At 37.4% G+C, this 1,071,335-nt stretch overlaps 6 protein-coding genes and 3 pseudogenes across 46 annotated transcripts; 5 read left to right on the top strand and 4 right to left on the bottom strand.

Moving 5' to 3' along the window:
• Window positions 1-215,324: 215,324 nt before the first annotated feature.
• DST (dystonin) lies at window positions 215,325-705,181 on the bottom strand. Of its 26 annotated transcripts, none has more exons than XM_037843222.1 (103): window positions 704,855-705,180; window positions 704,206-704,267; window positions 626,817-627,017; window positions 574,432-574,639; window positions 478,544-478,605; window positions 441,629-441,718; window positions 439,294-439,371; window positions 430,491-430,583; window positions 407,558-407,724; window positions 391,440-391,552; window positions 391,238-391,344; window positions 388,334-388,453; window positions 386,153-386,248; window positions 385,934-386,061; window positions 382,655-382,748; window positions 382,193-382,347; window positions 381,380-381,842; window positions 381,169-381,297; window positions 380,942-381,019; window positions 380,703-380,864; window positions 380,511-380,615; window positions 378,166-378,261; window positions 377,423-377,548; window positions 376,684-376,836; window positions 376,335-376,489; window positions 376,000-376,126; window positions 375,335-375,518; window positions 374,343-374,500; window positions 372,997-373,175; window positions 372,374-372,512; window positions 371,389-371,582; window positions 370,130-370,292; window positions 369,430-369,513; window positions 368,505-368,612; window positions 368,062-368,160; window positions 358,088-358,216; window positions 355,734-355,822; window positions 354,620-354,755; window positions 348,052-353,523; window positions 347,774-347,923; window positions 347,407-347,622; window positions 347,086-347,235; window positions 346,080-346,313; window positions 344,700-344,852; window positions 343,036-343,269; window positions 342,295-342,561; window positions 338,723-339,268; window positions 337,477-337,653; window positions 331,025-331,148; window positions 327,819-328,027; window positions 326,880-327,197; window positions 326,230-326,396; window positions 325,008-325,164; window positions 323,950-324,076; window positions 321,657-321,719; window positions 320,824-321,065; window positions 319,892-320,021; window positions 316,840-317,039; window positions 314,871-315,366; window positions 312,040-313,511; window positions 297,550-297,711; window positions 295,859-296,029; window positions 293,422-293,588; window positions 291,058-291,217; window positions 290,525-290,851; window positions 289,917-290,001; window positions 288,437-288,678; window positions 287,292-287,498; window positions 278,965-279,084; window positions 278,654-278,761; window positions 276,543-276,761; window positions 272,798-273,001; window positions 271,382-271,613; window positions 268,627-268,853; window positions 267,122-267,244; window positions 266,885-266,986; window positions 264,662-264,763; window positions 259,388-259,561; window positions 258,478-258,633; window positions 256,334-256,531; window positions 255,889-256,017; window positions 253,280-253,450; window positions 252,264-252,419; window positions 251,855-252,061; window positions 249,202-249,321; window positions 242,396-242,565; window positions 240,971-241,130; window positions 238,419-238,613; window positions 237,798-237,926; window positions 234,586-234,729; window positions 233,721-233,909; window positions 232,102-232,231; window positions 230,291-230,454; window positions 229,353-229,515; window positions 228,427-228,581; window positions 228,180-228,254; window positions 227,218-227,235; window positions 224,293-224,410; window positions 222,957-223,028; window positions 221,827-222,026; window positions 221,302-221,412; window positions 217,287-217,410; window positions 215,325-216,363 (listed from the first exon to the last, which is right to left on the bottom strand). In XM_037843222.1, the coding sequence occupies exons 1-103, from the start codon at window positions 705,033-705,035 to the stop codon at window positions 216,101-216,103; spliced, it is 23,364 nt and encodes a 7,787-aa protein (XP_037699150.1). In that variant the 5' UTR covers window positions 705,036-705,180; the 3' UTR covers window positions 215,325-216,100. The 26 variants fall into 26 exon arrangements, with proteins under 26 accessions (XP_037699150.1, XP_037699151.1, XP_037699159.1 ...); XM_037843224.1 differs by having other exon boundaries at window positions 216,101-216,363; window positions 704,233-704,267; window positions 704,855-705,035; XM_037843223.1 differs by lacking the exon at window positions 227,218-227,235.
• On the bottom strand, window positions 259,201-259,300 carry LOC119541067 (annotated as a pseudogene).
• Window positions 518,466-518,988, top strand: LOC119539614 (annotated as a pseudogene).
• A 406-nt stretch (window positions 705,182-705,587) lies between the features above and the next one.
• Window positions 705,588-780,296, top strand: BEND6 (BEN domain containing 6). 8 transcript variants are annotated; one of them, XM_037844390.1, is made up of 8 exons: window positions 705,665-705,795; window positions 716,754-716,822; window positions 725,736-725,950; window positions 736,524-736,701; window positions 770,763-770,983; window positions 773,472-773,664; window positions 774,560-774,695; window positions 779,063-780,296. In XM_037844390.1, the coding sequence occupies exons 3-7, from the start codon at window positions 725,780-725,782 to the stop codon at window positions 774,685-774,687; spliced, it is 891 nt and encodes a 296-aa protein (XP_037700318.1). In that variant the 5' UTR covers window positions 705,665-705,795; window positions 716,754-716,822; window positions 725,736-725,779; the 3' UTR covers window positions 774,688-774,695; window positions 779,063-780,296. The 8 variants fall into 8 exon arrangements, 7 of the variants coding, with proteins under 7 accessions (XP_037700321.1, XP_037700318.1, XP_037700319.1 ...); XM_037844389.1 differs by having other exon boundaries at window positions 705,755-705,891; XM_037844393.1 differs by lacking the exon at window positions 725,736-725,950 and having other exon boundaries at window positions 705,588-705,891.
• Window positions 780,297-795,928: 15,632 nt separating this feature from the next.
• Window positions 795,929-805,343, top strand: KIAA1586 (KIAA1586 ortholog). The gene is made up of 4 exons (XM_037844387.1): window positions 795,929-796,079; window positions 796,622-796,705; window positions 799,568-799,648; window positions 800,545-805,343. The coding sequence occupies exons 1-4, from the start codon at window positions 796,059-796,061 to the stop codon at window positions 802,717-802,719; spliced, it is 2,361 nt and encodes a 786-aa protein (XP_037700315.1). The 5' UTR covers window positions 795,929-796,058; the 3' UTR covers window positions 802,720-805,343.
• A 22,530-nt stretch (window positions 805,344-827,873) lies between these two features.
• Window positions 827,874-961,417, top strand: ZNF451 (zinc finger protein 451). Of its 6 annotated transcripts, none has more exons than XM_037842544.1 (15): window positions 827,874-827,922; window positions 828,638-828,721; window positions 837,123-837,203; window positions 852,722-852,847; window positions 854,544-854,655; window positions 858,801-858,951; window positions 860,201-860,327; window positions 874,819-874,972; window positions 875,415-875,562; window positions 914,119-915,719; window positions 917,689-917,832; window positions 918,895-919,025; window positions 919,968-920,154; window positions 934,231-934,299; window positions 961,043-961,417. In XM_037842544.1, exons 5-15 carry the CDS (start codon window positions 854,649-854,651, stop codon window positions 961,087-961,089), a joined length of 2,766 nt encoding a protein of 921 aa, XP_037698472.1. In that variant the 5' UTR covers window positions 827,874-827,922; window positions 828,638-828,721; window positions 837,123-837,203; window positions 852,722-852,847; window positions 854,544-854,648; the 3' UTR covers window positions 961,090-961,417. The 6 variants fall into 6 exon arrangements, 5 of the variants coding, with proteins under 5 accessions (XP_037698472.1, XP_037698469.1, XP_037698471.1 ...); XM_037842541.1 differs by lacking the exon at window positions 827,874-827,922 and adding an exon at window positions 827,980-828,095; XM_037842543.1 differs by lacking the exons at window positions 827,874-827,922; window positions 918,895-919,025; window positions 919,968-920,154 and adding an exon at window positions 827,980-828,095.
• LOC119539214 lies at window positions 832,416-832,922 on the bottom strand (annotated as a pseudogene).
• Window positions 961,418-965,241: 3,824 nt separating the features above from the next.
• BAG2 (BAG cochaperone 2) lies at window positions 965,242-978,601 on the top strand. 2 transcript variants are annotated; one of them, XM_037844471.1, is made up of 4 exons: window positions 965,320-965,452; window positions 971,784-971,923; window positions 975,142-975,251; window positions 976,617-978,601. In XM_037844471.1, the coding sequence occupies exons 2-4, from the start codon at window positions 971,883-971,885 to the stop codon at window positions 977,027-977,029; spliced, it is 564 nt and encodes a 187-aa protein (XP_037700399.1). In that variant the 5' UTR covers window positions 965,320-965,452; window positions 971,784-971,882; the 3' UTR covers window positions 977,030-978,601. The 2 variants fall into 2 exon arrangements, with proteins under 2 accessions (XP_037700398.1, XP_037700399.1); XM_037844470.1 differs by lacking the exon at window positions 971,784-971,923 and having other exon boundaries at window positions 965,242-965,452.
• A 2,443-nt stretch (window positions 978,602-981,044) lies between these two features.
• On the bottom strand, window positions 981,045-1,020,776 carry RAB23 (RAB23, member RAS oncogene family). 3 transcript variants are annotated; one of them, XM_037844327.1, is made up of 8 exons: window positions 1,020,511-1,020,776; window positions 1,014,290-1,014,379; window positions 1,013,458-1,013,679; window positions 1,011,986-1,012,071; window positions 989,341-989,497; window positions 987,738-987,820; window positions 986,774-986,866; window positions 981,045-984,707 (listed from the first exon to the last, which is right to left on the bottom strand). In XM_037844327.1, the coding sequence occupies exons 3-8, from the start codon at window positions 1,013,610-1,013,612 to the stop codon at window positions 984,568-984,570; spliced, it is 714 nt and encodes a 237-aa protein (XP_037700255.1). In that variant the 5' UTR covers window positions 1,013,613-1,013,679; window positions 1,014,290-1,014,379; window positions 1,020,511-1,020,776; the 3' UTR covers window positions 981,045-984,567. The 3 variants fall into 3 exon arrangements, with proteins under 3 accessions (XP_037700255.1, XP_037700253.1, XP_037700252.1); XM_037844325.1 differs by lacking the exon at window positions 1,014,290-1,014,379; XM_037844324.1 differs by lacking the exon at window positions 1,020,511-1,020,776 and having other exon boundaries at window positions 1,013,458-1,014,594.
• Window positions 1,020,777-1,071,335: the final 50,559 nt, after the last annotated feature.

The following is a 1,071,335-nucleotide window of genomic DNA, read 5'->3' as shown; positions in this document are numbered from 1 at the left end:
AATAGGATGGATAGGACACCGTTTGGGTTGCTACCTGAATTTGTGCTCCCCAAATTGCAATGCTAAGACCCCAAATAAACCTTCATTGCCTTGCAGCTTAGTTTATTTTTCAGCCGACAAAAAGTAAAGTTTCAGATACAAAGGATTCAAAACTGTTTCCTGTATTACATAAATTGTTTTCACATTATGGATGGATAAAATCTACACTTAAGATTTTAAAGCCTAAATATCTATTATCCCACTCCTCCAAGCAAATAACATCAAATGAGGATTACTAGGCCTTTTAAGGACACAGACACATTCTTTACAGTCCCACGTGCAGGTGAAACTAACCATGCCTTACTGTTCAGCAGACATATCTATGTCAGTTGAAGGAGAAATGAGTGCTGGGAGGTTTGGTTAGAATTTGTAATATTATGTCTAGAAGCAACTATTCAAAATACAAGTAAATTCAAGTAGACAGGCAAAGGAACCCTAATCTCTGATTTACACAGAATCAGGTGAAGACTCTGATGAATCTTACATCCCCCATAACATAGAGAGTTTTTCATTAAACACTTTGATTTACAATGACTAGGGAGTAAGCAAGTTCTAGGAATTCTTACAGGTTACATTAAAAGCAGAAACTAAATAGATTGAGGGATGTATTGAAAGGAGAGATAAAAATTACAATGCATATGAAATTCACTCCCCCAACAAATCCTCATTATGGCAAGGTTTGACTTGATTCAACACTGTTTTATTATTAAACTTAAAAGAGATTAAGGCAGGGTCACAAGGAGATTATATTTCCAGGAGGAAAAGCTTTATATCTCTCATAGGCATCTTGTGGGAGTAGAACTTAGTTTGAGCTTTCTGGAAAGAAATTTGGCATACTGCATCAGGATATAAAATATTCATACCTTTTGACTCAATGATTTCCTTTTTAGGAAAACACTCTAAAGAATAATCAGAAAATTAAGCAAAGATTTAATTTGCAAAGATATCAACTACAGCATTATTTATAATTTTCAGAAAAATGAGAAAAAAAATACTAAAAGTTCCAAAAGTGGGGTTTGGGTAGATCAGAGGTCAGCAAACATTTTCTGTAAAGGGCCAGATAGTAAATATTTTAGTCTTTGTGGACCCTGCTGTCTCTGTCACAACTACTACTCTGCTATTGTAGCACAAAATCAAAGACAAAAGCAAATGAATGGATGTGGCTGGGTTCCAAAATAATGGACATTAAGCTTTGAGTTCATATAATTTTTATGTCCTGAAATGGTCTTCTTTTGATTTTTTCCCACCATTAAAAAAATGGAAAAACCAGTCTTAGCTCATGGGTTTTGCAAAAACAGGTGGCTGACCAAGCCAGGTTTGGCCACCAGGCCATAGTTTGCCAACCTCTGGGTTAAATTATAGTGTGTCATTAAAATTTTATGTTCACTATTTGTAGTATAATAAAGAACTTGTCTGATCTTTGTCCCTGGTCCCTGGAGAGTATTCTCAAAATCTTTAGAATTTCCAGTGATCGGAGTGACTTTGTTATTCATTGTGGGCCCTAGGGACCACACCAGATAGTTTATTGTAACAAGATGACAGGGAGGGGCAGCCACTCTGTTTTTCTGGGGGTGGCAGGAAAGACCAACATGTGATTAGGGGCTGGGGCACTGAGCCAGGTATTATTAGCCTGACCTTTCGGGAATGCTAGGGGGACTGAAGATTGAGTTCCATCATATGGGCAATGATTTCACCAAACATGCCTACATAATTAAATTCCATAAAAACTCTGGACACTGTAAGCAGATGAGCTTCCATGATTGAGGAAATACATCTCTGTGTCAGCAAAAGTGACTCATTCTGACCCCATGCAGAGAAGACACGGAAGTTTGCATTTGAGACCCTCCCAGGCCTTGTCCTATGCATCTCTTCTTTTGGCTTCTTCTTAGTTGCATCCTTTTCACTATAATAAAACTGTAATTTTAAGTATAGTGCTTTCAGTGAGTTCTGTGAGTCGTTCCAGCAAAAAATTATGGAACCTGAGGGAATGGTGGGAACCCTCGAATTTGTAGACACTTGGTCACAAGTGTGGGTGGCCTGGGCCCCTGAACTTGTGGCTAATGTCTGAAGGTCAATCTTTTAGAGGATTGATTGCCCTTAACCTGTGAAGCCTGGCCTAACTCTGGGTAGAGTCAGAATAGAATTGAATTGTATTGCACTTGGTGATGGCTTGCATTCTATATTATTTAATATCAATCACAAATTAAATAATTTGATTAGATAGATGACTGATAGATGATAGATCAACAGAGAGACGGAGAGAGAGAGAGAAAGAGATGAGAAAGAGTGAAACACTGGAAGATAATATACCAAAATATTTATAGTGCTTATTTCTGAATTGAGAGATTATGGATGATTTTTCTTTTATTCTTTGTTTTCTAGATTTTTGGAGTTTTCTATAATAAGCATATGGTACTTATGGTAAATAAAAGTGATATTTTTAAAAAGCACACTTTATGGCTAAAAAGATTCATTTCTTCCTCATTCTTTAGACATTATTCACAAACTTCTGACTTTCTGAAGTTCTTGACAAAGTTCACACTGCTTTTTAACAACTTTAATTTTTAAACTTTTTTATTAAAGAAGTTATGGGTTTACAAAACAATCATGCACAAAATACAGGATTCCCATAGACCACCACACCATCAGCACCTTGCATAGGTGTGGAACATTTTTTACAATTGATGACAGTCCTTTTTTATAATTGTACTATATTTTTTAACAGTAGTTACCTTTGTTACAATTGATGAAAGATAATGAAAATCATACTATTATCTGTTGTCCATAATTTTCATTAGGTGTATTTTTTCCCATATACTGCCATATTATTAACATTTTGTATTAGTATTGTACATTTGTTGTAATTTATGAAAGAATATTCTTATACTTGTACAATTAACTATACTCCGTCATCTATGATAGGATTCACTGTGTTGTATATGCCCGTATTTCATCTTTTAATTTTTATTCTAGTATTATATACAAGCTAAAGTTTCTCCTTTTAACCACACTCACCTTTATAATTCAGGGCTGTCGGTTATATTCACAATACTGTGCTACTATCACCACCATCCATTTCCAAACCTCTACCATCAACCCTAAATAGAAATTCTATACAAGGTAAGCATCAACTCCCCATTGTCTAACCCCACTCTATCTCTTGGTAACCTATATTCAAGATTCTAACTATGAGTTTGCTTACTATAATTAGTTCATATCAGTGATATCATACAATATTTGTCCTTTTGTGTCTGACTTATCTCACCCAACATAATGTCCTCAAAGTTCATTCATGTTGTCACATGCATCAGGACTTCATTCCTTTTGAAGGCTGAATAATATTCCATTGTATGACTATTCCACATGTTATTTATTCATTCATCAGTTGATGTACACTTGGGTGCTTCCATCTTCTGGCAATTGTGGATAATCCCACAATGAACATTGGTGTGCAAATATCTGTTCAAGTCCATTTTCAGTTCCTCTGGGTTTATACCTAGTAGCGGAATTTCCAGATGATATGGTAATTCTACACTTAGCTTCCTGAGGAACTGCCAAACTGTCTTCCACAGTGGCTGCACCATTTTACACTCCCACCAGCAATGAATGAGTGTTCCTATTTCTCCACAACCTCTCCAATACTTGTAGTTTTATGTTTTTTAATAGTGGCCATTCTGGTGGGTGTGAAATTATATCTCATTGTGGTTTTGATATGCACTTCCCTAGTAGCTAGTTATGTTGAGCATCTTTTTATGTACTTTTTAGCCATTTGTATTTCCCCCTTGGACAAATGTCTATTCAAGTCTTTTGCCTATTTTTAATTGGGTTGTTTATCTTTTTATGGTTGAGTTGTAGGATTTCTTTATATATCCTGGATATTAAGCCCTTATTGGATATGTGGTTTCCAAATATTTTCACTTTCATGGCAAATTATTTTGATGTGCAAATTTTTTTATTTTGATGAGGTCCCATTTATTATTTTTCTTTTATTGCTTGTGCTTTGGGTGTAAAATCTAAGAAACCATTGACTACCACAAGATCTTGAAAACACTTCACATTTTCTTCTAGGAGTTTTACAGGCCTGGTTCTTATACTTAGTTGTTTGATCCATTTTGAGTTAAATTTTATTTATGGTGTGAGATAGGGGTCTTCATTTATTTGCTTGTGGATATCCAGTTCTCCAAACACCATTTGTTGAAGAAGCTGTTCTTTCCAGAGTAGAGTTTACTTAGCAGCCTTGTCAAAATGAAATTAGCCATAGATGTGAGGGTCTATTTCTGAATTCTTAATTTGATTCCATTGGTCAATATATCTATCCTTATGCCAGTATCATGCTGCTTTGACCCCTGTAACTTTGTAATATGTTTTAAAGTCAGGAAGTGTGAGTCCTCCAACTTTGTTCAGTCTGTCTCCCTTACATTTTCATGTACCTCCAAGCCCTATTCTCTCTCTGAGATACGCTTCATCTTCTTCCCAGGTGCCCGTCAACTGAATGTGGCTTCTAGCTTCCCACCTGTTCCATTCTTCCAACTACTTGCCATACCTGCCTCCAACCAAGTGCCTCAGATGCATCCCTCTAACCTTAGAAGACTCTATTCAAATACCATGTGCATGTGCACCATTCTCTCATCTCTAGCAAAATGTTATCATTTCACCACCAGTGAAAAAGCAACTTGTCACTACGGAGTAAATGCTGAGTGTTTGTGATTGATAATGACTTACTGTGTAGGGCCTTCATAAATATTTTTACATTTACTTTTTAAAATTTTACGATCTTTAGTATCTTAACTCAATTGAATAATCTGACAGACAATTTTCTGGAATCCTAGTGGGCATTTCCCAAGTCTGCTTCACAAAAACTTGTCCTATGAGATATTAAAAGTAAAAGAGCGGGATCTGTATTAAGATCATTTTGAGAGATCCTGTATACAATATTCATTTTTTTTAGACTAACAAGTCATAATAGCATATTATACTATTATGCTCTACAAAATCGAAAAGTAAAGATACCCATTTAATTTTGTCTCACAAACTTGTGAAACATATAAACCCACATATAACATATATACCACATATAAACCCACAGCAGAAGCACTATTTCCAAGGAACATTTCATGGATACCCTGACTGGGCCAACAGAAGAGCTGATTGGGAAGAACCGTGGAGGTAGGAGCAGATAATGCACTCTAATATCCCTCAAATCATTCTGCATTAGATTGTGATGGTCTCAGACTCTGAATCAGACTCACCGTGATCTCAGGATGCATTCTCCCCACTGCTTCAGCACTGCTGCCATTTGCATCTCTATTTAGACACCTAAGTGCCTTTAACTCCCTCCTTCTCCACTTGCTGCTTTTTCCTTCCGTCAATCTCTCTGACTGTGAGCCACATACACTATCACTCTAGTAAATTCCCATGAATGCTGAGTGCTCACTCACCAATATGTATTTAAATTTGAACTAAAAGCACCATAGTTTTCCTCAGCTGCTGCCAAAAATTAGCATATGGTTTCATTATTTATGAGACACAGCTGACATTTTTAGAAAAGTACATTCCATCTGCAAAAAAACATATGTATCCAACTGTGATGCAATTAGATGTTCCCATGTTTATTTTCCTAAGAATTGAGCATATCCAATATAGACTTCTCTGAATGCATCTCATTGTTTTTATTTTGGCAGTATCTTTCAAATATCCAATCACAAGGGACAGTTATGCATTGACTTTATTCAATTAATATTTCTTAGAAAAACATGTACTTTTCCCTGAAGCATATTTCTATAGCCTATCTGCAAAGGACATCTTTCACAAGAACCAATTTTTCAAGACTTCAAATATGTGCTCCTTATAACTAGAGCTTAAAGAAACACATGGCCAGTTCAACAGATGTTAGTTTCTAAACTATAATATAATACCCTGGATTTGATCTGGACATATTCAGATAAGCCTCTTTTTCAAGGAGAAAAAGCATGACATACTTTCTCAAATTAAGATTTGGATTCCAACCCAGATCACTGGAGTGTAGGTATGACCCACCACCACTCCACCAGCACATACTGCATATTTCTAATTCAACAAGGATAAAGATAGTTTGAACCAAACAGTGAGTCTGAGTTAACAGCAGAATATTATTAGGGAATCTAGGCTTAAACTAAATTATATTGATATTTTTTCTCAAGAAAAGACTCTCAACCTGGTTCTTCTGTAACCATGGGTTTAACTCACAAGAGTCATAGATGGATATAATTCAATGAAAGTTGTGAGGTACAATTGTATCACCTATAGACAATGTGAAATCTCTAGGGAGGATTTTACAGAAAGTTGAAAACCATTTTCTTCTCAAAGAAGCCAGTTTCTTGAGTGCAATTTTGCATGAAATCATATAAAATTGATTTATCTGTGTAGCCATTGCTATTATTTAAAAGACCTCTATAGGTATCTCCCAAATGCCTTGATTCTTTCCTTAATATTCAAGTATAATAGTAATGTTTGCTTGATGGGTAAGTTTTCAATATCTAAATGAATTCCTCAGGATTTTGGTTTTATTGAGCTTTCATTTACTTCACTTTTTTAATGGAAAATAAGCAGTTAACTACAATTCTAATACCAATCCAGTTATTTCAGTGACCTTGCAGTATGCAACATCTCTAATCTCCTCTCCCACCATTCTCGCATTCACTTTGCTTTGGTCATGATGGCACTCACACAAACATGAAAGTGAGCACCTCCTAAAATTTTGCACTTTAAACATCTTGCTGCTCCCTAGTTTTGGCCCTGGTCCAGAAGCTAACAAGGTATTCAGGACGACTAATTATTTTATCAGTCAGGATAAGCTAGGTTATGCTTCAATAACAAATCAATCCCCAAATTCTAGTAGACTTAACTCCAACAAAGGAATATTTCTTGTTCTCACTACAGGCAGATCAGCAGGAATCTCTGTTCCACATAGTTACTCAGGAAATTGGGTGACAGAAGCTCCACCATGTTGTATCCCACCCATCTGGAGTATGTGGTCTCTTGGATCACTACAACTGAAGACGAATATGGTCTTTACTTTGCCTCAGCCCAGAAGTGACACATGTCATTTCCTTCCCTAGTCCATTGGCCAAAACCACAAGGAAACTGTATATTACAGAGAAGAAAGTGAACATTTGATAAATTTTATTGACTCTGCCACACTTGTATACCCAAATAACTATAACTGAATACAACAGATATGAATTTTAGTTATTAATGAATCCATTCCTTCAAACCCAGGCTCTTTCTTATCCCCAATCCTTAACATAATGTTCTTTCTGCCTGGTAAATTCACCACAAATGTACGCCACCCCCAAAACCTACACTTGACTAAATCCTACTCAACTGAAGGTCTTGGCTTAGACAAAACTTCTTCTGAGAATTCTTGAATGGCCCTCATTCCCCTCACCCTTGACCCACCTCTCTGCTCTCATTTACTTCTACCACAATAATAATAGCTAGCATTTATTGATTATCCATTCTGTGCCAGGCACTCTTTTGAGCACTTTACCTTTCATTCTCACAACAAACCAGTGATGTAGTGTCTTCATCTGAGCCCCCTGAAAAACAGAGCCTGAGCCAAAAGCATATATATTAGCCCTGCATTGTATGGGCAATCTCTAGCGAAAGAAGAGGAAATGAAGAAGGTAATGTGGCAGGGAAACTGTGGGAATATATATATATATATATATATATATATATATATATATATAAGGGTTTGGGATATAGAGCTGACTACAACTTTGTGACAAGCTGGGTGCTCACAGGAAACCAAGAGATCTTCAGAGAGGCAGAAAAGTATGATATCTCTGAAAAGTCAAACCAATCTCAAATGAACCAGCAGCAGCTTCCTACAGGCCTGTGACGGTAGGACTGACAATGGCAACAGCAGCAGTCTGGTCCTATGCCTAAGAACCAGTGCAAGCTATTACTAGGGCTGCTCTAGCTAGAAAACAAGGCAAGGACATGGATCCAGGGGACACATAAACCAAAACTGAGAAGCTTTGGTTCAGGTAGGTGTAATTTTATTTCCAGTTTTCAGACAAACAAACAAAGGCACAGAAAGATTAAAATATGAATAAGTTTGCACAGCTAGAAAGTGATATAACCAGGATTCAAACCCAGGAAAATTGGCTCCAACACATGCTGTCTGAACCATTACTCTGACATGAGAAGGCAAACTCCATACTTACTTATTAAGTGAATGAATTAAGGAATGAAGAAATGTTTTAAATAATGGGCATTTCAAGAAAGGCTAAAAAAAATCTATAGAAGGAGGGATTATATTTTATCAGGTACGCCGAAGGGTTACATGGCATAGGTGACATCTGAGCTAGAGCTTCCAAAGATTTATAGAAAAATCCAACCCCATGACTCAAAGCCTGTATTCAGAGATAGTTTTACTGAAGTGGGACATAGGGGAACGGTGGGAAATAAGGCTGAAAAAGTGCATTGGCATCAAATTGTGTAAGTTTTGCCACGTCCAGAATGGCCAAATTCTCAAGTCAGAGAGAAGTTAAGAACTGTGTACGTTCTAGAAGGAAGTCCCACCTGTAGCAAGTCCCTGGCCCAGAGCCAGGGAAGCCAAACGCATGCCACAGGGTACCCCCAAGTCATTGCTCACTTACGCCGTGTTTTATTCTGTACTCCAGGAACTCACCATTGTTCATCCTGTTATAGTTTGTTTTTATCCAAGCCTCTATGACTTGAGATGAAGCTGTGTTCTTGTTTCCCATCAGGAGAAATGGAAAACAGCTGTTTAACATTATCTCTATAACAAGCTTCATATAATTCAGGCATTTATTTAAACATTTTCCTGATATTTTCTCATTAACCAGCACAGGGTATCAGAGATACCATAAGAAATCTTCGAAGAAAGTGTAAATGATCACATTAGCTACAGAAAAAGAATCACCTACACAAAACACATAAATACACACAAAGATTAAAAAAAAATAACTTTAAAGAATGAAATTATGTTCCTTTATAGGACAATTTCTGGTTTATAATGTTTTCCTTGTGATACATAAAGCACTGTCTTTGTGATAAATGAAGTCTCTCTGGAACTAATTATATCACACATGGGAAGCAAATTGCTAAAATAAATTTTTATTTAGTAACATGAGCATTCCAAATAAATCCACAGAAAAGAGTTTCTTAAGCCCCCATATCCATTTGTATTTCCATTTGATTGATGTTCTCTTGCATAATAGAAGCAAGATAAATAGAATAAACACAAATCACGCTTCAGCCACTTACTCCTTATCCCACCACTCAATACTGAACAGAAAGAGAATTGGCTCAAACCTAGTCTAGGTTCAAAATCTAGCTTCAATCCTTACTAGTTGCGTGACTTTAGAAAATTTGCCTAACATTTTTTATGTTGCTTCCTAACATTCTTCCTGTCCCAAGCCCTGCCTTCAGCCTGACTGACTTCAATATCTGAATGGGTGACCCATTTAAAATCCTGGTCTCAGTTCCTTGACTCAACTTTATTCACTCCCATGGCCACACCTTAAACCTACTCATCACCTGTAACTGGTCATTCTTATATGTCACTAATTCAAGCAACCCACTTTCTGATCATAACTTCTCCTTCAAGCTGACTTGTTTAACCACTTCTGCTATAATCATTTGCGAGCCTCGTTGTGACCTCTAGGTCACTGGTCTTTGTACTTTCTCCCAGTCTATCAGCCCTCTCCTTTCTCCATTTCCCTTGTCATCCAGCTGAAATTCTATGATTCATCATTTCATTCATAGTCTTGCTAATACTCTAGGCTCCCTTTTCCCTCTATGTTTTCTTTGCATCTACCTGGGAAAATTCTGACCCTGTATAAACCCAACTACCTATTTTCTTCCTATTTGCTCTTTGGAAGTCTATTACTACTAGATATAATTTTACAACACGACAGATTTTTCTATTATAAATCAATGATCATCAAACTCAGGCTCCATCAGTACGTTCTTTTGGTCAACCCTCCACAATTATTTCAAGACTACTCAACTCTTTCCAAATGTCAGCCCCCTGTGAATCTCAGCTTTTCCTATTTGGTAGGAAAAACATTAGCTCTCATCTCAACATTAGACTTATAAATCTTGCCTTATCTGCATGCCCTGCCCTGGATCTCCTATGACTTATGTCTGAACTAAAGCTATCACCTCTGCCCTTGCTTTGGATCCCTTTTCCTTGAACTTTCTCAGAAATTATATGCTATTATTTATACCTTCACTCTTGGATACTCAAAACCTACACATCAACTAAGTCTTTCCCATTGTCCTTTAGGCATGTCTAAAAATTCCCGACTTAAAAAAATAACAAAATCACTCTCCCTGTTTACTACATGCTCATTCTCCTGCTTGACTCAGCCAAACTTCTGTAAAGTTCTCCACAGCAGCTATTTCCATTTCTTCATCTTCCATTTGCTCAATCCTCTCCAATGTGTTTTCCACCCGTTACTTCTCTGAAAGTTAAAGCATACAATTTCACTGTCCTGCTTAAAATCCTCCAATCAGGCCCCATCGCATTCATTATCATCTTCTTACCTTGGTCTCCAAGGCCCTATATGATCTGGTCCCCCACAACTTCACTGCTGTCTTCCTCACTCGCTCTCCTTCAACCTCATAGGCTATCTTGCTATTCTTTGACAGGAAGCTTGTTCTCACCTTAGAGATTTGAACAAGCTATTTCCTATGCCTAGCATGCACTTCTCTCAGTTCTTGCTCCCTAGTGACATTTAAGACTCAGCTCAAATGTCACTTCCTTCACTAACTACCCAATCTCAAGCAGCCTGCTCCTCCTTACCTATTTTATTTTCTCCTTAACATGTACCACTCTCTGAATTTATCTTGCTAATTTATTTGCTTACTCCCTGCCCCAAACTCCTCCTTACCTACACATTAGAATCAAACTTTATGAACAAAGACCTTGTGTTTACCACAGTATCGCAAGGACTTAGTATTTTCAACACAGTAAGTGCTAAATAGATACTTGAATGAATGGGCTGAAATAGCTCTCATTAAGGTCACAAGTAACTTCTATGTCACTATATCCTAATGACATTTTTCAGTCTTTCTCTTGACCTCCTAGCAATATTTAATAATGATTCTATTTCCTTCCTGTTGAAACACTCTCTTCTTCTAGCTTCTATGACACAACCATCTCCAGGTTTTCTCTTCTACCTTTATGGCAACTCCTCCTCAGTATCCTCAGGTTGCTTAGTCCTATCCACACAACTATTAAATGTCAGAATTCCTCAAAGATCAATCCTAGATACTCTCTTTTCACCCAATACTGTCTCCCCAGAATATTTTATTCACATGATGTACAAGGTTGTATTTGTTCACAAGACCTGGCCCCTGAAGTCCAGACCCCTGTGTCCAATTGCCAGTGTGATATTTTTATCTGAATGCCTGTATGGTACCTATAACTGAACATATAAAAAACTGGATTTATGATAGATAAGCCCCCCCATCTGATCCAAGTCTATTGTTCACCTTCTCTCATCCCATTCTCCTTCACTCACTCCCTATATCTAGTCTAATCTTCACTCCCCATATCTAATCTAACATAATCTAATCACCATGTCCTATATGTATTTCTAATCCATCTACTTCTATCCTTCTCTACTACCAACTTCGTCCAAGATACTGAAGCAGGATGTTGACTCCTTGTTTCCCAGGATTCATCAGTAGCTCCTGATGAACAACCTTTTCCCTCCTGTACCCATGGGGAAGAGGAGATACTTTTTCCAACACAGTGAGGTGGAAACTGAAAGAGAATCACTCAGAGACTGGGAGTGCCTACAAGAAGGGGAGACTGACACCTTGTTCCACAGTGGATGTCTGCTTACACAGAGGACTTGTGGATTTGCCCTCTGTGCTTCTCTGAGAGGAGGAGAAGAAAATCGGAAGGACGTGGCAGGGCTAAAACAGGCTGGCAGTGGAGTAGCCATGTCACATCATGGACAAGCAAGAATGCTGAGTTTACCATGGGTCAAATGGATGTCCCACAACTCTCCCCAGGTGCAAGAGGCTATGGAGTGGACTTCCCAAGGAAGGTGCTAAGTGGGGAACTGGAAGAGGCAGAAGAATGCATGCAAGTGCTTCATGAGGGGTCAGAATTTGGAGGCCTTTTGCACATGAGTTACCAAAGACTGATCAGAGTTAGTCCAAAAAAACAGCAGGGAACAGCAACTTGGGGACTACAACAGAGCCAACCAAGGCAGAAACACTATCCCTTCCCCTTCCTTCCTCCCTACCCCAATTAGAGAAGCCTTGTCCAGGGACAGACAATTAGAGAAGATTCTATATACTATGGTTCTCAAATGTGACAGATTACATCATCTTAATTCAGTAGACAGTAGGACTACTTCTACTGGCATCATTCAATTAAATCTCTTTATGTGTTTCTGTCAGAAGCACAAGATTTTTTCTTCTTTTTATTTTTTTACTTTACTAGCTGGGGACAATATTTCAGGAAAAGATCTTTTATTGGATTGTTTGAAAACATCATTAAACAATGAATGAAATGATTAATGCTACCTGGAGCACTTCTGTGCAAGAGTTTTTGGTGTAAGAAAATTAAATTCCATTTACTTATGAGAGTAAAAATTAAGCAGCTACACACTCACAACTAAAGTGACATTAGAGATTAAATTCAATAAGAAAGGCCTGTGAGCCCTTTTTCAGCAGTCATCAAAACCTTTATGCTAGTGCTTTTAATGAGGCAGTTTTACTCTAGGTAACTAGTAGCCTTTCTAGGCATGTGATTTAACAAAACATGCCTACACAATTATGATTTATAGCTTTATTAATGCTGATGACAAAAGGCAGTGAATTAGTCAAAGTTATCTTACGTCATTCTTCCCAGCAAAAATCAAAGGGAAAAAACTCTAAACCCTAAAGAGAAACCAGCTTCATAAATGTCATAAACATCTAATATAGAATTATAAAATGTAATCTTTTTAAAAAGTATTATACATTCTAGACCAAGAGTTGGCAAACAATGGCCTATGGGACCAAATCTGGGCTGCTGCCTGTTTTTGTAAATAAAGTTTTATTGGAACACAGCCATGATGATTTATTTACACATCATCTACAACTGCTTTCACACTACAATAGCACAGTTGATTGATGTTGTCACAGGGAATGCAGGCCTGCAAAGCCTAAAATACTTACTACCTGACATTTTACAGAAAATTCTTGCCAACCCCTGTTCTAGACACAACGCAAAATCCCTAGTTATGCTAAAACAAATGCTCTCTTTTGAAAGAAAATACCTGAATATCTAAACTTTTTCTTGTAGTATTCATTCAGATGATAGATGATCAACAGATGATAGATAGATAGACAGACAGACAGACATCCATTTCTAGCAGCATGTGACATATTCACTCATGGCATCTAAGGAAAAAGAATAAAAGACATTAGAAATGCTTTATTTATCTAATTTTAAGAATGTTTTTCTTTTTAAAGAATATATTTGACTAAGATTATGTACCTCAAACTATGTTCAAGGATAGGAAATAATTTCACCATTCTTTTCCTTTACTTATTGTGACTTCTCACAATTTTTTATTTAATTATGGTCAAAATTAAAGACCTTTTATTTGTTGGAGCATGAAATCATACTGCTCAAAGTGGCAAATTATTTCCTTCAAATCTGGACTTTATTTCAGTACAACATTGGATACTTTGTGCCTCTTAGATTGAAATTTTTTTGTATAATTCCTATTTTGCAAACCCAGAATTAAACACGTGCCAGAAATTCTCATCTTCTCTTTCCTGTAAGAACTTGTACTACCACTATCTTCTCCCTTGAGTTTTAGGCACGCCTTATTCAGTTTATGTGAATAACCTAGAACAAATGGTAAGATGTTTAAACAATCATGAAATAACTGCTTAGGGGTTACACTTAATGAAAGGGAGTGGTAAGTTTGACAGCAGGGGGTAGAGAGAGCAAGAGAACAAGCAGCTCACTCTTATAAATACATCGCCATTCTTTGTCCTCTCATTCTCATCACGTGTTGCATATTGAATCATCTATAAACACTGCATATTTCCACCATTTCTCCAGATAAGCCAAATTCCTTTTGACGGCCTGACAGGCTTCTTTCAATTCATTCTTCCAGAGATGCAACTTAAAAAATATACTTATTCATGCATTCATACAGCATTGTAACAATTCACAACACCCCTTCACATCTGTTCTCACTGATCCCCACAATAGCCCCATGACTGTTAGGGACATAGCCATTGTCCAGATGAAGAAACTGATGCTCAGGGATGGCAGTGGCATCCCAACATCACACTAACACCTGGTGAATGCCTGCCCCTCTACAACCTCTACCTACCACCTGCCTCCCTAAACCCCTTCCTTCTTGAAACAGTATTGTGATACTCTAATTTCCTACTCCTTAGATTAATTATGCTCATGCATTAGAATGAAGTTGCCTAGGCCTGAGCTAGGAATTAGTGAAGGTAGAAGGAGGCCAAAGTGGATTCAATGGCTTGTTTGGAATGGTGTTGGCTGCTCAGCATCTTTGCACAGCTCCCCTGTGTTTACTGGAATTGCTGATAACAACAGCAGGAGCCCTGAGTCTCTTTCTTCTGGCAATAAAGCAGTGACCACTCCTTTCTGATGCAGCCCTCATGAGAACCATTCAGTTCCAATTGCCAGATTTGATAACTCCAGGGTTTGCAGGAAATACTTAAGAGTGACTCATAAACCTCAGGTGCAAAATAAAAGCTGCATTCATTTAATTGCTTAAAGAAACTAAATGAGGTTCTCCACGCTTCTTAATTTATGCTGGTTAACAGTATGGTCCGTGTACTGGCAAGAACACGGAGGTACCAACTCCTCTTCCGCCCACCAGTACCAGACCACTGTCTCAACTATATGAGTCAGAGGCGAATTTTACTTCTGTGTCTAAGACCACCAATCTCCTTCAGTAATCTAAGCTAATGTTTAATAGCAATGAAAGAAAACTAAGACAATACATGTCTCAAACCTCTCAGCAGCTCACTTGAGTGCTCTCTCTCTCTCTCTCTCTCTCTCTCAGATACAGACACACACACACAAATGTAAGTGGAATCCAAATGGTTACCACCTCCTTCTACTACCTTCGGTGAATTGTATGTTTTCTATTTATTTAATCATTTTTTCATTCATTCAATGAGTATTTATTCAGTATCCAGTGCATGTCATGCACTTGCTAGGTCACCTAATCTCAACCAGTCCCCTTTCTGCTAAAATAAAATTGAGGAGGGCATTAGATCAGAGTAACTGGACTTCACCAATCCCTGACTGGCAAATGTCAAGTAGCAGGAAAGAAACTTGAGAAAGGCTGCCTTTCCCATAAAGTACTGCTATACTAAAAATAAAAAGAAAGAAAGAAACTTAATGCCAGCCAATCAGAAATAGACACTCTAAGAAGGGGTTTCCATCAGAAACAGCCCAAATAAACCAATACAGCTTAGATATCCAATAGGAGTATGTCCTCACTTACTTCCATGTTTGCCCTATATTAGCTCCTTATCACTTTCAGTTTGGGGCTGCCCAGTTCACAAATTGCTTATTGCACAAATACCCTGATAAAATTTTTAATTGCCTCAGTTTATCTTTTACATTTCCAATGGGGTCTCATTTACAAGTCTTCTTATTAATATCATTCATTCAACAATATTGAACAAGACAAAATTTCCAAGAGATAAGTATGGCCAGATGGCACAGAATGAGGCTCTTATTGGTCTATTCTGCTTCCTTCCAGTTTCTCAACTCTTCTACAAATTCCTGGTATTATTGCTGATTCTTTTGCACAAACATATGCAGCTCAGTATGGCTGCCAATCACGGAGCCTCCACTTTCTGCCAGGTGCTGAACTGGCCCATTGGAGATGGAAAGTGAGCAAGACACCATCTCTGCCCTTGAAGCACTCACTGGTCTAGGACAATGCTACAATATGTTGAGTGAGTTGTCATTCTGGAAGCCCAACAAAAGACTACCCACATATACAATGGAAGGAGGATAGAAACATCCCTGGCTTGCATACTGTGAGATCATGCCAGGAGCTGAACACATATGATCTTGCATATGAGAGAAATTTCTTTATCACCATTTTACAAGTGAGGAAATGGAGCTCAGAGGGGTGAAATAACCCAGTGTTCTTTCTGCTACATTACATTTTCTCTCCTAGCATCCTCACAGCTCAACACCCCTGCCCTCTATGGTCCCACCAGCTTTCATATCTCAGGTGCTCCCAGTTGGGAAGGCTTCTGAAATAGGACCAAAGCCTGGCATATTAGATCAGATGGAAAGAAAGAAAATGTGAGTTTTTATAAGTCTCTGAAGATAGCTATTTTTTAAGGGTTAATGATAATATCAATTGAGTTACAAAGTTACAGTTTACCAAGTCACTTCATATTTAATGCACACGTAAAAACTGTGGAGGGCACTAAAAAATGACTTTACTTCTTTGTAAATAATTAGTATGACAACAAGAAAGAAGCAATCAGCTTCACCCCAACAGCCACCACAGTTATCATCACTGACCCAAACAAGTACTCAATGTTACTTGAGGCCTAAACTTCAGGAATGCTTTCAAAGTTTCATAAAAATAAACTTCCAAATTCTGCTGATATTCTCCCTCTTTATGAACTGAGTGAATGCCTTACCATTGCTGTCTTAATTTATCTACATCCTTCATTATCCCAGTTAACTTCATGCTGTTGATCTGGGATAGCACTTCCAAGACCTATGACTTGAGTGGTTGCTTTCAGATCTCAATGTGAAAAATTAAGAAATAATAGAAATGCCCCATCTTTGTATTAATTGAGCATGGATTATGTGGAAGGCCAAGCACAGGTGTGAATCAGATGGTGCCTGGACTTGGGAGATAAAGCCTATATGTATGTAGAAATAATTAAATATCTGATTATAATAGAGATGAAATAAATGTACTGGGAGTTCAAAAAGGATGAATAATGAATTCTAGAAACTCTTAGGCATTTTTCAATACTGAATAAATTTGCTGTTGTTTTAGGAGGTGGCATGTCAACAGTGGATTTTAGGATTACTTTATACCTGGTAAGCTTCTATTGTAAATATTTTGGAGGAATTCTAAAAGCTCTGGTGCCTTCAAATTACAGTTCCAGGCATATCAAATAAGCAATTGTTGATGGGGGTCATAAAAAAGTCTGTGCTACCAGACTAGAGAAGTACCTCAGAAAACTTCAGTATTTTATATGATCAAAATATTACTACAATTATCATCAGTTGGGATTTTGATAGAATCCTAAAGGAAAGAAGAAAAAAATTGGAACATTTCAAGCTGGGAAGAGTAACCAAGATGTTGGTAAATTTAATTTTTAAATAAGATTTAATCTTTACTTACCAGCGTGGTTTTTCCATAATAAAAGAAAATAATTTCCGAGCAAATATTCCCGTTTCAAAAAGAGAAGAAATGACAAAGGTACAAAAACTAGAGGCACATTTCTATTGTTCTGTTATTATGAAACATGTGCAGTCAAAAAGAAAAGTCCAGGATGCCAGATATATCACATAAATGACTCAAAGTTTGTTGAGCACAAGCTTACAATGGGAAAGCTCCTCTGTGGTCAGACTAGCATGCAGAACTTTGCAAAGCATGAAGACTTCTTCCAGATGCATTGCTTGTTAGTTGTATTAAATAAACCAGATCCAGATACTCCTTAGCCTCATACGATTTTCAATATAAAAAAGGCTGCCCAAAAAACATATAATTTTAAATATCCTGCAAAGTAGGATATTATCTATGCATAATTTACGTGGATGAGATATGGTCTACGTTCAACAAAAAGGGTCATACCTTAATGCAATGAAAGATTCCCTGCCACCCCAAACCATGTTGCAAACCTATTGCAGAGCCACTTGAGATGATGAACTCTTGTTCTTAAAAATCATATCCCCAAAGGGTGTTCGTATTAAGGAGAATAACCACCATGCCTTCCAGTGCTTTGGCAAAACCTCAGATGTGAGGCCTTTTGGCCAAATATCTACGATTTCATATTGTTGGAGCATTTATTGCCTCCCTGGGATTGCATCTCTCTATAAGCTTGCTGTGGCTGAACCAAGAGAGAAGGCATATGCAGATTTCTATAGAAACTATGATTCCTGAAAGATTTTGAGGAGATGAGGAAGGCTGGTATCTTTTAGAGTGCAAAGTGATTTCGGAATTTAAAGAATTTCTTTGCATTGAGTTCCCTGGATGTTTGTCACTAATCTATCTGTGCTCCTGAATTATGAAACTTGAATATGTGGGCTATAGCATAATTTCCCTTGATAAATAAATAATTAACAAATACAAAAAAAAAAAAATCAGATCCCCTTCATTACTATAAAAAAATAAGAATATGCTATATTCACTTACCAGGCTACATAATATCTTACTCATGTTAATTTTTTTCCCATGGCTTTCTCAGCATAGATATATGTATTTGGGTGATTAAGCCCTGTCATTTTTAAAATAATTGTGTAGGTTGGAAGAAGCTTCAATTACAGTTTTGAAGTGTTATAGAAACATTTGCAATTCATTCTTACACTCAATAAATATGTTCAAAGTTTTTGAAATTTAATTTAGCAATCTGTGTAAAGGATTTCAAAAACACACTCTAACCCAGTAATTTCCCTTTATTTTAAGGGGATTGGAACTTGCATGAAGATTTAGGTACAAGATTCCCAGTGTAGCGTTATTTTTAAAGGCAAAAAAAAAATTAGAAAATCACCAACAAAAGACCTGGTCAAAAAATTATGATAAAACAACTTATTAGAATAATATACAGTCATCAAAATGGTTTTTGATGACTATTTACACATATAGATAAATACTTATAATACAAGGTTAAGAGAAAAAAATGGAATAAAAATTTGGTGGAAGCCACACCTTAACTCTACTAATAATTATAGGCAAAGATTTAAAAGGCTTACTTGAAATATACCAAAATTCTAACAACATAAAAAGGCTCTAGCATGGGTAATTTTTCTTTTGTTTTTCAACTTTGCTACATTTTATAAATTTTTTTTAAAAGGAAGACATAGAACAAAGGCAAATCATTTCTAACACTGGTGTCCAGTGGTAGAAAAATAAGCACAATGGCTGGTGATACATGAAAGGACCACAAGCAAGGAAATAAGGGCACTCTCTCTAAGAGACAAATGAATAAAAACCTTACACAAAGGATGTGAGTGGCCAACTGTAGAAGGAATCAATTTTTAAATAAACTTTGCTGAAAAGCATGCCATAACTCAAAAATTCCAATAAAAAGAAAAGAATCCAGATGCAGGCACCAAATGGTGTGTGTAAAACAAAACAAAACAAAACAAAAAAACTATCCCCAGGGGGAGAGAAATCAAACAGTAAACAGAACAGGGATGGTCTTAACTTGGAGAAAGCACACCAAATATTTTGCATGGGGTGATTTTCTCAATCAACAGATACAAAACTGTAATTACTAAGATGTGGATGTCTGCAGTTTTTTAGTTGATGCTAAAATGTGATATTTATACTTGAAAGCACAATCTAGAAAACTTAGTGTGATCTTAGGATCCTGTTTTTTCCTCATCAACCTCAACAAATAAGATTGTGTGAATGTATCCCAAAAACGTCTACTGAATGTGTCTTTTCCTCTCCATGCCAATGCTAATGCCTTTATTCACCTCGACTATTACAACAACCTTCTAACAACGGAGTCTTCCCCTCCCCGTCCATGCCCCAGCCCATGCCAGAACAGTCATTCTAAAACACAAACCTTATCATGCTCCTTCCTTACAATTTTTCCTTAGCTTCTAAATGGCTACAGAATAAAATCCATCTCACTGCAATGGCAACCCAGGCCTTTCATGCCAGGAACCCCACCAACCTGTCAAGTTACATCTTCTGGCAAAGTAAGATCGGTCCACCTTACACTTCACTCAGCCCTTATCCTTCTCCAAAGATGCTGTCTTATTTCCAGAGTGCTAAAACAATTACCACAAACTGGTTTGGACTCCACAACAGGAATTTTTTGGCTCGTGGTTTTGAGGCTAAGTCCAAAATCCAGGCATGAGTAAGGCTTTCTCTCCAGAGTCTGTAGCATTCCAGTGATGGCTGCCAGCCATCCTTGTGGGTCCGAGGCTTGTATCACCCCTTCAGGTCACAGAGTGATGTCCTCTCCTTTCTGGGTTTGTTGACTTCCAGTTTCTGGCTCCTATTGTGGCATTCTCTGATCATGTCAGAATTTCTTCTGCTTTTAAAGGCCTCCAGTAATCCAGATTAAGGCCCACCCTCATTTAATTGCACCACTTCTTAAATAAAATAACATCTTCTAGAGATCCTATTTACAATGGGTTCGCATTCATAGGAATGCAGATTTAGAGCATATCTAAAGTGGGATATAAAATTCAACCTATAACACATGCCTTGCTTTCCAAGTTTCTGTGTCCATAGTTTTTCCACCTCTCCTTTTCTCTACCTTCCTCTATTCAAGCACTTACCACCCTGTACACTTCTTTTGCATTTATCTCCCCATTGCCTTCCCACTACCCTCCCCAGCAAACCAAATCAATCAGTAGAAGGGACTTGGTCATTCATTCATCCTTTCATCCAACAAATATTTATTATGTGCCTTTTAGGTGCCAGGCATTATTCATCTTTGTATCTGTGATGTTTTGAAATTGTATATATCCCAGAAAAGATCATGTTCTTAAATTTAATACAGTCCTGTGAGTGTAGATATATTCTAGGTGGGACCTTTTGATTAGATTATTTCAATTGAGGTGTGACCAACCTCATTCAACGTGGGTCTTAATCCTTTTCCTGGAGTCCTTTATAAGAGGATAAAAGACAGAGAAGACACAGGAAAAAGCCCACAGAAGCTAAGAGGGAAAGAAGCTCAGAAAGAAAGGTGGCAGATGGAGCAGCCAGAAGCTGAAAGCAATGAAACCTGGGAGAGAAGGACCAGCAGACACTGCCATGTGCCTCGACATGTGACAGAGGAGTCCAGATAGCATCTGATGATGCCTTGATTTAGACATTTTCACAACCTCAGAATTGCAAACTTCTAAGTTAATAAATCCCCATTGTAAAAGTCAACCCATTTCTGGTATATTACATTTCATCACCTTTAGCAAACCAAACAATATCCAGCCTCCTTTTCCTCCTTCCTGCCCGTCTAGGTCCACCTATATGCTATATATCCCATATCCTATATACTAGGTCCACCTATATGCACTCTTGCAGATGGACTGCAACAAAATAAGAACTCATTGAAAATGTGTTCTACTTAAATGACATCACCACTAGGATTTTCCAACTTCTAATCAGTATCTTTAAAAGCTTCTTCTTAAAGAGCAATCATGTCATATGGTAATTCTACACTTAACTTTCTAAGGAACTGACAAACTCTCTTCCTCAGCAGCTGCACCATTTTACATTCCCACCAGCAATGAATGGGGGTTCCTATTTCTCCATATCTTCTCCAACACTTATAATTACCCATTTTTAATAGAAGCAAAATGTGGTATATATATGTAATGGAGTGTTATTCAGACATAAAAAAGAATGAAGTTCTAATACATGCAATAACATGGATGAACCTTGAAGACATCATGTTGAGTGAAATAAGCCCAGACACAAAAGGACAAATATTGTATAATCTCACTGATATAAAATACTTAGAATAAGCAAACTCACAGATTCAGAATCTAGAATATTGGTTACCAGGGAATGGGGTGGGGATAGGAAATGAGAAGTTAAGCTTTAAAATGTATAGTGTAACTTTTTGGAATGATGGAAATATTTGGATGGTGGCACAATATTGTGAATGTAATTATCAGCACTGAAATATATATAGGTATCTGAATGTGGTTAAAAGAGGAAATGTTAGGTTATATATACGATAACAGTCTCAAAATTTTTTACCACACAAATAGTGAACCCTAAGTTAAACCATGGCCTACAGTTAAAATTACAATTATAAAAACACGCTTTCATCAATTGTAATAAATGTCCCATACCAATACCAAGGCAAGGTGTTAATTATAGGTTGGCATACAGCTACCCTGTATTTTATGCATGATTGTTCTGTAAACTCACAACTTTTCTAATAAAGAAAAAAATAAAAATTAAAAAGAGCAATCAATTAGTAGAAGTGTCAGACACTTATTTCTGTTTAACATTACACTAGCTTCACATCTTTTAGGGCTGAAAATTGTGTTAACAATCCAATTGCCCTTAGAATAGAACTCTGAGGGTAGAGTTTGTTCTGAGCAATTTACCTCATACAGCACAAGGAGTTCTACTTTAAAAACCTGTAGGTTCCAAAGGATTTTATTCTTATTACATCTAAGTAAAAAAAAAAATCATTTCACAAAAGAATTATGTGTATATATGCACATGTACATACATATATATATATATACGTTTTATATATATATATATATATTTTAAGGGAAGTAGAATCATCTCATTTCTTTTTAGTTAGAACAACATGAAGCAAAACATTCCAAAAAATGGCATCTATTAAATTAGTGTCAAGTCTTCTAAAGTACTTATATAATGAAATATTTAAATGAAAATTGACTCAGCCTCTCCTTCCTGGGGCTCCCTGTTCTCTTCCCACCTCCCTCCTCACCCCACCGTCTCACTAACCTGAAGACAGACTCTCTGCAGTACAGTTTGCTTACCAACCAAACACAGTTTGCTTATTCTTCTCTTCCTGCCTTACACATATTCCCTATTGACTCTTCCATGAAAATGGAAAAGGAATGCTGACTGTGCTGGTTTGAAGCCATTATGTACCCCAGAAAAGGCCGTGTTCTTTTAATCCATTCTTGTGGGTACAGACCCGTTGTACATGGGATTTTTGATTAGGTTGCTTCAATTGAGATGTGACCCACCCAATTCAAGGTGGGTCTTAATCCTTTTCTGGAGTCTTTTATGGGAGGATAAAGGACAGAAAAAAAGCCAGAAAGCTCAGAGAGAGAGAAACACCCACAGAAGCCTAGAGAGCCACTGAAGCCAGAACCTGAAAGCAACGAAACCCAGGAGAGAAGGACCAGCAGATGCCATGTGCCTTCCCAGGCGACAGAGGTGTCCCAGATGTCAGCAGCCTTTCTTCAGAGAAGGTATCCTCCTTTTCATGCCTTAATTTGGACATTTTCATAGACCTAGAATTGTAATCTTGTAAGCTAATAAACCCTCTTTGTAAAAGCCAACCCATTTCTGATATACTGCATTTCAGCAGCTTTAGCAGACCAAAGCACTGACATTTTTTCTCTTTTGGCTTTTCTCTGAGGCTTTTAAACTGGTAGTTAATTATATATGTATTTTACTAGCTGAATCTGTTTCAGGAAACAGAAAAGACTAAGTAAGCAAAGGATTAAAGTCTTCCTTGGTAAGTCTTAACAACTGACCAATCAGAAATCATCCTGCTGCTTAGACCGAGGCACAAAGATTTTATGCAAAGTTTAAACAGGACATGTTCAAAACAAGTTAGAGAAGAGGGCATCCATACAATATGAATTGAGGAGACGTCACTCTGATCCAAAGCCTTATGTGCTCGAGCGCTCTGCTACCACTGATGTTCAGCTACTCACATACATGCACCTACACTAACATGCACACAAATGCAGCATGCACACATACTCACATGTACACTTGGATGCACACTTACATACATGCACATATAGTAACACACACACACATACCCCACATTCCCATATACACACATTAATATACCACAATTATTCACACACCTACACATGTCCATGAACACTCACACATGCACACACACACACACACACTCCCATCTTACCTCCTGCACTAGTTTCCTATAGCTGCCATAATGAAATACCATAAATTGGGTAGCTTGAAAAAACAGAAATTTATTCTGTCACAGTTCTGGAGGCTAGAAGTCCAAAATCAAGGTGGCAGCAGAACCGTGCTGTTTCTGAAGGCTCAGGAAGACTCTGTCCTTGCCTCTTCCTAGTTGTTGGAGGTTGCCAGCAATCCTTGGCCTTCCTTAGCTTGTAGCTGCATCACTACAAGTTCTGCCTCCGTCTTCCCTTGGCCCTCTTCCATTCGTGAATGTCTGTGTTTCTTGGTGTCCTCTCTTTCTCATATAAAAACTCGAGTCCTATTGGATTTAGGGACCATCCCAATCCAATATGACCTCATCTTAACTAATTACATCACACCCTATTTCCAAATAAGGTCACATTCTCAAGTACCGGGTGGACATGAATTTGGGGGGACTCTATCAACCCAATATACTTCCCAAACAAGATTCTAAGCTCCATGAGGCTGGTACCATGTCATCTACTTCTTTTATAATACCACAGCACCTAGCAATGGGTTGAGCCTCTGTTAAGCATTCAACAAGTAAAAGGTAAAAGAAATTTTTTACAGTTTTATAAAGTGGTATGTCTAAATTTACTATCCATTTGACATTATTTAAATAACTCAACCTTTTATTTTTTCCAACTGAAAACTCTGGAAAATAACCCCTACTAATAGAGTTACAGTGATGCTCAAACCTGATAATTCTTGAACACAAGCACTTTCAAGGGGTATCCAAAAAAGAAGGGGCAATAATCTTGTAACATTCTACATAAAATAAAACTGAGGCAAAAAGAATGTTCACTCAGAGAGATGGAGCATGGCTTAGTTTGCCAAGGTGACTAACAAATACCAAAGACTGAGTGGCTTAAACAACAGGAATTTATTGTCTCACAGTTTTGGAGGCTATAAGCCCAAATCCTAGGAATTGGCAGGCCATGCTTTCCCCAAAGCCTGTAGCATTCTGGTGATGCTTGGTCGCTGGCTTTGCCACATGGTAATCTGTCTTCTTCTGCCACCTCCTCACTCCTACTACTAACTGTGCCCAAATAGCCTCTGCCCATAAGAACCCCAGTCAAACTGGATTACAACCCACCCTGATTTAGTTTGGCCTAATATTAACAGGATCTTCAAAGACCCTATTTACAAATAAGTTCACATCCATAAGACCAGAGTTTAGGACTTTTACGTGTTCTTCATGGGGGACATGATTCAATACATAACGGAACAACTTTCAACCTCAGGAGCACAGAGTTTGGATTTTCTTTTCTGAAAGTGGTACCATTCTTTTGTTTCCTTCTGGACTTGGATTTTTTTGTTTGTTTTTGTTTTTACTTGCATTTTGTTTAAGAATAATGCTAAGTTGACTTTAGTGTTCTATGGTACAATGTCATACAAACTATTCCTGAGGAAAGAATAAATAGAAAGTGGCAGAATCACTGCTGACATTCACAACTGTGGATAGATTTCCACTTAATCAAGACCAAAACAATCCTCAGGTTGAGACTCAAAGACACTGGAGACATGAACTTGAACCTGATCCAGCACTAAATATAAGCATTTCAAGGCTACATGATATATTTGAAGCAGAATATTCTATAATAGGGCTATATTTTTCTAATTCTTTTAGTCATTGTGCTGGTTTGGATGTATTATGTCCCCCAAAACGCCATTATCTTTGATGCAGTCTTGTGCAGGCAGGAAACCTACTGATGTTGTTTGGGTTGGAGACTTTTGATTGGATGTTTCCACGGAGATGTGATCACTTAACTGTGAGCAAGATTTTTAATTGGATAATTTCCATGGAGGTGTGGCCCCGCCCATTCAGCATGGGCCTTGATTAGTTTACTGGAGCACTACATAAGCTCAGACATATGGAGAGGGCTTGCTACAGCCAGAAGAGACACTTTGAAGAATGCACAGGAGCTGAGACAGGAGTTGCGGATGAAAGTCAGTTTAAAGATGGCCGTTGAAAGCAGACTCTTGCTCCAGAGAAGCTAAGAAAGAACAAACGCCCCAAGAGTAACTGAGAGTGACATTTTGAAAAGTAGCTGTGGCCTAGAGAGGAACGTCCTGGAAGAAAGCCATTTTGAAACCAGAACTTGGAGCAGACGTCAGCCATGTGCCTTCCCAGCTAACAGAGGTTTTCCAGATGCCATTGGCCATCCGCCAGTGAAGGTACCCAATTGCTGGTGTGTTACCTTGGACGTTTTATGGCCTTAAGACGGTAACTGTGTAACCAAATACACCCCCTTTATAAAAACCAATCCATTTCTGGTGGTTGCATTCCGGCAGCATTAGCAAACTAGAAAAGTCATGATCCATAGTAATTTACTCTGTAGTCCTGTGGTCAGCAGAATAATGCCTACCCCCCACCAAATGTCTACATCTTAATCCCCAGATACTATAAGCACATTATTTCATATGGCAAAGGGAAATTGAGGTCAAAGATGGAATTAAGGTTGCTAATCAGCTGACTTTAAAATAGGTGGATAATCCTGCATTATCTGGGTGGTCCCACTGTAATCACAAGGGTCTTTAAAAGTAGAAGATAGAGAAAGAAGAGGAGATTGGAGTGATATACTGTGACAAGGACTTGACCCAACATTGCTGGCCTTGAAGATGGAAGGAAGGGCCATACACCAAGGAATGAAGTCAGCCTCTAGAAGCTGGAAAAGGCAAGGAAATTGATTCTCCCCAGAACCTTCAAAAGCAATGCAGCCCTGTTGCCATCTTGATTTTAGCCCGGTAAGATGCATGTCTGAGTTCTAACCTACAGAACTATAAGATAATAAAACTGTGTTGTTGTGAGTCACTAAACTTATTCCAACAGCAATAAGAAACTAATACCAGCCCCATATATATTGATGAAACAAAAGTTACATGAAATGACACTTAACTGCATGGGATGCTCTCTGATATTTTCTATTCTATTCCAATTTATTTCCTAAAATATTTTTTTAAAATAAAAAGGAAATGCTGGCACTTAGACTGCATGACCCACTAAGGGGTTTCACAGTGTCTTGGTTTGGAAAACACTGTCATAGGCCACCTAGGTAAGAACTGTTCTGGTAGACTTTAAATATTAATAAAGGAGGAAATTAATTATGATTTTAGCAAATCATCAAAATGATTGCTACAACCATACTCAAGACACACAGCATTTGCTGCCTGTTTGTACGCCACACTCACATGCTAAGGGCAGTAAGAAGACAAGAGTCAGTAAAACCTCCTTAGAGAACAGCTAAAGAGACAGTTGTTCAACAGAGCTTCTCTGTCTCTTTGAGTTCAGTGTAATGTACAAGCCAAAAGCCAAGTAAGTCTGGGGGCAAGTTTTCTGAGAACTGGTAAGCAACCACCCATAGCTCTGGAGCTCTGGAGATGTATAGAAACATAGAACATTGTGCTAACAATGCTGAGGATTAAGGAGAGAAGTGCAGTGATGAAAGAACATTATCAGTGCTCATTAGCAATCACTTTGTAGCTCTGACATTTCTATCATAGTGCCTGCTCCATTGTAAATTATGTGAATTCATTGTTGGTATGAAAATCCTTAATATTCTGATGGAATATATCTAGGAATATCACTTTCTGAGGCGATACAAATTCTGCCTTTGTAAGGTATGTAAAATTGGCATGTTATATATGCTGTCCAAGTCTTGGTCCTATTAACTTTAAAACAGAGGTTTAAAAAGTTGCCCTGAAAGGATTAAAAATGATATGTGTAAAGTGCCTAACAAAATGCCTGGCACATAAGGCAGACCCAGCCATTGGAAATTATTATGCATTAGTTTGTTTACTAACTCATTATTGCTGAGTTTAACCAATTCCTCAGTTCTTTGGGTTATGCATGGAGTACTACCCTAGCAGCCAAAAAGAGGTTCACATAAACAAGGTGTTTTTGGATCATCTTTCCTTATAATGACAACAGAGTTTCTGCTAGCAACGCACAATGGGACAAAATTCACAGCATCCACAAAGTTCTAGGAGAAGTCTAGCAGCCCATATATACAATGGCAAGCTTTGAACTACAGTTAACTTTCAGTAACTGGAAAAAGAGACAAAGCACGCATTTCACCCAACAAGCACATTATGTGTCTCTCGTCTTTCTGCTACCGTTGTTTAACACCTAGCTCTCAAATCTTTTTAGAGTATCTAGCATCTAGAACAGCCCATGGCAGATGCTCAATATATACATTTAATGAATGAATGAAGAGTAAACAGATAGATAAATGAACTGCATTGATCTCCCCACATTTTCTAGGTTTCTCAATCTTGGCACCATTGATATTTGGGTTGGGATAATCCTTTGTTGTGGAATGCTGTCCTGGGCATTCTAGGATGCTTCCCAGCATTCTCAGCCTCTCCCCACTAGATGCCTATAGCACCCCCACAATTGTGACAACCAAAAATGTCACCAGACATTGCTAAGTGACCCACGGGGTGAAATTACCTGTGATGGAGAACCACTGGTCTAGAATAGAGGCTCTCTACACTGGCTGCATATTAGCATCATTTGGAAAGATTTAAAATTAAGCCACCTCAAACCAACTAAATCAGACTCACTTGGGGTGGCATCTAGTCATTAGAATTTTTTTAAAAGCTCCCTGGGTGATTCCACTGTGCAGCCAAATGTTGAGAACCACTTATCTAGCTGCTTGAGACTAAAAGCATGGACCAGCAGCAGGGCATCACCTGGAGCTTGTCAGAAATGCAGAATCTCCATTCCTGTCCCAGACCTATCACATCAGTGAGAGTCTGGTCAAGAGAGAGAAAGCGGCACCAGTTATTTGAAGTCAGAATGCAATATAAAGAATTGTTAACTAGGTATAAATTTTTTAATTAGGTAACTGAAAGAGTAAAAGTAAAGCTCTAATACACCAACGAGTAGCAACTGTAGGAAGCAGCTACCAACTTTAAAGTTGAGGGAACAAAAGAAAGATTAGAATCCCTGAAAAAAGGGATGGTGCTCAACCAGTGCCGGGATCCCCAAAGGGGCACACTGAGATTCATTCTGAGAGTGCCGGTGAAACTTCAGATGGATGCTGCTGCCTCAGAAAGGAACTGCTGCGTCCAGGTTGAAGAAGCGTTGCTGGGGCATTGGGCATAGGAGCAGCAAGCAGGACAGGTCCCTCCTTCCTCCAGCTGGGCAGTCTCCCTCTCGCATCCCCTACTGGAAAAGCCTGAAATAGAGCCTGCTGGCAAAGCAGATACATGGTTAGAAGAGTTGATTCCCAGCAACACAAAGCAGAGTATAGAAGGGTGTGTTTGGAGCTGAGAGGTCTAATAGCTTAATAAGTGACACATCTACTGAGTCAGAATCTGTATTTTAACAAGATCCCCAGAGGATTCCCATGCACATTATAGTGTGTGAAGTCCTGCTGTAGAAGATACCACTTCTTTTACCTACCCTGACTTCTAAACAAGTCAGTCAGTAGCCTGGCAGCAACCCGCATTTAAAAATAATCATAATTCGCTCCTAATACCAATGACACAAACCACAACTTTAGTGAGGTTTATCATCTTACATGTACAGAGTACTTTCAATGGGAGAATGAGATGAATTCAGTCTGAGTTCCTTGTGTTTTCTCCCTTTCGTTTGAAAATATTACAAATAAAAGCAAATTACCATCCTTTTGTTTCTTAGAGCTTCCTTAACGGCTGTGTGAAATTCAAAACCTTCAATTGTGCAGTTAATATCAACAAAACATGGATCCTTTCAAGGGGAGTCTGGAACTTTTAACTTGCCAGAGGCTTAGTGAGGCTGAGCCCTCAGAATTTCTTTCCTGCGTAGGCACTTCAGCTTCTCACAAAGTCTGGAGTGTCTCATTCTACCAGGCATCTGCCAAATATGTCTAGTTAGCCACAGGAATACCAGGTGGGAGAGCAGGGTGGCTTAGTGCCAACACATGGACACAGCTGAGGGAGAAGACTGGTAAGTGCAAGTCCTCCTTTGGAGCACCAGCATGTTCTCCTCACTAGCATCCTCTTGGCATGCCAAGGGCTGCACATTCCCAGGCCAGGGATCTATCTGTGAACATTCCTGGTATGCGTCTGCCACCCAGTGGATGATCCCTAAATTTTGCCACCTAGTGGATGAGCCCTAATTCCCATTTTGCCTGACTAACTGTAATGTCCAGCATTTTGAATTTATTCAGAGCATAAGTACAATAATTATTGAAAACTACTGATCCTTTTAATAAATGTATTACAAGTTATTTTAAAGTGGATTACATTCACATATGTGTGGGTTAGTGTAAAATACATGTGCATCTATATTCAGTTTTATATAAATGGAAATTTATAGTATGCTTTTACAATGAGAACATGATTTGTGAAAGTGTGAATTAAAAAGTGATTTTTTTTCAATTCTAGCAGATTCCTATCATAGTTTCAAGATACACTAAGAAGATCATAATTCAGTTTTTAGTTTCAACATATTATTAAATTCTATTTCTACTTTTACATGAAGTGAAAGAAAATAAGCATAAAATGCATCAGCGATTTTGATTCAAAGTTTCTCATTTTTGTTAATTTGCCAAAATGATTTTATTTTATAAGATTGCTGGACTTGTGTATTGGATTACTTTCCTCATAAATTTTATGAGTCATGGATTCCAAGAGTTTCAAGTTTTTTAAAACTTCTGACATTTAAAGAATCTTTTTTTTTTTTTTTTGAGTGTGGATGAGTAAGCTAATGGATAAATATGCTGATAAAAATATTATATGACATTCTTCAAAGAACTACAAAAATAATGTAACTTAGTAGTCATTCATTTATGATGTAGAAAGCAGAAGACCAATATTAGAGGGGAAAAAAAATCCCAGTGTTAAACCACCCTATAAATTTATTACCAATTTTGGATAATTTGCTAAATAAAACATAAGATTATAAATTAAAAGGACTCTTCCAAAATTTCATTTTCCTAGGCAGCTCTGATTTATTTAACATCTCACTTATAATAATCCTGTACTTGAGTAAAAAAGAAAACTATCAGAGAAACCTAAGAATCAGTAAGAAAATTTTAAGAAGATAAAGAAGATACACAAGAGCTGATGATGACTTGGATCCTGAAATTTTATTAAAATAAATTTTTAAATTATACAACAATTTTTAAACTACTGGCTAACTACATAAAATGAACTCAGGCATGAGAAATTTTTATGAAAATATGAAAGATTTCTGTTGTGCTAAGTTTCAACTGAATTTGAACTGTAACAGTTAAGATGTGCTGACTCCTGTTGGAATTTATCCTCATTCATTGCAAAGTGCATATGGCGAAAACTGCATGTGGTGAGTCAAGCTCAATTAAAATAAAACCAAAAATTGATTTGAAACGGCAATTTAGTTGAACCAGAACTGGACTCCAATTGCTATGTTACTCTACCAGTCATAACCATTCAACACTCCTATCTTCACTTTACCAAACTAAATAGAACTATCATTTATTACATTATGATTTTGAGTTATACAAGAAGACAAGATTGAATTAAGTAGCAAAACTCTGCTACCTATGTGAGTTTACTGGATGTGTGAAGGTTTCCCTTTCCTCTTTTCAGTCAAATTTTAAATACATAAGTAAATAAATTCCATAGAGCAAGAATTTTTAAAGGATCAAGAAATGATGCATAATATTCAAAATTCTATAATGCATTTTCAAGTGAAAAGCAATTTCATACTCTATCAATCTTTATTTATTATTAATGTATATATTAGTATGCTTCAAGAGTAACCAAATAAATCTGTCTTAAATACAGTGGGCAATATGTCATCTTTTCTTGTCAAAATCAAACCTTCAAAGGAATAGTGTACCCAATATAAATCATATTTTAAAATGAATTAAAGAAATGGTCAATTCAAATAACTTCCAATGAACGTAGTTAATTAACAATGCCATTTTCCAGTCTTCAACAAATCCTATAAGCAAAATGTCCCTTTAATCCTCCTGGTCAAAATCACTTCTTTCAACTATTGTGTACAATAATTATTTGAGATTCTGGTCCATGACATTTAGCAATGTTTCCAATTGCCTCAATACATATAATGATATTTTAAGAGTATTATTATTCCCTTCAATTTTCTCTTGATACACACATAGGTACCATGTGTAATAAACATCCAGTGGCAATTCCGGAATTTCTTTCATTGGCTCTGGACTGCTGACAAATACACTTCATGTTATGCCAAGTACTCTCTGACACAATATTTAGGCTGTGTCTCCATTTTGGTACACGAGTTTTTGGAAAGGAATATACCAATATATAGATGTCAAACTTCCCATTATGCTCCACCAAGGAGAGTTTTTAGGGACAACAAACTACTTTTATATTCTATCCCAGAAAAGTACCTATAAATACTCATAGAACACCTGAGAAAGCATTACCCCAGGCATTAAACATATTAAAAGATCCTCTCCTCAGGAATGTAAATATGGCACATTTTATCAAAGTGAGGATGGGTTTCCAAATTGATTTGCCATCCTTAGGCTCTTGGTCACTGACCTGCCTAGCAACCTGAGGAAGGTACAACATCTAATGGAATTACAGTCCACAATTTGTCTGAGGCCCCTTTGACAATGTACCCGCTTCTTGGGTTTTCACAGTTAGCAGAGCTTCTGCTGGACATCTATAATATTGCCTACTGCCATATTCAATTGATAATTTTCATAGAGATCCAATATGGAGTCCAAATATGTCCTTATTTTTAAAAGAGAAGGAGCACTCCAAATAAGCCATAATAACAAGAGACTTCGACAGAATATTGACTGAATACAGATCAAGTTAACTATGAACTCAAGTTATGCAGAATGAATAAAACCCCCGACAAGTAAAACTAGTTTCTGTCCTTCTTTGCCCTTCAAAGTCTTGTCAGGAAATTCCAAAAAAAAAAAAAAAAAACCTGCATATCTCAGAATTTCCCTCTAATTACTTCATTGTTATGTTTATTTTCTTTAGCTTAAATGAGGTGAACTTGAGATTACTTTTCACTGACCTTAAAATTTGATCAGTAGCCATCTAGACTTACAAAGATGGGCAGGTCTCTGTAAGTGGACCAACATATACATTTTTACTTTGCTTACTGTTTGGTCATATTGTGAAATAATTCCAAGCTTGAAAAAGAGTAGTCAAGAATGGTTGAGAATATTTACTATTTTATTTCACTGATTGAAATTTCTTTTTATTTGACTTCATGGGCAACCAATTTTTATAACTCTGGTCAAAGATTAATTTAATTTATTATTTATGGCAATCTTAAAATTAAAGTCCTTAAAAACAAGCATGATTTATAATGATAATAAAAATGAAATATTGGAAAGTACAAACAAGTTACACACAATGAAGTTATGGTCCTCAAAAGGTCACCAACACTGTAGACTGACAGATGGCATCTAAATGCCATTATTATGAATCAGAACTTGTCCTTCAAGCAGCTGAACATTATGTTACAATTAGGGTTTAAAAGTTGAGAGCCCTCTATCTTTTTATTCTTTGGTTAGGGCTTCAATTCTGCACTGTTCATTCTTCTGGAGTGCACATAAGTCTCTAGACCTGCAGAAGGGACATCTGGAAGGTAGTGGAACGCTGGATACGAAATTGGGAAGTCTGGCTCTGACATGCAAGAGTGGCAAGAGTTTGAGCAAATTTTTTGGTTTTTCTGAGGTTGTTTTCTTTTCTGTAAGACAAATGGATGCTAAAGGAAAAGAAAAGAAAAGAAAAGAAAAACCTTGCACATCACTGTCACCAAATAAGTGAATAGATTGAAAAGGGCAAGTCTAATAGTGATGCGACTATATGGGAGTCTGTGACCCCAGTTCCTTTGAGAGACAATGGCAACTAGAACTAATGTATAGTCAACAGGTTAATGGTATTGTTAACTGGCAAAATCAACAGAATTTCACATTTACTGTATGGGGTGAGGTAGAGAGGGACCAAGTATCATTCCCAGGTTTCTGTCTTTGGCAACTTGGGGTGCTTTTCACTGAGACAGTGAGCACAGGCTGTGGAGTATATTTGACAGTGGGATGACAGATGGGTGTGAAGTGGGGGCAGGTGAGTATATTGCTCTTGTATAGCACTTAAGCAAAGATGTGGAAATGAAAGCTGGAATAATATGGTCTGAGGATGGAGGGGAAATAATTGGAAAATCGTAATGGGGAATGAATAGGACACCACCCCACCCTCAGCCCCAAGGTACAGAGGGTTGGTGAGAGCATGGTATATTCAGGGTAGAGCCAAATATCAATTAATATGAAGAGGTGGAGGGAGCCTTCAGAGAAAAATGTGAGATTTGGGGGAGATTGCTGTTATTAGATATTTTGCTCAGCACAGCTATAAACACAGCCATCACTAGCAAATCAACAACAGAGACCAGAAGCAGAGTTCTAATTCTATCTTCTTTCCTCTGTTTATATGTAATCTTTTGGAAATATTTGGCATAGTTTTGTGTTAGTTTTATACAAACAATAGTATTCAATAAAATAAAAAAGCAAACCAGGATCTCTTCTTATAAATTCATCTATTTTAGATCTTCGAGGGACCTTAAAAGTCACATAACACCTCAAAACAAATTGTATTCAAAGTCATATTATTAGAGTACATGTTTCTACACCATCTAGTTAGCAGAATCCATTTTTTTCATTTGTCACTTGAGATAAAAACAGATATTTTGTTATGTGGGGGAGGGGGACACTAACCTGGAAGGCAGGAATGCTGGGTTCACCTGTGGAGCAATTCATTTAATCCAGAGACATCAGGTTCCAGGTATGGGGTTGAGTTAAATAATTTCATTTATTCTATCCAGCTCAAAATCCTTATGAATCTATGAATGGAAGACGCACATAGAAACATTCTGTTTTGGAGCAGTGGGACATTAGGGAAATTTCAGCATGATGAACTCTGGAAGGTTCAATTTGGATTTGAAAAATTGATTTTGCATATTCCTACAAACATTTTAATCTGGATCTTTATGAATAAGTATGATAACTCAGGCCCATCAAATGGACAAATTAGTTCTGGTTCTTGGAATTTAAAATGGCAGAAAGACAGAAGCACCTGTTTGTAAATAACATCTGATCTTAAAATAATAAAATCCTCCTCCTCCAGCCCAGCCAACCCTTATAATGTGCACTATTATGAATATATTGACTATTCTGAAGATATATATAACAAATATATATGATACATTACATCCACTGTATGTATATGCTATGAAAAAAGTAGTATTTTAGGGCCCAGAAGGAACAAAAATAGTGGACCTAATTGGTTTCATGTTTATGAACAGACTTTCCTCTTCAAAAATATCTTCTCAGTCCTGGCTTCACCTAATTATTCCTATGAGAAACTATCAGACTGTGCCCTATACCTGGATGTTTTGTATGCTCCTTTTCATACTAGATTATACATGACTTACCTCAACATTATTTAATATGTTCCTAAAATAAAATGGAATAGAGCTTGGATTTTTGTTCTCATATTTCCCTTGTGGCTAAGAGCTCCCTTCTCTCCCTTTAAATAAAAATGCAAATATTGTTTTATCTTCTACTTGCATTCTCATATATTTCCACTTTGTAAATTGTTTTCTAAAACATAAATTGAAGTAAAAGGAAAATTAAACAAGGCTGGACAGCTTAGCATTTTCTATATTTAGTAGTTATGTTTGACTTCCAATACAAAATGCCACGTAAGGTAAAGAAAAGACAGTAAATGTCAGAAAGATTATAGAGCAGCCAAAAAGTACAGGAAGCCAACATCAATACGAGGAAATCCTTTAACAAATTTACCAAATGTGTCTATAAATGACTGAATGTATATATAAAATGATATGATTCTAGGATTTGCTTTAAAATAATCAGGGCTGGGGGTGACGGTGGGAATTGGGAAAAGGAAGTAGAGTATAGATTAAAACAAGATAGGCCAGAAGAGTTGACATCATCAAGATGGTGGAGTAAGACACTCCAGGGATCTGCGCCATATAGACATTTTAAACAACAAACAAAAACCAGCAGAACCATCTTGCTCAAACCTCCAGTAAACAATTAAAGGTTGCAGTAACTGGGTAAGTGCAGAAGCAAGAAAAAGTCAACTTAAAAATGGTAGGAAAACCTCATGGCACCCTTGCTGGTCCTTCCTCCATCCACCTGGTCCAGTGTGGAGCCAGCCTCCAATCCCAATATGGCATCCTAACCACAGTTACAGAGGTAACAGAGTAACCCATATGCACATATTATGTCTGTATGTCTATACCAATCTACTTTGTGGCAGCCTGAAAGACTGAACCAGAACACTTGTCTCTGGCTTGCCATCCCATAACTTGCCCTACACATTAAAAGCAGCTCCCAGAAAAACTAAACACTATCAGAAAACAATTACAATCAAAATGCAGTGGCATAGGTCAAAGGATTACCAGCTTTAAGACTTACAATATAGAACCTTGAACCAGAAGACTCTTTCCTAGGGGAAAAAGAACACTCAGATCCCTGTAAGTGGGGGAATTCCCAAGGCCATGTGCACATATACAGGGCAAGAGGCATGCTCAGAAAAGACCAGAGAGGCTGTTACCCTCATCTCAGGCTGTTCTTAAGACTCATTGTTAGGCAGGCTAAGCTTTGATGCAGAGCACTCACGCAGGCCAATCCTCAAAGACAGGAAAGATGTGTAGGTGCGTTCTCTCTCTCTCTCTCTCTCTCTCTCTCTCTCAGCTTCTGGCATTCAAGAAAATCTCTGCCATGGCACTAACTGTTTACAAACTAAAGGAGCATACACCTCAGTGACTAAGACCCAGAGATAGCACATTAAAGTATTAAACTGTCCAGTGTGCATCAAAAGATTACAAAGCTCAAAAGAAATAGGAATTTATGGTCTATGCAAAGGAGCAAGATAAAGTGTTAGAAACCATTAATGAAAAAATCCAGACTTTGGACATATAAGAAAAAGACTTTTTAAAAATTGTCTTAAATATGCTCAAAGAGCTGAAGGTAAACATGAAAAAAGAACTAAAGGAAATCAAGAAAATGATAGATGAACAAAAAATAGAATTTCAATAAAGACAGAAACAATAAAAAGGGAAATACTAAAGCCAAAGTCCACAATAAATGAAAAAAAATTCCCTTGAAGGATTCAACAGCAGACTGGAGCTGACAGAAGAAAGAAGCAGTGAATTTGAAAATAAGGCAATTGAAATTATTCAGTCTGAGGAGCAGAAAGGAAGAATGAATAAACAAAAGAGACTGAGGAACCTGTGGGGTACCATCAAGGCATACCAATATACACATTATGGGAGCTCCAGAAGGCAGAGTAAGAGGGAAAGGGGCAGAAAGAATATTCAAAGAAACAGAGACTAAAAATGTCCCAAATTTCACAAAAGAAATGAATATATGCATCCAAGAAGCTCAATGAACAACTCTTTGAGGATACACTCAAAGAGACCCACACAGTTTTAATCAAACTGTTGAATGTCAAAAACAAAGAAGGAATCCTGAAAGTCACAAGAGAGAAACAACATTATGCACAGCTAAGCCTCAATAAGACTAAATGCTGATTTCTCATCAGAAAGAAAGGAGACAGTAAGGTAGTGGGGTGACATATTTAAAATGCTGAAAGAAAAAAAAAATGCCAACCAAGAATTCTCTTTCCAGCAAAACTGTCTTTCGATACTGAGGAAGAGGCTAAGACATTCCCAAATAAACAAAAGCTGAGGAATTGCATCACCACAAGACCAGCCCTATCAGAAATGTTAAAGAGTTGTTCAGGTTTAAAGGACAGGACACTAAACAATAGCTCATAGCTGCATGAAAAAAGTAAAGATCTCCACAGAGTTAAATACATGGCAAACATAAATGCTAGTGCTATCATATTTTTGGTTTGTAACTCCACTTTTTACTTCTTACAGGATCCAAAATTCAAACGCTTAAAATGCAATGATAAATCTATACAATGTATAAAGATGCAGTTTGTGACAAGAACAATGTAAAAGTGGAAGGATGGAGGGGTACAGAAATATAGTTTGTGTATATTATCAAAGTTAAGTTGGTATCAAATCAAATACTAGTGTTATAAATTTAGGATGTTCAATTTAAGTCCCAAGGTAACCATAAAAAAAAATTTTGGGAAAAAATATGCACAGAAGGAAATGAGAAGGAATTCTAAATGGTTGACTACAAAAGATCAACTAAATACAAAAGTAGGCAGTAATGGAAGAATTGAATGACAAAAAAATGTATGACTTACAAATACCAACTAGCAAAATTGCAGAAGTAAGTCCTGCATTATTGCCAGTTACTTGAAATGGAAATGGGTTAAAATATCCAGTCAAAAGGCAAAGACTGGCAGAATGGATGAAAAAGCATGACTCAGGCGTGTGGAAAATGTCACCAGATGGCAGGTTAGGATTGTAGCTCCGTTGAAGGCGTGGCTCCCACTCCCGAACCCTGGCAACCACCCCGTAAGAACCCCCCCCACATTGGGAATAACACACCGGAGACTTGGGGGGAAACTGGGTCAACAGCCGATGGCACCCATATGGGCAGCTGAGAAATCTTGGGAAAGACATTGGAGAAGATCTTAGAAAACATTTTAGCCACAAATCTAATGGAGAAGTCTAAGTTGCTAGGTTGCCTTTGAGGTTATTTTAAGTTTTGAGTTGTACACCACTTCATTCTTTTACTTCACTGTGGGACAACCTCTCTAGCAATGATTATTTCAGAGTTACAGGATTCAACTAATGAAACCATTGCCCATTCAGATGCTGGCAGCAAACTCAAAGAAACAGAGGTTAAAGGAAAAAGAAAAGGGGTCCTCCTGGCCAGCCTCCAGATGCACTGAAAACAGACCATCACTTCCCTGGTATTCCTGATGAAAATGCATAACCCAATTCTAACCATGGGAAAACATCAGACAAAACCAAATTGAGGAACATTCTACAAAATAAGAAGTTGCCTATACTCTACAAAGATATCGAGATCATGAAAAACAATGAAAGATTGAGGTATTGTTCCAGATTGAAGGAGAGTGAAGAGATATGACAGCTAAATACAATGTGTGATCCTAGATTGGTTCATTTTGCTATAAAAGACATTTCAACAATTGGTGGCATTTTCTTGGGGTTTGGGGATTAGATGACAGGATTGTATTAATGTTAACTTCCTGATTTTAATGGTTGTACATAGTTAAGCGGGAGAGTGAGTTTTGGTGCATCATATCTGCATCTTATTCTCAAATGGTTCAGAAAAATATGTGTATATTTATGTATGTATGTATATAGATAGATACATAAATATAGAGATATATAGACACAAATGTGTATAAAGAGAATGATAAGCAAATGTGGAAAAGGTTAAAAACTGAGGAATCTCAGTGAAGCATGTATAGCAGCTCTTACAGTACTCTTGCAGCTTTTATATGTTTGAATATATTTCAAAATGGAAAGTTAAAAACAAGATTGTAGAATTAATTGTGAATAAAGCCTCTATAATGCATTGCTTTGTGTTCTGAGAGCAGCAATTGAATATGTGCCACCTTTGAAAGTTTTAAGATGAACTATTCTAATCACCAGATGTTTTATTTTATGTGAAAACTGAAACCTTGACTTATCTGAAGTGTCTTTCCCCAGTAATACTGTATTGTAAAAATACCTAATAACCAAAATGTATTGAGCATGCATTTTGTGTCAAAGCACCACTTATGTAAACTTTACAATAATACTATGAGGAGATACATACTGTTATTCCTGCATATCAGAGGAGGAAACAGAGGGATTAAGGTACTTCCTAGCCTCACTAGGAAGTTGCTGAGCCACAATCAAATCTAGAATATTGATTGCCCAGTCCATGCTCTTTCCTCTGTACTTCCTCAAATAAATATTTGCTGAATAAAAAATAAATAAATAAACCATGAACTACAAACTCACCCCACTGTATTGGTGAAGTATTTAAGCTTATTAGTAACTGAACCATGCCTCAAGGACTGCTTATTTTTTGCTGAAGATGTGCATTTGGGTTTGTTCTTTTCGATGGTGGTAGGAGGGTGGTGCAGGATCTGGATCTTTTGGTTTTTACTGAATTAAAGCTTACATAAAGTATACAGATCTTAAGATTGCATGAAGTTCTAATACTTTCTATGTTGTAAATTCATGTAACTATAAACAATGTCGAGATTTAGATCATTTTTAGCACCCCAGAAAAGCTCCCTTGTGCTCTTTCCATTCTGTATCTTTCCTAGGAGTACTAATTTTGATGACTGTTACTGCCAAGATTAGTTTTGACTGTTTTTGAACTTTATATAAATGACTTTATTGTATTTCTTTTTTGTCTATCATTCAACATTGTGTCTGAGAAGCTGTGTGTGCATGCTCAGTAATTTGATCTTTTTTTATTGCTATTTAGTATTTTAGTATATGCATATTCCTCAGTTTATTTACCCATTACACTGTTTATGGAAATTTATTTTTTCTAGCTTTTGGCTATTATGAATAAAGGTAATAGTAACACTCTCGGAAAAAAAAAAGCATGACTCAACTATATGCTGTTCACAAAAGACTCATCTTAACTTTAAGATGCAAGTAGGCTGAAAGTGAAATGAGGGGGAAAATTATCCCATGCAAACAGTAACCAAAAGAGAGCAGTTGTGGCTATTCTAACAACAGACAAAAGCTGTTAAGAGGGGAAATGAAGGACACTATCTACTGATAAAAGGGCAATTCATCCAGGAGATAAAACAATTATAAGCATATGTGCATCTAACAAGAGAGCCTCAAAATATATGAAGCAAATACTGACATATTTGAAGGCAGAAACAGACAGTTCTACATTAATAGTAGGAGACTTCAGCATACCACATTCAATAATGGATAGAATATCTTGACAGAAATCAATGAGGAAATAGGGAACTTGAAGAACACCATAAACCAAACCTGTTAGACATATATAGAACATTTCATCTAATAACAGCAGAACACACACTCTTCTCAAGTGCTTGTGGATCATTCCCCATAACAGACCATACGTTAAGTCACAAAACAAGTCTCAATAATTTTAAAAAGATTGAAATCATACAAAGTATCTTCTCTGGCCACAAAAGAATGATGCTGGAAATCAACAACACAGAAAGAACTGGAAAATTCACAGATATGTGAAAATTTTAAAATACACCTTTAGTAACCAATGGGTAAAAGAACAAATCATAAGGGAAATTAGAAAAAATGTTGAGACCAATGAAAATGAGAACATAACATACCCAAACTTAGGAGATGGAGCAAAGGCAGTGCTCAGAGAAAAACTTTAGCTCTTAATGCTTATATTTTAAAAGGAGAAAGATCTCAGATCAATGACCTAACCTCACATCTGGAGGAACTAGAAAAAGAAGAGCAAACCAAATCCAAAATAAGGAGAAGGAAGGAAATACTAAAAGTTAGACTGGAGATAAATGAAATTAAGACTATAAAAACAATAGAGAGAATCAAGGCAACCAAAAGTTGTTTCTTTGAAAAGATCAATCAAATCAACAAATGTTAGCTAGACTGATAAAGAGAAAAAGAAAGAAATGCAAATAACAAAAACTAGAAATGAAAGGGGGACATTAATACTATCTTTACAGAAATAAAACGGATTATAAGAAGATATTATGAACAATTGTTCATAATACACAAACCACCTATACTGACCCAGGAAGTAGATCTTATGGACCAATAATAACTAAAGAGATTGAATCAGTAATCAAAAACCTTCCAACCAAGAAAAGTCCAGGATGAGAAAACTTACTGGTGACTTTTACCAAACATTCAAAGAATTAATACCGATTCTGCTCAAACTCTTCCAAAAAATTGATGAGGGGGTGTATTAATTAGGGTTCTCTAGGCAAACAGAATCAACAAGAGATATCTATGCATATAAGATTTTATAAAAGTGTCTCTCACAACTGTGGGTATGCACGAGTCCAAATTCTGTAGGGCAGGCAGCAAACTGGCAACTCCGATGAAGGTGTTCGATGAACTCCTCAGGCAGCAAATTGGCAACTCCGATGAACTCCTCAGGAAATGCTTCGCTGGCTAGCCAAAGAAGTGAAGGTCCTCCATCTGTCTTGCTTAAAAGTCTTCAACTGATTCGATTAAATCCAGCTGATTGAATTCTTTCATTGTGGAAGACATACCCTTCATTGATTTAATCAGTCACAGTTGCAGCCAATTGACTAATGATTTAATAAACCAGCCACAAATGTCATTGCAGTAATGGTTAGGCCAGTGCTTGCTTGACTAGTCACCTGGACACCAACACCTGGCCAAGTTGACACATGAACCTAACCATCACAGGGGGAATGCTTCATAATTCACTCTGAGGCCAGCATTACCCTAATACAAAAGCTAGATAGAGATATCACAAGATAAGAAAATTATAGACCAATATCCCTTATGAAATTAGATGCAAAAATCCTCAATAACAGCAAACTGAATCCAACGGCACATTAAAAAGGATCATAACCCATGATCAAGTGGGATTTATCCCAGGAACACAATGGTGGTATAAGAAAATCAATGTGGTACACCATGCTAATAGAATGAAAGAAAAAATTCCATTTGATCATCCCAGTCGACAAAGAAAAGGCATTTGACAAAATCCAGCATGCTTTCTTGATAAAAACACTCAGGTTAAAAAGCAATAGAAGGGAATTTCCTCAACATGAGAAGGGGCATTTTTTAAAAACTGACCACTAACATCATACTCAACAGTAAAAGATTGAACCCTTTCCCCCAAGATTAGGAACAACGCAAGGCTGCCCACTATCACCACTGCCATTCAACATTTTACTGAAAGCATTAGCCAGAGCAGTTAGGCAAGAAAAAGAATTGAGATGTACACATTGGAAAGGAAGAAGTAAAACTATTCCTTTTCACAAATGACTTGATCCTATATTTAGAAAATCTGGAAGGACCTGTAAGAAAGCTACTAGACCAGATAAATTCAGCATGATGGCAGAGTATAAGGTTAATACATAAAATCAGTGATGTTTCTATAAATTAGCAAATGAAAAATCCAAAAATGAAATCAAGAAAACAATTCCATTTACAGTAGTAGCTAAAAGAATTAAATGTCTAGGAACAAATTTAACCAAGTATGTAAAAGACTTGTATGCAGAAAACTACAAATCATTACTGAAAGAAATTAAAGACCTTAATAAGTGGAAAGATATACCATGCTCATGGATTAGAAGATTTCATACTGTTAGGATATCAATACTACTTGTTTTATTTTACTTGGCTGCTCAAGTAAATACCACGAAATGTGTCAGGTTAAACAAAAGGAATTATTTTGCTCACAGTTTTAAGGCTAAAAAAAAGTCCAAATCAAGTGATGCTTTCTTCCTGAAAACTGGCATTCTGGGGCTGGCTGCTGGTGATCTTTGGTCCTTAGCTTATCACATGGCAAGACACAGGGTGGCATCTTCTGGTCTCTCCCTTCACTTCCAGGTTCCCCTGATATAAAAGCTTCCAGTGGTTTGCACTCACAGGAATAGATTAAGTTTAAGAACATGTTTTTCTGGGGTACATATGGCTTCAAACCATCACACTACCCAAAGGAATTTACAGACTCCCAATCAAAATTCCAACAGCCTTCTTTGCAGAAATGGCATAACTAATCATCAAATTCATATGGAAGGGCAAGGAACCCTGAATAGCGAAAACCATTTTGAAAAATAAGAACAAAGTTGGAGGACTCACACTTTCCAATTTCAAAACATATTACAAAGTTAAAGTATTACAAAACAGTATGGTGCTGGTACAAGGATAGATTTATGGTCCAATAGCATAGAATTGAGAGCAGAGAAATAAATCCACACATCCATGGTCAATTGATTTTTGACAAGAATACCAAGTCCTCTCAAGGGGAATGAACAGTACCTTTAACAAAAAGCGCTGCTGGGAAAACTGGATATCCACATTTGAAGAATGAAAGTGGACCTCTACGTCACACCACACACAAAAATTAAATCAAAATGGATCAATGATCTTAATATAGGAACCAAAACTATAAAACTCTCAGAAGAAAATGTAGGGATGAACTTAAATACCTTGTATTAGACAATGGATTCTTAGACTTAACACCAAGAGCACAAGCATAAAAAATAGATAAATTAGACTCCATCAAAATTTAAAACTTTTGTGTATCAAAGGACACTATCAAAAAAGTGAGAAGACAAACTACAAGATGGGAAGAAAATATTTGGAAATCATATATCTGAAAGAAGTTTACTATCCAGAATATATAAAGAACAACAAAAAGACAAACAACCTAATTTTAAAAATGGCTAAGTGACTTGCATAGGCGTTTCTACAAAGAAGATAAACAAACGGCCAATAAGCACATGGAAAGATGCGCAACATCAGTAGCTGTGACCGAGAAGTTAGGATCCAGGGGATGATTATGATTACTGAATCATTATATAGATATTCCTTTTTTTTTTTTTTTTTTTTTGCTTTCTGGTATATTAGAATAGACAGAGGGAAATACCTGAAATCTCTAAACAGTAATGCAGCTGCTTTGATCTCTGATAATGATTGGATAGCCTTTATCTTGTGCCCTTGTGATTTTAAAAGCCTTTTGATTGACCCTCACTTGTACACATTTTATCCAGTTTTTCAACTTTTCTTATGATCACCAAAGACAGCCCCTAATGTTTATTAATGAAGGGACTTGAGTCAGCCCAGAACTAACCTACTCCAATTTCAAAGCTATCTTGCTAGACGAAGCTGGATCTAACCAAAATGGGCCCATGTGACATGCACAGTAGCTTAAACTTTAACCTATTAAGTGACCTATACCTCATTATAATACTCACAATCAGGCCCATCATCATATTAAAGCCACCATTTTCTTACACGTGTTCTGTGACTAAGTATTAATCTGTGCATGCACAATAATTAGATTACCTCTAATTACATCATCTAGAGCCATTGTGCTCATTATCCTAAAACCTGCCCATCTTTTGACACTATAAAACTATCAGAATTACTGCTGTTCAGAGAGACATATTTTCAGGCCAATAGGCCATCTGATCTCCTGCTTTGCACCTAGCAATAAATTCTTTCTGTCTTTGAAACCCTGATGTTGCAGGAATTGGTCATTTGAGCAAGCTGGGCAGAGAACTCACCACTTTTGATCAGTATCACAGCCATTAGAGAAATGCAAATCAAAACCACAATGAGAAACCACCTCACACTCACCAGAATGACTACTATTAAAAAGAAAACAACACAGAAAATAGTACTGGTGAGGATGTGGAGAAATAGAAATCCTATTTCTAAATAGTGGTGTGAAGTGGTGCAGCTGTTGTGGAAAACAGTTTAGCAGTTCCTCAAAAACTTAAACATAGGACTACCACATGACCCAGCAACTCCATTCGTAGGTATATATCCCAAAGAACTGAAGTGGAGACTTAGACAGAGATTTGTACACCAATGTTCATAGAAGCATTATTCAAAATAGCCAAAAGGTGGAAGCAACCCAAGTGTCCATCAGTAGATGAATGAATAACAAAATGTGGTATACACATATCACGGAATATCATTCAGCCATAAAAAAGAATGAAGTTCTGATACATGCTAGAACATGGATGACCTTGAAGATACCATTATGTCATTTTGATTAGCACTGGTATCCCAGAACCTTCCTCCTTCTCTGATGCTCTCTTCACCTTAGATGCTGCCTTAGCTTGAGAAAAGTGTACACTTCCCATTGCCCCCTGTCATCTTCGTCTGCCTGCTGATGTTACTTCTTTTCTTATTAGAATAATGACACACAGGAAATCATCTTCATGGTTCCTCTACGTTTGTTGTCTTTGGGATAAACTGCTTCATCTTATCATACAAGAATTGTTCCTGTAATTGATGTTGTACAGGCATAGTTGAAGAAAGGCATGCTGTAGCCAGCATCCTGCCATAGCTGGAACACTGACTGTATCACACTTCACAGCCAGCAAGTTTTGTCCTTTGTATTCAGTCAGTCTGAGTCTCACATCTGAAATATGTGCAGTCCTTCCCACTCAAAGTCATAAAAAATAATAATGATAACAAAAAGCTACATTTGATAGGAGGGAACCTACTCTGTGCCAGACACTATTACATGTACATTATCTATAAAGCTCACATAAACCTTTTAAGGTAAGTTCTTATTATTCCTATTTTTACAGATGAGTACTCTGGAATACCCATGCAACTGCAGACTACATCCACTCAGTATGGGAAGGGCGGCTACTTTTCTCAGCTCAGTCACCAAAGCGTCACAATGCCATCCTCCAAAAAAGGGACAATTATTTGTCACCCAGTTGGCTAATCAAAATGAAATGAGATGATACCTGAGATCCTCACACATTACAACTTTTAAAAGGATCACTTTGGATGAAAAACATGGTAGAACCATGCAATATTCCAGAACATTCTCTAAGATTCTATTTTCTTTGAGTTTATTGGCTCAATATACTTGTACTCTACTTGAAGAATGGAAATATAGTTTTATAATTTGAATTAATATTTAGAATTGTTCTAAACTAATAAAAATGCCTAGTTCTATATATTCCACTATTTTTAAAAATAAATTCTATTTAACAGGCACTTATCTTGAAAATTATGTTTGAGTATGCTAAGACATTAAAACAGATCTTGATACTCCATCTTTCAATATATTGCTGCTAATTATAAATGGCTTGCTGGGACAAAGTCACTGTGAAGTCATATTTTTCTATTCCTGTATTGTCAATTACCATTGTATCATGATGTTCAGACAATCCTAACAAGAGAAACTAATTTAAAAAGAGAACAGATGCTAAAACAACATGCATGCGCGTGCACTTAAGTATTAACCACTTCAGCTTGGGGCCGTAATCAAGTGATAAGAGTTAGAATGTAGACAATCACATCTTTTGTATGATAATTAAGAAAAATTCAGCTGATTTCTTTATTATAATGAATCTAGGGAACAATGATCATGAACAAAACAAAAGAAAATCCATACACAGAATGTTGATCATAACATCTATGGAATGACCCAATGAAATAGGTGGGAAGAAAAGGAAAGCGTTCCATATGATGTCAAAAGGAAAAAATGGGGAAAACGTATACTTAAAATCATCCCAATAATACCAGTTATGCCTGTATAGACACATGTGCACACATACACACGTCTACACACACACACACACACACACATGCACAGAAACCACCATAACCATCACCACCATCATCATCAGAACCATTTTCATTAATTGTGTAAAATGAATGGGCTGATCTCATTAGGGCATATGTTGCATTTTCTTGTGACATCATAAGTAGTTCAAAGTTGGCCGGTATAAAGAAGGCTTGAATAAGTGGAGACAATACTACAGTTATGGATTAGAAGACTCAATCTTGTCAGATGTCGGTTCTTCCCAAATTGATCTATAGATTCTATGCAATCTCAATCAAAATACGTGCAGGCTTCAATGGGGGAAAGAAGAATATCTTCAGCAAATGATGTTTGGAAAATTAGATTCCCACATGCCAAGTGATGAACTTCAATCCATACCTCATACCATATATAAAAATTAAATCAAAATGGAACATAAACCTAAATATAAATTAAAATTATAAAATTTCCAGGAGAAAACCTTTCTCAGCTCAGGTTAAACAAAGAGGTTTTTTTAGATATAACACCAAAAGCACAATCCAGGAAAGAACAAAAGAACAAACCGATAAATTGGACTGCATCAAAATTAAAAGCTCCTGCTCTTTGAAAGAAACACTTATGAGAATTAAAAGATGTGCTAAGAGAACATAAAAGACTGGAAGCACATATTTGCAAAGCATATATCTGATAAAGGACTTGTATCAACTATATAAAGAACTCCGGGAATTCAATAATAAAATAAATATCACAGTTGAGAAAATAATTTTAAAATGTGAACACTTAGCCAAAGAAGACATAAGAATGGCAAACGACCACATGAGAAGACACTAAACATCATCAGTCATTAGGTCAATGAAAAGCAAAACCACAATAAGATGCCGCAGCATACACATTAGAATCGCTAACACTAAAAAGACTAACCAAGGATATGGAACAACTGGAGCTCTCATACACTATTGGTAGGAATGTAAAACGATACAACAATGTTTTGGTTGTTTCATAAATAGTGAAATATTCAGTTACCTTATGATCCAGCCATCCTATTCCTAAATATTCGCAGAAGAGAAAAGGAAGCATATATTCATACAAAGACTTGTACCTGAATGTTCACAGCAGCTTTATTTGTAAAAGCCAAAACCTGGAAAAAATTCAAGTGTCCATCAACAGGAAAATGGATAAAAAAACTATAATATATTCACAAAATGGAATATGAACTAGCAGTAAAAAGGAATGAACTATCAATGCATACTGCAATAGGGATGAATCTCAATTATGCTGTGTGATTCCATTTATCTGAAACTCTAGAAAATGCATACGAATCTATAGAGGGGTGGCCTGGGGGCTAATTAAGTCTTACCATTCAATCCAAGGGGTATGTCCAAAACAAATGAAGAAATACATATTCATTAATATATCCATGGATTTAATATTATTAACATTTATAATATTGTATGATATTTAAAATATATTACATAAACATATATTTATATTAATATATACATTAGTACATTTTTTTACTTCTATCAGAAATGTTTGGCCCATGAGCACACTTTATTTAGCAGTAGACATTTAAAACATAGATTTAAATCCCTGGCACAGATGTAGCAAATTCACATATACTCAACTCACAAAAACCTGGAATAATAAACCGCTCTCGGCTGTAAAAAGATATGAGTTGGGTTTAGCACTGAATTGCCAACGTATTTTAAAAGCGCCATTTCCATAAAGAGAAAACTTGCAAAACTCCAAATGCTAGCCCATGAGACACTAGTTCTACACACTACAATGACTCTTTTCCTGGCCAATATGCATGCACGGAGATCATGAATAAAAAGAATAAACCAGAGAATACAATCATTGGATTAGTAAGTAGGAACTAGGTCCAGGATATGAGTTGTTACATCAGAATATTTGTTTGAAAACGTGTGTTCCTGATAAAACAATGGGCGCAGTCTAGACCAGTGCCCCTGATTAGCTAGCAGTGAGCCACTTGGGCTTCTGCAGTGCCACCCTGCTTATTTTAATGCCTTCTCTAGTTCTTTATCAGATAAACAATGAAAAGGAGGGAAAACAGTGAGAACAATGTAGTTGGAATCCATAATGGATGGGATAAAGAAAAATTACAATCCATATTTTAATGAGGGAGTTGGACCTTGATGAAGTAACTTTTCTTTTAAATGAATCCTTTGTATAATACTGATCTTATAACAGGGGTTTACTCTACTTTTGAAGACAGTGAGCAGTGACTTAAGGTATTATCAATACAGCTGTAAAAATAAATAGTGGCTCACAAGATGCTGAAACTGAAAGCTTAGTATCTTCAGTAATTCAGTTTAAGACTATTAGGACCCATTAAGCATTGGGCTGAGCCCTGGTATAGTCAGTCCTTTGAAAAGCAAATGAGAAGGACTAACACGTAACTAAAAAGTGGTAGATCCAATGTTCTGGTTTGCTAATGCTGCCCTTTCACAAAACACCAGAAATATATCGGCTTTAATAAAGGGGGTTTATCTGGTTACAAAGTTACAGTCTTAAGGCCATAAAGTGTCCAAGATAAGTCATCAACAATTGAGTACCTTCACTGAAGGATGGCCAACAGGGTCCGGAAAAAATTCTGTTAACTCAGAAGGCACATGGCTGGTGTATGCTCCAGAGTTCTGGTTTCAAAACGGCTTTCTCCCAGGACGTTCCTCTCTAGGCTGCAGCTCTTCAAAAATGTCACTCTTAGTTGCTCTTGGGGCATAGTTTATCCAGAGCCAAAGTCTGCTTTCAAAGGCCATCTGCAAAATGTCTCTTTAAACTGCAGCTCCTCTCTCAGCTCCTGTGCATTCTTCAAAATGTCCCTCTTAGCTGTAGCAAGCTTGCTTCTTCTGTCTGAGCTTATATAGTGCTCTAATAAACTAATCAAGGCCCATGCTGAATGGGCAGGGCCAAGCCTCCATGGAAATTATCCAATCAGAGTCATCACCCACAGTTGGGTGGGTCACATCTCCACGGAAACACTCAAAGAATTACAATCTAATCAACACTAATCCGTCTGCTCACACGAGATTGCATCAAAAATAACGGCGTTTTGGAGGACATCATACATTCAAACTGGCACATCCAATGACAGAGGAATTTTCAGGATTCTACGTTTGCACAAGAAGAGACACTTAGCCTAAAGTGCTATCAAAAAGTCTTCTTGGAGGGGATGACACCTCAATTGAGTCTTCAAAAAATGCTTAGAAGTAGGTGTTATTCTTGCTGAGCAAGAGTAAGGGCTGAGGGTTCAAAGGAGTGTGAGCTGTGGCTACAGGAAAAAGCATAAGTAACTGACAACAGGAAGGAGCAGGGAGCTATAAGAAAATTAGTAAACCTGGAATGTGAAATACAATGTAAAAGTGATTGGAGATGAGGCTGAAAGCAAAGGCAGCAACTACACTATGAGGACCATATGCACCTTGTTTTAGAGATTACAATTGCTGTTTTGCAATTGCCCATATTTGCATTTTAGATTGTTCAAACTGCTGTAGTATGAAGGACAGACTTAACTGGGTTAATACTGGAGGCAGAGAGATGGGTTAGATGGTTAATGGAAGCAAAACAGGGAAAGGTTGTAGACCTCAGTAATGGTGGTATAGAAGGAGAGAAAGGATAGAGAAGAGAAAGGAGTCTGTGGTTATTTAGGTGGTAAACAGAACTTGGTAATTGCTAGATATGGGAAAAGGAGTAGAGGAAAAAATTGAGACTGACTTCCAGCTTTCTAGCTTGGGTAACTGGGAAGATGTTGGCATTACTGAATCAGGCAAGGATGAGGTTTGAGTAGAAACATTCAATAAATAAACAATTGTAAGTTCAGAGGTATATCTGTTTGGTTTGTGGTATCTGTCAAAGATTCAGAAGGCAATGTCCAGCAGATATTTGGATATAAGGACCTGAAACTCAGGGGAAATTTCAGGACAGAAAATAAAGACAACACAATTTGGGAGATCTAAAATATGAGTGGTAACAAAAAAGAAAGAAAAATGAAAGAAGAAAAAAAATGACATGAGATTGCCAATGGAGAAAGTATTTAGAGTGAGATAAAAGACTGACAACAGTGAGGCACGTCAATACCACTAAAGGGCATATGAAGGAAAGTGTATATTTGGTGGTACAAGGGAATAAGAGTGAGAAAGGAAGACAGACAATCAGTAGAAACTGGTATCACAAAGCCAAGGGAATTGCTTTACAAGACAGGTGTGGTCCACAGTGGCAAATATATTTGAGATGTCAGTAAGGAGACTGGATCCACAGACTTCCATGTTAGAAAGACTGGCCGGATAGCACGTCTTTAGTTGTTGCGATTATTCTAAGCCATGCTTCGTAAATCTCAATTGGCTTCTCAGGATCTTACAAGGCAAACTGAAGGGTTGGGGGAGGGAGGAGAAAGATTTTTCAATAGCAGCTGGTAAGAACTACAATGGCCAAAGCACAATTCAGCGGCACGATCTAGGATTCAGAATCACACAAACATGGGTTTGATGTGTAGCTCTGCTACTTGCTAGATGATAAGTTACCGTCTGAGTTCTAGTTTCTAAAATCTGCAAAATTAAAAAGAAATGATGGCAAGTATGTGGCACAGTTTCTGGCACAAATCAGGCATTCAATAGAAGCTACAGAATACCCGGCAAAGGGCCATGTATAGAACACCTGGTGGAGATAGAATTGAAGAATCAACTTTCATGGCTCCTCTCTACGGCTTCCAGAATGTGATAAAGACAAGACAAAACAAAAGTAACCACCTACCTGCAGGTTCTAACAGGGAAGCACAATTACTCACATACATTATTCAGATCCATCCTCCCCAATTTGTAAGGGTTATCAAAAAAGGATGTGGACAACACAGTCAGAGAAGAGAATCACTACCCAGTCATTCATAGCTCCTGCCTTGCCAAGAAATAATGCTCTGGAATAAATAAAAGATATGTTATTAAATTGCATTATTTTCCTAAAAGAGAAAGAACATTTGTCCTCTTCTTCCTTTAAACATCTGTTAGTTTTTTTTTGTTTTTTGTTTTTTTTTTTGGCATGTCACATTTTTTTCATGATCACAGTCTAGACCTTGGGCCCACTCCTGTTGAGTAAATGTTACTGTAATGGGGGACTGTGTAAAAGAAGGATTCCCTGCCTACAAATCAGGATACTTGGATTCTAGGCTTAGTTCTACTGCAAATTATCTGGAACACCTAGGTTAAGACATTTAAATCTTGGAGCCTCTTTTCTCAACTGTAAAATGAATGGGTTGGATTCAATTGTATTTATGGTTCATTCCAGTCCTAACATTATAGAATTCTAGCAACATCTTAAAGCTGCTTGTGGTCTAAAAGCTAAAGTTCAAAGAACTCAGCTTCCATAATTTCCACTTCAGGCTCTTCTACTAGTTTGATGTGTACAGTTTGTGATTTTTCCATGGTAAGAAATAGGGTATTATGATATGATGACTATTAATCAATGTACTCTCTAAAAGGAACCAAAGCAGAGTATCCCTTATAATTTTGAAGTAGTGCAGAAGCTTGCCTTCCACAAATGGTAGGATAAGCAACAGTAAATGCAGGAGTTATCCACTAGAGGGGAGCACAATAACATAAATTCTTAGGTACCTTGGTATTTTAATCCTGCAATGAAGCATCTATTGGTATGACTCTAACACTCAAATCTCTGAGCACTTGGGGGAGGGGGAGTGACTGCTAACACAGACTGTACGTAACTAAAAAATATCAATGCAACGAGAATTATTTAATGTCAGTATGTGTTCCTCCACATCATCAGACATTCTGACTCTCCACAAACAAAGCAAATGCTTGCATGTTAACTCAAATAACTACATCACCTTTTTATTTTCACCCAGATTGTATTAATAATACATCTACATTATGTCCCCTTTAAGTTATAATTAATAACAAATATTTGTTATAAATTCAGTGACTAAAAATTATAACCATGATACAGTCTGAAGTAAAAATACTAAAAATTACTTTTCTCTCATATGAATAATGTATCTGTGTTATGCCTAGGCTCTACAGCACAGGAAAGAACAAAAACAGCATTTCCACGAAGGCAGGGACTGTTTTGTGTTCGTCACAACTATATCCCCAGTACCAGTATACTGAACAAATTAATTAGTATACTTTGATATTTTATTTTAAAAATCATTTTTGTAGGGTACTATAAAGGCTGGTATCTCATAAAACAATGGTTTTCCTCTTGGGTTGGAGATAATCCTCACAGAAACCCAGACACAGGATGTAAAAGTATGGCACAGAGATCAACATTAATCTAATGTGGGATAGAAATTCAAAACATGCATCAGTGTACTTCCCTACCCCTGAGACCCTGCTCATTTAATCTCTAAGGGTTTTCATCTTTAGCCCAAAAAGTTAGAGCTCAGTTCCCTATGCTTTGAGGGCAGTGGGCAGAAAAATCAAAGAGGACAACTTCATGAGTTCTAAGCATCTTATGGAGGCAACTTAGAGGGAATGTTGCAGAACCCCTAGACTAGATAACAGGCATCACAGGCTAGTAGATGGTGGAAGCCAGCTACAAGGAACAAAGTAAGGACCAGAGGCCTCCAGCCATCACAGGCATGAGCACCAAGTCAGCGCCCAGACGTCCTTCTCACCGTGGTCCAGTAAACAGCCCAAGTGTTGCCATGGATTGACCAACAGGACACTTATCCACGCCTCAGCAGCTCACTGAGATCCCCCTCCCCACCCAACCCACCTCATTGGGGAAATCTCTCCATTAACTGTCCTGAACGTGAGGGTGGAGGGAGAGCCTCGACACCTGCACAGGTAGCCGTGGCATGGAAGGGAGACTCCTCCACACACACCTGTTTAAGGTAAACTAGACAGAACCAGCTCCAGATCTCCCACCACACCTGGACAGCCATGCAACTGCACCTTACCCACTTCCATTACATTAATATAATAGACACTATATGACTGTGTCATTCTTCCAACAGATAATTAACATGAGTTGTGATAACCAATTAAGAATTTTAACAAAAAGCAAGGCCAAACAAGGGAAACAGGGCACCTTTTTTAATATTATATTGGATTAGATGTGTTGCCTTTCATTACCAAAGTTCTTCACACATTTTAAATTAAATGCATAAATGAAAAATGAAAAAAGTAAGTTTTTTTGAAAGTCTTTTGATTGTAAAGTAATAATGGCAGTGATTTGAATAACTGGATTCTTCAGTTACTTTGAATTTATTATATTAAAATGTACTGTTTAATTCACATATATTAATTCAAACACTGGGAAATTAAAGCATATTGAATTAGAAGCAACAAGATAATTATGATTCCCCATTTCAGAAAGTAGCCACTGGGTGGCCTCTAGTATCCCCATTGTTTCCCCCTTACATGAAAACTACCTTCTTCCTAAGGTTTACTAGGTTCCCGAATCTTGGCAGGGAAACGATGCTCAAAACTTATTTAATTAAAATGTTTTGTCAAATCACCAATGTGATACATCATCACAAACCAAAATGGCAGCCTTATTTTTCTCTCTGTTCAACAATCTGACAATCTTAAATGCTGAACAATTGAAACAATTTTTGCAGTTCTTCAAAACATACTGGTTTCCAGCCAAGCGACCCTTTTGTTAAGTTAGGGAGAAAATTCTGGGAACCTTTAATAAAATACTAGTTTAATAAGCAAGTCTTCCAAGTAGATAAAAACATACCTTCATTTCTGTCTTGACTAGATCAGGAATGATGGTGTACAACACTAAAACGTCTTCATTTTAATAGCGACTAGACTTTCACACATAATTCTATCCCCCAAATTTGCTTCCACTGTACTTCTGGCCTCAATAAGGGGGAAATCTTAGCAGAAAATGGAAAATCCTTACATTTCCATTACATATTTAGAAAATGCTTTGTGGAAATGCATGCATCTTCAGAATAAACTGTTTTTTCCTTTTTATAAACTGGCATAAAGTAAGTTAACATTCTAATTTGCAGTAGATATTATCAAATGTTATTATCTTGATTTGGTGCTTTTTTTGTGAGCCTCTCCAAGTACATGTATTTCCTTCAAATGCTTGAAAACTGTAATTTTTTAATCCAAAATTTAGTGTTAGATTCTGTGCTCTAGAAATCAGAAATTAATGTTGATATGTGAGCAGAAATTAAACAAACCTGGGTTCAATCATAGTTTGTCCACCTATTAGCTATGTGACCAGAGCAAGTAATGCAAACTCTGTATCTCAGATTTTTCATACTTAAATTGAGCAAAATATATTACTTCATAATATAAGATGATACTATGAGATTTGCTTAAAAATGATAGCTATTATTACTACCATTATGACATAATGTGTACCCACTGTCATTTCAAAGTTTAAAGTTTCTTTAAACTAGTCAATATGTGACAATTCCTTTCTCCTGCCTTATTAAATATTTTATGTGTGCACATAATCATACACACGCACATTTAATCAGTGTGAGCACCGTTTTATCACGGTTCTGTAAGCTCTGCCCCTGTTGCAGGGCTATGGAGGAGGAAGGAAGGGGGTGGAGGAAATCAGGGGTGGAGGAAGTCAGGAAATGTATTTCACATTAGTGGCTATTCAAAAGTCAAAATCTGTACAGCCACATTGGACCATTTCCTATCCTGATTTTTATACTGCTGCCTGAGTAACATAGGGCAGCCGATTCTTTTTTTTTTTTTTTCCTTCTTTACAACAGTTCAGTTCAGAGGTGAGAGGAAGCTGAAGGCTTGTTTTTCAGGAAATAAGTTCTCTTTATCCAGCTGAGAACATGTACCCAACAACAGCTATTTTGTAGCAACATGCCTATCTAGTGCCACAAACCTAAGTCACAGGCTTTGGCCATATTGTCACTTGCTCAAAACTCACAGAAGGTTTAGTTAGTCTCCTCCAACAGAAAAGCTTTGCCAAGTTATGGTACATAGTCCAAGACACCCAGACTAAAAATTTAATAAAAGTTTTACATACTGGGATATGATTCTTAGGTAATTTTAGCATGGAGAAGATAGGATGTAGACACACAGAGAATGTTTTCTGTAGTCCTAATCACAAATTTAATTTTCTCAAAGTGCAGAACATTTTAAGAATGAAACTTCTCTGTAGAAATTGACCATCAAGCAACACACAACAAAAAACATTCATAAAAATAAAAATTAATCTCTGCCCATTAAAAAATTTTATATTCACTACTTTTTATTATATGCCATAATCATTGGAAGTAAAAAAAAAAAAGAATTGTATTCAAGTCAATTCTCTTTGAATATATATATATAAATTTATCCCCCAATAGACCATTCATGTTTCAGAAAAAAAAAAATTCATTTTTAATTAATTTTGGAAATTATTAAGCTGGATTTTTAGTACAAGCCATATTAGCTACTGTGTCGGGGGGGAATAAAAATTAAACTGTGTAAATGAACACAGAATAAAATAACACTTTAAAGACAATAAAATATTATCTGTTAATGTTAAATTTTTTAACTTTTTATTTTCAAATACTTTCAAACTTACAGGACAATTACAAATATAATAAAACTTCATACAAAGAACTTCAACATTCTCTTACCCTCACCCCACCCCACCTCAACTACACAGAACCACCAATTTTAACATTTTGCTACATTTGCCATATCATTCTATCATTTAATCTATCAGTCCATCTATTGATCTATTATTTTTCAATCCATTTCTGAATACTTGAATGTAGGGTGTATGCATCATGTGACCTGAACAGGCAATACTGTCATGTACATTTCCTAAGACCAAAGACACTCATTTATGTAACCTCCTTAAGTGCAGTTATCTAGTTCAAGAAATTTAACATTAATATAACACTTACAGCCTATATTCCAATTTTTTCATATAGCCCAATAATGTCCTTTCTTTAAATTCATTTTTATTGAGATATATTCACATACCATGCAGTCATATGAAACAAAGCGTACATTCAGTTGTTTACAGTACCATTATATAGTTGTGCATTCATCACCAAAATTAATTGTTGACATTTTCGTTACCACCCACACAAAAACAATAAGAATAAAAACCAAAATGAAAAAGAACAACCAAAGTAAAAAAGAACATTGGGTGCCTCCCTTTTTTTTCCTCACCCCCCCCCCCCCCATTTTTCTACTCCTCCATCCATAAACTGGACAAAGGGGAATGTGGTCCATATGGCTTTCCCAATCACATTGTCACCCCTCATATACTACATTTTTATACAATCGACCACAAGATTCATGGGTTCTGGGTTGTAGTTTGATAGTTGCAGGTATTTACTGCTAGCTATTCCAATTCATTAGAACCTAAAAAAGGGTTGTCTATATTGTGCGTAAGAGTGCCCACCAGAGTGACCTCTTGGCTCTTTTTGGAATCTCTCCGCCACTGAAGCTTATTTCATTTCTTTTCACATCCCCGTTTTGGTCAAGAAGATGTTCTCCATCCCACAATGCTGGGTCTAGATTCTTCCCCAGGAGTGCTATTCCACATTGTCAGGGAGATTCACTCCCCTGGGTGTCAGATCCCACGTAGGGGGGAGGGCAGTGATTTCACCTGCCAAGCTGACTTAGCTAGAGAGATAGGGCTACATCTGAGCAACAAAGAGGTATTCGGGAGGAGGCTCCTTGGCACAATTACAGGGAGGCCTAGCCTCTCCTTTGCAGCAACAGTCTTGCCAAGGACAAGTCCCGTGGTAGAGGGCTCAGCCCATCAAACCACCAGTACCCTATGTCTGTGAGCACATCAGCAACCACTGAGGTGGGGAAGCCCAACACCCCTGCATTCTCCACCAGCTCCTCAAGGGGGCTCTGCATATGTTTTTTTCTTTTTTTTTTTTTTCAATTAACTATATGAAAAAAAAATTTTTTTAAAGATATACAGTAAAAAAACATTTCAAACAAACTATAACAAGTGAATAAGAAAACGACAACTAACCTACAATAACTACTTTACTTCCAACATGTTCCTACTCTACCCCAAGAAAATAATCTAATATAGCAACATTTCTGTGAACCTGTTCCTACCATACCCACCAGAAATTAACAGACCATAATCATTCCTGGGCATTCCCAGAACGTTAAATTTACCCATGACAGCTTATCTGTTCTTATTGGGTTATTGCTCCCCCTTCATTAATTACTCTCTATTGCTAGTTGCCCTACATTCTACATTATAAACTATTTATTTTAGGAGTTTGTTGTTTAACCTCCAGGTGTTTGTGAATTTTCTAAGTCTCTGATGGTTATTGATTTCTAATTGTATTCCATTGTGGTCAGAGAATGTGCTTTGAATAATTTCAATTTTTTTTTAAATTTATTGAGGCTTGTTTTATGTCCCAGCATATGGTCTATTCTGGAGAATGGTCCGTGATCACTAGAGAAGAATGTGTATCCTGGTGATTTGGGATGTAATGCTCTATATATGTCTGTTAAATCAAATTCATTTATCAGATTGTTTAGGTTTTCAATTTCCTTATTGGTCTTCTGTATGGTTGATCTATCTATAGGAGACAGTGACATGTTGAAGTCCCCAAAATTATTGTAGAAACATCCATTGCTTCCTTTAGTTTTGCCAGTGTTTGTCTCATGTATTTTGTGACACCTTGATTGGGTACATAAACATTGATGATTGTTATTTCTTCTTGTTGAATTGCCCTTTTTATTAGTATGTAGTGGCCTTCTTTGTCTCTAACATCCTTGTATTTAAAGTCTATTTTATTTGAGATTAATATTGCTACTCCTGCTTTCTTTTGGCTATAGCTTGCATGAAATATTTTTTCCATCCTTTCTCTTTCAATTTCTTTGAGTCCTTGCATCTAAGATGAGTCTCCTGCATGCAACTTACTGATGGTTCATATTTTTTGATCCATTCTTCCAATCCATATCTTTTAACTGGGGAGTTTAATCCATTTACATTCAACGTTATTACTGTGAAGGCATTTCTTGAATCAGCCATTCTATCCTTTGGTTTATGTTTGTCAGACATATTTTTTCCCTCTGTCTCTTATTGTCCTTTAATGAACCAATATTGAATCTCTTTGGTACTGAACCTTTCTCTATCTCTCTCTCTCCTTTCTTTGTTTCTCTGTCGGTAGGGCTCCCTCTAGTATCTTCAGTAGGGCAGGTCTTTTATTAGCAAAATCCCTCAGCATTTGTTTGTCTGTGAAAAATTTAAGCTCTCCCTCAAATTTGAAGGAGAACTTTGCTGGATAAAGTATTCTTGGTTGGAAATTTTTCTCCCTCAGAATTTTAAATATGTCATGCCACTGCCTTCTCGCCTCCATGGTGGCCGCTGAGTAGTCACTACTTAGTCTCATGTTGTTTCCTTTGTATGTGGTGAATTGCTTTTCTCTTGCTACTTTCAGAACTTGCTCCTTCTCTTCAGTATTTGACAGTCTGAACAGAATATGTCTTGGAGTGGGTTTATTTGGATTTATTCTATTTGGAGTTCACTGGGCATTTATGCTTTGTGTATTTATATTGTGTAGAAGGTTTGGGAAGTTTTCCCAACAATTTCTTTGAATACTCTTTCTAGACCTTTACCCTTCTCTTCCCCTTCTGGGATACCAATGAGTCCTATATTTGGACATTTTATTTTATCTATCATATCCCTGAGGTCCATTTCTATTTTTCCAATTTTCCCCCATTCTTTCTTTTGTTCTTTCATTTTCTGTTCTATGGTCCTTGAGGTTGCTGGTCGTTGTTCAGCTTCCTCTAGTCTTGTACTATGAGTATCCAGAATCTTTTTAATTTGGTCAACAATTTCTTTTATTTCCATAAGATCATCTATTTTTTATTTACTCTTGCAATGTCTTCATTATGCTCTTCTAGGGTCTTCTTCATGTCCTTTATTCCTGTGCCATGCTCTTCTTCATGTCCTTTATATCCTGTGCAATGCTCTCATTGTTTGTCTTTAGTTCTTTGATTAATTGCTCCAAGTACTGTGTCTCCTCTGATCTTTTGATTTGGGTATTTGGGTTTGGATTATCCATATTGTCTGGTTTCTTCATATGCTTTAAAATTTTCTGTTGTTTTTGGCCTCCTGGCATTTGCTTTACTTGATAGGGTTCTTTTAGGATATGTAGGATTATTCAAAACTAATCTCTGATTTATCAGATCTACAGCTTGGTGGCGTACACTTTCTCTAACTAACCAGCAGATGGCGTCTGCAAATCACCTATTCCCCTCAAGTCAGTTCTCCCCAACTTTGTCTTTGTGGTATGTGGTGGTCTGATTCTTGTGGCATCCAATTGGTGCAACATGTTTGGGTGTGTTGTTGGTTCTGTCTGCTCTGAATGTGGGGTGTGTGTCTAAGCAGTTAGGGAGGGAAGGCAGCTTTAATAATCAAACCTCCCAGGTGTTCCAGGAGATTTAAGGCTGTTGCAAGAGTGTAAACCTTCATTTCAGTCTCGCCACAGATTGTCTCTGCCACTGACCCACAAGTCCTTCTTATTGGCATATGGTCCCTGGGATTTCCGAGTGGGTCCCTCTTCCAAGTCATGCCCTTCTAGGGCCTCTGCTGAGGGAAGGTTATGTTATGTCACAAATGCACGCCATCCCTCAAGGGAAGTTCTTGGCCACCAGGCCATGTACTGGCATTCCCAGCCTACTGAAAGGATAGCTGAATAGGGCGAGTTAATTTCCCCCTTTTTGCACAGCTCCACCTTCCCAGCTCCGGGACAATTAGCTGTGGGTGTGTGAAAGGCTATTGCCCGTGCCCGATATTGTGGCATGTGCATCTGTTGCTGGAAACAGTTCCTGTCACACTGGGTTTTTTGGTGCAGCTCTGTGCTGTGGCTCTGGCGCCGGGCAGGAGCGTTCCCAGCCTGCCGGGAAGATGACACCAAGGGACGTGGTATTTTCCCCTTTTGGCTCCTCTCTGCCTGCCTCACTCCAAGACAATTAGCAGCGGGTATGTGAAAGGCTATCTTCCATGCTAGATATTGAGGCGTTCGCACAGCCCTTTCCTGCCGCGTTTCACTGTGCCGTTCTCACTGCCATATCTGCAGCCACTTTTGGGTTTTTTAAAAAAGAACTAGTCAGCCTCCAAACGCCAACCCATGGTTTCCCCACACCACAGTGTGGCTGCCAGATATTCAACAAGCTTCCTCACTCATTTCAGAACGCAGACTCCTGGTTTCACAGTCCCTGTGGGTTCAGCAGACCTTGTCCAGCTGGTGCATCGCTGGAACTGGTGTTCTGGGTCACTTTCTGGCTTTTATCTAGTATTTTTCACGGAGGTGTTTTTTTGCCCTGTCTCCCCTAGCCACCACCTTAGGTTCCCTGACCAATTATGCCCTTTTGAGCCTTTTCCCGTCCCTTGTTAGATCCTGTCCAGGATCATGTATTGCATTTAACTGTCATTGTCTCTTCGGTTGTCCTTTCTTTTTTATTGTGGGAGCATATATGCAACATAAACTTTACCATCTCAACCACTCCCAAGCATACAACTCAGTGGGATAAATCACATTCCCTGTGTTATGGTACTGTCAACACCTTTCATTACTAAAACTTTCCCATCAACCCAAATGGAAACCCTACACCCATTATGCATTAACTCCCATTCCCCCTGCTCCCCATCCCTGGCAACCTGTACTCTAATTTCTGTATCTATGATCTTGCATATTCCTTGATATTTTCTTTGTAGTTACCATGGGCCTTAAATTTAACATCCTAAATCTATAACAATCATGTGCTTTTATACCAACTTAACTACAACAGTAGACACAAACTCTGTTCCTATACCTGCCCATCCCTCCACTTTTAAATAGTTCTTGTAGAAAAAAAACTACATTTTATATGAGTCCAAAACCACTGATTTCTCATTACATTTTATGCATTTGCCTTTTAGATCCTGCAAGAAGTAAAAAGTGGAGCCACAAATCAAAAATACAATAGCTCTGTCATTTATATATACCCATGTCATTACCCTCCCTGGAGATCTTTATTTCTTCACGCAGCTTTGATCTATTTTCTATTGTCCTTTCCTTTCAACCTGCAGAACTCTCTTTAGCATCTTTTATGGGGCTGGTCCAGTGGTGATGACTCCCTCAGCTTTAGCTTATCTTGGAATGTTTTTATCTCTCCCCCATTTTGAAAGACAGTTTTGCCAGATATAGAAATCTTGGTTGGCAATTTTTTGCGTTCAGCACTTTAAATATGTCACCCCACTGCCTTCTTGCCTCCATGGTTACCGGTGAGAAAGTGGCACTTAATCTTATTTGAAGTTTCCTTGAATATGACATGTTGCTTCTCTCTCGAAGCTTCAAAATTTTCTATCTTTGGCATTTGACATTTTGGTTATAATATGTCACAACGTAGGTTTGTTTGGGTTTATCCTGTTTGGAGTTCGTTGACTATCTTAGATGTGTATATTCATCTCTTTCATTAAATTTGGGACATTTTCAGCCATTATTGATTTGAATATTCTCTATGACCCTTTCTCTCCTTTTTCTCCTTCTGATACTCCCATATGCATATATTGCTACACTTGATAATATCCCATGGTTTCCTCAGGCTCTGTTCACTTTTCTTCATTCCTTCTTTCTGCTCCTCACACTGGATGACTGCAGTTGTCTTATCTTCAAGTTTATTGATTTTTTCTTCTGCAAGCTCCAATTCTAGGGGATTTTTAAAAATTTCTATTACTGTGGTCTTCAGCTATGTTTGGTTCCTTTTCAATATTTTTATCTCTATATTGATATTCCGCTTTGTGTTCATCTATTGCTTGTCTGATTTCCTTTAGTTTTTTGTCCATGTTTTCCTTTAGCTCTTTGAATATATTTAGGAGCATTTTTTAAGTCTTTGTCTAATATGTCCCAGGTCCGGTTCTTCTCATCTGTGGTTCCTAATATTGTAATCTTCTCCCTTACCTGGACCATTGCTTCCTGTTTTTTTGTGTATTTTTTAATCTTTTGTTGAAACCTGGACATTTTGATATTTTAAAGTGTTATCACTGGATTTTAGACTATGAGACATCTGTTCCTTAAGCTTGTATCCAGTTAGTGTTATGGCAGAGCTTTCTTTGATGCCAGGAGTTAACAATAAAAAAATAAAAATAAAAATAATAAAGAAGGAAGAAAACACCTTTTGAGGTCTTTGCATACTGATCTGTGTGAGTGTGCTACTTCAGAGCTTATCCATACAATGAGTTTGGAGAATAGCTCCAGGTCAAACAGCTTAAGGGCCTCCCTGATCCTTTCTTTGTATGCATCTTATCTTGGGTATGCAGGTGTTGCCCTAGGAATTCCCCCATTTACATGGATAGGACTGTCTCCTCTTCTCTAAGAAACAGTTTACTCATCAGGTACTGTATTATATGTCCTACAGTCAGCAATTCCTTGCTCCAGGCAGCCACAAATTAACTGCTCTCCCACAGCCTCCTGTAGCAGAGATCTGTGGGCTGCCTTCTATACACAGAGCAAGTTCTTGGAAGGCAAGCCTACAAAGAATACCCTGGTTCAGTCATTCAGACTCCTATCAGTCAGACTGTGCCAGACATACATGCTCCTAGCATTTGCACAAGGTTTTCTCTGCTCCCTCCAGAACCGGGACCAGGGACCCCCAGTGGGAGCATGAGCTGGTTGCATGCCTAGCTCTTGAGGGTCCAGCCAGGATTCCAAAAGATTCTATCACTTTTAAGTAGCCCTTCTTTTGATTTGGCACTTTTCCTGTTTCTGCAAGCCTTTCACTGTTTTCTGGAGCTTTGAGAAAGCTGTTTCTTCCAGTTCTTTCCGATGGTTCAATGCTTTCCCGAGAGGACAGGGCCCTGAAGCTTCCCATTCTGCCATCTTGATCAGGGTGAAGCCAGTAAATATATTCTTTATCTGATTAGGTAAATCATCGAGAAAAATAGTATTTGGAATAATAATTATTCCTTTAGTTTTGGAATGCAAGCTTTTAGCTGACAAGGACTATGTCAGAGGATTACTAGTGTGTTGTAATAGTAAGAAGAGTGTTCAAAAAGTCATTTAGTATTTGTTGAATTTAGCTACAAATTGGGTAAAACACTCTGGGATTATTTTCTTTGGATGATTCTTGGAATAAAACTTGAGGCTTAAAGACTTAGGGCTTTTAATACATACCACCAAGTTTCCCTCCAGAAGTGTTGCATATTTGCCCTCCAGAAAAACACTATTCCCTTAATACCATCTTCAACATTGAATTATATCACATTTTAGAAGTTCATGTCAAATTACTATGTAGAAAGCGGCATCTACCTGCTCAGTTTTAATCTGCAAGTTCATGATCAATAGAAAATTTCTGGATGTTTTTCACCTATTTCTATTTCTCTTTTTATAAGTTGTGTATTTGTTTCCTTTGCCCATTGTTCCATTGATGTGTTCTCAAATAGCTAGTTACTTTGCAAAAGCTGTTTAAACATTAAATATTTTAAGGACATATCTAGATAGATTGGTCAATTTTTTACCAATTTGTCTGTTGCTTTTAATTTTTTTTATGTTTTCTTTACTAGGTTTTAAAGTTCGATATAGTTAAATCTATAAACATTTTCTTTTATGATTTTTTTTGCACTTATGCATAAGAAGGTCTTTCCACCCTGAGATCAGAAGTTGCTCTATTTTCTCCAACTTATCTTACAGTTTCATATTTTAACTTTTAAAAACAGCTTTTTTTGAGGTAAAATTGACATACAATAAACTGCACATTTAACTTATATAATTTTATATGTTTTAACATATATGCCCACCCCTGTGAAACCATCACTAGATCAAGATAATGAACATATTCATCACCCCCCCCCAAAGTTTCCTCATGCCCCTTGATTCTCTCACTTCTGCCCTTCTTTTCCCTCCTCCTTGTCCCAGACATCCACTGATTAGCTTTCCGTCACCATAGATTAGTTTGCATTTTCTAGAACTTTACACAGCTGAAATCATGCAGTGTGTAATCTTTTCTTCCCTGGCTTCTTTCATTCAGCATAATTATTTTGAGAGTCATCCACATTTTTATGTTTATCAAGAGTTCATTTTTTCTTGCTGAGTAATATTCCATTTTACAAATATACCACAATTTTGTTTATCCATTCACTTGTTGATGGACATTTAGATTGTTCTAGTTTTGTTCTACAAAAAGCTCCTATGGACATTCATAAACAAGTCTCTGTGTGGAGATGTGCTTTCTTTTCTCTTAGGTAAATACTTAGGAGTGGAATCCTCAACTTTTTAGGAAATTGTGAAATTGCCTTGCAAAGTTTCCCACAAAATCTGCTCCTTCCCCTTTGGTGTTTACAATTGCAATAAATTATGTTACAGTCACCTAGTTTCCTAAGTTAGAAATCATAGCATTAACGTAAGATACTCCATCTTACAACTCCCCACCCCCAACTCCTGCCATATGTAATTGAACACAGCCACACTCACTCATCACTCATTCATTTATGTATTGTCTATGGAAGCTTTCACATTACAATGCCAGAGCAGAGTAGTTGTAACAGAGAACATATGTGGCCTGCAAAGCCTAGGGTATTTTCTATTCTGGCCCTTTTATGGAAAATGTTTACCAACCACTGGCCTAAGCCATTACAATAGCCCTTCAACTGCCAGGCCTTCAGGCTCTTCTCATTCTAAATCACCCTATACACTGATGCCAAAATTCTATAATCAGCTTCATGCCATTCTCTTCCTTAAAAAGTTTTTTGTGTACAAGGCTCTTCACAACGGGATTTCTTCATGTCTCTCTTGTTGATATCCCCCTTGCTCCCCAACCTCCACTCCCCAATCCCTACTAATGCTTTCCACACATCCCCACTACATTTTCATGCTATTGGCCTTTGCCCAACACACCTTTAGCTCAACAACCCTCACTGTGCCATCCTCATTCTCTCTCCTAGGAAAGCTTCTACTCAATCTGTAAAGCCCAGACAAAAACCCTACCTTCACACCCATTCCTCTGTGTGTCTGTGTATTTATCATTGTATGCACTTTTTTTCTCTCATTTCCATTTCTCTAGTATAAAGTAAACTTCCTGGGGATAGGAATCATCTGTTATTCGTATTTCTAGCTTTCCTACCTGTGAAATGCTTGGCACTTAGCAGGTACTGATTTAATGTTTTTGAATGAGTGAAACATAGATAAACAAATTTACTCATGAATTAATGAATTCCACCCTAGGAAATACACTAAAAACTTGGGTAGACAGACACTTGGGAGAAAAAAAGAGTGGACCAGTTGACTAAAGAAAAGGTTGACAATGAATAGTAGAATACAATGATAGAAAGATAAATTGAGGTAACATTATAAAAAACCTTGAACTATCTCCTATAATCAAAAGATAATCTTTAGAAAAATTAATGACTTCCAATAAAATGGTATTCTCCAGTGCAACTTTGTATAGTAAGTTAAACATTAACTCTGAGTGTCCACTGTAAAAGTCACCATACCAATACATATAGTATGAAAAAATCAGTAATTATTAGGCAACTGTTTTGTGCTCAGAGATTCCTCTAGACTTTGCCTAACAGTTCTCTCTAATTCCCTCTATCTTTTCAAGCTTTGTTCCCTGCCATCTTCTAATTCAGCATCAGAAGACTGACTCATAATTCACTGAAAAAGGAAGTTTTCAGGAACGAGCTCTTTTAACTTCAATCTCCTCCACATGCTTACAAGCATATCCTCAACTATTCCTGGCCTTTCCTTCTTCCATCCTTATCTAAGTAAAAAAAAAAAAATTTTAAGAAAAGAACAGAAAAGAACTTCCTCTTGTGCAAGGCTAATCTCTCCACCCATGTTTTGAATCCCAATTCTTCTAACTTCTGAAGGGATCTTCATCTATCAATTATGTCTTTTATCTCCTGGATCTTCAATGCTTTCCCTTTTCCTGGATTCACATGCTAAGTGTAAGGTGACAAAGAGACTCCTATTGGCTGGAATTGTGAGACAGATGGGATATAAATGTAAAATTTGGAAACACAGATGTGAATGACCTCCTTTAAAAACATGCAAACAGAACAGCTGGTTAGTTAAAATAGTATAAAGCAGAGAACTTAGAACAGAACCTAGCAGGTACACATTGTTAGGAAGCGGGACAGATAGAACACACAGAAAAAGGCAAAAGAGGTAAAAGAGGACCAGTTAAGTGTAACATCATTAAATCCAAGGGGAGAGAGAGTTTCAGAAAGGATAATTAGCCAAGAGTGCCAAATGTTACAAAGATTTGAAAGGAGGGATATAAGGGCAACACTAGAAAAGGGAAACTACTTGAGTCTATGGGTCCTTTGAACATTCAGATTAAGAATCCAGTTTTAAATTTTTTCAGTGCCGTATTGCCTTCCATTAGCACATAGCCTTTCCTAAATCTTTTAAAAAGTATGAGGGTGTGAGGGAACTATCACTATATTTTGAGAGCCAATTTTCAATAAAAAGGACATAGGATTTCAAAGGGCTACAGATAAAAAAAAAAAATCACCTGCTCAGAGAGGCCTTCTCGTACCACCCAATCAAATCCAGACCCTCTGTGTTTATAGAACGTATCACAATTTCTAATTGTATACATTCTTTTCCATCTGCTCTTCTATGACACTGGTCTCAAAGTGGGCCCCCAGACAGCAGCATCAGCAGCACCTGGGAAGCTTAGAAATGAGGTTCTCAGGCTGCCCTAACCCAGACCCACTGAATCAGATTTTCACTGATACAATAATGATTCTACCCACCTTACCACCTTGCTGTGGAGGTTGTATCAGATGATACATGGAAAGTGCTTTAACACAACAATTTTGAGTTATAATTGGCATCATTGCTTATAGATCCTGGTGTAGCACAACAATTTTGAGTTATAATTGGCATCATTGCTTATAGACCCTGGTGTGGTGGCTTTAAGGAGCTGTACAGAATGACACAACTGTAAGTTAAATGTAGACAACAATGAGAAATCGTGGTTCATGGAAGGATGGCAGCCTGGCCAACATGAGAATTGTTATGTTTCAGTTTGTAGTTTGGTAAGTTATAGAATCTGTTTCTTGGTTTGGGTAGGCTCAATGTCTTGATTTGCTAGTGCATCCAGAGTACATTATTTCCTTGAATAGACTAACATTAACTAGACTAACAAGTAACTGATGCAGAAGTGAACCAATCAGTGAGTTATTATAAAGGCTATAAATGTCACATGGGTGGGAATGCTCATCAGTGCAGTCAGAAATTCCTCCTCCTGTAGGCTGTCTCTTTGCACTGTTTGGGGTAGAGGGGCAGAGGTAAGCCAGTCTGAGCTTGATACCTCCAGTGTCAGTTTGAAACTGTTATGTACCCCAGGAAAGACTATGTTCTTTTAATCCAGTCTTGTGGATGCCGACTTATTGTGGGTGGGACACTTTGATTAGGTTGCTTCCATGGAGATATGACCCACCCAACTGTGTGTGAGACCTTTTGATTAGATTATCCCCATGGAGATGTGACCCCGACCATTCAGGGTGGGTCCTAATTAGATCCCTGGAGTCCTTAAGAGAGTTGAGAAACCACACAGACCCAGATGCTTGGAGACATTGGGAGATGCAGATAAAAGGACATTTAGAGATGCTAAATGTGCTGGTTTGGATGCATTATGTCCCCTAAAATGTCATGTTCTTTGATGCAATTTTGTGGGGACAGACATATTAGTGTTTATTAGGTTGAAATCTTTGGATTAGGCTGTTTCCATGGAGATGCGACCCACCCAACTGTGGGTAATACCTTGGATTAGATTATTTCCATGGAGGTGTGGCCCTGACCATTCAGGGTGGGTCTTCATTAATTTACTGGAATACTATTAAAAGAGTCACACAGGCCCAGATGCTTGCTGCAGCCAAGAGAGACATTTTGAAGACAGCCATTGAAAGTAGACTTTTGCTACTCCAGAGTTTGCCTGGGAGAAATTAAGAGAATACCCCCAGATGCCTAGAGAGAAATGTCCTGGGAAAAAGCCATTTTGAAACACAACCTGGGAGCAAAGGAAGAAGATGATAGCCATGTGCCTTCCCAGACAACAAAGCTTCTCCAGATGCCATCGGTGTTCTTCAGTGAAGGTACTCTATTGTTGATGCCTTTGTTTGGAAAATTTTATGGCCTTAGGACTATAACTTTGTAGCCAAATAAACCCCCTTTATAAAAGCCAATCCATTTCTGGTGTTTTGCATTCTGGCAGCATTAGCAAACCCGAACACTAAGCTAAGAGATAAAGCCCAGAGTTTACCTTGGAGAAGCTAAGAGAGGAACCCCAGACACTTAGAGAAAAATACCCTGGGAGAACAAGAAAGGATGCACAAAGGCTGAGAGAGAGAAGCCAAGAGAGACAGAAGCCTAGAGACATTTTTGGAGAAAGCCATTTTGAAACCAGAACCCAGGAGCAAAGGACCAGCAGATGCCAGCCACATGCCTTCTCAGCAGACAGAGGTGTTCCAGATGCCATCAGCCTTTCTTCAGTGAACCCCCAATCCATTTCTGGTATTTTGCATAATGGCAGGTTTAGCAAATGGGAACACCTCCTTAGTATCTTTCATGATAACTGCTCAAGAATGCTGACAGATGCCTCCATCTTCTGTTAATGTTATTATTTTAACAGTGAGAATTTGAGGATTGCCTTGCTATTGACTCATTGCACTATCACCTATTTAGATACAATGATGATGGCAACAATGATGATGATGTTACAATGATAAGAATGATAGCAGCTAACATTTATTGAACACTTGCCATGTGCCAGCTCCTCTTATAAGCACTTTCATTACATAAATTAACTCACTGAATAACCCCACCTCCACCCCCTCCAGAGCTCCAAAGTGCATCAGCCTCACCTGGGACTTATTAGAAATGCAAAGTCTCTGTCCCCCTCCCCAACTACTGAATCAGGAGCTCAGGGGATAGGGGGACAAAAGTCTGTTTTAACAAACTCTCCACATGATTCTGATGCCGCTAAAGATGGAGAACCATTGGAATCGTTTTGAAATAATAAAATAAAGGTACAGGGCAATTCAGTAACTTGTCCAAATTCAAACATATAGTAAGTGATAAAGGCTGGATTCAAACCCAGCCAGCTAAAAGTTTCCAGTTTTCTTTATCTGACTAGCCCATTGGACACTTACTTACTTTGTGAGAGCTTAAATAATTAAAATGGTAGAAGGATAAGTAGATAAGGAGAAAATACGTTAACTGATATTAAAGATTTTTTTCCCCAGAACCAGAGAGGAGAGTATGAGTTTCCCTCAAAACTGCCAAGATTAATTATTTTTCCGTAACCATTTTTCCCTCAAGGCTATGTTACCCTGAAGTAACAAAAAACACAAATTGAGATCAGTCTCAACCAAATGAGATCACTTATGTGAAAATATTTTTAAAGAGTCATAGAAATACAAATCATCAATATTATCTTTAACTAGGGCCAATAAAAGTGTCTGTAAAGAGATCCTCATGGTGTGTCTCCCTGCCCCGTGATTTAGGTTATGTCTATTCAATGCCAAAATTTTGGCCAGCGCAACAGGAAAAAAGGAATCTGTCAAACCAGTTATTTGGTACTGTCTAGCCCCAAACAATGGGTGTGGAGAGCCGTCTCCCGGGACGGGCATAGCGCATGCGCTGTAAACCTGCTCCAAAGTCCCCCCGCCCATCGAATGAGCCAAGATGGTGCCCATATCCTGCTTCCGCTTATGACGTGCACACTCACTATTCCTATCTGCCAATTGAGTGCATATGCACGGCGCTAGATCATTGGTTATGAGTAGAGTACTTAAGAGTTTGCCCAAGCGAACCTCGGGGAGACAGCCCACTAGGAGCCGTACCTGACGGCCACATCGAGGCTGCTCTCCCGCGAGGCACTCTGCCCCGCGTGGAAACCTGTAACAGAGAATGCTTATCTAGCTTCAGTAAAAGACTTGCTCTCGCAACCGCCGTGTGGCTCGAGTCGTGACTTCCAGCCAGGTCAGTTTGCGTGGTCTGCATCTCTCTCTCTCTCTCATCCCTTGTTTCTCCCCTCGCCGGCCGGGGAACAGGGGTCGAGCGGGGCGGCGCCGGACAAGTGGTGGCCCGTACGGGGCACGCTCCTCCTCCTGCCTCGCTCTCGACGGTCCCTCTGTGAGGAGAGCAGCGCTGCGCATCGAGCTTACGGCGGACTTCCCGCGCCTGATCAACGCGAGAAGGTGAGTGCGTCTTATTACATGATAGTTAGGGCCCGTGGGTTTTCAGGTGACCCCGGGGGACTCGGAAGAGCTCTCCGAGTGACTGAAGTATAGTGCCGACTGCAATCATGGGGCAGTCCGGAAGTTCACCTCTCTTAGCTCCCTTAAAGAACCTTTTGAAACAACGGGGTATCTCGGTCAGGAAAAGCTCCCTTCAGCGTTTTCTTGATGATGTTGATACTTTTGCCCCTTGGTTTGCCTGCACCGGCAGCCTTAGCCTACCCTCTTGGATGAAGCTCGGTCGCGACATAGACCAAGCGCGCCAGACGGGCGTGTGTATGGACCCGATTCTAGTACCCATATGGGAGACCGTCCGTGCGGTCCTTGAACTAGAATCGGCTGCCGGCCTAAGCCCGTCCTCTGCCTTGCAAGAAGCACGGTGCGCGCTCCAAGAAACCCAGTCAGTTTCGTCAGCGGACGGCTCCTATAAGGGCAAACCGCCGGAGTCCAGTGACTCTGACTCAGAGTCAGATAGCGATACTGACGAGGAGGCGGAAGCATCCCCGCTAATTGAGTGGGAGGAGCCTCCCGCCACACCCGTGCGGCCTTCCGCCCCGCCAATGTCTACCGCTGCACCCCCAGGGACACCCCAGCTCCCAACTGACGCCTTGGGCGGTCCCACCAAAGGACCTCGCCGAGAGCTCCCTCTAGTGGCCATGCCCAGTAAATGTAATTATCCTTTGCTGCCAGACCCGGAAACCTCGATGGGCCGGTCAGGGGAGGGGCAACCTTTGCCGTACCCCCCGCCCGAGTACACAGGCCCTCAGGACCCTTTGCCATTAGGTAGTGGTGGGAGACATTTCTGGAGATGGAACCCTTTCACAACATTTAGACCTTTTGGCATGCTGGGTGGCTACCAGCCACTTGAGCCGCAGCCAGTCTCAGAAATGTACCCGGTTATTATCAATCCCCAAGGTGGCAATCAGCACGAATCATATGATTACAAACTATTGAGGGAATTGAGGCAGGCCGTCCATCAGTATGGCCCCCCACCTGGCCAACGAGCAGGGCGGAAGAGCCCATTAGAGGAATAGGCCAAATTTCAGCGCCCATGCTCAGTGCAGCTGCCCTTCATTGGGCCGATGAAGAAGGACACCAAGGCAGTTTCCAGCCTTATGTATTAGCCCTGCCTGTGTCTTTGTGGGGAAGAGACATTCTGACCCAAATGGACGTTACTTTAATTAGCGGCTACTCCCCAACCTCTAAGCGACTGCTAAAAGAAATGGGGTATACCCCCGGCAAGGGTTTAGGAGCTTCACTGCACGGACGTGCGGAGCCTATACAAGCTGCCCCCAAGTCTGACAGACGAGGCTTGGGTTTTTCATAGGGGCCACTGAGGAGAGATTCCCACCCACACCTATAAAACTAAAATGGAAAACCGAGGCTCCGGTGTGGGTGCCTCAGTGGCCCTTGCCACAGGAAAAACTAAGGCTCAATTGTCTATAGCTTTATTTACATACAATTTTTTAAATGAAAATTCACAGGGAGTGACACCTGCCCTGCAACACACCACCCCGAGTCCTCAGCATAGAGGTCTAGTCCGTTGGAAGGATGTCCTGTCGGGGCAGTGGAAAGGCCCTGACCCGGTGCTCAGCTGGGCCAGAGGCTCTGTTTGTGTTTTTCCCCAGGAACCAGGACGTCAACCAGTGTGGGTTCCGGAAAGACTGGTGAGAACCGTGACATCACCTGAAGAAGCCAAGGAACAGCTGTCAGAAACGCCAACGAATATACAACCTGAACCATTAGACCAAGCCTCCGACCCTGCTGATGATGGCGACGACCGACAAGACGATAATAGTAGGACTGACCACCCCGCGGTTGCCCAAAAAGAGGATCGGTAACTCTGTTCTTTGCTCTCCTATAGCAATCCTTCTAATCTGCCTTTTTCTTTTTTTAGTGGAACTGTGGTAGCGCAGGAGAGTGGTCTTTGGGGCCTGTGGCATCATCCCCCGACCCTGGCCCCATTCTCTGCTGGGTCTCCCGCCTCTCCTGTGTTTTTCACTCGTACCCTGTCTCTAGGTCTCCACCACCTGCCTTCTGACAGAAATATTTCCTCCACAAGCTTCAACGAGTCCTTCCCCCTCACCAATGACACACTGATCCTCTCTTTTGCTAACCTCTCTGTCAAGGTTGTCAACACCACAGTTGCGGCGAATGCTACTTGTGAAACTGGTAATGGCGAGTTAAGTAAGGGAGTCTTGCTTGAATTTCTTAACGTTACAGGGAAGAGCCGCCAGTCTTGTGAAGGGATCTTGAGTAAAAATGAGACTCAAAGGTGCCTTTTCCTTCCGGGGTTTGCTCCTACAGTCTGCAACCGTTCCAAAGACCCGGATGCCTCGCCGCCCCGCTATCCTAGTGTATCGCCCAAGTTATGTCTGGCTCCCCGTCAAGGCAACCGACTGGGTTGGCCCTGTTTCTCAAGTTGTTTCACTTAACAATATCCCCTTCTCTAAGTCTAGGCGTCCAAGAGGCATACCTTACCCGAGACGTGCTACGCCGCCACAATCAGATGCTGAACTTAAATTTCCAGGCCATTCAGAAACTCCTAGCGGAGATAGATGAACTTGGACTAGAAATAGATGGACTCTGGAGAGTTCTCCAGCAGACGTGTGATACCCGATGGTTATTCGGGAGGCTTTGTGTCACCCCGGTTAGGGTGAACTTGACAGAGGAGCAGCAAGATGTCGCCGAGTGGCTCAAGGACACTTATCTCCCCAACTTCACCAATCTCTCCGACCAAGTGAAATCCGACCTTCAGGGACTTGAGAACATTAGGAAATTGAAGCCTGTTAGTTTCGACCTTTCCACACTGGGCGAGACTGTAAAAAATCTGTGGGACCAAGTCACCTCTTGGTTCTCTTGGCCCAATTTGACTAATTGGATTCTCTTGATGGTGGGACCATTGGTGGGATTAGTCATTGTTAAATCTTTGCTAGAACGCCTGTTTCAAGCGCGGCAGTACCGTGTTACCACTATGATGGCTATGTCCTCCACCTTTGATACCCCCAACAGCGACCATTCTGATGGCCATACCCCATCCTGGCCGCCTCGGGCGGGGCACTCGGGAGCGAGGTTTGTAGCTAAGCGCGCAGCTGTGTCCCGGGTATAACGGGCGACGCCAGCAGTCATAATTTTTGTCTCAGGTAGGTCCCTAAGGCAGAGTCATAGTTGTGGCCAGACTTGACTCTAGCCAATGCATAGGGACGCCTAGTGACGCCTCCGACTCTGGTTAATGCTATCCCTGCCCCCGCCTTTGTCCCCCAGTTGCAAGGCAAAGCACTGCAGGGAGAGTCATGTTGTTTCCAGCTCACGGACTCTCCTGTCTCCATATGAGGTGAGCATTCTGGTCGGTGCTAGAGGCTCCGCCGCTAAATGGCTGAGACCTAGTCCAGACTCCCCAAAGCACCGGAACAAATTGTGAGCCATCTGGGTTCACGGGAGCACACTCATCACTGGGGACACTGGGTCGATATAAATAATAAAGGGGGAGATGTGGAGAGCCGTCTCCCGGGACGGGCATAGCGCATGCGCTGTAAACCTGCTCCAAAGTCCCCCCGCCCATCGAATGAGCCAAGATGGCGCCCATATCCTGCTTCCGCTTATGACGTGCACACTCACTATTCCTATCTGCCAATTGAGTGCATATGCGCGGCGCTAGATCATTGGTTATGAGTAGAGTACTTAAGAGTTTGCCCAAGCGAACCTCGGGGAGACAGCCCACTAGGAGCCGTACCTGACGGCCACATCGAGGCTGCTCTCCCGCGAGGCACTCTGCCCCGCGTGGAAACCTGTAACAGAGAATGCTTATCTAGCTTCAGTAAAAGACTTGCTCTCGCAACCGCCGTGTGGCTCGAGTCGTGACTTCCAGCCAGGTCAGTTTGCGTGGTCTGCATCTCTCTCTCTCTCTCATCCCTTGTTTCTCCCCTCGCCGGCCGGGGAACAGGGGTCGAGCGGGGCGGCGCCGGACAAATGGGTGGATCATTTTTCATCCAGTTATTTTGGCAAACCAATATTGCCTCAGTTGCTTTGTTTTGACTACGTAAATACTTTCTATGCCTTTTTCCACACTTAAATCTTCATGAATCCTCCCCTGCCACACTTAATTTTTTCTTGGAACTGTTCATAGCTCAGACCTCAGCTTACTCTTCTGAAAGATTCATCTCCTTTACTTTTCTCTTTCAAACATGCTACACAAACTTACTTTTCCGGGACACTTTTCTTGATCCACCAAGATAACAACCATGAGTGGACACAACGTCAGACATCTCCAGTTTTAGAAATTTCCTGGGCAGTGAACTTTTTGTTGTCTGAAATGGGTTTCTCAAGGGCTCCACTACATAATAATGAAAATAACAATAGCAATACTAATTACCACCATTTATTGAGAGCTGTGATGCTTCAAGAATTTCCAACCCTCATTCTCTCCTGCAAGGCTGGAGGATGGAAGGATATATCCCCGAGAATAAATGATTTTATCAAGGGCTCCTGCCTATAAAACAGCCTTTAAGCTGTTTTTACCTTTGTGGTTCTTAATTCTTGTTTTCAACCACAGTCCAGGTCTTTGGTTATCTTAGTTTCTTAGGGCTGCTGTAACAAAGTACGACAAACCAAATGACTTAAAACAATAGAAATTTATTGTCTCACAGTTCTGGAGACTAGAAGTCCAAAATCAAGATGTCAGAAGGGTCATGCTTCCTTTGAAGTCTGTAAGGAAGAATCTGTTCCATGCTTCTCTCCTGGCTTCTGGCAGTAGCTGGCAATCCTTGACATCCCTTGCCTTGTGGTATAATTCAATCTCTGCTTCCATCATTACATGGTGTTCTTATCTTTCTGTGTCTGTCTGTGCATCCTCTCCCCTTCTTAAAAGAACACCACTTATATTGGATTATGGGCCCACCCTACACAGTAAGACCTCATTTTAACTTGCCCAATTCCATCTGTAAAAACCCTATTTCCAAACAAGTTCACATTATGAGATACTGGAGATTAGGACTTCAAGATATCTTTTGGGGGGACACAATTCAACCCATAACACTGGTTAAAGACATACTCCTTGCCTCCTGCTTATACAAGCTGGGGTGGGGAAGAAGTGGTGCCCACGATGTTTGGGGTGGCAGAGCCTGTTCACATGCTTTTCCATCAGCCTTAAAGAGGGAGTCTAGCCCCAATTATTAGCAGCTCTCTTTAAACTACTGTATTAGTTAGGGTTCTCTAGGGAAACAGAATCAATGAGAGATATCTATGACAATAAAACTTATAAAAGTGACTCACGCAACTGTGGGTATGCACAAGTCCAAATTCTGTAGAGCAGTCAGCAAACTGTCAACTCCAAGGAAGACGTCCGATGAACTCCTCAGGAAACGAACCAGCAACTTCGACGAACTCCTCAGGAAATGCTTCCCTGGGCAGCCAAAGAAGAAGTGAAGGTCCTCTATCTGTCTCGCTTATAGGTCTTCAACTGATTAATTGGATTAAATCCAGCCAATTGCATTCTCTCATTGTGGAAGACACACCCTTCCTTGAGTCATCAGTCACAGCTGCAGTCAGTTGACTGATGATTTAATAAACCAGCCTGTTGGTTTATTAACCAGCCACAAATGTCCTTACAGCAATTGTTAGGCCGGTGCTTGCTTGACCAGACAGCTGTGTATTATCACCTGGCCAAGTTGACACATGAACCTAACCATTACAACTATGGAGTATTTATTGCCTCTTTGATCCCAGCCTTAGGTCGTAGTAGCAATTTCCCATGCCAGTAGAAAACTGTCCTGTTCCATATGTGAAGCACAGTGCATTACATTAGCTGCCATTGTCATCATCGTCATCGTCGTCATAGTCGTCATCATCATCATCATCACTTTCTGTGAAAACTGCAGCTTGGAGAGTCTGCATTAATTTCCTTGGGTGCCACACTTGTTGAGAGGTGTGATTTGAGCCCAAGCCTGGCTCCCTGCATCAAGTTGCTTTCCCTGATGACTGACAGAGCCTATCAGGTGGGCTGAGAGCCTGGTGTTGGTGCACAGGATGGTTTTCTGGGATAGTAAAAGCTTAGCAGACACCAATGTCTATGTTTTATTATCCAACATAAATTTTATTATTGCATTTAATTAAAAACTCATAAATATGTAAGAAGCAGTATAGCCTTCTAATTCTTCTAGTGACCTTTTAGAGTTGTTTCTGCAGTTGTGGTTCTTGTAGAGGATAAGGTTTCATGTGGTCTTCTGCCCTTGAAATTGTCTTTAAAACAAATGAGTTTGGAAATCACTGATGCAGAATACTTAATTATGTCATTGATGCTCAGTACTATCAAATCTTTGGTTGACTATTTATCAGAGAAAAACTCTAGGTAGTCCACACTTCATTAAAGATCTGAAAACCACTTTCTTTTTAATTTTATACTAGATTTTAAGACACATATTCACCAGTGTTTTGGTAAAGTGAGAACTTAAGGTTGTGTAGACAACTGGAGTTGAGTCCAAAGCCGCTTTGGGTGATGGTTTCCAGGTCATAAGAAAAAACATTTTTTCTTAACTAAACTGAAGGAATATTTGTCCAAAACTTGTTTTGCTATCATTCTTCAAAGGTTGCTTTGTGCTGCATAATATAAGCATAATACTAGAATAAAAGAAATGTAAAACTGCAATGTACTAGTTACAAATTTAAAACATCCAAAAGATAATATGAAGTGGTCAATGTAATGTTTTGAAAGAGAAAATGGATTATTGATGCTAGCAGTTGGCCATCTAAGTCAGAAGTGGAGGTTTGGGTACCTACTTTGGACAATAACCCAGGGAGGAAAAAACGCCAGCTCGGAACCACACACACACCAAAAAGCATTGTGACTAAGGATTTCTTCCTCAAAGATAGATTCTTTTTCTCTCTCATATGATCTAGATTATGTTTTTCTGAGCCCTGCCTCACTTCTCTGGCCTCAGTGCCCTGTTCATCAGTCACCTGGGAGTAACTCTGGGCTGACTTGTTCACTTCTCAGTGCAGGTGGGTGGTCTCTCTCCCTGACAGTTTCCTCCCAGGAGGTGAGTGACGGAAGGACAAGGCAAAAGGAAATGAGAGGTGGGCAGAGATTATAAGGACATGCATAGGGAGAAAGAAGCAAGAAAAGAAACTGAGGCTGGGGAAGGAGAGAGCTGTGGTATGAAGCCATGCAGCTAAGAGAGGACCACTGGTCTCCCAAGCCAACCAGTCTCCACTTCTGTTTGGCCGGGGCAAGGAACCGGCTATGTATATAAGATCTAGTATATAAATATTTGGAGTCAATTATATAGTACGTCATCCACTAGCCATTTACATTCAGAGATTCTCTGTTTGCTGTGCTTATTTTCAAGTAACAATTGGGATTCTCCTGGTATCAATACCATATTGGAAATCCTCCTAACAATGAACAGAGAGAGAGTGTTCAGGTATTTCCCTCACATTAGAGTCATTTGAAAATTACGATAACTTCAGAATAACTATGAATGATTTTAGATTGTATTGGATCAGAGTCTGAAATTTCCTGCATATTTTGCCATCAGGAATTGTTAGCTCAGTGGACAGGTAAACCATGTTCTCTGGCAGCCCAGGCTGCAGGCAAGCAGAATGGAATAAGACCACTTTGCTGTGTCATCTCACAAAATCACCATTCATGTCTTATTATGCACAGTGCTAGGGGCTCTTGGCCCTTCTGTGTAAAGTGAAGAACACCCCCAGGTCACGATGGAGTCTAACATTTGTGGAGATGCTACCACGATAGCTGCCACTTCAACGCTCATCTCCAAGGGGCCTAAACATCTCTGTTTACAGACAGGAAACCCAACATAACACTTCCACAGAATGGAAGAAAGAGAAGGAATTTGGAATAAGGAATTTAAAGCTAAATGAAAGAGTATCAGAAAAACTAGAAGGAAAAATTATTATAATAAATTTGTAGGAAACAGAAAACACAAGAAATTTTTCTCAGCTCATTGGAAACTGTGATAAGGAATGATAGAACCTATTTTCACATAATGTCAGTACACTCAATATATTATTAAGGAATGATATAAAAATTACATTTGTAAAATGTGACACTGAGATGTCATTAACAGTCACTGGCTTTTTAAAAGGATCATTTTCCCTCTCCTTTTCCAAACTGTGTATGACTGAGTTTCACAGTTTTTATTTAATACTAAACAAAATGATGTTGGTCTTTGGAAGTTCTGCTTATACATCTAATTTGTGGTTCTAATTTTCATAAATAAAAACCTAAGTAAAGGAATAACTTGGTTTCTGCTGTCCTGTAGGAAAAGGAATGTAAGTCAGGAGCAGACAAACTTCAGGAAGAATAGAAGTTTGATTCTGTACATGTATATATATGGTTAGTATTAGCAAAGCAGCTCTAAACATCCTGGATTATTATTACTGTATAATTGGGCTCCACTTAGACCACCTAAGTGTTTGCTATTTTACTGCAAATCATCGTAACTCCCGTATTATTTGTTCTTGCGTGAATCCATCGCCCTAAAGATGAAACGCAGTCATGAGCACTGCAGTTAACTGCTCTATGGGAGTGAGCAATCCAGTACTTGTGGAAGAGAACAGCTAACTTGTCTACTTGTCTGTGTGCTGACCACCTTAATACCACACGGTCAGGACAAAACCAATGCATACACCTTGTTTTACAACTTATAAAACATTTTCACATAAATTAGAATTTCACAGTATAGCATACATATCATTTCTACTTACATATGACTGATGGGAAAGCACTCAGATAAGATTTTTCCAAAGTTGCTTGGCTAGTAAATGGTGGAGCTGGAAAAGAGAAATTCAGAATTAACAATATCTCCTTTTAATGGAAAAAGAAATAGAAACACAAACAAGTCCAAGTCACTCTGCAAATAAACAAGATGAGTGGAAATATGATCTGAATATCCTTTGTTCCCAACCCATGCTTTTATTAACACACCACCCAGGAAGGTCAGCACTGGTGGGTATTTGTATTCTCAGTTCTCAGCACTTGTTGGGGCAGGACTCTTACAGAACGTTTCCAACTAGAAATTTCCTGGGAACCCAATCAGTTGCTCAGCAGGGACTCTTCTGAGGCCCTGGATCTTATTGCAGGACCCACTGCTGACAACTCATAGCCGATGAAGTCAAACGAATTTTAAGGTAGAAATTGCTAAATGAGGTACTCCCTTATCTTTGCGTGCTCAGAGACTTGGGGGGTTTCTCCAGGCAACCCTAGGGAAAAGATGCCTGCTTTCCCACAGGCCCAACTATGAAACATCCCCAAGGTTAGGAGGAAAGATTTCCTTCAAAAGCAATCACTAAGTTAGGCTTTTTAACAAGCAACTGAATCTTTATCTGGTCTTTGAAAAGATCCACAAAATTGCTTCTAATTCTGTGAATTATGGTACACTTTCTGCTTAAGGAGCAGCAGCTCACCAGTGCAAGTTAAAGCTTGCCACCTTGGTCCCATCCTCTGAGAATTTGTTCTCCTGCCTTCTAGTCTGTTGTTATAATAACCTCCAGAACCTCCAATAATAAGTAATGCTAAGCTTTACAAAATTGCATTATTCTGGCATATGGAAGCAATAACTGTCAACTTCCTTCACAATTTAAATTGCTGAAATTTAACTCTATTTTTGCCCACAGGCTGCTCTTTGTTCCTGGAAGAATGTTGTTTTTTGCTCTTGCATGAGGCTTTTTTACACTTTTACTGGTGTGGGGGTGGGGGCAGTGCAGCCTGTGTCAGATGGTTTCTTTTGCTTTAGGAGCAGGAGTCACGTTCACAATAAAGCCTGATTGTGAGCCAATATGAAGCTGAGAGAATGGAGGTTTATCCTATTTGACTGCGGATTTCAGCCAGTTTTCATTGTGAAGAACAGCTCCAATTTCAGAGCTCAAATTTGCCTTCAAAATTTTCCTAGATTCTATTTTTTGTGGCCAGAGTTACTCAAGTGAAATGCATTACTTGATAACCTAGAGATAAAGACAGAATTATTTTTCCTGTGGTCATTGACATGGAACAAGAATTCATTATCTTTTCTTGTGTTTCCCAAGGACATTTTTCTGCAGTGTGCCTGCATCATATAATAGTCATAACCTTTTAAAACTTAGTATAATAATCAGAATATAAAATAAACCTCTGTTTCCAGAATTAATGTTTTCAAAAGAACTACAATTTCCCAATTTTCTTGATTGGCAATCTACCACAAATAAGAAAAAGAAGAGAGATGTTTCATAAGGCAATGCCATACAAAAAACAAACATTCAAAAAATCTAACTCTTCAGATATTCAAATAAAAATTTAAATAACACTCATTTAACTAAAAACAACCTTTCCTAAACATTAACGAATAATAATGTGCCATATGTATATTTACATAAGAGATTAAGCCTCCTGTAGTTTGTAGTTTGGCTGTATATTAATTGTTTAGCAGATTTCAAACTCATTCATTCATTTATCCCACGTACATTTTTTGAACATCGATCATATGATAGGCATTATTCGGACTCAGAGGGTATAGCTATAAACAGGAGAAACTTCCCCCTCAGGAAGCTTACTTCCTAGGAGGGTATTTCTAATGTTGTCCTTTTGCTTCTTTAATTTCTAGTCCCCTTACTTATTCCAGTCAAAAAGCCTCTCTAAAACTGGCCTTTTAAGGGGCCTCCATGGGCCGCTGTATTTCACACCTTGAGAGGGCAAATGTAATAAAATGTCAACAAAGCCTCCATAGTCGTTCAACACAGCAGCATTGCCTGGAGTCACATGTAGTACACCCCACCATCATCCAGGAAGCAGATGAAAGCAGTTATACCAATCCCTAATGCCAGATTATGGTACCTTCATCCAAAATGGCCCCAGTGACCCTCAACTTATGGAATTTGTGCCCTTGTAGAGTCTGCTTTCACTTTGAATCAGGTCTGATCTGTTTGACCAATAGAACATGGCACAAGTTACATTGTCTGACTGCCAAAGCTAGGGCATAAATGCATTGCAGCTTCTGCCTTGGTCTTTTGGATTGCTCACTGTGGGAAGCCAGACGCCATGTTGTGAGAAAGGTAGTGAGCCGCCATGTTGTGAGAAAACTCAAGAGGAACTGAGGTCTCCCACCAACAGCCAGAACTAACCTGAGCACCTTGAAAGTGGAACCTCCTGCCCAGTCAAACTTTCAGATGACTTCAGTTCCAGCTGACATCTAGCTGTAACTTCAGGAGGGACCCCAAGCCAAAACCACCCAGCCAAGCCATTCCCAAATACCTGACTCTTGTTGTGGGAGAGAATAAGTGATCACTGTTGCTTTAAAACTCTAAGATTTGGGGAGATTTGTTACAATAGATAACTAACACACAGTATTAGTATCAGCAAAAAATCTTATCAGACCCCAGAGACCAGCATCTTTCTCCCATAAAGTATCTGGTTGAATATTGCACCAGTTTGAATGTATTATGTCCCCCCAAATGCCACTATCTTTGATGTAATCTTGTGTGGGCAGACCTATCAGTGTTAATTAGATTGTAATTCTTTGAGTGTTTCCATGGAGATGCACCCCACCCAGCTGTGGGTGATGACTCTGGATTGGATGGTTTCCATGGAGGTGTTACCCCGCCAATTCAGCGTGGGTCTAAATTAGATCACTGGAGCCATATAGATGAGCTGACAAACAGAAGGAACTCAGTGCAGCTGTGAGTGACATACTGAAGAGGAGCTACAGCCAAGAGGGACACTTTGAAGAATGCACAGAACTGGGAGAAAGCCATTTTGAACCCAGAACTTTGGAGCAGACTCCAGTCACGTGCCTTCCCGACTAACAGAGGTTTTCTGGATACCATTGGCCATCCTCCAGTGAAGGTACCCAATGGTTGATGTGTTAACTTGGACACTTTATGGCCTTAAGACTGTAACTGTGTAATCAAATAAACCCCCTTTATAAAAGCCAATCCATTTCTGGTGCTTTGCATCCCAGCAGCATTAGCAAACTAGAACAAATATCCTCTTCCTAATCCCAGGGAATGCTCTCTGGTAGTTAGTAAGCAGTGAATCTGATAAGCTGATAGATGTTACTATGTAAATTATTGCATATATGTTAAATATGCATCTCTCTGCTAAAACATTTGTATTTTTCGAGTCCTTCGAGTTAACAAAATTAAGTATTTATCCACATAAATAACTGTACTGGACCCTCATTGGGTACAGGGGAACAGATCAGGGACTCTTCCTTTAAGCACTTTATGAATAGTAAAAGTGGGAAAAGACAGAATATATTCATCATGATGATGGTTTTAACCCCATGTCCTAGTGGAGTAAAGGAAGCATGAGATTACTTCTGGGTCACAAGAACAGGAAAGGAACAAAGGAGGAAATAGCATTTAAGTTGGGCTTAGAAGGGAGATGGTGGATAAGAGAATTCTAAGAGAATTCATTATATGAATTGTGTTCCATGACTGATATGGGTGCTATTTAAGTAGGTGGCCTTTTGCTGTTCTTTTATAACCGAATATAGAGCACCACCTCTAGCAAGGCACTTATCATAATATAAGGTTTAAAATGACATCAGATTATTCAACTCAAATGAATATTCTCAGATTAGAAATTTGGCAAAATCAAAATCCAAGGTATGTTCAGGCTCTCTTAGTGAAAGGATTTATAAAAGTAATGCTATCTATGATGTTCTTTATAGATTTTGCAGTAAGATGGTATGTATTAAACTGTAAGTACTTTGAAGAGACCACTACAGAAATCCATACAAATAATAACTAATAATAATTACCCATTTGTTGAGAGTCTATCACATGCCAAGCACTGTACATACATGAACTAATTTAATCTTCATAGTACAATCTGTTAAAGGAGTTGTTATTACCTGTTTTTTAGAGATGAAGAAACAAAGGTTCTAAAAGATCAAGTAGCTTGCCCAAGGTCGCCCAGAAAGGAAGTGGAGACAACGAGGGCTGAACTCAAATCCTTTTGATGCTGAAACCAGTGCTTTTCCCACTACACCACAATGAAGTAAAGAAACTTTCCCAAGGACTCAGAAAATACACATGCCACAATCTCTGCATCCTCCAAGGCCACTTATGTCACCAATCTTTCTTCCCCCAAAATGCCATTAGGGAGTGTTGACAACTAAGTTTTTATTTTAAAGGAGCCAGTGTGTCTTTAAACAAATCAATTCCAGGAGGAAAGTTTTGGAAGAATGCTGTGGTATCATAATAGCATCTAAAAATTTCCAAGGGAGAAAAAGAAGTTGTCAGAGGGGACCCGGGGGCTTTTGGTGAAAACACATTTTCCTTATTACTCGTGTCTAAACTTTCTGTCATCTCTTTCTACTACTCGGGGAACTGACTGAATCAACCTCAGGCAAATTTAAGCACCACATGTATTTTTATCTGACACCATTTGCTTTTCAATGCTTGGATATACATCCTAACAATTCTGTTCAAGTTTTGGGGTGACAAATGAATAGGACTGTTTTCTTCATTTACCCTTGTGGTGATTTGGAGCTGTATGTACCCCAGAAAAACATGTTCTTAAACTTAATCCAATCCTGTGGGAGTGAACCCATTGTAAGTAGGACTTGTTTGATGAGGTTACTTCAGTTAAGGTAGAGCCCTACCTCAATAAGGATGGATCTTAATCCTATTACTGGAGTCCTTTATAAGTGGAATAAAATCCACAGACGGAGCAGACAGAAGCTGAAGGTCAACAGAACCCAGAAGAGGAGAGGCCAGCAGCGGCCGCCATGTGCATTGTCATGTGACAGAGGAGCCAAGGACCAAAGATAGCTGGCAGCCAGCCCCTGAATGCCAGTCTTTGGGAAGAAAGCATTGCCTTGGTGATGGCTTGATTGGGATTTTTCCCAGCCTCAAAACCCTGAGCTAATAAATTCCCATTATTTAAACCGACTCATTGCATAGTATTTTCTTGAGCAGCCAAGGAATCTAAAACAACCTATTTTCTTTTGCAGTATAATTTTGAATTATAATTTATATTAGTAAAATGCACAACTTTGGAGTTTACTATTCAGTGACATTGCTTTCTTTATGACCTATAACTGTTCTCAATTTGCCCTCGTGTTCCTTTTCTCACTGATAGTGGAAGAAAAACAGACTTGCCAATTAAAAGTAACTTGGTATTTTCTGGTTTAAAACCGTGTCAATTGGTCTAAATTGATTTGAGGTGAATATTAAACTCAAAGTTCCAACTCCCAGTGAGGGTTATTTTACTACCCTCTGGGTCTTGTCTGGATGGAGGGGGAGGATTCCTGCCCTCAAGGTAGCACGGTGTGTGATTCAAGCAGGTACTACCACCAGGTTGTTGCTGGTCTCCAATGAGTGAGTTGATGCCCACTGAGAGAGTCTGGGCCCTCCTGATTCTCCTGGGCATCGTGATACCACTCGCTCCAGCACTCAGTGGTCACTGTCAGAGCCTCTTTTCAGGAGGTCCTGCAGGCAGCATCTCCCCATCTCACCTTCAGCCCTATCCAGCCAACTGGTTCTGTCACCACTTCCTGTCCTCCTTGAGTCCCAGGAACTCTCAGCTGCCTTTGCCACACCAAACTCAAGGGCACTGGGCTCCATGGGGCTGCCTTCTGGCCCAACTACTTAGCCACACTCCTCAGACTTCCCTGAAATATCACAAAAGCAGCCCATTGCTCAGCACCACATTGAGAGAAAGGCTTCCCCACAGTTGGCTTAGAATTCTTCTGTGAAGCACCTGAGAATCTAGGACTAAATCCCACATCTGTCTCTCTCTCTCTCTCTCTCACATACACACACACACACACACACACACACACACACACACACACACACACACACCAGCCTTTCTGGCTGCTCCTACTGCCATTTGCCCATCCCTTTCCCAGAGTTCAGCCCCCTTGAGAGAGTCAGATCATCTTATCTGAACTCCTGGCCCTGCACTTCCACTTCTCCCTCTTCTGTGTGGTGAATCTTACCAGAAGTCATGTAATCTGGCCTTCAAATATGAGAGTTTTCAGTTTTCTCCACTTGGGTTGCACATTAGAATCACCTGGGAAACATTTACAAACATTGCACCCAAACTCCATCTCAGGCCAATTAATTGAATCAGTCTCTGGAAGTGGGGCTTGAGCTTGGTATTTTTTTAAGGTTCTCAAGGTGATTCTAACATGTAACTAGAGGTGAGAACCTACTGGCTTATTACAATAATACTCTTTGGTTTGAGTCAGCTGGGCTCAGCTCTTGATGCATAAAGAAGAATTTTGGGAATTTGGAAAAGCTCTTTCTGATGATAAGATACTGTATTGCTAAAGACTCAACAATAAAACCAAAAATGACTACTCTGCTACAGACTCTAGAGTATCTCTTATTTATCTGAAATAACAAAGCCCAGTGATTCCATGTTTGAGGAGCTGACATGCATTATGAATTAAGGGAACTAAAAAAATTTAAGTTTCATATTTTTGAAATATCATCCCCACATGCCATTCATTCATTCATTCATTCATTCACTATGTCCCATATCATTCCATAAAGGAGTGGTCTAGACCACCACTATATAAATGAGGAAAGAACAGTCACTTTCACAGTATGATTAGAGTAGTACAAGATGCTCCTCTTCTTTTATTCATTTATTGGACAACTATTTACTGAGTGCTTACTTGGAGTCATGTGCTTTACCAGTGAGAAGGGCCCAGTGACGAAGTCTGCTCTCTTCCTTCCAGAAGGTTACAGTCCAGAGGGGGAGGCAACCCTACTGAATGAGGGACCTAAGGGGCACGTGGTGAGCCTGGTGATGGAGGATTCTGGTGGGAGTCCTAGGATGAGATGTGGTGATCAGCTCAGAATACATCCCTCTCCCTCCTTTCCTATTTCGCTTTCCCAATCCCTCACCCCTGTACCTGCTAACACTTTCCAAATAAACTACCTGCATGCAAGCACAGGCCTCAGGGGGAAATGCAGATATGTACCACCTGACAGTCAAAAGAAAACTTTCTACCCTGAAAAAGAAGATTTCTGGTCGAATAAGGATAAGGAGGGAGAGGTTGTTTCATAAAACAGGGTAGCGGGCTGAGCAAAATTCAAGGCTATGAAGCCTGAACCGAAATTTACCGTAAGAATTCTCATGTGCATTTCTGAAATTCAAAGAGACAAAAGAGTTAGGAGTAAGGTGGATGATACAAATTCAACCTGAAAGATTTGGATTAGTTAGCTCCACATGTCTCTATCACTTGGAGAGGAAGGGGAAACAGACATTCCCTTTACAGAGAAATTCCCTAAGGGGAAATTGTGGTCCTTAAAGCAGAGAAAGGAGCAAAGGATAGTTTCTGAAGAAGAGAAATTCAAAAGGCCTTTTTTCTAATTCTTGGCTGAGGCACCAGGAAGTTAATCAACTGCACTGATAATTATGTTTAGTGAGACAGATGCTTTATGGTTGGGCACCTTAATATTGAACACCCAAAGAAGGCAAAATGAATTGAAGAAACAAAACTATAGTCCCTTTAATGTCATGCTTTTTGAAGAAAGAGCCTGGCTAACCCACAAAGACAAAAAAAAAAAAAAAAGTCAACCACATAAACTGAGAAGTTGAGTCACCATAAATCAAAATAACCTTTAAAAACAAAACTCAGTGAGCAAAGACATAATCATCTAAAGTTGCATGCATGCCAGCAAGTGGTTTTTAACCCAAGAAATCAGAGATGCTGAGGGTCATCAACAAGGTAGCAATAGATATTTCTACATGATTAAAATTTTTAAAATCATCAATGAGAAATAAAATAATTTAAAATGTAGAACATTAATTTTTACTGTTTTTTTCTTAGAAATGTGGAGAAAGAAGCCTATTAATTCTATAACTATTAATAAAGTAAATATGCATATCATTTGAATTAACCAGTCAAAATTATTTGCTATTTCTTCTTTCATATTGTGCTTCTGCTTCTACTTAGCCCTATCTCATTCTGTTTGTTAATTTTAATCACGGAGCATTTCGTTGTTAAAAGAAAACACACAAAAATACTACAAATCCGCTCATGTTGCCATTAAAAGAAGTTTTATCAAAAGGAATAACAGTGGCTCCTGGAACCCAAGGTCAGAAGTAGAATCAGCTTCCTACAGCCTGGGACAACATCATTAGTGAGCAAGCAGGGTTCTCAATCCGCCTCTGAGGGGACCAATATGGATTCTTTGCCCAGTTCCTCTCTGCATATCCATTTTAGTCTCCCATTCTTTCTGTAGTGTAGAGCAACACACTTTCCCCACATAGCCACCCCACCCCCCCAAAATCTGCTCAAACTGGCAGATTTCACCTGAGTCCACATCAACATGTAAATCTTGCCAATTCAGAACTTGATCCCAATTCAGAATTATTAGAAGGAAACTAGCTGACCAACTGGGACCAAATATGCCCTTCTGGTCCAACTCTAAGCAGGCGTGGTGGGTGCTGAGGTCACCTGCTACCAACGTAGCAGGGGCTAAGGCTACCAGAGACAAGGACATGGGCAGGTGGAGAGGACAATAGGAAGGAATGGCGATGACAAAGGAGGAGTGGACAACCTGGGGGCACCTGTATTACAATCAGGGGTCATATGTTTGACCTCCAGAAGAATGTAAGCTCCATGAGGGGCTTGGGCATGGTGTTTTCAACAGGTACTTTATTTATCCCTCAAAGGGCCTTACACGTTACATCTCACAAAACAGACATTAAGTAACGTGCTGAATGAACAAACAAAAAGCAAACTATAATGCGTTTCAGGGAAATAATAACCACCAAGAACATTGCTGATTTTTTAAGTTTCATTGTGTTTTCTGAACCTATGTTCTAATAGCTTTCCTCCAAATGACTTAATCAGTGATCTAGAAAAAGGTATAAACATTCCTGAACATGGACCACAATTGCATTCTGAGACTTTCTTCAAATTAGTTAGTAACCTGGGGTCTCGGACTAAGGAGGGGCAGAACCAGACCATGTTGGGCATTACTGCTGACTCCACATCAGGACCACACCACAGCCTCACAACCAAACCCACTACTGTAGCAATCCAGCCACGGGAGGCCCCAGTTTCTGTCTTGGCAAATTCACTTGCCTAATGTACTAGTAGCTCATCTATGAATTTAAATACTTCGGAAATGTCATGTGCTGTAGTCAAATTTTAAATGGTTATGGAGCTGAAGTGTGTCGCTCAAACATTTAACACATTTATTTAGTACCCATATGTCTGGCCCTGTGACACCCATTAGAGACAAGAAGCTTACACACAGTAGGGACAGGCAGGGACTATAGATTCTAAATGAATAATTAGGCCCCCCAAGTTCATGGGAAGAGCCTATGATCTATGACTTTTGCAGCTCTGCTGAGTCTATCTGGATATTGTTCTTTATTGTATTTTCCCTGAAGGTCACTGTAAAAGAAAATCATGTACATTAACAAATACTTTTTGTAGTGCAGGGACATAAGCTAAGGAAGACACCAGAAAAAAAGGGTCCCGTTGTAAAAAGAGCAGGGGGGAAGGGATTCCCATTATTTTTTTTCCTTTTCTCGCAGCTTCTCCTAAGGGCAAGCCAGTTGCAGCCAAGGGTACAACAGTGCAGGAAGCTAAAACCCTAAGAGAACCCCTCTTTCTGGACAGAGGACAGTAACCAGGACCGTGTGAGCTGGAGAGTATGGCTGAAATTTCAGAGAGGAGAGACTTTGGAAAGAGGATCCCTAATTTTTGTATATGAATCAATACAAGTCCTGGGCTCACCCCCAAACTGCACATGCACAGAATACACCCAAAGAAGCAGAGCAAAGGCTTCGAGAACTGAACTACAATATAAACCATAATCCAAGTCCTGAACTCACCTCAATAGCACAGCCGACCCTTTAAAATCTGCCGTGACGTGCGAACCACCACCTAAAGAGAGTGAGACAGAATTTGCAGTGTGAACCTAACCGGGTTGATGGTCTGCTAAAACAAAACAACAAAACAAAGAAACAAAAAATTCAACATTCTCCAGATGATTTTAACAGGACCCAGGAGGGGCCGGCCTGCGAGGGGCTTAGGCCCTGCTGGTCTCTGCGGCCAGAGCCCCCATCTCTCCTCCGGGTCCCTGGTCTCGGAGGACAGCAGGAGGAGGAGGAAAGAGGAAGAGGAGGCGGAGGAGGGGGAGAAGCAGATCTCCACAGCTCAGGGAACCTGAGCCCTCCCCAGGCCTGTGTGTGACTCGGGGCCCGGAGGCCTCCACAAGCTTGCGGCCGGCTCTCCTGTCCCAGGCCTGATGCCTCTCGTTGGGGGCAGCAGGCAGGAGTGGGAGCTGGAGGGTGGGTGACGGGGGCCCACAGTCCTGAGTGAAGGAAAAAGAAAAAAAAAAAAAACAGCCCCGTCTGGGACTAGGGTGAGGTGAGGGAGGCCCTGGCCTCGAATGTAAAAGTTAAGAGGGGGGAATCGAAAACTCAGTACTCAAGATAACATTTAATGCAACATTTTAAAAAATCGAAATTAATGTAAAAATTCCATGATCAACAGGCGGGGCAAGATGGCAGACTGGTGAGCTGTATGTTTTAGTTACTCCTCCAGGAAAGTAGGTAAAAAGCCAGGAACTGCGTGGACTGGACACCACAGAGCAATCTGACTTTGGGCATACTTCATACAACACTCATGAAAACGTGGAACTGCTGAGATCAGCGAAATCTGTAAGTTTTTGCGGCCAGGGGACCCGCGCCCCTCCCTGCCAGGCTCAGTCCCGGGGGAGGAGGGGCTGTCAGCTCTGGGAAGGAGAAGGGAGAATTGCAGTGGCTGCTCTTATCGGAAACTCATTCTACTGATTCAAACTCCAACCATAGATAGACTGAGACCAGACACCAGAGACTCTGAGAGCAGCCAGCCCAGCAGAGAGGAGACAGGCATAGAAAAAAAAACAACACGAAAAACTCCAAAATAAAAGCAGAGGATTTTTGGAGTTCTGGTGAACACAGAAAGGGGAAGGGCGGAGATCAGGCCTTGAGGCGCATATGCAAATCCCGAAGCAAAGCTGATCTCTCTGCCCTGTGCACCTTTCCTTAATGGCCCTGGTTGCTTTGTCTATTAGCATTTCAATAACCCATTAGATCTCTGAGGAGGGCCGGTTTTTTTTTTGTTTTTTTTTTTTTTGTTTTTTTTTTTGTTTAAATCCTTTTTGCATTTTCTAAAACAATTACTCTAAGAAGCTCAATACAGAAAGCTTCAAAGAATTGAAATTTGGGCACGTCAAGTCAAGAGCAGAACTAAGAGAGCTCTGAGACAAAAGGCAATAATCCAGTGGCTGAGAAAATTCACTAAACAACACAACTTCCCAAGAAAAGGGGGGTGTCCGCTCACAGCCACCATCCTGGTGGACAGGAAACACTCCTGCCCATCGCCAGCCCCATAGCCCAGAGCTGCCCCAGACAACCCAGTGTGACGGAAGTGCTTCAAATAACAGGCAAACACCACAAAACTGGGCGTGGACATTAGCCTTCCCTGCAACCTCAGCTGAATGTCCCAGAGCTGGGAAGGGGGAGCAGTGTGAATTAACAGAGCCCCATTCAGCCATCATTTGAGCAGACTGGGAGCCTCCCAACACAGCCCAGCAGCCCAGAACTGCCCTGGGGGGACGGCACTCACCTGTGACATAGCACAGTCATCCCTCAACAGAGGACCCGGGGTGCACAGCCTGGAAGAGGGGCCCACTTGCAAGTCTCAGGAGCCATACGCCAATACCAAAGACTTGTGGGTCAGTGGCAGAGACAAACTGTGGCAGGACTGAACTGAAGGATTAGACTATTGCAGCAGCTTTAAAACTCTAGGATCATCAGGGAGATTTGATTGTTAGGGCCACCCCCCCTCCCCGACTGCCCAGAAACACGCCCCACATACAGGGCAGGCAACACCAACTACACACGCAAGCTTGGTACACCAATTGGGCCCCAAAGACTCACTCCCCCACTCACCAAAAAGGCTAAGCAGGGGAGATCTGGCTTGTGGAGAACAGGTGGCTTGTGGACGCCACCTGCTGGTTAGTTAGAGAAAGTGTACTCCACGAAGCTGTAGATCTGATAAATTAGAGATAAGGACTTCAACTGGTCTACAAACCCTAAAAGAACCCTATCAAGTTCAGCAAATGCCACGAGGCCAAAAACAACAGAAAATTATAAAGCATATGAAAAAACCAGACGATATGGATAACCCAAGCCCAAGCACCCAAATCAAAAGACCAGAAGAGACACACCACCTAGAGCAGCTACTCAAAGAACTAAAGATGAACAATGAGACCCTAGTACGGGATATGAAGGAAATCAAGAAGACCCTAGAAGAGCATAAAGAAGACATTGCAAGACTAAATAAAAAAATGGATGATCTTATGGAAATTAAAGAAACTGTTGACCAAATTAAAAAGATTCTGGACACTCATAGTACAAGACTAGAGGAAGTTGAACAACGAATCAGTGACCTGGAAGATGACAGAATGGAAAATGAAAGCATAAAAGAAAGAATGGGGAAAAAAATTGAAAAACTCGAAATGGACCTCAGGGATATGATAGATAATATGAAACGTCCGAATATAAGACTCATTGGTGTCCCAGAAGGGGAAGAAAAGGGTAAAGGTCTAGGAAGAGTATTCAAAGAAATTGTTGGGGAAAACTTCCCAAATCTTCTAAACAACATAAATACACAAATCATAAATGCTCAGCAAACTCCAAATAGAATAAATCCAAAAAAACCCACTCCGAGACATATACTGATCACACTGTCAAACATAGAAGAGAAGGAGCAAGTTCTGAAAGCAGCAAGAGAAAAGCAATTCACCACATACAAAGGAAACAGCATAAGACTAAGTAGTGACTACTCAGCAGCCACCATGGAGGCGAGAAGGCAGTGGCACGATATATTTAAAATTCTGAGTGAGAGGAATTTCCAGCCAAGAATACTTTATCCAGCAAAGCTCTCCTTCAAATTTGAGGGAGAGCTTAAATTTTTCACAGACAAAGAAATGCTGAGAGAATTTGCTAACAAGAGACCTGCCCTACTGGAGATACTAAAGGGAGCCCTACAGACAGAGAAACAAAGACAGGACAGAGAGACCTGGAGAAAGGTTCAGTACTAAAGAGATTCGGTATGGGTACAATAAAGGATATTAATAGAGAGAGGGAAAAATATGGCAAACATAATCCAAAGGATAAGATGGCCGATTCAAGAAATGCCTTCACGGTTTTAACGTTGAATGTAAATGGATTAAACTCCCCAATTAAAAGATATAGATTCGCAGAATGGATCAAAACAAATGAACCATCAATATGTTGCATACAAGAGACTCATCTTAGACACAGGGACACAAAGAAACTGAAAGTGAAAGGATGGAAAAAAATATTTCATGCAAGCTACAGCCAAAAGAAAGCAGGTGTAGCAATATTAATCTCAGATAAAATAGACTTCAAATGCAGGGATGTTTTGAGAGACAAAGAAGGCCACTACATACTAATAAAAGGGGCAATTCAGCAAGAAGAAATAACAATCGTAAATGTCTATGCACCCAATCAAGGTGCCACAAAATACATGAGAGAAACATTGGCAAAACTAAAGGAAGCAATTGATGTTTCCACAATAATTGTGGGAGACTTCAACACATCACTCTCTCCTATAGATAGATCAACCAGACAGAAGACCAATAAGGAAATTGAAAACCTAAACAATCTGATAAATGAATTAGATTTAACAGACATATACAGGACATTACATCCCAAATCACCAGGATACACATACTTTTCTAGTGCTCACGGAACTTTCTCCAGAATAGATCATATGCTGGGACATAAAACAAGCCTCAATAAATTTAAAAAGATTGAAATTATTCAAAGCACATTCTCTGACCACAATGGAATACAATTAGAAGTCAATAACCATCAGAGACTTAGAAAATTCACAAATACCTGGAGGTTAAACAACACACTCCTAAACAATCAGTGGGTTAAAGAAGAAATAGCAAGAGAAATTGCTAAATATATAGAGACGAATGAAAATGAGAACACAACATACCAAAACCTATGGGATGCAGCAAAAGCAGTGCTAAGGGGGAAATTTATAGCACTAAACGCATATATTAAAAAGGAAGAAAGAGCCAAAATCAAAGAACTAATGGATCAACTGAAGAAGCTAGAAAATGAACAGCAAACCAATCCTAAACCAAGTACAAGAAAAGAAATAACAAGGATTAAAGCAGAAATAAATGACATAGAGAACAAAAAAACAATAGAAAGGATAAATATCACCAAAAGTTGGTTCTTTGAGAAGATCAACAAGATTGACAAGCCCCTAGCTAGACTGACAAAATCAAAAAGAGAGAAGACCCATATAAACAAAATAATGAATGAAAAAGGTAACATAACTGCAGATCCTGAAGAAATTAAAAAAATTATAAGAGGATATTATGAACAACTGTATGGCAACAAACTGGATAATGTAGAAGAAATGGACAATTTCCTGGAAACATATGAACAACCTAGACTGACCAGAGAAGAAATAGAAGACCTCAACCAACCCATCACAAGCAAAGAGATCCAATCAGTCATCAAAAATCTTCCCACAAATAAATGCCCAGGGCCAGATGGCTTCACAGGGGAATTCTACCAAACTTTCCAGAAAGAACTGACACCAATCTTACTCAAACTCTTTCAAAACATTGAAAAAAATGGAACACTACCTAACTCATTTTATGAAGCTAACATCAATCTAATACCAAAACCAGGCAAAGATGCTACAAAAAAGGAAAACTACCGGCCAATCTCCCTAATGAATATAGATGCAAAAATCCTCAACAAAATACTTGCAAATCGAATCCAAAGACACATTAAAAAAATCATACACCATGACCAAGTGGGGTTCATTCCAGGCATGCAAGGATGGTTCAACATAAGAAAAACAATCAATGTATTACAACACATTAAAAACTCGAAAGGGAAAAATCAATTGATCATCTCAATAGATGCTGAAAAAGCATTTGACAAAATCCAACATCCGTTTTTGATAAAAACACTTCAAAAGGTAGGAATTGAAGGAAACTTCCTCAACATGATAAAGAGCATATATGAAAAACCCACAGCCAGCATAGTACTCAATGGTGAGAGACTGAAAGGCTTCCCTCTAAGATCAGGAACAAGACAAGGATGCCCGCTGTCATCACTGTTATTCAACATTGTGCTGGAAGTGCTAGCCAGGGCAATCCGGCAAGACAAAGAAATAAAAGGCATCCAAATTGGAAAAGAAGAAGTAAAACTGTCATTGTTTGCAGATGATATGATCTTATATCTAGAAAACCCTGAGAAATCGACGATACACCTACTAGAGCTAATAAACAAATTTAGCAAAGTAGCAGGATACAAGATTAATGCACATAAGTCAGTAATGTTTCTATATGCTAGAAATGAACAAACTGAAGAGACACTCAAGAAAAAGATACCATTTTCAATAGCAACTAAAAAAATCAAGTACCTAGGAATAAACTTAACCAAAGATGTAAAAGACCTATACAAAGAAAACTACATAACTCTACTAAAAGAAATAGAAGGGGACCTTCAAAGATGGAAAAATATTCCATGTTCATGGATAGGAAGGCTAAATGTCATTAAGATGTCAATTCTACCCAAACTCATCTACAGATTCAATGCAATCCCAATCAAAATTCCAACAACCTACTTTGCAGACTTGGAAAAGCTAGTTATCAAATTTATTTGGAAAGGGAAGATGCCTCGAATTGCTAAAGACACTCTAAAAAAGAAAAACGAAGTGGGAGGACTTACACTCCCTGACTTTGAAGCTTATTATAAAGCCACAGTTGCCAAAACAGCATGGTACTGGCACAAAGATAGACATATAGATCAATGGAATCGAATTGAGAATTCAGAGATAGACCCTCAGATCTATGGCCGACTGATCTTTGATAAGGCCCCGAAAGTCACCGAACTGAGCCATAATGGTCTTTTCAACAAATGGGGCTGGGAGAGTTGGATATCCATATCCAAAAGAATGAAAGAGGACCCCTACCTCACCCCCTACACAAAAATTAACTCAAAATGGACCAAAGATCTCAATATAAAAGAAAGTACCATTAAACTCCTAGAAGATAATGTAGGAAAACATCTTCAAGACCTTGTATTAGGAGGCCACTTCCTAGACTTTACACCCAAAGCACAAGCAACAAAAGAGAAAATAGATAAATGGGAACTCCTCAAGCTTAGAAGTTTCTGCACCTCAAAGGAATTTCTCAAAAAGGTAAAGAGGCAGCCAACTCAATGGGAAAAAATTTTTGGAAACCATGTATCTGACAAAAGACTGATATCTTGCATATACAAAGAAATCCTACAACTCAATGACAATAGTACAGACAGCCCAATTATAAAATGGGCAAAAGATATGAAAAGACAGTTCTCTGAAGAGGAAATACAAATGGCCAAGAAACACATGAAAAAATGTTCAGCTTCACTAGCTATTAGAGAGATGCAAATTAAGACCACAATGAGATACCATCTAACACCGGTTAGAATGGCTGCCATTAAACAAACAGGAAACTACAAATGCTGGAGGGGATGTGGAGAAATTGGAACTCTTATTCATTGTTGGTGGGACTGTATAATGGTTCAGCCACTCTGGAAGTCAGTCTGGCAGTTCCTTAGAAAACTAGATATAGAGCTACCATTCGATCCAGCGATTGCACTTCTCGGTATATACCCGGAAGATCGGAAAGCAGTGACACGAACAGATATCTGCACGCCAATGTTCATAGCAGCATTATTCACAATTGCCAAGAGATGGAAACAACCCAAATGTCCTTCAACAGATGAGTGGATAAATAAAATGTGGTATATACACACGATGGAATACTACGCAGCAGTAAGAAGGAACGATCTGGTGAAACATATGACAACATGGATGAACCTTGAAGACATAATGCTGAGCGAAATAAGCCAGGCACAAAAAGAGAAATATTATATGCTACCACTAATGTGAACTTTGAAAAATGTAAAACAAATGGTTTATAATGTAGAATGTAGGGGAACTAGCAGTAGAGAGCAATTAAGGAAGGGGGAACAATAATCCAAGAAGAACAGATAAGCTATTTAACGTTCTGGGGATGCCCAGAAATGACTATGGTCTGTTAATTTCTGATGGATGTAGTAGGAACAAGTTCACTGAAATGTTGCTATATTATGTAACTTTCTTGGGGTAAAGTAGGAACATGTTGGAAGTTAAGCAGTTATCTTAGGTTAGTTGTCTTTTTCTTACTCCCTTGTTATGGTCTCTTTGAAATGTTCTTTTATTGTATGTGTGTTTTCTTTTTAACTTTTTTTTCATACAGTTGATTTAAAAAAGAAGGGAAAGTTAAAAAAAAAAAAAAATGAAAAAAGACAAACAAGGAAAAAAAAAAAAAAAGATGTAGTGCCCCCTTGAGGAGCCTGTGGAGAATGCAGGGGTATTTGCCTACCCCACCTCCATGGTTGCTAACATGACCACAGACATAGGGGACTGGTGGTTTGATGGGTTGAGCCCTCTACCATAAGTTTTACCCTTGGGAAGACGGTTGCTACAAAGGAGAGGCTAGGCCTCCCTGTATTTGTGCCTAAGAGTCTCCTCCTGAATGCCTCTTTGTTGCTCAGATGTGGCCCTCTCTCTCTGGCTAAGCCAACTTGAAAGGTGAAATCACTGCCCTCCCCCCTACGTGGGATCAGACACCCAGGGGAGTGAATCTCCCTGGCAACGTGGAATATGTCTCCCGGGGAGGAATGTAGACCCGGCATCGTGGGACGGAGAACATCTTCTTGACCAAAAGGGGGATGTGAAAGGAAATGAAATAAGCTTCAGTGGCAGAGAGATTCCAAAATGAGCCGGGAGATCACTCTGGTGGGCACTCTTACGCACACTTTAGACAACCCTTTTTAGGTTCTAAAGAATTGGGGTAGCTGGTGGTGGATACCTGGAACTATCAAACTACAACCCAGAACCCATGAATCTCGAAGACAATTGTATAAAAATGTAGCTTATGAGGGGTGACAATGGGATTGGGAAAGCCATAAGGACCAAACTCCACTTTGTCTAGTTTATGGATGGATGTGTAGAAAAGTAGGGGAAGCAAACAAACAGACAAAGGTACCCAGTGTTCTTTTTTACTTCAATTGCTCTTTTTCACTCTAATTATTATTCTTGTTATTTTTGTGTGTGTGCTAATGAAGGTGTCAGGGATTGATTTAGGTGATGAATGTACAACTATGTAATGGTACTGTAAACAATCGAAAGTACAATTTGTTTTGTATGACTGTGTGGTATGTGAATATATCTCAATAAAATGATGATTAAAAAAAAAAAAAAAAATTCCATGATCAGCAAAACTTCTAAATTTTAAACAGAGGATCAGTATTATGTTTTGGTTTTGTTTGTTTGTTTGTTTTGCAACTCAGACTCCACTAGGGCTCAGCACAACACTGTGGCTGGTGCTCAAATGCGGAAGATAAGGCAGCCTCTACAGCCCAGAGCAGGTGGTCAGGAATGGACAGTAAATCCAGAGAGGTAACCAGAAGACACCCAGGACACCTAGAAAGACTCAAGACTCAAGTATCACAAAGGCAGAGGGGTGTGGAGTCCTCTGCATCCTTTTCCTCCTGTGCTTTCTGCTGCTCTAATCTTTTGGTTGCTCAAGTTTGATGCCAAAGCTTCCACTGAGGGCTTGTATGTTTAGAAGCTTCATCAGTTTTATTTTTCCTTTATAAATACAATGCATGAGATGAGAAAAGTCCTTTACACTGTATATTATTATATAAAACTACAAATAATAGTATAATAACCCCTTTGGACCCATCACCCTGCTTCAACAACCATCAACTCATGGTTTATTCTGCTTTCATCCATATCACCTCCCACTTCCCCATTTCTCCCAATCATCCCAAAGCAAATTTTATTTGTATGTACTCTAGTGTGTATTTCTGAAAGATAAGGACCCTAAAAAAATCACAATACCTTTACCAAACCTAAAAAATGAACAGTAGTTCCTTAACAACATCAAATATCCAAGCAGTGTTAAATTGCCCTGACTGCTTCAAAAATTATTTCTCTATCATTTATAATTTTTTGGAGTCGGATTTCAAATAAGGATGATATGTCGCAATTGGTTGATATGTGTCTTAAGTCTCTTTTAATCCATAGACTCCCCATCCATCTCTTTCTTTTTTCCTTAAAATGTTTTGTTTGAAAAATGGGTTATTTGTCATGTCGAGTTTCTGGTGGTCTGAATTTTGCTGATTGCATCTCTGTGGTGTTGTTTAATGAGCTTCTTTTCCCACTGTGTTTCTAGACTTTAGTAGGCATACTTGGAGGTTTGATCAGATTCAGTGCAGCCCCTTTGGCAGGACTCTTCCATAGTCCAGTCTTCATGGGTACTGGGTGTTGAGAATGTCTATCAGGAGGCGCGTGATAACTGCTTTTCTCTCTTTTTGTCATCTTAGCAATCATTGATCAATATCTAGATCCATTGATTGATTAGACACTGCAAAGTGCTAACGTTCTAATTCTGTTGTTCCTTCAACTGACTGGAACAATACGTAAAGAGAACCCCCTGCCCCATCAACTCTTAGGTTACTCTGAGTATAATTTATGCAGGAATAGCAGAATAAAGGCTCTGTGATTGCCACCCAACAAGAGCAGGGTGCTATGCAGTCTATGGAAGAGATGCCCCAAAAAGGCTTTCCAGAAAAGGTATTATTTGAGAGTGGTGTAGGACTATATTATAATAGGCTAGACCAGGATTTCACAACATTAACACTCAACATGTTGGGTCAGATAATTTTTTGTTGTGTGTGTATGGAAGGGGAGGGGGGAGGGGTGTTGTCCAGTTAATTGTAGGATATTCAGCAGCATCTCAGACCACCCCCCTACTAGATGCCAGTAGCATCTTCCCCTTCCCCAGTTGTGACAATCAAAAATGTCCACAGATCTTGCCAAATGTCCCCTGGGGGGCAAAATCACTACATGTCCCTTTTACCCAATGTCTTCATATTAACAATAAAAGGGTGTGTTGCATGAAATGTAGCCAACATAAAATAATGACTGCCTATGGAGTAACAACATGATTTTCTCATAAAAGGTGTCTCTTGTCACCAGATGTTGACAGCTTGCAAGCAGCTTAAATTCCTCCATCAGTTCCTTGGATCATGCCTCGGAAAATTTGTTGACACATTCTTGTTTCTGTAGGATGAATCCCTTAGCCATCAATTCCTGTTGGGAATCACTTCCTTCTGAAGGGGCTTTTGTGTCTTTACTGAAGATGATTAAAATTTCTCCATGGAGGAGCCTGGCTACCCATTTACAAAAATAACATCGACAGCCCAGTCTTCAAAATCCTGAAGCAATCATGGCAGCTTTAATGATTTTGGCACAGGATATGGTGCAAAAATATTATGGAATGCATCTTTATTTGTTTTTCAGAAATCACAACCAGAGGCCACATATATTTTCAGTCTTTTGCACATTCTGCAGTATCCTGTGGAATTTTTTTCTGGGTCAACAGAGCATGACATTCATGACCGATTTGCCTCTTTGTAAACAGGGTACCTGACACCACATAATGTGAACTGCCACAACCACTCCTAATTTCTAATTACTTATGAAAGGAATAACTCAAGGCAATCATTCCTTTTGCAAAGTCTGTTCTCTGAATTCTTAAATCTTCCTTTAGTGCTATAGTTTCACTGAGTGATCTATAAAATAGAGATAACAATACCTACCACATAGGATTATAATGGGAATTAAATTCAAGGATAAGACATCATACCCACTGATTTTTAAAAGCGTGTTTCCCTGCCCATTTGAACATCCCTGGAATAGTCATCCATCTTACAGCCACCATTCTCGGGGCAGCAGTGTGATCTAGCTGCCATTGCTTGCCCATGCACAAACTTACTGTTAATCTTGGTGGCATGCCTGGCGACTCCTCAGCTTTCAGTCAGCAGACCATTTCAGAACCACTGGAGGAAGGAATGTGGGTCTTGGCTGTTTTCTGAAAACCTTCTGCGGACACCTCAAGAAAGCACCACGTTGAACCTCAATGAATAGGGATCAGCAGCATCGAAGGAAATCCTAGAGGTAATAAGAGAGAATCTTCTAAGAAATGCTATGTTACCTGTGTGTCCTTGATGGTGCACAAGGCAATACTGGGTAGAGAAACAAGGTTGTCATCAACTCTAGGTCAAAAAGTGATTCAGTAAAGATAGACTCTGAATGTAAAAACCTTGTAGGGAAAACTTCACCAATTTAATTTGCTTGTATTTTCCTTTTTATATATGCAGAAGAGTGATATCTGATTTAAAAATCTATGTCTAAGTAAGTCTAAAAGAGCTCTTTCATTTTGTAAACAAAAATTCTATGTGATAAAGCATTGAGTAATACTTTAATAGACCATATTTTTTTCTTAGTGATACATAAAATGATGGTGGGCCTTAAATTTGATGTTGTTTTAGATTCATGGAATACAATCTAGAGAAGGACAAGTGGAGAGCATCACACCCAGTAGCTTCTCAACAAAATGTAGTTGTTGTTGTGACTTTATAGTTGTCAAATCTAGTTGAACCAAGAGGCAACATTTGAAGATAATCTGCAAATTTACTTTGTACAAAAATTCCCCAAATCAGTTTTGATACAGATAATGCTATACTGTAATTTAAACATTAATGTCCTCTCTAAGCTATTGATATCATTTGTGAATGAATTTGAAGCCCCAATGACTGCAAAGTGTAATTTGAATAATATCTTCTCTTATTCCTTTTCTCTAGAAAAATTGTCTATGGAGTGGAGAACCCAACAGCATAAGGAGACAGGCAGAGCAGGAGAACTAGAAATTAAAGCAACTCTAACCTGCTAGCATACACGCCTGTAACTCAGTCCTGTGAGTCTTAAGCTTCTAATACCTTTGATTAAATCTCACCAGAATTTAAATCATATCAGAAGAGAAGAATAACATCTGAGTATGGAATTCCACCAAACATGCCCACTCCCCCCACCCCCCACACCCCACACACACAGAAAAAAAATTAAGAAGAAACGAAAAAGTCTAAAAAATCTCCAAACATTCTGGGGGAAAAACATCAAATCCATTCATATTTTAAATTGCATGAAAATACCAGTTAAGGACAAATGGATAAGTAGAGATATAGCAATATGTGTGGAACCTTTGTTATATATACATAGTAAAATATGGGATGTTTTCCCTTTCCAATGGCAAGGGACTTCCATTTAAAAGACGTTTGGCTAAAACAAAACAAATTTTATATTCCCTGAATATTACTAAGAATTTTCTACCTACAATATACTGAATAATATTTCTTAAAACTTTCATAAGATTTAATAATAAACTTAATTGATTATTTAATGCAGTTCAAAAATATAATGTCATCTAAAAGTTACTGTATAATAATACATCAGATCATGTAAGCATCAAAATTACTCTGTGGAAGACTTTTCCTGATAATAGATATTTTCTGAAAATTTTTCAAATATATGCATAATTGTGTACATATCTAGTAACCTTAATAGGAATGTTTCATATTAGACTGCCACAGGATCATGGTTTCCTGGTTCTCTGGACCAGTCCCCCGACCCCATGGGCTGGGTTTCCCTTCCTGTGAAGCTGGGCAATTGGAAGTCTCCAAAATGAGCCGCTAAGCCACACTCAGTGTTATTGAGATGGTTAACCGCCAGAGGGCAGCAAAGCACCTCACAATAGCTTTCCTTCTGCTATGAGCTCACCAAGTCAGATATTAGGTTTTATTTTTATGCCTTATTAGTCTTTTATTATATTAATCAATCAAGGTAAAATTTTTAAGCTGAAAATATGAGGTATTAGGACAGTTGTCATTGATTATTCTAAAGGGTATAATTTGTTTTCTTTTTTTTTTCTTTTGTGTTAGAGACGTTGTGGGTTTACAGAAAGATCACACATCAAATAAAGGGTTACCATATGCCACCCAATAATTAACACCTTGCAATGGTGTGGCACATTTGTTACAACTGATGAAAGCACATTTTTATAACTGTACTATTAACTGTAGCACTTGGTTTAACTTAGGGTTCAATGTTTGTGTTGCGCAGTTACATGGATTTTTTTTTTTAATTTTTATTCTAGTAACGTACATACAACCTAAAATTTCTCCCTTTTAACCACATTCAAGTATAAAATTCAGTGCTTTTAATTACATTCACAGTGTTGTACCACCATCACCACCATCTATTACCAAAAAAGGAGATATTTCCAAAGCACACCCCCAAACTTCTCTTTGAGTTGTGGTCCCACTTTTTAGCAGAGTTTAGGATGGCATTAATGTAGGGTGGAAAATAAAGACTTCCAGTCTTAACCAAGTAGCCTATTAAATTAAATCAGATGGTTTTGGCAGAGAGATCCTTTGCAAGATTGATGTCCTATTATGTGAGTCTGAAAAGCAAGACAAAGAATTGGCGGCGTCTCTGAAGTCCTCCCCAAGTCCTACATCAAAGGAAATGAAACGTATTCCTTAATCTAATTTGTGGTCCTCTTTAAGTATAAAGTCATTGTAAACTGAGGAACAATAAACTAGCAAGATATGATGTACTGGGAACACCACTGAATAATAATAATTTTATTTGCACTGCAAGTTAATAATCATATAAATAAAAGAGCTTCTATTGATACTCCTAAAAAGAATGACAGAGAATGGTATTATAGCACAGATTATTTTTCATAGGATTTTAAATCATTCTCCTGGAATTGAAAGTTCTTAGTTACAATAATGAGGGGAAAGCAGAAGGCAGAGACAAATAAAAACGAGAGGGAAGGGGTGGGAGGGTGTATATTACATTCACCGCACAATAGGGTGAGCACACAAACCCAGCTGCATTGTGTCCCAGCATCTGTTTCACACTGGCATGCAGATGCAGACCACTTGGAAGGTTATAATAGTAGAATTTAAAATTGCAAAGTCAAGAAGAACAGACTCAGGGATGTGCATGGTATTTATAGATTATAGCAAACCAGAGGAAAGACATGAAAAGGCCCTTGTATTTAAAAAAACCCAAAAAAGTCCATGCCACATGAAATGTTGTGAACCTGAGAACTAACAGAGATATTGTGGCAGCAAAAGTTCACAGAAATGGAAACTAAAATAGCAGGAGATGAGGAAATGCAATAGCAACAGATAAAAAAAAAACTGTCTTGGCAGAAAGTTGACAGTATAAATTTAAAAGGCATTGAAAATGTTTAAAATAAAACTGGTTTAGGTTGAAAACAGCAAATACCCATGGAATCTATTCAGAGTACACCTCCTAACCTGAGTAATAAAAACATGTTTCTATAGGTCTAAGGTAGAGTGCTGGAATTATTAGCAGCAACCCGTTTTGTTTGCTTGTTTGCTTTTAGATCTAAGACTATTGAATTTAAACGTTAATCAGATAAAGGGCCAAAGACAGGAAGTGAGAGACATGTAGTCTTTATTATTTGCTTGTTTTGAAATTCAGACAATTAGTTTAACTTTGCCAGTCTCAATTCCTACAGTGTAAAATGAGAGGGTAACTAAACTGCATACTTCAAAAGCAGAGCCAGAGGGATGTTTGCCTCCTGAGTTTCTTCCAGTTCATTCTCTGTCTCATAAAGGAATAACCAAGGTGGTCATTATTATGATTTTATTTGCAGGCTACACAATTATTTTCTTAACTTAATATATTTTGAATATCATATATATTATTTAAAGACAGCCTAAAATTGGAAATAATCTAAATGCTCAAACAATAGGGGATGCTTTTTCATTATTGTGATATATTCAGCAGAATAACATGGATGCACGTGAAATGATGTAGATTATCCCATGGCTTGGTACAAATGCTCATGCTGGAGAAAGGGCGTTTTGGGGGAGGGGGAGGGAATATGGTAGAGACAGGAAGCTCAAACCAGAATGATCACACTTTTGTTTTAAAAAATAATGACATCAGGATGTTAACATTCATTCATCTCTGGCTGGAAAGATTATTCTAAATTAAGAACAAAAAATTATAGCACAAAAGTCAAAAAGTTAGCAACTACTTCTGGTTTATGGGATTAGAGATGAAGTTTATGTCCTCTTTTTTGATGCCTTTCTGCAGCATAAACAACAGAAACACAACCAATTCTTCTTTTAAGACTTCCAAAGTCTCCATTTCTATGGAAGCCTGAGCAGGGAAGCGAAGTTTCAAGAGCCCGGAGTTCATCAGCAAGGATATTGAGCATTGTTTTCAACCAGACGTGACCTTTTCCTTTGGCTGACTGGTGGCTTGGCCTCCCATCAAGAACCACACCTTCCTGGTCACTGAGAGGATATGAATCGAAGCCTCCAGGTTAACTGAACACAATGAGCACTTGCCCCCGGGAACCGCGCCTGACCCATCCACCACCTCCCACACCTCTGCAGAGACACTGGTCCGAATTTTCCAGATGACAAATGGTTGACAGGTGGCAAATTCAGTACAACTGGATAGATGCTCACAGTCTGTTAAACGGGGGAAAATAGTAAATAAACCATAATCTCATTTTTTTATTTAAAAATTTTTAAATAACAGTAATAATACCTGAAGGAAATTCACCAAAATGTTAATCATGGTTAGCCCTGTGTGGTGGGATTATGCATGCATTTAAATTTTCTTACTTTTGCTTATCTCAATTTGCTAAAGTTTCTATGATATATATGTATTATTTTGTAATTTTTAATAAAATGAAAAAGATTTTTTTTCAATTTAATCAAGTTAATGATCTAAGAGCCCTTGTTCATGAATAGATTAATGTAGGCAATAGATCTCAAAAGGTTGGAATGGTTCAAAACATTGAGATGCTAACTAAACTTATTCCGAAACATTATATTAAATGTATTCACAGTTAGCAGAGGCCCTGTGTTTAATAGTGGCCAGGTTTGTCTCAGCCCCCTACTGGCATCTCATGGGAGGCCTTGCCTTGAAAGAAATGCTCCTTCTCCCACCCACCCACCCACCACCAAGACACTTTCCTTACTTTCCACCTGGGGCACTGCTCCCCTCCTCCCACTTCTGCTGACTTTTATACACAGTCTGCTTGGATTGGCCCTTGCACCCCTTTTCTCAGCTTTGTAGACCCCTCCATGAAGGACGACCGTAGCCTTCCTTTGTTGCTGGAATTCCCTAGTTGTTTGAATGTTTGAAAAAGATCCCAGATGAGTGAGAATTCAGAGGCTTTATGACTCTTCTGGTAGGTAGCCCACCCCTGACACATCCTGCCCTTCATTGTCCTTTGAGGTTCCAAGGTTTAAAACAGCAGCTATTCCTCTCTCCCAAACCATTTGAAACTTCTCTGCCCTGAATCTGTCTGAGGCCAGGCAAGGCCAAAGGCCCGAGAAGACTAGAAGTTACTAAGTAATTTCTTTGGGGCATTCTTCCCTGAAAAACAAACAGCCGATATCTATTAGGTGCAGCTCTGAAGACACGTGCTCGACAAGCCCATAAAACAGATGAATTGCAGACTCAGCAAATAAAGAAATGTATGCCTTTGGAGACCTTCTGAAGTCCAGGCCTGAGGTTATTTTTCCTAAGTTAAGTGACCTAGAGAGTAGAGGCATCAAGCCATGTGGACATAACAGCCATAATGTGTATAGAACTTTCCTATTTTCAAAGTGATTGCACATTCATCACGTATTTTAAATGCTCGTGGTCATGGGAGGTTGCTTTTTATTCCTTCCTTTTACTAATGTGGAAATGGAGGCTCACAGAGATTAAGATACTTGACAAAGGTTATTCTGCCAACAAATGGTTGGTGAGACTTGAATCCAGGTCTTTGAGCCAATCAGTCCTGGTTGGTCTCCATCACACCACCGTTCGTTATGATCACGAGGGAGCTGTTTGGAGGGAGGTCAGTCCTGTGGTATTAACAGCTGATTGTGTGTTTCAGATTTGCTTCACTGGAGATAAACTTAAGTCCTAGAAGGATCCATCCTGTGTCTGAGAGTTAGGTATCAGGCAAAATTTCTCAATTTGGGCCCCCTTTGGACACTTGGGGGTGGGAAAAGCCTTAGTTATATAGGTTGGTCCTACATATCTCACCCCTGACACATGCCTACTAAAATCTGATTTGTGACAACCCAAAATGCCTCTACCTTTTCAAATAGTTGGGGGGGAGGGTGTGGGAACTAGACTGTCCTTGGTTGAGAACTACTACAGGAATCTGAGAACCTCTGATTTAAAAGCTAGAATGCCAATGTTGCTAAGTAACATCTCAGACAAAGAATTAGATCAATAGGAAAGTAATTACTGAGGCAGGGCAGATAATTTGAACTGGACCAACCTGGGCTAACTCGAAGTCTGTACTGGACATCAGACTTGATAATAGATGTAATCAGCAGGCACTTAATAGCTTGGTTGCCAAAATAAATGCATTATGAAATTAATGAGTGTTGTGTAATTTCATTAGGATGGAAAAAAACAAATATCTATATCTTTGCCCAAGTATATGTCTCTCCCAGTTGTCCCTTGAGCTGGCAACGATGAGCTCTTTAGTGTCCCAACTCCTCGTTAAAGTTAAATTCTTTCTAACTGGCAGAGGGAGCCATCTAGAAGGTACTAATGGATCCTGGCAGCAGTAGCAGTGTCAGGTGATGTAAATGAGAAAACCTAGGCAAGACCTTTCAGAAAAGAGGCAGAAAAGAAATAGAAGCCTCAGTGATTCTTCCATCTCCATGGAAACAAAAAGTCTCTTTTACTAGCATACAATGCCTTTTCACAGATATCATCTTCCAGGGCCATTTTCTCCTGGATGTTGTTAACAGATGAATGAGTTTTCCTGTTTGACTGGGAGAGAGGATTGTGTGCTGCTAGCCCCTTTGAGGGAGATCCCTCCCATAAATCCAACTTATCTCCATCTATAGCCAACCATCTGAGTCACACGAGCAGCTGGTGAAAAGGGCTTTGTGCAGCTCTGTTCCCATCAGAGAAGCCTGGCCTGGTTCTCAGACAGCTTAACTTGGTGCCCTCCATTTTCTCTTCAGTGGCTTTTGAGGGCTACAATTTGCTTTTCCCCAAGTGAAGACTGCACAGCAAGAGCAGCTCTGATCTTATCCTACCCAGTTTTCTAGGTGCCATCTCTCTCTTTAAAAGAGCCCAGAAAAAAGATTGAGAAATTCAAGCGGTTCTCTCACACAGAAAGCACTCTATTTTACCATAGCTATTGCTGGGCATCTTTTCAGGGTTATACAAGAGGGACTATATGAGTTTCAATAAAGTATTTTGGTTCCATTTTTGTTTCTGAGTCACTGGTGAATGGAATACTCTGGAAGCCCTACCAGGTTCTGTAAAATCCTTCCCACTCAGAGAGGAGATGAGGGTGCTGACGCGCACACTTACTATCTCTCCAGAACCATGTTTCATCGGTAATGATTCCAGAAAACATGGTTTTTGAGATGCCTAAGATAGATTCAGATAATCCTTTACTCCAGAATACTAAACAATCAGGAGTCAAATTTATCAGGAAAAGCCAATTAAAGCTCACCACAAACCTCCCTCCCCCACCTTCTCAAATCTCTCTAATATATTTAGATAGCCATCTGCACTTGACTGAAATGACTCACCGGTAATAAACAATCTTATCTTCTGTATTATTCAGTGACCCATATAAAAACCTACATGATAGATTGTTTCCTAAGTTGAGAGCTAAGATTTTTTTTTTCCTCTCCTAATGGATGGACAAAGAAGACAATTAGACTTGTATATACCTCAACTTTCTCTTGATTCTAAGATCAGCACTAAATTTGATATGCAATAGAATAGTTTAATGTAAATAATTTTTCTGATATAAAACTACTCTTCTCCTTTAACCTCTTGGTTCTTGATGTTTTGTCCTCTCTCATTTGCATGGTTTTGCTATTTTATTGCTTGGGATGTTTTAAATTAAGCAGCTTTCCCTCCACTTTGGCAGTAGGTAGGGCATAAATATGGTGTTTAGGATTTTCTAAAACATTCCTAATCTCAAATGTTATTTCCTATATTCTAGTTTGCTAAAGCCAGAAGACCACACAATGTTCTAAGACTGTGGGTTCCATTGTGGTGGTTCTTATTCGCTCGCTGATGCCTCACTTAAGTGGGGAGGGGGTAAACTGGTTTGCCATTGGCCAGTTTCATTGATAAGATTGATTTGACTTTGAACCTTTATGTCATCTGTTACAATCCAAGCCTGTTTTCCTAGCACCATGTAGCCTCCTCTCTTAGACAGTAGGAAGTCACCTCAGTATAAGTAAGGATTTTAAGGTTCCCAGGAAGAATCCCAAACCTAAAAGAAAGAAAAGAAAGAAAACGCTTCTTACTGGCTTTTATTGAAGGCTAAAATGTCACAATTAGAAATGTATTCTTTGACTTACATATTCGTCTTATTGAAAATTCAAGGGAAAGAGTAATGCAAACAAGTCTCTAACATTATGACATTTACCCTTGTGTGTTATTGAGTTTGTTGGATTCCTTTTCTGAGATTACATTTTGATAGCCAGGTAGGGGTATAAAGGACACAGACACGAAAGCCTTAGCAAGAAAAGTGCAAAAAAAGAACCGAAAAGTGAGAGGGTCTCAACAGACAAAACCTTGATTACAATGCAAGTTTGCCAAGGCTGAGCCTAGGCAATGCTCACATTTTCCCCCTCACTCCTCTCTCTGCTAGCCAGGGAGACCACTGGACCTGTGCTGGGGCAGGCTTTTAGCTTTGATGGCCAAGTTCTATAACTGGAAAATCTGATGAGTGTCTGGTTGAGATCACGCAAATTCCCAGAAGCCAAGTATGGGGGGTGAGCATGGGCTGCTCCCACTTGAAAAGAAATGTTTTTAGAAACACAGCAACATGTACATCCAAGCAGTAAAAAAATAAGCAACTAATCGGGAGGAAAATGTCATATAAAGTCATATTTCTCTCTTCTTTTGCAAACAATATTTTTTTTTGCAGAAGTCTGCCTCTCTAGTAGGTTGCAAACAAAGGGAGAATTTTTTACTCTGAGGGCATGTGGCAGGAGCAATTAGGTTGATAGGTTTGGTTTGAACTCCAGGCCAACACCTCTCAAAAGAGCCGATGCAGGTTTCTTTGAGAGGAGCGTTTTTTTCACAGTTCCACGAGTGGAAAATTGTTTTATAGCAAGAAAAAGAGCACAGAGTTTTTAGCAGGTGATGAAGCAATAATTTGTAGGATGGTTTCATTCTCACTGAGCCATTTTTATGCACAGAGGGAGAACTGGTCAACCATGTTAGAAAAATGTCACTTCTAAAAATGTGGAGGTATCATTTGTACTACTAAAAAACACATCTGTATAACCCCTATGTTAATTTTCTAAACAAAAATATAATTTCTTTAAAGTTAAACTTGGATTAGAAGTCAAAAATTTCAAGACTATGTAAGATCTCTGTGATCTTACAAATAAAATACAAACTTTAATGGAACATCAAAAACCTCTAAGTTTAAGAGCTTTCCTCTTTTATTTAAAACCAACCTTAAATATTTAGAACTAATTAAAAATCCTGTTTTTCACACATTACTCTACATATATGATACATAGGAAATTATCCCCTAAAGCTGGTTATTTATTCAACAGCCTCTACCTTCTTACTTGCTAGGGGAATTCTGATTTTGTTTGTGGTGTTCACCCCATGTGACTCACAGTGTAAACCCTGACTAATCTAAACTGACCAAGGTAATTTTATTTCCCTTGTCAATGATTATTTTAGGAGTAGGCATGTGGCCATATCTGGCCAACAAGATATTAGGGGAAGTCTTCTAGGGACTTATGGAGGACAGGGGGAGGACTTCCTCTCAAAAAAAAGAGAAATAAGGGAAAGCAGCCACTCTTCTACAGGATAATTTTATGTCTGGATATGTTGATGCCTTGAGGCAACGAGGGCTTGAAGCAATAAGGAGAGACAAACTATCCCTCATAATATGCTGAAAATGGCAGAACAGAAAGAGAGAGAAAAATCTAGATGGTCAATGGATTAGTCTGCTCTGGAGTATCTACCTCTGGACTATTTATTTTATGGGAAAATAAATATCCTCATTGTTTAAGTCCATTCATCCAATGTTTTCTATTATTTCAGCAAAATAATTACTAAAGGTGTATCTATCGTGTTATATTGAAAGAAAAAATTTGAATAAAATTGCTTTAATTAAACAATTATGCAAGGGAAGCAAGCATTTCTAGTTTATACTAATCTCAACACTTTAATAAGTTGTTCGACAATCTCTCTTTTGATTCAACAAGGTTGGTGGTATATTTGCAAAGTATTAATATTTTACAAATGATTCTGAAAATTTAAGAGCCATAAATTATTCCAGAAGAAACTTCACCTTTTAAATCATTCCCTCATTTGTTGGTCTATAGTTTATGACTCATGGTCTAGAAAATAATAAAGTTTTAAATCTCTGCATCTACAAACTTTAAAGGCATGTTCTTTAGTTATGTAGATTAATTAAAAAGAGACAAAATGGCATTTTTGTAGTAATTTTATATGGATAACAAAATACGCAGCTTCATGCACTGCAGTGGGAAAACCTAAATACTAAATGGTTTATTTACCTACAGCTGAGAGGAAATCTTGTTTAAGAGCATAGAAGCGGATATGCATGGCAGTGGCCAATGTGTTAATTGATTAAAATTCCAATTGGTCACAGCTAAACCACGTCCTCCTCATCACGCTTTCTTCTCTTCACCCCCATTAAAACACATTTACATTTCCCTTTGTTTCAGAATTATCTGCCTTCAGCTGCCAGGGAAAGTTTGTTCATATTTCTTGGGGGCAAAGCTTCAAGGTCACTTCCTCCTATTAATTCCCTGTCAGCAAGTGTCACTCGGAACATTTCCTGTTCCTGTTCTCATAAGTGCTGAGGAAGAGAAATTCTCACTGATCCCTGATTTTTAATCCTCCACAGCGGTCTTCAAATTATGCAAAGGTATACCATACTTTTCATTTAATTGTGATTATTTCGGTAAAAGGATGCCAACATAACTTCTGTAGTGTAAATCTAGTATGTTCCCTGCTGAAACTCTATCTATAGAATGGGCAGTACAATAATTTCTTCCATCTTTAGAAATAAAATAGATTGAGTACAGATTGTTTAGAAATCAATCAAGTACTAAGCACTAAAAAATCAAGTAATTACTTAGTACCAAGTATGAATCCAGAATATTTGCTGTTCTCTGAATATCAAAAAACAATTGCTTTGGTCATTTTTATTAACTAAAGCCAATAGACTCTTTAATTTGATTGAAAATACTCAATTAAGCAAAACATTATTTTAATAATTGGTGGCTTTGTAAAGAAAAAATAATTGTTAATGGAATGATTTTTTTCACCTTCTGATTGGATTCACTAAAATCATACATGAAAGCTTAATGTAATTTCCCAGGAAACACATTCTAAATTACAGAAAATTTTAAATATCTGATCATTTTTGACATATTTTATAAAAAGAAATCTTTTTAAACTCCTGATTTGACATTATTCATGTAGAAATAATTCTGCCCTCATCGACAAGTGCTCAGAATAGCTCAACAGTGCATGAGTGGTCTTTTTAGAATGGAAAAATTATCAGCTATTGTGTTTCATTTTTGCCCCAAAACTGATTTAAAAAAAAAAAAAAAAAAAAAAAAAAACTAAACTAAATTCAGCTACTTTTTCTCACAAATTACCTGTATTAGGACTCATGTGAAGAAAACTACAAAATATCAAGAAATAAAATGAAAGACTATTTAAGTAAATGGAGAGAAATATGTTCCTGAAGGGGAAATTTTTCCAAATGAAATTGGACAAAATGATTCTAAAATTTATCAGAAAAAGTAAACTGTCACAAATAGCCAAGCAAATTCTGAAACAATGGTAAAGGAGGAAGGAGTCACCCCAACAGATGTGAAGGCATATGATAAATCTATAATAGTTAAAGCAGTGCTGTAGTGGGGAATAGACTTAAGTCAATTTAATAACAGAAAAAGAGCACTCAATAAATATAGGGACAATCAAACACCATCCTGCACACCACATAGCAAAAGAAATTCCAGAAGAAGGAGGAATTTAAATATAAAATTGTGTCCATGAAAGAAGTGGAACAAAAAAAGAGGTGAAAAGTATCTGAACTTGGGGAGCACAGGCTGGACATAAAACCAGAATAAACTATAAGGAAAAAGACAGATGTATATGACTGCATAAGAATGTAAATCTTCCTATATGAAAAGAATCCTAAACAAAATAAGAAAGCAAACAACAGTGACCATGTTTGCAATGTGTGGTAGGAGAGTTAATCCGTTTAATAAGGAAAGATCTTTCAAGTCAATTAGTATGAATCGAATGTCCCTTAAAAGAAATAAGGGCAAAGGACATGAATAGGCAATTTGTCAAAGAAGTGTAACATAAATTGCAACAAATATAAAAAAAAAGATTCAGCCTCAATGATATCCAAATAAACACAAATTAAAACAACCATGTTGTACATTTAAATGAAATCATTTACTATTCAGAATGATCTTACAGCTGTAAAATTGAATCATATCCAGCCACTCCTAAAACTTGTCTCCTTTGAAATGAAAGCAAGGAAATGCTCCTGATATAGTTTAATTGAAAAAGTACATTACAAAACCATTTCTGTTGAATGTTTATAATTATTCAAAAATGAATGTTCATATGTCAATATATGTATAGAAAAAAAGACTTAAAGGATTACAGTAGTTATATCCAGGTGGTGAGAAACCAGGCTATTTTAATTTTCTTCTTTATGCTTTTCTGTATTTATGTTTTATTTTATTAATCAGAAGTAATGAATGACCTGCATGCATTTCTGATTTCAGATTCCTTCTTGCCTACATTCATTCCCAGCAGTGGCCACTGGAGGGCACTGCCTCTGCCTCCAGCTTGCCTGATTCAGACCATGATCTGAAAAATCATGTCTCGTTTCCAGTCTTTTCTCACAGGGTTTAACTTCCACTGGCTCATGTCCCTCTCTGAGCACATACAGTGAGAACTAATCAGAGACCTTCTGTAAAATGTGAGATTTGTCAAATATATGAAAACTAAGCAGTAAAATTTGACACACCAGCTAAATATAGGTGGTGCTAACACCCAGCTTAAAATAACTGAGGTCACTCGGATGAGGGCACTGCACATGATTAACACAGAACTTTACCCGATGGCTGATGTTATTTCTGCATATTTCAAATGCTTGTACTTGGACCTTTTCAAAATAAACTGTAGAATTGGGCTTTATGTGCTTATATGGCAAGGTTGCTCCCTAAGATGCCGTCACAAGGCTAAAGCATAAAATCTAGTTAAGAGCTCTTGCCAAAACATGAATCAGTTGCAGCATAATATTCTGAGCTCTGTTCTTTTTTTTTTTTTTTTTCCATTCTCTAATATTTCTTCACATCACCGCCCAAACTGTCGCTCATAATTAAACTGATTGGAGGAGCAGGCCCTGGCAGGAAATTACTTGGCAAGGATCCGATAGCTCTTCATTGTCTTCAACACAGAACAATTACATCAGTTCCTTCCATTTCTAGAGAAGGACGGACTTTGCAGAGCAACAGATGAAAATAGGAGGAAGGAGGCAGTTTATTGACATATTCCTAATCTGGTTAATATATAATCTTTTTAAAGGGAAAGGAAGTGCCTTGAAAAATGGAATGGTCCTTCTTAAAACAAGCTTTCACTTCCTCTAGGATCTACACCACATGCTGATCAAAACCTCTGCTCACCAGTTACTCATGTCTGCTGAAAAAAACGTGCAGGTTCAAAGGAAAGTCCAGCAAACAACTATGATATATTCCAGGTCTGGAAGTGTCAAGAGAAGTTAAATGCCATCCGTGTTGCTGTTTGAAAAGTTAAAAATGCATCATCACTCAGTTCTTCATCATCTGCTATTTACCAGTAGATTCAGTGCAAGTCCTCAGGCACAAAGAGGATTTAGAGTCTAAATTTGTACACCGAAATGGGGTAAGATAAGGAATGTCTTATGAGTTGTTCGTCATCAGCTCAGTTAAATGACAGGGCATCGTCGGCAAATGTGCCTCATCCTGATGACCAATGCATTATCCGTTTAAGGGCATGTCAGGAAGGGCAGTAACCCCACCCCACCTCAGGGACCACCAGGGTGAAGAGAAGTCCGCTGCCCCCAATGTAGGTACAGCCCCTTCCACCGTGGCCAACCCAGACCTTTCCTCTTCTACCCATTTACCAGCTCTTGGAAGCCTGGAATTTATCAGGGATCCCTAGGAAAGGACATTTTGGGTACAGAAGCCCATTCTCACATACCCAAGAAGTGCCTGAGACATGTAGAATTTGCAATTTAACTTCCCAAGTGACATCAGACAAGAGAACCACACTCTCCACAGGAGCGTCTCAGCCATTGAGGAAAAATGGGTCCCTCTTTTTAAGCCAAGAAGACATTAGACTTCCCCTTCCTCAGTTTCTTGAATTCCTTGAATGCTTACTTATTTCTCCAGGACTGCAGTGCTACGTGCCTCAGTTTCCAGAGCCAACAGAGAAGAGAAGATAATCCGACAAACAAGAAGGAGTGTGCAGCGTCCATCCAGAGCCCTGCTCCACAGCTCTGCGGTGAGGCCCCTTGTGATGGGGGTGGACCCGTGAAATAGAAAGGCCAAGAGGGAAGGGGAAAAACCAACAAGTGTCTGCAGTGAGGAATAAGGTAATGACGCCAAGAGTTTCATTCTGCCACAGACTAAATCCTGGGGCTGTGTGCTCCAGCAGAAAACTAATTCCATGGGGCCCCTGATATGCTAATTCCAGGAGGGAAAGGAGTCAACTCTTGATCCTGAGCTCACCAATGGATCCCTATACAAATTTTAGAGACAGTTGAGAACGGACAGCTTGACCCTGCAATTAGACACAGAACATAGCTCTCACGCTCTCTTCAACTGAGAATAATGTTCTTTAAAGTACAGGAGACAGGAACAAAACTGGAGAAAACCTGGGGGGTTTTTGCTGAGAGAGCATTTACGCAGGGTGAGGCAGAGGCTGGTCAGCCTATGAAGACGAGGTTGGCTGACAGGCACGGTGGTTTCCCTCCTCACCCAGGCTCACCCAGGAGCCGGCACGTCAAGAGGATTCAGAAAGTATTAGCAGAGAGAACATAGTAGAAAATACCCTGATAAAGAAGCAAGAATATGATATTCAGCACTATAATGAAACAGCACCATATAAGGCTGAAGTCTTTTGTTTACAAGAGACAGAAGCTCAACTCAAAAGGGAGTTTACAACTTAAGCCAAAAGGGGAATTTATTAGCTTACATAAATAGGCCAGGGTTTTCAAATAAATATCTAGGTGCAGGGACTCGAATAATATCTCCAGGCTTTGGCTATCTCTCCATTCCCTGTCTTTTCTTCCTACTCTAGATTGTCTTAATTCTGCAGAACAGCTCTCCCCGTGAGGAGGGACAATAGTTGTTGTAACAGTGTTGGTTATGTTTTTTTTTTTTTTTTTTCTCCCCGTATCTGAACCTCTTCTCCATGTTTAGGGAATTTCCTATTTCATTCCTTCCCATTCTGAAAGCTGAAAATGTCAGATGCTTGATTTTCCAAATTCCTCTGTAGCTGGGGTCCAAGCATGTAACCCAGACACCCAGACTCTACCAACCAGACACAGCCTTCCTAAACCTTGCACTAGCCAAAAAAAAAAACAAACAAAATAAAACAAAACAAAACACAAACAACCCAGGAGGGACCTTGAGGCCTTCTCCTGGCAAGCTCACATCCCTGGGGCAGAGCCCTGGTGGCAGTGGCCACGTGGTGGGCTCACAGTGTCAGCCTTGCAAGGCTGGAGGGCTTGGTCTCAGCCCTGACGGCAATGCTGACCTCACTGAACCCGCCCTGTGGCATAATGTGGAGCCATATTCCTGGTTGTTGAATGTGGCGTCTGATTCTCTGGCCCTTCCAGCGATTCCTTCAGTAAACTATTTTTTTGTTTAACCTTTTCATTGGGATAACATATATACAATTCAAAATTAACCACTTTCAAATGTCCAATTTAATGGTTTATTTATATTTACAATGTTGTGCTACCATCTCCACCATCCATTACTACAACTCGTTTTATCACTCCAAGCAGGTACTCTGCACCCATTAAGCAATAGCCCCCCATTTCTCCCACTCACCCCCACTACCCCAGTCCCTGGTAACCTATAATCTACTTTGTCTCTAAGAATTTGCTTATTCTAGGTATTTCATGTAAGTGAAATCATACAATATCTGTCCCTTTGCATCTGATTTATTTCAATCAATATGACATCTTCAAGGTTCATACATGTTGTAACATATGTCAGAACTTCATTCCTTTTAGCAACCGAATAATATTCCATTGATGTATATACCACATTTTATTTCTCCATTTATCTATTAATGGACACTTGGATTGCTTCCACCTTTTGTCTATTGTGAATAATGCCGCTATGAACATTCGTATATAAATATTAGTCCTAATCCCTGCTTTCAATTCTTTCGGTATATACCTAGAAGTGGGATTGCCAGATCATATGATAACTCTACTTTCAACTTTCTGAAGAACAGCCAAACTGTTTTCCACAGTGACTGCACCATTTACAATCCCACAAACAATGTACCCCACAAACAATGTACAAGGGTTACAATTACTCCACATCCTTGTCAACACTCTTATTTTCTGGCTTTTAAATAGCGGCCATCCTAGTAGATGTGAAGCGGTATCTCACTGTGTTTTTTTGATTTTCATTTTGCTGATGACCAATAATGTTGAGCATATTCTCATGTCCTTATTTGCCATTTGTATATCTTTTTTTGGAGAAATATCTATTCAAGTCCTTCCCTCATTTTGAAATAGGGTTATTGGTCTTTTTGTTGTTTAGTAGGAACCTTTATATATTGTGGATATTAAACCCTTATCAGATATATTGTTTCCAAATAGTTTTCTCATTCTGTAGGTCTTTTTACTTTCTTAATAATGTCCTTTAAGTTTGAAGACATCAGTTTTATCTATTTTTTTCTTTTGTTGCTTGTGCATTTGGTGTCAGATCTGAAAAAATCATTTCCAAATCCAAGGGCACAGGTTTTCCCTTAAGTTTTCTTGTAAGAGTTTTACATTTTAGCTATTATGTTTAGGCCCTTGAGTTAATCTTTGTGTGTGGTGTGAGATTGGGGTCCAACTTCATTCTTTTCCATGTGGACATCCAACTTTCCCAGCACCATTGTTGAAGAAACAGTTCTTTCCTTTATTTAATGTATTTTGTTCCCCTGTTGAAAATTAGTTGGTCACAGATGCATGGGTTCATTTCTGGACTCTCAATTCTATTTCATTGGTCTCTATGTTTATCTTTATGCCAACACCACACTGTTTTGATTACTGTGGGTTTATAGCAAGTTTTGAAATCAGGAAGTGTGATGACTCCAAATTTTTTCTCATTTTTCAATATTGATTTGGCTATTTGGGACCTCTTACAAATTTATATGAATGTGAAGATGGGCTTTTCCACTTCTGCAAAAAAAGGTTCTTGGGATTTTAAAGGGATTGTGCTAAATCTGTAGATTGCTATGTGTAGGACTGACATCTTAACTATATTAAGTGTTTCTATCCATGAGCACTGATGTCTTGCCATCTATTTAGGTCTTCTATAATTTCAGCATTGTTTTGCAGTTTTCAGTGTACAAGTCCTTCACCTCCTTGATTAAATTTATTCCTAGATATTTTATTCTTTTAGACGCTGTTGTAAATGGAATTGTTTTCTTAATTTTCATTTTGGATAGTTCACTGTTTAGTGTACAGAAACACAACTAATTTTTGCTTGTTAATCTTGTAACCCGCAACTTTGTTGAACTTGTTTATTAGCTCTGCTAGTTTTAATGCAGATTATTTGGGATTTCCTCTATAAAGGATCATGTCATCTGCAAATAAAGGTAGTTTTACTACTTCTTTTCCAATGTGAATGATTTTTACTTCTTTTTCTTGCCTAATTACTCTTATTAGAACTTCCAGTACAATGTTGAATAGCAGTAGTGGAAGTGGCATCCTTATTTTGTTCCTGATCATAGGGTAAACTTTTCACCTTTCACCATCGAGTATAATGTTAGCTGTGAGTCTAGTAGCCTTTCAGTGATTCTTCCCTACTTGAATAATCCAGAGTGGGTTTCAACTGCTTGCAAATAAGAACATGACTAAAAACAACTGTCCCAGATTCACAAATAAGGTATATGACAGTAACTAGAGAGGGAAAAGAATAAAGGAAGGGTTTTTTTTTAATGAGAGAAATGTGAGAATTTTTATATGCAGAGGGAATAAACCAGTGAAGAGGGAGAGTGTCAACATACAAGAGGAAGAGGGGTGGATAGGACGTGAGGCCTCATCCTTCATGTAAAACGGGAAAGTAAGGATGATTGGCGATATGGACAAATCTTTTAGAGCTGGGGAGCAAGTTGAGACTTTTTTGTAAACTTTTGGCCTCAATTTTCTCAGTAAGTTAAGAGACATGGAAATTTGATATGAGGTTTCAAAGTAGGATAGGAAGTCTTAAAGAGGTTTAGAATAGATGCAGAAGAAAAATGTAGGGCCATGTGAATATACCAACAGGAAGTAAATATAGATAAGAATTAAATGTAGATAAGCTATAGATGAATATAGATAACATATAGTTAAGTAGGCTACAGCAAGATAACATATATTCATCAAACATTCTCTTGCCTTCTCCCCACACCACTCTCCTGCCCAGAAATTTATATTCATCAAAGTTAAAAACTATAGGCTTAGAAGAAGAGGGGGGTGGGAGAAACAGTGCTCAAGTATCCTCAAATACTGGGAAGTGTTAATGTAATATTGTATATGACCTGGAAGTTAGAAGAATGCTAACTTTGTATGCCAACCAACCAAACTACAAAAATACACATACATACACACACACACATATTTTAAATAGTGAAAACATACTTCATTATTCTTTTTAAATTAATTATATCTTGATGTGCTTTCTCATTCTTTTATAAAGCTGTATAATCTCCCATGGTCGTAACATATCCTCATTCCTCTAACCAAAGAACTATTGATAGATATTTAGGTTATCAGACTTTTGCCTTCATAAACAATGTTGCAATGAATAACATTGCACATAGGTCATTTTTCATGGTACAAATATATCCGAAGAATAAATTCTTGAAGTGGAATTGATGAGTATACGGTTGTGTGATTTTCTATTTGATATTTATCACTTTACAAGCAAAGTATGAAAGTGCCTATTTCCTTTCCTTCTCAAACTTTTTGATCTTCACTAGTCTGACAGGTTAAAAAATGGCCTCTTGATGTAATTTTAATTTGCATTTAACTTATTGTGGGTAAAACTGAGGAGCTTTTCATATGTTTAAGGGTCATGTGTGTTTCCTTTTTTGAAAACCATCTATTCATTGCTTTTGCAATTTTTTATTTTATTTCACAATTGGCCTTTTTCTCATTGATTTCTATAAACTAATTATATCTTTGCAAAATTAGCCCTTTCTCTGTGATGTCAGTTACAATTATTTTGTCTAGTTTGTCATTTTTCTTTGAATGTTGCTTATTTTTTGGCAATAATATGTATTTTTATTTTTATGTGGTCAAGTTTATGAAGTTATGTTTATTAGGTGCCTCTGGTTATTGTGATTTAATTAGAAAGGGAAAAAATAAATGTGTGGAATAAATGCATGAATCCAGGTATTACCTGCCATCTGGTCCTGCCAAGCAGAAACAAACTCTCTCTTAATACACCCCAAAAAACTTAGCCGGTAGAAAAGAAAAGCAAGATTCTATGACTGTTACTTCAAAAGGGGAACAATTAGATGTCAAGGGTACTATTTCACTTTACCCTTGGAATATTTATTTGGGGATGGAATGCGTTACAAAGAAATACATGAAAAACTTTCGTTTCTCTTTCTACAAAATTTGAAGCAGGAATATTAATTTTCAAACTGCACTCTACATAAGCTACAGAAGTTGCTTTGGTCAATCATAATGAAACTTTCCCTTCAGTCAGTTTTGACTAGGATTATTCCCAAAAGAATAAGGACCTACCTTCTAGAGAAGTGAGGAGTATTTTGTCAGTTATCAACTAATATACTCCACAGTTGTATTTTAATGAAGCTGAAAGTCACGAACTGACTCCAAATTGGAAGTCACACTTCCAGCACCTCAGCTTGTCAAATCTCAGGTGATGGCTGATTTTCAGACTCTGATAGCAACACCCTTACACAATGGCACCATGCAAAAGCTTCCTCTTGCACACAATCCTATTCACCAGCAATTTGACTTCAGCAACAGATATGAATCTGTGACCTACATGCAAATTATTCCTGATGACATGGATACTGAACTGTAAAAAAGAAAATTAACAAAAGTGTCCAATTTGACAAGCATTCAATTTTACCACTTCTAGGGCAGTAAACAGGTCACACCTGTCAGAGCTGGCGAGTTTTATTCTGTAGAATCTGCACAGTAGCACAGCTGAGTTTTCAGTGTGTTGGTGATTAATTCCACATTTGTGAGTTTTAGTGCTATAAAATTGCATTTGGAATGCTAAATACCCCCCTTCTTGTTCAACATTAGCTACTCCAAAACACTTGTCCTCCATATGAAACAGAAGTGCTGTATCATCTCCCCATTCCCATAATTCTATTACAAAGATCAAATGGATTTGATTTGTTGTTGTTGTCTTCTAAAGATAACAGCCTTATGATGAAGAGATGAAGTTGGGGAACAGGTTTCCTGCTCCTCCCACCCTCCTTTCTCTGCCTCTCCTTAGCTCAGGGTCTGGCGCTTCCACCATGTTGGTTCTGAACTGGCCACACGTTTCTCCACACATCCCACCATCCCCACTCCAACATTACCCACAGCTCTAACCATCCTGGAAATTTCCTCCTCCTCCCAATTAACCAAAACCTCTTCCTTCTGACTACCATTCCGCTGGAATACTGTTCTCAGGCAACTGGATGATCTGATAAACTATTTCATGGTACAGTGTCAGTGTCTGGTAATGATTTGATGTGTCACATTCGTTTTCCCCCCATCCTAACCTAGGAGCCTAGGGTCAGAGTAGGTCTCCTGAAGCCTGCCCAGTTTCCTCTCACAGGTTTTGAAAAGGATACAAGTCTGACAACCTAAGCTTGCTCTGGAGTTTGGTGAGAAAGGGGGGAGGGGGTTTAGAAAATGCACCACTCAAACCTCCTTCACAGTTTTGTCCAATGCTGTTGGGACTTTTGGCCTTCTGTATAAGGGCCCTTCTGTTGTTAACAGTTGTCTCCTTTGGTGCCTTTATTAAAATAGTTTTTTAAAAGCTAAAATGTGATAATTTCAGAAATTGAGAAAGGTTATTAGAGGAGATATTTGTGGCAAAGGGGATCTTTTAACCCCTACTCACACTATATATTTGCCACTTGATGCTTTCATACCATTTATCCACAATCTACTAAGTATGAACATTAGTCCACAAATTCAAAGATGCAAGCAATACCCATTTTTAATATTTTTTCTTTTTAAACTAAATACAACTCCCAGTTCCTTTCCTACTAATTTGTAGGACATCTACCCTGCCAAAGCTCCTTCCTATCATAGACACACCAGAATCCAAGAGGCTGGATGGTGCATGGAAATTAGGAGAGAAAACCCTTAATCATTAGTCTCTCCCAGCTGCTCCGGACATCCTTATAAGCCAAGTCCATGGTGCTTCCTCAATGGGCGTGTCTTTGCCTCTGGGCCATGAGTGGGTCACACTGCCTCAGGTTCAACTGCCACTCCCGCCCCACTTCTCTCCCCCAGGGCTTTCCAATTTTTTTGACCTTGACCCTAGAATCCCGCAAGGGTTTTCCTTCTATTCCCTCCACCCTCACCCCAACACATAATACATCTTTGACCTTCTATTTTGGTCTAAGGAAAATGTTCTCCTCCTCTGATTGTACTTAGAAGAGTTAAGCAAGAACTCTTCAAAGCTGAGGCTTTAGGAAAACAAAAGCCAGAAAGAGAAATGTCTTACCAACAGGTTCAGCTGCTGTCCCAATTAAAAAGCTTCCTCTAAGCCAGGAGAGCACCAAAGGGCTTGGTTACACCTATGGAACTGGGAAAAGGAAAATACAGTGAGAAAAAAATAATATGTCCTTAAATTAGCCTGGTCCACAAAAAACAGGCCCTGAATTAAAATGTCTAATACAATTAGAGTGCAAGTTTTCCTTGCCGAATATTATTAAGTAGCTGGTAAGAGCACCAGCCTGGGAAGAACACTCACTCCCAGCTCTGCTAATAATTCCCTAGAAGTCATTTCACATCTCTGCATGTTAGTGTTGTCCATTTATTAATTCAACAAACTTTTATAGAGCAGTACAATCTGCAGGAATTTGGGAGCAGTGTAACTCAGATCCTGGAACTTCAGAGCTGTGCCTTGACCCCAAGGACGACACACAACATATAAACCAAAGGGTGCAATTACAAGGATAGGGACATGTCCAAGACACTATGGGAGCACCTTGGAAGGGCCTGGAAGGGCCTGGAATGGGAGCAGTTGGATCAGGTCTTGCAGGAGAAGATCACCAGGTCAAGGGCGTGGGAAAAGCAGGGCTGGAAGGGACAGCACTAGCTGTAAGAGGGGTGTACAAGGTTGCTAGAGGGTAGGCAGGGACCAAATCTCAGTGCTAACATTCCATGGTGAGGAGAATGTATTGTCTCCTAAAAATGATAGAACATCTTAGAACAGCTTTGGAGAAGGAGTAGTTATGCAGTAAAGATTTGATATTTTTTTCTTTATTAGAGAAGTTATGGGCTTACAGAACAGTCATGCATAAAATACAGGATTCCCATATACCACCCCACAACCAACACCTTGCATTTGGTGTGGAATATTTGTTATAACTGATGATAGTACATTTTTATAACTTTAACATTAGCTATAGTCCATGGTTTAATTTAGGGTTCACTGTTTATGTAGTATAGTTCCATGGATTTTTTTAAATGTTTATTCTGTTACCATATATACAATCTAACATTTTCCCTTTTAATCATATTCAGATATATATTTCAGTATTGTTAATTGCATTCACAATATTGTGCTGCCATCACCACCATCCATTACCAAAACGTTTCTGTCATTCCAAATAGGAACCCTGTACATTTTAAGCTTAACTTCCCATTCCCTATTTCCACCCCATCCGGTAACCTATATTCTAGATTCTGACTCTGAGTTTGCTTATTCTAATTGTTTCAAAACAGTGAGATCAAACCATATTTGTCTTTTTGTATCTGGCTTATTTCACTCAACATGATGTCTTCAAGGTTCATCCATGTTGTCACATGTATCAGGATTTCATTCCTTTTTACAGCTGAAAAATATTCCATTGTATGTATATACCACATTTTATTTATCCATTCATTAGTTGGTGGACACTTAGGTTGCTTTTCTATCTTTTGTGAATAATGCCACTGTGAACATCAGCATGCACATACCTATTCGAGTCCCTGCTTTTAATTCTTTTGGGTATATACCTACTAGTAGCATTGCCAGGTGATATGGTAGTTCTATACTTAGCTATCTGAGGAATGCCAAACAATCTTCCACAGCAGCTGCACCATTTTACATTGTTAACAGCAAGGAATGAGTGTTCCTATGTCTCCACATTGTCTTCAACAATTGTTATTTTGTTTTTTGTTTTTTTTTTTTTTTTGTTAATAGCAGCCATTCTAAAGGGTATGAAATGGTATTATCTCATTGTGGTTTTGATTTGAATTTTTCTGACGACTAATGATGCTGAGCATCTTTTCATGTGCTTCCTGACCATTTGTATATCTTCTTTGGAGAGATGTTTGTTCAAGTCTTTGCCTTTTTAAAAATTGGGTTGTTTGTCTTTTTGCTGATAAGTTGAAAGATTTCTTTATATATTCTGGATATTAATCCTTTATCAGATATGTGGTTTCCAAATATTTTCTCCCATTATGTAGGTTGTCATTTTATTTTCATGATAAAGTCCTTTGAGGACCAAAAGTTTTTTATTTCGATGAGGTCTCATTCATTTTTTTTCTTTTGTTTCTTGTGCTTTGGGTATAAAATCTAAGAAATCATTGCATAACACGAGGTCCTGAAGATGCTTCCCTAGGAGTTTGATAGTTCTGGCTCTTATATTAAGGTCTTTGGTCCATTTTGAGTTGGGTTTTGTATAAGGTATGAGGTAGGGGGTCCTCCTTTTTTTTTTTTTTTGCAAATGGAGATCCAGTTTTCCCAGCACCATGTTTAAATATCTGAATTTGGAGGTTATGTGAGAAACGGATTTAAGAGAATGTGAAAGGAAGGTAGGAAAAGCAGTTTTCCAGATGAAAGTTGATGAAGCCCTGAATAAACAAAGGCAGTAGGAAACGAGAAGAGACTAACTGGAGAAACATTTAGAATTTGGGGACTGGTCAAGTGTGGGGGTTGAGGGAAAGGGAAAAATCAAAGGCCTTCCCTCTGCCACCATCCCTCATCTATGTAATGGAAGGGCTCAGCCTGGAGACCTAGAGTGGCTTCCCAACTCTAAAATTCCTTTATCAGGGTAACATTACCTTGCAAATACCAGAGAGGTTTATCAGGTGAAATTTACTCGGCGCTCTTGAAAATTGATGTTTCCTGTGTACTTTAACTGCTTCTAAGGATAAGTCCTGCTCATTGCAGGGACAGCTGAGACTCGACAAAATTTAAATTAAAACACAACATAGCATTGACCAAGGTATCCTCTAAATATCAGACATGCTGTTTCACATAACAATCTCAAGCCCAGCACCAGGGATTTTTCATCCTATTTAAACCTATTACCCTGACAAAAATGGGAATCTAGATTTTAATGGCAATAGTTTTAAAAGAAGTTGGAACACAATATGATTGTGAAAGCCTTGTGGATCACACTTCCCTTTATCCAGTGTATGGACGGATGAGGAGAAAAACGGAGGCAAAAAAACTAAAGGAAAAATAGGGTGATGAGGGTGGGACAATTTGGGTGTTCTGTTTTTACTCTTATATTTTTATTCTTACTTTCACTTTCTCTGGTACAAGGAAAATGTTAAAAAAAATAGATCAGGGTGATGAATGAACAACTATATGATGGTAATATGATCAATGGATTATGTACTTTGGATGATTGCATGATATGTGAATAAATCTTAATAAAAAAAGAAGTCTGAGCAATGGAAATGTCAATGCTTTAATTTCCAATTAAAGGCATAAAAGTTTTATTTTAAGAAAAAATAACAATTTCCTGATAAGAAAGGCCAAGCTTTTAGTAGGATTAACAAATTTTTACAATTTTCAAATTCCTTGATTGGAATCTGTTTTTCTCCATTGTCACAGAAAAATGCCAGAAAAAGCTGGTTCATGTCAAAACTTACCTAGACCTGACTCTGATTAGGGCTAAATGAATTTCAGAAAGAACACTTCTTTAAAATTATAAATAAATAGAAAATTGTGCATTATACAATTATTCTCTTAAAATTTAGAGATGAATCTAATTCATAAAATAATTTAAATGATATTTATCTGAACGAGGAACAACTGTGCCTACTTTTTAAAAATAAAAGTGCTATTTTTATCTCTTATGTAAATGCTAAGTAAATACAATTTGATAGTGCTATGATGGCACATGAGATTATGTGCTAAAACACATCCCTTCAGTATAAAACCAGTATCTTTTGTGAAAGATTGATGAATCCTTTGGTTTTACTATCATTAGGCCATTGAGATAGCAAAAGAATCGAAGGATTCTACCCTTCATAAGCCATATTAAGAGATCTTTCATTTTTTCAAATGCTTTTCTCCCATTCACTCATAATTATTCATCAATTCTTCCTAGCTTAGTCATCTTTGAGCCACACATTCCATTCAACCATTAAATGGAATTACCATCCTACCAGGTAATTTATGCACTCTCAATCTTATTCCTAATAAGATATAAAATGTGCAGCTTTCTCAAACTCAACCTGATCATGAAATCATTTCTAGGGAGGGTTCATAAAGAGGTCATGATGGAGATCAAAGGTGGAATTGTGAGGTCTGTGAGGAAAGGATTTAGAGGAAATATCTGCTTCCTCAATCTTGTCTTCCCGAGTCATTTACCTGGAACATTTCTACCCTAGTGGTTCCTTCTCAAGTTGAGGCCTGCCCCAGTTCCTAGACCAATCCTACAGGAGTAAGCAATCATCAGCAACTTCCGAGCCTCCCTTTCTTCTCTCTCCACCAATTCCTTCTCCCCGGATACCAGGAAACTATAAACTGTCCCTCTTTGTCTCTAGCAACAGTTTTTGCCTTAAAGTCTATTTTGTCTGATGTTAGTATAGGCACTCCAATTCTCTTACGTTTACTGTTTGCAGCTTTTTGCTTTCAGTATTTGTGTTGAATCAGTGTGTCTCTATTAGACAGCATATAGTTGGATCTTGTTTTTTATCCTTTCTGACAATCTCTGCCTTCTGATTGGATTCTTCAGTTCCTTCATGTTTAACATCATTATTGATCTAGTTGGATTTACAATGCATTTTACTGTTTATTTTCTATGTATTTCATGTTTTTTTGTTCCTGTTTCTCCTTTACTGCCTTCCTTTTGTATTAAGTGAGCATTTTCTATTGTATAGTTTTAATTCCTTTAATAATTTTCCAAATTATATATTTTGAATGATTTTATTAGTATTTGCTCTAGATGTGTAAGATATGTATCTTAATTTATTAGAATCTACTTCAGATCTATACTAACTCAACACCTGCCAGATTTAGAGTGTTTGCTCTAATATAGCTCCATTCCCATCCCCCCATATTTTTGTGCTATAATTGTCATATATGCTAAAGCTATATATGTTACAAACCAACCAACCAGTGTTATAGTTACTTGTTTATGTGCTCTTATGTCTTTTAAAGAAGCTAGGGGAAAATGTGTTCATAGAGTTTTTTATAATAACCATTTATTTTTTTCCTTTTCTGGTTCTCTTCTTTTCTTCCTCAAGTTACTGTCTGATGTTATTTCCTCACACTAATAGCATTTCATTCCCTCATTCCTTCCTCCCTCTTCTGTGTTGTGATTGTCAAACATATTATACCACTATATGTTATAGGTCCAACAATGTAAGCTTACAGATATTGTCCTATGTAATTTTTAAATCAGTCCAAGAAGAAAGCAGAAGACATATTTAATTACATAAATAATTACCTTCTGTTGGGGACAATTAAGGTAGCATATATAATATTCACCTTCAGCGATACCGGTAACATGCAACATGGCCGCCAGGGCTGATGCAAGAACAGCCTAAGCTATAATTAGCCTTCTTCTAGGAAGTAACAGTAGTTCCCGCCTAAGCAGTAGCTAGTTCGCGCCTAAACAGTGGCCACCCATTGGCCATCCACCCTAGCAACAGCAATCACCAATCCCAGACCGCTACCTGTCCCTATTAGCCACCCCCTCTCCCTCCAGGGCATATATACCCTGCCTCTTCAATAAAGTTTTGCAGCTTGATCAGAAACCTGTCTTGCTGTCATTCCTCGTGTCTCTTGTCCCATACCATTCCTCCCTCACAGGACTCGGAGCTTCCGTTGAACGTCCCACGGGCCGGGACAACTGGCGCCCAACGTGGGGCTCGAGCTTTGCGAGGGACAGAACGCCATACTCAAGGAGAGAGCTCTCACACTCACCGCACCCGGGATTGCCGCAAAGGAACTCGCTCGCGAGACAGATCCGTTCAGCAGTTGATCAGTGTCAGTGAAAGAAGGAAAAAAGAAAAGAAAAGAAAGAAAACAACAAAAGGTAAGCCCCCACCCCCACCATGGGACAAGCAACTTCCCAACACGAATTAACAATCGCTCAAGGCACGAGGAACTAGAGTTAAGAAAAAAAAAAAAAAAAAAAAGAAAGAAAGAAAAAGATCTCACAAGAACCTCTAAACGAGGACCCAAACAAAAGTAGACCAAACACCCCTATCAGTCAGGTTTGTCCGTTAGCCAATCAGTGTAAAGTTGAAACAAAGGCTGAAAACTTACTTTCTGTGGAGGATAATTCCCTTCCTCCGTTTCGGCCACCTCCTTATGCGCCTGGCTTTTCAGAGCCATGTTCTCAACCACGTCCTCAATTTTATCCAGTCACATCCCTGCCTCAGTTCCACGCTTTAGAGGAGGCCACAGAAAACCTCCGGCTACATGCTGATAACTTTAGAGAAACCTTTAATCAAGAGCGTCTGCGAGCCGCTAATTTGCTCGCCGACCTCTGGTCGGCAACTCAAAGCGTTGCAGCCCTTGTGCATCCAGAAAACGCCCCCTCATCACGTCCCCATTGCGCTCACCACGCCTAAGCCTTTCCAGTTACACGTAGTCAAACCCTAAATGGCGCCGCCGGCTCCCAAAATGGCGATTCTAGTAGCGAAAGCGAGGAAGAGGAACAATCAAATCCCCCTAGTTCTAACGAAGAAGAGCAGGAAGAAGCTAGCACTACCTCAACAGTTAAATATAAAAAACTCAGTTTAAAATATTTAGAAAAATTAAAAAAGGCAGTGAGTAATTATGGCGCTACCGCCCCCTTCACGCTCACCCTATTAGAGAGTCTCAGTGAAAAAGAACTCACTCCTAACGATTGGTCCCAATTAGCCAGAGCTGCCCTGTCCGGCGGTGATTTCCTGTTGTGGAAATCCGATTATGAAGAGCATTGTAAAAAGTATGCCACCCGTAATGCCCGTAAAGCCACCTCTAAAACCTGGACATTAAACAAATTTTTAGGTCAAAGCCCCTACCATCAGAATAATAAGCAGGCTCAATTCCCCCCAGGTCTCTGAGCGCAAATACAAACGGCCGCGCTTAGAGCATGGAAAAAACTTCCGCAAAAGGGTGCCGCCACTGCCTCTCTCGCTAAATTAAGACAGGGACCCGATGAACCATACACCAATTTCCTCAGCCGCCTGCAAAACATGGCTGAGCGTCTATTTGGGGCCAGCGAAAGCGAGAGTGATTTCATTAAACACCTGGCCTATGAAAATGCCAACGCTGCCTGCCAAGCAGCAATCCGCCCCTTTTGCAATACCAATCTTAATAATTACATAAAACTCTGTTCTGGCATCGGGCCCACTCAAACTCTTGGAATAGCCATTGGCACGGCCCTTCAAAATTTTGCAGCACAAACTAAGCCTCCAACATGCTATAACTGTAAGCAACCTGGCCATTTTTCAAAAAATTGCCCCGTGCCAAGAACCAGTTCCTCTTCACCCATCTCTAAAAAACCCCCATTGCCACCCTCTATTTGTCCCCGCTGTAAAAAGGGGTTCCATTGGGCGTCTGAATGCCATTCTCGAGCAGACATAAATGGCCAACCCCTTAAGCCTAAGCCCCAGGGAAACTTCCAATGGGGCCGGCCCCAGGCCCCAACCAGAATGAACCCAGGGGCAGTACGGTTCGTTTGACCATCCTCAGTCACAATACCAGCTCTCCCCACCATAAACCATGCTGCCGTGTCGCAGACTTATGGAGAGCAACAGCAGGAAGCGCAGGGATGGACCTCTGTACCACCTCCAAATCAATATTAACCCCAGAAAACAGTCCTCTCCTCATACCAACGGGAGTTTATGGACCACTGCCCCCAAATACCTTTGGCCTCATCTTAGGAAGAGCCAGTACCGCCCTTCATGGGATTCAAATCACCCCAGGTGTGCTAGATAATGACTTTAAAGGTGAAATACAAATAATTGCAGCCACCTCAAACAATATTATCCCTATTCCTTCTGGCTCTCGAATAGCCCAACTTATAATACTCCCCATTCAGCACATCAACTCAAACTTCAAAAAACTCCAGCGCCCTACAGAGGCCCCTGGATCCTCCGATACTTTTTGGGCACAACCAATATCCTATAATCGGCCCATCTTACGATTAAAGTTAAATGGTAAACCGTTTGAAGGAATTTTAGACACAGGGGCTGACGCCACAATTATATCCTCAAATCACTGGCCTAAATCCTGGCCTCTCACGGCCGCTGCCACCCACTTACAAGGAATAGGCAAAACCACAAATCCCCTACAGAGTTCACAAACCCTTAAATGGGAGGATAAGGAAGGAAACACTGGTACAGTTATACCATATGTTATCCCCCATCTCCCCGTCAATCTATGGGGCAGAGATATCTTAACTCAAATGAAAGTTTTTATGTGCAACCCTAGTGATACAGTTACTGCTCAAATGCTAAAAATGAATTTTCTCCCTGGCAAAGGCCTAGGCAAAGCTAATCAAGGAATAAGACAGCCCATCTCTATAACACCTAATATAGCTAGAACAGGACTCGGGCACTCCCAAAATTTAGCCTAGTGGCCATTGACATCCCTGTACCCCATGCTGAAAAAATCTCTTGGAAATCCGTAGAACCAGTATGGGTTGATCAATGGCCCCTAACTCAGGAAAAAACCTTAGCGGCTATAGAGTTAGTACAGGAACAACTTAATGCCGGACATATTGAACCTACTCAGTCCCCTTGGAACACTCCTATTTTTGTTATATAAAAGAAATCAGGCAAATGGAGACTTTTGCAAGATTTACGAGCTGTAAACAAAGCAATGTTGCCCATGGGAGCACTGCAACCTGGCCTCCCTTCACCAGTTGCTATCCCTATCAACTTTTACAAAATAGTTATAGATTTAAAGGATTGTTTTTTCTCCATACCTCTTCACCCAGAAGACAGGCAATATTTCGCCTTTAGCGTCCCTCAAATCAATTTTCAGGGCCCTATGCCCCGATTTCAATGGAAAGTCTTACCACAAGGCATGGCCAATAGTCCCACCTTATGCCAAAAATTTGTCGCTGAGGCCGTTAACCCTATCAGACAGCTATGGCCACAAATCTACATTCTTCATTACATGGATGATGTCCTATTAGCAGGTGAGGACGTATACAAATTATATTCTTGCTTTCAAGACCTTCATAAAAATTTAACAGCAAAAGGTCTTCAAATAGCCCCTGACAAGGTACAAACCTCAGACCCTTTTTCTTATCTAGGGTTCGAACTTTGGCACCAACAAGTTTTAACACCCCACATTCAATTGCGAACCTCCCATTTGCTAACGTTGAATGACTTCCAAAAACTCTTAGGAGACATTCAATGGCTTCGCCCCTACCTAAAACTACCCACTGAAACTCTTCTACCACTCTTTAATATTTTGAAAGGAGACGCAAGTCCCTCCTCTCCCCGAAGCATAACTCCAGAGGCAATGCAAGCGCTTACCATCATAAATCAAGCTATCCAAAATCAAACTTGCTTTCAAATAAACTACCACCAGCCTTTAATTTTTATAATTCTTAATACAATTCACACGCCTACAGGCGTATTCTGGCAATCCAATTTAAAACAACCAAACGGGCGAGGCCACCCACTACTCTGGGTTCATCTCCCAGCTACTCCAACAAAAGTGCTCTCGCCATACGTTGCTCTTATAGCTGCCCTCATAACTAAAGGCCGACAAACTAGTTGCCAATTGTTTGGAAAAGACCCTGATTCCCTTATCGTCCCGTACACCCAAGATCAAATCCATTGGCTTTTTCAAACCGACGACGAATGGGCTATCGCATGCTCTTCACTCCTAGGCGATATTGATAATCATTACCCAAGTGATCCATTAATTCAGTTCGCCAAAATCCATCAATTCACCTTCCCAAAAATCACTAAAGCAAAACCCATAGACTCTGCTACCTTAGTCTTTACTGATGGTTCAGCAAATGGGACCGCAGCATACGTCATCCAGGGTCAAGCATTTTCCGTGCACTCTCCCTATACTTCAGCTCAACTTGTCGAGCTCTATGCAGTCTTACAGGTTTTTTCCCACCTTCAAAACCAACCTTTTAATTTATACACGGATAGTGCATATATAGCTCAGTCCATACCGCTATTAGAAACAACTCCATTTATCAAACCGTCCACCAATGCAGTCCCCTTATTCTCAAAGCTACAAAAATTAATTCTCAAACGACAGCTCCCTTTCTTCATAGGACACCTCCGTGCCCATCAGAACCTGCCAGGCCCTCTAGCGGAAGGCAATGCGCTGGCAGATGCTGCCACCCAATTAATATGTCCCAATCTTTCTAATTCCCTAACCTTAGCTTCCCAAGCCCATGCTCAACACCACCTAAATGCAAACACTCTCTGCCTAAAATTCAATATTACAAGAGAACAAGCAAGGGAAATTGTTAAAACCTGCAAAAATTGTGTAACCCAATTGCCAGTCCCTCACTTGGGAGTCAATCCAAAAGGACTCATCCCAAATGAAATCTGGCAAATGGATGTCGCCCACTTTGCCAGTTTTGGGCAACTCAAATATATTCATGTTTGTGTTGACACATATAGTGGATTCATTCAAGCTAGCCTACAATCAGGAGAAGCTTCAAAACATGTTATCTCTCATTTACTACATTGTTTCACCATCTTAGGCCAGCCTAAGCTCATTAAAACAGACAATGGACCTGGATACACTGGCAAAAATTTTCAAACCTTCTGTCAACAATTACAAATCAAGCATACTACAGGAATACCATATAACCCCCAGGGCCAAGGAGTAGTAGAACGAGCACATCGCACCCTAAAAAATGCCCTGTGCCGTCTAGCTGACAGCACTCTCAATCTCACAAAACAACGCCCTCGAGATCTTTTACATCATGCTCTTTTTGTTCTTAATTTCCTAACTCTGGATGATGAAGGACACTCTGCAGCTGATAGACACTGGCATCCCAAAACACAAATGCAGCAAGCCACCATTATGTGGCGCGACCCCTCAACATCAAAATGGAATGGACCTGACCCCGTTATCATCTGGGGACGAGGTTCTGCTTGCATATATGACCAAGAAAAAGAGGGTCCTCGCTGGCTTCCAGAAAGACTAATTAGACATGTTAATCCTCCACTGTCAAAACAAGCCCCAAAATCCCCCCTTCCCTTTGACAATAACCTTTCCAGGGAACAAACCCCTCCCTGAGAAAAAATTTCTCTCCTTTTTTCTCTTCCAGCACGTCGCCAGCCTTGCTGTAGCCTGCCCAGAACACGTCCAACCTACGTGCAGCCGGCAACCAAGAGAAGCCCAACTTACAGGTGTTGCTGGCCTAAGCACCGGAGCCGCCTCTATTATCCTCCACAACCAAGGCTTCTCTAACCTGAGAGCGGCAATAGATGAAGACTTAGCCCGTATTGAAAACTCTATCACCCATCTTGAAAAATCCTTTACATCTCTATCAGAAGTTGTTCTCCAAAATAGAAGAGGCTTAGACCTACTTTTCCTTAAGCAAGGAGGGCTTTGTGCCGCATTGGGCGAGGAATGTTGCTTCTACACTGACCATTCCGGAATAGTTAAAGATTCCATGACCAAACTTAGAGAAGGAATTGCAAACCGCAAGCGTGAGCGGGAAGCCCAAGGAGGCCCCTCCTGGGGACTTAATGGAGTCCTCCCTTACCTCCTCCCTGTATTAGGCCCCCTAATAACCTTAATCCTTGTAATATCTTTTGCACCTTGGGCCATAAGAAGGATAATACAACTAGTCAAGAATCAAATTGATTCTGCCCTAGGCAAGTCCATTCAAGTGCATTACCACCGGCTCCACCTCGCTGACCAAGGCGTGAATCTAGACTACTTGAATGCTACCAACCCTGACGGGTAAGAATCCCCCTCCTACGGGAGCAGCATATAACTCAAAAGTATGCTTCTAGCTTATGCTATGATTGGTACCGCTGGGTGCAAGGCAAAGCACTGCAAAGGAGGGCCAAAACAATCAAAGGCCGTTTTTGAGCTCCTTGAGAAGTATGCCTCATTTGCATAGGGGTTTGCTCTGCACTAATCCCCCTCCCCAGAAAAACAGAGCCACAAACAACTTGGGGAATGAGGCCTCTATTTCCCCCAGCAAGTTAATGCCAAAGGGATGCTCAATCAGCATTCTTCCTCCATCCTTTTGAAAAACAAAGGGAGGAGATGTTGGGGACAATTAAGGTAGCATATATAATATTCACCTTCAGCGATACCGGTAACATGCAACATGGCCACCAGGGCTGATGCAAGAACAGCCTAAGCTGTAATTAACCTTCTTCTAGGAAGTAACAGTAGTTCCCGCCTAAGCAGTAGCTAGTTCGCACCTAAACAGTGGCCACCCATTGGCCATCCACCCCAGCAACAGCAATCACCAATCCCAGACCGCTACCTGTCCCTATTAACCACCCCCTCTCCCTCCAGGGCATATATACCCTGCCTCTTCAATAAAGTTTTGCAGCTTGATCAGAAACCTGTCTTGCTGTCATTCTTCGTGTCTCTTGTCCCATACCATTCCTCCCTCACAGGACTCGGAGCTTCCGTTGAATGTCCCGCGGGCCGGGACAACCTTCACTGGTGTGCTTTATTTTTCCACATGGTTTCAAATTACTCTCTGGTATCACTTCCTTTCGGCCTAAAGAACTTCCTGTAGACTTTTTTGTAAGGCAAGTTTTCTAGCAATGATCATCTCAGTTTCAGTATTTCTTGGGATTCTTTATTTTACCTTCATTATTGAAAGACAGTTTTGCTGGATCTAGGATTTGAGGGTGACAACTTGTTTCTTTCAATACATTGAATATGTTGTCCAATACCTTCTGTCCTCTGTTGTTTTTTGAGGGGAAGTCAACTGTTTTCTTTCTCTTTGGCTTGAAACAGTTTGATGATAATATGTCTCGGTGTGGATCTCTTTGTTTTTATCCTTTTTGTAGTTTGTTGAGCTTCTTGAATGTATAGATTAATGTTTTTCATCAAATTTGGGTAGTCTTATTGTTTTCTACTCTTCTTCCCTCTCCTGTCCTCCTGGCTGGTACTCTCATTACACATATTTTGTTACACAATGATGTACCACATTTCTCTGAGGCTTTCTTCATTTTTCTTCATTTTTTTCTGTTCTTTTGATTGTATAATCTCTAATCTTCTGATTCTTTCTTCCGACAGTAAAAATATACTGTTGAGTTCCTCTAGTGCATCTGCGTAGGAGGAAGTCCTAGCATCGTCTGCCAACCTTTCCCTGTAACTCACAAATACATCCTGTGCTCAAGCCCAGGTGTATCAGCCTGGTGGGATAGAACACAATCCCCTAGTAGATAAGGAGACTGTCAGTGCATTCCTTCCCCTATTGTCCCAAGCATATGTAAATGTTCACTAGAGATAGTCTGACTCTGATGGGAACGTTTAACAACACTCAGCTCACACGCCAGCGGTATATCTGTCCCTGGTGGGGTAAGAGGGAGGTTCATCCATTATAGCACACAACAGAGGGATGCTACACATAGAACATCTCTCTGCATTGGCCATGGATTGAGACCCTCTAGCTATAGGGACGAACACCCACTAGTGAAGCTGACCTTGCTCTGTCTCTTCTCTCTGTGAGTAAAACGACTTTCCATCAGAGCCTGTGTGAGCCACGCTTTTGTTGGCAACCCTTTCATCTGTATTGAAGTGGGTTGACACTCCCATGTGAAAAGTTCTTAGCATCACTTTCTGCTTAATCTTCTTCCTTAAGCCAGAAATTCAATTCTGCCCTCTAGAGGGACAGAGAGAGCAAGTCTCAACCCAGAAGAAGCTGTATCACCTTTTATGACTTGGCCTTGGAAGTCACACAGCATCATTTCCACTACATTCTATTTGTTAAAAATCGGTCTCTACCAAAATGAGGTATCATCTCACACCAATAAGAATTGCTGCCATTAAATGAAAAAGAAACTACAAATGCTGGAAAAGATGTGGAGAAATTGGAACTCTTATTCATTGCTAGTGGGACTGTATAATGGTACAGCCCCTCTGGAAGACAGTTTGGCATTTCCTCAGAAAACTAGATATCAAGTTACCCTACAATCCAGCAACTTCACTTCTCAGTATACACCCAGTAGATCTAAAAGCAGTGACACAAACAGATATTTGCAAACTGATGTTCACAGCAGCATTGTTCACAATTGCCAAGAGATGGAAACAATCCAAGTGTCCTTCAGCAGATTATAGGGGACCTAGATATAGGCAAGCTAGTGAAGGGGGAATGACAATTTAATATGTAGAGATATGATATGAGGGGGACCTTAATGATATGGGGATGATCAGGTGTGACTATGGTTCATTAATGGGATTATAAGTATCAGTGACACATTGAAGGCAAACATGTTTGTAAATGGTTGTTTAAAGGCATGTAACCCACAGGGTAGCACCACAAACCTAAATAAGTTAGCATGATATACTTATAAGGTATGACACTGCTGCAGAGGGTTAACAACTAATGGTATGGAAAAGACACTCATTACATATTAAAGACTAGATTTAATAGGAATATCTTACCAACACTACATTAATACTAGGGATGAATAATTAGCAGCTGATAAGAGCTCTGGGATGTATTATGTTACGATAATTGCTTAAAGCTGAGAGTAATGTGAAGATAATGTAAGAAACTGACCATTTATCTTTGGATAGAATATATGTTAAATGAAATTAGGAACCCACAACTTAATAAATCAAGCCCTCGACTTGAGGATTGCTCTTGTGAAATTTAGAGTCGTATATGGGAGGCTGAGCTCTCCTATAATTACGCCTAAGAGGCACCTCCAGGGAACCTCTTTAGTTGCTCAGATATGGCCTTTCTTTCTCTAAGCCAAACTCAGCAAATAAATTCATTATCCTGCCCCCCACAAGGGACTTGACTCCCAGGGGAATGAATCCCCCTGGCAACATGGGGCATAGTGCCTAGGAATGAGCCTGACCCTGGGAGTCAGGGATTGAAAATTCCTACTTGACCAAAAGGGGGAAAAAAGAAAGGTAACAAGCTGAGATCAGAGTGGCTGAGAGATCCCAAATAGAATCAAGAGGCTATCCTGAAGGTTTCTCTTATGCAAGCTCCAGCTAGACATCCCAAATGGCCATAGCATGCCATGCCCTTACCAAATGTAGTCCCCAAATACCTACGTCCTTACCTGAGATTCTATACAAGACTCACGCGTTAAGTTTTCTCTCAGTAACTTAAATCCACTAGAGTGTTCCTATGCCAGACAAGTCCCAAAACCCAGAGGCAACAGCCTCTTTAAGAACAACAATCAGATGCAGCACCCTTCCCCATATGGTTGGTACCCCATTCTAATGTGAAAAAGTTAGGGTTCTCACTGCCTAGACACCCCTGAAGATGGAGAAAGATATTAAGTGAGAGGAAGAAAGTTAGTAACAAACAAGATAAGATTTAACAAAGGCCTATGAATACTGAAACTTTATATAAATATATATGCATATATTTTTTTAGATGCTGGGGTGTTGGAATAGCTAGAAGGAGGTAAATAACATGGTGGAACAGTAAACTATAACACCCTTTGAAATTTGCTCTACAGCTACTCATTGAATTGTGCTTTGAAAGTCTTCCCTTTCTGTATGTTCCAGTTTCCCAATGCCGCCGGAATGCAAAGCACCAGAAATGGATTGGCTTTTATGAAAGCGGGTTTATTTGGTTACACAGTTACAGTCTTAAGGCCATAAAGTGTCCAAGATAATGCATCAACAATCAGGTATCTTCACTGGAGGATGGCCAATGGTGTCTGGAAAACCTCTGTTAGCTGGGAAGGCATGTGGCTGGAATCTGCTTCAAAGTTCTGGTTTCAAAATGGCTTTCTCCCAGGACGTTCCTCTCTAGGCTGCAGTTCCTCAAAAATGTCACTCTTAGTTGCTCTTGGGTTGTTTGTCCTCTCTTAGCTTCTCCGGAGCAAGAGTCTGCTTTCAACGGCAGTCCTCAAACTGTCTTTCATCTGCAGCTCCTGTGCCTTCTTCAAAGTGTCCCTCTTCACTGTAGCTCCTCTACAAAATGTCACACTCAGCTGCACTTCAAAATGTCACTCTCAGCTGCACTGAGTTCCTTCTGTTTGTCAGCTCATTTATATGGTCCAGTGATTTAATTTAGACCCACCCTGAATGGGTGGAATAACAACTCCATGGAAATTATCCAATCAGAGTCGTCACCCACAGTTGGGTGGGGCACATCTCCATGGAAACACTCAAAGAATTACAATCTAATTAACACTGATAGGTCTGCCCACACAAGATTATATCAAAGACAATGACATTTGGGGGGACATAATACATTCAAACTGGCACACTGTATATACCCTGTATTGCATAATAAGGAAAGAACTGAAACTGGAACTGTAACCCATAAAAATTTTTGAAATTACGTATATAACTGTTTATTGAGCTGTACATTAAAAGTTAACACCTTTCTGTATGTATGTTATATTTTACAATAATTGAAATAGCTGAAGTTGTGGAACTGTGACCCATCATTCTTTGAAATTTGCTCTCTAACTACTTGTTTAATCATACTAACAAAATTCATTAAAAAATGAGTCACTAGAGCCAGCCCATATTTATGGGGAGGGGAAATAATATATTTTTAAACCATCAGTGTACCTAGCAACTAAATGAATAGTTGAATAAAGAAATAGGGAATAATGAATCACTTCTGAGAAAAGTCATGAAAATCTTTTAACACTAATCACCTGTTTCCACTGTGACTCATTAAAACCCATCCCATTATTGAAATACATCTATTAAGGAAAGCACACACCTTCTGTGGCAATAAATATTTGTTGACTGAATGAATTTAGCAAGTCATGAATATTTTCCTGTGTCAATAAAAATTTTAAAGCACATATTTTAAGGGCTGCATTATTAATATATCAAAATTTATATAACCAATTTCCAGTTCCTCATTATTAGATATTTGGATTATTTACTTTTTATATAAATAATTCCATAATTAACATCCTAGAATGAAAATCTATACTTTCTTTCAATAAATTTATGGACATAAAATTTCTGGGTGAAAAGGATGTATGATTTTAAGGTTTGGGCTGTTTATTGACAAAATGCCCTAGATTTTTTGTGGGTCCTCATTGCCTACTACATGCATATCCATTAATTAGCCTGGAAAGCCAAGATATAAATTCAGGGTGGCTACCAAGTCTGCAAGTAAATACATAATAATTGGTTATTGATGATATGTTATATTACATAGCAAAGTAGTATTATCTATGTTTTTCAGGTTTGTTGCTCACCTTGGTCATTAGGAAAAGGAAAAAAAAATGGAAATAGAAACGAAGTTTATTCAAAAGCAGAACATCATGAAATCCTATCTTCCATTAGTGCTATGTCACGAATTTGGCTCAAAGCTTCCCAGGTGCCATCTAAAAGAGAGATAAACAAGCAATAAAAAAAAATGCAATCTCCTTACAGTGAAACCTATCTGGTTTCTCACAAGAAGGATAACTACTCCTGCTCCTAAGATCAGAGAGAAGTTTCTCCCATAGATCTTCTGAGAGAATATGCTCTCCCTTTCTGTGAAAGTAAAGGAGGGAATCCTTTCTGGGTTTTACTTAACAACTTGTGCCACATCTGTAAAACTGGGGGTAGTAGCCTTAGCTCCCAAGGATTGTGGTGAAGATTGATTTAATAGATGTAAGGTGGTTAGAACAGTGCCTGACACGTAATTACTCTATATATGTTAACTATTGCTTCAAGAGTCAGCACAGAAGTGATTAAGAGACCAGTTCTGGGGTCAGACTGCCTGAGTTCACATCCTGGATCCACTGTGTACTAGCCAGTCATTGGTCCTCATTAAATGTAAATCATTTAAATAATGATGATTATTAAAAGTTCTATAAAAAGTAAATTGAGCTTCTCCTTCATGAATGAAACTAGAGAGGGGCCAGAATATGTCCAGAACCGTGGTTTCGGGATGTGAGCAGCCACAGAGGGACTCCAGTGGTGCGTGATAGAGATGAGGATGGAGATGTAGAGAGACTGTGCCTCTAGGGATGGGCTGAGTCAGTTTGGCAGGGACCACCCCCAGGGCTGGCAGCAGCAAGATGGCCACTGGACAAGGGAGTGAGAAGTGGCCCTCCATTCCCATGCACCCACCTTAACAACTAATTGGGGAGATAATGTACCACAACCACACACCCAGAAGGCAACAGACAAGTATTGACCACATTTCCTCTCCTCTCCACAGAAGTCCAGCGGGTGCATGGGCAAGAAGTGGGGATAGAAAAGGGCACCACATGGAAGTACCAGGAGCCCCTCCCACACCCTAGAGGCTCACAGACACACAGCAGGCAGGGGCATGGCACATTTGAGCTGGAGGATGCCCTTGAGCAGATTCTCTGCCAAACTGCACAGGGCCCACATTGCACCTCCAGGGCAGGCAGTCCCCAGTGCACATGGAGAACTGGTTGGGTGAAGGCTGGCTCGAGAGTGAGAGGTTGTTCAAGAGCACCATCTGTTGACAGGACAGGGAAAGTGCATTCCAACAAGCTGTAGCTCTGCCAAATTATATATAAAAGCTCAAATAATCCTGTACTTTCCAAAATAATCTTACCAAGATAAGCAAATTCCCCAAAACCAACAGAAAATCATAAAGCACCTGAAGAACCAAGAAGTTAAGGGCAAGCCAAACAAATTAAAAATTTGGAAGACACAGAATTTGGAGCAATTAATTAAGGAAGTACACACAAATCTCCAAAACAATTTCAAAAAGATGGCTAAAGACATGAAAGACATCAAGAAGTCCCTAGAAGAGCATAAAGAAAAATATGAAAGAGTAGATTTAAAAAACAGCAGATCTTATGGAAATAAAAGATACTGTTGTTCAAATTAAAAATATACTAGAGACAGACAACAGCATATTTGAAGAGGCAGAAGAAAGGATAAGTGAACTAGAGGACAAAGCAATTTAATGTGAACACACAAAAGAAAAACTGGTGAAACAAATCAAAATTTGAAATGTATCTCAGGGAAATGATGGACAACATGAAGTACATAAATATAAGAATCATGGTGTTCCGGAAGGATAAGAGAAAAGGGCTAGGAAGAGTGTTTCAAGACATAGGTGGGGAAAACTTCCCAACCCTTCTAAACCACATAAATATGCAAATCAAAGGTGCCCAACAATCTTCAAATAGAATAAATCCAAACAAACCCACTCCGAGGCACATACTGATCAGATTGGCAACTGATGAAGAGAAGGAGAAAGTTCTGAAAGCAGCAAGAGAGAAACAATTCACCACATGCAAGGCAAACAACATAAGACTAAGTACTGACTACTCAGGGCACCATGGAGGTGAGAAGGCAGTGACATGACATATTTAAGATTCTGAAAGAGGAAAAATGCCAGCCAAGAATTCTTTATCCAGCAAAACTCTCCTTCAAAATTGAGGGAGAGTTTAAAATTTTCACAGACAAAAAAATGCTGAGAGAATTTGTTAACAAGAGATCTGCCCTGCAAGAAATACTAAAGGGAACTCTACTGGCGGAAAAAAAAAGAAAGGGGAGCGAGGTCTGGAGAAGGGCACAGAACTGAAGAGTATTAGTAAGGGAAACTTGAAGGAAAAAAAAAGAGAGAGGGAAAAATAGATCTGACACCTAAAAAAACAAAGGATAAGATAGCTGGTTCAAGAACTTTCTTTACAGTAATAACTTTGAATGCGAGTGGATTAAACTCCCCAATTAAAAGATACAGAGTGAGAGAATGGATTAAAAAGTATGATCCATTGATATGCTGTTTACAAGAGGCTCATCTTAGACCCTGCAACACAAAGAGACTGAAAGTGAAAAGATGGAAAAAAATATTCTATGCAAGCTGCAAACAAAAGAAAGCAGGGGTAGGTATACTAATATCAGACAAAATAGACTTTAAATGCAAATATGTCATAACAGACAAAGAAGCATACTACATGTTAATAAAAGGGACAATTCACCAAGAAGAAATAATAATCATAAATGTTTAGGCACCCCATTAACGAGCTCCAAAGTACATGAGACAAACATCGGCTAAACTAAAGGGAGCAATAGACATGTCTACATTAATAATGGGAGACTTCAATACACCACTCTCTTCTATAGATAGAACAGCTAGACAGAGGACCAATAAGGAAATTGAGAACCTAACCATATGATAAATGAATTAGACTTACAGATAAAGATAGATTCTTACATCCCAAAATCCAGGATATACATTATTCACTAGTGCTCATGGAATGTTCTCCAGGATAGATCATATGCTTGGACATGAAACAAGTCTTAATAAGTTTTAAAAGATTGAAATTATTCAAAGCACATTCTCTGACCACAATGGAATGCAACTAGAAATCAACACACACCAAAGAACCAGATCTTTCACAAATATATGGAAGTTAACACACTCCTAAACAACCAGTGGGTGAAAGAAAAAATTGCAAGAGAAATAGGTAAATATCTAGAGGCAAATGAAAATGAGAACACAACATATCAAAACCTATGGGATGCAGTGAAGGCGGTGCTTAGAGAGAAATTTATAGCTCTAAATGTATACATCAAAAAGCAAGAAAGAGCTAAAACCAAAGACCTAACTGAACAACTGAAAAGTCTAGAAAACAATCAGCAAACTAACCCTCAAGCAAGTAAAAGGAAATAAATAATGAAGATTAAAGCAAAAATAAATGAGCTGGAGAACAAAAAAAATAAATTACATAAATTAAAGTAAAATAAAACCAAAAGTTGGTTCTTTGAGAAGATCAACAAGATTGACAGACCATTACTCAAAATAGAGAAGACTTAAATAAATAGAATCAGAAATGAGAGTGGAGTAATTATAATGGATCCTGAAGAAATAAAAAAATCATAAGAGGCTACTAGGAACAACACAATGCCAAGAAGCTAAACAATTTAGAGGAAATGGACAATTTCCTGGAAACACAAGTACAACCTAGACTGACCCAAGAAGAAATAGAAGACCTTAACAAACCAATCACAAGCAAAGAGATCCAATCAGTCATCAAAAAATCTACCTATGAATAAAAACCCAGGGCCAGATGGCTTCACAGGGGAATTTTATCAAACTTTCCAAAAAGAATTTATACCATTCCTGCTTAAACTCTTCCCCAAAACTGAAGGAAAAGGAACACCACCTAACTCATTTTTTAAAATTTTATTTTGAAATAAATTCAAAGGTATAGGAACAGTTGCAAAAACAATACAAACCCCATACACAGAACTCCAGCATACCCTGACTGCCCTCCTCCAATACCCCGATCCACCAACTTTAACATGCTGTCACACTGCCATTTCTCTTTCCCTCCCTCCCTCTCTATCGATCATCCATCATCTATTGCTCTGTCTTCTGAACATGAGAGCAAGCTGCACACATCCTTGAACAAACACTGTAATTCACATATACAATTCCCATGAACAAGAACATTCTTTTATGCAATCCCATTAAGCACAGCTAAGAAATTCAAGAAATTCAACATTGGCACAAAGCTTACATTCTATATTTCCTTTTTTATTTTTTCTTATGTCCCGACTGTGTCCCTTTGAGCCTCCTGTCCTCCATCCTCAGATCCCATCCAGGATCATCCTTGGCATTCAACTGTCATCTATTTAGTCTTTTTTTTTTTTTTTCCAATTGTGGAAACATATATACAGCCTAAATCTTCCCATTCCATCCCATCCCTAGCATTCCATTAGAGAGATTAATCACATTTAGAATGTTTCAATGCTATCACCTTCCCACCATCCATTACTAGAAATTTCTCTTCACCTCAAATAGCAGCCCTACACTCATTTCTTAACTCCCCATTGCCCCTTCTCCCACTTCTCATAATCCACACTCTACTTTTCATCTCTATGGCCATATTCTCTGATAATTTCTTTGTGTTTACTGTGGGGCTTAAATTTAACCTCCTTAATCTATAACAATCTTGTTTTTCTTTGATATCTACTTAACTTCAATAGGACACGTAAACTACGTTCCTATATTCCTCCATTCTCCCACCTTTATATAGTTCTTGTCAAAAATTACATATTTTACATTGAGTCCAAAACCACTGATTTGTCATTAGAGTTTGCATATTTTATATCATGTACGAAGTAATAGTGGAATTACAAATAAAAAATTATTGACTTCTATTTGTATTCCATTGTGGTCAGAGAATGTGCTTTGAATATATTCAATTGTTTTTGTTTTTGTTTTTTTTTTAATTTATTGAGGCTTGTTTTATGTCCCAGCATATGGTCTATTCTGGAGAAAGATCCATGATCACTAGAGAAAAATGTGTGTCCTGGTGATTTTGGGTGTAAGGTTCTATATACGTCTGTTAAAATTTTCTCTATCTTTCTCTCCTTTCTTTGTTTCTCTGTCGTTAGGGCTCCCTTTAGTATCTGAAGTAGGGCAGGTCTTTTATTGGCAAAATCTCTCAGCATTTGTTTGTCTGTGAAAAATTTAAGCTCTCTCTCAAACTTGAAGGAGAGTTTTGCTGGATAAAGTATTCTTGGTTAGAAATTTTTCTCTCTCAGAATTTTAAATATGTCATGCCACTGCCTTCTCGCCTCCGTGGTGGCCGCTGAGTAGTCACAACTTAGTCTTATGTTGTTTCCTTTGTATCTGGTGAATTGCTTTTCTCTTGCTGCTTTCAGAACTTGCTCCTTCTCTTCAGTATTTGACAGTCTGATCAGAATATGTCTTGGAGTGGGTTTATTTGGATTTATTCTATTTGGAGTTTGCTGGGCATTTATGCTTTGTGTGTTTATATTGTGTAGAAGGTTTGGGAAGTTTTCCCAACAATTTCTTTGAATACTCTTTCTAGATCTTTACCCTTCTCTTCCCCTTCTGGGTCACCAATGGGTCTTAAATTTGGATGTTTTATTTTATCTATCATATCCCTGAGATCCATTTCAATTTTTTCAATCTTTTTCTCCATTCTTTCTTGTGTTCTTTCATTTTCTGTTCTGTGGTCCTCTAGGACACTGAGTCATTGTTCAACTTCCTCTAATCTTGTATTATGAGTATCCAGAGTCTTTTTAATTTGGCCAAAAGTTTCTTTTATTTCCATAAGATCTTCTATTTTTTTAATTTACTCTGCAATTTCTTCTTTATACTCTTCTAGGGTCTTCTTTATGTCCTTTATATTCTGTGCCATGTTCTTCTTCATGTCCTTTATAGCCTGTGCCATGCTCTCATTCTTTGATTGTAGTTCTTTGATTAATTGCACCAAGTACAGTGTCTCTTCTGATATTTTGATTTGGGTGTTTGGGATTGTGTTCTCCATATTGTCTGGTTTCATCATATGCTTTAGAATTTTCTGTTGTTTTTGGCCTCTTGGCATTTGCTTTGCTTGATAGCTGTGATCTTCCAGGACCTCTGCTGAAGGAAGGCTGTGCTATATCACAAGTGTGCGCCATCCCTCAAGGGAAGTCCCGGGCCACCGGGCCGTGCAGGGGTGCTCCCAGCCTGATGCAAAGATGGCTGAATGGGGCATCTCCACACCCCCCCTTTTTGCACAGCTCCGCCTTCCCAGCTCCGGGAGAACTAGTTGTGTATGCATCCAAGGTCACTGTCCACGGCCAATATTGTGGCATGTGTGTGGTGCCATGGGATACACTCCCTGTCACACTGGGTTTCCTGGTGCAGCTCTGGGCTGTGGGTCCGGCCCTAGGCAGGAGTGTCTCCAGCCCGCCAGGGAGCCAGCTACAAGCAGCGTGGTTTCTTTCTCCTTTTGGCTCTCCCCTCTGCACCCCTGGCCCTGAGGGAATCAGCAACGGTCTATCCTTCACACCAGACACCGAGAAGTTGGCACAGCCCGCTCCTGCCATGCTTCACTGCACGGTTCTCACCATTGTAACTGCAGCTGCTCCTGTTTTTTTTTTTTTTTTTTTTCAAAAAAAGAACTAGTCTGTCTCCAAACACCAACCTCTGGTTTCCCCACACCACAGCGCGACCGTGGGATTTTCAGCCAGCTTACTCTCTCATTTCAGAATGCAGACTCCCGGTTTCACCAAGTGCATGGACCCTGTGGTTTAGCAGACCTTGTCCAGCTGGTGTATAACTGGAACTGGTGGTCTGGGTCCCTTTCTGGTTTTTATCTAGTATTTTTCACAGAGGTGTTTTTTTGCCCTGTCTCACCTAGCCACCATCTTAGGTTCTCCCTGACTCATTTTTATGAAGGTAATATCACTCTAATACCAAAAACAAATAACAATACTACAAAAACTATAGGCCAATCTCCCTAATGAATATAGATGCAAAAATTCTCCACAAAATACTTGCAAATTGAATCCAAAAGCACATTAAAAGAATTATACACCAAGACCAAGTAGGGTTCATTCCTGGCATGCAAGGGTGGTTCAACATAAGAAAATCAATCAATGTAATACAACAAATTAAATCAAAAGGGGAAAATCAATGATCATTTCAATAGATGCTGAAAAAGCATTCAACAAAATTCAGAATCCCTTTTTGATAAAAACACTTCAAAAGGTAAAAATTGAAGGAACCTTCCTCAGTACGATAAAGGGCATGTATGAAAAACCCACAGTGAATATAGTACACAATGGTAAGATACTGAAAGCATTCCCCCTCAGATAAGGAATGAGACAACTATGCCCACTGTCACCAGTATTATTCAACATTGTGCTAGAAGTTCTAGCCAGAGCAATTCACCAAGACAAAGAAATGAAAGTATCCAAATTGGAAAGGAAGAAATAAAACTGTCATTATTGGCAGATGATATGATCTCATATTTGGAAAATCCTAAGAAATCAACGACAAAGCTACATGACTAATAAATTCAGCTGAGTGGCAGGATATAAGATACTTTAACACATAAGTCAGTAATGTTCCTATACACTAGTAATGACCTAACTGAAGTGGCAATCAAAAAAAAAAATTTCATTCACAAAAACAACTAAAAAAATCAAATACCTAGGAATAAATTTAACCAAGGATGTAAAAGACCTCTACACAGAAAATTACAAATTGTAACTAAAAGAAATCAAAGGGGACCTAAAGAGGTGGAAATATATTCTGTGTTCATTGGTAGGAAGGCTATTATATCATTAAGATATCAATCCTACTCAAACTGATCTATAGATTCAATGCAAGTCCAATCAAAATTCCAATAACCTACTTTGAAGACTTGGAAAAGCTAGTTATCAAATTTATGTGGAAGGGAAAGGGGCCTTGAATTGCCAAAGACATTCTAAAAAGGAAGATCAAAGTGGGAGGACTTACACTTCCAGACTTTGAAGGCTACTATAAAGCTACAGTGGTCAAAACATACGCATATTGATCAATGGAACTGAATTGAGAGCTCAGAAATAGACCCCCAGATCTATGGTTGACTGATTTTTGACAAGGCCCCCAAATCCACTGAACTGGGACAGAACTATTTCTTCAACAAATGGGCCTGGAAAAACTGGATATCCATATCAAAAAGAATAAAGGGGGACTCCCATCTCACACTCTATACAAAAATTAACTCAAAAACCTCAATACAAGAGACAGCACAATAAAACTCTTAGAAGGTAATATGGGGAAACATCTTCAAGACCTAGTAATAGGAAGTAGTTTCTTAGACCACATTAGAGCAAAAGAAAAAATAGATAAATGGGAATTTGTCAAAATCAAAAGCTTCTGTGTCTCAGAAGACTTTGTCAAAAAGGTGAAGAGGCAACCAATTCAATGGGAGAAAATATTTGGAAACCATGTATCCGATAAAAGACTATATCCTGCATATATAAAGAAATCCTACAACTCAACAATAGTACAAACAGCCCAATTATAAAATGTGCAAAAGATATGAAAAGGCATTTTTCCAAAGAGGAAATACAAATAGCTAAAAAAAACACATGAAACAGGGTTCATCTTTCTAGGGAAATGCAAATCAAAACAATGAGATACCATCTCACTCCAATAAGAATCGCTGTCATTAAACAAACAGGAAACAACAAATGCTGAAGAGGTTGTGGAGAAATTGGAACTCTTATTTGTTGCTGGTGGGACTGTATAATGGTACAGCTGCTGTGGAAGACAGTTTGGTGGTTCCTTAGAAAACTAAATATTGAGTTATCCTACTATCTGGCAATTCCACTTCTTGGTATATACCCAGAAGATCTGAAAGCAGTGACACAGAACAGACATTTGCACACCAATGTTCACAGAAGAATTGTTAACAATTGCCAAGAGATGGAAACAATCCAAGTGTCCTTCAACAGACAGGTGGATAAACAAAATGTGGTCCATATGTATGATGGAATACTATGCAGCAGTAAGAAGGAATGAGGTTGTGAAACACATGGCAACATGGATGAACCTTGAAGATACAATGCTGAGTGAAATAAGTCAGACACAAAAGGAGAGATATTATAACTTACCACTACTATGAACTCCCTGAACAATGTAAAATCATTGTCTTATAATGTAGAATATTGGGGACCTAGAGATGGACAGAAGCTACTGAAGGGGAAATAATAACCTAGTATGTTCAGATATGCTAATGAGGGTGAATTTAAAGGTATGGGAATGGATTGGGAAGATGATTGTTTATTAACGAGGTTAAAAGTATCAGAGCTGCATTGAAGGTGAACAGGATTTGAAGGGGTTGTTTAAAGAAACATATCCCACAAATTACACTACAAATATAGATAGGTGCTTGCAAGATACACTTCTAAGGTACGACACTGGTACAGAGAGTTGACAACACAGTGGTATACGGGGAAAATCTAACTATTGCATACTAGGGACCATAATTAATAGGAATAACTTACTAGTACCACACAAATACCAGGAACAAATAATTTTGGCTAAAAAGAGCTATGGGGTATTTTGGGGTCATGAGAATTGTTTAAAATGGAGAGTGATGAGGAATGTACAACTAAGTGATGATAATGTGAGATATGGATTGATTACTGTGGACAGAATATATCCTATGTGAAATTAGGAGCCCCCTATTTCTTAAGTCAAGCCCTCGATCTTGAGGCTTGCTTTTGTGAAACATAGTTGTAAAAGGGAAGCTATGCCCAACTATAATTAGGCCTGGGAGTCACTTCCAGAGAACCTCATTCGTTGCTCTAATGTGGACTTTCTCTAACCCAACTCTGCACATAAATTCATCACTTTCCACCCAACGTAGGACAGGATCCCCCAGGTGAATGAGTCTCCATTGCAATGTGGTACATGGATTCTGGAAGTGAGCCTGTCCCTGGCATCGTGGGATTGAGAATGCCTTTTTGACCAAAAGTGGGGAAATAAAGGCAACAAAATAAGGTTTCAGTGGCTAAGAGATTTCAAGTAGAGTTGAGAGGCTGTTCTGGAAGTTATTCCTACGCAAACTTCAGCTAGATATCCCAAATTGCCACAGTATGATAAGCCCAAGTTAACAGTAGTCCAGAAAACGCTAAAGAATACCAGGATCCCTATCTGAGACTATAAAAGTTTCACTCACTAAGTTTATTATTCAGAAACTTAACTCCTCCAGAGAGCTCCTATGCCAGCTAAGTCCCAAAACCCAGAGGCAATAGCCTCTTCAAGAATATCAACCAGTTGTATCCCCTTTTCCCATAATGTTGACACTCCTTTTCAACATGAACAAGTTAGAGTGGTCACTGCCCAGACGTCTGAAGACCAGAAAGTGATTAAACTAGAGGAAAGGGTAGCAACAGACAAGATGGAATTTAACAAAGGAGTATGAATACTAAATCTTGATATAATTCTCTTTTTCTTAGTTGCTGGAATAGCTAGAATAGCTAGAAGGAAAGAACCGAAATGGCGGAACTGTAACCCATAACATTCTTGGAAATTTCCTGTACAACTACTTGTTAAATAGTACTTTGTAAGTTATCACCTTTTTGCATATGTTATATCTCACAATATGGAAATAACTGAAACTATGGAACTGCAACCCATAATATTCTTTGAAATCTGCTCTCTAACTACTTGTTAAATTGCACTTGAAAAGTCATCACTACGTAAATATGTTAAATTCCACAATAAAAATAAATAAATAAATAAATAATAAAAATCAGGATACCTTATAACAGATCCCTGAGATAAACTAATAGCATCACACCAAGTTTAAACGTAGTATAAAATTAATTATGCAGATTAGGCATATCAGTTATGCAATTATGCAAATATGCAGTTCAGGTACAGAGCTCTCTGATGGTTTGTCATAAAGGAATAAAAGGTTAATAATGGTAAGAATTTCCCATACATTATTTTTTCTATAAAGCACAAAACTGAAATCCTCACAGAGTTGTTTGATCTTAGTACTATTTTGTAGCTACTAAAAACACATATCCTACCAATGAATGGCCTCTATCATGGACCCAAAACAGTTATCATTTTTTAAAATAGAGATTCTGGCTGTTTTTAAGGTGCTGATTTGACTGGATGAGTTAAATTTTCCATCACTTTTTTTCCTAAATACTAATTCACACTTGCCTTTTCTTGAATAATGTTAATTTTAATAGAGTCAATGTATTTCCTAATACAAATAAAAAGATGTGTATCATCCTTGCATATATTAGAAAATATTAAATACAGTATTCTAAGATATTAAATTTTATATGTCTAAGAATTTAATATGCATAATACATAGAACTATATAGAATATTAAACATATGTAATTAAAAGTATAGAATATATTAAAATATAGAATCTACCACAATGGCATACTCCCATATGCCTAATGGGAATTAATCCTCCATGGTTTCAAGTCTTTATCCAGGAAGTCATAAAAGTTTTTTATATTTACTTATATACGCTTGGATTGTAATTCCAAACTGACATCAAATGCAAAAATTGCATAAAATTTAGTTAAAAAATAACTCGGAAGCAAAGAGCCATGCCAGAATGGTGTTTTTTCAGATAGAATTTCCTATCAGTTGTGCTTCTCTATCTAGAATTATTTAATCCCCGTCCCTATTTATGGCTTTGCTATTCGCAATTTTAAAAATTGCACATAATTTATTTTACTTACTTTTGAATGACACCAAATATATAGGAATTTATACTGTATATCTCAGTCAGTGCCCATTCTTTGGAATGAATTCCTTTCTATTAATCTATTTCTGATTTTGTTTAAAATTAGCTTATTCTTGATGTTCAGTGTATATGGCTTTTTGTTGGAACTGGAAATTGTGTTTCTAATCCCAGCTTTGTTCTAGCTCTGCTTTCAATTAAAGTTCAATTTCATCCCTTTGTTGGCCATATTATGAGATGTATAATATAAAATCTAATTTGCATATACCAAAACATTAGAAGCACACTAGAGGCACTTTTTAGTTATTTAATTCTAAAATTATTCCTTTATCCCATATCTGGTGGTATCATGCATTGTTCATGTTTTCTTATCCTCTAATACTCCCCCTGTGAGCTGTTAGCATTAAATGAAATCTTCCTCAAAGGCTCTGAAAGAATTTTATCATACCTCTAGTATGGTATTTCCTTGTTTTATTTGCATGTGAAAAGTACAAATTCACACTAACAATTTTGCTTTACTTATTTTTACAAGGACAACAGCATTGTATTTCTAAAGAAAGTATGATCAATGATTTCTTTGAAATACACACACACACATCCAAAGCTTTGCATATATTCTATGTTGGTTATGATGCCTATGGTTGCAGATAGCAGAAACTCTACTAAAATTACTTTAAACAAAACAGAGCATACTGGTTCATGTAACCAAATTGTCCAAAGGTAGACTTTCAGGCATAGATGGGCTCCAGGGCTCTAGTGTCATTATGGGACCTCAGTCTCCTCCTCTCTCCTTTTCCTTCATTTCTCATAGGCATTGGCCTACCTGGGGGCAGAATAGCCACAAACACCTTCTACAGCCCACCAGCTCAGTGACCACAGGGAGAAAGATCATTTTTCCCACAGAGTTCTTCCAAAAGTCCTGGATCATGCTCCGTTGGATTGATTTGGGTCAGGTGCTCATTCCTGAGCCATCCACTGTGGCCAGAGGGTGAAACCTGCTCAGCAAACAGACTGTCATGTATATCCCCAGATCCAGGAGAAAGGTCAGATTCACCCAAAACACCTGGACAGAGAGTAGGGGAGGGCTAGCTCCTTGTGGAGAAATGAAACCTACTGCCAAGAAAGGTGAAGTTTTCTACACAGGAAAACACAGTTGTCCACTACATTCCCTGGATAGTTTGGCAAACCAACTCCCTTGATGGTTTGGAGAATCAAGTGTCCCTTTTACTAACTTCTGACTCTTGGCCTTCTCACTCACTGTGCTTAGACAGACCAGTCCATTCAATAAGCAAAACTGGTTAGTGGAAAACATTTGAAAAACTGACACTGTGTTGAGATAGATAAACTCCGAAGTACTTCTCTTTTCAAAGTTATGTTGGCATCATACACACAGAGAACCTCCAGCAGCTGATCCCATAGCTCACTGCATCATCACAAGATAAGGACGTTCAGCCCCAGTGAAAAAACAAGGGTTAACAATTCAGTTAAGTAACACATTTATCTCATCTATCTTCCAAAATCCCACTAAAATGACAGTAAAACAAGAAATTTAAGCATAAACCCAGGAGCACAAAGCAAATGATAGAAGAGACAACAGCAGAAAGATGGAAAGCAGATGGACAAGACCTGTGAAAGCTGAACACCAAGCCAGCAAGAATTTGGGGTGGAGGGGCAGGCAGAAGCAGGCTAAATCAAAGCAGAAAGGCCCAGAAGTTATGGGCATCAAGTGGAGTTTGAGTTTGAGAGGCTGAAAAGCAGAAGAATTGACTAATTTAGGAGGAAGATCAGATAGACTTCCGATTTGCCTCCCAAACCATATTAGCCATGGCACTGGCCTTACAGAACTCAGTCAGAAGTGAGAGATTTAGTCTCTGGGCAGGTTGTACTAGATGGATTCTGAATAGGAGATGCTGGGCATGGCTGCATGTAGAGATACTGTTCTGAAAACCTGTAGGTCTTAGTAGAGATCTACTCTGAAAGGCTGAGTTCACCAGGCCCCTTCCCCCTCTGAGGAGTCCAAGAATTCTAAATTTGAACTTGGCTTTCCAAGTTATCATGGAGGTACAGTGGTCAAGGTGGGAGGATAGAACATATTTTATTTAACAGCTTGTTAGCTTGACTTACAAATTTTATTTATAGACATGGTATGTGGGCCTCCACCTGTACCTTTGAACTCCATTTATACCTTTGAACACTGCAAACAGAATTCAAAACAAACAGAATAAATGAACATTGAAGGACACAGACAGGGTAGGGAACAGACAAAAACAAACAGCAACAAACCACTATAAACAAGTGTCTCACAGAATAGGAGGAGATACCACCAGAGGTCTCAGAGAGCTCTGTTTTCCCTCCAGTGAACCTGCCTGTTCTGTGAGGTTCTATAGAACTTCTCCCTGTGAGAGATTCCACGTGCCCCCATGGACACCACCCTCCACAGCCTACTGCACCACACACAGGTGTACTGAAGAAGGGGTTCCACGGAGCTCATGGTAGGACCTGGTGACCTATAGGGCACTATCACAGACCCACATCCCCTATGTACCTCAGTGAATGAGGAGAACAAGCCCAGAATCTCACCTTCATCTGACCTAATCACACTCTCTCTAAATCACACTCTAGCCCTGAACCTTCCACGTGACTGCTGGAATGTTCAAAAGAATGTACCCAATAATCACTCAGTTATCAACCTATATCAAATATCAATTGTTATACACTCTCAACCTGTTTCCTGAAAGTTCCCTTCATCTCTTCTGGCCCTCAAAAACCACAGCTTCTCCTGAAGCCGCAGCTTCTTGTGTGGCTCTATTCAAAGTTGGCAGCTGTTTTAATCTCCCATACCCCCCCCGTACCAGAGGAAGGGAGGGTCTCTCCTCTGCCCCCTCACTGCCACCTTGTGCCAGTTTGGATGTATTAATGTCCCCAAAAACACCATGTTCTTAGGCTAACATGTTAGTGTTGATTAGGTTGGAATCTTTAGATTAGGCTGTTTCCATGGAGATGTGACCCGCTCAGCTGTGGGCAATACCTTTGATTAGATTATTTGCATGGAGGTGTGAGCCTGCCCATTAAGTCGGGTCTTGATTAGTTTACTGGAGCCCTATGAAAGCTCACAAACAGAAGGACCTCAGAGCAGCTGCAGCTTAGAGAGACATTTTGTGAGAAGCCCATTTTGAAATGCAACCCTAGGGGCATGCAGACACCAGCCATGTGCCTTCCCAGCTAACAGAGGTTTTCCAGACACCACGGTGTTCCATCAGTGAAGGTTCCCTACTGTTGATGCTTTTATTTGGACATTTGCATGGCCATAAGACTGTAACTTTGTAACCAAATAAATGCCCTTCATAAAAGCCAATCCATTTCTGGTATTTTGCATAATGGCAGCATTAGCAAACCCAAACACCCTTCCATTTCCATCTGCTCCTCCTCCCTAACACCTCTTAGTTCCTCTGAAGCTCGGGTACTCATACCATATTATCCTCCTTTCTTTAGTAGATTCTTTGACATTTCTGGATCACTCTCCCTCTTTGCTTGAAGATTTTAACACCCAGCTTACCATCACCTTTCTTAAACACTAATTCTGTCACAACCTTGGAAATTTCTGTATGTAGATGACCTATCCAATACCCTGGCTGCTCAGTTTCTTGAACTCCTCTTCCCCAGTGATCCTTCCCTCCATCCACACATCCCCAGAGTCCTTGATTACTTCTTTGCAGATACATTCAACTCTCTCACTTTGCCATATTCTCTTAGCCAAACCCAGCTCTACCCACTTCATATATACAATCTGTTGTAGTTGAACATGGCTAGAAAAAAACCAAGCAACCATGCTGACTGGCCTAACTTTAAATTAGTGATCAAATACCCCCAACTGGGTCTTCGGTGTAGCCCTGAAGCACCAAAACACCTCCTTAGTCTGTTTATACTCCCACTTCCCAAATTAATATTTCATACCTCTCCTTTCTTCTTTCTCCTAGAAACCTCCAACTCTCCCTCCCCCATACTCACTCAAGGTTGATGCCCTTGCTTCTTATTTTGCCAAGTAAATAGGCATAATCAGAAGAGAGTTTCCACATGGTGCCACCACCAAATCTTCCATTATATCTGCATCTGTACCCTCTCGCCCTTCCTCCCATAAAAAAATGGATGATGGTCTCAGCTCCAATCAGAGGCCAATTCCCCCACTGTTTTCTGTGTTCCATTGCCCACCACCACCTGCTCAAGGACACACATCCTGCAATTGTCCCCTCTCTGTATTGTATGTTTTATAGTATAGAGACACAATGTGGTGGCTTAAACAGTGGTAATTTATTAGCTCATGGTTTTGAGGTTATAAGGTGTCAGTAAGACAATGTTTTCTTCCCCAAATCTTTAACACTCTGGTGCTGGCTGCTGGCAATCTCGGGGGTTCTTTTACTTGTGTCCTGCCTTGTGTCACATGCCGATGTCCTCTCCTTTCTCTTCAGGGTTCTATTGACTTCCACTTCTAGCTCCTCCCCATGGCTTTCTCTTCCTCTAGCCTCTGGTTTCTTTCTCTTTGTAAGGTCTCAGTAGTCTAGGTTAAGACTAAACCTCATTCAGTTGGGCCGCACCTTAACTAAAAATAACATCTTCAAGGGATCTTCTTTACAATAGGTTCACAATCACGGGAATGCAGATGTGTCAGAAATTGTAGGGAAGTGTAATGTATGGATCAAACCAAAATGAGCCATAAGCAGATAGCTGCCCTGCATGACAGCAGGTGCTGGCCTGTCCATAAGGGAATGAGAACCAAAGATACATATAACAAAGGAAGTCACTGAAGCCTAACAAAGTTTACCCAGGAGTTTCGATAGCAGTTAATAGATCACCTGTGTCTCCGCGGAAGGCTAGGCTCCCCCATTCCCTGTGGATGTGCCGGTGAAACTAAGATAAGGAAGTCTTTGCGATCATCCCAAGGGATAAATCCTTCCTTGGGACATGTAGCCAAGCACTTTTACTCCTGGACAAATTACCATAAATACTGGCCTGAGACCCAGGAAAAGTTAGAGATCTCACCCAGGAGGGGACGCTCTGTCTGGGACCATGTGCCAGCTGGGACTCTGACAGGCTGAAGAACCGGGACTTTCCCAGCCAATAGTATCAGATGTGGGGGCTTTCTCCAGCTTGATGAGTTTTTCTTTTTCCTTCCTTTATCTACTGGACAGACTGCTTTGTCTGCTGAACAGACTGCCCTTACTTTCAACTATCATGTCATTAATGATAAATGTTTGTAACCCTGGTTTGATGAGTTTTTTCTTTTCCTTTTCTTTTCTGCTGGACAGACCGCTTTACTTTCAACTATCGTATTATTAATAATAAATGTTTGTAGTCTTGTAATTCAATAAATCTCTTTTGTAAAGTTATACTATATTAGTTTGTGTCTCTTCCCTCCTCCCACGATTCATCTCACACAATAGCAGATTAAACATGTCTAAATTAGTGTACATAATTCAATCTACTACACTGTATCATCAGTACTTCCCTCTCAACTGGATCATTCCCAATGACACTGACATAAGAAGAAAGAGGAGGAGGGGGGAGAAAAAGAGGAAGAAGAGGAAGAGGGAGAAAAGAAATACCCTTGTACCCATATCCATTTCTAGCAATAACCGCATTATTCTGCCACCCTTTCAGCAAAACCCTCCAAAGAAAATCTATACTGGCTATATCCAATTTCCCTCCTCTATTCCCCCTTGAATCACTGCACTCAGCCTTTGGTCCTTATCACTCCACCGAAACAGATTTGTCAGAATCACCATCGACTTTTGTATGGTCAGTGCAACGGTTAAACTCATCCTCATTTTACGCAATCTAGCAGCAGCACACAGTTAATTCTTTTCTTTTTCCAGAAACACATTCTTCTATTGCTTTCTAAGAGAACACTCTCCGTTTTCCTCCTCTGTTACTGACCACTCCTCATCAGTCTCCTTTGCCAGTTTCTCCTCATCTTCCCAAACCCTGAGTGTTGGAGTGTACTGGGGCTCAGTCTTTGGACCTCTTTTCTCTTCTTCTCTTTAAATGCCATGGGATACTGATCACCCCCAATTTATATCTCTAATCTACATCTCTCCTTTGAAATCTAGACTCGTGTATCCAACTGCTTTCTTGATAAATGAACTCGGATGCCTCATAAGTATCTCAAACTTTTCCCTTCCAAGCTGGCCATTCCCATTGTCTCCATCACAGTAAATGGCAATAACACACCTCCAGTCTTGGCCCTAAGACCTTGGTTTCACGCCTCACCCCTCAGTTTCCTTAGGAGCTCTGTCAGCTCTTCCTTCAAAAAATACTCAGCGGGAGATCTGGGAGCCAGCTCCCGGTACGCATGCGCTAACAGCGCAACTCCACGGCCCGCTGCCGCTGCCGCCGCTGCCGCAGGGATTCAGGGCTCGGCGCTCAGGTCGGGGTCATGGCCAGTTGCATGAAGAGTGTGGTCCAGGGTGCCATCGGAGCCCCCGCTGCTGCCGAGGCCGAGGGCGGGCGGCCACTCGCTCAGATGCTTGCCAGCCGATTCCTCCAGTGGTGGGCGCCATGGTGGGGGCCCCTGCCCGGCCTCACCTCACCTCGTTGTCCTCTGCTCTCACTCAGGCCTTGTGAGCCTCATGCCCACCGTGGCACCTCCGAGTTGGCAAGGCACTCGAATATTTGTAGGATGGATGGATGAATAAATCAATGAATGAACGAATCAATCAATCCTGAGCAGGAACTCCGAAGTCCTATTCTCTCCAGAGGCCAAGCTTCCTACCCCCAGACTGGCGACTGAGTTCCCACCCTGCAATAGCAGCCACTTCTTTCTTAAGGCATCCAAGAGGCCGGCCCTCTTTGTGGCCATAAACTGTAAACAGGATGGAGGAACTTTGCATTTGCAAATTTTGCAGATCCTCTCATCCTACTAGCAAACATGACTACGTCTCAATAAGTACTGGGTTCCAGATACTTGTTTGGGTAAAGCTGTGAACACCCAGGCAAGATCCTTGCACAGGTAGAGCTCATGTGCTGGTGGGGACACCCACTCCATAGGGTTGTCTGGGTGAAGACTGAGATAAACCACAAGCTCAACGCCCACAAAGTGCTTGCAGCAAGTACTAGCTGTCTTTACCACTTGCCTTCAGCAAAGATGTGGGCCTACAGGAATCCTCCAACATCATATCCCAAGTCCAAGGCCAGGTTTTTAGCACCTGTGTGGACAGCCACAGATTCTTTCACTGATGTATTGGTGCCCCCTCCCCAGTACCTAATTGCCCAGGTCACAAGGGTTGAGGTGCCCTGTAAAGACTGCACAGTGGGGACTCCCCCCGAGCAAAGAGAACTGGGGTAGCCAAGAAGGCGTTAGTCTCACAGGCTTGAGCACATCTGCAAGCAAGTCTTTGGGGAATCCAAGTGACGCGAAAGGGGTGCAACACATATGCGGACCCGCCTGCTGAGAACTGAAGTCGATTTCTCCAAAGGACCCTCAGGAAAAAGCTAAGCGGAGACTCAGATGTTGCTGGGAGTGTCAATTTGTATGGCCCTTTGGAGAGCAGAAATGAATAAAACTGAAATTTTCAACAGCTTATGGCCCTGGATTTCCATTTCTAGGTAGGGCCTAGAGTTAAACTCCTACATGTGCACAAGGAGACATGTACCACAGTGCCCACTGCACCATTATTTATAATAAAAAGAAAGGCATTGAGAACCTAAGATGGTGGCTAGGTGAGACAGGGCAAAAAAACAGCTCCGTGAAAAATACTAGATAAAAACCAGAAAGTGACCCAGAACACCACTGCCAGCGAAGCAACAGCCGGACAAGGCCTGCTAAATCCACAGGGAACATGCATTTGGTGAAACCAGGAGCCTGCATTCTGAAACAAGTAAGTGAGTTGGCTAAAAGTCCCGTGGTTTGTGGGGAAACAGTGGGCTGGCGTTTGGAGACAGACTAGTTCTTTAAAAAAAAAAAAAAGCCCAGGAGTGGCTGCAGATACGACAGAGAGAGCCACACAGTGAAGCATGGCATCGTGTCTGGTGTGGAGGATAGCCCTTCCCACACCCGCTGCTGATTGTCTCAAGACCAGAGGAGCAGAGGGGAGCCAAAAGGAGGAAAAAAAACTGCATTCCTTGCAGCTATCTCCCCAGCAGGCAGGGGACGCTCCTGCCCGGGGCCAGACCCACAGCCCAGAGCCATGCCAAGAAACCCAGTGTGACAGGGAATCTTTCCTGCAGCACTACACACAAGCCACAATATCGGCTGTGGACAGTGGCCTTTAATACACCCATGGCTGATTGTCCTGGAGCTGGGAGGGCGGAGCTGTGCGAAAACGGGGAGTTAATGCATCCCATTCAACCATCTTTGAAGCGGGCTGGGAGTGCCCCTGCATGGCCCAGTGACCCAGGGCTTCCCTGGCCGGCCAGCATGCACTAGTGACATGGCGCGGCCCTCCCTCAGCAGAGGTCCTGGAAGAGCACAGCTGGGAAGGGGGAACTGCTTGGAAATCCCAGGGAACCTATGCCAATACCAAGGATTTGTGGGTCGGCGGCAGAGAACAACCTTAAATCTTCAGGAACACCTGGGAGGTTGATTATTAAAGTTGCCCTGCCTGCCTAACCACCCAGACATACACCCACATTCAGGGCAGACAGCACCAGCAACACACCCAAACTTGGTGCACCAATTGGACCCCATAAGATCAGACCCCACACACCACAAAGACAAAGTTGGGGAGAACTGACTGGAGGGGAATAGGTGATTCACGGATGCCATCTGCTGGTTAGTTAGAGAAAGTGTACGCCACCAAGCTACAGTTCTGTCAAATTAGGGATCAAGTAAAGCAAATGCCAAGAGGCCAAAAACAATGGAAAATCTTAAAGCATATGATAAAAACAGACAATATGGAGAACCCAAACCAAAACACCCAAATCTAAAGATCAGAAGACACACAGTACTTGGCACAATTAATCAAAGAATTACAGGCAGGCAACAAGAGCATGGCTCAGGATACAAAGGACATGAAGAAGAGCATGGCACAGGATATAAAAGACGTAAAGAAGACCCTAGAAGAGCATAAAGAAGAAATTGCAATAGTAAATAAAAAAATAGAAGATCTTATGGAAATTAAAGAAACTGTAAGCCAAATTAAAAAGACTCTGGATACTCATAATACAAGATTAGAGGAAGCTGAACAACAACTCAGCCTCCTCGAGGACCACAGAACAGAAAATGAAAGAACAAAAGAAAGAATGGGGAAAAAAATAAAACTCTAAATGGATCTCAGGGATAGGATAGATAAAATAAAACATCCAAATTTAAGACTCATTGGTGTCCCAGAAGGGGAAGAGAAGGGTAAAGGTCTAGAAAGAGTATTCAAAGAAATTGTTGGGGAAAACTTCCCAAAACTTCTACACAATATAAATACACAAAGCATAAATGCCCAGCAAACTCCAAATAGAATAAATCCAAATAAACCCACTCCAAGACATATTCTGATCAGACTGTCAAATACTGAAGAGAAGGAGCAAGTTCTGAAAGCAGCAAGAGAAAAGCAATTCACCACATACAAAGGAAACAACATAAGACTAAGTAGTGACTACTCAGCGGCCACCATGGAGGTGAGAAGGCAGTGGCATGACATATTTAAAATTCTGAGAGAGAAAAATTTCCAACCAGGAATACTTTATCCAGCAAAGCTCTCCTTCAAATTTGAGAGAGAGCTTAAATTTTTCACAGACAAACAAATGCTGAGAGATTTTGCTAATAAAAGACCTGCCCTACTTCAGATACTAAAGAGAGCCCTACCAACAGGGAAACAAAGAAAGGAGAGAGAGATATAGAAAATTTTAACAGACATATATAGAATATTACATCCCAGGTCACTGGGACACACATTCTTCTCTAGTGATCACGGATCTTTCTCCAGAATGGACTGTATGCTGGGGCATAAAAATAAGCCTCAATAAATTAAAAAAAAAAAAATCAATTTGTTCAAAGCACATTCTGTGACCACAACGGAATACAAATAAAAGTCAATAACCATCAGAGACTTGGAGAATTCACAAACACCTGGAGGATAAAAATGAGGGGGAGATAAAAACATTCCCAGATAATCAAAAGCTGAGGGACTTCATCACCAGTAGATCAGTCCTATAAGAAATGCTAAAGAGAGCTGAGCAGGCTGAAAGGAAGGGACACTAAACAATTGACTGAAACTACATGAAGAAATAAAGATTTCCAGTAAAGATCACATAGTAAATATAAATACCAATACTACTGCATTTTTATTTATAACTCCACTATTTACTTCCTACAGGATCTAAAATACATAAACGGTAATGATAAATCAGTGGTTTTGGACTCAATGTAAAATATGCAATTTTTGACAAGAACTACATAAAGGTGGGGGAATAATGGAGTATGGGAACATAGTTTATGTGTCATATTGAAGTTAAGTTGGTATCAAAGAAAAACAAGATTGTTATAAATTTAAGATGTTAAATTTAAGCCGCACGGTAAATACAAAGAAAGTATCAGAGAATATGACCATAGAGATGAAAAGTAGAGAAGTGGTTCCGAGAAGTGGGGGAAGGGGCAATGGGGAGTTAAGAAATGAGAGTAGGGTTTCTGTTTGTGGTGAAGGGAAACTTCTAGAAATGGATGGTGGGAAGGTGATAGCATTGAAACATTCTAAATGTGATTAATCCCACTAATGGAATGCTAGGAATGGGGTGGGATGGGAAGATTTAGGCTATAAATATGTTTCACAATTTAAAAAGTCTAAATCAATGACAATTAAATGCCAAGGATAATCCTGGATGGGATCTGAGGATGGAGGAGAGGAGGCTTAAAGGAAAACACATGGGACACACACACACACACACACAAAAGTAAATATAGAATGTAAGCTTTGTATCAATGTTGAACTTCTTGAACTTCTTAGCTGTGCTTAATGAGATTGCATAAAAGAATGTTCTTATCCATGGGAAAGGTATATGTGAATTATAGTTTGTTCAGATATGTGCAGCTTGCTTACATATGTTCAGAGGACAGAGCAATAGATGATGGATGATAGATAGGGAAGGAGGGAGGGAGGGAGGGAGAGAGGGAGGGAAAGAAAGAAATGGTGTGACAGGATGTTAAAGGTCATGGATCAGGGTATCGGGGGAGGGGGGTCGGGGTGTGATGGAGTTCTATGTATGGGGTTTGTACTGTTTTTGCAACTCTTCCTGCAAGATTGAATTTATTTCAAAATAAAATCTATCAAATTAAAAAAAAAAAAAGGGATTTACATCACTGTCCAGCCACAAGGAAATGTGTGAATAAAATGTGTTATGTTTATACTGTGGATTACTGTATAGCAGTTAGAAGGAATGACATTCATCTGTATCAACAGGATTAGATCACAAAAGTATACAGTTGAGAAAAGAAGCTAGTTGTGCCAGTTTGTATATATTATGTCCCCCAGAAATAGCCATACTCTTTGATGCAATCTTGTGGGGGCAGACATATTAGTGTTGATTAGATTAGAATTCTTCGATTGAGTGTTTCCATGGAGATGTGATCAATCAACTGTGAGTGAAACATTTTATTGGATAATTTCCATGGATGTGTTACCACCCACCACCCATTCAGGGTAGGTGATAATTGGATCACTGGAGTGGTATAAAGGGAATTCACAGACAGAGGGACTCAGGGCAACTGAGAGTGACACTTTGAGAGCAGCTGCAGCTAAAAGAGGACAAAACACCCCAAAAGCAACATTTTGGAGAATGCCATTTTAAAATGCAACCTGGGAGCAAGCAGACGCCAGCCATTGCCTTCCAAGCTAACAGAGGTTTTCCAGATACCAATGGCCATCCTTCAGTGAAGGTACCCGACTGTGATGTGTTCACCTTGGACGCTATGGCCTTGAGACTATAACTTGTAACCAAATAAACCCTTTATAAAAGCCAATCCATTTCTGTATTTTGCATTCCAGCAGCATTAGCAAACCGGAACACTAGTTGAAGAGACATGATAATAAATTATATAGTCTAATACTATTATGTAATTTTATAGAGAGATATTATATATATCTATAATATCATTTGTGTTATGTTTTTACAAACACATAAAACCATATTTTTGGATACAAATGTGTAAATAAAAGAAAAAAACTGACTGCAAGGCTATACATTTATTTCTGGTGGAATTCAGTATACTGGAAAGAGCTAGGGATGGAACTGAGAAGTGAGGTCACAGAAGTCTAGCTTTATGTATAACATTCTATTTCTTTTTTAAACAATCTAAGCAAATATGACAACACATTAACCATTGTATAATTGTGGGTGGTGAGAACACCAGAGTTTGTACTTGGGGGCATTTAAAAAAATATCTCTCCACCAAAAAAGTTAATGGAAAATACATCAAACCAAGAAGACTGGCTGTCCCGGCACTCAGCCCCCTAAAGGGAGCTCCTGAATGCTTTGTCTTTCAGCTGGGAGTGTTGTTAACTGCCCCAAGCTCACATTTCTAAAGATTGTCATCTGAAGGAGCCCAGGGAAAGGGAGAAATATATGCTCCAGCTGGCCCAGATAATGCTTTTCCCCCGACACTGCCCAGGCTCCTTCCATGCTCATGATTTTGCAGTATATAGAGGTGCCGTCCCACATGGATTCCAGACCTGGGCTTAACTCGTAGTTTAAAAAATGTTGGTCAAGGAACAACATGGATGAACCTTGAGGACCTTACATTGAGTGAAATAAGTCAGACACAAAAGAACAGATATTGTATGATCTCACTAATATGAATTAATTATACAATGTAAACGCAAAGACATAGAATCTAGAACATAGGTTACCAGGAAATGGAATGAGGCTAGAGAATGGGGAGCAGTTCCTAAAATGTGCAGAATTTTTAACCAGGTTGAATTTAAATGAGAAGAAAGGGATAGCAGTGATGGTAACATATTGTGAGAATAAATAACGGTGCTGAACTATAGGTGAAGTGGTGGAAAGGGGAAGTTTAGAGTCATGTATGTCACCAGAAGGAAAGCTAGAGGATAAAACATGGGGCTATATAAGTGAATCTTGTGGTGGATGAAGACTGTGAAAAAAGTTCTTTAATGAACTAGAACAAATGTACAGCACTGTTACAAGGAGTTAATAATACAGAGGTATATGGGGAAAAATGCACATATTGCAAACTATGGACTATAGTTAATGGTAATATCTTAATATTCTTTTATCAGTGGTAACAAATGTGCCACACCAATGCCAGAGATCAATGATAGAGGGGGATAAGGGTATGAGATGTTTTGGGTTTTCTCTCTCTCTCTGTCTTTCTTTGTTTAGCATTGAAAATGTTCTAAAATTGATTGTGGTGATGAATGAACAACTATGTGATGATATTGTGAGCCACTGATTGTATACTTTGGATGGATTGTATGGTATGTGCATATATCTCAATAAAATTGCATTAGAAAAGAAAAAAGTATTCAGAATCTGGTCACTTCTTACTCCATTACCCTGGTGCAAGCCACCACCATCTTTCACCTGCAGTATTACAATAGCCTCCCAACTTTTCCTCCTATTTCTACCATTGCCCACCTACTAGGTAGCCAGAGAGGTTTTTTAAAACAGTAAGTCAGATCATGCCCTCCTTCTGCTCCAAATCCTCCATCATCCATCATCTCACCATCCGTCACCTCTCTGCCTTCTCTCCCCTCACTCTCCCTTTGCTCACTGTGCCCAGCCACAAAGGCCCTCAATTTCTTTAATTTCCATTTCCCTGCCTCACAAGCCTTTGTACTTAGTTTCCTCTGCCTGGAAAGCTCTACCTCCAGATATCCTGTCTTACTCCCTCACTTCCTGCAATTATCTTATCAAATTTAGCCTTGCCATTGAGGCCTTTCCTGACTCCCCCAGGTTAAAGAGCCCCTTCCGTCACCCTCCATCCCTTTACTCTGCATTGCTTTCCTTCACAGACTTATCACCAACTGACTGACATACTGAAATAGTTATTTATGTCTTCCTTTCATTTGATTGTGAGCTCCTAGAGGACAGAGATCTGGTCTTTTTATTCACTACTGATTCCACATGGCTATAATAACACCTAGAGCATAATATTTGGTGCTTGCTAAGAGTTGAATTCCCCACCCCCACCCCCCAAAATTATTCAAGTTCCTAACTCCTAGTCCCATGAACGTGAACTTATTTGAAAATAGGGCCTTTGAAGAAGATATGACTTAATAAGATAAGGCCAAATTTTGATTAGAGCAGCTGCTAATCCAATATGACTGGTGTCTTAAAGCAAAGGGAAATTGAGAAATGGGCAACAGACATATAGAGGAGAGAAAACGCCACGTGGTGATGGAGGCAGAGGTTGACGTGGTATGGCTGCAAGTCAGGAACACAAAGGATTTGCCAGCAAAACACCAGAAGCTAGAAGAGTCAAGGAAGTAGTCTCTCCTATAAGTGCCCTGCTGACACTTTGATTTCAGACTTCTAGCTCCAGAATTGTTAAACAATAAGTTTTCTGGTTTTTTTAAGCCCACCCAGTTTGTGGTACTTTGTTATGGCCATCCTAGGAAACTAAGACTGTTGCTTAGTGAATATTTGTTAAAAGAATGATTGATTGGAATTAAGTTGAATCCCCAAAACAAGAACGAGATACAAAAACAGGAATATATAGGGGAAAAAAAAAAAAAAAAACCAAAAGACTCTTGAAATCAAAATGTGACATCTGGGATTACAATTTACTAGAAAAAGTTTGAAGAAAAAATAGAGAAAATTCTCCCAGCAAAATGGAAGAGAAAACCAAAGAGATGGGAAATAGGACAGAAAAGATGAGAAAGTTAAAGAATAAGGATATAAGGAGAAATATCCAAACAGTGGTAATTCCGGAAAGAGAGATAAGAGAAGATAGAAGAGAATAAATGATCAAAGAATAATTCAATAAATTTCCCAGAACTAAAAGACATGTGTTTCCAGATTAAATGTTTGCACCAAGGGAATACAAAATTACACAACCCTCATGGAAGGAATGATGGGCTATATCTACAAAATATATATCCATTTACCTTTAGACCCAGCTATTCTACTTCTAGGAATCAATCCAAAAGACTTACAAATATGTCAAGTATCACAAGGATATTTATTACAGGATAATTTGTAATAGTAAAAGACTGGAGACAATCCAAATGTCTATCAATATGGGACTGAATAAATTATGATACATCAAATTGCAAGCAAAATGTTTGAGAAATAGAGAAAATGTGACTACGAAGGGGCAATTGGATAATAGTATAGCATTATTATTTATTTTATAGGGGTAATAGTGATATTATAAACATGAATTTTTTAAACTCATCTTTTAGAGATGCATATCAAAGGACTTATTGGTAAAATTATAGATATCTGGGATTAGCTTTAAAATACTCCAGCAAAAAATTTAAAAGAAAGGATGGATGAAACCATGCTGGCAAAATGATAGTTGTTAAATCTAGGTGGTTGTATATCTGTGTTCATTTCATTATCCTTTTTATTTTTGCATATATTTGAAAATTACAGTAATAAAAATTTATCTCAAATACAATGGACTTTTTATGACCCACCTTATTGTACATCATCCAGAAACTACTGTACACTGGAGACAAAATGAAAGTCTTTGAAACAGAGGGGGGTAGAGAGAGAGAGAGAGAGAGAGAGAGAGAGAGAGAGAGAGAATATGTCACATACAAAGGATCAGGACCTCAAATGGAAATAACACACCTGACCACAGAAGAAGACAGTGAAAAAGTGCCTTCAAAATTCTGAGGAAATAACCCACTATATGAGAGAAAACATTTGGACATAGTACAATCTGATATTCTGTATCCAGGAATAAAAAGAAGTCTCTCAACTCAACAACAAAAAGTCAAATAGTGCAATTAAAATATGGAAAAGAATTTGAAATAGAGATATACAAATAGCTAGTAAGCACATGAAAATAACTCTCAGCAGTATTAGTCGTTAGGGAAACGCAAATCAAAACTACATTGTGATACCCCTTCACTCCCACTAAGATGTGAAAAAAGAAAAAGAAAGACAACAAGAGTTGATACAGCTGTGAAGAAATAGGAATCCCCCCCATACATTATTAAATGGTGCAGCTGTTTTGGAAAACAGTTTGGCACTTCCTCAAAATGTTAAACATAGAGTTATCATATGGCCTAACAATCCTTCTTGTAGGTATACAACCAAGAAAAGTGAAAACATATGTCCACACAACAATTTGTACTCATATGTTCATAGCAGCCATATTCATATTAGCCATACAGTGGAAACAACCCAAAGGTCCATTAACTGATAAATGCATAAATAAAATGTGGCTTATCCATGCAATGGAATATTATTCAGCCATAAAAAGGAATGAAGTACATGCTACAACATAGATGAATCTTGCAAATATTCTTAAGTGAAAGAAACTAAACACGAAAGTCCACATATTATATGATTCCATTTATATCAAATGTCCACAACAGTCAAAAATCCATAAAAACAGAAAAATTATTTGTGTTTGCCAGAGACTGGGTGGAGTAGGGAAGGTTTCTTTATGGGATGATGAAAATATTCTGGATTATATAGTGGTAGTGGTTATATAACTTTGTAAATACACTAAAAACCACTCACTTTGTACACTTTAAATGGATGAATTTTAAGGTATGTGAATTATACCTCAAAAAAGCTGCAATAAAAAAATTCTGAGGGAACGACCACAGATGTTGGGTGGGGTTTGTAGCTCAGTTAGTAGATGCCCACTTTTTGACTTGTCCTCTGATTGACCAAACATCTTTACTGATGTCCCAGGAGCCCACTCAGTTTACAAATCTAGAAACTCTTTCCTATTTTGGATTTGTAAATCTTCCCAATCAAGTCCATTGAAGATTAATGAAAATGCTCTTTGAGTTCATACTAATGTTGAAAAATCCATTTGTATAAACAACCTATTCTTTACTGATCTCCATGCAAAAATAATTTTTTCTGGAACAGAGAAATCTGGAAAAACCGTCCAAATTGAGGTTTTAAGAGTTAAGATTAATAAGACAGAGAATCAGAGTATGACTTACAGTAGTGATATGCAATCAACTACAGGAATTGTTTAAATGTTAATATTTCTTACATTGATGAACATCTCTTACTTGATGAGATGTTTACATGAACGAAGGCACAGATACAAATGCAAATGCAGGGTGGAGATGGAGAAGACAGTGTTCATGAGTACCATGTGTAGGAAAATGCCTTCCTAGAGAAAAAAAAAAGGAAACATTCTAGAGAAGGAATCCAGTTATGTGTTTTTCATGAGCTCATTGGAAAAATGCCCACCCTCTTTTACAGTGCCTATGACCTAGGAATTTAATTTTGGTTTTGTCTTTGGATGTGTTGTAACTTTTTCTAACGAGAACTTTTTTTTTTAATTCAGTTTTATTGAGATATGTTCACATATCACACAATCATCCATGGTGTACAATCAATTGTTCACAGTACCATCATATAGTTGTGTATTCATCACCCAATCTATTTTGACATTTTTCTTGTACAGAAAGAATCAGAATAAGAATAAAAAATAAAAAAAAAAAGAACACCCAAATCATCCCCCCCATCCCACCCTATTTTTCAGTTAGTTTTTGTCCCCATTTATCTACTCATCCATCCATACACTGGATAAAGGGAGTGTGATCCACAAGGTTTTCACAATCACACTGTCACCCCTTCTAACAAGAACTTTTAAAATTATATATCATTATTATGTTACAGTTTGTATATGTGTTGTGAATTACTTATTTTCATTTTCTTTCTTATTTAACCACTAATGTTGGAGCTGGTTTTCAACAATCACTCAGCATGCATCATTAACATTATATATTTTTTATATTAGCTGGCCTAAATAGCTAATCACTGAGTAGGACTGTTGATCTATATCAAGGAACAAATTTATTTTTACTCAAGATGATTTTGAGTGTAGAACATCTACCTACTGATACAGAAAGATTAGCTGGCTTGGGGCCCATGGTCAGGACATTATTTAGCATGTTCCACTTTAAGTTTTCTCCATCCTTTCTCTTGCTGTCTATGTTTGAACATAACACTTAAAACAGGTTTGCTACTAGCATTCAATAACTTATCCATATATTTATAGGATCACCAAATAAAACAGTATAAAGTAACATAATGAGATATATGTTCATACTCAAATAGTTTTAAAAAGAAAGAGGCGTCTCAATGGTAATTTTAAAAAGTCCTATGGATTCTAATGCCAAATAATTTTAAAATCACAATGGCAGCAAACTCATTATAAGCTTTCTTAACAGTGTTTTTCACGGATGTTTATTCCTAGAGAGTTAATAGCAGTTACAGTGTGCTACAGAGAATAGCCAGAATAGCCTAATATTAAAACTATATTTTTACAAACTGAATTTGAAAATAATATTCTCTGTTTTTAAAGAAAATGTTAAAAGCCTTAATAGACCTGCTCAAAAACTATTTTAAAGATCAGCCTCAGCAGTAGATATCAGGTTCATTTGGGGATGGGGTATTTGAGATCCCAGACCTTAGATTCCCCAGTGGCTCTCGCCAAACAGAGGCCTAATACCTACGTGGCCTGCTTGACTTTGTTCCCTTTTCGGATAGTTTCAGATGGAATATGATTAGTAATAATAACTGTGTTGTGTTTAAATCATTGTCATGCATTGCCATTCCCTTCATTTTGAGTAATAAAATTTCTCCATATATTGTACAAGAATAACATGTATTTGAAATAAATGAGGGCAGAAGCTGAAGATCAACAGATGCAACTAGTCAAAGCACCCATTGTGTGCATACTATGGTCTTTATCATCACTTTTTCTTTTACTGTGCCTTATTGTAGTGCATTAATATGGAAGCTGATATTCCAAGTGTTGGCTTTCTTTCAACATTTCTACTGCAGCATTGAAGTTATTTCTCAGATATTAATATAGTAAAGGAAACTGACGGGGGTAAATGAGCAGAGGGATTTGGCTCGCTTGTATTTTTATTTTCATCATTGGGAGGTATAGAGATTGAAAAGAAGTTTAATTTGAAGATGAGAAAGGGTTTTTGTTTTATAATTGGCCAGAAAAAAATAAAATGAATAAGTGAGAATAGTTATGAAGGTATACTACTTCAAAAACTACTCAAGTGTCTCCTTTGAGACTTTTACCATTGAAATATTATGCATGATCAAATTAAAGAGCATTGTTATCACCTGCCTTTTGGAAACTGTGAGGATAGAATCAAGACATCTTCAGACAAGCAAACTCTCAAAATATTTATTACCCATGCAACCTTTCTTGGGAAATTACCAGAGAATATGTTTTAACACAATGAGTAAGCAAAGCAAGACAGAAGTTGCCATTAATTTAGCAAGCAGGTATTCCAACCAGAAGAGAGATGAGAGGAGTCCGAGGGTGAGACAAAAGCAAATCCAAGAGCAACAGCCCAGAGACAAGGCCCAACGGAGTGTGAGGACAGAAGGCTCCAGAAGCCGCTCTCCAGGAAATGATACAACAGACAGCTTGATGGATAGAGACAAATTGAGAGAAATCTACACCCACGGAGGAGAGTTTAGGGATAAATTAGGGGAAAATACACCCCAAAAATTGTTTTTGTTTGTTTTTTGTTTAGAATAACAACAAAATATTAATCCCAAGAGAAAAAAAATTATTCAAAACAAGAAACAAAATCATAGTATACTACATGATGCAGCTATGAATAAAATTTACATGGGAATACTAATGTATAAAGAATTTACATGGAAATACTAATGTATACTAATGTAAGCAATGAAGATAGAGCTAACCAAAACTCATTATATAAACATATTGGGGAGGGAAAGTTACATCCATATGTAAACACCTGCAATATCCTAGTTCTACCTTGGGATGATGCTAACTAAGAAAGCTAATGTCTCATCTTCCATAAATCAAAAGTCAATAGATAATAGCTAAGACTGCAAAAACAAAGACCAGCAATATAATCATGACATTTAGAAATATGGAGATAAAGTCCAAAAGAAATAGCTAAGGGTGTTGAAAATAGTTGCCTACGTGAACTAGAAATGAGGCAAGGGAGAACCATATTTCCATAACAAGCATAATGGAACTGTTTGACTATGAACATATTGACAACTTTGACTAAAAATACAAAATGTTTTTAGAGAGAGAAATATAAGAAAACATATGCTCAGAATTCACTTGACCCTATTCAGTGTTCAGTATTCACCTCTACACAAAAAGAAAGAAGCCTTACAACCGAGGAGAAAGAAGACTTATAACAGAGGCTCAAAATTTTTTGGATATACAAGTCTCTATTGACCTTGGTGATCAGTGACTCCTTTAAGAATTGGATGCTAGTGAAGTTCTCTTCTGAGAAAAATGTACTCAAAATTTCAGAGCGTTCCATAGACTTTTGAAGCCCATTCAAAAATCCTCCAGATATCCTATATCACAACTTAAGAGCCCTTGTTTTAGAGAAAATAATAAATATACAGACAACATCAAAGCCTTGAAATGGGCCATATAAAAGGTTTTCTTTACCCATCTGAGTCGTGTTCATAAAATTGGCTAAGATCGCATGGCAAGGGGTAAGCCAGTACATTTTTTTAATACAAGTCTAGTGTTCCAAGTATATCTCAAATAAAGTCAGACTTTGAGACTCTGAAATTGTTTCCTGCTGTCAGTGGTTTTAAGACCAGAGGGCAGTGTTTCTCTCATGTATTAAATAGCTCTCTTTGTTTCTAGACTAAAAGAAGACATAAACTGGAGATTTGACTACATAGGATCTCCTCATATTTCCTCTCCATTAGCAATGCTTTGTTTAGTTACGAATTGTAGGTCCACAGTTTCATCTTCTGGACCCAATTTGGCCATAAAAGATTAAAGAAACAAAAGACAGATTCTTTTGACATTAAAAATGATGAAGGCCTCATGGAATTTGGTATATGAATGTTTGCAGTTAGCATAGAAAGTCTTCAAAACACTACTGCGGCAAACCAGAATTGGCCAGGAAAGCATATTTTCCAGATTTTGAGACATTTGTATGGGTCCATTTTGGGATTTTAAGACAGATTATAGAAGTCATGCACAGAGAAAACTACATTAAGACGCATTAGGTAAAGTATTAGTTCAGAGTGCCTTTCAACCAGTGAGTCTGAACAGTTGTACAATGACTATCTGTTGAGGTAGAGTTTACACCAGTCACTTCCCTCAGCAATCTGTAATTCACACGCAGCCTGTAGCCAGATTTAAAAAGATGCCAAATAACTTCAGTTACAAAATGCAGAAGAAAATTTAAGTCTCCCTTCTTTGATGTTGGCAGGCCTCCCTACCTGAAAGAAAGGAATTAAGATTTTGCCAGACACTCACAAGAAGAAACTTTTTTTTTTTTTTTTGCCTTTTTAGAACTGGTCAATTGCAAAGCTATCCCCTTCCTTGTCAGTTTTTGTGTGTGTGTGAAAAATCTAAAAACCTACCTCAGAAAGTATTAATTTTCCATATTTGGACCTGTATTTTATTGGGTTTCACTATAGCCCTCTCAGTTCCTCTGCTTTTTCCAAAAAAGGCCCTTGTTAAAGGGATATTTAATGAAATTGTTTTCCACTTTCAGTTCAGAGGCCTCCCTTACATGCTTTCCCACACTAAATAAAACAAAATAAAGAATCCCGAAGGAATTAAATAATAGAATTTCAAATAAAATCCAAAAAAATATATTAATAGTGTGCATTGAATAATCATAGGGACATAATAAAAGACCCAACCAAGAGTTCAGCACTTGAGAGGTGACTCCTTTAACAGCAGTTCAGAAAAGAAGTAAACTTCCCTTTACTTCAAATATTCAAGAGACTTACTTGTGCATTAAGGATCCACATTCATACACTCAGAACAAGTCCTGTACCCAGCATTACCCTTATTATTTTGTAACCTTCCAACTCCTGACCCACCCATGGGTATTTTGTGTTGGGCTATATAATTGTAAACATACCTCTGGTTCCCATTAAAAACATTGCTTCAGTCAAAAAAAAAAAAAAATTACATTTCTTGCCTTGCAAAAGGCCTTCCTTGATTGCCCTCTAGATTACATCTGAAGCTTTTAGATGCCTACGCCAAAACTATTGCTCTTGTCCCCAGTTTTATCCAGGTAACCTACTTCCTCTAAAAAGCAACAGGCTTCAGCGCCCACCTGGACAATCTCATCCCCTTTGCTACTTATTGATTAAGGAATACTCATATGATGCAATTTTGGCCAGCTTCTCCCCAAGAAGGGTCTTCATGTGGAGGGGAAAGATACATGGGAAATTCTTCCCTGCCCTTTAATAGACATGCCACAAACAACGACAACGACAACAACAACGAAGAAGAACCTCACTGTCTCCAGGAACACTGTCACGACTGGAGGTGATTCCTGGGATTGTGCAGTCTCTCAGTAGCAGCCCAAGGTTGGCTGCAACGCGCTGGAGGATAGCAGGGCCATGCGGACCCTAGAAAAACAAAGACTGAGCCTGACAAATTGTGACTAGAACAAGCCCTCCCTCAGGACTTCCAGGAATGTGAAATGATGAATCCTGTTATCGTTCATGTCAGTTGGGTCTGGGTTTTCTGATGCGTTCAGCAGACAGCAGCCTAATGTATTCAGAGGGCAAATCCCTAGGACCTTCTTCCAGAAGATGAACCTCTTAAGTATCTGCTCTGTTCTTTGCTAATATTCTCACAATTTTCTTCCTCATAGTGCTAATAAGCAGCTGAATAAATCAGAGGGTAAAAAGACCCATAGGCCAGAACACTCATAAAATTTCCTTTAGCATCATCCAAAATGGGCCATATTTCCTGGAAAACCTCAGAAAATCCTGGAAACTGAGTTATAATAATTACTAATGTAGCAGAGTAGCACCTCTACAGAGGAGTATGGGGGCCACAACCATTTGATCAATTAATTCTATACATTTTAGGGTTTAAAGGAAAAAAATGACAATTCTTAAAATAAAAAAGAATTGCCCAGAAGTCAGGGAGATAGAATAGAGAACTGTAATTGACATGGGGTGGGGGGGGAAGCAAGTGTAATACAAAGATACAGTTCTCCCCAACCAAGGGATCTTAATATAGTTTGCTCAAGAGATTTCACTCCTAAATAAATCATATTCTGAAATCACCAGTGGATAAGAGTAATAAACAATGTTATCATTAGTTGTATATCATAAGCATTAAAGTCTACAAAATTGCTACTCCTTTAAGTGGGTCTTTTTGTTTCCTGGGCTGCTCAAGCAAGCAATTACCATGCAACGGTTCTGCATAGACAATGGGTGTTCATTTGCTTATGGTTTTGAGGTGAAAAGAAAGGCCAAATCAAGTAATCATCAAGGCAATGCTTTCTTCCTAAAGAGTGGCATTCTGGGGCTGTCTGCCAGCCATCCTTGGCCCTTAGCTTGCCGCATGGCAAGGCACATAGTGACATCTCCTAGTCTCTTCCTTGTCTTCTGGGTTCCCTCAATGTTCCGTTTCCAGCTGCTCACTCTGTGGCTTTCTCTATGTCTGAATTTTATTCCATTTACAAAGGACTCCAATAATAGGATTAAGACCCATCCTTATCGAGGTAGGCCACACCTTAACTGAAGTAAACTTATCAAAAAGTCCAACTTACAATGGGTTCACATCCCCAGGAATGGATTAGATTTAAGAACATGTTTTTCTGGGTTGCATACATTCATACCAACACAGTGAGCTACTAGATATTGCAGGGTGATTACAGATAGCTATTTCTCTTCAATTTGCATTGATAACAAGGTTTTTAAAGTGAACTAATCATAGGTTAGGGGCCTGGCAGTCAGCGACAGCATAGGACTCTCACGGACTTTAGTTAGTTCTTGGAATAACACTCAACACATCAAGTTAGGATAGACGACATGATTCAACCATGTACCTGCACTTCCCTGGAACCTCTGGGTGGATGTCATTCTGCTTTCTTTCAGACAAAATTGACTCTTCAGATGGGACTGATAGAAAACGAAACACTGAAGTCTAATGTGGTAAGAAGCTGTTAAAAGATTAGTATTGGCTTTTGGTAGAAAAGCAATTATGCTGAATTACAAACACATCTGCCACACACTCAGCAAATTATCAGAGAGGCCAGATTTTCCTCACATTTTACTTCTTGGACCCTTTTCAATTTTCAAATAGAATACAGTGCTCTGGTTATTGCTTACACTTTTTTCTTAAAGAGCTGCTTTTGTTTCCTACGGAAACTTTTTTTTTTAAATATGTACCCAATGGGAAATAAAAGTAACACTCCATTTCTGTAGTGTTTTACAGTTTTCAAAATTATTTTATGGGCATTCATTTTATAAAGAACATTCATTAATTCAATTGCACTAATTCATTTGATAAAGAGCAACAAACTTAATGAGCTTATTTACCTCTGCTTAGAGCAATTCAACAAGGATAAAGGGTGGGCACTCATGGATAGTGGATTCATTCATTCATTCATTCATTCAACAATACCTATTACCTTTTCTGTGCCTGACACTGTTCTAAACTCCGGGAATAAAGAAGTGGAGAAAAAAAAATGGAAAAATTCTGTCGCCATGGCATGTACATCCTAATGGGGGTCAGTGAGGAAAGAGCCTCATGAACACAATAGAACTATCTGATGTATTTCCAGTTAGATATGGGTCCATCAATACAAAATAGCTTAGTTTTTCTGTGCTACATTAAGTATGGAGGGAGGTTTAAACAATTCTTTGAAGGAGCAAGAGTCAAAATAAAATAAATTGAGGTATGTTATTGTATTAATCAGGGTTCTCTAGGGAAACAGAAACAACAGAAGATATATACATGTATATATATTATGTAAATATTATGAGTGATTTATTTGTTTTTTTATTGGGATTGGTTCAAGTGATCGTGGGAATGGGCAAGTACAAATTCTATAGGGCAGGCCTCAAGCTGGGAACTCCAATGAAGATTTTCAATGAATTCTTCAAGAGAAGCTGGCTGGCTGAAATAGAGATGGAAATTCTCTCTTCTGACTGCTGAAATCATCACTTCTTTTAAATCCTGCTGATTGGATGAGACCTCTCTCATTGTTGAAGGCAATCTCCTCAGCTGATTGTAGATGTAATCAGCCATAGATGCAATCAACTTACTGATGATTTCAATCCATGAAATATCCTCAGTAACAATCAGGCCATTGCTTGCTTGACCAAACAACTGGACACTACAACCTGGTAAAGTTGACACGTGAACTTAATCATCAGAGTTACTGCTTAATGGTCTGAGGAAAGGTTATTAATTCACGATAGAAAATATCAGTCTATTTGAAATATTTCTCAAGTGAAAGAGATTTTCTATTCACCATAAGTCAAGCAAAGAACAGCTAAGATCACAATGTTTTTGGTACTCATTTATCACATGCAGATTAATTATGTGCAGGGAATATTAATTTTTTTACTTGAATCCTCATATCAACTCCCAGATGTTAGTAAAAATACCCCAATTTCCAGATTAAAAGACACACACACACAGACACATGCATACATGAGACTAAGGGAAGTAAAATAATGAGCCCAGTATCTCAAGGTTTTGGCCTCCATCAATCCAGACCAGGCTTTCCACTCTGTCTTTCTATCTCTGAGGACCAGGTGAACTTGAGCTTCCCATTTTGAAGAAATAACTAGATGGACTAATTCCTTATCCACTAAACTTCCCAAACATGTTTCCTGTGACATTTATCATCTCAATCTTGAATTAGGGTTATTGGTGTCCTTGTCTTATACCCTCCCTTTTACCAGAAGGACTCATCCTGGTACATGCCTCGGGACCTAGACAAAGCCTAGCACATTTCAGTCATCCAGTCTGGTTTGTTAAGCAAATGTGTGGCTGTGTTTGCTCATTAGTTTACTAAATGGAACAGTGGACTCTTACTATATTTCTACTCCCATCAACAGAGAACTGAAATTGCCCAAGCAATAGAGGATGGTCAGAGCAGAAACTTCAGTGGGGCAGGTCTTTACAAAAAAACAGATCAATAATATTATTGACCACCTACTGCATATCAGGGACAGTTCCGTAATTTACATGTATTACCATGGACACATGGTAGAAGGTCAGCACTAAGAGCCAGTATATGTAGTAGTCAGCAAATGAGCTCTAGAACTAGAGTGTGTTGGTTTGATGTCCACCTCTGCCCCCTGCTAGCTCAGCAGCCTTGGAAAGGATAGAGAACTATAGATTGAAATAGAAAAAAAAGCATGTATTTATCCTTTTTTCATCTTAGTTTCCTTATCTCATAAATTAGTTGTGGAGTTTAATTGCATTAATAGATATGACATGCTTAAAACAGGGTCTGGCAAAAGGTAAGCATTCGGAAAATGTGACATATTACTATTCCACCAAATTCAAAGATGAGAAAACTGAGGCACAGAGAGGTAACTTGCCCAACGTTACAAAGCTGATGAGTGCCTCCCTCTACAGAATGAATGAATGAAGAGGGACTTGGAGCCTGATCTCCCCCCTCTAGGAGTGTATCATGCCCTGCACACCATGGAATTAGAAATCTACCACTAGAATACTGACTCCATATCATATTAAAATACACTTAATTTGGGAAACAAGAATGGAGTGCATGGTCTAGTACCCACTAGTTTATCAGCCTATCCACTTGCTACTTTGGAAATGAGAAAATAGGGTTCTGAAAATATTGGACACAGCATGATCCCTTTATGAGGAAGGGACAAGATTGCAGTGACAGGTAGGCCTGAGTAGGGTGCCTCAGAAGTTCCACCTCTCAAGCAGCCAGGACAAGGCTAAGAACCCCAGGGCCCCCAGGAAACACCAAAGATACACAAGCCTGCTTTGTCATTTTCACTCTTCATCAACCTACCAGATATACTTCCTGGGTGGTACAACTAACCAGAGCATCTTGATAGACAGAAGGTCAGTGTTCTAGCTTGCTAATGCTGCCGGAATGCAAAACACCAGAAATGGATCAGCTTTTATAAAGGGGGTTTATTTGGTTACACAGTTACAGTCTTAAGGCCATAAAGTGTCCAAGGTAAGTCATCAACAATCGGGTACCTTCACTGGAGGATAGCCAATGGTGTCCGGAAAACCTCTGTTAGCTAGGAAGGCACGTGGCTGGCATCTGCTCCAAAGTTCTGGTTTCAAAATGGCTTTCTCCAAGGACGTTCCTCTCTAGGCTGCAGTTCCTCAAAAATGTCACTCTTAGTTGATCCTGGGGCATTTTTCCTTTAGCTTCTCTGAAGCAAAAGTCTGCTTTCAATAGTCATCTTCAAACTGTCTCTCATCTGCAGCTCCTCTCTTCTCAGCTCCTGTGCGTTCTTCCAAGTGTCCCTCTTGGCTGTAGCAAGCTCGTTCCTTCTGTCTGAGTTTATATAGTGCCCCAGTAAACTAATCAAGGCCCATGCTGAATGGGTGAGGCCACACCTCCATGGAAATTATCCAATGAAAGATCTCATCCACAGTTGAATGATCACATTTCCATGGAAACATTCAATCAAAAGTCTCCAACCCAATCAACACCAATATGTTTCCTGCCCACACTAGACTGCATCAAAGACAATGGCATTTTGGGGGACAAAATCTTGCTACTTAACTCCTGATAGTTCTGTCCCCTCCTTGTCCCCTTACTTGAAAGCTATGTGTGGAAGGGTCTCTGGTAATGGAGTACAGTTTGGGCAGAGGAAGAAAGGAAAAGAAACAAGAGTCATCTCTTCAAGGGAATAACCTATGCCTATCTCAACCAATTCAAATTAGTAACCTAAAAACTATTTTAGTGTTCTTTTAATCATTCTATTTAATCACTCCCCAGTGCAAAACTTTGGTCAAAATTACTGATACTCTACAGCTTCCGTTTTCCTAGATTAGCTTTTATTACTAAAACATTTATCCAATATAATAGGATCCTGGTGAGTTAGCCTTCAGGTCTTTACTTCTTTAGACTGACTCTGATAGATAATATGAGGATGCTTTTCTTGGCACACTTTTTGTTCAAAGGCATCAATCTCTTTTAAGACTCAGCAATACGGTTTTCACAGAACTTTCTGAGAGCAAACATATTTACATTTGCAGAGGACCTCTGTGCCACAATCCTTGTCCTCCAGAAGGCCTATTAGGAGAATGTTTCTCCTTGTTTGTAGTTGGCTCTGGGTTACAGATTGAAATGATCATAAACTGAGCAGAGCTCTGTGGCCTCCTCTGAGGCTGTCAGAACCTTCTCACATTGGAGGAGCCATTAGAGCATCCTCCTTGGAGCACAGAAAGCTCAGCCCTATTCTACTTCTCTTGCCTGTAGGCTCTTTTCATTTCCCCTGAAATCTGGAATACTAGAGAAGCTCTGGCTTTACTTACAAAGCCCAAGACATCATAGAAAGCCAACCGTGTATGCCGAGCAGCTCTGGCCTGTGGTATTCACCAAGGACCTGGGTTGCAACTGCAGTCTTACATTTTAGAAAGGAATCTCACTTACAGTCCAGAAAGAGTCATCTGGTGTCACCCGGGATCAATCTGTCTACATAAAAGGCTAATGATAACAGACTTGTAAAATCATCTTAGTCTGTTCTCTCAGAAGATGCAAATGTGTTTAGCATCCTTCATCAAATGGTAAAAAGCATATTCAAAATTTTAAAAGAATCTGTTGCCCTCTGTCTCTAAGTCCATCCATAAGCCCACAAAGGCCCTTCACCTCTTGAGAGGACTGTGTCTAGCCAATAATCATTTGTGGGGTATGAGGTAATTGATGAGCTGAAATCTTCTCAAGAACCATTTTCTTCCAATAGCCAGGAGTCAGGGAATAACAGAGCTGTGCGAGGCAGCCTTGGCAAAGAGAGGGAAGTCATGCTGGACTCCAAGTTCAAGAGGAGGTCAAGAGCTGTACAACACACACCACCCAATTACAATCTATTTGTGGAAAGCATAATGTGTGTTTTCATTAAATGACGACCATACGCTTAGGAGAATTAAGTTGGCAGACTGGTGTTTAAAGGATCTGTATAATAAACAAAAAGTAAGCACAAAAGAAAAATTCATATAGAATTAACTGTGAGGGAGATGTGCTGAGATGACAGACCAAATGCAGCTATTCTTAGCATTTAGTTAGGTCAAAGTGCCCAAGATGACAGAAAAGTCACACAGCTTTCTTAAATGGGCAAGTCCTGAAAAATGAATGCTGCTCAAGCAACTCATTTACTTTCCAGTCAACCGCAGACTTACCCAGTAAGGCATGAAATTGTGTCTGGGGGCAAACTGTGGCCAAGCCCAAAAAGACAATTTATCACTTTCTGGAGTGGCTTTAAAAAATTAAAAACAGGAAAGAAGTTCCATGAAAAACTAGATGCTTCATTGTGTTATGAGCCTACATAGACTAAGAAAATAGCATTAACTTTCTATTTATAGGACAAGAGTCATTAACAGCTGAAATTCTGATTAACTTAAAGGACTTCCAAAAATAAATTAGTTAAAAAGACCTTTTCCCTGATGTTGCAGGATTATGGCTTTGTGCAGGGGTATTATACTATGTTTGTGCCCTCTCTCTATGCAAGACACTACAACTTCCAACGCAGACATCCTCCTCTGCCTTCCCCTCTTCTCTCCGCCTCTGCTTGTGCATATCACTTAGGTCTACAGGAGGACACTGACGGGAGACCCACACCACGGACTCCTTCCGAGTGCTTACTCTGGTCACAGACACAGCATCTCACAAAGCATTCACGTCTTCATTCCATGGATGAAGCATTGTGAAGTTGTGTTTCCATGCCTTCTAAAGAAGAAAGCTTAAAATACCCACGCATAGAATTACTCTTGCTTCCTGACAACATCCAATCCAGAGGCAAGCCCTGCTTCCCCTCCCCCAAATCACCTAACGCAAGCCGAAATCCTTTAAAAAGTCCTTTCTAAAACCCTCTTACTGAGACACCTCACTGTTCCCCATGGTGTGAGGTTGCCCTCCCTGCAATGAATCAATAAACCCAACCTTTCTTAAATTACAGGTGATCTTTGGCTGGAGGGCATTGCCGAGGCAATATTAAACAAAATTTCTAATATGATCTTACAGTTCAAAGAAGTCCCTTGAGCTGTGTACACACAAATCACCACAAAAAGCTGGTTGATGTGGGTTGATGTGGGAAATTCAGTCAGGTTTCTCTCTTTTAAGAGCCACTCCTAACCACTCTTTAAAACAGGATCAACATCCCTCCCTCCCTACATGGGATCTGACACCCAGGGGTGTAAATCTCCCTGGCAATGTGGAATATGACTCCCGGGGAGGAATCTAGACCTGGCATCGTGGGATGGAGAACATCTTGACCAAAAGGGGGATGTGAAATGAAATGAAATAAGCTTCAGTGGCAGAGAGAATCCAAAAGGAGCCGAGAGATCACTCTGGTGGGCACTCTTATACACAATATAGACAACCCTTTTTAGGTTCCAATGAATTGGAATAGCTAGCAGTAAATACCTGCAACTATCAAACTACAACCCAGAACCCTTGAATCTTGAAGACGATCATATAAAAATGTAGCTTATGAGGGGTGACAATGTGTTTGGGAAAGCCATATGGACCACACTCTCCTTTGTCCAGTGTATGGATGGATGAGTAGAAAAATGGGGGCAAAACAAAACAAACCAAAACAAAACAGGATCAACAATCATTAGTCAACACATCTATGTAGCCTCTCATCCTCTCCCTGCTTCTAAAGTGAATTCTAGTCCATTCTTCCTCTCCCTGACCAGCCCTCTGCCTGATATTTCCAAGTAGGAAAGAGTCTGACTTGGCTTGGTGAGTTCTGGCACATTGACTGCACAAAATTTAGGGAATGAGAGAATCAAAAACAATTGAAAGATGCGTGAGAGGCAGAAATCTACACAATCAAGGGCTGAGCAGATGGGAGAGAGAAGAAAGTCAACATTTATAAATTGGGTTTAAAGGAAGACAATTTTTGGAGATGAGTTCAGAGTCAGAGAGAGAGACTTTGGAGGAGCCAAAATATGTGGAGACATTTGCTGCAAAAAAAGATGAGGAAAAAGAATTTTAAGGAGGTTTTCCTGTGCTTTATGAAGGTACCACACATCTTTTAACCTACTCTCTCTAGATCTGCTTCTTAAATCAAAATTAAAATAACTTGATCTTTTGGGGAGAGATGGTGAGAGGATTTTCAATTTCTTTTAATTTTTGTTGTTCTTTCTGCTAATTGTTGCTACTGTTGGTCCTTTTGTTTAAAAGTCACTCCCCCAGTGACTATGCCATGGGACAGGTGTGTTTTATAAAAGTTACATTTAAAGGTTGGTTCAAGGATGTCTAGTTTTTGTCTATGCCCTAGTCCCCGCCTGCCTTCTTGTGTTCAAATCCACTTTTAAAGGCAGAGAGGGGAGAGACAGAATGGACTACAACATTTAACTGCTGTAATTACTTTTATTGGCAGATCCATTTCCTCTACTAAAATGTGAATTCCTTGAGGGCGGAGACTGGATCCAATTTTATCCCCTAAATCCAGCACAGTGCCTAGCATCAGGTAGTAACTCAACATACTTTTTATCAAATAAGTTTGTTTCATCTTGTCTCTTACTCTTACCATTATCACCCAGCTCTGTCACTGACAAAATATTGCTAAGGAACCCTTTCCTGAATACTTCTGGCATTCCTTTCTTTTCCCAATTCAGGCCTTCTTCTTAGAATAATGATAATTAATGCTATCTAATGGCAGTGTACTAGACCTTTATATTCATTATTTCTACTGGTCCTCAGAAGTATTCTTTGAGACAAAGATGGTTTTGCCCATTTCAAGGTTAGAAATCTGAGGCATGGAGAAGTTTCATGATATGCTTAGTATATAGTTATTAAGGAATGAAACTGTGCTTTGCAGAAGAAAGTGAATCTCACACAAAACCCTTCAGTCAGGCCCTAACCTGTGTTTTTAGGTTTATTTCCCACAATCTCCCTACATCTCCAGCTAAATATGCTCACTCAGTGTTCTCTTAATGGACCCCACCCCTTTGCTCCTGCTGTTTGCTGCCTCCTGATGTCCCCCTCTCACAGCCTGTTCTACCCACCCATTCTTGAAGGCTCCGGCCAAATGTCTCCTGTGTCATAAGGCCATCTCTGCTTTCCTCACCCTTCCGTTGGGTGTGATCTTTCTTCTCTCTTACATTGCATTTTACCCTCTCTTATACACATCTTACATTGTGCCTTAAGTTAGTTATCCTGCTGTACATCTTTTATTACACCCAACTTGACCCTCCCAACTGAGCATAATGATAGCAAACACGTATAGCACTTACTACGTATCTGGAAATGTTATATTAAGTAATCAAATCCTTTTAATGACTCCATAAGGTAAATACTATACATACTCATCCTCTATATTTTGCAGATGAGGAAATTGAGGCACAGGGAGGTCAGTAAACCTGCCTGGGGTCACAAAGTCATTGAATAGCAGTGACAAGGCTAGTACCCATACTTGAACTACCAGGCCAGGCTGCCTCACACAAACTATGATCTCAACAAGTATCTGCTAATTCAAAGAATGAATGAAGACACAGCCAAATGAATGTACGCCAGCCAATTCCATGTAAAATTAACCAGGCCAGTTACAGTTGTTGGTTTATTTGACCTCCTGTTGCCCCAATTTCAGGGCACTGGAAAGAACTTTCACGTATTCATCATTCCCTTTTGTCATTTACTCAATAATATTTTTTGAAAACTATGTCCATGCCTAGGGTTAGAGGCTAGATGGGTTCATGCCCTCAAGAGCCCACAACCACCCAGTGAGAGGAATTTCCAGGCTTACACCATTTGCATTGGGGTTGGTTGTGGAGAAGCGTGGCTTCTGGGACTTTATAATACACTTGGCTTTCTTCCTGTTGTGAACCATGGACTCAGCCTAGGGTGGTCCCTCCCTCCCACCTGGGGAAATCCAGCATGTCTAGAGACATTTTTAGTGTCCCAACTGGGGTGTGGGTGGTACCGGTATCAGGTAGGTAGAGTCCAGGGATGTTGATAAATGTTCAACAATGCACAGGACAGCCCCCACCACAGAGTTATATGGCCCAAAAAGTCAACCATGCCAAGGCTGAGAGACCCTAAACTAGAGTAAGCAAGATGTTTCTTGGCCAAAGGTGACTAAAAGGGCCCATTGAGGAGGTGCCTCTCAGACTTCTCAGGGAAAAGGCCTGTGTAAAATCCAGAAAAGGAAATTAAACCCCAGCAATGATAAGGAAATACACAAAGCATACACAACAGAATAAAATTAAAGTTGACATACTCCTTGAATCTGCAGTAGCATTTAGTAAATTAATCTAATGACTGGGAGTTTTGCAAATATTCTCAGGGCTGCTGCCGTGCTGGAAGGAAGATTTGATTTCCAGCCTCCCCAAAAAATTCACTTAGGAGAATCTATTTTCTGGTTAGCTAGCCTTCTGTGCTACAAGGCTGGGGTTAGGAAATGAGAAACTGCTTCATCTAAGACAAACGTGATTCTAAACTGAGGCGGTCAGGACCCCTAACATGGGGATACCCACTCCAGTTTAGAGTATGAACAGGAGCCCAGTAAACACCTCCTGCAGAACAGGCAACCACAGGGGGGTTTAGATAGCAGGGCAACCCCCTTCCTGGCTGCACAGGGCCTGCACCACCGGCTTCTCTGGGCTTTTCAGGAACTCGAAAGATGGGTCTGTGAAGGCTCCCGGGAGGGAAGTCTCCCTACGCTCCTTATCATAGCAGGGAAGGAAAACCTCACATTCATGGGGTACAAGAGGAAGAAAGAAATGTGGAATAGCACAGAACGCTTATGTTCAAATCCCAGCTATGTCATTACTAGTTGTGTGACTTTGGACCAGTTACTCAGCCTTTCCATACCTCAGTTTTGTCTTCTGTAAAATGAGAGATAATAACCCCAGGAGGTTCTTGAAGAAATTAAACAGATAAATCACTCAGAATAGTGCATTGCACACAGAAAGTGCTGTGTTAATCCTAGTTATTATCATTAGAGTATGTATCCACTGAAGGAAGAAGCCATATCTCTTTCCTATGGATTTCCCTGGACTTAGCAGAGTGGTTGTATGTTTCTCAGAATAAAATGATTTTGCTTTGATTTAATATTGATATTTAATTCAAAGAGTTCTTTCATCAACATGGACATAATTTTGAGATTTTGCCAGCTCTGTTTGAAGAAACTTGGAAAATCCTTCCAAACTGGTAGAGATTCCATGAAGGAACACTTACCAGGAAGGAGGATGCCTTGAATGTTATTCCAACATAAGTAAAAACAGACTTGGGTTCAAGCACAGCTCTGCCTCTTACAAGGTCTGTATAATTTTGTTCTTTTTCAAATTGTCCTGGGATTCTAGGGTATTGCATTTCCATATAAATTTTAGGTTCAGCTTATACATTTCTACCGAAAATAGCTCCAATGGGATTTTAATTATAATGGCAATTAATCTATAGAGCAGCTGTGGAAGAATTGGCATCTTGTCCATATGTATGAACATGGTGTAGCTCTCCATATAAACTTCACTTAATTTTTCTTAGCAATGTTTGGCAGTTTTCGGTGTAGAGAGCTCATGCATCTTTCATTAGATTTATTCCCAAGCATTTAATGTTGTTTGATGCTATTCTGAATGTACATTAAGCTTTCATTTGTCAGTTATTTTTTGCTAGCATGTAGAAATGCAATCATTTCTGTTTACACTGGCTTTTTATCTAACAGACATGCTAAACTTATTAAATCTGCATGTCAATATGAATAATATTAATTTTACTTCTTCATTCCCTTTTTTATATCTTTGAATTCTTTTTCTTACCTTATTCTGCCAGATAAAACCTCCCAAACAATGTTCAATAGAAGCGGAAATAGGAGGTATCATTTTCTCGTTCCTTACCTCTAGAAGAAAACATTCAATATTTCACCATTATGTAAGATGTTAGCAGTAGAATTCTTGTAGATGCCCTTTACAAGTTTCAGGTCCTGTTTTTCATCCAGCTAAGAATCTTAATCATGAACAAGTATTGAATTTCATCAAGTTATTTTCCTCCTTTTATCTGCTAATGTGGTAAATTATATCGATTAATATTTTTGAAGAGTAAAATAGCCTTGCACTCCTAGAAAAAAACACCATTTGGTCATTATGTATTATATCATGGATCAGATTTGCTCTTACTTTGTTTAGGATTTTTCTCTATGTTTCTCAGCCATATTAGCCTATAATTTTCCTTTCTTGTGTTGCCTTTGTCAGCTTTTGCTGTCACTGTTATGCTATCCACAAAACAAGCTGCAAAGTTTTCCCTCTGCCTCCATTCTCTAAAAGATTTTGGGTAAGACTAATATTATTTCTTCCTTAAAATTCTGGAAGAATTCATCAATTAAGTCATCTAAGTCTAGAGTTTTCTTTGTGGGGATATTTTTAATTACAAATTCACGACTTCCATAGCATTTTGGTAAATTGTGCTTCTCATCTTTCTTTCTTTTCGACCAGTCGTGCTAAAGATTTATCAATTTTATTAATGTTTTCAAAAATTAACTCCCTATTTGGTTGATTTTCTCTGTTTACAACCTATTTTCTATTTTACTTCTACTTTCTTGGGTGCCATTTGCTATTTTTTAATCAAACTTTTGGAGATGGAAACTTACGTTGCTAATTTTCAACATTTCTTCATTCATAATGAAGTGCTATGTTTCCAGGTGCTGGTTATTAAAACCCTAATGATCACTTAGAGATGTAGTGAGGATCTGAGAGTTGGAAGGAGTGGAGTTTGGGTTGTGCTGAGTGTGGAGTTCAGATTCCATAATCTGAACTATGTGTTGGGAGGAAGAGAATGACTCTACAGTTCATGGCTTTGAGGAACAGGAGCTTTTTATGGTCTTTGTTTTACTTCACTAAAGCTACCAAAATGCAATATACCAGAAATGAACTGGCTTTTCACAGTGGGGATTTATTAGCTTGCAAGCTTACAGTTCTAAGGCCTTGGAAATGTCTAAATCAAGGCATCATCAGATGATGCCTGGACTCGGCCGTCAGATGACAAGGCACAAGGTGTCTGTTGGCCTCTCCCTTCTCTTCTGGGTTTCTTGCTTCCAGCTTCTGTCTCTGTGGCTACCTTTCTGTGGCTTTCTCTCTCAGCTTCTGTTCTCTTTCTCTAGTTCATCTTATTATAGAGAACTCGAGTAAGAGGATTAAGACCCACCTGGGCAGCCTCAACTGAATTAGCCTAATCAAACAGTCCCACCCACAACAGGTTTACACCCACAGGAGTTGATTAGCTTTGTGGATCTCTTGGGGTCCACAAAGCTTCCAAGCCATCACAGTCTTCTTTCCATTTCCTTCATCATTTCTTATTCCTGGGGCAGGATCATCTCATTGTTTACCAGCTCCTCGTAGGAACAAGGAACAGTGAAAGTTGCAAAGGGAACAAGATTAATATTTCTTAACTGTGTTGGTGGTGGAAATCCTTGGAAACATGTCTATGTGAAAGACTGTGTTTCTACCAGGAATTCTGTAATTTTTACCACCAAGATTCAGCATGTCCAATTTATCTTCTATTTTGTTGTCCAAAGCATAAGACATCGGGAATATTTTTCTTAGAGATGGGATTAGCATAAATAACATCTGATAGAGCCTCCAAATCACAGAGAAGATAAATTAAAAGTTGACTCTATTTTGGAGTTGATGAAATCATTGCTTTTGAAAAGTTTCTTAATCTTTCTGAATAAACAATTCAAGATAATTCTTCCTTAATGGGTATTCTTATAGTACATGGTATTAATGACATGAAATCCTTAAGAAGTGGCTCCATGCTGATAAATGACAAATAATGAAAGTTTAACTGAATCCCCTTTCAAATTTGGTTTTCCCACACAATGTTTACTGGAAACTGTTGTTAAGTGTGTCAACACTGTCTCTCCAGTGCCAGAACAGAGTGCAGTCTGCCCAAGGCATGAAAAACTAGCAATATGTGCTCTGTAATAGCAATATTTCTATGGATATATTTTTAGGTTACAATTATGAGAAATACTTGGGAATTCTCCCAGAGAGGGAGGGACCAAAGCCATGAAATCTATGGTATACAAATATATCAGAACAATACTGTTTTATGAAATGTCTTCATTATTTTAACTGGTGGAAACCTGCTTTCCCTCAACAAAATAAGATTCTGTTAATATTCCCTACTCGGCCTAAAACTGGAAAAGTATGAGAATACAAGAGAGAACTTTCAAAAATATAAACTTGGAGTGAGGAAAGCTTTTCTAAGCAAGGCACAAAAATCCAGGAACCAGGACCACAAAGTCAAAAGACAATCTGGGGGAAGTATTTGCATTATAATAGTGCAATTTTCTTAATGGACATGAAAAATGGATTTCTAGTACAAGAATATAAAGGGTTTATCAACATGAAGTACAGTCAACCCCACACAAATTTAAAAGCTATGAGATCACATTTCTCCCCTAGAAGTTTGGAGAATATAGAGAAGTCTGATTACATAAAGCATTGGTGAGAATGTGGGGAAGCAGGCCCTCATACAGTGTTGCTGGGAGTGCAAACTGATGTGGCCTCTTTAGGAGACAATTTGGCAGTATCCATCAGCACCTTAAGTGCGTGTACCCTTTGACCTGCAAGACTACTTCTGGAAATATATCCAGCAAGAACGTATGCTACCCTAGAGAAAATTTCCAGGGAAAATAATATTCCCCTCACTACAGACCCACATTTCTTTGCCAGCCAAAGACCCAGTTTAGCATTGCCTGGTGCTTTAGTTTCCCAAATGCTAAAACAAATACCAGATAATGAGTTGGCCTAAAAACAAGAATTTATTGGCTCAAGCTTTCAGAGGCCTCCTGGGGTCAGTATCTTCTGGCTGGCCAGCAGTCTTGAGGGTTCCTTGGCTTTTCTGTCACATGGCTCTGAATACGGCAGCACCTTCTCCTTTCTCTCCCAGATTCTAATGACTTCCCGCTTCTTGCTTCTCCCGTGGCTTCTCCCTCTGTGTCCTCTATAAGGCCTCCAGTAATAGGAGTAAGACCCATCCTGAGTCAGCTGGGTCACACCTTATCAAAAATTCCTGTTTACAATGTGTTCGCATCCACAGGAATGGATTAAGATTAAAAGCATGTTTTTCTGGGGCACAAAACTCCAAGCCACCACATCTGGGGAAGGAGGGGAGGGAAACACAGAGGGTGGAGAAAATATCCTTGGTTCCAATACTGCCAGCATGCCAGTCAAGCTGAGCTGGAACCTGAAGTAAACTTAATCTCCATAGAGGGAGCCTGTCCATCCGGATGTTAGTTGAGATACTGTGTTCCCTTATTGGGAGTAGGGTGAATACCCTATGCCCAGTGCCTCATCTCACAAAGAATATCTTTTGACACCCCGGAATTCTTCCTCTTTGTATTTAGCCCAACATTCAAGTCTCTTTTTTGCTCTTTTCCCTTTGAGCCCTAGTTCCCTGCTCCTCCTGTGACGACAGGGCCTTCTCTCCCTTCTGCCACCATGGCTCCTTCCTGTAACATGCTTTCCTCCAGGCACAGCCCCAGACCCCTGAACCTCTGTGTTTTTCCTGCATAGTTGCTCCTCTGCCTCCCGCTCTGGAATTCTTGGGCCCTCACACCCCATCTCCTAGGAACATTTTCCCTTTAGTCACACTGTCTTAGCTGGAGACAAATGGGAGCCACAGACACTTGGAATGAAGCCACTGTTGCTGTGTCCATTAAATCCCAGCCCCCCAGAGAGGCCCAGGGAGGAGCAACATTTGCTCCACTGGCTCCTCCCCCAACTTTCCCTGTCCTTAGCTTTATTTTTTAAAAAATTTTTAGAGAAGTAGTTTTACAGAAAAATCATACAAAAAATACAGAGTTTCCATACACCACACCCTCCCCCCATCAACACCTTGCATTAGTGTGGTATGTTTGCTACAACTGATGAAAGAATGTTATTATAATTGTACTATTAACTATTGTCCATGGTTTACATTAGGGTTCCCTGTTTGTGTGTGTTTTTAATTTTTATTCTAGTAACATATGCACAACCTAAAGTTTGCCCCTTTATCCACATTCAACCATGTAGTTCAGTGCTCTTAATTGTGTTCACGATGTTGTGCTATCATCACCACCACCCATGACCAGTTTTTCCATCAGCCCAAATAGAAACTATGTACAATTTAAGCATAAACTCTCCATTCCTTACCCTGCCCTGGTCCCTTGTAACCTATATTCTATTTTCTGAGTCTATGAATTTGCTTTTTCTAATTATTTCATATCAACAAGATCATATAATCTTTGTACTTTTGTGTCTGGCTTACTTCACTGAACACGTTGTCATCATGTCATCAGTATTTGACTTTTCCAGGCCTTCAGTAAGTTGCCAGCCATGGCAGGATATACTCCCAATGTTTCATTTCCCTCTATTTTCCCCTAACTCCTTTCAGCTGAATGTTTAAAATCTTCATCTGCTTCTAAGGCTACTTCCCACTCTACCAGGTGTAGCAATAACTGCTGAACCGCAGCACCTTGTCCCTCTCTTTCCTTTCTGCCTGACACACTCCTCCGGGTTCTGCATTAAGTAGACACCTAGAGAGAACAAAGGCATGGAGTTCTGTGTCTCCTGTAAACATCCATAGTTGAAATAATCCCTGACAACTGGAGAGATTTCCACTCTGCAAGCCTAGATCTTTTGTTTCCCGGCTGTTTCTCCTCCAGTGGTTCTCACCTGCCTTTCCTGGGCACACTCCCCTGTGGAATAGAAACATTTCTACCTTTATCAACTCTTGCACTCTGAGCCTCACCTAAGGATGCTCGAAATAATGTCTGCTGATCCTTGCCATCTCTCTTTCTCAAATCTGTCTGAATCAGTGGTTCTCAGCCACGACTGCACATTCAAATCAGCTGGAGAGATTTTAAAATGATTTCTTTCTGGGTTCCACCCCCACTGAGATTTTTATTTAATTGTTCCATACTGTGGTCTGGGTGTTGGGATACTAACGTGCTACAAGGGTTGAGAACTAGTGGCCTAAATTTTTGGAATAATTAACTAAACTTATTAATTAATGTTAATAATAAATCTCATTGTTAGCCCTCTATCTAACTTAACAGGCTTCTCTCCACAGTATCCTGGATCGGGCTTTCTCTGCGGGGAGATGCCACAGCTAGCTCTCTGAGGTTTTAGCCTTTGTTAATTATCTTTTGCATCCCAGGCTGCCTCTCTGATCTAACAGCAACTTCCTTTTCCAAATTGCAGCTGTAGAAGGAGTAAGCCTCTTTTAACTTTTCATATCTGTCTAGCCTATCAGGAACAGGGTAGAAGAAAATATCTCCCCTACCCCACTCTCATGCCCCTACCCCTGGGAGGGATACACATTGTCAAATATAAGGTTCAAGGCTATTTGGAAAGTTTTTGGATCCTGATTTCTATGATTCTATAATTCTCCTGAAAGTTACTGTTTCTAAAGATAGCCTAGCTGGCATGTGTTATATTAAAGTCACACATGCAGCTGGAAAGCCACAACATTTTTGAGTCTACCAACAAAATGAGTAGAAATAATGCTGGAGGCAGATTAGCAAATGGAATGCTTAGTAACTAAGTTAATTTCTCTCTTTGGAAACTTCAGAATCCTTTGCTCTTAGGTTAGTTCATGTGATCGTTCTTGGGTGCCCCTTCTAGAGCCTGGCTGGTGGAATTCTCATTCTTTGAATTCAAAATATCATTGAAAATCATTCAATTACAAGAGTTAAGCACATTAAACAGTTTTTCCTGGATATTAAGTAGGAGGTGTGTTGATCTGCAAGAAAGACGTTTTCTCCAACAACCTGCATTCTGTAGTCATTTGAGCTGCTTTGAGGAAGTTCCCTTCGCTTTAAGTTCCCAGCAGCAGGACTGGTTCAGTTGTTCAGGTCATACAAGGACAGAAGGTTTTGTGATAGACAAGCATCTAGGCAACAAGCAATCAAGCCACACCTCTCCCAGGAGTTGGAGGTCAACTTGTTTCAGCACAAACTGTGATTAATCAAGATGCAATTAAACTACCATCGCTGAAGCCCCTTATTACCTTTCCTTGGAAGAAGAAGAGGACTGCCATCCCTTGCCCAGTTCCCACTGCTTACCTTTGTGCCCCAGACATCTGCCTCCAACTGAGCCTCTTCTCAGGACACATCACTGGGTGTGACTGCTCAGTGCCTGCTTCATTCCAGCAAGTCAGCCTCGTGCCTGGCCTCAGCCTTGCCCCACCTGGCCTCATCCTGCTGTAGGCCCAGGTGTTCCAGCCTGGCTTTGGTTGTATTTAAGAGTATCGATGCAGATCAAGGCTTTGGCTCAGGTTCAAATCATACTGTGCACTTAACAAACCGTGAGTCCTTTCCAAGCCTCATTTTCCTCAGTTGTAAAAAGTGGGAAATAACAGTAGCTTCCTCATAGGGTTGCTATGAAATCCTCATGAAGCACAGAGCACAATGCTTGGCACATACTGAGTGATAATACATCTTATCTGCATTGTTTCAGCTGCAAGAAGCATAATCTGACTCACTATAGCTCAAGAAACATTGGGGCTTTTTGAAAGCATGCAGAAAAATGTAACAGAGCCCAATTCCTATCACTGTAAGGAAAGATGAAAGCCCAGGAACTGGAAAGTCACAGACAACCACTCCTGAACTTTAATTCTATCTTTGTTTCTCTCTGAAGCCGAATGTTTGTTATTTCTGCTTCTTGCCCCATGTCTGTTCCTTTCTGCTGATCTCTAGGAGCATCTGCCTTTCTGAGCTTACTCACAGCTGTGGGAGAGACCACAGTTTGTTCTCCAATATCCATTTTCCCTTTCTTTCTCTAACAAGAGAACCTTGGGCCTAACTGCAGACCATTGTTTCCCATAGGCACTCCAGGAAAAGAGGAGTTCCATTGTTAAATAAATTTGGAAAATACACTGCCAGTTATATTTCTCTCTTAGAGACTCATAATGCTATGCACATTAGCATAACAAAGGCTGTAAGATGTCATGTTGAAATGAAACACGTGGCATCTATTGAACGTTGTTTAATCCTGTGTTTCCCAAAATTTCACACTTTGGAAAATGCTGCGTAGGTGTATGTATTAGTAACCGAAAGAGGAGCACATGCAACAATGAGGCCCTGGATAGAACTGTAATGTAATCAGAAGAGAGGAAAGCTTAAGAAAGTAATGTAATCAGAAGAGAGGAAGCTTAAGAAAGACAGTTTTCATACTTTTAAGCTGTGAAGTTTAACATACATGTCTAAAAGGAGCAAAACACGCAAAAAGATATGCATATCAATCACCACTAGGGTTGTGCCTATGCCTAAAAACACAGCCATTTATATAATAATTCATCATTTATAGGGTAATTATATATGTTTTTATAGATAAGCTTTTACTGAATCCTCATATTAACCCCATGAAATGAAGTATTATTCAATTTTTAAAATGAGAAAGCCAAATGTCAGTATAGTTAGTGACCAGGCCTATGGCACAAGGCCACACAGCAAGGAAAAGATAAACTCGGGGGTGGGGGGTGGGGAGAATGGCTCCATCTTCAAATAAGTTCAGAGAGGCACAGTATACCATAAACCATTGAACACTGAAACATCGTCAGGAGGAAAATTCACTCACCTTACCTTTCACCTGTTGTTCACCAAACCAATTTGCCTGCAGGACTTTTTCAAGTTTTTTTTCCCACATGTTAATTTTCTACCAACCTTCTGCAGAACATGCTTCTGGAACGGCTGGTCTGGATCATTGGTTTCTTACTGGCCAAGACAAGAATCATCATGGCTCGGCTTTCACATCAATCCTGCTGCATTAGTCAGACTAGATTAAATAGAAATCTAGAATTCCTGGAACTGGACTAAAGCTACCTTGTGGTTTATATTAAGAAAGCATTTGCTAGGTTGGTTAGTATCAACCTGATCCTCCTCCCCACTGCAATTTGCCCATATTATTTGGGTGTGACTTAGCTCATTGAGGTTTCTCTGTTGTTGATGCTTTCCAAGAATTGAGCCAGGTTGACACCTGCTGCGTGTTGCTTAAAGTATTTAGAATCTTATATACTTTCTGAAAAATAAGATGGAGAGCATGGGCCAAATTTTAAAAATGAATATTCCAGATGAAAACAAACTGAAAGCCATACACAGATGTTAATTCAATGAATGTATCTCATGTCATGCCATCACAAATGCAAATTCCAATTTTTTGGTGGGCCAATGTGGGGAATGTTTAAAGTATTCCTTATTCCAGTTAAAAGCCAGGTGTCCTCTGCTGACGAGGTCCTGCTTCCTTCTGTTGCCACTCTTAATTAGACCAGTCGCCAACCAGTCTATGGAAAGGCATTATAAACACATCAAAGGGTAATTCCAGGACTATGAGAACACAAAGACATAAAGGCATATAAGCCACAAACTTTACCCCGAAAGTATTTTGGGGAAAAATTTAATGTCCTTTAATTTTTTTCTCAGTTTAAACTTTCCTTTAATTCATTCATTCTGAGGGGCTAACTAAATAGAAGAGAAATAATTTCAAAGGAATATTTATACCCAAACTTCATCTTTGAAATGTTTTAAAATAAAAATCCATAGATCTATTATTTTCTCTTTTCTTTTTAGCTTTTCTCTCACATTAACAGCTGAAAAAGATAATAAGGCACCTCTTGTGTGGTAAAGTGATACCGAGCAAATCTAGAAGTCATCAAAGCAATAACTTAGGTGAAGCTTGTTATCTTTGTGCCACTTGTTAACAGACAAGGAAATGAACGTGCTGATGTTGCAGAACATAGCTGAGAATAAACTGCAAGAAAGATTTATTTTCAAATACCGGATCTTCCCTCCCTTTGGCAAGGAGAAGGAATTTCACCTATCTGCAAGTCTGGTTTTGCTAATTGGTAAAGCTGATGATTTCTAAGAATGAGGACCATCTTTATTTGCTTAAAGTCACACTAAACCTCTTTTAATCTCTGGACCCAATGGATCTCCATTTTGGGGGGATTACATTATGAAGTTAATTTAGCTGCAAGATAATTCCAAAAGAACACATCTTGGCTTGGCTTATCTTCAATATAATAAATAATCTAAAAAGAAAACCACTTACCTCTATTAATGTGCCATTTTCAGATGTTATTATCAGGATAAATAATATACAACTTTATTAGAGTTTATCAACACTAATAAAGTATTTAAGCAAGGTTTACACAGTGGTGAAATTTAATGTAAGCTCAAAGTCTGTGCAGCAGTCTGAATGGCATTGCAAACTTAGAAATAAGAGTATGGAACTTATCAAGGACCAATGCTAAATGCCTACTTTGTGTTAGGCATTGAACTATGATAATATCCAATTCACTCATTCATTTATTAATGCTTTCAAAAACTATGCATTGAATATAGATGTGCATAATTCTAGATGTTGGGAATGAACAAGATACACATGGTCCCTGCCATCAAGTAGCTTATGGAGGAAGAGGGAAAAATATATAGACACGTGAGAAACATGTCCTTCAGACTAGTTCTTCAAAGAGCAACATTAAGATAAATGGCTAACTTTTCAACAAAAATTATGAAAGCAGAAGTCAATGGAATATTTTTTTAAGTTTTAAAAGAAAAGCCCTGCCAATGTAGAATTTTATATTCAGAAAAGCAATTTCCTTCAAAACCAGTGGAGACTAAAAACACTTTCAGATCATTGAAATCTGAGCAAAGTTGTTGCCAACAGACCTGCAATACAAGAAATACTAAAGGAAGTTCTTCATTCTAAAGGAAAATGATCCCAAAATCTACAGGAAAACTATCACCGGAAAGGGTAACTATGTGGGTAAGTGTGGAAAAAATCCACTATTTAAAGCAACAACAATAATGTCTTGTGGGGTTTATGTTAAATTTAAATGGACTAAATACTAGGATTAAAAGACCAAGATTTCTATATAGGGTTTTAAAAATTATACCAAACATATCCTGTTTGTAAGAAACACCTTAAATATAAGGATACAGATAGGTTCAAAATAAAAAGATGGTAAAGGTACATTGTGCAAACATTAACAAAGCGGGCATGACTGTTACTATTAGAACAAGTACATTTTAAGGAAAGAGGTATTACTAGAGTTATAAAGAGGGACTCTTCATAGAGATAAAAGGGTCAATTCAACAGGAAAATGTAATAATTCTAAATGTGTATGCATATAATTATATATTCAAAATATATAAAATGAAAAGGACAGAAGTAACAGAACTGGTCAAATCCACAATCAAATAGAGATTTAAAAATCCCTCTCTCAATAACTGATTTAAAAAAATGACGACAAGAAGTCGGTACACCAAAACTGCAGGATACACATTCTTTCTCAGTGTAGAAATAGACAAATGCTGGAACAAAAGGCAAGATTCAGCCAATCACAAAAGATCAAAATAATACATTTTAAGAATATATTCTCTGAACACAAAAACAGAAAAATAACTTGAAAACTCCTAGGAATTAAGTAACACAATTCCAATGAACTCATGAGTCAAAAAAGAAATCACAATAAAACTTAGAAAATATTTTGAACTGAATGATAATGTAAATATGACAACAAAAACTTGAAAAATACAGCTAAAACCCAAGTAGGATTTGTCAGATTTAGCAAATAAAAACATAGGATGCCCAGTTAAATTTGAGTTTCAGATAAACAATATTTAGGACATACTTATACCAAAATTTTTTCATTGTTTATCTGAAATTGAAATGTAGCTGGTGTCCTGTATTTTATCAGGCAACCACACTCCTGAGGCAGTCATCTCAGGACAGCTGTGATGAACAAAAAGTTCTTCCTTGAGCTGAGATAAAACTCTTCCTTCAAACCACTTGTGGTCTTTCAGATGTTTAAAGAAAGCTATTGTGGCATTAAAGTCAGACAGATTTGGGTTTAGTTATGCTACACTGTGACAATTTAACTGGTTTTCTTATCTCTAAAATGGGGAAATCAACACCTGCCTTACAGGGAACACATTATTATTACAATTTTTATAAGCCCCCAAATAATCTCTTTTAGCCTAGTTAGAATAGTAGTTGTGATCAGCCACAATTCTGAATAACGTTAATGGAACTCTAGAAAAGAGTGTTATCACAAGGGTAAAACACTGGGATGGCCAGTAACCCTTTCTTGGAAGATGGGGAGGAATATAAGAGAAGCAGAGAACGTTTATGTGGAGACATGGAAGGTCCCCTGGCTCCATAGATTATACATAGGGCCCATTTCCCAAAATCTGGAAGCCTGAAGGCAGGCTCCAGGATGGGAAAAGGCCAAAAGCTTTGCATGTCTGAAGGCACACTGCAGTTTAGGTAAGGGAATAGTTTCTGAGCTCTTGTTGGGCTCCTTCCATGCTCCTGTCTCCCACCCCCACTATTTCCCATCTAGCCCCCAAAGAAATTGTCCCTTAAGACTAAAGATATATAAATACACCTCATGGCTTTAGAAAAAATGTACCCTCCATGAAATACTTGAAAATGGTCACGTAGGAATCTACCTTGTATGCTGTAAAGACCTGTAGAAATGAGTAGAATAAAACTTTCTTTTGCATGAACACTGAAGACAGAGCGTGCTCCCCTTCTTTCACACATTTACAAACTGATTAATGTGGAATTTATCAGTGTGGAATATTCTGTATGTGGTGACTGTGAAACGGGTTCCTATCTGTTGCCTACAATGTATGAAGAGCATTTCTGTAATATACAGAGGTTTGAATAGTTATTTCTCAACTATAGTAATTAGTAACTGTAATCTTGAAACTATGTTTGTTACAGAAAATAAATATTAGTTACAAAAAATGTTTTGTCAGTTTAAATGAATTTTATCACCAAAATTGTGATAATTAGGCTAACTGAATTCAATGATCTGTTATAATTAAAGTGAGCAATATAAACTGTGCATATTCCCTAATAAAATCGATTTTCTGGTGTCTTGTTTTGCCAGAGCTGCTATGACAAATACCATACAATGGGTTAGCTAAACAACTGGAATTTATTAGCTTACGGTTTAGAAGGCTAGAAGTCCAAAATTAAGGAATCAGCAAAGCCATGCTTTCTCCCCCAAACCTGTAGCATTCTCCTGCTGATTTGCTACAGACCTCAGGGTCCCTTGGCTTGCATGTCTGCCTCCTGTCATGCAACCATCCATTTCTGCTTGGGTCTGCTCTTCCAATTTTCCACTGACTTCTGGTTTTCCACTGACTTCTGTCTCCTGGCTCCAAACTGTGACTTTTCTCTGACTTCTTTTTTATATGGCCTCCATTAATATGTATTAAGACCCTTAGAAGATATTATTCACAAATAAGACCACTGAATCTTCAAAGGGTCCTATTTATAATGGCTTCATACTCTCAGGAATATGGGTGAAGATTTAGAACATGTCTGTGGTGGTGTACATAATTCAATTTGCCAATAATTAAATCGCAGGTGTTTATTTTTAAACTTAACTTAAAACCTTATTCTTCCACATTATTATTTCCATTTCCAGTTTGGTTCTGAACTTTCTAGTCCCTCATCTATAGAAGCCCACCAGTTGCCTACATCTTATAGTGAAGTCCATTTTCCTCCTCCCTGGTGCTGGGCACGATATTAATTTCTATTAATGTAGCCAAGACCATTTGACAGACACACCATCAATTAACTTCCGTTGGACTATCAACTACAGCCACTTCTTTTTCTTACATAGTCTATGGACACATTTTTCTTCCATCCTGCATTTGACGTCCACACTCCAAATGTATAAAACCTGTTAAATTTTAGCTATTATATGTGGGCTGTCAATCCAGCACGTCCAGATGGTTTTTGCACTCCTCTAAATCTTCATCTATCATCTAATTGTTTTAAAAATAATTCTTATTTGATATAGAAACACAAGCTATGGGACAGGATGACTGAGGAATCTTAGGTTTAATCACTGAAAGAGATCTTCCTTTGTGTAAAAGGTTAACTTCTGGTTTCGCTTCTGGTTTAGCTTCTCTCTTAGCTTATTTCCCAGGGTTCTTCCCAGCAATTGTTTGGTAACCTTCACTGGGTCAGTTAACAGACAACATGGCCTTCATCTCTCATTCAGTGACCAGGTGGGTAATTTCTCTAGTGTATCCACCTCACAGGGAGGGAAGGAAGGGAAGATAAAGCCACACAGTTGATTGCAGGTCTTTGCAGTGTTCTGAGCTTAACAGAAAAATAGATGAGATTTATTTTGTATTTCCAAATGTGTTCTAGATTGTGTACCAGAATCAGGTGATTTTCTTCCCTGGTATTTTCTCATAAACCTGTTGGTAGGTACACATCACGTGACATTATAATAATAAATAATCACATTATGTAACTTTTATAATCATAAATCTGGGTTTGGAACAGCTTTCTGTCTGGCAGTGGGGAAGAAACTGGCTGTTCACTCCAAAGCCCTTCCTTGATCTCAGAAAAAACCAAGAACCATGTATCAAAGAGGAAAGAGGCAACCATAAGCCAAGTTCACTGATTCTTGGCCCAGAGGATGGTCTCCTCCACTCACTTGGAACCATAATTCAGTCTAATCCTAAACAGTGTTTATATATTATCCTTTAAAGCTGGCGATTTCCCTGCAAAGTTGAGCACAAATCAATTGTACATTTTGAATTCACATCATAATGTCAAAGGCCACATTTCTTGTTGCTTCCCAATTGCCATTTTAAATTCTTCTCTTCATCATCTTTCCCATGTTTAGCTCTCTGGTAATGCTTGCATAGAGTAGGGGAGTGGTATTTTTAAAATATCTGCTTTATTTCAGGTTTTGTTGGTAGAGGAAGCAAGATGGGAAAGAATATATATTTAGGGTTTTAGTTTCTAAAGTACTTTTAAATTAGAAATAGATAAGGAAAGAAATAATCAAGAAGATGTGGGCAAGACCACAGAAAATAAATCTAAAAAATAAATGCTAACAGAATAGAATGGTACAGTAGAAATATAATAGGCTTTGTGTTGAGACAGAACTAGGCTTTTAAACATGGACTTCCCTACTTACCAACTGGGTGATCTTGAGTAACTCTCAAAGCCTCCATTTTATCAAATTCTTTACCAGTAATTTGTGGTAACTCCTACTACAAAATGTTGGGTGAGGATTAAGAAATCATGGTTCCTATACAGAGAAAGCTACAAGAATCCGGATTTCTTCACTACCTGTCAACTGTGTGTGTGTGTGTGTGTGTGTGTGTTTGTGTGTGTGTGTATTTAGGGTGGTCAGTGGTGGGAGGGAGGGGGGAGAGGTGTGGAGGGAAAATTCTCCCAGATCTCCAGTATTCTTTTGGCTTTTCTCTAGAAGTAATAAAAACTGGAAAACAGTTCTGTCCCCCGAGAATTGATGTCTGCATTTGGTATGAAAAGTGTTTCTTAATTGTTTATAAATTGTTTAACAATAATTCACAGGCAAGCTGGCTCATGACTGCTTCAAAAAAACTCTGTAATTTTTACTTCATTATACATAAAATCTCTTGGATAATCTTGAGCTCAAAGTCCACCAGATAGCACTGTGTTCATGAAATGTTTTGTGCAGTTTGTTTTTCTAGAGAACTTCATGAAGTAGTTCATGTGAATAAGAAAGTGATCTCACTGGCACAAGTAAAATGTCAAACCACACTGGAACACACGTGCATGGAGGGAGGGCCACAAGGGCACGTTTTATCTGTTGCCAAACTTTTCCCCCTGCTTCACATAAGCGTATGGATCTTTAAAAATACATGTGCCACAAATGTGGCATCCCTTGTGTTTCGGTTTGCTAAGCTGCTGAAATGCAATATACAGAAATGGATTGGCTTTTACAATGGAGGTTTGTTAGTTCACACATTTACAGCTCTAAGGCCATGAAAATGTACCAATTAAGGCATCAACACAATGATACCTTCTCTGAAGAAAGGCTGATGGCATCTGGTGTTCCTCTGTCACATGGGAAGGCACATGGCCACAGTCTGCTGGTCTTTCTTTCCCAGGTTTAGCTTCTGGTTTCTGTGGCTTTCTCCAAAATGTCTCTGGGCTTCTGTCTTAGATTCTCTGACCTCTCTCCAAAATGTCTCTGCCTTTCATCCTCTCATAGAGGATTCCAACAAGGGGATTAAGATCTATCTTGAATGGGCAGGGTCACATCTCCAATGCAAACAACCTAATCAAAAGGTCCCACCCACAATAGGTCTGCCCCCACAATATTGGATTAAAAAAACATGGCTTTTCTGGGTACATAACAGCTCCAAACCAGCACAACTTGCAAGAAAATTTTAATGAGACTTGAACCGTAACCTGCTCGTTAATTATTGGGAGCTCCTTGGATAGCAGATGGGCATTTAGGTTCCAATGCCAGCCTCCATATTCCAGCCATGAGAAGTTGGTGCCCCCGGTGAATAGAATCTAATGTCTCAATGGGACAACCACCTAGATCCTCCAGCGTCACAAAGGGAAGGGAGCAAAGAAAAAGAGAATGAGGCAAGGCAAAATTTGACCAAATTGTGTGAGGTGGGTTTAGTGAATTCCCAACCTAAAGACTCCTCACCCATTGATCCTCTCACTATATATGAAGAATGTTCATTTTAATACTTCCCTACGTCTCTCTGTCTTTGATGCCCATTTGACCCCTAACCTGTTTATGTTTTGAATGCCAGACAACACTCCTGTGGCTTGGGATAGACAATCTTTTCTTGGATGTTTGTGTTGCTCATTTCCAAATGTCCTAAGTAACTTTAGGAAACTGAAGTTTTGAAGAAATATTCTTCTTCCCATCCAGATTGTCTTGAACCAATAACTGAATTTTGATGCATCGTGTTTTAAATTGCAGAATGATGGAGTTGGAAAGGACGTTAGAGATTTTTTAAACCAGTCTCTTCATTACATAAAGAAGTTGAAGGATTAGAATACAGTTTTTCTCATTTAGAATTGTGGTGGGCAGTTTTCAAAGACGGCCCTCAATGATCCCTGTCTTCAGGTATTCACACCCCTGTGTAATCCGCTGCCCTTGAGTGTAGGCTGAACCCACTGACTTGTTTCTAACTAATAGAATATGGCAAAAGAGATGCAATGTCACTTTCTGTGCTTAGGTTGCAAAAGACAGTTGACTTTGTCTTGCTGGACTCTATTGCCTTCTTGGCTTGCACTCTTTGATGAAGCAAGCTACCCTGTTGGAGGATCCCACATGCTTTGATGAAGCAAGCTACCCTGTTGGAGGTGGTCTGGCCAACAGCCAGCAAGAAACTGAAGCCTTTTGTCTAAGAGCCCACAAGGAACTGAATCTGGCCAACCACCAGCCGGTAAGTGAACTTGAAAGTGGATCCTGCCCCCGATGAATCTTGAGACGACTGTGGCTCTGATTGACACCTTGACTGCAGACTTGGAAGAATCCTTGGGGTAGCATCTTTATTGCAACCTCCTAAGAGATCCTGAAACCAAGGGCCCAGCTAAGTTGTGTGCAGATTCCCGGCCCACAGAAATTGTGAAATAAATTGTTTTAAGCCACCAATTTGTTGTGCAACAATAAATAATGCAGGTATCATCATATTTCCAGTTTTAAAGAGTGAAATAACTCCAGATAAATAATAATTTTGTAAAAAAATTACATTATCTTTGGCCTTTTTAGTTTACAAAAAAACTGGGGATACCAAAATAAATGCACAGTAGATACAAAAAATGTAAAACAAAATTACAATCATCCTCAAATTTATCAGTGATTTATTCTGAGTTGGTGAGATAATGAGTGATTTTATATTCTTCTTTGTACTTTTGTGTATTTTCTAAAATTTCTACAATTGACAAGTATAGTTTTATAATCAGAAATTAATACTAAAATGTGTCACTGAATGTATAAAATATCCTACTCCCCAAATGCAATCAAGATAAATCAAAGGAATGTGCTAAATAAAAGTTCTTCACTGAATTAACTACCTTTCAAACATGTTTCGTCAAAAGCAAATGATTCTGACATTGATATGTTAAACTAATATTTTAAAGCTACATTTTCAAAGGTATGTGAGACAGAGTAAGAGGGAGTAAAAGAACATGTACATGAAATTACTGCCTAACATAGTTTGAAATATACCTGAGTGACAGAATCAAGATGAATGCCTAAGACCACCTTGTAAACCATTGTAGTCAAACTGACCAAAAGTGAGGCAGGAAAATCTGAATGGATAGCCTTCCATATATATGTTTATACATGAAATAAAGTTCTGGGAACCACTTGGTTTGAAAATAATACACTATGATATTGTCAGTGAAGAGTTACAACATTTATCTGCATATATTTTCAATGAATTTAAGCAAAAGGAAGAATATTCTAAAGTCTAATTCAAGTAAGTCATTTAGGATACCTTTTTAATAGCAGAGAAGGAGTCAGGACTGTTTGGTAGCTCTTTAAGCAATGAAGTAACTTTACGGGGGAACTCACTATGTTTCTTGTGATGTTGAGGGTGAAAGAAATTAAATATCCACTGCCTCAGATCAGACCATCTTACTCAGCAAACCAATTTTACAAGGTCACTACTTTTTTGGAATCAGATAATTTAATGAGATACGCAACACTAGAAAATTAGTCTAGAGGATCTAAGATGGCGGCATAGAGAGGAGTGGAAGCTAAGTAGTCCCCCTGGAACAACTTAAAAAAACCAGAAACAACTAGTAAATAATCCGGAATAACTGCAGGGGGACAGACGTGACCGTCCACTAATCATACACCAATCTGAATTAGGAGGAATGCCCGAGATCACAGCATAAAATCTTTAAGTAAGAACTGCCGATCCAAATCAGGAGACCCCTCCCCCACAGCCCGAGCTGCAAAGCCTCGTGGTGCCAGAGAGAAGCTTTCTCCCAGCAAGCGAATACAGCTCAGCTGAGCTCCAACTAGGGTTTTAATTAGCGAGTGTGAACTGCTCACTACGAGGTACGAATCCCCAACAAGTAGACAGAGGCTTTGGGTGACGACTGACCTTGGAGAGCTGGAGGGTCACCTCCGACTAGCTCTGTTCCTTTTCCGACTCAGTGGAGAAAGCCTCGGCCATTTTCAGTTCCCAGTTCTGTGACCCAGACAGGGGTGTGGCACAGGCAGAGAGGGACCATTGAAATGCTAATGACCTCCCCCTAGGGTGTCTATCTTCTCTAAGAGGAAAGGGGTGTGGCCCAGCTCTACTACCTGACTTTCATTCAGAACTTACACCAGTCAAGAATTATAGGCTAATCTTTGCATCAGGCAGAGAGCGCCCCTGCATGGCCTGGCAGCCTGGGGCTTCCCTTGAGGGACGATGCGCACTAGTGACATAGCACAGCCTTCCCTTAGCAGAGGTCCTGGAAGATCACAGCTGAGAAGGGGAGCCCGCTTGGAAAACCCAGGGATGCTACGTCAATGCCAGTGGTTGTGGGTCAGTGACAGAGAAAATCTGGAGCAAAACTGAAATGAAGCCTTAGACTCTTGCAACAGCCTTGAATCTCTGGGAACACCTGGGAGATTTGAATATTAAAGCGGCCCTGCCTCCCTGACCACCCAGACACATGCACCACGTTCAGGGCAGACAACCCCAACAACAAACCCAAACTGAGTTCGCCAACTGAACCCCACAAAAATAATTTCCCCACACACCACAGAGACAGAGTTGGGGAGAACTGACTGAGGGGTATAGGTGACTTGCAGACGCCATCTGCTATGGAGAAAGTGTACGCCACCAACTTGTATTTCTGAAAAATTAGATTGGCATTTTTTTTTACAACTTGAAAAAACCCTATCAAGCAAAGCAAATGCCAAGAGGCCAAAAACAACAGAAAATATTAATGCATATGATAAAACCAGACAATATGGAGAACCCGATCCCAAACACCCAAATCAAAATATAAGAGACACATCTACTTGGCACAATTAATCAAACAATCACAATCAAGGGATGAAAACATGGCACAGGATATAAAAGACATGTAGCAGACCATGGAACAGGATAAAAGGGACATAAAGAGGACCCTAGAAGAGCATAAAGAAGAAACTGCAAGAGTAAATTAAAAAATAGAAGATCTTATGGAAATAAAAGAAATTGTTGGCCAAATTGAAAAGACTCTGGATACTCATAATGCAAGATTAGAGGAAGCTGAACAATGACTCAGTGTCCTAGAGGTCCACAGAACAGAAAATGAAAGAACAAAAGAAAGAATGGAGAAAAAAATCGAAAAAATTGAAAAGGATCTCAGGGATATGATAGATAAAATCAAATGTCCAAATTTAAGACTCATTGGTGCCCCAGAAGGGGAAGAGAAGGGTAAAGGTCTAGAAAGAGTATTCAAAGAAATTGTTGGGGAAAACTTCCCAAACCTTTTACACAATATAAATACACAAAGCATAAATGTCCAGCAAACTCCAAATAGAATAAATCCAAATAAACCCACCACAAGACATATTCTGATCAGACTCTCAAATACTGAAGAGAAGAAGCAAGTTCTGAAAGCTGCAAGAGAAAAGCAAATCACCACATACAAAGGAAACAGCATAAGACTAAGTTGTGACTAGTCAGAGGCCACCATGGAGGCGAGAAGGCAGTGGCATGACATATTTAAAATTCTGAGAGAGAAAAATTTCCAACCAAGAATACTTTATCCAGCAAAACTCTCCTTCAAATTTGAGGGAGAGCTTAAATTTTTCACAGACAAACAAATGCTGAGAGATTTTGCCAATAAAAGACCTGCCCTGCTTCAGATACTAAAGGGAGCCGTACCAACAGAGAAACAAAGGAGAAAGAGATATAGAGAATTTTAACAGACATATATGGAACCTTACATCCCAAATCAGCAGGACACTCATTTTTCTCTAGTGATCACAGATCTTTCTCCAGAATGGACCATATGCTGGGACATGAAACAAGCCTCAATAAATTAAAACAAACAAACAAACAAAACAATTGAACATATTCAAAGCACAATCTCTGACCACAATGGAATACAAATAGAAGTCAATAAGTTTTGAACTGTAACTCCACTATTTACTTCCTACATGATAAAATACACAAACTCTAATGACAAATCAGTGGTTTTGAACTCAATGTAAAATATGTAATTTTTGAAACAACTATATAAAGGTGGGGGAATGGAGGAGTATAGGTACATAGTTTATGTGTCCTATTGAATTAAGTTGGTATCAAAGAAAAACAAGATTGTTATGGATTTAAGGGTTTAATTTTAAGCCCCACAGTAAACACAAAGAAATTATCAGAGAATATGACCATAGAGATGAAAAGTAGAGTATGGGTTAAGAGAAATGGGGGAAGGGGCAATGGGGAGTTAAGAAAAGAGTGTAGGGTTGCTGTTTGAGGTGAAGGGTAATTTCTAGTAATGGATGGTGGGAAGGTGATAGCATTAGAACATTCTAAATGTGATTAATCCTACTAATGGAATGCTAGAGAGGGGTTGGAATGGGAAGATTTAGGCTGTATATATGTCTCCACAATTGGAAAAAAAAAAAAAAGACAGTCTAAGTAGATGACAATTGAATGCCAAGGATGACCCTGGATGGGACCTGAGGATGGAGGACAGGAGGCTCAAAGGGACACAGTTGAGACATAAGGAAAAGGAAATACAGAATGTAAGCTTTGTATCATTGTTGAATCTCTTGTACTTCTTAGCTGCGCTTAATGGGATTGCATAAAAGAATGTTCTTGTTCATGGGAATTGTATATGTGAATTATAGTGTTTGTTCAAGGATGTGAGCAGCTAGCTCTCATATGTTTAGAAGACAGAGCAATAGATTATGGATGATAGGGAGAGAGGGAGGGAGGGAGGGAAAGAAATAGCGGTGTCACAACATGTTAAAGTTAGTGGATCAGGGTATCGGGGTGGGGTCAGGGAATGCTAGAGTTCTGTGTATGGGGTTTGTTTTGTTTTTGCAACTGTTCCTATAACTTTGAATATATTTCAAAATAAAATGTAAAAATAAATAAATAAATAAATAAATAAATAATTAGTCTGGTCATGCAACATTCACTGTTTTCCAATCCTCCAAAAAGTCTAAAGCTATTATAAGGTGAAGTTTGCTGCTCAAATGTCTGTCATATGGCTTCTTGAGAGTCTCTGATCATGTCTTCATATGAGGAGTTATTACCATTTCTAGAAAAGAATGCTTGGGCTCTGGTATGATGGTGAGATGTCGTGGAACAATTATTGGTCTCAACATAGAAGATGACTCAGTAGTTATCTAGTTGTTTGACCCTGGACAAATAAAAACCTCCAGCTTCATTTAAATTATTCATAAAATTCAAATACTACATATCTACTGTTTCAATGACTTGTTGGGAACCTCATGTAAAATGCATATTTTTATTAAGATCCTTATAAACCAAATTTGATACTAAAATGTAAGACTTTGATAATTAAAATGGTTATAATAAAGTCACTAAAGAAGAAAAAGCTTCCCAGGAGAAAAAACTCAAAATTAATCCATGATCAGATATGACACTGTGAAGTCCATGGTTTACATCTGAAGACATTGCTTCAAACCTATTTTATACCCCTGAACTCATCTGTCAATTTTCAGGCAGGTACCCTGTGACTAGACCTGTTAAACAGAGTATATGTCCATTGGCTAGTTATTTTTGAAAGCAACTCTTCTATATTGGATAATCAAAAACATTGCCATGTATGATTCTCTACCTGGTTGATCATCCTTTCAGAAATGTAATGCCTTTATGGTAATTCATTTTTAATTCAGCCGTATCCAACAAGTAATCCATTTTTAATTCAGCCATATCCAACAAGTAGATACCAATATACTGTACTCCTCAGCCTACTTGGGGCTTGGAACCACACCAACCCCTCTCCCTCACTCAATGAAAACTCAGAATAGCTGAGACTACTTTAAAAAAAAATGCTGAGGGCACCAAGATTCATATTTTTATCACCCTTAGACAATACCAAAAATATAACTTAATCTTCAACATACATCCCCTCCTGTATGCTCATCCACTGTGCTCTATGCTTCTGACACCCTGACCCAAACTGTATCCACAGTGTACCGCTCTCCCAAACTTTTTTGTTAAGGTACACTAAAATCTGATTCTGTGGTAAAATTTGCTATTGATAAACATGCATGCAAATAATATGTGGTAAAAACACTTCTTACTCTCCTACTATTGCTCAAATCACTTGCCCTTCCTGTTGAACCTTACTGGAAATACTGCAACCTTGGAACAATTAACTTCCCGACCTCTCAGTTCCTAGGCCAGGTTGCACCATGTGCAACTGTAAATTACAGGGCAACTATAAACCCATAGTCTCTGGCCTCAGGGAGGTCCTCACAATGATTCCCACATTTTTTATTTCTCTATGCACCCTCTTTATGTTCTAAACAGCAGCTATTTCAAACTGTTTCTGTTCTATTCAAATAACCTATCCTATGGCCTTTGCCTTGACTGACGGTAGGAAACTGTGCTCTCTAATTTGCTGAGAGAAATAAGCCAGCCCATCAACTTCTCATGCTCATCTCAATCATCCTGTCTTCCAGGCCCTTCCCCGTTGTTTTTGTTGCCCAGGTGTTAAAGCAAATACCATAAAATGACTTGGCTTAAACAATGGGAATTTATTGGCTTATGGTTTTGAGGCGAAGAGAAAGTCCAAATCAAGGCGCCATCAAGGCAATGTTTTCTTCCCAAAGACCATGTTGTTCTGGGGCTGGCTGCCGGTGATCCTTGGTTTCTCTGCCACATGGCAAGGTACATGGCAGTGTCTCCTGGTCTCTCCTTTCTCTTCCAGGTTCCGTTGATGTCTTGCTTCCTGTGGTTTTTTTCTTTCTGTGTCTGAATTTCATTCCCTTATAAAGGACTCCAGTAAGAGGATTAAGACCCATCCTGACTGAGGTGGGCCACAGCTTAACTGAAGTATCCTCATCAAAAGGTCCAATTACAATGGTTCACACCCACAGGAACAGGAATGGATTACATTTAAGAACATGTTTTTTTGGGGGATACATATAGCTTCAAACCACCACACCCGTAACATGTTCCTCCGCATGAGGCCAATTTCTCCAGCTGATTTCTGTAGAAGAAGCCACTGAAACGAGCAGATAAATAGATGGTTATTGTAGTAGTACAAGTGAGATGGAAGAAGGACCAGATTTGGAATTGAAGCTTTGGGAATGTTGATATGTTCCTCCTTCATCCTCCTGAATTTTTTGAGATCAAATAAATAGTGTTTGGTCAAATAACTAATAAGACTAGTGTGGTATATTGAATACAAAACCCAATTTAGACTTGTTCTTAATCTTAATCTGCTTACCTATAGGTGTGAATCCATTATAAACAGGACCTCTTAGTTAAGGTATAGCCCAACTAAATGAGGGTAAGTCTTACTCTGGATTACTGGAGGCTTTATAAAGAGAAAGCCACAAGGAGGAGCCAGAAGCAGGAAGTCAGTGGGAACCCAGAAGAGAAAGGAGAAGACACCATCATGTATTGGGAAAGCCAAGGAACCCCACGGACTGCCCCCAGTGCCAGGCTGCCAGTTTTCAGAGAGAAAGCAAGACTTGCTGATTTGATTTTGAACTTCTTCTAGCCTCTAAACACCCATGGTGTGGCATTTGTCATAACAGCTCAGGCAAGCTAAGTCAACCAGCACTGGCTCCACCCTGCACCACCCACTAGAAAGCCAATCAGGGATGTGATCACATACAACCACTGGCCCAGGTATGCGTGTCCTTAAATAACTAGTACCAGAGAAAAAAAGGAAACATTATAGATTACTTAAAACTTGTGGAAAAAGAGGGTTGGGAAGAGGTTGGAAGAAGAAAATAGTATAGAGCAGTATTCTCCTAAATTAGATGCATGCAAGGTGATCTAATGGAATGTGAGAAGAAAATATATCTATTTCTATTTACATTTCATCTAAAAAAAGAGGAAATTAACCTTCACTAATACTTACCATAGACTGACACCAGTGTCTTCCCTCCCATGACATCATGGTTTCCAAGTCCTATCATAATCTGCATTTGGGATGACTGGAGAGCAGAGTAGAAGGTCCTAACACTTCCCCCCACCCCCCCCCCCCCCCGCAATCCTAAATTTATTTTCAGCACATGCAGTAAACTGCAGTTTATCTACGTCAAGTTGGATGAGTTTATATAGTTTATTATCTATTTTAACTAAATAGTCTTTACAAAATATTGACTTAAAGTGACCTCTGCAAAGAAACCATGGGTTTAGAACACATAATGCAATAACAAACAACAATCAAATGGCAGAAATGACACTTCTCCTAGACCAAGTCCTTCATCAGCCACATCATGATTTAAACCAGGAAATATCTCACCGAATTTAACAAGATTTTCACCAAAAGAATTATCAAGACTATTTAAAATATGGATGTACACCAACATCACTGAGGATAAACCTCACCCTAAGAATATATGGAGGCTTGAGAAATTAGCTATTGATAAACATACATGCAAATAATGTTTATATATATATATATATATATATATATATAATGCATATTATATAATATATATAATACATATTAACTATATCCACATATAGAGATAGATATATACTGGAGGTGTTGGCTCAAAAAACTTTTTTACAAATGGGAATATCAAAACTGTTTGGAGACCACTGGCAAAGAGGTTAGATTATAAGATTGTGGGCACTAAATTTCTTAGTCTTTGCCTCTGGACAAAAGTAGCTACACTTTAAGATTAATAACAATTTAAAAGAACTTTTTTTTTTTTAAAGCTTTTTAAACCTTCTTAATCTACTTTATTCTCAGTCTCTATACAATTTTTAATGTCCAGTAATGGACTATAATAAAAGTGTAGGTAAACTAAAATGAAATTCCATTGAACACATTTTGCTTTGTATTATCTTCTTAGTTGAGCACATTAGAAGCAGGAACAAGAAAAGCTGTTTTTGTTGTCCTTCATCCTAACTATTCAACAGCCCTATAAATATGGGAGCTAATAAAATCAACTGCAGTTGCACAATTGAAAGCCTGATATTTTAAATAGCCCTATGTACTACTTCCCACACAAATACCTGGGCCATGACTCTATTCACTTTCTAGCAGATTTTGGTAACTGTCAAGTAAATTTACAAATGACCCAAGGAATTTAGTTATAAAGTACTAAAATACAAGGTCAAAGTGCTCTTGCCTTCTTTGTGGGACTTCAAGGCTAAATTTACAGCCAGAGGCAGAGTCAGCAGACTCACACAAAAGCTGCAGGAACTTGCAAATATTCTGTTTGGTGGTATTAGAATGCTCATTTGGCAATAAAGCACTGCATTTCAAAGCACCTTTTCAAAAAGGAGTAGACAATTGCAACTCATTACCATTTCCCTTTGTGACGGTTAATTTCATAGGTTAACTTGGTTAGGTTACGGTGTCTGTTTGGTCAAGCAAGCACTGGCCTGATTGTTACTGTGCAGTATTTTGTGGATTTAAATCATCAGTGAGTTGATTCATCTATGGCAGATTACATCTACAATCAACAAAGGAGACTGCCTTCAATCATGAGACTCATCAAGGGAGAATGAATGATTTCAGCAGTTCAGAAAGAATAATTTCCATCCCTACCTCAGCCAGCCAGCTTCTCCTGGGAAATTCACAGAACCTTTCATGAGTTCCTGCTTTGCAGCCGGCTGTCAGGAATCCAGATTTACCAATCCCCACGGTGAAGTGAGCCAATTCCTACAATAAATCTCTTTATATTCATATATGTACATATATCCTATTGGTTCCATTTCTCTGGAGAACGATGCCTAATACACCCTCGTTGCAAATATGTAAGCAGATTTTAAAATGATCAAAAAAAGGAAACCCACAAGTCTTAAAAAAAAAAAAAAAAAAAAGAAACAAGATCCTTTCCCAGCCCACTCTTACTTCTCATTTTTTAAGGTTCATCCCTGACAGCCAATGGGGTGCTTCCCAACCCTTTACAACCATACTTGCCATAAAAAAAACCAGATCTACGAGTTGGCCAGGCCCATCTACTTCTGCATGGATATAAGAAGAGGATATTCCTATTTCAAAAGAAGGTAGTGGAACATGAGAATTAATGGTTTTGATTTTTAAGGCAAAAAAGTCTCCTCCATGATTCAGCTTCTGTAATGCTTAAGATTCAATCCCATGTTAATATTTCTAGAATTGAGATTCATTCCAATGTTCTGTTTTTAAAGAAAAAAAGAAACTGACCATCGCTGAAACCCAGATGGCCACAAGAGTCGCCGCCGCCTTCCTGAAGATTGTCTGGGCTGAAGAGCTGGTGCTAGTTGGGTCTTTCACCATCAGGGCTCCTCGCCAGAATTCTGCCCCCACGTGGCCCCTACACCAAGCATGCCAGTGTGATAAATGAGGCCACTAACCCAACCACCCAGAGCCCTTCCAAGATGATGGCAACAAGCCTGGCATGTGCAATCACCCAGAGGACCCTTAGGGACCCAGCCTAGTGGGGCTGAAGATATGGGAGAACCTTCACCGGACAAAGAGAACCCCTCCCCTGTGATATCCAATAAAAATGTGAAAACCCCCAAATCCCCCCAAAATAAGAAATAAAAAGAAAAAGAACACATGTGGAGTGTGAAAGAGGTGTGCTCTGTTGCATTCACTAAAACTTGGCCGAGGCCTCTTTGCAAGTCAGCACTAGAGGAAAGAAGGATCTAGCATCATGTCAAAGTTTGCAAAGCTTCCCAGGAGGGCAAATGCTTTTAAGTGGGATCCATTCCTTAATACTTCTCTAAAATATTTTAAACCACTTATCTCTTTCAAAAAGCTTATTTTACTCCTAAAAGAAACCCCCTAACTCTTCGGCAGGGGTAGCAAACAGGTTGAGATAAAAATCATTTCCTTGCACTTGTCTTTGAAGTGGAAATGTGATCATATGCAAAGTACTAAGGGTATGAAAACCATTTCAATTACCTTCTCAGTTTTTATAGTCAAATGAATGAACTATGATCTCATAGGTTAGCCTGACCTTTTCCATAAAAGGCTCCTACGAGACCCACGCCTTGAGAAAGCAGGAATTATCATTTTAAAACGGCACCTAATTTATGTCAGTGGAAACTACAGCCTCCTCATTGTTGGCCTCCATTAGAAAGGCCAAACAGGGAAAACAATACTTCTCCCTTGAATTTGGAACAGCACCACTACCATTTGCTAAAATAAATTTACAAAGTTAGGTACAAAGCTGGGACCTATCAGGCCACCCAAAGTAACATTTTGCCACCCCCTCTAATTATATTTGATGCTATTTTCATATTTAGGAAAATTCTATTTTTATTTGATTTTTCAATGTACACAGGTGCCATGGGTTGAACTGTGTCTCAACCAAAAGACATGCTGAAGTCTTAACCCGAGTACATAGGAATGTGAACTTACTGGGAAATAGGGTCATTTCAGATAGAATTAGTCAAGTTTACAAGGGGTTATTCTGGAGTGGGCCCTTCATCCGGTATGATGGACGTCCTTAAATGAAGAGAAGTCTGGACCCAGAGAGACAGCTCCAGAAGGGGCAAAGGCCACCTGGGGGGACAGAGGAGAGCCCCGTGGAAGATGGAGACAAGGAAGAAGGCCCCGTGGAGACGGAGGCAGAGCTAGGCTGCCACAGAGGCCTTCAGAGGCCAGGAGAGAGACGTGGAGCAGATTCTTCCCCACAGACTCAGGAAGAACATGGCCCTTCTGATGCCTTGATTTTGGACTTCTAGTCCCCAGAATTGAGAGAAAATAAACTTTCATTGATTTAAGCCACCAGGTTTGTGATATTTTGTTAGGGCAGCCCTAGCAAACTAACACAACAGGCCAGAAGAATATCACTATATTACCTTAATATAATCACACATGCCCTGATTTCACAGTTCATGTTTTATAGTGATTTGTTTATTATCTGCTTCCTCCTTGAATACTGGAAGGCTTCCTCCTTGAATACCCAAAGCCAGTGATATACTATTAAAAATATTTGTAGAATGAGTAATTAGCCCTTTTCATTATAACTCCCTTTTACTGATGTTCCCCAAATTTCAATATTACTAATAAAAACATATCATATAGATAATCTTTATTTAAAACAAATAAACAAAGAGAAACAGTTAACTTTAAATAATCAGGTATTCCATATGTTCAAGTGAATATGTTTTATTAAATGCATACTAATATCTTTCTATGAGTATACATAATAAATTAAAATGCATATATATTTATTAAATATAGATATAATACCAGAACATGATTATTTCAGATGAGAAATCAAAATAAACCCATTTTTAAGTATCTTTTGGTCACTCCAAATTGATATTGCTTATAAAAAAATACACTGATTTTCCATAGGGAAAAAAAAATAATTCCGTAGCAGTGTAGTTAAGGGGACATGTTTATTTCATAGCTTCATAGCTTTCTGCAAGCAAAATTGCTTTGATACAAAATGAATTCAATGATACAGGTGCTACTGTCCACTCAAGCAAAAGAAAACCTCACATTTATTATGAATGCACTTTATTATAATTATATTCTTACAGTATAATAGGTCCAATATCCAAGATGCCTGTGGCCTCATTTAAAGTGATGGCACAGAAATGCTGCAAGGTACTTGAATATCAAAGTCTGGCAAGTGCTTAAGGTAAGTTTCTGTGGGTTCTCTGTCAGATACTGTTTAAACTACTGGGTGTGAATATGTTTGTCTTTCTGCTCTCCATCTATTAGTGTAGATTTAAATCATCTCCAATAGATCCCTGTGTGTGTCTTTTGACTTTTCAGTTTCCATTAAAAACTAGATAGTGTCATGAGGTATCCTTAATGTCAGCTACCAATGTAGTAAAGTAGTTGTCAGAGAGGATGTAGACTTACCTGTAGGTACAGTAAAATTTTAGTGTATGCTCCGCACATTACAGTGCGAAAAAGTTAGTTCATGTTAAACTCTCTCTTCCCCCTCACATATGATGTGACTTTAACCCCAGAATATTTGACAAAAATTATACAGATAAAATAAAAAGACAAATACACAAATAAGGCCATCTGCAGATTTTAAACGCAGCTCTGGCAATATTTCACAATAATTTCTACATCATATTTTACATCTTTCAAACTTAAATAATAAATGCTCAAGGAAGGGCCTTGGTGGAACCAATTGCACTATCTTTTTGAGGACTTGTCCAATTTGCGGGCAGGTGACTTCCTCTGGGGTGTGGGGATTTTGGAAGGCTTGGCTGTGGATGGCCGAGAACCTGCTCGGGGTGTAGGTCTGTGTGTTTGGGGGGCAGTCTCAACATCCGAGCATGCAGACTGGATTTCTGAAATGTCAAAGTCTGATGCATCGCTGCCTCGGCGGCTGCTGGCCCTACTGCCAGCTTTGCTTCCGGCTCGGCTTCCTGGTCGGCTAGGAGTCTTCTTAGAATCTGAGGAGAGAGGCAAGAAAAGCGTCATCCTTATTACTGGGTCCATCTGCAACCGATTCTTGAAACCTGATGCCACCTTTAATCTTAACACTTTTTCCTGACACCTAGTACTTAGGCAGAAAGTACTGGTGGGTTAATGGGATTAGGACCCTGTATGGGGGACCATGTGGAGAACCCCCCTCACCTGGCCTTTTCCCGTTCCACAACTGTAGGTAGCCTTCACGCTAAACAGACATAATATACAAAAGGCTAAAGTTACAAACAAAAGGTAAATGTGGTTCACCTCACTTAAAATAGGATTCCATTTATTGCAAACAGACAAAAGGAATATTCCTATCATTTAAGGCCATCTTTTTGAAGCTTGGCATGTGTACCCAGGGATGTGTGCATACATGGAGCAAACTCTTGAGAGTAAGTTTTGCCTGATTATAATTACTTTGAAGTATTTAAGAATTTAAAAGATAAGACTTCAAAACTTTATAGAAGCTTCATGCTTGCTGAGTTCAGAACCCCAGTGGTAGGTTCACTATTCTGCGAAGAAATTTGAGAAGCACTGGGATAAGGCCCAGCATGGCTGGGTTTTCCCAACCTCCCAAAACAAGGCCCAGTGTAATCTCTAGGCAGGCTGAAAAGCCAAGACATTCCAGCTTGTAGGAGTAGAGTACTGTTGGAATTTTTTCTTCTGTTATACAGTCCTTCATTCTCTCATCTTCCTTAGGTACTTTCCAAAAGGGATTTTATAGTCCTTTGCTCCCATGACTCATTTATCCCTTGCCTTTTTTGGAGGACTGGAGCTATACGTCATTTCAAAAGAAAGCAGCAGCCTCAATTGATTTTTCATCAGTTAGGAAAAAAAAGGGGGTTTAATCTTCAGGTCATCATACCGCAAAAGCCATTAAAGAAAGAACTGCAACCACACTCACCAGCAAATTGTGTTCGGACTCTGGAGGCTGCGGTAGTTATCAAGCCACTGTCTTCCCCAGAGTGGAAGCCTTTCCCTGATAAATATCCTGGAAGTCGAAGCTTGCTTCCTTGTATTGGTGTTCCCTGTGTTTAACCAGTGAAAAGACATTTCAAGATATTATTCCTGTTCCATGATATTCTATTGACACTTCTTTACAAAGCAGTAGAAACCCTCTACTAGTCCTCTTTAGGACAGAGATGGGGAGACATTTTTCAATTAAATGAGACATGGACTTCTCTCTTGCTTTTCTTCTCTAGTTTCTTATTCTCTCCCTAGAATTCAAAAGAAATCTTTTAAAAAAAATGAATTCGATTGCAGAGAAAACACAAATGGAGATATCCAAATGAGTATGAAAGTGATGGCAAGGAAAAAAGGACAAGTTAAACTTTTGAGTATATTAGTATCTTTCAGAGTAGTAATGACTAGTACAGAATTAGGAGAGTATTGCATTAAATGTCACTTAGCATTTCTACTTAAAAAACTAAGCTCATAGGGATCATTGACAATGTGACATGGAATAACCACCCCACCCCTAAGAAAAGGATGGTGACTGCATAGTGTAAAGGGACAGGGACTCTGAAAAAGTGTGCTTGGATGTTCTACTGCCTTCAATGCTATTACAGTATGAGGCAGGAATAAACAATTGATACAGAAAGACAAGTAAATAAATAATGCCTAGACAGCCATAATTGAAACCAACAGCCAAAACAAAGGTGACATTTAATCATTTAATAACTTAGTACCATATTGCTTTACTTCTTGGTTCCATCACCTTCTACGGTCCCTAAGCATAAGATACCAAGGCAACATTTGGGGATAGTTCTTTTGAAAATTCATATAGGGTTTTGCAAAGAATGTCTAAAGTAATCACAACTGTGAGATTTTATTATAAGTCTAAAATCACTGCATTTTTTCTAAATCACTACAACATTTTGAAAGTTCTCCAAAGTTAAAAAATAAATCTTCTGAAAAGTAAAAGGGATGTCACAACAGGATACCACACAGCCAGGGAGATATTTGGAGGAAATGAATCTGTGCAAATTATACATATGCTTTTGTAAAATTTAACATTTCCTTTATTACATTATTTATAATGTTTAAGAAAGCATTATAAGACTTTTTGATACATCAGAGTTACATTTATTTATATTAATGGGATATTCATATCATTCATTTACACGTGTACTGTATGATTTTTAAGTCAAGTCTTTAGATATGATTTGAATGAGCATAAAGCAAGTTTCCAAAATACTTTCACACACATAGGCCAAATTATTCTTGTACCTATCTAATCATAATCTTTTTTACAAATGAGAAAAGTGAAGGCCCAAGGAGGGAGATGCTTTGCCCAAGATCTGATCACCCTGATTCTAGTTAAATTCTTAACTTAAAAAGAATCTCAACAACCCATGAGGGAGTGAGGACCGCCAAATTGTGAAAAATATCACTTAAGGTGGGAGAACTAGTTACTGTGAAAAACCAAAATCATTCTTCTGAGAATGCTGTGATTGTTTTTATTGTCACAAACCCTAGCTAATACTCTTAGAGACCCTTCCATAGAAGCATACTGTTTGTTTTTGTTTATTGTTTGGTTGTTTTTTTTTCAGACGATGTGAAATGAAATATGGTTTCGTATAATTCAAAATAATATACTTAGGATTTTTATTTTGAGGAGTCTATACTTTTTAAGATTGTGAACACAGCAGCATAGGCCTAAATATTCTAAACACACATGTCACTTGAGGTTCTTTAAACCTTTCTCAGTTACAATGTTCTCAATAAATTCATATAAATGACAGATATCTATAGATGTAATACATGATACTAACATCCTCCACCTGGAAGGAAGGTGTGAAAATGAGGGGAGAGGGGAATGAGTAAGAACTGAAGAATGTGTTATTTTTGTCCCAAGTCTACCATTTTACCTGCCAGAGATTTCTAATGAGTCATGAGGGTAATGAAATTTTCTCTATATCTTTCTATTGTTGTGAGGATTAAGTAAGATAATAGATACCAATAGGGAAGTGTTTTGAAATTATAAAGTGCTCTTTAAAGGTACTATATTACTTTAATAAAAGGGTCCTGGTATATAAGTTATATTCTAGATCTTTAATATGAAATGCCTCCTTCATTTCAATAAAAGATATTTAGGGAATTTCCCCTCCTAAATATGGCAATTCTTGTCAAATATATGATCATTTGGTGCCTATGTTTATTTCACAAAGAAGTTTTTTAAAAGATGTTCACTGACTTTCAACTGAACATAAATTATCTGGTATACGAGTTAATCTTGGCAAATTTTATTTACTCCCATTTATGAAGCCACTTTAAAAGGTGAGGGCATGCTTGAATAATATTAGTTATCATTAACATCTAATAGAGACAGGAGAATGACTGAGAGTTTTTGTCACACTCACCCAGTATTGGGCAAAAATGAATGGAACTTTGAATAGGAAGTGAGTACAGCTTAGTGTGAAATAGTGACAGATCTCAAAATAATTTGGGCAGAGAATAAAAATATATATGCAGGCCCCCCTGAGGAGCTGGGGGAAACTGTAGAAGTGCTGGACTTCCTCATCTGGATTGTCGCTGATGTTCTCACAAACATTGAGGACTGGCGTTTGGTATGCTGAGCCCTTATGAAGCTCGTTACTGCAAAGGAGAGGGTAAACCTGCTTATAAGTGTGCCTAAAGTCTCCCCCTGAGTGCTTCTTTGTTGCTCAAATGTGGCCCTCTCTCTCTAGCAACTCAGCAGGTGAACTCACTGCTCTCCCCGCTACATGGGACCTGCCTCCCAGGGGTGTAAATCTCCTTGGCAATGTGGGACATGACTCACAGAGATGAGCTTGTCCCTGGCATCATGGGATGGAGAAAGCCTTCTTGGACCAAAAGGGGGAAGAGAATGAAACAAAATAAAGTTTCAGTGGCTGAGAGATTTCAAATGGAATCAAGAGTTCACTCTGGTGGGCATTCTTATGCACTATATAGATACCCCTTTTTAGGTTTTAGTGTAATGGAATAGCTAGAAGTAAATACCTGAAACTATCAAACCCCAGCTTGACTCTTGAAGACGATTATATAACTGTGTCGCTTACAAGGGGTGACAGTGTGATTGTAAAAACCTTGTTGATCATACTCCCTTTATCCAGTGTATGGATGGATGAGTAGAAAAATGGGGACAAAAACTAAATGAAAAATTGGGTGGGATGGGGGGGTGATTTGGGTATTCTTTTATACTTTTATTTTTTATTCCTATGTTTACTCTTTCTGGTGCAAGGAAAATGTTCAAAAATTGATTGGGGTGATGAATACACAACTATATGATGGTACTGTGAACAGCTGATTGTTCACCATGGATAACTGTATGGTACGTGAATATATTTCAATAAAACTGAATTTAAAAAAAATCAATTGGCTATACATGTGAGGGACTATTTTTGAACTCTCAATTCAATTCCATTAAAAAAAAAATGAATGTAAGACTTTGAGAAGGACCATGTCCAGAGAGAACCATTAACAGACTTTCTTTTAGTGACTTAAATGATTCTCTTGCAAATGCGCTGCCTCTTGCTCCAGACAAGAGGAGTGTGCTGCATTTCTTGCCCAAACCATTACCAGTGGCAAAAGCATACCACCTGCTTTATAAGAAACTTTACTTAGGTCTGTGCATAATATCCTGTATTTTACTCTCCTGAGAAAGAAAGAAAAACGGAATTAAGTATGAGCAAGAGAACAACAAAACAAAGGGGGTATAGAGCCTGCAAGTGTGAGTATATTAAGGGAACATTGTTAAAGGAGCTCAAAACTTTCTTTTCTGTTAACCCCTAATTCTCATGTCTTCCAGGATCTCCTGGACTATTTTACAGAAGCTGATAAGGAAGTGGTATTATCAAAAGTACATACATTAAGGCAATGGTGAAGAAGCAATGTTAGTGGGTGGTAGTTTCAGACTAGAATCTGGTGCCTTACAATACCTCTGCAGATGACACGGGAGAGTCTGAGCACTCTGCTGGCTTACAAGGAGTTGACATTTTGCTGTTTGTCAACCATGGTTTACCATAATTGCGTGTTAAAGGATGGAGAATCTGTATGGAACAATGGCAAATCAAATGTAAAGGATAGCAGATAAAAAAACAAAGCCCCAGAAAGAGATATTCATAGCAAAGAGTCACATTTCACAGTAGGAATGGATATAATAATTAAAAATAAGTGGAAAGATCTGATGACAAATCATACACACCAAAACAAAACAAAACAAAACATAAAAAACAACAAAAAATCCAAAAAGAATCAAAGCCTCCACATGAATAATAATCTCTGCACTGGTCACAAGGCAAAAGCACATGTTAAAAAATAATTCTTCATTTTCCACCTTGTGAGAAGGGCCACAAATGGAGAAAGGTAGTCCTACAAATTCTAGGGAGCCTAAAACATTCAAAGGTATGCATGGGGCATTGATTGCATGGGAGGAGAAGACGACTTCACCCCCCGAGTCCTACCTTCGGCGTGCTGGTGGCTGGGACCTGTGGGGAGGCCGCCTGACCAGCCTGACTGGACACGGAAGTGGATCGGTTTGGTGAAGCTCCTCGTGATGAAGGCCGGGATCTTCGGCCCCGGGGTCGGAAAGCAGCCATACCCTGACTGGCACCGTCTGCTAAAATGAACTTCTCACGCAGTTCCATGTTTGTCCTTCCTTTGGCTGGATTACACACACACACACACAATTGCACACAAACAAAAGAAGAAGGAAAAAAGAGGTGCTCAATTGTTTATGTGAAGAACAACCTAATACCAGAGATCACTTTGAGGATGGCAAGAACATCTTTTTTGCCATGCTAACTCCAATTCAGCATAACAAAAAGTTAAATGCATTCCTTTACAATGCATTCCTTTTGGATACAAGTGAGTTTGGGGGAAAAAAAAGTTTGCTTATTCTAACACTAGACAACAGCAAGAATAACCACTATTAAAGAAAGAGTCAGCATGAAAATGGAAAGCCCATGCTCAAATATTGTTAATCCACCAGCTACTGATGCCCGCATGGTTTCATTATCCTTTTCAGCACACTGAGAGGACAAGTCAGTAAGGCAGGGACTGTGTCTTTTGCATGTACTATTGAGGTAAGGAGAATGCCAGTATTTTAACACCACAATTAATTAAACAATAGAATTACATAAAATGAGAGATGGCTTGTTAATCATGATGACAACATATAATAGACTTCCAGGTTTTTTACTTAAATGAAGCAGCTAGTATTTTTATTTTATGCTTTGAAACACTCTGCTTTACCAACATGCAGTAACAAACACCAGACCCAAATATTCGTGAGATAATCAGTGATGCAGCACTCATACAAACACAATTGCACACAGAGAACACTCCACAAGAGCCAGATGAGCAACGTGTTAGCATGTGTTTGATCACTTATACGACACCTGCATCTGCAACACACTGGAAGTGTGTCAAATTTTCAGAATTTAAATTTAGAAGCACCAGCTCAGTTGGATATGAGTTAAGCCATACGCGAGGGATGAAGCGTGTTATTTAAAAAAAAAATGATTAAAGCAAGAATGTAAAAGTAGGAAAGAGAAAAGGAAAGAGGTGGGAGGTAAAGAGAGGGGTTGCCAACCTATAGTAGGCTGAGTAGTAGTAATTGAAGAGTTTGATTCCGAACGTAACATTTTACTCCCATGATGATGAACTAGAAAAAATGACACAGGATACCAAATCACATTAAAGAATACTGTTAGCAGGAGAAGAAACAAAGTACAGTAGTTGAATATGCAAAGGGTGCTCAGATCGGGACTTTAGCACACATTTTGGAAGAAAAGTTGCATCAGGAAAGGGGAGAGGAAGCACTTGAAGGCCGATTCAATTAGAAAAGTATTTGGAGGACTTTGCCACAGTCAGGCTAACTTTCCTAAACAACCCAATAGAACATTACACATTCTCATCGCTTCTTTCATTGTTTTCTTTTATTCTTATTTTATTTCTTTCATGGGTATATCTCTGACTTGCAGAGAGCAGAGCTACTGCATACAGTTGGATAACCTTATATCTGTATACTGTGCAGGAGCTCCCTCAGATATACCTATGTATTTCGGATGCCAGCAATGAAGCTGAGAGGCTCCTCTTGAGGAGACTTGTGAAGCTGAGCTGGCACGAATATTTGTTGTTGTCGATTGTTTAAAAGGATTAAAATGAGGTTAAAGAAAATCATAACCATTTTATCATTTGTTTGTTCAAAGCAAGAAAAATAGGCCTACTGGGTAAATGGAACCTAACTAGAAATTGCAATGAAATAACTACTTATAAATCAATTAAGGATTTGAAAGTTGACTGGAGGATCTGGAAACTAAGGGAGAGTGAAAGCCAACCTCTTGGGATGGTAGATACGGACAGAGCTACAGTATTACATACTTATATTTTTAATGTTGTAACCTGCAACTTTTAAATAAATGTCAAGTTAGCAGTTGATTATTTTTAAAATTTCAAAATGATTGCTTTCCTTATCTCTCCCTCATTTCATAAAACCTTTCACTTTTAAACTTTCACAATACAGTATTTTTAGTCTTCAACAACTCACTTTTCTTTCCTCTGACTTTGCTATTTAATGACAGACAAAATCTATTCCTTGGTTTGGTGTAATGGTTCATTTTGAAAATCAAAGAAGGGAGGGTCTCATAAAGAAAATCTATTCAAGTATTTCCTGCATGTCTCTCTCCTAACTATTGAGAAATAACCAAAAAAAAAAAAAAAAAAAAAAAAAAGAGAGAAGAACATGATTTACATGACTGCCACAAGTTCTCTGGAAACTTTAGGCTGACAGAGACCAATGTAAAACATTCACTATTAGAATAAACAACCAAAATTAAATCCATCATATTTTTGATGCTGAAAAATAAAATAAAATTAATTGGGTGCATTGTGATGGTGCTGTTATCTTGACATAAGCATTTCCTTACCCCTGCAAGGATCATTTTTCACCAAGAACTCATCAAGTGCCATCCATCCACCTCCAACACGGACCATTACAGTACTTCGTAGGATCCGAACAAGCCGCAGCTGCTGGGAGTCTCCAAACTGTGCAGAGGAAGAAAGACAGCACTTCTAGTTGTCAATAATGATTCTAAATTAAACGATAATGTGCAATCTGCAGTAGCTTAAGCAACCGACTTTAATTTCTTGCTTAGTTCACAGGGATTAGTAAAATCTCAGAAAAGGGGGGTTGTAATGATCTGCGTTAGATTGCTGCATGCTCATTTAGCTCAAAGGAAACAGTTTGGAAAAAAGATAACAAAGGTTATCAAGTATACTATTAAAGCTTTGGTCTGAAAAGTCATTTTTCTTTCTTATGATAGAAATAACATTAGTAAGGCAGTAATTGAAAAATATTTCTAGAGATTAACACAGCCATGAAAACAAGCACTGGCCCACCTGCCCAGGGCATATAAGAAATAAGATGATTCTAAAGAAAATTTCATCAACTCTGATTCCTCTTCATTGTTACAATAAAACTGTTTTCCACTGAAATCTGTGAAAGGAATCTTCATAAACTTATTCTTTTTTCTCTAAGGAGCAGGCTTGACTTAGGGAGAATAAAGTGATAAATGAATGTGACCAATAAAAATTTCCCAGTCAAATAAAATTTATGCATCCCTAATGATCTAGTAAACCAATTTGTTAAAGACTGGATTAATATGTCATCTAAGATTACTTTAATATTAGAACAGCCACTGATACATTATTAGTATACAGCTTTAAAATCCAAAAAGGTTTCTTTCAAAGCTGTTTGCATGTGAACTGTCGACACTAACAAGCAATCATCTTTTTCCTGCCCTTTCAGTGGATCTCCAATCACTTGGATATGCTAACAAATTCTGCAAGTCCTGAACAAATTTCTAGGTAGTTCCTGATCATAAAGTTTATCTGTTTTGAAAGCCCATGAGAAATGATTTTATACATTTAAATCATTTCTAACAGACTAATGTCTAACTTTTAAAAACCACCATGCTGAATTTCATGGTTGCCAATCTAGCAGATACCACTGCAAAATGAACAACTGAATATAATAGCTTCTTTTTGAGTAGGTGAGATACAGTCATGACTTTGACTATTTGTCTGGGTTCATGGATAAACAGAAAACTTTAAGTAGAAATAATCTGCTACTTTTCAATAAAATTTAAGAGAATCCTCAAATGAAGTCAACCAAAATCCCATTCAAGATTCTAAAACTCAGATGGGCCTGAAAAACATGTAAAAGGCACCAGCAGTAGCTCATGCATTTTACATCAAACCATTTTAAATTGCTATTTCTAAATCCATTCTTTCTCTTTTTATATTTTTACATTTTTTATTGTGAAATATATAAACAAAAAATGATAACTTTCAAAGTATGTAAATCTATTTTTAAACCTTCAGACTTAAACTTTCCTATCATTGGACTTGTTCCTGAAATATAAATTACAATTTAAAAATCAAATTATATGTATTTATTTGTTAGAAAAATTCTGGTGCTGCTAATAAGCAAAGGGAAAGAAAGGGACTTAAAGAAAATTACCCTTAAGGAACCAGATATTTGGATCAGATAATTTTGGTCCAAGATTGCATTCAAAACAAAACTTTTATGGAAATAACCAAAGTGAAGTATTTCATACAAATATTTCAATTCCAATAAAGATGAGTGATTTTAAATTTCATTTTGAGAAGGCATTCTCCAAACAACTAGCATCGTTCTCAGAATTTTCCTAATTTTCCCAGTGGCTACATCATGAGACAAGAAAAAACATTAACACTGTTCTTGTGCTTTCAGTGAATAACACCTTAACAGGTGAGTTTTTCTCCCTCTCCACAAATAAGAGATGCTATCCCAATTACTGACTGCAAAAATAGTAACAATGGAAAAGTAGCCTTTTTATGTATTTATAACCAATGAAAGTTTAAAAAATCTATTCAAAGTAACTGAAAATTTTATTTTTTTGCAATAAATGGCGATGATAGATGATTTGAAAGCTGAGTTGTGAAAGTGCTTAAAAACTGAGTGGCAGAGGAATTTCCAACATGACAGTGGTTGGGTACTGTACATAGCATGGTTCTTTCCAAAGGCATACAGCAAAGAACTCTTCTCCTTGGATACATTTAAATCAAAACACAAATTTTCTCTTCTTTAGTTGTAAAATTCTTAGCACAATGCATTGCCAGTGGCTTGTTTATATTGATTGAAATGTGAGATCATAGGCATAAAATATGACTTTAAGATTTCATGAGTTGCAAGAGATAAACTTCCTCAGAAGGAATAGCATCATTTAAAATCTTCAGACTTAAAATGTCTACTCAGAAGATGCAAAGCCCTAGAGTACAAATAAATCAACGATTTAGAGCAAATGGACAACAGCAGCTTAGGAGAGAACATGTTACCTAGGGTTGGGTGCCATGGAGACCTTTTTCCACTGTTTTCCCATGCCACTGCCTAATGCTGATTCTTTTCTATCTACCCTATACCATACGTCCTCAATGGTTAAACACCAATGAAGTTCTGAGAGATGTGTGGAGAATCATATTTGTATTCCAATGAGTCTTTGCATTAAAATATATGCTAACAGTAAAACTAAAAATGGGAATTGAAAAATGCATTTGTAACTCTGTAGCCAGCCAAGCTACAATTCATCATCTGGTTCCCTTAAAAGTAATCTCCTCATTTGAGACACAAGGCAAAAAGGAATCCTGGATCAAGGACCCTTATAGTGCTTACAGAAACACCACGCCAACCAACAGTATAGTAGCTAGGGTGACAGCATGGGAAACATTGGCCATGGCAAGCTTCAATGACTATGGATTAAAGTTAAAAAAAAATTACTGGGAACTTGAGAATACATTCCACTGGTTTATACCTGATTTCCCAGGAAGAACTGATAAAAAAAAAATGAAAAATGGAAGAAAGACAATTAGTTCAGCAGGAAACTTTCTATACAACTCTAGCTCTCTCGCTCTCTCTCTCTCTCTCTCTCTCTCTCTCACACACACACACACACACACACACACACACACACACACACTCCCTCTCTCTTGCATTTTGGGCTTCTGGATATAGTATCTAGATTTGGAGATGTGCAGGTATCCAGACGTCTCAACTTCAAACCAAATAAACCTGAAAATTTTCTCTATCAATTTTTTCGAAAATCTTCGGTTTCAAATTTAAGGTAAAAATTTTAATAGGTATATGAATGTTATACCTATTAAAATTATATGTATATATGTAGAAATATAAAAGTACAAGTGAATTATGTTTCATTTGTAAGTACGACACTATATTAGGGAAATTCAGCACATTTCCTATCTAGCTACTATGTATAAGAGATCTAAAAAAGAGAAAACAAGACAGAGAAAGAGTGATGGAGTCACACAGCTCTTCAAATAATTGTTTGAAGAATGTAAACTGAGTTGAGATTTTGAATAAATGCAAAAATCACCATACAACTGGAAACACTGCCTCTTTTTCATATTAATAAAAATGAGTTAACATTTTTCTCTCTTGTGGTTCTTGGCTCTTTGAAATCTGAAAACTTACCTCTAGTTACAATTTTAAAATATTACAAAGTAATATGAAACAACATAAATATATGAGAGTTGACTGTTATTCTGGGAATAGTGACCATGTTGTAGGTTTAAAGATATGTTCAAATAGGCTACCTTTATAAATTTAAAATTATAAATGTTGGAATTGATACACCATTAACCTTTCTTACGCGGTAAAAATAAATAATTACGATTCCTAGAAAACAATGCAGATCAAATTGCATGCAAAATTTTAATGCAAATCCTTTAGAACAACCAAGCTCTTTTGAAAACTTACCCTGTATTTGTTATCTCCAATCTGCTCAACTTGAAATCGTTTTGCACATTTACACTTCGCTACCTGCCTTGTCACCTGCCAAAAACAGTGACGAAATATCCACTTTAATGTTAATATTACAATGTGGAATCCTTAAAACTTTTACATAACCACCAAACATGGAAATAAATAAAATAGTTGCATGAACTGTGCATGATATCCTGGTAGAACACACTATCGTTGTAGGCCATGGAAAGATAAGGAGTACCTCATCTTCAATTTTGTCAGCATCGGTGACAGGTTTGTATGCATCTTTATTTGGGTGAAGAGCTGCTACAAATTCATAGTAGTCAATATATCCATCGCCGTCTCTGTCAAAGATGTCTGCAACTGCACTCATCTCTAGGCGACTGGTGGGGAACTCTAAAATTTTCAAAACACAGTAAGTAATGAATGGTATAACTGAATTCTGCCTAAAGCCCTTCTTGATTGTGCATTTTAATCAGAGTAACTCAGCATGTGGCATGTAAATTATCACGGTTATCAAATATATTAAAAACCCTTTAAAAACATACACATTGTAACAAAAGAAATAGTTACATTGTGACAAATTTATCTTTAATTACTATTAGATAAACTATAAGAAATTCCTGTTTTTGTAGGGCAAAACTGTTCAATATTAGCAGTTTCACATTATTCAACTACTATTTACTGAAGGAAAATTTGCATGAAATTTACTTTATTTACTTTAAGAATGACTTCCAGTAACATCTGCCAGGGAAATCATTTACATATGACCCACACCTTAAGAATTTTTACAGATTTGTAATTTTCTACTAATGACATTAGATCAGAATGTGAATTAGAAAAAATAATGGACTCGCATTTATTGATTTCTTATTACATGCCAGGAAACACAAACAACTTAAGAATCAAATATTAACTTTATTATACGAGTGAGGACTACAGATTCCATGAAGTGAAGGAATGTTTCTGTGGTTACACAATTACTAAGTATGCCTGACTCTCAATTCCCAAATTTTACAGAGGATACTTGTTTTTAAGGGTGACTGCCTAGCCAAATTCAAAGGCAGTACTTTATTAGTAACACGAGTTTACTGTCCCCACAATTTTAAACTATGCTTATTTTCCTAAAAAACTACACCAGTTACAGTCATCTCTCTTTAGACTTACTTGAAGAAAGAATTCCATCGATAAATTCTTGTCGTGTTATTTTTCCATCTTGATCTTTATCGATTCTCCTGAAGAAGTCCATCACTCGAGATTTCTTGTGATTCATCCATCGCATGTATTTTTTGCGCCAGACATCAAAATCAAAGTTAGCAAATTCCCTCAACTAAAAAGGGAAAAAGGTATTTTGGTTGAATTAGTGCTTTGCTCAAGTTATATCTTATATGGTATCAATAAAGCCATTTTTTAATGGTCTGCTACATTACATACATATCTTTCAAAGAAAACTATGATCTGGCAAAAGGGACTCTGAAATGTGCATTTTTTTTTCTGTAAAGTTTATATCATTCCCGTCACTGATTTTTCTTTACAAATAGAAGAAACAAAACTCCTCAAAATATCAAACTGAGTATTTCTGATAATGCCCAAATCACCATCCATGCTATGCCCACTAAAAGTAGCAGGCGCAGCTCAATAGTACTTGCCTAACCCCTCACTCACTCTCTCCCTCTTTCTGCTATCACCCACTCTTTTAAACTCCCCTAAACTTCTAAAAGTTCCCCAATTTCGGAATCTGAAACTCTAAATCTCAGATTACAGAATTATTTATAAATTAAAAGACATGCATTATAAATGACTATATTTGCCAGGTAGTACCACCAGGAAATGTATGTCAAGTTTGGTCTTTTCTTAAGGAGTCAGCTTCTGAATATGTTAGAACATATTAGGTTTTTACTTTATTGATTCTCTAACCCCAAATACCATATATCAGTTTTTCACAAAAACATACATATTTATGGTAATAACTTAAAAAGTAATATATGCACTCAAAAAGCAAGACTTTGCTTATCTATTTTTAAAAATTTTTTAAAAATCAAGATTTTGGCAATGTGTTATGAGAATAAGGGTGAATGACAATATGGTGAATATAGTTTTCTAACCTCCTCTAGTCTGTCCAAGGCATCGTTAAGCTTTCTCCTTCTTTCCAAAGCGAGGAGCCAGACTTGTTGCCATTTGCTCACCAACAAGTTTACCCTGGGATTCTTGGTTTCTATTTGTGCCTGTGATCCAGAGGGATATAAACTTGATGCTGGGAAGCGTTTTCCTGTTAAAATATAACTTCAGTTAGGACAGCAGAGTTTCCAGGGCTCTGAAATATGTTAAGGCTTGGCCTTTTTTCTTCCTAGCTAAGACCAAACCAACTTAACTATTTAGTATTACATGTAGAAATATTCTAATCTAAATGATACATAATGTCAAAGTCCAAATGTGTTTAACTTATTAAGGATCCCATACTGTTCAAACAAATTAGAGAAAGATATCCTAACAGGGGCATTTAAATATTATAAAGTTCTCTCATAAAATTTATGTTTAAAACATTTTCCAGCTTAATATTGATGCCATTTCAATGAAAATGAAGCACTTTGTGGTCTTTCTCTTTGTTGGGCAAGACATAAGAAATCTCCTAGGGCATTGAGAACTTATCTCAGAATCAGCTACAGCAAACCTGGCTGCCCTTGTTAGAGAGTGAAACTGAAAGAGCGCAGATGTGGGCAGAAGGCCCTGGGAAGTCATTAGAGTCACAGCAAGATACTTTACAAATTTTCAAACAATCAAATATGGAATTGTGTGTAGAATCCTAGTTTTCTCCCAAGACATCTTTCCACTATGACTGATGTGTTTCCTATGCATAGTTTCATACCCAAATTTACTGTCTTACTAAAATTTTCTCCCTCTTCCTGGCTATTTTTTACAAGTGTCCTCCCCTCCCCCCTTTTTAACTCCTGGTTAAATATGGCCTAGGGAAAAAAAAACACAGGCATCAGGTCTTATATGAAGTTAGTGTCAAAGTTGAGATTTTTCCCATTATTCCTAACTCCCACTAGGGCTATTTATAAATATTAAAAGCTAATATTTACTGAGCATTTGCTACGTGCTAAGAAGTATGCTTTAAGCACTTCCTATTCATTAGCTTATTTAAGGCTCACAACAATTCATGAGGTTAGAATTATTCCCTTTTATAGATGAGGAAATTAAAGGCCAGAATGAGTTAAGTAACTTGCCCAAGGTTACATTTCCCAGTTGGGAGGTGTTGAGGAGAGCCAGGGAGTCTGACTTGAGTTCTAAACCACTTTCTTACACAGCAACTACCATAGGTCTGAACCCACTTTTTGTTTTATCAAGACACCATTCAGAAACATAGAGCATATATGATACAAATTGTGCTTCTGCTAAATCTTCTCCACACCAACTATAATTCTTTTAGTATCATATCATTGGATCAAAGTAGCCTGAGAAGTAAATAAACAGAAACTGAAATCATAAGAACAAATGCAAAATCTATTAGGCTGCTCGTCATGTTACTAATGGATGGTTTGGTTATGAACTTCATTCATATCATGGTCATTTTTAAGTTATATTCAGCTCTAAGCTTTTTATATAATAGAAGAAAAATGAGACAATTCAAAGGGGCTGATGATTTCTGTCTGTCACACATTTTCTCAGTTTCTACTAACCTGGAAAATATATTTCAAGCAAATGAAGTTACATACAGAAGCCTATATATTATCTTTTCCTTTATTTTTCAAACAAGTTGTTACCATATTGAGCCCATATGGTCTTTCGAAGGAAATCTTTCAGGATAGATAGCTCGGGTAGAATCACCAATTTCTCCAAGATTTCAAACAACTCCAAATCAAACTGGCTTTATGGACTAATCATTTTAATATTAAAGAAATGGGTCTCTGCTTACTTCCTGCTCGTCCCTTATCCAGGACTGGAATATGGGACTGCAGCGAGGAAGGGTCAGCTGTTCTCCTCTTGTAGGTCTTGGTGACTTTATCTACATCAGGCTGTTTTCTGGTCATTTCCTCCATGAAGCTCTGAAAGCAAAGAAATTATGATAGTTAAATATAGGTATACCAGAGAAAACCATCTTTAGAAAAGAACAAAAGAGAGAAAGATTAAGGAACCATGCTATTATTTCTGAAAGGGGAACAAATCATCAAGTTTTAGATTCAAGGAAGAAATTCTAAAGCATTATAATACAGCATTTACCATTTTCTAAAAATGCAAAATTTTATAGCTGGTAAAGAAAGTAAACTTAAACTTAACAAATTCATTTTAGGTTGAAAGACCATGCATGGGAGCAGATGTATGAATAAAACAACATGAATAACACAAGACTCCACAGCAATTTCTGAAGAATCTGAAATGAGTATTTGGCTGACAAGGAACTAGTTAACTGGACTGTTCCTAGGACTTTTCTTTGGGGCATTTCCCCTAAATAGCTGAAATATTTAAGATGGGTCTGATAAATAGTGATATAAAGCATCTACATTAAATGTGGAGATATTTTAAATACGCCTGCCAATAAATAAACTATGCCAAGGACGGGGGGACGTTCAGGTCAAAGTTTATTAAAGTCACATTTAAAAGGGCTGAACATCTTCCCATTTCTTTTCTCATCTCCTTAGGCTTATTATCATTGACTAGGTATCTGTGTATCTGTAATGTGTAAAAAAAGGCTGAGGAAAGGCAGAGACAAGTAAAAATGGCAGGAGGGAGAAAGAACTAAGAGATAAAGTAACACATTCCTGGAATACATGTCACATTAGAGATCAGTTCACTCTAATACCCCTGGGTCACAGAGAAGATGGCCTGAGACACCTCAGGGCCATTACAGACAACAATATCCCATATTTTTATTAAAATATAATAAAGGCAATGTTAACTGCTTAAGCAGTTGAGCCAACACTTGATATTTCTCTGTAAATGTATACCAAACAAACAAGCAAACATATAGTGCAATGCCCATCATCATTTCAGAGGTTAAAACAGGTGGGATATATAGAAATGATTTTTCTGAGAAAGATGTGTTCCCTATGAGATATGATGAATTTGAAGTGTTTATGGTCACCATAGGAGATATTTAGCAGCATAAAGGTGAAAATGCAAACATGGAGCAACAAAACAAGGTACCAGAATCAGCCACAGGGGTGGATGGGATTACCAGTGTAAGCTGAGGATAAGATACAGGGAGAGCAGACATTTAGAAGGAAAGAGATAGGGCAGGAGTCAGTCTGAGAGAGTGCCACAAGAGTACCAACTGCACAGCAGGCAAAGGAGGATGGAGTTTTGTGAAGGTCACAGAGGGAAAGAGGTGAGAACATCAAAACTAAGTAACTGTGAAAAGAGAAGTTTCAGGGCAGCTGTAGAATTAGAAACCCAGTTGAAACGAGTTGGGGAGCTTTGTTTGAGGAAACGAAGGTAAAAGCATAATGCAATCTTTTGAGAAATACGGCAGTGAAAACAAACAAAAAAAAAATCTGAGAAGATGGCCAACAGGGGTTACGATTATATTTATATTACCTGGTGTTCTGCAATGAGGGCTTTCACCTCTTCAATCTCCTGGGGGATGACTTCCTTATCCTTATCACTAAGTGTAGTTTCAGCCCATTGCAACCACGCCAGTAAAGCTTCCAACAATTCCTGTTTAGCAATGAGCCCAGACAGGGCGCTTGCCAGTCTCTGCTGATGTTGCTTTGCCCATGCCAGCACCTGTTGGAGAAACAGAAACTTCTCTGAGTTTCTTCCAACTTAGTGGAAATGTAAATCAGGATCATCTGTGCTAGAGCCATAATGTGACTAATCTTTTAGCTCCCATCAGGGGCACCAAGACCCATCTTGTGGAGGACATGGGACTCTTTATGATGTGCATCACCCTCAGAAGTTTAGAGATGTAAGTCCATCACCCGGGCTTCCCTTGGCTTTCTAATTTAAGTTCATGAACGCATTCTCTGAAGGATCAAGTATGCTTACGCAGTGTAGTTCCGAGTGGAGATACAAAAAGCTAAGATCTTAAATAACTTTCATGTATGTCAATACACTTTATGAGCAGTATTGCCCTGAAATACTATTCAATTGCTGGATCAGCTCAACAGATACAATGTGGAAGCAGGACGAAAGGTTATAGAGTGAACCAATCTTTGTCTGTCAATGTTTCAGGGACAGAGAGGCAATATTCCTTTACATTTGTTAAGAAAACTGAATTGCAAAGATTGGTAATGCTCACAAGAAGGATATTTTAAAGAAAACTTTTCTCTGCAGAGGTCTCATTTTCCCAAGGCCATGACTGCATCTTAATTGCTGAAATTTTCCATCCCACTCCTCACCCCCCCCCCCCACACCAATGCAAAGCTATTGCTGCTCTCAAGAGTATCTGAGGCGCACTGACCTCCTCGAACCTCGCCCGGATGATTGTGATCCAGTGCTTAATGGTGGTGATGGAATCAGGGTGGCAGATGGCCAAAACAGCATCTCCCATACCTGTGGCTCTATTTAGTTCAGCTCTTTTCTCTTCCAGTTTCTTCATGAATTCCTAGAGCAGAAACGAAGACTTCGATTAGCTGCTGGCCATGGCTGAAAATAAAGCACTAGTGATAGCCATCTGACTGTCAGAGTTGAACAAATAAACAAAAACCCCAGTTGGTTTATTCACAGTTGGAAATAACCCACTAACTGGGGAATCAAGGGAAAAGAAAGGCAAGAAATAGGAAATAAAGTACTTTCTAACACTCATTTTTAAATACAAGTATGGGGTGATTATCTCATGCCTTATATACACTATTCAAAAATACCCTCTTCTAAATATGGATATATTATAATTATATCATTATATTATTAATGGAAACTAAGAGTTAAAGAATGGGAGAGACAGTATTACCAGAGACAGAAATAATGATTGCAAAAAAAAAATGTTCTAATAAATAAGACAAGGAGGTTACTATTTAAAATAGCACTAACTGTGCCAGGAAAGAGAGGAATATGTACAAGGAAGCACCAAGGGAGAGAGAAGCCTGGGCAAGGAGCTATAAATATTTGGGGTGTGGGAGAAAGAGTTCAACGTGCCCAGGCAGCAAAGAGCCAGGGGCAGGCCTAGAGGGAGTGAACCCAAGAGCAGGCCAGCCTGTGTGAGAAATGACCCTTTCAAAGGCCAAGAAGAGAGAGACACTCTCCTCTGCTTCTTGCAGTTCTGGCCAGTCTCCATGGGGAAGCAGGATGAACAAATCCTAGACAAGTCAAGGGCTGCCTTTTGTATGTCTCACATTTATAATAGTGGTATTTTCTACTAATATTATATCAATATATTATATATATATATGTACCAATATATAATAATGGCATTTTCTACAATCAGAACTGTACGCAGAGGTTCACAGATTGTAGAACTCTAAAAATGTGGTTAAAACATGAAGACTTTTCCCTAAATTGTGACATCACATTTAAAACCTCAAGCAGCATTTCAGAGCATTCAGATACCCCGAACTCTCTGGACCCCTGTAAGAGAGGGATTATGTGATCACACTGACAGTAAGTGCCTGAGGCTGCAGACTGTGCCACCCATGCTACTCACTGCATGTGATAGACGGCTCATTTTAAAAGAGCAATGTTTTATAGCATAATAGACACTGACCTTTTGCTTTTCACCCTGTGAAGCAACTCTGTTATGTATTTCCCCCTCTGACAATTTGCACCTATAAATTTTTTGTTTATATACATCTATGAGGTCCACAAGATCAAAGACAGCATCCTATTAACTTCTGTGTTCCCGGTAACTGGCTCAAAAGAGCTTTGTGAGTAATGACTGAATAAATACTTTTCAACCCATTTTTGTTTGTACATGTTTACTATTGTGGAGTAAGGGATCAATTAGCAATATACCCTGCTACTGTGATCATCTTTTTAAATATCAATTTCCCTAATACAGACCCTTTTAAATGAAAGTAAAAAACACACAAAAATTTTTACTGGGAAGAGAAAAACAGAGCTTAGTAACAGCTGTGTGTTCCTTTTCCAAGAGGAGAGTCCATGTACTTTTAATCTACTACACCTAGAAGAGCCAGGATCAAGCTGCAAATTTTATGGTCTGTATTTTCAACTCCCTGCTTCATTCTGCACTCTTCTGATCTAGTCTGAGTGTTACTTTAGTGGTTTGCACTCACGTGGAAAAAGCCGGCAATTTTTAAAGACTGGATTATCCTGAGAAGTCTCTAGTGTTTTATTTCTATTGGTGAATGGATGAAGGGAAGCAGAGGAAATTAAAAAGAATGAACAATGCTACTATTGCAAAACGTTACTAAGTGGCACTTTATAAAATTATATGTGATTTTATGCCATTTAAAAATAATTTGATGTAAAGACCACTACCCCCACTCTGTTACCTGGTGTTTCTGGGGGCTTTCTGGTACTGCTGTGAGAGTGGGGATACCAAAAATAGGCTCCTTTGTGTAAGATGGTAGATACGCATTGCGGGCTTCAAGAGGGGTCCACAGACACTGTTATTCTGAGATCCAAACCCAAGTATGCTGGAGAGACTCTAAAACAATGCTGGCTGACGGCCAGTCCACAGCAATATTATGCAAACTCTCTTTTCAAAATGAAGTAAGTCAAAAATTTACAATAAATTTTATGTGATTTTCCTATTCTTACATTCTAGCTTCAAATCCAAATGTTGTATTATAGCCTCTCATTCCTCCAGATAGTCCTATACAAACTTGCATCACTTTTGTTAATTCCAAGGCAATACTTCATTACTCTAAGTTTGGCAGCCCATCATTGAGGGAGCATATTAATTAAAATAACAAGTATCTATAGATGATGTAAATCCACACTATAGTGGAATTAATGATGGTATTTCCAGCCTGACCTCGAATGACAGGGGTATTCAGCGGTATTAAACAGATCTTTTAAAGTTAACAGAAAATGCTGACATCAAAACTACATTGAAGGTTAACATTGCAAATTCCTGATTTAGAGCCAAAGGTGAAAAACCATCTGTTAAGGGCTATCTGGACCACAGGGTTTTGCTAAGTTCTGTACACTGCCACAGGAAATCATCTTGACTTGAAAACTCAATGACCAGATTATTACTTGGTTATTTTATTCAATAGTATCTCTACTTACGTAAATCCTTTCTTATTTATAATTTACACTATGGGTTACAAGCAAAATTATTTGCTTGCAAAGTTCAAAATTCTTAATTTACAATTCTACTGGTAGAATTTTATAAATACCAACCTCCTTATTAAGGAAGTTTTGTTTTTGAAATACACATAAAAGTGCAACAAAATTGTCTAATTTTGGCCAACAGCCAAATACCCTCCTAAAAATGTGTGTTTTCTAGAGATAGGAAACTGTAACTAATTTTAGAATAACCACCTTCTCTATTAAGAAAACTATATAGTACATAGCTATAAAGATAGCTACATACATGTGTGTGTAGGCACATGGGGGCACACACATGTAAGTACAGAGGACACAGATAAATCCTGAAATGTACCAGAAATGAAAATATTCATGCAGTTGATATTTGCAATGATCAGCCTATTTGCTCTACTTCATTTCATTTTCTCATTTAGTTTTACTTAGCATTTATAAGTAACTCACTTTATGTTGATCAATGAGTGTCCGAAGAGCATCCTCATCGTCTGGGAGAACGCCATGGAAACGAAGGGTTTGCTCTGCCTCTGCCAGCCACTCCAAGAGGGCGTGTACCACTGAGTGAAATTCCTCTGCCTAATAGTTCACACACACACATGCCAAACAAGATACCCAAATACACCTGTTAGCAAAACTTACAGAACCCCATAGTAGATTACTCCCCTTGTTGGAAAAAAAAAGTCTGAAGTTTAAGTTGATTAACTATATGCATTAATCCCCCATTAAAAAGATAAGAATATATAGTGCTGCATTTTACAAACGTAAGAAAACATCTCATATAGCAAAAAGACCTATATGAAGCCACGTTCACCATTTTAACAACCTGATTTTAGATGGAATAGTAGCCCATCACCCATCCTTCAAGGTGAAAAATTACTCAAGCAGCACTTTCACGTGAAGATGAGAAAACCTTCTGTGAATAACAAGTTCTTGGGGCTGTTGGGATGGGAAGAGAGCAAGGGAAGGCTGCCTTAAGAACTTTCTTCACTCCTCGGTACTTTACTACATCAGTTTTTGTTGAGGCTCCAATAGCTTTCAACATTTAACTATAACACACATGATTTTTACCTGACGTAGGGCTGCTTCTAACCGTGACTGCTTTGATATAGAGAGTGCACACACAGTCTCCCAGCGTGTACTTAATTCTTGCATCTGGACCTTGACCCAGGAGGAGTCGTCTCGGCTGCCTTCGATCAGTTCTCGGGCTGAGCGCTTCAGGGCCTGCACACTGCTAGTTCTTTTCCCCAGCTCCTTTTGGAACACCTAAGAGCACCGTATTTTTTTTTTTAATTAATTTTCACTTACAAAAATAAAACAGTAATATAAACTGTTTGAAACATGTGTGTATATAACAACACATTTAGATTTCTAAGACCTATAGTTTAACACAAATGTTCTTCACAGAATCTTCAGGTTTGATATGATACATTGTTCCTATTTAAGCATCAAGGACAAAGTCTTATATAAATTTACCCTGTCTTGTAATAGTCTCCTGAGGAAACAACATAACAATTACCTAATTGTTTGAATGGCAAACTGGAGTGAAATAATGGTGGTCAGCCTTCTTTATTTCAATTCTACAAAAAAAATTCATCAAATTCCTTTTTTCTATGACCTTTTAATGCGATGTCCCAATTCCTCTCCAATCATTAGTGTGAGTGCCAAGTGCAGGTTGGCTGCTGCAATATTTTAAATTATTAAACATATTTAAGAGACTAACATGACTAGACAATTCTCGTGTCTGTCCATGGGGTCTTAAGAGATAATGGCCAGGAAGCTCATATGGAGTTGGATTATAGTCCTTTTTTTTTTTCCATAACACGCCTTCATCTTTCATGGCATCTTGGGTAGGGTAGTGATACATAACGTCAAATTTTAGAGATTTAGATTTTGATGAACTCTTGATGGGCCAGGAGTTAAACTGGCTTCTTTTTGGAATAGATTTAACCCAAAAAATGAGCTTGGGTTTTTCATTTCTGATTCAGGAGTCTGTATATGAAATTAGATCTTTCAAATAACGAACCTTCTGTCTGGAATAAAATTAATGTATTTTTCTGAAAAATAATTACAAATGAGTATTACCAAGCACATTTTATAATTTTAGCTTTATCCACATGTTTTTATTCTGATACTCAGGTCATTCACAGAAGTCAGCCCATCAAAAACAATCCAAACCCAATGGGATGAATTCCTTGACTGATTTCACTCTAAGAGTGGTAAACTAGATGGGCCTGCAGATACAAATACACACACCCATACACACACATGCACGTAAGCATAGAAGGTACACTATCTAAATATTCCATTTGTTATCAAACTAGTCCAGTAATTTTGAGTAGACTTTCCAATGAACTTTGTACACTTAAACTTCTTCTTGAGACTTCCAATTGTATTGCTAATGCTGAGTGATTAATTTATTCTTGCAAATCTGGCAAGTGTCTAGGGTAGTAAATATTTAGACAGTGAGCTTATAAAAATGGCATTATGTAAAAAGTAACATTACAGTATTCATTACTCATTGACTGCATGCCAGGGAGTAAGAAACGTTTCTATTAATCATGCACAAAACATCTGTTTATTTCAATATAGGCAGGACAAAGTAATTTTAAAAATTTTAAATTTTTGTAGGCCTGATCAATGTTCCTCAACTACTCTTTTATTTCCTGTTAATATTCAAATGTAACACTTTTGTTATAGATAGGATGAAAAGAGATCCCGAAAAAGGAAAACAAATATGCAACAGTTGCCAACAATTTAGAAAAGAATGGTTAAGACTGAAATAGCATAACATGGAAGTATAAAGAAAGCATTCTAAAGTGGCATGCATTTGCTAAACTCAAAAACTATAAAGAGGAAACATAACATGAATTCTACTAGAGTGCTTTAAAATATTTGTATACAAAGTCAAGTTTGATAAACCCATTCTACATTAGTACAGTGCTTCATGTTTTTCCCAAAAGTCTTTCAATGTGATCATAATTTAGGACCTTAGACTCAGTACGAGATGGACATCAAAAATATCATCTTTGATTTGCACAAAAGTTAATATAGATGTCTGGAGAGTGCAAGGAAACCAACTTTCTTGAGGTAAGTAATAATCAAATCTCTCATAGTACATTAGAATAGACAGTACATGTTGTCTCATAAATTGCCATGGTTCAAGGGGCAAGGTTTAAACAGTCTTTAAAAAAGAAAAGCAGCTGATTACGATCCCCATGGATAATATCACAAATCCATACGCTAATGCGATATCTTACTTCCAAGTCAATTGAACAAATAATTTTAAATTATACTACATGCTTACTTAAATGAATAACATGAGAGTAAAACATTATTGAAACATGTCTTAAAGCATCAGAGAATGAAATTATTTTCCAAGTTCTACAAAGTCCTTAGAAATGGTAATAAAAGATAAAACTATTTCACTGATACCAAAGTGAAATTCCCTATCACTTTTAAAGTTGGCTCCTTGATTCTGTCCAAACTTACACATATTTCAATATTAAAGATTGTTACAGAGTATATGTCTCTTGAGTTTAAAAGACTAAGTGGTTATTTTTGCCTCTATACTCAAAATAACCAAATAACAAGATAAAATAAAATGTCCCAGATCAAAATACCTTGTGATTATCGATCAGATTCATCACTAAATCAATGTCTCCATGGACAGGTTGGTCTTCCGCCAGCTGGGGTTCAACTCTGTACAACCAATCAATGAGGGCCTGCAAGGCATCTGTGAATTGTCCAGAAAATAACAGGGCTTCCTCCAATTTGTTTTGTCTGGGGAAAAAAGTGGAAAAATCAATGCGAGCAACAAAAACCCTACCCTATATATCTGAACACCTAAAAATTCATTTATGAAGGCTGAGCACTGCTGTTTCTTTGCTTTGCTTATAAAATAACACAACTTTTCTAAACATATCTTCTCTAAATACACAGCATCTGTTCCAGGAAAATTTCCTCATGATCACCTTCCTAAATCACTGACTTTTCATAAAATATGCCTTTTTAATTAAAAGAAAAAAAAATTATCAGACAGTAAAATGTTCTTTTTTGGTATGTAGTTCTATGAACTTTAACACATGTATAGATTCATTTAGCCACCACCACAATCAAGATACATAACAGCTCCATCATAACCAGAAATCTCCCTCATGTTATCTCTTTATATTAGACTCTCTCTGCATCCCTAACTCCTGGCATCAACCGGATTTCTATCACTGAAATTTTGTCTTTTCAAAAACATCATATAAATGGAATCATACGGTATATAGCCCTTTGAGATTGGAGAAGCCAAGATTAAAAACAAACAAAAAAACAAAAACAAAAAAACTAGCATAGCAAAAACTTACTGTGACGTTCCCTAGAACTGAACATAATATTCTACTTAATCTTGATTGTGACAAAAGTAATTAGACTAAGGATCAATGAAAGTTTTGAAAACACAAGATACTATCTTTGAACTCTCTATGTACTTTCTTGAAAACTTAAAATTTTTAAAATAAATCTTGGACCTTCAATGATTCAAGTGTAATGAGAAAAAGAAAGATTGGAAAAGGGTGAATTCGAGGGGAATGCAGCAGCAACTTCAGGAGTCCCTTATCCACCCATATAGAAGCCTGTATTTTATTTCAAGCCCAATTGTAAGCCCCTAAGGGGTATGAAGCAGGGGAATGACAAGCTCTCATTTACATTTTAAAGAGATCACCCTAGTAGTAAGTGGAAGTTGGATTAAAGGGGGACAAAAGCAGACTTGGGGAGACCCAACTGAAGGCAATTGCTGTAGTCCAGGTGAGAGATGACAGAGCCTTGGAAGATAATGACATTTTGAGTGCAATGAGTAAACTAAAGAATGATGAACAGAAAATGTTTCTCAGTGGAGGTGTCATGTGAATAGGGTAGTAACGAAGGAGCAGTTCCCCAGGCAAAGGGGGTATTTAAGGTTCCTAAAATTTCCCTGCAGGGCCCCCCTGTTTTTTTGTTTTTTTGTTTTTTTTTTGAAAAAGGTCTACAAAGTAACCATACTGCCTTTAAGAACATTTTACCTTTCCACAGATTTTCCACATATAGTATCCCATTTGTCTCTGAGTTCACTCAGCATGTCATCAAGTTTCAGATTGTCACCAGCCAGGAAGGTTTTCTCCTTCAGAGACCGTCCAGTTCTGTTAGTGGTGTCATAGACAGAATGCTTGGCTCCAAGGGATTTCTGAAACTCCTATATTTAGCAAGAAAAAAATGTGCATTTCTATTTTGGGTTAACAAACGAATAAGCATGAGCTAACAAACAACAGGCATCCCTAATAAATAGAGTCCAAACACTGCAAAATATAAGTAATCAAGTCAGATAGTGCAGCACCATACCTTGCATAGCAATATCAGGGTAGAAAAGAAACTTGAAACTTTCTAATCGGAGGATTTTTCTCAAAAGTCAGGTGTCTCTGAGAGTACCTTCTATAATCTATAAAATAACTTTAAAGCAAAATAAAACCTGGACCTTTTCTAAATATAGACTGCAAAGAGCATAACAATTATGATAAAATTGAGTTGCTAATAAATTACTGAAAAACCCATGGGTTTGGAGGGGGAAATACGGCTAACACTCTGTTAGTAACTATGGGCCAGTATGGACAGAGTGACTCAATAATACAGAAACTTACTACAGTTTTGTGTCAAACAGATTTACTGTCATACATTTCAGATATTCACAATATCCAAATTTTTTAAATAATTTTATCTCTAAACCAGGATGCAGGACAAATAAGAAGCACATTTCTAGGTTTCCATGTTTGCACTATTGCCCAATCTGGTCACACCATTTGGGAAGCCTCACTTTCTCCTCTCAGCCTACATAAATCCCTCTCAAAGTCTCAAAATATCTTCAGACTGCTTTTCCAGTACCACATGGCTATATTTCTAACAAAACATGTATTAATAAAACAAACAGAAAACATGGTTAACATGGTTAACCTTTAATGTGCACTTGTGTGGGGTTCGGGCAGTGAATTATATTCTTTCTTCACAACTCAATATAAGCTTTTACAGATCAGGGACAATATCTTTGTAGACTGCTCATTATCATCTTATACTTACTAGGTGTTTACAAGTGTTTAACAGAAGGATTAGAAAGGGTGTCACAACGGCTATTGAATATATGCCTCAAGGATAAGAAGGAAGAAAATCAACTTTATTGGAAGCATACAAGCTCACACAATGATACCAAATAAACACTAATATAGTGGTTCTCCATCCTGGTACCCCATAAGAATCACCCCAGGAGCTTTTAAAAAAAATAACCATAGGAAGAAGTAAAACTATTTTTATTTGCAGCTGATATGATCTTTATATAGCAAACCCAAAGGAAACCAATAAAAAACTGCTAGAACTTATTAATAAACAAGTTCAAGAATTTAATTCAAGTTGCAGTTTACCAGATCAATATATGAAAATCAATTTTATTTTTATACACCAGCAACAAACAATCTGAAAACAAAATTGAACAGTTCCGTTTACTATTGCATCAAAAAGAATAAGATACTTAGGCATACACTTAACAAAAGAAGTGTAGGACTTGTATACTGAAAACAGCAAAATGTTGAAAGACATTAAAATCTAAATATATGGAAAAACATTCCATGTTCATAGATCAGAAGACTTATTAATATTGTTATGATGGCAATACTCCCTAAACTGGTCTACAGATTTAATGTGATTCCTATAAAATTCCAGCTGCTGCTTTTGCAGAAAGTGACAAGCTAATCATAAAATTCATAGGAAATTGCAAGGGACTCAGAATAGTTAGAGCAATTCTGAAAAAAGAAGAACAAAGTTGAAGGAGTTACACTTCCTGACTTTTTCTCTTAAACTTTTGAGATGCTGTCAAACTTACAGGATAGTTGCAAAAATAATACAAACTCACATAAATAACTCCAAGATATGATCCCATCTCCTGCCCCAGACACCGAGATCCACATTTCCTGATTTTAAAACTTATTACACAGCTGCAGTAAAAAAGAATGTGTGATACCGCCGTAAGGTCAGACATTAATTAAACGAAATACAATTGAGAGTCCTGAAATAAACCTTTACATTTACAGTCATCAGATTTTCAATAAAGGTGCCAAGATTATTCAATGAAGAAAGAAGAATCTTTTCAATAATATTGCTGGGCCAACTGAATATTCACATGCAAAGGAATAAAAATGGACCCTTCCTTAGATCATATACAAAAATCAACTCAAAATGCATCATATAACGTAAAGGTAAAAGTTAAAACTATAAAAGTCTTATTAGAAAACATAGGTGTAAATCTTCATGACCTTAGGTAATGGTTTCTTAGATATGACACTGACATACAAGCAACAAGAGCAAAAAATAGATAAATCAGACTACATCAAAATTCAAAACTTCTGTACTGCAAATGGTATCATTAAGATAGTGAAAATACAAGCCACAGAAGAGAGAAAATATTTGCAATAATATATCTATAAGGGACTAATATCCAGAATATGTAAACAATTCTTTAACTCAATAATAAAAAAATCAAATAGCATGATTTAAAAATGGGCATTTGAATAGACATTTCTCCAGAGAAGATACACATTCAATGACCAATAAAAGTATCAAAAAATGTTCAACATCATTAGCCATTAAGAAACTGCAAATCCAAACCACATTGAGATACTATTTCATACCCACTAAAATGACTACAATAAAAAAGACAGATAAAAACAAGTGTTAAGGAGGATGTAGAGGAATTGGAACCTTCATACATTGCTGGCAGGGGTATAAAGTGGTGCAGCTCCTTTGGAAAACAGTTTGGAAGTTCTTCAAAGTATTAAACATTGAGTTATAAGATCCAACAATTCTAGTCCTAGGTATATATCCAAGAGAAATGAAAACATATGTCCAAGCAAACACTGAAAAAGGAATGTTCATAGCAGCACTGTTCATAAGAGCTAAAAAGTGCAAACACCTCAAAGGTCCATCAACATATACCAACATATACCAACAAATGGTATATTCATATAATTGAATATTATTCAGCCATTAAAAGGGATGAAACACTGATACATACTCCAACATGGATGAAACTTGAAAACATTTATGCTAAGTGAAAAGAAGCCAGTCACAAAAGACCACACATTGTATGTTTCTGTTTATATGGAATGTCCAAAATAGGCAAATCTATGGGGACATGGAGTGGTTGCTTAGGGCTGAGGGAGGGTAAGGAGGATGGGGAGTGACTGCAAATGGATGGAAAGCTTCTTTTGTGGAGTGATGAAAATATTTTAAACTTCGATTGTGGGGATAGTTGTACAACTCTTTGACTACACTAAAACCACTGAATACTTTAAATGAGTGACTTTTATGGTATATACATTATATTGTTTAAATAACACCAATGCTTGGGCCCCACTCCAGACATATTGAATATGAGTCTCCAGGAAGGGGCTAGACATGAGCATTTTTTTAACAGCTCCCTAAGTAACTCTACTATGTACTCAGAGTTGAAAACAACTGTCTAAACCAATGAACTGATCTTATCTAACATTTTGGGGGAAAGAGAGAACATGTGACTCAAAGGATTTAGAAAGCATGTCAGATATAAGAAAGGTTTGAAAGGACTACTGCCACACATCACTCAGCACAGCACCAGGATTTTTACCGTTTCTATTATCAACAACATCATCACCATCACCATCATCATGCAAGGGCAGGATGGATTCATGCCAAGTTTTAGATTGTGTTTTGCTATATTATTTCACCATGTAGGCCCCAATCCAAAACAAGGCAGCTCAGATGCTGATCTCCTTTTCCTAGCTGAAACTCCACTCCTAGGAATCTTTCCAGATTTCTGGGATCAGAACTGAGCTTTTCTTCTATGCATTTTCCTTGCAATTTATATAGGGCTCTTCACAGTCTGTCTTTTGTTGTTATCATTTATGTATGCGATTCATTCCCTAGCTTGGAAGCACCTAGAATGCCAGGAAAATATCAACTTCATCTTTATATAAGGATATTAAACTTGTTGAAATGGAAGAGCTTGTGACACAGTATCTGAAAGGCCTCAAAGAATGTTTTTTATCTTCCCATTATGTTCCAAGAATATTTTAAGTTTGAGGTTTTCCAAATAACAGAAAAAAAAGGTCTACCTTCCATAACTGCCAGCTCTAAAGAAGAATGATTGATTACAAGGAGTATATCTATAAACATACTTTTACATAGAATGTGTAAAAATACAAGTGTTCATAGAAACACCTTTAATCAATTAATTTACTACCTGCATATCCTCTGTGTACTAAGAAAAATACTAGAATTTAGGTCTGTGTGTCTGACTTAAGTTCTGTTTTCACAACAGGCTGAATTCCTGGATTTTGATGGCTCTGTATGCAACATCTTGTGTATGGAGCTAAGGAGTTCACTTGAATAACATTAAGATGGTCTTTTCTGAACTGAATCAAAGAACTTTGGAGAGCCAATTCTGCAGCCACAAATTTTCTGTTACTCTAAACTCGTAGAACAGATTGTTTTAGTGAAGCTTAACATTATTAATCCTCATATACCAGGTAGGCCTCCTGAATTTAAAGGTAAGAAAGTAACTGTGTCAAATTTTGATGTTTAACAGAGAAGAGATATGTAACTCTAACCAGAATGTACAACTTGTTTTGTTTTTTGGCTTTTCTAGATGAAGAGCTCCATCTTTTATTTATTTCAGGATTGCTGATATATAATTGGCATATATGGTAAAACACAAGACAGTTAACACGATGATAAAATTTAAATTCCATCAAACCACTAAAAATCCTTTGCATATTTTGCTCATTTTTTGTAGATACTCTGTGTTAAACACAGCAAACTCTTATTTTTGCTAATTGGTATCTACAAAGCACTAACAATTTCTAAAGTCAGCTGTTTTTCTAATATGCATATGTGACTACCTAATACAAAGACATAGATTCTTATATGACTAGAAAACATAATTTTACATAAGAACAAGATATTAGTAATTTATTATTCTGTAAGAAGCAATGTACCTAGTGGAAAAAGTGCTGATCTTGTGGAATCAGAAACCTTGGGTTCTAGAGCTGCCTCTAGTACTACTACATTTCAGTTTTCTCATCAGTAGAGTCTTAGCTAACCTACACACTTCACAAAACTGTTCTGAGGATCAAAAGAGAATATATATAATCTGGAAGCTTTGTTAGCTGTAAAATGCTATGCAAATGTGCTATTTTGCAAATAACTTAAGGACACCTTTTTCTAACAAGTTATCATTGCTTCTGAAAGCTACGTATTTTAAGTATTTCAATATAATTGAGCTATTTATTTTTCTTATATTAGGAGGCAACTGCACCCGGGAACTTATTAGCAATAAACACCACATATCATACTTTTTTGGCACTTCATCTGTATTTATTATTTTTGCATGTTATTCTACTCTAAACAGAATGCTATTGTATAGAGTCACAGTTATGGACAAATACTTTTTTTACACAGCAGGCATATATTATAGTTGACTGTAGGAAAGATTACAGCTTTTTAAAGACAAAAGTACCCAAATGATGAATAGATGAGACTTCTTTTAAAACTGGTTTAATGGATCATCTTGTATCTTTATCTCAGAGAAATGATGACTTTGGCAATAGGTCACACTAGGAAAATGAACTAATAGAGTTCTCTCCATATTCCTATTTCTAGATTCTCCAGCTTTAATATGCAATAAACTTTCATAAGTCTAGATGAGCTATGCTCAAGTTCAAATAAGATATTCTATTTTGAGAAAGAGCCTCTCCTTTTTCTATCAGAGGGGAAGGAAGGTGTTATTCAGCCACTGTGTTGCCAATATTGGAGGTGGCAGCTCACTGGTAGCAGGGACCAGCAGAATAAGCCAGTCCTAAGCCCTCACTCTATTCAAAGAACAGGTGCTCAATGTTTCCTTCCATCACCCTCGATCGTAACTCTGAGGTTGGATCCATGGATGGAAGCCACCAGCCTGTGTAAAGGTGATGACTAGAATTTCTGATGATGATAAATCTTAGATTGCCCCAATTTTCTCCAGGCTTTTAAACCATCATGTTCCAAGCAATGATTTACATGTAGATGCCTAAAACTGTAAAATTGTGTTTGCAAGAACCACTCTCTTTAGAACCCACATTTTCACCCTGGTGGCTGATTATCACTTACAAATGGTATGATAGAAAGACCCAAAGTCAAAAGAGTCTAGAGGATAAAATATAAACGGTAAAAAAATATTTTAAAATGCATCTGTATGCTTCTCATATATACATGGAAGCCACTGTCTATATGTCTTTGTGGGAAGGGATGGAATTTTATACACATACAGACACATATACAATAAAGTAACAATTTAGGTAGGGCAACAAATTTTTACTCTTTAAAAGAATCTAAATGGCAAAAAAAATTATTTCATGGAAAGATGCCATTACTTTTTAATACAGAATTATTTTTAAGGTGGACATTCAGTCTATGAAACAAATTACAAGACAGTTGTCGTTAAAAATTGAATGGCAATGTTCAAAAAACAATAAAGGCTTATATGTTTTAGAATATAGAAAACTTCCAGTTTTAACTTTGTATGTTTTTTTTTTAACAATTAACCCTGGAGTCATTAATGAAAGGTCACCGGAAAGACATCATGGCCACTTGGCCAATGTGAAGGGCAGCTGGATTTAAATTTAATACAGGTCCACACTGGATAGCCTTTTTTCTCTAGTGATAAATATATACAAGATCAAATAATAATTTTAAGTTGATCGCAAGACATATAATAAGACAGCATGCTTTTAATAATTATAGCTCTACCGTATGCTTTTCGTAATTATAGACTCACCTTATGCTGGGTAAGTTGTGTTTTTATTTTGTCTGGATCATTGGCGATTTCCAGTTCAGAATCCAAAGACTTTTCTGATTCTTCTAGCCACTCCATAAGTTTACTCCATGCTTCATGGAACTGAAAAAGAAATACACATCTTTGTCCAAAAAACTTTCAAGCCTACACTGTATTTGAAAACTAGCATATTTTAAAACAAATTAATATTAATAGAAATACTGAAAATTATTAACTCAAAATTTCCCCTCAAGGGGAAAAAAGTAATACTTTTGTCAGCAGATTACAAAACATCTTGATAATACCTAGCATTTATGGTGTGCCCCATGGTCACTCTGTTATAATTCATTCAAACACCTCAGCTTTAACGAAAATACAAACGGGCCTATAAAAGGTTAGGGATCACCAGGGAGAACTTTCACCCCTTTCTTTTGCTTAATAATTATGAAACCCTTGGATTTTTTTTTCTGTCCACTGCTGTCTCTTGACAGACTGGTTTTACTTCTTACATAAGTTGTTTAATACCTATGTTAAGAAAAAAGAACAAAAAGAGGGAGGAGACAGGATAAAGTTTAAAAATTGGTTTTAAAAAGTAGCAAGAACAAAAATAGGCACTCATATTTAATACAAAAGCTGCTTCACATCTTTATTGCTGCTATCGAAATCCTCAAATTATTGCCCATGACTCACGTATGTTTTATATGTAAGAGCACCCACACTACTTGCGGTCTAACAAAATATAATTCTCTTCAACATCGATGATGTTTCAAATAATCTGATGCTATCTATTTCATTCCAGGCATAATCCCTTCTCTATTTACCATAAAGTGCTAGTGGATACTACTTTCGGATACCAAATTGCGAAATTGGTTATAAATTATTTCCCACAATAACTTACATGAACAAATACATAACAAAAAACTTAAATAATCCAAATAAAACCTGTCGTATACCAAAGCACATTAATATTGAAGTAACAAAAAGACATTTAACAGTAAGAGCACAGTAAGATCAAAGGATCACAAAGCTGTAAGGGCTCCTTAGAGATCATCTCATCATAAACCTGCTCTCTGGTACATCCCTCCCACAACTCTCCTCAATTTAAACATGAGACAATGGCGGCCAGAATAGGCACATGAATTGCCAAAGTCAGAGGACTACGATCAACATCTGAGTCAAAAACTGAGATATTACAGTAGTAAGAAAGAAACGAAAGAAGCAGCTGGTCATGCTGTTGAGTAGTCTGACTGCAAATATCATGTATTATAACAGTCGGATGGTAAGTCCAATGTTATAAATGCACTGGTTCTAAGGCTAGGCCTCCTTTAAAGTATCTTTAAACCATATAAATAGAGAAAATGCTAGACATTTGCCCTGGAAATAGAAAACACTTAAAAAGTTAATTAAACAAAATGAGAAAAATAAAATTGATTAAAATGGTGAAAGGAGGAAGACGGTGGACAATTGGCTACTGGAATCCAGAGACTTTTATAAATTAGTTGTTCATAAACTCAAGAAATGCCTGTACTACAGATGGCACTGTGTCACATATGCGGAGAGAAAAAAGGCAAGTTCAGAATTAATTCTGTCTTAAGGAAACATTAGAGACCAAGTCTATTCCAGAAACTCACTTATAACAAATATTACACCTTCCACTCAAAAAAGGATATATGGCATGCAATCTTGTAACAGTTATTTCCAAAGCCTTTGACAAATTTATACTGATAGTTTTAGACACTGAAACACTGACTACTATGACATCTTTCGCATCACCCAACTGAGCTAGCCTCCCAAAACAATAGAGCATACCACCAGTGCTAGGAAAACACAACTAAATGGGGTAAAAAGGGTAATTATCAAATTCAGCATCAATATTATACTGTTTACAGAAAAAAATCAAAGATACATGCCAAGCAAGGTGGGTACATTTCTCTCTTTCCTGGAGTACAGAGATGCACGGAGACACATCATTTTACTACTCTTTGTTTAGTCTAGAATGGGAACGCTGGTAGAAAGAGTAAGGAAAATTCCTTGTGAGAGTCTCTAGATTAAAAAAAAAATGCAGCCTAGAAAGATTCACACAATTAATGTCCAAGTGGGATGAAGCTATATCAAAACATTAGAGAAGAAATTATTACTTCATTAACAAGGGCACAGATTCATAGAGGTGAGGAGTGCCAACCAACTCAGACACAGAATTTGTAGTTTCAGAAAGCCTTTGCCTGAAAGAATAAATGTTGGCTGTCAGCTCTGATAGTATGTGAAGAGTTAGGGAAAGGTAGCAATATAATAAACTATGATACCTCACTTTGAGTATGAGAGTGCAGGATGAAAGGGAAGAGCAACAGAATGAAACAAAACAAAAGCCCAATAGCAAAAATTATGTGTTTTTTTGGGGTCTTAATGATAATGGCCATCTGTAAAGTCAAGCTATAATCAGTCTTTTCAAGATTAGTCCCCAGAACCTGAAGCTGTTGCCAGGATGTCAGCACCCAAACTAAGGCCACAGCCTTTTTATAAAATAACTACCCTGGCTCTGTGCTGTTGATTTGTTACACCTAAGTTAGCCTGCAATAAAAGCACGATAATAACATAATATATATTTTAATATCTAGAACTTATTTGTGCCTGGTTCAGAGTTTTTATAAACATTCACCTGCTTGGCCCTCTTCCTTGCATCATCCAAAGATCTTCCTCTTTCTACTAATCGTTGAACCACTTTTTCCCATCGACTCTGTATGCTGATAAGCAGATTCTTAATTAGGACAACATCTTGTTTTTGACTAAAATATTTCAAGTGGGTTCCAGTTTTGTCCAGCTCTATTATCTGCTCACGGTGAGAATTCACTTCATTGGCAAAGACCTTTACCCAAAAAAAAAAAAAAGGACATAAATAGAGACAAGTGAGAAACTGATCTTACAAATGGTATCATAAACTGAAATTGTTTTAAAGGACAAAAGAAAGTTTTCAAACTACCAAAAATTGATGTTTTTGACATTAAACAGCCCAGTTTCTAAAAGATCTGAAAGGAGAACACTATTCATGTGTGTGAGTCACTACATACCTTGTGTTCATCGATTTGAAACAAGACTGTGTCTAGAATAAGACTTGGCCGAGAGGCTACATTTAGAGTCTGTTCAGCCTGGGTAAGCCAGTTGATGAAGTCTTGGAGAGAATTGTGAAACTCCATTGCCAAATTGAGGGCCTCTTCCAGTTTAGTCTGCAAAGACAGATTATTTAGTATTTCATGAGATTAAGAGGCTTGTTCTTATTTTTTTTTTTTTTTCAGTTTAACCATTCTCTGGCAGATTTCCTTTCCATCCCTATTTATTCATAATCTATATTAACTAAACAGTTTATGAATGTAATGGGCTTTCACTGAAATACTGACAAACTAACCCCATTTAAGTATAATGAAAAGCATCTCACTGTTATAAAATTTCAATATACATAAAATTGTCTTTTTGGCATTCAACCACAGAACCCAATTACAAAACGGAGTTTTAAAAAGAAAAATTGACATTCAGACAATTAATTTTTGCATCAAAACTATGAAATATATGTTGTGTTCTATCAGTTTGATGGTATGCAATTTAGTATTACTAGCCTATCATTTTTTTTACAGAATTAAAACAGTAATATTAAGATTTCTTAGATTATTGATTCTGTGGTTTAAAAATATGACAAAAAGAAAAACATATTCACAATTTAACAAACGTTAGTCTCTTTCTCATGTTATGTGTTTTTAAAATATATATACAAATATCTTGCTCTCTCGATCTTTCTTTCTTCCCATACACACAGCTATCTGCTTAATAAGTGTGGCATTAGGATAGAATTATTTAAAAATACACCTGAGATATCCTTGCTCTACAATATATGTTCATCTGAACAGATCTGTGTTAACTCTGTTCTCCTATGTGAAGACTGAGCCCATAAATCCTCTGGTTGTATATAAATAAAACTTAAAAATGGATCAATAAAAATTCTACTCCTTATAGTTTTATTCAGAAATCAGGCAAAATCCATGAAATAAAACAAGTAAAACATTGATTATATTATATTAATCAAAGCACATACTTTCCTTTCATTGAGCTTCATTTCCACCGATTCCCATTTTTCTTTCAAGTTATTTATGTCTTGGTCAATATTTGTCTCTGCAGATTTGGGGCATCTTGCAAGCATCTGCTGGCCTTTCTGCATAAGACTCTTATATGTTTCTTCTTTAACTTCAAAGGCAGCACAGACTTCCTAAATTGAAATACCCCCAAGTTACATAACCTTTAAGAGAATAAAATCTAAGAGTTCTATTTTTCCAGGTTATCAGTCCCAAGACCTTAACATCTTTTCATCTCTATCTGGCATATGAACTCCGACACAACATTTCACATGTTGAAACAATACCTGATCCAATAGTCATATCCCGTTCACCAAGAAATCTCAGAAATAGGGCTTCTATCATAAATCCATCCAATCAAGATAAGGTTGTGAAGAAATATTCAAACTTTGAAATCACAAAAGCCAAACTTCTGGTACTCTGAATATTGTCATTATTAACACTTTTAAAACTTTCAGTATGTATCTTCTATAGTGACTATAAGAAAATATTGCTTAAACAAATTCACAATTTAAGACCAATGAAGTAAAAGTTAAACTTCATTTAAAAAGTGAAGCCAGCTCTATTCCATTGCTTCAATTATAATGTGGCTCAAACGTTAGCTCCCACTTAAAATTCATATATTCTAGGTCTCATTAACATTTTCAACCTTTTAGTTCTTTTTTGCAATTGAGATATAATTCACATACCTTAAAATTCACCTTTTTAAAGTGTACTATTCAATGATTTTAGTATATTCACAATAGTGGCCAACCATCACTACAATCTAATTCCAGAACATTTTTATCACCCCAAAACTTTATAATGCCTTAAGCCTTTTGGAAAACAACCAATTTCTAAACATTTTTCCAATATTCACCTATTAAGCTTTTAATTCTAAAACAAAAATTTTAAATATAGCTAAAAACTCAGGAAATGAAAATATTCCAGGTTTTCTAGTTTTGTTTCTAAGACAACCAAATCAAAAGAACACTACTGAAACAGGTGTTATAAATATCAATAGCTCTTTAAAATTCTTTAAATCAAGGGATTTCTGTAAACTGCTAAATTATATTGGATTATAGCAAATTCATTTTAAATATCCCAACCAAACCAAATAAGCTGATACACAGTATTTTCCTAAAAGTAAAGTGTTCTAAAGATAAGTTGTTTCTTTCCAAGTTCTTATTTAAAGTCACATTTTTAATATTTATGGTAATAGAGAATAATCCCAAGTATGTATTTGTTCAAGGGTTCACTAAACTTATAATTAATGGATTCTGCAAAAGTTATACAGTACTTTCTGGAAAATATGGAGCTACTTGGAGAAGTCAGTCAGACTTTTTTGCAGAACGAAGGCAAGCACTCTAAAGTTATTATTTAGTTAGTTACTTTTTCAGTGAAACAAATTGGCCTCTAGTGGCACCAAAAATCATACACTCATGATACTTTTCTAACACAATGAATACACCTTAAAGGATTCCTGAACATTCTATACTGGATTTATTTTAACTGTTCATGGCAATCGTGAAATGACTAAGACGTTGCCTTGCTGTCACTGTTGGTTTTATTTCTTCACGACATCTACAAAATACCTCCTTTCTGACACCAAATTCAAAATTATTTCCACATAAGTGCAGTTGAAGATTTTACAACATTAGACATCTACTAGAGAATGCAGATTCTTTTACAAATCCCTAAGTACAACTAAGTTAATTTCTCAAGATATTAATCATTGGTATTTGAATATTCAAAAAAAGTTTCTGATGCAAATTCACAAAATTCACAACTGTAAATATTAGAGGAATAGTTTTCAAAAATTGAAACAGACTGTTTCTATTGGATCTTTTAGAGCTGATTTATAAATGGGAAATGAATAAGAAATGTCAGTAAATCAAAAGTGGTCCATATTTCTATGAATCAAGCCAGAGTCCCAAGTTTCATACAGTTTTCCTCCTCATTCTAAAGAGTTGACAGCACAACAGAATCTGGATGGGAGTGGCCTACAGGCACAATACTTCAGACAGGACAAACAAAAGCTTTCCCTTGTCCATATCTGGTGGAGGCATAAGTTGACGATAAAACCCTAAAATCATTAAAATAAACAAACACACAAACCAGCAAGTAATTTATGTTTACCAAAACAAGAACACATGTTCCAGCATTCCATGAGACTAGATGGGATTATCAAAAGTTTACAATACTATTAAAAACCTATTCTGATTACTTGGGGGATTTTTCTTTCCATTCAGAGCACAACAGTTTCTAATTTAAACCATGTTATATTACTACCCATATAGGCTTATCCATTTTTATGGGGAAAGGCTTGCTTCTGAAAAATACAGATTTCTAAAACCTCTTTTCATATCCTGACACACTAACCTCTGCAATATAGAATAGGTTCTGACTAGAAAAATTCAAACAACGAATGGTGATCTTTTTAGCATTATACATAGGGATTTAGCATACTATAGATAGGGGTTTCTGCTACAAAACTGTAAATCGTTTAAAACCTACTCCCGTGATTTATTTGTTACACAAAAGGGTCAGTTTCTTAATGTCAATCGAGAGCTGTAAGAAAAAATGTACTCACCATATGGGCATTAAGCTGCTCCTTGGCTGTTTCCGGTAACCCTCCCAGAGGTTTGGATGCCAAGAGATGACGTTCTGTTTCGGTCAGCCACTGCTGCAAATCCTCAATTTCTCCATGGAACCCTTTGGCCTGAAGTGATTGAGAATTTTAAGTTTAGGCCATAAACACTGTCTCTTTGAAGCATAAGACAATGTTCGAACAATCCCAGGCTGCTAAACCCCTCTGATTCTTAAGCACAGCCAGGTGTCACTAGATTTGCCTTGCCCATCAGGAGAGCTCTAGGAGATAAGAGTATTAGGCTAAGAACTAGAGTTCCATTCTATTCTTTATCCCACTTATCTTTACTTCTCTCCTTGAGGTATAAGAATTAAACAAGAGTCTGTTAAACCATGCTATTTTGGTCTTGAACACTACAGAAAATTTTGGAATGTATTCTCTTATTCACCTGGCGCAAGGCACCATCCAGCTGCTGCTTCCTTTGTTCTGTTTTCTCCAAAACATTTTGCCAGCGTCGATTTAAAACCTCAAGCTTGTTCTGAAGGTTGCTTGCTTCTTCTCCTGCACTTGATTCAATTAGATCATTTCCTGCTTTATTAACTGCTTCCACTGTGGACTGATGGGCTAAAACATCATTTTGGAGAACCTAAAAATATTAAGATAACACTATGAATTCATAATATGTTAACATGTGTTAAATGCAATTGCTTTATTTTCTGGTTATGAAACATTCTGAAACAAAAACATTATAAACAAAGAATTTTAATACTAATGAAGTTTTAAAATGATGGTTTTCCTTTGCCTTAACTTTGCACCTCCTCTGGACATAACACCCATCTACTGACATCCACTAACATTATTACATGAGAACATTTTCCAAGTTCTTCCATTAGAATAATCTTGCAATTCATGACATTATCTAGAGATTATCATTAAAAGGTTCCAAAAGTTTTCATTTGATCCAAGCTCATTTTAATTGAATTTAAATCAATTTTCATGTCTTAAGTAATTAACTTAAAAGACTTTTATTCCTATATATTAATTTTCAAATATGAAATTATTACACTTCTAAGATGCATAGTGCCATATTTTCCAATTAGTATTATGAAATGGGAAAAATAATGACCATAAAACATCCTTTTATTTTCCCTTGTTTGAAGAGGCACTAGAATTAACAGTTAAGTTGACAAGGATCCTGGAAGGCCGCAATCCTTCAGGAAAAGAGATTTCATTGCACATATCAGGGATACTCAAACACAGCATTCCAAGGTTTCATGTTCCTTTCGTTAGAAAATACACATATGAAATGCTTACTATAAATCCCAGTAAATAATGCCTTTCTTTTACACCGTGGAAATTTAAGAACAGATTAATATCACTTAAATACACTATGGCTGGGACAAGTACAGAAAGTAACCCCAAAGCCAAAAAAAAAAAAATAATAATAATTTCTTATACTGAAAAGAATTACATTTTAAAGAATAAACACAGCCTCAGTAATAGTTTCCTTTTAAGAAGACAACATTTACATTTTTGGAAACCAGAAGAAAACTGTCTCTAATCTTAGTAAGAGTCGATCATAATCCTACCCTGTACTTATTGACTCAGAGTTGGCAACAGTAAAGAAAAGGAACATTTCTTGGTCCTAGTAAGACATCACACATCTGGAGGGAAATCCAGACCAGACAGGATCTTTAGTAAAGAGCAGGAACCATCTGAGATCATGTTTCTCTGACTATATTCACTCGTTTTCTGAGGCATCTGGTGAGGCGGTGTTTTTCAAAGGTTTACCAAATCAACTGAGTGAGAGGTTATCTTTATAGAAGCATGTACTTAGATATGTTAGACACAGAAATCACTTTCAAAATGCAAACGTTCAAATTCTCATGGTCAATAAAAGATAATTTCGTAAAATTCATCCTTCCAAACATACAAGGCAGAGTCCAGGAGAAGGAGGAGAAGAAATCAGGAGAAGGATGAAAACATTTCCTCCCTTCCTCCAGCCACAGTGCTGGGATGACTCAGATGCAATTTAAGACAATTGCAAAGTTTACGAAAATGTAAATGCATTTTCTCTAAAACTTCCACTATGAGAATAAATATTAGTTTGTTTTTACAAAGTCAGTCTAACCAGTCTTTGATTCTCTTGGCAAAACTATAGTGTGGACATTAAATAATGAAGCAGGTTTCTATCTAAACATTAATGGTACAAAATAAATACTAATTTCCAATTTAAGATAAGGTTCTGACATGACTATACAGACAGAACTAGGTTAAAGAGGAAGAAGAATTTAAATTATGGGACAATTACTTTGGTGAAAAGTATATAGAAGGGGAACTGAAACAAGAACAGTCAAAAGCCATAAGTTAACATCTTGAACTAAAACCCTACTTTTATTTTAAAAATGCTATAAACATGTATAACAATGAAACACTTCTATTTGATAATCAAGTAAAATTTATTTAAGTTTTGGACTTAGGACTTTGAAGATACCACTATTAATTCAAATGTTAAAGTCTAAGAAAGATGGCTGAAAATCAGGATAAACTCTGCATAGAGACGAAACATAACATGCAATAACAAATACATACATGATGCTTGGCAAGTTCAATTTCAATGGCTTTAGGGTCTCCTCCAACAGGTTTCTGTTCACCTAGCAAGCCCTCGGTGTTTGTCAGCCATGTCAAAAGCTCATCCAGAGCATGTTGGAACTGCCCCAGAGCTAACAGAGCACCCTCCAGCTTATGCTACAGAAAAAGTGGAGAGAAAGGAAATTCACTTATGAATTTGATATTATGAATGATATACATCTATAAAACAGAGGTAAAAAAACAATCGTTTCATAGCGCATAAGTCCATAAGCATATCCATTGAGGTCTAATCATCATACCTTTGTATATTTTAAGTTTGTATCTCTTTTCTGTAGTTTAAAATGGAACTTGAGAGGCAGGAAGAAATCTAATGAAACAAGGGAATTTAGTGTCTTCAAAAGTTTGTGCTCCAGAACTGCTTGATCTTAATGTTTTTCTACTGTTTTCCTTATTAGAGAAGTTGTGAGTTTAGAGATCATGCATAAAATACAGGATTCCCATATACCACTCTATAATTAACACCTTTGCATTATTGTGGAATATTTGTTACAATTGATGATAGCACTTTTCAAGAATTATACTATTAACTATACTCCACGATTTAAGGTTCATTGTTTGATAGGGTAGTCCCATGGATTTTTAAAAATCACATTCAGATGTATATTTCAGTGCTGTTAATTATGTTCACAATGTTGTGCTACCAATACCACCATCCATTTCCAAAAATATATGGAACATCTCATGAATTTGTGTGTCATCTTTGCACAGGGGACATGCTAATCTCTGTATCATTCCAATTTTAGTAGATATGCTGCCAAAGCAAACACTTAACCTTAATTTTAATCATTATTTTACATTAACACATGAAATTGAAAATTTGCAACTTCTTAACAAAAGTCTTGGTATTTACCTGTCTGTTGATAATTCTTTCATCCAGGCTATCCCATATCAATTTCAGTTCCATTAATGGGTCTTGAACAGTGTGTTTGTCACTCTCTTCTGTTACTTTCTTCAGCAAAAGCTCTGCTTGATGGTTCAGTCTTTCCATTTCTATCTGTTGCTGATAGGCCTCTGACTTAAATTGCTATTAAAAAAAAGGAGATATACAAGAGAAATGTTTTATAAATTAGTAATTTTAAACAAAAAAATTCTATGGGTTTTATCTTTATTCTAATTCACACTTTTTTTATCAGGGGAAGTGAAGAGAAATAAAAATGTAATACAGAGTTTATTAATAAAAAATTCTAGACAAACAGATAAGGGACATCAATATTGCCTGATGGAAAGATGTTTCTATTCATAATTTTTTATACTCCACTTTTGTTCTCTAACAGTGAAAAATTACCTAATTTCAAGACCAAACTTACTTGGAAGCCTAATTACATGCATTCAATAATTGAGCTTTGAAATTATAGGGAATAAATCAAACATATATCAACTTATATGAAACCCAGAAAAAGCTATCTCTAAGAAACTCAAAGTAATCATTTCCTGCTCTACAACATATACACATCTTGCATCAACTGATAATTTTATGCCTTCCTCAGCTGTGCTGTGCTCATTAATAATGTTATTCTTGTGCCTCACCCATTCCTGACACAGAATAATAATATTCTTTTCCTAAGTTACTGAGATATATATTTAAATCTTAGCTTTGCCAATTAACAGGTTAGCAAATGGTTGCTCATAACAGGAAACTGCTCCTGGTAAAACACCCTATTGATTTTAAACTGCAATAATAAATAATTAACGGCTGAGCAGTCCCTAGTTTTTTCAAACATATGAAAGTAACAATAAAAATAATAACTAAGGTGTACTGAATCATTGCTATGTGCAAGGTATTCTCAACAAATTTATAAGGAAAATGATTTTATCCTCATAAACTATGGACGCAGAGGTGACTTTTGACTAGTAAGTGGATGGGTAGGGCCTAAACTCAGGCAACCTGATTTCAGAGTAAGCAATGCTAACCAGTTTGTGATATGAAAACCAATGAGGTATCTTTAAGTATCCAAAATAAATTGTCCCCCACATCTGTGATTGTACGTAAAGTATATCACCTGTTGGCTATACTACAAGATGAAGTAAAAAAATTTCTCAATCTAAGGATGGCAATAATAAAATTCCCAAAAAGAAAAAGAAATTTGTTACCAAATGAAATAATCTATGTCATAGTTACAGATAAAGAGGCTATAATTTCAAAGCCAAATAATAATTTTATGTAAAAATCTAAGTGAAATTCATCGAAGATGATGAAATGTCTTTGAGGACTGGAGTTCAAAATTAGAAAGGAAACAGCTGATTCCATTGTGACAAATGAAGAATTCAAAGAGGAAAGAGGTTAGCCATTTTCACAGCTGGAGATCAAAAGCCACAAATGCAAAAATTACAGGGCAAAGCAGATGGGAAAACAACAAACATTTACAAAATAAACAATCATTTTGGGAAACATTATTATATCATGCGTGTGTCTTTAGCCTGTTAGAATAAATAAATTACTCAGACCACACTGAAGAAAATTAAAATGTTGCTGTATGTGTACTGGTAACTATATACTCAATATACTAGTGGAAAAAAAGAAAAGCAAGTTAGAAAAAAATCCTTACAGTGTGATCTACCTGTCTTTAAAAATACAGTAAGGAGAACCTAAGATGGTGACTAGGTGAGACAGGGCAAAAAAACACCTCCGTGAAAAATACTAGATAAAAGCCAGAAAGTGACCCAGAACACCAGTTCCAGCGATGCCAAGGTCTGCTAAATCCACAGGGACCGTGCATTTGGTGAAACCAGGAGTCTGCATTCTGCAACGACAGGCTGGGAACACCCCTGCACAGCCCAGTGGCCCAGGGCTTCCCTGGAGGGCCAGCGTGCACTTGTGACGTGGCACAACCTTCCCTCAGCAGAAGTCCTGGAAGAGCACAGCTGAGAAAGGGGACCCGCTCGGAAATCCCAGGGACCCTACGCCAATACCAAGGACTTGTGGGTCAACGGCAGAGACAATCTGTGGCAAGACTGAAATGAAGGCTTAGACTCTTGCAACAGCCTTAAATCTCTGGAAACACCTGGGAAGTTTGATCATTATAGCTGCCTTGCCTCCCTAACCACCCAGACACATGCCCCGCATTCAGGGCGGACAGCACCAACAACACACCCAAACTTAGTGCACCAATTGAATCCCACAAGAATCAGATTCCCACATACCACAAAGACAAAGTTGGGGAGAACTGACTTGAGGGGGATAGGTGACTTGCGGACACCATCTGCTGGTTAGTTAGAGAAAGTGTACGTCACCAAGCTGTAGATCTGACAAATTAGAGATCGGTATTTTTTATATCCAGAAAGAACCCTATCAAGTAAAGCAAATGCCAAGAGGCCAAAAACAACAGAAAATCTTAAAGCATATGATAAAACCAGATGATATGGAGAACCCAAACCCAAACACCCAAATCAAAAGATCAGAAGAGACACAGTACTTGGCACAATTAACCAAAGAACTAAAGTCAAACAACGAGAGCATGGCACAGGATATAAAGGACATGAAGAAGATCATGGCACAGGTTATAAAGGACATAAAGAAGACCCTAGAAGAGCATAAAGAAGAAATTGCAAGAGTAAATAAAAAAATAGATGATTTTATGGAAATAAAAGAAACTGCTGGCCAAATTAAAAAGACTCCAGATACTCATAATACAAGATTAGAGGAAGGTGAACAATGACTCAGTGTCCTTGATGACCACAGAATGGAAAATGAAAGAACAAAAGAAAGAATGGAGAAAAAAATTGAAAAATCGAAATGGATCTCAGGGATATGACAGATAAAATAAAATGCCCAAATTTAAGACTCATTGGTGTCCCAGAAGGAGAAGAGAAAGGTAAAGGTCTAGAAAGAGTATTCAAAGAAATTGTTGGGGAAAACTTCCCAAACCTTCTACACAATATAAATACACAAAGCATAAATGCCCAGCGAACTCCAAATAGAATAAATCCAAATAAACCCACTCCAAGACATATTTTGATCAGATTGTCAAATACTGAAGAGAAGGAGCAAGTTCTGAAAGCAGCAAGAGAAAAGCAATTCACCACATACAAAGGAAACAACCTAAGACTAAGTAGTGACTACTCAGCGGCCACCATGGAGGTGAAAAGGCAGTGGCATGACATATTTAAAATTCTGAGGGAGAAAAATTTCCAACCAAGAATACTTTATCCAGCAAAACTCTCCTTCAATTTGACGGAGAGCTTAAATTTTTCACAAACAAATGCTGAGAGATTTTGCTAATAAAAGACCTGCCCTACTTCAGATACTAAAGGGAGTCCTAGCGACAGAGAAACAAAGAAAGGAGAGAGAGATATAGAGAAATTTGACAGACATATATAGAACATTACATCCCAAATCAGCAGGACACACATTTTTCTCTAGTGATCATGGATCTTTCTGCAGAATAGACCATATGCTGGGACATAAAACAAGCCTCAGTAAATTTTTTTAAAAAATTGAACTTATTCAAAGCACATTCTCTGACCACAGTGGAATACAAATAGAAGTCAATAACCATCAGAGACTTAGAAAATTCACAAACAACTGGAGGGTAAAAATGAGGGGGAGATGAAAACACTCCTGGATAATCAAAAGTTGAGGGACTTCATCAGTCCTATAAGAAATGCTAAAGGGAACTGAGCAGGCAGAAAGGAAAGGACACTAAACAATTGACTGAAACCACATGAAGAAATAAAGATTTCCAGTAAAGATCACATGGTAAATATAAATACCAATACTACTGTATTTTTGATTTGTAACTCTACTATTTACTTCCTACAGGATGTAAAATACACAAACTGTAATGATAAATCAGTGGTTTTGGACTCAATGTAAAATATGTAATTTTTGACAAGAACTACATAAAGTTGGGGGAATGGAGGAGTATAGGAATGTAGTTTACGTGTGCTATTGAAGTTAAGTTGGTATCAAAGAAAAACAAGATTGTTATAGATTTAAGAGGTTAAATTTAAGCCCCACAGTAAACACAAAGAAAGTATCAGAGAATATGACCATAGAGATGAAAAGTAGAGTATGGGTTACGAGAAGTGGGGGAAGAGGCAATGGGGAGTTAAATGAGTGTAGGGTTTCTGTTTGGGGTGAAGGGAAACTTCTAGTAATGGATGGTGGGAAGGTGACAGCATTGCAACATTCTAAATGTGATTAAAATCCCACTAATGGAATGCTAGGGAGGGGTTGGAATGGGAAGATTTAGGCTGTATATTTGTTGCCACAATTGAATTAAGAAAAAAAAAAGTCTAAATAGCTAATGACAATTAAATGCAAGGATGATCCTGGATGGGGTCTGAGGATGGAGGGAGGAGGCTCAAAGGGACACAGTTGGGACATGAGAAAAAAAAAAAAGGAAATACAGAATGTAAGCTTTGTATCGATGTTGAATCTCTTGAACTTCTTAGCTGCGCTTAATGGGATTGCATAAAGCAATGTTCTTGTTCATGGGAATTGTATATGTGAATTATATTGTTTGTTCAAGGATGTGTGCAGCTTGCTCTCATATGTTCAGAAGACAGAGCAATAGATGATGGATGATAGGGAAGGAGGGAGGGAGGGAGGGAAAGAAAGCAATGGTGGTGTGACAGGATGTTCAAGTTGGTGGATCAGGGTATCAGGGGAGGGGGGGTCAGGTACGCTGGAGTTCTGTGTATGGGGTTTGCATTGTTTTTGCAACTGTTCCTGTAAGTTTGAATTAATTTCAAAATAAAATTAAAAAAAAAAAAAACATGTAAAAACAACCCACGGTACATCCTGCCCAACACGAGGAGATTTCAGAGACTAGAAATCAAATCTTAAGAGTGGTTGCCTCAGGGTACCATTTTGGGAGGCTTTAAAAAAAAAATTTTTTTTTTTTTGGCTATTTGTATTTTCTGATCTTTCTATAATGAACATGTATGATTCAACAATAAGAAAATAACTAGTATTTTATTTCATTTACTTAATAAGCACCAATATACTACTTCCTATGTATCAGGCGCTATTTTCAGAGTTTTTCAAATATTAAATCAGCTTCATAATAAAAATCTAATATTTTAATTACATTAAAGAAATAAATTTGTGTAAAGACTCTGTGAAGCAAGAACTTAAAAATACAAGGAAGTCTTCGTTAAATTAGTTAACCCTAACCCATACCTTTAGCTCTTCAATCTGCTGCTTGACGGTTTCAAGATCTGTTCCGATTGGTGACATTGAAGCTAATTTACCACCTGCAATATCTACCCAGTCGAATATTGCCTATAAAACATATTAGTCCATGTGTTACTATAATAGCACATTTGAAATTGCTACAACATCTCAAGTGTTATAGAGGAGCGCAATCATAAATCTACAAAGATATTACGGAATGAGCCTATGTCATGGGAAGTTAAGAGGTTCAACTAAATATGTTAAGTGCAGCAACATACCGAAATGGTTGTCCCAAATATGAAATAGAAGTAACCTCCAATTCTGAATCCAAATTTTCAAAAGTAATGCTTTCCTGAATAGCTCTTAGAATATAAGAACTTAAAGAAAAGTCCATTTGAAAATATTTTTATAAATTCAATCTTACGGAATAAAATACTCTGTTCTCTTTTATGCCTGTCTAAAAGGCAGCCAGTATATATACATTTAAAGAAAAAGATTAAAATCTGATTATTAAAATAAGCAAGAAATCTATTGTTTAGCACTTAAACAAAATATCTGGCTCAACTAACCCTTAGCTGTTTTTTTGGATTAGCTCTGAAATCCTGCACATATAAATGACTAGTATTTAGACCATTATTCTGGACTGCAACAAAGACTTCAGAATCTTATTCTTTCTAGGTAACATAAACATTCTAAAAAGTCTCAGCTCACATTTTTCCAGGTTCTGAATATATAACAAAATTATTTCACACTTTAATGACGTTGCAAGACCATACAGTAAGGGGAAAAAAAATCTAGCACTTTCAAGTTATCATCAATAAACCCTGACAAAGAACTTCAGCAACAAACTGGGAAATAAAATTCATTTTACTTTACAATCAAACCTTGACACCTCCCTTGCTTCTGAAGCTTTGAACATCTAGCCACAGATAGTTAATAGTAGGTGATGCCACTAAAACACAATCAACAGGACCTATGATTTGTGTTGTTCTCCTAGAAGTGGCAAGGAGACTGCGTAAGTCACGTGTCTTGCCTGTGGCCTCCTATGTCTGACAGCACCTGACAACAAATGGCTGCACATGGTGGTGGTGTCATCTTTAGCCATAGAAGAGAGCACAACTAAATGACCTACTGAAGCTAAGTGAAAAATCATGACCTGGCCTCACAGACAGAGGGCTGGAGTGCGTTTTAGTTATTGGCCACAGATTGACTGATACCTAAACAATCAGTAAATTACTACTCTCATTAAAAAAACAAAGGGAGGGTTATAATGAGGTTTTATTTGTGATGAATTTTTTTCATATATGCCTATAGTTCAAAACATTTTTCAGCTGGCACAAGGCCTGGCTTGTGATATTTATTTTTACAAATATAGAAATGCAGTGGCACAATCAAAAAGGAAAAGATGTTCTCATCTGAGCTTAAAAAATATTTGCTCAGTGTTACGGAAATACTTAGAACGTTTTTTTCCATATGGTAGGAGAGATGAGTGATTCAACTTTTGCCAGCCTGTTAGGAAATGGAACAAACTTAAGAAGGTAAGGAGAGAAATATCCCTGAGTTGGCCTCAACAGACAGGAGACATTTAGTATTAAAAAAAACCCCACAACCTAGAAATGGTTAATAAACTGGGTAAGAACTCTAAAGAAATGTGAAAAACAACTACGAGAAGGAATTACATATAGGGAAAAGAAAAAAAAAAACACCTTCTTACACAGCAGATTATGACCTAATAAAACAGAAATCTATTTTAGTGCATGGAGAACACTGGCTTCAAATCAAATTTCTTTACTTCTGACTTTAAAGTCGGTGATATTCTTAGATAGTGTTTATTTCCTTTCATCTTAGTCCACTCACCTTTAGAACAGAACACAGATTTAGTTCCATTTCACTGTCTGGTACTAAGGCATTTATGAAAAGTAGTGAGTGGGAAGATTTACTTTCACTTAAAAAAAATTAAAATATCTCCTTTCAACTTAGATTTCACTGAACGCACGTATAAAATTGTGTTTATATATGTATATAAATCTATACATTTCTCTAGTGTGAGAAATATGTTCTAAGAGGTAAAACATGAATTGAAGTAGCTCAGACAACTGCAGGAATAGATTAGTCCACAACTGCATACAAACTTCAGTCTTGGGGTGGTGCCAATGCACACATCTGTAGACATTAATTAGCACAATTCCTCCTTCCCACTAAGACCTGCAGGCATACGTCACCCCTCACCTGCAGTCCATCCTGGTACTGAACAGCAGCCTGCATCGCCTCATCAAGTTTGTCAACCCGGTCCTTCCAAGCTTTATTTAGAGAATCCCATGCAGAATTTAACTACAATACAAATATTAGAACTCTTAGTCCTCGTGTCATACGTTAAATTTCTCAACTACTTCTATCAAATTATTTTAGTTAACTAAATTTTTAAAAAAAGCATTCTGATGAAAGTAAAAAACACGCCAGCTGTACCTCATCTATGCTCTTCTTGACAAGGGGTTTATCAGGTTCTCCACATGCGGAGATGAGTTCAGAGCCTAGGGTAATGACCATGTCCAGTTCTTCTTGTAGTCCATCTATTTCTTCCCTTATGGCCTAGAATATGAAAACAGCAGCTTTGAAATTTTAAGCAAAACCACACTGAAACTAAAAAGACGTATATAAAGATATTAATGATAGTTCTTTCTAGGAGGTGAGATTATGGGCAATCATTATTTTCTTCTCTCTGTTTTCTAAGTTTCTGCAATAAGTGATTTAATTTTTCAACAAGAGAACAGAAGGAATGTTTTTAAAAGAGAAAACAGTATCCTTGAAATGAGTAACAAATGTCAAACATTTATTATAAAGATAACATTTATAATTCCATGTAACAAATAGTAGACCAAATCTTTAAAAATACCAACAATATTGAAAAGTGTAGAAAACCGTTTTGTTTCTCAAACCAACTAGGTTGGAAATAATTTAAAATATGTTAAGTATTTATTAGATTTAGGATAATCTAGCCTTGGATTTACATTTTATCTCATTACCCTAGCACCTGTAAAGCACAAAAACAAAACAAAACTTCAACAGAAATGCAGTATTCTACTTTTGTTTTCATCTTTTTGGTTAAATATATTTATTCCCTCAAAAAACATTTCATAAGCATGAGCCAAGATTCAGGCATTGAGAACACGAAGAAAAATAGATACAACCAGTGATCTCAAGGAGGTCACAATCCATTAGCAAAGACAGGGGCATAAGCAATGATGAATCATATTATGTGTAGAGCTCTTTCCAAGAAGAGAGTGTTAGGGGAACACAGATGAACTAACTCTGCCAAGTATATAAGAAAAGATTTTACAAGTGAGGTAATAATCTCCCCGAACCTTGAAATTTGAGTGGAATTTTGTCATAAGAGTGGCCGTAAAGACATTCTAGTGTGAGACAATAAAAGGTGCAAAGGTATGGAAGCTAGAAAGAGCACAGAAAATTTTGGAAAAAAAAGTCCTTTTCTAATTAACAGAAGAGAAAGAGCTAGTGTGAAGGAGCAGGAGCAAACATGGCTTTGGAAACATATGCATATACTAGGCTAGGATGTAAAAGGCTGCGTATTCTCTTCTAGGGAGTCTGGACTTTATCCAGTAGGCCGTGACTCAATAACAGCAGATCTAGAGAGAACTGGCATCAAGGTTATAGGCCTGCCAAGGAAAGAGACTCTGCAGGCAGGGATACCACTCTTGGATGATTTGGAAGTCAGAAGAAGAGATAATAAGGCCCTGAAATAAGGCAGAAGCAATGGGGATGGAGAAAACTTTTAAAAATATACTCTCTACAAGAGACATGTATGGGTATGCCCTACCACATAACATGACTGTGCATACCATTTTTGGAACAAAAATACATTTTAACAGACTGATTCCTAATATTAACCAGAGAATCTAGGTTTTATTATGCCACAATAAATTATTTAACTTGAAATGAGATTTTCTGCTTACCTCTGCTGCTTCTTGCTGCTGTTTTACTACTGAGGGATCAATTCCAGGATCCTCCAGGTCCCGGATGAAATCTTGTGTATCTTTAGTGGTAACTATCAATGACATGTGATCACACCAGAATTTTTCTGCTAGTTCCATCACATCCAGCAGTTTGGCTTCCCTTTCTTCTACCAATGCATGTATGTTCTCCCAAATGAAAACCATTTGGTCAAGCTTATCCTGAACAGCTATGGAGTAAAACAATACCAACAAGGCTATATGTTAGCCCCAACTAAGCAATAAAAATAGAACATCTTAGTTCACACAGAAAGCAGTGATTAAATTTGCTAAGTATTTAAAACTGGACAAATTTTCATTGACCCCATCCTAGTAGGTATCATTGGGCCCATAAGTCTGTCCCATACAAAGCAAGATCTAAGGGCCTCTAACTCCTCCAAAACCAAGTCTCTTCCTGACCAAAGTGGATGCTCAAAGCTAAGCGAGCTTAAAATAGATCTATGAAGTTTTCACGGTTGCCAACGCTGGCCTTAATCCCAAGGTAAAATAAACACCTCAGTGGATATCCTTTAATTTTGTTCTCCAAAAACAAATTAAGAATGAAGCTGTCATTTCAGTCACAGGAAGATAAAAAATATAGCATATGTATTTTTGACACCCTTATCACAAATTTCCAGCAAACATATGCACCTGCTCTTCCTTTTTCTTTCAACTTCTAATTTTGAAATACTTCCAAACTTACAGGATAGTTACAATAACAACCCCTATACAGAGAAATCCACCATACCCCTATCTCCCCAGATACCAAGATCCACCAATTTTAACATTTTGCCAACTTTGCTGTATCATTCTATCCATCAGTCTATCAATCCATCCAACTATTTATTCATCCATTTTCTGAACAAATGAATGTAAGTTATATACATCTTGCTCCCTGAACATTTAATATTGCCATGTATAGTTCCCAAGAACAAGGACATTCACTTATGTATCCATCTTAAGAATAGTTATCAAGTTCAAGAAATTTAACATTGGTATAAATCTTAAAGTCTGTATTCTAATGGGATTGGGAAAGCCATAAGGACCACACTCCACTTTGTCTAGTTTATGGATGGATGAGTAGAAAAATAGGGGAAGGAAACAAACAAACAAACAGACAAAGGTACCCAGTGTTCTTTTTTACTTCAATTGCTCTTTTTCACTTTAATTATTATTCTTGTTATTTTTGTGTGTGTGCTAATGAAGGTGTCAGGGATTGATTTAGGTGATGAATGTACAACTATGTAATGGTACTGTGAACAATCGAATGTACAATTTGTTTTGTATGACTGCGTGGTATGTGAATATATCTCAATAAAACGAAGATTAAAAAAAAAAAGTCTGTATTCTAATTTTTTCATATTTCCCAATAATGTTCTTTGGAGTCTTCTCCCCTTTGTTAGATCCCATCCAGAATCATGCATAGCCTTCAATTGTTATTGTCTCTTTAGTTGCTCTCTATTTTTACTGTAGGAATATCTATACAATATAAACTTATCCATCTCAACCCCTCCAAGCATGTAACTCAGTGGGATTAATCACATTCATTGTGTTGTGGTATCCTAATCATCTTGTATTACTAAAACTTTCCCATCTTCCTACACCCATTTTATAATAACGCTCTGTTTCTCCTGCCCTCCACCCCTGGCAATCTGTACTCTAATTTGCGTCTCTACGAGATTGCACACTCTACTATATTTCCTCTGTAGTTTACAATGGGTCTTAAATTTAACACCCTAAATCTGTAATAATCTAGTTTGCTCTGATACTAATTTAACTTCAACAGAATACACAAACTATGTTCCTATACCCCTCCACCCCCTACCTTTATGAAGTTCTTGTCACAAATTACATATTTTTACATTATGAGTCCCAAACCACTGATTTATCTTTACATTTTATACATTCGCCTTTTAAATCTTGTAGGAAGTGAAAAGTGGAATAACACCAAAAGTACAATATTAGTGGAATTTGTATTTATCCCTCTTGTTACCCTTCCTTAGAGATCTTTATTTTTTTTTCATGTGGCTCCAATCTATTGCCTATTGTCCTTTCATTTCAACCTGCAGAACTCTCTTTAACATCTCTTACAGGGCTGGTCTAGTGGTGACCAACTCCCTTAGATTTTGTTTATCAGGGAATGTCTTACCCTCTCCCTCATTTTTGAAAGGCAGTTTTGCCAGGTATAGAATTCTTGGTTGGCAGGTATTTTATGTTCAGCACTTTAAATATGTCATCCCACTGCCTTCTTGCCTCCATGGTTTCTGACAAGAAATTGGCACATCCTCTTCCTTTTGACCCACAGCTCACATCTCTAAGATGGCTGACTACGGTTGTGGTTGCCATTACTATAGCTACGAGATCAAGTACGCTTTATGTAATAAATAAAGCAGCACAGATTATATCGTAGAAAAAAAAATCCCTAGGCTTGGTCATATTATCATTATGCTTTAGTCAATTGGTTTAGAAGGCCTGTATTAAAACACACGTTTTTTTGTATGATGGAACATTTTGTATTTAACCAATTGATTTCACAAACACAGGAAGTTGTTAAAAGGGATTTATGTACACGGTCCAACCACATATTGGTATCCTATTTGTAAAATCTTTTCTAAGATCTGGCATTTTGTTATTCAGTTGAACTATTAGTAAACAGCATGAAAATTCAGAATTGTTTTAAAAGTAAGGTTCAATTGTTCCCTTATTTCAAAATTATTACCTTTGGCAGATATGTCTTTATCAGTGCCCCCAGATCGAGCAATCATTTCCTCTCCCCTCTGTTTAAGAGTTTCATACAATGGTTGTAGCTTTTCCATGTCCACTGACACATTCTTATTTTCACTGATCTGCTCCTTAATCTTCTCGACCTCAGCAGAGATGGAAGGAGGTTGCTTCAAACGCTCCACGATGCGTACCAGGCTCTCAAGTATCTGATCTATCTTGTCGTGGAACTAGCAGTAAAACAAAGGGATCATTTATAGGGAAATGATCTGTAATACCAAATGTGGAACTGAAATGAAAAGACATCTATTTAATGTCACAATAAAGAGCTAAATCTTGGTCCCTTTAACAATGCATCCACCCAAAGAGTAATAACAGAGTTTGAAGATATTTTTAAGATCATGACTTGTATGTATCTCTCTGCTTCTCCCTGCTTATGTAGACCAGACTTAGTTTCTTATAAATAATTGAGTGTTTTCATTAAGAAATGGTATGTTTTAATGTATAATAGGCCATCTTGAAGCACTATCTTACTTACCTGTTGCTTATTATCATAATTCAAATTAATTAAAGAAATTAAGTTCAATAAACTGGGTATTTCACTATCAAAACTTGTTTTCACAATTTTTACTGATTATTTTGGCATAATATAAAAAGTTACATTACTAAATGTGAAATTTATGGACAGTTTTGACTAGATCAAAGGGATTCTTTATGCTATACATTTCCTTAACTGAAAAATGTTAAAAAATATTAAAAATGTTAAAAATTAAACTGTGTCAAATGAGAAGTTTCTATTCTAATTAATGGTCAAACACAATCGGAAGAGTTTCTATGGCACATGAAAGAATTTGAAAGTTTTGTTTGCAAAAGGTATTACCACATACAATTAAGCAAAGGTATAAAAATTTGTTCATTCATAGATTATACACTATCCTTAAAATTTAAGGAAACATCACGTGGGATTGCAGAAAATGGAAGTGTAATGTCAGTGTATCTGATGATAATAATCAAACAGCAAAAACTTAAAATCTGCAGATAATTTCAAAATTCAACTTCTTAAAAATAATACATCTTCAAAAAAGGAGAAAATCGGTTCCCAAATTTACGTATTTTTTTCCTTTTTGTCCAGCCTATTATTCACAGTCTTCATTTTGCCTTTGGTGAGTGTCTTATTATTAAAGATAATTACACTTTCTAAGACAATGAAATTATTTTATTGTATCTATAAGCAGAAGGTGAAATATAAAGACTGGATGAAAGCAAACATCACCTCCAAGAAATGACATCAGTACCCAGTGTTAATGCAACAAAATAATCATTAGTCGAAATTTAATTGAGAAATCCAGGAAAATTTCTTTCCATGCTCTGCTGTTTGGAAGAACCCAATTACATTCCCAGTGTAAATGATTACCTGAGTGGACTGAGAAATGGCTTCATCCAGTGCCACAGCACGCTTTTTGACATCTTCTTTAATTTGACTGTAAAGGGTGTCAGCTGCTACATACTTCTCTTGGATAGAAAAGCCTTCCCCTGGGCTCAATTCCAGTAACTGTGGCCCAGTTTTGTTCATCTTATCTATATGAGGCTTGTGTTCAGCTATCAACTCTCGCAGTTGCTACAACAAACCAAAAAGTTTCTCAGTATCTCAGGCTCAACACTCCATATTGCAGCTGTCTACACCCTCAATGTATCCAGCTGGAAAGAAACTCTAAACAAATACCCTCCCCATTACAAGGTATTTAACAAATGATGGCTCATGCAACTCTTTGCCAGGAAGAGACAGCCCGCTCACAAAAATTAAACAACAGTCAGGTCATGGAAAAGCCCCTTTAAGGGTACACACAAAAACGATGGTTGAGTGAAATAATGAATCACAGTTCATTATACATTTCATATCAAGGGCAGTACATTTTGATAAGAGCATTAGCCAAAGGTCATATGGCATAAAAGAATTCTGAAGTCATTTTGTTTCCAACCAAAAGAGACCAAGCCTTAACTCTCAGTGTCCCTTTCTATACAGTCATGATATATACAAAAATAGTAACAAAAGAAGGAAGGGAGATAGCGAAGGGGACAAAGGCAGGGGGGAGAGGGGAGGAAAGGACAGAGGAAGAAAGGAAAAGCAAGATAAAAAGGGAAAGTAGAAAAGTTCAATAGAAGGCAGACAATGTTGAGAGAAAAAAACTATAGGTAAAGGAAAGTTAGGGTGAGGTAAGCCCACAAGGCATTGTATTTATATGTGTGAACCAATATCAAATGTATACAGATATTATATTATTTATCATACATGTATGCATGGATATATATACATACATGAATGAATCTATTTCTATGTTAATTTAAAATGTTAAATGCTATAAGAAGAATCAATCTATCAAATATACAGTTACATACTGAGCATTATTTGTAAGTTATATTTAAGGAAAAGAGGTGACAAATATTTTGCATAATTTTGTCATCTAATCAAGAAATACAATGATATTTATACTAATTGGTGGGTGAGGAATTCAAGAAGAGCCCTTTTCTTCTAAGAATGATTATGCGTTGGGAGCCTAAATAAAGCTGGAATATCCCAAGACCTCTGTTGAGTAGTTATTTCTGAGCCAAATCCAAAACCACTCTCACAGAGACATTTCTTTGCCTTCATGGTTCCTCCGAAGCTAATCTCTATGTAGCACTGAAGAACCTTCCATTGGTATCAGATTATTGATTGGGTTCCCTAATCAGCAGTTTCTTGTCCTCACCAGAAAGTATGTCTCCAAACTGTTTGCTATCTAGCCCCTAACATAAGCTTCTCTAACAAAAATTATATTTCAGAAAAGAGAGTTTGGAGACATGCTACCAATCTTTTCCTGGAAATATTTTTATTTTTATCCTTTATCAAGAAGAATCACCAGGAAGGCCACATACTCTTATTGAAAGCACCCACTAAAATCAGTGATACGAATTATTTTGAGAAATTGTTGAGAAAATTGTGTACAAGATAAATTAATTATTCATATGTAATATATCAATTTTTAAGTTTTTCTGAAGGTTGCCTCAACCCCTTTTGGAAAAGGGCTAAATAAAAGCAAATTCAATAGAAAAGGGGTGTCTATTCCTACATGAGGACCTAGTGCCTATGTATCCCAGGCTGAGGTTTTCTTTTCTGTTTCACATGATTTGCTCATATCTTACGCTGTTTTGCAGAATGGAGGTGGTGATGTAGTCTCTGCAAATATACAGTCTCAAAGAAGAGGAAGGCTGTAGATGTTATACATATTCTATAGTTTCAATATCATATAATGTCCAATTGGAAAACAAGCTTACACTCTAGGTTATCAAGAGATTCTCAAGTGAAATGAGAGATCTCCTGAGATTTCTTGAGATGCCCAGAGTCTAGGCAGATATCACCTGTGCAGCACCACTATGAGATACCTTAGCTTGAGGGGTCATGAGATGAGCTTTAAGACTGTTCCATGACAGAGAACATCTACCAGATGTCTCCCTGGGCACGTGTATGCTTGGGAAAAGGATCCAATAGGAGACGACTTTTGTCTCATACATGTCAAAACGATTCTTGGAGACATTCTGTCATAGGAATCCAAGACTGAAGATACCAAAATCCCTTAAGATATGTATTACTTGGTTAACATGTCCCTTGGAGTCATTTTTCATTCGTGGTCCTAGGAACTAAAAGATTGCCCCCTCCTCCAAACAAACAAACAAAAAACAAACAAACAAACAAAAAATGTGAGAGGAAGTTGTGGAATGTGAGAAGAAATGCTATTCCAGAAAGTTCCAAATACTCTGAAACAGGGAAGCTTTTAAGTGTGAACAATGTGAAGACTTGGCTATAAAGCTCTCAATGTAGAACTGGATGTATGTCATCTTCATACATACAGTCATATATTGTTTTAAGAGTTTAAAGATTATGCAGCAATAAAAGGAAAATTAACTCAATTTTGAAATTTTGGTTCAATAATGAGCCTTTCCATACTATTTGATGTTATGCTAGAAAGAACAAAACTATTCAATATCACCTAGGAGTTGAAGAAATCTATGAACTGTTTTATATCAAAAATTATTCCGTGGGTAGGTATCAGGGTTTCTGCCACAAATAAATTTTTATACTAAAATTAAATTTAGCTCTGTGTAGTTTTTAAGTCTTTCCCCTGTTGAGTAATTTAGCTACAATTCCATAAAATTTCTATTTTTGCATTTAAGAGTTCTTAAAGCTCTCTTCTAAATAAATATTCAGTGAAATAGTCTTCAATACCAATGAACTAGTACATTAAAATGTAAACAAGATTAAAAAATAAGTCACATATTTCAAGCAGTGATGTAATATAACCATGGTTAAACATCACACACATGCACACAAACACACACACACACACAGTGATCAACCTCATAGTACATTTTGTACAGATCTAGGGGAGCAAATAGGTTGACAAATCCAAAAACAGCAAGAACTCCACATATTTTTCTTACAATCCTGAACTTTCTCTCATCCAAACCTTGCATTTTGAAGCCACAGGTGGCCACTGAAATGAGGATTTTGGACATAAGTTCAAAACAATATTTTTACAGATGTAAATATACTCCCTTGTTTACTCCAAAAAGAAAAAAAACACCAATTTTCCTCTATACTTCAGCCTTGTTTCTTTTCATAGAGTTAGCTATTTTGACATATTGACTATATTGTACATTTTGCCCATGCTCAATGGCCTTGTCTGTATGATGCACCTTCCATATATTCCTACTCTTTACTTAAATTCTAGATGGCAATAACCACTACATATAAAGTGTAAATCTCAGGCAACATGTGTAAATTGAAGGCACTTCCAGGGCTTATTTCTCTAACATTTTAAAATGGGAATTTTGTTATCCTATCCATATGGTTTATATGGCATACTATTAAAAAGAAAGCTGTGGTACAATTAATGACATATACAATGGGTTCTACCCATGTGTGTCTTCTGACTATAACACTGGACTATAGGGAATCAACAATGAGGTTAGCAACTATGAGGCAGGCATACTGTGTAGAATAGAACACAGTATTATTAAAATATCTTAATCATGTAAAGTGTCTAATAGCATTAAAAATCACCATAAAAATCAAAATTCTATTTTATTGGGGAAGACAACATACTCTATTCTACTGCACTTACCCGGTGTTCTTCCTGCTGTTGTCTTAGAGTTTCATATTCAAGAGCTGGTGCAGGAAGCTGAGAGATGATTCTTTGTGTTTCTGTCAACCATGGCCAAAGTTCTTCATATGTTTCCCAGAACTGGTTAACCAGGGACTGTGCTCGTTCCAGCTGTAGATACCTCTCTGAGTTTATCTGGCAGATGGCATCATAGTTCTTCAATACCTTGTCCAGTTTTTTCTAGTTAATCAGATGATGAAATGCATTTAATTAGTCACAGAGCACACATTCCTCCAGAATGCACAAATCCCTTGTCCATCACTGCATGCCAAGCATACAGAGTAGGCACACAACAAATGTATGTGAATTTCATAAATCAATAAACTTGATCTAGGCTTTAATTGTTTCTAGGTATAAACAAAGTTCATTTTAAATTAAAGAGAGGTGTCAAGTTTTTATGAATAAAAGCTTGAGCTCTCCAAACATCAAAAGCAAAATTTTCCAGCCATGCTTAAAATATCATCTACTTCTAGGTTAGAAAACAAGTCTCATGTGATTCTAGAAACATTTACTTTACTTTCTAGGGGAAAATAAGGAATACCTTTAACAAGTGAAATTGTAAGTTGAATTGCTAGTCAAAATTATTTATATATATTAGAATCAAAGTAGGACATTATGATGTACTCTGATCTTACGGGGGAAGTTGCAGTGTTCTAGGTTATGATGTAAATTAACATCAGAAACTAATACCAGAAGATAAGGCACAATAGAAACCCAAGAAACTACAGATACTTCATGATGATCTGAAGAGAATGAACACAATGTTTCCCAATGAGTATCAGCTTTTTCTGGAAGTCACCCACTCAATTACTGCATTAAAAAAACATTGCTGTCTTGAGTGAATGTTGAAGATCTATTCAGTTTGACCTATAAAAAAACCGATTATAGGTATGAAGTTGTTCTAGGGTCTGTGAGGCATAAAAGCCCAAGAAAGACACAGGCAAACCATTAAGTAGTATAAATCAATTCTAACTCTGGGTTCAATAATATAGGACTTTATTTAGAAATCTATTTGTAATAATATTTGTAAAAATAAGGAAAACTGACAAAGTGATAATGAGAGACTACAGAAGTCTCATATACTAATGATGATGATGATGAAAAAGTTTATTATTTTATCCACATCATATAAATGAAGAAAACAAGGTATAAAGAGGTGAAATAAATTGCCCAAGATCACACAACTTGAATGGCAAGGCCAGGTTCAAACATAGGGAATCTTGGCTCAAGAGTCTCTTAGAAATTTGATGTGTATTTTTTCATGTCAGAATCTTTGCAAAAAATAATGAAGGAAAGATTCAGTTATAAACATTTGTGGAGTATAAATATAAGAGAGAGAACCAATGTATAGTATGAATTCTATTATTTTACCTCTGGTATACCTTAAAAGCAATGTATGCCCTTTACAATGTGATCTTAGGTATAAATATCTATATAATTTTTTGCCATGGGATATTTTCCTGCCAGAAGCATTAAAGGACATTAATTTCTTTAGGCTGCTAAGATGTCTGAATATGGATTTAAACCAAACATTTTTACATGTGGATGGTTTTCCATCAATTTAAAGTCTCATTAAAACTATATAAACTGGAGGCTTCCTTAATTATTCAGCTTATTTTTTCTTATATAGCTACTGTAACTTTATACAGAATAGATTTCAGCATTAGAGAGAACCACATATATCTTGGTTTGCTTAAGTTCAAGGGACTCAAATGTTCCTGAAGCATATAGACAATAGTTGACACATACAAATAATACTTTATACTGCTAATAATGGTGATAATACAGCTAACATTAATAGAAAGTTTAATGTGTGCCAGTAATTTAAGGACTCAAAACTTTTTTAATAGCTTTTATGTCTATTTAAAAAGATTATCCTCATGATGATTCCCTTAAGGAATATTCCTTTCATTGCTATTCTGTAAGCTTGAAAAATGCCTCATTTAAAACTAATGATTTAGCTGCTTAAATAGCAGCTTTGGAAAAAGGAAAAGTGCTTTTCTAAGACTGAAAGCTTAATACATGCTGTTTATTGAAGAGTCTCACTACTGGACACACAGACAAAATTATACCTTCATAGACTGCTTTTCCTCTTCACTGCATGTGGTCATGATTTTATCCCCAGATTTAACAAGTTCATCAATAATATCCTTGTGTCTCAAAATCTCCATGGTGAATGTCTGGGATTTTCCAAAACAAGATGAGAGAGAGAGACACACAGAGAGAGAATGTATGACTTAAATGAAAACAATTATGCAAAGCAGTTAAAAATACCAAATTACACTAGAGAGGTCTTGAAAAGTAAACCATGCAAGTCCATTTTCTAGTCTTGGATGGTGTCAGCAAATGATTTAAGATGGCAACCGGAAATGTATTTCTTCACCTTTTGAACCTGCAGCTGAGCAGAGGTCTGGTCTTGCTCAAGCCTAATGTCACCCAGAGACATCAATTTCTTTCTTGTTTCAGCAATCCAGGATAACTCAGCATCAGCTGCTTGGTCAAACTAAACAGAACATAAATAATTAGGTCAGCAAGTTTCTGTAACTGGTACCATAAAGATACCTATCTACATTTCCTTTAAATATTACACAAGTAGAAAATCTTAACTTCTCTCTTCAGGGCATCCTGAAGTAATTCATGTTAAAGACTGAAGTAAAACAGAAAGAACTTTCCACAGAGTAATTAAATGCATTGCATCCATAAAATCTCATTAATGATTTTAGGACAGCCAGCACCGCTGCCTTCTTTTCTGGTAGTCTTAAGAATTTTCTCCTCAGGAGTACCATACCAACGTAACAGGTATAAAAAGTTAACAGCTGGAGACCATGTTCTGTCTTTCAATCATTTCATCTGTCACCTCAAACCATATGATATTCAGGTAGCAATCTGCAGTCAAAGGATATGATTCCAGGCAAAACTAATGAAACACTCCCATTTACTTATTATACTATATGTGTGTGTATATAGGTGTATGTGTACATATGTGTGTCTCTTTATACAGAGTATACGCCAAATCTCATTTCATATTGACATCAAAATCAGGATTCCCAAAAGAACAAACCAGTAAATTGAACTTTTTAAAAATTAAAGACTTTTGCACTGTGAAAGACTCTGTTAAGAGGATGAAAAAGAAACACTACAGACTAGGCAACAATATTCATAGACTATACATCTGACAAAGGTCTAGTTATCTATCAGACATAAAGAATTCTCAAAATACAATAGTAAAACAGCAAATATTTTGATTTGAAAATGGAAAAATACATCAAGAGACATTCCACGAGAAGAGAATATACAGATGGAAAATAAGTACATGAAAAGAAACATCGTTAAGGAAATGCAAATTAAAACCACAATGATATATCACTACACACTGATTGGAATGGCTAAAATAAGAAACAGTGACAAAACAACTGCCAGTGAGGATATGAAGAAAATGGATTACTCATACATCTGATGGGAATACACAATGGTACAGCCAATCTGGAAAACAACTTAGCAGTTTCTTAAAAAACTAAATATACAACTACCATATGACCTAGAAATTGCATTCCTGGGCATTTATCCAGAGAAATAACAACTTATGTTCACACAGAAAATTAATGTTTATAGCAACTTTATTCATAATAGACTCAAACTGGAAACAACCCAGATGTTCTCCAACAGGTGGTTTAAAAATGTGTGGTCCATCCAAACCATGGAATACTACTAAACAAGTAAAAGGAACAAACTATTGATACATACAACAAATTGGATGGCTCTCAAGGGAATTACACTGAGTGAAAAATTCCAATCCTGAAAGGTTACATACTGTATGATGGAGATGGAAGGGGGAGGGAGGTGGGTGTGGCTTTAGCAGGGCAACATACTGGATCCTTGTGGTGATGGAAATGTTCTGTATCTTGACTCTATTACCGTCAGTATCCTGCTGGTGGTACTGTCCTATAAATCTACAAGATATTACCCCTGGGGAAACTGTGAAAAGTGTACAATGAGATCTCTCTGCATTATTTCTTATACCTGCAACTAACTGCATAAGAACCTAAAATAATCTTAAAAGTTAAAAAAAACAAAAAACAAAACAAGAACACTGTGTGGGTTTTTATATCTGTAAGTTCCTATTCGTATTTTCTTTTAGATATGTATTGCCAAACTGCCCTTCAGATAGACTATTCTAATTTATACTCCCACAAGACGAGTTTTCTTTACCCTCATCAACATGGGATACTATTTTTTTTAAAAAAAATAATATTTGTCAATCTTATAGGTAGACTTTACTTAGTCATTAGGAAGCAGCCTGCCAGCAGGAAGCTGGCACAAATCTTAACATTACTGAATAGGAATGGTGTTATGGCTGTGATCTCATAAATCAAAAATAACAAATTAGAGAAGCAAATAAACACCTGATATTAATTTATTTAAAATTTTTTCTAACTATCAAGAATCCAATTGCTTTCATCTTTACCAAATAATGAACAAACAAATGAATGCATAAATAAATAATAAATACATAGCTACCCTACTTATTTGCAAGTTAAATCTTTTTTTTTTTTGGTCAACATTTTAGATAGAAAAAATTTAGGGTAACATTCATCTAAATAATGAGCCCAAACAGAAATAGAACAGGGGTAAAAATAATAACCTCACCTTTATCTAAAAAACTCTAGGAAAGGGCAGGGAAGATATGGCTTAAACAAAGATTTACATAATAATCTCCAAAAGTGCTACTTGATCAAAATTTTAATATACACCATCTAACAAAAAACTATGCTTTAAGACTAGCATAGAGTCTGGGCTGCAGCTACTGTCCCTTGTACTGATTAGAACACATTTGGCACACTGGGCTCTCCTTTGAGTATCAAGTTGTAAGAAGATCCTGGACATACTAAAGTTGTTCCAGATAGATAATTCAGAGCTTTGGCTATAAGAATGGGTGAATTCTAATATAAGTGCAGAGCTTCCAGAACGACTTTGTGTAAATTTATATATTCAGGAAGAATTACTTGTTTTTCCTATACTTATCATGACTTTATATATTATTTTATAGGAAGTGGCATAAAAAAAAACTTATCAAAGCACTAATGATTTGCACATGATGATGTTAAACAATGTTTTTGTTGACTGATTAATTACTTTCCCTAATATTGGGACAAATAAGAACAAGGCAGACTGCAGAAGGAATCTTGGTAACTAATTTGAAAAAGTCTATTTTAAACAGCTTCAATAATTTTTTTACTATTATTTAGCTTCAAAGGAAACTACTGATTAGCAATTATTGATCAACAGAAAATTGAAAAATAACATTTCCTCAACTAATTCAGAATTTTCGGGTATGGAAAAAATGATCCTTATGACATAAGTGGAGGAGTCTTCTATGTGTGGATTATTAGCTTCATGCCATAAACAATGAAGCCACATATAGTACTTGATCATATGGATTCACTTAAAGAGTATAAAACTGGAAAACAAACAAACAAACAACAACAAAACAGACCAGGCCTTTCTACCTGTGAGCAGATGCTGCAAGATATCTGAATAAAATTTAACAGTCATTTTTCTTCTTCTACTGGTTGCTAAAAAAAATAAAGTGATGCCATCCCACTTGTTTGTATTCAGGCTATTTTTAGTATTTATATGACAGTCCTAATAAGAAAAAGTTAGGGTGTTAGTGTTAATATTAGTTTAACACTACATTTCTCCCCCTTATATAAAAAATATCCAACAAAAAACAGTATGCTGATACTATCTAAGTTGCCAAAACCGAAAGCTGGAACTCAATCATTGTTTATTTAACCAAGGCAAATATTTGCACTGCCAAAAGAAAACAAGGCTTCATGCAGAAATTTTCCTTCTGCCTTTTGAGAAGCTTTTATTAAATTAGCAAATATTTATTGTTAAGTAACAAATGGAAAAGCCACAAGGTCTACAATAAGCAATTTATAGTACAGCAAGGCATTTTAGGTCTATGATTCACTCAAATGACTGATTAATATCTACATTTCCAATGGACCATAAAAATGGATCATTTTACCTGTGAGCAACATGGAGAGCAATATTAGTAGACCCAATTTTAATATATGTGTTTACTGCTGATACAAGTAGCAAAATTTGACTTCAAATAAATTGTAGATAATCTCAATATCCATAACAACCTCCTGGAAAATAGGTAGTATCCCTGGACTTTATTATAACACCTATAATAGATGAATTAACATTTCACAAATTTCCTAACAGTGAAAGACATGTGAAGTGGCTATCTCTAAATAGTCCTGAAAAACATGCTCTGAAATAGTAATGGCCAGCATTCTACTGAATGCATTGTTCTAAGAGCTTAACATGAAATATCTCCTTTATCTTTACAACTATATAATGTAGGAATCACATTTAACTCCATTTATAGCTGAAGAAACAGATGCAGAGAGGTTAACTAACCTACCAAAGATTACCCAGCTAGTGAATAAATGTTGGACCTGAGAGTCTTACCAAGGTAGTCTGACCCCAGAGACAGCCCTCTTATTTGCTCTGTTATACTGCTCATGATTGTATATGGTTTGGGCTTCGTGAATTCAAAATATTCATGTAATTTCACCAAAAAATGTCTCAAATACCATGATTCCATAAATAGTAGGATGTAATTTAATAGTAAAGATTATGCCAATCTTTAATCTCTGACACACTCTGACAGGTGCTTTCACACTTAGCCAGAAAGGTTCTCTTGAGTGGGAATTCAGGTTTAAGAATGACCGAATGATAAGCAAAACTTAACCTCAAGGACATCCTTTTTACTCCCTTCCCCTGGCTGGGATATCTTATCACTTTCTTTTGATTAGCATTTCCTTCCACTTTGCTTCTCATTATTCATAACACAGCCAGTATTTTCCCACCCCCAACATCTGGATGGTCTAAACAAATCCCACTTCCTTAGGGGACATTTCCTTCTGGGTTTTAAAAAGAAGTAAACAGGTATTATTTTTCTCCAAGGCTGTTTCTAAATGATCCAATGAGCTGTTTATTTTAATTGCACCTCAAACCACCAATTCATCAACCTTTATATTAGGGTTATTATGGGGCTTGCTTAAATAAGCCAAGCAATTACACCTGCAGAAGAGTGCCTGGGATTTGAAAACCCAGTGAGACATACATCAACAATTTCTGACAACTGTACATTTGTGAGAGGCAAAGACAAAATGCTACTCTGAGGATTAAATAAACAATCACATTCAGTCTGAAGTCTAGCTACAAGTCTGTACACCTTTTAAGCAAAAGTACCTTTCCCCATTTCCACATGGCTCCTTTGGTTCAAATTTGCAATTAAAGAAAGCAACAAAGATAAACAAACAACAATGATACATAAACCTACTTTGTGAAGGTTTAAAATGCAAAAATTGCAGTTTCTAATGCAGATAATGGCATTCATTGTGAGAAGGGAGTTTTTTTTTTTTTTTTTTTTAAGCTCACCATCACTATTTACTAAGCTGCTTTGTTCCACTAAGTTTTTCCTAAAAGAAATGAATGGGCCCAAAATGCCATTGCCTGTAAATCTGTAGAGTCAGATTTGGGGCATGCTGATTTAGTAGCATAGCATGCCTAAGTCCTCATTCATTTGCCCAAAACTGAGGCTGTTTGATTATTTCCCAAATAATGACAGACATTACTCAAATAAGATCACTGCCCATATGATTTCAAAGTTCAACAGTTTATCTTTCCAAAAACATTAATGGGAAAAAGGATTAACATGAGAATCTAACCATGTCAAACCAGAACTTTATTTTAAACTTTATACAGGGTGGGTACAAAGTACAAGCTAATTAGAAGATACCTGTTTGCTTTCTTCTCCCTTCAAACTTTAATTCTTTTCATGTTTTTCTGGATAGTCAATGCATTTGCTAAATTTCAAAAAACAGCTATCAGGGAGGTTATAACATTATATTGGAGGTAGATCTGTATATAAACAACCCCAATGGGAATAATATGAAATATCATAAGAGAAACTTTCTTGGAAAACAGGACATTTAGTTATTTAAAATCTAGTTTAATTTAGCCAAGTAATTAGGGTCAAGCATTAAATCTACAAATTTTTTAATTCCTAAGTAATGTTCAAGGCACACATCTTTACCCCATCACTTGTGTGTGGGGATGTTGGAAGGAGGGGTCTGGAGAAACACAGCTGCAGATAAACAAATTATATGTGACAAAAGGTCCATCTAAAAAGATGGACTAAAGTCAGATGATGTCCATATTTAAGATGGAAAACAGACACAGAATGGTAGAGATTTAATTACACAACATTAGAACAAAATACATGATTAACATCTAGATCTAAAGATTTTTTTTGCATCATTCCTTTTAAATTCCATGGATTATTATATTGGGTAAAATAGAAAACATTTTAGGATCAAACTGTACTCTGGCACTAATTCTAAACATCTACAAATGGGCAAGCTTATAAAACAATCATGATATATTAGCTTCTTTATAAACTTGAAAATTACGAATTTAGAAACTATTCTTTTGTTTGAAAAACTAAATCTCTGCCAACCCAGAAAGATAGGTACCTTCTCTGTCCTTAAACTTGCCCAGAGAGTAATATTTCATGATCCTTTTACTGTTGCATTCTTGTATCCACAGTCCTTCAGAGTTGGAAATATTTTCATTACCTACTACTTCCTTCTGCTGCAATAATAGTACAAAGTCATACCCTGTTATTATCCATTTTACTTCAGATTATTGAAGAAATTTAGAAAATATGGCTCGCCCCCACTCCCCACCAACCCTCACCCCCCTGCCAAGATCTTTCCTGTCTACGCAATTTATAAGAAGGCACTTTAGTGAGGGAGAAATCTGGATTAAATTCTAATCGCGATTCCACCCCTTCTAGCTGAGGGACTACAGGCAAGTCAGTTCACCACGTATTACACATGGTCTTACAGCTCCAAAGACCTAAGCTGCTGTAGCTTTACTGGAGGTATTTAACTGGACAGCCTTGCAGGTATCTCAAAGGAATGCAGATATAAATACACACAGGCACAGCTATAAGATATTAGTGGTATTAGTATTAGCTCTCCCACCATATTGGTAGCAAGATTCTTTTACTAAACGAATTCTCTCCTTTCTCTCTCTCTCAGAAGGAAAGGTGGAAAGATAGCTATGAAATTGCTCGCATATTTTATTCCATGAGTTTCTCTGTATTTTTTTCCAGAAAATCTCTACGTTTCCCTAAGGAATGATTTTATCAGGAAAAAAACAGTAGTTGTTATTTTTCTAAAGGATACATGTCAGGTCCTAGACATACTGACTTGTTTCCATTTTTTTTTTTTTTAAACTTCAGAAAACATTTGCAAAACCTGGGCTATAACAGGGCTACATTTAATGACCTTGGCACAAATTACAGCTTACTTATCAATATGAGTTCAACCTGAGTGTGACCTTGCCTTTATTACCAACTAACTTCACTGAACTAACCAACCATAGTCAACTTCTCAAGAAAATTTTAGTCCCAAGAGTACAGAATATTTGTCTTGCTATTTAGAGAAGCCTTCAGAGCCACTTCTGAAACGTCCAAACAAATTTTAGGGAAAATTTCAGTATTTTTACATTGTTGAATAAACTTTGCAAATAAACATACTTATTTCCCCATAATAATGAGCCATATAAATTCCTCCAAACTTTAAAAACAAAGTAATGCAAATACATTCCTCAGGCACAATTGTCCTCCCTGGCAAAAATTTCTTAGGCAAGGCTTTTGCTATCAGAGTGTTTCATCAGTTTTTGTGATGTAGAGCGCAGAACTAATATGAAGAGTGGAGCATTATGCTTTGGAACTAGATAAATTACACATTTACAGCAATGTTAGGAAATTAATTTTGGATGCCTCCTCAGAATCTGCTTGATTTGTGTTTGTTGCTTTTGGCTAGTATTAGCAAAATCTTAGTCAGATACCTTCCCAAGCTCTGCTCTGAAGTACGTTGTAATATCACACTGACCCCCACACACAGAAAGTTTGTACTGTGAGTCTGATGACATAATGTAAATATTCACAGAAATTTCAATAAAAATTAATCAAAACATGTACTATAAGCTTCTACTTCTAGGACCCCACTCACTGCTCACAACTGTCTGAGGGAACTGTAGCTAAGGGTTGGGTGCCTATAAAACTCTCCAGAACTGTAAACTCTGCATGAGTCCCAGGCAGGTCAGAAAGATCATTTTTTCCCCTTCAGTCATCTTTGGCAAAAAACTCCACATTACCAACAAAATTGTTTCTTTTATAGAAAGAACACAGCCTCTCTTTGCCAGGAGCTGTATGTAAATGAATAGTTAACACTGACTTACATGATTACTCAAAATATTTACTCCTGGACAGATTCCATTTAGATAAAGCCAGGCATAAAGTTAAACGTTAGCAATATGAATATATGTAGACAAAGGCATTTTGTTTGGAAAGCAGGGCTGATCTTCCCAGTGTGTGGTTTGGTAAGGATAAATTTGCGAAACAATGAGGCAGATGGCTGTTAACAATGTACAGATTAGCTGTGCCCTGGCACTCAAATGTTGAAGCAGCCCAGTCAAATTCTTTTCAAATCCACCCTTTCATTTTTGAAGCATAACAAATGAATGGAAACACTATTAACAAACATCTTTGTTCAGGTAAAGGCTCTGGGAACAACTGGAGAAAATTTATTGCCTTGACAACAAACTGCTTGTCTCTACCTGCTGAGATCTCAGAATGGCGGCATCGATCTCCTCCACCTTCTGAGTGATGGTGTTGCTCACTAATCGGTAGCGGTTATTGTCTTCGGCCACCAGTTTTTCAAGCCCTTCCCTCGCCCTCCATGGTACCAGTTCCAGTAAAGCACTGCTCACTTCATTAAGGGAATCCAATAAGGCTTTGTTGTTCTTAGCTTCCTTTTTCAGTTCCTAAAAGTGGAATTAAGAAAACAGAAATAATTGGACAACATTTAGAGTCTGAATGGGCTTTTCTTCTAACTGTTCTTGAGGCCAAAGTTCTCTGCAGTCCAACAATGGAATGCAATGGACCCCTTAAGTTTCAGTTAAATTATATGAACCTTTATTATTCAAAGCTAGTTTTGCAAAAAGTGTTTCCTGAGAAGCTCCAAAGAACAATTTAAATGTATTCATTTGTCAGCATAGCAAGGATTTATCTTTTGAAATTTAATATAAACATTTAAAATTTCGGAAACAACGCCAAGGAAGGTAATATGCATTATTCTTTGCTCTCCGGTAACCTCTAAGTAATCCGGTAACAATAGTGAAATAAAGAGGAAAGTTCAAGCCTGAATTAAATGACCCTCAAAACGAGGATGTATTGGCTTTAAATCATTCCAGTTGAATCATCATAAGCCCAGCAAGTCCAACCACACTGACTCCCTTTCACCCACACGTCATCACGCTTCAGGGATGACAAAAACAGACGCTGGTATCTCCTTAAAGAATGATTAGTACGGTATTGTACTGTTTTTGTGATATAATTAGAAAACCCACTCACGTTACACATCTATCTTAAAAATATTGTTATTCCAACCAAATTATGTACATCTCTGGAACAGCAATCATTTTCCTGTTTTTCTTTTGTCATCATTTTATCTCTTGTATAATTAATAAACTCTATTTCTAATTATAAGACTCTGGAAACAAATTATGATATGCTGTTTTCATCTCTGGGCTCCTAAAAGTTTAAACAGTTGATGTGCTGCTAATTTCTATTGGGTCCCTGCCCACCAAGGCAACCTTCGGCACATTAGCAACGACACAAAACAAATATCATTTCATCCCTATGTGAATAAGACTCCCTAAAAGATAACAAACTAAACCAAAATGTATAAATCAGAACATACTTTGTGTCTTTCTTGAGCTTGGCTTATTGCTTCTCCGGTCAGAACCTGAGTTTCGTAGGAAAGTAATTCCACCTCCACTTTGTCCAGCCATGCACGGAGCTCTTCGTGTGTGCAGTGCAGCCGCTTAGCAAGCTGCAGTGCCTGTTCCAGAGTCTTGGCCACATCGATGCTCAACTTAGTAATGTCTTTGTACCTTGCTTTAATGGCTTCCAATTTATCTTGAATTATTAAAACTTCATCACCTAGAATTTCAAAAGCATGTTATTTATCATGGAAAGAAAAAAAGGCGGGGGAGAGAAGGTCTCTTTAGACATTATCGTACACTGATGAAATTTTCTAGGGAAAAAAAGGAGTCATTTTTCTGAAGATGGTCTGATCCAAGCAAAGCCCTTGTCTAGGTTTAAATCTTTCCCAGGATTTCTAGAAAATCTAAACATCTCTAAAAAATACAAATGACTATACTGGAAAGGGCTATAGTACGCTTTAGTTACATGGAAAACCTACCTGTATGGCATTTTCAGTTTTCAAAGCACAGGGGTTAAAAACTGCTTGGTTCAAACACTGACTCTATGGCTAAAACGCTGTGTTACCTTGGACAAGATACTTAAGCTTTTGGTTATTCATCGTTACACGGGGACGAGAACAGAATTTACCTCGAAAGGATGTCATAAAGATTCAATAAGTTAATATTTGTAAAGGGTTTAGAACAGTGCCTGGCATAGGTGTGTATGTATGTGTGTATACATGTATGTATGTGCACATATATATGTTAAAAATAATAAACTCATCTGCATTATTCCAGTGGATCTTCACTTGCATTTATCTCATTTTCGGACAAAGAGAGAAAATGTGTCCTGGGTTTCACACTCCTAGCTCAAGGCTCGAGACACCATATTGAATTTCTCTAACTCCTAATGAATAGTGCTTGCCCTCATCACACACAGATATGCTGAACTCAATAAAGACACAGTGAAACTTAACTGCAGCCAAAAAAAATACTTAAATAAGTTAGTTTATCTCAGTTGTTCTAAGATTTCCTAATAGGGATATTAGACTAAACTATCAGTTTTCTCAGTGAGTTCAAATTCAGAGACATGAAATATGTATATATATATATATATATATATGCAATACAATCTATCTCAATAAAACAAAAAGTAAAAACAAAAAATAGCTACAATCCATGTCCTCAACTAGAACAACTGCCTTCCACAAATGGAAAACTAATGTAACTCCATCTTGGGCTTCTTTGACCATCACCTCCTGTGCCAAAGTGCTTTATGCGATGAGCAATACACACAACTCAAGTGAGATCATGAGAAAAAAGTGAGGTCATGTTTAGTCTTCAAAGCATTCTCCAGAATGAATTCTTGGCCCTAAAATTATAAAGTTTTTTTTTGTTTTTCCCCCATCCCTAAAATATTTTGAAAGCAATGCAAAATGCTGACTTCACGATTATTTGATATGAAAGATAGCTCACCTGTTGTTTGTTTAAGTAGTTCTAAACCATTTAGTAATGCCTGATCTACATTTTGTTTCCTGAGTAGGATGTCTTCTTGAAGAACCTAAAAACAACAGCATTATTTTTATGTGGGAAATAAATTTTAAATCAGTACTAGCATTAGTTTATCTTAGAGAAACTTAATTAGGGTTCATAGAGATATATTTGTGTAAACATCTCACATTTTCAAATATTCATTATTATTCCTATATTTATGCCTTCTCTTTTCACCATTGTGGCCCATGTCCCATGTTTGCCTATTGTAATTTACAGCACTCTCCTTCTCAAATCATACTTAAGACTCTATGAAAATGGGCTATGTGGAGATACTGGGAGTGCTGACTATGGGATTTAGTATACAGCAATACAACAACAAAATGAAAAGTGAAAAATCTAACTAAACTGAATAAATGCAATTTCTTTTTAAAAGTGACTTTATTAAAAATAATCTCTATGCTAGCAAAGTCCTTTTTGGGTATACAGATTCACCTAAACCATAATGAACATAAAATAACAAAGAAATAAGAAAGACTGAGAAATCAATGAAACATAAATAAACAAACAAACAAATAAACAAATAAAAATACCCGAAGTTCAGACTGCTCCTTCCATAGCCCCTCAGTGCTGTAATCCTGGACTGAGAGCTTGCTCAGTTTGTCATGTACTTCATTCAGCCAGTTCATCAGCTCAACTTCATCTTCCCCAAAAATCTTAGCATTACATAAGGCCTGCTGGAGGAGCTCAGACCTGCTGTGACTTTTCTCTTGAATCTCAATGTACCACACTTGAGAGGAGTCTAATTTATTCTGCACCATATCTTTATCCTCCCTGGAACTCAAAACTTTTAAGGACTGGCCAATGCTAACAGCCTGGTGTAAATGTTTACTGTGACGGATGATGTCATCTTCTAAGGCCTAAACAAAGTTAAAAAAAGAAAGAAGAAAAACAAAAAGAATGGACAAATAAAAATAAAAACACAAATGGAACTAAAGGATGACATTTGAAATGGATTTAACTGCAATTATGTATAACACAACAATGTACATAGCTCAAATTCATGTCACAAAACCACAAAATAAATGGGAAACTGAATCTTACTAATGTGTGATTTATATCTTACTTTGTGCTGTGCGATTTGTTCCTCAAGTTTAGACGCTTGGGTTCCTATAGGTTCACAGTTCGCAAGCCTCTTTTCTATGGTTGTAAGCCACTCATTCAGTGGTTCTACGGTTTCATGAAATTGCTGTGCTACCACCGAGATACCTTCCAACTGACGATTCCTGTAAGTATGCCAAGATAAAGGTCATTTAAGGATGAAAAATGTGTGAAATATTCAACAGAAACCTTCAGTCATGCTCTTGAATTCTACTCTAGACTTTTTTTTTCTGTAGAAACCATCTAAGATTAAAATGAAAATGTGTGACATTTAAGGGATGTTAACACAGTTCTTCTATTAAATGAAATTAAAGTTGAACAGACCAACCTCAAGTGCCTGAATCTAATGAGAGTCTTGAGTAACCATTGATGATTAATACTTCTAGTATAAGTTACAATAATAATATTCTAATAACTACAACAATAATAAAAATGATAATAGGTGATAGTTATTGATCACTTAACACTTATGCTGTGTCACACCCTGTTTCAAGGGCTTTATATATTAACTAAGTTCAATCAGAGAAGCAATCACTGAGATTGTTTTTGATTAAATGGTCAAAACTGGACTCAAATCTGAAGAACATACATAGTTTTTCCCCCCAGTGGAATTAATTAATAATGATTCTTATTTTTAAAAATATAGTAGCAAGAAGATTTCCCAAATATAATAGTTAATCTTTCATGGATTAAAATATCAGGAATAGAGGAGAAATATTTCTTGTACTTTTACTTATAACGTAGTTTGAAGTTCCTTTAAGAAAACCCATTGTTTCTTCAGTTGCAGAGGTATTCATGTTAAGTTAAAACTTGCTTCCATCGTCTTCAGTTTTTATCTAGGGCATGCGATTTCGCTGGTCTGTATGCAGAGGATCTGATTCTGTATCAAATACTATATATCACCTCTTCTGGGAACTAGTGTCCTTCTCTTAATTTCTCATTATGCTTAATTCTTAGGGAATTACATGATTTGAGAAATTACCTTTCTGGAGGGGCAATGGGAATTATGGAAAATTGGCACATGCTATAGAATATAATTTCTGTATCATTATATCACATATTATATATACATAATTTCTAAAACCTTTCAATTATAATAAATTTGATTCTTAAAAAAGCAGGAATAAAATTACTATATTATTTTCAACTTCTGTATTATCACCATCTATGACTTTTATCTAAATTCAAATATCCAATCATCTAGAATCAGTGGAAATAACTAATTTTAGATTAAATTTAATTTATTATGATTTAAAAATGTGAGTAATAAATCTGCATATGAATTGTAATATGGCCAATATCTATTTAATATTGTTGGAGGAAGGTTTTAGGGAAAGAAGAACAGTTATGGGAATAAAGCAGAGATGTAGATATACATTCATTTATTAAAAAAAAAAAATTTACTGAGTATCTTCCATGGCAACCAGGGCACAATGGCCTGAAGCATTACACAGAAGAGCTAATCAGTTGACATACATTAAAGGACAACATAAGGTTTCTAGCCTTATTCTATGGTCCTAAAACTATAGTAAGTTCTACTCCATCATCCAAGATTAGATAAACTCTTCTCTTCATCATTCCAGTTCCAAAGAAGGCACTCTGTTCAGTGGTTCATCTACTTTCAACCCCAACCAATCTATATAGTACACTTCAGTGTAGCTACTCTTTAACACTGGTTGATATGGTGCTGGTGAAGAGAATGAGGAAAATGTTGGTCTGGATTTTGTAATAAGAAAAATGCTAATAGCAAAAGCCCAGTGGAGCCAGGCTCTTGGCTTCTTGGCCTTCAGAAATGTAGGGGAAAACTTTCTACTGCCTCATTGCCTAGGTAACTTCTATTCCTCCTTTAGAACATAACTTAGCTGTCACTTCCCTTCCTCTGGACTAGGTTCTTCTGTTATACACAACTACAGAACTCTGTATTCTTGCTTTGAACACTCCTCACATTTATTACTTTTCAATGGTTATAAACCCTACAGCACTGTACTCTATCTGAGGGCAGGGATGATCTTTCCAAGTCACTCCAGTATCCCAAGGCCCAACCCTGTGCCTGATGCATGGCAGGCAGGCAATAACTATGTAATGAACAAATGAACAAATCACCCCCAAGGGAAATGCTCTTCTCAAGACACAAAGCTAGAGTATATCTGGTGACTGTAAGACATCACCAGTAGAGGAATGAAGAAAGAAGCACTGGAGCCCCTGGCTACCTATGTTCATAAACAGCATAAACATAGAAAACTAATCTGATGAAAAGTATTAACAAAATGCAAAATATCAGTATTAAAGCCATTGCTACTCTTTGAAAATAAGTGGAAGTATTTGTTACCTGGTTTCTGCTTTATTAAGCAATGCCTCCCATCTACTATCCAAGAGACTCAGCTGTTTCAAAATCTTCACTTTATCTGCAGGTTCTGCTGTTGCAGCAATTTTTTCGCCCTCTCGTTTGATTACCTCCACAGTAGATTTGCGGTCATCCAACAATCTTTGGAGAAGCTTGAAACAAAACATTAAATATCAAACAAAGGCAAGGAAATACTTATATCAATACAAAGGGAACTGCAGTCTAAGTACTTTTGATGTGTGACCAAATACTTATTTTGCCTGGATGCACATATGAAATGATCTGACCAGTGAGACTTTAAAATGAACTCATTTTATTTAACGAATTTGGATTCATTACTATTGTGTCAGACACCATGGTAGAAGGTTTTCATAGCGGGCAAACCTTATACTGATAAGACCACTAAGCTCTTTGCTATTAACTTTTTAATATAAAACAATAGGGTAGAAAGTGATGTTTAGGATCACTTCACTAAATAATGGAGAAATTACAAAATCCCCTTCATTATAGTGAACTGGGAATGCCTTAAACATTCAATTATTATTTGCCTTGTGGAGATAAAGGTTATCATAAATGATTATAGTTTACAAAACCCCTGCTCATGTTAAACAATCCATTATAGACAAGGAAGCTGAGACTCAGAGAGGTTGCGTAATTTTCCCAAATTCACAAAGATAAGCAAGCTAAACCAAGCCACCTATTTCTTGGTTCCTTTCACTAGGTGGGACTAGCTCCTAAAATCCTTTATGGGGATGAAAACTAAAAATGAACCTGCAAGTATCATTTCCAAAAGGAATAGAGGGTGGGGCATGTCAGAAATTTCCAAAGACTTTAGATATATATATATATATATATTTCAGGACTTAGCTGCAGAAACAAAATACAATTTAATTGTAATTAAGCATTTCAAGAAGCCTAGAATGGAATGTTCAATACAGCGAGCCAGAATTCTGGATTACCTTGCTCTAATCTAATCAAAACAAATATTTCATGAGCAACTGCTGTGAATAGGCACTGAGTTAATAGCAATGAAGAAGGCATATGGGTACAAGATACTAAATACTTTCTTACTACTTCTAAATACTTTCTTAACCTTATCCTAACTGGTGGCGAAGGATTAAAGATTGGACAGTTAGCCAGAAGTAATAAGCTAGAAGAGTACTCTGTCACTTTCGTTTTGAGATCCTCAACACCTCCAAAGCAGGAAGTAAAGAACATGCTTAAAAACAAGGGTAAGAAACACAGACACTCCTGACAAATGGTTAGGTCATTACATCAACAAAGTGCAACAGGTGGTTTAGGCAGCAGAGAGAAGTAATTAAATGAATTACTTTCTATAAACTTGAATAGCAAAGCTTCTAGTAATTAAGAAAGAAAATTGAACAAATAGGTTGTGTTGGCTAAACACAGTTCATCCACTCTGAAAGAATAACAAAAGACTTAAATTCTGAATGGGAAGAGTTATAGTACTAAAAAACATCAAATGGATGCAATGTATTTCCAGTTATGTTTCTTTAATCCTTAACCTATAAATCTATTTCCAGCTTCCAAAAATGCTGAAGATTCCAACAAAGAATTTTCAGAGAGATAGTACAGATTATAGAAATTAAATTAAGACTCTTACTCCTCTCCTTTCTTTTTGAAGTTCTCACACAGGGACAAGATTCTTACCAATGCATGTGTATCAGGCCCTCCCGATATGCCATTTCAAGTCATGGCTGACAAACTAGTTCTAATCACGCATTACATGCTTCATAACTGACCACCATCAGGACACCAATAAAAAAATGGCACAGAGGGAAGCAGTTATCATCCCTCTAAAGAGTGTGTGTTCCCAACTTGGTTCTGTTTTAGTAGCGTCAAAAGAAACAACAGCAAATTCCTTAGCATATATGAATCAAACATTTGCCTCTTTAGTATAGGTTGAGCCATACGAAACTGCTGAAATTTAACATACAAAAATAATCATTTCATATGGATCAACCCAATATAAGGTAACTATATTTCTGTCCAAATGTCACCTTTTCTTGACAACCCTATTTAATATTGCACACTCCCTCTCTACTCTGGCACTTCCTGCCCCCATCCCTGCTTTACTAAGCACTTGCTAATTTATCAAATTATTATTTCCTTTGTTTATTGTCTCTTTCTCCCTCTCCCTCCCTCCCCTCCAGACTTTAAACTCCACGAGGAGCTTTTATGTTTTTATTCAGTGATGTATACCCAGCACCCAGAACAAGCTTGACCCATGGCAGATGTTCAACAAGTATTTGTTGAACGACTAGCAGAATAATATCTAGAACACTCATGATTCGTCAACTAAGATATCCTATTAATAGAAATAAAGAAGAGTCACAAGCTAGATTTTTACATTCATTATTGAGATTTAAAATGGAACAGAATGCAAGCATCACTAACTTACCTTTTGCTCTTGTATCTGGGCCTTCACCACCTTGAACTCGGCAGATGGGGGCTTCTGATTGGCCACAAGCTCCTCGGTGTCCACCATCCAGCTAAGCAGGGACTCCAGGGCATCCTGGAACCTCCCACAGTGCAGCAGGGCCTCCTGCAGCTGGGCTGCTCGCTGAGCCACCTGCAATTTCCAGTTGTTCCAACTGATTTGCTTGTTTCATAAAATCATGAAATTTTTACTTTCACAGCCACTTTTTAGGCTGTGGCCGCAAATCCTTTTCATTTAAAATTTACCCAAAGCATTGATTTTGGGCAGAGTAGGGGTGGAAAGGAGTGAAACTTCAGCCCGCAAGCTATGAAAATAAGATTACCATCCCAAAAAGTCAATGTAGAAGATGTACTCTTTAAGATACTGGAAATGTCTGAATATGTTCATGATTATCAATGAATGATTCAAATATTTTGGGCTACTGGAAAAAAACGAGATTAATCATTTTTATCATTTTCCCTGGTATTCATTTATATTTCCTACTCATGAAAATCAGGGCTAATGATAAAAAGACGAAGATTTTTAGAAAAAACATTACAGCAAAAAGAATCAGAATCATCTTTTGCTAGGCAAAATAACTAAAAATATCCAATAGCATTCTGGCTAGCTCCAAGCTATATAGAGACCTTTTTCATCAAACCAGGGCCTTTGTCTTCTAATAAATGGAGGTTCTGTATCCCACATAGAGATATCCTACTGCCCTTCTCATAATCTTTTCCTTTTGGACTGAAAAAGTAGTTGGCAAGATATTTTAGACACTATAGAATACATTTCACCTGATGTTGCATTCTAATTGTGTTTAAGGTAAGCAACAATATGAATCAGACTTTAAAGAATGGTAAGAGTAGTTTTAAGACAGAGCAAATGATTAAGATGTTAATTAAGAGAGAAAACAAAAGCAATAACAACCACCACCACCAGATAAGCATTGCCATCCTACAACAATTTTCTGATAATATACATGTCATGCAAAGAGCCACTGTGTTTCAGATTATCTCCTTAAGAGAGCAGATCATCATTTCCAGTGTTCACCCTCATGGAAATTCAGGAAAGGTGGCATATACATCTTACAAGTAAAAATATTTTGAGTTGATGGTTTACAGTGGGGGTGGCAAATCTTTTGTCCAGGGCTGACAGATAGACACAGTTTCTTTGGCTTACACAGTGTTGACCTACCATACACAGTGAAATTGGATGCCAACATTTGAAAATTGGAAGGTTTCATATAAAAAGTGAGATTTCCAGGCTCTTTTGAAAATAAACACAATATGTGGCAACAGTGAGCCTATATCCCTACATGGCGATGATTTGCTGGAGCAAAGTAGGTACATGCACTCTCTTGCCACAGGACTATGGGTCAGAGACCACTGCCATCTCACCTGCCTGGTTGTGTCTGCAGCCATGTCTCCATCAAAGATGAGAAAATGATAGAGAGAGGCCCTGTTCACCCAGCTGGCTTCTTTCATTTAGGTTCCCTCTCTGGCTGCTATGAGCATCTGAATTTGGGACATCCAGTTTACAGCAATATTAAAAAGTAGTTGGTTTAGGGAAGTTTGGCTACTATTAATAACAAATAAAAAATAAATAATAAACAAATAACAAATTTCTAGTGAATGATAAAAAAACAACAATGAAAGGGACAAGAAAATTACCTTCTTATTGAGAGTCTTCCAGCGTGTGTTGACATCATCCAGGTCATGCTCCAAACCTTGAGTGCTGGTACTTTTCGCAGCACTCTGAATGAGGCCTTGACCTAACCAGTTCACATCTTGCTGTTTAACCTGCAATGGTTCAATCTCTTCTTTCTGGAAAACCTGCAGTTGGAATGGAAATCATTGTATTAATTATATTACCTGAAAACAACCAAATATATAAAAAACATTTGTTCAGTCATCAGGTATTAGAAACTATCAATTGTTACAAAAGTAAAGATTATTTTTGTTACCTGGTCATAGCTACTTGGTGAATAATATATAATATTATATATAATATATATTTATGAATAACAGAAACCTATAGCATTATCAAAACCATTCAGGAATATTAAAGAATAATAACTGAAGTGTGTTTAATCAGTTATCTATAAATCAAGAAGACAGTATATGTATCCTCGCTTTATTGCTTCATTATTATAGTGCTAGAAATTTCCTAACATCCCAAGTTAACTCAAACAAAAGATTTATGGAAATATCTAAAGGGGCAATATGATAAGATGGGCCCAAGATGAGCCTTACTGGGCAAGAAATTTGTAAAGGCTCTTCTAGATGGCTGCTGAAGTCGGCAACTGAAGTTTAAGGCTTCACAATGGAAATGTAGAATCACTGACAAGAGGATGAAGTGAGTCAGGAGGCCAAATATATGGCTTACCAGAGGACCAAAGTACAGGAAAAGATAAAAGAATAAGACACAGGCATGCACTGTAATAGTATGAATCCCTACACGGCTAGTCCCCTCAAAGCCTATCCAGATGCCAATGGGCTTGCAAGACACCAGGAGACCTCACTCCATAGAGCCAGTGACATGCATTGCTAGCACAGCGAAACTCTGGTTAGTCTTTGGTCACTGCAGCCTATGCCAATGATGCCAGAAATTTCCCACCACACCTCTACTCTCTACCTTATCCAACATATGGTCTCACAGTTGACTGTGACTGGCAATGTGTTTAGTCTAACATGTTAGATAAAAATGCAAGCTCCATGACAGCAGAAATTTCTGCCTTGGGCCTAAAACAGCACCTAGCTTTTAATCAGCATCCAATAAGTATTAGGTTTTATTATTTGCTGAATGAGTGAGTATCAGTATAGAAGTATATTGATTTCTAGGGGTAGATGATCTCAACCCCTTAATAGATAACACAAACGCCGTGAAGAAAATCAATTATTTTAACTAAGGAAAGTTTCAGACAGATATTGAAGTTAGACAAGGTTTAAGGTACTGAGATATTATACTGAAGGGCAGTATATAAATAAACCAATAGTTCAGGTGAATGAACAGTTAAACAGAATATATGAAAACATAGTGAAGGCAAATATTAAAACAACACTTAATAAAAATTATGGGCACATAATTATGGAAAATAGTCTTGAAAAATGTAGAGGCTGAAAGAGACAAACTGTCCAGACTCTGGCTCAAGGCCTAATATTCCTGTATTATTGTATGAATGAATAAATGAAGGAACAAGCAAACAAATCAATGTCCTCTCCCGGCATCTTTTCCCACAGAAAATCCATATGGATAATTTCTGCACTGGCTAATTGTTTCTACATAACAAAACTAAATATATAAAAATCAGTTACAAGTTCACTGAAATGTTAAAAAAAAAAAAAAAAAAAAAAAAAAAATCAGTTATACATAACCAAAGAAATTCCCTAAATCACTGAGAAAAATCAAAACAAATTTTCATAATTTTTTTAAAAGATGTAATTTACCTAAAAAGTCAATAGAAAAATAGGAACAAGGTGGTAAAGACAGATTTGGCATGCTGAATCTATCCATTTCTTTAATATACCACCTTTTAAGTTACTATACTTCTGGGAATTAATAGTTGTGGATATGTTTTACTACTTACAAAAAAAAGAGGAGGAAGTAGAAAAACTGCCAAATTCTTAATTCTAGGACCTTGTATGGTATATAAGGAGTAAGGGGAAGGTTTTATTCTCTCTCTCAGATAGTTATTTTCAGGGTAAAAAAAAAAAAAAAAAAAGACTAATCTAATATTCTAGTAAATTGCCTTAACCTCTGATCTTGGTTTTAAAGAAACTAATTTTAGAGCTGTGTATCAGAGCAAATCCAGGTGAGTCAGCAGTAACTTTCTAAAGTGCTACAGAAAACATATACTGAGGATTAAAAAAGATAACTACTAAAGAGTCCAAATACTCCTAAGAGTTTAATTACTTTTTTATAAATAAACTGCAAAATCCTTTATGGAAAAAAAGTACCCTGTTAAGCTTTTAAAGGAGCATGCAATATAATGCATGCTCAAGGAAAGGGCATCATTGACTACAGCAATAATTGCAGACTTAGAAGAGGAACTTTCCTACTATTGTCTAAATTCTTTATCTCTCCGTGGTAACAAAGTATCAGTGAAGAGACATTTCCTCCTTAATGTAACCCATAAGCACACAGACACAGAGAGAAGCTTAAAATAAAATAAAATAACCTCTGAGGCAAAGTTTACCAGAAGAGCTTAGTAGAAGTACAAAAATAGCAGAACTTCAATCTGAGTGGGAAGAAAAAAATTACAGGCTTGACAAACAACCTCTACTTATCACAAGGCTGCACCCTTTACTTTCTTACCTCATTCACCACTCACAAAAAGTTAGGAGCTTTAACAACTGCAAAATACAGCACAACTTCTCTAGTTCTACATGAAGTGCTACAGAGAGAAAAATTTCAGCACACTTAAAAAGTCCTTAATTTGAGTAGAGTACTGTGCAGACCACAACAATACACTACTGTGTCTGTACCTTCATGACTAAGCCTGTTTAAGTTTAATAAATCCAATATAACTGCCCTTAAGTGGCGGCGCCTTAAACCACAATTTGTGTAAAAGCCTGATGTGAACATAAATTCACAGTGGAGGCATTCTAAATGAAGGGGAACCACCACCATCTGCACAATCAATAGCAGGACCCTAAACAGCTGGGAATAATCATTCTTCTCAAAAAAATGGTCCCTAATTAATCTGTTATAATGACCAACTTATCAATACCTGGCATCTCACAGTGTATTAGTTAACCCTCCACAATAAAAGACTGGACTTGATCAGTCTTAGAAAGACCACTTTGATAACAGAACCACAAACCTTTTGTGCTGCAAAGTGTCCCATTTCCATTAATTACCTGAACTGACTGAAAGCCATTGCAGACTGTGTCCAATATTTCTGCCTGGGCTCTCATTTTTCTGGGAGCTGCCTTCTTTCCTAGTGGTATGAATTTCGGGGAGCATTTCCTATGGAACACCTCCATCTCCTGGGCAGAAAGTGGAGCCTCCACTTCCTCTTTAGATGCTATGTTGGATTCTTCTGAACCATATAGTGTCAATAGTGTCACATTTTCTATTAAACCTGGGCTACCGCAATCTATATCATTCTCCCCCAGATCTGTGTGAGAGACATCTAAGTCCTGAGGAGAATCTTTCACAAGTTCCCTATCTTGTGTTGTGATTTGGGATTCTCCTGGCCCATATGTCTTTTCTTCTTCTCCAGGGTCAGAAATACACTCATTTCCTCCATCTCTTGAAATAATTAATTGATCACATTTAATATTGCTCTCTTTCAAATTATTCTGCAGGCAACAATTTTCACCATGGATTTCCCTTTGACCCATTACACATTTTGTTTCCTCTAATGGAGAAACATCATGTAAAATCATTTTGAAGTTTTCATCAGGGTGGGCATTTCTACATGAAAGCAATGGGATTTTCTGCTCACTAATGGAATTGACAGAAAAAATCAGTCTATATTGCTCTGGTAAATGAATATCCTCAGCAGAAGACAAGCTTCTAATTCGTGACTGGTCTCCAGCAAAAATGCCCTGTTTTTCTTCCCTTTCTGCTGGAGGACTACATAAACCAGAATCGTCATCCTCGGAAGTTAGAGAATTAGTGCCCCATCTGCACTTGCTGGCCTTGGTAACAGCATCTGATATATCAGTGGGTTCAACAAAGGAGCTTTCACTCTTGTTTGCATAATCCATAAAATTGGCCGGAACAAACATTCGCCAAGACCGTCTATGCTCTTTCTTTTCTGCATGAGATTTGGCTTTGGGTAATCCTGTGGTTCGAATGATATCACTGTTTAGTTTGAGTGCATCGAAGATCACCTTTTCATCTAGTTTGTTAGTTTCACGACCTCTCAGCTCAAATACACTGGAAGAAGTAAGGGCACCATTAGAGCACAAAGAACTAACATCCAGTGTTCTGTGACTGTAGGGTAAAGTCCGGTCTGTAAAATGCCTGGAAGACAGGCTACCTTTTGAACCCGAGTCTATCTGTTCATTTAGCCTAACAGTATCATAGATTGACCGTTGTGGGACATAACAGTCTTCAATATTTAAGTCCTCCTCTTCTTCACCCTTCCCTACACATGGGGGATTCTGACGTAAACAGTCTGGTCTGCTGAGTGGCTTCCCCATTTCATAGACAGTTAAAACAAATATTGCAGCTCTTGACACAGAAAATTAGAAATAAGGCAAAGCATCTTTCAAAAAAAGTATACTTCTGAACTGAACTACAAAGTGCCTTCAGCATGAAGACAAATGATCAAATAATACATGTCATAAATGTCATAATCTAAGAGGTGTTTAAGGTCATTGTCAGTGCATCAGCATACATGCAACTATCCTTTTACCTGGTTTTTTAGAATGATTCTAAAAAATAAAGTGCAACAATAACAGAGAACAGAAATCTTCTTCTGTTTCCCTTCCCCCTGCCCGCCTGCCTCCCAAAGTTCCTTTTCGCACACTCCAAAACACAGAAAAAAAAAACAAACACACGCACTTAACAGTGGCTCAAACACTCAGAACATTCTTTTGTCAGTCCGCTTCCCATTTTAGTCTAATTTTATATCTGAGGTTTCCAGGTTAAAACCTGCAAATGAACAAGCATTCTAGCAGGCTGAATGTCAATTCTGGTGGAGCTCTGGTTAACTGTAATCCACTTAAAGATGCTTTGCAAAACTTCATCTCCTTTATAAATAAACCATGCTTCAGAAACTTGAAAGACAAACACAGGGACCAAGTATTGTTTTGATCAAGGCACAAACCTTCAGGGAAAAATAAATCTAATGGTTTAAGAAAGTTCAAATTTTCTTTTACTTTTTTGGGGAGTAGCTATAAATAATCTTGATCCAAAGAAGATTTTCTTCCCATATTAAGCTTCTTTGAGGCTATTCAGGACTACCCAAAGGAAAAAAAAAAAAAAAAAAAACCCGATTTTCAGACAGCCAGGCCAGTACACTCCAGCAACCATTTAAAGTAAACAGTCAGAAAGCTCCCCTTAAAAAAAGAAAAGAAAAAAGCCATTTCCAAAAATTCTTATCTGATCCTCCTTAAGAAGGCTTATTCCACCTGAGGCAACTGCAGCAAAAAGCTCAGCGGTGGTTTCCTCTAGGGCACAGGCAGCGTAATTCACATTCAGTTGAGAATCCGGAGACTACTTTTTCCCTTGAAACTGAACAACTGTGGCCGCGGTTTTGCCTTCATTTTAGCTACAGCTGGAGAGAGACTGAGATGGCCGTGGAAGAGGCAGAAAAGGGACTCCAGCAGGGACCTCCTGTGCTGTGCCCGGCTCCTCAGGGCAGCGCGGTCCCGGGCAGGCATCCTTCAGAGCCAGGGCGCTTCCAGCAACGCCCTCTTTGTTTCCGCAACATCTGCTCCTTCCTCTTGCGCTTCAGACTCCGACTCGGACTCGCAGCTCTCTCTATCACTCCGGTGCTACGCCTCCCGTGACTTAACTTCCAGTCATCTTTTCTTTCACTCCTAGCCTCCTCTCGGCAGCCGGCGAGCTGTTTCTGGGGGAGGTACCTAAAGGCCGAGAGGCTGCAATGTAACAGCCTGGTAGTGACATCAGCGCAAATCTGCGGCGTAGAGGGGCAGCTGGGTTCAGAGACTGCTGAAACCCCACCGATTATGTCAAAATGGGAAAGGATCTGTGGGCTTGCAGATGCAAACCCTGACACCAGGAGCTTTGCAAGGAAATCATTTTGTGAACGTCTGGGGACCACACCCATTTGAATAATAAGTGGGGAAAAGGGACCACACAGGTCCCTATCCTTCATTGAAGAATCTTCTGTTATTTAAGTAGTATCTGCTATGCTATGTGCAGATCACTTTGAAGTCAAGTATTTTGTCATTCCCTTTTAAAGACCATGTTCAGCAAATCTAACTCTTCTGGAGAAGACATTAGTTCTAAAGGCACAGTACCCTGAGCTCCGCTACTAATAGTTAACTAATAATCATACAATTCCATTGAGGTTAATGCAAGGCAAAGGCAAAGACCAAGGGTAGTAAGTATCCACAGATTTTTATCTCTGCAACAAACACTCTTTACAAATATTGTTTAAAATTAAATTCAGCAAGCCAAACCGTAGCCTTTGTGGGAGAAATTAATAGTTTTACTTAAATAACAATGTCCATCTGTTCTTTATTTTACGAAATAAGCAACACTGCCAGAGTAGCAGGTAAAGTTACAAATTAATGTGGACTGTCTTCTTTTGAATCTCACAAAACAATCACTTGAGTATGAATAAAACTGTACTGATGCCAAGTGAAACAGGCAGTTCTAGTAAAAACAACCTTATGGTTTCACTGATAATTTTATGGGGGGGGCTTTTGTACCTTTAATGAGGAAAATATTCCCAAATTATTTTTATAAACCTAAGAGTTGACTCTTTTAAAAAATAATCTATTCATTACCAGAACTCTTTATGGATTAACACATCCATTCAGAATTATTAGATGCAGCTCAGTATGTGGCCATCAAGTTGTGGCCATCTATAAAGAGAAAAAAGACATAAAAATATCCATTACTCTCAATACCCATTTTTCACAGTCAGGGTGTGAAATATTTCAATGACCACATGTGGTGTCCCAGTACACGGGCTGTTCTGAGGTGCTGATGATAATGGGAAGAAAAACGTGCACACAGTTACCATGTTTGAATGGTGGATTGGGCACTAGTCTGGGAATTAGTAGACACCCAGGCTTTACTCCCAACTGCTTTGATCTTGATATGTAAGCCTGGAAAGCTACTTATTTGTAGCAATATTAAAATATAGTTTCCATGAAATTTGGATGAGTGCCTTTTTCTAAACACTCTAGATCCTTTTCATAAGAAAAAATAGGCATTAATTCAGTCCATCTTAGACTCTAACTCTGAATCATTAGCACATTATCCCAGCCTTAAGTAAAGCTAAGAAGAGCAACATATAACCTCACATTTGAGTGAACAGTACATATTTTAAACTTTGTGGATAATTCATTTATAAATTCAGTCATTCAATAAATAGTGCTATCTGCCAATCACCACATTAAGCACTAGGGAAATTGTGCACAAAAGAGATGCAGCCACTACTGCCCTGATGCAAGTTACAGTTGAGTGGGATATATGGATGAGATATTGGGCACAAGTTTGGAAACAGTGAGTGCTATGGGAAAATGTCCCTGAGTTATATTTAAATATGTGCCATTTAGTTCATAACTGAATCCCTATTTTATTAAACCTATTTCAATTAATTACATTCTAATTCAAGTAAAAATGTGTACTATTAATATTATTTGGAATTTATGACAAAAATAAGCAATTTACAGTTTGTTACTTGAAATCACATTCCAAACATATCTGTATAACATAAAAGAAGTCATATTTACAGCAGAACTGGACTAATTTATTTTTTTCTCCCAAATTTGATTTATACTGCTACTTTAAATGTTACGGTTGCTAATGTTAATAAAATCAAGATATACTAAACTGTGTTCATAATGAGAGATATACATACTGATAAGATGAGTAAAGTTTTTCTGAAAAAGTCAACACAAAAATAAATCACAAAGTTAAATGTTCTGAAAAATGTAATATTACTTTCAGCCCACTAGATGTGATCCAGCTACATCATCTTCTAAAGGAAGATGATTTTTGCAAAAGTACACAAATAATAATTGAATAATAAGTAAAACAATACCATTTTCACATTTCAAATATCTAAAGTTAAATTAAATCTTTAAAAAGGAAAGTTCCTGGAAAATCTTAACAACTACTAAGTGCAATAATCTACTTCAAAGAAAAGTTAGAAGACTAATTTTATTAACTGGAACGTGGAACTTTTAGAACTGAAAGATTACTTGGAGAAACTAAGAAATTCAAGGCACATTGTGTGTGTGGGGGGGTCTGAATAACTAAATACAGTATTATTAATGAATAGTGACAATATTATCACCATGTCCCAATAGCTCCTAAAACCTGGATTTAGAAGCCAACCAAGAGATATGTGCTTTGTGCTGCGGGTACAAAAAATAGGCCTCAGAAGCAACAATTTCTATTGTTATTTTTCCCTAAAAAAGATAACCCATTAGCAAATGAAAACTGAAAGCATCCTATGTTTCAGTGTTCAAAATAATAAACTTCATAAATGCGTAAAGGGCTTTCAAGGATATTCATCAGAAAGAATATGCAATAGCTTTTTATTTCACTGAAAAAAAATAATTTATATTTAAAAGAAAACAGAATATTAATGCAGGTCCAATCATAAAAATAAAAAAACTTAGAAACACTTAATAGGTTTATTATGCTATTATTAATTCAAAAACAATAAATTTATCTTGATAGGAATTTTAGGTAATATTTTTAAAAAGTACTTACAGTTCTTTCTGTAAGTTACTACAATATTATGACTATGCTTTTCCCCCTTCTTTGATGAGAATTTCAGGTGACAGCTGACACAAAATATTCTATGTAACAGGTGACAATGCTATATACAAATCTTACTAATTGAAATATGCCTGTATAACTTCTAAAAGTTAAGATTTTTTAAAAAGTCATCTAGCAAGCAAAACCAGAACATGTTAATGACCCCTTTCAATTTCCCTCAGATAAACAAAAAAACAAAAACAAACAAAACCTGAAAACACTTTTGATATGAAAATACTGACAAAAAATGATCTTGAAATTAAGAAAGTTAAAAGATATGTGACAATAGGCTATGTGAGAACAGACATTTTCTTGGGGTATCCTGGTTCTTGAACAACTCCAAAAGCTTTTAACTTAATTTACAATTGTAACATTTGCCTATCCTTTGCTATTGTTCATTAAATGATTAGAGGCAATCATTTTCTTATCAAGAAACCAATGTATAATAACAAAGCAAATCTCTTTTCCTCTCTCTTCCTCCATCTCTCACACACACAACTTAAAGCAACTTTCTCCATTAATAAAATAAATTACGTAGGTCTCCTTTATTTAAGGGACACCCATAAGGGTAGATCCTATAATTTGCCCCCCCCCCCTTTAATCTCTTGAAATGGCAATGTAGGCTTACCCAGTTTAAAACAACAACAAAATAAAAAACCTATGTTATAAAATCTCTGGCTGGAACTGCCCTCAGAACAACCGACGTTCATTCCTCAGTCTTAAATGAAGGAATAGAAGTCAAAAAAGGTTATAGAATGAGTTAGCCCTCAAAATGGAAAGAGAACCCACACAGTTAAATTTCCTCTGTCAGTCCTTTCAGAGCAGAACGGTATATTACCTGAATGATGTAGGAAAGGGGACATCCATCTCTTATGCCTAGTTTAAAATTGAAATGGGTGAGAATATAAGGTATTTACAATACTACATAGCAGATCAGCTCCAACTCTTGGTAACTTGCTGTGGTCTCTGCTTCAGCAGGGTTTCTGCCTCTTGCTCAGCATATAAGGGTGCTCTTTTTTCCTAACATTTTAAATGCCACTTTGATGTAGTTGGTTAAATAATGTGATCTTCCAAAATGTTCAAGCTCCTAATTACGATTTTTATAGTGAAAATAATTTTCACCTTTAAAAATACCAGAGGAAGGTATCATACAATCCCTTTGCTAACAGTCTTATTAACAAAAATCCAGACTATTAAGAAATCCTTCCCCAACAAAAATCTCTTCTGCAACAGCTTTTTCTAATTTCCCCTGTACTCAACAAAAATGGAAAACAACTCATCCACCTCAGTATATCAAAAGGGGCACATTAAAAACTGCTCTGAAAACATTTTTGAATAATTTAATTTTATCTGTAAAAATTTGGTGACATCCCAGAGGCTTCTTTGGGATCCTTTAATAAATACCTTAATAAGAAATTTGGAAGTTTTGTTTCAGCAATAATATTTATAAATAGTGCCCAACTGCCTGGCTTTTCCAGCTCCATGATATTTGGCATTTTAGTCTATCCAATATTCAAATAATGATGCCTGGGTTAAACAATGCCTTCTCCTCGACCAGTGAAAATTTATTGCAGTGTAATTAGGCATGTGCTCTGGTCTTTGTCTCTGGTTTCAACTTGGCTTAAAAATCCTCTGCTCAGTGTAATGCTATGTCCATTTTGAAAATAAAAAGATATCCTTTGTTCAGAGAGACTTGTACCACAGACGTGTTCATCTGTGGGGACAAAATGAATTCCAATGCGGCAGGAACAGAATGGCCAAAAACAAACAGTGAGCAGGTTCAGAGGGAAGACATTTTACCATGGGCTACACAGGGGTGGGGAGAGGTTTATTTAACAGGATTTGATTGTATGAAGGTCATTCAAACATCAAGTTGCTTTGATCTTCACTGATATTAAATCAATTCAGTATAGTAACAATGATTATTTCATGATGATCAGAAGATCTGATTGGTTGTTGATGACATTATAGGAATTACTGAGACATGTTTTTTATGTTAGTTACATATGCCTTTGATAAATAAAAACAAGGAAACATTAATATGTAGATTAGATTTGAAGATAATTTAAGCTTGGGAGTCTTCAAACAGGAGGTGGGGATAGGGGAAAGACCAAAGAAGCTTTTTTCCTGGTAAGAACCAATTCACTAGAGATATACAGAAGCTACTCTGCTCTTCACTCTACCAGTGTAGATAGAATATATTTGTAATAGTAAAGAAGTATAAGTAGAAAAATGGTATTTTGAGTTATGAACAGTAATAGAAAACACCTTCCTCTTCAGACATCTTAGCTCAATGACTAATACTTAGAAGTAGTAAATTACGTATGGAAAACATAAGTTACACAATCAAAACAGTCTCAAAACATTTAACTAACATAAAAAGCTATTTTTGATCACTGAATAACTTTCATTGATAGTGAATTAGGACGTTTGGTTCAGAATAGTGTTTGTTTTTCATCATTAAATTTAAGTTGGTATCTTAAACGTGAATGAATTTTGCCCTTTCAAGGAAATCTAAGATAAAAGTAATGGCTATTTTTTAGGTTAAGTTTTAGGGAAAAAAATGGAAGCAAGAAAGCCTGTCTTACCTGGTTTAAATAATCCATGACAGTGCTTGTGAATATAAGGCACCCCTACGGAGTAACTGGGTAATGCTATTACTCAGTTTTAGTCCTTCTTGGAAGGCAATCAGTTTATTTTATATTAAGAAAAAATGTTTTAGAATTTCAACTGTGACATTAGGTTAAACTAAAGTTACGAGGTAGATAGATTATAGTCAAAACTGCATTATGTTTGGAAGCCTATAATGAAGAGACCCACTTCTTCAGTGGATTTCTGTTTCATTTTTAGGAATTATAATCACTAGTAGTTTGTCATTTTAGCAAACTATTAGCTTTTCCTTCAATACAAATCACTCCATTTAAAAATAAAAATTAAAACTTTCTAAAAACTTTGTGTTGAAACTAATATTCAACAAAAGCCTTATGACCCGCCCTCCCCCCAAAAAACTAAACTAAAAATCTAAACTGTGAACAGTATTAACTTACCTTCTTAATCAAGAAAGCTATCATCACCAACAATATTTGGTTTTACCTCAGAAATAGTAGCTTTAAGGGTAATCATCATTGTTGTCATCTTCAGCACAAGTATCTACATAACATTAGTTTCTAAGACAATTTCACACACATTTATCCATTTGTTTCTCCTGACTGCCAGTTTTACAGAACACTTTCCTCAAGTGGGTGTTCCTGGGGTTTTGGATTAACATGAACAATGGCTGATTATTCAGACTGCCCAAATTAAAGATGGGCAAAGAGGCTTTGAACATTTCTCAGAGAAAATATCAGATGTGAAATATGATGAATAAAGTTGCCACAAAACATGGCATTATCTTCATCAAAACATCTAAGCTCTGACACTTACTACCTGAGTGACCTTGGGCAAGTCATTTAACTATTTGTCAATATGAACGGAAATACTAGGAGGAGCTACCTATTATGACTGTTAACAGGATTAAAGGTAGAGGAGCTTAAATTAGTGCTTTATACATAGAAAGCCCATGATCAATGTTAAATGCTATAATTACTATTTTTTTAGAATAGACACACATGCATAGAAATAAATGGAATTAATGGTTGTGTAACCTACCATCTTTATTTAACATAATCATGTTGTTGTTGTTTTTTTTTTTACCATGGCACTGAAATATTTATATGCAGAAAGACGATTTGTCCATGTGAAAACTTTTTACTTTTAGTCAATGGATTTCCAGACATTGAAAGTATGTCATGATATTCTTTATAGTGTACTGCATTTCATTAAAATCAACCAACTGCTTCCAAAGCAATCAGAAAGCAGGCAAACAAACACAGCATGTCAAGTGGTCTATTTCAGGAGAAATTTTCACTTTATTTTTCTTCAGGATCAAACACGACAATCTGTGTAACTATTAATGATAATGAATGCTTACTTAGTGCTTTTCAGTTTGCAAAACACTTTCAAAGCAGTGATGAGAGAGCTCCTCCTCCCTCTTGCTTTTCCTTACTTTCAAAAGAACTCTTCACATTGGTGGACACGTTTTTCACTGTACACATACTGGGAACACAAGGCAGAGGTGTCCACAAATAGCAGCACCAATATTATTACTTTGGCTCATTTTCTTACAAACAGTTAAAGCAGTGAAGAGAAATGAAGGCTTACTCTTTCTCCACACAAATTCACAGAAAATCTAGAGAAATGATGATGTCTCACAAAGGCACTGACTACGGTTAAATTTCATTAGTAAAAAGACTACTTGAGTGCTGTCATTTAAACAAGGGTAATGACTGCTTTAAAGTTTTGTCAGGGTTCTGTAGAAAATTCCAAAGTTTTCTGTCACTCCTCAAACTCTCCCCCAGCCTTTTAAGCAGCAATTGCCACAGAATGTTCCTTTCATAATAGAAAATTCTCTTCTATGAAATCCCTATTTTTCAATCCAGAAATATGAAAATTTGACAGAGTAATGAAGGATGAAGGACAGAGTAATGAAATAATGATCAATAGGGTAGTTCCCTTCACCTTCATGAATCAAAAGGTAAATATAGAATCACAGATTCTTAAGTCCTGAAGGAACCAGGTTTCAAAGACACTTTATAAACTGCAAACAACAACAATGGTACGAAGGAGGAGGAAAAGGAGAAGGAAAAACTATTTTTCAAATTTGGTGGTCTAAATAATTCTAAGCATGAGCAAAGGAAACACTATGTCAAATATAATGGAAAGGAATTTGGAAGGCCATTTGATTTATATTCCTTTGTCATGGAAAACAAATAGTTTTGCAAGTCCTGTTTTAATTTGATCTTATTTTATCTGACTTTATTTTATCCACCTATGCGCCAGTGGTGCAACATGCCTTCACCAGTCTTTACCAGAAAGCAAATCACACTTTGTGAACAGAAAAGGATTCATGGCAATTGCAAAGGTTCATATAAGTCCCATGAGAAGATGCTTGCTATTTAGGGCCCCCTCTTGTCTCCTACTGAGACAGGGCTTCCACTCTCAACGATCATAAATGAGACCAAATCCAATGACAGAAACTGCCCCACCCTTTTAATTTAACGTTCCATTCATTAAGTATGCACTGAGTGCTATCAAGTAGAAGGCATTTCTTTGCACTGAGGAGTTTATAGTTCAATTAGAAATAATTTACTCCTAATCCTATGGGGTACAAGCCCCACATCTTTGTTTATAAATCCAAGATTAAAACATGGAACTCTACTCTGCCTTTAAAAAATATGAACTTCTGAAAGTAAAAAAAAAAAAAAAAAAGTTTACATTTAAAATTAAATTAAGAAGGATAAGAAGACTACAAAAGGGTAAGAGCAGAAAAACACTATAATTCACCATTAAAGTAAATGCTGGGAGATAAATATCAAGAGAACAAGCTGATTATGTTATGGACTGGCCTCTGCAGCAGAGTTCAAGCGTGGCTCTGGTCACTCCGGATGCCAGTTCTGAATGACATCAGAAACTGATTCCATGATGTCAGTTTTAGCTTGCCTGGAACTTCTTCAAGCACTCTTGACCTTTGGGCTGTGTCCTACGAGTGTGCAAATCCCCAGTATGCTTAGAAATGCCTCATATGCTCAATATGAATTTCAAATATTGAAAGGTTCAACAAAATGGACAATCTCCTTTCTAAACCAATTAGAAATTTCTTTTAATAATAAGACACTTAGCAAAAATGAAAAATTCCCTACCTTGAATATGTCAAGCTGTTGATTAATTGTCTCCGTTTCCATACCAACAGGGCCTTGTGACTCCTCATGTTCTTCAGCTTTCTGAAGCAGAGTAGAAAATTCTTTCAGTTGGCTGTGGAATTCTTCGAGACGATCAATAGTCCCTTCAACCTGCTCTTCTCTTGTTCGTGCTCGGTCCAGCAATTTGTTGCACTGTTTGCTTAAAGCCTCCAAATCCCTTTTGATTCCAACAAGGTCAGGAGAGGTTTCCTCTGTGGCTAGAATCATCTTGCAGGTCTTATTGGCATTGTCAATGCTTGCTATAAGGGCCTCCAGTTTCTTCAGAAAGGTTTTAATAGCTTCCTTTTGCTTTTGCAATGTTTCTACATCTCTCCCCACTGGAGCCATGCTATCCAGTTCATCATCAAACTCCGCAAACTGAGAAAACATTTCTCGGATAGTATTCTGGAAATGCCCAATGCCCTGAAGTTTGGTTTCCAAGAATGAACACTTTTCATCAACCTGCTGGCTTAATGCACTATGTTCTTGAGCTAAAGAATCTGCTTGTAGTAAGACATCAGATGTTCCCTTTGAGTCTGAGGCTTCTACCACAAGGTTCTGTGCAAGTCTTTTGGCCAGATCTACCTGATCCTTCAAGGTCTTAAGTGATTTCTGCTGAGTCTGCATCATGGTCAGGTATTTGTTACTGAAAGCCTGGGGTCCTAGGGAATCATGGACATCCAGCTGTTCCTTTGCACACTGAAGTTGCCTTTTAGCTTCTAGGGAAATTTCTTGAAATTCTTTAAACTTCTGGGACATGTTCTCCAGAAAGAATTTCTTACTGTGAAGTTGTTCAGTGACCGTGTCTACCTTCTGGATCAGTGATTTATTCTCATCTGTAACAATCTCTTTATCTATCTCACAAACACTGAGCAAGCTATTGGCTGCATTGTTTAGTAATTCTACCATCCCAAAGTGTTGGTCCATTTCTTTCTGCAGACACATTAACCTGGCAATAGAATTCTCTGTTTCGTTAGGATCCAAGCAAAACTTTATATCCTCCAGGTTGTTTTGACACTTGTCTATCCATGGCTGGAGAGTCTCTACATGCTCTTTATACTTGAGGGCTTTTTCCAATGAATCTTTTAGCTTGTCCTCTCTTTCTTTCACATGTTTATTTAATGCATCCCAATCGGTTTTAATTGTGTTAAGTTGTAATTGTAAGGCTGCCTTCTCAGACCCTTGAGTTTTTAGTAACAGATTTTCACCTTCTGCAAGAGTTTTTTCATAAATACTAGACTGGGCAGTCAAAGTTTTACTAAAGTCTTTCTGATCTTTAATTAATAATTCTAAGACATCAAGTTTGGCTGATATTGGATGAGACTTGTTTTGTTCTTCTTTCCTTGCATCCAGCCAAGCGTGAAAATCTTTAGACATTTGCTGAAACTGATGAGAGCTTGCACAGGCTGACTGAAGGTGCTGGACATGATTCTCTAAAAATGAAATTACAGATATGTTTATTTTATATATGCTGATTTACTCTATAAGAAGCCAAGAAAAAATCACCAAATGAATGCACACAATTGTAAAAGCAAGCTTTCTAGGACTGACTATAAGGACTAAAAGTGAGCTTAAATTATTGACAAGAGGAGAAAAAGGAAAATGAGGCAGGGACAACAACAAGAGAATACATTGAGGGAAGAAGCAGGAGACAAATGAGAGGAAAAACTATTATGGGAAGTAAAAATGCTTGAAGGTGCAGGGTGGTAAACGGCAGTCACACCAGACACCACCTGCTGTGCTAAAGTCATCTCCTTTCAAGTAGGGGAAGTGAGGACTAAAGCTCTAGTTGTGTTAATAAATAATTCATCTCATCAAATATTACTTTTCAACTTCTATGACTTTTACATTTCATGGAAGCTATATATTGTTAGCACTTAAGAACAGCGTGGGTTTGGATACTGGCGCAACCTCTTATGAACAGCCGTGAGACTGTGGGCAAATGATTAAACTTTTAAGCCTCATTTTCCCAGCTGTAAAATAGTAATTATAAGAGAAGGTGACCCATGGAGCTGTTGTGGGGATTAATTGATAGTACATGTAAAGTCCTTAGCTTAATGCCTTTCTCATAAAAGTGTCAGTAACAATAGTAACAATAATAGTAACACCTGACATTTATTACCAATATTATGCCAAAATTAAGGAGTATATTTGAAATGTCTTCTAGGATCCATAAACAAATCCAGTCAATTAAAAAAACATGCACTGAATATTTACTATGTACAAGGCACTGTATCATTTTTCAAACAGAACAAACATGGCAGCAAAAATGTTCTCTTCTTTGACAGGCTCTGCTGAAGTTCGATAACTCACTACTGCTGCCTCTGACAAATATTAGCCCATTGTCACAGAATTACGGCCACAGTAAAATACTGCCAAATGTTTCTCTTTGATAGGTCAGAAATCAGACAAAATAGCAGCATATGAGAAAATTTAGCAAAGACTTTTTAATAACTGTAATTCATCTGTTTTTCTGGTGAAATAGGATGTGTCATAGTGAAAATATGTGTCAAAGAGTCTTATACTTAGTATTTGGAATATCTGAAATTTTAATGGACCCTGGATTTTTGCAAACAGACTCTATTAATCTGTGTAGAATCACTCTAAAACTGTGTGCTCATATGTGCATAGAAATGCTCCTTCTCCTTGTGGGATTGCCTCTTCATTTATTTTCTCAACAGGTAAAGATTCTCTTTAGGAGTCCTGGATTACTGGCAACAGTCTGGAAATAGGGAATACATATGGTTTATTTCTAACCAGGGAATATATGTATCAAAAGAAGGGAGACAAACCTGCTTTTTGTTCAATATCCTTAAATGACTTTAAGATGCCTTCTAGTTGCCTACTAAGTTCTGCTTTCAAGTACTCCTCTTTAACCAGAGCTGACAAATCCTCACAGAGTTCCTGGGCCACTTTTATCTGCTTTGTTTCCTGCTCTATTTCCTGCTTCGTTTTCTGGGCTGTTTCCAACTGTTGTTTCATAACATCAGGGTGTGTGCTGACAGCCAGACTGGTGCTGAGTTGATTATCCAAGTCACTCAGTTTATCAGAAAGGCTTCTCAGCAGGCTTTGATACTGTGTACTTTTAACAATGGCTTGGTCAATCCAGTCACATCTGTCACTCAATTGTCCTGTTAGGCTATCCCATTTTTGGGTCACAGCTGCCAGTTGCTCTTTCACAATGCCATGCAAAGAAGGGTGTTCACCAGGTCTGCTTAGAATACTCTGACCAGCTGCTGTTAGCTGTTCATACTGGGGCTTCCTAGTATCAAATTCTTGCAGTAGAATCTAAGGTAATGAGAGTAAATAAATGATTGTCAGTTGATTATAGAAAACATAGCTTTGAGTTTCCAAGCAGACAGAAATGATATTTATTTATTTATTTTTGTTACTATTTCCTAGTCTTCATTTGAGTTACTATTTCCCAATGTTCATTTTAAGGGCTGTGCAATTACCTTAAACTAATGCAAAAAGTGATCAGTGATTTCTCACAGAGATAATATTTTGTCTAAAATAACATACCCTAAAAGGAAAAATGAATAGAATAAATATTTTTTGTAGTCTGGGCAAAATGAAAAAAATTCAAGTGCAAAAATTCACGTACAAAGGGAAACACTGCTATTGAACAAGTTCACATCACACTAACACCGAATTTGTGTTTTTCCTACTCTTATTTTTCTCTTTGTAGGATTTCTGAAATATCCTATAGCAATTAACATCAAAGAAATGCATAGTGATAATAGCTTTAGACTATATGAATTCATAGCGCATTGATTTACAAAGGGGTTTTTGTTAACGTAATAAGATTTATTGATGTTTATAGTCTTTATTATGAGTATTTTAGTCAATAAATCATGTTTCTCAGAATGAATAGGCTCAACATGACTCTTCATTACGAAATGAATGATCCAAAAATTTCCTTCTTTTAGTCTTATCAGATTTATCTCTGGGAGACTACTAAAATGAGAGGCAATTATTACTTCCTCCAGAATATTTTTCTTTTGTTTTCATGTTCTTCAAAGTATCTATCTACCTATCTATCTATGACACGTGACTCTAAATTACCAAAACTGATTTGTATTTTCACCTTATAGAAGCAACCTTACTGCTCTAAAACCACTACTCATATATACAGAAATCTAACTGAAATCACAATGGAGCTTCTGCTATATATCTGACTTAAATTTTATGGATTTTTCCCCTCGTGAATTTATCTGCTTTATAATGAGAGTAATCTAACTAACCCACGGGATTTCAAGGTTCCCTCTATGTTTCCCCTATTCTTTCTTCTCCTCTTATTCTGTCTCTCTCCCCCTTAGGGTATTATTGCATGAGTTTTAAAAGTTTCATTATCTACTACTACAATAAAAATGAATAAAACATCAAAGGAATGATTTCTAAACAATAAAAAGTATACACTAGCTGCTCGCAAAAATGTCATTATTACTTATAAAATCACATTAAAACTTCAAAGAAGATCCTTGTTTTTAAACAGAGTCTGCACAAACCACAATATGTCTGAAATTATCAGGGGGCTTGACTTGCTCAGGGGATCAAGTAGAAAACTCTGGGAGGTGTGTCTCATAGCTTTAGTTCTCTGGGGTTTTCTCATTAATCTCTTAGGGGCATCTGAAACATTACAAACACATCTCAAGGCAGATAAAGAACATACTTGTGCAAAGCTAATGTATTCATTATGAAAAACTTCGTCTTGTTAAGAAAAGTTGCTGCACGTGAGATAAATTATTAGGTCATACACACCTGCACCTGCTGCTTTTGTGTGTTTAGCATATTTGGGTCAATTGACAAAGGCCCAAGGACACTGGCCATCAGTTCTTTTTCCAGGAGCCACTGTTTTAACTGGGCCTCTATGGTCTGGAATTGAGTTAGAGTATTGGAAGATTCTTCCAGTTTTTGTTGTCTATCAACTGTTAATTGATTGAGTTCTTGCCACTTAGAATCTAAAAGAAAAAAAGGTAAAAGACGAAACTGTTGTTTTGTTTTTATGCACTTATGACTATATATCTGTGAAGACTGTATGATACAATTCAAAAATGACATATAATGGCTATCATTCCACCTTTATAATTATTTTTACATAGATGATTAAAGGTCCAACTTAAGAGAGCTAATGGCATTTAGGGATACAGATTTTACGGTCTGGTAGTTTTGAGTCAATAGAAAGACAAGAAGAGAAAAATAAATTTGTATCTGATTTTAGAAGATGTTATAGAAATGTGGGATATTCCTTAAGGTAAGCAGGATCCTGGGATCCCTCATTTTTTTTAGAAGTCCTAGAGAGTCTGTTTATTCCACCATAATTGACCTACTTGAACAATGAATATTAATCCTTTTTTAATATCAAATCTTCAATTATCAGTTCTAGATAAATGACTTCCAAATCTGTGTATCTAGCTCCATTCTCTACTATTCAAATCATACATCAACAACCAGTTGCTGGACAGTTACACTAGGAAATCTCATCAACACTTTAAACTCAACATTTAAACACAAAGTTCATCATATTTCTCTCAAAACTGGTGGATTTTTGACTTTTTTTATTTCTTTGAATGCTTGTTATCTCCCCCAAGACACCAAGAAGCAATAATTCAGAATATTCTTTTACAACTCCATTGGCTGTCCTCTATCTTTGTTCATAAAACTTAAGCCCATCTCTTACATTCTCAATGCTATTCTCTATTTTGGTCCTTATCATCTTTTACATAGACCAGTGGTCCTCAGACTTTAGCTACATTAGAATCACTTGGTGGGCTTGTTAAAACACAGATTGCAGGGCTTGTTAAAACACAGATTACAACAGTTTATGCTGCTGTCGCCGAAGCACACTTTTGAGAACTACAGACCTACACTACTGGTTTTCTAACTGGTCTCCCTGCAGTTGGTTTTTCTCAGCTGCAATCTATTTGGTTCTAAAACAAGCTTCCTAAAAACTAGCTTTTAAAGATGTCACTTCCCTACTCAAATTCTTCAATAACTAACTCCTCACTATGTAAAACAACAAAATCTAAAGGCCTTTGCCTGACATTCAGGACGTCTCTCAACCTGGCCCTACTCAATTACTCGGAGAGAATTTGCTCTCCAAGATGAATCATCCAGTGCAGTCCTGCTGAGCTTACCAGTGTCATCCAAACAGGCTTTTGTGCACACAAGTGCCGTGCCTACCATGTGCTACCCTCCTCTGCACATATCCCAACTCCACAATTTCTTCACAATTCCACTGGGTCTTATCTTCCACTAGCAAGCTTTACCTGCTCCCGCCACCCTCAAGACAGCATGCTCCCTGAAACCATGAGTTACTGACCAGAGCACTTGGTCTGGTGCCTAAAACACATCAGTTGCTCAACAAACATTCATTGTTGGGCCTGTTTAGTTGATCTGATAGACTGTTTTCACCTAGACTAAAACTCTAAAGGGCAGATTTTTTTTTAAAATTAAATTCAGTTTTATTGAGATATATTAACATATCATACAATCATCCATGGTGTACAATCAACTATTCACAGTACCATCACATAGTTTTCCTCACACCAGAATCAGAATAAGAATAAAAAATAAAAGTAAAAAAGAACACAAAAATCATCACCCCTCCCACCCTATTTTTCATTTAGTTTTTGTCCCTGAAACCTTATTTAATAACATCACTCTATATGGCATGACACAAACACGATCTGATAACAAAATAATGTGACTGAAGCAAAAATTGGGAAGAAGAAATATCAAAATCATCAGGAAACATCTTGTAAATACTCTTCAATACCACTACCATTCTAAAATGTCTTGATAATATTGTCCCAACTAATACTGAATTCCCAAATGCCTCTAGGCAAAAGTCACTGACTTAGGGACAAATTAACTGCAATACAACAGGCAGGTTGGATTAAATATATCTTTGAATGTTAAGGACCTTTAGGGTAACCTTTTTCAAAGTAAAACATGCTTATAGATTTCTAAATTTATCATAGCACACCTGACTCTAAAGGAAGAACATTAAAATGGAACAATTGAAAGCAAAGTAATTCTTAATATTATAATCAGAGTAAACACTTACATAGCACTCACTATGTGTCAGATATTACTTGTCTGAGCTGTGTACATATTTACTCATTAAATTCTCCAAATAATACTATTAAGTAGGGACAATTATTAACCCTGTTTTATACTCATTTTCCATATTATTATAATAATGAAAAGGAGAGAAAAAAACTCTGTACCTAGGAGGAACCATTTACACAGGGATGGGATGGAGTAGGAGGAGAACTCGGGTAAAGTATCAAACCATGAGAACTCTGTGGTGAGCTACTTTTTAATACTGGTTGGAGTAGGAAAGAAGAGCATAAAGTATAGCATAAAGTATGGGGCTGGAGGAGACCCAGTGGTAACTCCTGAAGGAGAAGGGAGCCTACCTTTTCCTGATAAATGAATGCAAGGAATATATTTAAACTACAATTTAATAAAGCATAAAATAATTAAAAGCACCAAAAAGCTAGTAATAAGTAAATGAAATATATGAAAATAACATTACTCAATGCACAGCGTTTTATTACCTAGCATCCACCTCCTTCATAAAAATAAATTTAATTAGTTTTTAGCAAGAAAATAAGATATACCAATTTTTAGCCCAATGTAATATGAAATGACACTTTTAAATACACAAAAATAGATTTCTGAAACGCTACAGAAAATCCAAAAATAAGTTAGGCTGTTGGATAAATGTTTTCTAATAAAGATTATGATATAAACAGAAAATGACTGAGCTTCTGTTCATGGACTTTGGTGTAATAATACAACCTACCAATATCTGCCAACATCTGTTTCCATTTGGGGGCCTCAGGAGTATCTGGGTTCTCTTCCAACAGCTCTGTCAATTTGTCTTTCAACTCCTGCACTTTATTTACATTTTGCTTCAGTTCTGCCTCAAACAACTAACAAGGAAAAAAAAATAACTACATTAAAGTAAGTCAACATTAAAAGACAAAAACATAATTATGATAGAGCATTTTTTCCTCTAGCATGACCAAAAGAGGAAAAAAAAATCCACTGTTAAATGCTGAAGTGGGTGAGTATCTAGATTCAGGAGTTAATTTTCCTTTCCTCTTCTTAGCTAACTTTCAACCTTGAGATGAAAGAAACCCACAAATGAGGAATGCTATAGCTATAGCAATAATGACTCTAGTCCCCATTTCTGAGGAAGAATTTCATATTATTGTCCAATGAACCCATTCAGAAAAAAAAGGAAGATGTCATTCTGTAAGCTTATAATTAGTAAGTAAAGCAGTCTCAATAAAGGCTTCCAGAATTCAAGAATCTATTATTGATTAGCACTTTTTTTGATAACACATTTAAGACTTCGAATATAGGTCAGTGATTTGGAGAAAATTTCAATCATTGCCACCATGTAAAATCATTTCCTAACCTTGACATTTGTAAAAAGAAACGCCATCCATTAAAGAAAAGGCAGGTATTAGCTTAGTCACCCTGTTTTATACTAGACAGAACAAATCCCATTAGTATATTAATACTTAGCCCTTAAATAAATCTTTTCCAATGGGTGACTGGTTAATAACCCAGACTAAAGGTAGCAAAGTCATTTATACCCAACAGTTCTCACATCTTGATAATGTTCGTGTACAAAAAAAAAAAAAAAAAAAAAAGGCAGGGCTCCTGACCACCAGGATTCAGCTCTGAATTCTAATCTATTCTCTTTCATGTCTTCAGTAAATGTACCTTATTCTGTGCAACTTGAGTCTTCACAGCTTCACTATCTGTAGGTGTAGGTGTCTGATGCCATTTTGTTGCTGTTTTGTTCATTTTCTGTAACCACTGCATCATTGCACTTGATTCTTCCTGAGCCTTTTGCAATTTGGAGAGTTTAATATTCAGCTCGGCCATTTTGTCCTTGAGTAAGAGGCCAAGATCTTCATAATCATGACTTATGTCAGTCATATTCTTTTTAATTGGCATTAATTCTAGAAGTAAGCAAATAAAAACGATACTGACATTTTCAGGGCTTTAATAGATAAAGCTCTAGAATTAAAAATGCTTTACATGATAGTTGCTTCTATTTTGTCAGTATTAAGCCTACTACCATAATGTTTTAGAGCTTTTAGAACTAAAAAGTTAATCTTGTAATGCTATTTAATGAGAACTAATATAGAAACAGTGCATAATGTAAGTGAAATTAAGTAGGCAATTAAAATAAAATAAAAAACTAAAACTATGAAATGTTACTTAGTAATTCCTCAGGTGCCAAACTCAACAAATTAGCTCAAACAGTATTATCCCAAGGGACAAAATATCTCAAATTAACAAAAAAGAAGGAAACAAAACCAAGCGCTAAACTGAATTACTGGATTTCACTAATTCCAGATGAACAAACTACATGGACTGCTACACAAAATACATTTATGAATATGTGAATATTATATTGAATAGTGCCATTTTAATTCAATTTTTAAATTTCTATATAACTACTATTGTCCTCTAAAAAAGACTTTCTCTCAAAAAAAAAAAAAGATCAAACTACCTTTAATCAATAGCCATTTAAAACTATTATTCACCTTTATTTGCCAAAAATTCCTGAGTATCTGTGGCTGTTCCTTCACCATTTATTATTACTCCACCTGCAAAAATATTAACATTGAAATAACCATAGATTTCCACAGTATTTCTATACACATATAGTGGGTTGTTTTTAAATAACACCCCATAAATAGTAATTAATTTAAAAATGCTATTACTATTTAAGAGAATGTAAGATGTTGATTTAATTTCAAAGTCAAGTGAAGATCCAAAGCTTAAAGGTCTAAATTATGTCCTCTCTTCTTTGTAACACCCACTTTTATAGTAACACTTCTATAAACACTAGAATTCCAGCAAATTTATATTATATGTATTAAACATTAAACATTAATTTATAAACGAATTTTGTGATTAAGTTGCTTTAGTGCTAAAGTTACTTTACTGCTAAAGTTCATGAAGCTCCGAAGGTGCTTAATATATAAGTGTACTGAACACAGTGTAAATGATTTGACAAAAGAACCGCCTTACTTAAGGAGCTGAAAACTGTCTGGTGCTGCTCAACAAGCAGTTACAGTGTTATTATGGGTTTAATAAATACAGAATAATACAAAAAGACATGAAAGAAAAGAGTAAAAATAAAAAACAAAACCCTACTACTAAAACTACATTACACCAACACAGAGACAGGAGAGCACTGTGGTTAGGAGTACCTGGGCTTTGGTGTATGGCTCGCCTGAATTTACATCCCGGCCCCGCTAATTATTAGCTGCGTAACCAGACAAAGTAATCACCCTCACCCATCTACACAGACTGGTGGTGATAATAATACCTAAATCAAAAGACCAATGTGGGAATTAAGACAGTTAACTCATCACTAGCAAATAGGAAATACTTAGAGAGTGGTAAAGTATTATCGCTTTTTATTCCATAACCAACTAGTGTTGGCACTTTTTCTATAATCTAAATATTAAAAAAAATCAATTAGCCTTTTTCATGCTAGTATCCACTGACTATCTATTCAAATCACAAAAATATTTCCCAAAATCAACCACGCAAGACCAGGTCTAAACAAATAAAAATGAATTATCATTCTGAATGAAGAATCATTCTAAAATATCTGACTCTTACTCCACATTTTGTCCCTTTTTAAAAAATCACACAAAATGTTATTTTTAAGTTGGAAGCAAAAATATCATATGGATGCTTAAGATTAATTGTTACCATGATTGGAAGTTACCAAGAGTAGGGGAAAAAATTACTTTTTACTTACTGCAAATATGAAGTGGAAATAAAGAAATAAAATAAATAAAATACAACAGAATTCTTTTTCTTGGAAAAAGAAAAAAAAAAGAAAGAAAAAAAGATGTCAGGAAATCTGATTAGCAGAGAAAGGAAACACCATCACCCCATATATAATATGAATATTCCCTGAAATGGGATTAATAGAGCGGAATAAATGGTTGGTTGAGAGAGGCCCAGCTGGAACATCAGTATCACAATAGAGGCAGCTGGGGGTCTGGTCAGACCAGATAAATCACAGAGGCCAGATAAATCACAGAGGACACTCAGAAACTCACAGAATAAAGATATGAGACCTGCCACCTGTCTATTCCTGGATCTTTTATTTAAAACAACAACAACAACAAAAAACCCATAAAATTGATAACAATATAAACAGGTTCTAAACTTAAAGTTATAATCAAAATTACTTAAATTCATCTTAGAATCAATATTTATGACCGACTTCCTCCTTTTGTTGAGACGAGTGGCTCAACCATGATTTAGATTGTGATTTACGTATGCTGGCTACCACATTATGTAACTGTTTTCTTTGGGAATATTGTACAGAATAACGTAGATGGTAATAAAATAAGAGAAGATCACGCTACAGAACAAAAGCCTGTGTCCTTCCCTCACTCTTCTTTTCCTAGGAGACCAGAGTCATTTTTTAATCAAACATAATAATGAGAATAGAAATGTTTCAAAGAGAATTTAGGTATCTCCATTTAATTAAGGTAAAAAACAACAAATTGGAATCTGATTTTGCCCCTCCCCAAAATAATGCTCCTTATTTCCTTACATATTAAATTGGTTGCATTTTAATTGTAGTTTTTTTTAATAAAATGAAACATAAAAGGGATTTGAAATTTGATTAGTACAGATACTTTTCAATGGCAGCTTTAGTATGTTTATAGGTGCCATCTTTTTAATCAAGTTCATGTTGTATTTTGGAGGTTATTATATGCATTAATTTAAAAAATAACATACACAGATAAAAATGACATGGGTGGACCCAACTCCTGGTTTCTGCCATAGATGTAGAGCACATACCTGATTTAACTGCTGCTATTGCCTTGGCAGGGGTAGTCACAGCACTAATCAGGTTACATAGTGAGATCCCACTGATGTTTACTTTCTGAATCTCTGGTGTTTTTAAACTCCACTCTTCTTGTAATTTCTTGAGATACAAAAACTCATTATTTTTCAGTCTTTGTGATACTTCCAAAGTTGCACATTATAATTCAATCTCTCAAACATATATTAAAGCAATGATGTTTGTGGGCCCTGATTTGTAGGGATTTGTAGGATAGAAAAAGGTACCATCCCTCTTTGTTCTAACAGCCGGGTGACTGTTAACGCTGTTAGCAGTGAGAAGCGGGGCATGGCCCATCCTGCATTCTGCTTCTAGCCACAGTGAAAGTCAGGTTATTCCTAGCTGCCATAGGTTCCAAAGCAACTGTCAACTGTAAGTATGGAAAAGTGTACTAGGTAACAGCCAAGTTACTAGAGGAAATGTACTACAGACAACAAAAAACTTAACAGGAATTCAGAATTCCATTTAACAGTGAGCTTTAATCATCAAATTTCCAATAATATTTTTAAAAGATACACCTCCCACAAATTTGGATTGGAAAACTTGCCATAACTAGTCATGGGTTTTATGATTTGAGTCACATGGCAAAAGATGTGTACATTGTTTGTGCTGGAGACTCAGTTAACTTCTATCTTCAAATACTGGTTACAGTGATTTATCTAAGCTAAAGTAAGATGCTGAGTGAAGAGGAGGATCTTTTACTTAATGTTATGAGAGATGTTTTCAAAAATAATTGAAACTAAGTAGAAATTTAGTGGGGAAGGAAACTTGGATCCTGGAACAGTTAGCAAGTCACTAGTTCATTAAAAAAAGTCAATTAATTGAAAGATTGAAAGTTGGTGTTTTCCCTCAAAAGGATCAGTTAACCCCATGTCATGATTTTAAATAATATCAAAATACACAGTACAGAGTATCTAGCTGATACGACTTGGATAAAAGAAATCCAGCATTAGTCTTTAACCTATCATTACTCATACAGGCAAATGAGAAATCAGTATATTACACAATGATTCACCTTGGTTTCTTCCAAAGATTTTCTTAAATCATCTGCACCAAAAGAAGACTGCATAATGGGAATTCTTTCTGTTGTTTCTTTTATCCATGACTTTAGAGATTTGACAAGGACCTTGAAAGCATCCATCTGTTCTTGACAAGAAGACACAGCTTCTTTTCTAGATAACAACAATCATTCAAGAATTTAAGTCAAAAAAGGAGATACTGAAAAGTCCTGATTACCAATAAATATAATATTATTCCCATGTCAAGCTTAATATTAAGAAAAAGAACTTCCTCACCCACACCCTAGCCCTTCTGACACAGGAGGAAAGGTTTCATAGGTGACAAGTAAAAGCAAGCCAAGTAAAGACAGGAGCTGTTAAGAAATCTGTAACCAATATGCAATGGCACTGTAAAATGCTACATAAACTCTAAGACTACATAAATGGTTTTAACATTATTTAGAATCGATGAGCTTTTGATATGTCTTGCTTTATATAATGCTTAATTCCAGCAAGCAGAGAAACAAAAGGGAAACTTTTACAAGTCACTGAAATGAGAAAAATGAAATAGAGTGGTTTGTACTCTAGACTACCATCCTATTGGATGGGTAAACTGGGTTGCTTTAGGGAGTACAGACTGAAGTCTCCAGAAATGAAGTACAAACTAGTGACTGAAGAGTTTTAAATGGTGTCTTGCCCATGGATACTAAAGAAGCTCCACAATGAACTATGTAGCTCTCTCTAATGCTGAGCAGCATGGAAGGAGCACACATGTCCCACACATGAACTATGAGGGAGGTTATTTGGCACGTGGACGACATGTGCACCTTAAGAACTATACTCAAACTGCACATAGCTTCTGAATTGAGCCCAGAAAGCAATGAGCCATAAGTTATCTTTCAAGGTTATTTCTGCCTTTACAAATAAAAAGGCGATATTTGCCAAAGACTTCAGAGACTATAGTGGGCTTACATTATTTTTAGCAAATTGATGAACACCATTTTTCTTAAATAATACTTTCTACTTTAATGTAAGAAGTACTGAAATGCCCTCCTCAATATTTTTAAATGCACTCAATTTTAATAGAAAAGATTATCAAAACATAAATACACTTATAAAATAGTTCTAGTTTTACACTCAAGTTTTCAAAATTGTTTGATATTTATATAAGTAAATAAAAATAATTCAACCTAATTAGTATCAAGTAGGAAAAAATCCATTGTTTTAAGTGATGCTTACTTTTCTTTGATGGTGTCCTCCATTTCTTTGAATTTCTTTGACAAATTATTTGTTTTTTCAAAAACCAGAGCTTTATCTCCTGGCAAGCCTTGGTTAGCTATCTCCTTCAAAAGACTCTGCAAAACTTCAAGATCTTTCTTGTGTTCTAAGAATTGAGAAGTTGATTCCTATAAAATGTTTAGATATTTAGTCAGTATAATGTTGCCAGATAATAAAATGGCATTCCATTCAGGTATGCATGGGGCCACAATGGCTCCATTCATAATTTCACAGAAGAATGATCCTGACCAAAATCAGTACTCTAAATATAAATAATGCATATAGTAGGTTGTTTGAAACAGAACCTAGTAAACATTATTTAACTTAAAAAAGGCACTCTTTACATTTTTTCCCTTTGAGGGTTCTGTCAAGTAAGATGAGACTTACACTATCTATATTTGGAGAGTGTATGTGTGATAAATGATGTTCATTTCTAATCAATGAACAAAGGCTTCAAGGAGGAGCTGGGATTTGACATTAAAAGAATAAAGCACAGATCTTTATTAATCCATAAGCAATTAAAATTATGATCGCTAATTATAATTCTGCCAATAAATGTCTCAGCTTGTCTTAACTATCACCTCAGCCTGTGTATATAATGGAAGACCTACCTGCATATACTGAGACAATTCACTAACGTCTTTTCCTGGCACATCTGCCTCAGTAAGAGCCTGAGTTTTTGTTTCCAAAAACATGTGGAGCTTTTCTGAAAGGCTCTCAAACAGTTCTACTTTGGTTTTTAGCTCCTCCATTTTGGCAAGTTTCTCTTTGTGTTTATGACTTGCTTCTGAAAACCGAACAGACAAGTCCTTCATTTTGGCTTGCAGTGAGGATGCAGTGGATGGGTCCGTTGTTTCCATAAATTTCTTTACTTTTTCGTTCATGGCATTTATACTGCTCTGGCGACCTGCAATATCCTGTTCCAACATCTGAAATGAACCAAATATTGTATACAGTTTAATATGAGGTTTACAAATAATGTTACAGAGTTTTAGAAAATTACTGTTCACATCAATACAAGCTGCAACAACCCATGGCAAAGTTGCAACTGAATGACAAGTCTGATCTGTCCCTTGGGGAAACCCACCCCAAATCTCTTCAAGAGAAAGTGGAGAACAGCTGGCTAGTTGCCTGAAAGAGGCAAGAGGCTGCTGCTACGGAGCAACCCCTGAGATTTAATGGAGCCTAGGGATTATCCATGGTCCTAATTTTTAAAAGGCTAGACAACAACAAGATTGATCTGATTAAACTCATGTGCAGCTGGCAGAAACAATGATAAACAAGATAGGGATCACTGTATACACAGGCCCTCTATAATGAATGATAATATTCATGAAAAAGTATACAAAGTTCTTTCTATACTCTTTCACAGAAAAATTGTTTTGCACACTTGCTTTCTGCAAGCACTACTTTCCACATGGTTACATTCGAGAAACACTTCTTTTTTCTATGTCTTTAAATTTATCTTAAACCTACCCATTCTTGGGAGTTTATTAAATTGTTTCTTTCATCAAGAAACTGGACTTTTTTCTTTATAAAATATCACTTACAATATTTTTGCTGATGATATCCTGAAGAGCAACAGAGTTTAAGGGCACTTGACCTTGTTCTTTCAGAGAACTTTCCACACCTCCCATCCAGTCCAGCATTTCATCCAAGCCATCCTGCACACTCAGTGAGCGAGTCAAGGTTATCTGGAGTTTTTCATTTCGTTCATTCACAGACTTGGACAGATCATCATATCTCCCAACAATGTCATCTAGTCCAAACAGATTAGAAAATTGTTAACACAAAGTTCTCTTTGCCCTATTCCTTTTCAAAAACACACTAAACTGAATCACAAAATTTCCACACCAACACTGAAAAAAGAAAACAAATTTTAAATAGTAAATTTCATAGTGGATAATCAGCGCATGACCCAAAGCTTTAAAAATAAAGACAAAGAAAGAAAGAAGAGATCCCCATGGCAAATGAAAACTTGAAATCTTAAAAAAAAAAGTAGTTAATATATGTGTCTGCATTTGAAAAAGATTCTGGATGCATGAACATATGAATTGTCCCAGAAAGATGAAAGAGTGGTCCAAACAGCAAACCTTTGGATAAATATTGGTTCTCAATCTGTCACTTCAAATTAGTCATACTTACTGATAGCTACATAACCAAAAAGATGACAGTCACACAGAGCAATTCTCAAGAAACAACACACAATTATAAAAATTTATTAAGAATTAGCCTTTACATTCTTTCTCTTGCTCTCTTCTTTCTTTCTCTCACTCTCACACACAAACACACATACACAGACACATACAAGCTAAGTTTTTGTCATCCTTCACATTCTAAGCAGAATACACAGTATACACAGAAATTGGCAGATGCAAATGTATATAGACAATAGACCATAATGAAAATCCATTTAAAATAGAGAAGATTGAAGGTTATGTTTCTAACATACACAAAAACTGAATATAATTGAAAAGTTTAATAGCAGATAAAAGGGAAAATTTTTTAAAAAAGTTAACAGGTTAACCCATCTCAGATAACATAAACTTTACTTTTAATTCTAAAGATTTATGATGCTAAAAAAAATTTTTTCTTGATTAATTTTCACTTGGCTATAAAGCTCTACATTTGAAAATCCTTCTATATTTTAGACCAATGACAAGTTCAAAGAACAATGGTTTCTAATGTATTCATCATCGTTCTCTGTGGAAAGCCATCTGTTTTTAAATCATGAATTTAATTTATCACTTACTGTCTAAGAATTCCAAAAGTATTTCAATTATTCCTGAATGTTTTAGTCTGCTACACTGTAGAATGTTTCAGTAGAATAAAGTTTTGACCTGAGACATCTCTAGAAAGAAGAAATATTGTACAGGCTTGTGTTTGATCCATGGAACATATTCCATATAAATAAACATATTTTTCTTTGGCAATTTTTCACTGAGCTTAATGTAAGTTAAAGAACATGAAGAGATGATCATGTTCTTGTCACTAAGACACAATTAGGCCTATAAGAATGCTGACTGGAGTAGGGAGTCATATTTAACATGCACCAAGATGCCATAAGCAGAGAAACAAGCAGCAGGCTCAAATATGAGCTTTAACTGAAAGTCAAAAAAGCAGACACTGCATGGCAGGTCCCGACTGGCTGCTTCTCAACCAGCAGCTCTGCATCAACAGGATGAGTGACATCGGCAATCTTTTCAGTCACTGAGAGTTCATTTCCAAGCCAAGTCGATTACTTCAATATAATTAACACATTGTGAGGATTACTGTGTATTTCTCTAGTGAAAAAATATTGTCATTTAAGTAAATTCTTGATTTCAGTAATTAAGAATTATCTTAGAAAAAGGTACAGAAACAAATTCCATCATAAGGAAGTTCTTTTTTAAAAGTGGTTGATGTTTCCTTGCAAGTCAAATAGATCTTGAAGAAATTCCTCTATGTTGAAAATTATGCCAAAGAAAAGTCTTAAGAAACTGTAACATATGGATTTTTAAGCAAAGACAACTCAACTATGTACATTTAGACTGCAATGGGAAAAATGTCAAAATGCCTCTTCACACAGATATAAGATTGTCTTTCTTTCTCCCTCAAATTCTTATGACCAAATCCTTTAAAGCAGTGGTCTCCAACATGTGATGCACAAAACGGTGTTGAAATAAAGGAACAAAATGTTAGAACTTCCATTTGTATTTTTTTCTTATCCTTTAAAAATTTACATTCTTGTGTTCTATAATTATATATAACATGATATGTGTATATAATTTATAAAATATATGTGCATATGTGTATGCATACTGAAAAATTATTGGCTGATAGGAGTGCATGATCAAAAAAGTTTCACTGTATAAAGGATAAAAAAATGGTTTCCCCTCTACAGAGTGGTTTTAGAAGAGCAAGTTTTATCCCTCTGTTTATCTAAGATTGCTACTCCATTTAGTTCATGCTCTGTTTGGGGTGAAACATATCTAAATCATCGTCTGTGGAAGTTTTTTATTTCACACATAGTAATTATAATAATAAACACAAATCACATGCTAAATATTATGAAAAGCAGCAGTCAAAGCAAAAAAAAAAAAAACATACAATAAGACAATAAATAACATTTATTGATAAGTCACTGTGCATTTAGCATTAACTAAATGCTGGGATAGATGCAAAGAATAATATACAATAGGTCTTCTCTCAAGAAATGCATCAATCTATATGAGAGGAAACAAATGCATCATTTTAACTGTGTACAAGTTCCAGATTTAGTGAAGAATTGGGGTAACTGGAACCCTAAGAAACCACTCAAAGACCTCTTCTGGAGAATGAAGAAGTGGGAACATTGTTTAAGCAGGGTCTCTCAACCTCTTAAATCCATGCTCCCACTTTTGAGAAGCACAGATCCCCCAGAGATTCTATTTTGGCCCTAGGTTCAGAGTCTACCTTCTGCCCAATCCCATCAACCAAGAGAACTTTGTTAAGTTCTACTTTCTATAGCGTACATTATATAAATAAGGAGTTTTTGTTATATTTAATGGATATAAAATTACAATTTGCATATACTCTTCTCAAACTACACAGTCCCCACCCCTGATTTTAATATATCTTCCAAAGAAGACATACCTTCTTCCAGATGGAGAATCACCATTTTACATGGACAGGGCACAATGCAATATACATTATTGAATATTTTCTCTATATTTACTAGAATACCTTCACACAGGATGTCCCTGTGTGACAGGAAACAAGAAAATGAATATCTTACCCAGTGTTTTCTGGATATCATTCTTGGCTGGAAGTAAAGATCCCCTGGCATCTAAAAGCACTTCAGCTGTTTTTTTCAGTTTTTCTACAGCAACCTGCTGACTGGATATCTGTCCTTGCAGAGCCTGGAAGATAAAATGTTTTTCAATTATACTCAGTAGGACTAAATAATAGATTTTCAATATGACAAAAATGACTTACAATGCCATAAAGTTAAATTGGACAGATTAAAATTTTCATCATTACCAACTTCCTCTTTAGTTCTTGGGTTCTTAGAATAAGGCCAATTATAAAAGTAGCATTAGCCAGTCAGGATAATATTACGAATTCAGTCTTGAAATAAAACCCTTGAGCATATATATTCACAATAATTGGCCTAGTTCCTCACCCTGCAACCCTCTAACCTTAGCTGGAGTTCCTCCCTTCATCACTACTTCTAGGTTTTGTGAAATATTCCCCACTACTACCACCAACACACCACAACGACAAAACAACAAAAAAACCAAATGAAATTTCGGGGATCACTTCTGACTTCAGGTAAGGAGATAATTAAGGACTTCAATTCATGAGATCATGACTCAATACTGAGTTATAGTTATTTTTGTTCATTCAAAAAGTTAAACATCTAACATTCAAAATACCTTGTTACGTTTTATGAAAATGCAAAAATGGAACAGAAACAAAGCTTACCCACAAGGATCTTACAGTCTAAGTTAGGAAGTGACAAGTGCCAAAAGTGAGCCAGAAAAGTGCTACTGGAAGGCAAGAGGAGGAATGACTGGGGAGGGAAATGTAAGCCACCTCAGTGGTGGTAGCTTTGAGGTAGGTCTTGAAGAAAGTATGAACCTGAGCTTTCATAAAGAAATGCAGAGTGAGAACATTTCCCACAGAACAAACAGAAGGAACAAAGGATAGGGGCAGAAAAGCTACAGGAGAAAGGAGACAGTTTCATCCACCCTGAGGATGTAAATGGGTAAATAAATGGAAATAGGGCAGGAAAAGTAGATGAGAGCCGGATGTTAGAAAGCCTTAAACATCAGACTGAGGCATTTTCATTTATCCTGTAGCAATGCGTGGTTATTCATGGTTTCTGAGTAAGAGGCTGACATGCTCAGAGTGGTCCTGTAAGAAGGTTAAATTTGTAGCACTGTGTAGGGTGAATTAAATGAAGAAGAAATGAAGTAGATATAACAGGTAGGGAGTAACTTCAGCAACAACAAAGTAACAAGGGCCTGTCTGGACTGGGGAAGTGCAATCTGTTACACAGATAAGAGTTGGGAAGACTCCACAGGACTTCATAACATTATTGAAAGCTAGCTCAAACTCAAAAAAGCCACATTTCAAATTTAAGTTAATTAAATTAAAGAAAATTAAAAATTTAATTCCTCAGTTGCACTAGCCACATCTCAAGTGTTAAACAGCCACATGTGGCCAGTGGTTACCAAATTGCACAGCACAGATATTAGAAGATTTCATCACTGCAGAATGTTCTATTAGACATCACTGCTTAAGAGAGCAGGAAGAAAGGACAAAAGCAGAAAAAACTGGAGGAAAAAAGTTTCCAAAGTTTTTGATTCTATTAACAGAATTTGTAAACAAAAGTGGGGGCAAGTTTAGGAGTAAAGAGAGCTTCTTTTGGAATCTGTGACTTCAAAATGCTTTTAAGACCTTCATATATAGAGAAAGAGCAAAGCTGGAAATGGAGGAGGTTCTGAACACAAGTTGGAACTAGACATAGAGAATTTAAAGTTAAGATATGTGATGAGACCACTAAAAAGCAAAAGCAAGGAAACACCAGAGAAGGGGCTCATAAAGAATCATGGAGAATACTTATATTTATGTGATGGGAGATGATAAAGAGATAGAACACATGTGATCAGGGACATAGAAATGGGACCAGGATAATTCTGTCACCGACGCTTAAAGGAAGAGGGAAAGTGGAAAAGATCAACAGTGTCAATTGCTGCGGCAAGGATAATGTAAACAAAAAGCACTGAATAGTGAATTGGCTATTTGCTGAACAGAAGTCCCTATGGATCTCTGAGTAGAAAGGAGAAGGTAGGTAGAGGCAGGAACCACAGATAAATCTTCCACAAGTCTGGGCCTCCATTCCTAACACCACTGACAGATCTCTGTCCAAATGAACTGACACCACAGGCCCAGGGCTTTGGCTTTAAATTCATTTGAGCGACTCATGCTCCTCCTTCTAGTCTCACAGTTGGATTTCAAAATTCAAATTCTCATATGTCCAACTGTATGTTAATGCATCCCTGGCCATGAACCCAGATTTCCAACTGCATATTGAATGTTTCCATCTGGATGGTACATGGTCATCTCAAATTCAACAAGCTAAAATCTTACCTCATCATCTCATTCTCTACACCTGTACCTCTTCCTAGGGTTGCAGTTAATTAAGCAAGATGTAAACCTGAGGCTCCATCTAGATTTCCATCTTCTCTCTCAACTCTCCTTTCCACATGCAAATCAGTCACGGAGCCCAAACAATTTTTCCTACTAAATATTTCTTAAATCAGACCTCTGCTCTGTTACTTCTGGATCATTGCAGGATAATCTCTTCCAAGCATTACTGAAATATCCTTCTATCCTTCCTGCCTCCAGTATCTTCCCTGATATAGGCCCCAATGCGTTCTATCTGAAACACATATCCATGTTAGGCCCTGTTTAAAATCTTTCAGTAGCTTCCCAATGCCTTCAAAATAAAGGCTAAGATTCAAGCATGCTATAAAAGGTCCAGTGAAATCTATTTTCTAATGCTATCTTCAATCTCATCTTTCTCCACTTTCTATTCCAGAAATGTCCAACAACACAGCTATTTCTCAGCCCCCTAATTTTGCTCATGCTAGACCCTATGCCTTAACCCATTTCTACATACCAATCTTCTCTTGTAGCCAATCCTCCCTCATTTCTGAGCCTGGCGGATATTCACCATTTAATATTCAGCTGGGAAGTGTTCCCTAACTCTCTCCTCACTCCTGATTGTGTCAACTGCTCCCCTCAAGAGCTCTCACAAATGCTCTGTGAATATTACTGGATTTATTAGTTTCTGCTATCAAACTGTAACCTTCTTGAGAATTAGGAATTTATCCTATTCAGCTTTCTATTACCAATGCCTAGCCCACTGTTTTGCACATAAGATTTCCGAAATAAATCAGTGAATGAATAGGTAAATAATAGGTGTAAGACCTAAAAAGATCCTCTTCTACTTCAGCCTTATTTCAAACTAAAATAAATGTCTAAAGCTAATGGTAAAAATTCCTCAAATAATTTATATAATCCAAGAAATTGTGACAACATACAAGCAATACATGTACATGTCAAAAGGCCTACCAAACTATGGCCAACATGAGACCTTGGATCCTAAAGTTTTTTCATAGGGGTCAAAAATTCTGCATCAGAGTGGATCTGTTTGGGAAATTCTCCCAGAGGCTTAGTTACAAAAAGTGTAAGAAATCTTTGAAGACAAGAACTCCACCTAAAACCAGACGGTAGTCTAGGTCAGAAGTAGCTTATCTGCATCACTTGGTATTAGGAGATGAAATAAGAGCAACTCCAATTTTTTTTTTCTTTCAGAATTTGAGTTCCCCCAAGGCAGATGCAAGGGTTTAAAATCTTCGTGTCATCATAAAACTTAGCACTGGACCTGGCACATAAATGTTTACTAAATGACTAAACATAAGTGAAATCATCATGGTTCTATAAAAACTTCCAATATCAAAGATGGTCCTGCCTACCATCTTAAAACTTAGAAATGGATTACAAAAGAAGTATCTGTTCTTCACCTCTTCTCTTCAAAATGTCCCCTGCCTTTGTTATTCATAATAATGTTCAAGAGGGTATGCAGGTTATAATTACTAATATATCAGGTTATACTTCAACAGTAGTACTGCTTTGGGAAAAAATTGGAAGTAAAGTATTGAAAGGGGTACCTTATAATGTTTTGAATGGATTTCAATGAAATTAAAACATGAAAAAAGCATCTGTGACAGGGAAGACGGCAGGGTTTTGAGCTTGGACTGTTTGCCTAAAGTTACATGAAGTTTATAAAGCTGCTGGCACTTCTTTCAGCTCACAAAAGTTTTCTGACATTACACCATCCTGGAGATGGTAAAGGCCTGGAAGGTCGGTATCATCAGTGTGACCTGGTCCCATGCCTAGTTCTAAACCCTGGCCTCTAGACTGGTCCCAGAACCCGGTCTTCTGTGCTTCTCGTGGAACTAAACTAGGAAAATCTTTATCTATGCACCGATTCTCCTGGAAGGGGATTTTGAGGAGTATCATTATAGCCCAGAGGTATCAGACTATTGACAGCACAGCTAACAGTTCTTTGAATAATAATGCTAATAACAACATGCTACTGGATAGAAATATTTCAAATGTGAACCAATTGGGTGCCTGAAGACTACATTATTATACAATCGAATTTAAGTACAATATAGTATGTTAAATGTAGAAAAGATTGATTTTTGTAGTAGCCTTGTTATGTGTTTGTCATTGTTAAAAGAAAAACAATTACGGAATGTTGCTAATATAAATGAAAGAAATGCACAAAAAAGGACACATTATATAATCTCACTTCTATGCAATACTTAGAAGAAACAAACTTTACATAGACAAATTGTGGTTTATAGGTTACCAGGGGTGCAGAAGGAGGTCGAGCAGGAAGAAAGAATTATAATTTTATGGGTGGCTTGCTCCTGTTTGAGGAGATGCAAAAGGAGGGGAAATAGATGTCAGTAATGGCAGCACAATATTGCTGAATTGTATACCTGAATGTGATTAAAATGGGAAATTCTGTGCTCTATATCTGCAATAGGATGTTTAAAACACACACACACACACACACACACACACACACACAAAACATAAGGAGGTAGAAACAACCCAAATATCCATCAACAGATGAATGGATAAACAAAATGTGGTTTATCCATTCAATGGAATACTATTCAGTCATCAAAAGGAATGAAGTTCTGATGCCTGTTACAACTTGGATGACTCTTGAAGACATTGTGTTAAGTAAAAGAAGTCAAACACAAAAGGACAAATGACGTATGATTCCACTTACATGAAATATCCAGAATAAACAGTCATAGAGACAGAAAGCAGATTAGAGGTTACCAGGGGCTGGGCTTAGGGAAATGGAGAATTCCTCCTTGATAGGTAAAGAGTTTCTGTTCTGGGTGATGAAAAGGTTTTAGTAATGGAAGGTAGTGACGGTAATACAACATTGTAAAAGTAACTGAAGCCACTGAATTGTACACTTAAAAATGGCTGAAATGGCAACAAATTTTATGCTATATATGTTATGACAATGAAACAAAAGTTAATAAAGACAAAAAAAATGAAAGAAATGGAGATGACCTAATTCTCAAAACTTTATCCTCATACATGCTGAGATCATCTGCCAGGAAAATATGTACATATGTACAAATTTAATTGCACATTTAATTTTTTAAATTATGCTGTGGCTTAATGAGAATTAATTAATGCATAAATTCTGAAAGGTAGTTACTTAACTGGCAATACTGTGTTCACTTTCTAGCTATGGTTGCAATACGCTACTGCTACCCACCTGCTAAAAGGAATTTATGAATTAAAACTTTCAAATTAAAAATGAATAAGAATAAAGTATTTCAAAATTACCTCTCCTTAGAGTTTTAAAACATGCATTAAATTTAAGAAAATAGAATAGAGATTCTAGACAGAGACCCCAATTGTGCAATTTCCACATCAAGTCTGCATTTGTGATAGGGCAGGAAGACTTTTTGAGAACTGTACTAGGTAATAACTAAAGTTTGCATCCCTTGAATCACAGGGACACTAAACAGAAGCCCCCAATCCTGATCCTTAGAATCCCCAAATGTGGCAGAAATATTCCTACCTCCTTCCCCCACCAGTCCATCCTTAAAAAAAATATTTATTGAATACCTACTCTGGGCCAGGTACCTGCCCTCACAGACTTCAACGAATGCTTCACAAGTTGGTTTTTCCTCCCTGCAGGAAGCTCAACTCTCAACAACTTTCCCCTACTACTAAATTATAAAACTCGCTACTGCTCTGATGAATAAATGTATGTTTGTAAGAGTCATATTCTATTCCAAATGCTGACTCCTTCTTAAGAAGGAACCTGGACAATATTGACTCTTGCTTGGGGACTGGGGGATGGATATAGGTAAGGAGCCATAACAGCAATGTAAAACAGGTTAAACAGTGGAATTAAAAATCTCGTTAGAAAGAGAAATGAATGGACTAGGGAGAAATAGTCATTGCTCCCTCTAGAGGATGAAGTATACATCCGCATCCCTTTTTCCGTAACCTAGGGGCAGCTATAACAAAAGTGCAGGGAAGTGGGAGAATTTCAGTAAAACTACTGGAAGGTTCAGATTCCACGCTCGCTTGGTCTCGCACTGCCCCCCCCCCTTTTTTTTTTACCTTGGTCTCTTCTAATTGCCTTTGCAGGTTTTTGGGGTCCACGGCTATGGGTTCAGATAAGTGTTTGCTTGCTGTGGCCTCACAGGCCTGGAGCCCAGAAAGAAGTCCACAGGAAGCATCTTCATAGTGTTGATATTTTTCCATCAGGTCTTTAAGATTATTCCCCAGGACACTGCACTAAATAATCAAAAGAGAAAAGAGGGTGATTAGAACTCACCACTTTGATATGGGTCAAAATAACTTTAGGACTTATTAGTTGTATAACTTGGAAAAGAGGAGACTTCAACCCAAGTTAGTGAAAACCCTATAGGGATAAGATTTTCTTCTTTATATAAAGAAGGCAAAAAGAAGGCCTTGAAGAAGGAAAAAAGGAGCCATAAAAATGAGGAGACAGCTCTAGATTTATACCAATTTAAAAAAATGTTTACCCAGAATGAAGGATTAAGATATTAATCATTAGAGAAGGAAGCTCTACCAGGGCTGATTCTGAGTTTTACATGCCCATGTACACATATATATAGACATGCATTTATTTAGAAGGTTTTCAATGTACCTAATAAATTACTTCTATATGCTCCACTGGATGAATTAACACAAGGAGGCCAAATAGGCTAGATAAGAATAAAACAATGGCCAAGCACCAAGGAGGATCTTTAAATCAATATACAACTTTGAAAACCTGATCTTGTTCAGATTACCTACTGGGAAATATTTTCTTAGGATTTAAACAAGCAAACAAACAAAAATACTTTTAATTGTCCAAAGTTATAAGAGAAGCTGAAAGAGCCCCCTAGTCATTAAGAATTTAAAAATAAACTGATAAAATATGACTGTTAAGCAAACACTTATAGTATTTGTGAAGAGAATTATCTGAGATGACACTTAAAAGCTCTGAGACTGCAAATTAGCAATCCAATCCACTCCTTTTGCTTAGAGCTAATATATAAAATGCCATCTGGTGGTCAAATCAGACATGGACCTTGTTGAGAGTTTAGCTCCACGGTGGCCTGGAAATAAATCTCTGAACACTAGTAAAGCTAAATAATTTTAAGCTTCCACGTTTTTAACATTTTTTTTTTTTTTAAGTAAAGCAGACAAATAATACTGAAGGGAAGAAGGCTGAACTACTATTTTTTTTCCTGCTTCAGTTTAGGTTTCTTGCATCTAATTCCAAAACAAAAGTTAAGAGGACACATGAAAATTATAACCAGATTGATCTTCTCCTTACAAATGAAAATAAAATTACCTTAGAGTAGAGTGATCTGAACCGATTGGTGGCATGATCCAATTTGCTCTGTACTTCTCTGTGGGTTGCAGAAGTGTCGATACTATCCTTGTCAACCTTGCCATCCTCTCGCTTGCTGCAAGATTTGGCAGCTTCTAATACTCTATTTCCGGAAATTGTGATGTATCTCAAGTCACCTTTGTGAGAAATAACATCTTCTGAGAAACTCTTCTGCCTCTTCAATTTGGTCATTAAAACACTGAAGTCATCTGCAGCTGCCTCCAGGTTTTCAAGTTCTTGTTCCGACTGCTGTAGCCAGTGTTCAAACTCGCTATAATCAGCATCAAACTTTTCCAGTTCTTCCTGCAGAGAGTGTGTTAACTTCATTTTCTTCTCTGACTCAGCTAGTGTGGTTTCATAGTGAGCTTTCAGTTCCTTCATGTTCTTTTGCAGTTTCTCCTTTTCCTCAGGAGAGAGATAGTGGCCCTGTTTCTCGAGCAAGGCTTGTGCAGACTGAGTGGCTACGATGACTGCTTGGTGCCGAGAAAGGATTTTCTCGTGTTGGGCCTGTGTGAAGACAAAGTGACTGTAACAATAAAGCAGTGACAGTCACCCTGAGGCTGCTGGGAGCGCCTGGATGCCTCAAGACTGACAGGCTTAAATGATCCATAGAGCTACAACTTGCTTCCCATTACTTTTTTTTCAAGCTATATAGTATTTCTGTTTTAATAGTGGGTTTCAGAATAGCAAAAGCTGAATTTTGAGCACTCTAATCTTATTTTTAAGGGAACTTCCAACCTTCCATAGAAAGTACCCAGACAATTACATGAGGCAAGTAATGTATTCGAGAATGTGTAAAAAAAAAAAAAAAGTGGCTAATTTCTATTCTGATTTGAAAACAAGAATCTATAATCTGGTCTCATTTTACTCCCTGCTTCCTCACAACTGCCACAAAGGACCACTAATGCCTTGGCCCAATTACTAAGCAGAGAAGTAGAAATTTTTTTTTACCAGGAAATGATCATGAAAGCACAATTAAATAGTATAAAAGAATATGTAATTTTTAAATCTATAAAAATATTACAACAAAAATTAAGCAAAAATGATTACATTCAGAGGAGGCCAGTGGAAGTTAGAGGAACAGATATAAAAGACAATACTGGAGCCACTTGGCTTCACTAAGCCTCAGTTTCCTGTATGTGGAAAATGGAGACCATACCCTCTATACCTCAGAGGTTTGCTGTGAAGGGTACATGAGATCACATAGGTAGAACACTTAGCACAGCGCAAAGCCTGCACAGCCCCCTCTGAGGGCAGTACATAAGGCAGAGCTTCCAGCAGGTGTGTGGTGAACGGGCAGATGGGCAGAGCTATGACCACCTCAGCCTTCAGGGCAGGTAGGTGGGGGGCCTCGGACAGTTGAGGCCCCTTCCCCTCCAGCAATAAGCAGCTTCTTCCACTCACCCCATAAGTCGTACATATTTTCCCTTTGGACAGTTTTCTACGTTTCTTATAACGGCTTACATGGGCCCAATACCTAATCCCTGCTATCTCCCAGCTCCTCTCTACCACCTACATCCCCTCCCACTCCACTCCAGGACGGCCCAGCCTCTTTGTCATTCCCATCTCCACCATCCAAACGTGTTATGCACCTTGGGAACTTCTCTCTGGTCTGGAAAGCTTTTTCCTCAGACATCCACTTGGCAAACTAGCCCTTACCCCCCATCCATCTCCTTTAATTCCTTGCACAAACTTCATCTCAATGTGGCCTACCTTGATGATCCTATTTAACACTCGAAACTGCCCCCACTCCTTCCCCAGCACTCTACTGCCCTTCTTTTAAACCACAGCACTTACCACCTTCAAACACAAATAATAAAAATAAACAATAAATAATAAAAATAAATAATTTAGTTACTTTGTTTCTGCCATATCATCCTCACCTTCCCGGAATGCAAACACTGGGAGGAAAGGAACCTTTATTTTGCTCCCTGGGGAATCCCAAAATACCTACAACAGTGCTAGCATGGAAGGCTTGGATAAGGATAAAGGTATGCCATAAAGTGAAAAGGATTGAGAAGCACTGCTGTAAGGCACTGTTCACTTATTTATAAGTCTGATCCCAATTAGTTTGCAGAGAATAGACTCATTAATTTTTGCATCCTCACTGTCCATAATGAAGCCTGCCACACTGCAGGCACATGACAAATATTTTTGACTCAAGAAGTTTTCTCCCACCTTCCAACAGGTCTTTGTACAAAAGTAGGCATTCAATAAGATTAGGGAGATTTGGACAGTATTTCATCTGATTATCTGATTCATTCCCTTCTTTTTGCAGATGAGGATACTGAGGCATCTCAAGGAGAACAGCTTGGCCCCAGGACATGTGGCACAACTGGAGAGGAGTAATAGAATCCCTGACTCAGGGCCATTGGCCATCTCTTCACTCTACCGAGAGATCAGGAATTTCTAAAGCATGTTCAGATTCCCACATTCTTAGAGGTGAAAAGATCAGAAAGGAAATGTCATACTGTGGCTAAAAACAAGGGCTTTGTATCAAGCATCCCTATGTTTGAATCCAAATACATTTTTCACTACTTTGGTCAGGTTACTAATCTTTCCTGACTTCTCTGTAACTGAATCATTAAGTTCCTTCAGTAGTTATTTGGATTTTATTCTAAGAGACAAATACAGTGAGTTGTATAATAGCTTCTTAAAACTGTGACATAGTAAACACTCTTCTTCCAGTTCAATTTATATGTGCTGTACTATAAGAACCTGACAGAGAGCATCCTATTGCAGTCTCTAAAGACAAAGACTCAGAGGAAAACAAATAGAACTGCAAAAAGTTTCTAAAGTCTATTACAAAAAGCCAAACATTGACATACAATTATCAACTATATGGCACTTTAAAAATGTTTTTCAAATGTTGGCTTTGCTCCCATATTAGCATTAATGTTGGTTTAATTTCCACCACATGGTGAATTTTAAGAAGGGTTTTCATGTCTCTTCTCAACAACAGCCATCACCATAGAAAAGCAGAGGCTCAGAGAAAACTTAAGTGAGCTCAATATTGCACAGCAAGTTAGTCAATGCACATGGATTAGAATTCAGCTAGTGATGGAGGATATGCCTAGTTTTAAATCCAAATATCCCTTACTAGATGTCTCACTGTACACAAGTTACTTCCCCTTTCTAGGTCTCAGTTTCCTCATCTGCAAAATGGGAATAATAACAGAACCTAGCCTTACAAAGTAGCTGTGAGGACTGAATGAGTTAATAGATCAAAAGAGCTTAGATGAGTGCCTGCAATTACTCTATGTATGTTAACTACTATTATTTCCACTAATTGCTTATAATTCTGCTTCACTTAAGTGAAGAATGCCACATCTAATGATTTATTTCTCATTGCTTTTTGACTTGATTATAACTCTCACAATGATTTATATTTGACATAATAATATGCCTGCACAGAAGGACTTTACTGTCTGGTCATTAAGCTTTGTAAAGGTAACTCATTTGCTAAGTTGTCCCTATTTTTACTGACCTGGAAATAGAATTTAACAGTATTCTTTATGTTTAAAACAACACACCTTGATTTTCTGGTATTGCTGGTTCAGATTCTCCTCAGTGGTTCCAACATGTCCATCAACATCAGTTTCCAACAGATTACCATTAACTTCATCCTCTTTTCCAATCGTCAACTTGCCATCACCTTCTGGAAAATGGGTCCCATTCTGTTCAATTACCTGTCTGTGGTTTGCCCCTGCCCTTTCTGAGTCTTTGTCAACATCTGACAGCCAGTCCAAAAGGTTTTCTATTTTGGTTTTGCTCTCTTCCAACTGCTTCACAGCTGCAACCTGGACAGGGAAAGTTCACAGTAGGCATTCTGAACATGTGCCAAGCCATTGATGTTAAGACATTCCAAAAGAAAATATTTAGATTATTCTAAATTAGATTGGGGAATCCTTATACACTAAAAGCTGACAAAGTCACACAATGAAATTACACCTACAGCAAAATGTGCAGTTATTTTAAGTTTTCACTGTTCTTAACAATATGTTCCAAAAACACAGCTATAATTGATAGAGTCATCACACATTTCACAAGTAGAGAGTCTCATAGCCCCACTTAAATTTTAAGAAAAAGTTAAGCAAAGCTAGCTGTTCAAGCTTTTTGTAGTATTTGATCAATTACACACCTGGAAACCCAGAATTCTAGTCCCTGGTGCTAATAATTGCCTACTACCACTGGACAACACTTGATAAAATCAAGTAGTAGTAACACCAATAATTTTCAACAATGCAATAGTGTACCACATATTTGGATAGGACCTTTTCAGTTTCCTCCTTGATTGCTGTTGTCACAATTTTATCCAGCTCCTTTTTTGACTGTTCTGCCTTTAAGTTAAGCTGTTTACACTTTATCTTAGCTTCATTAAGTTTCTGTTCAATCAAGGTCTTATCTTCTTGTGACAGCTTATCCCCACTCTCCTTTAAGAAGTTCTCTGTGTTTTTCACTACTTCTGCCAATGCCTGGGCACTTCCTTGCATATCTTTCTGTAATTCCTTATAACACAAAAGAAAACATTTGATTAAAATGTTACCTATGTAACTCTTCCAGAGTGGCAATTCTAAAAGAGGGAGTGGGCAGAGAAAGAGAGTCTAACACACACAATTTGAAAGAAAAATAAAAAACATATTCAATATGTTAATTTGACTTGGTTTCTTTTAAGCACAACACTTAATATAATTGGAACTCTCAAACATAAAGAAAGGCACTAAGACTGTCATGTTTAACAAAGGGATGCAGTTTTTTCAAACACCGAAAACACATCAGCATATAATCTACACAAATATGCATACACCAGACAGTTTTAAATATAAGAACACCTCTACAAAAGCTTTTAAATATATGATAATGTTATTTATTTTGTCTCTAAACATTTATTTTCTAATATACAGCCACTGCTCAGGATTTTAAACAGAAATAGTTCTCCTATGGAACTAAAATGTTTTCTTCTCCAAAACAACCAGAGCTCTATAATTTGTGATGTTTGCCTCTTTCCCCTGGCTGTTAGGAAGCTCAGGATTTTGATTTCTAATCAGTAGTTGCAGCTTTCTACAGCACAGATTTCTTGAAATAATTTTTCCGTTCCATTTTCTCCTTTGCTAGTATTTTCTATCCTTATTCTGTATTGTGTTTGAGTTTTAATCTTATTTTCCCTCTTGCTTTTATTTTAAGCCTCCTTAAATTTTTTTGACAACTATTGAATTGAAAGAGATACTATTTATTGAGCCACTAATAAGTAGCATGAAGTATGCCAGTCACTTATCACACAATATTTACTGCACCCTTATAATAACATACCAATGGAAGTATGACTAATGAAGAAACAAAGGCCCAGAGAGATTAATTTCTAAGCTAGTAAAGAGTAGAGTTTGGGATTCGAACCAAGAGTTACCTATTTATAGTGACAGTGTTCTTTCTCCAGCTACCAAAATGAAGTTAAAATATCATCTGTCTTTTCTGTCCCTTTCCTTCAATGGAAAGAAACAAATTTCAGAGAAGGATGAAAGGAATGGAAAGGAGTTAAGAAAAAGAAAGTAAGAACTTGAACCTATGGCTATTTTCTTCAATTTGCAAGTAACTAGGCTGGCCTTAAATGGATCCAAATTTCAATTCATCAAACAAGTATTTCTATTAGCAAACTTCCTTCGTATCTTATCCACGCAATGTCTCATCAAAAACCTGTCAAGAGAGGTACCTAGCTTGCTGGAAGTTGGAAATTAGTATAATTTAAAGCTAGAAGGAAGGCTGAAAAAGCTACCGCATCATTAATAAGACCTCTGCCTGGCTCAGGCCTGATGGCATCTAGGTATGCATTGCCTCTGAAGGGCTAAAATGATGGATTTTCCAATAACCCTAACTGCTTTCCAAATAATAGTAATAAAATCTAACATCAACATAAAGCTGCTAATACAAAACCAGATTCTACCTCTTGCTTGGACTGGTACTTCTTTAACTCAACTGTGCCATCTTCAATCACAAAGGCTTCCTGATGACCAATCAGGCGGTTCTCAGTTTGTGTGAGGAGATCACATATGCCTTGGAGTTTCTCTTTGTACTCTTGCTGACGCTCTGCCACAACCTAAAGTGGAGCAAAACCCAAATGTCTTAAATGTGAGGTAATAAAATCAGAATTGTGATAGCTCCTTATTAGAACACATTTTTCAACTTTCTTCTAAATAAGCTTTTACAAGTATGCTGTAAACATGATAGCAGTGGGGTACAAATTGAGGAAGGTAGGTAGAAAGTACGAACACATCCCATTTATAAGGAAAGAGATCACGTTTGGATGCAACTGCTCAACAAAATACTGGCCATGCATATGTGTGAGACATGGAACTTCTGACCGACAGGAAGAAAAAATCCCATTTTCTTAAGCTCTTGACACCTGCAACACACACAATTAATTCTGCAAAAGGACATCAAAACAGAAGTTAGTTGTGATTTGTCAGTTAATATTTTTGATATGTGTTTATAGGTTATCATGCTAGAGACCATGCCCAGGTGCTTACAGAAATAATAAAAGAACCCTGCATGCAATATTTCCTTTTCATCACTATGTCTAATTTCACAGACATCAAGTCCCACCCTTTGCTCATTATTGCCATTAGATACAACACTCTAATACAATTCATTAAATCTCTCCAAGACATTATTTGACTAAGTCAGTCAATACTAATTACTTGCTTCTTTCATTTTCCTATTATATATACACTGATTATATATCTTACAGCCATAGATAATGTTTATTAAGAAGCCAATACATGCTAGGCAAGGTACTAAGTGTTTCACATGCATCCTTTTATCTAATGCTCATAACATTACCAGATAAGCACTGTTAATTCCAATTTACCAATGAGAAAATTGAGGTTAAATGGCATACCCCAGGTTACAGAACTAGTGAGTGGCAGAGCTGGGATCTAAACTCAGGCAATCTAGTGCCTGAGCCCATACTCTGAACTAACTAGTCATATCACCTCTCAGGGGAAATACCCTTAACCATCTTTAGCCATGTGTTCATCAATTTATCTCTTGAAATTTCAGCATGCATTCATACTAGGAAAAAAAATCAATTCTTGCCTGAAAAATGTAGTTTTACGGATCACGAAAACTAAAATTAACTAAATTATAGCATCGCTATGGAAAACAATAGTGTTACACATTGTAGGATCCCTAACTTATAAAGTGCACACAAAAAGCCTTTCTTGAAAATCGTTCCTCTCATACAATAATCCTTGGATATCTACATAAAGGTTTCGCACTGGATAACTAAAAGCAACAAATTCCAACTTCACAAACAAAGGCAAACCTTCTGATCATCAAGATGTTGTTCTAGCTGTAACTGAGTCTCTAAACGTTCCACCTTGGTAGTTACTGATTCCTGTACATCAAGAAAACACTTCTGAGTTGTATTTAAGAGCCTCAGCAGTTGTTTGCTTTGGTTGGGAGACAGATCTTGTGCATATTCAGAAATGAAGAATTGCACGTCAAAAGCTGTAGTCTCCAGCTGCAATTTGGTATTTCCAAGGTCTTTTAACACATTCTGTGAACAAGTAATAGAAGTTACCAACAGGGAGTTAAGTATAATAAAGTTTATATTAACAATAATATTATTCCTAAACTACGCCTCCTATCAGGGACTTACGGTTTTATTGACTTTTTTATTATTCATATTCTCAAAAATCTACTTACCATATATTATGAAATTATTTAAATACTATGGTAATTAATATTACGTAAAAAGACAAATAATCCTTCTAAGGATATTTGAGTCTTGTCTGCCACATCATGTTTAAAAGGTAACTCTGATGCAAGGCCAAAACTCAACATATATACATTTAGCACACTGAAGGGAAACATCAGTATTTTAACATCAGTAAATATTCATAATATCCATATAATTCTAGTAGCACATAAATGAGACCTTGGGGAATTTGAAATGTGAATTAGGTGGGCCACCCAGAATTTCATTTTCTTGACTTTTAGAGACAGGAGGTATTTTGCTAAAATTAAGAACTTGTTCCAATAAAGCATATATTGGAAATACTAGCACACCAAAGGTCACTAGTGTGAGTATGAATACTAATTTCAAATTGTCAATGATAGTAAGAGTTTGATAAAGCAGGTGGGATAGCATCAGAATAGTGCCCAAAGAGTAGTGATTATTTTAAGGCTGTGTCAACTATGAACAAACAGGTCAGAGACCAAGGAAGCAAATAATATTCATTGTCTTAGTAAAGTCATATTTTGTCTAAATATTTATTATATTAGATTCATCAATTTCTAAATGTACTTTGTTATATTTAGATACTTGCCTTGAGAAACTCCGACCTTTTCTTTACATGTTCAGTATCTTGGACATCCACAATTTCAATATTCTCCACAGACTTGCTCTTCTCTGATATCCAAACTGAAAACGACTTAAGCTTATGCAGAAATTCTTCGTGGGAAACTGTTAGTTTAGACTAGAAAATAAAATTGTGCATTCATTTTTGTCCCCAAAATGTCACATTCCTACAAATAATGACTCTCTTTTAAGGGCTTAACAGTCTGAAAACAAAATACTTTTCCTATGACTAAATTCTCAAACCTTCAAAAATCAATTCTGACAAGATGTGAAACATTTTTATGCCTACCATTTCAGAGTCAATTGCAAGCATAATCTGTTTTATTCTTTCTGAAGACACTTCACTGAGGGAAGAGAAGGCAGTCTGCAAACTTCTGTGGCTTATACTTAATTCTTCAAGATGTCCTCTGGGAAAGTCACTGGGAAGAGACTTTAGGAACTCTTCTGCCAACTTCATGTCTTTTCTTAAAATAACAGCAATTGGAGCCAATCCCATTTCAAATGTCTGCCAAAAAATATTTCCCAGATCTATTTACTATTTAGTGAAAAGCACAAATACAATTAACACTCGAAACATAAAAGTAAAGAAACTGTTTATTTTTCAAAAGCTATCATAAAATGACTACTATCTGTAAATAGGCCAAGACAATTCTTACCTCTAACTGTTTGAGTTGGTTTTTCAAAGCTTCTAGATTGTTATCCAGAGACTCTTGGTTGTCTAAGGGAGGTTTCATATCTTGAAGCAAAGCCAAATACTCATGCATTTTTTCAGTGTGCTGTAAACACTGCTGTAACTCATTGGAAAACTAAAAATAAATTTGGACATTTTAATTCAATAGCCCTTATATAGATTTTAAAAGTAAAGACAGCGTATGGGATTATTCCCAAATGTTTCATGCAGCTACCTCCATATAAAATGTATGAGTCAACTTACTTGTTCTGCAGAGCTATCTCCAGGAGATATTTCTTTTGACTCTGAAATATATTTCAAATGGTTTGAGGAATCATTGCACAGCTTCTTGAGTTTCTCAACTCTTGTTAATGCTGACACACATGCAGTAGAGTTTTCTAGTCCAATTTCTTTCACATTTTCTAAATTAAGGGAACATTGGTCACCAAGAATGGCTGGCTCTTCATCCACTTCTTTGGAAGTAGAAGATAAGTTTTGATTCAAGTCTCCAACCTGTTCTTCTTTCCATGAAAATCTATCAGTAAGCACCTTGCAGAAAATATTTTCAAGTTGCAACAGAAGTACTTCAGAAGGAATACCACTTTTCTCTAGATCATACTCCATCTGAGTTAATTCTTTCATCAACTCAAATGCTCCTGGAATTTTTTGGCCATATGGATTTTGCTGCAGTATATCAAGGAGATGTTCAGATTTCAGATTTGCAATATATAAAGGATTATCTCTACCCCCTGCTGTTAGTTCTGATGCGTTATTCATGGGAGAAATTCCAGTACAGTCACTGATTTTAGAGTCACTGGATTTATTAGACACTTCATTAGCCAACTGTAATGTGCTAACCCTTTTCATTAAGTTCTGAATTAAAACTTTAGTGTCTACATAGGCTGAAGGTTCCCCAATCTCTTGAGGATTTATATGACCTTCTTTCAATCTGCTTTTTAAGATATCCTTTAAGTCCTCAACCAATACCTGAGAGAATTCAGGAAGCTGAACGTCCTTTTCTTGCAGTTCTTGAGACAAGGCTTGTTCTTCTTTTGGTGGCTGTGGCTCAATTATTTCTTTCTTATCTTTAATTTCTAAGAATAAGCAGTCACTGTATGAAGTGTTACCAGAGTTATCATTTCTTATTTCATTTGTACAGAGTTCAATCTGCACAAATTCAGTATTTTTCCCCAGGTCTTCCACATTTCTAAGAGGTAAGATTGAAAGGGTGGTTTCATTACTCGCCAGTGTAAACTGAGGAATTTCTGTTCCTCCTTCTGAGACAGATTCTTTACTATGAAACTGGACCATTTCATTCAGAGGTAAGTCTTCCTGGGGAAGAGTTGCCTTCTCTTTTACATTATTAACTCCTAATTGTAAGCGTTCTTTCATGGGAGGGGCAGCTATTAAAACACAGCTTGGGAAATCAGAATTCAATTCAGTTTGTTGAGCCTTCTTTAGCCCATTTTCTATGCCTGTTTTTTTATCAGGGTAATGACAAATATCTTCATTTGGTTTCAGTACATCTTTTGCTTTTATATTTTTAGCACAATGTTTTAAATAAATAGATAAATCATGTTCTTTCTCAGGTTCATCAGTGAATGAATCTTTCTCAATAACTGTAGTCCCTTCAGACAAAATAGTAATGTCATTGATGACTTTGTGAACTGATGTGCCAAATATTTCTTCAAGATTTTCAAACTGAACAGGACTTTTACTGACCATCGATTGTATACTCTTTGGTTCATTAAGAGTTACAGTCACATTTTTGAGGCTTCCTTTCTGATTATGTTCTTCATTATTTGTGATTTGTGTAAATGGAAACTGAATATTAACTAAATTAAGACTCTCCCCTGTACTTTTACTAGGTAAATGTTTGAGATATTTATTATCTTCTTCTACTAGACCTTTCATAAACACTTCTCCTTTACCTGAACACAACTTTTGAACTGATATCTCATCTTCTATTAATATATTATTTTTGCTATCTCTCCCTTCAATTAGTTCTCTTCCAGTTACAGATGCTATGGATGACAAATGGCTTTCCTCAGAAGGTTTTCCTATTACATCAGCCCCAGAAAAAATGATTTTATCAAATGATGAGTTGTCTTCAGGTGCCACATCCTCAAAATACGGATTTCTCCTTTTCACAGAGTGAGTAGATTCTGGTCCTTCAATCAACTTAACTTTTATGTTCTCTGGACCATTGTCTAACTCACAAGGTGACCTGGGGTTTTTTGATTCATTACCTTTAACTATGGGTAGCAATAAATCCTTAACTGCCATCTCATGATTCAACAGATGTTCTTTGCTTTTTCCAACAACCTTCGCTGTATATTCTGAAAGGCTGCTTCCTTCAGTAACTAAGCTACTTTTACTAGTTGATTCTAGCTGTAAAACATTTACACTCTGCAGTTTTTCTGAAGAATTATAATTGTACATTTTACCCAGGAGGATCACTTTATTAATAGTTTGATTTTCATCACTGTTTTCATTTTCATTTGTGGTGGCACACAATTGGATATCCATATTTTCAATCTCATTTTGGCATTTGGGCTTTTCATTCTCATCTCCTCCTCCTTCATCTTCAACATCATCGTCACCATCATCAGTGTTCTCTTGATCACTACTGTTACATATGTAATCACCATAACTTTCTTCATTTTCCATATAATCTAAGTAATCAACATCAGCTTTAAATTCTTGTACAGCTACATAATCTCTTCTCCCTCTCCAACTGTCAGTGCCATCATGTTTCAAGGAAGCACTGAAGTTCTCTTTTCTTCTTACACTTTCATAATCAATCACTGAATCAGCTGTATCACCTTCAAGGTTATTTGCACTTTCCCCTTCTGATACAGTTTCCAACAACCGTCCATTTACCTTGTCTGAGCCAACTGACTTTAAATGCAGTTTTTCAATGGGATCCAACTCAACTTTCTCAATAGCTATGAGAAAATCTTGAGGAGACAGTATTTTTTCTCTCACACTTAAGCTACCAAATAGTCCCTGCCGGGCAACCATGTAATTTTCATTCTCCTTTGAAAGATCGTAAAAAACATCTCCAGGAGGAGTAGTCCCATCATTTTCCTCTCGCAGTGTGTCATAGTCTTCAGGTTGCAAACAATCATGATCATCACCTTCAAGAACAAGAGAATCATGGTCATCATCTTCGAACAAGGGAGTATCATAAAAATCATCATCACTCTCAGTGTCTGTTTCCGTGTCACTCTCCCGATCATCCAGCAGTGAGGTTTCATAATCACCAGCACTGACATTCTCTGCAAGCAATGGTATACCACAAATATGGGATGTGTTGACATTACCAATATTACTCTTTGGAGTCATGGCACAGGAGTGCTCTTCTATTTCGGACTCATTTTGCTTGTCTTCAGGAGTCTTCTGAGAAGCAGCAAGTATTTTTTCATCCTCACCATAAGTATCCGAAATTAATTTGTCATTGTGATATTGTATCTGAGGATTTAAAAACTTTTGTCCACAGTGTTCTCCCTGTAAACTGATGTTAATAGCTGTGATTCCCAGAAACTGGTCTTGAAATTTTTCTCCCATTCTTTGACCTAATAACATGGTTTGGTTATTTAATGGCAATGTAGAGGATTCACAATTATTTCCATCGCTCTTTGGGATATATACATCATGAAAACCTCCCTGCTCATTCCTCAATTTATCATGAATTAACAAGGCACTTAGCCTGGGGGAATAGTCAAAGATAGCTGAATCCTTGTTTATATTATCTTCATTTTCTGTCTCATTCAGATCACAGAATCTACTGTGTTTTGATTTCACAATGGGGTTTGTTATCAAATCAGTGGCAGAGTTTTGACTGTTTTCAGAGTCTGCATGTTCATTGGTTTTATCTGCATGTCCATTGGCTTTAACTTGACTTTGATTTTCACAGTTTTTAAGTATGTGTTCAGAGTCATGTCTAAGCATGCTATCTTCTGCAAGTTCAGGTTGTATTAAATATGATATGGGATTGCGAACACACAAACTAGATGAGTTATTAACTTGATGATCAGTTGATATTATATTTGCCAAGTTTTCTGACTGATAAAATTCACTACTGGTAACATTATTCTCCACTGCATGAACCTCTTCATTTATGGCAGGCTTTCTATTATTTGTAGTTTCTTCATGTTCAGATTCTCTACAATGACATTTATCAAAATTACTAGGTAAAGCTGTACTTTCATGCTTTTCATTATTTGGAGCATTATTAAGGAATACACCAGAGAGTCCTAAATCAAAAAATTCTTTTGATGGTGTCTCCCCATCAAATTCTGCACTACAGCCTTCCAGTAACATGGCAATAGCCTCATCCAACTCTCCATCGTACAGCAAAAGCCTCTTCCCTGTGTTTGCATCCATATAGCTGTTTATCATCAAATAGGAAAGGAATAATTTTTTAGTTTGTTCTGAGCTCTGAATTGCTGCTGGCTCTTCTCCATCCAGAACACCCTCTTCCTGGCTGTAATCATGGACTGTAGATGGCTGGAATTTACAAAAGGAGAGCCACCGTCTAGCATTTTTACAAGCTTCTAAATCTCCCAAATCTGGCATTTTATCAGGAAGTGTCATGTTTTTTAAAATCGATGCTGTGTTATTATCTATAATTCCTAGCTGTTTAGCTACATCCAAACCAATGACTTGAGAAGTTTCCGGGATATAAAGAGCAGCTATTTTCTGCCTACCATTCAGGATTTTGTATGCCAATTCATTTGTAATCAACTCTTGCTGCAAGGAGGAAGATGTGGGAAATATTTCACCAGAGTTGGGCCAAATGAGTCCCACATAGCCTCTCTGAGCCTCTAGTATCAAAAGAGCACTGATGGAAGTTATTAAATCATATTGGACTGCTTCATCTACAGTGAAACGTTTAGCAGGGTTTGAGTGAATTATTCCTCCTGTTTGAACCTGATACGTGAGAATGCTGTTGGCAGTGTCTCTGTCAATCACCCCTTCTGCCATTGCTTCTTCAACGGTCATCCTTGGGCCAGAGTCACAATTAATCAGACCTCCAGAAAGAAGCTGTGCACCCAATAACCTAAACATGGTTTCACGGTCTATGAGACCTTCATGAGCTGCCCTTAAAATGCCTATGTTTCTTCCACATTTTAATGTTATTCTGCCTCCTTCCTGTGGTCTCACGGGTAGAAGCCGCATCCCAGTGTTTTCCTGCAGAATACTTCTTTGCACCATATCTATTAAAGAAATCTTCTCAGAGGTGCAGGGGTCAATGAGATCTTTGCACATTTTTTGCCTTTCCAGGACTTTAGAAAATAATGTTGAGGAAACCAAGTTCTGTTGGAAAGCCTTCTGTAAGGTCAGATGTTCTCCTGTGGCTGGAATAATCAGAAAGCCTGTGGAGAGCAGTATCTCAAGAACTTTAATGGCCATGGATTCTGATATCACACCTTGAGCCAGAGCATCTAGCACTGGAACTGTGGTAGGTGATGCAGCAGAAATAATTTCCTTAGCTTTACTTAGTTCTTTGAGTTGGCACAGAATTTGTGCATCAATAAGACCATGACTTTCGGCATCTTTGAGGTCAAAACACTTTCTTAATTCTGGTGAAATGAGACCAGAAATCATTAGCTGTGTCTCAAGCAGCCTGACTCCTGTTTCATAGTCAATGAGGCCTCTTAAAACTGCCTGAAAGACTGAAAGGACTTCTCCAGTTGTCTGATCAATGGTACCTGCAATCACTTTATCCAACTGAAAGGAAAATACAAAAAACTCAGGTCAGTCTGTTATACAAGGGTGGGCAGAGTTTCATGAAACTTAAGTTTGCTTTTTTTAAAAATAAATAATACACTTCAAAAATCCTCTACTTACCAAGGCACAGCAATGGTGTGAATGTTAGGCAGCTCAAATGCACAAGTGATCTATGTCAGTGATCTATTCAACAGACAGGATGTGATAAAAGCTTTGAAAACGACATGCATCTGTAAATTGAAAACTTAATGCTGTGTACATTAACAAGGTTAGTGAGGACACAACAGAGTAGATGATGATAGTGAGAAAACAGAGCATATACCTAGAAGGCAAATCATGCTTTCAGCACGTGGGTGAGATTAGTCTACTGACGTGAAAAAGAGTAACAAACCCCATGCTATTGATGTTTACAGCATACAGACTTCTTTAACCAAAGTCAAAAACGAAGGAACCAGAAAAACTGTTATGTACCCCTAAGCTGCAACAAAATCACGTGGGAAGTATTCCCAGGAGTAAGGGAATTAAATGTAAACACAACTTTTTGAATACTGAATATACTGTTTGGGGCATGCTCTCATCTCTTGTCAAGTTTAAAAAATTTAAGTTCAGGCCAAATATTAAGTGATTTCTGCTATATTTTAAGAAGATACTCAAATATCTTTGGTAGAACATATGGCCTAGCATTACTCAAGTGAGTCCCATGGGCAACTCTGAAAATCAAACACACTCTATAAAACTTCACTGCCACCTTTAGCTATATCCCACAGGTGCATTTTATACCATCACATTGTATTTTTAAAATACCTTATCAGCAGAGGAATGGCTTTTAAAGAGAAGAGTTAGAAAAACGAATGATTTTTTCTTTTACCATGCAAGGCACAGATTAAGATGTCATAGAAACTGATGATCAGCATGTGTAAAATTGCATTTAATTAACAACATTGAAATCTCCAAGCATTTAAATAAACTCCAATCATGTTTGTCACTTGTACAAAACCCAAGGACACTGTGTTATTATTGGCATATATTTCCACAACCATGCAAAAAAACACTAAGACTCTTGAAAAGGCCCCACGTTTTAAATAAATAATACTACCTTCTCCTCTATCTTTATATCTCCTGAGGTCTGTGATTCTTGCAGTTGTTTCAGAGATTCACTGAATAATAAATTATAACCTTCTTGAAGAATTTTCATTTGTTTTTCCAATTCATTTCTTTCTTCATCTGTCATTCTAAAATAACCAAAGTATGAAAAGAGTAATACAGGATTTCAAATGATAAAGATGGTACCTCAAGTTCAATGACTTAGTAAAGTAGAAAACTTTTAAAAACATGCTAACAGTCATAAAATAAAATACAACTTCACATACAGTCTTTTCAGGCCTTGGAATAAATGCATATGAAAATTAAGAATAGTCCTAAAAACATCTAGGAATCCTTCCCTAGCCTGAGAAAGGGCCTGAAGGAAAGGGTGTAAACTGATATACTGCCATCTCTCTAACATATACAAATTTCCAAAATAACAATTGCTATTATCTGACAGAAAGATCCCATTATTATTCTCAATGTGAAAAAGGAATATGAAGGTACAATTACTCAAGACTAAACTTGTTTAAACTGAAGGATGAAGAAAAAGAAAATCCACAAGGAAATTAACCTGAATCCTCTCAGGTACAATACAGTCATTCTAGAATAATCATAAAAATGACAGCAAAAAGGGTTTTAGAAAAAGGTGGATTCCTTCCTTGACTGAGGCATCAGCTGAAATACATGAGGTGCTTTGTTTCAAAAAGTAGGACCAAAGTAAGAGAAATCAGGTTGTAATGGGTCTCAGCTAAGAAAATGAAGAATATGTTTACATACATTTTACCAAGTTAAGTCTCGGGAGTACTACTTCGAATTAAGACTTGGCTGGGAGTCTTAACTCCAACACTCACTAGCTATTGATTCTTCACCTCTCTGGGCATGTATCCTTTTCAGTAAAATATGGATGGTATGTACATTTCAGGGCTGTGGAAAGGCATAAACGGGATCATCAACTAAACTGATGTCTCATGTTTCATGCTATTACATTATTAAGTAAATTGCAATTGCATTCAGTTTATCTCAATTTAAGAATGTCAATTAAAATTTGCCACCTGCTGCTTTGCTGAATATTTTTAAGATGACTTCCCTGTCTTGAATAGAAGAACTAATGAAAACCAACGTACTTGTCACCATGTTTAGACAAAAATATTTGCATGGTTTGAAGTGCTTCAGATAATTGTTCCTTCTTGGCTGATATCTCCTCCCTGGAAATCTGCAAGGTAAAGAAAACATACTCAAATTTTTCCATCATAAAGATTAAACAGCAGTCATTTTTAAAAAAACTGATCAAATAAAAGGTTAACTTTTGGGGAGACCCAAGTCAATGGCGGCCACTACATTATCAGTCTGTAGAGCTGTGTAAGAGTACTTGATCTATAATGCATGATTAAGGAAGGACCCTCTATCCATAATGTCATCGTTTTCATGAGGAAATAATAATTCAACAGTAAATGGCTGTTTCATTTGCTCCAGCCCAACCACTGAGTGGTTAAGTAAAGGCTGCCCTTAATACCACAGATGGCCTGTGGTTCAGCACTGTCCCAATGTTCTCCCTGTATATTGCAGAACTTGAAATGATGCATGAATGTGGAACACTTCTTCAAGAGTTCTGCCTAACTCCTGAATACAATTCTCCTTTTGAAAAAAAAACTGTGGTGGAAGTATTTTTCTGAGGTCTGCAGATCAAGACTAAACAATTTCTATTGCTAAGACCCTTACTTTCAAATGCCGCTGGAGATGGTGTGAGGAGTAAAATTGATCTCTCTGGGTAAAAGTAAGAGGTTCCAACAATTTCTCCTAATCATTCAGTGTATCACTTATGAATATCTTATTTTAGAAATTGCCATTCTTTTATGAACAATTGAATGAGCAAAATGAATGGAAATGGGTCAATGAAATGGTTTACTCTTCTCCTGTGTATTTTACCTAAATCTATTTAAAGTCTGTTTGTCATGGTTATAGGTCATCACGAAGACATACTGATTTTTGAAGGACACTTTTATTATTCACATCAAATTACCTTAAATTTCCTTTAACAGAGAAACCATCAAGTATTACTAGAGAGGTATAACTTAGGCCATTAACTACATAAAAAAAAAGCAGATGTCCATTTTTATCTCTACTAGGTCTAAAACTGACCCAGTAATGTTTTGGAGAAATTAAAACTACAGAAAGAGAAAACAGCAAGGGTTCATAACCCATGTATCTCCAAAGAAACTTGTTCTCCAAATAAATCTTTATTGAGGTCCCTAACTTAAGTTGCCTTCCTGTTTGATGGGGGAAAAGTGGGCAAGAACAAGGTATTTTAAACTAAATATCTGGAGAAAATTATTTTAAAGATTTTTGGTACACTTTTACATTTAATTAAAAACATCGAATGTATATGCTTTCCAACTTCATATTTCTTCCAAATTATATAAAATATAGTGTGCAAGACTATGAGGTAATTTGTCTTTCTTTTCAACTGAATAACTTTTCAGGTCTACATTCAGGTATAAACCTCTCCAAGGGGGAACCCCAATAATGTACATTTGTCTTATATTATAGGCAAAATTAGACAAGATATTGATGTTTTCCTTTATTTAATTGTGTCAAAAATGTGGATTCAACTGATGATAACTGACGCATGGCTAGAAGGGGGAAAAAATACTGAGATGATAGTCCTTAAATTTTCCAAATGCCAGGCAGGGGCAGGGAGGGCAGTGAAGGAAGACATTTTTTGTTGTTGTTGTTGTTTTGCTGTTTTTTTTTTTTAAGAGAAATCCTGCTTATGTTAATGGAAATTTATTTTCTAAAATATAATAGAAGCTCTACTGCTATTATAGTAGTAAGAATACTGAGATTTATATCTTAACTACCAGCATCCTAAGAACATCAAGTGGTAAAATCCAACAGACACCATGGAGCACTAACATCTCACAGGCAGCAGCCATCCAAATAATGCTAAGTGTTTGGGGTACAGAAGATGGCCCACAGGACTAAAGGATTTCTCTGTTAGGCAAGGGAAAGAATCTAGAATATCCAGTGATTAACTGTAAAATACCTTTTCATAAAATAGAAAACATCTAGAAAATCACAATTAAGGTTAATACTAAAACCTGTTAGTATCCTAATTTTTTTCATTGTTTGTAACACATTTTATCTTTATATTTGTGAGAATGATACTGCCTATCTTTATGATACAAGAGTGCATGGATTTATTCTGGGCACAAAACACAATGATTTCTAACTATTAGGAGAAGCAGGACAACATATTAATTGACTTCCGAGTTAAGGCTTTGGAATCAGAGACACCTCATTCTGCCACATACTAGCCGTGATTCTTTGGAAAGTTATATAACCTTTGATTCTCATTAAAATTGCCTAAAAAAATGGGGGAAATGAATGTAAACAACTAAATATTGTTCTGGGTGAACTATATCAACTCAGTGAATTCCAGCTACTGTTATTATTATTAAACAAGGACCTCAGTGAGTACCTTTTGCTTAGAGAAGGGAGACTTTCCAGCCTTCTCTCCATCTCTCAATGTCATGCTGATATTTGATACCCATTTCTGCAATTCTTTGGCTTTTTCAACATGCTCTTTCTTTTCTTCTTCCAGTGTCTTCTGACAGGTGTGAATGGCAAAAAAGACACATTCCAGTAAATGACTGAACTACTAAATTGACCTCTACACAGAAAACAAGAACATAAAAATGTTCTTTTCATCACGTTACTGAGATATTTTATTCATTTACTTAACCACGTGTATCACGTCATAGCAGATATACTTCGAAAAAATGTTTATGGTGTCAAAGAAAGCTGTGACAAACATTCTTTAAGGATCAGTCTAACCTCCCAGCTGTTTCATCAATATGACAAATAAAAAACATGAACTTTATTCATGAAGCACTAGAAGATTTTTGAATTGCTGCCTTTGCATTAGCATTACAATTGCAATTGTCTTGACAGATTAGTATCAGACAGTGTGAAGCTGAAAGAATAGAGAATGTCGACATGCATATGAAAAATACATAGAAGGAAGAAAAATCCTCCCCCGCCTACAACACAAAATACATTCATAATGTTAGCTTTTAATTCCAAAGTCTTAACTGGAAATAAGAGATTCTGGTAAACAGTTTAATATGTTAAAAGATCACTATATACAGAAAGACTCAAAACCTTTTCAATTTTCAGAGCAATCTAAAACACTGCAGCCTGATGGATGTGAGAACATATTTACATCTTCTTCTTTGATTCCAAGGTGCTTTTTGAAATCCTCTTTCAGTGAGTGCAATGTATCATTTGATAAACGGGAACCCTAACATCAGGCTGGATCTACTCAGTGATGGAAAGAGACTTCTGTAGAAAGTACATTGTGAACTTGCTGGAGGTCATCAACCTTATCCCATATTCTAGGTAAACCCTTTCATTTATTTTAATGTGGGCAAGATTCAAAAAACTAATTTCAAAGCTAAATGGTACCATTTTAAGAGCAGTAACTCTTCGATATTTTCACTTTAAAAATATTCTCTCTTCTTAGCAGTTAGCTATTTCCAGCCTTCAAGAAATGAGCAGTGCTTTAAATATGCAGCACAATTACTAGACCATACATTTAATCGAGTACAATCATGTCCTGGACAGAGCGCATGAACTAGACAGCATCAGGCCCTGCCCACAAAGTTATTTAAACAGTAGGCTAAATGTCCTGTTATGAAGAATAGTAAAGGCTAGAAATTCCTGTCATCAAGGGTTCAGACACTTCCAAGAGTTTAAGTCCTGAATGGAAATCAAAATCAGCCTTTTCTAAGGCTTCTTTATATGTCAACTTTCTTTTTGTTTGGGAACATATTATATTTCTGACATATGATTTTTGATCTTTGAGTTTCATAGCAATGAGGACATCTATAATGCCAACTTGGAGAGCCTCTTCTATTGACAACCGGGAGTGAATCTGTGGCTCTATCAGCCCCCCTGTCAAGTACTGATATTCCAAACATCGGACTCCCATTTCCTTACTAATGATATTTGCATTCACAGCTTCCACCACTGACATCACTTTGTTAGTGACAGGATGACTAATCCCTGTGATGACTAAGTCACACTGTCGCAGCTGCTGGGCAAACCCCTCATCAATGAGGCCTCTATGCAAAGCCTCAGCTACCCGGTACTTTTTGCCAGTAAGAGGATCAATTACTCCCCCTGTACTGACTTGGGCTTCAAGGCATCTGAGTGCAGTAATCCGATCAATCAAATTTCTACGGGAGGCCTTTAGTACAGAGATCCTTTCCCCACTAGAAGTCAGCCAATACCCTGCAATAGGACTATGCAAATCCTTCTTGGGAATTAACCGGCTCAGCAAAGAATCAGCAAGTTCTGTAAGAGTGATGAGGCCCTCCTGATATTTTTTGACCAAGGCTTTGTCAACTATTCCCTGCTCTATAGCCTCATTAATATTGAATTGCAAACCTGTTTTAGTATCAGTCAGCATATAAGAAGGCTGCCCATAGATTTCAAAAAATGTGGCTTCCTTCCACTGATATTGCTGCCCTGAAAGCTCAAGATACGTACTTTTATCGATTAGATTTCTTTGGAAAGCCTCATATGCAGTCAGTTCTGCTCCTGTTTTTATGTCAACTACAGAAATTTTATGAGTTTTCGCTACATTGAGATTGGAAATGTTCCTCTCACCAAATGGAAACAGAAAGCACTGGCAGTGTATGTCAAACACACACATCTGCAGTAATTCTGAGTAATACAGAGCTTGCTTGTTATTGGGATTAGGAAAAACTCTCATGTTGCTTGATGGCTCATGTAAAAATTGTAAAATGGCATTATTTAACAACCCCTGCTGCAGAGCAATTTCCGGAGGAATGCGAATGCCTCTCACAGGGTCAACGATGCCCCCACTGGCAATCTGGGCCTCCAAGATATGTTTACCTTTTTGTCTGTCAAGCAATCTATTTTCCATAGCTTGGAACACTGACAATGTCTTAGAAGAATATGAATATCCCAGGGCTGCCTTCTCTGCCTCAAGGAGTCTGATTTTGAATTCAGGGTCAACAACTCCTTTAAGGACTGCATCTTCAACAGAATAGGTCTGACCTGAAATGGGATCAATTATAAAACCTGTTGCAGCTTGAGCTTCTAAAAATGCTAAAGCCATCATTTTGTCTATTATGATTTCCTTGGCTGCCGAGGCAAATGAAATCTTTTCTTTTGTGGATTCTAGGTAAAGCCCTGCAATTGAGGTGGCTTTAGTCAAAAACTTGCTAAGAGTTTTCTGAACTTCTTCCACACTCTTAAGACCAAGTCGCAGCTGCTCAATTGTTCTCATGTCCAGAAGCTTAGCTTCAACTAACTGCCTGGCTGTCACCATGTGCCGCAGCCCTTGAAATTTAAATTCATCATCCCTAACTAAACATGCATCTCCATCAAATATCTGGAAAGTCTCTTGTTCTGAGCCTTTCTTAAGAAAATCTCCTCTCTTGAGTCCACTGGATGCTCTGCAACCTTCAAGCATCCATTCTTCAGCACTGGAAACTGGGTTCTTTTCTTGTTTTAATGTTGTGACTTCTGTATGCATATCATACTGCTTGTTCTTAGCTATCTGCAATAGGAATTTATAAAATATTAAAAGTCACCTAAAGAACATTATGTCATTTCACCCATTTTCAATCTAAACATAATCCCTAGAACAACAGAGATGTGTAAAGAGAAGAAAACTTCCAGATGAGGGAGGGTTCAGAAATAAGTGACATTATTTTGAAAGTCTCAAGTTTCCTTTAGATGACAACTAGAACTCTTAAAATAATGGACTGAGAAGAATTTTGGCCACAGAACATGTTAGAAATTAAAGTTGATTGCTTGGTTCTTAGAGATTTTTCTGGGGTCATGTTTTTCAAAATTTAAATTCCCACAGCTATAACAGAATACCCATTATATCTGCATGTTTAATCTTTATAAAATTAAAGAATGGTTAACTTATGATAAAGATTCAGGTAAATAACTGAAAAAAATTAGAACATTATTTTTCTGTCAGAATAGCAAAGAGCCAACCGCATTCCAAATTGTTTTAAAAATTAATTTAGGGGAGAAAGGAAACAAGAAAAGAGGAATCTTGCTATCAGATGGCTGATAAGGTCTCAGAATACGCAGTATACCTCTAAGGGAGTCAAAAGTTTCACCAATTCCATTTCACACTTGTCATCTTGATACTTAACAGGTGGTCTCGAATTGTGCAGGGCTTGGTCTCTTATCTTCTCTATTTCTGAAGACAGCTTTGTGATAGGGTTTGTCTCATCGAAAGTTATCTGTAATTCAGTGCTTGTTTGAGAAAAATACTCAGAATAACACTGCTGGCTTTTCTCTTTCTCAGATGGAGCCCCCAGCAGCTGGAACTGGATTTCTTTTGGTGTCTGTTCAACAACCCGATGTTGCCATTTTTCTTCCAATTGCTGTGGCTCTTGAGTCCATCTGAACAGAGGAGATCTGGCCCTTGGGTGAAGCTGTCCTGTGTTCCTAGAGGAGAGCTCTACAGAGTGTTGACACTCCTTCAATGTCTTCTCAAAACCTGCTTTGAAGTTACAGTCTTTGGCTGTGTTCTTTCTTTGGATTTCACTCTGGAGCAAAATTAACTGATGTTCATGCTCTTTTATCTGTTGATCCATTTTTTGCTTCATGGTTTCAACTTCAAGCTTTTGGGCTACCAGCTCATCCTCAAGTTTACGACATTTTTGGTACTGATTCGCTTCCACATTCTGCCCTCGTTGCAGTTGCTCACGATATTGTTGAAGCTGCTTTTCAAGTTCTCTAATATGTATTTCACAAAGTTTAGCATTCTCTTGAGCTCTGCAGTTTTCTCGCTGAAGAGACACAAAGTCAAGCTTAATGCCTGAAATATCATTTTCAGTGACAACTTTGGTATCCATTAATTTTTCTATCTTTTTCCGAAACTCCTCTGCTGAATGTTTGAATTTATCAGATTCTTCCTGAAACAGAACCGTCTTTCTGTGTGTCATCTGTTCCTCGATGGTCTTCAGGTACAGTTCATCTTGTACTTTCTTCAACCTGTTATTTAACTCTTGTACCTGAGCTTCCTGTAGCTGTACTTTCTGCTCTCCCAGTCGCTTTTCCTCTTTGGAAGCATTCAGCTCAGCATTCAGATTTCTAACCTCTTTCTCAGTATTCAGGATGATAATGTTCTGCCGGTCACACTTTTGCTTAAATTCACTTACTAAATTTTGACTTTTGGCCAGGTCTTCTTCCAGGCATTTAATTTTCCTATGGAAATCCTGTTCTGTTTTTGTCTGTTTATGCAAGTGTTCATTCGTGTTGCGTAGCTGCTCTTTAAAGCCATCTGCCTGAATTTTCAGGGCTTCACACCTTTGCTGGATAGCTCGTTTCTCTAAAACTACATTCTCTGATTCAGTCTGAATTCTCTGCATCATTAATTTGGTTTCATTATTCTGCCTAGTAAGCTCATCTACTCTTTGTTTTAGCATTTCTGCACACTCATTACTTTTCTCCAATTCTTCATTAAGCTTTTGGATTTTATCATTATTTTCTTTTTCGGCTTTAATATTTTGAAGCAATTGCTCATGGCTTTTCTCAAATTGTTCTTTAAGATGATCTGATTTTCTCTGGCATAATCGTTGTCTTTCCTTAGAGAATTCCTTCTCATCCTGAAAAGAATTAACTTGTGAATTTAAATGTTGAATATTCCTCTCAGTCAGAGCTTGTGTCCTCGTGATTCTGTCTACTTCTCTTTGCAGTTTCCCTTTCTCCTGATGAAGAGATTCTAACTCTACTTGATAATTGTGCTTTATTTTCTTGAGATCATTAGCTTCTTGCATGACTTCTTCCGCTTTATTTTTGGTTTGGTTCAACTGCCTACCAAGCTCCCTGAGCTGCTGGGAATAGTCTCGTTCTACCTGACCCTTACTTTCTAACTCCAATTTAAGGCATTTTAGGGTATTATTTGTTTCATCCAGTTTTTCTTTTAGCAAACGAGCCTTCTCCTCAGATGAGGTTTTCTCAAGCTGGAGGGTATTAAGTTCATACTTCAGCTCTCTCATGTCTTTTTCAGCCTTTCTGTTGGCGACTGTTAGCTCATCTACCTGCTGTTTGAGCTCTTCTGCTTTCTGTTTGTCAGCCTGTGTGACTGCACAAGTTGGCAATGTATTTTCTCTACATGAATACTGGAGTTCAGTGATTTTTCTTCTTGCTTCCAATTCAATTTTTTGCTTTTCTTTTAGCTGTTTCTCTGCTACCTGTTTTTGAAATGCAAGGTCTTTTTCCATCTGTTTTATCCGCTTTAAGAGTTCTTCCTCATTGTTTTTCTTTCTTCTTAATTCCTCTGTTAATTTATTCTTTTGTTGCTCCAAGTCACTGAGACTTGAATCTTTTCTTTTAAGATGATCTTCCAGTGTTCTTCTTGTAAAAGTGTTTTCCTCTAACTGATTACGGAAATTCAGGAGGTTTTCTTCCACAGCTGCTCTTTTGGCCTCAGCTTCCAAAGTGAGCTGTCTCACCCGCTCTAGTTCTCGTTCCGCAGCTTCCTTCTCTCTCACAATGGTCTCAAGTTCCCTGCGATACTGCTTGGCCTCGCTTTCAGCCCTTATTTTCTGCAGAGCAATATCTTCTACATTTCTCTGCTGCCTTCTCAATTCATTTTCTGCAGCCTCCTTGACCTTTGGAAGTTCTTCCTCCACTCGGGACTTTTGTTTCTTTAGTTCAGCTACCATTTTTTCCAATTCACTTATTTTTCCTGTAAGTTTGCTATTCTCCATCATTGTTTCCTTCTGACGCTGAAGCAGATCTGAATATGCCCCATGCTCAGAAGTCTCCTTACATCTTTTAATCTACAAGAGATGTTTTGAAAGTGTCAAACCTGTTCTATTCAAATTTATCTTACAAAAGCTGAAGCAATGTTCATAAAAGTACTCACAAAAGCAAGTGTACCCAAAGGCAGAATAAGCACTGTCACCATCACCCACCACCACCACCACCACCACCTTCTTCAGAGAGGAAGCTTCAGAATGTCAGCAGCAGAAGACAAAAAACCCTTCATGACAGGATTTTTGAACTGAAGAATCTTTTTTTATACTCTCTCAAAAATAACTTAATTAAAACCATTAGGAAATTCAGGATTTCACAGCAGGAAGGGACTTTACAAACATATAGCATGACAACAACCTTTTATAAATGTGAAAACTGAAGTATATGGAGGTTGAATCATTTTGCACACTCATACAATAGGTTAGAGACAAAATGATAACTAAAATTTACGGTGCTCTTTCTGATCTTGCAGGTCACCTAACCTTACAAGCCAAGAAGCATATGCAACATACAGGAAGCAAGCAGCACTAAAGAATTTAGTTTTTAATAGCTGGACCTAAGAAAATTAAAAATATTTATGTTCCATTATGCATGTTAAAAAAAAAAAAAAATACAGAACTTTGGAACAGAGAGCCAAATCAGGAAAAGAAGGAAAGTTATATAAAAACTTGCAATTTCTGAAGACAAAATTCCTTACTTGTTTATACTTGTCATATCATGAAAATTATAATAATCATAATTGCTATTGCAAAGGCAGCTACAATCCTCAGTGGTTTTAGAAAAGATGTGCTTCTTGCATACACTCACAGATTTTGTGGTGGTTGTTAATGACATGCTTCATATGAATCCATTTTGACAAGTACTTTTAGATACTCCACAAACATAAAAATATTTGTTAAGTATAAATGTTTTTAAACATATATTTAGGGACTTAGTTCCAATGTACAGAAAGAAATATAAGAGAATTTTTTTTATTCTATTGAGAAAAGAACCGAAATCAATTCAAAATTCCCTATAACTGATTCAAAATTCATTATAAATCTTTGGTCTTCCTCAGCTGGGAGGAGTACACATTACATGGACCTACAGAGGACATGATCAGGGTCAGTTTATAATGGTCAGTTTATAATTATAATTTAATTTCTATTTATTAATATCATGTCATTAGTTTTATATCATCATAATTTAGAAACAATTTAAAAAGGAATAGAGAAATTTTCCTAGATAGATTTTTTTTCCCTTTGAGAAGTTTTGGTGAATTTCAATAACTTAATTTATATCATATTCCATACATCTTATGTAGCTTCCTTCATTTTCTTGGTCACCAATAATTTTGATGAGAATTTCAGCTGTTCTCTTTGCTAACTTAAATAAGTTTTTTTAGAAGAATTCATAGAGAAACAAATTTCATCACAGTCTGCTATACTTGGTGCTCCATTTAAAAAAATTTTTTTTCAGGGCCAATTCATGATGATAGTGAATTATTTTACCTGTTTGAATATCAAGTTTTCCATTTCTTACAAGTAAGATGATTTCTAAGACGATCTCATCTCAGTTTCTTATCAAACCTCCTATAAAACTTAGCTATTGCTAAGGAGTTTTGAGCCTTTTTCTTTTTTCTTGGTCATATTCTAAGGGGAGGGGAAGAGGAAGGGAAGGAAAGGAAAAAGAAAATCCCCTTGTGGGGAGATGCTTTCTTTTATTGAACTCTCAATATCTTAATTAGAGTCATTTTAGTGATTTGTTGATAATCCCGCGTTGTCTAGATAACTGTGAATTTTTTAGCTAAAACTAGAAAAATTACTAGAAATAATTTAATAACCCTGCTTGACTTGCTTTCTTATAGATCTCAATCTAACTCACATTGGAATAACTTCCTCCAGTTTTCTCTAAATGTTTCCCAGGGAGTATGCTGACCTGTAATCACATTTTATTCTCAAGGTAGACTAGGGAATCTCTTTAAACACTTCTAGGATCAATTAAATATAGTCTACTGACATTTCATTTGGCTTTATTTTCTGAACTCAACTTACGTCCTTCTGTGATTTCATTCTCACTATGGAAAAACCTGCTCTCAGCCAAGCTTTCTCACATGGCATCTTCATAGACTCAGTTTCAGAAACACTACTCTTTTGAGTCTAAAAACTGGGCTATGTATCTTTTATAAGACGTTCCATTAATATGATCCTGAGGTAGTAAATTTTTAACCTGGAATGTTTTCTTATCTATTTTAAATTGTAGTATTTTACACGTTCTTCTATAAATTACACTGTTTTGATCTTCAACTCACTATAGATCTTTAACATTTCAAAGGAAAACAAATGAACTTGAGTATATTTTAGGCCTTTTGAAATATATTTTGGTTCTAACAACTTCTAGCATTCTGCCTCATTAGATAAATTGAGAAAACTGACTCATATATTCACAATCGGATATATACTGTAAGAAAGGGAAGCAACTTAAATTATTTTATTTTAAATACAATTACTGAATATATAATTTAAAAGATCTGCATATCATTTAGAATAGAATAAAAACCCCAAAAATGTTAAAAAAAAAAAATTACAGCTGATCCTTCATGGAAGGGACATATATACCCATTATTAGGATGGTCACAAATATTCTGGTTCTCCTTTCTGAGCACAAGGGAAGCTTGTGTCTTGCAATTAGCTATGTTAGTAACTTAGTTGCAGAAAAATGTTAACTTTGAACAGACTAAAATAGTTTAGAAAAGTGGTCACATTTTTAGAAACCAAGAAAGTAACATATATTAGAAATTTGCAAGTTTTGATTTTTTTATTGTATGAATGGAGTTACAGTAAGTATAATCACTTTCAACATTTCAGTAGTCCAATGTAAAATATTAAAGGTCCATGATCTACTTAATGTAGCATTCAGCCTATTTTTGTCTGTTCTGAGGTTAGAAATAGAGAGCATATCAAGAGAACAGAGCATAGTACAATCCTTATATGATTAGTTTTTATAACAAAATACTTTCATAAGTATCTTCTTATTTTCCTGTATTTCCAAACTACGGAAATCCTCCAAATTAGAATGCTAAATAAAGAGTCATTTTACCTCAAACACCTTATCGTTCTGGCAAAAATAAAAACAAAAACAATAAAATAGTCCACAATTCTTAAAAAGTAGCATTGTTTTGTACAAATATTTGCAACTTCCAAATAAATGACTTTTATGCTTTAGTTCTTTGAAAATGTGAATTACTTTAAAATGCACAAAACAAACGTCTTTGTGTCATACTTTCGGAGACATCACAGTAGCAATAATTAACTTTTACTTCAAAGAAAAAAATGCTGTGAGAAAGCTGAAAAAAATTCTGCCATACAGGCACATTTCATAACTTAAATAGAGCCATTAAGAAATTAACCCTATAATATTGGAGTCCTAAAATTAAACACGTTTTTTTTGGATTTGAGAGAACCTTTAAAAATGAAAGAAAACCTAAGCCTTCATACATTTTTTGTTGTAATTTTATATTAACAAAAATTAAAGGAATAGTTGTGTATCAACCATGTAAATTTATCACGAAACCTTTCTTGCTTTCTCAAACCATATTGTAGTTCCTGCTTATATTTAATTCGTTTTTGGTTAGTTGTTCTAGTTAATGGTTACCTCCTCCTCTTCCAGCCTCTTTAATGAATCACCAGCAAATTTAACATATTGTGTCATGAGGGTGACCAGAGCAGTATAGCGGGTCCTTAGGTCCATGAACTGCAAGGATAAAAATAATAAAAACATAATCTCCAGTTGCCCTTAAGTAGCTGAATGAATTCTACATAATAATTACAATATTAACTAGGCTTTGAGACAGTAAATCACACAACTCCCCAAATAACAAATGGTAACTGTGTAGGACTTAGTTTATTACTATTGGGCAAACCACACTAAATGACAATTACCTTCTAAATTTAATCATAAAGTACATTTATTTTCCTCTGAAATTAATAACTCATCTAGAATACAGATTTTTAAAGGGTTTTTTTAAAACCTTAATAAAATGCATTGTTTCTTTTTCTTATCTGTCCCCACCCTTCTTTTGTGTGTACTTTTATTACCTCTTGAATAATGAGATCTGCTGAGCTCTGCATTCTTCGGCGTTTCACTGGAGATTTTTGTTGTGAATCTACCATAGCCCGATAAGTCATTGTTTGTAATTCATAGTCCTGTATAAAGGAGTCATAAGATTAAATTAACTAAAGCAAAGTATTAAAGCTTGGTTTCACAGTGATTCAATGTACTGGAATGGAACCTAGTTTCACCGAAGAACTTTTCAATAAATACAATATTGGAAAACTACATTTTAAGGAATATGTCCAATCCTGGAGATGTTTCCAAGGTGGTGATACAATCACAAATGGTCAGCAAAGTTTCCAAATCTCTGTAATGGAAACATTTTCTTACAGTTTTAGGAAGTTATATTCAGCCTCCCTATCCTCTAGCTAGGCAATGGAACTGTGGATCTGGATGGCTAAAGCTGAAAAGTTGTCAATGATGACTTTAAAAAGCAGGAGAAATATCCCATGATTCAGAAGTTGTTCCGTGGAATACTTCAGCAATATTAAAGAAAAAGAGAGCGAGAAAAGAGCAACGGAAGACTAGTTTCACAGCTATGTGTTTACTCCGGTGTGTGTGTGTGTGTGTGTTTGTGTGTGTGTGTGTGTGTGAGAGAGAGCGAGAGAGAGAGAGAGAGAGAGAGAGAGAGAGAGAAAGAGAGAGAGAGAGAGAGAGAGAGAGAGAGGAGTGAGAGAGCAAGAGAAAGGGAGAGAGAGGGAAAGAGAAGGAAAGGAGAGGATGAATGGGGGCTGTCACGTGACTCGGATTTCACACAGAATTACAGATAAGTGTCAAAGAAGGTTCAAATGAGGATTCCTATTTATACTTTTTTACACCAAGAGAAAAGACTTGCACAGCCTTTAAAAGCACATTGTAGAATCATGAATTTGAATATTAAATTTGATATGAGTATTTGAGTCTTCTCACCTTCACTGTAGTTGAGTACTGTTCTGCATATTTTTGACACTCATCCATCTTGCTCTGTTTCATTTCTATTTCAGATACCAGCATCTATAAATACACACAGTTTAGACAAAAAAGGACAGGAAATCTATGCTAGTCAACTAACTGGGATCCTCAGGAACAAAGAAATATCCACATCATTTAGTAGCATAGCTCCTTGTGGGACTTCCAAAAGCAAAAATTACTAAATTTCATAGGAATAATCCAAAAGCAGACTGGAAGGCTTTGGCCCCCGCCTACTCAAAACAGAATTAGAAATTACTAGACCCTAAAGATGAAACAAAAAAATCTCAAGGTATTCATCAACTCTTGTACACGCAGCTGTTTGATTTTCTGCCACTAACCATTTTTTTTTTTTTTAGGGATCTCACAAAACTATGTGGACAGTGAAGACTAAAGTATCAAAGATATTTCCATATCTATGATTAAATGATCATTAGGAATTTAAAAACAGTTCAAACTTGCTACTTCTTATTTTCTACGCTTCCAAAACTTATTTCCAACAAATTAAAATAAGTGATGAATGTGGGTCTGTGATACAGGATTTTAATATTTGTAATTTACTCCCACTTTCCTCCAAATAGCTGCTGACTTTTTCTTTTAACGTGGGAAAGACTGACCAAATGTAAATACAACCTTAGAACAAGGAATTAATTTTTCACACCTTCTGTTGATTCAACTGCGTAGCCAGAGTTTTACTATTTTCAGGCTGATTTTCCTGAATCTTTCTCTGAGTAGTTTCAACTTGCTGGATCCAATCATCTAGAGGGTGATAGGTATCTCTGTAGTACTTCAGAGATTTGCCAATGCCTTCTAAGTCCCGTAACCTAAGAGAATAAAAACAGGATCGTCATAATTTCCAGCAGTCTCCATTAGCAGGGTTAGAGTATAGCAAAGAAGGAAGAGACAAAATAACTGTACTAAAACGCAATAAACACAACAAGGATGTGTGCAAAGAATTCAAGGCTGCAGCACCTTGAGGCTCTCCTCCAAGGGCACTCCATACTGGCACTGGGTTAAATATAAACATTTTGCCCCTGGAGTTGTATGACTTAGCAGTACGGATTATTCTAGGGACAAGCCCAAGAGTCTAAAGCTAAATGGCAGAAAAATTGGAACCGTAACCATAATTATTATCAATCAGCATGTCTTGAATACCCAAGACTTGAATCAAATGGCAGCTCAATTTAAAAATAATGACAAGGTAGTTTGAGTGAATGGTCACCACGGACTGAGAGAGTGCTTTTCAGGAACTGTGATTTGAAAGCTCAGTTTCTATGATTTTAAAACTGCCATATATACCTATTTATCATGTATTTTACAGAGAAGAAACAATACATTTTAACATAATATTACTTCTCAAGAATGGTACTCTATTATATAAGCATTTTATTTGTATTAACCTAGACTTGAAAACGAATAAGAAAGATACCATCCCATGTATCTTTTGACTTTTTAATTCCAAACACTGGGCCAGGCAATGATTTCTCCTTTCTTGTACCTTCACTTAAAATGAACATCAGGTCATATAAATTTCTTTACATGTATTATGTCTGGTATAGACTGCTACATAAAACTCTATAAAATGCATGAACCATTCTCTTACTAAGTCACATTTATATAACATTAAGTTGATAATAATTCAAGCATTACATTGTTTTTTCCTTCAGAAGAAGCAAGTACACAACTATACAAATGCCAGAACACATTAATAGTTTAATAAGAGAGAATTGGAAAATCATATTTTGAAGTCAAATGTCTTCCTTAAGACCACCATATAGAAAGAAATATAATTAGGTAGAGCTCTTATAATTAATGCAATTAACTATGGAAGAAAAACAGTCTAGTAAGTCTAGATTTCACTTAGTAAACAAAGAAAGACATAAAATATGTGCTAAAACTGCACAAAAAAGTGATACTAACCTGTTGTCAATCTGAATATGAACATTTTGCCACCTTTCAACTAACTGATCTGCTTTTTCTTTGTGCCAGTCAAAATCAAGGTCCCGTTCTTTATATGTTTTGAACATTTCATCACTGATGGCTTTAGCTTTCTGCAACTCATCCTCTAATGCATGGAATACCTCTCTCTTTTCATCTACTTCAGATCTCCATTGCTAAAATAAATTAATTGGTAAAGATTATAAAAATGTGTCTCTCAGTAAACTTATGATTTACCTAACTTTACAGTTTATTTACAAATGACTGGCATAAAAATCACATAGGAAAGACTATCCATCTAATACAAAAATAAATTAGTTGACTCTTATGAAATTTTTTGCCAATATTTGACTATAACTTGATCTAAAAAAATGATAATTTTATAAATTTGGCCTAATTGAATTTGTATATCAACAGAATAAATAAAAAGCATTCTATAGCAAGCATACTACTTCAAAAAGCAAAACAAGTATTTTTTATTAATGATTTTTTAAAAACCCTACAAATTCCATTGTTAAAGAATTAAAAAATCACTTAGATCACATTTCAAAATTGTTTTGCAATAACTAGTTTTATTCAGTGCTTTATATTTAGAAATATAAATACAGATGACTACAACCGCCAGCCTTTCTCCTCTGCTACTTCTATCCTTCATTTCTCACTAACTGCCTCTTTTAGCAAAGAACTTAATTTTTAGCTTCCACTCCTCTTGCTGCCAACACGAATTGACTATAAAAAGCAACTGTCAAAAGGTTCAAACTTCAAAATAGGAAAACTCTCCTCAAACTAAAAATGACTGAACATAACTTTTTTACAGTATGCTATGGTATTAGAGATATGAAATGGAATTAATATAAAAAGCATTCAAAATAAGGTATTTACTGCTTGATGTCTGAAGATCTGAGGAGTTGCCAGAGAAAAACTTTTAGGGTATGATCTTGAAAATAATCAAAAGTAAGGTTTATACCTTTAAAGTACTTATTAGATTCTCAATATTATTCTTGTCAGCTATAACTGCTTCTTCTTCACACAGTTTAGCTTCATAGAGTTTCACGAGGGCTTCTGCAGCTTGAGTGTTTTTTAATACCAAATTAACAGTTTTCAATCTAAAAGAGAATTAAATCATAACCTCATATTATATTTGCCCATAAAGTATTTAGTCCTGAAACAGCAAAATGACAAATGATATCTGAGTGTTCCTCATCTGTTAACACTGACACATTTACTACACAGTTAACATTCAGCTGACTCTTCTTAATAGACAGAACGTGCTCCAACCCATGCCCTGTCCCATTAGGAGTATTTAGCAAGAGATTTCAACATAAGATGATCCAAGCTTGAGAGGAAAAATGCTGTAGATTATTAAGAGGTGAGCTACCAAAACTACAGGCAAAATGTGGAAAGAGAATACATTATGCCATTAATCTCTGAGGTACATTTCCATTCAACACTAAGCAGCATCATAATACATTTCTTATTCAGACAAAACAAAATTTTTTATATTCATACAATAGAATATGTTTTAAATTAATAGTATGTAAAATCTTGACAGTTAACATGAAGCAAATTATTAAGACAACAGTTACATACTTATCTGTGTAAGTGGAAGACATAGAACAGACTTGGTTCATGTTCTGAATAACCACATTGAGCTCGGATCGTAAGGTAGGAACTGATGAAGAGGTTGCTGACTGACTGAAAAATTCTTCACATTTATTTGTGATTGTTCCCAAATCATCTTTCAGTTGCTCCAACTCTTTCTTTAGTTTCTATAAAATAGAGAATAAACATAGATATTAGGCTATCACCTATGAAGAGGCATCTTTCTTAACACAGTTTTTTTTTTTTTTTTTTTTTTTTACATAATTACAACTTGTACAAATTTATTGATTTAAAAAGCAGGCATTCACAAAATGTTACATTTTTTATGTGTATTTTTCTTCTCTCTAAGCCTATGGTAGTTTTTGATGGATTAGACAGAACTTTTTTAATTAGCTGAAGTCTGCTTTCTCATAATTGCATGTGAGCAAGTGAGTGATGACTGACAGTGTTGGAGTGAGTCATCCGCCCAGGTCATAAGACTTTGACCTTGGAGGCCTAAAGCCGCTTTAGAATCTCAGAGGTTGAGGTAGAGTGACCTGATAGGAGGAAGATGTGGTGAAACAATTGCTGTGGAGGCTGATTTAAATTAGACTGCAGAAGTTAGGGAAGAAGATGTTCTGATTAGTGGGAAGTATCACTGCACTGTGGCATTACTGTCAAATTTTTAACCAGTCATGACAGGTAGTTATTATATTTAAGTTTCAAATTTCCTCAATTCCTGTTATTGCTGAATTGGATCTTAATAAAGTCTTTCAGAATGGGTTAGACAGGAGTGATCCAAAGAAACATCCGATCAAAGTGAAAGAGGTAAAAATCTTAAGTCTTTGCCTCCCCATAGAAAATAGCAAAACACTAAAAATGGGCACAAAATAATCTTAACACAGTTTTAAAACACGTTTTACACTGTGATCGTTGACTTTAAAATCTACACATTCTTTTCTTTTTCTGCATCAAAGAAAACTGAACCATGGCATTCATGTTTTACAATCAATAATTCCCTCACTGTTCATTCACCTCATTAGACCCCAACATCTAACCTAGCGCTTTGCATATAGCAGATGACCAACAAATGTATAATGACTTTCACTCTGGGAATCCCTGATAACTCATCACAGTGAGTGGGAGGGTACACGTTCCTGTGTTTACTTGAGTTAAAAACAGATGAACTGAATTATAGAACCACAGTACAGTCAGCAATAAATGCATAACTGGACCTTGCCAAGTGACCACTGCACAAAGTTGAACATGAAGAAGTCACAGGGGCTGACACTTAAGGTCACTGAAAGTCATTTATCTTTGTTACCCCTTTTCCCCAACATACTTATAAATCTCACCTCCTGTTCTGTGATTCTGAAAACACTTTCATGCAAATCATCTCTCTCCAGTGGAGTTCGGATCTGTCTAATTAACCGATCTTCACAGTTTTCTAATCGGAGTCTAATGTTTCGAACTTCAGAGATGTAGAGATTATAAACTGACTCCTCTTGCTCCTCTGTGAAAGTAAATACAATGTTTAGAAAATAACTTATTTCCTATCTTTTGTATCTCTCATTCATGTTTTCACATGGCAGTTTTACTACACTGGGACAGAGCTACCTATTATCATCACAAACCCACTCTAACGATATAAACCTTACAATAGTGGGCATCACAATTTAAAGAAGAGTTATTAAAATTTCCCTAAAGCCAACAGAAATACTAATTTATGACTAATGATGTCTAAGAAAAGTTATGTATTGCTCTATTTTATGCTTACAGAATATGAACTGTATTAGTTACAGATTAATTACAAAAATAAAATAAAAATCCTTTAAAATGAGAAGTAGGGAATGTGTTAATGTTTAAGATTTTAAGGAGTAGACTACCACTAATAAAATGTTTTGCCTTTAAGTAATACCAAGAGTTCATAATAAAATTTATATTTAACTAAAGTTAACTAGACAAGCTTTTTTGCTTTAACCCCTACATAAAAATCCAAGTTTGATACACAGGAAAATAACTGAATCTTTTCTGAAATGTAAGGATCATCATTCTGAACATTTCATTACAAAACAATGAAAATGCGGAAAATGTAGCTGCACTAAGATTTCATTGTTGCCATATTATTTGGTGGCACATCCTTTTATTAATCTTTCATTTGGAAATAAAAGAATCCTTCCTTCTATGTTTCCACCTCAACACATGGTTTTAACGTCCCAGCAATTGCAACTACATATCATAGGCTCAATGGCATAGTAACATCTAAGACTGAGATTCCCTCTGAGACCAGAAAATATCCTGGACTAAACACCTAGGGGAAGGAAAGACAAAGATTCCCATGCTTTACCTCTTTCTGCAGATTTAAGAAGTTCTTGATAATACTGCTTACACACATTAACCTCCTTTTCCAGTTGTGTAATATCTGAGCCTGAAAATATTTGGGATTCCTGGCTATCTTCCAAGAAATCTTCAAAACGAGATTGTAGATTACTCAGAACCTGCTGATGTTCACCTGGTAACATTGTCTTTATCTGAAAAGATAAAAGATCCATGTAATTAAGGGATTAAAGTCCTAAGAGCTCACTTTAGATGGACAGAGCTCAAGTTGGTCCCATGGTATATGTCAGTTTATATTAATAGACATGAATAGAAGAACCATTTGAAATTAATTTTCTTTTCCATGAACTTTCTGGTTTTAAAAGACAAGGAAAAACAAGTCTAGGAAAATCAACACATGAAATTGAAGTATACCCATCTCTAATCATCCAAATACTACATCTTGTCTCCCTATAAAAATGTAAGCACTGAATGAAATCTGTGCTCTCCTGATTTCCCCAATTCTTACAAAGTACCTTGTATAAAGCAAGCATATAACAATTACCTATTGAATAGCAAGGATCTACTGGGCTCCAAGGATCCCAAGGATCTTCTAAAGTGGACACAAACTCCAACTCCCTCATGACAAACTGCCCTACATTTTTAGGCAGACTTGACTGATAGATTCATACTTACTGAAGCCACATTGCTAGCACGAATTCTATCAATTTCATTGATGAGATAATGCCAGGATACGACGCTCTTCATGTTTATATGAGACTCATGCCAAAGAGTCAGGACATTCTGATACAGTTGCTCAATTCTGAAATACATGAAAGCAAACACAGATTAAGTGTTTTTATTCCCTCTGAAAATATGCTAAGATTTTTTTGTTCGTTTGTGAAATATCCCATGTTTATTAGTTCTAGAGCATTATGATTCCGTGGGGCCTTGCCGAAGTGTCTGTTATTTCTCTAATCTTAAAAGAACACCCCAAACAAGCTCTGTGCTGTTACCTAATGCATACAGACCTGTTTGCAAACTCAATTGCTTCTTTGTTGGGTGGAGGAACTGTGAAGCACACAGATGGGACCATAGCCTCATTCCCAGTAGGACTAATGACCTTCCATTTAGCACGATGAGAGTTGTTTGCCAGTACACATTCATCATCTTTGTAAATGGTTATCTGGTTTTAAATGAAGAACAGGATAGTCAAATGAGGTCACCTAAGTAAACTCTTTCAACAGTCAATCTTGGGGTTTTGTTTTTTATTTTGTTTTCTGAGGTGAGAAAACTTTTTACCACTATTTGGCAATAAGATCCCATTAAAAATATATGAATAATGACAGAAACTGGTCTGTTTCTAGGAATTACAAGTACCTCAATTTGTCTGTAGTCACAGATAGCTTTAATCGGAATAGAAGTTTTGAGTGGATAGTCAGGATTCCTTGGCTTCAGTTGAATTATTGTTTTTGCTCTCCCCATCAGGTTTGCCACTGTGCTTTTATACTGCAGAAGTTCTTCTTTCTCTTCCTAAGTAATAATTCAGATGAATTTTTAAAGTATAAGACTGTACACTGCATTTCATCATAGATTTATACAAATGAAGCTTTGTTAGAGAAGCTTCCCTGACCTCCCAATCTAAACTTTCAACCCCCCACCCTCTCTTACATCTCCTTTCCCTTGTTTTTTTCCCCTCCTTAGCATTTGTCACTAGCTAACATACGACATGTAATTTACTTATTTGTCATGTTTATTGTCTAACTCCCCCTCTTGTACATAAGCACACTGAAGGCAGAAATTCTTATCTGTTTTGTTCTGTTATGCCCAGCAATAAACAGTGCCTGGCATACAGAAAAGGCTTAACAAGTGCCTGAATGAATGAATGAAATGAAAAAAAATAATAATAATAGTGTTTAAAATGTCAAAGCATATAAAAACACTTCTGTATTTGTTATGATAAAATACTAAAATGAACATTTAGATGCTTGACTGGGTGAGGAAGAAATATCAAAAGAACCAATCAAACAAAGTTTTACACATATTAAAATATAGCAAAACACTAATCTAATCAACATGAGACATTACTGATGACATGCATAAGCTTTTGTTCTAGTACCATTGATTCCTGAACAAGGTCTTCCAGCTTGTGAATGCTGCTTGATCTGTCACAGCTGTACTTTCGCTGAATGGCATCTTTTAGATTCCTTAAGTAATCGGTAGCTTCTCTGGCATCACTGAAAAACTAGGGGAAGACAAAATCTAGCAGCTACAGTATGTTAAATGCCACAGCACAGAGTTGTTGAGTTTCAGGACCATTGTTCTCTCTGTGCTCCTCATAAATGAAAACACAAAGCACAATAAAATAATTTAATAATCACATCCTTCATGGAACCAAAATTGAAATAAGGATGATTATGAACAAATACTAAGTGTTCAAAATTTATCTCTATACTGTGTTTTGGCTCTACATTACTTTGGAAAAAAGGTCTATTTTACTTCAGGTCCAAACTATTTTTAAGTCAGGGTAAACTGACAAGAATACTCTAAAACTTCTGAAGATCAAAAAAAAAGAGCTCATTGGGTTGACTTATCTGTAATGAAAACATTTCCTTAATAGAGACACATTAGTAAAATAGACTTTCTGACGTTTTAAATGGTTTTTAGAGGATTTCTTTCTTAACAGAATGCTTTTATTTACCCTATAAGACATGAGACTAACCCTATATCCTACAATGAAAATGTTTGTTTATTTCACATGCACATTATATACATGTTTACATACCCAAACAATAAATCCTGAAGACGTTTTCTGCCAAGATCACAATATAATCTATTGAAGCTACAGTTCTATTCACATACCTCAAAATACGCAGTGTTCTGCTTTATGTGCTGCTCCACACATTGGCAGAGCTGCAAGATCCAGCTCCACTGCGTCTGCATTGCCGCTCTGTAGGCCTTAAAGAGAAAACACAGCCTTCATAACTGTCTGGAGAGTAGTGAGGTACATATACAACAATGCCCTTGTTGCTTTTAAAGAATAAAAATACTATACTATCCAGAGACATGATGAAGTTGTTTTAACAGAGTAAGATTTGAAAAACAGGGTGTAAACTGATCTAAGAGTTCTCACTTGCAGAAAATCAGTCCTTAAGCTTAAGTATGATTTTTAAAATTAGTTGTTAATTTCTTTCACATTTTGTTATTAAAATTCCTCTTAAAATATGTGAACTCTATTTTTATAGGAAAAAAGTACTTAAAATTTGAAATGGATGTAAGCTACTATCCTCTCAATTTAGAGAAAAACCATTTACTCCTTTCAACCCAATCCTTATACCTACTTTATGGAATCTTCAATTATGCTTTCCTTCATGAGTTCCTTTCATGTTTCCCTTCTCTAAATTTTTATGTTACTGGGTCATAAAATATACCTTCTGACACAGTTATAGGGTTCTATAGTTTTCTCTTTGTTTATTGCTTCTAAAACTAGGCCAGAAACTATAAAGGTTTGGGGAGAATGGAGAAGGGAATGTGTCTTTCCTATATCAGAGTAATTAATTTTAATTATATTTAAAAACATGTTTACTTGAAGTTTTACTTAATACAAAGTGTGTCTTTCATGTGCAAAAATACTGTAAAAACAAACACTTCATTAGAGAAACAGGTAAAACACTTTTTTATATTTAACGTGCAATTCACTAATGTCCAGCAGAGGGCGCTCCAGATGCTTTAATGACTATCCTAAGTAAGGCCTATAATAACTACTTATTTTGGAAAAACTCATTCCTTCTGAGCTATGCTCAGGCAGGCTTTCCGGATAGACTGTAAAATACAGTATTGGAAATCTGGCAACATATCATGATCACATTACCTGCTCTCTTAAATTCAACTGCTTAGAGTAATCTGGCTACAGCAGACGTATCACTGTGCATTTTCAGGTTATTAGTTTCTTATTTCATACAAAATATTAAACAGTGTTGATAATAACTATGTACCCACATAAGATACTGGATAGGCCAAGAGTAACAAAAGGAAAAATAAGGCTTACTATCATCTCTCAAGGAACTTTTAATTAATCATAATTAACATTACTACATAAAATAGGTTTACATTCAAATTTTCCATTCCCATCAAAATTCCTAGCCTTTAATCATATTTCCTAACAGTTTTCATCATTCTACTCTGAGAAATTTCTAATTTTAGTTTATCATGCGAAATTATATTTAGACTCTGGATTATTCTCATTTCCTTTTCTAGCGCTTCCCTATTTTGTCTTTAACATTTGCATGCTGCATTTCATATGGAGGTAAAACCATATCTTATATCAAAGAAGGTCAAATATAACATTCCATAACTCTTCCTGATGAAGCCTAGAATTTTATTAACCTTGTGTGTTATGATGACTTCACTGAACAAAGACTATCAGATTCCTATTCACAAGTGTGATAGTTTGAAGCATGTCACCTCTTAAGCTGAGCATGTTTTTTTTCCCTCTAGTAATATATCCCATTTCTCCATTGATATTCCTCATGCTCTTACTTAATCACCCCTCCTTCACATTAAGAAAGTCATTAACTCTAACCAGTTTATAGCACCCCTAAAAACTAAAAACACATGGATAGCCTGATAAATCCCACACCAATACTCCACATTTCTTCACTTGAAATGTGCCCTGGATGCTATTAGATCTTGCAGATGCTGTCCCAATACACCTCACAAAACCAGATATTAATAAAATTAAGTAATAATAACTAATACTCCTTGGGAACACACTATGTACTAAACTCTGCACTAAGTAGTAAGTATGCATCTTCTCTTCTCATTATCACCACAACCCTATTGGTTAGAAGAAATTGTCTCCATTTCAGGTAGAAAAATAAGGCTCAGTGAGATTACATCACTTGTCTACAGTTGGAAATAAGTAAAATGCCAAAGCTTGTAAAAGCAAAGGTCCTTTGTATTTGCAACATATCTCCTTGGCCACAGGGGTTGACAAGGGTCCCTGTATTCCAAGGGATGAATGACATACTTTAGAGCAAAAGAATTGAAGGCAATAAACTGATTTGTCAGAAACAGTATTTTCAAAATTATCTAGACTGTAATAAAACTTTGATAGTTTGTGTTTTTCTAATTATCAGTAGTTAAAGAGCCTGAAGGGCAATAATCAATCAATATTCAATCACAACTGTTAAACTTCCCTGACTTACCTCGATAGTTAAACGTGCTGGATGATTTTCCAGAAGTAGTTGCTCTGCTATGTCTTGAACTGATTTAATATTTTCTTCCTTTTGATCAAGTTCTCTCATTAATTCCTAATTTAAGAAAGAATAAAGACGTGTTAGAAAACCTTCTAAACCTGAAATACAGCGTTAATATTCAATTACAAAGGCTGTGCTTACAGCGTGGTAATCTTTCTTCCGAGATATGTTGGTATTTCTTTCACTCCAGTCATAAGCAACTTCCTCCTCCTCTTTTTCATTTAACCAAATAAGTTCATTGGTTGCACGAGTTACAAAATTATGGAGTGTATCAAGGTGCCGTTCCTGATTCCTGGATGCATTCTTTATAAGGAAAATCATTATGAGAATCATGTCTTTGCCAAACAGAGACAAGGGAAACAGAAGGTTAAAAAACTTACCAAGAGTTTTGCATACTGGTTCTCTAATCTGTGCAATTTATCTGCATATGTTAGTTTAAGAGGTGCCGTCATTTGCATCTGTGAAAAATATGGGGTTAAAAAGGCATCAAGGTTAGGGATCTTAAGGAATTCTGACTCATACTTATTGTAGCTATTATTGATATTATTGATATTGCAAAACAATAGTAAGCTAAAATGAAATACATACAGAGTTTAGTTTCATATACCTCACTGATTTTAGCTTCCTTCAGGCTAGATTCGAATTCTTCAATAGCTTGGTGGACATTTTTATGATTTTCCAAATGGCTTTCAACACTTGGCAAATCTGATCCCCATTCTGTGCGGTCCAGCTGCACCTTTAAACAGCAAAATACTAGGTTACAAAAGAAACCAACAGCCTTGGAGATGGACACTGCCAGGTTAAGTAAAGATTTTTACCTGCATTTCATCAACCCAATTCAAAAGATCCTGAACAAATTTCATGTTGATTTCCTCTTCTGTTAAATTCTGATCCAGCAAAGAAGACTTTAGAAGGGGTTTTCGGATCTGCATCAATTTCAGAGTTCGCAAAGAATTTGTGTCTACTCCTGAACTGAAATTTGGAACTAATCCTGACTGGAAACCAGGTGTATAAGCTGGAGTGATGGATGGAGTGAGGCGAGAAGTCAGGCCCGATGACAGGCCTGATGTCACACTAGAAGGTGTCAGTGAAGGCGTTAAACTCTGGGTCAGTCCCACGTTCAGACTGGGGTTTAAGGTCTGTGCATATCCTGAGTTTAAACTTTGAGTGATTCCTGATATCATGAGCTTCGTCTGTTCTGTCGTCAGCATGCGTCCTTTGCTGTAGACCGAGGAGCATCTGTTCCTTAAGGCCATAATTTCATCACGGAGTTTTGCCACCCTGAAAAGAAAATTAAAAGGGATAAGCTATAATGTAAAAAGCAATTATATGTTCCCTTTTTCAAATATCACACATAAATAAATGCAAGTCTATTTTAGATGCAAGTATATCAGTTATTAAGGTATTAAATAGTCTATGTATCATAAAATGTCTTTTTTTTTACTGCTGGTCTTTGACACACAAACACCTACTTAACACATCAAAATATACCAGAACTAAGATGACATTTTCAAGTGAAGAGAGCATAAAAAGTATATTTCATAAAATCATCACATTCTACATTCCTATCCTTAGTGCCCATGCAAGGGTTATATATTAAAGCACAAGGTATGAATAAGAAGCATTCTCACCTCTGTACCAACTGTTCTGCTTGGTAGTATTTTCCATCAATAAGAATCTGTACATCAACTACCTGCTGGTGTAAAAGGTTCTCACATTCAAGCATATACCCAGCAATTTCTGCTTCATTCTGGAACTGCAACCCTGATTCTAATCTTTTAGAATCCTGTATTTTAAAAGAGCCAAATATTAATTAGTGAAACAAGTTTCAAAACTAGTCTCACATATAAAACTCTAAATATTACAATAGAAGTCTACTTTGGGTTTCTTTGTTTTCATGTTTGGTTTAAAAATGCTTTTCTTTTGCTCTCTGTCCCCCAGGAGAGCGAATACCAATTATAATCTTAAACAAAATTTAAATTTCAGAAGACAGCATATACTAAGAATCAGCCAAACATTATGCAAAAGTTTTATCATCCAATTGCACACTGACTCCTTTACCACAACCCCAATGGCTCCTTAAATTAACTTACAGACTGGAGAGCATTCCGGGCAAGTATCAGTTTGTCTTCACAGATGACACTGTCCCTCTGAACTCGGTTGGCAATCTGCTGCAACATTTCCAACCTAAAAGAAAGGACAAAATAAAGCAAAGCCTCTCCTTTTAAAATCATGGAGGAGATCACGATCCCTCTAAAATTCTGCCCACCAAAAGTAAAATCCCCAAACCAAAGATTTAATACCTGTGTCCTTCAATGGATTCATTGCCGAAGCTAATGCAGGAGTTGATCAGCCTTGGGCCACAATTAACCGAGAGAAAATTTTCATTTGAATCAAGACTGGTTCGAGTGCTAGTAGTGTTACTAAACACAGAATCACTGCTACGGTAGCTATAACTACTACTGTGCATTTTTATTCCTGAAATGATGTTCTTTCTTTGACCATTACAACTAGACTAAAAAGTAGAAAGTCTGAAAAAAGCACAACTTCTAATGGTGAAAGGTGGCCACTGAATGTTACAGCTTTAATGGCTCCTTAAATATGTTTCAACATGCATATTCAACATGCAGCAAATAATATGCTGATAACTATTCAAAAGAATCTTGCCTGAGGCCATGCGTTTACTTAGCTGAGGTTTGCCTTTTGTAGCCAGCATTAAAAACCTACAAGTACGGACAAAGCAGACTGATTGGGGTGGTGGCACCGAAAATGATATGCCAAATATTTTCACCAAGAGTCATCCCATTGCAACCACCTAAAAAACAACACAGATGCCTAGAGGAGGCCAAGGTACTACTAGTCAAGATTATTCTGGCTATACCAATCATCAGCTAAAAGAAACCAAATATTCGATCACAGGTTGACTTGAAAAGGGCCAGGTCTGCACTGAGTAACAGGAGGCTAAAAGCTGGCACTTATCAAATGTCTATAAAATGATGACTTCGATGAGAAACAAAGTACACTTGCATTTCAACCATCATGCCATTGGGTTATTAGGTTAAATTGACTGGAAGATTACCCATTTACTTTCTTTATATGACATGCTCTCACTAATATTACTTCTAAACAATACTATTGTTACTTTGTTTTTAAAAGGCAAAGTGCTAAGTAAAATAATGATGTAAGGCTTACAAATTTGTCTGTGCTTGTTTTCCCTTCCTATCAGTTATTACATAGCATAAGAGCATCAGCTCTTTCCCATTTGTCTTTTATACTCCCATGCCAGTTAGCCATTATTCATAATGCATAGTTAATGCCAAAAAACTTGTTGTATCAAGAAAAATGAAGACATTTAAACACAACCAAGCTCCTAAATATTTCCCTATACCTGCTATAACAAAGCCAAACTTGCTTCTTCATTCAAACGGTAGATATGTTTTCTTCTCAGAAGGCAAGAAAGGGGCAATTGGAGAGTGACATGAAATATAGCTAAACAGAAAGGCTTAAAATAGTAATAGCAGCACCTTGCATTTATTAAACAATTATTATGTGCCAGGAAATTAAGCACTTTACATATATTATCTCATCTTACACTTATAACCACCAAATGTGGTAGGTACTATTACATCTTGTTTACAAACAAGGAAACTAAAAGCTTACAGAAGCTAAATTAAAGAAATTGTCTCAGGTCACATAGCCAGTCAGTTGAGGAACTAATAATCTAATCCAGGACTGACTGGCTCCTGGGCCCTGAACTCTTAACCACTGAATTCTTTTACTAACATTTATTAAAATCCAGCTACTATGTGATGATACTGTGAACCAATGATTATATACTTTGGAGGGATTTTATGGTGTATGAATATATCTCAATAAAATTACATTAAAAAAAACCCCAGCTACCGCCCTCATGACTAAAAAATCTACTCAATATCCTTTCTCTGGCAAACTTTTCCATTATTTCTGATGATTAGTTTACTACTGCACTTTAATCACCCATAATTACCTCCTTCCTAAAAGTCCCACCCTGGTTTCAAGACTCTTTTGGTCCTAATGATCCAGCTATGTAAATATAATATTGGGCTTTAATAAGAGTATAATTAGTAATTCAACAGTTAAATGATTGCCAAGTTAGACTTATTTGCTTGTATCTTTAAAGCATTATTTCATATTCCAACAATGTTGAAGGCAATGTGTGGGGCACAAAGAACAGGACTAAAATGAGTACCTGTCCTATGTCTAGGCACTGTGTTGGGCCCTGAAGACACAGTGGAAAGCAAACACAAGAGTGTGTCTCCACATTCTTGGAGATCCTTTCTATGGAACAGGCAGTCGGTAATCAAACAATCATAGAAATAAATATAATACCACACCTCCGATAAGCACAATAAAAGAACAATACATGTAAATTCAAGAGTATATGATATGTTCCCTAGTCTTGGCAATTATGGAATGTTTCTTGAGGAGGTAAACACCGGAGCTGAGATCTAAAAGATGATTAGGATCCTGGGTCGGGGGCAGGGCAGGACCTTAGCACATAAGAGCTCCTTCTTGAGAAAGTGCTAGGGTGGCTGCCCTGCAGGGAGCAGGGAGGACATGGTAGCAGACAATGCTGAAGAGGACTGCCTGACCAAGACCCTGCTCCTTGGTGTGCACAGCTGATGAGGAACACAGATGCCAATTCCCATTTATCACAAGCCAGGCTGTGAGGTAAGTTCTAAAATGGGGACAAATTTATCCAACAACTGTTTCCCAAGAATAAGGGTATCTTCCTGGGCAACCGGGTGCTGTGGGAGACACAGAATGATAAAGAGCCAGGGATGACATCACAGAATACATGCATTTGTAGAAAAGTAGCAGAAAGGGAACTCAAACTGACATTCACTGAGTAAAGTTTTCTAGATGCCACCCTACTGCCCTTTAAATGGAGACAGGTTAGACTTTAGCTTCCATGGCCCCAGGAAATAAGGCCATAGCCAAAGATGTAACATGAAACAAAGTAAGTTAATTCTTGACTTAATGAGCTTCCAGTTTCAGGCTCTGGTGACTTGAGGCCAGTTTGAAAACTTCTCACGGGTAATTTTTATTGGCTTTAAAACTGTAACACCCTGTTAGATGAGACGTCACATACCAACCCAGCCTAATAGGCTCTTTATAAATATTACTCCACTGATTTACTACTCAAACCTCTTGGAAGAGTTTATAGATAAGGAAATGGAACCTCAGAAACACTAAATGACTTATCCAAGGTCATACAGCAAGTAAGTAAAAAACGTAAATTTTTATCCTAGTCCTGTCTGGTTCCAAAAGTTAATTTCTTTCCACAGGAAAAGAGAGACTACACCCTTCCCCACTTGGTATCCCTTACCTACCTCTCTACTTCTGGACGAAGAGCCTTCTCCCTCTCAAGCATGGCGATAATCAGTTTCCCCCACTCTTTTTCTATGTCATTTGGATGATAACCTTGAAGGAGTTTGATGCGTCCAAATTCTATCCAAATCTTGGGAAGAACAGGACATTTAATGTGAAGCAAAGATGTAAAAAATAGCAAAACATTATGTTTGATAGTACAAAAGGAAATTTCTGCTTACTTCTAGTAATTTATATAGGCGTTTAATTTTTGATTTTTCTGTCTCCTTTGGTGGAATTTCTGTTTCTTTAAACTGCAAATACTGATTATAAAGTGCCTGAAATGAGAGGAAAAATAAAATAAGGGCCAAACTTCCAACCCCTGTTTTTATTAGCCCATAAAATCACATGCCATTTATTGGTGTCACATGGATTTCATGGAGTTCTTTTATGAAGCTGCCACTCACAGGCAATACTGATACCCAGACAATTGGGGACCTGCATTATATAAGACTTGATGAGGGCGTAATTATGATTCAACATGTGCCGCATGGGGAGTTGGATGATAAACCGTAACTATGGCTCTACTAAAACTCTCTAATCATCCACACAAGAAAACATATCCCTTAAAAAATGCATGTTACAAAATCATGCACTTTAGCTTTTAGTTTTAGGAAAAACAATCTATGAAGCTTTCCACAAAGAGGGGAAAAAAAAAACTGCTCGCTTGTATTTCATGGCTAAATCCTTAAAAACAGAATTCTTATTAGACAGACAGGGCTAAACTTGGTTTCAATGTCCCACTGGCTGAGTTAAACAGATTTTTAGATAAACTAAGACAGATGTTATTGGTTACCAGTACTATTATTGTAGAAGTGTTAACCTTAACTAAATTATTACCTAGTTTGCAGACATTAATTTGGAAACCTCTTAAATATAATTTATTTACTATATTTATTTGAAAGGACCTTCATAAAAATTATGTGGATAAAATGTATACATTTAATAAATGTATATTAATCACTTTATCCTAATTCATGTTGATTTAAAACAAGACCCTGCAAATCTTCAGGCAAGTACATTTCTGAAGATTTCATTCAATGTTTTGCTGGCCAGTGAAATTATTGTGCATTTTCCCTCCACAATACATTCTCTTTTCTCTACTTCCTCTATCCTGGGCACCAGCAAGTAACCTGTGTGGTTGCTCAAACTTCTTCCATAACTTTAAGAATCTGTTTTAAGAATCTGAATTAAACAGAAGCCAGCACAAATTTACCCAAGTGTACGGATGATAGGAATCCACTGGAAAGTAAGTATATTTGAATATGAAATATGAACATTGTTTTGAACTCAAAATACAATGTTTTAGAACTTCAGTCAGACAATAAACACTGAAAGCTACTATAAGCTACTATGTGCTAAATACTATGTGCTAAATACTATTCGTGATAGAAGGTAAAAAGTTTCCCTGGAAAGGGTTAAATCTACTTCGGGAGACAGCACACAAACTACTTTAGAACTCTTAAAAAACATCATATCAACTGATGCCAAGTAACTTTGTGCCAAGAACAAACTCCCTGTGGCAAGGTGAATAAGAGGTGGTCCACAGATGTTCCATCCAGACGCCCGAACACAATGAGTAACTTTCACAGGGCCCACCCTGGGTTATTAGAGTTTTTGCAATTCCAGTTTGTTTGATCATGAAAACAATGCCAATGGATCAAGAAATCAGATTTGTAGCTAATATTTGGGTTTGTTTTTTTAAATGGTTGAAATTTTGCTACTACACAATCAAAATGTATAAAATGACACAAGTTAACTTTGGTCCTTCAACATTCACCCTCATTTATATTTCTATAATGTCTTTACCTCAAAGAATTTAACCTAAGATTTTTGGTGTTAGCAAATGCTCATGAATTCATTTACACTGCAAGGTATTTATTCATGAATTCATGGTGAAATACAGTATGTACCTCTGGTTATACAAAAGAAGGCTTTAAGGCAGTTTTTTTTTAATAGGATTCAACCACAGTCACAGTTCTGCAAATTTCCCAGAGTCCCTCCTCCCCTAGCCATCTGGTAGGATTCAAGCAGTTTTCCATGTACCAAAAAAAAAAGTTTGGCAATGTCAGTTCCAGAGACTTTCTCTCAAATTAAACCATTAAACTCTCAACAATCCAAAGCTAAGGGACTATACATTTCTTTAAGCTATTGTTGCTATTATGTTTTAAGTATTATTAATGTTTACCTACTTTTGCTCTGCTTAATAATGAGAGCTGTAAATAAAAATTTCACTCATTTATTAGTGACTTACCAAGGTCATTTTTTCTTGAGCTTATAAAATTATGGGACTAAATATTACAGCATTCTTTAAAAGCTTAATGATCAAATGAATACTACTTAACTTCTATAGTGACACTGACCTTCAGTTCTATAGGATTATTGGGAAATGTTCTGTCAGACATTGTGGTCACATGGTGTCTAATCCACTGGATGAGATAGTTCACCATGTTCTGGTATTCAACCCATCTGACTTCAACATCCTAGAACAATAAAATGACAGAAAAGCTCCAGGTCCATAGATAATAACATTCATGTCTTAACACAATATAGTCAGAAGTCATTCTGTGAATTTACATGTCTTTAAGCCTGACAGAGAAAGCCAACTAAATATTTTCTTACTTTCCATACAGTTCCATTCCTTTCCACACAAACAGCTTTAGAAACATGCTATCATACAGGGCTAGCATACTGAAAGCCAATTTAATCAAGTATTTAATCAAGTATCAAAATAACTGAAAAGTGTAGTACATGTTGGACGTACAGATAAGAACCATGTAAGGATATACATGCTCCACAAGAACCACTAAAGGCTTCGTGGGAAAGGCAGTCTCTGAGGAGTTCTGATGTGACAAGTATTTGGTGTAGGGAATAAAAAGACAGGGAGTCCCAAGTGAGTCAGGACACTGAAATGGTAATGGCCTAGCTAACGCCCAAGTAAATGCCCAAGTAAACACTTCATGTTGGGGTGAAGTAGTTGAAAAGATAGGTAAAGGTGAATTTATGCAGTTTTGAATTCAAAATATTTGGAATATTAATCTCATAAGCAATAGGAAGCCACTAAAGGTTTTCAAGCTAAAGACATCAGTGTTTAGGAAGATTAATTTGACAACAGTAGGTAGAGTGGATTGTAACAGGAAAGCAAAACAAAACAAACAAACAAACAAGAAAAACTAAAGACAGACAAACCCTGAGAAGGCTTTCATAATAGCTCTAAGTTGAAGGAGTAAGAGCCAGGAACAGGGTAGATGTAGGGAGAAGATAAAGCAAGAAATGGCCATAAGAAACATTCTAAGAGAACACTCAACAAGAAACGGTAGTTAACTGGTTGTAAAGGAAAGGAAGAACCAATGATAATCCAAATTTTCTGAGCCCAAGTAAATGGGCAAACAGAAGCCATTAACAGAAGCAGCAGGAGAGGAAAGAAACAGGCCAGTTTAGTAGAAGTAAGATGAAATGTTTAGTTGGAAATACAAGGAATTTCAGATGATAGTGGAACAGCCAAATAAAACAAACCAGTAGGTATCTGGACACATGAGGTGAAAAGTTTACGCAAGGTATCAAGGACAGAGAGAAAGAAGTGGAGTGTTTTCTTTCATTCAATGAATGTCAGGCCTCATCTAGGCAAGAAAATAACAACAGTACTGATCATTCAGAGACTGATAAAAAAGGTCAAAGACAGAGTTTTTGTGATACATCTACAGATAAATTCTGAAGAGGAAGCGGGATCAGGCAGGGAAAGGAGTAGTATTCAGAGGGGCAAACAAAAGCCAGGGTAGTGGAGCTTTGAAAATGCAAAAAAGGGAAAGGAGGTAAAAATAAATGATCCCTGAACATATGAAGTGTGGACAACTTTTAGCACCTACGAAGTGCAGCAGGGCCCTATGTGAGGCATTGTTTGTTGTGTATGTATGTGAATAAATACACACTAAATATACTCTATTTAATTGTCACAGTAAGACATAAAATTTGTTGGCAAATAATTTAAAACCTTTAAAAGCGCTTTATCTGTGTATGCCAAACAAAACCTATCTGCAAGTCAGGTTTGGACCATGGGCTGCTCATTCTCAGCCTCTGGCTTATTCTATGATAGATGATATAACTGTAAGAAAATGTAACTTAATGAAAAATTTGAATTGATGACTTCCTGAGACCTGCCTTCAGCAGAAAGATAGGACAAAAGCCAGAAAGCTTTTGGGGGATAGGCCAACTAGTTGAGAATAAGGAGTTTAGGTGGGTGATAGGAGTGTGAAATAATTAATCTGCTAAAGGAGGCAGCAGGTTCAAAGCTGTAAGTACCACCCATGCTCCACACCCAAGATGGAGACTTGAGCATGGTTAAATACAGGGACAAGAAACTACTGAATCAATGGCAGACATTAGAGGAGAGGATGGGTATCAGCATGAGAGCAACTTACTCATGGATCAGAAGAGGATAAGACCTTTGAGAGAAAGAAAAAGAGAAAGAGACTGGAACTAAGTCTAGAAAGAACTGCACACAGAGGAGAAGTAAGAGAACAGAAAAGGAAGGTCATCAACATGAGCTCTTGTATCTTCAAAGTAAAGTAAAAGGTCATAGGCAAGGAGAAGGGGAGGAGCCAAGGTGACAGGCAGCATCCCCAAATGTATAACATGCACCAGGTTTTCTGTTCTCTTCCAGAAATGCATACATACTTGCTAAAATGACCACTACATAATAAACAATTGAATTAAATGACACACACCTTTGGGGAACAGTGGACTATTATAAAGAGTCCAAAGATATGTCCTGTTAACTAAAGAACTCTGTTAATTTGATCAAATCAAACAACCTTCTGAGCCTCAACTTCAAATCAGAAAAAAAATTCTGGCCATCTTATCTCATGGGATCACAAGAGTTAATAAACTTGAAAGTGTTTTCAAAAATGAGATATGCTATACTCAGAAGAAAAGCAAATAGAGCAGTTGTAGAACAGCATCAACCTAAAAATCAAAACTCTCCACAGTTCAGTGGTTTATAGCTTTTATTTATAAAATGCCATGCAACTAAGAATAGCCTTACTATGTTTACGACACAGAACAAATACAACTGTGGGATATACTTTTTAATTTTAATGATGGAATAGGGTCATGAAAAGCATACAGTATCCATTTATTAAATAGTATACTAACTCAAATTCTTTAAAAAATATTTGAACTTTGAAACCTGTAAAAAGCACTAACAAAGAAATCAATCATCTGATAATTTCTGAATCAGTAGCTTCTACTATGAAAAAAGCAATACTCACATTTGCACTGATGCCTTCACCACCTTCTGGGACTTTGGGAAATGCATCATAGAGAGATGACACATATGTTATTACTGATTTTTCATCAGGTGAGGAGACATCAACATCTAAAAGCAGCAACATAAATTGATTATTTCACAATGTTGATAGATTACTTTTGATCAGATTTCACATTAGTCCACATATAAGAAAGACAACTCACCTTCAGGGTCCAGAAGTCTTAAAACACCGATTTTTTCTGCTACATAAAAAGCGTGCTCTAAATTTGCAAGGTTGCTTTGAACAGCAACAGTATTCATGTCTATCAGGTCTGGCCTAGGAAAAAATTCACAGTAGTAAGGAAGTTTTCACATGTGCCAATTTAACATTTTTATTTATATGTGCATCTATTTACATAACAACTTCTGCAAATATTAATGCTAAGCCTGTGTTAAAATACAGAGATTTTCAAACACTTAACTGTGCTTAGTTCTCTCAGAATCTTTATGTGCCCAAAGCAAATGGAACAAGGAAAATATAAAAATTTGAACCTATACAACTTTCAACAATGACTACAAATTCCTCATAGACTTAGACAATACATGGAGATCCATCCTATTCAACCCATTAATAAGATCCACCACCCCAACCCAACCAGCATCTTCTCAATGTTTCTCCTCAAACACAAAAAGCTTGTGCTCAGTTCAATGCCAAGCCATGTTACCCCCGTCTTGGAAGCCCTAGCCTCTTTCTGCTGTCTTCTTTAATCCTGCTCATCCTTCTGTGGAGCCTCCTGATCTTCCCGGCCCCATTTCTCTCCCTGTGTCCTGATTCCTTATAGTCCTGACCTGTGTCACTTAATTTGGTACTCAGGATAAGCATACACTTCTTTGTCCTATTAATTCACTGTTTAATGTACATGCACATATTTGTTTCTCCCAAGATAGTAAGAACCGAGTATTAATAGACTTTGTATTCTATCCTTCTGCTAAGACAGAGTGACATGTACATAGTAGACGATAAATATCTCCTGAGAAGTTGACAGGTAGGTTGGATAATTAGTAATTTGACTCATAAAGGAATTACTACAATAAACACTAGTTTGTGTGTGACACACCAGATTTTACCTCTTTCTAATTTATGAGACTACGTGACACCAAACCATGAGGATACACTGAAGCTAGCTCTACCATCATGAGACAAGACAAGATTCCCCAAATACTCCTTGGACAGCAAGTGGAAAAATATAGTAATTGGAAACTTAACTCAAAGCCAGAAGCCAGCCAGGAAACTTCCATCTCAAAACCAATGCATTAAAAGAATATAGAAACAATATGGAAAAAGTGGAGCCTTCAAAAAACTGGCACCCAACCCCAAAATCACCAGCTAAGAACCTGTTTATGAACTTAAAAATGAAGGTACTCTACAACCTCCATAGGCATTCCAGTTTTCTCAAAATAATCATTGGGGGAATCATAGAAACAGTGGGAGGGCCGGAAGGTAGCGTGTGGAAGGAATGAAATGCAAATTACCATGAATACAACTTGGAAGGCTACTTACATGAGAAATTCTTTGAACATATATCATTAATCTTAGAAAGATAAATAGCAATTTGTATTCTTATTTTTAACCTGATGATACAGTTCCCCCAAAAGTCTATTTACAGTTATATCACTTTGAAATGCTCATAACTTTGAAATGTACCCACCATTACCTACTCACCCAAATCCCAGGACATTAGGAAATTCTTGTTTTTCACATGCCATCAATACGATCACTCAAAAGTGATCCCACATTTATTTTAGAAACAATAAATCTACTAAAAGCAATAGAGGCAAATGACATGTCTCTAAAAATAACATTTTCTTTTTTAATTCACATGGGGGCATGTTGAGGACTTCCCAACTTCAAGATTACTAAGGGGCAATCTAAACAGGTGTGTTTAACAGTCTAGACAAAAACAAGTGTCTAAATTTCTTTCATTAAAAAATGGCTTTGATTCCATAAAGTTCACACATTTTGGAGAAATAAAGACCAGCCTTTCTGAGTTTGCCAAATCTGAGAACAAGAAACAGCATGTTGTTATATGAACCTTGCCATTAGCAAAGAGAACAAACACTGAGTAATCCCAGAGAGAATGAATAAAGTCATTGAAGAATCGAGTTTTTGACAAAGAGGAAAAAAACATAAAACTTCCTTTAGAATGACATACTCATTTCAGCACAAAAGCAGCTGCATAATACACTGAAGTTTGGGTAAGTCATCTCTTTTATCATGATATTTAACACTTTAATGAAACAAAACTGAAATGACTGTCCTCCATTAAAAGACTGCAGTTGATACAGAAAATTGGTTATGCTGAGAAGGAAGGAAGGGAAAATTTTAAAACCACTATGTAAAACTAACATAGCCTAAAAGTCTTCAAAATTCTACCCACCCACCACCACCCCCCTGCCCCGCCACCAGCTCCTCTCCTAACGATCTGATCATTTTCGGTCTTTCAATCTGCCTTTCCTCTATTTTCCTGGTGAATGTGAGCATCCAGAAGTGGCAAGTGCTCTTGCCTTTCTTCTTCACAGTCTCGTTGGGATAATATAACTTTTAAAAATTTATGCTATTTTTCATATATAGAAGATTTCTCTTTTCATTCTAAAGGTTTCATTTCACTGTAACATCTCATTTTTGCAGAACAGTAACAGCAAATTTCATTCCCATTTTAGGATTAATGAACCAAACAGGATTATGCTATACTGTAAACATGCAGAAAGCTGTACATGTTTCTAAATTATATTTTAGATATTTGAGCATTAACTATTCTAAAAACCCTATTTTATGGAAACCCTTCAATATCATAAAATACAATCTATATATTAGTCTTTTTGTAAAAGGGCCCTTCTAACTCTTACTTTTTTTATTACTCTATGATACTGTAATTTTTTCTAAATGACTTAATCATCATGGACAGTAATTTTTTAAACATATGTTTATATCCCACCTTTTTTCAGACATTATTTTAAAAAGCTTACAAAGAAATGAAAATACAAAAAGATAAATTTTAAATAGAAGAAAAAGCAAAGATGAGACCATAAAACGAAAGTACAAAACAAGGCCAAGAAGTGAAAAACCCTATATGCATGCTAATATCTTTAAATTGTTCCAAAAATACAAGGCAAAAAGGCATCAACAAAATGCTATTGCCAAAACAGAAAACAGCTTGGAGTAAAAGTAATGTCTGTCTCTCCTACAACGCTTATCTTAAAAGAACATTCTCCCTAGATAAAATAGAGATATATAGGTGTGTATTTGCTATATGTATACGTAGCATTTACTTTACTGGCGAGCCACGCTAACAGATAGCCAAAGCTAGCTGAACATTAAAATTGCACAAGAAATTTTTGTGGCATGCAAGACACACCCAAATGAAGTAACTTTCCAGCCTCAAACACCTTGCTAATATATTAACTCACATGAGAATGAGATAGGATTCTGCAGGAAAATTTGACTTATATAGTGTTATGGATAGCTGAGACAAACTAAGGCTTCCACATTAAATCATGCCAAACACTGATTCATTCAACTCTAAGGAACAGGAAATAAAGTCAAAATTGGAAGGAAAATAATTAGAAATTGCCTCAGAACCTACTAGAGGGGCACTGATATATAGCTAAGAGAACAAAGCATTAGTACAAATTTTTTTCTTGCACCCTAAATTTAACAACAGCTGATGTAAGATATATGAGTAGTCAAGGTCCAAATCAGAAGATTTTTACAAAGTATGAAAATTTTAAGTGCTTTGAATTTCATCGAGTTGTTAGGATTGCACTGGCACTCAATTGGCACTCAATAATTACTTTTTGTGTGGACTGAACAGTTAGGTTTTGGCTATCCGGCATCTTAACCCCTTCCTATGCATGAGAAATTTCCCCTTTATGCGTCTTGGGGATGGAAAGGGAACAGAGCCCACTTCCCACTCCAGAAACAAAAGTATATCAGGTTTTATTGTCTCTTTCCTTTGTTCAAGCAATGTCCACTGCCTACCCCAACACCATACACTGCCTAGTCAACTAATACATATTCTTCTGTAGGACTTGGTTTCACCATCACCTCCTCCAGGAAATACTTTTCACTGTTCCCAAATGCTTTGTGCTAACTCTATTTCTATATTTACCAATTTTGTTATAACTATGCATATCTTTCTCATTAGACTCTGGGCTTCCTGAAGGCAAGGGCTATGTTTTATCCATGTTTATATCCCTGACATCTAGCATAATGTCTGGCACATTAATATTTAATGAATAAATGAGCAATGAAGGAATAAATGAGCTGTGGGAACTGGAACATCCTAATGATTCAAACTCCTAGATCTGTTCTTTTTATATAGACAAAGCCATCATTTATTGCTCCCAACCAGGGTTGCAAGTCCTTAACCAACCAACTGGAGCAGGATACAGTATCATAGCTTCCCACTACATAAAGCAAGCACACACCCTTTTGAGGTTTCCTAAAGGGTTTTCTCTGCTGAAAACAACTTGGAAAATAGGCATGGAGTGAAAACAACACACAAGGGGTAAATTATAAGGTTTCAAAAAGCATAAATTGATGCCTCTAGGTTCTCCTCCCTTCTCTTATGCTCTAATATGCTCTCATCTTCCGTTTCTGGAAAAGTGCCAGAATAATGCTTTATAAAATAATAACAATAACCAAACAACAACCTACAATGTGGCAGGCAGTACACTAAAGGTTTTAAAGGTATTATCTCACCTAATCCTCTCAACAATCCTAGGCAGGAGGTTGTGTTATTATGTTAAAGTAAAAGATGAAATACTGAAGTTTAAGGAGATTTATAATTTGACCAAAAACATAAACCAGTTAAATGGCCGAGTCAGGATTTCAAGCCAGGTCTGTCTGATTACATAGCAACACTCAAAATCAAAATAAAGAAAATATAGAAGAAATTATACTTTTGCTACTGGGGAAAACAATGATGATGGTAACAGCCATAACGAAACATAGGAAAATGTGTATGTTTACATATGCAAAAATTAATTATAAGAACTAAGATAAAGTTCCAGATTGTTACCAAAACAGTACTCATCAATATATACTATACCAATGTTTCCCAAACTTGCCTGAAGTACACACTTCAATAAGGAGAAAGGCCTAGTCATCGGTATTTTAACAAGAAATTCCCTTCCCCGCAGGTGATTCTTATCAGGCAAGGTTGGGAATGAAGCCATCCTAGAATTGCTCATCTCTTAGAATTCTTTCACTTTTCCCCCAAAATTATAAATATATTTTAAATTGGTAAAAGCTTCGCAATACTATCAGATAATTTTTTAACAAGACAAACACAAAGCATACACAAACACCAACATACCTACTACTCCTTTATGCCCTCAGCAGAGACAGCAACCCTTTAACTATTTTCCAATTTTTCCTTTTATTGTTAAATAAAATTTAGTGTCTGCCAGGGGTGAAATTTAGTATTGGACTAACTCTGAAAGTATGGACTAATACTGTAAAGTATGGAAATGAAAGCATTTGGTAATAGATTTTTTTTTCCAAAGCAAAAAACCACTTAAGTAAACTGTGCTTTGAGATATCTAGTCATCCAAAAGAAAACTAGGGAACAGTTTCTTTCTCAATTAAAAAAAGAGTAAGTTTTATATTTTTGAGAAAGAAGACTATGTTGAGGTGAAAAAAAATCACAGGGTTGTGATTCAGGTATCCTGACCCTTTATCTATCTCTATGACTTTGAAAACATAGCCTGCAACCTGTGTCTCAAATCCCTTACATGAAAATCAGGAATTAGAGAAACTGAAAACTAGAGTCATCTAGAATTCCAGTTATCCCTAGAAAGCACCTGGAAATGTATGTATGGTGGAGGGGGGCATTTTGGACTGCTCCTGGCATAAGGTCTGAAAACCCAACTGATTTGCACAAGGTTTTGAGAGGATATACACAAAAGTATTTTTGAAACTACATACAAAGAGCAACATATACAGATTATTAAGAAGTATCTATTGCTATATTAACAATGTAATGAAAATATAATCAGAGAAGGCATAAATCCATGCTTTGGTATGAAAATAAAAAATAATTCTTCTAGTCAACAATTAGCATGTTCATTATTTGCTCAATATTTAATGAGCATTTATAATGTGCCACACAACATGCTGGCTAGGCATTGCTACAAAGGAGAAGGAGATGGGCCATGAGGCTGCGATTCAGAGAATGTTTTCCCAGTGAAGTACAGGGAGAGCTCAGAGCTCCAAAGGGAGCCTGGGAGTAAACCAGGAGAAAACGTGGTGGAAGGGCATCGGGTAAAGGGAGAAGCATGCAGGTGCTCTGTGGTTAGCAGGAGCATGACTCCCAGAAAACTAGTGCATGCATGAGGAGCCCACATGGTGAACATGGTGAGAGATGACACTAGATGGATATGGATGGCAGGAGCTAGGATGATGGAGATTCTCATGGACTTCTTACAGGATTTTGAACTTTTTTCTAAGAACTCTGTAAAGTCATTAAAATGCATTAAGGAGGGTGGCAAGAGATTAAATGATCAGATCTGAGGCCAGAGAAGACATTTAAAGGAGCAGAAGTACTCCCAAAGAATGTAGGTAGGAGACCACGGTAGCTTGCAAAAAACTTATGGCAGTGGTAGAAGGAAGAGGACAAAGTCAGGAAATATTTAAAAGGTCATAGCCACAGAACTTAGTTTTATAACACTGGCTACAGTAATTAAGGATGTAGGCATGGATCAGAGACAAAGCAGAGAGAGAAGAGAATTTCAAGTATGCAACCTTGAAAAACTCCAGCACTTACTGGCCTTGTGAAGGAGGCTGAGTCTGAAAAGGGAAGTTAGCAGAAACAGCCCAAGTAATAGGAGAAAAAACAAGAGAGTGCAGTGTCACAGGAGCTGGGGAAAAGAAAATTGCAAGATGAAAAGAATGGTCAAAAGGGTAAAATACTGAGAAGTAAGTAAGATGAGGCTTAAAAAACATCTGCTGGGTTTAGCCACATGGAAGCTACTCATGACCCTGGAAGAAGTGTTTTGACGGAATTGTACAGCCAGAAGCCAGATCAGAGTGTGTTGGGAAGTAACTGGCAAGTGAAGAAATGAAGATGAAGGGAGTAGACATCTCTTTTGTGAAGTCTGGCCTTGATGGAGAGGAATGCCATAGGTAGTAGATGGGATTAAGGGAGAGTTTATTGTTTTTTTGTTTAATGAAAGAGGCTTTTTCATGTTTAAAAGCCAATAAGAAAAATCTGGTTGAGAGGGAAAAGTTGAATATCCTTAAGAAAGAAAAAAGATCCCTAAGGTTTCTGAGGCAATGGTTAAGTGAGATCCAGAGCACAAAGGGAGGGAGACAGACCTTGGATAGCTGGAACAGATGGATCCAGATGAAGGTAGGTTGTACCTTTGGTAGCAGGAGGAAAGACTTCCTGCCTGCTATTCTGATCTTCTCTGAGAGCAGGAGTCAAGACCATCTGCTAAGAGGGAGGGAAATGTGGTGGGAGAACCAAGTCTGAGGAAAGAGAGAAGCAGTGAATAACACAGATAGCAAAGGACTGCTGAACTGAGAGACCACTTGCAGCTGGTGATCACGAAGCTGCATTAGAAACAATCTTCTCAGAACTGTGGCTTTCTCTGGTGTGCTTAAACTGCTTGGGTACGTGCACAGACAAACAGATGGCTGGGGTTCATTGGAAAACTAGTATGTACTCAGCAGCTTGCAAAGAACTGAAAAGGGATTCCACGGAAGTTTAAAAAAAAAAAAAAAAGGAAACCAAAAAATAACCACACTCTACTTACCTACAGAACTGTCTTAGAACATCTACACTCCAGAACACAACCCATACACACATATATGAAGCCACATGTCACTTAACTTACGACATGTGCTCTTCAACAGAACCCACAACAAGAACATGTATTAAGTATGTCTCACTTATCCCAGAGCAGTTACCATAACACTAACACATTCCTAAAGATGACTGTTCAGACTGTTTATGGATTAAATCATGTTCAGGCATAGCATATTCTTACTGCTCTTATTGGTGAAAAAAGGTATCTCATGTGCTCCTCCCTAAAAAAAAAAAAAAAAAAGACCTTTCCTCTCCTCTCCTCCAGCAAATAAATATGAACATGCAAAAGATCCACCCACAGTTGTGTAACTGGGTGTCAGCATTCCCTTATGCTCATATTTGGGTATGTGTTGTCAAAAGAAACAAAGCCGAAAACTCCTGGGTGGCAACTAGCTCTGTAGGTAATTTTCCCTTGTTCTCACAACTAGATGCCTGAGTTTATTTCAAATATTCTTCCTATTTTTCTACAAAGTGACTCTCTACTAACAAGGCAAAGAATAAAAACTGAAGCACTATCATTTATAGCAAGATTTGTCAGTGTCTCAAGATTGGAATCTAACAACCTCAAAAATTAGAAGACAGTTAATGAATTGTGATTATCAACTCACAGAGAATAAATCAACCCCATAACAGTCTCATCGACAATAAATACAGAAAATAGTATTGATTCTAATGGAGAAGTAACTCCTTCAGTACTGAAGCTATGTTTTGTGAAGTGAAAGTAAATTTTAAGTAAGCCTTCATGACTAAGAGATAAATACCACCACCATCCCCCACAGAAAGGAGGGGGAAAATCAACTTATTTTTACTCTGGTATAAAAGAAAATATTAAGGTACTTCATATGATGAAATAAGATGAGGATAAATCTATCCCATTTCTAAGACCGTATTCTATAGACACATTCATACATCTGCCCAAAGACACACACAAAGGTGTTTTAATGCAATATTTTTAATAGTAAAAAACACCGTGTCTATCAATAAATTGCTATAAATAAATTGTTACACCCATACAATAGAATTCTATGCAGCCATTTAAAAAGAATAAAGTAGATCTATTTGTGCTGACATGGAAAGACTTCCAAAATAAACTGAGGAAAAAAAAGATGCAAAATACATATATACTATTCTCTCATTTATGTCTTAAGAAAAAGATTATATACATGTTCAAGATTAAGTGCTTATATAAATTATGACAATAAAGCCGACCATCCCAAAGAAGAATAGGTGTTTGCATATGCATAGAAAATTTCTGGGAAAATATGAAAGAAACTTAACAGTAGTTGCCTCTGGAAAAAAGGACTGGGAACATGGGGAAGGGTGACCATAATTCAAGATATACACTTTTATCCTTTTATTCTATTTGATGTTTTATTATGTCAATATATTGCCGTACCAGTTTTTTTTTTTTTTAATCACAGATACAATTAAAAAAAAAAAAAAAGGACTGCAGCAAGGTGTGCTTACCTACACTAGGAACTATTACAAAGTTTACAAGGCTTTCAGGTTGAGACAACCAGAAGCCATCTTCCTATTAGAGCTGTGTCACTTTTTTCAGTTTTCTGCCTCACAAAATAGAACTAGGAGAATATACCTTACTCGTATCTATAAGGATCTATTTCATACCATAATGGGAGGCTTAGTATTATGGAGAATTTCTGTAAATTAATCTGGGCAAGAGGTCCCAGAATATAGAAAGAAGGTAATATAATATTTCTCCAAATATTTACATGCCAAATTATATTCCCAAAACTGCATGTAAAAATATGTGGCTATATTAAGAACAGTCAATGAATATGAACACTAACTCACACACCTCACCTGGATGCAGATACATTTACAAGTAGTGTATGTGAGCTCTCTGAGAATTTACAAATGTAGTGATGGTTAGAAGTCATATATGGCTGCCCTGAGAGTCCACTTATTTGAGTTCATTTTGCAAAATAAATAAGCAGTGTGTTTCTGTACAAACTGAAATACTTGTTACATTTTTTTAAAATTAATAACCTTCAGGATTCAGTGTCTGTGTCTTGTTTTTGGTCATACAAACCAGGGCCCACACCCATGTGTGCACACACAAAACTACACACCCTCGCACACCCTTCCAGGTTCTATAGCCTGAGGGCAGAACTGGGTCTGAGGGAAAAGAACTACTTAGTCAATAATAATCTAACTTCCTATGGGAACATTTCAAACCCTAAAGGGCTTTTTGCCCAGTATTAAACCAGTCCAATCCAGTTTAGCTTATAAAGTGCAACTGACTCACAGGCAGGCCTCCAGTTCATACCATTAAACAAGATGACTCTGACCACAGCCTTCCAGTCTGACCTTCCCAATTACAGCACCTTTTAAACATTTAATACAATGAAATATGACAGCCTCATTAAATTCTAATTCAAAATGCAAACAACAGACAAAATAATTGCTACCCAACTACACACAAAGACAAGTGAAAAACTCCTAGTTGCTTAATTAGAAGATATTTAAATGGTATGGCCCTGAACATATCCTCTTGGGTTTTGAGTATTACTTGGGTAATATATTTAAAACATGCCAATTAAAAGAATGCCAGGGGCCTTAAATGAATGGGAAAAATTGAAAATAGAAGAACAAGCAGAAACTAGTAAGCAGAACTAAGCTCTCTTCAAAACACACACCCCTTAGCATTTAGACTTATACTTAGTGTCTTTCCATATCACCACCTTGGGTTCGCACAACCTGCCGCACATTTTGCACTTTTCTTTCAGGCCTGCGGGTGCACATTCATGTCCATGCCTGCTCAGGAAGACATGTTTTCACACTGAGTGATGCTGGGCGCTGCTGTTTTAGAAGTTGGCTTTCATCAAATGTTCTAGGGCAGATATCCATTTGGAGAGATTGATAAAGTCAAGTCAAGTCAGGGGCTGAGCTGGAAATCAGAGCTTTATCTTTCTCAGGATGAAGTCAATCAGTTTTACTGTGCTGCCTGAGCACATACTTAAATAAGGGAAGTAGACTATCACTTGAACACTGCTTTGTAACACCTACCTCTGAAGAATGCACAGTACTATCAGGAATTTTACTCCTGTGTAACTACCCTAATTTTTGGTGATTTATTAATCCACTAGCGTTTGGGATATGGCTAGAATCCCTTGGCTACTAGCTCTCAGTTAACTACTCCATTCTCTCTTACATTTAAGCTACTTACCCATCAAATGCTTTTCTAACATCCTTTTGATCTAAGTCCATCAAATCAAGCCTTTCTTGTTATTCCTTTTATTGAAAATTAAGGCTAGGGGCAATAGTGATGCTTATTTTGCTAAGATCTCTTACTAGTTGTTTTTGGTTAAAGGGTATTAACATTCTTTAATGGAAATTTAAACTATACAGAGCAAGCAGAAACGTGTACAGATAAATGGTATTTTAATTATTTGAACCCTTTCCACTGAAAACTGAACATGAAAAATAGAAGTTCCTCAAAAGAATAAGGAACAGAATTTCATAACTCAGATTTAAAAGTAAAACTAATGTATTTAATCAGCGACCTATTTAAACAGAATCTATAGAACGATCTCTTGAGATCTCTTCCACTAAATCATATAATACTTTAACACTCTTATTACCCATGGCATAATCTAGGCTCTTCCTCCTCTAGGATAATATGACACCAAACCACAATAAATTTCATTTTTGCTCTTAATTATGCTAACTGTTCTTTATTATCTATGATCTTCCTCACAGTGTGAGTCGTTGCTAACGCTATTTTCATAGATGACTGACTCTAAGTTAAGCAGTTAATGTTCTTTTCTTTGCCTTATGAGGGGCAAAGGCCTTAATTGGCTGTTGGCTATTGATACTATTAGTCATCGTAAGTTCAACAATATTTTTCTATCTCTTTTCTGAATATTATTACTATTCAAGGAGGCGCTACCCCAACTGTTCTACTCAATGATTCCATTCCTTGACATATAGCTTGCCTACAGGAAATTACTAAAGTACTTATATAGAAGTATTTGAGGGCTTGAGAATCCAGAGCCACCACCTGTACTACTTAAAAGAATGTGATATCTAGCATGTTAGTTTCCCTTTGATCCTCAGTTTACTGATAAAAATGGAGACACTGCCATCTATTTCATAGTCTTGTGATGATTTTAAAAGCTATCATATTTAAAAAAATCCAGGACTGAAGCTGACACGACGTCAACATTATGCATATATTTCTAGGGTACCTACTTTGTACCAAGTATTTTCTTTTTACTCTCATGGGTCATTTTTATTGAATATCTACAAATTAACCTTATTAAATAAATTTCTCCCAATTTTTATTCCATATACTGTTTCTTTCAAGAAACATAAACATTAGAAAATTAAGTTTTTTATGGAAAACTTTAAGATACTGCATTGTTCGCAAAATACTGCTTACTGGGGTCAAAAAACATGCTCCTCATTTTCAAAATCATATTGTATGTGGGAATACTAATAAAAATGTGGTTGACTACTCAAATTAATGTATTTAATTAATCATTTTTACAGCATAATTTACATGAACACAAAATCCAAAAGATGCTATTATCCTGTTCCAATTTCAGATCAATATTTCTAAACCTTTAAAAGGATTTGAATATTTTATATTCAATCTAGAGAATACAAACCTTCTTCTTAATTATAACCACATCCTTCTTATCAAATCCTACTGCAGCAATCACAAGGCTCTTTCCTGCTAAGCCCTCACTTCCTCTTAAGATCTTTCTCAACAAAATATTCCATATGGTTAGAGTTGGTATTTGAGTAGAAACCAAATCCATGTGCCATCTCAGATAAACTGTATCACCAAATAAAGCCAAATAAAAATCTGTCAACTTTTTATCATAATGAATACAAAAATAAAGCCCAGACAATTGGATATGCTTCCACAGCAAACAAAATACCCCACAAAATTTAAGATCACAATTATCAAATAGAAATAACTGTTAAATAAGAGATGAATGCCTAAATGTAATTATTACTGCCGAATACCCAAAACCTACTTTTGGTGATTTTTCAATTGTTTATAACTTTGTCTCTTTTACTCTTTAGAATAAATCAAGACATTCAACAGTGACAAATACATGCAGCTCAAACCTATGCATTTAATTCTTACACATGCTATAAAAAAAGTACTCAATTAATTGCTTTTAGGTAAAAAGAAAGCCTGAGGACTTTAATTGAAATTAGGTACTACAGATGAAAGGTTTCTTCTAGTGAAAAAAAACCACAGTAAGATTTTAAGAGGCACAGGATAATTTAACAAAAGTTCAGCAACAAAGAAATCTTGCAAGCATTTAAGCCTAATATACAGAATTTTTTACCATGACACTCTAACAAAGTAAAGAAAGCGAACTAGGAAAATCAAAGGTCAAATTTAAGCTAAACAATTTTCTAAAAAAACCTTTCTGCCAAAATAAAAGTTCAAAACAAATAACATCTGCAAGGTCCAGATGCTCTCCTAAAATAATATGAGCTAAAACATTAAACTTCCCTAGGAAACTTTATGATTTTGACATATACTGTGACATATACTCAGAAGACAACTGCACAGCATACACCCTTTTGTACTTATAATCCTTTATGAGTGTTAAAGAGACAAGGCCCAGAGATCATTGTTTTTGAAAGTAGATGATTCTAGAAGAATAGTTGGTTTCTAAATGTTTTGCTTCTAGCTAAAAAAAACTTCAAAGAAGAAAGTAGAACACACCCTAAAAGGTACATCATGACATAAATCCTTTAGGTATAACCTTCCAAATATTTTACTCAAAGGCCAAGAAGCTTTTAACATCCTAGGCAAAGAATACTCAGCAACACAGCCTTTTAATGGCCTCATGTTTTAGGTCACCGAGAAGTGTGGTGTGATGATGGCAATGTTTTGCAGTCACTAAATTGACTTGGCATTCCCTTACTCAAAAGATCTGGAACTTTATTTTGGACAAGTATACAGGCAAGTTGATCCTAGTTTTTCTTTTAATTCAGCAACCTACACCTCTATTTAAATGTTGTACCATAAAGGAAGGCAATGATAGTGCTTAAAAACAGGGGCTACTGGGTGTGGATACAAGGAGGATTCAGTATAGTTCTATGCTGAAATTGCCAAAATAAAAAGGAGGACAGAAGGGAAGGGGAGAGAAAAAGAAAGAGGAAGAAAAGAAAGAAAAAGGAGAGAAGAGGAGGGGAAGGAGGAGAAAGGGATTTCAAGTCAAACATGCCTGGATTTGTGTCCCAGCTCTGTAACTTATTAGCAGTATGACTTTGGGTAAACCCCAGGTTCCTCATCTGTAAAACTGAACTGTTGGGAAACTGAATGAAATAATATATGTAAAGCACTTAACAGGGTGTTTCACATATAGAAAGTTATCAAAACTATCAACTATTCTATATAATAATTTTTATTCTAATCAAATGAGTTTGTCAATTTAATGGATTTATAGATTAGGCAATGCATTTAACTCTGCAAACAACATGGAACAGTCTGCAAATCTAAGAAAAATAACTGAGACTAAGAAATACATAGTTTCCCATTAAATATTTTCTTGGGACTTAGCTTCTTATAAGGCAATGACAGCATGAACTCAAGAGTCAGCCTGTCTGGTAATGAATCCTAACTTGCTACTTGCTGACTGTATGATTTTAAGTAGATGTCTCAGTTTCTATCTGTTGACTGGAGATGAAACTATCCCCTTAGGGTGCTGTGAGAATTAAATGAATTAATATACGTAAACTGCTCAAAACAGTTCCTGGCACTTAGTAAATGATCTGTAAGTGTTTACATGGATTTAGCTGTTGTCAAGAATTCTCACTGGGAAACTGTTTACCAACCCAAAATTGGGTACTGATAAATTCAGTTACTCCCTAGACTAACTAGAGTCAGAGGTTATGATTTGGAGGCTTCTGAGCTACAAGTCTGAACTAAAAAAACCCTCACCTTACCATTTATCAGTTCCCTATATATACACTTGGTCATCTACCTGTAGATTCCACATACCACGGCTTTCTATCTTCTAAGTTATTGGCAAAATCCAAAGACATATTAAAACTATTACTTATACTGTGCTAGGCACATTTCAGACATGAACTAATTCAGTATTTAAAGCAAACATATCGCTATTGCCATTACATCACAAGGTTTAGTAGTTTTCCCAGGTCCATACAACTAATAAATGGAAGAGCTCACATTTTTAAACCACTGTGCCTATATGGCCACCTGAATAGGACACTCCCTGCCTTTAAGTAGCTGATAAACCATAGAACACAGTTTAAAAAAAAAAAAAGATGCAGAAAGGAGCTGGAATACAGCCTGCCACACTGTGTTCATTTACATACTGCCTATGTCTGTTTTCCTGCCACAATGGCAGAGTTGAGTATTATGATGGAAAGCATTTATCCTACACAGCCTAAAGTATTTTCTATCTGGCCCTTTAAGAAACACTTTGCCAAGCCCTGGAGCCAATCAGAGCAGTCTGTCTCATTCCCCTTGCCTGTGATTGGTTCTAAGTATGGGATACCATTTGGGCCAATGAAAAGCAAAGGTAAACCTACTTCAGGGCTTCTGGGAAGAATTTCCTGACTCTAAAAGGGACACAAGAAAGAGACGTTCCATTTTGCTGTACCTCAGACATTACTAGGTGAAATCCTAATCTTTGGGGCTGCTGCACTAATCCTGTGACTATTAAGATCAAGTAAAAATGCTAAGTATGACAGAGCAGAAATATGGGAAATTTGGTTCTTAACAACTTGATTAACAAACTTGAGTCTACCTAGCAACTTCTTTTTGATATAATACATCGTCTTCATTGCTTAAAAGCTGCTTTTAGTTGAGTGTTCTGTTTCTTAAAACTGAAAGTATCGTAACTGATACAATCTTCAAACCAAATTACTATAACCGTTTTTCACCTTTTGTGTTTTTAATAAGTTTAGAGGCAGTTTTTAGTATCATATTTAGGACCTGAAAAGAATAAGGAAAAGTGACCTTCTCTGGGCTAAAAATTTTAGTGAAACAAGAAGCCCGTATCTTACTAGAATGGATTATGTAATAATATATCTTATGACAAATTGGGAGATAGAGTCCAGAGTATTGCCATATTGATGATGATGACGACGAGTACATAATATTGGGAATATAGAGGAAGTGGGTCTTCTTTCTTAGGAAATTTCTCCATATTCCCAGATAGTAATATAAAGCAGATCTCCAAATGCCAAAAAGTCAGAATATTGTCTACTATATTCAATTTTCTTTTGAATGGCAAGTAAAATAAATGAAATTATGTGTGTATCTGCACTAAAGTTAGAGTGATGACCTCTAAGTAATAGGAATGCTGTGTTTTTATTTTTACTTGTTTGTATTTTTGGATTTTCTGCCATGCACATGCACATCTACAATAATAAAAGGTTATTTTTAAACATTTGAAATGAAGGCAACATGACTCATGTTTGTCTAAGGAAAAAACCCACAAATTCCATACCTGTATTTATGAATGATGGCATTAAATAGTTTTCCATCTCTCCAGCAGGTAGTGAAATTTTCACACTGTATTCCAGTATAACCCTCTGTTGCCTGCTGTGTCCACAGAAGCAATCTCTCTTTTGCAGACATATCCTCTGACTCTCCAGTAACATGGATATCAGATATCTAAACTCAACAGAAAGTGTTAAATCATTAGAAAGGAAGGAAGCTAGTTCAGATTAAGAACCTACTATGTGCTGAGCACAAGTGCTATTTTACATAATCTTCATAACTCTCATCTGTAAGCTAAATATATTTTCCCCATTTTATGTAAGAACAGTGAGTTTAAGAGAGGTTAACTGGTTGGAAAAAAAAGGATTTAACCCATCTGTGTCCAACTTAAAAAGCATCTTTTTTGTTTACTATATCAAAACTTCATAGCTTTGAAACTTCTACATTCCCCTCTGCTAACCAGATCTGATAAAACAACTTAAACAAATGTTTTCCCAAGTTCAAATGAATCAAAAGTAAAACCTCTAAATTAATCCACACTAACACCTGCAAAGCAGAACTGGCTCCAACAGGTATTCTGTGTAAAAACAAAGAAAGAAAATAGTATCCTCTCCTATTATTTATATTATATAACAATTGGGACTAAAGTCTCTAATTTTCTCATCAGTCCTTTTTCAGCTTGCTCAACATGAAACCTTTATCAACTGATTTTTTTCCCAACACTTTATTTGTTTTCATTAAGTTTTCTAAAAGTCTCTCCCACTCAATAATAATAAGACAGGTCACCAAAACACATGATTTATTTTTTCCCAAGACATCTCTTTGATAAGGGCCCTACCTAATCTGCTGATAATGACATTAAGGCACAAAATGTCTTTACCAGGGGTCACAGAGTAATTCCCAAACTGGGATTAGCACCAACAAACAGCTGCTCTTTCAATCAGTACAGGATGCAAAGCCAAGGGATCAAGACAACAGGCAACAAGTGAGAATCAGGATGAGCAAGGAAGAGATTAGAAGCGAGACAAAGGGAGGTTCAGGTCATTTGATAATAGGAAAAAAATCACTAGTCATGAGATCAGGCTTCTAGTCCCAGCTGCTAGCCCCAAAGTTTTGGGATAATTCATTTCATATCTGTGAGTCAACTTCCTCATTTACAAAATGTTTAAGGCTCTTTCCAGTTCTAAGGTCTTATTAGAGATTGTAAATACAATACAGAAGTCAAAATGGATAGAATCAAAGCGACTGAAACTGGAGAGGAAAAAAACAGAAAACAAAAAAAACTAAACTAAAACTACAAAACCACCCAGACTAAAGAAAGCCTTTTACATGAGGCAATACCCAGCTGAAACAGGAAGCCCTTTATTACTTCCAACTGCTACAAGTGCCAGCAGCACGGCCAATTCAGGGTCTGGGATAGGAAGGCTGCAAGCATTTAAAGCCCGTGCCAGGCCTGGCAGCCCCTAACGCCACTTAACACAACATGACAAGGACCTTACACACCCTTTCTCCTGTGTTCAGTAGAGGCAGACATGCTCTGTGGAGCTCTGCTCTCAGCCATGGTCTGAGACACTCCCCTTGACAAATGTCAAGAGAAAAGTCTTTCAATTTTAATAATCCTTCCTAGGAATCTTCGCTAATCTCTGTAGCATGGGAAAGAACTGTGTACAAGAACACATTATACAGGATATATGTATATGTATTTTGAAACAAGAAAAAAAAGAGAACAGAAAAATCACCAATATTCTTTCACCTAACTTCCAACTAATATTTTTGTCTAAAATTATTCTAGAGTGTCTTTCTGGAATATTCTGTGAGTTTAAATTCCCTTTCCACCACTCACATCCTCAAGTTACTAAAATGTACTAAAACCATTTCCTCACTTATAAAATGACTGTAATAATTATTACCCTGTATTGTGAGAATTCAATAGCATTAGCAACGTAAGGCCTGGCACATAGTACATGCTCAATGTAGGTTAGCTAGTTCATTGTTGTAGTAATTACTATTCTTTCTGACAAATGAAGAAACAAACACCTGGCTTTATTTTTCCGTCAATTCTCTTCTTGTAAAGGAGAATTGACCTGCTGCCTCAACTCAAACTAATCAAAAATCTATGAAAACAAGTGTTCAAAGAAACTAACCTAAAAAAAACCCTATAAATGAAAAAGTTGAGTCTCTAGGTACAATTTCACAACAGGTCCTCCTTAGACTTTATAAATTGTAAAACCAACTGCTTTGGGGAACCCTTACAATGCAGGACCTACATGGTGGTATTTATAGTTAGATAAAGAAAAGGCAGATAGCTAGGGAAAGCAAGACTATTTTCTGGTAGTTCAAGAACGTTCCATGCCAGTCCAGTCACAAGGGAGTCAGTGAATTTCAACTACAACGTACCACTTTAAGTTTAATAGGTTCAAAGGTTACGTAGCATTTTACTTGAGGGAAGGGAAGGATATTAGAGGAAGAGGAGTTTAGTGGTCTGAAAATGCTCTAAGTATCGATCAAGAGAAAATAATATGTTCTTAAAAAATAAGTTTCTAATAGGTGAATTTCAGATTGTTACTTATACACACACTATTTCAGACTATGTTAACCATACACATGATATTTTAAAAGACATAATTTAAAATGCATATTCAAGAAATATGTTATGAACCAAACTTTAACATATAAAAGACATTATTAACTCATTTTTAGCTTCTCTTCCCATTTCTGATTAACTGAAAATTATGCTCAGGTGGCATTTAAGGCATTTTTTAAAAATATACTGTTATCATTAGCCACCATATATCTGAATAAGTCAGACTTTTCTTAATGTGCAGCCAAAACTAAAAAGAAAAATAAATTAAACACTAACTACTAAATCTGTAGTTGTCATTCATTATCCATGTTTTGAAATGTGTGTTCAGCAAAACGACTTGAATTGCCCCACCAATGCAGATTAATTATATTTCCACATTAAGGTCAGGATTCCAGGAAGTAATCAAGCCTTCCCCCTTCAAAACCTGGAGGCAATACAGTGATGATGAAAGAGAGAGTCAATTAATGCTGCCTGTGTTCAAATCTCAACTCCAAGAGTTAACTGGCTGAAGCACCTAGGACTATCCTCATCATTTCTCTAAAATCCACTTTCCTCTTCTATAAAAGTGAAATGACAATAATGTCTACCCCCTTGAGTTGTTCTAAAGATTAGGTAAAATAATTCACATCAAGTGTTTAGCCCAGGGACTGGCACATAAAAAACACTCTATAAATGTTAGCTTCTCCCTCAATAATTTTACTAGTAGTATTTGCTGCTTAAAGCTTCTCACCAACAATCTGTCAGCTGACATCAAAAACAAACAAAATACTTTATACCAGAGTTCCGTTTGGAAACTTGAAGCCCTCACGCCTCATATCCAGGTCACTGTTGGCTACCACCCAAATTCAAGTTCCTCCTGTCACTGAGCCTTTTAGCCCATACTTCATCTGTGCTTCATCTCTCCTGTCCCAGCTTGCCACCATTCCTAAACTTTCCTGAAATATCTATTCCATGGTAAACAAAGTCTCTTATATATTCAATATCTTATGCTGCTTCGACCTTCCTACTGAACTCCAGGTCTCCCCCACTGTATCATCTTAAATTCAGCCAAGTCCCAGACACCTCTAGGCCCAAAGGCAGGGTAGCTCTATTCTAACTCCCCCAGTGATACTTCAAAATCATTACCCTTGGATACAAAGACCTCATTTTTTACACTGTGGGTCACTCTTGATTTACCACCTGCTCCCTCTCCTCAAAAATGATCTCACGCAATAACCAAAAGGGAGAAACAACCCAAGTGTCCATGAACAAATGAAGGGATAAACAAAATGTGGTATATACATGACGGAATATTATTCAGCTACAGGAAGGAATGAAATTCTGATACATGTGACAACACAGAAGGACCCTGAAATCATTAGGCTGAGCGAAGTAAGCAAGACACAAAAGGGCAAATATTTATGATTCTTTTTATATGAAATATCTAGAATAAGCAAAGTTATAGAGACAAATTAACAGGCTACGAGGGGCTGGGGGTTAAGGGAATTAGGATTTATTGATTAGTGGGTACAGAGTTTCTGTTTGGGGTGACGAAAAATGTTTGCTAATGGATGCTGGTGATGGTAGCTCAACAGTGTGAAGGTAATTAATATTATTGAATTGCAAGCCTAAAAATGGTCAAAATGGGAAATTCTGTAATATACATATGCTATCACAACAAAAATTAAATTAAAAAAAAAAAAAAGAAAAAGATCCCAACATCCCCCAGACGTCTGGCATCTGGATGAGTGTGTAACTGAAAGCCCAAATCCTGTCTCCATCCAGCACCCATCCTCACAGTTCAGTCATTCACACATCTATTGCTAAATCCTTGTCATCTTTACCCAGAATTGGTACACCTAGGATATTTAACTTTTCACAGCAATTTTCTGTTTTTCCAGTACTTTCATAGCCTAGCTTTAGCTAATTATCTGACTTCATCAACATCTAACATTCCTTTACTCACCTACTTTCACCCTAATCGATAAACCCTCTCCTAATTACCTCCTTCTCTAAAACCAGCCATGACTACTTGATCCATCACTTCAAAAACATTCTTGCCAATATCCTCAAACTCCTTCACATCCCTCTGTATACCCTGCAACCACCTAGTCAAACCTTAATCCTGATCAATTCAGTTATCTTCTCTGGTCCTTCCCTAAGGTATAAACTCTTCTAGAGAACACCATGCTACTGTGTGGACTGCTGTCACCACAAATTCCAAGCCTGCAACCTCAGGTAGGACCTCAAAGAAGCCTGGCAATTCTTATTAGCATCCCTGTTGGCCAATTTTTCCATTCCTTAAAATATCTCTTTCATTTCTGCACCATTCCCCTAAAACACCCACACCTCTTCTTTTATACTTAGCAAACAATCACTTTCACATCTTTCTTTACAGAACAAATAGAGACATGAGTAAAAAATCCCTCCTTTTGCTGCCCTGAACCCCTCAGAGTTTGCTTCCTTGTTACCTCTTTTCCTTCTGTGCTCTGAACCCTTTCATCTCCTGCCTCCAAGCAGCCTCGCTCTATCAATTATGCTCTCATCTGGATCTTCCCTCTCAACATTTAAAATGCCCATATCTCTTCCATCCTAAAATAACTAAAAATGCATACTTATAAAATAAATACTCATCTCTAAAATAAGTAAAAATAAATACTTCATAAATTCAATTCCCTCTTTACTTACTCTGTATCTCTCTCTTCTCAGTAAAGCTACTTGAAAAGCATTATAAATTTTTTCTTTTATTATACTCACTACTCAGTAACCTCTTGCAATCTTGCAATCTAGCTTCTACCCCCTCACTCCAATAAAACTGAAGAGGGGTGACTGGACAAGAAAGTGACGAAGTTTTTGCTCAGGCCTCTATTTTTCCAGTAAATAAGGAAATTCAATTGTATCCTAAACATAGTAGACGACATAAAGGGTAGGACATTTTAGAGGAATGCTTAGTTGAAAGATATTGTGAAGGATCATCTATTACCCCTTTCTTCACAGTCTCCTGTACCATTACCAGGCACTGTTCATGCAACCACAAACAACACATAAGGTCCTTATGGACCTTACCATCTGATGATGGTAAAACAACATAGAGAAGAGCTCAATTGTTGTTTTCCAATCCTTCCGTTTTCCAGTCTTGATCTCTCAAAGGTATCTGTCACTGGCAATCTTTCCTTCCTTGGCTTCCCTAATGTCACTCTTTCCTGCTTCTTCCTCCTCCTCTTAGCCTTTATTAGCAGCTCCTCTGCTACCCTTCAGTTAATTCTACTCCCTAGGGCTGGGTCTTCAGTCCTCTCTGTTTTCACTCTGCTTGGATAATCTCATCTACTACAATGGCTTCAACTGTCCCCTTCACACTGATGATTCCTAAATCCCTACATGCCACCCAAAACTTACTTCTAAACTCAAGATCTACATATTCATCTCCCTAATGAACATGTCTGTTTAAATAATAAAACCAACAATATGTAAAACACTTAAATGAGCCAGTACTTAAGTACTTCACAAACATGCTCTCATCATCTTTACAATATACAATCTCATATTAAAAATGATAAAGAGGTGCAAAGTGGTTGCATTACCTCTAGTTCCCCCAATAAAAGCACATTTTCACAGGACTGCATGCATTTATATGTACTACTCCCTACTCATAGAATGTCCTCACCACACCACAACACGCCTCTACTATTTCATTCATCATTCTCCTCCAGGAAGCTCCAGATGAGTTCCCTCCAACGTTTGTGTAAGGTGCCCACCATCCTCTGTCTTCTACACCATCCAACACATACTGCCATGTTGTGTCTTGTTATCACCTGTTGCTATATCTTCTCCCTCTCTAACCTGTGAGCAGTGTACATGAAAGGGCAATATCTTATTTATCTTAGTACTGAATTGTCTACCTCTGTCAGTGCTTGGCACGTAACAGATACTCAATAAATGCCCAACCAACAAAAGACCTTATAATTGAATTAGAAAACTTTGGAATCTTCATTAATTCATTCAGGTGACTAGACTACCCTTTTTAACTTCTGCTTCAGCATATACTTCAAGGTGCCTCAGAAAGAGTAGCTTTATTATCTACAGGGGACACGAGACCCCCCAACCAACTAACCTGATCCACCCATAAAAAGTCACTTATCCAAATGTACTTTTGTCTTTTTATTTACACAACACAAATAACACATTTGACAAAACTTTTCAATAAATGTATTTTGGCAGTGTGTAAATATAACCAAAATCTAGTATGTGTCCTCCAAGTTCAAGGAGAATGCGATGGGAGGAGGTCAACACAACCTGAATTAAAATGTCTTTTTGTTGTGAGTCCAAACGAATTACAATGTCAGTCCCAATGGCTTCTTTTAACACAGTCACGATATCCCTAGAATGATATTGGGCTCAACAAAGCTTCCAACTTCTAGAACTGAGCCTCACGTTGATGAAAATCTGAACTGTCATGTACTGGTCTGTGTCTCAGGAACTTTCTATTTTACTTACAATTAAAGTAACTAGGTTGGCTTATTTAACTTTTCAGCTAACTAGGAACTTCACTGACCTTTCTCTGGCTTATCTGCTTTAAATGTGAAATTCAGTAAATAGTTCATAATGGATTTTGTTTAAACTTATTTTTATGATTATCAGCTACAATTTATTCAGCCCTCATCTACAAAAATGGTACTGTCACGATTAAGTGACAGAAAAATGCCCCAGTTTTCATGTGCTTTTTGTAGCATAGACATACACTTAAAAGGTCATATCTTCATTTCTTCTGAATTACAGGGAAAAATGTTACTTCCTCCCCATGGAGTCAAAACCAGAATGTGGTGGTCTACTGCACAGCTGGAACGTAAAAGGGTAACATGCCTTTAACCACCAGTCTACCTATGTTTTCATTTCCCAAATTATTCCAACCCTGAATTTGAAAGATGAATCTCCCACTACAAGGTTTTTATGTCAAGTCCAAGTATTTTCCTGAACTCTTAACAAAAGCTGGTTTGCAGAGACTAGTTTTGGACTATAAAAATACTATTAAGCATACTTAGAATACATTCTCAAAAATGGTTAGAAAACGGGTTCTCCAAATGTAGATACTAAAGGTATTGTTTCTACGGGTAATAAAAAAAAATTGCTCAGAAAATCTAACCATTTGGATAAGAGGTCCTCAAACTCATTTGAATTAGAAATTTGGCTGGTGACTATCTTTTTAACAAAATGATTTTGAACCCTCTAGGGAATAAAAAAAGAAGCCAGATACCAAACATATAAAGTTGTTTCCATAGTTCAGCATTCTTCTGTGCCTTGAGAAAGAAACACAGAACATTTTTGCTTTACCTTTACTCTATTTATAGGCAAGATCAAACACTGAAACAAAAGATAACCTTCCATGCTAAGTTCACCTCTTTTTCCAGTATTCTCCCTGCACTTAAACAAACACTGATACTTAACTCCATATCCTTCATTTGCCCTCTTGACAGAGCTGAGACAACCAATGACTGAAACACTAAACACCAGAACCAAAAGAAGAGGCACTATACAACAGTGAACCCAAATTTAAACTATGGCCTATAATTGACAGTTTAATGTAATACTATTGTTTCATCCATTGAAACAAATGTACTGCACTGATGTAAAGTGTTAATAACAGGGAAAACTGCATGAGAAAAAAAATAAACACATTATTATTTGAAGGAATAAGGAAGAATGGCAGGGAGCTCTTGGAGAGTGGGGGTGGGTAGATAGGAAGAGTTCAAACTCAAGGAATAAAGAATGATTCCAATTCACAAAGTTTCAACTGTAATAAACCAGACATATGGTTGCTCATGATCAGTCGGGGTATAAAACAAAACGAGTCTTTTTCCATTGTGCAGTTCTGACCATTTTATAGATCAAGGTCAAGCAATTTGAACCACAGTCTCAACAGTTAAAAATCACAGTAAACACCCGAGGACAAGTAGAGCATTTTATTCCTGCAACCTGGGAGCCAAAGAAACCTTGCTAGAACTTCTCAAAGCATAAATCCTCCTCGTGCATGTTGACTCATTCTGGCAAACACTCAATCACCTGCTGGTTTCCCACATCCCTAGGCAAGAGACAAGTGTCTAATAACATGGATATATTAGCTGTCCCAAGGTACTTTTTTAGGGGAGGAGGCAGGTCTTATATCTCCACTTCCTCTCTTTTCCCACTGCCAGTACTTGAATTGAGACAACTATCTTAGTCTGGACTATTACCTCGAGTCTCCAGTGTCAATCCCAACAACTTTTAAGACACAGTCAAGGCAAGCCTAAAAGGACAATGGGCTCACCACCTTCTTTTAAGAACCAAGCCTAGTGTCTGGATTAGTAACAGCCACCTAACTAATGTCACTGCACCGAGTTATCCCTTACTCCTACTTCCCAGTCCAGTTTGTTCTTTACTCTACAGCCACAGTAATCTGGCCCAGTCTTCCATTTTCCTTTTTGTATTCTATGATCAAACCATATGAATTTCAAACTATATGGACTTCAAACCATATGAACCACATGCTCTCTCTCTCCAAGGTTCCTTTATTCAAGCTACTTCCTCCCTTTGGAACGCACTCTGCCCTGCCATGGCATGTATTAGGTGCTCAAAAACTATCTGCTGAATAAGAATGAGGGTAGGCGGAGACTGGCAGCAGGAGGTTGAGAGAAAAGAAGGAAGTAATAAAGAAAGAAAAAGTGTGAACGATAAGAAACACATGTTTTCCTTTGGTATTAATGAGTTTCAACTTGTCATGTAAGACCTTACCATTTTAGAAAATTAAATGATTTCCAATTAACCTACCTTTACACTAGGACCACTGCACAAAGCGTCCAGCAGTAAGCACAAACCCGGAGACTACTCAAAGAAAACCCATTGTCAAATAGTGAACCTAAGCTTCATCCAAATAATTTTTCTAAATAATTTTTATAAAGTATATAGCCTCCAAATGTCTTTTCCATAAAAGAAAAAAAGCCAACATATCCCACCTCATGGCACCCTGATTTCATTCACAGCTTATTGCTAAATGACCCATTTACTCCTAAATGAACTGCAATAGCCTCTCCACGTTGGTCAGCTGAGACTGTAAATAAAGTCCCCTGAGCAAAGTCAGTGCCACGGGACAGCCAGGCAACAGGAACACCCTATTTTTATAGATGTTGTCATGGTTCTGGCATGCACTGAGTAAACAAGAACTGCCAACTCCAAAGTTGAGGGATACTCCCTAAAAGCTTATTCACATTAAAACAAAACAAACAAACAAAACAAAACAAAATGGCTATATCTCATAATTCTATACAAGGAAAAAAATGCAACTTTTGTAAAAAATCAATAATAATTACATAACTTATTGGTAAAAAACCAAAAGTTTCATCAAATTTACAAATTAAATAATTTATGTAAAACAATGGAAAAGACAGCATCTCTGAAGTTAAGAAAACTAAGATACTTAGCTTAGAAGGGGCAATAAATACAGTGAACAGTTTAGGAACCACAGAAATTCAAGCTGAAAGAAAGCAGAGCCATTTTAGTGGACTCCTTCCTTCACTGGTGAAAAAGTGTGACTAAAAGAGGTGACTGGTTTGCCCAGAATCTCTCAGCATGCTAGAAGCCTAGTCCCCTAAATTCCAGTTCAGAGCCTTCAAAAAGAAAGTGAAATGTCTTCCTCAAATTTATAAAAGAAATCTATCCACACAACTCTGACTAATTTTTCCTCAGCGTCAGTAGCCACCATGGATATTAGTAATACAGCTTACTTTAAATCTACCTAGTGCTAGAAAAACGGCTGCACAAAGTTAAAGGATACACGGAACGGCATCCTTTAACAACTATGCCTACAGTCAAGAAAGACCCTTTTCACCGGAGTGTCTCAGCTTCCATATTGGCAGAGTGGCTGACACACAGAACACTACATTTTCAGAGGAAGATAATGCACACGGATCTCTCCCAAGAATGGGTATGAGGGTTCATAGCAATGTTCCTTGCTAGACTAAATGTACCTCTTTCACTGGCAGCCTTTCCCCACAGAACAGCAGATTTGTCTCTGGCATTATGTACTCTTCCTCTCTCATATCAGAGTTACTGAGTAATGTCCTTGAAAAGCATCTATACTAAGGTGTAAATAACCGATATTAGCTTCAAGAACTGGTTCCTCCCAGGAGTACTTCTGCCCATGCGATTGACAAAACTGTAAGCTAACTAAAGAATTAGAGATATACGGTCGGCATGCTGCCCGACACAGAATAGGTGTTCAATAAACATTTGTGAAGAAATGAAGAGGATGAACGGAGGTCAGATTTCAGGGGGTGGGGTGTGGTGGAAGGTGGCAGTCTACTCTGCTTATGCAGAACATGTGATGACCGAAGGAGAAAAAGAAAAGTCCTGTTAAAAGTTTTGAAAACAGATAGAGAGATTGTTTACTCAGAGGATGTTTACAAGATGTTCCCTCCTTCCTACAGGAGCAAAGACAGGATAGATGTTAAAACTATATTTATAAATCACAGTCTACTAAGTCCTTTTCATATATATTACCTCATTTGATCCTCAAAACTACACAAGAAACCATCCACATTACAGATAAGGAAACTGAGCCCTGGGTTAAATCTCAAATTTAGGTCTTCTGATAGTTCAGAGGTTTAGATAAAGTATTATCAAAAATAATCCAATTCCTTCACATGATTTTATTAAAATGAAAAAGAGAGTAGAGGTGTTGATATGAATGGAAGGAGCAGGGTGGAAAAGGTGGCTTCTTATGATTCCTCTCAGCAAAGCCTCTTAACAAGACTAAAAGTTTAACACTGGGAGGAAGGTAGGTGCAGGGCTTCAGAGCTGTGGAGGGTGGCAACTTGCATTCAGTTCCTGATCCCACCACTTAACTAGCGCTGGACCTCAGTCTCCTCTACGTGTATAATGAGGTTAACAACAGTACCTCCTCAGAGATGTCAAGAGGCTAAGATGACAAGCGTTCAAAACAGTGCCTGCTCCTGGTGAGCAGAGGTAACTGTGTAAAGGGGTGATTATTACTGCATAAACCCTTTTATTCACACTACTTGACACTGTAGTCAGGTACAAGTGAATTCCATATTGGATTTGTCAACAAAGGCAAATATTTCCAAACCAAGATGTTTGCTTCCAAAGACAATTTCCTCAAAAATGTTTTAACTATTTTGGCAGAAACAAATGCAATCAACACATTTTTAATGCCTGCTTCCAAGTTTCAAAAATGTGTGAAAATGCTCCACAAAATATTTTTAGCTGTAAAGATGGTGCAAACATTTTGAAAATCCTATCTGACTACAAACTGCCTAACTATAAAGAAAAGTTATAGCACAAAAGCAATTAAAAAGTTGATAAAGTTCAAATGCTAATGCTCTGAATTGATGCCTACTTTGAGCAAATGCTAATCTATTTGTTATTAAAATAGGGAGAAAAACCAATGTAAGAATAACTACTATTTTTTTATAGAGCATGGGATTTTAAACTTTTGAATGTCCTTCACTTAACTGAAAATTATAATGCTGACAGGGACAGAAATTCTATGTAACTATATAATAAAAATTTCACAAACTGGTTATGAAATTCAAATAATGACTAAAAATAGTCAAAAACAAATAAATGCATTTCCATTTTTAAAAAAGAAAACAAAGGTAAAATCTTCCTGCTAAAATAGTTCAGAAAGAAGTTAGTCAACTATAGACTGAATGATCTTTGTTTCAAGATCTGCAGAGCCTTCATAGAAGGCTGAAATATTATGCGATGCTCACATCAAGATACTTCTCAAAAATAAGTTTTTTAACATAAAAGTAATAAAAATATTGAACTATTCATTAGTCAGAGACTGATCACATTATCTGTACAATATCCACACTCCTTATTTCTTATCCTCCTCTCCTTGACATCTTTCCTTTAGATCACTGTAACTATTCATCAGCAACTCACCAGAGGATGAAAAGGAACATATAAGTAGTTCAATTTTTATTAGTTAATACATCAAGATGCTTTGATGGGAAGTTAAAATTATTCATATTATTCATGATCTTCACCTCAGAAGACTTATTTTCAAATGACTCAGTTTTTAGCCTTGGTCCTTGGTCAATGCGATATAATGAATGCAGAAAAGAGTTATGATTCTATCAGAGTGCCCAGTTTGGGTTCAATATATAGCAGGTATATAATAAATGTCTGCTAGAAGAATAAAGGAAGAAGGGATGAAAACTCTGAACAAACAAAAAAGTATGCACTTAAGTATATGATTCATAGAAATCTAAAACTGGAAGAATGGGAAAAGAGGGCAAATTACATTAGTTAAAAGTTCAGCTTTGTAGACAATCTGGGGTCCAATTCAAGCTCTATCACCTACTGGATGAGTGACTTGGACAAGTTATTTAACTTTCCTGAGCCTTGGTTTCCTCATCAGTAAATGGGGCTAATAAGAGAATGATTTGTACATAGTAATCATAGTAGTATCAAGTAGTATTAAGATCTAGTCAAATATTCTCCTTTTATAGAAACGAAACAGAGACCTAGAGAAACGAAAAAGACTACCGATATCACACAGATCTCTGGCAACAAAGCCTAACTAGAACTCAGGCCTCCTGCTTTCCAGGTCTACTTTCTTTCCCATAACCCAGCAATTTTCAGAAATCCTACTTTGAGAAGAGAATGAGATGGCAAATACTAGGCTAGGGTGATGTTGGTCCTCAAAATTTAGTGTGTTTTTAAGAAACACGTGAAGATGCCTAAAAATGTGCAACATTTTCTTAGTACTTACCAGAAGATTTTCTGATTAATTTAAGTTTGGGGTGAGGCCTTTTCAACAAGCATCCCAGATGATTCTGCAGGGATACTGGGATCACACTTTGAGAAGCACTGCCACAGAATAAGAGTAACAAGTTCCTTATCCACAGGCCTGAACATTAGGATCAGGGAGCCCCCACTCCAATCAGTGACATTAAAATCACTGGAGTTGACATGCAGGCATCTGTATTTTTTAAAAGCTCCTGGGTGACTCTCACATGTAGTCAGTTTAGAAAGCCTTCCGGCAGGGAACAAAATAATGTTTGCTGAAATCAACATAAAAAGACAGGAAAAAGAGGGTATGTGTGACACTAAAGAAGAATGCTTTGTAGGAAGAGCTCAGGGCAAAGACAGGAGACCTTGTCACAAGGTATGGGAAGCACTGAGTCCTAGACAAACAGGGCTCCTTGAAGAAGCTGCAGACACTGAGCTTCTTTCTCTCTGTCCTCAAACATGGCCTGCCTTTTGCCACTTCTGTTAAGCACTTGTCATTGAGAGATGACTCTATGAACATCAACCCCTGCTTTGAACTCACAGCAATCCTTTTAGTGCTTCTCTGACAATCAAGTAGCATATTGTACCTTAGTTCCACTCAGGTACTCCCATTTACTACACTGCTTTGAGGACATTATTTAATCTGAGTCTCCATTTCTTTATTCTGCAAAAGAGAAACTGTCTATTATGCCTATTTCATACAGATACTGGGATGATCAAAAGACACAATATGTCTGAAGCATTTTTCCAATCCCAAAGCAATATACAAATCCAAGATGACACTTTTTTTTTTTTTAAATAAAGTATCCTAGTAAAGGTGTAAGTTGCTTATGAGATTTATACTCAGCAGGCAAGGCAGGAGGGGTTGGCAGAGCTGCCTGCCTTGACAGAATCCCTGTGCCTGGAGGTCAGCCCACCACTGCAAGAATTTAAAGAAGAGGAAGGCTGGTTCTAAAGATGTCAAATTTCACAGAAACAGGGAAGTTTAAGTCAGAGGCTTGAAGTATAGGTTTAAACAAGCTCAAGGAATAGTATAGTCTTCTGCTTGGAGGTTAATTTAAAGTCATGAAATCCAACCCTTCATCCAACTGTCTAAGAGTAAGAGATTAAATTAGAGATTAAATAGGGGAGACAGGAAAAAGATCTTGAAAAAAAATCTTGATGTTAAAAAGATCTTGAAAACAATCTTGGCTAAGGGGCCATTTCTGGATGCAATACAAATGAAGGGACTGTGAACTGCCATTTGCATGTAATTCTCTAATGAAAAGTATAGACTCCAATGAAAGATAAAGAATCCCGCAAACAGTTCTAACTAAAGAAAACTAAGCAAACAGAATCAAACAACTCCAAGGTAACAGGAAGAATGTCCTAAGAAAAATGGTTAAGCTATTGGTTCTGACTTTTTGTATGTCATGGAATAAACAAGTCTTTATCTGGACTAAAGAGAAATGAGACATCAAATTACTCAGACAAAATGACTATCTCATTCAGCTTTGACCCAGAAGATAACAGACTTCCTTATGTACCTCCATTTCACAATTATTTAACAAATCTGATTGGCAGATTAATGAAGTATTGTCATATATATTTGCCTTCTAAACTTCAAAAATCATTGGATACACAAATGAGAAAGAATGGTAAAATTGTTGACATGAGGATAATAAAAAAAAGGGGGGGAGGGAGTATGTACTATTTAAGAAACAGATTTTAAGAATTTCCTCAAATGAAAAAAACTTGAGGCTTACTTGAAGCCAAAGTATGCAAAAGCCAGGTGGAGAACATACGTGAGGGGAAAACAAACACTTACATTCCTAAACAGCCAAGTAGTTTCCTTTTGCACTGACCTTTATGCCAGACCTACACAGATAATGACACAGACTGCATGTTTTCTCTTTTCAATGTAACCACCGTAACATGTAAATAAAAAGGATGACATAATATTGGCAAGGTGTGCTGGTTTATATAGGGATACCTTCTGTAAAATTCAGCTGCCAAAGTCAATGATGATTTTGCACACTAATCCTAGTAAAACCTCATTCTATCACTGTACAAATGATCTCTGCCCAATGATGCAATGATCCTGCCAGGAATGATTAACATCAAGAATGCCATTTATGTCCAGATTTTTTGTTGAAAGACAAAGTTATGAATCACCTGAAAATCATCAACTCCCATCTAGTAATATGTCGAGGCTGTTTCATCCTTCTCAGGCAAGTAAGCAAATCAAGATTCATTTACATTTTAAAGACAAATAAAAACCCCAGATAAGTAACTTGTCTAAAGTGGGGGCTCCCTGATTCTAATGTGTCATATCCAAATTCCTATGACATGCTGCCCAAGCGATTTCTGATTTTCAATTGGGGCCAAGGAATAATTCACATAACAAAGAGATGGAACATATTTAGGCAATTTCAGTTGTACCCCTCAACCCTTCCCCTCACCCCCCACTTCCACATGCAGAGAACTGGAAGCAATTATATGAGCAAATATTTCTGCTTATGAAAACTGATAGAGAACTGGAATATGGATTTCAAACCATGGATCAGCAAGTCAGTACTGACTGATAATTGTATCGTATCCTCCCTAAGTTTGTCATACAGCTACTGTCATGTCATGACTGCTTTCCAATTTTTTACCTACAGTAGAACTGTTTCCATCCGCTCTTCCATAGGAAAAGTAAGAAATTTCAATAGAGAATTTCAAAAGACATGCATCCTCTTTAAACAATGCTTTCCTAAATCTTCCAATAATAACAAAAATGTGTAGGATTTTGGAATTTAAGTGTGGTTAAAGAATGTAGATAGGACAAAAAAATAAAATCACAAGAATCAAAGCAAAGGCTAAGAATAAAATGCACCAAGAACACTACAGTTTTCACATAAACTAACATGAAATATATATATATATGTTAAAAAGACATTACAGAAACTGACATCACATATGAGTACCTGAAGTACTGGTTTACACCTTAAATTTTAAGACTCCACATTTCACTTACCTCATTTCCATTTGTGTGCTTGGAAGCAGAGGACACACTAGTACAGAAGGAATGACATCTCTTTTTTTCAAACTGATAATGGTGTATTGCATGAGGGCAAACTATTTCAGTATTTTGCCTTTCTTGAACACTGCTATAACTTTCTAATGGGTCTTCAGTAAACCCACTTTTTTCAAATGACCTCTCTGTACCACAGTGAATGGAACTTAAGCTGGCTGCCTTTTGAAAAGGAAAAACATCAGTTTTTTTCTGGAATGTTATTTCTCTTGTGTTGACATCATCTAAATGTTTCTTTCTCTTTGCACAATATGGAGTGCTGCCTTTTCCTGGAATCCTTTCATCCAGTTCACTAACTTTTACTTCTGTTTCACTGTTTGTAACAGGAGAAATGTTCGCATGGTAAGACCAACTGCTTGCAGAACCAAGCAGTTTAACACTGTCAACTACAACTTCTGTCTTTTCTTGCTGAATACTACCTTCCAGTGTGGTGTCTGGGGTAACAGATTCCTCCAGTACCATTCCCCTGGACAAAAGAGCTGGCTGTTCTTTCGAAAGCTGAATGTTACTCTTCTTGCCTTCATTTTCATTGTTTGGGTCTGAGTCTGGGTCACCTACAACTTGCTTGCCTGGCTTTCTTCTGAAATACCTTCTTCCAGGAGAGTATTTTTCAGGTCTCAAAGGAGTTTTGGCAGGATCTAAATATTGTTCTTCTTTCTCAGCTCGGACACATCCACAGACATTCCCCATTTGATTCGCAGGAAATCAGAGATCCACAGATTCACTCATTTCAAAATCCAGGGCTTACTTAAATCTTCTCCAGTAAGTCTGAAAATTCCATTCTAAATTCTAATTCCTCGCAGACTTTGTGACCATCCTCTTCAGTGTGAGGCCATTTTGCTTATGAGAAACGCACACGCAAGAAATGCCGTGGCATCCTGCCCAGCCAGGCCCCTGTGTCTCATTAGACACCGTGGCTTATTTCTGGCCACCAATCCTCTTAGACAAACATCACTGCTCACTGTCAAAATACAATGCTGAGCTTTCAAGGCAAATCCTTAGCTTTACAGTATGAGAAGATTCTGACACTCACTTTAACTTTCAGTTTTCTGAAATGCCACACTACCAAAGTTTGCATTAACCTTTGAAACTACTACTGGTTCAACAAATCTGAGAGCAAACAGAAAGCAAATACCAGTCAGGAGACATTTAGCAAAGTGCCTTTCAAATTTAGTTTCAAAGTGACTTTCAAATTTGGTTTCAGAAAATCTCTACCATATACATTTTTTTCTTAAGAAATACCAACTAATTTCAGTACCTCCAAAATACAAAAAGCTCAGAAATTTCTGAAAAATGGATGAAGACGGCTATTCAAAACAGCAGGTTAAAAAATAACAGGATGATTCAATAGCTAAAGAAGAGATAATAACACTACATACCTAAAATCCTCTAATAAAATTGTTTCTAAAATTCATCTTTTAAAATAGTAAGCAATATTTTCAAATAAGACAAATTTCCAAACTTTCTTTACTATCTGACAAATGGCTAAGATCATAATTTATAAAACTATAGGATTTTCATATGTGCAAATAGATAAATTTTATGATTTAAAGCAAGGAATACTTAGCCAAAGGAAATGCCTGCGCATTTGTATACATGAACTAAGGCAGTTAAGTTTTATATGTAACTTTTATAATTGTACCCTGGTTAAATATTACAAAATTTTACTAGGGTCTTGCTGTAAAAACAGTAAGTCAGTATGGAACCTGATTACCTAAGGTGTGCATATTTCTTATACTGAGTCATAGAGTAAAAAGGAAATTAGTATGGCATGAAATGGGACTTAACACGTAAGCAGAAACCATTTGACGAATTAAAAAAAAAAGATGATTGCCTTTCTCTTAGGTAGACTGGAACATGATCAAAAGACTGAACTGACTTGACTTTACTAATTAAGAATATTCAGTAAAGTCAAGTTAGTAATGATCTTGCTGATGCTTCTCAGTAATAACTTTTGCATTGTGAGATTTCCCTTAATTATTTAAAGAAGAAACTAAACATTCTCGAGTGACAAAAACTGAGTATCCTAGAGGACAAGCTGGCAAAAGTAAATTCTTGAGTATTTTGTTGTTTTTTTTTTCAAATGTGATTGTCAATGTCCTGAATGGTGATGGAACAGTGCTCAAGTTAATTTAAAAGTATGATGGCTGATATTTGTACTATCATGATAGAGAGGTAACCAGTAAGTTGCACTCCATCCACCTGTGCCTCTACTCTGGCCAAACTAGGCAAATGACATTTACATGCACAAGCACATTGTTCCCTCTCCCAGAAATGGCCCAACTTCAGTCTCTGCCTAGTAGCTGACACTCATCTTGCAAGGCCTACCTCTAATATCTGTGAAAATTTCCTTCGTTATCTAATAATACCATGCTGAACCTACCACAACACTCCGTCCTCTACATTTCTATTTTTCTTTATATTGTTAATAGACTCATCACCCTAGATTATAGTTAGTTTTATGAACATTTCCCCTAATAGATAATAGAACATCTTTAACCTTAGTATTTCTATCTAGCATATGGTGGCTAATGAGATGGGATTACTGTGATAATGCTTACCTTCAGCATGGTAGGGAAAATTTAGTTTGTGATGTTTAAAACAAATATTAAATAAATAAATCATAGATATACAGATACATAAGTAAATTTGGCTTCTAAAAATATTTTCCTTTATTTGTGTAAAATACAGAGACAAAACGCTCAGTCACTCTGAGTGAGGATGATTAGCATGTATAAATAGCCTTACATCTTGACATAATCAGTAAAATAGTTCTAATTGTAAGTTATTGTAGCACTAAGAAATGTTATGCCATTTAAATGAGAAGGAACATTTCCATTCTACCAAAATACAGATTGTGCCAGTTTGAATGTATTATGTCCCCCACAAAAGACATGATCATTTAACACACTCTTGTTGGGTGGAAACATTTGATTGAATGGTTTCCATGCAGATGTGACTCATCCAACTGTGGGTGACATTTTTGATTAGATTATTTCCAAGGAGGTGTGGCCCCGCTCATTCATGGTGGGTCTTGATTAGTTCACTGGAGTATTTAAGAGAGAAGCTAAGAGCTGACAAAGACCCAGATGCTTGCTGATGCTTGGAGACACTTGGAGATGCAGACAGAAGGATGTTTGGAGATGCTAGGCTAAGAGATGAAGCCCAGAGTTTACCCCAGAGAAGATAACAGAGGACCCCCAGTTGCTTACAGAGAAGTGCCCTGGGAGAAAGAATCAAGGACACACAGGAACTAAGAGACAGGAGTGAAGACAGAAGCCCAGAAACAGTTTGGAGAAAGCCATTTTGAAACGCAACCCGGAAGCAAAGGCCTAGCAGATGCCAGCCACATGCCTTCCCAGCTGACAGAGGTGTTCCAGATGCCTTCAGCTGTTCTTCAGTAAAGGTATCCTCTTTTGGTGCCTTAGTTTGGATACTTTTATGGCCTTAGGACTATAAATTTGTAACTTAATAAACCCACTTTATAAAAGCAATCCATTTCTGGTATTTTGCATAATGGCAGCATTTAGCAAACTGGCACACAGATGTATTCCATGTTATATAGATCTGGTTGTAATTTTTTAAATATTGGTGATCATTTAATAGTCATAATTCCTTGTAATTCAGGTTCTAAAATGCACTGGATTCTGTAATATTATGTCATAGGATTATATGCAAAGCAAAACTTCTTTGATACTTTTGTGACTAGTCATCTCTCTATTACAAAGACACCTGAACCCCAAAGGGCATTCTTAATATCTAATTTCTCACTGTAATAAAAAGTAGCGCCATGCTAGACCTTTCTGTTTCTTATAGTGAAATCCAGAAAAAATTTCAGGAGAGGCATCACTCTGCTTTTTCTCTAATGGCAGCTCTTCCAATGTACATTAAATTTTACTCCATTCTGCCAACAATAGCAACTGTAATCACCTGTTCTCTATACAATATCTTTAATCTCTGCAAAAACTTCCTTGTATATACAAACATATAAACAAAACAAAAACATATCTAATTTAATCCTGCCATTTATTCTGCTGACTTTTTGCTTTAAATTTCCTCAAATTAAACATCTAAAAATGCTGCTATTAATTCCCAACCATTTACTCACATTTTGGTATGAGATTATCTAGTTTCTGCTCCCAACAGACCTTCTCCAAGGTCTCCAATGCCTTCCTTCTATTAACAAAACTATTAGCCTGTACTCAGTCTTGAATTTCTCATATTCTCTAGGGGCATTTCATACTGCTGACCATCTGTTTCTTTCTACTTGAAATTCTCTTCCCTTGGTTTCTTCAATATTACATTTTCCTGTGGCTTTGTTCAGCCATCTAACTCTACCTCTTCTGTTTCCTCAGCTAGATCTTCTCCCTCCAGCATCTCTAATCATGGGACTTCTCCAATATTCCTTCCTTGGCTCTATACTTTTCTCCAAATACGTTTTTCTCTTGGATGGTCCAAGGATCCCTTCTGACAGATACAGTGACCATTAGTATATCGATAACTCTTGATAACTCCCAAGTTTATTATCTATACCTTCAACTTCTCAGGTCTGCTCTGCTCGCATATTTCCAACTGTTCAGCAGACAGATGCACGGGATCTCCCACCATCCCTTCAAACCCAAACCCAGAAGGTCATCAGTTGTCCCCTTACCATCATCCTCTTTCTCTGGAGTCTACTATTTTTTTTTTTTTTTGATCACCCAGGCTAAAAAGTTTAGTCATTTTTAACTTTAAACTTTAATCTCTCTCCTTCATCCTCTATCCCCTGTCGACAAGGCCCTTCCTTTCTTCCTTCAAAATGTCATCTCTTGGGTTTAATTTTTCATCCCCACCTTAGTCCTGTCCTTCATCACCACGCTCTGAGGGTCATCACCCATGCTGCTCAGCTTCTCCCCCTGATTACGGAATCTGCTCATTTCAATCTATTTTACACAGAGTTGATAGATTCAGTTTCTTAAAAGATTATTTTTCAAGCTCAGGTAGTTAAATGAGTTACCCAACACTACCACAGCCATAAGTAGAGGAGCTAAGAATGAACTTCGCTCTGCGTCCCTCCAAAGGCTGGGTGCTTCCCATTGCCCCAAGTGATTCTTAGTCTGGGATTCAAAATTCAGACACAGTCAGCCTCACCAGTTCTGTCAGTAATGATATGATTGACTTCCTGCTCTGATGGGCCTCTGACCTTCCCATCTGGGGTTCTTGAAGTTTCAACCCTACCATAAATCTGGTGCTCCACTTAGGCCTAATTAAAGGATTCTTACAAAGGCTGCTGAGGAACTCTACATCAAATCAGTCTTTTGGCCAATTCTACCTAGACTTGATCCAATTCTGGTAATAAAGTCTGGCTGTGTGCTCTGTGCCCAAATCCCCGCCTTGGTTTAGTGCTTAGTATCCTAGGTCCCCTAAGCAAGCCCCTTTGGGATCTGGTTCTCAGTTACTATTACTTGATCTTCCCAACATTAACTTCCCAGCTGAATGTACATTTGCCTCGTGGCTGCCTAGCAGTCTGGCTGGCTTATACCTTTACTTTGCTTAGGTGGGTCTCCTCTAAATTCCCCGTTTGAAAATGTGCTCAGCTGCCTGTTTAGATCCTGGGAACCTATCTAGACTCTACTTCCTACAATTCTGCATTCCATTCAGATAGATCTTGTTCCAAAATAAGCTCTTGGTATATTATTTTCTACCATTAGCTTACAAACTCTATAAGCCAGTCAGATAGGGGTGAAAACAAAGCCCAACTCCTCTTAAAACCTCAGCTCCTGTCTGAGCCAGAAAGCTATCTCCTTCTCCTTCCTTGTCTAGCTGGGCAGTAATTAAAAAATAAAATGTGCTGCATGTCTATGTGTCAGGCTCTGTGCCGTGCACAGGATACCATGTAAGCAGACAGATGGTTAATAAACTAAAAGCAAATTCCAAAGATAGGATGGACTCACTTTAAATCAAATAGAGGCATCATTTGATAAAAACCAAAAATCAAAATTAGCCCTCAACTGGCACAGGTTTATTGCATAATAAATCATAGTTAATAAATTTGCATATAATCTCCTCAAATCTAGATTTAGAGAGTACCATCATACACAAATCTAATTCAGAAGATCTCAGTATGATAATTCTGCCATCTAGTATCTATCATATGAGAAAATTTATAGCTGAGAAACTATAAAATCAGTAAAAAAAAACATTCAAATTAGGATAAAGTCATAAAATCTTTATGTATGTAAAATATGTAACACTGCCCAATGAACTAAAGAAATGTTCTGCATTCAATGAAAAGAAATCTGTCTTTCAACTCTAAGGTTACAAGCACTGTTTGAAACTACATTTAAGCCAGCAGACTTTAGGAAATGGGCTGCCAGGTTCACAAGCAGCAGATTACTTTAAAGGAACAATTTGAAGATATTGTTTAAGAAAGAAAGCCTGAAATTTATTTTTCTTCCAATAGACATGAATGAATAATCTACTCTTGATATGAAGAGCTTGAAAACTAGCAAAGAGAGGCTAAAGGAAATGACGATTAAGAAAAATTGGGCTTACCTGAAAGTGCAAAATTATTGTCCATATTAATCCCAAAGTCAATTTGGGATTTCCATCTGTTATGTCATCATTTCTAATATTCACTAATTTCACCTGTTTTATAAGTGAAAAAGAGATAAAACAAAGTGTTTTTCAAATCAGCACATAAATTATCTTCAGACTTACATAAAAGCAATTCTAAATTATGCACAGAAAAAATGAATGATTTAAATACCAGAAATCATCAAAACACTGTTTTATTGCCAGCTTAAAGAAAAAGTATTAAAAATGAAACTAGTATTATTTTCCTATCTACCTACCATAGTTACTACAGATAAATAGTCACTGGACATTTGGAAGACAGTTCACATATAAAAATAATACTTGGATTTAAACCTTATTAACTTTCATATTGTGAATTCAGGAAAATAAATGGAATGACATCTAACATTTTACTGCCGAACAAAACACTGCCAAAAACATTTCAGATAAGAGGACCTAATGAACCATTAATCCTTACGGAAACTTCCACTAGAAGGAAGAATAATGAGGCAAACACTTGTAACATTCAAAAATTTAAGCACTGAGGATTTCCTAGTATTTAATAACAAAAAGCACTTTTATGTTTATAATAAACCAAATGAAGGAATGGTAAAAGTTACTGTTACCCTCTCCTGTCCCCTTTTTTACAATACTCCACTAAAAAGCAAAATTGTTGCCACTCCTTATTTCACATTGTTTTCCAGTAATTTTTAATACTCCTGAATTTCTTTTTCTCCTAATTGAAAAATTGTCAGTACTTTACCTTTTATGCCACTATAACACTCACTGTCACCAAATCAAGTTTGTATTCAAAATAGCGTTCATTTTCTCCCATGATTTTTTCCAAAACCTCAAGCTAGCTGGAGACTGTTAGCAGAAATGTTTCATTTTTGACCACCTTATGAATTGCCCATCTATCCATTTAAAGTAGCAGTCAATTGCTACTTTTAAAAAATAAAATATTGTCTCATCACTACTAAGTATTAAAAATGTTTACACAAGGGCCAACCAAGATGGTAGCTTAAGACACTCCGGGGTGCAGTTCCACCACAGAATCTTTGAACAACTAGCAAAAACTGGCAAAGCCATTTTCCTCAAAACTCAGGAAAACAGCTAAAGGGTTGCAGTAACTGGATGAATGCTGAATCAAGAAAATGCAACTTTTAAAACAGTGGGAGAAGCTCCTGGTTTTTTGATGGCTGCCCAGTCTCAACCTGACTTAGTATGGAGCCAGCCTGCACTCCCATTGTGGGTCCGTGGCCCTGTTCCAGAGGGAACAGAGTAAGCAGTATGCACATACTGTGGTGTCTGTACGTCAGTGTCAATCTATCAGGTGGCAGCCTGAAAGACTAAACCAGGAAACTCCTTTCTGGCTTGCCCTGCCAGAACTTGCCCTGGAAAGAGAAGCATGCAGATAGCTAAAGCAGTGTAAGAAACAATTAAGTCATAGTGGCCTAAGGCAAAGGATTACTGGCTTTAAGACAAACAAAAGTGCACCCAGAAGGGAGGAAAATCTGTTTCATAGAGAACAGAGGGGACACTCAGATTCCTGTAAATGAGGGAATTCCTAAGGCTATCAGCAAGCACAAGCCCAGGACAAGACACAGGCTCAGAAAAGATGGAGAGGACTCTGCACTTCACTTTTGCCTTGTGCTGATCTTCTTGATGGGGGTAGGTGGGGGTGGAGGGCTGGGGCTAAATTCTGAAGGAGAGCATCAGCCAATGCAGAACCAATTTGCAAAGACTCTGAAAGGTATTTTTTACATTGGTTTGTTTGTTTTTGTTAGCTCTGGGCACTCATGGAAATCTCAGTCATAGCAACAGCTATATACAAACAGAAAAGCTGGAGTTGAAGACCACAAAAACTGAAATTAAAAATTCCCTGGAGGGTTTTAATAGAATAATGGAGCTGGCAGAAGAAATAATCAGTGAACCTGACCACAAGACCAACTGAAACTATTCAGGCTAAGGAACAGAAAAGAAGTAGTAGTAAGAGTGACCATAGCCTAAGAAACCTGTGGGACACAATCAAGCATATCAATGTACACATTATGGGGAGTTCCAGAAGGAGAAGAAAAAGAGAAAGGGACAGAGAGAATATTCAAAGAAATGATGGCATAGAATTTCCAAAATTTAACAAAAACCATGAATATGCACATTCAAGAAGCCCAACAAACCTCAAACAAGAAAAACTCTAAGAGAATCATGCCTGGACACATAGCAGTCAAATATTTGGACAGCAAGGACAAGAAGGGTGTTCTGACAACTGCAAGAGAAAAGCAATGGCTTATGTACAAGGGAGCTGCAATGAAATTAAGCTCTGATATCTCATCAGAAACCATGTAGTCAAGAAGACAGTGGTACAAAATACTTAAAGTGCTGAAAGCAAACAACTGCCAACCAAGAATTTTATATCTAGCAAGAATTTCTTTTAAAAATAAGGGCACAATTAAGACATTCCCACATGAACAAAAGAAAAGCTAAGGGTGTTCATCATCACTAGACATGCCATAAAAGCAATGCTACAGGGAGTTCTTCACACTGGAAAGAAAGGACACTAACCAGTCAACTGAAGTGGCCTTAAGAAATAAAAACCACCAGTAAAGGTAACCAAATGTGAAATTAAATTAATTTCAATAATATTGTAACATATTTTTTTGTATATCATTTCACTTCTTACTTCTTACAAGTTCTAAAATGCAAAGACCTAAAAAGTCATGATAAATCTATGGTTCTAGACATACAAGGTATAAAAATATACCTTGTAGCAAGTATAATAAAAAGGTGAGAAGATGGAGGAGTATAGGAACAGTGTTTATGCATGCTACTGAAGTTAAGTTGGTATCAAAACAAACATGATTGTTATAGATTTAGGATGTAAAATTTAAGCCCATGGTAACCACAAAGAAAATATATAAAAATGTATATACAGAAGGAAATGAAAAGAGACTCAAAACAGTACACTACAAAAAATCAAATAAATATGAAAGTAGGAATTAATGGAAGAATTAGGGACAAAAATGGTATATAAGACTTATAAAGACCAAATAGCAAAAATGGCAGATGAAAGTCCTACACTATCAGTAAGTTACTTTCAATGGAAATGGATTAAACTCTACAGTTAAAAGGCAGAGATTGGCAAAATGGATAAAAAAGCAACACCCAACTATTTACAAGAGATTCATCTTAAATTCAAAGACACAAGTAGGTTGAAAGTGAGCAGACAGAAAAAATTTTACCATGCAAACAGTAACCAAAAGAGAGGTGGAGTAGTTACACTAATATGAGAAAAGAAAGACTTTAAATAAAAATTAAAGAAGGTCAATACAACGAGAAGACATGACAATTATAAATATATACACATCTCACAGCAGAGTCCCAAAATACATGATGCAATTATTGACAGATTTGAAAGAATATATGATTATACACTAATAATATGTGACTTCAATACACCATTTTCAATAACAGAACACCTATACAGAAGATCAATGAGGAAATAGAAGACTTTAATGACACTACAGATCAACTAGACCTAACAGGCATATACACCACACTTTATCCAACAATAGCGGAATACACATTCTTCTCTAGTGCACATGGGTTATTCGCCAGGACAACCATATATTAGGTCACAAAACAAGTCTCAATAAATTTAAAAATACTGAAATCATGCAGTATGTCTTCTCTGACCACAATGGAATGAATCCATAAATCAATAACAGAGTGAGAACTAGAAAATTCACACAAACGTGGAAAATAAACAACAAACTCTTAAATAACCAATGGGTCAAAGAAGAAATCACAAAGGAAATTAGGAAATATCTTGAGGCAGATGGAAAGGAAAACACAACATACCAAAATTATGGGATCCAGCAAAGGCAATGTTGAGGGGGAAATTTATAGCTCTAAATGCTTACATTAAAAAAAGAAGAAGAAAGCTCTCAAATCAGACCTAACCTCACAACTGCTGGATCTAGAAAAAGAAGAGCAAAGTAAACCCAAAGTGAGCAGAAGGAAGTAACAAGGATTAAGAGCATACATAAAGGAAATAAATAATAAAAAACAATAGAAAGAATCAAAGTAACCAAAAGTTGGTTCTTTGAAGACATCAATAAAATCAACAGGACTTTAGCTAGAGTGACGAAGAAAAAAAAAAGACAGAGGACACAAATAACTAAAATCAGAAATGAAAGGGAATATATTACTACTGACCCCACAGAAATATATAGGATTATACAGTAATACTATGAACTGTACACCAACAAATTAGATAACCTAGATAAATTACAAATTGCTAGAAACATGCAAACTACCTACAATGACTCTAGAAAAAAACTGAAGATCTGAACAAACTAATTACTAGTAAAGAGACTGAATCAGTAATCAAAAGCCTCACAACAAAGAAAATCCCAGGATCAGATGGTTTCATTGCTGAATTTTATTTTACCAAATACTCCAAGAAGAATTATCACCAATCCTGCTCAAACTCTTCCAAAATATAGAAAAGAAAGGAACACTTTCTAACTCATTCTCTGTGGCCAGCATCACTCTAATACCAAAGCCAGATAAAGATACCACAAGAAAAAAAAATTACAGACTAACATGCTTTATGACTATAGATGCAAAAATTCTCACAAAATACTAAAAACCCTGAATCCAATAGCACATCAGAAGAATTCTACACCATGATCAAGTGGGATTTATCCCAGGTAGGCAAAGGTGATTCAACATAAGAAAACAATTAATGTAAGAAACCACATTAATCCCCTTCTTGACATAAACATTTAGAAAACTAGGAATAGAAGGAAACTTCTTCAACATGATAAAGGACATAAGTGAAAAACCCACAATCAATATCATACTCAATGGTGAATTAAGACTGAAAGCTTTTCCTCTAAGGTCTGGAAAAAAGATAAGGATACCCGCAGTTACCACTGTTATTTAACATTGTACTACAAGTTCTAGCCAGAGCAAGTAGGCAAGATAGATAAATAAAACACATCCAAGTTGGAAAGGGAGAAATAAAACTTTTCCTATTTGCAGGTGACAGGATCCTTTTTATAGAAAATCCTGAAAAATCTACAATAAAGCTATTAGAGCTAGTAAACGAATTCAGCAAAATGGCAGGGTACAAGATCAACACACAAAAATCAGTACTGTTTCTAAACACTAGTAATGAACACTCTGAAGAGGAAATTGAGAAAAAAAAAATCCATTTACAACAGCAACTAAAAGAATAAAATATCTATGAATGAATATAACCAAGGATGTGAAGGACTTAATACAAAAAAATTGCAAAACATTACTAAAAGAAATCAAAGAAGACCTGAATAAACGGAAGGACATTTTGTGTTCATGGATTGGAATACTAAATATTATTTAGTCAATTCCACCCAAAGTGATTTACAAATTCAATGCAATCCCAACAAAAATTCCAACAGCCTTTTTGCAAAAATGGAAAAGCCAATCATCAAATTTATACAGAAGTATAAGGTGCCTTCAACAGACAAAAACCATCTTGTAAAAGAGGGACAAAGTTACAGGACTCACACTTCCCAATTTAAAACTTGTTAGAAAGCCACAGTAATCAACACAGATTGGTGGGCTGGCCCGAGCACAGACACACAGACCACTGAAATCGAATTGAGAGCTCAGAAATCAACCCTCATATCAATGGCCAAATGATTTTTGACAAAAATGGGGCCCAGTCACTCAACAGGGAAACACTAAATAGTCTATTCAAATGGTTCTGAGAAAACCAGATAATGGTATACAAAAGACTGAAGGTAGACCCCTACCTCACACTATCTACAAAAATTAACTCAAAATGGATGAAAGACCTAAATTCAAGAACTAAAGTTATAAAACTAGAAGAAAACATAGCGAAGCAAATTCAGACCCTGTGTTAGGCAATGGTTTCTTAGACTTTATACCAAAAGAATGAGCAACAGGGATGTGAAAGGAAATGAAATAAACATCAGTGGCAGAGAGATTCCAAAAGGAGCTAAGAGGTCACTCTGGTGGGCACTTTTATGCACAATACAGACAACCCTTTTTAGGTTCTAATGAATTGGAACAGCTAGCAGTAAATACCTGAAACTATCAAACTACAACCCAGAACCCATGAATCTTGAAGACGATTGTATAAAAATGTAGCTTATGAGGGGTGACAATGTGATCGGGGAAAGCCATGTGGACCACAATCCCCTTTGTCCAGTGTATGGATGGATGAGTAGAAAAACGAGGGCAAAACAAACAAAAAGGCACCCAGTGTTCTTTTTTACTTTAATTGTTCTTTTCCACTTTAATTTTTATTCTTTGTGTGTGTGTGTGTGGGGGGGGTAATGAAAATGTTCAAAAATTAATTTTGGGGATGAACGCACAACTATATAATGGTACTGTGAACAACTGAATGTACACTTTATATTACTGCATGGTATGTGAATACATCTCAATAAAAATGAATGTTGAAAAAAAAAGCATGAGCAACAAAAGAAAAAAACAGATAAATGAGACATTATCAAAATTAAAAGCTTTTGTGCATCAAAGGACTTTATCATTAAAGCAAAAAAACAACCTACAGAGTAGGAGAAAATATTTGGAAACCACCTATCCTACAAGGGATTAATATCCAGAATATATAAAGAAATCCTACAATTCAATAACAAAAAGACAACCCAATTTAAGAACATTAAGAATACTTAGAACATTTCTTCAAAGAAGATTTTTTTTAAATGGCCAATAAGTACATGAAAAGATGTTCAAAATCATTAGATATTAGGGAAATTGCAAATCAAAACCACAATGAGATCCTGTTTCACATGTATTAGAATGGCTACTATTAAAAAAATAAATAAATAAATAAAGTGTTGGAAAGGATACGGAGAAATAGGAACACTCGTTCATTTTTGGTGGATATATAAAATAGTACAGCTGATGTGGAAGACAATTTGGCAGTTCTTCAGAAAGTTGTGTAGAATTACCATTTGACTTGGCAATTCCACTTCTAGGGATATACCCCAAGAAGTGAAAGCAGGGATTTGAACCGATATTTGCACACCAATGTTCACAGGGGCATTATTCATAATTGCCGAAATATGGAAGCAGCTCAAGTATCCAACAACGGATTAAAAGATAAATAAAATGTGTTTCTTTATAATGGAATATTATTCATTCCTAAAAAGGAGTGCAGTTGTGATACATGTAACAACATGGATGAACCCTGAAGACATCATTTTGAGTAAATAAGGCAGTCACAAAACAAGCAAATTCATAGAGTCAGAAACTAGATTACAGGTTACCAGGGACCAGGATAGGAGTAGGGAGTGAGGAGTTAATGCTTCACGTGTATAGAGTTTCTTTTTGGGTTGATGGAAATGTTTTGGTAATGGATGGTGGTGATGGTAGCACAACATTGGGAATGTAATTAACACCACTGAATTATATAGTTGAATGTGGTTAAAGGTGGAAATTTTAGATTGCGTGTATGTTAAATAATAACATTTATTGTATGTATGTTAAATAATAACATTTAGAATAAAATTTTTTAAAAAACCATAAAACAGTAAAACACAGTGAACCCTGATATGAACTACCGACTATAGCAAAGAGTACAATTATAATAAAGTTGTTTCATCAACAGTAGCAAAAAAAACCACACTACTGCAAACTGTTAATAATAGAGAAAAACGGGGGTCGGGGGTAGAGTGGGAATAATATGGGAACCCTATATTTTCTGCATGATTTTTCTATAAAACTACAACTTCCCTAATTGGAAAAAAAAAAAAAAAGCTTTGATACAGGAAGTAGTGAAGAATTGAGGGCATTTTTGTAATTAATGTCTCACCTGAGTTCAATTCATCAATTTTATTCATAATTCCCCTGTAGCAGGCCAAATAATGGCTCTCCCAAAGATGTTCATGTCCTAATCCTTGGAACCTCCTTACATGGTATGATAAATTGAATTATGTACCTCAACACAGACAGGGTCTTAATCTTAATCCATGTCCCTCTTGGAAAAGGTTATTTTCAATTAAGGTGTGGCCCAACTGAAAGAGGGTAGGTGTTAATCCTGATTACTAATGGCCTTATAAAAAGAACCGAGAAGTCACAGCAGCCAGAAAGGAGAGGACATCACCATGTGAGATACAAACCAAGGAACCCCAATGACTGCCAGAAGCCAGCACCAGAATGCTACAGACTTTGAGAGAAAAAGCATCATGTTCCTTATGCCTTAATTTTGGACTTCTTCTAGCCTCAAAACCATGAGCCAATAAATTCTTGTTCTTTAAGAACCTCACACCCCCCACCCCATCCCACCAAATGTTTACACTAGGTTTAAAAAAATAGATTATATAAAATAAAGGTTTTTTTTTTTGGAAAAATAAAGCATTTTTAAATATTAAGTGTAAAAAATAAAACATTGCCTATCCACTACTTAGAACTGTTCCCAGGCATTCTTAGCATTATGTTGCTACTAAAATGTCATTAACTTTCTAGGCAAATGCATTCCAATTCAGAGAGAGGGAAAATCAGTTGCTCTTATTCAGATGAAAATGTAGCCACTTATACAGCTCCTCTGGGAGCTATATAACCTACTAACTTCCTTTTCTTTGGAGCAAATGTTTTAGAACATTTAAAAATATTTGCCTCATCAAAGCACAAGCTTAATGATTATAATTCAAAGTCAAATTTAATCTTTTCATTCCCTGATATATTTCTATGTAGATTTATTTAGTCACATAGTTCATATGATTACAGTCTCTGTAGAACATTATACCTGGCGTCTTTTCAAGTAGTCAAGTGCAATTTGTACATTCTGTAGTCTGTGAAAACGCATCCGACCTTTCTCTCTGGGCTAAAAACAGAAAAACACAATGTATAAAAAATACATATATATAGTTTCTGACACCGTTAACCATGCTAAATTAAATATACTTTCTGCTCATCTAAATATGGGAAAACAGTATTCGCTGTTCAGGTAAACCTGTAAAATTGTTAAAAGAAGCATTTTCTTTGTATTATCTGGGATTGAATTTAAACTACTGGGGATTTTCCCATACATGTCTTCTTTAAACATTTGCTTTATTACATTTTTTTATTTAAATAAAAGCAAAAAATACCATAAACATTCTCCCTTTTCATATTCACTAATAGTATAATTTCAACCTACAGTTATTTTGGTATGGATGCACAAAGAACTAAATGCCATCACCTATTCTACCTTCTCAGTAAACACTAATGCTTAGCAAGAAGGTTTTATAATTATATATGTGTGCATGTTAATTCAAATGAGGTGAAGTAGCACGCAGTTAGTTTAAAAATCACCAAGAAGGAGAAAGACAAGAGATTTACTTAGCCATGATAGAGGAAGAGAGGAAACCAATTAATATATTTCCTCTTTATTTTCTTTTAGTTTTTTTACAAAATCAGTTGAACTCTATAATAATCAGAAAGGATTCTATGATGTTTTACACTGTTCAGGGATGAACATGATTATGATCAGTCTCAGGAAAACTGACAAACCACAATTCCTTTCCTTGATGCCGTTTCTCTTAAGAAACATTACAAGTTGAAAGAAGGAAAACATAAGGAAATGGGGCTGAGAAAATGCTTAACAAAAATACAAAGAATGGAACTGAAATTTATCACATAAAATATTCCAAAGGGAAAAAAAAGAAAATTGACAGCTTAGCTTCTCAAATATTCGTAAGTTGCTGAAGCCAAAGGCGCCATAATATAACAGACAACAGAACACAGAAGGCAAAAAATAAGTTCTGTGTAATAGGTAGAAATGATGTTGATAAATTCAGCCACTGGATCTAAGAAAAGCACAATTTCTAATGAAATCAGGGGCACTTGGGATGTAGATGATAAAAGAAGCACATCTGTCTTAAAAAGGTGGGTTAATGTCAGCTAAGTGTTATGAAGATTAAATAGCTCTGTGAGCTCTATCAGGACTCTAGATTTTAAAATTCCACCCCCTTCTAAATAGCATTAGACATATTTGTAAAGAATGTCCATCAAATATCTATTGTCAAGCAGGTAAGATTTAAAACAGAAATTTAAATACCACACAGTATTTCCATAAATTTTAAAATATCAATTCCAGGAGTGGAATGAATATTCATAAAAGTTAGCAAGCTAGCAGTTAAGATTTCCATATTTATATAAAAACTATATAAAATTCTTTAGCTATACTGCCATGAATGTAATTTAAGCAAATATGTTCAATTACCATGTGGCTCATAATAATGTATAAGCAATTGAATTATTTCAGATCTCTGGAGATTAATTTAAAGAGAAAATATTTCCTTTGTTCAATTTTTCAGTACACACACATTCACCTTACTGTGGGTTTTGGTCCTTTCTATTCTTTTCTAAAAAGGAGTCTGAACCCGTGAGTTACTTCTCTATCATGTTAGCGCTCACCACACTGGAACGGCTAGGTTAGTAGGGTTATGGGGGCCGACACCTACCCCCTTATCCTCATCCTCCACATCCTCATGCTGCTCATATTCGCATGCTTCTGTTGCACTCACCAATCGTAAGGTCTTCAAAAAATCTCGCTCCCTTGGCTAATGAACATAACAGACAGAAGATAGGACAGCAAAGACACAAGACAGACCAGAAATGAAAAAGAATAGCATGAACAGAACATAATGGAGAACAGGTAACCAAGAAAGGGAGGTAATGTTCACAAAAAAAGGAAATGACACCTGAGGAATGGGTTAGACCATATTTCAGAAAGCGCTGATTATTTCCTTGCTATTTGTGAGTCTTTTAATATGAAGTTTTATTATGCATCCAACTTCTGCTAAGCAAAATCCAAAGGAAAAAAAAAGAAGCAAGAACAAAAACAGTATTTTAATTACATAACTGATTATATAAATGAGGTCATCAAAGTGCTGCAATCTCTCAAATTCATGTCACTTGAAGTCTGAAAATGCTTAGAAATCTAACCAGCACTCTTTTTTTTTTAAATTTTCAGGCAGAAATCATATCCCAAAGGATGAATATTGCAAAAATCTGAACGACCTGTGCTGAAAACACACTGGTCATATGCAAAGAAGATAACAGATTCTTCAAAATAAATTAGGAAACTTAAAACTTACCAAAGTATCTCCTGAAAGAACCTCTAAAAGAGAAATCAAATTGTGTCCATCCCTTAAGTCTTCATAGAGGTCATTCACATGCTTTCGAACCTACACAGAGAAAAGCAATTTAAATCTTGTGGTTCCAGAACCCAGAATCATTTTTAACACTCTTATAAACAAGGAAGGGGTCAAGTAGAAAACATTCTCTAAATGGTACAAATTCACGCAGATATCTGTTTTTGTTTTTTTAACTCTCGGTTAAAAACCTAAAAGCAATTTCAGATCAATAACACATAAAAACAAGTAGAATCATTGCATATTTAACACACTAGAATAAATGTAAGCCTAGACAACTACATGGGGTTACATTTTTAAATATATAGGCAATGCCCTGACGTTATTCACGATTCCTCATTCAGCCACCAAAGCCACCTTGACCTGAGGGTCAGGTTTTTACTTTCTCTGGTCCATAGCAGGATCAAGAGTGCCAGAGGCACACACTCCACATCTTAGGATCCACAGATGTAAGCTGGGTGAAGGGTACATGAGACTATTTTTGCAACTCCCTGTGAGTCTATAATTATTTCAAAATAAAAAGTTCATAAAAAATCTATAGATGTCCAGTTAGAAGGCTTCTGTCCAACCTTCCTCTGTATGACATCAATCTTGTGGTGGAGGGTTTTCAAACCCACGTAACACTAGCACAAAATTAACATACTACCACTAGGAGCTACCCATTTATAAGAAGCCTGACTTAAGCCTCTGATTTTAGATCTCAAACCTACAAAAATTCCCCAAAAGCTCTGTTCAGTCTGCTAAGTAGGGATATCTCCTAAAAGTTAAGGTTCAGTTTGTAAGTACTGGGCCCAGTGAAAGTTTGTGCTAGATGGACAAATGTCAAAGCACGCTAGTAAAATGGCTATTCCACAGTGTATTGGCACATGTCCATTTTTCACCTTTTAGTGATTCTGGGATGTATTATGTTGGCATTGCTCTCACGAAAGGAGCCAGAAATGGTCTAGAAAGGGGCAGGAACCAGAATCTCACCTACTTCACACATGGCACAAGCCCAGGTAAACTCTAAAGGTTTTATTCATGAGTCAAATTTCTCTTCATGCCAAACCATCAAGTGAATGTACAACACAAAGTAATAAAAAGATCTAAAATATGACTAAAAGTGTCCAAGAAGCAAGAAAAGATCTAATATGAACAGAAAGCAAACCTCTGATGGCATCTCCTTCATTCCAAAAAAGAAGTTTAAGTCCCCTTAAACTTTATCATCATGATTGACTATATACATGTTTTACCATCTCTTTTATTAGTGTCAGAAAATATTTTTGATTGATGAAGAAAAATTTCCCTTAGGTGTATCATATCAAATTCACCAACTCCTATGCCAGTGTTTTGGAACTTTTTGCCTAAATCACAGAACCTTTTAATATTCAAATACCCATATCTGCATCATTAACTACAAATAACAAAATTATTCAACTTAGGCTCAATCGCTCTACCATGAAGTAAATGCTAATATCAACAACACTTATAAAATGGCCAACAAAACTGAAGGTGAGTCAAGTTACTTTGAATCAAGGGTCCATCTTCACAAATTAATATTTTAACTTTGATTTCCCAATTCCCAAGAAACATGAGTTGAATCTTTGGTGTCACAATATAATTATGCCACAGTAAAAAGAAAGTTAAAAAATATTTTATTTTTCTAAGGAAAAAAAAACAACAAAAAAAATCATAAATTTTAGGCAATCCTTACTTAGAAAATCTAAAACATCCAAACAAGTTAAAAAGCGATTATCCATTCCATCAGAATATTTACCTTGGGATAGCACTAAATGATAAGTACTCAATTATATTTCAGAGTTGAACCAATTTTCAAGGACCTTTTCAGCAACACAACTACTAATTAAAACTAAGAGATCACATTTAGATAAACAATAGTATCAGCAACTAGTCCTCAGTCAGCTGCTTAATCTTTCAAAATAAATGACTTTATTGTACAAGACAGACAACCGTGGCACACAGAAGGGACAGTGGAACACAAGCAAAAATCAGGAGGGGGCTTCCCATGACCGCAACTAACACACAGTGCTGAGAATTCCTCTACTACACCCCTGCCTGCCAGAGTCACATTTCACTCTATAAGTCACTTCGTATGCAATTCTCACTCCTGGACGATTGGAAATGATGTGCGATTCTGTACACTTATTTCATAGGAAGGCCATTTCACAACTTGTCTTGCTAGAATTAAATCCTCCAGATTGTGGAAACTTTCCAAAAGCAGGTATCATTTGTCACCATCCTATATTGCAATAATAAAAATTAAATTAGAAATGCTTAGAGAAGAAAAATAATATGCCATGCAAAACCAAATTAGAAAAATGGAAAACATGTTGTAAGAGGAAAAGAATTAAGAGCGATGCATTTTCATTTTAGTCCTGCTTCTTTCATTGGCTTCATGAAGTTGTACCAGCTGCCTAAACTCTCTAGGCCTATATTTTCATCTGCAAAATTTAGGTTTGAGGGCAGATGATGTCTAGTTCAAACTAGAAAACAAAAATTCTATAATCTGAAAATAAAGCTATTATTGTTTTTTAAAATCTGTGACCTATCAACTTGAAAGAAAATATGTAAAATGGAAAGCTACTCTAAGCCTTGTGGCTTAATTGTCTTAAGAATTTTAGAAGAAATTACAGAAATAACTTAACTTCACTTTTGTAATGCTTGAAAAAGTCCTGAGACATTGGTTATCATATTGCCTTCTGTTCCTTCTCAGGTGATTATTCTGAAAGTTCACAGAAATACTGAATATGAAAACAACTTATTAGAAAATGCTATCACAAATGCAAGGTATCATTATCATCTTCATCATTCTATGAAAAGCAACTCGCCGTTATATTAACAACAATAAACAAAAATTCACAAACATTGAGTTATCAGTAGGTACTTGCCCCTGTGCTAAGTGGTTTATAAATACTGGCTCTTTTTCCTCACCACAAACAAATGGGATAAAAGAAAATGTCTTAAAAATTAACATTATGGAGTAGTGGTAGTAAAACAACTGAGAGGGAAAATGGGCTCCAGAGAAATATCTGATCAAATGAATACATTAGGGAAAGAAAAGATAAAAAGGAAAAGGGAAATTAAACAGTTAAACTGCTAGAGATACTGGCAAAAGCTTTTTATTTTGTCCTAAGTCTGAGTCATAGACGTTAGGCCTGGTAACTTTCCTTCACAGATGACTACACTAACTGCCAATGACCTTAACCTTCTGTTTTCAAATTTTAATGAAACATTCCTTCTTTTCTTTTTGGATATCTTCTCCCTGTGGGGCAAACAACTGTCTACATAAATAGTGCCAGAGGAAATAAGGAGCAAAGTAAAAGCACTATGAGGTACTCTGGGATTAAATTATGTAACTTGAATTACATAATAAAGGCCAAGCACCACTTTCTTTATTCCACACAGTTCTCCCAGAATTTTGCAGTGCTTTTAAAATGAGTGTACTTCTTTGCAACTGCAGTATACCTGTAGAGGGCATTAATCTTCTGCTTAAGAGAACATCCTAAGGAAGGAAAATAAGTAGACTAGAAAATAGTTTATAGGGGGAAAAGTCCTAAACAAGGTGCTGGAGATGACACAGGCAATACGCCACAATTATTTTGAAAAAGAACAGGGTATATTATTCCAGGTCTTTATCATCTACATAGCTTAACTGATCAAAAATAGTATTCCAAAAATTTCATTTTGTTAACCTAAACTTTTTTTTGGTAACAGGCTCTTAAATGAGCTAAATAAAATCCAAATTAGAAGAAAAGAAGATCTTATAGCTCCTTACTTAATATTTAAAGCTGCCTTTTTCAAAATTCTGACTTCATGATGGTTGATGCAAATCTGGAAAAATTCCAGAGAAACTTTACTTCCTGTATTGCTACCGTGTAGCTACCATTCAATGCAGGTCAGTAAACCTTTACTGAACATTCTTTATATAAAAAGGTATTTTTTAATTGCTAGGGGTACAAAGGTAAATAATTGAGAGTGTCACATCTTAAAGCCTTCAGTCTAACTGAGGTGACAGAAACTTAAGAAATTTCAGTGTCAAGTAAATATATTCAGAGCACACACAGGAAGCCTTGGAGGAGCTTTAACCCCGCCTGGTATCCAAGAAGTCCCCCAGAAGAAAAGATGGGAATGTTCCAGGTGGACGGAAGAGCAAGAACAAAGGAAAAAGGCAAGGACCCATGAAACAGTATGGCAAATTCCAAGGAAGGAAAGCATTCCATGGAGTCCATGAAGTGTGCGGTAAAAGATAGGACAGGAAAGACAGATGTGGAGACAAGGCAGGCATTTTACAAGTTAAGAAGCTCAGACCTTTTCTAAGCACAAACACTGATGGCTTTTTAAAAAGCAAGAGGAAGTCATAATATCTCTCATCGATATAAAAGCGTCCATGTAAACTATCATCTTGAGCAAACCTAAGTCACAGGTAGAGCCAAGGGCCTAATCTGTACACTATAATGGAGGAAAAGTCCCTCAGGAAAAAACAACCTAGAGAGAAGATTCAATGAACCCTGAGTAAAATGCAAACATCCTAGCACAGCAGCAGAAAACAAAGTATCAGTCCATAAAGGATTCACGGTATACTCTTAAAGAAGATCTACACCTAAGGGATATAGCATTCTGAAATCAATCGGCTATCTTTAGATAGTAACATAAATAATGAAAGAAGGCTTATCCAAATGAGATCGTCTTACTGCCTTGTACTTACTGGATGAAGAGAAGGGGATGGTACGCTTCAGCAAAAACTATTAATTAAAATGTTTTTCAATACAATGTTTTTAGTTCAAACAAATACAGTCATGCAAAATTAGCTATCAAGTTCTCCAGGGAGAAATCCTTAGAAGTCTTACTTCAAAAATAAATAAAAATAATGTGTCAATATCTCACAATTTCAATTATTGACAAGTAAATTGATGTTTTTAAAATACAAAGAAATGCTTAAAAATAATGTATTCTCTTCTCTTAGGCAGTTGTCTTACCTGAACAGTTTTATTACAAATTTATTTCAGTCCTTTCTTCAAGAGTTGTGTAAGAATAAAACTACAACTCAAACTACCTAAATTAACATAAATTCTAAATTGGTACATTTAAATTTAATGGGAAATATCCTTATCTGATGCAATAAAAAAGTTGTCAGCTTTTCTTTATAGGCAATATGTTAAGTCAGCATCAAGACCATACATAATTCATCTCGACTTCTTTGTTTTTTTTTTAACTACAAAATAAAGATCTTTGTCATACCCATTAATGGATATAACAATGAAAAGGTTTTTTAAAAAAATCTCTGTCAGCAATGGGTGGTACACATAATCCGTCTAATTTATTTTGGACCTGATGAGTTCTTTGAGAAAAGAAGAATTTTTCTTTTAAGATTTCAGGTTGATAATCTACAATCAATTTAAAAAAACAACTAAAGCTAAAAAGTCTTTTCTAGACTTTCACCACAAGGTGGAACTACAAATAGTCAAATAAAATAAATGCACTTACATTAATGATAAACACTTTACAATTTGGAGACATTTTAATCACTGTTGCACATAGGTATTTTTTATATTTTCTTCTCTACAGTTTCACCACAGTTATAGGAATTTTATAAAAGGCTATTTTAATTTAAAGTATGGGTTTATTCTCTTTTCTGTAACACTTTTCAAATATTCTCTGTATGTCTGTATATGTGTGTGTGGTTTGGGTTTGGGTTTGGGTTGGTTGGTTATAGTTGGCTTTTAGTTTCGGAAGAGCTTTCCTTCTAGCTCTTCCCTGTGTCAACAGGAAAGCAAACAAAAATCTATTTTTTGTATGTGTTTTCCCTTCAGCGTGCACATCTTTTATCTCTTGCACAGCTGCACAGATCTTGGTTCTAAACAATGACAATTTTACTAATTGGAAATAAGGGAGAAATTTTACTAATTGGAAACTAAGGGAGAAATAAATTCAGAAATCAATTCCTCTGGTCCTTCATATCAAAAATAACTTTTTGGTACCTGCCACTGATTTTTAGAGTAAATTACTATTAAACATGTGTTCTAAACAACTTCTATACTACAATGTCAAACACTGAGCCCTAGTTTGTACAGACATCAACATTATCCATTCCATTTATGAGAAAGAGAAGAATAGATAATAAATATCATTGTGCAGTCTTAAAAAGGGGGTGGGGAGATTTAGGGAAAACAAAAGGATGTTTCTGTCCAATATTCTGTCCTTGAGGGTGAAATCCAGTGATGTCTGACAGGAGGATAAGGGCCTCACATTTTTTAAGTTTTTCATTCTTCTTATTTTTTTATATAAACCTTTCTTTTAAACTTTTCATCACTTCATAAAATCATGGTAAGTACTACTACATCAAGAGTTGTAAAAATAGCATAAAAAGAAGAGGAAGAAGCAATCACTGGCATTTTTATGTGCACCCCTTTCCTATTGCTCCTACCTTCCCCAAAACTTGGGCAATAGAAAGAAAAAGCTTAGGAAAGTGGAGGTCATAATTACTTTAACATTTCTGATGAGTAACTAATAAGCTAGTCAATGAAACAATTCTTATATGAATGGAAATATGCACAGTAATATGCCAAGGCAATTATGACAACTACAGCAGAATATTATTATGATAGCTAGATATTACATGGATTAATATGCACCAGGTCCTAGAAAATAAAACCAGGCATAAAGCAAAACCTTGTTAACACAGGTAGTCCATAATTACAACTTCATAGTTCTATTTTTTACCAACCAGCATTTTAAAGAGATTTCCACTATATTCTCAAATCCCAGCACTCACTGAAAGAGTTTGGAAAGAGAATTGATATTTTTCAGTAAAAACATTTTTAAGTTATTTTATAGCATTTTAAATTAATTATGTTTTATTTAAATTATTGTCATGACAAAAACTTACAACTAGTTCAAAATGTGTATTTTTCCAATAAACCCCCAATTAATGGCTCACCAACTTCATGTATCAGGTAAAATCACACAAACTTCATGAATCAGATTCAAATTAATTATTTTAAATGCAAAGCTTCAAAGAATACATGTAATCTCTTAAATCTTCTTGCTTCATATTACCACTCTATCAATTCCTACCCATCCTCCTCACTCAACATATTCCCTATTCCCTGTAAGTGTACAAATCTTCATCCCAATTTTCTCCCTCTATATTTAATGTGGCAGATCCATAGGCCAGTCACTTCTTATGCAACTGTTATATTTCTCCCTGGTAGAGATTCTTTTCCCCAAAATGTCTAGAAACAATATTTTTAAGTACAGCAAACTAATATCTATATAGTGTTTGAAGCATTGCCTTCAACTCTTAACAAGAGCTGTCAGACACAGAACATTGTCAGTGTTAATTTACTCTATATTTCTCTGCTTTCATGAAACTGGAATCAAGAGACAAAGATTCTAGATCCAAATCCTAACAATTATTAGCTATATGGCTTTTTGTATGACAGTTAACATCTCTGAGAGCCTTGCTGTTCTCAACCAAACCTTCCTTGCATGGACAGCTGGAAGTTCCAATGAGAAAATTTATGTAAAAGTGCTCTAGAACTGAAAGGTATTATACAGAGGTAAGTTATCCTCAAAACTTGATTATCTAGTCCAATGGATTCTCAATTTTATCAGACCCACTCCCTTTTATAACAAAAAGTACTTAACATTCACTTTATTATTCTGAAATGAAATTCAGAAAAATTTATAAGTTCTGTACACATAATTCCACATACACTTATATACCTAAAACACAGACAAAAGAAGAAAATAACAAAAGTGCAATTTTAAGAATATTTCATAGAAGAAATAATCGCATAGTCAGATTGCATGTACACTAGGTCATCATGACTGCCATGCCCACAAATGTAGGCAAATGCAAGCATGCTATATTAGTGACCAAAATGACCCCAGAAGCATTGCCATTAAGGAGTCTTATCAAAATAGTCAACTCTTGACAATGTTTTGAGCACATAGTGTAACCTTCCTTCGATTTATATAGTGGCTTCAATAATAAAAATTCAACATATTGTAAAAGAAGGAAAAAAAATTCTTTGGATTTAAATGAAAAAGAGTTAGGTCTTAGCTCAGAAATTATAAAAAGGCTTTACTCCTTCATGGATGACAGGGATATATTTGAAAGTCATTTGGGAAGGGGGATAATTCCTTCACTGTGCAGAAGTCATCTAGCATCCCTGGTCCCCACTCAAAGAGGCTAAGGTACAAGCCCTGCCTCCATCATTGAGACACCCAAACAAGAGTCCCACAAGTTCCAAAACACCTCTAGGAGATAGGACCACCTTCATGAGAACCACTGATGTTGACTATGTAACTTGCCAGCTCCCATCAAACAACCAACGAGATATGAGACTTCCTTTCTAAGGCAGTGGTTCTTAAGCTCTTTGATCTCAGGACTTCTACAGATTTTTAAAAAGTATTAAGACTCCCCCAAAGAGATTTGTTAATGTGGATTTTATCTATTCATATTTACTGACTTAGAAATTAAAAGCAAGAGTTTTAAGATACTTATTTTAAAATAACAATAAATTATCACACATTAACACAAAGTATTAAGAAAAATAGCTACATTTTTCAACACCAAAAAAAATTTAGTGAGAAGAATGGCATTGTTTTACAGTTTTGCAAATTTCTTTAATGTCTGGCTTAAATGACAGCTGGATTCTCATATTTGCTTCTGTATTCAATGTGCCATATCACATTACAAGTAGCCTCTGGGAAACTGCACTGTATACAAAGTGAAAAAGCAAGTAACAACTGAGTATCACTACAAAAATAGTTCTAACATCTCAGATCCCCTGAAAGCAGCCTGAGACTTTCAAGGGTTCCCAGACCACACCTTGAAAACTACTGTTCTAAGGCACCATGCTAAGGAGCTAAGGAGTAAGCGAAATGCAAAATCAGTGAGAGAGGCCTATTATCAAGCAACTTTGAACCAAATAATAAAACAAATCATCATAAAACAATACAAGTGTCACTGTTAAAGGCAAAATGCAGTGAAAACAGTTCACCATATTCTGTTAGTGCTCTGGAGTGATATGCTTCCAACAATGCATTCACCAGGCCTTACTTTATTTTGCACACAGAACAGAGGCTGTAAAGAAAGCAGGACCTAGTAAGTTTTAAGGCTGAAAGCAGAGCCCATAACACTGGGATAAAGAGACAATGGAAAGTAGAATTAAATGGGTGATGGAGTTGGGTGGCAGAGTTTGAATCTTTGCTCCTCCACTTACCAGCTACATCACAGTTTTGCCCCTCTTTAAAACAAGGATAATAAGAGTTAATACTTCCATAGGGTCACTGTAAAGATTAATGTGTAATATCTGTAAAATATTTATAACTGTGCCAGTACATAATAAATGCTAACTATTACAATTATTATCTTCTGTCCTTAGAGAAGAAAGGAAATGGAAAGGCCTCATTGAGCTTCTGAGCTCCCCAGAGCTGTAAAACTAACAAAAGTTAATGTACACCTACAGGAGCACATACTGCAGAAATAAGGCTTTTAAGGACAAAAAAGGAAAGAAATAACATGGATGCATTAAGAAATGTATGTTGGTAGCAATAGATAACCAGAACACATACTTGGATTTAAACGACCTCAGCTCAAATCTTGGCTTCATCACTTAGTAACTAACTGATATTGAACAAGACACTTAACATATCCGAACTGATTCTCATCTATAAAATGGGGCGTAATAATATTACACACTTAGTAGAATTACTGACACCGAAATGAAACAATGTTTGAGAAAATGCTTTACAAAAAGCTATAAAAACTTTATTTTCATGCCTTTATATAAACTGGGCAATGAAACTAGTAAACAAATGCCCTATTCCAAAATATCACCCATCCCTTCCACTAACTGAAGATACATTCAGGTAAATACAATCAGTTCCTCATTAAAGATAAAGATAATTCCTGAAATACAACATTCTACCAGTCATTTGCTCCTTAACGTCATTTCCCTTTCAGACTGGTTTTCCTCTTAACACCTAGCTATTACCAGTTTCAATAAAGAAATCTTAATCTCGGTTGAAGGTAATAGAGCCACTGCAGTGTAAGGCAAGCATGGTGGGATTCCAGAATAAAAGCCTTCAACACTGAGAAGGCAGCCTGAGGATCCCAGGCAGCTGATGAATGGGGAAAAAAAGGTGGAGGAAAAAGATTTATGAAAGTGCCCAATGAAAATAAAATTCTACTACACTGCAATTCTGATTAAACCACTGGTTGTGGCAACTGCCCTGAATACTTCTGAACTGAATTATCTCTTTTGGGCCTTTTGTCAAACGTACTTTTATAGGTTGCCAATGCCTATTATCCAGTGATTCGTTGGATAATGTCAATGGATATTAAATGGATAATTTCCCCCAAATAACAACTGTTCTCTCTCCTTCTGGAATCATTTAAAATACCAACCTTTTCCAACATAGCAGTTTATAGAAAAAATAGTTCTATAGTTTCTAGAAAACAGAGTTACAATTTAAGCACACACACAAAAATCAAAGAACCAACTGAGCACTTAAAGTAGCTTAACCTACGTCATGGCTGGTGTCTAACATGGCTCAGTCAGTCAACCATACAGTGAGCCATTGGTGTTCATATGAGTCAGCTCCAGGCTTAGAAGAAAGCAAGTGCTAGGCAATAATAAAACTCCACACATGCATAAGGCTCCAGAAAAGGTGGAGCTGGAAAGGGTGGATATCTTCTGATCACACCTTCATGGGCACTTCCTGGTGTCCTTTTCAGGGCATTATTTGCCTGGGCAAAAGACTACCATGGGAGAAGATAACACATGGTGGCCTCTTCTCTTTTTAAAGTCTCAAATATTAGAAAACCTGCAGGCTTTCTCAGTAGAATATCTGGTAGTTTTAAGGCTGTGATATTCTGCTTCCTTATATGCAAGCTAATTCATTCCTCTTTAAATACAAGCCCATTTCCATGAGTCCTTACAAATAAACAACTATGAACAACTGCTTGCATCCTCTTCACTACATCTTTGAAATAACCAGAACTATGATCAAAACAACTTTAACAGGGAGATGAACACTAAAACTATTTTTAAAGACTCCCCCAGATGATGAGATTCTTCTGCCTCTGCTACAATCCATTCCAATGCTTAACACCTCTTCCCTGTCAAAGAATTTTTTCTTAATCCATATGATACTCCAGGTCCTAGGTACCACAACTTACATTTTCAAAAATAAAAAAAAAAACCCACTGCGTGACATATCTGAAGAATTGATGTTTGGAATGGAATTATAAATACAGGTATATTCCCTTAATTTCTTAATGGAAAAAAGTTGACAGACTAAAATTAATTTCTACAACAGAAATATACTTTTTGCTGGAGGACTGAAACTTTCAAGATTCCAACAAAGTGACCACTTTCTGAAAGAAATGACAATTTTGCCAAATTTACAGATTCCAGTGCAATCAACAGAGATCTATAGACCACAAATGCCCAATAGCTAGTCCTCCCAGTTGTACACTACCACAGTCACAGAGGAGATGCTGCATTTATGTGTCATAATAAGGCCTAACATCTATGTGGAAGTTATTGTCTCCCCAGTTCTCGTTCTGAGCACCCTCTCCTTTCAACTGACAAGTTTCATCAAGAGTAGGCTTGAGCCAGGTACTCCCAGCAAATCAGAAGCCACATTTCCAAAGGTGTGCCGGTTTGAGTGTATTGTGTCCCCCAAATGCCATTATCTTTGTGGTCTTGTCTGGGGCAGGCGTTTTGGTGATGGTTGGATTTGCTTGGAATGTGCCCCACCCAGCTGTGGGCAATGATTCTGATGAGATGTTCCCATGGAGGCGTGGCCCTGCCCATTCAGGGTGGGCCCTTATCGGTGGAGCTATATAAATGAGCTGACTTGAGGGGAAGAAAGAGAGTGCAGCTGGGAGTGATGTTTTGAAGAGAAGCAAGCTTGCTAGAAAGGAACGTCCTGGGAGAAAGCCGTTTTGAGGCCGGAGCTTTGGAGCAGACGCCAGCTGCCTTCCTAGCTAACAGAGGTTTTCCGGACACCACTGGCCGTCCTCCGGTGAAGGTACCCGATTGCTGAGGTGTTACCTTGGATGCTTTGTGGCCTTAAGACCATAACTGTGTAGTGAAATAAACCCCCGTTTTATAAAAGCCTGTCCATCTCTGGTGTTTTGCATTCTGCAGTATTAGCAAACTAGGACAAAAGGCGAGACACAGGAACACAGATATGGGATTGATGCAAAACACTTGGGTCCCAGGACACTAACAGCAGAGCTTCACTTCTAATCCCAAAGGCTAGGAGAATTTGAATAGAATGTTGGTTGCACAGCTGAGGTCACATTCTCAAGACTTCCACTGTCATATTTTTCTGCTTACACTGATGATATTCCTACTACCCAAAATGCTGTTTTGCTTCCCCTTTTCCTCTGACTGTTGAAATTTTACTTTGCCTTAAGGTCAAGCTCTAATGTCATATCTATGAAGGCTCCTGTCTTTTGCACTCTCAAATTCCTTACATTATACCAGGACATGGATCATCATTTTCCTTACAGAATAGTTTTGTAGTTTTAGGCCCCTTATAAGGATGGAGCCGTGTTGTAGGTTCTCATTGTAAATGCCTCAGGTCTTGTAGAGTACTTTCCATATAGGACGTATTCAAAGAAAATCTGTTCAGTGAAAAAAAGGATTAGTCACCTGCACTTTGCCTGTGATCTCAGCCACGCCCTCAGCTGAGAGCCTCTGAGTGCTGGCACAGTCATGGGGTGGGAGGTAGGGAGTGCAGATTCAGGATATAGATTAATGAAATCCACCTAGCCATGTCCTAGCAAGGGATTTGCCTCAGCTCCCAGAACCTGTCATGGGATCTATCAGAGTTTGAGCCTGGCACACAATTTTGCTGAGTGACTAACACAGAGGAGCAATGTCCATTTCTGGATGCAAAACCTCCCAAGTGTTTCCCTTTACCCGTCTAAATTAGTCACCTGATAACTGACTGACAGGAAGGTGTTCAGATAAATGAAATTTCAAGATTTAATTATGAATCTTAAAATGTTTTCAATAAAACTATATGTATATAAAAATCACTGGAACATAACAGAGTCCAAAAATAGATCCACACATAGATAGCAAGTCATTTTTTTTTATTTTTTTTTTTTTATAAAAGAGCAAAGGCAATTCAGTGGAGAAAGGACAGTCTTTTCAACAAACGGTGCTGGGTTACTGAATATACATATGCAAAAGGCTACATGTGAACCTTTTCTGCAAAATGTATCACAGACCTAAATGAAAGAGCTAAAACTATAAACTCTTAAAAGAAAGCATAGGGAAATAACTTCACAACATTAGGATCTATTTGGGAAAGGATTCTTAGATATGACAACACAAGCATAGGCAACAAAAGAAAAAACAGATAAATTGTCGACATAAAAACTTTTATGCTTCAAAGGACACCATCAAGACAGTGAAAAGACAATCCACAGAATAGGAGAAAACATTTGCAAATCGTTATCTCTCATAAGGGACTTGTATCTAGAATATGTAAAGAACTTTTCCAACTCAATAATAAAAAGAAAAATAACTTAATTTAAAAAATGGGCAAAGGATCTGAATGAACAAATGCTCCAAGAAAGATAGATAAATGGCCAATAAACACATAAAAAGATGTTCAACATTATAAGTCACCAGGGAAACGCAAATCAAAACTACAATAAGTACCACGTTATACCCACTAGGATGACTAGAGTCAAAAAGTTAGATAACAAGTGTCAGTGAGGAGTGGAGAAATTAGAATCCTCATCCATTGCTGGTGGGAATGCAAATGTTGCAGCTACTTTGGAAAACAATCTGGCAGTTACTCTAACAATTAAATGTAGTTACGGTATGTATTAGTTTCCTAAGGCTGCTGTAAAAGTACCACAAACTGGGGTGGCTTGAAATAACAAATTCATTTTCTCACAGTCCTGGTGGCTACAAGTCTGAAATCAAGGTGTCAACAGGGCCATGCTCTCTTTGCAGGCTCTAGGAGAGGAAGCTTTTCTTCGCCTCTTCCTAGCTTCTGGCAGTTACCAGCAATCCTTGGCATTTCCTAGATTAATAGCAGGATAACTCCAATCTCTGGTTCTGTCTTCACATGGCTGTCATCCCTCTGTGTCTCTGTCTGTGTCCCGAATTTCCTTCTTTTAAGGATACCAAACATACTGGATTAGGGCCCACCCTAATCTAGTATAGCCCCATTTTTACTAATTACATCTAAAAAGATCCTATTTTCAAATAAGATCATAGTCACAGGTACCAAGGGTCAGGAATTTGTGGGGGACACAATTCAACCCACAACATTATATGACCCAGAAATTCCATTCCTAGGTACATATATGCCCAAGAGAAATAAAAACATACGTCGACACAAAAATTTCCACACAGATATTTATAGTGGCATTATTCAAAATAGCCAAAAAGTGGAAAAAATTAAGAAGTCCATCAATGGACAAGTGGATAAGAAAATGTGGTATACATTACATTTAATGGAGTATTATTCAGACATAAAAAAGGAATAAAATACTGATACATGCTACAACTAGGATAAACTTCAAAAATATTATGCTAAATGAAAGAAGTCAGACACAAAAGAACATAAATTATAGGGTTCTATTTATATAGTCTGTCCAGAAAAGACACATCTATTTATAAAGAAAGTAGAACAGTGGTTGCTTAGGGCGGGGGTGAGAACAGGGCAAATAGGAATAAGATTTCCTTTTTGGGGAGTGATGGAAAAGTTCTAAAATTAGATTGTGGTGATGGCTGCACAATACTGTAAATTTACTAAAATTGAGCAACTGTACACTTAAAACCAGTGATTTTTATGGCAGGTAAATTGTACTACAATAAAGCTATTTTTAAAAATATTTTTACCTGCACTCCCTTTGACCAAAGAATGGCAATAATGTTTGTATATGGGAAATATTTATACCCACCACCATTCAACAAGAATTAGTAATAGTGCCCATACTATAGGACAGGAGGTGAGACTATGCTAACATGAGTCAGTATACACAACTGAAATATATTAAAAGTGATGTGGGATTTGTATTTATCAAAAAATAGTTCCAAAGATAACCTACGCATACATAATTAAACAAAAGGACTGATAGTACTAACAAAGCTGGAAAAGCTGTCACTGCCAATCCAAATAAAACCTTTAATCCAGACCAAAAAGCAGGCATATATTAAAAGAGAGAAAAGCAAATGGGGAAGTCATGTGTAAAGGGTAACCAAGTGACCTTGTTAGGAAACAGATTTAATTGGTAGAAGAAACACTTCCTCAGCTTTAAATAACACGGGCTTCAACCTCAACACTTGTTGAACTCTTATTTGAAATGACATTTACAGTGAGTATATATCATTATGTACTTTACTCAAAAAGGATTATCACAGAAATAAAACTTTGCCTATGTAGTAAAGCAATATACGCAACTGGCCTTTTCAAATAATATTTTGTTAAATAAATCAAAGAGAGACGCTCATTCAGAAAAGCAACTATGCAATAAAATTACACTCTTAAAACCACCGCCAGTCTTATCTTTAAAGGTAAGGGAAGCCACCTTCATAAACTGATTCAGGGGAACCCCAAAAGACCATCCCTTCCTCACCATAAAGTATACTTTCTCTTGAATATAAACAATACCTTACCCTAAAAATACATAAAATCTTATCCTTACAGCAGGGGTTGGTAAACGTTTTCTACAAAGGGCCAGATACTAAATATAAGGGGCTTTGTGGAATACATATAGTATGACAATACATAAATGAAACGGTGTGACTGTGTTTCAACACAACTTTATTTATAGACACTGAATTTTGAACTTCATATAATTTTCATGTGCCACGAAATATTATTCTTTTGGTTTGTTTTCAATTATTTAAAAATGTTAAAACCATTCTTAATTCATGGGCTGTAACAAAAAACAGGCTCTGACCAGATTTACCTCATGGGCCATAGTTTGTGGACTCCTGCCAGGAAAGTCCTTGGTTAAACTGTAACTACCCTTAGAAGGAACAGTATATTAAATCCTTATCAGACTACATTTTTATAAAATAAGATTATCTTGTTCTTTTCTGATGATAAAAATAATACATGTTCTTTGCACAAAAACTGGAAAATAGAAGTCAAAATTATTACATAATAATTATAATTATCCTACAATGCAGAGAAAAAATACTGTAGAAGTAAGTAAACAGATAAATAGCTCATATGTAGGAAGGTAAGGAGGTGAAAGGTAGTTACACAGAAAATACAAAAGTAGTTGAGATTATACTAAAGATAACTTTTACCTACACTCTTATTGTTTAGCTCTGAGTACCTGGTAGACTCTCCTTCAATTCATTTTCTGCCTTCAGTTCAACAGTCAATAATTTCAAATGTAAAAATTGAAAGAGAACATGTTAGAAAAAGAAATGTATGATACAGATATCTTCTCACATGAAAATGGGATGAAGGAAATGGAACCATTTGGCCTTGACAAAAAAAGTGAAACAAAGACAAGATAGTTTCTTCAGATATTTAAAAGCTGTCAAATGTGTCTTGTATCATTCTACAGAACCGGCCCAAGATAATTGGGTGGATTTTACAGTAAGCAAATTTTGGAAAATGAAATAGCTCAAAAGGACCAAAAGCATAAGTTGGTCCTAAGTTAGAAAATTAATGACCCATAGGAAGGGCATGAGAAAACATTCCTACAATGACCACTAAATTAACTATAACTAGATCCCCTCCAAATCTATAATTCTAATTAATGCAAAATTAATTAAATTTGCTTAAAAGAAGTTACTTGAAAAATTTCATAAAGAATTTCCCAAAAGGAATTCGATAAAAAGATTCCACAATCAAATAATTTTGGGAAACACTGAATTAAACAGTGTTCTTTACCACAGGATTTCTGTTTTTAATATGTTAATGTGTACTGTAAATCTCTTTCACCAGTAAAGGCCACTTTCCAAACTCTTTTGGCAATGGAAACCTGTTTTATTTCCAGGTGTTCCTGGGAATCTGATCTGAAAAATGCTGCTCCTCAGCAAAAAAATAAAATAAAATAAAATAAAAATATAATATATGTATTATATATATATTGCTTTAGTTGATCTTATCAACTCTGTAAAATGAATAAAATAATTCAGCCAGAAAGCATTAATCAGAAATTAAATAAACTTACAACATAAAAATGCAGAATTCTATTCAACCACCCTGAAGAAATTTTTAAATTGCTACATTATTATATAGAACACTCAGTAAAATCAAAGTGTCTGCAAAATGGCTTCTTAAGTTTTTTACATTTACACAGAATAAAAGTTAGATGTTTAAAACACCCAGGAATGATAACAAATTATGAGGTAAATGAAAGAATAATATTAAAACCCATTAACTCGGACAACAGATCTAGAGGAAATATTTCTAGTTTTAGAACTTGAAGAGACACCTATGCTATGACCTTCTGGTGTTAGTGTGCTTAAGTCTAAGAAATAGTATTTTTACAATATACTTCAAGAATTCAATAGGTAGTACCAGTTTTTGGAGGTTTCAAGTATCAACTTTTGTTGGTTTGTTGTTTTATTTAAAAATATTGGAAGTCTGCTAATGCTTGTTCTGGTAGAAACCGTAAGGGCTGTAAGTTCTCTGCTCAGGCAAGAAGTTTCAAATACCATGTTGTGGTTGCAGCTCTGCTGGGCTATTGCTCTATGAATAACTTTATCTAGGCTAAACTGAACTAGTGATAGGATGGCTCATAAATAATTCAAAGAGTCAGTTTCCATGAATTCACAACATCTCACCTTAAACTGTCATACTCATGCAAAGGAAAAAAAAATGGTGTTAGTGTGGGTCTCAGCCAGGCCATGAAAAGCACAGTCCTAATTTTAGAATTCACCATTTCACCATTTTAACTGGCATTCCTTCTATATTATTATTATAAAGTCACTACAGCTGCACATTACAATTCAAACTCATAAAAACACAAATATCAGGACCACACTGATGTTTATTGTGGTATACTACAGGTATGTAACAGCCTGTTTTATATACACAGAAGCACACCAATACACACATATTTTCACTATGTAACAGGCACTATGTTCAAAGCTTTATGCGTATTATTTCGTTTAATGTTTTTAATAACCCTATTAAGAGGGCACCATTCTTATCTCGGTTGTATAGAGAAAATGAAGGCTTAGAGAAGTTTGAGTCACACTGCTAGTAAATAGCTGAGGGGAGCTGTGAGTCCAGCTGCTGAGCCCAGAGCCTGTTCTTTTAACCACTCCACTATACTACTTGCCCTGGGTTCCAATGTAGAGTGAGAGAAGACACTGCAAAAAGTAGGAATGGCTTAGAAAAACTGACCACAGGGCTGCAGATTCTAGGCATGAGGAACTTACATCCATGTTGGCCTTCCTTCCCACAGCTGACTTTTCATCTTAAACTGTTCTGAAATTCCACCAGATTCACTTTCCAGTGATTCAATCTAGGACTACAGTGAATAGGTCCCAATCATCAGATGGTTTTCCTCCTGACACTTTAGCTAAGACCAGTTGCTCCAGGAGTCTAAGATACAGCATGAACGCTATGGAAAAGTCAGTACCTCAAGGGGACATATACATGTGCTGGGTCCCTGGGAAAGAGGGCGAGTCTAAGGAATATGTGCAGAAATAGATGTGAGAAGATTTCAAACTTAAACCTATTTGGGGATGGGGAAAGAGGACACCCTTTCTCTTCTAGTGTATAGCTCCTAGATCTCAGGACCTTAGCTCTTTAATTCTGTAAAATATAATATCCACTAAATAAGATCTAGTGGACTAGCCTGAGAATAAGACCAACAAAATAACATATTTCTCCCACATAGGGAAATTCATGCTGAAGCCTCTAAACTGACTTATAAAAGTTTCCCATTCATATGTTAAGGACTCTTAGCACAAATGAAGCAACAAAAATTGACCTTATTAACACAATATTGTAAATGTAACTAACAAAGCAGAGTGTGAGTATGGCTGAAAGAGGAAGATTAGGGTCGTGTACGTCACCAGAAGAAAAGCTAGAGAATAAAAACTGAGACTGCATAATTTAGCGAAACCTAGAACGGATGGTGGTGGTGGTGAACTGTACAAATATGAGAAAGTTTTTACATGAACTAGAACAAATGTATGTTACTATTACAAGGTGTTAATAATGGGGTGGTATATGAGGAGAAATACAATTAATGCAAACTAAGGTCTTTAGTTAACAGTTAACACTGTAATGTTCTTTAATTGTAACAAGGGCTCTATACCAAAGCTAAATGTCAATGATAGGGGGAAATACGGGAGGGGTATGAGAGTCTTTTTTCCTTTCTTTTCAGAAGAAATGGGAATGTTCTCATATAGATTGTGGTGGTGAATTCGTAAACACGTGATTATACCAAGAGCCATTGATTGTACACATAGGATGGATTTTATGGTGTAAATAAAATTGTTTTAAAAAATTACACTGAAAAAATTTCAGATTCCATATTGCAAATAATGTTTAAGAAACTACCAGCTTTTGAGTTTGGGTGTAGTATTAAAGAATATGCACAATCATTTGAACAAGCTATTAAAATACTTCTCAAACTAAAAACAAAAACAAAACTGACCTTATAATGAATGTTATGGTCTCCCTAAATTTTATTTGAAAAGCATTAGCATATTTGCATTGGCATTAAAAAAAATTATAAATACTTGAACACATTTGACACAAAATTCTTTAAGCAAATAGCAGTGTCAGAATGTTAGCACTATAGATGAACATACAGTTTCAGCCAGGAATTTCAGCCTTTTTAGAAGTATGCAATAATTTTCCCTACTTCAACAGCTTCCCTTTGCAGTCAGCACTTTCACTTTTTCACAATACAGAAATTTCTTCTATTGTATTACGATCAAATGATTCTATGTGGACAGCAGTTTCCAAATTCCTAGGCTAGTCCAACTTGAACTGTTTGACATCCTCCACCAGTCCCTTCTTTTTTTTAAATTCAGTTTTATTGAGGTGTATTCACATACCATACAACCATCCATGGTGTACATTCAATTGTTCACCGTACCATCATATAGTTGTGCCTTCATCACCCCAATCCATTTTTGAACATTTTCTTTACACCAGAAAGAATAAAAATAAGAATAAAAAACAAAAGTATAAAAGAACACCCAAATCATCCCCTCCCCATCCCACCCCAATCTTCATTTAATCCCTGTCCGCATTTTTCTATTCATATATCCTTACACTGGGAAAAGGGAATGTGATCCACAAGGTTTTCACCATCACTCTGCCAGTACCTTTTAAAATAAGTTTCTGAATTCTCCTTCAGGTTTGCAGGACAGTAAACTTTCACTAGCACTTGGAAATAGGGTTTTCCATTGTTTCTACAAAAAGGGACATCTTAGACCTTCAAAGAAACCTGACTATATCTGCAATGAGATTGCAGAGAAACTCACCAGTTTTATCAATTTATTATTAGAGAATTTCTAAGTGTGAAGAAGCTAGCTCTAGCCAACATTCTTCCAAATTCTGAACTGGATTAGTATAGCAAAGCTAATTAGTAAACTAAATAAATTAATCTTATCTCCGAATATGAGTAACCTTCCTACCGCTTAGCCATAAATGGAGAAAATGAATTAAGCAAATGAAAGAACATGAAAATGAGGTCAGAAAGCTAAATCCTAAGTTTGTGCCTGCTTATCATAACCTGTTTTCAATTTCTATACCTATAATGAAATAGGTCCTTTCAACTTTATAAGAAGTTACCATAAATTTATTTTTCCTCCAGATAAACTTTTCTCTCACCAATAACAAAGCAACCCTTTCATTTCTGCATCATAGTAGTTACAGTTCTATATTGCAAACCAGAAAAAGAATGTGGATTTTTTGGTTTCACATTCATTCATTAAACAATATGTTTGGGAAAAAGAGCAGTGTCTCAGACACTATGCTAGATGCTGGGGAGGGACTGTTTAAAAAGACAAACCCAGACCCTGCCCTCATGCAGCTAAGACTCTAATATTAAATCTAAAAACAAATCTGTTTTAATCCACAGAATGCATACTTCTTCCAATGTGAAGTCCTGTACAACATGATATAAGACATGTTCACACCACTGATTAAAGTGTAATTTTTTCTTCTTTGAAACCCTCCTCCAGTTTAAACAATGACTTTCAGGGATGCTGCTTGACTTTTTTCACATACTATTATCTTTATCTCTAAATTCTTGCAAAGGATATTGATTAGAGAAGAATTCAAAGAGAAATTTATGGCCACTTGGAGAGGCCAAGGCATACCCGCAAGGACTTAAAGGATGTGGGGCAAATGCTGAGAGAAATTAGAGCTGAGTAGAGGGATATGTCCTAGCGTATAACCTTTTTTTTTTTTTAAATTCATCTCTGTCTTCATTTTATCTTGACCATTCCTTAAATCTGCATCTTTCTATTGTGGCACGATGTAGAGGTTTGATACAGTTTTTCTATGGAACCAGAAAGACCCAGAATATAGTCTTGGCTCTGCCACAGTCTAGCTGCTTCCTGCTATGTAGGTAACGTGTTCTATTGAGCCTCAGTTTCCTCACTGGTAAAATGGAGTTAAGTCAGATAATGTAGGTATAGTATGTAGGCCACACACTGGCACATAGCAAACATTCAGTAAATGGTAGTGACAGTGATGGCATAATGTAATAATGACGATTGTAGAAATCAAGAAGAAGAAGAAAAATTATAATTAATCACATGATGAAACTAAAGTTATTTGATGGAATTAGTAAAATTTATTTTGGTGTTCTTAATTTGAAAAGATAGTTCACTATTCTGTCAGTAACCACTAAAATCAATGTTCCTTGCATGATTTTCATTTTTACAACAAGTTTAAAGTATAAAAATAAGTGTCTGGTCTACCCTTGTTAGTATTTAACACATCTGGTCAAACTAAAGAGGCATTTGATTACATAATCTTGGTTTCGGAAAGTATCTTAGACACCATCTAGTTCACCCTCCTACCAACATACTATTCATTTTTATTCCATCTCTGATCGATTACAATGAAAGCTCCACAAGAATGCCTTCGGTGAATGCTGGGGAGCGCCCTATCCCATGAAGCCATGGATTTCAGGTCAGGCAGTTTTAATTGTTCATACCTGTAGAAGGCTGAGTGTGACCCCACAGATACTCAGCTCCTAATCCCTGAAACCTACAAATGTTACCTTATTTGAAAAAAGGGCCTTTGCCAATGTGCAAGTTACGGATCTTGAGATGTGAGATAACCCTGGATTATCTGGGTAAGCACTAAATACAAATGTCCTTATGAGAGAAAGGCGGAGGGAGATTTGACACACACAGAAGAGGGAGGAGGCAAGGTGACCACAGAGTCAGAGACTGGAGTGATCAAAAACCACTTGTGTGCCTATTATGTGCCAGGAACTATGTCACACCCTGAAGATACATTGAGTTATATTTTCATATTGAGCCTAAATCTTTATCCCTAAACTTACCCAATGATCTTCTCTTAGGATTAAATAAACCCAAAACTACACTCTCTCTTACATGAATAAACTGCCATAGCTGAAAACACCCATCATGTGCCCCCTTAATCCTCTTCCAAAGGCCAATTTTCATACCTCTTTCTATTATTCCTTATCCAAGACAGTTTCCAGACCCCAACCATCATGGTTGCCGCCTTCTAGATACTTCCCCTTAAAATCCACTAACGAGGCAGAGGCGTGGCAAGATGGCGGACTGGTGAGCTGTATGTTTTAGTTGCTCCTCCAGGAAAGTAGGTAGAAAGCCAGGAACTGCGTGGACTGGACACCACAGAGCAATCTGACTTTGGGCATACTTCATACAACACTCATGAAAACGTGGAACTGCTGAGATCAGCGAAATCTGTAAGTTTTTGCGGCCAGGGGACCCACGCCCCTCCCTGCCAGGCTCAGTCCCGGGGGAGGAGGGGCTGTCAGCTCCGGGAAGGAGAAGGGAGAACTGCAGTGGCAGCCCTTATCAGAAACTCATTCTACTGATCCAAACTCCAACCATAGATAGACGGAGACCAGACACCAGAGAATCTGAGAGCAGCCAACCCAGCAGAGAGCAGACAGGCATAGAAAAAAAACAACACGAAAAACTCCGAAATAAAAGCGGAGGATTTTTGGAGTTCTGGTGAACATAGAAAGGGGAAGGGCAGAGCTCAGGCCCTGAGGCGCATCTGCAAATCCCGAAGAAAAGCTGATCTCTCTGCCCTGTGGACCTTTCCTTAAAGGCCCTGGTTGCTTTGTCTCTTAGCATTTCAATACCCCATTAGATCTCTGAGGAGGGACCTTTTTTTTTTTTTTTTTTAATCCTTTTTTCTTTTTCTAAAACAATTACTCTAAGAAGCCCAATACAGAAAGCTTCAAAGACTTGCAATTTGGGCAGGTCAAGTCAAGAGAAGAACTAAGAGAGCTCTGAGACAAAAGGCAATAATACAGTGACTGAGAAAATTCACTAAACACCACAACTTCCCAAGAAAAGGGGGGTGTCCGCTCACAGCCATCATCCTGGTGGACAGGAAACGCTCCTGCCCATCGCCGGCCCCATAGCCCAGAGCTGCCCCAGACAACCCAGTGGGACGGAAGCGCTTCAAATAACAGGCACACACCACAAAACTGGGCGTGGACATTAGCCTTCCCTGCAACCTCAGCTGATTGTCCCAGAGTTGGGAAGGTGGAGCAGTGTGAATTAACAAAGCCCCATTCACCCATCATTTCAGCAGACTGGGAGCCTCCCTACACAGCCCAGCAGCCCAGAACTGCCCTGGGGGGACGGCACTCACCTGTGACATAGCACAGTCATCACTCAACAGAGGACCCGGGGTGCACAGCCTGGTAGAGGGGCCCACTTGCAAGTCTCAGGAGCCATACGCCAATACCAAGGACTTGTGGGTCAGTGGCAGAGACAAACTGTGGCAGGACTGAACTGAAGGATTAGACTACTGCAGCAGCTTTAAAACTCTAAGATCACCAGGGAGATTTGATTGTTAGGGCCACCCCCCTTCCCTGACTGCCCAGAAACACGCCCCATATACAAGGCAAGCAACACCAACTACACACGCAAGCTTGGTACACCAATTGGACCCCACAAGACTCACTCCCCCACTCGCCAAAAAGGCTAAGCAGGGGAGAACTGGCTTGTGGAGAACAGGTGGCTCGTGGACGCCACCTGCTGGTTAGTTAGAGAAACTGTACTCCACGAAGCTGTAGATCTGATAAATTAGAGATAAGGACTTCAATTGGTCTACAAATCCTAAAAGAACCCTATCAAGTTCAGCAAATGCCACGAGGCCAAAAACAACAGAAAATTATAAAGCATATGAAAAAACCAGATGATATGGATAACCCAAGCCCAAGCACCCAAACCAAAGATCAGAAGAGATACAGCACCTAGAGCAGCTACTCAAAGAACTAAAGATGAACAATGAGACCATAGTACGGGATACAAAGGAAATCAAGAAGACCCTAGAAGAGCATAAAGAAGACATTGCAAGACTAAATAAAAAAATGGATGATCTTATGGAAATTAAAGAAACTGCTGACCAAATTAAAAAGATTCTGGACACTCACAGTACAAGACTAGAGGAAATTGAACAACGAATCAGTGATCTGGAAGATGACAGAATGGAAAATGAAAGCATTAAAGAAAGAATGGGGAAAAAAATTGAAAAAATCGAAACGGACCTCAGGGATATGATAGATAATATGAAACGTCCGAATATAAGACTCATTGGTGTCCCAGAAGGGTAAGAAAAGGGTAAAGGTCTAGGAAGAGTATTCAAAGAAATTGTTGGGGAAAACTTCCCAAATATTCTAAACAACATAAATACACAAATCATAAATGCCCAGCGAACTCCAAATAGAATAAATCCAAATAAACCCACTCCGAGACATATACTGATCACACTGTCAAACACAGAAGAGAAGGAGCAAGTTCTGAAAGCAGCAAGAGAAAAGCAATTCACCAAATAAAAAGGAAACAGCATAAGACTAAGTAGTGACTACTCAGCAGCCACCATGGAGGCCAGAAGGCAGTGGCATGATATATTTAATATTCTGAGTGAGAAAAATTTCCAGCCAAGAATACTTTATCCAGCAAAGCTCTCCTTCAAATTTGACGGAGAGCTTAAATTTTTCACAGACAAACAAATACTGAGAGAATTTGCTAACAAGAGACCTGCCCTACTGGAGATACTAAAGGGAGCCCTACAGACGGAGAAACAAAGAAAGGACAGACAGACTTGGAGAAAGGTTCAGTACTAAAGAGATTCGGTATGGGTACAATAAAGGATATTAATAGACAGAGGGGAAAAATATGACAAACATAAACCAAAGGATAAGATGGCTGATTCAAGAAATGCCTTCACGGTTATAACGTTGAATGTAAATGGATTAAACTCCCCAATTAAAAGGTATAGATTCGCAGAATGGATCAAAAAAAAATGAACCATCAATATGTTGCATACAAGAGACTCATCTTAGACACAGGGACACAAAGAAACTGAAAGTGAAAGGATGGAAAAAAATATTTCATGCAAGCTACAGCCAAAAGAAAGCAGGTATAGCAATATTAATCTCAGATAAAATACACTTCAAATGCAGGGATGTTTTGAGAGACAAAGAAGGCCACTACATACTAATAAAAGGGGCAATTCAACAAGAAGAAATAACAATCGTAAACATCTATGCACCCAATCAAGGTGCCACAAAATACATGAGAGAAACACTGGCAAAACTAAAGGAAGCAATTGATGTTTCCACAATAATTGTGGGAGACTTCAACACATCACTCTCTCCTATAGATAGATCAACCAGACAGAAGACCAATAAGGAAATTGAAAACCTAAACAATCTGATAAATGAATTAGATTTAACAGACATATACAGGAAATTACATCCCAAATCACCAGGATACACATACTTTTCTAGTGCTCACGGAACTTTCTCCAGAATAGATCATATGCTGGGACATAAAACAAGCCTCAATAAATTTAAAAAGATTGAAATTATTCAAAGCACATTCTCTGACCACAATGGAATACAATTAGAAGTCAATAACCATCAGAGACTTAGAAAATTCACAAATACCTGGAGGTTAAACAACACACTCCTAAACAATCAGTGGGTTAAAGAAGAAATAGCAAGAGAAATTGCTAAACATATAGAGACGAATGAAAATGAGAACACAACATACCAAAACCTATGGGATACAGCAAAAGCAGTGCTAAGGGGGAAATTTATAGCACTAAACGCATATATTAAAAAGGAAGAAAGAGCCAAAATCAAGGAACTAATGGATCAACTGAAGAAGCTAGAAAATGAACAGCAAACCAATCCTAAACCAAGTACAAGAAAAGAAATAACAAGGATTAAAGCAGAAATAAATGACATGGAGAACAAAAAAACAATAGAGAGGATAAATATCACCAAAAGTTGGTTCTTTGAGAAGATCAACAAGATTGACAAGCCCCTAGCTAGACTGACAAAATCAAAAAGAGAGAAGACCCATAGAAACAAAATAATGAATGAAAAAGGTGACATAACTGCAGATCCTGAAGAAATTAAAAAAATTATAAGAGGATACTATGAACAACTCTATGGCAACAAACTGGATAATGTAGAGGAAATGGACAATTTCCTGGAAACATATGAACAACCTAGACTGACCAGAGAAGAAATAGAAGACCTCAACCAACCCATCACAAGCAAAGAGATCCAATCAGTCATCAAAAATCTTCCCACAAATAAATGCCCAGGGCCAGATGGCTTCACAGGGGAATTCTACCAAACTTTCCAGAAAGAACTGACACCAATCTTACTCAAACTCTTTCAAAACATTGAAGAAAATGGAACACTACCTAACTCATTTTATGAAGCTAACATCAATCTAATACCAAAACCAGGCAAAGATGCTACAAAAAAGGAAAACTACCGGCCAATCTCCCTAATGAATATAGATGCAAAAATCCTCAACAAAATACTTGCAAATCGAATCCAAAGACACATTAAAAAAATCATACACCATGACCAAGTGGGGATCATTCCAGGCATGCAAGGATGGTTCAACATAAGAAAATCAATCAATGTATTACAACACATTAACAAGTCAAAAGGGAAAAATCAATTGATCATCTCAATAGATGCTGAAAAAGCATTTGACAAAATCCAACATCCCTTTTTGATAAAAACACTTCAAAAGGTAGGAATTGAAGGAAACTTCCTCAACATGATAAAGAGCATATATGAAAAACCCACAGCCAGCATAGTACTCAATGGTGAGAGACTGAAAGCCTTCCCTCTCAGATCAGGAACAAGATAAGGATGCCCGCTGTCACCACTGTTATTCAACATTGTGCTGGAAGTGCTAGCCAGGGCAATCCGGCAAGACAAAGAAATAAAAGGCATCCAAATTGGAAAAGAAGAAGTAAAACTGTCATTGTTTGCAGACGATATGATCTTATATCTAGAAAACCCCGAGAAATCGACGATACAGCTACTAGAGCTAATAAACAAATTTAGCAAAGTAGCGGGATACAAGATTAATGCACATAAGTCAGTAATGTTTCTATATGCTAGAAATGAACAAACTGAAGAGACACTCAAGAAAAAAGATACCATTTTCAATAGCAACTAAAAAAATCAAGTACCTAGGAATAAACTTAACCAAAGATGTAAAAGACCTATACAAAGAAAACTACATAACTCTACTAAAAGAAATAGAAGGGGACCTTAAAAGATGGAAAAATATTCCATGTTCATGGATAGGAAGACTAAATGTCATTAAGATGTCAATTCTACCCAAACTCATCTACAGATTCAATGCAATCCCAATCAAAATTCCAACAACCTACTTTGCAGACTTGGAAAAGCTAGTTATCAAATTTATTTGGAAAGGGAAGATGCCTCGAATTGCTAAAGACACTCTAAAAAAGAAAAACGAAGTGGGAGGACTTACACTCCCTGACTTTGAAGCTTATTACAAAGCCACAGTTGCCAAAACAGCATGGTACTGGCACAAAGATAGACATATAGATCAATGGAATCAAATTGAGAATTCAGAGATAGACCCTCAGATCTATGGCTGACTGATCTTTGATAAGGCCCCCAAAGTCACTGAACTGAGTCATAATGGTCTTTTCAACAAATGGGGCTGGGAGAGTTGGATATCCATATTCAAAAGAATGAAAGAGGACCCCTACCTCACCCCCTACACAAAAATTAACTCAAAATGGACCAAAGAACTCAATATAAAAGAAAGTACCATAAAACTCCTAGAAGATAATGTAGGAAAACATCTTCAAGACCTTGTATTAGGCGGACACTTCCTAGACTTTACACCCAAAGCACAAGCAACAAAAGAGAAAATAGATAAATGGGAACTCCTCAAGCTTAGAAGTTTCTGCACCTCAAAGGAATTTCTCAAAAAGGTAAAGAGGCAGCCAATTCAATGGGAAAAAATTTTTGGAAACCATGTATCTGACAAAAGACTGATATCTTGCATACATAAAGAAATCCTACAACTCAATGACAATAGTACAGACAGCCCAATTATAAAATGGGCAAAAGATATGAAAAGACAGTTCTCTGAAGAGGAAATACAAATGGCCAAGAAACACATGAGAAAATGTTCAGCTTCACTAGCTATTAGAGAGATGCAAATTAAGACCACAATGAGATACCATCTAACACCGGTTAGAATGGCTGCCATTAAACAAACAGGAAACTACAAATGCTGGAGGGGATGTGGAGAAATTGGAACTCTTATTCATTGTTGGTGGGACTGTATAATGGTTCAGCCACTCTGGAAGTCAGTCTGGCAGTTCCTTAGAAAACTAGATATAGAGCTACCATTCGATCCAGCGATTGCACTCCTCGGTATATACCCGGAAGATCGGAAAGCAGTGACACGAACAGATATCTGCACGCCAATGTTCATAGCAGCATTATTCACAATTGCCAAGAGATGGAAACAACCCAAATGTCCTTCAACAGATGAGTGGATAAATAAAATGTGGTATATACACACGATGGAATACTACGCGGCAGTAAGAAGGAACGATCTCGTGAAACATATGACAACACGGATGAACCTTGAAGACGTAATGCTGAGCGAAATAAGCCAGGCACAAAAAGAGAAATATTATATGCTACCACTAATGTGAACTTTGAAAAATGTAAAACAAATGGCTTATAATGTAGAATGTAGGGGAACTAGCAATAGAGAGCAATTAAGGAAGGGGGAACAATAATCCAAGAAGAACAGATAAGCTATTTAACGTTCTGGGGATGCCCACGAATGACTATGGTCTGTTAATTTCTGATGGATATAGTAGGAACAAGTTCACAGAAATGTTGCTGTATTAGGTAACTTTCTTGGGGTAAAGTAGGAACATGTTGGAAGTTAAGCAGTTATCTTAGGTTAGTTGTCTTTTTCTTACTCCCTTGTTATGGTCTCTTTGAAATATTCTTTTATTGTATGTTTGTTTTCTTTTTAACTTTTTTTTCATACAGTTGATTTAAAAAAGAAGGGAAAGTTAAAAAAAAAAAAAAAAAGAAAAACAAGGAAAAAAAAAGATGTAGTGCCCCCTTGAGGAGCCTGTGGAGAATGCAGGGGTATTTGCCTACCCCACCTCGATGGTTGCGAACATGACCACAGATACAGGGGACTGGTGGTTTGATGGGTTGAGCCCTCTACCATAAGTTTTACCCTTGGGAAGATGGTTGCTGCAAAGGAGAGGCTAGGCCTCCCTATGGTTGTGCCTAAGAGCCTCCTCCCGAATGCCTCTTTGTTGCTCAGATGTGGCCCTCTCTCTTTGGCTAAGCCAACCTGAAAGGTGAAATCACTGCCCTCCCCACTACGTGGGATCAGACACCCAGGGGAGTGAATCTCCCTGGCAACGTGGAATATGACTCCCGGGGAGGAATGCTGACCCGGCATCGTGGGACGGAGAACATCTTCTTGACCAAAAGGGGGATGTGAAAGGAAATGAAATAAGCTTCAGTGGCAGAGAGATTCCAAAACGAGCCGAGAGGTCACTCTGGTGGGCACTCTTATGTACACTTTAGACAACCCTTTTTAGGTTCCAAAGAATTGGGTTAGCTGGTGGTGGATACCTGAAACTATCAAACTACAACCCAGAACCCATGAATCTCGAAGACAGTTGTATAAAAATGTAGCTTATGAGAGGTGACAATGGGATTGGGAAAGCCATAAGGACCACACTCCACTTTGTCTAGTTTATGGATGGATGAGTAGAAAAATAGGGGAAGGAAACAAACAGACAAAGGTACCCAGTGTTCTTTTTTACTTCAATTGCTCTTTTTCACTCTAATTATTATTCTTGTTATTTTTGTGTGTGTGCTAATGAAGGTGTCAGGGATTGATTTACGTGATGAATGTACAACTATGTAATGGTACTGTAAACAATCGAAAGTACGATTTGTTTTGTATGACTCTGTGGTATGTGAATATATCTCAATAAAATGAAGATTAAAAAAAATAAATAAATAAAATAAAATAAAATGCATTAACGAAATACTCTAGATGTAGGTTAACCAGGTAACCAGTACAGAAGAGCTATGGACCTTCAACTCTTCTAATACAGGCTTGAGACTGCATTCAGGTGTGCCAGTTTTGTAAATTTGAGGTCAATGAAAGCACCCCCCACCCCACAAGTCCTATCACATAAATTACTGCTACACCAGTCCTTCTATACCCTACAGGTGGATATTTCAATCTTAGAGTAGAACTTTATATTTTTCACTGTTAAATTTTGTCTTTTTGATTTGAGACAAGAGCTCCAGCTTTCTAAATTATTTTCAGAATGGATTTTATTTATCTATTGTACTGGGTATCCCTCCCATCTGTAGATCTGATAAGCCTGCCTTCTCCGTCTTCACCCAGGTTTCTGCTACAAAGCAAAGGGCAGATCCCAGAGAGAGCCTCCTGGGGTAAGCCAGCAGTCACCTCCCTCTAGGTACATTCATTCCACAAACATTTACCAAGTACCTGCTATGACATGGTCAGTCACGTCGTGGAATTCATAATATAATTAAAGCTAAAATTACTTAATGCCTATGTATGAAATTCAGCGTTTTTCCTAAAATGCTAGTCATATTAGGCCACTCTTGTCCTCAAAAACTTCCAACAGCATCCTTGGCTAACTAATCATGTCTGTTTATTTCCTGGCCCCTTTTTCTATCCAACCTGATCTTCCAGCCAAACCCTGGCATCAGTCAGCCAGCTTAAGTTACCTCTCCATCCCTGACACAGTCTCCAACCATTCAGAGCCACCCTGAGTCTCCCAGCTCTGACTTCTTAAAACCCCTATTGTTTGCCCACTCATTCTGGCATTTTATCATATGTTGCCCAGCATGACTGTTTAATGATTTCAAACATATATATTTGATATCCCAACAATATGGCAAGCTGAGACCTTCCTAAATTGTATTTCAAATACATCCCTGGACAGAACTAGAAGCGCAAGACAGCTTTGTTAAAGTAAATGTAGTGTTACCCCTGTCTTCTGTTATTGATGAGGAATCTATCATCAAGAAAGTATTATTCTTCCTTAAGAAGAGACATTCAGAATTAATTTCTCAATTCTGAACTATTTTATCTATACAGAACTATCTACTACTCTTCCATGTATCTCTTACAATCTTGAAAATGACAAGATTGCCAAAGCAACTTTTTTTTTTTTTTTTTTTTTTTTTTGCCACTTACAAAAACCTGATTTGCAAGATTTTTTTCTAAATTCTACATTTTGGGCCAAACTCAGACATTTTCCCCAAAAGCTTTTAGCCCTTCCTCTACAATATACACTGCTTTATCTTACACCACAATAAAACAGCTGTAATCATCAAGACCTATTTATAAAGAAATCAACTAATATCAAGCTCAGCTTTCCCCTTTAGCTTTAATCACTCAACAAATTCAACTTCAAGAATTTAGCATAGTGGAGACAGCAAAGACTCTGGAGTCAGGCAAACTAGGGTACGATCATTTGCTCCTTAGACTGCTATCCAACCTATCAGGGACGTTACCTAATATCTGTTAGCCATTTTCACCCATGTCCTGGAAATTACTACCTATATGACCTTCAGAAATTACTGAACCTCTCTGTTCAGTATAGTGAGATGTGAAAGTGACACATCCTGGCATGTAGTAAGGTTTCTACCAATATTAGCATCTACTATTATTATTAATATTGGTATGAATATAGTAATGTACGTAGCATGCAGTAGGGGTTCAATGAAAGACAGCTATTACTTTCTAAACCATATTTATTATGTCAAATAGAACTGATGGTTTTTTACAATATTTTATCCATTTGTCTATGTCTTGGTTCTCAAAGTGTGACCCAGAACAGCAGCATCAGAATTTTGCTAGAAATGCAAAGACTTAAGACTTGTTAGAACTGCAAATTCTCTGGCTCCACCACAAACCTACTGACTCAGAAGTGTGTGTGTCCCAGTAAACTCCACTTGGATTCACCCTCCAAGTGAGTCTGATGCAGCTACATCTTAGAAGCACTGGTGTAAATCAAAGATCTGGAAAAAAATATTTCTTACTTTCAGCTTTTATAAGCAGTAGCTCTCATTAGCCCTTTATAAAGTTGAAGCTTCAAAAATTATATCTTATCTGTGCCCCCAGTATAAAATTACTTAACAACTATGTAGTGGTCAAGAACACAAACCAAATAAAGCTTTTCTTCTATTCCCTAAAAGTTATCACTGTGTTCTCAGCTTGCGGATTTACATTTCCATCTAGCCACCAAGTCAGAATAAAGAACAGTGTGACTGATTCAGTGGAGTCATGAAATCGTTGTCAATGTAGGCAAAGGGTATCTATGCCATGAGTAGATTAAACTTTCCAAAGACATGATGGAACAAAGATAAATATTTGGTAGTCAGTTTGGTGTCTCCCATTTGGTAACCAAGCAGGTTACTAAGAAACAGGGTGTGGTCCAACACTAGAATCCAGGGCCTTTTCTTCTCTAAATGCATTTATGAATCAATAAATTAAAATTAAAATTTAGACCATTATGCTACTACACAATGGTAAGAAATAAATTTACAGTATAACTAACCAGTGCTGAGGAACATATTTCCACAGTTGGATGCTACATAAGAAAAGCAATTATATGGACTTCCCTAGACTCCAATCTTCTACTAAAAATCTTTCACCACCTTAACTTATTCCTCTTGAATACAGCCTCTCAATGATGGTTCCAGTTTTAATTCTGGGTCCATCAGTATAAATTTTAAAAGGAATTTCTAATCTTTGATAATCATTAAAGTGCTTCCAAAGAGAAAGCTCTTCTTTCTTATTTCCCCTAGAGGAAGACAAAAGTGAAATCATAGGTACTTAAATCTTAGGTGCCATTTCTTACGTTATTGTCCTATCAATTTCTAGACAACAAGACAGAGTTGCATGTGATCAGTAAGAACGACTAAACAGTTACATAAGATCCTCTAGTTTATAAAGAGGTAGTACATAGCGTCATAGGTGAAATTGACACAAATAATTGCTGTAAATAATAAAAGAATGCCATCAAATTTATTTTTTTGATCAGTTCTCTGGGTAAAATTTACTAATTGAAGTCACAGGTACTTTCATTAACAGCCAGCTCATAAATTAATATAATATTTAAAATTATGCTAAAAAATACCTAAATGTTTCTGACACCAAGTTTACCAGAAACCATAATTTTCAATGTAAACAATTAGGTATACTCAGTGGTAAAAAGACCTGTAGAGGCAGCAGACGTGACAACTGGACTTTATTCTTAAAAGCATTCTGAAGAGTGATGAATCAAAAGAAAGACATTCTTGCCAGAACCATTTAAAGATAAGCTTAGTCATACAACTGAAATACAGAACAGTGAAACGTAAATGCATTTGGAAAAAAGCCAGAAACTTCTGCTCACCAACAAATATAGGTTTTAGTTAACCATTTTATTTACTTTAAGCAGATAAAATTTTAAATCTGAAAAATATAAAATAAGGCCTATATATAATTTTTCTGGATAAAAAGCTATATAAAAATCATAACAAAATACAGGAAAAAAATGTTTGCATATACAGACTTAATAGTAACTTAAACAATCATTTAAAAGCTCCACAACGCTTACTCTTTTCAGACACATAAACTTGTGAAAATCAGCCATGCCAGAATCATTCCCTAGGTATATCTCATTTTATAGTTGATTAAGTCATGACTGCCTAAGTCACAGGTTTGATTAGTAAATACTTTAAACTATAAGGTTGAGAAAAGTAAACACAATCTCATAGCCAAGGAGACCCTGCTGCTGGGTCTGGAACATTTCACAGTGCTCAAAGAAATCAAACATTGGATACTCTCCTCATTCTAATTCATAGTCTCATACCATGACTTTGGTATAGCTCTACCAGTAAATAGCTATGGTGAGTTTCTTCTTCTATTAAATAAGGTAATGGAACCAGATGATTTAGAAGATGCCCTCTAAGTGTGATTCTAAGTGAAAATGTAACTGAGGACCCAACACTACAAAACACTGAAAAACAGAATGAGTCTGCATTGTCTCACTTTCTATGAGGAGATTGTGGAGAGAAAGGAAAGAGGGAATAAAAAGGGACTTTAGCCACTAGGTCAACCCTTAAACATCAAAGGAGGTGAGAGGAGGTGGATGGATGCAGCTAACAGGATAACCTCAAATAATTCTTAAGTGTCCCAGTGGGCTCTAAGGCAAGGAGGCAATGGGCCAATCTATCCTCAACAGATCCTGAACCCCAACCTGAGCTTTTTCTCAAACAAATACTAAAAGAAAAGTACTTGAAGTATGAAAAGGGATATGGATAAAGGAGGCGAAGGGCACCAAAAGCAACTTACACCTAATTTACAATTTCTTCTGCAGCCTCTGTAGTTGATTGAAGAGTGCCTCCCAAAATTCATTGCTACCCGGAACTGCTGAATGTGATGTTATTTGGAAATAAGATCCTTGCAGATGTAATTAGTTAAGGATCTTGAGACAAAATCATCCTGGATGTAGGGTAGACCCTAAATGCTATGACTGGTGTCATTATAAGAAGAGAACACACGTTGACAGAGAGAAGGCCATGGGAAGACAGAGGCAGAGTTTACAGTGAAGCAGCTACAAGCCAGGAAACACCAAGGATTGCCAGGAGTCACCAGAAGCTAGGAAGACGCAAGAAAGGATTCTTCTCAAGGGCCTTCAGAGGAGCATGGCCCTGCCGACAACTTGGTTTTAAATTTCTAGAACTGTGAGAGAATACACTTCTGTTGTTTAAAGCCACCCAGTTTGTGGTACTTTGTTACTGCATCCAAAGGAAAACTAATAGACCCTCCAAGTCAAGCCACTCTTCTATACCATAAACTCTAATTTACTTAGTGCTTACAAATATGCCAAGTACAGTGCTTTATGCTTAGATGAATTACCTCATTTACATCCTCACGCCAACTTACCACTACCATTCTTTTACAGATGAGGCCATAAGAAGGTTATAGCCTCACAAATAAAAAATTTCACAAATAAAAAATTGCAAAGCCCGGGTGCAAACCCCAAAAGCATGGCTTTTATCTGCTATGTTTGCTGCCTCCCATCTTTGTTTTACCTGTCTCAGACTGATAAACCTTATAGCAAATATTTTACTTTCAAAAACAATTTGCTCTTAGTTAGCAGAATATACTATTTATAAAATGAAACAAACAAACAAAAATCAGTGGACAAAAGTCTGCTCTGAGTCTAACCTCTGAACCACCTCACTGCCCAAAGGAGCAGGACTGCCAAGAACAGTTCCCCTTGGAGCCAAAGAGGGTCTCAACTTTTTATCTCTTCCTAACACCCAGGGGGAAGGATGTGGCTCCCAGTGGTAACAGAACCTCCCTCAGAAGTGATTCTCATCTGCAGAGTGGGTGACATGACTTCCCTGAGCAAACAGGTGCTGAAAGGGAGAGGACTGAAATAAAAATCACTTTTATAGAAGGTAATTAGATTCTATTATATTACTGGCACCACTCCTCTGCTACATTATAGTTTCAACAGGACTTGTATGCTAGCTTAAGAACAGTCCCAAACAACGGACTGAAAACATTATCTCTTTCCAACTTTGAGACTTCCCAGAAAAGGGAAAAAAGTGACATATTTAGTTGTGAAGTTCTAAGAGTTCTTTACCTGTGGTTTATGGAAGGGCTTCAGAGGGGTCCAATAACTCTAGGAAATTATATGCAAATTTTGCATACATATGTATTTTTCTGAAGCACTTAATATCAGATACCAAACAGCATATGACACACAAATGAATATTAATTTAGGAACCAAAACTATTAACTGTTTCACAGTCAAGAAAATATATGCAAAAATTTAAACCCCTGGGTCATACTAAGTACAAGAAGTAAAATGAGTCTAGACTTCTATCTCTATAATCTGTCTTTATTCTCATCTAACCATCTGCCATCCGCATAAATCGGATGCTAGAACTTGGTTTGAATCTTGAGGGGAAAAAAATCACACTGAGAAATGTAGCTTTTCCATGCCCTTACATATAAGTATTTACAGATTACTTACATTGTTGAGATTTTTAGAATCCAATAACAATGGGTTTTACTAATGTTACAGAATGCAATGTAATTGCTGGGTACTTATCTTCCCACCTCCATCATTACCCAAATGCCACACACCAAATAATTATAGATTCCTGAAATGCATGTGAAATGCTCTGGAATTAGTACTCAAAAGCCATGCTTCAGAGCTATACAATCAATTACTGCTCAGTAAATCAAATTCCCAGACATGATAAAAACGTAAACTGACCTTCATGAGATGCTGATTTATCCATTTTGTAAATGTTTTCTTTTGAACTTTGTCCCGTTCATCTGAAAAAAAGATACAAAAAAAGGTTAAATAAAATCTATGAATAGAAGATTTTTATTGTGATTACGCATACAAACAAAAGTAAGATATTCAAAATATACTGCTTATTGCATTTGAATTTTCAAGTTAAAATTCTGGCTTTAGGCTATTGATAAGAAAGTACTTACAGATCGTGTTATCAGATTGGTCTCTTCCTACTGTTGTATTTTCCAACATTATTCCATTAAACAAATGCCCTCTGCCCATTCTGCACATAACACCCCCCACCCCAGCCCCACCACAAAGCTGTCTAACCTAACCTTTCTTCTTCAGGTGAGCACTTGCTCTGGAACTTCCCCCAAGTACTTTAACACACATCACTTATCAATAGCTCTTCAAAACCACAGCAGTGAGGACAGGTTGTACAATTCTCATTTTATAAAAGAGAAAAACTAAGACTTAGGTTCAAAAGTCTTGCCCATGATTATCAAGCAAATAGTTTAAAGTTCTAATAAAGGGCTTTTGCTTGAAGTAGAGATCTGATTTAATTACTGTTAAGCAAAATACAATGGCCACCTGCCTTGGGCATCCCTAGGAGGGACCCCTGTCTGAGAAGAGATTTTCTAGAAGACAAGAAACAATTGACTTGCAGACGCTTTCCAAGAAAACTAAACACACCCTACAGAACTTCAGACAAGCAACACCTAGTGAAAAACCAGCACAGGTCCAGTTAGAGATAGCTAATATGGTATGGAAAAGCATACCATACTAAACAATGTATATTTGCTTTCTGCTCCTCACTTCATAAACCCCGACCCCACCATGTAAAATGGAAACATCAGCCAATTCAAAAACATTTCCTTACTTGCTTCAGCATTTGCCATATATAAGCTCACCTTTTTACTCCCTCTAAGAAGCTCCCTTCTACTTTCTGAATGGGATGCCGCCCGATTCATGAATCACTCGGTGAAGCTGTGAGATCTTAAATTGCATGAAGTTTGTGGGGTTTTTTGTTTTGTTTTGTTTTTTTAAACATTTTACTAACCACTCTACTTCTCTCCTGGATTCTCTGTTTTGAATTGTCTGGTAAGAAAAAAACATCCCAACCAGATCCTCACTACAGGGAGCAACACTGCCCTGGTTACTACAGAAGCAGTGCAAAGAATGGAGAGGCAAGGGTCAAGGAGGAGTAATTGCAGTATTTTGATTCATAAAGTTATTAAGGAAAGTGGAATCATAATCTTCCAACACTTAAAGCTAACATTCAAAACCACAATAACGTTCTTCCTTCCCTACTTTCTTGTTTCCTTCCTCCCTCCTTTTGCATCTGGAGATAACTCTTTCTCTTTCCCTGGTGATCTTCTTTCCTCTCCCACCACAAATCAGACTTGCTTCAATCTTTCCCCACAGTTTAAGACATGTGCTCTCTTCCTTCATCTCTTTTCCTCCTCATTGTTCATCTGTGAACCCTCTTAAACTATTACAATGAAACTAAGATTTCTCTGAAAATATCTGTCCTATTTATTAGAAGTATGCATATTTTCTACAATAATTTAAATATAAACACAAATGAAAAGACAAATCAACTGGGAAAAAATCTGCAATATGAGACAAAGGTTCATTAATATTAATACTAAAAAACACTTGAAAAGAAAAATATGAACACTCCAATAATGTATAAGTGGGCAAAAGGCGACATAAAAGTAAAAAGTGAATGCCCCAAGAAATACTGAAAAGGTGTTCAAAATCTCACTAGCAAATAATACTACAAAATAATACAGAGAGAGCTTCTCAACCTTTCAAACTGGCCAAGATTGTTACGAGAAAAAAAAAAAAAACAACATATATATGTATATATGTTGACAAGGCCACAGGGAAACAGACATCCCTGTATTTTGCTACTAGAAATGAGGTGTGATCCAAGTCCTCTACAGCTATGCTACCCGGAATGGCAACCACTAGCCACATGTGGCATTTAAATGTATACCAAAATTAATTAAAATTAAATGAAATTTAAAATTCATTCCTTGGTCATGCTAGTCACATTTCAAGTGTTCATACATTCACATGTGGTTAGTGTCTAATACATTAAATAACACATTTATAAAATATTTCAATCTTCACAGAAATTTCTATTGGACAGTGCTGCTCTAGATCAAAACTCCATTGTTCAACACTTCTCTACGCTTTCCCGAGAGTTATCAAAAGCCTTAAAAAAGTATCTCCCCTTCCAGTAATTTCACTTTTAGTAAAGCAATCCAATGGTCTATACAGACTCACTTACTTGCAAAGTTATTCAGTGATGGCATATTACTTAGAGCTCTCTTACACATTAATACCAATATGAAGGGTGAGATAAACCAAGTAACCTAGTTTGTATTTTCCAAGCATTTCTTTTCCAAAACACTTCCTTGAAATTCCTTTCATTCCTGATCACAGTCAGGCAGGGAGAAACAAAATGATACCTAAATTTAGCCTATCATTTAGTTCTTCTCAGTAACAAATACCTTTTCAGTACCCCAAACTTCCAGTCTCCTTTTTGAATTAACATTGGATACTAAAATATTGGAGAAGGAGTTACAGAAAGCAGGCCCAGAAGGTAGAGGCTCCCTAAATCTGAGTATAAGTGCTCAGAATTTAAGCTAAAAATTGTTATATTTGCCTGATTCCAAATGTAAAATCCCCAGGTACTTTGCTTATAACTACCCTGCCAAGAACAATGATATTCATAATTGCTAACCAACATTATCATCTAAAAAATATTTATGAATTCCTCTCAGATAGTCTGTTGGTCCCTTAGGGGCATCACCTGTACCTCACTTATCTTTGAATACCCCATTCTAGTGCCACATGTTTTTAAATATTCAATAAATAAATGCCCAGGATGTGAATTAATTATGTTCCCAAAAAAGGACAACTGGATTCAGGATAACAAGGTTTATCCATTTGGGTCTTAAAGCAATAATGGTGTCTTAACAGTCTTTCACAGTTGCTATTCCTAAAGAGTTCAAAAGAACCTAAACTACTATTTACTACATAAAGCAAGAACAAAGAAAGAGACACAATCTACTAGCCCTCCCTACTGATAAAAAGCAGACTGTATACTTCTCTAATTTACTCATTCGTTCCAGCATCTATTAGGTTCCTTTGATGAATCCAGTGCCATGATGGTGCTGGGACAACTAGGCTGTTTAGATGGAGCACTGGTCCTTGCTCATCATCAAAAGAAGCCCCTGACATGAAAGCAGTGTGATAAGCAGCCAACTGAAAAAGCATGTGGCACTCACCACGAAAGCAAACACCAAGGAAAAAGAGGCCTGGTCCTGTGCTGGGTGGCGAGATGGGGCATGGAAGGGAGAAGGTATGGTGGCAAGACAGATATCAGCCATGTGCAGATTTTTCCCTCAAAAAAGAAACCCTAATTTGATAATTTAACACTGAAAGAGCCATGGTTACAACCCAAGTACTGTGATTCCATCAGAGTTGCTTCTACTACTGCAAGATGTTGTCATCCTTCAATAGGAGGCACTGAAAACATCTCAGTCACAGGCATGGTGCTGGGGAATCTGGCCCTGTTGTGTGACGTGAACTTTGGACAAGTTAATGCAAACAATGGATCCTCTCTGCCAAAGTTTAACACCCACATCACATTTTCAGCTGTGCCGTTCTGAGTCTTCAGCAAAAAGACAACAGAGAACAAAAAAATTACTTACTAGATATTGGATATTATATCCAATTAAAACTTAGGTTATTCCCACCCAATTAAGAATTTAGAAACTTGATGTTAAATCCTCAAGAAAAAGCATTAAAATATATTATTAAAATCTTTATAAGTCAACAATAGACAGCTTCCATAATAATAATAAGATTAAGGTGGCCCTGTAAGTATCCTCCAAAATGTTATTAATTTATTTAATCATCACATAATTTACTCTATTCCATTGAGTTTAATGTATTATATTTATTATATAAATTTCTCTCTTCTTGTTACATAAAAGTTAACAAAATGGATTTATTATTTTCTAAATTAATAGACTAGTTATATAAAATGAACATGACGAAATAGAACATAAGCTCTAAAGACCTTATACTTAACTGCTTAATTTCTAACCCAAGTGGTATATCAAAACAGCAAATTTTATCATGTATTTACTTCCAAATACAGAAGAAAGATTTACTTAAATACAACTATAAAAAGGTTATTTTGATCACTGAGGTATTGATGAAATTGTTGTTAGAGGCTCAAAAGCACTGCTGAAAATGTGAGATGATGGTAATATTTGGCTGGTATACTGAGGTAGTATCTGGGAATTATGATCCACAACTAAAGTTACATGAGTAGGATACAAAGACTAAAGCTAACTAAATAACATACATAATTCATAACTTCTGATACTGTTTCCTAATAGTAACAACCTGAACCTTTACATTTAAGCCACAATAAACCTAGGTAAGTTCTGCTGAAGCCCCAGGGAAATTCTTTAACACTAGAATGTTCCCACAATGCTACAATAATGAGTTGTGAGTTAATGTGGACTTTGGGGAACCAACTTTCTACAGGGGAACAACTTAAACAATCTGAAAGTAATTTCAGTCTGGGAAGACTGTGATTTAACACTTTCCACATGTACTATTTCAAAAGAGAGGTATTTCAAAAGGGAGTATTCCAAATTACACCATCTAATTTTCCAGTTGCAAGTCTCATAATGGTTCTTTATGTCATTTCAGTCAGGGATATCCAACACTGAAATTTATATTTAGAGCAAGGTTGCTATGACAACAATAGGGAAAATCATTCCTGTGATTTTTAACCTATTACAGTGGTTTTACAGACTTATCTAGTTATTTTTCTGACTTCTGATTTTTCTGAATGAAGTTTTATACACTTTCCTCTATTTGAAAATTATTTCATTTATAAAGTAAGCTTTAAATGACAGCATACATTTATGTTCCCCTTATAAAGTACAACATGGCTGAGGGTAGTGACACAGAATGCAAAGACAAGAACAAAAGAAGTTGGAAAAAAAACCAAATATGCAGAAAGAGCATTGATTATTACAACCCACACTTGTTTTCAGTAAAATCCAATCAAAGCTAAATACACTTAGTATCACACACAAAAATGAACATAAAGATTATATGAACGTATAACCTGTGCAAGAAAATAGGGAAAACAAAGTTTTCCCCAGAAGGCTCAGAAGTCATAGTGCAAGCCTGTCCAAATTTCAGAAAGGTGCCCCACAGTCTGCTAACTCCCGCCAAGCAAGCTAGTGCAGGTAGTGCAACTTTCCTTTCCCATTTTAGAAAACAAGATCGATATTAGTGGTCATACTACTAACCCATACAGCACATCAGTCCCACCAGCTTTGCATTCCAGTCTTGATCATTTTTCATGAGCTGCCCCATCATTCTTCAGGAAAGAGTTCGTTCCCTAAACTCCTTCTGTACAAACCCTGATGTGTCAGAGTCCTGTTAACTTTCTATGTAAAAAGGAAAACACTGACTAGACACTCCTACTACCAAGCTGAAAAGTAGTTAACTCCCTCTTTTAAGCAAACATTAGCAAAGCCAGTATCCTCTACACTTTTGCAGGGGACAAAAACATTACTTAAAAACTATACTGTCTTATTTCTCCTTTTAATCTTAAATCTGTTCATATGAAGTCCCTTAAAAAGAGAGTTCTGATTTCCTAATTCTTTTTGCAATGCAACAAACCAATAGGATGTTAGGTTTCACTGCTGAATTAGCTCATCACATTCTCTCTTCTAACACCCCAGGCAGAATTTCTCTGGAATAAAAAACCACATCCTGATTAACTTGTTTAACTCCTCCCTGATATGTGTGCTACTAACAAGGTTTGCAAACCTCAACTTTGTGGGCCAGATACATACCTTTCAGGGGCAACACCACTACCAATTATTTCTTTATGTACCCTTCACAGATATAGATATTCATCTGAAGCTCACAACAATTCTTTGAGGTGGGTTGTACTGTCCCCATTTAAAGATGTGAAAACAAAGTTTGGAGAGATAAGATCCTAGTCTAAGATTCTACAGCCTAAGTGACTGAACTGGAATTCCAAACCAAGTCTTTTTCCAAAACCCACTTCCTTTCTATATCATTAGGCAATCGATCCCCTAATCTAATAATGTAGGAAAAAGGAGTCCTCAGTTTATGAGAAATTCACTTCTGAACATGAATAAATGAATGAATAAATGCCAAGCAATGTGAACTCTCGTTCTAAACAAGCCAACAGACCATCTTCAGCACTCTTCTGTTTGTCTGAAACTTAGACAAACAGATCTGCATGAATAGAGACCGATAAACTAACTCCAAATAAACAAAAAACATTCAGTATTTCCAGCAACAGGAAATCAGCAAATTTGATTATGAGGAGGGAAGAGACAACAGTCCTAAATTAATACTCGCTAATATTTTTGAAATTGAAACATCTTTATATGATTTATAACTTCATTCTAAATATATTATACATGAATAAATTTTATCAGCTGTTATTAAGAAGTTCTCACCTGCTGAGTAAGTATCCCTTCATGTCCTCTCTCCCCTTTCCATTTGCCTTTATTTGTTCCAGAGCCCCTGCCTTCACTACAGGGAGTGTAAATTGGCCTACGCCTGCCTGTTTCATTGAAAAGAGGATGATGACGGTATTAGCAAGCACTAGAGAGCCCCTACTATGTGCCATGCATTTTCTCAGTTACACAACACACAGAACACACATATACTGCATATCATCCTCACAACAACCCCATTAGATTTTCCCCATTTAGAGATGAAGAAAGTGAGGCACTTAGAGGGTAAATGACTTACCCAGGACCACACAGCTACAAATGGTAGGGATAATGGCAGGATGTGATTTGCAAAAGCATGTTCAACATTATAATTTCATACTTAGGAAACAAAATGTTAACATTTAAAAATAAGTTAAACACCAAAAAATGAAAAATGAAGTCTGGCCAAATGTTTGGCTGTGGGGATACACAGAAGATGGAATTTACCTTCTATAGATAAGTGATTCTAAAATGTGGAAGGAGGAGAACCAGAATGCTTTACTAAGAGGTTACATCAGAATTTATGGCAGGGGTGAGATTTGTGTGTTTATTAATAAGGATCAGATTTGCATTTTAAAAGACTGAGAAACAGTTTGCAAAAGGTTCTCTCTCTCTCAAAACAGAAAGAAAACATGAATTGTTGGAGTTGTGTGGAAAAAATATGGGAAGACAAGGAAGAATAGAATCTAGTCAGTTTCTCCACCACACCTATATATAACTATGTAGTGAAAAACAGTAAGAATGGTAAGGGAAAAGCTGTAAGATTTTTGCCATTATAGAAGCAAGAAAATTGGCTGGAAAATATACAGTCAGTGACCAGGGAGGTTAAGTGAGAATGCAGAAAGTCTACTGCTTATCCCTGTCAACCCCCTATCCTGTCCCACCTCAGACCACCCATGAGCTAGTAGCCCCTCACCCTCATCGCAGTAACACCTCCACCCCCACCCTCCTCACACACACCAGAGACACCCTCAGCCACAGAGGCCTTGGCCAACATCATTGTGACTGGAGGTCACAGTTGTCAGGTAGAAGGAAAAGGTAAGACGAAGGGCGTTCCCACTCCCATTTTAGTTGACAAATCTTACCAAATAGTCCCACGGAAACAGTTTATTTCTATCAGTAGAGAGCTACAACCGATACTCATTTTCAGTTTAAGCCAACTTCCCTCACTGTTCTGAGGGTGTGACCCACCTCTATGGAACTTCAGATTAGAAGGAGCTTCTCTCTCTAAGCTTTAGCTACCCCTCATTTCCTTAAAACGAAGGTGCTTATTTGGAAATCTCTAACAAAACCATACATTAAACAATCCAACATTAAAAATATGTTTGCAAAATATTTTAGGACTCCATGGGTGAAAGAGTATTATCTCTAAATAACTTCTTTAGTCACTACTGCAGAGTCCTGAAAAGTCCCATATAAATCAGACCTATAGCTTATCTCACAATGAGTACTGTGTTCTGCCTCCACTGCAATTACTTTTGGCAACAGTGGATGTTCATGCTGTTGTGTGCTGCAAAGAAATATTTTAAGACTTTGAGTAAGGGAGGCTTTCTTGCATATTGTGAGATTCATTTCTTCATGGCTTAGAAACAGAATTTTGCCTCTTCTACAAGAATTGATGGCATAAAATGTTCCAGAATTTTCCCTTTCTTGTTATTGGCTTTATCAATTTAAGTTTCAAATGCTGATGATTTTCTTAGCTTTCTTAGTTTTTATATCCATTATTTGTTAGGTTTTGAATTTAAATAAAATTGATACTGGTTTCTGTATCAGCCCGTTTGTCCAGGGCATAACCAATCTACAGCTTCTGTGCTAGATATTAAGTACTGGATAAAAAACACATTTAAAAGTAAGTTTCAGCATATCTAAATTACAGTCTTCATAAAGAAGCCCTTTATATTTTCATATACCCTTAAAACTGGAAAGAGTTCAAAAAGGAGATATTTCAAGATAAGCATGGAATTACCAATGCAGCTCAAACTTCTCAAATTGAGCTACAGTAAAATTTCAGATTTATATTTATACTATCAGGCAGTATGTGAATAGATCATTATACAATACTGGAAATGAGACTGAATAAATAATCACAGACACAGAAAAAATTTTAATTATGATAAGAAAATACAACTTTTTGCCAATAATTCTATAGGTAAAATGGGTGGTTTTCTAGTAAAATAAAATTGACTTTTAAGGAACAGTGGGAAACCTTACATACAAAACTCACAAAATAAACTGAAAAGTTAGGCAAAGATTTACCTCTTTAAACCACATCAGGATCATGTGGTTTTATAAGTAAAATTCTATCAAATTATTTAAAGACCAGTTAACTCTATTAAAAAAAAAAAAAAAAAAAATCCGTGGCATAGAAAAATAAGGAAAGCTTCCCAGTACATAAAACCCTTGCACCAAAACACTTGCAAATACAATATTAAGACAAAACAAAAAGTACAGGTTAATCTCAGAACAGATGCAAAAATCCTACACAAAATCTTTAAGTCCAATAGTAAAAGAACAGTACAACTTGACTAAGCAGAGTTATCCCAGAAATGCAATGATGGTTCAATATTGGAAATTTATTCACACAATTCATTATTTTAATAGATTAAATAAGAAATCCCATTAAATAATTTCAATAGATGCTTCATTAGCATGTAACAAAATTAGAAGCTAGCTTTTGATTGAGGTTATTTTTTTAAAAAGACATTAGATATAAAGAAAAATCTACAACAAACATTGTTAATGAAATATTGGAAACATTTCCAGTGAAGTCAGAAATAAGACAAGAATTTCTGCTATCATCATTTCTATGTCCCGGAAGTCAAACTTAATACTTTAAAACATGAAAATAAATAAACTTACAAATGTTGGAAATGAAAAAAAAAACAAAAGTATAACTATTTAAAATGACTAATCATTTAGTTAGAAATTCCAAGATAATCAACTAAACAAAAACTGTGATAAAGGTTTCAAAATCAGCGGGGAAAGAAAGGTAAGTTAAACAATGGTGGTGTGACAATAAGCTAACTGAGAAGAAAAAGTTAGATCCCAACCTCACACCTTACATAAAACTATTAAGGTGAATTATGAGGCTAACGGTGAAGAAAAGGTTAGACCCCAATCTTACACCTTACATAAACCTATTAAGGTGGAGTATAAGGCTAAAGGTAAAGAAAATTTTTTAAATAAATAAAACCGCTAGAAGAATATATAGAAAAATACCTTGTTTTAAATAGGAACAGTGTTTCAAAACTGAATATATAATGGCTAACAAATTTAACTACATAAAAATTTTAAGCATTGGTACAATAGCAGACACTGTAAACAATATTTTTAGATGGCTGGAAGAAAACACTGCTACATATATAACATATACCAAAAATATCCAAAATAGATTAATAGTTCCTATTGATCGGTAAGAAAAAGACACACACTGCGGGTGACTGAGCTTGTACCTCGACTTACCAGGCCTGGGCCAGGGGACCTGATATCACCCCCTGGGGAGGGTAGTAGGTACGGGCGTGAGTGCCCTCTGCAGCCCCCCCGAGCCTGGGGAGCGAGGTCAAGGCAGCTCCCTTTTCCTCACCCAAAATGCCACTGGCAGGGGAGGCTTGCCGGAGGAAACCGCCTTTCTCCCAACTGCCCTTTCCCCACTTCCTTATCTTACCCACTCACTCCCTGGTGCCAAGGCCACTCCTGCCACCGCCAGCGCGCATGCACCGTGGCCAGAACAACCCCCGCCCCGCTGCAACAGCTCCGGCGTTCTCTCAGAACCAATCCTAGCCACTATCCCTTCAGTATTGCCATTTAAGGCTGCTTCACCTCCCTTCCAGCCCTGCCCTTCTTACCAGCCTATATAACCTGTAATCACCCCTGAATAAATCTCTTTGGCGCATACTCCTACTGGATGAAGAGTGTCTTGTCCTTATCGCCGCCCTCCATACCTTGCACGCCTCCCGCCGAGGACCCGGCCAAGTCCTCCGCCTCGCCCTCGCCTCCGGGAAAGAGCCCCCGCCGCCGGTACCCTTTAAGCAGCCCCGAGAGCTGAGGGCTCAGCTACCGGCCGCCCCTCCCCCTAGAAGCAGTAACCGCGACCGCAACTGGTGCCCCGTGTGAGGGAGCGTCTCCACACAACAGTTCGGCAGGTCGCCCGCTCGCCCGGACGCCTCTCCAGCTTCCCGTTTCCTCGCCTGCAAGGTAAGGGCCGCCTCTCCTTCGCCGCTTCTGGAGCCGTGGGAGGTTCACTGCTCCGAAGCCGCTCCTCCCTTCCCCCACGCTCTCTTCGTCCTTTTGTATGCGCACTTCTATGACCCCCGTTCCTCCTAACGCTCTCCCTCTTCCCCTCCATTACTTTGCTGTGATTCTTTGTATCTTTGTTTCCTCATTTGGCGCCGTGTGCCTCTTTGCAACCGCCCCCCCCCGACTACTCCCGTTGCCAAAGGGCACTGCTTTCCGCTCTCGCCGTCTCCTTCGGCCTCAAGGCCACAGTTTATCTCATTCTCTCTGCTCGGTAAACAACTCCTCCTCCTCCTCCCCGCCAGCCGGGCCGGCCCGGCTCGGGAGCAACCCCCCCTCCTCCCCCCTCAGCTATGGGTAATCGTATATCTACGTGTCAGGCACCTCAAGTTCGTGCTCTAGCGGGTCTCCTAGACACGCATCGCTGTAAAGTGTCTGTCCGGCAGCTGCAGGTGTACTGGGACCTCCTGCTGCCCTTTAACCCATGGCTCACCACTTGCCATCTTTGGGACCCTGTTACTTATGATCGCCTTATTGATCGGGTCACCAACGCCATGGAACATGAGAGCAAGCGCTTCCCTCCCGGCTTGCTCCCCACCTTGATAACCATCCGCTCCTGCCTTCAAGGCTCCCTCCCCCCTGATCGAGGCCCCGTTAAATCCAAGGAGGCCCTATCAACCCAGCCAACAGATTCAGATAGCGATACTAATTCAAATCATGACTCGGACACGGAGTCCTTAGTCGAGCAGATTAACAACGCGCTCGAGGTGACTCCCAAAAAGCAAAATAACACTGCGCCACGCCAAGATGGCGAACTTCCTCCTTCTTTTTCCATCGAGGGGAGGAAATGCTCCGGCGATGACATCAGCCCTAAGCTGGGCCGGAAACCGCATATGCTTTACCCCGCCCTTTCACAGGGCGGAGCTAGTCCGTCATCTTATGCCTTAAACCCCGCCCTTTCACAGGGCGGAGTTAGTCCACCATCTTATGCCTTGGGCCCCACCCTTTCACAGGGCGGGGCTGATCCACCATCTTGTATCTTAGCCACGCCCACCGCGCCGCCATCTTGCGACGCTTGGGGCCTCCCACTCCCACCTCCCCCTTCGGCGAGCTCCCCCTCGGAGCCGCTACCGGCAGCTGCCGCCGCTCCTTCCACCCCACCGGCTAACAACCCCTGGCTGCCTTCTACACCTCAAGGCAACCCTTGGGGCAACGCTCCCCCTACCCTCACTCCCGCGCCAAGCCCTCTGCAAGCGCGTCCTCCTTTCTCTCGTGCTTTTCGCTGCTTTCCTCTTAACCTTGCCCCCACCCCACAGAAACCGTATGACTGGTATCCCATTGACTCAGATACTATCAAGCAGCTTTGCAGGGCCGTCAAGGAGGACGGGTTAGGTAGCCCATACGCTTCCCAAATACTGCAGGATCTCGGCATGGACTATTGCATCCCCCAAGACTGGGCCTCGCTTGCCCGTTCCATTCTTAACCCCGGTCAGTTTGTTGACTGGCGTGCTCACTTCCAGGCAGAAGCAGCTCAGCAAAGTGAGCAAGACGCAGCCCTTGGAGTCTATCATCCCCCTGAAGCTTATTTGGGCACTGGAGCGTTTCTAAATGCGTCTGCTTATATTAATGTCCCTGCTACCTTCTGAACTGTCCTCAGAGGCATCGCCTTACGCGCGTTTGCCAATTGCTCTGCCCGTCGACCTGACAAATTTACCAAGCTCTTCCAGGAGCCGAATGAGCCTTTCACCACCTTTGTCTCCAGAGTCGAAGAAACCTGCGCTCAAAAGGTAAGTAACCCCCAGGCCCAATATTACATGTGCCCATCCTCAAATCCTGGAAAATCGTACTGTAATTCCCCCAACGAGTACTACTGTGCATACTGGGGGTATGAAACATTAGCCACTAATTGGAAGCCTCCTGTTCCTGATCATTACCTTACCCTAAAGTGGGCCCCTACAGGGTACAAACTCCCTACTGTTAACTGGCTCGGCCAAGAAAGTAAGGGATCCTGCACACATCTTAATCTTACAGTGCAGCTCCCCACTAATCCCTCCTGGTTACTCGGTCAAACTGGGGGCTTCAGAATCTATGAGAAAGGAGCCGACCGAGGATCACTTATTCTAATAAAAAAGGAGGCTGTAAGCCAACCATACCAAAATACTGCTTTAAAAACACCCTCTGGCATAGGTCCCAATAAAGTCATTAACCCCCTTTTTCCACAGCCCTCCAGCCGCACCTTAGCTCCGGCTAAACGCACTTCAACTACATCTCAAACCCCACCACCCCAGCTTCCTCTGCCCCCTTCTCGTTATTCCTCTCCCCTCCTCAGCCTCATCCAAGCCGCCTTTGCCTCAGTAAACTCCTCCAACCCCAATTTTACCTCATCCTGCTGGCTCTGCCTCTCCACCTCTTCCTCTCTATACGAGCCCGTTGCCTCCAACCTCTCCTTTTCAGAAAGTACAGAAAACAGCCCCTTGGAATGCAATTGGAATACCTCTGCCGTCCCCCTAACCTTTCATTCAGTCTCCTATACGGGAAAGTGCGTCCGCCCTCGCTCCAGTAACTCTCCCGACCTCACTGCCTGTGCCAGCTACTCATCTCCCAGCAGCTCGGCAAAATTTCTCATTCCTCATAACTCCTCCCAATGGCTCTGTTCCTCTACAGGACTTACCCCCTGTCTCAGCACGAATGTCATCAATGAATATAAAGAAACTTGCCTCCTAATTGTCCTTATCCCTAGGGTCTTATACCACAGCGAAGAAGACTTCTTCCTCCGTCTGGAAAAAACTGCAGCTCCTGCCCTTCTGCAAAAGCGAGAGCCCATCACCGTCCTTACAATTGCCTCCCTCCTAGGTCTTGCCGGCACTAGCACCGGAATCGCTGCACTAGCCAGTCAAGGCTCCGCCCTATCTCACCTCAGGGCGGCTGTTGACGAAGACATTCATCACTTACAAAACGCTATTCACCATCTAAAAAATTCTGTCAATTCCCTCTCTGAGGTAGTGCTCCAAAACCGCCGAGGTCTTGACCTTCTCCTTCCTCAAAGAAGGAGGCCTCTGCGCCGCCCTAGGAGAAGAGTGCTGTGTTTATGCCAATTCCACAGGTCTCGTCGAGGACAGCCTGAAAAGGGTCCGAGAGGGACTGGAAAAGCGTAAAAGAGATCGTGAAGCCACCAGTTATTGGTCCAGTTTTTTCACTCCCATCCTCCCATACATCCTTCCTTTTCTTGGCCCCTTATTAATAATTATTCTAGCTCTCATCTTAGGACCCTGCCTCATCCGCAAAATTGTCCAGCTTGTAAGAAAACAAACGGATGCCATTTTTTCCTCGTTCGTGCAAATCCAGTATCAGCGACTCGCCACCTCTGACGCCCCCCACTCCAAGATGACAACCAACCCTCCGCGACCTCAACGCCACCGGTCGACTCGCCAACCGCGAGGCCCTTCTCAATCATCTGAACATCGCTCTCACCTCGAGTTCCAGCTTCTCTGAACCCCTGAACTTTAAACCCCTCACCTTCACCCAGCCCGCTGCAGCGAAGCCATTGTCAAGCGCCCGGGCACCACACCAACACTGAGCTCCAGCCTCGCTGAGCCACCGTCAACCCCTTTTTTCCCTTCCCTGACCTCCCCCTTCCCTCACCCTTAGCGGGCCTCTCCGGTAAAGCCTCTTCCTCTAATTAGAAAAGAAAGGGGAATTGCGGGTGACTGAGCTTGTACCTCGACTTACCAGGCCTGGGCCAGGGGACCTGATATCACCCCCTGGGGAGGGTAGTAGGTACGGGCGTGAGTGCCCTCTGCAGCCCCCCCGAGCCTGGGGAGCGAGGTCAAGGCAGCTCCCTTTTCCTCACCCAAAATGCCACTGGCAGGGGAGGCTTGCCGGAGGAAACCGCCTTTCTCCCAACTGCCCTTTCCCCACTTCCTTATCTTACCCACTCACTCCCTGGTGCCAAGGCCACTCCTGCCACCGCCAGCGCGCATGCACCGTGGCCAGAACAACCCCCGCCCCGCTGCAACGGCTCCGGCGTTCTCTCAGAACCAATCCTAGCCACTATCCCTTCAGTATTGCCATTTAAGGCTGCTTCACCTCCCTTCCAGCCCTGCCCTTCTTACCAGCCTATATAACCTGTAATCACCCCTAAATAAATCTCTTTGGCGCATACTCCTACTGGATGAAGAGTGTCTTGTCCTTATCGCCGCCCTCCATACCTTGCACGCCTCCCGCCGAGGACCCGGCCAAGTCCTCCGCCTCGCCCTCGCCTCCGGGAAAGAGCCCCCGCCGCCGGTACCCTTTAAGCAGCCCCGAGAGCTGAGGGCTCAGCTACCGGCCGCCCCTCCCCCTAGAAGCAGTAACCGCGACCGCAACACACACACATACACCCAATTACAAATGATGTGGGCATACAATTCACAGAAGAAGGAATGCAAGTGGCAGTAAAGATAAGGGGAAATGATCAAACTTCTTTCTGATCAGGAAATGCAAATTAAGAAAATAATTATTTAGGGACATAAATTTATGGAAATGATAATGCCTAATGCAGAGAAACAGTCCCATATATTGATGGGTATTTAAAACTGTGAAGGCTTTTTTCGAGGGCAATTTGGCAATTTGGCCATTATCAATTAAAATACATACACTTTCTAACCCAACAATTCCACTTCTAGGAAATACTAAAGAAGTACTTGCATATATGATTAGCATACAATGATGTTTATTATAGCAAAATATTTTAAACAATCTAAATGCCAGTCAGTGAGGGACTGGATAAATTAATTATAGTTCACCCATCCTATTTATCTGGACATGGTGACATGGAAAAGATTTCCAAGATATATAGCTAAATGGAAAAAACTCAAAACAATAAATACATGTAAAAGACGTACATCAAACTGATAAAGATTAGTTTCATCAGCAGAAGAGAGTGGATGCTGGGAAAAGAAGGGATGGTAGGATATCTTTCATATTTCATTCTGCACATTTCCAGACTGATTGAATCTTTTACATAAGGATATATGAATATATTACTTATTTCTAAAAAACTGTGCGAAAAAAAGAAGCATGTTGGGTTCTTTTATTCATTTATGCATTAAATACTCCATAGGAAATTTAAAACAACAACAAAAAACTAAGACACCGGACAGAACTCCCAGTTCAGAAAATAGAGCTAAGCACTTCAGGTGTGGTTGGGCTCGCTCCGGGGCTGGTGGTGGCTGCAGAAGGGAAGGAAGACAGGTGCAATGAGGAGTGGGGACCGAGTGGGAAGCAGCAATTGGTGACATCTTTTTTAGAGGATGGTTGCCCAGGCTGAGATACAAAATGATGAGGCTGTAGAAAATCTCTGAAAGGAGAATCAATACTGAAAATATATTCAGAAATTTCTCTTCTTGGCAGGTGTCCATGTTTGTTTGAAGTTTAATTGTCCCAGAACAAAATGCAGTATGGTTTTGTCCACACTTGTCAATCCAGAAATAGGACAAGGGCAGAATGTGCTAAGTAAGCTTAAGCGTAAATGGTGTAAGACAACAGACGCTATAAATTTCTCTCCACAAATGCTTTTCTGTATATCCCTTCTTGCTCCTTCCCCCTCCCCCATCAATAATCAGATACTGTGCTTTCTTTTCAGTGCACTTCCTGTGGGGCTGAGAATCAACAGTATTGGTGGCTGAGAACAAAGAGGTATTGGGTTCTGCTCAGAAGAGGAATTTACTGCTCTCCGTTCTCACAGTTTGCCAGAAATTGAATATAAACCTCTTAGAATCTGCTTTTCATCTTCTTCCTCCTCTCTGAGCATCCTAAAAACATATGAACATAAAGAGCATCCTAATTAAGTTTGCAGGGCTAGAATAGCCCAGTATTATATGTGATCTAGCTTCTGCCATTCTGAGTTATTGTTAAGGACAGAAAGTTTCTGCTATTCTTTATCTGTATTATACTAACTTAAAGAAATTAAGACTTCTTTTTAAGTTTTTGGTCTTAGCCTTTTTTTCCAGAATTCAGAAGTCCAGTTAAGAACATATACCAAAGAACAAAGATATTATATTAATTGATGACAGTAAATGAAATAAATATCATTTCCACATTACTTGTACATAAGGTAAATCTATTATGTTTATGAGTACCTTAGATAATTTGCAGTTTTGAAGTCGTTAATTTTGAAAATTTGTATCACTACTATATAAAAGGAAAGCAGAACAGTTCAATTTAAAACTCAAATACAAGATACGCTCAAAAATTACTTAAGTTTGAGTTTCAGTAACTCAGATAAAAATATAAATAACAAATTATAATTAATGTACATAGTTTCTCAGATTTCTTTGAAATTTTATGGATTGGTTTCTGAAAAAAAAATATTTCCTTTACCTTTATGCTATTTCCTGTCTTAACTAATGCTCTATATAGACAAACAAAAATACTTGCATAAGTTCATTAAATAATGAGGTACCTTCAGACTTCAGAATAAAAGGAACCCCTCCTTTATATGGCTACCTTATCAATGTGGCTCCATTGGGTAGGCTGTGGAGGCAACTGTGGTGGGGATAGAGAACATGACTTTGGAGTCTATAAAAACTTGGGTCCAAATCCTGGCATCAATACTGGCTATTTGAGTTTGGGAAAATGCATTAAGTTCTGTGAAACTCATGTTTCCTCATCTGTAAAATGGAGTCACTTTCTTTAGACACCTATCATGTAGGATTATTATAATCCTTATTATAAGGATTATTAAATAAGATGATATATTATAAATAAGATGATACAGAATAAATTAGATGATATAGTAGGCCCTCAGCAAATACTACTGGTTTCCTAAATCACTTTAATTCAATCAGCAAATATGTATGATGTACCTATAAAGTCAAAGTCGCTACATTATCCACTATAGGAATTCATATCATCCTCATTTTACTGATTAAAAAAACTAAAGTTTAAAGTTTATAATTATAAAGTCCAAAGAACTTAAATAATCTAGCCCAGGGTTTCTCTAATTAAGGAAGCAGTAGTGGTAGGATTTGACTCAGATTTTCGAATTCCCTTTCACCACTCAGGAATAAAACACAAGAGTGAATCATACCCAAATAGTCTCCAACTTCAAGGAAAGGACATAAGATAAATAGGTATTTTATTCTTTTACCATTGCCAATTCCAGAAAAAGAAAACCCGAAATGAATTCTCCTCGGCTATTGAGGAAAATATCCCCAGAAAAATGCATCATTCTGCTCAAGGTGATAGTGTAAATCAATATAAGGACAAAGATAAGAACTTGGGAGTTCTTGTCTCTCTTTGGTACTAGGCTCTAGATTATTGCTTAGTGGAATGCTGATTTTTGTTTACCTGAATATAATCAGAATCTTTCTTGATAAGTATTGACTGCTATCATGAAGTTGTCACAGTGACCTAAGAAGTAAAATCAAATATACTTTAATGCATGATCTAATACTTACCTAACAACTTTCATTTTTCATGAAACAAAGTGACCTCTTAGTAACTCACTGCATACAGTTGTGGTCTCTTTCATTTTGGCCAAGGGTTTAGAATCTTTTTCCAGATTGTGAGACCACACTTTCTCTAGTCAATGGAAATTATAGATGTGATTCACATGCACAACACATTTGACTCCTACAGTACAATAAGGCCAGTCACAGATTGAGTCAGCAGCAGGGCTAAAAAGGTGGAGAACACCAAAGACAACTATTCCCAATCACTGAAAAAAAATTCTCAGCCTGGGCTTGTTCCATATTGAGACTGACTCTCACCCAAAATTTATAATTTAAACGTAGTTTACAGCTGGTGTGAGCAACTGCATTAGTTACAGGATCACCATGCAAGCCCCAGTTGGCCCCAGTTAGTTATGGGATTGCCATGCTCACCCCGGTGACCCAACCCCATCCCAGAAGAGCTCTGCCCCACCCATGGTCATGGTGGCAAAAGGAAACACCACTGAAGAGCAAAAACAAAGGCATACATATCAGTAAGTGCCAGGACACTTCTCCCCAAAGTTTAATACCTGAGGGGGCAAAGACCTTTAAACTCATTTTCCAAACCAAAGCATGCCTAAAACACCAATATGTAAAACAGACGGGACAGAAAAGTTCTGACAAAAGTCAGAGAAGAGAAGAGCTTCCCCATAAGTACACACATTAGAGAACATCGCCTTGGGTTGATCCTTTCCATGCCTCGGCTTCCTACAGAACTCATGTTTTCTCCATTTACTTTCTTGAAAACAAAGGCAAATGTTGAAGAGGATGATACTCTTCTTATATACCCTTCCAGGTATTTTTAAATGCTCTATGTGTCTTTCTTGTTTACTATAGAATGACAGTCTCAAGCTTTCAAATTCCATGATTTCTCCTACCTATCTTCACAAGAAACATATCACCTTATAGGCCCTAAAAAAAGAAATACATAAGAGAAGACATAAGAACAGTCAATGCATTTTTTTGGGTTCCACATTTTTATTAATGAGTAGGTAAATTATCTAACAAAAGCAGGGCTAGTAGAATAAAAAAAGAGCCTGAATGATGGCGTGCCGATAAAGATAGATACATATGAGGAAATTTTACTGAGAGTTAACTGTGAGTGATAAATATAGGTACCCTGAGGTAGCACTGATGGGAGAACCCACTGGCATAATTTTTCAGGAACTTGGCAATATTGATCAAAAGCTTTTAAAATGTTCATAATGATCATGCGTTCTGACATAGCAAGTACAACGCCTGACATTTATATAGCACTTCTGGTCTGCCAGGCTCTGACCTAAGCATTTCACATCTTCACAATGTAGAATTATTATTCCTACTTTACAGATGAGGAAATGGAGGCATTGAGAAGCTAAGTAATTTGTTCAAGGCCAAAAAATCGGAGAAAAGTGGAGAACTCGGGATTCAAACCCAAGTAGACTAGCTCCAGAATCCATGCCCTTAACCCCTAAGATTTCACTGCCTCTGGAATAGTCAAAAGAAAGTCCACAACTCAGACTAAGTGTTATATAAGAAAATGTTAATTTCAACATTAAGTACAATTCTTGTGTGACAATGAATACTCAATGTTTATTAGCTATTACTAATAGCCACTAATAGAAAAATAAAATAATCTAAACATCCAAGGATAGAAAAATAGTTAATTCAGCTATGGCAAAGCTGTTATGTATTCATAACATAACAAAAAAAAAAGGGTTATGTATTCATTAAATAAATATTGAGGAAGAATTTTAGTGACATGAAAAGCGTCTCATAATATCAATAGGAAAAATCATACTTCAAAATAGTTATAAAAAAAGATTATAAGAAAATAAGCCAATATAATATTAGTAATTAAATCTAGGTGATGAGATTATCGGTGACTTTTATTTTCATCTTTTTCTTCAAGAAATATTTTTTTTGGGATTGTGGTAGGACAGGCACAACAGGCATTCTTGTAAGACTTTCGTTTTGAGACTCTCTCAATTTGAATAATACTTTTTAAAAAAATGCCTTATAGCTTCCTGACTACTACTGCTGTCATCTTGAACAGGAAAGGTTAACACCGAAGCACCAGTGTCAGGCAGTCATTTAAAATGCTGAGGAATTTTTCCCAGGAGACTTGCTACTGGTTTCCCTCAGAGAGAAGTGCACCACCATGTGGCTCATTACCTATGGACCAACTGAGCATTCAGCAGCCTCTGCTTGGCTACTGAAATGAAATTTGTAAACTAAAATTTATTTAAACAATCAAGTACTTTCAAGGCTCCTAAATCAGAGGTGTAACTCAGGGATTTGATCAGCCCAAGCCTGTTCCAAAACAAGAAAAAAGGGGGTGGAGGACTAGGTTTAGAAATGACGGAATTTTAAACTTCAGGCATCAACTGACACCTAGTGACTAAAAATTAAAAGCCAACCACTAAAAATTTACAAAGCCAGTCTACATTTTTTAGGGTACAAGACTCTACAAATAACTAAATTAAAAATGTCTTGAATTGCAAGCCCCATGAAGCTTAGATGTGCATGCTCCTCAAGATCATTATTAATACCCCAGAGGGCCCTTACTACTTCCAAACCCAGTCTTTTATTTTTTAATGGGCCAGCCTTTTTCAGAACACAGCACTGCATTCATTCAACAAGCATCTCTTGAGAATCCACTAAGCACCTGGTACATGCTAGCCAATGGCAATTTGTAGAGGAATGAGTTGCACATTCTGCCTCAGTCCAGGGGGAAACAGAGTTAAGAAGCCAGAATTTGCAAAACCTTATAACTGCTAATGACAGAACTATGCAAAAGGAGCCCAAGAACAACCAGGAGAGTCCAACAGAACCTGGGAGGTGAGGGGAGGTGGGGGTAGTGTCAGGGAGAGCTTCTATGCAAGAGTGTTATCTGAGCTTACCCTGCTTCTGTGTGTGTGTGTGTGTGTGTTTAAATCTAGGTATAATTAACAAATAATAAAACAAGTAAATTTTCAGTGTTCTGTTAAAAGCGTTTAGACAAATGTTACTAGCACCCAAAACAAGATATAGAACAGCTCAGTACCCCAGGAGAGTTTCCTTATGCCTCTTTGCAGTCAATCCCACTCCCCTACCTGATTTCTATTACTGTAGATTAGCTTTCCTTGTTCTAAAATTTCACATAATGGAAGCATGCAGTCTTTTGAGTCTTTCATTCAGCATAATGTTTTTTGAGATTCATCCATGTTGCTCTGTGTGTCAGTTATCTGTTCCTTGTGATTTCTGAGAGGTGTTCCATTGTATGGATATACTAATTTGTTTATTATTCTCTTAATGGGCATTTATGCTAATAAGGCTGAGTTTAATCTGTTTTGTTTCATCTCTTTGATTTATGTTTGTGTGTGTTTTTAAGTAGGGGGAAGGACGATGGAGAAGGTATTAGTAAAAAATACTGTGTGCAAAGAAAACATATGGGAAAAGACAATCATGAGAGACTTGAAAGTGATCAGGCATAAATGGGGTATGCAACGTATATAGAAGTGTTACAGATGGTTAGGCTACAACAGAAAACCTTTAAAGATATTCCATGCTAATACAGAGTTGGACCGTATCAGGAAGGCAACAGAGAACAGTGAACAGAAATTCCAAATAGCCGTGCACTTTGCAGCTCACAGTGAGGCAGTTTAGAGAACACCAATTTGCAGGCAGAAAGACCTGATCTCAGTGTTTTAGTCAGGGTTCTCTAGGGAAACAGAACCAACAGGAGATATCTGTAAATAGTATGAGATTTTATAAAGGTGTCTCACGCAACTGTGGGGATGCATGCATCCAAATTCCATAGGGCAAGCTTCGAGCTGGCACTCAGATGAAGGTCTTCGATGAATTCCCCAGGAGACGCTAGCTCGCCAAAGCAGAGATGAAAGTTCTCGCTTTTGTCACTTCCCCCTTAAAAGACTTCCACTGATTTCATTGAACATCTCTCACTTCGGAAGACACGCTCCTTGGCCAACTGCAGGTGTAATTAGCCACAGATGCAATCAACGTACTGGATGTATAAGCCCACGAAATGTCCTCACAGTAATAGCTGGGCCAGTGTTCGCGTGACCAGACAGGTGGGGACCATCACCTGGCCAAGTTAACACAAATATCCACTCAGCTGCTAACTCTGTAGACTTGAGCAAGTTAATAAAACTCCCTAAGCTTTATTTTCTTCATTTGTGAAATCAGGCTACACCACACATTTCAAAGACTTGTTGAGAGGCTGAAAAGAAATGGATGTAATTCACCTAAGTGTTTAGCATAAAAAGGTAGCTCCTCTTAATGCTATTTGATGAGCTGAAATGCTCTCATCTCAAAAATTTCCTGGAATCTAAGGAATGGCAATGTCAAAAAAACATCTTTGATGGCTTCTGCCAATCTCATACTACACTTCAGTAACTGAAGATTTATCACTGGAACTTCTAGTAACCAGTTTTTGAATTAAGCTAACCAACCTCTAGAGAAGGTCTTTAGGAAGGTATAAAAGAGTGAGCATAAATTAACAAAATGAGGTTTGTAGTAACAGCAGGACATGTATCATAGTTACATATTCCTCAACTAGACAGAAACTTGTTCATAATTATTGCTATTCTAAAAGGAAAAAAAAAAAAAAAAGTCTGATTATCCAGTAATTGTAATAGCAGGGCTAAAGACCCAAAGTCCCAAAAGACAGCCTGGAACAAAAAACAGTACTACTTTTTAAAACAGATTTTTTTAAAACATGAGCCATTTCAGAAATTCAATTAATGCTATGATAATGAAAATTTCAATGACAAAAAGCTAGATTTGGTTCCTTTTAGCAAGAGAAATTGGAAAGAAACTAAGATATCATATAGTGATTTCTGATAGAAGCACTGTAAATTATAAAGTGAAACTGTTAAAAGAAAACTAATTCAACAGAAGAAATGTATAGCTTAGATGTCGATGCTGACCTTTTTAAAAACATGAACAAAGTATTTACACTGACACTTGCAGTGAAGACAGATTTTATTACTGTACAATTTTGCTATAAAATTCTGTTTCTGCAAATGGGGGTCTATGTGACTTGTTCTTTTTAGATCCTGTGCTTTTAACTGAGAGATACAGACTGAATTTACTGTGTGCCATCTACCACAGCGCCTTGAGGGTAAAAGCGCTCTATTGATTCTGAATACAGACCATCCCTAAATTTCCTTTATCACTATTTTTGTTCTCCTTGAAGCTCTGTGAATATCTGTTAGCAAAGTATACATGAAATCTCAGATGGCATAATAAGATACAGTCTATGAGAAGATCCAAGAGCTATGTAAACCTGGGCACCAAAATCATTATGTCATGTAAATTGAATCTGGATTTAACAAACCAACTATTAAAAAAAACAAAAATAAAAATTTAAAAAAAAGCTTTGAGTCATGGATATTACAGTGTGATAAAAAAACAACTTTATAGTTTCAAGATGAATTTTAAGACCTAAAAATATTTTCTAACAGTCAAAACTAGATACGGGTATAGTATTTAAACCAGGTACTTTGAATTATTAAATTAAAACATATTTTTATTTTATAAGTCCTGAAAATTCTGGCTACTTAAAAGTTATTCTTAAGTTAGGTATTTTTCAGAATCTGAAGAGAATCAGATAGGAAATAGGAATATAATGTAAATATAATGGGGTTATCCTGTTTCACTGGTTTATGGCAATATATCAAGAAATGTCCACTTTTTTCAGCTCCAACATGCATCCCAGGACTACAGAAAATACCCAGAAACCATAAAATATAGCTCCTGCCATCAAGGCATTTCAAATCTAATTGAGGAAATAAAGCAAAAATAAGATACCAGACACAGAATGGAAACCTAATGACTACGTAGGATGGGTCTCAAGGGCAACCACTGCAATTTTGTGGGCATGGAGGAATGCTGTACACTCTTGGTAAATGGAATCGTACCAGAAGTACACAAAATGGGAATGAGTATATTGTGAGATGAGGAAACTAATATTAATAGCCAGGTTGCATTCCAGAGTTTACAGAGTGCTTTCACATAATCATCCCAACTTCATATTCACATACTACTTGTGAGGTAGATACTTACCCACACTTAAAAACAAAGAAACTGAGGCACTAACAAATGAGACTAATTCAACCAACATCACCTAGCTGGTAACCAGGACTTGAATGCAGGTCTTCAATTACCAAATACTCTTGCTCACACACTACCAGCAAAGAGACAGACTGACTTAAATGATATGAAGTTTAAGAAGACAAAATTGGGGGCAGACCTTAAAAGCAAATGTAAAGATAATATTTTGAAAATTATTATTTTCTCTTTTGCCTTTTGGCATAAACTGTTCATTAGCCTAAAAATGAGACTGCAGAAATGCTACAAAAAGATGAAAGGAAGTCATCATTTCTCACTTGCAAAACATTATTATTCAGCAAGGCTATATAGCTTTACTAGCCATGCTACTGTCTATTGAGAATTTTCCAAATTGCTTAATCCCTGCCCCCCTGCTTGTCTCACCTTAACCAGGGATCTAACATAGCTCACAGAATTCTCCTACAAAGTAGAAAAGATACCCCTTTCAGCTATGACTGCAGAGTCACAGGGCCACTAAAAGGAGCATGTGATATTTCCAGTCTTGGATATTGTGGCAGTAGGAATGGAGTGAGGAGTCTAGACCAATTTCCCCTGTCAAGGCTTCGGCCCCAAGAGAGGAGGTGCACTGGTGAGTAAGGAGTGACATGAAAGGCAGAAAGGGGCTTTTGGCTCTATTCCTTATTTGGAACCCTGGGAAAGAGGCTACCCTTGGTTCCCACTTGTTATAGACTAGACACAGAAGTAGCTGTGAGTCTGGCTGGGGCAAGGGCCAGAAGGGCAAGGAGAGGAGGCTCTGCAGCAAGGGCTGCGGAATAATCCAGGTGGGCCAAGAACAATTTGGCATGGGAGCCAGACCTCAGATGCTGTGAGCACCAGTGAGAGCCAAAGTGAAGTAAAATCACTGAAGGACATGGCCTGAGCCACAAGAATGGGCCCCATGTTGCTGGCTTGGGAATCCAGGTGACAAAAGGGTGTCACCTAGGAGGTGCTAAAGGGAAGGATGAAGATTGATTGCTGCAAGTACCTTGCTTTCCCCAGAAAGGCAAGGTTGTAGAAGTCACAGCTCTGCCCCTAGATATCCAGAGAGAAAGAGGGAGGGAAGACTTAAAAGAAACAAGCATTTTTATCCAAGAGAGACAGAGCAACAACCAGAAACTGTTCAAATTACTACATCAGACAAACCTTTAAAAGAGACTCAGTTTTAGCACATTTTTCTCTACTCATCAGAAGGTGGAGCTCATGAAGATGAACAGATCAGCTACAAAATTAAAGAAAATATTTTCTCTCCATAGACAAGTCAAATCATGAATTAAATTTTTCAAACCTATTACACTGAGCAGAAAAGTTGGTTTTTGTAGGGAGAACAAAGGAGAGTCACGGTATTTTCTCAACTCAGAAGAGGAATTAAGACAAAAGCCCTACAGTGACCATATACACCACGTGGGGATGAATCAATGCCTCGCACTAGCTCAGTCTTGTACCAGGAATGGCTAAAATATTCATTCAAACTATTTTGATTCTAAAACAAAAGGAAAAAAAATCCTTCCAGGGAGGGAAATAAAAGTACACTTTTAGAAAAGCAGAACCTTAAACAATGTAACTTGGGACTACTGCAAAACGGTGACAGACGGTCCTATTATATATATACTGGAAATGGGATTGTTCTTTTTCAGGAAAAGCTTCCAGAGTTGAGGCTTAAACAGTGACAGTTTGTACACAGCAGTTCGTAGTCTGCCAGTAAACATCAGCTGTCCCTACAAATCAAAGAGTTTATAATAACAAGGAAGAAATGGCTGAAAGTCTTACACAAATACAAACTAAATCACAATTCTAAAAACAAACACACTGTGCATTTTCAAACTTTTTCTATCTACTTCGCAAAACACAATGTGGCCCAAGTGAGGCAAACCAAATAGCTCATTTCAGTTTGACAGTGTGTAAAGCCTACTTATCCCATATTCCTCAGTAATAGAAACTTTGATTTTGGTAGGGGCACAGGGTTGCCCAGAATAAAACCTATACTTTCCAGCCTTACTTTCAGCAAGGCATGGCCACATGACTAAGTTTTGATCAAGAGATGAAAGCAGAAGTGCCAGATGTTAATTTCTGTGTGCCCCTTGTCCATGCCTCCCTCTTTCCTCCTTCCCACTGGTTGGAACTGCACAGACTTTATAGATAAAGCTCAGAGTCATCTGGACCACAAGCCTGAAAGAAGATAAAAGGAGGTTTGTGGTACTACTAACCATACCAACCCTGGACTGCCTCCTGCTGGACTTTTTATGTGAGAGAGAAGTAAACTTCAATCTGTTTAAGACACTGTTGTTTTGGTTTAATTTGTAATAGATTCTAATCCTAACTAAAATACAGTAGTTTTCCAGGAAACCTACAACTGAGAGCTCTTCAAAATGGAAAATGTCGTAAGAAAAAAAACAGATATTGACAAATATCAGATATACCAAAGTAAAGAAGTTAGTATAATCAAGCAAATAGCACTTCAGCAGAAACTATGAATTGCCCCCATACTCACATATCCTCTCTCAAAGAAACAGATCTAATTTTTAGCTAGGCACATTTCCCAGCCTTCCTTGAGCTAGACGTGGCCACGTTCTGGCTAAGTTCTGGCCAATGATATGTGAACAAAAGTGACTGTGCTAATTCTGGGAGATGTCCTTAAAGGGACAGTATTTTCTATACTTCATCATACAAGAGGCAGGAAATGCAAATGAGATAATGAAATACGTTAAGGACCATACGGAGAGTAAACATCTACGAATGGCAAAGAAATATGACAGATGGAACCTGAGTCCCTGTTCCAGTTACTACTGTTGTATAACCAACCACCCCAGAACTTAACAGTATAAAATAAATCATTTTATCATGCTTACAAATTCTGTAGTTTAGAAATTCAAACAGGCACAAGGACAGTGTGTCTCTGTTCTATGATGTCTGGAGCCTCAACTGGTAATACTCAACAGCTGGGATAGTTTGACAGCTCGAAGCGGAAATCATCTGGAGATATCCTCACTCATAGGTGTTGTGCTCATGCTAGCTATTAGCTGTGCACTCATTTGGGGCAGAAGGCCAGAGTACCCACACGTGGCTTCTCCATGTAGCTTAACTTCCTCAGAATGGTAGCATCAGGGTAGTCAACTTCCTACAGAGTGATTCCGGACTTCAAAGGCATATGTCCCAGCGAACAAAGTAGAAGCTGCATCATCTTTCCTGACCTAAGCCCCAAAAGTCATGTAGCATCACCACTTCCAAGTTCTATTGGTTACAGGTAAGCCAGGTGCCCAATTAGATTCAAGGGGATGAGATAAAGACACCCCATCCCCCACCCCCACCAGTCAATGGGAAAAGCAGCAAATAAACCGCGTACATGTTTTTTTAAAATCACCTGCCCTTGGACACCCCACCTCTGGACTGCTAAATGAGTAAGAAAAAAAAAAGTGATTTCTGAGGCCACTGTTACTGTGGATCTCTGCTGCAAATTTTTAAAAAATACTTATATATCTCAATATTTAAAAATAAGTGAAACACAAGTAGCAACAATATCTGTCTCTAGAAACTGATTTGATAACTACTAGAGTGACTCTGTAGATAGAGTGGATAGAGACGGATGTCAGAAACCTCTAATACAATCCTTTGGTCAGAAACTTGCACGGTGTCAATTTCCCTTCCTGGTTTGGTGCACTATGGGGTTTCCGAGCTGAGACAATAAAAATGCTGATGTAGCAAAGGAACAGCAACCTGAAAAACAGAGTTCTTAATGTACCATGTGATTCTGCACATGCCCAGGAGCCTCTCATATCTCATATCATATCCTATCACAGCTATGCCCCTCAAAGACACCAATTTAGGCCAAGTAAGGCACTCTTTCTACCTGCCCTTCTTACCACCTATTTAAAACCAAGCAAACTGAATCGCTAAAAAATCTAATAGTTTCATGGGATCAATTCACATTCTCATATTCTGATCATTTAGTATGCACTATTCACCAGTCAGTGGATATATCATTATCCTTTCATTTTTAAATTAATGGACAACAGGATTTCTACCCCCTCACACCCACTCAAAAAATATATGTAAAAAGTCATTTTTTCTTCCACATCCCCCCAAAACAACAAAGAAAACCAACTTTGAAGCATACAAATTTACTATAGAATTGTAAAAGTATGAACATTTCAAAATACATTAAACGACATATCTAACTTCAAAATATGTACCCAGAGGAGAACAATTTATTAGCAAAATCTATGAGAGTAGAATGCAGCAAAACAAGGACTCTGAAGACAGAATAAGTTAAAATTCAAGTTCCACAACTAACTAGCTGGGCGACTTTAGGAAAGTTACTTACCCTCTCTTAGCCTTACTTCGGAGTTCTGCAAAATGGAATCAACCACCAAGAAATGCCACAAGAATTAAATAAGATCATGTATACAAATTACCTACTAAAGTGCCTGGCACAGAGCAGATATTCAGAAAATGTTAGTTCCTCCTTGATTCAAAGACTAACTCACTAAATAACCACAACTTGCCACCTAATCTCTCAGTAGATCTCAATATAATCAATGTCATTTCCACAGGGTTCTGGAAGACTATGAGTTCCTGGGGTTTTAACAAACAGAATATAAGCAATATTTACTTAAACAGAAAAACCTCAGATTCTCTTTGATGGAATGACACTATGATTTGGCCATTCCACAAGCTGCTGCTGCTGGAATGTATTCCCAAGCGAAGGCTCAGAGACCTCTTTTTTCCCTTTTCTGTCTTTATTTGGAAATCATACTCAGGACCTGGATCACAAAAAAAAAAGCTGTTTCATCTGCAGATGGTCTTCATGGGCTCCACAAAGGTCTTTGCTGGTGCTTTCTATTTTTAACAGCAGGCTGGTCAGGTAAAGCCAGCAGTGCTTTTTCCAACAGGGCTTTGGGGTTTTATCTCTCTCATAAATTTCACCTGTGGATTAAGAGTTGTGTTTGTGGTTTGAGAAACTTAAGTCCACCAACTTATTTAAAGGCAACTTCAATTGCAATATGGATCTCTCTATGTTGAACTGCCTAGCTAAGGTCTTCTTTGTTTTTTAACTTTTTATTATGGAAAGATTCAAACAAAAATATTGAGATGAGTTTAATAAACCACCATGCGCCCAGAACTCAGCTTCAACAATTATCAACTAACAATCTTGTTCCATCCATATCTCACCCACTCTTTCCCACCATGAAATATTTTGCAATCCCAGACAGCATGTTCATTATTTCAGCCATGAATATTTCAGCAAGTCTCTAAAAGGTAAAAACTGCTTTAATATTATGAAATAAGGTGTTCAAATCCCTAACAGCACACCCACATTATCTGATCATTTCCTTTTAGAGTTTCTTTGTTTGATTCAGGATCCCAAAGAGGTCATAACACTGCAAATGATTGAAAAATCTCCTTGGTCTCTATGAATCTATAGATTGCCCTCCTTCTCTCTTTTTATTTTCTTACAATTTAATTGTTGAGGTAACTGGATCATTTATCCTATAGTTTCCCCACAGTCTGAATTTTGCTGTTTGTATCCTCATTGTCCCATTAAGCATGTTCCCGTATTTCCTATAAATTGGAAGTTAGATCTAGATATTGATAAGATTCAGGCACATGAAATCTGGTTGCCTCTCTTTTTTAACATTAGCAGCCATTAATGATCATTGTCTCGATTGCTTAGGTGTTGCAAAATAGTGACATTATAGCTCTGTAATTCTTTCTTCATTTAAAAGCTAGATTTTTTTCTGTAAAAAGACTTCTTTCTTTCAACAAATATTTGGCTGCCTTGAGGTACAGATAGATCATACAGATAAATGTTTGACTCTTGCCTTTTATTTCAAGTTTTCAAAATATTGAATCAGCTCCTTAGCATCTTCCAGGACTAGGTAGCTGACTAGACAAATCAGGGCAAGAGAATAAGTGGAAAGCTTTATTTTCCTAGGTTTCTAGTTTTTAATGACCCATGTTTTGAGTTGGAGAAAACAAAAGGAGATGCACATTCAATTGAGAAAAGACTGCTCAATTTTGGACATATCAATTTAGGCAGCTGGATATACTTGTCTAAATTTCTCTTTTATATTTTTACTTTTTGGTTCTAGTATAAGTTCTTTGATTTATAGTTAAGAAATCTGAGTGTTAAACCAGATGCTAATTGCTAAAGGAAAACTCAGAGACTTTTGACCTTTTCAGGAAATATTAGCTTTTCTTTTCCCCTATAAGTAGGAGAATCATTCTGAGCATCATCAATAAGAGAGTGATTAGATGCAGCAAATGAAAAATACTCTTCAGAAACTTTATGAGCCTGTTTCTGAAAAAATAAAAGTATGGGGAAAATGTAAAAGTGTAAATACATGGTTGCATATGTTTTTTGAGCATGGAAAAACATCTGAAAGAATATGAAATAAACTATTAATACTAGTTACCATGAGAAAGGCAAAATAGAGGAAGAAAATTAACTGTAGATTGGTCTGCTGCTTACAGCAAATTTGCATTGCATTTATAACTTGAAAGCTGATGACTGATAGCTAGCATATATGAATTATATATAATTCATATTATATATCTTTCAGAGCCCAAAAATGATGAGAGATTCCTTTACTTCTAGACGCAGTGTTGAAAGACTACCTGTGACAAGATAAGCCAGCATGAAGAGACAAAGGAAGTTTATAGTGCCTCTATGGGCACTGTTGATTGGATCAGTTACTGACAAGTGCCAAAAGATTAGAAAATCATTTCATAAGCAAGGGGAAGGACAAGAGAGGATAGTCAATAAGCCAATACCTTTTATTCTGCCTAACAGGTAGTCTTCCAAGGAAGAAATAACTCTAAGAAAACAACAAGCTCTATATACCAAATAGATATGTACCATAGCTTTGAAATTCTGCTGTTTGCTTTCTTAAATATTATTATAATGTCCTTAAATTACTGATTTGTTTAGTATTCAGATATGTTGGTTTTCTGTAATTTTTAAGAAATACAGCAAGTCATGGCTATTTATCTGAATGGCTCAACAAGAAAGCCGCCACCAGCTTTAAATCACTGAAGGAATTAGAGAAGATCAAGAAAAAGATGATAAGAAGAAAGCCAGAAACCTAGTAATATGGTTGCAAGGGAGGTCAGGCTGCCCCCTAGTCACCCTCCCAGCTCAGAATCTAGGAGAAGACGTGACTTGGCTGAAGACGACAACCTTGAGATACTCCTTTCAGTTCTGACAGAATGGACTCAGAAGGAATCTTACTCTAAAAGAGGAATTAAGTGATTATTGATTCTGAACCTTCAAACATGAACAGTGAAAGTGAAACTGTACCACAAACATTTCAAATGCAAACATAGCCTGCAGAGATAGAATTCAGATATAGATTAATCTGTTATGCTTATATTTATTTAAAGCAATATTTACCAGGTAAATAAATAACTACAAACTGCAACTGCCTTTCAAAAGGAAAAATAATTGTAATTATTCCAAGGTGACAATGAAATCAAATGATGGCCCTCCTGTGTCTATAAATCACATCCTACGTGGATCCCTGGACTTTCTGCCTTAGCAATCATCTTAATTGGAAAGATCAAACCTTCCAGAAGCCACAGAGATAACAGTGGGGAGCTAAGAACCAATATGCTCTTTTCCATAAAAAAATTAACATAGGAAGAACTAGGCTGCATAAGAAGCCATTCACAAAAGACCACATATTGTATGACTCCATTTATATGAAATGTCTAAAATAGGCAAATCTATAAAAACAGAAAAGTAGTACATTAGTGGTTGCTGGGGCAGATGGGGAAAAAGGGAAGTGATTAAAGGACACAGCATTTCTTTTTGGGGTGATACTTCTGAAATTGATGGTAGGGATGGTTGTGCAACTCTAGGAATATACTAATAGCCATTGAATTTTAACTTTAAGTGGGTGAACTGTATAGTTTGTGAACCAGAGCTCCAAAACTATATCTCAAAACCTACGTTTAGTACATATGCTAAAGCTATCTGTCTTAATTTCTTATACAGAAAAAGTGATAAGCTCTCATTTTTAAAACACAAGGGGCAGTAACAGTCCCTAAATTCAAGTAAAACCCATCATAATACATGAAGATGCACAATCATTGTATATTACAAATCTCTTTACAGATGCTATACATGCCATTTTGATTTTTTAACTTTTTATTTTGAAATAATTTCAGACTTACAAAAAATCACAAAAATAGGAAGAAGAATACCCACATATCCTTCCAACACATTGTCTGAATGTTAAGATCCTTTTCTATCACAATATTAGCAATCCACTGCTCCCGCCTAAAATAGTAAAAAAGAAGTAGCATGCACGCACACACATGCACATGCACACAGAAATTCTCCCTTTCCATAAATTACAACCTTTCTTGGTGGGGGTGAAGTGGAGGGGCAGGGAGAGGAGACTAAGGAGTTGACATGGTCCTTAATGGCAACATATTATTTTAATGGCTTCTCTCTGGCTAATTACTAAATGGGAAATCCAACTGCATACTTAAAGCTAATGTAGCTGTCACATATTGATCAGAAGATGTCTTGGAAGTAGACATTCCAGTCTAGGGAATTAAATATCTCTGTTGCCTTCCAGGCAAGAGCTGGGGGCAAACTGAAAATTTCAGGCTGAAATATTGATTGTTCTTATTTATATTCATGATCACCTTGGCACCAAATGCCTTTAACCCTAACTCCACCAGTTTGCTAATCTTTACTTAACCAAATTCTGGTCAAAAGATTTGAACTTACAACTATCTGAATTGTCTGGCCTACAAGCTAGAGTTTAAAAGAAAGAAAAACAGAAAAAGATAAAGCATTACTACACTATGGATATTTTTGGATTTAGTGGGGAAATGAGGAAAAGGAACACATAAATAAATAATAAATAATAAAGTAGGATTAAAAGAAGCTAAAAACTAATTTTAAATAAAATACATTGTATTTATGATATATTACAAGGTGTGTTTTAATCAATTTCAAAGTTGTATAATATCCTTATCCACATTTTGAATGTCCTTCACTCTGCCAATATAGAAATGACTATCATAAACAGTATTAAACATACCTCTAAAGTAATAAAAGGTAGCATTTACTGAGCACTTACTACATTACTGGCACTGTATCAAGTACTTTCCAGGTATTAAGTCATCAAATCACTCAATAACAACACGAAGTGAATATTATTACCTTCCTTTTATGGATGTGGAAACTGAGGCATAAAAGGGTTTAGGTAAATTGCAGAAACAACCCAGTATAATAACAAATTGAAACTCCTCCCTTAAAAAAGGTGGAATGAATTCCCCCTCCCCATGATTGTGGGGACTCCAGCAAATAGAACATACTGAAATGACAGTGTTAGACTTCCGATACATGTGATAAAAAGCAATGAGGCTTCCTCCTTGATCTCCCCAGGATCACTCTCTCTCTGGCAGAAGTCAGTCACCATGTGGTGAGGACTCAAACAGCACTATGGAAAGGCCCATATGGCAAGGGGAACTGAGGCCTCCTGCCAACAGCCAGTGAGTGAGATAACTGGGAAGCAGATTCTCCAGCCCCAGTCAAGTCTTCAGATGACCGCAGCCCAGACCAACACACCAAGATTTCAAATACACTCACTGAAGCCACTCCTGAATTCCTGGCCCACAAAATGAGTTAAAAAGTTTACTGGTTTATGCTGATTAATTCAGGGACAATTTGTTATGCAACAAGAGATAACTAATATAGCTAAGCAGTGGCTGAGCCAGGACCAAACTCAGGCAGTCTGGTACCTAAGACTGCATGCTTAACTGCTACACTACTTTAGGCAGATGCAAACCACACGGTTAGGAATTTAACCAAGCTGTATTTTTTCCAAATACCACAAATGTTTCTAAATCCCAAATACACAAATTGGACAGGCATAGGAGAGTGGTTCCCAGACCTGGCTGAACATTAAAAACATTTGTGCAACTTTTACAAAATACAGATGCCTGTTTCCCCTTGAAGATTCAAATTAAATAAGTCTGGGGCAGGGCCCTGGCATCTTAACCCCAGGTTAAGAAGCTGTGAGAAAAATAAACTTGAATTCTCACAAACGTGCTTGATCTTCCTTCTTGACATCTCAGATAAGGATTAACCAAGCATTCACTGGCTGATATTTCAAATGAAGAAATAGGATCTTACCTCACAATCACTTTCTACCAAATAATTACTTACAGGAAATTGGCTGATGAACCTGGATACAGCTTTTACTTTCAGCACACATTAGCTATTATTTAATGCATCTTCCAACGAAGCAATTTTTTAATTAAACTGCCTTCTGCCCAGTCATGCTAATACAATGAATTAGCAGACCAATATGAGGACAAAATAAAGTTCAGCAAATTAACCAGAACTCCCTTACAAATACACAAATGTCAACATTAAGCCATCATCTGGAAAATTTAAAATAGACACATGTAACTTGAGAGCTCTGAGGCTTTAGAAACCATCTTACATGGCCTGCTTGTCTTCCCTCAGGCCCAGAAGACTTACCCAGCAAAGAAGGGCTTTAAAATCCACTCCTCCAGCCTCCATCATCAGTGCTGACATCCTGAAACCTTGAATATGGTCACCTCCACTTCATTTCTTAGTATTATTTGAGGACATCTGTCACCCTCTCTTGATCATAAACTTCTTTATAATAAGGAATTCTGCCTTAAGTCCTTTGTAACCCGCTTCCTACAATGTCTATCACAGTTTTGTTTGAGTCACCCAACAAGTGTTCGCTCACAGAACATTGTAAAATACGTGCAGAACTACTTTCCCCTTTTTTCTTTCTTTACTTCCTTTACATATTTTTGGGTAAGAACAAAATAGTTTTTAGTTTATTATATTCATTCAACAAGCACTTATTTTAACACTGCTGTGCACTATATTTCATCACGGGTAAAACGACTCTATGAACACAGTACCTTTACAAAAAGTAGTTCCTACTTGCATATCCTTCAGGATTTGCCATCTGTGACCATCTGCTCAAGTCTTCTACTTACAGATTCTAAGTATGTTCCATAAGCATCAATTCATGCTTCATCTTTGTGATCACTTACATAATTTATCAAAGTCCTTCTTCTCTCTGCATAGATCGAATCTAGGCTTTTCACTATGATCAGTTAATTTAAAGAGAGAAAGCAAGAAAGCTAAAGGGCTCACCTAGCAAGCTACCATTTATCTCAATATTGATCCAATTCCCTAGGGAACTCTAGAAATGTATCACATATTTTTTACTGTTCTAGAATACCAATAAATAAAACATTGTTTAGATTAAGTACACAACTGCCTTTTTAAAAAAATCCAGTATAGAGCGTTTCCCTCTAGTGAAATGCCATCACTATAAACATAGAGATTAACATACAAGCCAAACTTATTAACCATAGTTACAGGCCAATAATTAAGACAAGCGCTACGTGTTCCTCATTGCCATAACCTTTTCCCAGTGCACACAGGAAAATACACATACACACACATACACACGCACAGTCCCAGAGACCCCTCTGTTTTACCTAGAGAAGAGACTCCAGAGGGTCTGGCCACTTCTACCTAGAAGGAGCCTCTGTGAACCTCACTGCCCAGCTTTCTTGTGCTCCCCAGTGACTAAACTGAAAATTGCAAGTCACCAAGAAGCAAAGCAATGTGCAAGTTTTCCAGGACTGCTTCTGGTCAAGCTACTTTAACAGCAAATAACACTGGCTCTTCTGCTTAGCCGACGACCTCTTCTCCCACTTCCTGTAGTCATTTTCCCGGTGTGATTTCTGGCACCCTGTCTGCAGGCTGCTTAGCTTTCTATGCTCTCTATTGCACTTGCTCCCCAGGCTTCAAGGTAAGATTTCTGCTTATGAGTCCAGCAACCTCACGACTCTCAGTACAACGTGAGAGCAAAGACCTTTTTTTTCTCTATCTCTGTATTCCCAGCAACAAGTACACTGTCTAGCAGAAAGAAAATACTCAAATATTTAGGCAGAAAAGAAGATTAGGAAAGGAAGAAATTAGGAAGGTCATTAGGAAGGAAGAATGCTAGGAAGGAGGAGAAAAGAACACTAAATACTGGCTAATCTGTATATGATTGCCTGCCACATAATAGCTATATGAACAAGGATAACTTACCTCAACTAGGCCTCAGTTTCTTCATCTGTAAGATTACTAGACTATAGTCTACGAAATCTGAGACCCTTGGCCTCTGAAATTCTAATATCCAATTGTATTATACAAATGCCCATCAGTCTTATGAAAGTTGCTATAAGAAATACCAATTTTCAAATGAGATTTTGAAAAGCAAAGACTATCTCCTTTACTATTCTCTGCAGATGTCATTTTCCCCAATTTTACATTTCAAATATTTTTAGCGTTTCATATAGATATGTATATTAAAATCCCAAAATAAGAACTGGGAACTTCTGAGTGTGTCTTCAAATTTACAGGCTACAATTATGTTAAAAAGTCACCACATAGGAAGAAGTTCAGTAAGTAAATGGAACAACTAAGAAAGACAATCAATTTCAACCAACTATTTGGTAGAAATCATATAGGAACCAGAACACATGCCAGCACATCAAAAGGGGAAGGTTGTAGAATAAAGGGACAGAATGTAGTCAAATACGCAGCAGAGATTCCCAGCCTGAGTCTTGAAGCAGATGAGATGAGAGGCATCAGAAACCCATATGTGCTTAGAGAGCAGAGATGTGGGAATGATGCAAGATTATGAATTATGCGACATGACAGATATCTTGAGGCACTGCCCAACAGACCCAAGTTAAAGCAATTACTAGTGTATGGAAGACACCTCTAAGGACTTGACCGAGACTTCAATTTTTGGTTGCTGTCACTACCAAAAGAAAACTCTCTAGAGCAGAGGTATGACAGCCTCCTATTCAACCTTCCTAAGGAGGAAAAAAGGAGCATCTCTCCATTCTAAAAACATCTAAATAACACTGCCTCTCAAGACCCACTTAGACATTTGTCTGGGATTCACTGTGTTTACCTGAACTGCATGTGGGCAAAGAGAATCTGTGAGTGAAGCTATTTTTGTCCTACTTGGCTTGGTACATGTACAACTAAGCATTCTTATGCTACAACTTCATGTGACTGAAAATCCAATACATCCATGCTAACTGTAAAAGTTGAACCTTGTTTCCCTTCCCAAATATTTGTCAGCTGAAGTATGGCTACACATTTTGCAGAAAATTTACTTCCTGAGACTTCAAGTCAAAGACAAATTTATTTAATAAATTTCCATGAGAAAGAATGCAACACATTTTCATATAAAACAAGGCTGTGTGGGTGGAACTGCCCCCCACCCCATTTTCATGACCATCACACACCATGAATGTGACTGATACATTGACAGTGCATTCTCTCTTATAATATTCATTCTTTCAACAAATATTTATTGAGAACCTACTATGTGCCAGGCACCAGGCTAAGTACTGGGACACAAAGATAGGTAGAGCAGACCGTGCTTTGAAATCCTGGCTGTGCTGTTGTTTAGGAAGTCACAAGACAGCATTGCTGGCTTTCTAAAGCTTGCCATCTTTAATCTCTCATCTCAGACATAAAAGGCTTTTCTAGGCAATTCCTACAGTACCTTTAATAGTTCTGGTTATAGACAGAAACCCCAATTTGCTTCACAGAAGTGGACAACTTCCTATTATCCAATTCAAACATGCTTTTAAAAATCTAATGAGTCAGATTTTTGGTTTTTCTATTTTGACTAGGCTGATGCCCTCAAGTTACTCATAAATAACACAATAAGGAAAATCTATAATTACTACCACTAGCAGCTGCAGCTTGCCAGAAATCAATGTACTTTCTAAAACACTGTCTTGGTTTGGTTTAAATTTTGACTTCTGTCATTAGGACCTGAGTTTAGGGATCAGATAAGACATATTAATCAACAACCACTAAACTTTCATGCAACTAATGCTCTATCAGTCATTAATATATTCCCTCACTTTTGAAAATTAATATTTATTGCAAAGCTAGTATGTTTTATGAGTTCTGGATATACTGGTAAACAAAACAGATAGAGTGCTGACATTGTGGGACTTAAATTCTAGCAGAAGGAGAGAGACAATCAGCAATAACAATAAACAGAAATAAGTAAATAGACTGTTAAAAGGGATGATGGATATGGAAAGAAAAAGTGACTAGAGCCTGAGGAACCTGTGGGCGACCATCAAGAGTACCAGCACTGCACTGTGGTAATTCCAGAAGAAAGAGCAAAAAAGGCAGAGAGAAAAAACTTCCCAAATTTAATGAAAGACCTGAATACACACATCCACGACATTCAACCAACCCCATATAGGGTAAACCCAAAATCTATACGATGGTATATATTAATCAAAATGTCAAATGCCAAAGATAGAGAATTCTGAAAGCCATAAGAGAGAAGCAATGTGCCACATACAACGGAGCTTCAATAAGATAATGTACCAATTTCTCACCAGAAACTATGAAAAGATGACAGTGTGATGACATATTTAAAGTGCTGAAAGCAAAATATTGCCAACCCAATAATTCTATATCTGGCAAAACCGTATTTCAAAAATACAGTTAAGACATTCCCAGATAAAAATTGAGGGAGTCTGTCATCACTGGACCAGCCCTATAAAAGATGCTTTTAAAGAAAGTTCTTCAGGTTGAAAGGAAAGGACACTAGACAATAGATCAAAGCCACATGATGAAATAAGAATCTCTATTGAGGGTAACAACATGGGTAAATATAAATGCCAGCACTATTGTATTTTTGGTTTGTAACTCCATTTTTTACTTCCTAGAGGATCTAAATGACATATGTATAAAATGTAATATGTCAGTGGTTTAGGGCTCATAATGTTTAAACATGCAATTTGTGACAAGAACTTTATAAAGGTGGGGATATGGAGGTATAAGAACATAGAATGTATTTACCATTGAAGTTAAGTTGGTATCCAAGCAAACGAGAATGTTATAGATTTAGGATGTTAAATTTTAAGTCCTATAATAAGTACAAAGAAAATATCAGAGAATATGCAAGCTCATAGAGTCAGAAATTAGAATTCAGGGTGGGAATGGGGAGTTAATGCAAAATGGGTATAAGGTTTCTGTTTAGGGAGATAGGAAAATTTTGTAATGGAAGGTGGTGAAGGTACTTCAACAGTGTAAATTTGAGTAGTCCCACTGATTGCTATGCTTGAGAGTGACTGAAATGGGTAAGTTTATATTGTACCTATGTTCCCACAATTAAAAAAAAAAAAAAAGGAATAAGTAGCTAAAGATAAACTGACAATTAAATGCAATACATGACCCTGGAAAAGATCTTACAACGGGGGAGAAAAGGCCAGAAAAGACATCTTGGGATATATGAAAAAACTGGAATATAGACTGTAAGCTTTATATCAATAGTAAATTTCTTGAACTTGATAACTACCCTTAAGGTGGTTATATAAGTGAATATCCTCATTCTTAGGACATGTGCATGGGAGTATTAAATATTCAAGAAGTCTGATAGTGGAAGGTAGGGAGGCTAAGGCACTGTCATGGCTGTAACACCATCGCAGACAGAGGGAGTCACTGAAAATCAAGAGATTCATTCCGCGTCAGGAGCCCACTGGGCTGGGGACTCCTTAGACCTTGTGGTACTCACACAGCAGGTGCAGAAGGCCGATGAATTCATTCGAGCAAATGCCACCAACAGACAGTCTAGCTGAGCAAATCCAGCATTTGCAAGAAGCAGCCAGGAAGGTATTGGAAGATGCTCACAGAGATGCTGACTTGCATCATATAGCTTGTTACATGGTGAAAAAACCTGGCAACATTTATTACCTTCATAAATGGGAGAGTGGACAGCAATATTTTTCCATTATTTCTCCAAAGGAATGGGGAACAAGCTATTCACATGACTTCCTTGGTGCCTACAAGCTACAGCATGACTTGTCTTGGACTCCTTACAAGGACATCAAAAACCATGATGTTAGCATTAGCATAGTGGACAAGTTGCTAAGCCAGCCAGTGGCCCTTCCTCCATGCAGTAAACCCAACTTCCAAGGACTGACTCACTGAGAGTAGACCCTGACAAACAACTCTCATGGCAAGTAACCGATTATGACCTCCTTGTTGCATGCTGATGTCATGAGAATTGAGAGGATTTAGGTGAATCATGAACTTCTTGGAAGAAGACCCTGCGTGAATGGTCAATGCTGTTTTTATTATTACTTTTAGTTGGGATGGTAATGAACCACAGTGCTCTGTTTTGGGGTTCTCTCTCGGCCTCAGTTACCTATCCAGTCAGTTTCAGAGTACTGGCATCTATACTTTCCCTTTCCTTCAGCTCCATCTGTTCTCTCCATAAATTAAAGCATTGGAGAAAGGAGAGTTTCTTCTTCCCACCAAAAAAAAAAAAAAAAAAAAGACAAAGAATCCTGATAAATACAATCTACATTTAAGAGTTCAGCAAATGTACTGGTAAACAGACAGGCAGACAGACAAACAGATGGATAGACAGATGGACTGATGCTTAGATAGAATGATATGGCAAATGAGGCAAAATGTTAAAATTGTGGATCTGGGTATATGAGGGGACAGGGGTCTGTTGAAGCTCCCTGTATGGGGTTTGTATTATTTTTGTAATCGTCCTACAGGTTTGAAAGTATTCAAATTAAAAATTTTTTAAGTATAAAGAAAATATCAAAAACCATGTGCAAAGAAAATAATATAACTATACCAAAAACATAGGTTTAAGAGTTACTTACCAGCATCCCTTCCCTGACCTTTCTTTGTCAAATCCCATCATATGCTCTCATAGCTCCATAAATTTCTTCTTCATAAACTTACTCCAGTTATAATTTCACAGGTACCTGTGTGATGATTTGATCAATGTCTGTACCCCCATATAAGACTCCTTGAAAGCAGATACAGGAGTTTTATGATAAAATAGTAATCAGAAAACAGTCTATTTGGTAAAGAAACTGAGACACAGAGAAGTTAAACAGGTGACACAAGGTCCCAGCTTTAAAAAATGGCAGCCAGAACTTCAATACATGGTTTGTTTGACACCAAGTCCCCATGGTCTTTGAGTTACACTGAGAAATATGGTTGTTGTTGTTTTTTTTTTTACTGTATGTTATCTTCAAGTTGTTAAAGGTAGTAATTCAATAAACATAACATAGTGGTTAAGGTGGAAATCATCTAAGCTTAATCTAAAAAAGATAAGTCTTCCTATCTTTAAAATCTGTTAAAAAATTAAAATCCCGAAGTGTAAGGACACCCTATGTTATTCCATGCATCCACCCAGAGATAAACCTCAGGTCCAATCACTGGATATGGCATACTCTACCATGCTCAGCCAATTTATCAGAGTTCTACAAAGTCATAGGGATTGAAAAGATGAATCAGGGTTCTCCCTAGCCTAGGTTTTGCTACACTCTTAAAATGTGAGTCTTTGAGTACAATCTGCTCCTTTTGAAAACATAAACAAGAAATAAACAGCAAAGAACTAAAATTACCAAGGGGTAAAGTAGGAGTTGGAGAAAGGAAAAGCTCTATTTTTTAAAGTGTCTTCTGGGCAATATATACACTACTTCACAACCACAACAACCCAGAATAACTTATTTAAAAAGAACTCTGATGGTAAAATTATTAGGAGGTGTCTTAACTACGTTCCTTTGAGATAACAGAGTCTCTTCAAAGGGGAATGGAATCATAAACATTACCTTAGAAAACTAGTTATTACTTTAGAAGTTCACAAATTCTTTTACACAGGTCCTCAACTTAGGCTAATGCTAATCCTCACACTGTATGTGACTAAAATTGTCTGCAAAGAGCAGCTGTCCACTTGACATTCTGGATCTGCCTGTAATGTAATAGTTAAGGAATGTGGTGTCATTCAAGGAGAGACTATAATTTCATGTATTGAATGAAGAGTGTTAAATTTTTACTATAAAATCATGATTTCTAACAAGTCCAAATGTATAAATAATCACCAAACAGTGTAAAACTCCTGGGTCAAAATATTCCAGTATGAGTTTTATTGACTATTTATGGGCAAAATAGTTAGATTCCATTTTCCTATCCAAAAAATAAGTAGTATCTGTAAACTACTTGCCATGAACACAAACCACACATAAATCAGAGCCAAGTCAATCACACCTACAGGACAAAACTGCATCAAATAGCAGGAGTCATTAATATTTTTTGGACCACAGATCCCTTCAACAATCTGGTGAAACCTGCGGGCTTTCCAAATGTAAAGAGAGACCCACAAAATTTTACCTACAAATTAAGAGAGCTCTTGAACCCTTTAATCTCAACTTTATAAACTTCCAACCTGGAAGCTATTTTTTAAAAATCCATTGCAAGATTGCATTAGAGTCAACAGACTTGTGCTTTTCCCTTTAAGACACTGGGTTAGTGACATACATAAACTGTCAATACTCCCAGAAAGAAAAGAGAAGAATACCAGCATTACTAATAAAATACACTCCGCAAGAGAAACTGCAATGGAAGTAAGGGGAGAGTTATATCCTACTATGTGGAGTCCAGTCTATTTTAATATTAGGATTGAGCAATGTCAAGAAAGTTGACATACCAAAATCTCAACTTTTAAAGCAGGTATGTTTGTAGAATTTTTAAGTAGACTTCTGTTTTACAAACACTTAATGATTTGGTAAAACAATGTCAAGCACAACTATATATTTGATCATTTAGTATTTTAATGAAACATTTCTAAAATAGCCAAATCTAAAGTATGAATATTTATAAAAAAGTAATACAGAGTAAATTTTCAACATAAAATCTGAATATTTCATGTGATAGAATCTGATAATATAAAAAATAATCATAAAAAATACATGGGTTATTTATTACCTAAAACATGGAACTAAGTTTCTTATAGCGGCAATTTTACTATAATGGTACCCTCCTTACTTACCCATTGTGTTTAGGTGCCACATTTTGCTTATCCATCAATTCATGATGGACATTTGGGTTGTTTCCAGCTTTGGGCTATTGTGAATAATGCCACTATAAACAAAGGTGTACAATGATCAGTTTGCAACCCTGTTTCCATTCTCTTTTGGTATACACCTAGAAACAGGATTGCCAGATCAAATGGTAATTCTATGTGTAACTCTTTGAAGAACTGACAAATTGCTTCCCACAGTGGATGCACCATTTTTACATTCTCACCAACAGTGGACTGGAGTTCCAATTTCTCCACATCTTCTCCAACACTTATTTTCCATTTTTTAAATAACAGTCATCCTTGTAGGTATGAAGTGATATCTCATTGTGGTTTTATTTTACATTCCCCTAAGAGCTAATAATGTTGAGCATCTTGTCATGTGTTTAATTGGCCACTTGTGTATCTTCTTTGGAGAAATGTCTATTCAGGTTCTTTGCCCATTTTAAAACTGGATTATTTTTCTTTTTGTTGATGAGTTATAGGAGTTCTTTATACATTCTGGATGTTTAACCTTTATCTGATATATGGTGTGGCACTACTTTCTCCCACTCTGTAGGATATCTTTTCACTTTCTTGATAATCTTCCGCACAAAAGTTTTTAATTTTGATGAAATCAAATTTATCTATTGTTTCTTTTGTTGCTCATGTTTTTGGTTTCATATGTAAGAATCTATTGCCAAATTCCAGGTCATGAAATTTGCCCCTAAATTATCTTCTGAAAGTTTTATAATTTTAGCTCTTAGATTTGGGTCCTTGGTCTATTTTTGAGTTGAATTTTGCATATGGTATAAAGAAGGGGTCCACTTTCATTCTTCTGCATGTTGATATTCAGTTTTCACAGCATCTTTTGTTGAAGACACTGTTCTTCCCTCACTTTTATGTACTTAATAATCTTGTCAAAAAATCAACTGGCTATAAACATGTGGGTCTGTTTCTTGACTTTAAATTCTGTTCCACTGATCTATTCATCTAACCTTGTTTCAGTACCACACTCTTTTGATTACTGTCACTTTGTAATACAATTTGAAATCAGGAAGTGTGAGTCTTCCAACCCTGTTCTTCTTTTTAAAGATTACTTTGGCTATTCATGGCCCCTTGAAGGTTCATATATATTTGAGGATTACTTTTTTCATTTCTGCAAAAATGGCTGCAGGAATTTTAACAGGGATTGGATTGAATTTGCATATTTCTTTGGGCAATACTGACGTATTAGCAATGTTAATTCTTCTAATATATGAATATGGGATGTCTTGCCATTTACTGAGATCTTCATTTATTTAGTTCCTTCATGTCAGGTATTATAAAAAATATTTAAAACTGCAAAAGAATGTTTAACAAAATTTAAATATGCATACTCCTGGGCTCAGTAAGTTCACTGTTGCAAATTTATTCCATGGATATATAAAAATAAAACCTGAGTAAATTTAAGGAGTTCTATTAGTATAGTTCTTGAGGGCATCAGTATAGATATTAAGGAGTTGGTAGCTTTTCATTCACCTTTAGTCTCCCCTAAGCAACGCCATTAACTAGAATAAAAATAAAACAAAATTGTCCTGGGTATCACTGCGCAGAACTGAAAATAGGAATATAAGAAAAGGATTAAAGGTCCCAGGACCAGCTGGTGCCCAGACTTTTCCTTATTCTTAATCTTGTTCCTAATTTTGTTTCCTTATACTTGAAAGAAGCTGAGCAGTTACAGCTCCTTCATGTATCAACACAATTGCTCTTCAACTCTCTCATTCTATTACAATGAACTCTCTAAGGGCTCATGCCCCACAAAACAAGTGGGTGTGTGCTGTGTGTCTTTCATTAAAAAAAAATTTTTCTTTTAACCCAAAAAAACAAAAAGAGTCTGCTTCCAGGACATGATCAATCATTCCCCCACCTCCAAGTCTTGGGAAAAGAAGTCCTTAAAACTTTCAGGTTCACGCCATTTCTTAGAGATCCCCAGGATTTTGATAGACATGTTTGTGTTATTAACAGAGAGTAAGCCCAAACTCTTGGAACTTAACACTAATTTTGTCTGACATTTTTCTACTGCTTGAGATCCTAACTAATTCAAGAAGAGAGCCTAAGATGTGCTTGCTGATTCCTGTGTATTCAGCACCAAGCCCTGTAGTTTCTGATCACTCTTTCCCTTGTTACCATACTTTTAGTATCCCAGTCCCATGATACTTTTAATGGTAGGAGAACCTAGGAATACCCAAAAGTCCTATAAACTGATATTAAGGGCCCATCAGTGCTGGGAGAGAAAATCACTCATTGCTGAAAGTGAGGTATATGCTGCCTTTTTAAAAAATCATTCACTGAAGATCAGACAGCATTCTCATACCCACAAAATGGCTGAAAAAAAATCAAACACCTTAGGGAATCTCTATGGATGTTAGAATATTCTGGAGAAAACAGCCTAAATTCTCATCTCCAAAGGTCAGACAGAATCTTGATTATTATAAATCTTCTGCTGCTTCTGAATCTTAGTCTACTGAAATGGGATTTAGTTCTATAGAAAAGCAGAATCTAAGCCACTAGCCAAAGTGAAATCTCCTTGAAACCTTAATTTGCTACATCATAAAAATGTCCACCAATTTTTAAGTCCTTAATTATATTTGGAAACCTTAAAAGCCTTATGTTATAAAGTGCCATCACAGGACTCTGAATGAAGATAACAACATAACTAACTTTTATTGAATTGTTGCATTACTATATGCCAGGCACTGTTCCAAGAAATATACATTCAATAACTTATTTATCTCACAATAACAATGTTCAAGCTATCAAAGGCATATCAGAACTGAGAACTCCTGAGGGAAAGGAAATTCATGTTCACTCTGGAGCATGAGATGGTGGAATGGACTCTGCATGCTGGGGGCATACAGTGAAAGGTAAAAAGGTGCATGTAATGAATAACAGGCTATTCACAAAAACTGTTAAGTATATGTCTATTTCTTATCATCTTTACTTTTATTTCAGATAAGTAAACAAAATTGATGCTTAGAGAGATACAGTAATCTAACCAAGGTCATTCAAATCCAGACTAGACTTGGCAACACAGGATCTCCCCAATAAACTAAGAGTTTTGCTTTCCTAGACATAGGACAAAAAGATACAAAATTCCTTTAGGTATTCTAAGGGCTGAAGTACTTCATTATCTAAAACAGATTGCAATCCTCTGTTAGCATGGAAAAATATGAAACATCGTAACAAACACCACAAAAGATCCACTATTCAAAATTAACACCAAAGCTTACAGAGAAACAGTGTAATTAACAATGATGCCTTAGTTTGCCAGGGCCGCTATGACAAATACCACAGAATGGGTTGCTTAAACAACAGGAATTACTGGCTCACACTTTGGGGGCTAGAAGTCCAACACTGAAATATACCAATCCTTCTCCTAGACTCTGCTCTATGCACTTCCTCCCTCGGCTGATTTTAATCTGTAGCCTTTCCCTGTAATAACCATATTCATGAGTATAATAACTTTCAGTGAATTCTGGGAATCCTTCTATGAAATCATCAAACCCAACTGTGGTTTAGGGAACCCCTCACCCCCACCCCAAACTTGTGGCTGGTATCAGAAATGAGGGCAGTCTTGAGAACGGTGCTCTCAAACTTTGTACTTTGCCTAAGCTCACTGAAGATGCCATTTTACAGGAGGAAACAGAGGCCCAGAGTGGATTAGTAATTTGCTCAATGTGATAAATTTTGTATATGCATGCAAAGCCAAATTTAGAATTTAAGTCTGTAATATAGAAAGCTTTATTATTTTCACTATGTTATGTTATTCCACATTTTAAAAATTATCTTGTTAGTTCTCATTCACTAACACCTAACCTACATAAAAAAAATATTCTTCTCACAACTTCAAGTTTGCATACTTTGGGCTCTGACTCTCTCTTCTCATTCAGAAATCTGGGGAGCAAACATACCTTTTCCTCCTTTCAGGCTCCCTCTAAGAAAACCACCTAAATATGTCTGTCCTGTGTATTGACTTTCATTTGTTCAGAAAGAGATTATAGTTCGTAAGTTGGCAAAATGGGGACTAAACATGTTTTACAACCTCATTTCCTAAATTAGTCATGACTAAAAAATGAAAACCAGTCTGTTCTGGCTAGTGTAAACACTAAATATCTAGCTGTTTTCTAGCCCAGCAAATATATCCCAACTTCAGACTGACTGTCTAAATTTAAATGAATATGCAGTGAAAAATGGATACGTTTGTCCCTGATATATAAGTAATGACAATCAAATTACCAAAAAAAGTATTTAAAAGTTCTTTAAGATGCTATGGTATCAATTCCCTAGAGGAAGAAAAAGATCTTAAAGAGAAACATTACATTCTAGTTTATATTTTAAATGCATAATAAAGGAATCAAAATGAGTTGTGATTTTTAAATTTTCTTTGTGACATCTGGTTGAGGTATAAATGGCATTGAGAAAAACTGTTCAAAATGCTAACAATGTCAATGCCCGATTTAAAACGAAAATCAATGACAATGCCTGATTTAAAAAGAAAATCAATCTTTTTTAGCTGAAACCAGCATGTGCTTTTAGGGTTTCTAAACTAAACATTTTATTTTAATATAGACTGTTAACCTGCTTTGCAGAAGAATTTTCCAAATTTAACTTTCAATCAAACTGATCACAGCAAGATCTAACACCAAAGAACACTAAACATTAGCTGCTGCTAAGACTCTACAAACACTTTATATACCAAGTCGTTTGACTGAAGTTCAGAGCTGACATGCAAAATGCAATCATCATGGTAATTTGAGGCCCTTTACCATCTCTTTTTCATTTATCACAATTTTTCAGTTCTGATTAAATAGAGTACATTGAACTCACAGTTTCCCAATCTCTCTTGGAAACACATTACAGTGACAGTAAAGGGATTTTTTTTTAGGACACACCGCTACAAACAAGAAGAAAGGAAAAGGAGTTGATAAGAACAGCATTTGGGGATCTGGAAAGCAAATGAATGAGTGCCACCTGACATAACAGAGAGGTCAGCAGTGAAAAAAGCTAAGAGAAGCCATCTGATTCATATCTTGGAAACCCAAAAAGTTCAAGAAACTTGTGGTACCAATGAGTTCTGGAATTTGGGGTGGGGGTGAGACTGAATCTGTATCCAAATCTGTATCACCTACTGTAAGGTCAAGGTGAAAGTCTAAGAAGCAGATTCCCAGCCCCAACTCTGCAAAGTCAAATAATTATGAAACCCCTAAAAGGCCGAAGGTTTATGGTCTGGAGAGAGTAGAGGATCTCTAATCAGCATGACAATAGACCCAGATGAGAGACATGATTAAGTGTGAGTTCCCAGCATCTTCCAACCATCTTCCATCCCCTCAGATCCCAGTACACTGTCAGACAGGCTTGCACCCTCCAGGCTGGAGTTGGGAAGGGTACTATCTGAGAAATCTAACAAGGTCTAGAAAAAAGAAAGACCTTAAGATATTGATACCGGGGTGCAGGGGGTCCCACCAACGCAATGGCCCACGCAGATCATCCTACAGTAAAGGCTAAGGCTGACTAGTCTACCACACACCCATAGCTTCTACCATCAGCTTTTAAACATGAGCAGGCAGTCCAGGGTCGCCAGACATCTGAGGCAGAGGACAAAAACAAATAATAGATTCTTTTTAAAGTAATTTGGAGAAAACAGAGCTGGGAAGAGAGATTAAAAGCTAGCAAAAAACAAACAAAAAACAAAAAAACAAAAAAAAAACAGAACTACTAATATCCTCAGAGAGAAGGGAAAATATTGCATCCATAAAATAAGAATAGGATTTAAACAGAATAATCAGAGCACAACAGTGAATTCTTAGAAAATAAAAATATGGTAATAAAAAGGAAAGACTCAATGAAAGAGTTGGAAGCTTAAGCTGAAGAAATCCCTTGGAAATCAGAACAAAAGGGAAAATGTTATTTAAAAAAAAAAAAAAAAAATAGAAGAGACCAGCAGAGGGCTACAAATAATAAAAAAGAGGAAGAAAATCAAATACTTCCTAGAATTAAAGGACCTAAATTTCCAGATTAATGCAACAATCAAGTGCCTCACACAATAGATAAAAGGAGACATATCACAGCATATCGTCATGAAATTTCAGCACATTCAGGACAAGAAACCATCCTAAAATAGTGGTTCTCTACTGTTCAGAATTACTAGGGAGCCGTAAAGAAATATATGTTCGGGTTCCACTCCAGACCAATTACAACAAAATCTCTGATGCAAGGATTTAGTCAAACTTCCCAGGTGATTCTAAAGTGCAGCCAGGGTTGAAAAATCATTGTCCTAAAACTGCCCAAAAAAGAAAAAAAGGAAAGAAAATTATTTTGAGATTTCTTAATTGCAATAGTGAAAGCCCAAAAGACAACAGATCAGTACTTTCAAAATCGTGAAGGAAAAATTATTTTCAACCTCAACATTATCGATTAAGTATTATCAAATAATAACTTTTTCAAAACACTGAGGTCTCACACACACAACTTTCTGTAGGGCTTTACTAGAGAAAGTGGTTTGCCAAAACAAGATTGTAAACCAGGAAAGAGGAAGACATGGGACCCAACAAACAGGGATCTAACACAGAAGACAGGTAAATCAAATCCCAAGAATGACAGCTACCAGGCCCTAGGGAGGGCAAATAATCCAGAATGGAATAGCTCACAAGGTTCTGTGAGAATAATATCCAAAAGGACAAAGTAGTTGATGTGTTTGAACATACTAACAGAAAATTTTATCAAGTAGGAGACAATCTGAAGTTCAATTTGTGATAAGTACATAGAAAACTAAGCAATGAAGCAAGACACTTTAGGAACTCCAGAGAATACAAGAAGTTGTACCAAGAAAGGAAGTCATCTTACTATACTACGTAACTCAGCTGTGAATTGCATTTACTAAGTCATATTAACGTGAACACACAACACTGATCTAAAGCAATGGATGACATGACCACATTGGGGGGTGGGGCGTGTGTGATGTGGCTGGTGACAGAAGGAGAAAGAGAGAGCTAAAAGCTCACCCATCAGAGTAGGAAGCCAACAGACAATCTATAAAACAAAACAAATCAAGAATAGGTCTAAAAACAGGTTATTTTGTGATCTGGTTTAAATACCACAAGAAATACCAAAAAGTCTGAAATAGTTGTCTCTGAGGTACAAGCAATGGTTGGGGATGGTGGGGGTGAGTGGTTACAGAGGAGACTTCTGGTTTTTGTAATAAGCTTTGTAAAACGATTTCACTTTTAAACAATGTATGTGAACAGTTTTGATAAAAATTAAAATTACAAAGAAGCTTTCTCCTTTGACAACTTGCTTTATCTCCTGACATTAATTTTTTTAGAGTTGAGTCTGTTGATAATACATTTCTATTTCATTCTTTTCAACCAATGCATAGTACTCATTGCCCAATTACACAATCATTTATTTATTCCTTATAATATTCATAGACATTTGGTTATTTGCAAAGCTTCTCTATTAAAAGCAACATTACCATTTAAAAAAAAAAAAACTCATATCTACTTGCATACATGTGAGACTTTCATCTGGTTGATTGTCCTTGAACTTTCTGCCTTCATGTCCCCCAAAGAATTTTTATTCCTTGCACATTTTAAAATAAAATTCCAGATATTATTTGGATGTCACCAGTTTTTCCCATTAATGACCTCTTTTTGTCCCAGGATTCCATTCAGGCTACCACAATGTATTTAGTTGTCATGTCTCCCCAGTCTCAAAAGCTGTTTTGCATTTATACTTAGGTAAAACTTATTTAAGCATTGTCACAGTTGTAAAAACTTAAGTAAATCATTTTAACTCTCCAAGCCTTAGGTCCCTCTGTATAGGGCTGTAAAAATGAGAAAGAACTGCAATTTAGGAATATCTTATAAGATAATGATATCAAAAAGCTCTATAAACTCAGAAGGGTTATTGTACATCTTTATGTTTCATACTGAGATTGTGTATTTGCTTAATATTATTCACAAGCTAGTCAAGGATCTTAAATGTCTCTTCTTATAAAATGCTCAGAAGGGAATTAAAACCCTCCCTTTTCCCCCAGAATACACAACTTTATTTTTACAATTACCCTGAGAAACCAGATTCCTGACATTCATACAGGACTTGCATACAATAAAATGTTCGATAAACACTGGGGGAAAACTCAAAATAAATCCAAGAAATAATGGTAAAAAACTACTAAACGTTTCTAATTATATCAATACAAGTTCCATAATAGCCATTAGAGAAGAAACTAAAGCTGATTTTTAATATCTTAATATCTACTTGAATTTCTACTTCTTGATTGTTTTTCACTGATCTATTTATTATATTTAAGAAATAATCAGAACACAGGTTTGGAAACTTAGCATTATATTATAAGCAGAGCTTATATAAAAATGAATTAGGGAGAGGTGGGGCAAGATGGCGGACTGGTGAGCTGTATGTTTTAGTTACTCCTCCAGGAAAGTAGGTAGAAAGCCAGTAACTGCGTGGACTGGACAACCACAGAGCAATCTGACTTTGGGCATACTTCATACAACACTCATGAAAACGTGGAACTGCTGAGATCAGCAAAATCTGTAAGTTTTTGTGGCCTGGGGACCCGCACCCCTTCCCGCCAGGCTCAGTCCCGTGGGAGGAGGGGCTGTCAGCTCTGGGAAGGAGAAGGGAGAACTGCAGTGGCAGCCCTTATCAGAAACTCATTCTACTGATCCAAACTCCAACCATAGATAGACTGAGACCAGACACCAGAGAATCTGAGAGCAGCCAGCCCAGCAGAGGGGAGACAGGCATAGAAAAAAACAACACGAAAAACTCCAAAATAAAAGCTGAGGATTTTTGGAGTTCTGGTGAACATAGAAAGGGGAAGGGCAGAGCTCAGGCCCTGAGGCTCATATGCAAATCCCAAAGAAAAGCTGATCTCTCTGCTCTGTGGACCTTTCCTTAATGGCCCTAATTGCTTTGTCTCTTAGCATTTCAATAACCCATTAGATCTCCCAGGAGGGCCCTTTTTTTTAATCCTTTTTTCTTTTTCTAAAACAACTACTCTAAGAAGCCCAATACAGAAACCTTCAAAGACTTGAAATTTGGGCAAGTAAAGACAAGAGCAGAACTAAGAGAGCTCTGAGACAAAAGGCAATAATCCAGTGGCTGAGAAAATCCACTAAACACCACAACTTCCCAAGAAAAGGGGGGTGTCTGCTCACAGCCATCATCCTGGTGGACAGAAAACACTCCTGCCCGTCGCCAACCCCATAGCCCAGACCTGCCCCAGACAACCCAGTGGGACGGAAGCGCTTCAAATAACAGGCACACACCACAAAACGGCGTGGACATTAGCCTTCCCTGCAACCTCAGCTGATTGTCCCAGAGTTGGGAAGGTGGAGCAGTGTGAATTAACAAAGCCCCATTCAGCCATCATTTCAGCAGACTGGGAGTCTCCCTACACAGCCCAGCAGCCCAGAACTGCCCTGGGGGAACGGCACTCACCTGTGACATAGCACAGTCATCTCTCAACAGAGGACCCGGGGTGCACAGCCTGGAAGAGGGGCCCACTTGCAAGTCTCAGGAGCCATACGCCAATACCAAGGACTTGTGGGTCAGTGGCAGAGACAAACTGTGGCAGGACTGAACTGAAGGATTAGACTATTGCAGCAGCTTTAAAACTCTAGGATCACCAGGGAGATTTGATTGTTAGAGCCACCCCCCCTCCCTGACTGCCCAGAAACACGCCCCATATACAGGGCAGGCAACACCAACCACACATGCAAGCTTGGTACACCAATTGGACCCCACAAGACTCACTCCCCCACTCACCAAAAAGGCTAAGCAGGGGAGAACTGGCTTGTGGAGAACAGGTGGCTCGTGGACGCCACCTGCTGGTTAGTTAGAGAAACTGTACTCCACGAAGCTGTAGATCTGATAAATTAGAGATAAGGACTTCAATTGGTCTACAAATCCTAAAAGAACCCTATCAAGTCCAGCAAATGCCAAGAGGCCAAAAACAACAGAAAATTATAAAGCATATGAAAAAAACAGACGATATGGATAACCCAAGCCCAAGAACCCAAATCAAAATATCAGAAGAGACACAGCACCTAGAGCAGCTACTCAAAGAACTAAAGATGAACAATGAGACCATAGTACGGGATACAAAGGAGATCAAGAAGACCCTAGAAGAGCATAAAGAAGACATTGCAAGACTAAATAAAAAAATGGATGATCTTATGGAAATTAAAGAAACTGTTGACCAAATTAAAGATTCTGGACACTCATAGTACAAGACTACAGGAAGTCTTGTACTATGTAATGGTACTGTGAACAATCAAATGTACGATTTATTTTGTATGACTGCGTGGCATGTGAATATATCTCAATAAAATGAAGTTTAAAAAAAAAAAAAAAGATGTAGTGCCCCCTTGAGGAGCCTGTGGAGAATGCAGGGGTATTCGCCTACCCCACCTCCATGGTTGCTAACATGACCACAGACATAGGGGACTGGTGGTTTGATGGGTTGAGCCCTCTACCATAGGTTTTACCCTTGGGAAGATGGTTGCTGTAAAGGAGAGGCTAGGCCTCCCTATGGTTGTGCCTAAGAGCCTCCTCCAGAATGCCTCTTTGTTGCTCAGATGTGGCCCTCTCTCTCTGGCTAAGCCAACTTTAAAGGTGAAATCACTGCCCTCCCCCCTAAGTGGGATCAGACACCCAGGGGAGTGAATCTCCCTGGCAACGTGGAATATGACTCCCGGGGAGGAAAGTAGACCCGGCATCGTGGGATGGAGAACATCTTCTTGACCAAAAGGGGGATGTGAAAGGAAATGAAATAAGCTTCAGTGCAGAGAGATTCCAAAAGGAGCCGAGAGGTCACTCTGGTGGGCACTCTTACGCACAATTTAGACAACCCTTTTTAGGTTCTAAAGAATTGGGGTAGCTGGTGGTGGATACCTGAAACTATCAAACTACAACCCAGAACCCATGAATCTCGAAGACAGTTGTATAAAAATGTAGCTTATGAGTGGTGACAATGGGATTGGGAAAGCCATAAGGACCATACTCCACTTTGTCTAGTTTATGGATTGATGAGTAGAAAAACAGGGGAAGGAAACAAACAGACAAAGGTACCCAGTGTTCTTTTTTACTTCAATTGCTCTTTTTCACTCTAATTATTATTCTTGTTATTTTTCTGTGCGTGCTAAGGAAGGTGTCAGGGATTGATTTAGGTGATGAATGTACAACTATGTAATGGTACTGTGAACAATCGAAAGTGCGATTTGTTTTGTATGACTGCATGGTATGTGAATATATCTCAATAAAATGATTTAAAAAAAAAACAAAAAACAAAAAAAACCCGCAAACTATAAAGAACATTTGATACATTTAACTGTGTTAAAATTAAGAACTCTGTGCAAGAAAAGACACATTCAAAAAAAGCAAAGAAAAGCCACAAACTGAAAGAAGATATTAGTAGTGCATGTAATTGAGAAAATCCAAAATATATAAAGAGCTCCTATACAAATCAAAAATAAAAAGATACTTTTCCAAAAAAAAAAAAAAAAAAAAAAAGAATTAATAATATATTTAAATTTTAGAAAATAATTCTAGATTAATTCTAAAATAATTCTATAAATAAGTAGAATTACATTTTTTGATCCCCATTAACAATGGGCATTTTTTTTTTCTGATCTTTATGCATTCAAGTACCACTTAGGTAAAAACTCTTGGAGAAAAGATTTAACTAAATCTTTTAAATTTGGTAACAATGGTAAATTCCTTAGTAAATACTGAACAAAATGTAGCATGTAAGATTATAATCAATATTTTTATTTGGGCTTTAATATCACTAGTTTTTCAACAAACACAGAATATCCTAGTAGGATTTAACCACTGAGAATTATACCAAATATTGACTCTTACTGCTAGCCAGAGTCTAACAATACCTCAAGACAAAGACATCTTTTAGGACAAAACATGAGCTCATGGGAACATACCAATTTATGTCATATAGCACATTGCCCTACTTTTTAGTAGCAAGACCTTTCCCCCTTGCTCTACACACATAACACCCATTGATATCCATGGCAGCCTGACGCAAGAAAGGAGCACAATGTGGCCTCTTGTAAAAGGAAAATTTTACATCTGCTTTTGAATGTTTGCCACCTGGCTTCCAGCCAATACAATATAAACATCAGCATTCATGAAATGTTGGATAATTCCTTGTCTTCAGTGAATTCCAGACTTTTGAAAAGGTCAAAATGTAATCTGAGAAGAGGAAAATCATTATACTTTAAAAGGCCCAGAACATAGAAAGAATATCATACAGTAAAGGATAGTACTGACAAATGATCCAAAATACTTTACTGCGGCTGACATGAAAATTTATACAACAGCTACCATTTTAGGTGTGTTCATTACATTCTGAGCACTGAACTGAATGTTTTATATATGTCATCCCATTTAATTCTTACAAAAATCCTGTAGGCGGATATTAGCATTCCTACTTTGCAGGAGAGAAAAGCACAACTCAATAGAGTTTAGGTGAATTATCCAAGGTCACAGAGTTGGTAACTGGCAGGGCCAGGATTATAAAGCCATTGTGCTCTTAAAACACTATGGCATACCCAAACTCTAGAACATGGGCAATGATATCACCTGAGTGTCTGGAAGTAGCTTATCTCTTTGGAAATGCTTTAAAAGTATATGTTACAATCTTATTTCATACTCTGCTTTGCAAACATTACATCACTTGCTACAAATATTGTATTGCTTGCTCCAAAAACATTCTCAATTTTCTGAGGCTTTTAAACAATATCTTAGTCTCTTTTGACAGTTAAAATTTGACAAAGAGAATACAGGTTTACCTGAAATTCTAGTGCAGTAGTACATTTCTTGAAGACCATATCATAGAAGAGACAGCATTCTAACGACCACACCAAAGTACCTCAGTTGAAATACATTTTCAGAGGAGACAATTGTAACTCTATTAAACCAAACTCTGATCCTCCACAGATCTTTTTAGAGCAAGCAAATCCTTTAGCCTCGCGATATTTATCATAATTCCTTACTAACAAGAACACCTTTCCCCAAAGACTGGTTCATAAAAAGTTCAATGAGCAGCTTTTGCTAGTGTATTTTTGCATGTGAAAACTGAATTTTGGTTTCTATCTTATTACCCCACTATTTACTTTTTACATTTTCTTTGTGGAGTATTTTTCCAGCAGCATTTTATATTGTTATTAATTCTTTCCAAGTGCCACAGTCCTGAGTAAATGAGTATCTTTTTTCATCATATCTAACTGCCATTGTTTGGGCACTTAAGATTTTAAATAAGCCAGATCTATCATTTCAAGCTATGATTGCTTAAATGATTTTGAATTCATTGTACAAAAATATAGAAATTATATTGATACCTTTGAATTATGGATTCTTTGTCATCAAATTTCCTTTGGGATACAAAATGTTAAGCATTTTGATTATATAAATAGTTTCCGTATTTTCAATTTCTTAACTTTAAATGTTTAAATACATACCTATTCATAAGTGAGGATTTATTCATTAAAATTACTCAGATTATTTTTAATGCATTTTTAAAACTGTGAACTTTAACATGTATACATAACAGTGATAACTTTCAAAGTACAATTTAACAAGTAGTTAGAGAACAAATTTCAAAGAATGTCATGGGTCACAGTTCCACAACTTCAGCTATTTCCATTCTTGTAAAATATGACATACAAACAGAAAGTTGTTAACTTTTGATGTACGGCTCAACAAGCAGTTATATAGATAATTTCAAAAACTGTTATGAGTTACAGTTCCACAGTTTCAGTTCTTTCCTTGTTACACAATATAGGGGATATACAGAAAGGTGAAGACTTTCAAAGCACAAATCAACAAGTAGCTATAGAAAAACTTTCAAAGGATGTTATAGGTTACAGCTCCACCACGTCATTTACCTCCTTCCAGCTATTCCAACACCCAAAAATCTAAAAATATATATATATTTGTATAAAGTTTCAGTATTCATAGACCTTTGTTAAATCTTATCCTGTTTGTTACTACCCCTTCCTCTCACTTAATCTGTTTCTCCATCTTCAGGGGTGTCAAGGCAGTGAGCACCCTAACTTGCTCATACTGAAAGGGGGTGTTGACCATATGGGGAAGGGGGCTGCATCTGACTGTTCTTAAAGAGGCTGTTACCCCTGAGTTTTAAGACTTATCTGGCATAGGAATACTCAGGTGGATTTAAGCTTCTGAGAGATATAACTTACTGAGTGAATCTTTTATAGAATCTCAGATAGGGACTTAGGTATTTGGGGACTACTTTTGGTAAGGACATAGTGTACTGTGGCCATTTGGGATGTCTAGCCAGAGCTTGCATAAGAGAAACCTCCAGGATAGCCTCTTGACTCTATTTGGGATCTCTGAGCCACTGTGACCTTAGCTCCTTACCTTTCTTTTTTCCCCTTTTGGTCAAGTAGGCATTTTCAATCCCTCGCCACCAGGGGGGCCAGGCTCATTCCTAGGAGTCATGTCCCATGTCGCCAGGGAGGCTTATTCCCCTGGAAGTCATGACCCTCATTAAGGAGTTGGCTAATGAACTTATTTGCCAAGTTAGGCTTAGAGAGAGAAAGGCCACATCTGAGCAACAAAAGAGACTCCTTGGAGATGCCTCTTAGGTATAATTACAGGAGGGATCAACCTCCAATTTACAACACTAAGTTTCACAAGAACAAGTTTCAAATTGAGAGCTCAGATTATTTTTTAAGTCTTTAAAACAAGTTCCAAACAATTCACAACTGAGTTCTTAACCTAACTTGAAATATAATTCATAAACTACATGTATTATACAGTTTCTAAGGAAACTTAGTCATCTGGGACTGGGGAAACAAACTAGGAGCCAAGAGTTTTGATTTCCTACATGGCTGTCAGCAAATTAAATACCTTCCTTCTGACTCAGTTAGTTTATATGGAAACAAGGTAAAACATAGTATCTTGGAAAATCAGATTCAATATTTGAAGTTAAAATTCCCATGTGATTTAAAAAAATAAAAATAATTTGAAAATATCATCACCATAATCAAGACTCTCCTCTAGGCTACCACAGCAGCTGTATCAGCTCTAAAGTAATCACAAGTAGAGCCATGTTTTTTAAAAAGCTCAGCATTTCCTATTTAAGCAGAATAGTTAATGAAACAACTGGTTAAGCCATCAATTTGGCTCAAAGATGTTCACTGACCAAAGCAAGCATAGGATGCCATTCTCCAAAGAACTAGAATAAAATAGGCTTCTAAGATTTATTGAGTACCTTTCATGTACTGTCACTGTTCTAAGAGTTTAGCCTTAATTTAATCCTCAAAAGAGTCCTACAAGATGGGTATGAATATGTGCTAGTTTGGATACATTATGTCCCGCCAAAAGCCATATTCTTAAATGCAATCTTGTGGGGGCAGACGTATTAGTGTTGACTAAGTTGGAAACTTTGGAATGGGTTGTGTCCATGTAGATGTCACCCAACCGGCTGTGGGTGATAACTCTGATTGGATGATTTCCATGGAGGTGTGGCCCCACCCATTCAGTGTGGGCTTTGATTGGTTCACTGGAGGTCTATAAAAGCTCAGACAGAAGGAGCTCACAGCTAGCTGTAGCCAAGACAGACATTTTGAAGACGGCTGTTGGAAGCTGATGCAGACATTTTGGAAAACGCCATTTTGAAGCACAACCTGGGAACAAGCAGACACCAGCCACATGCTTTCTCAGCTAACAGAGGTTTTCCAGACGCCATTGGGCATCCTCCAATGAAGGTACCTGATTATCGATGCGTTACCTTGGATACTTTATAGCCTTAAAGACTATAACTGTGTAACCAAATAAGCCCCCTTTTAAAAAAGCCAATCCATTTCTGGTGTTTCACATTCTGGCAACATTTGGAACAGAATATTATTCCCATTCAAAACTAATGGCACATTAAATGCCTTGCATAGAGTCACACATTTTCTTCTAAAACTGATACTCAATCAGATATAATGATTATTTGATGACTCAGAAAACAGGATATTTTATGACAAATACAGAGTACTCTGTCTGAAGCTTAATCATCATTGTACAAAAATGGAGATATCAAACTATAGAATAGATACTCTAAATCTTCCCATGAGAAACTACTTTCCATTTCCCTGAAGATCCCTGAGAGAGAGAGAGAGAATGCCGGCCAGCAAAACTCGAGGGGACAGGGGTAAAGAGTAAAGTTCTGATTTCAAAATAACTGACTGGTACTAACAGTACAAGAAGTCAATTTAGATGACCAAGTGATTTTCTACTACAAAGCTCTTTTTTTAAAAACTTTTAATGAAAACAAATAAAATGTGACCCTATTTTCCCTACTTTCTGATAAAGGAGGCAAAATTCACAAACACCTAGCCTGTATAAACACTTAAAATACTCTATGCTAATAGCTTAAGTTATTACACAATCTACAAGTATTCAAAAAGACTGGTCTGAATGCAAAGGAAAGCTGTGGCCTAATCAATGGTATTAACATAATCCAAAGGAAGAATGTAGGAACAGCTGAAGAATAAACAGTGTGGAGTAGAGAAAAGAGAAGACCAGAGAGCAAGATTCTGGCAGTGTTCATCAGCCATGTTGATGAAAAGGGGAACTCTGAGCAGCTGCTTCGAACCATCTGGTAGCTGGGCAAGAATAACTATTTGGCTGTACCAGGCTATCATTACTTGATGGTAAAGATGATGATCATGATGATAACAAGAGTACCTAACTTTCACTGTGCATTTAACTTTTTGCCAGGCACAATGTTAGGCTCTTAACATACATTACATACATTTATTTAACTCTCACACAAAATCCATGAAGTACTATCCCTATTTTATAAATGAGGAAACTGAGGCTCCCAGAAGCTAAGTAACTTGTCCAAGGTCACTTAGATAGTAAGTAGCAAAGCCATGATTTGAACCCAGATCTGAGTCCAAGGACTATGCTATAATAAATATTAAAATAATATTTCTATAAAGATGGCTGAGAGAAATGAAAAGAAACCTAAATAAATATTGTAATCAGAAGACTCCATAATGTTAACATGTCAGTTCTCCCCAATCTACAGATTCAACATTATCACAATCTCAATCCCAGTAAGCTTCTTCACAAAAATTGACAAGCTGATCAAAATATTTATGTGGAAATACAAAGGCATACAACAAAATCGTAGGACTCGCACATTGATTCCAACAGTTACAACAAAACTACCGTGATCAAGATGGTGTGGTAAAGGCATATGAAAAGACACCAAGGTCAAAAGAACAGAAGAGGGTTCAGAAACAGGCCCAGGATATGGTCAATTGATTCTCAACAAAGGTGCTAATATAATTCAATAAGGAAAGGACAGTCTTTTCAACAAGTGGTGCTGGAATAACCGGATGTCCATATACAAAACTTAATCCATACCTAGAACACGTGCAAAAATTCATTCAAAATCATAGTCCTAAATGTATAAGATAAAACTATAAAACTTCTGGAAGAAAATATACATGAAAAGCTGCATGACCTAGGGTCAGGCAAAGATTTCTTAGAGATGATGTCACAAACATGAATAACAAAATAAAAAGTGATAAATTGTACTTCAAAATTAAAATTTCTTGCTCTTCAAAATGATCTACACATCTCCGACTTTTATATATACCATGGCTTCTTAGAGCTCTATGACGGTGAAAGAATGCATTTGTCTTTTAGCACAAATGTCCAGTCCACTCGGCTATAGCATTCTTTTCACTGTTTGTTAATAAACTGTTATTCTGGTTTACATGTATACCTACTCTTGAGAGTTTTGCTTACCTAGAAAGGGTCAGTATCCCTGAAAGAAGTACTGTAACAAGAATAAAGCTTCTCCACCTACAAGGCTAAGAAACCAACTCTGGATTTCAATGACTTCATCTGAGTAATATCCCAATGACTCCTGCACCATGCACCATCCAACCAATCCCTAGCAGTCTCTATCCCTCTACCTATTCTTTAACTAAAACTGTACTTTTCAAATCCAGTACTCTGTTTAAGAATTCAACTGGGATTTCCCATGCTGACTTTGTTTTATTTCAAAGATACAAAAATTTGCTTCTGCCTGTTAGAATAGCTAACGTTTGCTACTAAAGGCTCCAACAGAAAGTCTGAGAACGAAAAGGGCATGAATGGTTTGAAATTCATGTTTTCCATTATTATAAAGAAAAAATCATGAACAAGTAAAAAAAAAAAAAAAAGTCTACCATTTACCTAATATCTTTTCTGAAATTAAAATAATTAAATTATAAATGAATCTGCCCAGCATTAAAAAAAACAACATGGATGTGGCTACCTAAAATCAGCATAAAATAGTATTCTCTGTACTAATCTCTGTTCAAATTCAACTAAATTTCCCATAAGAATCCAGAAATATTCCACAAATTGTTTTTCCTTAGTAAACTTAAATTAAAAGGTTAAAATAAATGAACCAGTGATATTTTTATAATTAGCAGATGGAGTACAATCTAATAATAGAAAGTGGACGTTTCCTAACTGCTGGTAGTCTGTTTTTTGGTCAACGATAAGGTTTTCAGTGATTTCTGATTAATGGTTACTTGGTAAATTTGTTGCATGAGGCCTGGCATGACGGTGGATGGTGGACTGTCAGAGCTGGGTCCCAGGGTGCTGCCCTGCCTCCACAGTCACCCACCACCCTCTGCGGCTGCCTGCAATGTTGAATCATGCAGCATCTGAGGGCAAAGAGAACAGCTGGGAGGCAGGGACTGTATGAGGACTACCCACACTTACTGGCTCACTCCTCCCAAATCTTCCCACCCTCTAAGCCCTCTTGTACCACCCCATGATTTACTTCTTTGGGCTCTGGCTTAAGTCTCCTTTATACCAACCCAACCTGAATTCCTTTATCTCTCTCACTCCAAAGTAGTCTCAGGGGTCACAAGTATTCAAGGAATGGGGTTGGTATTAGGAACCAAACCTCAACTGCCCCTCCCTGAGTGAAGCATCTAGATGCCTCCTAGCATCTTTTTCTGTCAAGGTGTCAGGGTGCTGTTCAGATTCCAAAAAAGGATATACAAACCTTTAGAAGCTATAGTAAACAATTAGATCACTTTTTAAAAACCACATAACTCACTGTCTTGTAGTGAAAAGCAAAACCATGTTTAATAACGTAGCCGTTGGGGTGATAGCATAAATTTAATTTTAAAATGAATGTTACCATCTCATAATTATTATATTTATTATGCAGTAAAACAGATAAACAAAAAAATCAGAGCCTTCATTTTACTATCTCTCAGCTCTATTTGAAACAAAAAATTCAAATTATAAAAACATAAACTGATCATTGGTTGGTGTCAACACACATTCAGCCTAACCTCTCATATTCCACATGGACAGCTGGTAAAATTATAGTCAATGACATACTCTGTGGCAAAATACTTGAGAAAGCCACAGGACCTTCTCTGCTGCCTTGAACTAAGACAAGAAAAGAGACCAATATATTTTAGATAGATTTTCAATCATAAGAACGTAACTTTGAAAAATCTTTTTTCCTGATTCAGTTTTACATTAAGAAATTCCAAGAAACATTTAAATTTTGATATGTCAAATTTGAAGAATTTTAATATGATTATTTTCTTTTACTTATTAATAGTACTCTATTTCCCAGTATTTGTCTCCCAGTAGCACTTAATCTGTCAGGCTACAGAAAACAAAAGACAATGTGTACTTTCAATAAACTACTAAAAAGCACATTTCAGATATAATGCTAATGTCACATTTATGTACACGATACAACCCCCACCAGACATCATGATATTTCATTAGTATTTCCACTGAGATTATAATGCCAGTTATTGATAATATACCCAACTACAAGGATCCTAATTCTGAGGAGTCTCTTGTTCAACCATGAGTAAAAGTTTGTGTATTCTATGTAGATTATCTCAGATGTTTTAAGAACCTAATCATTTTCAAACCCCCTTCTGAAAGATGTGATCATTTCATACAATGTGAAAGCAGGAGGGACCTTTGACAAAACCTAATGCAACCTTCTTACCTGATACACTAAATTGCCCCCACTCATCATCAAAAAAAAAAAAAAGAAGAAGAAAGAAAGGAGAAAAGTAAGTAACTGGCCCAAGGTCTCACGGTAAGGAAATGGCAGCACCAGGCTAACCACCTATTTCATTCCTCCCACTTCATCATGGCATCTTCATTAAATAGAACAGGCAGTCCTCTGTTCTGGAGGGCCTCAGGTTTACCCACCCAGCAGGAAGCTTGGCCTCCACCTGCAGCTGCCAGGGTGACAAGGCAGTCCTGCCACCCTGGGGGAAAGCAGGACAGGGAGCGCGTCCCAGCTAAAACCTGAGAGGAAGCAAGAAGTGCCCAGCTCCTGGAATGGTAGGAAAGACAGAGCAGGAAGAACAGTCAGCTGACACCAGAGAAGGATCCAGAGAGAATGAGTCGGCTGAGGTGAAAAAAAAATGTCACACATTCAGAAGTCTGGATTTCCTGAATGGAACTAAAGGTTTCCCATAGAAACCATGAAGTGCTGTATTTCCATAAATATGTATCTCCATAGATATGACTTGGCATCCTCACAAAACAAGTGCCACCATTTTCTAAGGAGAAATGCACCATGAGATCCAGCCAGACAATTTAAAAAGAAACATTGAAACAAATCCAATTGTAAATCAGATACTGCCTGTCCTTCATTTAAAATGGGTAGGAGGGGGTGTTAAGTGAGCTACCAGCTACTGACTGATCTGATAATGAAACTGTGTCTGCTGTGCGTTCCCATTGGCCTGGTGAACACATGGTGACCTGACAAAGGTCCTCTTCATTTTAAGCAAGCCAAATTCTGATATATCGATGTCAAGTCTGCACTGCAAACAAAAGAAAGCACTTACTTTTTTACTAATAGATAGTATGAAAAGAAATATAAATTCCTCGGTAAGAAAACAGCAAATATCCTACATTCCTTAATGATACATTAATTGATATAACTCTAATGGAAGTTTCTCTGTTAAAAATAAACCAATTTATTACCTGCTTAAAAAAAAGCAGAAAAAACATCTTAAATCAAATCATAGCTAATTCTAATTAAAATAAGAATTCACTAGTAAGGCTAAGGTAAAAGTTTTCATTAAAAATTGTCTAAAAATAGAAGAAAACATAAACCCGAAACAAATTATACTCCACAGAAGTAGAAAAAGTCCTGAAGCAAGTCCTACAATAAGGGGCAAAATTTTCCAAATGGCACATCTAAACTGACATTTGTTTTCCAAGAATAACTTTTAATATTCCGAAATATTTATGATAAACAAAGGGGAAAATATTTTAAATGTGGGACATTATCAAAAACCTCACATTCCAGACTAATAATTGGACTGAAACAGGCACAGTATGTTTGAGTATCTTCCAACTTCACAATAATACATATTTAAAGAACCCTGGATGCAACTATTCCCATTTTATATGAGATATTAATTTATAAAGTAAATATTTTAATATATTTAATTATTACACTATTTCTTAAAAAATGTATATTTGTCTAAAATAACTACAAATAAACATTAAAAATTTCCAGTGCTTTTTCCTTCAACAGAAAGTCCTTTACTACATTATAAATAAATGAAATCAGTTATCTTTCATTATTCATTAAAAAAATTACTACTCAGACTAAACATTCTTTTTTGTATCAACTCAAAAATAAGTTAATTCCCCAAAAGATAATTAAGACTATGCAATAATTGTGATGGTCCCAATATACAGACTAAATTACTCATCAATTATAATTTATTACATTTACTAAACAAATATAGGTTTATATAAAGAATGCATGCTTCAATATGACTTCATTTTTAAAGTACAAAATTCATGTATGTGGGAAATGAGCTAAGAAAATAAGCTATTTCACTTAAAAATTTTATTTTTACTACTACACAAGATAATTTATATGAAATATGATGCTTCATCTCACTAAATAAATAAGAAACAAAAAACACTCTCTGATCATAATCCTTCCACACACGGACAGATTGAGTGTGACAAAATGTTTCTATTTGGGGATGCATCTCCATTAAAAATTAGCAAAACCTTCCTGATGACAGAAATAGCACCTGCCACAAATAGTCCTTTGGAGCAGGATTTGACCTCCTATTAAGTCTGTGACATACCAAAGAAACCACTTAATTGAAGCATATCTCTTCACCCTTGCTCACAATACAGCAGTTTCCTCCAAAAGCATTTGTCATAACAATGCTACAGCTCTGCTTTCACAGCAGGGAAGTCTAATTGCACCACACCAGAGAACTATCAAAAGCAACCCTGAAAAATGGAGAATGAATTCTCTACTCTTAAGACATTTAGCAGAATATGAGAGGGCTCCTAGGCTGATTCTAGAAGTATATTTTGGTCAAGATATCATATCATTATCTTAGAAATTTAATTGCTCAATCAAAATATTTTCAAACAAAAAGATATATGATGCAAAAGATACACTGAAGGATTTTATCTGTTTGTTTATTGGTCCTCCCACTATGTTCCAGAAGTCGCTTACAAAAGCAAGAACATATAAATTAGAAGTAGGACAGTGGTAGAGACAGTGCAGTGTAGGTGGGAGTCAGGAACACAGACTGTAGCGCCAAAACGCCTGGGTTGGAATTCCAGCTCTGCCTCTGTTATGGATTGAATTGTGTGACCCCAAAAGATATGTTCAAATCCTAACTCCCAGTCTCATGAATGGGACTTCATTTGGAAATAGGATCTTTGAAGATGTTATTGGTTTAAGCCAAACTGGATTAAGGTGGGCCCAAATTCACGACTAGTGTCCTTATAAGAAGGAGAAACTTGGCCACAGAGTCAGAGACAGAAGACAGCCATGTGAGGGAGGCAGATAGTGAGTTATGCCACAAACCAAAGAACATCACGGATTGCTGGCAAGCCACAGCCAAAACCCTTCAGACTTCAGAGGAAGAACAGTCCTACCAACACCTTGATTTGGACTTCTAGCCTCCAAAACTGTGAGACAATACATTTCTGTTGTTTTAAGCCACCCAGTTTGTGGTACTTTGTTATGGCAGCTCTAGGAAACAAATACAGTCACTCATTATAATCCCTGTGTGACCTTGGGCTCTTATCCTCTCTGTGCACCCATTTCCTTATCTGTAAAGTGGGGATGATAACACTTACTTCATGGGGTGGTTATGTGAATTAACATATATACAGCCCTTAGACTAGGATCTGGCAAATAGTAAGTTATTCAGAATAACAAATGGAATAGGAATACAAAATGGATCCATAAATAAACCAAATGACCACAGCCCTTTCTATAATATGCTATATCTATAAATAATATTTGTTGTAATTTTATCCATAGTTACCATCAAGGTACACAAGTTGAAATTTTCAAACTTTGGGCAATTAAAACCATTTCATTTTTACAGGGAAGGATGGCTTTAGTATATCTTGTCCACACTGGACAAATTAATTAAGCACTGTATTTGTCTGATACGTTTGCAACATCTTTCCAAAAAGGATTATGGCCAATTCATGCAATTTTTAAAGCACAGTAGAAGTGCTCCACTTTTAGAACTGGGTGAAAGGTTTGTGCTCATGTCCTTTAAAGGTGATCCCCACCAAGGGGAACGGAAGATACCTCTGAATCCCAAATCCCCAGCACTTCTGCTTCTCCTAAATTGAGAGCTTCAGGCCATTTCAGAGGACACAAGGAGTGCAAATAAGGTTAGACTGGAATAGCTAACCCTGAAAGTATATTACAGAATATAGTAAACACACGATTTCCCATTCTTTCTAATTTAAATATTTTTGCCAATGATGGCTCACACATTAACAATTATATTTAAATGAAAAGCACTGCAAAATTGTTATATAAAATGTATTTTAATACATTAACAAATACATGCTTCTCCCTTATTGCCTTTTCCAACTTGAAGCTATTGATTATCCATACCAAGAGATGAGTCTACTAAGATAACTAAAACACCTTTGAACCAATTCAAAACTCTCAAATTTCTAATCTTCAAAATACAGTTGCCAGCCCATAAACGCTGTTCTGATGTTTCATTATTTCTCAAAGTACTTCACAACATCCATTAGAAGTATATGTGAGCTCTGAGATCGCTAAAATGGTATCTACCAGAGAGAAGGAAGACATGGAACACGAGGAAAAGTCAAAAAGTGAAATATCAGTCTCTAAAACATTTCAGGCTACATGTACATTCCTCAAAAAATGCTGAGGATAAACACCTGAAAGCAGTAAATCATCACTACTTATAACTTAAAGTTTCTAGATATTACATAGTTGGAGACATTTTTCATAATTCCTTTAGGTCTCTTAAATTTAGGACTATCAATTTTACTTACTGAACTTACATAAAATAGCATATATCAATTCTTAATTATAATTAAGGTAAACAAGTAATTCATTAGGCCTTTTCATCCTTGTTTGAGCCTAGTTTTTTAATAAAATGTTTAAGTATACAATTAGAAACACTTCATTTTGAAATTCAATACTTAAACAACAAAAGGCAACATTAGATAATAGCTTTGTGTAACAAAAGCCCAAGAAAACTTGATATACCCTCATTACAATTTATAAAAAATTAAAAGGTACTAAAATATTATTTATGGAACCCGGCTCCATTTCAGGCACTCTGTCAGGAACAAAATGGACACCTTCCTAATCCTAAATGTTTACAGGCCATTATTAGTTCTTCTATTATGAACTGCCTACTGAAGTCACTGGGCTATTTTTTCACTAAAGAAAATATTGCATTTCTTGCCTGTTTATATAAGCTTTTCATATATAAAGGATAACATTTTTTCATAAAGAAAAATTCAAATAAAATCAAAACCAGAACATTAGAAATTTTTCCTCTCATTATTGATACAAGCCATAAAATCTTTCTGAAGTATGGGTAATTTACTTGAAATTTATCACAGCTACTAATGCTTCATTATCAAGAACATCTTTAATTCCAAGAGGCAGTATGGCGCTGTGGTTAAGAGCACAGGCTCTAGAGACAGATGGTGTGGTTTTGAACCTCAGCTCTGCCACTTCCAAACTGTGACTGTGGGCAAGTTATTTAATCTCTATGAATCTCAATTTTATCAACTGAAAAACAGGGATAATTTAAGCACCTACTTCATAGGGTTGCTTTGAGGATGACATAATTCACGCAAAACACTTGGACTATGTCTGGCATGTAGAATATGCTCAGTAAGTGCTCCCTATTTTCAGTGGTGTGCTAGAGCCAGTTCATACTGGCCTGGGAGAGCTGATTGTTGAATTTTCAGAATTTTGTGAGCCAGCTGCTAAGTAAAGTCATCATTAAAAGCTAAATTACATAAACCTACATTTAAAAAAATTACAATAAAACATAAAGATAATAAATATTCGTAACTCCTCACTAATTTGTTTTACTACCTTTTACTATGATCTATGTTCTTGAGTTTATTTACATCTATTGCATTTGTACAGTGGAAATAGCATGTAACAGTGTGCTACTGTACATCTTTCCCCATCTATAGATTCAGTGATGTTAAGCTGGTAGCCTGAAATCAGCCACAATCAGAATATTTACACCATCAAAAGGAACAAATGCTATAACCCAAGGCTTTTTCCCCTGGAAAGTCAACTGTCAAATATTTACCAGCACACCACTGTCTATTGCCACTATCTATAATAAAGTTTATTCATTATAATAAATCAACTTTTATTTCTTTCACCCAAGTAATGAATTTCTGAAGCTCATAAAACAGAAAAAAAATAAGGGATAGCAAATCAAAATGTTGCCTATCTTAAGTCTTTGTCTCATCCTTACATGGTACTATGTAAACAAACTTGACTGCCAAGCTCAGGTTCCTTTTCAGAACCGTGTCCCTAAAGGACCACATATCTTTGTCTCTAACTGCACCAGACTAGGGCCTTGCCTTTTCTGTACTGCCAAAGCCAGACAGATTCAGTATTCTTTAAAAATAACAAGGCTATGCTGCCATGGTTCAATATGGAGGCCACCTTAAGGAGATAAAAGCTAAGTGCCAAACTGTCACCAGATATACTCCACAAATCTCTTAAAATTGTTTTGACATTCTGACATTACTTAGCAACTCAAGTCAATAACAAACAGGCCCACAGTCATTCTAGCTGAAATACAAATATTAACTTTCAAAATAATGGTTAAGTACTCCAACTGCCTTCCAATTGCTTGCTGTGTGAAGTAGTCTTATGTCAGGACCTAATGCAATACGTACATAAATGATGTGTTCAGGAAGACAAGGTAAATGCTTCAATTTATATCAAAAGTGTGACAATGTTTGAACAACAAAGAACGAAGTCCACAAGGAAGCCAGCAGGTGGACTCTTACTTTCCATACTTGGTCAGGAATGGTAGGGGAGAAAGAAGTACAGTATATGTGTCTGGGTCCTTAAGGAACACAAGGACTTTCTTGGGGCAACATGATTAAGTGGAAAAAGCATTAAACTAGAATTAGAATATCTGGGCTCCAGTTTCAATGCTGGTACCAACTAGTTTTATGAGCTTAATATCTCTAAAGCCTAATTAAACTACACAGCTCTATGGTTGGGCTAATAGAATAAATATGCTGTCACTACAAAAAGTATCTTTCTTTTCTGCCTACCCTATTATGATATAACATAGCTTTATTAGACTGACCCAAATTTAAATATCATATAAAAAGAAACATTATATTTTCATTATATATAAATATAAATATCTTATGTATCATGTCTTAATTCTCCAGCTACACAAGTTTTTACCTTTTTTGGATTATCCTAGCATAAAGGCAAATGCATGGACAAGAATCATATTGTTTTCTTTTCTGTACCTCTACCAAGTCAAGTGAAGAACTTTCATTAAACAGAAAGAACTTAATAAACACGTGGATAAATTGCATATTAAGGATTTTGTTTCTCTACAACAGTACTATAATCTACCTAATTAAAATAAAATAAAACCAATGCAAATTTTATGTGACCACAAACTATAACCAAGAAGTTAGGATTTAACAAATGATTATGATGACTGAATCATTATATAGATATTTCTTTTTACTTTCTAGTACATTAGAATAGCCAGATAGAAATACCTGAAATTACTGAACTGTAATCCAGCTGCCCTGATCTTTGATAATGAGTGTATAACTATATAGCCTTTATCTTGTGACTGACCGTCACTTATACCCCCTTAGCCTGTTTTTCAACTTTGGAGTCTTATGATCACTAAAGACAGACCCTAATGTTTATCCACCCCAATTCCAAAGTTATCTTGATAGACAGAGCTGTATCTAACCAAAATACAGGTGTTGGCCCATGTGACATGAGCAGTGGCTTAAACTTTAACCTATAAAGTGACTTACAGCTCATTATAATACTAAAAATCATACTCATCATGATATTAAGGCCACCATTTTCTTACATACCCTCTGTGGCTAAGCATGTAATTAAACTGCATTAAAACTATCAGTGTTACTGCAATTTGGGGAAACACATGTTTAGGACAACACGCCATCGGATCTCCTGCTTCACATCCAGCAATAAACTCTTTCTCTCTTTGAAACCCCAGTGTCTCAGGAATTGGTCAATTGAGAGCATCCCGCAGAGAACTCACCACCTTTGAGCAGTATCAGAACATTATTTAAAGAAAAAGGGAGGACTTTCATCTCCAGGCATGATGGAGTAAGAGAGATCTGAATGTACTCTTCCACCTTTAACAACCAAAAATGGAGACAAAATTAATGAACAATGGTTTCTGGACACTGGACAACAGGCAGAGCATGTGACAGTATGATTCCTGAGAACAGGGAAACAAATCAGCTGAGCCCTACTATTGCCCCAGCTTACTGCTTAGAGAGAGTTTCCAGGACACAGTGCAGGGAAGGGAAACTCCTGGGGAGCCTGGCAGTCTCTATGAGATGAGGAGATAAAGAATCTAGGAGGGAACGTGGCTAGAATTCACAGGGCAGAGAACCAGAGGAAAGAACTGCACAAAAAGAAAACTCCGCAAATCTGCAAGGAGTTTCCCTTAAGTCTTTATATAAGTACAATGAGCATAAGTACAAGGAAACTACCCTCATCCAGGTGAAGGACTTCAAGGGAGGGGAAAGGATATCACCTCAGCAGTGGGGAAAATAAGCCCTAGGTTAAAGGCTGCTTCATTCTTGCTTAACAAAGATTAAAAGTAAACCTCAAATGGATCAATCCATTCTAAGTATTTAACTGCATCCCAAAACAAAACTCAAGAACACTTGAAGGTACACGTAAATTTGAAAAATCTAGCACCCAACATAATAAATTTAGCAATGTTTGGCATCTAATAACAAATTACAAGGGATGCAATAAAACAAGAAAATAAGACCCATAAAGAGGAGAAAATTTAATTAACAGGAAGAGACTCAGATATGACACAGATAACAGAAGTAACAGACAAGGATATTAAAACAGCTATTACAAAAATACTCCATATGTTCATAAAGATAGAGAAAAGCACAAGAATGGTAAGGAGAGACAGAGAAGAAAATCTGAAAGATGCAAATAAAACTTCTAAAGATGAAAAATACACTAGACAGGATTAATTGCAGATTAGATGCCACAGAAGAAAAGACTAGTAAACTTGAAGCCATAGTAATCAAAATTATCCAAATTGAAACACAGAGGAAAAAAGAAAACTGGAAGAAAAAAAAGCATCAGAAAGTTGTGGGACAATTTCAATTGTTCTATTGTATGTATAATGAGAGCCTCAGAAAGAATAGAGAGGGAAGTCAGAAAAAAACATCTCAAGACATAATGGCTGAAATATTCCAAATTTGATATAATTATAAACCCTCAGATCCAAGAAGATTAACAAACCCCAAGCACAAGAAACATGAAAAAAATTACTCCAAGGCACATCATCAAATCGTTTAGAATCAGGGATAAAGAGACAATCTTAAAAGTAGCCAAGAAAAAGAAAAGAAAAAAACCAACACATACAAATTACATTCAGAGAAACAAATATAAGGACATAGCTGATTTATTATCAGAAACAATGCAAGCCAGAAGACAATGTAGCAATAGCTATAATGTATTGGGGGAAGGGGAGACTGTCCAACTAGATTCTATACCCAATGAAAACATTTTTTTAGAAGTGAAGGCAAAATAAAGACTTCTCAGACACATAAAAGCTAAAAGAGTTCATCACCAGCAGGCCATCACTGCAGGAAATATTAAAAGAAGTCTTTCAGGTAGAATGAAAATGATACCTGATAAAAATATGGATCTGCACAAGGAAATGGAGTATACTCAAAATGATAACTGCATTCATAATTATACATATAACTTTTTCTTACTTTTAAAATCTCTTTAAAAGAAAATGGAATGAATAAAAAATAACACATCATGACATTCATAACATATATAGAAATAAAAAGTACGACAACAATAGTACAAAGGTCAATATGTTTTCAGGTTCTTACCCTACCTGAAGAGGTACAAAGAGAGTGGTATAATATTACCTGAAAAGTAGACTGTGAGATGTCAAAGATACTACAAAAACTCTAAAAAAAAACAAAAGTTCATAGATTTCCAGATGCTCATATAAAATGGAAGGACAGATAGCATTACACTACCTATTTTCTGAGGCTGCTATATTTGTGCTGACCCTTGCAATACACCTCCAAACCTTTTAAATGTTAGGGGTCTAAAACTATAAACAATTGCTTTACAATGCCCCAATTTCTTTAAAGTAAACAAGTAATACTGTGGACAACACTATTCTCTGAGTTCCCACAAATGTGTAAACCAATCTGTCCGTGAACTTGGCCTTTGTTGTCTAAGGGCACAACTCCTCTTACAAAATTCACCTCCAACTTTTTTCCCCCAAAGTTCCAACATTATGTTAATTTTATCCAAATTGAATCATAATTTCTCTTGTCATTTATAGTGTCAACAGTTCATTTTGCCTGTTTTTCTGCTTAAGGAAATTATGTATCATAAAGTGAATCTGCTTGGCAGTTTTAGAATTATTGGGATAAAATTAGTTCAGCACTAACTGGAATTATTACCTAGGATTAGCTTGACTCAGAAACTCAATTCAGAAAATCTTAAAACCCTCAGTAGGAATTCATTCATTCAATCATTTTTTTAAATTATTGAGTATGTCAAGATAAGCACACGAGGTCTTAAAAATACTTAAATAAAAAATAACAATATATTGTGGCATTTATAACATATGTAGAAGTAACATGTGTGACAACAATAGTACAAAAGCCGGTAGAAAAAAATATATATACTGTTATATATACATATATAAATGTATATATAAGATACATGTATAAATGTATACATAAATGTTCAACTAATACAGGGCATACACAGATATACAAAGACTTAAATAAAAAGTACTTTCTATAGTTTTCTAACTTGGTTTTGTAAATTTCAAAAGTATTCCATCTTCTCTTATCTAATGATACTAAAAACAAATATGCAATTTGCTTTTTCTTAAACTCTCTATCGTCTTCCCATATTACCTCTTAATATTAATTTCTTATAATCCTGGGGCTACTTTATATTCCAATTTACAGAATACTTTATAATCCAATTTACTATAATAGGGCTCTACTATAAATTCTTTATTCCTACTTCTCAGAGAAATAAAACTTTATGAGACAAGGTAATGGGTACAGGATTCACTGGCCTCACCAGGGGCAGGGTGTAAGAAAGTTACTCTCAGGGTACTTTATTCATACTGCATGCATGTACAGCCCCTTACTTTTTCCATAGTTCATCTTGCTGGTTTTCCCCACTGATTTCTAAAGGAAAGCAACATCATTTTTTTCATCTTTGTGTATGTATTAGGCAACCAATAATTTATTACATATTTTTAAATAAATGAAAAAAAATAAAGTCACTTGACAAAAAGTGTGTACAATGGCTAGAGAGAGAACGCAGAGACCATTATTACATTTGTCTGACTTATTCAAGTTAGTGCCTTCTCACTCCACTGGACTTTGCCTAAGGAGACAGCCTGCAAGTGAATGATCAAATCAGACATGGAAATGTAACTGGGACCATAATGGACCACCTCAGCCATAAAGAACCGAACAAACCGGAAGTCTGTAAATTGTTTATGAAAGTGCCAGATGGTCTGTTAAGTCAGTGTCACTTAATACCCATGATTATTGCTTCCAAATTATACCCTACGTAGAATCACTTGGAGGAAGCATTTCTTAAAAAGCAGCACTATTTCATATGCATGACAGTGTTTAATAATTTTCCCCTTTTAAACTTTTCTACTTTATTTGTGGTGGTATTTTTATTTACACAGAAGTAATAAATGCTTGTTTTAACAAGTCAAATATTCAGATTAAAAAATCTCACTCCCCTGAAGTTAACCACTGTTACAGCTTGGTCTCTATCTTTTCTTACCTCTTTCTATGTGCATACAAACAAACACATACACATATGGTTGTATATAGGATTTTTTTTTTTTTTTCAAAATGCCATACACATTAGTCCTCTGCCTTTTAATTTTCCTTAATGGTGTATATTGGGAAAATGCTATGGCTTGCTATCTAAAACCTACTATCTATTAGCTGCTTACCATTCCAGGAAGTATCAGAATTTATTTCGACCATCCCCTACTGATGATCTTTCAGGGTTTTGCTATTATAAACAAGGTCACCATAAATATCCTTGCACTTAAATTCTATCTGTAAGAAAGATTCTGACATTGGTGATCAAAGCATATATGTGCCTTCAGCACCAACCTCCTTTCTCCAAAGGTAAGTTACGTTCTCACAATGTATGAATATTGTTTCCCCGCATTCTTGCCAGTACCAGATATTATAATAAATGCTTTTGAAAGATGATGATAAGAAGAAAAACAGTTACTAGCTTCAAAATATACTATTTCTAAAAATTTTCTAAGTTCCTTTATCAATTAAATTTCTCCATTGACTTACCCACTGTCAAAAATTTGCCAGCTGTCTCCAATTCACTGATGGCTGTGTTTTAGAAATGCACCCTTAATTCAAACAATCACCTTACAACACATTTTCTCTTAGAAATGCTATTTAAATGAAGGTTAGACAATCCAGGCTAATGCAAAGCTATATATTGAATTCCAAAAATTGTAAAAAAAAAAAAATTACCAATATACAATATGTAGACATTTTGTGGTTAACCTAGAATAATAATTAAAATAAAACAGTGGCTTTATAAAAATATGTTTAAAAATACACACTACCAATATACACACTATGGAATATTATTCTGCAGTAAGAAGGAATGAAGTCCTGAAGCATGCAACATGGATGAACCTTGAGGGCATTACATTAAGTGAAATAAGTTACACACAAAAGGACAAATACTGTATGAGCTCACTGATATAAACAAATCATAATATGTAAACTCACAGACATAAAATACAGAATACAAGTTAGCAGGATACAGAATGAGGCTAAAGAATGGGGAGTGGGTGCTTAATATGTTCAGAATGTTTAACTAGATTGAACTTAAACGTTTGGAAATGGATAGCAGTGACAGTAGCACGTTATTGTGAGAATAACTAATAGTGCTGGATGGTGTGTGAATGTGGTGGAAAGGGGAAGCTTAGAGTCACATATGTCACCAGAATCGTGCGAATGTATAACACAGTGAATCTTGTGGTGGACAATGTCTGTGATTAACTGCACAAATATTAAAAAGTTCTTTCATGAACTAGAAAAAAAAATACACACTACTGGAGCATTCTTATTGGAAATTCATTTTCCAAACCACATCCTCTCTAATCATATACCTGCCTGCTGCTATCATAGAGGGAGCCGAGAAGACTGGGATAGAAAAAGAAATAGAACTGGGATGGGAGGGGAGAAGGTAGAATCTATATGTGGAGACCAGATAGATGAGAAATGGAGCCAGGCAACCACTTACCTAAGAATCTCTATCACCCAACTCCCCAAAAGTATCAAGACGAAAGCCCTTTCTCCTTTTTCTTCTTCCTTTCCCTTCCCTTTTCCTCTCCCTCCCCACTCCGCACCATATGTCCATACGATGTGTGAGCAAATCCAAACTTGCCATCCCTTCCACTGCCACTCCTACTTTCTAAGTATGTTAGAAATGAGGCCACATAGCATCATTTTCTCCTCTCTTCAGTCCTGATCCAGAGCAGAAGGGAAGACTCCAGATTCCAGCAGATCTTCAGAATGCAGGTCATGAGGAGGGGCGAAGTTTGGGGTATAGTTAGTGGCCTGGATTTGTCTCCCTGGAGCCTGGATCTTTTAACTAACTAGGAAACAGCCAGATGAGATGGCCACATGCAAATCCAAGAGCTGTAGTCAAATTATCCTTCAACTTTTCAAGATGGGCAAATATTTTAATTGTGTGTTGTAATCCTAATTTTATATCAACATTAAACTATTTCTTACAGCTCCAGAACACTGACGTGTCTACTGCATGCAGTTTATCATCCCTGACACAATGCTGGTACCTAAAAGACAATCAAATATAGTGCTGAAAACTCAGCATTTCTCTCAAATTCTCAAAGTCTTCCGTGACTACTCCTTGCTCTGCTACTGCTTCACCTTTTCCACTCATTTCTTCTATACTCTTTTTCTTACTAATTCTTCAGTGATTCCTGGCATTTCATTAAGTGACTCAGATAGCTAATCAAAGTACCCTTTCTATCAGTAAGTAAAAGACTGAACAACGTGAAGAAAGGAAGTCAGGAGATCTCTGTTTAGTTCTCACTTATTTCTTTGCTGACCCCACTTCTCTGACTTCAGTTATCTCCAGTAGAAAATGAAAGGACTGAAAATCAATACATTCAATCTTTCTATCTTTTAATTCTCAAATGACGGGCAGCTGTGAATGGTAAATCAGGGTTAGATGCAGAAGTATCCCATAGTTCTGTTGGGGCAGTAGGGGAACAAGAGAAGGGAAAGACAGATCTAAACAACTTTAGCAACACCCTCCATCCCCCAAAGTGAAGCTGCCTCCAAGCTGAAGACCACAATCCCTAGTCTGGAGGCTATTGCTCCTTCCCACACCGGAAGCACTGGTTTGAAAATCTTGGGGAAAGAATGGCCAACCAGGAATTGCTTGTTCAGGTTCAGTGCTAAAATGAGGTACTGACAGTATCATGGAAGAAATCATTCATTTAACCAGAGATGAAAGAAGTCTCGGTGGAGACTACACTTAGACCTTTCCTCAAGATTGTATATCATGATCATTTAACTAAACACAGAAGATTGACAAATCAAGACATAGAAGAACAACAAATAAAAATAAGGCAGATAACAATGAAAAAAACTCCTGAAAGAAACCATTTGCAGATATTCTGGAAGGTGCCAAATTTATATATCATTAACGCACTTAAGAGTGGAAAACTTTTAAAATGTGGATTTATTCCAAAATTCTGCCTTCATTCAATGTTACAGGTGAATCTAATCCCCAAAGTACTTCTTAATTCAGTATCATTAATAATACATTCTTGAAGACCAGCACAAGTAACAAAATACAAATGCAATAATGATTACAAATTATATCAGAAGTCCCAAAGTCATTTTTAAAAGGTTTCAAAAGGAATCAATAACAATTTCTGCAAACAGAACAAGGCATGAATATTGTGATCATTCTCAAAATAAAAAATGTCATAAATAATAAATGAAAAGTATATTAAAAAATGATGTTAAGGATAACCAGATAGATCATATCAGCATAAAGTGATAGTCACACCTCAGCAAAACACAAAACAAAACAAAAAACCACTAACTTTCTTTTCTCTATCACCCTAAAGATATAACCTTGATGGCACATAAGAAGCACTGAATAAATGTTTTCTAAAAGAATAAATTATGAATTAATTAATCAAAGCAGGTATTAGCTTAGAAACTTTGATTAGATGTATGATTAGAAACTTTAGCAATCATTCATTTTAATTTATAAGCCCAAACAAGACTAGCTAGTCAGCATAAAAGCCAAGAATAGAAACTTGATCTCCTGATTATTAATCATTGCTTCCTTTATTGTTGAAATTCTAGAATTCAGAGTGATTAAAATTTTTTAACTGATACACAACTCTAGAATCTACTCAAATTATGAACTAGGCCCTACCTTATGAACAATTAATTGCTAATTGACTTGTATAATTCATTTCACTTTTATCTTATCTTGAAAATTTAATTTCTGAAGTTTGTAATTAAATGGAAAAATACCAGTGTAATAATAACAATAAGGGAAAAACATGAGGATTCAAAACCGCTTAATCACAGTTTCATGATATTGTTTATCACTGCTACTTCAGTCATTAAAAATATTGTGAAATAGCATTTAATAGCATTAGAAAATGCCAGGTTATATTAAGTGAAAAAAGCAGGATACAGAACTTTGTAGAAAGTGGTCCAATTTTTAAATTTCATATAGTAGAAAAGAGGAAATGGAAACAGAAAGAAATAATGTCAGAACATTACTGTAATTGAATAATGGAACTACAGATGATTTTTTATTCATATTTTGTACATTTCTTTATTTTCCAAAAATGTTAGCAAGTTTGTGTCACAGGTTTTCTCCCCATGTTCCCCCATGTACTTACATAGTTCCTCCTTACCAATGAGTATCAAAGAGATTATATCTATAGTCAATAGGATAGTTTTTTCTGTGTTGATTATATAATAATCTAAATATAAAACCCTTTAATTTTAAGAGCTGCTTCAATTAATAATGGCAATGAGAGATAATGGAGTTTTTCCCACAAGTAACTAAATCCTCTATAGACAGCAGAATTTTTCACTGACATTTATTGATTATGGATAGCAAAAAAACTATGTTTGAAACAAAGTAAACTATACATTTCTCCTTCCTAAATATGAAATAATTCTAGAACACATTTAATGGCTATTTGTTAAAATGAGAATAATCACCTCTCACTCTATACATTACTTAGAATCCTCATTGTTAATGGTAATTTTGAGTGCATATAAGGACAGGCCATAATTATCTACAGTAGAGAGCTCTTTAGACTAGTTGTCAGAGGACCAGGATTCCAGTCTCCAGTATGCCACCCCAGTCCATGCAATTGCAGGAAAGTCATTTAACCACTCACTGGGAGCCTAGTTCCACTGGCCATTAAAAAAAAGGCACTGGTTTATATATTACTTATTTCAAAAAGTTGTTGTAAGAATCAAATTATATCATATATATAGAAAAAATGACAAAGCAAGGTACTATCATTATTAAAATCATCAATCTAATTCAGAGTTTCCAAAACTATGTCAAGCTGGCCATACCATGTTAAGAGTACCTTATTCATTCCTTACATTTGCTGAGCCACTCCTAAAAGTTATTTCTCACTAGTAAACCCCAGATTTGACAATATATTTTTGGTATAACAGAGTTCTTAAAAATGGAGAATAAAATTTTCAATTCAACATTGATTACCTATAAATGAAATCTGCTGGTTGTGCTGGTTTGAATCTATTATGAACCCCAGAAAAGCCTATGTTCTTTTAATCCAATCTTGTGGGGGCAGACCTATTGTGGGGGGACCTTTTGATTAGGTTGTTTCCATGGAGATGTGACCCCACGCATTCAAGGTGTGTCTTAATCCCCTTGCTGGAGTCCTTTATAAGAGGATAAAAGACAGATGAAACTCATAGAGCTCAGAGAAGCTAAGAGTAAAGCAGAGACCCAGAGACATTTTGGAGAAAGCCCCTGAAAGCAGAAGCCAAATCAGGAGAGAAGGATCAGAAGAGCCAGTCGTGTGCCTTTCCATGCAACAGAGGAACCCAGGATGCCATCAGCCTTTCTCCAGAGAAAGTATCATCCTGTTGATGCCTTAATTGGGATGTTTTCATAACCTCAGAACTGTAAATTTGTGAACTAATAAAACCCTATTGTAAAAGCCAATCCATTTCTGGTATACTGCATTCTGGCAGCTTTAGCAAACCAAAACACTGGATTACGTTAAATTATTAATTAATAATACTTTTCCTTAAATTCAGAGTGATGTGCGAGGTAAGGCTGTCCAAATGAAATGGTAAGGCTGAGAAAGCCCCACTGCCCACACCATACACCCCTACAAAAACAAGACAAAAGTTTTCTCTTCCTATTAAAATTCTGCCTTCCTTCAAATGCCAACTCTGAAGCCTTTGAAAGCTCAAATCACTCCTCTTACAGCACTTACTTGTATTATAATGAACGAAGCTACTTTTCTCACCAAACAGAGCTCTGTGAAAGGCTATGGCCCTGTGTTCCTCCTCTTTCTGTAGGCCCTTGTTCCTTTGCACATTTCAAATACAGAAACAATAAGTATTTACAATTAAACCACATATTCCAATTTGGTAAAGATCTTTCTCCTACCCCAATGCTTCATCTTCTCCAGTTTTTCTAGGGAAATACTGAGTAGAAAATGTGATGGGGGAGGCAAGGGAGGAAATAGTACATGGTAATTTGTAATCAACTAGTTTCTCACTAGGAATATGAAAAAGTTTGGGACAAATGCTGCTCAAATGTTTTAAAGGAATGCTTATTAGAAAAGTATTTCATTCAGTTTATTTTATCCTCTTAATTCTACTAAAACACAAATTTCAATTTCTAATTGTTTTCTAAATGGAAAGGGGATGGAAATTAGGTATATCTCTTTTTCTGCAATAAAACTCAAGTATACCCTTGGTATTTTGCTTTCTATATTTAGAATCCTTCTTAGATCCTCCAAAAGTTTTCAAAGAAAAAGTATGAAGACCCCAAATTTCTAAAGTAGCTAAATAAATTGCCAGAAATAATAATACAACATTAATTTCTTACATTATTCCTAACCCACATGGTTTTAGCTTCTAAGATTGTTTGAAGGAAACATTCAAACAACACTGCAAAGTGTCTCTGTATTCATAACTTTGCTTAAAGACGTTATAAAATTCACACTATACAAACTGAAACTCTTAATTTCAGTTTTTGTATCTATTTTCAATCTTCTCAATTTCTGTTATATAGATGTTATCATACAAAAAGATCACAAAATGAACAAATATTTCTCTGTCCTTAAATATTTTCCTAGCAAATGCAATCAGTGGTGGTTCAATATTCAGAAATACTTAGGAGTTATGGAGCTTCTAAAATATGCTAATAGAAAAATCAAGTAATCTTGCATTACCTCTTAACTTATTTGGTTTTTAAAAATCAAACATCAAGTTTATGTAAAATCACTGTCTTAACTCTAAGGGGCAAACTATTTGGGTTCATACATGTTATATACACACAGCATGACACCCAAGCTATAACCAAATCACCATAACAAAAACTTCCTAAAAATATAAAACAAACTACTTTCCATCTGAACCTACTTCCGATTACATTTAAAAAGAAGTAATTCAATATCCTAAGAGTTTAACTTTCACATGTTTTGCAGGACATGGACTACTAAATTCAGACTATCCTTAAAAATAGAACAGTTCAACTAATTTTAGAATCAAGTGTTATAAAGCATCATAGCTGCCAACTTGCTGGATACCTGAATTGCAGGCAGCAGCATATATAGATCTCCTAAAGCAAACTGTCAGATTGCTGAACTATTAGCAATCACACACAACTCTAAGAAGAGGAATAATACAGAACGCACGCACATACCCAAGATAAGATAATACTTTAAGAACAATACGCCATATGAAAAGAAATAATCAGGCCCTATTATAAAATACTATCTATAATATGCAACAGTTCAAAAGTGCCAAAAGAAGGTAACAGGGTATAAAAAAGCTATGACCTGGGAGAAACCACGGAATTTGAGCTCTTAGATCTACCTGATTCACTGACTATGTATCTACTGCTCAGAATACTTCATATGCCCTGTTTTATCCCACCTTTACTAATTCAGAGAGGTAGAACTACCTGTGTCTATCTCACTGGGTTAATAAAAGTGGGATAAAATAAGCAACCAAATAGGAGTATTCCATGCTAAAAATCAAGAATACAAATTGTCGTACTGACATACCCAGTATGGAGAAATGAATATAGGGGCATGTTTCTAATTCACTGGGACAATAGTACCATTGTATAATGTCTTTAACACGAGGATCCACTGGGAAATATTTTCACCCACGAGAGAAAAATCAAGACTTTGTCAACTCCCTTTGACGATTCTTTCCAGGAAACATTTCAGGCATGTCTCAAAGCAACCATATTCACTGGTGATATTTACAAAACTTCAATTATTTTCAAAATCTCCTCAATCTAAATACACACCAAATACTCATATTAAAATTTTATTTTTCTTTCATGGATAAATAATCATTAAAATTTACAATTCAGCAAAAATACAACAGTTCAAGCACCAAAGTCTATTAAATATTTGAATTGAAATAAATATCTATGAATTTTTAAACTATTAATTTTTATTACATGCATCCACTTCACATGCCTCAGAAAGCTCTTTGCATTAATCAGAATCTTTAGCAAAATATTCCAGTAAAACTATTTCTGCAACATTTCCAAGTCATTGTAATGAAATTCAAAATATATAATTTATGTCAAATACATACTTGCTGTTCAAATCCCATTTCTACCACTTACATGATTTCAGGAAAATTAACTTCCCTATGCCTTAATTTCCTTATTGGTGAAATGACAGCAGTTATACCCAACATTAAGAGTTATAAGAATTAGAAATTTTATATATATAAAATTCATTTGCAATACCCAGAACTGGGTCTGCATATAAGCCCGTTACCATATAAATGGTAGCTATTATTTTTATTATTTTAAGTTAAAAATTAAAGGCTTAATGCTTAAATTTTAGAATGGCTTAGAACTTAAATTATCATATCACCACTGAACTTTGTATATATCAAACAAAACTAAGTTTACAAATTTGGTGAAGTTTATATGAGAAAAAAACTAATAAATTAGGAAGTTTTTTGAAATAAAATCAAAGGAAAAAAAACACTGAAATATCTTGAAAAATTTGTCTTTAAAACTAATTTATGCTTTTAAGAAGTATATGAAACCAATTATTTTACTTGCTTATAGAAAACAGATTCACTACTCTAAGATACTACTAAACAAATCTGAAAAATTCTCAACAAGAAGATTGATAAGGTATTACCTTAAGGAGCCCTACATTAAACAAAACATTCCAGTTTTCCAGGTCACACTACTCACTGTATTTCCAAGGTCAAACAAAATTGTGTCCACTCCATTTCACTATCAAGGAAGGTCTAATAATGATTATTACAAAAAAAAAAAAAAAAAAAAGGTTTAAAAACACCTTTTTTAATGAATACATGCTATACCTTTTTTTTTTTACAAATTTAAAAGAAACTATCCCAAGCTTCTTCAAATTTAACTTCAACCAGAAATTGTTGCATCCCTTTCTGTCCTCACAAACAGAAAGAACAAGTCAGCCATCCCGTCAGTTTCTGAAATTTCGCTTGATTGACCTTCCATTCCAGCCACCATAATTTTACAGTGGTCTCCTAAACTGTCTCCCTGCCTCCCGAATCTTTCCTTCCGCTCAATTCTACACGCTAATCAGAATTAGAGCTCTTAAAACTAGTTCACTGGTAACTTCCAGCTGAAGATCATCAGGGGTACCCCTCCCTGCCTAAAGAATAAAGCCCAAACTATGTCGCGGGTGTGGCATTCAAGGCCATTTTCAAACTAGTGCAGCATAATTCTCTAAATGTATCCGTTTCCACCTTCCTATAACATCTATCTGTCCCGCCCCCAAGAACTACTGTGAACTTTAGCCAAACATTCAAAATAAATTTTGTAGTTACCACTGAAATGAAATACTCATGCTAGTCTCTCTTGGACTTTTCCTCCCTGGACTTTCACCTCCTCATAGGACAAAATCCCATCTGACCCTAAAAACGAAGCTTTCCCAACACCCACTCCAAGCAGAATTGTTTCTCCTTTTGGCAGATATGAAAGGGTGGAAAACAATAGAAATAAAATCACAGCAAAAGAATAAGAAAAAAAATATGGTTTATTTGATCGCGTATAAAAACAGCAGATAAATAGTTAGCTGCCTGAAATTCCTCTTCAAAAATAGGTAGAATATAATTCCTAAATTACCAACCCTTGAGAAATAGACACAGAAGTTTTTCCAGTTTTTCTTCAAAAGTCATTAGTACAGAGAGAAGGGTATGATGCAACAAATCATTCTAAACTACAAATCATCTTCTCTTCACTCAATTGGTTCATCAGGGTCAGATGATTTTGGTGCACTTTATACACCTATATTATACGCAATTGTGGAACGAAAACAGAAATGAACACATGACAGCCTAGATACTCCATCTTTTTGTCATGTCTTTAGCTTCAGATTTTTCACAATCATTACGATTTTCATGAAGATGCTTTGGTCAAACAGTCCAACTTCCTACAGAGCCAGACTCGTGAGGCACACATGACTCCAAAGGCAAACACAAATGCTTCTTTGCCTGGCTATAGAATTACAGTAAGACAATAAATTGTCCTCATCCCATCTCCTTACATGTCATTTATTACTAAAATCATCCTGAGTCTGAAAAGAAGTAACTCCAAAATTCTTAAAAAACAAACAAAAAAACTGAGAGTTAAAAATCAGTTAAACACTTTAAAAAAAAAAGTCCCTGACTAACTACACATTGAGATTACTGTGTAAGACTAAGTCAGACCCAAAGAAAATAAAGGACCATCAGTATATAATATTTGGGGTTCAAAATTAATTACTAACAATATTTAATAACTGCTCACATTCCTGAACTGTTATGTGTTTCGAATGTTATGAGGCAATGAACAAGTTCTTTTGCCAATTTAAATTCTAATTGCTTCGTGGAAATTAATTTTCAAATCCAGGTTGTAACATTATAAAATATTCAATTGTGTCATTTTGAAATTCCTCAGAAACTTCAGTGGAGCTCTGAGATATTCCCTCAAAGTTTCCGTGAAGTCAAATAAATTGTGTTATGGTTGTTAACAGCCATCATTAACATGCTGTGTCCAAACTTTAGGTTTCCAATTTTAGCACAGACACTTTACCCTCTGAGTAGCAGACACTACTGGCAACAAACTCAATATCCATTCTTTCCTTCTTTGCAAAGAGAACTTCGATTTTGTTCAGGGCACTAAATGAAGCCAACTTAAAAATCTATATTTCCCAGTCTCTCTAGCAGATAGCAGCAGCCACTGGGACAGTTCTAACCATTAGATACAAATGGAAGTTGCTAGCTGGGATTCTAAAAAAAAAGTTATTTAAAAGGAGTCTGACTCAACTGGTTTGCTCCTTTTGTCCTTTGTCCTTGCCCTTCATCTTCTTTTCACCTGGAACTGAGACACTAGGACTGGAGAAGGAACAGCCATTTTGTGATCACAGAGTGACAGTTTGATACTCTAAAAATAACTAAGCCGAAATACAAAAGGAGTCTGGGTCCCTATTGGCAAATGGTGGTAACCAAAAGCCTTGGTGTGCCTATCTTGGACTTCTCAGTGAGTGAGAAAAAGGAAACATCTATTTGGTTAAACGCTATCACATGCTTTCTGTTACAAACAGTCAAATACGAGCTTAACTAACATTCATTACCAGATTATGCTTATTTCATGTTTTAAAAGAAAACAAAAACCCCAGGCTGATACTCTTATAACTAGCTACAATATAACACGATCATGATTAAGCACAGAGAATGTTCACTTATTACACAACTATCAAGTCATGAGTGGAACAAGCACTGAGCATATCAAATTTAAAATCAAATTTTGCTGAATCCTGAGAGCCTACTGAAAACTACTGCACAAGATCATCACAGGCTGCACTATATGAAAGGGGGAAAATTCTCTAATACCTTTACACTCCAACTTCCCATTCAAATGGGCAACAGAGTTGGTTTATACAGTAAAGAGACGGGATTTTTATCAGTCACCTATCTATGTAGGCCATAAAACTGAACTGAAAATAATAACACAATTTCAATAGTTCTCTGTTCCTTTTATCACCATGTGCACAGACAGAATTATATGAGGCAAAGAACTAAAGCAACTACTCAAGAAAAAAAAAAGAAAAATAGACTTTTTTCCAAATAATTAAAAAGGGTTTTTTTGATCATAATATAGACAAATAACCAAATCTTCCATTAGACTTTCATAGGGAATGATAAAGCAACCCTTTCATTACAGAAGATCAATGGAAAAACAACCATTTTGTTGGACCAAAATAATTTAACTTATTTTTCTAATGAAGTCTAAAATGCATAGAATAAAATAAATTGGGTACATATTATCTCATTTTCACACTTATCATGCAAAAAAATCTTCCAATGACAGACTCAAGCAGCAGAATTTCACAGATTAAAGTGACATCTAACTAATCTGATCTTGATAATCATGGTATATAGGTTAATTTCCTTATACTGCCAAGAAAAGCAAGATAGATTGTACTGTATCTTTTATGACAGGCTATTAAAATTGTTTGGGATTATACAGAAATACACTGGTTTACTACAGATATGAAAAGAAAGCCACTGACATGGACAATTTCTAGGATAAACAATGACCAAAACAAAAGTTTTATTGTAAATAAATGCCTTTATTCCCACTGATTTTGCTATCAGCTGAAGCAATATGATTCTTTGAATCAGACGGCCCTGAGAATTCTGGCTATGAATGTATTTTATAAGGAACAGGACTAGAGTATAAATCAGAAGACTGCATCCTCCTCTGTAGCAAACAGCTCTTTCTGTGTTACTCTAAATCAGAGAACAGTTGCCTATTTTCACTCAGAAGTAAAGGGCCAAAGCAAGACACAATAGGCCACACCATAAATAATTAGGGCTCACTCACTTGCTATTATTCTTGTTTCTCTACAGAGGGCCTGGTTTGAAGTCTTTCCAAGGCCGTCTGAGGACTAGGCCTAACAAAATTCAATTTCTAAATCCAATAGTCCTAATTCCTAACATTACAGATTATTTTAATCCTATGTTTCTGATGATAGACAAATTTTGAAATTGTTCCTGCTGACTCCAATACTTAGAATATTTCAACAGCTGGGGCATATGATAACTTGGCAACCTGATAATATTCTAGATGAATGCACTCATTCTGTAACCAAGGAATTTTGTCAGAAATAAATTCAAAATAAACTTTTTTAAATTCAAATGGGATGTACAGTATTTTGAACACATGATTTCAGAAAATGAGGAACTGTACTTTGAAAGTTTAGTGAAATGACACTCCCTATTCAAAGCCAACCATTCTTTTCTGATTAGATCAGTCCCCACAGTAAGTCATCAGGATAATAAGCTCTGTAGTGAAGTCATAGTATTGGATACTGATGGGAAATCATAACTGGCTTAAAAATACATCTGGGAAACAATGAGTTTTCCAGGCCTCCAACTTTTCATGGAATAATATACTGGCCGACACTCTTAACTTCCATTCCAAAACTAAATGAAACGTATAACATCTATAAAGCCAAATACAAATTGATGATGACCTAAGCATTTTTAAAGCACAAAGAAAAGGAGGAGAGAAACACTCACTTTTTACAGTCAAATTGTGGACTATATATTTGAAAAAGTCTAAATGCAATGTTGATCATAAGGCTATGAAGTATAGTGAGAACTATAATGGTCTTCACATTCTTAATTTCTTTTTATCTCCCAATGTAAATAAAGACAAGCTTTTAAACAATGTCTACTTCCTCAGGAAAAGACAAATCAGCACTTTGGTTATTTCTGTTTTCAAAGTCACCTGAAATCACACACGTCAATGAGGTAAAATTTGATGGGACCAAAATTCATACGGCAATAATTTTTCTCAAAAGTATAAAATGAATACACTTTAGGACTTTCAGACTTTTTTCTTTCAGGTTTTAAAGGGTGCAGATATATTTCTTCAATTAAGGTTTACTAGTCTATATTGCACTGTCACTTTAGAAGTTCTGGAGACAACTGATTAAGAACCATATTTTAAAATGGAAAGATTGAAGTAAACAAGAGTATATTACACACACGCGCGCGTGCACGCACAGATGATATAAACGCGCTTTAGCCTAAAATATCACTGCAGTTGTTCAGAAGCAGTATTATACACAACAGAGTCGTGGCACAAAGGAATTCTGAGTGCCTGTGCTGTTTACAAAATTCTACGTAGACTGCCAAGAAAGCCAGAAATAAAACATATTCTAGAATGAGATAAACATAACTGTGGGTGGATTTTGAGATTTTGGGGGATGTGGAATTTATTATTCGATTCAGGAGTGTATATTACCAGTTTCCACTAATAGAAAAACCATTAATACATGCATTTTTAACCATTCAATTTACAGGAATAGAGGGGTTACCTCCAACGCAAATATTCAAAAAGATGCAAAACTGTTTGACTCTGCCCTAGGAAATAAGCCACTATTCACTATTAATATATTAATACTCTGTAAGCCACCCTTTCACGTAGTGTTTCAGAAGCCCCAATGATATTTAAAAATACATTCTCAGAGACAAAAAGACTCTTAAGATGGGAAGGTGCAATTTCTAGCTTGCCTGACATTATATTTAACTATATAAAGTAAACGTAATAATTCTAAAAAATCAATATTTACCAGGTTGGTAAATATCTTCCCTAATCTAATGGTTGGGTAGTAAATTAACTCAAAATATACCGTTTTATATTCAAATTTACAGCAGAGTCGCTAACTAAAATTTTTCATCCATGGTGCTTTCCATCGTCACATTTTTATGACACCTCAGAATAGGTATATAGTCACAAACCATAAACTTTTTTTTCAAATAAGTAGGATCATTTTAGGGAAAATGGTTTGGTGGTATTCTCAGGGTTGCAACAGTCCATGTATTAAGAACCCAAGAACCTGCCAAGCAGGAGTAGCAATGCTTTAGTAATCCTATGGAGAATTAATCGGTATCCATCCTCCCAGGAAGAATTATGCTTATACGCACTGCTTAAGAGCTTTCAGAAGAAGAGAAAATGCAATGTGCTACTTGGAAACCAAGCCCCTTCCCCCAAATCCACCGCCCATCCAAGGGCATCTCCGATTGCCTACCCCACCCCACTCCCTGCATTGGGGATAGTGAATCCTATCCAAAAAGACCTGGTCCATCTCCCAAGAGTAGTCCAGGCACCTTTTAACTTGTGTCCAACAGCGGCTCTAGTGAAGAAAAGGTAACGGTCGCACCGCTGATGCACGCTAAGCCCCGCAGCCTGAGCTCGGTGGGCCACGTACCTTTGTACCTCTCCAGCACATCTTCGTAGGCCTGGAGGTACTCCTGCTCCTCCACATACAGGTAAGCAGCTGGGGAGAGGTAACCCGCCATGCCGAAGTTTAAACGATAGCTGGCCAGTTCCCTGTCCCTTTCATAACCCCAGACTGTATCGAAATCAGCAAGACGCAGCCTTGGGAACTGAAAAAGGGGAAGGAAGAACAGGCAGGGAGAGAGCGCTGAAGCCCGAGAAGCAGAGCTGGGGTCGCCAGGGGGCGGCGGGCGCTGGAGCAGGCAGAGGAAACGCCCAGGACCCGTGACGGGCCGCGGGTGCTGGGCCGCCGGGCTCCCGGGGAGCCAGAGTCCCTCTCGGGTTTCACTAGCGGCAAATCTCAGCAAGCCTGGGGGCGGCGACAGGCAGCGCGACGCCAGGCGGAGGAGCCGGGAGCGCGGCGGGGGCAGGCGCCGGGTCTGTCTGCGGCCAGCACGGCCACCTCCCTGGCCTTACGCCGGACGCCTGCTCACGGCCCGGCCGAGGTCGCGGCGTCGATGCGGGAAGACCAGCGCGCTGCCTCAGCCCGGGATGCTGTGCGGCGCATCTGCAGCATTTCCTGGCCGCCGCGTCGCAGACACTCGCCCGCGCCCCGGGAGGGAGGAGGGCGGAGGGCGGAAAGGAGGGGGCGAACGCGGCGGTCAGCGCCCCGGCTGGCTCTGCTCCCGCTCGGGCTCCACTCGGCCCCTCCCTTCCAGGCAGCGCCGCAGCGCCTCCAGCCCCTCCCCGGCCTGCCCACCCGGATTGATCATGCCGCCAAGCACGCCCACCCCCGGACACTGGCAGCCTGACCCCAGATCCCCAAGGGCAGGGTTTCTATTTGGGATCCACAACAGGTGCCCGGGAAACAAAGCCTGAGATCACGGCCACCAACGTACGCAGCCCTCTGCCGAGGAGTCGGCGGCTCTCCCCGGGGAAGAAGTGACGGAGAGGGAAGTGGGAAATGCTTTTTTCAACCCAGTCCAGTGACATAAGTGTCCCTTAGACTCAGGTCATTCTGTGGCAGCGCGGAGCAGGGAGGGCAGAGGGGTCTGCAGCCAGGACACAACTCGAGGGCGGGGCGGCCTCTGCAGGTGGCCGCGTACATCAGGGCCTGACACTCGAGCCGCGCCTGCGCCTGCGCTCTCGCCCGCCCGGCGGCGGCCTGTGGGCTAGCCCGCGGTCCCTCCCTTCCGCCCCCCAGAGCCGGCCGCTGTATTTGCTGATGTTCTCCGCGGCGGCGTCCACGGCCCCTTTCTGTTCACATCAGCCCTAGAACACCCTGTGGTCGACCGCCTTGCCTCATTCCGCACAGCTGTATCCATTAGAGTAGAGTAAAATGGGTACAATTTCCTTAAATCTGGTCTGTCACATACTAAGTGGGTTTAAGGGACCGCTGGGGGAGCTAGATGGTACCCAGGCTTGTAAACAGACATGGTAAAGACTACTGAAGGTAAATTCAGGCTGCCTTGAATGGGATTCTGTCTCCTACTGCTTGCTGTGTGACATGGGCAAGTTACTTATCCTCTCTGAGCCTCTCCTCATCAACAAAATAGGGATGATAATGCATACCTTGTAAAGTTGTTGTGATATTCAGCGGAGTTTAGAACACTGCTTGACACATAGTAAGCACTATTTAAGTGTTGACGGTTGTTATTATTCTTATAGATAAACCGGGTCATTGTTGACCATCTGACCTAGACAAATTTACCACTCGCCCACTTCCCCACTTTCCTCTTTTCATATATACTGACCTTTTGCCCTTGATGATTTTTTTTTTCTTTCTTTTTTGGTATTGTAAAATCCCGACCATTTTTTGTTAATTCTTAGATGGGGGTAAGAGTTACTCTTGAAAATTTGCATACTCCTGGAAAAAATTAATTTGAGTTAGAATGGGAGAATTTAACTCCTCCTCAGCCCTTGGACTACTTTTGTTACTCCAAAGAAAGCAAGACAACATCTCTTTTCTTTCCTAACCGCTGGTTTATAATCTGAACTTGATCCACTAAACTTTTAAGATTACTATAGTTTTTCTTGCAACTTGGTATGCACTTTAGTTCAGGAAGTAACAACACAAGTCATATGAGACAGCTTCTTGAAATGAAGGGTTAGCAATTAGATTTCTGAGTCATTCAATTTACAGGCCACATATATATGGATGTCGATTTCTCAAAACTTTTGTCTCCCTCAAAATAAGTAAAGTCATTGAGGACATAGTCTGAATCTTCATCAGAGAATGACACTCAGGAACACCCAATGTTCTGAATCAGTGCACACTTTGTGATTTTAACAGTCCTTTTAAGGAGCCAGTTAAAACAAGCAAAAGCAGCATTTTGGGGCTGATTGGAGAGCAGGCCGTTGCCCCTCCATTCTTGGAATGGTAATATTAGATTGATCTGCTAATAATAATATTATATCCTACAGAGAAGCAGCAAAAGCACAGCAGTTAAGAGTGGCTTCTGAAATCAAGAATGTCTGAATTCAGATACTAGCTCTACTACTTACTAACTGTATGACATTAGAAAGTTTCTTTGCCTCTCTCAGCAGATTTTTGGACTGTAAAATGGGGAAAATAATAGTAGCTATTCACTGGGTTGATTAGAGGCCTAAATGACATAGTGTGTTAAGTGCTTAGAAAAGCACCTGGCCATCATTAATTAAGCATTTTCCATGTCACAAGGAATCTGCAAAAGATTTTGTATTCACTATTTTATTTAATCACCATAACCAGGCTCCTTTGAAGAGGAAAATGGGGCTGAGAGAGGTTCAGTAAATTGTCCAAGAACACACAACTGATTAGTGACAAAGGAGAAATTAAAATCCAAGTTTGCCTGAGTCCAAAGTCTGACTCCTTAGAGTCTTCAATTCCAACTTCAAAGAATTCACATGGGAAAACAATTCATATTTTTCAAACAGCATTGTTGATGAATAACCATGTACCTGCATAGGCACTTCAAGACTGAAAAATCCCACTTACAATACCCTATACCCAAGAACAGCTGAATCGTATTATTCTTATGTAAAGGGCATTTACACAATGAATGTTACAAAGCTCCTTTCCTTACATTGTGTACTTTTATTCTTACATTGACCCTGAAAGATAGGAAGGGACTATATTATGGTCCCAGATGTACTGATGAAACTACAGTAAATATAAAAGCACTTTAAAAAATATAAGGTGTCTGACACCAGAATGATTTTTTGAAAATATCACCTGATTGCACCACTGCACTGATTAAAAATCTTTCCTCACTACTTAAAGCATAAATATTCCAACCTCCTCTGAGGGTACTGCATGCAAGCACCTTTACAGTTTCTGCCATTTCGTACCAAATTCCATGCTTTAGCTACACACATTACTTGCAGTTCCCATTTAGACACATCTCCCATATTTGTTCTTAGAGTTCCATCCCCCTGAAGTGGCCTTCACTTTCACCCTAATTCCATCAAGCTCTTAAGTCTCTCAGCTCAAGTGGCACATTGTCTCAGAAACCTTTCATGAACCCCATGCCTCCTCTCTCTCCACCCAAGTTAATTAGACTCTCCTACGGATTCCCTTAATATTAGGTGTTTACAGCCCTTATAACTAATCTCTCACACTATGTTGTAATTATCTAGCAATACTTATCTATCACATTAGACAATGACTTCTTTAAAGACAGAACCATAGGCTCTCCTTTTTATTCCAGGGGCTCAATAAATATTTGTTAAATTTTCATAAACTAAGATATCACACAGTCTACCTAGATATTTGACATTCAATTCTATTTTTATGACCTAAAAACAAACAAAAATATTAAACTTCCAGCTTTTTTTTTATTACTATGTAATAAACACAATGGTCATCCTCATGCCATTTCTGAACCTCACCCCTTCTCTTATGAGGGATGAATTTCAGAGATGGGGTGCATTTCAGGGTTAGCGTGAACATGTCCAATAAAATCAGAAGTCCAAAGTTGAATGATATGTTTCCACAATGTCCACAGCACCCAATTCTCTGAGCTACCCTGTTCCTTCATCCTCACATTGGGTGGTCAAGGGCCAATTTAACACATAATATATCTGAAACCTATAATTTAGCTGCGTTATAACAAACATATTTGTGGACTAGTCTCTGAGTCTATCCTCCATGTGTGACTATTGTTTATGATCTGTGCAGCAAATGACAATTAACTAATTTTTTTCAACCTACTAATCTTATTTTACTTAACTTATCTAAAACATAGTATGCTTCCGACTGTTTATACTATGTTCTTATATTTGATTTTGTTCTATTTTGAAGAATTAGTGTAATCTTAAGAGTACGTAATTCTGAAGTCTTCGGTGCATCAACTGCCAACAACTTCATAGCTATCCCCACAAATCATTCAGCAAACATTTTACAGTAAGACACGGCCCCTGCCCTCAAGGATTTTATAGTCTAGTAACATCATTAGCATCTATGTGGTACACTGCATCCCATTAGAACCCCCAGTTCTTCAGATTCTTCACCACCTACGATGTATACTGGTGGTGAGGACCATCAACTTCTCATGACTTCCTACCAAGCAGAGTCATTCTCATCTTATAATTTCATTCCAGCTGACAAAACCCACCCTGTCCTCTTCTCATAACCCCTTCCTTTACCATCAAAGGCAAAATATCCATCTCTACCACTCTCTATACTCTCAGGCCAGAAGCCCCTTCTACCTTCCATAAAATTGCACATAACAGACATCCCATTTTGATGCCCCAGGCCTTCTACAAGGCCCCAACAACTTCTCACACACACTCTTCTTTCATGCTAACCTCATGTTTCCCTTTCCACAGAACACATATCTGGTACCGACAAGTGTGTCCTCCTCTCCCTTATACCTCAAGCCTGCAGGAGAGTTCGCAATAGGGCAAGGAATCTGGCCTCAGTGACTAAACACTTTTTGGTACTCCTGGAGGGCAGCACAAGCCCAGTCTGCTCTGACTGTCCCAGACTTCCCTCGCTTACTCTCACTTGGGTCTCCATTCTCTCTCCTCCTCCCTGTTCCTATTCAACCCCTCCTCATCAAAGGGTGAGACTAGCCAGCATCTCAAAACAGAAGCCTGAAGAAGCTCAAGGCTGTTGCTCCAGAAACCTTGGCTAGAGAATGGCTGGCTAGGCACTGTTTGTTTTTCCCGTAATCATGAAAGCCCTACTGGGGGGACCCTAGGGGGACTCTCATCCCTCATTCCTCTCTGCTGCCTAGGTGGCTGGGATCTGGGCTGGTCCCCTCCAGCGCTCTGGGTAGAAGAGAAGGTATCAACTCTGCATTACAGTAGAAGGCAAAAGAGGCTGTGGGAGGGGGCCAAGAATCGAGAATGGGAGAGGGGCAAAGAAGGGAGGCGCAACCACTGTCTGTAAAAACCCAAACTGAAAAGCACCTGGCCTTTGACCTTTGCAAGAGAGTCCCCAAGAGGGACTATCATCGCTTGTCCTATTATCACTTCCAAGAAAAAAAATATTGAAGGAACAGAGGAACAACAACCCCTGGAAGGAACTCTCACGCATAGAACACATTGATAAACCACACTTGCACTGCAGGGTTGGAGGATTAATTACCATAGTGTTCTCAGCTTTCAGCTTGGTAAAACAAACCACTTCTGGTTCAGCTTTTACGACCAGTGCAAGAGAACACCGGGTAACACAGAACAGATCTGAACACTGGCACCTCCTGAATATTAATTAATCAGGAACGCATGATGACCAAACCTCAAAAGCACTAGGGTCAAAATAGCTGCTATGGACACATGATGTTGACAGAGATGATATATTAAAAAATAATAATATTAAAAAGGGCATCCAAGTGGCTAGAATACAATCCTGGGTACCAAAAACTGTGAATCTGCCAGAGTTAAATCTGCGTAGCTCAGTGACCCTGGGCAAAAATGAAAATGAAGGCTGCTCTCTCTCAGCTTCTAGCAAATACACTAGCAATCACTAGAGTTAACACTTTCAGATTGTCACGGTGGCTACTGTACATAAATATGAAAGTTTAATGCAGCTATCTGTAAATATTTCCTTGCATTTCAAAGGTATCGATTTATCCAACCAGAAGGCAGGGCCAAACAGCTTAGTCACCAGCAGGCAGGGCAAACAGCTCTACAGATAAAACCGAGCATCAAATAAACACGGTCATCCTCCTCCCCCAATTTGAACACAAATCTCTGCCCAGTGCATTAGCTCCCAGATATGCCGTCCCCACCCCACCCCACCTCCGCTAGGAGCAGACGGGTGAATTTCCGCAACTCCCGTTTCCGTTCCATCCCCTCCCCCGGATGCTCTTACCTGCTATCCTAAGCACTGCCCTCTCGGCGGGGTCCAGTACCGATCCCCCTTGAATCTTTCTTTTGGATCTCTCATGTTTAGGTAAATTCCAGGGTAAGGTGTCTCCCGGAGCCGGGGATGCTGAGCCAGATTTCTGGCTGAATTCCTCCTCATCGGAAAAATCCGCTGAGGAAGACATAGAGCAGCGACAGGACGCGTTCCCGGAACTCTAAGAGGATGACACAGGGAAAAAAAAGCATTAATAGCACGTATGCTCATTGATTTAAACGCCCCCCTCCTCCTTGCCCCCGAGCTGGGTCTGGCATTCTGCATCATCCTTAAAGCGGAGGGAATACACAAAATAAAAAACGAAACCCAGGGCTCACCATCTTTTCTTGGCCAAGTCTCCGATGACAGAAACAATACCCAGGCAGTTCCAATACATGAAGATTTGCACGCAAGAAGTGTGTGGCCTGCGGTCCGGCCACCAGCTCACAAATGACTGGCCCAACAATGAGGCTACAATCAACAGCCTTCCTGTTACAAATCTATAGTATCTGGCTCCCCCAAGAGGTCAGAGGAAATACTTCCCATTGCTAGACTGCTGGTTAATTCATTAAGGCAAGTAACTCGAACTTTGAAAAACAAAGCACAAACACAGGATGTTGAGTCCCAATTCCTTTCCGTTTCAAATCGCTTCACTACTGGAGTCTCCTTTCTGACCACTCTCGATCCCCTTGTCCTCTTATTTAATTTTCTTCATGAGACTGAAGCAGGTTCCCAGAAGAGCCACGAGGGAGGACACACTGATTCTGAGAAGAGCCTTTTATTTTTTCCTTAAGACTGGGCAAGAGCACAAAAGACTTTTCAGAAGCCCAAGGCAGTGCCAATAAACAAATATCTGAACTCAGTTTAGAGTTCTTGAGATAATTTAAACTTCTAGCAAAGTAACAGCTGCCAATAATGTAAATGAGAATGATGCAGTGCAGTGACAGGAAACAGCCCTACGCAACTCCTGGTCATTACACAGTGAAACAAGAAACACACAACGACGCTTTAACCAAGGCACTTTGCCTGAAGGTTAGTACTCCCTTGATCTAGCAGGAGCAAATCTGCAGGGTCATATCTTGCACAAAGGGTTATACCTTCCAGACAGGGTAAAAGCACAAACAAGATGTTACTCCTTCCTTCTTTATTGGGTTATGTTTGTGACTATTTACGGAGCCACACAGACTTACTAATGAAAAAGGGACACTGACTACATCTGTGCCACGAAACAGTGCTATAAATAAAACAAATTGTCAAAGGTAAGTCTTCACTTTCCCATTTAGAACTCCACTTTGCTGAGACTCACAATGGAGATGCAAAACCGGTATAATTTGAATTCCTGAAATGTAGACTTGCAGCCATGGATTCCTAAGAAGCAAGCTGCAGCAATCAGTGAGGCATGCTCCAATTTGAAAAAAACACTGGGCTGCTCACAAAAGCAGTGGCAACTACAGCAAAAACAGGCTGTGTGAACAACATCCCAAAGCACTCACACAAGGCATGTGCAATAAATGGAACTTGATCAGTACACAAATTGAACTTACCTCAATCTGTTCAGGCATGTTGTTACACATGGTCAACACATCATTTTTAAAAGTACACATAATATTTATCTCAAAGTAAGGAGGATAGAATTTCTTTTTAGCTCTATTCTTTCCAAAAAAAAAAGCAGTCTTCCATTTACTCTACAGGAGATTTCATCTTTTGGGTTAATTTATTGAATTTGTATATTTTCTTAGTGGCAATAGTGTATTAGGCAAATTTGAGGAAAATAAATAAATAAAATCGATTTTCTATATTGTAGCTAGAGTCCACAGGGAGCCGTGAGTGACATTAAGTCACTCACAGTATGCTATTATCAATCTAATTTATTTTCCATGCTTTTCTGAAAATTCATCATGAGTTCTCTGAGGTACTGTTGTAAAACAGGGTGACATTCTTAAAGACTTTTAAAAGGGTATTCAGTTTCTCTGGTTGCCTTCTGTCTCCCTTAAAATGGCTTTCTACCTGTCCTTAGTAAATGTCATCCTTTATCTGTGAGATTATATTTCTTGTTGCCTGCACTATTTTAGTGAGTATAGTAATTTGATTATCTTTACAGACAGACCTGGATAGAGAAAAACTGGGAAAAGAAATATTCCTCTCCAAACTCATTGTTTATTGATTTTTGCAGAGTAAATTTCTTTAATGGCCAGAGCCTCAGCTGAATGAACCACAAAATGTGATTTATGCCAAGACATAAACATCATTAATCACACATAGCCAGATGGGTACAGATGCTACCCCTGGACCCAAGGGTGTTGACTGGGGCAGCCTCTAATATGGTAATGTCATTGGTAAACAGATAAAAGAGAGAAGAAAAAAGAGACAATCAGCAAAACCTCTTTCAGCAATATATCATAGAAAATAGACACATATATACAACTGAAGGAAATCACACATTTACATAAGGCTAAGTCTCTCCAAAGATAGATGATCCAAGTGTTTTCATAATTAAAATATTAGGTTTATTCCAAAATAATTTTCATAAACGTTTTTAAAAATTATAAGGTAAACCATACAAAATTAGGCTCATTTGAATCCTAAAAATTTTGAGAATGAATTTAAACGAAGCTGCCTTGAAAGTGGATCAATCCTATAAAACTATTGTACTCTTTACTGATTTGAAATTACTTGCCAACTCATGTCAGTCTTGGGGGTTAGGGTGTAGTGTGTGTGAGTACAGTCTTTCTTTTCTTTCGGAAAAAGTAAACATGTTCTCTGACCCAATAACCTTTGACATGGGGCTTGGAAGGGAGGACAAAGGAAGAGGGCACCCGTGACCAGCAAAACCCACTGGCCCTTGTCTGTTTTTCTACTCTTGTTCCTAAGGTTTGATTCCTATTAAAATACAAATATCTATGTCCATCAAAGGTATTGGTTAAGTAAATGATAGTACATCCATGTAATGGGCTATTCTGAGCAATTCAACAAAAATATTGTTGATCTACATTCAGCTACATTGAAAGAGTTCACATAGAATGATTTCTTTTTTGTAAATTAACAAAACTATGTGTATGTGTAGGTAGGTAGGTAGGTAGGTAGGTAGACAGATAAAGTATGTAGTGGTTTTCTCTGGGTTATGGGAATATGAATGGATTTAATGTTATTCCTTATAATTATACAATCCAAAACAAACACACAAAAAAGCTGAAAAAAAGAAAAGGATACTTTGTCAAGGGTCAGAGACAATATCAAAAACCTTATGAAAAAGTAACTATGTAAGACACTGCTTTTAACCATTGGGGGCTCATGGACACCCCTGAGAAGGTGAAATCTACCAAAACCTGTCTCTAGAAAAAAAAGCATATAAGCAAATACACTCAAATTTTGCATATAATTTTATGGTATTCACTAATCTAGTGATTCCAGGTTGAGACCCCAGTTTACACATCATCTGTCAACACCTCTTGGCATGCATGCCTGAGAACAAGAGAAATAGGAAAAGAGCTGTGGAGTAAGCATACCAAAGAGAGGATAGGGTAATTAGGTAGTAAAGACAAAGTTGGCCTAGGTCATAATATTTTTAACATTTGGCCTCTGGACTGATGATAAATCACTATAACCAAAAAAGTAAAATAAAATACAGTAGGTTATGACAAACCAAAAACCCTAGACTGTGTCTTATACAACCTAGTTATTAAAGCACTTGTAACAATTGAATTAGATCACCAAAGGTTTGAGGCTGACTTTGCTAATAGCCAATTCATTCACTTGGTGTAAAAACAGCCAAGTCCCTTAAAGCCAGGATAATTACAAAATGTAGCATTTTGAGAAGGGAAAGTGAGCAATAACTTCTCTAATTGAAACCGCAGAGGGGGGTCTGAGATAAGTACAATGGAACTGCCTAAACTGGAATCCAACCAACCTTAGCACCGAATCTATAGGAAAAGTGCCAGGAAATTGCCTCTTTTCTAGGCATTCTCTAAATGTAATGGAGAAACAAGAACAGGATAAGGGTTTGTAAAATAGCCAGACTTTTAGAATCTCAGAGGCTGGAAAGTGAACTTTCAGAAACTCCACGTACTTGTGATTTATGCACATTTCTGTATGTACGTTATAGTTCAAAAAAATTTTACCGGGAAAAAACATTAGGAAACAACTGGATCAATTCAGATTTGGGGAACATTCTTTAGGATACCTGTGTCCTGGACTCCTCAAAAAAATCAATGTCGTGAAACATTCCCACACAAAAGGCAGGGACTGTTCTAAATTAAAAGATAAAAGAGACATAACAGCAAATTTGCAAACCTTGATTGGATTCTGGGTGGATTTTTTTTTTTAAGCTAAAAATACATTGTAAGGACATTTGGGAAAATTCTGAATATGGATCAAGGATCATTTATTAGATGATATAAGGAATTTATTGTTAATTTTCTTAGGTGTGATAATGGTATGGTAGTTATGTAGAAAAGTGTCCTTATCTTGAGGAGATGCAGGCCGAAGAAACCATCATGATGTCTGCACTTATTTTCAACTGTTTCAAACAAAAAAAGAGAACTAGCAAATATGACAATAAGTTAAGAAGTATTCATCGTACTCCTCTTTCAACTCGGCTGTAAATTTGAATATTTGCAAAGTGAAGAGTTGAGGGAAAACCTATAGCAAGGCTTTTTTAAAATTTTATCAAGAGTAGTTTAGTCAAGGCCTGTTCTCACAAGACCTTCAAATTACAAGGACACAGTGATGGTGTCAACGCAAGTAATTTCTCATAGCATTCCTTTGGAAATACTTAGAGAAGCACCAGAAGCAGTAAACGACATCAACAACTCACCACAGAAATGTCTCTGCTTGCCTCAGGCCTAAGCATAATTTTAGACAGAGGAATATAAAAACATTGATTGGTAACTCTTGTCAGGGACTATACTAAGCATTTTCTCTTGTCTTATTTAACACTCACTGCAACCCAATGAGAAAACAGATGCTTAGGGAGGTTAAGTAACTTGTCCACAGTCATTCTCCCAGTCCAAAGTAGAGCCAGAAATTCCATCTGGGTCCTTTTGACCAAAGCCTGTGCTCTCGACCAGGTTACCAAAGACTCTAAAATGTACCACCACCATCAGCACCACCATCAGCACCACCATCTACCTCCCAAGCACTGGGAAGAACTTAAAACACCGCCCTCAAAGATTTTACCATGTATCTGGAGAACCCAAAAGGATTACATCTTTTTTCTATAGCTGAAAGGTTCAGAACTAAGCCCAAAGGGTAAAAATTAACAGAAACAGTTGTCAGTTCACAATAAATAAAAACCATCCGAAAACATGTACAGGTACTCAAATTGGAAAGGGCTGCTTTGTGTGGTAGTGGACTCCCTCTTACACTAAGGGATTAAGCCTGCAATGAGTGGAAAAGTGAATTTACTCTTATGGTCTCTTCCAACTCTAATATTCTTTACTCCTATGTGTTCCTAAACCTCCACACAACCACCCCCCAAATAGACTTCAAATAAAAGGAAAAGTATGTTAAATATCAAAATACTAAATTTTTAATAAAATTATTAAAATCTTTCAAAAATTTCACAAGACATTTTTTGTAAGTTCTCCTTAACCAAACATATTAAAATTGTAGACATCAAGAACAAATTTGTACTTGAGCATCTGCAAATAGTCTTTCCTAACAGAATAATTTAAAATAATTTACCTAAAAGGAAAGCAAAAATATCTCTGAAAATAGCCCCATAAAACAGAAACACATTAAGACAACAAACTCAAATACTGAAAACATCCCTTTAACTAGAGAACACTTAATCTTATATTTAAAATGGGTGTTTATATCAGTCAGTTAAAAATATGTCTGATACATCCATTGGCTTCTGCCTTGGAGGAGATTAAAATCTAACTGGGAGAGCAGAGGTGATAAAATAGCCACCTTAAAATTAAACATCATCATTTTACCTTTATGTGTTGGGCTCAAAAATATGTCTTCCAGTGGAAAGATGTAAATGCAAACATATAAATATGGTTTATAGTGTAAAGTGAATTAGGAGAAAGAAGCTGAGTCAAGAAATGGACTAGAGCATCCATAGCCCCTTTAGAAGCCAGGATGGATATGCAGATGTTCTTAACATCTTCAATCCTCCAAGGCTTCCTACCCAAAATATTGAATGCTGATAGATCCATTCCATAGATGCATTTATAAAAACTATATTTAATGGCAAACATTTAAAAATTGAGAAAATTCAGATATGGCAACACTGGGCCTAATTTCCCCTTTTTAGAAAGGACATGAGCTTTCCAGTATGACACTGTCCTCACATAGCAAATTTACTCATTTATGATCTTTGCCCCTGAAGGCATGTGAGTTTGGGACCCACAGCACAAATTAACGGATGGGTGACATTGTTGTATTCAGAAAGTAAGGGAAAAATTGAGGTGGGAAGGTTGGGATAATGGTAAACAACAGAAAGGGGATGAAATTAAAAAGAAAAATAAGGAAAAGAGGAAAACTGGAGGGAGGGGACAAAACAAAGCAAAAAAGAAAAGGGTGACCAAAATATTTCAGTTAAATGGGTATCAAACAGAAATAGGTAATGCCATGTTCCTACTGATGCTCAAGTGCTGATCTCATTCTGCTCCCTCCCCAAGAACCCTGATTAACATGTAAAATGTCCAGGAAATGGAAAAAAAATTGTATGAATAAGTAAATGCTGACTCATGACCTCCATGAATTTGCTGGATCCATCCACACATCACTAGTGCTGTTGAAGTCCCCCTGTTTTTTGCTCCCACCCTGCACATGGTTAACCCTGCTCCCCACATTTCTCCTACCCTTGCCTATGGCATGGAGGAGGCATAAAGCCAAAGATATGTGCATGTGCATGCTATGCCAAAAATAGAAGGTTGGGTAAAAGCTATTGAGGAAAAAATGACATATCTATCTATCTATTCTAATGGGTAAATACTACATTCTGCCTTGATCGGAAGTTAATACAAATATTTTCTGAAACAAATTCCCTGACAGATCAAACTTTGAGACTTGTGAAATTCAGACACACCTACAGAAGTGCAAATACACTGCCACGTATAAATAGCTTGACCAAAAAGTAAGTTCTTATTAGGCACACCAATAATTATTTGTAATGGCATCTATTGGCATGGCTACCTGACCTGTAATGATTTCCCTAAAGATGGCCCTCCACACAGCCAGAGAGGAACATATCATAGTTTTTAAGAGTCCAGGCTCAGGAGTCAAGGTAGATTCTTGGTTTGGTTCAAAATCTGGCTATGCCATTTACTAGCTGTATGGCCTTGAAGAAACCGGCCTCTCTGGGCTTCGGTTTTCTCATCACAGAAATGGGCAAAATAACAGTACCTACTGTATATATTATTGTGGAAAAATAAATAAAACATGAAAAGTGCTCAGAACAATGCTCAAATATGTAGAAAGCATTAAGTGAATTTTAGCTATAATCCCTAACCCTAACCCTAACCCTCTATTCACACGTTTGATCCAGTTGTAGGTAACTGCCCCCAGTTGATTGTCACTGCAGGGAATCTGAAACAACTGAGAGAAACTGAGACTAAAAATTATTGGAACTGGGTCACATTAATAACAGCTCTCGGGAGATAAGGTCCACGAACTCCCCATATCTACCCTGTCCTTCCTAAGCTTGGTTGTTGAACCTTCAATTATTTGGATACCCCAGTATCTTTCCAATACATTCCTCTTTTTCTTAGAAGTCAGAGTTAATTTCCATTGCTGGTGACTGTATCAAACTTTAGACAAACACATTAGTATAAAACAGCAATTAAAGATATTCAATTCTTTCCTGTTGTAACCTAAGCAGGATTGCGTCTTTGTTCCTTCTTTATACTTCCATCTTCATTACCTTGTTACCTTTAATGAGACTTCAGAAAATTGCTTTTGATAATAGTGTTTATATAGTTGTTTTCTCACTTCAAACAAATAGAACTTAAGTTGAAGAAATACTTTTTCATTTTAAAAAAGGCCTTTTTTATTGCAATGAAGCAAAATCATGAGACTTGTAGTGCCCTCCACTCCCACTGCCACCTTCTCAGGAAAACAGGACTTGTTCCATGTGAGCTAAAGTAAAACATCCTGCAATCTTAAACCATACCTAATCTAGGGATCAGTATGGACACAAAGAAGTTCACTGACTCTGAGGAGGCTTGGTAGAGAAGATCTGTTCTACATCCCAGTCCTAGAATATCTGAAATGCATCCCAAAACACTATGTGATACAAAGCCCCTACACCGATAGAAAACACTACCTCGGGTTTCATTATGTCTTTGTAATATATCCCTGTTTCAGATGGTAATCTGGGCCTGTTCCTTCCTTGCTTTACCACCTAGGGGAAGATATACGGCAGGGAAGAAAGCAAAAAGCAGCCTGCAAGAACACCTGGTTTTGATTTTCCACAAGCCTAAAGCTGTTGAGGAGGCTAGAGTTGTAAAAACGGACCAAGAACTCTAGATAAAAAGACTTTCCTCTGAGCTGGAGGGAGCATCTGTGCATCCTGAAGCAGAGGATTTCTTGGCTTCCCAGAAAAGAACCTAGAGATGGTTGCCTGGTATGTCTAGGGGGACACACCAAAGGACTAACTTTTCAAAAGATACCTGTATTCTGAGAATGACCCAGAAGAACCATGATAGCCCTACGGGACAGTCACAGGTGGTGAGTCAGCAGAACCTAGGGTCACAAATGATCCTCCCATTCCCTGATACCTTGACACTCCATAAGACCCAGAACCTTAACAAAACTTGGGTGGAGGAAGTAGGGGGTACCAGGCCAGCTATAATGGCAGACTAGAAGTCAAAACCTGAATTGTGATGGAAAAAAAAAAAAGGGTGATATATCTTGCACTAGAATTTATAGAGATTTGAACCCACTGTGTGGGCAGTGATTACTTCTTATCTACTTTAGAATTCGAGTTCTTAGAGTAGACCCCTGATGAATGTTGAGTGAATTCACTAGCTTCAGCAGCTGAGTATTATATGAACAGAGGTTCAGAAACGGAGCTCTACCAAGTATGGCTAAAACTGTCCTTGGTATCTGTCTGTCCATCTGCCTCACACACACACGCGCTCACACACACAGCCAGCACATGCCCACCAAGAGGTTCAATACAGCAGCTAACCACCACCCCCTCTTCCACTTGCATCAGTTTTCATTTCAAGGATGCCTTGATAATTGATCTTATATGTCAACTTGGCGAGGTTATGGTACCCAGTTGTTTGGTCAAAAACACTAGTCTAGATGTTGCTGTGAAGGTATTTTGTAGGTGTGATTAATATCTACAATCAACTGACTTTAGGTAAAGATTACCCTCTATAATATGGGTGGCCTTCATCCAATGAGAAGAAGGTCTTTAGAGCAAATTCTGAGGTTTCCTGGAGAAGGAGAAATTCTGCCTCCAACTACAACATCAACTCCTGTCTGAGATTCCAGCCTGCAGGCCTTGCCCTACAAATTTCAGACTTGCCAGCCCCCATTACTGCATGAACCAATTCCTTAAAATAAATCTGTTAATATATATATATACATATATTCTATTGGTTCTGTTACTCTGGAAAACCCTGATAAATAGCTATTTCACATTATTCTGAAATCAGGGTAGAAGAGAGTGTATTTGTTTGCTTGCATGCTTGCTATTGCCACCTTATTCCAAAAAGGATTTGAGGTAAATATAGTAGGATGAATTATATACCCCAACAAATACATGTTTTTAATCATAATCTGCTCTCCTGTGGGTGTGAATCCATTGTAAATAGGACCTTTTGAAGGTGTTATTTTTAGTTAAGGTGTGGTGAACTGAACCAGGTAGGTATTAGTCCTGATTACTGGAGGCCTTATGAAGAGAAAGCCAAAGGGAGGAGGCAGAAGCCGGAAGTTAGCAGAAACCAGAAAAGCAGAGAGAAAGAAGAGGACATCGCCACGTGATGGGAAGCAGAAATGCAAGCCAAGGAACACCAAGGATTGCTGGCAGTCAGTATCAGAATGCCACAGATTTGAAAGAAAAAGCAACTCTTGCCAATATCTTGATTTTGAACTTCTTCTAGCCTCAAAACCATGAACCAATAAATACCCATTGTTTAAGTCTACCCATTGTGTGGTACTTGTGATATCAGCTCAGGCAAACTAAGACAATAACTAACAAGAGGGTGGTGAGAACAGGGAGGGAATGATATTGAGAGCTACAAGTTATCCAAACAGAACCATAAAATAGGAAGTGGAAAAAATATAAGGTGGAAAGTGGCTACGGATAAGGCTGAGGAAGAAGGTGGAAGATGGAGCTCATGGTGGGCAGTGCATGCAATCCTAGAGCTTGGACTTGATCCTGTAGGAGCTGGATTGTTCCTGAAGGGCTATAAGCTGTTTGCCCTTGGGTGACTGACAGCCATGCAGAGGTTGGACCCGAGTGCGGCAAAAATCAGACAAGATTAGTTAACAATTATTAAAATAGTCCAGGTAATAAATGACGACAGCCTGAACTAAATCTCTGATATAAGAGATGGAATAGAGAGGATCAATTTGAGAAATATTTAGAGACTAGAAAAAGAGAAGAGACGAAGGATAGATTATAACTGTTAGAGTAAGAAGTTAAGGCAGTTTTTCTCAAAGGAATGAGAAGGTCTGAAGACAAGGAGAACTGTGACAGTGGGGAACCAGAGAAGGGCAGTAAAAAATGAGAAGCTCCCAGGCAAGTTACCAACAGTCTTGAAATGCTTGATAAGTCATCTAGTGCATGGTGACTCAAGCTGGTTTAAAGAGCAAGGCTGGGCAGACACAAAATCCTGAGAGCCCTGCATTTCCCTTCAACTACAGCCCCAGCCCCTGATGCTGGAGTAAGTGACCCATGGAAACCTGCCCCTTAGGGAAGCTGTAGCTAGTCAGTCGTGCAAGGTTTTGCCGAGATGGTAGTGTGCCAGGAACAATGATTTACTGAGCCACTCAATCCTTTGTACTTTTTTCTCATATACTCAGAATACAAAGTTATATAAACCATCTTGTTCATGGTCCCTTTTCATACTGGAGTTGTACTGGAGAATATATTAGACATTCCTTTTACGTATATTACTTGTAACATTCTATGAACTATAATACTATTCTGCTTAAAAACACAAAAATAACAATATCCCTATTTTTTCCAACTTCCAATTGTCTATAACAAGCAAATAGGCATACTGTTCCCTCTGCACTTATAAATTCATTCATTCTTCCACAGTACCCACCCAAGGCTCTCTTATTAGTTATAATCCTGTGCTCCAGCTTTGCAGACCCACCCCTCTTCTCCTTAGTCATATTGTACACTTATGATTTGTGTGAATCACAATCCCCTCAACTTCCTCTCCTTCCCAACTGCACTCCTGTCCCTGAAGTATTGCTTAATTTTTTTCCACTCCCTTTCTCAACAGGAAGTTTTATCGTTTCCGCCAGCAATAACATAAAACGAAGAAGAATTTTTTAAAATGTATATTTGTTCCCAGAAAACAATACAGTGAACTCTATCAGAAAATACACATACATACATACATGCACACACACACACCCATACACTATGGAATACACAAATACCTGTTCCCTTGTGCCCTACCACATTCTCCTCCTGCACTAGTCATGTCAGTGTCCATAGCACAGGAAACAGCTAGAGAGTGAGCTAGTGAAGAAGCCAGGGCTTCAAAAATCCATTCTATGAAAAGCATTGGCTATAACAACACTGTTAGGAGGATACAGTGTTTCCTCTGGCCCCATACTACTGCAGGAAAGTTAATTTAACCTCTCTGACTTGCCTGAATTCTAAATGTGGATAATCACACCAACTCATTGGGTGTTAGACAGTATTAAAGTGAGATAACACATATAAAGCATCTAATATGATGCCTGTCCGACTCTTAATAGATACTCAATACATTTCCATTGCCTTTCACTCTAAGATGAAAAGATAAAATGAAAACCAGGTATAAAAAACTTAACATAGTGGTGATTACAGTTATAGCATCAAAAAGTGTATCATTTCAGGGACTTGTAAAGAATTTCCATTTCCCTTCACATCACCTGCACACTGAGCTTAAAATTCCAGTTAATAAAGATTCATTCTTGTGGTTTAAACCTCTTTATTTCTAATCAAGCTTCCGACAGGCAGAAAACATAAGTTTGTGTCAGTCATCTACACTTTGGAACAAATAATGCTATCCATCAGCCCATGTATTGAAGAAACATTTTGATAAAAGGAAAAGGGAACACTGAAGCTCACAAAGGTAAAGAATGATAAACTTTGCCTACTTCACAAGTTTTCCTGGAGCCAGGTCTGACAATTAGAGAGAGGGAGATGCAAGACTTTGTACTAACAGAAATACAGCCTGGCCCCAATTCAGAATACTACTCAAGAGAAATAATGCCTGGAGCACATGCTTTTAATTTAAATGTGACAATCCACCCCTCTGCTTCCCTAGTTCAGAGTGAAAGTTCACCATTAATGCTCTGTTGAGTAATAGGGACAGATGGCCTTATCGTCTCACCTGCCTTCCTGACTCTCCAAGGAGAACATAATCTTAGATGTGATCTGATGAGTCAGAAGATCTGTTAGCCAAAAACTGGTGCCACAATGTCTGAAAGTCTCCCGTTAGAGATTCACTCTTAATGTGATAGGCTTGTAAAATGCAAATACCTATAGGATGGATAATAGACTCTGTAAAGGCATAATAATCTTTTAGTAACCTGTATTTCTCCCTAAAAGAATGATCTGGATCATCTGAAAGCAATCAAAGACAAGGGATAAAATGGCAGAAAGGTGAAGAGGAATAAAATTTTTCTCAATATTTGCAAAATTCTTTGCCTTACCATAACTAAATAGGAGGCCATAGAAAGAATTCTTGATGCCAGAACTGGGAAGTGTCAAGTATGATGGGAGAACATAGGCTTTAAAATCAGATGAACTTCAGGGCTTCCATTTCCAGCTGACACTTAGTAGCTTGGTGACCTTGCTGCAAGTCATCAGTTACAACTTTTTTAACCTTGGATTCCTCATCTAAAAATAGGAATAAAATCTACCTGTCATAGCTGTTATAAATAAAAGAGAAAATATATTCAGGACACTTGGGACCAGATCTAACATATAGGAGGACACCTTACATGACAGCTGTCATTGTAAAGAGCTGTGCCAAAATTATCCACCGGACAGAGATCTCTTACAGTCATAGTTGTGTCGCCTAGGCAAATTTCTAAGCCACTAGGAGCTTTTTAGTTCTATCACCTGCTGCACAGGAACGGCAATTTGATTGGATTGTTGAAATGATTAGAAATGATATACGTAAATACATAGAAGGCATTCAATAAATAATAGCTATGTTGTTCTCATTCCAAGTCATATTTATCTGTTGCCTGAACTATTATTGCAAAATGTTTTCCAACTGGTCTCCTTGTCTCTCTCCTTGTCCTTCAACAGCCTATTCTCCACACAGAAGCCAGATTGAGTCTTTAAATGTAAGTCCAGCTGTTGCTCAAAATCCTCCAATGGTTTCCCACCTCACTCAGGATAAATACAAAGCCTTCGACATGACCTAAGAGGGCCTCATGCTCTGTCTTCAGGTCTCTGCTCAAATGTCACCTTTTTCAAGGTCTTTCCTAAAAACCTTAGACAGCATCACTTGCCCTACCCCTATTACTCTATCCCACTTAACTGGTTTCATTTTTCCCCATAGCACTTATCACCAGCTGACATGTTATATATTTCCTTATTTATCTGTTGGTCTCCCACACTGGAATATAAGCTCCAGGAATACAGGGACTTAGCTTTGTTCTCTGCTGTATCCCCAGCAGGTGCTCAGTAAAAATTTATGGGATGGAAATGTGAATAATGAATGAAATTTGAAAAATAAACTTTACTGCCTGACACATAGTAATATTCAATAAATACAGGTTTCCTTCAACAAATACTAATTTCTTCCTATTTACCCCTCTTCTGCCCCCCATGATCACTGCCTTTTTTACTTGCCCCGGAACTTGTCCTAGAATAAGGAGTTTAAAGCAACAACCTAGTCTCACAACCCATTGTTAAGACTCTCCTAACACACACCAGAAATGAAACTGCTCTGATGGGGAAATAATAGATAACTGAGATTAGACCCAGCCCTGAAATCTGGCAGAGCTGTGTGCCACCTGGCCAAACTTTACCACTTAGCTATGCAACTTTGGACAAGCTATTTAACCCTTCTATAAAGAAAACCTACCTCCTAGGGTTGCCATCAGGATGACATGAGCTAACATGCATTGCCTAGCATAGTGCATGGTTTGCAGGAAGTGCTTAAGAAATGCTAGCTACTGTTATTATTATTTATTAGCTACAATAAAAATTCTGCCAGTGTGAAATGTCTGTGTGTCTATAACTTCTTTTCTTGTACAGCCTCACTTATTTACGGTTACCTCTGGAGCTACAAAGATTTGATGAAGTTCCAAAACAGTTTTAAATAGGATTTAAAAAAACAGGAAATGATAGCCATTTGTTTATAAAAAGCAGCGATCTTGTTTCAGAAGAAGCTATTTTTCACTTCCCCAGTATCCTGAAATGTCTACATCTCAGACTTCCTGATTCTTTTGCTCTAATAAACAGACTAGTTTGCCTGGAGTCATGATGATTACATGTATTCTAGAAATAAACCTGAGAAATCTGTGTTGCTGCTTAATACTCCCATAAATTCCAAAGAATATTATGTAGTTTTAAAAAAAAAGTAAAATGTCTGGGTTTTCTAAATTTATCTTAAACATGGCTGGGGGGGTGAGTTCATTTTTACAAAATATATTGAGAGAAGTAATTTTTTACCTTAAAGACATAAAAATTTTTAAATGCTTAGTTGAACAGAGTGTATAAACAGGGAAATAATACAACATAGAAAAGAGTGTGTGCAACTAGGAGGACTTGCTTTCAATCATGACTCTGAAAGTAACAAGATATATGATGTCTGGCATCTTGTGTCACTTTTCTGGGCCTCATTTCCTCAAAGTGAAAATCCAAGCTGGATTTTTGAGGTTCCTTAATTGTCTATGAGTCTATCATTTCTAAGGCCTTTTTGAGCCCAAATTCCATTATATTTAATGTTTTGTCTTCAAATTCATAATGAACCATTTATGTAGTCTATTTACCCTGAACTAAGTTTAAAAGCTAAAGAATTAGACATATGTAAGTACTGAGTATCACATGTAAGAAAGAAAACAGAAAACATCCTGTCTTATGCCCATAAATCTCACACTCCCTCCACAAAAAAAGTGTATTTTGGACTACAAAATTTTTTAATAAAGTTGTTAGTTACCAAAACCAATAAAACAAAATAACTCAACAACCATAAGTGCTATTCCATAATACATCTGGATTTTTTGCCATAAAAATATTACTACATCAATATTTCTGTTATTTGAAATTTTATGTTTAGCTCCAAGTTAAAACATTGTGCAATTAGGAAGTTGATTTGGCTTAACTGAAATGATAAATATGTACTGAAATTTGAGACTTGAAAATAAGTGAGTCACTACAGTACTTCTCAGCACTCTAAGTGAACATGAATTGTATCCTCTGCGGGAAATGCAGGGTGCTGTGTCATCTGCTTTAAGAGATGAGAAGCAACTGGCTAAAAGTACAGCCCTAAATACAAATAAAATTACACTGTAAATTAGAATTAAAAGCATGTTTTGGCCTCATGGCTTGTGGGCAGGCTGTAGTTTGACAATAATGTCCAGATATTTTAACTTTCGGTGGTTCTAGTGATAGCAGCTAGAACTTTGGAGAAGACATGACTCTAATCTGAGAAGATTCATTTCAGAGAACCTATTTAATCACACAAAAACAAGGCAAGGTGCTCTCTTATGTTCAGAAAAGAATAGACAGATGGACGGATGGATGGATGGACAGACAGACAATATGATGTGGCAAATGTGGCAAAATGTTTAAAGTGGTGATCACCTCTTTTGGTACTCTGTGCTAAGGAAATAACCTGAAATAAGAAAAACAAAAGTTTTAGAACCAAAGATGCTTACTGCTGTACAATTTGTAATATTGAAAAATAGGGAACAGCCTAAATTTTCAACCATAGGAGAATGGCTAAAGAAGCTATAGCGAAATAGAATATTAAGTAGCCATTAAAACTGATGATTGCAGTCTTCTCAATTCTATAGGCAAATATTCATGTTATATGAAGTAACAAAAGAAAGACACAAAAAATTGTATTTATTATATGTGCTCAACTATGTAAAATAGGATACTGAAGTACTATTAAAACAAAGTACATGGAAATTTTTTTTTAAATGGTGTATCAACATATCTAGGGAGAGGTATGTTGGAGTTCTCTGTGAGGGTTTGGTATTTTTGCAACTGTCCCGTAAAGTTGAAATAATTTCAGAATAAAAAGTTGAAAATAAATAAATAAATAAGAAATATTCATGAGTCTAAAAACAACAATCAAGGGTTTCTTAGATGTATTGCAAATTTGGCATCCTGATAAAACTTCCCACTACACAACACCTAAAAATGCTGGATAAAATAACAATTTTTTTTTAATGCATCAGCAAGGTGGCAGGAAATAAGGGAAATCCTTTGAGGCCAGAGAGAGAGAAGCAAAAGCACAAAGACAGGGTTGTTATATTGATCCCCTCTAATCTAAAGCTTCACTTTGATGGCAAAGCACCTATTCAGGGGATAGGACAAAAAGTCATGGGAGTCTGATTGAATAACCCCCAAATAAGGTCAGAGAGAGTATAAAATAGAAAAAAAAAAAAAAAAAAAAAAAAACAACTCTGAGATAGAAGGACATTTGCTTGTCTCAACTTTGAGGCTGGATGGAATGGGGGAAAATTTTCATAACCACAAACTGTTTCTCACATGTAATCTGTGGCCCAAGTTCCCAGTACCTATGTGGTATGGAAAATTCTGAAGCTGAGAATTTAGTTTTACATTTTCTTTGGTTATCACAAGCATGGCAGAAACAAAATATACCTACGGTCCAAGCCTCAAAAATTACCACAAAGTTCCATCTGACATAAGCTCATGATAAAAAGGCATAAAACATAATGAAACAGATCAACTGTTTCTATTGGTAGAAACAATAGACATAGACACAAACCCACAAAAACTTCAGGCATGTTAACGAACAGATACTAAACATAAAATAAATATATTTTTTATGTTTAAAGAGCGGGAAGGGCATCAAAAATAGGAGATAGAATAAGAAACTATCAAAATAACCAAGCAGATGTGGAAAAAAGTATGTAGAAATGAAAAATAAAATAATTTAAAATTTAAACCCAGCAAAGAGAAGATATAAAGAATTCCTACAAATCAATAGGAGAAGCACAAACAACAAAATAGGGAAATGGGCAAAAAAAAAAAATGAACACTTTGCAGAAGAGGAAACACATTTCTCTAATAAATACATAAAAGATATCTGACATCATTAGTGATCCAGGTAAAGCAAATCAAGCCCAAAATGAGATGATTCATATGTATTAAATTGACAAAAATTAAAAAGTCTAACAGTACTATGTGTTGAAAAGAACATGGCTCCAAATGCTCACTTATACATGGCTGATGAAAGTATAAATTGGCACAAGCATTTTGAAAAACAGTTTGGCATTATCTCCTAAAGTTAAATTTTCATGTATATATAAAAAGATCTTTCACATGCACAAAAGAAGTATGTACAAGAAAATGGATAGTAGCACTCATTTGAGTAAAGACCTGGAAACAAATGCCCATTTCTGGGACAGTGAATGAACCAATTATGTTACATTCACACGGAAGCTGAAATGAATAATCAACAGTGACATGCCACAATAAGGTTGAATATTAGCTATGAAATATTAAGTGGAAAAAGTGAGTCCCAAAAAATTAAAGTATGATGATAACCTTTTTATAAAGTAAAAAGAACTAAAATTTTAAAGTATTAACTTTTTAGGCATACACAGGCTTGTAATAAAACTCTGAAAAGCAAAACAAAGGGCTCCACCCCAATCAAGATGACAGAGTGAGAAGCTTCAGAGCCTGTCCAACCACAGAAGCTTTAAACAACCAGCAAGAACTGGCTGAAGCAGTGAGAAGGGGAGAGATTCTCCAGCCTCTTCTCTCCACCTGTCCTCTCATCTCCACTAGTGCTTCCACTGGCTGACCCTTTCTGGATGTCAATTTGCAAATGTAATTCCCTGAAATGCACAGCAGAACAGGGTAAGGGCTGGTGATGAGTATGAGGGCAGACAGACAAATGACTAGAAGCGATATCAAATTAAATGTGGGTAAGGAGGGCTCCACCCTAGTCAAGATGGCAGAATGAGATGCTTCAGGGCTCCATCCTCCCATAAAGGCTGAATAACCAGCAAGAACTGGCAAAAACATCTTTCTCAAAGCTCCAGAAAATAGTTAAAGGACTGCAGTAACAAGGTGAGGACCGAATCAAGGAAAAGGGCTACTTAAAAGCAGTAGGATTTTTTGGTGCCCTGGAAAGCCCCTCCCACATCTCTCACTGGCTGGGGGCAGAGCTGGCCATATTCCCACTGCAGATCCCTGGTCCTGGTTCCAGAGGGAGCAGAGCACCCCCACCACTCCCAAGTGCACATACCGGGAGCTTGTATGTCTGGCCCAAGTTGTCTGGTGTGGCCTAAGAGACTCACTGTCCAGAACTTTCCTTGCATGAAGAAGGCAGTTCACAAAGGTCTTTTACGGAACACTGGGGGAGAGGAGTCAAATCACTGCCTGGGTCAAGGACTTGCTGGCTGTAGGACATACAGTGCAGTGCCTAGGACCGTGAGGAAACTGTTTCCTAGGGAAGAGGGGTCATTTGGAACCTTGCAAACATGGGGGGGGGGGGAGCAGCAGCAGGGAGAATTCCTACAGCCAAATGTCATCCTGAGCCAAGATGCATGCATGGAAAGGATGAAGAATGCCCCTAAACTTTGGCGTGGAGTTATTCTCCAAACTCCTTGCATGGATAATTCCTGAAGGAGAACACTCTCATAGGTCAATCTGCAAAGACTGGGAAAGGTGTTTTTTATTTTTTTCCTTCTTCTTCTTCTTCTTTTTTTGTTTTTGTTTTTTTGTTTGTTTGTTTGTTTGTCTTTTGTTTGATTGTTTTGTTAGATCCTGGAATTCAAGGAAAACTCTGTCATAATACTAGCTGGATGCAAACTGAAGGAGCAGATCCCTCAGAGTCTACATTCCATGGCAACACACTAAAAGATACAAATTTCCAGGTTTCAAAAGAAGATTACAAAACATATAAAGAAACAAAGAAGTGATGGCCCAGGCAAAGGAGAAGATTAAAGCATTAGGAAACATTAATGAGGAGGCTCAGACCTGGGAAATTCCAAACACTTTTTAAAAATGATCCTAAATATGCTCAAAGAGCTAAAGGAAAACATGAATGAAGAACTAAAAGCAATTAGGAAAATGAAAGAGAAAGACAAAGAGAATACCAACATTTGGAAATTATAAAAAGTAACCAAACAGAGCTGAAGACCACAGTAATAGAAATTAAAAATTCCCTAGAGGAGTTCAACAGCAGACTGGAGCTAGCAGAAGAAACAGAAAACAAGAAGATAAGACAATTGAAATTACCCAGTCTGTGCAGCAGACAGTGGAAAAGGTGAAGAAAAGTGAACAAAGCTTGAGGAACCTATAAGTATATTATCAAGTATACCAATATATGCATTCCAGGAGTCCCAGGAGAAAAAAGAGAGTAAGGGGCAGAGAGAATATTAAAAGAAATAGTGGCTTAAAACTTTCCAAATGTATTATAAGTAACAGTGCCATTTTTAAGGTGAATAGGATTGAAAGGGGTTGTTTAAAGTCATGTATCTCGCCAAATAGCACTAAAAATATAAATAAGTTCCTGCATGAATTACTTCAAAGGTATGACTTGTATGAAGAGTTAATAATAGAGTGGTATATGGGAAAAACTACCTATTGCATACTATGGACTATATTTAACAAGAATACCAATACTAGGGGTAAATAATTGGAGGGCGATAAGAGTTATGGGGTATTTTGAGTTTTCTCTTTGGTGTGGTTGTGTCTGTTTGTTATTTTTCTCTTTGGAGCAAAGAAAAATATCTAAAATCGAGAGAGATGAAATTGTACAACTAAGTGAGGATACTGTGGACATTGTTTATTTTGGATAGAATATATACTATGTAACAAAATCTTCAGATTCAAAAAATAATAATAATAAATAAATAAACAGAAAAGATCCAAGTGCTAGATACAATGTGGAGAGAGAGGTATACCTAATTCAAGATTGATAGGGTAGTAGATTGGTGCAGCCCCTCTGGAGGGTAAGGTAGCAGATCCACAGGAGGCTAAATACAGGGTCTCCGTATGGTTAGGCAATCCTCTTACTAGGAATATACTCGGAAAACTGAAAGCAGGGACTTGAATAGACATCTGCACACTGATGTTTATGGTGGAATTATTCACAATAGCCAATGGATAGAAGAGGTGGTCAAAGGGTACACAGCTGATGAGTGGGAGGGCATGTGGTATATACATACAATGGGATATTGTGTGGCTACAGGAAGGAATAAAGTCGTGAGGCAAGCAAAAAGGTGAAAGAATCTTGAGGACATTATGTTGAGTGAAATAAGCCAGAAACAAAAGGACAGATATTGTACAGTCTCACTTAGAAAATGCTTTTAAGAAAGGTAGGGCCTAAGTTACAAACTCTTTCAGTAGTCACATTTATTCCTGAGTTTTAAGTGTTATTTCTAAATTCTGAGGTGCTGTTCTTTTTGTGAATAACCAGGTAGCTCCCTGGATCAGTGCGTACTGGTATGACGTCTCAGACTCAGAGTTAGAGTTCTGCAGCTTTGAAAGTCAACATTACTCCATACACTGATAAAGAAGCTGAAAAAGAGATCAGATTTCAATCAGAGATATGAACGAAGCTGATCTGGTTGGGACTAAGGTAAATCAGAATACAAAGTAAAGGATGATATTGTCTGTAATTTAAAACTTCACCTTCTGTGTGAGACCAAAGGAAGAGCTGTTTAATTTGTCCAAAATTTAAATTTTCTGTAGCACACAATCTAACTTAACTTGTTTGGCCAGTTCATTTAAATAACCTAAACACATAATGCCTAGAATAGGGAATGATGTCTTGTAATTCTGTATAGCTTAATGTAATACCCTGATACATTCCAGAGTCTGCTGAGCAGATAGTAAAAAAGTATTAGCAAAGTCCCTTAAGGGATTGGAGAAAAAATATGGAACTATTAAACTTCCCCACCTGGGAAATCCCTGATACTCTCTCAAGCATTAGGAACTCCCAACTTAATAAGTCAAGCCCTCAATCTTCAGGCTTGCTATTATGAAACTTATTTCTGCAATAAGGAAGCTATGCCTACCTATAATTATGCCTAAGAGTCACTTCCAGAGAACCTCTTTTGTTGCTCAGATGTGGCCTCTCTCTCTGAGCCAAACTCTGCAAACAAACTCACTACCCCCTCCCCCAACATGGGACATGACTTCCAGGGTTGTAAGTCTCCCTGAAAATGTGGGACATGACTCCCAGGGTTGTAAGTCTCCCTGACAATGTGGGACATGACTCCCAGGGATGAGCATGGCCCTGGCATTGTGGGATTGAGAATGCCTTCTTGACCAAAAGGGGGAAAAGAAATGGAACAAAATAAAGTTTCAGTGGCTAAGAGATTTCAAATAGAGTAGAGAGGTCATTCTGGAGGTTACTCTTATGCAAGCTTCAGCCAGATATCTCAAATTGCAATGGTATACTAAGCCCCAATCAACAGTATTCCTGTAAACTCTAAAAAATACCCAGGACTCTATCTAAGACTCTATAAAAGAGTTTCATTCATTACATTTATTTTTCAGAAATTTAAAACCTCCAGATTGTTCCTATGCCAAATAAGCCCTGAAACCCAGAGGTACCAGTCTCTCCAAGAACATCAATCTTTGCATCCCCCTACCCCATAATGTTGACACATCTTTTCAACATGAAGAAATTAGAATGGCCATTGCCCAAATATCCCTTAAGATTGAGACAATGATAAAATGAAAGGAAGAAAGTGTAACAGAGAGCCTAAGATTTAACAAATGATTATGACTACTGAATCATTATATAGATGTTTCTTTTTAGTTTCTAATGTATTAAAACAGCTAGAAGAAAAAACCTGAAATGGTGGAACTGCAACCCTTACTATACCATGAAATTTTGTCTACAACTACTTGTTAAAATGTGCTTTAAAATTTATCACTTTTCTGCATATGTTATATTTCACAATAAAAACTGTTTAGATATATATATATTTAAACACAAATATTGTTTCTGTGTATGTGAACCTTTTGTTTATGTGTTTTGTAGTAACTGTACTCTTTGGTGTGTATGGAGGATATTGTTATAGTGGTATACTTCCAGGATGTTCAAGTGCCCCATCCACACTTGGTAACAGTGCTAGTTTGAATCTATTATGTAACCCAGGAAAGCCATGATCTTTAAATCCAGTCTTGTGGGGGCAGACTTATTGTGGGTGGGATCTTTTGATTAGGTTATTTCCATGGAGATGTGACTCCACCCATTCAAGACCAGTCTTCATTAGTTCACTGGAGTCCTTAAGAGAGCTCAGGGAGAAAGAGAGAGAGCTCAGAGCTGATACAGCCCCATAGACCTGGAGATGCAGACAGAAAGACACTGGATATATGAAGCTAAGAGATGAAATCCAGAGTTTGCCCCAGAGAAGCTAAGAAAGGCCCCCACCCCCAGATACTTAGAGAGAAATGCCCTAGGAGAAACAAGCAAGAACCCAAAGAAGCTGAAAGAGAAGCCCAGAGACATTTTGGAGAAAACCACTGAAACCAGAAGTTAAACCTGGGAACAGTGGACCAGCAGATACCAGCCACATGCTTCCTAGCTGACACACCTTCAGAGGTGTTCTGGATACCATCAGCCTTTCTTCAGTGAAGGTATCCTCTTGTTGATGCCTTAGAACTATAAATTTGTAACCTAATAAATCCCCTTTGTAAAAGCCAATCCATTTCTGGTATATTGCATTTTGGCAGCAAAGCAAACCAGAACAGTAACATTATGATGGACCAAACTTTCTGACTTCCTGCTGCAACCACTCTCTTCCCCAGGGCTGCAACTCCAGTTCCTTCAGTTATTTCCCACACAGCCTATAGCGTAAAGGTAGCATGGAATACTAGTCCAAACACATTTACCTATTATCATCCTTGTCTTTCCCTTATCAATGTGCCTTGCAAGAGACAGCTGAACAGTAAGACCATTTATATTATGATTATTTAGTTACATTAAGATTTTTTACTCACAAATAAAAATTTGCTTGAAATTTGTTTCACTGCTAACTCCAAACTGCTGAGAGGTGGAAAAGTTGATGGCAGAGGGCAGCTGTATCAGCCCTGAGTGGGGAAGAGCAGCCAGGTGGCCAGTGGGGATATGAGAGCTATCTATCGTCTATGTTGTTATAACCACAGTCTGTACCAGGGCCCACACAAGGCAGGCTCATATTTCTCTTTCATTTTTCTAAATGAATTTTTAAACTTATCTTGTCAGATTTTAGAAAAAAAAATAGAACTTGATATTTCTATTAAGTTCAGATTATATTTATAAATTAACGTATGTAAAATAGGTTTCCTTGTGAAGCAATTTTCCAAGTCAAGAAAATAATATATTTCAATAGTTTAAGCAGTGTTTAAAATTTTTCTTATATAGCAAGAATAAACTTGCTATGTTTATTCCTAGATATCGTTTGTGTTGATATTGTAAAAGGAATCTTCTCTTACATTGTATCTTCTAATAAGTGGCTTATAATACATGGAGCCTACTAATTTCTGTGTATGACTATGTATCCTGTTACCTTTCTATCCCTCATTTGTGATTTTTTTTAGTTGATTCTCTTGTACCTCACTTTTTCCCAATTTTGATACTCCTAACACATTCCTGTTTAATAGTGTTGGCTAGTGTCTCTGTGCTGGTTTGGGTGTATTATGTCCCCCCAAATGCCATGTTCTTTGATGCAATCTTGTGGGGGCAGATGTATTTAGTGTTGATTAGATTGTAATTCTTTGAGCGTTTCCATGGAGATGCAACCCACCCAAGTATAGGTGATAACACTGATGGGATAATCTCCATGGATGTTTGGCCCCCACCCATTCAGTGTGGACCTTGATTAGTTTACTAGAGCACTATATAAGCTCAAACAGAAGGAGCAAGCTTGCTACAGCCAACAGGGACACTTTGAAGAATGCACAGGAGCTGAGAGAGGAGCTGGAGCTTACAGAGACATTTTGGAGATGGCCTTTGAAAGCAGACTTTTGCTCCAGAGAAGCTAAGACAGGACAAACACCCCAAGAGCAACTGAGAGTGACATTTTGAAGAGGAGCTGTGGCCTAGAAAGGAACGTCCTGGGAGAAAGTCATTTTGAAACCAGAACTTGGATCAGACGCCAGCCACACACCTTCCCAGCTAACAGAGGTTTTCCAGATGTCATTGGCCATCCTCCAGTGAAGATACCCAATTGCTGATGTGTTACCTTGGATACTGTATGGCCTTAAGACTGTAACTGTGTAACCAAATAAACCCCCTTTTATAAAAGCCAATCCATTTCTGGTGTTTTGCATTCCGGCAGCATTAGCAAACCAGAAGAGTCTGTAATACAATTATAAAAATACAGTGATAATAATAAACCACATTTTCTTGTTCCTGAAAAAAAAAAAAAAACCTTCCCAAATTCAATGAAAGACATGAATCTACACATCCAAGATGCTCAAAAAACTTCAAACAGGATAAACCCAAATTCACCTACAGTGTGCCATGTAATAATCAGAGGGCTGAATACCAAAGATAAAGAGAATTCATACTAGGGAACCTCAGTGAGATTAAGTGCTGATTTCTCATCAGAAACCATGGAGGCAAGAAGGCAGTAGGAAGACACATTTAAAGTGCTAGAAGCAAAAAACTGCCAACCAAGAATTCCATATCCAGCAAAACTGTCTTTCAAAAATGACAGAGGGATTAAGACAGTCCTGGATAAACAGAAGCTGAAGAAGTTTGTCACCAGCAGACCAGCCCTACCAAAAATGCTAAAGGGAGTTCTGCAGGTTGAAAGGAAAGGACACTAGATAATTGACTGAAGCCACATGAAGAAATAAGATCTCCAGTAAAGATAATGACATGGGTAAATATATCAGTACTATTGTATTTTTTATTTGTAACTCCACATTTTATCTAAAAATCAAATGCATAAAATGTAAAGATGGTTTTGAATTCATAATATAGACATAATTTGTGACAAGAAATATATAAAAGTAGGTGGACGAGGGGTTATAGGAACATGGTTTATGTATACAAATGAGATTGGTATAGATTTAGGATGTTAAATTTAAGCTCCATAACAAGCACAAAGAAAATTCCAGATAATGTACAAACTCATAGAGAATGAAAGCAGAAGACAGTTAACAGTGCGGTGAAACGGCAATGAGGAGTTAACGCAAAATGACCGTAGGGTTTTTGTTTGAGGTGAAGGGAAAGTTCTAGTAATGGATGGTGGGGAAGGTATTGCAACACGGTGGATGTGATTAATCTCACTGAATGGTATACTTGGGAGGGGTTGAGATCAACAACTTCTACCTCCTCACAGAAAGCACAACCTCCACTGCTTGTCTTACTTTAATCATTCCACATGTATTTATTAAGTGCATGCTCTCTGCATCCCTGCATCCCTCCAACAAAGGCAGATCCTTCTCCCATGCTTCCCATTAAAGGTCCTCCCCTCTCTGAAGTTCAATTCATTATCCAATGCCACTCTCTTCCCCTCCCTGAATTGTCCTTGTCTGACGTCTGGCCACACACCTCCATTCAGTGAACTCTGGCATCTGACTCACTACTGCTTCACTCTGAGTCCTTCACTGGCCAGAAAGATTTCCACATTCATGTGGATAAGCAATCTGATACCTCAGCAGCAACAGTTCCTCACCTCCTGAACTCCAAATAATCATCTTTTCTCCTCTTCAGGCAGCCACTCCCATGGCCCCATTCTGGATGACATCACCTGGAATGGAACCAACTCTGAAACCTCTTATTCTAGTCCAAAAAAGTGACCTCAAATTTCCAGCTCTCTGATTCTCTCACTCTTCTTCAGCCTAATCCAGATTTACAATCCTTTGTTCTGCTCAGATCCATAGCCACCCTTGTGATTTCCTGTTCTTTTTTATCCAGCCTCATGGTGAATCATTTCAAGTACTCTTTTGACATTTATATCCCAATCCCCTATTCTATAGCTACCAATTCAACCCTCAATCTTAGATCAACTGAAACATTCACTTTAACTCCAATTCCTGTTTTGAAACCATCACTCAACCAGGCAGCCTGATCCCATGACAAACGTACAAGTGTCCAACACCAACTGGGCCCTCAGCATTGTCCCTTAACAACCTCTCCCATTTCAAAATGTATCTATCTCTGCTTTTACCCTCACCTTCATTCTCTCCAGGTGCAGAGAAAGCATCCTTTCTTCTCAAACGTTTCTCTTCTTACAGAAGACCTCTCAGAATCCTACATCCTCCCTAGTTACTGCCTAATTCTCTTGTTCCCGTCTTAGGCAAACTTCTTTAAATAGTAGTCCACAAATGCTCTCTCCGTGCCTATATCTCCCATTCATTTTTAAACTGACTTTTTATTTTATCAGAATAAAACGCATCCATGGCTAAAGAAGCAAATAAAGCTAGAAGTATTTGGCCTAAAAGGCTCTTACATAACTTTGTCCCATATTTCTTTAGGTCTCTGATCAAATGTCACTTTATCAGAGAATGTCCCTTGTCCATGCAATATGTAACTGCAGCCCACCATCCCCACCCTTGAACCTTCTCTTTCCTTATCTGAATCATTTTACCTCAAACCACTTATCGCCTCCTGACACATTATATATTTACATCTTTATTATCTCTCTCCCCCACTATAGAAGTTCTATTTTTAGAAGATCCATGTCACCAAGCACTTACAATATATATGTGGAATTAATGAAGACCTATTATATATATATTAAGAAATTAAACTAGAACTCTTTTTTTTTCTCTCTTGGCTGATGTTCCAAAGGCCACATACTAACTATCCTCCAGATCCTAAAGGAAAGAGCTAGAACTTAAAATATATCTCTGGACTCGATATATTTTGAGAACCAAGAACTGGTTTTTTACTGTTTTGCTAAAAGATAAATACAGAAATTGGGAAGGTTTATAAACTTAAGAGTAATCTGACATTGCCCTGAAATGCAAGTGGTCAGTAGACTTGCCTTGCTGAACAAAATATAAACTATTTCGAACGTCACTTGAACTCTCATGGTGAGTCACAAGTGATGTGAGCCACAGTCTAGTCATACATTAAAGGGCCATGTATAGTTCTGCAACAAATTGGAAATTTAAAAAAATAATAATAAGATTTTTTCCATACAAATGTGTGAAAACCACTGTGCTAGAGCATTTATGAAGTCCATGCTAAGTGACTGTAGCACCACTTAGGGCAGTGTGAGCCCCATACCACTCCAAGACAGGTGGAAGAAGCCAAAAGAAGAGACTGCTTTGCAGAAAGCTATTGATGCCTCAAGCATTTCCTCCTGGGGAAAGGGTTGGGTTGCTTACCGCTTACTTTAAACCAAGGAAAGGGGCTTTAAGGAGACTCCTTGGGGGGCCCAATATGTCTTCCCTGAAGTTCAGGGACCATAACAGGAATCTGACTCTCACCAAGACAATCTAAAGGTGAAGACCATGGCTGGAGTAAAAGGGCTGCCTGGAACTGAGCTGCCCCTCCATGGCAGGCAAAGGCACATGTTTTCTGGGGACCAGTTGTGACAAAGGTACGTGCTTTCGGGGGACCAGATATGGACCCCAAAAGAGAAGAAGCTAGCTTAGGCGTCTATTCAAAGGGATCCTATCCATGAGGACTTTCTGAATGGAAAGAGGAACCTAACAGAAGAGGTGAACCATCAGAAGCCCAGGTCCAAGGCAGGAATACACAAACAAAGGAAAGACTTTTTCCACAAGAGGGCACCCATGCCAGGTTACAACTTACGGGCTGTGCAAAACTAGGCTTTTAGTGCCTAATCCCCTCTCTCCTTGAGCCAATCCTAGGGCAATCAAAAGCAAAGCTAGAGGGAACAGGAGGAAATTAAGGAAAAGAGAAGCCAATCAGGCTTCTTGCTGCTTAAGACTGAAAGGGAAAGGAGAAATATTAACTTTGGAGAGAAAGGAGGGAAAAGCTGAGGGAAAGGGGAAATACTAACTTTGAATTTAAAATTTTGATAACATACAACACCGGACTGGATTATGTCATTACTAGACTGTGCTGAAATATTTAATGCTTGAAAGCTATCCAAGGACATCCAGCATCTAAGAGTGACTGGAAAAATTATGGAACCTGGCCAGAGATTTTTCTCAGTGAGTTAAACGGCAATTGGTGAAGAGAATAAATTTGATTTCTCTTTGCACTTTAAGAAGAGTTCACACACTAAAACAATAATCCCCTAGCTATCCTCCCACTCCTTCCAAGAAGCAACCAATTTTAACTCTTTGTCATTTGTCGTTGTAGTTCTAAATATTCACAGAGTGACGTCTTTTGAATCATTAATTTTAGATGTTATCTACTGAGTTCCTATTATGGTGGACAAAGACTATAGCTTTCTTGCATAATCTTTGCTTAAATCCATATTCAGAGATTTCATTATTAATTCCGTGTTAATATTATTCACTGCTGAGTCGGTGTGCTATGATTAAATTTTCTTGCTTGTTCTAATTTTCATCTTTCTTGCACTTATTAATTGCCTCATTTCTTTTCCATTTTTATTTTAATATCTGACTATGATTTCTGACTCCACCCAAAAGCTCTGTAAAACTCCTCTCAATAACAATAAAAACAATCAAACTGGTCAGAGTCTATCAACTGCATTTTTTATTTCTGAAGGCATCTCTTCTGGAATCCTCCATCTTCCTCTACCATCCTGGCCAGCTGCTCCTAAGCCTTCTACACAGACATGATTTTGAGACCATCCTGTGTCATCTTCCTAAAGATTCTCTTCATCTCTTTCCTGTTTTAGATCCTAGTTTCTTGGAACCCATGTCTTATTCTTTCTTGATTCACTCCATCATTTGAAAGAAAATATCCTCTATTAAACAAGTAAAAGAGGGTTTAAGATACATTTTGTGAATCCCTGCACGTGTGAAAATGTCTTTACCCCCAAACTTTCTTGATGGCTTGGGTGTGGCAATTCTGAGTTGGAAATCATTTTCCCTCAAAATTTCAAGGGCAAGGCTCCATTTTCTTAAGGATTCCAGTGTCGTTCTTAAAACCAATGACACACTATTTTTCATCATTTGTGTGTTTTAAACCAACTTTACTGAAGACGAGAATATATAAAATAAATGTAAGAGTTCCTTACCTCCCTCTTCTCTTCCTCTTGCTCCACATTTCTTTCCTTCCTTTCTCTCTCCCTCCTCCTTGCCCAGCCATCAAAGCCTCTAGGATCTTCTTATCCCTGATGTCCTGTAATTATTTACTAATATGCCTTGGAACAGGTCTTTTTTTTTTTTTTTTTTAATGAATTGTGTTAGGTACTCAGTAGGCCTTTTCAATCTTAAGATTCATATGTTTCAGAACTGAAAATTTTTTGTTGTTTTGTTTCTCTGGTAATTTTCTCCACTCCATTTTCTTTCTCTCATTTTCTTTTTAAGATGTTGGAACTTCTGGATCCATTCCCTAATGTTTTAATCTCTTCTTTTCAATTGTCTTTTTGTTCTACTTTCTGGAACATTTCCTCAACAATAAAACTATGGGGAGATTATTCTACCATTTTTTTTCATTATTTTTATTTGATGTTTTTAATTAGAGAAGTTTCAGGTTTACAGAAAAATCATGTAAAAATACAGTGTTCCCATGTACCCCTCTGTGTTGGTTTGGAGGCTTTATGTACCCCAGAAAAGGCTGCATTCTTTTAATCCATTCCTGTGGGTACAGACCTGTTGTAGGTGGTACCTTTTGGTTAGGTTATTTCAATTGAGATGTGACCCACCCCATTCAAGGTGGGTCTTTTACTGGATTCTTTTATGAGAGGATAAAAGTTAGTAAAAGCCCAGAGAGCTCAGAGAAGCCCCTGAGAGACAAGGACACACCCACAGAAGCTGAGGAAGCCACTGGAGTCAAAAACTGAAAGCAATGAAACCCGAAACCCAGGAGAGAAGGATCAGCAAAAGGCCAGCTGACACCAGCCATGTGCCTTCCCATGTGACAGAGGGGTCCCAGTGTCAGCAGCCTTTCTTCAGAGAATCCAATGCCTTGAGTTGGATATTTTCAAGGCCTAAGAATAGCAAATTGTAAGTTAATAAATCCCCATTGTTAAATGCCAACCCATTTCTGGTATATTATATTCTGGCAGCTTTAGAAAACCAAAACACCCTCTCCCCATTATTAACAATATGCATAGTGTGGTACCCTATGTTACAATTGATGAAAGAATATAATAATTGTATTATTAACTGTGGTCCATAGGTCACATTAGGGTGTATTTTTTTTTGCATATACCACCCTGCTCTGGTTTCAAAAGCTGCCGTTATGCAAAATACCAGGAATGGATTGGATTCTATAAAGGGGATTTATTAGGTTACATATTTACAGATCTTAGGCCAAAAAAGTGTCCAAACTAAGGCATCAACAAGAGCATTCCTTCACTGAGGAAAGGCTAATGGTGCCCGGAACACCTCCGTCAGCTGGGAAGGCACATGGCTGGCATCAGCTGGCCCTTTGCTCCCAGGTTCTGGTTTCAAAATGGCTTTTTCCAAAATGTCTCTGGGCTCTGTCTCTATCAGCTTCTCTCAGCTCTCTGCTTGGTTCCCCTGGGGCATTTCTCTCTAAGTGTCTGAGAGTCCTCTCTTAGCTGCTCCAGTGAAAACTCTGGGCTTCATCTCTTAGCTTAGCATCTCCAAACGTCCTTCTGCTTGCATCTCCGAGTATCTCCAAGCATCTGGGCCTGTGTTGGCTCTTAGCTTCTCTCCAAAATGTCTCTCTCAGCTTCTCTGAGCTCCTTCTCTCTGTGAGCTCTCTTAAAGTACTCCAGTGAACTAATCATTGGATGGGTGGGGTCACACCTCCATGGAAATGATCTAATCAAGAGGTCTTACCCACAGTTGGGTGGGTCACATCTCCATGGAACATTCAATCTAAAGGTCCCACCCTAATCAAAAGACTAATAAGTCTGCCCTCCACAAGACTGCATTAAACAACATGACTTTTTTAGGGGACATAACAGATTCAAACTAGCACACACCCTATTATTAACAGCCTGCATTAGTGTGGTACCTTTGTTATAATTCATGAAAGAACATTTTTATATTGTACTATTAACTATGGTCTATGGTTTATAACAGGAGTCACTGTGTTTTACAGTCCTATGTCTTTTCCTTTAATTTTTATTTTAGTAACATATGTATGACCTGAAGATTTGTCTACCATTTTTTTATCTTCATTTTATTGAGATATATTCACATACCATGCAGTCACACAAAACAAATCATACATTCAATTGTTCACAGTACCATTACATACTTGTACATTCATCACCTAAATCAATCCCTGACACCTTCATTAGTACACACACAAAAATAACAATAATAATAATTAAAGTGAAAAAGAGCAATTGAAGTAAAAAAGAACACTGGGTACCTTTGTCTGTTTGTTTGTTTCCTTCCCCTATTTTTCTACTCATCCATCCATAAACTAGACAAAGTGGAGTGTGGTCCTTATGGCTTTCCCAATCCCATTGTCACCCCTCATAAGCTACATTTTTATACAATTGTCTTCGAGATTCATGGGTTCTGGGTTGTAGTTTGATAGTTTCAGGTATCCACCACCAACTACCCCAATTCTTTAGAACCTAAAAAGGGTTGTCTAAATTGTGCGTAAGAGTGCCCACCAGAGTGACCTCTCGGCTCCTTTTGGAATCTCTCTGCCACTGAAGCTTATTTCATTTCCTTTCACATCCCCCTTTTGGTCAAGAAGGTGTTCTCCGTCCCACGATGCCAGGTCTACATTCCTCCCCGGGAGTCATACTCCACGGTGCCAGGGAGATTCACTCCCCTGGGTGTCTAATCCCATGTAGGGGGGAGGGCAGTGATTTCACCTTTGAAGTTGGCTTAGCTAGAGAGACAGGGCCACATCTGAGCAACAAAGAGGCATTCGGGAAGAGGCTCTTAGGCACAATTATAGGGAGGCCTAGCCTCTCCTTTGCAGCAACCATCTTCCCAAGGGTAAAACCTATGGTAGAGGGCTCAACCCATCAAACCACCAGTCCCCTATGTCTGTGGTCATGTTAGCAACCATCAAGGTGGGGCAGGCCAATACCCCTGCATTCTCCACGGGCTCCTCAAGGGGGCTCTACATATTTTTTCCCTTGTTTTTTTTTTTTTTTTTAAATCAAAGATTTCACTGATCTCAGCAGTTCCACGTTTTCATGAGTGTTGTATGCAGTATGCCCAAAGTCAGATTGCTCTGTGGTGTCCAGTACACGCAGTTCCTGGCTTTCTACCTACTTTCCTGGAGGAGTAACTAAAACATACAGCTCACCAGTCTGCCATCTTGCCCCGCCTCTCTGTCTACCATTTTTAATTGCCAAGAATTCTCTTATTATTTGATTGCTCCTTCTTAGTTTTCAATAGTACCTTGATGTTGTTTCATGGATGTGTCAGGAAAAACTATCCAAGACTTGGAAATGGACAAAAGAGATTTTAAGTGTTCTTTCAGTGGCGTACTGAGCATTGTCTAGAGAACCCTTTGGGGACTATCTAATTCTATGGAGACAGACACCTTTGATTAACTTTCTATTGACTAATGCAGTGGTTCTCCAATTTAATCATGCATCAGTATCACCTGGAGGGGTGGCTTTTTGAAACACATATTGCTGGACTCTACTCCCAGAGTTCCAGTCTCTCTGGCTCCATAGATCTGGAGTGGAGCCCAAGGACAAGTTCCCAGGTGATTGTGATGCTGCTGGATTAGGAAACACGCTTTGACAACCACAGGACCAGGTTATTTTAAAACACTGTAGGGGTAGAATTTAATTTGTAGTAAAGCAAATGATTCTTGTCCATAGAAATGCAAATGTATTTTGTCCAGTAAATAACCAAAGGATTTAATTTTCACTCAGCAGAAAAGATAACTTCAGTATTAGATAGCATTCTCCTATAGGATATTCATCTCTTTTGCATTAGCAAATTCATTTCCACATTCTTGACTGATTATATATGTCCTTCATATTTTTCTTTGAATTAATCTTATCTGACTGGCTCTCCCATTAATTAATGAGGGGAATAAAATATCTGACCCAAGCTCATTTCATACTTGCATAAGGGTCACGTTTTTAACTTTTTGAAAATTATACTTTAGCAACTGCAAAGTCTTCTTTTATCCTTTTGAGGATATTAAAATTTTCTTTAGCTTCCTGCACTCTCTATTTCCTCCAAGATCCCCCTTTCTTTATGTTTGTCTGTTTTCTTACCTCTCCTTTATGTTAGAGTATTTACTCAATATCTGGTGATATCTGACTATCCATTCATATTTAGAACTGAACATTAAAATGCTCACTGGAAACTGTGGGTGCATGATTTAGGTTTGTCAACTGGTAAGTTTCACCAGAGCACGACTATGAAATTTGTCAACTGGTGGGATTCACTGAAGAGTGACTGGGTGCCCAGTTAGCTTTTTCATAAGAGACCTGCTAACACCCCTTTCCTCTGTGGTAGTTCTGTTTCTTCAGGAAAGGGAATTCCATTCTCCTGCCTGGGAAGTATAAGCCAGGCAGAGGATGACATTCGGATCACCACCACACCTCACCTTTACTTTCCTTAATGCCTATTGTTCCCAAATCCATCGTCTCTCTGACTCAGTTTCTTCAGAAACTATATTTCCCAACTCCCATGGAAGTGAGGAAGAAAGTATCTAAGAGCTGCATAATTAGGATGCCTAATCAAATGCTCTTAATATAGACTTTCAAACAATTTCTATCTGTAGTCTCAAACTCACTGCTATCTCCCACAAAAACCATTTGATTCCAGTTAATGACTTGGGGCACAGAGGTAGGGAGGGGGGAACCACTATACTTTGATTCTCTTATGTTTCCTCTTCTCGGCTAAGTCATTCACCTTTCTCCATCTGCTTTTCATCCTCACATATTGTGATTACAAGTTACAGATACCTTGAGTTTCATCAAAGATTGACTTTCTCTTTCAGTTTCTTGTTCTTGTTATTTTAGAGTGATTTTTCAAGAGGGGTCAGGGAACGTAAGGTTTTCACCTGCCATCTTGAAATCAACAGTGCCATACACACTTTAACCCACTGAAATCTGGTTTCAGTTCAACACTGTACCACTAAAATTGCCTCCCTCCAAACACTAATGTCCTCTTTGTTGCTTAAAATTTAGGGCACTAATTCAGTTTTCATCCTTCTTGACTTCTTGGCAATATTTTATACCATCACCACTCCTTTCTTAGAATTCACTATTCCCCTGGCTTCTGTGACACCATTATTCCCTGGGTTTCCTCTCTGACTGCTTCTTCTGTTTGTTTAATCCTAATGGCTTTCTCTTCCTCCATTTAGTCATCAAATATTATTATCTGGGATCTCAGCATAAATGCATGTTCTTTTCTCACTCTACATACTCTCCCTGAATAGACTCATTAACTCTCATGGCTTTAACAATATTCTCTGTGCTGATGACTACCAAATCTATTTTGCCAACTGTTTTAGTTTCCTAGGCTGCTCAAGCAAATACCAATGCAATGGTTTGGCTTAAACAATGGGAATTTATTCACTCACAGTTTTAAGGCTAAAAGAAAGTCCAAATAAAGATGTCATCAAAGCAATGCTTTATTACTGAAGACAGATATTCTGGGACTGAGTGCCAGTGACCTTGGTCCTGGGCTCCTCTGTCACATGGCAAAGTACATGGTAGCTTCTCCTGGCCTTTCTGTACTCTTCCAGGTTCCGCTGAATTTCAGCCAGTTTCCGTTGAATTTCAGCTTCTTGCTCCCAAGGCACACGCTCGTGCTCTCTCTTGCTCTCTCTCTCTCTCTCTCTCTCTCTCTCTCTCTCTCTCTCTCTCTCTCTTGCTCTCTCTCTCTCTCCCTCCCTCCCTCTCTGTCTGAATTTCATTCCGCCTATAAAGAACTCCACTAATAGGATTAAGACCCAACCTGATTGGGCTGGGCCACACCTTAACTGAAGTAGCCTCATCAAATGGTCCTACTTATAATGGGTTCACATCCACAAGAATGTATTAAATTTAAGAACATGTTTTTCTGGGGTGTATACAGCTTCAAACCACCAAACCAACTTTGTTCTTTCCTGTGAGTTTCATATTCTTATATCCAACTGCTTTCTAGACATCACTCCTTGGACGTCTCACAGACACTTCAAGATCAACACATACAAAAACAAAATGGAATGTACCTTCCCCTCACCACCACCAGACCCTATTTCCCTCATTCTTCCTTTTCCAATTTTAGTGAAAGACTCTATAACCTACCCATTTACTAAAATTAGAAACAAACAAATACCTCTGTCTTCTTTTTCCTCACCCCACATATAATGTCACCAAGTTATTTTTGTTCTAATTCCTTGTAGTTCTCAAATTAATGCCTCCCTTTTCATGTAAATTGTTAGTAAATTCAAGCCCTCATCATTTCTTACTTGGACCAAAACATTGGTCTCCCTGACCCTACCCTTGTACACTTCCAATCCATTTGCCACACTGGCACTAGACTAATCTTTCTACACTAGAATTCTCATCACAGCTCTCCCTTACTTACTGTCCTTCAGTGGCCCCCAATGCCAAAATATGAAGGTCCAATCTCCTTGCCATGACAAACAGGATCCTTTGTGACCTTACTCATCCCCAGACACTCTACACCAGTTTTATTAGGAACTATTTCTAGTACCCTGGAAGCAGAAAGCTCTCTTCACTTGGGACATTTGTACATGCTGCTGCTTCTGCCTGGAAGGCTTTTCCCCATTTCTTCAGTTTCACAAGACTCAGCTCAGCTCCCACTTCCTCCAGGAAGTCTTATATTGACTTCCAAATTTTGAGATGTGACTCTCTAATATTCTCCTAGAACATCCTCTATCACACCATGTGGTAAACATCTGTTTATTTGTCTGTCTCACTGCCATGAGACTAAGATCCTTGAGATCAAGAACCTAATATTATTCAACTCCTTATCTCCAATATCCTATACTTTTAGAACCCTATCTTCACTGAGATAGTTGATAAATAATAAATAGTAAATAGAAAACTCACTTTCTACCTAGCACTGTTTTGAGCACTATAAAAATATTAATTTTCACAATAAGATTATAAAGTTAAGATCTCCATTCTACAGTTGAAGAATCTGAGCCTCAGAGAAGCTAAATAACTCATTTGCCCAAAGGCACAGAGCTAGTAAGTGCTGGAGTCAGAATTTAAACTCACATAGCCTCATTGGCTCCACAATGCATACTTCTCAGCCACTCTATTATACTGCTCATATTTGCTGAAATATTTAAGTCCTAGCTCATGTAAAACTAAACTGGGCCCAGACCATTAACAAAACAATGCTTTTGTAACATATGATTTTAAAAATGTTTAATTTCTTTTCCCACAGTAAATAGATACCTTTTAAAAGGGTATCAAGAAAGGTACTTTTGGATATATAAAATACAGTCTAACTTGGCAATTCACCAAGATAACCCAGGTTAAAATCAATAGGCCTATGATTTTCGTATTCTCCACTTCTCCTCACTCTGACTTCTCATCTTACAACTTTTCTCTTACTCCATGATAGCTACACAATAACTATTCAGAAAAAAAAGTACAGCAGAGGTTCATTGGTATTAAGAATGTATTGAAATCCAACAAGGTTTCTAAGAAAGCAGTACTGCTCTGTTTTTTAATTTGTCTGGCCCTACAATTAGTGAAACAGTTATTTTAAAGTATCAATTAATGAAATATTTACACAGTGCCTTGTAATATAAAATAGTCTCTTCCCCAAAGTTTATGTGTGTGTGTGTGTGTGTGTGTGTGTGTGTGTGTGTGTGTGTATATATACATACACATACACTCACATATATTTGTGTGTGTGTGTGTGAGTATGGAAATAAAAAGAAACAATGAAAAAGTAAGAATATAAAGCATACAGTAATTGCCAAAAGAATCAGACAATGCCTGACACCCTTGACTCATCTTCCCACTCCACCTTCCACCTTTAGACCCAACAGTTTATTTTTAAATTAAAACAGGAACCATCCAGGTTTTTAAGAGCAAGCCATGGGTCACAGAATTCTAAAATGCTCCAACCATTCTGTCTTTTACTTCTGAGAAAAGGCAGCAACACAACTCAAAAGCAGATCAATAATCAGATTTTAATCCAAGTGATTTCTCTTTATCGGTGAAAATCAAATTTTCTACAACTTGTCATCAGTAGGAGAAATACAGCCTGACTAACTCTACTTCACACTTTTATTATATGAGTGCCTAATCTTCTGTTTCAGAGAGACAAAAAAAGCACCAAAACAAAAGGGGGAAAAGAGTGATCAGAATCTAGGGTGATAATTTTCTGACATCTCTTGTTTAAAACTCCAAAGAGCCAAATTCACACAGAACTCCATGTTAAAGTACATGTTTAGGTTGAATACATAATTTTTGCCTTTCTGAACCCCTGGGACAAGGATTTGTGCTCAATCTGTAACCTTCTTAGAATGAAAAGACTGAAAGTGATGGGTCAAAACTGGTTATTATCAAAGTTCAGGAGCTCATTTTCAACACTTGGGCTGGAAATTTGAAAATAATTATTTTTCGGAGGTTACTGGTTATGAAAATTAATAGGCATGAAAACACATGTCCCATAAGGTCCCCACTGCTTTTTAAAGAGATTCAAGCCCAGCTAGCTATTCAGTTTTAGAGAAAGTAAAAGGGGTGTTTTGTAGCATTTGGCAAAACAGATAAAATTATAATCAGTTCTCAATTTTCAGGGCCATTACTAATAGGGATAATATATAAATCAAATTCAGAGACAATTCTAAAGCATCCTAATTAATGATAGTTTCAAACTCTCTAAATCTTTAAATAGCAATGTATAAATCACTGGGCTTGCCTCCCTATATGACAAGAAAAAAGTAAAAGTATAAGAAGTAAAATAATCTACAGCTCGAAAACCATTACCAGAAAAGACAAGTCATGTAATAAAATATGATGTCAAAACTAAAGATGGACTCAAACCAATCTGGCAACTCAATATCTTGCATTTTAGCCATCAACAAAATTTCATGAGCTCTGTGAGAAGATATAAGCACAAATTGCTGGAATAAAGTAATATTGGAATGGAAAAATTCTACTTACTATGAAAAACTTTGAGATTAGGTATCATTTGTGTCCTAGCAAGAAAAAGTCAAGCAATGTGATGGCTTTTTGCCTTTTGGGTCAGTTTATTTTATTTCAATAATGATTCTATTTTAATATCAATAAATCTATAAGGAATAAAAGTGGCAATATTAGGGAAAAATCAACTTTTAAATATTAAAATGAAAAAATATGCCTAGGATCAAGATGACAGAGTGAGAAGCTTCAGGGCTCTCTCACCCCACAGAAGCTTGGAACAACTATCAAAATCTGACAGAAACATCCTTCTCAAAGCTCCAGAAATCAGTTAAAAGACTGTAGTAACAGAAGCAGCACCAAAGTAAAAGGCTACTTAAAAGCACTAGTCTCCTGGTGGCTTGGCTGGTCCCTTCCCCACCTTTCAATAGAGCAGAATCCCTGGTCCAAGTTCCAGAGGGAGGAGAGTAACTCTTGTGCACGTAAGGGACCATGTACATCTGGCAAAATCTGTCTGGTGGTGGCTTGAGGGGCTTACCATTTGAGAACTTGCCCTGTCTTTCCTACACAACTCTGCAGGAGAGCAGTCAAGTCACGATGCCTGGGGAAAGGGACTACTGGCTGTAGAACATTCAGTGCTGTGCCTGGAACTGTGAGGAAACTGTTTCCTAGAGAAGAGGGGACATTTGTATCCTTGTAAATGAAGGAATTCCTAAGGCTACACTGGCATGCCCAAGACAAGAAATGTGTACAGAGAGGATCAGGGAGACCCCTAATGTTTGGCCTCCAGCTATTCTCTAAACTTACAGTATGGATAAACCCTGAAGGAGAGCACTCTCACAGGTCAATCTACAAAGGCTGAGAAAGGCGTTTTCTTTTATTCCTTCTTTATTATTATTATTTTGTTGTTGTTACCTTCTGGAATTCAAGGAAAGCTCTGGCCTGATACTAGTGGGATGCAAGTTTAAGGAATTGAGAGCTCAGAGTCTAAATTCCAGCAATAATACATTAAAATTCCAAAATGTCCAGATTTCACCAAAAGATTACAAAACACACAAAGAAACGGGACACGATGACCCAGGCAAAGGAAAAGATCAGCACATTAGAAACCATCAATGAGGAGGACCAGACCTAGGATATACCAGCAAAAACTTTTTAAAAATAGTCAAATATACTCAAAGAGCTAAAGGAAAACATTGACAAAGAGCTAAAGGAAATCAGGAAGATCTTAGATGAACACAAAAAGAATATCAACAGAAAGATGGAAACAGAGCTGAAGACCATAGTAACAGAAAACTGAAAATTCCCTAGAGGGGTTCAACAGCAGATTGGAGCCAGCAGAAAAAGAATCAGTAAACTGGAAGATAAGACAGTTAAAATCATCTAGTCTCAGGAGCAGAAAAAAGAATGATGAAAAGTGAACAGAGACTGAGGAACCTGCAGGACACCATCAAATGTGCCAATATATGCACTGTGGGAATCCCAGAAGCAGAGGAAAGAGAGAAAGGGGCAGAGAGAAAATTAAAAGAAATAATGGCTGAAAATTTCCAAATTTAATGAAAGACATGAATATATACATCCAAGACACTCAACAAACTCCAGACGGGACAAATCCAAATAGACCCATACTGCAGCATATTTTAATCAAACAGTCAAATGCTAAAGATAGAATCCTGAAAGTCCCAAAAGAAAAGCAATGTGTTTCATAGAAAGCCTCAATAAGATTAAGTGCTGATTTCCCACTGGAAACCATGGAGGCAAAAAGACAGTGGGAAGACATATTTAAAGTGCTGAAAGCAAACAAACTGCCAACCAAGAATTGTACATTGGGCAAAACTCTTTCAAAAATGAGGGAGAGAGACATTTCCAGATAAACAAAAGTTGAGGGACTTCATCACCACTACACCAGCCCCACACGAAATGCCACATGAAGAAATAAGGATCTTTGGTAAGCTGAACAACATGGGTAAAAACATAAATGCCAGTACTACTGTATTTCTGTTTGTAACTCCATTTTTTACTTCTTACAAGATCTAAAAGACAAACATATAAAATGTAATGATAAATCAATGGATCGGATCTGGACTCACATACAAATATGTAATTTGTGACAAAAACTACATAAAGGTCAGGGGGAAGGAGGGGTATAGGAACATAGTTTGGGTATATTACTGAAGGTAAGTTGATATCAAAGCAAAGCAGATTGTTCCAAATTTAGAATGTTAAATTTAAACCCCATGGTAATCATAAAGAAAATACTGGAGAACACAGAAGCTCATAGAGACAGAAACTAGGGTATAGTTTGCTTGTGGTCAGGGGGAACTGGTAGCTAACTGCTAATGGGTGTAGGGTTTCTATTTGGGAGATGGGAAAATTTTTGTGATAAGGAAATTGGCAAAATGTTAAAACTGATGGATGTGGGTATCTGGGGGATAGAGGTAAACTAAAGTTCTCTTTATGGGATTTGATTATTTTTGTAACTGTCCTGTAAGTTTGAAAGTATTTCAAAATAAATTAAAAATATATATATATATGCTTAACAATTCCTTATTTAATTTATATTATTTAAGTCTCAAATATTAGGTACATTTTATACATCAACCACCAATAGGTATTATAAAATGTAAAAAACCAACAAATAATAAAACATTTTTTTTTGTTTAAAAAAAGAAAAAGTATGAAGAAAAAATAAATAGGATAGCCATGGGAATACTGCCCCCCTCCTACCTTTCTAAACACTTCCTAGTAATAAATATCCTTGAAATCTAGAAATGTTGTTAACAAAGATTTAGGCTTACTATAAGGAAAACCAAAGCCATAAGAGGAACTTACTGAACCAAAGATATAAACTTCAAATAAAGGTTTACTTCTTTTTTGACTGCCTTAAACCTTTCGTTATGGAAAAATCCAAAATTATACAACAATACAGAGAATAGTACAAAGAACTCCCATTTACACATCCCCCAGCTTCAGCAATTATCAACTTAGCCAGTGCTCTTTCACTATATCCCACCACACATTTCCTCCCCCACTCCATTAAATTATTTTGACGCAAATCCTAGGGGTCTTATTTCATATTATTAAATATTTTAGTATGCATCTCTATAAAATAGTGACTATTTTTAACAAAAGCAAAATATCATTATCTAAAACATTAATATAAATTTCTTTGTATCAGTGTTCAAATTTCCCCAATTTTCTCAAGAATTCTCTTTTTCTCTTGGTGTGTTCATCCAAATTGGCCTAAATGTGACATTTGGTTGAAGGGTCTCTTAAGTCTGGCTTAATCTATAGATCACCTCTCCCACATTTTTGCTTACAATTCATTTGTTGAAAAACTGGGATGTTTGACTTAAGAGTTTCCCACAGTCTCGGTTTTGCTAACTGCATCTTCACTATATTGTTTAATATATTCATCTGTCCCTACACTTTGTTTAAGTCTGTAATTAGATACAGTGGTTTGATCTGATTTAGGTTCAATTCTCGGGGCAAAAATACTTTCATCAGGAGGTGTATTAGGCTTCTCTTCAGGGCTGTTAAAAGCAGCCACTGATGATCATTGTCAAGGTTCATTATTTCATTAGGGTTTGCAAAATGATGGCATTCTAATTTTATCACTCGTCCTTCCCTCACCAATTATTTGATTACTGTGTGGAATAATTCTTATAGACAGGATAATGTTTGATTCTTCCCCTTTACCACTTTTCAGAAAAGTGAGTTGGTTCTATAGCATTCTCCAAAGGTCACCGATGAGGTGTTTAAAAATACATATTATAAATTCATGGATTTTAAACATTTGATGTGCTTCAATCCACTATGGACATTATGTTTATTGACTGGGCATTAGGCACCTCTTCAAGTTTGCTTCTGGTTCTTTTGACATGACCCCGATAGTCTTTAATGCTCCCTTGCTGTCTAGTTTGACAAGATATGCCCAGCTCATTCAGCATTTCCTGTCCCAGATCTTGAATCAGCCAATTCTCCAAGGAGTGTGTGATGGCTGCTATGGGTACCCCACCCGATCCCCTTCGCCAGGCCAGTGCACCCAACTACCAGGTGCTATGAGTGTTGCCTGCTACTGGCTCACAGCTGCCCCCTTCTTCAGAGAACTCTGGGCTAAATGGAGCTTCCTCATACCCCATCCGGGAAAAAAACGCTTGTTCAAAGTGGGATTAATTCTGTGGTACAATTTGTGCTCCAGACTTCAACACAGGACCAAGGTGAAGCTAGACTCCAGTTGAGCTCATGTTCTTGTTTATCAGCTTTTGTCCCTGCCTGAGAGCTCTCCCTCAATAAATCACTTTTACAAGAATCTTCATCTCAGGCTCCACTTAAGAAACCTAACTGAAGACCCAGCCTTACTTTGTTTCAGTGAGAAATGACATTAGGATACCACAATCTGAGCATTAGAGATATACATTGCTACTGGATTGGTGATTGTTTCTAGACCTGTTTAGTGGACAGAACTAGGAAATACTTTTTAAAATGAGAAAATTCATTATTTCCAATTCAAATTTAGGGTTACAGGGATTTACTTCTTTGATGTTATATATGCCTCTCTTTTTTCTCCTACTGAAAATTCTGACTCCTAACAATATCATATGTCTATTTGTTTGCTAAATAAAGTCTCTGAACATTTTTTTGACAAAAGAACACAAGTGGATTATGAAATACAATCTTTTGAATTAATATTCAAGTTTATATTGTTTAGATCAATACTGTTTATTCCAGACTATAATGTTTTAATTCATATGCAAATGTATTATACCATCTCCCTTAATACCCCAAGTAAGAGTTTACATTCAATGAGGTTTCTCTTTCTTTAAGAGTAATGATACCACTGTCATTTCACTCATATGAAACCATGTGTCATATGAAACCACCTGATGCTCAATCCATTGTCATACCTACACTGCATACATAAGGACATGTCTTCCAGTTAGCAACTAAAACCTTTCTTGAGCACTGGCTACTTGTAATCACCTTCTGTTTACCTTGTCCCTCATATTTCAATACAGGTTTGGTTAAAATAAGGCTTCTCTGATATTCTTACCACCTGGGGCTCCTATTCTATGAAATTTGTTATTCTTCTGCCTCCTTGCCTGCAGTCACTCTGTTTTAACTTAGTTTTAACAACAGATTAATTTAGCTTCCTCCTCCTTTGTGATGCTTAGCTGCAGGTAGTATGGAGTCAATGCTGATAAACCAGTAATATTCCCCAGCATCAAGCTATCTATTTTACCGTTTGATAACTGAGCAAGATTTGTGGCAGATGCAGTATGAACTTGTTAGAATTAGACCAAAGCGGACTTGCCAATGCAGTTGTACCCTATGATGGCCAATAGAAATAATGCAGACTGTGAGCTGGTTCTCAAAGACATAAAGTTACTTCCTGGGAGTGAGTCACATTGAAAATGTACATTATTACTCCAGTGTACTGGAATTTATATTCATCTCCCTGACATTTCTCACTCAATTCCCCAAGTGCTGTCTGAGACAGAGCTCTCCTAAATAGGCTGCAAGGATAATAGATGTCTGCTTCTATCTAGCCTTCTGACCCTGGACCAGTTCTTACTCTCTGAGACTCAGTATTATTACTGGCCAAATGGAGCTAATAATATATTCTCTACCCACAGGGTAGTTGTCTAATTTATAGTTGCTACACAACTATAAAGCACTACTACAAAGTAATAATTTCCCTGGAACATTACTGTCATTTTCAGACCTGACGTCTCCTCTCCTAAGGCAAAATTAAATTTTGTTTGAAAATGGTCAATTTCCATAGCTTGCTTTTCTTGAACCATGTCATCATGTCACAGCTGAAACACATAGAGCTAATTTTGAAAGAAATCAGATGGACACTTACCACTTATCACTTACTTAAGAAGAATATAACAAACATGAGTTTTTGAAAAATTAAGAATTAGTTCTAGAAGAAAAGATTCACAGAAATAGAAGCATGAGCCTAGAAAAGAAACTGTTTATTGATTACCAAATAGCTGTTTTATTGATTACCAAATAGCTTGCTACTAACTATGGCTATCCAACATGAGATATCTTAACACTGAAAGAACTGGAGCAGTGGGGAATCGGAAGGAAAGTTCAATCATATAAGCTCTTAAATCCCCTCAATCTTTAACATTCTTTGATGCTATAACAATTGAGAGTAACACAATAACAGGAGAGCTACGCTTCACCCTCTTCACAGATAGAAAATGATCTCAGGCAAAGACAGCTGCTAAATGCCAAACAGAAGCTAGCTAGCAGTGTATCCTTTAAAATAAAGGAATTTATATCCATCTCCCCTAAACAATTTAAGAATTGCTCTGGTGAGAGGTAAAGTAATAAACAAGATCATCTTTGAAGGGGCTCTTTTTAGTCCACCGATCCACGGTTGTCCATGATAACTTTGTTAAGTATAAAGTGGCAATCTAAATGTTTTCTTCCAGTTTTCCTTTGCTTTGAGTTAAAGAATTTAAGGTATTAAACACAACAGGTGACCTTGAGTACAAGAAACACAAAAAGAATGGCAACAGGCCTTACTGCAGTCAAAATCTTGAAGAGAAGCATGAGTTAGACAGATGTGCTCATTTCTCTCCAAGCTGAGCAAATGAATCCCTTCACCAAGTTAACGGTTTCATGCATTGTTTGAGAAACTAAACCCTAACTAAAGTAGCAGTATTCTTCAATATAGTCCATACACCTGGCATGCTACTGTGTACCCCCCTGCTGAGAGCAAATTTATAATACATGAAATCTTTTGTAAGAGTCTATGCATTAAGAAACTAAAAAGGGAGATGTAGAAATGTCAAAGAATCAGTAACACTGAGTGGGCATAATTTAATATAATCCTTGTGAGACAGTTAACAAGAGAAATTTTACTTCATTATTTCAATTCATGCTCTAAAATTCCAAGGAGGAAAGGGAAACAAATATTTTCTTTAAGAGCTTTGTAACTTGAAGATTAATTAAGCCAAAATAAGGTATGAGCTGTATAGTCAAGCCTTCCACAGAAGGGGAAGTGTCCTGAGGTTATGCAAATAAAGCTGCCTTGTCCTACATATTTGAAAAGGAAAGGGAAAAGGAAGACCACTTAATACTCTAAGCAGGACAGGAACAGAGAAACACCCTGCTGTATTTTCAACTAGATCAAGGATGTGTGTGCTTAGGCTTCCCTATACTCCAGCAAGCATTCAACTACAAAGAGCAACTAAAATTCTGTTAATATATTAATTAAAGAAATTAAAACCATGCAATGTTCCAAAATATCCCACAGTCTTATTAACCTAAGATGCAATCGAAAAAGCTGAAAATTTCCCCAACACTCAAAAACAAACCAACAACAGAAGGAAAAGGGGTGCGGTCAAGGAAGCAGTTTAGTAGAGTAAAGGGCAGAGAAGGGAACAAGTCTTGAGTCCATCTGGGAAATCCTTTTCCGCTACCTTCTTTAGTTTCTACCTAGGTGGCTGCTCTTGGCCTGAGGTGAGAATGTGCAAATGAAAGTTAAGAGCCCTGGGACCCCTCTCTGCCTAAGGCACCTATACTTCTGAGAGAAGAGTTGGAGGTTGTAAGGGAACCTCAGTCCTCTTCCCAGCCTCATTTCAATGCTGGGGAATCCTCAAAGTCTGCAACTCTCTTCTCTTCTCCATCTATTTTCATGTCTTGGGTCATTCATCCAGTCCCATGGATATAATAATGTCCATCTGTTAATGAGTTCCAAATCGAGACTGTTAACTTCCATTAAATCCAGGCATTAGGATATCTAATAGATATATGAAACTCCACATATCTAAGTTGAAAATTTTTATTTCTAACCCCCTGCCCACTATCCAAACCTCCTTCTTCCCCAGTGTTCACCATTTCAGAAAATAGGCCCATAAGTCATCTGTGCTATGCGTAACTGTCCTCTGATTCCTTAGTCCAAGATGTCAGGTACAAAAATCAAGTTAACTGTAGGGGTGGCCCAAAAGTGAGAGAACAGAGGCTCACCAGTCAAGATTTTACTAGAAGTGGGCATAAGCTGCAGCACAGGCAATGACCTGGGAGCAGCAGCAATTTTTAATCAGGTATTCTTTCACCCCAGGAATTCTGAGTAACAAGGATGATGCTGTTGTAGTGTACAAAAAATGAGAAGCAATTAAGCATGAGAATAGAGTCAATGTGCCTGGTTATTTGTAAGTGCTCTAAAACTTTTATTTCCTGCTAGCTCATCCCTACTCCCAACACACGGATACTGCTTGGGCCTGGAAGTTGCTATTCATTCACGGGTTCACGTTAGTGGGCAGCAGGGCAGAAAGACCCCTGCTACTTACTAGTCACTTTGCTACAGAAAGGAAATGTCAATGAAAATCATGGCAAAAATTAGGTTTAGGGTTTTTCTATGGTCTTCAATGTCATTTAAAAACAGCTTTTAATTGACATAATAGTTTAAAAACACAAAGATCTCATCTATAGTTCCTAGCTATGCAGATAGGAAAACTGAGACTCAAACTGATTAAATACTTTCAGAGAGCTGATGAGAATAAAAGTCTAGCCCTAGAAATGTGATCATTTGGAATTCTCCATTCTCTACTCAAAGTGCTCAAGGCAGACAGCCTGGGTTTAAGTCTTAGAGCCACACCAACCAGCCAAGTTAGACAAGTTTCCTTCTCTGGGAAGTGAATACCTACCCCTAGAGAATTATCAGGAAGATGAAATGAGAAAACACAGGAAGGAGCAAACAGAACAATGCCCAGAATGTAGTAAGCATGCAATAAACATGAAAGTTGTTTATATGATGATGATATTTTAAAAACTCTAGGATTCAGACACACACAAAAAGTCTTGTAAGATCAAAATAATGAAGAACAAATGGAGATCTGTATCTAATTATCTTTTCTGCTCCAAGGTGGTAGAAAATTCCTAAGTGTTCCAGTGACATGCCTAAATATACAGTACTTATATATAGTATAATAATATATAGCATTACATGTACAATATATAAAATGTCTCAGGACATGTTTAGTGAGAGAAAATCAGGATAAATTTTCAGTTTACTTGCCCTCAGAAACATCTACTCTCTAAAGGAGTGAAATAAAACACACATGTATTATTAATTAAGTTTATATTCGTGATTCGCATTACAAATTCTTTCAGCCACATTAGAGTATAAATTATGAATACAAAATGATACATATATAGGTCAGAGCCGTCAAAGATGCTAAAGGATAATGCATTCTATGTGATATGTGGCCCACTTCATCGAGAATGGTCCTAATGAAAGCTGGCTGAAACTGCACTATCACATTTTCTGATTCATCTCCCTTCGCAGCTATATCCTATTAAAGTCCCAGTCAAGGTCTTGTTTCTTATTTGGATTACCACTAGAAATGCCTGGAGTCCTTCATATAAAGTCATTCAAATAATCCTGAATCACCAAGACCAAGCCACAATCAGAGTCATTTTCATGGCAACATGAGGTAACAATGATTTTCTCCTAATGTGTAAGTTAGAAAAGGCGCAGGCTTCTGGTATGTGTTGAATAGAATGGCTCTAGAAGGAAGTGCTGACTGCACCTAACCAAACCCAGAAGAGGCCTCCACTCAAGTTCACATATGATATAAAAATGGAAACGTCAACAGGGGCCAAAATGTTCCAGAAGGCTGTGCAGGACTAATGTAAGACAATGAACTAACTGCCTCCTCACTACCAACTCTCCCAAGCTCCAGTCTCCAAGACAACTGTGATGCAGTAAGATGGAGGAAGTGCACTTTAGTTGCCCCAAAGAACACACCCCAGAATATTGTCCCCCCCAAGCAAAGAGTAGCCTCCACTGCTATTTCTCTCCCTCTAACCTCTCTCCCATTCAATCCATCCTTCAGCAACAGAGAGGGTAGAAGTCATCCTCGGAGAGTGATTCTGGATTCCCCATCAGTGGTGGTCATCAGATGCCAGCAAAGAACGCCACAAGTGAGGCCCCAGTTCAGTGCCTAATCACCACACACCTAGACTACTGCAGCAGCTACTAAACTGGCCCCCGTCCTTCCAATTCATTCTGAACATGGCTGTCAGTTTAATCTTCCTAAAATTCTGCTCTGATGCTGCTATTCAACTGTTCTAGTGTCTCCATGAAGCACAGAAAATAAAATTTAAACCCAGTGGTCATACGGAATATATTCTAGCCTCAATCTCTTTTTCCAGCTTTATCTTTCACTTCTCTCATATGAATTCCCACATCCCACCAAACAGTTCTCAGTATTCCCAGACCTAGCATCTGATGCCTATCCAATTCCAACCCATATTTTCCAGCCCAACTCTCAATTCCTTCTCTTCCATGAAGTAGTTATCCCCTGACATCCCTAACTTGGGGTGGGGGTGGGGGAACTTCTGAATTCCTATAGTGCTTACTAATTACACCACTCATTTATATACTTCATATATAAACATCATTCATTCATTCACCATTCATTCAATAAAATGCATTCAGTGGCTAGATGCCAAGAGAGATTCTAGACCAGATAACATGATCCTCAAAGAGCTCAGTCTAGAGGAGGCAAAGACAGGACGGAACTGATCTTTGTTAAGTGTTTATTCTTTTCAGGGCACTTACCATCTCTTTCCATAGGCCATCTCAGTTCATCCTCACAACTTTATGAAATATTGTTGTTATTGTTATTATCACTTTACAGTAAGGAAACTGAGTCTCGGAGAGTTGAAACAACTTGGCAAAGGTTACCAGGCATTTTGTTTATTCTCCACTGTTCTGGCCCTCTTGGCTTCTCTGCCCTTCCCTGTTCTACTCCGTGCCACGGAGTGCTAATCTCTAGGATTCATTATCACTCAAGTTCATTTGTCTTCTGGCTTCCAGTTATGCTGGAACAGTAGGAGGCACCAGCAAGAGGGCAGTATATTTTCTTCCCCTGCTCCCTCCCTGATCACTGGGGTTCTGGCTGTGGCTACTGCATTCCTCAGCTGTAGAGTCTGGGACAGCTTCTCCTGCCATGGTTCCAGCTCTCGTTACCAAGTTCCAGTAACATGACTGCCTTCTATTACTCTTCAGGCCAGGAGTGGTAAGCAGGTTCCAGCTGTAGGATGGTGAAGCCATCTTAGTCCTGCCCACACCTCTGTAAATAGCCCCTGCATTAAACTCTCTTCAGTTAAATTCCCTAAGTGTGCCAAGTCTTTCCTGCCACAACCCTGACTGATACCAAGGGCAGGATTTCAAGCCTTGTTGGTCTCACTGCAGGGGCTGCCTTCTTTACCAGGACAACTGCTATACTGCAGGTCTGCACAAAGGGCTGAGGATTAAAATGAAGGGCAATTACATCTGCTAGGAAAGGCCATAAAAACACTTCCCTGAACAAGCCTTTGAACATGAGTCAGTTTTAAAAGGTGAATTGGAATTCACCAGGCAAAACAAAAGGTAAGGGTGGGTATTCAAGGACAAAGTGGACAGCAGGTTCAAAGTCACAGTGGCATGAGGTATATGTCCTAATAACCAAAGCAGTTATGAAGAGTGCTCATGAAAGAATAATGGTGGCTGAGGGGTTCTAAACTTTGGTGATAATCACTTACTTCTCCATCCTGATCTACACGTACATAAGAAAAAACAAAGAATTAGTTAGATTCTGAGCAAGAGAACCAATTCACCTACTCCCTACCTTTAATGGATCCCCATCTCAAAAAATAAGTCCAATTCTTTAGCATAATATAGAAGCTGTGATGGTTAGGTTCATGTGTCAACTTGGCCATGTGATGATGCCCACGTGTCTGGTCAAGCACGCACTGGCCTAACCATTACTGCAAGGACATTTGTGGCTGGTTAATAAACCAAAAGGCTGGTTTATTAAATCATCAATCAATTGGCTGCAGCTGTGACTGATTACATCAATGAAGGGCATGTCTTCCACAATGAGAGAATGCAGTCAGCTGGATTTAATCCAATCAGTTGAAGACTTTTAAGCAAGACAGACAGAGGACCTTCACTTCTTCTTTGGCTAGCCAGCAAAGCGTTTCCTGAGGAGTTCATTGAACACCTTCATTGGAGTAGCCAGTTCGCTATCTTCCCTACGGAATTTGGACTCGTGCATCCCCACAGTTGCGTAAGACACTTTTATAAAATCTTTTATTTAGATATCTCTTGTTGATTATGTTTCTCTAGAGAACCCTAATACAGAAGCCCTTAATGAGCTGTCCCCTACCTAACCCATCCAGTCTCATCTGATACCACCATCTCAAGGTATTCCCTGGGCACACCACTACACCCTTGGTACATGTTCTCCTCTTCCTTATACTTACCTGCACTTTCTTCCTGATGAACTCCTTCTTATCTTCTGGACTTACCTCAGCCATCTGATCTCTATAAATACCTATGGCCCTCCAAGATGCTTCCATAACGTTGTGTGCATAATTCCATAATAGTGCTCTCATAGCACAGAACATGCAATATTATATTTACTTGTTTTCATGTGTGTCAGTTGACTCACCTATGTGCTCTCTAGACCAGGTATCATAGGAAGGTAGCAGAACAAAGAGGTGAGTACTTAATGCTCTGGTGGAAGGTTATCTAGACCCAAATCCTAGACTCTGCCACAAACAATGAGGTAGCCTAGGGAAGTTACTTATCCTTTCTGGGTCTCCTCAGTTTCATCATCCATAAAATGGGAATAATAACAACCACATATATCTCACAGGGTTGTAAATCATGTAGAATAATGCCTGTTACATACTAAGCCCTCAATAACTTTATGTATCTGTGTATCTCTTACTCTTTGTATAGAAAAACAGCATATGTTTGTTGAATAAATAAGTTTTCCTAATACTCCATATTCTTCTGCATAGACACCAAAATTCTATTTAGTCCTTGTATTATTAAATCATGAAAGGAAGACTCTCACCTCTAACTATGTGCTCATTTAGCAATTGACTAAAGATAAACAGAACCTCTTCTGTAAAGGAATTTAGCTTCTTGCTATTGCTATTGGCCAGATCACTGGGTCAGACATCCTCCTGGCCTTCTAGAAATCTCCACACGCACCTGGCACACAGTTTCCTCCACAGAAGGGCAATTCCATTTCAATAATCCACAAATACTTATTATCAAGTCAAAACAGGATGGCTCCCCTAGGATGGCATGAGGAATGACAGTAAAAGGCTCCACATGGCATAGGGATGAACCATAGGGAGACATTTTTCTTTTATGCTAAAGCAATGTAAAAACATTGACATCATGAAATACTTAACAGAAGTTTTTAAATGGTGTTTTCTAAGCCCCCAATCCTTAACTGTCACAGTCTTGGTTAAAAGAAACCCATGTATCAGAACCCAAACCAAGAAAAAATCAGAGCACATAGGACAATGTGCTCAGGAGGCAAAGACCAGCTCCAAATCAAGCCCTGAATTACCCACAAAAGGCAGCACTGGAGCCAAAAATGACACTGGGCACTTGGTTGAAAAAGGACAACACTGCTGCCTTAGGACAACATAAAGGTGGCATCTGAGAAAGCCAGGACCTGTACAGGGTCACCCTGGGCTGGCTGTTGGGAGGAGCAGGGGCCTTATTGGCCCAAGAGTCTCCCCAGATTCCAGCCCCAGCTCTCTCTTCGCTGATTCTCCTATCCTGATACTGGCTTTGTTGCTGACCCTCTTCATCAACTCTGATCTGGTCTTTATGGCACCTCAATATGCTGCCCTGATGGACCCTATCCTCATGCAAGAACCCAGCTTGAAATTCAGGTTTGGAATTCACCATTTTTATATCAGTTGCCTGACAGCTACTAACTTTGGCCTCTTTAGCTACTCTCTGCCCCAGTACCTGCCATAAAACCATTTTCCTTGCTGTACTACCATTTGTTAGGGATAACAATAGAAAAAGGAACAACTTAATTATTTAATGTTAATGTGACAATTTTTTAGAACTAAGTAAACAACCACATAACCATACAACTTGTCAGTATATTTAACATTCTTGTAAAAGACAATTTTCTACTTACAGGCCTTTTGATTGGAGCCCCTTGCACAGATTGATAAAATTCTGCCTGGACTCGGCTATTTTTCTTGATTCTTCGTTTCCTCACTGAAGTTTCTTGCTCACTCTGGTGGTGAACTTCCACCACGGGCTTTACTTCTTCCAGACGGGCAGCTGCAGCTGCTGCAGCTCGTCTTCTAATATGCCGAGGGCTTGCTCGGAATCCCTGTGGCAGAAAACACAACCGAACAAATCCACATTAGAATTTAGCTAGTTTGGAAATTCTCTGGGGCTAGTTATACAAAGAGTTCCAAATTTCTTCATGCTCAGTGAGATCATCTATATTTCTCAAAGTGAGCACGTAGAAGAAGACACACCATGCAACAAAGATGGGTCCACAAACTCTGTAAAGCACCTGTGCGTTTCAGGTTCCAGAGTTATTCTACATTAAGAACTGTTTTTAACCCAGTAAAGCCAGGCCTAAAAAAAAAAGACTGGCTGGGCACGTTGCTTTAGTTAGGTAGAAAGCAGATTGTGTGTAAAGAAAGTATTTCCACTTAGGCATGAAGCAGGGTGTAGAGAGCAGAGCTGAATATCATTCCAGTGTAAAGTACCTCTCTACATTCCTGAGAGCATACTCCATATGAAGGATGGAAAACAGGAATGCAAAGCATTATTATAAAGCACTATCGAGAAGATCCAAAATGGACACGGTGTGGTGGAGTAAACAGTATGGGCTTAGGAGTCAGATGATGGGCCCAGGTCCAAATTCTGACCTGTTAACTGTAGCTGCACAATTTGCTAAATATTTCTGAGTCAAAATATTCTAATCTGCAAAATGCATAACATCCAACTCACATGGTTTTTAAGTTTTAAAAAAGGTCATACATGTAAATTTCCAAATGCAGTATCTGGCAAATAGCAGGCACTCAATAAAATGCCAATTTTTCTTCTCTGAATAAGGTGAATATAATGAAACTAACTAAACAAAGAAAACAAGTTCAGCTAAGCTACATTATGCATTTGGGTATGCGCAAAAGATTTTGGGAAAGAAGTGTATAAAATAATCTCTGCCCTCAAGTAGCTTACAGTTTACCAGAGAGCAAAAAGAAGTCAAATAAAGAGTTTATAAACCAACGGGAATGTGCAATTAAAGGGTTAAAGTGGGTGGTTCAAGACTGTCAGTGCAAGCCATCTCAGAGAAGGAATCAATGAATGAGGTTTAGAATAGTCTATATTTGGCTTAGTTGAGTGGGTGGCACTTGAAGAATGAGTAGAATTTGTATTGCAGGCAAGGGAAACAACATAAGGAGTGAATGAGTAAGTAAAATGATGTTGGATAGAACATTTACATAGTAATGAGAAACATTATTTGACAATGTGCCAGATGAGGATGCAAGCTAAATGCAAATTATGGTGGGAAATTAGAGTGGGGAAGGACGTCGAATGCTCCAAAGAGGGCTTCTTTGAGGCTACGGGTCTTCTGGATCTTAAAATGTGTATAAAAACCTTAAAGGTTGCACTAAATGCAAAAAGAATGGACAGTAAGAATTTCAAAAGGAGATAAAGTAAGAGAAAATGGCTAAGCATGATTTTGTGGGATACTGAAAGATTAACAAGTAAAGGGGATGGGGAGTCCCACAGAGGAGACCTGGGAGATGGACCCTGTAAACCAGGCTGAAGAACATGAAGAAGAGGAGAAAAAGCAAAAGTAAGAGGTGACATAGAGTCAAAATAACCCTGAGTATGCTTGGGATGGGAAGATTTATGTTATATATGTGTTTCCACAATTAAAAAGAAAGAGAAACTAGAGAGATAATGACAATTCAGTGCAATACATGATACTGGATGGGATCTAAGAATGGAGGTGAACAGGCTCAAAAGGACATTGTTAGGACATAAGAAAAAACTGGAATATAGAGTGTAAGCTTTACATCAACATTAAATTTCCTGAACTTGATAACTGAAATTAAAGTGATTACATTAGTGAATATCTTTGTAGGAAATGTAAAAGGAAGTACTGTGTGTTCAAGCAGTAAGATATGTGCAATAGAGTCTCAAATGATCAGAAAATCGATAGATAAATAGATGATAGATATAATGATATGGCAAAGGTGGCAAAGTGTTAAAATTGGTGGATCTGGGTGTAGCAGACCCTGGACTGAGCAAAGCAGACCTGCAGAGCTTGGCGCACAGCAGTCTGATTGACCTGGGCTGCTAATGTTTAACCTATCATCTTTGTTAAACAGTAAGAGCAGAAAATTGTAAATTAACCTTAAAATGTAACTTTAAAATGGGAAGTAGGGAGGAGGTGAGAACTCTTGGTCTCACAAAGGAGCAAGATGTAAATGTAAAGTGTTGCACCCAGATTTGAGTAAGCATTCATCTATGGTCCCCAGACCTCCTGCCATCAAATGTTATCCTTCCTAACACTCTTGTGGTTATCTATGGATCACCACTTCCATGTCACAAGACCCTGTTCCCTTAGGAATGTCTTTGTTTCAAACCCTTATAACAGGCTTCACTGGCCTCTTTAATTGCGTGGTTTGCCTGCCTGCCAAATGCTGCACCCACCGGGTGAGAGAGAGCCATCATGATCTCTACACCGACTTCCCACCTGTAAGCAAGCCCTGAATAAAGGTTCATGTATCAGAAAATGTCCTGTGTCTTCTTTAGCCTCTGGACTGGCAAAGTCCTCATGGGCTGCGACACTGCGTATCTGGCGGTATGTTGGAGTTCTCTATATGTGGTTTGTATTATTTTTGCAACTGTTCTTCAATTTGAACTTATTTCAAAATAAATTAAAAAAAAAAAAGTAACACGGAGGTCAACAGAAATAGTGAGGAGGAAGCACAAACGTACTTGGCAAAAGTGAGGTCATTTGCCTTTCTTCTAATCTCCAAACACATTAGCCTGTTTCCATCCTTCCCGAGTGCAAGCTCAATTAGATCCTATTGAATCCAAAATAATCCCAGAAGATCCCCACAGCTCCACATAATCCAGGGGGATTAAAGAAAAGAGGTAGCTAGTCCAATTGCTAAACTGCATTCTAGATGCAGAATTTGGACCAAAGACGTCAGAACCAAGAGCCACATGGGCTGCTTTTTAAATATGCAAGCTATGGGACACCCCACAGATCCACTCTCCTTCCTTCTGAATTAGACTCTGTAGATGATGCCAAGAATCTCCTTTTTAACAAGCTCCTCTGATAAATTTTCTCCATTTTAAAGACTGAGAACCTCTAGGAGTTAGAGTTTAGTCTAACCACTAGGTGGCATTAACCTTCACAGCCCCCACATCTTTTCTAGTTCAGAAATGTGTGTACCAGTTGAATTAATCTATTATTTGATCATATACTAGCTAATGTAGTAGCAGGGTGATCCAAGTATGTTTCTTTGGTAAGAATGTAGATTCTCATTCTCTATGAATAATAAGCAATCAAATTTTGCTTAATTTGTATTCTTACATATGGTCCTCAGTGGCCTAGAAATTCTAGAAACACTTAGGAAAAAACTACATAAAACTCCCTTGAAGTGACAAATATATAAATAAAACATGTCAGTACAGCTATTTATGAGTGATAACCCAGTAATTCCACATCCCTGGGTCTACCTTAAAGAAATTTTACCAAGTGTGACTGAGAAGCATAGACAAAGACATTCAATACAGCATTGTCTAGAACAGTAAAAGTTTCAAACAACTTAAATCAGTCTTTGCCACACTACAGTCATTTCATTCCACCTTCACATTTTTACCAGATCTGAGTACCACCACGTATGCCTCCGTGACTTGTTATATGGAAACACCACTTGTACTATTTTAAAATAACTTTTTATAAACACCATAGTACAGTGGTTAAGAACACTGATTCTGCAAGCAGAATATCTGGGTTTAAATCTTGCTTCTGTTGCTCCTAGTTGTATTATCTTGGATAGTCATTTAGTCATTTCCTCATCTGTAAAATGGGGATTGAAAACAGTACCTATTCCATAGGGTTGTTGAGAAGAATCAATGAATTAACATATGTAAAGTACTTAGAAGAGTGCCTGGCGTGTAGTGGTATATAAATGTTGGCTGTGATTATAACATATGTTACCAGTGTGAATAAAAAAGATACCTAAAGACCACAGTGTATATTCAGACGTAAAAAGGAAAGGGAATCACACTGCAGGTGTGCCCTGCTTGCAGATACTTTTGCTGAGGCACTGCTGACAATACCATCACCCCAGATCATTATGACAGAGTCATTTGTGCAGGGGGTGTCCCAGGTATTTACTCTCTCCAGTAAGTCAAACTATCTGGGTTCGAATACCAGCTCTGTCACTTACTACATATGTGATCTTGGTCAAGTTAATTCTCTGTGCCTCAGTTTCTTCATCTGTCAAAAGCATATAATAATCCCTTTCTCATAGAGTTCTGGTGATGTTTAAATGAGATAACCCACATTAGGTACTTAGAAAAGTACAAAGCATACAATAGTAGCCAACAAATTATCATTATTATTAATACAAATCTACTTGCTTCCTGGATGTTTCAGCAGCAATTCACATGTCAGCAGTTCAGAGCTATGATTACAAACACTATAAATAGCATGGAGTTATCACTGGGCAGTCACCTTTTATATTTTCCTAAATCACTGCATAGAATTATAAGTCTTGATTTATCACATTTACTTGTCCTAAATGCCATAAAAAATAAGCCATGACTTTTAAGAGAAGGAACTCTTATTTTAAAACAGTAGGTGGTGCTATAAGCTCTTACTAGGTGTTAACAGGATTTGATGGTGTGGATATAAAGCCCACTTCTCTCATATTCATTTATCTTGCCTGGATATCCTTTGACCAGTAGGTAACAAGCATGTGAGAGTCTCTTGGTAGTGGATTTCTGCCATTTTTAGGCTGTCCATCAATCTTATCAGTGCCTTTTGGGTAATAATTTTTCAAGATATGAAGTCTTGATACATAATTAAGTCAGGGTGCTTCACAGCCCACTCCAGATCTTGCCCCTAATAACATGGTACAGTGCAGGGGTGGATGCAAGACCAAAGCTTGACCAACTGAAGGCTCTCTCCTTGGAAAGAGAGTATTAAATGGAGGGATATAAAGACTGAAAAAGTCAGTGGCTGTACTAAAGACCTTCTAAAACTGCCCAATTCTGTCAGTTCTAACCAGACACTCAGTCTTTCCATTGATTGTGAGTTCTACCATACATTTGCACTAAATTCTCTTTTGGTTTAAGTCAGACAGAGTCGTCTGCTTCCAAGCAGAAAATCCCTGTGCATACTTTCTTTCCATTATGCTTTCAGATGGTTGAACATACTCTTTGGGAGCTGAATACTCAGACTAACTGGGACTGTTCAGCTATTGTGGATGAGATCATGCGCCCCACAAAGACACATTCAAGTCCTAACCCCCTCCATTCTGAGCATGTGAACCCATTTATAAAAGGGATCTTCGAAGAGCCCACCAAGACGAAGCCAAACGGAACAGGGTGGGTCTTAATCCAAGACAACTAAAGTCCTTTAAAAGCAAACGAAATTTGGACACGGTCGAAGAAGCCAGACGAGATAATAAAAGGTAATGGATTGCCATGTGGTGGAGGATTGCTCACAAGCCACCACCAGATGACTACAACTTGGGAGAAGGCATGGCTACCAATTCCTGGATTTTAGACTTCTAGCCTCCAAAGCAGCAAGACAATAAATTCCTGTTGTTTAAGCCAACCAGATTGTGGAATTTGTTATGGCAGTCTTGGAAAACTAAGCAGCTGTTTAGTATATAAAGGAAGGTGTTATTAATAGCAACAATTTACTAAGTACCATGTAGGTGCTAATACCTAATTCATAGACAAGCAAACTGATGCTTATCAGTGTTATCTACCTAAAGGCAAAATTGTAATTAGAAAAGTCTAGATTAGAGCCCAGGTATACCTAACTCTAAACCAGTATCTTTCACCACTCTACTCTTATGCAGAAAGATTATAAGGGAGTAAGTAATCTTCTACATATATTCACAAGGTTTGGGCACCAAAGAAGTGCTCAGGAAAATATATTGATTGATTAAAACAAGAAAAGCTCTATATAAACAACTTTGGTAAGTGAAGAAAAAACTGAAAAAATTAACATTTTCAAGTAAGAATTATTACATTATATCAAACTACCATTGAGTTTACTGATGAATTGAAGAATTAAGCATTTGTATTGAATTATTTTTGTGTCATTACTGCACCTGAAAAATTAAGGTGTAAGGTATTACAGATACAAATTTACCATATACAGCTATTATGAAGCTCAATTAAGGTGATGTTTATAAAACACATAATACCCTGTAAAAAAAAAAATTCTATAATTCCCCTATCAACCAGGGTAGGTTGTATAGCAGAACTTCTTGATTCCATGGGTAAAATTTGAGGGGGAGAGGAGGAAGTCAGTGAAACTGAATGGGGAAAAATTATGTCTTTATTTCCCGAACCTTTAATTGAAATTTAGCATATCCATCAATTATGAATGCAGACCATAAAACAGGTATTAGCAGTACTGTGACTTTTGCCACCAAAAGAAATCACAGATATTTTAACATTAAATTATGGTGGCTGCAGATATCTTGAAATACTATTTATTTTCATCATTACTTTGGAATCACAGCAGTTGGAAGACTGCCACCAGATTTTATTATTTAATGTATTACAAAGAAATACATATTTGTCCTGTCAAAAATGCTTTTAAATAGTTTGCCAGAGGCTGGGAGGAGGGTTAGGAGCTGACTGTAACACAGTACAAGGGAACTTTCTGGGATGATGGAAATAGTCTGTAGATGGTTACACAAGCATATGTGTTTGTCAAAACTATATATTTAAAACGGTGACTGTTAACTGTATATAATCACATCTCAAAAAACCTGAATTTTTAAAATGCTTTTTAATAGTTGATAGCTATATTTCCATAAGATTGGTTTTCTCTATAATTCTATGTATTTTATTTTATGCATTTAAAAACATTCTGAGAAGGGATCTATGGGCTTCACCAACTACGAAACGAGTTTATGATACAAAATAGGTTCTAAAGAAACCTGGTCTAGGATACAGAAAATCTAAGAAATTTCTGTGAGGGGTTGGTGGCAGAGACTACAAACTGCTAACCTTTTTTTCTTCCTAGGCACAAGCGAGCCTACATTCTCAGCCTCTCTTGCAGTTGTGCAAAACGATGTAGAAGGTGGACATAAGTGATATATGTCATTTCTGGACCTAGACCATAAATACTTTCCACAACCACTTCTCCATGCTCTTTTCTCCTTTGGGCTGGGATGACACCCAGAGAAACCTTGAAAGCCACATACTGAAGATGGCAGTTCCTCCCAAATGACTGCATGGAGGAGGCCTCTTGACCAACCTTGTTCACCCACCTGTACTTTTAGATGAGCAACAAATACATTTCTATTTTGTTTGAGCCATTAATCCATTATACATTGAGGACAGCAGTTTATATTATCCTAATACAGTGGTTATCAAATTTTAGGGGGCATCAGAATCACCTGGGGGGCTTATTAAACCACAGATTGCTGGGCCATACACATTGAGTTTCTGATTCAGAAGGACTGGGGTGGGGCCTGAGGATTTACATTTCTGATGAGTCATTAGGTGATACAGTTATACTGTATCAGGTGCTGGCACTTTGAGAATCCCTGCCCCTTACTGTGTGGTTAGTGAGTAATTCGGGTGATAATTATACTGTACCCTATTGAGTTGTGTGCAGGAGATCCTCAGGATTAGAGCAATTGAACCTTTTGAGGCTTTAACAATTCTACATTAAAAGGCTGGCTATGGAAGCCACTCTATCCACTGGATAAAGAAAACAATTACCTGCAGCTGTTTCCAGAGAATATTTTACTTGACAAATAAGGGACAATGGTGCAAAATATTATATTTTTAAAATCTTATTTTCTATTATTTAATCATATTTTGTTACAGATCACTGGTTTGCAGAGGTCTGACGACAACAAAAGTTCTACTTTTAATCTTTGAAAAGTTTAAGAAATTGTACATTTATTTTAGCCTGATAGACCTTGTGAAGGCTAGTGGTATCAGGGAACAGAAATCTTACAATAAACTGTACATTTATTTAGGTAAGTAATGATGATGTTTGCTTTATATTCACTGATATTATTTCAACTGGTTATTAGTTCCTGCTGGCCAGAGCTCTGATTGGCACTCATAGAGCTTTGATTTTCTTTCTTTCAGTTGGCAATGAATCAAAACTTAAAAGCAGTTTTATAAATGGAAATCTTTTAAAATTTATTAGTGATGTGAATTGTTCCTTTCTTGGACGTAATGCCCCCATTGCTGGGGAGAAATGTTTTGTGCCAGGGTGCCCCACCACTCTAGCCATGGTTGCTGGGTTCGAGCACTTGCGCTGAGTCTATCAGATTCCCTCTCTTGAGGGCCACTTAGCAAGGAAGTTGAAACTAAAAACAAAAATCATTCTGTACACTGCTGCTTCTCACAATTTAATGGTACAAAATTTCTGTTTGGGGTGATGAAAAAGTTTTGGTAATGGATGATGGTGACGGAAGCACAACATTTTGAATGTAATTAACACCACTGAACTATAATCTGAATATAGCGAAGAGGGGAAATTTTAGATGGTATATGTGTTATTAGAACAAAAATTTAAAAAAAACAACAACCATAGAACTGTACAACACAAACAGTGAATGCTAATGTAAGCTATGGACTATAGTACAATTATAATATTCTCTCATTAACTATAGCAAAGGTACCACACTAATGCAAAATGTTAATAACAGGGGCAGATATATGGGAACTCAGCAATTTGTGCATGATTTTTCTGTAAACATACAATTTCTCTAATTTAAAAAAATGAACTGAAATAAAAAATTAATGTGAATATGAACTGCCTGGAGATGTTATTAAAATTCAGATTTTAATGCCTGAGATTCTGCATTTCTAATGAGCTGCCACGGGATTCCAACCCTGCTGGTCTGCAGACAAAACTTTGGATAAAAAGGATAAAGAACTGATGGAAGCCTGATAGACCTTGTGAAGGCTAGCGGTACCAGGGAACAGAAATCTTAAGTGATAAGAGCAAAAAGAAAAGAAGCAGCCAGTGGAGTAAAACTGAGTCATACCAATGGCATCTCATTAGAAAGAGGAGTGGGGCCTTGAATCCACAATCAACCTCTAACTCTATCTCTGTGAAACCAGATCCTATTATAGACCTTTTTCTTAGACACCCATTAAATTGCACATGTATCCTTATAGCATGCTTTAAAATGTAGTAGATCTCTGATTCTGCACTCAAATAACCCTATAATGCAAAACGTGGGCTCCATGCAGGAAGTGGGAAAGAGAATAAAAGGAGATCTTAGAGTTGAAACTATTTGAGATAAAGAATCTTTTCCCTTCAGGAGCTTAAAGTACTTATTCATTGTGTTAGATTGAGCCAAGCAGGAAATCCTAGTGAGGCAGGATGGAATAAGGCATCAAGGTCATGGTCCCTGGTCTTCCGCTCAGCTTCAAAAGTTAACACAAACTTGCAAAGCTTCAACTGCAGACTTCATGGAACCAAAATTTCCCCTAAAGCTCTGAAGCCTCCCCAAAACATAAATACTTGTAAAATCATGGCCCAAAGCAAATTCTTAGTTAATGACAAAAAGCACAGGGTCATAAAGATTGTTGAACAATCTGCCCAAAGACAAATTTTAGATATGCAGGAGCAGGTCATAAGTTCTGATCTCCATGATAACTGTCCCTTCCTAGAGCAAAGAAGACACCAGATGTTCAAAGGTCGAGATAAGAAGATCACAATAAAATTTTCCTATGTAACCAACCAAACCACTCCCACTCAGTGCATGCTTCTTCTCAAACATGCCCATGCTGCTCTTTAGCATGTCTTCTTTCTCTTTTTCTTTAATAGACTTTACTACTTATTTCTACTGACCTCTCTCATCTCTGAATTCTTCCTGCAGTGAGAGTCCCAAACCTGGAACAGGGTTCTGCCTGGCACTGGTGCCAGCAGGGCACCGGTTACAAGAGGGTACACACAGAAAACAACTGTACTTTCTCCCAGCTGCCCTTTCAAACTCAAAATGAGGGGGTGATTTTCTCCCAAGCCCACATAAAATTCTGGATAGATCCTATAATTTTTTGATGGTTCTCAGATAACTAAAATGTCCTCTAGTCACTTCCAGTCACAGAAGGGCCATTCCAATAAGGTTACATCACTTCTCCTGACTCCCTCTTTGACAGGGTTTAAAATGACTTCAGGCTCTTTCTTCCAAGATATTCATAAGAAATACTCATGTATCCTTGTCCCCAAGAAATTCTAGGAGAGCAGGCTGTTCCCAATGCAGTCACCTCTTCCCACTCCATCAATTAAGCAGCCAGCCAGCCACAGTCTCTGGTCCTATGGTACCAACCTTGGCACACATGGCCTCCTAAAGTCACTCTCACTAGATGTCATGATTTAAATTAAGAACATTAATTTAAATGTTCTTAATCTTAATCCACATTCCTGTGGGTTTGAATTTATTTGCAAATAGGACTTTTGAAGATGTTATTATTAGTTAAGTTATGGCCAACTGAGTTGGGGGAGGGGTCTTAATCCATATTCCTGGAAGTCTTATAAAGAAAAGGCCACAGGAAGGAGAGAGGGGCCAGAAGTGGAAACCAGAAGAAGCGGATACAAAAAAACAGACTGCCATGTGATGGGAGAGATGCAAGCCAAAGAACCCCAAGGACTGTGGCAAGCCACTGCCAGAATGCTACCAACTTCAGTGAGAAAGCATGGACTTGCCAAAGCCTGAAAACATAAGTCAATAAATTCTTGTTGTTTAAGCCAACCCATTATGTGGTATTTGTCATAGCAGCCTGGCAAACTAAGACACTAGGCTTAACCAAGTTTGGGGGAGGTCTCAGGGCACTGTTAGGAAATTTTCCAGTCTTTAACCCTGAGCTATCCAACAGGGTAGCTACTGGTCACGTGTCTATTTACATTTATATTTTAACTAATTAAATTTAAAATTCCATTTCTCAGGCATACCTGCAACATTACAAATCAACAGGCACATGTAACTAGTGATTACTGTATTGGGTGATACAGATATAACAGTTCCATTATCATAGGAAGTTCTATTGCACAGCACTGTTCTGACCTCTTACAGTGAATCCTTTGCATTTGTCCAGAAAGCCTGAAATTAGGAGTGGGTAAATATAACCGTCAGTGTAAACTAACTGCTCTAACAAGCAATACCAAAATCCCAGTAGCTTAACACAGTAAAAGTTTATTTCTCAGTCATGGCAGAGTCACATGTGGGTTAGCAAGTAGGAGAGGTCCTCTGCTCCACATTATAACTTAGGGCACCAGGCACCTTCCATCTGTGACTCCTTACGTCCTCAGTGTCTTCTCTACTCTGCTGGTGTGCAGAAAAACAGCCAATCAGGACCGGGTGGGGACAGATATGAACAATCTATGTGTGAACCAATTGTGTGTGGACACAGTGGGCCAGGTCTGTAAATGGCACACATCACTTAGCAAGATGTTAAAATTGATGAATCCCAGTTTCTGGGGGGATAGGGCAAGTTGGAATTCTCTGTATGGGGTTTATATTACTGTGTAACTATCCTGCATGTGTGAAAATATTTCAAAATAAAAAGTTTAACAACAACCACCACAAAAACAGGTAGCAACAGGATACAGGGGCAGCAGCCCAATGAAAGTGAAGTAGGGAGAAGACAATGCAAGAGATAAGGGGAAACTCCATTCAAAGCTAAGGAGGTCAAGTGAGGAAAGGCTGCCTGAGAAACCGGAGTAGCAGTCAGTGCAATCTGCTCTCCAGGCAGCAGCGAGAGCTCAGCTCCTCTCAGAAATGAAGCCAAGCCCACCGCCCAGAGCAGACAGCCATGCGCAATGACAGGCTCTATAAATAGCAATGCAACCAGGAAACCGTAAGCCAGTCTTCATAATTACAGACAGAGGGGTCTTTTTGATAATTCCTTAAATGTGAGCACAATCTGTTCTCATGCAACCCTTTTCTGAGATCCTACTCACATACAATATCACTAGCACCATGTCTAAAAATAAAAAAAAGTCACAGTTTAAAATATGTGGATGTCAAAGACAATGCCCTTTTTCAAGATAAGAACTTGGGAAATATAAAATAAGGAAACGTGTCTTGTGGAACATTTATAGCTTCCCAATGACAACTGCTCAGAAGTCAAACAGCACCCAGCAAGATTTTTGAAGTGGTAAATATAGGCATATCTCACTTTTTTGCACTTCACAGATACTGCATTTTTTACAAATTAAAGGTTCGTGGCAACCCTGCATCGAGCATGTCTATCAGAGCCATTTTTTCAACAGCATGTGCTCACTTCATGTCTCTGTATCACATTTTGGTAATTCTCACAATATTTCAAACCTTTTCATGATTACCACATGTATTACGGTGATCTGTGATCAGTGATCTTTGATATTACTATTGTAATTGTTTTAGGGTGCCACAAACTACACCCATATAAGATGGCGAACTTAAATCAATAAATGTTGTGTGTGTTTTGACTGTTCTACTGACCAGCCATTTCCTTCACCCTCCCTCTCCTTGGGCCTCCCTATTCCGAGACCCAACAATATTGAAATTAGGCCAATCAATCACCCTAAAACGGCCTCTAAGTGTTCAAGTGAAAGAGTCAATCGATACAGCAAATTTCATTGTTGTCTTATTTTAAGAAAATTGCCACAGCTACCCCTTACCTTCAGCAATTACCCTGGTCAATCAGCAACCATCAACATCAGGCAAGACTCTCCACCAGCAAAAAGATTACTATGCAATGAAGGCTCAGCTGATGGGTTAGCATTTTTTAGCAATAAAGTATTTTTTAATTAAGGTACATATATTTTTTTAGATATAATGCTATTGCACACTTAATAGACTACACTATAGTATAAACATAACTTTTACGTGCACTGGGAAACCAAAAAATTTGTGTGACTTGCTTTCTCACAATATTTGCTTTATTGCCATGGTCTAGATTCAAACCCACAATATTTCCAAGGTATGCCTGAAGTCACACTATGCAAAGGCATGAAGACCAGCAGTAAGAGAGAATACAGCATAGAGACATGTGAGGAGAGAACGGGGGCCACAAAAAGAACACAGGGAGAAAAGGATAGGGAGGTAAATGCTTTGCAGCCCACTGAGTGTGCCAGAGAAAATACAGGGGAGGGGTTGAAAGACGGGGGGAAGGGGAGAGATGAGGTAGGAAACAACGGTACAAAACAAGATGAAAACAAGAAAGGATAAACAACTTGTGCTGATTTGCAACAATTCACAACAAAGTCCTAACAAGTGGTCACTGAGTCTTTTTCAAGGGCATCTTTAAGTGCCCTTCAATGTCCATTATAAAACAGAGTTGGTGGAAGACCAAAGTCAGTTTATCAGACAGCACAGCAGAACAACTGAAAACAAAGAAGATGACAATGGATTAAGATCAAAATGATGAAATAAAAACCTAAATGTAGAAGCAAACTGAACTGCTAATGCTTTACATAAAGGAAAAATCAGGGGCTAAACTAACCTTACAACTATAGGTATATCAATATTATCCCTAACAAGCTCTTCTCAAATAATAGCTTGATCTTCAGGCCCATTTTAATCTTAATGAGGTATTGCTTCTATGAGAAATGCATGATTAGAAGTGGACCCAATCATCTTCCAACAGGCAGAGCCACAGGCAGATGGGGCCTCACTAGTTTAGGTAGCAGACAGGTAATGGGGGCAAGAAACAAGCCAGGCCTGCTAAGGTCATGGGCATGTACCGGCAAGAGATGATGGGTCAGCATAGCCTTGAGAGGCTCCAGTCATCAAATATTCAAAGCCTGGTAGGCAGGCATAGGGAGGTGTAGAACTTAGTTAGTTCCCTACAGAAAGTAGTAAATAGCCAGGAACAACAGAAAATAGCCTGAAACATGATCTTGGGGCTTGCCCTTATGAAGCTTGTTACTGCAAAGAAGAGGCTAAGCCTACTTATAATGGTGCCTAAGAATCACCCCCAGAGAACCTCTTTTGTTGCTCAGCTGTGGCCCATCTCTCTCTCAGCCCACTCGGCTGGTAAACTCACTGCCCTCCCCCCTACATGGGACATGACTCCAGGGGTGTAAATCTCCATGGCAACGTGGGACATGACTCCTGGGGATGGGCCTGAACCCAGAATCGTGGGATTGAGAATGGCTTCCTGACCAAAAGGGGAAAGAGAAATTAAACAAAATAAAGTTTCAGTGGCTGAGAGACTTCAAATGGAGTCGAGAGGCCATTCTGGAGGTTACTCTTATGCATTATATAGATATCCCTTTTTAGTTTTTAGTGTATTAGAATAGCTAGAAGGAAACACCTGAAACTGTTGAACTGCAATCCAGTATTCTTGATTCTTGAAGATGATCATATAACTATATAGCTTATACGATGTGACTGTGTGATTGTAAAAACCTTGTGGCTCACACTTCCTTTATCCAGCGTATGGACAGATGAGTAGAAAAAAGGGTAACAAAATGAATAATAGGGGGGAAAAAGGAGTATGAGATGTTTTGGGTGTTCTTTTTTACTTTTATTTAAATTTTTATTCTTATTCTTATTTTTTGGAGTAACAAAAATGTTCAAAAAATTGATTGTGATGATGAATGCACAACTATGTGATGGTACACTTTGGATGATTGTATAGTATGTGAATATATCTCAATAAAATTGCATTAAAAAAAAAAGCCTGGCACTAGGTGATGACTTCATGAAGAGCAGAACCTGGGATGTCATAAAGGGTCGAAACCCTAAAACCCCTGAGTGTCCTCCCTGTTGTCCCACCTGACCCCAGCCAGGTTTCCTGAACCTCCCCCAGGATCCAGTAACTACAAGGCATCAGGCCTTCAGTTGCCAACTGTTCTCATTGGTCAGTGCCCACTCTCTATTGGTTGATATGTTGAGTGTCACCCCTGTTGATGTATGAAGTTAACAAAAGCTATTCAGGCTTTGGGGCTGGAGTTCGGTGCAGGGTTTCAAGACACAAAGGTGAACTACAGTACCAAAGCAAGAAACAACCTAGGCATTCACTGAGTCCCCACCAAAGGAGTGAGGGATGGATGCTTGACAAGACACACCATCAAGCCCCAGGCACACTGCCCCTGAAGCAAGCCTACAGAAACCTTCAGGCAGAAGCTCCTGGCACACAATGCTCTACTAAGAACTGTCTCAGAAACATCAATGGCCCCCCAAAGAGGATGCAAAGAGCAGGAGGAATTGACCATTCCTGCCTACTCTGGCAGGAGGCTGAACCTTTGCCCCCAAAGAGACTAACCAAATGAGCATTTGGCCTGCATTCAAGTCTTAAATGCTTTTTTGGCAGCACAATGCCTCTCAAAGCCTGCTGCCTCTGAAAGGCACACTGATAAGCAAGAAGAAAAAATTGTTTTCATGACCTAAAATCTTCTGGTAATTTATACCAAATAAAGAGAGCGAGAAGGGAGCAAGAAAGCTAACCTGACAAAGGTTGGCTTGAAAGGAATGTTTGTAGCTAACCCATTTTTGGGGGTAGTCACACCATCTTTTACTATTCAGTTCTGCTCTTTGACATATATATCACATGGGTATCAGCAAAAAGTTCTCTGCCTTTGTACTGACTCCGTTTCCTGAGACGGTATCATTTAATCTAGAATAGTGGCTAAAAGTGTTGAAGAGATTTTATTACCTTCTTTTGCTTCTCTTACAGATATTTGGGCAAGAGTTACGAACTAAAAGTTAGATCATATGATTCCTTTTGACTTTGCCAAGTAGATTGATTTAAGTGGTGCTTATTTCAATGTGGCTTTTTAACACCATTTATCATAGTTTGACTTGTCTAAAATGTATTTGTGTCCTTCATTGCTCCCACTTCTTTATGGCCCAAAGGTTTTTAATGTTTTGTTTTGTTTTTCTTTTTTTAAAGGTCTTTTTGTCTGAAAATTTGAGAAAAGCACAAATTAGAAACTTAAATCCACCTATAATCACAATATTTTATTTTGAACTATATAAATAAGTGATTAGTTCCAGTTTTGTTCCTCCAAATACTCCAGAATAATCATTGTTTTGTTTGTGTATATCCTCCTAAAGTTTTTCTTATGCTAAAACAGAATTTTCTATATATATTGTTTTGTACTTTGCTCTTTTCATTTAATAATAACATAGATTCATTCCAGATACATATTCTTTTTAACAGCTGCATAATATTCTAGAATATGGCTGTACTGTGCTTTATTTAACCATTCTACTGATTGAAATTTCAATTATAAATAGTGTAGTAAACAAGATGTAAACCTTTGACTAAACCTTCTTTACTTAGAAATGGAATTGCCTGGCCATAAAAAAAAAATCACATTGTAGATACTACCAAATTTGTCTCTAAAATGTTATGCCAAATTACATTTCTAGCAACACTGTACGAAGTGCCTGTTTAATCCATCCCCATCTAACACTAGATAGTACCAATCTTATTGTCTGTAGCCAATTTTCTATTGAGGAAAAAAAAAAAAAAAAACTAGTTTTCATTTGCATTACTTTTAGTAAGATTGCAGTTTTTCTTATTTTTAAAAGCCTTTTTTTTTTGTTTTCTTCTTTGAATTGTCTGCTCACATCCTCTACTCATTTTTCTACAAGTTATCTGTATTTGTCTTAATGATTTTGTAGAAGATTTTATATATGAATACAATTATTTCTATATATGCAACAAATAGTTTTGCCCAGATGGCAATCTTTTACTTTTGCTGTACAGAAGTTTGTCTTTTACTCAAAACTGCAAGTCTTTTCCTTTATGACTCCAAAATGTTGTTTTTTCTAGAAAGTTCTTCCCAACTGTGAGATTATAAAACATCCTTTTATAACTTCTTCCATTCCTTTTATAAATCCTTTAGATGTATATTTTTAATCAATCTACAATTAATTACATACACATTTTTAAAACATCTGAAATTAATGTTTAAATAGAGTGAGGTACAGACTTAACTTCGTTTCCTCCCAAGAGGGTTATGTCATTTACTGAACTATCTATTCTATTCTTTTATTCATTTATGACTTCTTAAAATGTGTTTACTTTTTATTAAGAAAATTTCAAAATATAAATCAGGGGATAAAAAACTAAAAGAATTATAAAGAACCCATCACCATCTTCCACAATTATCAACTCATTCCTGTTGATTTAAAACACCATTTTTATCATTTACAAAATGTCTACTTATACTTGGATATATATCTGAACACTCTGTTCCACTTGAATCAATTCTTTTATAAGAATTATATAAAAGACAAAATTTTATAAAAATATAAATATAAAATATTTAAATTTTTTTTTTAATTTAAAAAGACATGAAAAGTGTTAATAAGGTACAGAGCTAGCTACTGTAACAAAGAGACCCAAAAATACACTGACTCAAACAAGATAGACATTTTTATTTCTTTTGGACAGTGCATAGTTGGTAGGTGGTCATCCCAGGTTCCTACTCCATTACCACTTTCCCTTCCCCTCAGGTATTTATTCCTTGTCCATGTGGTTGAAGCTGGCTCACCACCACCACAGTTCCTTTCCAAACACAGGAAGAGAGAAAGGGATTGTGGAGGGCAAGCAGCTCTCTTTTAAGAACTTGACCTAGAATGTACATGCATCACTTCCACTTGCATCCTATTGGCCAGAACTTAGTCACAGAGTCACACCTAACTGCAAAAGATGTTGAGAAATTTAGGGTCCAGCCAGGCGGCTGTGTGCCTAGCTAAAACCAGGGTATTTCTACTACCCAAAAGAATAAAGGAAGAAAGAATTCTGAAGAAAAGTCAAAGTCTCTACTACAGCAAGTGACTTTTTTGTAGCACAGAGTTGCACTGGTTATCTATAAAAGGTACTTAAAAAGAGTTATTATATTTAAAGGAAGATTATGAAGTTTTATTTCACAGAAAGACAAGAGTTCCAAAATTGCTGATTTTCAGTGACAAGTGGCTATCAATAGCAGATATTTTCAAACAAACAAATGAAACAAAGGTAATATTTGAACAATGAGTAAAAAATTAACTGCTCCTTTAAATCTGAAGAACAGAGAACATTTGAAAATAGATGGTTGACTATGTTTCTAATAAATGATTTTTATTCACCAAAAAAAAGGTATGTTAGTTATCTAGAAAAACTCTAATTTTGCATATTTTAAAATTTGGAAATAGAGTTCTCTAATCTGTTTAAAAACCATTCAAACGAAGTTTCAGTGAGTTTTAGAATTAATTTGTTTAAAATCAACTCCTGATTAGTTTGTAAGAAAAATGAAGAGAGCCTCAAAGGGGCTGTTGTTGGTAGCTACATATATGGCTATTTGAATTTAAACAAAAATCCAAATTATAAATACTTGCTTAAAAAAAAAAAAGTATTTATTTAATTTTATGAGGAAGGAGGAGGGGGGACCAGGACATTTCACTTCATAACAAACTTTGATTGAATTGGCTAATAGCATATCTTTTTTTCACAGGGGTTAAGGATAACTGATTTGGGCACCTACATGGTCAGTTAATTTTAAAAGCTTTCTTAGCATAATAATACCGAACTATGATGGTTAATTTCATGTATCAACTTGGCTAGGTTATAATGTTCAATTGTTTGGTCAGGCAAGCACTGACCTGATTGTTACTGTGAGGGCATTTCGTGTTTCTAAGTCATTAATCAGCTGACTGCATCTATGGCTATTACATCTACAATTAACAGAGGAGATTGCTTTCCGCAGTGAGAGGAGTCTCCTCATCAAATCAGTTGAAAGTCTACAGTCCAAAAGCAAAATTTCTATTTCTACAGCCAGCTTCTGGGGAATTCAATATCACCTTCATCCAGTTTCCAGCTTGTGGCCTGCCCTATGGAATCTGGACTTGCCAATCCCCACAGTCCTGTGAGCTAACCCCTATAATATATCTCTTAATATTTACATACATATATTGTCAGTTCTGTTTCTCTGGAGAATCCTGACTAAAACATGGACTAATAGGTCACAAAACCATACTCAAAATAACATTAATAAGAATAATACTTTCTAATCTAGACTCTGTAGAGACTGACAAAGTCAGTAAGTAATCCCCCTGACAGAGATGGCCGAAACTGGGAAAACGAGAAAAGCACTGACCTTCACAAGATGACCAAAGGGGGTGGGGCAAGATGGCGGAGTGTTGAGGTGTATGTTTTAGTTACTCCTCCAGGAAAGTAGGTAGAAAGCCAGGAACTGTGTGGACTGGACACCGCAGAGCAATCTGACTTTGGGCATACTTCATACAACACTCATGAACATGTGGAACTGCTGAGATCAGTGAAATCTGTAAGTTTTTGCGGCCAGGGGACCCACGCCCCTCCCTGCCAGGCTCAGTCCCATGGGAGGAGGGGCTGTCAGCGCCGGGAAGGAGAAGGGAGAACTGCAGTGGCGGTCCTTATCGGAAACTCATTCTACTGATCCAAACTCCAACCATAGATAGACTGAGACCAGACACCAGAGAATCTGAGAGCAGCCAGCCCAGCAGAGAGGAGATAGGGATAGCAAGAAACAGCAAGGAAAGCCCAAAAAGAAAAGCGGAGGCTTTTTGGAGTTCTGGTGAACATAGAATGGGGAAGGGCAGAGCTCAGGCCCTGAGGCTCATATGCAAATCCCGAAGAGAAACTGATCTCTCTGCCCCCTGGACCTTTCCTTAATGGCCCTAATTGCTTTGCCTCTTAACATTTCAATAACCCATTAGATCTGAGAGGAGGGCCTTTTTTTTTCTTTTTTCTCTTTTTCTAAAACAATTACTCTAAGAAACCCAATACAGAAAGCCTCAAAGACTTGCAATTTGGGCAGGTCAAGACAAGAGCAGAACTAAAAGAGCTCTGAGACAAAGGCAATAATTCAGTGGCTGAGAAAATTCACTAAACACCACAACTTCCCAAGAAAAGGGGGGTGTTCGTTCAGCAGACTGGGGGCCTCCCTACACAGCCCTGAAGCCCAGAACCACCCTGGGGGGACAGCACTCACCTGTGACATAGCACAGTCATCACTCAACAGAGGACCAGGGGGTACACGGCCTGAAAGAGGGACCCACTTGCAAGTCTCAGGGGCCATACCAAGGACTTGTGGGTCAGTGACACAGACAAACTGTGGCAGGACTGAAATGAAAGATTAGACTTTTGCAGCAGCTTTAAAACTCCAGGAATACCTGGGAGATTTGATTGTTAGAGCCACCCCCTCCTCCCTGACCACCCAGACACACGCTCCATATACAGGGCGGGCAATACCAACTACACAGGCAAGCTTGGTACACCAATTGGACCCCACAAGACTCACTCTCCCACTCACCACAAAAGCAAAGCGGGGGAGAACTGGCTTGAGGGGAACAGGTGGCTCATGGACGCCACCTGCTGGTTAGTTAAAGTGTACTCCATGAAGCTGTAGATCAAATTAGAGATTAAGGATTTCAACTGGTCTACAAATCCTAAAAGAACCCTATCAAGTTAAGCAAATGCCAAGAGGCCAACAACAACAGAAAATTTGAAAGCATAAGAAAAAAATAGATGATATGGATAACCCAAGCCCAAGCACCCAAATCAAAAGATCAGAGGAGACACAGTACCTAGAGCAACTAATCAAAGAACTAAAGATGAACAATGAGACCATGGCACGGGATATAAAGGACATGAAGAAGAGCACGGCACAGGATATAAAGGACATCAAGAAGACCCTAGAAGAGCATAAAGAAGACATTGCAAGACTAAATAAAAAAATAGATGATCTTATGGAAATGAAAGAAGCTGTTGACCAAATTCAAAAGATTCTGGATACTCATAGTACAAGACTAGAGGAAGTTGAACAACGAATCAGTGACCTGGAAGATGACAGAATGGAAAATGAAAGCACCAAAGAAAGAACGGGGGAAAAAACAGAAAAAATCAAAATGGACCTCAGGGATATGACAGATAATATAAAACGTCCACAAGATGACCAAGGCAATCTGGGACAAAAACACAAGGAGAAGGCCCCTCCTCTGATCAGGATGTAGTGAGACCAGGAAAAAATAGAAGAATTAAAGAAGGGCCTGGGCCATGGCCTGGGCATGGACAGCACATGCTTGGTCCTCATATTGTGGTCCCTCTACCTGTGGTTTTAGAGCATTCAGTTAAACCCTTAACCTACCAGAACTTGGATCCAGGAGGCAGCAGAGCTCTCCAGCACTGAATGCGGGAGTCACACCCACACTGTGCACCACATGGTGGTGAGGAGTATCTCCATGGGAAGGACGTGCCCGCTGGAGAAACCATAAGATCTATTCCCCTCAGCTTCTATCCTGTACCCACATTTCCTAGTCCCTGAAGGCGCACAGAAATGAGCTCTGGGACAGAAATAAAGGCACTCATATTGATTTACAGGTAAGAACTAGCCTTCTTATATCACAGTTGATAAAACTCCTTAAAAACGAGTAACACCTTGAATCAGATTATAAAATAAGCAAATTTGTACTATCACCATCAAATAATTTCCTCCATATTAGAGTAATGCCAAAATCTTTAAAAAGATTAATTTTAACTAATAATGTACTTCAGTAATCACAGAGATATACGCAAATAATGTCCAAAAATTTCCCTATACAATTCAGCATGACTAAATATAATTTAATACATCAACATGAAAAAGAAAACCAGAGCATAAAATATCTACTGAGAGAGTACAAAATAAAGAGTACATAAATCAGAATGGACTTTGAGCATTTTAACATCAGTGGAGCAGAATATAAGGAAAACAATGTTTATATGATCCTAAATAATTCTGATGGCTTAAGTGGTTCCAAAGAATTCTAAATTCTTCCCTCTGTCATCCAAACATAGCTTGCCAATTAAAAATTTTCTGGCAGCTCAAGATGGTAAAACATTCAAGCTAAATGTAATGCCATGCTCTATTTATATTTATACTTTCCAGGTGGGAGCATTATGGAAATAGCTTTAATTTCCCTCAAACCCCTCAATTTAATCCTCTTTTATCTCACCTCCCAACAGATGTATTTTTAGCATCCTTTATTACTCCCTTTGGTTCTTTTATCCTAACTATCATCATTTCCTGAAGCAGGACATAATTTCCTGATGCAGGAAGGATAAATACAAATTTCCTGATACAGAGGCAGAATTATTAGAAAGCTACCAGAGGATTTAGATTTTCATAGCCTTGAAAACTGTCTTTCTGACTTACTCTGATATTGTCTTCTGAAAAGCAGATTTAGAAAGTGAACATATTGCCAGAATAGCATCTGCAATGTGAACATAAACCAAATATAAATTAATCCTCTCTGAATGAAAACATTGTTTATTTTTCATACAATACAAGTGAATTATTAAAAACCCACCTTTTAGCATTTGGGGCATGGTATTAAAGTCCCTTCAGAACCCATTTATTTAACCATTTGGCATTCATCTTTCCTTTTCTCTGCTTTTGGGTCTCATTTATTCAATTAATTCAATTAATATTTTTGAGGCCTGCTATTTGTGCAGCACTGTGCCACCCTGTAAACAAAGATAACAGACACCCAGCCCACTCTCAGGAGCACATGGTCCAGTGGGCAGGCAAACTTACCAACAACTAAATGCAATGAAGGTGCCATGAAGGAATTACTCTCATGGGACAGAACAGCACAATTGAGGAGGCTGTCAATTTGTGGTCAAGGAGGAGGGGAGGCAGGAATGCTTGCATGAGGCAAGCCAGAGCCACTGCTTCAAAAACTGGGATCAGAGCAAGGAAAGGTCTGCTGGTCAGAGAGGTGGATGCACAAACGCACTAAAAATAAATTATGACCTAGGAGACTAGAGATGAGATAAGAAACCTTAAAAATGTGTTATTCTACCTTTTCCTTTACTCATCCCAAGGTAATTAGGTAGTGACCCTGATGATGGTTTCTTTTTGTTTTTGTCTGTCTGTGTTTTGGAAAAGGGTAAGGCGGAGACCCCCTAAGTTTCCTGAATGGAAAGCTTATTAAAGCTGTTTAAATGAGTCAACGAGAGGATATGCTCCTCTGACACAAGTATGCTATGCCTCACCTTGGACACAAGTCTACTTGGAGCATATAAAAGAGAAGACAGAGGGGACACAAAACGAAGTACTATGGTAGATTCAATCATGCCATCCTACAAAGATATGTTCAAGTCCTAACCCCTAGTTTTGTCAGTGTGAACTCATTTGTAAATATCCTCTTTGGATGAGGCCAAATTGAATCAGGGTGGGCCTTAATCCAATACAGCTGAAGTCCTTTAGCAGAGGAAATTTGGATGCAGTTAGGTAGGAGAAGCCAAAGAAAGAGAGAGATTGTCTCGTGATGGAAGCAGAGATGCATCTACAAGCCAAGGAATGCCAAAGCTTGCTAAGCAGCAATTACCAAACACTACAGACTCTGGAAAGCACTGCCCAACATTATCTCAATTTTGGGCTTCTAGTCTCCAAAACTGCAAGACAATAAATTGCCATGTTTAAGCCAGCCAGTATGTGGCATTTATCCTAACAACCCTGGCAAACTAAGACAAATACCAAGACACAAGATTCTATCACCACCATGTTCATGATTCTGTCACTAAAATGCAAATATTTCTCAGCAGAGTCATATCTTAAAACTTTTAGCAGTTAGTAATCAGTAACCTCAGCAACGACTGGCAACAGAATAGGAAGAGACAGAAGAGCCTGACAAGGCTGGGGTTCAGACATCTGAGGAGGGGGCACAGTCCAGCTGCTACTTGTTCCTCAGGAGCTCAGAGGAGGGAAGTGCTTCTGGGTTGGGGGGGTCACACCTCTGAGAAGGGGGTACTGCTTGGCTGCTGCTGTTACCTGTCAGAGGAAGTAACAAGGCTGGTTCTGGGAGTTTAGAAAAAAGCGGGAGGCTGAGGAAAGATATCTCTACTGGGGCACTTCTGGTAAGAACAGCTGGAGACACCTTCTAGGCTCCCTCTAGTGCCCCCTACTGGGGGACCCAACAGGAAGGAAGTCACTGGCAAAGGAGTCTGGGAAATGTCGGCAGATTCCCAGTCCCAGCATCAGAGAGTAGAAGGGTGAGGTGGAACTGAAAGACCAAGTGTAAATGACCTGTACATTTGTATACTTCTGAAACATAATAAAACATATCATCTCAACCCCAAAGCCAGTACCTTCATATTAGAGAAACACCACAGACATTCCCAGTAAAGTCAGGAACAGGAAAAAGATCCCCACTTTTATTACTATTATTTAACATTTTGCTGTATGCTCTAACCAATACAATTATACAAGAGAAATAAATAAGGAAAGTAAACATCAGAAAGGAGGATATAATATAACCGCTATTTGCAGATATGTTTGTACACCTGGAAAAACCAAGATGTTTCATTGAAAACTACTACAAACAGTAAGAAAAATAAGTTAGCAGGCTACAAGATTAAGATAATGAAACCAACAGCTTTCATATATAGGAACAATAAATATAAGATATAATGCAAAAAAAGACCCACTTGTAATTGCAACCAAAAAGATAAAATACTAGAAATAATTTTAACTAGACGTGTGGAAGAACTACACAAAGAAAATTCTTCCACAAAAGAATGAGTGAACAAAGAGAAAAACCTACATATAATCATACAGGAACTCAAAATCATAAAGATTCAATTCTCCCTTAATTAAATTACACAATAGACATGTTTTCAATAGAAATACTAATAGATTCTTTTCCTAAGAATTAGACAACCCAATTCTAATACTCATATGGAAAAAAAGAAGAGGCAAGCAAAAGAGGACCCCGATAAAGGAGGGATAACCCTAAAAGGTATTAAAAGATATTATGAAGCATCAATAATTAAAATAGACCATTACAATTATCCCTTCCACATCGTGACTTTCCCTATCACGGTTTTGATATATCATGGTTTGGAATAAGAAATTAAATGGGAATTTGGGGGGAGTTTTGCAGAAGCTGCAAAATGGTGCTGCAGCTGGCCACCATTACTGCATTAATGAATCTACTGTAAGGCACATCAAGAAAAAAAGAGAAGGAAATCCACAAAGCCATGCCTGCAGCTAAATCAACAACTGCAAAGTATTTCCATAAATCACGAAATCTGCATCTCTCTCATGTAGAAAGTGCAACATTCTTTTGGGTGCAGGATTGTTATAAAAAAGGCATTTCAGTAGACTCAGGCATCATACAAGAAAAGGCTAATGCCTTATATGATTTCCTAAAGGAAAATGAAGGTGAAGGCTATCAGGTCAGCAAAAGCTGTTCTGAAAAGTTTAAAAAAAGGTTTGGCCTACGCAATGTAAAAGTAATAGCAAAGGCAGCATCTGCAGCTCAAGAGGAAGCTATGGAGTTTCCTAAAACCCTGAGGAAACTGATTGAAGACTTCACTTGTACAAAGGGAGGGCCCAAAAATTTTACATGGATTTTCCAGATCACGGAGGTGCCATGCCCCTAATCCTCATGATGTGGAAGGGATAACTGAATGGAGGGCTATATAGCAATAGCTATCAAAATTCAAATGTAGGAGTCTACAGAAGTTAATCCTACAGAAAATAACTATTTTTTAATAAATACTTGCACACATGAAATGACTAAGTTTTTACCTTTCAGTATAGTTTGTAATAAGATTAGAAAATCCCAAATTCTATTAATAAAGGGTTAGTTAATTAAATTATGTACATACATCCAATGGCAAATTATGCAGGAATAAAAAGAAGTAGTATGCTCTTTAAGAAAAGCTCTCCAAGATAGGCGTTAAATTAATTTAAAAAAAAGATACAAAACAATGTGTATGTGTGTGCAGAATATTATATTACCTTCCATTTTAAAAAGGGGAAGATAAAATAATTTTTTGTTTCCATATATACTGCAAAAAAAAATTAATGAGAGTGTTCAGAAAAAACTAGGAACTGATTGTCTAGGAGATGGAATTGGGTGGTTTCCTTAAAAATTGGGAACAAGAATGAAATCAAGAGTTCTCACTGATATATTTTTTACCTTTTAATTTTTGAATCATGGATATTTTACCTATTCAAAACTTAAACAAATAAATAAACAATAACAGCAAGAGATACTGTTCCGGTTTGCCAACGCTGCCATTATGCAAAATACCAGAAATGGACTGGCTTTCATAAAGGGAATTTATTCATTTACAAAGTTACAGTTCTCCTACAGCCATAAAAGTGTCCAAGCCAAGGCATAAACATGAGTATACCTTCACTGAACAAAGGCCACTGGTGTCCGGAAAACCTCTGTTAGCTGGGAAGGCACATGGCTGGCACCTGCTGATCCCAGGTTGTATTCCAGCTGCTCTCTCAGCTGCTCTGCATTCCTCAAAATGTTGCTCTTGAAGCATTTTGTCCTCTGTTAGCTTCTCTAGAGCAAACACTGGGCTAGCATCTCCAAAGTGTCAGCAAAAGTCTGCTTTCAATGTCCGTCTCCAAAATGTCTCTCTTAGCTGCTCTCCAAAATGTCACTCTCAGCTGCTCCTTTTGTTTGTGAATTAAGTCTCCAGTAAACTAATCAAGACTCTTTCCTTAAAGAGCACGGACAGGGCCACACCTCCATGGAAACAACCTAATCCAAAGATTCCAACCTAATCAACACTAACACATCTGCCCCTACAAGACTGCATTAAAGAACATGGCATCTTCCTACAGGGAAGAGATAACAGCAAACAAAAACATTTCTTTGTTGCTCTTTCCCACTCTCCAAATCCCATTACTAAAATATTATGTGTAGAGCCAGAAAAAAAATTGAAAACCAACCCAAGTTACCCTTTCATTCTAGGCAAAAGCTACATAAACCCTCAGGAAAAGAAGGCATATCCAAAGAAGATAAGAAAAGAAGCATCAACACTAACTTCAGTGAATGACAAATTTCTTATCTGATCAAACATCACTGTAAGATAAAGGAAATAAAAATAGAGCTCCTCAAAGGCAAGGGCCAGTCTCATTAAATTTGAATGTATCCCATTTAAGCCTCTGCTAGAAGGGCCTCTCTCAGTCAGACGCATTTGTCTGGTCCCCTGGAACCCACACTTCCTGGGACTAAAGGTCCAAGGTGAGCTGCCCACCAGGGTCTAGTAGTTCCTGGAAGGGCAAGGCCAACAACATGTAGGAAGGTGATGATGGTTTGCAGGACCCTTGTAGCTACAATCCACAGCCCCCAGGGGCCTTTGCCATATCCCGGTTTTACAAGACCCTAACCTTGGGATATATTAAAGCAGTTGCAGCAAAACTATTAGCCAGATTCCAGCAGCTAGAAGGTTTAAAGCAAGAATTAATAACTTCTAAGGGAGATTAGTTTAAAAGAAACCCAGGCATTTCCTCCTCACCTTTCACAAGTGGTCCCTCCTCCATTCAAAATGTTTTCTTGAAAGCACAAAAGTAACAAACTGTGTAGAAGTCACGTAAGAGACTCAGATATTGGGAACCAAGCAAAGGAAATGTGCTCAAGATGTATGAGAGAATTGAGTTTCAGGACCTAGAAAACTAAAACATAAGATGAAAAACCTTAGTTTTAGATCCCTTTTCATATACAATTTTCAATGACAGGGTTCCACAATTCCCTGCATGTTCCTTGCTTTGTTTTTTTCCCTATGCCATCATACAGACAATAGATAGGCCAAATTCAATGAGCACCCACTTGAGGCTAAGAATTGCCCCTTTCTCTCAGTGCATTAGCTATGTAAGACCCATTTTCCTTATCACCAACATTAGTAGTCATTTTCCCAATGTTCATTCATTTTGATAAAATAAAAACAAAAAGAGTAATAAAGCATTCAAAGTAATTGAACAAATGCTGCTTGCCAAAGACAGCACTGCTGCTGTAACTGTTTGTGGACAGGCAGCTCCCAAAATATTCCTTTGTCATGATTCAATGACATAATCTAAAATTTTGACATGAACACCTGTTTAGAGATGGCTTTAATATACTGCATGAAATGGAAGGTTACATACAAGTCAGAAATTTGAACATACAAACAACCCCTTACATGGGGAATTCAAAATTCAAACACTTCTTCCTAACTCCCTGTCAGCCATTTACAACCAAGCATGAATTATATCAAAGTGATAATCCTTTAGTTGTATCAAGTTGTGATTCATCAGTTTGAAAATGATATTTTGACTGGAATTGGAGAAGAAAGGCACAGGTTATTTTAAAAGCTTGGGGGCTCAATGTGGTAGGGCAAGTCTCATTAAGGCCCTGCAGAAGGTCTTCTGGGAAGCCAAAAAATAGGCACAAGAGCATGAGAGCATGAGAGCATGAGAAGGCATAAAGCATGAGAGAAGCAAAAGGGAAAGAAAGAGGGAGGCAGGAAAACAACAGAACCAAATTTCAATGACTGCGTATTTCCTCAAATATGCCCTGGTGACTCCAATTATTTTACCCACTTACTCCCATGCATTCATTCATCAAATATTTACCAAAATCAAATATTCAACAAATAGTGACTAAGTACCCATTCCATGTCCAAAGCTGTAGAGACATAATATAAAAACTACATATACATAATACCTGCCTTAGGAAGACAGTTTTCTAAATCCCCTGTGCTAGTTTAGATATATTATGTCTCCTCAAACGCCAGGTTCTTTATTTCAGTCTTGTGGGGGAAGATTTATTAGTCTTTTGATTAGGGTGGAAACTTTTGGTTCAGTGTTTCCATGGAGATATGACTCACCCCACTGTGGGTGACACTTCTGATGAAATTATTTCCATGGAGGTGTGGCCCCACCCATTCAGGGCGGGTCTTCATTAGTTCACTTGAGTATTTAAGAGAGAAGCTAAGGGCTGACACAGACCCCGATGCTTGCTGATGCTTGGAGATGCTTGGACATGCAGACAGAAGGACGTCTGGAGATCCTAAGCTAAGAGATGAAGCCCAAAGTTTCCCTGGAGAAGCTAAGAAATGATCCCCAGCACTTCGAGAGAAACATCCTGGGAGAAAGAAGCAAGTATGCATAGGAGCTGAGAGAAAAGAGCTGAAACACAACCCAGGAGCATGGGAGCAGGAGAGGCCAGCCACTTGCCTTCCCAGCTCAAAGAGGTGTTGTGGATGCCATCGGCCGTTCTTCAGTGAAGGTATCCTCTTGTTGATGTCTCAGTTTGGATAATTTTATGGCCTTAGAACTGTAAATTTGTAACCTAATAAATCTCCTTTATACAAGCTAATCCAGCTGAGGCGGGGCAAGATGGCGGACTGGTGAGCTGTATGTTTTAGTTACTCCTCCAGGAAAGTAGGTAGAAAGCCAGGAACTGCATGGACTGGACACCACAGAGCACTCTGACTTTGGGCATACTTCATACAACACTCATGAAAACGTCAAACTGCTGAGATCAGCGAAATCTGTAAGTTTTTGCGGCCAGGGGACCCGCGCCCCTCCCTGCCAGGCTCAGTCCCGTGGGAGGAGGGGCTGTCAGCTCCGGGAAGGAGAAGGGAGAACTGCAGTGGCAGCCCTTATCGGAAACTCATTCTACTGATCCAAACTCCAACCATAGATAGACTGAGACCAGACACCAGAGAATCTGAGAGCAGCCAGCCCAGCAGAGAGGAGACAGGCATAGAAAAAAAAAAAACAACACGAGAAACTCCAAAATAAAAGCGGAGGATTTTTGGAGTTCTGGTGAACATAGAAAGGGTAAGGGCGGAGCTCAGGCCCTGAAGAGCATATGCAAATCCCGAAGAAAAGCTGATCTCTCTGCCCTGTGGACCTTTCCTTAACGGCCCTGGTTGCTTTCTCTCTTAGCATTTCAATAACCCATTAGATCTCTGAGGAGTGCCCTTTTTTTTTTCTTTTTTTAATCCTTTTTTCTTTTTCTAAAACAATTACTCTAAGAAGCCCAATACAGAAAGCTTCAAAGAATTGCAATTTGGGCACGTCAAGTCAAGAGCAGAACTAAGAGAGCTCTGAGACAAAAGGCAATAATCCAGTGGCTGAGAAAATTCACTAAACACCACAACTTCCCAAGAAAAGGGGGGTGTCTGCTCACAGCCATCGTCCTGGTGGACAGGAAACACTCCTGCCCATCGCCAGCCCCATAGCCCAGAGCTGCCCCAGACAACCCAGTGGGACGGAAGTGCTTCAAATAACAGGCACACACCACAAAACTGGGCGTGGACATTAGCCTTCCCTGCAACCTCAGCTGATTGTCCCAGAGTTGGGAAGGTGGAGCAGTGCGAATTAACAAAGCCCCATTCAGCCATCATTTCAGCAGACTGGGAGCCTCCCTACACAGCCCAGCAGCCCAGAACTGCCCTGGGGGGACGGCACTCACCTGTGACATAGCACAGTCATCCCTCAACAGAGGACCCGGGGTGCACAGCCTGGTAGAGGGGCCCACTTGCAAGTCTCAGGAGCCATATGCCAATACCAAGGACTTGTGGGTCAGTGGCAGAGACAAACTGTGGCAGGACTGAACTGAAGGATTAGACTATTGCAGCAGATTTAAAACTCTAGGATCACCAGGGAGATTTGATTGTTAGGGCCACCCCCCCTCCCTGACTGCCCAGAAACACGCCCCATATACAGGGCAGGCAACACCAACTACACACGCAAGCTTGGTACACCAATTGGACCCCACAAGACTCACTCCCCCACTCACCAAAAAGGCTAAGCAGGGGAGAACTGGCTTGTGGAGAACAGGTGGCTCGTGGACGCCACCTGCTGGTTAGTTAGAGAAAGTGTACTCCACGAAGCTGTAGATCTGATAAATTAGAGATAAGGACTTCAAATGGTCTACTAATCTTAAAAGAACCCTATCAAGTTCAGCAAATGCCACGAGGCCAAAAACAACAGAAAATTATAAAGCATATGAAAAACCCAGACGATATGGATAAAACAAGCCCAAGCACCCAAATCAAAAGATCAGAAGAGACACAGCACCAAGAGCAGCAACTCAAAGAACTAAAGATGAACAATGAGACCATAGTACGGGATACAAAGGAAATCAAGAAGACCCTAGAAGAGCATAAAGAAGACATTGCAAGACTAAATAAAAAAATGGATGATCTTATGGAAATTAAAGAAACTGTTGACCAAATTAAAAAGATTCTGGACACTCATAGTACAAGACTAGAGGAAGGTGAACAACGAATCAGTGAACTGGAAGATGACAGAATGGAAAATGAAAGCGTAAAAGAAAGAATGGGGAAAAAATTTGAAAAAATCGAAACGGACCTCAGGGATAAGATAGATAATATGAAACGTCCGAATATAAGACTCATTGGTGTCCCAGAAGGGGAAGAAAAGGGTAAAGGTCTAGGAAGAGTATTCAAAGAAATTGTTGGGGAAAACTTCCCAAATCTTCTAAACAACATAAATACACAAATCATAAATGCTCAGCGAACTCCAAATACAATAAATCCAAATAAACCCACTCCGAGACATATAGTGATCACATGTCAAACACCGAAGAGAAGGAGCAAGTTCTGAAAGCAGCAAGAGAAAAGCAATTCACCACATACAAAGGAAACAGCATAAGACTAAGTAGTGACTACTCAGCAGCCACCATGGAGGCGAGAAGGCAGTGGCACGATATATTTAAAATTCTGAGTGAGAAAAATTTCCAGCCAAGAATACTTTATCCAGCAAAGCTCTCCTTCAAATTTGAGGGAGAGCTGAAATTTTTCACAGACAAAGAAATGCTGAGAGAATTTGCTAACAAGAGACCTGCCCTACTGGAGATACTAAAGGGAGCCCTACAGACAGAGAAACAAAGACAGGACAGAGAGACTTGGAGAAAGGTTCAATACTAAAGAGATTCGGTATGGGTACAACAAAGGATATTAATAGAGAGAGGGAAAAATATGGCAAACATAATCCAAAGGATAAGATGGCCGATTCAAGAAATGCCTTCACGGTTTTAACGTTGAATGTAAATGGATTAAACTCCCCAATTAAAAGATATAGATTCGCAGAATGGATCAAAAAAAATGAACCATCAATATGTTGCATACAAGAGACTCATCTTAGACACAGGGACACAAAGAAACTGAAAGTGAAAGGATGGAAAAAAATATTTCATGCAAGCTACAGCCAAAAGAAAGCAGGTGTAGCAATATTAATCTCAGATAAAATAGACTTCAAATGCAGGGATGTTTTGAGAGACAAAGAAGGCCACTACATACTAATAAAAGGGGCAATTCAGCAAGAAGAAATAACAATCGTAAATGTCTATGCACCCAATCAAGGTGCCACAAAATACATGAGAGAAACATTGGCAAAACTAAAGGAAGCAATTGATGTTTCCACAATAATTGTGGGAGACTTCAACACATCACTCTCTCCTATAGATAGATCAACCAGACAGAAGACCAATAAGGAAATTGAAAACCTAAACAATCTGATAAATGAATTAGATTTAACAGACATCTACAGGACATTACATCCCAAGTCACCAGGATACACATACTTTTCTAGTGCTCACGGAACTTTCTCCAGAATAGATCATATGCTGGGACATAAAACAAGCCTCAATAAATTTAAAAAGATTGAAATTATTCAAAGCACATTCTCTGACCACAATGGAATACAATTAGAAGTCAATAACCATCAGAGACTTAGAAAATTCACAAATACCTGGAGGTTAAACAACACACTCCTAAACAATCAGTGGGTTAAAGAAGAAATAGCAAGAGAAATTGCTAAATATATAGAGACGAATGAAAATGAGAACACAACATACCAAAACCTATGGGATGCAGCAAAAGCAGTGCTAAGGGGGAAATTTATAGCACTAAACGCATATATTAAAAAGGATAAATATCACCAAAAGTTAGTTCTTTGAGAAGATCAACAAGATTGACAAGCCCCTAGCTAGACTGACAAAATCAAAAAGAGAGAAGACCCATAGAAACAAAATAATGAATGAAAAAGGTGACATAACTGCAGATCCTGAAGAAATTAAAAAAATTATAAGAGGATATTATGAACAACTGTATGGCAACAAACTGGATAATGTAGAAGAAATGGACAATTTCCTGGAAACATATGAAAAACCTAGACTGACCAGAGAAGAAATAGAACACCTCAACCAACCCATCACAAGCAAAGAGATCCAATCAGTCATCAAAAATCTTCACACAAATAAATGCCCAGGGCCAGATGGCTTCACAGGGGAATTCTACCAAACTTTCCAGAAGGAACTGACACCAATCTTACTCAAACTCTTTCAAAACATTGAAGAAAATGGAACACTACCTAACTCATTTTATGAAGCTAACATCAATCTAATACCAAAACCAGGCAAAGATGCTACAAAAAAGGAAAACTATCAGCCAATCTCCCTAATGATTATAGATGCAAAAATCCTCAACAAAATACTTGCAAATAGAATCCAAAGACACATTAAAAAAATCATACACCATGACCAAGTGGGGTTTATTCCAGGCATGCAAGGATGGTTCAACATAAGAAAATCAATCAATGTATTACAACACATTAACAAGTCAAAAGGGAAAAATCAATTGATCATCTCAATACATGCTGAAAAAGCATTTGACAAAATCCAACATCCCTTTTTGATAAAAACACTTCAAAAGGTAGGAATTGAAGGAAACTTCCTCAACATGATAAAGAGCATATATGAAAAACCCACAGCCAGCATAGTACTCAATGGTGAGAGACTGAAAGCCTTCCCTCTAAGATCAGGAACAAGACAAGGATGCCCGCTGTCACCATTGTTATTCAACATTGTGCTGGAAGTGCTAGCCAGGGCAATCCAGCATGACAAAGGAATAAAAGGCATCCAAATTGGAAAAGAAGAAGTAAAACTGTCATTGTTTGCAGATGATATGATCTTATATCTAGAAAACCCTGAGAAATCGACGATACAGCTACTAGAGCTAATAAACAAATTTAGCAAAGTAGCGGGATACAAGGTTAATGCACATAAGTCAGTAATGTTTCTATATGCTAGAAATGAACAAACTGAAGAGACACTCAAGAAAAAGATACCATTTTCAATAGCAACTAAAAAATCAAGTACCTAGGAATAAACTTAACCAAAGATGTAAAAGACCTATACAAAGAAAACTACATAACTCTACTAAAAGGTCCCCTTTTAAGAAGGGGACCTTAAAAGATAGAAAAATATTCCATGTTCATGGATAGGAAGGCTAAATGTCATTAAGATGTCAATTCTACCCAAACTCATCTACAGATTCAATGCAATCCCAATCAAAATTCCAACAACCTACTTTGCAGACTTGGAAAAGCTAGTTATCAAATTTATTTGGAAAGGGAAGATGCCTCGAATTGCTAAAGACACTCTAAAAATGAAAAACGAAGTGGGAGGACTTACACTCCCTGACTTTGAAGCTTATTAGAAAGCCACAGTTGCCAAAACAGCATGGTACTGGCACAAAGAGACATATAGATCAATGGAATCGAATTGAGAATTCAGAGATAGACCCTCAGATCTATGGCTGACTAATCTTTGATAAGGCCCCCAAAGTCACTGAACTGAGTCATAATGGTCTTTTCAACAAATGGGGCTGGGAGAGTTGGATATTCATATCCAAAAGAATGAAAGAGGACCCCTACCTCACCCCCTACACAAAAATTAACTCAAAATGGACCAAAGATCTCAATATAAAAGAAAGTACCATAAAACTACTGGAAGATAATGTAGGAAAACATCTTCAAGACCTTGTATTAGGCAGCCACTTCCTAGACTTTACACCCAAAGCACAAGCAACAAAAGAGAAAATAGATAAAAGGGAACTCCTCAAGCTTAGAAGTTTCTGCACCTCAAAGGAATTTCTCAAAAAGGTAAAGAGGCAGCCAACTCAATGGGAAAAAATTTTTGGAAACCATGTATCTGACAAAAGACTGATATCTTGCATATACAAAGAAATCCTACAACTCAATGACAATAGTACAGACAGCCCAATTATAAAATGGGCAAAAGATATGAAAAGACAGTTCTCTGAAGAGGAAATACAAATGGTCAAGAAACAGATGAAAAAATGTTCAGCTTCACTAGCTATTAGAGAGATGCAAATTAAGACCACAACGAGATACCATCTAACACCGCTTAGAATGGCTGCCATTAAACAAACAGGAAACTACAAATGCTGGAGGGGATGTGGAGAAATTGGAACTCTTATTCATTGTTGGTGGGACTGTATAATGGTTCAGCCACTCTGGAAGTCAGTCTGGCAGTTCCTTAGAAAACTAGATATAGAGTTACCATTCGATCCAGCGATTGCACTTCTCGGTATATACCCGGAAGGTCGGAAAGCAGTGACACGAACAGATATCTGCACGCCAATGTTCATAGCAGCATTATTCACAATTGCCAAGAGATGGAAACAACCCAAATGTCCTTCAACAGATGAGTGGATAAATAAAATGTGGTATATACACACGATGGAATACTACGCGGCAGTAAGAAGGAACGATCTCGTGAAACATATGACAACATGGATGAACCTTGAAGACATAATGCTGAGCGAAATAAGCCAGGCACAAAAAGAGAAATATTATATGCTACCACTAATGTGAACTTTGAAAAACTAAAACAAATGGTTTATAATGTAGAATGTAGGGGAACTAGCAGTAGAGAGCAATTAAGGAAGGGGGAACAATAATCCAAGAAGAACAGATAAGCTATTTAATGTTCTGGGGATGCCCAGGAATGACTATGGTCTGTTAATTTCTGATGGATATAGTAGGAACAAGTTCACAGAAATGTTGCGATATTATGTAACTTTCTTGGGGTAAAGTGGGAACATGTTGGAAGTTAAGCAGTTATCTTAAGTTAGTTGTCTTTTTCTTACTCCCTTGTTATGGTCTCTTTGAAATGTTCTTTTATTGTATGTTTGTTTTCTTTTTAACTTTTTTTTCATACAGTTGATTTAAAAAAGAAGGGAAAGTTAAAAAAAAAAAAAAAAAAAGAAAAACAAGGGAAAAAAAAAAGAGGTAGTGCCCCCTTGAGGAGCCTGTGGAGAATGCAGGGGTATTCGCCTACCCCACCTCCATGGTTGCTAACATGACCACAGACATAGGGGACTGGTGGTTTGATGGGTTGAGCCCTCTACCATAAGTTTTACCCTTGGGAAGACAGTTGCTGCAAAGGAGAGGCTAGGCCTCCCTATGGTTGTGCCTAAGAGCCTCCTCCCGAATGCCTCTTTGTTGCTCATATGTGGCCCTCTCTCTCTGGCTAAGCCAACTTGAAAGGTGAAATCACTGCCCTCCCCCCTACGTGGGATCAGACACCCAGGGGAGTGAATCTCCCTGGCAACGTGGAATATGATTCCCGGGGAGGAATGTAGACCTGGCATCGTGGGATGGAGAACATCTTCTTGACCAAAAGGGGGATGTGAAAGGAAATGAAATAAGCTTCAGTGGCAGAGAGATTCCAAAAGGAGCCGAAAGGTCACTCTGGTGGGCACTCTTACGCACACTTTAGACAATCCTTTTTAGGTTCTAAAGAATTGGGGTAGTTGGTGGTGGATACCTGAAACTATCAAACTACAACCCAGAACCCATGAATCTCGAAGACAGTTGTATAAAAATGTAGCTTATGAGGGGTGACAATGGGATTGGGAAAGCCATAAGGACCACACTCCACTTTGTCTATTTTATGGATGGAGGAGTAGAAAAATAGGGGAAGGAAACAAACAGACAAAGGTACCCAGTGTTCTTTTTTACTTCAATTGCTCTTTTTCACTCTAATTATTATTCTTGTTATTTTTGTGTGTGTGCTAATGAAGGTGTCAGGGATTGATTTAGGTGATGAATGTACAACTATGTAATGGTACTGTAAACAATCAAAAGTATGATTTGTTTTGTATGACTGTGTGGTATGTGAATATATCTCAATAAAATGAAGTTTAAAAAAAAAAAAAAAAAAAGCTAATCCATTTCTGGTATATTGCATTCTGGCATCATTAGCAAACCAAAACAACCACTCAATCAGGAAAGACTAATCTCTTCAACAGATGATGCTGGGAAAACTGGATCTCCATTCACAAAAAAAAAAGGAGGACCCCCTGCCTCACATCATATACAAAAATCAACACAACATGGTTCAAAGACCTAAATATAAGAGCTAGAACTATTTAACTCCTAGAAGATAATGTAGGGAAGCATCTTCAGGAACTTGTGCTAAGCAATGGTTTCCTAGACTACACCAAAAGCACAAGCAACAAAAGAAAAAATTGGATAAACAGGACGTCATTAAAAGCATAAACTTTTGTTCCTCAAAGAATTTTATCATGAAAGTAGAAAGACAACCTACACAATGGGAGAAAATGTTTGGAAACCACATATTCGATAAAGGATTAATATCCCGTACTGTTCTAGTTTGCTAATGCTGCTGGAATACAAAACACCAGAGATGGACTGGCTTTTATAAAAGGGGGTTTATTTGGTTACACAGTTACAGTCTTAAGGCCATAAAGTGTCCAAGGTAACATATCAGCAATTGGGTACCTTCACTGGAGGATGGCCGATGGTTTCTGGAAAACCTCTCTTAGCTGGGAAGGCACATGGCTGGTGTCTGCTCCAAAGTTCTGGTTTAAAAATGGCTTTCTCCCAGGATGTTCCTCTCTAGGCTGCAGTTCCTCCAAAATGTCACTTTTAGTTGCACTTGGGATATTTGTCCTCTCTTAGCTTCTCTGGAGCAAGAGTATGCTTTCAGTGGCCATCTTCAAACTGTCTCTCATCTGCAGCTCCTGTGCTTTCTTCAAAGTGTCCCTCTTGGCTGTAGTTCCTCTTCAAAATGTCACTCTCAGCTGGGCACTGAGTCTGTTCTTGTCAGCTCATTTGTATGTCTCCAGTGACTCACTTAGACCCACCCCGAATGGGTGGGGCAACACCTCCATGGAAATTATCCAATCAGAGTCATCACTCACAGTTAGGTGGGGCACATCTCCACAGAGACACTTAAAGAATTACAGTCTAATTAACACTGATAGGGTCTGCCCACACAAGATTACATCAAAGATAATGGCATCTGGGGGGACACAACACATCCAAACTGGCACAAGTACCATATAAAGAAATCCTTCAACTTAACACCAAAAAGGCAAACAACCCAATTGTTAAAAGAGCAAAAGACTTGAACAGACATCTCTCCAAGAAAGATATACAAACGACCAGAAAGCATGAGAAAAGACTGTTGCTCAACATCATTAGCTATCAGGGAAATGCAAATCAAAACTACAGTGAGATACCATTTGACACCCATTAGAATAGCTGCTATTAAAAAAACAGAAAATAACAAGTGTTGGAGAGGATGCAGAGAAACAGGAACACTCATTATTTCTGGTAACAATGTAAAATGGTGCAGCCGCCATGGAATACAGTTTGGCCGTTCCTCACGAAGCTAAGTGTAGAATCAACATGTGACCTGGCAGTCCTACTACTGGGTATACACCCCAAAGAACTGAAAGCAGGGACTCAAATAGATATTTTCTCACCAATGTTCATAGCAGTATTATTCAAAATGCCAAAATATGGAAGAAACTTAAGTGTCCATCATCCAATGAAGGGATAAACAATATGAATATGAATGGAATATTATTCAGCTGTAAAAAGGAATGAAGTTCTGATACATGCAACAATATGGATGAACTCTGAAGATACCATGTTGAGTAAAATAAGCCACACACAAAAGGACAAATATTGTATGGTCTCACTGATATGAAATAAATAGAATGAGGAAACTCATAAGAGTAAGAATCTAGAATATAAGTTACCAGGGGACAGGGGAAGGTAATAGGGAATGGAAGTTAAGGCTAAAATGCACAGGATTCCTGTTTGGAATGATGGAAATGTTTTGCTAATGGACGGTGATGATGGTGGAACAACATTTTGAATGCAATTAACAATGCTAAAATATGTATCTGAATGTGGTTAAAAGGGGAAATGTTAGGTTGTCTATATAGCAACACAATAAAAACTTTTAAAAATCCACTGGACTGCACTACATAGTGAACCCTAAATTAAACCATGCACAATATTAATTGTACAATTATAAAAATGTGCTGTCATCAGTTGTAACAAATGTTCCACATCAGTGCAAGATGTTAACAATATGGTGGTATATGGATATCCTGTACATTATGCGTGATTTTTCTGTAAACTCACAACTTCTATAATAAAGAAAAAAACTATTTAAAAAAAAATGAAAGAGGGTAATAATCTGACAGGATGCTAAAACAAAAGATATAAACCCAAACTGTTCTGGCAAAACGGGCATTAGAATGTATCCCTTACTGGGAGTTGTTAACATGATACATATTTTTTTTAATTCATTTTTATTGAGATATATTCACATACCATGCAGTCATACAAAGTGTACATTCAATTGTTCACAGTACCATTATATAGTTGTGCGTTCATCCCCAAAATTAATTTTTGAACATTTTCATTACCACACACACAAAAATAATAACAATAAAAATTAAAGTGAAAAAGAACAATTAAGTAAAAAAGAACACTGGGTGCCTTATTTTTTTTTTTTTTTTTTGCCCCCATTTTTCTACTCATTCATCCATACACTGGACAAAGGGGAGTATGATCCATATGGCTTTCCCAATCACACTGTCACCCCTCATAAGCTACATTTTTATACAATCGTCTTCAAGATTCATGGGTTCTGGGTTGCAGTTTGATAGTTTCAGGTATTTACTGCTCGTTATTCCAATTCATTAGAACCTAAAAAGGGTTGCATATATTGTGTATAAGAGTGCCCACCAGAGTGACCTCTCGGCTCCTTCTGGAATCTCTCAACCACTGAAATTTATTTCATTTCCTTTCACATCCCCCTTTTGGTCAAGAAGATGTTCTCCATCCCACGATGCCGGGTCTAGATCCCTCCCCGGGAGTCATATTCCACGTTGCCAGGGGGATTCACTCCCCGGGGTGTCAGATCCCACGTAGCGGGGAGGGCAGTGATTTCACCTGCCAAGTTGCCTTAGCTAGAGAGACAGGGCAATATCTGAGCAACAAAGAGGCATTCGGGAGGAGGCTCTTAGGCACAATTATAAGCAGGCCTAGACTCTCTTTGTAGCAACAGTCTTGCCAAGGGCAAGTCCCATGGTAGAGGGCTCAGCCCACCAAACCACCAGTCCCCTATGTCTGTAAGCACATCAGAAACCATTGAGGTGGGGAAGCCACATACCTCTGCATTCTCCACCAGCTCTTCAAGGGGGCTCTGCATATTTTTTTCATTTTTTTTTTAAATTAACTCTTTTTTTAAAAAATTAACTATATCAAAAAAAAATTTAAAAAACATACAGTAAAAAAACATTTCAAACAAATATAACAAGGGACTACGAAAAAGACAACTAACCTAAAATAACTACTTGACTTCCAACATGTTCATACTTTACCCCAAGAAAATAGCCTAATACAGCAACATTTCTGTGAACTTGTTCCTACCACACGCATCAGAAATTAACAAACCATAGTCATTTCTGGGCATTCCCAGAACTTTAAATTTACCCATGATAGCTTATCTGTTCTTATTGGGTTATCATTCCCCCTCCAATAATTGCTCTCTATCACTAGTTCCCCTACATTCTACATATGATACATTTTGATCTGAGAAAAATGTTAACTCTTGATATTCCATGTAGCTTTTGTGTTTTTTTTTCATTTGGAGAGTTAATAATGATTTATCAAAATATCATTTGGTATTGTTTTAGGCTAAATTATGTGCCCTAGCAAAAGATATGTTCTTAACCTTAACTCACATTCCTGTGAGTGTGAACTTGTTTGCAAATAGGACCTTTTGAAGATGTTATTAGTTCATGTGTGGCCAGCTGAATCAAGGTGGGTCTTAATCCGTATTACTGGAGGCCTTATAAAAAGAAGAAACCAGAAGACAGAAATAAGAGAAGGCCAGAAAGGAAGAAGCTGGAAATCAGCAGAAACTGGAAGAACAGACTGAGAGAGAGACAGATCACTATGTGACGGGAGGCAGAGATGCAATTTCCTAGCTGCCAGAGCAAATACCATGCAATGGGTTTGTATAAACAAAGGGAATTTATAGGCTCCCAGTTTTGAGGCTAGTAAAAGTTCAAAATTAACACATCATCAAGATAATGCTTTGGGGCTATGACACTCTGTGGCTGGCTACCAGCGATCGTTGGTCCTTGGCTTTTCCATCACACGGCAATGCACATAGCAGCCTCTCCTGACCTCCCTGGGTTCCACTGACTTCTGGCTTCTGGCTGCTCCCTGTGGCTTTCTCTCTGTGTGTTTGAATTTCATTCTGCTTTTAAAAGGACTCCAGTAATAGTAATTAGACCCATCCTAATTCCACTGGGCCACACCTTAACTGAAGTAACCTCATCAAAAGATCCTACTTACAGTGATTCACACCCACAAGAGTCTATTAAGTTTAAGAACATATTTTTCTGGGGTAGATCGCTCCAAACTACCACACACAGCAAGGTACCCTAAGAATTATGGCAAGCCAACACCAGAACACTACAGACTCCAGAGAGAAAGAAAAGCCTTGTCAATGCCTTGATTTTGGACTTCTAGCTTCCAAAACCATGAGCCGATAAATGCTTGTTGTTTAAGCCAACCCATTGTGTGGTATCTGTCATAGCAGCTTTGCAAACTAAGAGAGGTATGCTCTGAGCTCCGAAATTCTAGCATGTTGGATGGCAATTTACTGTGGCATATATATATATATATATAGTCTTTTCATTATGGAGAGATCTTCCATTTTGTGGACTATCCCAGTCACCTGCCCTCTGCAACTGAGCATGCCACTAGGCTGGCTATCCCAAATGTAAGTTAGATTGGGCTCATGAAATATAAATTAATTTAAATATTAGTCTTTAAAAACATGATTAGTAAGCAAAAAGAAAAATATTATAACATTCCAAAGCTAAACACTGATATCTAATAAAAGAGTTTACTACTGTCTCTTTGAACAATATAGATAGCAAAGAGTTACAGTGGTAGTCTGGAGGTTTTATGGACCCCAGAAAAGATCATTTCCTTAGACTGAATCCATTCTTATGGGTTTAGATTTACAGTAGGTGGAACCTTTGGATTAAGTTATTTCAGTTAAGGAGTGCCCCAGAGTGAGTCTTAATCCTCTTAATGGAGTCCTTTATAAGAGGATAAAAGCCACAAAGAAGCTAAGAGATGAAATTCCGAGAAGTACCCAGAGAAGCTCAAAGATGGAGCAGCCAGAAGCTGAAAACAATGAAATCTGGGAGAGAAGGACCAGCAGATGCCACCATGTGACTTTCCATATGACAGAGGAGCCCAAGCTGCCCAGTAACTGGCCTTCAGAGTCCAGGTATCATCCTGTTGATACCCTGGATTTAGACATTTTTCACGGACTCAGAACTGTAAACTTGTAAGCTAATACATCCCCATTGTAAAAGCCAACCCATTTCTCATATATTGCATTCCAGCAACTTTAGCAAACCAAAACAGTTACCAAATATATCTACAATGAAATTTCTTTTTAAAATTTTCTGGATTATACTGATATATTCTCCCTATCAGTTGGCAGTATGGCTCTATTTTTCTAAGCTACTCACACTATTTCAGCTTTAATTAAAAAGCCTGTTGCCATAGTTTCTCAGAGAAAAGCTCAAGGCATGCTTGAGCCCATTATTTTCTTGAGGTTTCTAGAAAAACTGTATTATATCAGTAGCCAGCCAAAATTTCCAAATGTTATCTGCCACTCAGTATTATATATGATTCAAACACATGGCTAGGTTTCCTAAATATTTTAAGGGAATCTAAACAACTTAGAATGTTACTTAAAATTCCACCTTGGTTTGTTCTCTTCTGCCACATCAGTAATATAACCAGCAGACTGCTGTTAGTCAAAGAAAGCAGACCAAGGAGGAATTCAGCCTCACAAATACACTGTCTGCATCTATGGAAAACAGCAGCACATTTCTCTTTCTAATAACAATGGAGAAAATGCACCAAATTTACAAGTTATGATAATCATATTGCCTCAAATTTTCCAATAACTCAAAAATTCAAACTCCATTATGCTTGAAAAGGGAACTCTCAGGGAAAGGATTAAATGATAGACATTCATTTTTTAAGGATTTCAAAAATTAAAAGTAAAACTCAGAGAATCTTATTTCCTACAGCTAAACTTGATTCCACCTGAGTCCCACACTGCCTCCAGATGGCAATTCCTTTATCTTTAAATCCTGAAGAGCAAGGTCAATGATTATTCTGAGCTTTCAGTTAATCAAATGTGAATAACGCTGACTCCTATGAACCTTAGAAGAGGCAAATGCCAGTTCATCTAGTTGTAATTCAGCTCTACCTCCCTGCTTCTAGGTGGCTATCAGCATGAAACTATGCAGGGACAAGGACCAGGGTTTGAATTTCAGCTCTGGGCACCATGTGACCTTGAGCAAGTCATGATTAAATGAGATAAGGCAAATGTAAAGATGCCTGGTACAAGAGAAGTCTCAGAGAAGGACAGCTATCATCACTTCCACATAACTAGGTCACCTCCCGGACAAAATATGGGGCAGGATGAGATCTCACTATTTTCAGAAGAGTCTAAAATCATCCTGCTACCTTTGCCTATCATTCTGAGAGCCAGTTTAAACCATCCAATTACTGATTTTTCCAACTTACGTATTTGAAGGATATAAGGACCACATTTCCAGGCACCAAGAGTAAGAGGGAAGAGAATAGGGAAACTGAAGATGTCCGGTGCATATTATATTATAGATAGTTATTTTAATGAACAAATGCATGCTGAATGAATAAAGATTCCATTTTGTCAGAGCTGTTAAGCTATGGATTCCCACAGTAATATATTTCAATTCTAGAGGTTTACATAGAAAAAAATCACATGCTTCTTACTAGGCTCTCTAAAACAAGTTAATGCATAATGGGTGTATGGGGAGATGGGAAAGTTTTAGTAATGGAAGGTGGCAAAGATATCAAAATAATGTGATTAATCCCATTGAATGATATGTTGGGAGTGGCTGAGATGGGAAAACATATATTGTGTATTTGTTCCCATAATTTAAAAGTTAAAAAAGAAATAAAGAGCAACTAAAGAGACAGTGACAACCAAATGTAACACATGATCCAGTATGGGAGCTAGCAAGGGAGCAGAAAAGGCCCGAAAGGACATTATTGGAACATATGGAAAAATTGGAATATAGACTATAAGCTTTATATCAATGTCAAATTTCTTGAACTTAATGACTGTACTTAAGATGGTTACATATGTGAATATGCTTGTTCTTAGGAAATACACATGAAAGTACAATCCATGAAGATATTATCTCACTCTATTAAGGTCTTTATAGTTCTTCGTCAAATATACATATTGCAAATATTTTCTCCCATCACAGGCTTACTTCTTCATTTTCTTAATAATGTCTTTTAGAAAGACAAGGTTTTGATTTTGAAAACTCCAAATACTGGAATTCCAGGGAAGATGGCAGAGAAGGGAGCTCTAGGACTCAGTCCTCCCACCAAAACAAATTTTTAACAGGCAGGAACTGTCTGAAACAACTATTTTGAAACTCCAGAGGCCAGAAGAACACTGTACAGCATCCAGGAAAGACCCAAAGGAAGAGGCTGAAAATTATGGTAAACAACTAAAAAATGCTCTCTCCCCATGATGGCTACCAGTGCCCATCCCTTACAGCAGGCTGCCATGGGGTCCAGCTGCTGGCTAGCTTCTGATAAAAGAAAAGGACATAAAATCCTCTTCTCCAAGAACAAGGGTGTGCACAGCCAATCACTGATCACGGCTTTTGATTCAGATTGCTCGGTCCCGGCTCTGAGGGTAGCCATTGTTTCAGCCATCCCTGGACAGGGGCAGGGATGTGGAGATTTAAAGATGCAGGGTTTCCTCAGCACTGTGGGGAAAATTAGCTGAAGGGCTGCATTTGCAGTGCAGACCAGGAAAGCTCAGCTTTGGGAAGCCATCGGAGAAGATTTTAGCACTCTTCCTGACCCCCTCCACAAGACACTTTGGAGCCAGTCTGTACTACCTTTATTGGTTCCTAGTCTAGTTGTGGCTGGGAAAGACCAAATCGGGAAATCCTCCCCAGGATGACCCTCCTGCCAGGATTTGCTCACCAGGCAAAAGGAGCATGAGACAACAAAAGGAATGTAAAAAACTACAGAGGCTAACAATTTGGGACAAAGCCCTGCCAGCTTCAGATACCCTGCATTCTAGTTTGCCAATGCTGCCAGAATGCAAAACACCAGAAATGGATTGGTTTTTATAAAGGGGGTTTATTTGGTTACAAATTACAGTCTTAAGGCCATAAAGTGTCCAAGGTAACACACTGACAATCAGGTACCTTCACCGGAGGATGGCCAGTGGCGTCTGGAAAACCTCTGTTAGCTGGGAAGGCATGTGGCTGGTGTCTGCTCTGGAGTTCTGGTTTCAAAATGGCTCTCTCTCAGGACGTTCCTCCCTAGGCTTCAGCTCCTCAAAAATGTCACTCTTACTTGCTCTTGGGGCATTTGTCTTCTCTTAGCTTCTCTGGAGCAAAAGTCTGCTTTCAAAGGCCGTCTCCAAAACATCTCTGCAAGCTGAAGCTCCTCTCTCAGCTTCTGTGTATTCTTCAAAGCATCCCTCTTGGCTGTAGCAAGCTCACTCCTTCTGTCTGAGCTTATACAGTGCTCCAGTAAACTAATCAAGGCCCATGCTGAATGGGCAGGGCCACACCTCCATGGAAATTATCCAATGAAAGATCTCGCTCACACAGTTGAGTGATCACATCTCCACAGAAATACCCAATCAAAAGTCCCCAACCCAATAAACACCAATACTTTTCCTGCCCACACAAGACTGCATCAAAGATAATGGCGTTTTGGGGAACATAATACATCCAAACCAGCACAACCAGGAACAGAGGTTTGTTCCCTGGGAAACAGAGGGGACAACCAAACTCCTGTAAGCAGGGGAACTCCAAAACAACTAGCAAGCAAAAACCAAGAGCAAGACAGAGGCCCAGTAAGACAGGAAAAATCCTCCCCACTGCATTTGCCTTGGGAAGACCTTCCTGACAGGAGGGCTGAAGCTCAAGAAAATCTATCTGTTCTAGTTTGCTAATGCTGCCGGAATGCAAAACACCAGAGATGGACTGGCTTTTATAAAAGGGGGTTTATTTGGTTATACAGTTACAGTCTTAAGGCCATAAAGTGTCCAAGACAACACATCAGCAATTGGGTACCTTCACTGGAAGATGGCTGATGGCATCTAGAAAACCTCTGTTAGCTGGGAAGGCACGTGGCTGGCATCTGCTCCAAAGTTCTGGTTTAAAAATGGCTTTCTCCCAGGATGGTCCTCTCTAGGCTGCAGTTCCTCCAAAATGTCACTTTTAGTTGCACTCGGGATATTTATCCTCTCTTAGCTTCTCTAGAGCAAGAGTCTGCTTTCAGTGGCCATCTTCAAACTGTCTCTCATCTGCAGCTCCTGTGCTTTCTTCAAAGTGTCCCTCTTGGCTGTAGCTCCTCTTCAAAGTATCACTCACAGCTGCACTGAGTTCCCTCTGCCTGTCAGCTCATTTATATAGCTCCACTGATCAAGGCCCACCCTGAATGGGTGGGGCCATGCCTCCATGGAAATATCTCATCAGAGTCATCACCCACAGCTGGGTGGGGCACATCTCCAAAGAAACACTCAAAGAAATCTAATCAACACTGATAATGTCTGCCCACACAAGATTACATCAAAAGATAATGGTGTTTGGGGGACATAATACATTCAAACTGGCACACTATCTTATCAGTAGCTGGTTACAAAACCAGGAAACATAAATCGTAGAGTTAACATTTTAAAATATTAAAATGTACAGTGTGCAACAAAAGAGTACAATACAAACAAAGAAACAAGGAACAGTGGCCCGTCCAAGGGAAGAGTATAAAAGTACAAAAAACACCAACAAAAAAGACAAGAATGTGAACATACCAAACAAAGCTTTTAAAAAAATGATCTTAAGAATGCTTAAGAAGAGGAAGGAAAGTATAGAGAAAGAACAACAGGATATCAGAGAAACAATAAGTGAACAATATAAGGACATAAGTAAAGGGATAAAAATTTTAAAAAGGAACCAAATAGAACTACTGTAGTTGAAGACCATGATAACTGAAATGAAAAATGCCCAGGAGGGTTTCAAGAGCAGAATGATGCTGGCAGAGGAAAGAGTCAATGAATTGAAGACAAGACACTTGAAATAAGCCAGGCTGAGGAGTATAAAGAAAAAAGAAATATTAAAACCAAAAATAGCCTAACACAGCTATGGGACACCATCAATGCACCAACATACATATTATAATAGTCCCAGAAGGAGAAGAGAGAAAGGAGCAGAAGGAATAAAGAAATAATGACAAGGAACTTCTGAAACACAGCTAAAGATGTGAATGTACACATCCAGGAAACTCAGAGAATACCAAACAGGATAAGCATGAAGAAAAATATACCTGTCACATACTGACTATACTATCAAATGCAAAAGACAAGGAGAGCATTTGAAAGCTACAAGAGAAAAGCACCGTGTTGGGTCCAAGGAAGTCCCAATAAGATTAGGTTCCAATTTCACATCAGAAACCACGGAATTAACAAGGCAGTCGGTTGAAATATTTAAAATGCTGAAGGAAAACAACTTCCAGCCAAGAATTTTATATCCAGCAAGACTCTCTTTCAAAAATGAAGGAGCAATTAAAACATCCAAAGATAAACAAAAGCTGAGGGAGTTCAACACCACGAGAGCTGCCCTAAAAGCAATGCTAAAGGGAGTTCTTCAGACTGAAATGGAAGGACACAAGGCTGTGGTTCAAAGCCACATAAAGAAATAAAGACCTGCTGTAAAGATAACCATTCGGGTAATTGTAAATACCAGCATCATCTTATTGCATTCTTTGGTATAAAACTCCACTTCTTCCTACTGGTGCTAAAATGAAAATGCACAAAAAGAAATGATAAATCTAGGCTTTGGGAATAAATTGTACAGAGAAATAAATGGTAACAATTACAATAAAATGATGTGGGAAAAGAGGGTTAATGGAAAAGTACATGTGCAAGCTATTGAAGTAAAGTTGGCATCAAAGTAAATATAATTGTTATATATTTAGGATGTTAAATTTTAACCCTATGGTAACCACATGGAAAAGAGTTGAAAAATACATCCAGATAGAAATGAGAAGGCACTCAATATGGTACAACTCAAGAAAGCAAATAAATACAAAAGTAGGCTTTAATGGAAGTGAAGGACAACAAGTTATGAGACAATGGCTAAATACCAAAATGGAAGAAAAGGGACCTGAATTATCAGTAGTGACTTAAAATGTAAATGGATTAAACTCTCCAGAAAAAAGGTAGAGACTGGTAGAGCGGATAAAAAAGCATGACCCAATTATATGCTATTTGCAAGAGACCTAAAGTCAAAAATACAAGTAGGTTGACAGTGAAATAATGGAAAATATATATATACCATGCAAGTAATCACCAAAAGAAAGCTGGGGTGGCTATACAAATGTCAGGTAAAATAGACAGCTATAAGGGACAAAGATGATCATTACATACTTAAAAACAGAACAAATCAAAAGGAAGATGTAACAATTATAAATATATGTGCACCAAAAAGCTGAGCCCCAAAATATGTGAAGCAAATACTGATAGTTTGAAGCCAGAAAATGGTAGCTGCATGTTAATACTAAGAGACTTTAACACACAACTTTTCCAAAAAATTGAAGAGAAGGGAACCCTACCTAACTCATTCTGTGAGGCCAACATTATCCTATTTCAAAAGCCAGATAAAGATACTACAAGGAAAGAAAATTACAGACCAATTTCTCTAATAAATATAAATGCAAAAATCCGCAACAAAATAGTTGCAAATCAAATCCAACAGTACATGAAAAGAATCATATACCATGATCAAGTGGGTTTTATCCCACATATGCAAGGGTGATTCAATACAAGAAAATCAATTAATGTAATATACCACATTAACAAATCAAAGGGCAAAGGCCACATAATTACCTCGATTGACGCAGAAAAGACACTTGACAAAATCCAGCACTCTTTCTTGAAAAAAACACTTAGAAAAATAAGAATGCAAGGAAATGTCCTAAATATGATAAAGGGCATATGTGAAAAACCCACAGCTAACATCATAGTTATTTTGGTTTGCTAAAGCTGCCAGAATGCAATATTTTAGAAATGGATTGGATTTCATAATAGGTGTTTATTAGTTCACAAATTTACAGTTCTAAGGCCATGATTATGTCACAAATTAAGGAATCAACAGCACAATACCTTCTCTGAAGAAAGGCCGAAGGCATCTGGGGTTCCTCTGTCATATGGGAATGCATATGGCAGGAGTGTATCGATCATTCTTTCCCAGGTTTAGCTTCTAGTTCCTGTTACTTCCTCCAAAATGTCTCTGGGCTTCTGTCTTAGCTTCTCTGAATTTCATCAGTCTTTTATTCTTTCATAGAGGACTCCAGCAAAGGGATTGAGACCCACTTTGAGTGGGCTGGGTCACATTCCAATTGAAATAGCCTAACTAAAAGGTCCCACCCACAATAAGTCTGCCCCCACAAGAATGGATTAAAATAACATAGACTTTTCTGAGGTACCTAACAGATTCAAACCAGCACAGTACTCAATGCTGAAAGACTGAAAGCTTTCCCACTAAGATATGGAACAAGACAAGGGGGCCCACTATCACCACTGTTACTCAAAATTGTGCTAGACGTTCTAGCTAGAGCAGGTAGACAAGAAAAAGAAATAAAAGGCATGTACACTGGAAAGGAAAAAGCAAAACTTTCCCTATTTGCAGAAGATATGACCCTATATACAGAAAATCCTGAAAATTCCACAACAAAGCCATGAGAGCTAATAAATGAGTTCAGCAAAGCGGCAAGATAAAAGATCAATATGCAAAAATCAGCAGTGTTTTCATACCCTAGTAATGAGCAGTCTGAGGAGGAAATAAAGAAAAAACTTCCATTTCAAATAGCAACTAAAAGAATCAAAATATCTAGGAATAAATTTAACCAAGGATGTAAAGGAATTGTACACAGAAAACTACAAAACATTGCTAAAAGAAATCAAAGACCCAAAATGGAAGGACATTCCATGTTCATGGATTGGAAGATTAAATATATTTAAGATGTCAATTCTACCTATATTGATTAACAGACTCAAGACCATCTCAACCAAAATTCCAACAGACAACTTCATAGAAATGGAAAAGTCAATCATCAAATTTATTTGGAAGGGTAAGGGACCCTAAGTAGTCAAAGACATTTTGAAAAAGAAGAATGAAATTGGAGGACTCGTACTTCCTGACTTTAAAGCATATTACAAAGCTACAGTGGTCAAAACAGCATGGTACTGGCATAAAGATAGATATACTGACAAACAGAATTAAACTGAGAGTTCAGAAATAGACCCTCACATCTATGACTAACTGATATTTGTCAAGGCTCCAAAGTCCAATCAACTGGGAAAGACTAGTCTCTTCAACAAATGGTGCTGGGAGAACTGGATATCCATATTCAAAAGAATGACAGAGGATCCCTATCTCACACCATAAGAAAAAGTTAATTCAAAATGGATCAAAGACCTAAATGTAAGAACCAGGACCACAGAAACTCCTAGAAGAAAATGAAGGGAAACATCTTAAAGATCTTGTGGTAGGCAGTGGTTTCTTAAGAGTTTATATGCAAAGCACAAACAACAAAAGTAAAAATAGATAAATGGGACTTCTCAAAATTAAAAAATGCTTATGTATCATAGGGCTTTGTCAAGAAAGTGAAAAAACAACCTACTCAATGGGAGAAAATATTTGGAAACCATATATCTGATAAGGCTTTAATATCCAGAATATACAAAGAAATCCTACAACTCAATAATAAAAATACAAACAAACCAATTAAGAAGTGGGCAAAAGACTTGAACAGACATTTCACCAAAGAAGAAATACAAATGGCTAAAAAGCACATGAAAGGATGTCAACATCACTAGCTATTAGGGAAACGCAAATCAAAACCACAATGAGGTATCATTTCACACCTACTAGAATGGTCACTACTGGAAAAAAAAAAAAGAAAATTACAAGTGTTGGAGAGGATGTGGAGAAATAGGAACACTCATTCATTGTTGGTGGAAATGTAAAATGGTGCAGCTCCTGTGGAAGACAGTTTGGCAGTTCTTTGGGAAGCTATGTATAGAATTGCCATATGATCCAGCACTCCCACTATTAGCTATACATACCCAGAAGAGCTGAAAGTGGTATTACACATAGTGGAATATTACACAGCAATAAAATGAAATAAATCCTGATACATACAACATGTATGAACCTTGAATATATCATGCTGAGTGAAATTAACCAGACACAAATGGACAAATATTGTATGATCTCACTGATTTGAAGCAATTAAAATAGGCAAACTGATAATGAGAATCTAGAATATAGGTTACTAGGGGAATCGGTGGGGTGGGATAAGGAATGGAAAGTTAAACTTAAAATGTACAGGGTTCCTATTTGGAACGATGGAAATGTTCTGGTAATGGATTATGATGATGGTAGCACAATATTGTGAATGCAACTAACAGCACTGAAATATATGCCTGAATATGATTAAAAGGGGAAATGTTATATTGTATGTATGCAAGAGAATATATTTTATTTTAAATCTATGGAACGACATTACACAAAAAGTGAACCCTAAGTTAAATCATGACTTTAAGAGTACAATTATAAAAATGTGCTACCTTCAATTGTTCCATACCAATGCAAGGTGTTGGTGGTGGGGTGGTACATGGGAATCCTGTATTTAAGTATAATTGTTCTATAAACTCAAAACTTCTCTGGTAAAGGGGTAAAAAACCTCCAATTATCAATTTTTTTCTCATTATCATTCATGCTTTTGATTTGGTATCAAAGAATTCTTTGCCTACCCCAAGGTCAAAAATTTTTTTCTTTTTTTTTTTTAGAAACTTCAACTGTTAGCTTTTATATCTAAGTCTATGATCCATATGAAGCGTATGTTTTCTGTATGAAATACTGTAGGGGTAGAACTTCTCTTTTGTCCATAGAGATATCCAGTTGTTCCACCACAATTAGTTGAATAGACTATTTGGGTGTATTTTATTTGGACTTTCTTGAGAATCTTGGATGTGTATATTTATGGCTTTTGTTAATTTGGAGAAATTTTCAGCCATGTATCCTTGAATATTCTCTCTGCTCCTTTTTCTTTCTTCTACTTCTGGGATTTCCTCAATAGGTATGCTTGATGGTGTCCCACAGGTTCCTCAGACTCTGTTCACTTTTCTTCATTCTTTTTTCCATCTGCTCCTAGACTGGACAATTTCAATTGCCTTGTCCTCAAGTTCACTGATTCCCTCAAGGGAATTCTTAATTTCTATTACTGTGGTCTTTAGCTCTGTTTGGCTCTTTTTCACAGTGTCTATCTCTCTATTGATAATCTCTTTGTGTTCATCTATTGTTTTCCTGATTTCCTCTGTTCTTTGTCAGTTTTTCCCTTTGGCTCTTTCGGCATATTTAGGACAATTTTTCTAAAGTCTTGGGAATGTCCCAGGTCTAATGCTCCTCTCTGATGGTTTCCAATGCTTTAATCTTCTTTGCCTGGGCCATCTCTCTACTTCTTTTCATTTTTTGTAATCTTTTGTTGAAACTCAGACATTTGGATATTTTAATATTTTAATATCCAAATAACTCAGAAGCATCCATTCCTTATGTGTATATCCAGTCAGTATTATGACAAACCTATCCTTGAATGCCAGTAGATAATGAAAAAGAAAAGGAAAAAAAGAAAACACCTTTGTCTTTTAAGATTGACCTGTAGGTATGCCATCCCTCAGGGCTTACCCATAAAATGAGTTTGGAAAATCACCCCAGGCCAAAGTTTAGGGGCTTCCCTGATCCTTTCAAAGCATTTGTCTCATCATGGAAATGTGCCTGTGGCCCTGAAGATTCCCATTTTCAGGGACACAAATGTCCCATTTTTCCCTTGGAAACAGGTTCCTTATGGTCCTCGGCACTGCCCTGTATATTCCACAGCCAGCAATCCCTTGGCCCAAGCAGCCTACTTGGCTGTTCTCCCACAGTCTTCCATAGGAGTGCTTTGTGGAATGCCTTCTACACACAGCATAAGTTCTGAGGTAGCAAGTCACGCAGGCCACCACCAGACAGACTTAGCCAGACACAAACTCCCAGTATGTGCACAAGGGTTACAATGCCCCCTCCAGAACCAGAACCAGAAGTCCAACGCTGGGAGCACAGGCAAGATCTGTACAAAGCTGGTCAGGAGTGGAGAGAGCCCACCCAAAGCACCATGGCATTATATCACTTTTAAATATCCTTTTTCTTAAATCAGTTATCTTGTTAATGAGGTCCTCTGCTTTCTGAAGCTTTTAGAAAAAAGTTTCTTCATGTTGTTCAGAGCCTGTGGGAGGGGGACAAAGCCACGAAGCTTTCCACTGCCATCTTGATCAGGGAAGGCTCCTGATTTCCAGAATTTTTATTTTCTTTGCATTACCACATTTACTAGGACCTCAAGCCATTGAAGATAAGTGGCAAAAGCAGTTATAGATAAGTGGCAAAAGCAGCTATACTTGCCTTTTTCTTTATCTTAGGGGAAAAGCATTTAGTCTTTTATCAATAAGGAGGATGTTATCATTAGGTTTTGTTTTTAAATGCCTTTTATTCAATTGAGTGGCTCCCACTATTCCTTTTTGAGAGGTTTTGTTTTGTTTAATCTTGAATGGGTGCTGAATTAAGTCAAATGTATTTTCTGTATTTATTGAAAAAACTATAATAATTCTACTTTGAGGTCACTGTCAAATGACCTCAAATTCCTAAGATAACCTCTCTTGGTCATGATGTATACTCCTTTTCATTTTGTTTATATTATTTTGTTTATTTATATATTATTTTAATTTTTACTTCTAGAATTCATTTTCTAATAGTTTATGAAGGATTTCTGAATCTATGCTGAGTAATTGCCTTTTTCAAGTGTTTCCATCATTAGCATTGTGCTGGTATTATTAATGTTATGCTTTGGTATGAGTATTATGCTGACCTGACAATTTAGGAAGTGGTCCGTTCTCTATATTTTTTAAATATTTGTGCAAGATTGGTGTGATTTACTCCTTGAATGTTTGCTAGAATTAACTAGTGAAATCATATGGTTCTGAAATTTTCTTTGTGAAATATCCCTTGATAATTATTTAAGTTTCTTTAAAGTATAGGACTATCCAGTGTTTCATGTTTTATCTTGTATGAATTTTGATAAACTGTATTTTTCAAAGATTTTTCCATGTCATGTAAGTGTCAAGTTTGTTGGAATAAAGTTGAACAGAATATTCTCTTATCCTTTTAATGTCTGTGGATTTTATAGTTATTACCTCTTTCATTTGTGGTATCAATGATTCACGTTTTCTCTCTTTTTTCATCAGTTTACTTAGATGTTTATAACGCTGATTTTTTCAAAGAACAAACTTTCGGCATTATTATCTCTATTGTGTGTCTTTTCTGTATTTAATCAACTTTTTTCTATTTTTTATTTCCTTCCTTCCACTTACTATGTGTTTATCTTGCTCTTTTTTTTCTCTAGCATCCTAAGGTTTAACCATTGTTAACTGATTTCAACTCTTCTTTTTATATATGAGCAGCTAAAGCTGTACGTCTTTTCTGAGCACTGCTTTGGCTGCATCCCACAATTTTGATATACTGTGTGTTCATTATCATTCAGTTCAATCTTTTTTTTAATTTCCCTTATGATTTATTTTTTGACACAAATAATTTAATTCCCAAATATTTTGAGGTTTTCGAGATATACTGTTGTTATTGATTTTTAATTTAATTCTCTTGTAATCAGACAACATATTCTGTATGACTTCAATTCTTTTATATTTATTGTGATTTATTTATGGCCCAGCATACAATTCTTTGTGAATAAGTCATGTGGGATTAGTGTTACATAAGTATCTGCTAGGCAAAGGTAGTTAAGGTTGGTACGATCATCCATGTCTTTACTAATTCCCATATGGCTTTTCTATCACTTGCTGAGGGAGGATATTAAAATAAAAAATTATCTATCTCTCCCTTTAATTTTGATAGTGTTTACCCAATATATTTCGAGATTGTTACTAGGGTCATACATATTTATGATTATGTCTTCCTGAACAATTAATCCTGCTATAATTATGGAATATCCCTTTTAACCTGTATTAATACTATCTTAATATATCTTTATCTGATATTAATATATGGCTGTTCCCATCTTCTTTATGCTTATTTTCTGCATCATTTATGTTTTTCCATCCATTTACTTTCATATTTAAAGTACATCTCTTGTAAACAGCATAGTGCAGGGCCTCACTACTTATTCATTCTGATAATATCTCTTTTGAGTGCTTCGTCCAATATTATTTAATGCAATTATTGATACAGTTGGATTTAGATTTTTATTTTATTAAAACCTATTTTAATAATAGGCTTTTTAAATAATAGGTATTTTTGTCTGTTCCCACTGTTTTTTCTTCTAGTATATCCTCTTTCCTACCTGCTTTGGATCATTTAAATATTTTTTTAGAATGTTATTTGGGTTTCTCTACTGGCTTTACATTATTTTTTACTGGTGCTATTGGGATTAAAATTCTACGTCAAGTTAATATACAACTTCATATAAAATGTAGAAATCATGCTATAATATAGGCAATCCATTTACTCCCCTACCATTCTTTGTTATAATTGTACATTAAAACTCCACAAGACAATGTTACAATTTGCACTTTAAAATTATATATATTTTAAAGACATTAAGAAGAATAAAATGTCTCTTACATTTACCTCAATATTTCTCATTTCTGATAATCATCAATGAAATCTACTACCACATTTCTGAAAACTACTGGAAAAAAATTTCCAAATCACACCATTCTGCCCTCAACTGGCATGAACATGCAAAATACACAATAAAATCGACTCTGAAGTTTTCTCTTTAGCTTATGACAGAGCAATACAATTTGGAACAAATATGACTGTAAACAAAACACAAATAAATACCGCCACTAGAATTGGGTGCCAGTATTGACTAAAAGGTACAGACAATAAAGGCATAGAGTTATGCTGATTTGTAGATTACAAATTAAAATAAAAGCATTAAATATTTTAAATTCTGCTCAAAACTCTCAGGTCAAAATAAGAAAATCTTTCACTAATAAATAAAAATATTAGGTGATATTTTCAACAAATTTTTTAAACAGCCTGAATATGTGTGTCTTCAAAGTAAATATAGAATAACTAATACATAACTGTGAATATGTCTGTAATAAAAAACAAAAAGCATCTTTCTCTTCTCACTTAGGATAAAGAGGAATACAGGAATATTTGCAGAGTTATAAGACCCATGAAAATTAAGAATCGAATTCACTTGTAGAAAATTTCAAATACTATTTCATATGGCAAACAAGCACTGATCTTCACTTTGTGCAAGGCCTGTGTTAAGAACTAAGAATTCAGGGAGTATTGTGAGAAGATGGTGGAGTGGGACCCTCCAGGAATTGGCTCCTCCATCTAAACAACTATTGAAATGGCAGGAACTGCCTGAATCAACCATTTTGGAACTCTGTAGTCTAGTGGAACACTTGCAGCATCCAGCAAAGAGCTAGTAAATTTTAGTAAGTACTGGTGAATTTCACCTTCCATATATCAGCTTCCATCACCCATTTCCCCTCCCCAACCCCCAATAATTGGGCAGGCATCTGTGCAGAGTACAGGCCAAACTCCTGATACAGCGTTCTGGTACCACAGGGGTAATAAGGAATTTATCCTCCAGAAACCAGTGTTGTGTGGTTTGACCACAGCTCACCAATTTATCACTGCTCTTGACACTAAGAGTGACCATTTTTTCCACACCCCAGAGACATAAGCAGCAATGGGTATTAAAGAGACAGTACCTTTTTTTCTTGCCCCACTTGGAAGTAAAAATAGTTTAGAAAGTCCCAAGTAAGAAAAGAAAGCCCTAAACAAGAAAACAAAAACAATGACCCCAGAGAATTATATTTCAAGAGTTACAACAACATAATAATTGGAATTTCTAGTTTCAAAAAAAAAATTACACCAAGTCACAAGAAAGTATAGCTAATTCTCAGGAAAAAAAAGAATATGACAGGAACATTGCTGGGGAAACTCATACATTGGGACTGCTAATTTTAGAGTTTAAACCAACAATTGTAGATTTGTTCAATGATCTAAAGCAAACCACAAACAAAGAACTAAAGGAAATTATGAAAAACATTCTCAGAACAAAACAAGGAGAGAGAAATTACAAAAAAGGAAACAAATAGAAATTCTGGAGTTCAAAAGTACAATAATAGAAATGAAAAGCTCAAGAGAGATTTAACAGCAGACCTAAGCAAACAGAAGAAAGGATAAATGAACTTGAAAACAAGAAAACTGAAATTACCCAGTGTGAGCAGGAGAAAGAAAATATAATGAAGAAAAATGAACACAGCCTGAGGGACTATGGCACACTATGAAGCATACTAAGATATGCACCACAGAAATCCCAGAAAGACAAGAGAGAGACAATGGAACAGAAAAATATTTGAAGAAATAATGGCCAAAAACTTCTAAATTCAATGAGAGATATGAACATACATAATAAAGAAGGTCAACAAACTCCAACCTAAATCAATGCAAACAGATTAACACCTATACGTATACACATTATAGTGAAATTGTCAAAATTAAAAGACACTGATAATTTTGAAAGCAGCAAAGGAGAAGTAACTTGTCATCTCCAAAGGGTCCTAAATAAGAGTAATGGTCAATATCTCATTAGAAACCATGGAGGTCAGAAAGGAGTGGAATGAAATATTTAAAGTCCTAAAAGAGAAAAAATTGCCAACCAAGAGTTCTATATCTGAAAAAATTGTCTTTCAAGAATGAAAGAAAAACTGAGACATATAAAGACAAACAAAAGGTGAAGTTTATTTTTAATGCAATTTTATTGAGATATATTCACACAATATATAACCCATACAAAGTATATAATCAATGGCTCACAGTATCATCATACAGTTGTGCATTCATTGCCACAATCAATTTTACTCCAAAATAAAGAAAAACAGAAAAAAAAATAAAAATAAAAAAGAACACGCAAAACATCCCATACTCATCACCCCCATTCCTTACATATTTTTTTTCTTTATTTTATTACTCATCTGCCCATACACTGGATAAAGGGAGTGTCAGTCATAAGGTTTTCACAACCACAGTCACATGATAAAAGCTATACAGTTATACAAGTATCATCAAGAATTAAGTCAACTGTATTACCATCCAACAGATTCAGGAATTTCCTTCTAGCTATTCTAATACACTAGAAACTAAAAAGGAATATCTATATAATGCATAAGAATAACCTCCAGAATGACCTCTCATTTCTATTTGAACTCTCTTAGCCACTGAAACTTTGTTTCATTTCTTTTCCTCTTTTTGGTCAAAAGGCATTCTCAATTCCACAATGCCAGGGTCAGGCTCATGCCTGGGAGTCATGTCCCACATTGCCAGGGAACCTCACACCCCTGGGAGTCACGTCCCACATTGGGGGATGGTAGTGAGCTTATCTGCAGACTTAGATGAGAGAGAGAGGCCACTTCTGAGCAACAAAAGAGGTTCTGTGGGGTGATTCTTAGGCATAATTATAAGGAGGCTTAGCTTTGAAGGAGTTCATTAACAGAAGACCTGCCTTATAAAAAATTCTAAGGGGAGTCCTTTAGACTGAATAGAAGAACACTACAGTCACTTGAAGCCATAAGAAATAAATAACATTGGTACAGAACAATATAAAATCCAGCTGTACTGAACTTTTTGTTTGTAACTGCTTCCCCTCCCCATAAGACTTAAATGGCAAATATGTAAAACAATAATGAAAATCTATGTTAATGGACATACAATGTATAAAAATGTAATGTGATATGGTAACATTATAAAGGGGGATCAGTGGAGATATATGAGTAGAGCATCTATATACTACCAAAACTAAATCGGTATTATTCAAACCAGATTGTTATTAGTTTAAGATGTTAGTTGAATCTCAAAGGTAAAAATATAAAGAATATAAAGAGGAAAGATAAAGGGAATCAAAATGGTACACTACAAAATGCAATTAAATATCCAAAAAAAGGGGGGGGGGGTAGTGATGGAGTAAATGAGAAACAAAAAATATACAGGAAACAAACAGATAAATGGCAGAAGTAAATCCTTCCTTATAAGTTATTACCTTAAATGAAATGGAATAAACTCTCCTACTAAAAGGCAGAGAATGTTAAGATGGATGAAAAGCATGATCCATCCACATGCTGTCTACAAGAGATTCATTTAAGATACAAAGACACAAAGAGATTGAAAGTAAAAGGATGAAAAAAGATATTCTATGGGAATAGCAACCAAAAGAGAGCCAGAGTAGCTGTGCTACTGTCAGACAAAATAAACATTAAGTCAAAAAAGGTCAGAGGAGACAAAAACAGGATAATATATATTGACAAAAGGTTCAATTCTACAAGAAGATATAACAATTGTAAACATATACATATCTAACAACAAAGTCCCAAAATATTTGACATAGTGAATTTTTGACAGTAAAAATTGACAGAACTAAAAAGAAAAATAGATAGTTCTACAATAATAGTTGGAGACTAAAATACACCACTTTCAATAGAACATCTAGACAGAAAATCTATAAGGAAATAGGAGGACTTGAACTACATAGTAAACCAACGATATCAAACAGACATATATAGAAAACTCCACCCAAGAGCAGGAGAATAGAAATACTTCTAAAGACAACATGATTGCTCTCCAGGATACACCACACATTGGGCCTCAACATTAAATGTCAATAAATTTTAAGACTGAAATCATACCAAGTATCTTCTCTGACCACACTGGAATAAAGCTAGAAAAATAACAGAAGGAAAGCAGTAAAACTTACAAATATGAGGAAATTAAACAACACACTCTTAAACAACAAACTGATCAAAGAAGAAATCACAAGGGAAACTAGAAATACTTAGAGATAAATGAAAATGAAAATATAATATACCATAAAGTATGGGCTGCAGCAAAGGCAGTGCTCAGAAGGAAATTAACAGCTGTTTCTACATTCAAAAAGAATAAAGATCACGTATCAATAACCTAACTTCACACCCAAAAGAAAAAGAAAAAGAAGAACAAACTAAAACCAAAGTTATCCAAAGGAAGGAAATAAAGATTAGATTGGAGATAAATGAAATAGAGAACAAGAATACAAAAAGAGATGATCAATGAAAGCAAAAGTTGATTCTTTGGAAAGACCAATAATATCAACAAACTTCTACCCAAACTTACAAAGATGAAAAAAGAGAGAGGACACAAATCACTAAAATCAGGAATAAAAGAGATGTGATTACCACTGACTTTACAGAACTAAAAAAAGAGTGTAAGAGAAAACTATGAGCAATTGTACACCACCAAAATAGATGACCTAAATGAAATGGACAAATTCCTAGAAACATACAAATTACTTAAACTGACTCAAACAGACACAAAGTCTAAACAGACTTATCAAAAGTAGAGATTGAATGCATAATCAAAAACCTCCCAAAAAAGAGTGCTACCACACATTTAGAAATCAGATTATAATTATCACCAATTCTTCTCAAACTCTTCCAAAAAACAGAAGAGGAGGGAACACTTCCTAATTCATTCTATGAGCCCAGCATTACCCTGATACCAAAGCCAAATAAAGACAGCACAAGAAAAGAAAATTACATACCAAATCCTTTATGAATATAGAGGATTTCCTCAACAAAATACTGGCATTCTCCTCCCCCCTACATGGGACCTGACTCCCAGAGGTGTAAATCTCCCTGGCAACACAAGATATGACTCCTGGGGATTAATCTGGACCTGGCTACGGGGGATCGAGAACATCGTCTTGACCAAAAGGGGGATGCGAAATGAAATGAAATAAAACTTCAGTGGCTGAGAGATTTCATATGAGGTCAAAAGGTCACTCTGGTAGACATTCTTACACACTATATAGGTAACACTTTTTAGGTTTTAATATACTGGAATAGCTAGAAGTAAATACCTGAAACTACCAAACTCCAACCCAGTAGCCTTGACTCTTGAAGACAACTGTAAAACAGTGTAGCTTACAAGGGGTGACAGTGTGATTGTGAAAACCCTGTGGATCACACTCCCTTTATCCAGTGAATGGATGGATGAGTAGAAAAATGGGGACAAAACCTAAAAAATAAGGTGGAATGGGGGAGGGGGTGATTTGGGTGTTCTTTTTTTATTTTTATTTTTTATTCTGATTCTGATTCTTTCTGGTGTAAGAAAAATGTTCAAAAATAGATTGGGGTGATGAATGCACAACAACTATAAAATGGTACCGTGAAGAGTTGATTGTACACCATTGGATGATTGTATGGTATGTGAATATATCTCAATAAAACTGAATTTAAAAAAATACTGGCATACTGAATCCAATAGAAGATTAAAAGGATTATATGTCATGATCAGGTAGGATTTATTCCAATCAATGTAATAATATCACATTATAGAACGAAAGGAAAAAAAAGACATGATCATCTCAATTGATGCAGAAAAAGCGCTGGAAAAATCCAACATCCTTTCCTGATAAACACACTCAAAAAACTAGGAATAGAAGAGAAATTTCTCAACATGGATAAAGGGCATTTAGGAAAAACTCCACAGCTAAGATCATACTCAATGATAAAAGACTGAAAGCTTTCCCTCAAGATCAGAACAAGACAAAGATGCCTGCTGTCATTACTATTATTCAACATTGTTCTGGAATTTCTAGCCAGAACAATAAGACAATAAAAAGAAATAAAAGTCATCTAAACCAGAAAGGAACAAGCACACTATCCTCATTCACAGTTGACATGATCCTATATAGAAAATCCCAGGAATCCACAAAAAAGCTACTAGAACTAATAAACAAATTCAGCAAAGTTACGGGGCATAAGATAAATACATAGAAGTTAATTGTGTGTATCACAGAAGTATCAATAATGAACCATCTGAAAAGGAAATCAAGAAAACAATTCCATTTATAATAGGAACTGAAAGAATCACATACTTAGAAATAAATTTAACCAATGAGGTAAAATACTTATACACTGAAAACTACAAAGCATTGCTGAAAGAAATTAAAGAAGACCTAAATAAACAGAAAAACATCTCATGTTCATTGACTGGGAAGAGTTAATATTACTAAAATGTCAATACTACCTAAAGCAATGTATAAATTCAATGCAATCCCTATGAAAATTCCAACAGCCTTTTTTCCAGAAACGTAAAAGTTGATTTTCAAATTCATATGGAGGGGAGCAAGGGCTCTGAATAGTCATACAATCTTAAAAAGAACAAAGTTGGAGGACTTAGTACAAAACTAAAGTAATTAAGACAATGTGGTAATGGCATAAGGTTAGACATACAAGCCAACATAATAGAACTGAAAGTTCAGAAATGAATCCACATATCTATGGCCAATGAATTTCTGAGAAGGCTCCAAGTCTACTGAACAGAGGAAGAATATTCTCTTCAACAACGGTGCTGGAACAACTGGAAATCCACATGTAAAAGAATGAATTTTGACACCTCACACCACATTGTAAAATTTATTCGAAATGGATCAAAGCCCTAAATATAAGATAAAACTCTTCACAGCAAACATAAAGAAATATCTTCAGGACTTGTATTAGGCAATATATTCTTAGATTTTTTTATCAAAACCATCAGCAACAAAAGAAAAAGTAGGCAAACTGTACTCGATCAAAATTCTCAACTTTTGCACATCAAAGGACATTATCAAGAAAGTGAAAATACAACCTACAGAATAGGAGAAAATGTCTGGAAATCATTACCTCATAAGGGTCCAATATATAAAGAACTTTTATAAGGCAACAACAAAAAGACAAAAAAATTAAATGAGCAAAGGACTTAAATAGATATTCTCAAAAAAGATATACAAATGGCCAACAGGTACATAAAAATTTCTTTAGCATCATTAGCCATTAGAAAAATGCAAATTAAAACTATAAAAAGATACCACTTCACATCCATTAGTGTGTCTATTACTAAAAAACAAACAAACAAACAAAAACACAAGTGCTAGCAAGGATGTGGAGAAACAGGACACTCATGCATTGGTGATGACAATTAAAAGGATGGATCTGCTGTGGAAAACAATTGGTGGTTCCTCAGAAAGTTAAACAGAATTACCATATAACCTGGCAAGCCCACTGCTAGGTATATACAAAAGAATTGAAATCAGGGACTCAGATATTGGTGCACCAATGTTCATAGATCATTCACAATAGCCAAAAGGTGTAAAAAACCCAAGTATCCAGCAACAGATGAATCAATAAACAAAATGTGGTATACACATATAATAGAATATTATTCAGCTCTAAAAAGAAATGAAGTACTGATACAAGCTACAATATGAATGTGAAAACATCATGTTGAGTGAAATATGCTAGACACAAAAGAACAAATATTGTATTATTTCTCTTAGAATATGCAAATTCATAAAAATAGAAAGCAGAATAGTTGTTAACAGGGATTAGGGGGTAGGGAGTAATTACTGCTCAAAAGGTAGGGGTTTCTGTTCAGGATGACAGAAATGTTCTGGAAATAGACACCGGTCTGGAATGAGTGGAGTGGCTGAGACCACAGCATAGAACTCTAAGTAAAGCTCCTCAAACTGCGGAGCTGGCGCCCCTCTCCCACCAGCACAGCAGGCTGAGTTAGAATACTTCCCTGTGGGAAAAAGAAGCGCCATCTGCTGGGAACAAGGAAAGGTAGCTTAATCAGGCTCCAATCGCAGTTTTAATTAACAAATTTGGATTACTTAATACAAGCTACAAGCACAGATAACCCTGGAGCAAGCAGGAAACAAACCCCAAGGTCTCTCCAAACAGAGAGGAGGTGGGGCTGATGGAAATAAAAAATAATAGTAAATAAACAAAAACAGAGGTTTTGGAGTCTGCTGAGCTCAGAATACTGAAAAAGGGCTGTGTCCCAAGAAAAGGGGCAAATAGAACTGGGTACCAACTCCAGTCAACTGGCAAAACTGGGGGGGGCTGGGGACTGGCTCTAAAAAGGGGATTTCTTTCCTTTTTCTTTCTTTTTTTTTCTCTCATTCTAAGTAGCTCAATAGAGAAAGTCTCAGGCATTTACAATTGTCAGTGCTGACCCAGGCAAGGGAGGAGTTAAGATAGTAAGAGAGAGAAAAGAAAAAGTCAAGTGAAGAAGATAATTTTTTAAAGGGCTTATCTTTCCTAAGAAGGCAGGGGGGCAGCCCAAGTTGCTGCCCTCCCTCAGAGAATTCAGACCTCAGATCCTGGGGAAAAAAGGTTAAAAAAAAAAAAAAAAAAAACTGGAAACAGCTTAAGCTTGGCTTCTGATTCACCCCTGCCCCTGGCAGGGACAAGGTCTGCTGAAAATTAAAGGCACCACACTTTTTATGTTGTTGGAGAGCTGCAGGCTGAAAAGTACCACCTGCTGGGCCTGATAGGAAAAGCACAAAGTATAGAGGCTTCACAGGAAAGTCTGACAACCTGCTGGGGCTCATCCTCAGGGAAATCTGATACTGATTACGGCCTCCTCCAGAGACCTGGACCTGTCTGGTCTGGGAAAATCTGATTGGGGTAACCAAGGAAACTAGATGCCTAGACACTAAAAAATTAGGAGTCACACAAGGAAAAATGAAGATATGGCCCAGTCAAAGGAACAAACTTGCACTTCAAGTGAGATACAGGAGTTCAAACAACTAATTAAAGATGTTCAAACAAATCTTCTAAATCAAATCAATGACCTGAAGGAAAATGTGGCAAAAGAGATGAAGGATATAAAGAAGAAACCAAATGAACATAAAGAAGAATCTTTAAGCCTGAAAAAACAAATGGCAGAACTTATGGGAATGAAAGGCAAAATAGGAGAGAGAGAAAACAATGAGAGGAGAAACTAAGATGGCGGCTAGGTGAGATAGGGCAAAAAAACACCTCCATGAAAAACACTAGATAAAAACCAGAAAGTGACCCAGAATACCAGTTACAGCGATGCACCAGCTGGACAAGGTCTGCTAGTTCCACAGGGGCTGTATACTTGGTGAAACCAGGAGTCGGCATTCTGAAACAAGTGAGTAAGCCAACTGGAAGACCCGCAGCAGCATGGCAGTCTGGGGAAGCCAGGGTTTGGTGTTTGGAGACTGACTGGCTCTTTTTAAAAAAAAAAAAAAAAAAAAAAAAAAAAGGGAAAAACCCAGGAGCGGCTGCAGTTGCGATAGTGGGAACCTCCAGTGAAACACAGCAAGAGGGGGCTGGGCCGGCCTCTCGGTGTCTGGCCTGGAAGGTAGCCCACTGCAGATACCCTCGGGGCCGGGGAACAGAGGGGAGAGCCGGAAGCAAAAAGAAACCCCACGGCTAGCAACTGGCTCCCCGGGGGGCTGGATAAACTCCTGCCCGGGGCCGTGCCCACAGCCCAGAGCCCCGCCAGTTGTCCCGGAGCTGGGAAGGAGGAACTGCGCGAGGAGGGGGGTGTTGAGACGCCCCATTTGGCCATCTTTGCATCAGACTGAAAGCGCCCCTGCACGGCCCAGAGGCCCGGGACTTCCCCTGAGGGACGGCGCACACTGGTGACGTAGCACAGCATTCCCTCGGTAGGGGTCCTGGAGGATCATGGCTGGGCGGGGGGACCCACTCAGAGAACCCAGGGACACTACGCCAAGTCCGGTGGTTTGTGGGACAGCAAGAGAGAGGGTCTGGGGCTGAAATGAAATGAAGGCTTAGACTCTTGCGGCAGCCTTCAATCTCTGGGAACCTGGGGGATTTGAATATTAAAGCTGTCCTTCCTCCCTGGCCACCTGTACACACACCCCACATTCAAGGCAGACAGCTCCAGCAATACACCCATACTGAGTTCTCCAACTGAACCCCACAAGAATCATTTCCCCACACACCACGGGGACAAGGTGGAGAACTGACTTGAGGGGTATAAGTGACTCACAGATGCCATCTGCTGGTTAGAGAAAGTGTACACCACCAAACTGTGTTTCTGAAAAATTAGATTGGTATCTTTTTTTACAACCTGAAAGAACCCTATCAAGCAAAGCAAATGCCAAGAGGCCAAAAACAACAGAAAATCTTAATGCATATGATAAAACCAGACGATATGGAGACTCCAACTCCAAACACACAAATCAAGATATCAGAAGAGACACAGCACCTCGCACAATTAATCAAAGAGCTATGATCGCGGAACAAAAACATAGCAAAGGATTTAAAGGACATCAAGAAGACCATGGCCCAGGATAGAAGCGACATAAAGACCCTAGAAGAGCATAAAAAAGACATTGCAAGGCTAAATAAAAAAACAGAAGATCTTATGGAAATAAAAGAAACTGTTGGCCAAATTAAAAAGAGTCTGGATATTCAAATACAAGACTAGAGGAAGCTGAAAAATGTCTCAGTGTCCTAGAAGTCCACAGAACAGAAAATGAAAGAACAAAAGAAAGAATGGAGAAAAAAATTGAAAAAATCAAAATGGATCTCAGAGATACGACAGATAAAATAAAACGTCCAAACTTAAGACTCATTGGTGTCCCAGAAGGTGAAAAGAAGTGTAAAGGTATAGAAGGAGTATTCAAAGAAACTGTTGGGGAAAACTTCCCAAACCTTCTACACAATTTAAATACACAAAGCATAAATACCCAGCAAACTCCAAATAGAATAAATCCAAATAAACCCACTCCAAGACATATTCTGATCAGACTGTCAAATACTGAAGAGAAGGAGCAAATTCTGAAAGCAGTAAGAGAACAGCAATTCACCACATACAAAGGAAACAACATAAGACTAAGTTGTGACTACTCAGTGGCCACCATGGAGGCAAGAAGGCAGTGGCATGACATATTTAAAATTCTGAGAGAGAAAAATTTCCAACCAAGAATACTTTATCCAGCAAAACTCTCCTTCAAATTTGAGGGAGAGCTTAAATTTTTCACAGACAAACAAATGCTGAGAGAGTTTGCCAATAAAAGACCTACCCTACTTTAGATACTAAAGGGAGCCCTACCAACAGAGAAACAAAGAAAGGAGAAAGAGATATAGAGAATTTTAACAGACATATATAGTACCTTACATTCCAAATCACCAGGACACTCATTTTTCTCTAGTGATCACAGATCTTTCTCCAGATGGGACCATAAGCTGGGACATAAAACAAGCCTCAAGAAATTTAAAAAAAAAAAAAAATTGAATATACTCAAAGCACATTCTCCAACCACAATGGAATACAAATAGAAGTCAATAATTTTTGAACTGTAACTCCACTATTTACTTCCTACATGATATAAAATACACAAACTCTAATGACAAATCAGTAGTTTTGAACTCAATGTAAAATTGTAATTTTACACAACTATATTAAGATGGGGGAATGGAGGAGTATAGGAACATAGTTTATGTGTCCTATTGAAGTGAAGGTGGTATCAAAGAAAAACAAGATTGTTACGGGTTTAAGAGGTAAATTTTAAGCCCCACAGTAAACACAAAGAAATTATCAGACAATATAACCATAGAGATGAAAAGCAGAGTATGGGTTAAGAGAAATGGGGGAAGGGGCAATGGGAGTTAAGAAATGAGTGTAGGGTTGCTGTTTGAGGTGAAGGGAAATGTCTAGTAATGAATGGTGGGAAAGAGCATTACAACATTCTAAAGGTGATTAATCCCACTAATGGAAGGCTGTGGGGGAGGTGGAATGGGAAGATTTAGGCTGTATATATGTTTCCACAACTGAACCAAAAAAAAAAAAAAACAACAGTCTAAATAGATGACAATTGAATGCCAAGGATGAATCTGGATGGGATTGGAAGATGGAGGACAGGTGGCTCAAAGGGACACAGTTGAGATATAAGGAAAAGGAAATATAGAATGTAAGGTTTGTATCATTATTGAATCTCTTGTACTTCTTAGCTGCGCTTAATGGCATTGCATAAAAGAATGCTCTTGTTTATGGGAAGTGTATACGTGAATTATAGTGTATGTTCAAGGATGTGTGCAGCTAGCTCTCATATGTTCAGAAGACAGAGCAATAGATGATGGATGATAGATAGGGAGGGAAGGAGGGAAAGAAATAGCGATGTGACAGCATGTTAAAGTTGGTGGATTGAGCTATTGGGGGAGGGGGGTCAGGGTATGATGGAATTCTGTGTAAGGGGTTAGTACTGTTTTTGCAACTGTTCCTATAACTTTGAATTTATTTCAAAATTTAAAAAATTAAAAAATTAAAAAATACACAATGAAGACATAAAACAGCAGATTTGAAGAGGCAGAAGAAAGGATCCATGAACTAAAGGACAGGACATCAGAAATCCCACACACAAAAGAACAGATAGGGAAAAGAATGGAAAAATATGAGCAGAGTCTCAGGGAACTGAAGGACAACATGAAGCGCACAAATATATGTATCATGTGTGTTCCAAAAGAAGAGAAGGGAAAGGGAAAAGAAAGAATAATGGAGGAAATAAACACTGAAAATTTCCCGTCTCTTAGGAAAGACATAAAATTACAGATCCAAGTACCCCAAACAGAATAGATCCAAACAGACCTACTACAAGACACCTAATAATCAGATTATCAAATGTCGAAGGCAAAGAGAGAATTCTGAAAGCAGCAAGAGAAAAGTGATCCATCACATACAAGGGAAACTCAATAAGGCTATGTGCACATTTCTCAGTAGAAACCACGGAGGTGAAAGGCAATGGTATGACATATGTAAGATACTGAAAGAGAAAAACTACCAACCACGAATTCTCTATCTGGCAAAACTGCCCTTCAAAATGAGGAAGAGATTAAAATATTTTCAGACAGACACTGAGAGAGTTTATGAACAAGATCGAGCTCTACAAGAAATACTAAAGGGAGCACTACAGGCAGATAGGAAAAGCAAGGAGAGAGAGGTTTAGAGAAAAGTGTAAAAATGAAGACTCTCAGTAAGGGTAAAAGGAGAGGAAAAGAAAAATAAAATAAAATATGACATATAAAAATCCAAAAGACAAAGTGGTAGACAGTAGACATTATGTTGAGTGAAATTAGCCAGAAACAAAAGGACAAATACTGTATGGTCTCACTAATATGAACTAACACTGATAAGTGAACTTTTAGAGTTGAAGATGAGAACACAGGTTATCAGAAGACAGAAAGAGGTTAGAGATTGGGCATTTGATGCTGAAGGAGTACAGAGGGTTCAACCAGATAGACTATATAGATTCAGAAATGGATAGCACATTACCGTGTGATAGTAGCGCAATACTGTAAGTACTCTGAGCAAAGATGAGTGGAGTATGGTTGAAAGTGGAAGGCTAGGGGCATGTATGATACCAGAACAAAGACAGAAGATAAAGACTCAGATTGTATAAATTAGCAAAATCTAGAGTGGTCAATGATGGTGATTACACCTACAAAAATAAGAATGTTTTTACATGTCACATCCATTCACTAGTTGTAACAGTTAATTCTGAGATGCTGAGCTCTTTGTATATAACCTAGTCAGTCCCTGTAACTTTGAGTATCTGTGCGACACATGAGACTCAGAGCCAGAGTTCAGCAGCTATGAATGTCAGCATTACCCCACACAGCAACTGTTTAAAATGCTGAAAAACAGATCAGATTTCAACTAGAGATATGAATGAAATGGACTTAGTTGGGACTAAAATAAATCAGACTAAAGGGTAAAGGATGATACTGACTGTGTTTTCAAACTTCAACTTTTATGTGAGACCAAAGGAAAAGATATTTCTTGGTGCAAAATCTATATTTTCTGTAGCACACTATATCATTTAACTTGTATGGTGAGTTTATTCAAACACCTTAATTACATGGAACCTTGAACAGGGGGTGAGAGTTGTGTGTACAGGTTAGCGTGATGCTCCAATACATCCCAGAGTAATTTGGGCGAGAATTAAAAGTATTTGCAAAGTCCCCTTGAGGGACTGGGGGAAAATATGGTAAGATTAAACTTCCCCACCAGGGGAATTACTGATATTCTTGAAAGCACTGGGAACTACCAGTTTAGTAGGCTGAGCCCTCTATCTTGGGGCTTGCCCTCATGAAGCTTGTTACTGCAAAGCCGAGGCTAAGCTTATTTATATTGTGCCTGAGTCACCCCCAGAGAAACTCTGTCGCTCAGATGTGGCCTCTCTCTTTAAGCCAATTCTGCAGGTGAATTCACTGCCTTCCTCCCTACATGGGAGACATGACTCCCAGGGGTGTAAATCTCCCCGGCAACATGGGACAGACATGACTCCTGGGGATGAGCCTAGACCCAGTATCGTAGGACTGAAAAAGCCTTCTAGACCACAAGAGGGAAAAGAAATGAAACAAAATAAAGTTTCAGTGATGAGAGATTTCAAATGGTTATTCTTATGCATTATATAGATATCCCTTTTTAGTTTTTAGTGTGTCAGAATAGCCAGAAGGAAATACCTGAAACTGTTAAACTGCAACCCAGTAGCCTTGATGCTTGAAGAGATTGTATAACTATGTAGCTTACACAGTGTGACCGTGTGATTGTGAAAACTTTGTGACTCATACTCCCTTTATCTAGTGTATGGACAGACGAGTAGAAAAATGGGACAAAAAGTAAATGAATAATAGGAGTGGAGAAGGAGTATGAGATGTTTTGGGTGTTCTTTTTGACTTTTATTTTTATTCTTATTTTTATTTTTTTGGAGTAACGAAAATGTTTAAAAATTGATTGTGATGATGAACGCACAACTATATGATGATACTGTGACCAAGTGATTGTAGACTTGGGTGATTGTATGGTATGTGAACATATCTCTATAAAATTGCATTTAAAAAAAGAAGGAACCAATGGCCAATAGTATCAAATATTAGATAAATCAATTAAGTTAAGGACCGAAACATTTGATTTAGGAATTGGAAGTCACTGGTGAGCTGTGAGTCACTGTTTTAAGAAGCAGCAGCAAAAGCCAGATTATACCAGGACAAGGAATAATCATAAGTGAAGAACAGGAGATACCTAATAAGGGACCTTTTCTTTCCAAGAGAATAGCGGGTCACATAGGGAAGATTTGCATCATAGTTGCTGCTGTTTTTTTTTCAATAGAAAACACATATGATGTTTACACGTAAGGGGAAGGAACCAGCAGATAGGCAGCAACAAAGATAAAGGAGAAGGGATGACTAATAGAACAACAGTCCTGAAGAGAAGAGAAAAAGGGGAATACACAAAAGATAAGCACATAAAGCATGAGTATGGAGGATGAATTCAGTATAGATGGAGATGAATCTTCTATTGGACTAGGAGGGAAGTTTACAGATTTTGTTAGTTTGTAAGAACAGGAGGAGCTATTGCTTGGTGGCACTGATGTTCCCCGTGAGATACAAAGCAAGTATCACTGGCTGACGATGAAGAAATAGGCTTGAGCATTTAGGGAAAGGGTAACTGTTCAGAATAATCATTTTGGGGGAGGAATTTTCAAGGCAGAAGTTTAACAGCAGATATACATTTTTTAAATGCTTTTAAAAATTAATGTATTTCATAGCTGATAAAAACGGCAATGCAAATAATGAATTATCTGTAAACGTACAATACTTGGCATTAGGCTTTGGAATTACTACATTGAATACATAAGCAGATTGTCACAAATCCCTGGACAGATGGTGTCTATAGTTAGAATATACCCCAATGATGTCTGAGCAGTAGACCACAAAAATGTGGTATGCTGCAAAAGCTCAGCTTCAGAGAGTGACAAGAAAGGCCCAGGTTATTTTCCTAGCACTCCACAGCAGAAGCCAGGTGACTCTTCATTCTCCCAAAAAGCAAAGGAAGAGTGATCAGGCTGTTCTGTTACGGTTGCTGGAAAAGAAATCAAAAGGTAATTTTTTGCTTCTCTTGAGAGCACTTTTAGCTAATGTGTTCAAAAAAATAATGTTACATCAAAGTCCTCTGTCAACTGACAAGTAGTGTACAAAAAGTATTTTTATTTACCTGGCATCTATTTAAATTTCCAGCTCTATATTCATTTATGCAAATGCAAGAACCCTTAGCTCTAATCATACTGGTTTACTCTGAGTTCTCAGACTATGTGCTTTTGTGAATCTTTGCCTATTCAATTTTTACAGGGGGTTGCTCTAAATTTCCTCTCTGCCTACGCATGTACTACCCAACCTTCATGCTTTAGCATTAATATCACCTGTTCTTGGAAGGTTTCTCTGAACACCCAGCTAGAAGCAATGTTGTCATCAGAACTTTTCCAATCGTTCATTTACCATACAGAATTTTTTACTTGGTATTTATACAAATTATACTTTATCTTTCCCTGCCTTAAGTTCTTAGAAGGCAGGAACCATGTTTTGCACGAAGCCTTCTTAGCATGATACTTTACACATAATGGAAACATGTCCTCTTGCAACTTGAAGGTGCTTAACAGAGAATATCTTCATCTAACGAGTGAGAACACCATGGCTCAGCGACATGACCAAAGTCAGTTAGTTACTGGCAGAGCCGGAACCCCAAACCAGGATTGCAAACTCCTATTCTTATATTCCTTTCAATAAAGCCCTGTTTGTTTTTTTCAATCTGATTTTATTTTGCAATCCAAATCTCAAAAAGTCTTATTCTTAAGTCTTAAGTAAGACAAGGATTCAAATTTTTCTCGAAAGATTTTAACTTTAATGTAGATTGCATGTAATTGGCTCAGATGCATGAAAACAAGATGCGCTTTTTGTGTGTTTTTTGTTTCTTTTCTTTTTTTTTTCTTTGAGCATTCTGCTTTGTTGCCATGGAGCTAAAGAGTTAATTATATAGTAGTGGTGACTGGTATAACAAACTCTGTAAACAGAGATAAATTTGTCTTATTCACATATGTACTTACTGTATACTAGCACACCACTGCCTCTAATACACTCATCGCATTTGTAATTCCTAGTTGGAAACAGCACAGCAGTTCAATGGAAGAAATCAGTAACTATAAAATTCCAGCACTGATATTGGGAGTGACCTAGAAGTAATCATCAAGGGCAGGGTTATATCTCAGGCCCTTTGTTAGCCCTAGTGTCTAACATGGTAACTCATACAGAATTTTTTTTTTAAACTGTGTTTATTTTGAAAATATTTGGCTAAAACTAAGTGAACACTATGTGTGCAGTTACAAGTTAAGATTGACTTAATTACTACAAATTAATTTAGACCTACAATTTAACTCTAGGTAAAAAATTTATTTACAAAGATAACCTAATTGTAAAGGATAGCTAAAAAATAGACTATCACTTTGTCTAGTCCACTACTTGGGTAACTCTTAATGAAAGATACAATGCAAATTTAATGAGAAGCTGGGAAACATGGTTATTTTGCTGATCATTCTCCCAGGGTATGGTACAAGGACATCCTGGGAGCATCATGCAGCCAAGAGGGTTTTTGTGGATCACCCTTTCATCTGGGATAACTCAGCTGATCACTAGAAAAAACAAAGGATTTACTATTCAGCTGTGTAAGAAAATGTCCACTAAAAACTCATTCAACTTAATTTCTCTTGCATTGAGAATCTGGAGGTTATTATTCTCTGGGTGGTAAGTGTTAACAGCTAAACACCAAAGGGCAGACAAAACCAGGGAATTCTCTTACTCAGTCCTTATCCTGTTATATGACCCTCAGCAAACTGTTTAACTTGAATTAACTCTTTTGGTTCCTTTACCTGAAACAAGAAATGAAGACATTTACCCAATCTGATAGACCTAAAATATACTCTTCCCCTACCTTATATCAAACAAGGCTTCCCTTATTGCACTGGGCTGGAGAATAGGGATCATTTACCACTGTTCACGCTGGGTAGTCTCAATGGGCATTATAATTGTCTTCATTCCACTAAAGTATTCCCGAGACACTTGTAATCTAATGGTTCCTCAACTACCCATCTCAATTTCTGAAATGTCCTTACAATCATGATTGTCACCGTCTGATTTTCAACCACAGGACTAGAGTAACAGTTTATCAGTTTACAGTCACAGCACAAAACATTATAAATCCTTAGAAAAAGTATACTTCTTAGATGTCCAGAATGAACACTTGGTTTCCAGATTCTGTCCCACATCGATATGGATATGAAATCACTTCTCTTCATTAGCTATTGGGGGGGAGGGGGTGGGATACTGAATAAATTCTTTATATGCATACACAAAATATATATTACTATCTCAAATTAGGCCTTCTTAATCTGTCAGTGAAATGGGTTATACTGTTCAAGCCTTGCTGGATGAATTAATAATTTCACATTCTCATATACTATTACTAAAATCCATATGATATGAAAAAGCCAGTAAAGATAAGCTTGTAACTATAAGCAAATAAAAAGCACTCGTGGTGGTTATGGTTTCCAAGACATCTTATAAACATCTGTATTATTATTTCTAACTTCATGAGGAAGAAACTGAATTGAAGAAATAAGTTTACTATATACTTAATGAGGAGAAAAAAGTAGGAGCTCCTCAGAAGAGAGATGTTATTTTCTTCCCTGCTGCAGAACTTCCCCAAAGCAAACTGGGTCCTGGTGCCATAGATGTGCACCCTGGAGAACTGTTTCTATTATAATGGGGACTACCTGGGAAGGAACCCGCTGAAATTTCCTGTCCAACTGAACTCCTTTCTGGCTGTGTGGTTAGCAGAAGCAATATCCTCTGCCAAGCAAAACAGCAAAGTGCTCACCAAACTTCTTCATCTGTTCAAGGGCTTTTCCAAAGCGCTTTCACATTTCAAAGTGAGTCAGCAGATTCTAAACCCATTTTCCTCATTTAACCACTACAGAAATGCTGAAAGTGAATTACCTACTTACTTAGATTGGAATAAGGAACAGAAAGCACAAACTTCTTACTTCAATATGAATATGACTCATCAGAAAACCAAAATATTTTCTTTGACAATTAATTATTGTGCAGCAGCTGCTACTAAAAAGCAACAGCAACAATATTCATTATGCTACTCAGGTTCTAATTTTTTAATATACTAGAATCCAAGCAAATTCAGAGGTTTTTCTATAAGAGAAAATCTTGCAGGAATAGGCATTTTTTCCAGAAAGCGAGAAGAAAATGAATTCCCTATATTTTCCTTAGGGAAAAATTTTTATTTATGGTAAACACAAGATGAAATATGACATTATCATGCAACACAGTCTCAGTATTATCACTTATAAAATAACATTATTTGAACAGCTTATCAAAGGAACTTGGTACAAAAAAAAACATCGACAAATTTTAAGCTAATATTGCATTTAATTTTCTCAGAAAATAAAACCTTCCAACCAAATCCATTTTGTTATACCTAGTATCTTAAATTTTTTTTTTACAAATTCCAAGGCAATGTTTAAAAGCCTGGACAGATAAAATAAGAGTTGAGATTCAGCAAATGTTGAATTCAAAGCAATCTGCTGAGGATGTGCATTTTTCTTTTCCACCTAATGCTGAGTTCTATTGCCCAGTTAATAGGAACTAGCAACTTAAAGCACTATCCACTAAGGGCATTTAACACATATTTATTAAAAACCCACTTTATACAGGCACTTGTTGTTTAGGGATATAGCCCTATACAAGAGAGATATGGTCCCTACCCTCAAGGAGCTCACAGTCTAGCAGAGAAGGCAAACCTCAATTACTGTACCAGGAATCTAGAGAAATGAGGTAAGGCATAAGACAACTGCCCCCAGCTTTCCTAACTAATATGCAAAGCTCAGAGCAAACATTTAACTAAGAGATAACTATACAGGGCAGTCCTGTCTCATTCTTCCTTTTTGCTCTTCAGTTTAAATGCCTGAGAGCTAGTTATAATAATCCATAACAGGATATTATTCCAGTTCTACTGCTAATGTGTGATCTCTTTCTAAAATCAAAATTCTACATTTTAATTTTTGCAACCTGACCATTATTTACCTTCTCTCACATCTAACTGGGTTATTCTGTTAAGTTAATCAGATATTCAAAAAATGTTGCCTCACAATAGATACAGTTTATGTTGATTCCCATAAACTTGAATTAATTAATTCAATAAAGACTTTAAAACTTTGCAAACAGGTCATTTATTTTTATACATTTTAACTGAATTTTATAAAACATAATGATAGCTACCATGTATTGAATACCCACTATAAAATAAGTGGTCCTTTATACACAAGATATTTGTAATCCCCCATACAAGGTATTATTGGCCCCAGTTTACAGATGAGGAAACAGGTACAGAGAAGTTAAGTGAGTTCCCTCACAACACACAGCTATTTAGAATAAAGCCAGGCATGGAACCTCTGATTATTTAACTGGTCAATTTGTTCTCTCAAGAATCCTAAATAGAGCACAGAGTTCCCATCCTCCAGTACTATGTACAGTGGAAACACTCATTGTGCAGCATCATAATGTGACAATAATACTTTTAAAACTGTTAAGCAACCTGAGTCCAACAGAATATCTTAGGTCCAGATAAAACATCTGATTAACCAGTGAGATGAAACATGAAAAAAGGCAAATGGCAAGTAAATAGAGGACGTGTAACCATGAAGTATTTGCTAAGGTGAGTAAACCACACTGACCACTGGCACCAGGAACCTCCAAGCTTGGCAGTGTGAAACTCTCCCATAAAGGGAGGAAATTAGCTCACACTAAAAGGAGACGGCCTTGGAAACTCAAAAGAAAATGCTGTGTCAGAGAGAGTTTGTGTTTTTTTGTTTTGTCTTGTCCTCAGTGGGAGCTGATCCTACAGAAGTGCCACCTGATCACTCTGCCCAGGTCACCTGCTCTTGGAGGGATCCACGTTTTGAAAGAGACCAGCGCAATTATTTAGGCACACACATATTAGGAAAAACCTAATCATTTTTTTTTTTTTTGCAAAAAAAAAAGTGGAAGGCTTTATGAATGAACAGGAAGGAAAACTTGTAAGATCAAATTGCTCTGCACTCACTTCCAAAAAGCTCTTCTCTGTCATTTATCCAAGTAAACAACCAGTCTGCAGACAGCACCCAGGAAGATTCCACTGGTAAATCACAGATTGTAAACTAAACTGCTATCCACCCCAAGACTAACTTTCCCAAGGTCTACAACACTTTTAGGGGCTGTCTTCCCCATCTTGTACTGCTGTTCCAACTCTCAAGAAATCTGCTAAAACCATTTGCTGAACGCTAATATTGCAGAATCGCTTGAAAAGAAAAACGTCAATTTCAGCTCTGGGGCAGCATGCTCGCCATTCAATGCCTAGTGGTTTCTTAACATGAATGTGATTAATGTTTGTATTCGGGAAAGAGAACTTCTTCTGACCTTGAGTGCACGCGCTAAATAAATTACCTCAGAACGAAAGTGGTGAGATCTCATAACAGCATCTGGGGAGAAAAGAGAAAAACAGGACTTCATTTAACTCCTTATTCTTCACCTGACGGGTTATTAATGACTTTTACCCGGGCACAGAGGTCAGGGAGGCATACTGCAGACGCCTCGAATTCAATGGGGACATTCTGGGGAGAAGTGTCACTGGGCCATCATTCTTAGATGCTTTCTCAGCGAAAAGTTTCCGGGAAACTTCTGGAGGAGTTAGGGAACCCCAAACTCTCCATGTCGTACTTTCTTACCCCTACATTCTAGGGATGGATGGGTGAAGGAAAGTCTGCTGCAGCCCCCAGACTTCGTTCGAATTAGCCTAAGGCTATAGCAAACTGATACTAAGAATTTTCGTCCGTTCCTCCCTTCCCTGCTCTCTGCATCCCTGTGGTTATCCAAACCCGGGAGATTGGGGGAGGGAGTAAAGGCAAAATGGGCAAGGAGGGTTAAATAAATAAACATACTCAGCTTAGGGAGTGGGCAATAATGGGGATAGGGTCAGCAGCGGAGAAGACAGCAAGCCTTGCTTCACTATCCACATCAGCTCGAGTGTTCCTCCTGGCCCCAGGAAACCCGTGGCTGCGAATCTTACCTCGGCTCCTTGAACGACCCGAAAAGACCGATTTCATCGGATGCCTCCCTTTCTGGAGCCTGCGGTGCCAGCAGCAGAAGAAGACGATGGTGGCGATGGTGCCAAGCAGAAGCAACAAGAGGAAGAGGGCACACTGGATGCTGTAGGGTCTCAGCAAGACGAGGAAAGCCGCGGCGATCATGGTGCGGGCGAAGCGGAGGCGGCTGAGCGGCGGGGCTGGAAGGCGGCAGCACAGGCACCCGCGCGAGGGGCACGCCGGAGTGGCGGACACGGGCGAGCGTGGCTCAGCGCGTCGTGCCCGGCGTTCGCGGCCCCGCGCCCAGCTCTATGGTTGCGCACCCAGCAACAGCCGCGCTACGCGAGTGATCCAAGGCTGCGGAGAGCGCTTGCCATGACTCAGCAGACCGCGACGAGGCAGAGACTTATCTGCGGGGAGCCTCTCGCCTCCTTTCCCAAGCGCCCCCGCCCCCGTCCGTGCGCAGCCCCCGGGCGCAGCCCCGCGGGGGACGCGACGAATGGGGAGGAGCAGCTCTGCCGCCACCGCCGCCGGGGCCTCGCGCATCTTCGCGTGGCCGCCGCGGGTCTCAGCATCCCGGAACCCGGCGCACGTGGGTCGGGGCGGGGTCGCGGAGTCCCGGCTGCTGCCGCGGCGGCCCGCGGGGGGCGGGAATGGGGCGCCGCGGCGGAGTCTCGGCTGATGACATCACGGCCGGGCTGCGGCAGCGCGGGCGCGCGGACATGGCTGCGGCGGCTGCGGTGGCGGCCGCGGGCTGCGCCCGGGTCTGAGTGTCCCGCGCCCTCCCGCGGGGCCACCTGCGGGTGCACTGGCTGGGCGCTTCTCGGCTCCCGCGACACCTGGGGCTTCCACGTACGCAGTCTTCTTTGGCAGAATTGCTGTGGAGCCCGGCGACAGGGGGCGCCAAGGAGCCAGGGAGAAAAACGTAAGGCGCTGGCGGGAGTCTCCAGGAGGTGCTGCCCCTACTTCCCACCTCCCCGCACCCCTGCCCTCAGATTGGGGCTTTGGAGGATGCAGCCGGGTGAGCTATTGCTTGCGGGGGATTCCTCGCACGGTGAAGCGTGAACACCGGGAAGGGCCTTCCCTGGGAACTGGGGTCCTCCAGGATCCAGAGACCCGCCTCTCTTCAACCCCCTTTGAACTAGGAGCGCTCTGCAGTAGAACGCACCGAACCGCAGATGTGAACTATTTCGCCCCCAAACTGGGTGCTATTTCGCAGCCAAGAAGATGGGCACTTTATATCCTCTTGTATCCATGTGTTTACCGTACAACCCTGACTCCATTTAAGGGGGAGACGAATTCCAATTTAAGGACCTAGTAGATTAAAAGAAATTGGGGGATTGGCTTGTAAATATGTTGGGGAGAATTTTTTTTTTAGGGAGTGTGAGGAAATAGTGATCTGTGCACGCGCGCACACCTCACCCCGCTGTCTCTCTCTTCCCGCCTCCCCCACATTTCTTCATAACCAGCAAAAAATATATAGTAGTTGGTGACCGGGGGATTTTACAGTGGTTGATGCTGCAATGGCAACGCAGACGGAATGGCGGGAGCGCTGCAGTGTGCCTTTCTGTGGACGGCCCAGGCCACCTGCCAGGAGGCCGCTCCTACAGCAGTCAGTCTGCAGTATATTGCAGACTTGGCGGGCCGGGTGTGGTACCACTTTCTGCTGTCCCCAAGGCAATGCTAGGTCTTCCTTTTGGGGCTGGCTTTTGTGTTTTGTTGTTGACTACCATAGGGAGACTGCAGTTATAGTGACAAGGTAACACATTACTGCATTTGTGGAGATTCTAGTTAACTACTAGGGTGGAGACTTATTTTGGAATATTTAAGCGATTGAAGAAATTGTCACAAAGTAATTTGTACAATTCTGAAAAGCAGTTAAAGAAACTGGTGAGAATACTTAAGTTTTGTTCTTTGCTTGTAGGAACTTAAGTGTTGTTTTCTAACTATACAAAACCAATTGTACAGTTCTACCTAAAAGCTTAACCACTGATGCTCTTGAGGCCAGTAACAGAATATCTTGTAAGCATTAAAGGAAATTCAAACAGGCATTGTCTAATGCAGTCTTTTAAATGTCAGTCTCACAAATATGGAAAATAAGTTTTCTTACTGACAGTTTAAGTTTTCCAAGACAAAATAAAACATTCAAATTGTTGACATGCTGCATCTCATTGAGTTGTTTTGAGTGGAAGATGGAACCTTGAATGTCAGTGTAGGCTGCACTACATACAGGTCACGACAGGCTTCATGGGTCCCTAGCACTCAGAGGCGCTGGCAAGTAGCTACTGGATCATATGCATTTTGCTCAAAGGTTTCCTGATACCGCAGCCCACTGCAGTGAGAGACTGTATTCCTGTCCGTTGTGCAGGGGTTATGGAAGAGAATCGTGAGAGCCTGCAATGTGTGGCACATCAGGAAAGTAGGGATTCTTTACAGCATTGCCTCATAGTGGCATGGTGGAGTACTTTAAAATAACAGCATAACTGATTTAACCTTTTGCAAACATTGATGGAAATAATGAATAGAATTTAGGAAGGTCATCTTTATTTTATACTTCTTATCAACTAAAATTTGTGAGTCAGCCAGAATGGCTTAAATATCCTTGGACAGAAACATGTCTAAGACCACAAACACAGCATAGTAACCAATTTGCCTCAAATTCTGCATTTTCAACAACAAAAAAAGCAACTAAATAGCAATTATGGTTTTCTGAGCTTTTACTTTAGCACAATTGTTATCATCCTGAGTCTTGCTGCAGCCATTTATAAGTTTCAAGTACACACAAGAACATCATTTCTCTTTCAGCAGGCAAATTCTTAACTGCCACACAATAAGATTATAGGTATTTCCTTTTAGCTGCATTCATTTCTGTTCTTTGCATGAGTTATCTTGGAGGTACTAATAATAAGCAAACAAAATCATTAAAATTTGAATTTAGGTTCCATTTTTATTTTCTGAATTGTTTGTGGCTAATTTATAATTTCCTTCTCCAAAGAAGCACATGTTATTGCTTATTTTTTGTGTGTTTAGGTGGTACCTAATGCATTAAGGAATTCAATAAATATTAAATCAACTAAACAATACTTTTTGGAAGTTAATTTATAGAATTCATACCTTTTCTTCCTGCTAGGTTTTCATTTAAAAAGAATAATTGGCATAGTATAAAAATATTTAGGGTTTGGTGGTAGGATGGAGAATGAAAGCCCATGGCCAAAATCTTTTATACCAAAACTTTCTGGAATATTAAATCAAAATGAAAAATACATGTAATTTGTTGGGGTTTTTTTTAATGATTGTGAGTTATCACTGTCACCCAAGAGAAGACAAATGAGTTTGGGAAATAGCTAAAAGAGTTTTGTTCTAGGTGTGCAGAAGGTGATCTATCACTCAGCCCTGCTTCCCTTTGGATTCTTAACCAAATTAGGAATAGACACGAGGAACCAAAGGGAGACTAAAAAATCAAGTTTATTCATATTAAAGCCAGATTGAAGAACATGGCTTAGCTTTAAGCCAAAATGGTTCCCTAACTCAGCGTGCCTACCCGGTGACAGCTGAAAAACTGCAGTCCTCATCAACACTGAGGCAAAAGAAGACCCTATGTACTACTTTCTACATGGAGACAGGAGGCTAATGAGCCAAATCAAATCCATGAGGTACACAGCATGAGTAAGCAAGAGAAAGGACAGTGTGTGAGACTGATGTCAGCCCCACCCATTAGTGCCTGGCAGGGCCTCCCCCAATATCCCCCATCACATAAGTCATTCCACCTCCCAAAGAGAAGAGTGAATAAGGGGCTTTAATAAAATGTCAGAATCATGCTCTCCAGTACTTCCTAAGAAGTAGCACAAGCTGTGGCACAAGTTTTTAATTTATGGATCAAGAAAAATAATCAGGGAGAAAGCATCACCTTGAGCATTGAAATTGAGGGGAAGGAAGGAATTGAAGTTGATTCAAGTTGTGAGCTAGGGTAGAGGAAGAATTTTGAAGGGCAAGATGAAAAATTGCGTTTTAGACCTGTTGAGGTGGAGGGATCAGTCAGAAGGACATGCATGTGAAAGTATCCAACAAGCTCATGGAAATGTGGGTGGAGAGGTCAGAACCAAGACAAACATGGGAGTCATCAACATAGATTGTAGTTGATGTCATGGAAATGGATAAAATGACTAAGGAAGAGGAATTACAGAAAGAATTTGAATCAGAATTTTAGAGATACTTCCATTTGTGGACTGGAGAAGGAGAACAGAAGGCAGAATCATGGAAGCCAAATGAGGAATGTTCCATTTTAGAGGCCGACTAGGACAAATGCATAAATGGGAGTTTAAGGAGGACCAGGACTGAGGACTGGTGACTAACAGACCTCTGGAGACCTTCCTGGGAAGTCAGTTACTGCAGTGGAAGAGACTAAAACCCGACATTAATGGGTTGAGGAGGGAATGGGGAATAAAAAAGAGAGAGCAGATGTTCACAATCTTTGGAAGACTCTAACTCTAGAAGGGATAAGTAGATGTGAGATTAAAGCCTGAATAAAGGCCAATCATGGTTTTATTGTAAGGGCAGGGGTACTTGAACAAGTTTCTAGGAAACTTGGGAAACAGGGAAGCAGTGGTGGGGGAGAAGGTAAGAATTGAACAGAAGCAAGAAGGGGGCATTCTCCTGGGGGATTTGTGGTTTAGCAATTTGTTTCAACATAACTTGAGTCCCCCCATGCTGGTTCTTTCTGCTCAGGCTGCTTTTGACTCTAGATAGTTAAAAATGAGCCTGATTAGTTATGATGGCTCTTGTCCATAGTCTCCTCCCTGCCAGCCCTGGCTACCAATACTAAGGGAAAAAAAATGATTTTTAGGGAAAGATAAGGAATACCTGGAATGTAGCCCAGGTAGTCTGTAAGCTTTTTATTACAAACCTGTGTGGAAGTAAGTAAATTACCCCATTGGTAATTACACAAGGACATGCCACTGAAATATTAGTCCCTTAAAAACAAAAAGTTTAGATAAGTATGGCTCCAGCAATAAATTACTAGACTTTGGACTGATAGTCTGTTTGTTCTTAAGTGAAGTTTATACTCTAAGATTTAAATGGCATAAGAGGAATTGAGAGGAATCTGGGGAAATGTGTTCCATGTCCTTTTTATTCCCAAATACTTTTCATGGCAATTTCCAGCCACCAGAATCAGAGAAGACATCATGCAGCTGACTCATTATTGGTCTTTTAATGTTTGAGTTTTTGAAGGAAAAACAATTATTTGCAATAATATCATATTATTTTTCAGCAGATATTTGCAGGAAAAGAATTCAATATTCATTTAACCATAACAAAAAATTTAAAATAAGTTAAAAGCATCATTGTAAGAGAAAACATTTCAAATTGAATCATTCCAAATTGTTCTTTTAACATTATAGAAAATTTAGAGCCTAATTAGGATCTTTTGTTGTCTATGGGTTACCAGGCCACAAAATCCATGATAATGCTATGAAAAAATATATTGTTCTTTTTGTGAGTTTTACACACTTCTTCAGAAGATCTGCTGAGTTTGGGAGTTTAAAAACATTGATATAATTGAATGCATCTACTCTGTAATGCTTTGCAGACAGTTTTTGAAAGTAATCACTTATGATCCCCAAGCAAATAGAATTCATTTATATAGTTTCCACATTGAGTGTGGGATTAGTCATGCAGCAAAATACTGAGTCATTTGGCCAGAAAATCTACTCATAGTTGTATGAACTGCCAGTGGAAAATCTGAGAACTGTTCATAAGTTAAATTACAAAGCTCTCAGAGTTATAAATCGTTGAGCAGCATTGTTCATTATTATTCAGATAGTGTACAATATTTCCACCATTTGTAAGAATGGACAATTTACAAAGCAAGTTTGAAAGCTGAAGGTATCACCTTCTAGATCCAAGATGAGAGTTGCCATATAAGTTACAAACATATCTACATTCTTAGTGAAGAAATGAAAAAAAGAAGGTAGGTTTATAGTTGCATGATCCATAGCTTTCATCAGGTTCTTAAGGAACAGAGCTCTACAAAGCCACATAAATACCAAGGCTCCTGAATACAGTACCAAATCATTCCTTCAGTCCATGAAGATTTACATCATCTACTACCTTCCCCGAGACTATAAAGAAGTCTAGGATAACAGAGAAAACTCTCAACTCCAACCTATAAAAGTTCAGGAAAATTTCCCAAATGCAAATGAATTCTGCCCACTCTAAACTCACTGGAGACCTATGCTGTAAGTTTCTTTGTCCTCTTACAACTTTAAACAGATTGGGTAACTCTCTTTGGAATGTCAGTTCTAATCCTTAGAAGTGAAAAGACTGTGTTAACTATGTAGGAACATTGCTACAGACTTATGCATAAGAAGATGTGCTAACTTGATATCTAAGCTGCCTTCACAGCAGTTAAGAATCGTAGTTTATATCTAGATATTTGAATGGATAAGCCCAACCTAAGCCTAGGACAATACTGGTCCTAAAGTATGAATTTAGGACCATACTGGTCCTAATATCTGGTCTTGAGTCTGCAAAGTTTTCCATAGTCTTAAGGTCCAAAAGGGGGGCAAAAAGACTTATTATCAGACTTCCAGAAACTACTCTTAGACATCTGGTGAATATAACAGCCACTTTTCTTAAATCCTGCCCCAAACCACAGCTTTTAAAGCTCTTCAGCATTCAACAGCCTGCTGTGAAGTCTTCAGACCTGGTAACTGGTAACCTCAGTTCCAGCAGGGTACTGCACTCCAGCATGGGGAGGATGCTCCACCTACCCATTATCTCTAGCTTTCCACACTTGCCATGCTTGTGAACCTCACCTCCTCCACCTAAATAAAAGAAGCTGGTTATTTCATCTTGTGCCTGTCTTACTCCAGTGGGGAAGTCCAGTTTTCTGAGATGTCCTGATTTCTCAGTCTGGTTAGTTCTATTTTCTACTGAACTCCAAGTTCCCTTTTGACCCTCGAGGCTGTGAAGAGTTTGATGGCATAACATTCATGCATTCCACACAGAGACAGACTTTGAACACCATTCCCTGAGTGCCTCGGAGCCTGGAGGACACTATTTGCACAACTTCATTTTGTCGCCATTTATAATGAGGCAGAAATCCACCTCGAGAAGACCCTCCCAAACTGCAATTAATACACAGACTCCCTGATGACCTGCTATCTGGTGGGCTGTTGACTCTGGAACAAGTTTGCCCTAGCAGTACTGCAGGAGCTAATTACTATGATCATTATTCACTTCCCCCCTTTACCAAAGGATACAGGACAACATGTCCTGTATATCCTCACTGATCAATTGCTACCCTGGTGTAGGCAACCTAATTATTTTTAATAATAGCTAACACTATCTACTCTGGTGGGCCTGTATTAAATGCTTTACATGCATTTACTCCTTTAATCCTCACAGCAACCCTGGGTAGGTACTATTATTACCCCCATTTTATAGCCAAGGATCCTGGGGCTTAGAGATGTAAGGAATTCCCCCAAGATCACACAGCTAGCACGTGGCATAAGGAGTGCCCAGCACTTCAAAAACCATGCAGTTATTATTTGCACGGCCTCCCTGCCCACTGCAGCCCCTCTCCCAAGGAATTCCTCTAAGTTGGGGCTTGCTGGACAGCAGCTACTTTTCCTCTCTTCTGATTGTCCTCAGGCTACCCCCGCCCAGATGAATGAGGGCAAACCAGACACTCCAACAGTACATCAGGTGTTTCCTGGCACACCTCTAGCCTGTGAAGAATTTCCGTAGACCACCTCCTCTAATCCTTCAATCTAACAAACTCCTTCCATAAAAAATTATAGTTTTCACTCATCATTTCATTACAATGTCCCCCACTCAGGTAACTTTGGCCTACCATCTCCAAAAACCTAAACAAGTTTGGGGAGCCAGGCAGACTTTGAAAAAAACATTACTGTTGACCACATGGTCAACCTGCAGAAAAGGGACAGCTCTAAGAGCTTTTCTGTTATATATTGAAGTAAGATTGGAGTTTGTCTAATATAGCATCGTTGGCATCAGGGTTAATTAGCTACATTTCTTGGAAACATCCAAACTGCTTATAAATGCCCCTTCCATCCCAGCACATTTGATCTGAGCTTGAATGAAGAAGATCTAGGCCTATTTCCTTCAGTTATTAACAAAAGTACTACTATAATAAATTACTATAATAGTAATATACCTAACCTATTATTTCCTAATGAAGTACTGTTATTTTCCCCATCTTACAGATGGGGAAATGGAGGCCCAAAGAGGTTACATGGGTAGTGGTAGAGCCAGGGTTATGGACCCAGACTGTTTGATTCTAGAAGACTAAGACTAAGGTAAAATACATTACCTTAGAAGTCCTCAATTATGGGGAAAAGATGACATGTAGAGGAAGTGAAGATTGTCTTCTACTGTTCATAACCTCTGCTTTCTTCACTATTACCTTAGAAGTCTCCCAGAACAAAAACAAAAAATTGGTTGAAAGCTTGTTAATGTAAAATACATATAACAGAGAGAAGAAAATGGCTTCTTACATTCCCTTTAATTTCTAGTTTTCTATGAATTTACTTGTGTTTGTAAACACTTATGTGACCCTGCTTCATCACTGAATATCTTTGGAAAAGATTCAGACTGAAAGACTATCTTGAACTACCTACATAGAAAAACTACCAAAAAAAAAAAAAAAAAAAAAAAAAAAACAGAAGAGTGTCTCACTAAGTAGTCTATCCTTTAGTAGAAGGAGAATTTAGTCTTTCTCTTGCTGTGAAGAGGATGCATATTTGCCTGAGTTCTGTCTCCCTTTGGCTGTTCCAGAAGTTTCTCTATCTTAGAGTCCAGGGCTCACAACATTGTTTTAAAACTCCACTCCTGTTCCCCTTAGTCTTCGAGATTTATGAATCTTGAGTTTGGCTTGCATTCTTTGAATCCACAGTATCCATTATATACCTTCCTAGGCCTCAGCCCACTTAAATAGATCCATCCATCTCCTTGGGCTTCCTTTGATCAATACTTGCTTTCTCTATCCTTAACTAGTTTTTTTAGTACTGATGTGCCTGACAGCTGCCCATACCCAGGCTTGTCAATACATACAACAGAGAGAAGAAAATGGCTTCTTACATTCCCTTTAATTTCTAGTTTTCTATGAATTTACTAGTAGCAAAGTACTTTCATTCATAAATATATATGAATGTATTCTTCCAATGACCTACACATAGGAGATAGAGAAATAACTTGATAAAAATTGTAATGTAACTGATTGTTCCGTTTTTGTTTGTTTTTTAACTTTAATGTTGCTTTGTGGTGGTATGAATTTTAGAGGCAAGAGAGAAAATGATTGATAATAGGTAACGGGGAAAACCACTTAGGATGATTTATTAGGTAAATTATCTGAAATATGTGATTCAGTACATTAATTTTGTTTAGACCCAAACTTTTGAAAGTATAAAAGTACAAAATTAATAGCAACATTGGTATATTGGTGGCTAGTTATTTTATTAATAAATGTTATTAATATAAGGCATAATGAATTAGATATTTCAAAGGGAAATTAGCTTGTCCTTTCATGTTAGAGTTCATAAGATAAATTAATATTTGAAAGTTGGATTACTCCTGATTTTTATGCATAGGCATTCATTCTGGGTCAGAATCAACACATTTTATGAATTTAAAAAATTGGTTGAAAGCTTATTAATGTAAAATACATTTAACTAAAGCAAAAAAGCACAAAAATCTCATCTTGCTCTCAACTTTTAAGATAAACAGAATGTTCTACATTAATTTTAAAAAAGTAGAAGACCTTTTACATGACTTGTAGTTATCCTAAACTAAGAACTTTTCATTGATTCCTACTCTTCTTCAGGTTTAACTCTGCATCTGTGTTTTTGATAAATCAGAAGGAAAGACAAGTAAATATTGGGGGTGGGGGACAGGTAGTAACAAAAGAATAACCAGGAAGAAAATGCTAACAAAAACTGGCATTACTTATAAAAGAGTTAGGAGGTCCTAGGACCACAGGAAAACTTGTAATAGAGTCCCTCTGGATTTAGCAATGGAGTGTTTTGCAATATATTTTTTCAGATGGTTCCATGCAGGGTTTCAGATTTTTCCTTGATTATGGGGAAAAGATGACATGTAGAGGAAGTGAAGATTGTCTTCCACTGTTCATAACCTCTGCTTTCTTCACTATTACCTTAGAAGTCTTCTCCCAGAACAATTACAAGTAAGAAAGTAGGGTCATTTAGCACCTGGTTCTCTTGCCAAATCAGGAGGTCAGGAGTAGAAAAAAAGATTCTGGTATAGATAATGAAGCTAAACTGTATGGAACCAGTGGCACTAGAAACACCCATGGGAGATATCGGAGTACTTATATATTAACAGAAGAGCAAAACATAGAGGATTTTTCCCCTTTTCTTTGAACTACCCTTCACTACTAGAAATAGAGCCTGATCAGTAGTACCATGAATCGAGTCAGAACATGATAATCAGAAATACCAGCCTTATCCAATAGAATAGGAATACTCCAGCAAACAAATAGTGTAGATCAAGGCACATTGTCAACATCAGATATCCATTAGGGAGATAACAAGTGCAAGTCCCAGCAGCAGAAGGAATTTTCTGGCTTGCAATAAATAGACACTCAGGCAGTCAAGAGGGAACCCACCATGTTATGTCAGTAAGGGTCCTGGCAGGAAACAGATGGCCTACTGAAATTAGAATAATTTAAGTTATTAATAAAGGGACTATTTAAGGAGATATGGGCTGGGTATAGGGAAACCACAGAGAATAGTGCTGTACCCCAGGGTAGTAATAGTGGAAATGTTACCACCTCTGGTCCAAAGGAATGAGAGTAGGGAGTGGTTGTTGCACCCCAAAAGAAGATGGTCATATAGAGAGGTTTAGTTGAGGGATACAGCCAGCCTGAGGAAAGGAGCCAAGAAGATAATTCTCCTAACTCACTGTCCTCCCTCTCTCTGATCTGCTGAGACCCCCTGTTGACCAAACCCAACTGGAAAGAGGGCAAGGGGGCCCAAACAGGAACACCTCCTATCTTAGACAGCATAATGGAGATGGCTGGAGAATGAATCTAGAGTGGCAGAGAGAGGATTTCTGACAGTTGTGTCTGAGCAGAACTATAGTCCCAAGAAACACTTGGTGAGCCAGACAAAACTCTGGTCACAGGAGTTATAGGAATACTAGGCAGAAACTTAAGTAAGGAAGGCCTTGAATGGGACTTAGTCAAGTGAGGAAAACATAAGCCTAGTACCTGGAATTGAGCACAACCTGTTACAAAGCTGACTTGATGATTAACTTCTAAGTTCTGGCTCCCTAGCCCTTCTTTAACATGCTTCGGGGTTATTGACTAGGAATGGTTATCAGGGACATGAGGGACCCCAGTTCCCTCATCTGTAAAGTGTGAATAATAACTGTGTCTACTTCAGAGGGTGACTGTAAGGACTAAGTGAGTTAGGACAGGTTGGATACTTAGAACAGTACCTTATATATAGTAAGCACTCAGTAAATGCTAGCTATAATATTGATACTTATTACATGAAGTAGACAGGATTGGAAAAAATATGAGGATGTCACATAGGGCAGTATAGGGAGCTAAATGAATTCCTTTCCTAGATAATGGTTACATCCTTGACTACGCATTATATCACTGCTTATTCATTGAAGTAGCTTCAATAAAAGTACATCCAAAACTCTGACCAAATAAGAGTGTTTTTTCTTTCCTTTCCCATTAGGGAAAGTTTAAAATGGTTCAAGTCTATAGCCCCTGAAACATATTTAACGTTTCTTAGGCTCATGCATAGTCTCAAATCTAGTCTAAGTAGTGCTGTCATAATTTGGCCACATTGTTAAGCCATCCTAAAGTATGCTAATCTTTGTTTTAATCAGGATATTGCTGGAACGATTTGGAAATTGAACATGTTTTTGACGTCATTTGAAAATGGAGGAGTAAAAAGAGTAAGTTGAAAACCTCCCTAACAGATATTAGTAAAACCTAGTAATATCCCACCAAAGGTCAGTAACACCTTGACTGATAAGAAAGCCATCCAAACACTTCTTTGCTTAGCTTAGTGCTGCTGGTACTGCATGAGAAGGCACTTGTTTTAATTTCTTAGCTGCTAAAACAAATATAATACAATGGGTTGGCTCGACAAAAGGAATGCATTGGCTCATGGCTTCAGAGGCTAGAAGGATTGCTTCCTCCCAAGGTCGGTATCTTCTGGCTGTTCCAGCAATCTTTAGGGCTCCTTGGTTTTTCCTTCACATGGGAATGTCTTCTTCTTTCTCTCCTGGGTTCTGTTGACTTCCAGCTTCTGGCAGGTCCTGGTGGTTTCTCTTTCTTTCCAATGTCCTTTGCTTATAAGGATTTCGATCATATTGGATTAAAGCCCACCCTCATTCAGTTTGGGCACACCTTAACTTACAACATCTTCAGAGGTCTATTTGCAAATGAGTCATTCCCAGGGGACCAGTGGTTAGGACCTGAACATGCCTTTTGTGAGAAACGTGATTCAATCCCAAACAGCACCCAATCATTTAGAGACGTTCCAATCTGAATCACTCTTCCTCTAATGAATACATAATTTTTAATAATATGGACATCCCCCTCACCCATGTCCTACATGACTAGAGGCTGGGCTGGAACTACTGGTTCATTTCACAGAGATCGTTAAACCAGCCAGTGGGTATTCAGAATAACATTGGCACTATTTTCCTTGCACTTTGGGACTCACCTAGATGGGAGTCTTTAGCTCATACTCTGACTTTAATAGTACAGGAGACCTTTTATCTCTATACAATCCAGAATTCCTATGTATAGAAAACAATCCAAACCTTTTCTGAAAGTATACTTAGGTTGTAAAAACCTTTTATGAAAGTATACTTAGGTTGTATTGCAGTTGTACCTGTCTTTCACAATTTTAACTTAATCATTAATAGCTAACATATACATAAACACCAAGGTAGATGAGACACCTAATTATATTTCAGAATTCATTTCCTTCAATATTCATTTCCTTCAGTTTTAATTTCCTTAAGTTTGATGACTTTTACCTTTTAGAATTTTACAGATGGCTTTTGCATTGTTGAATTCCTGACTTAATTTTGTCACTGATTTATTAAAGTAAACCCAAATGCATTGAGAATTTATATTTTATTACCTTCATTGCTTTCATTAGTTACAAAACTCAACTTCTTTATGCCTATTTCTTAGATATTATTTTTTCCATAATTTGGATCATTGTTTTTCAAACTATGGATTATAACCCATTACTGGTTGTGAAATGACTTTAATGTGCTATCTTGTGAAATGACTTTAATGTGCTATCACCAACACTTTTTAAAGTTAAATAGAATTAGTAAATAGAACAGACATTTAGAAAGCACATCTCATAGTAAAAGTATTGTAGTAAGCATTGTTTCATGAAACTTTTAGTTTGTTTGTGTGTATATGTATGTATGTGTTTTCTCGATCCAAATGTAAAATATGTATTTTATTGTGAGCAGCAGTCAAGGAAAATGTTTGAAAGCCATTGACTTACATTATTAATCCAACAACACATCTAGTGTATTCTTGCAGAAGTGGTTATGTTTAATCTGGCCCTCTATAACTATGGAGGGGGTTAATGAAATGCTTTCTTTTAGTAGAAAGGAAAAAAACAGGAGTAGGGAAGAAATAGTTACATGGTAAATTTTCATCAGTTACCAGAAACTAGTAAGTACTGCTTAATATATACCCATACTCATAATATTCCATCCAAATTTGTAAATATTCTGTTTCTGGATAGTATAATGGAAAATGGTTCTGAAATCTACTGAAAAATAGGGATTCTAAAAGATATTTGCTATGTCCATTTTGTTTGCTTTTGAATGAATTGCATGTTTGTGAAGGAGCTTGAAGATTTGCTTTTTAAATAAATCATATCAACAGGAGAAAAGTTTAATACAGTTAGGGAGAATGCAAAAGCTATATTTTTGTAAGCTAATTTTTTTATTATAGAAATTGTAGATTGAAAGAAAAATCATGCAGAAAATACAGATTCCCATATATCCCCCAACATCCACAGTTTTCCCTGTTATTAAAACATTGCATTTCTGTGGTGCCTTTGTTAAAATTGATGAAACAATATTATTATAATTATACTATTAACTATAGTCCATAGTTTACATTAGGGTTCACTATGTTGTACAGTCCTATTTTTTAATGTATTCTAGTAACATATATACACCCTAAAATTTTCCCTTTTAATCACATTCAAATATATATTTCAGTGATTTTAATTATATTCACAATGTTGTGCTACCATCACCACCATCCATTTCTAAAACATTCCCATCATCCCAAATAGAAACTCTACCAATTAAGCATTAACTCCCTATTCCATACCTGCAACCCAGCCCGTTAACCTATTTACTAGTTTCTGATTCTATGAGTTTGTTTATTCTAATTATTTCATATCAGTGAGATCATACAATATTTCTCCTTTTGCGTCTGGCTTATTGCACTCAACATGATGTCTCCAGGGTTCATACATGCTGTTGTATGTGTCAGAACTTCATTCCTTCTTACTGCTGAATAATATTCCACAAATAATATACCACATTTTGTTTATCCATTGATTGGTTGATTGGACACTTGGGTTGCTTCCATCTTTTGGCAATTGTGAATAATGCAGCTATAAACATTGGTGTGCAAATATCTGTTCAAGTACCTGCTTTCAGTTCTTTTGGGTATATGCTTAAAAGTGGGATTGCCAGGTCATATGGTAATTGTTTTCAACTTTCTGATGAACTGCCAAACTGTATTCCACAGCACTTGCTTCATTTTACATTCCCACCAACAATGAACAAGTGTTCCTATTTCTCCACATCTTCTCCAACACTTGCTACTTTTTTTAAGTTTTTTGAATAGAAACCATTCTAGTGAGTATGAAATGATACCTCATTGTGGTTTTGATTTGCATTTCCCTAATGCCTAACAATGTTGAACATTTTTCATGTGCTTTCTGGCCATTCGTATATCTTCTTTGGAAAAATTTCAAGTCAAGCCTTTTGCCCATTTTTTAATTAGGTTGTTTGTCTTTTTGTTATTGAGTTATAGGATTTCTTTATATATGCTGGATATTAAGTGCTTATCAGATATGTGGTTTCCAAATATTTTTTCCCATTGTGTAGGTTGCCAAGTATTTTTTTCCATTGTGTAGGTTGTCTTTTTACTCTTGTGATGAAGTCCTTCAATGCACAAAAGTTTTTAATTTTGATAAAGTCCCTTTTATCTATGTTCTCTTTTATTGTTTGTGCTTTGAGTATAAAGTCTCAGATACCATTATCTAACACAAGGTCCCAAAGATTCTTCCCTCAGTTTTCTTCTAAGAGTTTCATAGTTTTGGTACTTATATTAAAATGTTTGATCCATTTTGAGTTAATTTTTGTATATGGTGTGAGGTAGGGGCCCACCTTCATACTTTTGCATAAGGATGTCCAGTTTTTCCAGCACCATTTGTTGAAGAGACTATAGTTTCCCTACTGAGTAGACTTGGCACCCTTGTCAAAAAACAATTGCCCACAGACATGAGGGTATATTTCTGAACTCTCAATTCAATTCCATTGATCTATATGTCTGTCAATGTGCCAGTACCATGGTGTTTTGATTACTGTAGCTCTGTAATAAGTTTTAAAATAGAGAACTGTCAGTGCTCCAACTTCATTCTTCATTTTCAAGATGGTTTTAGCTTTTCAAGCCCTTCCTTATAAATTTGATGATTGGCTTTTCCATTTCTTCAAAGAAGTGGTTGTAAATTTGAGTGGGATTGCATTGAAATCTGTAAGTCACTTGGAGTAGATTTGACATTGTAACAATATTTAGTTTTCTGGCCCATGAGCATGGAATGTCTTTACATTTATTTAGGTCTTCATTGATTTCTTTTAGCAATGTTTTGTAGTTTTCCATGGACAAGTCTTGACATCCTTGGATAAATTTTTTCCCAGATATTTGATTCTTTTGGTTGCCATTGTAAATGGAATTTTTTCTTGATTTCTTCTTCAAATTCTTTGTTACTTGTGTACAGAAACACTACTAATTTTTGCATGTTAATATTGTACCCCATCATTTTGCTGAATTCATTTATTAGCTCTAGTAGCTTTGCTGTAGATTTCAGATTGTGTATATACAGGATCATGTCATCTGCAGATAGGGAAAGTTTTACTTCTTCCTTTCCAATGTGGATGCCTTTTATTTCTTTTTCTTGCCTAATTGTTCTGGCTAGAACTTCCAGTACAGTGTTAAAGAACAGTGTTGACTTTTGGCATCCTTGTCTTTTTCCTGATTTTTTGTGTATGATTCCAGTTTTTACTTTTCAATCTAGAATTCTTTATGGAATATAGTTTGAAATAGGAATATAACTTAATTTTTTTCCATTCATCAATTTTCTCACTATCATTTATTGAATAAATCTTCCTTTCCCTACTTATTAAAGGTTTTACTTTAATCATATACTAAATTATTATATATGTATGAATATATAATTTCATTAGTTTCATACAATTTCATTTGTTTTCTTACTTTGTACTTTATTTAATACCAATATATGAAGCTAAATCCAAAGAAAGACTATCTTTACTGTCTGTAATGGTATCAACGTATTATCTCAAAAGTTCCTCAAACTTTAAGGAACAACCATAAAAGTTCCAGTTAAACAATACAGTTATTCTTTTTATTGTGTTAAAATACAATTAACATACAATTTACCATTTTAACTGTTTCAAAGTATACAATTCAGAGGTATTAAGTACATTCACAATGTTGTATAAACATCTTCACTATGTAGTTCCAGAACTTTAATATCACCCCATATGGAAACCTTGTACCCATTATGCAGCCAATTCCCATTCTTCCTTCTCCCCAGTCCCTGGTAACCACTAATTTGCTTCCTGTCTCCATGGATTTGCTTGTTCTGAATATTTCATATAAGTGGAATCATATAATTCATGGCTTTTTGCTCCTGACTTCAACTTAGCATATTTCCAAGGTTCATAAATGGTATAGCATGTATCATTAGTGCTTCATTCCTTTTATGGCTAAATATAAATATTCCATTGTATGACTATATCACATTTTGTTTAACTATTCATCTGCTAATGGACAATTGGGTTTTTTCCACCTTTTGGCTCTTTGCGAATAGAGCTGCTATGAACATCTGAATACAAGTATTTGCTTGAAAGGCTGTTTTCAATTATTTGGATATATTCCTAGGAGTGGAATTACTAAGTCTTATGGTAATTCATTTTGTTTTACTTATTGAGAAACTGTTTTCAACAGCAGCTGCACCATTTTCCATTCCCACCAACAATGTACAAAGGTTTCAACTTCTCCACATCTTTGCAAACACTTGGTATTTTCCATTTTTTAAATTTTGTCCATCCTGGTGGGTGTGAAATGGTATCTCATTATGTTTTTGATTTGCAATTCTCTAATGATTAATGATATTGAGTCTTTTTTATGTGCTTATTGACCATTTGTATATTTTCTTTGGAGTAATGTCTATTTTGTCCATTTTTTAAAACTCAATTATTTGTCTTTTTATTATTGTATTTTAAGAATTAATTATTCTGGATTCAAGTTCCTTATCAGATAAATAATTTGCAAATATTTTCTTCCATATGGGTTGGTTATTTGCAAAAAACAATTTTCTGATGTCCTATCTAAGAAACCATAGCCTAACCCAAGGTCATGAAGATTTACTTTTAAGTTTATCTTTATAGTTTATAGTTTTAACCCTTCCTTTCATGTCTGTGATCCATTTTGAGTTAATTTTTTTGCATGGTGTAGGGTAGGATCAACTTAATTCTTTTGTACGTGGATATCAAGCTATCCTAGCACCATTTGTTGAAAAGACTTTTCTTTCCCCATTTAATTGTCTTGGCACCCTTGCCAAAAAATCACTTGACCATAGATGTGAGGATTTATTTCTGGACTCTCAAGTCTATTCTATTGATTTACTTCTGTCCTTAAGTCATGACCATACTGTCTTGATTACTTTAGCTTTGTAGGAAATTTCAAAATCAGGAAGTTTGAACCCTCCAAGTTTCTTCTTTTACAAGATTATCGTGGCTCTTCTGGGTCCTTTGCATTTCCATATATATTTTAGGATTCAGCTTATCAATTTCTGAAAATATCATGCATTATTGAACTTCATTTGTTCTTGTGAACTTAAACATCATCAGTTTCAGGAATTTTGTCAGAAATAGAAGCTGAATATTCTGGCTTGCGCTACCTCACAGCATTTCAAAAATTTAGCAGTGATAAAAGTTTACTGCAAAGGTTGGAACTCAGGGCTGACACTGGAATTTTTCTGAACAAGAAAAACTGTTCTCAGCCACTCTTTTAAAACACTGAGTGGCTCTGGAAATTGGTTTTTGCTACAGTCTTGATAATGTTTCTTCATGAATTCAACATAAAATTACAAGATAAAGCAGCCCTTATATGCAGAACTTAAACTGAGATAAAGTCATTTCAATAACAATTAATGTATGCCTCACAGGTAATGTGAAGTTGCTTTATACACTTCCTGTGCTGTCAAAAGTTAAAACAAGAAATGAGATCTCCATTCTTATATAAATTTGCAGTAGATACATTTTCCAGGTTCAAATTATAGTTCCAGAAGTGTCTTTTGTACCTCAATGTAAAGGAAATTTTCATGTTTCAAAATCCATTTAGCTGTACAATTGAGAAGCATCCACCTAACCTTTAATTGGAAGTGATTAATCTGCAATGTAATGACATCTAAAAGCAAATATCAAGGGAAGAATAGAGTAGAATGCTATAAATGCCTTCTATATGAATATGCTCAGTAAAACATATAAGCTCATATTTTGGAAGTACAGGGTTTCTTTTTGGGGTGATAGAAATATTGCAGAATTAGATATGGTGATGGTTGTACAACATTGTGAATATAATAAAAACTGTACACTTTAAAATGGTAAATTTTCTGTTATGTAAATTTTGTCTCAGTCAAAAAATTATAAGCTCATGTATTATCAGTATTTGGTAGTAGCTATCTATGTGAAAGACATTTTCAAAGAAAAATATGTAAAATCTCAGTGCAGATCTGCACTGAAATGGGTATTTGCAAATAATTTTGACAACAAACACTAACTTTGAAGCCCAATTAAGGGAAATGTTATTATTTAAAAACAGAATTTCATTCTTCTTATTAGTAGATAAACCTGTCTTCTAAAAATGTGTACTCAGTTATTGTTGTAACATTTTGGATTTTGTAAATAAAAATTTTATGGATTTTTTTCTCTTGTTATATATGTATATAATCTACTTGATTTTGCCTCTTGGTCTGCAAAGCTGAAAATATTTAATATCTGGCCCTTTACAGATAAAGTTTGTTACCCATTGCTCCAGGTAAACACACTAATGATTTTTGCCAGGAGGAGAGATTTTATCTAGCAAATACTCTTAGCAGTATATCCCTGGCTTGGGACTGCTGGTAGTAAACAGAACTAGAATCTACGGATTTATAACTCCCTTGAGAATGTCATATAAGCTATAGAACTCTTAGGTATATAATGGAGACATGTCATAACTTTAATGCTCCCCAATGTGTGAGGTGATGATCAAACCTCATATAGAGACCTAACCTATTATTCTGGACCTCAGAGTACATGTGTGATGTGAAAAGGGAGGCCCTAGGCAGCCAGCACGGTGCGCTACACCTCTTCTTACTTAATCCCTACATGAAATAATGTTGGGGATGGTCTTATCAAAATTGCTTCTTGTGACTCTTTGGAAACTTAAGTTAAGCTTTCAAATATATGAATAGTACCTGAGCTAACACAAAGGACTAGACTGTCAAACCAACTCACATGCATCAGAGATCTTAGGCTATATCAAGCTTTACTAATAATTTCAAAAACACAAGCCATCAAAAGTTACAGGAAACTCTGGCAAGACCACTCCCAACATTATCTTATGCTCGGAGTAGAGAAAATGAATTCTCTTAAAATAGGCAAAATAACCATATTTCCTAAAATAATTACTCAATGTAATTTGGTAAACAGCATATTTTACCTTCTCACTAACAGTGCACACATTCAATCCCTTCTAAACCCAGTTTTGGTATTCTATAAAGTTTTATTATTTATAATTAAATATTTTCATGAAAATAAACCAATATATGCAAGTAATTAGGATGCTGTATCATCTTTCTGTAGCAAAAGTTAATTTTTTGATCATTTCAATTCTATTTTACATAAGAACAAACATCTACTTTATTTGATTCTGAAAACTGATTCTCTTTACAATTTTTATGAAATGCCTTCTGGAGTTTTTCTCCCTTCGGTAGTATAATCTTCAGTTTACACCAAAGTAAATTCTTTGATCTCCCTAGACTTCAGGGTTTCCAGTTTAAAAAGAAAAAACTCTAAAGCAATTCTTATTGTCTTATTGATCTCCCTGGAATATTTTGGTCCTGGCAAGATCTGCTGATATGAATGTCTTTTTTCTTAAAGATGTATAACTTCAATCTTCTGAGACAGTTTCCATAAATTTATAACGTTTCTAACTTTGTTTTTAGACTCCTCACAACTGACTGATAAAAAAAATATTTGTAACAATGGCAAAATTTTACACTACTTGATTTTGTATTACAACTCACTGCAAATCAGATCATGGATACAATGAACATCCTCGTGATGATGAAATTGAAAGATCTTTGAACCAAATGAAAAGATGTAGAAAATCAGTCAGTGGGGGAGAGTAAGATAAAGAAGCATTTAATAAAGTAGTTAACATGAGTGGCTAATGCCATTATGAAACATACAGTTGTAAATATATTCTGTACCCTTTTTTGTTTTTGTTTTAAGGAAAAACATTAACTTTTGGGCTACGTCCACAATTGATCATCTACATGGGCATTCCCTCCTCCCACAATTTCAGAAGACCCTTCATTACTGAGAAAATGCAGAAGCTCTTCCAAACAGATGAAATTACCAATACCCAAGCTTTTAGAAAAGGAAAGAGGAAAAGGACAGAGACAATGGAATCAGAGAATGCAAATAGTGACATGGATAAAGGACAGGTTGGTTTTCCATTACCTTGACATAATTTTATTATCTAACTCAACCATATCCCATAATTCCTTTAATAACTTATTAGTACTTCCCCTCATCTATTAATTTATTCTTTTCTTTAATTCTTTATTCAACCAAGAGAATATAATTTTATGTTCTCCTTTTAATGCTGATTGAGTTGAGGTAGAAATATACTCAACAGACTATTTGCTTGCATCTCTTTAGGTATGACCAAATAGGCTAGTGTTCAAACTTTTTTTCATATTCTGGGAAATGAAAGATCAGCAAGATGTTAGGAAATGTTTTCTCTCTCAAAAAATTGGAGAAATTGGAATATCTGTTCCTTACATTTACTGTTTGCTTTTCTTTCTTTATGTTTTAACTCTTCCACTCTAAGCTTTATTAAAAAAAAATTAACTCCAGGACTATTCATTTCCTATGACAGCTGTAACAAATTACCACAAACCTTGTGGCTTAAAACAACACAAATTTGTTCACGATTCTGGAGGTCACAGGTCCTACTAAGCTGTAAACTGATGAGGCCAGTTCCTTCTACAGGTTCTAGGGGAGAATTCATTGCCTAATATTTTCCAGCTTTTGGAATTGCCTTTGTTTCTTGACATTTGGCCCCTTGCTCCATCTTCAATGTGCATCATTCCTATCTTTGTTTCAGACACCACATGGCCTTCTCTGACTCTGACTCCTCCTATACCCCTTTTATGAGACCCTGTGATTACACTGGGCCTACCTGGATAATCCAGGATAATCTCCTTAAATCAAGGTCCTTAACTTAATTACTTCTACAAAGTCCCATTTTCCATTTTAGTAACATTCATAAGTTCCAGGGTTTAGGACATGGATGCCTTTAGGGGGGCCATTACTCAGTCTAGCGCACTAAGCTTCTAGGTCTGGATCTTCATGAATTCCACTCTACTCCAATATTCCAGGTTTAGATCTTTACATACATAGGCCAACTTCAGCAGTTTCAGAAAACTCTTCTGTCTCAACACAGCCTAGGTTTTACAACTCAAAAGCATATGTTTTCAAACTATTGCCTAACTATTGACTTTAAAAACTATTTTTAAATCTCAAAGGTACACATGAATAATTTGTTCTAGTTGAATCCGCTCTCTCCTTTACTGATGGATAAACTTTAAATTGGCCTCATGAAACAGTATCAACAAAGAGGGTTGGGGGTGGGTATCAGGAATTAAGGTGTGAGAATGTATTACAAAAATAGAAAAAAATATTATCCCACCATAATAGTAATGATTATCAAATGTCTACTATGTTCATCGCACTATGTTAGAGGTTCTCTATATATTGTCCCATGTCATCTTTTATTTCTTTAATTTAAAAAAATTCAATCAATAAAGCTGCTACCCATCCCAAGACATAAAACATTACCATAACCTATATCTACCTATGTATTCCTCCTCTACTCCACCCCCTGCCTGCCTCACTCCAGAGGTAATCACTGAACTCAATTTTGTAGAGAATTTCCTTGCTTTGTTTTTAGTTTTATCAAATATGTCTATATTTATATGTATATTATGTAGTCTCATATATAATAATATATATTATGTATTTTATATCATTTCATTTTATTTGTTCTTAAACTTTACAAAAAGTACTGTATGTTTTATTTTGGAACTTGCTTTTTCCACTCAACATCTTACTAAGACTCATTCATTATGGCACTAATTCATTCACTATCAATGCTATGTAATATTCCATTGCCCGATGCTAACCTAACTCATTTATCCAATTACCCTATCATTGGATATTTGGAGTGTTTCTGTTTTGGTTTTTTTTTAATCAGTATGATCCATGCTGCTATGGACAGTCTTGGATATGTTCCTTTGTATACATGCTGAAAGTTTCTCTTAGGTATAGGTATAGGAGTATGTGCTGGTTTGCAACTTTTATGGACCCCAGAAGAGCCATGATCTTTTAATCCAATTTTGTGGGTGAAAACTTTTGATTGAATGTTTCCATGGAGATGTGACCCACACAACTGTGGGTGAGACCTTTTGATTAGATTGTTTCCATGGAGGTGTTACCCTACCTGTTCAGGGTGGGTCTTAATTAGATCACTGGGGTCCTTTTAGAAAGCTCACAGAGAGAAGCAGCTCAGAGAAGCTGAGAGACATTTTGGAGAGAAGCTAAGATATGTAATCCGGAGTTTAGCCCCAGGAGAAGCTAAGCGCCAACACAGATGCTGACGCTTGGAGATGCTTGGAGATGCAGAATAGAATAAATCCAAATAAACCCACTCCAAGACATATTCTGATCACACTGTCAAATACTGAAGAGAAGGAGCAAGTTCTGAAAGCAGCAAGAAAAAAGCAATTCACCACATACAAAGGAAACAACATAAGACTAAGTAATGACTACTCAGCGGCCACCATGGAGGTGAGAAGGCAGTGGCATGACATATTTAAAATTCTGAGAGAGAAAAATTTCCAACCAAGAATACTTTATCCAGCAAAACTCTCTTTCCAATTTGAGGGAGAGCTTAAATTTTTCACAGACAAACAAATGCTGAGAGATTTTGCCAATAAAAGACCTGCCCTACTTCAGATACTAAAGGGAGCCCTACCGACAGAGAAACAAAGAAAGGAGAATTTTAACAGACATATATAGAACCTTACATCCAAAATCACCAGGACACACATTTTTCTCTAGTGATCCCAGATCTTTCTCCAGAATTGACCATGGGCTGGGACATAAAACAAGCCTTGATAAATTAAAAAAAAAAAAACAATTGAATATATTCAAAGCACATTCTCTGACCACAATGGAATACAAATAGAAGTCAATAATTTTTTATTTGTAACCACTATTTACTTCCTACATGATATAAAATACACAAACTCTAATGACAAATCAGTGGTTTTGGACTCAATGTAAAATATGTAATTTTTGACAAGAACTATATAAAGGTGGGGGAATGAAGGAGTATAGGAACATAGTTTACATGTCCTATTGAAGTTAAGTTGGTATCAAAGAAAAACAAGATTGTTATGGATTTAAGAGGTTAATTTTAAGCCCCATAGTAAACACAAAGAAATTATCAGAGAATATGACCATAGAGATGAAAAGTAGAGTATGGGTTACTAGAAGTGGGGAAGGGGCAATGGGGAGTTAAGAAATGAGTGTAAGGTTGCTATTTGAGGTGAAGGGAAATTTCTAGTAATGGATGGTGGGAAGGTGATAGCATTACAACATTCTAAATGTGATTAATCCCACCAATGGAATGCTAGGGAGGGGGTGGAATGGGAAGATTTAGGCTGTATATATGTTTCCACAATTGAAAAAAAAAAAAAAGGCAGTCTAAATAGATGACAGTTGAATGCCAAGGATGATCCTGGATGGGATCTGAGGATGGAGGACAGGAGGCTCAAAGGGACACAGTTGAGACATAAGAAAAAAAAAAGGAAATATAGAATGTAAGCTTTGTATTAATGTTGAATTTCTTGAACTTCTTAGCTGCGCTTAATGGGATTGCATAAAAGAATGTTCTTGTTCATGGGAATTGTATATGTGAATTACAGTGTTTGCTCAAGGATGTGTGCAGCTTCCTCTCATATGTTCAGAAGACAGAGCAATAGATGATGGATGATAGGGAGGAAAAGAGAAATGGTGGTGTGACAGCATCTTAAAGTTGGTGGATCAGGGTATCAGGGGAGGGGAGTCAGGGTATGCTGGAGTTCTGTGTATGGGGTTTGTATTGTTTTTGCAACTGTTCCTGTAACTTTGAATTTATTTCAAAATAAAAGTAAAAAAAAAAAAAAAGAAGACACAGAAGCTTGGATCTGAGAACCTCCCTATGCATCTCTTTGGGTCTCTTATTTGGATCCTTTTACTGTAATAAAATTATAATCATAAGCAGAGAAAAAAAAATCCAATCCATTTCTGGTATTTTGCACAAAGCCAGCTTTAGTAAACCAGAACAGAGTGGAACTGTGAGATGTATTTAACTTTACAAGATAAGGTTAAAATGTTTTACAAAGTATTTGTACCAATTTACATTCTCACCAGCAATATGTAGAAAATTCTATTATTCTACATCCACTCTGCACATGGTTTCATCAAACTTCTTAATTTTTGCCAAAAATGATATTATATTGTCATCTTGATCTCCTTTTCCCTAATTGTTAATGAAATCGAACATCTCTTTGTATGCTTATTAGCCATATGTCTTTCCTGTTCTGTAAAATGCTTGTTCATGTCATCTGTCTATTTTTCCATTAGCTGTTGGGTTGTTTTGTTTTGTTTTTCATTCATTTGCAGGAATATATATCTGTGTTAATTACCTGTTATGCAAATATCTTCTACCAGTTTGTAACTTGTCTTTTCACTTTATTTAATATATCTTTTAATGAACAAAGTTCTTAATTTTAAAGTAGTTGAATTTATCAATGTTTTTTTATTATGACCAGTGACTTTATGGCTTGTTTAAGAAATCTTTTCCTGCCCTCTGTCATATATCAAAGTGCTTCATGTACATGGATTTATTTCTGGCCTTTCTATTTTATTTCATTGGTCCTAACATCTATCCCTGTACCAGTACTATAGTACTATACAATTTTAATTGCTCTAGACTTTTAATAGACCTTTGTAATGTAAGAAAAGACCCTGTTCCGTATACGTCTTCAGGATTGCCTTGGCTATTCTTGGCCTTTTGCTCTTCCATATACATTTTAGAATCCATTTATCAAGTTCCCAAAAAAACCATTTGCATTGTTATTGGAATTGTATTAAATCTAGATGATTAGAGAGACAATATTAAAAAAAAATAAATAAATCTTCTCATCTCTGAACATGGAATCTTTCTCCTTTAATTTAGATTTTTTTGTGTTTCATTAAAGTTTTATGACTTTCTACATCAAGGCCTTGCACATCTTTTTTATGTGTTAATGATAGCTGTTCTCAAAAGAGATTTTAAGGTAAATACAAAATATTTAGGTTCTAAGTATTAGTAAGGTTAAGGGAAATTATAAAAATTCCTTTTTTGGAGATCTTTTTAAAAGTATTTATGGAAGTATAATATACAACACAAGAGTACACACTGAATTATCACAAACTGAACACACCCAGATCAAGAAACAGAACATCACCAGCACCTGAGAAGCTCACCTCTATTCTCCTCCCCACAGGTAAATACTGTCCTGACTTTTAATAAATGGTGTCCTTTTGGACATTATGTTTACTAGTTGTTTGTTGCTGGTATATAGAAACAACTAACTTTTTTAAAACAGCTTTATGAAACATAATTCATATACCATATAATTCATCCACTTGTGTACATTTTAATTTTAAGTATATTCACAAATTGTGCAATTATCACCACAGTCAATTTTAGAACATTCTCATCACCTAAAAAGGAAGCCCCATATACTTTATCTATTATCCCTCCCAACCCCCACCCCAGCCCTAAACAAGCACTAATCTACTTTCTGTCTCTTATAGATAACCTGATTCTTGACTTTTCATATGAGTTGAATCATATAACGTATGGACTTTTGTCACTAGCTTCTTTCACACGGCATAATGTTTTCAAGGTTCACGCAAGTTGTAGCATATATCAGTACTTAATTCTTTTTATGGATGAATAATATGTATGAATACACCACATTTTGTTTATTCATTTGTCTATTAATGGACATTTAAGTTGTTTCCACTTTCTGGCTATTATTAATAATGCTGCTATGACCATTTATCTTTGGATTGAATATTTATTAGGTGAAATTAGGAACCCACTACTTAATAAATCAAACCCTTGACTTGAGGCTTGGTCTTCTGAAACTTGGGGTTGTAAATGGGAGGCTGAGCCCTCCTATAATTATGCTATGACCATTTATCTTGGGATAGAATATATATTAAGTGAAATTAGGAACCCACTACTTAATAAATCAAGCCCTTGACTTCAGACTTGGTCTTGTGAAACTTGGGGTTGTAAATGGGAGGCTGAGCACTCCTATAATTATGCCTAAGAGGCACCTCCAGGGAGCCTCTTTTGTTGCTCAGATGTAGCCTTTCTCTCTCTAAGCCCAACTCAGCAAGTAAATTCATTAACCCCCCACCCCCACCCCACATGAGGGACATGACTCCTAGGAGAATGAATCTCTCTGGCGACATGGGACATGACTCCCAGAAATGAGCATAGCCCTGGAAGTGAGGGATTGAAAATGCCTACTTGACCAAAAGGAGGAAAAAAGAAAGGTAACAAACTGAGGTCACAGTGGCTGAGAGTTCCCAAATAGAGTTGAGAGGCTATCCTGGAGTTTCTCTTATGCAAGCTCCAGCTAGACATCCCAAATTGCCACAGTACACCATGTCCTTAACAAAAGTAGTCCCCAAATACCTAGGTCCCTACCTGAGATTCTATAAAACATTCACTCACTAAGTTTTTTATCTCAGAAACTTAAATCCAAAAGAGTGTTCCTATGCCAGACAAGTCCTAAAACCCAGAGGCAAGAGCCTCTTTAAGAACAACAATCAGATGCAGCCCCCTTCCCCATATTGTCAACACCTTCAATATGAACAAATTAGGGTGTTCACTGCCTAGACACCCCTGAAAATGAAGAAAGAGATTGAGAGGAATGGGTGCAACAAACAAGATATGATTTAACAAAGATTTATGAATACTGAGACTTTATATATATTTAAGATGCTGAGGTGTTGGAGTAGCTGGAAGGAGGTAAATGACATGGTGGAACTATAACCTATAAAATCCTTTGAAATTTGCTCTATAGCTACTTGTTGAATTGTACTTTGAAAATCTTCACCTTTCTGTATATCCCCTATATTGTATAACAAGGAAAGAACTGAAACTGTGGAACTGTAACTCATAACAGTTTTTGAAATTACCTGTATAACTGCTTGTTGAGCTGTACATCGAAAGTTAACACCTTTCTGTATATATGTTAATATTTTACAATAATGGAAATAGCTGAAGTTGTGAAACTGTGACTTATGACAGTCTTTGAAATTTGTTCTCTAACTATTTGCTAAATCATACTTTGAAAGTTATCACTGTTATGTGTATGTTAAAGTTTACAATAAAAATGCATTAAAAATAATAATGCTGCTATGAAATTCATGTTCAAGTATTTGTTTAGACATATGTTATCATTTCTCTTGAGTATTGGAATAGAATTGCTGGATCATATATTAACTCTGTTTTATGGTTTGAGGAACTGCCAGACTGTTTCCCAAAGTGCTGCAAAATTTTACATCCCCACCAGGAGTATATGAGGATTCCAATTTCTGCACATCTTCACAATCACATCATTTTTTTATTCTAGCCATCCTTGCAGTTGTGAAGTAGTATCTCCTTGGGTTTTGATTTGCATTTTCCTGATGGCTAATGATGTCAATCATCTTTTCATATCCTTATTGACAATTGTTTTGGTTGCTAAAGCTGCCAAAATGCAAAATACCAGAAATGGGTTGGTTTTCTCAATAGGGACTTATTAGGTTACAAATGTAGAGTTCAAAGGCCAGGAAAATGTCCAAATTAAGGCTTTAAGAGGAAGATACCTTTTTGGAGGAAAGGCTGCTGGCATCCAGGGTTCCTCTGTCACATGGGAAGGCAATGGTGACATCTGCTGGTCCTCTTCTGGGTTCCTTTCAATGGCTCTCTCTCCCCTCCAGAGGCTTTTCTCTGGATTTCATCTCTTAGCTTCTCTGAGCTCTCTGAGTTTCATCTGTCTTTTATCCTCCCATAAAGGACCCCAGCAAGGAAATTAAGACCCACCTTAAATGGACTGGGTACATCTTCATGGAAACAACCTAATCAAAAGGTCCCACCCACAATAAGTCTACACCCACAAGAATGGATTAAAAGAACATGGTTTTTCTGGGGGTACATAACAGCTCCAAACCAGCACAAGCACTTTTATATCTTCTTTGGAGAAATGTTTATTCAGATCCTTTGCCCATTTTCTAGTTAGATTATTTGTCTTTTTAATATTAACTTATAAGATTTCTTTATATATTCTACATTTAGGTCCTTTATCAGATATATGAGTTGCAAATATTTTCTCCCATTCTGTGAGGTATCTTTTCACCCTTTTGATGTCCTTTGAAGTTTTTATATTGATGAAATCCAATTTATCTATTTTTTGTTGTTGCTCATACTTCTGGTGTTATATCTAAGAATATAATTCTTTGCAAAATCCAAGGTCATGAAGATTTACCCCTATGTTTTCTTTTCAGAATTTTACAGTTTTAGCTCTTATATTTGGTTCATTTATCCATTTTGAGTGAATTTTTGTATATGGTGTGAAGTAAGGGTCCAACTTCATTCTTTTGCATATGACTATCCAGTTGTCCCAGTGCTGTCTGTTGAAAGACTATTCTTTTTGTCTTGGCACCCTTGTTGAAAATCAGTTGTCCATAGATGTATGGTATATTTCTGGACTCTCAATTCTATTCTGTTGATTGATACATCTCTCCTGTGCCAGTACCATATTGCCTTGGTAACCATTGCTTTGTAGTAAGTTTTTGAAACAGGGAAAGTGTGGGTCCTCTTCCTTCATTCTTTCCAGGATTGCCTGTCTTTTCTGGGTCTCTCGCACTTCCACATGAATTTTAGTATCAGCTTGTCAATTTCTACAAAAAGGTCATCTGGGATTTATGACAGGAATTGTGTTGAATCTGCAGATCAATTTGGGGAGTACTGCCATCTTAATGTTAAGTTTTTCCATCCATGAAGATGGAATGTTTTTCTATTTATTTAAACCTTGTTTGGCTAAATTTATTCCAAAGTATTTTATTGTTTTTGATATTATGAATGGAATTCTTTTCTTAATTTCATTTTAGGATTTCTCATTGCCAGTATTCAGTGATACAATTAATTTTTTTAATTTTATCTTGTATTCTGTAAAGTTGCTGGACTTGTTTATCGTTCTAGTAGTTTTGTAGTGGAGTCCTTAGGATTGTCTATATTCAACCATATATTTGAGAATAAAGTTAGTTTTAATTCTTCCTTTCCAATGTGGATGCCTGTTGTTTCTTTTTCTTGTTTAATTTCCCTGGCTAGACCCTCCAGTATAATGTTGAATAGAAGTGGCACAAGTGGACATTCTTGTCTTGTTCCTGATCTTAGGGGGAAACCATCCAGCCTTTTCACCATTAAGTATCGTGTTAGCTGTGGGTTTTTCATGAATGCCTTTTCTTCTTTTCCACATATCTAATTTGATAGATGTTTTTATCATAACAGGGTGTTGGATTTTGTCAAATGCTTTTTCTGCATCTTTTGAGATGATCATGTGATTTTTGTTTTGTATTCAATTACTATAATATAGTAAATTAAATGATTCCCAGATGTTGGCCCAACCTTCCATTCCTTGAATAAATCCCACTTGGTCATGTAAAATTATTTTTATATGTAGCTGGACTTGGTTTGATAGTATTTTGTTGAGAATTTTTGTATGCCTTTTCATAAGGGATATTGGTCTCTAGTTTTCTTTTCTTGTGATATTTTTGTCCTGTTTTGGTATTAGGGTAATACTGGCCTGATTAAATTAGTTGGCAAGTATCCCCTGCTCTTTTGGTTTTTGAAATGCTTGTTAAGTACTGGTATTAATTCTTCTTTAAGTTGATTGATAGAAGTCAGCATTGAAGCCATCTGCAACTAGTCTTCTGTCTGTGGGAAGTGTTTTTTTTTGTTTTTGTTTTTGTTTTTTTTTTTCAACTAAACCAGTCTCTTCATTTGCAATAAATCTAATCTGATTCCTATTTCTTCTTGAATCCATTTTGGTAGTTTGTGTCTTTCTAGAATATTTGTCCATTTCACCTATAATCTTGTTTATTTCTGGAAGGTCGATAGTAACATCACCTCTTTCATTTGTGATTCTAGTAATCTGAGTCTTCCTCTTTTTTTTCATGGTCAATCTAGTTAAAGGTTTCTCAATTTTGTGGATCTTTCCAAAGAACCTGCTTTTGGTTTCATTTATTCTCTTTTTCTTTTCTATATTTCCATTTCCAATCTCTATTATTTCCTTTCTTTCACTTTTTTTAGATGTAGTTTGCTCTTCTTTTTTCTGTGTATTATAGGGGAAGTTTAGAAGCATGTAAACTTTTGTATATTGGTTTGTATCTTGCCATGTTGCTAAGCTCTCCTATTTTATTTAATAATTTTCTATATGTATTTATTGATGAAAGAAATAAAGTTGAGATAGTGAAGCATCCTGCTCAAAGTCAGATTGCATGTCAGAAAACAGCCCAGATTTGCATGGCATTCTTGCTGATTCTACTCTGTTAGCTATTTTTCTACTTTATATTTTTCACTGAAGTTAGGCAGAAAATCAGAATCCTGATTTTCTGCTTCATAAGAGTTACACGAGCATAAACCTATGATATCCTTTTCTTATTCTGAGTTCATCTGGATGGTGGAAGACAAATTGGTGCTAGATCACTAATTATGGCCCAGTTCCTCTCCTGCAGCAGAAAGTGCCTGGGAGAACAGGAATATGTAAGTCTGGTTAAGTCCCTTCAGCATACATAATATGGGATAAACCATTAATGATGCTATAAAGCTCCTTTTGTTGTATCTGCCTTGTTTTTTAGAGAGATCCATATTCGGGAAATGCCTTTCTGCCTGCTGAGAGCTCCAGTGAGGATGAAGAACCTTTAGCAGAATTGTCAAAGGAGGAATTATGCACCAAAATAAAAAGTCTGAAACAAAAACTAACAAACACCCGGAAAGAAAATAGCCGACTCCGACAGTCTTTGGTCATGCTTCAAGGTAAACTCTGAGAAAATTTGACATTTTAGATGAAAGGGAAAATATGTAATAATGAAAATTATTACAAATCAGCTGTCATGAATGAAAAGAAAATCAGTACTTTGATAACTCAAAATTCACATTTTAAGAAAACCTCATGATTATATAATGTGGACGCTCTATTGAAGCTTCTAGTATATTGTTTATAAAATTTTAGATTATTCCTACAAAATTCTAAATGTTGTATTCATTTAATAATGTTCAACAAATATTTATTGAACATTTGGTATAGGCCATTGACTCAGGTAGTTCCCAAGAGAAAAAAAATCAGTAAAACAGAGCAAATACATTAAGAATCTCAGTATGTGCTTGTCTCATACTCCTTTAATGGAGAAAGTTCTAAAAAATGGAGCTTGTTATAATTCATTATTAACCATCAGAATTGGTGATTCCAGGTATTAAATTTGAGTTTTTGTTTTAGGGGGAGTGATTCAGGAAAATAATCACATTTCTTTGGGGACATATACAGGAGAAAGATCAACCTAAGCAAATTAAAAAGCAATTTGTTTAATGGCTTTTGATAGGAACTTGTGTTGTGTTGAAGTGTTTTTTGTTTTGTTTTGTTTTTCCAAAAATTAGGTTTTCCATTTGTGATTAAGCACCATGCAGTATTTTGTACAGTTGAATATTTGGCAATTATGTACTCTATTGAGCAGCATGCTATTGTAAACAGCAAATACACAAAACATTTTAAAAAGAAGATCTCTCTGGCTGCTGTATGCAGAATAAGTATACATGGCACATGAAAGAAAGTGGGAAAGACCCATCCACAATAAGATGATGGTAGCCTAGACTAGTGTGGTGGTTAGGTTCATGTGTCAACTTGGCCAGGTGATGGTGCCCAGCTGTCTGGTCAAGCAAGCACTGGCCTATCTGTTGCTGTGAGGACATTTCATGGACTTAAGTCGTCACTATGTTCATTGCATCTGTGGCTAATTAATTGGTAGTCAGCTAAGGGGAGTGTCTTCTGCAGTGAGAGAAATTTAATGTGATCAATGGAAGGCTTTTAAATGGGAGGTGGTAGCTTCAGTGAAGAGAAGAGAGACCTTTCATCTCTGCTTCGGCCTGCCAGCCTCTTCAGGAGAATTTATCAAAGACCTTCAATGGAGTGCCAGCTTGAGCCAGCCCTATGGAATTTAGACTTGTGCATTCCCACAGTTGTGTGAGACCCTTTTATAAAATCTCATACTATTTACAGATATCTCCTGTTGGTTCTGTTTCCTGACTAATACACCTAGGGAGATGGCTGCAAAATAAAGTGGACATTTCCACAATATTTTTGGAGGCAGAATTGACAGGAGACAGAATATGGTGATTGGTGAGGTTGACAGAGTAATGGCTCACATGCTACCCTAAGAATAATTATTAAATTGGAGGTTTGATAGTTTTAAGTAGAAACAGCCACATGTGAATAGAAATAAGATGTTTATTAATCCATTAAAAAGCCATCACTTCTTTATTTCTTCCCTTTAAATATTGCATTCTTGTAATTGATGGTTTTTCCTGGTGAGGTTTTTAAGATTTTCAAAGAAAAATAATTCCATTTTATATGAAGAACTTAGAGTAAAATGAAAACTAGTTTAAAAACTTAGCATAAATTACTGCTTGAATGCATAGATTTTGGACCTTGGTTTGGATTCCAACTCTGCTTTTTAACTGTACAGCTTTGGCCATGTCACTTTACTGTGCCTTACCCCCAGCTTCAATTTCCTCATCTACTAAATAGGGATTGTGCCGGTTTGAGTGTATTGTGTCCCCCAAATGCCATTATCTTTGTGGTTTTGTGTGGGGCAGGCGTTTTGGTGATGGCTGGATTTGCTTGGAATGTGCCCCACCCAGCTGTGGGCAATGATTCTGATGAGATGTTCTCATGGAGGTGTGGCCCCACCCATTCGGGGTGGGCCTTGATCGGTGGAGCTACATAAATGAGCTGACTCGGGGGGAGGAAGAGTGCAGCTGGGAGTGATGTTTTGAAGAGGAGCAAGCTTGCTAGAGAGGAACGTCCTGGGAGAAAACCGTTTTGAGGCCGGAGCTTTGGAGCAGATGCCAGCTGCCTTCCTAGCTAACAGGTTTTCCAGAGGCCATTGCCCATCCTCTGGTGAGGGTACCCGATTGCTGATGTGTTACCTTGGATGCTTTGTGGCCTTAAGACTGTAATTGTAAATAAACCCCCGTTTTATAAAAGCCTATCCATCTCTGGTGTTTTGCATTCTGCAGCATTAGCAAACTAGGACAGATTTTGGTACTGGAAGTGGGGTGCTTTTGCTGCTGAGTTTGCAAATACCAAACATGTTGGAACGGCTTTTTAAATGGATAAGGGGAAATTTCTGGAAGAGTTGTGAGGAGCTTGATAGAAAAGGCCAAAACTGCTTTAAAGAGACTGTTTGTGGAAATATGGACTCTAAAGATACTTCTGATGAGGACTTGAACAGAAATGATGCATGTGTTGTAAACTGGAAGAAAGGCGATCCTTGTTTTAAAGTGGCAGAGAATTTGGCAAAATTGAGTCCTGGTGTCAGATGGAAGGAAGAATCTGGAAGCAACAACTTGGAATACTTAGCTGAGGAGATGTCCAGACTACGTGTGGAGGACGTATCCTGGCTTCTCCTTGCAGCTTATAGTAAAATGCGAGCAGAGAGAGATAAACTAGGAACTGAACTCTTGGGTTCAAAGAAACCAGAAGTTGATGGCTTGGAAATTACGGGCTTCCAGTGGGTAGAATCCCAGAAGCTACAGCCCAACCTGAGGACAAGCCAAGATTGGATAAGGAGTTAAGCAGAAAGGATTTGTGGAAACTCCTATTGTCTGATGGCTTTGACCCCTGCATGCTTCATGCAAAGCCAACAGAATTTTTGCGAGATCTTTATAGACGGAGCCATTGCCGGTCTGGACTGGAGGAGACAGACAAGAAACAAACTGAAGGAAAAATTTCTTCAAAGACAGAGCCATGGAGGTTGAGGTCTGGAGTCAAGAGGTCTCGGGCTGGGAGAGCGGAGCAGCCCACATGCATGGAAAGGGTGAGTTTGCCCTGGAGGTCGAGGGCGGGCCTTCCGCCTCGATGCTCTGGAGAGTTTTGCCACCTCAGGTCCCAAAGAGGTTGGAGCACATTCCCAGGGAATTGGGGAGAGCCTGGCTGCCACCACACTGTTCGGAAGGGGTTGAGCGTGTGCCCCGGAAATGGAAGGGAATCCGGGAGCTGCCCCGAGGTTTGAGGAGGGTGGAGCCGAGAAGGTGGTCTCCCCAATGTGTGGAAATGTTGGAGCACTCACCCAAGCGTTTAGAGAGGAACGGGCTGCTGAAAAGGCCCTTGGGAAGGGTTAGGCTCCCGCTCTCTCAAGCCCCAAGGATGCAACATTGTTCTGTAAATGACTCTTGGACTTTGAAATCTAATGGAGTTTGTCCTGCGGGTTTTAAGAACTGTTTTGCTCCTGTTAACCCTGTTTTCCTTACTGTTTCTCCTTATGGCAATGGGAATGTTTATCCTATGAATGTCCCTCCTTTGTATATTGGAAGCACATAACTTGTTCTAAGTTCACAGATTCAAAGCTAAAGGAAAAGTATGCCTTAGGACTGACCACGCCTATATTTGATTTTGATGGGATTTTGTACTTAACTTTTGTTACTGAAATGCTTTAAGTTTTTGTGATATTGTTGTTGAACAAATGTGTTTTGTATTTGGAAAGATAATGTCATTTTGGGTTCCAGGGGGTGGAATGTGCTGGTTTGAGTGTATTGTGTCCCCCAAATGCCATTATCTTTGTAGTCTTGTGTGGGGCAGAAGTTTTGGTGCTGGTTGGATTTGCTTGGAGTGTGCCCCACCCAGCTGTGGGAGATAATTTTGATGAGATGTTCCCATGGAGGCGTGGCCCCACCCATTCGGGGTGGGCCTTGATCGGTGGAGCTATATAAATGAGCTGACTCAAAGAGGAAAGGGAGTGCAGCTGGGAGTGATGTTTTGAAGAGAAGCAAGCTTGCTAGAAATGAACGTCCTGGGAGAAAGCCGTTTTGAGGCCGGAGCTTTGGAGCAGATGCCAGCTGCCTTCCTAGCTAACAGAGGTTTTCCGGAGGCCATTGGCCATCCTCCGGTGAGGGTACCCGATTGCTGATGTGTTACCTTGGACGCTTTGTGGCCTTAAGACTGTAATTGTGTAGTGAAATAAACCCCCGTTTTATAAAAGCCTATCCATCTCTGGTGTTTTGCATTCTGCAGCATTAGCAAACTAAGACAGGGATAATATATAATTTCCTTGTTGCCATGAAGATTAAATGAGATAATTAAGAGAAATGCTTTACCCAGTGCCTGGCACATGATGGGTGCTCAGTAGTGCTCTTTATTAATGTTATTGTCACTGTTTTTACTCAGTGGCACCAGTACCTGATGCATAAACCTCAAAAAAGAAAATTATAGAACAATTTCTGTTATAAATATAGATAAGAAAATTCTAGACAAAAGAGTGGTAAATGAGGTTTAACAGTATATGAAAAGAATCACTTACTATGACCAAAAGGGTTTCTTTTCTCTCCCACAGTCAAGAATTGCCATTTCATTTTTCTCCTCTCTCTGTCACCTCTCTTATCCTCACCCTCAGTTAATGACTTTGCTCTCTAATTCACTGAGGAATTGGAGGAAAAGAAAAGACTCCCTCTCATCTCCCTGTACCTGTGCTTACAGGCTCCACTTTCTCTCCGTTACTCATGGATGACCTATCCTTATTCCTACCCAAAGAGAGTCTCTCCACCTGTATGCACCAGATCCTATCCGCTTTCCCCTAATCAAGGACACTGCTCCAGCAATTCTCCCACTTTCTCCTGCATGACCAAGTTTTCCTTTTCAAATGGATCAGTCCCATTATTATTAGACATGGTATTATTTCTCCCATTAAAAAAAAAACAAAAACCCTTTTTCAGCCCATTTGATTCTCCACCTTTCATCCTATTTCTCTCCTTCCCTTTATAGGAAAGCTCCTTAAAACACTTAACTATATACATACACACTCTCTTCAATTTTCCCCTTTTGTTCCCTCTTGATCCCACTCCACTTAGGTGCTTATCATTCCTTTGTACTCCTCTTCTCAAGATCACCAATAACCTCCACATTACTAAACCCAATGGTCATTTCTCAATTGTCATCCCAAGTGCCCCATGAGCAGCATTTGTTTGACAATCTCCTTCCTTCCTTGAAAGTCTCCAGGACACCACATGCATCAGTTTGCTTCTTTCTTTGCTGGTCTTTCCATCACTGTCTATTTGGCCAATTCCATTCATTACCCACCCTGTAAATATATGATGATGCCCTAGGCCTAGTCCTAGACTGAGTCCTAGATTTCGTTCCTTTCTATCTGCATTCACTTGGAGGATAGGTGATCCTATCCAATCATGTGGCATTAAAAATCCATTGGTGATTTACAGACACCACTTCGATGTCTTCCTCAAACTCCAGACTCATTGTCCAACTGTATCCATGACCTAACTACAAGGCCTCTCAGACTAACATGTCCCAAACAGCATTCCTGACCTCCCTCAATCTGTTTTTCTCTTTCTTCCTCATCACCATTAATGGTAACTTCATTATTCTAATTTCTCAAGCCAAAAGCCATGATATTATCTTGAACTTCTTTATCTCTTTAAGATCCCACACTGGTCCCATAAGCAAATCCTACTGTCTTTACCTCCAAAATATTTTTGGAATTCAGTCCCTTTTTTTGCACTCCCACTACTGCTACTCTGGTCCGAGTCACCATTATCTTTCACCTAGATTATTTCAGTGGCCTCCTAACTGGTTTCCATACTTCTGCTCTTGCTCCTTTGCACTCTTATTCTCAACCCAGCAACAGTAACTATCCTGTTGAAACATATCAGTTCATGTCACTCCTCTCTTCAAAACCCTCCAATAAATCCCCACTTCACATGGGGCAAAAACTAATGTCCCTATTATGATGGCTAAGTCCTTATGATCTGGCCATCTCCCCTCTATTTATTTCTCTGGCATTATTTTTCTCCTGTCCTCAACCTTCTCTCTGATCTAGCCCCACTGGATCACTTGCTTTTCTTCGAAGACATCAGGCATAATGTTTGTTTGTTTGTTTGTTTGTTAATTTTTATTTTGAAATAAATTCAAACTTACAGTAACAGTTGCAAAAATAATACAAACCCCATACACAGAACTCCAGCATACCCCAACCTCCCTCCACTGATACCCCGATCTACCAACTTTAATATTTTGTCACTTTAACATTTCTTTCTTTCTTTCCCTCCTTGTCTATCATCCATCATCTATTGCTCCCTCCCTCCCTCCCTCCCTCCTTGTCTATCATCCAACTTCTATTGCTGTCTTCTGAGAGCAAGTTGCAGACATCCTTGAACAAATAATATAATTCACATATACATTTCCTATGAAGAATATTCATTTATGTAATCACATTAAATGTAGTTAAGAAGTTCACGAAATTTAACATTGATATAAAGCTTACATTCTATATTTCATTTTTTTCTTAGGTCCCAATTGTGTCCTTTTGAGCCTTTTCTCCTCTATTCTTAAATCTCATCCAGGATCATCTATGGCATTTAATTGTCATTATCTATTTGGACTGTCTTTTTTTTTTTCAACTGTGGAAACACATATGCAGCATAAATCTTCCCCTTCCAACCCCTCCCAAGCATTCCATTTAGTGGGATTAATCACATTCACAATGTTGCAATGCCATCACCTTCCCACCATCCATTTCTACAAATTTCCCTTCACCCCAAACAGAAACCCACACTCATTTCTTATACTCCCCATTGCCCCTTCCCCCACTTCTTATAACCCACACTCTGCTTTTCATCTCTCTGATCATATTCTCTGATACTTTCTTTGTGTTTACCGTGGGGCTTAAATTTAACATCTTAAATCTATAACAATCTTGTTTTTCTTTGATACCAATTTAACTTCAATAGGACACATAAACTATGTTCCTATATTCCTCATCCCCCCACCTTTATGTAGTTCTTGTCAAAAATTACATATTTTACATTGAGTCCAAAACCACTGACTTATCATTACACTTTATGTATTTTAGATCCTGTAGGAAGTAAATAGTGGAGTTACAAATCAAAAATACAGTAGTATTGATATGTATATTTACATGTGATCTTTACTGGAAATCTTTATTTCTTCATGTGGTTTCAGTCAATTGTTTAGTGTCCCTTCCTTTCAGCCTGCACAATTCCCTTTAGCATTTCGTATAGGACTGCTCTACTGGTGATGAAGTCCCTCAGCTTTTGATTATCCAGGAATGTTTTCATCTCCCCCTCATTTTTAATCTCCAGATGTTTGTGAATTTTCTAAATCTCTGTTGGTTATTGACTTCTATTTGTATTCCATTATGGTCAGAGAATGTGCTTTGAATAATTTCAATTTTTTTAAATTTATTGAGGCTTGTTTTATGTCCCAGCCCATGGTCTATTCTGGAGAAATTTCCGTGATCACAAGAGAAGAATGTGTATCCTGGTGATTTGAGATGTAGTATGTTCTATATATGTCTGTTAAATTTCTCTATGTCTCTCTCTTCTTTCTTTGTTTCTCTGTTGGTAGGGCTCCCTTTAGTATCTAAAGTAGGCCAAGTCTTTTATTAGCAAAATCTTTCAGCATTTGTTTGTCTGCGAAAAATTTAAGCTCTCCCTCAAATTTGAAGGAGAGTTTTGCTGGATAAAGTATTCTTGGTGGGAAAGTTTTCTCTCTCAGAATTTTAAATATGTCATGCCACTGCCTTCTCGCCTCCATGGTGGCCGCTGAGTAGTCACTACTTAGTCTTATGTTGTTTTCTTTGTATGTGGTGAATGGCTTTTTTCTTGCTGCTTTCAGAACCTGCTCCTTCTCTTCAGCATTTGACAGTCTGATCAGAATATGTCTTGGAGTGGGTTTATTTGGATTTATTCTACTTGGAGTTCACTGGGCATTTATGCTTTGTGTATTTATATTGTGTAGAAGTTTTGGGAAGTTTTCCCCAACAGTTTCTTTGAATACTCTTTCTAGACCTTTACCCTTCTCTTCCCCTTCTGGGACACCAATGAGTCTTATATTTGGATGTTTTATTTTATCTATCACATCCCTGAGATCCATTTCGATTTTTTCAATTTTTTCCCCATTCTTTCCTTTGATCTTTCATTTTCCGTTCTGTGGTTCTCGAGTTCACTGAGCCATTGTTCACCTTCCTCTAGTCTTGTACTATGAGTATCCAGAATCTTTTTAATTTGGTCAACAGTTTCTTTTATTTCCATAAGATCATCTATTTTTTTATTTACTCTTGCAATTTCTTCTTTATGCTCTTCTAGGGTCTTCCTCATGTCCTTTATATCCTGTGCCATGCTCTCATTGTTTGTCTTTAGTTATTTGATTACTTGCTCCAAGTACTGTGTCTCCTCTGATCTTTCATTTGGGTATTTCGGTTTGGGTTATCCATATCATCTGGTTTTTTCATATGCTTTCAAATTTTCTGTTGTTTTGGGACTCTTGGCATTTGTTTTGCTATCTGATAGGGTTCTTTTAGGATATAAAAGATTATTCAGACACCAATCTCTAATTTGTCAGATCTACAGCTTGGTGGTGTACACATTCTCTAACTAACCAGCAGATGGCTTCCACGAGTCACCTATTCCCCTCAAGTCAGTTCTGCCCAACTTTGTCTTTGTGGTGTGTGGGGGTCTGATTCTTGTGGGGTTCATTTGGTGCACCAAGTTTGGGTGTGTTGTTGGTGTTGTCCACCCTGAATGTGGGGTGTGTTTCTGAGTGGTTAGGGAGGCAGGGCAGCTTTAATAATCAAACTTCCCAGGTGTTCCTGGAGATTTAAGGCTGTTGCAAGAGTCTAAACCTTCATTTCAGGCTCACCACAGATTGTCTCTGCTGGTGACCCACAAGTCCTTGGTATTGGCATAGGGTCCCTGGGTTTTCTGGGTGGGTTCCTCTTCCTAATCAGGCATAGTCTTACTTTACTGTCTGGCCATTCCCTCTGCCTGGAATATTCCTCCTCCAGATATCCACACAGTTTGCACTCTCAGTTCCTTTAGGTCCTCTCCAAATTCATCTATTCCCTGATGGCCTTCATCCATCTAAAACTTTAACCTCTAGCCTCCCCCCTAACATTTTATATCCCCTTTCCCTGCTTTGCTTTGTCCTTGGAACTTATAACTCTATATAACCTATTGTATATTTAATATTGTCTGCTCTTCCCCCATACACACATACTAGAATATAACTCTAAAATACAACTCTAATAAAGTTGGATATTGTTTGGTTTTCAAGCAACAGGGATAATCAGAATCTGCCTGCTGCCACAGCAGTGTTCATTTATTCATTTATTCATTCAGTAAATATTTATTGAGTCCCTACTATATGTCAGGCACAATTCTAAGTACCTAGGAAAATCAGTGAACAAAACAAAAATCTATGACCTCATGAAGTTTACATTCTAGTGGAGAGAGACAGTCAAAAACAATAAAAATAATAACTAAGTAAATTATATAATATGTTAGAAGATGATAAGTGCTATGGAAAAACTGGAGCAGGTAAAGAAGGAAAGATATTTGAGGAAAAGGAGGCGGTTTATAATTTCAAATAGCATGGTCAGGGTACGCCTCTTTGTGAAGCAACAGGAACTAGGAAGATACTAAACAGGTGAAATATTTCATATGTAATCCAAACAAAGAAAGGGGTCTGAGACAACAGTACATGCTAGTTATTTATCTTTTGCTCAGTAATTTTCCCAATAACTCTTCGAACTAAAAATCAGGACTGTTTCTCTGTTTATAAAGTCTACTAAATAAGAAAAATGACAGAATATACCTGTCTTTCTAGACATTCAGAGTGGCAAATGTGAGTATGCTATGTGTGTGTTACAGACTTGAAACATATCTTATAAGTCACAACTGACTAACACAATAAGATGTGAAAAGAAATGAATGATATATCTGTTGTATAGCAGGTTATTAAATGGCATTATTTATAGAGAATGAATGTCCACCTAGGAAGCATCAACTAAAAACTCAAATCTTGTAACTAATGAGATTTCAGTAGAGTCAAAAATCAACAAGTTTTGCCTACCTTCTTTTAGATGCGGCAGAAAGCTTTATTTAAATATGTGAATCTCCCTCCTTTCTTGAAATCCCACTAAAATAAATGTAAAAGGCATAAAAGCACTAAAACCAAGAAAACTCAAGAAAAGACCACAGCAGACAAAAGATGCCCATAAAATTTTAGAAGCTGAAAAGCAGATGGATTAGTGGTGACTGACTTAATCTGGGAAAAGCTAAAATCTCAGTCTGTAATGGGGTAGGAAGGAGTTAGAGTCAGAGAAGTTAAAAAACAAGCCAAATCACACCACAGAACTGCAAAAAGGTTCACGAGACTATGATAGGGCTGGTCAACTTAAAAACTGGAGGGTTAATTGAAAAACCTACATAAAGATCCCTTTGACCAACAAATTCACAAATAAATTCTTCCCATGTGGCCTGCAACAACTGTTCCTTCATCACAGCAAAAGCTGGAGAGATTGTACCAAAGTCTGTTAATTCAGAAACACTGGGCATAGCTGCAACAGGGGGTTTGAGAAAATCCTCTAACACAAAAAAACAGAGATCACTTTTCTCAGCAATGTTCTCAATAACTCTACCTCTGTCACATGGCTGTTTCTCTCCCTATATGTCTCCTGTCTTCAAATTTACTCTGCTTATGAGGATTCTGATCATTCTGGATTAAAGCCCACCCTAATCTAGTTTGGCTTCATCTTAACTAATAACATCGTCAAAGATCTGTTTACAAAAAAGCTGAAAACAAGTCCAGACTTCAATTAGAGATACGAATGAAGCAGATCTGGTTAGGACTAAGGAGAATTAGGCAAAAGGGTAAAGGATGATATTGACTATGTTTTAAAACTTCAACTTCTGTGTGAGACCAAAGGAAGAGATATTTATTTGGTACAGGATCTGTATTTTCTGCAGCACACTAAATAATTTAACTTGTACGGTCAGTTTGTTCAAAAACTATAATTACATGGAACTTTGACTAGGAAGTGAGATCCAGTAGGTTTGTACAGGTTAGTGTGAAATACTGATACATACCAAAGTAATTTGGGCAGAGAATAAAATATGCAGAGCTCCCCTGAGGAACTGGGGGAAAATGCAGAAATGTTGGACGTCCCCACCTGGATTATTACTGATATTCTCACAAACATTGAGGAGAAACAATTTAGTAGGCCAAGCCCTCGATCTTGGGGCTTGCCCTTATGAAACTTGTTACTGCAAAGGAGAAGTTAAGCCTACTTACAATTGTGCCTAAGAGTCTCCCCCAGAGAACCTCTTTGTCGTTTAGATGTGGCCTCTCACTCTCTCTAAGCCCACTGGGCAGGTGAACTCACTGCCCTCCCCCCTACATGGGACATGACTCCCGGGGGTGTAAATCTCCCTGGCAATGCAGGATATGACTCCTGGGGATGAATCTGGACCTGGCATTGTGGGATTGAGAAAATATTCTTGACCAAAAAGGGGGAAGCAAAATGAAACAAAATAAAGTTTCAGTGGCTGAGAGATCTCAAATGGAGTCAAGAGGTCACTCTGGAGGGCATTCTTATGTGGTATATAGATATCCCTTTTTAGTTTTTAGTGTATTGGAATAGCCAGAAGGAAATACCTGAAACTGTTGAACTGCAATCCAGTAGCCTTGATTCTTGAAGATGACTGTATAACTATGTAGTTTTCATAGTGTGACTGTGATTATGAAAACCTTGTGACTCATGCTCCCTTTATCCGGGGTATGGATGAATGAGTAGAAAAATAGGGACAAAAACTAAATGAAAAATAAGGTGGGAGGGGGTGGTGGAATGATTTGGGTGTTCTTTTTACTTTTATTTTTAATTCTTATTTTCATTCTTTTTGGAGTAATGAAAATGTTAAAAAATTGATTGGGGTGATGGATGTATAACAATATGATGGAACTGTGAACAGTTGACTGTACACCGTGGATGACTGTATGGTAGGTGAATATATCTCAATAAAACCGAATTTAAAAAAAGATATATTTACAAATGAGTTCACATTCACAGGACTAGGGTTTAGGACTTGAACATGTCATTTGGGGGGACATGGTTCAATCCATAACAATATGTTACCAGAATTTTAAAAAAAATTAAAGGAGAAAAAAAGAATACAGCAAATTTTCAAACTGAAGGACACAAATTTCTAGATTGAAAGATACCACTGAAATCCCAGCATAATTAATGCAAAAGTCCTGCCCAAGGCCTAATATTGTGAGATTTCAACACCAGAAGTAAAGAGAAGATCTTAAAGCTTTCAGAGAGTACAAGCTAACAGGCTACTGATTAAGAGTCAGAATGACTTGGGACTTTGGCCAGAAACACTGTATGCTCCAAGATAATTAAGCAGTGCCTTCAGAATTATGAAGGGAAATTATTTAATATAAAATTGTATATCCAGTGAAATTATTAGCCAAGTGTTAGGGTAGAATGACAATATTTTCACACTTACAAGTCTCAAAAATATATATCCCATGCTCCCTTTTTCAGAAAGCTAATGGAGGATGTTCTCCTAGAAAGAAAAGAATGGCATCCAGAAAACAGGTGATCCAATTCAGGAGAAAGACAAGGGGATTCCCAGAAAGATAGTGAAGGAAAGTCCCAGGATAACACTATACAGTGGCCTAGAGAGCAGTTAGTCCAGATTACTGGAGGAGTATAGAGGTTTCTAGGAGGGATATCTCCAAGAAAAAGATGAAATTAATCAATGATGTGATGTATCCAAACATACTGAGGGGAGATTTTACACTTCTGGTAGAAAGTTTAAAAATGTGTTAGTGGCAGAAACATTTAAAATATAATAAGTTAACTAAAAAGTGAGACAATTCTTAACTCCAGGAGAACAACATGTTTTAAAGGATGGGAATTACCAATAATATTTATATAACCACAGTAACATAAAAGACAATATTTATTGAACTAGCAATTGTATTACTATACTGGGATGGTAGAAAAGAAGAGTGTGTATGTGTGTTTACATGTAAATTATGTATGTGTGCAGGCTTCTGTATATATTGGAGGAGGAGTTGAAAGAGAGCTAAATCCTCGTATTACATAGTTGAAAGTCAGTAAATTATCTGAATCTGAGAAGAATCAAATAGTTGTATATGCATATTATTTAAGACCATTAAATACCAGAAGAAACAGGTAAAATAAATTGGAAATGGTTGCCTCTAGAGGTGGTAATTGGGTGATAAGTGATAGGGCAGAGGACTGCCTTTTTCATTATAAGATTTTATTATTTTAAAAATGATAAATGCCTGGAAGACTTCTGGTGAAGGGAGATACAGAACTCAGTCCTTCCACCAAAACAACTATTAAACAGACAGGAACTGTCTGAAACAACTATTTTTGAAACTCTAGAAGCCAGAAGAACACTGTACAATACCCAGGGAAGAGTGAAAGGAAGAGGCAGATAAATTACACTGAAGATCCATAAATTTCTCTCTCCATGTGGCAGGCACTGTCACCCATCCCCAGTCTTGCAGCAGGCCACCATGGGGTCCAGTCCCTGAATAGCTGCTAGAGACAGAAAGGATCATAAAAATCGTCTTCCCCAAGAACAGGGGTAAGCACAGATGATAACATTATGACTTTTGATTAGCAAATTTGGAACACAAGGTCCTAGCTCTGACGGCTGCTATTGTTTCAACCCACCCTGGACAAAGGCAGTGGTAGCTATTATTTCAACTCCACCCTAACAAAGGCAGACAGCCTTTGTCGACCCTCTCCTGAAAGGGGCAAAGGTGATGGGCACTTAAAGATGCAGTGATTCCTCAAGGCTGTGGGGAAAAGTTAGCTGAAGGGCTGTATTTGTTGGACAGACCAGGAAAGCTCAGCTTTGGGGAGCCATCAGACAAGATTTTGGCACCTTTGGCCCCCTCAACAGGGCACTTTGGAGCCAGTCTGTGCCCCCTTAGTGGGTCCCTGGCCTTGTTTTGGTTAGGAAAGAACAACTTCAGAAAGTCCTACCCGGGTTGACCCTTCTCCCAGAATTTACCCTACAGGCAAATCAGCATGAGATAATGGAAGGAATGCAAAAAACTTTAGAAGTGGACAGTCTGGGACAAAGGCCTGCAGGCTTCAAATATGCGGGAGACAACCAAATTCCTATAAACCGGAGAACTCCAAAACAACTAAGAAGCAAACGTCCCAGACAAGACAGACAACCAGTAAAACAGGGAAAACCTTGCACACTGCAGTTGCCTTGGGCAGATCTTCCTAATAGGGAGGGCTGAAGCTAAAAAAAATCTCTGTCTTATCACCAACTGTTTATAAAACCAAGAAACAGATACCAAAGGGAGTAAATCCCAGAGTTAATATTTTAATATATTAAAATGTACTGTGTACAACAAAAGAGTACATGACAAGTAAAGAAACAGGAAATGATGGCCCATCCAAAGGAAGAGTATAAAAATAAAGAACACACCAATGCAAGAATCCAGAATGTTGACATACTGAACAAAAAATTTTTTTAAATGATCTTAAAAATGCTCAAGGAGATGTGAAAAGTTCAGAGAGGAACTAAAGGATATAAGGAAAACAATGCATGAACCATATCAAGAGCCTAATTAAAGAGAAATTTTAAAAAGGAACCAAGGCTACTGGGAAGAGAGCAGATTAGGAGAGACACAGCAAAATTCTCCTCCTTGAAAATCACTAAACAAAGGCAGAAAGCACTCCAGAACAGCAGTTCCAGGGTTCCACCAGCTGAGAAGGGACTTCTATACCCATACTATGTAGTTGGAGAAACTGAGAGACTGCATTTAAGATGGGTGAGTGTTCCGGCCTGGAACACCACTGGGGAACACGTGGTTAGTGCTGGCAGACAAGCATGGAGGAGAGTAGCCTTCCACGCCCCAGACACCCTCCTCAGCACTTGGCTCGGGTAATAACCCTTCACAGACCTGTTTCCAAGAGCCCCCATGCCAGGGACTGGCAGTTGGAGCAGGCAGATGAGCACAGAATGGGGCAGCTATCTTTGCCTTTGGCTGGGAGATAATCCCTCACAGCCCTACAGCTGAGAGCTTCCTTGAGGGATTCAGGATTCGGGATTCAGCGGACTTATGACAGCATCCATTCTTCCTCCACGGATGCCCACGGTTTGCACAGCCTAGAGGTAAAACTGCCACATGGAAGTGCCAGGAGCCATCCCCCAATCCCAGGGACTTGTGGGTGCACAGCAAACAGGGACTGTGGGGCACCTGAGCTGGAAGGTGAAATACACAGCTCTGGAGCCCCAGAGTACTCCACCTGCAGCCCTGGGAACACCCAGGACCACTCTGTCCTGGAGCGGACTTTCTGCCAAATTGCGTAGGGCATGCCCCACCCACCCACAGGGCTGGGAGTCCCCAGTGTACACAGAAAATTGGTGCACTGACTGGACCTCCACATGGTTTGGACCCCTATTTAGTGCATAGACAAAGTTGGAGAGAACTGGCTTGAGAGTAAGAGATGGCTCAGGCACGCAATCTACTGGTGGGTCAGAGAAAGGGCACTCCACCAAGGTGTAGCTCTGCCAAATTATAGATAAATGTTCAAATAATCCTGCATAACCTAAAAGAACCCTATCAAGATAAGAAATTGTCAAGAAGCCAAAAACAACCGAAAATTATAAAGTATATGAAGAAAACAGAAGATATGGGTAACCAAAACGTCCAAATTAAAAAGCCAGAGGAGACACAGAACTTGGAGCAATTAATCAAAGAAGTACACACAAACATCATTATTATGGCTCAGGATATAAAGGATATGAAGAAGACCCTAGAAGAGAATAAAGAAGAATTTGAAAGAGTATATAAAAAAAAATGGCTCTTATGGAAATAAAAGATACTGTTGATCAAGTTAAAAATATTCTTGAGACACATAACACAAGATTTGAAGAGGCCGAGGAATGAATTAGTGAACTTGAAGTTAGGGTGATGGAAAGTGAAAGGACAAAACAACAAATGGTGAAAAAGTAAAAAAAAAATAAAATAGATCTCAGGGAAATGATGGATAACATGAAGCACTCAAATTTAAGATTCATTGGTGTTCCGGAAGGTGAAGAGAAGAGTAAAAAGCTAGGAAGAGTATTAGAAGACACTGTTGGGGAAAACTTCCCAACTCTTCTAAGTGACATAAATAGGCAAATTAAAGATACCCAATGAACACCAAGTGGAATAAATCCAAATAAATCCACTCCGAGACATATTCTGATCAGACTATCAGATGCTGAATAGAAGGCGAAAGTTCTGAAAGCAGCAAGGTAGAAGCAATTCACCATATACCATGGAAACAACATAAGACTATGTACTGACTGCTCAGTGGGCACCATGGAGGGAAGAAGGCAGTGGTATGACATATTTCAAATTCTGAAAGAGAAAAACTGCCAGCTAAAAATTCTTTATACAGCAAAGCTCTCCTAAGAATTGAGGGAGAACTTAAAATTTTCACAGACAAACAAATGCTAAGAAAATTTGTTAAAAAGAGACCTGCCCCTACAAGTAATATTAAAGGGAGCTCTACTGGCAGAGAAAAAAAGACAGGAGAGAGAGGTCTGGAGAAGGGCACAGAACTGAAGAGTTTACTAAGGGTAACTTAAAGGAAATAAAGAGAGTATGTTGGTTTGGATGTATTATGTCTCCCAAAATACCATGTTCTTCAATGCAATCTTGTGGAAGGCAGATGTATTAGTGTTTATTTGTTTGGAATCTTTAGATTAGGTTGTTTCCATGGAGATGTGACCCACCCAACTGTGGGTAATACCTTTTATTAGATTATTTCCATGGAGGTGTGGCCCCATCCATTCAGCATGGGTCTTGATTAGTTTACCAGAGATCTATAAAGCTGAGACAGAAAGAGCTCAGTGCTACTGCAGCTTGGAAAGACATTTTGGAGATGGCTGTCAAAAGCAGACTTTTGCTGATGCTTTGGAGATACTAGCCTTGAGTTTGCCCCAAGAAGCTAAGCCTAGGGACATTTTGGAGAATGCCATTTTGAAATGTAACGTGGAAGCAAACAGACACCAGCCATATGCCTTCCAAGTTAACAGAGGCTTTCTGGACAGTATTGGCCTTTCTCCAGTGAAGGTATACTCATATTTATGCCTTTGTTTGGACACTTTTATGGACTCAGAACTGTAAATTTGCAACCAAATAAAACCTCTTTATAAAAGCCAATTCATTTCTGGTATTTTGCATTCCAACAGCAATAGGAAACCGGAACAGAGAGGGAAAAAAGTAGATCTGACAAATAAAAACCAAAGGATAAGATGGCTGATTCAAGAACTGCCATCACAGTAAGAACATTTAATGTGAATGGGTTAAACTCCGCAATTAAAAGATACAGATCGGCAGAATGGATTAAAAAATACAAACCATCAAAATGCTGTTTACAAGAGACTCATCTTAGACCCAGCAACACAAAGAAATTGAAAGTGAAAGGATGAAAAAAATTATTCTATGCAAGCTACAGCCAAAAGAAAGCAGGGGTAGCAATACTCATCTTAGATAAAATAGACTTCAAATGCAAGAATATCATAAGACACAAAGGACTCTATATACTAATAAAAGGAACAATTCACCAAGAAGAAATAACAATCATAAATGTTTATGCAACCAATCAGGATGATCCAAAGTACATGTGACAAACATTGGCAAAACCAAAGGAAGCAATAGATGTTTCCACCAACAAGCAATAGATGTTTCCACCAACAATGGAATATTTCCATCAACAATGTTTCCACCAACAATGAATAAGAGTTCCAATTTCTCCACATCCCCTCCAGCATTTGTAGTTTCCTGTTTGTTTAATGGCAGCCATTCTAATCGGTGTGAGATGGTATCTCATTGTGGTCTTAATTTGCATCTCTCTAATAGCTAGTGAAGCTGAACATTTTTTCATGTGTTTCTTGGTCATTTGTATTTCCTCTTCAGAGAACTGTCTTTTCATATCTTTTGCCCATTTTATAATTGGGCCGTCTGTACTATTGTCATTGAGTTGTAGGAATTTCTTTATATATGCAAGATATCAGTCTTTTCTCAGATAACATGGTTTCCAAAAATTTTTTCCCATTGAGTTGGCTGCCTCTTTACCTTTTTGAGAAATTCCTTTGAGGTGCAGAAGAACTTCTAAGCTTGAGGGAGTTCCCATTTATCTATTTTTTCTTTTGTTTCTTGTGCTTGGGTGTTAAGTCTAGGAGAAGTGGCCGCCTAATACAAGGTCTTGAAGATGTTTTCCTACATTATCTTCTAGGAGTTTTATGATGGTACTCTTTCTTTTATATTGAGATCTTTCATCCATTTTGAGTTAATTTTTGTGTAGGGGGTGAGGTAGAGGTCCTCTTTCATTCTTTTGGATATGGATATCCAGCTCTCCCAGCCCCATTTGTTGAAAAGACCATTATGACTCAGTTCACTAACTTTGGGGGCCTTATCAAAGATCAGTCGGCCATAGATCTGAGGGTCTATCTCCGAATTCTCAGTTCGATTCCATTGATCTATATGTCTATCTTTGTGCCAGTACATGCTGTTTTGACACTGTGGCTTTCTAATAAGCTTCAAAGTCAGGGAGTGTAAGTCCCTCCCACTTCGTTTTCTTTTTTAGAGTGTCTTTAGCAATTCGAGAGGCATCTTCCCTTTCCAAATAAATTTAATAACTAGCTTTTCCAAGTCTGCAAAGTAGGTTGTTGGAATTTTGATTGGGATTGCATTGAATCTGTAGATGAGTTTGGGTAAGAATTGGACATCTTAATGACATTTAGTCTTCCTATCCATGAACATGGAATATTTTTCCATCTTTTAAGGTCCCCTTCTATTTCTTTTAGTAGAGGTTATGTAGTTTTTCTTTGTATAGGTCTTTTACATCTTTGGGTTAAGTTTATTCCTAGGTACTTGATTTTTTTAGGTTGCTATTGAAAAATGGTATCTTTTTCTTGAGTGTCTCTTCAGTTTGTCATTTCTAGCATATAGAAACATTACTGACTTATGTGCATTAATCTGTATCCCGCTACTTTGCTAAATTTGTTTATTAGCTCTAGTAGCTGTATCGTCGATTTCTCAGGGTTTTCTAGATATAAGATCATATCATCTGCAAACAATGACAGTTTACTTCTTCTTTTCCATTTGGATGCCTTTTATTTCTTTGTCATGCTGGATTGCCCTGGCTAGCACTTCCAGCACAATGTTGAATAACAGTGGTGACAGCGGGCATCCTTGTCTTGTTCCTGATCTTAGAGGGAAGGCTTTCAGTCTCTCACCATTGAGTACTATGCTGACTATGGGTTTTTCATATATGCTCTTTATCATATTGAGGAAGTTTCCTTCAATTCCTACCTTTTGAAGTGTTTTTATCCAAAACGGATGTTGGATTTTGTCAAATGCTTTTTCAGCATCTATTGAGATGATCATTTCATTTTTCCCTTTCAAATTGTTAATGTGTTGTAATACATTGACTGATTTTCTTATGTTGAACCATCCTTGCATGCCTGGAATGAACCCCACTTGGTCATGGTGTATGATTTTTTTAATGTGTCTTTGGATTAGATTTGCAAGTATTTTGTTGAGGATTTTTGCATCTATATTCATTAGGGAGATTGGCTGGTAGTTTTCCCTTTTTGTAGCACCTTTGCCTGGTTTTGGTATTAGATTGATGTTAGCTTCATAAAATGAGTTAGGTAGTGTTCCATTTTCTTCAATGTTTTGAAAGAGTTTGAGTAAGATTGGTGTCAGTTCTTTCTGGAAAGTTTGGTAGAATTCCCCTGTGAAGCCATCTGGCCCTGGGCATTTATTTGTGGGAAGATTTTTGATGACTGATTGGATCTCTTTGCTTGTGATGGGTTGGTTGAGGTCTTCTATTTCTTCTCTGGTCAGTCTAGGTTGTTCATATGTTTCCAGGAAATTGTCCATTTCCTCTACATTATCCAGTTTGTTGCCATACAGTTGTTCATAGTATCCTCTTATAATTTTTTTAATTTCTTCAGGATCTGCAGTTATGTCACCTTTTTCATTCATTATTTTGTTTATCTGGGTCTTCTCTCTTTTTGATTTTGTCAGTCTAGCTAGAGGCTTGTCAATCTTCTTGATCTTCTCAAAGAACCAACTTTTGGTGATAGTTATCCTCTCTATTGTTTTTTTTGTTCTCTATGTCATTTATTTCGGCTTTAATCCTTCTTATTTCTTTTCTTCTACTTGGTTTAGGATTGGTTTGCTGTTCATTTTCTAGCTTCTTCAGTTGATCCATTAGTTCTTTGATTTTGGCTCTTTCTTCCTTTTTAATATATGCGTTTAGTGCTATAATTTCCCCCTTAGCACTGCTTTTGCTGCATCCCATAGGTTTTGGTATGTTGTGTTCTCATTTTCATTCATCTCTATATATTTAGCAATTTCTCCTTGCTATTTCTTCTTAACCCACTGATTGTTTAGGAGTGTGTTGTTTAACCTCCAGGTATTTGTGAATTTTCTAAGTCTCTGATGGTTATTGACTTCTAATTGTATTCCATTGTGGTCAGAGAATGTGCTTTGAATAATTTCAATCTTTTTAAATTTATTGAGGCTTGTTTTATGTCCCAGCATATGATCTATTCTGGAGAAAGTTCCGTGAGCACAAGAAAAGTATGTGTATCCTGGTGATTTGGGATGTAATGTCCTGTATATGTCTGTTAAATCTAATTCATTTATCAGATTGTTTGGGTTTTCAGTTTCCTTATTGGTCTTATGTCTGGTTGATCTATCTATAGGAGAGAGTGATGTGTTGAAGTCTCCCACAGTTATTGTGAAAACATCAATTGCTTCCTTTAGTTTTGCCAGTGTTTCTCTCATGTATTTTGTGGCACCTTGATTGGGTGCATAGACATTTACGATTGTTATTTCTTCTTGTTGAATTGCCCCCTTTTATTAGTAGGTAGTGGCCTTCTTTTGTCTCTCAAAACATCCCTGCATTTAAAGTCTATTTTATCTGAGATTAATATTGCTACACCTGCTTTCTTTTGGCTGTAGCTTGCATGAAATATTTTTCTCCATCCTTTCACTTTCAATTTCTTTGTGTCCCTGTGTCTAAGATGAGTCTCTTGTATGCAACATATTGATGGTTCATTTTTTTTTTATCCATTCTGCGAATCTATATCTTTTAATTGGGGAGTTTAATCCATTTACATTCAACGTTATAACCGTGAAGGCATTTCTTGAATCAGCCATCTTATCCTTTGGTTTATGTTTGTCATATATATTTTTCCCCTTTCTCTATTAATATCCTTTATTGTACCCATACCGAATCTCTTTAGTACTGAACCTTTCTCCAAGTCTCTCTGTCCTTCTTTGTTTCTCTGTCTGTAGGGCTCCCTTTAGTATCTCCAGTAGGGCAGGTCTCTTGTTAGCAAATTCTCTCAGCATTTGTCTGTCTGTGAAAAATTTAAGCTCTCCGTCAAATTTGAAGGAGAGCTTTGCTGGATAAAGTATTCTTGGTTGGAAATTTTTCTCACTCAGAATTTTAAATATATCGTGCCACTGCCTTCTGGCCTCCATGGTGGCTGCTGAGTAGTCACTACTTAGTCTTATGCTGTTTGCTTTGTATGTGGTGAATTGCTTTTCTCTTGCTGCTTTCAGAACTTGCTCCTTCTCTTCCGTGTTTGACAGTGTGATCAGAATATGTCTCGGAGTGGGTTTATTTGGATTTATTCTATTTGGAGTTCGCTGAGCATTTATGATTTGTGTATTTATGTTGTTTAGAAGATTTGGGAAGTTTTCCCCAACAATTTCTTTGAATACTCTTCCTAGACCTTTACCCTTTTCTTCTCCTTCTGGAACACCAATGAGTCTTATATTCGGACATTTTATATTATCTATCATATCCCTGAGGTCCGTTTCGATTTTTTCAATTTTTTTCTCCATTCTTTCTTTTATGCTTTCATTTTCCATTCTGTCATCTTCCAGGTCACTGATTCGTTGTTCACCTTCCTCTAGTCTTGTACTATGAGTGTCCAGAATCTTTTTTATTTGGTCAGCAGTTTCTTTAATTTCCATAAGATCATCCATTTTTTTATTTAGTCTTGCAATGTCTTCTTTATGCTCTTCTAGGGTCTTCTTGATATCCTTTGTATCCCATACTATGGTCTCATTGTTCATCTTTAGGTCTTTGAGTAGCTGCTCTAGGTGCTGTGTCTCTTCTGATCTTTTGATTTGGGTGCTTGGGCTTGGGTTATCCATATCGTCTGGTTTTTTTGTATGCTTTAGAATTTTCTGTTGTTTTTGGCCTCTTGGCATTTGCTGAACTTGATAGGGTTCTTTTAGGATTTGTAGACCAATTGAAGTCCTTATCTCTAATTTATCAGATCTACTGCTTCATGGAGTACACTTTCTCTAACTAACCAGCAGGTGGCGTCCACAAGCCACCTGTTCTCCACTAGCCAGTTCTCCCCTGCTTAGCCTTTGTGGTGAGTGGGGGAGTGAGCCTTGTGGGGTCCAATTGGTGTACCAAGCTTGCGTGTGTAGTTGGTGTTGCCCGCCCTGTATATGGGGCATGTTTCTGGGCAGTCAGGGAGGGGGGGTGGCTCTAAGAATCAAATCTCCCTGGTGATCCTAGACTTTTGAATCTGCTTGCAATAGTCTAATCCTTCAGTTCAGTCCTGCCACAAGTTTGTCTCTTCTGCCACTGACCCACAAGTCCTTGGTATTGGCGTATGGCTCCTGAGACTTGCAAGTGGGCCCCTCTTCCAGGCTGTGCACCCCCTGGTCCTCTGTTGAGGGATGACTGTGCTATGTCACAGGTGAGTGCCATCCCCCCAGGGCGGTTCTGGGCTGCTGGGCTGTGTAGGGAGGCTCCCAGTCTGCTGAAATGGTGGCTGAATGGGGCTTTGTTAATTCACACTGCTCCACCTTCCCAACTCTGGGACAATCAGCTGAGGTTACAGGGAAGGCTAATGTCCACGCCCAGTTTTGTGGTGTGTGCCTGTTATTTGAAGCACTTCCGTCACACTGGGTTGTCTGGGGCAGCTCTGGGCTGTGGGGCTGGTGATGGGCATGAGTGTTTCCTGTCCACCAGGATGATGGCTGTGAGCGGACACCCCCCTTTTCTTGGGAAGTTGTGGTGTTTAGTGAATTTTCTCAGCCACTGGATTATTGCCTTTTGTCTCAGAGCTGTCTTAGTTCTGCTCTTGTCTTGACCTGCCCAAATTGCAAGTCTTTGAAGCTTTCTGTATTGGGCTTCTTAGAGTAATTGTTTTAGAAAAAGAAAAAAGGATTTAAAAAAAAAAAAAAAAAACAAGGGCCCTCCTCAGAGATCTAATGGGTTATTGAAATGGTAGAGACAAAGCAATTAGGGGCCATTAAGGAAGGTCCACAGGGCAGAGAGATCAGCTTTTCTTCGGGATTTGCATATGAGCCTCAGGGCCTGAGCTCTGCCCTTCCCCTTTCTATGTTCACCAGAACTCCAAAAATCCTCCGCTTTTATTTTGGAGTTTTTCGTGTTGTTTTTTTCTATGCCTGTCTCCTCTCTGCTGGGCTGGCTGCTCTCAGATTCTCTGGTGTCTGGTCTCAGTCTATCTATGGTTGGAGTTTGGATCAGTAGAATGAGTTTCTGATAAGGGCTGCCACCGCAGTTCTCCCTTCTCCTTCCCGGAGCTGACAGCCCCTCCTCCCACGGGACTGAGCCTGGCAGGGAGGGGTGAGGGTCCCCTGGCCACAAAAACTTACCGATTTCGCTGATCTCAGCAGTTCCACGTTTTCATGAGTGTTGTATGTAGTATGCCCAAAGTCAGATTGCTCTGTGGTGTCCAGTCCACGCAGTTCCTGGCTTTCTACCTACTTTCCTGGAGGAGTAACTAAAACATACAGCTCACCAGTCCGCCATCTTGCCCTGCCTCACTCGAAATAACATATTCTTAGAACCAATGGGTTAAAGAGGGAATCAGAATGAAATTAGGAAATATCTTGAGGTAAATGACAATAAAAATACAACATAACAAAACTTATGGGATGATGTGAAGGCAGTACAGAAAGGGAAATTTATAGCTCAAAATGCTTACATTAAAAAAGAAGAAAGACTTCAAATCAGAGACCTATCCTCAAAACTGGGAGAACTAGGAAAAGAAAAGCAAATCAAACCCAAAGTGAGCATAAGGAAGGAAATAACAAAGATTAGAACAGAGATAAATGAAATAGAGAACAAGAAACAATAGAGAAAATCAACAAAACCAAAACTTTGTTCTTTGAAAAGATCAATAAAATCCATAAACCTTTACCTAGAGAGAGAAAGAAAAAAAGAGAGGATATAAATAATGATAATTAGAAATGAAAAGGGGGACATTACTATTGACCCCACTAGAATAAAAAGAACTACAATGGATACCATGAACAACTGAATGTCAGTAAATTAGGTAACCTAGGTGAAATGGAAAAATTCTTAGAAACATACAAACTACCTACACTGACTCAAGAAGAAATTGAAGATCTCAACAAACTAATGACTAGTAAAGAGATTGAATCAGTAATCAAAAACCTCCCCCAAAAGAAAAACCCCAGACAAGATGGTTTCACAGAGGATTCTACCAAATATTTCAAGATTTAATTCCAACTCTGCTCAAACTCTTCCAAAAACTTGAATCAGAGAGGACACTCCCTAACTCATTCTATGAAGCCAACATCACCCTCATACCAAAGCTGGATACCGATACTACAAGAAAACTACAGATAAACATCTCTTAAGAACATAGATGCAAAAATCCTCATCAAAATACTAACAAATTGAAACCAATGGCATATTAAAAGAATTATACACCATGATCAAGTGAGATTTATCCCTGGTATGCAAGATTGGTTCAAAATAAGAAAATCAATTAATTTAATACAGCACTTGAACAGAATGAAAGGAAAAAACAACATAATCTCAATTGATGCAAAAAAGACATTTCACAAAGTACAGCATCCTTTCTTGATAAAAACACTTAGAGCACTAGGAATAGAAGGAAACTTCCTCAACATGATAAACAGCATATAGAAAAGACCACAGCTAACTTCCTACTTAATGGTGAAAGACTGAAAGCTTTCCCTCTAAGATCGGGAATAAAACAAGGATGCCCACTGTCACCATTATTTTTCAACATAGTACTAGAAGTTCTTGCCAGAGCAATAAGGCAAGGAAAAGAAATAAAAGACGTCTAAATTGGAAAAGAAGAAGTAAAACTTTCCCTGTTTGCAGATGATATGATCATATATATATGTATATAAAATCCTGAAAAAAATCCACAACAAAGCTCCTAGAGCTAGTAAATGAATTCAGAAAAGTGGTGAGGTACAAGATCAACACCCCAAAATCAGCAGTGTTTCTATACATAAACAATGAACAATAGAAGAAGTGTTTTTAAAAAAAATTTCATTCACAAAAGCAACTAAAACAATTAATTATCTAGGAATAAATCTAACGAAGGATCTAAAGGCCTTATACACAGAAAACTACAAAACATGGCTAAAACAAATCAAAGAAGACCTAAATAAATGGAAGGACATTCCATGTTCATGGATTAGAAGACTAAGTATCACTATGGTGTCAATATTACACAAAGCAATTTATGGATTCAATGCAATCCCAATCAAAATTCCAACAAATTTCTTCACAGAAATGGAAAAGCCAGTCATCAAATTACTATGGAAGAGTAAGGGCCCTGAATAGCTAAAGCCATCTTGAAAAAGTAGCATGAGGTTTTAAAACACACTTTCTGATCTTAAAACTTGTTACAAAGCCCCAGTAATCAAAACAGCATGGTAATGGCACAAGGACAGACATATAGACCTATGGAATAGAATTGAGAGCTCAGAAATCAACCGTCGCATTTATGCCCAACTGAAATTTTTTATTCAATTTCATTGAGAAATATTCACATATCATACAATTAACCAAAGTGTACAATCAGTTATTCACAGTACCATCATATAGTTGTGCATTCATCACCACAATCAATTTTTAAACATTTTCATTACTCAAAAAAAATAAGAAAATAAAAGTAAAACAGAAAACCCCAAGCATCCCATTCCCCCGTCTCCCCTATTATTTATTTAATTTTTGTCCCCATTTTTCTACTCATCTGTCTATATGTTGGATAAAGGGAGTGTGAGCCACAAGGGTTTTCACAATCACATGGTCACACCATGTAAGCTATATAGTTACATACTTGTCTTCAAGAATCAAGGCTACGAGGTTGCAGTTCAACAGTTTCAGGTATTTCCTTCTAGCTATTCCAATAAACTAAATCCTGAAAAGGGTTATCTATATAATGTATAAAAATAACCTCCAAAATGACCTCTTGACTCCATTTGAAATCTATCAGCCACTGAAACTTTATTTTGATTCATTTCTCTTCCCTCTTTTGGTCAAGAAGTCTCTCTCAATCCCACGATGCTGGGTCCATATTCATTCCCGGGAGTCATGTCCCATGTTGCCAGGGAGATTTACACCCCTGGGAGTCATGTCCCACGTAGGGGGGTAGGGCAGTGAGTTTACCTGCTGAGTTGGCTTAGAAAGAGATGGGCCACATCTGAGCAACAAAAGAGGATCTCTGGAGGTGACTCTGAGGCACAATTACAAGTAGGCTTGGCCTGTCCTTTGCAGTAATAAGGTTCCTATGGGCAAGCCCCAAGATGGAGGGCTCAGCCTTCTATATTGGTAGTCCCCAATGCTTGTGAGAGTATCAGTAATTACGTAGGTGGGAAAGTTTAATATTTCCATATTTTTCCCTGGTCCTTCAAGGGGGCTTTGCAAATACATTTTTGCAAATAATTTTGCAAATACATTCTCTGCCCAAATTACTCTAGGATGTTCAGGGCTTCACACTAATCTATACAAACCTACCAGATTTCACTCCCTATTCAAATATAAGTTAAATTATATAGTGTGCTACCGAAAATACAGATTTTGCACCAAATAACCATCTCTTCCTTTGGTCTCACACAGTTGAAGTTTTAAAACACCATCAATATTGTCCTTTACCTTTAGTCTAATTTGCCTTAGTCCTAACCAAATCAGCTTCATTCATATCTCTAATAGAAGTCCGAACTCTTTTTCAGCTTCTTTAATATTTGCTGTATGGGATAATGCTAACATTCATAGCTGCCAAACTCTGGCTCTGGGTCTCAGGTGACACACAGACACCCTAAGTTCCGGGGACCAACCAGGTTATAAACAAGGAGCTCAGCATCTCAGAATTTAGAAATAACCATTACAACTCAGGAAGCGGTATAACTGCTGAAAGAGCTTACAATCTAAGAACCTTTACCATAAGCCTTCCCTTGATAACCTATGATCTCAGATTCAATTCTCAGAGTTTTCACATTATAATTATTCCATATTAGTGAGGCATTATAATGTTTGTCTTTTCATTTCTGGTTTGTTTCACTCAACATACTGTCCTCAAGTTCCATTCACCTAGTTGCATATCTCACAAGTTCATTCCTTCTTGCTGCCACTCAATATTCCATTGTATGTATACACCACAGTTGACCATTCCATTCATCAGTCAATGTACCCTTAGGCCACCTCTATCCATTGTGAATCATGAATACTGCTGCCATAAACATCAGTGTGCAAATGTCCATCTGTGTCCCTGCTCTCAGTTCTTCCAAGTGTATACCTAATATTGGGTTGCAAGACCATATGGCAACCCCATATTTAGCTTCCTATGGAACCACCATACTGCCCTCCAGATGGGCTATACCATTCTGCCTCCCTACCAACAGTGATTAGGTACTTCCCTCTCTCCATATTTTCTCCAGCACTTGTATCATTCTGTTTATTTTTTAAACAGTTTTATTCACACATCATACAATCCATCTTAAGTAAACAATCAATGGTTCCTGGTATAATTACCTAGTTATGCATTCACCACCACAGTCTATATGAGGACATTTCCATTTCTTCTGCAAAGAAAGAGGAAGAGGAGAAAAAAAGAAAAAAGGAAAAAAAGAAAAAGAAAAAAATGAATAAAAAAAAGTAAAAATAAAATAAAATACAATAAAAGGTCAGACAACAACACTACAACCAAGTATCCCATACCCCTCCTTTATGTGCCCCTCCGTAGACATTTAGCTTTGGTATATTGCCTTTGTTACAATTAATGGGAGAATATTACAATGTTACTGTTAACTATGGACTCTAATTTGCACTGACTGTATTTTTACACAATAGCATCCCATTTCAACACTTTGCAAAGTTGACATTCATTTGTTCTCCCTCATGTAAAAACATATGTTTATACATTTAGTCACCATCATTGACCACTCTAAGTTTCACTAAGTTATACAGTCCCAGTCTTTATCTTTTGTCTTTCCTTCTGGTGTCATACATGCCCCTAGCCTTCCTCTTTCAACCATACTCACAGTCATCTTTGTTCAGTATATTTACAATATTGTGCTACCATTGGCCAACTGATTTTTGACAGTGTGACAAAGACTTCAAAATTAAGAAAGAATAGTTTCTTCAACAAATAGTGCTGGGAAAAGAGGATCTCCATTTGCAAAAAAAGGAGGATACCTACCTCACACCATATACAAAAATTAACTCGTAATGGATCAAAGACCTAAATTTAAGAGCTAAGCTCTCAAACTCCTAGAAGAAAATGTAGGGAAATATCTCCAGGAATTTGTGTTAGGCAATGGTTTCTTAAACTTTATACCCAAAGCACAAGCAAAAACAACAACAAAAATAGATAAATGGGGCATCAAAACCAGAAACTTTTGTTTCTCAAAGGACTTAATCATTAAAGTAAAAAGACAGCCTACACAATGGAAGAAAATATTTGGAAACCACATATCCAAAAAAGAATTAATATCCAGAATATATAAAGAAATCTTTCAACTCAACAACAAAAGACAACCCAATTTTTTAAAGGGCAAAGACTCGAACGGACATCTCTCTGAGGAAGATATACAAATGGCCAAAAAGCAGATGAAAAGATGCTCAACATCATTTGCCATCAGGGAAATGGAAATCAAAACCACAATGTGATACCATTTCACACCCATTAGAATGGCTGCTCTTAGAAAAAGAAAAACAGAAGATCATAAGTGTTAGGATGCAGAGAAATAGGAACACTCACTCCTTTCTGGTGGTAATGTAAAATAGTGCAGTTGCTATGGAAAAAAGCTTGGCAGTTCTTCAGAAAGCTAAGTATAGAACTATCATACAACCCAGCAATCCCACTGCTAGGTGTATACTCAACAGAATTGAAAGCAGGGACTCAAACAGATGTTTGCACTGTGATGTTCATAGGGGCATTATTCACATTTGCCAAAAGATGGAAGCAACCCAAGTGTCCCTCATCCAGTGAATGCATAGATAAAATGTGGTATATACATATAATGGAATATAATTCAGCCATAAAAAGGAAAGGAGTCCTGATAATGCGTCAGAATGTCTGAACCTTGAATACATCATGTTGAGTGAAATAAGCCAGATTTAAAAGGACCAATATTGTATGATTTCACTGATTTGAAACAATTAGAGAAAGAAAACTCACACAGTCAGAATGTGGAATATAGGTTACCAGGGGCTGGGGTGGTGGTAGATAGGGAATGGAAAGCTAAGGCTTAAAAAGTACAGGGTTCCTCTTTGGAAAGATGGAAATGTTTTGGTAATGGATGGTGGTGATGGTAGCACAACAGTGTGAACACAATTAAAAGCACTAAAAAATATATATATGTATCTGAATATGATTAAAAGGGGAAATTTTAGATTGTATATATGGTAACAGGATAAAATTTTTTTTTAAATCCATGGAACTACATTACACAAATGGTATACCCTTGATTAAACCATGGGCTTTGATAACAGTGCAGTTGTGAAAGTGTGCTTTCATCAATTGTAGTGAGTGCTCCACACCAATGCAGTGTTAGTGGTGGGGTGGTATGTGGGAATCCTGTATTTTATGCATGATTATTCTGTAAACCCAAAACTTCTCTAATAAAAAAATTATAAATAAATTTTTAAAAATAATAAAAAAATAAATGCCTGGTATATAGTATGTGCTCAATAGCTATAGCTACCACATGTTTTATTAGAGAAGTTGGAAAAAGATGAGTTGTTCAACACATGGTGTTGGGAAAATGGATATTTGGGGGGTAGGGGTGGGGGTGGATGTGTGGGAGTACTCATTTCACACCACGTACTACCTAACAATATAACTCTAAAATTTGAATTTAAAACTCCATTGTCTGAATTTGAATTGGAAGTACTGGATTGAACATATGATGAATTTTATCTTTAAAATAATAATATAAATTTTCTAATACTGTTCATATAAAAGGGCTAGAACCAAGGACCCAATATCAACGAGCACTCCTAGTACCTGGGTTTTGTCTTTTCATACCATTTCCCACTAAAAGAAACTAGGGTTCCTTGGAGAAATGGCTGATTTCAGGTCTTGACCAGGAAACGTACAAGATGAATCAGGAGCCTCGAACAGGAAATGTGTATGAACATTTTGTCATACCAGAAAGCAATGAAGTTAGAAAAGACTATGTAGAAATGTCAACTAGAAGAGACTCCCACTGACCAAAGATGGGATAATTTGAACATCAAGTAGAATTATAACTACATTCATATCATGTGTGTTTAAGTAGATGAGGTCATAATGGCATTCAAAAATGGAAAAAAAAAAAAAAACTTAATGGTAATCTGAAAGCACCAACTCATTATTTTGAAAACTGGTAAATACAGACCAAAACAATCAAGCATTTATTCTGCCCCTACTATATGAAATGAACCTCTGAGGAGCTAATAGTGAATAAGCGTAAGTTTACCATTATAGAATTCCAGCAAATAAATGAGAAGAAAAGAATTGAAATATCACTGTTTTGCTGCCTCTAATGACATAATGAATCCAAGCAGTAATCAACAATGACTACTAATACCACAAAAAAAGCTAACTATGCATAAAATGCCTCCTAAGAGAAGTAAAAACACCCCCTGAATCTGGTCAAGTCTTTAGATCTAACTACTAATTTATAAGAAATACAGGGAAGAAAGAATATGTTAAACACCACCTTAGGCATGCAATCAGCAAAATCTAGACTGGGAAACTCTGTAGGACAAACCCAGTTTATTCAACTAATAAATTACAAGAAAAAAAGTAGGAAAGGGAGAGCGAACCTATGGTTTTTAAGAAAGTTAAGAGACACAACCAATTGTAGTATATGGACCTTATTTGGATCCTGATTCAAAGAAACTGTAAAAAAAATTTTTTGAGACAATCAAAGAATTTTTTTTTGGTATTAAAAACTTTGTTAACTACTACTGGCACTGACAATAGTTTTATGGTTATATTTCTTAAATTTCTTACCTTTTAAAGTTACATGCTGAAATATTTACAGATAAAAATGAGAAGATATCTGTGATTAGCTTCAAATAATCTTGATGGGGAGAGAAAGTAGGTGGGGGTATAGATGGAACAAGAATGGACACGAGTTTAAAACTGTAAGATGGGTATATGACAGTGTACTATTTTTGTTTTTGTTTAAATTTTCCCAATAAACATTTAAGAAATATATCCAGGAAAAAAACTTACTTTAAAAAAGTGTTTGAACTGTTCAAAGTATATGGGTGAATATTGAACTGATCCAAATGGTGAATGACTTTGCATGTATAAAATAAATGGACAATACACTAAAGAAAAGACTGCTGCTTTTAACTAAAATAAAAATTTTAAGTGTGATTTTAAAATATCAGAAAATTAAAAGATAAATGCTCTGATAAAAAATATTTGTAAGTTATGACAGATAAAAAGTTAAAGTGCTTAATATATGAGAGTAAATAGTAGCTAACACTGCTTACAATGCACTAGACACACTTCCAAGCACTTTACAAAAACCGTAAGTTAAGAAATATGAAATGCACTGATATCCCATTATCTAATAATAATTTATAGAAGAAATTTAAAAAAAAATTTTTAAAGAACAGGTAAAACTTACCCATGGCTAAAGAAGTCAGAATAGTGGTTGCTCTGAGGTGAGGCCAGGGACTGACTTAGAAGAAACATGAAGGAACTTTCTGGGAGAATGAAAATGTTCTATACCTTGACAGGATGTGTGTTAACTAAGTAGATTCATCTGCCCTCTGCCTACCTAATTTCTGCCCACACTTCACATAAGATCCTGCCTTTAACTGCATGTAAATTAGACCTCAAAAATCATATTTTCTAAGAACATCTAATAAAACAGGCAAAATAGTCACCTATTAAGGCTTTTCCCCAGTCTTAATTGTGGAAAGAAGAGCTGAAACAAAGCTGTTTATACAGAATTGCCCTAATTATGTAAAATAGGTGAATATAGAGTTGCCAAATAGAAATGACAAGAAGGATGTGCACAAATGAAAATGTACAACTTTCATTATTAGACAAAAACAGTAAATACTTTTGAAGCCTTACTTGATACCAAATTCTTTTCCTTTGCATTCTAGCTTTGGCTTCTCATAGTTCCTCAAATACAGAACTTATTTCCTGTGCCTCTAAAACTCCCTTCATCCCCGTCAGCTCACAGATAAATTGCGACCTCCTTGGAGGTCCTCCTTGCTGTTACCCAGCAACCCAACCCTACCCCAAGCTGGGTCAAGCAACCTTACGCCTTGGCACTTAGCAATTTTGATTTTTCATTTATTTGCGTGGCTATGTGAATAATGTCTCCTACCTCCTAAACTTTCAGCTCCAAAAGGCATGGACTGCATCTGGCTTTACCCCCAGTTTTGTCCCTAGTACCTAGCATAATGGTTGGTAAATGTTGGAGACTGCATAACAGAGTAGTGTAAAGCATGGACTTGGGAGCCAGACAGTCTGATTTTGAACTGAGCTCTTCTTTTCACTAACTGGGTGACCCTGCCCAAGTTACTTAACCTCTCACTGCCTAATTGCCCTTATCTGTAGATTGGGGGAAATGATTATACCTATTTCAGAGATTTGCAATGAGGATTAAATCAATGAATATCAGTAAGGCTCTCAGAACAGTGCTGGACACAAAATAGAAGCTACATAAATATTTAATATTACTAACTGTTCCATAAATAGCTGTTGATTTAATAAGTGTCTGTCATATGAGAGGTGCTTAGTAAATATTTATTGAAAGAATAGAATGTTAATATAGTATCAGATGTACTAATTTGGACATATCATCAAGATGCCTGATTTTCAGCTCTCAAATCAAATATTATTCTAAAGATTATAGCTCAGTAATATACTTAAGGAAAATACAAAAAAAAGTTTCAGAGTCTTTTCACCTCTCCAACAGGCAGTGCTCTCAACCATAGATGAGGAGTTGAATTAGATAGGGTCCAAGGTCTCTTCAAACTCCAGCAAAACGTTATTTGTCCTTAGGAAACAAATTAGACATAACAGAGAAGACCATTTTACATGGGGGCATGAAATCTTTGAATGTGTATGTTTCCATTTAAAAAAAAAGGAAAAAAAAGATCATTCAGTTAAGCAAAATGTGAAATCATAGGTTTGACCCGTGGCAGTTATTTTTGTTAATTTAATGGAATTTGACTACTTTGCAAACCATATACAATGGTTATAGACAATTCATTTAATCTGTGAGAAGTGACTTATTTTATCTTGGCACTTAAACTGGCCTAATGTGAGCTTCTAGAAGGTGATTGATAATAGAATCAGTAGTGTGTCCCAACAAGAGATTAAATGCCTTAAAATAATATTATTAGCAATAAGAAAAAATTAACTTTTTAAAACATTTTTTGAGTTTCAAAGTCATGCATATACATTTAGATATAATACTAAATGTTTATTATTAAACATTTATTTAATTATTCAATAATAGAAAGTAAGTATGTTCCAAGAACCCTTCCCACCATGTTTGTTTTCCAAAGGTACCCAATGTTAACAATTTGGGTGTATTCTTCCAACACATTTTCTATGCATACCTAAAAAATATGTTTATGTACACCTTTTACTAAAAGTAATTTGTAAAGTGTTACTTTTTCTTCCCATTTTAGTGTTACCACAGGCAGTTACCCAGTTTGAAGAACTAGTTGGCATGGCGGAGGCTTTGCTTAAGGGTGGAGGAACCATGTCTACATCTGCATCCAACCTCTGGAGAGCAACGAACAACTCCTCCCCAGATTCATTTGCCTCAACATGTAGTAATTCTAATTCTAATTCCAATTCACCAGTTTCCTTGAAAGCTGAGGAAGAACATCATACTGATGAGAAACAGGTTAGTTAGAATACTTGCCCTGTTTTTCCATGGGATAAAATTAATTTAAAATTAAAATAAGGATAGATGATCATTATTTTATCAGTACATTTATGTAATTTCAAGTAACTACCATAGTGTTCCAATGCATAAAACTTTTCTTTTATAGTAGAAACTAGTATTTGTGAAACAAATACCCAGTTTAGAAAACTAAAGTCAAATTGTAGACATTGATGAAGTTATTAAACTATAAATTTCTACAGTAAATGATGTAGCAACTTTTGAACAAGTGACAGGAGGATAACTATGCATTAAGGGTGTTCTGGTTTGCTAATGCTGCTGTTATACGCAAAATACCAGAAATGGATTGGCTTTTATAAAGAGGGTTTATTTGGTTACAAATTTGCAGTCAGAAGGCCATGAAAATGTCCAAATTAAGGCATCAACACAAGTATACCTTCACAGAAGGAAGGCCAATGGTGACCAGAAAACCTTTGTTAGCTGGGAAGGCATATGGCGGGTGTGCTGATCCTAGGTTGCCTTTCAAAATGGCGTTCTCCAAAATGTCAGCGTCAGCTTTCAACAGCCATCTTCAAAATGTGTCTCTCAGCTGCAGCAGCGAGCTCCTTCTGTCTGAGCTCTTACAGGGCTCCAGTAAACTAATCAAGACCCACGCTGAATGGGCAGGGCCACACCTCCATGGAAATAATCTAATCAAAGGTATTACCCATAGTTGGGTGGGTCACATCTCCATGGAAACAACCTAATCCAAAGATTTCAATCTAATTAACACTAATATGTCTGCCCCCACAAGACTGCATTAAAGAACATGGCATTTTGGGGGACATAATACATCCAAACTGGTATAAAGGGTTATAAAATTTTGTCACTGAAAGAAGATAAATTTCACATTCTGTTTGCCAGCTGAACACAATTCTTTTTCTACTTTCCCAATTTCTCTTAATCAAGAAACAGAAGCTAACAAGACAAGAGCTTTTTTAGAACCAGGTATCAGCCTTGGAAAATATGCCTTCAAAAGCTATAATTAAATACAAATAATTCAGAAGATTTAAATCTTTGTGTATCAGTTTCCTATTGCTGTCATAATAGATTAGCACAAACTTAGTGATTTAAAAGAACATAAATTTATTATTTCACAGTGCTGTAAATCAGAAGTCTTGTATGGGTTTCACTGGACTAAAATCAAGGTGTCAGCTGGTGCATTCCTTTCTGGACACTCTGGGAAGAATCTATTTCCTGCTCATTTGTATTGTGGAATTCAGTTCCTTGCAGTGCTATGACCGAGTTCCCCTTTTCTTGATGGCTGTGAACTGAAAGCATTCCAAATTCTAGAGACTACACCTTTCCTTGGCTCGTGGCCCCCTTCCTCCATCTTCAAAGCCAGCATCCTCAGATCAAGTCCCTCTCACTCTTGGAATCTCTCCTCCTTTTTCTGTCTCCTTTTTTTGACTCACTCTTCTACCACCCTCTTCTACTTTTAAGGGAAGAGATTAGATTGGGACCACCTGGATAATCCAGGATAATCTCCCCATCTCAATCTTAATCACATCTGCAGAGTTATTTTTGCCAAAAAAATAACATATTCACAGGTTCCAAGGATTGGGATGTGGACATCTTTGGAGGGCCATGTTCTGATTTGCTAATGCTGCCCTTTTGCAAAACACCAGAAATGGACTGGCTTTTATAAAAGGGGGTTTATTTGGTTATGAAGTTATAGTCTCAAGGCCATAAAGTGTCCAAGGTAAGGCATCAACAAAGGGTACCTTCACTGGAGAAAGGCCATTGGCATCCAGAAAACCTCTGTTAGCCGGGAAGGCATGTGGCTGGTGTCTACTTGCTCCGTTTCAAAATGGCATTCTTCAAAGTGTTGCTCTTGGGGCATTTTGTCCTCTCTTAGCTGCAGCTGCTCTTTAAAAAGCCATTCTCAGTTGCTCTGAGGTCCTTCTCTCTGTGAATTCCTTTATAAGACTCCAGTGATCCAATTAACACCCACCCTGAATGTGGAGGATAACACCTCCATGGTAAGTATCCAATCAGACTTTTAACTCACAGTTGACTGAGTCACATCTCCATGGAAACACTCAAAGGATTCCAATCTAATCAAAAGTAATACATCTGCCCCCACAAGACTGCATCAGAGAATATGGCTTTGGCCATAATATATCCAAACTAGCACAGCCATTATTCTGCCTACCATAGTTAGTGTTGTGTTGAGTTTGCAACTAATCCCTTAAAGCACCAAATCCAGATTACATGACAAGAATTTGTATTACACTATGCAACAAATAGCTCATAAATATTGGGAATTGTCTCAAAGTTATCATTTAACTCTAAACCTGGAAATGTAAAATATATACTAAAAGTATAATACATCATCTTAGAGAATGTTGATATTGTTTTCTTGTATGTCTTAATTCAATTAGTAATATATTTCTCCAGATATTTTCATTTTTTCCAATTTCTATTATTACTTTTTTATTTTTTTTAGTTCAAAATTGAAAAATGGCAGATTGCCCGTTGTAATAAGAGCAAGCCTCAGAAGTTTATTAATGATTTAATGCAAGTACTTTACACAAATGAATACATGGCCACACATAGCCTGACGGGTGCAAAATCCTCTACTTCAAGGGACAAAGCTGTAAAACCAGCTATGAATCAGAATGAAGTTCAAGAAATTATAGGTAAAAATATGATTACATTATATTGTCATATCAATTGGAAATTATTTTACTATTCAAGGTCAAGTTATTCTTTCATAGTTCTTTATTGTTTCAGATTTATCTTTCTATGAAAGAAAAATCTTAAAATAAATCTAAATAATATTCTTATTAAATATGGAGAATTTCATAGAAAAACTTTACATTAAAAATGATTATTAAAACTAAATTTTATATCACTGAAAAGACTGAATGTCATAAAAGTTATAGCTTTAGAAAAGTGAATTTGAAAAACCTCTTAAAATTAAATGTCAATAATAGTTTATATCTTGTTCTCTTTCTTATCTTGGTTACATCCCTCATCTTTTATTATAGAAAAACAGAGGTTGATTTGATTATCCTATTGTGGTTTTTAAATTAATGACTCTTCCTAAATATACTCATCAAGATTATCAAATTAATTTTTTTGCCAATATCCAACAAATTTAGGGTTTTTGTGAATCCCATCTCTATGTATCTCAATAGGATGTCACTTCTTATTTTGAAAAGGATCAGTCAGAATCTAGCTGTTCAACAGATGTTGGAAAGGGATAAAAATAACTTGCTAACATTTGAGGTAACGAGATTTAGGGGACTAAAATTCATAGCAAGTAGTAGGGTTAACGTTGGGTGGGAACACAGGAAGACAAATATGTACACTCTCTGTTTATAATATGGACCTTCTGATATCTCTTGCTTTGCTTTGAAAAATCTGCCTACGTATTCATCTATTTAAATATCTCATTGGGTGTTTGGACTACTTTTGAAAAATCAAGACAAAATTATAATGTGGAATGCTTGATGTTTCCCCCCCAGTTTATGCCTTAAGAAGAAAAAGCCTCATTAAGTGTTTTTGTTGTGTTATTATTGTTTTTTACAGGAGTCACAAAACAGTTATTTCCTAATACAGATGATGTTTCAATTAGGAGAATGATAGGGCAAAAGCTAAATAACTGTACCAAGAAGCCAAATTTAAGCAAAAATCTTAACTCTCAAGATATTAAGTAGATCCTTTGGTAAGTCTTTTAAATCTTCATAATCTTCTCAGTGTGGCAGGAATATGTTGTAATACTTTTATCTGCATAATAGCATTTTCCAAACACTCTATTAGAGCACACTGGTGACCTGTGAAATACTATTAAGTATCCCTGGGTTCAGGGGACAGGGAAGGGAATTTAAATGTGGGAAATACAGAGTTAATTTACACAGGTTTTTCTTTTCATGAACTGCTCAGATTTTGATACCTTTTCATGTGCACCAGAAATTTCTAAGGAAAGGGTATAATGTGTACTATTTTCCAAATCTGTTTTACTGAGGAACTTTTATTTCTTCAAAGAATACCTGTTTAACTTGGGAATGGGGATAGAAAGGAGCCAAAGGAGAGACCAAGACAATTTAGGAAGTGTTTCTCTAGAACAAGAGAGATTCAGACCCTCGGGAATTCTCCAAGTCATGTCAATGAGACTGACCTTAAACTCTTAGTGGTTTGTACAAAATATTGGCTCGAGGTATGGAGGGGTGTCTTCCACTCTTCTCCATGCTGCTTCTCATTGTCTTTAAATCTCTAAATTAGTTGTTTCAGTTTGTATTTGTATATTAAGAATTTTTACCAAGATGTTTACATTCTATTAAGAAAACTAATTATTTGTTTTTCATGAGAGAGTTTCAAAGGAAGTACATTTTATAGTCTGGCCTTGCCCCAGGGACAACTGTGAAATGAAATTTTGTGTTTGCAATCAAATGTCCTCACCATTTCACTTGTACTCATCCTTCTTTCTCTCCATTATTTTGATGGAAAAATATGTGGAAAAAAATGTATGATTGTATTATAAATATTTTAATTGATTATTAGAGACATATGGGTAACACACAAAGGCAAAGTCCTCTATAATTATCCTTTTTCATTTTCCCCACTTTGTTTACTTCTATTTTTCACTTATACCTTGCCTGTTCTCTACCTAACCTAGCCCCCAATGAGAGCATTTTATTTGTCTTCATTTCTTTGGACCATGCTTTAAATGGGACGTGGAACTCCCCCTTGCTTCTGACTATCTGTCCCACCCCACCCTCATCCTCCTCAAGGGTCCCTTATCTAGTTTGTTATACAACCATGGCCAGCTCTGGTGAGTCAACAATAGTTTTTCTTCCTTGAGAAAGAAAAATAATACTTATAACAACTGCAGTAGGATTCTTCTCCTTGGTTTACACATACTGGTAGACTGACTTAAAAATTTGTAGGAGAAAGGTATATTTGTATGCTTTTTCTTCCCAAATGATTATAAATTTCAGTAGAAGTGTGAATCTCACAAATTTCCAATTATGAGATAAATGCTTCAATGCAAACTTAGAACTTCTCATTGTAACATGAGACTATCCAGTTATCCTGGTGTATAATGACCAATTTCCCTTTCTAAATGCTATATAACTAGACTTCTAGTCATAGAGCTATATTTTGGAGTTACTGTATTTCAGAGCTCTGCAAAGCATTTTAATATCCTAACCTCTGCCTTTTTAATCTCTCAGACTGCTAAAGGTAGGCATAAAATTCATCTCTGACTATATCAGCTGGCAGAATTTTGAAGAACTTAAAGTTAAAAGGATTTTATTTCGGTTTGGCTTTTACCTGCCAATAAAAGTGTTATTAAATCATCTGACTATAGCATGAATTAAAATTGTAAACATGGACAAACCTTTTGCTACCAACACAATTTAATGCTTCTGGGCCTGTGCCTTGTTCTGTAGTGCCAAATTCCTTGGACTAAAATAATGCTTATGTTTTGAATCAGAAATAGAGATTAATATTAGAATTGAAATTTTTAAAAAATTGGTAGAGATCTTTCATTTGAAGTATAACTAAATTCACAACATTTTGAAAGGACTAAGAAAGTAAGCTGGGAAAGATGGTCACATAAAACCTAATCTAGACATACTTGATAAATTAGTCAGATACAGCACCATCTAGTGGAATGATCCTTTATTTTTCTTTTTCTGGGTCCTTTCTGCAGGAACCTAAAGGTGACCTCACTTACTCAGGTAAACCATACCCTCATCTTCTCCTGTCCCTAAAAGTACTCTTTGGAAAAATTACTCCCATAGTATTACTATTAGCAAAAGCATGCAGTGTTCTATGAATTCCTATGCGTCCTATGTGTCCAAGCAGCCTAGCAACCCCCACCCCCATCTCCTGTGACAGACTGTGCCCTCCACCCTAATTTCAGGTTAGCCACCCACAGCCTGTATTTGAAAGGACAACCAATTCCCAGCTAACTTCCATCCTTCCTCTTCTCATCTATTATCTCACTCCTGTGACAGCCTCCATGTTGTCTGCAGCTCTCTCTTACCAGAAGCTCAATGTTGCCAATCTTTCTGGTCTTTCTCCATTTTTTGCTTCTTTCTTACATGAACTGAAGCAAATATCATTTATAAGAATCACAAAGTATTAGGGTATCACTTCCATTAAAGTATAAGATAGCACTAAGTGATCAAACAGCCTTCTCCTGAAATTTCCAAAATTTGCCTAGTGTATATAATCTCTAATATAATATTATATCTGCATATAACTAAGATGATCTAACACAGTGGTGCTCAAATGGGATGGGGGGGGTAGTTTGCCCCACCTCCCCAGGGGATATTTGGCAATATTTGGAGATATTTCTGGTTGTCAAAATTGGAGGATGCTACTGGCATCTAGTGGATAGAGGCCAGGCATGCTGCTACAATGCATAGGACAGCCCTACTATAAAGAATTGTGCAGCCCAAAATGTCAGTGGTACCAAGGTTGAGAAACTCCAGTCTAATGATTTCCTTATTTTGGAGACAATGAAACTGAAGCTTAAAGATGTTAAGTGAATTACCAAGATCATACAATTAGTAACTAATAAAGAGCAAACACCAGCTTATAATACTTTGTATTTCTTATCTAATGTTTTAGGGAGAAGTTGTCTGATTTTAAAGCCTGCTCCACCTCTTAAAAACTGTGTGACCTTTGGCAAGTCACTATACCTCTCTGAGCTTCAATTTACACAGGGATAATAATGAAACTTACCTTAAGGATGGAGCCAGGATTTCTGGAATCTGAAATTTGTAGGAATTAGAGAACCCTCTCTAAGAAAAGGAATACAAAATTATGAATACACAATCAGATACAATTCTGTATTTAAAAGAAGAAAATAAACCAAGAAAAACTGCATAATATTTAAAAGCTAATAAATTCCTCAAAGTTCACAAAATGTGGGGAAAATTACAATATTTTTATTAACTAACAGCTCTATAATACTTTTTTCCTAGTTTTTTGTTTTGGTTCCATATATGTTGATTGCCTTGTCATTTGACAATATTTTTGTAATATCCTTTTCTATAGAAGGAACAGAAAGATAATTTAGATGATCCTCTAGCATAGTTGATGGAAATTAGCTTTTTATTTTTGATAGTTTATAGAGGTTTCTTTCAAATTCTCAACTCTTTGTTAGTAACACCATATAATTTTTAGGATTGTTGTCAAATTTGGATAAACCACTATTGAGTTTCTTTCATATCTGAGTCGTAAGATTTCAGTATATTTTAAGTTTTCTAAATGGAGTTTTTGCTCTTAAATATTCTTTGATTGACTACACTCAGAGTATTCCTAGTAGACATTCCAAACTGGGATGGCCAGCAATTATGTAACTGTACATGGAAGAGATTGCAAAGCAAAAAAAATATATCCCAGTTGCCCTTTACAAGATCTCAGAAATGCCCACTGACACTCCATGGTTACAACAGGAGGGAAGAGTATGACTGAGGAACAGCTGAAGTAGAAAGAGACAGCAGTCTTAATTGATTATGGCTGAATTTCTTATTTTTGCAAATTTTACAAAAATATATAAACATGTGAAGATATCACTAGGGCCCCTTTCTGGGAAGCTACCCCACAGGTAAGCTTTACTAGCTTCACATTAATTTTGTCTCTGACCTAGCTCATTTTGTTTTTCTGAGTTTTGAGTGAGGTAAAGCAGGCTTGGGAAATTGCCAGACATTTAAACAATCAAGAAATGTTCACTGAAGAATGATAGAATTGTTGATAATTTTTTCCGAGGGTTGATGGGCATGTGGGGGTGTTCGTTTTACTTTGTGTGTTTGAATATTTCCCTAGCAAAATGTTTTTAAAAGTTACTGGAGATTAAAATAAATGTTACATTACTTTGTTTTCTATTCTAGAATTCCTCTGAATAGATTGCAAAATAATTCTTAAGTCACCTCATTAGTAATAGTTCTTATTAACAATTTCTATTTTTATGTAAAAAATTTGTAGTAAATATAAAAGTAAATAACTTACACAACTGTTAGAATACAACAAAATATGTAATATAAATTTACCCTATTTTTTGATAATTGCTTTTTATAGGTTCTCTAGGTATCTGAAATGAATTACCTTTAGTTCTAAATCTATAATTGGATTTTATTGGAGAATCTGCAACTTCATTGGCAGTGAACACAGAGAGACAAGCGCAGTGTCAGTCTGTGAGACATCTATATTGCTGGGCTTTTTGGATGGAGCAACAACCTTGCTGAAGAAAATGCATGTAGATTCTATCCTAGACATCACTGATGCATCAAACTAGAGAATTTTCAGCACTCAAATAAGCATGCGGTATGGTTTCTTTGGAAATATACATTTCCCCATCCCCAAATACTTCTCTGTTCTGCTAATATAACAGAATAATGAGAGCTCTTATCATAGCTACAAAAATTTCAACCCTTAAAAATTAGTCATTGTCCTAAGCAATCATTGCACATTAATTATTACTAGTGACCCCTTCCCCCCGTTATAGTTTTTATCTTAAGCATAAACCCATGTTTGGGTCTACTGACAGTGAAATAATCAATGGTCACAAACATGAGGGCAGCAAGGTCAGCCTAAAATCTGATAATCAAGTGTAGCCAATAACAGTGTTTTAGCAATAAAATAAGAGGATTATTTGGTTATCTGAAATATGAAAAAAAAAGTTGCAAGACCTTTTATTTTAATATTAAACTATTCCTCCATGCTCCTGAAAAACAAATCCAAGATTTGTGATACAATCAATGCATCCACTTTCAGAATAATCTTTTTCTTTTGTTTACTCAACATACTTCTTTTTATTGCCCAAAATATATTAAATATAGATGTAAAATATAACACATCAATATCATCTAAAATGTTCTCTATAAGGTATAGCATTATATATAATGGTTCAGTTATATAGCTACCATGCTTAGTTTTAACTGGTTTATTTTCATTGTATCAGAAGTAAAAGGAATTGAAAACAAAACCCTCTGGGTTTGATAACTGCACAAAAAGAAAAATACCATTTTGTAAATAGCAAATGATAAAACATTCTTCATCAAGAGATTTTTCACTTACCATCAGGTTGTCTCATGTTACACACTGCAATGCCAAGCCATAGTTCTTCAGTGTACAAAGTCATATCTAAAACTTGAAAAAGAGGAGGTATACAATAATTACAAAGTTCAGTATTGTGGACCAAGGGAAAATTCCATAAATGTTGCTTGATGATAATAATGTGGTTGTACAAAATAAATATTCTTAATAACTTAAATAACATTTGCTACTTTTATTTAAGCATAAATAAACCCCATTCAAACCATAAATGTGCTTGCTTGACTTTTTATTAATGTAAAAAATCCAGGGAAAAAATTGTCTATGCTAATTGACAATTCTTTACCCACACATTGAGGCATCACCATTATAATTTGACTATGTGGCACAGACCTGTTGGTCTTGTTAAGAGCCATACTATGCAGGCTTTATAGACAATGTCCAGAGGTGGTAAATAGAATTAAAATTTTTACTGGAAACATTTTAAGATGTGTGTTTCCGTTAAAAAAAAAAAAAAAAAAAAAAAAAAACTCTCGCTGGAGGATTGTGGGAGGATGGCAGACTAGGAAGCACCAGAAATTAATCTCACCAAAACAACTATTGAGTTGCCAGGAGCTGTCTGAAGCAACTTTTTTTGACACTCTGAAGACTAGTGGACCACTGTGCAGCATCCAGAGAAGAGCCAGAGGAAGAGGCTGGTTAACTTTGATAAATATCAGTGAATTTCACCCTCCAAGTAATGGCTACTATCCCCCAACCGCGGGGTAGGCAGCAATGGGAAATACAGCCCTGGCTCCTGGTATAGCCTGATGGTGCCAGGGTGGCTGTAAGGACCTAGGCTGTCAAAATCTGGTGAGGAAAGACAGAATATCTAGGACTACCAGGTTGAGACTAGTTGAACTACGGTGTTGTTAGTTTAAGATCATAACTGTAATTACAAAGGTAGCTGCTAAGAAAGTAATAAAAAATATAGAGAGAAAAAGGACAGAAGGGAATCAAATAGTACACGATAAAAAGTAACTAAATTTTAAAAAGGCTGTAATGGAGTAACTGAGAACCAAAAACATACAAGACTTAACAAAAAACATAGCTGAATACAAGAAGTAAATCCTTCCTTCTTAGTATTCCCTTAATAGTCAATGTATTTAACTTCCCAATTAAAAGGCAAGGATTGTCAGATTGGATGAAAAAGCATGATCCATCCGTATGCTGTCTAAAAGAGATTTGCTTTAGATACAAAGAAAGGAGGATAAAAGTAAAAGGGTAGAAAAATATATTCCATGTAAACAGTAATCAAGAGAGCTGAAATGAGTGTTATTGTCAGGTAAAATATATTTCAAGTCAAAAAAATTATAAGAGATGAAGAAGGATATTATATATTGATAAAATGTTCAATCTCATAACAGAGCCCCAAAATATAGGAAGCAAAAATTGACAAAATTGAAGGAACAGACAGATCTACAATAATACTTGGAGACTTCAATACACCACTCACAAGAATTGGTAGAACATCTAAACAGAAGATCAAGAAGGAAATAGATAACCTGAATAACAATATTAACCAATTAGACCTAATTAGCGTATATAGAACACTCCACCCGAAAAAAACAGAATACACATTCTCCTCAAGTGAACATGGAATATTTTCCAGTATAGACTATATGTTAGACCACAAATTGTACCATAATAAACTTAAAAATACTGAAATCATCCAAAGTATCTTCTTGGAACACAAAGGAATAAAGCTAGAAATCAAAAACTGAGAGAAAACTACAAATTTTACGAACGTGAAAATTAAGCACCACACTATTAAGCAACCAAATGAGTCAAAGAAAAAAAACTACAAGGGAAATTAGGAAATAACTTGAGAGGAATGAAAACAAAAATACAGCATACCAAACATGGGATGCAGCAAAGGCAGTATTCAGAGGGAAATTTATAGCCCTCAATGCCTACGTTAAAAAAAGAAGAAAGATCATAAATCAATAACAACTTCCCTCCATACCGAAAGAAACTAAAACAAGAAAAGCAAACTAAACCCAAAGTTAGTAGAAGGAAGGAAAACATAAAGATACATGCAGAGATAAATGAAATAGAGAACAGAAAAACAATAAAGAGTATCAACAAAACCAAAAGTAGGTTTTTTGAAAAGATCAATAAAATTGAAAAACCTTTGGCAAGAATAACAAACAAAAAGAGGCAGAGGACACAAATAACAAATCATGAATGAATGTGAGACATTGCTACCAACTTTACAGAAATACAAAGTATTATAAGCAGGTACTATGAACAATTATATGCCTACAAATGAGAAAGCCTGGATTAAATGGACAAATTCCTTGAAACATAAATTACCTAATGTGATGCAGGAAGAAACAGAAAATCTCAACAGATGTATAACAAAAAAAGATATTGAATCAGTAATTTCAAACCTCCCAACAAAAATCCACTACTGGATGGTTTCCCTCCTAAATTCTATTAGATACTTAAAGATTTAATACCAATCCTTCTCTACCTCTTCCAAAAAAACAGATTACTTCCCAACTCATTCTATGACACCAGCATTACCCTGATACCAAAGCCAGATAAAGACAACACAAGAAAAGAAAATTGCAGACCAATATCCCTTATAAATATAGATGCAAAAATACTCAACAAAATACTGGCAAACCGATATATCCAACAGTATATTAAAAGGATTATACATCATAACTAAGTGGGATTTTTTTCCAGGAATGCAAGGATGCTTCAACACAAGACAATCAATCAATGTAATCCAACACGTTAATAGAATGAAGGGAAAAAAATATGATCATCTCAACTGATGCAGAAAAGGCATGTGACAAAATTCAATATCTTTTCATAATTAATAAAACTCAGAAAATTAGGAATAGAGAGAACTTTATCAACACAATAAAGGTCATTTATGAAGAAAAACACACCAAATAATCATACTCAATGGTGAAAGGCTGAAAGCTTTCCCCCTAAGACCAGGAACAAGACAGAATTCCCATTGTCACCACTGTTACTCAACATTATACTGGAAGTTCCAGCCAGACAATCAAGCCCTTTGGATCTAAAGGGCATCCAAATTGAAAAGGAAGAAGTAAAATCATCCTTATTCCAGATGACTTGAACCTATATAAATAAAATCCCAATGAATTCACATGAAAGCTACTAGAACTAATAAATGAAATCAAATTTTTATTCTTATTACTTTTGTGTGTGTGGTAACGAAAATATTCAAAAATTAATTTCGGTGATGGATGCACAACCATATGGTGGTACTGTGAACAACTGATTGTACACTTCATATGACTGCATGGTATGTGAATATATCTCAACAAAATTTAATTATTAAAAAAATAAATGAAATCAGCAAAGTCATAAGATTCAATATAAACATGCAGAAGTCAGTTGGATTTCTATGCACCAGTAATGAACAATGTGAAAAGGAAATCAAGAAAACAATTCTATTTATAATAGTATCTAAAAGAGCAAAATACCTAGTAATAAATTTCATGAAGATGCTGAAAGACTTATACACTGAAAACTAAAAAACACTGCCTAAGAAATTAAAGACGATCGCAATAAATGGAAAACATCCTGTGTTCATGGATTGGATGACTTAATATTGTTAAGATCTCAATAGTGCCTAAAGCAATCCACAAATTCAGTGCAATTCCTATCAAAATTCCAGCAGCTTTTTTTTTTTTTTTGCAGAAATGGAAAAGATCCTAAAATACGTATGAAATTGCAAGGGGTTTTGAATAATCAAAACAATCTTTTGAAAGAAGAGCAAACTTAGTGATTTCAAAACTTAATACCAAGCTAGAGTAATTAAAACAGTGTGGTACTGGCATAAAGGTAGATAAACAGACCAACGGAATAGAATTCACAGTCTAGAGATAAATCCACACATATATGACCAGTTGATTTTGACAAGGGTGCCAAATCCATTCAATGGACAAATAATAGTTTCTTAAACAAATGGTGCTAGGATAAATGGAAATCACATGCAAAAGAACAAATGTGGACCCCTACCTCTTACCATATATAGAAAAATTAATTTAAAATGGATCAATGACCCAAATCTAAGAGCTAGTACTTTAAGACTATTACAAGTAAACATAGGGAAATATTTTCGAGTCCTTGTGGTAGGAAATGGATTTTTAGTTTTTACATAAAAAGTGCAAGCAACAACAAAAAAAAATAGAATGGATGTCATCAATATTAAAAATGTTTACATATCAAAGGACATTAGCAAGAAAGTGAAAAAACAAACAACAGGACAGGAGAAAACATTTGGAAACCATATATCTGATAACATTTTGTTTGTTTGTTTAACTTTATTTTGAAATAAATTCAAACTTACAGGAACAGTTGCAAAAACAATACAAACCCCATACACAGAACTCTAGCATACCCCGACCCCCCCCGATACCCCGATCCACCAACTTTAACATCCTGTCCCAGTACCATTTCTTTCTTTCCCTCCCTCTCTCCCTCCCTCCCTCCCTATTTATCATCCATCATCTATTGCTCTGTCTTCTGAACATATGAGAGCAAGCTGCACACATCCTTGAACAAACAACATAATTCACATACACATTTCCCATGAACAAGAACATTCTTTTATGCAATCCCATTAAGCACAGCTAAGAAGTTCAAGAAATTCAACATTGATACAAAGCTTACATTCTGTATTTCCCTTTTTTTTTTTCCTCATGTCGCATCTGTCTCCCTTTGAGCCTCCTCTCCTCCATCCTCAGATCCCATCCAGGATCATCCTTGGCATTTGATTGTCATCTATTTAGACTGTCTTTTTTTTTTTCTTTTTTTTTCCCATTATTGAAACATACATACAGCCTATATTTTCCCATTCCAACCCCTCCCTACCCTTCCATTAGTGGGATTAATCACATTTAGAATGTTGCAATGCTATTACCTTCCCACCATCCATTACTAGAAATTTCCCTTCACCCCAAACAGAAACCCTACACTCATTTCTTAAATCCCCATTGCCCCTTCCCCCATTTCTCGTAACCTATACTCTACTTTTCATCTCTATGCTCATATTCTCTGATACTTTCTTTGTGTTTACCGTGGGGCTTAAATTTAACCTCTTAAATCTATAACAATCTTGTTTTTCTTTGATGCCAACTTAACTTCAATAGGGCACATAAACTATGTTCCTATATTCCTCCATTCCCCCACCGTTATGTAGTTCTTGTCAAAAATTACATATTTTACATCGAGTCCAAAACCACTGATTTATCATTACACTTTATGTATTTTAGATCCTGCAGGAAGTAAATACTGGTTACAAATCAAAAATGCAGTAGTATTGGTATTTATATTTACCATGTGATCTTTACTGGAAATCTTTATTTCTTCATGTAATTTCAGTCAGTTGTTTAGTGTCCCTTCCTTTCAGCCTGCTCAACAACCTTTAGCATTTCTTATAGACTGCTCTACTGGTGGTGAAGTCCCTCAGCTTTTGATTATCCAGGAATGTTTTCATCTCCCCCTCATTTTTACCCTCTAGGTGTTTGTGAATTCTCCAAGTCTCTGATGGTTATTGACTTCTATTGTGGTCAGAGAATGTGTTTCAAACAAATTCAGTTTTTTTTTTTTTTTAATTTATTGAGGCTTGTTTTATGTCCCAGCATAAGGTCCATTCTGGAGAAAATTCCGTGATCACCAGAGAAGAATGTGTGTCCTGGTGACCTGGGATGTAATGTTCTATATATGTCTGTTAAATTTCTCTGTATCTCTCTTTCCTTTCTTTGTTTCTCTGTCGGTAGGGTTCCCTTTAGTATCTAAATTAGGTCAGGTCTTTTATTAGCAAAATCTCTCAGCATTTGTCTGTGAAAAATTTAAGCTCTCCCTCAAATTGGAAAGAGAGTTTTGCTGGATAAAGTATTCTTGGTTGAAAATTTTTCTCTCTCAGAATTTTAAATATGTCATGCCACTGCCTTCTCGCCTCCATGGTGGCCACTGAGTAGTCACTACTTAGTCTTATGTTGTTTCCTTTGTATGTGGTGAATTGCTTTTCTCTTTCTGCTTTCAGAACTTGCTCCTTCTCTTCAGTATTTGACAGTCTGATCAGAATATGTCTTGGAGTGGGTTTATTTGGATTTATTCTATTTGGAGTTCACTGGGCATTTATGCTTTGTGTATTTATATTGTGTAGAAGGTTTGGGAAGTTTTCCCCAACAATTTCTTTGAATACTTTCTAGACCTTGACCCTTCTCTTCCCCTTCTGGGACTCCAATGAGTCTTAAATATGGACGTTTTATTTTATCTATCATATCCCCGAAATCCATTTCAATTTTTTCCCCATTCTTTCTTTTGTTCTTTCATTTTCCATTCTGTGGTCCTCAAGGATGCTGAGTTTTGTTCAACTTCCTCTAATCTTGTATTATGAGTATCCAGAGTATTTTTAATTTGGCCAACAGTTTCTTTTATTTCCATAAGATCTTCTATTTTTTTTATTTACTCTTGTAATTTCTTCTTCATGCTCTTCTAGGGTCTTCTTTATGTCCTTTATATCCTGTGCCATGCTCTCATTGTTTGTCTTTAGTTCTTTGATTAATTGCTCCCAGTACTGTGTTTCTTCTGATCTTTTGATTTGGGTGTTTGGGTTTAGGTCCTCCATATTGTCTGGTTTTATCATATGCTTTAAGATTTTCTGTTGTTTTTGCCCTCTTGACATTTGCTTTACTTGATACCATTCTTTCGGGTTATAAAAAATACCAGTCTCTAATCTGTCAGATCTACAGGTTGGTGGTGTACACTTACTCTAACTAACCAGCAGATGGCATCCGCAAGTCACCTATTCCCCTCAAGTCAGTTTTCCTCAACTTTGTCTTTGTGGTGTGTGGGGATCTGATTCTTGTGGGGTTCAATTGGTGCACTAAGTTTGGGTGTGTTGTTGGTGCTGTCCGCCCTGAATGTGGGGCGTGTGTCTGGTTAGGGAGGCAGGACAGCTTTAATAATCAAACCTCCCAGGTGTTCCTGGAGATTTAAGGCTGTTGCAAGAATTTAAGCCTTCATTTCAGTCTTGCTACAGGTTGTCTCTGCCACTGACCCACAAGTCCTTAGTAGTGGCGTAGGGTCCCTGGGATTTCTGAGCGGGTCCCCCTTCTCAGCCATGCTCTTCCAGGACCTCTGCTGAAGGAAAGCTGTGCCATGTCACAAGTGCACACCGGCCCTCCAGGGAAGCCCTGGGCCACCGGGCTGTGCAGGGGCATTCCCAGCCTGATGTAAAGATGGTTGAATGGGGAGCGTTAATTTCCCCCCTTTTTGCATAGCTCCACCTTCCCAGCTCTGGGACAATTAGCTGTGGGTGCATTAAAGGTCATTGTCCATGGCTGATACTGTGGCGTGTGCGCGGTGCTGCGGGAAACACTCCCCGTCACACTGGGTTTCTTGGCACGGTTCTGGGCTGTGGGTTTGGGCCCGGGCAAGAGTGTCCCCAGCCCACAGGGGAGATGGCTGCTAGGGGCGCAGTTTCTTTCTCTTTTTGGCTCCCCTCTGCCCCCCTGGCCCCGAGACAATCAGCAGCGGGTGTGGGAAGGGCTATCCTCCACACCAGACACTGAGGCATTGGTACAGCCCTCTCCTGCCATGTTTCACTGCATGGTTCTCCCCATTGTATCCACAGCCACTCCCGGGTTTTTTTGTTTTTTTTTTAAAGAAAGAACTAGTCTGTCTCCAAATTCCAACCCATGGTTTCCCCACACCACAGTGCGGCCGCCAGACTTTCAGCTGGCTCACCTACTCATTTCAGAATGCAGACTCCCAGTTTCACCAAATGCATGGTCCCTGTGGATTTAGCAGACCTTGTCCGGCTGGTGCATTGCTGGAAATGGTGTTCTGGGTCACTTTCTGGTTTTTATCTAGTATTTTTCATGGAGGTGTTTTTTTGCCCTGTCTCACCTAGCCGCCATCTTAGGTTCCCCTGATAATGGTTTAATATCCAGAATATAGAAAGAACTCCTACAACTCAAAACAAAAAGACAAACAACCCAATTTTTAAAATGGGCCAAGGATTTGAATAGACATTTCTCCAAAGAAGATAATCAAATGGTCAATAAGTATATGAAAAGAAGCTCATATCATTAGCTATAAAGAAATGCAAATTAAAACTACAATGAGATGCAACTTCACACCCACTAGGATGGTTGTTATTGAAAAAAATAAAAATAACATATGTTGTCATGGATGTGGAGAAATAGGGACCCTTGTTCACTGTTGGCAGAAATGTAAAATGGTGCAGTGCTGTGAAAAACAATTTAGGGATTCCTCAGAAAGTTAAACATAGAATTATCATATATCCTGGCAATTCTATTCCTAGATACATACACAAAAGAATTGAAAGCAGGAACTCAGATATTTGTACACCAATGCTCATAGTAGCATTATTCCTAGAGCCAAAAGGTGGAAGCAACCCAAGCATCCATCAACTGAGGAGCAAATGAACATGTGGAATACCCATACAATGGAATATTATTCAGCTATAAAACAAATGAAGTTCTTCTACATGCTACAAAAGGGATGTACCTTGAAGACAACATGTTGAGTGAAATAAGCCAGACACAAATGGACAAATATTGTATGATTTCTCTGATATGAAATAATTAAAATAAATTCATAGAGACAGAAAACAGAACTGTAGTTACTAGAGGGGGAAGATGGGGAAGAGGGGCTACTGCTAAATGAGTGTGAGTTCTGGTTTGGAATAATGAAAATAATCTGGACATAGATAGTGGTGAAAGTTACTCAGTACTCTCATTATACTTAATGTCAAAGAATTCTCCACTTAAAATGGTGAAAGTGATTTTTATGTTATGTATATTTTACCACATTTAAAAATAAACTATTTCAAAAATATATAATTCATATGGAATGCTAAGTGGCCCTAAATAGCAAAAATCACCTTGCGATAAAAGAACAAAGTTGGAAGACTCACACCTCAATGTTTCAAAACTTAATACAAAGCTATAGTCATCAAAATAGGGTGTAATGATACAAGGACAGACATATAGACCAATAAAATAGAATTCAGAGTTCAGAAAGAAATTCACACATCTATGGCCGATTTATTTTTTCAAGGGTGCCAGAAACTTTCAATGGAGAATAAATAGTTGCTTCAAGAAAACTCTAGGAAAACTGTATAGCCACATGCAAGAGAATAAAATGGGACCCCTACCTCACACCATATAAAAAAAATTAAGTCAAAACAGATCAATGACCTAAAATATAAGTGCTAAAACCATAAAACTCTTAAAATAAAACATAGGGGGAAATCTTCAGTATCTTGTATTAGGCAATTGATTCATAAATATGACACCAAAAAAGCATGAACAAAAGCAAAGAATAAACTGGACTTCATCAAAATTAAAACTTTTTGTGCTTAAAAGGACATTATTAACAAAGTGAAAAGACAACCTACAGATGGGAGAAAATCTTTTCAAAACATATTTGTTGAAGGACTTGTATACAGAATAAAAAAAGAACTCTCAAAATTCAATAAAGAGACAACAAATAACCAATTTAAATAATGGACAGAAGCTCTTAAAAGACACTTGACCAAGGAAGATATAGAAGTGGTAAATGAACACATGAAAAGATGCTTAATCTAATTAGTCATTAAGTTAAAGCAAATTAAAATCACAAGATACCACTATACAAATACTAGAATGTCTAAAATTAAAAAGACTGTCAGTGCAATGACAATTATTGAATTGAAGTGTGTGAGCATTTGGGGACTCTAGCTGCATACCGCCTTTTTCCAAGAGTCTCACTAGCTCCTACAGGAAACCTACAAAAGTAAATGTTCGGCAAGATGGCAGCATAGGGAGGTGTGGAATTTAGTTAGTCCCCTAGAGCAACTAGCAAATAGCTAGTATCAACTAGAAAATAGTCTGGAACACCTGATGGAGGGGATATCCATGACCAGATAACATTATACACCAGTCAGGAAAGGGTGAAAAGGCTGAGATTGCAGCATGGAATTGTAAGTGAAGCTCCCCACACTGCACACCTGGTGCCCCTCTCCCACTGGCTGAGTTTCAAAACACAGCAGGCTGAGCTGCAAAATTTCACTATTGGAGAAAGAGGCAGCCCCTGCCAGAAGCAAGGGAAGGTAGCTGAACCAAGCTCCAATTGCAGTTTTAATTAACAAATTTGGACTACTGAATACATGCTATGGGCACAGATAAACCCAGAGCAATCAGGAAAGGAACCCAGAGGTTAATCCTGGCAGAGAGGAGGCAGACCTGATGGAAAAAAAAAAAATACATAAATAAATAAAAACAGAGACTTTTGGAGTCCACTGAGCTCAGAATACTGGAAAAGGGCTGTGTCCCAAGAAAAAGGGTACACAGGACCGGGTACCAATTGTGGCTCCGGCCTGGTGAACTGAAGCACTGGGGACTGGCTCTGAAAAGGGGACTTCTTGCTTTTTCCCTTTTTTCTCTCTCTCTCATTCTAAGTAGCTCATTAGAGAAATCCTCAGGCATTTTCAATTATCAGCACTGATGCAGGCAAGAGTGGAAGTTAAGATAGAGATTCAAAGGAAAAACTCAAGTGTAGGAGACAACTCTCTAAGGGGCTTATCTTCCATAAGAAAAGAGGGGGTGGAGCCCAGCTTAAGTGGTGGCCCTTCCTCAGGGAACTCATACCCCAGGGCCTGGGGGGAAAGGAAAAAAAAAAGGGGAAACAACTTAAGCTTGGCTTCTGACATCCTCAGACCCTGGCTGGGAAAAGGTCCACTGAGAATTAAAAACACTATACCTCCTTATGCCAGTGGGGAGCTGAAGGCTGGCAAGTGCCATCTGCTTGGCAGAATAGAAAAAGCCACAGGGTCTAGAGGCCTCAAAGGAAAGTCTGACAATCTGCTAGGTCTCACCCTAAGGGAAACCTGATACTGAATACAGCTTCCTCCTCAGACCTGGGTCCCTGTGGTCTGGGAAAATCTGATTGGGGTAATCAAGGAAACCAGATACCTAGACAACAGACAATTACAGATCACACTAGGAAGAGCCAAAATATGGTCCAGTCAAGGGAATAAACTTGCAGTTCAACTTAGATACAGGAATTGAAACAGCTGATTAATGATCAAACAAATCTCCTAAATCAATTAAAAAATCAAATCAATGAGTGGAGGGAAGATATGGCAAACGAGACAAAGGATATAAAGAAGACATTGGGCAAACATAAGGAAGAACTCAAAAGTTTGAAAAAACAATTGGAAGAACTTATGGGAATGAAAGGCACAATAGAAGAGATGAAAAACACAATGAAGACTACAACAGCATTTTGAAGAGGCAGAAGAAAGGATTCATGAACTGAAGAACATGACATCTGAAATCCTACACACAAAAGAACAGACAGGGAATAGAATGGAAAAATATGAGCAGGGTCTCAGGGAACTGAATGACAACTTGAAGCTCAGGAATAAACGTGTCTTGGGTATCTCAGAATGAGAAGAAAAGGAAAAGGGGGCAGAAAGAATATTGGAGGAAATAATCACTGAAAATTTCGCATCTGTTATGAAAGACATAACATTACAGATCCAAGAAGCACAGCATACCCCCCGAACAGAACAGATCCGAATAGACTGACTCCAAGAAACCTAACAATCAGATTATCAAAAGTCAAAGACAAAGAGAATTCTGAAAGCCCCAAAAGCAATCCATCACATACAAAGGAAGCTTGATAAGACTATGTGCAGATTTCTCAGTAGAAACCATGGAGGCAAGAAGGAAGTGGTGTGATATACATAAGATACCCAAAAGGGAAAAACTGCCAACCAAGAATTCTATATCTGGCAAAACTGTCCTTCAAAAATGAGGGAGAGTTTAAAATATTTTCAGAGAAACAGACACTGAAAGAGTTTGTGAACAAGATACCTGCTCTACAAGAAATACTAAAGGTAGCACTAAGGGCAGATAGTTAAAGTAGGAGAGAGAGTTTGGAGAAGAGTGTGGAAATGAAGACTATCAGTAAGTGTAAAAAGAGAGAGAGAGGAAAAAATAAAAATAAGATATGACACATAAAATCCAAAAAACAAAATGGTAGAGAGTAGACATTATGTTGGCTGAAATTAGCCAGAAACTAAAGGACAGATGCTGTATGGTATCATTAACATGGACTAACATTGATGAGCAAAATTTGAGAGTTGAGAACACAGATTATCAGGAGATAGAAAGAGGTTAGAGATTAGGAATTTGATACTGAAGGAGTACAGAATGTTCAACAGGATTGATTGTTTAGATCCAGAAATGGGATGGATAACATAATAGTGTGTGATAGTTACACAATATTTTAAGTACTTTGGACAAAGATGAGTGTAAGGGCAGTTGAAAGAGGAAGGCTAAGGGCTTGTATGGCACCAGAAGGAAAGATAGAAGATAAAGACTGGGACTGTATAACTTAGCAAAACCTAGAGTAGTCAATGATGGTGTAAAGGTATAAATATAAGAATGTTTTTAAATGAGGGAGAACAAATCAATGTCAACATTGAAAGGTGTTGAAAATTTAGATGGTATAGGGGAAAAAATACAAACAATGCAAACTTGAGTCTATAGTTAACAGTAACATTATAAGATGCTTCCATTATTTGTAACAAGGGCAATATACCAAAGCTAAATGTCTCTAAGAAGGGGCTATAAGGGAGTGATGTGGGATTCTTGGTGGTGGTGATGTTGTCTCACCTTTTTATTGTATTTTTATTTTTATTTTATCTTTTGTATTTTTTTTCCCAATTTTCCTCTTTCTTTGGGGAAAAGATAGAAATGTCCTCATACAGATTGTGGTGGTGGACGCATAATTATGTGATTCTATTGGGAATCACTGATGGTTTACTTAGGACGGATTGTATGGTGTGTGAATAAAACTTAAAAAAATAAACAGAGGGATACAAGTGCTGGAGAAAATGTGGAGAGAGGTATGTACCTATTTACTGTTAGTGGGGAAATAGAAGGGCGCAGCCCAACTACAGGATAGTCTGGTGGATCCACAGGAAGCTAACTATGAGGTTGCCATATGGTCCTGCAACCCCATTATTGGGTATATACTTGGAAGAACTGAGAGCAGGGACATGAGTGGACATTGCACACTGGTGTTTATGGCAGCCATATTCATGATTTGCAATGGATGAGGTGGCCTAAGGGTACATCAACTGATGAATGGAATGGTGAACTTTGGTGTATACATACAGTGGAATATTGAGTAGTAGGAAGAAGAAATGAAGTTGTGAGGTATGCAACTAGATGAATGGACCTTGAGGACAGTATGTTGAGTGAAATAAGCCAGAATTGCAAAGACAAACATTATAACACCTTACTAATATTGACTAACTATAAAGTGCAAACTCTGATAACTGAATCTGAGAGCATAGGTTATCAGGGGAAGGCTTATGGTAAAGATTCCTATATTGTAAGCTCTTATAGCAATCACACCTATTCATGAGTTATAGTGGTTATCTCTAAATTTTGAGATGCTGAGTCATTTTTGAATAACATGGTTGGTCCCTGTAACTTCAGATATCTATGTGACACCTGGGACTCAGAGCCAGAGTTCAGCAGCTATGAATGTCAGCATTACCCCATACAGCAAATGTTAAAGAAACTAAAGAGATCAGACTTCAATTAGAAATAAGAACAAAATGCCTCTATTAGAACTGAGGTAAACCAGATTAAAGGGTAAAGGATGATATTGACTGTGTTTTAAAACCTCAACATCTGTGTGAGATCAAAGGAAGAAAGGAAGAGATGTTTATTTGGTGCAAAATCTATAGTTTCTGTAGCACGCTATATAATTTAACATGTATGTTGAGTTTATACAAACACCATAATTACATGGAACCTTGAATAGGGAGCAAGACCTGGTTCTTTTGTACAGGGTAGCATGAAACCCTGATACATCCCAGAGTAATTTGGGCAGAGAGTAAGGAGTATTTGCAGGGCCCCCTGAGGGCCTGGGGAAAAATGCGGAAACATTAACTTTTCCCACCTGGGGAATTCCTGATATTCTTGCAAGCATTGGGGACTACCATTGTAGTAGGCCAAGTCCTCGATCTTGGGCCTTGCCGTTATGAAACTTGCTACTGCAAAGGAAAGGCTAAGCTTACTTATTATTATACCTAAGAGTCACCCCCAGAGAACCTCTTCTGTTGCTCACATGTGGCCTTTCTCTTTAAGCCCACTTGGCAGGTAAACGCACTGCCCTCCCCTACTACTTGGGACATAACTCCCAGGAATGAGCCTGGACCTGGCATCGTGGGATTGAGAAAGATTTCCTGACCAAAAGGGGGAAGAGAAATTAAGCAAAATAAAGTTTCAGTGGTGAGAGATTTCAAATACAGTCCAGAGGTCATTCTGGAGGTTATTCTTATGCAGTCTATCAATATTCGTTTTTAGTTTTTAGAGTACTAGAATAACTAGAAGGAAATACCTGAAACTGTTGAACTGCAATCCAATATCCTTGGTTCTTGGAAATGATCCTATAAGTATATAGCTTATACGGTATGACTGTGTGATTGTGAAAAGCTTGTGGCTCACAGTCCCTTTATCCAGTGTATAGACAAATGAGTAGAAAAATGGGGGACAAAAATTAAATGAATATTAGCGGGGAAAAAGGAATAGGAGAAGTTTTGGGTGTTCATTTTTACTTTTATTTTCATTTTTATTCTTATTTTTTGGAGTAATGAAAATTCAAAAATTGTGGAGAATGCACAACTATATGATAATGTGAACAACTGATTGTACAGTTTGGATGATTTTATGGTATGTGACTATATTTCAATAAAATTGCATTCAAAAAAAAGTAAATGTTCCACTGAACTCTCATCAGCACATTACAAAAATCTTTTAAATTCAAGTTTCTCTTAGACATTTAAGTGATTTCATATAGTTAATTTACATACTATAATTTCCTCTACAAGTTTCAGTTATTTGGTAGAAAAATACCTGCAGTTTTAGTGCACTTTGTGGAAACCTAATAAATATTAACAGATTAATCTAATATTAGCTACAAACATACGTAATCACGCGGTATGCTCTGATTTAGAAGGGCAAAAACAGGCATCGGTCTGAGAAGGTTAATATCTGCCGGGCAATTTATCAGGCTCAAGTAACAGACATACATAAAGCCAGCTGCAAAATTAACAGGAAAGAGTATTTCCCCCACAGACATACATTTTCTAACGAGTCAAAATGATTTAAGGTGACTACTACTTTCTTGCCCACTGAGAAATTTTGTTTTCTAAAATCAGAGACAATCAGAAACCCTGTTGTTTGAAAATATATCCGTAAGAATGACGTATTAAACGCTTCTTTGGACATAGAGAATCAGTCTCAAATTACAAACCTGTTGCAGACTACAAATAACCGGTTTCTGGGCAGAACATTCCACAACTATCTTAGGTTTTCACGTTAACAGGTCCCCGGGTGCATTTTGCAATTTAGGCCAGATGTTGACTCCTTTACAAACAACCCTGCTTTGCTTTCAGCCTATCAAAACATTGCTTCATTTAAATTTCACTTAACTCTGCCCTTAAAATCTTACGATAACACTTATTTCCTTTGTTTGGTTAGGTGCCTCATGATTCCCCTGTTTTAAGGTTTATCCATAAAGCTTGTCCGACTACAGGTTTGTTAGATTAAGGGGGTCTTAGACTGATGAAGCTAGGGTAGAACCAACTTGAAAAGAATTTTCTCAGTTAAAAATTGTTTTTGATTTATAAATTTTTATCTGTTTAAAATAATTGTTTGTAAATATTGAAAAGAAAAACCAGAGAATTATTTTGGCAAGAAAATACCTGTGCGGAAGAACGGAACTACAATTCCCAGCATCCTGCGTGGGGCGCAGGGAGGGAAGATCAAAGGTGCACGAAAGAAGCCTCCAGGGATAGCGGGCCGGTGTGGCGCTTCTCCTTTTGAAACGATTCGTCTCTGTCCACGGCGTCGGCGGCAGGAGCAGTGGTGCTGTCAGTTAGGCCGTCGGAGAAATGGGAGACCCAGGGTCGGAGGTGAGCATTCGAGCGTTGGGTCTTGGCGTTCTGAGAGCCGAACCGCGAAGGGTTTTGTGTTTTCCCCGGTGTGAGGCCTGGTGCTCGGCCGCAGCCGCGGAGGATGCTGCCCCGGCGTCACGGGCCGAGCCCAGCTTTCGGGCCTGGTGAATGGCTGAGAGAGGAACCTGCAGCAACCATGGCCGCCCCGGCGCCCCCGGCCCCCTGCACGGGCTCCCGGATTCCTTGCTGCCGCTGTTCTGCCAGTGAGAGCGACATTTTGAGACAGGGATGCTCTTCTGCAGGGAACATGCATCCCCCTTATTGGGTAGATATAGGAATTCTGAGAGGGTGGTTAAGTCGTTTTCGGCGTTCGGCCCCTGCAGCTCCACGTACTCCGTGGCATACCCCGACTCCATCGAGTTCTGTTCCTTAGTCGGGTTAGCATGGAGTTGTGCTCAGTTAAGGATTCCTTAAGCGCCGTTTGTTTTAATCGTTCTTTTGGAAGAATCTCGTCCTACGTTTGTCTCTACAGATAAGCATGTTTTGGCTTATTTTTATAGATAATAGAATCTGTCTCTCCAGCTGGGCCTGAGGCATCTGAGTCAACAACGGATGAAAACGAAGATGACATTCAGTTTGTTAGTGTAAGTAGCAACGAAATTGGGCTTTTCTCAGAATAAAAGGCTGTGGTAAACCATTACGTAGTTATACCTCGCCTGTTCATTCACCATTCAACAAATATTTATTGAACGTCTAAATGTATTAGACACCAGGGAACATGGCAAAGGATTAGGAAATTTGCCAAAAGAGGTCTCTGAGCACTCTCAAAAGCCATCACAATGCCCAAGGCCTAAAGTGTGTGTTTATACACTTTATCACACCTCTTGTGCCTTCATTTAGAGCCATTTTACACTGAGTCTAGACAAAATTGTGGTCTTGTAAGATGTGTTTTAGAATGGGGCCAGTGTCTCTTCTAAAAGATGATGTATGAAATTTAGGGAGAAGGGACAGCTAAAGATCAAGAAGAAGGTAGAAAACAGAAGAATTCATAAGGTTAGCCTTATGTACCTTAATAACATGAAGGCATGTAGCTTAAAGACTTCACTACCCTCTGAGATCGTTTTGTTACAGTATGGTACCATGGATATGCATCATACAGATACCTGCATCACCAGAAACATGCTATATTTTTCTAAATTTATTCCCTTTGGGGCAGCAGTTCTCAGCCATTAATATTGGTAAATGTGCAGATTGTTGGACCTCCCTCCAGATCTAAGAATCATTATTTCAAGGTTGGGCCTAGGAATTTTAATTTTGGAACAAATGCAAGGGTATTTAGATCTCTGAACCTCACACTGTGAAGCTTTTGTTTGGAAAACCAAAGGGGGCGTTATGATACATTTTGGGATGATTTTCATCATTTGAGAATGGTTCTGCATAAAATGTTACCTCAGCTAGCTAGAGAACCCTTCTACCCCAAAACAGTTGTCTTCTGATTTCTGTAGTTGATAGTTGGTATTAAAGCTGTATAATTTTGAATAGGATACCTTTATAATGTTTGTGTTTTTTTTTAGTTGCTGTAAATACAGGGCCACTTTATAAATCACTTGTTTTTTAAATCAGAATCCCTTCCTGAAACATTATGACCATTGTGGTGTGAACATTTTTATTATTCTAATAAGTTTGTGTATAAATTCTATACAAGATCATTTTCTTGCCATTGTTCCCTATCAATAGAGCATATAGGACTCTGTTCTTGACACTTGGAACCTTTTTAATTTGGGGATACTGAGAGGGAATGTATGCTGTAAGTGGTGTATCTGTGGAAATTGAAAAGCCATGGTTTCAGACAGTTTTTTGTGCTGAAAAATATTTGGAAAAAGATTCCATGTCTGTAGGAAAAGTAATTTTGTTTTTCCTGAACTGTAGTATAAAGACATGAATGAACTGGACAGTATGATCTTGATTGTGTTTTGTGCAATCACAAATTGGAGTGACACACGTCTGTGATCAATGGGCCTCACTTTGAGAAACACAGAAGGAATCTACAAAATTAATGTTGGGAAAATAAATATATCTAAATTTATATAGGACTTTAAGGAATAAAGAATTATATTTTAAGATCTGAGTTAATATATATGCTTATGTTCAGCTGATGTTTAAAAACACTAAATTAAATTTTATTTTAAATATAGCAGGTCTGTTGCATTGTTGCTTCCAGAGATTTATATATCCCACTTGATACAATCTCTTACATTTTAACCCTTTTTCCAAATAGAGAATCAAAAGTTTGACAGCACCATATGGAGAAGTGAGTCATATTTGCTCTAAGTGGAATTGGAATACTGAAAGGAATCTAGTAAAAAAAAAATTCCTTTGTCTTTAAATGATCAAATGTAAAAGACAATGATAGTTTAATTCTACATTAACTATATTTAGAGACAGAATTTGCTACTTTTCTCTTTAACTACATCCCATGCTAGGCTTCATCAGGAAATGCTCATTTCTCTGTGTTCAATAGTACTGCCAGTAAAGACGAAATGCTGGTGGCTACAGTTCTCTTCTTGAGGGTTCTCAAAACAAACAAACAAACAAAAAAAAAACCAAAAAAACTAATTAGTATGTCACTTCTTCATTTTGTTCTGGTTTGGTTTCCTTAGTCTTTTCATAAAAATTTTATTTTCCAGTCTTTAGCCTTCTTTATGGCTTAGCATCCTGTCTCCTTTCTGCCATACACATAGCCTCCAACTAAATAGACTGTGCTTGAAAGGAGTGATATAGATTTGGGGGGTGAAAAAAAGAGCCTTTATATTTAATTTAAGTTTAATGTAATAGAGTATACATACAGAGAAATGTACATCCTCATTGTTCTCCTTGCCCTTACCTTTTGCTTGAATTATCTTATTTCTAGTTTTCCCACACATCAGACTCCCCTATATGATTAATCTTCAAAGTTTTGATAATGTTGTTCCCATCTTAGCATTATTAATTCCTTTGTTTATAGAATAAAATCTAGGCTTTTAAGCTTGGCATTCAAGGTCTGGTCTTTGGTGAAGGCAGTATGGATGGAATGAAGAAATAGAGAAGATTTAGGGTTTAATGTTTAATTTTATAAGGATGTGGGGGATGAAATAGCTATCCAAGAACTCTGATTTTGAGCGTGTTTATCTGAAAGACTGTTGATAGCCATCCTGGTTAAAAAATAGTGTGCCACAATATCTGTATTTTTAGCACTGTCAGTGTATTATTTTCCTATTCCCAAAGGAATCCACATGGCCCTATTCTTCCATGTAGATTTAGGCTCTTTTTTGTTGTCATTATTACATATTCATGTACTCTGAATCTCTCCCTGTGCTTCTTTTGTTTCTGATTATTCTGTGCCATTTGCAAGGCTTTCTCCTCAAGAGGAATCCTTGCCAGTCCAAACCAAAAAACACTGATTGTAAATACAAGTTTGATTTGAATAACTGTTCATGACTTGTAAATTTTGCTCAATTCCTTTTTAGGAAGGACCTTCGAGACCTGTTCTTGAATACATTGATCTGGTCTGTGGTGATGAGAAAGAGTCTAGCACCTATCATAGTGATGTAAGTACATTATATTTGTATCTTTTCAGTTCTGTCATTTAAGTGCAGTAGTATGCTAGAGGTGGCTTGAACTAGCTCACAACTGCTTGTTAAATTTTGATGAATTTTCCAAGCTGGTGGTTAAACAGAGTCATAAAAGTATATAAGCTTAGAAGTAGATAAATTATAAGATTTAAGGTGATAAATACTGAAACTCATTCCTTTGTAATACCATGCACTTGAGGTTATTTATATCTATTGTACCTATATGGTGGAAATATTATATAACAGGGTGCCACTGCAACATGGTGAATATATTTACACTATGGTAATCATATATATTTACAAATTACAGATTGTTACTACAAATCAATAATAATTTGTTGATTGTCTTAAGAAAATGATGTATAAAATGTTAATATATATTAATTTAAAAGTCTGATGTGTCTCTATTAGACTCTGCAATATAACAAATTAAGAAATTGTCTTTAGCACTTGAATACTATTCATCAATTCAGCAAGGACGTTTCTGTCATCTTTGATGAAAAGTGAAGTTCTGTTATATGTATTTATTGTTTTCCCACATTTTTCTTATTCAGTAATGTAAATGCATTCATGATGGAACTATACTTGTTTACAAATGATATGAGCAACTTCCTTGCTGAGTTGGATAATCAAATAATTATTCATAATGGATTTTGTGACAGTATTGTTGGCTATAGAATTTTAAAAACTGACAGTGGATTTTTCAAGAAATGGCAGGTCACATTGAAGCTAATGGTATAAACTGAAAAACAGGTATTTTAGTTTAAAATTTATTTTAACAAATTATATGAGGAAATTATTAACAGAATTTTTTATATTAACCTCAAGTGTTGTTATGAATCTTACTTATGTAATGTAAAATTATTTTTCAGATTCTGTTCCCTAACATGCCAAAACGACAGGGTGATTTGTTAAGTTTTTTAAATATGAAGAAGGTGAAAACAGACACAGAAACTAATGATAGGAGCAAAAATCACTGTGGATCATCTAAGTCAAAGGAACTAAATTTTGAATATGTTGAACGACCAGTTGTTGAAAAAAAGTCATCATGTTCATCAAATGAAGAAATTTATAATCCTATGCTTCCAGATTGCTGGAATGAAAAACAAGCATTTATGTTTACAGAACAGTACAAATGGCTTGAAATAAAAGAAGGTAAATTAGGATGTAAGGATTGTTCAGCAGTTCGACATCTGGGCTCCAAAGCAGAAAAGCATGTCCATGTTTCCAAAGAATGGATTGCATATTTAGTAACCCCTAATGGCAGTAATAAAACTACTCGGCAAGCATCTCTTCGAAAAAAAATTAGGGAACACAACATTTCTAAAGCCCATGGAAAAATTCAGGATTTGTTAAAGGAATCAGTTCAAGACACAGTTCCTAATATAGTGCATAAACAAAATAATAAAAATATTGATGCTACCATAAAAGTCTTCAATACTGTTTACAGTTTAGTAAAACATAATAGACCTTTATCTGATATTGAGGGGGCAATAGAATTACAAGAGAAAAATGGAGAGGTCAATTGTTTAAATACACGGTACAGTGCAACAAGAATCGCAGAACACATAGCAAAAGAAATGAAGATGAAGATATTTAAAAATATTATAGAAGAGGATGCCAAAATATGTGTACTAATTGATGAAGCATCTACAGTTTCAAAGAAAAGCACCTTAGTGATTTATCTCCAGTGTGCAGTTCAGTCAGCTCCTGCACCAATTATGTTATTTGTTGCTCTAAAAGAATTAGTGTCAACTACAGCAGAGTGTATTTTCAATACTTTATTGACTACTTTAAATGATTGTGGGTTTAGTAATGAATATTTGAAAGCAAATTTAATTGCATTTTGTTCTGATGGTGCTAATTCAATGCTGGGAAGGAAGTCTGGGGTTGCTACAAAGTTGTTAGAAAATTTTCCTGAAATCATCATTTGGAACTGTTTAAATCATCGATTGCAATTGTCACTTGATGATTCTATATCTGAAATAAAACAAGTTAATCATTTAAAAATATTTCTGGATAAAATTTATTCTATCTATCACCATTCTAATAAAAATCAAAACAAGCTTTTAGAAACTGTAGCTAAAGAACTTGAAATTGAAATTATTAAAATTGGTCGGGTAATGGGACCAAGATGGGCAGCGTGTAGTTTACAAGCTGCTACCGCTGTATGGCATGCTTATCCTGTATTATATATGCATTTTTCTCATTCTTTTTCTGGTTTGGCAAAGAGATTAGCTAACATTCATTTCTTACAAGATCTTGCTTTAATGATAGACATTCTTGAAGAATTTTCCCTACTTTCAACTGCATTGCAGTCAAGATCAACTAACATTCAGAAAGCACAAAAATTGATCAAGCGCACCATAAAAGCTTTGGAAAATTTGAAGATTGGTACTGGAAAGCATGAATCTCAAATTGAGGATTTGATTAAGTCAAATAAGTTTAAAGACATTCCATTTAATAAAAATAATAAGTTTAATGCTCTTCCTAGGAATATGTTGCTAGAAAATATAATTCAACACATGAACTTACGTCTTTTATCTGACAGGAACCATGATGAAAGTATTTTTAATTACTTTGATTTATTAGAACCAACTACTTGGCCTTATGAAGAAATAACTTCACCATGGATAGCTGGTGAAAAAAAGTTATTTCATTTATGTGAAATTTTAAAATACAAAATTGATTTGAATGACTTTCGGGAATTTCTAAATAATAATATAAAATCAAACAATGTTTCAGTTCCTGCAACTATACAAAAAGCTAAAAAGATAGTTAGCACTATTGCAATCAATAGTGCTGAAGCTGAAAGAGGTTTCAATTTAATGAACATAATTTGTACAAGGGTGAGAAATAGTTTAACAATAGATCACATATCAGATTTAATGACAATAAATTTATTAGGGAAAGAGTTAGTAGACTGGGATGCAACTCCATTTGTAAAATCTTGGTCAAACTGCAACCATAGGTTGGCTACCGATACAAGAGTTCGGCAAAAATCAACGAACGCTTTCTGTGAAAATCAATTGCTATATGGAACTTAAAGAATATACATATACATTTTTTGTCACTTGTAAATCCTGTGCTGTACATCCTTTACGTACACATATACACTTTTTTTTTTTGGAAGCCAGTTAAACTTGATCAGCATGCTACTGTTTTAAAAGGCTGTTCTCTAAAGAGATGAAGTCAATGATGACTGTTTTTAGGATCTATATTGTTTTAGATGTTGGCCCATGTCTGCTAAAGTGGGCCTAATAGATATTTTAAGGAGTCTTATCCAGAACATCCAACCATTTCCACTTTTGCTTTGTTCTACTTTCAGTAAGGGTGCAAAAGTATAACATGACTCAGATATCTAAGTCCTGGAGGTGAAATGAAACAAATGTAGTAAAAATTCTTGTCCAACTCATTTCCATATCTATGCTAATATACAATAGCCACTAGCCACATGTGGCTGTTAAGCACTTAAGATGAGGCCAATAGGATGAAGGAAGTAAATTTTAAATTTAATTTTATTTAAATATAAAAACTGAAGTGTAAAATATTTTTTCAGCTAATTTTATTGTTGTAGGAATACATTTTACCCTGTTGCATTGCATAAGATAAAATTGTTTTGTTATAATGTGCCTGTCAAACTCTTGTTTGTAGTAGTGTACTTAAACACAACAGTTATTGGGTTGGTGTCAACAGATCAATTCAAAGCAAATTATTTTTTTCTACAAATTAATGTAAGTTGTGTTAGTGAATATTTTATGCAGACAACAGGAATTATAGTGCTACCTATGTAAATTGTAATTGGTAATTAAATTGAAATATTTATAATTATTTTTCTAGTTTAGACACGAATTTGAACAAATTTTTAAATTTGAAGTGAAAGCATACCTAAAAAGAATTAAGTGGAGATGCAGCAGCTAGTACAACTGGAACAGTAAAAAGTAAAAGAAAGTATGTTACAGATATGATGAATGACAATTGCAGTTTGCAGTGTCAGAGCAAAACATACTTATGTAACAAGGAATTAAAGATAACTGGACAATATCAAGACAGTTTCAGCAAAGGCAAAATTAATTAAGATAAGTTACCTTTCAGAGATCAGAAAAGAATTGACAAAATTGTTTGCCTGAAAACAGAATTAAATATCCAGCAGAAAATTTGGCCAGATGTAAAATGACTTGGATTCTTGCACAAAGAAGTAGTTTTAGATGGATAAAGTAAATTATTTTAGTTAGAGAAATTATTAGAAAATTATTAGTAAAAGCTTAAAAAAATGTTTTACAAAGAAGTGCAAGGTCTTCAGTCAAGCTACTAAACAATTGCTTGTAAAATACAGGACCTTCTAAAACTTAAAATTGATTAAAAATCTGAAAAAATTGCAAGTACTCTAGCTTTAGATTAGTCATGTGATCTAAGAGACAGTCCAATGAATTTTTTTAATACATTTTGTTTCACAGGACTTTAAAATTATGAAGAAATAATTAAAGTTTATGACCTAAAAAAATGAAACTAGTATTTTTATTTTAAAATCTTGTATAAATGTGTCATAAAAGTTTCAACTAGATGAGAAAAAATTTCTATCATAGGGAATGGTGTGCCAGCTAGATTAGGTAAAAAAAGTCTTACTGGAATTTTAAAACAAGAGCTTGATGTTTCCCTTATTTCTTTATTCCACTGTAAAATACAGTATTTGTGCATAGTTTTCTGAAATGGCCTTTAAAATGTCTTGGGTATAGTTTAAGTATTCAATATATGAGTGCAAGTGCTATGAATCAACCCTAGTTTACAGGATTTTTGAAAGAATTTGGAGATAATGACTTTCGTGATCCTGTGTTCTCTGCTAATTGTTTGAATTATGGAAGAGTTCTACAAAAACTCACTGTACTGTTAGCGCCAGTTCAAGATTTTCTTGAAACAATGGGAATGCTGGCCAGCTATTCAATAATAAAAGACAGAAAATGGCAGTTTGATTTATGTCCCATGCCCAATATCACATGGCATATGAATGAACTAAATTTGAAGCTCCAAGGAAAGGAAAAACTGTGGCATACCTAGACAAGTAGAATTTATTTTGAGATTGAAATTTTTATTAAAAATTAGTAAGAATGATTTTATACATTTTTACTAACATAAACAAGCACAGGATTTAAATTATATTTTACAGTTATGTAAATGGTTTGTTTAGAAGCAAATTTGGGGAAATGGTTTGTTGACAAATTTATTGTTACTTTTCAATTTACTTAATAACCTGAGTTTAGTAACAATACTAAGCAGATACAAGAGTATAGTAAATTTATTTAATTTAGGCAGATGTAATTTCTGAGCTTTTGCTTTGAAGTCATATCAATTGAAATGAATGGGATTTTTTGGTATGGATGCAAATAATAAAGGAAAATGATACGGTACTTGATTCATCTATTGGAAAAATTTTAAACTATATTTGGAACTATTTGAGTATGTGAATTTGCTTTTTCAACTGTAAATTTCATGAATCTGTATACAAGCCAAGTATTTGTGATGAAAGACATTCAGCCAAATTGAGATGTGCCCTAAGTGTAAACTACACATCAGATTTTAAAGATTTAAGCAAACTATCACATTAGTAATTTATATTAATAATATGTTAAAATAATATTTTGGATATATTGGTTAAATAAAATATTAAAATTAATTCATCTTTTAATTTTTACTTTGGGCTTACATATGTGGCTCACATTATAGTTTATAAACACTATAACCTATTTAATGGTTACTCTGAAATTTGGGTTCTCCAATCCAGACCTCACTTTCGACTTCATGATCTGTAGACACCTGCCTTTTCATCATTTTCACATAGTTGTCCCATAGTAATCTCAAGCTGCATATGTCCAAAGCTGAACTCATCAATCCTTCACCAAGTCTGTTTCAGAGAATGGGACTACTGATCTTCTTGTTGATCAAACTAGAAATTAGAGGACATTTGAAACCCTTACTTCATCTTACTCTTGTCTCTTCCACCACTATTAAATATCTCTGGAGTCTTATGTCTTCCTCACTATCCGCAATGCTGTTACCATTTCAGCCTCTTGTTTTTCTCACCTAGAGTATTTAATAGTTTCCTGATAAGTCTCCATCCCTCCATTCTTGCACCTCCCCAGTTCATACCCCACAGTAACTTTGGAATGATCATTTAAAAATACACACTTATTCTAATAACTTATTAGTCAAGAAGCGGTTCAGACTCAACAGAAAACCCACTTAAGTCACTTAGATTTATAATTTCCCATAAGAAATCTGGAGATGGCTGCAGACTTTGAGCAGCTCAGTGGTGTCATTGCTGTGTAACAGGGATGCTCTTGGTCTTTCCCTCATGGGTTGCAGTATGTTTGGTACAGTTTTAGACATTCTCAAATTCAAGGCAACAAGGAAGGAGGTGGTGCAAGCCTTGGATATTCATCAGGAATCAAAAACTTTTCAAGAAGTTTTTCGAGTAGATTTACATTTCATTAGCCAGAATGTGTCAACATGGCTATCCCTCACTGCAAGGGATGCTTGGGATATATTTACCTTTCATAGTACAGTAGAGGTAGGTAAGGGAGAAAGGTTATGGAATGGATGGAGTGTTAGCCAGCCTATGAGCTCTACCATATTTCAACTCTACCGAAAATTCTTCAGTAGTTCCCCACTTTCTTCAAGATAGTAAAGTTCAGACTTTCTGATTTCCTTATAAGAAGTCCATTTTTTGCTTTTCTTCCCAATTACAGAGTGAGCTTCTTGAAAGGACTCTATAACTCTGATTATTTTATAATCAAGACTGCCACCCTAGTTTCAGTGCCTAAATTAGTGGTTTTTATTACAATCACATTTATGCCAAGTGGTTATTTCTTTAATTGTCGTAAGTTAAGAAAGGTCAGGAACAGACTTCCTAAGTATTTTATGCGTTCATCTATGTAAGAACAAAATGGTGTACTTCAGTAATCTTTGTTGAAGTAGTTTTGAGATGTGTGGTGAGAACTTGGATTAAAAGCACCAGAAATGGTAAATAGGTAAATATAAAAGACCATTTTTTCTTGTTAATTTCTTTAAAATAAAGCAAAGTTATAACATTGTCTTGTGGGATTTATATGTATATAGATGTAATACATACGACAACTAGAGTGTACAAGACTGATGTGTAGGTGGAAAAGGGAAGTATATGATTTCAAGGTTTCTATGTATTCCATGAAGTGGTACAATGTTAACGCTAAGGAGAAAGTAAAGTTGAGGAGGTAGATTTTAATTCTTTGAACTGAAAAAAAGAATGCAAAGAGTTATAGCTAAAAAAAAAAGCAATAAACAAAATAAAATGTATATGTTTTTTAAATGTTCAAATACCCCAAAAGAAAAGGCAGGAAAGAGAAGACAGAGAAACGAAAACAGAGGGGAAAAACCAAAAACTAGTAAAATTCTAGATTTAAATACAGCCATATCAATAATTACATTAAATATTGATAGTCTAAATGCACATATTAAAAAGGCAAAGATTATCAAAATGAATAAATTGCAAGCCCAATTATATGCTGTCTAGAAGAGATGAATTTTAAATGGAAAAAAAAAAAAGACAAGTTAAAAGTAAATGGATGAGACATCTGGTTTCTGATCTATCATGTAAAGAGCTTGGAAGTAGTCATTCTCATCAAGGAAAAAGCTGAAAAACTTTTTCACAGAGCAACCCACTGCCCTGAAGTCTGGAGAAAGAGGCAGACACAGAGAACCACAGCTTACCTGGAGAAGGTCTAGAGAACAAGCCTGTCTGCTGGAGCAGGTACTGGAAGGAACACTTAAACTGTAATTGATGAGTTACTGTGGAGTTTCAGTGTGGCTTATCTTGAGAGTTAAAAACATGGGATGGGGATAGGGGTCCCCGTCTTAGGGTGGTCCCCATGCTTTCATGACTTACCTCCAAGAGCCCTGCAAGGTTCTCACTGTGAAGACCAGAGAAAACTCCCTTCATGCTTCCAGCAGGAGGAAGGGAAAAGTAACTGTGTAATTATAACAAAGTAATTAAAACAAAAAACTGCCCTTAAAATAAACCATTTTGCCAGAGCCTAGCCAACATGGGGGAAGGGAAATAGCCAACTCCAGCCCATCTACACCTCTTGTTATACCTTAAATTAGGGGTGGGGGTGGAGAGGAAGTTGGGAAGCCCTTGTGATAATCACAGCCCAAGGGCACAGGCTCACTTAAAGTCTGAGACTTAATCTTAGTGTTTTAGAGCACGTAACACCTTACCACCACATCAATAGGGTGCCCTTTAATAACAAGGGATTACAAGAGAATCAAGTGGCTCAAACTGTATTTAAGAAGTCTCCAGGGAAACCCAAAGACAACAGGAAAGAGAAAAATGAGGAAACCAGAGGAAATAGAAAATGACTATTATTAATATGCTAAGAGATCTAATGGAAAAAATGGACAACATACGGGAAATGATAGGTTATATAAACAGGGATGGAAATTCTAAGATACAAAAGGAAATTGCTAGAAATAAAAAACACAAATTAAGAATGCCTTTGATGAGCTGTTCATATTGAACAATGAACAACTAGACATGACTACATGAAGATATGTTAATAGAAATGTCTAAAACTTAAATGCAAAGAAAATAAAGAATGAAAAAGAACAATGTTCAAGACCTGTGAGATATTTATAAAAGGTGTGTCATATAGGTATGGGAATAATAGAACAGAAACAAAGGGACAGAATAAATATTCAAAGTATATTTCACAGGTCCCAATAATGTCCTTTGGACACTTTCTTCTATTATTCAATCCATTTCAGGATCACTTATTGCATTTAATTATCATTGTCTCTTTAGTCTCTCTCCCTCTCTTTTTAAAATTGTGGAAATATATATACAACATACACTTTGCTATCTCAACCATTCCCAAGCACACCATTCAGTGGGATTAGTCACAATCACAATGTTGTGCTACCCTCACAATTATTCATTACCAGAACTTTCCCATCAACCCAAACAGAAACCCTGTACCCAATATGCATTACTTCCCATTTCCCCTACCCAACTTGCTTGTAATCTATACTCCACTTTCTGTCTCTGTGAATTTGCATATTCTAGCTATTTCATAGAAGTGGAATCATGCAATATCTGCCCCTTTGTGTCTGATTTATTTCACTCAGCATGAAGTCTTAAAGGTTCACTCATGTTGTAGCATGTATCAAAACTTCATTCCTTTTAAGAGCTGAGTAATGTTCCATTGTATGGATATACCACATTTTGTTTATCCCTACATCTGCTAATGGACTTTTGGGTCGCTTCCACCTTTTGGCCATTGTGAATAATGTTGGTGTGAACATGGTGTACAAATATCCATTTGAGTCCCTGCTTTCAATTCTTTGGGGTACATACCTAGAAGTGGGATTACTGGGTCATTTGGTAGTTCTAGGTTTAAATTTTGAGGAACCGCTAAACTGTTTTTCACAGCTGGTACACCCTTTGACATTCTCACCAGCATCTCAGTGTGGTTTTGATTTGCATTTCCATAAGGGCTAATGATGTTGAGCATCTTTGTGTGTGCTTATTGGCCATTTGTTTATCTTCTTTGGAGAAATGTCTATTCAAGGCCTTGGCTCATATTTTAATTGGGTTGTTTATTTTTGTTATTGAGTTGTAGGAGTTCTTTATATATTCTCAATATTAAATCCTTATCAAATAGGTGGTTTCCAAATATTCCTTCTCCCATTCTGTTGGTGGTATTTTCACTTTCTTAGTAATGTCCTTTGACATTTTGATGAAGTCCAGTGTAGCTATTATTTTCTTTTGTTGATCATGCTTTTAGATGTAAAGTCTAAGAACCCATTACCTAATATGTAGTCCTGAAGATATTCAGGTTTTTCTGAATTTTGAATGGGAAAAGCAGGCTTGGGAAATTGCCTGACACTTAATAAGCAATCAATAAATATTAAATGAAGAATGTCAGTCAGAATTGTTGATAATTGTTTGAGAAATTTGATGGGTATGTGGATGTGTTCACTTTGAAAAATTCCCTAATAAAAAGTTTTAAAAGGTCATTTGAGAAAAAAATGGTAAGTACTTTGTTTTCTATGCTAGAATTCCTCTGAATAGATCATAAAGTAATTCCAAACCTCATTAGGAAATGTTCTTATTAACAATTTATATGTTTAAGCAAAAAACTTGTAGTAGATACAAAAATAACATATACAACTGTTTAGAAATCCTATACTAAATGCTATACAATACTAAAAAATACTACTAAAATGGCATAAATTTGCCATTGTGTTTTGAAATTTGTTTTTTATAGATACTATAGGTCTCTGAAACAAAGCACCTTTCGTTCTAAATTAAGTATTGGATTTTGTTGAAGAATCTGAACACTCCTTGGCAGTAAACACAGAGAAACATGTGCAGTGACAGTCTTTGAGACATCTATAGTATCACTTGGCTCTCCTGATGAAGCAAAAAATTTGCTGAAGAAACCACATGTAGATTCCACCCTAAACACCACTGATATGTCAAACCCGAGAATTTCTAGCAGTCAAATAACCACACAGTATGGTTTCTTTGGGAAATATGCATTTCCCCAACCCAAAATAGAATTGTTGTGTGGAAAAATTGTAAGTTATATTCCTACTGCAAACCAAATTCTAGAAAAAAATTGAAGATGGAGTAAAGAATTTTAAAAAAATGAAGTCATAAAAGAGAAATAAACATAAATATTTTTATGTTCTCTGAATGGAAAGAACTTTCTCAATCCAAAAGTTATGCAGCAAAAGTGCCAAAGAAAAACTTTACTAGTGCCTGAGTTTCTGCATGTTTTGTGGTTTTCCTACATGGAGGTGATAGTTTTAAGATTTTTTACCCTGTGGTGGAACATGTGGCCAGCATTTCCATCTATTCTATGGCACTTTTTTCTTGTGAATGTTTTCAAACATTTTCAAATTTTCAGCTTTTTTTCATATTTTTTCTTATAAAAAATCTTTGTATTGATGCTGTGCCACAGCCTTTCTTGAACACTCATTTTTTTTAATGACATGGTTTTTCCTGGACCACTGTATTAGTTAGGGTACTCTAAGGAAACAGAATCAATGAGAGGTGTCTCTGACTATAAAATTTGTAAAAGTGACTCACGCAACTGTGGGTATGCACGAGTCCAAATTCTGTAGAGCAGTCAGCAAACTTTCAACTCCAAGGAAGATGTCCAATGAACTCCTCAGGGAATGAATCAGCAACTTGGACAAACTCCTCAAGAAATGAACTGGGATCTTCAACCAACGTGTTCAGTGAACTCCTCAGGAAATGAACCGGCAACTTCGACGAACTCAGGAAATGCTTCACTGGGCAGCTGAAGAAGAAGTAAAAGCCCTCTGTCTCGCTTATAAGTCTTTAACTAATTAATTGGATTAAATCCAGCCAGTTGCGTTCTCTCATGGTGGAAGACATGCCCTTTGGTGAGTCATCAGTCACAGCTGCAGTCAATTGACTGATGATTTAATAAACCAGCCTGTTGGTTTATTAACCAGCCACAAACGTCCTCACAGCAATTGTTAGGCCAGTATTTGCTTGACCAGACAGCTGGGTACTATCACCTGGCCAAGTTGACACATGAACCTAACCATCACAACCACCTATTTGCAGGAAGGTTCAAGAATGGGGAGGGAGACAGGTTTCCCTTTCAGGCTTCAGACTTTTCAAAGGCCTTTTCTTCCCTGTGGCAGAGACAGTTGATTCTGTCCAGTATGGCTCCTCTGGAAAGTTTTTGTGTAACTCTGCTTCCTCTCCTCTTTTTCTCTGAGCCAAGCTGAATCTGGAAGGATTTCTGTCACCAACCCTGCATTCCCCAGTCTGTTCCCAGTAGCTGCATACAAAGGACAGATTCCCTGCAGTTCCAGATGAGCCCTTACCTTCAGGGATTATGTTTTTTTCTGGACCTTTCTAAGATCTGCTGCTAAGAGCCCTCTAAATACTCTGCCTTTTTTCTTTACATCTCATCTTTGGGCTTCTGCTGAAGCTCAGCTTGCCCCAGCCCTGCTGTCTCAGTTGTTAGCTTTATGAATTATAGATTTTGCATTTCTGGGTGAGTTTTCCTTTTGAGGATGTATCCTTTTGTGTTTGCTCTGAGATTTGCCACTGATGAGGCATCTTAATGTTATCCTTGCATTTCCTGCTTAATTTCAGTTGCTTTTTCCTTGGATTCTGCAGATTTGATCTGTTATCTATTTGCTGAAAAAATTGGAGCAATGTTTTTCTTTTTTTATCTTTGTTTGCTGTGTTGTTTCTAATTACTCCTGATTGCTCTGTTTGATTTCTCAGAGGAGAGGGAAAATGGTAAGGCAACAAAAAGTTCATACCAGAGTTACATCCAGTGTTGCTATTAAGACTCCTAATGGAATTCTGATTTTCATTCTTCTGTTCAGAACCTGTTTCTCCATCCTCCTTGGGCCTCTTAATCTTCTTTTCTCCTGATATAGTAGAATTTGATGATAGTGTGTTTGTTGTATATCTTTTTTCATTTATTATGCTGGGTACATGATGAACCCTTTCAATCTGGGTACTTGCATCCTTCAACTCTGGGAAAATGTCTATTACTTTTAATATAACTTTTATGTAATATTGTCCTCCCCACTATTTTATCTCTTTCTGGAGTTCTAATTATTCTGGGAATAAATTATTATGCTCTAAACCCCTGTGTCTTTTCTCTCTCTCTCTCTCTCTTTTTTTTAATTTCAGCATCTCTTCTGCATTCTGGGAAATTCCTGGGCTATATGACTTCCAGTCCATCTACTGAATTTTAACTTTCAGTGATCAAAATTCTAATTTCTGAGAGCTGTTTCTCGTTTTCTGGTTGTTCTTTTTCGTAGAACACTAGGCTTACTACTGAGTTGAAATCTTTCTTCCTTGTTAATATAGGCATTTACAGATACAATTTTTCCCTAAGCACTACATTAGCTACATTCTGTAAGTTTTGGTATGTTGTGTTTTCATTTTCATTCATTTCTAATTACTTTCTGATTTCCTTTTTGATTTCTTCTTTGACCTATTCTTCAATTAGGAATGTTAATTTCCACATTTTTGTGAATATCGCCAATTTTTTTTCTGCTATTGAGTTACTATCATTACATTTTGGTCAGACAACATACAGTGTATTATTTCTATGCTTTTAAATTTATTGAGGTTTGTTTTATGGTCTAGCATGTGGTTTATCCTGGGTTATGTTCCATGTGTACTACAGAATAATGTATATTCCATTGTTGTTGGGTTGAGTATTCCACAGATGTATTTTAGGTTTAGGTATAGTATTGTTCAAATTTTTTCTTACCTTGTTGATTTTCTGTCTAGTTTTCTATTCATTAGTGAAAGTGAACTATTGAAGTCTCCAATTCTTACTGGTGAATTGCCTATTTCTCCCTTCATTTCTGTCAGGTTTTGCTTCATTTATTTTGGTGCTCAGTTCTTATATGTATGTATGTTTATAATTGTCATATCTTCCTGATGGATTTACCCTCTTAGCATTATAAAATATCACTTTATCTCTAGTAACATTTTTTGCTTTCAAGTTTATTTTTCTGTTACCAGTGTAGACATTCCAGCTTTCTTGCAGTTGCCGTTTCTATGATACATATTTTCCATTCTTTTACTTTTAATCTGTTTATACCTTTGACTCCAAACTGTGTCTCCTGTAGACAGCATTTGATTGGATCATATTTTGTCATCCAGCCTGACAATCTCTGCCTTTTTTATTGGATTGTTAAATCCATTCACATTTAGTGTTATTATTGATATAATTGAATTTATACCTGCCATTTTACTTTTTGTTTTCTGTAGGCTTTGTGTCTTTTTTTTCTTTTATTTCTCCTTTACTGTTTATTTTTTTGTTGTTTTGTTGCTTTTTTTTTTTTTGGCATTAAGTGAATGTTTTCTAATTTTAGGAGCACTTTCATTTATTTAATGATTTTTTCCACTTTTTTTGTTTGTTTTTTAGGGTTTACCATATATGTCTTAAGAGAATCAGTCTCAGATTTATACTAGTTTAATTCCAATGATATACAGAAACATTACTCCTATATTCCCTTCTTCCCTTTTTGTGGTATTATTATTATGTTACATCTCTTAATGTTACAAATCCAACAATACATTTTTGTAATTATTACTTTATAATCTGTAGTCATTTTCTTAGCCCACATACCTTCTTTGAGCTGTTATTGGCAAAATTTTGTAGGCCCAACAATATATTATTTATGTATAATTTTACACAATTGGTTTAAAGCAGTTAAGGAGAAAAATATGCATTTATACTCTACTTTATAATTATATAATAATGTTTACTGATGTTCTTTGTTTTCATGTGGTTTTGAATTATCATCTGGGTCACTTGCAGTCTTCCTGAAGAACTTCCTTTAGTATCTCTTGCAGGAAGTCCTACTAGCAACAAATTAAGTTGTTGTTTATCCGGAATAGTCTTTATTTTGCCTTCATTTTTGAAAGATACCTTTGCTGAATATAGGATTCTTGGGTTATAGTTTTTTCCTTTGAGCACTTTGAATATGTTATCCCACTACCTCCTGCCCTCCTTTGTTTTTGACAAAAAGTCAGCTGTTAACCTTATTGAGATTCCCTTTTTCTGAGGAGTCATTTTTCTCCTGCTTCTTTCAAGATTGATTCCTTGTCCTTGTCTTTCAGCATTTTTACTATGGTCTCTACTCCAAAAATGTCAGTGTCTTGAAAGACAAGGAAAGGCTGAGAAATTGTTCCAAATTAAAGAAGAGTAAAGAGACATAACAATTATGTTATGTGTTTACGTGATCCTGGATTGGATCTGGTATTTTGGACAATTGACAAAATGTGATACAGATTGGAAATTAGATGAAAGTATTATACAAATGTTACATTTTTAGTTTTTATAATTAATACTATGATTATGTCAAAGAAAATCTAGATTCTTAGAAAATACACATTGAAAAATTAAGGGGGAAAGTGATATGATACCTTCAACCTACACTAAAATGGTTCATAAAAAGTAGTAAATAAATGTGGGTATATCTGTATGTCTAGAGAGACAGAGATAGAGAAAATGGTAAAAGAAATGTTGTTGTTGCAATTTTTGTATAAGCAAGAAATTATAGTGAGATTTCTTCTGCCTAGGATTTTTCACCCTCCTTCAGCTTGTAAGAAGGAATAAATATTTTTTATACCTGCCTTAAATTCCTTTACAGTTTCTTTTCAGTTAATAGATTTTGACAACTATTCTAATGTATAGATTACTGTAAGGAGGTTATACATATGTTAAATTATGTGACCTGCCAGCAAGATTGTTAAAATTAATCTATACTTATTCTGTGCAATAGATGAATTCCTTTAATAAATACAAACCAGTTTTTTTTTAAACATATTTGTACCTTTTATTACAATCATTGAGCACCCTAGGTTTCCCTGAGTTACACAGTCCCAGTCTTTATCCTTTGTCTTTTGTTCTGGTGTCCCACATGGTCCCAACCTTCCTCTTTCAACCATACTCACAGTCATTTTTGTTCAGTGTACTTACGCTGCTGTGCTACTATCTCCCAAAATTGTTTTCCAAACCTCTCACTTCTGTCTTTTCCTTTCTGTCTACAGTGCTTCTTTTAGTGTTTCCTATAAAGCAGGTATCTTCTTCACAAACTCTGTCATTGTCTGTTTGAGAATATTTTAAGCTCTCCCTCATATTTGAAGGATAGTTTTGCCAGATATAGGACTCTTGGTTGATGGTTTTTCTCTTTCAGTATCTTAACTATATTGCCCCACTTCCTTCTTGCCTCCATGGTTTCTATTGAGAAATCTGCACATAGTCTTATCAAGCTTCCTATGTATGTGATAGATCACTTTTCTTTTGCTGCTTTCAGGATTCTCTCTTTAACTTTGACATTTGATAATCTGATTATTAAGTGTCTTGGCATAGGCCTATTCAGATCTATTCTGTTTGGGGTACGCTGTGCTTCTTGGATCCATAATTTTCTGTCTTTCATAAGAGATGGGAAATTTTCATTGATTATTTCCTCTATTATTGCTTCTGCCCTTTATTGCTGACAGGGCGACGCAGGAATGAGACATGGACACAAAGCTAAGAATTAAGGGAGCAGGGGGCCCACTTGCATCTTGTGCTAAGTGGACGACAATGCAGCCTTGCTCCAGCTATTTATTTCAGAAGATCAGATGTATCCAATCTAGGTTTACGATAATAGTAGTCACAAGGCACGCCTCTTTACAGGGCAGGCCTGCATGGCATTCTATGCAGGCCTGCGACTCAGCATTCCAAGCCACCACCCCAGATATGCCTCAGGCAACATGGAAGACTCAGTTTCCCACATATCCCCCTTTTTATTTTAGCTGCTGGCCAGATCTCTGTCTGCCACTTGGTCTCCGATCTGAGCCGGGCGTGGGAAACAAAGTAGCCACGGGGGCAGGAGACCTCCCTTAAAAAGGGGTGAGGGTTCAGACCCTCACAAAGCTGGGGGGATGAGGTTCTGTGCCCCACCTCTGTTGGTCCCCAAGTTTTCTCCTGATGGCCCCTCTGCGACTGTGCCTGTCTTGGGTTGTTCCTTCCCTGAGGAATCTTACCCGTCTCTGGCTAACCAGCCATCCTCCAGGGCCATACAGGATGATGTAAGGGAGGCGCAACGCCCCCCAAGAGGGTTAGTTTTGTCTCCTTGACAGCCTATGCCCCGTGGCCTCCATGCCCAACAATGGTTTGGACCCAGGCAGCCAAAATAAGGAGGAGGGAAAACAGAATGAACTGTTGCCTTGTTGGAGCAATGGGGGGTTAGGAATATAAGCCCAATAGGTATAATTTTCAGAATGAGCACATGCCAGAGATATACTCACAGCAATAGCAATAAGAGCCAACATTGCTGCCATCAGGATAGAACCTGTCATAGGCAGCTTGTCTCATTGGACTTGTTTTTCAGCATCCTGACATAATTTCTTTATCTGCCCCCAAGTTGGATGTCGGGCTTCCCTAGTTCGGGGTGTTGGCCTGATCACTGTTGTCTTTAGTGTCAGACCCTGGAACTGCATCACTGGTGGCTCAACGTCCCATAGGAATTCTCTTTTCTTTGCTGGGTTCATGGTATGGCTTCAGTCGTTGGGCCGGTATCCAAAGTGGTGCTCGTCCGTCACCTGGGGAAACACAAGCATAATCTCTTCCCCATGTTAATAAAGTACCCATTGTCCATTCATTAGTTAGCATGTCCTTCCCCCATATAGGAGGTGCTTTTTGGAAATAATGTTTCAGTGTTGTTTTTTCAGTTGGAAAATGTCATTCTGCGGCACTGCCACCCAGTTTTTCATAAAAATTTAGAAAATTTAAAGTAAATAAAGCTTTTGATAATCGTTCATGGGGAGTTCCATCATCTCCCCCTTTTTATTTTGTTAACATAATTTTTAAAGTATGATGGGCACGCTCAACAATAGCTTGTCCTTGAGGGTTATAAGGAATACCAGTGGTATGACAAATGCCCCAAGTCGTAGTAAAAGTAGCAAATTTTGCAGATGTATAGGCTGGGCCATTATCGGTTTTTAAAGCACGGGGCAAGCCCATAGAGGCAAAACAGGCAAAAAGGTGAGTACGAACATGTCGAAATGTTTCACCAGTTTGTGCTGTGGCCCAAAGAAAGCCAGAGTACGTGTCAATGCTGACATGAACAGTGGCTAAGCGGCCAAAGGAAGGGATATGAATAACATCCATTTGCCATAAGTCATTAGGGGCTAGACCACGAGGGTTAACACCAGGATCCTGCAAAGGTGGAGCAGTAAGCAGTTGACAGTTAGGACAAGAAGAAACAATATCTTTAGCTTGTTTTCTAGTAAGGGAAAATCGAGTCATGAGTCCTTGCACATTAAGATGAGTAAGCGAGTGAAAATGAGAAGCTTCTGAAATAACAGGCAGTAATAATTTATCCGCAGCAGCATTGCCAGCTGCTAAAGGGCCTGGGAGGTTGGTATGGGAACGAATATGGGTAATATAAAAAGGAGATACACGAGCATGAATAGCTGATTGTAGCTCAAGAAAAAGGTTAAATAAACAAGGAGGCAACTGTTGCTTAATGGATGCTGTTTCAATTTTACTAACTACATGAACAACATAGGCAGAATCAGATAAAATATTAACAGCCTCAGAAAAATCTGTTAAGACGGCTATTACAGCAGCCAGTTCAGCTTGCTGGGCAGAGGAATGAGGAAGATCTAAAACTTTGGACTTAGGGCCAGCATAGGCAGCTCGACCTTTAGATGACCCATCAGTAAAAACAATGGGAGCATTGATTAAAGGCTCACAAGAAGTATACTTAGGCAGTATCCATTGTGTATGTCGAATGAACTGGAAAAGATCATTTTTTGGATAATGATTATCCACCTGGCCAACATAGTTAGCTAGAGCTATTTGCCAGGCTAGATGTTGTTGCAAAATAACTGAGAGTTCTTTAGCAGTTATAGGGAGCACAATTAAATGAAGGTCAAAACCATTGAGTTGTTTTGCTTTTTTTCTGGCTTGAGCAACTAAAGTAGCTAAGAGACCTAGATAAGGGGAAATGGATTTTACAGAAGAATTGGGCAAGAAGATCCATTCTACAAGCTTATCATTTTGCAAAAGCAAGCCTGTGGGGGATTTGGGAGTGGAAAAGATAAGTAGAGATAAAGGTTGTGTAGGATCAACACGGGATATCTGAGCTTGTTGAACTTTAGCTTCCACTAATTGTAATTCCTTCTCTGCAGCTGAAGTTAAAGATCTAGGGCTGTTTAATTTAGAATCTCCACAAAGGAGAGAAAATAGGTTGGAAAGCTCATAGTTAGCTATACCTACTTTGGGGTGAAGCCAATTAATATCCCCTAGTAGTTTTTGTAAATCATTTAAGGTGGTAACAGCATCTCTGCAGAGTTGTACTTTTTGGGGTTGAATTGTAAGTCTATTGATACTAGAACCCAAATACTGTACAGGTAAAGTACGTTGCACTTTGTCAGTAGCAATATGCAATCCTACATTCTGTAAAGCTTTTTGAACAGCATAGAACAAAGCTTCTACTTCAGTCTCCTGAGGTGCAGAGCACAAAATATCATCCATATAATGGATTATATAAGCTTTAGGAAAATTTAAATAGACAGGCTGTAAAGCACGGTTGACATAATATTGACATATTGTAGGACTATTTAGCATACCTTGTGGTAAGACCTTCCACTGATATCGTTTAGAAGGGGTTTTATTGTTAAGGGACAAAATAGTAAAAGCAAATTTTTCCTTATCTTGATCAGCTAAAGGGATGGAAAAGAAACAGTTTTTAATATCAATGACCACTAAAGCCCAGTTTTTAGGAATCATGTTAGGATTGGGGAGCCCAGGTTGTAAAGGTTCCGTGGGCTGAATGACAGCATGATTTATTTTTAAAGTGACCACATTCTTTTCTGGTATGACCCACTTTTTCACAGGAAAAGCATTTTCCTGGGAAACGAGAGCCAACTCTCAAATTAGCCATGGCTTGAGCCATCATTTCTGCTTTATAACTTTCAGTCCCAATATCTTGGCATAAACGAATATAGCCAGTAAGATCAGCTTTACCTTTAAATGGGGCAATGGCTCATTGACAATCTTTATTAGCATTTTCATATGCTAGCAGCTGTAAAATAGTATCGGCAGCCTCTGAATTAGTAATCTGCCGGTGTATTGCCTCTTGGAGTCAGGCAATGAAATCTGGATACGATTCTTTCGGCCCTTGTAAAACCTTTTGAAAGGATTGTGCAGCTTTACCCTTAGCTTCAATTTTGTTCCAAGCTTACAAACAACAACGGCGAATCTGCTCGATTGCCTGATCATTATAAACAGACTGATTTTCAACAGTGGAATAAGCTCCTTGGCCCAGTAATTGATCTAAATTTATATTTACTTTCTGTTGCCGATTATGTGCAGCCTGTCGTTCTGCATGCTCAGTCCTCCAAGTCCTAAATTGTAGATATTCTCCTGGGCTAAGGACTGTACGGGCTAATGTGGTCCAATCTATGGGAATTAGACGAGAACCTTCAGCTAAATTTTGCAATATGCCAACTGAAAAAGGGGAATGAACCCCATACATTTGTACAGCTTTTTTCAATTCTTTAAGAACTGCAAATGGGACATGCTCATGGAAGTAAGTATAAACTCCATCAGGATAATTAGCGTCTTGTCCAGGAGGCACTTCCTCACGAACCGTAACAGGGAAGTTAACAGGACAACATATGGCCTCTAAATCTCCTTGCCACCTGGCTTCTGCCAGACCCTGCTGTATGCCAGAGAGGTGGGCAGGTTTAACTACTGGGATACAGCTATGTGCAGGAAGAGGCGGCGGAGGAGGCGGGGGCCATTCCTCCCAGCAAGGCGCAGAAGGAGGTTTGGGGCATTGACAAGAATAAAAAACTTGAGATTTTACTGGATCTTTTTTACCCTTATCATCATCAGAAAGAGGATTGGGACCAGTATTGTCATCAGACTCATATTCTTCCTCATCATCATCAGTTTTTAAAGTTTCAAGAACAGACTTAATTAAAGATCATGTAGACCAAATAGTAACAGGTAAATCAACTCTTTGCATATGTTTTTGTTTCAATTCCTTACCTACCCGCTCCCAGTCATGCAGTTCAAGGGAGCCAAGGGTAGGGAACCAAGAGCAGTATTTTTCAATAACCTGTAACAATTTTAAGATTTCTGATTCCCCCACCTTGACACCGCTGGCCCGCAGCAGCTGCCATAAGAGGGAAATACAGAAAACATATTTATTGTGTCCTTCAACATTACCCATTACCCTGCTTATAATGCTCGGGAGTCGTTCTACAATGGAACGCATACAAACACGGCCGTTACCTTCACCCAAGTTCCAGCGCCGCTGTACCTCCTTCGTTCAAGCGATTCTTCTGTCAGGAACCAGGTCCAGTTCTTGAGTCCCTGTTCGGGCGCCACTTATTGCTGACAGGGTGATGCAGGAGTGAGACATGGACACAAAGCTAAGAATTAAGGGAGCAGGGGGCCCACTTGCATCTCGTGCTAAGTGGACGACAATGCAGCCTTGCTCCAGCTATTTATTTCAGAAGATCAGATGTATCCAATCTAGGTTTACGATAATGGTAGTCACAAGACACGCCTCTTTACAGGGCGGGCCTGCATGGCATTCTATGCAGGCCTGCGGCTCAGCATTCCAAGCCACCACCCCAGATATGCCTCAGGCAACATGGAAGACTCAGTTTCCCACAGCCCTTTTTCCCTTCTCTTCTCCTTCTGGGACACCAATGACACATACATTACTGATTTTTGTTTTGTCCTTAAGTTCCCGGAGATGTTGCTCATATTTTTCCATTCTTTTCTCTATTTGTTCTTTTTGTATGTTGTGAAAGAAGGGAGCCAACTCTGTCTCTGTGTTCATGCAAAAGAAACTTTATTCTACTCAGTCCTACAGGTTTTTATAGCATACAAGCCTATGTGACTGTTTTCAGGTGTCTCAGGGAGGGTGCATTTTTTCTAAAGTCACGAGGACATGAAGGTATGTGTACACAAGGACGTAACGGTAAACATGTTCTTAATCTTAAGGGGTAATCTCCTTGGGGCTGGGCGGGAGACAGGAACGTGGAAAGAGCCCAGTGTCCTTATCTTTATCTAAATTGCCTGCCGTCAGGCACACAACATCTTGGCCTTCTCATAACCTTTTTTGAGGCGGCCTCCCTGTATCACTTATCAAGCCAGGGAACCTTCCATGTCTCCACAGTATGTAGGCTTTCAGGCGCCTTGTTCTCCAGTTCCTGAGTGTTTTCTTCTGCCTCTTGAGATCTGCTGTTGTATGTTTCCATTGTGTCTTCCATTTCTTGTACTGTGCCTTTCATTTCCATACATTCTGCCAGTTGGTTTTTCGAACTTTCAATTTCTACCTTATGTATGCCCAGTGTTTTCATTATACAGTTCATCTCTTTTGCCATCTCTTCCCTAAACTTTTTGAATTGACTTAGTATTAGTTGTTTAAATTCCAGTATCTCAGTTGAAGTGTAAGTTTGTTCCTTTGACTGGGCCATAACTTCATTTTTCTTAGTGTAGGTTGTAGTTTTCTGTTGTCTAGGCATGGTTTCCATGGTTACCCCAATCAGGTTTTCCCAGACCAAAACAGGCTCCGGTCCCAGAAGGAAGAACTATTCAATATCCGGTTTCCTGAGGGTGTGTCTTAGAAAATTGATACACCCTCTGAGGCCTTGTGTCACTGTGTTTTTCCGCCCAGTAGGTGGTGCCTGTCAGCCTGTAACTCCCGACTGGGGTAAGGAGGTGTGGCCCGTGGCTGTTTTCCCCCAGGCTCTGGGGTCTGGTTCTGAATGGAAGGTGGGTGGTAGAGCTGGGCCCCACCTCTTTCCCCTTAGGGAAGACAGACCCTCTAGGGAGAGGTCATTAGCATTTGAATACTCTCTCTGCCTGTGCTATCTCCACCCTTGTTTGGGTCAGAGTGCTGGGAACTGAAAATGTCTGAGGCTTTCTCACTGAGCTGAAACAGGGACAGAAACCCCCTTCAGGGCCAGTCCACAGCCACCCTCCAGCTCTCCAAGGTTAGTCATCACCCAAAGCTTCTGTCTGCTTGTTGGGGATTTGTAGCTTGTATTGAGCAGTCCACACTTGGTAATTAAAACCCCAGTTGGAGCTCAACTGAGTTGTATTCACTTGCTCAGAGAGAGCTGCTCTCTAGCACCACAAGGCTTTGCAGCTCGGGCCATGGTGGGAGGGAGTTCCTGGCTTGGATCCACAGTTTTTACTTGCAGATTTTATGCTGCAATCTTGGGCATTCCTCCCAATTCAGGTTGGTGTATGATGAGTGGACAGTCACGTTTGTCTCCCTGCAGTTATTCCGGATTATTTACTACTTGTTCCTGGTTGTTTATTAGTTGTTCCAGGGGGACTAACTAGCTTCCACTCCTCTCTATGCCGCCATCTGATATCAAGCCAGTTTTTAATACTTTTTTATTGTCTATGCTGTTATTAAAACACTGTGACCCCACTATAAGTTGAGCCATCAGTAGTTTTGATCAGTGGTCTGACATGGAGGAATAGTATTTCTATGTTCCAAATACAATGAATTGTGATCCTCCAAGTATTCCTAAAAAGGGGATGAGATGTTTTGCAAATTACTCATGATGTGCGATAATAGTACCAAAAACTACTGTTGTCAATTTACTCATGAGAGCAAATTCAATTTTGCTTGGAAGGAGACTGTCCATATTCTAAAGAAGTAATCACTACAGCTTGCTCTGAGACAAACTGCATGTACTTATGAACCAACCACAGAAAAGAGCTTCATTTTTTTTAACCTGTGCTCCAAAAAGCTTCTTTTCCTTATGTGCAATACTTTTGCAGAATTCCAGACCTGAAAAGAAGAAAGAAATTGCAGGATAAGCCTATGTACTAGACCTTTTATACTCTTTAAGAATCAAATGTGCTCCTTAATTCGCAGGCAGGGGCTATGAAAAGTACTCAGTTTTGGAATAAATTCTGATAAATGTATTTCTTCCTGTATCACATTGTTAATGAGAATATTCCAGTCGTCAGTTCTCAAAATCAGAGCATTTAACCAAAGCAAATGTGGTTCTTAGCAATATAATTGCATTGGAAATGTTTGTGCATTTACTAGTGTATAATAAGATTTGGTGGTGTGAATACATGAATTCTTCTGCCCAAGTTAAATGCTCCATAAATAGATTACAGGCTCACGTTAACTAAATTGGAAGTGTCAATCTTGATAGTTTATGTTTTTTGAGATTTAGGAGTATTAGGTAATGGTTCTGAATGAGGGCTCAAAAGCTTACTGATGCGTTTGTTTCTTGGTGGTGTACCCTTAGTCAAGGACCAGGTCTGCCAAGTCTTAAATGCTGCTGTGTCACCATTGTTTAAACAGACAGTTCCATAAATAATCATTCAAGAAAAACAGCAACAAAGTCAATGGAAAACTAATGAAAACAAAACTAAAATTGAAGCTTGTATTTCTTTGATACATAATGAGTTGAAGGAAGAATAACAACATAATGCCACTGATGTAGATCTGCAAGTCTATTGTGATGTCACTTAGGACAAAGTCTAAAAGAATTAAATTGGGGGTGGTGGTGATGGTGGTGATTATCAAACCCACTGATGGGCCCCCTTCAAGATCTCAATCCGTGAAGCAAAACAATGGATTCATGGCCCATGTAAAACATGGAAAACACTTCCTATAGCCACAAGAAACATCTCTCTCAAATTAAAAGTATCCATTTTGACCCCTGAACCAATCAGCAAAAAAACCTGTTTCACCCAATCCTAGCCCCTTTCCTACTTTACAAGATTGGTCTTAAAATCACCCTATTCAACCTCTTTTTAACATCCTACTATTAAGAGGCTCCAAAGCTTTGCCTAGGGTTTATTCTTTGCTATACCAAGATAATAAACCTGGCTTTGTGGGACTACAAGCACATCCCTGATAAATCTTTTGGTGGGCTTCAACAGGATTTTCTTCTAAATATATACAGCGCAGCTACCCAGAGACAAACACTATTAATATTTAAGTAGGTTTCCTATTTCAGGCAGGGTTTGCTTAATGGTTTGACATGGTTCTAATCCTATTATATATCTTGCATTTTGAAAGGTATTCTTTTAGAAATGCTAGCAAAACATTTTTAATGTAGGTAAAACACACCATGGTGTTATCTTAGTAGAGTACATACCAAAATTTAATTATTGCATTCCCTAATAATTAAATATTTAGATTTAAAAATTCATAATTTTTGCTATTATAAATAAACTTGTGATGAATAATAATGTGCATAAAGATTTTCCCACAGCTCATATATTGTTCTCAGGATAAATCCTTGCAACAACAATCACTGAATTAAAGGGTACAAACATTGTGGGGTTCTAGCCATATATTGCCTATTTATTTTCCAAGAGTCTTACCAATTAACTCCTACCTGCATAAGATAAGTAAATGTTCCACTGAAGTCTCACAATTACACTAAGAGAATATATAAGAACAAGTTTTGCCTAGATACTTAAAGGCTTTAGAAATTAATTTACATACAGCTTTTTTCCCTTATATTTTCAATCTTGAAATTATTTCAATCTTATAGGACAGTTGCAAGAATAATACAAAACCCACACAGGGAACTTCAACATGCTGCCCCTCAGATCCACCAATTTGAACATTTTGCCACATTTGCTTTATCATTCTATCTACCTATCATCTATCTGTCAATCCATCTGTCTGTCTATCTATTCATCTATTTTCTAAACATACATCATGATGTATACATCATGCTCCTTGAGCACATAATACCTCCATGTACATTTTCTAATAACAAGAATATTCACTTATGTAACCACCTTAAGTATATTTATCAAGATCAGGAACTTTAACATTAATATAAAGCTTTCAGACTATATTCTCATTTTTTCCAATAATGTCCTGTTGGGCCTTATCTCCTCCATTATTAGATCCATTCCAAGATGACGAATTGCATTTAATGGTCATTGTCTTCTCAGTTGCTTTTTTTTTAAATTTTGGAAACATATATACAGCATAAACTTTGCCTTCTCAACCACTCCCAGGGACACCATTCAGTGGGATTAATCACATTCACAATGTTGTGCTACCCTCATCACCATCTGTGCCAGTTTGAATGTATTATGTCTCCCTAAACACCATTATCTTGGATGCAATCTTGTGTGGGCAGACCTATTAGTGTTGATTAGATTGTAATTCTTTGAGTGTTTCCATGGAGATGTGACCCACTTAACTGTAGGTGATAACTCTGATTAGATAATTTCCATGGAGGTGTGGCCCCGCCCATTCTGCATGGGCCTTGATTAGTTCACTGGAGCCCTATAAAAGCTCAGACAGAAGGAGCGAGCTTGCTACAGCCAAGAGGGACACTTTGAAGAACACACAGAAGCTGAGAGAGGAGCTGCAGATGAGAGACAGTTTGAAGACAGCTGTTTAAAGCAGACTCTTGCTCCGGAGAAGCTAAGAGAGGAGAAACACCCCAAGAGCAACTGAGTGTGACATTTTGAAGAGGAGCTGAGGCCTAGAGAGGAACGTCCTGGGAGAAAGCCATTTTGAAACCAGAACTTGGAACAGACGCCAGTCATGTGCCTTCCCAGGTAACAGAGGTTTTCCGGACGCCATTGGCCATCCTCCTGTGAAGGTACCCGATTGTTGATGCATTGCCTTAGACACTTTATGGCCTTAAGACTGTAACTGTGTAACCAAATAAAAGCCAATCCATTTCTGGTGTTTTGCATTCCTACAGCATTAGCAAACTAGAACACCATCTATTGCCAGAGCCTCCAGTCACCTCAAACAGAAACCCTATACCCATTATGCAGTAACTCTCCTCCCCTCAAACTGTACTCTGTGTGGTGGCTTAGAACTGTATATACTCCGGAAAAACATGTTCCTAAACTTAATCCATTCTTGGGGATGTGAACCCATTGTAAGTAGGACCTTTTGAAGAGTTTACTGCAGTTAAGGTGTGACCCAACTCAATCAGGATGGGTCTTAATCCTATTACTAGAGTGCTTTATAAGTGGAATAGAGAGAAAGACATACAGCGAACACCCAGATATTGAACATTAAAGGCACCTGGAAGAGAAGGGAGAGACCAGGAGCCATGTACCTTGCCATGTGACAAGCTAAGGACCAAGGATTGCCTGCAGCCAGCCCTACAACGCACAGTTTTCAGGGAGAACACAGTCTTCAGGGAGAAAGCATCACCTTGATTTGGACTTTCTTATAACCTCAAAACCATGAGCAAATAAATTCCCATTGTTTAATCCCCACCATTGTACGGTATTTGCTTGGACAGCCTAGGAAACTAAAACACTTTGCTTTCTGTCTATTTGCATATTCTAGATGTTTCATGCAAGGTGAATCATACGTTATCTGTCCTTTTGTGTCTGACTTATTTCACTCAATGTTTATTCATGTAGTGGCATGTATCAGGACTGCATTCCTTTTTAAGGCTAATATTCCATTGTATGTATAAACAGCATTTTGTTTACCCAATCATCTGCTGGTGGAAATTGGGTCCACCTTTTGGATATTGTGAATAACTGCAGCTTTGAACACTAATGTACTGCACATATCTGAGGAACTCATAGAGTAGATCTCTTTTTCTCAATTTGCCTTTACAAGATTCAAGAACTTGGTGGAAATGAAGGAAATAACAAATATTAAACAATAATTATCACAAACATAGGTAATCAGATGGTAGGTACGCATGTACACAGGCAAAAACAGGCATTAAGATTTAAAAGAAGTTTTCTGACTTAAAAATTTTTAAAAACCTATCTATTGACAACTGTTGAGAGGTAAAAATATTGGTCATTTTTTTTTTGGAAGGCATTATTTTAGGAATAAACGAGCATCAGTGATCTATTTCCTACACTGGTGTCTGTACATATTTTTTTAAAAAGGCCAACTATTATTCTGTTTTAGTAGGATAATATCTGAGAACATCATAAAAAGTAAAGTTTAATATCATTGGATTAAGCCTTTGTTAGTTACCTTGGCCTTGGCTTCCTTTTCTGTGGGGGCCTTAACTCTCTAGCTTTGTTTTCTTCAGAGTTAGGGACTGATGCTCCAATTCTCCACCCTCAATTTGCCTTCTTAAGTGTATTAATACATAATGGGCTTGGGAGACTGAAGTTGGGGAAAAGATGAGTAAGGTAAGGACACTCAAGATTTCTTTCCTGATCTTTAAATCAAATTTGGTTAAACCTCCACACTCCCGATCCTAGCAAAAAACAAACAAAAATAAAACGGGGAGGGCTGGGGGGAGAGACATTTGTCCCCACTACCAAGCTTTAAGGCTAGTACAGAAATCACTGAGTCTGGCCTCCAAAATCAGATCAGACCCATCTTCGAGTCTTCTCAACATCCTCCTCCTTCCCGGCGCTTCCGGAAGGAACAAATCCACCGCAGTCCACAGCTCTGCTGAAGGGCTCCGAGGCGTCCTGGAGGAACGCATGCGAATTAGCTCAGAGTCCTTTTCCGCTCTCTTCCATCTACTCGCAGGGCAGTCTCAGGGCGGACGGAACTACAATTCCCAGCATGCTGCGCGGCGCGGGGAGGGTTCATCAAGGGTTCGCGAAAGAGGCTCGGGGGAATAGCGGGCTAGCGCAGGCTCGTACCGACGCGTGGGAGCCGCTGCTCCTTTTGAAGCGGGTTTGCGAGTCTCTGTCTACGGCGTCGGCGGCGTCAGCGCTCACGTAGGGACTGGTCGCTGCGGCGCGAGGTGGTGTTGGGCAGGAAGGGAAGTCGTGGCGGTGGCGGCGGCAGGGGTAGCGGCGGCGGCGGTGGCGGCGGCAGGGGCAGCAGGAGCAGCAGGGTCAGTGGTGCTGTCAGTTGGGCCGTCGGAGAAATGGGAGACCCAGGGTCGGAGGTGAGCATTCGAGCGTTGGGTCTTGGCGTTCTGAGAGCCGAACCGCGAAGGGTTTTGTGTTTTCCCCGGTGTGAGGCCTGGTGCTCGGCCGCAGCCGCGGAGGATGCTGCCCCGGCGTCACGGGCCGAGCCCAGCCTTCGGGCCTGGTGAATGGCTGAGAGAGGAACCTGCAGCAACCATGGCCGCCCCGGCGCCCCCGGCCCCCTGCACGGGCTCCCGGATTCCTTGCTGCCGCTGTTCTGCTAGTGAGAGCGACATTTTGAGACAGGGATGCTCTTCTGCAGGGAACATGCATCCCCCTTATTGGGTAGATATAGGAATTCTGAGAGGGTGGTTAAGTCGTTTTCGGCGTTCGGCCCCTGCAGCTCCACGTACTCCGTGGCATACCCCGACTCCATCGAGTTCTGTTCCTTAGTCGGGTTAGCATGGAGTTGTGCTCAGTTAAGGATTCCTTAAGCGCCGTTTGTTTTAATCGTTCTTTTGGAAGAATCTCGTCCTACGTTTGTCTCTACAGATAAGCATGTTTTGGCTTATTTTTATAGATAATAGAATCTGTCTCTCCAGCTGGGCCTGAGGCATCTGAGTCAACAACGGATGAAAACGAAGATGACATTCAGTTTGTTAGTGTAAGTAGCAACGAAATTGGGCTTTTCTCAGAATAAAAGGCTGTGGTAAACCATTACGTAGTTATACCTCGCCTGTTCATTCACCATTCAACAAATATTTATTGAACGTCTAAATGTATTAGACACCAGGGAACATGGCAAAGGATTAGGAAATTTGCCAAAAGAGGTCTCTGAGCACTCTCAAAAGCCATCACAATGCCCAAGGCCTAAAGTGTGTGTTTATACACTTTATCACACCTCTTGTGCCTTCATTTAGAGCCATTTTACACTGAGTCTAGACAAAATTGTGGTCTTGTAAGATGTGTTTTAGAATGGGGCCAGTGTCTCTTCTAAAAGATGATGTATGAAATTTAGGGAGAAGGGACAGCTAAAGATCAAGAAGAAGGTAGAAAACAGAAGAATTCATAAGGTTAGCCTTATGTACCTTAATAACATGAAGGCATGTAGCTTAAAGACTTCACTAACCTCTGAGATCGTTTTGTTACAGTATGGTACCATGGATATGCATCATACAGATACCTGCATCACCAGAAACATGCTATATTTTTCTAAATTTATTCCCTTTGGGGCAGCAGTTCTCAGCCATTAATATTGGTAAATGTGCAGATTGTTGGACCTCCCTCCAGATCTAAGAATCATTATTTCAAGGTTGGGCCTAGGAATTTTAATTTTGGAACAAATGCAAGGGTATTTAGATCTCTGAACCTCACATTGTGAAGCTTTGTTTGGAAAACCAAAGGGGGTGGTATGATATATTTTGGGATGATTTTCATCTCAAACAGTTTAAGTTTTAGAATGGCTCTGCTTAAAGTTACTTCAGCTAGCTAGAGATCCCTTTTACCCCCAAACAGTCATCTTCTGATTTCTGTAAGTTGAGGTTTGGTATTAAAGTTGCATAAAATTTTTCTTAATAGCCTGTCTGATAAGTTTCTGTGTCTGTTGGTTGCTGTAGGTATAGGACAACTTTGTAAAACTGGTTATTAAACAATCTCTTCCCACCTCCCAATTGTAGGGCCATTGTAGTGCTAAATTGTTGTTTGTGTTCCAGTGGGTTTCCTTAGGATTTCTTCACAAGATGGTTTTCTTGCCTCTCTTCCCCATTGCCAGTTTATATGCCCCTCTGTCCTTTTTATTTCCAACTCTTAAGAATTTGCAGGGAAGGGGGACAAGATGAATTGTCTCCTACTCCTCCTTAGTTGTAGGCTGAAGTATGTTTGGTAACAGGATTCCATAGCTCTTTAGGATAAGTGTTTCAGGTTCCTCTTTCACTCTGGTATATTTGTGATGGAAAGTATTTATTCTGATGCTTTGTGCAAATAATGCTAAGAATAACACACTTCTTTATGTCCTTTTTAAATACAGATATTCTTACTTTGAGAAACACAGATGGAAAATACAAAAATAAAGTTAAAAAAAAAAGGTTGTGTAGTATACCCTGAGGACTAAAGAATTCCAGTGTGATTACTGACTAGGTTAGTACATAGACTTTTGTTCAGTTGAGGTTTAAAAAGGCTTTCTATTCAAATTTTATTTTAAGTATAGAGAATCTGTTGTGTCTTTCTGTCAAGAATAAATAATATAAAAGCAATGTATTGTAAATCTAACTTGATATAATGTCTTATTTATCCCTGTTTGCAAATAGAGTCCCAAAGGTTTGAGAGCTACATAAGAAGTGAATTGTATGCATTAATTGGAATTGACAATGCTAGAAGGAACCTATTAAAAAGATTTCCTTTGCCTTTTAGTGGTACTACTTAGAGGATAATTAATGATAGTTTATTCCTATTTTAAAATACTTTCAAAGATAGAATCTACTATGTATTTCTGTAACCCAATCCTATATTTGACTCCTCCAGGTAAGGCTTATCCAATAAAGAAGAAAAACCATCTCTGCTTACGAGTTCTTCAGATATTTAAAAAAAGGCATTATGATGTCACTTCTTGATTTATTTTGCTTTGGGTTTTTTTAGTTCTTTTTTATTAATTTGATTTTCCCACCTTTAATCCACATGATGGTGCACCATTCTCTCTGGTTTGCAAAATACAGAGCCTGAAACTAAACATGGTATGCTGAAAGGAATGATATAGATTTGGAGCTGCAAAAATGAACCGTTTCTTTTAATTTAAATTTTATTGAAATATACATACAGAGAAGTACACAGTTTGAGACTGTACTGCTTGATGGATTTTTGCAAAGCCAATGCAGTTATTAAAAGTATTATAAAAAAATCAGTTTTTTCCTTGATGTTCACATTATAAATGTTACTTCTTTTGGGGATTAACTTTTTAAAATTTTTATTTTAGTAAAATATATACAGAAAGCCTAGAATTTCCCCCTTTTAGCGTATTACCTATTATTTTTGATCAGTGTTATGAATTCTTCAGATGTGGGGACAATAACGGGTCATCCATTATCTCTTACTGAAGGAAGAGAAAGTGTCTTATCTCAGAAACATATGTAATCAATGCCCAAATAAAGAAGCAGATTGTTACCATAATGAAAACCTTCCGCTTAGGTCTATTGCTCTCATTATCTTCTTAGATTAGAAATATGATCCTTTATTCAGCTACCATCTTTATCTTTCTTTGAAATGGCAGATATTTTAGCTAATTTACTCCCAAAAGACTGTTTTAGCTAAAAGTTGAAGATATGATTGTTCATAGTGCTACTCTAGATTTAAAGGTATAAACTGCTGAGGGAGCCTATGGTAATCTTAGTAACAGTACATGAGATCGGAGTTTCTACCAAGATTATTGCTGTGATATGGATTAATTCTCTGAAAATATGGGAATAGTCAAGGAAATCAAAATATAATTTTATGAATAACTTTAAGAGCACAAAGGTGAGTATTTAGCTGCAATAGAAGGGGGTCAAAGACAAGAAACATCTTTTGGCTGGGTGTCTTGAGGCAGTTATTCACTAATTAAATAAAAATAATGTTAAAGCTCATAATTTGCAAAGTTATGAGTTAAGTACCTTAGTGCTACAAAGATTAATTGCAAATACATCCTACCCTTTAGGATCAGTGTTTCATTGAGGGAGGTGAAAGCTATGTAAATAGTTCTAACAAAATTTAAGATTCTTTTATAAAAAGTACATAGTGTTATAAAAATAAATAAAGGACATAAGGCTTTCAGTTTATTGCTTTGATGTAGGTAGAAGGTAGTATTTGTATGTATTTTAAAAGGACATTTTGAGTAGAATAAGAAAAGTCATCAGAATGGGAAAGCAGAGAAGAGCATGTTTAGTTTAAGGTTTTCTAAAAGCAGGAAGCCGAAGGATGGGCCATGGTATAGATCTTGAATATTGAACTAAATTTAAACTATAAAGTAGTCAGTTGGGAGTGATCTGAAATTTTTGAATTGGGCAGTTCTGCAGAACTGATATGTGTCCCCAACTTCTCTGTATGGAAAAAACATGAATTATTTAGGGTTTTAGATTAGATTTTTGTATTTATGCCCAAATCGTAGATTTGTTTTTATCTTTTTATTTATTTGTTTATTTGATTAAGTTTTTATTTCATAATCCAGCTAGACTTGAAAGGGAGAGAATAATATAGAATCCAAAGAACTGCAGCGAGAGCACAAACACGGTAGGATACTCAGAGCAGACCAGGGGAGGTGGGATATTCTCCTGAGCTACAGAAGGAATCATCTGATGTTTAAGACAAAACACAAATCAAATTTATTAGACTCATCCACAGTCAGCAGTGGTGATCTTCTTGCTGGTCTTACCATTCCTGGACCCAAAGTGCTCCATGGCTTCTACAATATTCATGCCCTCTTTCAACTTACCAGAGATCACATGCTTGCCATCATCCAAACCAGCACACCATCTAACCACTCAGTCTTAGTAATGCAGATTAAAAACTGGGAACCACTTCAGTTGGGTCCAGCATTGGCCATGGACAAGATGTCAGGACCTGTATGCTTCAGGATGAAGTTCTCATCATTAAACTTCTCCCATAGATGGACTTGCCACCAGTATCGTTATGGCATGTGAAGTCACCACCTGGCACATAAACCCAGGAATAATTATGTGAAAGCAGGAACCCTTATAACCAAATCCTTTCTCTCCAGTGCTCAGAGCACAAAAATTTTCTGCTGTCTTTGGAACTTTGTCTGCAAACAGCTGGAAGGAGTCGTGGCCCAAGGGCTCAACGTTGACAGGGAAGTCGAAGAACACGGTGGGGTTGACCATGGCTGCGGGAAGGAAACTACGGTGGCAGGTGTCATTGTCTGCAAGACCTCAGATCATACATTCTTAATGTTTTAAACTGGGTTAAACTCTTTGTAGTTCATATCTAGTGTATTGACATCACTTTCCTCTTAGGTAACTGGTTTTTGGCTTCTTCTGAGAATCACTTTCTCTAATAACAGGAATGAGAACTTTATTTCATTTAAAAAATATGTATATATATTTAACTTCGAATATTAATTAAATTGTGTTCCTGAACTTTTTTGTACCTGTTCCACTTAATTTTGTGACCTTGGGGGTAGAATTTTTTGGTTTTATTGGTACAGAGTGGATGAGAATAGTGGTTTAACATTTGATTGACAGAATAATTTTAAATGAAATACCTTGTAATTGGAGGGTTGCATGCATTTATACTTAGTAAGGATAGATATCATTATAAATATTATAAGAAATTGCAAAGTCTTTTTTTCTTGATATTTGTATTATAACCATTGCTTCTTTTGGGGAAATAACTTATTTTTGGTCAGCATTAGGAATTATTCAGATGTGGGGGCAATAGCTGGTAGTCCTTTTTCATTTATTGAAGGAAGAGAAAGTGTCTTATCTCAGAAACCTGTGCAATTAGCATTGATTTAAAAATAGTATTCATACTGTGAACTGCCTCAGAATTCTAGTGACTTCACAGCCAATTATGTGTTTAGAGAATATGTGTAGCTCACTCAGTTTTCTTATCTGTTAAATGGGGGTAATAGTAATAAATCAATATCTCACCTTATAAAATAATTATGGGTATTAAAAAGAATAATGTAAATGAAACGCTTAGCACAATTCCCAGTACAGGGCTCAATAAATATTATTGATAAATACTAAAAGAAATAGAGTGCTAACAAGTTTGGATTCCTTAAGTTCATTACAGTTAAAAATTTTTCCATATCCATTGTTAAAATTAAATACAGTATGTGAGTATTTGTAAGCTTTTCCTTTGTGGTATTTTTCTTTCCTTATTTTTTCCACACAGCCTCTTTGCCTTTTTAGCAGTCTTAAATACCTTTCCCCTTCCCCTTCTCTCACTCAGTCACTCTGTCACTTACCATCACTTAACCATAATAGTAGGTGCTCAGTAATTATTCATTGCATGGATGACTGAATAGTCTAAATGACTTCTCCTCTTCCTCATTTTTGGATTTTCTATTCTAGTTCTTTATATTCTTTCCTAATTATATGAATCATATGAAATTGTCATTTTTATGTAGTTCAGATTGGTTGTATATCAGTCTAATGATCCACCCTAATATTAAGTGTCTGGTAGTCTTCTCATCTAGCCTTGTTTCTACTATTTCTCCAATTACTTTTAAATCCTATTTATGATCATTTTCCTTATCTTTCTGGGTTTTTTTTCCTCTGCCTATTCTACTTTTTGCCTTTGTCCTGTCACTTCCTTTCATCTCCATTTTTCTTTACCTATTCTCTGTACATGAAAGCTCTGCTCCTGCCTCTGTTTCTGGGAACTTGTTGGTTTGCCATATTTTTATGGGCATATAATAAAATTTCCTAATGAACATTTTTTTTAATTAGAGAACTTGTGAATTTACAGAAAAATCAATCATAAAATGGTTTCATAAAAAATATGCCACCCTTTTATTAACACCTTGCCTTAGTGTGTGTTCCAGTTTGCTAATGCTGCCGGAACGCAAAATGTCAGAAATGGATTGGCTTTTATAAAGGGGGTTTATTTGGTTACAAAGTTACAGTCTTAAGGCAATAAAGTGTCCAAGGTAAGGCTTCAACAATAGGGTCCCTTCACTGGAGAAAAGCCAGTGGCACCTGGAAAACCTCTGTTAGTTGGGAAGGCACGTGGCTGGCATCTGCTTGCTCCTAGGTTATGTTTCAAAATGGCATTCTCCAAAATGTCTATCTGGGCTATGGCTCTGAGGTCCTTCTGTTTGTAAGCCCCTTTATAAGATTCCAGTGAACTAATCAAGGCCCATGCTGAATGGGTGGGGCCACACCTCCATGGAAACATTCAGTCAGAGGTCACGTCCTAACCAAGGGTGTCACTCACAGATGGGTGGGTCACATCTTCATGGAAACAACCTAATCCCAGTATCCCATAAGATTGGATTAAAAAATGATGGCTTTTTCTGGGGGACATAATATATCCAAACTGGCACAGTGTGGTACATTTGTTACTATTTATGAAAGCACATTTTTATAATTGTTCTGTAAACTGTAGTCCATGGTTTACCCTAGTGTACGGTCCCATGGATTTTTTTTTAACTTTTATTGAGAAATTAAAATGATTATGTGAATGGAAGAGCTGTTAATATTTTTATCTTCTCTACTTCCTTCTTGGCACTACCAAAGTCAGAAGTGGATTGAACATATGGTTTTGACAGTCTTAATACACCCAAGGTAGATTTTAGTCTTAAAAATGGGTAATTCAGGTCTGTTGACCATATGTTGGAGAATATCTATCCCCCTTCTTTTTTTTTTCTTCCATTTTTACAGCTCAGGGAAAAATCCTAATTCCTTTATTACTTGAACCCTGCCCAGAAGTTTTGCCCTCTAGTTTTATCTTGTGGCTGGATCACTAAGAATAGCAGTTTCCTGTTGGGCAGAAGTCATAGCCTGGGGAAAAACAAAGTATCTTTTGAGACTGAGTGATTATAGGGGAGAAGAGGATCATTAACTTCACTTTAGCTTTATCAGCTGTCCCTAGGACTTACCTCTGTTAGTTTTTTTACTGAGTGTATTGCTTTGGCTTAGTCAATTCTCCCCATCCTTAGAAATCTTGCCCTCAGCCATATTCTCCTGTGTTCCTTTTCTTTTTTTTTCCAACATTCTAGATTTCTTGAAAGAATAATCTTTACCTAGGGTCTTTGCTATCTCATTCTCTATTTTTTAGAGTCTGGCTTCCATACTCTTACCGTTTCTTGAAAGTTGCTCTCTCAAAGGTATTTAAAAATCTCTTTGTTGCCAAATTCAGTGGCATTTTCCTATTGCTCGATATCTTTGGCCACATTTAGCACTTACAACATTCTTTTGAGATTTTCGTCTATCCGTAGCTGCTTTGAGTTTATGCATTTCTGATTATTCTCTCATCTCTGATACCTTCTTAGCTCTTCTTCCTGAATCCTGAAATTCTGTGATTTCCTCAAGACCCTCATTGACTGCCTTCTTTCTACTCTCTACTTTCTTCCTTGGCAATATCAAAGTTTCAGGTTAGTTCTAGAGTTTAATAGTCTTCTAGAGGAGTGTCTCCTAAGTCTCTGTTTCCAGCTATGTTCATACACTGAAATTACTGGCCTGCATTTCCTGCTGTCTGCCAGATACTTCTGTGTGCCACCAGTACTTCAGAACCATTATGTCTAATGTTTTCTATTTCTACGTTCCTAATTTATGCTAATGGATTGACATCCTTCTAGTCACCCAAACTTGAAAACAGTGACTGCTTAGACTCATTTTTTTTTTTTTTTTAATTTATAGGCAATTACCACCCTCCACCCCCCATTTTACTCTGTATGATCCATACTACCTCATTGTTCTTCTTGCCATCACCCTATTTTAGTTTTGCATTATTATGTTCCTGGGCTGATACATTATGCTGCTTTCCTATGCTCCAGTTTCCTCTTACATTATTAATCTTCTCAAAGCACAGATCTCATAATATTATTCCCATCTTAATGTTATTTATCTATTCCCTTTTGCTGTTAGAATAAAATACAGGCTTTTAAGCCTGCCGTTCAGGCCTTGGTCTTTGATAAAGAGTGTATGGGTGGAAAAAACAATGGAGAATAATCCAGGTTTACTGTTTGATGCTATAGGGTTGGGGGTGACACAGAACTATTAGTCAAAGAACTCCATGGTTTCAAGCCTGGAATCTAACAGACTGTTGATACCCATCAACATTAGATCATAATATTTATGTCCTTGTAGTACTATTACTGTATTAATTTCCCTTTCCCCAAGGAGTGGACACAGCCCTAATACTCTATAAAGGTTTAGGCTCTTTTCAGTCTTGTCATCATTTCTTATTTATGTACTCTGAAATTTTCCTCTTTTTTGTTATTTTGTGCCATCTGTAAGGCTTCCTCTTAAGAGGAATTCTTTCTAATCCCAACCAGAAAACTCTTATTTGTTGTAAATGCTAGTTTGGTTTGAATAACTGTTTATGACTTGTAAATTTGCTCAACTCTTCTATAGGAAGGACCATTAAGACCTGTTCTTGAATACATTGATCTGGTCAGCAGTGATGATGAAGAGCCTAGCACCTCTCATAGTAATGTAAGTACATTATATTTGATTTGCGTTTCCTCACTTTTGTCATCTAAGAAAAATTCTCTAAAAAGAGTTATTGAGTCATTGATGGCTGTTTTTAGGAGCTCTAGTGCTTTAGAGAATGTTCCGTTTCTACTAGAATGGGCCATATAGCTAGTCCAAGGAATCCTTTGCCAGTATATCTCCTACTTCAAATTTTGTTCGTCAAATTTCAGTAAGGATGTGGAAGGATAGCATGACTCAGGGAAGTTCTAAGCCCTGGAGATGATATATAAAAGCAAATACAATAAAATTACATGTTTTTGGCTCCTCTTCCCTTCTCCTTTCCTGTACTCTCCTTGGGTGCCTTATAGAACCAGATCTTTTTCTTCCAGAACCATGTGGCCACAGAAAATTTGTTTTATCTTAGAAGAAAGGGTATGTGAAGATCCTTTAGGAAATGGAAAATGGGGGAAGGGTTTACAAGTGAAATATTAATTCAGTCATCATGCTTTTTAACCTCCTGTATCCCCCACGTTTGGAGTTATTTCTATTACCTGTGACTTGCTGCTCATGGTTTGTCCCTTTAAACCAGTACTTTTCCTTACTCTAAGAATCAAAGTAGCTGAGCCCTTTGTAACAATCTTGCCTTTCCATTTGTCTTTGCCTCAGCCCAAACTGGTATTAATGGGCTATTTTCTTGATGAATTAGAGAATTCCTGGCTCTTGTCCAAGATGGCCTGAAAGCTTCTTGCTTGCTCTATGATTTATGAGACTTGGATTTGGAATCTGAAAACTTGGGTTTGAGTCTCAACATAAACTACTTACTACTAGCTCTATGCCTTTGGATAAATTAAATAACCTTTTAACTTCAGTTTCTTTATCAAATGAGAGTAATACCTACCTCACAGGGTTGTTGTGAGGATGAAATAAGGTAACAATTAGATGAGCTCCTTGTAAACTACAAACCATAAAGTAGAAGTGTGCAACTGGAATTTTTTTTATTCATGGAGAGTGAATAACAAGACATTTTTAAAGGGTTTTAAAGTGACGTGGCAATAAGGGAGCTAAATATTTTTTCTCTTGGTGGAACTTTTCCTGAGTTTTCTCTGCCATCATTAGTAAGTCTTGCTGACTTACATATGTTGAATGGGATTTTTTTTTCCTTAGTTGTTGTCTCCACTGATTTCGCCACCTCTTTTTTTTTTTTTTTTTTTTTTTATCATCATTTTATTGAGATATATTCACATACCACGCAGTCATACAAAACAAATTGTACTTTCGATTGTTCACAGTACCATTACATAGTTGTACATTCATCACCTAAATCAATCCCTGACACCTTCATTAGCACACACACAAAAATAACAAGAATAATAATTAGAGTGAAAAAGAGCAATTGAAGTAAAAAAGAACACTGGGTACCTTTGTCTGTTTGTTTGCTTCCCCTACTTTTCTACACATCCATCCATAAACTAGACAAAGTGGAGTTTGGTCCTTATGGCATTCCCAATCCCACTGTCACCCCTCATAAGCTACATTTTTATACAACTGTCTTCGAGATTCATGGGTTCTGGGTTGTAGTTTAATAGTTTCAGGTATCCACCACCAGCTACCCCAATTCTTTAGAACCTAAAAAAGGTTGTCTAAAGTGTGCGTAAGAGTGCCCACCAGAGTGATCTCTCGGCTCGTTTTGGAATCTCTCTGCCACTGAAGCTTATTTCATTTCTTTTCACATCCCCCTTTTGGTCAAGAAGATGTTCTCCATCCCACGATGCCGGGTCTACATTCCTCCCCGGGAGTCATATTCCACGTTGCCAGGGAGATTCACTTCCCTGGGTGTCTGATCCCACGTAGGGGGGAGTCGCCACCTCTTTTTATCCCAGCATGGGACCAAGCAGCAGGCCAGGATGGCACCACTTGAACTGGGCATATTTTTACTCTCTCCTTTTTCATAGTCAGAGTCCCAAATTAATTCCAGTAGTTGCTATTGGACTTTTTGGGGGTAGTGAAGGTTGTTGATTTGACTTCTGTGATCCCCTTGCTAACCTGTAGTGGATTGTGTCTTTCATTATTAATTATACTATTTAAGAAATTGAATTCTGCTTACTGGACATGCATCTCTCCACTTGGAAGTTAATATATTAAAAGCATATTTTTTTTCTTCCTTGGTTTTCTTATTCATGTGGATAACCCAGAGAATACCTGAGTCTAAGGTGCCATCCTCTGAGAATCATCGCCCAGAAATGTGCTCTAGCTGCAATGCTCCTCTTCCCAGTGGAGATAACAGCTCCTCCTTTGGGAGTTGCTCCAGCAGTCCACAAAGGATAGTTTCTCAACCTTCCTCTGTTGAGAACACAGTGGAGAGCCAGGAAAATAATCAAAATAATTCAGATATTATGATCTCTGAGACAGAGACTTCTAGATCATCACAAAATAATCAGACTCTGCCTTCATCTCTACTTCTGGTCCCCCAAGAATCTTTGGCCTCTTTGGAGGTTAAGGAGGATTTACCTATAGAGTCTCCTTCAGCTTCACAGCATGGACAGGATGCCATACTCTATCTCCAGACACAAGTGGCTGAGATGTCTCGAGTGATACGTGATCTACAGTCCAGGAGCTGTTTTAGATTTCATCATTCTAGGCCAAGTGAGAACTCCTCAGTTCCTTGGGAAATCTCTTCCTCTAAGGAAAATTTATCCACAGTTGAAAAAGAGGCTGACTGCAAATCTCCCTCAGCCAGTGACAGAGAACAGCCAACTGACTACAGCCAATCTAGTTTCACAGGTCTTTTGAAGAGAATGGAACAAAGAGGTGTTATAAAGAGGATAACATTACAACCAGAGGCAGAATCATGTGAAGGGAAACCTGATTGTGTGACCTCTAAGAAACGTTTGGTTCCTCCATTACATCCTCTTTTGAGAATTGCCACAACTGAGGTTTTTAAAGACCCTGCTGATTGCCATCCTTCTTCCTTCATGGGACACAGGGTATATCCTGTTGCTAAGGGCACCTCTCCTTTCCAACCAAATCCACCAGCTGAGGGCCCCATTGTAGAAGCCTTAGAGCACAGCAGAAGAGGAAACACAACATCCCCTCTAGATTCTACCTCAAAAGAAATGGAGGTCATGGGTTGTAGGTTCTACCATGCTGCTTCCATTGCAGCCCGAGCTGCTAGCTATGTGGCCTATATGACTCAGTATCAACGTAAACTCTGGGAAGACATGGAAGATCTGGTTCATGACCCAGAGTTTGACAGTGGAAAAGCAAGATGTATAATTTCTGAAGGCATGGACGCAGGCCTGTGGCAGCTTTGTACTACTAGGGATATAATGGACTCTGTAGTTAGAGTTATGGCCATGGCAGTAGACTACAGACGGCAAGCCTGGCTCCGACTTACATCTCTAACTAAGAAAACACAGGAGAAGATCTCACACTTGCCCTTTGATGGTACTTCCCTCTTTGGTCAAGATGTGAATGCTGTTGTTGCGGAAGAAAACAGTATAAAAGAAAATGACTGTAAAGACCACAACAGATACTCTAACCAGCATCGATACTTTTATAGTCATGACCAGAAAACACATTATCACAACAGGGGATATTCCAAAGGGGATTGGTACAAACCCCGAAAGCATCCTTATAGATATAGGAAAAAGGGGGAGTCCCCAGAACACCATGGGTACAAGAATTAATTAACTGTTGATGTTCAGCAGAATAGCCATCCAAGATCCTAACTATTTTACTTGCTCCTCCCCACTCAAACAATTCTACAGGTGGGAGGTTATCTAAAAAATTGAATGAATATCAGGAATCACCACTGCTGACATTTGAATTCTAGACTTTTGGAATAAAGTGTTTAATAAAGAGACTCAGGCTTTGTTGGCCAACTGATCAGTGGAGACTTTTGTCTGAGAAGGGTTGAACGAAGCGGGTTGTCTGTTAATTCTTGTCCAGAATAAGTCCGGAAGAGGACACTCAGAAATCTGGATCCCCTTGTGATTAAAGAACAATACATAGATTTGTTCCTCAGGAAAATCTTACTGGTAAACTGAGGACTAGCAGATTTAAGATTTAGAAATGACCTACTACCACTACCAGATCTCTCCTTACTGAGAGCAGAGGCAAATCCTTCATTTTTAAGTCCCCAGTACCTCCTTGTTCTGACTTCAGCTTAATAGTTTTGACAAAATGGCAAATCTTTTACAGTCTCTATGTTAGGATAGTCAGCTTGCTAAGAGTCCGTTCTACTCTCGAGCTCTATGAGACTTCAGAATCTTGTTGGACAAGAACTGGAATACAGATCAAGTTTTGCCATATCCAGCTTGATTCCAGTATGACGGCTGGATGTCACTGATCTACTGTGGACATCAGCTGGGAAAAAACCTTCCTTTCTGTAACATCGCTGCAGAAATTTTCACAGTAACCATACCCATCAATACCTTGGTGGTCACCATACCATTATACTCATAAAGCTGCGTGTGAGAGAAATCATTGTTGTCATCAGTCCTAATGGTCTTTGACCCATCAAGCTTTCACATATCAGCAAGCTTGTGAGACCCTCTCGTGGTGGTCTCCCAATGTAACATGGGCCTTTCACCAAGCTGGCCTTCCTAAACAAACTTGTCTTCTAAACAGTTAACTCTGAGCTTGGTAATTTACCACAATCTAAATTTAAAAGATACATACATGAGTGCACTGGAAATAAAGCAAGTTGTTCACACCATCCAGGCATGCAAAGCTGAACTCTTAAAGAGAAGAATTCCAAACATGCCTGACCATCTGGTTCCCTTATTTTAATAAAGAGAGATGCTATCAGTATAGATACTGTTGAGAAATCCATAAGGTCTAGAGCATAACTGAATAATGTAATTAAGAGAACAAACCACACAGTTCTGTTTTTGGATATCTATTCAAATGATGGCATCCATTAATGATTTCTTGTAAGGCTGAGCTCTAGACTTCAGTGACGTGTTCTTGGTTAATTGGCCCCTTAATCTAGTCACACTTTTACCATGAGAGATGACTTGTCTTTTTGATCCCTGTTGGTCCCAATAATCGTTCTCTAACATACTGGAACTGGCAGCAGATACCTCAGTAATAGGCTCCACAGTATCTTCTTTTTAATCTCAAGGCAGTGGCTATAATGGTATACAGCCCTTACATCCTTTTCTTCGCAGCATGACTTCAGGAATGGAGAGAGTGTCAAGTTTGAGGGCTCTGACTACGTCACCTAATATTGTTTGCTTGGCAGCCAAAAAAAATTTTTTTGACGTAATTTTGTAACTTCTTGGTTTGTCAGGCATTTACATTTCTTTCATATGCTTGATCAAGATATTTTGGGTTATAGTACTGGTTCATGTGGTTTTAGTTTCTTCTTGCCATAGTTCTCGCAGAGCAGTGAAAGGCATCTTCCTGGTACCCTGCTTTTTAATAGTTTTATTGGCAGCTAATTCTCCCTCCTCATGATAACCATGTTTAGCACCCTTTTAATGAACTTTTCTTATTTGTGCTATAGACGTTGAAAACTCAAATTTCTCTGCTTGGAAGAGGTTATTTTGTCAGATAATTTCAGGGTACTGTTTTAATAAGTTCTATCCTATTTGTGGATTAAGCCTGAGCTACAGTCTTGTTGGCGGATATCATCTTGTGAACTTAACCAAGTTATACCTAGAGTGAACAGTTCTTATTTTTCTATATTTTCCACAAAGTTTTACTTTTGCTGCTTTAGGTCCATAACCAATGCCTTTGAAACTGCCTTTCAAATTGAACACTAGAAGAGCATTTGATTCACTACCTGAAGAGAATCACACATGGATTTTTGTAGCTCATGGTTTGTAATACACCAATCAAAGTCTCATGTGCCTTTGATGTTGGCACTATAGTTTCTTCTATGGAAGAACTAGCCACTAGGGAACTCAGTGGAGAGAGAGACCTTGGGACCATTCTGTGTAGCTGCATATAGGTGTTTCCAACTAGCTAAGGTTATTTTAACTGTATCAACTTTTCCATTTCTCCCCTTTCCCTTCCTGATTAGATGGATCACAAACTTGACAATTTGAGATATCCTTATTTTCTAAAAACCAAATCAAAATAAATGATTCTTGAAGATGTGAATCTCTGAAACTGCTTTGGCACTAATACTTCCCGTGCTCCTTTATTAAATATTTATCAGACATACACTCTAATCTTTTCCTCTTGTGATATTTATGTTTAGTAAAAAAAAAAAAAAAAATTGCATAATAAAGTAAATAATAAATAACATCACTTTACCATTTTGTAATTGATATACCCAGGCATCTCCAGAGAATTCAGTTTTCCTGAAAGTAAAGGTATTGGGAAATCACTAAATTGGTGATCAAGTAGGTAATTTCTGAAGGGATTTGGCAGTTGAGTAGGGATGGAGATGACTATATTAGAATGAGAATAGATTTTAGATACAGATTAAAATAATTTTTCGACTGCATTCGAAACAATATCCTAACCTGTTTGTTTTCATTTTTAAATCTTTCTCTGGCATACTTGAATGATGATGGTGTTATAAAATTAAAAACAGGGACCTGGTCTAGGGACAGAACCCCAATAGACCAGGGTATGGAACTCCTAATTAGATAGTAAGTATTCATATTGTGCCTGCCATTTGCAGAGTCTACGACAAAATTCTCCATTAGGCCAACCTCTGATATTCACATATGTTAGATTCTATAGGGGACCTTAGAATAGTTGGAAGTTTAATGACTTGGTATTCTCAAAAGGAATGCATCTTGTGATCCTTTTCCTTCCTTGTTATTTCTTAACTGGACAAAAATGTATATGGAGATAATTTGATGTCTTACTGTGTACTGAGAAATACTGTTTTTGTTAATTGTTACATGAAGTGCCTTTTAAAATTTCACACTTTTGTTTAAAACTTAACATTTTGATGTCCTGCATATGTTACTGGTGGTATTTATGTGAATTCTGTACAATATCGTAAATCTTTTGTATCTTATTATCTTCATCTGTACAGTTGTACTATCTAAATGTACTCTCCTTCTGAATGTTAATTTGTTTTCCTTATAGCACTGTTGAACCATTTCAGAAGGTTGCAGAGTATCCCTCCCTTATTTAATTAACTTCACAGTTTTTAGTTATTAGTGATTGGCCCAGTTTTCTGGGCATTTCAGCAGCTTTGTTTTTTATCCATATGTTTTAGGTTTTCTGATTGTCATTTGTCTCATATCTAACCTTGTTCTTAGCCGTGGTAACACAACTTAAATTTAATAAGTGGATGTGATTACTTGATAATAAGAAGCAAGGATAGTAGAGAAAAGCAATGAATTTGCTGACACAATCAGTTTTTAGACTGTGTGGCTTCCTTGTCAGTAAAATTGCATTAAAAAAATTTTTTTTAACTATGTGGCAGCTTTTTTATCAGTATAATTCCATTTATTTCTTTGCTCTCAAAATGACATTTGAGGAGAGCATGAACTCTTTCAGGCTACTTGGATGCTATTTAGTACACTACATTTGTACTACTCTAATAATTTATTGAATGATATCTTAGTGACCTGATTGATAATGTCCTTTTTAAGGGCTTGATACATCCAGGATAACCTCTCAGGTACTGTAAACAAGGAGGTTGGAATATACACTCCAGAATCCCATTTAGCTGTAAAATTGGATACTAGTTTGGATGAACAAATAAGAATGAGTTAAATCACGCATTAATAACTCTTGAGGATATCTTGACTTTAGGATTCTTATGGTTTGAAATTACGGATTAGATCTTTGTAGAAATAGTTTAAAGATTGCAATAACTGAAAACGTAATTTTTTTTAAACGTAAGGTATATTTTGGCCCAGACTTGCACTATTTAGGTTCCTTTGGCTTTTGAAATTTACCAGTCTTTACTTAAGATAGCGGCTCATCCAATAATTGTCACATCTGTATACATCTTATGCATGCCACTTGGTTGGCCAGATCCATTCCATGTGGTTTTTTTCATTAGTGGATACACAAATCAATCTTAGTTCTTCATTTTTCACTTAAAATACACAGATGGAAGTTATCAGTAAACTGGTGATGATCACTATATTGAATGCAAATCTTTTAGTTATTTTTCCAGATAGACTGGATTTTGTACACTGTTAAAATATTCGTTTATGGAATTTTCCTTCCTACATAAATGATGAGAATATTTCTTTATCAAATCTTTTTTTCTGTTATTAATTAATGGGGATGATATTTTTGTACTTTTTATGTTTGCTTGACTTTATGTAATGAAAACTTTTTTATAGTAGTGTTTGGTACTATTAAGATATCTTATTATTGGAAATTATGTTTGGGTCCTGTAGGATATGTCTGGAGGTGTTCACAGTCCAGCCATGTCCTTTTGATGTTTTTAGCATATCAGTTATTTTACTCTTTGTATTTTGATCTTTTCTTCGCCTATAAAGCACCTCTTTCTAGAACTATGTCTAATCTTCCCTTAACCTGTTTGATGTAGGTTGTATTTTTTATTCTATCAGTAAATACTAGCCAGGATTTTGATGTGACTTTGAATTTGTATATTTAAATACCATGTCTTCAGCATTATTGTAAAATATTTTTCTAGTTGTCCCTCAGAATGTCCTCTTTCAGATCTCTCAAACTATATACCTTGGCTGTTGAACTTTCATCAATTTTTAAACTAAACAAGAATGCTTTCTTGTTTAATAATAGTATTGTATTCTCATTTCTATATATTCTTCACACAAATGTATTATTACATAGTGTATGGTCAAATGCATCTTTTCTTAGGAAAATTTTAAGCCCATCACCACAGACTTGTCTATAGTATAGCTCTGAAAAAGTTATTTTAAAGTTAACCATTTTTCTCTAGTTCTTGAGGGTTACTGGTTTTATTGGGGTTAACTATTTCAAATGGTCTCTTGGATTATCTAATGCCTTTTCAAGAGTTCAGCAAGAGTTCTCAGGTTGTCTGTACTTTCTTATACCCTTTGGAGATCTCTTACATTGTATTGAGTTTTCTAATATTCCTGAGTATATTCCTTGGTAGAATTGAAAGTAAATGCTTTATATTTGGTGATATTTTTTGAAAATTCTACTTTGATCTTAAATGCTTCAAGTATTACTATCTTATGAGTTCTGTTAGTAGTTGTCCTTTTATAAGGCTGTCATATGCTTTCTGTTTAATTACTCATAAGAGTGGCTCTTTGATAGCATTCAGTTTTAGGAGCTGCATCTACTTAACTCCCACTTTTATCTGTGACGGCTGTGTTTCACATGACCTTGATTTATAATATAGTATTGTGTTAAATAGCTGTTAAATCTGTGATGCCTTTATACCTCTTTTAATTTTGATATGGATGATGGATTAAAACATTTCCCCAAGTCACTAAACATAATTTCAGGTTTTCAATTCCATTTTAACATTTTACAAGAAGATTCTTGCTGTTAGATGTGTAGCCCACTCCTTTCTACTTTGGGTAGAATATAATTATAATATGTAAATAGTCTCATTTAGAGTCTTACCACAGAGTTGGCTTTGTGTATTGGTCTTTGTTTAATGGCTTTTAATAGCACCTATTTTTTTTTTTTTTTTTTTGATTTTTTACTTTTGCCAAAAATAAATTCTGACCATTGTTTGGAAGCACTTGAAAATTTTGTGTCTAATTGTCTTCTTCCTGCCTGGGATAGGCGTAGAAGAAAACTTAGCTCTGAGCTACTTTAGTTGCAAGGCACTTTTGAGGTAGAGAGTCACCCTCATTTTGTAAATGAGGAAGTGAATTTAGAGGCATTATGCTATTGCTCAAGCTTTCAGAGTCCCAATCTAGCATTATATGAGGCTGCTTTCCTATGTTTTTCAAGGCCCCACTAAAGCCTTACCTCTGAAAAACTGCTTTGATATATACTCATCTTTTTCTTCCCTGAACTTTGTGTTTATGACTATACCCTCATCCCTTTGTACTTGATGCCTTATATTAACTAATTCCAGGCCATTTTAGTTGTCAGATCAGGAACTCTTATCCTGTTAGTTCTCCCACTAAGATTTCACTACGCTGGGCTATGATAACCCTTGATTCATTGGCTTCTATTTCATGGATGGCTTATTTGTATTACATTCATTTTCAGTAGTGATCATTTTAATCATAGTTCTTATTGCTTGTTTTCTTATTTTACATGTTTATTACCCGTTTTACCCTTTGAAAATTGTATTTTTCTGGTATCTTAAAGATATTGGCTTAATGGGAGGGAGGTATAATGTTACAAGGCAAATAGTATTTGAATTCCAAAGACCTTGATTTGAGTATTAGCAATTCTCTTATTCTCTGAGTCTCCCGTTTTCTTACTTTCAAGTAAGGTAATACCTAGAAGTACTTTGAACACTCTAAAGCCCAATATAGATGTCCTTTTTTAGTATCTGTGTGGTTTCCATCTACATTCCTAGATTTCTTATATGTAGAATATAGATGCAGATAAATACTTTAAACAATGCATTTAATAGCATGTATAGTTCATTTCATGCCATCAGATCATGTTCCCCCCTTTTACAGTTTCTTTAAAGCTGAACCATTAAGCAATATTACAAGCATAGCAATGGTTGTCATTGTAAGATATATTTAACGTAAAATAGTCTCATTTCTCAAGTGCAAGCTAAGAAATGTTCATAAATAAACAGCAAGAAAATAAAAACAATGTAGAATGAAGAGCTAGGATATGTTGGTATGTATGTGCATACAGTTTTGATGGATGATGTTTTATCATTTTGTATCTGTGTTGGAAACAGTTCTTTCATTTGTCAAACATCTTTTTCAATACCTGTATCTACAGTCAGGCACTTAGAAAGTCTAGGATACTGGGGTGGGGGTGAGGGGTTAATAAGATAAAGTATATTCCCTTAGGAGAAGAAATAAATGGCAATATGTCAATTATTTTCTGTTTAGAGGAATGCCTGTGTTGTGGTTAGAACAAAAAGGGCCACCCAAAAGGGTCAGGGAAGTTTTATTCTCACTACAAGTGCTTGAATTGAGTTTTGGAGGATGATTAAGGAAGAGTTAGTTGATCTGGTTGAGAAACAGGAACCAGGCATTCAGGTAGAGGAATGAGTATGTCCAAAGGCATAGGGAACATCATGAGGTGTGACTGGTTCCAGAACTGTAAGGAACTGCTGTTATGGGAACAGAGTTAGAGGAGATGAAGCTAAAAAAGGCGTAAATTACCTGTGAAAGTGTACTGGTTCCTGCATATTCAAAGTGTACTGTTTGTGTAACCATTACTTACAAGGTTATGGAATTAGTCTGTCTAAAGATTGATTTGTACCATAGCCCACAGTGGACATCTAGAACAATTTATTCCTATTCCCTGAACTAAACCCAAGGAAGGCTCTCAAGATGCACCTCAAGCCCAAGGGGCAGTTCAAGCAATGATATGACTGAGGTAGAGGTAGAGCTGGGTTGTGTTGTTGAAGTAAAATGTGGCATCCTGTTATGGGTATATAGTTGCATACTTCAGGAACAGCTCATGGCAGAATGTACTCAGTGTAGTTAAATGTGAGTAATTTCTCTGTGTGTTAATTTAAAGGGTGAACTTGGGGAAAATGAAGGTATTTCTAAAAATGTTGCTTCATTGGACTATGGAGATGTAGTGAAGAAGGAACTGTGAGCCTTTTTCCAGTGGTATCTCCAGCGGCATGTGAAATAAATTTTGTTGACTTCCAGTTTGTATTTTCTCTGGTTTGAGTTTCTTTTCTTGCTGTTGCCACTTGCATTTTTTTCTCTTCTCTCTATGGTTCATTCTTTTTCTTTCTGTGCCAGAGGCAGAGCAGTGGCACTCAGGGTTAAAAAATTATAATTCCCCTTTTGGTTTGTCACAACTTCATATTCAGAAATATTGAAAAATTCTATCAAGTTCAAAAGTCGCTTAAGATTTCTCATTCTTCTTTTGGGTCCCATACTGAGGATCAAAGTCATTCTTCCTAGGAGGGGATTTTTATGAAAAATAGGTATTGACAAATTACCCAAAAGACAACACAGAAAGAATCTTAATTTAAGAGGTTTGATGATACTAGCCTTTTTAACTACTTTACAGAATGAGGTCTGTCTGTATGTATGTTTTAAAATTTGTTAGTTAGAGTAGATGTTCTGTGTACTTGGCATTTGTAAACAATAAGCAGTTGAGGGTGGGAAGGAGATTGTTTTGTACAGAAAGAGGGTTTCCTGGTTCCAAAGCTGTGCTGCTGGAGATTGTAAATAAATTTTGTACTGCTTTGCTGTGTTTATCTCTTCTGCTTTAGCTGCATTTGAATATAAAATTCTTGAGAAAACGTGTTGCTTTTCAAAATATTATTTGGGATATGGTTTGAGTTATTTTATAAGTTGGTTAGAAAGACTTCAAGTATACAGAACTTCTGGAGGTGCAGACTTCAGACCAAACTACAGACCAAAGCTTTAGGATGTGCAATAAGCAGACTTTGACATTGGGTTTGTATAAAGTAATACTGTTGTTTCAGGAATTCTTTTCAAGCCAAGTGCACTAGTCAGATGGATAATGTGACAATTCAACACATATAATTCATCCAACTTTTACAGTTGATTGCTCATTTGAGCTTTCTTTGAACTTGAGATCCTTTACATAGAGGATAGAGATGATGGAGGAAACTGTCATTCTCTAATTGGTGCCCCTCTGGCTAATTAGTGCCAGCTGACATCCAGGGATATGTAACAAGTTAACCTCATATTGTTCTTTCTATCCCCTCTCTGTCCAACACCCTACCTAACCCCCTTGCAAATTTCATCTTCCCTTATTATTAATTTTCCAGTAGCCGTAAAGTGCCTTAGGTGAGTCATATAGGAATTGGGTTGTTTGATGTCACTTCTCTGGGTAATTAACTTTTTACAGAATGCTTTCTCTTAGCTTATATCATACACAACAGCTTGGGTAATGTATGGGGAAGAATTGTTCCGTTTCACAGGTTTAGTGACTGTAGGCATATTTTTATTTAAAAATTTTTGTACAAAATACATATTTCAATAGTTTCATGTTAATCACTCAAGAACTAAAGTGCTTTTTAGAGATTACTAAACATAATTTTAAAATACAAGTCATTTGTTCATCATCATAAAGCCATTATCTGATACAGTGCCACAAGCTGTCATGAAAAACAAGTAATTCTGTGAGCCCTGCTTTTCAGTTTTGTGTTTCTAGAAATTGGTTTGCAAAAAACAGAATTACTACTTTAATTCTGCATTTCCTTTGAGTTGATCTTGGCAAATACTTTTAAAAATACTGATTTAGGTATTTATTTCAATAAGAAGTGACTTACAACTTTAACTTTAGGATGAGCAGATGTGCAAAGAGCAAAGCAAGGATTTGCTTGTATTTAATATTTAAGATAACATATTCATGGGGCCTTTTTTGTTTTATTTTTGCTTAACATTCATGGATATGTGTACTCAGTTTTAACCAGTATCCTTAATCTCTCATTTAACTGCCATTTCTAGGACACAGCCCAGATTTGCTTTGTACATGTTTTTACTTCAAGTTTTAAATAAAAAAAAATGTAAGACTATACAAGTATTTGAGAATATAAGAATTTCATAGTGACTGAACCAGAATCTGCCTTTTAACCTTTCTGGCTTTACAACTTCCACTTTAATTCTGTTAAGACCTTACACAGCTACTTGAGTGGGAGAAGAATCGGTATACAAGAAAAACAGATGCAGAAAGTGATCTAAAATATAGGCAAATGACTCTCCTCCCACCAATATATTTCCTAAGGTTTTCTCACACTTCTCCCAAAAAAGTAACTGAGAGGATAAATTTTTTTTTCTGAATATTTGACATCAAGGGAGAAGAGCCCTCAGGACTCACTGATATTACTATTTATCTTACGTAGGTTAGTCTAGGGTGACCATTGTAAGTGTTCAAGGGGGATGATCCTGAAAGCCCATTAATCTTACTATGGATTCAGAGCCAATTCCAATTCTAGCTCAAGAAGTTACATATCTAGAAGCCTGACCTTTCTTAGAAAAGCTCCAACAACCTAAATGCTAATTCAAGCTGTAGGTTTTGGGGGAGATGGCAAATCCAGCCTGAAAAGAGCAGTCTGGAATTTGATTTTATGGTTTCAGGTTAAATTACAATTAGCTATTGGTCATTAATGCATTGGTGGAAGGAATTAAGAATGCTATTTTATTCTGGCCTAGGAAAAATTAAAATGATAGTGAAACCATGAATTCAATGGTAGCCCTTCCTGGATTAGGATTACTTTAATTTATCAAAAACGTGGTCTTCTTCCTGTCTCCAGAATTAAAAAAAAAAAAAAAAAAAAAGAATCCCATTTCTTTCCTTGATACTCACCTGGCTGCGGAGTTGATTCAGTGTTTGAGTAGGAAATACTTTATTGTTTGGTGCAACTGTAGCAACTTGAAATAGCATCTTGCCGTTGTAGTTTTCTGCTGCTTATAATCTCCAGCTATATCTGAAGTATCATTTCTGTATAGGAATATTGCCCTCCTTTCAGCCTCATAAAGGAGAATTGCGATTTTTTTTGTTGTTGTTGGTAAACCCTAATTTATGTCTTGTACACCTCTCCATGAATTAGTATGATCTTTGTTTACTGGCTTTCCAAGCACTGACTTTAACTAGACCTTAAAACCTGAAAAATGTTCTCTCTTTGTGAGGAATGCTAACATGATCTTTTGTCTTGCTCAGCTCTTACTGTCTTAAATTTTAAAAAAAGTTTAAAATGTATTCTAAATTTCCTTCTTAAGGTAGTGTCTGTCTTTTTAAATAAAGAGATACCACCTTTTCATTTTTCCAAGAAGTTAATTTAATTTGCTTTTAAGGCAGAAAAAGAGATAAATTTACTTTTAATAAAGGATCAAAGTTCAGATAAATAGATTTTTATGGCTGCCATTTCTAATAATCTGCATTATCCTATGGTTTGTAAAAGGACAAGCAGTGGTGCAGGGGTGAAGGCTGGCCAAGTGATCAGAAAGTGAGCTAGAACTACTTCTACCCAAAGCGGTCCTGTGAGCATGTCTTACTGCAGAGCTATAACCTCATACCAAAAATACCAGTTTTGCCTTCATATATATATATGCTCACTCCTATGTAACTTCTACTTCATGGCAACATCACACCACCCATTTGGCTTAGCTGATGCAACTGTATCCCACTTTAGAGAAAATTTGGTTTGTACATATATGACTGATTTGCCTAAGAAATATTTTTCTAGTAGAGGCCGATGAGATTTTTTTCTTTTTAATCAGTAATTTCTTTGTCATACCCCCATCCAGGCATTGCTGAAACCCAAAGCCAAAGATGTTTGTACTGTTAGACATTTTGGAGTGTGGACTTAGAACTTGATGACGTTACCTCCTTGACTTAGAGCAAAGCAACCCAAACTTTTCAGTATCCACATGATTATAGAGTGAATATAGATGATAAATGTTTTAGCAGCTAGTATATCCAGTGCAGTAGCTGTTTGGTAAATGGATATATGTTACCCCAAAGCTAATTTTGGTAGTTCAAAGAAATGAAAATTGTTCTTGCAATTATAGGAGAATGTTAAACGCAAAGACTATATTGACCATCAGAAGGATAGAGTTGCTTTAACTCTGGCTCGTCTAGCCCGCCATGTTGAAGTGGAGAAACAGCAGAAAGAAGAGAAGAATAGAGCATTCAGGGTATGTGGCTATTTTAATTAGTGTTTTACTGAATTATAAACTTGTTTCGTTATATAATTGTAAAGAGAAACCTTTAATCAAAAAATGTGTAATTGAATCCAAGTTCAGCATGTATCCTAGATAGCTCATCAATTTAGTAGTAATTTGTGATAGCCTTTTACATCTGTTTTTATTTTGTGGGATTCTGATGTATATGTACATAGGAAAAAAAAAACCAAAAATAGCATTCATCAAGTGGATTTTATTTCTGGGAGTTAAAAATAATGGAATTTCTCAAAGCAGATGAACAATTATGGGCTTCTGGTTACAAAAATCAGTTTATCATGAGAGTTGTAGATTTAAACTCTTGAAAGATTATTTTATACCAAATAGAGCCAGACTACTTTCTCAAACTGCAACCTGTCCCTCCACATTAAATCTATTACTAAAAGGAACAAATTGTAGGCAGGGATTGCAGAACATCTGCTGTGTGGAAAATGAAGGTTAATTTTTATTTAGAATCTTACATGAAACAAATCTTTTCCTTGACTTGCTTTAGAAGGACCCAAATTAAAGTATTTTTAAAATGCCTTCAATACTGACACATCTATTAAAAGTTGAATGCTGAAGGTTGGGAAAAAAAAAAAGCTCCATTCTAGGAATTTAAAAATGGAAATTCAAATCATGGCTCTGCCAGCAGCTATTTGGACTTCATCCAGTCACTTTTGTAGGCTTTGGGCTTCAATCTATGAAGGGATAGAGTTGGAGATGACCTCCCATCTCAGGGTAAGCACTACAGTTTTATAATTTTAATATCCCATGTTTTTTGATTCCTTGGTAGTTATAAGGGAATTTTTACATTTCTGTAGCCTCTCTTTTAATATCTTCTAATTTGTTGTAGAATAAACTAATCTTCTTTCAGTTTGGAAGTAGGTTAATTGGGGACTTTATTATGTAATCCCAATTAAATTAGAGCATGATATTCTAAGTATGTGTTTAAATTGTTTATTATATAGAGATGTAAAAAGGGAGGGGATTGTTTCTGTTGTGGCAGAAACACTATTCAATTTTAGGGAAGATTCTTTCCCAAAACTGTGTTAAATGTGTTATGTTTATGGATCATAGAGAAGGTGTCTCTAAGAGAGTGGTTGTTTGCAAGGTATCTTTCTTTTCCCCAGATTTCCCAAGTGATACTGACTTCTTTTCCCAGGCAAAGTGGTAATAGCTACCTAGATAATAAAGCTTTTGTGATGTAGCTCAGAATCTTGTTATGGAGGGAAAGGGTGGCTAGTTTAGAGATAATTTCAGCCAGGAAATGATTTTTGAGCACCTACTCTGCATGGCCAAAGAGTTAAATTATATCATTAAGAAATGCGAGAAAACTTTTTTTTTTTTCAAAAAAAAATTTTGTTAGCATTACTAATGACTTCTATCAAATGCATGTATCATAGTTTACTCAAACTGTACTTACTTAAAATAGCCTATGAATATATGTATAGGTTGTAGCAAGCTTTGCAAATATACATAACATTGGGCTCAGCATCTTATAGCATGAACATTTATTTTGACTTATTATTTTGGGATAGTTTTTAGATGTGGAATACTGGTGATAAATGGTAATCTGATTGTCAAAATCTTTCTGTACCAAATCTTCTTACAAGGAAATCAGGTAAGTAATCATCATAGGTTACGTGATTTTTTTTTTTAATGTCTTTAGGAAAAAGTCGATTTTCAGCATGCTCATGGGTTACAAGAATTGGAATTTATTCAAGGACATTCTGACACAGAAGCAGCAAGACTCTGTGTGGACCAGTGGCTAAAAATGCCAGGTATCCTTTGGAGATTAAAGTGGGGCACTCAAGTTATTGAGCTTCCATAAAGCCTCAAGGCAGGAATATGTCTGTTTTATTCAGTTACTAATAAGCATATAAGGCACTGAAATTTAGTTCCAGTGATACTTCATAATGTTACCAGTTGCCTTCCTAATTTGACAAAAGTAGATTTTGTGTATAAGATATATAAGCACTATAGGGGTCATCTCTGAGATTGTTAGATGATGCTCCTTTATTCATTCATGTATTTGGTAGTTATTGCATGCTTACTGCATACCAGTTTCTTTGCTAGTGCTGCATATACAGTGATGTGCAAGGTTGACATAGTCTCTATCCTAAGGGAGGTTACAATATGGTGGTAGTGGGGGTGACAGATATTAATTGCACAAATAAATGTAAGATAAAGCTGTGATAAATGCAATTAAAATGAAGTAATATATAGGCCTGTGGTGGAGTGTATAACAGGCTATTTGAGGTCAGGAAAAAGCTTCTCTAAGGAAATGGAATTTAAGCTGAGATCTAAAGGATTAGTGTTTACCAATTTATTCTTAAGTACAGCCCATGTAAATATAGTCGATTCTTGTTATTCACAGTAATTATGTTCTGTAAAGTTGCCCTGAACACTGAATTAGTGAATATTGAACATTGCTCCTAGAGAAAATACAGGGTTAGGTTCCTGTGAACCTCTAGTCATATTTTCATCAGCTTATTAACGTATAACTTTGTTTTATGTGTGTTTCTGCTTAAAGACCCCTCATTTAATATATATTGTTGATCCATTAACATTGAACTCATAACCAGCTGCACTGTAACTCATGTCTGAATGAAGCTTATCTAACACATGTATTTTCTCCGTAAGGTATATCACAACCTTCTTGTGCTAGACAGCACTTTAGCTCAGTGCTTGGAGACCATTTTAAAGAGTGAAACCACCAACAAACACAAAAATGCAAAACATTTGGCACTACATATACCACGAAAAGGGCACTTGTTTACTGTACGAGTACTGAAGGAAGGCAGAGTGTCACTTTGTTTGACCTCTGCTGGGAATGTGCACAGTAGGTGACTCAGATTTTACACTGTTCTGCTCCTGTTCGCAAATGACTGCAAAAGTGCCACAAGTATTGATTTTGGGGTAACAAATCTATTTTAATGAGTAGGCAAATTCACAGATACGAAATTGAGAAAAATAAGGGTTGATTTACTTTGTAAAGAAGTGTTCACATAGGAGGCTCAACTAACAAGTTGGGTAGCTTCTTCATTACTAACTCTTTGCAGACTTGAGGTTACTGGAAGGGTCACTGTGGAACATTTATCCATCACCACATCATTTAGTGGAATTTTTAAGAGCTGGTATAGAAGAGTCACAAGCCAGTCAAGTGGAAGACCCACTTCCACTGAGCCCTTAAAGTCTTGGAATATCTACGGAAACCTTATCTATGGATTTAGATTTACTGATCCAGCAGAAGATTTAATTGTGAAAATGTCAAAAATATCTCTGCATGCAGTGCTCAATTTCATTGAACCTAGATCTAGTAGTTCTAAAGTTAGTTTTCAGAGGTGTTTTCTTTAACAAAATAAAACTACCACTTATAAAGAATTCTAATCATTTATATCTATTAGTATTTAACAGTTCATTTCAATGCAAACTACCTAATGCAATAGTTTTTTGGCACTTGGCCACTCCCTCAAAATGTATTTCCTCCTCATTCCCAATCTGCTTGTGCCTGACAAATCCCTTCTCTCCCATACTTTTTTTTTTTTTTTTTAATAAATTTCCTTTCTTATTTTAATAAAATTAAATTTTCTTAAAATTCTTTCTTATTGCCTGTGGGTTAACACTTGGCACCACAGATGATACTCAATACTAGAGGTTGTTGAGTTAATGTGGCCTTTGTGTATTATTTCCAGTATATGATAAGCTTCTAGATTTATTTATTATGCATAAGTTTGGTTGCTCAGCCTTCTTTGAGTCTATAGTACTTTTTTCATTTCTCCAATACAGTATATACTCTGTTGTGTTGGATTGATAAATTTCCACGACTGTCTCTTCTACCAGACTGTATACCTGGAGACAGGGACCAGTCTTAGTCCCTGCAAACTTGTTCCCCGCAAACACTGTGAAAATGAAGTTTGGGGTCTTTTGCTGTAACAGCTACTCTCAGTTCACTGGGCTATATTTGGTGTGGTGGTATTCCATAGATAGGTTTTAGAGAGTGCTGAGATTTTTGAGGAGGGGGAAATAGAGATGAATCATTGTTCTCTTTAATTATAAAAAGTGCTATTTTTTAGTACTATTAAAGGACTCAATTAATATGTTCCAAAATACTGAGCTAGTATAATTCAGTTCTTTGATTAAAAATACTTTAAGTACTTTATTTATAATTATTCTAACTTAAATGTTCTATTCTTTAGGGAACTTTAAGTTGGGCCAGTTTGTATAACGTGGAATTTAGTAATTTAAAGACAATGCTTTCCATACTATTTATGGAAAAAAGTTGTTTAAATCTCTCTGTTTTGTCTTTCCATGGGGAAAGCTTATTTTCTTTCAAAAGACTGTTTTCTCCAACTTTATTTTTATCCAGGGGCTCTATTTGTGGCTAAACACTTGTCCTAATAGGAGATATCTGGAATGTGGGTGGACAATAAATAAAACCTGCCATAATTCTGACTGCATTAAAAAATTTTAAGATAAAAGGTGTATTGTCATTTAATACTTTGTTAGGATTAAAATATAATTAGTGCTCTGTTATTCATTCTTTGTTGTCAGACACATTTATTTATAAGCAGTTTTGCAGTTCAATAGAGGCATCCCCTCTTCTTCCCCATTAAGGACTTAAAAAAGCAGAATAGCAGTCGAAACCTAGCATACATTACCTAGATTTAAAACTAAATAATGTTAAGGGAATACTATTCTATTCTACTTAAATGCTTAAGGATGTAGAAACTGTCCATAAAGATAAATACCTAGTTTTCTGTTATTTGAAATATTCAGGGCATTTGAGTATAACAGTCCACAAGAGTAAAAAGAAAGAGATTTAGTAATAAAACTATCTGTATGTTAGAATCCTCTTGGCAGTTTTACAGTTGTTTGTTTCTACGGTATAACTCTCTAAAATTTTCTATCGTATTTCATGTGTTAGGAGTTTCCCTGGAACAAAATTTGTCCAGGGGGATTAGTCTACAAGAATGGTGTGACTGTTTGAACAAGGTTGTGAAGAAAGACAGGGATGAAGAAAAAGGAGATTAATTAGGAGAAGATAAGGGGGGCAAACTGTTTTCCAAGGCTTTGAAAAGGAAAAAGAGAAGGGACAAAATTGGATAAATACTAAGGGGAGAGATAACAACAACATGTAAATCTCTGCTTTGTATTCTGTAAATTACTGATAACTTTGTATTACTTTGTATTCTATAAACTACTGATAATTACTGTTACTTGGTGTCCTGGTTGGAGGTGACTGATCAGTGGCTGGATTCCTCAAAGTATCACTCTTCTTTTGTCTTCCTGCCCTCACCCTCCCCCTGTACCCTGGTAACATTGTTTAACAAGATTGTAGTAGAACCCAGATCCTTCATATTATAGCTAAACCTTGTGATGTGCTTAAGATGGTTAAAAGAGAAAATAAGAATTAGAAGAAAAGGTCATGCCAACTCGTTCATATAAATGAAGGGAGTAGGGGCTTCTTTCTGTAAAGCAACTGATTGCTAATGCATTTGGTCTTTCACATTTAAGGAAACAGATATTTTTCCCCCAAGAGAATGCTATTTGGCGACATTAATGGCTTTCTTTATCCCAAATCCCTTTATCTATTTAGGGGTTATTTTATCTTATACAAGAGGAGTTGTAAACAGTTGCAATTAGGACCATCCAGTTGATGCTGCATAATTTTCATTGTTCTGTCATAATTTTGATTTCCAGTCTAAAAGTCATGAATCTGGAATAAGAGCTTAGCTTTCTTTATCCCAAATCCCTTTATCTATTTAGGGGTTATTTTATCTTATACAAGAGGAGTTGTAAACAGTTGCAATTAGGACCATCCAGTTATTGTTGCATAATTTTCATTGTTTTGTCATAATTTTGATTTCCAGTCTAAAAGTCATGAATCTGGAATAAGAGCTTACAAATTTATATTCTGATACAGGGCTCAAAACAGGCACGATTAATTCTGGAACAAAAAGCTCATTCCGAAGAGGAGGCCAAATGCGGGTGTCTGGAAAACCAATTTTATGTCCCATAATGCACTGTAACAAGGAATTTGACAATGGTCACCTTCTCTTAGGACATTTGAAAAGGCAAGTATGATTTTCAAAATAATGGATGATGAGGATCAAATGTGTTACGAAGTGATTTTGTAAAATGAAAAGCCTGATTCACCTCTGCCATTGTGATTATAATAGCTTTATATTCCAAATTCAAATCATTTTGTCTATTATGATATAATCATTTTTAATTTACATTTCTTAGGTTTCCTGGAAGGTGTGATAAAGTCAGGTTTTTCTAGTGATATTCTTTTTTCTTAATGGATGTGTAGCCTCTAAGTATCTATTCCTCCCTAAAAATATCTTGATAAGATTCTGGAGACTTTTTATATTGATATGCAGTGGAATCAGTTTTAGAGAAATCCAACTCATAAATGTAAATTTCAGCAGACATTAACCACTTAAAGATATTTGGTTTAGCCTTAAGAAAGGTAATATGGCATAACAAAATAAATGCTAACAGCAGAACAATAACCATAAAAATAAACAATAAAAAATTAACAAAAGTATTAATAAAAATTAACAATGAAGAATATTCTGTTTATCAAATCCACTGTATCATTTAGTGAACTTTGAATAGTAGGGCTTGAGAATGTAGATTTCAAGGGAAGGTGGTCTTAGAGGAAATAAAAATCAGTTCGCACAGTCTCCCCAATTTAATTATAGTAGTTGAAAGATGGGAAATTGAAAAGTTTGGGTGTAAGCCATGCCTTTTCCAGATGCTTCACCCCACTTACCTTCAGATGCCTTACCTTACTGAGAGAGGCCTCTAGAGGGAACTGCAGCATTCTGTAAAAAATTGGTAACATACTGTATTTTAATTACATAAAGTCTTTAAAGCAGTTTAAAATTACATAAATTTGTTAATTGATTAAAATAAACATTAAAAGGATCAAAAGAAATGTATAGGAAACAGAGGTATACCAGAAATCTTGACATGGGATTATTATTACAATGGCTCATTAAATTTGTTTGTTATTATGGTAACCAAGTCAAGGAAAAGATGACTCATATTAGGAAGTTTATCAATTTTGCAAAACATACTTAAACCCATTTTATTGGATCTTGAGTAATATTACAAAATCTTGAGCCAACAGTCACTGTCTAAGAAGGTTGGTTGGCATATGGGAGCCACTAGATTATTCTTTATTATTAAGATTATTTAATATTTCAGTAGAAAAGTGTAAAATTCTAATGTGTGCATTTGTTTAGCTAATGAAGATACATAGTACTGTCCCTAGAATGTGGGCTTTTCTAATGTTACCTCTCTTTCGCCGAGTAGGTTTGATCACTCTCCATGCGATCCAGCTATCACACTACACGGACCTGTCATCAGTTCCTTTGCTTGTGTATTGTGTCATAAAAAATTTGTTACTCAGCAACAATATAGGGATCACCTTTTTGCTAAGGTAAGAGCATATCCCAAGTTAAGAATAGGTATTCCTTTTTTAGAGGACCTGGAGTTGAGTGCAGGTTTTTTCTTGTGGCTGTTAAGCTTTCAATCACCAATGATGCACATAAGGAACAAAATTATGATTGTCAATTTAAAGTAAAATGATTTGGAGCATTAAATTGTTTGGGGCTGGTAAACTTGAAAGCTAAAACCTAGCAGCACTAGAGATTTTCATCAAAACCCTTCTTTTTATGGAGTTGTTCTATGAAGCTAAATTACCTTTTTCAAGAATACTGTGACTTAGTCACCTGCAAAAACTGCAATCTTACTTTTTAATCCAGGGCCTTTCACACCTCTTGAAATGTTGAAACCATGTAGTAAATAACAATTCCTTTATTAATGCTAGTATTAAGAAATAGAACTAGTATTAAAAGACTGTGTTAATATAATTCTCATCGTGTTAAATCTCTAAGGATATGAAATAATTCATAGTGTTTGAAATCCATGTACTGCAGGGCTGTGTGATTTTTTTTTAAACCATCTTTGATATTAAATATCTTTATTAACTTATTAGCATTGCAAAAAAATATATATTTATCATGGAAAATTTTTAAGAAACCAAAAGAAAATAAGAAATCACCCTTAATCTCACTCAGAGATAACCACTGTTAGCATTTTGATGTATATATTTTCACTATTTTCCATATATAGATAAATATTTTACTTAAGTTGTCTTAAGTTGTTTTGTGATTTTTAAAAAAGCAGTGCATTGAAAGCATAAATGCTTAAATATTTGTTGAATCAATGGATTTATTTCTATGTTTTAAATCAATAAGTAGTATTCTATTGTGTGAATATATTATAATTCATTTAACTAATTCCCTATTGGATGTTTAATTTTTCTATTAACTAACATACCACATTAAATATCTTAGGTGCTGAAAACCTATGGGAAGATCCATATTTGGTTTATTTGCTGAATGAATATTAGATTTTGAAATATAAAATTTTTATATCACCTTTTCAGAATTTGCTTAGATCTAGAACTGTACTTGGAAAGTAAAGTAGGGAATAGCTCAGATTGTATATAGGTTCACAGCAGTGAATTAAGGTTTGCTCTCTCAAGTATAGCTGATTGAGTTCTGCAGCCTTTCACTCACCTCCATTCTAGCCCTCAAGAACATTCCCAGAACAGATGTGCATCCTTGAAGCAGATTTTGTTATATACTCAGTTGTCAGCTCTTGAGAGCTTCTTGGGAGCTTGCATCTAGTTCAGCACTGCCTAGACACCATAGTATGTTAAGAGAGAAATCAACTATAGTTCGTACACACAGGGAGCTTATGCTCTAGAATGAACAAGCCTTAAATAGTACAATATAGACTGAAATAGGAATTTAGGAAAGGGAGAGAAGTATTGGCTGAAGTATTTTTTTTCATTTAATTTTATTGAGATTGTTCATATACTATACAATTATACAAAGATCCAAAGTGCACAATCAGTTCCAAATGGTACCATCATACAGCTGTGCATCCATCACCAAATTTTTTTTTCCAATTTTTAGAACATTTTCATTGCTCCAGAAAAGAAATAAAGACAAAAAAGAAAACTCAATTCCTATCCTACCCCTAACCATCCCCTCCAGTATTGCCTCATAGTATTGGTGTAGTACATTTGTTACTGTTGATAAAAGAATGTTAAAATACCGTTAACTGTAGTACATAGTTTGCAATAGGTATATTTTTTCCCCTATATACCCCTTTTTTATTCGCTTCTGGTTATAGTGTCATACATTTGTTCTAGTTCATGAAAGAGATTTCTAATATTTCTAATCATGGACATTGTCCACCAGAAGATTTACTGTTTTATACATTTCCATCTTTTAACTTCAACTTTCCTTCTGGTGACATACGTGACTCTAAGCTTCCCCTTTCCACCACGTTCACACACCATTCAGCACTGTTATTTTCACAATAACGTGCTACCATCACCTCTGTCCACTTCCAAACCCTTAGGTTCAACCTAGTTGAAAATCTCTGCTCATAATAAGCACCCGCTCCCCATTCTTTAGCCTCATTCTATATCCTGGTAACTTACATTTCATGGCTATGTGTTTATATATTATAATTAGTTCGTATCAGTGAGACCATGCAATATTTGTCCTTATGTGTCTGACTCATTTCACTCAAGGTAGTGCCCTCAAGGTTTCTTCATCAACCTGTTGTTTTTTTTTAAGGTGGTTTTGTTCACCCCATCATACTTTCCGTCCTAAGTAAACAATCAGTGGTTCCCTGTATAGTGACATATTTATGTATTCACCACCATCACCACTATCTATATAAGGACATCTCCATTTCTTCCACAGGGAAGGAAGAAGAGTCAAAGAAGGTAGAGAGACAAAAGAAAAAGAAAGAAAGAAAAAAGACAGCTAAAAAGCAACAAAAGGAAAGATAGAATTAAACTAAGGTAGAACAATAGAGTCAGACAACATCACCAATGCCAAGAGTGCCATACCCCTCCCTTATATCCCCCTCTTGTAGGCATTTAGCTTTGGTATATTGCCTTTGTTACATTAAAGGAAGAATAATACAAAGTTTCTGTTTTTTCCCCAATACCACCTATTTTTAACATCTTGGAAGGTTGACATTCATTTGTTCTTTCTCATGTAAAAATGTATTTGTACATTTTATCACAATTGTTGAGCACTCTAGGTTTCACTGAGTTATAGGGTCCCAGTCTTTATCTTTGCTCTTTCCTTCTGGTGTCCCCCATGCTCCTAACCTTCCTCTTTCAACCATACTCACAGTCATCTTTGTTCAGTGTACTTACATTGCTGTGCTACCATCACCCAAAATTGTTTTCCAAATCTCTCACTCTTGTCTTTTCCTATCTGTCTGTAGTGCTCCCTTTAGTATTTCCTGTAGCGCAGGTATCTTGTTCACAAACTCTGTCACTGTCTTTTGTCAGAGAGTATTTTAAACTCTCCCTCATACTTGAAGGACAGTTTTGCTGGATATAAGGTTCTTGGTTGGCATTCCTTTCGGTTTCTCAAATAGATCACCCCACTTCCTTCTTGCCTCCATGGTTTCTACTGAGAAATACACACATAGTCTTATCAAGCTTCCTTTGTATGTGATGGATTGCTTTTCGCTTGCTGCTTTCAGGATTCTCTCTTTGTCTTTGACATTTGGTAATCTGATTATTGAGTGTCTTGGAGGAGGTCTCTTCAGATCTATTCTGTTTGGGGTTCGCTGTGCCTCCTGGATCTATAATTTTCTGTCTTTCGTAAGAGATGGGAAATTTTCATTGATTATTTCCTCTAGTATTTCTTCTGCTCCTTTTCCCTTCTATTTTCCTTCTGGGATACCCATGACACATATCATTTGCTTCGTGTTGTCATTTAATTCCCTGAGATGTTGCTCATATTTTTCCATTCTTTTACCTGTCCTTTTATGTGTAGGATTCCACGTGTCTTGTTCTGCAGTTCCTGAGTGTTTTTTTCTGCCTCTTGAGAGCTGCTGTTGTATGTCTCCATTGTGTTTTTCATCTCTTGTGTTGTGCCTTTCATTTCCATAGATTCTGCCAAATTTTTTTTTTTCAAACTTTGGATTTCTACCTTATGTTCTCCCAGTGTTTTCTTGATAGTGTTTGTCTCTTTTGTTATATCTTCCCTGAACTTGTTGATTTGGTTTTTGATTTGATTTAGCATATCTCTTTGAAAATCTTTAATAGATTATTTCGTTAAAGTGAAACAATATCTCAACTTTGATTGAGGTGTAAGTTTGTTCCTTTGACTGGGCTATATCTTCGTTTTTCCTAGTGTAGATTGTAGTTTTCTGTTGTCTAGGCATCTGGTTTCCTTGGTTACCCCAGTCAGATTTTCCCAGATCAGAATGGGTTCACATCTCAGAGTGGGGTTATATTCAGTTTCAAGTCTCTCTGCTGGTGTGTCTTAGAGATTGACAGACTTTCCTATAAGGTCTCTGGCCACTGGGCTTTTCCAACCCTGCCCTGCAGGTGGCGCCTGTCAACCTGTTGCTCCCGACTGGTGTAAGGAAGTATGGCCCCTTTAGTTTTTGTTTTGGCTGTTTTTCCCGAGGCTCTGGGATCTGGTTCTGAATGGAAAGCTGCCCCCTCCCTTATTCTTATGGAAAATACACCCCTGAGGGTGTTACTCTGCATTTGAGTAGTCTCTCTGACTGTTATCTCCACCCTGTCTGGGTCAGAGCACTGCAAACTGAAAATGGCTGCAGCTCTCTCTTCTGAGCCCCTCAGGTTGAGAGAGAGAAAAAGGGACAGAAAGCCCCCTTTTGGAGCCAGTGCATCGCCCCCCATTTTCACGTGTCATCCGGAAGTAACACCCGGTCTTCTGGGCTCCCCCTCCCAGGACAGATGAGTCTTTTGGTATTTTAGGGTCAGTCATCACTAAAAGCCTCTGTCTACTTGTTGGGGATTTGTAGCTTGTATTCAGTAGTCCGCATTTGTTAATTAAACCCCAGTTGGAGCTCAGCTGGGCTATGTTCGCCTGCTCAGTGAGTGCTGCTATTTTCTACTACAGCGAGGTTTTGCAGCAAAGCCTGCTGTGTGGGGAGGGTGCTCTCAGCACAGTTCTGCAGCTTTTACTTACAGAATCTATGCTGCGATCTCAGGCCTTCCTCCCAATCTAGGTTGCTGTACAATGTGTGGACAGTCACGGTTGTCCCCCAGCAGTTATTCCAAATTATTTACTAGTTGTTCCTGGTTGTTTATAGTTGTTCCAGGGGACTGACTAATTTCCACTCCTCTCTATGCCACCATCTTGCCCCTCCTCCTGGCTGATGTATTTTGCCAAGCATTATGGAAGAGAATGAGGCCTTCAAGGATTGGAGGGATTTGTATGTATGGAAGGAGAAAGTGATGAGATTCTAGGTAAGGCTGAAGAGCCTAAACAGAAGAGTAAATATGGGAATAGGTAGTTTGCAAAAGAGAGTTCACATGGGAGATTTGAGACTGCTATCCTTAGAAAGTCCTGCTTACAAGGTTGACCCTTGGCTGGTGTCTGGCAACTTGGATTTTGAGAGTGTTCCCATAATTCTTTAAGATGAGTGGCTCACTATGCTTGAACTGTGTGTGCAAACAATGTGTTTCATGTTGAAAACCTTTCCTTCCAGGAGTTGGGAATTTTGGTATATGCTAGGCAGTGTCTGCTTATGTCCCCAGCCCCCAGCAAAAACTGGGCACTGATTCTCTAATAAATGTCCGTGGTAGATAACATTTCACATATATTGTCACAACTTTTTGGAGGAATTAAACATATCCTGTGTGGCTCTATTTGGAGATGACCCTTTGAAGCTTGCACTTGGTTTCCTCTGGAGTTTTCTCCATGTGCCTTTTCCCTTTGCTGATTTTGATTTTTAACCTTCGATATAGTCATAGTTGTTAGTATGATTATATATGGAGTCCTGTGAGTCCTCTTAGTGAACCATTGAACCTGGGGGTGGTCTTAGGGATTTCCAACATAGGGGGTAACCCAAATGTAAAGGTACAGGGTTTTATTTTATTTATTTTATTGTGAACTTTAACATATATATATATAACAGTCGTAACTTTCAAAGTACAATTTCACAAATAGTTAGTTTTCCAATCCATGAACATGGAATGTCTTTCCATTTATTTAGGTCTTATATGATTTGATTTCTTTTAGCAATGTTTTATAATATTCTTGTTTATCAGTCCTTTACAACCTTGGTTAAATTAAATACTAGGTATTTGATTCTTTTCATTGTTACTGTACATGAAATTTTCTTGATTTTGTCTTCCCATTATTCATTACCAGTGTATAGAACCACTACTGATTTTTTTGTGTTGATCTTGTACCCCACCACTTTGTTGAAATTTTTTATTCGTTCTAGTACCTTATTTTGGGTTTTTCAGAATTTTCTGTATATAGGTTCATGAAATCTGCAATTAGGGAAAATGTCACTTCTTTCCTTCTAATTTGGAGACTTTGTTTTTGTCTCTTATCTAATTCCTTTGGCAAGAACTTCTAGTAGAGTGTTGAATAACAGTGGTGACAGTGGACATCCTTCTGTTGTTCCAGAACTTAAGAGGGAACGCTTTCAGTCTTTCACCATTGAGTATGATTTAGCTGTGGGTTTTTCACATATGCCCTTTATCATGTTGAGGAAGTTTCCTTCTATTCCTTTTTTTCTAAGTGTTTTTACCAAGAAGTGGTACTGGAGTTTGTCAGATACCTTTTCTGTATCAGGTGAGTTAATCATGAGCTTTTTTCCCTTGTTCTGTTAATGTGGAGTATTACATTAATTGATTTTCTTACATTGAACTAGTCTTACATACCAGCAATAAATGCCACTTTATCATAGTGCATAATTCTTTAATGTGCTGTTGCATTCGGTTTACTAGTATTTTGTTGAGGATTTTTGCATCTATATTCATAAGGGATATTGATCTGTAATTTTCTTTTCTTATGGTATCTTTATCCGGCTTTGTTATGAGGGTGATGCTGGTCTCATATATGAGTTAGGCAGTGTTTCCTCCTCTTGGATTTTTTTAAAGAGTTTCAGTGATATTGCATTAATTCTTGCAATGTTTGGAGGTTTTTGTTTCTTTTTTTTAATTCATTTTTATTGAGATATATTCACATACCATGCAGTCATACAAAACAAAGAGTACATTCCATTGTTTACAGTACCATTATATAGTTGTAATATTCATCACCAAATTTAACCCAAAATTCATCATTCAAAATTAATCACCAAAATTACCAAAATTAATTTTTGACATTCATCACCAAAATTAATTTTTGACATTTTCATTACCACACACACAATAATGAGAACAAAAATTAAAGTGAAAGAGAACAATTAAAGTAAAGAAGAACACTGGGTACCTTTTTTTTTTCTTCTTCCCCCATTTTTCTACTCATCCATCCATAATCTAGACAAAGGGGAGTGTGGTCCATATGGCTTTCCCAATCACATTGTCACCCCTCATAAGCTACGTTTTTATGCAATCGTCTTCAAGATTCATGGGTTCTGGGTTGTAGTTTGATAGTTGCAGGTATTTACTGCTAGCAATTCCAATTCATTAGAGCCTAAAAAGGGTTGTCTGTATTGTGTATAAGAGTGCCCACCAGAGTGACCTCTTAGCTCCTTTTGGAATCTCTCTGCCACTGAAGCTTATTTCATTTCCTTTCACATCTCCCTTTTGGTCAAGAAGATGTTCTCCATCCCACGATGCCGGATCTAGATTCCTCCCCGGGAGTCATATTCCACATTGCCAGGGAGGTTCACTCCCGTGGGTGTCAGATCCCACGTAGAGGGGAGGGCAGTGATTTCACCTTTCAAGTTGGCTTAGGTAGAGAGAGAGGGCCACATCTGAGCAACAAAGAGGCATTTGGGAGGAGGCTCTTAGGCACAATTATAGGGAGGCCTAGCTTCTCCTTTGCAGCAACAGTCTTCCCAAAGGCAAGTCCCATGGTAGAGGGCTCAGCCCATCAAACTACCAGTCCCCTATGTCTGTGAGCGCATCAGCAGCCATCGAGGTGGGGAAGCCTGACACCCCTGCATTCTCTACCAGCTTCTCATGGGGGCTCTGCATATTTTTTTCATTGTTTTTTTTTTTTTAATTAACTTTTTTTTTTTAAATCAACTATATACAAAAAAAACTTTAAAAACCATACAATAAAAAAAGCATTTCAAGCAAACCATAACAAGAGAGTAAGAAAAAGACAGCTAACCTAAGATAACTAGTTTACTTCCAACATGTTCCTACTCTACCCCAAGAAAATAAACTAATATAGCAACATTTCTCTGAACTTGTTCCTGCCATACCCATCAGAAATTAACAGACCATAGTCATTCCTGGGCAGTCCCAGAACGTTAAATTTACCCACGATAGCTTATCTGTTGTTATTGGTTTATCATTCCTGCTTCCTTAATTGTTCTCTATCGCTAGTTCCCCTGCATTCTACATTACAAACCATTTGTTTTACGTTTTTCAATGTTCATGTTAGTGGTAGCATATAATATTTCTCTTTTTGTGCCTGGCTTATTTTGCTCAGCATTGTATCTTCAAGGTTCATCCATGTTGTCATATGTTTCACGACATTGTTTCTTCTTATAGCCATGTAGTATTCCATCGTGTGTGTATACCACATTTTATTTATCCACTCATCTGTTGAAGGACATTTGGGTTGTTTCCATTTCTTGACAATTGTGAATAATACAGCTGTGAACATTGGTGTGCAGATACCTGTTCATGTCACTGCTTTCAGATCTTCCGGGTATATACTGAGAAGTGCAATCGCTGGATTGAAGGGTAATTCTATATCTAGTTTTCTAAGGAAGTGCCAGATTGACTTCCAGAGTGGCTGAACCATTATACAGTCCCACCAACAAAGAATAAAAGTTCCAATTTCTCCACATCCTCTCCAGCATTTGTAGTTTCCTGTTTGTTTAAAGGCAGCCATTCTAATTGGTATGAGATGGTATCTTATTGTGGCCTTAATTTGCATCTCTCTAATAGCTAGTGAAGCTGAACATTTTTTCATGTGTTTCTTGGCCATTTGTATTTCCTCTTCAGAGAACTGTCTTTTCGTATCTTTTGCCCATTTTATAATTGGGCTGTCTGTACTTTGTCATTGAGTTGTAGGATTTCTTTATATCAGTCTTTTGTCAGATACATGGTTTCCAAGGGAGGTTTTTGATTACTTATTCTGTCTCTTTAGTAGTTTTGGTTTGTTGAGCTCTTCAGTTTCTTCTTGAGTCAGTGAAGGTAGTTTGTGTGCTTTTAAGAATTTGTCCATTTCCTGTAATTTATCTAATTTTTGGAGTACCATTATTCATAGTATCCTTTTATAAATATTTTTATTTATGTTTGGTTGGTACTGTTTTCATTTTTTATTTTAGTTATTTGTATCCTCTCTTTTTTCTTAGTCAATTAAAGATTTGTCAATTTTATTAATCTTTTCAAAGAACCCACTTTCAGTTTTGTTGAGTCTTATGGTTTTCTTTTTTTCCCTTTGTTTCCTTTATATCTAGTCTAATCTTTGTTATTTCCTTCCTTCTTCTCATTTGGGTTTAGTTTACACTTCTATTTCTAGATCCTCCAGCTTTGAGGTTAGGTCTCTGATTTGAGCTCTTCCTTCTTTTTTCAGTGTAAGCATTTCAAGCTATAAATTTCCCTCTTAGCACTACAATAGCTCCATCCCATAAATTTTGGTATGTAATGTTATCATTTTTGGTTGCCTTAAGATATTTCCTAATTTTCCTTGTGATTTCTTCTTTGACCCATTGGTTTCCACATATTCATGAATTTTGCATTTCCATTTCCTCCTCTGTTATTGATTTCTAATTTCATTCTATTGTGGTCAGAGAAGATACATTTTATGATTTCAGTATTTTTTAATTTATTGAGACTTTTTTTTGTTACTTTACATATAGTGTATCCTGGAGAATGGGTCCATGTGCACTAAAGAAGAATATGTTCTGCTATTGTTCAGTCAAGTGTTCGTTTATTTCTGTTAGGTCCAGTTGATTTAGAGTATTTTTCAAGTCTTCTATTTCTGTATCAATTTTCTGTGTAAGTATTTTATCCATTAATGAATGTTGTATATTGAAGTCTCCTATTATTATTATTTCATTCTGCCGATCTGTATCTTAATTGGGGAGCTTAATCCATTCATGTTTAATGTTATTACTGTGAAGGCATTTCTTGAATCAGTCATCATATCCTTTGGGTTTTTTTTGTCAGATATATTTTTTCCCTGTCTTTATTTTCTGTACTGTACCCTTACTAAAGCTCTTTAGTTCCGAGCCCTTCTCCATACCTCTCTCTCTTTTCTTTTTTTCTCTGCCGGTAGGGCTCCATTTAATATCTCTTGTAGGGCAAGTCTTTTGTTAGCAAGTTCTTTGAACATTTGTTTGTGATGATTTTAAGCTCTCCCTCAAATTTGAAGGAGAGCTTTGCTGGATAAAAAATTCTTGGTTGGCAATTTTTCTCTTTCAGAATTTTAAATATGTCATACCACTGCCTTCTCGCCTCCATGGTGGCTACTGAGTAGTCACTACTTAGTGTTGTTTCCCTTGTATGTGGTGAATTGCTTCTTTCTTGCTGCCTTCAGAACTTGAGCCTTCTCTTCAGCATTTGACAATCTGATCAGAATATGTCTCGGAGTGAGTTTATTTGAATTTATTCTGTTTGGAGTTCATTGGGCATCTATGATTTGCATATTTATGTCATTTAGAAGGATTGGTAAATTTTCTCCACCACTGTCTTTGAATACTCTTCCTAGACCTTTACCCTTCTCTTCCCCTTCTGGAACACCAATGAGTCTTATATTTGTGCACTTCATGTTGTCCATCATATCCATGAGATCCATTTCAAATTTTCTGATTTTTTCTACATTCGTTCTTTTGTACTTTCACTCTCCATAACATTTTCTTCAAGTTCACTTACTTGTTCTTCGAGTTCATCTAATCTGCTACTATATGTTTCCAGGATCTTTTAAATTTGATCAACAGTTTATTTTATTTCCATAAGCCCATCTATTTTTTTATTTACTCTTGCAAATTCTTCTTTATGCTCTTCTGGGGTCTTGTTGATGTCCTTTATGTCCTAAGCCATGATCTTGTTGTTTCTGATTACTTCTTTGATTAATTGCTCCAAATTCTATGTCTCCTCTGGTTTTTTGATTTGGGCATTTGAATTATCCATATCTTCTGGTTTCTTCGTATACTTTAGAATTTTCTGCTGTTTTTGGCCTTTTGGCATTTGCTTATCCTGATAGGGTTCTTTTAGGATATGCAGTCTTTTTTGAACAATTATCTATAAGTTGACAGAGCTACAGCTTGGTGGAGTGCACCTTCCCTGACCTTTCAGCAGATGATGCTCCTGAACCACCTATTACCCTCAAGCCAGCTCTCCCCAACTTAGTCTATGCAGTGAGTAGGGTCCAAACCTTGTGGAGGTCCTGTCAATGTACCAGTTTTCCTTGTGCAGTTGGGACTGCCAGCCCTGAGTGTGGGGTTGTATGCCCTGTGCAGTTAGGCAGGAAAGATGGCTTTAAGACCCAGAATTCCCAGCTGTTCCTGGGACTGTGACTGGAATACCCTGGGGCTGTTGTATGAGTCCAGTCCTTCAGGTCAGATTCCCCACAGTCTCTCTCTGCCACCTCCTATATTATACACGTAGAACCGTCTTTTTCTCTCTTCAAGTCTGTCAACATTTGCTTCATATATTTTTCGGCATGGCTGTTAGGTGCATATGTATTTATAATTGTTGTATCTTGTTGAATTGACTCCTTTATCAGTACATAATGATGTTCTTTGGCTGTCGTGACAGTTTTTTACTTAAAGTTTATTATATCTGATTCTAGTATAGCTACACCAGCTCCCTTTTGGTTATTACTTGCGTGGTGTACTTGTTTCCATCCTTTCACCTTCAGCCTGCTTATGTTTTGAATTTAAGGCCAGTCTCTCATAAACAGCATATGGTCATGTCTTGCTTTTTTATCCAATCTACCAATCTCTGCGTTTTCTGGAGAGTTTAATACATTTACATTTAAAGCCACTACTGATAATGCAGGCATTTCTTCTGCCATTTTACCATTTTGTCTTTGTAAGTCTTGTACCTTTTCTGACCCTCAGTTCTTCCATCAATATTTCCTTTCATATTTATTTTATTTTATTTTATTTTTGGTATGGTAATATTTTGAGTCCCTTATTTCTTTCTGAATGTATTTTTCAAAAATTTCAGTTTTATCATGGCCTTCAAATTTAACATTCTAAATCTATAATAATCATATTTGATTTGATACCAACTTAACTTCAATAGTATACACTTACACTGTTCCTATACCCTTCTGTCTACACACCTTTTTTGTACTTGTTACAAATTGCATTTTTGTTCATTGTATGTCCAAAATCATAGATTTATCATTACTTTTTATGTATTTGCATTTTAACACCTGTAAGAAATGGAGGTGAATACCAAAAAATACAGTACTTTAGTACCGTTATTTATAATTACTGTGCTGGTTTGCATGTATCCCCCAGATAAAGCCATATTCTTTGATGCAATCTTGTGGGGCAGACATACTAGTGGGGGTTAAGCTGGAAACAACATAGGTTGTTTGCATGGAAATGTGCCCCACCCAACTGTAGGTGATAACTATGATGAGACAATTTCCATGGAGGTGTGGCCCCACCCATTCAGGGTGGGCCTTGATCAGTGGAGCCATATAAATGAACTGACAAGCAGAAGGAACTCAGTGCAGCTGTGAGTGACATTTTGAAGAGGAATTACAGCCAAGAGGGACACTTTGAAGAAAGCACAGGGGCTGCAGATGAGAGACAGTTTGGAGGCTGCTGTTGAAAGCAGACTCTTGCTCTGGAGAAGCTAACAGAGGACAAACACCCCGAGAGCAACTAAGAGTGACGTTTTTGAAGAACTGCAGCCTAGAGAGGAACATCCTGGGAGAAAGCCAATCCATCTCTGGTGTTTTGCATTCTGGCAGCATTAGCAAACTAGAACAATAACCCATATGGTTACCTTTACCAGAGGTCTTTATTTCTTGATTCTGCTGTGAGCCACTGTCTAGTGTGCTTTCCTTTCTGTCTGAAGAATTCCCTTTAGCATTGCTTGTAGAGCCAGTCCTGTAGTTATGAACTCCCACAGCTTTTGTTTATTGGGAATGTCTTAATTTTTCCCTTGTTTTTTAAAGAATATCTTGCTGGATATAAAATTCTTGGTCAGCAATTGTTTTCTTTCAGAAGTTTAATTATTTTCTACCACTGCCTTCTGGCCTCTGTGGTTTCTGATAAAAAAATAGGCTAAAGTAGCTGATCAGAAGCAGTGATCAGGAATCAGACAACACAACTCTGGAGTTTGGAGGACCAGGTCTTTATGTCCTACACTGTCACCAGCAAGCTGCACCAGGAGCCCAAGCTGCAGTCTCCATTGCTTCCTGCCAGAAGGCTGGAGAATGGTAGGATGGTAGCCACTACAGGGAGTGATATTTATACGGTTTACCAGTCTCTTCCTCCTGCTCTTCCTTGGGTGCTGCAGTGTTACACTAGACTCCAGAATTTCAAAATAGTTGATTCAGACAGTTTCTGCCAGTTCAGTAGTTGTTTTGCTGGAGGGGCTGATTCCTAGAGCTTCCTACTCTGCCATCTTTCCACAATCCCCTCCACAATTTTTAAAGCTGTTATTCTAAATGCCAACAATCCATTGATAAATAAAATTATGTTTATATATATTCATACACACTTACCATGCACATAACATATACACATTTTTTTACAATTTCCTATTTCAGGATAGATGAAGTTCTCAACAAAGTTTTGAAAGCTAGAAGCTAGAAAAGAGATTCCTATTTGGTATATAAAAGTTGAGTATAGACATAATTAATAGACATATATTTAGAAAAGTATTTGTAATTTGGAGGATGAGACAGAAGGTTGATTTCAGTAACAACAAACAGATACAAATTGACCAGAACAAAAACAATTGAAATAAATGAGGCAAAGGATATGAAGAAATAATTCACAGAAGAGAATATTGAAATAGCCAACAAATATATGAAAAACTACTCAAACTCACTAGTAGATAAAGAAATGCAAATTAAATTAGGAATGAGTATCAACGGCATTTATCTGTCGGATTGGCAAAAATGAAAAAGACCCACAATATCTATCGCCACCACTGGCCACTTGCACTTAGTGCTAAGGGATAGATGAATTGGTAGAGCCTTTTTGAAAAGGAGTTTTACAATACCTTTTTTCATTCAAATATGTCTGTCCTTCAACTCAAAGGGTCACTCCTAATTATGAGAGAAAAGCATTGATAGTTAAATGTTTATATTCAAGAATGCTTGACTAAATGACAGTAGATTCACACCATGGTGCAGTTTGCAACCCTTAAGAATAATGAATTAGAGCTATACCAATTGATTTTTAGGGATTTGTATTTTAGATATTGTGGAATGAGAAAACTAAGAGTCAGGCAGAAAAGTCTGTAAAATGATGATACTTGATAAAACGATAATCCCCCTTGTGTGTTTTGTCAATATATATTTTTGTAAGTCGTTAAGCATGGAGAAGTTTATTAAAGAATATATATTTGTAAACATGTCATCTTGCAGGGTAGAACAAACAAAACAAAACATTAGAAAAAGTATATATATGATGTGATCATATTTATACATTTTTATAATATTACATGTGTATGAATGTAAAAATATATATATAGAAAGCAAATATGCTTCTATATAGCCATAGAAAGATGGTCATAATTTTTTTTTTTTTGAGGGGAAAAAAATCCCAAATTTCACGTGTGACATTATTTGTGAAAAGTTATACAATTCACACACTAGAAGAGAAGTTTTCTTGTTACGAATTTGATACGGAATATCCCAAATACATAAATAGGAAATTTTGAATGTTGATTTTAAGTAATTCAGTATTAGTTTTAATTGTCTATAATATGGCTTTGCCTTATATTTTAGGAAGCTGCAGATGATGGACATAAAAACAGTCTTCTTCCTCAGATTATTCAGTGTTTTGCGTGTCCAAATTGCTTCCTTCTTTTTAGCAGCAAGAATGATTGTGCGAAGCATATGTCACAAAAGAATCACTTCCTTCAGAGTTTTAAACTGAGTGGTATGTTAAAACTCTTGTCTGTTGAAAATTATTAGACTACTTTAATCTTTCTTGATTTACCATCCCTCTTAGGTCATTCTTGAGGTTACTTATCCGTGTGTTAGTTTGAGAACAATGAAAGTGAAACCTTTGTATCTTAATTCTCACTGTTTAAAAAAGTTTCTCAATGTTTATCTGTACCTAAGAGTAGGATGTACTTTGGGGAGTGAAGAGATACATGGGAAGAAAGCATTTTAATCAAAATATTATTTGTATATCCATGTTATTTGGGCAGTTGGGTTTTTCTCCTTTGTAGTTAAGGCTAGAAAATTACTTCCCTTATTTTTTATCATATAAATAACTGTCTTCCCCAGTTCAGCTGATATTGAGAAAGGCAAAGGGAGGAAGCTTGGGTCACTATACTCAAATGAATTTGCAAGTTATAGTTTATTTTGTCTTTCAGATGACAAGGGAACAGCACATCCAATATCGTTTCCATCTTTAGCAAAGAAACTTTTGATCTCTCTATGCAAGGATGTTCCATTTCAAGTCAAGTGTGTGGCCTGCCACCAGACGCTGCGTTCCCACATGGAGCTTACTGCGCATTTCAGGTTTGTATAGGTCTAGTCTTGGGCTGTAAGGGAATCCTGAACCCCCATTCACCAGTGTGAAGGTTCAACAATCTTTTTTTTTTTATTAGAGAAGTTAACAAGTTTATAGAAAAATCATGCATAAAATACAGAGTTCTATATACCACCCTATTATTACCACCTTGCATTAGTGTGGTGAATGCACTTCACAGTTACAAAAATGTGCTTTCATGAATTATAACAAATAATTCATGAAAGCACATTTTTGTAATTGTGCTGCTAACTATATTCTGCTGTTTTGTATACTGTTTTGTTTTTACTAAAATTTTTATTCTAGTAACATTTATAAAACCATAACTTTCCCCTTTTAACCACATTCACATACGTAATTCAGTGCTGTTAATTATACTCCAAATAATGTGTTACCGTCACCACCATCCATTACCAGAACTTTTCAATCAATCCAGATAGAAACTCAGTACAATGTAAGCATTAACTCCTCATTCCATACCTCCACCCCAGCCCCTGGTAACTTATATTCTAGGTTCCTACTCTAGGAATCTGCTTATTCTGATTGTCTCATTTCAATGCGATCATACAATATTTGTCCTTTTGTGTCTGCTTTATTTACATGATTTCTTCAAGGTTCATCCATGTTGTCGCGTGTGTCAGAACTTCATTCTGTTTTACTGCTTAATAATACTCCATTGTATACATATACCAATTTTGTTTATCTATTCTTGGATTGATACACAACTAGTTTGCTAACATCTTTTGGCAATTGTGAATAATGCTGCTATGAATATCAGTGTGCAAATATGTGTTCGAGTTCCTGCTTTCAATTCTTTGGAATATATACCTAGAAGTAGGATTGCTGAGTCATATGGTAAAGTTGGATTTACTTTTCTAAGGAACCAGCAAACTGTCTTTTCTAGCAGCTGCACCATTTTACTTTCCCACCACAATGAGTGAGTGTTCGTATTTCTCAATATCCTCTCCCACACTTGTAATTTTCCTATTTTTTAAAATAGTAGCCATTCTAGTGGGTGTGAAATAGCATCTCATTGTAGTTTTGATTTGCATTTCTCTAATTATTAATGATGTTGAATATCTTTTTATCTTCATTTAGCCATTTATATATCTTCTTTGGAGAAATGTCTGTTCAAGCCTTTTGTCCATTTTAGGCAAAAATGCCTAATTAGATTGTCTTTTTATTGTTCATGTGTAGGATTTCTTTATATATTCTGGGTATTAAGCCCTAATCAGATATGTGGTTTCCCAATATTCTCTCCCATTGTGTAGATTCATTTTGTCTTTTTACTTTCATGATAAAGTCCTTTGATGTCCAAAAGTTTTTCATTTTGATGAGGTCCCATTTATCTATTCTTTCTTTTGTTGCTTTTGCTTTGGGTGTAAATTCTAAGAAACTTTTGCCTAATACAAGATCCTGAAGATGCTTTCCTATATTTTCTTCTAGTTTTAAGTCCTGGTTCTTATATTTAGTTCTTTGATCCATTTTGAGTTAATTTTTATATGTGGTGTGAGATTAGAGTATCTCTTCATTCATTCCATATGGATATCCAGTTCTTCTAGCATGATTTGTTGAAGAGACTATTCTTTCCCAATTGAGTAGACTTGGCAACCTTGTCAAAAATCAATTGGCCATAGATGCGAGGGTCTATTTCTGAACAGTCACTTTGATTCTTTTGATCTTTGTATCTATCTTTGTGCCAGTACCATGCTGTTTTGCCCACTATGGCTTTGTAATAAGTTTTTAAGTCAAGGAGTGTGAGTCCTCTCACTTCGTTCTTTTTCAAGATGGTTTTGGCTATTTGAGGCCCATTACCCGTCCAAATAAATTTGATGATTGGCTTTTCCATTTCTGCAAAGTAGGCTGTTGGAATTTTTTTTAAATTTAATTTTATTGAGATTGTTCACATACCATACAATTATCCAAAGATCCAAATTGTTCAATCAATTACACATGGTGCCATCATACAGCTGTGCATCCATCACCACAGTTAATTTTTTTTTTCAATTTTTAGAACATATTCATTACTCCAGAAAAGAAATAAAGACAAAAAAAGGAAACTCAAATCTTCCCCTACCCCTAACCACCCCACTCCATTGTTGACTCAGAATACTGGTATCATATGTTTGTTACTATTGATGAAAGAATGTTAAAATACTACTAACTGTAGTATACAGTTTTCTATAGGTATATTTTCCCCTATATGCCCCTCTATTCTTAACTTCTAGTTATTGTGTCATACATTTGTTCTAGTTCATGAAAGAGATTTCTAATATTTATACAGTTAATCATGGACATTGCCCACCACAGGATTTGCTGTTTTATACTTTCTATATATAGAATCATGGCATCTGTGACTAGTGAAAGTTTTACTTCTTCCTTTCCATTTTAGATGCCTTTTATTTCTTTTCCTTGCCTAATTGCTCTGGCTAGAACTTCAGTACAGTGTTGAGTAACAGTGGTGATAGTAGTATCCTTGTCTTGTTCTAAATCTTAGAAGAAAAGCTTTCAGTCTTTCACCATTGAGTATGATGTTAGCTGTGGATTTTTCACATATACCCTTTATCAGGTTGAGGAAGTTTCCTTCTATTACTATTTTTCTAATATTTTTATCAGGAAGGGATGCTGGATATTGTTAAATGTTTTCTTCTGCATCAATTGAAACAGTCCTGTGGTTTTTTACCCTTTGTGTATTACATTACTTGATTTTATGTCGAACCACCTTTGCATACCTGGGATATATCCCACTTGATCATTGTGTATAATTCTTTTAATGTGCTGTTGAATTCGGTTTGTATGTATTTTGTTGAGGAGTTTTGTATCCATAGTCATCAGAGAAATTGGTCTGTAATTTTTGTTTCTTGTAGTGCCTTTATCTGATTTTGGTATTAGGGTGATGTTGGCCTCACAGAGTGAGTTATGTTCTCTATTTTTCAGTTTTTTGGAAGAGTTTGAGCAGGATTAGAATTAATTCTTCTTGGGATGATTGGTAGAATTCACCTGTGAAGCATGTCCTGGACTTTTCTTTTTTGGGAGGTTTTTGATGGCTTATTCAATCTATTTACTTGTAATTGGTCTAAGATCTTCTATTTCTTGTAAAGTCAACATAGGTTGTTTGTGTGTTTCCAGGAATTTATCCATTTCAACTAATTTATCTAATTTGTTTGCACACAGTTGTTCATAGTATCCTGTTATGATCCTTTTTATTTCTGTTTGGTGAGTAGTGATGTTCCCCACTCATTTATTATTTTATTTGCATCCTCTTTTTTTCTTTGTCAGTCTAGCTAAAGGTTTGTCATTTTACTGGTCTTTTCAAAGGACCAACTTTTGTTTTTTTTTAATGTTCTCTAGTGTTTTCTGTTTCTCAATTTCATTTTATTTCTACTCTCATATTTGTTATTTCTTTCCTTCTGCTTCCTTTGAATACATTTTGGTTCTTTTTCTAGGTACTCCATGTGTGCAGTTAGGTCTTTGATTTTAGCTTTTTCTCCTTTTTTAATTTAAGCATCTCAGGCTATAAATTTCCCTGTCAGCACTGCCTTTGCTGTATTCCATAAATTTTGATATGTTGCATTCTTGTTTTCATTCATCTCAAGATATTTACGGATTTTCTTTGTGATTTCTTCTTTAACACTGTAATTGTTTAAGAGGGTGTTATTTAACTTCTATATAGTTGTGGAATTTTCAGTTCTCTGCCTGTTTCTGATTTCCATTTTCATTCCACTGTGATTGGAGAAGGCGCGTTGTATGATTTCAGTATTTTAAAATTTGTTGAGAATTGTTTTGCCACCATGCCTGTGGTCTGTTCTGGAATACGATCCATGTGCATATGAGAAGAATACACCACATGCTCTTTTGGGGTGCCATGTTCTGTATATGTCTGTTAAGTCTAGTTCATTTATCCTATAATCAAGTTCTCTGTTTCCTTATTGATCTGTCTAGCTGTTCTATCTATTGATGAGAGTGGTGTATTGAAGTTTCCAACTGTTTCTGTAGAAATGTCTGTATTTCCCTCAGTTTTGCCAGTGTTTGCCTCATGGATTTTGGGGCACTGTGGTTAGGAGCATAAGTATTTTAAATTTGCATTTCTTCTTGGTGTTTGCCCATTTCCTTAATCTGCAGTGTTCTTCTTTGCCTCTTGTAACAGCTTTTGACTTAAAGTCTTTTTTGTCCAATGGTTAGTATAGCTACTCTTGTCCTCTATTTGTTACTATTTGAATGGATTGTCTTTTTTCCATCCTTTCACTTTCAACTCATTTGTTTCTTTGGTTCTAAGGTGAGTCTCCTGGAACCAACTTGTAATTTAATCCTTCTTTTTTATCCATTCTGCTAATCTTTGTCTTTTTGATTATGGAGTTTAATCCATTAATATTCATTGTTGCTACCATAAAGGCAGTCTTTATTTCAGTCATTTTGTCCTTTGGTTTTTATATGTCATATTTTTTTCATCTCTTTTTTCCTTTATTGCAATCTCCTTTTCTGTATAGTTGATCTTTTGTGATATATATGACAGACCCTTTTCTCTTTTTTGTTTCTGTATATATTTTCAATACTTTCTTTGTGGTTACCCCGGAGTTTATATTACAAAACCTACATCTATAACCCACTCATTTGAAAAGATAACAGTAGCATAAACTTTTTCTGCTCCCATATCCCTCTGTTTCCCCTCTGTATGTTTTTGTCCCACATTACCTCCTATTTTGTATGTCCATTATTAGGAAATGACTTATTTTTCAATTGTATTCTGACTCATTTAGGAATTACAGAGTAGCGTTATATATTGAGAATATAGTACTATTGAGGTTTACATTTACCCTAACGTTCCCTTTACTGAAGATCTTCATTTCTTCACACTATTCCAAGCCACTCTTTTCCTATCTTTTCCTTTCAACTGAAGTAAACTTCCTTTAGCATTTCTTGTAGGGTAGGTCTTTTGCTGACAAACTTTTGGTTTCTGTCTGTCTGTGAATATTTTAAACTTTCCCTCATTTTTGAAGGACTTTTTTGGTAGATAAAAAATTGGGGCTGTCCTCCCGAATGCCTCTTTGTTGCTCAGATGTGGCCCTCTCTCTCTACCTAAGCCAACTTGAAAGGTGAAATCAGTGCCCTCCCCACTATGTGGGATCAGACACCCAAGGGAGTGAATCTCCCTGGCAACGTGGAATATGACTCCCGGGAGGAATATAGACCCGGCATCGTGGGATGGAGAACATCTTCTTGACCAGAAGGGGGATGTGAAAGGAAATGAAAGAAGCTTCAGTGGCAGACAGATTCCAAAAGGAGCCGAGAGGTCACTCTGGTGGGCACTCTTACGCACAATTTAGACTACCCTTTTTAGGTTCTAAAGAATTGGGGTAGCTGGTGGTAGATACCTGAAAGTATCAAACTACAACCCAGAACCCATGAATCTCGAAGACAATTGTATAAAAATGTAGCTTATGTGGGGTGACAGTGTGATTGGGAAAGCCATAAGGACCACACTCCCCTTTGTCTAGTTTATGGATGGATGAGTAGAAAAATAGGGGAAGGAAACAAACAAACAAACAAACAGACAAAGGTACCCAGTGTTCTTTTTTACTTCAATTGCTCTTTTTCACTTTAATTATTATTCTTGTTATTTTTGTGTGTGTGCTAATGAAGGTGTCAGGGATTGATTTAGGTGATGAATGTACAACTATGTAATGGTACTGTGAACAATTGAATGTACGATTTGTTTTGTATGACTGCGTGGTATGTGAATATATCTCAATAAAATGAAGATTTAAAAAAAAACTTGGGGCTGACAGTTTTTCTCTTTGAGTAACTTGACTCTGTGGTTTCTGATGAGAGATTTGCATTTCGTCCTTTTGAAGATACCTTATATGTGACGAATCCTTTTTCTCTTATTGCTTTCAGAATTTTCTTGTTATCTTTGGCATTTGACATTCTGATTAGTAAGTGTCTTGGAGTAGGTCTATTAGGATTTATTCTGTTTATAGTATGTTGTGCTTCTTGGGCATGTATATTTATGTCTTTCATAGGAATTGGAAAATTTTCAGTTCATTATTTCCTCAATTCAGTTCATTATTTCCTCAAATATTCTTTTTGCCCCCTTTCACTTCTCTTCTCCTTCTGGGATCCCCATGATGCATATGTTTGTATGCTTCATGCTGTCACTCAAGTCCCTGAGACACTGCTGAATTTTTCTATTCTTTTCTCTATCTGTTTTGCTGATGACTGTATGATTTCCATTGACTTGTCTTCTAGTTCACTAATTCTTTTTTATGCCTTTTCAAAAATCTTCTGTTGTATGCCTCTAGTATGTGTGTGTGTGTGTGTGTGTATTTGGCTTTGGCAATGGGGGGTTATTAGTTCACAAATTTACAGTTCTAAGGCCATGAAAATGTCCATTAAGGCATCAAGAGGTAGATACCTTCTCTGAGGAAAAGGCTGATGGCATCTGGAATGCCCCTGACAGCTGGGAAGGCACATGGCTGGCATCTGCATCTGCTGGTCCTTTGCTCCCAGGTTTCTTTACTTTTAGCCTCTTATTCCAGTGGCTTTCTGCTTACACACCCATGGGTTCTCACTTAGCTTCTCCGGGTCAAACTCTGGGCTTCATCTCTTAGCTTCTTTCCTGGTTCTGATTTCAGTGACTGACTCCAAAATGTCTCTGGGTGTTTTCTCTCTAAGCATCTTGGTCTGTGTCAGCTCTTCTGGTATATTTTTAATCTCCATTATTGTGCCTTTCATACCTATAATTTGTTTTTAAACTTTCAAATTCTTCTTTTTGTCTGACACGTTGTCTTCTTAATATCCGTTAGCTCCATGTCCACCATTATTTTATTTCTATCCCTATATTCCTTCAGCTCCATGAATTGATTTATGAGATTTGTTATAACTTTTTGGTTAGTTGTTTTAAATTCTGTTTCTCCTTTGAAATTTTAATTTGTTCCCTTGACTGAGCCATATCTTCCTGTTTCTTAGTATGGTTTGTAATTTTTTGCTGATGTCTAAGCATCTGATTGTTTTGATGTGTTACTTCTAAATGTAAGTTTTGCCTAGGATTTTAGTTCAGATTATCTCCGTGCTAAGGCTCTTCTTTGACATTTGGTCCAATTTATACTGAAGCCCATGTTTAACTGTTCAGATTTTTCAGGTCTTCTACACCTGATTCTTGTCCTGGATATGTGGTCCAGTATTTGAGATTGCACTTTTTGTGCAATTGTTTCACCTGCAGGAGAAAACTTCTTTTCCTCTGTTCCTTCTCCAGGACTCCTAATCTGTTTATTTTTGTGCAGACTTTTCTCCTTGTCTCCTTTGATTTGTTTAAATTCTCTCCCTCTCTCTCCCGTTTTCATTACACTTTTCGGTTCTGTGACCCATCCTGCCTTCTAGCAATTCAGTCCCCACCCCGTTATTCTGCCTCCACTTCCTTCCCCATTGGTGTATCCTGCTCTGAGGAACCAGGTGGGGTAAATCTAGAAAGGTCTGTTTTTCGTTTAGGTAATCCAGCAGTCAGAGAATGGGTTCAGTGTTTGTACCTCTTGCCAAAAACTCTGTTGCAGTCTCTTTTTTCTGTGTGGGCACTTCTGTCTGCGGTGTTCCTTAGCTGCTTGAGTTTCACCCTAGTTCTCTGTGAACTTGAGTCTCTGTGTCTGATATGTTTGGGGTTCTAACTCACTGCTATGATTTTTTGTTTTGTTTTGTTTTGTTTTTGTTTTTTCTTTTTTTTTCATCTTTTATTCACAAACTGATTGTTAAGGAGAAAACACATGGCACAGATGAATAACATGACTCAAATCTTCAGTCTTCTCTTTCTGGTCCCAATACTAGAATATCACACTCTTTTTATTATATTTCTGATCAACAGGTTCTCTCCTTTCTTTTTTGCCTTCAGAGTCCTTTCCAAAAGGAAACACTGCTTGGTGTTCTATATTATTCCTAATTTCCAGGTGGAAAAATGACACAGATGAAGTAACATCTAAAAACATTGGGGAATTATGTTTTTAAAAACAAGACAATAATTTGAATCTTCTTGCTTGAATTCTTCTCTGTAGTACCGCAGTAAAGTATTAATCCAAGTCCAAGACATTACTGATATACAATAATGACCAATAAGCTTACACTGATGGGGCTACTAATAATAAACTGTTCAGTGAAGTACTTGGAAAAAAGTTCAAATATAAAGGGTGAGTCACACTATTCTGTTTATACAGTATTGAAACAACCATAACATCCAAATACCCAAAACGTTTTAAGTAACATTAAATAATAATAATTTGGAAATACTGAAGCATCTCAGAGTAGCTTCTGAATGACCAATAACAGATGAAAATTTGTTCAGTAATATCTCTAGTTAAGTTTATTACTCAGAACTATATTTTTTAAAAACCAGTAATCCATGTAAGAGATACACAAAACCTTTAACTGACTAGACTGTCCGATAAACAGAACTTCACATTGCTCAACTGTTGAATTAATGAGCATATAATTCAGTAGACCCTGTTTAAGAAGTTCTAGTCTCTAGGTAGAATGACATGTCCAAATAGCTTGGGCCTGTTTTTTTCTTATTAGTAAAAACCTCCAATTTGTTTAATTCCTCCGAATATTATCTTAAAAGGGCCTGACTTGATTTTTGCCAAAATAAGTATAACCCTCCATCTCTAGTTTATGGATTCTTCATGAGTTTCAGGTCAGTGAAAGCACACTGACTATATGTGTGATGCTGATCTGTGGGAAACACGCTTTTAAATACCCCCTTTCAATCCTATTCACCTTCAGTACAGCTCTGATACTTATAATCCCATTAACAAACAATTGTCATCTGTATCCATTACCATAGCTTTGAATCCACCACCATCATTAACATATCTGAACATATTAGATTAACATTTCCCCTTAACAGCTACCGTCTATTACTAGGTCCCCAATATTTTACATTATAAGACATTGATTTTACATTGTTCAGATAGTTCATAGAAGTGGTAGCATACAATATTTCTCCTTTTGTGTCTGACTTATTTCACTCAGAATTGTATTTTCAGGGTTCATCCATGTTGCAGTATGTTTCAGGACCTTGTTGCTTCTTACTGCTGTGTAATAGTCCATTGTTGTATATACCATATTTTGTTTATCCACTCATCTGTCAAAGGACACTTGGATTGTTTCCATCTCTTGGCAGTTGTGAATAATGCTGCTATAAACATTGATGTACAAATGTCTATTCGTGTCACTGCTTTCAAATCTTCTGGACATATACAGAGAAGTCAAATTGCTGGATCATAGGGTAATTCAGTATCTAATTTTCTGAGAAACTACCAAAGTGTCTTCCAGAGTGGCTGTACCATAATACAGTCCCACCAGCAATGAATAAGAGTTCCAATTTCTCCGCATCCTGTCCTGCGTTTGTAGTTTTCTGTTTTTTTGATGGCAGCCATTTTTACTGGTGTGAGATAATCTCATTGTGGTCTTGATTTTCATCTCCCTAATAGCTAGCAAAGATGAACATTTTTTCATGTGATTTTTTTACCATTTGAATTTCCTTTTCAGAGAAATGTCTTTCATATCTTTTGCCCATTTTATAATTGGGCTGTTTGTACTATTGTTGTTGAGTTGCAGGAATTCTTTATATATGCAAGATATCAGTCTCTTAGTAGATACATGGTTGCCCAATATTTTCTCCCATTGCGTTGGCTGCCTCTTCACCTTTTTGACAAATTCCTTTGAGGTACAGAAGCTTCTGATTTTGAGAAGTTCCCAGTTATCTATTTTTTCTTTCGTTGCTTGTGCTTTGGGTATAAGGTCTAAAAAGCAACTTCCGAAAACTGGTCTTGAAGATGTTTCCCTACGTTATCTTCTAGGAGTTTTACAGTACTAGCTTTTAAAACTCCTAGATCTACTTTGAGTTAAGTTTTGTATAGATTATGAGGTAGGGGTCCTCTTTCATTCTTTTTGTTATGGCTATCCAGTTCTCCCAGTCCCATTTGTTGAAGAGACTGCTCTGTCCCAGTTGAGTGCATTTGGGGTCCTTATCAAAAATCAGTTGACTGTGGATCTGGGAGTCTGTTTCCAAGTTCTCAGTTCGATTCCATTGATCAGTGTGTCTATCTTTATGTCAGCACTGTGTTGTTTTGACCACTGTAGCTTTACAGTAGCCATCAGAGTCTGGAATTGTACTCCCTCCCACTTCGTTCTTCTTTTTTAGGATTTTTTTGGCTATCCAAGGCCTCTTTCCCTTCCAAATAAATTTGATAACTAGCTGTTCAAAGTCTGCAAAGTAGGTTGGTGGTATTTTGATTGGAATTGTGTTGAAACTGAAGATCAGTTTGGGTAGCATTGATATCTTAACTGTTTAGTCTTCTTATCCATAAGCATGGAATATTTTTCCACCTATTTAGGTCCTTTTTTATTTATTTTAGTAAAATTTTGTAGTTTTCTGTGTAGAGATCTTTTACATCCTTGGATAAGTTTATTCCTCGATATTGATTTTTTTTTAGTTGCTATTGTGAGGGGTATTTTTTTTATTGCCTCCTCAGTTAGGTCATTACTAGTGTATAGGAACATTACCGACTTATGTGCATTAATCTTATATTCCTCCACTCTGCTGAATTTGTTCATTAGCTTGAGTAGCTTTGTGGTTGAATTTTCAGTCATTTTCAAATATAAGATCATATCATCTGCAAAAAATGACAGTTTCACTTCTACCTTTCCAATTTGGATACCTTTATATCTTTGTCTTGGCAAATTGCTCTGGCTCGAATTTCTAGCACCATGTTGAATAATAGAGGTGACATTGGGCATCCTTGTTTCATTCCTGATCTTAGGGGAAGGCTTTCAGCCTCTCACCGTTGATTATTATGCTGGCTGTTGGTTTTTCATATATGACCTTTATTATATTAAGGAAGGTTTCTTTAATTCCTACCTTTTGAAGTGTTTTTATCAAAAAGGGATGCTGAATTTTGTCAAATGCTTTTTTAGTGTGTATCATTTGATTTTTCCTTTTTGACTTGTTGATGTGAATTACATTAATTGATTTTCTTATGTTGAACCACCCTTGTATGCCTGGAATGAACCCCACTTGGTCATGGTGTAGAATTCTTTTAATGTGCCTTTGGATTCAATTTGCAAGTATTTTGTTTAGGATTTTTGTCTCTGTATTCATTAGGGGGGTTGGCCTATAGCTTTCCTTTTTTGTAGTCTTTTTTCTAGTTTTGGTATCAGAGTGATACTGGCTTCATAAAATGAGTTATGTAGTGTTCCTTTTTCTCCAATTTTTTGAAAAAGTTTGAGCTGGAATGGAGTCAGGTCTTTTTTTGGAAAGTTTGGTAAAATACCCCTGTGAAGCCATCTGGCTCTGGGCTTTTATTTGGAGGTGGATTTTTGATGACTGATTTGATCTCTTTGCCTGTCACTGGTTTGTTGAGATCTTCTGTTTCTTCTTTGGTTAGTCTAGGATGTTCATGTGTTTCCAGGAAATTGTCCATTTCCTCTAAATTGTCTAGCTTGTTGACATCTGGTTGTTCATAGTATCCTCATGGTTTTTATTTGTGTATTTTTTTGGGATCTGTTATAATTATCCCCTTCTCATTTCTGATTCTGTCTATTTGGGTCTTCTCTCTTTTTGACTTTCTCAGTCTAGCTAAGGGTCTGTCAATCTTGATCGTCTCAAAGAACCAACTTTTGGTTTTATTTATTTTATTTTTTAAATTCAGTTTTATTGAGATATATTCACAAATCATACAGTCATCCATAGTGAACAGTCAACTGTTCACAGTACCATCATATAGTTGTGCATTCATCAACCCAGTCTATTTTTTTTGAACATTTTCCTTATACCAGAAAAAGTAAAAATAAGCATAAAAAATAAAAGTAAAAAAGAATACCCAAATCATCCCCCATCCCACCCTGTTTTTCATTTAGTTTTTGTCCCCATTTTTCTATTCATCCATCCATACACTGGATAAAGGGAGTGTGATCCACAAGGCTTTCACAGTCACACTGTCACCCCTTGTAAGCTACACTGTTAATACAATCATCTTCAAGAGTCAAGGCAACTGGGTTGCAGTTTGATAATTTCAGGCATTTACTTCTAGCCATTCCAATACATTAAAATCTAAAAATGGTTATATATATGGTGCGTAAGAGTGCCCACACTAGTGACCTCTCTCTATTGTTTTCTTGTTCTCCGGCTCATTTATTTCTGCTTTCATCTTTGTTATTTCTTTTCACCTACTTGCTTTAGGGTTAGTTTGCTGATCATTCTCTAGCCTCCTCAGTTTTCAGTTAGGTCTTTAGTTTTAGCTCTTTCTTGCTTTTTGATACATGCCTTTAGAGCTATAAATTTCCCTCTTAGCCCTGCCTTTGCTGCATCCCACAGGTTTTGATATGTTGTGTTTTCATTTTCATTTGTCTCTAGATATTTACCAATTTCTCTTACAATTTCTTCTTTGACCCACTGGTAATTTAGGAGTGTGTTGTTTAACCTCCATATATTTGTGAAAGACCTGATTCTTTGGTAGTTGTTGATTTCTAGTTGCATTACATTTGCTCAGAGAATGTTTCAGTCTTTTTAAATTTATGAAGACTTGTTTTATGCCCCAGCGTATGTTCTATCCTGGAGAACGTTCCATGGGCACTAGAGAAGAATGTATATCATGGTACTTTGGAATGAACCGATCTATATATGTCTGTTAGTCTAATTCATTTATCATATTGTTTAGGCTTTCAATTTCCTTACTGTCTGGTTGTTCTGTCTTTAGAAGGGAGTGGTATATTGGTGTCTCCCACTATTGTTGTAGTTGTGTCTATTGCTTCCTTCAGTTTAGCCAGTGATTTTCTCATTTATTTTGGTGTTCCTTGATTGGGTACATAAACATTTATAATTGTTATTTCTTCTTGGTGAATTATCCCTTTTATTAATATATAGTGTCCTTCGTTGTCTCTTATGACATCTTTGCATTTAAAGTCTATTTTGTCTGATCTTAGTATAGCTACCCCAGCTTTCTTTCTTTCCTTTTTTTCCCTGTATCAAAAGGAGGTTTATTTTTATTTTCTGGCTGTGTGCAGGTGGGCCAAAGCCTAATAAAATGGCAACAGCCCTGAGCCAGGGGAACAGTAGGGTTTATGAAGGATGGTTGGCGGGTTGATTTGTCCAGGGAATGGGAGGCTGGCAAATCTAGGTATGGCAGTTTCTCAGTGGCTACTCCCAACTTTCTTTAGATTGCATTTTGCATAGAATATGTTTTTCCATCCATTCACTTTCAGTCTCTTTGTGTTACAGTGTCTAAGATGAGTCTTTTGTAAACAGCATATTGATGGGTCATATTTTTTAATCTGTTCTGCCAGTCTGTATCTTTTAATTGGCGAGTTTAATCCATTCACCTTCAAAGTTGCTACTGTGAAGGGAGTTCTTGACCCAGCCATCTTATCCTTTGGTTATTAGTTGTTAGATCTATTTTTTTCCCTCTCTCTGTTTTTGCTTTAAGTTATCCTTACTAATAACTCTACCATTCTGTGCTCTTCTCTAGACCCCTCTCTCCTTTTTTTTTTTTTTTTTCCTCAGCTGGTAGATCTCCCTTTAATAATTCTTGCAGGGTATGTCTCCTATTAAATTCTCTCAGCATTTGTTTGTCTTTGAAAATTCTAAATTCATCCTCAGTTTTTTTTTTTTAAATGCAATTTTATTGAGATATATTCACATATCATCTCCCTCAATTTTGAAGGAGAGCTTTGCTGGGTGAAGAATTCTTGACTGGCAATTTTTCTCATTCTGAATCTTATATATGTCATACCACTGCCTTCTTGCCTCCATGGTGCCTGTTGAGTAGTCATTACTTAGTTTTATGTTGTTCCCCTTGTATGTTGTGAATTGCTTTTCTCTTGTTGCTTTCAGAAGTTTCTCCTTCTCTTCAGCATTTGACAGTGTAATCAGTATATGTCTTGGAGTAGGTTTATTTGGATTTATTCTATTTGGAGTTCACTGAGCATCTTTGATTTGCATATTTATATCATTTAAAAGGTTTGGGAAGTTGTGCTCTTTTGGATGTATTATGTCCCCCAAACCATCATGTTCTTTGATGCAATCTTGTGGTGGCAGACTTATTAGTGTTGAATAGGTTGAAATCTGTTGATAGAGTGTTTCCTTTGAGATGTAACTCAACTGGGCAAGACCTTTGATTGGATAATTTCCACGGAGCTGTTACCCCACCCATTCAGGGTGGGTCTGAATTAAATCACTGGAGCCATATAAAATAGCTGACACATAGAAGGAACTCATTAGAGCTTCAGCTTAGAGAGACATTTTGAAGACAGTCGTTGAGAGCTGATGCTGACATTTTGAAGAACACCATGTTGAAATGCAACTTGGGAGCAAGGATATGCCAGCCATGTGTCTTCCCAACTTACAGGTTTCCCAGATGCCAATGACCTTTCTTCACTGAAGGTACCCTATTGTTGAGGCCTTGCCTTGGACACTTTATGGCTTTAAGACTGTAACTTTATAACCAAATAAACCCCCCCTTTATAAAAGTCAATCCATTTCTGGTGTTTTACAAAAGCAGCATTAGCAAACTGGAACTTATGTCTTGATACACTCTTCCTAGCTCTTTATCCTTCTCTTGTCCTTTTGGGACACCAATGATTCTTAAATTTGTTTGCTTCCTGTTGTCCATCATTTCTCTGAGCTCCACTTCAAATATTTCAATTTTTTCCCGTTTTGTTCTTTTGTATGCTCACATTCAATTATCTGTCCTCAATTTCACTTATCCTTTCTTCTGCCTCTTCAAATCTGCTATTGTGTGTCTCTAGTATATTTTTAATTTGATCCACAGTGTCTTTTATTTTGATAAGGTCTGCTATTTTTTTTTATTTACTCTTTGAAATTCTTCTTTATGCTCTTGTAGAGTCTTTCTGATTTCCTTTATGTCTTTAGTCATTTTGTTGAAGTTGTTTTGGCGATTTGGTTGTGCTTCTTTAATTAGTTGTTCTAAATTTTGTGTCTCTTGCAGCTTTTAATTTATTTGTTTGGCCTGTCCATATCTTCTGAATCCTTCAAGTTCTTTGCAATTTTCTGTTGGCTTTAGGGCATTTGCTTGTCTCGATAGGGTTATTTTGGGAAGTGCAGAATTATTTGAGCATTTATATATAATTTGATTTGCTGGATTGCATTTCCCAATCCCACCAGCAGGTGGTGCGCTTGAGGCACAGCTTGCTGGAGCGCAGTTTCCCTAACACACCAGCAGGTGGCACCCTTGTGTAGGTCTTCCCAGAACTTCTCCTCTGCAGTGGGCGGAGTCCAAACTGGGTGGGGATCTTGTCAGTGCACTGGGAAATGCGTGTCCTGGGGCTGCGATGCTGGCCCTGAGCAGGTGGGCAGGGAGACCGATAAAGGGCACCTCTCAGATGGAGCGTTGGCCCTGCCTGTCAGTTCCCTGTCTGCTGGTTCTTTGACTGATCACTGTTATGGTGCCTCTCCCTTCCCTGCTTCCCCCTGTTGCACCCTCTTTGACTTCCGTAGGGGAGAGCAGACACTTTCCACTGGGTTTTCTCACCGGAGCTCCCTGCTGTCCTATTATGAAGGATCACCCTCCAGCAAACTATCAAGTTTGGTGCACGGGAGTGGAGAGCTACTGCCTACTGCCTTGCCCAGCAGTGGTTTTGCTGCTGCTGACCTGGGGGGGTTCCCGACAGGGAACACACTCGCTGCGTCCTTCCAGCCACCATCGCTCATCTGTTTTTGTCAGTGTCCCCTCCACATACTGTGGGGGACCCTCTATGGCCGGTCACACCCTGTAACTGCGGTCCCTGGTGTCCTCTGGCCCCTTTTCTAGTTTGCCTCACCACTCCACCATCTTCCCGAAAGTTGCCTGTATTATCTTTTTTTTTTTTTTTGCTCTTTCAGCCGTTTTTTATTTACAGTTTGTGTTCAATGCAAATCAATTCCATAACATGAGAAGTTACTATGAATCAAAGCATAAATACACAAACACAATGTACAATCCAGAACAGATGTATAGCATTCAAATATAGAGCAAAAGGGAGTCTTCATTCACACACACAGTAGCTTGTTGGATCTGGTTGTTCCCATGTAGGATTCTAGAGGGGGAAAGAAATGACTGGCTATCAAGACTACTGTGGCCATATTAGATACTGGAACATCAAAGCATCACTGTGTGACCATGCGAACAAAAAACTTCATAGGGTATCTGTTTTTAAAAAGGTTTCTGTGCATTGAGGCAGTTGTAAAAGATTTACTTTCCAGATTCAAGCCAACTTTAGGCTTAGGACCAAGTCCTAACTATCTAAAAAATATTAACTGATACAGAAAGTGTTCCAAATGTGGCTACTCTGATTCATAAAGTTAAAAAAAGTATTTACATAAAGAGTATAAAAGTTTTTGCGAATTTAATGCAAGATAGGTTCCAGTCCTCACTTCCCAAATACTATGTTTACATTATTTATTTTTGGCTCCTTCACATTTGCCTTTTTTTTTTTTTTTTTCCTCCATTTTTATTGAGATTGTTCAGATACCATACAATTATCCAAAGATCCAAAGTGTACATTCACTTGCCCCTGGGTACCCTCATACAGCTGGGCATCCATCACACTTAATTTTTGTTCAATTTTTAGAAACTTTTCATTACTCCAGATGAGAAATAAAGTGAAAGATGAAAAAACAAAAAAAGGAACCTCTAAACCTCCCCTATCCCTAACCAACCCCCCTCAATTGTTGACTCCTAGTATTGATATAGTATGTTTGTTACTGTTTATGAAAAAATGTTGAAATACTACTAACTGTAGTATATAGTTTGTAATAGGTATATATTTCTTCCCTATATGCCCCTCTATTATTAATTTCTAATTGTATTATCATACATTTGTTCTGGTTCATGAAGTGATTTCTAGTATTTGTACAGTTGATCATGGACATTGCCCACCATAGGATTCAGTTTTATACATTTCCAACTTTTGACCTCCAGCTTTCCTTCTGGTGACATATATGACTCTGAGCTTCCCCTTTCCACCTCATTCACACACCATTCGGCACTGTTAGTTATTCTCACATCTTGCTACCAACACCCCTGTTCATTTCCAAACATTTAAGTTCATCCTGATTGAACATTCTGCTCATACTAAGCAAGAGCATCTACATTTCTTCCACAAGGCAGGAGGGAGAGTCAAAGAAGGTAGAGAGGCAAAAGAAAGAGGAAACAAAAAAATGACAGCTAGGAAGCAGCAAAAGGAAAAATAACCTTAAATCAAAGTAGAATAAAGAATCAGACAATACCACCAATGTCAAGTGTCTAACATGCCTCCCCTATCCCCCCCTCTTATCTGCATTCACCTTGGTATATCACCTTTGTTACATTAAAGGAAGCATAATACAATGATTCTATTAGTTACAGTCTCTAGTTTATGCTGATTGCATCCCTCCCCCAATGCCTCCCTATTTTTTTTTATTGAGATATATTCACATACCACGCAGTCATACAAAACAAATCGTACTTTCGATTGTTTACAGTACCATTACATAGTTGTACATTCATCGCCTAAATCAATCCCTGACACCTTCATTAGCACACACACAAAAATAACAATAATAATTAGAGTGAAAAAGAGCAATTGAAGTAAAAAAGAACACTGGGTACCTTTGTCTGTTTGTTTCCTTCCCCTATTTTTCTACTCATCCATCCATAAACTAGACAAAGTGGAGTGTGGTCCTTATGGCTTTCCCAATCCCATTGACAACCCTCATAAGCTACATTTTTATACAACTGTCTTCGAGATTCATGGGTTCTGGGTTGTAGTTTGAGAGTTTCAGGTATCCACCACCAGCTACCCCAATTCTTTAGAACCTAAAAAGGGTTGTCTAAAGTGTGCGTAAGAGTGCCCACCAGAGTGACCTCTCGGCTCCTTTTGGAATCTCTCTGCCACTGAAGCTTATTTCATTTCCTTTCACATCCCCCTTTTGTTCAAGAAGATGTTCTCCGTCCCACGATGCCGGGTCTACATTCCTCCCCGGGAGTCATATTCCACGTTGCCAGGGAGATTCACTCCCCTGGGTGTCTGATCCCACGTAGGGGGGAGGGCAGTGATTTCACCTTTCAAGTTGGCTTAGCCAGAGAGAGAGGGCCACATCTGAGCAACAAAGAGGCATTCAGGAGGAGACTCTTAGGCACAAATATAGGGAGGCCTAGCCTCTCCTTTGCAGCAACCGTCTTCCCAAGGGTAAAACTTATGGTAGAGGGCTCAACCCATCAAACCACCAGTCCCCTGTGTCTGTGGTCATGTTAGCAACCATGGAGGTGGGGTAGGCGAATACCCCTGCATTCTCCACAGGCTCCTCAAGGGGGCACTATATCATTTTTTTTTCCTTGTTTTTCTTTCTTTCTTTTTTTTTTTTTTAACTTTCCCTTCTTTTTTTTTTTTTTTAATCATCATTTTATTGAGATATATTCACATACCACGCAGTCATACAAAACAAATTGTACTTTCGATTGTTTACAGTACCATTACATAGTTGTACATTCATCACCTAAATCAATCCCTGATACCTTCATTAGCACACACACAAAAATAACAAGAATAATAATTAGAGTGAAAAAGAGCAATTGAAGTAAAAAAGAACACTGGGTACCTTTGTCTGTTTGTTTCCTTCCCCTACTTTTCTACACATCCATCCATAAACTAGACAAAGGGGAGTGTGGTCCTTATGGCTTTCCCAATCCCATTGTCACCCCTCATAAGCTACATTTTTATACAACTGTCTTCGAGATTCATGGGTTCTGGGTTGTAGTTTACTAGTTTCAGGTATCCACCACCAGCTACCCCAATTCTTTAGAACCTAAAAAAGGTTGTCTAAAGTGTGCGTAAGAGTGCCCACCAGAGTGATCTCTCGGCTCGTTTTGGAATCTCTCTGCCACTGAAGCTTATTTCATTTCCTTTCACATCCCCCTTTTGGTCAAGAAGACGTTCTCCATCCCACGATGCCGGGTCTACATTCCTCCCCGGGAGTCATATTCCACGTTGCCAGGGAGATTCACTTCCCTGGGTGTCTGATCCCACGTAGGGGGGAGGGCAGTGATTTCACCTTTCAAGTTGGCTTAGCCAGAGAGAGAGGGCCACATCTGAGCAACAAAGAGGCATTCAGGAGGAGACTCTTAGGCACAAATACAGGGAGGCCTAGCCTCTCCTTTGCAGCAACCGTCTTCCCAAGGGTAAAACTTATGGTAGAGGGCTCAACCCATCAAACCACCAGTCCCCTATGTCTGTGGTCATGTTAGCAACCATGGAGGTGGGGTAGGCGAATACCCCTGCATTCTCCACAGGCTCCTCAAGGGGGCACTACATCTTTTTTTTTTTTTTTTCCTTGTTTGTCTTTTTTCTTTTTTTTTTTTTTTTAACTTTCCCTTCTTTTTTAAATCAACTGTATGAAAAAAAAAGTTAAAAAGAAAACAAACATACAATAAAAGAACATTTCAAAGAGACCATAACAAGGGAGTAAGAAAAGACAACTAACCTAAGATAACTGCTTAACTTCCAACATGTTCCTACTTTACCCCAAGAAAGTTACATAATATAGCAACCTTTCTGTGAACTTGTTCCTACTATATCCATCAGAAATTAACAGACCATAGTCATTTCTGGGCATCCCCAGAATGTTAAATAGCTTATCTGTTCTTCTTGGAATATTGTTCCCCTTCCTTAATTGCTCTCTACTGCTAGTTCCCCTACATTCTACATTATAAACCATTTGTTTTACATTTTTCAAAGTTCACATTAGTGGTAGCATATAATATTTCTCTTTTTGTGCCTGGCTTATTTCACTCAGCATTATGTCTTCAAGGTTCATCCATGTTGTCATATGTTTCACGAGATCGTTCCTTCTTACTGCCGTGTAGTATTCCATCGTGTGTATATACCACATTTTATTTATCCACTCATCTGTTGAAGGACATTTGGGTTGTTTCCATCTCTTGGCAATTGTGAATAATGCTGCTATGAACACTGGCGTGCAGATATCTGTTCGTGTCACTGCTTTCCGATCTTCCGGGTATATACCGAGAAGTGCAATCGCTGGATCGAATGGTAACTCTATATCTAGTTTTCTAAGGAACTGCCAGACTGACTTCCAGAGTGGCTAAACCATTATACAGTCCCACCAACAATGAATAAGAGTTCCAATTTCTCCACATCCCCTCCAGGATTTGTAGTTTCCTGTTTGTTTAATGGCAGCCATTCTAACCGGTGTTAGATGGTATCTCATTGTGGTTTTAACTTGCATCTCTCTAATAGCTAGTGAAGCTGAACATTTTTTCATGTGTTTCTTGGCCATTTGTATTTCCTCTTCAGAGAACTGTCTTTTCATATCTTTTGCCCATTTTATAATTGGGCTGTCTGTACTATTGTCATTGAGTTGTAGGATTTCTTTGTATATGCAAGATATCAGTCTTTTGTCAGATACATGGTTTCCAAAAATTTTTTCCCATTGAGTTGGCTGCCTCTTTACCTTTTTGAGAAATTCCTTTGAGGTGCAGAAACCTCTAAGCTTGAGGAGTTCCCATTTATCTATTTTCTCTTTTGTTGCTTGTGCTTTGGGTGTAAAGTCTAGGAAGTGGCCGCCTAATACAAGGTCTTGAAGATGTTTTCCTACATTATCTTCTAGGATTTTATGGTACTTTCTTTTATATTGAGATCTTTGGTCCATTTTGAGTTAATTTTTGTGTAGGGGGTGAGGTAGGGGTCCTCTTTCATTCTTTTGGATATGGATATCCAACTCTCCCAGCCCCATTTGTTGAAAAGACCATTATGACTCAGTTCAGTGACTTTGGGGGCCTTATCAAAGATCAGTCGGCCATAGATCTGAGGGTCTATCTCCGAATTCTCAATTCGATTCCATTGATCTATATGTCTATCTTTGTGCCAGTACCATGCTGTTTTGGCAACTGTGGCTTTCTAATAAGCTTCAAAGTCAGGGAGTGTAAGTCCTCCCACTTCGTTTTTCTTTTTTAGAGTGTCTTTAGCAATTCGAGGCATCTTCCCTTTCCAAATAAATTTGATAACTAGCTTTTCCAAGTCTGCAAAGTAGGTTGTTGGAATTTTGATTGGGATTGCATTGAATCTGTAGATGAGTTTGGGTAGAATTGACATCTTAATGACATTTAGTCTTCCTATCCATGAACATGGAATATTTTTCCATCTTTTAAGGTCCCCTTCTATTTCTTTTAGTAGAGTTATGTAGTTTTCTTTGTATAGGTCTTTTACATCTTTGGTTAAGTTTATTCCTAGGTACTTGATTTTTTTAGTTGCTATTGAAAATGGTATCTTTTTCTTGAGTGTCTCTTCAGTTTGTTCATTTGTAGCATATAGAAACATTACTGACTTATGTGCATTAATCTTGTATCCCGCTACTTTGCTAAATTTGTTTATTAGCTCTAGTAGCTGTATCGTCGATTTCTCAGGGTTTTCTAGATATAAGATCATATTGTCTGCAAACAATGACAGTTTTACTTCTTCTTTTCCATTTTGGATGCCTTTTATTTCTTTGTCTTGCCGGATTGCCCTGGCTAGCACTTCCAGCACAATGTTGAATAACAGTGGTGACAGCGGGCATCCTTGTCTTGTTCCTGATCTTAGAGGGAAGGCTTTCAGTCTCTCACCATTGAGTACTATGCTGGCTGTGGGTTTTTCATATATGCTCTTTATCATGTTGAGGAAGTTTCCTTCAATTCCTACCTTTTGAAGTGTTTTTATCAAAAAGGGATGTTGGATTTTGTCAAATGCTTTTTCAGCATCTATTGAGATGATCAATTGATTTTTCCCTTTCGAGTTTTTAAGGTGTTGTAGTACATTGATTGTTTTTCTTATGTTGAACCATCCTTGCATGCCTGGAATGAACCCCACTTGGTCATGGTGTATGATTTTTTTAATGTGTCTTTGGATTCGATTTGCAAGTATTTTGTTGAGGATTTTTGCATCTATATTCATTAGGGAGATTGGCCGGTAGTTTTCCTTTTTTGTAGCATCTTTTCCTGGTTTTGGTATTAGATTGATGTTAGCTTCGTAAAATGAGTTAGGTAGTGTTCCATTTTCTTCAATGTTTTGAAAGAGTTTGAGTAAGATTGGTGTCAGTTCCTTCTGGAAAGTTTGGTAGAATTCCCCTGTGAAGCCATCTGGCCCTGGGCATTTATTTGTGGGAAGATTTTTGATGACTGATTGGATCTCTTTGCTTGTGATGGGTTGGTTGAGGTCTTCTATTTCTTCTCTGGTCAGTCTAGGTTGTTCATATGTTTCCAGGAAATTGTCCATTTCTTCTACATTGTCCAGTTTGTTGCCATACAGTTGTTCATAATATCCTCTTATAATTTTTTTAATTTCTTCAGGATCTGCAGTTATGTCACCTTTTTCGTTCATTATTTTGTTTATATGGGTCTTCTCTCTTTTTGATTTTGTCAGTCTAGCTAGGGGCTTGTCAATCTTGTTGATCTTCTCAAAGAACCAACTTTTGGTGATATTTATCCTCTCTATTGTTTTTTTGTTCTCTATGTCATTTATTTCTGCTTTAATCCTTGTTATTTCTTTTCTTGTACTTGGTTTAGGATTGGTTTGCTGTTCATTTTCTAGCTTCTTCAGTTGATCCATTAGTTCTTTGATTTTGGCTCTTTCTTCCTTTTTAATATATGCGTTTAGTGCTATAAATTTCCCCCTTAGTACCGCTTTTGCTGCATCCCATAGGTTTTGGTATGTTGTGTTCTCATTTTCATTCGTCTCTATATATTTAGCAATTTTTCTTGCTATTTCTTCTTTAACCCACTGATTGTTTAGGAGTGTGTTGTTTAACCTCCAGGTATTTGTGAATTTTCTAAGTCTCTGATGGTTATTGACTTCTAATTGTATTCCATTGTGGTCAGAGAATGTGCTTTGAATAATTTCAATCTTTTTAAATTTATTGAGGCTTGTTTTATGTCCCAGCATATGATCTATTCTGGAGAAAGTTCCGTGAGCACTAGAAAAGTATGTGTATCCTGGTGATTTGGGATGTAATGTCCTGTATATGTCTGTTAAATCTAATTCATTTATCAGATTGTTTAGGTTTTCAATTTCCTTATTGGTCTTCTGTCTGGTTGATCTATCTATAGGAGAGAGTGATGTGTTGAAGTCTCCCACAATTATTGTGGAAACATCAATTGCTTCCTTTAGTTCTGTCAGTGTTTCTCTCATGTATTTTGTGGCACCTTGATTGGGTGCATAGACATTTACGATTGTTATTTCTTCTTGCTGAATTGCCCCTTTTATTAGTATGTAGTGGCCTTCTTTGTCTCTCAAAACATCCCTGCATTTGAAGTCTATTTTATCTGAGATTAATATTGCTACACCTGCTTTCTTTTGGCTGTAGTTTGCATGAAATATTTTTTTCCATCCTTTCACTTTCAGTTTCTTTGTGTCCCTGTGTCTAAGATGAGTCTCTTGTATGCAGCATAGTGATGGTTCATTTTTTTTTGATCCATTCTGTGAATCTATATCTTTTAATTGGGGAGTTTAATCCATTTACATTCAACGTTAAAACCGTGAAGGCATTTCTTGAATCGGCCATCTTATCCTTTGGTTTATGTTTGCCATATTTTTCCCCTCTGTCTATTAATATCCTTTATTGTACCCATACCGAACCTCTTTAGTACTGAACCTTTCTCCAAGTCTCTCTGTCCTGTCTTTGTTTCTCTGTCTGTAGGGCTCCCTTTAGTATCTCCAGTAGGGCAGGTCTCTTGTTATCAAATTCTCTCAGCATTTGTTAGTCTGTGAAAAATTTAAGCTCTCCCTCAAATTTGAAGGAGAGCTTTGCTGGATAAAGTATTCTTGGCTGGAAATTTTTCTCACTCAGAATTTTAAACATACCGTGCCACTGCCTTCTTGCCTCCATGGTGGCTGCTGATTAGTCACTACTTAGTCTTATGCTGTTTCCTTTGTATGTGGTGAATTGCTTTTCTCTTGCTGCTTTCAGAACTTGCTCCTTCTCTTCTGTGTTTGACAGTGTGATCAGTATATGTCTCAGAGTGGGTTTATTTGGATTTATTCTATTTGGAGTTCGCTGAGCATTTGTGATTTGTGTATTTATGTTGTTTAGAAGATTTGGGAAGTTTTCCCCAACAATTTCTTTGAATACTCTTCCTAGACCTTTACCCTTTTCTTCCCCTTCTGGGACACCAATGAGTCTTATATTTGGACGTTTCATATTATTTATCATATCCCTGAGGTCCATTTCGATTTTTTCAATTTTTTTCTCCATTCTTTCTTCTGTGCTTTCATTTTCCATTCTGTCATCTTTGAGGTCACTGATTCGTTGTTCAACTTCCTCTAGTCTTGTACTATGAGTGTCCAGAATCTTTTTAATTTGGTCAACAGTTTCTTTAATTTCCATAAGATCATCCATTTTTTTATTTAGTCTTGCAATGTCTTCTTTATGCTCTTCTAGCGTCTTCTTGATTTCCTTTATATCCCGTACTATGGTCTCATTGTTCATCTTTAGTTCTTTGAGTAGCTGCTCTAGGTGCTGTGTCTCTTCTGGTCTTTTGATTTGGGTGCTTGGGCTTGGGTTATCCATATCGTCTGGTTTTTTCATATGCTTTATAATTTTCTGTTGTTTTTGGCCTCGTGGCATTTGCTGAAGTTGATAGGGTTCTTTTAGGGTTTGTAGACCTATTGAAGTCCTTATCTCTAATTTATCAGATCTACAGCTTCGTGGAGTACACTTTCTCTAACTAACCAGCAGGTGGCGTCCACGAGCCACCTGTTCTCCACAAGCCAGTTCTCCCCTGCTTAGCCTTTTTTTTGAGTGGGGGAGTGAGTCTTGTGGGGCCCAATTGGTGTACCAAGCTTGCGTGTGTAGTTGGTGTTGCCTGCCCTGTATGTGGGGTGTGTTTCTGGGCAGTCGGGGAGTTGGGGTGGCGCTAACAATCAAATCTCCCTGGTGATCCTAGAGTTTTAAAGCTGCTGCAATAGTCTAATCCTTCAGTTCAGTCCTGCCACAGTTTGTCTCTGCCACTGACCCACAAGTCCTTGGTATTGGCGTATGGCTCCTGAGACTTGCAAGTGGGCCCCTCTTCCAGGTTGTGCACCCCGGGTCCTCTGTTGAGGGATGACTGTGCTATGTCACAGGTGAGTGCCGTCCCCCTAGGGCAGTTCTGGGCTGCTGGGCTGTGTAGGGAGGCTCCCAGTCTGCTCAAATGATGGCTGAATGGGGCTTTGTTAATTCACACTGCTCCACCTTCCCAACTCTGGGACAATCAGCTGAGGTTGCAGGGAAGGCTAATGTCCACGCCCAGTTTTGTGGTGTGTGCCTGTTATTTGAAGCACTTCCGTCATACTGGGTTTTCTGGGGCAGCTCTGGGCTATGGGGCTGGCGATGGGCAGGAGTGTTTCCTGTCCACCAGGATGGTGGCTGTGAGCGGGCACCCCCCTTTTCTTGGGAAGTTGTGGTGTTTAGTGAATTTTCTCAGCGACTGAATTATTGCCTTTTGTGTCAGAGCTCTCTTAGTTCTGTTCTTGACTTGACGTGCCCAAATTGAAAGTCTCTGAAGCTTTCTGTATTGGGCTTCTTAGAGTAATTGTTTTAGAAAAGGAAAAAAGGATTAAAAAAAAAAAAAAAAAAAAAAGGGCCCTCCTCAGAGATCTAATGGGTTATTGAAATGCTAAGATACAAACAACGAGGGCCATTAAGGAAAGGTCCACAGGGCAGAGAGATCGGCTTTTCTTCGGGATTTGCATATGCGCCTTAGGGCCTGAGCTCCACCCTTCCCCTTTCTGTGTTCACCAGAACTCCAAAAATCCTCTGCTTTTATTTTGGAGTTTTTCGTGTTGTTTTTTTTTTTCTATGCCTGTCTCCTCTCTGCTGGGCTGGCTGCTCTCAGATTCTCTGGTGTCTGGTCTCAGTCTATCTATGGTTGGAGTCTGGATCAGTAGAATGAGTTTCCGATAAGAGCAGCCACTGCAGTTCTCCCTTCTCCTTCCGGGAGCTGACAGCCCATCCTCCCACGGGACTGAGCCTGGCAGGGAGGGGCGCGGGTCTCCTGGCCGCAAAAACTTACAGATTTCGCTGATCTCAGCAGTTCCACGTTTTCATGAGTGTTGTATGAAGTATGCCCAAAGTCAGATTGCTCTGTGGTGTCCAGTCCACGCAGTTCCTGGCTTTCTACCTACTTTCCTGGAGGAGTAACTAAAACATACAGCTCACCAGTCTGCCATCTTGCCCCACCTCGCCTCCCTATTTTTAACACCTTCCAAGTTTGACATTTGCTTGCTCTCCCTCGTAAAAGAACATATTTGTACATTTTATCACAATTGTTGAATACTCTAGATTTCACCGAGTTACACAGTCCCAGTCGTTATCTTTCCTCCTTTCTTGTGGTGTCTCACATGCTCCCCACCTTTCTCTCTCAGCCGTATTCATAGTTACCTTTGTTCAGTGTACTTACATTGTTGTGCTACCATCTCCCAAAATTGTGTTCCAAACCACACACTCCTGTCTTCTATCACCCTGTAGTGCTCCCTTTAGTATTTCCTGTAGGAAATGTGTCTTGTTCACAAAATCTCTCATTGTCTGTCAGAAAATATTTTGAGCTCTCCCTCATATTTGAAGGACAGGTTTGTTGGATACAGGATTCTTGGTTGGTGGTTTTTCTCTTTCAGTATCTTAAATATATCACACCACTTCCTTCTTGCCTCCATGGTTTCTGCTGAGAGATCCGCACATAGTCTTATTAAGCTTCCTTTGTATGTAATGGATTGCTTTTCTTGTGCTGCTTTCAGGATTCTCTCTTTGTCTTTGACATTTGATAATCTGATTATTAAGTGTCTTGACGTAGGCCTATTCATATCTCTTCTGTTTGGAGTACGCTGCGCTTCTTGGATCTGTAATTTTATGTCTTTCATAAGAGATGGGAAATTTTCATTAATTATTTCCTCTATTATTGCTTCTGCCCCCTTTCCCTTCTCTTCTCCTTCTGGGACACCAATGATATGTACATTATTGTACTTTGTTTCATCCTTGAGTTCCCGGAGACGTGCTCATATTTTTTCATTCTTTTCTCCATCTGCTCCTTTGCGTGTAGGCTTTCAGGTGTTTTGTTCTCCAGTTCCTGAGTGTTTTCTTCTGCCTCTTGAGATCTGCTGTTGTATGTTTCCATTGTGTCTTTCATCTCTTGTGTTGAGCCTTTCATTTCCATAGATTCTACTAGTAGGTTTTTGGAACTTTTGATTTCTGCTGTATACATGTCCAGTTCTTCCTTTACAGCCTCTATCTCTTTTGCAATATCTTCTGTAAACTTTTTGAATTGATTTAGCATTAGTTGTTTAAATTCCTGTATCTCAGTTGAAGTGTACGTTTCTTCCTTTGACTGGGCCATAACTTTGTTTTTCTTAGTGTAGGTTGTAATTTTCTGTTGTCTAGGCATGGTTTCCTTGGTTATCCAAATCAGGTTTTCTCAGACCAGAACAGGCTCAGGTCCCAGAGGGAAGAAATATTCAGTATCTGGTTTCCCTGCAGCTGTGTCTTAGAAAATTGCTCCACTCTTTGATGCCTCAGGTCACTGTGCTTTTCTGCCCAGCAGGTGATGCCTGTTAGCCTATAATTCTTGACTGGTGTGAGGAGGTATGGCCGTGTTCCCCCAGGTTCTGGGGTCTGGTTCTGAATGGAAAGGGCCCCTCCCCTTTCCTCCTAGAGAAGACAGACCCCTCAGGTGGAGGTCATTAGCATTTCAATGGTCTCACTCTCTCTGCTTGTGGTGTCTCCACCCTTCCCAGAGTCACAGCCCTGGAAACTGAAAATGACTGGGGCTTTCTCCACTGAGCCAAAAAAGAAACAGATAGTCCCCTTCAGACCCAGTCCAAGGCAACCCTCCGGCTCTCCCAGGTCAGTCGTCACCCAAAGCCTCTGTCTGTTTTTTGGGGATGCGTACCTGTAGTGAGCAGTTCACACTCGCTGCTTAAAACCCCAGTTGGAGCTCAGCTGAGCTGTATTCGCTTGCTGGGAGAGAGCTTCTCTGTGGCACCACGCGGCTCCGCAGCTCGGGCTATGGGGGAGGGGTCTCCCGACCTGGTTCTGCAGGTTTTACTTACAGATTTTATGCTGTGTTCTCGGGCATTCCTCCCAATTCAGGTTGGTGTATGGTGAATGGATGGTCTCGTTTGTCCCCCCGCAGTTATTCTGGATTATTTACTAGTTGTTTCTGGTTTTTTGTAGTTGTTCCAGGGGGACTACTTAGCTTCCACTCCTCTCTATGCCGCCATGTTGCCCGACTCCCACATTTGCCTTTTAAATTTTAAGACCTGTCAATTTTTCTTTCAAAACAGACCACTTATTAAATTGTAAAAAGTATTCAACATATGCAGAAACAAAAAAGCAGCATTTTGAAATTGGTTGAGGTCAATGTACTTCTCCTGTTTGGAATCAGTTTAGCTAAATGAATCTGGTGCTGTTGGTGGATGGGAATGTGATGGGAAATGCCTACCATTTGATTTTACAAGTGTATAAGCAAGATTTATTCATTATGCTTGCACTGGGGGGTAGATTCCAATACATCATTGCACTGGCACATGTCAATTACTACCTAAAAAGTCAAATACAATGTCAAATCCAAAGCCTCAGAAATAAAAGAGTTCAGTTCCCAAAAAAACAGTGATAGCTTAACAATGTAAAACTTTTATCTAGAGTTTATCAGTATTAAATTAGTATTGGTGAAACAGTACATGTAGAATTTACAGTAACACCTGGAGGTTCCTTCTAATGTACACATAAATAGAATCATGGAAGCTTTTATGTTACCTAATCATTTCATGGCCCTATATATTTAATGTACCAAATGAAAACTGAATCTCCATTCCACACCCCATTGCTTCTCTCTAGGTAAGAGAAAATCTATTTGTTTTTCAAGGTAGAGTTTTAAGTGTCCATATTTCTTAAGTCAGAGTTAAGGAAATCCTCTCTTCATTTTGGATGTTGTCTGTCTTCATCTTCTACATAAAACTCCAGCAGAATTAATATTCGCCTTCATCATCTAGTCAGATCCTTCACATGTTCTTCAAACCAGTCAAATATGGGATTCTCAACATTTTCTGTATCAATAAGGTGTGGAACCAGTAGATTCGATGAAGACCTGTTTTCTCCTTGCCACACTGGACTTCAGATGCCATTTGGGTTGGGTTCAGAAGATGGGGAAGCATAGATGTTTCTTGACCTGAGTCTCTTAGCAGTAAAGATGTAAAAGGGAGAGTGAGATCACGAGGAGGCTGGCTGTAGACTGCAGGGCACCACGTCCTGGGGTGGTGACATTAGTTGTACTTGGGGCAGCTGAGGTACTCTGGGAGGAGTTACTTCAAAGTGTTATGGCAGTTGTTTGATTTGAATAAATCTGCGTGGGTAAGAGCAGCACCAGAAGCAGCAGCCCCAGTCCGAGCCTGGCCACCATCGCTTTGCCCATGTCCGCTCCGTCGGCGTGCTGCGACTCTCGCTCTGTATTATCTTTTTTTTTTTTTTTTTTTTTTAATCATCATTTTATTGAGATATATTCACATACCACGCAGTCATACAAAACAAATTGTACTTTCGATTGTTTACAGTACCATTACATAGTTGTACATTCATCACCTAAATCAATCCCTGACACCTTCATTAGCACACACACAAAAATAACAAGAATAATAATTAGAGTGAAAAAGAGCAATTGAAGTAAAAAAGAACACTGGGTACCTTTGTCTGTTTGTTTCCTTCCCCTATTTTTCTAGACATCCATCCATAAACTAGACAAAGTGGTGTTTGGTCCTTATGGCTTTCCCAATCCCATTGTCACCCCTCATAAGCTACATTTTTATACAACTGTCTTCGAGATTCATGGGTTCTGGGTTGTAGTTTGATAGTTTCAGGTATCCACCACCAGCTACCCCAATTCTTTAGAACCTAAAAAGGGTTGTCTAAAGTGTGCATAAGAGTGCCCACCAGAGTGACCTCTCGGCTCGTTTTGGAATCTCTCTGCCACTGAAGCTTATTTCATTTCCTTTCACATCCCCCTTTTGGTCAAGAAGATGTTCTCTGTCCCACGGTGCCAGGTCTACATTCCTCCCTGGGAGTCATATTCCACGTTGCCAGGGAGATTCACTTCCCTGGGTGTCTGATCCCACGTAGGGGGGAGGGCAGTGATTTCATCTTTCAAGTTGGCTTAGCCAGAGAGAGAGGGCCACATCTGAGCAACAAAGAGGCATTCAGGAGGAGACTCTTAGGCACAAATACAGGGAGGCCTAGCCTCTCCTTTGCAGCAACCGTCTTCCCAAGGGTAAAACTTATGGTAGAGGGCTCAACCCATCAAACCACCAGTCCCCTATGTCTGTGGTCATGTTAGCAACCATGGAGGTGGGGTAGGCGAATACCCCTGCATTCTCCACAGGCTCCTCAAGGGGGCACTAAATCCTTTTTTTTTTTTTTTTTTTTTCCCTTGTTTGTCTTTTTTCTTTTTTTTTTTTTTAACTTTCCCTTCTTTTTTCAAATCACCTGTATGAAAAAAAAAGTTAAAAAGAAAACAAACATACAATAAAAGAGCATTTCAAAGAGACCATAGCAAGGGAGTAAGAAAAAGACAACTAACCTAAGATAACTGCTTAACTTCCAACATGTTCCTACTTTACCCCAAGAAAGTTACATAATATAGCAACATTTCAGTGAACTTGTTCCTACTACAACCATCAGAAATTAACAGACCATAGTCATTTCTGGGCATCCCCAGAACGTTAAATAGCTTATCTGTTCTTCCTGGATTATTGTTCCCCCTTCCTTAATTGCTCTCTACTGCTAGTTCCCCTACATTCTACATTATAAACCATTTGTTTTGCATTTTTCAAAGTTCACATTAGTGGTAGCATATAATATTTCTCTTTTTGTGCCTGGCTTATTTCGCTCAGCATTATGTCTTCAAGGTTCATCCATGTTGTCATATGTTTCACCAGATCGTTCCTTCTTACTGCCGCGTAGTATTCCATCGTGTGTATATACCACATTTTATTTATCCACTCATCTGTTGAAGGACATTTGGGTTGTTTCCATCTCTTGGCAATTGTGAATAATGCTGCTATGAACATTGGCGTGCAGATATCTGTTCGTGTCACTGCTTTCCGATCTTCCGGGTATATACCGAGGAGTGCAATCGCTGGATCGAATGGTAGCTCTATATCTAGTTTTCTAAGGAACTGCCAGACTGACTTCCAGAGTGGCTGAACCATTATACAGTCCCACCAACAATGAATAAGAGTTCCAATTTCTCCACATCCCCTCCAGCATTTGTGGTTTCCTGTTTGTTTAATGGCAGCCATTCTAACCGGTGTTAGATGGTATCTCATTGTGGTCTTAATTTGCATCTCTCTAATAGCTAGTGAAGCTGAACATTTTTTCATGTGTTTCTTGGCCATTTGTATTTCCTCTTCAGAGAACTGTCTTTTCATATCTTTTGCCCATTTTATAATTGGGCTGTCTGTACTATTGTCATTGAGTTGTAGGATTTCTTTGTATATGCAAGATATCAGTCTTTTGTCAGATACATGGTTTCCAAAAATTTTTTCCCATTGAGTTGGCTGCCTCTTTACCTTTTTGAGAAATTCCTTTGAGGTGCAGAAACTTCTAAGCTTGAGGAGTTCCCATTTATCTATTTTCTCTTTTGTTGCTTGTGCTTTGGGTGTAAAGTCTAGGAAGTGGCCTCCTAATACAAGGTCTTGAAGATGTTTTCCTACATTATCTTCTAGGAGTTTTATGGTACTTTCTTTTATATTGAGATCTTTGGTCCATTTTGAGTTAATTTTTGTGTAGGGGGTGAGGTAGGGGTCCTCTTTCATTCTTTTGGATATGGATATCCAACTCTCCCAGCCCCATTTGTTGAAAAGACCATTATGGCTCAGTTCGGTGACTTTGGGGGCCTTATCAAAGATCAGTCGGCCATAGATCTGAGGGTCTATCTCTGAATTCTCAATTCGATTCCATTGATCTATATGTCTATCTTTGTGCCAGTACCATGCTGTCTTGGCAACTGTGGCTTTATAATAAGCTTCAAAGTCAGGGAGTGTAAGTCCTCCCACTTCGTTTTTCTTTTTAGAGTGTCTTTAGCAATTCGAGGCATCTTCCCTTTCCAAATAAATTTGATAACTAGCTTTTCCAAGTCTGCAAAGTAGGTTGTTGGAATTTTGATTGGGATTGCATTGAATCTGTAGATGAGTTTGGGTAGAATTGACATCTTAATGACATTTAGCCTTCCTATCCATGAACATGGAATATTTTTCCATCTTTTAAGGTCCCCTTCTATTTCTTTTAGTAGAGTTATGTAGTTTTCTTTGTATAGGTCTTTTACATCTTTGGTTAAGTTGATTCCTAGGTACTTGATTTTTTTAGTTGCTATTGAAAATGGTATCTTTTTCTTGAGTGTCTCTTCAGTTTGTTCATTTCTAGCATATAGAAACATTACTGACTTATGTGCATTAATCTTGTATCCCGCTACTTTGCTAAATTTGTTTATTAGCTCTAGTAGGTGTATCGTTGATTTCTCAGGGTTTTCTAGATATAAGATCATATCATCTGCAAACAATGACAGTTTTACTTCTTCTTTTCCAATTTGGATGCCTTTTATTTCTTTGTCTTGCCGGATTGCCCTGGCTAGCACTTCCAGCACAATGTTGAATAACAGTGGTGACAGCGGGCATCCTTGTCTTGTTCCTGATCTTAGAGGGAGGGCTTTCAGTCTCTCACCATTGAGTACTATGCTGGCTGTGGGTTTTTCATATATGCTCTTTATCATGTTGAGGAAGTTTCCTTCAATTCCTACCTTTTGAAGTGTTTTTATCAAAAAGGGATGTTGGATTTTGTCAAATGCTTTTTCAGCATCTATTGAGATGATCAATTGATTTTTTCCTTTCGAGTTTTTAATGTGTTGTAATACATTGATTGTTTTTCTGATGTTGAACCATCCTTGCATGCCTGGAATGAACCCCACTTGGTCATGGTGTATGATTTTTTTAATGTGTCTTTGGATACGATTTGCAAGTATTTTGTTGAGGATTTTTGCATCTATATTCATTAGGGAGATTGGCCGGTAGTTTTCCTTTTTTGTAGCATCTTTGCCTGGTTTTGGTATTAGATTGATGTTAGCTTCATAAAATGAGTTAGGTAGTGTTCCATTTTTTTCAATGTTTTGAAAGAGTTTGAGTAAGATTGGTGTCAGTTCTTTCTGGAAAGTTTGGTAGAATTCCCCTGTGAAGCCATCTGGCCCTGGGCATTTATTTGTGGGAAGATTTTTGATGACTGATTGGATCTCTTTGCTTGTGATGGGTTGGTTGAGGTCTTCTATTTCTTCTCTGGTCAGTCTAGGTTGTTCATATGTTTCCAGGAAATTGTCCATTTCTTCTACATTATCCAGTTTGTTGCCATACAGTTGTTCATAATATCCTCTTATAATTTTTTTAATTTCTTCAGGATCTGCAGTTATGTCACCTTTTTCATTCATTATTTTGTTTATATGGGTCTTCTCTCTTTTTGATTTTGTCAGTCTAGCTAGGGGCTTGTCAATCTTGTTGATCTTCTCAAAGAACCAACTTTTGGTGATATTTATGCTTTCTATTGTTTTTTTGTTCTCTATGTCATTTATTTCTGCTTTAATCCTTGTTATTTCTTTTCTTCTACTTGGTTTAGGATTGGTTTGCTGTTCATTTTCTAGCTTCTTCAGTTGATCCATTAGTTCTTTGATTTTGGCTCTTTCTTCCTTTTTAATATATGCGTTTAGTGCTATAAATTTCCCCCTTAGCACTGCTTTTGCTGCATCCCATAGGTTTTGGTATGTTGTGTTCTCATTTTCATTCGTCTCTATATATTTAGCAATTTCTCTTGCTATTTCTTCTTTAACCCACTGATTGTTTAGGAGTGTGTTGTTTAACCTCCAGGTATTTGTGAATTTTCTAAGTCTCTGATGGTTATTGACTTCTAATTGTATTCCATTGTGGTCAGAGAATGTGCTTTGAATAATTTCAATCTTTTTAAATTTATTGAGGCTTGTTTTATGTCCCAGCATATGACCTATTCTGGAGAAAGTTCCGTGAGCACTAGAAAAGTATGTGTATCCTGGTGATTTGGGATGTAATGTCCTGTAGATGTCTGTTAAATCTAATTCATTTATCAGATTGTTTAGGTTTTCAGTTTCCTTATTGGTCTTCTGTCTGGTTGATCTATCTATAGGAGAGAGTGATGTGTTGAAGTCTCCCACAATTATTGTGGAAACATCAATTGCTTCCTTTAGTTTTGCCAATGTTTCTCTCATGTATTTTGTGGCACCTTGATTGGGTGCATAGACATTTACGATTGTTATTTCTTCTTGCTGAATTGCCCCTTTTATTAGTATGTAGTGGCCTTCTTTGTCTCTCAAAACATCCCTGCATTTGAAGTCTATTTTATCTGAGATTAATATTGCTACACCTGCTTTCTTTTGGCTGTAGCTTGCATGAAATATTTTTTTCCATCCTTTCACTTTCAATTTCTTTGTGTCCCTGTGTCTAAGATGAGTCTCTTGTATGCAACATATTGATGGTTCATTTTTTTTGATCCATTCTGCGAATCTATATCTTTTAATTGGGGAGTTTAATCCATTTACATTCAACGTTAAAACCGTGAAGGCATTTCTTGAATCGGCCATCTTATCCTTTGGATTATGTTTGCCATATTTTTCCCTCTCTCTATTAATATCCTTTATTGTACCCATACCGAATCTCTTTAGTACTGAACCTTTCTCCAAGTCTCTCTGTCCTGTCTTTGTTTCTCTGTCTGTAGGGCTCCCTTTAGTATCTCCAGTAGGGCAGGTCTCTTGTTAGCAAATTCTCTCAGCATTTCTTTGTCTGTGAAAAATTTCAGCTCTCCCTCAAATTTGAAGGAGAGCTTTGCTGGATAAAGTATTCTTGGCTGGAAATTCCTCTCTCTCAGAATTTTAAATATATCGTGCCATTGCCTTCTCGCCTCCATGGTGGCTGCTGAGTAGTCACTACTTAGTCTTATGCTGTTTCCTTTGTATGTGGTGAATTGCTTTTCTCTTGCTGCTTTCAGAACTTGCTCCTTCTCTTCTATGTTTGACAGTGTGATCAGTATATGTCTCGGAGTGGGTTTTTTTGGATTTATTCTATTTGGAGTTCGCTGAGCATTTATGATATGTGTATTTATGTTGTTTAGAAGATTTGGGAAGTTTTCCCCAACAATTTCTTTGAATACTCTTCCTAGACCTTTACCCTTTTCTTCCCCTTCTGGGACACCAATGAGTCTTATATTCGGACGCTTCATATTATCTATCATATCCCTGAGGTCCATTTCGAGTTTTTCAATTTTTTTCCCCATTCTTTCTTTTATGCTTTCATTTTCCATTCTGTCATCTTCCAGGTCACTGATTCGTTGTTCAACTTCCTCTAGTCTTGTACTATGAGTGTCCAGAATCTTTTTAATTTGGTCAACAGTTTCTTTAATTTCCATAAGATCATCCATTTTTTTATTTAGTCTTGCAATGTCTTCTTTATGCTCTTCTAGGGTCTTCTTGATTTCCTTCATATCCCGTACTAGGGTCTCATTGTTCATCTTTAGTTCTTTGAGTAGCTGCTCTAGGTGTGTCTCTTCTGGTCTTTTGATTTGGGTGCTTGGGCTTGGGTTATCCATATCGTCTGGTTTTTTCATATGCTTTATAATTTTCTGTTGTTTTTGGCCTCGTGGCATTTGCTGTCCTTGATAGGGTTCTTTTAGGGTTTGTAGACCAGTTGAAGTCCTTATCTCTAATTTATCAGATCTACAGCTTCGTGGAGTACACTTTCTCTAACTAACCAGCAGGTGGCGTCCACGAGCCACCTGTTCTCCACAAGCCAGATCTCCCCTGCTTAGCCTTTTTGGTGAGTGGGGGAGTGAGTCTTGTGGGGCCCAATTGGTGTCCCAAGCTTGCGTGTGTAGTTGGTGTTGCCTGCCCTGTATGTGGGGCGTGTTTCTGGGCAGTCGGGGAGGGGGGGTGGCCCTAACAATCAAATCTCCCTGATGATCCTAGAGTTTTAAAGCTACTGCAATAGTCTAATCCTTCAGTTCAGTCCTGCCACAGTTTGTCTCTGCCACTGACCCACAAGTCTTTGGTATTGGCGTATGGCTCCTGAGACTTGCAAGTGGGCCCCTCTTCCAGGCTGTGCACCCCGGGTCCTCTGTTGAGGGATGACTGTGCTATGTCACAGGTGAGTGCCGTCCCCCCAGGGCAGTTCTGGGCTGCTGGGCTGTGTTGGGAGGCTCCCAGTCTGCTCAAATGATGGCTGAATGGGGCTCTGTTAATTCACACTGCTCCCCCTTCCCAGCTCTGGGACATTCAACTGAGGTTGCAGGGAAGGCTAATGTCCACGCCCAGTTTTGTGGTGTGTGCCTGTTATTTGAAGCACTTCCGTCACACTGGGTTGTCTGGGGCAGCTCTGGGCTATGGGGCTGGCGATGGGCAGGAGTGTTTCCTGTCCACCAGGATGGTGGCTGTGAGTGGACACCCCCCTTTTCTTGGGAAGTTGTGTTGTTTAGTGAATTTTCTCAGCCACTGGATTATTGCCTTTTGTCTCAGAGCTCTCTTATTTCTGCTCTTGACTTGACGTGCCCAAATTTCAATTCTTTGAAGCTTTCTGTATTGAGCTTCTTAGAGTAATTGTTTTAGAAAAAGCAAAAAGGATTTAAAAAAAAAAAAAAAAAAAAAAAAAAAAACGGCCCTCCTCAGAGATCTAATGGGTTATTGAAATGCTAATAGACAAAGCAACCAGGGCCATTAAGGAAAGGTGCCCTGGGCAGAGAGATCAGCCTTGCTTCGGGATTTGCATATGCGCCTCAAGGCCTGATCTCCGCCCTTCCCCTTTCTGTGTTCACCAGAACTCCAAAAATCCTCTGCTTTTACTTTGGAGCTTCTCGTGTTGTTTTCCTTCTATGCCCGTCTCCTCTCTGCTGGGCTGGCTGCTCTCAGAGTCTCTGGTGTCTGGCCTCAGTCTATCTATGGTTGGAGTTTGAATCAGTAGAATGAGTTTCCGATGAGAGCAGCCACTGCAATTCTCCCTTCTCCTTCCTGGAGCTGACAGCCCCTCCTCCCCCGGGACTGAGCCTGGCAGGGAGGGGCGCGGGTCCCCTGGCCGCAAAAACTTACAGATTTCGCTGATCTCAGCAGTTCCACGTTTTCATGAGTGTTGTATGAAGTATGCCCAAAGACAGATTGCTCTGTGGTGTCCAGTCCACGCAGTTCCTGGCTTTTTACCTACTTTCCTGGAGGAGTAACTAAAACATACAGCTCACCAGTCTGCCATCTTGCCCCGCCTCCTGTATTATCTTTTAAAATAGATTGTGAGCCTACTACTTTCGTACTTCCTTCTCATTGCTTCCACTAACTTAAAGAATTCAAGGCAACTTTATTATTTTCAAATTTATTCTTTCTCTAGCAGCTTTCCCACTTTTATCTCTTACTGTGTTTGTGCCCCAAACATAAAATACTTTCTGAATCTCCACTTATGACCTTTCCATTCTTTTCACAAAGTACAGCTCAAATATCATTTCCTCATTCTAGTTTTTCTTGATTCCTTATCCACTTCCATTCTTTTCTTCTTAATAGAATTAATTATGCTGTGCACAATGAATCCATAGCCCTTAATTAGTTTTCTGAAATCAATTTATTTTTTAATACATAATATATTGATATGGTTCAGTATTCTAAAGATCTTATCCATCCCTTTATTCTACTACTTAATCTCATTGTATCTTAATCACTGCATGTCTCTTTCTAATAAGATTGACTTTTCTGAGGCAAAACTCTGTCTTCTTTATCTCTACTGTTGCCATCTAGAATGGGGTCTTGAATCATACAGGCAAATCTATGTAGTCAAAATATGTGGAGCTAAATTAAGCCTGCCAACTGTAATCAGAGGAGTTAGCAATATAACCAGATGTCATTCCAATTGAGAGAGGAAAGATGTTCAAGACAAACTGATTGTTAAGTCTTTAGTTGTTGCAGATAGGAAAAGGAGAAAATGGACTGAAATAGAAGACTCTTGGTTTAATAATTGGTTTTCATTGGCAAATAGATAATGATTGGTAAGAAATGGAAAAGTAGTAGTTCTGGTCTCTTTGGAATTTAGTAGTGAAGAAGAAAGTTGAAGTATAGTTGTTCTTTATTTTTTTTTCTTTTCTCCTAGAGAATATGACTTTTTATGAGATAGTTTTTGGAATAGTGTGTAGTCTTAATTGAGCCTAGTTCTTTAGTGCATAAGCCAGTATGGGCATGGCATATTCCTGACATAGAATGAATTAATTCTTGAGAATGTGTTCCACCCCTTCCTCATATTCTTAACAAGATGTAGGTAATAATCAAGTGTTTTAAGATGATAGAATTTCATTATATCATCTGCATCTTTATTGAAAAGTATCTTTTGGTGCTTATTTATATGTTAGTTATTTTATAATTACTATAGTAAAAATCATGATATTTTAGAAAATACTTATGAAAGAGTTTTTTTTAAATCCAATTTAGAGTTCGTTGTCGAAATGCTGGTCCTGTTGCTGTAGCTGAGAAGAGCATTGCCCAGGTTGCAGCAAGATTCATATTAAGAGCTTATTGTCCAAAGTGCAACCAAGTATTTGTGGATGAAACTAGTACCCAATATCATAAGCAGAATTCAGGACACAAAGTCCGAGTTATTACCTCAATGGAAGAATCAGTCTTACTTTATTGCCATAGCAGTGAAGGGAACAAACCTCCTTCTGACTTGCATCTGTCAGAGCAATCAACGTTTTCATCACTTAAAAGAAAAATGTCTTTTAAAGAATCCAACACCCAGGATTGCAGTACCATTCCAAAAAAGAAGGTGAATTTAGAGGATAAAAGCCATGAAAGTTTGGTTTATATCCAGAAAGAAAAGTCAACAATTAAAACTTGGTGTTGTGAGTGCCATCAAAGATTCCCTAGTGAAGATGCAGTAGAAAAACATGTTTTCTCCGCAAACACAATGTGTTATAAGTGTGTGGTCTGTGGAAAGGTGTGTGAAGATTCAGGGGTCATCCGTTTACACATGAGCCGGATTCATGGAGGAGCACATTTAAATAACTTTCTTTTCTGGTGTCGGGCATGCAAAAAGGAGTTACCAAGGAAAGAGACTATCATGGCACATGTTACTGAATTTCATAGTGGACACAGATATTTTTATGAGATGGATGAAGTGGTAGAAGGTGGAGTTTTGCCATCATCCTCTACAACATTGGTGAGTAACACAACTGCTAAGAAGCCTTCTTTGACTGTTATCAATCATTCCCCTGCGAACAGCCCTCCAAGGGGGAAATGGCAATGCCGAATTTGTGAAGATATGTTTGACTCCCAGGAATGTGTAAAACAGCACTGCCTGTCTTTGGCAAGTCATCAGTTTCATAGATATAGCTGTGCCCATTGCAGAAAGACTTTTCACAAGATAGAAACATTATACCGACATTGCCAAGATGAGCATGACAATGAAATAAAGATTAAATACTTTTGTGGGCTTTGTGATCTTATCTTTAATGTGGAAGAGGCATTCTTGAATCATTACAAGGAGTGTCACAGCATCGATTATGTGTTTGTGTCAGAAAAATCTGAAACTTCAGTTAAAACCGAGGATGATTTTCCAGTATTGGAGACCAGTAACCTGTTAACCTGTGGTTGCCGTGAGAGTTATATCTGTAAAGTCAACAGAAAGGAGGATTATAGTAGATGTCTCCAAATCATGCTGGATAAAGGTAAACTGTGGTTTCGCTGCAGTTTGTGTTCAGCAACAGCACAGAATTTAGCCGACATGAACACTCATCTACATCAAGTGCACAGAGAAGAAAAGAGTGCTGAGGAGGAGCAACAGTATGTAATCAAGTGTGGCACCTGCACCAAAGCATTTCATGATCCTGAAAGTGCTCAGCAGCACTTCCATAGAAAACATTGCTTCTTACAAAAACCAAGTGTGGCTCATTTTGGATCTGATAAAGCAAGCCTATACAAGTTTACTGCCAGTGCCTCACATATAGAGAGAAAACCGAAACAAGCAGTAAACCACACAAAAAATTCAGAAGTGGAGAAAGGAGCTGAGAATGACCTAAGCTGTCAAAATACAGGTATGGCTTTACAAATCTGTCTGTGCAAATTTCACATTAATGTAGAAACTCACATGTACTGTAGTCACTAATTTTGTAGTAAATACTATAACCATGAAAGCTACTAGTAACCCAATTTAGAAGCAAGAAACAAGATAGGAGGATACATTAGTTAATTATTGCAATATATATTTTGGGGAGATTTGTATTCCTACTACTTCCTTCAGCCACTCTCTAAATTCAAGGAGACAAAGAGTATATGTTGGCTTTAAATAATAGGTATTTTACATACCATTTTCTTTTCTTTTACAAAAGGCATGGGGATTATGAGAGATGAAGGAAGTTGATAGTTTTCCGGAAAGTCAGATTTTAAAGTTATGCTGGACATTACTATCACTTACATTTTTCTTAAAATGTTTAGTTTCATTTTTAAAATTAATCAAATGGATTCTTTTTGTTTGTTTCAGTCTTGGCCTTATTCTATAATTTGGAGAAATCTTAAAAGTCATTTCAAAATTCATATATATATATATATACATATATATATATATATAAAATTTGATTGGCTTAGGAAGCAAATTTTTTACTTACAGTTAAAATAGCCATTAGAAGTGGTATTAAAAGTAGCAGCAAGAAACCAGTGAAAAAATTGAGATATGGATCCCCTTGTTTGCTGTACTTGTTTTGAACTTTCCTCCTTTCATATGATAGAATTTATTAAATCTAGAAGAATGCAGTGTTTTTAGTTTGTTTAGATGGGTAATTTTAATTCTGTATCCTTTTAAATAAATATTAGTTACTGGTGAGTACACAGTATGTAGTGGAGCACAGTAAAAATATGTGAACATTTGGGTTATAAAATACTTTTAGATGTATATATTTTAAAATTTAGACGTATATATTTTAAAATTTTTACAGACTTCTTCTATAGCATATGTAGATCTCAGCATCACTTTTATTCATGTCATGGTTTGAATGAGAAAGGATTAAATACTTACTTGATTAAATACTTACTTGACTGTACTCCAAACAGTAGTCACATCCTTTTGTGTTCTTTTGTGCTTTTCCTTTTCCTCCTCTCCTTACTTTTTGCGAATTGGTGTTAGTCTTTGATTGATAGAAAGTGATTTAATATCTAAATCTAGAATTTGCTGAGAACCTGGAGAAAATACATTAGAAGAAGGGTGGCTTGGAAATGGAAGGGGATGACCGTAGTATATCAGAGGGATCCTCTGTTATGTGGAGTAGAAGCTATTAACTTTTAAATGATTTATCATTGTAAGGTTTGCTTTGCTACTACTGGAAAGTTTAAGGCCCTATCAAGGTGGAAAAGTATGACAGAAGGTAAATGAGAGGGAGAAAAACAGTTGGAGATTGTGGAAGATGATAAAAAAGAACCTGAGAGAACCAAGAAAAATGTGTTTATAATGGGAGGTGCTATGTGCCACGCTTGCCCCTATTTCTAGAGCTGCTTTTGGGCAGCAGGCCTGTGGGTTATCCTCTTTCTGCTCTCTAAGGTGTTTAATCACAGAATCAGAAGGCCGCTAATAAACCAGTAGTCTAAATTACAAAAAGAGCCAAATTCTGTTGGGGGGAACATTCTTAATAGATAATCTTGAAAAGGAATTTCCTTTTGATGAATTGGTTTGAGTTTTTGGCTATTTAGCCTTAAGTCTTGGTCTTCCTACCACATTATTTTAATATTTTAATAATTCCTTTAATAAATGACTTAAGGAAAAACCCCTTAGAATTAATGGCACATATTTGTAAAAGATATATAATCAAGTTTCTGAAATATTAAGAATTTTATGTTGCAGTTGTAAAATGTGTCAAATACAGGTTTGTATATCATGAAAAAGTTTAGATAGAGATAAATAAGTTGAAAAAATTATTTTTGTTTATCAGTTCTCTAATATCTTTTAGACTTGAGAAATTAAAATATTTTCTTAGCAAATTCTTACTAAATTCATGTTCATGTGTCTCTCACCAGATGAAGAAGTTGTTGAGCTTCCAGATCTGGATTACCTGCGAACCATGACTCATATAGTCTTCGTAGATTTTGATAACTGGTCAAACTTTTTTGGCCACTTACCAGGACATCTTAACCAAGGAACATTTATTTGGGGCTTTCAAGGTATGGTTAATATGGAAAACATTTAAGACGACCCCCTTTTATTTTTCTTTAGAATATGGTTCACTTTAAAAGGATTCCTCTTGAACCTTCCTGAATACAATGTAGGTGCATAATTGGAATATTGTTACTTTGCGGTGTACTTACTCTGCTTGAATCTTTTTCTCATTAGATTTTTCTCTGGTGAACGTTAGCTCTTTTTGGTGGCCCAAAGTTTGTGGGTGTTTAGATACAGATTGAAAAAGCTTTTATTCAGCACCTATAATACACCATGTACTATGCTTGGTAATAACACATAGTTACTGATTATTATTATGGTTTCTCTCTTTTAAAATGTAAGGAAATTTTTAAATATAATTTTTAAATATAATTTAAAAATTTAAATATAAGGAATGCTGAAATGTTTATTTTTTCCATAGTCTTAAAACTAATAATTAGCACAGTTAGTTTTTGAACTTGGATATCTTGGCTAAAGAGCTAGAATTATTTTCAGCCTACTAGAACTGCCTCTTGAGTTCATCCTTTCTGGCTATTCATAAATCTGCAGCTTTATCTAAATCTCTTTACACAGTGACGAAACCTGAGAGACAGCCTTCTTTAATATACAGAGGTTTAGGATAGTTAGCATCTGATAAGTACATGTTTGATAGGAAAAGGCAATTAAAGAAGAGAATTTGGGATTCAAGATGGAAACATACTGACCTGGATAAGTTAGCCAGTACAACCTTTTACTAAGTTCAACTTTGCTGATTGCGCATCAATCATTTCTATCCACTGAACAGCCTTGACATATTTGTAAAAACCACTAATGCATATATTCATACAGAATGATACCATTTCAAAACATTTTCAAACATTGCTTTTGGTGTTGCTTAACATCCCTGTGAGTAGGCAGATGCACGGAAGTTGGTCTACTTTCCCAAGGTTGTAAGGCAGAAGATGGTGATACCTGGGCTGGAACTGAGTTCTTTGCATTCTAATTTAGTACTTTCAGTAGTTTCTAGCCATTTGGTCTTTTCTTCTCCAGTTTAACTATATTTATGCCTTTTCTAAATGAACTAATAGGAGGAAACACCAATTGGAAACCTCCACTCAACTGTAAGGTCTTTAATTACCTGAACAGGATTGGATGCTTCTTCCTTCATCCTCGCTGCAGTAAAAGAAAAGATGCTGCTGATTTTGCCATATGTATGCATGTGAGTCCTTGTTTTATTAAAAATCCAGTGTGACTCTAGGACCCACTGATTCTATGCTTGGATTCCCGCCTGCACCCCCCCCCCCACCCCCCCACTTGAATTGTAATGAAACTGTGTAAATCATTCTTCGATGCTATATTTTTGAATAAAATCTTCAGCACCAGGTTCTATTTATGACTACTTTGAGGGCAAGGTACCTTGGCAGTTTTATTTACAGCTGAATCTTTAGCCCCTAGCAGGACTAATTACACATAATAGACCCTCACCTGTTTGTGGAATGAATGGTTAAGAGATGACAGTGTACTTGATCTATGCTAAGATGCTTCCATACTTTCATATCGCTGAAATTGGGAGGAAGCTTAACAATCACTGTTGCGCTAGATAGAATTTACATTTATTTCTGCCTCTACCAGTCACCTAGAGAAACTACTAACCTAAGACCTGTTTAAAATTTAATTCTGTGCTTGAGTGTTTATGAGTCACACTGATACTGTGAATTTACTCTGCAAACCTGCTGAATGCTGCTTATGGTCAAAACACAAGAGATTTCTGTTTTCCTCTATCTAGTGCCAAGATCAAGTCTTGCAAATTTCCTTGCTTACCCTTAACTTTATGGCAGATTTGTTTCTTATTTACCCTTACATTGAGTGTGTAGCCCTTTGGTGTTCCCAGCTTTATCTGGGGGCCTCCTATTGGACTCCCATTTTGGTAGTAGTTTTTCTTTTTATTGGCACATAAAATAGCTCATCTTATGGTTGATGACATCTTATAATTGATGAAATGTGTATTTCATTTATGAAGGAGATCTTTGTATCAGACTGTGGTGAGGGCTAGAGAAGAAGCTTAATACACTTCCCAGATATATGCTCATTTTGAAATAGTTGTAATGATTTGAAATGCAAATACTGATTTCATCAATATATGCCATTTGTTCCAACTTAGGCTGGCCGTCTAGATGAACAACTACCCAAGCAAATTCCTTTTACCATCCTCTCAGGAGATCAAGGTTTTTTGGAGTTGGAGAATCAATTTAAGAAGACTCAGAGGCCAGCTCACATACTAAACCCTCACCACTTAGAGGGAGACATGATGTGTGCTTTGTTAAATAGCATATCTGATACTACTAAAGGTATGCAGCTGCAGTCACAGTGCAAACCGCCCAAGAGGAGGAGACTTCACTGCTGAGAGAAACCAATAAATTGCTGTCCACTAGTAAACCATTGCCCAGTCACTAAGCCCTCATGCTCTTATACATCTATCTTACTATCTTTTCTTTTTCTCTCTTTCATTCTTTAGTGTTTTAGAAAGGAAATGAGCTCAATAATTTTCTGGTGTATTTTTTTTGATCTAATATATCTAATCTGTATTCCAGACTTACATTAGTTTTTTAGAAAGCAAATTGCTTATACCTGTAATCAGAAAGCTTTTATAAGGAATAATAATGACAATACCAACAAAACAGAACAGAATTCAAGAGGATGACAGCCCTGTGAGGCCTTTAGTTTAGGTCTGGGGAAAGGGTGAAGAACTCCTTTCTTCTTGTTGGTGACTTGCACTCCCTTCTCCATTTTATGAGACTGTTCAATGAAAGGGAGTGTTTATGCCCACTTCACTTAACCAGTTTTTAAGAAAAGATGACTAAGGATTCAAAAGTTTTTCTCATAATTTCCAAAATAAAGAAATATGGATGGAAGAAGAGAATAAAGAAGTAGCTCCTTTTTAAATAGCCTAAGAATTTGAAGCCATGTGTAATATTTTAAGGTATGGGTGATTGACCTCAATGAAAAACAGTAGCTACTTTTGGGCATGTTTATTGTATACATTTAAATTTTCCATCTCTGCTTGTCTCCCAGCTGTTTTTTTCTCTCAGCATGTTTGGTGCCACATTTTGATGAAAACCCATTCTGAAAAATTTTTTAAATTCTAATTGCATCTGATTCTATTCAGTTCTGCAAAGTTCGTAATCAGTAATCTACCAGCTCAAGCATATTCTTTAAAGCAGAGTGATGATATTAAGGTTGTAGTGGAAAATGAGCTCTGTTTTATCTATTTATGTCATGCATTAGTACTGAATTTAATCTTCCTATTCTGTACTTTTTGCTTTTATCCATTTGCTTTTTAAACTTTGTTTTTTATTTAATCTCTTTTCCTTCCACCATTTTGCCATCCCTTCCTTAATCCTTATATCATCTACTTAATATCTTATAAAATACTTGAGTTTTTACCTTTGCCACCCTGTGCTAACTGCCTTTTCTTTTTCTTATGCTGCTGCTTTGGGGAGCATTTCTTTTATAATTTAAAATGTATAACCTGTTATGGATTTCCCTCTATTTCAATTCTTTTTGGAATGAGAGCTGCATAGGTAGATGAGAATTAGAAGGAAGATGCAGAAGGTCATTGTTATTTGCTGGTTGTGCCCTACTAAATGCCTTTTAAGTTCTAGGTATTCTTTATTTTGTTATCATTCATTCATATTCAATGCTCTTTTGAACTTACTGCTCTTTGGGACATGTGTACTTCATGCTGAATTTTTGTGGAATGCAGCAATTATGCAGTGCATAAAGAAGGGCATGGGCTTTGGTTCACATGTCAGCTTTGCTTCTTGCTAGCTGTGTAATATCAGACAAGTTACTTAACTTTTTTCTAAGCCTCACTTTCCATCTATAAGGTAAGATTTAGTGATATATGTAAAGTGTCTAGCACCATATATAAAGCAGTATAGGTGCTCAGTAAATAGTGGTTGTTTTTATTACTTCCATAAAACTAAAATATGATTCCCAACCACTGCATTTTAAAAATACTAGAAATAATTAAAATTAAGGGGCCAAAGAAGTGTAGAGTTTTTAAATCAAGACATTTTACCTTTCATGTTGATTTAAGGATCTAATGAAGTATATGCTGCTTTTGCAACCATAAAATGCAAAAATGTTATACTAAAGCACACTATATTCAGATCCAGTAATTAATTTAAGGCTAAATTTTTCCATCATGAAAGACTGGGAGGTGTCAGATTGTCTGGTAGTAAACCTTAAAATAAGAGAATCAGGTAACATTACGTTCTTAGATAACTGCCATCACTTTCCCTATCAAATGGCTTTGTGAATAGAAAAGTAATAGTTTGTGTTAAGGGATGGTATTTAATGTGTACTGGCAAAGAGCAAATCTTTCAGTGTTCACGAAGACATTCTTTTAGGGTCTTTCAGTAATTTTGGTTCTCACAAGAATGCCAAGTTACCTCCTTTCATCTGTTTTAGCCTAGTGTTCCTGTCTTCAGATTTGACAACCAAAGTTTCTTAAGGCATTGTGGTTTTAACCTTTTGGTGGGGGGCACAAGAGAGATTAATGGAACTCTCTGAGAATCTGATGAAAACTTGCTATACCCTCTTTCCTCCAAAATAAACATGTATATAAAATTTTACATATAATTTTAGCAGATACATGGTTTCAAGGTTCCTAGCTACAAACAAACAAACAAACTCTTATCTTTAGGCTGCAACAGAATCTCATATTTTAACATACAATGAGAAGTTATCTTTTATATCCATCATTAGTTTTCAGGTTTTTAAAATTTCCACCATATCATGGACAAACGATATTAAGTTTAAGCCTCTTTTTTTTTTTTTTTTTTTTTTTTCTTTTTTCTTTTTAACTTTTCAGAAATTTACCATTACCAGGGCCAGAAAGTGATTGGTAATCATACTGGAGTTTTCTGTATAAACAGAATGTTTCTATTGAATACTGTCATGAGAATCAATGATATATGGTATCTTATACTTTGAAAATTTAGTGTTTGCCTATTTTTCAAAGTTCATTGAGTATTTTCTTCAGGAGGTATTTATTTCAGGATACTAATAGAGAAATTCAGAATTGCTGGTTCCGTATATGGATGTCATTTAGCAATTACTTGGTGGGGAAGGGGCAGGTAAGTTGCTTTACTACTAATACATTTTTAGTTCTTTGTCTTGGTTACAGTAAATTAGTTACTCATTGCAGCAAGGTGGGCGTTTAGACCAGCTTTGAGGTTTGAATGTGTCATGGTTTTTACCCTATTAATAAACTCTCTCTCCTTCTAGTCATCAGAGTACCAGCACTAACATTTTGATTACAGCTATGATATATGTATAAATCCTTATAGAGACACTTAAAAATATCTGTTAACCAGTCTTTAATTGATGCTCTTGGCCCCCTTATCTTCCTTCATCAATTATGTTTTATATTGAACCCATGCTCACTTGAAACTTGCCAAGATACATGGATCCTTTTCTAGAAATCCTAATCAGAGTAGCCAGGGTAAACTTTCTCTTCTTTTAGACTTTTTACTTTTTATTCACAGATATATCTTCATTGTAATTTAAGCTTTATGTTTTAGAGATGCAGATACAACTTTTCACGTAAATTTTCAGTTTTAAAGAAGAGAAAGGGGAACTAGTCTTTATTGAGGGCCTACTATGTGCCAGCTACCATGCTAGCTGCTTTTTATTATTTAATGTTTAAAGAACTTCTTCTACGTGTTATTAAATCCTCATGGCAACACTTTGAGGTGGAATGGATTATATTACCCCATTTTAAAAATGAAGCTGAGGTCTGTGAAATTTAAATAACCTGCCTATGGCCACACAGCAAGTGCTTTTCTCCTCTTCTGCATTGCCTGTGAAGGCTGAGGCTTTCACTGACATGAATACCTGATTTCATGGTGTAGAGATACCCAACTAGTGCAAATTAATGGCTCTAACCATGTCCTTGAAGAATGACTTTATTAAGATATTTTCTACTGTAGTCTAACAATATTGCAGAGTTTATGTAAAGATAATAAATAGCACTTTTAAAAAATTAACATTCAGGGAGATGCATTATTTTTAGTAAGATAACAAGACTTGGTTGTGGGTTCTGGTACTTAAAAAATAAACTGATTATGTAATGAACATAGCCAAGGAAAATGATTAGCATTGTAATTTCCTTAGGATCTTTGGTCTCAAAATTAAACAAATAAACCCCATCTTGAGAGGCTACTCAGGATATTTTCACAATAACTACAAGCACAGCAATGAGCTATTTCAGTACTGCAGTATGCCATTTCTAAGAAATTTATTGCGAACTCCCCCCCTCCCACATTCCATTGCTGCTTCCCTTTTTAGCCTACTCAGTATAAATGTTTCAGAAGATATAGAAGTTAATATAACAATTTATTTTATTTGGACCAGTGTCTGCAAGCTTGAGAATGAGATACAACTGCCACTTTTTTCTTGAGACTACAGAAATGCTCTTTAGTGATGAGCTCAGGCTGGGTTAAAGGGAACGCTATCTCCTTTTTTCTTTCTTCCTTTTTTTTTTATTTTAACAGTAGTTTTATTGAGATGTAGTTACAGACCATGCAATCCATCCAAAGTGTACAGTGGCTTTTAGTATAATCAAAGAATGGTGCATTCATCACCACAATCAATTTAGAACATTTTCATTACTCCAAAAAGATAAACCTCATACCCCCCTAGCAGTTACCTCTCAATTCTTCTATCCTTCCCCAGCCTTACATAACCACTAATCTAATTCTGTCTCTATAGATTTATTTGTATTTACATTTTTTATGAATGGTATCATACCATATAAGGTACTTTGTGTCTGGTTTCTTTCACTTAGCATAATGGTTTTCTTTTTATTATTGTTTTTTTTTTCTTTAATTAAGTTGTAAGTTTACAGAAAAGTCCTGTGAAAAATACAGCATTCAAATACACACACACACACACACACCCATTATTGGCAGTTTGCATTAGTGTGGTACCTTTCCTACAACAATGAAAGAATATTAAAATATTACCGTTAACTATAGTCTGTAGTTTACATTAGGTGTATTTTTTTCCATATACCACCTTATTATTGACACCTTGTAATAGTGTCATACATTTGTTATAATTCATGAAAGAACATTCTTATATTTGTACTATTAACCACATTTTTATTTACCCTGTATGATATTGCTACCCCTCTCATGGCAGTATACTATCCATAAGATAAAAGAACTGTGCTGCTTGTTTGTACTGCATCTACTATGCGGTTTTTTCTTAATTTGCTAAGTGTTGTTTTATTGTACCTACCTCAACCACACTTCTTTTTAAAATTTCTTTTTAACTTTTTATTTTGAAATAATTTCAAACTTACAAGACAGTTTGTAAAAATAATACAAACCCCATGCAGAGAACTCCAACATACCCTCCAACTTCCAGATACCAGATCCACCGATTTTAACTTTTAGCCACCTTTGCCATATCATCTATTGTTATCATCTGTTTTCTGAAGATTTGAGAGCAGATTGTACACATCATACTACTTGAACACGTAATACCCCCATACGTATTTTCTATGAACAAGGATATTTACTTATGTAATCACCTTAAGTACAGTTACCAAGTTCAAGAAATTTCTACTTTCCAGATTTTCTTATGTCCCAATAATCTTTTGGAGCCTTTTGTGAAAACATATGTACAACATAAATCTTCCCATCCCAACCTCTCCCAAGTATAACATTCAGTGGAATTAATCACATTCACAATTTTGCAGTACCCTTCCTACCATCCATTACTAGAATTTTCCCTTCACCCCAAACAGAAACACTACATTCATTTTGCATTAATTGCACACTGCTCCTGCCCTTCACCCATGGTAACCTGCACTCTACTTTCTGTCTCTTATGATTTGCATATTCTCTGGTATTTTCTTTGTGGTTACCATTGGACTTATCTTTAACATCCTAAATCTATAACAGTCTCATTTTCTCTGATACGAACCTAACTTCAATAGCATACATGAACTATGTTCCCTATGTCCTTCTCTCCCCTCTCCATCTTTGTATAGTTATTGTCAGAAATTACATATGTATACACTGAATTCAAAACCATTAATTTATCATTACATTTTTGCATTTGCCCTTTAGGTACTGTAGGAAGTAAAAAATGTGGAGTTAGAAATAAAAAAATACAATAGTACTGGTATTTATATTTACTCATGTTATTATCTTGACTGGTGATTTTTATTTCTTCATGTGATTTCAGTTAGTTGTCTAGTGTCCTTTCTCACCAACCTGCAGTACTACTGTTAGCATTTCTTGTTCTTCAGTTTTTGTTTATCTGAGAACGTCAGAATCTTTCTGTCAGTTTTGAAAAACATTTTTGCCAGATACAGAATTCTTGGTTGTCAGTGTTTTGCTTTCAGCACTTTAAATATGTCTTCCAACCAGCTTCTTGCCTCCATGTTTCCAATGAAAAATTGGCACTTAATCTTATTAAGGCTCCCTTGTATGTGACACATTGTTTTTCTCTTGCAGCTTTCAGTATTCTCTCTTTAACTTTGGCATTGACAGCTTGATTGTAATGTGGTTTGGTTTGGGTCTATTTGGGTTTATCCTGTTTAGAGTTCATTGGGCATCTTGAATGTATATATTCATATCTTTTGATAAATAGGGGAAGTTTTCAGCCATTATTTCTTTTAATATTCTCTCTGCCCCTTTCTTTCTTCTTCTCAGACAGTGCGTATGTTGATACACTTGATGGTGTCCCACAGGTTCCTCAGGCTCTTTTCACTTTTCTTCATTCTCTCTTCCTTCTTCTCAGACTGGATCAATTCAGTTATTTTATCTTCAAGTTCATGGATTCTTCTGCCAGCTCCAATCTGCTGTTAAACCTGTCTAGGGAATTTTTTTATTTCTTTTACTCTGGTTGTCAGCACTGTTTGGTTCCTTTTCATAATTTCCTTCTGTTGATAGTCTCTTTGTATTTCTCTGTCACTTTCCTGATTGCCTTTAGTTCTTTGTCCTTGTCCTTTAGCTCTTTGAGCATATTTAAGACCATTTTTTAAAAGTCTTTGGAATTTCCCAGGTCTAATCCTCCTCATTGATGGTTCCAAATGCTTTAATCTTCTCCTTTGCCTGGGCCATCACTTCCTGTTTCCTTATATGTTTTATAATCTTTTGATGAAACCTGGAAATTTTGATATTTTACTGTGTTATCCCTGGAATTTAGACACTGGGGCACCTGTTCCTTAAGCTTGTATCCAGCTAGTGTTATTCCAGGAATAATAAGAGAGAAAAAAAAAAAAAGAAAACACCTTTCCCAGTCTTTGCAGATTGACCTGTTTGAGTGCTTTCCTTTGGAGCTTATCCAAACAATGAGTTTAGAGAATAAGCCAAAGCATAGGCCTTCCTAGTCTTTTTCTGTGCTTGTACCTTGTCTTGGGCATTTGTGTTTAGCCCTTGGAATTCTCCCATTTACATGGATACAAGTCTCCTCTTTCCTAAGAAACATTTTCCTCATGGTCCTGGGCACTGCCTTCTATGTCCTACAGCCAGCAGTCCCTTGCCCTAGGCAGCCACTTGACTGCTCTCCCACTGTGTTCTTTAGGAGAACTCTGTGAACCACCTTTGACATGCAGGGCAAGTTGTGGGACAAGTTCCTCAGGTCACCACCAGACAGCTTAGGCCAGACATACATATCCAAGTATGTGCATGAGGGTTACCCTGCTCCTTCTGGAACGGAGATCTGGGATCCACAGTTGGCTCTGTGCTGAGTGGTAAGGGGTGGGGAAGGGGCCAGCCAGTGTTCCAGGAATTCCTACTGCTATTAAATGGCCTTTTTCTTGTTTTGGCACTCCCCCATTATTGCAATCCTTTAATTGTTTTCTGGAACTTTGAGAAAGATGTTTCTGCTAGTTCTTGCTGGTTGTTCCAAGCTTCTTTGAGGGGACAGAGCCCTGAAGTATCTCGCTTTGCCTTTTAGCCTCAACCATATTTCTTGATGGCTGAGTTTCTTAGTTACTATTTTTCACTGTTCAATTGGTGACCTTCGTTGCTTATATAAAAATTCCTTTTGGCTCTTAGATAGATACATGTTTATGTAATAGAACCTGACTACATGTTATGTATATATATTATGTATAGTTGAAGAACAAGACCCATTTGACTTAATTTCTGTGTAGTTTTCTTCTGAAAATACAGTTTTATATATCCTGTTATTTATAGTTCTTAAGTATTAATTTAACTAGAATATTTTTTCTTAGATTGTGTAAGGCTGAATTTGAGCATCAGTTGTTATGAATTAATGTATACAAATTGTAAAAGATGTTACTAAATATACGTCAATATAATTTTTCTTGAAACTGAACACACTTCATGGACTATCTATTTTATAGCCGTAGGACTTTGTTGTATTCATTTGGATGTAGCTTCACTTAGGAATACAGTGACATATTAAGTGTGGCCAGTGTCTGTAGAAGTCATACCAATTACACAGATTTTTAAAGCCATCTTAAAAATTGAGCTTAGTAAATGTTCACTCTTGCTGTGAAAGTGCAGATGATTGAAATAGCATCATGCTCTGTTGAATAGGTATTTTATAAAATAGTTGTTGAACTTAATTCTGAAATTCTTGTGTGCCTTTAGTTTCTTCAGCCTGTTAATGAGACATAGTTTGTTGATTTTGGCACCATCTTAAAGTCTGCATGATGCAATTAATTCTATGCAAAGGTTCTGAAAATAGGAAAGAATGTTCATGATTTCTCTGTTCTACAAATGGGTCTGATTAAGGCAAAGGAAACTTTTTATAATTTTTGCAACCCAGTGTCAATCTAATTCTTGTTATCCAAATATGCAGTTTTGCTTTAAGCCTTACATGGAGTGATAAATTGTTCAGATCAGTAAAGGCAAGCTGCTTTTTTTTTAATTGTTTTATTGAGATATATTCACATACCATACAATCATCCATGATGTACAGTCAACTGTTTCACGGTACTATCATCACCCCAGTCTATTTTTTGAACATTTTCCTTAAATGTTAACCAGAAAAAGTAAAAATAAGACTAAAAAATAAAAATGAAAAAGAACAACCAAATCACCCCCCCCACCCTATTTTTCTACTCATCTGTCCATACACTGGATAAAGAGAGTGTGATCCACAGGACTTTCACAATCATACTGTCACCCCTTGTAAGCTACATTGCTATACAGTTATCTTCAAGAGTCAAGGCTACTGGGTTGCAGTTTGTTTCAGGTATTCACTTCTAGCTATTTCAGTGCATTAAAACCTAAAAAGGGTTATCTATATAGTGCATAAGAGTGCCCACCAGAGTAACCTCTTGACTCCATTTGAGATCTCTCAGCCACTGAAACTTTATTTCATTTCGCATCCCCATTTTGGTCAAGAAGATGTTCTCAGTCCCACGATGTTGGGTCCAGGTTCAATCTCGGGAGTCATATCCTGCATTGCCAGGGAGATTTACACCTCTGGGAATCAGGTCCCATGTAGGAGGGAGAGCAATGAGTTCACCCACCAAGTTGGCTTAGCTAGAGAGAGGGCCACATCTGAGCAACAAAGAGGCACTCAGGGAGACTCTTAGGAACAATTATAAGTAGGCTTAACCCCTCCTTTGCAGTAACAATCTTCGTAAGGGCAAGCCCCAAGATGGAGGGCTTGGCATACCAAACCACCAATCCTCAGTGTTTTTGAGAACATCAGCAACAACCCAGGTGAGGAAGCCCAACACCCCCACATTCTCCCTCAGTGTCTCAGGGGGGCCCTGCGTATATATTTTTATTCTCCGCCCAAATTACTTTGGGATGTGTCACTATTTCACTCTAACCTATGCAAGCTTACCAGATCTCACTTCCTATTCAAAGTTCCATGTAATTATGGTATTTGAACAAACTGTATGAGTTAAAATGTTTAGGAAATATGGATTCTGCATCAAATAAACATCTCTTCCTTTGATCTCACATGGAAGTTGAAGTTTTAAAACAGTCAGTATCGTCCTTTACCCTTTGGCCCGATTTGCCCTAGTCCTAACCAGATCTGTTTCATTCATATCTCTAACTGAAGTCTGGACTCTTTTTCAGCTTTTTTAACAGATGCTGTATGTGCTAATACTGACATTCATATCTGCCGAGCTCTAGCTCTGAGTTTCAGGTGTCACATAGATACCCAAAGTTCCAGGGATTAATCAAGTTTTACACAAAGGGATCAGCATCTCAGAATCTGGAGATAGCCACTACAACTTAGAAACAGATGTGACTGCTATAAGAGCTTACAATCTAGGGACCATTACGATAAGCATTCCCCTTATAAGCTGTGCTCTAAGATTCAGTTGTGAGTTTACACATTGTAGTTAGTCCATATTGGTGAGGCATTATAGTGTTTGCCTTTGTTTCTGGCACAGTTCACTCAAAATGCTGTCTAAAGGACCCATTCACTTTGTTGTCTTGCATGTCTCACAGCTTCACTCCTCCTCCTAGTTGTTCAGTGTTGTATGCAGTGGGGAACATCACAGTTCACTATTCTGTTCCTCAGTTGATGTACCCTTAGGCCACCTCCACCCATTGCAAATCATGAGTACTGCCTCCATAAACAGCAGTGTGCAAAAGTCCATTCATGTCCCTGCTCTCAGATCTTCCAACTATATGCCTCCTAATGAGGTTGCACCCACATACTTAGCTTCTTGTGGAACCACCACACTGTCCTCCAGAAAGGCTACACCAGTCTGCCTCCTAACCAACAGTAAATATGTACATCCCTCTCTCCATGTTTTCTACAGCACTTTTATCTCTATATTACAATTTTATAGAGCTATATTCACTTACCATACAAGTATCCACAGTGTACAGTTGTTCACAGTATCATCATATAGTTGTGCATTTATCACCATAGTCAGCACTTGAACATATTGATTACTATGAAGAAAAACTTTGATGAATAATAAAAAAGATAATTAAAAGAAAAATAAAATATCATACAATTTAATAGTAGGGTCAGACAACAACATCACTACCAAAAATCCCATATCCCTTCTTTATATCGCCATCTCATACACATTTAGCTTTGGTATATTGCCTTTGTTACATTTTATGGAAGCTTATTACAATGTTACTGTTGACCCTGGACTCCAGTTTGCTTTGATTATGCTTTTCCCCCATACCTTCCCCTTTTCAACACCTTGCATGGTTGACATTCATTTGTTCTCCCACATACAAGAATATTCTTATATTTGTACATTTAGTCACAATCATTGACCATTACAGTTTTTGCTAAGGTCAACAGTCCCAGTCTTTATCTTATATCTTTACCTCAGGTGTCATACATGCCCCTAGCCCACCTCTTTCAGCTTCCCTCACGGACATCTTTGTTCAGTGTACTTAGAATATTGTGCTACCATCACACAGTATTATCTACTTCTGGATCTATACAGTCAATCCTGCTGAACATTCTGTAGTCCTTCAGCATCAAATGCTCAATTTCTACCCTCTTTTTATCTCCTGGTAGCCTGTGTTATCTTCTTTTAACTCTCAAAGTTTGCTCGTTAATGTTAGTTCATATTAGTGAGACCAAACAGTATTTGTCCTTTTGTTTCTGGCTAACTTCACTCAACATAATGTCCTCAAGGTTTATGCACGTTATCATATGTTCCATGTCTTTGTTCTGTCTTACAGCTGCATAATATTCCATCCTGTGTATGTACCACAGTTTGTTTATCCACTCGTCCGTTGATGGACATCTGGGCTGTTTCCATCTCTTGGCTATCGTGAATAATGCTGCAATAAACATCGGTTTACAAACATCCGTTCATGTCTTAACTTTCAGTTCCTCTGAGTATGTACCTAGTAAAGGAATGGCTAGGTCATATGGCAGATTTATGCTTAGCTTCCTGAGGAACCGCCACACTGTCTTCCAGAGTGGTTGCACTGTTCTACATTCCCAGCGACAGTGAATAAGTGTGCCTCTTTCTCCACATCCTCTCCAGCACTTGTAATTTTCTGTTTTTTGAATAATGGCCATTCTGGTAGGTGTGAGATGATATCTCATTGTAGGGTTTTGATTTGCATTTCCCTAATAGCCAGTGAAGTTGAGCATTTTTTCATATGTTTTTGAGCCATTTGTATTTCCTCTTCAGAAAAGTGTCTGTCTTTTGCCCATTTTTTAATTGGGTGGTTTGTCTTTCTGTTGTTGAGTAGTAGGATCACTTTATATATATGGGATATTAAACCCTTATCTGATATGTGGTTTCCAAATATTGTTTCCCATTGTGTAGGCTGCCTTTTTACCTCTCTGACAAAGTCCTTTGATGTTCAAAAGTGTTTAATTTTGAGGAGATCCCATCTATCTGTTTGTTCTTTGGTTACTCGCGCTTTTGGTGTAAGGACCTTGGAAACCACCTCCTGTCACAGGATCTTTAAGATACTGCCCTACATTTTCTTCTAAGAGTATTATGGTCTTAGCACTGATGTTTAGGTCTTTGATCCATTTCGAGTTAATTTTTGTATAAGGTGTGAGATAGGAGTCCTCTTTCATTCTTTTGGAAATGGATATCCAGTTCTCCAGACACCATTTATTGAAGAGGCTGCTCTGTCCCACTTGCTTTGGCTTGACTGCCTTATCAAAGATCAGTTGTCTGTAGATGCGAGAGTCTATTTCTGAACACGTAATTCGATTCCATTGGTCAGTATAGCTATCCTTAATGCCAGTACCATACTGTTTTGAGCACTGTAGCTTTGTAATAAGCTTCCAAGTCAGGTAGTATGAGACCTTCCACTTCGTTCCTCTTTCTCAAGATATTTTTGGCTATTTGGAGTGACTTGCCCTTCAAATAAATTTGGTTATTGGTTTTTCTATTTCTGCAAAGTAAGTTGTTGGGATTTTAATTGGTATTGCATTGAATCTATAAATCAGTTTAGGTATAATTGACATCTTAATTATTTTTAGTCTTCCATTCCATGAACATGGTATGTTCTTTCATTTTCTTTACATCCTGTTTGATTTCTTCTAGCCATTTCTTGTAGTTTTCTCTGTATAGGTCTTCTGTGGCCTTCATCAAGTTTATTCCAAAATACTTGATTCTTTTGGTTGCTCTTGATTTCTTCCTCTTGTTGCACATTGCTTGTGTGTAAGAACACTACAGATTTTTGCATTTTGATCTTGTAGCCTGCCACTTTGCTGTATTCATTGATTAGTTCTAATAGCTTTGCTGTAGATTTTTCTGGGTTTTCTACATATAGACAGTTTTGCTTGCAAAGAGTGAAAGTTTTACTTCTTTGTCTCCAATTTGATTGCCTCATTTCTTTTTCTTAAAGCAAGCTAATTTGATTGACCTTGCTTTTGAATTGTAAAAATAGAAACCCTTAGGTATTTTCTTTCTCATCCTAAATTTTAGAGGCTTAGTTTTGTAGTTCTTCAAACTGTAAATGTACTGTTTTACTTCCCTAAAACATTACTTGAAATTGTTGAAGTAGTAGGTGTACATAACATTATAGAGAAGGTAGTAATTTTTTTTGTAGAACAGCAAAAGATGGCCTGTAATAACAAATTTCTGCAGCAAAGGAACATATGAAATATAGTTATTTAATTTTTATTGATGAACAGTTATAAATGTTTAATTTTTAAATGTATTTTAAAAGTTTTTACATGTTAGCACAGAAACAAATATGTCCATATGTCTTATAGTCAATGATTTAAACTATGATTCAGTCACTAGGAAATTTATATTGATTTAAATGTAAAATGTTAAGCCAAATATTACATCACTGATAGTACCATTGTTGAAATTTAAATGATTTTGCAATACCTCATCAGGTATATCATTTTTATAAAGTCTCAAGGCTCTCTCATTATAAAGCATGTAAGATGTCGGGTAAATGAGTTTGTGGCCTGCAGAGGCATTGTTAATTAAAACTATAGTGTTATCTGTATAGAGATGAAGGCGTATGATTTTCAGATACAGGAGAATTTAATCTGTCCCCATTTTTCTTAATTTTAAGATGATTTCATGCCAACAAACCTTTGGAGATTATTTGCTAGATCTAAATAAACATACTAACTTTTAAATTTCTAGTTTTTTAATACCAGAATATTTCCTCAGTAGTTATGTTAAAAGAACATTTTCAAGTAATTCTTTTGAATATGGGGAGGATCTAAAATTGGATTGCCTGTTTCATTAGTTATTATTATTAGTAGTAGTAGTAGTAATAGTAGTAGTAGTAGTAATAGTATTTTATTTAAGTAAGACTATTTGGTAAGCATTTAAGAAAACAAACCTGTCAAGAAAGTGGTCTAATACTGATTAATTATAACTAGTAAGCTTGTGTATAGAAGTCATGAAAAATAATACTGTTTGAGAATATGTAAATTGTGGCACAATAGCTGTCAGACATTCATTTGCATTTATTGATTCTACCTTACAGAATGTGACAGTGATGATAACCTGAGTATAAAAAGTACTTCATTAGGAGAAGAAGTCAGATCTACTGAAGGTAACCTATTAGAGTTAATCCTTTCCCTGCTTGATTGTATCTGTATGTTTTTTATTTCTCCCCACCATAGTCTTTCCTTACCCATAAGTCCCTAATCCCTGAGTTTAAAAAAAAAACGTATTTTCCCCCAGAAAAGGAGTCCTAAGAAAAGGGGTCAGCCACTATGGCTCTTGGATCAAATCCATCCCACTGCCTGGTTTTTGTAAATATTATTTCCTTGGAAACAGCCACACACTTTTGTTTAAGTATTGTCTATGTGGACCATTTTGCACTAAAACACTAGGGTCCAGTAGCTGTGAAACAGACCATAATAACTCTTTGAAAGACTAAAATAATTACTTTTTACCTCATTACAGAAAAAGTATGCCAATCCCTGGGCTAAGAGGAGATTTTGGTTTCCTAGTTTTTATTTGAGATATGGAGTAAAGAACTATTAAGGGTATTAAAAGGTATGTTGTGGAACTAGGAAAGCAAGCTCTTATACCTAAATATTAATGGGCTATTTCTATAAATGGAAATTATTTTCCCACTTCTTAAAAGGAAAAGTATTTCGTTCCTTAGGTTTAGAGAATTTTTTTTTTTTTTTTTTTTAGTTTTTATTCTGTCAACCATATTTACAATATAATATTCCCCTTCTAATCATATTTCGATACATATTTCATTGCTGTTAATTGCATTCACAATGTTATGCTACCATCACCACCATCCATTACCAAACATTTCCATCATTCCAAATAGCAACACAGTACATTTTAAACCTTAACTTCCCATTCCCTATTCCCACCCTGTTCGCTGGGAACCTGTATTCTATATTCTGACTCTATGAGTTTGCTTATTCTAATTCTTTCAAAACAGTGAGATTATGCAATACTGGTCATGTTGTGTCTGGCTTATTGCACTCAACATGATGTCTTCAAGGTTCATCCATGTTGTGTGTGTCAGGACTTCATTCCTTCTTACTGCTGAATAATATTCTATTGTATGTATATACCATATTTTGTTTATCCATTGATTGGTCGATTGGACATTTGGGTTGCTTCCATCTTTTGGCAATTGTGAATAATGCCCACTGTGAAAATCAGTGTGAAAATATCTGTTCAAGTCCCTGCTTTCAGTTCTTTTGGGTATATACCTAGTAGTGGGATTGCTGAATCATATAGTAGTTCTATACTTAGCTTTCTGAGGAACTGCCAAACTGTCTTTTACAATGGTTGCACTATTTTACATTGCCACCAGCAATGAAAGAGCGTTCCTACTTGTTCCAGTTTGCTAATGCTGCTGTTAAGCAAAATACCAGAAATGGATTGGCTTTTATAAAGGAGGTTTTTTTGGTTACAAAGTTACAGTCTTAAGGCCATAAAATGTCCAGGGTAAGTAGGGTACCTTCATTGGAGAAAGGCCATTGGCATCCAGAAAACCTCTGTTAGATGGGAAGGCACTTGGCTGATGTCTGCTTGCTCCCAGGTTGCGTTTCAAAATGACGTTCTCCAAAATGTCAGCGTCATCTTTCAACGGCCATTTTCAAAATGTATCTCTAAGCTGCAGCACCAAGCTCCTTCAGACTGAGCTCTTTTATATGACTCCAGTGACTAAAGCAAGGCCCATGCTGAATGGGTGGGGCTACACCTCCCATGGAAACAACCCAATCCAAAGATTCCAACCTTATCAACACTAATGTCTGCCAACACAAGACTGCATCAAAGAATGGCATTTAGGGGGACATAATATATCCAAACCAGCACACTACTTTCCACATCATCTCTAATACTTACTTCCCTTTTTTTTTTTTTTTTACTAGCAGTCATTATAATGACTGCGATGGTTCCTCATTGTGGTTTTGATTTGCATTTCCCTGATGACTAATGATGTTGAGCGTCTTTTCATTCTTTCATACTTTGTGGCCCTTTGTATATTTTCTTTGGAGAGATGTCTCTTCAGGTGTTTTGCCAATTTTAAAATTGGGTTGGTTTGTCTTTTTTGTTAAGTTGGTGGATTTCTTTATATATTCTGAATATTAAACCTTTATCATATGTGTGATTTCCAAATATTTTATCCTGTTGTGTAGGTTGTCATTTAACTTTCATGATAAAGTACTCTGAGTATCAAAAGTTTTAAATTTTGATGAAATCCCATTTATCTGTTTTTTTCTTTTGTGGATTGTGCTTTCATTGTAAAGTATGAGAAACCATTGCCTAACACAAGGTCCTGAAGATGCTTCCTTATGTTTTCTTCAAGGAGTTTGATAGTTCTAGCTCTTGTATTAAGGTTTTTGATCCATTTTGAGTTGATTTTTGTATATGGTGTGAGGTAGAAGTAGAGGCCCTCCTTTTTTTTCCCCCCTAATGGAGATCCAGTTTTCCCAGGACCTTTTGTCAAAGAGACTATTCTTTTCCAATTGAATGGTCTTTGCTACCTTGTCAAAAATCAGTTTGCTATAAATGTGAGGGTTAATTTCTGAACTCTCAGTTCTAGTCCATTGATCTGTATGTCTGTCCTTGTGCCAATACCATGCTGTTTTGATTCCTCTGGCTTTGTAATAAGTTTTCAGATCAAAACGTGAGTCCTCTAACTTCATTTTTCTTTTTCAAGGTGGCTTTAGCTATTTGAAGCTCCTTACCCTTCCGTATAAATTTGATGATTTGCTTTCCCATTTCTGCAAAGAAGGTTATTGGAATTTTTATTGAGTTTGCCTTAAATCTATAAATTGCTTTGGGTAATATTGACTTTTAACATTATTTAGTCTTCCAATCTATGAACACAGAATATCCTTCCATTTACTTAGGTCTTTTTAAATTTCTTTTAACATGTTTTGTAATTTTCTACATACAACTTACTTATTCTTGGTTAAATTTATTCCTAGATATTTGATTCTCTTAGTTGCTGTTGTGAATGGAATTTTTTCTTGATTTCTTCTTCTGATTGTCCATTGATTTTGTATAAAACAGGACTGAATTTTGGGTGTTGATCTTTTACCCTGCCGTTTTGTTGAATTCATTAATTACCTCTAGGAGTTTATTGTACATTTTTCAGAGTTTTCTGTATATAAGATCATATCATCTGCAAATAGGGAAAGTTTTAGTTCTTTCTTTCCAATTTGGTTGACTCATTTCTTTTTCTTGCCTTATTGCTCTCGCAAGAACTTCCAGTACAGTGTTGAATAGCAGTGGTGATAGTGGGCAGGCATCCTTGTCATGTTCCTGAGCTCAGAGAGAAAGTGTTCAATCTTTCACCATTAAGCAGGATGCTAGCTGTGGGCTTTTCGTGTATGTATGCCCTTTATCATGTTGAGGAAGTTTCCTTATATTCCTAGTGTTCTAAGTTTTTATCAAGAAAATGTGCTGGATTTTATCAAGTTCTTTTTCTGCATCAATTTGAGATGATCATGTGTGGGTTTTTTTTTCCTTTCTGTTAATGTGGTATATTCAATTAATTTTCTTATGTTGAACGAACCTTGCATATCAGGGATAAATTCCACTTGATAATGGTATATAATTCTTCTAATATGCTGTTGGATTCCATTTGCTAGTGTTTTGTTGAAGATTTTTGCATCTATATTTGTAAGAGGAATTGGTCTGTAATTTTCTTTTCTTGCAGTATCGTTTTCTGGCTTTCGTTTTCAGGTGATGTTGCCTTCATAGAGTGAGTAAGGTGGTGTTCCTCCTATTCAGTTTTTTGGAAGAGTTTGAGCACAATTGATATTAATTCTTCTTGGAATGATTGGTGGAATTCTCCTGTGAAGCCATCTGGCCCTAGCCTTTACTTTATTGGAAGGCTTTTGATGACTGTTTCTATCTCTTTACTTGTAATTTGTTTGATGAGGTCATCTTTTCTTCTGTCATCAATATAGGTTGTTCATGTGTTTCTAGGGATTTGTCCATCTCATCTAAGTTGTCTAATTGGTGGCATACAATTATTCATAGTATCCTCTTACGATCCTTTTATTTCTGTGGGGTCAATAGTAATGTCCTCCCCTCCTGCAATTTCTGAATTTATTTATTTGCATCTTCTCTCTTTTTTTTTGTCAGTCTAGCCTAAGGGTTTGTCAATTTCATTATCTTCTCAAAGAACCAAATTTTTTATTCTGTTGACTCTATTGGTTTTTTATTCTCAGTTTCACTTATTTCTGCTCCAATGTTTGTTATTTCTTTCCTTCTGCTTGCTTTGGGGTTAGTTTGCTCTTTTTCTAATTCTACTGTGCATTTAGGTCTTCAGTTTTAGCTCTTCTTTAATGTGAGCTTTTAGGGCTTGTGATGGTTAGGTTCATGTATCAACTTGGCCAGGTGATGGTATCCAGGTGTCTGATCAAAAAAGTACTGGCCTGTTACTACAAGGATGTTTGTGGCTGCTTAATGAACCAGAAGGTTGGTTTGTTAAATCATCAGTCAATTGGCTGCAGCTGTGACTGATAAGTCAATGCCGGGCATGTCTTCCACATTGAGAGAATGCAGTCAGCTGGTTTTAATCCAATCAGTTGAAGACTTTTAAGTGAGACAGACAGAGAACCTTCACTTCTTTGGCCGACCAGCAAAGCATTTCCTGAGGAGTTTGTCGAAGTTGCCAGTTCGTTTCGTGAGGAGTTCATCGAACATCTTCATCGGAGTTGCCGATTTGCTGCCTGCCCTATGGAATTTAGACTCGTGCATACCCACAGTTGCGTGAGACACTTTTATAAATCTTATATTTACAGGTATCTCTCATTGATTCTGTTTCACTAGAGAACCCTAACTAATACAGCTTGGTACCAGGAGTGGTTCTTGAGAAACAGAATCTTAAAATGGGCTTTTACAATTTGTTTTCTACTCTGATTAGATTCAAAGGCACTAATGACTCCATTTCCACTAATCAAGATGGCACCGACAGTCCATGGCATGAGTTGGCAATGGAGAGACGCAAAATAGCACCATTTGATTCTCCTAATCATACTCTTGTACGAAGCAAGGCTCTGGGTGACAGTGTTTTCGACACCTTCACTGAGTTTTGCAGAATTAAGGGGTTTAGTGATATTGGCTGGCCACTCCGAGATATGTTGGGTAAAGTTATAGGAGAAAGGGACGAGCTAAAGGCAATTTGAAACTTAAGCGCCGTATGATGGATGTGAAGGTTTCTATGTGTGCCCTGAAAGAAAATTTTATCTCCTCTGGCCGCAGACTTGAGATTTCTGAAAACCAGATACAGAGTCTCATTGTACGAGTAGCAGATTTACGACATAAACTAAAATCTCAACCTCGCTGGGTATCTGCTGTTAAAGTAAAGGCAATGATTGGAAAAGAATGGGTTCCTGAAATGGGATGGGGACATATGGATTGATAATAATGGCAGTGAAGACATTGGAACCCTGGATTCTGCTGAGTCATTGTTAGATATACCTGTAGTGGGCTGTCCTGAGGAAACAGCGCCCCCACCTCCAGTCTGCCCTGAGGAGACTACCATCCAATCTCCACCTAAAGACATTAAACCTTCAGTGCCTGCTAAACCTGTAATCACCTCCCCTGAGGCAGCAGCCCTCACTCCTCTGTCTGGAGACATTAATCCTGTTTTATGAGAGGAAACTGCAGTAGAATGTCCTGAGGTAAATGGCTTGAGGAATACTTCAAATTCTTTTCATGACCCACCCCCACCACCAGACTTTGCTTCAAGACCTGTAACTAGACTAAAGTCCTAACAGGCCCGAAAGGGTGAGGTACAAAGTGTGACCCATGAGGAAGTATGCTATACTCCAAAAGAATTGTATGAGTTTTCCAACTTAATACAGACAAAAACCAGGGGAATATGTATGGGAATGGATATTAAAGTGTGGGATAATGGTGGAAGGAATATAAAGTTGGATCAGGCTGAATTTACTGCTATGGGCCCACTAAGCGGAGATTCTGCATTCAGTATTGTAGCGGGATGAGAAAGGGAGTTAACTGTTTGGGTGGTTGGCTGAAACATGGATCAAAAGGTGGTCAACATTACCTCAGGCTGAAATGCCAGAACTGCCCTGGTATAATGTAGAGGAGGGGACTCAAAGGCTTAGAGAGATTGGAATGTTAGAGTGGATTTATCATGAAAGACCTGGTCACACATCCCTGGAATGTCCAGAGGAGACACCTTTTACCAGGACTATGAGGAGTAAATTTGTGAGACTAGCTCCTTCATCCCTGAAGAGCTCTGTAGTCGCCCTTCTCTGTAGGTCAGATGCTACTGTAGGAACTGTCACTGAGGTGGACTCCTTAAACGCAAGGAGGATAATTGGATCCCGAGTTGGCAGAAGCCATGTGGCAGCAGGTAATTGCCAAAAACACGGTGGGCATGGCTGCCATAATGGAAAACAGGCTCAAAGCAGCAGTCAAAATAATCTGACTTGCAGAGACTTATGGTGTTGGCTAGTAGATCATGGAGTACCTAGTAGTAAAATAGATGGGCAGTCGACTAAATTCTTGTTTGAACTGTATAAGCAGAAGAATTCTAGGTCCAGTGAGCAAAAGTCTACCTTGAATTACAAAAACAGAGAGTCATGGCCCCTTAATTCCCAGACTTGAGACAGTTTACAGATCCAGGGCCCCTTGAATGATGGGAAGGCTGGATACCCTTGGGGAAGGACCCTTTTACACTGCTAAAAATTTATACTGTTAATCTTCCTCCCTGCCTTCCCCAGGGGTGCCTAAGGCCTTTTACCAGGGTAACTGTGCATTGGGGGAAAGGAAATGATCAGATATTTCTGGGATTGTTAGACACTGGTTCAGAAGTGACAGTAATTCCTGGAGACCCAAAACGTCACTCTGGTCCACCAGTCAGAGTTGGGGCTTATGGAGGTCAGGTGATCGATGGAGTTTTAGCTCAGGTCCGTCTCACAGTGGGTCCAGTGGGTCCCCAGACCCATTCTGTGGTTATTTCCCCAGTTCCAGAATGCATAATTGGAATAGACATACTCAGCAACTGGCAGAATCCTCACATTGGTTCATAGACTCATGAAGTGAGGACTATTATGAAGAGAAAGGCCAAGTGGAAGCCATTAGAACTGCCCCTGCCTAGCAAAATAGTAAACCAGAAGCAATACCAGATTCCTGGAGGGATTGCAGAAATTAATGCCACTCTTAAGGACTTGAAGGACACAGGGGTGGTGATTCCCGCCATATCACCATTCAACTCTCCTATGTGGCCTGTGCAGAAAACACCTGGGTCTTGGAGTATTACGGTGGATTATCATAAGCTTAACCAGGTGGTGACTCCAACTGCAGCTGCTGTTCCAGATGTGGTATCATTGCTTGAGCAAATCACCACATCCCCTGGTACCTCATATGCAGCTATTGATCTGGCAAATGCTTTTTTTCGATTGCTGTTAGTGGGGACCACCAGAAACAGTTTGCATTCAGCTGGCAAAGCCAACAGTTTACATTCACTGTGCTACCTCAGGGTTATATCAACTCTCCAGCCCTATGTCATAATATTGTCTGCAGGGATCTTGATCATTTCTCCCTCTACTCTACATTTGAGAAACAGCTGTTGGCCTGTGACTGGACCTTAGTTGAGACAGAATGCCTAACCATGGGCCACCAAGTTACCGTGAGACCTGAGTTATGTATCATGAGCTGGGTGTTGTCTAATCTACCAAGCCGTAAAGTAGGACATGCACAGCAACACTCCATTATAAAATGGAAATTGTATATACGAGATAGGGCTCGAGCGAGGGTCCTGAAGGAACAAGTAAATTACATGAAGTGGCCCACATGCCCATGGCCCCCACTTCTGCCACCTTTCCTTCTCTTTCCCAGCCCACAACTGTGGCATTCTAGGGAGTTCCTTACAATCAGTTGACTGAGGAAGAGAAAACTCAGGCCTGGTTTACAGATGGTTCTGCCTGATATGCAGGCACCACCCAAAAGTGGACAGCTGCAGCACTGCAGCCCCTTTCTGGGATGTCCCTGAAGGACAGGGTAAGGGGAAATCCTCCCAGTGGGCAGAACTTCAAGCAGTGGCAGGAGAACTGGCCACAGGTGCATTTGTATACTGATTCATAGGCTGTTGCTAATGGTTTGACAGGATGGTCAAGGACTTTGAAGGAACATGATTGGAAGATTGGTGAGCAAGAACTTTGGAGGTATGAGGTTAGACCTTTCTGAGTGGGCAAAAAACATGAAGATGTTTGTGTTCCATGTGAATGCTCACCAGAGGGTGACTTCAGTAGAAGATTTTAATAAGCAAGTGGATAAAATGACCCATTTTGTGGATACCAATCAGCCTCTTTCCCCAGTCACTCTTGTTGCCCAATGGGCTCATCATGAACAAACTGGTCATGGTGGTAGGGATGGAGGTTATGCATGGGCTCAGCAACATGGACTTCCACTCACCAAAGCTGACCTGGCCACAGTCACTGCTGAGTGCCCAATCTGCCAGCAGCAGAGACCCACACTTAGTCCCCGATATGGCACCATTCCCCGGGGTGATCAGCCTGCTACCTGGTGGCAAGTTGATTACACTGAGCCACTTCCATCATGGAAGGGGCAGTGATTTGTTCTTACTGGAATAGACACATACTCTGGATGTGGGTTTGCCTTCTCTGCACAAAATACTTCTGCCAGAACTACATCCGTGGACTTACAGAACGCTTTATCCACTGTCATGGTATTCCACACAGCATTGCTTCTGACCAAGGAACCCACTTCTCAGCAAATGAAGTGAGGGAATGGGCACATGCTCATGGAATTCTCTGGTCTTACCATGTTCCCCATCATCCAGTGGCAGCTGGGTTGATAGAATGGTGGAATGGCCTATTGAATACTCAATTACAGCACCAACTAGGTGGCAATACCTTGCAGGGCTGGGGCAGTGTTCTCCAGGAGGCTGTATATACTCTCAATCAGCACCCACTCTGTGGTGCTGTTTCTCCCATAGCCAGTATTCATGGGTTCAGGAATCAAGGAAGGGGTGTAAACAGGAGTGGCACCACTCACTGTCACTCCTAGTGATCCACTAGGAAAATTTTTGCTTCCTGTCCCTGCAGGCTTAAGCTCTGCTTTTCTACAAGTCTTTGTTCTAAAAGAAGAAGTGCTTCCACCAGGGAACACAACAATAATCCCATTAAACTGAAAGTTAAGACTGCCTCCTGGCCACTTTGGGCTTCTTATGCCTCTGAATCAGCAGGCAAGGAAGGGGATTACTGTACTGGCTGGGGTGATTGATCCTGACTATCAAGGGGAAATAGCACTGCAACTACACAATGGAGGCAAAGAAGAGTTTCCCTGGAATACAGGAGATTCCCCAGGGCGTCTCTTAGTACTACCATGCCCTGTGTTTAAAGTCAATGGAAACTGCAGCACAACCAATCTCAGGTAGGAGCTACCAATGGCAAGAAAACTTCAGGAATGAAGGTTTGGGTCACCCCCCCATGGCAAAGAACCACGGCCAGCTGAAGTGCTTGCTGAGGGTAAAGTGAACATGGAATGGGTAGTGGAAGAAGGTAGTGATAAATATGAACTATGACCATGAGACCATTAAAGAAACGAGGACTATGATGGCATGAATATTTCCTCCTTGTTTGTTATGAGTGTGTTTGTATTTGTAAAGCAAATATCTAAAGTATGGTTTTAGGTGATGTGTATAACTGCCAGGTTGACAAGTGGTGGACTGTGATGGTTAAGTTCATGTGTTAACTTGGCCAGGTGATGGTTCCCAGGTGTCTGGTCAAGCAAGCCCTGGCCTGACTGTTAATGCAAGGACATTTGTGGTTGCTTAATAAACCAGAAGGCTGGTTTGTTAAATCATCAGTCAATTGGCTGCAGCTGTGACTGATGAAATCAATGAAGGGTGTGTCTTCCACAATGAGAGAATGCAGTCAGCTGGATTTAATCCAATCAGTTGAAGACTTGAAAGTGAGACAGATGGAGGACCTTCACTTCTTCTTCAGCTGACCAGCGAAGTGTTTCCTGAGGAGTTCATCGAAGTTGCCAGTTCGTTGCCTGAGTAGTTCATCGAACACGTTCATTGGAGTTGTCAGTTTGCTGCCTGAGGAGTTCACCGAACATCTTCATTGGAGTTGCCAGTTTGCTGCCTGCCCTACGGTTTAGACTCATGCATACCCACAGTTGCGTGAGACACATCTATAGATCTTATTTATAGGTATCTCTCGTTGATTCTGTTTCCCTAGAGAACCCTGACTAATACAGGGCTATAAATTTCTCTTAGCCCCGCCTTTGCTGCATTCAGAAAGTTTTGATATATTGTGTTCTCATTTTCATGCATTTCAAAATATTTTCTGATGTCTCTTGAAATTTCTTCTTTAACCCACTGATTGTTTAGAGTATGTTGTTTTAGAGTATGTTGTTTTACCACCATTTATTTGTGAACTTTCTAGTTCTCTGCCTGTTACTGATTTCCAGCTTCATTATATTATGATCACAGAATGTGTTTTGTATAATTTCCGTCTTTTCAAATTTATTGAGTCCTGTTTTGTGACCCAGCATGTGGTCTTCTTAGAAAATGATTAATGTGCAGCTGAGAAGAGTATATTTCATGTTGTTTGGGGTTCCAGTGTTCTGTATATGTCTGTTAAGTCTAGTTCATTTATCATATTATTCAAACTCTCTGTTTCTTTATTGATCCTCCATCTATTGATGAAATGATTATTCCTGTTTGCTAATGCTGCCATTATGCAAAATGCCAGAAATGGATGGGCTTTTATAAAAGGGGTTTATTTGGTTACTGTTACAGTCTTAAGGCCATAAAGTGTCCACAGTAAAACATCAACAATCGGGTACCTTCATCGAAGGAAGGCCAGTGGTGTCCAGGAAAACCTCTCTAAGCTGGGAAGGTACATGGCTGGCATCTGCTGATCCCGGGTTGTGTTCTAGCTCCTCTCGCATTTCCTGTGGGTTCTTCAAAATGTTGCTCTTCGGCTGTTTGTCCTCTCTTAGCTTCTCCGGAGCAAAAGTCTGCTTTCAACGGCCATCTTCAAAATGTCCCTCAGTTGCTCTCTAAAATGTCACTCACAGCTGCTTTTTGTATGGCTCCAGTGATTTAATTCAGACCCACCCTAAATGGGTGGGGTAGCACCTCCATGGAAATTATCCAGTCAGAGGTCTTGCCCATAGCTGATGGAGTCACATCTCCATGGAGACACTCAATCAAATGATTCCAACCTAATCAGTGCTAATACATGTGCCCCCACAAGACTGCATCAAAGAACATGTCTTTTTGAGGGAAATAATACATCCAAACTAGCACAGTAGTGTACTGAAGTCTCTGACTATTATTATAGAAATGTCTCTTTCTCACTTCACTTTTGCCAGTGTTTGGCTCATGTATTTTGGGGCACCTTGTTTAGGTGTATAAATACTTATGATTGTTATTTTTTCTTGGTCGATTACTCTTTTATTAATATGTAATCTGCTTCTTTATATCTTTTAACAGTTTTGCATTTAAAGTTCATTTTGTCTGATATTAGTATAACTATCCCAACTCTTTTCTGGTTACTTTTTGCATGGAATGTGTTTTCTCAGCCTTTCACTTTCAACCTATTTGTGTCCTTGGCTCTAAGGTGAGTCTTTTGTGGACAGCATATAAACAGATCGTATTTTTGTATCCATTCTGCCAATCTGTGTCTTTGATTGGAGAGTTTAATCCATTACCATTCAGAGTTATTACTGTAGAAGCAGTTGCTATTTCTACCATTTTATATGTTTTTTTACGTGTCAAATCTTATTTTTGTCTTTTTTTTTTTTTTTTACCCTTTTAGTTACTCCTACTGATAATCTTCATTTTTACAGTTTCCACCAAGCCTCTCTTCCCTGTTTTTCCCTTTTAGCCTGTAGAATTCCCTTTAGTATTTCTTGTAGGGCAGGTCTCTTGTTGATGAACTCTATCAGTTTCTTCTTGTCTGTGAATATTCTGTACTCTCCCTCATTTTAAAGGATAGTTTTGCTTATTATAGAATTCTTGGCTGGCCGTTTTTCTTTTTCATTACCTAAAATATATTATGCCACTGCCTTCTCACCTCAGTGGTTTCTGACGAGAAATCTGTACTTAGTCTTATTGAGTATCCTTGCATGTGATGAATCACCTTTCTCTTGCTGCTTTCAGAATTCTCTTTTTTGTCTTTGGCCTTTGACATTCTGATTAGTGTGTGTCTTGGAGTAGGTCTGTTAGGATTTATTCTCTTTGGAGTATATTGTGTTTCTTGGATATGTACATTTATGTCTTTCCTAAGAGTTGGGGAATTTTCAGCCATTATTTCCTCAGGTATTCTTTCTGCCCCTTTGGTTTTCTCTTCTGCTTCTGGGACACTCATGATTTGCATATTTTTGCTCTTCATGCTGTCATTCAATTCCCTGAGACCCTGCTTAATTTTTTCCAGTTGTTTATATGTTTTTTGTGTGTGTACAAGATTTCATATGTCCTGTCCTCTAGTTTGCTGATCCATTCTTCTGCCTGTTCAAATCTGCTGTTGTATGCTTCTAGTGTATTTTTAATCTCTTCTGTTGTACCTTTAGCTCACATAAGCTATGTTAATTTTTTTGTATGCTTTTAGTTTCTTCATCAACAACCAGTGTCTTCTTAATATTTTTTTACCTCTTTTGCCAAATTTTCCTTCATCTTCTTGAATTCATTTAGGACATTTGTTTGAATATCACTGATTAATTGTTTCAAATCTTATGTCTCATCTGAAGTTTTTGTTCCTTTGGAACCTGTCTTCCTGTTTTTTAGTATGGTTTGTAATTTTTTGGTGCTGTCTAGACAACTGATTTTCTTGATGAGTTTGCTCTGGAGGTTAGTTTCTCTCCCTTGCCTAGGGTTTTCTTGTTGATTGGCTTTGTGCTAAAGCTCTTCTTTGATACTTGGTTCACTTTATTTTAGACCTTTAGAATAACTCTTTTTCATCTGATTGTTTCCCTGGATATACAGTACATTTTTTGAGATTGCACTATTTATGCAATTGTTTCACACCCAGGAGAAAGCTTACTTTTCCCTGTTCCTTCTCTGGGAATGTTGATCTATTCGGTTTGGTTTCTCTTTGCCTCTCTATATTTATAATACTTGTTTCATTTTCTGTGGCTGTTTTTACCTAGAGGGTTAATTCTGACTGGAGGGTCCTCTCAGAGCAGACTTTCCCAAGTCAGTTTTTCCCAGGGACCCACAAAAGTGATGTAGTTCAGTTCCAGAGTGCTCTGGAGAGGATACTGGAAGGATGCCAATTTTCTTTTTAACAGTGCCCCAAATTGGCTTCCCTGGCTTGCCCAGCAGATGGCACTCCTCAGGCAACTGTTCCTTGCAATCCTAGAGGTTTTACTTTCCCTTTAATTCTCAACTGACTCTGCTCTTCCAGGGTGAATCTGCCAGCTTCTTTTGGCTGGAGTGGGTTGAAACTGTTGCTCAGATCCCAGACCCTGTAATTTGAGTTTTGTAATCAAAAGCCACAAACTGCCTTTGGCTGTGCCCGCTCCCCTACTTTCTTGGGGAAGAGCCAGCCACCCTTCAGCAAACCATTCCCTGTAACCGTAATATGGCACTGTCTCTTTCAATCAGCCCTGCTTCTGCTTCTGCTCTGGGCGAGGTTGAAACTGAGGCTTCCAGATTCTCTCTGTCCTGGGCAGGTTAGAACTTTCGGTGTTCTTAGAGCTGGAACCCAGCAATCTCAATTTGCTACTCCAAAGCTGCATTTGGTACCCAGCTATGCTCCTCCTCCTCTTCTTGGGGAAAAGGGCTTCTGTTTCCAGCCAGGGAGTGGCTCCCGAAGCAGCCTGCCACACAAATGGGGGATGGGCGCCAGCCTCCACAATGGGGAGAGATCTACCCACAGGTCTTCACTGCAGTATTTCAGTCTCTTCCTTCTATTCTTCCATAGATAGTGTACAGTGTTCTTCTGGTCTCCTGAGCTCCCTAACAGTTGTTTCAGATAGTTTTCTGATTGTTTACTAGCTGCCCTGGAGGACTAACTGAATCCTAGAGATCCCTTTTCCGCCATCTTGGCTTCTTCGTCCACACTGGACATTTTAATATTTTTAATTTTGACTCTGGGATTTACTCACTGGGATGTCTGTTTCTCAGTTTTTGTAATCAGTTATTGATAAAGCAGAGATTTTCTTGAGCTTCAGCCCTCCTATTAGGAAGGTCTGCCCAAGGGGAATGCTTTGTTCAGGGTTTTCCCTGTGTTTGTTGGCCTGTCTTCTCTTGGGCTTTTGCTTGTTAGTGGTTTTGGCATTCCCTTGTTTACAGGAATTTGGTTGTTCCTTCTGTTTTCCAGGAGTCAGACTTCCCTCTCCCTGGTATTTGATGCTGACAAGCCTTGTTCCAGACTGTCCACCTCTGTATTTTCTTACATTCCTTTTGTTGTTTCATGCTGCTTTTGCCTGGGGGGCAAATTCTGGGAGGAGTGTCACCTGGGACAGGACTTTCTCAAAACAGTCTCTCCCAGCCAAACCAGGGCCAGGTTCCCAAGAAGGGGGCGCAGACTGGCTCCAAAGTGCCCTGGGAAAGGGAATCACACCAAAGCTGAGCTTTCCTGGCCTGCGCAGTAAATGCAGCCCTTGGGTTAGTCTCCCCTAAAGCCCCGAGGAAGTGCCGCATTTTTAAATCTCCTCTTCTTGTCTGAGGAAGGTTGAAACTGTGGCTGTCATCATCTTTGTCCAGGGCAGGCTGAAACAAAAGCTGCCCATTGAGCCTGAAACCACTAATCTAAATTTGTTAATCAGTAACCATGATTAGCAGCAAGCCATGCTATTCCGGTTTCTAATGCTGCCATTATGCAAAATACCAGAAAGGGATTGGCTTTTATAAATGGGGTTTATTTGGTTACATATTTAAAGTTCTAAGGCCATACAGGTGTCCAAACTAATGCATCAACAAGAGAATACCTTCACTGAAGGAAGGCCAACAGCGGCCAGAACACCTTTGTCAGCTGGGAAGGCACATGGCTGCTGTCTGCTGGTCCTTTGCCTCCTGGGTTGTGTTTCAAAATGTTTTTCTCCAAAATGACTCTGAGCATCTGTCTTGGTTCCTTTCTCAGTTCCTGTGCATCCTTGCTTTTTACTCCTGGGACGTTTCTAAGTGTCTGGGCGTCCTCTCTTGGCTTCTCTGGGTCAAACTTTGGGCTTCATCGCTTAGCTTAGCATTTCCAAACATCTTTCTCTCCACATCTCCAGGCATCTCTATTCATCTCTGTCTGCTCTGGCTCTGGAGCTCTCTTAACTAGTCCAGTGAAGTAATCAAGACCCACCCTGAATGGGTGGGGTCCATACCTCTATGGAAATGATTTAATCAGGTTCCACACTAATCAACAGATTAGTCAGTTTGCCCCTCACAAGACTGCATTAAAGAATATGGCTTTTCTGGGGGACATAATATATCCACATCAGCACACATGCCCACCTGTGTTCTTGGAGAGGAGGATTTTTATGTCCCTTTGTTTCGCTAGCAACTAACCAAAGGTTGGATCCCACAGCAGCCTGCTGCGAGAGTGGGGAATGGATGCCGGTAGCCTACACTTCGAGAGAGCAGTTTATAGTTCTTTACTATAATTTATTTGCCTCTTCCTCCCACTCTTCCCCGGATACTGTACAGTGTTTTTCTGGCCTCTGGGGTTTCAGAATAGATGTTTCAAACATTCCTGCCTGTTTAATAGTTATTTTGGAGGGAGGTCTGAGTCCTGGAGCTCCCTACTCTGCCATCTTCCCTAGAAGCTTAAGAGAACTTTTTTTTCCTCACTTGGCATCAGATCATTTACTGGTGATACCAGTATTTGGTTGTGTTATGTAACTATTCTTTGCTTTTGTTTTTCCAATAATAGACTGTGCTTTTTAATATCATGGGGAAAATGGGATGATGGATTTTAGAAAATACTTTTAGTGTCACTAGAACTATTAAGTTAGCATCCTTGACATTAAAGGACAATAGTAAGGGTCTTAACATACATTCCAACATAGTGTTTGTTGTTGGAAATTTTAGGATGGGATTGTGGAGGCTGAGAATTGGAAAGGAAATGTCAGCTAAACACACACAAACAGAATGACCCTGCTGATTTGTTTTCTGTGCATTTTCCAACTCATATAATGCAGTTAGTTTGATTAAGAGTTTTGTGCCATTAGAAGTTTGGGAATTTGAGTCTGGCTGTGGAATTACATTGGATGAAGTGGTAAACTAATCTTTTTCTCTTATAGCCAGAATTCATTGGTTAACAAAGTTGGCAGGAAGCCTACAGCCTAATTGGAAGCAACTTTTTTGACCAACCAACTTGTTTTCCCAACATGGTCTTTCAAGGTCTAGCTTGATGCTTAGCAGCCACATAATGATAAGTTAAACAATTAAAGAACTTTTGTGAGTTTTAAACAAAAATTGTCAGCTAAGTTGTTTATCAAGGCCATTGATAGATAGACACCATTGAACATTTAAGGAGCTCAGACATTACAACCTTTATTTACTACCCCATGACTAATACACAGGGACAATTCCAGGCGAAATTATAACTTTTCAATAACCACACTTTGGAAGCTTTCACAGTTTCATGGCCTTCGGCTAACCAGGAAATCTGAGATGTGTGTAACTGGATAGGTACCAGAATTTCTAGCATGTTGTTATGTGTATATCATATTTTATGGTTTGGAGATTTGGAGAATTTTTATACTTTTGTGATTCTGTAGTTTAAAAAAAAGAATTAAAGGATTCAAGATTAGATATTTAAACTTTTAACTAGTTGTTCTCTGAGATGGAAACATAATGCAGTTTGTGTGTACATTTTCTTTTGTTTCCTGAGGCCTTATGTAAAGTAACTATGAGAATCACATAGTGATTCATGAAGTTAGCTAAGGAATATGGTCTCCTCTGCACTTTCCTCTAATACCCTTCCTTTTGCCCTTTCTTTGCATTCAACAAGAACTAGCTCAAATATTATCTCTTAGGTTGAAACATATAGAATTGCCATTTTTGTAGACAATTCTGTAAGATCAGTGCCCTCTCCTAGATTTCCCTTACACAGACAGCTAACTACTCCCTTCTCTAGGCTTCTACTGCATTGTACTATATTAGTTTTCTAGTTGCTATAACAAATACCATACAGTGGTATGACTTAAACAATAGGAATTTATTAGCTCATAGTTTCAGAGCCTAGAAGGTTTGTTTCCTCCCAGGGTTGGTATCTTTTTGGTGGACACCAAATCTTTGGGCTTCCTTGGCTTTTTTATCACATGGCAATGCATCTGGCAGCATCTTCTCATTTCTCTTTGGGGTTTCATTGACTTCTAGCTTCCTTCTTTGATGACTTCTCTCTTTCATGTCGAAATATTTTTGCTTATAAGGACTTCACCCATACTGGATTAAGGCCCACCCTCATTCAGTTTGGGTACACCTTAACTAATGACGTCTTCGAAAGTCCTATTTACAAGTGGGTTCATACCCACAGATCCAGGGTTTGGGACCTGAGCATGTCTTTTGTGGGGGACATGATTCAATCCCCAACAGATACCAAGTTGATTTAAAATATTTCTGTCTACACCTCTCATCCCCACTAGATTGAACTCACAAGGAGTAGGATCATGTTTTATTTATCTTTATTTCAGCAGCACCTAGCATACTGCTTGGCAGTAATTCATTGCTTGTTGAATGATTAAATTCATCAAAAACTTATAACATGTTAGAGTCACCAGGACCCATCTCCCTGAATAAGGGAAATTAACTCAGGGTCTGTTTGGTTGGGAGAATATTGGGTGATTTTCTTGACCCTGCCTCAAGGAAGCAAGGTAATGGTCTAATCCAGATCTGATAAGTGACATTCAAAAAGAGGTTTGAATAATCTCTCAAACCCTTTTTATTCTTTCCCTTCCATTCAGTTATAACACTGTAAATGCCTGACAAATGGTGGCAAAAGGCAGGATAAATTTGCTTGTGGTTTTTTGCCTGGTCTCATTGTTATTTTCTGTAGACCAGCATCAGACTCTTTGACCACCCGGGACAATCATAAAGACCCTGTGTAATTGTTTTATTTAACAGATAGGCAAAATAGAAGCTGTGCACATAGTGTGGTGGCTAAGAGTGCAGACTTTGAAACTAAACTGCCTGGGTTAAAACTCAGCTCTGCCTCTTAGAAGCTATGTAATATTGGGCAATTCACTTAACTTCTCTGTGCTTCAGTTTCATTTAAAAAAAAGAAATGAGAATACTAATACTACCTACTTTACTAGAAAAGCCTGGTACATAGTAAGCAATATATGTATTGGTAGCTGCTGCTGTTATTGTGATTATGATAAATAATTTCATTATTCACGTTTACCTGGATCTGAGGTCTGCCCTGGAGGTATGCCTGTTTAACAGAGGTATTCTGACTCAAATCATTGGAAAAGAGACAGAGTTAAGCATTATGTGATTGGTTGCCCATGTAAAATGATCTCTCTGTTAATGTCAGTAATAAGGGAGATGCAGCAGTTTGCCTTACTCTTAGATATCCTTTAATTAATAGCAGCCATCTTTATCGTTAGTAATATTAAAATAACATAAATAGTAAAACTATATTGTAGCCAGTTTAAAAAGCAAAAAAAAAGAAGGAAAAGAAAAGAGACCATGTGTTAGTTTTTAGACTTAATGTTTATGAACAGTCCTCTAATACTTTCAAAACTGCTCTTAACCTCAACAATTTTTTCTTCATTCTACATATGAACTGAGGCTTTGAAACATTAAGTAATTTGGCCTCAGATTCACGGATTGAAAGTGATTAAGGTACACTTTTTATAAAAATCTTACTAGTTCCTATTCCTGGATTCTTACTTATTCTACCCTAACTCTCTCTCCCTTAAGAGAACGAAATAAAATCAGAGAAAAAAGAGTAAGTTGTATTTTCACCTTTATGTGTCTTCTAGGATATGGCCACTGAATACCTGTGTTGAACTTCTTGATTTGAGAAAAATGAATAATATTCCTTTTTGTTATTTGCCCAGTGGGTGAAAGTAGTTAATTTTGACATAGGCGAATCTAATAGGTACTTTAATGAGGCATCTAGCATGTGTCAGACAGCATATCAGGAACTTTTATGTATTATTTCTTTTAATCTCAAACTACTTCATCATGTATTATTCTCATTTTATAAAGGAAGAAACTGAGGCTTAGAAAGGATGTTATTTGCTCAAAAGCAACATAGCTAGTAAGGGGCAGAGCCAGGATTCAAACTTGAAAAATTGTGTTAGACTGTAAATAGGGTGACCTTATAATTCATTGTCCAAACATTTTTGAGAGAGAAAAGGGCACTATTAGTGCAAAATAACAGGTGTAAACTGGTACTGATCTGAGCAAACAGGAATGTATAGTCACTCTAAGCATAAAGCCCATGATAGTTTATCACACTGTTCAGTCTCTCTTGGTATGTGTGCTCCTTACATCCTCTCAATTCTGATTTGGGTCTGCCCTTCTCCACACTGCCTCCCTGTTCCAGTTTGCTAATGCTGCCATCATGCGAAGTACCAGAAATGGATTGGCTTTTATAAAGGGGGTTTATTTGGTTACAAAGTTACAGTTTTAAGGCCATAAAGTGTCCAAGGCAAGGCATCAACAGTAGGGTACCTTCACTGAAGGATGGCTGATAGCATGGGGAAAACCTCTTTTAGCTGAGAAGGCACATGGCTGGCATCTTCTTCCTTTGCTCCCAGGTTGTGTTTCAAAATGGCAGCCTCCAAAATGTCTCTTTTAGCTGCAACTCCTCTCCAAAACGTCACTCACAGCTGCACTGACTTCCTTCTGTTTGTGAGCTCATTTATATGACTCCAGTGATTTAATTCAGACCCACCCTGAATGGGTAGGGTAACATCTCCATTAAAATTATCCAGTCAAAGTCATCATCCACAGTTGGGTGGGTCATATCTCCATGGAAACATCCAATCAAAAGGTCACACCCTAATAAAAAAGATTAATCAATCTGCCCCCACAAGATTGCCTCAAAGATAGTGGCATTTTGGGGGCCATAATACATCCAAACTGGCACACTCCACATACACTCATAATTAGTTTATGTGACTGCCTAAAGCATCTGAACAGTTTTTTTGAGGACTATATATATATATTGCATGTCTACAAATTGAAGGTTTGTGGCACTCCTGCGTCTAGCAAGTCTGTCAGTACCTGAGTGTGGGTCTCTGCTGCTAGCAGATTGAGCACTCAGCAGTGGCTGTGGCCAGGTCAGCCTTGGTGAGGGGAAGTCCATGTTGCTGAGCCCATGCATAACCTCCATCCCTACCACCATGACTACTTTGTTCATGAGCCCACTGGACAGTGACAGGAGTGGCTGGAGAAAGAGGCTGACTGGTATCCACCAAACAGGTCATTTTATCCATTTGGTTTTTAAAATCTTCTGAAGTCACCCTCTGGTGAACATAAACATGGGACACAAATATCTTCATATTTTTGGCCCACTCAAAAAGGTCTGTCCACATACCTCTTCCCCAGACTTCGTCACCAGTTTTCCAATCATGTGCCTTCCAAGTCCCTGACTACCCAGTCAAACCATTAGCAACAGCCCATGAATCAGTATACAAATGCACTTCTGGCCAGTTCTCCTTCCAAGTAAAGTGAACAACCAGGTGCAGTGCTCGAAGTTCTACCCACTGGGAAGATTTACCCTAACCAGTGTCCTTCAGGGACATCCCAGAAAGGGGCTGCAGTGTTGCAGCTGTCCACTTTTGGGTGGTACTTGCATATTGTGCAGAACCATCTATAAACCAGGCCCATGTTTTCTCTTCCTCAGTCAACTGATTGTTAAGGAACTCCCCAAGAGGCCATAGCTGTGGGCTGGGAAAGAGAAGGTAATGTGGCAGGAGTGGGGACCGTGGGCATTTGGGCTACTTCATGTAACTTACTTGTGCCTTCAGAACCCTTGTGTGAGCCCTGTCTCGTATGTACCATTTCCGTTTTATGCTGGAGTGCTGCTCTGCATGCCCAACTTTATGGCTTGGCAGATCAGACAACACCCAGTTCATGACAGGTGACTCAGGTATCATGGTGACTTGGTGGCCCATGGTTAAGTGCTCTGTCTCTTCTAAGGCCCAATAGGAGGCCAAAAGCTGTTTTCTCAAAAGGAGAGGAGTTATCTGCAATCCTAAGGGCCTGTGTTTTGATTCTCCTATAGAAGCCTGCCAAAGGCTCCAAACAGCATCTCTATTTGCCACTGACACTTCCAACACCATTGGATCAGCTGGTAGCCACACCTACCTTGTTTTTGACTGTTAACTGCTGCCACATGGCTTCTGCCGACTGGCAATCCGATTATCCCCATTGTGTTTAAGGATTCCAGCTCAGTGACAGCAATTCCCATAGTAATATCTGACCCACAGAGAAGGGCAACTACAGAGCTTTTCAGGGATGATGGAGCTTAGTCTCACAAATTTACTCCTCATGTCTTGGTAAAAGGTGTGTCCTCTGAACATTCCAGGGGTGTGTGAGCAGGTCTTCCATGATAAATCCACTCTAATATTCCAATCTCTAAGCCTTTGAATCCCCTCCTCTGCATTATACCAGGGCAGTTCTGGCATTTTGATCTCAGGTAACGTTGGCCACCTTTTGAGCCGTGTTTCATCCAACCACCCACATGAACAGTTAACACCCTTTCTAACCACTCGAGCGTACTTCCTCATGGGTCACACTTTGTACCTCACCCTTCAGAGCCCGTTGGGACTTTAGTCTGGTTATAGGTCTTGAAGAAAAGAGTGGTGGTAGGTGTAGGTCATGAAAAGAATTAGAAATATGCCTCGAGCCAGTTACCTCAGGACATTCCGTTGCAGTGTCTTCTGTGAAACAGGATTAATCTCTTCAGACAGAAGAGTGAGAGCTTCTTCCTCTGGGGAGTTGATTATAGGTTTAGCAGGAACTGAAGGGCTAATCTCTTTAGGTGGAGGTTGGATGGTAGGCTCCTCAGGGCAGACTGGAGGGACGGAAGCTGTTTCCTCAAAGCAGGCTGGAGGTTGGGTAGCTGTCTCCTCAGGGCAGGTCACTATAGGTATGTCTAGCAAAGACTCAGCAGAATCCAGGGTACCAATCCATATGTCCCCATCCCAAGTTTCAGGATCCCATTCTTTTCCAATCATTGCCTTTAACAGCAGACACTCTGTGAGGTTGAGATTTTAGTTTATGTTGTAAATCTGTTACTTGCACAATGAGACTCTGGGTCTGGTTTTCAGAAATCTCAAGTCTGCAGACATAGGAAATAAGATTTTCTTTCAGGGCACATATAAAAACTTTTATGTCCATCATACCGCGTTTAAGTTTCAAATTTTGAAGCCTTTAGCTCATCCCATTCTCTTACAACTTTATCCAGTGTATCTAAGAGCAACCAACCAACATCATTATACCTCTTAACTCCACAAAACTCCGTTAAGGTGTCAAAAGCACTGTCACCCAGAGCCTTGAGGATGATTAGGAGAATTAAATGGTGATATTTTGCATATCTCCATGGCCAATTCACACCATGGACTGTCAGTCCCATCTTGATTATTGGAAATGGAATCTAATCAGAGTGGAAAACCATTGTAAAAGCCCATTTTAAGATTCTTTTTCTCAAGAACAACTCTCAGTACCAAGCTGTATTAGTTAGGGTTCTCTAGGGAAAGAGAACCAACAACAGATATCTGCAAATACAAGATTTTATACAGTCTCACGCAAACTGTAGGGATGCACGAGTCCTAATTCCGTAGGGTAGTCAGCGAACTGACAACTCCGATGAAGGTATTTGATGAACTGCTCAGGAGACACTGGCTAGCCAAAGAAAAAAGAAAATGAAGGTCCTCTCTCTTTCTCTCTTTAAAGTCTTCAACTGGTTGGATTAAATCCAGCTGATGAGTACTCTCATTGTGGAAGACATGCCCTTCCTTGATTGTAATCAGTCACAGATGCAGTCAATTGACTGATGATTTAATAAACCACCCTTCTGGTTTATTAATCAGCCACAAATGTCTTTGTAGTAACGGTTAGGCCAGTGCTTGCTTGACCAGACACTTGGACACCATCACCTGGCCAAGTTGACACATGAACCTAACCATCACAACCCTCCACTACCAGAAAAGATTACAACTTGCTGAAGACTCAGATGATGGTTAGCATTTTTTTTTTTAGCAAAAAGATATTTTTAAATTACAGTATGTACATTATTTTTGAGGCATTATGCTATTGCACAGTTAACAGACCAGAGTATAATATAAACATAACTTTTTTATGCACTGGGAAACCACAAAATTCATGTAACTTGCTTTATTGCCATATTCACTTTATTGCAGTGGTCTGGAACTGAACCCACAATATCTCTGAAGTAGCCTGTATATAACTTCAAGGCTAAAGTATACCTACATATTGTCTGACTCTCTGGAGCAGTGGAAGAACCTTAAATACTTCAACTCTGATCCTTCCTCCCCCTGACTTAAATGTTGTTAATTTCCATTGTTTTGTTTCTGTGTTTGTGTACATGCATTACACCTAATGCATATATAAAATGTATTAAATATCTCAGAGAGCTGATAAGCGTCTCTCAAGTTAAAAAAAAAAGGATTGCACTCCTACCCTAGATGTCCCCCTCATACCCTCTCTGTTATTTCCCCTGTCCTCTTTCCCAAAGGTAACCACTCTCATGACTTGAAACACTATAGTTTAGTAGTGTTTGATTTTGAACTTACCTAAATGAGATCATATAGACCACTGATATGCAACAGAACTTTCTGTGATGATGGAAATATTCTTATCTGTACTAGTCACATGTGGCTGTTTAGCCCTTTAAATGTGGCTAGTATGACTAAGAAATTGAATTTTAAATTTAATTTCATTTTAATTAAACATAATAGCCACATAAAATAGTACATGTATGGGTTGTATTCTTGGGGTCTGATTTCCTTCACTTAACATTCTTTTAGATCTATCCATATTGTAGATAGCAAGTAGCTTTGGTTTGTTCATTTCCAAGACCCATATAATTTTTTATTCTATGCATATACCACAATTTATTCTATTATTTATAGACATTTGGATTGTTTGCAGTTTTTGACTTTTAAACATTTTTAAATGCTACAGCAAACATTCTCATACAAGTCTCTTGATGGATGTTTCAGTTTGTTAAAGCTGCCGGAAATGCAATGTACCAGAAATGGATTGGCTTTTACAATGGGGGTTTATTAGTTCACAAATTTACAGTTTTAAGGCCATGAAAATGTCCAAATTAAGGCATCAATAGATAGATACCTTCTCTTGAGTAAAAGGCTGATGGCATCTGGGAAGGCACGTGGCTAGCGTCTGCTAGTCCTTTGCTTCTAAGTTGCATTGCTTTCTGCTTCTGACTCTAGTGACTGTCTCCTTAAGTGTCCGTGGGTTCTCACTTAGCTTCTCCAGGGAAAGCTCTGGGCTTCATCTCTTAGCTTCTCTCCTGGTTCTGGTTTCAGTGGCTATCTCCAAAATGTCTCTGAGTGTTTTCTAAATGTCTCTGAGTCTCTCTTCAAAATGTCTCTACCTTTTATCCTCTCATAGAGGATGCCAGTAAACTAATTAAGATCCACCTTAAATGCGCGGGGTCACATCTCCATGGAAGTAATTTAACCAAAAGGTCCCACCCACAAGAAGCTTGCACCCACAAGATTGGATTAAAAGAACATGGCTTTTCTGGGGGACATAATAGATTCAAACCAGCACAGTGCACATATCCCACTTCTGGGAATATATATCCTAGAAGTGGAATTGCTTATGTTCAGCTCTAATAGGTAATGCCAAATTGCTTTCCCAAAGTAGTTTTGCCAATATTCATTCCTTCCAGTACTGTGAGTTTCCACTTATCTACATCCTCATCAGTCATTGATATTACTCATCTTTTTAATTTTAGCTTGTCTGAGAGGTACGTACTGATATTTCTTTATGGTTTTAATTTATATTTTTCTTATGAGAAATGTTGGCCATTTTTTAAAATTTAGGTAAAATTCATATAACATACCATTTGCCATTTTAAATATACAATCTAGAAGTATTTTGTGTATTCACAATGTTGTGCTACCATCAGCTCTCTCTAGTTTCAAAAATATTTCCACATCCGATAAAAAACACACTGTTGTACCCTTTACGTATCACTCTGTTTTCCCCTCTCCTCCCATCCCCTGGTAACCTCTACTCTGCTTTCGGTCTCTATAAGTTTGTCTGTTCTAGATGTATCATATCAAAGTTATCATACATTATTTTGACAGTCTTTCATGCATTCTTTTCAAATTTTTTGACATCTCTTGGATATCTTTTCCTCATTGATTTTTTATTTTAATTGAAAATCTTTCAGTTCTTTCTGTACAAGTTCCATGCATTGCAAATCTTTTCTCCCACTCTGTGGCTTGCCTTTTTGTTTGTTGAATGGTGCAGTTTGTTGAATAAAAGCAATTTAAATATAGTCCCAGTGATTTTCCATACTGTTTTTTGAATCCTGTTTAAAAATCTTTCTCTACAATAGGGTCATGAAAATATTCACCTATTATTATCTTCTAGAATCTTTGTTGTTTTCCTATTCACATTTAGATATACAGTAAATCTGAAATTTATTTTTGTCTATGTTTTAAGGTAGCAGTAAAGTTTTATTTTTTTCCCTTACAGTCCATAAGTTGACCTACCACCATTTATTAAAAAGAACATCTTTTCCCACTGCTCTGCAGCGCTAACTTTGTCATAAATCAAATGTCTGTATATGCATGGGTCTGTTTCTGTGTTTTGTACTCTGTTCCATTGGTCTGTTTATCTCTTCTTGCCACTAGAGTACCACACTCTTAATTACTGTAACCTTATAATAAATTTTCGTATCTTATGCAAATCTTGTCACCTTGTTCTTCATTGCTAAGAGTATCTTGGCTTTTCTTTGCATTTCCTCCTCCCTTTGAATTTACCTTAGGGCAGCTTGCTGACCATAGAATCTAGAATGTAGCTTAAACTTAACACAGACTTTATACTAGTATTTACTAGTATTACACTAGTATAGACTTGTAGTATTTTAAATTACAGAGAACATAATACCAGTCCATCAGCTCAGACGAAGGTACAGACTAATCTTGGAGGGATCACTGGTGCCTGTGAGCCAAGTAGTCCCTGGGAGACCCCATGCTAAGGACCAGATAGGATGAGATAAATCTGGCATGAGAAACCAGTGAAAACTAAGAAATTTACACCTAATTCCACCCTCCTGGGCTTTAGCGTCATTCTCAGGGAGGAGATGAAAAAAGACCTATGAACCCCAAAATATCTTTTATCTTGTTCACCATTATATTCCTGTTCCTGGTGTATAGCATGCTTTCAATAAATATTTGATAAATTAATACTGTGTGTGTTATGTATATTATATGCTTCTCAGGTGACCATTACGTAGCCACGAGTTTCACTTTTTGTTTTAGAAGCTAGAAAACGTAAAGCTAAATTTTAATAGCCTGTGGGATTTTGTCATTTTTAAGTTTTGCTTTTCTATTTCTGTTCTAGTTCTTATATACATCACAAGTCTTTTTGACAATAAGTGACATTGATTTTAACACTACCTGCCAAAGATTCTAAAAGTTTTTTTTCATGTTCTACATCCTTAAATGGAAATAACTTGCAAGTTCCTTAGTACATTAAGCTCATATTTGAGATTATATCCAGATTCTCCTTTTAAAAATGTCAAATATGGTAGAGAAACTGCCAGGTTATCCTAAGTTTTTCTGTTTTGGTTTTCTTTTCCTTCTTGAAAAGATGAAAGTGGTTGATTTAAAGCACGTGTTGATCAGTTTTCTGCCCTAAGCATTAAAATTCTGTATGTTTTTTAATGCAGATGTGGAATTAGAAGAAGCTATTAGAAGAAGTCTTGAGGAAATGTGATTAAAGATATTACCACACAACATCAAGTGGCCTTGAAGAGACTCTCAGGATAATGAATTCTTGAGTTGTTTTCTAAAAGAGATGAGAAATCTGCTAGCACAAATGTATTTGAAAACATGCTTTTGCATTCACATGTTCAAAATCTATTTTCTTTCTGCTTTTGTGCAGTTGTGCAGATGTACAGAAAGAATAGAATACATGTTAATACAAATATAAATCATGTATTCTAATATAGGTATTGCTGTTTTCCAGTTAACTTTGAATATTTAGGTTAAAAGGATTGAAAAAAAAAAGAAAGGAAAGCTCGTCGTTATTGTTTATGTGTTTCCCAAATATCATTAGTCTTAATTTTGTTTGTACTGTACAGATGATTCTAGTTTATTTTTTTAGGAGTGAAAATGAATATAAGTAAGTTAAAATAGCTCAGATTTTCTGTAAATTCTACTTCTCATGTGGCACTGATTTACCTTTGAGATATTTGTTTATGGTTGTTAGAAGAGAATAATGAAAACTAATCATGGAAACAGATTAAAATTTTTACCAGCAGTGTTCCTTGTGAGTTTCATTGACATGTATATTCCTGCTTTAATTATATAACACATTGCTGGAATTAGAAAAATAGTGTAGTTTTTTTTTTGCAATAATTAAAAGGCAACCTTTTCCATTCCTTTTACCTGCTTAGACTTTTATATGACTTATATGATCTGTTGTTTAAAAGGAATGTTAAAATATTTGCATAAAATTAAATTTATTTTTAGTAATCTTAGTCTGGTTTTTTTACATAGTTATGTAAACATTATATTCTTCAAAAATAATGAAGTCTACTCAGGAATATTCCTTAACCCTTTAAATTTTTTATTTCACATGGAAGTATCTTCATTTTAGTTTTTCATTGGATTGATCTGTTTCCTACATTTGATATTCATATTTAATGTTGAAGTCCCATTGTAAAAGTAGAACATACTACGTAAATAGAAGACTATGAAGAGCTTGCCATACCTCTCTTTATTTATATGTTTCATGTTATTTGACCAGAAATGTCTTATCCATGAAAGTTTTTAGTAATTACTTACCAAACTTAAAAATATTTCTATAAATATAAAACTTTCTTAAGACAAAAAAATACCATAGCATTTTGTTCTTTCTCTGCAACACTGGATATTTTGTTGTAAAATGAAATTATTGATTTTTTAATTACTATTATCTTTTCAGTCCACATTGGAAACCAGTTAGTGTTTTTATTTCTTAAGATGTCAGGTAAGTTCCTCCCTGCTTGTATTTTTTTAAGAAGGCATGTAGCATGAGAATTTTCCAGTCATCTTTCCAAAATGACCACATTGTGCTTTTAGTTTGTAGGTTGAAGTTGTCAACCAAGTCTTTAGGAAGTAGTCATTAGACTTTATCATAAAGATATCTGTAGGAGCTTGCTAAATAGTGAGGAACAGAAGGGACATTCCAGGAAGAAGAGTGGTTAGAGCAGATGTAGAGCAATAGGAAGCAGCACCTCTTTGTCAGTGTTTCCACACACAGATGTGATGTGCACTGATTATTAAGAAACTTTATGATGTCTGGTAGAGAATAACAAGCTTTGATATAATAAGAAAGGGATATTTCATCATGATCCTGAAGAAAAGGTAATTGTGGTATTTCAAGATTTAATCAATAATTGCCACCAATTGTATGTCTACTTGTTAAGCAATTAAAAATCATTTAAAAATTACTTCATAATTTGCAATTAATTTAGACCCAAGAAGGAGATGTAAACAATAGATAACATTGCAGAAAGTTCTATGGGTTATTAAATTACCAGAGGTCATGTTTCTGACATTGACAAAGATGCTTATCTTTTCATTTCATCATTCGTTTGTTCATAAAGTACTTAGTTTGTGTGTCAGGGACTATTCTAAGCACTTGGGATACACCAGTGAGCAAAACAAAGCCCCCTCTATGGAGCACACACAGGGGTAGAGGAGGTTTGACCAGAGTCTTAGATAATAAGCAAGAAAAGTGTACCTGATGGTGGTAACTGTAATGAAAAAGAAAGGAAAGGATGGGGGCATTGTACAGGGAGGGCGGGGAAGGGACTTGCTATTTTTAATAGGATGGTCAGGAATGATCTCACTGATAGGTGAATTCGAGCAAAGACCTGAACAAAGTGAGGACTGAGCCATGCAAATATATATAAGGAAGAGCGTTCCAGGTAGAAGGAACAGCAAGTGAAAAGGTCTAGCCATGAGCTTGGTATATTCAAGAAACAGCAAGAAAACTAGTATAGCTGAAGCAGGGTGAACTAGAATAAGTGGTGTGAGCTGCCTTATTTTAAAGGATTACTGTAGTGATTGTATTGAGAATAGAGATGAGAGGCGAGAGTGGAAGCAGGTTGACCACACAGGAGGGTTTTGCAATAATCCAGGTAAGAGTTGGTGGCTTGGACCAAAGTTGTGGCATTGGAATTGGGGAGAAGAATCTGGGTATATTCTGAAGATACAGCTGATGGGCTTTACTAATGGATTGGATCTAGGATATGAAAAAAAGGAGTCCAGGATGATTGTAAATTACTTGATAGACTTTCAAACCATTCACAAAATGTCTTTGGATTCCAAGTTTGTGTCATATGACAAAATATGTTTATTGAAATCAAATAAAATACTCTGTACCAATAGTTTATTAGTATTTAGAATGAGTTCAGAGGGAATTGGAATCTAGACTGAAAGGCCTCATCTCTGTTCAAGTATTTAAATATGGCTTTGATCTCTATTAAAGGTTGTAATTCAGCTTTAAACTCATTTTCTGTGCCCCCTACATTTTTCATCCTTGGTTTATGAAGCTAGAATGAGATGGGAACAAAACACATAAATTTTTTTTTCCTTTAAATAGACAACTCTGTATTCCTAGGCCTACTCCATCTTTTACAGATCTTTATGGTGACTGATCTAGTGGCCAACTAATCTTGTCATTGTTAACAAATTTAAATAGTTGGACGTGAAATGGCTTTCTTAATGACTTTATTAGTTAATTTCACTCATATTCCCAAAGGAATAATTTTTTTTAATTAAAAAAGTCACTAACAATCCCTTCATTAGAATGGGTGGAAATGAAGTATAAATTTACTTTGTTCTGTCAACTGAGAACAAAGCTGCAAGGCAACAAAAGCATTTACTTGGGATATTAGAATTGCAATTTGGGAGCACAGATTCAGGTAGCAACCCAAATCGTGTCTTGGCATTTCCAGGCAAAGGTTTTGAAAAGAAAATAAAAATTGTTTGTGATTGGTGGACATTTGGAATACTCCAAATGTCCTTCAGGTTAATAGCTTACTGAGTTCCTTATCTTGTGGTTTGTTTATGTGTCTGGATCTTTAGGGTTTTTGAGAAACAGTGTTGTTTGAGGCTTTGCATACTTTGGTAGTTTGTGTTATCTGGCTGAGACCTGCCAAAGAGTAACCTCCAGAACGACCTCTTGATTCCATTTAAAATCTCATAGCCATAGTAACTTTTTTTTTAATTTCCTGTAATACTTCCCACATCCAGCCATCAGAAAAAGGTGTGGTAACTTTTTCTCTTTTCCTCTATAGCTTCAGTGTTGGTATCTAGGCTTTCATTATTCTAATCGCAGGTGTGACAGGACAGAGTTGTACTTCAGTGCTCTCTGCTCCACAGAGGGACCTTTTCTCCCCATGTCAAAGGACTTTAACATTTTTGTTCTTGCCGGGAGTAACTAAATGAAGCCGTCACGGAGCAATACATCCACTGCCTACTTTCGCGGGGGTGGGAGTGGAGGAGGGCGGGCGTGTTACTTTCAGACTGCAAAGACAGTCAAGGTCCTACTGCCGGGGAGTGGGGCGTTATTTTGTGGTCTCCGCACCAGTTTCGAGTTGCTCCAGGGTTCTGGGAGGAGAAGGATCGGCTAAACACATGAGGTTCTTCCCGCTTCCTGTGTCGGTCACTCCAGGTGTTTCTGAGCCCCTTTGCTCCTCAGGTCCCCTGTGGCCAGCAAGCCCCCGCCCCTACCCCCCCACCAGCCACAGCAGCGCCCTCCCAGGCCCGGCGGCCCCCAGCCCCGCGGGCGCGCCTGCTCTTTTGGCCACGCGGCAGCTGCGGTGTCGGCACGTCCTCCGGGCCGCCCCCCGCGGGCGTCAGAGGGAGGCGGGCGCCCCGCGCGGTGACGGCGACGCCTGCGGCCGCGGGAACACTCGACTCGCCGCTGCCAGGGCCCGGTGACCTCTTGGCTGCCCCTCCTCGGAGGCTCAGATGGCTCAGGCGAAGATCAACGCGAAAGCCAACGAGGGGCGCTTCTGCCGCTCCTCCTCCATGGCCGACCGCTCCAGCCGCCTGCTGGAGAGCCTGGACCAGCTGGAGCTCAGGTGAGCGCGGCGGGCGACGGGTGGCGGTGGACGGGCGGCGGGCGGCGGGCGGGTGTCGTGCCGGCCGCGCGGGGCGGTTTACAGGCCGAGGCCGCGCGCCGCGGGCTCGGGCCTGGGGCACAGTTCCTGCCGAGGCTGGCTGCTACAAGAGAAGTGCTTGCTTGAGATTTGTTTCTGTAAATTTTCCTCTCCTCTAAGAGAAAACTCATTCGATTTAAGATCAACCTGTGAGCTCGGTGGTCACATTCTCATTAGCAGACCTATTTAGGAGTGAAGAAAAGAAATCAGAAAAGATAAAAGTTACGGTGACACTTGGAGATTAGAGACAAACCTCGGGTCCACAGTATTTCTAGAACCTTCTGCGTGCCTATATATGGTCTTCCCAGATGTTTTTTACTTCACTCTTTTCCCATTATGCATTTTTAAAGGAGGCAGCAGTTTCCATTGGTCCCCCAAAGTGAAATGTTTAATTTCCTTGCTCTAAAAAGCTTAGGGGAAAGGGAGTGGGTGGTGGGTGGGGGTGAGGTCCAGGGATCCCTCCTATCGTCCTATCGCAAGGATTAGAGAGAGTAGGACAGATGCGGGGCTGGGAGTATTTTGTGGAATGGAGTCACTACAACTAACCTTTCTCTGTAACCGCACAAGCTGTACTCAGCCATTCTGTTCCTCTGTATTTTGTGTACCTCTTTGCAATAGAAGACACTGTTCACACCTTGCTGAAAGGTGCTAGTCACTGTGGCCTGAAAGCATGCAAACATAGTTTTCTGTTTTACCTGATAAAAGATTTCATTAAGTAATTAATATAGTGGTAGGCTTGTATAAAATTTCCAAATCATTTTTAATACATTTTGGATATACTTTTTTCTTTAACAGTGTATGAAAACTTTATGTACTTCCTGTAAACATTTGTATCTCTAAAGTTACTATATAAAGTTTGATCTCATGCAGATGTACTTGAATGAAAATCTTAGGAACACATGCAACAAACCCCCTGAAATTGTATGTGGAATTTTATTTCATAGTTATCACACATTAAGAAGTATGTTAGCTTAAAAAGTTTAAGAAGCACAGTATGTGTGTGTTTATCTCCCTTGATTAATATACCAAAACAAGAGGTATCCATTTGCCAGGAAAAGTACATTAATAGCCACAATATTCTCTTAGCAACCAAAGCATTTATTATTACTACCAGGGGGAAAAAGAGTGGGAATGGAGACATTCACCATGCACCGAGAATTCGTGGATGGCAAACAGAGAAACCATTTCTGGAGTTCTGCTAAGAATGCGACAGATGGAACAATTGAGAAGTAATGATTCCATGTGGATTTCCACGAAACTAGTAAACCTGACCTGTTCAACCCTTCAGAAAAAGTGTAGCAAAACTAGTAGAGAGGAATGCCTCAGCCACTTTGACCCCTGAGGAATTTTTTTTTTTTTTTTTAAATGTAGCAGTGTAAAAAGTAACTCATATTTCTCCAGGCCTTTAAAATTTAGCAGGCATGATTTCAAGGGTTTCAGGAGTCTGTCTCCCTAATTCAGAAAGAAAGGATTTTTTCTTAAAAGGAATGAGAGGGGTGTTGCCCCTCCTTTCAAGCTGAGTCATTGTCCTCAAACTTGAATTAAAGCTTCATATATGGTAGGTACAAAAGCAGTCATGTCCTCCTCTTTAAAAGAAAGCCTCTAGTTTTGAATATTATTATAGTCAAATATTTGATTAATGTAAATGTATTCTAATCATTGCACATAAGCGATTAAATTACAATATGCTTAATTAACCTTGAAGAGGAACATTACTGATTAATACACAGCTAACTGTTTATTTCAAGTACTTTTCTAGTAATTTGAAACTTTTGAAAGCTTTGTTTCTTACTTGGAAAAAAAACCCAACTGTACAACACAACGGTGAACCCTAATGTAAACCATAGACTACAGTTAATAATACAATGATAAAAAATGTTATTTTTATCATTTGTAACAAATGTGTCATGCTTATGCAAGGTGTTAATTATAGGGTAAATATGGGCACTTTTCATTTTATGCATGATTTTTCTGTAAACCTGCAACTTCTCCAATTAAAGAAAAAAAATACTGACTGAAAAGAAGTGTTTCAGAAGGTTAGCAAAAATAGAGAAAAATGCTAATGCTGTTAAAGCTTCTTGAAACCATGGGCAATGTCCCAGCCAGAGCCTCCATACTATTAAAAAAATAAGAATCATGCCTCAATGATCAATTTTTAAAAGAAACCAACATGAAATTCGTGTTATTGTTAAACAGTTTAATTTCATATTAAAAATGACTAATAAAGTAGTGTATTAGGTAGAATAAGATGTTACAGTTCATACTTAGAAGCATGCAGTTATTGTTCCCCAAACATGCTAGTTTTGTTAATTGTGGAAGAAACTTCTTCCATATGAAACTAAAAAGAGAATTAAGCCAAGTGTGTTATATATGTATGACCTAGAATGAACTGGTGTACATAATATTTAAAGAGCTTTAAAATGTTTGGCAGCATTCTACAAATGTTATAGAATTTCCATTTGTTTCTAATACTTTATCATGACACTAGCCTTTCTTTTTGACTCCATCTCCTTTATTTCTCCTAAAAAGGTGATTCCTTTCTTGGTTTTCATGACCAATTCTTAAAGCATTCTGAATTTTACATTTGGTAGTGGCTCAAGACACCTTGCTTTTATTGTTACTTTTTAAATAGTTGTTGCAATTGATAATTACTTATTACTAAGAAATAACAGGGCTAACATTTATTCATTTAATGTTCAGTGAGTTTATGCCAGGCTCCGCACCTGTTAATTCCATTCTGCAGATGGGAAATTGAAGCTTAGAAAGTTAAATGACTTGCCCAAGGTCACATAGCTAATGATTAATGGACTTCAAAATTGCCTGAATTTTCTTAGTTAAATATGTTTCAAAATATAGGAATGATACATGAATGAATATATGATGTGTATTGAAAAAGATAAAAATTCCAATTTACATTGGCCTTTAATTTGTAAATATTGAACACTCATGTGCCAGGCATAGGGTGGCTTCTAGAAGACTATGGATGGTACTTAAGATTTTGGGGGATGGGTTTTGGAGAATGGCAGGGAAAAATGACAGGACTGGGAGACTGGCTGTTCACAACTTTTCCAAAACTGATCATGTGGTGACTCCTTTCCCCCTCATATCAGCCATTAGCAGTGGTTTAAATAGTAGCCAGGGAATGAAGGGTTGGGTAGGGGGCTCATGTGTCCAACTTAAAGTTTCTTGTTAGGGTGTGCCAGTGTCCCAGTAGGCACAAAACAAGAGGGCATCATAATTAATTTGTGTAGTAGTCTATAATTTAAAAGAGCACTTTTCATAGAAGTTGTCATTTGAACCTAACAAAACCTAACGTTGGAGGAGGGCACACATCATAATTATCACTTTTAGAAATGAAGGAACTGAAGTTCAGAGGGATTAAGTGGCTTTCCCAAGGCCATGCTACTAATTAGTAGCTCCTAATACTGAACCCCACTCCCTTTTTTTTTTTTTTACACCAAAGTGTCTCTATAGTGAATAGAATTTGATATTTTTGTTGATTAGGAAAGTCTTTTGAAATCTTGAATTGCTTAAAATATTGTAGAGTTCTTTTGATATAGGAATACTGAATAGGAGACAGGACTATGATTTTTAGAACCTATTTTAGAAATTATTTCTTTTGATATGAGCGTTTGCCATTTTCCCTCATTTTTGTAAAAGCACAGATTCTTGTTATTAATAAGCCTGAGTTCATAATGCTAAGTATATAGTAACTACCATGGAACTAATGTATGCCTGCACCAATTCTAGACACATTGTACTTATATATGACAGAAAAGTGTTAGTCGATGTTCTCAGTCACTGTGTTAAATAAACTCTTTGCTTGCTTTACTTCATTGAATCAGGATCACCATCACCATCTCCTTATTATCCCTATTTTAGAGTGAGGAAATTGAGGCTAAGAAAGTTTAACTACCCAAGGTCACACAGCTAGTAGGTGATAGCTAGTTGGTGGAACAGCCATTACAGTTTCCACTACATACTGTATTAGCTGATGTATCAGCAGTAGCCACGGTCTTGGTAAAATTGTCCTTGTGTCTCTCCTGAATCTCCCAACAATTCATTGTTTTGATACTGGAACTGCAGAAATCTTTGAGGTGCCTGAGACATGATTTTGTCCTCATTCAATTTTGTCCTCATTCAAATATTCTGACTAAAATTTCTTTCTGTCAAAGCGTATTTAGCTGTGATTTCATGTAGAGTTTTCCAGGAGTACGGCCCAGGCCAACCTTGATTGGAGGATAAGTTCTTTCCCAATTTGGACATGTAGCTACTTCCAAGATTTGTTTGTAATAAACAGAACTGCCCCTCCTGCCCCTCTCCGCCAAGAGAAGTATAATCAAATGAGTATAGTTTACATTTGCTAATACCCTTTACCTACACAGTATTAGACCCAGCATCAGGGGTGAACTGTTGGCAACAAGTAGCCCTGTATCACCAGTGTTTCTCAACTCTGGGTGATTTGGCCTCTAGGGAACATTTGACAATGTCTGGAGACAATTTTGGTTATTACAGTTGCCGGCGGGTGGTAGAGGGGATATGCTACTGGCAGGGATGCAGCTAAACGTCCTACAATTCACAGGATAGCCCCACAACAAAGACTCACCAGCCCCAAAGTATCATTAGTGCTAAGAAAATCCTGGTGTGAAGTCAGGTGAGGAAGTGAAATCATTTTCTAACTATGGTTAGGGTTGGCAATACACCCAGGAGGCTCTCTGGATGCATCATCAACCTAAGTCACCAAAAACATGAGTTCATCTCTCTAGACAATCACTAAACACTATAATTTGAACTGCTGTGAACTAAAGCCAGCAGAAACAACAGTAGAACCCAAAGTTCAGATACTGGAATTATTAGATGTAGGAAATAATAAGTACATTTAATTTTTTTTTTTTTAAAGATTAGCTGAAAACCTTAGTAAAAATAAAAAGCAAGACACTTTAAAAACTGAAGAGGCAGATTAGAAAAGGAGAAAAACCGAAAAATAAAAAAATAACAAATGAAAAATTGAGTTAAACAGTAGAGTAGGCAACAGCTGAAGGGAGACTAAATGAACTAAAAAATAAAATCCAAATTTACCTAGAATGTGACAGAAAGAAACAGATGGAAAAAATAGAAGAGATGTTAAGAAATATGAAGAATAAAGTAAGATGCTCCAACATTTGTCTAATCAGAGTACTAGAAGAGAAAAATAGAATGGGGAACAGGCAATATTCAAAGAATAATGGCTAAGAATTTCTAGAATTAATGGGAAAAGTTGGAGACAAAAAGATTTATATACAAGTTGAATTTATGGATAGCAATAGATGATAAAAAGTACAAATATTACTGGAGATCTAGGGTCAGCTTTTTAAAATAAAAATTAAAAATATGGTATAATCCATAGACTAAACAAGTGTACAGTGCCCAAGGAGGCTTTGATTGCCTTGAGGGAGAGAAAGACGTTAGTTTTTAAGGAGACAGTTCCTGCCAAAGGGATTGAGTTTTGAAAGTGGATCACCCGGTAGACAAGTTAGGGAGAGAGAATGATCTAGGAAGAGGGAATACCAAGTACAAAGGTCCATGATACCAAAAGAAACCTCAGATCTTTACATTCTGAAGAATGTCATTTAACTTTGCTATAAAAATGAAAAAAAAGTTTACATAAAAATGTACATAAAAAGTTCTATAAAAGATTGTTTTTTGCATGGAAAATGCCTGGTGATTTCTATTATGTGTAAAGAAGACTAATGAAAAACCCAACACTTAAAAATGTTCCCTCTATTTTTCTTTATATATTTGGTCTCATTTAATGACAATATCTTCTATAACGACAGATTTTTCCTAGCATGCCTCCTTTTAATCCATTTTCTTAATAATTCCATGAACTTACTGTTGTAACTTACTGTTGTAAACGAAGCTTTCCTTTTTGGAAGAACATTCAATTCTCTCTTCATCTCCTTACATTTGTATACAAACTTGAGAGTATTGAAAGATTAATCTCTTCTTTCAGCATTTTCTCATTTACCATTTTCATTACCAATCACATGATTCACTTATCATTATCCTAAATATTGGAGTCATGGTTTGTGATTTACACATAAATATTTCATATTAATGCCAACTCAATCTCCTTCATGTGTTTCTGGGTCCTAATTTATCTGTCTAAGAGTTTACTAATATAAAACAGGTAAGTACGTAATGAATGGTTGCTGGAAGAGGGCCTAATGTATTACAACTATTTTAGAGACTTCTTTTTGATTGTGTTTTCCAGTCAATTTTGTCACACAAGATTCTTACCAGCTCCTTGCTTACTGGCTCTACAAACACAAAGCTGGACATGTATTTAGTATTTTGAAGAATAAGAGACCCTATGATTTTACAGTCTGTGACTGCTATTTTGGGGTACAACAGGTGGGTGACTGATAGGGGAAAGGCATATGTGTGCTTGGGGTGAGGAGTGAGGACCCTTATATGGAATCAGTGTGTGCTAAAACATTGGTGAAGTTGTTCCTTCTGTGCCCACTCTAGGCACCAATCAGGATTAGATCTTCTATGATCTCATATTTCTAGGACCATCTAAATTCCGGGGGATGGGCCTGTCATTATTTCATTTTGCAGAAGTTGGCAACTTACCTAGTTAGTGTAATCCTAACATGAAAGAGCCCCGGGAATACAGCACTTTAAATATATAAAATATTTTTATTCTCTTGCTCTCATGATTCCACAACCTGTGACTGTATATGTTCATGTGCATGTATAGTGAGTGCAAGTGTATGTATAGATGGGGAAGAGAAGTAGTGCTTCTATAATTTGATCAGAGCTTTATGCGAAAAATCTATAGGAGCATTCCATTGAAATTCAGGAAAAGACAAAGATTACCACCACCACCCCCCCATCACCACCACTGTTTAACACAGTTCCAGGGGACCTTAATCAATACTATAAAGAAAAATAAGAAGTAATAGGATTGGAAAGAAAAAGATAAACACAATCATTTTTTGCAGAGAATATGATCATTAACCTATAGAATAGAACCAATAGAATCAACAGATGATTAAAATTAACAAGAATAAATCAAGGTTGCCAGTTACCAGACAAACCTACAAAAATAGTGTTTCTCTAACCATCAATAACCAAACAAATAATAAAAATATATTTTTTTCACAACACCCAAATCCATAAAGTATCTAGAATATTAATGAGTCCATAAGACTATGAAGAATACTTCAAAACTCTACTAAAGAACACAAAAGAAGAGGATCTGAATAAATGGAGAGACATATCATGCCCTTGGATGATGGAATAACAGTAATATAAAGATGTTAAATTTCTCCTAATTTTTTGAGGAACTCAGTAAACTTTCTCTGGAGTTTAAGTGGAGGAATAAAGATCCACAAATAGCTGAAGTATCTTTAAAGAAGACCTGCTCTACCAAATATTAAGGCATATCCCAAGGCCACTGCTAGTAAAAAAAGTATGTTGGTACAAGAACAATCAAATATACTATTGGACAGAATACAGATTTCAGAGGTAGGCTTAATATACAAATTATTGAGGAAAAGATGGATTGTTTGGTAGATAGTATAGGGGAAAGTGGGTCACTGTTTGGAGAAAAATAAAACAAAATCCCTACCCAATCATAAGCAGGGGAAAAGGATTAAAGACATAAATAAGAAAGGTAAAACTATAAAGTTAATAGAAGAACATGTAGGTGAATATCTTATAACCTAGGGGTGGGAAAAGACCCTTAAGCATAAACTAAGAATTACATAAAGTTAGGGGGACTGAGAGATATAGGAACCTAGTTTATGAAGGCTAGTGAAGTTAGGTTGGTATCAAAGCAAATGAAATTGTTACAGATTTAGGATGTTAAATATAAGCCCAATGGTAACCACAAAGAAAATATCAGAATATGCAAACTCATAACAGACAGAAAGTGGAGTGCAGATTACTATGGGTGAGGGGCAGGGGCAGTGGGCAGTTAATGCAAACTGCATGTAGGGTTTGTTTGGGGTGAGGGGAAAGTTCTAGTAATGAATAGTGGGAAGGGTACTGCAACACTGTGAATGTGATTAATCCCATTGAATGACATGCTTGGGAGGGGCTGGGGTGGGAAGATTTATGTTGTATATATGTTTCCACAATTATTAAAATGGAGAAACCAAAGAGATAATGACAAAATGCAATACATGATACTGGGTGGGATCTGAGAATGGAGGAGAAAAGACTCAAAAGGACATTATTGGGACATAAGACAAAAATGGAATGTTGAAATTTCTTGAACTTGATAACTACACTTAAGGTACATATCCTTGTTTGTAGGAGATGTATATGGAAGTATGTTGGAACTTGCTCTCAAGTGTGCAGAAGAAAGAGAAAAGCCAACAAGGGAGGGGAGAGAGGGAAGGAGGAAGAAAAGGGGGAAGGAAACAGCAAAGATAGCAATATGTTAAAATTGGTGGATTGGGTATGGGAGGGTGAGCATGTTGGAGTTCTCTGTATGAGGTTTGAATTATTTTTGCAACTCTCCCGTAAGTTTAAAATTATTTCAAAATAGAAAAAAAAAGGCATAGACAATAAAATTAAAAAAAAAAAAGATGAATTCAGTCACATCAAAATAAGGATCTCAGTTCAGTGAGGGACATCTCAGACAAAGTTATACATGATAGGATGGGAGAAGATGGTTGCAGTGTCTGAAATCAGCAAGAGATTAATATCTTGATTATACAAAGAATGTCTGCAAATCAACAAGACTTCAGTAACTCCTGTGTAAAAAAGAAAAGATGAAATAGGCAAAAGCTATGAGTTTATAAAAAGAGGAAATCCTACAGGCTAACAAGGATATGAAGAGATGTCCAAAATTATTAGTAATGAAAGAAATGCAAATTAAATGCTGACATATCACTGTACACACACTAGACTGACAACAGATAGTTAGAAAGGAAAATCAGAGTATTGGTAGGGATGTGGGGATATGAGGACTCCCATGCTTTGCTGCTGGGTGTGGACTGGCACAGCCATTCTGGAGAACAAGCTGGCAGAGCTAAGTCAGATTCGGGGTACACATTCCACGTGTCTCAGCAATTCTGCCCTGGGTATAAATCCTCAGGAAATTCTCATTCAGATCCATAAGAGGACATGTATTCATTGAAGCATTATTTGTGGTGTTGGGGCAAACTGCATGTCCATCATGGGAAAGTGAAGAGGTAAAATCAGGTGGATATATAAATGGAGTGTAATGCAGCAATTAGAAGCTACTGATTTGATTTATACATAGGAACATGGATAGTTCTTAATAAAATAATGCTGAGTAAGAAAAGACAGTATGAGATATAAATCAATTAGAAATATATGAACATACAAACCTTACAGATATTATAAGAACAAATACAAATAATTTAATACTAAATAGAGTGATTTGTCCTGTGAATGGGTAGTAAAATGGGATTGGGATAAGTGCATAAGAGAGAACAGAAAAATGAAAGAACAAAAATAAAAGGAATAAAGAATTTTTAAAAAGTATTTCTAATAATCTTTCAACTTAAGTTACACTGAGTGATACAGAGATGAGGAAAACTAACAGAAAGAACATCTTCCATATAACTATTTTGTTTTCCCAACTTACACAGGGTTGAAGCTTTAAGAGAAGCAGCAACTGCTGTTGAGCAAGAGAAAGAAATCCTCTTGGAGATGATCCACAGTATCCAAAATAGCCAGGACATGAGGCAGATCAGCGATGGTGAGAGCTGTTTCCACAGAAGGGGCTCTTCTTTCACGTTCTATTAAGAGGTTTAAGTGTGGGGCAAATTCGGCTTGACTTTTGGTATGAGTATATTGGGCTTCAGCATTTAATGGAGCAGCAGACAACAGCTGCAACTGTCAGTTTATTACAACAGCCACTTAACCAGAGATCATTCTTCCAGTACACCCCCCCCACCCCCACCCCACACCACTGCTGGAAGTGATAGAGAAAGGCCTGTAAGCACCAGAAGAGTAGGTCCAAGCCATAAGACCATGGGCTTTACCTCAGGTTCACACTCCTAACTTCAGTTCTTTAAAAATTACTGAAATACAAAACATTTAAAAGCAGAAGGACAGAGGGAAAAGGTAAAAGTTTGGAAGCAAAGAGGTAAGGACAAAGGGAGATGAATGGAGGTGTAACTTGAAGGGGAGAAAACTCAGAGAATATATGGTAAACTAAGATACAAAAAAGAAAAAAACACAATGTAAAAAAATGTGCTATCATTTTCATATGAAAGAGCATAACTGCCCACAGAGGAGGAATGGGTCACTTGGGGGTTTTTTCAGTGGCCCTAGACCTCCTATTTTTGGCTCCTTTGGTGCTTCACAGGATGAGCTAGTGGGCCAGGTAGCTGGTGAAGTAAGTGTGCAGTCTGTCCAAAACTTTTATATGTCCACTACTGGATCATGATCTAGTCTGTCTCTTCACCACCCTGGCCAAAGATCAATGAATTGGGAAGGAAGTTAAGAAACAGGACAAACAGAAGATTGCTCCTTTTTCATACAAATAATGAAATGTTGACTGAGCTGCTTTTGCTATCACTGCTTCTTTGTGCTGGCCAAGGCTTAACCACTGGCTTACTTAAATTTATCTCGAGGGGATGAAGTCAATGCTTAGTCTTCTAAGGCCAGCTGATGCTCCACTTATGATCATGTTTTCTCAGCCAAGATAGGGGTAATGTATTCTGATAAACATGGAGGTCCTCAAGGAAAGGTCCAGGACATCTTATCTGTACAGCTCTCAATAGCATGAACTGTTCACTCTCTATGTTAAGACTTGAAAACTCCATCCCAGGTACAAATAGATAACTGCTCAAACTTTTGGCAAACATTCTAACTTGAAAAGTCATCCGGTGTTCCATGCATTGACTTCAAGAAAGGGAATTCAAAACTTCTCTGTAATCCACTACAGTTCATCAGTTAACCTTACATGCTACGGTTTTAGTTTTTAACCTTTAAAAAAATTCATAGCAAAGGTGCTTAAGGAAAATAACAAATTTAACCACAAATGAATGCCTTAGTGTTCTTGATTTAGGTAAGTTTATATTTCATACTGATTGATATTTCAACACTTTCTGTTTAGGAGAAAGAGAAGAATTAAATCTAACTGCAAATCGTTTGATGGGACGAACTCTCACCGTTGAAGTTTCAGTAGAAACAATTAGAAACCCCCAGCAGCAAGAATCTCTAAGGCATGCCACCAGGATTATCGATGAGGTGGTCAATAAGTTTCTGGATGATCTGGGAAATGCCAGGAGTCATTTAATGTCGCTGTACAGTGCATGTTCATCTGAGGTACCACCTGGGCCCGTTGATCAGAAATTTCAATCCATAGTAATTGGCTGTGCTCTTGAAGATCAAAAGAAAATTAAGAGAAGATTGGAGACTCTACTTAGAAATATTGAAAACTCTGACAAGGCCATCAAGCTTTTAGAGCATTCTAAAGGAGCTGGTTCCAAAACTCTGCAACAGAATGCTGAGAGCAGATTTAATTAGTTTTCAACCCTAAAGACCATTAACAAATAATGATGTAAAAATGACAAAATACATTTTTAAGTGATAAGTAGTTCTTTACTATAGGCATAACCACTCATTTGATAGGGAAAGTTGTTTCAGATGAGGACACTATTCCAAGGCCATGAGCTTTGTGATTAACACAATTAAAACTAGAAAAATTTTAATTTTTTATTTGTAGTTCTATTTTTAATTTTAATTTGTAGTTCTAATTTTTAGATTTTATTCTTACCTTGTACAAATATCTAGCACCTAATATATATATTTTTACTATTGTGTGGATCAATGCATAGTTTGTGGGGGAAAAAATGAGTGCTCCATTGGGAACAAAAGGCTTCACTGCTCTTTCCTCTGCTTTGCCTGTCATAGAAACAAATGGGTATGTGGGGTATTTAGTTGACTAGAAATTCTTTACCTTCTGCAGTATATACTGTGCATGTACTGTCAGCAAAGCACTGTGTTTAGAGGGATAAAAGGAAACGCAAAACAAAATCCTTCAATATGTGTCTCATTTTGAATGTATCTTTTGATATTCATGAAAACATGACATAAAATGTGAGGGAAAACCACCTACAATTTTACACTGTGAACAATTATATATTCACTATATCTTTTCTTCAGATGCGTTATTTCTATAAAATTTTAATAATTACAAAAATACGGTGTTGTAACTTGCCTTTTAGTTTTCTAAGTATTGCTATAAAGTTGCTTAATTGCCAACCTAAAAACTGTAGGTTAGCCCGTATAGCTATACCATAATTAACTTACCTATTCCTCTTTTACTGTACATTTAGGTGGTTTTAAATTTGATGCTATTACTGCATCATTATGTACATAGGGCTTTCTCCAATTTTTTTTTCCTTAACTTTATTTAAGTTCCCAGTGGATTTACTAGGTCAAGCGAAGGGTTATGTACATTTTCATGGCCTAATACATATTTCCAAATTTTTCTGTATAAGAGATACCAATTTATTCTGTCTTCAGTAATTAAAATGTAGCAAATTCACTGAAATCTTTCCATCATTGAGCATTAAATCGAAACACCTTATTTTAATTTGCATTTTGTTTATTAACAAGGTTGACCAATATATTGATTCTTTTGATCTGTGATTAATGAAGCAAAGCTTTTAGTTGTTCACAGTAACATATTTATGTATGTACTACTGATAAATAAAAATCTCAAAAACTTCCCCAAATACTACTTCAAATTACATACATTAAACTCAATTTTCATTAGAATGTAGAATACTATTCTTCATACTTAAAAAAAATCCTCCTCCGGAATGATTTTATATATGTTTGTATCTGTAAGCAATTATTGAGCCTTATCTTCTGGACAAAATGCCAATATTGTCTCTCTTCGTAAAGAGTACTTAAAATCTGAGAACATTCATGGTTGCTTGTTGCCAGCACCAGTCCAGCATCATTTAAATCTTTCCATTTCATGGAAAACATTTTCACTGCTATCTGTGGCAAAGCCTTTTTGGTTTGTCAGCAGACTTTGATTTGCTGTCATCAAGTTCACTGTCAAATAAAGATTTTCTTTTGATGCCATCTTTTTCTTTACCAGCTTTTTGAAAATTAAAAAATGGACAATCTGACGTTTTCTTCAGATTCCAAGTATTTCAGAATCCCTTCCATTGCACTACTTCCCATTCACTCTGCATCAGTCCAGGACCTTTTTCACCACAAATTACGTGTCTGCCTTCTTGACCTTTATATTCCTCACATTCTGTTTTTTTTCCTCCCATTTTTTGCAACAGAGTTTTATTGGATGCCCTTTTTCATCACAGACTTGAAGAGCTGTTATCCACTCTTTCCACACTGCTTAGGGCCTCCAGCCCTCTGTCCCTCCAGCTCAAGCAGCATTCAAGGGAGCAGGGACTCAAACGTGTTGACTCAACATGTTTTTAAGAATAGAATGGCAGTGTAATTTTCAGATGATGAAACTTCAGAGAGTCATATTTTTACCCTCATTTAAACTACCATCTTTTATATAGAAAATAGTTGGATTTAGACTAGTGGACTATAGGTTATGTTTTTTCCTATATTGTTGTATTCCGTAACAATCCTATCCCACTCCCATACCATCCCTAGAATGGAAAATACAGTTTTACGATTGCCTTTCTGCTGTCCCTCATTAGCACTGCTTCCCAAAACAGGTGAGTGTTCCCTTCCCTACCCTAGCTCTTCTCTTTGAAGTCTGCTCCCTGCCTTCCCCTTTCAGGACAGGCCCCCTGAACTGTTAGAGAACAGGACCTGCAGAGTGTTTGACAGAAGAGCACTCAAGTGTTCATCAACTGAGGGCACAGTGAAAATCCTGCTCAGTTATAAGTTTGGCAGATACATAATTGAGCCTCCTGATATTTTGATTTAGGGACTACTGGCATTAAAAGAAAATCCCTAAAGCTTTCAGAGAGGTTGGAAGAGGAAAGCTACAGTAATGTGAGCTGGTGGCTTCTAGGGGCCTTTCCCCCCCAATACCACAGTGTGCATCCTCCAGGGGGCACCATTCACACTGTATTCTAAGAGAATGGCATCCTCTCTAATAAAACCTCATTAACCAAGGGATGTGTTATGCACAGGGACACAGCAATGGATATAGGCCTGGTTTTTTGTATTGATGGAGCTCAGTCTAATGCCCTGACTCAGAATTCATCCTAAAGAGGTGGTCAACTAATTGGAGAACCCTGCTTCAACATTTTAAAATTAGAAAGCATGAAAGAATGTAAAATTAGCAAAAACAGCCAAGTCAGGGTTTAGCAAATCCATCCATCCATGAATTTGTCTCTTTCAAATGATTGTGATAAATGCTGATAACATCTGCAGTACATATGTGATAATGCTGATAGTGTTCCCATACCACAATTATTCAAAGACAACTGAAAGAAAAAGGAAAGAACTGAAAAACTTGGAAAAGAAATGGCAACAAGGACACTAATGAGCTTGAGCTTAGCTATTCTTTTGTTGTGTGTGTGTCTGTCTGCTCATACAACAACCAAGCAAAATAGTAATGGATGAAAGGTAACAACCTTTAGACCTTCTCCAGCACTACCAACTACCACATTGAGTTTTCGATCACAAACTAAGTGAACAACTTAAACTGGACCACACAAGTCTTTTAACTGCCCACCTCAAACCACTAAAATCATAGCATACATGCTTTCCTTGCATAGAGTGGGCTTTCATATCACTACGATAGTCACTCGCACATGTTTGGTGAGGGCCGATTTTAGTAACAGTGTTAATATGCAGTTTTCCAGGGGAGACTAGTTTAAATTGGGCACAATTTGTGCAAGAATTTGGCAAAGGGTATCAGAAGAGATTTGAAAAATCTGGCATTGAAAAACTGACTTAGCAGTTGGATACAGGGAGTTTTATAAATACATCTCCAAATGTAATTGTCAGACCTCAGAGGTCTGAAGATGATACAGCCTTGTGACAAAACAAAACATGGGAGGTACAATACTGCTACCACTGGGTTAAGTTTTCTGGCAGGAAGACCCAGCACAAATGCCCAGCCTCACCTCTTACCAACCAAGAGCCCCCAGGGGCAAGTCATTTAACCTCTTGAGATCCCTGCCCATCCCAAATGCAAAATCAGGTAACAATGTTCCCATACTACATGCAAGGTGCCTAGCCTGATGCCTTACACAGAGAAAGCACTTGCTAAATAAATTTGAACTGCATAGTCATTTTATACCACAAGACAAAGTAAATGTGTTATTTAGGGGCCAAAACCCTCAAAGCAGGACAAACTTTTCTTTAAAACAGACTGATAAAATTATAAACAGCTGTCAAGGCAAATTATTTAAACCACAGTGCTACTAAGTTGCAAAATAGCCACTGTCAATAAAATGAGTATACTAAATAGTGGCAGAATATCTGAAACATGAAATATTCTTAGTTTGTTTAGATTTTTTTTTTAAATAGCAGTCTTTTCTATTTGGTTTCATATTGGTGATACACATCACACATTTCACACAATTCTAGCTTTGAAATGCATTTATTTTTTGATTATTGGAATTCATCTTTCATGAATTTTTATTGAGTAGTATATTTAAATTAAGCTTGAGGGCATAAATGCAAACCAACAGCAATACATAAAAGCAGTTTTCCATTCAAATTTACAAAAAGTTTAATAGTAACAAAAATATAAACTGGGTTCTTTCTCCTTTTACTCCAAAGTTTTTATTTTTAAAAGACCAGTCACAATGATCCTACTACAGATATTCAACAGAGAGAAGAAAAGGATCACTACCTAATAAAGGTTACACCAAATCATCCAGTTATCCAAGGGATTGGCTATTGGATTGTCTGGAGTCCACTATGGCCTTAAATATTTACGGTTAGCAAGTAAAGTTCACGTTTGACTGTCTCATGTTTTATAGGTGAAAACCTAAACGGTGACAAGAGTACACATGATACTTGTAACTAAATAGTTCAAACTGACTAAATCTACCCCTTCATAAGATGATTGTGCAGTGTGTAATAGTTAACTGAATGCCTTCACCCTGTGAGTCCATTTTGTTTTCAGGAAAACATACACTCTAATTACATATTAATGGCAGCATTTCAGCAGGTTACCAGTAATTATTTCAAAGGTTTCGAAAAAGATGCTAACAATTAAACAATACATCTTGCATTAAAGTAATACAACACTTTAAGTTGGGACATTAAGTCCTAAGGCCTACTCACCATTCTAAGATCTTCAGAAAAGATCACAGGCAGAGTGGACCACACATTAATGAGTGTTATTTCTAAGCAATGCATTGCCAACTTCTGAAACCCATCTAACTTCATTCCACACTGTGGAATTTTTTTGGTAGTGTTAGTTTTACTTTATTTTGAAAAAATACATGTGTGCTATCAACTTGGGACAGATAAAAAGGAAAACATTTAACCTGGTTTTATTTAACTTATTGCCATGACGGATATTCTATATGCTATTTAATTTGATAGGCAGAGAATGAAAAAGGAAAAGGAAACATGAGGAACTCTGAGATATGGCGACTACCCCACAGCTATGTATCTGTGTTAAAAACCAGCCATAATATTAAAAAAAAGTGGATTAGAGCACAAATGCACAATGGCCAAGAGTCCCGGACAGGCTGTGCTTTAGCATCAATGTTTCATTAGAAGGAATAAAGTTATTTACAGGAAATAAAAGTCTCTGAGAAAAAACAACTTAATGTCAGCGATGCAAGCCCTAGAACATAACACAACACAGACAGGAGGCACAATACTGCTGGGTTAAGCTTTGCTGAAGGATCTGGGTCAAGCACCCAGTCCTACCTCTTCAGAATTAATTGAGAAATTATTTAATAGTATCACTTATGGCCAAACTTCAGGTCTACTTGATTATTTTAAATGACTAATTACAGTTAGGTTTAAAATATAGCAGTGCAAATTAAAACCTCAAATATGTAACAAAGGTCTCTTCGGCTCTTGTAAAAAAGGAAAAACAGACATAATTAAACACATTAAATCATATTACAAATATTAGAGAACTGGAACCATCATCAGAAATTTCATTTCTTATAAAGTAACAAATTTTTATCCACATTCATTAATTGCTATATGAAATAGAACTGCAACATATTATACGTGATTTTTCTACTAATGAAAACCACAAGACTATTTGCTGTAAAATGTATTTTGGGCAAAAAGAAAGAAGAGACTACATTTCAAGAGTAGAAAAGGAAAGATGAGTTACTCATTAGCAGGTGTCCATTGTTAGGTTACGAACCAAGTTTTTCCCAACACCTATCCCACCGCCAGCAATGGGAGCAGTGACAACTCATGACCTAAAAGTAAACATTTTATATTATTTTGAAATAGATAATGCCAGATTATTTCAATATTATGAAAAGCAAACATTCTTGATAACTTAATAAGGATGTTCTGGAAAATTCTATTTATGTTCTCAGCATTAATCTGGGCAAGGGTGAGAGAGTGGTGCAGATGGAAGACTTAAAAACAAAACAAGATAAAACATACAAGAGGAATAAACAAAGCATTATGTATTTAGTACAAATAATGAAAAATTACTTCATGGTGCTCATATTTTTCAAGAGAAGTTTCTTTTATATATTGTGAAATTCTGTTAAACCAAGAATATTGAAAGGGATTATTTATAGGTTAAAAACAAACAATTGATAAATTATGTTTTAACGTAATTCATGCAATTATCTACTGTCCCAAGTCACAAAATTTATGCTCTGACACATATTAAAATCATTTCTTAAGATAAATTATTTTGTATTTGGTGCTGACAGAGCTCTTGAGAAAGTGCCATACAAACCCAAGGTTATAGAAAATTTTAAGTGATAATCTTGAAATACCACACAAAAATGTGTAAACAAAAGAATGTTTTATAATTGCAGGGCATTATAAAATTCATAATTTGGATTAGGACAAGAGACCATCTTGTCCATTTTTTTAAAATTGTTAGCTTAATTTTTAAAGTTCAAAATTGGGTTCTCAGTCAGCAGCAAAAGGTGCTGAATGCAGCACTGTACTTTATAGGACATAATGAGTAACTGCAGATGTCCTGCTTATTGGCTCAGGGACTGGGCTAACCTTTTCACAGCACAAACTCACACACTAGCGGACGGACATACAAAAAAATTAGCTCTCAGATTTTACCTAGTCTCACCTGAGAGATGCTCTAGCATTAAAATGTCTATACTCCTCTTCTGTTTACTCTGTCAGAGAGGAAAACTGCTTTTTAAAGATATTACAACAATATAAATGATAGTAAAGCCCTATAAAAATTAAGTATGATATTTTTGGCACAAAGTACTTTTTAAATCCAAGCTCAATTTGCAAAATATATGTCTGGAATTTCTCATTTGAAAATAAAAACTTTTAACATACACACAATGTGTAAATGATTTTATGAAAACATTAGTTAGAATCTAAGTTTCCTTAAATACTGCACATACCTTCAGTTTACTTCAGTATCAATATCTGCATGCATACCTCCACACTCTACATTATACAGGTATTGCACAAGTAACATTGCCAAAGTACACACTAACGCAGCCTGGCAAAATATAGGGTTTATCTTTCAATATTATATTTCTGGTAAGTTTTCAGATTCAGTATTATTCTTCAGAAAAGCGACATGGTCAATTTCAGAAAAAGAATGGTCGTTATCTTTCCTTGGTCCATAATATTAAGACCTACCAAAATATTTAGGAATTCCATTTATTTTTCCAGGATTTTGAAATTCAGCAAAACCTGTTTTTGACATTTCTTCCAGCATTCCCTCAAAAACAGGAAAAGCTTCGTCTTATGTAAAAAATTAAAACGAGTCCACAGGGCAGTACTTTTTCCACCAGAGGTCTCACTCTACATTCAGAAAAACATTGCCAGAGCTATATTTAAGTCTGTCAACTTTCAGAGAGCCATTAAGTGCAAAGTCTGCTAAAAGACCTATAACATACCATGACAGCTATATGCATTTCTTGCTGAATTGCACAATATTATTCAATTTTCTTCCTCCCTAAAACTGTTTAGGGTATGCTACAGCTGCTAAAAGGATTTCTGTTTTTCTTGGTCCTCTGCTTGTTGGGTCTAAGATTGATGACATCTCCACCATTAAGGGTACTTGAATTCTGACCCGAGTGACTTCCACCAGAAGTATTAAAGACACCTGTGTAAAGTAAGGGACAACACAGAGATTGACACTGATGCACTTCAAGGTTTCCTACTGCAGCTTATGCATCCAGCATTTTAGTAAAATCATTAATATTTTCAAGTATGTTACAATTTAAATTTTTGTTTTCATTTATTCTTAACAGCTTAATACACTAATACACATGGTTCCAAGGCAAGCATGTTATCAGTTTTCCTATGTATTCTTCCAGGGATATTTTATACATATGTAGACAAACATGTATATATATATACACATATTATTTTTTCCTCCCTTTTCTACCCAAATGGTGGCATACTCTACACACTGCTCTAGATCTTTTCATTAACAATAATAATAATAATAGTGATAATAATAATGAAATCTTAGAAATCTGAGATCAGTAAATATGATAATTTTAATAAAATCACTTACTAACCTCACATCATGACTTCCTCAAGAATAACTGATTTGTAGTCAACAACAGTATTTGTGTGATTTTATGTTAAGAAAAACATTGCATATGTGAAAACTCACAGTATTATAAATTTTCCTATTTTAAGTTAAAACAACAAAAAAGTAGTCTACAGATGAGTAGACAAAAGGGAGGAATTGAAGAAAACTTTTTAATAATTATAGTTTCTATTTTGAACTGTGCCAATCACAAAATGTAATCTTCCGTTTAGGAACTAGTTAGCATCCATGGTATACAAAAGCCTACAGAGATACAAAGGTACAAAGATGACCAAGACCAATTCCTGCTGACAAGTTTACAATTTACTGTATGAGATGAGGTGGAATACAAATAAATGATGCTATAAGACACTATATGCTAAGAGCCAGTAACAGTGGCAAAAGATCCCCATGGATGGTTCAAAGGAAGGACCATTGTGTCTAATTCGTAAGAAAGGAAAAAACTACATGAAGAAGGTGGAATTGGATACCTGGCAATTCCCTGGACTTAGATCTCTGTTCTTTTGGGAAAAAAGTATTGAGACTGTGGATTCCCTCAAAGACATAGCTCAGAGAGATCTCTAGACAGTCCATGGGGAATGAAGAGTTCTTGAACAGAAGGTGGGAAAGGGAGGCCATTCTTGATAGAAGAACCAAAATAAGCAAAGGTGAAGAGGTAAGAAAGCATTGGGCGTGCTCAGGAAAGACCATGACCTGGGGCAGGAGCTGCACCAGGGTACATGTAGACTAGTGGGATATGAGACTGCACAGGAAGGCTGGATGAAACTGTTTTAAATGCTGGAGTGAGTGAGTCTGCATTTAATTTGTTCCATAATGAGAACCTATCAAAGGATTTTAATCAGAAGCAAGTGTGGGGGCAAGAAGACCAGACCATTTGGAAGCTTATTTTAAACATCCTCTTGTTTCACAAAGCATTTGAGGTGTCTTGTCAATAGGAACAAATGCAATAAAAACATAAAAATAAGAAAAAAGCCATAACCAAAGGAAAATGTAAATTAAAACGGGTCAAGAAAATAATGCATGTGTTTATGTGTATGTCATGGGAGGGGGCATGGAATAACAGACAGGAAGTCTTTAATAGACTACACAGCTGCTTTAGAACCAAGAAACTTGGCTTTCAACTTCCTGGAAGCCAAAACAAAATGGGAGACATGATCAGTCTGTTCTCACTGTTAAAGAGAAGACAACACACCTGTTAAGGGAATGCTAAACTTTGGCTAAAACGTAGCATTAAATTTAAAAATTCAATTATCAGATAATGAGTAAGATGGTAGGAAAAGGAAAAGGTAAGAAGTATTCCAAGTATAGAATTAGAGGAACAAGTGTTATAAAGCTCCTTTACATAAAAGATGAGCTTTATACAAAGTCTGTAAAATTTCTCCTGTCTTTAATATATCAAATGGATTTAAAGAATTCAATAGTAATAAACTTTTTTTCAAAACGCCTTTTAACAAGAGACCTGATATTCTTAAGTTTAATAATCACTGATCTGATGCTTTCTTATCACACTCCTCAAATAAATAAGCACCATACTAAAACTAACAAATATAATAACAAATGAAAAATAAATTTGCCAGGTAAACACAGGCTGAAATTTGCTGGGTACTTACCAATTTTGTTACTACTTGAACACATTACTTCTGGGTCCTCAACTATTTGTTGTTTGAGTTTTTGAAGATATTTTTCAGCCAAATATTTAAAAACTAGAATAAAAACACACATATCCCCATCAGGTCAGTATGGTTTATGCATGCAAAATGTGTTATTTGACATCACTTATTATAATTTTATACTTACTAAACAAATGTAAACTTAAATTAGAATTAGCACACAACCTAATTAGAAATTCAACTTTTATAAATTATTTGAGCAATACCTGAAAAGTACAATGATAATACTAGTAAATGTATACTGGTATTTCATCAGTAAAGAAGTGAAATAATACTAGAGTCACTGGCACTTTAGTGAAAACTACTTGAATAGTGATCAATACTTAGCAGTGCTAAACTGACTCAGACTTGAAAAGAGGCTACTTTCTTCAGTTGAAGACTACTATTAGAATAAAGACTTGATTAACAACTGAGTTGCACTCTAATAATGTAAATATCAATTCTGGAATCAGAAAAAAAAACTATCATCTTTCTCTAATCTCACTTTCTTATACTGGTAAGTATCAAATGAATTAAGGTCATTATTACCTAGGAGAATATCTAAGACCCTGGAGTTCTAAAACAATGCAGTAATTTGAAACACAGAAGATTAAAAAAAGGTATGCACTAAAAACATGTATACATACTCATGCATATATAGCTTAGATTTTTAAAAAATATTTTTCTTAAAAAAATAACAAACACTAAAAACACCAAAGATTTGTTATAGAGAGTAATAAATATTTAAGGACATTAGTAAATAAGTACCTGAATATGAAAAAGCAAGCATGCCTTTAAATCATAAAGATAGGTGACAAAAAGAAAATTTTGTTCTCATCACAAATACAATTTCTAACACAATAGAAAAAGTATAAGAATAACATAAGCTCCCTATTGCAATAATTTTTTTAAAAGGGCAATTTACCTTCATTTACATTTAGATCCTCTTTCACTGATGTTCTGTAGAATCTTAACTTTAATCTTTTTGCCAGTGCCTCAGCTTCCTCACTGAATATCAGTTTAGGAAAGAAAAAAAAAAAAAAAAAAAAAAAAAAAAGACTTATAAAGGTAACTTCTGATAGCTCCTTTTAAAAAAAATCACTTTTATTTTATTTACAGAATGCCAGGGAAAGAGGGGAATCAGAACTTGCAGAAATTTTTCATATTTATTTTTTAAAAACTTTGATATTGACTCCCAGTCAAGTAAAACCAGTTTAAAGCTATGTTCTGAGTGCTCAAATGTGGTTTTTAGTCTTTACCACCCATTATGCTGTACCTATAAAGTAACTAATCTCTAGACCTAAAATGGGTTAATTATTACTTTACATAATACTTTAATCATTTCTCTTACTTCTGCTTTTAAGAACATTTGGGTTTAATTATCCTCTGAAAATCTTATACTGAATTACTTATTTTACTCTTACTGGCCATGAAACTACTTTGTTAACAAAAGCCAAAGTCAATATATTAATGGCTAGTTGTGTCTACAAGAGCAGACTCCTGATTTTAGTTTTACTGTGGTGATCATGCTCTAAACCGGCACACAGCGACCTTCATGCCCTTGTGCAGTCCCCGCACACATTGTATCATGTTTGTTCTATGTGACCAATAACATTCAGCACAAGTAATCACAGGTAACTTCTGAGGCTAGGTTACAAAAGTCTTTATGGTTTCAGCCTTGCTTTTTCTTGGATCAGCCGCTCTGTGAGAAGCCAGCTGCCATGTCATGAAAACACTTAAGCAGCCCGAAGGAGAGGCCCATGGTGAGGAACTTAAGCCTCCTGCCAACAGCCAAGTCAGTAAGCCGTCTTAGAAGTGGATCCTCCAGTCCCAGTCAAGCCTTTATGTGACTACAACACCAGCCGACATCTTGACTGCAACCACATGAAAAACTCTGAGTCATAATCACCCAGCTAAGCCACTTTTAAAACCTGGCCCACTGAAAGAGTGCAATAATAAATGTTTGGGGTAATTAGTCTTAATTTGTCATACAGCAATGAAAAAATAATGCAAGGAATGCAAAAAGTTCAGGTAAAAAACCAATAAAGACTTTCAAAGCTATCAAAAACATGAATAATGCAATAAGTAAATATTTACAGACAGAAATTATCTGAATGCTAAACTTTGTTCACAAATTTGAGCATACTAGTTCTGAATTCACAAACAATATGAATCTGAAATTTTATCTATTTAAATTCAACACTGGGCATTAAAAATTTCTAGGAATGTTTTTCTTAACATTACTACAATGTTTAGGTTTCAATTAACATGAAAAATTGGATTTGTGGTACAAAGACCTAAGAATGGAATCCTAAAAGGATATTCAAAATTTATTCCTTTAACTTTCTCTAATTACAAAGTGAAAATTTTTTTTCACCAAATTTAATCACATAGAATACCTCACAGAAATTTGAGGTATTAGGCAGTCTTTATAAAAACCATTCCTAAATTAAGTCTAGGAAACAGATAGAGTGTAAAATGTTTTAACTTTTGTAGAATTATTGCCTTTTCCCACCCCCCCATCTTACTTCTTTATACAAGAATCATCGAAAAGATCAATCTTGTTTTGTACAAGGACAGTGGGTATATCTCCAACTTCAGCTACTACTTTCTCTCTCCAACTGGGAATTGCTTCAAAAGAGTCCCTGTCAGTGGTAGAAAATACAAGCACACAAGCCTGGGCTCCTATAACGTAAAAAAACAACAACAAACAAACAAACAAAACCTGTTATTTACATTATGAAACAATCCTATGTGGAGCAGGGGCAACTTTTACCTATTCAAAACAACATTTATGTACAGTAAATAAGTGTTGAATTGATCTTTGTAGCGCTCTACTTATTTTTCAACACGTAACTATTTTCTAATTCAAAGAATCAATTTTTATCAAGAACGTGGTTCTTAAATTTCTACAAGTATCAAAATATCCTCAAAATTATACACATTCTTTTTGGAAAATGATATATTTAATTCCATTGCAAGAGCTAGAGAGAAGGGTAGTAAACTTAATAGGAATGATAGGCTGTTTTCAAGTTCTTACTGTTAATATATTTCATTTGTTTCTTAATTTCTCTCAGCACAGATTTAGGAAAAAATTATGAGAAATAAAGTCCTAATTTTTATATTCACTTTCTTCTCTAAAATTCTGCATTATTTTATTTTAGTAACAGAATACCAGTAATCCTAACCAATATAATTTGAGAGGCAATGCCAAGAGTAAAAAAATATATATATATAATAGAGGAAGGAAAAAAGATTTAATTTTTTACCCTGTTTGCATAACTCCCATACCATACCAACTGAAAATATTTTAACCATCAACTATCCCATCAGGCTGATAATATCTAAGATTTAAAATAAGCAGCAGATAATTCCTAGAGTGATATCATGTGTGACAACATTCCTAGAGATAATTCCTAGAGTGACAACATGGTGATGTAAGATATCCCCTAAAAACTCCTCCACAGAGATTCAGTGAATATAAGAACAAATTCCACTTGCTTTGAACACTGGAAGACGGTAGACACTGGAGAAGGACTCCATAAACACTGAATCGAGAAAAGAGAAAAATATCAGGTAGGAAATTTATGTCCCAGACTGGCCAGTCCTCTTCCCTCTTCCTCACTTGATCCCAGGCAACTTGGGAGTTTTCCAAAGGCAGAGGCCCAGGTCCCTTCTACCTGTGACACAGACTACAGAGGAACTCAGAGCAGTGAGTTATAATCCCACACATATACAGACACAGGGACTAAAATGTGCAGAGACCCAGGGTGGAATGCAAGCCACTAGGAGTGCTGCATACAAAAGGGCCCTGCGGGGGAGGGGGAGAAGGAAGAAGGAAAAACCATGGCAGAATGGCAGCGGCCAAGTGGTACAGTCACTCAGTCCACTTACTTTTGGTGGCACTCCCTAAATGCAAAATGTACTTTCCTGGAGTGACCCACCTATCTGGATTGACCCCATCTGGCTCCCCAGGGCGGAATGCCCTAATGAAGAAGAAACCAGAGGCAGAAAAGCCTCACAGAAAAAATAAAGAGGGGGTGGGGTGGGGATGGGGGGTGTTTAAACCAAACTGCTACAGGTCTGAAGGGTCCTAGAAATGAAAAGTATAAAGAAAACAAGGCACTGAATGAAGGAGAGAATTTAAACAAATCATAGGAGCTGAGGAGAAAATCCTGCACAAAAACAAACAGAGCAAGATTCCCAGAGAATGAACAGAGAAAAGGAAGCTTTCTCCTGGGGGGGTGATACAATTATACAAAAAGTGCAATCTTAAAAATTGTACCACATACCCAGGGCAAGAATCACATGAAGAAGAGCTGAGAAAATCTGATCAATTAAACTCAGGCTACTCTAAAGGTCTGGAATAAGTTGGAACAGGCATCAAAGAAGAGCTTTAACACAAAGCCAGTCAACAATAAAACTCTAGACAAGATGGAGAAACTGACCTTCAGAGTTAACTCACCAAAATAATCAGATACCTAGACAAGCAAAAATTTGTAAGCCATACTAAGAAACAGGAAGATATGGCTCAGTCTAGGGAACAAATTAAAATTCAAAGAAGACACAGAACTTAAAACAACTAATCAAAGAAGTTCAAACAAATCTCCTAAATCAATTCATGGGGATGAAGGAAAATATGCATAAAGAGATAAAGGATATTAAAAAGACAATGTATGAGCATAAATAAGAATATGAAAGTATAAAAAGAAACATAATAGAAATTATACGGATGAAAGGCACAATAGTAGAGATTAAAAATTTACTAGAGGCATACAACAGCAGATTGAACAGGCAGGAGAAAGAATCAGTAAACTATAAGACAGGGCACTGAATAGCCAAAACCATCTTGAAAAAGAGGAATGAAGGCAGAAGACTCACACATCCTGACTTGAAAATATATTACAAAGCTACAGTGGTCAAAAGAGCATGATACTGGCACAAAGACAGATACAGTGACCAACAAAATTGAATTGAGAATTCAGAAATAGACCCTCACATCTATTGCAAATTGATTTTTGACAAGTCTGAAAAGTCCACTCAATTGGGAAAGAATAATCTCTTCAACAAATGGTCCTGGGAGAACTGGTATCCATATGCAAAAGACTGAAAGAGGATCCCTATCACACATAATATACAAAAATTAACTCAAAATGTATCAAAGACCTAAATATGAAAATCATGACTATGAGCCTCCCAGAAGAAAATGTAGGGAAGCATCTTCAGGATCTTGTGTTAGGCAATGGTTTCTTAGACTTTATACCCAAAGCACAAACTACAAAAGAAAGAATAGACAAATGTGACCTCATCAAAATTAAAAATTTCTGTGCCTCAAAGGACTTTGTCACAATAGTGAAAAGATAACCTACCCTATGGGAGAACATATTTGGCAACTACCCATCTGATAAGTGTTTGATAAGCAGAATATATAACGAAATCCTACAACTCAACAATAAAGAGACAAATGACTTTAAAACAGGGCAAAAGACTTGAACAGACATTTCTCCAAAGAGGATAAACAAATGGCTAAAAAGCACATGAAAAAGATACTCCACATCACTAGCTTTAAGGGAAATGCAAATCAAAACCATGAGAAATCATTTCACACCCATTAGAATGGCTACTACTAAGAAAACAGAAAAATGCAAGTGTTGATGAGATGTGGAGAAACAGGAACACTCATTCATTGCTGGCTGGAATATAAAATGGAGTAGTTGCTGTGGAAGACAATTTGGCAGTTTCTCAGGAAGCTAAGTATAGAATTACCATATGACCCAGCAATCCCACTACTAGGTATATACCCAGAAGAATTGAAAGTAGGGGCTTAAATAGATACTTGCACACTGAAGTTCAAAGCAGCATTATTCACAATTGCCAAAAGATGGAAGCAACCAAAAACTCCATCAGCCAATGAACAGATAAATAAAATGTGGTATGTACACACAATAGAATATTACTCAGCTGTAAAAAGGAATTAAGTCCTGATGCGACATGGATAAACCTTGAGGACATTATGCTGCGTGAAATAACCAGACATAAAAGGACAAATATTATATGATCTCACTGATATGAACTAATGTTAAGAAATTCATAGACTTGGAATTTAGATAGGTTACCAGGGACAGACTGGGTTTATTAGAAAATGGGAAGTTGATGCTTAATTTGTACACAATTTCTATTTATGTAGATGTTCTAGTTTGCTAATGCTGCCGAATGCAAAACACCAGAGATGGATTGGCTTTTATAAAAAGGGGGTTTATCTGGCTATACAGTTACAGTCTTAAGGCCACAAAGTGTCCAAGGTAACACATCAGTAATCGGGTACCTTCAATGGAGGATGGCCAATGGCATCCGGAAAACCTCTGTTAGCTGGGAAGACATGTGGTTGGCGTCTCCTCCAAAGCTCTGGTTTCAAAATGGCTTTCTCCCAGGACGTTCCTCTCTAGCAAGCTTGCACCTCTTCAAAACGTCACTCACAGCTGCACTCCGTTCAGTCTCTTTGAGTCAGCACATTTATATGGCTCCACTGATCAAGGCCCACCCTGAATGAGCAGGGCCACACCTCCATGGGAGTATCCCACCAGAGTCACCTCCCACAGCTGGGTGGGGCACATCTCCATGCAAACAACCTAATCCAAACATTCCAACTTAATCCCCACTATTATGCTTGCCCCACAAGACTGCATCAAAGAATATGGCTTTTTCTGGGGGACATAATACATTCAAACCGGCACAGTAGATTATAAAGTTTTGTAAATGGATGGTGATGATGGTAGCATAATATTGTGAGTGTAATGAATAGCACTGAATTATATAGGTGAATGTGGTTAAAAGAGGAAACTTTAGGTGATAAATGTTACTCAAATAAATTAAACAGATAGAATATAGGACTGTATGACACAGGGAACCCTATTTCGACAATGGACTATAATTAACAGTATAAGAATGTTCCTTCATAAATTATAACAAAAGTATGACACAAAAACAAGGTGTTAAAATAGGGTGATATATGGGGAAAAATATACCAAATGTAAACTATAATAGTTAATAGTACCATTTTAACAATCTTTCATCAATTCTAACAAAGGTAACTACTGTTTTTAAAAAATAGTACAATTATAAAAAAGTGCTATCATTATTTGCAACAAATGTTCCATACCAGTGCAAGCTGTTGGTGGTGGGGTGGTGAATGGGAATCCTGTATTTTATGCACGATTGTTTTGAACACCTACAACTTCTCTAATAGAAAAAAAAACAAAAACAAAAAAAGATAAGCAGCAATCTCCTTGAAGAAACTGTTCTATAAACAAAGCTGCTGACTCAGGCAACACGGTGACAAAAGGTGTATATACAACAAGAGAAAAGTATCCCTAAGGGTTAGGAGGATTTCCTGGAATTAGGGCAAGTTTTCTTACTTCCTTCTTACTCATTCCTGTAGACTCTTCTAGCATAAGAGTTTCTTACTAAGATTCAAGACATACCTGGGCTAACTAAGAAACTTTAAAGTAAAAATGGTTTGTTCATCACCAGAGGGAAAAGAAGAAGCCTCATCTGAGAATGTCTTCCCTAATCTAAGAATGAACTATAAAACAATTAAGAAAATAATTATACAAAACTCAAAGAAAGAGGGGGGCAGGGCAAGATGGCGGACTGGTGAGCTGTATGTTTTAGTTACTCCTCCAGGAAAGTAGGTAGAAAGCCAGGAACTGCGTGGACTGGACACCACAGAGCAATCTGACTTTGGGCATACTTCATACAACACTCATGAAAACGTGGAACTGCTGAGATCAGCGAAATCTGTAAATTTTTGCGGCCAGGGGACCCGCGCCCCTCCCTGCCAGGCTCAGTCCCGTGGGAGGAGGGGCTGTCAGCTCCGGGAAGGAGAAGGGAGAACTGCAGTGGCAGCCCTTATCGGAAACTCATTCTACTGATCCAAACTCCAACCATAGACAGACTGAGACCAGACACCAGAGAATCTGAGAGCAGCCAGCCCAGCAGAGAGGAGACAGGCATAGAAAAAAAACAACACGAAAAACAAAATAAAAGCGGAGGCTTTTTGGAGTTCTGGTGAACATAGAAAGGGGAAGGGCAGAGCTCAGGCCCTGAGGCGCATATGCAAATCCCGAAGAAAAGCTGATCTCTCTGCCCTGTGGACCTTTCCTTAATGGCCCTGGTTGCTTTGTCTCTTAGCATTTCAATAACCCATTAGATCTCTGAGGAGGGCCCTTTTTTTTTTTTAATCCTTTTTTCTTTTTCTAAAACAATTACTCTAAGAAGCCCAATAGAGAAAGCTTCAAAGACTTGCAATTTGGGCAGGTCAAGTCAAGAGCAGAACTAAGAGAGCTCTGAGACAAAAGGCAATAATCCAGTGGCTGAGAAAATTCACTAAACACCACAACTTCCCAAGAAAAGGGGGGTGTCTGCTCACAGCCATCATCCTGGTGGACAGGAAACACTCCTGCCCATCGCCAGCCCCATAGCCCAGAGCTGCCCCAGACAACCCAGTGTGACGGAAGTGCTTCAAATAACAGGCACACACCACAAAACTGGGCGTGGACATTAGGCTTCCCTGCAACCTCAGCTGATTGTCCCAAGTTGGGAAGGTGGAGCAGTGTGAATTAACAAAGCCCCATTCAGCCATCATTTGAGCAGACTGGGAGCCTCCCTACACAGCCCAGCAGCCCAGAACTGCCCTGGGGGGACGGCACTCACCTCTGACATAGCACAGTCATCCCTCAACAGAAGACCCGGGGTCCACAGCCTGGAAGAGGGGCCCACTTGCAAGTCTCAGGAGCCATACGCCAATACCAAGGACTTGTGGGTCAGTGGCAGAGACAAACTGTGGCAGGACTGAACTGAAGGATTAGACTATTGCAGCAGCTTTAAAACTCTAGGATCACCAGGGAGATTTGATTGTTAGGGCCACCCCCCCTCCCTGACTGCCCAGAAACACGCCCCATATACAGGGCAGGCAACACCAACTACACACGCAAGCTTGGTACACCAATTGGACCCCACAAGACTCACTCCCCCACTCACCAAAAAGGCTAAGCAGGGGAGAACTGACTTGTGGAGAACAGGTGGCTCGTGGACGCCACCTGCTGATTAGTTAGAGAAAGTGTACTACACGAAGCTGCAGATCTGATAAATTAGAGATAAGGACTTCAATTGGTCTACAAATCCTAAAAGAACCCTATCAAGTTCAGCAAATGCCACGAGGCCAAAAACAACAGAAAATTATAAAGCATATGAAAAAACCAGACGATATGGATAACCCAAGCCCAAGCACCCAAATCAAAAGATCAGAAGAGACACAGCACCTAGAGCAGCTACTCAAAGAACTAAAGATGAACAATGAGACCATAGTACGGGATACAAAGGAAATCAAGAAGACCCTAGAAGAGCATAAAGAAGACATTGCAAGACTAAATAAAAAAATGGATGATCTTATGGAAATTAAAGAAACTGTTGACCAAATTAAAAAGATTCTGGACACTCATAGTACAAGACTAGAGGAAGCTGAACAATGAATCAGTGACCTGGAAGATGACAGAATGGAAAATGAAAGCATAAAAGAAAGAATGGGGAAAAAAAATTGAAAAAATCGAAATGGACCTCAGGGATATGATAGATAATATGAAACGTCCGAATATAAGACTCATTGGTGTCCCAGAAGGGGAAGAAAAGGGTAAAGGTCTAGGAAGAGTATTCAAAGAAATTGTTGGGGAAAACTTCCCAAATCTTCTAAACAACATAAATACACAAATCATAAATGCTCAGCGAACTCCAAATAGAATAGATCCAAATAAACCCACTCCGAGACATATACTGATCACACTGTCAAACACAGAAGAGAAGGAGCAAGTTCTGAAAGCAGCAAGAGAAAAGCAATTCACCACATACAAAGGAAACAGCATAAGACTAAGTAGTGACTACTCAGCAGCCACCATGGAGGCGAGAAGGCAGTGGCACGATATATTTAAAATTCTGAGTGAGAAAAATTTCCAGCCAAGAATACTTTATCCAGCAAAGCTTTCCTTCAAATTTGAGGGAGAGCTTAAATTTTTCACAGACAAACAAATGCTGAGAGAATTTGCTAACAAGAGACCTGCCCTACTGGAGATACTAAAGGGAGCCCTACAGACAGAGAAACAAAGACAGGACAGAGAGACTTGGAGAAAGGTTCAGTACTAAAGAGATTCGGTATGGGTACAATAAAGGATATTAATAGAGAGAGGGGAAAAATATGACAAACATAAACCAAAGGATAAGATGGCTGATTCAAGAAATGCCTTCACGGTTATAACGTTGAATGTAAATGGATTAAACTCCCCAATTAAAAGATATAGATTCGCAGAATGGATCAAAAAAAATGAACCATCAATATGTTGCATACAAGAGACTCATCTTAGACACAGGGACACAAAGAAACTGAAAGTGAAAGGATGGAAAAAAATATTTCATGCAAGCTACAGCCAAAAGAAAGCAGGTGTAGCAATATTAATCTCAGATAAAATAGACTTCAAATGCAGGGATGTTTTGAGAGACAAAGAAGGCCACTACATACTAATAAAAGGGGCAATTCAACAAGAAGAAATAACAATTGTAAATGTCTATGCAACCAATCAAGGTGCCACAAAATACATGAGGAAACACTGGCAAAACTAAAGGAAGCAATTGATGTTTCCACAATAATTGTGGGAGACTTCAACACATCACTCTCTCCTATAGATAGATCAACCAGACAGAAGACCAATAAGGAAATTGAAAACCTAAACAATCTGATAAATGAATTAGATTTAACAGACATCTACAGGACATTACATCCCAAATCACCAGGATACACATACTTTTCTAGTGCTCATGGAACTTTCTCCAGAATAGATCATATGCTGGGACATAAAGCAAGCCTCAATAAATTTAAAAAGATTGACCACAATGGAATACAATTAGAAGTCAATAACCATCAGAGACTTAGAAAATTCACAAATACCTGGAGGTTAAACAACACACTCCTAAACAATCAGTGGGTTAAAGAAGAAATAGCAAGAGAAATTGCTAAATATATAGAGACGAATGAAAATGAGAACACAACATACCAAAACCTATGGGATGCAGCAAAAGCAGTGCTGAGGGGGAAATTTATAGCACTAAACGCATATATTAAAAAGGAAGAAAGAGCCAAAATCAAAGAACTAATGGATCAACTGAAGAAGCTAGAAAATGAACAGCAAACCAATCCTAAACCAAGTAGAAGAAAAGAAATAACAAGGATTAAAGCAGAAATAAATGACATGGAGAACAAAAAAACAATAGAGAGGATAAATATCACCAAAAGTTGGTTCTTTGAGAAGATCAACAAGATTGACAAGCCCCTAGCTAGACTGACAAAATCAAAAAGAGAGAAGACCCATAGAAACAAAATAATGAATGAAAAATGTGACATAACTGCAGATCCTGAAGAAATTAAAAAAATTATAAGAAGATATTATGAACAACTGTATGGCAACAAACTGGATAATGCAGAAGAAATGGACAATTTCCTGGAAACACATGAACAACCTAGACTGACCAGAGAAGAAATAGAAGACCTCAACCAACCCATCACAAGCAAAGAGATCCAATCAGTCATCAAAAATCTTCCCACAAATAAATGCCCAGGGCCAGATGGCTTCACAGGGGAATTCTACCAAACTTTCCAGAAAGATCTGACACCAATCTTACTCAACCTCTTTCAAAACAATGAAGAAAATGGAACACTACCTAAGTCATTTTATGAAGCTAACATCAATCTAATACCAAAACCAGGCAAAGATGCTACAAAAAAGGAAAACTACCAGCCAATCTCCCTAATGAATATAGATGCAAAAATCCTCAACAAAATACTTGCAAATCGAATCCAAAGACACATTAAAAAAATCATACACCATGACCCAGTGGGGTTCATTTCAGGCATGCAAGGATGGTTCAACATAAGAAAATCAATCAATGTATTACAACACATTAACAAGTCAAAAGGGAAAAATCAATTGATCATCTCAATAGATGCTGAAAAAGCATCTGACATAATCCAACATCCCTTTTTGATAAAAACACTTCAAAAGGTAGGAATTGAAGGAAACTTCCTCAACATGATAAAGAGCATATATGAAAAACCCACAGCCAGCATAGTACTCAATGGTGAGAGACTGAAAGCCTTCCCTCTAAGATCAGGAACAAGACAAGGATGCCCGCTGTCACCATTGTTATTCAACATTGTGCTGGAAGTGCTAGCCAGGGCAATCCGGCAAGACAAAGAAATAAAAGGCATCCAAATTGGAAAAGAAGAAGTAAAACTGTCATTGTTTGCAGATGATATGATCTTATATCTAGAAAACCCTGAGAAATCGACGATACAGCTACTAGAGCTAATAAACAAATTTAGCAAAGTAGCGGGATACAAGATTAATGCACATAAGTCAGTAATGTTTCTATATGCTAGAAATGAACAAACTGAAGAGACGCTCAAGAAAAAGATACCATTTTCAATAGCAACTAAAAAAATCAAGTACCTAGGAATAAACTTAACCAAAGATGTAAAAGACCTATACAAAGAAAACTACATAACTCTACTAAAAGAAATAGAAGGGGACCTTAAAAGATGGAAAAATATTCCATGTTCATGGATAGGAAGGCTAAATGTCATTAAGATGTCAATTCTACCCAAACTCATCTACAGATTCAATGCAATCCCAATCAAAATTCCAACAACCTACTTTGCAGACTTGGAAAAGCTAGTTATCAAATTTATTTGGAAAGGGAAGATGCCTCGAATTGCTAAAGACACTCTAAAAAAGAAAAACGAAGTGGGAGGACTTACACTCCCTGACTTTGAAGCTTATTATAAAGCCACAGTTGCCAAAACAGCATGGTACTGGCACAAAGATAGACATATAGATCAATGGAATCGAATTGAGAATTCGGAGATAGACCCTCAGATCTATGGCTGACTGATCTTTGATAAGGCCCCCAAAGTCACTGAACTGAGTCATAATGGTCTTTTCAACAAATGGGGCTGGGAGAGTTGGATATCCATATCCCAAAGAATGAAAGAGGACCCCTACCTCACTCCCTACACAAAAATTAACTCAAAATGGACCAAAGATCTCAATATAAAAGAAAGTACCATAAAACTCCTAGAAGATAATGTAGGAAAACATCTTCAAGACCTTGTATTAGGCGGCCACTTCCTAGACTTTACACCCAAAGCACACGCAACAAAAGAGAAAATAGATAAATGGGAACTCCTCAAGCTTAGAAGTTTCTGCACCTCAAAGGAATTTCTCAAAAAGGTAAAAAGGCAGCCAACTCAATGGGAAAAAATTTTTGGAAACCATGTATCTGACAAAAGACTGATATCTTGCATGTATAAAGAAATCCTACAACTCAATGACAATAGTAGACAGCCCAATTATAAAATGGGCAAAAGATATGAAAAGACAGTTCTCTGAAGAGGAAATACAAATGGCCAAGAAACACATGAAAAAATGTTCAGCTTCACTAGCTATTAGAGAGATGCAAATTAAGACCACAATGAGATACCATCTAACACCGCTTAGAATGGCTGCCATTAAACAAACAGGAAACTACAAATGCTGGAGGGGATGTGGAGAAATTGGAACTCTTATTCATTGTTGGTGGGACTGTATAATGGTTCAGCCACTCTGGAAGTCAGTCTGGCAGTTCCTTAGAAAACTAGATATAGAGTTACCATTCGATCCAGCGATTGCACTTCTCGGTATATACCCGGAAGGTCGGAAAGCAGTGACACGAACAGATATCTGCACGCCAATGTTCACAGCAGCATTATTCACAATTGCCAAGAGATGGAAACAACCCAAATGTCCTTCAACAGATGAGTGGATAAATAAAATGTGGTATATACACACGATGGAATACTACACGGCAGTAAGAAGGAACGATCTCGTGAAACATATGACAACATGGATGAACCTTGAAGACATAATGCTGAGTGAAATAAGCCAGGCACAAAAAGAGAAATATTATATGCTACCACTAATGTGAACTTTGAAAAATGTAAAACAAATGGTTTATAATGTAGAATGTAGGGGAACTAGCAATAGAGAGCAATTAAGGAAGGGGGAACAATAATCCAAGAAGAACAGATAAGCTATTTAACGTTCTGGGGATGCCCAGGAATGACTATGGTCTGTTAATTTCTGATGGATATAGTAGGAACAAGTTCACAGAAATGTTGCTATATTATGTAACTTTCTTGGGGTAAAGTAGGAACATGTTGGAAGTTAAGCAGTTATCTTAGGTTAGTTGTCTGTTTCTTACTCCCTTGTTATGGTCTCTTTGAAATGTTCTTTTATTGTATGTTTGTTTTCTTTTTAACTGTTTTTTCATACAGTTGATTTAAAAAAGAAGGGAAAGTTAAAGAAAAAAAAAAGAAAAACAAGGAAAAAAAAGATGTAGTGCCCCCTTGAGGAGCCTGTGGAGAATGCAGGGGTATTCGCCTACCCCACCTCCATGGTTGCTAAGATGACCACAGACATAGGGGACTGGTGGTTTGATGGGTTGAGCCCTCTACCATAAGTTTTACCCTTGGGAAGACAGTTGCTGCAAAGGAGAGGCTAGGCCTCCCTATGGTTGTGTCAAAGAGCCTCCTCCCGAATGCCTCTTTGTTGCTCAGATGTGGCCCTCTCTCTCTGGCTAAGCCAACTTGAAAGGTGAAATCACTGCCCTCCCCCCTATGTGGGATCAGACACCCAGGGGAGTGAATCTCCCTGGCAACGTGGAATATGACTCCCGGGGAGGAATGCAGACCCGGCATCGTGGGACGGAGAACATCTTCTTGACCAAAAGGGGGATGTGAAAGGAAATGAAATAAGCTTCAGTGGCAGAGAGATTCCAGAAGGAGCCAAGAGGTCACTCTGGTGGCCACTCTTACGCACACTTTAGACAACCCTTTTTAGGTTCCAAAGAATTGGGGTAGCTGGTGGTGGATACCTGAAACTATCAAACTACAACCCAGAACCCATGAATCTCGAAGACAATTGTATAAAAATGTGGCTTATGAGGGTGACAATGGGATTGGGAAAGCCATAAGGACCACACTCCACTTTGTCTAGTTTATGGATGGATGAGTAGAAAAATAGGGGAAGGAAACAAACAGACAAAGGTACCCAGTGTTCTTTTTTACTTCAATTGCTCTTTTTCACTCTAATTATTATTCTTGTTATTTTTGTGTGTGTGCTAATGAAGGTGTCAGGGATTGATTTAGGTGATGAATGTACAACTATGTAATGATACTGTAAACAATCGAAAGTACGATTTGTTTTGTATGACTGCGTGGTATGTGAATATATCTCAGTAAAATGAAGATTAAAAAATAAAAAAAAAAGGAGTTGCTTTTTGATAGCTTCCTAAACTGTCTGTTCAACATACCAATTACTATAAATATTCTTAATTCAAAAATGATTTTAGATTGCTATCCATTCTTTTTCTTCCTTTGACTTCAAGTTCTCTGTTAGTACCAGTCATTTCTAGGAAAGTTAATGTTTTTAATTTCTCTGTTTTGCACTCAATTGGACAAATCTTGCACATCTGATGTCTAAAGGCAGTTAGTGTTTTCTACCTACTTTACCAAAAAAAACTTTTGTTTTCCACTGTTCAATCTTTTTTCCATACCACCTGTCAAAACAATTACACCACTGGAAAACTACTTCCTCATCATAGATTACAATAAACCAGTCCCAAATGAATCACTACTAATAGTTAACAATCTACCCAAGTTATTCACACTTTGGGATTACAGGGATCTGAATAAATTTTTGGTGTCGATGATAAGATCACCAACAGCAAATATTTAATCCTAATTAATAAGATCATTCAAAGAAAGTTACTATTTTTGAACGTAATTCAGAAAATATTCCCTAAAATGCGTAATCTGTAGAGAGTAATTCTATCCTCAAATCACTGAAAGAACCTATGAGATGTGCTCTTGATTTCTCCAAGTGTGGTCTCAGGACCAGCAGCCTCAGTATCACCTAGGAACTTGTAGAAATGAGGAAACTCAAAGCCACTACAGATTATTGAATCAGTGTGAATGTTAACAAGATTCTCAGAGGATTCATGTGTACATTAAACTTTAAGAAATAATGCTCTAGAGAACATGGCAAAAAATTTAACAAGGGCAAAGGCCAATCAAAAGCATTCCTACAGATATTTCTCTGGATTTAAAATGCTTGTCTCTTATTCTTTTTGAACTCTATATAATTTAAAGCACACAGTATTATTCAATGGACCAACCTATCCCAGTTTCCATGCTCACATAATTTCAAAATAAATAAACTTGAGACTTCGCACAATCTAATCCTGCTGCTTTCTTTCTTCTTCCATTTTTGAATTTATCATTTGGCTTATCCTTTTTGTCCATAGCTATTTCATTTCCAACATTTCATTTTCAATTAAGTTTGTGAAAGATGATAGCTTAAAAAAAAGGGGAGGGGGGTTTCCTTCTATGTTTGTTCATAAATTCAGATAACAGGTCTCAAGTCTATAACCTCATTTCCATATATTGCTAATCAGAAAAATTTGTCCCTCATAACCAAAATCACAGTCAAAAACTATAATGAAATATCTATTTTATGTTGTATGTAGCTTTCTGTACTAACTAAGCACTGATTTCCATAGTCTGGGTGAACTTTCTTAAGAGTTTTAGAGGAGTCACCTGGGAACCCAAAAGATTTCCTAATGTGATCTGTGTGTTCTGTTGTAAACTACTTATAAGATGGTCATGTTTCAACAAATCTCACTATACAATTAAAAGCCAGTGTTTCAAATCCATAATAATGCCTTTGAGCAACAGCTTTTGGTATAATAGGTCTCTTAAAGAAATTAAAATAAAATTTTTCCTTTTTAAACTTTAACTTTTTTATTTTTACTCATCTTGAATAATGTTTCTAGGGCTCAAATGAGTAAGCCATAATTTTATGAGGCATAGTATTTCTAGCCCTAAATCTCTATCTCAGTTAACTCATTCTTCTCAGCCTTTACCATCTCCTCCTAGTCTTTATCTCTATTTAATCACATTAGCATATGAATCTATACTAGTAGTGAATATTAGCTGGTAACTGAGGTTGCATCCTTTCCCTTCCCTTCCTAACACCTAAATTGTTCTTTAGGAAACTATATTTCCCCCAAGTATATAGCAGTCAAATAGTTCGGGTAGACTAAACCTACCCTCTCCTCTTGGGGAGAGATCCTGAGTGGTCCAAGCCAATAAGGGTAACAGCATGCCTCTGAAGACCTCATGTCAAGTGCAGTCTAATCAGAGAGAAGCTCAGGACTTTTGACGCACTGTTGTGGGAAGTAGCCCTCTCTCCCTATGGATGTGAACAAAGCATGTAGCTTCCATTGCTGAGGCAGCAATCTTGCAACCTATGAGGAAAGAGGAAAATCAGCAAGAGGAAGAACCCCACACAGTGAGGAAAGCAGGGCCAGAAGAATCAATGAGGTTACAGCCTGAACAAACCACAACTGCAAGTATGCTAATCCAGTCTTTTCTATCAAGCAAGTCAAAAACCTTTCTAGTTTAAACCAGTTGTAGCTGCTTTTCTGTTAATAGCGTACAAAAGTATTCTGATAGAACCTCAAAGGAAAACATAAAGGAAGGTTCAATTTGCCATTTCTCAAACGTATGTACAACTACCACTGTTTGTTCCTTGATTTAAACTGTGTTGCGATCAATGCTTTTTCTTACAATTTAGAAAAAGGAGAAGGTGAAACCAAAGATCCTCCAAGCCATTTTAAAATAGTTGGCTAAAAAAAGTCAATTAGATTGTGACAATGTTTAACTTTACCCAAGCCCTGTGTTTCTGGAAAACAGCAAAGTTTAAGAAGTGGCCCACTCATCTTTTGTCTTCCTGAAATAGCTTACTACAAAGAACCAGCCTTCCCATATGACTTAGACAAGACTCACAGATGCCCCCTTGTATACCTATCACAAGGCCGGATACAGACCCTCTACATTTCTATTCTTTGCCTCATAAATGATTCACTGAACTACTTGTCCCCACTGATCATCAGAACAAAATTCTTGTTAGCCAAACTTTGGATATGCTTCTCTCCTTCCTCCAGGCCCCTGAACTTTAAGGGTGCCACCCAGAAAATAGGCTGCTTCAGCATATAACATTCTCTGATCTAGCATCAGATTGTGCCACACTTTCATCCCACTTCCCTACATTAAGTTCTTTTCCTCTCTATAAAAAGGAAAAAAATAACCGTTTTTGCCTAACTCCTGAGATGCCTGCCGATCCTATGGTCGAACGGTCTCCCTACTGCAATAGCCCCCTCTCCTTCTCTTGCAATAGTCCCTTTCCTCCTTACAATAATCCTTTTGAATAAAGGCTCTCCTTACGATGTCCAGATTTTTTATTTGACAATTAAGATAAACTTTTAAACAGACACCTATTTATATGCTTAAGACCACTTAAAGTTAAATGTTAAATATGGGGAAGCAAAGCTGCTTAAAGCCTTTTAGTCCAGAAGAAACAGTGTGGAAAGCAATTTAAACATCACGCATAGTAAATTAAGATGTAAATACTGATAATTATGGGCTCTCTTCATAGTTTCAGGCAAAGAATGGCTTTTGTAGACATATTAAAGAGAAGCGGTATGATTTGTGGAGACCTAAAAAGTACTAAACTATAATAAGGAGTATACAACAAACTATAAAAGTCAGATAAAATTTAAATGGTAACCAAAACTATAAATAAAACTCCTAGGAGAAAACATAGGGAAACAGCTTCATGACCTTGTGTTAAGCAATGGTTTCTTAGGCTTTACATTAAAAGCACAAGCAACAAAAGAAAAAAGATAAATAGGACTCCAGCAAATTTACAACTTTTGTGCTTCAAGGGACTTCATCATGAAAGTAAAAAGACAACCTACAGAATGAAAGAAAAGTATTTGGACACCATATATCTGATAAGGGTTTAACATACAGAATATATAAAGAAATCCTGTAACTCAACAACAAAAAGACAAACAACCCAATTGAAAAATATGCCAAAGACTTGAACAGACATTTCTCCAAAGAAGGTATACAAATGGCCAATAAGGACATGAAAAGATGCTCAACATCATTAGCCATTTGGGAAATACAAATCAAAACCACAAAAAAGACACCATTTCACACCCACCAAAATGACTTATTATTTAAAAAAAAAACAAAAACAAAAACAAAACAGAAAATAAGTGTTGGAGAGGATGTGGAGAAATAGGAATTCTCATACATTATTAGTGGGAATGTAATATGGTACAGCCACTGTGGAAATCAGTTTGGTAGTTCTTCAAAAAGTTAAGTATAGAATTATCATGACTCAAAATCCCACTTCTAGGGTGACTGAAAGCAGGGACTCAAACAGATTTTGCACACTGATGGTCACAGCAGCAATATTATTCACAATTGTCAAAAGGTGGAAGCAACTCAAGTGGCCATCAACAAATGAAGAGATAAACAAAATATGATATGTACATAGGAATATTCAGCTATAAAAAGGAATGAAGTTCTAATGCATGAATGAATCTTGAAGACATCATGTTGAGTGAAATAAGTCAGACACAAAAGGACAAATATTGTATGATCTCACTTATATGAAATAAACAGAATATGCAAATTTATAAAGCCAGAAACTAGAATATAGGTTACCAGGGGACAGGTGGGAGTGAAGAATGGGGAGTCAATGCCTTAACTGATAAGGAGTTTCTGTTTGGGGTGATGGAAAAGTTTTGGCATTGGGTGATGGTGATGGCGATAACTTTTGAATGTAATTAACATCAATGAATTTTATATTTGAGAGTGGATAAAATGGGAAATTTTAGTTAATATGTAAGTTATCAGAAAAAAAAATCCATAGACCTGTACAACAGAGTCAAGCCCAATGTAAACTTGGGCTATAGTTAATAGTATAATTATTATAATAATGTTTTATCAATCGTAAAAAAGATACCACCCCAATGCAAAAGGCTAATAATAGAAAAACTGTGTCTCATAGAGAGGAGGCTCATAGAAACTAGGTTACTTTCTGCATATTTCTGTAAACCTACAACTACCCAATAAAAAAAAAGAAATTATATGGTAATAATGTTGACCATAACCTTGAGTAAAGGTAAAACTTGTAGAAAGCATTAACAATACTTGAATTACAATGGAAAATTAAAATATTTTTAGCTGCTGCATTTTTTTTTAATAAGGAACGTAAATGATTTACCAAGCTATATGTTTTCAACATTTTCTCCTTTTTATTTATTCACAAATGAAATCACTTTTTTACCAGTTATCTTTTTTTTTAAATTAAACTTTGTATTTCAAGATAATTGTAGATTCACACAGTTTTGCCTTTGAAATTATAGGTCCATTATGGCAAATATATTTTCTACAAATAACCATACTGGTTAAAAAGACTGTTTTATCAAATTGTCAAAAGCTTAAAAAGAAATAGCCTAACCTATTTTTTTCCGACAAAAATAACATATTTCCTGCAGAGAATTTTAAAGGCAGAGCTAGGTAAAAAGAGAGTAATGAAAATCACATGTAATCCTACTAATTTTTGGTTTTCTCCCCCTTAGGTTTTTTGTTTGTTTTGTTTTTTCCTGTATGTGTGTGGGTGGGGGGGATAATAACACCATTAAAATATACAAACAACCTTTACTCAAGAATAAAACTGTACATTTAGGAATTGTTAAGCAATAGTGTCAATGTTGATAAAATTCATAATTTGATAAAAAATACCATCTACTCTAAGAAGAGCTTGTAGTAAGAATATAACTTTCAGTCTCATACCATGATACGGGTATTCCAGATCCAAACTGACATCTAGGCCCAGAAGAGAATGATATACAAAGCTACTGTGGATGATAAGCCTTTAAAGACACAGTAAATAAAGCAAGCAGTAAGCAGAGTAGTATTATGGGGATGACACTTGAGAAGTGTACCATTCTTAATTTGTCAAGGAATCAAAATGTTTTCTTAGAGCAGACAGTGGAAGTTAAGTTTGCTTGGTAACAATTTGGAAAGACAACTTCTTTGGTCACTGTTATGCTAGTGCAATTATGTTTTTATTAGACCTCAGTTGCTATTATTATAATGATATAATAGAAATATAATAACATAATATATAAATATAATATAAAAATATAATGAAAAGTGGAAAAAAACAAGATATATATAATCAAAAGCTGCTCGAATATACCCTATTTCTAAAGTATGTATTTATTTATATAATAGGTATAAATTTGCAAAGATGCTAGGGTTGCAAGCTACTTAAAAAAAAATCAGTGGTAAATCCCATCTAAAAGTAGAAAAGTTTCGTTTATATGAATCTGTTCCCAAAAATTTATTAACATTGTCAAGTGGAACTTTCATATACAGGTTTCTTCAAAAGAAGCCTATTTTAATATACCTATTCTATTTTCTAGTACTGCTTCTTAGATAACCCAGGACACATATACATACACTACCTTTTCAAGTAGCATAAAGTGACAAACCAAAGAATTTAAGATTTCCATAAAGAAATCAGAAAACTTACTTTGCATATAATTATTATTTCATTTTATTAAAGCAGCATCTTCTAAGGTAGGTTTAAAGAAACTCTGAACAAATAATTGATTACAATTTCTGTATTATCTGGTCTTCCAGACGGTTTAGCCCACTTTCACTCTATTTACTAAGATAAAGTGTATTTTAAGCTGTTGGTACCAAATAGTGGATTTTAAAAGAGAAACAGAGAAAGAGAGAGATTTAAGATTTGAAAACAGCATTATCTCTAGGGAAATTTCTCAGTTATATTTCCAAGAAATGTTAATAAATGAAAATGAACACAAGTCAAGATAAAGAGACTTACAATGATTATTATGTGCCTAGAACATAAGAGACACTCAATACTCAATATACATTTGCTAACTAAAATTTCAAATCCTGAGAAGTAGGCATAGGGGCATCCTACCTCTCTTGGGGCTTCCAGCCCAGAGAACAAATAACTTTAAATGAAATAATTTATATTTATAAATGTATACTATACCGTTTTCACATGTAACTTAAGGTTAAAGAATAAAGTTGAGACATCTGATAAGTAAGTTGAGGTTGAGGAATGTACCCAATAGAATTTTACTTAAACAAAAACAAAAATGATACTGCCTCCTAAGGTAACTAAATTCACTGTCACCTACAGGTACTATGCAAAGTGCATGGAGGCAAAGACAAAAAAAAAACCCAACAACCAAATAAGCCAGAATCTGAAGGAACTCACAGTCTGTTAGGGAAGATACATAAATACGATACAGTGCAATAAAGATAATGAAGTGGATCAAAAGAAAGTGATTAACTTTTTCAAGAATGAGCATCAGAGAAGTTTCTCTGAGTTTCACAGCAAAGATTTCTGAGTTAAGTAGTAGATCAATAGGCAGACCAGTAGAACAAGAGAGCTTTCCAAACATGGTATATATGGGAAAGAAATAGTTTAGGGATTTCTCAAGGGTAAAGAGCAGTAGGAGATAAGGCTATATAGACAAGGAGGAACACAAATGCAAAACCCGTGTATGCCAGGCTAGAATGCTTGAACTTCCTCTGGCAAGAGAAAACTTACTAAAGGGTTTTAACCAAGGAAGGAACATTTTCAGGTTTTGGGGTTTTAAGAGTGGTCTACAGAGCAGCCGCAGCAGCATCACCTGGGAACTTGGAACTGCAGAATACCAGGTCCTATCCTAACCTACTAAAAATCAGAAGCAGCAATTTTAACAAGATGTCTAACTGAGTTATGTACAGTTAAAGGTTTGAGAAGTGCTTGAGAACAAAGCATCTCAAGGAGGAAGAAGTGGTTAGCTGTGGCAAATGTGTTGAGAGATCAAGTAAGATTAGGCGACAAAATTGGCAAGTTAGAGGTGCCTGGTGACCGAGATGAGAGCAGTGTCCATGGAGTGGTGAGGAATAAAAATCCTGAACAGAATGGTCTAAGGAGAGAATGAGAAGTGTGGCAGAGGAGACAGTATTTATAACCAAGTCCTGAAGTTCTGCTATGAAAAGAAGCAGAGCAATAGAGCAGTACTGGATATAAGGGAAGGAAGACTTCTTTTTTTTTAACATGGGAATTTTAAGGCACATTTCTTTGCCTACAGGAATTATCAGTATGGAGGGAATAACTGATTGTGCAAAGAAAAAGTAGGTAAATGCTGAGCAAAGCCCAAGTAGTGGAGGGGCTAGCCTTGGTTAAGAATGAAGACAGTTTATCCTTGACCAAAATGGAAAGCAAGTAATATAGGTACAGATTTAGTTGATTTAGCGGTGAGAAGGATGAAATAGTTTTCATGTGATTGCATCTATTTTCTCAAAGAAGAATGAAGCAAAGAAATCAGCTAAGAGTGGGGAGGAGAAAGGTATATTGAAGGTTAAGTAGAGAGGAGATGATATAAAACAGCTCTTTTGGAAAACAGCAAATATAGCAGGATCATCTGGCAGTACTGAGTATTCACTGAAGTTACATGATCATAACTTCAAAGTTTATTCAGAATAGTTCTGTATGACATTCTCTAACAAGGTTCAGGTGGTTGGCTACAGACATAGAATAGGTAAACAACTGGGTTTCATAAGGTTAGGCATATTGCTGAGCAAGTACTATGCAAGAGTGCAGGGCAGGGAATTAGAGTCATTTGCAAGGAAATGTTTACAGGGCTGGAAAAAGAAATCTAAGTTGAGGAAATAAAGAAGTAAGGCCATGCAGAAGGTTGTAGTAAAAAATGTGGCAAGGTCAAAAGATCTCAGTGCATTCAAGGGTGGTTAGAGCATGAGTATTAAAAAGTAAGTAAGGTGGAGTCAAAGGAAGTAGTGGTCAGAGAGTAGAAGACTACCTGAGATTTTAGAGGCAGTGAAAAGACTGTTGGGCCTTGAGATGGACAAAGAAATGAGCAACCAGGTTGAACTTGCAAAAAGGAATCTGAACAATCGTGGAGAAGAAAAATGAACCAGATACCAAGATTCAATGAAGGAAGGAGGCAAGAAAAAAAGAAAAAAGATGGACCATGGCAACCCAGGGGAAGCTGGTGGGAGATGAAAGTTTCATGACTTGGGCTTTCAAAGTACTGAAGTTTCTGAAGGAAGAAGGAAGAGGAATGGTTTAGAAGCAGCAGTGAAAAACAAAGCAGACACTCCCTGCCCAACAATCTTCAGTTCTTGAAGAATGTGAGCATGTGGGTGTGTCGGTAAAAAGAGAACCTCCACTTGAGGGGGCTTCAGGGGAAGCAATGTCTTTAGGAACCAATTAAGTTTTAGCTACAGCAAGAAAGTAAAAGGTTTAGAGAACGGGGGGATGCCAGAGAGGGGACAATCTGTGTGTCCACTGTGCTTTTATGGATCCCACAGCATTATGGAAAATGTGAGTATTAAATACTTGTTGATATGAATTATCAGATAATATTTATTTGGCATATGGGCTAGAAATGCTACATGATATTAAATCAAGCTTTAAGTTATTTTGCTCTCTCATTAGTCACCATTGTTAGAGAGTTACAGAAACACTGAAAATTGTAAATTCTAAAAGAAAAGCACAAGATTTTACAGGAAAATGTTAACAGAAACTTTAAGTTCCACTTAGAAATTCAAGCTTGTCTTGAGAAATTTAACCCCGTATTTTAGAGCCTTAAATTCTATAGTTGTGGTTCTTTCTCACATGTATCTCCAACTCCCCTGAACTCCTATAGCACTGAAAAGGCTTTACCCATGTGACTTCATGCGATATAATAAAACATCAGCTTACTTGCAGGGCTTTACTCTGTCACATGTTACTGTTCACTCTGAATATATAGTCATTTCCTTGGGGATAACATGTGGCCAGAGTAGGCATTTATCAGATTAGATTCTGATTTATCAGGTCTGGGAATACCTATGTGAGTCATGTAATTCTAAGGCAGAGACAAACTGTTTATGCTACAAAGTATTATTTACCACTCAACAAGATCTTCAGAAAAATAATGACCTGCAGTTTTTAAAAGTATTTTGAAATTATTTTAACTATTCTTAAATAGAAACTCTTACATTAGAAGCAAAGAAAGTAAATTGTTTGGCCGAAAGAACACGCTTAATAAAAAAATAAATAAATAAATCCCACAATTTACCTCGATAGTAGGCCTTTGTTATTGCATCAAATTCCTCTTGACCTGCTGTATCCCATAACATTAGTCTAACATCTTCATCATTTATTCTGAAACAAGAGATGAATTTATTTCACATGTGAAGGAAAATGTATTTAGTAATATAGCTTCATGTATATTTTTATTTTTCAAATCTGAAGATATTAAAAGTACTTTGTTGGTTTCACTCAGAAAAAGTCTGGATACTTTCAAATGTTGATACAATTATCAACAGTGAAAGTAAAGACATCCCCGAAAGCTATAACTTTACACACGTTTGGCATTTACCTGTCATGTTTTTTTTCTTCGTCAACAGTCACAGATAGTGGTGGTTCTAAGACTAGCAGTGTTGAAAAGGGGAAATTCCCTTAGGTCAGGGCTTGCTCTCCACTTGCTACACCATTCTAATGAGTTCTGGTGCCCTAGTGATAGAATAAGAAGGGAAAGAAGCAGCTTACCTGCTTGTTTGCCCTTTAACTCAAGAATATACCCTATTTTGTCTTATACCTAAAATATTAATTTGGCTTCAGGTAATAAATATTAAAAATATCATCAAGATATAAAATGAGTGTCCTTAAAATATACTCTACAGCAGGAAGAAAATACGGAAATACTGAAAAAAAAGAAGGTAACCGAGTACAGATTAGAAATTCAATAGTCTTTAAAAACAATGAACACAATTATCTTTGATGCTAATTCTGGGCCAGTAAGTTATATTTATTTAATGTTTCATATTTCTGTAATACCTTTTAGTTTTTCTTTTACAATTTAAAATGTACTTAAAAGTTCTAATGACTGATGATAAAAAAGTGTTACTTTAGTGTGTTTTAGAATCCAATGGGATTTCTTAAAGTAGAATTTCCTTTTCATAGGAGTATTTAATCCCCCTCAAATCTGTTTTTTCTTATTTCTTTAAAGTAAAAACAAATTATTAATTCTCTAACCTCTAGATAGTTTTGTCTAATTTGAGAGCAAGAGAGAAAGAGAGAGAGGACAAAGAGGAGAGAGAAAGATTCTAAACAAAAGAATCTCATAATATTATAATAGATGAAATTTTTTTCTGAGAAACAAGTACCTTTCCTTCCAAATAGAATAGGGAACAAAATCTCATTAGAATCACGCATCAGTTTGTGTTTGTGCAAGGCACCATTAGCAACTATAAAACAGACATAAGATTTAAAGGGGGGAGGTGTAGAAGAAAAATGGGGGAAAAATGAGAAAGGAAGATAAAAGTGATAAAAGGCAAAAAAAAATTTTTTTTTTAATTAAAAAAAAAAAAACAGAAAGGATTACACAGAGTAATGGGTAACTGAATACCCTCTACCAACTGTAACATGTGCCGTTGCCACTAGGTGCCTAACCTTGGGCTGCACTGTAATTAGTTACTAATATTCCAATGAAAGTCTTGGGACAATTGACAAATCAAAATTGAGGGGATAAAACGGCCGAGTACATACTGAATTTGTCGCTCCAAAAAATCAACTCCGATGGTTTTCTTATAGTCTTTTGTAAAAATGCCTTTGCAATATCGCTGAATCATACTTGATTTTCCAACTGCTCCATTCCCTACAACCACCATCTTGATGGCCACTTCCATATCTTCCTCCAACATTTTTAGAGTTGAAAAGGAGTTTCTGTACCAACTCTAATTCCAGGTGATTAGATCTTCTCTCTCAAATCTGTGGTTTAAAATGAAATTATTTTTTCATGACACAGAAATTGTACAAAATAAAATAAGCTATAATAATTAACAACCATGTGCTAGCATTGGACTCTAAGTTACAATGTTGTAGTGATCAGATTGCAATGATTCCTCTACAAATAATCTTATACCACACATACTTTCTTTAGTTTCAAACAAGTTATAGTTACTCGTATAATCAAAGTAATAGAATGGGTACTGTTTGCATTTTAGAGTGTAAAGAATAAAAAGTCCATTTCTTCATTAAATTACTAGTAAAGCTTCTGCCCACTTTTCTATTATAGTCCAGCTACCTTAACTGAAAATTCATCTACACAACCACTACACAAAATGATTCTGAAATGTGAAGAACATTCCTTTCTTTGTCCTTAATGTAATCTCAGCACTCATCCCTGATATTTCACAAATTTGCCTGATTTTAAGAATCATCTAAGACTGAGCACGGTGGGGGTACTAGTGAGGCCAATTCTGTGCAACACGAGATTCCTCTTTACTCTGAGATTTTCTCAGAGTTGCACTAAAGACTGAGGCTCTTTCCACTCAATCCTCCTTCTCTTCCTCTCTTCTTTCACAGGCATCAAACCGGCCTTGCAGTCTGAAGACTCCACCCTTTATCCTTCCAGGCATTTTCCCCAATAATTCTCTTGCACTTGTACTTCTGTCTTGGCATCTGCTTCCTGGAGGACCCAAACAAATTCATATAATCAGACAATTTTCAGGACCATCATCCTTAGCTAAAAGAATTGTCTAAGACACTAGAATTGTCTGGAAAACATAAAAAATTACTGATCCCTGGATCCCGTCCTGTGAGTAGGCTTTAAATGGTCTAGAGTACAACCTAAGCATCAAGTACCACTACCCTGCACAAAGGTTTGGTCTTCAGGGCACTTAGGATCAAATCTAAAATCCTTACAATTATCTGAACTTTGTATATCCAGTCTTATCTCACACCGACCTTCCTCTCCCTCACTGATTTCAGCCTCACAAGCCTCTGTTCGATTCCTAGAAAGCAACTTCCTTCTCTCTCCTTAAACAATTCTTCACCCCAGAAGATTGTAAAGTTAAAAAAAAAAAAAGCAACAACAAAAAAACTTTTTGCACTTCATCAATATCATCAGTAGAGATTATGTGGGGAAAACGGACTTTCACTCCACTGAGCAGTAATGAATGACCCTTACCTGGCCTTGCTGGAGTGGTGTCAGAGGAGGTCTATTAGAGTCAGGGGCAATGAGGCCACCTCCCCTAAATCCACCCCTTCCTTCCCCTGCAGCGTCAATGGAGACCACAGGAAAAGCAATAACTAAGTGCACCTTCCCTCTCCCTGCCAGGGTGGTACTGTTGAGGACCTAGTGGGGAGCTGGAACTCATACACCTGCCCTGCAGTAATAATGAGCCTCTCCCATTCTGAGTCTCAATGGAGAAAGAGTGGGAACCTGGCAGTAAGGAATAGTGCTCCCCACCCCCTTTCCCTGCTGGAGCATTGTCAAAGGAAGCCAGCTAAAAGAGAAAGGTTAAATGAGATCTAGAGAATCATAATATAATAGCCAAATGTCCAGATTTCTATTGAAAATCATTCAATATACCAAGAATGGAAAATCTCAACTTGGATGCAAAAGAAAACAGATGCCAACGAGTTGACAGAGATGTTAGAATTATCTAAAAAAGATTTTAAAGCAGCCATCATTAAATGCTTCCATGAGCAATTAGAGGCATGCTCAAAACAAATGAAAAGAATGTCTCAGCAAAGATATAGAAGATACAAAAATGAACCAATTTTAGAAAATGAAAATGACAATAGCCAAAATAAAAACTAAATGGTTGACTCAATAGTTGAATGGAGGGGACAATGAAAAAAAAACAGTGAACCTGAAGATAGAATAATAGAAATTACCCAACTTGAACAACAGAGAGAAAAAAGATCAAGCCTCAGGGCCCTGTGGAACTCAACAAAATATTCAACATTTGTGTCATCAGAATGGCAAGAGGAAAAAGGGTGGGGATGAAAAAGCATTTGAAAAATAATTTCCCAAATTTGGCAATAACCACCATAAAAACTACATAAACCTGTAGATTCAAGAAGCTAAGCAAATCCCAAACAAGATCTATGCCAAGTCACACCACAGTAAAACTTCTAAATACTGAAGACAAATTAAAAATCCTGAAAGCAGCCAGAGGAAAAGGATGCATTACCTATAGGGAAAAAAATAACTTGAATGACGGCAAATTTCTTATCAGAAACCATGGTGGCCATAAGGGGGGCACATAATTTTTCAAGTGTTGAAAGAAATAAACTGGCAACTCAGAATTTTATATATCCAATGGAAATACTCCTAAAGAACAAAGAAGATACCAAGACAATTTCAGATGAGGGAAATTAAGGGAATTTAATGCCAGCAGACCTAGGCTAAAAGAACTAAAGGAAAATTTTTAAACAGACAGGAAATAATTTTTAAAATATAAAATAAAAAAAGAAGAATTCTGAAATATCAGAACAGGAAAAAAGAACATGGTAAGAACAAAAACTTGGGTAAATACAATAGGCTTTCCTTCTCCTCAAGTATTCTAAATTATGTTTGACAGTTGAAACAAAAAAATATAATAATGTCCAATGTGGTTTTCAATGTATGTTGAGCAAATGAAATTTTAAAACATTCAAATAAATCACAGGCAGGCAGGAAAAAGAAAACAGAGAAATGATAACCAAAGAGAACAAACAGAAACAAAAAATAAAATGGAAGATGTAAGCCTTAACATATCATAATTACATTAAGTTTAAATTGCCTAACTATGCCAACTAAGAGGCAGGGATTGGCAGAATGGATTTTTCTAATAAATGACCCAACTATATGCTGTCCATAAGAAACCCACTTCAAATATAATGACATATGCAAATTGAAAGTAAAATTGTGGAAAATGTAAAATGATGGAAAACAATATACCATGAAAACATTAATCAAAAAAGCAAAGATGCCATGGTGGTTTGGAGCTGTATGTACCCCAGAAAAAACATTCTTAAACTTAATCCATTCCTGTATGTGTGAACCCATTTTAAGTAGGACTTTTTAATGAGGTTACTTCAGTTAAGGTGTGACCCACCTCAATCAGGATGGGTCTTAATCCTATTATCAGAATCATTTATAAGCAGAATAAAATTCATACAGATAGAGAGAGAAAGGCACAGGAAGCAAGAAGCTGAAGGTAAACAGAACCTGGCAGAAAACAGAAAGGCCAGGAGTGGTCGCCATGTGCTTTGCCTCGTGACAGAGGAGCCCAGGAACCAAGGATCACTGGCAGCCAGCCCCAGAACACCAGTCTTCGGGAAGAAAGCATCGCCTTGATGATGCCTTGATTTGGACTTTCTCTTAGCCTCAAAACCATGAGCTAATAAATTCCCATTGTTTAAACCAACCCACTGCATGGTATTTGCTTGAGCAGTTCAGGAAACTAAAACAGATTTCTATATTGACATGAGATAAAATAAACTTCAGAGTAAAGAAAATTACCAGAGGCTGAGAGGTATCTTACATATTGATAGGAGAATAATCCATCAAAAAGACTTAGCAATCCTAAATGCATATGCATTAAAAAAAAAAATAAAGGTGTGAAATGTGAAGCAAAAACTGATAGGCATGAAAGGAGAAACAGACAAATCCAGAATTATAGTTGGAGACTTCCATACCCCTCTCTCAAAAAGTCACCGAACTATGCAGAAAATCAGCAAGGATATGGAAGAACTCAACAAAACCATCAAACAACAGAATCTAATTGACATTTACAGAACAGTCATCACAACAAAAGCAGAACACACATTCTTTTCAAGCATCCACCAAACATATACCAAAATATACATATTTGAGGCAGAAAAACAGAACTCAACAGATTTAAAAGACCTGAAATCATACCAAGTGTGTTCTCTTCACCACAATGAATCAAACTACAAATCAGTAACACAAAGGTAACAGGAACATCTCTAAATATTTGGGAACTAAAAACACTCTTCTAAACAATCTGTGGGTCAAACAAGTCTCAAGAGAAATAAAAAAAGAATTGAATGGAAATGAAAATACAACATATCAAAATTTGTAAGATATAGCTAAAACAGTGCTGAGAGGGAAAACTTATAGCACTAAATGCTTACCTTAGTAAAGAGGAAGTTTCAAATCAATAATCTAAGCTCTCACCTCAAGAAACTAGAAAAAGAGTAAAATAAACCCAAACAAGCAAAAGCAAGGTAATGAGAACAGAAATCAATGAACCTAGAAACAGAAAAACAGAGAAAATTAAAACAAAAAATTGGTTCTTTGAAAAGATCAATAAAATTGACAAACCTCTAGCAAGACTAACAAAGCAAAAGAGAGGTCACAAATTACCAATATCAGGAATGAAATGGAATGTCACTGTAGACTCAGAAAGATAATACCACAAACAACACTATACATGTAATTTGACAACTGAGATGAAATGGACCAATTATTCAAAAAGCACAAACTACCACAACCCACCCAAAGTGAAAGAGACAATTTGAATAGCCCTGTAGCTATTAAGGAAATTGAATTTGCAATTTAAAAACAAAAGAAAATCTCCAGGCCCAGATGGTTTCACTGGAGAATTTTACCAAATGTTTAAAGAAGTATTAACACCAATGCTATACAATCTCTTCCAAGAAGAAACACTTCCCAACTTATTTTATGAAGCTAGTATTACCTTGATACCCAAACAACACAAAGACAGTACAAAAAAGAAAACTATAAACAAAAATCACCCATGAAGATGGATGCAAATATCCTCAACATATAGGTAAATCAAATCCAACAATATAGAAAAAGAATAATATACCACAACCAATTGGGGTTTACCCTGGGACTGCAAGACTGGTTCAATACTCAACCAATGTAATCCACCGTATTAATCATCTAAAGAAGAAAAACTTATAGATTGATATGCGTATCAACTGATGCAGAGAAAGCATTTGACAAAAGTCAACACCTATTTGTGATAAAACTCTCAGGAAGCTAGGAATAAAAGGGAACTTCTTCAACCTGATAAAAAGCCTACAAAGAAAAAAAATAAAAATAAATTAAAAAAAAAACACCTACAGCTAATATTATACTGAATGTTGAAAGACTGAATGTGTTCCCCCTTAGTTTGGGAACAAGGTAAGGATATCCACTTTCACTAATACTATTTAACATCAGTCATGAAGTTCTAGTCAATGCAATAAGGCAAGAAAAAGAAATAAAAAGCTTTCATATTAAAGAAAAAGAAATAAAACTGTCTCTACAGACAGATAACATGACTGTCTGTGGAAAATCCCAAGGAATCTATCAAAAAAAAATCCTAGAACTAATAAGCTAATTTGGCAAAATTGCTAAAGGATACAAAGTTGCACAACCCTCAACTGTTTTTCTACACACTAACAATGTACTATTTGAAACTGAAATTTTTTAAAATGACATTTATAATAGCTCCAGAAAGTTTAAATACTTAGGCATAGAGCTAACAAAACATGTACTAGATCTCTAAGCTGAAAATTACATAACTATAAAGGGATAACAGGAGGGAGTTTTTTTAAGGATGACAGAACTGTTCTATATCCAAATTATAGGAGTGGTTACATGAATCTAAAGTCATAGAACAGCACACCCCCAAAAAAGGCCAATTTTACCAAATGATAAATTTAAGGGAAGAAACAAAAAGTGGAATCAGATTTTAACACAGGCAGTCATGTTTCTTAGCCACTACTACATACTATATCAAAACAATTAAATTCTTAGAAAATAAGCATAATTCTGAGTAAAGTAAAAACCCAGACAGTAGTACTTTATACAAACACTCTTTTCCCCAAATTCAATCTTTAAATTTTTGCCAACTAATGTAGTCTAATAAACTACAGAAGAAAGAGTTAACTCATTAAATAAAGGGTTTTTTTTTTTTTTTTTTCAAAATAGCTTACATTTAAGTACAGATATATTTATAAAAATACTGAAAAACTTCTTAGGTTCAATGAAGTCACCTAGCAGATGTTAGGATTTAAATAAAACCTAAAGAAGTTAACGTCCCTTTTCAGATGCTACTGCTACTTCACCAGATCCTGATAGTGAAGTTAGTACTTTCCCACAGTCTCGGGGTCTTATTCTTGGGAGTTACCGATGGTTCCTCTCATCTTCGAGTAAAGTAATTCCGTGGCAGCCAGTGTCAATGAAATAGTGCAGTTTGGCTCATTCATATTCTAGCCGTCTCCGAGCTAAAAACTAGGGAAGGGTGGTGGGGCCGCGGTAAGAAGGCAGCCCCATCGCGGGGAGGAGTGGGGTCTAAAAGCCAAGTTAGAGCTTGGAATCCCACTTCCCCATCAAACCTAACCTGGGCCCTTAACGCCCCTTGCCTGTGTCCCCCATTTGAGGCTGGGGGAACGCAAGCAGCCGAGAGCTCGGCCAGGTTTGGGCAGCAGTGCCGTGGCCCCACCCTCGCTTACTAGGCAATTCCAAGGACTGACACACACGGAGACCCGACCGCGGCGACCTGAGAGGGGGCGTCGGGCCAGGCGCTGTAGCCCACCTCGTCCAGCCGGAACTCGGGCACCACGCTCCGAGGTGGGGGAGGGGATGTTGGGCAGCCAAGGCCGGGGGATGGGAGCCCGGGCCGGAAGCCCCCGACCCCCTCACCATCCCCGCCCCGACCCCTCAGTGAGGCACATCCTGGGACTCCGGGGTGAAAGGGTCCTCCCGAGCGGAGCCGGAGGTTCCTTCAGCCCCTAGAGGAGGGCGAGTGAGTGCAGTGCCGCTGTCCCGGAGCGCTGGGCGCTACTCACCGTTCCCCGCCTGCCGCAGACCAGCCTCCGGGTGCGACCGGCTCCTCCTGGTCGCGGCGCAACCGCTGCCTCTACCACCGTCGCCGCCTCCTCTTCCCAGCGCGCCAACTCCCCGGGCGGGGCCGCCCGACTAGCTCGCGCCCTTTCTCGTTCTTCTAAGAATGATTATGATTTTTTAACAAACTTTATTGGTAGCCAGGACTAAGAACAGGCGGCTCAGCAGCTTCTGCGAGGGTGGCGGGGCGCGGGAGACTCCTATCCCCGCATCGATGGATCCACCGCGCTGCAGAGCATGCGCCGGATCCCGACATCGTCGGCGCATGCTCTACACCAGCCCGGTGCCCCACCCCGCCTCTTTTCTGGCTCGTCGCGTTGAGGGCGGTTGCTCCCGGTTCCCGGCAAACTCCTAGAGAACCTCGGTCCGCAGTGAAAAGACCAGAGGCGAACGGGAGCTCCTAGATGAGGGATTCTAGAAAGGAGAAATTGACTGGAGAAGTCCTGCGTAAGTTTCGTCCACAGGGTTATCAGACTTCCAGAAGCCTCAGAGGAGTTTCTCCGCTTCGCACACACACCTTTTTTCCTTTCCAGAAAGACACTAAAGTAGCGGAGTGAGGGAAAGTGTGGCGCAAAGTCGAAAATGTGTACAAATCCCGCACGTAGAAGCCTGAGATTGTTAATAATTCAGAGAACCAAACCAAGAATCAAAAGATCCAACCCAAAACAATTTGAACTTTGCTTTAGTTATTTGTATCTTTCCAAATGAAATAGGAATAAAGATGGAAAATATCAGGTGTTGGCAGAGGATGTAGAGTAACCGAATTCTCCTACACTGCTGCTGGAAAATAAATTGGTATAACTCCTTTGGAAAGCAATTTGGCATTATCCATGGAAGCTGCGAACCCTGTGACCCAGGACTGCTCTTAGATACACAACCAAAAAAAGTGCGTACTTAATGTTCACCAACACACAGGTAACAGAATGCTCGTAACTGCATCAGTTGTAATAGGCCCCCCAAAGGAAACAACCCAAAAAGCCATCAACAGTAGAATAAATGAATAAATTCACAGTGTCAGGTAATAAAATCCTACACAGCAATGAGAACAATGTACGACGGCAGGCAATGCATGAATCGTGCAAACGTCAGGTTGACCAAAACAAGCCAGGCACAAAAGTACGCAGTGAGTGAATCCATTTCTATAAAGTACCAGACAGGAAAACTTATCTGCTAAAAGTTAGAATAATGGTTTACTTTGGGGAGAGGAGACAGTGTTGGAAGGCATTAGTGACTGCAAGGGAGAGGGCCTTCCGGATCCTAGTAGTTCTGTTTGTTGATCTGGGTGCTGGTTATGCATGTGTGTCCATTTGTGAAAATTCACCAATTTTACACTAATGCACATTTTTCTGTATGTGAATTATACTTTACAAGCAGAAATTTTTAAACTTAAAAATTTTAATGTAAACATTAGAAATTACTTTACTTTTATAGTTATATAGTTTTGTAGATGTAAACATAATGATTATTTGTAAGAAATATAATATCAAGTACCCAACGGATTTATCTCTAGGAATTAGTTGGTAATGAGTGTCTCTGAAATTTGAGTAATGAACTGACGCCTCTTTAATAAAAGAGCATGCTAGAGGGGATCAATTTAAGAAACACTTCTTGAAACACCCCACCCCCATCCCCAACAAAAATCATTCCTTTACTTTTCCCTTACCCCAACCCTTGCCTTTTCCATGGCATTGTTGGATACTCTCAGTACAACTAAAATCTGCCTTTTATTTGACTCAAGGCTGTATCCACGGACCCAGCAGAGATTGTCATGCTCTTTCCAGTGAGATGGTGAAAACCTAGCTGTGGTGAAAATACAGATGGAATTAGTCTTAAGGCCTTTGAAGTTATTTTTACTTGCTGTGACTAGGCATGGGTTGCCCACAATTTGCAAACATTCTGAAGTTATTTTTTTGGTCATTAGAATGATCATTTGAATGTAGTAACTTCACTAACTCAACAAAAAATGTACGTTATCCTTGGTTAGTTCTTTTACTGTATCTTACTCTAATAAACTGAATACTTTCCACAATCACAAATTATAGCTGAGTGAAAAAAACATAAAAGAAGAATTAGAAAATATTCCTAAGAAGGAAATCCTTGAAAATCTTACCACAGAACACGCATCTGCGTAGACATGTGAACGTATTTCAGGAAAGGCCTCGTAGAAACCTCAGCATTGGACTAAATGGTAATAATTTAACAGTCTTCAGAGTCATACAGAGCATGCTGGATAAAAAAATCTTCCAATACTTTATAGTCAGACATCAGAATACATACTGTTCTAGATCTTAAATGTTGTTTAATCCTAGATTAAGATCCTCATCTGTAGTACCGAGTTTTCCGTCTTACGGGGATTCCAAAAATTTTTGTTGTGACAAATACTGTGCTGGGCACAGACTATTCAGTGATGGCAAAAGGGACATGATTATTACCCTCTTGGAGTTTATAGTCTGGTAATGGATGCCAAAAAGAAAAAATAAAATAAATAAATATATATACACACACACACAAACATACCTTATACATCTAATATAAATGATTTTATTTGTAAAAATTATAAATTTATTATAAATAATATAAAATTATATAAAAACAATTACAAACTCATAAATTATATGAAAGAAAAAAATTGCTATGATGGAAGTATATAAAAGGGAACCCTAATTTAAATTGGAGAGACAGAGGTGGCCTTTCTGACAAAGTGATATTTAAGCTGTGATATAAAGAATAAATGAGTTAGCTGGGTAAAAAACAGGCAGCACCAAGTACGATGGTCTGAGCAGAAAGAATTTGGTGAGTCTGAGGAACTGGAAGGGAGCTAGTGTTCAGGAGTGAGGTAGAAAGTGGAGTGATATGAAGAAGTGAGAGAAGATCTTGAGGACCTTGTGGATCATGTTAAGCCATCTGAATTATATTTTAAGGATGTTGGAAAGCTATTAAAGGATTTTTAGTGGGGGGAGTTAGGAGATACACTACAGTTTTAAAAGTTTGCTCTGACTGCTGTCTTGAGAAAGAATAGACGAGAGGAAACCGGGAGACCAGTGGGAAGCTGATCCAGCTGAGATTCAATGGAGGCTTGTGCTGAGATGGTAGCAGATGTGAAACAGAAAAGTGGGTGGATTTGTTCTCTACTTTGAAGATAGAATCTATAGGACTTGGCTATGGAGCAGAATGAGAGGGAAGTGTTAAGAATGACTCCCAGATTTCTTGAATGACTACCATGCTGATAGGTAGCGGTCACTAAGGAACCAATTGTGTTGGAGAATTGTCTGTTCATTATTGATTCCTCTTTGGTTTGCCCTAGATTGTTCTTGTCTCACATGGGCTAGTCTGTACCAGTAAAAATGCTTCTGAATTAAGGGACCTTACTGATAAAGGAATTATTAGAAAACAGTTATCTTTTTTGGTCTTCGTGACCCAATGTTTCTCATATATACACTTGTTTTTGTCAAAATAGTCTCGGTGTAGTGAAAGACCTCCTCAGTGAAAGACCTCCTCTCTGGTTGAAAGAGCAACTCTCTGACCTTTGAAGACTTTACCAATGGTACACATATTAATTTCCTAGGGCTGCCATAACAAATTACCACAAATTGGGTGGCTTAAAATGACAGAAATCTAGTCCCTCATGGTAATGAAGGCTAGAAGTCCAAAATTAATTTGTTGTCAGGGCTAGGCTCCCTCTAAAGATTCTAGGGTAGGATCTATCCTTGCCTTTTCTAGTTTCTGGTAGCCACAGAGTTCCTTGGCTTGGGGCAGCATCACTCCAATCTCTGCCTCATTTTCATGTCTTCTCTCTGTGTCTGTTTGTGTGTGTCCTATTCTTATAAGGACACCAGTCATATTGAATTAGGGTCCACCCTATGTTGAGTGAGTTGCTGTATGGTGTGTCATGGGAACACAGAGTCAGGCACAACAGAAAGTTTCAGCAAATGACCACTTAATTATTTACACAGCACAAAGGGCCCAAAAGAGCAGGGAAAGAGATTGCATCATAGCTGGTCCCCCAGGGAGGCCAACTGCTTGGGTCAAGGTAAGTGGATGGTGGCTCCCGTTGGAGAAGAGAGACACCTGTACTACCTGAGAGGTGAGTTTTTATACAATCCCAGGGAGAGGGGGGCCCTGCTACTGAGAGTTCCCCACCCTGAGGAGCAGCTGGGGCTTTTGAGTTCAAGGTATGGTCAGTCCTCTCCCCCAGGCTGTGGAATGAAACAACTATACACAATAGAAAAATTCACGGGTGGGGTGGGGCATGGTGAGAGTTGGGAGGTGGCCATTGGGCATGTCTGTGACTTCCCAGCACCCTTTCCCAAACAAGGTCACATTCTGAGGTTCTGGGTGGACCTGAAATTTTAAGTGACACTATACAACCCAATACAAGAGCCCGTCAGTTGATGATCTTCCTTGTACGTTGATTGGAATATTTGTTTAGGAATCACCCCCAGTGATCTGATAATTAATGCATTTTCAAGAGGTTATTTGCAATCAGCATTTTGTCTTCCATTACTTAATTTAAACTCTCCTCAGTGCTCTCACAAAATAAATGTGGGAATATATGATTAACTGTCTTTTTAGATGCAAATGAAGTAGATGGAAGTCACATGCCACACAGATAGATTAGGTACAAGAATCCAGTTCTTGTGGTGACCAATTAGGAATTCAAACTCATACAGTTGTCTGTTACCTTAATTTGCAATTATTAGTCACATACGATGGTAGAAAATGTTCTACTTATGCTAGTAATCAAATATGATGCCCACAACAGAATTATTTTTTATCCTCTCAAGTATTGCCTTTTTGACATTAATCAGTAATTGGAGTTTCATGCCTAAGGCCATTTTTAAAATTGAGTTACCGTCTCACTTGAGGGACAAAAAGAAGGGATGGGGAAGAGGGAATTGGAGTGATTAATTCACACATGATAATGATATTCTGACAGTTTGTAGGGGGAGAGTTCCAGAGAGACCTTAGACAAGTTATTTGCTCTCTCTGTGCCTCAGTTTCCTCATCTGTAAAGTGGAGATCATCATAATACTCATTTCTTAGGGCTGTTAGGGGGAGTTAATGAGTTAACGTGTGAAAGTACTTGGAACAATATAAGTGCTCAATAAAATTTAGTTACTTGGTAGTAGTATTTGAAAGCCACTCACTATATGACAATGGAATGCACAGATACGTCTCCAAATTCACATATCTCCAGGTGCTGAACTGCCTATTAGGGATAGGTAAACTTTAAGATCTGGAGGTGCTACTTAAATGAGCAGGCATTTGTAGAAGATGAACTTCACTATTGCAACCGAGAAAAAAATAATCTAAATTATACTTCCCTAACTTAAAACAATGAGACCTAGAAATGATTTATAAACTAACCCTTTAAGACACTGATGTTCTTATGTCCCACCCTCTCCTTAAACTAAGACAATGCTGAACATCCAAAAGAGAGTTAACAGAATACAGCAATTGAATTGAATTGAAGAGGCATTCCTATTGGCAATAGTTAAGCATACATTTCTGAAATTTGAGAAGCAGTTCTTACCTTGGAGTTAACTTTGTTATTGTTGTAGCAAGATAACCATCTTTTGCTTTAACTGTTTGTAAAGTAACTCAGGTTAACACCTTTCTGGGTATTTCCATGTTTAAGATTTAAGCAAATTTGGCCTAGTTCCCCTCACACGTAGGGTGGAATCTCAGCATGCTTCCTAACCAAACTACCAGTGAAATACTTTCTATTTTTCTTCTCTTTCCATGTAAGATCTGAATATTCTGTATCTCTTTTCTTCCAAGAGTTTCTGAACAACAGGTTAACTACTTGGATAAATTACTTTGTGTTACAATATAAATGGAAAGCTCTGGCGTAATATATTATTTCTCCCAGTATATTTTGATGGGCGCTCTCAATGAAATAATCTAAAACAGGGGCCCAAACTTTGGCCAGGACAGTTTTGTTTTTTTTTTTAATTGTTTCATTAATAATTTTTTTGTTGTTGGAGAAGTTGTGGATTTACAAAAATCTCATGCATAAAATATACAAAATGTAGCGCTCCCATATAACATCCTATTATTAACATTTTGCATTAGTGTGGTGCATTTGTTGTAATTCGTGAAAGAACATTTTTACAATGGTACCATTAACTATAGCCCATCATTTACAATAGGGTTCACAATGTTTTACAGTCCTGTTTTTTCTTTTACTTTTTGTTCTAGTTAACATGTACATGACCTAAATTTCCCCCCTTTTAACCATGTTCGCATATATATAGCTCAATGCTGTTAATTACACCAGCACAGTTTTTAAACTCTGAGTATATATGCACTGTCATTTCACCATGTCCCACCCCACTTCCTCCCGCCCCACATTTAATATTGTCATACCCAGGTATGTCATACATTGATACTATTTGTCTAATTTGGGGAGGACTTTGAGTCTTCTACTCCTGATGTAACAGTGTGGTCGCTGGTGGACCTTCAAGTATCAGCCCAGGAAGTACGAGGACCATTTCAGCCTTTGTCATTGCTAGGCAGAGGGCAGTGATTGGAGGGATTAGGCAAGGAAGCTGGGGATAGGAGTCCTGTCAAGCAAAGCTTGGGTGTAAGAACATAAGGCCAAGATTCTCAAGGGAACAGGAACTCATCAAGTTGATGCTGAAGGTAGATTTGACACCAGAAGTTCTGCCTACAGGGGAAAGAGAAAGTACTCTTAGTCATTATTCCAACCTGAATCTGAGACCTGAATGTCTGTCCATATGAGGACAGGCTGAGTGATCAGAAAACGTTAGTGCAAACATGGAGAGAACATGGAACAGTGTGCCTGAGATACCAGGGACCTAGTCCTGCAGAAAATGTGGCATCAGACAGGCAATTGTCATTGGCAGGACAAAAGAACAGGAGAACTGAGGTGACAAGACTGTTGAGATAGCTAATGGAATATAAGTTCCATGGAGACAGGGCCAATGTAAGTGCTGTTCATATTAAATCTTCAGCACCTATCCCAGTGCTTGACACATAGCACGTGTAATTATTGTAATTAAATATTTACTTAATCTAGCTTGAGTTAGGTATCTGTTACAGATACCTAACTCAAGCTAGATTAAACGAAAGTTTTTGTTTTGTTTTATTTACATACACAAATACAGATATACTCATTTTCCAAGCCTGGGATACATGTGCGTCCTTGGAACTAGAGTATTGAATCAGCCACACTTAAACTATATGGCTTTAGAGAGGAAGAAGGGAGGTTAACCAAAGAAATGCCCAATTGAAAAAACAAACAAATGTTCACTATATTCCATGCCTTGGCTATCCAACATCCATGTGCACCCTGTTCTTTCTGTCTGTAACACATTTTAAATGTTCTCATCTAATAGAGTGTAACTATCTCAGGAACTGAAAACACACTCCCAGGGAGATATTGCCAAGTCCCAAATCTTTTGGCGATAAGCATTCTCCTTAGTCGGGTGCGGGTGTAGCTCCCCAAAGCCCAATAATAAATTTAACTTAATACACCCAATATACAGTGTGGAAAAAAAAAAAATAACTGCAACAAGGCCTCTTCTGAAAAGCTGGGTAAGGGAGATACATATTCATCAATGGGGTCCAGAGCTGATAATTTAGGTATATAGTAGGAAATTTCTATTTAATGAAAACCTATAATGAATTCATTTTTAAAAATTTATCACAGTCACCCTAATTTTTTTACCACAGATTGGATTTTCTTATATTTAACTTTTTTTAGTATGATGATCAGCACTAAGTACATGCTTCATTACTTTATAACTGGTCATTGCTTTACAATTTTTTCTTGCAACTGCTTTAAATTTCCCACCAATATTAGTAGAAAAAGCAGCTGTTACCTGAAATAAAATGCCCAGAGTCCTGGTTTAGATATTTTAAAGCAAGAGTTCTTACCTATAAGAAACAGATACTTAATCTGGCTGATTTAAGAAAAATAATTTATTAAAAAATTATTAGTACCTCTTTGAATTCTGGGAGGGTGCAATGGACCTAGAAACAAAGGCTGCTTCTAGCACTGCGCCACCACTAGAGTCCTCACCAACTGTGGCAAATGGTGGCTCTGTGCGACATGTTGTGATTTATCTTGGGTAATATAGTCAAATATATTTGCCTGATGATGCAAAACATACAATTAATAGTGTTGCTTTTTTCTAGCCAAGTGGGTGATGTGCCAGTTTGAAACTGTTATGTACCCTAGAAAAGCCATGGTCTTTTAATCCAATCTTGTGGGGGTAGACTTATTGGGGGGGGAGGACCTTGTTTCCATGGAGATGTGACCCACCCAGTTGTGGGTGGGACCTTTTGATTAGATTATTTCCGTGGAGATGTGACCTTGCCCATTCAAGGTGGGTCTTAGTTTACTGGCATCCTCTATAAGAGGATAAAAGGCAGAGATATTTTGAAGAGAGCTGAGAGATGCTTAGAGAGAAAACACCCCAGAGACGTTTTGGAGACAGCCATTGAAACCAGAACCAGGAGAGAAGCTAAGAGATGAAATCTAGAGTTTGCCCCTGAGAAGCTAGGAGAGGACCCCCAGACACTTAGAGAGAAACGCCCTGGGAGAAACAAGCAAGGACACACAGGGACTGAGAGGGAGAAGCTAAAACAGAAGCCCAGAGACATTTTGGAGAAAGCAGTGGAAACCAGAAGCTACCCCTGGGAGACACCCATTCTGGCCTTGTGACAGAGGAACCCCAAATGCCAGCAGCCTTTCCTCAGAGAAGGTACCTACCTCCTGATGCCTTAATTTAGACATTTTCATGGCCTTAGAACTGTAACTTTGTGAACTAATAAACCCCCATTGTAAAAGCCAGTCCATTTCTGGTATATTGCATTTCCAGCAACTTTAGCAAACCAGAAAAGGTGGTACTGAAGCATGATCTTTGACCAGCATAGCAGGAGTCTGAGGAAAAATGACACACTATTTAAATGGGGTTTTGACTTATTTTACAGAAAAAATCACAGACATCTTTTCATCACATTTATAATCAGAAGAGAGAGAGGGGGGAAGAGAATGAATGAAAAGTTATTCATTCATCAAAATCTATATTTTTTAGCTTTATTGTCACATAGTGTATGGCCCAACTACTAGGTAAATATTTAGCTGACAAGGAGGGTTTCTCAAAGTTTAGGTGTTGGCTAAGGCATAAAAAATGATATATCTCCTTTTATAGGATGGAAGCATTTTTAGTGAGGTAGTCATTTGAAATAATGATCACCAGAGGATGGAGGTAGTACCAACCCTCTGAGAATTAAAAAAGAAATGGAAATTCGTGAATCGCTCCTTTGCAAGGTTTGTAATTTACATAATTTCTTCTTCCATTTAGTTGGTCATTTTCTGCCTTGTTTCACAAAGAATTAGAGTTAGTTCTGGAATAAAGATTATAATTTAAATAATTTAGAAATATGAACTAAGTAAAATATAAATACAAAAAGCAATCCAAGACCTAGGGAAAAGGGTATATAGAAATGAAGGCTAAAAGGACCAATAAAATAGTATTAACTGAGCTTCATATTTGATTGGAAGTTGAATCCATGTTTGTTGGGTATTACACTTTCTCTGAGCTAATGAAGAACATAGGCAAAGCTTAGAGAGTGTTAGGCAAGTCCTTTTTGGATTTCTCAGTATTTTGCACTTTGTGGAAATCTACTAAATTCTTGTTGAATTGAGAAAGTTTTTCAATCTTTATACGCATGCCTCTCAATAGTTAGAGTACAGGACCAGGCAATTGTCAAGTCTTCAAGCTATATAATTTAACTGATTTTTTGTATTGTTTGTTTTTAATTTTTAAAAAATGTTATAAATGGTCATTGCATATAATTATATACTTAAATTTTTTTAATTCTCATAAATCCTTGAAGTGAAAGGGAAATAACACTTCTGATCTATTTTTCTTCATTAACTTTCTCTTCCCCACCATCTACCCTTCTCTGTAAGGAAGGAGGAAGAAGATGATGATGCACCATGAAGGGCATGGAAGTAGGGCTCAGGAGATCCATGTCTAGTCCCAGCAATGTCACTAGCTGGACTAGTTCACAGATGGTAAATAGGTTTCATTTTCAAGCCAGACCTCTCTGACTAATAGAAGAAAGGACATCATGACTGATTAGTGTTATCTGCCAGGGGCCATTACATTATTAAACTTAGCATGGGCTACCTTTTCCTCAGAGTATGATGATTGAGTCGAATTTGTTTATTTATATAGTGTCTTCCACCTCTAATATCTAATAAAAATCATAGCAGACATTTTCAGGAATTTTCCAGAATAATTGCTTCTCTTTTGCATTTCAGTTGGGTAAATACGATGTCTATAAATGTAATGTCTGCTACTATTGTTCCCTTTGCCTTTCGGGATGTTCCCATTTGCTAAAGCTGTTGGAATGCACTATACCAGAAATGGGTTGGCTTTTAAAATGAGGATTTATTAACTTACAATTTACAGTTCTTAGGCCATGAAAATGTCCAAAATAAAGCATCAAAATGATGATACCTGGCCTCTGAAGAAAGGCTGCTGGCATCCAGGATACATCTGTCCCATGGGATGGCACATGGCCGGCGTCTGCAGGTCCTTGGCTCTCAGGTTTTCTTGCTTTCAACTTCCCTTTCAGGTGGCTTTCTCTTTCTGTCCTGTGGTCCTCTCTTCGCTTCTCCAGGGCTTTTTCTCTCCAAACTTCTCTGGGTTTTTCTCTCTAAACTCTCTCGGCTTTTTCTGTCTCTTATCCTCTGATAAAGGATTAAGACCCACCTTGAATTGATGAGTCACATCTCAATTGAAACAACCTGATCAAAAGGTCCCTTCCACAATGGATCTGCACCCACAGGGATGGATTAAAAGAACATAGCCTTTTCTGGGTACATAACAGCTCCAAACCAGCACGTGGGAGAAAATGGAAGCAATGTAATAAACTCTTCTTTTCCAAGTGGAAGAGTTCTTAGGCATCTGAAAGAGAAATCTCCCAAAGACTCAGTTTGTAATAAGAGACATTTTTGTTGTTGTTGTTGTTGTTTAGGCTAGTTGACTGCAGTTAACAAGACATATATTGATTGCTATTGAATATTTTAAGGATATCACTCCCAGTTTATCGCTGAGACTTCCAAATTTAACAAAGCAGGTTGTGGATGCCCACCTGGTGACTAGAATCATGATAATCTTCCCTGAAGGAAAATAGACCATGTTTTTGATTTATTGTGTCTTATTAATAGCTCTTATATGACATATTTTTAAAAGACAGATTCTTTGAAAATCAAAGAGTCCATTGTTGTTTATAGTGGCATTTCCCTGTTTTTTTCTGTGTGAATGTCCACCTGGCACTCCACCTTGTCCCTAGTTTTGCTTTTCAGAGTCTTTCAAATCTCTCAGGATTCATATTCATGGTAGAGAGAATTTGAGTGGACTAGCTTAGCCCACCTTGTTCAGCCACTGTAATTAGAAGGTGATGAAGAAATTAGTTCCTCTAAACACAGCAAAAGCTTCGTATCACGTATTACAAGGGTTACACATCTCTTAACAAAAAGGTCCTTAATGTTTAACTCTCCTGGACAAACACTGTGATCCCTTTATAGAGATTCAGTATTTTACTCCTCTGGATAAAACTGACCCCTTTATAGATTTTGTTGGATAAATACCACTACCACTTTTAAATGCATGTTTTCAACAGCCCTTTCAAATAGACTTTTTGAAGTTTGCTAACTTTGGACCCCAAAGTCCTCTCTCTCCTCCACTGCTGAGCAGCACCAGTTCATCCTCCCTCCCCTGCTTGGTTAGGAGGGCCCTTCCCACCTGTTGACCCATGGCAACTCTTGGAGGACTATTGGGCACACTCAAGAGTAAAAAGAAGCTTGTAATTCTGATGTGTTAAGGAACATAGAGGTGGTGTTTCCCAGCCCCTGCTCTATAAGCACTCCCTTCCTTCCTGCAACGCAGTTCTTATAAGCAGGAAGTCTTGTTTTAAAATTTTAAGTCTGTATCTTTCTTCCACATATATAGAGGCAGGATCCAATGATTGGTGGCCCTTTCTCAAAAGCTGGAGTAGGAGCAGTGCTCTGCTCATCCCAGCTCACTCCAAGTCATGAGAGCTGATTGTGTGCTTCTTTTGCCAACTCTGTACTCAGTGACATCAGCTTGAAATCAGCCATGGTGGGAGAATTTACACCACAGAAATTGGTAAACGCTACAAATCAGAGCTTTCTTTACTTTCAGAGAGCCAGTTGTGAAATATTTACTAGCACACCATTGTTAGGGAAGGTTCAACTTCCCAAAGAAAGATGGGGCAGAGAATGGGGATATTGGGCAGAAAGAAATATCAGATGTCCTCTACATCTTCCAAAAAAACCAGAATACTATATATTTAACAATTCATACAAATTAATACTATTAAAATGAAAATGGAAAAATTAAAAACGGGAAATTAAATGTATTAAACTAATGTGGTTACTAAGTTAAGCACTGAGATTTCTATGATCTAACCTAAAAAAGGACAAAAGAATAATTATTGATCCTTTTCTGAGGCTGTGGTAGATAATTAATTTCAAATTTGTAGTAGCAAGAAAAGAACTGATGCAGAATAATGGTCCCTTAGAGTATCCTATTTATTACCTAGTTTCTTACTGGTATTTGAAAGCAAGGAAAAATTAAGTAGAAGAATCTGTGGTTCCCCATATCCACATAGCCATATGATAGATATTTTTTATTCTGGCCTCTACAGCCTTTTAAGTGTTTTAAAAAATTTATTTACCTTATATTTCACACATCTTTGACATGATGACACTGAGTAAATAGTTTATTGAATTAAAGCAATTTATTAAATTTGATAATACTGTGAAAAAAGACACATAATTTTCTTGATTCATTATTCTTCCATGTATGGAATATTAACTTATGTTCTTTCTTTAACCATAGATATGAATAGGGTCACCAGGGATGGAATTAAGAATAAGCAGAATGGGCATTTAGTCACTTTTATGACACAAATTTAGAGACACTGGGAAGGCTTTTCTGAGCCACCCCTTTTCAAAAGAAAAAAAAAATTTACCCCTACAATTACATCCTGCAATTCTGGGATGATATGGAAAATTAAATCATTAGAGGTCCAGGCCTTTGGTTTAACCCTACCTCCAGACTGGCTACAGGCAGGCCCAGTGAAAATAAAAATGTTGAGTCTTCTTGTTCAAAATGCAGGGGGAAAGTGCCATCAAAAGAACAAAAATGTGAAGCTTTTTCCTTTAAAAATGCTTTAATAGTGATACATGAGTGAAAACATAAACTTACAAATTGCAAAAAAAAAAGTTGGTGTCATATTTTATATAATACAATAAATAAGTATACTTGATTATTACGATTTGTTGATTGATCATAAGACTTCTCTGGCTCACATTTCTGCAAATTCATTTATTGGGCCATCAAAATTTATGCTTTCAGCAACTTCATTTTCCATCGATATAATTGAAAGTAGTATTAATCACACTTGGCAAATGCAAGATCAGAAATTTTTTATTTTGAAATCAACTGATGTAACTATTATTGGAGCTGGTGCAACTATTACTGGAGCTCTTAAGAGTGTTTTATAGGTTGGGTCAACATTGAGGGATACATTTCTGATAAATTATTTTGAAATAGAAATTTTGGTATATCTAGAGCTGATAGTTCTCATGGAACAACTTTTCTAGAAAGATTTAACTCTTCAACAAATCAGCTTTCTTCAAGTCTGAATTTAATTTTTAATGACATTTTAATGTTTCCTCTGACATTTCCAGTAAGTGTGGAGGTTATACAAGAACCCAAAAGTGGCTTTGTGATTTTTATTTAATTCAAAATGCCTATTTATGCATTCTATTTCTATGTCTTTAATTATGAAGAGAAATGAATTTTCAAATCATGTTCCTCAATAATTGGTTCATCTGAAGCTTCATATGAAAATAGCATTATTTCCCATTAAATTAATTTTTAATTTAATTTCTATTTTTAAGCTTATGCAGCCAATTTCCAGACCAAAGATTCTAAACTCTTTGAAGAATTCTAATAACTTCCTGGGATGCTTTACTGTAACGTCCAGGTGTATGCTTTTGGTTTGTAATAATTACTGACAAAGTTTACTGCTTGAGTGCCGACAGTTCCTGTTCCAGCACTCAGGCTGGGGAGTTAATATTTGTGCAGACACCCAGGGATGGACTCCAGGCATGGACTGGCAAGTCGCCCTTCCCCTGAGAGTCTCAGCACTGCCCTCACATGGAGCTCCTCCTCTCTCCTCTGCTTCTTTTGCTATTGTTTTCACCACTGCCAATCTAGGCACAGGTCTCAACGTGTTTCCACCTCGGAGCCCCTCAGTGCCTTGGACTGCCCCAGGCATGCAGCGGGCATGTTACCAAGATGCCAGGTTGCTTGGCTACCTTGCTTTGACCATGCTCATGGGCCTGAGTCTGTGTGTGCACGCTACAGCCCAGCCTATCTCTGCTGCCCATGTGCATGCTCCACTGTCCCATCATACGTCACTTTCAAAACACAGCTGCAAAGATAAAATTGTTAAGAATTTCAATACAGTGTGGGGTTCTTCTGAGGGTGGGGCCTTGTGCAACTGCACAGGTCACATACCCATGAAGCCCACTCTGCCTACCTCTCATAGTTTATAGGTTCATAATCATACCTGTCACCTATGAGACAGTCTCTATGGAGCTGTGCCAGTAAACTCATGGGGCTGACTTTGCCTGGGGCCTCGTAACCAAATAACCAAGTCAGTTCAGGGAACTGCAACAAGCCTCCATTTTTCACTCTCTCAGGCCTTGCTCTCCTCCCTCTGCCAGGTTTCAGTTTTGCAGGTTTTAAACTTAGATTATCCTTCTCTGGCTCTTAGAGGCTGGTCAGTCTAAGCTTCAGGTTTAGCACATGTTGGGATCACAGAACCACTTCCCCTTCCCTAGAAAGAGAGGAATCAGAGAATAGCTCAGCAAGAAGATAATGATCAGGTCAGGAGTCCCTGTGAATGTAAATGCTCTGGATGCCAGAGAGTGGTGGTGGATGCTGCTGGAAGGGCAGGGGATGGAGGGGAGTGGAGGAGGCTGGGGATGGAAAGCAATGAGAGTACACCTGAAGTACTTGATTATAAATTATAGGACATGAATATTCCTGTTTCACAGAATGAATTTTTAATCCAAAATGACGATTTTCAAATTATTGACAAAGCGTACATGAGTATTTGGAGTATCATTCTAATCATAGAGAACATACAAATCCAGTTCTGGTTTTGTGACAGGAGTCCTATTATTTTAGTGGTTGCTCACTCATTGTATCACATCTCTATCTATTTATCCACATGCCGATGTATCAGATATCTCAACATTGTAAATATTTTAATTTACTTGAAAAGAAATTTCAATTTTCCCATTTTCTCTTATTCTAAAATTCCTTCCAGTAACTCATTTAAATGTTAACAAAATGTGTTATAGAAACCTGTGTTTTTTGTTCTGCAGGCTATTTATGGGCAAAAGGATGTTATAAGTTCTCCTGGTCTGTGTTTCAAAGGGATCAATTTCTTTGATTCTGTTTAAGTTATTACATATTAAATGAAAAGCAATAGGAAATCATTTAATTTCCTTTTCCCCAGAGACCAGTAGAAAGTTACTAAATGAACTAAAAGTAACCCTATCCTACCTAGGCTGGTGTCTCAGTTTCCTATGATGGTAGTAAGATGCAGTTGGAGAAACGCTTCAAGTAAGAAGATAAGAGAATTGGCGCAACTTATTGTGGCCCAACTCTTACCAACAGCTTTTCCTCCTGGAATCTCTTTTAACCTAGCTGATACTTTATTTTTGGCAATAGGAGCAGAAGTAAAAGACAAAATAGTGTTGCACCGACTCACAAACTGAGAAACACAAAGTTACTCCTGATGTACTGGCCAGAGAATGGGGTAATAGGATTTACTCAGCCTGTTTCATAAATCTGTACCTGTGCCCGGCTAATGGGGAACAGTGAGAGTAGAGGCAGTCCTTGACAAAAGCCCCGTCTGAAACAGGGAGGGGCAGCTTGCCATTACAAGGAGTGCTAAGCAAATGTCTACTCCAGTAACCATTCCTTCTGATTCTCTCACCAGCTGCTTTCTTCATGTGTTCTTTCCTGTCCCAGGTGACCTCCTGGATTTGATTGCTTGCTCGCCTAGACCTTAGGTATCCATCTTCTCTCCTACTTTGCTGAACAACTAGCCTTTGCCTTTTCAGGCTAGCCCTCCTTCATTGCATCACATCCAGGGATGACAGTGATTGAGTTGTATAATCTAGAACCCAAGTGATACATTCAACCCTTCATTTTGTTGCAGTTATGGAAGACTATTCATCACTTCTCTGGTCTGGATAGACTGTAATGAGTTTTAGGACTTGTCACATTTCAAGGCTCTGTTTCATACCACACATATGGTAGGGAATTTGAAAAGTGCTTAATAATTATCCATCAATGAAGCTTTGAAGGAGGTGAAAAATATTATGAAATAAATTACAGAGCTATAATTGAGGCTTATTCAGAGCAAAATTATTTTTGGTACGTTTTGAGCACCAGATGAATGTCAAAGGCATCAACTAGAAATAGCAAAAACTGCTGAAATAGTATAAATTGAAATTACAGCTGCTGCAGAGGAGCTGGAACTATTCTTTAGATGATTGGTCTGTGTGCAAAAGTGTGTCTCAGGACCATCAAAACTCTATTTAAGATGTCCTTTTGGATACTGAAAGTTTTCGATTAGCAACTTAAAGAGTCTCAGAGTTTTCTTTTGACATGGCCTAGAAACCTCTGGCAACTAACTTCTGTATGACTCAAAGGATTTCCCCCTACTGTTTGTGCTTTTAAATAATAGAATCTGTATTCTGGATGTATTTGTAGCCCTGGCTAGTGTGTGAACATGAGGTTATTCCTGAAATCCTTAGAGAATAGTAAGAGTAAAGAAAAACAGAGCATCACTGGGTGGAACAGCACTGGTCAACATACTATTTAATTTATGCTTGGGAATTCTGAATTTAACCAATAAAGAATTGGATCCATTACAGGTGCCAATTTGTCAGGATGAGACCAGGTGGGGAATTAAGGAATATATATATAAAATCTTGGATAATACAAATCATGCATAGTCATGTGGCATGACCAAATGCATCCACATGTATTTACAAGTGGCTTTGAATTGTCATTGCAGAAAATTGGTCAGGAAAGAATAGTATCCAGGCATCCAGCAAGCTAACCCCAGAACAGATGGTAGGAAGAGTTTCAGATTGAGCCAAGATCTTTGGATAACAAAGTGATTTTCCAATTCATTTTCCTATCTGTGGAGATAATCATATCTATTAACTCATCCAGTTGTCCTTAGCTAGCAGTATGGGACTGTGGCTAGAAATATGAAAGTCTGAAATTAAAATTACTGGATTCCCTGACTGCTCTTCTCTGCTTCATTCTTTCTCATTTTTGCTCTGGCTCTCATTCTCGTTACTCTCTCCAGATAGCATTTTCTGATTCAGTATATATATGGATGAATATGATCATCTTAGATCCTGATTTCCATCAATTCTTCATATAAGCACCTATTTGAGATCAACTAGTTTCTCTAAGGTCCAATATCCCATGCCCAGGGGACAGAACCTGAATGCCTAGCTTGGTTCAGATGTTTTCCCTAGGTCCAATCAGCTGCGGCCACAGAGGATTTTTTTAATGCAATTTTATTGAGATGCAGTCACATAACATACAGTCATTCAAAGTGTGCAATCAGTTGTTCACAGTACCGTCATATAGTTGTGCTTTCATCACCACTGTCAAACTTCTAACATTTTCATTACTCCAAAAAAAATGAAAATTGAAATGAAAAAGAATATCCAAAACATCCCATTCCCCTCCTCCCCGCATTGTTCTTTTACTTTTTTAAATACAGTTTAGTTGAGATATAGTCACACATCCTACAGTCATCCACAGTGTACAATATATTATTCACAGCAACATCATACAGTTGTGTATTCATCACCAGAATCAATTTTTGAATCTTTTCCTTACTCCAAAATAAAAATAAAAGCAAAAACGAACACCTAAATCTTTCCATTCTCTCCATCCCACTCTATTCTTCATCTAATTTTTCCACTCATCTGTCCATATACTGGATAAAGGGAGTGTGAGCCACAAGTTTTCACAGTCACACTAAGCAATTATGCAGTCGTCTTCAAGAATCAAGGTCACTGGTTTGCAGTTTAACAGCTTCAGGTATTTCCCTCTAGCCATTCCAACACACTAAAGACTAAAAGGTGATATCTATATAGCACATGGGAATACCCTCGAGTGACCTCTCGACTCCATTTGAAATCTCTCAGCCACTGGAACCCTACTTTGTTTCATCTTTCTTCCCCTTTTGGTCAAGAAGATCCTCTCAATCCCACAGTGCTGGGTCCAGGCTCATCTCCAGGAATCATTTCCCACGTTGCCAGTGGAATTCACACCCCTGGAAGTCATGCCCCACATAGGGGGAGGGTAGTGAGTTCACTTGCCGAGTGGGCTTAGAGAGAGAGTGGGCCACATCTGAACTACAAAGAGGCTCTCTGGGGGATACACCTAGGCACAATTATAAATGGGCTTAGCCTCTCCCTTGCAGCAACTAGCCTCACAGGGGAAGGCCCTCAGATTGAGGGCTCAGCCCACTAATGTTTGCAAGAAAATCAGCAATAACCCTGTTGGGGAAACCTAACACTTCTGCATTTCTCTCTAGCTCCTCGGAGGTGGGCCGGAAAAACACTTCTACTCTCTGCCCATATTACTCTGGGATGTGTCAGGATTTCACCTCAGCCTGTACAAACTCACCAAATCCCATTTCCTATTCACTGCTCCCTGCACCTATTTTGTTCAAACAAACTGATCATACAAGTTAGATTATCTAGTGAGCTACAGAAAATATAGATCCTGCACCAGATAAACATCTCCTCCCTTGGTTTCACACATAAGTTGTAGTGTTAAAACCCAGTTGAAAGAGGAGCTAAGATGGTGGCATAGAGAGGAGTGGAAGACTGTTAGTCCCCCCTGGAATAATTCATAAATGACCAAAAAACTAGTAAATAACCTGGAATAACTGTGGGGAGACAAACATTACTGTCCACTCATCATCCACCAACCTGAATTGGGAGGAATGCCTGAGATCGCAGCATGAAATCTGTAAGTAAAAACTGCAGACCTGCGCTGAGAACCGAGAGCTGAGAGCCCCTCCCTCACGGAAGCTTCGCGGTGCTAGAGAGTAGCACTCGCCAAACAAGCAAGTGGACCTCAGCCCAGATCCAGCTGGGGTTTTAATATTAACTGCTCAATACAGGCAGTGAATCCCCAACAAGCACAGAGAGGCTTTTGGTGACAACTGACCTTGGGAGAGTCGGGGGACATCTGTTTCAGGACGGGGAGCCCAGAGGATCAGGTGCTATCTCTGGCTGTTGGGTGAATCAGGGAACTTTCTGTCCCTTTCTTTCTCTGTGGAGAAAACCTCAGCCATTTTCAGCCTACAGCACTTTGCAGTAAAGAAAGCCTCAGTCATTTTAAAATCAAAACACTTTGATCAGCTAAGTCAGACAAACAAAGAACTTATTGATATGCAGATCACCTCTCTGGAGGGGGCATAGCTTCCCAAGAGGAAAGGGAGGGGCCCAGCTCTACTGCTTGCCTTACCAGAACCAGACCCCAAAGCCTGGGGGAGAGCCACAGGCCACACCCTCTTACACCAGCCGGTGACAGGCTGACAGGTGCACCTGCCACGCAGAAAAGCAGAGGTGTGTCAATCCTCTAAGAAAAACCATCAGGGAAACTGAATACTGAATATTTCCTTCTGTGACCTGAGCCTGTTCTAGTCTGGGAAAACCTAATTGGGGTGGCCTAAGAGATCAGGTGCCTAGACAACAGAAAACTACAACCTACACTAAGAAAAACAAAGTTATGGCCCAGTCAAAGGAACAAACATAAACTTCAACTAAGATACAGGAATTTAAACAACTAATGCTAAATCAATTCAAAAAGTTTAGAGAAGATTTCACAAAAGAGATAGAGGCCGTAAAGAAAAAACTGGGCATACGTAAGGCAGAAATCGAAAGTTCAAAAAAACAACTACTAAAATCTATGGAAATGAAAGGCACAACACAAGAGATGAAAGACACAATGGAAACATACAACAGCAGATCTCAAGAGGCAGAAGAAAACACTCAGGAACTGGAGAACAAAACACCTGAAAGCCTACATGCAAAGTCGCAGATGGAGAAAAGAATGAAAAAATATGAGCAACGTCTCCGGGAACTTGAGGATGAAACAAAGTACAAGAATGTACATATCATTGGTGTCCCAGAAGAAGAGAAGGGAAAGGGGGCAGAAGCAATAATAGAGGAAATAATCAATGAAAATTTCCCATCTCTTATGAAAGACGTAAAATTACAGATCCAAGAAGCACAGCATACTCCAAACAAAATAGATCTGAATAGGCCTACACCAAGACACTTAATAATCAGATTATCAAATGTCAAAGACAGAGAGAATCCTGAAAGCAGCAAGAGAAAAGCAATCCATCACATACAAAGGAAGCTTGATAAGACTGTGTGTGGCTCTCTCAGCAGAAACCACGGAGGCAAGAAGGAAGTGGTGTGATATATTTAAGATACTGAAAGAGAAAAACCACCAACCAAGAATCCTATATCCAGCAAAGCTGTCCTTCAAATATGAGGGAGAGCTCAAAGTATTTTCTGACAAACAGACAATGAGAGACTTTGTGAACAAGACACGCACCCTACAGGAAATACTAAAGGGAGCACTACAGAGTGATAGAAGACAGGAGTGCGTGGTTTGGAACACAATTTTGGGAGATGGTAGCACAGCAATGTAAGAACACTGAACAAAGATAACTATGAATAGGGTTGAGAGAGGAAGGTTGGGAGCATGTGAGACACCAGAAGAAAGGAGGAAAGATAAAGACTGGGACTGTGTAATTTGGTGAAATCTAGAGTATTCAACAATTGTGATAAAATGTACAAATCTGTTCTTTTACGAGGGAGAACAAGCAAATGTCAACCTTGCAATGTGTTAAAAATGGGGAGGCATTGGGGGAGGGATGCAATCAACATAAACTAGAGACTGTGACTTACAGAATCATTGTATTATGCTTCCTTTAATGTAACAAAGGCGATATACCAAGGTAAATGCAGATAAGAGGCGGGGATAGGGAAGGCATGTTAGACACTTGACATTGGTGGTGTTGTTTGACTCTTTACTTTGATTTAAGGTTATTTTTCCTTTTGCGGCTTCCTAGCTATCATTTTTTTTTTCCTCTTTCCTTTGCCTCTCTACCTTCTTTGACTCTCCCTCCTGCCTTGTAGAAGAAATGTAGATGCCGTTATATAGATAGTGGTGAAGGTGGTGAACACATAAATATGTGACCATACAGAGAACCATCGATTGTTTACTTAGTATGGAATGTATGGGGTGTGAACAAAACCTTCTTAAAAAAAAAAAATGGGTTGATGACAAAACCTCGAGGGCAATATACTGAGTGAAATAAGCCAGACATATAAGGACAAATATTGCAGGGTCTCACTGACAGGAACTAATTATAATATGTAAACTCATAGACATGAAATATAAGGTACCAAGATATAGGACGAGGCTTAAGAATGGGGAGCAGTTGCTTAGTATGAGCAGAATGTTCAACCAGGATGAACTTAAATGTTTGGAAATGAACAGAGGTGTCAGTAGCAAGATGTGAGAATAACTAACAGTGCCGAATGGTGCGTGAATGAGGTGGAAAGGGGAAGCTCAGAGTTATATATGTCACCAGAAGGAAAGTTGGAAGTCAAAAGAAGGGAATGTATAAAACTGAATCCTATGGTGGGCAGTGTCCATGATTAACTGTACAAATATTAGAAATCTCTTCCATGAACCAGAACAAATATATGACAATACAATTAGAAGTTAATAATAGAGAAGCATGTAGGGAAGAAATATATACCTATTGCAAACTATATACTACAGTTAGTATTTCAACGTTCTTTCATAAACAGTAACAAATGTACTATACCAACACTATGAGTCAACAATTGAGGGGGGTTGGTTAGGGATATGGGAGAATTCGAGTTTCCTTTTCTTTTTTTTTTTTTCTTTTTTCATCTTTCACTTTATTCCTTGTCTGGAGTAATGAAAAGTTTCTAAAAATTGAACAGAAATTAAGTGTGGTGATGGATGCATGGCTGTATGAAGGTGCCGGGGGCAACTGATTTTGCTCTTTGGATCTTTGGATGATTGTGTGGTATCTGAACAATCCCAATAAAAATTAAAAAAGAAAAAAAGAAAAACCTAGTTGGTATTGTCCTTTACCCTTGGGCCTGATTTGCCTTAGTCCTAACCAGATCCTCTTTGTTCATATCGCTAGTTAAAGTCTGAATTCTTTTTCAGCTCTTTCAACAGTTGCCAATTGGGGTAATACCAACATTCATAGCTGCCAAGTTCTAGCTCCAAGTCTCACATGTCACACAGATACCCACAGTTCCAGAGATGAAGCAAGTTATACACAAGGAGCTCAGCATTTCAGGAGTTAGAGATAACCATTACAACTCAGGAATAGATGTGACTGCTGTAAGAGCTTACAATCTACAAACCGTTACAATAAGCATTTCCCTGATAAGCTGTGCTCTAAGACGCAGTTCTCAGAGTTTATACATTATAGTCAGTCCATATTAGTGTGGCATTATAATGTTTGTCCTCTCTTTTCTGGCATGCTTCACTCAACATATTGTACTCGAGATCCGTTGAATTAGTTGCATGTCTCACAGCTTCATGTCTTCTTGCTCATTTTTCCATTGTATGCATATACCACTGTTCACCATTCTGTTCATCAGTCAGTGCACTCCCAGGCCACCTCCATCCACTGCAAATAGTGAACACTGCCGCCATATATACTGGTGCATAAATGTCCATTTGTGTCCCTACTCTCTGTTCTTCCAAGCACATAACCCGTACTGAGGTTGCAAGACCTTGAAACCCCCACATACCTAGCTTCTTGTGGGACCACCATACTGTCCTCCAAATAGACTACACCATTCTACTTCCCCACCGACAGTGAATACATACATCTCTCTCTCCAAGGTCTCTCCAACGCTTGTGTCCCTCTGCTCATTTTTTTTCCCCTGCAATTTTTTTTTTTTTGCCCCCATTTTTCTACTCATCCATTCATACACTGGACAAAGGGGAGTGTGGTCCATATGGCTTTCCCAATCACATTGTCACCCTTCATAAGCTACATTTTTATACAATCAACTTCAAGATTCATGGGTTCTGGGTTGTAGTTTGAAAGTTTCAGGTATTTACTGCTAGTTATTCCAATTCATTAGAACCTAAAAAGGTTCTATATTGTGCGTAAGAGTGCCCCCCAGAGTGACCTCACAGCTCCTTTTGGTATCTCTGCCACTGAAGCTTATTTCTTTTCCTTTCACATCCCCCTTTTGGTGAAGAAGATGTTCTCCATCCCACGATGCCAGGTCTAGATTCCTCTCCAGGAGTCATATTCCATGATGCCAGGTAGATTTACTCCCCTGGGTGTCAGATCCCATGTAGCGGGGAGAGCAGTGATTTCACCTGCCAAGTTGGCTTAGCTAGAAAGAGAGGTTCACATCTGAGTAACAAAGAGACATTCAGGAGGAGGCTCTTAGGCACAATTATGGGCAGGCCTAGCCTCTCCTTTGCAGCAACAGTCTTTCCAAGAGCAAGTCCCATGGTAGAGGGCTCAGCCCATCAAACCACCAGTCCCCTATGTGTTTGAGCACATCAGCAACCATCAAGGTGGGGAAGCCCAACACCCCTGCGTTCTCCACCAGCTCCTCAAAGGGGCTCTGCATATTTTTTTCATTTTTTTTTAAATTAACTCTTTTTTTAAAAAATTAACTATATCAAAAAAAGATTTAAAAAAAACATACAATAAAAAAACATTTCAAACAAACCATAACAAGGAAGTAAGAAAAAGACAACTAACCTAAAATAACTACTTGAATTCCAACATGCTCCTACTCTACCCATGGAATATAATCTAATATAGCAACATTTCTGTGAACTTGTTCCTACCATACCCACCAGAAATTAACAAACCATAGTCCTTTTTGGGCATTCCCAGAACATTAAATTTACCCACGATAGCTTATCTGTTCTTATTGGGTTATCGTTTCCCCTTCATTAATTGCTCTGTATCACCAGTTCCCCTGCATTCTACATTATAAACCATTTATTTTACATTTTTCAATGTTCACATTAGTGGTAGCATATAATATTTCTCTTTTTGTACCTGGCTTATTTTGCTCAGCATTATGTCTTCAAGGTTCATCCATGTTGTCATATGTTTCACGACATTGTTCCTTCTTACTGCCGCATAGTATTCCATCGTGTGTATATACCACATTTTATTTATCCACTCATCTGTTGAAGGACATTTGGGTTGTTTCCATCTCTTGGCAATTGTGAATAATGCTGCTATGAACATTGGCGTGCAGATATCTGTTCATGTTACTGCTTTCAGATCTTCTGGGTATATACTGAGAAGTACAATCGCTGGATCGAAGGGTAACTCTGTATCTAGTTTTCTAAGGAACTGCCTGACTGACTTCCAGAGTGGCTGAATCATTATACGGTCCCCAGAGAGGATTTTATACTTCAAACATGGCTGCACTGGTCACGCTTGTGAGTGGAGGCCATTCACATGGACTGGTAGTTGAGATAGGCAGATACCATTGAGTTATGTCTTAGGCAGTCATTTTTACTTCATCTGATAGATTTTCATGTATTTGAAGAATATAATTTAATCCTCTTCTTTCCTACCAGTTTCATTCTTTACATATCAGAGTAGACATTTCCAGTTTTCCTAGAGCCTTCACAATCCAGCTTATTATACTAGCTCATCAACTTGCCTTCCAAAATTTGAGAAGGTCTGGATAATTATATTCCACAAAGTCAACATCAGTTGTTAGTGCTGCCCAACTTCTTTTCACCTTTCTTCTGGTAACAGCAGCCAGAATTTCTTTGAGAAATTATTCCACAAACTCTCCCACCACTACTCCTTGTAGGTTGGATGAGCTTGACCTCCCCACTCCCAGCTCCAGGGAGGGATGGGGCACCCAGGCCTAAGCTGTTTCTTGGTCGTAGTGATTGGCTCAGGGAGGGCATATGATCCAGGCTGGTCAAACAGCAGTCAAGTATACTGCCTTCATTTGAACTGTTTGGGGAAGAAAGCAGCTCTTCTCCTCTGTGGCTGCTAGCAGGATGGAGGATCTGAATTTAGAGTTGCTGGGCCTTCCCACAGAGCCTGATAATGAAATGAAAGACAGAGCCCAAAGACCGACAGGAAACTGAGTCCTGATAACATTGTTTGGACTCCTATGTCAAGCCTTGCTAGATCCAGCAAGCCGTTATCCTAACTAAACCTTTAGTTAAATGAGCCAATTCTGCATCTTCTTTTAAAACCAGCTTGAATTAGATTATAAGTCCCTTTCAACATAAAAAGTGCTGATTTATTTTGCTTGTTTGAATAGTACAGTGGAACAATTACTTCTATGTGCAAATAGTATACTTCACTCACACAATGTGATGTTAGTATTTTTCCTTTATACTGTTACTTTATTTTGTTGTTATAGACATAGCAGAGTCTTGGTTCATGTTGCATTTAACTAATACTTCTCCACCCTGTCACTGTACACAATAAGCATTTTGCATTTATATGCCATACTTCACAATTTATTCTTATTCAGCTTCATATTGTTTGTTTTTATTCTTTTTGTCTGACAAGGCAATTTTGATCTCGCTTTGTTGTCCATAGACTCATGTCATGCTCCTCAAAAACCATCAATGGCACCCTTTACCTATTAGATACGCTTCTAATGTCAAAGACTCAAGACCCTCCACAATCATAGCAAACATTTCCACTCCTAACTCACACTTGTATTTCACACTATTTCTATACCAACTATTTTTTTAGTCAAATAGATGAACTCACCATCTTTTCAGCCCTCTTCGTTTTGCCACCTATTGCTTTTGCTTACATTGATCCCCTATTTGTGTTGCCTTATCACATTCTCTTCACCAATTTCAATTCTAAACTTCCTTCAAATTTCTCCTCCTGTATGAAGTGGCCCTTAATTACCTCCACTCCTTACTAATGATTCCCTAGTTCTGAGTCCCTGCTTGGCTTGATCTACTCATTGAGCAGTCTAACCTTACTTGTTCAGTTCCCTAGCATTAATCTTCAGCCTTTAAAACTTGATTTCTTGTTCCATTGAGGATGAAGACCATGTCTTCTTCTCCTTTCAAATTCATCACAATGTATAATGATGACTGTATTCCTTCCTGAATTCTATTCAAAAACTTAATATTCTCTCCCTCTTCAGAAATACTTTTATGTTTATGGAAGGCAATACCCAGTTATCACTGAGTTGTCTTTTTTTTTTTAATTCGGTTTTATTGAGCTATGTGCACATACCATACAATCATCCATGATGCACAATCAGTTGTTCACAATACCATCATATAGTTGTGCATTCATCACCCCAATCAATTTTTGAACATTTTCCTTACTCCAAAAATAAAGAAAATAAGAATAAAAATGAATGTAAAAAAGAACCCCCCACAGCATTCCACCCCCTCCATCCCACCCTATTTTTCATTTAGTTTTTGTCCTCATTTTTCTACTCATCTGTCTATACACTGGATAAAGGGAATGTGAGCCACAAGGTTTTCACAATTACACAGTGACACCATGTAAAGTACAGAGCTATGCAATTGTCTTCTAGAATCAAGGCTACTGGGTTTGCAGTTTTACAGTTTCAGGTATTTCCTTCTAGCTATTCCAATACACTGAAAACTGAAAAGGGATATCTATATAGTGCACAAGAATGCCCACCAGAGTGTTCTCTTGACTCCATTTGAAATCTCTCAACTACTGAAACTTTATTTTGTTTCATTTTGCTTCCCCCTTTTGGTCAAGAAGATTTTCTTGATCCCACAATGCCAGGTCCAGGCTCATCCCCGTGAGTCATGTCCTGCATTGCCAGGGAGATTTACACCCCTGGGAGCCATGTCCCACATAGTGGGGAAGGCAGTGAGTTCATCTGCCAAGTGGGCTTAGAGAGAGAGAGAGGCCACATCTGAGCCACAAAGGAGGTTCTCTGGGGGGTGGTTCTTAGGCACAATTATAAGTAGGCTTAGCCTTTCCTTTGCAGTAACAAGCTTCATAAGGGCAAGCCCAAGATTGAGGGCTCAGCCTACTAAATTGTTAGCCCTCAGTGTTTGTGAGAATATCAGTAGTAACCCAGGTAGGGAAGTCTAACATTTCCACATTTTTCTCCAGTTCCTCAGGGGGGCCCTGCAAATGTGAGTTGTCTTTTAATTGGTCTAAGGGATGGTGTCATTTATTCATAAGAAATGCAAACTCCAAATTGTCATTTATTGAGGTTTACCATGTACTAGGAACTCTGCTAGGCACTTTATGTGCATTATCAGTTCATCTTCACAACAATTCTATGAGGTATTGCTATCATTTCCAAGATCACAGCTAATAACTGGTTCATCTAATTCTGGAATCCATGTTTGCCTGAATTTCCAAGCTCTTGCCTTAACCTTAACTCTATACTGACACTCATGTTAATAAATTGTCTAAACTGGCATCCCCACTGCAACTCTGCTTTCTATATTCTGGTACCTCTCATTATGGATGCCTCATCCCATTTCTTTGCCTGGGCCACTGTGGGGTGTATTGATCAGAAAGGAGTTCTATTTTATTGAAGGAAAGACATGTATTAGGTTTAGTAGTTAATAGAAATAGAATATGTTAGGTCAGTAAATTCAGGGGAAACACTGGAAGCAACAGACAAGATGAGGAGGATGAAGCTCCTCAGTGTTTACATTCTTATGACTTATGACTCAAAAGTGCAGAGAGCCAAGAACAAAGCTGAAGTTTAGCCAGGAGGAGGAGAGGGTCCAACTATAGTTGAACTATTCAGGCACTGTTCCCAGTTCTCTGGATTTCAAGATCCTCTCCTCAATTTCCTAAGAAAAGCAACATGGAAGTGAAGTAAACAGTGTTTAGGGATGAAGTAACCTGTGTCATTAGGGCTGGAATAACTTGTGGTATAATTAACTCTAAATTAGGGAATAATCTGGGGGTGGTTTGGAAAGGTGGTTTGTATCACAGCACAGGAGAAACCATGAGTGTAGGACTTAGTCTATAAATCAGAAAGTTTATACTAACCCCATGAACTTGAGAATTTTTGGGGTATTGCAGGCTTGTTAAAATGTATTGACTTTAGTTAGTCTAGGGATAAATCAAAAAATCATTAGTCCATGTGGCTGTATCTGTTCTACCTGTTACTGCAGCTGTGCAGATGGGATGGCCCTACTCTTTGGCATTGGGATATCCTGGAGCTTGTTCTTCTGGTAGTTTTTATTGTTTAACCTGGATTGAGTGATTAATATTATATCTATCTATCTATCTATCTATCTATCTATCTATCTATCTATCTGTCTAATGGTACCAGATTCTACCCCCAACTCCTGAATTTTTCCCAGGAGTGTGAAGGTCCATGGGACTTCCCATCACCCTAACTTAAAAATGAATTTACCCCTTCTAACTAGCATCAAATTGCATTTATCTCCTTAGTTCCACAGATTTTCACCTCAGCTTTTAACTTCCATTCCCATTATCTACTTTCAGAGTCATAACATGAAATTTTGCCATCACTCTGAACTTCTCAACCACATGTAATGTAAATTTCACTTTTCTTCTGTGTAACCCTAAATCCACTCCTTCCAATTCTCTCACCTCTTCATGGCAACACCTTAACTCATTAATTTTCTTCACCTTTTCATCTCTTCTTGGCCCCTATTCCTTCTTTGTATAGCTTTGAACCAACCCATTAATTACTCTCTGTTTGCATCCCTATCTTTTTCCCACTTTTTCCTGGTAAACCATCAGTGCTGGATCATTGCCACAATCTGTCTTCTTTTTTTTACATCTTGAGGAGCTGGTAGATGTGATAAGACATAAACATAAGTAACCACAGGATGCATCAGCATGCTTTAAAAGTCATGACCAGACATGCAGAAATCTATAAACATGTAAGGGTGGGAAAGACACATCTATCTAGGATGATCAGAGAAAACTTCAAGTCTGCTATGGGAGATCCAAATATGAATAAGCAGCTACTAGTTCTTTAAGTACAGCAATGGTGTAATTCACATTCATTACACCCACAGCATTTAGCACTTCTAAAAAAGAGAATTAATGAATAGTTTCTCCTCTAGTGTGATTCTTTATCCATTATGCAGTGTAGTATGAAAAACCCTGAAAGTGCTCAAATGCTAACTGAATATAATTTAAAGAGTGATTTATTGCTCTCTATGTGCATGTAGATATGCATACACATATATTTGTTGTATTAAAATAGAAAAAATCTGGGAGGAATGAATAACAATTTGCTTTATCCATTAGTGTATTGTTTAGATTTTTAGAGATGAATGTTCCCTTTTGCAATTTAAACTTTTACAATAAAGATAAAAATATTTTTTGGGAGTAAAAAGGTGATTTACTTGCTTTTGTCAAAAAGGGTTAGAACTAATAATAATACTGCTTACATTTCCTGAAAAGCTGCCATATGCCCATTATATAATACCTAATTTATCCCTCACCATTACTCTGCAAGGCTGTGTGGGATTCAGAGAAGTTATTGTATTTCATCAGTTCTAAGATGTAACTTTTTTTTTTTTTAACACTTTAATGTCTTTGAAATTTTTATGAATCTTATAATGGATGGTGCATTAGATTTGATAAAATAAGGTAAGTTGTTCTAACCTATGGTTGAATTGGCTCTAAATCCTGTGTTTTTTTCCCCATCAGATTGCATTATCTTTTCTAACAAAAGCAGAAATTTGCTCCATCTCCAAGTTTCCCCTTTCTCTCTCTCTTACATGCAGACACACGCATGTCCTTATATCTCAGTCCAAACTAAAAATATCCTGCTTGTAGGATTGCTCTGCCTTATGTCATGCCTTATGCTTATTTTGAGTTTTGCCATGGTGAAATTCATTTTTCTAACTTGTGTGTTAGTCTCCTTTCTCCTGCTGAGTTGCTCAGTTAATCTATTTTGTTCAATTCCATTTTATACACACCTTTGTAAGTGTTGCCTTAGTTTTGGAGAAGAAACTAATCTTTCTTGTATTTTGGTTAGTTGGCCAAATTAATTTTGAGAGATACAGTAATGGTATTTTTATTTTTCCTGAGGAAGTTAGCTGCCTTGGGCCAGTCTTTCTCAAAATGGACACAACACATGATAAACTGAGGGTATCTTCTTGGAGCACCAATTCTACTTGAAGATTCGGGAAGTGGGGCATTGAAAATGTAGATGAAAATATTTGAAAGAATTATTATTTTTGTCTTAAAGCAAACATAAGAATATTATGGAATAGAATGAAATATCCATACATATTTCAATTAATTAATTATTTTTATCATGGTAAAATTTATATAAATAAAAATAATTTTAAGCATTTTTTAAGTGTATAATTCAGTGACATTAAATACACTGACTATGTTGTGTAACTTTCAGCACTATTTCCAGAATATTCTCATGAACACAAATAGAATTTCATACCCAATGAGCAATAACTCCCCATTACCCCCCACCCCCAGCCTCTGGTAACCACTATTCTGCTTTCTCTATTTGCTTATTCTAAAATTTAATATAAGTGAAATCATACAATTTTTGTCCTTTTGTGTCTGGCTTATTTCACTCAACATGAAGTCTTCAAGGTTCATCCATCTTGAACATGTAGCAGAACTTCATTCCTTTTTGTGGGTTTATAATATTCCATTATATGTATATTCACATTTTGTTTATCCATTCATACATTGGTGGACACTTGGGTGACTTCCACCTTTTGGCTATTGTGAATAATACTGCTATGAACATTGGTGTACAAGTATCTGTTCTAGTCCCTGTTTTCAATTTTTTGTGGTATATACCTAGAAGTGGGATTGCTGGGTCATATGGTAATTCTGTATTTAACTTTCTGAGGAAACTGTTTTCTATAGCAGCTGCACCATTTTACATTCCCACCAACAATGTACAAGGGTTCCTATGTTTCCTTATCCTTGCCAACACTTATTTTCCACTTTTTAAATAATAGTCATCCTAGTGGGTGTGAGGTGGTACTTTGTGGGTTTAATTTGTGTTTCCTAAAAGCTAATGATGTTGAGCATCTTTTCATCTTCTTATTGGCTATTTATATATCTTCTTTAGAGATATGTTTGTTCAACATTTCCTTATCTGTATGTATTTTTGAAGTAAAACTTTAATGAAATTTTAAGCTGGTGATAAACTATTCATGGCAATTTGTGGTTGAGTACTTTGAATCTTATCTCCACCCCTCTCTAGATGTATGTTCTTGGTCAAGTTAATTAACATTGTGTGTCTCAGTTTTCTCATCTGTAAAATGAGAATAATAATATAACTTCCCTTATAGTGTTATCGTGAGAATTAAATGATGAGTACATGTTACATATTAGAACCACTTCTAGTATATAGTAAATTCTCACTAATGCTAGCTATTTTCATTATTATTTATACTTCCAGGTTTCCTGGGAGTTAGTCTTTTGTTCTCCTCTTTTGTTGCGGTATCTTGGTGTAAAAGTGTGAGAAGCCCTGCCTTAGTCTTTCCCCAAGATTCTCTCCAGTTTGCTGCACTTGCTTCTCTTCTGTTGGTCTTTTGTAATGTTTCAGGAATGTACTGTTTGTCTTTTCTTTTTTTTCATGCAATGCCATTAAAAACAAAGAGCAGCTGTTTTAGGAATTTGTGAAGCAAAGGGAATTGACTCTCATTTTCACTCACATATCAAATGAAATAATCTAATAGTTGAGTATGATGAGACACGGTAAGATATCAGAGATAAAGAAGTGAAGGACTTTTAAAGCCTCAGACTCCCTTTGGAGCCGTAACTTATGCCCACTGGTCATAAAATAAGAAGTCTGAAGTTGAAACTTTCTCTTTTAAGACTTGGGATATGTGCAGTTTGATCTAGTTATGGCTCAACTGGGAATGAATTTTCTGACGCAAATGAAATTTAAAAAAAAGGCAGAGTCTCTTTATTTGGTTAACAGAATTTCTGTACTTTGTTTTTCCTTGTCAGCTTTAAAAGGAAGAGAAGAAAAGCAAAGCACTCTGCCAAAACTTGCAGCAAGTGAAAATTCTCCACCTACATCAATGTTTAAAGTGACTGCACAGTGTGGGCTCCATAGGTTATTCTTGAAGCACCAGGCATGCAAAGCTAAGAAAATCCAAGAGCTGGAAGCCACAGGAAGAGTCTAGACAGTGACTAGGGGACACCTGTTCTCTGCTCTTTCTTTTCTCTTCCATCTGATATTATCTTTGGCTCTGTTGTCCAGGAGGGCAACTGCCCCAATTTACCATCAACATTGCTTGACCCAATTCTGTCATTTCCTCCACTGCTAGGACCTAAACACTTGGAAGGAAGAGGGAAGAATACAAACAGCCTCAGGGACTGGAGAGCAGTGAGGACTGACCCATCTTTTGTTCTTCCCTTTTTCCCACCAGGGTCTTCTTGCTCATGATTTTTGCACCTAGAAATGAGAGCATATAAATATTGATTGGAACTAATATTTACTGAGTGCTTCTAAAGTGTCACATATCAAGCTAACCTCACAACAACATTACAGAGCAGTTTTATTATTATTTCCATATCATGGGTGAACTTGAGCTTAGAAGAAAAGTTTGGGTAAATTGTTCAAGGTCATAAGGAGATCAGAAGCCAGAAGTACCAGGCTTTGGAATAGATCTGACTTTAGGACCTGATGCTTCCTCTTGTTTTTGATGCATAACAAAACACATACAAAAATACACATTTATTTCTATAGTGTCTGAGGGTCTTCTTGGGGTTAGCTGATCTATGATGGGCTTGATTGCGTGGCTGGCTGGGGAAGCTGTGCTCTGAGAGCCTCTCTCTTCCTCCTGAGACCAGCAGGGTAGTCTGGACTTGTATAAGAGGAAAATTGGAAATATGCAAGGTCTCCTAAGCCTTGGAACTGGCACTCTCACTTCTGCCTCATTCTATTGGTCAAGGCAAATCACATGGCTGAGCCCAAAGTTGAGGAGCAAGAAGATATATTCCACTTTTATAGGATGTAGCAGTTGCTGTGGTGTACCTCCTGATCCTTTTTCAGAACTAAGGCACTCATTCCCTCAGCTGGTAGGAATATTGCTTGTTGATGATAACTCACAACTAGCCCCTTCCCCCCACTCCCTGACTCTCATCCTCCCATTCCATCCCCACCTCCAACCCCTGCTCCACCTGCCCACCAAGAACTGCCCTTAGCTGAAGGGTACTGCTTTACCCAAGGGTGCCCACATGGGCACCCCACATCCAGTGACTGATCAGATGTGAGTACAAAGCCCTGACCCCTTGACTCGAGGTGAGATGTCTCTGAATGGCCATCCCAGCTCCAGAGATTCCCATGTTAAGACCTCATATATAATTGAATATAACTGAAGTATAGTCCCCCTTTTCCCTCTGCCTAATCTTGCTTCCCTCACTCTCTTAAAAGTGTTGTTCCCAAGAGCACCCTTCAGATAACAACTGCATGAAAATATTTGTCTCAGAGTCTGTTTTCCAAGGAGGAACTCCAAAGTCATTGGCAAGGAGCACGAGTACACCTCAGGAAGGAATCAAGGCCAATAATGCAATCTACCATAACTTTTCATGTAACAACTAGACTAAACTGCATTTCAATTTGGAACAAAAGTATATAATGAAGCAAACAATCTCTGTCTGAAATATCCTGATATGGATTTAAGAAATTCATGTTGGACCTTGAAATATATTTGAGATGGAACTCAATTTGCAAAGGCGAGTGCTCCTAAAGCGTGGGCAGATGGAAACTTTGTAAATTGAATCATATTCCAAATGCATGGGGTGGGAGGTGTTTGGTGTTCTAAATTGAAAAATGCAAAGAATTATTTTATGAACCTTCATAAATTAATGATTTTTCTATGTCAATTTTTAAATTCAATTTTATTGAGATATATTCACGCACCATACTATCCATCCAAAGTATACAATTAATGGCTCAAGGTATCATCATATAGTTGCATATTCATTGCCATAATCAATTTTAGAACCTTTTCATTACTCCAGAAAAATAAACAAAAAGAAAAAAGAAAACCCAAAACATCCCATGCACCTTACCCCCCATATTATTGACCCCTAGTATTGGTGTGATGGTTGGGTTCATGTGTCAACTTGGCTAAGTGGCACTGGCCTGACGATTGCTGTGAGGATATTTGAGGCTGGTTAATAATCCAATGGGCTGGTTTGTCGGATCATCAGTCAATTGACTGCAGCTGACTGATGACTCATCAAGGGGCGTGCTTCCACAGTGAGAGAATGCAATTGGCTGTATTTGGTCCGGGTGGTCAGTTGGAGACTTATAAGCCGGACGGTTAGAGAACCTTCACTTCTTTCTTCAGCTGCTCAGTGAAGCATTTCCTGGGGAGCTTGTCGAAGTTGCCAGTTCGTTTCCTGAGGAGTTCGTCAAAGTTGTCGGTTCGTTTCCTGAGGAATTCGTCAAAGTTGCCGGTTCGTTTCCTGAGGAGTTCGTCAAAGTTGTCGGTTCGTTTCCCGAGGAGTTTGTCGGACATCTTCCTTGGAGTTGACAGCTTGCTGACGGCTCTGCAGAATTTGGACTCGTGCGCTCCCGCAGTTGCGTGAGTCACTTTTACAATTTGATAATCAGAGACATCTCTCATTGATTCTGTTTCCAAGGAGAACCCTAACTAATACAGGTGTAGTACATTTGTTACTGTTGATGAAAGAATATTAAGATACTACAATTAACTATAGTCCATAGCTTTCAATAGAAACATTTGTTTTTGTTGGCTTCCCTGGGAAAATTGAGGCTCTCTGATGTGAACTCTATATCATTCAGGGTCCAGGAAACAAATATCCTTGATGTTTTAAGCACAGATAATTTAATACAGGGAATGTCTTATATAGGAGATGAAAAGCTGAGACGTCAAAAAGGGACTATGAGGCAACCCTGAGATTACCAAGAGCAGGAAGCTACTAATATCCCTAAAGCTTGAGGGATAAAGGGAGCCAGGGTGACCAAGCAGGAATTGGAACAGCATCAGGCCCATGCAGCAAGAGCTGGGTCCATGGAGAAGACAGCCACTGCTAGAGACACTGCTGAAGCAGAGAGAGAAGTACCCTGAAATCCCCAGAAACACCCTGTCTTCTCCTTTTCTGCCCTCCCATCTTTCTTAAGGGCCTCCAATGGGCAGAACTGACTCAGAAACCAGAGGGAAAAAGAATTTGGAAAAGGTAATTTTCTCTGATACAAAACAGGGCAGAGTAGGGCAGGGAATGGCTCTGAGAAAAAAATCAGGCCCAAACTAGCACACTGCCTCAACTTCCCTTCTTTCTATGGAAATGCCTCCCTTCTCTATGGGTCTTTGGTCCTTGCCACTTTCCTTACCCAGGCTCCTTTGATAACTGGTGTCCAGTTGGGTACAGCCAATGAGTGGCACTGGCAAGAGGTTGGTAGGTAAGAGGGAGGTCAGGTTCCTCTTCCCCTCTCCTTCCCTGCTTTGGAGCCACATCTCCAGGGTGATGAAGTCCATCCATGACTACAGATCCTGCTGGTGGCTCTCCCCCATGGCCTCTGGTCTGGCTAGGTCTCACTATGCTTCCTTCTATTGCTGGTCTCTGCATGTCTTAACATCCCATGTTGATTTCCTCAAATCTGCCTACAGCTATGTGAGTAGTAACTTTATTAAAGTCACTTCATCTGAACAATTTGTATTATTCTGCTGTTTCCTACCAGGACCCTGACTGATACCCTGACCTTACTTTTTTCCCAAACTCCTTACAAATGTCATGCTTTCCTCTCTGCCCAAGATCAACAGTGTGGTATAGTGTAAAGAACACTGGCCTTGGTGGCAGACAGATGTGGTTTTACTCCTGACTCAGTCACTCACTGGCTGTGTCCCACTCACTGGCTGGGAAAGTTATTTAATCTCCTGAACTTCAGTTTTCTGTAAAATGGGATAATGATGGGATTTAGTTGGATTACATAGTAAAATCTGTGTCTGATCCATGTGTCCCAGGCCACATCAACCTGTAATCATAAAACAAGGTCTCACATTCTTTTTATATTCCAATTTTTATGCCATGAATCCCCATCCTACTTGACTGCAGGAAATTAACTCCAATCTATTTCCAGTTATTTCTATAAGTTCCCAAAGTGGTGCCCTACTAATCTTTCTTTTTTCTGCAGCCAACATGGAATTCTGTCCTGTTATTTTTCTTCTGCCCCAGCTCCCATATGTCCAGCTGCTGCTTTTCAAGGCCACTTGTGAGGCTCTGCCAAGGCCAAAGTCTTTCCAGGGTCACTGCCTGTTCTGGTTTGCTAGAGCTGCCATTATGCAGAATAACAGAAATAGATTGGGTTTTATTTGGGTACAGATTTTCAGTTCTGTGGCCATAAAAGTGTCCAAACTAAGGCATCAACAAGAGGATACCTTCACTGAAGAAACCAATGATTTCCAGAATACCTCTGTCAGCTGGGAAGGCATGCAGCTGGTGTCTCCTGGTCCCGGGTTGTGTTTCAGCTCCTCTCTCTCAGCTCCTGTGTGTCCTTGCTTCTTTCTCCCAGGATGTTTCTCTCTAAGTGTCTGGGGGTCCTCTCTTAGCTTCTCTGGTGCAAACTCTGGGTTTCATCTCTTAGCATCTCCAAACATTCTTTGGTCCGCAACTCCAAGCATTTCCAAGTGTCAGTAACTGTGTGGGCTTTAGAGCTCTCTTTAGTCCAGAGAACTAATCAAGACCCACCCTGAATGGGCAGGCCCCACACCTCCATGGAAATAATTCAGTCAGAGTTATCACCCACAGTTAGGTGTCACATCTCCATAGAAACATTCAATCAAAAGGTTCCACCCTAAGATTGCATTAAAAGATCATGGTTCTTCTGGGGTCCATACCAGTTTCAAACTGGCACATTGCCCATCATGAGAACACAGCCCAAGCCAAGGGTGCTGTGGATGCTCCCAAGAAGTCTGTTCCTGCACATAACTCAGTTCTGTCAAGAGGAGGGGAGAATAGCTTCCTCTGGCTTTAAACCATCTCAGCCCCAAATCTTCTTGGCTTGTGCCCAGGCCTCACAGAATCTCTACTAGTTTCTCATCTAGTTTCACATAATAACAACCCACAAAGGTTCTGGAACTTGTTTCCACCCTCTCTTCTAGAGGAAGATCACAGACAGATCCAGAAGGGGAACTGCTATTTGCCATCCACTCCAGTCTTCTCCCTTCTCCTCTCCCCAGCTCTCCTCAAATCCAAAACCTTCTTTCCTCTTCCATTTACAGAACTGAAGCTTCTGTGCATATCAACCATTGTGGAGGTAGAAGGGGAAGGGTGAACGAGGGGGGTGATGTCTAGATTCCCTCTCTCTGTACATGGGCCAGAGTACAGCCAAGAAAAAATTCCCCACTTTTATATGAACATAGCTAGCGTAATACTTGGCATTTGTGGATTTTCAGTAAATGGTAGATACTATTTTTATATAAATAGCAAACCCTATTTCCTACCATCCAGATGCTACAAGTTTTGCAAGGTTCCATTTGTATGTTACTTCCTAGAAGAAGTCTTCCCTAATCCCTTTAGCAGGAAGTAATATCTCCCTCCAATAACATTCTAAAATCTAATAACAATGATCTTATCTCTCTTTTGGCATCTATCACATTCCAGCTTATTTCATAATAATGCATTTTATTTCCCCCTACAACACTGAGCACTCCAAGGGCAGTATCTATTTCTGATTCACTTTTGTGTCCATAACAATACTTACCTGGCCCATAATAGGTTTGATAGTTAATAAATGACTGGGCTGGGGCTTGGACTTCCTTTCCTGACTCGTGATCAATCAGACTAGAATATTCTACCACCTGCCTAGTACATGTGTTTGTGAGTTCATACATTTGTGTTTTCAGCTCTTAGGTTGATTTCCTTTCTTGGAATAACGTAGATCAGGAGGACAGGTTTGGCTAGCTAAAACAGCGGTAATAGCCTGCCTCAGGTGGTTAAATATTTATGTTTTCTGAGAGTGAACAATGGGCTTTACTCTATTGGGGGAAACAATCATGTTTGTCCCCAGTTAATGGCTCTTTTTTTCTTCTTTTGCAGTTTTCAGCCTCCTGATGATGTCCTTAGTGACAGTTGCTATGGAAATATTTTCGTGTTGTCTGCAATGTTGGAATGGTGTGGTGCCTGCAGCCCTCTTTAGTGCAGATTTATGATGATGCCCAAGCGGTAGGTTTCATTTTTGTGCTAGTTTTCTGGCTTAGTAACTGGTTGTCATCAAGGGAGTGATGTGCATTTATTTTGGTCCTCTATTAATCACGCTGTTTTTCTCTTTTTTCACTGGATCTAGAGTGCTTGTCATCATCTTAAATAATCAACCTATTATTTCACAGAAAATAATGTCAAAGCCAGCCTCATCACTTTGTCATTAATAACAGTTGAAGTCCCTCTGACACTAATGTGTGAGGGGGGGATCTCAGCTGGTTAAAGCACTTGCAGTCTTCTAAGGATGTGTAGTTTAAGAACTGAGAATGAATAATGGGTGGAGGAGAGAAAACCAGACTTTGGTCTCTTTTGTAACACAGGAATGGTAATAGTATCCCTGCCCCTCCTGCTTAATAGGATTATTATAAGGGTCACATAATTAATGTCTGTAAAAACAATTTGTAAACTGCATAGTGCTATAGAGTGCTTGTGTGTGTCATTAATATCAACAATTAGGATTTTAACAGTCCTGGCTCTGTGTCTGACCTGAGTGACCATGGGGGTGTGACTCCATTTCTGGTGGAGACCCAGACTGGCCTCTTTCCTAAAACATCTGAGCAAACGCTCAGGCCATTATGTAACATTTTCACGGTTATCAGCTCCCACTTGCTAAACCCTTCGTTTTCCTCTCACTTTTTATTTGGGAGGGATGCAAAGATAATTTGACTTCAATTATTAGTTTGAAAAGGAGGAGAAATCTTGATTTTTGAATCTTCCTTTTTAAAAAATATTTTTGAGATCAAAAATATAACATAAAACTCACCATTTAATAATTTTAAGGTGTATAATTTAGTGGTTTGTAGTATGTGCACATTGCTGTACAAATATCACCACTACCTAATTCCAGAACATTTCCATCATTACCAAAAGAAACCCCATGCCTCCCATTTCCCCTCCCTCCATTCCCTGGCAACCACTAATATACTTTTTCTCTCACTGGATTTGCTGCTTCCAGATATTTCATATATATGGAATCATACAATATAAGGCCTTTTGTGTCTGACTTCTTTCACTTATCAAAATGTTTTCAAGGTTCATCCATTTGTAGCATGTGTCAGTACTGTATCCCTTTTTATGGCTGAATAATATTCATTATATGGATATATCATATTTTGTTTATCCGTTCATCAGTTGTTGGACATTTAGGTTTTCCACTTTTTGGCTATTATGAATAATGCTGCTATGAACATTCATGTACCAGTTTTTGTGTGAACATATATTTTCAATTCTCTTCAGTGTACACCTGGGCATAGAATTTCTGGGTAATATGGTAATTTTATGTATAACTTTTTGAGGAACTGCAAACTTTTCCAAAGTGGCTGTACCATTTTACAGTCCCATCAATGATGTATAAGGATTCCAGTTTCTCCACATCCTGGCCCAAACTCATTATTTCCCATTTTGTTTGTTTGTTGTTTGACCTCATGGGTGTGAAGTGTTATCTTACCGTGAATTTGATTTGCATTTCCCAGGTGACTAATGATGTCAAGCATCTTTTCATAAGCTTATTAGCCATTCATATATCTTCTTTGGAGAAATGTCTGTTCAACTCCTTGGCCTATTTTAAAATTGTGTTGTCTGTCTGTATTGCTGAGTTTTAAGAGTTATTTACATTTGCTGGGTATAGACCCTCATCAGATTCGCAAATATTTTCTCCCGTTCTGTGTGTTGTCTTTTCACTCTCTTGATAGTATCTCTGATGTACAAAAGTTTTTCATTTTGATCTAGTCCAATTTATCTATTTTCACTTTTTGTTGTTTGTGCTTTGGGAGTTATATTTTAAAAAACTGTCACCTAATCCAAGGCCATGAAGATTTACACCTATGTTTCTGTGCTGGTTTGAATCTGTTATGCACCCCAGAAAAGCCAACCTTTTGGGTGCAGGCTTATTGTGAGTGGAGACTTATTGTGGGTGGAATCTTTTGATTAGGTTGTTTCCATGGAGATGTGACCCTGCCCATTCAAGTTGGTCTTGATTAGTTTACTGGAGTCCTTAAGAGAGCTCAGAAAGCCAAGAGAAAGAGAGAGATAGAGAGATAGAGATAGAGATAGATAGATAGAGAGAGGGAGAGAGAGAGAGAGAATGAGAGAGAGCACGCTCAAACCAACACCAACCCAGACTCTTGGAGATGCAGGCAGAAAGATGCTAAGAGATGAAGCCCAGAGTTGCCTCAGAGAAGCTAAGTGAGAACCCACGGAAGCTTAAGGAGAAAGCCGCTGGAATCAGAAGCTGAAAGCAATGCAGCCTGAGAGCAAAGGACCAGCAGACCCCAGTCATGTGCCTTCCCAGCTGACAGAGGTGTTCTGGACACCATCAGCCATTCTTCAGTGAAACTATCTTCTTGTTGATGTCTTAGTTTGGACTTTTTTATGGCCTCAAAACTGTAAATTTGTGAACTAATAAGCCCCCATTGTCAAAGCCAATCCATTTCTGTTATATTACATTCTGGCAGCTTTAGCAAACCAGAACATTTTCCATCTAAGAGTTTTTTAGTTCTAGCTCTTACAGTTAGGTCTTTATTATATTTTGAGTTAATTTTTGTATATTGTGTGGGGTAGGGTTCCAAATTCATTCTTTTAGATGCTCTTGACTCTTTTTCAAGTTCTTTACTATGAAGATTCTGAGACATCTGTTGCCTATATGGCATGTGTCATTAAAATTTTGCCACTCAAAGAAGTTTATTTTTTCTTGTACTTTAATTTAGGGTAGTTACTTCATCATTTACCAGAATAAATTTAAGCATGCAGATTTTGAAACTTCTGGGGGAAAGTTCTGCATGCATTTGGTGATTTAATTTATCTATTTTCATTTAAAAAGCAATTAATAATATTTTTTAGAGATGCTCCAGAAACTGATGTCATTGTAATTAACCAGAATTCTTTATAAAGAAAATTTCCTGCCTGAGTAGGGATACTTTCAATATGCTGCTCTCCTGAAGCATATTCAATTTACTCAGCTGAAGCAAATTTTGTGTGTAAAATGTATTTGGTTCCTAGACACTGACTCATTTTCTAAACACAAGTACAATTTTTTTTTTTCCCAACCGACTTCCTATTGCCAGTATGTTGTTGAACTCTTCTTTAATGTGCTGTCAGAATAGGGTCAGCTCATCACTAATGGGAAATTGGCTTCTTGCCCACACCTACGAAAGGAGAATGAAGTCAGATAATTTGATTTTCAAACTATCATAAAAGAATAATGAATAAAAGAACAATCAGAAACCTAACTGGCTTCCAGTTTCAGGACTATTATTATAAGGAGCCTGAATAAATGAAACAAAATGGAAATCTGCAACTTTAGTAAAGCTGAGCAGAATTTCCATTTTGCTTTAAACATCAAGTAGCTGCAGTATGAGTCAATACAAATAAACCAAGGGACTAAGGATTCATGGAAGAAAGCAGCAGTTTCATGTTGGCATGTAAGCAATTAAGCATTTCAACATGAAAACTTGGCCATTTGCTCAAGATTGTTTTTCTTTATTTAGATCTTTGGTGCAAATTCCATCTCTGTGCCTAGCAAACAAACCTTGAAGGCCTACAGAGACAAGAATGAAGAACTCATTTTACTGAAGTGTCAAGGATGTCAGCTCTAAGAATATCAGAGTCTTCCACTTAACCTAATCAAAAAATCAGCTTGACAGTATTTGTAGCCACAGTTGCTTATAGAACTATGTTGACTATTTGTTTAAGAGCAAGTCTGAAGTGAGTTAAACATATAATATGTAATATAGATTTGAGACACCCATATGGATAATTCACCCCAAATAACTAATTCCTGAATTGCTAGGGAGAGAGGGATAATTTGTTCTTGTCAAATTATCTGATTACCCATCCTAATCTTCCAGTTCACTTTGGGTATATATAGGCTGTACTAAAATAATATTTTGTAGGGGAAAAATAGTTAATGTCATCACAGCTTCTCTCCACTTACAGTTCAAGGCTTTCTCATTAATTTTTAATTGGTTTCAATTTGGAAGTTGACAATCCTAAATTAAAGACAAATGTCTAAACATGAATCTGAAAATGCTCTTAAATTAATTCAGTGCCTCCACATGCAAAGTGAACTATAGAATTTAAGCAGTTACCCTCATTAATTAATTGAGATGTGGTTTTATTTTATTAGTTAGTTGAGATGTGCTTTGGAGCAAAGATTCACTTTGCTTAGTGTTTTAGTTTCCTGGACTATTCAAGCAAATACCAATGCCATAGTTCAGTTTAAACAATGGGAATTTATTTGCTATGTTTTTGAGGCTAAAAGAAAGTCCAAATCAAGGCGTCATCAAGGTGATGCTTTCTCCCTGAAGACTGTGGCATTCTGTGGCTGGCTGCTGGTGATCCTGGGGTCCTTAGGTTGTCACATGGCAAGGCACATGGCAGTGTCTCCAGGTTTCTCCCTTCTCTTTCAGGTTCAGCTGCTTGCCTCCTGTGGCTTTCTCTCTCTCTTCTGCTAAATTTCACTCTGCTTATAAAGGGTGCCAGTAATAGGATTAAGACCCATCCTGATTGAGGTGGGCCACATCTTCTTAAATGAAGTAACCTTATCAAAAGTTCCCACTTACTGTGGGTTCACACCATAGGAATGGATTCAATTTAAGAACATCTTTTTCTGGAGTATATACAGCTTCAAACCACCACACTTAGCTATTATTATTACCATTTTACAAATGTTTTGTACTCATTATTTAATATGAATTTGGGTGCAAGAAGTTTTGGGGAGATGATTCCAGCAAGCATGATCTGGGTGTAGGCAAGTAAAACAGAGAAAAGAGGATTGCCATTAAAAGGTACATTGATAAGCAGGTTACTGCAGAGGACAAGTGGGCTCAATCCCAGTGAGGCCCTGAGATGCTGCAAAAACCTGTTGTCTTGGAGCAGCCTCATCCATCTAACACAGTACCATAAAAGTTTTATGACCTTTGCATTAGTCAGGCTTCTCCAAGGAAACAACTGACAGGATAGATATATATGTATTATATAAATATTATGAGATTTATTATAGGAATTGGCTTATGCAACCGTGGGGATTGGCAACTCCAAATTCTGTAGGGCAGGCCACAAGCTGGGAACCCTCATGGAGGTTTTCAATGAATTCCCCAGGGGAAACTGGCTGGCCAAACCAGAGATGGAAATTCTTCCTTCTGACTGCTGAAATCATCAGTTCTCCCTTCAAGTCTTCAACAGAGTGGATGACACTTCTCTCATTGTTGAAAGAAATCTCTTTAGATGCCATCAACTGACTGATGACTTAAATCCATGAAATATCTTCATAGTACCAATCAGGCAAGTGCTTGCTTAACCAAACAACTGGACATCATAACCTAGCCAATTTGACAAATGAACTTAACCATCGCAACCATCTATGTGTGTTACTCCATGAAAAAAATGGGAAGCATTGCTCTAAAGAATGGTTGAAAGAATGACAGAGATATAACCTGGAGTATGGGAAATTTGAGTTAAGTAGCAGGGTCAGAGAATGTCAAAGTAAAAGGTTAGAAGCTTACAGTCTGGAAAAGAAGATTTCTATCAGAATTGCCTCAAAGTAAAGATGACTGCCTGTGAAAGTCAGTACATTTTATCATTTAATTCTTATAACAATCATATGGGTTGGGATTTTTACTTTTCCTCCCAATCCCCAACTCATACTATTTAACTGATGAGAAAACTTAAGTAACTGGAAGTGCAAAGATTAGGACTAAAGTTTGTCTGATGTTGGAGCCCATTCTCTTTCCTTTATTTCAGATGAAACTTTTTCTTTCTCCCAGAAACTGTTCAAGCAGAGGCTGGTTGACTCCTTGGAAATTTTGGGAGGGATTCCTGTACTATGGAGGAGTTGACTTCCAAGCTTTCTGCCATTAATGATTCAATAATGCTGTGAAATAACTGTCCTAAACTGAGCCCTCAAACGTCCTTCCTTTAATTTAAGAATCCAAATGCCAACACTGAAAAGTTCTTGTTTATGTTAATGGACATTACATGACTATGTATTACTTTAATTTGCTACTAATAAAAACAATTTTGTTACATGTTTAAAACATTTATTGTTAGCATCTTTTTTAACCAAACTGTGTTGAGGATTGAATCATGTCCCCCACAAAAGACATGTTCAGGTACCAACCCATTTGTAAACAGGACCTTTGAAGACGTTATTTGGTAAGGTGCACCCAAACTGAATGAGGGTGGGTCTTAATTCAATATGGCTGAAGTCTTTATAAACAATTGGACATGGAGAGAGAAGCCACAGGGAAGAGCTAGAAGATGGAGATCAGTGGAACCCAGAAGAGAAACGGAGAAGATGCTGTCATGTGCATTGCCATGTAACAGAAAAGCCAAGGACCAAGGATTGTCTTAGCCAGCCCCAAAATGTCACAGTCTTCTGGGAGAAAGCATCACCTTGCTGATGCCTTGATTTATCACTTTCACAGACTCAAAACTGCGAGCCAATAAATTCCCATTGTTTAAGCCAACCCATTATATGGTATTTGTTTTAGCAGCTGGGAAACTAAAACAGACTGGAATATGCTGCTTGAGTTGTTAATAGCTTAGGGGAACAGGGGTGATTAAAAATAATCAAAGCCGTGATGTAGTCAAACAAAAGTTTGGGAATTAGTAAAAGGCTAGAAATAGAAATAAAAATGAAGTCCAGTTATAGAAAATGCAGAAGGACAGATTGTGTTTAACCGTGTTACAGAAAAGATGTGAGAGACAAAATATGAAGTCATTGCTATAGGGCTCTTGTAAAAGAGAAATCACTGAGCTGCAGGCTTTGAGCATAAAGGAACAGAAACAGAGTCCTTTTGGTCTACTCAGCATTGTGTGGGCTTTAAAAGAATAACGGCTCTTGTTTCTGACTTTGCAATTTTGGTGATATGGATTTTTTTTTTTTTTACATCTTCATTTTATTGAGATATATTCACATACCACACAGTCATACAAAACAAATCGTACATTCGATTGTTCACAGTACCATTACATAGTTGTACATTCATCACCTAAATCAATCCCTGACACCTTCCCAATCTATTTTTGAACATTTTCCTTAAAGAAAGAATTAGAATAAGAATAAAAATAAAAATAAAAAAAGAACACCCAAATCAACCCCCATCCCACCCTATTTTTCATTTAAGTTTTGTCCCCATTTTTCTACTCATCCATCCATACACTGGATAAAGGGAGTGCGATCCACTAGGTTTTCACAATTGCACTGTCACCCCTTGTAAGCTACACTGTTATACAATCGTCTTCAAGACTCAAGGCTACTGGGTTGGAGTTTGGTAGTTTCAGGTATTTATTTCTAGCTATTCCAATATATTAAAACCTAAAAGGTATATCTATATAGTGCATAAGAATATCCACCAGAGTGACCTCTCGACTCCATTTGAAATCTCTCAGCCACTGAAGCCTTATTTAGTTTTATTTCGCATCCCCCTTTTGGTCAAGAAGATGTTCTCAATTCCACGATGCCGCGTCCAGATTCATTCCCAGGAGTCATATCCTGCATTACCACGGAGATTTACACCCCTGGGAGTCAGGTCCCACGTAGGGGGGAGGGCAGCGAGATCACCTGCCAAGGTGGCTTAGTTTGAAAGAGGGTCACATCTGAGCAACAAAGAGGCACTCAAAGGGAGGCTCCTAGCCACAATTATAAGCAGGTTTAGTCTCTCCTTGCAGCAACAGGCTTCATAGGGGCCAGCCCCAAGACAGAGCTTTACCCATTTTTAAATGGAGTTGCTTGTCTTTTTTTTTTTTTAATCTTCATTTTATTGAGATATATTCACATACCATGCAGTCATACAAAATAAATTGTACTTTCGATTGTTTACAGTACCATTACATAGTTGTACATTCATCACCTAAATCAATCCCTGACACCTTCATTAGCACACACACAAAAATAACAAGAATAATAATTAGAGTGAAAAAGAGCAATTGAAGTAAAAAAGAACACTGAGTACCTTTGTCTGTTTGTTTCCTTCCCCTATTTTTCTACTCATCCATCCATAAACTAGACAAAGTGGAGTGTGGTCCTTATGGCTTTCCCAATCCATTGTCACCCCTCATAAGCTACATTTTTATACAATTGTCTTCGAGATTCATGGGTTCTGGGTTGTAGTTTGATAGTTTCAGGTATCCACCACCAGGTACCCCAATTCTTTGGAACCTAAAATGGGTTGTCTAAAGTGTGCGTAAGAGTGCCCACCAGAGTGACCTCTCAGCTCCTTTTGGAATCTCTCTGCCACTGAAGCTTATTTCATTTCCTTTCACATCCCCCTTTTGGTCAAGGAGATGTTCTCCGTCCCACAATGCCGGGTCTACATTCCTCCCTGGGAGTCATATTCCACGTTACCAGGGAGATTCACTCCCCTGGGTGTCTGATCCCACGTAGGGGGAAGGGCAGTGATTTCACCTTTCAAGTTGGCTTAGCCAGAGAGAGAGGGCCACATCTGAGCAACAAAGAGGCATTCGGGAGGAGGCTCTTAGGCACAACCATAGGGAGGCCTAGCCTCTCCTTTGCAGCAACTGTCTTCCCAAGGGTAAAACTTATGGTAGAGGGCTCAACCCATCAAACCACCAGTCCCCTATGTCTGTGGTCATGTTAGCAACCATGGAGGTGGGGTAGGCCAATACCCCTGCATTCTCCACAGGCTCCTCAAGGGGGCACTACATCTTTTTTTTCCTTGTTTTTCTTTTTTTTTTCTTTAACTTTCCCTTCTTTTTTAAATCAACTGTATGAAAAAACAGTTAAAAAGAAAACAAACATACAATAAAAGAACATTTCAAAGAGACCATAACAAGGGAGTAAGAAAAAGACAACTAACCTAAGATAACTGCTTAACTTCCAACATGTTCCTACTTTACCCCAAGAAAGTTACATAATATAGCAACATTTCTGTGAACTTGTTCCTCCTATATCCATCAGAAATTAACAGACCATAGTCATTCCTGGGCATCCCCAGAACGTTAAATGGCTTATCTGTTCTTCTTGGATTATTGTTCCCCCTTCCTTAATTGCTCTCTATTGCTAGTTCCCCTACATTCTACGTTATAAACCATTTGTTTTACATTTTTCAAAGTTCACATTGGTGGTAGCATATAATATTTCTCTTTTTGTGCCTGGCTTATTTCGCTCAGCATTATGTCTTCAAGGTTCATCCATGTTGTCATATGTTTCACGAGATCGTTCCTTCTTACTGCCACGTAGTATTCCATCGTGTGTATATACCACATTTTATTTATCCACTCATCTGTTGAAGGACATTTGGGTTGTTTCCATCTCTTGGCAATTGTGAATAATGCTGCTATGAACATTGGCATGCAGATATCTGTTCGTGTCACTGCTTTCCGACCTTCCGGGTATATACCGAGAAGTGCAATCGCTGGATCGAATGGTAACTCTATATCTAGTTTTCTAAGGAACTGCCAGACTGACTTCCAGAGTGGCTGAACCATTATACAGTCCCACCAACAATGAATAAGAGTTCCAATTTCTCCACATCCCCTCCAGCATTTGTAGTTTCCTGTTTGTTTAATGGCAGCCATTCTAAGCGGTGTTAGATGGTATCTCATTGTGGTCTTAATTTGCATCTCTCTAATAGCTAGTGAAGCTGAACATTTTTTCATGTGTTTCTTGGCCATTTGTATTTCCTCTTCAGAGAACTGTCTTTTCATATCTCTTGCCCATTTTATAATTGGGCTGTCTGTACTATTGTCATTGAGTTGTAGGATTTCTTTATACATGCAAGATATCAGTCTTTTGTCAGATACATGGTTTCCAAAAATTTTTTCCCATTGAATTGGCTGCCTCTTTACATTTTTGAGAAATTCCTTTGAGGTGCAGAAACCTCTAAGCTTGAGGAGTTCCCATTTATCTATTTTCTCTTTTGTTGCGTGTGCTTTGGGTGTAAAGTCTAGGAAGTGGCCGCCTAATACAACGTCTTGAAGATGTTTTCCTACATTATCTTCTAGGAGTTTTATGGTACTTTCTTTTATATTGAGATCTTTGGTCCATTTTGAGTTAATTTTTGTGTAGGGAGTGAGGTAGGGGTCCTCTTTCATTCTTTTGGATATGGATATCCAACTCTCCTAGCCCCATTTGTTGAAAAGACCATTATGACTCAGTTCAGTGACTTTGGAGGCCTTATCAAAGATCAGTCGGCCATAGATCTGAGGGTCTATCTCTGAATTCTCAATTCGATTCCATTGATCTATATGTCTATCTTTGTGCCAGTACCATGCTGTTTTGGCAACTGTGGCTTTATAATAAGCTTCAAAGTCAGGGAGTGTAAGTCCTCCCACTTCGTTTTTCTTTTTTAGAGTGTCTTTAGCAATTCGAGGCATCTTCCCTTTCCAAATAAATTTGATAACTAGCTTTTCCAAGTCTGCAAAGTAGGTTGTTGGAATTTTGATTGGGATTGCATTGAATCTGTAGATGAGTTTGGGTAGAATTGACATCTTAATGACATTTAGCCTTCCTATCCATGAACATGGAATATTTTTCCATCTTTTAAGGTCCTCTTCTATTTCTTTTAGTAGAGTTATGTAGTTTTCTTTGTATAGGTCTTTTACATCTTTGGTTAAGTTTATTCCTAGGTACTTGATTTTTTTAGTTGCTATTGAAAATGGTATCTTTTTCTTGAGCGTCTCTTCAGTTTGTTCATTTCTAGCATATAGAAACATTACTGACTTATGTGCATTAATCTTGTATCCCGCTACTTTGCTAAATTTGTTTATTAGCTCTAGTAGCTGTATCGTCGATTTCTCAGGGTTTTCTAGATATAAGATCATATCATCTGCAAACAATGACAGTTTTACTTCTTCTTTTCCAATTTGGATGCCTTTTATTTCTTTGTCTTGCCAGAATGCCCTGGCTAGCACTTCCAGCACAATGTTGAATAACAATGGTGACAGCGGGCATCCTTGTCTTGTTCCTGATCTTAGAGGGAAGGCTTTCAGTCTCTCACCATAGAGTACTATGCTGGCTGTGGGTTTTTCATATATGCTCTTTATCATGTTGAGGAAGTTTCCTTCAATTCCTACCTTTTGAAGTGTTTTTATCAAAAAGGGATGTTGGATTTAGTCAAATGCTTTTTCAGCATCTGTTGAGATGATCAATTGATTTTTCCCTTTTGACTTGTTAATGTGTTGTAATACATTGATTGATTTTCTTATGTTGAACCATCCTTGCATGCCTGAAATGAACCCCACTTGGTCATGGTGTATGATTTTTTTAATGTGTCTTTGGATTCGATTTGCAAGTATTTTGTTGAGGATTTTTGCATCTATATTCATTAGGGAGATTGGCCGGTAGTTTTCCTTTTTTGTAGCATCTTTGCCTGGTTTTGGTATTAGATTGATGTTAGCTTCATAAAATGAGTTAGGTAGTGTTCCATTTTCTTCAATGTTTTGAAAGAGTTTGAGTAAGATTGGTGTCAGTTCTTTCTGGAAAGTTTGGTAGAATTCCCCTGTGAAGCCATCTGGCCCTGGGCATTTATTTGTGGGAAGATTTTTGATGACTGATTGGATCTCTTTGCTTGTGATGGGTTGGTTGAGGTCTTCTATTTCTTCTCTGGTCAGTCTAGGTTGTTCATGTGTTTCCAGGAAATTGTCCATTTCTTCTGCATTATCCAGTTTGTTGCCATACAGTTGTTCATAATATCCTCTTATAATTTTTTTTAATTTCTTCAGGATCTGCAGTTATGTCACCTTTTTCATTCATTATTTTGTTTATATGGGTCTTCTCTCTTGATTTTGTCAGTCTAGCTAGGGGCTTGTCAATCTTGTTGATCTTCTCAAAGAACCAACTTTTGGTGATATTTATCCTCTCTATTGTTTTTTTTGTTCTCTATGTCATTTATTTCTGCTTTAATCCTTGTTATTTCTTTTCTTCTACTTGGTTTAGGATTGATTTGCTGTTCATTTTCTAGCTTCTTCAGTTGATCCATTAGTTCTTTGATTTTGGCTCTTTCTTCCTTTTTAATATATGCGTTTAGTGCTATAAATTTCCCCCTCAGCACTGCTTTTGCTGCATCCCATAGGTTTTGGTATGTTGTGTTCTCATTTTCATTCGTCTCTATATATTTAGCAATTTCTCTTGCTATTTCTTCTTTAACCCACTGATTGTTTAGGAGTGTATTGTTTAACCTCCAGGTATTTGTGAATTTTCTAAGTCTCTGATGGTTATTGATTTCTAATTGTATTCCATTGTGGTCAGAGAATGTGCTTTGAGTAATTTCAATCTTTTTAAATTTATTGAGGCTTGTTTTATGTCCCAGCATATGATCTATTCTGGAGAAAGTTCCATGAGCACTAGAAAAGTATGTGTATCCTGGTGATTTGGGATGTAATGTCCTGTATA

This window comes from Choloepus didactylus, chromosome 7, assembly GCF_015220235.1.
Source record: "Choloepus didactylus isolate mChoDid1 chromosome 7, mChoDid1.pri, whole genome shotgun sequence".
Lineage (NCBI taxonomy): Eukaryota > Metazoa > Chordata > Mammalia > Pilosa > Megalonychidae > Choloepus > Choloepus didactylus.
This window is presented reverse-complemented; position numbering and strand designations above follow the sequence as displayed.

What these genes read in the sequence shown, in the direction of transcription:
- RAB23 (XM_037844327.1), bottom strand. Translation starts at nt 1,013,612, where the DNA reads ATGTTGGAGGAAGATATGGAAGTGGCCATCAAGATGGTGGTTGTAGGG. An exon ending in AACAAAGGCCTACTATCGAG is followed by an intron (nt 989,498 to 1,011,985) that starts GTAAATTGTGGG and finishes TTTACGTTATAG; the next exon opens with GAGCCCAGGCTTGTGTGCTT. An exon ending in TTCAAGTAGTAACAAAATTG is followed by an intron (nt 984,708 to 986,773) that starts GTAAGTACCCAG and finishes TACTTTACACAG; the next exon opens with GTGTCTTTAATACTTCTGGT.
- KIAA1586 (XM_037844387.1), top strand. Translation starts at nt 796,059, where the DNA reads ATGGGAGACCCAGGGTCGGAG. An exon ending in TGGGAGACCCAGGGTCGGAG is followed by an intron (nt 796,080 to 796,621) that starts GTGAGCATTCGA and finishes TTATTTTTATAG; the next exon opens with ATAATAGAATCTGTCTCTCC. An exon ending in ATGACATTCAGTTTGTTAGT is followed by an intron (nt 796,706 to 799,567) that starts GTAAGTAGCAAC and finishes ATTCCTTTTTAG; the next exon opens with GAAGGACCTTCGAGACCTGT.
- ZNF451 (XM_037842541.1), top strand. Translation starts at nt 828,075, where the DNA reads ATGGGAGACCCAGGGTCGGAG. An exon ending in ATTTTGCCATATGTATGCAT is followed by an intron (nt 919,026 to 919,967) that starts GTGAGTCCTTGT and finishes GTTCCAACTTAG; the next exon opens with GCTGGCCGTCTAGATGAACA. An exon ending in AGAAGTCAGATCTACTGAAG is followed by an intron (nt 934,300 to 961,042) that starts GTAACCTATTAG and finishes TTTTTAATGCAG; the next exon opens with ATGTGGAATTAGAAGAAGCT.
- BAG2 (XM_037844470.1), top strand. Translation starts at nt 965,340, where the DNA reads ATGGCTCAGGCGAAGATCAACGCGAAAGCCAACGAGGGGCGCTTCTGC. An exon ending in CTGGACCAGCTGGAGCTCAG is followed by an intron (nt 965,453 to 975,141) that starts GTGAGCGCGGCG and finishes CAACTTACACAG; the next exon opens with GGTTGAAGCTTTAAGAGAAG. An exon ending in CATGAGGCAGATCAGCGATG is followed by an intron (nt 975,252 to 976,616) that starts GTGAGAGCTGTT and finishes CTTTCTGTTTAG; the next exon opens with GAGAAAGAGAAGAATTAAAT.
- BEND6 (XM_037844388.1), top strand. An exon ending in GTGACATGGATAAAGGACAG is followed by an intron (nt 725,951 to 736,523) that starts GTTGGTTTTCCA and finishes CTTGTTTTTTAG; the next exon opens with AGAGATCCATATTCGGGAAA. An exon ending in GTCTTTGGTCATGCTTCAAG is followed by an intron (nt 736,702 to 770,762) that starts GTAAACTCTGAG and finishes TTCCCATTTTAG; the next exon opens with TGTTACCACAGGCAGTTACC.
- DST (XM_037843222.1), bottom strand. Translation starts at nt 705,035, where the DNA reads ATGATCGCCGCGGCTTTCCTCGTCTTGCTGAGACCCTACAGCATCCAG. An exon ending in ACTACTTGAAAAGACGCCAG is followed by an intron (nt 430,584 to 439,293) that starts GTATAATGTTCT and finishes CTTATAAAACAG; the next exon opens with GTGAAATTAGTGAATATTAG. An exon ending in AATAGCAGCAGTTAAATCAG is followed by an intron (nt 321,720 to 323,949) that starts GTATGTGCTCTA and finishes ATATTTTTGCAG; the next exon opens with GTGGAGTAATAATAAATGGT.